The sequence below is a fragment of the Phacochoerus africanus genome, chromosome X (assembly GCF_016906955.1).
Source record: "Phacochoerus africanus isolate WHEZ1 chromosome X, ROS_Pafr_v1, whole genome shotgun sequence".
Lineage (NCBI taxonomy): Eukaryota > Metazoa > Chordata > Mammalia > Artiodactyla > Suidae > Phacochoerus > Phacochoerus africanus.
This window is the reverse complement of record NC_062560.1, coordinates 24,717,015-25,870,447: the sequence shown is the minus strand read 5'-3', so window position 1 is coordinate 25,870,447 and position 1,153,433 is coordinate 24,717,015. Positions and strand designations below refer to the sequence as shown.

Sequence of the window (1,153,433 nt, the reverse complement as noted above, 5' to 3'; positions counted from 1 at the left end):
TTTAAGTTATGCAATGTTTGATTCAAAAATGTTCAATAGGAGTTCCCGTCGTGACGCAGTGGTTAACGAATCCGACTAGGAACCATGAGGTTTCAGGTTCGATCCCTGGCCTTGCTCATTGGGTTAAGGATCTGGCATTGCCGGAAGCTGCGGTGTAGATTGCAGACACGGCTCGGATCCTGCGTTGCTATGGCTCTGGCGTAGGCCAGTGGCTACAGTTCCGATTCGACTCCTAGCCTGGGAACCTCCATATGCTGCAGGAGCGACCCTAGAAAAGGCAAAGAGACCAAAAAAAAAAAAAAAGTTCAATAATAAAAATACTAAAATCTTAGAGATAGAAAAAAAAATTTCTATCCATCCTGAAGAAAGGGATATAATTAATCTAGTATTAGGCATCTTAGAAAATCTGGTTGTACTTGTAGCTAGAATAAAGTAGAAATGACCTGGGGAAAAAAAAATACAATTGTGAATTTCCCTACCCTTTGTCCTTGTTATATCATAGCTTGAGGCAGTGATTCCCCCATTTCTTTTCCTGCACCAGCTCCTTTTGTATCAACAACTTCCTCTCACACATTATTATTATTATTGTGGTCTAAGACACCGTGCTAAGTTTTTTACAAACATTAAAACAAATATTAAAATATTACTCCTTGTAATAACCAAATGAAGTGGGTATTATTGACATCTCTGTTTTACATATGAGAATCCATAGATCGGGGACAGTCGTCTGGATCCTGCATCTGTACTCTTAACCATTGAGTTAAAGTGCCTTGATGCATTATTACTTTTCCCAAATTCCACTCCTGATATCAATAATAGATCTGACAACAGTTTCTTAAGACCACCATGTATGTTATTTTCTTAGGAATTATGGAGCATCGTGCCTTGTGGAGGTAAAAATATATTGTTGCCCCAGTAGAAGCATTTTAAGACCCCAGCATGCAGGTAAGGAGCTATTTTCAAAAACTCTGTACTCAGAAATATATGCCTTTGAAGTTTTTTTTTTTTTTAACTTTATCTATGTTTTTCTACTTTAGACATGTTTTATAAAGTGGCTGAAGGCTTTTTATCCATGAGACTGAGGTAGTATGGTCTCAAACCGAATAGAGTCTAGGGCATAAACGTTTGCAATTACTTCAAAATTTTTAGGAGTAGGGAAGATGGGCAGGTTGGAAAGCACTTGTCAATATATTCCATCTCTCAGAAAACATGATTTTCTCAAATATCTGTACCCTTACTGCTATTACTTTTGCAATCTCCATAGTTTACAGCACCTTCTATAATGATGTTGGCTGCCAAAAAAGTACTCCTTCACCAAAATAAAATGCTTTCTAAGCCTTTGTGATGTTGAAGTACAGTCATTATATACACTAGAAATAAACATTTCTATACTAAACTAAGCATACATAGAGAAAAGTTTTTTGGAGTTGAAAACAAATGTCTAGGAAAGGAATTGCTAAACAGGCTTCTTTGTCCTCTTAGGGCACGCAAATTTCAAAAAAGCACTTTAGAATGGGGTGGGGGGCTCTCAGCGGCAGCAATGTATTAACAATATTGAGAATCTGCTTTGTACAATTAAGGGTTAAAATTAATTCCAGCAGCTTGATTTCTTTTTATTTATTTATTTATTTATTTATTTTTGTCTTTTGTCTGTTGTTGTTGTTGCTATTTCTTGGGCCGCACCTGCGGCATATGAAGGTTCCCAGGCTAGGGGTCGAATCGGAGCTGTAGCCACCGGCCTACGCCAGAGCCACAGCAACGCGGGATCCGAGCCGCATCTGCAACCTACACCACAGCTCATGGCAACGCCGGATCGTTAACCCACTGAGCAAGGGTAGGGACCGAACCCGCAACCTCATGGTTCCTAGTCGGATTCGTTAACCACTACGCCACGACGGGAACTCCCAGCAGCTTGATTTCTTAGACCAATCTATCCTTTTAAATATTTAATGATTAAAAAGCAGAATTAGGGTTATGGAAGAACCCAGTAAAAGGCATCATTTTGCATTTTCCTTTCTTTCCCCTAGTATAAAGTGAATTTGCTTTCCAGGAGGAAACAAACTGAAAGAGTATAGTTCTCATACATTAATTGCATTAAATACCATTGCTGGGAGCTCCCGTTGTGGTGCAGTGGAAACGAATCCGACTAGGAACCACAAGGTTGCGGGTTGGATCCCTGGCCTCGCTCAGTGGGTTAAGGATCCGGCATTGCCATGAGCTGTGGTGTAGATCACAGATGCGGTTGCTGTGGCTCTGGCTTAGGCCGGCAGCTGTAGCTCCAGTTGGACCCCTAGCCTGGGAACCTCCATATGCCGCGGGTGTGGCCCTAAAAAGACCAAAAAAAAAAAAAAAAAGCCATTGCTGGATCATCATCAGTGTTTCCCTTGACTACTCAAGCATATAATAGATTTATAGGCTGGGAGATGGCCCAAGTCACTGTGTCTTTTCATTGAAATACAAATAGATGTAGGTATTAAAGTAGATGTAGATTATCTTAATCCATTAAAATTATCATATACAATAATTATAAACTATGATTAGTATGTGTGAAGTATATGCAAAAAAATCAGTTAATATCAGCTAACATTACATACAGGGGTCACAGGACCCAAGCAAGAAATATGCATGCTTCATCACCATACCTCAAGATAAGCCACTTATCTCCTCTTCTTTTTGAGGTAGGAGGAAAGGCATTAATTGTTTAAAGCACTTTCTGTAACAATGATGTAAGTCAGATATACCTGCCAGTGTCCATGTTTGCCACTAGTTATTCCTTGCTTAATATTGAAACTAATACAGAGGAAATTAGAGCTTAGATGTGGAGAAAAATATAGAGTGATCTGAAGTGATTCATTTATCATTTTGATAAAGCCATATTCATGATTAACAGCCTAATAGGTAGAGAAAAGACATTTTCATGGAGAAAGCAGTGATTCTGTTAATGGTAGCAGGGGTTGGGATTGGGGTAGATAAAACTGAAGATGTTCAATCCAGAAATGATTTAACATTTCCGAATATGGGAAAATAGAAACAATCAGAAAAGTTCTACATGCTTCTAAAACCATGATCTTGCATTATATCTTCATCAAAACCCATATTCCACTTTACATTTGATTAAAATGAATGAATTTTCTCTGTTTTTTATCAAATGATAATCTATATACTTATACATTGGATCTGATCAAGGGTTGCCTATATGAGAACCTAATTCTTTATATTATCCTTTTTTTTCTCCTGCATCAGGAGCCAGGAAACTATGATCCACAACCCAAATCCTAACTATAACCCACAACCCAAATCCTGCCTTTCATCTGTTAGTCATTAAGACTTTATTGGAACACAGCCATGGTCATTCACTTACATATTATCTATGGCTACCTTTTTTTTTTTTTTTTTTTTTTGCCTTGCTTGCAGCAGGTGCAAGTTTTCTGGGCCTGGGATCATACCTGTGCCAAAGCAGTGACCCAAGCCACTGCAGTCACAATACAGAATCCTTAACCCACTACGTCACAAGAGAATTCCTATCTATGGCTACTTTTGTGCTACAACTACAGAGTTTAGAAGCTGTGAAAGAGACCATATGGCCCAGAAAGTCTAAAGCATTTAGTATCTGGTTCTTTAGAGAAAATGTTTGCCAACCGATGTCTGACATTCTCAATATTTTTTCCTTTTGGTTATATTATTCCAATTAGGAAATAAATATTCTGTAATATTTCTCATTAAAAGTAATACCTCTTCTGACTCTATTTTCCTCTTTTCATTACTGCCCAATTTCTCTATTCCTCTTTACAGAAAATGGCCTCAAAAAGCTTATAGATACCCTAACTGTTTCTACCTTTTCTTATCCATTTATTCTTGCATCTACTGAAGAATTTGTTTCAACCATTTTATACAATCTGCTCTTTTAAGGTCAATAATAATGTACACAGTTCCAATTGCACTGGCCAATTTTTAGTCCTCATCTTTCTTCACTCGTTGGCAACCTTTGACATATTATTTTAATCCACTTTTCTTAGAACATTTATTTAATTCTCCTAATTCCTTACAGGCCAGTTACTCTATTCTCTGTTACCTTTCCTGGTTCCTCCTTATTTTTATGACTCCTGAATTCAGAAGTACTCCAAGATTCAGTTCTCAGACCTTCATCTATAATTATTCACTTCATAATTTCATCCAGGGTCATGAATTTAAACACCATATATTCTATACACTGGTAGCTCCAAAAAGCATATTTCCAACTCAGACTTCTTCCTTCAAGTCACCTAACTGCCTCAGCATATCTTCTTAAGTCATAAATAGGCATCTCACTGTTAATTTGCCCAAGATAGAATTCTTTAGGAACATCTGATGGCTCCACTTTGCAGAGGCCTATCCCTTTGCTCAATTCCAAGTGAATGCACTCTGCCTCTGTAGAAACAGATAATTACCTATTTCAAAGCTTCCACTAGAGGTTTCTGCTTCTAGTATGGAGGAGTAATAGCCTAATATACTGATCTTCCCACAAACTCAGCTCTGAAATTTAGACAAAACAGACAAACAACAAGCAAATAAATCAAAACACTTAGAGCCCTAGGAATTGCACAAATGCAAACAGATTTGTAAAGGAGAATCAAAACTTGAACCAAATGACCAGCGCAGAGTAAATTCCTTGTTTTTTGCAGCTTTGTCTGAGGGTAACACCAGTCATGGCACATTGAGGCAGCTAAAACTCCTATAGTGAATCTTAAGCTTTTCAGATAGGAGACTGAACAAATAAGGGAAGCCTTACATTTTGTGTTTAAATTCAGCCCAAACCTGTAAAACATGCATGAATAGGGCAAACTGGAAACAGTTTCCAGACAAGGCTAAAAGAATAGTATTGAAACTTGAGCCACTTTCCTCTTCAGTCAGGGCACTTTTCACCTTGGATCTAGCCAAAAAAACTACTACTAAAAGAAAACAAAAATAAAAACGTATCAGTACTCTTCAGAGCAATATAACAGAATCTGTAGTGTCCACAAGCTGACATTCATAATGGCCACAATATAATCCAAAATTATTTGACATACAAAGAGCCGAGAAATTCATACCCAACTTTAAAGGAAAAGGCTATCAACAGATGCCAACCCCGGATGAACCAAATGGTGAAAGTTTGTTAATCGGATAAATATTCCAAATAAAAGCATATATTATTTGATTGGATAAAAGCAAGTCCCAACTATATGCTCTTAAATATAAATGAACAGATATATTTAAAACAAATAAAATGTAAAAGATAAATCATACAGCATAAATCTAAGGTGCCTTGAACTATAATATTAATATTAGATAGAATAGGCTTTGAAACAAAGATTATTCCCAAAAATAAGGAGAGACATTTCATTAAGATATAATGGTCAGTTTACCAGAAAGACATGACAATTATAAATGTGTATTGCCTAATTACAAAGCCTCAAAATAAATAAAATAAAATCTGAGAGCATCAAGGAGAAAAAAAGATACTTCCAGATTCATGGAAGGAGATTTGAAGTCCTTTTCTTAAAAAAGCCCCACAGAATAACTAGCTAAAATTTAGTTAAATCATGAATATTTGAAACAAGACTGTAAACTGCTGTGACCTAATTTATATCCGTAGAACACTATACCAGACTACTGCAGGACACACAATTTTTTCTAAGTGCATGTCATAAATTCACAAAGATAAGCTATATATTGAGCCATAAAAACAGCCTCAAAACTTAAATATATTGAAATGATACAGAGTATATTCTCTAACCACAACAGAATTAAGTTAGAAATCAATAATAAGACGTGTAGGTGACCCCCCCCAACACACATACACACACACACACACACACACACACACACACCAAAGAGTGTGAAGAGGAAATTTTATAGCTTACAACACATTTTTAGTAAAGAAGTGAGGTCTAAAGTCTTTGATCTAAGATTCCATTTCAAGGAAGTAGAAAAATAAGAAAAAGTCAAGCAAAAACTATTAGAAAAATGAAAATAGTAAAGGTATGTGCAACAATCAAAAGGTTATAAAATAGACTAAATAATGGAGATAATAAAGCCAAAATCTGACTTTGGGAAAAGATCAATAAAATCCACAACTTCTAACCATACTGATCAAGAATAATAATAAAAATATATTTAGGATACAAATCACCAGCATCATAAATGGAAAAATGGGTATCACTGCAGATCCTAAAGACATAAAAGGATAATAAGAGAATGCCATGAATAATGTTACACAAATTCTAAAAGTAAGATGAAATGTACAAATTAATTGAAAGATTCAATCTACCAAACTCAGTCAAAATATATAGATAACCTGAATAGTGCCATATCTATGTATTATTGAATTTGAATCTATAGTTAATAATCTTCCCAGTAAGAAAACTCTAGGCTTTGATGGTTTCATTGTTGAAACTAAATGAACATTTAAAAAAGAAATGATACCGATAACAATCTCTTTCAGAAAATAGAAGGGGAGGGAATACTCTTCATACTCATTTTATGAGGCCAGCATTACCTTGATGCCACAACCACACAAAAATATTAGAAGAAAACTATGGATCAATTTCCCTTACAAATTTGGATGCAAAATCTTGAACAAAATATTAGTAATCTAATCCAGCAATATATAAAAGATAGTAAGTTATGACTAAATAGGGTTAATCTCCAGAATGTGTTTTCTTTACTATTAAGATAATTAATTAATGTAATTCAAAAGTATATTAATAGAACATAGAAGAAAATAATCATGTCAAGAGAAACAGAAAAAATATTTTACAAAGATAAATATCTATTCATGATTAAAAACACACATCAAGCTATAAATAGAAGATAACTTTTTCATTTTGATAAAGGGCATCTGTAAAAACTGAAAGCTGCAGCCAACACCATACTTAATGGTGAACAAATGAGTGCTTTTCCCTAAGATCAGAAATAAAACAACATACTCCCTTTCACCACTTGTCTTAAACTTTGTCTTGGAGGCCCTAGCCATAACAATGAGGGAAGAAAAATAAATGAGTCATAAATGTGTTAAAGGTAAAAAAAGAAACTGTTCCTATATGCAGATAACATCATTGTTTGGTAGAAGAATCCTGAGGAATCCGCAAAGGACTACTAGAAAAAAAGTCAGTGATTTTAGCAAGGTCAGAGGGTGGAAAGTTGATATACAAAGAACAATAAAATATAGCATTTACAACAGTGCCACAAATCTCCATATATTTAGGAACGAATTAAACAAAAGATATGCAAAACATAACGCTTAAAACTAGAGAACATTGACAAGGAAATTAGAGGATAATTAAATGAATTAAGAAACATACTATAATTCTGGGAGTTCCCTTGTGGCTCAGCAGGTTACCAACCTAACTAGTAACCACGAGGATGCAGGTTTGATCCCTGGCCTTGCTCAATGAGTTAAGGATCCGGCATTGCCTAGAGCTGTGCTGTAGTAGGTCGAAGACAAGGCTTAGATCCCACATGGCTGTGGTTGTGGTATAGGCCGGCAGCTGCAGCTCTGATTAGATCTCTTGACCCCTAGCCCGGGAACCTCCATATTCTACAATTGCAGCCTTAAAAAGCAAATAAATAAATAAATATCTATAATTCTGGATGGGAAGACTCAGAATAGATAATGTACCAGTTAGATCCAAATTTATCTATACTGTATATTCTATAAAATCTCAATAAAAATTCCAGCAGGGTTTTTTTTTGGTAAAAATTGATAAGTTGATAGCTAATTTTTAATTGTGATAGCTAAATTTTAATTGAGTAAAAGATAAATTATAAAGAACAGAATAACTGATAAACTAATTGTAAAATTTATCTGTTTTCTGATTTGATTCAGTTATTTTATAGAGTTCCTGAAAAGTATTATGATCCACCAACTCTGCATTTAGTATACAGTTTGACTGAGCACTAAGAACACATCAAAAAGTATATAGAATATGTGTGCATCTCTTTTTATCATACATTATGGGATATTATTGTCATTTTCTTAACCCCAAAAGCAATCAGGAAACATAAAGACTGTACATATCCAGACCTCTAGTTTTGAGAGAGAGGATTAAACAAATGGTGAAAAATGCTGTACAATATAAATATTAAAGTTGACATAAGTAGATTTGCTTTAGCATTTATTTAATAACTTAACCACTGCATATTTTTTATTACCTCTACAGAGTTATTTTGAGGCCATTTCCCTGTCAATCAGACTAGTGCAAGATGGTGACCTCACTTTATTTTGCTGGAAATTTTTACCTGTAAAGAAGTGTCAGTCAGATTTTTGCTGAATATTAGGGATTAGGTCAGGTTAAGAGACTATAGTATACATTTTTTAAAAGAAAATGTTTTCAAACTCTTCGTAGCACATGCGGTGGTACTCTCCTCAGCCTCTGATGATCCGATAAACTGATAATGCCTGATCAAGATTCCCAATTTAGTTGTGGAAATCTTTTTGGGATATTATTAATTCTACACCCCCCCCCAAAAAAAATTGCTACTTCTTCTAAAGGATGTGAGGGTTTCCAGCTTGACTCTAAATGTCTTCCCTGCCATTGTGTTGTCAGGACTGCCCTATGGTTTCTATTTAAAGAAAGATTAAATAATCAAACCCACAATCTCACAGAAAGATTTATACTTGACAGGAAGTGGCTTATCAATCTTCTGGAGGCTTTTTATTTAGAAAACTAGTGTTTAGGATGAAAACTAAAGCAAATCTTGAGGGCCATTTGCTTATAACCTGTCCATGTTTATATGCCTTAAAGTATTTCTTCTTGTTAAAGGATATGGATTTTAGCAAACTCTACTATTCCTTCAATAGTAAGTATTAGGGCTGGGTGTGATAGAATTAAAACAGAAAGTGGCTTCTTTAAGTATCCAGTTGAAGTCCTTTTTCACTGAAAAACATACAGCTAAATGAGATGAAGCATATTGTTCAGGCTCCATAGCTAGTTAGTCAGTCTTGGCTGTATTCTTTCTCATATGCTACCCAATGCCCTACATTTTAATTTTTGATGGCATGTAGCCTACTTATATAGAATTGTAAAAAAATTTACATGTACATGCAAATTCAAATGTAAATTTAAAGTTGCACTATCTGAATCATAGTTCCTGGTATTCTGAAAATAAGCTAGAGAGCTTTCTTTATAAAGTCTTACATGTAGGCATTAAAATATCTCTGTTAATCAAAACATAAATGTTGATTGCTATCTTAATTATAGAGAGGGTTATAATATTTATAACTGTTATTTACCATGATTGCATTATCTGCCAATAACTGTGCTAGACTGTACATATATTTGATTTGAAACGTAGGTACTCTTATATACATATTTTAGATGAGTACATTGATACTTAAAAAGTTAAAAGACTTCTCAAGGACACCTAGTTAATTAATGACAAAGGACTGATCCCATTTCAGAGCTGATTTCAAAGCCTAAGCTCTCATGCATTTTGATAACTCCAGAATGCCATTCTCTGTAGCTCATGCCAGTAGTGATTCAAAACTATTTCTCTTCTGGTTTAATTTAAAATTTGTTTATATAATTTTGTTTTCTATTGGTAAGTAAATTTTCTCTTCATAAATTCCTATACATTACTATAAATCCAACCTGCAAAAATAACAGTGATCTTCACAAAAAAAGTGATCCTTAGAGTACTCCTTAGTCATCTCTTAAGTAAACATAGAAAGGTCCTTAGAATTGATCGGATATAAATCAATGATTTTTACAGTGGGAAACTGAGACCTGCTAATGTGAAGGATCATAGAGGCAATTAAGTTTCAGAAGGGTGTGAGATCTTAAAGGGCTAGGTGTGGAAAGCAAATCTCCAAACTCTTCCGTATCCTCTGTATGCTGTGCAGACTGGTGTGGATGAGGTAGGAAAGGAGAAAAAAAGAGCAATTTAAAACACATTACGTAGGTAGAATTCAACTCTATTAGCTGGTCCTTCTAGAATAAAAATGTCCTACAGTGTAGTTGCAGTGTTATTATACTAAGCATTTGTGTATTTCAAGTATAGTCATGTTTCTGTTGTCATAATAATAAGAAACAAGGCTGGCACAGGATGATTAAAACCTCATAGATATGTGACAAGAAATAATGCATGTGACCATCACTAATCTAGTTGATAGCTTTGAATACCTAAAAGGTATATATAAAATATTCTTTTAAAATTTGAGTTCCTTTTTCAATACTATTCATAGAGTAAAAAAGGCAAAAATATGAACCTAAGTCCAATTAGGTAGACAGAAAGATAATCTTTTCAAAAAGTTGAACTTAATGTTAATTTGGCCATAGCTCTTACTTGACATGCTTTAAAGAAACAACAGTAACATCATCTTTCATACATGCATTAATAATGAATTGTGTACTTGATAAGTAACGTTGTTCACCTGAGATTTATTTATCTTAGGAAAGATTAGTTTCATAGACATTCATTTTATTATTTTATTTTTAATTTTTTTGGACACACCTGCAGTATGCAGAAGTACCTGGGCCAGGGATCAAACCTGTGCCACAGCAGTGCCCTGAGCCACAGCAGTGACAATGCCAGATCCTTAACCTGCTAAGCCACCAAGGAACTCCTAGTTTCATAGAAATGTTAATATTTTTAAAGTTTTCAAATAAGTTTAAACATAGTTAAATGGGGATAAACATAAAAATGAAATTATTGGAGTTCCCGTCGTGGCGCAGTGGTTAACGAATCCGACTAGGAACCATGAGGTTGCGGGTTCGGTCCCTGCCCTTGCTCAGTGGGTTAACGATCCGGCGTTGCCGTGAGCTGTGGTGTAGGTTGCAGACGCGGCTCGGATCCCGCGTTGCTGTGGCTCTGGCGTAGGCCGGTGGCTACAGCTCCGATTCAACCCCTAGCCTGGGAATCTCCATATGCCGCGGGAGCGGCCCAAGAAATAGCAACAACAACAACAACAACAATAAAAGACAAAAGACAAAAAAAAATGAAATTATTAAAAACACAATGATAAAACTATAAAACAGATTTTTATGTGAACAGGAACGTAACGGAGGAAAATAATTATTTTAAAAATGTATTAGTTAACTGGGGCAGAATAGAAGGGAATAGAAGTTATACATCAGGTGGAAATATAAATGATTCTAATACAAAGACTAGCAAAAGAAATGAATATGATTATAGTTAACACTGCTGTATGATATATAGGAAAGTTGAGAGAATAGAATAGAATAGAATAGAATAGAATAGAATAGAATAGAATAGAATAGAATAGAATAGAATGTTGTTGAGAGAACAGAGTTCTCATCACAATGAAAATATTTTTTTCTTTTTGTTGTATCTATATGAGATGAATGTTAATCCTACTGTAGTAATCATCTCACAAGATATGTAAATCAAACCATTATTCTGTACACTTAAAACTTATACAGTGATGGATATCAGTTGTTTCTCAATAAAATGAAGGGAAAAGGGGAAAAAAGGAATGAATAATTTATGGAGAGCTGGCTCTTTTCTTTTCTTTTTTTTTTTTTTTTTTTTTTTTCCTTTTTGGGCTGCACCTGGGACATATGGAAGTTCCCCAGACTAGGGGTAGAAGGGGTCGAATCAGAGCTACAGCAGCCAGCCTACACCACAGCCACAGCAATGCTGGATCTGAGCTGCATCTAGGACCCACACCACAGCTCATGGCAACGTCAGATCCCTGAACCACTGAGAGAAGCCAGGGATCAAACCCATATCCTCATGGATACTAGTTGGATTTGTTTCCACTGTGCCTTGATGGGTTCTCCCTATTTTGAACATTTAATTTTTAGTTAATTCAAACACTCATAGGCATGCTGTAGTAGCTACACTTGATACATTTCCTGATTTATAGAACTTAGTTACTGCAGTTATTTGTTAATGAGTTCCATAGTTTTACCGATGAAACAAAGCATGTGGGAGTTTAATTTCCATATATTTTAAACAGCTTCAAAAAGATCCTGTCAAATGTCTGTGTGTGTTTTTAAAGGAGGCTATCTTTTGGTGTCAGAAGATTCTAGTAAAATGTTAGGTTTATAATATAAATCACACATGAAGTATATCCAGCGATGATCTGGTTAAAATAATTGCTTCCTATACTGGCACATAAGTTGAGTAACAAAATATTGCAGTCTATCTCCTTTATAGTGTCCTAGGATCTGTCATGGATTAAGTTTTCTCAACCTCAGCACTACTGACATTTGGGGTTGGCTGACTCTTTGTTGTTAGAGTCTATCCTGTGCACTGTAGGATGTTTACTAGCCTCCTAGGCTCTCCTTACTAGATGCTGATGGAACTGCCACTTTCTTCCCAATGTGGTAACAAATGAAAGTACTTGCAGACACTTGCCAAATATCCCTTGGAAGACAGTCACTCCCTGTATAAAATAACTTACAAAGCAAAGAAACTGTTTTCTCTAAGCCTCTGATTCTTCACTGTTTAGAGTCACAGATCCATTGGACAATCTAACTCTCTTCAAAAATGTCATGTAGAAAGAACATTTTGCGTATAACATCTTGGTGCTAAGGACCCTTTAGGTCCATCCATGTTTGTTTAAAATAATTACTCTGGGCGATATTCTAAATAACGTATTTGAATGAAAACAAAAAACAAATTGTGAAAATGTATATTCTTCAGGCACTTCACACATTAAATGCTTTAACAAAACCCCTTTGTACATCAAGGATTCATTTTAACTGCCAATCAAGTCTCATCCTGCATGTCTGTAGGTAAGTAAATCCTGTCTTTCGCACAATACTATGAAAAGTCCATGTCAGGCTGTTATTTCTTTCCCTTGACATTCATATTAAGTTAATGTTCAACTTTAAGTGTATATGTATATATCAGAAAGCAGAAATCTGAATGTAACACCTCCAGTGACAAACAATTTTATAGTAAACTTAGGCATGTCCTTACACATAAAGCAAAGAGGCATGCTATGTTATTTGGAAAATATTTGGAATAAATTAGTCCTTAAAATAAACTGCACCATTCTCTCCCCTTGGAATGATATTCTCAATCAGTGCTTTTATATTTCCAGCTGCTTGCAAAATATCTTCCACTATATCAACTACATTAACTATGTTTTCAATAGAAGTGCATTGCAATCAATATGTTAATAATGGAATGAACACTTGCCTAAATTCCTCTTCTTCTAGTGATCTTATTTCTACTAATTACAGTTGCATATTTTAATCTCCTATGTTTCAAATCTAAAAAGAGTATTTCATTCACCTTCTCTCACTACCTACCCTTGTTTACTCTGCTTACATAGTAGCAGAGGTTTTAGATTTTGATAATTTGAGTGTGAATTCAATCTCTGCCATTTGTTGGCATGCAAGTTTTGGCAAATTATGGACACGGCTTTCTAAGACACTCCTTTTTTTGTAAAATAAACATAATAGTACCTATATTGCAAGCTTGTTTCACACAAACTCCTTGGGTATTCCATTGCCCAATATCTTAATAATAACATTTATACTTATAAGGAAAACAGGACAGAGACAAAAAAAAAACAGAAATCAGTGCCTCAATGAAGATTAGCCACCATTATTTCTCCATTTTTTATATTTCTATTACATATAACTATATCTTTCCATTCTGACAACCAGTACTCTGGTCTTTACATATATTAATGATTTATGTAGAAATTTAAAACTTTATTTTTTTCTTAATGAATTACATCTATTTCTTTTTCTTCCTGACATGGATTTAAATTCACTCTATAAATGCTTAGGGAGCCTGCGATATCATAGCCTTATTTCTCTTAAAACAACTTTCCAGAAATGAAGCAAAAAAAAAAAAAAAACAAAAAACAAAAAAACCCACATCTATTTAATATAAAATAATTTATAGTATAAAATCAGCTACTTTATGAAGAGCTATAACCTTGCTAGATTCATAAAGTTAATGAATTACTACAATTTGATTTGGATCTTAAATGTGATATTTTGTTAGCTTTTTTCCTTGATATATTAAATGTCATTCTGATAGAATGATAAATGTGCATACATCTAAAGAAGTTTGAGGTAAATGTGCAAAGAAATATAGAAAAATTGCTTGGCACAGGGAAATGCATTTTTGTCCTTCATTTAAAAAATGCTTATTTCCGTGGTACTTGATGACACATGGGAATATTAATAGACATGAGACTTTATGCTTTCAATTGGTAGTTTCCATTTAAGTTAAGAAAAACTTCAAAGTAGTTATAATTTAGGCATATTTGTTGTTCTAAATAGAATGACTTTTTGTATCAATTCAATTGAGTTGTAAAATAGTTCATATCAGAGAGATTACTGAATGTGCAGGCTTAAGAGAGAAAAAGAACAAAACAATGTGTTGCGTGATAGCCAGTGAAAAGCAGAATTTAAAAAAAATGAGAAAAGAGAGGTGGTTAAGGCCATATCATAAAGGACTTTGTAAGCCATTGTAAAAATCTGGCATTTTATCATGCTTGTGGTAAAATGTTCTTTTAACAGTTTAATTTGATGTACTATACATGTCAGTGTGACCACCTTACAAAGATCTGGTGGGTGAACCTTGGTGGGCAAGAGTTCCAAACACTAAAACATGTTTTGCTGTATTCTAAATAAGCATACCCCCTTTTTTTTTTTTTTGCTTCATAAAGAAAATTGTCCTATATTATCCTTTTTTATTGTTAGATGACATTTTTTTAGAAGAAAAAGCACTGGGCAATGATAATACAACAAAAAAAGCTATTGCTTTTTGAGCCGTTATTATAGATGGTTACAATGCTAAATGCTCTCCAAATATTTACTTTATATTCGAAGTTATCCTTTTGACTTATGCATTATTTCCACCATACAAAAGAAAAACAAAACAAAGCAAACTAATGCACAAAAGGTTTAAGTAGCTTATCCAAGGCCAGAGACCTGTCCTAGAAGCTAAGAACTCTGTGTTTCAGTCCTAAATTGTTAAAAAAAAAAAATGAATTTTCTGTGGCTGTATTTCTTGGTCTAAAAAAAGAAGATACTAGAGTTCCCATCATAGCTCAGCAGAAATGAATCTGATTAGTATCCATGAGGACACAGGCTCGATCCCTGGCCTCGTTCAGTGGGTTAAGGATCTGGCCTTGCCGTGGGCTGTAGTGTAGGTCACAAATGCAGCTCTGATCCCGTATTTCTGTGGCTGTGGTGTAGGTCAGCAGCTGTAGCTCCAATTAAACCCCTAGCCTGGGAACCTCCATATGCTGTGGGTGTGGCCCTAAAAAAAATTAAAATAAAATAGAAAAAGAAAATCAGGTGATCATATGTTCCCTTGAAATTCCGCTATCTATAAATGTAATTGCTGAAAAATACTTTTCTATATCTCATCATGATGAGCCCATTCTGCTCTTTATCAATTAGACAATGAAACAATTCTCCTTCATGTGTGACTGAAATCTTTTCTCTATTTTATTTAAGTTAATTTCCTTTTATTTGATCCTGTGAAGACAAAATGATATTCCACTTAAAAACAATAATTAATTTATTAAATTTTCTGGTATGCAAAAACTTTATTTAGCATTTTAATACAACTAGATTTCCCCCTTTCAGTATTTGTAGAATTTCTTTGGCATACACTTCAGTTTCTTCATATCTTTTATTAAAATAGAGACTCAAGTCAAAAATAATGCTGTAATAAGAGTTTTAGCTAAGGAAGAAGAGTGATTTCTTAATGTTTTAATGTCATAGTATTTTTACCATGTTTCTGAATTATGTGGATTTCATAATTATTATATTGCTACTATAGTTTACAGATGACTCTGTTATCTTTTTGATTTAAAAATATTTTAGTACTTGTATCTAGTTATTTTTTTCTTGCTATCTTACTTTGAGGTTATGCATCTCTGTATTTTATTCAGTTTTATTCATTGTTGAACAAATTATCCCCCTAATCAAGTACATTTTATTCTAAAATGAGGATGTTGTCAAGAAATTTGATAATTATATTTTATTTCCTTATATATTTGTTTAATATAGTCATTGAATGAAATTGTACTATCAGACAAAGGCTTGTCATCCACAAATTATTTCTTCACCACAAATTATTGTCAAACTTGGCAGATAATTTTCTTGGTGTGGTCTGTCCCTAGAGTTCTGCTTAATATAAGGTGGTTAGAGGCAATACCAAACTTCTTTATCTAGTCATTTTGTTTTTCCCACCTAGATTATTTTTTACATATTGTTTTCAATTAGAAATTGGAAAAAAAAATTATTCTTGATTTATTCATGAGGGATCCTTTGCAAAACATGAAGTTCCTTTATAATGCCCCCAGGAGCAGATAAAATGCCCCAACATATAAGCTCAGTACACAGTGCTGAGTATGAGATTACATCCTGTCCTGAAACTGATCAGTTTCAGTGATTGCAGAGAATTATCAAAAGGGTCTCATCATAAAAAGGATGTTAAAGTAAGCATGAGTTTGTAATTTAAGAAGAGAAAATTAAAGAGGAATCCAGTAGTTACCTCCCAATAGCATAAGATTAGTGGATAAAAGTTAAGATGTTTGTAATTGGGCAGACCTAAAAATGATCATTAATCTCATGAGTGAGTGAGCTTTGCATCACTAAAATACTGAAAGAGTCTGTAGAATCAAGTGTAAGAACTCATATTTGTGTGAATGGACAGCTTGGACCAAATGACCTATACAGTTCTATATATTCATAGCAAAGGTGTGCTACAATGTAGAACATTGTATTAGTTGGAATCATATGAAATTGATTACTTTTTTTTTTTTACCATTTTTAACCTACATTGATGATGTATATTTTCACCTAATATAGTAGGGTTTGATATTAAATTCTGAATATCCTATGTGCAGCATATTTATGTCTCTACCCTTAGGGTTTTTTTTTTTTTTTTTTTTTTTTTTTTGCTGTCAGTCACTGGACTAGCCTCTCAACCTCTCCTTTTGTCTACCTGTGCCCTTCATTCATTTTTGCCCTTCTGATGCCTGCTTCAACTGGGCATAAGCCAGTTTTTGTAATCCAAATCTGCAACTACTTATTGAGTTTAGATATATGGAAAATTCTTCTTTAGCTTCTTTTGATGTTTAAACGTGCTGGGATAGGACTGGAAGTGTCTGATGCAGCTCAGATGATGAGATTCTGTGGTTCTGATGCTCAGAAAACCCTTCTTCTCATGCTGTTTCCCCTTTGTTGTTTCCTAATGACAGCTGTGTGGATCCTACCTGTGGTCACGTTTGCTATCACTTCTCTTTTAGTTCCAGAGATCATTAGCTCTTTGAAGCAGAGATAATACCATTGTCCTTTTATTTTTTTAAAAAATCTTTCTCAGTACCTGTTACAGAGCAAGTATTCCATTAAAAGGTCATGCAAGGGAAGCAAAGAACAACTCTGATATTAATGTTGCCACAAGGAGGAGATATTTTGTAAAGGTGGTAAGGGCTCTAATATAGGTGTGTCTTGAATTACACATAGATCCTGAAATGAGGATGTGTATTTATTTATTTATTTATTTATTTATTTTATTCTTAGTTTATTTTTTGTCTTTTTAGGGCCCTGCCCATGGCATATGGAGGTTCCCAGGTTAGGGGTTGAATCAGAGCTATAGCTGCCGGACTACACCACAGCCACAGCAACTTATTATCTGTGCCTCATCTGCAATCTACACCACAACTCATGGCAACGCTGTATCCGTAACTCACTCACTGGGTGAGGCCCAGGATCGAACCTGTGTCTTCAGGGATACTAGTCAGATTCGTTTCTGCTGAGCCACGACAGGAACTCCAGATATGTATTAATTTAAGGATGTGCCCCAGTGGTGTCCTTTAAAAGACAGTGGAAATCAAGGAAGGGTGCAATCTAGGGTGAAAGTCCTTCAGATGGTAGCTTTAGCCTGATCTGCTGGGGAACTCTGGAAAGTAAGAAATGTCTCAGCTTTATCTTTATCCCAAGCAGTAGAGCCGCATATTCATACTCTTATGCTCTTAGTCATTGGTTAAGGGCCACCTGGGGAGTGGGCACGTTAACTCCCAGATGCTTCCAAATCTTTGCACCTGTGGGCAAAGGTAGTTCCAGTAGCTTGAGGACACATGAGCTGTGTACTGGTACTGGTACTTGAAAGAAAAGGGAAGTGGATCGTGCCGAAAACATGGTAAAAAGGGATTCCAGGGAATCTGGTTGGGGCAGGAACATTAATAGCCAGAGGGTGTCTATAAGCTGGCTACAGGGAGGGCTTTGTTGCTACTGCCTGTGCTGATGTTTATAGAAACCTAATTAAGAAAGTGAAATGAAAACTAAAGTCATGGTGAACAAATGCTATTCAATTCTCAAAACTGGTTGGCTGGAGGGTTTGAATACCACAGTTGCCACACACCACTTCCTGACTGTTGAATGAATGATCTGGAGCACAGTGGTGGAGAGCAAGGACTAAGAGTGTAAAGATCATTTGAAATGCCCAGCACCACTGGCAAATCAGCAACAATAACTCCAGTTAATTTTCCTTTTCATGCATTGCACACAAAGAAAGGTTTCTAATATAAAATCAAAATCTTGGTAAGCCGTGCTTAAAACTAGGAAGAAAAAAATATTACAGAAGAACTCAAACTTCAGCTACTAATTAGTCCTGTTTAAATACAGTTTCAAAGAAGTCTTATATGTGATTATAATGATCTTTGGACAAACTACATGTGATATGGGTTTCATTGTAATAGCAGCCAATTCCTGAAGATGAAAGCTTTAAAAGTTTATTCAAATAGAGCAGTAACCCAACTCACAACTTCTCATTTGATATCTTGGGGCTTTAACAGGAACTATTAAATATGTCAAGAAGACAAAGAGTCTATATAAAGTACATACAACTTTACAGGATTTTTTTCTTGAGAAATACGGTCTTTTCCTTTAAATAAAATACTCTAGGAAGACTCTTGGCAGTTTCAACAACATGTAAAAATACTCATTTTGCCAACATTGTGAACTTAAGTTGACCTGAATCACATGACCCATAATCTTTTGTCATATGGAAATTTATCTTTATTTAATTTTTTTAGGGCTGCACCCGTGGCATATGGAGGTTTCCAGGCTAGGGGTCTAATGGGAGCTGTAGCTGCCAGCCTACACCACAGCCACAGCAACATGGGATCTGCAACCTACACCACAGCTCATGCCAACGCTGGATTCTTAACCCACTGAGCAAGGGCAGGGATCGAACCCTCAAGCTCATGGTTCCTAGTCGGATTCATTTCCACTGCGCCACGACGGGAACTGCTTCCAGGAAATTTAATTGCTATTATCTGCAACTACAAACAATATAATAACATTATATAAGTTAACTTTATTGGTAAATAGATGTTTACTAATTAAAGAAAAAACTTTCAATATTTAACCCTCATATAAAATAAGTTACTCTAAAGTAGAAGGCAATAATACATCTTTATTGGACAATGTTTAGAACAATTTTCTTTCAACAGCCACACCCGCAGCATATGAAAGTCCTCAGGCCAGGCACTGAATCCAAGCTGCAGCTGCAGTCTACTCGCTGTGGCAATGGAGGATTCTTTTAACCCACTGTGCTTGTTCGTGATCAAACGCTCACCCCCACAGTGACCTGAGCCACTTCAATCAGATTCTTAACCTACTGTGTCACAGTGGGAACTCCTAAAACAAATTTTTGTATTTTGCTTCTTCATACATTCTTTTCAGTACTGGTCTCTCCCTCCCCTAATTTCATAGGAAATTTGTATATTTAGGGGCAATTCTTAGAATGCATTTACTAAATATACCAGCAGTTTGACCTTAATAAAATATTCTAAGTGATAAGTCCTACTTAAATATTAAATCCATAAAAATGTCATTTTGTTCTGGTAGTCTATGACCGGAAAGAATTCTTTGAATTTCTACTATATGTTACTTTTGTAGTAAAATTAATTTTATAGTGTGTATGGTCATGTCACTCAAGATGGCTGTTCTCTTGCTCTCTGTGTATCCCCTGCCCAACCAGTGCCTGCTTCACCTACACGCTAAGCACTTACACATGACTGACCTTCCTACATACTTGCCCCAGGCCCCAGCTGGTGATTGTTCTTATCAAGAGGCAGTGAGGTGCTTGCCTCTCACTGCTTTCCCCCGTAACTAGTGAGCCAACCTGATGTCAATATCCCCCTATAATTGGCCATCTTCCCTTCCGAAGACTGGCATCATGTCCTGCCCACTATCAGCTGCACGTGGTGGGGTGTCGATCCAGAACCTTGCTTCAGATGTATAAATTCTCCCATACATTAAACCATTTATTTTTCTGTCTCACACTCTGGGCTCTTTGGCCTTGAAGCTGGGCAAGTGCAGGCCTTGCGGGATTGTGGGGTGCAGCCCAACATGGTATAAACATAGACTCTGGGAATTTCAGATTACAAAGTATGTACTATTTAAGCAATCATATAATTTAGACCACTTATCTTACAGATGAGAAAACTAGTCAAGAAAGTTACAGAGAATAGAGGCTTAAAATGTGGACTATTTCTAAAAGATATTTCTTTTTTTCTTTCTTTTTTTTTGTCTTTTCTAGGACCGCACCCGTGGCATATGGAGGTTCCCAGGCTAGCGGTCGAATCTGAGCTGTAGCTGCCAGCCTACACCACAGCCACAGCAACATGGGATCTGCAACCTACACCACAGCTCATGGCAACGCCGTATCCTTAACCCACTGAGGGAGGCTAGGGATCAAACCCGCAACCTCATGGTTCCTAGTCTCATTCGTTAACCACTGAGCCACAATGGGAACTGCTAAAAGGTATTTCAATAGCAAATTGTTCAGAGAATTCATATACCATTTAAGCTATGACTATATAATTTTAATCCAATCACATAAGGTAAATACAGAGCTGGTTTTAATATAATGAGTTACTACTGATTGATGTATTTTTATATGATGAAAGGTGGTACAGTAAATGATTGATCTGATTGAAATCAGTGTACTGAAAAAAAAATGTTTTTTGTTTCAGTTTGCTTTAATTAATTGGATTGATTTTTAGAGTGGACCTCCCAAAGGACATGAATGCAGTTCAGGGTGGTGTAGATCAGTTTATCCATTCAGGAGAAGAGACCTAGTGTTTCACAATCTAAAGCTGTATTTTACAAGGACTGTTCTATCTCCACTCCTACTTACCATATCTGCTTTTGCCACCACCCTACCCTTTCTACTCTTACCTTTATTGCAAGGTCTGATTTACTGCTTATGCTGACTGACATGTGTGTTCACGTTCATGCACGTGTGTGTGTATTTAATTTCTCCATTTGCCATAAACAGCTATGCCATTCCCATTCAAACTTACCCAAACAAAGGATTCCTTTATTTACTGCTGAGTGCAAGAGCTCCTCCATTAGCCCAACCCAAGGGCACTAGCCAACCTCTCTCTCTCTCCTCTCTCTCTCTCTCTTATATATATACTTCTAGGACAACACCCCATCTTTGGGCAGTAAACTTTGATCAGAGAAGCTATTGCTTCTCCTCCAGTAATATCTTAGGTCTAACCTTCAGCAAAGCCATCCCTTACTGACCTCACCTCCCCAGGGCGTGTTTCTAGGTGAATAAGGAGAAGGCATATTTAATCCTCTGGTTCTAGCCATTCAATTGCCTAAAACTGATTAAGTCAAGTTTATTTTCATAAAGAGTTTTCAAATGTATTAACTCAAAATATATTTTCTCTTTCTTGGCAATGCCTAGAATTCCTTCATTACAGGACACAGCTTTTCACTTAATAATTGAAAGCATTTAAGTACCAATTCTTGGCTGAGGAGGCAGGTCAATTAACCAATTGCTTACCTACTCTAAATGCTTGAATATTGATACTTACCTGTTCCAGAGAGGAATTGGACACTAGGAATTGGATGAGTGAAAAAAAAAAAGGGAGAAGGGAGTAGATATCCTGTGATGTATAGGAAAAAATGTTGAAAAGGAAGACTAAGAATCACTGAATACAATTTCCAGTATTTAAGAGTTTTTTCGTTATTGCTTACCTCTAACTTTATGCAAAGGAAAGAAATAATTTACTAAATGTTACTGGTTTTCCTCACATACATTCATACTCATGCTTACTTTAACACTATATTATTAAGACCCCTCATGACTGTTGACAGTGGTTGATGTGTTTTATGAGGTTTATTTTTCTAACTCAACCACCTTTATTGTAGGACAGGTTTATTATCTTGGGATTTGCACAATAAAAGCAAACTTTTACAATCTTGTCACAGAGTTATATCCACTCTTAGACTCTGTGCCACTGTTTAGTCCACAGGGACCCTAACTAACTCATGGTTGTGATGAACCTCTATAGTCATGACTTGTTGCAGTAGGATCTGGGAAGAAGGAAGTAAACAGCATCTTAAATGCCTGAGTTTGGTGCCAGACATTGCGTAGGACAGGCTTTGGTACTTAGGAAAATTTTTGGAGTCTCAGTGATCTGGTACAAAAAAAAATTTCCCTACCACTAAACATGCTTGGGTGACCTTTAGAAATACTTGAGAAATGTACCACAATATATTGTTCTACTTAGATCTACTTCCTGGGTAAAGCAAAAGTCTGTTAGTTTTAGTGGAGCCCTGAACAAAGACTTTGTAGCTTGTCCAAGGTACAGGACAAGTGACTTTGTCAACCGGCCCTGATAAAACAGCACATGTTATGGTACTTGAATTGTCAGGGGTAGATGAGGATGTGCTATCAAGCCTATTGTAAACCATGTAAGAATAATCTCAGAAGAAGATGCAAGACTTTGGAGGCAAAATTATGCCTGCTTTAACAACTATTTTCTTCTTGAGAAAAACCTGTCGATCGGTTCAGAGATTGAATTCCTGGCCAAGGAAACCATGGGAATACCTGACCCTAGCCTCTATCAGAAACTGGATACAATCTTTTATGCCTGGCCATGAAGTCTAGCGCCCTCAGAAGCTCTTAAATATGGAGTGAAAAGTACATGTACAGCACTAAGCTTGATAAGTTCTAAAGGCCAAAAGGAATAAGTAATTTCCACAAGCAGCTAACTTGTACTTCCAGAGTGCCTTACTCCTACAAAATTACTTCGCCTTCTTCAAACAACATCTGTGGCCTGATGGGGAATTCCCTATGACGAATTAAGCAAGGAAAGAAAAAAAAAAAAACCCAAATTGGAATTATAGAGAGCTCTGCCTTATAGCAAAAATGAACTACAGCATTACAGCCCCAGGAAGAGTCTTTAAGTGAGAAACGGAATCCTTCCACCAAGAGGAATTCAAGTAGTGTTGAAGCAGTGTTGATCACTGGCTCATGGAAATATTCTTTGCTCTTAACTTCTCTGATATTATTCTCTTTCTGTCTTACTCTCAAATTTTGAGTCATCCCTTCTCTGTCCCTTTAGAAGACCAATCTTCCTCCATATATAATTAATATTTGAGTTCATTAGGTTTAGTTATATACTCTTTTTTTCTTTCCATGCTACATTGAAACCAGGAAATTTTACATGGCTTCAGTTGTTACACATATTTCAATAAGTCCTTAGTTTACATCTCTAGCCTAGGACTCCAAGCTCTAAAAAAGATTTACATACTTTTTTAATTATGGCAAAATATGCATAACATAAAATTTACTCTTTTAACTATTTTAAATTGTATAGTTTAATGGCACTAAGTGCGTTCATATTGTTACGCAATCATCACCACTTTCTATCTTCAGAACTTTTTCATTTTCCCAAACTGAAACTCCATATCCATTAAACAATAACTCCTGTTATCCTCTTCCTTTAGCACCTGGCAACCACTTTTTTGTTTCCTGTCTCTGAATTTGCCTATTCTAGGTTCTTCATATAAGTGGAATCATACAATATTTGTTCTTTTGGGCCTGTATTATTTCATTCAGCTTAATATTTTCAAAGTTCATCCATGCTGTGGCATGTATTAGAGTTTCATTCATTTTTAAGGTTGAATAATACTGTGTATATTCGTGACATTTTGTTTATCTGTTCACCTATCAATAGATATCCGTGTTTCCGTTTTTTAACTATTGTGAAAAATGCTACTATGAACATTGATGTTCAAATATCTGTTCCGTGTCTCTGCTTTCAGTTCTTTTGTGTTTATACACTGGAGTGGAATTGCTGAGTCATGTAGTAATTCTATATTAAACTTTTGGATGAACCATCAACCATATACTTTTGAGATATTTCCCTTTACATTTGAATATGACATAGACTCTTCAAAATAAAGTAAAATAAGGTGTTTTGTCTTTTCCCCCAAATATGGTCCTTCGTTAGTGTTCACTTAGAGAATGGCACTGCCAACCAGGCAGGAATATAAAGGAATGTAAGTCACTCTTGGAAGTTCCCATTGTGGCATAATAGAAACCAATCTGACTAGTATCCACGAGGATGCGGGTTCGATCCCTGGCCTCTCTCAGTGGGTCTGGGATCTGGCATTGCTGTGAGCTGTGGTGTAGGTCAAAGACATGGCTTGGATCCGGTGTTGCTGTGGCTCTGGTGTAGGTGGCAGTTGTGGCTCCGATTTGACTCCTAGCCTGAGAACTTCCATATGCCACAGGTGAGGCCCTAAAAACCAAAAAAAAAAAAAAAAAGAAAGAAAATAAGTCACTCTTCATATAACCCTCTTCCACACCTTTCGTATCATTATTTGTCAGTTTTAACTCTGAAGTACTTCTTGAATCCACTTATTTATTTCTGTCCTCATCACCATTTCTCTAGAACGAATTCTCATTGTCATTTTGATTATTCCAATAGCCTTCCTACTGATTTATGAACATCCATTCTTACCTTATGTCCTTAAGAATACTGCTGCACAATACAACCAGAAAGTTCATATCATAATCATGTCACCTGAAAAATATTCAATGGTTTAATATTGTTAGGATAAAGAGCATAATTCTTAATAGGACCCGCAAAGCTCTGTGTGATCTGGCCTCTACTTCTCAGCTTCATCTCTCCACAAAGCCTGCTTCTTTCTCTGATCTCTCATCATACTGAGTTTGCTTGGGTTTTTAATAGATCCCCTACCTGGGATATATGGTGAATAGTATTCACTCTAACTAGGATCGTATCCTCTGTTCCTCATCATCTCCACATGAAAGATCTCCTTCACTTCTAAGATCATGCTAAATTCCTTCCCATAGGCATTCATTAATGTGTTCTTTTTTATCCTAACATCATATAAATATTTCTGAATTTTATTTATTCAGGTTTTTTATTAAAATCTCTCTTAATAGTAAACAAGTCTTGGGAGGTCATCACCGTGTCTATTTTCCAAACCTCTCTCTAACAGATAAAACTATTCCTAACACACAGTAAACACTCTGTGCTTGTGGGATTTTTTTTTAAAAAAAGAATCTATTTATGTCTCGATGTAATCACCAGAACTGAAGCGCCTTATTCATGTTGGCATCTTCAGCATCTAGCATATTTAGGGATCATCATGTTTGCTGAACTAACTACCGTGATTTAAAAATTAAAAAATTAAAAATAAGCATACCTTTGTCCACAGTTATGTTTCTACTTCTCTCTTTAAGAAAATCCTATTCTCCAAGTCCATGCTGTAAAGTAGGAAAAAAAAAAAAAAAACTAATGTATTGGGGAAACAAAAAAAGTTAAAAAAAAGAAAATCCTACTATGTCCCCTTTCCTTTGTGGGGTAGTTGTCTCCCTTTTTCTTTTTCCCAGAAGAAAAGGACATTTTGTTTAGGGAAGAAATTAAGACAAGAAGGAAAAAAAAGTCTGGGGAGAATTGAGGAAGAGAGTCTAGGCAAACTTGTCCCAGGATGAATGCAAACTACTTCTAATTGTCTCAATTTGTTGAAATGGAGAAAAATGCATTAACAAAATCAATAGATGACTACTGAATGTCAAGAACTATACTGATTTCCTCTAGTTAAGACAAACACATCTGCAACAGCAGCTATAGTTGGAGTCATTGACTCATTAAGGTGGTGGTAATCTACTGTCCTTCTCCAATTCCCATGAACATTCTGCACTGACCAAGCTGGAGAACTAAAAGTAATGTGCTGACAATCTCTACTCCCACTTTTTAAAATTCATTCATGGTGGTTCCAGTCTCTGCTCTCCCAGGGATGATTTATTCACTACGTTCACAAGAAACAGAAGATTCAAAGAATTCTCCTTGAAACTTCCTAAGGTAACAAAGCACCCATGTTAAGATCCTGTTATTTTATAAGTAAGTGTGCATTTATGCATACATACACATACACACAAATATTTATATATACTTATGTGTCATACCATACAGATTTAAATTGAAACTTCCTTTGAAATCTGAGCACTGAAAATTCCTACTCCGGATGACAGTGACCTTTGTGTCTTCAAAAGTTCACGTTAGTCGATACCTTTTACGATTGTACCTGAAATATTTGGATTTCACTTTTTTAGCAGTTATTGACTCATGTTTATCCATACAAGTCACTTTGTGAAGCCTGGAAAGAGACAAAGAGTACTTACTCATTTTTGGTATTATAAGAGTAGCCTAAGTGGTTATTCCTCTGGGTTTAGGAACTGACTCAAGATTGGAAATGGGGTGATAAACTGTGACTCTCTTTCATTTTTCCCTAAGGCAAAACTAAAGTTTTGTTTCATTTTGTTCTACATTTGTTAACACAGATTGTCAGACTTAAGGTATCTTATGCTTAATTAGGCATAATTGGAGATCTTTGCAAGTCAGGGTATCCTTTGACAGCTGAAGACCAGTCTTTCTCTGTTGCCTATTGTCTTAACTACATCCACTTTGTATCTAGTGGTTAACTGCATTCTGTAACCTTTTGATCCCATGAAGATTGGGAAGCCAATTAAATTGCACTTTATCCTACCAGCATTCCTGGCCTACAGCCAATAAAACACTCTTTAAATATCTGTGTGTTGTCATCACCTATGTCTTCCTCAAGACCTTGGTGAAGTAGGACTCTTTGGGTTTGAGAGTGACTATGTGGGTTATGTAATATGAGTACCACACTGCATTCCTATGTTGTGGACTTGACACCCTACTATGCTTTATCATTGTCATTTAAAGAATTTAACGTAATCACATCCAAGTTTGTGTTAGTCAACTAGACAACTATTAAAGCTTCGGCCATGTGCCCAACAAGCATATTGGATGCATAACTTCTACTTAATTAATACATGTAAAATAATCACTCTGGAGTTCCTGTCATGGCGAGCAAAAACAAATCTGTCTAGGAACCATGAGGTTGCAGGTTCTATCCCAGGCTTCACTCAGTGGGTTAAGGATCTGGTGTTGCCGTGAGCTGTGGTATAGATCGCAGATGTGGCTCAGATATGGCATTGCTGTGGCTGTGGCATAGGCCAGCAGCTGCAGCTCCAATTAGACCCCTAGCCTGGGAACCTCCATGTGCCGCAGGTGCAGCCCTCAAAAAAAGACAAAAAACAAAAAAATAAAAATAAAAATAATCAGTCTGATCTAAAGACACATTATACCTACTTTGATCTAGTATTTTCACAATTTGTTTCCATGATTATTTACTAGAATTTTTGATGTTTTTGACAAACTCCCTAAAATATTTTTGCTTGAATACTTCCTTTCACTATTTTCACTTTACATTTCACTATATCCCCCTACCAGGCCATGTTGAATTTGGATGTTGGTATGTAAGCAAGCAACAGTAGGGGATAAAAGGGAATTTGTTAGTGTCTTCTGCCAAGAGATAGGGAGCTACTTCCCAAAGCAGAAGTTACACAGTGAGATTTTAGAGGGTGTTCTGGATATTCCAGGATTTTCTATGTCTTGTAAGTCATTTATTAAAATATTACTGTTTTTCAGATCAAGGTCTTAAATTTTACATTCTGAGACTTTGACTTTAAATGAAAAAAATATATAAGTGCTTGGAACAAGAAAGGACCATATGGAATTTTCATAAAAGCAATTCCATGTTTGTCTTCTTCAGTACCTATAAACCTGCTTTGTGTAGGTGATTTTTTTACCACTGTATGTTAAAAAGGGCAGGCCCCTTGATTCCTCGGCTCTTAAGAAGCATAAAGTCCTATGGTTACTCCAAGTCAAAAACAAACCCTCAGTTCTATAACTGAAAGCAGCCAGTCCAAAATATTTTTGAATCCTTCCATCTTGGTTTGTAGATAAATCTCTATATAGCCTAGCACTTCTGCTCCTCCCTCAGATTCCTTTAACTCTACCAGTGTCAGAGCATGGGAAGAGAGGAACAGTAAGGCAAATAGGGAAGTTCTCTCCTAACTTGGATTACTGCATAAGGACTGCAGATTTCCTGAACCTGAACATGAGGAAGTCAAAGTGTGCACTTTTATAGGTGCTTTAGAGGAGCTCCTGATGGGCCCTATGTCTCTCTTTGTCAGAGGTGATACATTCCATTTCTCCAGCTTCTATTCCGTACATTGGGCCTTAGTTTTCTAGTATTCCACTATTTCTAATTTTGTTTAAGGAGACAACGCCCATATAATTAATATTTTTGTGTAACATGACCTATATTCTTCCTGGAAATAGGCAGAGAGGGCAAAATAAATACCATCTATTGAAAATAATAAATGCTTGGGAATATGATGTTACTTACACATATACATATATATAAATACATATGTTTTTCTTTGATCTCTTACATAATAATATATTTATATTCCAATGTTACATAATTTTTTTTTTTGGCTTTTTAGGGCCACACCAGCAGCATATGGAAGTTCCCAGGCTAGAGGTCCAATCAGAGCTGCAGGTGCCAGTACAGTGGTACGTACAAGCATAATGAGATTTTCTTAGAAACTTTGAAGTAGAACTCAAAGATCAGACCAAAAGAGAAATTTTTCTTTTTTTTTTTTTTTACTTTAGAGTCTCACCTGTGGCATATGGAAATTTCCACGCTAGGGGTCAAATTGGAGCTGCAGCTGCCAGCCTAAGCCACAGCCACAGCAACATGGGATCTGAGTCACGTCTGTGACCTACACCACAAATCATGGCAACGCTGGATCCTTAACTCACTGAGGCCAGGGATCCAACCCACAGCCTCATGGATCCTAGTCAGGTTTGTTAACTGCTGAACCACAACAGGAACTCCCTAATGTTACAAAAAAATTTAATTATTGAACCAAGGCACAATGAAGTTCACTTGCCAAATATCACAAAACGTACTAAGTGGTAAAGTATGTCTGAGTAAATGTTCATGTTATTCTAATTCACTAAAAAAAAAAAAAAATAACTCATTTGATTCTAACAATCATCCATGTTTGGAAAAGTATGGAAATTTGTAAGTTAGAATGGGTCATTAAAGGTGTGGTCCCCAGGTGCAGGCTGCCTAGTTTAATATTTAAAGTCTTCTAAAAAATAAAAAAAAAATTAAAGTCTTCTACTGTCTAGTTTCGCAGTCTTTGGCAAGACATTTGGACACTGTACCTGAGCTACCATATCTAAGAAATAGGAATACACAGAGTATTACACCTCCTGAAGCATTGTTATGAAAATTAAATGAGTTAATTCTAAATATGATCTTTTCAAAGTTTTGGAAGTCCTAGCCACAGCAATCAGAGAAGTAAAAGAGATAAAAGGAATCCAATTTGGAAAAGAAGTAAAACTATCACTATTTTAAGATGACATGATACTATACCCAGAGAATCCTAAAGACTCTACCAGAAAACTGTTAGAGCTCATCCATGAATTTGGCAAAGTTGCAGGATATAAAATTAATACACAGAAATTGATGGCATTTCTATTCACTAACAATGAAAGATCAGAAAGAGAAATTAGGGAAGCAATCCTATTTACCATCGCATCCAAAAGAATAAAATACCTAGGAGTAAATCTACATAAAGAGACAAAAGACCTGTACTGTGAAAACTATAAGACACTGATAAAAGAAATCAAAGATGACACAAATAGATGGAAAAAAATACAATGCTCTTGGATTGGAAGAGTTAATATTATCAAAATGACTATATTACCTAAGGCAATCTACAGATTCAATGCAATCCCTATCAAGTTACCAAGGACATGTTTCACCAAACTTGTATAAAATATTTTAAAGTTTGTTTGGAAGCGCAAACGACGCAGAATAGCCAAAGACATCCTGAAAAAGAAAAATGGAGCTGGAGGAATCAAGCTCCCGGACTTCAGACTACACTACAAAGCAACAATCATCAAAACCATATGGTACTGGCACAAAGAAAGACATATAGATCAGTGGAACAGGAGAGAAAGCCCAGAATTAAACCCACACACCTACAGCCAACTCATCTATGACAAAGGAGGCAAGGATATACAATGTAGAAAGGGCAGCTTGTTCAATAAGTGGTGCTGGGAAAACTGGACAGCCACATGGAAAAGAATGAAATGAGAACACTCCCTATCACCATACACAAAAATAAACTCCAAATGGATTAAAGGCCTAGATATAAGACCAGACTCTATAAAACTCTTAGAGAAAAACATAGGCCAAACACTCTCTGACATAAACGACAGCAACATCTTCTCAGATCCACCTCTTCAGATTAATGACAGTAAAAATAAAAATAAACAAGTGGGACCTAATCAACTTTCAAGTTTCTACACAGCAAAGGAAACCCTAAACAACACAAAAAGACAACCCACAGAATGGGAGAAAATCTTTGCAAGTGAATCAACTGACAAGGGATTAATGTCCAAAATTTATAAACACCTTCTGCAGCTACATACCAAAAAAACAAACAACCCCATCCAAAAATGGGCAGGAGATCTAAACAGACAGTTCTCCAAAGAAGACATACAGATGGCCAAGAAACACATGAAAGGATGTTTAACATCACTCATTATTAGAGAAATGCAAATCAAAACCACTCTGAGGTGCCACCTTACACCAGCCAGAATGGCCATCATCCAAAAGTCTATAAACAATAAGTGCTGGAGAGGGGGTGGAGAAAAAGAACCCTAGTACACTGTTAGTGGGATTGTAAATTGGTGCAACCACTGTGGAAAACAGTGTGGAGAGTCCTCAGAAAATGAAAAATAGAACTACCATTTGACCCAGCAATCCCACTCCTGGGCATCTATCCAGAGAAAACCATGACTTGCAAAGACACATGTACTCTGGTATTCATTGCAGCACTATTTTCAATAGCCAAGACATGGAACCAACCTAAATGTCCATTGACAGAGGAGTGGATCCAGAAGAGGTGGTACATATACACAATGGAGTATTACTCAGCCATTGAAAGGAATGAAATACCAGCATTTTTAGCAACCTGGATGGACTTAGTAATTATCATGCTAAGTGAAGTTAGTCAGACAATGAGACACCAACATCAGATGCTTTCACTGACATGTAGAATCTGAAAAAAGGACAGACTGAACTTCTTTGCAGAACAGATACTGACTCACAGACTTTGAAAAACTTATGGTCTGCAAAGGAGAGAGTTTGGGGGGTGGGGGATGCGCTGGGGTTGTGGGATGGAAAATCCTATAAAATTGGATTGTGATGATCATTGTACAACCACAAATGTAATAAATTCATTGAGTAATAAAAATTTTCTAAATATGAAGCATTTAGAAAAATGTTTGGTACATAGTAATGATATAATACATATGAAGTGGCTCAAAAATATGTGGCATATAGAAAGGACTCCATAAAAGTAATTATTATTGTTGGAGTTCCCATCGTGGCGCAGTGGTTAACGAATCCGACTAGGAACCATGAGGTTGCGGGTTCGGTCCCTGCCCTTGCTCAGTGGGTTAACGATCCGGCGTTGCCGTGAGCTGTGGTGTAGGTTGCAGACGTGGCTCGGATCCCGCGTTGCTGTGGCTCTGGTGTAGGCTGGTGGCTACAGCTCCGATTCAACCCCTAGCCTGGGAACCTCCATATGCCGCGGGAGCGGCCCAAGAAATAGCAACAATAACAACAACAAAAGACAAAAAAAAATAATTATTATTGTTGTTATTATTGTTATTATGATTGGTAGCATTACTCCTACTCTTAAGTCTTATCTAAAGCTCTGGTTGATCTTTGGATTCTTTAGAACTTTCAAGAAAATAAATTACAGTCATATAAATATAACTGATATATATGAGAATAATTCCTAGCTACCTTGCTTTAGGAGTGGCATGTGTATGTATGTGAGTGGGTATCTGTGGGTGAGAGAAGAGGTAGTTACTCAGAACTTCTCAGGGGCTTATGGGGACTCTGATAGGCCTCAATTATATATTTAAGTCAAAATGTCCTGAGGAGAAATTTCATCTCTCTTCAATCTAAAATAGTATAGAAGCAGTTGCTAGCTTCATAACTAATTTAAATAATATGAAAAGTTTTTTTTTTCTTATCATTCCAACTGGAAATCCAAATTTGACACATGAAAAGGCAACATGAGAGATTTTGAGGAAATAATCATCAATTATACTTTATCTGAAATTGAGGGATTTTATTTATCAAATGTAAAGGTTTACCCTGTAGTTGTCTTGGCTTCAAGACTTCAGACTGCATTAGTCAGAAATAACTTTTTGCCAACCGTATTTATTCTTGCTATAGGTGAAAGCCATTTTCTCAAAGTGATTAACTGGCAGTAGTACTCAATCCATTTATCCTTCTTAGGCTCCCCTATTGTAATGCATTGCAGTACTCTCTCCTCTCTGTGAAGCTACAAATAGGCAGTAGCTGTGAAAACTTGAATTTGGAGTTTCTTAAAAATGAATGTCTAAGACCTAATGAAATTGCTCCAGCATAGTGTTGGGAATGTTTGAGAAAATGTAGCGTTCTTCATCTTCTTGAGTGGTTTGCTTGGCAGATGTTGTATTTTAACTGATCACAAGCCAGGGAAAATGATGTGACTGTCACTGAATAATTAATTAGGATAGGATAGAAAGGCTAGCCAATGCAGCATTCAAGAATGATTACATGAATAACCCAGGCCTTATGCTTTGCATTACCTCAGTTCCATGACTGCCTCTGGATCAGCTGAATTGCACAAACTAGAGCTCTCAAAGAATATTTCACACTAACAATACTAGCAGAGTATTTCACGGCAGTTCAACTGAAAGCAAACGCTCTATTTGACATGGAGTCTTCATACATGCTGAAATTATTTTGACATAATACTTCAGCCTGCTTTTGTCTAGGTCATGTCAGTTTCTAACATTGCATACAAAATTTTGTTTTCCTTTATGGAATTACTTTCATTCTGAAGGTTTTAGTCCTATATTAAGACAGACCATTTATAGCTTAATTTAAACTTCCTTTAGTATATTATATAAAATTCAATATTTCATTCTGGGTTCATTGTTCTAAAAATTGACATGCTTTGATGTTTCAATTCATTACTTATTTTGAAAATTATGTCCACAAGTATATTAATACTACTAAGTGACTATATGTTTCATTTAGAATTATTTCAGTTGAAGGTGACGGAAAACAGCCAAAATTAGGAAAACAAAAAGTGATGGAAAACAGCCTTAGCACATAGGAAAACATAGTCTCAAGAAAATGCAAAGACCAGGTAAGACTTTTCAGGAACTCAGGAATATCTCTGAGCTTTGTATTTCCTCTGGGTTCATGTCATTGAAAGCAGATTCTCACTCAACTGAAAATATTATTGAAAGAAGATGGAATAGATGCTGGATAGATAAAAGATGTTCACTGTGTTTAGGAACAGATTTGTGTGTGTGTGTATTCAGGAGTGTTACACTCTTAAGGCTACAAATTTGGAGTATGGGAGGGAAAAGAGGCCTAAACTTTGAAGCATCCTAGTAATTGCTCATAGATCATTCTTACTCAAGACTCATACAATGTTACTTAATGTTATCTAAGATTTAGTAAGTAAATGGGAAACTCATAGCAGTGTTTGAGGCAGGATGAGGATGATTTAGGTGAAAAAAATAAAAGTTATCAGTAAAAATAGAAGGTTTTTATTTTTCAACAGTTATAAGATTACAGAGAAGTACCGAGAAATAACCAAACAGTAGAGTTTGCCCTGTTATTTTGGTAGACACAAATTCATATACAACCACCTAGGTTAGTTTGTCGAGTGGCCATGTCTGAGATTATGATAATATAGTAGAATCCTTTGGACTTGTGACTAAGAACATGACTCACATTGAGCCAGTCTTAGAACCTCATACCACCCTCTTCCCAGTGTATTTGATGTAAAGGATGGGCACATGATCCAAGCTGGGCCATGTGGATTTCTTCCCAGATAGTCTTCAAACTGGTGCTGTGAAAGATAAACCAACCTTTTCAGTATCAGTTACAGTACTAAGACTATGAGTTCAGAAGAGCTTGAAGCAACATCCTACTTCCTATGGAGATATTGTCTTCAGAGAATGATTTGGCACATGGAGACAAGTAGAGATGAGACATGGAGGGGAATGCCCAGTGGCATTTCACTTACTCATTCCAGTGCTCTCAGGCCAGCTTCAGCACTACTCTCCCCAGATATTCCACCCAACAAAGACCACTTAAGTGTAAATGAGGTTCAGTTGTGTGTTTGGTACTTGAAATCAACGTCCTAACTAAAGCAAGCAATTTGGAAACAGTCTCAAGTATTAGGGAAGATTTTAAGAAGTATTAGACAAAGAAAAAAAGTAAAACTCAGGAAGTGTGGTAGCGACAAAGGAAACAAAAATTTAAAAACCACTATGAGGCTTCCCCATCATGGCTCAGTGGAAATGAACCTGACTAGGAACCATGAGGTTGTGGGTTCCATCCCTGGCCTCGCTCAGTGGGTTAAGGATCCCAAGTTGCCATGAGCTGTGATGTAGGTCACAGATGCGATTCCGATCCTGCATTGCTGTGGCTGTGGTGTAGGCCAGCAGCTGTAGCTCATATTCAACCCCTAGCCTGCGAACTTCTATATGCTTCAGGTGCAGCCCTAAAAAGCAAAAAAAACTAAAATAAAAACCACTGTGAAACAAAGATGGAAGAGTTATGGAATTAAGACTAGAGAAACTTGCTTCTGCGTTTCTTTTTAGAAATACTGGGGAAGTGATTTAGACCAAGCAACTCTGGATCACTGAATAATCATTCTCTAAGAAAAAATAAACAGTAAATATTGTGAATGAAGCTCTTCTTTGAAAGAAACTTTAACATAAAGGCACTGATAACTTTGGGAATGGGAAGGACCACGACCAAAGATAATTTTTTAATAGGAGGCTCTGTAGATAAGCAAAGTTACGTTAAAGAATAACTGTTGGTGATTCCTGTCACTAATTGGGCAAACGTAAATATTTTCCCATTATTGTTTGATAGTATCACCTTTTTGTATAAGCATCTCTTTGATGGTCTTGCGTAATTGGGAAGGGAAGCCTGCTCTGTGTTCTGCTCATACCCTGTTGGGCCCCCTTTACTATTTGTGTACACTTGGTTTCCCAGTAAACTTTCATGCCTATCTGCCAGCAGCTGTGTTATCTGAAATCCCCTCAGGCTGCAGAACTGATTTACCTCAACAAAGAGAGCCAGAAGTTCCTGGTAATTTATGATCCCTGAGGTGCAGGGCTTAACTACTGAAGGCTGGTTTGCTGGTCACAGGGGTATAAATACTCCAGCTTTTGGCCCTGTAGTTGAGACAACTCGAGGTGTGATCTACACTGGGTCCAGACAACAGTAACTTTGATACTAATTCAAGGTTACCCTCTGTGGGGGTTTACTTGATATATTCTTTCTGTTTTTTTTTTTTTTTTTTTTGGCCTTTTGTTTTTCCCTAACTTCTTTCTATTCACTGGCCTTTTTTTTCTCCCATTATTTCTTTGCTTGTTTGTTTTTCAACTGAAAAGACTTCCTAATAAACCACTTTTATGTGAATCCTCATCTTTTGGAAAACCTGTTTTTGGAAAACCAAGGTAGAATAGGATATATGCTATAGGATGACAATATGTTAGTTAGCAGGACATATCTGGGATTGTCTTATTTTTTTCTTATGATAGTATTTCTTAGAGGTCATTTGTTCTGAATAGGGATATTTTTTCCTCATGTCGAGTAATCTTGTGATTTTCATACTGGTAAAAATGCAATGATTGATTACGTGGCAGGGACGTTTTTCTCTGCTTGAGAAGGAGCCTTACTGACTGGAACCACTTCTTTATTTTGAAAGCTATCAGAGCCACAACCATCATCTTAAGAAGGAACACTCCAGGCTGATAAGATATGCTTTGCAAATCCATTATTTTTAGTGAAAGAACATCATGGTTTCTATCAATTTAGTTTATAAATTTAACGCCAATTCATGCCATAGAAATCTGTATCTTTTAGGTGTAAAATAACCAAACAGGAATATTTGAAGTGAAACTCATTAAGTAACAGGTTTGGTAGCAATTATTTAAGAAAAGAATTCCTGGGAGTTCTTGTTCATAACATAAAATACTCAGAATAATTTTTAAAAAAAGGAATTTTTAACTATTTTGACAAGCAAATATTCTCTCTCTTTTTCTCTCTCTCTCTCTCTTTTTTTTTTTTTTTTTTGCTTTTTAGGGCCACACTTGCGGCATATGGAGGTTCCCAGGCTAGGGGTCAAATCGAGCTGTAGCAGCTGACCTACAGCACAGCCTCAACAGTGCCAGATCTGAGCCACATTTACAACCTACACTACAGCTCACGGCAATGCCGGACCTTAACCCACTGAGTGAGGCCAGGGATCAACCCTGCATCCTTAGGGATGCTAGTCAGATTCATTTTCTGCTGAGCCATGACATGAACTCCAAATATTCTTTTTAATTTCCATTGGTATTCAGCATTTTTAAAATAAAACTTGTAGCCCCAAACTGCTACTTAACTAGCAAAATATTTGAGTCTGAGTCTGCTAGAATTTGATTTGCTCAAGCTGAACTAGATTTTGTGACTTCCATTTTGTCTTTGCTTTCTCACTGCTGTACATACACTGTGTCCTCTGCCTGACTCTCCTTGATACTATAGATATTATAAAACAAACCTTTGAAATTACTGCTGGGTTTACTTTTTTCCTATAACTAATCTTATGTCTTCTTTGTTTTTGGTTAGTACATTTGTTGTTTATTTTGAGGTTACAAAAACAGATGGTTTACACATTTACTCAGTGAACCTTCTGTACATCGTAACCTAGTTGTTGCTTATCAAACAAGAGTACTTTAATTACTCCTAATAATCAAATCATTAAAAAACACAACGCCCAAGCAACTACTCACAGAACAAAAATCATCAGATCAATGTCTGCATACTTGTCAAGAGAAAGTTAAGACATTTTTTAATTTGTTGCCTTGTATCTTTCCTTTAACTCCCCTTCTCTTCCCACTACGCCTCATCAAGGATCTTTTCATCATAGATACTGGCTATTCCACATGTAGTCCTTGGACCCACAGTATCATTAGGAAGTATCATTAGGAAGCTGATTAGAAATTCAGAATCTTTAGCCTTCCCCAGACTTACTGAATCAGGATCTGCATTATAACAGAATTCTCCAGTAGATTCGTATGTACATTAAAGTTTGAGAAGCACTGGTGTAGAGGAGAAACTGTAGTGTTTCTTGTTGAAACCAATTAGCCGTTTTCATCTATGTGAGTATTGTATTACAATTAAAAGAAATAGCAATGGACTTGTATTCTTTTTAAAATGGCATTAGTTTAAGGCATAAATACACTAGAGACATAAAAGATGCTGAAAATAATTTTGTTACAAATTGTGTAGGATTTTTGCCTTACATCATAGAAGCATAGAAAACAAAATTATCTTTCAAACCAGAATTTTAAAAAAAGATTATTATCATTCAATAGCTCACATAGCATATTCCACAGAATAGTACTGAAAAACAAATATGCTGCGTTACCGCTAAGGTTCGTCTGAGTTAGAAAGATCTAAATTATTTAGACTATCTTGACACTTTTACACTGTAGAATATTTTCCACCCAAGCAAAAATACGATATCTGTTATCTGGAGAGAGAGATATGACCTAAAATCATGTGAGCTGTTTCCTGGTAAGGTTACTATTTTATACTATTTTATAAAGTAACTTGTGTATCTTAAAGCAACCAATTATATTCAAATCCAATGCTGGTCTTTCCAGAAGAAAGAGTTGTAAAATAAAACTTCCAGCAATGCCCATAATGGCTCAGTGGTTAACTAATCCAACTAGGAAACATGGGGTTGCGGGTTCAATCCCTAGCCTCGCTCAGTGGGTTAAGGATCTGGCATTGCTGTGATCTGTGGTGTAGGTCACAGAGATGGCTTGGATCCCATGTCGCTGTGGCCCTGGCATAGGCCAGCAGCTACAGCTCCGATTAGACCCCTAGCCTGGGAACCTCCGTGTGCCGTGTGCGGCCCTATAAAAGACAAGAAGATTAAAAAAAAAAAAAAAAACTTCCAGTTTTTTCTCTGAGGCTTCTTATTTATTTATTTTTTTGCCAAACCTATGACATGTAGAAGTTCCAGGGTCAGGGTTCGAACCCAAACCACTGCAGTGACAATGCCTGATCCTTAGCTTGCTGCACCACAGAACTCTTGAGGCTTCTTATTAACTAAAAACTGTATTTGTTCTTCTTGTGCAGAATATTAAAGGTTTTACATAGGTTGTACACCTTAAGGGAGGATTAGTTCCTATTTTTATTTTATTTTAATAAATCCTTTTGTAAACATTCACAATTTTAATATTTGTTTTAAAAGGACACATTTAGAGTCAAATCATGAGAGAAAATAAGATTATTGATCAAAGTGGATATCACTAATTTTTCCTATTTATTTTGAACACAATGTATGAGGGTTTTTTTTTCTTAAAATACATATTTCCAGAGACTCCCTACCTTTAATGGGTTTTTGTTGTTCTCATTATTGTTATATTTACTTTCCTTGCGTTACTTTCACCCTATGATATACCACTGTGATTGCTGTTATCTTCTATAATTTATCCTATTTTATGTCCTGAAGCTTAGGGTGACCAGAAATATTTTTATTTGCAATTTGCTAATATTCCTTCAACAAATATTTGAATGACTATTAAATGGAGAATGTAGATTTGATATTAGAATTGAAATAGTAAGTAAAATATAGTCCCTCCCCACCACAACCCATACTCTGGAAATGAAGGATAAGAAAAAAAGTAATTGTTATTAGTTAGTAGAAACCTTGGATCATCATAGGCAAATACGGAAGTGTTAGCAACCCTTTTGAGTCAGGGCCCAACAAGGGTCCTCCTGCCCAGGGTCACTCTCGCCATAGAAGAAGACCACAAAGAAGTTTTATTCTTTGATCAAAGAATGGAGATGTGAAAGCTCCCTGTTCTGGAGTGTGAGCTCTCCCCTAAAGGCCTTGGGCAGGGCTACTGTTACCGATCTGCTGGGGGGGCGGGGTGGAGTTCTCAGAAGGGGTGGGGCGGGCGCAACTGCAGGTGTGCTGCTCTAACTCCAGATCACAGTGAAGGAAGCAGCCGCTGCTATCTTGAGTTGCAGTGTTGGGCGCAGGGCTTCTGCACAAGCCCGGGGAGCTGAGGTGTCAGCACAGCAGTTCTGCTCTGGGAACACTCATCTGGCGTGTTAGATGCAAGGCCTTTGCACATGACCACCCACAGGCAAGTAAAACTAGACTAAGGTTAGACCTTAATAGCTAGATTCCATCTTATTTTTCCTTGGAAGATCCCAGTGGGCTTTGCCAGTGATAAATCCCTCCTCTGCCTTTTGTCCTGCTCCTCATTCTCAGGAGGTACTGAGAGGTGCTGGTCTGTCCTCTGTAACTTCTTTCTGCTGAGTGTGGGCAGCTTCATAACGCCCAGGAGAGGAGCAAAGCTTCTCCGCAGCTGCCTTTAGTTATGTTTGATTGTTCACAGGCCTCAGCCCTAACTGTTCACATCTTTGAGCGACCATCCATGGAAGTTTTACAGATTCTAACCTTTTGGAGACAGGACACCATACAATTTCGCATACATGACCCAAATGTCAGTGACACAGCAGTGGTTATGAAAGGGCCCAGAAAAGGTAGAAACTGAGTGACGCTGGGGAGGGCCTGTTTTATCTCCCTCCAATGTTTGTTTGGTGGAAGAGGTTGGCTGCCTTCTGTTTGCCAAGTTACTTTTTCCAGTTACCTGTTTGCTCTTTCTTCAGTCGGGCCACTGGCATTGACATAAAACTACATAACGGCCAGAGCACAGAAACCTCCCTGGTCAGCTAATGGATCCTAGAATGTCTGCTGCTTGGCAAGGTATATAGGGTTACTTATCTTTTGCCATTTTTTTTGGAAAAGGAATTTTAGGTCAGAGAGAGGTGCACAAGAGCAGTCAGGAGGTTCCTTTGTCTCAGTTTTCTCTGGAGGCTGGAGCTCAGGAGCCTTCTTTACTTAAGTATGATGTACTCATGGAGTGAGCTCTGCAACTTTAGGGCAGAATGGGTGCTTAGTGGGGTCTGTTTCTCTTAGGAATGAGCTAATCTTGTGGGCTTTTTGGATGTAACTTTACCATCCCTTGGAGCTAACCACATGCTGAGCAGGGTGAGGGGGGGGAAAGGGAGGAACTTAATTCAATTTTCCTGAGTTTAATGCTTCTATCCACCCAGAAAATGTATCTGCTAGCACCAAGAGATACCTGAAATTGTCTGGTACTCTTGGCATGACAGTTAAATCAATCTGTCAGTCTTTTTCAGGCTATGTCCCTCCGGTGTGAATGGCTGAATCTGGGAGGGCCAGGGCAGGGGCCTAAAGTAATTGCTTCTTCACTTTGTGAATGGACCCTTCACATTCAGAATTTCTTTCAAAAGGATCATCATCCTTTCCTTTCAAGTATTCATATAGAGGCCTAGCTACTAGACCACCGTTAAGGACCCAGATGCGGAAAAACTCAGACATCACAAGGAAACCACTAAGCTATCTTCTAGTTTTAGGAGGGGTGAGGCAAATGGCTTCTTTCCTTTCCTGGGGTAGGCATCTTTGACCTTCTGAATGAATGAAGGCTAGGTAGGTCACCCTAGTTAGTGATATTTGAGGCTTTTTCTTGGACACTTTATATCCTTTATCCGCTAGGTGGTTCTGGGTGATTACAGTATTTTTGTCAAAGACCTCTTTAGTAGCGCTGGTGATCAGAATGTTGTGGAGGGTTCCTTCCTCCATATGTAGATATTTTAGCTGTTTAAATTTTCCCTTTAGGGGGAATTTTTGAACCTTTGGGGCCACATTGTTGTTTTTGTTGCATGTTCGAGTCCTGCTACTCAAAAGCAAAAATTCCCTTCCCTGATACCTCCCATAATTTTACCACTCTTGTTAATGGAGTTTGTCTGATCTGGTGTTCAGAACTGAGTGAGTGCCGCTGGTGTTGATTAAGTATTCAACAGGCTTCCCCTCCATGCCCAGTGTCAGCTGGAGCTCCTCAGAGGTCAGTTGGAGTGGCAGCTTAGGAGTCCACTTGTCCCATCATTCTTCATCTATTTAAACCATCAGCCTTTGAGGGTAATGGCTGGGATCTGTCACTCTCCCCTCCCCATCCCCGACTTTGGGCATTCTTTCTCCCACTGTCCCTCTTCTTTACATAAAGTGCACTGATTGAGTCCTAGTTTCCTTGACTTTCTATTGTCTGTGGGGGTCTGGGGTTATTCTCCAGAGTCGAGAATTTCTGTGCGCAGTTAGTCCAGTTGATGGACATTGGAAAGCAACAGCCAGTTAGTGGGATTGCCTCTGAGCCTTTTTGTCCTCTGACTTTTCCTCCTCTATATCTCACTTATTAAACACCCAGTAGGCAACCTAACCAGGTGAGACATAGGGGTATCTGGCCCTATATCCAGTTTCTGAAGCTTACGTCTAATGTCAAGGGCACTTTGGGAAATGAAATATGACGTCAGGATTGCCTTCCCTTCTATTGACTCAGAGTCAGTGGTAGTATAGATTCAGAGGCCCCCCCGAGACTCTAGAAATGTCAAAGCCTTTTCCATTGGCTTCTGATTTCCTTTATCTATTCCAATTGACAGGTTCCCTTCCTGCTGCCTGGATTCCCTTTAGGATCATATTTATAGAATGAGTTTGCCTCTGTCTTCCACCTCCTCCTTCTTCATCTGGGTGGTCCCAGTTGGGTTCCTTATCTGGGACTGCTCAATTCCTTGGTCTGAAAATAGCATGACCTGCCTTGTTTCTGTTCTGTTCTGTTCTCTTTGTCTGCTTCCTCCTGGGCTTTTGAAAAAATCTTGGCCTTTTCTTCCCACATTTGGAGTACCTTGAGAAGGCTCTGATGTCCACCGGGTGGGATCATGGATCTGCATGATTCCTCTAATCGGATTCAGGAACCTCTCTGGATCTTTCCTCGGCCTCTTAGTCTGCTCAGAAGTGGTGAATGGGATGTGTACCTGGATGAGTCCTCCTTGTCCATCAGGGACCTGCCTCAATGGGAGGGTTTTCCCTGGCAGGTTGTTGGACCCTGGTTTGTAATTAGTTCTGCTTTGTGTACTTGCTGAACTGTATTCTGAGGGACAGGGCTGCTATGGAGGGGACCCCTCAGGCCTGCGTCTAAATTAGGATATATGAAGGAAGGTGTAGGGAGGAAACAGCAGGAGGAGGGTTAGGGAGGAGCTCAAGGAAGTCCTCAGGGGGAGGGCTGAGGACTGGTATTACCTTACTGGAGAGGAGTCCACATCCCTTTTGAAAGCCTTTGTTCTAAGGGCCATAAAAAACTAGACATAGGGGGTTTCAGCCCATTTCTTTTGTCTCTAGCATAGCAGGTCCAATTATAAATGGTGTCCTAATTAAAAGACCCATTGGTGGGCCAAGTTCCCCCATATCCCAGCTGGTATTAGAGACAGGCTGTATTACATAGGAAGATTAAATGGTTTGGGGTCAAGGGGTGATACCCCAAACACTTCCAGTTCTGAAGAATGCACCCTAATAGGCTGTCCTTAGGTATGGTAGATGTGTGGCTCCCCACACCTTGGATGTTCTGTTTTGGATTTGTTTCCAAATACCAAGGGGGCATTTGGAGTGATTTGTTGGCACAGAAATGCTGCAAGATTTGACCCAAATAAGATTTTGGATTTGGGAAATTCAGAACCGGTCCCAAACTGTTGATGGATTCCACACAAAAAAGACCAAAATAGACGGCATCCAAATAGCATGGACTTTGATATAACTGGGTGTCCCCTTTGAATGTGTACAGGCCTGCACATGTGATAGTCCCTCCCCAGTCAGAATGTCCCACAGGGATTGGACAGGACACCTCCAGGCCAGAGCAGCTTAGCCACTTAGTTCCTGATCAACTTGGTCCCTTAGGGAGTGGCTCAGCTGTGTGAGGCTGGGCTCTTCACTCTTCTCCTTTTGGCCCAGGAGGAGGAATTTTAGGACTTCTCACTGGGTGAGAGTAAAACATGAGGGGTTCCCGCAGGTACTCACCAGATCACTGGGGCAGCTGGTATTCTGTGCAGATACCGGCAGAAGAGTCCCTGGAACCTCTGTCACGAACCACCCAAAGTTCACCTCCCAAACAGAGGTAGGAGGAGGGGTCAGGCATTGGATGTTGCCTATTCTCGCCAGCAGCTTACAGAGCTTCCTGATAATGGAGTGCCTGGTCTTATGAGTAGCTCACAGGTCTCCCCAGCAGCTCACTGCTCTGCAGCCCACTTCAGAGAAGCTAGAAGTCAATTCCCTGGTTATGTACCCATTGGGACCCTTTCATGCTCAGGCATCCCTGGTACCTTTTCCTGAACTCAGATCAACTGTCCTCATTACATTTCATCAGGTGGTCCTTATTACCTGGGCCTTTTCCCGATTTCTTGCTTCTTGGCTCATGGGGCTGGCACTCGCCTTGACCAAATCAAAAGTGATTATGGAGAATGCTACTGTTGACCCTCGAAGGTCAGCTTGGAGGGCAGAAAGCCCTCATGCAGCCACTGCTACTTCATACAGGGGTCAAGAGGGCAGTGCAACTGGTGAGACAGTGGGCAAGACTGCCATAGATTCCTCTTGTTCACAGGTCCCCACTGTCCCTTAGTGTCCAGTAGGTACCTTGGCAAGGCCAACCACAGGCAGCGGGAAGACATGCATGGAATTTAGTCTCTAATCCCCAAGGATGTCATAGTATGATCCCCTCAACAAGGGACAGGCCAGATTATTCTGAGGGCTGTGCTTTGTGCACACCCTACCCAGGTATTGGGTTGCTGGGCACAGTTGCTCTGATTTGGTGAAGGCTGCTGTCATTCTACCTCTTCACAGTGTCCTTAAAGACTAGGGTCAGTCATCCTCATGTGAACCTCGTAAAACCTCTGCTGTCCTCTCATTAGAGCCTAGAGGATAGATACACTTCATGGTCACCAAAATTTGTTACTGACCCTTCAAAGCTGGAACCCAACAAGCATGCTCCTGCTTGGTGTTGCTCAAGCCAGTAGGACAAGACCAAATTTAATTCAGAAGCAAGCGAAAGTTTCATTCTTTGATCAACGAATGGAGATGTGAGCTCATGCTCTTAATTAAGCACACACTCTTTCCAGTAGGCCTACTTTATAGGGTCTTCACCAGGGGAGAGAGGGGTGGAGTCCTTGCAGTTTGGACACAGTCATGTTGTTGACAGTGCTCCAGATCAAAGAGCTAAATGCACCATCTATCTGTGCACATGGTACACTGTTCCCATCTTGAGGTGAGGTGTTGTGCATCATGCTTTTGCACACAGTTTGCCAAGTTTGGGTGTAGAGAGCAGCGGTTCTGGGAACTATAATCTGATGTGTTAGGTGCAAGGTTTCTATATATGGCCTCCTATAGACAAGTTACACTAAACTAAGTGCAAAAGAAGATTTTAGACTGTATCTTCTAATCTAGATTCCATGTTATTTTTCCCTGGTGACCCCAGTGGGCTTTGCCAGTAACAGAAGCACATGAGAAAGACATGGAATTTCTGTGCATCAAATCAATTTTTTCTTTACTTATTCTCTGTAACACATTAGGGGTAATCTTTCTTAAATACCCATATATACTTGAGGCAGATTGTAAATTCATATAACCATTTGGTAAGGTATTGGCTATAGTATTACAAGTGTTTTGAACTGACTATTTTAAATCATTTATTTTGAACTGCTAGTTTTACATTTAGGAATTTCCCTAGATAACAACAGTGTGCACAAAGATCTATGTATAAGAACATTTATTTTGATATTGTTTATGATTATGAAACAGTCCCACAACTGCATAATACTGTGCTGCCTTTAAGATGATGCTGTGGAACATCTTAGGCAACAAATGTTATAAATACTATATAAAATGAAAAAAATTACAAGTTAAAATAGATAATTTATCTCACTTTTGAAAGAAAACTGTGTATGTGTATGGAAAGTGTCAAACTATATACATATGTTTAGAGTGGTTACCTCTAGATAGTAATAGAAAAAAATAAAAAATTATCCATACTTTATTTTATATATATAGTCTTCCTGAAAATAGACTACTCTTTTTTGTTTTGATATTTTATAAAAGCCATTTCATATTCATCCACAGAATTCCTTATAAAATTATTTATACATCTGCTTCCCTATAGAGGCCTATCATGATAATAGTCAAAATCCCCAAAATGGGTCATAAAATCTAGCTCCAAGTGTCCTAATATATTTCTTGCAAGTGACCTTTGAAGTTACAAAAATCTGGAAACATTCAATTTCTGGTATAATCAAAACATTTACGGAGTTCCCATTATTATGCAGCAGAAATGAATCCCACTAGTAATCATGAGATTGCGGGTTTGATCCCTGGCCTCTCCCAATGGGTTAAGGATCAAGCATTACCATGAGCTAGTGTAGGTTGCAGATGCTGCTCAGATCCTTCTTTGCTGCGGCTGTGGTGTAGGCTGGCAGCTGTAGCTCCAATTTGTTCCCCTAGCCTGGGAACTTCTATATGCCATGGATGCGGCCCTAAAAAGAAAAAAAAAATTCTATTACTGGTATTAATTGTAGTTTTATTTTCCCATCTTAGCTAGAAAACACTCTCACTGATTTTATTACAGTGTAATAAAAACTTAGTCTCATGTAAGTTTCCAGACATCCCAGAAAGTTTTTTTTTTTTACACAAAACTTTCACAATATTTCTATGAATCTCTTGCCACACCATCAATGAAACATTTATCACTGATTTTTTTTTTCTGTTATATGAGAAAATGGTTGTTAACTTTTCTCTAGATCTAGGACATAATTTTTTTTTCAGTCTTAATTGTCTGGTTAATGAAAGTTGGTCATTCTACTTTCCCAAAAGTGAAACACTTATAAATCTCTTTTTATGATTCTCATTCTAATTTACTGTATCTAATATTCTCCTTAATTTTATTAGCAATATGGATTTTGATAACATTAAATCATTAAGCATGTATTAATCACCTACAATAAGAGAGCATAATACCAGGAATATCAGGAAAATGCAGATAAAAAGAAGAAAAAACATATAAGATGAAACTGATCATTGCTTCATTTTAGGACAGAGCTTCGTTAATACCTCTTTTAGCAGTCTTCCTTGCATGGCTACTCCCTCATATGGAGAAACAATCCAACTTACTGGCTCTAAGTCAATTTTCTTTAAACTAGATTTCAGGGTGTCCACAGGCAAATGCACATTTTATTTGGTAAGATAGGTTTTCATCAGATTCTCTGAAGCAGTGGTTCTTAACCTTGAGCTACAAGTTAGGAATATCTAAGGTATTTTTAGAAATTAACCTATGCCAGCAGCTTATCCCAGACCAAATAAATTGTGATCTCTGGGAATGCCCTAATGACTAAGATATAGAAAAATCTTAAAGGAGGCTTTCTAGATGATGGAGTCCCTATTAATGGTGAACCACAATGCACAAGGTATGCAAAACCCTGTCAACACAGGGTCTTATCTCCCAACGTGAATCATTCCAGAGCATTGTTGGCAGCAAGATATGAGTTTCCTCTTATGTATGCTAATATCCTTCCTAAAGAAAGAAGGAGACTTGGGAAGGTTAGGAGGTGAGGTGTGTGTGTGTGCGCGTGCGCATATGGATTCACCTGACCAGATGCTGCAGTAGCATGATTTCTGTCTCAGATATTGACTGCTCTATCTCAGCAACTTGATTTCTAATTGAGCTTTAGGGAGAGAGGGGCTAAGGACTGAGGGACAAGGATGATCCTTCTACTTGTGTATTGAATACATAGGAACTTCAGCTCAACCAGGACCCCAGCGAATGCATTGTCCTTTGGGCACTCAGAGATGCTGCAACATGAGGAACAAGAGATAGCGACGTAGGGTGCAGAATCAATGTTACCCAGAGGACTGAGTGGCAGTTTCGGCCAGCTGGGGGAGAGTTGATTCAGAAGTACCGTTGGAGGCCATGGACATCAGTGAAAGGGTCTGAGGTCAAGAAATGGGAGAAGACCTCTCACGAGCAAGTTTGAGTACCTCATAGAGGACATCCAAATATAACTTGGAGAGATTTAGGGTGCAGGGATTGAAGTTCTACCTCAGCAAGTGGGGGCCAGGATAATTAAATTCTGAATTAATAATAGAATTCCATTTTAACTCATCAGTCAAAGATTGGAGAGGAGTTCCAGTGGCTCAGGGGTTAACTAACCTGACTGGTATCCTTGAGCACGTGGATTCGATCCCTGGCCTCGCTCAGTGGGTTAAAGATCTGGCATTGCTGTGAGCTGTGGTGTAGGTCGCAGATGCTGCATAGATCCAGCGTTGCTCTGGCTGTGGCTTAGGCTGGCAGTTGCAGCTCCGACTTACCACTAGCCTGGGAACCATCATATGTCGCAGGTCCAGCCCTAAAAAGATAGTAAATAAATAAATAAATAAAGGTTGGAGAAACTTAGTAATTACTTTAATTTCTTCCTCTAAACTTTGTGACATTAGCAGCCCATTTTTACAGATAAAAACAAAACAAAACTGGCCTTTGTAGTGTTAAGTAAGTTGACTAAGGTCATTCAACTGTTAAGAACCCAGTTCTAGGGATTTCCCTGGTGGCTTTGCAGGTTAAGTTTCCAGCATTGTCACTGCCCTGGCAAAGGTCACTGCTCTGGCGAGGGTTCAGTCCCTGGCCTCAGAACTTCCACTTCTACATACCATGCATGCAGCCAAAAAAAAAAAAAAAAAGGAACCTGGTTGTATTTAAGTCTGGTTGTGTAAAAGCTCATAATAATACTGCATTCTTCGGGACTTCCCGTCATGGCTCAGCGGTTAGCTAATCCGACTAGCATCCATGAGGACATGGGTTCGATCCCTGGCCTCACTCAGTGTGTTAAGGCTTGGGCATTGTTGTGAGCTGTGGTGTAGGTTCAGATCCCACGTTGCTGTGGCTCTGGCGTAGGCCGGTGGCTACAGCTCTGATTGGACCCCTAGCCTGGGAACCTCCATATGCCTCAGGTGTGGCCCTAAAAAGACCAAAAATAAATAAATAAATAAATAAAAAATACTGCATTCTTCAAAACTAATAATTGAGTATTTACTATATACTCTGCACTTTCCTCAGAATAAACACACTCAGAAATGCTCTCTGCTTCCTAGCTTCACTTAGATTCTGAAATGTTTTTGATACGAAGAAAAGGAAGTGGACCAAGTATGATTCAATGCAACTATTAATTTGAATAACATAATAGTGTCCATCTAAGACAAGGATTATATATTATTTCACAAGCTACACATAGACATTCATTTCAATATTTTTAGCATTCCAGTTTCTACAAATGCTATTCTTACTCCCAAATAAAATCTGTCTGTGTATGGCTTAATCTTGGGGAGAAATCTTGTGACATGGAGGTTGGATTTATGTCAGAGTCCATCTTATTTAATTTTCCCCCATTCTTCTTTTCATGTTTATTATAGCAAATTATGCTCTTTTAACAATTTGTGGCATTTACCAAGCCATGCTTTATACAGTGAGGAACAATATGAAAGCAATATAGAATTATCACGAAGTCCTGTGGTACAGGCTTAATTTTTGGTTCAACTAAACCTCTTGAAATTTCTGAAAATAACTGTTAGACAAAAAAAATGAAAATATGAAAATCAAGAAACCTGGAGTTCCCATTGTGGTGCAGTGGAAACGAATCCAACTAGGAACCATGAGATTGCAGGTTTGATCCCTGGCCTCGCTCAGTGGGTTAAGGATCTGGTGTTGCCATGAGCTGTGGTGTAGGTCACAGACACGGCTCGGATCTGGTGTTGATGTGGCTCTGGCGTAGGCCGGCGCAACAACTCCGATTTGACCCCTAGTCTGGGAACCTCCATATGCTGCGGATGTGGCCCTAAAAAGCAAAAAAAAAAAAAAAAAAGAAAAAAGAAAATCAAGAATCCAATACAAATATAAACATATTCTAAAACCATATTGCTATTGATTGCCAAGGAGATGATTAGAAAATACTCTAATGATGAGTGTACTTACATTTCTTCTGGCACAGTAAAAGTTACCTTCCATTTAATAAAGCCCTCTGTCATTATAGTCATTTGTAGCTTTTGATGAATGGTGTTTGAGTCTACAAAACTAGTTGGTGCACATTTTTTATAAAATAAAATCAGTTATAATTTTTATAGGTGGTGTTTGTTGTCAAGGAAGAGGGTCTTGTTCTAAGGAATAAGTATTTATCACAAAAGAACCAGAAATGAAAGTTTAATTTATTAATTTGCCTGTGGTTCTTCCCTACTAAGGACATTATCCTTATTCTGTCTCATGTGTAAATGAATTTTAAGGATGTGATGTTCTAGAAATGAATAGTATTATAGCAGAAATTTTGTTATACTCTGTCCTTACTCATTATCATTATAATGATGAGTGAACATTATATCCCATATCTTTGTAATCTCTGTATTAAGTATGGAAATATTATTCAAAACCATATAGAATGGAATCTTTCAGAAAAATTGCATAGTCTTTAAGAATTGCTTATATGTCAATCATTGCCTTATCATTTGCTAGCATTGTGTTCCTAAACAAGTTACTTAGCCCCTCTGAAGCTCAATTTCTTTTTTTCTTTTTTTTCTTTTTGTCCTTTTATGGCCACACCCATGGCATATGGAAATGCTCAGGCTAGTGGTCGAATCAGAGCTGCAGCTTCCAGCCAACTCCACGGCCACAGCAATGCTAGATCCAAGCCACGTCTGCAGCCTACACCACAGCTCACGGCAATGCCAGATCCTTAACCCACTGAGCGAGGCCAAGGATCGAACCCACATCCTCATGAATACTAGTCAGGTTCAATACTGCCGAGCCATAATGGCAGCTCCCCTCAATTTCTTATTTGTGAAATAATGATGGCAGTAATACATGGGACTACTCTGAAGAATAAATGAATATGTATTATGTATTATACATAATAATATAAATATAGAATAAAATAATATAATACAAATAATACATATGTATTATACATAAGTGAAATTATGTATATAACATTCTGGGTAGTACATTGTGTTATTAGTTTAAAAATTTCACCTCCTTTTGTCATGTGACTTGTCAGTCTCTTTCATTAAGGAGATAATGTATCTCTTCCTGATGCTTGGCTTTGACTATTAGAATAAAGAGAAAGTGCGTGTTCTGTGTCTTATCCTAAGCCTTGAAGCCTCATATATTCTGCCTATACTCTTGTACCTCTGCTAACACCATGAGTAGAATGTTGAGAAGTGGAAGTCATTCCAAACAAATTGTAGACCTGCAGTGAGAAGTAGGACCACACTGACTGTCACAGCCTGAAACGGAAATGTCAAGCTGAGCCTACCCCCAGATCAGCCAAACCCCAGGCAACTCATAGACACATGAGAAATTACAGTTTATTTCTTCAAGCCACTGATTATAGAGGAAGTTTGTTATGCAGCAAAAATTGACTGATAGAATGTATGATCAATATAGATTAGCTATTGCTGTGGTTATTATTTACTATCATTTGAAGTAGAAGTCTAATGAAAATAAATAAAGCAAAACAGTATGATAATCAGTAAGGTACAGAACTCTATTTTCTCAACCTGAGGTTGTTTTTAAAGAAATACTGTTTTATCTACTTCTGTTTGTTTCTGAAACCGCTGTTGGCAGACAGCACCTTCTTCAGGAAAAGGAAATGCAAATGCTTGGGAGAGTTTTGTCTAATCTGCCACTTCTCCGAGGAAAATAGAATCCTATAATAAACAGTCTTGTGATCACAGATGTATAAATGTAATGACGATGCTACAAATACATTACACATGCAACCCTCAAATACATATCTCCCTCCTACATACTCTTCCACAAATATTCTGCTACATCTCATGGGAGGAATTGCAGCATTTCTTCCGGAAGCCTCAAGCTGTGGCATTCTGCAGAAGCCAAAGCAGAAATATCCATTTGAGCTGTGACAGAGGGTGGGGTCAGGAGACAGAGGTTTTTACATGAAATTAAAGGGCAGAGCAAGGAGAAGAATTGAAGGCAAAGGTACTTAACTATCCGAACTTTTAACTGCTTACAAATGTGAAGCTTTTAAAAGCATATAAAAATAGAATACCCTTCAGCTGGATGCAGTGTGTGGCTTGGATACCTCCTTTTTGGGGGTGCATACCGCATAGATATTTAGCATGTAAGCTTGAGTAATTTTGTGGTTTATGGGTGTAAAAGAAGACTGAGTGATCAAATCTGATTTAAAGTAGCAAATCAGCACTGTTAATCCTGTGTCGATCTGACTAAATACTCTAAGGGAAACATTGTAATAAGGAATGAAATAGTAATAATAATAATAGTTTTTAAAAGCTGTCCACCATTAAGTTAGATCATGAATTCCAGAGGGAAATTGCAGTTTGTTTCTATATATTGCTTTGCCCTTCAGCTCAGCTGTTGGCTCTGCATTAATATTCAGGCAGCATCAGTGCCAGTCCTGGTGATTCACTGAGGTATTATGAATATGCAAATGAGCAAGAGCTTTTTATGTCTATGGTCTTTCTTAGATGTCTGAAGGAATAATTGGAGCCAATCGGCTGCTGATAACGTGTACATAGATAGCTATTACTCTGGAACCTGAAACCATTTCTTAATTATTCTTATACCAGCCCAAAGGTTTGATTTCAGTCAATCTCTTGAAAATAGTACTCCCTGTATTCTCTTAAATTGATTAACTTAGAGGTTAAAGTGTCATATTATTTTAACTTCTTAGATTATAATGATAATGTTTTGAAGTAAACAGTACACAGAGTGGAATTTGTATTAGTCGCTTACTTTAAATTTTTCCTTGGGTTTTTAATTTTCCTTGGTTAAACATTAGAGGTGCAGGAGTTGGTGGAGTGTTCCAAGTAGATGAATTCTAGAGCTTCTGAAGTATGGAAATAGAATAGGCATACAGAAGTTTGCAGGAGAAAAGAAATAATTTATAATATTCAGTGGTAATTAATATTTGATCTTAAAATCACATTAATGTTATCTCTTATTTTGGCCACACCTGTGGCATGTGGAAGTTCCTAGGCCAGGGATCAAACCTGAACCACAGCAGTAACAATGCTGAATCCGCTAGGCCACCAGGAAACTCCCACATTAAAGTTATCTTAATGCTATGTATTAAGGAAAAAGAACAAACCTTCATATTTCTGTATAATTCCTTATAGCATAGACAAGTAATCATTTTTACCAAAAAATTTAAAGTATATAGTAGATGAACTAGGTAAATTTTAATAGACATTTGGATGGCTCATATCACTTCTTGATTATAGATTTTTTAAAGCAATTTATTTTAATTTAGTTCTCAACCAGTGTGGCACAATTAAAAGAGCTATAAGAAGATATATAATATTTCTATTATTGTACCCTATGATTGATTTAAATATTTGCCATTTTCTTTTGATGTTCTAGCACTGTCTCATTTCTATGAAGAGATAACCTTTAAATTGCTGAATGTATATAGAGAACTAATTTATGACTGTGTGAAATAACCAGCATTCTGCTAACAGCCACTTTGATTTAATTGAGAAATTATTTCAGGGAGTTGCCGTTGTGGCTAAGTGGTAACGAATCCTACTGGTATCCATGAGGATGTGGGTTCAGTCTGTGGCCTCACTCAGTGGGCTAAGGATTGGATGTTGCCCTGAGCTGCAGTGTAGGTCCCAGATGAGGCTTGGATCTGGTGTTGCTGCGACTGTAGTATAGGCAGGCAACTGCAGCTCTGATTCAACCCCTAGTCTGGGAACATAAATATGCCTCATGTGTGGCCCTGAAAAGCAAACAAAAAAGAAAGAAATTATTTCAGCTACAAAAAATAATCTGTAAAATAATATTACATAATTATGTGATTCTTGTATACCTAGAAAAAGGAGTTTTCTGGTTTTGTATTAAAGGACAAGTGCTGGGTAGTTCAGGCTCAGTTCGGTTCCGGCTTTATTGTTGTTCTTTCACTGCTTTTTTGGTTTATTTTTTTCAACCTCAGTTTGAAACAGCAAAGGTTTATTTCTTGCACATCCTCTGGTTAGTAGGGGAGCTGTGGTAATTGTAGGTAGTTAGAGACATAGCCTGATGGGGTCTCCCATTTCGCATATGCTTTTCTGTTTGTCATGTCAGAGGAAGAGCGGTCCTGGAGGATCTTGCACCAGCACTTAAATTCTCAAGCCTTGGAGTGACACATGTCACTTCTGCCTATGACGTATTGACTGAAAAGGTCACATGGCCACACCTACTTTCAAGGAGTGAAGAAAGAAATAGAATGTTCTCACGTGCCTCAAAGAAAAGGAGAAAAGGAATATTTATGCACATTAATAATTTCAGCCCATGACACAACATCCCTGCATTCTCATAGAAAGACCAAATCATTTTAAAAGTCATATTTTAAATTAAAGAACAAAACCTTCATAAGACTCCCAGGAATAATCATTAATTGGTAAAAGCTGAGGTGTATTATTTCCCTTCCGGGAAAACTGTGTGTGTTTGTGTGTGTATATCTGTATTTTATTATTATTGTATGCCCATGACTGACTAAAAAGCTATATACATATGTATGTATGTGTATATATATATATATATATATATATATATATATATATATATATATGTATTTAGAGCTAAATTAAGGGTAGACATACAAGTACTCAGCAGGAAAATCTATTACCATGACAATCTAAAAAGTCAATGAAAATATAAAAAATTGGATGAAATTTAATTTCTCGAACTTCTCTTTGGAAGTATACTTAGTACAATCACAGGACATATTTTATTTTGACAAGCCACTTAGGGTGAGATAATTATAGGAGGACAGTAGGCTTTTTGTTTTATTTTATGCTCCTTCAGCATCCTCATTTTTCCAGCTTTATTGAGAAATGATTGACAAACATTGTATGTATTTAAGGGGTAAGATGTAATGTTTTGATATATGCATTGTGAAATGATTACTGCAATGAAGCTAAATAACATATCCATCACCTTATATGGTTACCTTTTTTTCTGTAGCGAGAATAGTTAACACCTCCACTCTTGGCAAATTTCTTTTTCTTTTTTTTTTGTCTTTTTTTTGCTATTTCTTGGGCCGCTCCCCCAGCATACGGAGGCTCCCAGGCTAGGGGTCTAATCGGAGCCGTAGCCACAGGCCTACGCCAGAGCCACAGCAACGCGGGATCCGAGCCGCGACTGCAACCTACACCACAGCTCACGGCAACGCCGGATCGTCAACCCACTGAGCAAGGGCAGGGACCAAACTCGCAACCTCATGGTTCCTAGTCAGATTCGTTAACCACTGCGCCACGACAGGAACTCCAACTCTCTTGGCAAATTTCAAGGATATAATTTATTATTATTATTAATTGTCATCACCATACTGTATATTAGGTCTCTAGAATTTATTCATCTTGCAACTGTGAGTTTATACCCTTTTATTAATATCTCCCCTTTTCACTAACTCTTCAGCCTCTGGTAATCTCCATTCTATTCTTTGTTACTGTGAGTTCAGCATTCTTTTTAGATTCACATATAAGTGAAATTATGTCATACATTATTTCTCTTTCTGTGTTTGGCTTATTTAGCATAATGTTCCCTGGTTTATCCATATTGTCACAATAGCAGGATTTCTTTATTTTTAAAGGCTAAATAATATTCCATTGTATGTGTGTGTGTGTGTGTGTGTGTGTGTGTGCCACATTTTCTTTATCCATCCATCTCTTGACAGACTCTTAGTTTGTTTCCCTATCTTGTCAACTATGAATAATGCTGCAGTGAACCTGAGAATACAGATGTCTCTGCAGGCAGTGATTTTCTTTCCTTTGACTGTATACTTAGAAGTGGGATTGCTTGATCATATGGAATTTCTATTTTTAGTTTTTTGAGGAACTTTCATACTGTTTTCCATAATTGCTATATCAATTTACATTCCCACTAACATTGTGTATAAGGGTTCCTTTTTTTCCACATCTTATAAGGGAGTTTTAACAGTAACAACAGAGGATCACTAGATTGTTCATTGATTCTACACTCTAAGTAAACAATGATCTGATAATGTTAGTGAGTGGGATAGTATAAATTATAAATTTATACTATCTATATATAGTATAATAACCTATAAAATTATACTAGCTATACTCTAATCTATAAAATTGTACTATCTATATATAGGGAGGGCTTTTTTTTTGACAAGCAGATTTGCCCTTCTTAAGACCCTTGCACATAGCAATCACCTTGTCCTCCAAATAGAAATTGAACAAATATTGAAAGAGTAGTGGATTGAATTGGCAAATTGTCAGGGCTATGACAGAGACACATACTGCCCGTTAACCTTACAGAATATGCATTCACTTATTAGACTCTCTAGATGGTAGCTACATCCTCCCTCACCACTCCGTTCAGTGTATCCCATCAAATATCACACAGCTGGTCCCAAACAGAGGGATATGATTGTTAAGTGAACCACATTGTGAATTAATGCATTAGGTGTATATAGAAAGTGTAACTATATAGAAAGCAATATATACTATAAATGAGCTTATTTTCTCTGCCTTTATCCCTTCTTATTTTCCATTTGTTAGGAACTGAATTCCTAATCATAGTAAAAAATTTAATGATATTTTAATTTGCTTAAAAATATTTCAGCATAGGAGCTCCTGTCATGGTGCAGCGGAAACGAATCCAACTAGGAACCATGAGGTTGCGCGTTTGATCCCAGGCCTTGCTCAGTGGGTTGAGGCTCTGGCGTTGCTGTGAGCTGTGGTGTAGGTCACAGATGTGGCTCGGATCTATCATTGCTGTGGCTCTGGCGTAGGCTAGCGGCTACAGCTCCGATTGGACCCCTGGCCTGGGAACCTCCATATGCCACGGGTGCAGCCCTAAAAAGGACAAAAGACAAAAAGAAAAAATATTTCAGCATAGGCAGTAAATGTATTTTAACCAGGAATCTCCACTCCAGGGGCAGTCAGAAAATCACTTTTTCAGAGAAGACATCCTTCCTGCTCCAGAGGCAGTGATTACAAACACATTAGCTATCTATGTCTTTGATCATATCCAGATGTTTTGCTAATCACCATATTTCATGTCAGAAATAGGTTTGCATTGATTAAATTAGTGGCTAGCTTATTAATTGGCATGGCACCTGTTAGAAATGGATGGTAATTAGTGAAACTAAAAGCTTTCAACTTACATCAATTGTCTAAAATAGTATAAAGATGCTCTCCACCCTTGAATAAACAGGACATTAAAAACTGAGCAAGGTTTGCAGCTTCTACCCTTAGGGATGGTGCCAAAGACTAGGTCTACAATCTGTCATGTATCCTGCCTTTGGCTAAAATTTTGTTAATAATTTTTGCATCTATATTCATCAAAGATATTGGCCTATAGTTTTCTTTTTTTGGTGGTATCTTTGTCTGGCTTTGGAATTAGGGTGATGGTGGCAACATAGAATGTCTTTGGAAGTGTTTCTTCTTCTTCAACCTTTTGAAACAGTTTAAGGATGATGGGTATAAGTTCCTCTGTGTATGTTTGGTACAATTCACCTGTGAAGCCATCTGGGCCTGAATTTTTATTTGTAGGGAGTGTTTTTATGACACATTCAATTCCGTTTCTAGTGATCGGTCTGTTCAGTTGATCTCTTTCTTCTTGATTCAGTTTTGGCAGGCTGTAAATCTCTAGAAAGTTGTCCATTTCTTCTAGGTTGTCAAATTTGTTAGTGTACAATTGTTCATAGTATTCTCTCACAGTTTTTTGTATTTTTGCAGTATCTGTTGTGACTTCTTTTTCATTTCTGATTTTGTTTATTTGGGTTTTTTCTCTCCTCTTCTTGATGAGTTTAGTCAGAAAGTTTGTCAATTTTGTTTACCTTTTCAAAGAACCAGCTCTTGGTTTTATTGATTTCTTCCATTGTTTTTTGAATCTCTATTTTATTTATTTTCCCTTTGATCTTTATGATTTCCTTCCTTCTGCTGACTTTAGGTTTTGTTGGTTCTTCTTTTTCTAATTCAAAAGGAATAAAAAATATGATACCTTTTAAAATTGCACCCCAAAACATCAAATACCTGGGAATATACCTGACCAAGGTGGTAAAAGACTTATATGCCGAGAACTATAAAGCATTAATCAAGGAAATTAAAGAAGATGTAAAGAAATGGAAAGATATTCCATGTTCCTAGGTTGGAAAAATTAATATTGTAAAAATGGCCATCCTACCCAAAGCAATCTACAGATTCAATGCAATCCCTATCAAATGACCGATGACATTTTCCACAGAACTAGAACAAACAATCCAAAAATTTATGTGGAACCACCCCACCCTCCTGCAAAAACCAAGCAGGAGGCATAACTCTCCCAGACTTCAGGCAATATTACAAAGCCACAGTCATCAGGATAGTGTGGTACTGCTACCAAAACAGACATGCAGACCAATGGAAAAGAACAGAGAACCCAGAAATAAACCCAGACACCTACGGTCAATTAATCTTTGACAAAAGAGGCAAGTACATAAAATGGGAAAAAAACAGTCTTTTCAGCAAGTATTTCTGGGGAACCTGGACAGCCACATGCAAAGCAGTGAAGCTACAACACACCCTCACACCATGCACCAAAATAAACTCAAAATGGCTGAAAGACTTAAATGTAAGACAAGACACCATCAAACTCCTAGAAGAGAACATAGGCAAAACACTCTCTGACATCAGCCTTATGAATATTTTCTCAGGTCTGTCTCCCAAGGCAACAGAAATGAGAGCAAAAATAAACCAATGGGACCTAATCAAACTGACAAGCTCTTGCACAGCAAAGGAAACCAAAAAGAAAGCAAAAAGACAACTTATGGAATAGGAGAAAATAGTTTCAAATGATGCAACCAACAAGGGCTTAATCTCTAAAATATACAAACAATTTATACAACTCAACAGCAAAAAAGCCAACAACCCAACAGAAAAAATGCGCAAAGGACCTGAATAGACATTTTTCCAAGGAGGATGTACAGATGGCCAACAAGCACATGAAACAATGCTCAACATCCCTGATTATAAGAGAAATGCAAATCAAAACTACCATGAGATACCACCTTACCTCAGTCAGAATGGCCATCATGAATAAGTCCACAAATAACAAATGCTGGAGGGGCTGTGGAGAAAAGGGAACCCTCCTGCACTGTTGGTGGGAATATGAGCTGGTACAGCCACTATGGAGACCAGTATGGAGGTACCTTAGAAAACTATACATAGAACTACCATATGATCCAGCAGTCCCACTCTTGGGCATATATCCAGACAAAACTTTTCTTAAAAAAGACACATGCACTCTCATGTTCAGTGCAGCACTATTCGCAATAGCTAAGACGTGGAAACAACGCAAATGTCCATTGGCAGATGATTGGATTCGGAAGATGTGGTATATATACACAATGGAATACTACTCAGCCATAGAAAAGAACGATATAATGCCATTTGCAGCAACAGGGATGGAACTAGAGCCTCTCATCCTGAGTGAAATAAGTCAGGAAGAGAAAGACAAATACTGTATGATATCATTTATATCTGGAATCTAATAGGATGGCACAGAGGAACGTTTCCACAGAAAAGAAAATCGTGAACTTAGAGAATAGACTTGTGGTTGCCAAGGGGGAGGGGGAGAGAGTGGGGCGGGTGGAGAGCTTTGAGTTAATAGATGCAAACTATTGCCTTTGGAATGGGTTAGCAATTAGATCCTGCTGTGTAGCATTGAAAACTACGTCTAGTCACTTATGATGGAGCATGATAATGTGAGAAAATAGAATGTGTATGTGTAACTGGTTCACCATGCTATACAGTAGAAAAAAATTATATTGGGGAAATAACAATTTTTAAAAAATGTGTATGTATGTATATATGTATACATATATAGCTGAATCACTGTCCTGTACAGCAGAAATTAATACAACATTGTAAATCCATTATACTTTAATAAAATAAAATTTTACAAAACAGAAAATCAAATAAAAAAGAAACTGTCTTGGCACTTCACTAAAAAAGTATAAAATGAAATGACCACTTAGTTTAAGTTAAAATGAAGAGTTAAATGAGCATTTTTAAGTATACATATATATGCACACACACCTATAAATATACATATATACTTTATTTATTTTTGTTTTTATTTTTTCTGTATTGAATTTTTTTGATTAACCTATCAGTTACTCATTTTTGGCTGCTTCAGAGAAAAGTGCTTCTAGTTGTAAGCAAAAAAACATCAAGGACAGATATAAGTATATGAAGGCTAGTTTTGCCTAGGGTGAAGGTTAGGGAATTGTTATTCCTGAAGAATCTGATAAATTAAAGCACAGTATATATTTGTATTCTAAACATAACTTAAAAGAACAGCTATTGAATAGTTCAGCTAGAATATTAATAGATGTTCACATTTTAAAACTTGCTTTCTTCACTAAGAACTATTTTGTTAGGATTGTTTTTTATAAGATGTTAAGATTATATGTGTTTGTTAATTCTAGTTATACTTTTATAATATATAATAATTGTGTATTATATATATATATATAATACAATTTAGATAATTTCTTCCTGTAGCATTATGCAGGGTTGTGCTTTTTACCTGTATCAATAAAAATTTTTTTAAGAGATGGAGACAATACCTCAGCATTTTTGTGCTCATCACATTATGTGACACTGTGATTGGGTTGAAATATGTGCTGAATACTTTTTTCTAGAAACAAATGAATATCTGGAAATTACTGCTTTTCATCTACTAAAATGCAGATTGACCCTTTTACATTTTATTTCCAAACTACTCTAAAAAATAAATCATGCTATTTATATCTAAACCCAAAGGACGTAAGTCTCATAGAAGGTGGCTTAATTCTTTGAATAATGCATGATTACTTTGCTTCATAGACTAATATGTCAATGAATTGATCTTACTCTGCAAAAATGTTACCTAAGTTTTTTTTGCATATTTTTCTTCAAATTTTGAGGAGTAAAAATGTATTAGAGTGCACATTTACTAGCAGATGCTGCATAAATCCTCATAAATATTTAGATCTTGATTCGACGAGAAAAATAGGAGATTACAGTATATGTCACAGTCTTTCCACCTAAGTATATAACTGTATTCTTGAATTATTCCTATTGCAGATATAATTTCTTTAAAAGTATTTTATTACATCAATGCATTTCCTTAGGGCAGAGTGTTTATTAATATTTGAATCAAGGTGATGCATTTTGCTATTATTATTTTCTTACCGTCTTCCTGGATTTGCTTCAATGATTTACAAAATATTTTACAATGAAATGAGCCAACAGGAATTGCCATATTGAGGCAGACAAAGGATTCAGTTATTCTGGCAACTATTATATGATGTGTTTTTTGTTTTTGTTCTTTTTTATTTATTTTTTTTGTCTTTTTAGGGCCGCACTTGTGGCATGTGGAGGTTCCCAGGCTAGGGGCCTTATCAGAGCTATTGCCGCAGGCCTACGCCACAGCCACAACAACGCCATATCCGAGCAGCATCTGCAATCTACGCCACAGCTCTTGGCTACGCCGGATCCTTAACCGACTGAACGAGGCCAGGGATCGAACCCACAACCTCATGGTTCCTAGTCGGATTAGTTTCCGCTGCACTATGATGGGAACTCCTGTTTTTGTTCTTAAAACTAGAGAAATGCATACTTGCACAAAATTATTATTCTAACTGATTAACTTCTCTCCCAAGTAACCTAAAATTAAAGCTGATCTGTTGAGAATTCTTCAGATTATGGTCACCTAGAAAAATTTTACATTCCAAATTAAATTTATGCTCAGTCTTCATGCCAGAATTATTGTGTCTGTTTTATGACATTAGAAATATGTACAAAATGGGAGTTCCCATCGTGGCGCAGTGGTTAACGAATCCGACTAGGAACCATGAGGTTGCGGGTTCGGTCCCTGCCCTTGCTCAGTGGGTTAAGGATCCGGCGTTGCCGTTAGCTGTGGTGTAGGTTGCAGACGCGGCTCGGATCCCGTGTTGCTGTGGCTCTGGCGTGGGCCAGTGGCTACAGCTCCGATTCACCCCCTAGCCTGGGAACCTCCGTATGCGGCGGGAGCGGCCCAAAGAAATAGGAAAAAAAAAAAAAGACAAAAAAAAAGAAATATGTACAAAATGATTATCATTGTCATTTCAGAGTAATTCAGATGAGCAAAACAATTTGAAGTTCTAAAAATGTTATAAGCAATTTGAAAATCTTTGGTCCCTTTTCTTTAACCTTTAAATTGGATGAGATTTTTGTCCTTGATATTGTTTCTTTTTACCCAAAGTTTCAATGGTTCTATTTTTTGAATCACTTTGCTCTGAAATAATTATAGTGTGCCATGTCCTCATCATTCCATATAACTACATATTCTAACCTCATCCCTGCTGATGTATGACTGAGTAGTGGAATAATGGAATGCTCTTAGGGTGTTGAAATTGACAAAATGGACTAGCGACCAATTGGCAGATCTCAGAAGCTGATACCTTCTTTTCTTTTTGATTCTTTTGCAGATGACTGAACATCTGATTAGGTTTCTTTACCTTGAAACTTCAGCTTCTACAGGTCCATGAGGGCAGGGACTTCATCCCTTTTGTTCACAACTGTACATCCAGAGCTCAGTAAGTGTCTAGTATATAGCAGGCACCCAATAAATATTATTGAAGAAACTAAAAAGATATAATAATTAGTTAATTTAATTGGTGAATCAATGAATCTATGCTCATATTTCATAGCCAGATTGCAACACCATCTTAAAAGTGGTTAATATATATAATATATAATATATATATCAAAATGGTTAGACTCAGGATATTCAAAGTTATGCTATGTGACCTCACGTAAGTTATATAGCCTCTCTGACTCTAGTTTTTCTCATTTTTAAAGGAAAATAATTTTAATGTCATAAGATTAAATGGGATAATACATACTCAATGATTATGTCTGTCACTTCATAATCACTCAATACATAGAGTTAATATTTTTATTATGGACAGGAATTTAATTTGGGAGTTTACTCACAGAAACTAGTATTAGAACAGGGCATTTTGTATAAACTTCATCCAACTTAAAAAATATTAGACATTAAAGAGTAAGCATTTGGTAAGGATTATGAAGAAGCTTGGAAATAGGAGAAAAGAAAAAGTAGGAGCTAGCAGACTTTCTACACTACCATCAAATTCTTCTTGGAAAATGATACCTCTAGGATTTCTGAAATTAAAATAATTATCTGACATTAAAACGTCTACTTTTAGTCTTAATATTCATATCATTTATATCAGGAAAATAATGGTGATTCTAGGCATACAAATGAAGAAGAATTCTTAGGCAGTTGTCATAAACAGCAAAAGTAACTTATTTGCCTTAAAATACATAAGATAACACAATGAATAGTGTGCTAAATGCTAACAACAAAAGGGCTCAAATTATTCGGTGCTATCCAGTAGACTTTCTGTGATAATGGAAATGATCTATATCTGAGTTATCCAAGCCTGTAGCCATGAACTCCATCAGGCTGTATTGAGCGCTGAAAGTGTGGCTAGTGCTAATAATGAACTGGTTTTAACATTTTATTTAATTAAGTTTAATATAAATAGCCATATGTAGCTGATGGCAACCGTATTGGACCACATAGCTTTAGATATATGCCACAATGACAAAAATATAAACATAGGATTATTTTTGGTCAGTTACAGAGCTTGCATATTCAGTAAACCTAAAATAAAATTTATTGTGCATATTTTTGTTATAATGAATACAATCATTATTGTATTAATTAGGCCTTTTGTTTTATTGTTAATTGAACAAATGCATTTACACTGAGATAAAATTGTATGGAGTTTGTTTTAATTTATTAAAAGATAAAGTTAGTGAGAAAAGTATTCTTTAGAACTGCGGTTTTTTTCCCCAAAGGCAAAACACTTCTCCCTTAATTTTGCATATATATATAATATCTTCACCTCTGTTATTACCCCTGCTTTGAGGAAATTGATAATTTTTTTTAGGTATGGAACAACAAACTAAATTTATAGTGTAAATAATCATTCATTTGTTTTGGTAAATGTGACCGGGATTTAATTTATTAGTGTTTTATTTATTATCATTATTTTATTATCATTATTTTCATATGTTCTCTCCTTTATCTCAGCCCTCAATCCCTGTTTTTATCCTAAGATTCTATTTTCCATAGCAGAAAATTATAGTTTTAAGAAAGTATTTTTCAAACTATATTGAATCCCAGAATGTCCAGAGATCTGAAATAAGTTTACTTGAACTCATATCTGAATGTATTGGCCCTGAATATAAAGGGGTAAGAATCTTCCAATATTCCTAATTCTTTTACCTCAATCTAAACTTATTCCTGCAGTTCTTGGGCAGGGGTAACACATAGGTTTCAAACCATTTGCAGGCTAATCAGAGCAGCATAGCACTCAGAATACTGTGCTGATCCTGAAACTGCAACTTTATTTTGAGGGTTTCATGGCAATATGTGTGCCATGTCCATGTCATTTTACTCAAATAAAGTGAATCTCAACTCCTGGTTTCAAATTAGAATCATACGGGAAATTTTTTTTAACAAATATCATTGCCTGAGATCCACTCTAAACCAATCCAGTCAGATGCTCTGGGGCTGGGGTCAGGCATCAGTATGTTTTAAACTTTCCTAAATGATGTTAATGCATAGCTATGTTTGAGAACCTTGGTTCCAACATTAAGTGATGCACTAAACCCTCTTCCACCCAGTAAATCCTATTTTCACTCTATCTTCAAGTCAAATATGCATGAAATATTAAAGTAACTCTAATAGAATCACTTTAATTTTGCAGGTTCTGCCCAATTCCAGGTTAACATAAATCTCACCTAGGATCATTATTATGCCACTCGATTGTGCTTTTTCTACCTGTATATCATTTATGATCTTAAAATGAAGGTGGGCATGGGACTGTGGGAAAGGATATGGTAACTGTCTTGAATACCCGAGACCCAAAACAACAGTCCAATCAACTGAGAAAGAAAACAGTTGTAAAAAAATGTAACTGCAATCATTGTGCAATTCTAAACTTCTCTTGAAAAGTTTGCATATGTTGGTCCATGATCTAGATGTCCTAATAACTGAATGCAGTCCTAGAAAGTATATCATAGATTTTAAAACTATGCCTGATCAACTGGGAAATATTACTACTGGCTTTTGAAAGCATTTCTCCTAAAATTCAAATTATGCCTCTGTCAAGATACAGATACAATAATGTATCTGAGATTACATTATTCTCTTTTCTCCCTGCCTCTACTTTCTTCACAGAGGTATCATTATCCTGAATTTAGTGTTTATATTAATATTTTTCATTTTCTTATTCCAATATTTATATGTCCCTAAACAGTATAGATTATTTTGTATATTTGTATGTTGTGTTTCTCAAATGTGATAATCATCTTCAGAAAGTTCTCATCCATTTTTATTTCTTTAAACATTTTACACATACTTATCATCTTTACCTGGTAATTTTAATATCTCAATTTGTTAGATCACCAAAATCTGTCCTTTTCTTCCATCCTCACTTTGGCTTATAGTACCTTGTTTCTTTTTCTGCTGTGTAACTTTGAATTCTGAGCATCAGTTCAGGAAATTTTATATGAGGACAGCTTGTGAGTCCTTTTTCGAGATTACCTTCTTCCAGAAAGGTAATACATTTTACCTGTGTGAGGTGGCCCAAATTACTACCAACTCAGAATGTCTTTAAATTAATTTTGTGGCAAGAAGTTTTACAGACTATGTGGATAGCAAAACTAGGAACTCATATCATAAGCAAGGGCAGGAATGAAGTTGTGAAAGCTGAGAGGAACTGTTTTAAATTTTCTTCCCAGAACCCAAGCCTAGATAGATAAATTTACTTGTCATTGGGCTTTAGTAGGAAGTTTGTTTTTTGCTGTAATTCATCCTTTTACTGAAGGCGAAGATCTTGGCTTGGTCTGGGGTTTTTCTTGTTCTATCTTCGCCTATTCCCTTCGTGGACTTATCTCCCTCTCCTTCACCAGCTATGGAGGTGCAAGTGTCTTGGAGACTGAGAAAGGCAAAGAATTCCCTAAATAGCAAAGAGCATAGTTTCAGCTTCATTGTATCACTTGATTCCCAACTTCCTTCTTCATTTTTGTATGGCTCTGGGGATTTCCCTTAGCTTCCTGAAAGCTCAGGTATGTAATTAAATACCTGTTAGTCATGTTTATCCAGCATATCTAGGTGACTTGTAACAGGCAGTTTTTCAGAGGACTTAGCCTGCTTTATCACTGAAAGCAGATGTGTCCTATATTACTAAAAGTCTTAATGATGAAGCTTTTGGTAATGAAGTGTATCATCCACCTCTTACTTCATTTATTCATTCACTTGACAAATATTAATTAAATATCTCTTCCATGTCTCACTCTTATGTACCCTGGGGCATAAAGTGGTCATCAAAAACTGTTGCTTCTGTCAGGGAGATTACATTCTAGTGGGAGAAATAAATAACAAATTGAATGTGTTTTGTGTGTATGTGTGTGTGTGCGCATCTCACAAATGTAAGTTATGCAGTATACAGACACATATATATAAGAACATATATTCTCAGGTAGTTCTCAAAGAAAATATGATTCTTGAGTCAAAATGTGATGAGTGCTATTTTAGATATAATGAAGGTTTCTCAGAGGGGGAGACATTGATCAGGTGATCAGGTAGAAAAGTAGTGAGGGAGCTTAGCAGTTGGACATGGGTTGTATGAGTGCTCCAGGCAGACAACATTATGTATGAAGCCCTAAAAATAATAGTTGAAATGTTTTTATGGAATTAAACAAAAACTCAGGAGAATATAATCCTTCAAAAGAAAATAGAGTTTTTGAAACTCTAAATCAGTCAGTTGGTCATTGAGAAGCTAGAGATTTCTTAATTAGTTCATTTATAGTCAAATTAACCATTCAGCCAAATAAAAAAATATTGAGTGCTTCATATATTAGGTTTTGCATGAGTCACGGAAGTTAAACACCAGCAATTCAATGTGCTTTCACAGTTATTAAAAACCAAAGGATAACTTCATGGAAAGTAATGCAGTTAGGAGAAGTATTTTAATCCCTGTCATCTTATTGCTCCTGGTAAAAGAATGTAGAACATTACATCTTACTCTTTTTAACTTATTAATAATTTAATAGCTTTAAAATTGTAACCATATATATCTATATGCACTAATATTATATGTATGTTTACAAAACTACTAAAATTTACCAAAAGTTAGTTGGATTCTTTTCAGTTACTCTTGGCTTCTGGTCACTCTGGTAGCTCAGATTACCTTGAATTTTTCTTCAAATCAAAAGGGAGAACAAAAATAAGAATAGTTCTTTTAAAAACGAACTTAAAAATACCTCTAAAATAGTTGTTTTGAAAAAAAAAGGAAAAGTACAATTTCCCACAAAACTCATGATGAGACTTAAAAACACAGTTGTTAATAATGCATAGATTTCTTGCCTTGATAACACTCTGGATCCTTACAGCCCTTTCTTCTGCTAACTAATATAGGTATCTCCAAATTAACATCAGTAATACATTCCTGAAATGAAAAGTTCTAAGCAGAAATGCCAAGTTGGAGCTGATTTTCCATTGTTTGAAATGGGAAATATGTTTCTCATCACACACGTGCGGGGCAGTGATCTCTGAAAGAGAGCAAACAAAAGAAATTAGTCCAGTGATCACTCAGCATAATACCTAGAGAGAGTTTTCAGAGCAGAAAGTAGGGTGGTGAAAGTTAGGTTAAGCCCAGCAGTGTCCTTGAGTTGAAAAGATGGAGTTGGGAATTTGGGAATTTGGGGTATGGGCTTCACAGGGCAGAGTAAAGGAGAAGAGAGCGTTACAGTGAGAGAAAGCTCTGAAGATCTGCAGAAGTACCACCTCTCTCTGAGTCTTCATCTGAGTATGCATCAGAATATTCATGTGAGGAAGCTACTGGAAGTGAAGGAAAGAATAACCTGAAAGAAGCAGGCAGAAAAATCTCTAGAGCTCAAATGGAGCAGGAAATATTGGTGAGCTCAGCAGCCTGAGTAGAAAAATTATAATATATGAGTTATCATGTAGACTGTTTAAAAGGATATTGGTTCACTTAAGGGGCAAGATAAAACCTGGGCCAAAGGCTTCTTTGGCCCTGATTAACAAAACCTAGAAGCAAGTTTAAAAGGATCAAACCCCAAGGGAAAAAATGAAGAAAATTTCACATCATAATCAAAGTGCTTAAAACTGGTCAAAAAGGGGGGGGGGGGACACATTTTGCAGGGAGAAACAAATATAGGAATTGTAGCAGACTATTGTTTTTTTGGAAACAGTATAAATCAGTGGAGTAATATATTTAAAATATTTTTAAAATATTGGAAGAAAATAACATCAACCTTGAATGGTATAGCCAGTAAAAAAATATATTTCAATAATAAATGTGAAATATTTATCCAAATATACAAAAAACGAAATCATCACTAGCAGACATGTAATTTTATTTTCATTTATTTATATTTAAACACACTTTTCTTGATAAATGTATCTTTTTTTAAAGGAATGGACTTTGAGGAGGAAGAAAACATGCAGCAGAATGGTAAGGAATAGAACATATATAAAAGCGTAAATTTTTTGTTAATTGTTTTATAACCACAACCCATTAGTACAGAGAATGTCTTGTATAAAACAACACAAAAAAAGGTTTAAAAATGTTGCCTTAGGCAAGGCTGAAGATTGAAGTCTCATATTTGGAATTTCTGCTGCAGTCCTTGTTTTTGGATGGATCATTGGGTCTGTGGCACAGTCCATGCTTTTAACCAGATTTGAACAGAAGCGTGGCCACTTGGCCCAGGTAGAAGTAGGTGCAGTATTTGGTTTAATGTGTCATGTAACTAATGAAGTACCTCCCCACAATGCAGTGTCAGGTGAAGTGTGTTTCTTGTCAAATTCCTTCGTAATACAAACTGCAATTTCTGTCTCCATTTATCTTCAACTCCCGAGTAGCACACTCCACAGAATCCTGTTGCATTTCCTCTGACATATTGGCATTTTTGAACACAGCCTTTTGGTTGTGTCTGGTTACAGCGAAGTAAGGGCTGGCTGACTGCATCTAGTCTCCTGGAGTAGGGGCTGACTAGACATATAATTTTAAAAGAAGTCCTTTGAGTAAAATGAAATGATATCACATAAAAAACCTGCATCTATACAAATGACCAAATAACCCCAGAATTTTGAAATATGTGAGTAAATACAAAATGTTTTCTTATGTTATAAATTACATTTAAAGATAATTGAATGTTTGAATAAAAATAACGCTATATTTATTACAGATGTAAAAATAAACTATATGAAAACAGAAGAGCTAGGAGAAGATAAACTGTACTACTTTTAAGGTTCTTCTACTATAGTTGAAGTGATACATTACTTGAGAGTAGAGTATTGTAAGTTATATATACTAGAAACACTAAAGCAAAATTTTACCAAGGAAGATATGTGGATTGCATATATGTGCATGAATGGATATTAACATCATTAATCATTAGGGAAATTTAAATTAATAATGAAATACCACCATATACTTATTAAAATGGCTTAAATTTAAAAAAATAGTAAACTGGAGTTCCCATCATGGCTCAGTGGTTAACGAACCCAACTAGTATCCATGAGGATGCAAGTCCGATCCCTGGCCTTGCTCAATGGGTTAAGGATCCGTGAGCTGTGGTGTAGGTCACAGATGCGGCTCAGATCCAGCGTTGCTGTGGCTGTGGTGTAGGCCAGCAGCTACAGCTCCGATTCAACCCCTACCCTGGGAACTTCCATATGCCATGGGTGAGGCCCTAAAAAGCCAAAAAGAAAAAAATAGTAAACTGACAATATTAAATACTGGCAAAGGTGTGGAGAAACTTGAATTCTCATGCATTGCTGTGGGAATATAAAATGGTATAGCCACATTAGAAAACAGTTTGATAGTTTCTTATAAAATTAAGCATACACTTGCCACATGACCTAGAAACTTCACTCTTAGATATTTACCTAAGTAAAATGATTATATTCCTGAATATTTGCAGCAGTGTTATTCATAATGTCAAAATTTGGAAATGATGACAATGTCCTTCAACTGGTAAATGGATAAACAGTGCAGTGCATGCATACAGTGGGATGCTGTTCAATACAAATGAATGTAAATTGCAAGAACATGCATAAATGTCAAATGTCTGTTGGCAAGTAAATGAAACTAGATCCCTAAATCTACATACTATATCGATCCATTTATTGTAAAATTCTTTGAAAGTAAAACTGTAGGGACAAAAATTGGTGAATGATTGTGAATAGCTGGGGGTCTGGGAGGTGATGAATAAATAAATAAATAAATAAGCCCAAGAACTCCTATCTTGAACCCAGCCTTTCTCAGTTCCAAAGCTCCGGAACTCTTAAGCCTATGATGATCCTACGATGGATGACATGTTTCAGATTAATTAAAGATAAGTATGAAAGTTCATACTCATTACATGTATGAGTACTTCTTACATTCATAGGGTAACTCATGTTCTAAAACACCACTATTCTTATATTGCTTTTTTGGTTCTCCAAGTATGCTACCCAGAGCAGCAAAGTCAGGAACTTGTTAGAAGTGTAAATTCTCAGGCTCTATTCTCAGACCTACTAAATCAGAAACTCTGTGTGGGGGGGTAGATTCAATAACCTGTGTTTTAACCAGCCCTCCAGATGATTCTGTTGTGCACTAAAGCTTCAGAACTACAGATCTACATTAACTCATTAGTTCTCATTACTTCAAACAATAAATGCAAATAAGTTGGGTTACTTTCAATTAATCTGTATTGGAATATTACCCATCTGTAAAGTCCCTCATGAAATGCGAACTCTATGAAATCTCCCATTTCTCCCTGCCCGTCTGCAATACTGTTTATACCTTTATTAAACATACATTTACTTTCACCTTGTTTTATATTTCGTTGCTGACATGTCTATAACCTTCATTAGAATGCCAGTTCCATGGGGCATGGATTCTCATATTTCAAGATTTATAAAACCCATCAGTGTAATCTGAATAAGGACAAATCCAACTGGTCATGAAGGTTAAAATAATTGGGAAGTGTCAGTTTCCAAGGTACATAAAGTTTCAGGCTTGGTTCAAGTATATTATATACATTTAGTAGTCATCATCTTTTCAGACACATCAGAATGAGGGTAGGAGGTGTGACAACCATGAAAATGTTGCTTACTTCCTACTGCAGGTCATAACTGATCAATAGCCTCAGCTGTTGAGCTCTGAATCCATCACTTCACTTCCAACAAGTTACTACTAGCCAGAGATTGTGTGCAGCAGGAATACTAAAGTGGGGGTATTCTTGCAAGGTACAGGACTTCTGTAACGAGCAGCTTTGGCTCAAGGACTCTCCATTAACCATGCTGAAACTTTCTTAAAACTGCAGTGCAATCTAAGACTTTTCCTACCCAACTTTCCTTCCATTTCTCCTCCACTGGGGTCCAAATTGCCTTGTGGTCTGATAGCTTTCTGAACCTCTTTCAGTCCCTTTCCCCCTTTCCCTCACAGCCATTTCCCCCAATAAATCTCTGCCTTGTTTAATCTTGTCTTACTGTCTGCTTCTCCAAGGATCTGAACTAATACTGGGGGGGGGATCATGTCTAAGTTTAAGTTCCATGAAAAATCTTGTTTCACATAAGCAATTATTTTTAATATGTAGACAGTATTACATAAGCAATTATTTTTAATATGTAGACAATATTACCTGTGCAAATGGCCACTTCCCCCTTGCAAACTGGCTGCTAGAAAGCTGAGAACAAAAAGATGCCTCTGTTTTATCAGCTCATTATTTGTTTCTTTAAATTTTGGGTCTACTTTTATTTGCAAGTGTAAATTTTCTTTATTTTGAATTTAATTGTATAGGTTTTTTAAGCTATATGAAATAATTTCTGAAAAAAAAAAGCCAGGGTAAAAATAATCCAAGTAATGGTCAAATATTAAGAGGTGGGTCAGGATTGCCATGTTCAGTCAGTCTCATAGGCTGTACATGCCATGGCTTGAACTGGATGCTCATTGTGAATGGTGCCATCTAAAGTTGTGTTGGTCCTGAGTGGTGTTCTCAAAGGTGGAAAGAATATGCTAATGGAAAGCCCAGATAGTAATATGGTGAATTCCAGTCAAACAGAAAATTTGACTGAGAAAAAATATGTAGCTGGATAATAATAACCTTACTAGAAAATCAGAAGTAGGGCTTCACTCCTCAAAGTTAAGCTATAGAGCTCTTTAGATTCTTGGAATGGAGACCTCCACAATGGAGAAAATTTAGAAGCCCTCAGTACTAGTGAGAACTCTTTAGGGGTAAAAGCAACAGATTAATTTGAACCAAACTGGCTTATGCGTTTTTTTGTTTTTTTTTGGGGGGGGGTCTTTTTGCCATTTCTTGGGCCGTTCCCACGGCATATGGAGGTTCCCAGGCTAGGGGTCGAATCGGAGCTGTAGCCACTGGCCTACACCAGAGCCACAGCAACACGGGATCTGAGCCGCATCTGCAACCTATACCACAGCTCAGGGCAACGTTGGATCCTTAACCCACTGAACAAGGCCAGGGATCGAACCTGAAACCTCATGGTTCCTAGTCGGATTTGTTAACCACTGAGCCACGATGGGAACTCCCAAACTGGCTTATGTTAAAAGGTTAATCTGATAAAGCATCTAATCACACTGTACAAAATAAAACAGCTTTAGGTAAGACTCTTTGTCTTGTTAGGGAGGAAAAAATTTTCCTCTATTCTCTCAGGTTTTGAACCTGAGGCCATTTGAATTAAGCTAATAAAAGAGACTAACAGGAGAAAAGGCACACAATTTTTATTAATATTTACATGCACAGGAGTTTAGAGAAAAAAAGTGAAACTCAGAGATGCAGTTGGAGTTGAGGGCTTATATGCCTTTAACAAAGGAAAGAAGGTTAGGTCTCAAGGGATGATAAGTTATGGGGAGCTAACTAGGCAGTTTATGGGGGGAAATAACAGAAGATAAAGGCTATTTTCCTAAAGTTTATGTTCATCTAGGTGTCAACCCCAGTCTTTGATGAGAAGAGTCCCTCATGTTTCCCTGGTACTGGGGATATATGAGGGAGTATTTTCCTCAAAGGGAAATCCATGCCCTGCTTCTAGGAAGATAAGGAAAAGGGAAGAGAATTCTTCCTGTGTTTGTTGATTCTCAGTTGCCCTCAGCTAAAAACAATGCTTTTGCAAAAGTAGCGTATTGGGGAGCCAAATATCCTGATCACCTTCAATTTCAAACACTGTGAAAGGGACCTTGTGAAATGTACACTTATCATTTGACACTTTGGGCTGCTCAGAAAGTGAAGAGCCTTTCTAGTTTTGAGGAACCCTTACTTTGTGATTCTTAGTAAGTTATAGAATATCTCCTGGTAACAGACATTTAGGGGTAAAATCTGTCTTCTAATCTCCTGTTGGCCAGGGCATGAGAATCCCCACTTGGATTGACTCCTACAGGATTCTGTATCTTAGGCTAGTGAACTGAAGGTGAAAGAAGTTTACCACGTGGTTACCTGTATCTAGCTGTAGTGGCTGTGTTTGTGCAAGAGATGGTGAACAGCAGCATCAGATACATAGGAAGGTCAGGTTTTTTTTTTTTTTTTTTCTCCAACATTATTCAATTATTTTGTTACTTTTACATTTTTAGATATGGTTCTCCAGTTCTCCTCTTGATTCTTTAAGCTATTAATATCTTTCCAATTAATTCATCCTTTGTTTAATTTTACAGAATTGGTTTTAGGTGCTTTCAGCCCACCCAGTATAGCTGCTTTCTCTGTATTGGTCAGTTCCTCTTCCTTAATCTTAGGACCAATATTGCTGCTAGCACCTCCTGGGGGCTGCATGCTTCCTCATTCAGGTTCAACAGGAAACATGTCTGATTTTCCAAAGAGTTACATGAATGAATAAATAAACACACCATTTTTCTATTCTTATATTGTTGGATCATTTTGAGATAATTTACTAATTATCTCAAATGTAAGTGATTACTTTAAAATGCAATAGTAATATATTTTAGGTTATAATTAAAATTAGGTTAATAATGAATTATTATAAAATAAAACCTTTAAGAATCAGAGGAACATGTTTTTTTCTAAACATGGAAAATAGACTATGAACACAAATGAGTTATAAGGCTACTTAAAGTAATTTATTTCAGCATTAGGGTTTTCATGCAACACAGTTCATTAGGAAAATAAAATATCTCAAACACCCTGTGTTTCTGTTGACATTAATAGAAGTTGATTTTATACATCAGGTGTGACCGTTGTCCACAAGTATTGAAACAGTACTTTAAAAGTGTCACTTTCAATATGAAACTTTGATGATTGAAGCATTTTTCCTGTGAGTGTTAAACATGGAAGTAGAATGGCCAATTGAATGAATATTGAATTGGCAGGAAACAAAGCGTTTGCTAAATTCTTGAATTCCTCTGTGCTAAGGAAAGAATTACTTGGGTGTTCTGTGTCTCCACTTCCTTATGTCTTAAGGGAATCTATTTCAGAGGATTGATTTAGAAGAAAACGTTATATTCAGTACAGTTACTGGCATAGTTCCTGATACTGATGAAAGATGACTATCAACACAGCTTTCTAAGTGTGATATTTTAAAATTACCACACATTCGTTGAGCAGGTATTAGAAACTAATCATTAGATGTGTTCATAGTTTCATTAAAAATATAATTTAGTTCACTTATTTAGTTATTCTGAAAATATATATTGTGCTCTATTGAATATTAAGTTCTGTGCTAGATCCAGCAGATGACTGAATAAAATTATCTTTCCTCAGTCGGCTCATGGTTTAGTCAGGAGGTAAAAATAATTTAAAATCAGTGTTAAAAATCTAACAAGCAAAAACAATCAAACAAACAAAAACCCCCTGAACTCCTAGATATAGAAAACAGATTGATGATTGTCAGAATTGAAGGTGGAAGGTGGGCAAAATGGGTAAAGGTGGTCAAAAACTACAAACTTCCATTTAGAAATACATCTGGGAATGTAATGTATAGCATGGGGACTATAGTTACCAAGACATTGTACATCTGAAAGCTGCCAAGAGGGTAGATCCTAAAAGTTCTCATCGTGAAAAAAAAAAAATAATTTTTTTAACTGTGTGGTAAAGGGTATTAACTAGACTTATTGTGGTGATCATTTCACAATATATATCAAATCATTATGTTTTACACATGGAACTAATGTTATATGTCAGTTACATCTCAACTTAAAAATCAGTGTTAAACATAATAAAATTATGTACTGAACTCTCCTTAAGAGAACAGAATGATAATAAACTAGCAACGTCAATATATCTACTATACTAATAATACAAGCTAATGTTTATTTACTGCTTATTATGTGACAGGTATTGTTCCAAGCTCTTTATATATATTAGTTAATTCTTAAAACAACCCTATGGAATTAATGCCATTATTTTTCTTACTTTACAGTTAAGGAAACAGGTACCGAAAGCTTGCATAACTTTCCTAAGGTTATTTAACTAGTAAGAGGTAAAATAAACCAACCCCAGCCATCTGATTTTAGAGTCTCAGCCTTAATCTCATGGTTGTAGCACCACTCTGAGGCATCAGAGGTACCTTTGCAGAAGAGATAAAAATTTAATCTGGATGATGTGCAGTGTTGAACTAGGCAGATTTGGGAGAAAGACATTTCAGTGAAGGAGTAGTATGTGTATTGGCAGATAGAACAAGTTATATCCAGCATGCTTACAAATAATTTACTGTGTTTGTAGCTCTGGTCAGTTATGAAGAAATCAGTGATGGGGAGACTAGTTAGGAAGTTATAGCTCTAGTCCAGCTGAAAGAGAATGAGGAATCAGCCTATGTTGGTGCCAGGTGGAATGGAGTACCCATTATGTGCTAAATTCTGTAGGGAATAAAAAAATGAATGGGATATAACCTTATTCTCAAAAGGTTTATACTCATGTGGGAAGGAAGATAGTTCATACTGAACTGTAAACTTTGCTGGAAATACAAGCTTTGATAAAGGTTGTGAAAAGCCTCTCCAAAGAGATAAGAGGAAAAATTGATCTTCACAAATAGAAAGAGAGAAAAAATGCTTATTTTAGAATTGATAAGTATAGGATAATTTTAAGGATAAAACATGATTTCCATGACTACACAATCAGAAATAACCAGCTTTGAAGCAGTAGCCAGAAAAATATTCCAAGGCTTATTTATGGGCTCAAAGTTAAATTTGTCAATAATATAGTTCTTTTAAGAAAGAAATGAAAATGGGCTGTGTACACTGAAGCAGAGGCTCTAAAAACAGCAAGATTTCCTCCCACAGCTACCAGCAGTGGTCAAGTGTTAGGAGAATACTATGTCTGCTTTGGGGCTTTGAAATCAATGTCAGTAACCTAGGGAGAGTACAGAATGTGATAAAGGGTTTAGGAAAAATGAGCACCAAACAAGGGATAAAGGTATTATGACTATTCTGAACTATACTGACCTCTTCAAGCATGTCAGGAGCAGTCTGATACCTAGAAAGGACACAGGCTCTATTTAAAAAGACATGGGCTTACATTTTAAAATTTTGAACTAGTTTAACTGGAAATTGCTTTGCATATACGTATTTCTTTTATGCTCTGAAATTTCCCGGAAAATTAAATGCAACATGCATTTCAATTAAGTGCCGAGTATTAAAATTAAAGATGGAAGGCTTGGACATCAAGAAAATTAGAATTTTCTCTAATATCATTATCTCAGCCCAATTGAACACATCTAGGATTTTATATCACTATTAAAACACTTTGAAACAACTTAACATTTACTAAAGAAACTTTATGATTTAATTTAGAAGATTCTGACATGGCAATTTTCATGTTACATTAGCAATCAGATATATTTACTCACAAAAGTTTAATTCATTGAAATTATTCCATACCTTTATATGCATACATATAAATCACAGACATTTGATCTTGATTAATAAGCATTTCATAATATATTTAGTATACTTCTCTAAAGTGCTTCTTATGTGTTAGGCAAAGCTTCAAGGTATTTGGGATACATCAGTGAACAAAACAGGCAAAATGTGCTGCCTTCCTAGAGTTTACTTTCTACTTGAGGAAGGTAGACAGTGAGAAATAAACATAATAAATGAATAAATGTTCTAGTGTGTTAAGCTGATAGGTACTGTAGAAAAAAGAAACTCAAGTAGAAGAAGGTTGGGGAAATCAGGAGGGCTGGGAGGTGCTGAAAATTAGGTACAGAATTAAGTAGAGTGGTCACAGTAGCATTTTTGGAAGTGAGAACTGAGCAAAAACTCAAGGAAGAGGAAGAAGGCAGCCATGAGAAATATAAGTAATACTCTGATGGAAGAATGTTCTAGGCAAAGGAAACAGCTAGTACAAAGGCCCTAAGGGAAGAGAGTGCCTTATGTGTTTGTGACAGCAAAAGAAGTCAGTCTGGCGGGGCAGAGTGATCAAGGGAGACAAATGAAGAGAAGATCACTATGGAGGTAAAAAAAATTGCTGAACCTGAATGAATGGAAGTTAGTGGAATGAACCGAAAAAGCAGCTTCTATCTATATTTTAGCTTAGTTTTGTTTTCAGTTTTCCACTATAGATCTTAATGGAGTTTTCTGAGGTCTTTACAATACCATCAGAAATTGTTTACTTAGTCCCCACTTTTTATCATAGTTTCATAGCAGACACTGAAATATATGAAGTAATTAAGAAATGCCCATCCTAACCTTAGAAGTGTCTGCACTCTAATACTAAATAGTTTACCATCAATTTAGAGGGTAGATGAATTTGTGGGAAATTTGACTATGACTTCACCAGGGATAATTTAGCTGTTATGATTGATAGAAAGCAATCACCTCTAGCTCAATGCTTGGAAAACTGTCCCTCCTTTTTTTTTTTTTTTTTTTTTGATAGCCACACCTGCAAATATCAAAACTGTCCTCCTTAAAGTTATTTACTGTAGAAGGAAGACATCTTTTTTTTATCAAGTTTGAACAATAGCATTGGTCTGTGCTGCCCCTGAAATGTAATTGTTCATTCCATGTGCTATTTAAGTTTAAGTAAAAATTGTTTAAAATTAAATCACAGGATTTCCCACTGTGATGCAGTGAGTTAAGAATCAAACTGCAGTGGCTTGGGTCTCGCAGAGGTGGGAGGGAATTTGGTCCCCAGTGCAGTGGGTTAAAAGGATCTAGTGTTGCTGCAGCTGCGGTGTAAGTCACAACTGCAGCTCGGATTCAATCCCTGGACTGGGATCTTCTGTATGCTGTGGGTGCAGCCATAAAAAAATTAAATAAATACATAACATTAAATCAAAACCGAAATTTATTTCCTCAGTCATAATGCCCACATTTTAGGTGCTTCATTGCCACATGTGGCTAGTGACTATTTTGTTTGATAGAACAGATTTAGAACTATTCCATCATACCATGAAATTCTCTTAGACAGCACTGACTAGGTACTTGTGAAAAAAATTATATATATGTAAACCTAAAACTGTTCCATCATCCCATAAAGTTCTCTTGGGCAACACTGGCTAGGTACTTGTAAGGAAAACTATATACCAGATGTTCCTGGTATCTCTTATTCTAGATTTTATCAGTTTGGCTAGTTACAAAAACAGAATAGGAAAGAAAACACAAACTTGGAATCTCTTATGTATTCTGATGAAATACCAGCCTCATATTTTGATCATTTCTTTTGCACGTATTTGTCTTTCATGACCTTTTACTTTTTTTCTTTTTGTCTGGAATTTCTTGGTGTTATCTATTTTTTCCACTACCTAGAATTAGAAATCAATTCTTTTGTTTCAAATGTGAATTCCCCCCCTAATTATAAGCTGCTACTTTATATAACAAAAGAACTGATTTCTGAAAGCACTATTCAGACATTAGCAAAGCCAACAATTGGAATTATCATTCAAATCAATGTCCCTCATGAGCATTAACAGGCAATGCTAAGACAGTCTTATTTTTAGACTCTTCTCCACATTCTTCTACTTTATGCCTTTAAACTAATCCTATATGATAGCAGGCATCTTTCCTTTCTTCCTACATTTCAGCTTGCTTTCTCATCCTTTTTGTGTAGTGCTACTTTAGACTTCTTGCTAACTGAAACAGCAAATGTGGATTTATTCAACTTATAGGATAATTTATTTTGGGGGGGAACAAAGAATAAATATTACATATTAAATTAATGATTCTAATATGAGCCTGCTTAGATGCTTTAGGTAACTTCTACTCACCATCTCCTCTTGGATACAGGTTAATTTGAAATAGGCTAGAAAGCTAGCCTTGGGATTTGATCATTTTCCTTTTCACTCAGGTCCACCTCCTCCCCAGCTTTCCTGAGCTCTACTCTATATCACCACAGAGGGATGATTTCTGCAAACCACATTTCCCAGATCCCTGCCAAATTGGTTCTTTTTGGGCTTTGCCAGTGGGAGGCACTGTCTGGAGACTGGAGGTGAGAAGCCAAGGTTTGTCTTCCTCGCTCTATTTCCTTCCCAAGGTGTCATAGTGTCTACAGCAACTGGTTGTAGCTCCCACAAGGCAGTGCTTTTCTCTGCAGTGCTAGCTCCTACCTTGCAGCTCATTCTATGACTTCAGCTCCTGCTAGGTGGGCATTTCTCCTGTTTGCAGTTTCTCCTTAGTAGCCAGCTGTTCTGTTCCTCAACAAACAGCACCCCCTCCAAGTTTCTAGCACCTGTTTAAAGAACTCAGACCCTAGGCTCTGGTAACATCAGCTCCTTCTATAGTTCTTCCAGTGTAGTAAAGGTAGCAGCTTTTTGTATTTGATAATGTCTGGATTTTTTCCTCTCTCTTTGTTGTTTTGTCAGCTCTTCTAACAATTTAAGACTAGTTTCTTGTATAAAACTCCCTATGCTGAACTACCTTCTCTTTTCCTAATTGTTCTGTGACTGATACACTCTGATCGAATGGTATCTAAAAGGAGCAGGTAGGTGCAAAAACAAATGATCTCAGGGTCAGAAGAACTATGTTTGAAATCTGAACATTCCAATTCCTTAGTGTGTGACTGGAGAAGATGCTAATGCTGTGAGTTTCAATATCCTCATCTGTAAAATTTGGAAAATAATTCTAATTCCTTTGGTTGATCATGAGTATTGAATGAGATTATTTAAGTGTGTGTACCCAGAAAATATCTAGCAGGAGATACTCAATAAATATTCAAACGATTCTTAAAGTGTTTTCTTCATTTAGGAAACAACTTTACTGTTGTCACTTTAATTCTTGGATCTTTATCTAATTGGCAGACCTCAATCAAGATTAGGCTGAAAGGAAATCTAATCCTTTCAGGTTCATATGTGTTTAACTCTGCATTGCTATTTTCTCAGAGGTTGTGTGAGGGATACAGTCTTGCTACTAAAAAGGACTGTGACTAACTCATCATAAAATAAATCATACTTGGACTATTGTGCAATCTTGTACACTAAAATATATATTCTAGGGTTGCTGAGTTTTTCTGTCCTTGAAGGGCAATTTTATTAAACACTCTTTTCCTTTTGTCACAAAGATATCCACTTTTGGTAGCCCAAAACTAAGTGGTGTGAAATGTAAACAATGTTATGAGCAAAATATTCTAGCAATGAGCATGGTTTTCAGGCACCGGTCACTGAAGCCTACCTCTTATTATTGGCAAATACATTTATAACTTCCTTGTTTTAAGCAAAAGTGTTTCCCTATCAGAGCAGTTCCAAATATTAGAAGATTATGTTTTAATCACCTAATTTAAATTTTAATCACATTTCATTGTGAACTATAATATGTATTGAAGAAAATGTTCAAAGCAGGAATGTGTAACTCAGTCCTTTCTCATATAAGGAACTTCTCTTCAGTGACCCTCAAGATCAAGGAATAATATAAAGCCATTAACCAAAAACCTCATTCAAATGCTGTCATCATCACTGTTTTTCTCCTCCAAAGAGAATCTGAATTTTATGGTAGTTATTGGCTTCTTTATAGTGTTATCTCCTTATAACATATCCTTAAATAGAATGATTTATACGTACCTGATCTTTTATGTTAATTGAATGGAAAAATGTAGAAGAAGTATTCCAAGTTCATCTTTTCAGCATTATGTTTATGGAAACATACTTGTAATTTTAATTCATTCATGTTTGTCTTTCATAGTATTTCATTGTTTGCCTTATCATAATTTACTCATTTGCTTTTCAATGAGTTTGAAATTATTTCCACTTTGAGATATTACAGATAATAATGCTAAGCATATTTTTGTATATGTTTCTTGTTATATATGTGCCTACACTTCTTTTAGATAGAGATGTGGGGGTAGAATTGCTGAGTCTTAGGGCAACTTTGGTAGATAATATCAAACTGTATTTCAGAGTACTTTAAACAATTTATATTCTTGACAATACCTTAATAGAACTCCCATTGCTTGTATCCTTGACAACACCTGATATTGTGTGTGTGTGTGTGTGTGTGTGTGTGTGCATGCGCACACATGTGCTTGCATGTTTCTTGAATTTTAGTGGTAGCTCATAATTTTGATTTGCACTATATTGATTATTAATGCATTGAGCATATTTAATATGTTTATAGACCCTTTAAACATCCTTTTATGGGGAGGGGAAATTTAAAGAACTGGCTCAGTTTTTCCCATATTGTCTCTTGGGTTGTCAGGCTTTTTCTTGTTCAGTTTTAGTTATTTTTTCAGCAAGCTAGTTCTTTATCAGCTGTATATTTTCTATGTGTCTTATACTGCTCCATCTCTTTTACCATTCTCATAATGGCATCTTTTGATAAACAACAATGAATTAAAAGGTTGAAATGGACTATATTAAAAGTAGCAACATCGGAGTTCCCGTCGTGGCGCAGTGGTTAACGAATCCGACTAGGAACCATGAAGTTGCGGGTTCGGTCCCTGCCCTTGCTCAGTGGGTTAACGATCCGGTGTTGCCGTGAGCTGTGGTGTAGGTTGCAGACGCGGCTCGGATCCTGCGTTGCTGTGGCTCTGGCGTAGGCCTGTGGCTACGGCTCCGATTCGACCCCTAGCCTGGGAACCTCCATATGCCGCGGGAGCGGCCCAAAGAAATAGCAAAAAGACAAAAAAAAAAAGTAGCAACATTTTGTCTCAAAAATTAATTGGGCAAAAATTCTCAGCAAAATGTTAACAAGTCAAGTTCAACTGTATATTAAAAGCATTTTTCACTATAACCAAGTAGGATTCATCCCAGGAATGCAAGAGTGGTTAAACATAAAAAAAGTTAATCAATGTGGAGTTCCTGTCGTGGCTCAGCGCTTAACGAACCTGACTAGCATCCATAAGGATGCAGGTTTGATTCCTGGCCTTGCTCAGTGGGTTGACCATCTGGCATTGCCATGCGTTGTGGTGTAGGTTGCAGACATGGCTCAGATCCCGTGTCGCTGTTGCTGTGACTGTTGCATAGGCCAGTGGCTTCAGTTCCAATTAGACCCCTAGCCTGGGAACCTCCAAATGCCACAGGTACGGCCCTAAAAAGACAAAAAGACAAAACAAAAGTTAATCAATTTAATACATCCATCACATTAATAGAACCAGGGGGAAACATATGATTTTCTCAAGTGATGTAGAAAAGTCATTTGGTGAAAAATCTAGCAGACTTTCTTGATAAAAATTCTCAGAAAACTTGGAATAGAGGGAAGATTTCTTAACATTATGAAACATTTACATTTCTTAACATTTATGAAAAAACCTGTAGCTAACATCCCTTGTACTCAATAGAGGATAACTGAGAACTTTCCATCTAAGATCAAGAATGAGACACAAATTCCAGCTTTCACTGCTGCTTATTAACATTGTGCTAGAAATTCTAGTCAGAGCTATTAGACATGAAAAATAAATAAAAGGCTTCCAAACTGGAATGGAAGAAGCAAAACTATCGCTATTTGCAGATCACATGGTCCTATACTTAGAACGTCCCAAAAAATCCACCTGAAAGCCACTAGAATTAATAAATGAATTCAGCAAACTTGTGCGGTACAGGAATAATACATGAAAATTAGCTTAGTTTATATATGCCAGCAATGAACAATCTGAAAAGGAAATTAAGAAAGCAGTTCTATTTACAGTAGCATCTAAAAGAAATAAATACTCGATATCAATATAACTAAGGATGTGAAAGATTTGTACACTGAAAACTACAAAACATGACTGAAACAAAATAAAGATCTGAATAAATGGAAAGATATCCCATGGTCACAGCTAGGAAGGCTACCAGTATAAGATAATAATACTTCCTAAAGCTATCCATAGATTAAATGCAACTGCTATCAAAATTCTTTTTTTTATTGAAGTATAGTTGATTTACAATGTTATACCAATTTCTGCTGTACAGCAAAGTGACCTAGTCATATATATGTATATGTATGTATATGTACACACACACACATTCCTTTTCTTATATTATCTTCCATCATAGTCTATCCCAAAAGATTTGATATAGTTCCCTATACTATAAAGTAGGACCTCATTGCTTTCCATTCTAAATGTAATAGTTTGCAACTACTAACCCCAAACTCCCAGTCCATCCCACTCCCTCCCTCATCCCCCCTGGCAACCATAAGTCTGTTCTATATGTCTGTGAGTCTCTTTCTGTTTTGTAGATAGGTTCACATGTGCCATATTTTAGATTCTACATATAAGTGATATCATATGGTATTTGTATTTCTCTTTCTGACTTCCTTTGCTTAGCATGAGAATCTCTAGTTGCATCCATCTTGCTGCAAATGGCATTATTTTGTTCCTTTTTATGGCTGAATAGTACTTCATCGTGCATATATACCACATCTTCTTAAACCATTTCTCTGTTGAAGGACATTTAGGTTGTTTCCATGTCCTGTCTATTGTGAATACTGCTGCAGTGAACATACGGGTGCATGTATCTTTTTGAATTGTAGTTTTGTCCAGATAGATACCCAGGAGTGGAATTGCTGGATCATATGATAGTTCTATATTTAATTTTCTCTGGAACCTTCATAGTATTTTCCATAGTGGTTATACCAATTTACATTCCCACCTTTTCTCCATACCTTCTCCAGCATTTTTTATTTGTAGACTTATTAATAATGGCCATTCTGACCAGCATGAGATAGTATCTCATTTTAGTTTTGATTTGCTTTTCTCTAATAATTAGTGATGTTGAGCAGCTTTTCATGTGCCTACTGGCCATCCATATGTCTTCTTTGGGAAATGTCTGTTTAGGTCTTCTGCCCATTTTTCATTTGGCTTGTTTGTTTTTATTGTTGTTGAGTTGTATGAGTTGTTTGTATACTTTGGAGATTAAGCCCTTGTTGGTTGCATTGTTTGCAACTCTTTTCCCCCATTCCATAGGTTGTCATTCTATTTTTTTTTATGGTTTCCTTTGTGTGCCAAAGGTTATCATTTTGATTGCGTCCCACTTGTTTACTTTTGTTTTTATTTCTATTACCTTAGGAGTCTGACCTAAGAAAACATTTGTACAGTTTATGTCAGAGGATGTTTTGCCTATGTTCTCTTTTAGGGGTTTGATGGTGTCTTGTCTTATGTTTAAGTCTTTAAGCAATTTTGAGTTCATTTTTGTGCATGGTGTGAGGGGTGTTCTAGTTTCATTCATTTACATACGTCTGTCCAGTTTTCCCATCTCCACTTGCTAAAGAGACTGTCTCTTTTTCTATTTTATATTCTTGTCTTCTTTGTCAAAGATTAATTGACCATAGGTATCTGAGTTTATTTCTGGACTCTCTATTCTGTTCCATTGATCCTTATGTCTGTTTTTGTACCAGTAGCACACTCTCTTGGTGACTGTAGCTCTTTAATATTGTCTGAAGTCTGGGAAAGTTATGCCTCCTGCTTTGTTTTTTACCTCAGGATTGCTTTGGCAATTCTGGGTCTTTTATGGTCCTATATAATTTTTTAAATTATTTGTTGTAGTTCTGTGAAAAATGACATGAGTAATTTGATAGAGATCACATTAAATCTCTAGGTTGCTTTGGGTAGTATGGATGTTTTAATGACATTAATTCTTCCAATCTAGGAGGACAGGATATCTTTCCATTTCTTTGCATCTTCTTTAATTTCCTTAATTAATGTTTTATCATTCTCAGCATGTAAGTCTTTCACCTTCTTGGTCATATTTATTCCTAGGTAATTTTTGTGGGGGTATGATTTTAAGGTATTGTTTTTTTATATTCCTTTGCTAATATTTCTTTATTAGTGTACAGAAATACAATCAATTTCTGAACTTAATCTTGTATCCTGCTACTTTGCTGAATTTGTTGATCAGTTTGAGTAGTTTTTGTGTAGCATCCTCAGGGTTGTCTATATATAGTGTCACATCATATGCTTACAGTGGCAAGTCTACCTCTTCTCTTCCAGTTTGGATACCTTTTATTTATTTGTTGTCTGATTGCTGTGGCTACGACTTCCAATACTATGTTGAATAAAAGTGGTGATAGTGGGCAAATTGTTTTAGATTTTAGCAGGAAGGCTTTCAGCTTTTCTCCATTGAGTATTATATTTGCTGTGGGTTTATCATAAATGACTTTTATGTTAAGGTATGTTCCCTCTATACCCACTTTTGTAAGAGTTTTTATGATGAATGGATGTTGGATTTTGTCAAATGCTTTTTGTGTATCCATTGATATGATCATGTGGTTTTTAACTTTTGTTAATGTGTATGATGTTGATTGATCTGCATATGTTGAACTATCTTTGTGAACTTGGATGAATCTCACTTAATCATGGTGTTTGATCTTTTTAATGTGTTGTTGGATTCAGTTGGCTACAATTTTGTTGAGAATTTTTACATCTATATTCATCAAAGATATCAGCCTATAGTTTTCTTTTTTGGTAGTATCTTCATCTAGTTTTGGTATTAGGGCTTGATGGAATGTATTGGGGAGTGTTCCTTATTCTTAAATCTTTTGGGAGAGTTTAAAAAGAATGGGTATGAGTTCTTTGTATGTTTGGGAAAATTTTTCTGTGATGCCATTTGGTCCTGGCCTTTTGTTTGTTGGGGGTTTTATAATTGTATATTCAATTTCTAGTGATTGGTCTGTTCAAATGATCAATTTCTCTCTTTTATAGCTCATTTATTTTTTATTATTTTATTAAAGTATACTTGATTTATGGTGGTGTGTCCCTTCTATTGTACACCATAATGACGCATATATATATATACACACACACAAACACACGCACATTCTTTTTCTCATACTATCTTCCATCATGTTCTATCTCAAAAGATTGGATATACTTCCCTCTGCTGACCTTATTACTTATCCATTCTACTCGATTCAGTTTTGGTGGGATGTATGTTTCTAGAAAGTTGTTCATTTCTTCTAGGTTGTCAAATTTTTTGCCATATAATTTTTCATAGTATTCTAATTCTTCAGTATTAATTTAGATTTATCTTTTTTTCATTTTTTTGTTTATTTAGGTTCTTTCTCTCTTATTGCTTAGTTTGGCTAAAGATTTGTCAATTTTTAGCCTTTCAAAGAAGCAGCTCTTGGTTTTATTAATTTTTTTTCTGTTGTTTCTTGAATATCTATTTTATTGATTTCCTCTCTGATCTTTATTATTTCCTTCCTCTGCTGACTTTAGGTTTTGTTTGTTCTTCTTTTTCATATTCTTTTAGGTGTTAGTTTAGGTTGTTGAATTGAGATTGGTTTTTGTTTTTGTTTTTTTTTTTTTGAGCAACCCCTGTATTGCTATGAACTTCCCTCTCAGAACTGTTTTTGTGGCATCACATGGATTTTGTAAGGTTGTGTTTTCATTGTTGTTTGTCTCATGGCATTCATTAATTTCCTTTATGATTTCTTCATTAACCCATTGGCTTTTTTTGGTAGCATGCTGTTTAGTTTCCATGTAGTTAGTTTTTACTCATTCATGTTTCTGTGGTTGATTTATAGTTCAATGTCATTATGGTCAGAGAAGTTGCTTGAAATAATTTCTATACTCTTAAATTTGTTGAGGTTAATTTTGTGCCCCAGTATGTGGTGAATCCTAGAGAATGTTCCATGTGCACTTGAAGAAAAAATGTATAATCTGCTTTTTCTTAGATGTAATATCCTGAAAGTATCAATTGAGTCTAACTGTTCTATTGTATCATTTAGGATCTCTGTTGCCTTATTGATTTTCTGTCTAGACAAACTGTCCACTAATGTGAGAAATTGTCTCCTATTATTAATGTATTCCCATCAATTTCTCTTTTTATATCTGTTAGTATTTGTTTTATGTATTTGAGTGCTTGTGTAATAGGGGCATATATGTTAATGAGTGTAATATCCTCTTCTTTATTTGATCCTTTTATTATTAAATAGTGTCCTCCTTTATCTTTCTTTAAGGATTTTGTTTTAAAGTCTATTTTGTATGATATGACTATTGCAATTCTCATTTTCCTGTCATTTCCATGGGCATGAAATATCTTTCTGCATCCTCTCATTTCCAATTTATATGTGCTCTTTGCTTTAAGATAGGTCTCTTGTAGGCAGCATTTTGTAGATTCTTGTTTTTTTAACTAGTCTGCCACTCTGTCTTTTGATTGGAGCATTCAGTCCATCAACATTTAAAGTAATTCTTGATAAATATGTATTTAACTGTCATTTTAAACCTTGTTTTCCAGTTGATTCTGTTTCTCCTTTGTTTATTTTTCTTTTTGTGGTTTGATGATTTCCTTTTATTTTATGCTTGTGTTCCTTTTTGGTTTTGTGAATGTATTGTTTGTTTTTAATTTGTGGTTGTCCTATTTTTCAAATATGTTTACCCCTTCCTATATCTGCTTGTTTTAGACTCATAGTCACATAGACTCAAACACATTTTACAAAAAAAGAGTCTAGATTTTCTTCTTCTCGTTTCCTACATTTTATGATTTTGATATCCTTTTATATAAAAAGAATATCAAACTCATATCCTTTTCATGTTTATCATTTTGCTGTTCCTGTGTTTATTGCTGCTTTAACAAATAGGTTTTTTTCTATCTTTTTTTGATCTATACACTGGCTTATTTAAGTGATTACTTTCTGATTGTGATTTCCTCCACCCTATAATTTTCTTATTTCTTTCTGATTTATAGGAGACTTTTCAATATTTATGAGGATAGGTTTAGTATTTCTGTATTCTTTTAGTTCTTGTTTGAGAATTTTTTTTAATTTATCCTTCTATTTTAAATGATAATCTTGCTGGGAAGAGTTTTATAGACTGAAAATTTTTCCATTTTAGAACTTTGAATATATCTTGCCACTCTCTTCTGGCCTGTAATGTTTCTGTAGGGAAATTATCTGATAGCTTATGGGGGGGGGGCTCCCTTATAATTAACTCTGTTTTTCTCTTGCTGCCTCGAGGATCCTCTCTTTATCTTTAACTTTTACCATTTTATTGTAATATATCTTGGTGTAGGTATGTTTGGATTCAACTTATGTGAGGTTCTCTGTGCTTCCTATATCTGGATATCTGTTTCCTTCTTGAGATTTGGAAATTTTTTACCCATAATTTCTTCAAATACATTTTCAACCTCCTTTTTTTCTTCTCCTTCTGGAATCCCTATTATATGTAAATTGGCACATTTTATATTATGATATCTTATATTGCTTTCATTTCTTTTTATTTGATTTTCTGTCTGCTGATTGGGTGATTTCTATTATTCCAACTTCCAAGTCACTTATTCATTCCTCGGCATTATTCTTTCTGGTGTTCAATGCTTTTAGCTCAGCTTTTGTCTCTGCAAATGAATTGTCTAATTTTTTTTGGCTCCACCTTATACTTTCTAGTTCCTTTTTTATTTTTATTTTTATTTTTTTGCTTTTTTTAGGGCCACACCCATGGCATATGGAGGTTCTCAGTCTAGGGGTTGAACCAGAGCTGTAGCTGCCAGCCTGTACCACAGCCACAGCAATGCAGGATCCAAGCCACATCTGTGACCTACACCACAGCTCACAGCAATGCCAGATCCTTAACCCACTGAGCAAGGCCAGGGATCAAACCTTCATCCTCATGGGTGCTACAGATTCATTAACCCCTGAGCCATGATGGGAACTCCCTAGTTCCTTTTGTAAAGTAATCTACATTGCTGTTGATAGCCATTCTTATTTCCTTCAGTGTTTTCATTATCTCCTTTAAAAAAATTTTTTTTTGTCTTTTTAGGGCTGCACCTCTGGCACATAGAGGTTCCCAGGCTAGGGGTCTAATCGGGGCTATAGCTGCTGGCCTATACCACAGTAACACTGAATCTGAGCCGCATCTATGACCTACACCACAGCTCATGGCAATGCTGGATCCTTAACCCACTGAGCAAGGCAAAGGATCAAACCTGCAACTTCATGGTTTCTAGTCGAATTTGTTTCCACTGCACCATGGCAGGAATTCCCCTTATCTCCTTTTTGAACTTGGTGTCTGTTAGACCACAGGGGTCTGTTTAATTTTTTGTTACTTCAGAGAATTATCCTGTTCTTTTAACTGGAAATGCTTCCTTGCTTCTTCATTTTGCTCATATTTTGATTATTCTGTGGGTTTAGGGAAAACAGTTATCTACTGTAATCATGGAGGGCTATTTATATTGCCAGACTATCCCTTTGTAGTTTTTGTTTGTCTGCTATTTTTTTGGCATGAGGGCAGCTTTTGGTTTGGATGCTTAGTGTCTTTTTCCTCAAAGTGTGCAGGTCATTATCCCCTTGATAGTGTGCTGGTGCAGACTGTGTGTGTTTCCGGGGAGGTGGGGGTAATGGGGAGTGCCTTCAGACAGCACCTGGTCATTGGAGCCTTGGCAATAGTGGTGACTCATGGGGAGCTGGGGGCAGCAGGCTGTCCCTGGTTTCAGGGCCCTCTGCAGTGGCAGTGACTGTCAGGGAAGTGGAGCCAGTGCCCAGAGCCTTTGGCAGCAGCAGGGCGTGTGCATTCCTAAGGAGGTGGGGGCAACAGACGGTGCTCAGTTGCAGGGCCCTCTGCAGTGGTGACCCCTGAAGTGCCTGGGGCTACAGGCAGTGCCTGCCCATGGGATCCTTAGTGGTGGTGGGCCACACCCCCCTCTAGAGTCTGAGATGCCTGCAGTGGTTTGCACCCACCTAGTAGCTCACATAAGAGGCACCCTGCTGCCTGAGAACCTGTGTGTTCACAGAGTTAAAAGTTCCTATGTCAGTCCTGCCCACCCTCCACTTGGACTCCCCAACAAGAGCCTTGGCACCTTGCTTCTCTCGTGGGCCCAGGCCCCCTACTGCATTTCCTTGGCTATGATGCACCACTCCCTGGCCTGTGGCACACCATCCTCTAGCCTCTCAGGCTGTTTCCACACAGCCAACCCTAGTTCTCTCCCTGAGACTGACCTCTGAAGCTGGAGCCTCAGTGCCCAGCCCCCACCCGAGTGTTTCAGGCTGTGGTGCACCCAGTAATGGTACTGATCGTCTGTGTGACTCTCGCTCTGCTTTGCCTTCATGCCAGCTGATATGCTTTTCTCCAAGGCTTTGAGACTCCCTGCCCATCCCGGCTGATCTCCCTGTGAGTTAGGTGGCCTCCCAGAGTACGGATTCCTTTCCTCTTTCACAGCTCCCTCTCTGGAGTTCATCCCATCCTGATTGCTTTTTTTCCCTTTTCTTTCTCTCTCTTTCCTTTTGTTCCACCCAGTTATGTGGAGGGTTTCTTGCCCTTTTTGAATGTCTGAGGTCTTCTGCCAGCATTCAGTAAATGTTCTATGAAAATCATTCTTCATGTAGATGGGTTTCTTTTATGTGTTTGTGGGAGAAGTTGAGCTCTACTGCTCCTCTGCCATCTTGATTCAACCTCAGCATCAAATTTCTAACAGCCTTTTCACAGAAATGGTAAATCTGATGCTCAAATTCATATGGAATTGCAAGGGGCATTGAATACCCAAAACAGTCATGAAAAATAACGAAGTTGGAACACTCACTGTTCTTAACTTTGAAACTTACTACAAGACTACAGTAATAAAAACAGTATCTGGAGTTCCCATTGTGGTACGGTGGAAACAAATCCAACCAAGGACCATGAGGTTGTGGGTTCAATCCCTGGCCTTGCTCAGTGGGTTAAGGATCTGGAGTTGCCATGAGCTGTGGTGTAGGTTGCAGACACGGATCAGTTCTGGTATTGCTATGGCTGTGGTGTAGGCTGGCGGCTACAGCTCCGATTAAACCCCTAGCCTGGGAACCTCCATATGCCACAGGTGTGGTCCTAAAAAGACAAAAACTAAAAAAACAACAAAAAAAGTATCATTATGACCTAAGGGAAAATACATAGACCAGTGGAAAAGAATAGATAGCCCAGAAGTATGCCCTAATATATATGGTTAATTGATTTTCAGCAAGGTTACCAGAACCGTGTAATGGAGAAAGAACAGTTGTTTCAAGAAATGGGTGCAGGAGGCCTAGATATTCACATCTAAAAGAATGAAGTTGTACCTTTACCTTAAATCATGTACAAAAATTAACTCAAAATGAATCAAAAATTTAATTTTCATGCTGAAAACCACTGAAGGTCCCTTACACAGAATTTTTTCGTTTTATGATGTTACAAAATTGATACTCATTTAGCAAAAACTGTACTTCAAATTTTGAACTTTCATCTTTTTCTCCACTATCAGAATGTGATAGCATCCTCTCTCATGTTGCTGGGCAGAAGCAGCAAGCTGCAGCTTATACTTAGCCATGAAAACCTGAGGGTAAATAACCAAAATATTACAATTATTCTCTACCCATACAACCATTCATTTTTCACTTTCAGTAAAATATTCAATAAATTACACGAGATACTCAACACTTTATTATAAAATAGGCTTTGTGTCTGTTGATTTTACTCAACTGTAGGCTAATGTAAGTGTTCTGAGCACGTTTAAAGTAGGCTAGGCTAAGCTATGATCAGTAGATTAGATGTATAAAATACTTTTTCAATTTAAAACATTTTCAATTTACAGTGTTTCTCTTGGGACATAAATCCTGTCATAAGTCAAGGAAGATCTGTGTAAGACTCTTGTAAGGACACCTCAGGGAAAATCATGACATAGGATCTGCCTATGATTCTGTGAACTTGATACCAAAAACACAGGCAACAAAAGAAAAATGGTAGGAATTCCCACTGTGGCTCAGTGGGTTAAGAACTCAACTAATCTCTATGTGGATGAATGTGCAATTTCTGGCCCCCCTCAGTGGGTTAAGGATCCTGCATTGGTATAGGTCACAGATGTGGCTTGGATCTGGCATTACTGTAGCTGTGGTGTAGGCTGGCAGCTATAGCTCCAATTCAACCCCTAGCCTGGCAACATCCGTATGCTGCAAGTGTGGACCAAAAAAGAAAATATATATATATATGTTTTTTATAAATATTATACATAAATTTATATAAATATTTACTATATATTATATATAAATATTATATAAACATTTATATATTTATATATTATATACAAATGATATATAATATTTCTATATTATATAATATAGAAATATATAAACATATATATTTTATACATATATATAAAACATCAAAATTAAGAACTTTGTGCATCAAAGGACACCATCAAGAAAGTAAAATGGGAGTTCCCATCGTGGTGCAGTGGAAACAAATCCAACTAGGAACCATGAGGTTGCAGGTTCGATCCCTGGCCTTGCTCAGTGGGTTAAGGATCTGGTGTTACCTTGAGCTGTGGTGTAGGTCACAGATATGGCTTGGATCCCATGTTGCTGTGGCTGTGGTATAAGCCGGCAGCTGTAGCTCTGATTTGACCCTTAGCCTGGGAACCTTCATATGCCGTGGGTGTGGCCCTAAAAAGCAAAAAACAAAAACAAAAACAAACAAACAAAAAGAAAGTAAAATGACACTCTACAGAATGGAAGAAATTGTTTATAAAGCATTCATTTCAAGGGATTAATATCCAAAATGTATAAAGAACTCTTTCAACATAACAACAAAAATAAACAATCTTATTAAAAAATGGACAAAGGACTTGAACAGATATTTTTTTGAAGAAGATACATGATCAATAAGTTCATGAAGATATATCATTTGTCATTAGGGAAATATAAATTAAAACAGCAATGAGGTAACATGTCATGCATACTAGGATTTTTTTAATAGAAAATTTCATGTGTTGAAAGAGGATGTTGAAAAATTGTAACCCTAGTGCACTGCTGGTGGGAAAATAAAAGAGTTCTGCTCTTCTTCAAAAACTTAATCATAGAACTACTGTGTAACCCAGCAATTCCACTTCTAGGTATATACCCAAATAATTCAAAGCACATACACAGACATTTGTACACCAGTGTTCATAGCAGCATTATTCATAATAGCCAAAAGGAGCAAGTAACTCAAGTGTCTATCAACAGATGAACATATATACACAATGTTGTATATACAATGAGGTATTATTCAGCCATTAAAAAGAATGGAATATTTTTACAAATAAATGCTGGAGAGGGTGTGGAAAAAAGAGAACCCTCCTATACTGTTGATGGGAATGTAAATTGGTGCAGTTACTATGGAAAACAGTACAGAGGTTCCTCAGAAACTAAAAATGTATTTGTCCATATCATCTGGCAATCTCATTCCTGAGCATATATCCAGACAAAACTGTAATTCAAAAAGATACAGGCACCCCTATGTTCATAGCAGCACTATTTACAATAGTCAAGACATGAAAGCAACCTAAATGTCCATTGACAGAGGAATGGATTAAGATGTGGTATGTATGTGTGTGTGTGTGTGTGTGTGTGTGTGTACACATGTATATATACATGTATATATATATGTATACATTCATTCATCTAGTGGAATGCTACTCAACCATAAAAAAGAGTGAAATAATGCCATTGGCAGCAACATGGATGGACTTAGAGATTATCATACTAAGTGAAGTAAGTCAGAAAGAGAAAGACAAATGTCATACGTCATCACTTATATGTGGAATCTAAAGTTTGACAAAGATGAACTTATTTATGAAATGGAAAGATACTCAGATGTAGAGAACAGACTTGTGGTTGCTAGTGGAGAGGAGAGGTGGAAGAAGGAAGGATGTGGAGGCTGGGATCAGAAAATGCAAACTATTGTATATTGGATGGATAAACAACAAGGTCCTACTGTATGGCACGGAGAACTCTATTCAATATCCTGTAATAAACCATAATGGGAAAAAATATGAAAAAGTATATATATGTATAACTGAATCATTTTGCTGTACACCAGATATTAACACAAATTGTAAATCAAGTAAACTTCAATAAAAAAATAAATTAAAAATAAGGAATAACGTAATTTCTATTTATGTTACAACATGGGTATACCTTAGAAACGTTGAGTACAGGAATTTAGACCTATTTGTAGTCTGCATCTCTGGCACTATGGTTATTCATATTATAGCATCTTTGTATGAACAATGAGGAGGCTTAGGGCAGAGGCTGGCTGAACCCCACTGGTTGGGTCAACTTAACCACCTGGTTTTTCAGGGTCTCTTTAATGCTGGATGTTCTCTTATGGGCATGAAAATGAGAAAAAGATCTGCCTACTTCATGACCATCCCAATAGGTCCATTCATATGCTTATTTCTCAGACCTCATTTACCATGATCCTTCATTTATGCTTCTTCCAGGTACCTGTCCAACTAGCCAACATATTCAACACTGCACAAGATGCTATGCATATTGTAACCTCAGGCTGCTTATTCCTTCACATCAAATTCATGACCAGATACACCATTTGCAGCTGTGTCCATTGGGAATATTCCCCGTCACCAGTGTCTTTAACGGCTACCCTGGAGTGATGTTGTAGTACCTGGTACCTGTAATACCTGATTGATAATACCTGGTAATGAAAAATCATTGTTGCCTCTATGATGAAGGGTTTATAGTATTATCACCTTGGATCTGTATCATATTCTGCAGGATATTCAGATGATTGGAGTCTTGGAGTTGTGATAGAGAGCAGATTAGTATATACTGTTCAAAGTGAAAGCACATCACTTCTGCTCCTTCTTGACGGAGTTGAAATGAATGTATTTGCCATATTGGTAGCCACATATGAAGTCTAGGGGCCATGTTGATCTGTACTGGTAAATATACCATATTAGACAATATAACCAATAAAAATGTAATTAAGATTACTCTTTCTTTAAGTTTACAGGAGTCCAATATCTGTCATGTTACATCAGTTCTTTGCGTGGAACAGGCTGATGATCCTGCTTCCTTTAACTATCTGAGCATGACTCTAATCTCCTCTTGTTCACTTGAAATGTCGTATTACTTCTGAATTGCTATCTTGTCTGGATGAGACCATTTCAGGCACTTAGACTTGACCTTTATTACTATGATGACTCTTAAAGTGAGTGTTCTGATAAGTACTAAGTGTGTTCATCCAATTTATGCACTCAGGGACTGGTGAAATAACCACCAAGTTGTTACACAGACCCACTGGGTCCACTGTGAAATGGTCTTGGGCCAGAACACCATCTATGATCTGGCCTCTGTAGCGTCCACTCTAACAAGGGGGTCATGGTGTTGTTTTTGTGCCTGCGTTATCAGTATAAGCTCATACTTTCGTAAGTTCTGAATATTCCTTCCTCAGTGAACATAAGGGTAAATGGCCATAGAGGTCTTTTTATGCAACACCTAGGAAAATAGCTGTGTATACTTACTGCCACATGTCCTCCCGTTCAAACACTCTGGGTCTAAAAACTGTTTTAGTTTTGGCAAGTGAGCAAACGATTAGGATTTTTCATTGTAGGAGCTGACATCATGCCTTTGCTCTCTTGCTATTGCTTTTTTAGGGGAAATCGTTTAAGTGTTAGCTTTAGACATTATGCTTTGTTTTTAAATGCTTCAGTGTATTTCCTAAAAACAAGAGTCTTCTTTTCTCAACTAGAGTACAGTTATCAAAACCACAAAATTTAATTTATTCATTATTATTACCTAATCCAGAATTCATATTCAAATTTAATCAACTGCTCTAATAATGTCCTTTATAGCTCTTTTTTTTTTTCTTTCCTGGTTCAAGATTCAGTTCAATCAAGGATCACACATTTAGTTTTCATGTCACAGTTTCTCAGTGTTTTGTTTTTGCTACTTTCATGACTTTCACATTTTTGAAGAAGCCAGTTTTTTGTAGAATTATCCTCGTTTTAGGTTTACCTAACTTTTCTTATGATTATATTGATGTTGTACATGTTTGTCAGGAACATCACAGAAGTGTTTCTGTGTCCTTCACAGTACATCATGTCAAGAAGTACATGACTTCTGTTTATCCCGTCACTGGTGATGATGTGAACATTGGTCATCTGGTTAAAGTGGTGTCTGCAAGTTTTTCCCCTTGGCAATTAGTAAATAATATATGCAGAGATTCTTTGAGACTATATAAGTATCCTTTTATTCATCAAACTTTTACCTACTATTAGTATCTGTGTTTGATTCTTGCTTGAATCAATTACTAAAATAATGATTTTCTAAATTAGTCATTCCTTCTACACTTACTAGTTGGCATTCTTCTGCTAGGGAGAGCTTTCCCTCTTCTATATTTTTTTCAATTATTATTCACCATCATTAAAGACTCAGATTATTGTTTCATCCAATGGTTTACATTCAACTATTATTATTAATTTTACTGCTTTCAAATTGTTCTGCATTTGTCAAGAGAAAGATTTTTTGAACTCATTTATGTGTTCTTCAGACAAATCTTTGACATTTATTGTGGACTTCCTCCTTCCTATCGCAATAAAATATTCCTGGCTCATCTTGTACATTCCCTGACCCAGGACTAGATTTGCCACTTCTCTAAGAAGTCCAAATTCTTATAGTATATAGTGCTATTTAAAAACCAGTATTTGGGCTCATTGTTAATCTGAGTGTCCTTACTTTTAGTTGCTCTCAGCTATCTATATCTATATTTATATCTAAATCTGTATGTATCTGTATCCATATCTACATCTATATCCACATCAATTTTCACATATTTATACCTATACCAACATCTATATCATTATCTAAATCTGTATACATTTATTTAAACCATGAATTCAAAGTATAATTCCATTTTCAGTTCATTGCTACATGGTTCACACTAGTCCTTTCTGCTCACATATTTATAACTCCCTTTTCCAGCAATGCTAAATATGGCTCTTATTACCTATGATATATTTATTAATTTGTTCAATTCTAGAATATGTATAATATAGTTTCAGAATTATACCAATGCAAAAATCAAACCTACTAACTAGAATTCAATAATTGTTTGAAATTAATAGTCAAAATACTATATTAAAAAGCTATATAATTAATTTGAAACACAGGCTAATTTATTTCTGCTTGGATTCTGTTCTAGAGATTTCTCAACATCCTTGTTTATTTTGTTTAATTCATTTCTTTTCTTTTCTTTTTTTTTTTTTTTTTTTTTTTGGTACCTAAAATCTCAACATGGTTCTGAGAGTTAAAAGTATGTAGGACATACTCGGATAAGTTTTACTCACCTTTCATTTCCTCAACTCTTTCATCATTTTCTCATCCTCGGTAGATAATCAAATCTCAGCAGTTTCTACTTTACTTTTTTCTTTTTCCAGAAATAAGGAGATATATGTACATATGCCAATATTCCCATTTTTTCTTCTTTATACACAAAAGGAGGCATGCAATACATGTTCTTTTGTATTAGGTTTTTTCCCCTGACAGTGTATCCTGGAAATCACTCTCTATCCATTTAAATAAACCTTCCAATAAAGAATTCCACTGTGTGTATGTACCATAAATTATATAATCTTCTCTGTATAGACACTTACCTCATTTCCAATATTGTTGATTGAGAAATAAATGCTACAAAGAATAGGCTTGTGTTTTTTTCTTTTCCCTTTGCTTTTCTCTACCTCCTCCTTTTCCTCTTCCTGGAATTTTTGCAGTGTATCCTCTGACTAAATTTCTGAAAGTGATACATCTGAGTCAAAGGGTAAAGATATAATTACATTTGTTAAATTTTATCAAATTCCCTTCCATAAAGATTGTACTATTCTACATTCCTACTGGTGAGATTGTCTGTTTTCCGCAGTCTTGCCAACAGAGGGTGTGGTCGAGCCCTCAAATTTTTGACAATGTGATGTGCAAGAAATTGCCAGTGTGGTTTTAAATTATATTTTCCTCAGTACATGCAAAATTTAGTGTATTTTTACAAGTTTAAGAACTTTATGTCTCTTTACAGTTATTTTGAAATATAAAACTATTCATGTCTTTTCCCCCCATTTTTGTGTAATTTTTATTTGGTGGTTGTTATTAAAGTCCATCATTTAGGTTTCTTTATTAGAATATTAATCATTTATCTGTAATAGATATTGCTACTATATTCTCCCAGATAGCAATTTTCCTTTAACTTTGCTTATATTTCTTTATGTTTTTTTTTTCTACGAAATTTTTCTTTTATTTTAAGCAGTAGAATTTTTCCTATCTCTTATTAACTCTGGACTTCAAGTCATAGCTGAGAAAGTTGGTTTTTCAGGAGTTTGAACAGGCTGCTAGTCAATCCTTTTCTCAAAGAGTCTTTGTTGAGTGGAGGGGAAGCAGCAACCATTTTATAAAGTACACATATTGTTGCTGATGTGCTTACTCACTTCATTGGCATGAAGCAGCATCTAGACCTGCAACTGCTCTAGCTTCCTTGAATTTTTCTCATTTTTCTCTAACTCCTGGGCAATCTTGTATTCTTGGGTTTTCCAGCCTGCTCATGATCTTCCCATCCTGATTGCCTTTCCGGTGGACTTCATGTTCTTTAAAAGATTGTTAGTATGGTTCCCACCATATATCCAGACAAAACTATAATTCAAAAAGATGCATGCCTGCTCCTACTGTGTAGCACTGGGAACTATGTCTAGTCACTTATTACGGAGCATGATAATGTGAGATAATGATAATGTGAGAAAAAAGAATGTACACATATATGTGCAACTGGGTCACCGTGCTGTACAGTAGAAAAAAAAAATAATGTATTGGGGAAATTAAAAAAAAAAGATACATGCATCCCATGTTCATTGTAGCACTATTCACAATATCCAAGACATGGAAACAGCCTATGTGTCCATCAACAGATAAATAGCTTAAGAAGATGTGGCACACATATGCAATGGAGTACTACTCAACCATAAAAAAGAATGAAATAATGCCATTTGCAGCAACATGGATGCAACTAGAGACTCTTATACTAAGTGAAGTAAGTCAGAAAGAGAAATACAAATACTATAGGATATCACTCATATGTGGAATCTAAAATATGGTACAAATGAACCTATCTACAAAACAGAAATAGACTCCAAGATATAGGGAACATACATGTGGTTGCCAAGGGAAGGGGAGGGAGTGGGATGGACTGGGAGTTTGGGGTTAGTAGATGCAAATTATTACATTTAGAATGGAAAGCAGCAAGGTCCTACTTTATAGCACAGGAAACTATATCCAGTCTCATGGGATAGACAATGATGAAAGATAATATAAGAAAAAAAAAATATATATGTATGACTGGGTCATTTTGCCATGCAGCATAAATTGGCACATTGTAAATCATCTATGGCTTAATAAAATATTAAAAAATACAGCTCTCACAATGGGGATAGCCAATTTCCTGTAATAAATCTATCTATCATCTGTCTATCAATATATCTGATCTTCTACTAGTTCTGCTTCTCTACTTGAACCCTCACTGATTCAGAAATGGTTTATGTTGTAAATTATTTTGGAAAAATGTCACAAGACTTACATCTGTTTGGAAATTCATAATAGATGTTATCATAGTAAAGTCTCGAAGGTAACCTGGAATAAAGAATCCTTACTCTTTTCATCATAGAATTGCCATACTATGTGACTTACTATCAAAACCACTTAACCTAAAATTGATTCGTACCTCATAGAGCTGGTTTTGCAAATAAAATTTAAAATTTGTGTAGAAGATGTATGTGTGTGTATACATATGTATATGTATATATATAAAAATCAAAGTGAGATGGGTTTAGTCACAAAAGAGTTATTTTCAGTCATTCCCAACATTGAAACAAAATGGCCATAAGTTTTGGATAGTCTTCTTCTTAATTAAAAAAAAAAAAAGCCATTATCTAAAGTTTTATCCATTTTGGTCTATGATTAATAGAGCTGAAAAACGAACAACTATTAATCTGCCTCTCACTTCTTCATTAATATTAGCTAAACCCACAGTAACCAGGAGTGCTGGGCCCTGAACACATGTTCTAGTTGTTTACTTTACATACATAGCCAGCCAGAGGGGCAAATGGGGGTTAAAATCAATTCTAAAATCTTCTAAACATCACATGCTTCATGGGGCAGAGCTGCATCTGCCTGGTCTAAGGACTGTTTTCTTCTTTTTTTTGTGTGTGTCTCTTCTAGGGCTGCACCCGTGACGCATGGAGGTTCCCAGGCTAGGGGTCTAATCACAGCTGTAGCCACTGGCCTACACCACAGCCACAGTAATGCGGGATCAGAGCCGCCTCTGCAACCTACACACAGCTCAGCAATGCCGGGCATCCTTAACCCACTGAGCAAGGCCAGGAATAGAACCTGCAACTTCATGGTTCCTAGTTGGATTTGTTAATCACTGAGCCATGACAGGAACTCCAGGACTATGTTTTCTAATCAACATAAAGGCTGAGTCTGTGCTATAAAATGCATGACTTTGGGGATGTAGACACCTGGAGGTGTGTCTTATCTAATCTCAACAAAGATACCATGTTTATTTGCGTCATATATCTAAAAAGTCTCTGAAGATTTTATTGTTATTTCCATTTTGCTAATAAGGAAATTGTATTTCAAAGAGGATAAATATTCTGTAGCTGATATACTAAGTCCAAGCTACATTTATTTTTTTTTCTATTCTAATAGACTGTCTTCTTACATTATGTTGCCCACTGCCATTTCTTCATGTGTTATGTTCTTTAATTTTTTGTAACTTCTTTCTTGTGTATTCTCTTTAAAATCTAGATTATGATCCCACTGTGACAAATGAGAAATTAATGTCTTTCATTCTACTGTGTATTGTTCAAATGCTCACTATATATGATATATATGCACTTTAAAGTTAATTCTGTAATTTTATTTTGAAAATTCATTCTGCGTATTTTATTGAGTTTTCTTTACACCCCTGCGTTTTTCTAGGAGTTTTATAATTATCTACAACTATTTATGGAATAGAAAAGTATAACTAAGCATCCTCTAAAGTTTCTAAGCTGCATGATATTACAACATAGAATGCTACCATATGTTAGAACCATAAATAACAGAACTTGTGCACAAAAAAAATCGTTTTATTTTTTGAAATAGAGTCTATATACATTCCACATTATTTAACATTATACTTTTAATACATATCTCTTAATTAAATTATTTAGTTCCATTTTCCCATAAAAAGTGGTGATTTTTTGTTTTTTTGGTCTAAGTCATGAAAAGGCAATGCTCTTTAAAAAAACTCTAGAAAATATTTGATAAATGATCAGTTAACAAATTTGTGGAGGCATCATTAGATGGCAGACAACCTGATATCTTGGGGATATGAAAATACCACTAGGTGGTTTGTGGTAGAAACAAATAGAAACCTGTAAAAAAGGCATAGTACTAATAAGAGTGGTAAAATAATGGAAAGGTTTTTTTCAATATGTTTTTATTTTCCCAAGTATATCATAATCCTGACTAAGCAAATTAGTGAACTGCATTGATTGCTATGTAAAAATGTCAAATCATGTGACTCAATTCACAGCTTTCAAAACTCCATAAATGAAAATGTTTGAACTATGTCAGGCAAAGCACCATGTGGTGCAGACATAAAATAAAATAAAATAAAATAAAATAAAATAAAATAAAATAAAATAAAATAAAATAAAATAAATATTGGGAGAAAACTTAAAAGCAGAGAAGTGTAGAGCATACACATTTCCTGGAACTCTCTCTATCTCACAGCAAAGACTAGGCATATGTCTGTACATATCATGTTGTACTAGACAAGAGGAACCTTCCTCCCAGGTCTCTAAATAGCTATGTATTTATAAGCAAGAACAGGGAAAATCTATGTAACTGAGATATAGAGGAACTCCCTGGTCAGGGAAGTGTCCTTGTTAGAAATGGAAAGTTTCTGAAGCCCTAAAATTGGTATTAGCCTCTCATTTTGATGAGCTGATTTAGACTACTGAGCCACTCTTCTAAGTTTTTAAAGGAGGGAAAGAGATTAGCTGCCAGAACCCTCCAGATTTGTTGCTTCTTATGTATTTTAATCAGTGTAGCTTGAAATTTCAGTAGGATAGTTCTATGGATTACAAATAAAATGGTAATTGTATTTTCCAATACAATGGACAATTGTATTATCCATAATTGTAGTGTATAACCTTTTTTTTCTTTTTTCCCACATCTGTCAAGGATTTTATCTTCCTTCTAGAAGGAGAATGTATTTTTCTGCTTTGAGAAATATATTTCATGTAGTTTTGGTAAGACTGATTCTTCCCTGACTTTTTCTTCCTCCACCTCCTGGACAATGATGACTAAGTCAGTGGTTGCTTTAAGGCCACGCATGCCCAAGCAGTCTCTTCTAGATAATTTCCTCCACAGAATCATGAATAAAGATCCTCTTTTTGATGGGGATATTAAGCTGTGGATTATGAATCTGGGGCTTCCAGCAGCAAATCCTTCTTTCTAACAGAGAGAATAAATGTAACAAGATAGCAGTGGCGAGAGTGGAGGGAAAGAGGAGAAAAATAAATGATGACATTGTTTAAGCTTTGTATTCAGTTATGACCAAACCCAAGTCCACTTTACTTTTGTATAGGTAAATAAATTTCCATAATGAATTTAACTGATTTGAATTGAATTACCCTTTTAAACCTGAATGAGCCTTAACTGGAATAATAGTGAAAAAATATCTGCTACTTTGATTTTTGCCAACAAAATTAATGATTCCAGTTCTCATAGAGTAAGAGACCTAGATTTCCAACTTTTAGGTAATTGATGTACTTTTAGTATGCTAATATTATGACTTAAATTGATATTTTGGAGGATAAAAATTTTACATTCTGGGAGAGGATGAATCACTATATTACCACATTTGAGAATATTTTTAAAAAACTGGAAGAATACTATTAATGTAATAATACCAGAAATAGCAGCAATAGTATCATCAATCACAATATCTTCTATAGAAATTTCATACACCTTTTCATTTAAAAATACTGTAAAGAATAAGAATTTAGTCTTCTATGTCCCTAAGAAGGGAAAAGAGTGCTTATAAGGTAGTTTACTTTGATAATATATTCTAGCAGAAAATTTAAAATAATATTCTTAGACATCTATGTTGCTGCTCTTTATTCCATAAACCTAAGATATATATCCTCATCTGCATTATTATCACTCTAATTTTTTAAATAAAAATATAAAAAGAATACTGTTAGACATATAGGATATGAAGAAAAATGAAAGTTTCTCATGCAGTTTATTTTATAATTTATTCCTAAGTTCATAAACTTTAAGAGGTTTTAATGACATTGTAGATCTTTGAATATTGCAGACTTAGATGAATTAGGAACTTAGGATTTTAATATTCTATTCTGATCAATTTTTCAGTGATGCTATTTAGAGTTAATTAGAAAAAGCTTAAAGTGGTCATGAATAAAAGTTGTATTTTTATTACATTATGCTGAAGAGTTAGCATATACTGCAGATTTCTTACATTGCAAAGTTGGAAATCAGTGATCTATTTCTTGGTCACTTTTTCAAGATAATGGTTTATATTAATTGGGTTGTGATCTGCTATGAAATATTTCATTTCTGGGTTTAATCACAAGGCAGAGAAATATTTCAAAAATATGTATCTTTGATATTTGTTTTCATTTTATCTTTTATTTTTTAAAGATTTTTATTTTATTTATTATAGTTGATTTACAATGTTCTGTCAATTTCTGTTGCACAGCAAAATGATCCAGTCATACACACATATATATTCTTTTTCTCACATTATCCTCCATCATGTTCCATCACAAGTGATTAGATATAGCTCCCTGTGCTATACAGCAGGGTCACATTGCTCATCCACCCCAAATGCAATAGTTTGAAATATTTTGACACATCAGAAATTCAGAAGTATTTGCATGATAGTCATTTTTTTAAATTTACTACCACATAGGTAAATAATGTTTTTAAAATTATGTTGAATAATTATGTTCAAGTGCATTCTAGACTTTTAAAAGTGTTCATTGGGAAAAAAAATTGACTTTTCAGATTTAAACCAAACCAACTAAAAATCAGAAATCTTCAAAAAATACTGCAATGACTATAATAGAGATGAATTGAATATCTGTTTGTACTTTCATGTCAGGCATCTTTTCCCTTTCAAGGGTAACAATACTTCTACTTTCTTTTTCAGGACAATATATTTCTTCTGTCTCACACAGCCTCTTTCCCCACCACTGATACCTCCAACATCATAGTGTCCAGCAAACCAGATGGCCCAAAAAGCACAGATGCTTGCAGTATAGCTTAGACTTAACTGCAGAACACTTCTTTAGCTCTGGGACCAACTCAAAGCTGGCAGATTTTTGTGTCACCTAGTATATGGGCTAAAGCAGTATTCCTAGTTATGGAATATGTTTCCTACAGAACCTGAAGAAGAGAAGCCTGGCACTTCTCTTTTACATTGGAGGGTATGATTTGGCATTGGATCCAAAAAAAATCATTTAGATATTGTAGGCCTCTGAATCTTCCTGAGAATTATATCCTATCTTGTGGATTACACATATCTTACCAAGGTGCCCACTGTGATAGTTACTTCTTGGTTATCCTGCCTGATCAACATACCATTGATGTAATGAATCAATGTGATGTTCTGTGGGATATCCATACAGTGTAGAGCTCTTTAGAATTTGTTATAATAGAGAGAGCGTTAGAGTTAACATAGCCCTGAGGCAAAACTGCTAATGAATTCATTTGTCTGTTCCACATGAATTCAAACTGTTACTGATCTTCTTTTCTGATTAAAACAGAAAGAACACATTTTCCAAATCAATAGTCACATACCATGTACCTGAGGCCATATTAATCTCCTCTAACAATGATACCATGTCTAGCTCAGCAGTTGCAATCAAGGCTACTACTTGTTGAAATCTGCAGTAGTCAGCAGTCATTGCTCTTGGATTCCAATGTCTGCAGAGTCCAGACTGATAAATTAAACAGAAATAAAATGAGGACCACCATCCTTGTAGCCTTTAGATCTTTAAAAATAGTACTATTTTTCAGCAACCCCTGCAGATATGCTGGTGTCTTCGATGTACTCTTGGTCAGAAAGGAAAGGCAGTTTCAGAAGCTTCTATTAGGTTTTCCCTGCTATGATAGCACTTTACTCAAAAATATGCTAAACTCAAACCATCAAAGTATGAACAAATCCCATAAAAGGAAAGATATCTTTATAAATAAATTTTTGTAGTACTGTACACTGATTTTCCCATTAAATACTCTAAGCATCAAGATGTATACCTTGTTAAAATAAACATTATGTATGTTTATGTGTATACATATGTGTGTATGTGTCTATAATTTCCTTTGGAGAACCAAAACTGGAGACTAAACCCATTAAAACACTTGCTATGACACCAACTTACACAAAAAATATTAAACATTTATTCATGTAATTTTGGATCCCATATAGGTGTAGGTTCTTAGGAATGTTTTTCAAAAATTTCATCTTAAGAGTGCATGTTTATTGTGCATGTGTTTTTTCCCTTATCTGATAATTTCAGAACACTTGTAGTAGTCTCATGAAGCCTAGAGGCTTTCAATGAAGAGTTTTTGATGGTATGGTATGTGTGACTTGAGACAGTTTCAGAGTGCCTGGTCTCTGTTATCCACCCAAACACTTTAATATATATGGCTTAACAATATTGCAAGCCTGATTTCATTTTAATGCTGCATTAGCTGGATGAGCATGATTTACTGTGACAGAGTATATATTCAACTATTGGCTCTTTAACAATAAATAACAAACAGCGTTCGTAATAGGGAACAATAAAGCATTATGTTGATAGAAGCAAAACTGAAATGATGACAAAATATAGCATTCTACTATCAGACAACATAATTAAAGTTTAGCTATGGGGTGCCTGAATTCTATTATTTTAAGGTGGTTTGGGTGTGGGAGTGCATAAGATAGAAATGATTATTCTCTACTGGACAGCAGTGATTTGGTTTCTGATTATAAAAGAGTAGCTATATAAATTTTGTTTAAAAGCATTGGACTTATGTATTGAGGTTTAATACTAACACCAAGAGTCTTTTGGCAAAGAATCCAGTGGCCTGAGAATGGAAATGCTGATGATGGACCGTAAGCATTGGAGGGGCCTGCCAGGAGTTATACCTGGAAGACTGGTTTTTGCTTCATCTAAGCTTTCACTGGACACATATTCACTTGTTTTGTACCAGTTTTCTAGGTAATGAGTAGGTTGTCATGTAGCTAGAATCTGCTCAATAGTCATTGTCATCAGGGGACCTAGAGGATATAAAATTGCTATGAGAATGACAATGTTAATTTCAGTGGTATTTCCCACAGCTGTACCTCCCTTTCAGGAACTTTGGGAAATCTGTAAAATCCTCTCTGGGATCATGTGCTATCTTATGCTTTTCATAAGCATTTGTCTCTTGTCCATTAAATAAATTTACATCCTATAACTTTGTAGCATTTTTTCACACCTTTCTGAGAGTTTCAGCACAATATTTAGTCACTATTTATTTTTAGTTTCTTAATGAATAAAATAGAGATAAGGACTATAAAGAAAATAAGAAATAGTGGATAGGAGGCTTGACCATAGTTCTCCTGGTACATGGTAGAAGCAAAATACCTGTTGAATATTCAGTGTCATTACTTCTTCTGATTAACAATTGTAACAATATAGGTATAGCAGTAACTTTTTGGATGTCAGCTTAATTTAAGAGAACCCCCTCCCTCAACGTAGTATTGTCCCAAACCCTATATCTGGTGAAGGGAGCAACTGAAACCATAGTAACAGTGCATGATATCATTCTGTGTACTATTGATTAGACCAGTGTTGAACATGAGGCTTGAGCTGAGTTAATCGAATTCTCCTAGGAATGTGAAATTACCCATGAAGTCAGGTTAGGTAAATGCTGGAACTGAAAGTCTTATAAATCTTAGAGGAGGAGCCTTATTCTCCTCTTCTTCTGTCTTATTTGCAAAAAGTAGCAAAAAAAAAATGATGTTCAGGATAATAAGAATGAAGCCGATAAGGAAGCAGAAAGAATGGAATGCAAGATGGGCATCTGTATTCCTGTAACTTTTAGAATTGCCGAGTCTGATCTTCCCTTAGGCACTGACTTCCTTTGAATTTTAGCATAAACCCTAGTATCAATCCTGTAAATGTATGTTGCTGCTCAATTTAACTGGAGTAATTTCCCATTGTGTACATTCAAAAGAAATTTAAAAACACTAATACTCTGTGTTTTCGCTTATATATGCAATCTGAAAAACAAACAAACAAATAAAACAGAAACAGACTCACAAACACAGAGAACAAACTAGTGGTTGCCAGAGGAGATAGGGATGGTGGGATGGGAAAAATAGGAGAATATGGATTAAGAGATACAAAATTCCATTTATAAAACAAATGTCATAAGGATGTAATATACAGCACAGGAAATATAGTCAATAATATCATAATAACTTTGGTGTGTAAAGCTATAAAAAATCACTTTGTCTTACACCTGAACCTAATATAACTCAACTGTACTTCAGTAAAAACAAATAAATAAAATCAATAAATACATTTTTAAAATTAAAAAAGGCAAAAAATGAAACAGTGTTCACCAGATTCTGTCATTCAGCAGCATTAATATTTGAAATTACTTCTATTTTATTTCATTATAATATGATATCAGGATCTACATGATCAGTATGTAAAAGACTTAAATAAAACATTTGAGTAACATTACTTCCTTAATTTGTTGTATTTTATATCTAAGAAATTAACACTCTTGAATACAATTTTTCTGCAGAAAAAATTTGATTAACTCTGAGACCAAAATAAAGTCTTCTACTTGAAATGTACATACAAAGTAAAATAGAATTGCTTCAAAATATGATAGCACAGTTGTTAAGAGACACATAGTTTTATATATTTACTAATGGTAAAGCATATAAAGTTTAAATTAAATCATTTTAACATGCATTTTTCCCTTAAAGAATTTCTTAGCCATATCACTTTAAGAGCTGAATTATTTAAGTGCTAGCACATTTTTCTGAATTATATTCCATATTCTATCCCCTGTCTTGGTAAAGTTACTGTAGTATTTAAATGATGATTAACACAAATGGTAGAAGTGGGAACAAAAACTAAACTAATTCGGTTAAAGCAATGAAGAAACAGGGCTTGGAAAAATTACCAAAAATAATACAATGAAAGAAATATTGGGATGGCGCTTTAAAAGAAAATTAAATTCAGTATAGCAAAGAAAATTATGATCATTTGTGAAAATACATGCAGAGGAAGACTTCCACTGAGTTACATACCATGGCTCACATGCAGCAAGAGTGCTGGATCTTGCCTCTGTCATGGTAGGTTAGCATTCAAAGTGAAAATGCTGTGAAGCCCAGTTGGAGAGTAAATAATTCTCTGTTGAATAATCATAGATCTTGTTGAAGAGACTCAGTCCATCTTAGAAGACTCTATGAAAAATAGTGACAACCACTGAGACCACTGAAGCTCTTTTCTAGAAAATAAGAGAACAAATATCAGAGGAAATTCTGTGTATTATACAGGATAGGATTCATGAAAATAATTACTTCACAATAGTTCATACTTCATTGGTTCTGGTATCATGTATCAACACAGGCCTCACAATACTGTTTTTTAGATTTACTGAAGTTTACTTTTATCCAGTACATAAAAACCAAACACACAGTATTTTTTTGCTCATCTTATGTAAGCTGTTCTGAAATGTTTAATCCTTCTTCTTTGCCTTTATAAACAGCATAGTAAACAGGAGTATTTTGTCATAATTTAAAATACTATCACTTGTACTGAGTTTACATTGCTCTGTTTTTTGTGTTCCTAATATCTTTTTTCCAGTTTTATTTAGGTATAATTAGCATCATAATATTGTATAAGTTTAAGGTGTACCACATAATGATTTGATATATATATATATATATATTACAAAATTATTACCATAGTAGCTTTAATTAACATCTACCACCTTATATAGTTGCAAATTTTCTTTCTTGTGATAAATAGCTTTTCTTTTGGTCTTTTTTAAGGCCACATCCATGACATATGGAGGTTCCCAGGCTAGGGGTCGAATCGGAGCTGTAACCACAGTCCACAGTCACAGCCACAGCCAGAACACCACCAGATCTGATCCGCATCTGCGACCTACACCAAGCTCGTGGCAATGCTGGATCCTTAACCCACTGAGCCAAGCCAGGATCCAACCTGTGTCCTCATGGATGCTAGTCAGATTTGTTTCCGCTGAGCCATGATGGGAACTCCCCTAAGTAGCTTTTAAGATCTATTCTCTTGAAACTTTCCGATACACAATCTGGTATTTTTAACTATAGTCATCATGCTGCACATTACATCCACAGAACTTATTTAGCTTCAAACTGGACGTTTGTACCCTTTGACCACCTTTACCCACTTCTCTCACCCTCCATTCTTCCCTCTGCCAATCACCAGTTGTTCTCTGTTTCTATGAATTTTTTCTGATTCTTTATATTAGTGATATCATATGGTATTTCTTTCTCTGACATTTCATTTAGCATAATGCTCTCAAGGTTCATCATGATGTCACAAATAGCAGAATTTCCTTCTTTTTGTGACTGAATAATAATATTCATATGTATATTATATATAAATTATATACAATGTATTTTATATATATTATATATATATATCACATTTTCTTTATGCATTCATTGATGAATGTTTAGGTTGCTTCTGTGTTTTGGCTATTGTAAGCAATGTTGCAGTGAACAACTTAATAGCAAAAAAATCCCCCAAATAATCCAGTTAAAAATGAGCAACAGACCTGAAAAGGCACTTTCCCAAAGAAGATATTCAAATGTTCCATAGGGACAAAAGAAGATGCTCAACATCACTGATCATCAGAGAAATGCAAATCCAAACTATAGTGAGTTATTATGCCTCCCATCTGTTATAATGGCTATTATTAAAAACATGAAATAAATGCTGGCATGGGTGTGGAGAAAAGGAAACCTTTGTGCACTGTTGGTAGGACTATAAATAGGAATAGCTGCTATGGAAAACAGTATAGAGGTTCATCAAAAAATTAAAAATAGGACTGCCATATGATCCAGCAATTCTATTTCTGGGTATGCATTCTAATCTCTTTTTTGATATATTTCTCGTCTCCATCCTAAATTTAATATTGCTAGCTGACATATTCTTTATACATGTGTTCCTACTGCTCAAAGTCCCTATATTCTCTAATTTGATGTTTCTTTTTTACTTTTCTTATTCTGTTTTTTTACTATTATTTGTAATAATATTGCAACTTGTCAACTTTATTGAGGTATAATTGATATATACCACTGTTCAAGATTAAGGTGTACAAGTGTTTTTTTAAGTATAGTTTATTTACAATGTTCTGTCAATTTCTTCTGTACAGCAAAGTGACCCAGTTTTATACACACACACACACACACACACACACACACACACACACATATATATATTCTTTTTCTCATATTATCTTCCATCATGCTCTATCACAAGTAATTGTATATAGTTCCTTGTACTATACAGCAGGAACTCATTGCTTATTCATTCTAAATGTAGTAGTTTGTATCCACTAACCCCAAACTCTCAGTCCATCCCACTCCCTCCCCCATCCTCCTTGGCAAACACAAGTCTGTTCTCTATGTCTGTGAGTCTGTTTCTGTTTTGTGGATAGGTTCATTTGTGCCATATTTTAGATTCCATATAGAAATGATATCCTATAGAATTTTTTTTCTTTCTGACTTCATTTGGTATGAGAGTCTCTAGTTGCATCCATGTTGCTACAAATGGCATTATTTCATTCTTTTTATGGCTGAGTAGTATTCCATTGCATATGTATACCACATCTTCTTAAGCTATTTATCTCTTGATGAACATTTAGATTGTTTCCATGTCTTGGCTATTGTGAATAGTGCTGCTAAGAACATGTGGGTGCATGTTTCTTTTTGAGTTGTGGTTTTGTTTCTAATATACTACAGTTTGTGGCATCAGAAAACCAAACTACTATAGGATGTTGGGTATGGTATAAGTAAATGGACCCTCTTTCAGCACCTGAGAGGTTTTCTAGCATTAAAGTGAATGAAAACAAGTAAAAGGGCTATACTTAGATTCTTAGAAAAATTTTAATTTTCTTATTGTTGCTTAATTTGGAGTAATTTTCAAAGAAAAAATCACTAGAGAAGTGATGTGCTAGTAGGGAAAATAACTAGATCTAGAGAAGCCATACAACATTTGAACTTGGAAAAATACATTCCTATGAATTGGAAATAGTATATAATTCTTATCTGTGAACTTCTTGACGACTATCATCCATACCATAATCATGTAATAAATATGGCTTCATTAAAATTTTAGGACAATTAATGCTTCTGTATGTCTTCAATAATACAAGCATAGTATTTCTTTGTCACTTTGTTTATATCAAGCCCATGACTGCTTTTCTTCGTCTTTTGAGCAGAAAATTTTTCTCAAGGAACTCAGAAGGTGGTCCCAAATTAAGTCATTCTGTGTCCATCAGTATAAATTCTACCAACTATAAGAGGGGGATAAATAAAAGGTTTGGGAAATCCACCTCACCCTAGCCCCTGGGACCTCATCTAGTTTCAAGAGTTTGAAATAAATATGTAACATCCTCTCTGCTTCAGTCTTCCCCATCATCTCACTTTTTTTTCCTCAGAGCACTACTCTTCTAGTCTTTCATTCCTTAGTCTTGTTTAGTTCCACCAGTGGTGAGAACTCAGATATGTCTCTCTTATTTAAAATGAGGTATAAGATAATTCAGTAAGTACTCATTGTAAAACATGCCAGCAAGAACCTAGTCCATTAAAATTCCTTTCTAATGCCCCATGGCAAGGGTCTTACTGTCATAGTTATTCTGAGCTGAATACATAAGGGCAGAACTTTTGCTATTTTGGTAGATGTAGAGGATAAATTTAATACACATGTTCCAGCTTCAGTGAAGATCTTCCCAGAAGAAGGATATGTTTATCCCCAAATCTCAAATATACTAGTATAATATATAACAAAATACTAGTATACTATATATATATGTGTATATATGAATTTGGGAAGAAAAATAACTGATTTTCAACTTAATATAGCATTCACAAAGTCTTCTTTAGTTTAGTGGCCTCCATACAGCTAAAACTTTTCATCTAAGGCCAAACATTCCCTCCATCAGTTATACAGTATCTTTTACATATTGGTTGTATCCTGTGAAACATAATATTCCAAGTCTGATGAACACAAGACTTACAAGAATTTCCTTGCAAGAGTGGGATAGTAAGAGTGAATAATGTGGTTTATATCCTTATGCACACAGTACGTACAAAATTCCAGATGAGAGCCCCCCTCCCCACAAATAGAACTCAAATAGAGATAAGGCCATCTTCACAGCCATCTGTCTCTAGACACCTTGACCCAATATATATGTCTAATCTAAATTTTCTTCATGGAATTTATGTAGGAGTTTCCCGTAATGCTTCACAAATAGAATCGTACTGGTTAAACATCCTTTCTTCTTCCTAAATTCCACGCTTGTCAAAGTTGCTTAAGACAGACAACACAATCTCTTTACCTTAGAATCTACTCTTCAACACTCTCCACTGAATTTGTTCACTATCAGACTGCTTTTTCTTTCTTTCTCGATTATTCACTGTCTCACAGAGGCATGTTTGTAATTACTACCTCTGCTCAGCAAGCATATAATATCATGTAGAATGAATATTCATGGAGGGATGCAAACGTAGGTCCCTACACTTACTTTAACAGCTTCTTATAATGGTGAATGAAAAAAAAATAGTGAATAGAATTCTCCATTTTGTTATACCAGTTAGAGACAAAGATTTTGGTTAAACAATTTTACTTATATTTCTCAAGTTATATCACATAGCAGTCTTCACGCATTCATTCACAAGATTTTTACAGAGCTTCTGTGATGTGCATACCTTAATGCTAGGCACTAAAGAAGATAGATATAATAAAGTGAAAGATGTGATCATGTGGTCTGCATCCCTCAGAAACATACTGTTGAGCTGAAGTAATAATGCTAATTGACTTGGGTAAGGGCCACTGAAACTGGTGGTTCAGAATATGAACGTGGCATAAAATCAGGAAACAGTCTGCTACTATAGTGTTCACTTACGAAGTTTTCTACTTGGCTAGCACCTTAATGCCCTAAGCTGTACAAATTATTATTATGCATGGAATTTCATTTCCAAATATAGAATAGAGGAACTGTTCAATATGCATGATAATTAAAATTACAAGTTTATGCTTTTCTACCTTAAGAAAGATCAGCCCCCCCAAGCAATATCTTCATAGTTGATGTTATTTTGATAGTGTGAAAAGCTGCTGGTAGAAAAAGTTTGTTGACTATATGTGAATGTGAAGAGCAGTATGTTATTTGAATCTCTGCTGGAAGGGTTCAGTAAAACTGTACCACTGCTGTCAAAAAATAATATTAGAGAATATCATAAAACATCACTGTGTATAGTTTTTTTTTAATTAACCAATTAAAGAAAAATTGGTAAATATCGGTACTATGAAGCTTTGTGGAAGGTTGTGAATGCCAAACCTGCTTAGTTGTTTTTGTGTTGTATGAAAAGAGATTCAGGGTAAATCTCCCAATATGGCAACAATTATAATAAATAAATTGCAAATGGTCACAGAGTGCCTTTAAATTCTAATAGCCTTTAAAGCTATCTAATCTTCTAAACCCCTAGCTGATACCAGCACACATTTCATTTCCACTCATGACAAAATAAAAATGTGTACCTATGGCTATCAATGTTGAAATGATTGTGTTCCCGTACACTGTACTTCCGAAATATGCTTTTTACATGTTATAAGTCTGTGATATCACTTCTTATTTTATGATTTCTGCTCCTGGCTCTACGAAAACTTCTTGGCTAAATTTCCACTCAATGATATATAACGGGTGTCTTTTTGCTTGAATTAAAACCTTTAAATGTATTTTGTGTGATTTTATATCATTTTGAACTTCATAATTCAGGCTATGAATAATTCACTTTGGTTGAATAAAAAGCATCGAAAGGTGAATAAGTGAATAACTAGAATGATGCATTTTAAATATGGTCCCTGGGCACTTTAAATTCCTAAGATGTCTTTTAGCCAAAAAAATAAAATGTAAAATGGTACACTAAGGTTTGAAAAGTTGTCATCCAGATCTCAAAAATAAGGACAGAAGCATTAAAGCAAAGCAGTTAAATAGAGGGTAACCACTCCAGTAAAAATGTACAAAAATATAAAAGTAAGGCAATAAAAAAAACGCTAAAATTCACTAATGAGAACATAAAAAATAAAACAAAAAGCCTATATTTCCCTTAAGCCAAGTAAAAAGGACCACTGCCCTGGGCCCTACAGAGTTGCAGATACCACAAAACAAACAAAACATTTCCTAGAGGACACCGGAGTGTCTCTGTCACTTGTAATTTGGCTATTACAAAAATATGTGTTAAAATGGGGAAGTTCCCATTATGGATCAGTGAGTTAAGAACTCAACATAGTGTCCATGAAGGATGCTGGTTCAGTCCCTGGCTTTGCTCGGTAGGTTAAGGATCTAGCTTTTAAAAAGAAAAAAAAAGTCAAAATGTAATTATGTTTCCAAAAGTAAAACTAAAATTTTAGCTGTTTAAGATGATTTTGAGTTTCATTAAGTATAAAGTGTGGGTTATCTTTTACTTTAATAGATAATTTTGAATATATTAGAAATATATTATTATTTTAAATCATAAAAAAAATAATTTTAATTTTTTTGTTTGTACTTCCCAGCATTCATATTTTCAGTGAAAATATTTCATATTATTTACACTTTGAAATGCAACTACATCATTTAATCCTGGTCATTTACTATAACACAAATTATGTGAAAATTATATAACACAAGTAGTAATGACTTATAGCGCAACTAGTAATTTTGCTGATGTAAAGGCAAGACTAAAAATAATTTCTCAATCATTATGTGTATTACTCATCTAAACATCACTAAAGTATCCATATGCAACAGTAATTATATATGTATATATAATTTTGCTTTTTAGAGCTACACCTGTGTCATATGGAAGTTCCCAGGCTAGGGATCGAATCAGAGCTGCAGCTGCTGGCTTACACCACAGCCACCACAGCAACATGGGATCTGAGCTGTGTCTGCCACCTATAGCGCAGCTCAAGGCAACTCCAGATCCTTAACCCCCTGAGCAAGGCCAGATATACTCTGAGGATTCTTAACCTGCTGAGCCCTAACAGGAACTCCAATAAAGGTAATAATTAAATTTTTAGGAGTTCCCGTTGTGGCTCAGCGGTTGGTGAACCTGACTAGCATCCATGAAGCCTTGGTTTCAATCCCTGGCCTTGCTCAGTGGGTTGGGGATCTGGTGTTGTCGTGAGCTATGGTGTAGGTTGCAGATGTGGCTCAGATCCCACGTTGCTGTGGCATAGGCCAGCGGCTTCAGCTCTGATTGGACCCCTAGCCTGGGAACCTCCAAATGCCACGGGTGTGACCCTCAAAAGACAAAAAAAGAAAAAAAAATTATTACCTTTTTGTGTGACTTTTATTACCTTATTGTATGACTCAGTCATATAAAATTCAGAGCTTAACACAATTTTTTTTGTATTTATATTTTTTAGATGTTTTTAATTGGCATGACCCTGGTTTATAACGTTACATAAGTCGCATGTGTACAGATTATATTTCTACTTCTATATATCCTATAGCATGCAAAAACTTAGTTTCCATTTGTTACCATACCTTAGATATCTTGCTATTTGTGACAACGTGGGTGGGCCTCATGCTAAGTGAAATGAGTCAGATAAATACTGTATGATTTCACTCATATATTCTATATATTTTTGAAGTTACGAGAACATCACATTTTAACAGTTCTTTTAGCTTGAATATTACTTTTAAAATATTAGGACATAGGGAATTAGCCTTCAATTTATAATCTTCACTCAGGGCCTCACAAATGATAGGGGTTGGCCTGCAAAAAGACATTATCTGTTTCCAGAAAACTGGCAAGATTTTGGTATGCTTTTCAAAGAAACTGATAGTATTCTTGTCTGACACTTTGGAAATACGTAATTTGTATTTAAATAAAAGTAATCTGAAGGAAACTTTTCAAAATAATTGAGAAATTGAAAAAACATGATAAATATTCACAATTACACTGTCAATTTTGCTTATGTAATTACCATCATCTTTTATTTTCTCTATATTCCTTTTTTTCTGGATATTCTACAGTAATCATTAAGGGTTTTCTTAATATAATTAGAACATAATTCAGATATACTTCTGTTACATTATCAATATTTACATAAATCTAAGTTTTTCAGTTTCTATGACCGTAATGTTTTTGTTTTTTTCTTTGCTTTTTAGGGCCACGCCCACAGCATATGGAAGTTCCTAGGGGTTGAATCAGAGCCAAGGCTGTGGTCCTACGCCACAGCCACAGCAACATGGGATCCAAGCTGCGTCTGTGACCTACACCACAGCTCATGGCAACAATGGATCCCTAACCTACTGGGCGAGCCTAGATATCGAACCTACATCCTCATGGATCCTAGTTAGGTTCATTAACCACAGAGCCACAAAGGCAACTTCCCTAATGATGTCTCATTCATTTATTTGAAGAATGCATTTCCTTAAGCAAGATAGTTAAAATAAGAACAGTAGTTAAAACAATGGTTATGTAAAATGTTTTGTTTTCCTTCCGTTCATATTAACTGATCATAAAGAGTATTTAAACAAATTGAATGGAAAAACAACCTTAACTTTAAGTTTTCCTTTTCTTCTTTTCTATCTCTCTTCAGTGTTTACTAAGATATCTTTAACTATCGGTCCCATATATATATGATACACACACACACACACATATATATATCTCACATCATTTTGGTGACAATAGGAATCAGATAAAGTAAAAATACATGGAGAAATAAGATGATTAATTTTGATTTTATGAATTTCTATGACACTTGGTCAGAACTTCGCTTTTAAGGTCTTTCAACAGCACTCAAAAAGAAAGATCGTATGTAACCAACATTGTAGAATTTAACTGAATATATGGCATACTTACGCAACCACAGATCTTTCGTGATCAAATGTTTTGATGTTTTTGCCTGTGCTTTTCTTAAGTTTTTTCTGCACGTAATTAAAAATAAATTGTTAAAACTAAGTAATAGAACTGGTAATCTATGATGATGGTGATAATGATGCCTATACTGATATTTAGCATGGTAGTATGGAAAAGGAAATTGATGGTGGTGTGTTAACAGTAGTGTATATTTGGGGCCAAAATGTGTATATTTATATCTACATCTATCTATCTAGTATATAATTATATATAAATATTATTTTGAAAGCTGACTTTAATTAAATTTTTGTTGTGCACACATTCTAAAAATGGATATTTTTACTACTTAACATTTCAGTTGTAAGAGTACACTTGCCCTAATATAAGTGCTTATAGTCAAAGGTGATGATTACTGAATAAAGAGGTCTATACAATTTACTATATGAAGTTAATAGGTACTTGATACTGAAACTAGAAAAGAACAACATAAATAATAATAAAAATATTATCGGTGAAACTCCTTTTGTTATTTGAATGCATATAAAAATATTAGTAACTAAAACTGTAACACTGTAAAAATCATGACCTAAAATAAGATTTATCTCAGAAAGGCGACAGTTCAATACTTAAAAACCTGTCACAATTGTTCACTTTATTGACATATGAAACCAAAAGGCCAAAAATATTTTAATAGAAAAAAAAAGAAACTTTTGATAACACTACCACATGTATGTTAACACACTTAGTAAACTAGAAACATGGAATTATCTTCGGACTGACAAAAAGGCATTCAAAAGGTTATGAAGGCAGTTAAAAGATTAGAAGCATTCTCACTAAACACAGGAATAAGTTCAGATTGGTTCCATTACTGCTACAAGCTATCATTATTCTGGATGTCCTATGTTAGATAATAACAGAGCAAACAAATAAAATTATTGTCTCCGTGTGTGAGATATTTGCCGATCAAATTAAGGAAAACCAGTGGAGACATTATTAGAATGAACAATTGCTTTAGCAAGTGTGCTATAGTCAAGATCAACTTAAAAAATCAAAAACCATTACTTTATATAACAATAACCAACTTACATTTGTTTTAGGAAAATAAAACCCTTTATCAAAAGCAATATAAAAATCCCCAAGAATTTCAATCTAAAGTCTGTAATGCATTTGATAGATTAAATTATGTAACATGTTTGTGGTGCATAAAAGAAGGCCTAAATAAATGGAAAGATGGACAGTTTTATGGATGAAAAGGCGCACTATTTTAAAAATGTCAATTATCTTTTAATTTTTCAAAATTCTGTGTATACCCAATGATAAACCCAACACAGCACTTAATGAACAGAGTAAATTTATATGGGGAAGTAAAATTATGTGCTCAGCTATTTTTTTTTAGTAAAATAAGAGTAAAGAGAGGAATTCACCCTGCAGTTAGGAAGATATTTAGAAAGTGATATAAATTAAAAGAATGTTTTATTTCATAGACCATTTAAGGAAAATTATGAATCAGGAAACATATGCATATGTAGACACTTGATATATGATAGACGCAGCATCATAAATGTTGTAAAAAGCAAACACTACTCAATAAAGATGTTAGAAAATGTGGCTTTCCATTTGGGAATATAAGGATATACATTTCAGGTGAATTATAAAAACATATATTCTAAATAGACAAAGTTTTGAATAAATATTTTAAACAGATGGGAAAATATTAATACTTTTATAACCTCAAATTAAGGAGATATTTTTTAATATAACAACATAGATTTACAACCAAGTATATTTGAAAAAAAATAGATGAAATGTAGGTTATTATTTTAAATGTAAAAACCCAGACCTCTCTTCCAAACTGCAAATTCATAAGTTCCCCTGTCATACCTCTGCTCAAAACTCTCTAGTATTTCCTGTCGCTCACGCAATAAAAGCTAAACACAGTGACCTTTTGGTCCTTTATTAAATGGCTCTCTGGTGAGAAGTCTCACTTCTTCTCCTACTAATGTTCCTCTCACACTATCCATTCCAGCCACACAAGCATTAGACACATTCTCATCTCAATGTCATTTCATGTCATGTCCTCCCTCTCCTCCTTCTCTCACTGCCCTCTGCCCAGATATCTGTAGACTCATTTTCCCTTATTCTTTCAGATATTTGACTTTTGTGACATTTGGCCTTCATCACTTGTTTTTCTTGGCAATTCTATTTAAAATCCCTCTTGGCTGTTGTGATTAATGCTGCTATGAATATGAGTGTGCAGGTATCTCTTCAAGATACTGATTTCAGTACCTTTGGATATATATCCAGGAGTAGAATTGTTGGATCATATGGTAATTCCGTTTTAGATTTTTTGAGGAACCACTATACTGTTTTCATAATGACTATATAATTTTACATTCCCACCAACAGTGTATAAGTGTTCCCTTTTCTCCACATCCTTGCCAGTATTTGTTACCTCTTGTTTTTTATTATAGCCAATGTAATGGCTGGAGGGATGGGGAAATGGGGTGATATAAGTCAAAGGGTACAAATATCAGTTAAAAGAAGAATAAGCTCTGAGGATTAATGTACAGGGTGGTGACTGTAGTTAAAAATACTGTATTATACACTTAAAAGTCACTGGGAGTAGATCAAACATTCCCATACCACAGAGTTAACTATGTTAATTATGTGAGGTGATGGATGTGTTAATTATATTGATCTTTGTAATCATTCTACAATATGTATGAGTATCAAATTGTCATGTTTTCACATTAACAGTATACAACTATATCAATTATTCCTCAGTAAGTTTAAAAAATGAATAATTTAAATCTCTCTAAATCTCCCTATCACTTGCTATATTCTTTCTATAAGAGCTATCACAATCTGCCTTATTATATATTTTATTTTTTATATTTTTATTTTCTCTGTCCAAACCTCCCTCAGCCTGCAGCAAGAATATAAATTTCATGAGAGTAAATATTTTATATGTTGTTTATTTCCATGTTTCTAGCACCAAAGACAGAGTCTGAGAGTAACTCAAACATTTTTTAAGTGAATGAATGAAAAGATATCATTGGGAATATTGGGAGGGAACTGAGCACAACATGAATGGTTAAAACTTTTCTATAAATTGTCTTATTACATTAAAATAGACAAAGTGAATATGCAAAATTGTAATTTTTAGTTAATTTTTTACAGTAGGAATATGGGCTTTATGTACTTTCTTATACTTCTAAAATTTATAAAAATGACAAATGACTCAAAAATGAGATAAATATTCCTGAGCTTGGGGTTAACGGATGCAAGCTATTTCTCTTGGAATGGGCTTACAAGGAGATGCTGCTGTGTAGCACTGAGAACTATGTCTAGATACTTACATCACAACACGACAATGGGAGGAAAAATTATGTACGCATGTATGTGTAACTTGGTCCCCATGCTGTACAGCGGGAAATAAATAAATAAATAAGATAAATACTACTGGATACCAAGGATATGTACACACTTGAGATTCTTAATTCATGTTGCCAGATTTTCAAAAATAGAAATAACCTAGTATCCAATTACTACTTAACACTTTAAAAAGAGGTATAATAAATCTGCTTGATGAAATTTTATATAAGCATGAGAGGCATATGCTTCCCCTAGGAATATTTAATGACACAGTAATATTTTCAATATAAAAGTTTAAGTGAAAAAAGTAAGTTATGAAATGGTTTACACAGCAAGATCTTAAATTTGCTATATATGTTAGTATGTATGTATGTATAGTACATAAATAGCAAATTAAAATATACAGCGTTTTAACATGATTTCTAAGGAGATGCTATGATATAATTTTTATGCTTTTCCATACTTCCTAAATTCTGATAGAAAATTCTATAATAAGAAAAATAGATTACATATCTGAGAAAGTTCAACGTGCTATATGTGAATTTTGTCTCTTAGTAGAGCCATTTGATATTTAGAAACATTTTTCTTTTTGTTCCAGTGGTTAGCTTTATAATCATATGTTTGTGTAATTACCTTTATTTCCATATAAAAGTCTAGTATTTTCTATTACAAACAATAGTATTATCTTCTTGTGTCTTTTCCCTTCATTTCCTTTCTATTTTGTATTATACAACCCAGCTTTAATTAATATTATTTTTCTTAGTTTTTACCTTTACTCTTTTATGTTTTTGATACCTTATCTTTTATGAAAACCAGCTCCTTGGAATGCTATCATATATTTTTTTTCTTTTTAGGGCTGCAGATGCGGCATATGGAGGTTCCCAGGCTAGGAGTGGAATTGGAGCTGCAGCTGCCGGCCTACGCCATAGCCACAGCAACATCAGATCCAAGATGCTGCATCTGCGACCTACACCACAGCTCACAGCAACACCAGATCCTTAACCCACTGAGCAAGGCTAGGGATTGAACCTACAACGCCATGGTTCCTAGTCAGATTCATTTCTGCTGCACCACGAAGGGAACTTCCTTGAATGCTATCATCTTGTAAGTGTCAAAATACAGATATGATCATCACTATGTAATCACTGAATACCATAGTTAACTGACCTGTGCCGGTTCTCCAAAGCCTATGATGCAAGAGTTTCTGATGTTTCTCACGTTAGTCAGTATGAGATTCAAGCCTCTAGAATTACAGACAAACATTTTATTACATTATTATTATTACTATTATTTAAACACTCTCAATGCCTTACATTAAAAATTAAGATATTGGAGAGTTCCCGTCGTGGTGCAGTGGTTAACGAATCCGACTAGGAACCATGAGGTTGCGGGTTCGGTCCCTGCCCTTGCTCAGTGGGTTAAGGATCCGGCTTTGCCATGAGCTGTGGTGTAGGTTGCAGACACGGCTCGGATCCCGCGTTGCTGTGGCTCTGGCGTAGGCCAGTGACTACAGCTCCGATTCTACCCCTAGCCTGGGAACCTCCATATGCCGCGGGAGCGGCCCAAAGAAATAGCAAAAAGACAAAAAAAAAATTAAGATATTGGTCATATGCTTTAAACTTGGTGGATTTTCTATCAGTAAAAGTCTTAGAGGAAACGAAATCTGCCTTATGTGGTTCAAATAAAGAAATGTTAGATAAATCTCCCTGTAGAGGTGTGAAAAGATTTGAAGGAACAAGCAAGATATGGGAAGAGTACCCACAGACTAGAAACAAAGGAAAGTTTTTATTACCCCAAGGAAAATTTTTTATCACTCCAAAGTGTGGAGCAGAAAGGGAAGAAAATAGTGATACTGGATCCCAGAGAAACCTGATGCCAAAGAGAAGCTACTCAATGGTAACTGTGGTTGTGGAGGAGGAAGCAAAAAATGTAGTACCAAAGTCAACAGAGAATAGGAAAGAAATGTCCAACATCGGATCTTTCTAGTCCCATTCCATGATCGCTTGTTGAGATTGTGCCTCATGTTGACTGGATCCAAAGAATATGCAACTGGGAAGGGAGCCTGCAAGATTCAGTCCACAGGAGTCAGCCTCCCAGGCCACTAATCAGGGCAGAGAAATTATCTGTGTCTCTCTTTGAGCTTGGCAATGGAAAATAACTCACTCAGAATACCACTTTAGCCTCTCAGCAAATGCAGTGACCTTTACTTCGTCTAGTGCCAGCATTTCTTGCAGAGTCATCTTTAAACCAGACTTACATATTTTTTCTCTTCTGTTGTCTAGTTATAAAGAATTCTCCATGAAACCATAGGTATTTGTTGAAAGTGAGGGAGCAGCATGGCAAGAATGAGCAGTAGAAAAAAAACTTCTCTCCTGGTGCACTGAAGTTTCTTGTGGGTGCCTTCCAGTAGCAAAACCCCAGCAGAAAGCAGAGGGCTAGGTGGCCTTGGTGATGAAGCCTGTAGGCATCAGCTTGACAGAGAGGGATGGAAATTTGTTGTGCAGTTGGGGGACAAGTGTGAATAACCATCACAAATTGCATCTATTGAGATTGGGTCTCATATTGACTCAACTCTTTAAACTCTATCAATACAAAATTTAAGAGGACATGTCTTAAGTAGATATTATCCTAGCAATGCCATTCCTAAGTCTGTAGTTTACATAAATTTCCCTTTATCCAAAGATAAAGGGCATGTGTGAGTAAGGGTGTGAATTTGAGAATAAGGGGAGTGGAGAAAAAAAGGTTGTTTCACTGACTTCAATCAACTATTTTCAAAGATATTTGGAAAGTGATAAACAAATATCATGTTAATGTTTCCACAGCACTCTAACCTGGATGACTAACTTATTAGGTTTCCCAAAGAGCAATTAACTTTCCGTGATTGATGTTCTCCCATGAGACAATATATTTCCTCATTATTTAGTTAAATACTTGGTCAGAAATACTTAAGAGTTTTTGGATTTCCATGCACTCTGGTAGTAATTTTTAGAACATTATAGTTCTTGCTGATAACAAAGTATTTCCTGTAATTCTCACAATGCTAAATAAACCTAATTTTTCTGCAGAATAGTCTAATAGGTAAAACTCTGAACTTTCCTTTTTTTGAATATTTATCTCGATTTATACTTTCTAGAAAGATTCCTTATGTCATAAACTCTTCTTTTTGAAGATAATGTTTTCACAACATTCTCCAGAGCTACTTGCCTTAAATCTACTTATTGTCTTGATCTGATATCTATAGTGTGACATTTTTGTTTCATACAAGTTAAATAAATCTCTCAGCTATAGCTGAAATATATATGAAATCCTGAGATGATCATATTTATTTTATAAAACTTGAAGTTTTGAAGCAACTTTCATTTGGTAGCTATTATTGCCTCAACATAACAGGAAAGCCAGTTTCTCAAAAGAAGGAACTATAGATAATTTTATCTAAGCAAATTTGAAAATAAATAACTTTTTTATCAAGCACATTCTTCAGTATTTACACAATGACTTATTATCCATTTACTTAATTTTACTGTATGAAACTGTTTATTTTGAGATATATGTATATATATATATATATATATGTATGTGTGTGTATATATAAAAAGAGAGAATGAAGTCGAAATCAGTGATTTGTCATAGAGACAACACTCCATAAATACTGACCTTGATCAAAAATATAACATTTCAGTAGTATACAAGTCTGTCTTTTGCCACCTTCTTGTTATAACCATCCTGCCTCACAAAAATAACCATATTAGTGTCATTTATAGTAATCATCTGCTTACTTTCCTGCATAGTTTTACCATATAAGTAACCATCTTTAAATATTTAAGTTTAAATTTGTGTTTTCTTTTTGTAAAGGTGTTGTAAGGAATCTTTAGTTTTACCTTATGTTTTTGAGATAGGTCTATTTTACTGCATGCAGCTCTCTCTACCCATTTTCATTGCTGTGTAGTTTTCTTTATAATAATATATAATGTTTTTTCCCATATGACCTGATTTGAAATTTGGGTTAGCTATAGTTTGGATTTTATAAATAATGTTGTTAAGACTATTCTTTTGCATGTCTCAGTGCACGGGAAGAACAAATTTAAGCACTGAGCAGTCCAAACCTCTAATTTAACAGATCAAGATACTAATTATTTATGTAGTTAAGTAGCAAAGTCAAGGTTATTTTTTTCATGATTGAACTTTGTTTTAGAAGGAAATATTTTTCCATCCAAAGTATATTGTTGTTTATCAGCCATTTTTACTGTCCCTATTTCCCACATCTGCCAAGTTTTCCTACTCTTTTTCTCCTCTGTAGTGAGAATATTTTATTTTCCTTTGATTATATTTTTGTAGAATTACTACAGCCAAAATATAATTGATAATTTGTGTCAAAATGATACTTATATTTTGAAGAAAATTAAGTAGCTTTTATGTTCTTTATGTTTCGATAGATATCCTTAATTCCCAGCTTTGAGAAAGAGCCACAGAAACATCCCATAGTGCATGAGTGATACACAATAATGTCAGAGGAGACAACATTACTTTCTGACCTTCACACATATTCTCCTCTATGCCCCATTGATAGAGGGCTGAGAGCCCTTTAAACTTTGTGACCTACTTAGCATAGCTGTAAATATCATTCTTATTCATAGCAACATTTAATGCTTTCCTGAATTTTGCTAAACTATTTACCACAATGATATATTGCAGAATTGAATTCCACAGCTTGATTGTGTGCCACATAAAGAATTGTACTGTTCTTCAGTCTAAAGTGGAATGTGATTCTTTCTCATCGAGAATCAGCTTATTTCCTTGGTATGAGAATGGGAGGAGAAAACACCTTATGTTTTCCGTAAAATATTCATTACTTTTATAGCTGTTTTTCCTTTTCATAGTTTACTTCTCTCTGTTACTAAGTAAATCAGACTATAATGCCTTCCAGACATAATTTTTATATTTATTTTGGCCTTTTTACCCAGCATTAACATTTGGCCTGATTTTAATCTGTCATATTTTACATAATCTTCATTATAAATTGACTACTGAGTGAAACTGGTGCTCAAAAGAAATTTACAAGCACTGCAAGGAAAAGACATCAGTATTTTACAGTTAGGAATAAATCAGAATTGAAAATTCAGAATTTTTAAGTTCTGTTTATATGAATGTTTCATATTGTCTTTTCTATATCTGCTAGAAAATTAGAATATACTCTCTTCTACCTATTTAATTACATGAAAAAATTTATCTCATTTAAAACAAATATATATTCATAAACATTGAAATAAATTCTTAGATAATATTTCTTTTATATATGTGAAAAAACAATGCAAATCTGTTTGTGTTAACTCTAAATCTAGATGGCTTCATTGTGAGTATTCTTTGCAGAGGCATTTAGAGTTAGCACTTCTGACCATGAAAATGTTTCAGAAGCACTTTTCTAATATCACCAGGAAGAGAATATAATTATTTTAGCTACCCACCAAAATTGTTTGCAACAGTGTTATTCTTTGAATACTGAGTGTAGCACCAATGGTTTATGCATATCCTAAATACTTCCTAATATAATGCCAACAGAAAACAATTTTTTAAAAGTATCAAAAATGAGACAAAATATAATTGATGAATAGTGTTTACAGTCATGCTGATACTCGAAAGAACAAATTGGCTATAAGAATTTTATGAAAATAAACTTAATATTTGAACATAAGCTTAGATGATATTGAGAACTTTGTATATAAATATTTCTTGTGGGATTCTTTTCATGTATTAGTTCAGACATGCTTGCCTTAATCTTTCTTATCATTGATGATTCTATGACAGTTAAATCTAAAAGGCTGCTAGGTGAACTTTTTATAGCAAACATATTGCTTTTCATCTATTAAACAATGTGATTGCTTAAACAAATCAAATGTGTGTATATTAATAATCATATCAAGATCTCTAACCCTCCAGACTACAATGATATAGTAATTTAACAAGAATTGCTTTGTTCTTCTACAAGCCTGTCAGATCTAGGTTTTAATTATCTTCTTTCCACCTCTAGGCCTTTTCATATTCACAGGGTATGTAAATTAATGTAGTCTCTCATTTTGAAAGAGTTAAGGGATAAGAATATTTTATAATATTTCTCTCTTACCTCTATTAACCACATATCTGCCTTCCTGTAGATTGTAATTCAAGAAACTATAGAAACAATTCTGGAGAGTAAGATGAGAAGAAAAAATTCATTGCTCTCAACAAAACAAACACTAACAATCCTAACAAACAGACACTAACAATCCTTAGGGCCATCAAAATATAACTGCGGGAAAATTAGTTGAAAAAAAGATTTTTTTTTTTTTTGCAAATTTCCAAAGTGAAACTAATTCTGTCTTCATTCAAATAGATTTCTTTGTTCAACAAACACTTTTTAAGTAACTACGATGTGTTAGGCACTGTTTTAAAACTGAGGCTATAACATTAAACTAAAAAGACAAAGCTCCTGTTTTTGTCTGATTATATCTTACATGCTAAGGGAGAAGAAAATAATTAAACGTATATGATATGTTAATAAGTGCTGAAAAGAAAATGAAATGAGGTAATGCGTTGTAATGAATGAGAGAAATTTCTAGGGAAATCATAAAAGTTCTCTTTTCCTACATGAAAGTTAAGCAGCAATCTCTAGCAAGATATAGCATGAATATCTATGGGAAGAACATCTGATATTGTTAAAACTGATTCCAAAATTTAGAGTCTCATCAATTAAAAGGATGAAATTAACACTAACTGAAATAGGAAGGACTGAAGGGGAAGAGTACTGGCAAAAATCAGGAGTTTGGATTTAGGCATATTACTTTTAAAATGCCTGTTAGACATCCTAAAGGAAATATTACATAGACAGTTTGATATGAAACTAGAATTCCAGTGAGAGATCTATATTCGTTATAAATTTGGTAGTTTTCAACATATAGATGGTATTTGAAATCATGTCTTATCTTATTTTTCAGTATAGTTGACTTACAATGCTGTGCTAATTTCTGTTGTATAGCAAAGTGGCTCAGTTATATATACATATATACATTCTTTTTAAAAAATATTCCTTTCTGTTATGGTTTATTCCAGGAGATCGAATATAATTCCCTGTCCTGTATAGTAGGACCTCATTGTCTACCCATTCTAAATGTAATAGTTTGCATCTACTAACCCCAAACTACTAATCCATCCCTCTCCCTCCCCTTCCCCCTCCCCCTTGGCAAGCATAAGTCTGTTCTCCTTGTCGGTGGTTTCTATGAAACCATAAGTCTTGATGTGATAATGAGGGACTGGGTAAAGATGGAACAGAGAGGAGGTCTGAAGACGAAGCCCTGGAGCTTTCTATTTTTTGGAGTCTAGATGAGGAGGAGGATATAGCAATAGAAACTGGAAAAGGGCACTCATGTGATTAGAAGAAAACAAGAAAACATGTTGTCCTGGAAGCCAAGTGAAGAAAATATTTTAACTAAGAGAGAGTGAACAATTGTGCCAGATGCTGTTAACTGCTTAACTGCAATAAAGATTGTGAATTGACCATTGGAACCGGCAAAGTAAAGGCCATGGCAGAATGTCACTAAAGCAGTTTTGTTAATTGTTTGGGTAAAGAGTTGCTCGGAATGGGTTCAAGAAATGACAAGAGGAAATGAAACAGAGTATATAAATAACTTTTTTTGAGGATTTTAATGTAGAGAGGGGCAAAGAAATGGAGAGGAAGCTACAGAAGGATATGAAGTTGAAGGAGTTTTATTTGGGATAGGAGATAGTACAGCCTATTCATGTGCTAATGAGATGTATCCACAAGAGGGGGAAACTCAAGAAAGAGGGGAGGAAGAGTTACGTCTTTGAGTAGGCTGGAGAGAATGGGATACAGTTCACAAGTGCAAGGATTAGCCTTGGATAGCATCAGGAACCATTTTTTGAGAGCAACAGGAGGGAAGGGAAATGATATAGGTCCAAAAGAAAGTAGATTGATAGATGTGGTCATGAGTTTTATTTTATCAGGAAATTAGAAAGGTCACAATCTGAAAGTTTAAAAAGAGAAGGAGGGAGTTCCTATTGTGGCTCAGTGGGTTACAAACCCAACTAGTATCCATGAGGATGCAGGTTTGATCCCTGGCCCCAGTGGGTTAAGTATCCAGCATTGCCGCGAGCTGTGGTGTAGGCCGCAGACGTGGCTTGGATCTGGCATAGGCTGGCAACTGCCGCTCAGATTTAACCCCTACCCTGGGAACTTCCATATGCCACAGGTGTGGCCCTCAAAAGAAAAAAAGATTAAAAATAAAAAGAGAATGGAGTTCCCATCGTGGCGCAATGGTTAACGAATCTGACTAGGAACCATGAGGTTGTGGGTTCCATCCCTGGCCTTGCTCAGTGGGTTAAGAATCCAGCGTTGCCACGAGCTGTGGTGTAGGTTGCAGACGCGGCTTGGATCCCGCATTGCTGTGGCTGTGGCATAGGCCAGCGGCTACAGCTCTGATTAGACCCCTAGGCTGGGAACCTCCATGTGCCATGGGAAGCAGCCCTAGAAAAGGCAAAAAGACAAAAAATAAAAATAAAAATAAATAAAAGAGAAGGAAATATTCATATTTTGTGAAGAGAGGAGAGGGCATGAAAGAACAGATGCATTAGGGAAATACTGTGTGATTCCATTAGGACTTACGCATTTATAATGAGATTCTGTTAGCACCATTATGTGTGTTTCTGTATTCGGTTTAGCTGCTTAGGTGCAGATATGAAATAGGCAGAGAATTATGTTTAGCTGTGGTTGGGGTTCTGTGAGACAGGTAAAATGAAGAAAGAGGGGACAAGGAAACTGAAAGTGTATGTGAGGGCAGCTAGGTTGGGTAAGGCTGACAGTGATGTTTCAAGGGTTGAGCAATAGGGAAAATGTGAAGGTCGTTTGATTGATGGTCTTTATGGAGTTGTATAATACTAGAGGTCAGTTTATAAGATGGAGGGAATGGAAAAGAAAAGAGGCAGTGATCAGAATGGACGAGTGGAAATGAGATTATGGAGTGTAAATATCAATTATATAAACTATTGGAGAGAGAGAGAGAGAGAGAGAGAGAGAGAGTGCAGATTGACTTCTTCTCTTAATATCTGAGCCAGGAGATGGCTGAGTCATGGTTCACCATTGGATTCATTGGTACAAAGATCCCTGGTTTCAGGCACCAAAAAACTCCACAAGACTATGCACGTTCTTTCTGCTTTTCAGTCCTGCCTTTTTTGTCATTTTCTCAGAAACACTGGAGTAGAGGAATAATCGTCAGCCTGAGTGAATTATCATTGTATTCATGAGTCTTTTAGAATTCATTTTGTTTTGACTGCTAAAATCTTAATGAATAGCTTGACAGCTATACCTAGTGTTTGCCCTCAGGTAGCATTCTTGGCTTATTGCTAACCTGAAGGAGGGCTCTTTTCTCTGGAAATCAGCTCGTTTAAGCTTTGGTATTTCCACTACTCTTTGATAGTCCTTGAGAAACATATGGGTTCTATTTTATCCAGACTTAATCTTGATGTACTATGGGAATAAATATATTTTGCCTCATTTTACATCCTATACAGAGTGGAATTCACTGTCCATGTTTTCAACTTCTTGATGCATGCTCCACCATAATCAGAATCTCTTAGGATGAACTTAATCAATGCCTGATTGAAGAAAACCAAGGAAATCTTTTCCTTATTTTTCTAAATGATCATGATCACTTTTCTTCCTCTAGACCTCCATCCATAGTGTTCAGTATATTTTTAGGTACATAGCACATTTTTCCTTATTGTTATCCCTCTTGTATTATTTCATGTAGAGAATCCTCACAATTTGGTCTTCAATGATCTACTTTTTCGAACTGCTCATCCCCTCATCTCTTAGTGTACCTGGCAAAATGTTTTGGCCATGATAATCAGATTTCTAGATTCTTCATCATCATGTTTTTCATCTGAATGTGTTCATGTTTGTTTATAGTTCTGCAATCTGGAAAAATCTGCAGCTGGAAAAATTCCTCTACATTCAAGAACCAGGCAGTCATAGTTCATCTCTTTATCTGGTCACTCCAATTTATGATGTATGACTCTTATAAATTTAAAATGCGATGAGAGATTTTTGTTTGGTTTCACATTGAGCTTCTAGTCAAATAAAACACTCAGGTCATCTTCACGTGGAAAAGAAAGCAGTTTATGCTAGCCATCTCTCTTTCTGTTTTGGGGTGATAAGTTAAACCAAAAGTCTAGATTTTACCCCCATTGCAATTTACTTTGTTGATACAAACCATAATTATAATCTGTGTTGTCTTATTAATTATCATGAATTTTCATCTAATGTATTACATATTGACTCACAGTTTTAAAAACTGAAAAAGTTGTAAGCATATTTTATATTTTATTTATTTATTTTGAGACTTCAATTTTCCTCATTTGTCTCAGTCCCTTTAACACAAATAAACAAGATATTTTAAAATACTGTCTTTGTCATCATATTTGTACATCCCATAGAAGTGTGATTGATTAGGAAGTTTAAATGTCTGCTCTGGTCCTTTTAAACTTGAAGACTTAATATCCCTTCATAAAGTATTGTACAAGCAAGCACGATCATCAAGCACATGTATTCCATACTCATAGTTCAGGAACTAAGTAGACATAACTGTTTGCCATGTACTCATTGTCGTAGAAGTCAGAAGTCACTTATACAATACTAAGTAAATACATAGGCTAACTTATCATTATAATATGCTATGGTATATCATTTTAGTCATATTTGTGATTTTAGGATGCTTTGTATCTTACTTTGAAATAGTCCTAAATATTTAAATTAAAAATGCCTACTCACAACTTTGGATCAAGTAACCAAATGGAAATAAAAATAAATATTTAAGTTTGACCAGCAAAGCAAAATAAACTTGACTATTTAGAAACTGTTAGCAACTGCTAATAGTAACTGGTAATTAGACTTTCTTGTTTTCTTTACAAAGAAAGTTTGAATACCTCATAAAGTTGTAAGATATATTTCAAAATTTTCCTCCAAGAAATAATAATTTTAGTTGGCTTAGAAACCTATTTATTGATAAAGTTAAACCTGTGTCTAATCAAAGAATATGCCCAGTTGTTAGCCATCAGTATATATGTGTGTGTATATATATATATATATATATATATATATATATATATATATATGCATATACACATGTGTGTTCTTACTATTTTTTCAATATTATGAATAGATTAAATTCAAGAATATATTGAAATTTAAAGATAAGCTATGAAATGACTTACAATTAGCAGTGTCTTATCTATATGGGTTTTATTTTCTTCACATATAATAGAATAAAACTTAGAAATAAAGTAAATTAAGAAATAAAATGGAAAACTGACTGCAATTGTCAATCACTATGCCAATTTTTGTTATATTTCTCCAAAGAATATTTTATTGCCTGACTTTGTAGTAATAAAATATTATTGATGTGAACTTGTAAGATGCATTAATATTTTAAAACATCATTTGTTTTAAGAATTTTGGATAAGCATATGATTTTATGACAAAGAAATTTGAAACTATTTCTTCTCTAATTCTCCTTTGACAAATCTAGGCCCTTATAGCTTCATATTTTGAATGCACTTTATTTTTTTAATTATTTATTATAATTATATTATTATTTATTATAGAACTTTAAAATCAATTTAATTTTAAGTTATTTCTCATTCTACATCAAGCTGGGCACTGAATATATATTAGGCTTTAATACTTTTTTATGAATAATTGGTAAAACTAGATTACCCATTTTTTATCTGTAACAATTAATTACTATTAAACCATTAACATTTTCCTATAGGCAATGTGCATATTAGTCTGCATCATGAAGTTCAGGACTTAAGTTATATTGATTGATATTTTCTTGTCATTTAAACTATTGTCTTCTTGAAGACAGGGGGCATGTTAACATTTCGGTCGGATGCGGTTGAAAGGACATTAATCTAAATGTTTCAAGACCAAGACACTAGTTTTAATTTCACTACAGTATGATACTTAGAGAGTTTCTTAATTTCTGTGAGCCTTAATTTCTTTTTTTAACCTATCAAAAGAGAAATATAATATATGCTCTGCTTTGCTGATATAGATAATGCAGTGATTGAATAAAATAATACATATAAAAGAACTTTTCTAGCTCTTAAGTACCATGAAAAGGGATGTTGTTGAGTTATTATGTTTTCACTTGCAGTTTCTAAAAAGAAATAGGAATGGATGGAGAGATAGAAAACTTATTCTTTTATTTTTATAAAATTAGAGAGTATCATAATCCTCTAAATCACTACTCTAAACCAGTCTCCTAAATGAAGAAAAGGAGGATAATGAGGAGGTTGAAAATGTGGGAGTGTTTTGGTTGTCACAATATCTGGAAAGTGCTGCTGGGTTTATGGGGGTGGGTTGCTGGGAGGCTAAACTTTCTGCAGCCTGCAAGATAGTACCACACAAAAGAATTATCCTGCTCAAAGTGGCTATAAAGAGAAAAAATTTTTTGAAACACATTTTTTTTCATAAGTGAGTTGTTAAATCATGTACCAGTACCTGTATTTTTAAATTCTGGATCAAAAATCAGTATATGACAAACCAAATATAGTCCTAATGATATGCATATGTGATAAAATACTTCATGAAATTAAACATAACCTCTTAAATTATATATGTGTATATGTTAAAGCTTTTATAAGTATTTTTAATTGATTACTGGTAGTATTATATCGACCTAACTTTATAATTTGAATTATTTCTATTCCATCTTAGTCTTTGGCATACTGTAGGAATATTTTAATATGAATATAGTAGAAAGTTCTGGGACAAAATATACTTTATTTGAAATGAATCTTGGTGCCTAAAAAGAGAAAAATAATTAAGATTTCTGATATTTTGTCCCAGGCAATTGTAGAATTTTTCCTAAAATTAAGACTATTTTCCCCTCATTATTATTTGAGGCAGTTTTTAATCATAGAGAGATGATTCCAGTGACTTGTTTTCATACTGGAAGGATGTCTTTGTAAGTAGAAATTGATCCCTTCTCCCTCAAATTAAAAAGTGCCTTCCATAGCTAAATATCGAAATCTATATATTCGTTATATATCATTAAATAGTTTACCCTCCTTTGTATCTGGGCAAAACAAAATGTCTGCCAAATAACTTTACAGGGATGGTGCTCAGTTTTATGATTCCTCAGATATAAATTGTCTTTAATACTCCATGCTATGAATGTGAGTCCTCCCCATGCCATAAGCAAGATCCATATACACCATTTTGTCAAGCTCTCTATTGTTAGGAAACAATTGATTTTGAAATTTTGTGGCTAAAGTTGTAGTTCCATCCTAATAAAATTTTGGTAATAATACCTTATAATTTCTACTACTTTTAGGAAAGAAAACCACTAGATTAATTAGTTTTCCTTCTTACATTCCAATATGGCTTATGATTTGTTTTTTGTCAATTTCCTTAGAGACAGACATTGATTTTTTTATTTGTTTGACTGATACTTACTTTCAAGGAAAGTACTGCTCATTTCCATACAGTTCATACCTACTTACACAGTGATTCAGTCCAGAAGGTTAAGAGGTGGAATTTAAAATATTAAAGGAATATTAGTAATGGTAGAATATGATAATGTCATCAGTTAGGAATAGTTTGCTTAGCTTGGTCCTTATGTACTTTCAGGTTCAGTTTAATTGAAAAGGGAAAATGAATAAAAATTATAGGCTTTTTGAATGAACATGAGTGGTTTATTCTTTTATTATGTGACATCTTGATTAAAATACCTTGTCCCAATTCTAATGCTACATAGAACCAAGTTTAATTTTTTGAAATACTTGCAAAATCAATCTTTTCTTTGTAGCTTTTTGATGTGCAAGTCATAAGGAAATATAATTCAAATGAAATGTTTCCACACATAAGGATTTGGTCATTTCCACTTTGTATTTGGAAAATTAATCTTTTATTTTCCTCACATGATATGAAATTTCCAGGAAAATATACAAGAAGATTCAATTTAAAAGTTATTAAGCTGATTAAATATAGTACATATGAAATACATTGAATTAATTTAAAGTATACTTATTTCACCACATTCATGGATGTGCCTATATTGCATATATTTGCTGTATTTATTCTCCAAATTTTTTCTTGCAATACATTTGCCTTACTTATTCTCAACTCTTTAAATTTAAAATTCTCCATGTCCAAGAAACAGTTTCTGTTGATGGCCCATTCCTGGCCATATAAACAACTTTTTATGATGATATATAAACTCTTTGTGGACATTTTCTAAAACCACATCCACTCTGTACCATTGCAAGCTCAGTAACTGATGAATGGAATTTCCTTAATATGTTCAGTACACGGTGAAGTAACCAACTAAAATCTTTGTTCTGGGAATTTTATTTTCCAGTCCTGAATATACCACGAAATGCGTGACCCTGAGATTTTACTCCTCCTGATTGAGATCATTTCCCTCATTTCTAAAATGTGTGAATTAGCCATTGTCATTCCAGATTGTTTACTTACTATCCTGAGTATAGCTTTGTTTTCTATTGCTGTTTATTCTTTTTTTATTATTTCAAATTTGAGACATAAGTAAAGGTAGAAACAATAAGCCATATCCAACACAGCAAACAAGCAACACAGAAAATACTAAAATAGTTATTTATTCCCTCTGCATGCCCTTCTTCAAACACTTACCCTCTTAGTTCACCAAAAGATACACACTCTTGAATTGCATGTTCTCCTCCTTGCATGTATATTCTTAGCACATGAAGGTATATTTTAAAACAGTATATTGTATTATTTAATTATTTTCATATTTCAGTATTTATATAGAGTATGAAACCTCCTGCCATCTTTTTTGTTCACTCAAATTTTATCTTTAGGATTCATATAAAAGTTATAGATACTTCATTCCTTTTCGCTGATATATATCATTCATTCACGTAAATACAAGATTTATTTTCTTCTCTCCTGTTGATTGACTTATAGATATTTAAAAATTTTTATCATTTTAAAGAACGATGAATTAAGACATTCTTGGATATGATGGTTTATGGTTCATAGCCTGTAAATTAACTCTTCATAGCTTCTCCCTCTTTTTGTTGGAAAATTTATCTTTTACTTATTAATAGACATTCTTAACAATGTATAGGTTCTAATTTTTATTTAGTGTACATTTTGAAGGATTTTTTTCTAGTCTGGGCCTTCTCTTATAATTATGTTAATGTCCTGGCCATTTCTTCATATTAAACAATTTTATATGAAGTGGTTAATCAGTCTCTCTTGTTCTTAAATTTTGTGTCATTTTTTTTAAGAAATCATTTTCTACCTTAAAATAAGACATTCTCCTAATGTTCAGAAGTTTTAAGATTTTACTGCTTATTGTACTTAAGCTTTTTTGTCTTTTTGTTTTTTGTCTTTTTTTTAGGGCCATACCTGCGGCATATGGAAGTTACCAGGCTAGGGATCAAATTGGAGTTACAGCTGCCGGCCTATGCCAGTCACAGCAACACCAGAGCTGAGCCATGTCTGTGACCTATACTACAGCTCGTGACAATGCCAGATCCTTAACACACTGAACAAGGCCAGGGATCAAACCTGTGTCCTCATGGATGCTAGTCAGGTTCATTTCCACTAAGCTACGACAGTAATTCCCCCTTTATGAGTTTTTAAAAGGTTGTCATATATATTTATTTTTGAGATTTATTCTTAGGCACCTTATTTTTGTTTGCTACTGTGTTTTCAGCCTGCTTATTCTGGGCCTATATTGACTTTATTATATTTATTTGCATCTAGCAAATAATTGCTGAACATTCTTACTAGGTGTATTAGTTGGTTTTAAATAGTATTTTTATTCCATAATATCACTTTAAAATAAGAACAATTTTTGTCTTCATTTTTCTTTTTTAATACCTCCCACTGTTTTCTTCTATTATTGAATTCTTCAGGTGGTCTAGCATAATGTGTAAAAGTAATTGATCTAATCTTATAACTATACTCCATGTGTATTTGACCAGCTTTAATAGAAATATTTCTTAAATTTTATAATTAAGTTTGATGATTATGTGGGCTTTCGCTGTGTAATTTTTATTACTTTATGGATATTTCATTCCTGGATTATATGAATTTTTATTTTTTATAAATATGGAATTATTTCTCCTAGATTTATTGTGATAATATTTTCTTAATTTACTAACATAGAGAATTATATTGTATTTTTCTGATGTTACTATTTCTAACACTACAATTTTATGACTTTGAAGTGGTACAAGGAGGAGAACAAAGTCATTGAAGTTTTCATTACCAGGCAGGTTATTGCTGTGGGCAATCTACACCTAACCCTATAGGGAAGTTCAGAGAGACTAGGATAGAACAAGCTTCACAGTTACCCCAACCTAGGAGTAAGGGAATTATCCCAACCAAAAAGCAAGGGAGTTGTAGTATTTAGCCTCAAATTACCATCTGTCATTGGCCGAGGGTAGCTTCCATTGCAATTAAATCCCTAGCACATGACTCACATGACCCACACACAGGCCTCATGTGGAGAGTTGTGAATGTTTTCTCTGGGCAAAAGTCATTGCTTTTCAGCTGCAGGAAATAATGGTCACTTTTATTTGTTACTTAATTTTATTGGGGCATAGTTGATTTACAATATTGTATTAGCTTCAGGTTTACAATAATGTAATCCAGGTATACATATACATATATCCATTCTTTTTTCCCATATAGGCTATGACAGAACATTGAGTATACCACCCTGTGCTATACTTCAAGTCCTTGTTATATATTTTATTTATTTTAATTTTTTTATTATAGTTGATTTACAATGCCCTGTCTATTTTTGCTATACAGCAAAGTGACCCAGTTATACATCTATATAGACATTCTTTTTCTCATAATATTTTCTATCATGTTCTATCACACATGATTGGATATAGTTCCCTGTGCTATATAGCAGGACCTCATTGCTTATCCATTCTAAATATAATAGCTTGCATCTTCTAACCCCAAATCTCCAGTCCATCCCACTCCCTCCCCCATCCCGCTTGGCAGCCACAAGTCTGTTCTTCAAGTCTATGAGTCTGTTTCTGTTCTGTAGGTAGGTTCATCTCTGGTATATTTTAGATGCCACATATAAGTGACATCATATGATATCTGTCCTTCTCTTTCTGACTTACTTCACTTAGTATGAGAATCTGTAGTTGCATCCATGTTGCTGCAAATGGCATTATTTTGTTCTTTTTTATGGCTCAGTAGTATTCCATTGTGTATATGTACCACATCTTCTTAATCCATTCATCTATTGATAGACATTTAGGTTGTTTCCATGTGTTGGCTATTGTGAATAGTGCTGCAGTGAACATAAGGGTGCATGTATCTTTTTCAATGAAAGTTTTATCTGGATATATACCCAGGAGTGGGATTGCTGGATCATACAGTAGTTCTAGACTTAGTTTTCTGAGGAATCCCATACTGTTTTCCATAGTGGTTTTACCAATTTACATTCCCACCAACAGTGTTGGAGGGTTTCCTTTTCTCCATACCCTCTTCAGCATTTGTTATCTGTGGACTTATTGATGATGACCATTCTGGCTGGTGTGAGGTGGTACCTCATTATAGTTTTGCTTTGCATTTCTCTAATAATTAGTGATGTTGAGCATTTTTTCATGTGCCTCTTGGCCATCCATATGTCTTCTTTGGAAAAATTTTAGGTCTTCTGCTCATTTTTCATTTGTTTTTTTTTTTTCTGTTGAGCTGTATGAGCTGTGTATATTTTGGAGACTGAAAAGAGAAAAATAAATAAAATAAAATGTTAAATGGTTTCCAAATTCCTATAAGAAAAATAAATCCAAACATTAAAATAAAGTGAAGCATAGGAGATTCTTTAAAATAATTTCCAAAAACTTAATAAGCTATATTCTAGATGTGTCCTTTTTCTCTTTGCTATTCCCTTTGTTGTGTGACTTTTTTTTAGCTTTAACTTTTATTTTCTATTCTTATTACCTAGAAAACTTATAGTTCTTTTCCATGGAGAGAGTAAGAGAAGAAGTTTGTGTAACAAGACTAGTGTAAGAAGTATTATTTTTTGTCAGAGATTTTGTAGGTCCAGTAGACATCCTACCCTCTTATCTAATGATCACAAGCAGTCTGTGTTTATAATTCAAAAAGTTAGAGTTTTTGAAGTCTCAATTTCCATTATCAAATACAGATCTAATTTTTATGTCTTATGTTATTTGTCTTTTCTATAAATTATTTCAATAAAGTCATTCTAAATTTGTATAAGTGGGAATCACTGGTTTCGGTTCCTCAAAAGTTGGGAATGGGTGGAATGGGGAGTATATTCAATGAACTCCTTTCCCAACCCTCACTTATTTCCCTCAAATAAGTCTATATGCCTTGGTGTGCAAGTTGCTCTTTCAGGTGGCTCACAGTAGTACTTCTCCCAATGTCTTTTCTACTGGTTGTAGGCACTACTGAAATTGCTTTGGCAATGAGATTGTTTCTCAAATTCTCCCATGCACATGAAGTCCTGATAGTTAGTTATACGATTAAGGATGCCAAGACCAGGCTGGATGAGTGGGGAAATGAGTAGACTTCATATTGTTAAGATTCATTAACTACCTTATTTTGTGGGAATAAATGTTTCAAACTACTTTTTACTTTCATCTGTGGTTTTGACCACAGTAAAAAATCAATATACTTAAGTCCCTTTGCGGAGGTCACTTTAGCAGCCCACTAATAAGCTTCTTGTTATATATTTGTTTGCATATTGCTTCAATCTCGGTTTCTTGAATGCACGTTTTCCAACAATATCATGCACTCTAATAAAGTGAAAATATTCCAGATTACTTACATTTTCTTTCATGTCTATATTTTAAAAACTACAACATTTCAATTTATATTTGGTAGGATACAAATAAATTGAATTGAAAGTACAGAAGAAAAATATACTAAAAATGATACTAAATGTCGAGAATGGAGTGTATTGGAAACTACCCTCTGGGCCTCCTAATTCTTTTCTCCAAAAGCTAACCCAAGCATTTTCTTTTATGATTTTATCCTTATTGTCTCTCTATTACAAACCACAGAACCTTGCATTTTACCTCTTATATTTGTTCTAAAATAAAATCGATAAGGAGAGTATAAAGGAGATTCTCGCATGGTTCTTTTATTGACAATTTTCTAAGAATTTTACAAGTGTATACCCTCTATTTCTTTAAATGTAACTATATATGAAAGACATGTGGAAGCTAGGCTATTATTAAAAATCCTTCATAAATATTTTGGTAACAGTATATTGAAAAATGTTTTAGTTTTGTTTTTTTGCTTTTTTTTTTTTTCTGTTGGGAAGACTTTTTTTTTAGGACCGTACCTGCAGCATATGGAAGTTCCTAGGCTAGGGCTCAAATTGGAGCTGCAGCTGCTGGCCTATACCACAGCCACAGCAATGCTAGATCCGAGCCGTGTCTGGGACCTATACCACAGCTCACAGCAATGCTGGATCCTTAACCCACTGAGTAGGGCCAGGGGTCGACCCCACATCCTCATGGATACTAGTTGGGTTCATTACCACTGAGTCACAATGGGAACTCCTGGAAAGACATTTTTAAAGGCTTAACTTAGGGTTTTGTGGTATGGAGATAAATACATGTTTTTGTCTATGTAATTATGTTTTGGAAAAAAAATTTATAATAAAATTCTTGACATATAGGAGTGTAAGAACATAAGGATAAAACTAATCTTTTAAAAGTGCAAAGAATACGTAATGATAAGTTTGAATGTTATGGCCTGGAAAGAGCAATTAAAAACATGGACAGACCATCATCATGTTAAGGTTAAATTGTCCAAAAATAAATTCCTGATGAGCTACAGAAATCTGTTCTATTCCTGATTATTAAAATTCTCTTGGTCAGCAATCAAACATCTAAAACTGGATTTTTTTTTCAGCCTTCTCTCATTTGCAACAAAAGAAGAACTAGAGAGTGGGAATAAAACTTCAAATAATACTAATATCCCCATCTTCATAGGACAGATAATATACAGAGACAATCTAACAACATTTCAATAAAGTATGTTAAATATGGAAGTATGTAACAGAGATACTAAAGCCAGCTAGGATGAGAGGGTGGTGTGGAATGTCATAAGAAACACTAAGTAGATACTGGATGATTGAATAGCTATACTGCTATGAACATCCTTAGTCCTGCCTTTTGGTGACTAGGTCTAAGTACTGATATTAGGCTGATAGCCAGCTAGATAGATAGGAGTAGAGCAGCTAGTATCAAAGGTATGTGTATGTCCAGCATTAGTAGCTATGGCCTAACAGATTTTCAACATCTTTGTTCCAATTTACACTTGAATAAGCAGTGTATGACGGTGTCACTTGTTCTAAAACCTTGTTGCCACTTGAAAGGTAAAAGGAAGGTAGGGCTTTTGGAGGTGGAGTGTAGGGATGAGCAAAGTGTTCCTGGGTGAGGGACCACATATGCAAAGGCCTAAGGAGAAGGGAAAAATGGCTTATTTGAGCAACTGAAGATACCATCATGGTGTCTGTTTGTGGATAAGTACTGAAGGAAAATGAGACTAAGTTGTATGCATACATGAGATCATGAGATGCTTTACATGCCATATGAAGAGGTTTGACATTTATCTAAAGGTAATAGGAAATTGATAAATATTTACAGCTTTTAAAAAAATCTTATTGAAGTATAGTTGACTTAGAAAATTCTGTTAGTTTCAAGTGTACAACGAGTAAATCAGTTCTACATATATCTGTTCCTTTTTACAGTCTTTTCTCATATGTTATTACACAGTTGAGTAGGTTACCCTGTGCTATACAGTAGGTGCTTGTTACCAATCTATTTTATATATAGTAGTGTGTATATATGTCTATCCCAACAAAAACAGACTGAAAGATTTTGAAACCAAATTCATGGTTACCAAAGGGGAAATGTGGGGTAGGATTTTTTTTTTATGTTTTTGTTTGTTTGTTTGGTTGGTTGTTTGGTTTTAAGGGCCATACCCACAGCATATAGAAGTTCCCAGGCTAGGGGTCGAATCAGAGCCACAGCTGCCAGCCTACACCACAGCCACAGCAATGCCGAATCCAAGCCATGTCTGTGACCTACACCACAGCTCACAGCAGTGCCGGATCCTTAATCCACTGAGTGAGGCCAGGGGTCAAACCCGCAACCTCATGGTTCCTAGTCGGGTTCATTAACCTCTGAGCCACAAAAGGAATTCCTGATTTTTGTTAATTAAACTTCTATAAAGTAGTTTTTAAAAATGGGATGGAAATTGCTGAAAAAACACAGTAGCCAACCTTAAAAAGCTCCTAATGGTCAAAGCTGGAATATTTTGTATAAAAAAGAAAAGAAAAGAAAGAACATAATGTTCACTTTAAACCGATAGAATAAAATGAATATCCATAAATCCATCCATATAGATACAAATAAATCACCAAATAAATAAGTAGAGAGGAAAGAATCACTCTGAGAGTAGAATTCCAATTGATACATGTAGAAAGAAAGAGGAAATAGAAAATTTGCTATTAAGGACACAGCATGGTAATAATCGATGTAGACTAGATCTACTGATGGATACTAAAAATAGTGAAAGTTTGATAAGAAACAGAATTTGCATAGTCTCAAATTATCTCCTCAAAAAATATTTATTTATTTATTTATTTATTTATTTTTTTGTCTTTTTGCTATTTCTTGGGCCGCTCCCGCGGCATATGGAGGTTCCCAGGCTAGGGGTCCAATCGGAGCCATAGCCACCGGCCTATGCCAGAGCCACAGAAACGCGGGATCCGAGCCGCGTCTGCAACCTACACCACAGCTCACGGCAACGCCGGATCCTTAACCCACTGAGCAAGGGCAGGGACCGAACCCGCAACCTCATGGTTCCTAGTCGGATTTGTTAACCACTGCGCCACGACGGGAACTCCCTCAAAAAATATTTATTAACCATATACAGAGAGGCAGTAACTTTACAGTGGGAAAACCTAAAAAAAAAAAACTACCTTAATCAAATAACAGCAAGTAATATAACCAGTAATAAGGCATGGTGACATAATAAAGTACTTGAGATGACACACAAAGAAGGGCACAACATTATGTCTGTGGTATTCTTCCAAAAATATATTACCTCATTGAAATCATGAGAAAACATCTGACAAACCCCAATTGAGAGCTATTTACAAAGTAACTAACTAGTACATATCAATAGTATCAAGATATCATAAAAGCCAAAAAAGACTCAGGAACTATCAGGGATTACAGAATACCACAGAGACACAACAATTCAACACAATATGTAATAAAACATTGAATCTTGGAAAAGAAAAAAAATGGGAATTCATGGAAAAATTGGTTAAATCTGGATAAGATTTATAGTTCAATGAACGGTATTATACCAAAGTTAATATAGTGATTTTAATCATTGCTATGTAAAATGTTAAACTTTAGAAGCTGGATTAGGGATATATGGGAATTATGTTTTCACAAATTTTCTGTACGTATAAATTTAGTTCAAAATTAACAATTTAAAAAATATAGGGCGTTCCTCTTGTGGCTAAGTGGGTTAAGAATCTGACTAATATCCATGAGGATGTGGGTTTAATCCCTGGCCTTGCTCAGTGGGTTAAGGGTCCAACTAGTGTTCATAAGGATGTGGGTTTAATCCTTGGCCTTGTTCAGTGGGTTAAGGATCCATCATTGCCATAATCTCTTGGTCACAGATGCAACTGGGATCTGGCTTGCTGTGGCTATGGTGTAGGCCAGCAGCTACAGCTCCAATTCAATCCCTAGCCTGGGAACTTCCATATGCTGTGGGTTTGATTCTTAAAAAGAAAAAAGAAAAAAAAAAATATATATATATATAATTGATTCTTCATGGTAAGAAAGGAAGCAGAGATGGCCATTGCCTGAAACATAGTGACCTCAATAAATAATTGTGAAATGAATGAATAAAATAATGAAAGGCAATTTACCTAAGTCCCAGTGTTCTACTTCAGGAGAGTAGTGGCCCAAAATGCTGTAATAAAAGGGACCTGTTTCCCAATCATTTATTTCAGAACAGAAAATCTTAAACATCACATTTTAAAATGTGCTAAATCTGAAGTTGTTAGTTCTCTTAGATCAAGAAAAATACATAGAACAAATGGAATAGCAGCTTTTACGTTGGAGAAAGACAATTACCATTTTATCAAGTAGGCCCCAAGCAGGAAAACAACAACGAAAACCAAAATGGACTATTAGAGGGAGCAGTAATATGTTTAATCCCTGAGATAAGATAAATTAGAAAATGTCATTTTAATACCTGTATTTAAATAATTCAGGGAAACAGCTACTGAGATGCAAAAATAAGTACAAGTGCCAACCTAAAACACCCATTAGAAAAAGAAACCGAGAATTTTGACATCTATTGTGTTTTGCTAAGAGCGAGAAGAAGGAAAATGTGAACAATAAAAAACACAAAAGGACATTCAAGACCTCAAGTTAAAGCTGCTTAAGAAAGTCTGAAATTATGATCGCATAGAACTAAGCTGCTCAATGTGTTTGCCATAAGCCTTATGTAGTTACTGAGCACTTGAAATCTAGCTGGTACAAACTGAGCCATGTTGTAAGTTTAAAATGTATACCATATTTTAAAGACCTACTATGAAGGAAAGAATGCAAATTATCTTATAAAATTTTTTATATTGATTACATGTAAAATGATAATATTCTAGACATAATGAGTTAGTCAAATTAGTAATTAATTTCACATAATTATTTTACTTTTGGAAATGTGACTACTAGGAAATTTTAAATTACCTCTGTGGTACACATTTTATTTATGCCCGCATTATATTTCTGTTGGATAGCACTGTTGCAGAAGATAAAAGAGAGCTGAGTAGGGAAGCAATATTTTCAGCAGCATTAAGCCAAAGTGAAATTCTAGCATTTCTTTCTAATATGTATTTAATATTTATTTTTGTATTCATACTTTTAAAAAATTTCCACTGGCACCACTTTTTCACTTCAGAACTGAAATATTCATCATCTGTGAAGCCCTTAGTTTCAAGATATGATGTTCTGGAGAAATACAATGAAGCTGTTCCTAAAGTATCTGATTCTGTAGCCTGCCAGTCCTTCAGGGCCTAGGGGAACATGGCTTCTAGAGACAGATTTCATGTGGCTTATTTAAATTCATCTCTTTCAGTGTCCAGCACAGAATTACGTTTCAGTGTCTCTTAAAAGATTGTCACTTCTGCTAGACTCACCCAGTTTCAGGGGGATGCAAGATGAAAGGAGCTCAAAAGAAAATAACTTTATTCCTCTTTGTGTTCATACTCTATCATCCTTTCTGTTCTCAAATCCTAATGTGACAGAGAACATACCAGTCTCAAAGGCTGTCTTTTCTCCATTAAAATCCAGACCACAGACAGTCTTTTTGTTTGTTTCAATTCAATTTTTATTATGTATTGGAGTATACTTGATTTACAACATTGTGTTGGTTTCAGGAGTCCAGCAAAGTGATTCATATATCCCATTCTTTTCCAGGTTCTTTTCCATATAGTTTTTTATAGAATATTGAGTAGAGTTTCCTTTGCTATACAGTAGGTCCTTGTCAGTTATCTATTTTATGTAGAGTAGTGCTAATATGTTAATCCCAAACTTCTGATTTATCCCCCACCTTTCCCCTTTGATAACCATCAGTTAGTTTTTTAAGTCTGTGAATCTGCTTCTGTTTTATAAATAGGTTCATTTGTATCATTTTTTAAAGATTCCACATATAAGTGACATCATATGATATTTGTCTTTCTCTATCTGACTTACTTCACTTAGTATGACAATCTCTACACAGATAGTCCTGATTAGCCAAGTCTCTTTTGTTGCTTTTTAACTTGACATGGCGTGGTCTTTCCATGACAAGGGCTTCATAAGCAAATGAAATTTAAACTTAAAAATTCATACTTAACATGTCTCATTTGAGTTCTGTATTAGTTATTATCAAACTCTGTGGGCTCATTGCTCCTATCCTCTGATAAAAATCATTGAGGACCCAAAGAGCTTTTATTAATGTGGATTATTAAAATGTGGAAAATATGAACAGAGGTTTCAAATTTGAAAAAAACTATCTTTACTCAACATTTAGAAATTAAAATGGAGAAATTTATAAAACACTTATCAATTGATATAAAATGATCATAATAAACCCATTTTTATAACTTTTATGAAAAAGAATAACTATATTTTAAAAGTAAAAATCAGTGAGAAGAGTGGTATTGCTTTAAATTTTTGAAAATCTCTACATCTGGCTTAATAGAAGACAGTGGGTATATCATATCTGCTTCTGCATTTAAGCTTGGTGCAATGTTTAGTTTGGGCTGATGCATATAAATAAAATCTGGCCTCACATAGGTGTATAGTTTGAAAAGGGAGTTACTTTTTCAACACTACACCTAAATATGCAAGTGGCAGTTTCTTAAGGATTAATGGTGTGAAATTCAAAACCATTATCAATGCTGTTTTTGGTTTTTGTTAAATTATAATCTTGCATGCTAGATCTTTTGATCTCACAGACTCCCTTTAAAGAGTATCTTGGATTCCACAGACCACACTGAGTGAACTGCTTTTCCTAGATAAAAATGTAGGCCTAAATAACCTCCCTGGTTCCTTTCTCCCTGAAGAACACCCCTTTTATGCCTAGGTTTCCAATGTAAAGGACATTTCCCTTAATATAGACAAAGCATAAAAAGATCTTGGTCAAAAGCAGAAATTTTTTATCATATTACTTCTTCTCAGAGCAGTAGGTCTCCTGGTGACCTTTTTAAAAATTTATTTATGTCAGAGAATCATCTCTGTCATAGATCAAAGAGTAGAATCAGCTGTCAAGATTATAAATATTAGTGTAAGTGGTCAATAAATAATTACTAAATATGTAAATTTGATTTCACACATTCATAGTTTTCACTGATTCCCTATTTCTTGATCATAGATACTAGCAAGTGAAAATATTGAGTTAATTAGGTTTCCTGGTATGAAAAATAATGAGTTAAAAATTCAAGGAGTTCCCTTGTGGTACAGCAGGTTAAGGGTCCTGATTGTTAATGCATCAGCCCAGGTCATTGCTGTAGCGTGGATTCGATCCCTGGTCCAGGAACTTCCACATCCTACAGGTGTGGCCAAAAAAACAAAATTCAAGCCTTTGCAAGAAATTCTTCAAGTGCAAGACAATTTTACTTACTGATGAATTTTAATAAAGTAAGATGACCATAATTTATTTATATATAAGTCCTTTCACATACCTAGAATTGATTTGTAGGTAGTTTTCTATCAAAATGAGTTCATTCATAAATAAGCACCTTTAATGACATCATGAATCTCTAATTTATGAATTTACTCATTATATATTATGTATCTTTAATGTTAACATATAAATCTTGCTTTTAATTATTTTACTATTTTACATTATGTATTAATCCTAACATTTACAAGTTAGCATTCTTTACATTTTCTAGGGGACAGATGAGTACAGATCCATCACTTTCTTCAAACTGGTCATGGTGCCAGGCATGATTCTTAGAGAATTTTTTTCTTTGACTTGGCAAAGATTTATGCATGGTCCACTCTGACCCTGCTATAGGCTGACTATACCAAGAGACACATGTGCTTTGGGCTACCATATTTGAGCTATTCTGTTAACTCCGTTACCAGGCTTTTCTTTTTTTCTTTTCTTTTGTTTTGTTTTTTGGGTTTTTTTTTTTTTTTTTGACTTAAACAACAAAGTTTTATTTCTCACTGTTCTGGAGGCCTAGAAGTCCAATGTCAAGTGTTTTTTATCATTTATTCATACGTATATTTTTTTCTAGTGTACAGCATGGTGACCCAGTTACACTTACATGTATACATTCTTTTATCTCACATTACATTTTCCATCATAAGTGACTAGACAGAGTTCCCAGTGCTACACAGCAGGATCCCATTGCTAATCCATCCCAAAGGCAACATTCTGCTTCTATTTACCCCAAGCTCCCAGTGCCTCCCACTCCCTCCTCCTCCCTCTTGGCAACCACAAGTCTATTCTCCAAGTCCATGATTTTCTTTTCTGTGGAAAGGTTCCTTTATGCCATATATTATATTCTAATTGTAGTTGACTTCCTTTGGCATTTTTCCACAGGGAGAGAATGTGCTGGTCTGGCTGACCTGACACTCCAATCAAGTTAACTATTGTGTTTCTTATTGTAAATTAATAGATGAGCATTCATGTTTACTCTGAAATACCATGGGAATTGCTTAGTGTGGGCCAACATCCCTAAGTCTGATCAACACTAAAGCACTAAAAATACTGAGCTTCTAGACTTGGATCATGATAAATGCATTAAGGAATTTCCACTGGGTGAGAGGCCTTAGCAGCCCGTTTTCTCTGTTAATACACTTTTATGTCAGAATGTCATTTGTCACTTTTCACATATCTTTGAGATACTATCCATAGATGAGATACAATAGATGGCTTGAGTTCACTCTTATGTAGAAAAAAATCACTATTTCCTAATAATGGATAGTGTTTTTCTTTATATAAAACTGCTCTGAATAGGCTTAATGTATCTTCAATATAACAAACAAGGAAGCAGAGTTAATTGCTTTTCCCCAGGAATGATTTCGCAAAAATTCATACTCAATACATTATTTTTTTAAATTTTTTTCTGTATTTTTGCACTGGCTGACTTCAGATAAATTTTAAAAGTTTGTCTTGATAAACCTGTGGTAATTATTTGTGCTGAGTCAAAATATAGTGAAGTTTTCCAGAAGTGGGGATAATCCGGGAAGTAAATAGAATAAGAAAACATTTCCCTTTTCAAACCATCACCACTCAAGACTTAGTATTAATACTAGATAGCACTTTGCAGTGCACAAATGCTTGTAACAAATATTGTGCTGGATTTATCTTAATACAGCCTGACAGATAAAGAGAGCAAATGTTATTTCCATTCTAAGGGCAAAGAAACAGAGGCCCAGATTGGTTCCATGACTTTCCCAAGATCATGTAGCTAGTAAGATCCAGATGGAACTGTCTGTGTTTGTGAAGGAAGAAACCATAGAACAACAACTCAAATGCATTATAAATTGCTGCTATGTTACAATGAGTTAAACTAACATGTAATGAAGTTACTCTTACTGCATATATCTTGAATTATTAACAGAGAAATAGTAAGTGAATTGTCACTAGAATATTTGTTTTTTCTTGTTGTTTTGTTGGATGTGTGGCAATTTTGTGTACTTTTTCATCTAGATCTCCCAGAATTTGTCCCAACAAAGTGGGGATGCTTTGTTACTTTGTCAAAATGGATTCATTAAGGCACAATCAGATGCTTTGGTGCATAAAGTGTGTAACTTTCCAAACATTAATAAGAGTTGGTAATAACACTACTGGTTCTTCTCCCCTCCCCCTAATACACCAATAGGAATTCAGATTAATCCCTTTTCACATGACTCATATCAAAACAGGGGGAAAAGTATGGTTCATTTATAAAGTATGGCATGCACTGTGTTATCCAATATATTTCTGACTGGTAAGAATTTTTGCTTTGACAATCGTCAATGGAAACCAAACCCTTCCCTTACAAGATTATATGACTGATGAGTAGAAGAATTTACCACAGACCAGCTCTTGGTTTAATACATTTCAAACATTATTTCTCCTCCCTCATGAACAAACCTTCAATTTTGAGCTCCTTAGAGCATGTGCATATCTCAATAATACTTCTGATCCTGCATAGCCCTGTCTTAACACTGGGTCAGACAGAATGTGGAACTTTAGGAGTTTTCTAGAAATAATTGCTGCATGGATGACTAGAAGTAACTTTTCTTGAACATGGCTAAAGATCACATAAATTTATCCCAAAGTATATCTTTCCCAATTCACCTTCACATTACTCATAGCCCCAAAGTTTTTGGACACATAGAACTGACAGAATTAAAATGTGGCAGAAGGCAAGTCACAATGGGAAGAAACAGTGACTATAAAAAATAATCCTAATTTGCAAATTTTATAAAACACATGATTATGTGGACACATTGCTCAAGGCCCTTGAAAAAAATCACCAGCAAGTGCAGGGCCTTGAAGTTGGAGACTCTTCAGCTTCACGGAGAATCTGCTTCTACCAGATGCCCATATCTGTTCTTCCTGCACTGTTGATGTGTAATATGACTGTGACTATATTTTTCAGTCCATATTATATTTTCCTTTGATCTAAATGTTTCTTTATATGAACAAATCGGCTCCTCAAGTCCTCAGAATCCAATGATTAAGTAATTACAAATTTTAACATACACGCATTCAGGTGACCTAGGCTCAGAGAGCCCTCCCACCCTAACGATATCCCAGCCATACCTCATTCCTAAATGTGTTCCAAATGTGTTTCTCTCAATCAAGTGTATCGCATGCATGTTGCATTTTAAAAATTTAAAAGTCAGTGAAAATCTATTCCACTACTTCAGAAAAGCCCAAACATTGCCTAACTTTCAACCAGCCTCTAGCCTCTGTCACCAACATTCAACTGAATTACCCTTGCTGACTTTTCTGGTTACCAGATCTGCAGGCTCTGAGCATACTTCTGCCCAGTCTCAGCCATCTGTTTATTCACCATGGGTCTAAGTATAACACATTGTCTATGTCTTTGGCTTGACTCTGAATTGTCTTACTTTTTGGTACCTCTGACTATGAGAAATTGGCTTAAAACTTGTTCGTCAGGCATGGATCCCATTATACAAAATACCTCTGAGTAGCCAGAGGCCAGCATAAGGGAGTGGACTGATACCCTGAGAAATTCATGTCGGCTGCTCCCGTCACACTAACTGTTGGTGTGCATGTGTAGTACCGTTTTTGTGTATATATGTGATTTCTTAAATATCTGTTATTTTCACACCTTAAGAGATGGGAAAGAGTAAAGATGTCAGTCATGCTTTTGACAGCTACAGTGAAAAATCTGGTGATGGCTGATAGTGAAAGTGTACTGGTAGCTATATAGACATACCCTGAAATATTTTAAAAATAGTTGGATCCATAGGAGCTAAGTCTTTTGATTTCCTGACCTTAGACAAGTGAACCAATAGGAAATAAACCCGTATTTCTGATGCAGTAGCAGTGAAGGAGACAGGCCAATGAAAATCAATCCTAAAGGAATAAGATTATTTTAGAAGGATTGAGTCCTGTTCAGTGACTAGAAATAATGCAGTGTGTAATCTGCTTTTTCAGATCAAGCTATGAGACTTGCGAAAATTTTTAGAAAAATGTAACTCAAGTGGGAGCTCTAAGTTGACAAGACTTGGGGAAACAGAATAACATGTACACGGCACCCTCAATAAATAGATCTGTTCCAAGACCCTGAGATTTAGGACTCAGTGTTCATGACTCTCATGGAGAGACTAAAGAATACTGGGGAGTTCCCGGCATGGCACAGCATAAACATATCCAACTAGGAACCACAAGGTTGCAGGTTCAATCCCTGGCCTCGCTCAGTAGGTCAAGGATCTGGTGTTGCCGTGAGCTGTGGTGTACGTCACAGACGCGGCTTGGATTCTGCATTGCTGTGGCTCTGGCGTAGGCTGGCAGCTACAGCAATGATTGGACCCCTATCCCAGGAAACTCTATATTTTTTTAAAATAAAAAACTGAAAAAAAAAGAATATTGGTATATACAACAGTTTTGCTCCTCTCCCCTCTGTACACATCTAATCACATTCTCCATCATATTACTATAACTTTATTCCTGTAACAAAAATAAATTAGCAATAATTCTTCCATGTAAAAATAGAAGACACAGCACTTACCTTTTGACTTAGAACAGGTTAGAGTTTATATTAATCCCATGATGATGGATAAGTTAAATTTTATATCCACGTGGTCTCTGCAATAGGGTGGTCATACTTCTCACACGGAAGCTCAGAGCTCCAAGTTGAAAATAGCAGAAACAGCTATAAAGAGATAAAATTTCCTATTTAGCACTTTGGTCTTTCCCATTGTGCCTGGATAAGCTAACAGTTTGTTAGCCAAGAAACCTAGAAATCTAAGTATTTGGAGAAATAACTTATTTATATGCAACAACCAAACTTTCTACATTAACCTTAGAGGTCACAGGCACAACCAAAGCCTCTTAGGCTGGAGTACTCAAAGATACATGTCAAAGGAATGTTGAGAGGCATATGGAAAAGGTGGTAATATGAAGAAGAAAGGAGATTGTGTTTCTTGCTCTGGTTATCTATTGTTGCATGACAAATCATTACAAAACTAGTGACTTGCTGTAGTTCCCATTGTGGCGCAGTGGAAACGAATATGACCAGGAACCATGAGGTTGGGGTTCAATCCCTGGCCTTGCTCAGTGGGTTAAGGATCTGGCATTGCTGAGAGCTGTGGTGTAGGTCACAAACATGGCTCGGATCTGCTATTGCTGTGGCTGTGGTGTAGGCCAACAGCTGTCGCTCCAATTAGACCCCTAGCCTGGGAACCTCCATATGCCGTGGGTGGGGCCCTAAAAAAAAACAAACAAAAAACTAGTGACTTGCTAAAATAGTTTATTATCATCTCTTATAGTTAGGTCAAGAATTTAAGCAGGTCCTTGTGAGATAGTTTTTCTGCTCCATGATTCTACTCAGCCAATCCATGATATTTAGCTGGTATGGAGGATTAAGATGTCCTCACTCACATGCCTACCAACTTGGCAGGGACCACTGAAAGGTTGGCCTTAGCTTGGCCTCTTTCTCCCCTATGTTGTCTCTGCATGTAGTTGGGTTTCTTACTTGGCCTCTCTGGGCTCCAAGAAGGTAGAAATGGTAGCTGCTAGTCCTCCAAAAGGTTGGGACTGAATGTTTGTGTCACCCACACCCACACACAGTTCATATGTTAAAACCACAATCCCTAATGTAATGATATTCCAAAGTGGGTCATTGAGGAGGTAATTAGGGTTACATTCGGTCATAAAGGCGGGGTCCTTATGATGAAAATAATACCCTTAAAAAGAGGAAGAGACAAAAGAATTCTCTCTCTCTGTCGTAGGAGAATATAGTGAAAAGGTGGCTATCTATAGGCAAGGAAGAAGGTCCTCCCCAAGAACTGAATCTGCTGACACCTTGATCTGGGAATTCCCAAGCTTCAGAACTGGGAAACAAATAGAGAAACAAAATGTTTGTTGTTTAAGCTATCCAGTGTGTGGCATTTTGTTATAGCTGCCCATACGGGGTGTATTATTACTTCTTTCATATTCTATTGGTCAAAACAGTCATAGGCCAGCCTAGATTTAAGGAGAGTAAATATAGACTCAACTTCTCCTTGGAGATGCAACCAAAAAAAAAAATGTGTTCATCTTTAATTTACAACACCTCTCTTTGTTAGAAATTTCTTAAGCCCTAAAGTTAGCCCTACCACTGGAAGTCATGATGTCAGAACCCTTCACAAAGTCAGAAATCTTGAGAATAGCATTTTTACCAAATGAGAGCTCTAGCACTGATTATAAAAGCTTAGATGGAGTTTCCATCCTGGCTCAGCGGAAACAAATCTGACTAGTATCCATGAGGATGCAGGTTCGATCCCTGGCCTTGCTCAGTAGGTTAAGGATCTGGCATTACCTTGAGCTGTGGTGTAGTTCGCAGATGTTGGCTCGGATCCGGTTTTGCTGTGTAGGCTGGCAGCTGTAGCTCTGATTCGACCCCTAGCCTGGGAACCTCCATATGCCGTAGGTGCAGCCCTAAAAGGAGAAAAAAAACCTTAGTTATACCTAGTTAAACATGAACTGCACCAGACCCAAGCACTTGTAAACAAAGGCATTGCTTTAGTCATCCTAAGGGGAGTTGAACTTCGATAGGGAAAAATGTTTAAATATGCAGCTTTCTCCTAGGAATCTTTGGAGGCCAAGTTTAAATCTTCCTATTTATAAAAATATATGGGAGAAACTGGAAAGGATCCTTGGAAGATCAAATGAAAAGCTTAAAGGATAGGAAATTACTTCTCCAAACAAAAATGAAGGAGTTCAGGCTATTGAGCCATAACAAAGGAAGCTATCCAAGCTTAATAGATGTCTTCAAATGTAGGAGAGGATATCCTCAGAAAGAAATTAAGCAGCTGGTCTGCTTAGAAAATGCTATGGCAAGAAGAAATAACATAACAAAATAGGTAAAACAGGAGCAGGGTCTTTCTTTCTATTAGAGAATGAAAGAAGTTTAAGCCAGATATTTTAAAAGTAAAAGGAGCTTTATTTGTTTTTGGTGTTAGTGTATTATTATTGAACTCTACAATTTTAAATTTATGGGGAAAATAAACTAAGTAGCAAGATGAAAGATGAAGTAGGAAAATCATACAAATGCGAAGTGGCCTATGACATTAGTTTGCTGACAGTCAATTTGGGAAGACTATTAGTGTTTATTAAATTAACAATTAAAAATAACAGAAGGGAGTTCCCGTTTGGCTCAGTGGGTTACAAACCTGACTAGTGTCCATGATGATGGGGGTTTGATCCCTGGCCTGACTTAGTGGGTTAAGGATCCCACATTGCTGTGAGGTGTGGTGTAGGTCACAGACATGGCTTGGATCCTGTGTTGCTGTGGCTGTGGTGTAGGCCTGCAGCTGCAGCTCCAGTTTGACCCCTAGCCTGGGAACCCTAAAAAAAAAAGAAAAATGTAGTAGAAAAGTTATAGACATATATGAGTCTGCACCTGGGAAGAGTGGCCCCAGACCCGTATTTCTTTCCCCCTTGTGGAGTATCCATTCTTACTTTTGGTTGCTTCAGAGGCCTCCATTGCCTTTCACCATAGGAAGAGTTATGGAAAGGGGGAGAGTGGAGAGAATTTCTCTTCAGTTCTTCACAAATGCTCTCCATTAATTCACCGGACTGCAAAATACCTATGAGTGAGACAGGAACTACAGGGGGAGGGATTGTCAGTCATCCTAGCAGTTATGCAAAGAATTAATGAAATAAAATTCGTATTTTATGGCAAGATGAGAAAAAATGTAAACACAATTTTTTCCTTTGCTTTTTGGGGCCACTTTCCTCCCCTCTAGTGTGTATTGTGCATCTGCAGTAACCTGACCTCCTTAGGAGATAACCTTCCTTCTTAATCTCTTTAGGGGCCAAAATGCCCTATAGCCCACTATTTGCTTTGTGCATCTGCAGTAACCTGACCTCCTTAGGAGATAACCTTCCTTCTTAATCTCTTAAGGGGCCACAATGCCCTATAGCCCACTACTTGCTTCATACATGTAGACCTAAATTGTATAAACTGTCAGTAATATGTCATTTTACATATAACCCCTTGTCTCAAAAACTTATATAACTGTGCTTTGACCTATAACAGGCAGAACAGTCCCCAGAGCTTACTGAAACACTATCTCCCACGTTATAATCCTTATGTTGGCTGGAATAAAATTTTCCATTTCTTTCTTAGATTGACTATTGATTATTTTTCCATCAACAGAATCAAAAGGAACAAATAGAGATATAAAAAGCCAACAGATATCAGTCCTCTTAACTGAAATTTGTTGTACCTTCACAAACGAAGGAACCTCAAACCTCTCCTCACTCTGTAGTCTTTTCTTACTCTTAGCACAGCCTTTCCTCTTTCTCAGTTTTTAGATCATAAAAGTGTTGACCTACTTTTCTTGTTACTTCTCTTTTCACCCCTCCCCTATGGAATATCCTTGAATCACCACCCAAAAACTTGTACTTCCATACTCTTTTTAGAGGTAGGGAAGAGACCAAAGCAGATTTTCTATTTCTACTACCAAACTTCTAGAGGTTCAGTAGGAGGTGTGGTGGAAGGGGAGATTCTTTTCCAGTTTCCCCACAAAAATAGCAAGAGCTACAAGTTATTTAGTGATTTCTGTGTACGAAGAACTTTATACATATATTTGAGGTTGTGAACCATAAGAAAATTGCCAAATTTTTAGATTCCAAAAAGTTGAATCTTGGAAATTTTCATGTGATTTAACCTACAAATATTATCTTATGCTTTAATCCTTTTACTAACTCTCAGAAGAGGTTATTATTAAATTTTTATACTTAGCACATTTAACAAAACTAAGGTCTTGAGAGTTTTAATAACCTGCTGAATATAACACAGGTAGTAAGAAAAGGAGCCACCATATTAACAGAGTTTTATTCAATTCCAAACCCCATCAACTTATTCTTATTATATTTTGTGTCCTGTTGATACCCATTGGTATTTTAAGTCAAATATGTTTTTATTTTGCATACTTGTGGAAAAGCTTCCTCCTATTTTAAGCATAATTTCTATACTATTGTTTTTTTTACACAAGGAGGATTTTAATCCTGCAGTAACATCCACTGCTAGCTATATATGGATTGAAACTGCATTTGCCAAGAACTGTGAACATTAAGAATCTTTACATGAAGTCATATGTGTTGATATAAGCATGTAGACATCTTCCAGCACCAACAGAATACATATGTAACACATACCAAATAGTCTTGATGGATAAACTCACTTCATTAGATAATTTTATTTAGTTAAAATCCCAGTTTGTGCAGAATTTCATTTTCTTATTTTATCTTTGTTATACATTCTTTCTAAGAGTTCATTTATTTAAAAAATCTACTCATTCAATATTGTAATTTGCATGGCAGTAAACAATGGGTTCTAAATTTCTTCAAGATATATATAGCAATTTAAAATACCATGAGTCTTCTTTTCAGTTTGCATCACTTTACTTAAGATGTTCATAAAAACAAAGTTTCAATTCATTTAAGGCATTCATTAAAATTCATTGTCACTGTTTCTCTTGTGAGAAAAAAGTTTCAATTGCTATGTCCCAGAATATATATTGAGCAGTGTTGTATATTACTTACAATTGGTTCACAGAATTTTACTCACATAAATTTATAGCCAGGACAAGAACTCAGCCTCTCTGAATGGCTGTACACTAAAAACAGTGATGATAATAATGTAAGAAATGGACTTGGGGTGTCTGACATTCTACTTAACATTATCAAACATGTTTCCAGGTAGTCTTCACAAATATTTTAAATTGTATGCAAATATCCTATCATATGACACACCATAATTTCTTTAACCATTTTCCAATTGTTCATTTATATCATTTGCAGTTTTTGGTATTATGAGCAGCACTGTGATCAACATCTTCATCCATAGTTTTAAGCAAGACATTGTATCTTTAAGATAATGTCAAAGAAATGGTTTAAACAGTGCTGATGGTTTTAAGGTTTTTGATATACTTTACCAAATAATCTCCACAATAGCTTAAACAACTGTTAGCAACAATATGTTAATATGCCCACAAAGTGAAGTTGATTGGTGACAATGAAGCAAATTCAACCACAGATCTATGAGATGCTTAAGCACATCAAATCTATCATACCTGAGAAGTGAGAAGATAGTTATTACTGGTGATGAAGCCAAATTCAAATTATTTAAAATATTACTCAGCTTTTAAAAATTATGCTTTGATTAAATCATGATTATTTTAAAGTAATCAACATAAAAGTTTTCCACAGAAAGTCTACAGTGTTTTCCCAAAAATAAAAAGTTAAAAAGAAAAAGTCAGTACCAAAAGACAAAAAAGTTTTATTTAACTAAATTCTATTTCATGCATAAGCATGATGGTCTCCCCAGTTTATTAGACTTTGGCAGTAAAAACAAACAAACAAACAAACAGAAAAAAACAACACCAAAAAAAAACTAGCCTTGTACAGAACAGTGAAAATGCCGAGGGTAGGTTCAGTGGGTTAAGAACCTGACTCGTATCCATGAGAATGTCGGTTCAGTCCCTGGCCTTGCTCAGTGGGTTAAGGATCTGGTATTGCTGTGAGCCATGGTCTAGGTTGCAGATGAACCTCGGATTCTGTGATGCTGTGGCTGTGGTGTTGGCCGGCAGCTACAGCTCCAATTCGACCCTTAGCCTGGGAACTTCCATATGCCACACATGTGACCCTAAAAAGAAAAGAAAAAAAAAAAAAGAAAATGCCAGGGTAAGCATAGTTTCACTGTAGGATAAATATATATATATGGCCTCTTTCCCTTTGGCCATATCAACAATCAGTTAGATCACTAGAAAAATATTTTCAACATCACTTCTTCACTTCTCCAAGGTCTTTGATGCTATCATCATCCACCTCTCGTCATTTTTCCTAAATGATATCAATTATGTCATCTGTGAAGTCTCCCTGAATGATGATTTCATCCTTCCCTGTTACTGAGGCACCACAGGAGAATTTCTGAGCAAAAAGTATTTGTGCTTCTTTAATCAATTTCAAAAGTTGCAAGCCCATACACTCTTGTTACATATTTCTTCTTTGCTCTGAGGATCTTGGCTCTGGTAATCTTCTGTAGTACAGTCTTCTTTTTTGTTTTATTTAACCCCCTCCACCTCTCTTGTTTTTCTTTCTATTCCTCTTTCCTTGCTATTCCTTGAACCTCTCTAAATCCAGCTTCTTGTTTGGGTGAATTTTCTACAGTAAGTTTTGCAAACTCATTTGGAAAATTCTTCTTTAACCATTGTCTATGTTTAGCAGCATGAGGTCTATTGGTAATGAACTGACTCTGCAGTAAAGGACTTGAAGTGGGTAATCTGCATCTAACAGTATTGCTCTTTGAGTCTCCTCTGATACCATGCCCATCAAATTCAGAAATGTCAGCAGCCATTTCATAAACTCAGGTAGTCAAACAGCCTCCGCCATCTCCGCTCCCACCACTACCACCAGCTGAGGTAATGCCTACAACTCCTCTTCTTGACCAGAGCCACCCAAAAGCTCCATACTATTTTTAAATTAGAGAATCTTACCAAAGTTAAGCATTTAGATTCTAAAGTCTTTCAGAATATAACCTCCTGAAGTTAGACATTCCCTTATCCAAAGGAGTGTGTGGATCCTGCCAAAGGAGTCCCCAAAATAGTAAAGTCAATGAAAGTTAGAGAAAAAAAATATTGGCCACAGATACTGAAAATTTAGATTCCTGCCTGATCTGGGATATATGATTATATAATAGAGAAGCATCCTATCTGCTGAGACTCAGATTAAGTTATCAATTCATTAGGTCAAAATACTGTCTATAGGTGACTGAACTCTGACGTTCAGAAGAGAGCAAAGAAATCAAAGCTACAGGCAACAGAAATGGGCTTCAAAGAGATCCAAGAACAGGCAATGAGCAGAGGCACCTATAAGTATGTCTAGTTCTTAATACAAAAGAAGAACATCTGATTGGGGTTGGTGGTAAAGAAGTGGTTTTAATTGTAGGCAGTATATAGAAGTCCAGTTAGATATAATTTCATTGGGATTAGGCAATGACCTCTTCATCTTTGAATCTCTAACAAGTGGCTTGTTCCTAATGGGTGCTTAATACATGGGTGATGAATTAGTTTCTAGGCAGCAAACTGTGACAGCAGCAGTTAAAAATTAACTACCCTGTACATACATTTTAAGTTCCAGAGGCTTGGTGAGATGTGAGAGAGAAGAGATAAGAATTAGAAACTGATGTATCTGGTCCTTGCTCCACATGCCTCTTAACTGAACAAAAATGTCGTGAAGACAAAGAAAGAGAAAATCTAGCCTCTAGCTATTATAATTGAGTTTCAGTTTAAGTTACAGTGTTGGCTAAAGAGAAAGATTTATAGTGCCAGCACTTAGAACAAATGGCTTATTTAGATAATATAGTACTTAAAATTATTTACTTAAAGGTGAGACTTTGATTCATGTCATGATTTAAGGCCAAGTTATGGTTCTCACAAATTTTGTCATGGACAGAGGTAAACCAGCTCTGCTGGTTTGAAGCTTTGAAGCTCGATTTTAAGAAAAGAGTTTTATGGAAAGAAAATCTCTTATATCTGAAAAAAACGAGTAAGATTATTAAATTATTTTAGGTCATTTACTACTCTTTCTTATGACATAAACTTTAGTTTGAAAGAAAGCTTTCTAAATTATACCTGGTTTCACATATATATATATATATATATATATCTCACATATGGTTCATTAAAATAAATGTTTTTATATATAAAAGCAGGGTTTTCCCCCACAAACAACTATATATCCCTGAGTTCTCTAGATGTCCTATTAATGGAAGAGACATTAATGGAAGAGACATAAATCTGCTGCCAAGGTTGTCATATAGTGCTAGAACAAACAAACTCAGAGACGTGACAACAGAAGAAAAGAATGCAGGACTGATTATTTGACAGTATCTCAATATCTCATACAGTACAGATCCAATTTATTCCTATACTTATTTTTCTTAAGAGAGTAAGTCTTTCAATAAGCTGGAGTCCACTTTTTCTCTCAACTTAGAGGCAGCAGAAAGAATAGGAAGTCATAAGATTTCACTTAACAAGACACTTCTCTTCAGAATTTTTCCAGGATTGAAAAGGACTTTAAAGAAAGTATGTCCCTAAATTAGTAGTAGTTAAGTTGTATGGATAGCTGTGTTCCCACAGAGGAAATTTTACCATTCTGTTCTTTAGCAACAATTTTTTTTGGACATTTTAGGATAAGAAATAATCCTATTATTCTAGTGGCTAAGATGGGCCCATCACCCCATTTCTTCTCTCTCCCTTATTCACTGTGACAAAATCTATACAGGAGAAGAAAAATCAAATAAATTCCCAGATGTCTTGATATAGCATAGAAGCCCATGGTGTGCACGCACGTGTGTGTGTGTGTGTTGCTCTCTGTGTGTATGTATTTTTCTGTGTATATGTGTACCTTCAGTTGAGCTAAGAACTTGCCTACTCTTTCTCATGACAAAAATTCACTTTCATTTGCCTTTCATTTCAGCTCACTGGAATTCAAAATTTTCAAACAACATACAGACACATCTGAAGTTAAAGTGTTGAAAACACAGATCAGTATAAATTACTAAGAATAATAGACAGACACTAGACCCTGTTTAGCTAATATATAGTCTATTAAAATATAGAGGCCCTTAGGCCATATCAAATGAAATGTCCACTTGTTGAGAAAAAATATATATATATAGTACGAGAAAGTTATTGCCTAGAAAGCATCATATAAATGTGTATTAAAAGAATTTGTTCTTGATATTCACCTCTAAATAAGCATATTTGAAACTGCTTTGTATTCTCTAAATGGGTAGTGTACCTGCCACTTGGTGTAGAAATTCCAATATGATTTGCCTTTTATAACTAAGTTTCTTTTTCTTTAGCAAAATGGCCTAAATTGATTTAGGGTCTTCAAAGTACATATTGTATTACATTTTATTTCAATCAATTCTACACCAAAGAGTGAATGTCCAAGACATGAAAGATCAGTGCATTTGCAGTATAACAATTGAATACTGAAAGAATCATGTTCTAATATCAAAAGTTCAAGTTATAGAAAAGCCTAGAAAAGAGTGAAAATGTGTCTTTGGTTCTCTCTCAAGGCCGGTGGAATGCTGGGTTAAATTCTGTGTTTAATTTTCTAATAAGCTTCTTTGGCATGAAATTAAGTCCCTGTTGTAGCAAGAGTTTTCAAATGAGGGAAAATCATTGTAAACAATATCTAAATTTAAGAAGAAAGAATGTTAAGCAATAAAAACTACCAGAGTAGTGTATTGTGTATGTATATATATGAGAGTGGCATGTATATATATTGTTCTCTCCATGTCTATTGATAGGTAGGTAGGTAGGTAGGTAGGTATATAGTTAGATAGCTACATAGATATGGGGAGAGAGAGAGTGATTGATTTTGTTTTTCTTTCAAGACCAGGTAAATCTCTCAGGCTATGTAATTTTATGTGTGCCATCAGGAGAAAACCAGTATGTACTTCTATTTCTACAGAATGCTAAATAGGAAGCAAAATATAAATATGTGCAAATAAGTAAATAACTGAAAAGAAGAAATTAACCCCTGCATATGATATCTATCAACTATTCATATTCCTCTCTTAATTATTTGATGTTGGGAGATTATTCAACATTAGCAAAAGCTACTTAATAGTATACAGCAGTTATTAGGAAGGACCATGTTGTATCAAAGCATAACATATATGGTGGACATGATGATGTGATAACCAGATTGCTATGAAAGGAAAAGATTTGATGCCCAGCTTTTGGGAGAGAAGTCAGCAGACAACCTCCAGCTGTCCACTCCTCTGGTTTTACATCATTTGTAGAGAATGGCCTTTCTTGAGGTATACCCTTCTGAGGGCAGTTCACATCTGGTGGCTGGCTCAGATAAGAATATAAAGACCTGAACATTCTGACCTAAAACAGGACACTATGATGAGCAAGTGTTATTCTAGAACTCCCCACCAGGTTAGCCAAGTCTCTCAGACCTGCATCTTAGTTTCCATCCTCTACCTAAAACTCTTCCTTCCTCTATCTCCCTTTGAAGATGTTGATTCCTAATTAAATAGCTTGTACCACAAACTCTTTCTCATAACTGCTTCTCAAAAATTCAGTCAGAAAGAGTTGGCCAGGAGCAATCTGAGAAAGCAGGCAATGAAGTGGTGTTTTGGAGTTAGGTCACTCACCAACTTGCTGTGAAGACTCCTGGTGGCAAGTGGAACATTATGAGCTCTTGTCACAAGATGGCTGTTCAATTGTTAAAACCTTTACTGCTAGTGAATTAGTCGTGCGTATTAGTGGAAGTTAATACCCTAGAAAGTGAAATGTACTAGGTATGTGATAATTATAAAGAAAATATTAGCAAGTTCCTGTAGTGGCTCAGTGGTAATGAGCCTGACTATTATCCATGAGGACATGGAATCGATCCCTGGCCTCACTCAGTGGGTTAAGGACCCAGCATTGCATGAGCTGCAGTGTAGGTTGCAGACACTGCTCAGATCCCATATTGCTATGGCTGTGGTGTAGGGCCAGAAACTGTGCTCCAATTTGACCCCTGGCAAGGGAACGTCCATATTTCTTAGGTGTGACCCTAAAAACCAAAAAAAAAAAAAAAAAGGAAAGAAAATATTAGATAAAAGGATAAAGAAGGAGTTCCCGTCATGACTCAGGGATTAACAAGCCCGACTAGCATCCATGAGAATGCGGGATAAATCCCTGGCTTCACTCAGTAGGTTAAGGATCTGGCATTGCTGTGAGCTGTGGTGTAGGTCAAAGACGCGGCTGGGATCCGGCATTGCTGTGGCTGTGGTGTAGGCTGGTGGCTACAGCTCCAATTGGACCCCTAGCCTGGGAACCTCCATATGTCGTGGGTGCGGCCCTAAAAGACAAAAATAGAAATAAGAAATAAAAAAAAGGAACACAGAAAATATGTTCAACATCATTATTCATTAGGGAAATGAAAATCAAACCCATAATAAGATACCACTTCACATCCAGTAGGATGGCTATAACAAAAAAGACATACAATTATAAGTGTTGAATGTGGAGAAACTAGGGCCCTGATATTTTTGCTGATGGAAATGTAAAATGTCCCAGCCTCTCTGGAAAACAGTTTCACAAAAATTTAGTCATAGAGTTATTATATGACCCCGCAGTCCCATTCCTAGGAATATATTTAAGAGAAATGAAATAATATCTCTACACAAAAACTTATATAGAAATGTTCAGAGTTCCCTGGTTGCCTAGTAGTTAAGGATTCAGGAATGTCCATGTGCCATGGGTGCAGCCAAGCAAAACAAAACAAAACAGAAATAATGTTCATAACGTCATTACTGATATAGTCCAAAGGGGAAACAACTTAGATGTCTATCAGCTGAATAAACAAAATGCAGTGTGTCCATACAGTTAGATATTATTCAAAAATAAAAAGAAATGAAGTACCGATATATGCTACCACATGAATGAACCTTGAAAAAAATTATAGGCCAGTCACATAAAACAGCATATTGTATTATTCCATTATATATCAAATGTCCACAGTAGGCAGATTTATAGAGATAGATAGAAATTTAGTTAATGGTTGTTAGGACTGGGAGCAAAGGTTAGGAGGTTGGGGTGATTACTGATGGGTTTCTTTCAGGGATACAAAAAAATGTAAAATTAGATCATGGTATTGCTTGCACAACTCTGAATACACTAAACAATATTGAATGTAGACTTAATAAATGGGTGAATGACATGGCATGTGAATTGTATCTCAGTAAAGTTGTTAAAAGATTAAATCCACTCTTGCCTGGAATTATAGAGGTTTCCCTCATGGAAAAAAGAGATAATGGGATTGAATGGTTATAGCTAAATGCTACTGTTGCACTACAAAATGATAACATGCAGCTAAGGGAGAGTAGCAGACAACTGAAAACCAGGTATGAATGTCCACAAACTTCTTTGGTAGGTGATAAAGAAGCAAGAGATGGCTAGCACATAGAGGCCTTGGAAAGACACAGAAGCTCACAATAAATAGGAGATAAACTCTACAAAGATGCAATGCCAATGATGGCCTTAAAATTTCAGAAGTCCTCTAGTCAGGGAATACTGGGACATTCCCTCAAATGTAAAAGGCAAACGGATCTGTTCAGGTTCTAAAAGCAGCATATTCCATACTTAGGAATACTACTCCCACCTAAATATTGTATAGCATGAACAGCTGTCAGCTTTGAACAGGAGTCAGAGAATAAGAGAGCTCTGCAGCGGTGAACTGGTGCAGTGCAAGCAGCCTTTCTGCTTAGGCCATAAGATTTGGCAGAAATCTTTATATCATGTTGGAAATATTACTAATGGGAAAATTATTAGTTTCTGTGTGGAAATTGTGACAAGATCTAGTAAGAGAATCACAATGCAAGGTCCTTGGGCTCTAAAACAAGGCATTGCCATCAGCAACAAATCGTTATGTTCATTTTGAATAAAAAAAAAAACTTCTGGTGCATTACTGGCCTCTGATGGAGATAGAATGATTGCCCACAGGACACCAAGTGACTGTATGGCCAGAATTGTTCATTATGATTTAAAGCCTGTGAAAGTTATCTATTCATAAGGTTTGTAGATAAAACCAGCAAAAATGCAATGTAAGATGTCAGTGCTACATCCAGGATTGAGCATAAAAGGGGGTAGTGGCCACAAGTGAGCTGCAGGACAGGTAGCCTAGTCCCCAAACTCCCATGATAGCCATCACTGTCAGCATCATTCTCTCAACTCACTCCTATGGATACATGAGAGAAAGCTGTATCACCAGCTGAAGGAGGCGAAAAATGCCCAAGAAAGGTTTATATATTGACTGGCTTAGTATGTGGGCCCAAATTGAAAAATGGATGGCAGATAAATTACCACCTCACATAGTAATGACCTTGACAGACAGTGGTAAAGAAAAATAATCTCAGTGAACAGAATTTAAGGCAGTTCAACTGATCATCCTTTTTGTGTAGAGAGAGGAGTATCCCAAGTTTAAAGAATATACAGACTCATGGACAGTGGCAAGTAGTCTGGCCAGATTGTCAGGGGCCTGGAAGGAAAATGAGTAGGAAGTTGGGAAAAAGTTCTGGGATAGAGACATATGCATGTACCTACAAGAGTGGGTATGAAGTGTAAACAGAAGATCTCTGAATCACATGTTAACATTGAACAGTAATCATCCACCATGGTAGAATCACTAAACAGCAATGTAGGCAATGACCTAGCCAGGCCTTGTCATCAGTCATCCCAGTGCTGAAACAATGTAGCCAAGGTAACAGAGGTGGAGGTTGTACATTTTCCCAACAACATGCACTCTCACTGACTAAAACTGACCTTGCTACTGCAAGCAATGATTTCCCAATCTGGCAGCAACAGACCTTTTGGTATCTTGACCCCTCTAGCCCCTTCTAGGCTCCTGGGCCCTTCTAGCCTGGAAAATCTAGTGGCTCCTTTTCATAGGAATTGACACTCTGAGTATCATTTTGCCTTTACTAACTGCAGGGCCTCAGCCAGCACCATTGTCCAAGGGTTTATATAGTGTTTCATCTCCCACTATGTGATTCCACATAACATAGTAGCAGACCAGGGATCTATTTTTATAGCAAAGATGATGTGGGAATGGTCCCTTGATCCACAGTCATATTTTGACTTAGAATCTGTGCCTCGATAGTGTGGGAACAAGCTGCTGGAGGCATAGCTTGAAGCACCAGGTGGGAAGCAATACTTCATCCCCCAGGATTTTGTATACATCCTTAACAACCTTTACATGACACTATGTTCCCAGTAGATAGAATACTAGAGGAGTCTCCATTCTCTTCCCATCATTTGCAGTGACTCACTGGGGTCCTTTGTGCTCCCCATTTCTGCAACTCTGGGGTCTATATGGTTAAATATTCTTTTCTCAAAAGAGGGTACCATTTCCCCCAAAGACACAGAAGAGTGCCATTGAATTATAAACTCCACAAGAAAAGGAGTCATTGTTTTAGCAGGAATAACTCTAATCAAGAGGAAAAAGTAGGGCTGCTTACACATTGGTGGAGCAGAAGAATGTGTGTGGAATCAAATGGCCCACTTGAGTGTATCTTGGTATCCCTTTGCCCAATTGTGGGTGTAAAGAAACAGGTATGGCCACCACCTTATGAGAAGGGCAGAATGACAAGGTACTCAGGGACCTCAGGGGTGAGAATCTAGGTCATGTCACCAGCTAAGCCACTGAGGCCAGCGTATGTGGTAGCTTATGGTATCTTGTGTAGAGTGAAAACGGAGGAGGGAGATTAATAGAGGAACTGCAGCACTGAGGACTATAGTTTATCTCACTAACTTCCTTCTTCTAAATGTCCCCTTGGAAAGAGATGTCCAGTGGAATTTGTAGGCTATTCCCCAAACATGCAAATATACATGGATCTATGAGACATGGGGTGTGGACTGTGGCAGACATGGAGATGCACCACCCAGATTCATTTTCAAAGAAAGACTTTCTGCTCAGCTGTGGGGAGTGTTTGCAACCTCCAACTGTCAGACTCTCTTGGCCTCTCATCTGCAGAGAATTCCCTTCTCAGAGGCCACATTCTCCCCAGAATAGCCTACATCTCTTACTAAGTAAAGCTGGAATATAAAGGTCCAGCCACAGCAAACCAAGATGAGACATTATGAAAGGCATTACTCACTCCAGAACTTCCTGCATCACAGTTCAATTGCTTCCTTTCCTCTCCTCTAAAATGTCTTGTCTCCAAACTCTGTGGAGAATTCTCCTGCAGATTCAAGCTGGGACAACAAATTTAATAGCAACTTTTATTCAGATTCAGACACTTGCAGTAGTAATACATACCATTATGTTCCTTTCTGTTGGTGAAATACTCTCCTAGAATATGAAGATGTCATTATTACTTAGTCTAAATTAATCTTTAAGTGCATTTTTAATAATGATATTACCAAAGCTAAACATTCAATTTGCACATTTTTTCTGTCTTTGCAATACCAGGAATCTGGACACTGAGAATTGTTCAATAACAAAATAATCTAACCAAAAATACCTATACTGTCTTGACCATTCAAGTTGATAGAAGTAGCTTTGGTACAAAAAAAGTTATGCTTGAGTTTGTTTTTTGTTTTGTTTTTTTTTTTACTGTTTTTGTTCTTTTCTACACCTTTGAATTGAATACTTAAAAATATTTCAAAATGACTTGCATAATTCAAACAGAAAGATTTACATTTTGATTTCTTGATTCTTAATTTTTCCTTTACTACTGATTTGAATGCTTGATAATATTTTAAGCCGTTTACCAAATGAAAAAAACACTAAATTAATGTATTTGTGTGTTATTTAGGTCAGAGTACTTACAGATGTAAGACAAAGTTAATATTGGTGTTTAAATTATCCATATTCCTTTTCTCACCAAAGCTCATCAAGCACTCCTTTTAAATGATGCATTTGGCAGATGAAAAGCACAGATGACCTGTCCCACAGCACATTCCTAATGGCTGCATCTGGAGCTCATGTTATTTTCCTGGATGCATTAGCATTCGGCTGGGTGATAAATATCAACTGCCTGGGATTTCTAAGCTTTATAAACTTGCTTGGGTGATTTTGCACTTCTAGTCTTCAGCTTTTTATCATGTTCTTATGGCACTTCAGTCAGAATTCTTCCTCTAAGTAAAATGTTATGATAGAGAAAGGGATGTTTCATCATATCACAGCCTGCATTTTCAACTTTTCTGCATGAGTGAGAATGATAATTTGGAAATAATCCACAAACAACTAGACCATTTTTCAGAATCAGGAATGGTGGTTGGCATAATAACCAAACATTTGTATCAATAATCAGATGTTTAGTTTGCAAAGTCATTCATTTACCATCACTATTAATATAAAAATAAAATAGCTTGCATTTATATTGCACATCGCACTTAACAAAATGCTTATACATACATCATATTACTTGATCTTCAGAAACGACATGAGATTTGGTGGGGTTTTAGTACCTGTTTTATAGAAAGAATTGCTAGGGCTCAGAGAAACTATGGTTAAAACAGGAGAATTTACTATAAATAACTATTAAGCTCAGATAAAAGAGTAACTATAGGATGTAAGAGCACTCTCTATATAGTGCCCTATGGCTGAAGAGAGAGTCCCCAAAGAGGTCCCAACTTAGAAGGGGACCTCCTTCCCCAAGGCAGTCATGCCTAATTCATTGGAGAAGATGGAGTTGCAGCTCACTGGATGACAAAAAAAAAAAAAAAAAATCACTGGTTTCTTTAAGCGGAGCTGGGCCCATAGTTACCGGTCAAGCAGACAAGCATCATCTAGTGGGTTGGTGGATGAATGTGCAGAAAAGTGTGGGCATCAGTGCTGAACAAAGGGTGGAAACATACAGTGTTAGTGTTGGGAGGGCCAAGGAAGGTGATCAACAGGCAGAGCCAGAGCTGTGAGGTCACCAAGGAACCACCATGTTCTTGGCCCTGGCTGGGGCAGAATACCACTGGATGTCCTCAAACTCACACCTTTGACCAGTGGTACAACCGCAGGAATCAGTAGAAATTTCTTCCTCCTGCAGTGTCACAACAGCGACCTCTAGTGAGAGAGTTTAATATTGTGTTCACCACAAAGGAGGAATGCTTAAAGATTTCTGTCCGTTATTGCATGCAGAGTAGGTATTGCAGGGTGAATTTGGAGCTGACATATAATAAATTAACACATTCAAGACCTTGGGTAAGGCAATGTTTTTTTGGCAGATGATAGTTCTTGGAAAGGGACTTGCATATCTAACACTTCCAGCCCTTGGAGAAATGAGTGTCTCCGTCCTGAAAGGAAAATCTGGGTGGCTAACCACAGTAACCATTATAATATTAATCTATAAATCAGTGCCAAGAAGCTGTCTGAACTGTGATATATATATATATACATATCCATCCCCTTTTATTAAGATAAATTAATGGGCCTTTAATTATTGCCCTCAGTGTTGTTTCCTCAAGCTTTCTTTTTATTCATCAGAGTGTCCATTATAATCTGTTGCCTGGATATAGAATATATTAAACTTGAATAATAATATTAATAATTATCAAACCAAATATTCTTTTTTTCCCTGGAAATCCTTAAATTTCATAATAAATGTTCACCAACATTTCCTTCCTTAAAGTTATCCTTCCTACAGAAGGCTTGGTATAGCTACTGTGCTTCTATAGACCATTACTTTCAACTTATTGGCATCAATGGCAGTTAGCCAAATATCATCATGAAGATATTTTCAAGATGCTTGTGATCAATAATCTTTTTTCACAAACTGAAAAAGGAATCAATGCATATGGCTTGTGTATTATTAGTTCCCTGCTTCATCTACTTTTCAGATTAAGGGAAAATTCCCCCCCACACACACACACCAAAAGAATGAGTATTTCAGAATTTGAAAGGGATAAAATAGAGGCATAGTTCTCTTATATACTAATTAATTCAATTTCCACCAAATGATGCTGCCTCCCACTGGCTCAATAATAAAATCAATTATCTGTGTTCGCTCCTGAAACTTTCTCTGCAGTTGCCCAGAGGATTAAGGATGTGTTCCATACTGCAAACATTGAGTTACAGCCTTGCATTTTGCTTCTGTTCTGGATCTCTTTTAGTGTAACCACATATATAGTATATGTCTTTCTCTCTTTTATTTGTATATTCTTCTTTGGCTAAAATTCTTAATGCTACACTAATTTGAAGACAGACTCCAAATATGCAGGCATAAAATAATAAAAACTCTTTTAGTTAGGGTAACTTTCCCAGTTTTAGCTCCTCAGGAAACACTCTTCCTTTCAATGACTGACAGACTCTGAATATTCTCTCACTCCTTTAGGTCTATGAGTTATGGCTTCTCTTTGTAATGACTTTCTCCACCTGAAATTTTCATACACGTATGCAATGATAAGCTTCATTACTAGGTCCTTTATGAAGTTTGTGCCAATCTCCCCTTACTTACTCCTTACTCCCTACTGTTCCCATGGCATTTAGTATTTGTTGTAAGGCTAGTTTAGTGTTGCTGAATTCTCTCAGCTTTTGCTTATCTATGAAATTTTTGATTTCTTCTTCAAATCTGAATGAGAGCCTTGCTGGGTAAAGTAATCTTGGTTGGAGGTTTTTTCCTTTCATCACGTTAAGTATATCATGCCACTCCCTTCTGGCCTGCAGAGTTTCTGCTGAAAAATCTGCCTATAACCTTATTGGGGTTCCCCTGTATGTTACTTGTTTCTTTCCCCTAGTTGCGTTCAAGATTTTCTCTTTGTCTTTAATTTTGGTTAGTTGGATTAATATGTGTCTCAGGGTGTATTCCTCCTTGGGTTTATTTTATATGGTACTCGTTGTGCTTCCGGGGCTTGAGTGAGTGGTTCCTTTCCCATGTTAGGGAAGTTTTTAGCTATCATCTCTTGGAATATTTTTTCTGTCCCCTTCTCTCTCCTCCTTCTGGCACCCCTCTAATACGGATGTTGTTGCATTTAATGTTGTCCCAGAGTTCTCTGGGACTCTCTTCATTTGTTTTCAATCTTTTTTCTCTTTTCTGTTCTGCATCCATAATTTCTACTCATCTGTCCTCCACCTCGCTTATTTGTTCTTCTGCCTCCTGTATTCTGCTGTTAGCTGCTTCTAGTGAATTTTTTATTTCAGTTATTGTATTTTGCATCTCTTCTTGTTTCAGTTTTATATCTTCTATTTCTTTGCTCAGTGTTTCCTGTAAGTTATCCATCTTTGCCTCCAGTTTATTTCCAATGTCTTGCATCATCTTCAGTATCAACAATCTAAAGTCTTTTTCCTGGAGGCTGAGAATCTCATTGCTTAGCTGATTTTCTGGGGTTTTTCCTTTCTCCCTCATCTGAGTTATAGCTCTCTGCTTTTTCATTTTTATAGGTTTTTGGTGTGGTGACCTTTTTCCAGATAATAGAGTTGTAGCCTCTCTCACTCTGGTGTCTGCCCCCCTTGTGGCTGAAGTCGATATGGGGGGGGGCTTGCTGTAGGCTTCCTGATGGGAGGGACTGATGCCTGCCCACTGGTAGGTGGAGCTGATTCTAATCCCTCTGGTGGGTGGGGATTAGTCTCTGGATGGGATTAGAGGCAACTGTGTGCCTGAGGGATCTTTAGGTAGCCTGTTTACTGAGGGGTGGGGCTGTGATGCCACCTGGATTGTTGTTTTGCCTTGGGCTTCTCAGTGCTGACTGATGGGTGGGGCCAGATTTTCCCAAAATGGCCACCTCCAGGGAAAGGCACGCTGCTGAATATTCCCGAGAGCTTTGCCTTCAATGTCCTTCCCTCACAACAAGCCACATTCACCCCTGTTTTCCCAGGATGTCCTCCAAAAACTGCAGTCAGGTTTGACCCAGATTCCTATGGAGACTTTACTTGCCCTGGGACCCAGTGCATGTGAACGTCTGTGTGTGCCTCTTAAGAATAGAGTCTCCCAGAGTTCCTGTCGTGGCTCACTGGTTAACGAATCCGACTAGGAACCATGAGGTTGAGGGTTTGATCCCTGGCCTTGCTCAGTGGGTTAAGGATCCAGCGTTGCCCTGAGCTGTGGTGTAGGTTGCAGACGTGGCTCAGATCCTGCATTGCTGTGGCTCTGGTGTAGGCAGGTGGCTGCAGCTCCAAATAGACCCCCTAGCCTGGGAACCTCCATATGCCATGGAAGCAGCCCTAGAAATGGCAGAAAGACAAAAAAAAATAGGGTCTCCATTTCCCCCAGTCCTATGGAGCTCCTGTGTACAAGCCCCACTGGCCTTCAATGCCAGATGCTCCAGGGGCTCTTTCTCCCAGCGCCAGATCCCCACACATGGGAGTTTGATGTGGGGCTCAGAATTCTCACTCCTGTAGGTGAGTCTCTGTGAACCAGTTACATTCTGGTCTGTGGGGCTTCCCACCAGGAGGTATCAGGTTGTTTATATCATGCAGTCGCCCCTCCTACCTCTTGCTGTGGCCTCCTCTTTGTCTTCTGGAGTAAGATGTATTTTTTAAGGTTTCCGGTCCATTTGTGTAAAGATTGCTCAGACTTTAGTTGTGAATTTGTTGTTTTTAGGAGAGAAGTTGATCTCCAGTCCTTCTATTCCACCATTTTAGGAGTCTGTTCCCGTGGCATTTAAAACTATCTCAGTTACAGCACATTCCTCATTGCTTTTTCTGTACTTGGCTTTCTCCTCTACTAACTTCTAATCTCTTCGAACACAGGGTGCAACATATTCTATTGTTATCTGGATTGCCTCTACCAAACCAGACACATAGCTGTGGCGTTAGTATTGACTTTCATTACTTTTCACTGGACAATTGCTCTTGGCTCACTGGAGCCATCACCGGTGAATACACTGGGAGCTTATATCCCCCTTCCAGCAGCTCTTAACAATTGAACTTACTGATATTGGGATATAATAGCCTACCCTCACAACCTCATCTATAGACTGGAAGACCCCTGTGTTGAGATTCATACTCTTCATGGGATCAAGCTGAGGCTAAAACCATGTCTTTGCCTAGGTTCTTCATCTGACACACTTTCCTTGCCTCTCTCCTTAAAATTTTTCTCCTGAGATCATTCCCTCAACAAGTCATCTTGCTGAAGAATCTCCATTCCTATTGTGGTAAGACACAGGGTTTTTGATCTGAAAATATTTGTAAACTTGGGCCTAACCTAGTACTATTAAGGCATAGGACACTCAAGAAATATTTGCTTAGTGGAAGCAATTGAGTAATTAAATTAAGTATATTTGATTATTCCTGTCTTTCCTGCTTTATTGCCATGTTGCATGGCTTTTCTCTCTCAATTTCCTGGTCCTGAGAAAATGGTGATGCCTCAGTGCACTTCTGGCAAAAACCTAGTTTCAGTTGAAGTTATCAAGATCCCAAACCATATTATTGCTTCTTAAGTTTTGAATCCATGATTTTTTTTCATGATTTTCTTAAGTCCTTTTCTATCAGTTAGGCCCAAAGATACCTGAATTATGTGATAAACATGTATTAAGCAAACTTTTTTCGGAAGTACAGAAAAGAAATCATTGCATTGTCAATGGCTTACATCAAAAGTCAATTCTGGTGGTCCTAAGATTTTATCCAACCCATAGATATGTTTTATTGGATTCATACTGTGTTTAAAAACTTTTAGACCTGGAGTTCCCATTGTGGCTCCGCAGTAATGAACCCGTCTAGTATCCATGAGGATGCAGATTTGATCCTTGGCTCCATCCAGTGGGTTAAGGATCCAGCATTGCCATGAGCTGAGGTGTAGGTCATAGACACGGTTTGGATCTGGCATTGCTATGGCTGTGGCATAGGCCAGCAGCTGCAGCTCCAATTTGTCCTCTTGCCTGGGAACTTCCATATGCTGTGGGTATGGCCCTAAAACAAACAAACAAACAAACAAGCAAAAAAAATTAGACCTATTGCCAACATATAAAATTCCAAATTCAAGATTGTCAGTTACACATAAATTTGAAAATCTCTGATTATTTACCCTTATAAAAACAATCTTGTTTGCCATAGTCCTGGTTATTCATTATTGTCTTACATCCAACCCAGTTCTTTTTTAAAGGACTTGTTTGACTGCTTTAGATACTTTTCTTTGGGACCCCTAAGAGGTACTTGGGAGCATATTGACAGGGACTATATTAAATCCATTTCTGAATCCCTAGCATTTAGCACAGTATCTACCAAAGTAGGTGCTCTGTAAGTGTTTATTAAATTTACTGTTTAAGAGGAGGGGAAATATCTTTTGGAAAAAAAAATTGGATTTTCAACCGAAACTAAGAGTCCTGTAAAATATCCTTACTGCAGCAGAAAAAAAAAGGCTATAGTAAAAAAGGCAGGAGTAACTGAAAGATGTAACAGAAGAGAGGTGCTTGTTTTCCAGTGATAATGGAAGTTCCAATATCATACAGATGAGCACAATGGCAATTAGGAAGAAAAGTGGTAACACTGATTGACATAGTAGTACAGTTGATTAATTCTCTATCCAAGAAAAGAGGTTGAAGGACTGAAATGAAAGCAACTGCAAGCAGAAGGACACTGACAAATTACTACAATTAACATTTCTGATAGCCTAAAGCAACTAGCACAGCATGATAAAATGTGGAACATAGAAGTTGCAACAGGTGAGAGATACAGACCTCAGCTGAAGATTGAGACCTCAATCTAGGTAAGACTCTATAATGCCTTCTGGATAAGGCAGCACCAACATCCTGTAAAGAAATAGAAAACAAAACCACAAAAAAAAGGAATTAGTTCAGGCTTTATGCTAGATATATATTGTATAATTTTCTGCACTTAGTTATGACTGATTTTACCAGTTAACTATATGCATATGTATACACACAGACATATACATGTGCACAGTGAGAATTCTCTCAGAGAAACTTTTAACAGTTTTATTTTTAAATAAATATTAGAAGGATCAACGTTAGGCATTGTTAGGGGGATATAGTTAAAACAGATGAACCCAAATGTAGATAGCATTCAATCTCCTGGTGTTAAATAGGATAGACTAGGAAGTACATCACTGACAAAAGAGGAACCCTACTGTTACACTGACTGTCTCCCCTTCTAGTTTTACTTCCTTATATTATATTCCCTCTTCTTGTACTGGATCCTTTTTTCTGCTGCTCAGCCATTATCTGCCTTAGGGCAATCTTACTGCTTTTAAGTCATCACCAAGATCAAGTTGCTTATTTAGCTGTCTATTAAATTCTGAAGCTCTTCTTTCAGAGAGAGAACCATGAGCTTCTTTTTAATCACACGTATACCAAAAAGAAAAGATATAAATTAAATATACTTGTAATTAAGGAGGAAGTTCATCAGTAGGAAGAATAGGCATGTGTATTGTAAAATCCATTAGTGCAGTTTGCTAAGTATTTCTGTAATTTCAGGTACATGTTTGAATTATACTTCTCTGACACTGGTTAAGTTTGGCATAGATTCATGGATTTATCTGAACAATAAAATGTAAAGTGAGAATGAAATATGCCTCTTCTACGGTAGATTTAAAAGACAAATTCTCTTCTCTTTGTCTAGACTATCATGGAAGAAGTTGTTAAGGAAGGCGCCTTCATCAGTCTGGGTTCCTGAGTGTTTACAATGAGCAGAGTCTTTAGTTCCCTGTGACATACAGCATGAATGAAAAATAAATTTCGTTGTCTTAAGCCACTGAGGCTTGGGGTTTGTTATAACAGTATAACCTCACCCATTCTGCCTGATACACTAGTTAAGCTGCAAATAGCTGTGGCAGCAAAACTCTGCAGCAATGTACAGGCAATTAGAAAAAAAAATGTTTCATGTCTCAGCTCAGAATTTGATGAACATGTAAGTAGAGGTGACAAACATGTAAACTAGAGAGAAATATGCACACAAATAATATTGGGCCACACAACTTAAGACAATGAATTTCCAACTGTGCTGGGGTGATGATGTCTAGAGATTTCTCTGAATCTCATCAGAGATCACCTGAGGAGATTGGGGGTGGGAGGGAGTTCTTTGTAGACTCTAATCAAACAAAGCTTCTGTTTATGAGATTATCTGAGATAATTTGTTTACAAACGGGGTTTCCAAATACTGCATTTGAAGAAAGGATCACATGATAAAATGATAGTGGGAAAACATTATTTTGAGAAAAACAGATAACATAAAATTTTGTAGGTGATAGATATCAAATATCTTATGAGTAGCTAACTATACCATGATCACTCATTCCTCAGCATGTTTTTGTGAGTTGAAACCCATTTCCTCTTTGCCAGTCTCTATCTCACAAACTGCTTTGTACTCTTTAACAGGCATATGAAATGTTGCCTGCTCTGCAAAACCATCCCAGAGGCACTTTTAGGAATGTGAGAGGGCATGTACACTCACATACAGACTAATCTATGCCATTCTTTCCAATCTCTTATCACATCATAGGGTAATCAGCTTGTAAATTGCTCTCCTTCACTAGATTATGAGCAGTTAACAGAGTCTAGAAAGATATAAGTAGTTTGGAATGGCTAAAAGAATCTTTAAACAATAAAACTTAATTTAGTTTACATAATTCATTTTGCTGTACCATTTTAAGCAAATTGTCTAACTAAAACTTCCAAGTCTTTGCCATATTCTGTCTTAAGAATTTAACATAATTTCTTCATAGTCTATGAAATTAAATGTTATCCAAATGATTTACTACCATAATTTTATAGTTGAATATTTTTTTGCCATTTCTGTGCTTGAAATATAATTAACAAAGAGGATAAACAACCTGCAATAACAAAAACTAAAGCCTTTGTTCTTTATTATTTCAGATATTCTTTATCTTTCCCTACCGACAGAAAGACCAATTATCTTTACCTATTCTCTTTACCTTTCTAACCAATTCTCTTTACCTTCCTGTTATGACTTCTTGAAGTTTTTGCCCTTACTGTAAATTTTTCTTTGTACATTCAGCAAAAACACACTCAATTTTCGAAATATACCAACTATACACACTTTCATACTGGATTCCATTTACAGACACCTCTACATGTGAATAAAATCTATACATTTTATAAATAATTTTTAAAGAACTATTATTTAGAAAAGCGTACAACAGATAACAGTAATTTTAATATGCACCTCTCAAATAAGAAAGACAAAAAATAGTTTGTTTTTTTTATTCCTAAGTACTTATAGGAAGGAAAGGCATGAGGGGACCCTCAACATTTATTTTCATTTCAAAATACAACAAAGAAAGATATTATGTCTGTATTCCTTCTTTCTCCTTAGAGGTGATTCCATCAGTGGGGTTTGTATACTTTACTATATACAAAAAAACTAAGAAGTGTTAAGGTGCTGTATTTTAACTCTTAGTTTCAAAAAGTGCTATTCCCATTATGGTTACTAAAGGAGACAGGTTGGGGGGAAGGGATGGACTGGGAGTTTGGGATGGAAATGGTCTAAATTATGTCGTGATGATGGTTGTACAACTACAGGTACAATAAAATTCATTGGATTAAAAAAAAAGTAAATACTCATTCCAAAAGAATACCAATGATCTACCTCACCTTCAAGATTGTCCCAGGCCTAGGGCCAAGTTTAAAGTGTACTGGTCAAAGCAGACAATTTACAAACACAGTTGGAGTTCCTTTTGTGGTACAATGCGATGCGGGTGTCTCTGGCATACTGGGACACAGGTCCAATCCCTGGCCCAGTACAGTGGGTTAAGGATCTGACATTATAGCTGTGGCTGAGATGGAAACTCCATATGCTGCAGGGCCAAAAAAGAAACACAAAAGCACAAATAATTAATACATTGATTTGTGTATTTATTGAGTGTGGTTCTTCTGAAGAAATAAATAGAATGTCAAATTAGTAAGAATTTGAAAGCTGAATGAAAGTGCATTTTTTGAAAAGGCATTGTTCTATTTGGATGCTATATTTATGAGGGAAGTGTTTTGCAGATTTTCAATAATTATGTTTAAATTATGATGACATTGGACATTAGTAATTACATTTGTCCCTCAAGACAGTGTAATTATTGCTAATAACAAGCTGCAGTGACTAAATTCTAAAAATTCAAAATACATTTTGTTTGTTCCATAATTTAAGAGATAATACATATGACCGTGCTTTGATTTAATTATTTCAGTAAGTATTTGTGGACACCTACTGTAAATCAAGTATAATGAGTGCTGGGAACTTAAGGATGAGTAAGTCTTTTCTACCTTCAGGAACTTGGTAAGGAAGGAGATAAATAAAAATCTGCGATGGGTGGCATTCTCATTGTACAAGTATGCACCAGGTCCAGCGGTATCCTACCAGAATGTAAAAAAAGTATAGTATGGCATTCTGGCAAAATCAAGTTATTCAAGATGGCTCCAGAAAAAATATGAGGAAGGTTGGGGGAGTGAGAATAGGACAAACAAGCAAAAGGAGCTTTGGGGTAAGCAAAGGCCATGGTATGAAATAATGTGAAGACTTGTCAGGATGTTGCAAGCTAACTGATGGCCAGTGGAGATCTACTGAGGAATTTTAAGCAGAAGAGTGGTTAAGTCTTGGAGTTCCCATAATGGTTCAGTGGGAATGAATCTGACTGGCATCTATGCCAGGGGGTTAATTCATATATAATTTATAGTTTTTCCACATCCCCAGATTCAATCAACCACAAATCATTTAGTACTGTGTAGCCCTAAAAAAGCAGGTTCCATCCCTGGCCTTGCTCAGTGGGTTAAGGATCTGGCATTGCTGTGGCTGTGGTGTAGGCTGGCGGCTACAGCTCCAATCAACCCCTAGCCTGGGAACCTCCATATGCTTCAGGTGTAGCCCTAAAAAGCAAAAAAAGCAAAAAAAAAAAAAAAAAGGTGGTAAGTCTTGATCACAAATGCTTTTTCAAGTGATCACACTGGTGACAGTAAATGTTAATGATGACAGTGGATTAAGGGGTGATGAATTTCTCTCTCTCTTTAAATTCTATTTTATTTTTGCTTTTTAGGGCCGCACCTATGGCATATGGAAGTTCCTAGAGCTAGGGGTTGAATTGGTAGAATTGGAGCTGCCACGGTCATAGCCAAACCATATCTGAGCTGCATCTGCGACCTACACCTCAGCTCACAGCAATGCCAGATCCTTAACCCACTGAGTGAGGCTAGGGATAGAACCCACAAAGTCATGGATACTAGTCAGGTTTGTTTCCACTGGCCACAACAGAAAATCCTAATTGCTCTTTTTTCCTTTTATTTGCTAGATTTTCTATACTGAATCTGTATGCTACTTGCTAATACAAACTTCTTTAAGTGGTAAAGAGGACTTATATCTAATTGTCGTCTTTTCCCATTAGAAATCAAGCTTCATTAAATGTAACCTATATATATCTTGTTCATTGCTCTAGTCCCAAAGCTGAATACATAGAATGAATGAATATCAACATTGAATGAATGAATGTCAGTTTGGATGGAGACAAGAGAGTTTAGTGTGTTTTCAGTATAGAACTTCGTGAATGTGTTTTAGGATGATACCGCATTTTTGGTTGTGGTGACCAATTAGTAATTAATAAGTATAGAAATATAGCAATTGGGTTTCAAGAGAAAAATAGCATATACAGCTTTGAACACTCTCTGAATAAGTTGCCTATGGAAAATTAAGATGACTGCATCCAGTAAGAAATTAAAGAAGTGAAGAATACAAGTAAGAATATGGGCTTGAGATATGAATTTGGAACTCTTTAACTTTCAAAGTGGTAATATAAGCCACAGAACTGGATGCTATTATTTAGGGAATATATAGAACAAAAGGGCCAAAAACTCTAGGGAAAAGCAGTGTTCTTAATGACCTGAGGAGTGCATATAACATCACAGAATTTAGTATCATGCATTTCATGGAAAAGGAGTTCTCAAGAGGAGTGGTGACTAATGTCAAATATGAAAGGGCACTCAAATAGAATGAAAGCATGAAAGAAAATTTTGACCTTGACATTTTATTTTTTCATTCTTTTTTTTTTGTTGTATTATTTTAGGCTTACAGCAAAAAAACAGTGTAAAGCTCTCCCAAATGTTAAATTTTTTCCACAATGGCTTTTTTATTCTCTGCTTATCTGTAAACATGTATGTATATATGTGTATGTCTATGTATGTATATACAGTTGACCCTTGAGCAACACAGGGGTTAATTTATATATAATTTTTAGTTTTTCCACATCCCCAGATTCAGTCAACCACAAATCATTTAGTACTGTGGTATTTATTATTGAAAAACATCCAAGTATAAATGGACCTTCACATTTCAAACCCATGTTGTTTAGGGGTCAGCCGTATTTTTTTCTCAAATATCTGAGACCTTTAAGGGTAAGTTGCAGTTATAAATAGCTGCAATGTATTTTCCTAAAAACAAGAACATTCTTTTACATAACTATATTAATATAGTCAAGATATTAATATTAATAAAAAAAAACTTTTCACAAATTATGCCAGTTAACCATTAGTGTCCATTATGGGAAATCGAGTTTGGTCCAGAATCCCAATATACATATATACATATAAATATATGTGTGTGTATATATATGTATATGTGTGTGTGTATATATATATATACGTCTATTTCTATCTAAATACCTATCTATCTCTGTACCTACCATCCTATCTATCCTTTTATCCATGCATCTATTCATCCATCTATATATTTTTGTTTGGCCATGCTCACAGCATGCAGAACTTCTTGGGCCAGGGATCAAACCCACACCACAGCAGCTACCAGAGCCACAGCAGTGACAGTATCAGGTCCTTAACTTACTATGCCACAGAAGAAATCCCATCCATCTGTATTTAAAACTATAAGTTTATAATTAAATTTCTAATTCCTTGATCAGATTAGTGGTCTAACATTACATGATAATATGAGAGATGAGCTAGACTGGAGATATTTTTAGCTAGAAGCTTATCCATTGTAATTAGAATTCTTTTTCCATATATAGTGCATAGAGAAATCCAGGTAGGCGATGCTCATTGTCTTTCCCTAGTACAAATGAATGTACCAATCATAACTTTAAAATAAGCCTTGCATTATTGGTTCTGTATTTTTTATTATTTACAAAACCAGGGCCTATTCCCAAACACATAGACAGAAAACAGATGTGGACCTCTCAAATACAGTATGGTTTATCCTGTCTTTGTCCTGTACCCCTTTGAGCAAGGCAATGTTAGTGTGGATATAATGGTCTCTACTCCTCAGCCATTCTGTTGTTTTCAGCATTATGAAATTAAGGAAATGCATTTCTTTGCAGATGGTTTTTCATAAATCCACTGAAGTTTCTAATGTTTTGATGTTCCCTATTTTTATTGTTGAGTTAAAAAAACTTTTTCTATATGACCTCATTTATTTTAACGGGGTTAGTATAATTTTTTTTTTTTTTTTTTTTTGCTTTTTAGGGCCACACCTGTAGCATATGGAAGTTCCCAGGCTAGGGGTCGAATTGAAGCTGTGGCCACTGGTCTGCTCCACAGCCACAGCAACTTGGGGTCCAAACCATGTCTGCAACCTACACCACAGCTCACAGCAATGCCGGATTCTTAACCCACTGAGGCAGGCCAGAGATAGAACCCACATCCTCATGGATATTAGTCAGATTCATTTCCGCTGTGCCACAGCAGGAAATCCTTAATGGGATTAATTGAAAATACTCCTTATGCACTTACTTAATCAGTCAGTTTGTCTTGGTTATGTTGTGGTAATAACTCACAAATCTTGGCGACTTAACAAATTTTTGTTCTTGCTCATGTTATGTGGCCAGTGTGGGTCACTAGGGGTTTTGCTCATCAAAGACATTGAGCAAACAAGATTTTAAGACTCTTCATTTCACCATACCTAATGTGATCACCTCTAAGAAAATGGGCAGAATCATAGGCTTATTCTTTTTTTTCCATTACACTTGCTTTTATTTTCTTCATAGAACCTATCACCATATGACAAGCTATTTATATAGTTATTTGCTATATTTATACCCCATGATTGGATTTTAGGCGATTTTGATTTCCAAAACAAAATACTCATTGCCAAATCCAAGAACCAAATATTAACATTAAGGTCCTAACAGCAAAAGTAAAAGGTAGCATTTTTTTTTAAGTCTGTAAGCTAATTTTGGTAGAATTTTTTAAAATAATTTATTTTTTTCCCACTGTACAGCAAGGGGATCAAGTTATCCTTACATGTATACAGTTTTCCCCCACCCTTTGTTCTGTTGCAATATGAGTATCTAGACATAGTTCTCAATGGTACTCAGCAGGATCTCCTTTTAAATCTATTCCAAGTTTTATCTGATAAGCTCAAGCTCCTGATCCCTCCCACTCCTTCCCCCTCCCATTAGGCAGCCACAAGTCTATTTTCCAAGTCCATGATTGTCTTTTCTGAGGAGATGTTCATTTGTGCTGGATATTAGATTCCAGATATAAGTGATATCATATGGTATTTGTCTTTGTCTTTCTGGCTCATTTCACTCAGTATGAGATTCTCTAGTTCCATCCATGTTGCTGCAAATGGCATTATGTCATTCTTTTTTATGGCTGAGTAGTATTCCATTGTGTATATATACCACTTCTTCCGAATCCAATCATCTGTGGATGAACATTTGGGTTGTTTCCATGTCCTGGCTATTGTGAATAGTGGTGCAATGAACATGCGGGTGCATGTGTTTCTTTTAAGTAGAGTTTTGTCCGGATAGTTGCCCAAGAGTGGGATTGCGGGGTCATATGGAAGTTCTATGTATAGATTTCTAAGGTATCTCCAAACTGTTCTCCATAGTGGCTGTACCAGTTGACATTCCCACCAATGGTGCAGGAGGGTTCCCTTTTCTCCACAGCCCCTCCAGCACTTGTTATTTGTGGATTTATTAATGATGGCCATTCTGACTGGTGTGAGGTGTTATCTCATGGAAGTTCTGATGTGCATTTCTCTTATAATCAGCGATGTTGAGCATTTTTTCATGTGGTTGCTGGCCATCTGTATATCTTCCTTGGAGAAATGTCTTTTCAGGTCTTTTGCCCATTTTTCCATTGGTTGATTGGCTTTTTTGCTGTTGGGTTGTATAAGTTGTTTATATATTTTAGAGATTAAGCCCTTGTCAGCTGCATCATTTGAAACTATTTTTTCCTATTCTGAAAGTTGTCTTTTTGTTTTCTTTTGGGTTTCCTTTGCTGTGTAAAAGCTTTTCAGTTTGACTAGATCCCATTGGTTTATTTTTGCTCTAATTTCTATTGCTTTGGGGGACAGACCTGAGAAAATATTCATGATGTTGATGTCAGAGAGTGTTTTGCCTGTCTTCTCTTCCAGAAGTTTGATGGTGTCCTGTCGTATATTTAAGTCTTTCAGCCATTTGGAGTTTATTTTGGTGCATGGTGTGAGGGTGTGTTCTAGTTTTATTGCTTTGCATGCAGCTGTCCAGGTTTCCCAGCAATGCTTGCTGAATAGACGTTCTTTTTCCCATTTTAGGTTCTTGCCTCCCTTGTCAGAGATTAATTGACCCTAGGTGTCAGGGTTTATTTCTGGGTTCTCTATTCTGTTCCATTGGTCTGTCTGTCTGTTTTGATACCAGTACCATGCTGTTTTGATGACTGTGGCTTTGTAGTATTTCTTGAAGTCTGGGAGAGTGATGCCTCCTGCTTGGGTTTTGTTTCTCAGGATTGCTTTGGGGATTCTGGGTCTTTTGTTGTTCCATATAAATTTTTGGATTGTTTGTTCTAGTTCTGTGAAAAATGTCATGGGTAATTTGATGGGGATTGCATTGACTCTGTAGATTGCTTTGGGTAGTATGGCCATTTTTACAATATTGATTTTTCCAATCCAGGAGCATGGAATATCTTTCCATTTCTTTACATCTTCTTTGATTTCTTTGATTAAAGGTTTATAGTTCTCGGCATATAGGTCCTTTACCTCCTTGGTCAGGTGTATTCCCAGGTATTTGATTTTGTGAGGTGCAATTTTAAAAGGTATCGTATTTTTGTATTCCTTTTCTAATATTTCATTGTGGTATACAGAAATGCGACTGACTTCTCAATGTTAATCTTATATCCTGCTACTTTGCTGAATTTATTAATCAGTTCAAGTAGTTGTGGGGTTGAGTCCTTAGAGTTTTCTATGTATAGTATCATGTCATCTGCATACAGTGGCAGTTGTACCTCTTCTCTTCCTATATGGATGCCTTTTATTTCTTTTATTTGCCTAATTGCTGTGGCTAGGTCTTCCAAAACTATGTTGAAGAGCAGTGGTGAGAGTGGGCATCCCTGTCTTGTTCCAGATTTGAGTGAGAAGGCTTTCAGTTTTTCCCCATTGAGGATTATATTTGCTGTGGGTTTATCATAAATGGCTTTGATTATATTCAGGAATGCTCCCTCTATACCCACTTTGGTGAGGGTCTTGATCAAGAATGGATGTTGGACTTTGTCAAATGCTTTTTCTGCATCTATTGAGATGATCCTATGATTTTTGACTTTTCCTTTGTTAATGTGGTTTATGATGCTGATTGATTTGCGTATGTTGAGCCATCCTTGTGAACCTGGGATGAACCCTAACTGGTCATGTTGTATGATTTTTTTGATATGTTGTTGGATTCGGTTGGCTAAGATTTTGTTGAGAATTTTTGCATCTATATTCATCAATGATATTGGGCGATAGTTTTCTTTTTTGGTGGTATCTCTGTCTGGTTTTGGAATGAGGGTGATGGTGGCATCATAGAATGTCTTTGGGAGTATTCCTTTTCCTTCAACCCTTTGAAAGAGTTTAAGGAGGATGGGCACCAGTTCCTCTTTATTATGTTTGGTAGAATTCACCTGTGAAGCCATCTGGTCCTGGACTTTTATTTGTAGGGAGTGATTTTATGACCTCTTCAATTTCATTTCTAGTGATCAGTCTGTTCAGTTGGTCTATTTCTTCTTGATTCAGTTTTGGCAGGCTGTAAGATTCTACAAAATTGTCCATTTCTTCCAGATTGTCAAACTTGTTGGCATATAGTTGTTCATAGTATTCTCTCATGGGTTTTTGTATTTCTGCAGTATCCATTGTGATTTCTCCTTTTTCATTTCTAATTTTGGTTATTTGGGTTCTTTCTCTCCTCTTTCTAGTGAGTCTGACCAGAGGTTTGTCAATTTTGTTTACCTTTTCAAAGAACCAGCTCTTGGTTTTATTAATTTTCTCTATTGTTTTTTGAGTCTATTTTATTGATTTCTTCTTTGATCTTTATAATTTCCTTCCTTCTGCTGACTTTAGGTCTCTTTTGTTCTTTTTCTAATTCATTTAGGTGGAGGGCTAAGTTGTCCATTTGGGATCTTTCTTCTTTTTTGAGAAAGGCCTGTATTGCTATAAATTTCCCTCTGAGCACTGCTTTTGCAGCATCCCATAGATTTTGAGAGGTTGTGTCTTCATTATCATTTGTCTCAAGGTATTTTTTAATTTCCTTCTTGATTTCCTCATGGACCCATTGGTTTTTTAGTAGCATGTTGTTTAGTCTCCATGTAGTAGGTTTTTTCTCATTTCTTTTCCCATGGTTGATTTCTAATTTCATGGTGTTGTGGTCAGAGAAGATACTTGAGATAATTTCTATGCTCCTAAATTTGTTGAGGTTAGCTTTGTGTCCCAATATGTGGTCGATTCTTGAGAATGTTCTGTGTGCATTTGAGAAGAATGTGTATTCTGATTTTTTTTTTTTGGATATAGTGTCCTAAAGATATCAATTAAGCCTAACTTTTCTATTGTTTCCTTCAAGATCTCTGTTGCTTTATTGGTTTTCTGTCTAGAGGATCTGTCCATTGGTGTGAGGGGGGTATTAAGGTCTCCTACTATGATTGTATTCTCATCAATATCTCCCTTTATGTCTGTTAATATTTGTTGTATGTATCTGGGTGCTCCTGTATTTGGGGCATATATGTTGACGATAGTAATATCCTCTCCTTGGATGGATCCCTTAATCATTAAATAGTGTCCTTCTTTGTCTTTCTTTATGTCTTTTGTTTTAAAGTCTATTTTGTCTGATATGAGTGTTGCAACTCCTGCTTTCCTGTCATGTCTGTTGGCGTGAAATATTTTTTCCCACCCCTTCACTTTCAATCTATATGTATCCTTTGTCCTGAGGTGAGTTTCTTGTCGGCAGCATATTGAAGGTTTTTGCCTTTTTATCCACTCAGCCACTCTGTGTCTTTTGATTGGAGCATTCAGTCCATTGACATTTAAAGTGATAATTGATAGATGATTATTTATTGCCATTTGAACCTCGTGTTCCAGTTGATTCTATGGTTCTCCATTCTTTCTTTTTTTGGTTGGGTGGTCTCTGGTTATTATCTGTTTGAGTGTTGTTGTTTTTTTTTTTCATTTTTTGTGAATGTAATGTTTGGTTTTGGCTTGTGGTTGCCCTGTTTTTTGAGTATGCTAACCCTTCCTATAATTGTGTGTTTTAGCCTGATGGTCCTGTAGGTTCAAGCACTTCATTACTATATTAAAATTAAGAAGAGAAACAAACAAACAAAAAGGGTTATTTATTTCCTAACATCCCTTGCCCACATTTTATGATTGTGATGACTCTTTTTGTTTTCTTTTTAATTTTATTTTGTTTGAAACATGTTCATGATTAAATCTGTATGCTGGCTTATTTGAGTGACTGCTCTCTGATTGTGGTTTCCTCAATCCTAGTTCTTCCTCTTCTTTTTTTTTTTCCTTTTTCCTCTCTTTCTTTTCTTCCTTTCTTTTTGGTTTAGAGAAGCCCTTTCAGTATTTCTTTTAGCCTGGGTTTTGTATTGCTGTATTCTTTTAGCTTTTGTTTGTTGGAGAAAATTTTTATTTCTCCTTCTATTTTAAATGATATTCTTGCTGGATAGAGTATTCTAGGTTGCATATTTTTTCCTTTTAGCACTTTAAATATCTCTTGCCATTCCCTCCTGGCCTGTAGAGTTTCTGTAGAGAAGTCAGCTGATAACCTTTGGGGGTTCCCTTGTAGGTAACATTCTGCTTTTCTCTTGCTGCCTTTAGGATCCTCTCTATATCACTAACTTTTGCCCATTTTTATTATAATGTGTCTTGGTGTGGGTCTATTTGGGTTCAACCTGTTTGGGGCCCTCTGTACTTCCTGTATCCTGAACTCAGTATCCTTTAGATTTGGGAAGTTTCCAGCAATAATTTCTTCAAATATATTTTCCATCCCCTTATCTTTTTCTACTCCTTCTGGAATTCCTATTATGCATAGATTGGCCTGCTTTATATTATTCCATAGGACTCTTATATTGCTTTCCTGTTTTTTCATTTGGTTTTCTGTCTGCTGACCTGATTGGGTGATTTCCATTATTCTATCTTCCACATCACTGATTCGTTCTTCTGCATTATTCATTCTGGTTTTTACTGCCCTTATTTCAGTTTGTATCTCTGCAAATGAATGTTCTAGTTTTTCTTGGCTCCTCCTTATATTTTCTAGTTCCTTTCTGAAGGTATCTGCATTACTGTTCATATCTTCTCTTAATTCCTTCAGTATTTTCACTATTTCTCGTTTGAACTCCAGGTCTGTCAGACTGCAGAGATCTGTTTCATTGTTGACTGCTTTAGGTGAGTTCTCCTGTTGGGTTAACTGGGGGTGGTTTTTCAGCTTCTTCGTCTTGTTTGTTGTTTTCTTTTTCATGGTGGAGTTGTACTCTCTGTGGCCAGGCAGTGTTTGCCTTGTCACTGCCGTGGAATGTTTCCTGAGGGCTGGTGTTGTTGGTCAGTCTTTTTTGAGGCAGTGTGGCTTTTCTGGAGTGTTGGTGGAGCTAACAGGGTCTCTCTGGTTGAAAATCAGTAATTTCTACTACAGCAGATGATATATAAGAGTCTACATCAGGTTCTGATTTGTCTCCTCTCGATCTGAAAACTTAGGACAAAGCGAAGGTTATCTGTCCTGCACTCAACCAATATCACTGGTGGAACAGTGGTTGTATTCAATAAATACTCCTATTTAGAAATAGAAAAATAGGAGGGTATACAGTAATCACTTGTCTATTTTAGTTCTGAAATCTTACAGGGTGGATTATGTAAGTAACTTATACACAATGGGTAGGTAATTTTCCTTTGTTAGGCTCTAATTCTGCTCCCTAAGCTATAGTTCTTCTGAGCCATTGGTTCTGCCCAAGATATCCTTCCCTTTCTGTTTTCCCTATTAGCCTTAGGGAATTTGACATGGAAGAGTATGTCCTCCTTGTCTGTTTTTTTAAAAGTCTTCTTCCTATTCATATAAAGTTTAAGAACTAAGTGTGATTTTAAATCATTCTTTTATTCTACACTGTCTGAAGAACTTGGCCAGCTTCTGACTGTTTCACCTCAGTAAGCTCCATGTGCCAACAGGCACACCCTCAGTTCTTTGATTTAAAAAGACAGAAACAGGGGTCCCCATTGTGGCTCAGTGGAAACGAATCTGACTAGTATCCATGAGGACTCAGGTTCAATCCCTGGTCTTGATCAGTGGGTTAAGGATCCGGTGTTGCCATAAACTGTGGCGTAGGTTGCAGATGTGGCTTGAATCTGGTATTGCTGTGGCATAGGCCGGGGGCTACAGCTCCAATTCATCCCCTAGCCTGGGAAACTCCATCTGCTGCAGTTGCGGCCCTAAGAAGACAAATAGATAAATATAAAAAAAAAAATACAAAAAACCCTTCCTATTTGCTATTGTTCTTTGATTTGTTTTCAGTTTTATTGAGAAATAACTGACACATATCACTATACAAGTTTTAAGATATACAGCAAGATGGTCTGATTTACATATATTGCAATGTTCTTTGATTTTTAGACCCTGTGATTATTCTTCTGGACTTAATTGCTGATACTGTACGACTATGCTCTTATTCTTTTCCTGAGACATTTTGTTTAACTGAAAGTTACTACAATCTTCATTGTGAGGCTCAGATATTTACTCTGAGGTAATCTAATCTGTTCCCATGTTTCAACAGTTTGTATGATGAGCAACTCTTGATTTGATCCTTTATGCAATTCTGAGTTTTAATAAGCTCCCCCCCCCTTTTTTTTTTTTTTTGCTTAAAGCATTTCTTAAACACTTCTTTTACTGTTTGAGTTTGAGAATCACTTGCCTCTTTAAATTTGAAAATTTTCTCTATGCTTTTTCATTCCTGCTTGCAAATCATTCAGTTATTTTGTCAGCTCACCTGTCAGTAACACCTTATTAACACAACCAGCAGCAACTAAGACTTACTACTGACATTATTTCTTTTATTCCCATGGAGCTACAGGTTCATTAGGTACCTGACCTAATTTTTTTATTATTGGAGTTGAGAGTTTTACCACATATTTTTCCACTGCATAATAAGAAACTCCTTCCTTTCATTTTCCAGTAATAATTTCTTAGCTCTTTACTGCCTTGTACTGAGGCTATTTTAGGAGTTTTATTATAAGAGCACCATGCTCTTTGAGAAACTTCAGAGCCATTCAGGATGGGCAAGATTATATTGCAGTAAAAACAATCCTTGCTCCAATTTAAAAAAAAAGTGTATTTCTTGTACATGCTACATGTCAAATGTAATGTTGGCGGGGGATCTTGGCTTATTGTATCTACACAGGGAACCCAGCTGACAGAAGCACAATCTGTGCTTTTATGATCACTTTAGTAGGGAAAAGATAACAGACCTATCATGCACTTGCTCTTCAAGCTTCCTCCTTGAAGTGTTATATGTCACTGTCATATTTCATTGACCAAAACGAGTCACATGATCATGGAGCAGGAAAGTGGGCCTACCATGTGGCCAGAAATTGAGTAATGGGATACATTTCATAAACAGCACTAGAGATTACCAGACTTTCTTTTACTAATTAATTCATTTTTGAGAGAAGTCAAATCTTTGCATTCATGTTGACACACAACAATGCATAGTACTATACCTTACTGAATGATGCTCAGTTCATTTAAAGGGGTTGAACAGTTAAATGTAAACACTAGGTTGAAAACAAGGAAGCACTGCATTTCAAAAATTGGAAATAAAGCCGACGAGGAACCATGAGGTTGTGGGTTCGATCCCTGGCCTTGCTCAGTGGGTTAAGGATCAGGTGTTGCCATGAGCTGTGGTGTAGGTCACAGACATGGCTCAGATCTGATGTTGCTATGGCTGTGGTGTAGGCCAGCGGCTACAGCTCTGTTTCGACCCCTAGCCTGGGAACCTCCATGTGCCTCAGGTGCAGCCCTAAAAAGAAAAAAAAAAAAACTGTAAAGAGAAAAGAATGTTCCCAAAAGACCCAAGAGCCATCTCCAGAAAAATAAATAATAATAATTGTTTAATAGGGTGATAATTTATTACTGCTAAGACATGCAAGGTTTTTCAGTATTAATATCTTTAAAATTACAAACATTAAACTTATACATGCACACGCACATATATATACACATAAGCAGATAACAACACACATATGTACATATATGTATACATATATGTAAAACAACATTTAATGAGAAACCTCAAGAGGGAAAATATTGTTAAAATATGCATGTTAAAAAATAAAAATATTTTAATGTTTCCTACCGTTGCAAAGAAAATAAATGTAGTTTGAGAAAAGTACATTCTGGTATACACGCAAGCATGGTAAACAAATAATACTCTGAGATGAATAATGAAGATGAGCAAAAGGTATCAGTTATTTTTAAATCAATACATTATTTGTTTCTTGTTGTAATAAATCAGATTTCCATTCTCATTATTTACTCAGAAGGAGTGACTCTTCTGAACAACAATCATTTAATAATACTAAGCACTATAACATTTAATAATCAAACTTATTAAATAATCTGTTATAGGGAATTATATTTTTTCAATATTCTTTAAACAAATCATTAGCCTTATACATACATATATACGTTTAAAGATAGTACATATGTATATATTATATATGAATTTGTAACTATAATTTAGAGACTCAACGACTATCTTCTGATTCACCATTTAGTAACATTTAAGAGAACAAGCTCTGCAACAAAAACGTCTAATTTCATTTCTGATGCCACCATGTCTATCTGTGTGGTTATGCTCCTTGTGCTTTAATTTCCATATCTGTAAATGCGGTATCATAACCATCCTTCATTTATCTTGTGCAAGAAGCAGTTGGTTCAGGAGTTCCCACTGTGGAACAATGGGATTGGCAACATCTCTGCAGCACTAGAATGTAGGTTTGATCCCAGGCCCAGCACAGTAGTTTAAAGGATCCTGCATTACCATAGCCCCAGCATAGTTTGCAACTGTGGCTCAGATCTGATCCCTGGCTCAGGAACTCCATATGCTGTGGGGTGGCAAAAAGAAAAAAAAAAAATTGGTTCAATATGACAAAACACTTAAAAAAGTAACTATATCAGTAGAAATACTTAATATCTATTAGCTAATATCAGTATTTTAAATGAAAATGCTATAAGAAGTTTATGTTTACCTTTCTATTTAAACCCTGCTTGAAATAATAGATGTCTTTAGCAAATTCAATGCAAATGCAGTGCAAAGCCTTTCTCTTCCACATTGTTCACTCCATTAGTTTGATGACTCAGGAACAGGCTAGTAAGTACAAACATTGGTCATGAATCTGCTGCATATTTCATCATTGTTCATGTGGACATTTTAAGCTTATTTGCTTGCAAGATGTCAATGTTTAATGGATTCTCCCAAAAGAAAAAAATTCTGCAGACTATTCAGGCATATGGGCCAAATCCCTAGGTTTTGTGCAACTCAGATACTATGGCTCTCCAAAATTTCTGAATATATATATATATATATATATATATATATAGAGAGAGAGAGAGAGAGAGAGAGAACAAATACATACAGTATATATATATATATATATATATATATATACACACACACACACACTATATATAACATATATCATTATAACTTATATAGTGTGTATATATAGTATATATATACTATGTGTATATATATACTGTATAATTGTGTAATTAAATATAAGTATTCCATTATAAACATATTATATATAATTAAATTTATGCATGTTACATATATGAGATATAAGAACAATGTTTTGTTTTGTTTTGTTTTTTGTCTTTTTAGGGCTGCACCAGTGGCATATGGAATTTCCCAAACTAGGGATCGAATTGGAACTGAAGCTGCCAGCCTACACCACAGCCACAGCAATGCCAGATCCGAGCCACATCTGAACTACACCACAGCTCACGGCAGTGCCTGATCCTTAATCCACTGAGTGAGGCCAGGGATCGAACCTGCATCCTCATGGATACTAGTTGGGTTTGTTACCACTGAGCCACAATAAGAACTCCAGAACAGTGTGTTTCAAATTTTCTGTTCCAGTTTTATGGAGTATATAGCTCTCTGAAGGGTACACTCTTTCAAAACTTTGCACACTCAGTATAAAATCAGAAAATTATCTGCCATTTCCACACTTCCCTACCTACATATGTATTACAATAAAGATCATGGTGGCAGAGTTGAAGGTAAACCAGAAATAGATAAAAAAAAAATTTTGCCCTATCATATGCAATACAAAACTCATGTAATCAAGTACTTTTATTCATCACCTACACCACTTCAGATGGCACAATAACTCAAACAATAAACAATCAACGAGGTACTCAGATGTGATAATTCATTAATTCAAACATAACTGCATGAGGGTAAAATTTTGTAACTCATCTTTGTTTTTTTTTCTACTTGGACCATAATCGGACCAAGAAATCTTGTCATTTTGTCCCTCAAACCTAAGTCTCTACAACACAGAGCAATAATCTAAAACTTTTTTTTTTTTCTGAAACTAACTTAAAATACTTGTATAAAAATGGGAAGGTGATTTTCAGGTACAAAAAGTGGAGATCTGAAGTTCCCATTGTGACTCAGTGGTTACAAACCTGACTAGTATCCATGAGGATATGGATTCGATCCTTGTCCTTGGTCAGTGGGTTAAATAATCCAGCATTGCTGTGAGCTGAGGTGTAGGTCACAGATGAAGCTCAGATCCTGCATTGCTGTGGCTGTGGCATAGGCTAGTAGCTACAGCTCCGATTCGACCCTTAGCCTGGGAACGTCCATATGCTGCAGGTGTAGCCCTAAAAAAAGGAAAATAAAAATAATACAAATGGACATAGGGTCAGATTCAGTATTTTCTGTGCTAACTCAGAAAGGGAGCTATGACTTTATTTTGTATATATTTTAAACAGGTAAGAAGGAGGGAATGAAAAGCTTAACATGGTACCAGCCATGGAAAGGTTTACTTGGAAAATGATATTTTATATTTTTTAATTTCTATGATATGCTCTAAAGGAGATAACATATTCCTTTAATTTGTTTTTATTTATGCTGTTCTGTAATTCTAAAGATTTATATAGAGTGAGTTAAAAGATACAAATGTGTCTCATCCAATGCTATCAGTCAAATTAATGGCATTTCAAAATTTGTAACAAGGAATGATGTCATCAAGGTGCTGGAATAGGAAGACCCAGATTCTCCTTCCTCCCACAGAGACACTTATTCAGCAACAATACATGAACCATTTCCTTTTTTAAGAAATCCAGGTATTAGGAGTTCCCATTGTGGCTCAGTAGTTAATGAGCCCAACTAGTATCCATGAGGATGCATGTTTGATCCCTGGCCTTGCTCAGTAGGCTAAGGATCCAGCATTGCTGTGAGCTGTGGTCTAAGTCTCAGACGAGGCTCAGATCTAGCGTTGCTGTAGCTGTGGCATAGGCCAGCAGCTACAGCTCTGATTCAACCCCTAGCCTGGAAACTTCAATATGCCATAGGTGCAGCCCTAAAAAGACAAAAAAAAAAAAAAGAAAGAAAAGAATAGAAATCCAGGAATCATTTAAGAGGCTTTTGGACCACAGGTAAGTATGCAAAACCAACCACATCAAAGCTATTAGGAAAATTTGTGACACAGTCTCATTATAATCCCTCCTCCTGACATAAAGCCATGTGATCAGGAAGAAACTCTCAGATCCTACCTACTCTGTGGTGAGAGAAAGGGAAGACTGGATTGTATGTCCAGAGATCTGACTTTTCATTGATGCTACCTGAGGGACTGGTTTCTGTGTAGCATGAATTAGGGCACAGACAGGACTCAGGATACTCTAGATGCCTGGGAGTGGCTGAAAACAAGGGTGTTTGCAACAATCTACTGCTTTATAGAGCCAGTAGTACAGCAGAGAGACACTAGGGAGACAATAGATTATGAGCTCCTCAAAAAAGAAATTAGGAAAGCTCTCTAATTTGGAATCTACACACACAAATCCAGAGAACATATATACACAGAAAATGCTAGAGAAATCCCCAGAGTCTCTAGCACATTAAAAGAATCATATACCATAATATGGTAGAATTTATGGTTAAGCTGTAAGGATGTTTCAATATATGAAAATCAATCATATGATTATACCACATTAACAGGCTGAAGATAAAAATCACATAATTGTCTCAATGGATTGAGCAAAAGCATTTGACAAAATTCAACTTCATTTTGGGACAAAAACACTTGACAAACTATGACTAGGAGGAAATTACCTCAATGTGATAAAGGCTATATAAGACAAGCCCACAGGTAATATAATACTCAGTGGTGAAAAACTGAAAAATTTCCTTTAAGATCAGGAACAAGGCAAGGATAACCACTCTCACCACTTCTATTCAAAGTAGTACTAGCAATCCTAGCCAGAGTAATTTGGCAAGAAAAATTAATAAACAGTATCCAAATCAGAAAGGAAGAAGTAGAATTATCTCTGCTTATAGTTATGTGATTTTTTATGTAGAAAACCTTAAAGATTCTATGAAAAAAATGTTAGAACTAGTTAACAAATTCAGTAAATTTTCAGGATTAAAAAGTTAAATTTAAAAAGCAATTACTTGGAGTGCCCATTATGGCTCAGCAGGTTAAGAATCCGACATAGTGTCCATCTGGATGGGGGTTCCATCCCTGGTCTCACTCTGTAGATTAAGGATATGGCATTGCTACAAGCTGCAGCATAGGTTGCAGATACAACTCAGATCCAGTGTTGGTGTAGCTGTGGTGTAGGCCAGCAGCTGTAGCTCCCTTTTGACTCCTAGCCCCAGGAACTTCCAAATGCCACAAATACAGCCATTAAAGAAGAAGAAGAAGGAGAAGGAGAAGGAGAAGGAGAAGAAGAAGAAGAAAGCAATTGCTTTTCTATACACTAACAATGAACAATCTGAAAAGAAAATTAAGAAAATAATCATATTTTCAGTAGCATTATTAAGAAAAAATACTTAGGAATAAACTTAACCAAGGAGACAAAAACTTGGACATTGGAACTGTGAAATGCGGCTAAAGTTAATTAAAGAAAACACAAATAAATGGAAAATCATCCTAAATCCTTGCACTGGAAGACTCAGTATTGTTAAAATGCCCATACTACTTAAAGCAATCTACTGATTCAATGCAATGTCTATCAAAATCCCAGTGTCATTTTTTTTTTTTACAGAAATAGAAAAAAAAAATCTTATAATTCATTGGAACCACAAAAGACCCCAAATAGTGAAAACAACATTTAGAAAGAACAAAGCTGAAGACATCATACTTACTTATTTCAAAATGTATTATAGGGAGTTCCCGTCGTGGCGCAGTGGTTAACGAATCCGACTAGGAACCATGAGGTTGCGTGTTCGATCCTGGCCTTGCTCAGTGGGTTAACGATCCGGCGTTGCCGTGAGCTGTGGTGTAGGTTGCAGACGCGGCTCCGATCCCGCATTGCTGTGGCTCTGGCGTAGGCTGGCAGCTACAGCTCCAATTAATTAGACCCCTAGCCTGGGAACCTCCATATGCCGCGGGAGCGGCCCAAGAAATAGCAAAAAGACAAAAAACAAACAAACAAAAAAAACAAGAAACCAAAACCAAAACAAAGCCAAAAAAACAAAAAACAAAACAAAACAAAAAAAAACAAAACAAAACAAACAAAAAACAAAATGTATTATAAAGCTTCTATAATTAAGACAGAATGGTGGTGGTATAAAGACAGAGACGTAGTTCAAAGGAACAGAATAGAGAACACAGGAATTAACCCACAAACATATGGTGGATTAATCTACAAATGTGCTAAGAATACATAATGGGGAAAGGAAGTGTCTTCAAAAAAAGATCTTGGGAAAACTGAATATCCACATGCAAAAGAATGAAATTGGACCCTTATGTCACTACATGCACAAAAATAAATTCAAAATGGACTAAAGACAAGTATAAGTCCTGAAACTGTTAAGCTCCCAGAAGAAAACATAGGGGAAAAGCTTTATGACATTAGTCTTGGCATTGATTTCTTGGATGTGATATCAAAAGCACAAGCAACAAAAGCACTAGTGAATAAGTAGGACTCCATCACACTAAAAAGCTATTGCACAACACAGGAAATAACAGGGTAAACAGCAGCCTACAGAGAAAATATTTCAAACCACTACTCAACTATGAAAAAAACCACAAACAGTGTAAAAACAGTCAAAAATACCTGAGTAAGTATTTCTCCACTGAAGACACACAAATGGCCATTAGGTATATTAAAAGGTGTTCAACATCAATAATTATCAGGGAACTGTAAATGAAAACAATGAGCTATCACCTCACTTCTGTTAGGATGTCTACTATAAGGAAAAAACTGAAAGCAAGACTTGGTGTGGATGTGGAGAAGTTAGTACCCTTGCACACTGGTGTTGGAAATGTAAAATGTCGCAGCCACGGTGGAAAACAGTATGGAAGTTCCTAAAAATTTATAATAGAACTGTCATGACCCAGGAATTGCACTTCTGGGTATTTATCCAAAATAACTTATCTAGGATCTTGAAGAGACAGCTGCATTCTGTGTTCCTTGCAGCATTGTTCACAATACCTACAACATGGAAACAATCTAAATGTCCATCAACAAAAGACTGTATAGAGAGAAAATATGGTAGCAACCTAAGTGTCTGTCAATAGATGGCCAAGAGGATGTGCTACATATAAATAATATATGCATACGTATATATAATATATATGTACACACACATATATATACATGTGTATGTATATATCTACACACACATACATATATATATGTATATCTATACACACACATATATACACACATACACAAACACCATGGAATACAAGCCATAAAAAAATCTTGTCACTCATTTGTGACAGCTTGGATGGATCTAGACGGCATTGTGCTAAGTGCAGCCCTAGAAAAGACAAAAAAAAATGTAGGACGTGTATGTCTAGCTATATATCTAAAAAAGATATTTTTCATTTCCTATAATTATGTGATAGAATAATTTTGGATTTATACATAACATCATAGTTCATCCTGTGAATATCTATAAAACATCACCAAACAGTCATTAACTCAAGGTGAAATGATGCATTTCTATATTTCATTGCGTTTTCCATATTTTTCTGTACAACTGTTCAAGTGTTCCTTCTTTTATCTTCTGTTGAAGTGTTTTATGAAGATTAAAGCTTAAGTTCAGGCCTTCAGGTTAAGCAATAGAATGAAATAGCTTGGAAGAGATAGAGATGTGTGAAAACATAAGCTGTTTCTACAGGAGTATGGCAAAGCAGGATTGAAAATTGAAGTTGAATGTGGCTTCTTAACTGACACTGTAGAGTTTTGCTTTATACATCCAAATCTCTTTTAGAAGATGTTTTTTGAAAGAATTTTGGTGTCAGAGAGATTACTTGAGACTTAGAAATAAGGGAAAAATATAGACAGCATATCTGTTCAATGTCACACAGTGGTGAAGGCCATCCAAAAATTATGTAAGGGAGTGAACTTAGTTCATTGTTAATCTTTTAAAAAATAAATTTATGTGTATGTATGTGAATAAATTAGTTAACTAAAATTAACTTTACAAATTATTATTTTGTATTTTCATGAAAGTGTTGAATTTATTTGTTGGAAATTTGTACCTATACTGGCGATTATCAGGGTACATTGCTGAAATATTCATATGGAAATAAACTCTTGTTTTATTTTCCCCCAGGGTATTAAGAGCTTTATATTTCTTCTAAAAATTCTATATGGTCTTAAAAATACACATATTAGAAAGTGTTCAGACTTGGAGAATAAAACCTAATTGGTTAAAATTCTTAGGAAGAAGGTAGCTTATAACTGTTGTAATCTCTGGCTCTGAGTTTAGATATTTAGAGATAGGTGGAGGTAGGGATATATTCCGTTATTGACGTGATTTCTCATCACTTGACTTTATCAAGATAAGAAGTATTTCTTTATTACCTAACAGATATGTTACTGTTATAAGCAACTAAGCACACATTCACAAGGGCAGAAATGGATCTTTCTATTTTACTAATATTTTAGACTCCTTTTTTATTTGAAGATAGGAGAAATAATTCACTCTTTCAACTTAAAATGCATTATACACAGGAGTACTAATTGAAATTAGAAGACACTTGATGATTCAAAGAACTCATACCTAAATATAAGCATTTATCAAGTTTGAAAATGTATAATATGACATGACAGGAATCATTTAATTCTTTACTTGTCATTGAATAGATTAATATTCTCTCCATCTTTTAAAATCTCTCAATATAATTATCAATACAATTCTAAATGTACATCTACTAAATATTGACTAATGGGATTTGATATTCATGTTCTGTATCTTTCATTTCCTCCCAAAATCAGAACATGTGATCAAATTGTCTCTTTCAAAATATATAAGAAATTTAAAACAAACACTGCATGTATTAAAGAAATTGTATTTTCTTTTGGAGAATAAAACAAACAATTTGCTTGAACTTTTACATGTAAACAGCTGTGTTATCGGGAGTTCTCCTGTGGCACAGCAGGTTAAGGAACCATGCTGTCACTGCTATTGCTCAGGTCACTGCTGTGGTGCAGGTTGGATCCCTGGCCTGGGAACTTCAGCATGCCACAGGCATGACAAAAAAACAAATAAACAGCTGTGTTATTATCCTATAATGATAGAATTTTCCAAGTTAATTTAACTAAATATATGACATAGGGAAATATTAGCTAAAAGGAAAGAATGATTTATTTTTCAAACCCAACTTTTATATAAATACATTAACTTTATATTTCATCTAATTTATTGGGTTTTTTATATACCCTATAGTTGAAAATTTGGTTTTTAAAAGTTTGGTATTCCAATAAAAGTTCTAATTAAAACATCACAAAAAGGAAATGTTCACAAAGCTTTTGTTTTAAACCAAACTCTTCTGATCGCCTCACAGTTGGCAAATTGCTTTCACATTCAACTGTTCTTTAGATTTTATCCTCATAGGCTGTCTGTTAGACAGTTAGGTAAAATTATCACAATTTTTACATTTTGGATAAATTGGCTCAGGGACAAAATATGTAAATGACTTATCCCAGGATCACTGAGCAATCAGGTAACAGAGCCAGAACTTATTCTTCAATTCAGATCTGGTACAGAGGGTCCTAGAACACAGAGCTTATGTTTCAAAATGTTTTATTATTTTAACATGTTAACTTTAAAAAAATTGCCAATTTATTTTTCTGCTAACACATTAGAGCTTGCAATTCTTCTATTGTATTCAATTTACTAAAACTATTTCATAAGTGATAACTAAGATTTTATATGGAGTCCAACTGTCCTATTCTACTTATACTTGGAAATATAAACAGCTGTTTGCACATGTGACAAATTTCAATTTGTGTATAAAGGAGAATTCTGGTGATCCTATGGATAAAAGAATTAAGTCAGTTTACCTTAGCAAAGGGAAACTGCTTTGGGAATTATTTAAGGTGGTTAAATTACATAGCTTTCCCCCCACAAGTTGTCAACAATAAAGAGATTAAGACTTCATTTGCAAGCTTTATCTTTAATATGAAATGACAGTAATTGACATTTAAAAACTGTATGGTACAATACACTTACAAGACACAGGCAGAAGCTTGTACAAGCTTGGAGCCTAGCTCCTGCACATATTTGCTTCACTTGTCTGTTATAAGATCTGGAGTGTTTTTCATAGTTGAATCCTTTATTATATGAGAATGCAAAAACATTACTAGAGGTAATACTATAAAAAATCAAATTAAAGACAGAGTAAATATTACTTTTTACTTCCAGTCTTCCTTTTAAACTGAGTTAGTGCTCCCAAAGTGTAACATTATATGAATCAGTTACCCTATTTGCATAATTTGCTTTTCAGCGCAAACAGACTCTGACCCAGATTATCTCAAAGTGAATTGTCAGCAGGCCAATAAAAAATTGAGCAGATGGATGTCATTTTTCAAAATTAGGCATTCTTTGACAATAATCATTCTTGATGTTCTAAGGTAATAAGAATCAATAGGAAGAATTCATCAGGCATTTTCTTACATGCCTATGTTTACAGTTTACACAGAAGCAGAGGGATTATTGACAAAAAAGAAAATCCTTTCTAATTTCATGAAAGGAGTTTGAGTATAAACACACACACCAGTTGCTTGAAGTCTAAGAATATAATCCTCTTTGCTAAGCATGTTAGAAAATCTCTCATTTTTATCCTGTGTATGTTTGGAAATTTTTCATGCCCATTGCCAGTTTCTATATATTGTATTTTTGAAGGCATAAAAAATATAATCATATTTTATAAGGAACAATCTGTCTCTTCAATTAATGCCCCATGCTAAATTTGAAATTTACATCCTACACACCAGTCTGGTTACAAAATAATTAATTTGATTCAGATGTTTAATTAAGCCTGACAAGGAGGCTTTAGTTTTAAGTTAAGAGGGAAAAAATGAAAGTGTCGCCTTGGAAAAGCCTGGAGCATATTTTGCAGAGCATCTTGGAACAAACAGTTTTAACTAAAGACTTAGTTAGCCTATTCCTTTGATGACTTCATTAACAAGTCAAAGTCTTCAGACCCACAAGGCCTGTGACAGAGAATACTCTAGTAGCTAGATGTAGGACACATAGAATTTGGATTTTTTGATCAAGTTATAATAAATATCTTTAATTAAGCAAGTTTTTCCTAAGGATTTAAAGAAAGGAAAAAATGTGCCTCATTTATTTTTTGAACCATTGCTTCCTCATTCTGTGTTAACTGAAAGGATCTTTTGTTTATAGATATTATTATGACTTCCATAAATACTCAATATGTATATTGTTCACATATTCACTTTCTTCATGCTGTATTGTGTTGCGCAAACTCTATTCATTAATGTTCAAAACTATAATTAAAGCTAAGCCTTAATTTTTCCCCTTCACTAGCACATTTTCTTATAAGCAAAATAACAAAATAGTTGAGCTTATTATGATTTATTTGATCTTCATTTCAGTGGTAAGTTTACATCTGTCCTCAGACAGAATGAAGAGAAATCATTGAACATTCACAGAAAGCATAAAAGCAAATTTAAATTTTCTAAAATACAATAATCATTGACATCCTGCAACTGCTTTTCTTTTTTGAATTTTCATTTACAAGAATATTTTGTATAGAATTATAGTCTCTGTTAAGAAATTTTAGGAAATGTCAAATTGACTGACAGATGTTCTCATATACCAAATTTATACCAATATCTCTGCTCAGGTTTTTTAACAGGCAGCAGTTTTATACAAATCCTTACAATTTGTATATTTGTAATTAAATATAGATTAATTTGTACAGTTTGTAATTAACTACAGATAACAAGTCAAGGGCTGAATCTCAGAAATATTCAACTAAGGGAAGGGAGTTGAATACCTTGCAGGAGATTGAGGGTCATGACATAGTGTCAAAATATCACGGCTGGAGGAGATGTCTCAAATCTTAGAGCTTCTGAGTTTCTTTTATGCTCTGTGTCCTTACCCTGACTCTCTAAAAGCCAGTGAAAAGCCACTGTAGCTAATGGCAGACTGTTGTATCTACCATCTGATACCTAATAGAAACAAACAAACTGTTGTTCTACTGAAATAGCTAATCCTGATATAACAGTGAGTTTTATGGCTATCCTCTATCTTCAAAGATGTCTAAGGATGTGAACCTAGTCCAGTCTTCGATGCAACACTAACTCAAGGAATTTTATAGGTGCATGTGAGATCTGAGCAAGTTCTCTTGAACACCATACATGCATCAGACCAAGTACCTATACTTCATTGCCAAGGTGGTGTATCAAGGGATGTGTAACTAGTTATTGATGAGACACAGTTGTACTGAAAATAGGAGCTACTTTTTGCCTTGAAGGAGCTGAGTGGCTTCCTGGGTACAAAAGCTGAAGAGTGCTCAGAGACACTGAATTTCCTGAACTGAAGTAGTCTGTGCCAATCCAATCTCATCTAGCGTGATCACACACTTTCTAAGGGTGAAGTGACTGGGATACTAGAAGTTATGTTTACAAATCGCAAGATCAGCACAATGTTGCTATGCATGCTGTGTTGCTGCCTGTCCAGTATTCCTTCTTAAAAAGGAGTAAACTTGATGTTGGGTAAAATGTGCTATGTCTCATGAGCTTGATTGTCAGTCTAAACTTAGATCACTCCCTCTGGTTGACCACACCTATTTACTGAGCTTCCACTTCCTGTTCAGTGTACCTCTGGCTATCCTGTTAAGAGTATGATTCTGGATTGTTGTTGTTTTGGTTTTGTTTTGTTTTCTGTTTCTCTTACTGTATTTTTGGTTTTACCCCCAAAGCCCCTGACCTTTCTTCCACCCCTTAAGTGTATAAATTTGGTACTGAGATGGATGAATCAAAATTGTTAGATTTACACACATTTGGGTTTGGATCATAGCTCTGAAACTCAAAGGGTGTTTTATCCTGAGAAAAATCAGTTAACTTTTTGGAGCTTCAATTTCTTATTGGTACTCTTAAGTCTTCTTTCTCTCATAATGTTATTTAAATTACATAACACATATAAAGGTTTTTTAAATGTGTAAATGATTTCATAAATGAAAATCCTAGTAAATATACTTATATGAACTTATGTGTTGCAAAAATTAGTAATAACTGTACTCAGTCTTTGTTGATTTTTTTTTTTTTTGTCGTTGTTGCTATTTCTTGGGCCGCACCCACGGCATATGGAGGTTCCCAGGCCAGGGGTCGAATCGGAGCTGTAGCCACCAGCCTACTCCAGAGCCACAGCAACGCGGGATCCGAGCCGCGTCTGCAACCTACACCACAGCTCACGGCAACGCCGGATTGTTAACCCATTCAGCAAGGGCAGGGACCGAACCCACAACCTCAGGGTTCCTAGTCGGATTCGTTAACCACTGCGCCACAACGGGAACTCCTGTACTCAGTCTTTGTATCTTACAAAAGCTATGGTGGGGGGCCCCAGTATGTATAAGAACATATGCTATGTCATATATTTACACAGATAATATCACACGAACCATCAATATAGACAATAAATTAATTTTACATAAGAAAATAAAAAACTCCAAGAAAACAAACAAACTTTTTTGTTTGTTTGTTTGGTAATCTGAACTTTAAAAAAATGTAATTGCTAGGAGTCTAGGACATTTTATCAGTTTATGAAGAGCATTGTATTAATGCCATCATACTTAATCTTTAAAACAAGTCTATAAGAGGAATCCTATTATTTTCCCATTTAATAGATAAAAGAAATGGAAATTTAAAAGAATGATTAGCATGCAGTGAAGCAAATATCCAAATTTGTCTGACTCTAAAGTCTATAACCTCTCAATTAATAATGCATTTCTAATTAATTCAATGACTAGAACACAGTATGTAAGTAATAATACATTTGATGAATGCATATTGATTACTTTTATTTTTCTTTAGTATAATATCATTTTATTCTCTCACCCTCTAGAGGGTGTACAATATCAGTCAACTTGTGGATGAGAAGAAAATTCCTGGCTCATATTCCAAGCACCTTATATTAGCATAATCTATGACAGAGAATTTCAGGACAGCTTGTAAGCCCTAGTATTAAACATTTCCGAATGGTAAGACCAGATGTAACAAAGGAAAAAATATTCTGACTTAAGATTTTTAAATGCTTCTTTGAGAGATAAAGCCGGTATTTTACTGAATTATGTAAAGAAAACTCTACTACAACACTGACCATAATCTCTTGAAGCATACAAAAATTAAAATATTGCAGGAAAACAGGATAATATCAATTATATTACAGAAAGGAGTGGGATGACAGGAAGTATAAATTGTTGACTGGCATAGAAAAATTTGAATGTTATAAGAAAAAAAACACCTTATAATACATAGGAAAAAAATTCTAATTGTTATGGGTTCAATTTTTCCTCCTAAAAAGATACAGTGAAGTCCTAACACCAGACAACAACTTTCAATGTAACCTTATTTGGGAATAGTCCTTACAGAAACAATCAGGTTAAGATGAGGTCATTAGGGTAAGTCTTCATCCAATATGTACTTGTAGGAGGGAAATTTCAGAATGCCATCTGAAAACACAGACACAGAAGAGAAGACAACTATGTAAAGAGGAAGGCAGAGAGAGGCAGAGATTGGAATAATACTGCCACAAGCCAGGGAACACCTAGGGCTACCAGTAACTGGAAGCAAAAGGAGAGGTCCTTCCCCAGAGGCTTCCTGGGAAGTTAAGCCCTGCCAAAATCTTGATTTCAAACTTCTAGCCTCCAGAACTTGCAGAGAATACATTCATGTTGTTTTACACCACCAAGACTATAGTACTTCCCTACATCAGTCCTAGAAAATACTATTACTAACTAATACACTATTTTAAAAATCTTCATTGTTTAAAAAAAAAAACAAACAACAACCCCCCATGCTTATATTTTCATAGACCATAGAGTATACGAAGTTGTTTTGAAGTGGAGAGTTGTGTGAAACTCTCAATTTTCACTCTGTACATATCTTAACATGAGTATGTTATCATTTTTGACAAAGATTTGAAGTGAAAATGAAAGTTTTTTCACTGTTTTATATATCTGTGATAACATGATTTTTCTTTGTCTTCAATGATAAACATGATTTTTCCCTTCTCTGTTTGCTCAAATCTTGACAAACTAAGAGCAAAGAAAGATTGAGTCAACTTATATTTTCCCCTAAATGAGCAAGATTATTTGAAGCTTTAGCCTCAGTTATTTGATAATTGGTTCAAGGTCAAATTTTACTTTGATAGAGGGCCTGGCCAGAGCATACCACCAGAATACTACAGTTTAAAAAAGCATGATTAACTTATTGTATGCCTTATTTATTGCTGTGTAATAAGTTACCCCAAAAGTTAATGGCTTAAATCAACAACATTTATTATCTCACAGTTAGTGTCAGTCAGGTATCCAAAAACAATTTAACTGGGTCCTCTGGCTTTAAGTTTCTCCCAAGACCTCATTCATCTGCAAACTCAACTGAGAAGAATCTGCTTCTTACTTTTTTATGTGGTTGTTGGCAGGATTCAGTTCCTTGTGGACTACTGGATTGATGCCTTATGTCCTCTATGAGCTCTTGGCCAGAGGCGTCCCTTGTTCCCTTGCCATGTGGGCCTCTCTTTAGACCATCTCACAACATGGCAGCTTGCTTTATTACCAAGTGAGAGAGCAAAAGAGAGTACCAGTTAAAAAAAAAAGAGTTCCAGCATGATGGAAGGCACATACTTTTTTCTTTAGGGCCACACCTGTGGCATATGGAACTTCCCAGGCTAGGGGTCTGATCAGAGTTTCAGCTGCAGGCCTACACAACAGCCACAGCAATGCCAGATCCAAGTCACATCTGTGACCTGTGCTGTAGCTTGTAGCAACACTGGATCCTTAACTCACTGAATGAGGCCAGGAATCAAACCCGGATCCTCACAGAGACAACATTGGGTCCCTAGTCCACTAAGCCATGACAGGAACTCTGGCACATACTTTTGCAACCAAATCACACAAAGTAACAACCTATCACTTTTGGCATATTCTCTTCATTAGAATAAAATACTCTAATAATCATAATTCTTTTCACTAAAAGTCACTGTGTCCAGGCTATACTGAAGGGGAGATGATTACACAAGGGTGTCAATACCAGGAAAGTAGGATAACTGGGATCCATGCTAGAAGCTATCCACCATATTATTGTGGGGTCAAATGATAAATATGCCCAGTACCATTAAATGCTGATATATCTATTTCAATAACAAGCAAATAATAATTAAATAACTTCTTATAGCTGAAATCAACAATTGGGTATCTTATAAAAACATTTTGCAATCAATAATAAATTATATAAATTGTATTGAAAAAGTAAAAGAGAATGAATAAGAATTACAAATTAGTATTTTGGTAAATTCATGTATCAGTGCCAAATATCTAGCCAGCAATTTTACATATTCTGTACTAGATGAGAGACAAAAGCTTTGAAGTCATAAATACATGGGTTCAAATCTAGGGTCTACCACTTACTAGTTGTATGACTTTAAAAAAGTTATTTAAGACTTCTAAGTTTCTACTTATTCATCTGAAAAGTAAGGATACTATTGCCTACATATCAGATATTTAAATCCGATCTTTCATATAAGAATAACTATTGTTATTTTATATGTTTTATTATTTTGGGATGATCATTTGCTCTGCAATGAAAGAGAGAATTAGAAAAAAGGAGTGTTTCAATATCAGTTAGAATATAATTATTGATGTTGGGAGTAATACTGGGCAGAGGTATAAGCTTCATTTATGGCAATAAAAGATTTTAAAAAAGATCATGAACAGGTGAAAATAATCTGTACATAAACTGAAGCAAAATAGGCCCAAAGTACAAGGAATAAAGTTGAGAAATAGACAGTATATTCAGGTATAAAAAGATAGGATCATTAAAATTGCAATGATTTATGGTGAAGATATCCTTCCACCCCAAGGATTGCTTTTATTTTATTTTGTCTTTTTAGGCCACACCCATGGCATATGTAAGTTCCCAGGATAGCGGTCGACTCGGAGCTGCAGCTCCCGGCCTGCACCACAGCCGCATCAATACCAGATCCAAGCCACATCTGCAACCTATACCACAGCCCATGGCAACACCAGATCCTTAACCCACTGAGTGAGGCCAGGGATCAAACCTGCATCCTCATGGTTACTAGCAGGTTCGTTACCATTGAGCCATAATGGAAACTTCTTTTAAAATTTGGGTTTGTTTGTTTTTTTTAGTTTTATTGATATTCACGTTGATGACAATTTTTGACCTATTCCTTCCTAAAGATTCAACTTGAAATCTGTGGTATATTGTTTGCTTCCATGATGTGGTCCAATTTTTCATCTTCCTGTATCCACTCCATTGCATTTTTTTTTTTTTTGTCTTTTTAGGGCTGCCCCTGCTGCATATGGAAGTTCCCAGGCTAGGGGTCCAATCATATCTGTAGCCGCCCAGTCTACGCCAGAGCCACAGCAATGTGGGATCCGATCCACTTCTGCAACCTACACCACATCTCACAGCAATGCCAGATCTTTAACCTATGCTGAACGAGGCCGGGAATCAAACCCACATCCTCATGGATGCTAGTCGAGCTCGTTAACCACTGAGCCATGATGGGAACTCCTCCATTGGATTTCTTTCGCTAATTACCAGTGGAATGTGGGGAATGCTCTAAATATTCTGGGAGTGTAACACGTGTAACATGAATGTGTAAACATTCACAGTGCCAGAGAAAGTTATCTACCCACTTTCCTCTCATATGGTCTTCATTTAGTTTTCCATGGACTCACTAGCCCATGAATATAAGACTCCAAAAGAATAGTAAGGGAGTTCCTGTTGTGGCTCAGCAGGCTAAGATCTTGATGTAGTATCCATGAGGATACGAGTTCGACCCCTGGGCTCACTCAGTGGGTTAAAGGATCTGGTGTTGCTGTGAGCCATGGTGTAGGTCACAGATGTAGCTTGGATCCCGTGTTGCTGTGGCTGTGGCATAGGCCAGCAGCTACAGTTCCAATTCAGCCCCTAGCCTGGGAACTTCCATATGCTGTAGGAGCAGACCAAAAATGAAAAAAAAAAAAAGAACAATAAGTATGGTCTTGTTTGCCAGGCATTTTCATGAAACACACACACACACTACATATTATTTCTGACTTTATGAGTTAGTTATTATATCATTTGTATATAAGAGAAAGCTGAATTTGAGAAGTTAAAAGGTATGCCTAAAATCATAGAGTTATGTAAATGGAAGTTAATTGGTTTTATTTTATTTTTTATTACTCGATGAATTTTATTACATTTATAGTTTTATAACAATCATCACAACCCAATTTTATAGCATTTCCATCCCAAAACCTCATTTCATCCTCCATCCCCCAACCTGTATAATTTGAAAACCTTAAGTTTTCAGTCTGCGAGTCAGTATCTGTACTGCAAAGTTCATTGTGTCCTTTTTTTAATTTTGTGGTATCATCATCTATTCTTTTGTTAATGATTATTTAACTTTTTTCTGATGTACAAGAAAAAAATTAATTTATTTGAAAAATCAATTTGTATCTCTAGTGATCATTTTAATTCTCAGTATAGATAATCATGTCACCTCAAAAAAAAGTTCATTGTGTATCAAGATTCCACATATTAAGTGATACCATTTGATGTTGGTGTCTCATTGTCTGACTGACTTCACTTAGCATGATAATTTCTAGGTCTATCTATGTTGTTGCAAATGCTGTTATTTCTTTCCTTTTGATGGCTGAATGATATTCCATTGTGTATATCTACCACATCTTCTTTATCTACTCCTCTGTCCATGGATATTTAGGTTGTTTCCATGTCTTGGCTATTGAAAATAGTGCCGCAGTGAACACTGGAGTACATGTGTCTTTTTGAGTAATGGATTTCTCTGGATAGATGCCTAGGAGTGGGATTGCTAGATCAAATGGTAATTCTATTTTTAGTTTTCTGAGGAATCTCCATACTGTTTTCCACAGTGGTTGCACAAATTTACAATCCCACCAACAGTGTAATAGGGTTCCTTTTTCTCCACCCCCTCTCCAGCACTTACTGTTTGTAGACTTTTTCCTGATGGCCATTCTGGCTGGTGTAAGGTGGTGCCTCATAGTGGTTTTGATTTGCATTTCTCTAATAATGAGTGATGTTGCACATATTTTCATGTGTTTTTTTGGCCATCTGTATGTCTTTTTGGAAAACTGTCTATTTCTTCTGCCCATTTTTTGATGGGATTGTTTGTTTTTTTGGTATGGAGCTGCAGAAGGTGTTTATAAATGTTGGAGGTTAATCCCTTGTCACTTGCTTCATTTGCAAATATTTTCTCCCATTCTTTGGACTGTCTTTTCATTTTGTTTAGGGTTTCCTTTGCTGTGCAGAAACTTTTAAGTTTAATTAAGTCCCATTTGTTTATTTTTGTTTGTACTGTCATTACTCTAGGAAGTGGATCTGAGAAGATGTTGCTGTCGTTTATGTCAGAGAATGTTTGGCCTATGTTTTCCTCTAAGAGTTTTATAGTATCTAGTCTTATATCTAGGTCTTGAATCCATTTTGAGTTTATTTTTGTGTATGGTGTTAGGGAGTGTTCTAACTTCATTTTTTTCCATGTGGCTCTCCAGTTTACCCAGCACCACTTATTGAAGGGTCTGTATTTTCTCCATTATATATTCTTGCCTCCTTAAACCCACACTGTAGGTGTGTGGGTTTAATTCTGGTCTTTCTTTCCTGTTCCACTGATCTATATTTCTGTCTTTATGCCAGTACCATATGGTTTTGATGACTGTTGCTTTGTAGTATAGTCTGATGTCTGGGAGCTTGATTTCTCCAGCTTCATTTTTCTTTTTCAGGATGTCTTTGGCTATTCTGGGTCTTTTGTAATTCCAAACAAACTTTAAAATATTTTGTTCGAGTTCTGTGAAAAATGTCCTTGGTGATTTGATAGGGATTGCATTGAATCTATAGATTGCCTTGGGTAGTATAGTCATTTTCAGCTTTGCCTCCAATGTCCTTCCCCCACAAACAGCCAGAGTTACCCTGTTTTCCCAGGAGATCCTCCAAGAACTGCAGTCAGGTCCAACCCAGATTCCTATGGAGCTGTTGCTTTGCCCTGGGACCCAGTGCACATGAAAGTCTGTGTGTGCCTTTCAAGAATGGGGTCTACATTTCCCCCAGTCCTGTGGAGCTCCTGTGCACAATCCCCACTGGCCTTCAATGCCAGATACTCTGGGGGCTCTTTCTCCCAATGCCAGTTCCCCAGGTGTGGGGATTTGATGTGGGGCTCAGAACTCTCACTCCTGTAGGTGAGTCTCTGTGATATAGTTATTTTCCAGTCTGTGGGCTTCCCACCTGGGAAGTATGGGGTTACTTATATCGCATAATCACCCCTCCTACCTCTTGATATGGCCTCCTTTTTATCTTCTGGAATAGGATATCTTTTTGAAAGTTTCCAGTCCATTTGTTTGAAGGGCGCTCAGCTTTTGGTTGTAATTTTGTTGTTTTTAATGAGAGAAGTTGAGCTCCAGTCCTTCTATTCTGCCATCTTAATCCTATCTCCTATATGCACATGCTTATTATCCAGATATTGGTTTTAAACATAGGTCTTCTGACTCCAAAGTAAGTGACTTTCCAGTATAATGCTTACTGACAATAAGATGCTACAATTAGTGTCAGATTAGACTGATCAAAAAAAGTAATCAGATTATTTAGGTTAATGAACTTTTTAAACGACTTTGTTTTCATTTTAATTTGATTTACATGTGTTTACATGTTAAAAAAATGTTTTCACACAACACAGTGTAATGAATGTTGCACACAAAACTATTGGAGCTCATCTGCTAAAGCCAGAAAATTCAGGTTCATGATCATAATCCTTAGGTCTCTTTTTTCATATATAACATGATGAGCAAGAAAATACAATAATAAAATTCTGTTTTATTTCTGAATTTCTAAAATTCTAAAGAAAATCAAATTATATTTTCTATCTTTTTATATATTTAATGTATTATTTTAGGTAAATCTAGAAATGAGCAGTATATACATGTGTATAATGCTATGTAATGGCAGTATAAATAACCTACAAACTGATATTTATTGGGACTATATAAAAAAGCTAAAGTTATTTAGATTAGCTAAAATGATTTTGAAAAAAGAAGAAGAAAGTTGGAAGAATCAGACTACTCAATTTGAAGAAATGCTATATAACTACAGTGTGATAGTGACAGACCAATGGAACAGAAGAGAGAACCAAAAAATAGACCACACAAATATGCCTGATTTTTCCCCAGAGTTTAATGGAAGAAGGACAATCTTATCGACAGTCAGTGAATAGACATCTCTAAGCAAAAAAACAAAAACAGAAAAAGGACCTCATCCTAAACCTCACATTATATAAAAATTAACACAAAATGTATTATAGACTTAAATGTAAAACTATTGAAATGTTAGAAGCGAACAAGAAAAAAAATTCATGATGTAGGTTTAGGCAGAGAGGTTTTTTTTTTAGGGCCACACCCGTGGCATATGGAGGTTCCCAGGCTAGGTGCTGAATCGGAGCTGCAGCTGCTGGCCTACACCACAGCCACAGCAATGCAGAATCTGAGCCATGTCTACGACATACACCACAGCTCACAGCAACACTGGATCCTTAACCTACTGAGTGAGGTCAGGGATGGAACCTGCACCCTCAAGGATGCTAGTCAGGTTTGTTTCCGCTGAGCCACAACTGGAATTCTGTGGCAGAGAGTTCTTAAACATGACAACAAAAGCACAATTCATTAAAAAAGGGATAAATTGGATAGACATGACCAAATTATTTATTTATATTTTTGCTTTGCAAAATACCTTGCTAAGAGGATTAAAAGACAAGCAACATACTGGGAAGAATATTTGAAAAATCACATATCTTATAAAGGACTCATCAAGTATATAAATATATCAGATCAACACATTGTACTCCTCAGACTTACACAATGTTATATGTCAATTATGTCTCAATAAAAAATAAAAATAATATATAAAGAATTATCTAAATCCAACAGCAAGAAAATGAACGATTCAATTACAAAATAGGCAAAGACTTGAATAGACACTCCACCAAAGATGTCCAGCATGGGCTTTCTGGACTAATGAAGAAGATGAAAACATTTTGGAAAATATTTACTTTGCTTATATGGGTACCAATCTATTCTTTCTCCTCTTTCTTCATATTCCTGCCTATAAAATTTATGTAATATTTGGAAATGCAATGTCCATCTTGAAATGAGAAGGACGGAACTCATTTGATCAGGATGGTGGACCAAGAAGATTTAAGAAAACTCACATCATCTTAATAATACTATGGAATTACTATCAGCCTTTTCCCTATTTTTAGAGTTAAAGTTCCTTTTTCTCTCTTAAACATCTTCCCATGAAAAAATGTAGAAAATAAATACACGGGCAACATGAGTTTTCTGTATTGTTTGAGAACATTCAATTCTGCTATAGAGGGCAAGAAAAATGCAATAGATGAAACTCATATAAAGTGTTAAGCATAGAGATCAAGTTAAGCAAGTAGCTTATGAAATACAGGAGAAACTCATAAGATTTGTTAAGAATCAATAATGTAAGCAAGTGTCTTGTAAGCTATAGATAAACTTCATAAGATGTGTTAAATGTAGGTAGTAAGTTAACTGACTGAAGTGTCCAACTCCTGGTTACAAACCTATGTGTGACTACAGGCAAATATAATGGCTTTATCTGCCTGGCCTCATGGGGAAAGCTGCCCTCCCCATGACAGACTTTGTGCGCACTCAATGCACTGCAGTCTCTGAAGGGAGCTGCAACCAAGGACTCCGACCCCCTGGCCAGTCATGCTATTTCACAGGTTTATATTCCTAGCCCCTGTTCCTTCATTCCTAGATCTCTTTATGTGAGGCTTCGAGTAGAGATGCCCTTCAGATGCCGCTGATGAGATGTCCTTAGGGGGAGAGAAGGGGAAAACCTTGAAGACACTTTTCTCTACTCAGACTCAATATTCAGGACTTTGCCACTCCTAGCTCTCCCCCCTCAATTTCTCCCTGACCCCATTCCCACCCTAGTGTCCATAAATGGTTTAAAGCCTTTTGTTCAGGACTCCCTTGACAGTGAGGTAACTCCCAGATCTGGGCACATCCACCTAATCCTTAACCTGTGTGCAGTTCCACGGGGGGTGGGGGGGGATAGAACAGAGGAATCAGCACTTTCTCCAGTTTTAGACTCTCGCTAAGTGATTAAAGGCTTAACTCTTTCATTTTTGGCTGGCTGCTCTAATTAGCTCCTCTGACACCTGAAAGCTCCAGTTCTCTCTCCTCCAACTCAGCTGAGCTCCTGACACTGGAAAAATATATAAATATGTAATATATGACTGAAACAAGAGGAATGTTACTTATAGATCGAAAAGGATAGAAAAACAAAGTAACAACTATGCCAACCTTGGGCTGACAGTTGTGTAATCTTTACACCCTATGATTCAGGCTGCACCTGAAGACAGAAAGCAGTCCTTCAACCACCATTTCATATTCTGAGTATCTTAACCTCTCCCAACCCTTACTATTAACTCTTTGATTTAAATGGATTTATTAAATTGTGATTAAAGTACCTTGATTTGGTCAGTTAATACTAGTTCCAGAGTTCCCATCATGGCTCAGTAGAAATGAATCTGACTAGTATCCATGAGGACATGGGTTTGATCCCTGGCTTCACTCAGTGGGTTGAGGACGCGACATTGCCGTAGGCTGTGGTGCAGGTCACAGACATGGCTTGGATCCTGCGTTGCTGTGGCTGTGGCATAGGCCAGCAGCTACAGCTTCGATTCAACCCCTAGCCTGGAAACCTCCATATGCTGTGGATGCGGCCCTAAAAAAAAAAATGACAAAAAAAAAGTGGTTCTGTATGATATTTGGTAAGGGCTGCCTGGTAGTGTATGTGGATGCGACCATTGCATCAGAGTTATTTCCCATGTAACAAAAGTTAAGAATATAAATTTTTCTTTGAAACCTTTGTTTTTATATGTAGAATATTAATAGTCATTCATTCAAACTGTTTCTGCAGTTACCAGTTAGATTGACTTTTTAGCCCACAAGTAAATTAAAGGACTGTGTTTCTTTCCTAATTTCTAGGCCAAAACATTTGATTTTATTTTTGCAATGTTCAGTTTTTAGTTAATCATGTTCACAGAAAGTGATAAATCTACTACTAGGAATTTCAAAATTCTGTTCTAGCTTGTGGAAAATTCCAACATTTTATGAAAATTACTTCTTCTTTTTTTTAGATACCATTTCCCTTCTCCTTTCCTCTTTTTCTCAGTGAATGAAGCTATCATTAAAATGATCTATATCTTTCCTTAATTATTTTTTTTACCAGTTAGTACACTGGTTTCTAATTATTTGTTTCCATTATGATTGTTTTAAATTTCTTGCTGTATTTTTAGCAGTTCATAGATGCAAGTATTTTATCGTTGAATGGGTTAACTATTCTAATTAAACGTTTTGTTTGCATATAACTGTAGATACACATACATTTGTAAGAATAATCTAGACATCCCATGTACCCTTTACTCACTTTCCCCCAGTGGTAGCATCTTGCAAGACTATGTAGTACATTAGCAGAAAACTATGAAGTATGTATTAGAAAACACAGGAGAGAAGATTCATAAGCGGATTTGGCAAGGATTTCCTGGATTTGACACCAAAAACAAAAGCAACAAAATTAAAGATAGACAATTTGAAATACACCAAATTTTAAGACTTCTGTGCATTCAGGGACATAACAACAGAGTGGAAAGGCTACCTACAGAATAGGAGAAAATATTTGTAAATCATCACATTTGTATATAATAAGCTCATAAGAGCTTAATATCCAAAAGATATAAAGAATTCCTACAACTCAACAACAGCAACAGCAAGAAATAAATAAATAAATAACCCAATTTAAAAATGGGCAAAAGACCTGAAAGACATTTCTCCAAAGAAGACATGTAAATGGCTAACAAACATATGAAAAGATGTTCAAAATAATCATTATGGAAATGCAGTTCAAAACCACAGTGATTCATCACCTCACACCCATTAAGATAACTAGTATCAAAAAAACAGAAAATAACAAGTGTTTGTGCAGATGTGGAGAAAATGGAACCCTTGTGCACTATTGACAAGAATGTAAAATGGTGCAGTCCCTAAGGAAAACAGTATGGTGGGTCCTAAAAAAAAAAACTAAAAATAGAATTACCATTGTATTCAGCAATTTTGCTTCAAGGTCTTTACCCAAAAGAATTGAAAGCGGGGTCTTAAAAAGATCTTTGCACACTCATATTAATAGCAGCACTGTTCACAGTTGCCAAGGCATAGAATCAACCCAAGTGTCCATTGATGGACAAATGGATAAAGAAAATGATGTATTTATGTAAAATGGGATATTATTCAGCCTTAAGAAGAAATGATTTTCTGACACATGCTACAACATGAATGAATCTTGAGAGTACTATTCTAAGTGAAATAAGCCAGTCACAAAAATATAAATGCTTTATAATTCCACGAATGTGAGATATCTAGAGTAGCCAAATTTATAGAAACAGTGTAGAATGGTGGTTTCCAGAGGCTCGGGGAAGGGAAAGATGGAGAGTTGTTTAATGGGTTTAGAGTTTCACTTTTGCAAGATAAAAAAGTTCTAGAGATTTGTTGTACAACAATATGAATATACTTAACACCACTGTGGTTTACTTTTAAAAATGGTTAAGATTATAAATTCTTTTATATGGTTTTTACTGGACAAAAAATTAGCTATAGTACAATACTACCACCAGGTCATTAGAAAATTGACATTGTGACAATTGATAGTTTTACTTGTATTCTTCTGTGTGTGTGTGTGTGTGTGTATTTAGCTGTATACAATATTATTACATTTATAAATCATGTCCCCACCAAGAGAGTTAAGATACAGAACAAAATCATCACTACAATTATCATTCATTTGGCTTTCTCATAACCACATCCATCTCTCTCCAGAAACTTCTCCCACTCTGGCCAAACCCCTAGAAACTACTAATACATTCTCCCTTTCTAACATTTTGTTTTTTCAAAATGTTAGAAATGGAATCTTAACAGAATGTAACTTTTTGGCATTGACTTTTTTTTTTCCACTCAACATCATTCGCAAAATATCTGCCAGAGTTTTTACAGAAATGGACAAGCTACACATCAGATGGAAATGCAAAGAAGGCAAATGACCAAAACAATTTGAAAAAGAACAATTTTGGAAGGACACCACTTCTGGATTTCAAAAATCTACCAAGAAAGTACAGCATTTACAGATACTATAAATGCTGCTACTGATACGAGTTTAGACATGTAGATAAAAATAACAAAATTGAGACTTGAGAAGTAAAACCATTGTATTTGAATTCTTTGTGTTTGAAAAAGTTGCCAAAGAAATTCAGTAAGGACACTATGCTAAGTTAAATAAGCCAGTCACAGAAGGACAAATACCACATGGTTCCACTTATATGAGGTATCTAAACAGTCAAACTCATAGAAACAGTAGAAAGGTGGTTACCAGAGCCTGGGAGCAGGGGAAAACAGGGAGTTGCTGTTCAATGAGTATAAAGTTTCAGTTATGCAAGATGCATAATTTCTAGAGATCTGCTGTGTAACCTAGTGCCTACCCTTACGAACACAATATTGTGCACTTAATTATCTGTTAGGATACAACAACAGCAGGGTTAGTAAACTACACAAAAGAAATGAAAACATATTCACCCAGCAACATGGACATAAAGGTCATAGCAGCATTATTCATAGTACTAAATGAAAGGAACAAATGTTCAAATAGAAATAATATACAAAAAAGTTACAGGAGTTCCCTTCATGGCGAAGTGGAAACGAATCTGAATAAGAACCATGAGGTTTCGGGTTTGATTCTTGGCCTCGCTCAGTGGGTTAAGGATCCGGCATTGCTGTGAGCTGTGGTGTAGGTCGCAGACGTGGCTCGGATCTGGCATTGCTGTGGCTCTGGCATAGGCTGGCAGCTACAGCTCCGATTAGACCCCTAGCCTGGGAACCTCCATATGCCGCAGGTGGGGCCCTAAAAAGATCAAAAAAATTTACATGCAAACAAAGGAATATAAATCTATGGAATACAAATCCATGTTCACAGATTATAAGATTCAATATTGTTGGAGTTCCCATCGTGGCTCAGTGGAAACGAATCTGGCTAGCATCCATGAGGACACAGGTTCCATCCCTGGCCTTGCTCAGTGTGTTAAGGATCCGGTGTTGCAGGGAGCTGTGGTGTAGGTGGCAGATGCGTCTCAGATCTAATATTGCTATGGCTGTGGTATAGGCCAGTGGCTACAGCTCTGATTCGACCCCTGGCCTGGAAACCTCCATATGCCACAGGTGCAGCCGTAAATAAAAAAGATTCAATATTGTTAAAATGCCAATAGAATCAGGCCTACAGATTAAAACCATCACTGTTAAAATCCTATTTGAATTTTTTGCATAAATTGACAAGTTAATGCTAAAATTAATATTGCAATGCAAAAAGTCTAAGAAGAATCTAATCTTGAAAAAAGAAAAACAAAGTAGGAGGACCAACGCTTTTTGATTTCAAAATGTGCTACAAGCCTATAGTAATCTATAGAGTGTGATACTGACATTAGGATAGAAATACAGGCCATTGGAATAGAATTCAGATCTTTAAATAAACCCACATATGTTGATTTAATTGAATTTCAACAACATTGTCAAACCAATTTATTGCTGAATGGAAATTTTACTCCAAATGAGATGCTAGGAAAATTGGATGTCCACATGCAAAATATGAATGCAGACCTTAAATTCATAGCAAACTAAACAATTAACTCAAAATGGATCATAGACTTAAATATAAATGCCAGAAAATTTAGAAGATAACATTTATGCATAGCTTTACTCCTTTGACATTGTCAGTGATTGTTTATATACAATACTAAAATAAAGCACACTAAAGAAAAGAGAGGATTTTAAAATCACCAAAATTTAAAAAAAAAACCCTCTGAGGTTGAAAAGTGAATATCAAATTGTACTCACACCCAGCCTCTATGATTTCATATAGTCTATATGGCAAAATCAGTAATATCCTAATCTCTAAAGTCAAATGCCATCAAAAGATTACTGTAACTAGTGTGAGGCACAATAATTTGAAAGGAAAGAACTCAGAAAAAAACCAGCATGGAGCCTCACACCCTGGATTCCATTTTTACTTCACATCGTTTAAATCCTTCACCTTTTACCAAAATGAGCTCTACCACTTTTTAAGTCTCACATTGGACAGATAATTTAATATTTAATATTTCTACATCTCTGTTTTCTGACAAAAATTGAATCAGACCTATTTTTTTGTGAGAATCAAATAAGAAAAAAAGTACTCAGGACAAATACAGATAACTCAGCTGTATTAATAGACATTTCACACAAAAAAGGCAAACAAATGGGAAGGAAGAACATGAAAAGATGCTCAACACCATTAGTTTTTTGGAAAATACAAGGTAAACTGCCGAGTAGATACCAACTCGGACTCATTGTAATGGTAATAATAAAATAACGTGTTGTCAAGGAAGTAGAGAAACTGGAACCCTCATATATTGCTAGTGGAAATATAAAATGTTACAATCACTTTGGAAAAGTTTGCCTGGTAATAAGATAATGAACAAATGTTTTATATAGGATTCTGTATTTGAAAAGTTAATTTCTATCTAAGTTAAAGACTTTTACCAGAGGTTTCATTATCCATAATATAATAGCCGAATATCCAAAAAAGGCAAATCAATGGCGACATAAAGTAGCATGAAAGAACCTGGAAAACACTAAGGTAAGTGATAGAAGCCAATCAAAAATAACAAGTATATAAAACATCTAGAGAAGGAAAATATACAGTAAATTAGTATTTGCTTGAGGCTGTGAGTAGAAATGAGAAGTGATTGGAAATAGGTCCAAGGTTTCTCTTTGCTATGGTAGCATCATTAAAAATTAGATTTCAGGAGTTCCCATTGTGGCTCAGTGATTAGTGAACTCGTCTAGCATCCATGAGGATGTGGGTTTGATCCCTGGCCTTGTTCAGTGGGTTAAGGATCTGGAGTTGCCGGGCAGACATGGCTGTGGTGTAGGCCAGTGGCTACAGCTCCTATTGGACCCCTAGCCTAGTAACCTCCATATGCCGCTGGTGCGGCCCTAAAAAGACAAAAAAAAAAAAAAAAGAAAAAAGAAAAAAGATTTTGGTGGAGTTTCTGTTGTGGCTCAGTGGTAATGAGTCCGGCTAGTATCCATGAGGATTTGGGTTTGATCCCTGGCCTCATTCAGTGAGTTAAGGATCCAGCATTGCCATGAGCTGTGGTGTAGGTCAAAGACATGGCTTGGATCTTGCACTGCTGTGGCTGTGGTGTAATTCACCCCCTAGCCCAGCAAATTCCATATGCTGCAGGTGTAGCCCTAAAAAGCAAAAAAAAATAAGTAAGTAGATTTTGGTGATGGTATATAGTTTATGTTATTTATTAAAATTCATTAAGTTTTACACTTAACAACTGTGAATTTTATGGTATGTAAATTATTATCAATAAAACTTCTAAAGTATCAATTCATCTCTTTCTGCCAGCAATGTAAAATCAGAAATAGAAATTGAGACATTATCAGTGTCAATAGCATGGATCAGAAGAGAATAATTGATGTCAAATAAATTTAAGTGTACTGAAACTTGTACAATTAAAATTAATAAAACATTTCTGAAAGAAACTAAAGATGACCTAAATAACTGGAGAGATATTCCATGTTTATGCATTAAAATAGTCACTATTGTTAGATGTCAATAAGCCTAATAGATCTAAGGATTCAACCACATTGTTACCAAAATATCATTTGGCTTTCTTGCAGAAATTGGCAAGTTGAGGGTGAACTTCCTATGGCAATATTTAAAGCACCCAGCAAAGCCAAAATAATCTTGAAAATTAGAATGAATTTAGAGAATTTACTCTAACCAATTACAGAACTTACTACAAATCCACAGTTATCTCGATAGTGTACAAGTACAGACCTTAGGCTAAACATGCAGATCAATGGAACAGAATTGAGAGTCACAGATAAGTCACAGCCTTAGGAAAATAAGTGCTAGTCTTATATCAGATAATAGAACTGTATCCAGAATACATAAATTATTCTTTCAACTCTAGAAGAACACAAATAACACATCTATGTGGGCAAAAGATTGGAATAGAAATTTCATTCAAGAAGACTATGAATGGACAAAAATCCTATGAAAAAATGAGGTTACAGATACATTAAAAAATTAGGTTTTAGAAATTTTCATTTCTTAGTATATTTGTGAAAAGTCATTGAATTCTATACTTAAAATTGCAAAATTTGTGGCATGTTAATTTTACCTAAGGTTTCAAAATAATTGCATTTCTGTACACTAGCAACCTGAAAATGAAATTGAGAAAACACTGAAATTTAGTGTTAGAAATTCCTTTGTCATGAAACTCATTCATATCTTCTACTTTTATTTCCAATATTGGGATAACATTTCTGACTCTTTGTCTCCTGAATATATTGCTTAAAAAAACAACAACCATACAAACAAAACAAACAAAAAACTAGAGTAGAACACAATACAATATTACTATAATAGCCTAGATTTTTATTAAAGCCAAATTCATATGACATCGAATAAAGAAAATGGATGTTTTATATCTGTTAACATTACATTTTAATAGAATATATTATTTTTTAAACCTTACAGATTCTGTAATTGGGCACATACCCTGTAGTGACTTCAAATATTACGATGTGAGATAGTGCTTAAAACATGTATTTCTGAGTAGTAGTAATAGTTGTAAAAAAAGTTTATTGGAGTATATTTGACTTACAAAGTTGTGTTAGATTCAGGTGTATAGCAAAGTAAATCAGTTATATATATATATATATATATATATATATATATATATATTCCTTTCCAGATTCTTTTCCTACATAGGTTATTACACAATACTGGGTAGATTTCCCTGTGTTATACAGCAGGTCCTTGTTATCTATCTATTTTATATATAGTAGTGTGTGAATATCTATCCCAACCTCCTAATTTAGCTCACCCCCACCCCCACATTTCCCAGTCGGTAGTTGTAAGTTTGATTTTGAAATCTTTGAGTCTATTTCTGTTTTGTAAGTTCTTTTGTATCATTTTTATTAGATTCCACATATTAATGATCTCATATGATAGTTGTCTTTCTCCGTCTGACTTAACTTCACTTAGTATAAGTTGATCCAAGTTATCTATCTTTACAAGTATAGATAATTTTTAGGTCTATCCATGTTGCTGCAAATGGCATTATTTCATTCTTTTTTATGACTGAGTAGTATTCCATTGTATATATGTACCACATCTTCTTAATCAGTCCTCTGTTGATGGACATTTAGTTGCTTCCATGTCTTGTGATTAGCAGTAATATTTGATTCAGAATATTTTGGTGTCACGTAATTATTATTTAACATTGCCCAGAATTATATGTTAAGAGATTGAGTTAAATTTAAGATAATTAAAAGATTAACCTGTAAAATGTTTTCATGATTCAATTTGTTTTATCAATTTGTTAATTTGTATCCTTAATCATTCTATAGAATAATAAATATTTTGGTTATTTTTACCTTATTATTTGAATCCCAGATGATAAAACCACTACATGTAGCTCTAATACAGAAGGATACTGAACTTCAACCCTAATTAGCTTTTATATTAAAATCAACCTAAGAATGAAAAAATTTGCTTAAGAAATCTGGCCCATAGCATGCACTTTCCGTGGTTGTTTTCTTCCCCATCCCTCCTTCATTGTAGTTCACCAATACCTAAGAGGCATAAAATCAATTTTATTAGGGTATGTGGAACTTGGTCAATTACAAAATGCACACCAACAATTTAATACATTCACATACTTGCTCAGAATTTTATTTAGTAAAGCTGCACATAACTTTAACTTTCTAGTTCTGACCCCAAGACTGAGAAGAGCTATATCTATACATCTCATGAAAACACATACACACACAACCACACACAAAAAACAATATCCTGTATTACCAGTAGACTCAGTGTGTAAAGAAATTATATACTCTCTGATCATTTCTACTTCAAGTTCTATATAGTCTTTTTAATTCTTTTCTCAAATCGTGAAAATCCTTAGTGCTTATGACTTAAAACCTTGAAATAAATTCCTGCTGCTCAAAATCAGGTTATGCCTACATTTCCATTCTCTTTATAAAAAGATAACTCAAATGCCTTCTGATTTCCTTTTTACAGAGGATTGTTTTTTTCATTGTTTTTGCCTTCATGCCTTTGTTCATATTTTCTGCCTTGGTGCCTTTGAGTCTCTGCTGCTTTTTTTCTTCTTTCAATACCCAGTTCACAACAACTTAAGATTTTTTAGAACTTTTATATATAATGCTCACTTGGTAGCCTGTGTCTAATATAACAATATTTTTGCACAAGAAAGGGCCTCATTTAAAACATACAAAAAATTGGAAATATTTTAACCAAATAAAGTATAACACTATTATTTATGCAGTATTCTCTTTGATTTAGGTACTCATTGTTTCCAAATAAGACTGATCTGACTCTAATTCATTACCAATATCTATAAAGTATACAGGATATATTTTATTTAGCTTAAGCATAAAATCACAAGTTGTTTTGCTTGTGTTTTTACAGTTATTATTGTAATTTGGATGTATTATTCATTTGACATCACCTCAGCATGGAGAATTCCTACACTTTAGGGGTCACATTTTCTGATCTTTACAAGTTATTACAATAAAGATTTCACAAGATTTAAGTAGAAGTGGATTTGTTAAGCTCTGGAGAAGGATTTGAACTTAATCTGAAAATCACTATGAGGCCAAAAATAATTTTGAAAAGTTTGAATTTTCACTGTTTACTAGTTAAGACATTGTCAAGAGATGTATAAACACTATGCAAATTATTTCTTGTATCTATCTATTTATTGTTTGTTTTGCTGTCCTAAACATACAAATGTTTGTTTTGCTGTCCCTAAACAGACAAATAATGTTTAATAATTTTCCAAGTCAATTTGAAATTATTAATACTTGCTAATCTGCAGTGCTAAGATACTCAGATCCTTTGATAACCTTATCAAAAAGCAATACTTGAAAGAATTTATCTAGAAGCCAACAATATGCCAGCAATATGTCTTTATCCTTGAAATGACATCTATTAGAAATGCCAAACACCAAAAATATCTATCTTAAACATTGATTTAAATATTAACTCATTCGCATTAATTTTCTTCATCCTAGAGTATTCCACATCAGAGCATCTAAATCCATGGAGGTCATAGATCCTTTCCTCCACAACCCCTATGCATTTTCCTGCTTGCCTTAGATCAGTTCATTTAAAGCAAAAAGTCACTTTTTGGTGATGGTTGTCTAAACAGAGGGCATCTCAAAACAATTAAAAATGGCAAACAAATGGGAGTGGGAAATGGGGAGGGACTGGAGCCTATTATCACTTGCAGCTAGTCTGTCTTCCACTTCAACACCCAAACCATGGCTGTGCACAGTTAACTCTCCTCCATGTTTTAAACCTAAGTAAGCCCAGGTTGACAAAAGTAAAGGGGAAATAAGTCTATTCAAATCTAAATAAAAGGCTTGATTTTTATGTTAAATGACATAATTCGATGTGCTGTAACTTAATACCAAAGTATGTCTTAAGTGGTTTCATTATAATCTTATACAAATTAAGCCATTCAGTTTATCTGGTTTTCTTTCCCAGCACCAATTACACAGTATTTTACAAAAAGTGAAATAACCTTTATGCATTTACTACTTAAAAAATCACCTTTTCATCATGTCTTATATTAATAAATGGTGAACATTCCATCTTGCATGTCTTTATGAAAAAGAGTACATATTGTCTTGCCCTATGCATAGATATGGTTGAACAGTTTATTGTCTTCTATTTGAGGTAGAACACTATCTCTTATTGATGTGATTTGGCATTACTCACATAAATTTTTAACAAAATTGATATGATAAACTGATACAAAATATTTAAACATTTAAGTAAAGATGTTTGGGTCAATGCGATGTTGTTTTAAATTCTCTGAAAAAGCAGCTGCCAGATTATAGATGATGGCTACTGGGAGTTTTATGTTATCATTGATTTAATAAAACCACTCCCAGAATGAGGACACCAAAACATACATAAACAAAAACTCTTTCATGTATAGGGGTCTGCCTTGAAACATAAATGAGATGCTATTTTAAATGTACAGTGGTTATCTCAAAATAAGAGATTATGGATCTTGACAGATGTCTTTCTTTACATAAAGAGTTTAGAATGTTAATGAGGTGAAAATGGCATGTAAAATAATCTAATAACTTGCAGTCAAGAGAAGCTATCCCCCACATTTTCTGTACAAGTTCTTCTGCCTAATACTCTACAAACCCTAAAATAAGATAATGCATTTAAAATACCCTCAGATTTTTTTTTAAGGTAGTGTTCTCAAAATACCAAGTATAACTATATTCAAAAATCAGATTTTTCCTCCTGGTATTGGTAACTTCTCAAATGTCTCTAGTGACTTGACTGAAATAGATGTCCACATTTTCATTCCATATACTTTGAAAATATTACAACATCATATCTAAAGGTGATTTTTGAAGAAAGACTAAAGATAAGAGGAGCTATGTAAAGAACTTTAAATGAGTAAAGGTAATTAGCTCTTTTTAATGGAACGTAAAGGAATTCATATTTTCTAAATTCTGAAGTTTGAAATTAGCATTTGCTCTATTGACTTGCCTCTGAAATGTAGAAAATATTTGGCATTCTATTTTTCCCTCATACCCAAATTTTCAGATACTGGAAATTGATCACCACAAACTAAAAGAGTATTGCATTTCTAACATTCATTCCATTTTTCATATGATTAATAATCATTAGTCTGGGAGGGGAAAACAGTGTCATTTAGAAAAAAGCATAATTCTAATTTCTAGAACTTTATTAGGCATCTAGTACATATCAAGGGGTATGGGAAGAAGAAACACTAATATAAATAACATATGCTTATAGAAAACTAAGCTTTCCAAGTGAAGATATTTAAAATTTTTCTGAATGGAAATGCTTGTCTTACCAAGATCACAATTAAACTGTTAATCTAATCTATAATATGTCCAGATCAGCTCTTGACTAGCTGACCACCCAACAGAGCAAGAGTAAATAAATCCAGCTAAGGGGCTTTTTTTTTTTTTTTTTTTGCTTTTTAGGGCTGCACCCACAGCATATGGAAGTTCCCAGGCTAGGGGTCTAATCAGAGCTACAGCTGCCAGTATATGCCATAGCCATAGCAACGCTAGGTCCAAGCCTCATCCTACACCACAGCTCATGGCAACACCGGATCTTTCACCCACTGAGTGAGGCCAGTGATCGAACCAGAACCTCATGGATGCTAGCCAGATTGTTTCCACTGCGCCATGACAGGAACTCCAAGGGGGCTTACTAATGGTAAATCCAATACTGCCATCCTAATAAATAGACTTTTCTATTATGTTTCCAAGGACATTCAAATTCCACAAGTACAAAATGAGCTTGTATTAGCTTCCTTCTCAAATCCATTCTTTCTCTAGTATTTCTAAGCCAGTAAATGGCATCATCATTCACATTTTTTGCCAAGGAGGATCAATTATGTCGCTTCTCTTACTTCATCTTATTTACCCTTTTATCCAAAGCATCACAAGTACTTTGAAGAGCTTTAGGATTTTATCCAACATTGCCCAAACTTGAATCACTTTTTACAACAATAACCTTTTATCTGTTATACTAGCATCTGCTTGTACTCCTTCCTAATTTATTCTACACATATCAAAACTCTAAACACACATACTTAAAAATACACACATTTGAACATTTCATCCCAGTGCTCAAAACCACTTTCTCAAAAACCCACAAAAGGCTTCCCATTCCTCTTATGACAAGGACCAAAATTCTTAACAGTGACTAAAGCCCTGTAAAAGTTAGTATTTTATATGCTTCATCTCACACCATGCTCCACATTGCTATCCAAACTTCAACAACACTGACCTTCAAGTTTTGGAAAATCATAAGAACATACTCTGTCTGGAATGTTTTCCTGTCTGTCTTGCCTCATTTTGACTTAGTTAATACATATTCATATTTCATACTTCAGTTGAAATCTAACATCTTCAAGCCTTCCTGATACATCTCTTCCCAAACCAGGTTGAGTGCTCCTCTTGTAGCAGTCAGGAACCAATTAGAAAACAAAACCCACACTAGGTAGGTCAATAAAGGGAATTTACTATGGAAGCCAAATTCCGAAGGTGTTAGATGAGCTGAAAAAACAAACAGAAGGTGTGACACCCATGCATTCACAACTGTAGGAAGTTGCCATCCTTACTAGAGCTGAAGAGTTCTCTCTCGGCTGAGTGGGTAAAGAATCCGGCATTGTCACTACTGTGGCAAGGGTTTGATCCTTGGTCCAGGAACTTCTGCATGTCATTTGTGCAGCCAAAAAAAAAACAAAACAAAACAAAAACCCACCAGTTCCATGACTAGAGTTAAAGTAAAGTGTAGAGAAGAAATGGTGTTACCCGATATTAGGAGTTTGAATCACCAGTACTTGAACCACAGCAGTAGAAGCTGCCCATTTGGAGCTACAGCCAAGGAGGAAAACCAAGCCACTGCTGTGAGATCCTCCTAAAGTAGAGAGAAAGAATTATCCTGGCCTTCTTCTACTTTGGACTCTCCAATTTTCTACTGTTATTCAAACTCATAAAGAAGATGCCAGATGGCAGAGGATCCTGCACAATGTTGTCTGCTGGGTTAGCCCTTGTTATAGAAAACAAGGAAGGGAAGAGAATGACTCTAAGAGCAAATAGGCAAATGACAGGCACAGCCAGTTATACACTTCCAAACATTTTGTAATTCATCTCGCCAGGCTCTATGATTAATATCTAGTGTGCCACAGAAGTGTAAGGTCCTTAGGACAGAAATGACAGATGTCTTTTTAATGTTGCAACTCCAGTGCCTAGCATATGTTGAATAAGTCTAAAATTGTTTAATTGATCAACTAACTCTTGCGATATTTGAAATCTTGTGATATTTTAACCACTATAACAAAATTAATCTGCTAATGTATTCCAGGTATTGTGAACATATTTGAGAAGGAGACTTTTTTTTAGTAACTTGGAAAAGTCATGTACCCTTTCACCAGAAAAAGGCACATAAGCACACCACATTTTACATTGATTTTTTGGAGAGGGGTTCATAGAGAGGCTGAAGCCCATCCAGGAATTTCTTGTAATTCTAATCTGCAAACCCTCTGATCCTCTCCATGTGGATATGGAATTGCGTGGGTGTATTTTTGTTTTCCCAATATGTGGGATCCACACTGTCATTTAGTGAGAGAGGAGCAGGTAATATAAACTTCTTACAGAGAAAAACTTTCCCACTCAAAATGTCTGTAATAACCTATCATGAATCTCAGGACCTCAGATTAAAATTATACTGGAAAGGAAAATTACTTGTCCATCAAATTCAAAATAATATTTCCTCTTTCTCTGGTGACAAAGAAATTCATCATGAAAACAGCCTGATTTGAAAATGGCTTCTGGGACTACATACATGTTTCATATTTATAAAGGTTTAATTTACATAACATCTGTTACTGAGCTTTGATAAATTTACACACATTTGAAATGTAAATGTATAAAATGTAGTATAATAGTGAATATTTATTTGGGATTTTATTAATTACCTCTTTCTCCCCAGCAAATTATCCCAAAACTCAGTGCTTTAAAACAACACACATGTGAGAGTTCCCTGGTAGCCTAGTGGTTAAGGATTTGGCATTGTCACTTCTGTGGCTAGGGTCACTTCTGTGGCTCAGGATCGGTCCCTGGCCCAGGAGCTTCTGTATGCCACGGGCATAGCCAAAAAAATAAATCAATAAAAATAAAACAACACACAATTATTAGCTCACAGAACCTGTAGGTCAGAAATTCAGATGCAGTTTACGTGTGTCCCCTGGCTCAGAGACTACAAGGCTGTAATCAAAGTGGTGGACAGGGCTGTGATCTCGTGTGAAAGCTCTACCAGGGAAGGCTCTGCTTTCAAGTTTACTTATGTGGTTGTAATCAGGATGCAGTTCCTCAAGGGCTGTTGGACAGAGGCTACCTTACTTCCTTGCCTCATAAGCCTCTCCATGGGATCTTGTTTCATCAGAGCAAGCTAGAGAGAAAAGCCACAAAGAGTGCCAGAATGAGAGAGAGAAAGCAAGACATAAGTCACAGTCTTTTATAGTTTCATCTTGAAATTGATATCTTCTCACCTTTGCCATATTTTCTTTTTTGGAATCAAGTCACTAGGTTGAACCCATACACAAATAAAGGGAAGTTACACAAAGGCATAAATACTGGTGGGTGGGATCATTGGGAATCATTATAGTAGGCTCTGTCCCGCAGGGATGAAGTCATAAAGGCAAAAGGAAATAAGTTCCTTGAAAAAATTTAGGTTATATTTGAGCTGCTTTATTTTATTAAAAGTCAATAGTTTTATTTCTAGATTTTTTTAACAACTGAATTTCCTCTTTATCAAAAGGCACATACATGAATACTACCTAAGATTTCTCTCCATTTTCACTCTAGTAACTCTCACCTTCTCTGTATCTGGGCATTGTTTTAATGGCACATTTAAAAAGAAGAGATTATGTTTTAAAAGTTAAGATAAACTTGAATGAATTATTACAGAATAGTTTGACTATCTTACTCCTGGTAGTGATAATATAATTTTACTTGTGAGAAGACCTTTACAACTCATTAGCTTATGAATTATGTATCTTTCACACAAAGAAAGCAAATATAATCCTAACTCTTTATGGGTGAGACACCCTATATTTATTTCTCTTAAAACTAAGTAGAGAGGCCTTCAGATATTTCATTACTCTTAAAGAATTAAATGGCTCTAGCAAAAGTCAACTTTCTCTTTTCCGTAGGAAAATTTAAAAAGCACTTATTAATGCATGAATCCACAATCTAACTTGTATATGCTTTAATAACAAAAAGAGGAAATTTACCTTTTCAAAGTGATCTTTAATTTTGTACGTCCTCCATAATTAAAACTGCTACTGTGCAAAAAAGAAGTGAGTACTAACACTTTATTTTAATTCAGAAATGTCTGCCTCACTTGGAGGTATAGGGTTAACAATATTTAGAGCTTTGTATATAACCAAGAAAGAAATTGACTTCCTGGATATCAAGTCTAAAAATATCCATCCCCAAAATAAAAGAATGACAAAGCAGAATTGGACACATGAGACCAAAGATTCACTGAAAATCATAGATGGGAGTGAACTCAATTAAATCAATGGGGCCATTGCAACCAGGCCATATATATCTACCTGGTGAGCTAGCAATCCACATTCTAGGCATTTTCAGTCTAAAAATAACTGAAAAATCTATAATAAAAGGTTTGCTTGAAGTTTAAAATGTGGGGTGTTTTTAGCCTTGTTAGCTGTCTTTGAATGACTTTACATAGGCTGAGTTGAGATTGCTTGTTACTAAAACCCATTGAATCCCCTTCCCCATACACTCTATACCCTGAATTATAGTGTCTGTGGGTTTTGATGACAAAATGGGTTTGGGGAACTTCTGGAAGAAGGGTTTGAGGAGGAGCACTGGGTCAGCAGAAGTGTACTGAGCAAACACCTGAACAGGGAAGGATCCAAATAAAGTCCAAGCAAGGCAGCTACATACGCAGAAACACACACACACACAGATGTGGTAGGAGGGAGTTGAGAGAAAGAAGCACTGAAAATAGACTTATTTTTTCCCATTTTGCCTGAAATCACTCCTGTTCACTCCTTGTCAGAACAAGGAAGTCCTAATTCCAGACCTCCCCCGACCAATTACCATACTATTTTAAATCAACTCAAAGAAAGCAGGAGGTTATATCCTACATATTGTTCTTGCAACTTGTCAACAAAGGAAAGGTAGAAGAGCTGGAGAAATAAATGTGGTTCTTATTTACTGTTACTTCCAAGAAGTTAAGGGTGAGAAAAGAACACAGACTGTATCATCCTGCTCTCAATGAATTGCTTATTTTCATCTTATCTAGGGAGTAACTGCAGACAGTGAAAGAAAGAAAAGGGCAGAAATTCTCAACTTCACCCGTCACAACCTATAAAGCACATAAGTTTATCTGTTGATATGTCGGTAGAATTTAGCCAGAATTAAACAGGAGCAAACTTTAAAAAGAAAGAAAAGCAATGCTGCAAGAAGAGAAGAGGGGCACAGGAAGTAAAATTATCTCTTTTGCCAGTTTTGCAGTGCTTCTTTATTACTATGCATTGACACTCTTTCTTTAGCCCTTTGTGAGCTTTTCTGATGGAACAGCTCTATGCCATGAAAATATTTAGTTCATCATTTCTAAAGTCCTTCCAAACACTCTTTGCAAAGTATTGCTGTGTCATACCCACATAAATAGAATAAAAAGATTAAATAATCATTTTATCATACCACGGCCCTATTATTGTGATAGTCTGCCTTATAAGCACCTCAAAGTCAATTTGCCCAAACTAATCTTTCCCCCATAAACCCACCCTTCTTTCTAATTGAAAGACATCACCATCCACCAAGTTGGTAATTTTTTACTATGTCTCTGCTTGCCCTGATCACCCTCATTCTAATCAATCAGGAAGTTCTGTTAATTAAAAGCTTTAAATGTCTCTTGAATTTATCAATTTCTCCTCACCCTCACTGCTAAAATTGTAGTTCAGATCACAACCATCTCTCACTAAGATTTTTGCAACATTCTGTATTAGGATGCCTGGCTTGCTTTCCTTCTCCATCCTCCACACAATTCTAATACAGATAAAATACTGCCATGGTCATCCTTTCAAGTTCACTTAGTTTACATGATTTTCATGACCTAGTACCTACTTTTCTTTGTAGCTGTCATCCCTTTTCCTCTTACCACCTTGCCACCCTCCCACACACACATCTATAATTCCAATTATACTTCAAGATACAGGTTAATCATTATTTTCTCTGGGAAGACTTTCCTGATATGTCTAGGTTTTCTTGTGGGTCCTATAATGTACTTGCATTATGCTGTTTAACTGCCCCCCTTTCAAGGCTGAAGATTTAAGAGAGACTAAAGGTGGGCATTCTTCTTAGCCTTTACCTTTGAGTCACCAGCAAATTTCCTGGCCTATGAGGCCACTTGAAATAACTTCATTTAATGTTCATACATATAAATTCCAAATTTAAATGTCTAATCATTGACAGTGTGTTGGTTTGCATTTAAACACTACCACAATTAATTTTGTTAGTTGAGCACGAAATTCATTCTCTGATATTTTTAGCTCTTATATGCCAAAACGTAGGTGCATCCATATTCAAAATTTGATTTCCCAGGTTCAGACCCAAACAAAAAGTCTCATTATTATTCTAATCACATCACAAAGGAAACTGAGACAAAAAGAGGAGTAAGGTGATATACCCACGGGACACACTGTTAATCCAAAATAAATCCGGGACTCATCCTCTAAGTATTTTGAGTCCAATATGATTGCTTATCTCCTGGGTGTACTCTTTAACATTCATGAGAGTCATTGTACTTTGCAAAACTGTTGGACCCTTATAGATCAATGTTATTTTTGTTTATAAGAGGTGGGTAAATATCTTCAAATATAAAATGGCTTTAGATTGGAAACAACTAGCAAAATTTAGAAATTTTGAAAAATGCATTGGTAACTATAATATGTAGGATTTAAGAAACAACTTCGGTGATCCAAATACCGCATTGTAGGAACTTTCCAACTCAGGGTAGAATACTTAGCCCTGAGGGAAGTGGGTGTCCTGATCTTTCCATTCTCAGAAATTTAAAGTCTTTTTGTATAAGTAATAAGCCATGAAAAGGTTGAGACTGCACAGATTGACTCTGCTCTGGACTCAAGCTGTAAGTGAAACCAAGCAACTTGACCTATTTTCACAAGAAAACCAATTAACAGCAAGGGTATTGAGAAAGGGCAAGATTACCTGGAGCACCGTGGGCTCCTGGGGAAGATTCTTACACAGTGTTCACTGTCTCATTCCAAAACCCTTAGGCCAGATGCTCCTCCGAAGCTGCCCAGGCAGGGAGCCAATTCTGGTGTCCATTTCTCTGAGGTTTTCCTTTGCCACCTTCACCTCAGATAGTGCAGAGGCCAGAGACATGGGGAAAGGGACTTTGTCTCTAATGCAGCTCCCTTGGGTAGCTAAACAGCTCACTCTTTTCTTATGTCAGACACATCCAAGCCTTCATAAATTTGCATTTAACACCTAGGCACTCAGCAAGCAACAACAAAAAGCCTTCAATTTCTTGGACCCATCCCTTTAAAAGGGAGTGAAGTGTGTTAAAGAACACTTTTTTGTTGTTATTCAGGTATAAGACTTGCAAGTGAACCAATATGTTTAAATAACTTCACCAGGCCCCGGTTTGAGTATTTTATACCTGTTACCTCTTCTAACCCCATAGCAACCAAATGAGGTAGGTAACGGTTCCAATTTAGAGATGCAGAAATTGAGGGCCCAGACATGACCTGGCAGAGCCTAAGTTTCAACTTGAGCTCTCTATTTTTATGTTTGAGCTCTTAACCACCAGGCCTGGATCCTCTCACTTACAGCTGGATATGTGTGCATATATGAGTGAGATATAAATATAGACGCAGATGTAGATATAGATGAATAACTACATGTCATTATATCCCTACTTATCTTCTGAGTATAAAATAAATAGTAAATATATATCACTGTACTTTTTTCAATGTGCTCCTTTATTTTCTTTGCAAGTTTTCTTTTTTCAGTACCATGTTTTACTAACTAGGTTTCTTCCTTCTTTCCTTGAACTATTTTCTGCATGGGGATAATTGCTTCTTGTACCATAAGCAACTGACACTTCCCTGGAATAACTGAAAAGACCTGAGGGACAGATTTATACTCAGAGGCCTGAGGTGTTAAAATTCTCTCAGGATTCCAATTGAGCCTGAACATTAGAGCCCTAGGGAATGGATATGTCTTATCATTTTTCTTTGCTTTCCTTTGCTGATTATTCTTAATAAATGGCAAAGACTCCTGTAAGTATGTGCCCAGAGCAACCTCAAGAATATTGGAAAAAAAGGTACATTCCTCCTCTCATTTTTCTATTGTCGAATTAAAGTGAAATGCAGACTTATATTGATGAAGGCAACATAAGCACACAAGACATGGAGATTGGATAATTAGGTATATATAATTTTAGAATAATGGAGGATTTCTTTAAAGATATTTAGAATTGCTATATATTAGGATATTTCTCTTTGAGATATGTAACTAGATTTAATTGTGGTGAGGAGAGAAAATGCAACCCTTCAAAAGTCAGATTAACAATCTAATATCAAAGAGATCATAAATGCAATGGTAAGGTCAGATGGTGTGGCCTGAAGACTGGCCCTTACCTTCAGATAAAAGAAAGCAACTCAGCATATGTGGACCCTCGTTCTTGCCTCTGCCACTGAACAGAGGATAGGAAGAAATTAAAAGAGGAAGGCTTATATGAGAGAAAAGGCAAGAAAATGTCCCACTGGTACAAGCTGAATGATATTAGAAAATGTTATATATGAAAGTTATCTCTTTACCTGAAGGTACTCAAAATTAAAGCAAAAGGAATAGCTGCTCAGGCTAATCCAACCATTTAGGTAATCCAGTTCTAACTGTTGATGGCATGTGTTTGCATTTGTGGGAGACAGGAGAAAGGTATCAATTAGATAATCTCGTATAGAAAATTTTAGCAGAGGCTCTCCATATAGAACTGCGTTAAAAGACACATAGCTGGAGAAATTAATGGTAGGCTCCATAATGTAATCAGTACAGAGAATGACCCTATTAAATAATGAAAAAGACAAATGGCTATAAATCTATATTTACAAAGATCTGTAAGAGACCAGAGTAGGAGTTCCCTTGTGGTGCAGCAGATTGAGGATCTGGGATTGCCACTGCAGTGGCTCTGGTCACTGCTGTGGTGCGGGCTTGACCCCTGGCTCAGGAACTTTCACATGTCATGGGTGTGGCCAAAACAATAAAAGAGTCCAGAGTAGAAAGAAAAACAGAAAGGAAAAAAAAAAAAAGGCATTTGGGAAGAAAAAACATGCAAAAAAATAAAAGGGGGAAGACATTGCTGAAGGGAAACTAGCGTTTCAGTTGGAGCTTAACACAATTAAAGGCATGAGAAAAAAGAATTAAATTCAAAGTTACATGATCTCTCTCTTTAGAGCAAAAATATTAAACAGGATAAGAATGTTTCTATTTTGGGACAAATACTTCAAGGAAGAGAGATGACCAGGTAAAATACTAGATGTCTAATTGTCCTTTATGCTTTCATTAAAGAGAGAAAGTAAGGGTGCAGGATAGGAAGGGGGATATGGAGACATATATTTGCTTGTCCTAAAACACTTAGGATTCTAATTTGATGATTGTATACCATTGATATATAACATAACCTCAGTATCTATTTAAAGAAAAAGAAAAGAGAATAGTGACCTGCTGTGTAGCCATGAGTTTAAGTGCACAGGTTCTTGAGTCTGACTACCGGGGTTCAAATCTAAACTCTGAATGTTTACTTGCTATGGAAACTTTGACAAGTTTATTAACCTCATTTTCTTCATGCAGAAGTAAGTTTAGGAGAGAACTTGAAAAAATTTGGTTAATGAACCCAGATACTGAAGTAACAGATGTTAATAAAATGAGAAGGGATTTAATTCTTTTTTATCATGAGATATTTCCACCTAGAATGAACACCTCCCTAATAATAGATGTAGAGATAGATGGATGGATAGATAGATTTTTATATAAATTTATTTATAAATCTCTACCCAACTTCCATCTCTTGCTGTGTATACAACTATTTCTAATTGAGAGATAGCAAGTCCTCAAGACTGAGTGCAAGGCATCCGTGGCCTTGAAGAAATTACTTATTTTTGATGTACCTGGGTTTCTGTATCAGTAAAGTGAAACTGATAATGATATCTGCCTCATGAGGAGTAAGCGAGAGCACTTATGGTGTACTTAGAATGGTGTCTGCCACACAGCAAACATTAACAATTGTTAAGAGCTGGCTAATGAATGAATCTTCATAGTGTGTGTCTGCTGTGTACTAGACTCTTTTCTAGAAGCTGGGAACATAGCAGTGAACATCACAAACATTTTTGCCCTCATTTTAGGGTAATCAATGTTAGTGTTAAAGTTATGAATGTGGGAGTTCCTGTCATGGCTGAGTGGAAATGAATCTGAGTAGCATCCATAAGGACGCAGGTTCAATCCCTGGCCTTACTCAGTGGGTTAAGGATCTGGTGTTGATATGGCTGTGGCATAGGCCAGTGGCTACAGCTCCCATTTGACCCCTAGCCTGGCAATTTCCATATGCCCTGGGTGTAGTCCTAAAAAGAAAAACAAAATAAAAATAAAGTTATGAATGTGACTCTTGTTTTGAGAGTCTGTTTGACTGTCTTAAGATGGAAAACACTTGAACAGAAGGGGAAAAGAAATTATTCCTAGGCAGAGTTTAAAGACTGAAGTCACAGAAAGAATACTTTATGGCGTAAGAGGTTTCGATAGGCCATACAGGGCACAATATGTAAAGTACAGGTTAAAAGGTTATTCTTGAAGAAGATTCACTCCCCTTTCTGAGATGGAAGGGGGAGAGGTAGGAATTTTTAAACATGATGATAAGGTTGTTTAAAAACGGAAAGTGAACCTTGGGTTGGAGCATATTCTCTTGAAGTATTAGATGAGAACTTTGGCTAAAAGATAATTAGGGTTTAATGGAAGAGCTGAGAAGGAAATGTTGATAGACTTTTGTAGAAAAGAGGGAAAGTTGACTATGAACTACTGGGAGGGCTAAAACACAAACCTGTTGATAGGCAATGACATCTCAATGAAGATCCATTTAATTACAAGTTTTCTTAAAAATGTTACCCATGTCTCTGTGGCACACGGAAAGAGTGATCTTTCATATTCCCATTCATTAAATATTTGCTTAATGCCTATTGATCTTCTAGGTAATGCAATACAGAGGAGAATAAAACTGGCTAGGACCCATACTGGCCTTTGGTGGGGCAGGAAGGCAGTAGAGTGGGAATAGAATAAGACGATCAAAGTAAGCAAATGATGTGGTAATTCTAGTATGTGAAAATGCCACTGAAAAACTAAAAATGGCAATGTTTGAGAGGAGAAAGGGGTGCTTTTCTTATAAGTAACTGTAAAAAAAAAAGCTCAATATTTTTCTGAATGTTACCGTGTAACTCAAAAACACATTCCTACACCACCATGCCAGCTCTCTTGCCTAAGAAAGTGAGAGCAGACCACCTAGCAGTAACAAAAGACAAAAGGTTATTTTTCAGGAGGAATGAACCATATCTTCACACTTCAACTAGTAGTCCATCCAAAATCAGTATTAGTCAAGGTATTTAAGATTTTCCCTTACTTATTATGAAAATAACTTTTCTGTTTCTGACTCAGGCCAATTATCTCATCAAAAAATCAAATATATTATTTTCAAGGCATGCCTTTAAATGTTAATGGGATTAAGGCCAAAATGTTAAGTTTAAATCAGTTGCTGCCTAAAAAAACAAAAATTTGCATATTTTGATATAAATATATATTGTCTTATACTGAAGAAATGAAGATGATTACTATCTCTAAACAAAAATTAAGCAGCTTTTAATTCCAAATTATGCTTGTTGCTATTACTTATACAACATGGTTCTACGGCAATTAGTAAGTAGACAGCTAATGTTATTCCTGGAGATCTAAGTAGAAACAGGAAATAATATGATCAGGATAGAGAAGAAGAGGAGATCTATGAATTATGATTTTTTTTTTGGCTTTTTAGAGTTGCACCTGCAGCTTATGGAGGTTCCCAGGCTAGGGGTCGAATTGGAGGTGTAGCCGCTGGCCCACACCACAGCCACAGCAACTCGGGGTCCCAGCCGTGTCTGTGACCTACACCACAGCTCATGGCAACGCCAGATCCTTACCCACTAAGCGAGGCCAGGGATTGAACCTGTGTCCTCATGGTTACTAGTCGGATTCATTTCCGCCGAGCCATGACGTGAACTGAATTACTAAATTTAAAACAAAACTCATAAAGAGTTGAAAAGTAACTACTGAAACAGAAGAAAAAGAGAGCTGACAGTCAAAGTCTAAAATATACCTGAGGCCAAGAGGACAAATTTTTCTCCCCATCCCTTTAAAACTATGATATATGAGGCAAAGATTTTGGAGCTTCCAAGGAAACCAAGCACATAATGGAGAATGTGCCACTGCTAGTATAAACTGCGTGTGGGTCCAACAAAATGTTTAAAGTGGTTCTTACCTCTGAGCATCAGGATGATAACATCTGGTACTGTTGCAGTGCACACACAACAGGATGATGTTTTCAGCTGAGAATAAAAGCTTGTAAATATTCACACATTTTAACATTCTATAAATAGGATGATCATGCACATCCCTCTTTGCCTATACTGAGTTCTGAGTTATATCTCTTTTAGCTAAACTTGTGGAAGATTGCATTAATGTCCTCAATTCTTCATCCTTCCTTTTACCCGTATCCTTTGCTTTGCGGTTTTGCTACCATCTCCACTCTAGGTGGGACATACTTTCCCATCCTCTAACTTTAGGCTTGGCTAGGACAAGACATGATGCAAACAAAAGCTGGAAATGGACCAGAAAATTTAATATTAGAAAATCAGGGTTCCTAATGGTCTAGCAGTTAAAGGATCTGGCATTGTCCTTCCTATGGCTCGGATTTGATCCCTGGCCCAGGAACTTCCACATGCCGGGATGTGGCCGAAAGGAAAAAGAAAAAGAGGGAGTTCTCATCTTGGTGCAGCAGAAACGAATCCAACTAGGAACCATGAGGTTGCAGGTTCTATCCCTGGCCTCCCTCAGTGGGTTTAGGATCTGGCATTGCCGTGAGCTGTGGTGTAGTTCGCAGACGTGGCTCGGATCTGGCATTGCTGTGGCTCTGGCGTAGGCCACTGGCTACAGCTCCAGTTGGACCCCTAGCCTGGGAACCTCCATATGCCGCGGGAGTGGCCCTAAAAAAGGACCAAAGGCAAGAGACAAAAAAATAAAAAAATAAAAGAGAGAGAAAAGAAAAGAAAAAGAAAAGAAAAAAGATAATTAGGATTCATTCAATACCAAATTGTTTATGGAAAAGCTATAGTTTCTACCTGAGATTTAACCCACGATTAGGGAAGGAATATTTGACAGAACATGAAGGAAAACATCTGGTTATTCAATAAAATAAGTTTTTCATGCAATTAAAAGCCTAAAACAGGAGAATATTGCTTCCTTGGTCACTGTCAATAAGAAGAAAATGGAGTTCCCATTGTGGCTCAGTGGTTAACGAATCTGACTAGGAACCATGAGGTTGTGGGTTCTATCCCTGGCCTCACTCAGTGGGTTAAGGATCCGGTGTTGCCGGAGCTGTGGTGTAGGTGGCAGATCGGATCTGATCTGGCGTTGCTGTGGCTCTGGCATAGGCCGGCTGGCTACAGCTCCGATTAGACCCCTATCCTGGGAATCTCCATATGCTGCAGGTGTGGCCCTAGAAAAGACAAAAAGACAAAAAAAAAAAAGAAGAAGAAAACTATCCAAAAGAATGGGATTAGGACAACATGGGAAATGCCAGATGTATCTTATAAATTACAAGTATCTCCTATTAAAACTATCTATCTATTCCCAAAGAAGACTGGAAATATATTTCAAATTAAATGTTTTATCCCCAGTGCTTTTTATAGGGCCTGTACGTAGAGGTTGTTCAATAACTATGTGAGGAATAACTAAATGGATTATTGGAAATCATCCTAGAAACAAGATGTATTTGTTTATGTATTTATTTAATAAATTATTGTTGAGAAACTACTACGTATCATGCCCTATGGTAGGTCCTAGGCACACAGCAGTGAGAAAAATAAACAGATAAATCATAGCTCTCATACAGCTGATAGTCTGGTTGGAAAAAAAAAAAAAACAGAATAAATGAAGTACAAAATAGTCAGATGATGCTAAATGTTATGGAGAGATACACATCAAAGAAAACAGATGGATGGGTTGGGATGGAAGGTCTCTGCAATTTTAAAGAGGTGGTCAGGGAAGGTCTCACAAGAGAAAAAGGACATTTGAATAAACTTTTGAATGGGGTGAAGGTGCGAACCATGTAGATATTGAGAAATAGTGTTCCAGGTAGAAGAAAGGGCAGGTACAAAGGCCCTGAGGCAGGAGTATACCCGATGTGCTTCAGATATAGCAAGGTGGCTAGTGTGGCTGGAGCGAAATAGGGGAGAAAGAGACCACCAAGTGAAGAGCTCACATACGTTAAGGGGGCCAGGTCTTGTTAGGCCTTAAAAATCGTAGAACTTTGGCTTTTATTCTGAGCGACGTGGAAACACATTGATTTGGTGCAGAAGAGTGGGAGGATATGACATGTTTTAAATGAATCCTTTCTGACTATTGTGTTGAGAAAATATTAGTTGGGGGAAAAGACAGAAGCCGAGGGAGAAGACTATTACAGATTTCCAAGTCAGAGATGATGGTGGCCAGAAAAGGCAACATTCCACTAAATAAGTTATCCAGAGAATTTGTAGAGAATATGCATGTGTGGTTTTCACTAATGATTTTGAAGTAAAAATTTTAAAATAGATACATTTGATGCATATTTTAATGCTATTTCTTAAAGATAACCTTGCTCTTCCCACAAAGAAATATTCTATCCTCTTATGTATATACACATGGTTTGAGTTACCACTACCTAAAATTCAGAAATGTGTGACTCATGTCTTTATTCTCTTCTAAAATAACTATAAGAAATATAAAGTTTAAGCCTTCAGTTGCCATAAAATGTGGATGAGTTATAAGATCCTTATCTCAGACTATTTTCAGGGCAGAGTCATCAAGACGTACTTCTTACTAAAATCTGGGGAGAAAGCATGAGAGAGACAGGCGTCCAAAACAGAAGAGGAATCCTGAGTTTTCAGATTGTCCATGCATTTTGATTTTGAACTGGCCTCAGTGATTTTCCTTCCCACCTCTCCCCGCCTCAAAAAAAGGAAAACATCAAATAGCAGTGATAGTTAGGATAAAATCACATTGTTATTGTCAACTGAAAAAAAGGCACAAGCTAAAAGTTGAGAATTATGCTTTTTATTCAGTGGACTTTCTGAGGACTCAAGCCCAGGAAGCAGCCTTTTGGATAGCTCTTAAGGAACTGCCCCAAAGAGGTAAGGGGGGAGCCAGGATATATAGGAGTTTTGCAACAAAAATCCAGTATTCAGAGCATCACAAGATTACTGTGAATTAAAGAAAACCAGGCATCTCAAGTTAATAAATTTAGTGCTTTTTTGGGGAGTAGCTTCAGTGGCTGCTGGCTGGGTGGCCACAACATCCTTTGTCTACTGATGTGGCAGGCAACATCCTTCATCCACATTATAAACATTTGCTGTAAAGATTTAGGCATAGACTAAAAGAAAGCATTGCAAACTGGTAGCAATAATGTGGAGAGTCAGAACTACCGGCCTACTTCCAAATCCTAGCAGCATTGCTTACTGCAGAAGTTTGAACTAAATGTTTGATTCAGTTTTGGAGTTTCCAGTTTTTTTTCCTCTCTAATATGGTAGTAATAATACCTTCCTCAGGCCATTATTGTAGGAGGATTAAATAAAAAATAAATAATTCCTATAAATAGGACTTACGCAGCTCCTAGAATATGGCATTTGTTTATTTGCACTACCTTGCTCTCTGTAAAACAAGAAAACACCAAAAAAATAATAATAATCTTAAGTAGAAGTACTGAAGCAAAAAAGGACATTGTTCTACTTCCCAAACCAAATACAGAAACTGAAAGAATCTACCACAGAAACAGTAATAAGAAATTTGGACTTGAGGGTCTTTTAGACTGTAAAGAGATTCTAGTTAACCTAATTAAGATAAAGGGACTTTAATTGGCCTAAGGGAAACTCCCTGTGATAAAATTGTGAGAACACATAGTTTTGTGCTGAATGCCTCTCTGAGAATGGAACCTGAGGGCATATTCAGACAATTGACAGTATTATAATTGTTTCTGATAGAAACTTTAATATAACCCAGCAGAGAAAAAATTGGACCATTACCATGCATGTCATTATTGTTATTACATAGTTGCCTATTCTCTTTTATTGAAATAAGATAGGAGTTTTTAACAGGTACCAAGTGTCAGTTTTTGTATTAGTCATTGATGAATTCTTATGTTTAAATATTACTTATAATTTGTAAATATTTCCAAAGCAGCAGTATCCTGGCATTGATTTGAACTTCATCATGAAAAGACTGTCATTTGCATTCAGTTCTCTTAAGAGCCCCAGCTGTACTGTCCCAGGGAATATTCATTCTTGTGCTATTATCTCCTGGAGGCTACACTGCAAGGAAGGTGTGTAGAAGAGTTTTTTTGTGCTCTACTTGAGAATTGTCACACATCTCCAGTGCTATGTAAAATGAAATGATTGTTACAGATGTGCTTGATGTGGCCCAATTCTCAGTTTTTCCTTTGCAATAACAGGGTTAATGTTTTGGGGAAAAAATATTTTTAAAAAAACTTCAGAAGTTGCTGCCACATCAAAAATCAACTTGGTTACTATCAAAATTATATTTAACAGAGTTGCCATATACAAGCTTCTATTTTTCCATTGGCTATACACAGATGTGGATCTAAAGGAGGAAGTGCGTGACTTTCATCTTTTCTTGATAATTTTATGTTGATTACAAATTATATAGATGGAAGAAATGTGAAATAAAGTGTAATGAAGGCCAAGAAAAGCAGGGGATAGTTCAATGGCTGAGAAAACCAATTTTGCAATCAGAAACGCATGTGTTCAGAGATCCTCAACTTATTAGCTATATGATCTTTGGCAATTTATTTAACTTCTCTAAGTTTGTTTCCTAATCTTAAAAGGACACATTATTTCACTAGGTTGTTACTAAAATCAAGTAAGAAAATGCATAAACTTTCTTGTCATAGTGTCTTGAACATAATAAGCACTAAAGTATTATAGTTGATCGATTATGCTATTACCTTTCTTTGTAATAATAATAAGCAGTTGGATATCCTTAATTATTGTTTGTTATTATTACCATAATTATTAAGAGATAAAACAATTGATCTGTTGCATTTAATACTCACTCTTGGGTAATTTCAACTCAGTTTTCCTCTGGCCCACTCCTTCCCTAAGAATCAGGAGTGTAGTTAGAGATTGGGAAATTTTGAGGAAAAATGTCCCCCATTGTACTAAAAGATAGAGCTTTAGGCTGAGCTCAACATTGTAAAGGAGTTGCCAATTCCCTGTTAGAACAACATCCTCTCCCAGGGATGGGTAGGTGAATGATAACTGACATTTCCTGAGCCTCGTGGAGAAGCCCCACTACAGATCTCCAACCATTGGTAATGGTCTACAGTTCACTTGGTACTGCTTCTTTGGGGCAGGGGAAAGGGAGCGCCCTTTCGTGACAAAGAGTGTTATGTGTTGACTTGTTCAGGACATAAGTGATTTTAAGCTTGCTTTTGTCTAAGGTCCTTAAGTCTCCACACACACTTGATGAGTGGAAATGTTCCTGGGGGACAAAACTTTTATGAAAAGAACTTTGCTCGCATTCCTAAGCCTCCCTTTGGCAGCATCTCACCTTAACATGTATAGAATGTTCCATTTGGGTGGAATCTTGGGGGAATCATAAGAATCTTGTCATAATCGAGTCTTTCGGAGACAGCCACAGGCAGGCTCAGAGGCTCACTTCGTCAATCCAAGTTAAGAAGGAAATATGGAGGAGCAACACCAAATGAGGGGAGCGAGGGATGGAAGTGAGTGGTAGTGGGACTCCGGGGGTTGAGGGGGCGCCCTACTGACCTGAGGAGCCGCTGGGGTTCTGGGAGCCACTACTTATCCGCCATGTTGGATTGCGATTTTCCCAACCAGCCACCTCGGCCACCGTCGCTGCCACCACAGCGCCAGCTACCGTTTATTCAGGGCACGCGCCAAACGGCGACCCACAACGAGACTGAGGCTGGGGTGAGAAGGCCGGAGGTTGCTATGGCGGACAAGCGGCGCTGTGTGAAGGTTTATGCCCTGAATGATAACAAACAATGGGATGACCTAGGCACTGGGCATGTCTCCTCCACTTACGTGGAGCGACTCCAGGGCATGTCTCTGCTAGTTCACGCTGAGCCCAGCGGCACACTGATCTTGGAGTCAAAGATAAATCCGAACACGCCCTATCAGAAACAACAAGGGACACTAATTGTTTGGTCTGAAGCTCAGAACCACGGTATGGCCATAAGTTTCCAGGACGCAGCATGTTGTCATGAGATCTGGAAAACCATTTGCCAGGTTCAAGGTAAAGACCCATCCGTCGAAATCACACAAGATCTCCTGGATGAATCAGAAGAAGAACAATTTGAGAATTCACCAGAAACCTTTGAACTGCATGACCTGCCAAACTGCGAACTCGGTCAACTCCAACAGATTGCTGAGCTAGTTACCTCGGCTTTCACCTCATCTACACGTAAAGAAAGGCTGGCACTGGTCTTGGAAAATGAGGACTATATTAAAAAACTACTTCAGTTGTTCCATATTTGTGAGAACCTAGAGGATACCGAAGGCTTATACCATTTGTATGAAATCATTAAAGGAATTTTACTCCTCAACAAGACAGCTCTGCTTAAGGTAATGTTTTCTGATGAGTGTATCATGGATGTGGTGGGATGTCTTGAATATGACCCTGCTTTGGCTCAGCCAAAAAGGCATCGAGAATTCTTAACCCAAAATGCAAAGTTCAAGGAGGTTATACCAATAACAAACTGTGAACTCCGGCAAAAAATACATCAGACATACAGGGTACAGTACATTCACAACATCCTTGTGCCTATACCATCCATGTTTGAAGATAATTTTCTTTCTACTCTTACAACTTTTATTTTTTTTAACAAGGTTGAGATAGTCAACATGCTGCAGGAAGATGACAAATTTTTGGGTGAAGTTTTTGCACAATTAAGGGATAACACCACAGGTGATGATAAACGGCGTGAATTGCTGTTTTTTTTCAAGGAATTCTGTGCATTTTCTCAGACATTACAGCCTCAAAGCAAGGATGCACTATTCACAACACTGACACAATTGGGAATTCTTCCTACTCTTAAAATTGTGATGGGCATGAGTGATTTGCAAATAAAGTCAGCTGCTACTGATATATTTACTTATCTAGTAGAGTATAGTCCATCTATGATCCGAGAATATATAATGAAAGAGGCCCAGAAGGATGAAGATGACAACCTTTTCATTAATTTAGTAATTGAACAAATGATGAGTGATACTGATCCTGAGCTAGGAGGTGCTGTTCACTTAATGGAACTTCTTCGCTCTCTGCTTGATCCAGACAACATGAAGGCAACCTCTAATAAATGTGAAAGAAGTGAATTTCTAAGTTTCTTCTATAAATATTGTATACATAACATCATAGCACCACTTTTGTCAACTACTTCAGAAGATATATGTGAAGAGGATAATATAGTTGGCTCTGACAAAAACAACAAAAATTGCCTCAATAATTACCAAACCGCACAGCTGCTTGCCTTAATTTTAGAGCTGCTCACATTTTGTGTGCAACATCACACATATTACATCAAAAACTGTATTTTGAGCAAAGACTTGCTAAGAAGAGTCTTGATCCTGATGAATTCAAAGCACACTTTCCTGATCTTGTGTGCTCTTCGCTTTATGAGAAGGATGATTGGCCTTAAAGATGAACTTTACAATTGTTACATCATCAAGGGAAATCTATTTGAGCCCATTGTAAATGCTCTTCTGGATAATGGAACTCGGTACAACTTGTTGAATTCAGCTATTATTGAGCTGTTTGAATACATAAGAGTAGAAAATATCAAGCCTCTCATTGCACATATAGTTGAAAAGTTTTATGAAACACTTGAGTCAATTGAATATGTTCAGACATTCAAAGGATTGAAGATTAAATATGAGCAAGAGAAAGACCGGCAGAGTCAAATACGGAAGAATTTGCGTTCTATACTGTATTGTAAAATATTTTGTGAAAGTGCCAGTGTCTTGGAAGAGAAGGAAGAAGTCAGCTTTAAAGAAAATATAGAGGAAGGAGAAGCAGTTAAGCCACCATTGGAAAGTGATATTCAAGATCAGTATGATAAAGTTGTAGAGACTGAAAAGACAGAAGAAGATGAAAACATAGATCTTCCCAAAAGAACCTCTTCTGGTAGCTTCAAATTTACTTCGTCTCATTCTGCTGGTGCTGCTAATGGAGCAAATAACCCAAATTATAGCAGCATGATTGGCTTGGTGGATTATTTAGATGATGAAGAAAAAGATAAAGAAGATGAAACATCCCCCAGGAAAAGACCGCATCTTAGCTCATAAAATCTTAATGAGAAACCCTCAACATTACTAAACTCTACATTATTAAAATTCTGTATATTAGCTGAAAAATCTGAATCCAAAGCTTTCTCATATGAACTTATAGTTATTTAATAAGTAGCAAAAATGTTCAGTGTTATCATCTAGGAGAAATTTTTTCTGTAAAAACCAAACTTCCCAGAATCTTAAAAAAGGAAAACAAACAAACAACAACAACAAAAGTAACCAGAACCCTAGTGATAACTTCTTAGCAAGAATATATTCTTAATTTGGGGGGAGGAAACAGGTTGATAATCTAATACTAATATAGTTTTGTTTCAGGGATATATTTTAGAAATAACTGTTAACAGTGCAGTTGCAAAGTTTATAACATTTGTCCAGTGGCTCTGGCTATGGTTTTCTTTTTTCAGTTGCCTTCTTTGAAATAAAAATATATGTTTAGGTGGAAAACAATGTCAACTGTAAAAAAAAATAAATTTAAGCTATTCACATTGCTGTGAAGATTTGACAGAAATTCAACCCTATGAGTAATTGGAGGGAAGTAATTTTTGGTGTTACTTGAATAAAAAAGGAAGCTGGATTCAAAATATGCAGTTGTTTATGTAATTTTTTGTTTAGATAAGCGATACCAAGAATTGCTATAGCAGTATTCTAAAAGAGTGTTCTCTGAGACCTTAAGAGTGGGTTGAACAGAATGCTTATAACTGTCTAGATTGTGAATGATACTTGGAAGTCATTTCCTGATTCATTGAGAAAGTTATGTCTGTCTCCAGAGCAGCAGGTAAGCTTTAAAGTGTAATTTACCAAGACTAATATACAAAAAATAGGGCTGAACAAAGTGTCACTTAATATCTAGAAACCATTTTGGCCAATTTTTAAAGAAAAAGTTACTTAAGTGTCAAATTCCACACAAGGTGCATGAAGTTTTTTTTTATAAACACACATGGGTGTAATATGGAAGGTGTTTGATTAAAGCGTGAATGCAAGTGAATTTCTAACAATAAATTGTAACAGAGAGTTCAGAGGTTCTAATTGTAGAGGAAGAAGTTAACTGGGTTCATTATCCCTGGAATTGCTTAAATTGAAGCAGTTTCTCCTATTTGAAGATTTTAGAGTTAATTGTTTTTTGCCTCATTCACTTTCTTTTTTATGATTTTTATTTTTTCCAATTATAGTTGGTTTACTGTGTTCTGTCAATTTCCTACTGTTCAGCAAAGTGACCCAGCCACACATACATTCTTTTTCTCATATTATCCTCCGTCATGCTCCATCATAAGGGACTAGATATGGTTCCTAGTGCTATACATCAGATCTCATTGCTTATCTACTCCAAATGCAATAGTTTGCATCTATTAACCCCAAGCTCCCAGTCCATCCCACTCCCTCCCCCTCCCCCTTGGTAACCACAAGCCTGTTCTCCAAGTCCATGCATTTCTTTTCTGCGGAAAGGTTCCTTTGTGCCATATATTAGATTCCAGATATAAGTGATACCATATGGTATTTGTCTTTTTGACTAACTTCACTCAGGATGAGAGTCTCTAGTTCTATCCATGTTGCTGCAAATGGCATTATTTGTTCTTTTTATGGCCGAGTAGTATTCCATTGTGTATATATAACACATCTTCTTAATCTGTTCATCTGTTGATGGACATTTAGGTTGTTTCCATGTCTTGGCTATTGTGAATAGTGCTGCAATGAGCATATGGGTGCATGTGTCTTTTTCAAGGAAAGTTTTATATGCCCAAGAGTGGGATTGCTGGGTCATATGGTAGTTCTAGATTTAGTTTTCTGAGGTACCCCCATACTGTTTTCCATAGTGGTTGTATTTTGAGTTAATTTTAATTATGATCATTGTTGGAACAAAATGGCCTGTCTAGGTAGATGTGAAGTATAGTTTTCCAGAAGACAGATAGGTATTTTGTATTAAAAATACTAGTACTTGTTTTGTGCCATTTGCTGATATTCATGCTGAAGTATACAATTCAGCAATTAAAAAGTGATCCTGTAATTCCAAAAATAAAAAAGACTATTTAGAAGGTACTATTGTACCATTAGGAGACACATCTTATATAAAACTGAGAGTTTGTTATGTAAGAGCTACAAAAAGAGTGTATTCCTAAAACAACAATTATCATTTCATCAAGTATAAAGTCTGCTGAAGTGGGGACTTGACCTCAGGAGATATAATCATACATTACTGAGTACTACGTGACACAGCAGGGGAACTGCATTTTGACATCTCTCAAGACAGGCTAGTTAAATGTTGTAATGGGATGATTCACATTGTGAGTGCATGTCAAAAAAGACAGTTTGTTCAAAGAGCATTTCATGTTTTCCTTCTGACTAGACTGTCATGGGGAATGTTGTCCATAATACATACATTTACATGCATACACAGAGTTTTGCTTTAAAAAAATATACTTCACTCTTTGCTTTGGTGGGAGTAGCTCCAGTTCCTTAACAGAACAGATATTTCCAATAGACAGGGAATAACAACTTTTTGATGCTCTCTCTGCTTAGTCTTTTCCCTTCAGCTACTTTAATCAGCCATAAGAAACAGACACTAGGAGGAAAAAAAAAGAATATTTACATTTCTTGCTGTATTGTTCCCAGTGATAATGTAAGGAAGGAGGGTATAAAGGTAATGGGAAGTTAATAAAAAATAAATTTTTTTTAATTTTAAAAGAAGAAAAAAAATGACAGGCATTCTCTTGAGTTGTGTAACCTCTTTGAGCCCTTTTCTAGTCTCAGCTACTTAATGTTAGGGAAACAACGTGACAAGCAAAATGGTGCAAAGGCAAATTGCCCATCAGATGGCATAACCTACTATTAAGGGACCGTTTAAGAGGGCAACAAGACACAGAGGAACAATTCTTACTGTCTGCACAATGAGTGAAAAATTGACCAAAATATTCAGTCTCTCTAGATATTGTGTGTGAGAAGATAACAGGTCAAAAATGTTTCCTTTCATCTTTAAGTTTTTAGAAGTAATTTTAAAAGGACCCTTAAGTGGATTATTTATGAAAAGAAGAAACAGTTTGGAATGGCCTTGTATTTACAACAAAATTCAGGTGAGCATTGTTTGGAGAGGTGCCCTGGATTTGTCAAGTTTTGGCTTTAAATGCATGACTTCTAGTCATCGTTATGGCTTAGTGACCTTTTAAACACATCAACGAGGGGAGGGTAATTGATATAACAGAGCAAAACTTCATATTTAGACAGTCCTTGATGACAATGCAGGCTCTGATGCTTAGCAGTTCCATGACCTTACACAGTTTACCTATTTTGTCCCTTGACCACCATCTCTCCATTTTGTTTTAAAAATTAGAAACTATCTAGAAATTACCTAGAACATATATAGTAGTCAATAAGCAACTTTTTTTTTCTTTTTCTAGGGCCACATCAATGATGTATGGAAGTTCCCAGGCTAGGGGTCAAATCAGAGCTACAGCTGCTAGCCAACGTCACAGCCATAGCAATGCGGGACCTCATCTGAGATCTAAACCACAGCTCACGGCAACACCGTATCCTTAACTCACTGAGAAAGGCCAGGGATCAAACCTCATAGGTACTAGTCAGGTTGGTTTCTGCTGTGCCACAACAGGAACTCCCAATAAATAACTTTTAAAACTCATTATATGGTGAAAGTACATTAACCATTAAAACCATTATGTGCCCCTAATATATATATATATATATATATATATATCGATTGATAACAATACTAATCAATATATCAGGTCTATGAACAATCTATACACATTTATGGTAACAATGTCCATCTTTCTGCTTTACCCATGTTTCCAAGGTTGTGTTAGCTGTCGACTTAAAAAAAATGCACAGCCTGAAAGTTGAGAATTAAGTTTTATTTGGGGCAAAATCAGCACTTAAGTCCTGGAGACAGCTTCTCAAGGTAGCCCTGAGAAACTGCTCTGAGGCAGCGAGGGAGGAGCTAGATACATAGGAATTTTTGCAACAAAGGGCAGGTAGCAGGAACTAAAGAGGCCTGGGCTCACTGAAATCATTCCTTTGATATGTACCCCCCCCCCCCAATCAGCACCAGTATCCTGAGTTTTGACAGTCTGCAGGATACATCTGCTCTCACCCTTTGAGGTGTCATCACACTCTCCACAGGAGTTGCTAAATAGGTGACCAGTGAAAATTTCCTTCTTGCCTCAGAAATCAAGAGAGATAAAATAGTTAACTTTTACCGTGTGCTAAGCACCGTGCTACTAAATACTTTATATGTGTGTTATGTGCCAGGCACCATGCTACTAAATACTTTATATGTGTGGTAGGGTACTTTGGCATTAACCATGGCTTTAATGTCACCACTTCTCATGCATTAGTCCATGCTGGAGTTTAGTTGCTAATCTGAGAAAACTGTTGGGCTTAGAGGCTTACTTGAGTTACTGAGCCTGGATTTCAGCCCTGTTGAAGAATGGAGGCCATGATGGAAGATAATATAAGAAAGGGAATGTATATATGTATGACTGGGTCACTTTGCTGTACAGGAGAAAGTGGCACAACACTGTGTCAACTATACTTCAATAAAACTTAAAAGAGACAAAAAGAATAAAGGCTGGAAAGAGAAATTATGTCCAATTATAAGGAACTTGAAATTAAACCCCTTGCATACACTAACCACTACCATCAACTCATGTTCCTTTCTTCCTTTCTATCGGATTTTTTTTTCATGTTTTTCTGTTTCCCTTTTCCCCTTTATTGCTTTGCAAGGTATTCTTTCAGTTGTAATCTGGTAACTAGTTACCTTTAAATTGTAACATGCGCACTTGCTTTTTTTAACAAAGACTAAATTCAATCAGTATATATTTCCCTGGAATAATTAAAGAAAATTGTTTTATACCCATCATCTCTCTATAGTATTACATGTGATTGCTGCTTTGCTATATTTGACAACTTTAGCTGTTTTTATCAGAAAGTTTTTTCATCTCCAAGCTGTTGGAATCAGAAGCAAACCAAATTTGAGATACATTATTTCCTGTTTCCACTGCAATGACTAAATTAAACAATTATGCAGGTCTTATTTGGAGAAAACTGCAGAAAATGACTTTGGTTGGGGAATTACTAAGGAGCCCTTTAGAAAAAGACATATGAATGGGCTGATGAGCCTGAGGAGCTACCCAATAATATTGGGATGTTTCTGCTGTGCACACTTGCAAAGATACCTACAAAATCTGAGGAGTGCTTTAGTATATCACATTTGGCAATGGAAAAAGAACATTTGATGTTTTTTTCAAAGACTGTGAAATATCAAAGAATGGTAGATTTATTTAATACCTAAGATAAGATATTCTATGGAAAGCTATTCCTATATTTCTCATATTTGAATATTGCTCTTTAAACATAATTAAATTTTGTAGGATTTCTGTAGATCCTAAATATGAAGATGCTTTTCCATATATAATAGTTTACATGTTAGGGAGAAAATCATACTATATTAAAGTTTAGAAAATACATCTGTTTCCTTTAGATAAATACATTCTTGTGGGTTTTTTTCAGTTTTATTGAAATATAACTAACATATAGAGTTCCCATCCTGGCTCAGTGGTTAACGAACCCGACTAGCATCCATGAGGATGCAGGTTCGATTCCTGGCCTCACTTAGTGGGTTAAGGATCTGGCGTTGCTGTGAGCTGTGGCGTGGGTTGCAGACGCGGCTCAGATCCCCGAGTTGCTGTGGCTCTGGCCTAAGCCTGCGGCTATAGCTCTGATTCAACTCCTACCCTGGGAACCTCCGTATGCTCCTGGTGCAGCCCTAAAAGACAAAAAAAAAAAAAAAAAAGAAATATAACTAACATAGTATTGAATTAGTCCAACACATACAACATAATGATTTAATGTATATATATTTATGTATTGTAAGCTGGTCACCGTGATAAGTTTATGTAACATCAGTCACCTCACATAGTTACAAATTCCTTTTAAATACCTTTTTAATAATAGTATTATGCATGATGACTTTATCTTCACTAATACTTCAGACACTCATGAAAAGTGTATTGCATGGTATATGGGATTAGAGTGGTTGGGTCTGTGTCGTTATTGGAGTACTTTCTAACCAGTGAACTTCAGATCATTCATATAACCTCTTTAAGTCTCAGGGTACTTATCTACAAAATGATGATTGTGTATAAATAACAATGTAAGTAAAATTATAAAATTTTTAAATACCATGGGCATGTTGATAAATATTTTCTACTTAGTTCGACAATGCAAGTTTTTCTTCCATACCTAAAAACTAGTGTGGTTTCATTATTATTTCTCAAATAAAATATTCTATCAGAGTATACAGATATACCACCCCATACTAATACCCTGAAATTGGACTATAAGCAATGATTTACAATAACTTCTTTATGTTTTTCTTTTTAAGATATTAAACTTAGATGTAAGAAACTTGGCAGATCTTTCTTTCTTTTTCATCCTATCTCTCTTTGAGACTTATAAAATGAAACTTAATACATGAATATAAGTATTCCTGTAAAATTAGCAACTAACAAGATTAAAATCCCCTTTTACCATTACCTTAAATCTGAGATCTATCATTCCTAAATTTTGCTTGGGAGCTCATCATTATCAGTTTGATGTACATGAATTTGGAGTTAGGTGGATTTTATATAAATATAATAGATCCATATTATAGATATGTGTGTAGGTACATAAAGTATATACTTTACTCTGTAACATTAATAGACATTTACTCTTTGTCTTTTCCATTCTTCCTTCTTTTCCATGAGAATTATTCTGAATTTCCAATAGGAAATTCAACTGCCAATTCTTAGTCAAACATTTTAAATGAGATTGACTCTACCCCTTCACTAGCCTCAGGCATGTATTAGTTTATATAGTTCTTGACATTTGCTACTAGTACATGGATAGATATACAACAAAAACAAAGCAAAAGAAACGCATAAGTTTCTAGGAATTCTACTCCCTTCTTCCATGAGAACTACTTGAGAAGATTCTCTTTGCTGCTGGATGCAAATGAGAAATGTGTCTCTCTTGGAACTGGTCGCACATACTTTGAGAAAAAGGGAAGAAGCTTAGTGCAGAAGAAACCAGTAACAAAGAAGCAAGGCATATAGTTGTATAGAGAGAGGTATATCTACAATATTAATCCCTAGATCAAGCTGCACCTGAAGCTTTAGTTTTTAATTATTGAATAAATAGAGAAAATGTTTCCTTTGTAACTTAAGCTGATTTACATTGCGGTTTTCTATTATCTGGAATATTCTGAGAATATTACAGGTGAACTCTGTTTAATCTTCAAGGAAAAAAATAGTACAATGCTATTTTATCTATTTCAGGGCATAGACAGAGAAAAGGAGCTTCCAAACACTTCAAAAATTAGATTGGAATTTTACTAGAAAAAAACAGACAAGGAGAGTTCCCTAAGAAGATTTTAATTCATATTGAAGCAAATTCCTAAGTAAAATATCACCAGTTGTAGCCTATAAGTGCATTGTGACCATTTTCCTAGAGAACGAGGAGGGTTTTTCATATTAATGTTCAGATAAGAAAAAAATTCCTCTCATATAGTGTTAAAATTATTATAAAATTTAACACCCATGTATGATAAAAGTTAGCATTTTCTTAACTATGTGTAGCATGTATCTATAGACCTGAAATGGAGCCACTACATACTGGTACAGCATACTAGGTAGTGTACAATTTGACTGGTTGCCCATTACTCATTGATAGAGGTAAGAGTCTGTTAGGTAGATGCTGTAGTATGTTTTGATTTCATTCCGTTATATGTACTGGTATGCGTCTATGTGTGTGTTTTAATGTAAAATATGTTCTATATGTATATATGAAAATCAGAATTATATTTAGTGGTAAATCTCTAGGGAAATATCTACTATAGTCAAGGGCAAGATAAAGATACCAATTACAGTTATTTTGCACTGAACTGTTGCTCCTTGCCTACCCAATAGATAAGAAAATAAGAAATGAGAGCCATAAATTTTGGGAAGAAAAAGACCATATTATCTTTTCCAGAGTTTATTGTTGTATTCTATGAAGGTCCAAAAGAATCTGAAAAGCAAGAAGAGAATTCAGTGAGGGTGTTGATTATACAATTATTAAATGACAACCAATAACTTTCCTTTATCCAACAATAAGCACAATACTACTTAAAATTAAATGCCTAGTAATAAATATGATTAGAAAAGTGTAAGACCTATAGGAATAAATCATAGGAATAAATTTTCTTAAGACACATTAAATCCTTTAATAAGATCTTAATAAAAATCCTTTAATAATAACATGCCTTGATTTTGAACAGGAGATCAACATTGTGAGGAATTCTATTCTCTAGACAAAAAATCATTAATGTAATATAACCCAAGGAAAAGTACTATGAGGATTTTCTTTTTTTTAATACAAAATGATTCTGAAATTTATCAATAAATATTACTAGTTGAGAGTAACATGGACTTGCATAAAAAACAATATGTTAGGGGATGAATTCTACCAGATATCAAAACATGTTAAGTCTAGTTTAATATAAACTTTAGTGTATTGGTGCAGGGAGAAAAAAAAAATTTCAGTGGATAGAATAAAATTTAGAAAGACATGTATGGGGTTTCTCATATGCTAAATATGGGGTAAGCTATGCTATGCACACATGATACGTGGTGTTGGTTTAGCAATTTAGAAACTAATAGAAAAATTCAGCTTCATCTCACACTACTCTTATTAAAATAAATTTTACAGAAATATAGTATTTCAAGGAAATAAACTACAAACCTACTAGTTTATTTTGTAGAGATTTACTAATCACAGATGGTAAAGACCTCTGCAATCACACGTATTCTTATAAAATAAAGGCAGAGGGAGACTTGACACACACATACAGAGGAAAAGACAATGTGAAGGTTGAGCAGAGAGAGATTTGAAATTTTAGCCTCAAAGATTAAAGTCTTGTGACCACCAGACAAGGGATGCCAGCAGTCACCAGAAGCTGGAAGAGGCAAGAAACAGATTCTCTCCTACAACTTCTGGAGAGAATGCAGCCCTGCTGAATCATTGGTTTCCCCCTCAGTGATGCTAATTTTTGAACTTTTGTCCTCTATTAACTTCGAGAGAATTTTGTTGTCGTTTTAAGCTACCCAGTTTGTGGTAACTTATTACAGTAGCCAAGGTAAACTAACCCATGATTTATCAATTAAAAATATAAGTTAGAATAACTTTGAGATATTATTCTGCATTTATGGGCAAAGATTAAAAGCCTCAATGAAATATGGTGATAGAAGAAGAGTGGGGTACTTTTACACTACACTTTCAAAATATGCATAGAAATAAATACAACTCTTGATTTGTATGTTATTTTCTTGGAATTTTTCCTACTAACATATTCAAAAGTCGTGAAGACAGATGCACCTTGGTATTTACTGCGGCATTGTTTAGAGTAACAGGTTCTATAAGTGGTTTAAATGTCCATAACCAAGTTATGGAATTACACATTATACCATAGTATGCACATATGTAAGATTATTTGAAATTAGATTCTTTTGTTTCAGTTTCAGCTGAGGTGCTAACATTGGATGACAAACAGTAGTTGCCAAAGCGAGACACTGGTCCATTTATTCAGTTCATGTAAAGTTATACAAAAAAGGGTTTTGTGACCCATAGCCCACACTCGAGACTATAAAGAACTTTAAATTGGAGTTAGATAGAGAATTTCTTTGGAGATATTTGCAATAGGACTCTGACACTTCCTCTTATTTCACCATCACACATCTCTTGAAAGGAGAGGATGAAGGTGCTTTCATCACTAGTCTAGTAAGAGGGACTTTTTAAGGAAAGTAGCTAAAGATTTTGAAAAGTGTCCACTGAAGTTTGGGGAACACAGTGTCTTAGTGTTTGGCTCATATTTGAGAATTCTAAAGAGACTGTGGAATTATCCAGAGATTAAAAAAGGATGATATTAGGAACAAACTGAACTTCCACCTTACAGAATGAGCGAGGCTTTGAGTGTGTTTTCCACAAACTGGTATGTTGATATGCCATCAGAGAGCTGGAAAGAAAATAACTTGAAGCCATCTTAGCAAGAACTTGGCCCAAAAAGCTACCTGAAAGAGAGCAGGGGCTCCAGTCTGGAGATGCTATGGGGTAGCCTGCCAGACACCAAGGAGCTTAAGAGCCATCACACACATCATGTGAATGAATTTCTCAGAAAGCCTTAAAATCATTCCAGGAGTGAATAAGCTGTCTTTGAACATCTGACAAACCCAGAGATTGCTGCCTGAGTACATCCATATTCCAATCCCCCTCCCTTCCTGTGATGGTGAGAAACCATAAATAGTTTTTCAAGAAAAGACAAGATGAGGGAGAGAGAGAACTGATTCTCTTTGCAGATTGCATACCTGATACCAAATCAAATTAAATCAAATTAGAAGTTCGTCTTGGGAGGTTCATCACACTGAACAATTAATTATTTGAATGACATGGGTATAGTATCTAAAATGTGCCAGAGGACTGTTGCTATTACTATCTGAAAGTGACTGGAAAAGTTAATATTATCTAAGACACAGGGAAAAGTGTCCACAAAGCAGGTAGGATGGCACCATCGTAATGCTTGCACCCTATCAACCTGAACCTATTCAATAATACTGTTAAAAAATTATATGAATATGTAGATCCAGGAAAATACCTCAAAGATACATTTTTAAGTAACAAAATATAAAACAGAGAAGAATATGAATAGTAACATTCCATCTATATACTTTTTATAAAAATGCACGTCTCTAATTAAAGATTTCAATGAGGAAAACAACAGTGATGATGAAGGCTGGATGCTCAAGAGAATGAAGACAAAGAAGATGAAAAAGTGACAACATATTCGACCTTTTGTTCCTACAAGATTGTCCTTTGCACTTTGTTTCCACAGCACTAGCTTTACTGGTTTTGCTTCAAGGACCAATAAAAGTGAAATTTGGCCAAGCCTGACATGGATTGAATACTAAGCACTGTGCTCATGTGAGTCTGCCACTCAGTAATCCACTGAATACTTGAGGGGTATCCCCTGCAGATCTCCAGGGTTCTCTCTCATCTCCAATAATCTTTTTCTGAGAATAATAACCACCATGGTCTCCCTGGACTGTCAACTCCATCCCAGGCATCCTCAAGGGCCCTGCCTGCAAACTATAGCTGAGAAAGTCTCTTGGGAGAAAGCTCGGGCCCTTCTGGGCCTCACCTTGTTTATGTCCAATATCTCAAAACTATTAGGTATAAAATAAACTATAAGGATACATTGTACAATATAGAGAATATAGCCAATATTTTATAATAACTATAAAGTCAGTATAACCTTTAAAATTGTGAATCACTATATTATATACTTGTCACTTACACAATACTGTACAGCAACTATACTTCTATAAATGAAAAAAAGAGAACCACTTTCCTTTGTTGCCTAATATTCGGTGTCTGTCACCCATTGGCTGTTTTGGGTTGTGGCAGGTAAGAAGAGAATCCAGTCCCTGTTATCCACATTAGTTAGAAGTTTTTAAAGAAGTGTCAGGCAAAAATAGACAATAAAATTCTAAACAAAATGTCAAAGGGAGTCAAATAAAACACATGTATCTTCCCTCTCATCCAAGATGCTTGTGAAATGACAGAAACAAGAGATTTCTGAATCTCTAGTCTTCACCTGGTTAACTCTTCCTTCTGATTCCAACTCACTCTTTTAGATTCATTTCCTCATCTCTCACTTCAAGGCTCTGTATATTCCCAATTCACAGCACATACCTCGGGTGCACATTAATTTTCACGTAAGAAATAATTTGGTTAATCTCAGTGTCCCTTCCTAGAATGGAAGTTCTGTGAGGACAGGTACCTAGGTGGTTTTGCTCATTCTTCTCTACCCAGTGGCTATTTCTTATAGTGCTAGAGAACAGGGAACTGCATCTCTTAGATAATTTGAGGTACCGCAGGAAGATAAAATGTAGATAAAGTTGCACTGATGGAGAAATTTGAACAGGGAAAAATATTTCCTAAAGACAGGCCATTCAATATATCTGCTAACATCCTCCCTAGAAGAACCTTGAAAAACTATGCACCTCACCAACATATTTTATGTGGCACCTATATTTTTCAGAGTAACTGGAAATCATTGTGATGGATATAATTTCTGATATACTATAACATCTGCAATTAAAAAAAACCATGACATCATTTTAAAAATTGTAACCAGTGAAGCTTAAATATTATTTTGAGTTTTTACTCAACATCACCCATTAACAAAATACATGAACAAGATCTTTACATTTAGAGATGCTAGATTTTCCTTCTACTTTCCTTCTTTACATTTAGAGATGCTAGATTTTCCTTCCATGTACTTCATGTCTGAACATAGTTTGTGGATTGCTATTAATGGAAAATTAACAAAAATTTAGAAATTAGATACATAACACAACAAAGGAATTCAAGTTGAAGTTTAGTAATGACAGCATGTCTTCCTTTTCATACTGCAGCATTGTCTAAAAGGTTCACTTCGGATTATTTGATTCTTTAGGGAATTAACTTAGTTTTGTTTACTATTTATTATTTATTAGGGTCTAGGCTTGGTGAAGTTACATGTTAAATTATACAGATGGTATTCAGTAGATACATTGTTTCTCGCAGAGAAAATAATCCTAATAATTTATTTTTCCAGTAAGATATTAAACAACTTTCTCTCAAACTTAGTAAATGTATTTCAGCTTGCCTCTCTTAAACCGACAACATAACCACTGTTTGAAATCTCCTCTGAACCAAATTTCCCACATGCTGTTTTCCTCATTATTTCCCTCATTATTGAGTTGAATAAATATTTGACATGTTCACTTAATAACTAACTTTTGAAAGTTACTTTTGTATAACATCCTACCCTAAGAAAATGAAAATACTCTATGTATATGGATTGAAATTTTAACATGTGTTTTATCCCTGCAAGTACAAGGATTTAAGAGCTAAAATATGTCTTGTGGATTTACTTTTGTTAAAATGAAGGTTGGTATACAATTGGTTGAAACAACATAAGTGTATTATACATTTTTATAATTATTAAAAAATAGAGTTTTATGGAAACTATACTTATAAAATAAGATGTGATAGAAATTACACTCATAATTTAATATCTGACAGCTAACATTTTTTGTTTATGAGTGGTAAAATATTAAGCATTTCACAAGATGAAATGAGTATTGAATGTAAAGGGAATAAATATTTCATATTATGATGATAAAATTGGTTTTAACTTCATTATCAAAAGCCTGAAAGAAATCACATAAAATTTTTATCCTTGAATTTTATCCAGTGTGTCTTGAAAATGTTCTGTGTGAACCTTCCACTTCCATTAAGATCACTAACCAGTACTGCTTTGGCTGCTGGAAAGTAATTTTCTTTCTGGCTAATGACTCACCCTTAGGGATAAGTATTAGGAAAGGCTGAAAAGAATTGCTTATACTTATATATGTGGAAAAACATCATTTTGAGCATTCAGTATGTCTTGCTAAATCTTTCTTTACTTTCCTCTCATGGCTCTCCTTCCAAGGAGATGCATTCCTTGACAATAGTCTAATGGAGGAGAGAAAGTTATTAAACAAAAATCATCATTACTCCTACCTCCACACTGTACCACATATCTGGATTCAGAACATCTCATCATGGGGCAAAACACCAAATTTCTAACAGATGGCTTGTAACTTAAATATGTAGAAAACAGGAAAATACAAGAAACTTTCTATGTTTACCCTTCTTTGATTCAAGTTTAAAGTGGGCCTTCCCTTTATTGGTGCCCTGAAGATTTTCACACCCCAAGTCAGTGATCCATAGCAGGACTAGGGGTGGATGAGAATTGCCAAGAAGACTCAATATGTAATTCTTACAGAAAAAAGAGAGAAATTCTACTGTGAACTCAGAGCTTTATCAGTCAAATCCATTTCAAAGAAGTGTACATATGGAAGGTAACTTTTGAGGAATTTATGCCTTTAAAATTATCTACTCATAATTCCCTACCTCCAGAAGAGGTTTGGCTAACCTCCGAGGATGGATGATGTCCAGATAGAAGGCTATTTGTCCAAGGCAGTCAGTGTGAGTGCCAGAGTGGAGAAACACAGAAAGCAGAACTGTGCCTCTGGGCAGTGTTTTCTGAATTTTTTCTCACGGTAAGAATCACCTGGTATTCCTGCTCTGCTTCGCAAATCTGCTGCCCTTCCCTGGAGATTCTGATTCAGTGGGTCTGGAGTGGGACCATGCAATGTGTAGTTTTAATGAGTGCTCTGGTGATATCTGCACCATCCAAAACAACATAGGTACACTTTGAGAAAATGCCTCAAGGATGTGGTTTTTCAAATCTGGCTTCTCAGTTATTGATTTAGAGGAACAAAAACAACAACAAAAATCCAAGTGCCTGGCTTACTTCAATTAAGTCAGACTTTTTAGGGGATAGAGCATAGCCATCACTTTTTACTAAATAAAGCTTTTTTTAAGAGCAATATTAGATTCACAGGAGAACTGAGGGAAACACCCAGAGATTTCCCATATACTACCTGCCCCCATATATACATAGCTTTCCTCATTATTGATATCCCCCACCTGAGTGGTACATTTTTTTTTACAATTGATGAACATGCATTGACACATTATAATCAACCAAAGTCCTCAGTTTACCTCAGAGTTCAGTCTTGGTATTGTTCATTCTAATGGATTTTGGCAAATGTATAAGGACCTGTAGCCATCATTATGGTATCATACAGAGTATCTTGACTGCTCTAGAAGTCCTCTGTGCTCCACCTATTCACCATTTTCTCCCTCCCCCACCCTCTGGCAACCACAGATCTTTTTATTGTCTCATAGTTATTGCCTTTTTCAGAATGTCACATAGTTTGAATGTTGCAGTCTGGAGCATTTTCAGGTTGGCTTCGTTCACCTAATAATATGCATTTAAGATTCTTCCATGTCTTTTCGTAGCTTGTTAGTTCATTTGTTTTTAGGGCTGAATAATATTCCGTTGTCTGGATGTACCACAGTTCATTTGTCCATTGACCTACTGAAGGACATCTTGGTTGCTTTTGAGTTATGGCAGTTGTGAATAAAGCTGCTATAAACCTTGGTGTGCAGGTTTTCATGTAGACACAAGTCTTCAACTCCTTTTGGTGAGTACCAGGGAACAAAAATTGCTAGATCCTATGGTGAGAGTATGTTTGGTTTTGTAGGAAACTGCCAAAGTTTCATCCGAAGTAGCTGCATTCCCACCAGCAATAAATGAAAGTTCCTATTGCCCCACATTTGGTATTGTCAGTGTTCTGGATTTTGGCCATCCTAATAGCTATGTAGTAGTATCTCGTTGTTTAATTTGCATTTTCCTGATGATATATGATGTGGGGCATCTTTTCGTATGCTTATTTGCCATCTGTAGAGACAACACTTTTTAAAGTTGTTCAGATGTTTCAGCACAAAATCTGGGATGGAGAAGTGTAGCAAACTACTTCTCATAGGCTAAATCGGGCCCACTGCCTGGTTTTAGAAATGTAGTTTTATTGGAATATAGCCACGCCAGTTTGTTTATATATTGTCTATGACTGTTTTCATGCTACAATAGCATGGTTGAATAGTTGTGACAGAGACCATATGGTCTGTAAAGGCTGAAATATTTACTATCTGGCCCTGTATAGAAAATGTTTGCTTACCACTGCCTCACATTTAGAGTAATCATCATGGTGTTTTAAGAATTACTTTAGAAAGAGCAAGAGTAGTTGAGGACTTGTACCCTGACTCAGAGAAACATGGCTGATAGCTTGAGGCTCTCCCTCAATGTTGTTCTTCTTTAAGAAGTAGGTGATTTTCCAGAAAAGGGCTCTTAGTGGAGTCTGAGGGAAAAGGAGCAAAGTCTGAGGTAACTCCAGACCTTTACAACACAGAAAGATACTTATTTATGAGATACATGTTTGGGACTGCAATTTTACTTTTGGCAAACTAGTATACAAATAGAATTCCATTGTCCAAAGTAGAGGAAGTTGGTTAAATATGAAGATTTGTAATTAATCCATAGCCAAATTTCAGCCACTTAGTGATACCACCAAGCCTATACCTGGAAACAATCCAAATGTCCTAAATAGGTGAAGGGATTAACAAATCATGATATATTCAGAAAATGGAATGATATTCTGTTACATGCTGTATTTGTTTCTTAGGGTTTCTATTACAATGTACCGTACAACAATGTAAACTGTGTAGCTTAAAAGATAGAAATTTATTGTCTCACAATTCTGGAGACTAAAAGTCTGAAATCAGGTATTGGCAGGGCCATGCACCCTTGGAAACCTGCAGGGAAGAATCCTTCTTTGCCTCTTGCCAGTTTTTGGTGGTTTCCAGGCAATCTTTGGTGTTCCTTGGCTTGAAGATGCATCACTTTTATCTTCTGTCTTTATATGCCTTCCTTCCTGTGTGTATTTTCACACAGACGTCTCTCTATGAATATGTCTGTAGCTGTGTCCAAATTACCCCTTTTTATAAGAACACCAGTCATATTGGATTCAGCCCCACCTTAACGGCTGTAGCACTTCAATCTCTGCCTCTGTCTCCACATGCCATCTTCCTCTTCCACGAGAGTGTCTCTATATCTATTCTCTTCTTCTGAGGACACTAGTCATAGTGGAATAAGGTCTACCCCACTGCACTACAACCTCATTTCAGCTTAAATAATTACATCTACAATGACTCTATTTCCAGATAAAGTCATGTTCTGCAGTACTGGGTGTTAGGACTGCAGCCCATCTTTTGGGGGACAAATTTCAACCCATAATACAAGCTAAAACGTAGATGAATCTTTAAACAATTATTCGGTGTGAAAGAAGCCTGACAAGCAAAAGTAGAAACTGCATGATCCTGTTTAAATACAATTTTGGTTTGCTAAGAGAGTAGATTTTAAGTGGTCAGACATACACACCCAATTGTGTGAGGTGATGGATATGTTAATTTGATTGCAAAAATCATTTCACAATGTGTTTGTATATCAAATCAGCACATTTTACACCTTAAATATGTAGAATTTTATTTGTGGATTATGTCTCAATAAAAAGTGGGAAAAGAGGAAAATAAATACTATTCCAAGAAATTCAAATAAATGCATAATAGCATAAAAAGGTTGCCTAAGAACAGGGTGGAGGGCTGGTATTGAGGGTTATAGGGCTAGCTCATAAAGGGCCATGAGGAAACTTTTGGGGATAAAGCATATGTTTATTATCTTGATGGTTTCTTGGATGTATACACATGTGAAAATTTATCAAACTATTCACCTTTTTTTTTTTGTCTTTTTAGGGTCCCACCCGTGGCATATGGAATTTCCTAGGCTAGGGCTTGAATCAGAGCTGTAGCCACCGGCGTTCGCCACAGTCACAGCAATGCCAGATCCAAGCTACGTCTGTGACCTACACCACAGCTCACAGCAATGCTGGATCCTTAACCCACTGAGCAAGGCCAGGGATTGAACCCACATCTTAATTGATACTAGTTGGGTTAGTTACCACTGAGCCACAGTGGAACCCCCATCAAACCATTCACTTTAAATATGCAGTTTGTTCAATGAGAATATTTTAATATTTGTTTAAAATAGGCATCATTTTTCATATTTCTAAAAAAGCATTAAATATTAGGCATTTCAGAATTCTAAATGTTACATAGGCTTCAAAATTGTAATATAAGAAAAAAAGGCATAATGATGTCTTAATTCACAGTTTTCCTTTATTGTTTGATGCATGTAGATATACTTGTATTAGGGGGAAGTATGAATCATTTTATTAATAACTCTAAGTAGTGTGTAATGCTTTTCTTAGTGATGTTGCAGTGGTCTAAATGTATATGCCTGGACCTATGATACCCCTAACATATGTCTCCAGGAAAGGTTTGAGCCAATTCTGCTCTCATTAAATTTAAATGAATACCAGACATTTTAGCTGTTTTTGCCTCTCAAAGAATGGAGAGGATTTCATTCTGTTGATGTCATTTAAAAATTACTTCTTTTTGCATTCTTCATTGCATGGATGCATATTACTTCACAGCATTAATGCAACAGTCAAGTAATAGGCCATCTATCCTGCTGCTGTGGTTAAGGAGAGTGGCAGGAATGGAATACGTTTACATCACAAATCTAGAGAACATTAAATCCTGTTGTTTTAACAGAGAGTGCTATTTGGCAATGACTTTGTCCTTCCTGCTTCCCTTTAACTGCCCTTAAGAACTCAGGAGAAAAGGGAAAAAGGGATTTCTTCAAATCTTTCCACGTGCTCTTTCTGTCCTTTCTCTTTCCCTATTCTACCCTGATTATTTTGCTCACCTCACACTCCCCTCCCACTTTTCTTTCTTCTTTTTTATTACACTTCGTTCCTCATTAAAAAAATATTTTGGGGCTTCCTGGTGGTCTAGTGGTTAGGATTTGGTGCTCTCACTGCTGTGGCCTAGGTTCAATCCCTGGTCTGGGAACTGAGATCCCACATCAATCTGCTGCACTCGGTGGCCAAAATAATAATAATAATAAATATTTTCCCTGATATAGTAAAATGTCAAGAAAATCAAGTATCAAAAAAGCACTTTAGGGTTTTGTATTATTTAAAAAAAAATTATATCCAAGTTGCTCTTAAAATGATTAAATAACAATGATTGAACATTCTTATCATTGTTCCCCTTTCCATACAACTGCTTATTTTTATCTCAGATTTGAAATTTTATGGTCACACAAGGTATTTGTTATAGATGAACTCTGTAAATGGTAAGTTTAAAGAGAGGAATTGAGAAAAAAAACTTTAGGTCACATCTAATGTATACTGTTTATTTAGTAACATGTTTTACAAATAAAAAAAACCTTGATTATAAATTAGGGTAGGACTTTATAACTTATGTGAATATTTGTAATTTTTGATGTATAAAATATCTAGCAATTTATAAAATATTCTAGATATGCACCAGAAGGGCAAAAAAAACCTATTAATTCAGCCTTATGATTTCCTTAACTCTTTATTTGGTAAGAGAGTATGACATTTTATTTCTTTTGAACCAAAAGCAGAAGAAAATATCAAAATAACTCAAAAGTCCAAAAATGTGATTTCTCCTGAGTTTATCTTACCCTAATATAGATTATAATGTATCATATTTACTATGGCCTAGATAAATAATCTGATTTTATCTCTTTAAGAATTCCTTGAAAATGTTAGAATTTTTTAAGAGTTACTAATCTTTTTATTCAGCATGAAGTAGTTTGCCTGATAGAACTTTATATGCAGCATGTTATTTTATTTCAGAAGTCTTCCAGCTTTCTTTTCTTTTCCTGAGGCATCAAAGAACAGTTATTGAGCTAATTATTTTTCCCATCTCTTCCCAGTTATATTTCAATCCAACTTGCATAATGTTTTGTTCTTTACTAATCTTGTCTCACTATTGCATTGTTTGCTGCCAATTTTTTTTTTTAAGGTGGGCATTTTACCCTCATAAAACCATATGTAGTATACAGCTACTATAGAGACGTATATTGTGGTTAAAATAGTGAAAAATCAATGAGCAAAATAATATAAATGAGCAAAAACGTCATTTAGCCTGAGGAGTCTTATTCTAGTGTCATGCTTCACATACCAGGCAGATATTATTCAAACTCTTTCCTGAACTCTATTTGTTGTTATTATGGTATAAAGTCTTTCATTTTTAAGCAAGTTTTATATATGTGTTTTTCCGATAGATAACAAGCTTCTTATGGACTCGGTTTAGATTTTGCCAGTATTTACACATCGGCGTATAGGAGAGCCTTAATAAATGTGTGTTAAATTAATGCAGAAATACTTCTTGGTTTTCCTCAATATATATCCATTAATGACACATTTTAATTTTTTAAGGCATGCTATAAATATATTATTTTCAAGTGCTTATACATTTATCCTCTCCTTTCATGGAGTTTTAGTCAGGAGTTGGGGAAATGCATGCACCTTGATGGCAGACGTATTTTTACAAAATATATTACCAAAATTAGAATCTTGAAAATGTAATATTTTTCCTTCTAGTTTTTACTTTAAATGTATGGAAAGGGAAAAGGAATATGTTTACAGAGAAAACAAAAGTAAATATGACAAAGACTTCTTAGGTAGTCTACTTTTAATTATTGCTAATTTGGATATGTCATCTCAGAGAGGGAAATATGTAGTATATTTTTGTAGATGCAGAATTCATTTATGATACACATAATGTGATGAAAGTGGGTATGTTTGTGTATGTATACATATGCACATGTGCATATAGTTGTACCTATGCATACAAACCATGCAATTTTCCAGTGACTCAGTGAATTATAAAAGTTAATCATACTGGGGCAAGGCAAATATAGTGTTTATTTTGAATTACACACTCCCTGTTTCCTCACCATGTGCTTGAATAAAGAATATGACTACAGCCATAGAGACATACTTTATTTTTCATATCCACACAGAGAAAAGTATGTTACCATTTTACACGTGAATACATCCTATTTTCCTCCTTTCTACAATCTCTTTTTCCACACCAGTTTCCGTCCCACCATCTGAGGCTTAAATAGTGAAGTCACTTTGGACCTTTGAATTTTTTGGACAATGCCATGGTCATTTGCATCCTTCTGTCCCAGCCCTCACTCCAGGTTATTGCTGTTCTTAGTCCACAATCCCTTTCCTAGTCTCACTCCTCATCTTGGACAGAAGTAAATACCTTATGAATCTGAAATCCACTGAGATCAGAGAGGTTTAGATCCCCCTTAGATTGGTTGACTTATTTTCATTCTTTATTTTTTTCTTTCTTTTTAATATCTTTTATTTTTAAGTCTTAGAAAAGCAGATCATGTTTGTATGTGGGGAAATTGATTTGAAATGACTGTAGAGGCTGAATATCAAACACATACATTTTATAGCAAGTGGGAAGGGAAATCTGTGAATGATTTGTAAGTTAGCTGGAGCACAGTGCAACTCAACAGCTGCGCCAAAGAAATAATCGGTATCACAACCAATTATTCTTCTGTTAAATGATGTTAAATGGGCATGTTAATTCAGAGCCACCTCTAATATCACCTTTTGTTTGTTGTTTCTATAAAGAAAGGGAACTGACATTTAATGGTCATCTCATATGAACTGTGATCTGTGCATTGGCAGTGTTGTATAGGAGGATCTGGAGGCTAATATATGAAATATTTCTATAGAAATAAATAGCTCTTGCACGTGGGCATTTGCTTCCCCTTTGTGATGCTCCAGCCTTCACTTTACTCTTGCCAGCTTCCTCCTAGTCTGAGCTTGTCCAGAATCCCCTGATCCTGATTGCCGGCCACATTCTCTCTTTGTCCTTGGGACAGAGAACCAAGCAAGGAAGGTGGGAATATAGGCCACATAAGGCTCGTTTTGGACCCTGGTGGCAGTAGATCTGGTCAGTGATGCACTTTTTCTGGAGCTGGGTATAGGGCATTGTCATTTCCTCTTAGGGACTGGCTGTCTAATTAGGTTACATTTGTCAATGAGTGAACATATCTCTTCTCCCGTGTTCTTGGTGACACATTTATGGACTGAGAGGCAGTAGGCCCAGTCCAACCTCTAGACAAACCAGTGAGTTCTAGAAAGTTGTTCCTACCTGAGAAGTTCCCATAAAAACAGATAACCTGAACATAGAAGAGCTGAACTGAATAGTAGACCATGGGGCAAAGCTAGGTGCACTGACTTTCAGTATTACTGTACTGAAACATTGACAACTTTTGTTTTGTTTGAGGGTTGATTTCATTTCCTTTTACTCTTAATTTAATATTCAACTCACTGAAAGTTTCAACAGGAGTTCAAGTTTTGAAGTAGCCTCCAGTTCTTTTATATCTTTTCTGTATTTTTAAATTTTAATTATGTCACCATGACTGAGTGACCTGCCGTGCTCCTGTAAAGACTGCATACAGGAATATGAGATTTCTGATCACACATAGCCCAACCAATGCCTCCTTACAGGAACTTAAGAAGAACAGAGTTACCACCATAGTAAGAATATGTGGAGCAATTTATAATATTGCCATTTTGGAGAAAGAAAGCATCCAGGTTCTGGACAGGCCTTTTGATGGTGCACCACCATCCAGTCAAATTATTGATAAATGTTAAAACTTGTAAAAAAGAAATTTCCTGAAGATCCTGGTTGTTGCATTGTGGTCCACTGTGCTGCAGGTCGTAGAGGAGCCCCAGTGCTGGCTGCCCTGACATTGCAGCAAGAAACTTTTATATTTGGGGATGCTTCACCCTATGATGGGCTCGCACTTCAGAATCACCAGATTCAACTGTTTCATCCAGTAAAAGAGTACTGCCTGGGAGTTCCCGTCGTGGCGCAGTGGTTAACGAATCCGACTAGGAACCATGAGGTTGCGGGTTCGGTCCCTGCCCTTGCTCAGCGGGTTAACGATCCGGCGTTGCCATGAGCTGTGGTGTAGGTTGCAGACGCGGCTCGGATCCCGCGTTGCTGTGGCTTGCCAGTGGCTACAGCTCCGATTCAACCCCTAGCCTGGGAACCTCCATATGCCGTGGGAGCGGCCCAAGAAATAGCAACAACAACAACAAAAGACGAAAAGACAAAAAAAAAAAAAAAAGAGTACTGCCTGACGTTATGTCCTTGGGGAAGAAACTTAAGATGGGACCTCATTTATTTTTCGCCATCAGCCATCATGGAGGCTTGGTGAATACTAAGTCCAATAAAGCCTGTATGAGAATATTGAAAGACAGTTTTAGCAGACCACAAGCTTACTAATATTGGAGCCCGCTCTCTCTTTCATGGTATTTTGACACTTCGTAGAAGATTCTAGCTCTCCAATATTTAAAATATATTTTCATTTGTATCAATTGTATCATCACTGCATAAGAAATTTAGATTGGTGAGGTGTCAAAATACCCAGAATGACCCTTGTGCACTTTTAATGTCATATAGTCCTTAGGAGATTTATTCTTTAAATCATTTCAAACACTGAAGTTAAGGGCCTATGTGATCACCTGCTCTCTTTATGTTTATATCTTTCATATTCAAGCTGATATATAGTAGGGTTTGTACAACTATTAATTTTGCTAGATCTGTACAAAGTCTTAAGTAATTTTTAATTTGCTCCTATAAATTAAATTGTTGCAGTTATAAAAACTTCCATTTTGAAAAATCTAACACACACACAACCACCGTTAATAGTTCAGTCTATGTCACACAGAAGCACATAGTTTCCAGATAAAAAAGAATTATAGTCAGTTTGAAGTGCGAACTTTGGGGAGTAACTTAACAGAGAGGGCCTGAGAAAAGAATGGGCAGATGGGATCTATATTTCCAGTACAACTTTTCTAATATTTTTTTAAATTCAGTAAATATTTTTAAAAAGTTGAAATACTTTCCAGTTGTAGCTCTAAGTCTCATAATAAATATTCTAGAAATCCTGTGATGTTTTGTTCCATATCTATTAGAAGTTATTTACCAACTATTATTCAAATTGGAAGTTAAAGTCATTTATTTACTATCATAGGGTGAAGAGTACTAATTAAATTAATATTACACATTTTATTTTTGTTTCACATAAATGTCAAAATTCTTAATAATTTCTTTTAAAGCAGTTTCTTTTCCTATTTTTTTTTTTTTTTTTTTTTTTTTTGGCCACGGTGTGCAGCGGTTTGATGTAGGATCCCAGTTCCTGGACCTGGGATTGAACCTGGACCACAGCAGTGAAAGCACCAAATCCTAACCAACAGACCACTAGGGAAATCCTCTTAAAGCAGTTGCAAATGATAGTGCCACCAATATTAGTAGGGAAGTTAATGATGTACACTTCAATGAATAAATACTTCTGTTGTTTTTGTAAAAAAAAAAAAGTCTCATTTTACTAGTTGAAATATTGGGCACTGAATACTTTCTAAATTCCAGGCCAAGAGAAATGCCCTGGAACTCAAGGAAGGATAAGTTACTGTAATGGACTTCACAAGGTAATGATCTTATTCATTCAGAAGCATGAATACAACTTCATGAAAACTGCAAATGTAGCGATAGGTAGATAAATATAAACAACTTCAGGAACACAATTTGAAACTTAGCTATCACTGCTTGTGGGAGAAAGAGTAATCAGACAACTTTTATAGAAAAGGATAATACCAAGAAGAGATAGTGTGGTAGATTGAATTATTGGTCTCATTCCTCACTCTCCTTAATAGAAATATTCTTCCACCCTATTGCCAGGCTCAACTGCATTTCCCTGCTTTTTTACTTTATTCGTGGTCAAGTATGTTGCTTTGGCCAACGGAATGATAGCTAATGTGACATAAGGCTTGAAATATTCCATCACAGGTTGGCTTGGCCCTCAACACTTCTGCATCTCCATGAGAAAAAATGTCCTAAAAATGTCCTAGTTACCCATTGCCCTTTCAGTTGGGGTTGCAGAATGATACACATAGAGCAGAATTAAGCTTCATATTACCTGTAGCCAAGTCCAATTGAACTGCTAGGTACCAGCTAAGCCAAACCTAGGCCAGCCAAACCCTAAGCCACTGAAAAATTGAATTTTTTTTTTTTTTTTTGTCTTTTTGCCATTTCTTGGGCCGCTCCCGCGGCATGTGGAGGTTCCCAGGCTAGGGGTCTAACTGGAGCTGGAGCTGCCAGCCTACGCCAGAGCCACAGCAACGCAGGATCCGAGCCAGGTCTGCGACCTACACCACAGCTCACGGCAACGCCGGATCGTTAACCCACTGACCAAGGGCAGGGACCGAACCCCCAACTTCATGGTTCCTAATCGGATTCGTTAACCACTGCGCCACGACGGGAACTCCTGAAATGTTTTATTATGCAGCATTATTGTGTCAATAGCTAACTAGTATAGTTAGCCTTTCAGCAGCTATTAAAAAAAAGTGTGAAATGCAGAAATAGTAATTTGTGGACCAGCTGAAAACTCTAGAATATTTTATGAATTAATTGAACCTCATTATTGCTATAATGTATGCAGGACTTAGTATGCTTTAATACAAAGTTTGAATTCATTTGAATATATTTGAAATTGTTTCCTAAAGGGTAAGGATCATGTCTCAGTTTTCATTGTATGTAAACACTTTACACAGTGCCTGATACAGAGTAATCAACTTCAGTGAAATAAATGAATTTAGACACTCTAAAGCAATCACCTATAATTGTTATAAACATAATTGAACATAATCCAGTGTAAAATTCTGGGTTGAAAAATTTCACGTTTTGTGATCCATACTATGGTCAGCAAGTCTTTGTTTAGTTTAGTTTTAATACTAGGATCAAACCCAAAGATAGGAGCTTGACAAACTGTGGTATCTGAAAACTGATGTGTTGTTACTGAACCAGGCCCATTTGCCTAAGGTGCAGCAAGACAAATGCTGAGATGCCGAGGTTCCGGCCAAGAGTTTATTCACAAGGCAACCAAGCCAGGAGATGGAAAACAAATCTCAGATCTGCCTCCCTGAAAGGGATAAGGTTGGAGTATTTATGGGATAAGCAGAGTGATCTTCAACTTGGGGAAGTGAGATTGGAGGTAGAGGGAATTGTGAGGTAATGGGTATTCTTCACAGGTGCTGCTTATTCAAAGTGGAGGCCCTTAGTGTGACCTGAGGGAGGAGTTCCCAGCCCTGTGACCTCCACAGACCAGGCCTCTTGTGCCTGCTCAGGCCCAGTTTTACGGTCCATGTCCTACCTGCCTTTGTTGGCCTGCACTGGGTAAGAGCTGACTCCAACTTCCTGTAAAACAATTGGGCTACTCTGAGGCTGCCAAAGTATGTAATTAAAGAGAGGGAAAAAAAGAAACAAAGAAAAATAAAATAACTCAAGCAAGCTTGCTCAACGAAGGCAGGCTATAAGCAGAGGGGTTTTAAGCAAGCTGTTTCCCTTAATTGCTGTTTATAAGTCATCAGCTTCTGTTAACTCTCTCGGGCGTGGTTTCGGTGTTTTTTTTCCTTACTCAAATTTAGGATATTTAATCTACCTACATATAATTTAATAGAACTAAACATACTAGTTCCTGGTGAGAAATTTTGTTTTCCAGATATTTTCCCTCCTTTTTCAACCTGAATCCAAAAATTCAAAGTGACACATTTTTCAGCTAATATATTATGAGTGACAAAACTATGAAAAATGCTAACATATCTTCTTTTTTATAGCAAATAAACAATGTAAAGCAGTAATAACTCCCAATGGATTCTGATGGGGATAAATGATAGATATATACATAACTGCTATTTTTGTCATCTGAGTTGATGTTGACTAAAAAGTGACACCAACACAATGAAAAACTGGTCCAAAATGTGGGTCAGGAGTTTATTGTATATAAATTCTTGCCGTGATAGACTTACCTTTCTTACTGAAAAAATTTCATAATCCTTTAGCAGCACAAACTATCAAGAATTCTTGCAAAAATGACATAGAATTTCAGTTTTAATTTTGCTTTAAACATTATTGATACAATGTAATTGAGCATTTTATACATTTTAAGATTTTTAAATTCTGGTATTTTCTCTTTTCCTGAAGTATCTTGGGTCCATGTAGGCACTAAAATTGTTTGACTTTTTCTGATATCCTAAACTCATGTTTCCTTCTGAATATAAAATATCCAAGTTTCCAGAATTGTGTCAATCTGTATCATCTATACTATTCTTCCAAACTATTTAATTGAAAGGTTATCTTTAAATCAAATTTCAAGGACAAGTAATATCTTTTTCTGAATTATAAATAACAAAAAAGTGTATAAATAGCCAAAAACAGACACTTTACCACATCTAGAAATATATGTGTATATGTATGTGACTATATATACATATATGTTTTCCATATATTCGGCTCAGTGTTTTTGTGTTTTAGTAAGTTTGAGTTTGAGCTTCTTACTTAGGAAGTTGAAAGCAAATACTTTCAAACTACTTTTCATTAAAATGTTTTCTCTTTTGATAAATCTATCAAAATTATCATAAGTTTGTTTCAATCAGAGGCTATTTTGTAAGATACAAAGATGTAACAATGGTTTAATTGTTGAAGCTATGATGATAAATCTGCTATTTGAAGAATTGCAAATATATTTTAAGTTTTCAAAAATTTTATAATCCTCCACTTTTCTCCATGCTTTCTAACTCTCCAAATACAATCACAGTTATAGAACATATTTTTATTTAGATCTATAACAAAAATACTCTCTAATTAAAATATTTCGTTTTCCTCTTTACAACAATTGTACCCATGTAGCTATAGAAGTACATCATATGAGCTTTGCTATTAAAACTACAAGAAAAAAAAGATGGATCTTAGAGTTATGTATTCTTTTTCCAAAATGTTATCCTCAGAAATGTGTATACTCTTCGGCTTGGGTCATTAGTGATTATTTTATCTTGATACAAATTCTATTATGTTTAAGATTATTTGCAAGTATCAGCAAGTTTGGAGGAGGTAATTTTCTCTCTCCCTCTCTCTCTTTCTCTCTCTCTCTTCCCCCTCTCTGTCTCTCACACACACACTACTTATTCCCTTAAAACATTTTTGTGAAGTCATAACATTGTGGTGGTCTATGATTAGATGGATAGTTTTATTACAGTGCTTTCTCTCTCTCTCTCTATGTATACACACACACACACACACACACACACACACACAATGTGTTGTAATACAAAGACAAGTTCACTGTTTTTTAACTGCACAAGAATTGCCTGTTCATAATACATGAGCTATAGAGCTTGAAAATGCCTCACAGAAAGCATCACCTTGAGGAACATAAACTGTCCTACTACTTCTTTGGCAAATTTAAATGCTATGATCAAAATCAGCAATTATCTTTCTTTATTAACAGCTATACAGGGATTATTTGTTTCCATGTCAGTGCTTACTAAATTGATCTTGGATTTATTGAGGGCTGAGATATGTTAATACCTTTCCATGTTGGTATATTATACAATTGCAGGACTAGGTACAGTTCTTTCTGAGGAAAAGTTAAGTGAAATTTTTATAGAGCTATAGGTTTATAGAAAATAAGTCATATGTGAAAAGAACAAATTTACTCTTTTATAGTTAGCTTTATTGAAAATATGGTCACAATGATTAAATGAGCAAAGATAATGATTGTTGCCTGTTACTGCAACTACCAAATACTTAAAACAGAAGTTGAAAAAATGCAAGCACCATCACTGTGAAACTAATGCTTTATTGTCTCAGTTTTGTGTAAATTGAGATGGACCTGTCTATAAAGACAAGTCAGTCTGCCTCTGTATATCTGTAGCGAATGTTTATTTGCCTGTTGGGTTAAATATCACAAAGTACTTACTAATCAAAGGACAAATTAACATAAAGCCCTGAGAAGCCATCATATTAAGTTAAAATTAATGAAGTTGATGCCTATCTCCCCTTTTGGACTCTCAGGATTTTTTTTTTCAGTATTATTTTTTCATGATAGCTTTACAGAAATGTAATTCACATATCAAACAACTCACCCATTTAATGTGTCCAGTTCAGTGTTTTTTTTAACATACTCACAGAACTGTACAACCATCGCCACAATACATTTTACATTTTCATCACTTCAGAAGGAAAGCATTACTATTTAACCCTTAGTTCCCCAGCCCTAAGCAATCATCATTCTACTTCTCTACTTGCCTGCCTATTTTGGATTTTTCATATAAATGGAGTCACATAGTATGTGGTCTTTTGTGACAGACTTTTTGTCACGTCTCCAAAAGGTCAAGGTTCATCTGTGTTGTAGGATGTATCAGTACTTCATTCCTTGTTATAGCCAAATACCATTCCACTGTGTGAATATACCACTTTTTCTTTGCCTATTTATCTGTTGACAAATATTGGGTTGTTTTTACCTTTTGGCTCTTACGAAGAATGATGCTATGACAATCATATGCAAGTTTTTGCATGGACATATATTTTCATTATAAACTTTGAAGTGAAATTTCTGGGTCACATGGTGACTGTTTAAACTTTTGAGGAACTGCCAGACTGTTTTCCAAAGTGACTGGGCCATTTTACACTACCACTAGCAGTGGACGAGGATTTCAGTTACTCTATATCCTCACCAATCTTTGTTATCTCTGACCTTTTAATTGTCATCCTACTAGGTATGAAGTATCTCTTGGTGTTTCAATTTGCATTTTCTGAGGACAAATGACATTGAGCATCTTTCCGTATACTTATTGGCCATTCATCTATCTTCTTTGGAGAAATGTCTATTCACATTCTTTGACCATTTTTGATTTGGGTTATTTGTCTCTTTATTACTGAGTCTTAAGAACTTTAAAAAGTTTTACTTACACTTTATTCTTTGCCTGAGAAATCATATCTTTATTTTCATTATTTCCAATTTTATTGAGGCATGATTGACAAAAATTTTATATATTTAGAGTGTCATTTTCAAGATGTATAAAGTGTTAACTTAGCATACATATATATTGTGAATGATTTCTTAATCATTAATGTACTTATCACCATGTTGCCGGAATTTGGCCTCTGTCTGCCTGTGCCGAATTGAAATGCAGAGACAGAGTTTTGGATAAACAAGGAAAAAAATAGCTTTATTGCTTTGCCAGGCAAAGGAGGGTCACAGCAGGCTAATGCCCTAAAGACTGTGCCCCCCCCCTTTAGAAAGAATTGCGAGGAGTTTTACAGTAAAAGGAGAAAAACAGGTTTTTCAGATAGGAATCAGGACTGGGACAAACATGCATTCTTCTTTCTTTGGGGGAATCTTAGTCATCAAAGTTGGAGTCAGGAGATCTCAGCCTGATCATGACGGTGGTCTTCTGGGTTATTGCCTAGAATAACAGTACTTGCCAAAAGGGCACATTGATCAGAGATTAGAACAAACTAGGAAAGTTCCTGAAAAACAGTACATGCTAATAATCTTTAACCCACAGGCAATTATGCTCAGGGTGCCTAATATTTAGCTTATGAGTGATTGTGTTTAGGCTGCAATTAAGTCAGGGAGAAGGACAAGGAAGGACTCTAAGCTGTTTAGTTTTAAAGTATTAATTTCTAAAAGAAGCTTAAGGAATACAACTTTTATCTTAGGTGTATAGGATGCCTATATTTTTATGTGTTTTCCTTGAGAGGGAACCAGGATCCTGCCCCAAGGCTATACTATTGTTGCTTGACTGTTCTTCCCTTCCCCATGAGCACCTGTCTGAACCTGCCCCTAGGAACTCAGGGAAGGCCATGGGAACGAATGAGGCCCATTTCCTAAGAACAAGAAATGGGGGACACAGAAAGGCTCTTGCACCCAGGAGCCCCAGAAGGATGCGTCCAGTTTCAACCTCACAGTTACCTTTCTTTTTTTTTTGTTTTGCCGTGAGAACACAAGATTTACTCTTTTAGGAGTTTCTGTTGTGGCTCAGCAGAAATGAATCCGACTAGGAACCATGAGGTTGTGGATTTGATCCCTGGCCTCGCTCAGTGGGTTAAGAATCCGGCATTGCCGTGAGCTGTGGTGTGGATCACAGATGAGGCTCGGATCTGGCATTGCTGTGGCTGTGGCGTAGGCCGGTGGCTACAGCTCCGATTCAACCCCTAGCCTGGGAACCTCCGTATGCTGCAGGTGCGGCCCTAAAAAGACAAAAAAAAAAAAAAAAAGATTTACTCATTTAGCAAGTTTTAAGTATGTACTATGGTATTATTAACTATAATCACTATGCTGTACATCAGATCCCCGGCACGTGTTCACCTTATAACTGAAAGTTTGTACCAACTTTGCCAACATCTTCCTATTGCCCCCAACCCCAGCCTCTGACTACCAAGACTTTACTCTCTGCTTCTATTAGTTTGGGTTTTTTAGATTACATATATTAAGTGAGGTCATACAATATTTATCTTTCTGTGTCTGGCTTATTTCATTTTAGCATCATATCCACTAGTGTGATACTATGATTTGCAGTAAGTTTATAATTGATCTTCATCCACTTTTCTAGCTCAGAGCTTCTAAAATCCTTGGAATTTCCTAAGTGAAGAGAGCAGTAGAGGAGGGAACCAGGATCTGCCTCAAGGCTATGCTATTGTTTCTTTTTTTTTTATTCTTATTTCCCCCAACACAATTTTTTCCCCACTATACAGCATGGGAACCCAGTTACACATACATGTATACATACTTTTTTCTACCATTTCATGCTCCATTGTAAGTACTATTATTTCTTGACTGTTCCTGTCTTGTCTGTGGTCCTCCCTTCCTTCCTTGATCAGCAACTGTCTGAACCTGTCCCTAGGAACTCAGGGAAGTTCATGGAAGCTGAATGAGGCCCATTTCCTAAGAACAAGAAATGAAGGATGCAGAAAGGCTTTTGTGCCCAGGGCCCTCATAGGGACCTGCTGGGTTTCATATCCTTTTATAATACAGTGGCAATCTAGTAAGTAAGACGTTTCCTGAGTTCTATGAACAGCTCTAGCAAATTAATCAAACCCAAGGAATAAGAGGGTCATGGGACCCTCTGATTTATAGCCAGTCTGTCAAGTACAGGTGTTCCCTAAGATTAGGTTCTTGTCTTGTCACAGAAGGGATTCAGAAATGAGACAGCAATCGAGAAAGAAGAGTGAGGATTTATTTAAGTGAGAAATACTCCTTAAGGAGAGGTGGGCAGAGAGGTGAGCAGCTGCTGTTTTTTTGGCACACCAGTTGTAAGGGGCATTCAATTGCATGGGCATGATATTCCCTGGGTAGGTGGAGTTTGGAGGTTGTATTCCTTAATTTTCATCCCAGCTCCACTTTCCCAAAGGGAGGAGGGACTTTCATCCTTGTTTTGTTTTATCCGAAGTGTCATGGCATCAGTGTTTGATGGGTACTTTTAATCTGCATAGCTAATTTTATTATAATGAGGGCATAATGAGCCACAGTTTACATTCTGACACTGGAAATTTGGCCCTTTTCCACCTTTCTTTGTCTGCTTCCAGGGCACTTATCACCCCAAAATATGTGGTTTCCTATCAGTCTGGAGGTTCTGGCTTTTCTTTGTCTGCCCATGGACCCTGCTGTTTGCATGATGTGATGTGTGGTTTCCTTCTATCTGGCCCCATGCCCCCCCTTCTCTGCTCATGCCTAACTATCTATCTTCCTGCTGTAACACAGGTTAATAGCCTGGGTTTGCCACTGGCTTCTGCATTATATGTGGGTGAGTGGAACAGTCCTGTAGGATTAAGCCCTTTATGTATATATGTATATATACATATGTGAATATATGTGTGTGTGTATATATATTTGGATACATATAAATTTTAGGCATTTATATAGGTGTTTGGATGTTTAGAAATATCCCATTATAATTTCACTTTTAATTTTCGCAAAGAATGACAATTTCAGTACTACTAATAACTTTATCTTAGTCCATTTGGGCTGCTATTGCAATACAATAGACTGAGTGGCTTATGAAGATCAGAAACTTATTTCCTCCAGTTCTGGAAACTGGGAAGTCTAAGATCAAGTTCTGGGAGTTTCATTCTGGTGAGGTCTTGCTTCCTAGTTAATAAATGACTATCTTTTTGCTTTGTCTTCACATGGCAGTAGGGAGAAGGGAGTTAGGAGCTCTCTGGCTATTTCTTAAGAGGGCACTAATCCCCTTTATGAGGACTCTTCCCTCGTAACGTAATCTTTCAAAGTCCCCATCTCCTAATATATCACATTGGGGACCAGGTTGCAACAAAAGAATTTGAGGGAGACAAACTCTATGCCAGTAAACTGGGAAATTTAGAAGAAATTTGCAAATTATTTTTAAAAACCTAAACTGGCTGAATAGTTGTAGAACTATTAAATAAATTGAATCAATTTTTAAAATGTTTTCACAAGAAAACTTCAATCCCAGTTGGCTTCATTGGAAGATTGTAACAAACGTTTGAGGGAAAAAAATAAAACCAATTTACACAAACCCTTCCAGGGAACAGAAATAGTTGAAACAATCTCCACTAGTGTGAGAAATAACACTCTTTTGTAAGCAGAGGGCATTCTCTCTTATTCTCCCAGCTCATCTAAAGGGGCTGGTTTTAACCTCATTTTTCTTAAGTATTGCTTCACTGTCAGCCTCTTCTATAGCATGGCTTTGAAAATATTCTCTATTACTTTGTAACAGCCCATGGAGAGAGAAATGTTTGATACTTTAAAGGAATGAGAAAATGTGAAACTCTGTTTATGCTCTTTCTTATCTCTCATTCATTCCAGCCTAATTTTTTTAAAATTTGAATTTGCTATTGAGGACTTTTATGCTACAGCCCTAAAAAATCATACACCTATTTTATAATGCCAGGACAATATAAATACATTGAAATATTAACTCCTTTTTACTTTCCATTCCCTAGTCGAATTCAGCCAACGAAATATTGAGCCTGCTAATAATTGCAACAATTCCCTAAGTTATTTTTGCTTTGAATATTCTTATAGGAGAGCTAGGAAAAGTAAAATAACCTAATAATTAAGAACTATATCACTAGGGTTCCTATTCTAAGAGTTGGTGGAATTGTTGTGTCCTGTTCTTAATCCATTGCAATTTAAAGAATAAAATTTAATAATCAACATAAAAACGGTATTCACAGTTATCTAAGGACATAGTTATAGCTAATAAGGGACTAACATGAAAAGAATTGGTTGCTATTTGCCAGTATTACCAATGATAAAAATAGTGAGCTCTTCAAGTACCTGCTATTATTAATCCCACAGGTTCTGGCAATGAAATCTTTATAATGATGAACAGTCATTGTTAATGAAAATGAAGATTATACAGTAGATTCAACAAGGGAACTATTTATATAATAGAAAGATTAACTTTAATCTAATCAGTGAATACCAGGGAATAGGAGTGGGGTAAGGGGATAGAGGCTGGTTTATAGAAGTAAGTTATTTGACTTCTCAGGTTCCGGTGTTTTGGGTTGTGTATCCCTCCATGGATGAAAACAAACAAACAAAAAACTAATAAGAAACAGGAAGCTACCTCTATTTCTATTAAAATTAAACCACGAAAATAGTATACAAATATATACTTTTAAAATTATACATAATTTGGAGTTCCCATTGAGGCGCAGTGGTTAACGAATCCGACTAGGAACCATGACGTTGCGGGTTCGATCCCTGCCCTTGCTCAGTCGGTTAAGGATCTGGCATTGCTGTGAGCTGTGGTGTAGGTCACAGACGCGGCTCGGATCCCGAGTTGCTGTGGCTCTGGAGTAGGCTGGTGGCTACAGCTCCAGTTAGACCCCTAGCCTAGGAACCTCCATATGCCGTGGGCGTGGCTCAAGAAAAGGCAAAAAGACCAAAATAAAAAGTTATACATAATTAATTAGTTTGGGGAAGTAGTTTAGCTTTGGAGTCATGTCATAATCAGAAGACTGGAATCCCTTTGAGAAGCCTCTATGCAGAATTATTCTAGTATGTGAAATAGTATTAAATTAGGAAAACATGATATTTCAGTGAATGTCCACAAGAGACAGCATGAAGCAATTCTCCATGGACTTGGATAAATGATATTGAATCAGTCGCAAATTCAATCACTTATGATTTAACTAACCAGCTTTATTTTTGTTGGTGTATTAATATGGCACCTGTTCTTCAGGATTAAGGTTCAACTGTAACTTGAAATAATAGTTTTGATATATTAATGCAGGATACCACAGTTTTCCTTTATTCTTATTTGGGGTTCTGGAGTAGATTAAGATAAGCAAATTTTACAAAAAGGAGAATCATACATAGAATCAAACTGTGCAGTACACTTATTATTTGTCACTAATCATTGTATATATTACTTGTCTTTTATTGAACTATATTATTACATAGCTGATGACTACAAGATTTTTAAGGTTATTTCAAACTGTATTGAATATACCCAGAGTGACAAAGAGTCAAATTAAGAATCATAATATACTTAACTTACAATTAAGTGTCCATTTTATTGCTAGATCCCTTGGTAAGACAGAATTAATTGAAATTTCAGAATGGAAAAGTAAATTTTAGATTGAAATCCATGAAGAATTTACTGTAACATAGTAGGCACTTAATAAATATCTATTGGGTGAGCCACTTGCACAAAGTAAAACACTATAATTATATCATTGGTTGTGACTGATGAAAATGAATTTTCATGTGATAAATAATTAAAATAATTTATAGCTCCCATCTATCCATACATATGTGTAACAATATTTAAAATTGAAATTTTATAAACAGTTAAGAATTGATTCCTATTTTCACATTAAAATAGCCTCTTTTGAAAAATTATTCTTTCATACTTTTCCTAAGTAATTGGCTATAAAAGAGATTTAAAATGTAAATGTCAACAACTTGACTTTCAAGACCATATAAGAACACACATCATGACTTCAGACTGACAAGTTCACAAGGATTTTGAAGAATGAAATATTATCACCTAAATGTATCACCTAAAGTTTGCAGAAGGTATAATGTGTTAAAGCTGGAAGGTTGCTTGTCTAAGCATTCATTCCAGGCTGAATAGTGGGCTGGTAGTGGGTCAGCTTCTGGCAATTCAAGTGAGACTTCAATCCTATTCCAAGCTCACTTATGGATCTCAGCTTTGGGATATATCCAAAAGCAAAATTCACAAATTAGAATAGGGAAAATATCCTATCATGTCACTGACCTGATCCTGCGATTTGCTCAGGGGAACCATCCCCAAAATGTTTGTACGAGCCTAAATAAGGGTATCTCATAATATCGTACTGTGTGAGAATTTTACTGCTATTTTTCCAGGATGCTTCTCTACATTTCCTATTTGCAAGAAATGGGCCTTGATTAGTCTCATGCTTAGATTTATGATGAATCATCTATTATAAAATTCACTTCCATATAGCTTCTTCCATTTTGTGTCCGTATCGATGACTTCTGAGTGAAAATTTATGGGAATTGAAATAGTTTGATTTACCACATCATAAGTAGAATTATGGTTATAGCAGGAGGTGGGAGTTCTTCTAGAGAAAATAATTCATATTTAAACAGATTTTTTTTTTGTTCTAGATATTCTCCTAGAGACTGATTTTAGTGTTCTTTTAATCAAAAATATTTTATTTGAAATACCTTATGTGCCAGGCATTTTTACATTCTTGAGGGGTTAGAGATCACAATGGTAGGTAAGATAAGTTCAACTGCTGCCTTAACAGAGGAAAAGTTTAGTGGCAGAAGAGAAAAAATATGTGTTAGAAGTCAACATTTGAGAAATGTTATGGCAGAAAAGTACAGATATTCCAGGAATACCTAACAAAGACACTCAACTTGATCTGGAACGGACAGGAAAGTCTTTTCAGAGGAAAGTGACATAGACACTGAACCTGAAACATCAATAGGATAGTGTTCAAGGCAGAGGGAAATTATGTATTTGAAGAATAAGAAGAAACAGAAAGCATGGTGTATTCACTTGTTTTTAAAATTTTTAATCACATGTGAAGATGGAAGATTGAATTTTTGAAAAATACAGGAAATTACATTCTGTTTAGTTTTCATATTGATATATTATCAATATGATGTACACTGTTCATCTCTTAGTGAGAGTTTACTATAGCTTACTGTATGCTACTTGCTAATAGAATAGAAAAGATGCTCTTAAGCCTTTGTATTATAGATAAAATAATGGTCAATTTAATGATGCAAAAGATATATAGAGATATACACATACATATGTGTGGATATATTGATCAAGTTAAAATCTCAAAATTGAACAACTAGAATTTTTTCCCCCTTTGGCCATATTCTTCTTTAGTGAAATACATGATTTTTCTTTTAGGATCAAAATATATGGCTAAAGTCTTTCACTACAAGTTATGATTAATATCTGCAGATGTTTTTTGGTTGTTTTTGCTCTCCAGAGATCATTATGAAAACTTCGGGGACAGCTTAAAAGAAATCTTGCAGCACAGATATTCCAGAAATTTATAAAATATATGTGCATCGTTTCTTACTTGTAATAAATATCCTAGCTAAGTCCCAATCAATGTGCAAGCAACTAGCTTTAACACTCCTCTTCCCTTACCCTTTTTTTCCCTTTTTCAAGGGTATACTCATCCCTTCATAAAGTATAGTAACATTAAATGGAAAATATTAAAATATGACTGGGGATTTTTTAGATGATAAAAATTAGGTAGATGCATCAAGGAAATGGAGTGTAAAATAGTCTAGCTGAACAAGATAAATAACATAGTGTCTTTTATTAGTCAGTGAGTAAACAGGGTTTCATGATTCTTTCAGACTGAAAGCCTACACCTTTCTCAAACAGAATAGATTTCCAGTGCAATAGTGGTTTGTATATTGATAATTTATTCTAGACCCAAATTCCATTGTGCCTTTATCTAGTCAATAATATATGAAATATCTCTATAGAAAATATTACATCATGTGGCATTAGAATATTATGTGATTTAAAAAAATTATTTTTGTCTTTTTTTTAGGGCTGCACCTGAGGCATATGGAGGTTCCTAGGATAGGGGTCAAATCGGAGCTACAGCTGCTGGAGACAGCTACAGCCACAGCCACAGCAATGTGGGATCCAATCCACATCTGCGATCTACATTACAGCTCATGGCAACACTGGAACCTTAACCCACTGAGTGAAGCCAGGGATCGAACCCATGTCCTCATGGATACTAGTTGGGTTCATTAACTGCTGAGCCACAATGGTCACTCCCCAAAAAATATTTTTAAAATAGTGTATACATCAATCAAAACCTTTTCAGAAGACTACAGTGATTTTAATAAAATGATATTTTTCCATGCCTTTGTTTACTTACTTTTTTTGTCATGGCTTTTTTTTCCTTTTTTTTGGATGGTTCCACTAGTCAGAGTTTTCTCCCATCTCTCAACATGAGGCAATGATCATTTTTTTTTCTTGTAAGATAGAACCAATTATGGTTCCATTGCCTCAGCATGTGAAAATTGATGTGATATGACTTTTTTTCTTTGATTGTGGTGGTATATACACATGGAATATTTTTTCCTTGTGTTCTGTAACTCCCAGCTGTCATTCTTCTGACAAATGATATTAAGCAAAAATTATTGTCTCAGTTATTTTATCTGAGCATAATAAATTTTAAAAATTGTGGAAGTGATTTTAAAAAGCTATTTTAAGCCAAAATATTTAGGGGAATTTTGGACCAATAATCAAGGATCATCCTCTTTTCCATTCAGATCAAAGTCTGATCTACTACTAAAGTCATAAGTAGGTACTGTCTTTTATTAGTCAGTGAATGAAAGGTTCAGATTTCTGAGAGAGACAGGCTCTCAATCAAAATGGTTGTTTTATCTTCTGATTAAGTTAATTTTACATGGCAATCGGATATTACCAGACCTGGTTTCTAGCCCTTCTTCTTTTTTTTTTCTTTTTCTTTTTTCTTTCTTTTTCCTTTTTTTTTTCTTTCTTTCTTTTTTTTTTTTTTTCTTTTTATGGCTGCACCTGCAGCATATGGAAGTTTCCAGGCTAGAGGTCGAATTGGAGCTGCAGCTGCTGGCCTACGCCACAGCCACGGCAATGCAGGATTCAAGTTGTATCGGTGAACTCCTCTGCAGCTTGTGTCAATATTGGATCTTTAATACACTGAGCGAGGCCAGGCATCGAACCTGCATCCTCATGGAAGCAGCATTGGGTCCTTGACTCCCTGAGCCACAACAGAAACTCCTCTAGCACTTAACTATTGCACTATTTCAATAATCCTAGGGAAACTTCAAGACATGTATCCCCATATGACTCCCACCTCGTATCTCTTAGGGCATTTCTTAGGAGGAGGTTTGACCATGGTCAAGCACTATGAAAATGAATGAATGATCTTTTTTTCACTTGAGGTGGCCTGTCTGTCTTATTTTTATCCCAAAATGTTTGATAATCATGACATCTAATTTTATCTTTTTTTCTTTCTCTTTTTGGATACTGATCAGTTAAGTTTTCATTAGTTACCCAAAAGATATTTCAAAGTAGCAAGTTGAAAAAGTTTCTAATGATGCACCAATGAACACAGAGAAACATCACATGCTGTATTGTATTTCCTTGTTATAACTTCCATAAATTATTCTGTACACTGGTACAGCTTTAGCCTACTTTGTAAGTAATAGGCTGGCAACTGTTCATATTCATAGGAAACTCATATCCACAGAGCCAGTGGAAAAGAAAGGCCCTAGTCCATCTACAAAATCTCAGGTCCATGTTAAAGAATACATTTTTAAAGATTTTCCTTAAAAACTTGGTCTACCACAGCCAATATAATACTCAACAGAGAAAAGCTGAAAGCTTTCATGCTAAAATCTGGAACAAGACAAGGAAGCCCATTCTCAGCACTTTTATTCAACATAGTATTAGAAGTCCTAGCCACAGCAGTCAGACAAAGAAAAGAAATAAAAGGTATCCAAATTGCAAGAGAAGATGTAAAATTGTCACTCTATGCAGATGACATGGTACTATATATAGAAAACCCTAAGGACGCCACACAAAACCTTCTTGACCTGATCAATGAATTCAGCAAAGTAGAAGAATACAAGATTAACATGCAGGAGTCAGTTGTATTTCTGTATATTAACAATGAAATATTAGAAAAGGAATATAAAAAACTTGGTCAATAACATTAGTCAACATTATGACAGACCATGAGAGTTCATTCATTCATCTTTTTTATTCAGTAGATACTTATCATTTGCATAATGTTAAAAACTCAATTTTATAAAGACTGAAGTTAAAGGTTCTGCCCTCTGTTAGCTCTGGATATAGTATCATTGAGACCTAATTCTTTAAAAAAATCATTATTTTACCCATAATGAAGCTTGTGTTTACAAAGAGAACTATGAACTTTAGTCTTGGCTGTTTTTTTGTGATCAATATTTGGATCACTATTTGGACTATTGACTGTTCATTCTTTGGAAAACTATTGTGTTCTTCTCTATATTATGGGGATATAGAGAAGAAAAACTGGTTACTAGATTTCACAAATGTTCATAAAATACAGAAGCATTCAACCATTATGTGTACGCATGTACATATATATATTAAATCATCCTATGATAAAAGTGTGTTAAAGTGGGTTAGAAATCCACTGATCTAGGCATTAAAACAGTAAAGGTGTTGGGAACAGATAAAATTTCAATTAGAATGGGTAGCAATTATCCAGCTGGAAAATGTGATTAAGGGAATTCTGATTAAGGATCATTTCTTGTAGAGATGTTTAAAGGCAGATAACTTTAATGTATTAGAGAATGGCCTGATGGAAGAGTGTTTGGGTCATATGGTAGAAGGATGCAGATTTAAGGGGCAGATTACAAGAGACCTTCTGTGACAAACCAAGAGATTTCTCCTGAAGGGTATTAAGAGAGGGAGAAAACTACTCTTTATTATGATGTAGATGATGATTGGTAAGTGGTGAAACTGGTAACAGGGGACAGTTAGGAAAAGCATTACTGTAACTCAGGGAAATTATGAGGGCTTAAAATAAGGCAATGACAAAGGGGATACTAAGGCTGTGGATAGCTCTGACTGAATTCTATAAATTTCAAGGCATAGTGACATGTATTTATCTCTCTTTTCCCACTTTTTTGCTTGTGTTTCTTGGGATCAACTCCCAAATAAAATACCTGCAACTACCAGAATCTGCTTTTGAGGAAATACACGGGAGCTGTCGTGTCATTCTTTATATCTCAAACATCCTCTATGGCCAAGAACCAACTAATGATCTTATTTTGATTTCATAGAGAAAACCAAAATTATTGGGATAATATCACCAGTGCTATATACACATACCACCCTACCTACTTTTTAAACCATGTACTCTTTTTTTCTGCTGCAAGGGATGGAGTCTCCCTTCTCCCTCTGGCATCAGCTACTCCATTGAACCTGTGGAACTCATTATCTATTGTCTACTTTAAGACATTTCTCTTGCAATTATCTCCTACTCTTTTTTTTTTTTTTTGTCTTTTGTTGTTGTTGTTATTGTTGTTGTTGTTGCTATTTCTTGGGCCGCTCCCGTGGCATATGGAGGTTCCCAGGCTAGGGGTTGACTCGGAGCTGTAGCCACCGGCCTACGCCAGAGCCACAGCAACGCAGGATCCGAGCCGCGTCTGCAACCTACACCATAGCTCACGGCAACGCTGGATCGTTAACCCACTGAGCAAGGGCAGGGACCGAACCCGCAACCTCATGGTTCCTAGTCAGATTCGTTAACCACTGCGCCACGACAGGAACTCCTATCTCCTACTCTTAATGCAGCATTCTTTGGAAGTCTGCATATTGTCATCTCTATTAATACATCTGTAGTATTTTTCATCTAGTGGAAAAAAGGAAAGCCTTCCTTGACTTTGCATCCTCTTCATCCCCCTTTAGAGAAAACTTCGCCAGGGTGGTATCTGTGCTTGCTCTCTTTATCTCTTCACTTCCATTCACTCTAGAACACACCCCTATCAGACTTGGATTCCCACTATTGCTACTGAAATCACATTGATTAAAGTTACCCGCTCTCCTCTCTTCTTTTCTCTGCCATCTTGTGTGCGGTTGAATTAGTTCCTCGGCATGTCTTCTCACAAGACTTTGAGGATCAAGTGGTTCTTGGCCAAGAAGCAAAAGCAGAATCGTCCCATCCCTCAATGGATTCAGATGAAAACTGGTGGTAAAATCAGGTACAACTCAAAGAGAAGACATTGAAGAAGAACCAAGCCGGGTCTCTAAGGAGCCTCCACATGTGAGGTGGCGCACATATTGATGCTGTGTGGCAGTTACTTCCTTGCATCTTAACATATCACACTGAAAACAGCACAGCCACCGTTGGATATATCAGGAAACGGGTTCACTTTATGTTGTTGTTTCTGTATAGCGCTTTGCCTCAGTAATAAATATGTGAAGGCCTCTCCTTGAAAAAAAAAAAAAAAAAGTTACCCAATGACTTCTCCATTAACAAAGTCAAAAGAGAATTTTAAGTTCTCATCTCATTCAAACCTTCAGTAACATCTGACATTTAATCATTGTTTTTCTTCGTAGCACTTAACATTTGACATTTCAGTGGTATATATTTGATTTAGGTTCTCCCAATAGAAGGTAAGCCCCATAAGGGAAAGAGCTATGTTTTTTTTTTTTGTTTTGTTTTGTTTAGTTTACTATTTAATTCCTTAGTGCTTAGAACAGAGGCTGGTATCATTACTGAACAAATTGCTAAAGAAATGAATGAACCTATACAATGTAAATGGTAGAATGAAAGCTGCATGAATGGGAACTTTGATTATTTTATTATATTGAAGAAAAATTCACTTTGTCTCTTCAGATATTAAAAGCAGATGTAGATGTTTCCCTAATCTTTAAGCAAACTGAATTTCCTTAAATATTCAACAAAACATCAGATACTTTTTAGAATTAGAAATTCTAAAAGGAAAAGCCATTTTAAAGAGCTTTTAAATAGAGTTTTGGTTGTCCCCAAAGAGGTGATGTTGATGTGACTGCAAATGTTTTTTAGTACAAAATTTAAATGTGATAAAGGGGGCATATTACTAAGGTCACTTTGTCATCGTCATCATCATCATTAGCATCATCATTTTAAGTTGATGAGGCTGGAGAGAATAACCTGTACCACAGGCCAACATATTTGTAAAAGCCCAATCACAATAGACCAATTAATAGCATTTCTGCAAAAGAAAGGAAACAGACCATATGTTTATTCAAAAATGTACATAGATTTACTATCTGAATTGTTTTAGTGGCTGGCTGATTTCTATAGGAATTGCAACACAGATTCATTTGCTCCAAAATATCTATTCAACAAGTATACATTTTTAAAAAGTTAGCAAAAAGGATAAACTGTTAACTTATATGGAATGCTTATAATTTGAAATCAGCAGACGTTTGGACGTCTGCCAAAGTTCTTAGCTATGATTTGAAAAAAAACCAAGAAGCAAGAAAGCAAATACATTTCTTATCAAGTTTTGACAAAATTTGTCTCCTAATTTTCATTTTTCTCAATCAGTTGCTAAAGGCACTCATTTTCATCTACTTGATTAGACACTGTAGTGACTGATTACTACATTTAATAGTTCTTTTTAATGGAACATTGTCATTTGCTTTTCTATGATTACCTTAAAATACTACATATCTATCACTCATTAGTTTTTTCTATTGTTAGTTCCCATGTTTATTTCTAGTTTCACCTGCATATATGCTAGCTTCAGATTCCAAGCCCCACATATCTGCCAAACCACTCAGGTTGCTTAAGGTAATTTCATGTTTAGCATTCCCTGGTCATTTACTTAAACTTACGTTAAATCCAGCTTGGGCCATAAAACCTTCCACTCACTTATAGAAAGCAGTAATAAGATACCTACCTTTCTTAAAGCAACTCCTAAGCTTTACTTCTTTTTATTGCCTTTTTAATTTAAAAATGATAAAAAGAAATTGTTATTTCTTCCTGATACTGGGATTTTTTTTTCTATTTGCAGTAATAACAGCACATATCTTTTATGCTATTAATGGGTTCTATAAAGTTCTTTAAAGGAGATAGGATTGGTAATGTTTCCTTTTTGAGGAGGAGAAAAAGCCGGCTTTAAGGGGTATAGGATAAGTCCTTTTCCTAACTAATAATATATTATTTCCACTAGATCACATTAATAATCAAAATAACTATTAATGATAATTTTCTTTGAATCATTGAAACTATTATTATTTGGTCTTTCCTGAGATTTGCAGTATACATGGTATTGAAGGGCTTTGTATAATATACTGTTAATGTTTTGATTATTAAACATCATTTCTTTAAAGAAATTCTCACCTAAATAATGCTAACATTCACATGTTGATGACATATTCTTTCTAATGATAAAAATTACATTTTCTTTCTAATTATAAAAATTATATCTTGAATAAATTTGAGCCTTATTAAGGCTTTAATATTCCAAGGCTTCACAGTCTTCAGTTAAAACTCACATATCTGTACATCATTTCTGAATTGAACTCTTTCACTGATATTTGTAAAGTAAATATCATTTTATAGAAAATGCAAGCTGAAAGCACATTTAGCTGTTATAATGTAACTCTTTACATGGTCTGTAGTATAATATAAACACTTTTTTTTAAGATCACTTATAGGGCTTGAGACTCATTTATAGATTGTCCTGCTTCCCATTCTCAAATACGAGTTTCATGGCAATGCTGTTTGGTAGGTAAGCAAATATTACCAAAAGTTTTAAATAGGAAGTGACTGAGGTTCTGAAAGGGTAGCTAACTTGCCTAATGTTACCAAGCAAGCATGAAAATACGAAAAATGGAAACCAAATTTCTGACCCAAAGGCCCAATGCTCTTTCTATCACATAACTTTGAAGTGCTGGAAGGGATTTCTATGTTAATTAATTTCATATCTCTTGCTTTACAGATGAGTCATGTAGATCCAGATGAGATAGATGTTTTGCCCTTTCCCTCTCTCAGCCTCTCTCTATATTAAAATAAATCATTTGGAAGCTTGTTTTTTTCTCCCCTCTGCATATTATTTCTTAATGTTCATCAGATTTTTTTTTCACATTTTTTGATTCAGTAATGTTAAATTTTCCTATTTTCTTTATTCTTCTCCTTCCAATTTCCCTTCTTCCTTGTTACCATTATCTTCCCCTTCCACTATACACTGTAATACTCTTTTTAAAAATTAGAATGTAGTTAATTTTGGTTGTTACCTGAAACATAAACTGTGTATCTGTTTGTTTCTCTTATTAAGTCGGCTAGGCCTGAATGGATTTTTGTTTTTTGTTTTTGTTTTTTTTTTTTAATTTCCTAAACTAGTTTGAGTTTTGTTTAGAGGAAAACATTAGCATTTTTTATAAGAAAAATGACAACTGCAACATTTTGCTTGAATAGACACTAGTTTTCATCAAAGTATATTGAGCATACAAGGAAGTACACAAGTCATAAATTACGGAATGATTAGTCTTCACAAAATAAAAACACCCACGTGGATTTCCCTTGTGGTGCAGCAAGTTAAGAATCCAGAATTGTCACTGCAGTGGCTTGGGGTTGCTTCCGTGGTGCAGGTTTGATCCCTAGCCAGATTGTCCACATTCCGCATGTGTGGCCAAAACAAACAAACAAACAAAACAAAAAACAAAATAAAACACCCATGTGACAGCATGCAGAAGAATAAATTTAAAAATCTTTAGAAGTGGTGGGATTTTAATTGGGATTATGCCAAATCAGTGACTCAGTGTGAGAGGATTAAAAATTTTGAATCTCCTAATCCATAAAAGTATTATACCAGTCCAATTGTTCATGCCTTCATTAATATTAACAATTTTTCACAGTTTTCTGTGTACAGATCTTGCACATCTTTCATTAAACTTACATTTCAGCAATTGATGTTCTTGATGACATTGTTCTTGGCATCTAGAATTACACTTGATTTTTTCTTCAGTTTGTACTTAGTAATCTTGCTAAATTGACTAATTTATTCTAATACACTAGCAATAGATTACTCTTGGACAGTATAAATATGTAATGATGCAGTCTGTGAAAAATGGCAGTTTGCAATGCTTATTTTTCAATCCTTATGCCTTTGTTTTTATCTTTTTCTTGCTTTATTGCCCGGGCTAAAGCCTTCCTAAAATGTTGATTAAAACGTGATAATCAGTATACTTGTTCTTGATCTCAAGGGGGTGAGTTTTGAGTATTTCACCACTAGTTATTATATTTGCTTCAGGTTTCTGAGATGTTTTTGCTTTTAATTGTGGTAAATTTTGTCCAATGACATTTAAAAAAATAACATTTTTTTTTTTGACCATGCCTGTGGCATACAGAAGTTTCATGGCCAGGGATTGAACCCACACCATAGCAGTGACTTGAGCCACAGTGGTGACAATGTCAGACTTTTAACCCACTGAGCCACCAAGGAACTCCTGTCTAATGGCATTTTTGCATATTTTGGGATAACCCTACTATTTTATTCCTTTGTTCTGTTAACTTTGATTTCCAAATGATACAAAACTGATTTATTCTTGAATTAAACATTGTTTGTTTATGTGTATTACATTTGATGTATCTTGGATAAAGTTTGTTAAGCATCCCCCTGACCCCCTTTTTTTGATCATGAAAGAGACCTTTGATTTTCATTTCCTATAAGGTCCTTGTTGGTTTGATATAAATTTCAAATGGGTCAAATTAAACCTTTTTGGAAGATTTTCACTGTTTTTATTTTCTGGAAAGAGGTAGTGCAAGGTCAGATTTCCTAAGTTTTCTTTTTAAAGTGTATTTTTCTTGGAATATTGTCATTTCATCTCGTGTTAAATTTATTGGATAAAAGTACCTATAGTTTTATGTCTATGTCTCAAGAATCTGTAGTCATAACCCCTTTTGTATTCCTAATATGGGTTATGTGTGCTTTCTCTTTATTCCATATTCATCTTGCTAGATGTTTATCAATTTTGTTAACGTTTTCAGAAAAGAACTCGTGGTTTTGTTGATATTCTCTTGTATTTTGAAAAACTCATTAAATTTTAATTTTATCGTTTGTTTTATTTTCTTCCCTTTACATTACCATTTTTTCCCAAAGTCTTGGAAGGAATGATCGAATCCTGAATTTTCCAGCATTTTCTCTTGTGTATTTAATGTGGGAAGTTTTCTTGAGGTGTGTGTTTTGGTGCATCCCACACATTTGAAAAGATTCTTGGGGTATAATTGATATACAATAAAATGTATAATTTTAAAATGTGCAATGTGATATGACTTGCATATATGTATATATTGACCAGAATGAGATAATGAAAATATCTGTTATCTGTCAAAATTTCCATGTGGAGTTTAGTAATCACCCCTACAGACTATCTCCATAGGCCCATGTCCAGGCAGTGAACATACTTATACAAATATGATTTAATTTTTCTGGGATAAACACCCAGAAGTGGAAGGAATGGAACACTTCATAAAGAAAATAAAGTCAATGAGTTTTTTCAAATAATTGAATAATTTTATACTCTATTAGTAGTTTATGAGAGTCATAGTAGCTCTGCATTGTTGCCAGCACTTGGAATCTACAATTTTTAATTGTAGTCCTAATAGGTGTACAGTGATATCTCACTGTCTAAATTATGTGGGTATAACCAAGTCATTGATTTTTCTGTCCTTGCTTGCATGGTAAATGGAGAAAATGTAATATAGGCCTGATACTAATCCTTTCCTTTACTTTCATTTTTGTATGCATATGTATTTATTTATTTATTTGTATTTTCATAATGCTTTTATTTTTTCCATTATAGCTGGTTTACAGTGTTCTGTCAAATTTCTACTGTACAGCAAGGTGACCCAGTTACACATACATGTATACATTCTTTTTTTTCTCACATTATCATGCTCCATCATAAGTGACTAGATATAGCTCCCATGACCCAGCAATCCCACTCTTGGGCATATATCCAGACAAAACTTTCCTTGAAAAATACACATGCACCCATATGTTCACTGCAGCACTATTCACAATAGCCAAGACATGGAAACAACCTAAATGTCCATCAACAGATGATTAGATTCAGAAGATGTGGTATAGAATATATGTATTTATACATATATTTATCTTTTTATACTCAGCCATCAAAAGAACAAAATAATGCCATTTGCAGCAACATGGATGGAGCTAGAGACTCTCATACTAAGTGATGTATGCATATTTATTTTCGACTGCCAACTAGGTTTTCCTTATGAAACACTTTGGAGATAACTGGAGGCCATGGAACATTTTATTTTGCTTAGGAGGGGGCAGCTAGTGTGGTAGTTATTCATCTCATAATAGTGAGGGATTGCGTCCTTTTAAGGTGAGGTCTCAGGTGTTGTGAGCGTTTTGCATTTCTGGTTCATGTTTACATTTAGAGCATATCCTCTCAGAAATGTCAAATGATTTGTTGGATTGTTTTGCAGAACCTCTCCGTGGTGTGTAGTCAGGTCCAATTTGTGTCTCCTGGGCTGAAAGCCCTTATCAGCAGCATAGCTTCTTAACTACAACTTTCCGCTTAGCATTTTGTGTCCTCCATCATCTCTTTTAAATTAGTAAAGGCCTTAAGGGGAAAAAGTGGTACCAGATTTGGTTCTCACTTCTTGGGCTTCCCTTCTCTCTGAGATCCTGTCTCTTCCTTGGATCTTTGGTGCCTTTGAATAATATCTTTAATATCTCCCAGATTTCCTAGGTTTTCTCAGTAGGATGGTTGGGCTGTAATGTTCTACCATTACTGGAAGCAGACATCTCTACAAATATGATTTTTTTGAAATACATATTCATTTGTAAGAGTTTTGCTTATTGTAGCCAATTAATCTGAACAATATTAAAAAGATGAATATGTTATTTCAAGGCAAATGTTCTTCTTGAGGATTCAGTCCTTCTTGTGATCATTTACTTAATTTCCCTCCATTTAAAATTTAATTGAATCCATAAATATTTCTGCAGTTCCCAACATGTGCCAAGTATGGTCCATCTGTTGGGGGTATACTATTGGGTTACTCCTTAACGTGGAAACAGTCAGGAAGATAAGGAGATACATTAGAGGAGATAAGGGCTAGGATATAGGTAGGTACATAATGTTCTCAAATTAGCATATATTAATGATACCTGACCACATATTATGTCTTAAAATAGGTATTAAGAATTTTTTAAAAGTTTTATCAAATTACAATTTCTGTCCAAGTCAGTCTGCCTATCTGTCATTTATCTATCACTATGATTAAAACAAATTTAGTGTCTGTCATTTAAAAATAAATGAACTATGGAGTTCCCTTTGTGGCTCAGCAGGTTAAGAACCCAACTAGTATCCATGAGGATTCAGGTTTGATCCCTGGCCTCGCTCGTGGGTTAAAAGATCCTGCGTTGCCACAAGCTGTAGTGTAGGTCACAGACAGGGCTCAGACCTGGCATTGCTGTGGCTGTGGTGTAGGCCAGCAGCTGCAGCTTTGATTCGACCCCTCCTAGCCTGGGAACTTCCATATGCCACAGGTGCAGCCCTAAAAAGAAAAAACAAACTATAATTGCACACATCACCATGGATGAATCTCACAAATACAATACTGAGCCAAAAAATAAAGTCAGTAGCATACTGAGACCTGTAATATGTACTCATTTACATATTGGAGGTGCTCCTTTGATCAAGGCAGACTAGGTAAATCAGACTACCCATATAGCTTGAAATGCTGGAAGATAGATGGAGAAAGAGGGAGAGAAAGAGAGAGAAATTAAAGAACAAACAAAGGCAATGGTCCATCAGAAAAATTACAAAGTAAAGATCTATGGAGTTCAGCTGAGTATTTGCAGTTGTCTTTGCCCTTGAGGGATATACAGATTCAGGTGGCTTACTTAGAGGTAGAACAATGAGCATAACTTCCAATAAACTCACTAGGCTACAGGGAAAACCAGATTCTGCCAGACCAGATTTGTTAATCATTGTCTGTGTGTGGTTGTCAGCAGTATAAGAGGCTAGAAATTTTGCTGAGTTTGGATGAGACATAGGACTATGGTTGGGGATCAAGAGTAAACCCAAATTGACCAACTCTTACCTGCGTTGCCACAAGCTGTAGTGTAGGTCACAGACAGGGCTCAGACCTGGCTCAACTCTGAATCATTTGTATCTCTGTTTGGATTAAATAGGTCTAGAAATGATAGTTCTGGTAGCAGTGAAGCCAGATTGAAATTGCATTTGAATTATAGTTTTTGGCATACAATTAAAAATGGCCAGGAAGCCCCCTGTGGATCATTGGGTTAAGGATCCGGCATTGTCACTGCTGTGGCTCTAGTTGCAGCTGTGGTGTGGATTTGATCCCTGGCCCCAGGACTTCTGCATGCTGTGGATGGGGTAGAAAAGATAAAAAGGCCAGGTTAAGTAGGAGAAAAGAACATGTGACCAAAACCCAGTTGAAACAGCAGATAATGGAAATAGAACCACAAGTTAACCACATAAAAGATCTAATGCTTATTTTTAAATAAGAAGAAGGAAAAATTAAGAATTTTTGTGGTGAACTAAAAATGATAACAAATCAGGTCTTATTCCATGCATTTGAACTTCTTTAATTAGGTGCCTACACATTTAAGATTATTGTCCTCCTGATAAATGATATGGATTCATTAATCATAATGAAATGCCCCTCTGTATCTCTATTTATACTCTGTTTCTTGAAGTCTACTTTGGCATTAATGTATCCAGTCAAGCTTTCTTATGCTTAATTTTACATGATATATTATTTTCTATACTATTGCTTTCAACCCTACCAGGTCTTGAAATTCAAATTACTTCACACGTAAACAGGCTGTAGTAAATGGAACTTCCCTTTTTTTCACTCTGAAAAACATGCCATTCTAATTGGAATGATTGTGTCTACTTATAGTTAATATTATTAATACAGTTTGTTTTAAAATTGATGCTCTTTCCATTTGTTTTCTATTTTACCATCTCTTTATTTTTCTGTTACTCCTTTTGTGCCACCTTTTGTTTTATTGAATTTTTTTATTCAATTTAAATTATTCTTTTGAATTTTAATCTTTGACAGTTTAAAAATATGTCCATACATTCTTTAACATCCTTTCCTTCAACAGATGGGTTTTATGGATCCTCCCAGGATTCTGAGCCAAGCTTAGTGAATCTTTGTAACCAATACAATGCAGTAGTTGTGATAATACATAAATTCCTAGGCTGAAATTCCAGCAAACTGACATTACCAATTTCAACCAGAAGAGGGCGCCATATTGGTCGTCCACCCAGAGCTTTTCAAGCATTTCTGTGGTTCTTGGTTTCCACCAACCCATTTCCCTTCACTTCTTGTAGAACTTCCGGTAATAACATAAATTACAGGTTGCCACCGGGCAAATAGACGCAGGTTTGTTTATGTGGATCTGTCTTAATTCACACAAAGTTTGGAAAGATAATTTGATGGAAATAGATTTCTACTGACAGTTTCATTTTTTCTTACAGTTTTCAAAAGATTCTTCTCCATTATCTCTGGGTCTCTATGGGTTTTGCTGAGAAAGCAGCCATCTTTTAAATTGTCTTTTCTTGGGGAGGTAACGTATCTTAATTTCTCAGAAGTTTTGATTTTGTATCCTTCACTAATATTCTTTGTATTTCATATAGACGTTTAAAGGTAGTTTACCGCTAAAATATTTTAAAATTTAAATAGCTATTTTGTCAATCTTAAAATTTCCATTTGTGTAACTAAAAGGATATTTTATTGGATTGACAATAGCAACAACATATAGCAAAAGCAAAAAAAGCTTACATGAAAAATAGCAAAAGTCAAAGCATCTATTTTTTTCTTACATTAAAATCTGTGTAGATTATACACAAAACTAAGCACATCGATAAGGACAACATCAAAATGGTTTGTTATAATTATTCTGATGCAAACATTGAACTGAATGAGAAATTGTAAGACTTCTTTTAAAAATGGAGTGACACATATTGCCTAGATTGAAGTTATATCTACTATAATTACATAATACAAAAAAAATCCTACTTTGGAAAACATTCTATTAGTGAAATTATTTATATAAATAGAGTGCATATCAGAACCTATTCAGTAACAGGGAATATACAGAATATGAGTGAAAGAAATAAGAATTTATTCATATATACACAAAAATGTACATAATTTATATGTAATTATTTTGATATTCAACAATTATGAAATGATATAGTCTAACAAATTATTAGGAAAATGCATATGGGCTATATACACAAAAATAATTGCTAATGGCAATTAGTATACAGTATGCTTAATACTTAGTGGAAATTAAATAGGATATAAACTTTTTAATATATTGATATCAGAATTTAGAGGGAGTATAAAATGGTACTGAGTTTTTGGAAATTAATTTGCTATTTTTTACCAATATTTTAAATTTGCCTACTTTTTTCCACCATCATTGGCTTTCTATCACTGTTTCTGACAGAACTTGCCAAAGATGTGCATAAAAAATATGGCTGCAAAAAGGCAAAACAGCTATTTTTAATAGACTACATTATATTCATACTATAAATGCATTGCTGATTTTATACTCAATCAGATGGATTTATATAATTGCAGAAGATATCTTCAGGACATATTTTTAAAAGAAGCAAGCAAATTATATTTCACATGTGTTTACAAGTGTATATAAATATATCATTTATATAGATGCATATTTATATATATTTTTTCAGTTATATTCTTCACTGCTAATCATGATTACTTCTGTGAAAGGATATATATCTGGGTTTTTTGGAAGTTTTACACTGAGTGCACATCTTACCAGTAGTCAATAAAATAAATAAATCATCACTTGACAGCCTATTACTGATGATTCTTTTTAAACATCTCCTTTTCTTTATTTTTGTAAGTAGTATACTATAGTGAAAAATTATGCTTAAAACCAGAATGAGGACAGACCTATGTGGGAAAGAATAATAAGAAAATAATATGGAAAATTTGCATGGAGAAAAATTCAATTTAGATGTGAACCATTTATAAGAATCTGACCTCTAATTAGTCAACAAAATCTTTATACTGGGGGCTATAAGTAAAATTGTTAGAAAGAATGATTTTTGAAAATATTATACTAGGATTAAATGTCAGTTGTAATGTAGCTGTACTTAATATTCAGGGGCTTCTGTTGACATGATATCGGAAAAAGTGACAACAGTAATCAGGGTTAAAGTCCTCTCAAATTTACTCTGATCAGTATACAGAAAAATATTTAAAACTATAATCTTGTTGTGTAGAGTTTTCATGCCATTTCTTATGATGTGTATAAAATGTTTAATGTAAATTGCTGTTCTTAGAAAAATGTGTTTAGATTTAACTGTATGGAATCAAGCAGTATTGCCAAATGCAGTTATTAGTTCACATTTATTACATATTGTTTTGAGATATTCCGGAAACATAAATAAATATACAATAGGTGAATAAAGATGTTTGCATTTCTTTCTCTCCATTTATTTATGTGTTTTTAACTTTCGCCTGCATTATTGACTCATGACTTTCATAAAATGTTGAAAAGAACTGGTCATAGCTGGCTGGCATCCTTGCCTTCATCCTGATCTCAGGTTGTGTTTTGCAATGTTGTGTCACTAATTATGATATTTGCTATAGTTTTCTGAGTTTTTTTTTTTTTTCAACTCACATCTGGATGGTAAATTTGCCTGGTGGTTTCTCTGTGTCTGTTGTGAAAGTGACATGGTTATTTGTCTTTTGTGAAGGAGACTTGAAGTTAAAATGTTGTTACTAAGCATCCATTTTTGGATTAAGCTCAATTTATTCATGGGGTATTAGAATTGAATTGGCTTCTATTTTTCAAAAACAAGGATTTTTTTTCCTTATGCTGTCATGATGCATATCAACCCTTGATCTTACTTTCTTATAATATCTTTATCAGTTTAGTGTAACATTTATAAGGATCTCATCATATGTTTTGGTTAGTGTTTTTACTATTTATATTCCATGGAAGGGGTTGTGCAAGATTGGTATTATTTATTTCTGAATTTTATAGGAAAAGTTTGGAATTCTTGTTGTGGTTCAGTGGGTTAAAAACCCGACTACTATCCACGAGGATGTGGTTCAATCTCTGGGCTCGCTCAGTGGGTTAAGGATTGCTGTGAGCTGTGGTGCAAGTCTCAGACAGGGCTCAGATCTGGCTTGGCTGTGGCTGTGGTATAGGCTGGCAGCTGCAGCTCCAATTTGACCCCTAGCTTGGGAACTTCCACAGGCATGGCCCTAAAAAGACAAAAAAAAAAAATTTCACATAATCTGGCATTTGTAGGAAGGAGTATTATTATTATAATTTAATTAAAGCATACAGGGTTTTGAAAATTTCTTATTTTGTTAAGGTGTATTTTTCTGGAATTTTATGTCATAACTTCGAATATTATGTAAAGGTCTCAAGCATCTGTAGTGATAACCTATTCTATATTCCTGGTGTTGATAATGTATGTCTTCCTTTTCATGTGTGTGTGATCAGTCTTGCCAGGATGTAATTTTTTAACATCCCCCCCAAAAAAGGTTTTGTGGATTTGTCAGTCTTTGTCTCTTTTTCTGAGTTGCATTAGCTAATTCTAATTTTCTTTTATATATACTATTCTTTTGGTTTAAATCAGCTCTTTTGTTCTCAATTTTTGAGGTTATCAGATCTTTAGTTTTCAAAGTTTCTTCTTTTGCTTTTAATGCTAAAATGTTTCTTTAGAGACATTTTGGTGGGTCATACACATTTTTAACAGCTTTTATTAGGTATAATTGACTTGAACTACATAACATTAAAACTATGTAACTTGAGATATCTATGTATTTATGAAATCACTACCATAATTAAGATGTTTGACATATTCATCCCCCTCCCAGGTTTCCATGTGCATCTTGGAATTTTTTTCCCCCTTCTGATCCACCTAAGCCCTTCCCTCTTTTTCATGGTATGAACGTTTTCATTCAATTCTTTGTGTGCATATACTGTTTCATTTTCTTGGATAAACATCAAGGAATTGAGTGGCTGAGTCATATCATGTGTGTTTTTTTAAGATAAGTTAGAAAATACCAAAGTACTTTATAATCTGATTCCATGATTTTATTCCCTCCTAGCACTGTATTAGCAGCACAGTTGTTCTATATACCTACTAGCACTTGTTACGGTTGGTATTGTTGATGGTAGCGCTTCTGCTAGATGTGCAGTGATGTCACTGTCACTCTAAATTGCAAATCCTTGTTTTTCTGTCTCAGAAGTCTTTAGTGAATGGGAATAAAATGGATTGCAGGCCCAATGCTAATCCTTTTGTTCCCATTCATGTTTTTGAATGTACCGTTATTGTTTATTGCTTTCAGGAATTTATCTATGAAATACTATGGAAGTAATTGGAGGTTTTGGGTGATTTATCTTCCTCCAGGGGAATTTTCTTTTGTTTCTGGGTGGCAGTTAGGGTAGGGACAGTTCATCTCATTAAATCAGTGGCTGAGTCTTTTGAAGCTGGATCTCAGGTTTTGTGAGTAATTCTCTGTTTCAGGTTTATATTGGCATTTAGAGCATAGCCCTTAAGGATGTTAAATTTACCCCTGGGTTGTTTTCCAGATCTCTCTATCAGGGTGGGCCTTGAACCCAATCTGGTCGCCTGGGTTGGTGAGAGAACAGGAAGCCCTGATCCGCTGCTTAGCTTATCAGCTGCAGCTTTTTTTTCCCTTAGCATCCTGTGTTTTTAATCACCTTCTTAGGATCAGCAAAAAGCTTATGGGGAAAACAAGCTCCAAATTTATGTTTCATTGCCTGGTCTTCTCTTCTGAGACCCAGTTTCTTGCTTGCTTCTTTGGATTTGTGGCACCTTTGAACAAAATGTTTAATATCTTCAAGTTTTCCTAGTTTTTCTCAGCAGAACCGTTGGGCAGAAGTGCTTAGTCTACCATTACTGGGAGAAGATGGCTCTACACATGCTATTTTTTGAAATATGTTTTAATTTTAATTACTTTTCCTCCTAGAATCAATTATCCAATCTTTACCAAAATGTTTCTTTAGTCTCCTACATGTTCCAGGTATGCATATGTAGGTACATTACTGAAATAGAGTCTAATGGAAAACAGACAAGTAAATATGGAATATATTATACCCGTTTGTATTACCTTTATGGTTACTTAAAGGTTTGGTATTTGGATCTTTAAATTATCTTGGTCTATTTATAGAGTTAAGATAGTACCAGTTTATGTATGTGTAACAGAATGAATCCATTTATTCTCCCTTTACCTTTTGCTCTTTTGTCAAGTATTTTTTTGAAATAGTTTTATTTAAAAACTTGAATTGATTACATATAATTTGTTTTTACCATTTAATTTTCTTAAATATATTGTATATTCAGTTAAATGCACAAAGCTTACAGTTAGATTAGTTTTGCAAGTTACATATTCCACATCTAAAATATTATTTCATTGTGCTTCAAGGAATCAGCTTTTTATTTTTTATTTTTTAATTATTATTTTTTATTTTTTGGTCTTTTTGTCTTTTTAGAGCCACACCTGCAGCATATGGAGGTTCCCAGGCTAGGGATCTAATTGGAGCTGTAGCTGCCGGCCTACTCCACAGCTGTAGCAACTTGGAATCCGAGTTGCATCTGTGACCTACACCACAGCTCACGACAACGTTGGATCCTTAACCCACTGAGTGAGGCCAAGGATTGAACCCGCAACCTCATGGTTCCTAGTCGGATTTGTTTCTGCTGCACCATGATGGGAACTCCAGGAATCAGCTTTTTAAACAGAATTAGTAGGGAGTTACCCCTGTGGCACAGTGGGTTAAGGATCTGACATTGTCTTTCTGGTGGCTCAGGAAGCTGCTGAGGTGCAGGTTCAATCCCAAGCCCAGTACAGTATGTTATAGATCTGGCATTGCCACAACTGTGGCATAGGTTGCAGTTGCAGCTTGGATTTGATCCCTGGCCTGGGAACTTCCATACGCCATGGGTGTGGCAAAAAAAGAAAAAAATAAACAGAAATAATAGGACAAAAAGTAGTTATTTACATTTAGCCACATAATTTCCCTATCCAGTGCTCTTCTCTCCTTTTCATAGTTTCTATTAGGTGTGTTTTCCATTGAGCCTAAAGAACTTCCTGTAGGATATGTATTATTTTTGGACAGGGACAAATTGTCTCACGTTTGTTTATGTGTCAGCATCTTATTTCACTCTCAGTTTGGGAGTATAATTTTTGTGGATGAAGAATTCTGGGTTGATAGTTTTAGTTTTTCTTTAGTTATTGGGAAAGACGCTGGTCCATTTTTGCCTATCTCCAAGGATTCTTTTGAGGATCATTTAAATCATTTAAATTATCATTATTGGGAGGTAATTTTTCAGAGTTTTTTTTTTTCTGGTATACAGTTGTATACTTCACTAATATCTGTATATTTCACATAGACGTCCAATATATAATTTAATGATAAAATATTTAAACATTTTGATAGCTATTTTATCAATCCAATTTTTCCATTTGTGTAAATGAAGATAATTTATTGAATTGACAATAGCAATAAAAAAGAAAAAAAACTCATGTGAGGGAATATTTTACAAAAAACAAAGTATCCAAGTTTTGCTTCTTATTTATAATACAAATTTATGCACATATTGTATATAAATTGAAATGTTATACATATTCTCATGAAATATAATAATTATTTCTTTTAATTGTTAATTTTTAAAAATATAATGATTTTTATTTTTTTCCATTATAGCTGGTTTACAGTGTTCTGTCAATTTTCTACTGTACAGCATGGTGACCCAGTTACACATACATGTATACATTCTTTTTTCTCACATTTGATTCTAATATTGACATGTGTGAGAAGTTGTATGAGGACAAGTAAAACTCATAAACTATAATGAAGTGTTTCATACTACTTAAAGCAAAATACTTATATTTATAGTCATTATTTAATTTGCAGCAACATTCAGTTTGGCAGACATAATCTATATATCTGAAATAATTTATGTAAATATAGTACATGATAGAATAAATTTGTAACAGGTCATATATGTGTGTGCATATATATATGGAGGCTATCATTTTTCTTTTTTTTTTTTTTTTGTCCTTTTAGGGCCACACCCATGGCATATGGAAGTTCTCAGGCTAGGGGTCAAATTGGAGCCACAGCTGCTGGCCTACACCACAGCCACAGCCAAGCCAGATCCTAGCCATGTCTGCAATCTACACCACAGCTCACAGCAACGCTGAATCCTTAACCCACTGAGCAAAGCCAGGGATTGAACCTGCATTCTCATGGATACTAGTCAGGTTCATTTCCACTGAGCCGCAATGGGAACTCCTATTGCGGAGGCTATCAAATGAGAACAAGAAAACACTATTCAGAGCTTACCATATAGCAAAGGAATCAGCCATTGTCTCTTGTATTTGGAGACACACAAAGGGCAGGCAGAGGAGTGGAAAAGCTTTGTGGTGGAAATAAGGGAAGACTTCAAGTGTACCCTGACTGGAGGTTGTTGGCCTGGTGAAGGTAGAGGCAGGCTAACTAGAAGTGGGACATTGTATATGTTTGTATATGTTTGCTTAGGGAATCATTCTTGGCTTCCTCTTGTTCACCCTTAGGTAGGAGTAGGGGCAGAAATTAGGGAAGTTGGCAGTTATTTATTAGGTCCTCACTGTTTTGGGCCAGTTGCTGCAGAATCTGTGATTTGGTTTCACGGGCTGGTTGCTGCAGAGCTTTGGGTGAGAGTTCTATTTTTATATATGGGCTTGTTATTGTCAGTTTGTATACTCAACGTCTCACAATAAAAATGAAGTAAATAGAAATGGCCAATTACTAGATGAGTATGCTCAATTTAAAAAATTTCCTACCCTTTCTAAACAGTAATTTTCCTTCTGGTACTCTACTCAACAAAACTACTCACAAATGTACATAAAAATATGCTTAAAAATGATAAAAGATCTTTTTAAAATTATATTGTGTTCTTACTATGACTATTACATAGATTTATAACTCAACAGTTCTTACATACTTGAAGATATGTCCAAGTCATATTCCTAATAAAAAATTTATTTCACGTGTATACATAGATATAAAATATGTTAAAAATATATTACATTTTTAAATACATATGTATTTGTATATTTGTTCATAGACATACTTCACTATTACTTCTGTGAAGAGATATTCATGTACTCTTGGAAATTTTATACTTAATATATGCCAAATTTAATTTTATACTTAATACATGCCAAATTTATAATTAGTAAAAGGAAATCGAAGAAATACATGAATGCATATCACTAATGATTAATTTAAAATATTTTCCTTTTAGAAGTAGTACAAGAAAGATTAGAAGTTATGCTAAAGAGAGAAATAGAAAGGAATTTGAAAGAAGAAATTTGATAAGAAAAATATAAACAACTTTGGTGGAAAGAGTAATTGTGATCCACTTAAAAGAAGCTAATCTCTAATTTGTAAATGAGGAGAGTAAATAGGAACCATAAGTAAATTGTCACAAAGAATGCTCTTTTCATTTTTCTCTTGGATTAAACATTGTGTGTCATTAATTTTATTTTATATTCTGGGGTGTCTATTATCATGATATTAGAAGAAATGATAATAATTGCTGTTATAATAACTTGCAAAGATTATCTGATAATTATGTTGAAAAAAACTTTAAAAAATGTAACCTTTTCCTGTAGGGTTTCATGCCATTTCTTAAAATGTGTATAGAGAATTTACTCAGTATTGTTTTCTCAGAAAAAATGTGTTTAGGTTTAACTGTATAATTTCTTTCAATCTATTGTACTTATTATTTGTAATACACTACTTACAGTTTGCTTTTAACAGTAGCAATCTACAGGTTAGAGTATATTATAGGAGCTATAGTTTGTAATAATTAGTCTAGAAACATAAACATGCAATTTGTGAATAAAGACAAATTAATTTCTTCCTTCCCAATATTTATACCGCTTTTTCTCTTTTTGTTGCATTATTGCCCTGGCCAGGACCCCCTTAAAATGTTCGTTAGAATTGTTGCTCAGTAGGCATCCTTTTCCCATTCCTCATCTCAGGGAGAGGTTTTCAATATTTCAGTAGTAGGTGTAATACTTGCTGCAACTTCCTGAGTATGTATCTTTTAATCATAAATGAGTGGTAAATTACATCAAATTCTCTCTCTGGATCTATTGTGATAGTGACATGATTTTATTTCTTTGTTTGCCACAGTGGTTTAATTCAAAAATTATAAAAATCCATTCTTGGATGAAACTCCATTTGTTCATGGGCTACTTTAATTGTAATGTCTTTGGATTCTGTTTGTAAGACATAAGTTTTACATTTTATTTATTTTTTGCCTTTTGTCAATGAAGCATAATGACTTCTGATATTCTTTATGTATAATATCCTTACCGGTTTGGTTAAGCTTTCTAAAGATCTCATAAGACATTTTGAATTTTTTGGCTGTCAGTACTCTGTGGAAGAGGTGTGCAAGATTGGTGTTATCGTTCTCAAATACATGAAAAGATCAGAAATTCAGACACAGGGCATGGAATTCATTTACGGCAAGGTTCTCAATCCAAGGAGTATTTTGTGTAATAAGTATAAAATTATTGATATTTTCCAATTTACCCATTTGTGAGGTGTTTCTTTTTTTGTAACTTTATCATTTCATGTAATTTCAAATATATTGACATAAATTCGATTATAGTATAATGTTTGTGTTGCCATAATCCATAGTGGTAATTTCTAGTTCCTGCTGTTGATAATGTGTGTCTTCTTGTTGTCCTCATTATCTTCCTTGTGATTCTCTTCCCTCTCCTCCTCTGCCTCCTCCTCCACCTCCTCTTCTTCCCCTTTTTCTCTTTCTCCTGTTGTTCTTCATCTTTTCCTCTTTTTCCTCTCCCTCTGCCTCCCCATATTCCTCTCCTCTTTCTTCATCATCTTTTAGATCAGTTTTGCCAAAGTTCGTCAGTTGTTTTCACCATTAAAAAAAAATCTCTTTAGTATTATTGCCCATTTTGGGGGGGTTTATTTATTGATCATAACTTTAATTTTTTATGTTTATAGTTTTGATTTATATTCCTGCTTTATTTTCCACTTTTGTTAAGTGTATTATCAAATCTTAAATATTTAGGATTTCCTCTTTTGTATTAATGATATAAATTTTCCTTTAGGCACATGTTTTGATGCATCGACACAATTTTTAATGGCTTCATTGAGTTATAATATATTTAAAATAAACTGCATGACTTTAAAATAAACAATATAGGTTTTTAAATTATCTATCTATCTGAAACCATCACCTCAATTAAGATAATATAAATATCTGTCTCATCTCACCAAACTCCCTTGTTCACCATTTTATTTCCCCTTCCTGTTCCTGCTCAAGCTGTTCCCCCATTCATATGTTATGAACATTCTTGTACAAGTCTTTGTGTGAATATATACTCTTCTTTTTATTTGTTAGTTGTTTGTAAAAAACATCAAAGAAAAGAATGGCTGGAGCACATGAGAAGTTTATGTTTAATTTTTTCTAGACTATATCAGGATGTCATGCAGTGTGATTATACTATTTTATATCCTACCAGCAGTATGAGTTGGGCAGTTTTTCTACATCTTTGACAGAACTTGTTGTGGTTAGTGCATTTAAGTGTAGTCCTTCTAGTTAGCTTGCAGTAGTATCTCATTGTCACTCTAAATTGCAGGAGTGTTACCAAGCATTAGCTTCCTGCCCCAGGCATCTGCATTAAATGGAGAAAATGGACACAGGCCTATATACCTACCCCTTTCCCCCCCTTTTATTTTGCATGTAGTGTTTTTTTTCATTTGTTTCATTTTGTTTTGTTTTTTACCTGCTGGATTTTCCATATGATATACTAGAAAGTTAGCTAGAGGCTCTACATGATTTTATTTTTGTCTTGGGAGCATTTTCTTTTTATCTTGAAAGGCAAACTGGGGTAGTTAATCTGATCTCGTTCAGTAATTCAGTCCTTTTGAAGCTGTGTGTCATGTTTTGTGAGAAATTTTCTATTTCTGGTTTATATCAACCCTGAAAATATAGCCCATCAAGGATGCTACATCAAAACTTGGGTTATTTTCCACATCCTCTCTGCCAGTATAGTCCATGAACCCAACATGTTCACTGGGCTAGTGAGGCTGCTGGAAGCCCTCCCTGGTCAGCTCCTTAACTTCTCAGCTCAAACTTTCTACTTAGCACAGTGGTTATCTCCTTAGAATAGTAAAAAAAAAAAAAAAATATTGAGGGAAAAGCAATACCATGTATGGGTCTTACTCTCTGGCTTCTCTTCTGAGATCTAGTTTCTTCAAATGTGTGTTTCCTTGGGTTTGTGGCACCTTTGAACAAGATGTTTAATGTCTTCCAACTTTCTTAGTTTTTCTCAGCAAAGATGGTTGGATGGCAGTAGCTGGTTTGCCATTAGTGGGAGCAGTCAGCTTTATAATAGTCTTTTTTTGAAATATGTTTTTGTTTTCAGTTATTTTTCCTCCTCTATCTAATTAATCCAAACTTTATATCAATAAGATAAAATAAATGTTATGGCAACAATCCATCCAAGCAGTGGACCTTTTTCTATCATTATTTGTTTACTGTACTACAATTAAAATTTTCCATTGATTACCCAAATGTTTCCTAAGTTCCCAACATGTGCCAGGTATGGATTATATGATAGAAGTACATTCTTGAGCTATAGCCTAGTGAAAAATAAACAAGTAAATATGAGTACATTATAGATGATATGTTTTTACTAGTTTGTTATGCAGAAATAGCAAGCAGTATGTTACTTATGCTACTTGATGTTATGTTCAGTCATTGCCCTAGAGACTGACATGTGAATCCTTTTCTACCTTGGTTTACTTCTACAGAAGATTGTACCACTTTGTGTAAATATACCTTTACAACACTACAATCCATTTATTCCCCTTTTTCCTTTGTTCTCTTTTTGTCATGTATTTTAAGTATTTTATTAAAATGTTACTTCTTAATTATAATTTATACATGCCTTATAATTTTGGTTAAGGCATTAAACACATTAAAATAAATGAACGAATCTTAAACTTACACTTTGATGAATTTTGCACATGATCTTTTCCATCTACAATTCTACTTACCATTTTTTTGTTTTGAGAGTCAATTATCTTTTAATGTATTAATAGAAAAAAGTAGACCTCTTCACTCCTTTCTACAGAAGGTTCTCAGTTTCTATCAGGTGTTATTTGCCCTCCACCTGAAGAACTTCCTGTAGCATTATTTATATTACAGGTTGGCCGGTGACAAATTGTCTCAAGTTTGTTTATGTGGCTGTGTCTCAGTTTGAAAGGAGAATTTTGTTGGATGTTGAATTCTGGCTTGAGTGTTTCTTTTTGCAGCATTGGAAAGATTCTGGTGCATTTTCTTTGGTTTTCCATGGCTGCTGTTGAGAAAGCAGCCATCATTTAAATAATTGTGCTCAGATATGTATTAATGTGTCTTTATTTTTTGGAAGTTTCTGATTGATTACATTTGTTCACTGATATTTCTTATATCTAATATAAATATCAAATATATAGCTCACTAATATCATTTGAAACTTCAGTAGCTCTTTTGTCAGTCTAAATTTTTCATTTAAGTAAATAAAAACTTGATAGGTTGATAAGAGCAACAAAACAAACCAAAAGCAAAAAATAACTAACATTAAAAATAAAAAAGCCCCAAAGCTCAATTTCCTCAATTAAAATTATAAACATGTTGGTATAGATTATATACGGATTAAAGCACATTCACAAGCAAAGTATCAGAATAGTTATAATTGCTGATGTGTTGCTAATGTTTACATGCATAAGATAATATACAAAACAGATTAAAACTTTAATGTAAAATAAGAATTGACATTTGTATTACCTATAGCAAAGTATCTTATAAATTCCATAATTGTAAAATATATATATTTCTATTTGGTAAAACATTTTATAGGTGACATGATTTGTATAGATGCATATTATAATTAATTTGCTAACAGAAAATATATAGAACACAAATGAAAGTAACAAAATTTATGCATATATGTACACCTAATATATAATGATTTTGTTATTCAACTAATTATGAAGTTATGGACTCTTTACTGTTACAAATGGAATTAGTAAAATGCATCAAGGATATACATAAAAATAAGCTTAAATTGCCAATTAATGTATTGCATATGCTTAATACTTAGTGGGAATTAAATAAGTAACAAAATACCCTTTAATTTCAATACCAGATAATGGAAGGAGTATAAAATGGTCCTGAGTTTTTGAAATTAGTTTGATTTTTTTAAGCAAAGTTTAAAATTTGTCTACACCTTCATATAGTAATTGTCTTTCTACAATTGTATCTGGCAGAGATTGTTAAATGTGTGCATTAAAGTATGGATTCAAAATGCAAAACAGCTATTTTTGAAGTAACTTACACTGTGTTAAAATGTGAATACTTTCTAATTTTTACACCCAATCAGGTAAATCTTATGAAATGTCTTATAAGATTATAAGACATTACTAATAAAAAAGACAGCAAATTATACTTTATTCCATTTGTGTAGAAGTGTAAAAATATATTACTTATGTAAATATTATTGTACATATCTGTTCATATATACTCTGCACTGATAAGCATGTTAACTTCTGAGACAGGATATGCATTTCTGTTTTGGGGGAAATTTTACACTGAGCATATGCCCAACTGTTATTTGGTAAAATAAAATCAAAGAAATAGGCATTTGAAGTCATATCAATAATGAGTTTTTGAAAGATTCACTCACTTACTTTTTCTTTTATAAGATGGTACAAAACAAGTAGGAGATTATGTTTAAAGCCAGAAACAGGATAGAGTTAGGAAAGAAACAAGAAAATATGTAAAGAATTTATGTAAAGAAAATAATATAATTTAGTAGCAAAGCATTTAGAAATAGCTCAACTCCAATTAGTTGGTGAGATCATTAACCTAGGGGCCATAAGTAAAATTGGCATAATGAATACTCTTTAAATTGTTCCATGAGGATTAACAATAGGTTTATTGTAAGGTTTATCATATACTTGGGGGTCTCTGTTACCATAGTAGCAGAAAAAATGACAACAACAAAAAATATTCAGAGCTATAATGATTCTTGAATTTTATCTGATAAGTATATAGAAAAAAAAAACCTCGAAAAATATGGCCTTGTCTTGAAGGGTTTTAGGGCAATTTCTTATAAGGTATATAACAAAGCTTAGTAAGAATTGCTATTCTTGGAGTTGCCGTCGTGGCGCAGTGGTTAGCAAATCCAACTAGGAATCATGAGGTTGCCTGGTTCGATCCCTGGCCTTGCTCAGTGGGTTGAGGTTCCGGCGTTGCCGTGAGCTGTGGTGTAGGTCACAGACGCGGCTCGGATCCCGCACTGCTGTGGCTCTGGCGTAGGCTGGTGGCTACGGCTCAGACTAGACCCCTAGCCTGGGAACCTCCATATGCTGCAGGAGTGGCCCTAGAAAAGGCAAAAAGACAAAAATAATAATAATAATAATAATAGTAATAATTAAAAAAAAGAATTGCTATTCTCAGAATGATACATTTAGATTTAACTCTATGGAATATGGCATTCTGGTCAAATTCATTTGTCCATTTTAATGTATTGAAGTTCCTGTTGTGGCAAGCGGAAACTTATCTGGCTAGTATCCATGAGGATGTGGGTTCGATCCCTGGCCTCACTCAGTGGGTCGGGGGTCCTGCATTGCTGTGGCTGTGGTGTAGGCCAGCATCTGTAGCTCTGATTTGACCCCTAGCCTGGGAACTTCCATATGCCCCGGGTGTGGCCCTAAAAAGAGAAAAAAAAATTATATTACCTGTAGATTGATTTTTTGGAAACATGATTGTCCAACCTGTGAATAAAAGTGTTTTCTTTTCTTTCTTTCCAGTCTTTCTTTCCTCATTTTCTCTCTCTATCTATCTTTTTAGGGCCACACATGTGGCATATGGAAGTTCCCAGGCTAGAGGTTGATTCCTAGCTGCAGCTGCCAGCCTATGCCACAGTCACAGCAACCCGAGATCTGAGCCATGTCTGAGACCTACACCACAGCTCATGGCAACACCGGATCCTTAACCCACTGAGCGAGGCCAGGGATCAAACCTGCATCCTCATGGATACTAGTCAGCTTTATTACCACTAAGGCACAATGGGAACTCCCACATTTCCTCTCTTTCTTGCATTTTTCCCCCTGGCTTTGACCTCTTTAAAATGGTGACTTGCGCTGGTGATACTAGACATTCTTAAATATTTTATGATCTTGGGGGAAGGTTGTCAATATTTCATCACTGATTTTGATATTTGCAGTTTTGGGTTTTTTAAAACAACGTAATTGAATGATACATTTTGTCTTATGGTTTCTCTATGGTAATAGTGACATAATTCTGTCCTTTGATTTGTTAAAAGTTGCTTTGTTTCAAAATGTTAAGTCAGCAATTATTCAGTCTTGAATTCTACTCAATTTGTTCATAGGCTTATATAGTTGAAGTATTTGAGAGTTCTGTTCGTTAAACATATGTCTTTTGTTGTTGTTTGATTTTCCTGAGGGTAGGTAGTATGGTTTCCTGAGGAATAATAAATCTTTGTTTTTACTTGTGTACCATGTCCTTATCATCATGATGTAACGTTTATCAGGTTCACATAGAACATTGTGGGAAGTGTTTGTATTGTTCCTATTACATGAAAGAGCCTATGCAAGATTTGTGTTATTTTGTTCTTATATGTGAAGTGCATTACTTCAGGCACCAGGGCTTGGAATTCATTTGTAAGAGTATTTTCCAGTATGAACATAGCTTACTTATGAGGTACAGAGTAATTGAGATTTCTTAACTCTCTTTCTTCCTTTCTTCCTTTCTTCCTTCCTTCCTTTCTTCCTTCCTTTCTTCCTTTCTTCCTTTCCTCCTTCCTTCCTTTCTTTTTTTTCTTTCTTCTTTCTTCCTTTCTTTCTTCCTTTCTTTCTTCCTTCCTTCCTTTCTTTCTTTCTTCCTTTCCTCCTTCCTTCCTTCCATCCTTCCTTCCTTCCATCCATCCTTCCTTCCTTTCCTTCCTTCCTTCCTTCCTTCCTTCCTTCCTTCCTTCCTTCCTTCCTTTCTCCCTTCCTTCCTTTCTTTCTTTCCTTCTTCCTTTCTTTCTTTCCTTCTTCCTTTCTTTCTTTCTTTGCCTTTTAGGGCCGCACCCGCAGCACATGGAGGTTCTTAGGCTAGGATTCTAATCAGAGTTACAGCTGCAGGCCTACGCCACAGCCACAGCAACTCCGGATCCAAACCGCATCTGCGACCAGTACCATAGGTCACGGCAATGCCAGATCCTTAACCCACTGAGCAAGGCCAGGGATCGAACCCTTAACTTCATGGTTCCTAGTCGGATTCATTTCTGCTGCGCCACAATGGGCACTCCAGTTTTTTGATTTGTTAAGCAGTGTTTTCTTAGCACATTCTCATTTTGTGTAATATCATATTTATTAGCATGAATTTTCTTATACAGTTATGCATGTATCTTCAGGATATAATGTGAGGATTTTCTTTACAATGCTGATATTCCTTATATCTTTTTTTTTATTTGATCAATCTGGCCAAGGGTTTATCAATTACTTTTTAATTTTTCTGAAAATAAACATTTTTTGATTGGTCGATTTTCTCTTTGTAATTTTTAAAATATATCTCACTGATCTTAGTTTTAATTTTGATTCTTAAGAATTCTCACCTCTTGTGGAGTTCCTGTTGTGGTGCAGTGGTTAACGAATCCAACTAGGAATCATGAGGTTGCGGGTTCGGTCCCTGGCCTTGCTCAATGGGTTAAGGATCCGACGTTGCCGTGAGCTGTGGTGTAGGTCACAGATGCGGCTCGGATCCCGTGTTGCTGTGGCTCTGGTGTAGGCTGGCGGCTACAGCTCTGATTAGACCCCTAGCCTGGGAACCTCCATATGCTGTGGAAGCGGCCCTAGAAAAGGAAAAAAGACAAAAGAAAAGAATTCTTATCTCTTCTGTTTACATTACCCATCTGCTCTTTACTTTTTCCATTTGAGCTCCTAGCTTAATAATCATAGTTATTTTAAATTCCTTGTCTGATAATTCTAAAATCTTTGCCATATCTGAATCTAGTTTTAATGCTTAAAAAATTTTGTAGAATTTTATGGCCACACCCATGGCACATGGAAGTTCCCAGGACAGATATCGAATCCAAGCTACAACCGAGACCTATGCTGCAGCAGTAGCAACACTGGATCCTTTAACCCACTGTGCCGGGCTGGGGATTGAACCCGCACTTCTGCATTGACCCAAGCTGCCTCAGTTGGATACTTAACCCACTGCATCACAGTGAGAACTCCTAATTTTAATGCTTTTGATACTGTCTTTTTCAAGTTTTTTTCTTTTTTCATCAGTATACCTTGTAATTTTCTGTTGAAAACCAGATATAATGTATTAGGTAGAGAGAACTGTAGTTAGAAGTCCTTTAGTGTAAGTTTTTATCTGTCTATGAGTTAGGCTGTGTTTATTTGCTGTGGCTGTAAGTGTCATAGGCCCAAACTTCCTGTGATGTCCTTATTTCTGTCCCCTTGTTGTCTTTTAGTTTCCCTAGAGACTTCTTAAATAAGGTCTAAGATGTGCAAATCTTTCCTTTGTAATACCCTTGGTAAAGGCTCTAGTGATGGGCATCTGCTTCTGGATTTCTCCAATTAGCTATGATTCTCTGTACTTGCCTCCCTCTCCAATATTTGGGTCTGCATCTGGCCCTGTTAAAATTAGTTCTTTGATGGATTAAGAAGAGTTGTTGATTTTCAGTTTGTTCAGCTTTTTTCTTGTTTTGAGAAAGTGAGAGTGGTGACTTTTTTTTTTTTTAATGATTGCACCCATGACATATGGAAGTTCCCAGCCTAGGGAATGAACCTAAGCCACACCTGGGACCTATGCTGCAGGATTCCTTAACATACTGCACCGGTCTGGGGATCGAACCGGCACATCTTCCACAGCAACCTGAGCCATTGCAGTCAGATTCTTAACCCACTGAGCTATGGCGGGAACTCCAAGTGATGACTTTCAAGCTCCTTACTCATCAACTAGAAAGCAAAAGTCTTTATTATTTCATTTCTGTATGTTTTTGGTATAATTGCTTTTTAAACAAAATCTTGAGATATTAAATTATAAATTCTCAGGACATTTTGCATTCATTGTTATAAATCCTCCTTTAAGACATACATTGTTTTATCTTACACTCTATAATAGATTCATTGGAACATAACTGAATTTTTTGTTTGTTTTGTTTTTTGTTTTTACTAAAGATTTTTTTATTTGCATGCTTTAAGGATATTTTTATTTATTTTAATTACTCTGAATTTTATTACATTTATAGGAACATAATTGAATTTAAATCAATTTTTAATTGTAAAAAATATATATATTAAATATATGAGTATACGTCTGTTTTGAAACCCAAAGCAAGATAATGTTTATATCCATTTTTCTACTCAAGTTTTATTGCACAGTTATGTATTTCCCTTTCCTGATTCTGCCCCATCCTCTGTCTTTCTTACGATGTTTATGTGATTGTACAGATCTTTGCATGGGTGTGTATTTTTATTTTCTTGTGTAAATACCAAGGAATGGTATGTCTGGATCATCTGATACATGTACATTTCAGTTACTTTAGAAAATGTCAAAGTATTTTACATCTTTATTGTGCTGTTGTATGCCCTGCTAGCAGTATATGAGAGTCACATTTTACTCTATATGCTTGCTGGAGTGTGTTATGATCATTATTTTTCATTGTTGCCCTTCTAATAGTGCAATGGTATCTCATTCTCACTCCAAATTGCATGGGTGTAACCAATTCAAAGTTCTTTCTATCCAGGAAACATTTGTAAAGGAAGAAAATAGATCACAGGCCTGAAGCTAGTCTTTCCTTTCCAGTAATATTTTGCCTATATAACCATTTTGATTGAGTGCAGGAATTTGTGTAAGAAATATAATAAAGGTAATTGGAGGTTCTGGATGATTTTTTTTTCTTTCCCCTAGGAGCATTTTTCTTTTGCTTCTAAAGGTGATGGGAGGAGTGAAGTTGGGGGGTTAGGATGTAGTAGTTCTTCTCATCAAGAGATTGAGTCCTTTTGAAACTGAGTCTCTTATTTTAGGAGGATTGTTTTATTTCTGGCTTATATTGACACTTACCTTGGTGACATCAAATGAACCCTTGGCATGTTTTCCAAAGTTTATTTTCCATTGTGGGCCCTGAGCTCCAAATTGAGTTGCCTACACTGGTAATACTGCTGGAATGTGACCAGTTGTTAGCTTCTCAGCTATAAACTTTTGCTTAGTATCTTGGGTTATCAGTCTCCTCCTTTGAGATGGGATACCATCTTGGGAGAAGGGATATCAAATTTGGTTCTTACACCAGGACTCCACCTTTTATGTGAAATCCTGTCCTTCTCTGAGTTTGCCATAGTTTCAAAAATATATATACTTTCCAACTTTCCTAGATTGTTTTTTGGAAGAATGTTGGGGCTGAAATGTGTAGTCTGCCATTATTAGGAGGTAATGTCTTTACAAACACTGTTTTAGAAATATGTTTTAGTTTGCAGATGACTTGCCTCATGACTACTTAACTTAATTTTCAATCTATATATTAAGAATCTGAACTTTTTTTTTATTTTGCTTTTTATGACCGCTCCTGTGGCATTTGGAAGTTCCCAGGCTAGGGATCGAATGAGAGCTGCAGCTGCTGGCCTAGTCCACAGCCATAGCAATGTGGGATCCAAGCCACATCTGTGAACTACACTACAGCTCATGGCCAACGCCGGATCCTTAACCCACTGAGCAAGGCCAGGGATCAAACCCGTATCCTCATGAATGCTAGTCAGGCTCATTACTGCTAAGCCACAATGTGAACTTCCTGGACAATTTTTAATTAAACTTTTTGTCTTATGATAGTTCACATTCTCTTGCAGAAGAAATAAAACAGAGACATCCAGTGTGCCCTTTTCCCTTTACAGTCAGTTTTAACATCTTACAAAACTATAGTACAATGTCTCAACTGGGATATTAACATTGATCCAGTTAAGATAAAATACATTTCAGTCACTGCAAGGATACTTTGAGTCGTACTTCATAGGCACCTCCATATCTGATTTCTGCAGCGGTCCCATCCCTCTAGTCCCTGATTCTGTCATTTGTATATATGTGTGTATGCATGTGTGTATAAAATATTAGCAAGAGTATCGTTGTTTCAAGAATATTACTTAATTACTACACCACAGCTCACGGCAATGCTGGATCCTTAACCCACTGAGCGAGGCCAGGGATCGAACCTGCAACCTTGTGATTCCTAGTCGGATTCGTTTCTGCTGTGCCACGATGGGAACTCCTACTTTATTTTTAATTCTCAAAATTGTTTCCACTATTCTGGTTCATCTTTCATGTAAATATCAGAACCATATATATGATATATTTATACGTATATATACACACACATACATATATTCATAAATGTCTTTTTAGATATATGTCTCTGTCTTTAAAAAATCTTATTTTGATTTTGTTAAGATTTGTATGAAACCAGTATATTGATTTTAGGAGAATTTAAGTGTTTGGTCATCCCATCCATGAGTAGTGCATGTCTCTGCATTTGTTTAGATCTATTTTAAGTTTTTAAATCATTGTCATGAAGTTTTTAACATGTAAGGCCTGTACATGTTTTGAACAATTTACACCAAAGTATTTCATTTTGTTCATAAATTATACATTTTATTATATTTTAATATAATGTATGAACATACTCACTGCTAGTATATGAAAATACAATTGATTTTGTATGTCCATTTTACATCTTGTGTTCTTGATGAGCTTAGCCATTACTTGAAGAAGGTTTTATTTCTCCCTTTTAGATCTTTTATTTCCTTTCTTGTTTTTGTTGCTACTTTACTGCCCTGACTTACCTTCCAGTACTATGTTAAATAACAGTAGAGAAAGCAGACATACTTGCTCTGTTCCTGAACTTGGGGGAGAGCATCCATTTTTCACCATTATACAGATAAGAATAATGTTAGCTGTAGGTTTTTTGTAGATGTTCTGTATAAAGTTAAGAAGTTTCCCTCTGTTCATATTTTTCTGAGGGTTTTTAAAAAATCATGAATGGGTGGTACATTTTGTTAATTATTTCTCTTTATAGATTTATATGATCATGTGACTTTAGCTTGTTAGTTTAGTAGATTATATTGATTGATATATATTAAGTATGCTTAATAGGTAACTGCCCATTTATATTTATTTTTTGTTTATCCTTTGATAGATGTTACTAACTTCATTTCTAAGTACTCTATAATTTCCTAATTACTTGATTATCAAAATTATTACATATTACACCCATGGATAGCTGTGCACACTCATTGCTTTTACTTATATTCCATATATTGCATGGTGCCTAATTGATCATGAAAAGTATTATATGTATACAAATCATTTTACATGTAATATATATCTTGCCAAAGCAGAACAGTATTACATATTACAGAAAATGATAGTTTTGGTGTGGTGTCCTTTTTGCAGACTGTAGAGTTGTAACTTCTGTTACTTCTGGTGTCTGCCCCCCCTTGTGGCTGAAGTTGGTATGGGGGCTTGCTGTAGGCTTCCTGGTGGGTGGGGCTTTGTCTCTGGGTGAGATGAGAGGCAGCTGTGTGCCTGGTGGGTCTTTAGGCAGCCTGTTTACTGAGGGGTGGGGCTGTGATCCCACCTGGACTGTTGTTTGGCCTTGGGCTTCTCAGTGCTGACTGATGGGTGGGGCCAGATTTTCCCAAAATGGCCACCTCCAGAGAGACACACACTGATGAATACTCCCGAGAGCATTGCCTCCAATGCTCTTCCCCCACAACAATCCACATTCGCTCCCCGTTTTCCCAGGAGATCCACCAAGAACTGCAGTCAGGTCCAACCCAGATTCCTATGGAGCTGTTGCTTTGCCTGGGACCCAGTGCACACTAAAGTCTGTGTGCCCCTTTCAAGAATGGGGTCTCCATTTCCCCCAGTTCTATGGGGCTCCTGCGCATAAGCCCCACTGGCCTTCAATGCCAGATGCTCTGGGGGCTCTTTCTCCCAATGCCAGATCCCCAGGTGTGGTGACTTGATATGGGGCTCAGAACTCTCGCTCTTGTAGGTGAGTCCCCATGACACAGTTACTTTCTAAGCTGTGGGCTTCCCACCTGGAGGTATGGGGTTGCTTATGTTCATGTAATCGCCCCTCCTACCTCTTGATGTGGCCTCGTCTTTGTCTTCTGGAGTAGGATACCTTTTTGAAAGTTTCCAGTCCATCTGGTTGAAGGTTATTCAGCATTTGGTTGTAATTATGTTGTTTTTATGAGAGAATTTGAGCTCCAGTCCTTCTATTCTGCCATCTTAATCCTGTCTCCCACACATGTACATTCAAGTATGGATTCATAAAAGTCAGAACAGCTATTTTTTGATAAGTTATACTATGTGTGTACTATAGTATGCATTTTTTAAACCAATTAGGTACAGGTTACATATTTACAAAAGGCATTTTCATGGTATATTTCTATAAATAAATCAGATTGTAATTTACAGATATAGTTATGTAAATATTATTCATTTTAATATGTATATATGTATATTATTTTAATATGTATATATGTTTACATCTGTTTATATATATACTTCTTAACTGATCACAGTTGCTTCCGGAAAGGGAAATTTTTGAAAATTTACATTGTATGTATACCACATGTATGCTGCAGACTGAATGTACTTCCACCCCTCATAGGCATATGTTGACACCTAACCCCCATTGTGGTGATTGATATTAGGAAGTAAGGCCTTTGAAAGATTGATTAAGTCATGAAGACTCAGTGTCCTCATTAACAGAGGCCCCAGCTAGCTCCCTCATCCTTTCCACCATGTGAAGTTGCAAGAAGAAAATGACCAACTATGAACTATGAATCTGCCGGTACCTTAATCTGGGATTTACCAGTCTCCAGAACTGTGAGAAAGAAATTTCTGTTGTTTGAAAGCTACCAGTTACATGATATTTTTGCTATAGCAACCTGGAAGGACTGAGACAGGAGCATAATTAGAAATGTAAATTTTTAAAAAACCCAAATGATGAAAACATGTTACTAATAATTTTTTAAAAATCTATGTTTTGCTTTTTATGTTAAAGTAATATAGAATAAGAAAAGGTGTTAGGAAGAAGTTAGGACATTGAGAAAAGAGAAAGGGAAATCAATAAGAAAAATATAAATAAGATATGGGGTAAATAACTTAATTGTGAAGTTGAACTCTTTGTGACATCATTAAATGGGTCGTTAAGAAACTGGTCGTTAAGAATGATCTTTATATTGTTCTACTAGGATTAAACGTCGAGTGTATAGTAAAGTTTATCTTACGTTTTGGGGTTTCTGTTACCATAATAAAAGAAAAAAATGACAACAAAAATAAGGTTAAAACACCCTCAATTTTAAAATTATAATCTTGCAGTATAGGGCTTTGTGTCATTTCGTTTAGTGATAATTGCTCTTCTCAGAAAAGTGTAATATTGAACTGCATGGAGTCCAAAAATCTTGTAAATTTACTCTTTTATGTCAGTGCATGATCTCAAAGGGTGGTTTTCAGTATTTTACAACTAGATATGATGTTGCTGCAGTTTGTAAGGTTTTTGTTTTGTTTTTTTTAAATCATGACTGGATGGTAAACTTGGTCACTTTGTTTCATTCTTTAGTGATAGTAACATAATTTTGCTCTTTGTTTTATGATATTTGTTTGATACCCCAGTTCACGGGGTATTGTAGTTGAAGTATCTTTGGTTTCTGTTTGTCAAATATATTAGTTGTGTTTTTGGAGAAGTGGGGATTTGATGAGAGCTGTATACTATTGACTTTCCTAACTTTTATTTTCCTTATCATTTTAGTGTAAAGTTTATAGGAGTCTCACAAAGCATTTTGGGGAACATTTTACTATTTCTATTACTTGGAAAGTCTTGCACAACATTAGTGTTATTTCCATTGTGTGGAAAAGTTCTTGACTTGAGGCACCAGTGCATGGGATTCATTTGTAAATTTTTTTTTTTTCTTTTTGCCATTTTGCCATTTCTTGGGCCACTCCTACGGCATATGGAGGTTCCCAGGCTAGGGGTCAAATCGGAGCTGTAGCCACCAGCCTACGCCAGAGCCACAGCAACGCGGGATCCGAGCTGCGTCTGCAACCTACACCACAGCTCACGGCAACGCTGGATCCTTAACCCGCTGAGCAAGGCCAGGGATTGAACCCACACCCTCATGTTTCCTAGTCAGATTCGTTAACCACTGCGCTACGACGGGAACTCCCTGTAAGGTGTTTTGTTACAGACACATTTTATTTATAAGATATAGGACAATTGAGATTTCATAAGTTTTATTGTTCATTAAGCTATGGTTTTTTGCTTTGTTATTTATTTATTTATTTAATTTTTTTTGGCCTGGCTTGCAGCATGTGGAAATACTCAGGCCAGGGATCAAACCCAAGACACAGCAGTGACAATGCCAGCTCCTTTACTGGTAGGCTCCCAGGGAACTCCCATTAAGCTATGTTTTGTGTGGAATTTTCTCTTTTCGTATTTCAAGCTTTTTGGCATAAAGTTATTTACATAATTATATATGTATCAGTAGGATGTGACATGAAGATTTCCTTTACGTTGCTGATATTGGAGGTATGTTTTTATTTCCTCATCTTTTTTTTCTTCCCTTAATCAGTCTAGCCAAGGGTTTATGTGACTTGTTTCCAAAAAAAAAGTTTTAGATTTCTCAATCTTCCTTTGTATTTTAATATCACTCACATACCTTAAATTTATTGTTTCATTCCTATTATTGGTTTGATATTGAATTCCTAGTTTTTATCCAATATATTGAGAGGAATTTTCTGATCACAAGTTTTAGGATTTCCTATTTTGCATTTTTTGGTATAAATATTCCTTTTGATACACATATTATTGTATATTAAACTTTTAAAACAGCTTCGTGGAAATATAGAGGAGTTCCCAACGTGGCTTAGCTGTAACGAACTCAACTAGTATTCATGAGGACACAAGTTCAATCCCTGGCCTTGCTCACTGGGTTAAGGATCCGGCATTGCCATGAGCGCTGGTGTAGGTCACAGATGCAGCTCATATCTGGTGTTGCTGTGGTTTGGGGGTAGGCCAGCAGCTACAGTTCCTATTAGACCCCGCTCCTGGGAACTTCCACATGCCACAAGTGTGCCCCTAAAAAGACAAGGAAAAAGAGAAAGAAGTATAATTGAATATGGATAAACTTTATAACTTTAAATTTTGCAGTATAAGTTCTGACATATGTACATATATATATTTTTTAAAACCATCACCAGAAGTAAAATACTGTATATATCTATCTCTCCACTCAAGTTTCCTTGTAAAATTTTGTATTCCCCCCTTCTTCTTTCTACCTAAACCTTTCTCCCTTCCCCTGGTGTATACATTATTGTATAAGTCTTGGTATGGGAATATATTTTAATTTTTATTGGATGAACATGCAGGAATGATATGGCTGGATCACATGATAAGTATACTTTAGTTATTTTAGAATATGTTAAAGAGTTTTGCAGTGTGATAGTACCAGCTTCCATCCTACCAGCAGTGTATGAGCCTCAGTTGCCCTTTTAATAGGTATGTGGTGGTATTGCACTGTCTAAATTGCATGGATGAAACCATGTCTTATATCTGTCTTTCTTAAGCATGTCAGTAAATGGGAAAAATAGATCATTATGGGGAAGACAGTTTGAGGTAACTCCTTAAAGCCTGGTAGTGGTGAATGTCTGGGCTCACCACTGGGACTCTGCTGATGTGGATGAGGGTAGTGGTTGTCTGGTGTAGAATTTCTGTATGCAACACCATTGCAAATAATGCCTTATCAAAGCCAGCTTATCTAGTCTTTCCACCACTTTGCCCCCACTTATCTCAGTGCATTTTAAAGCAAAAGCTTCTGACTAGCAACTTTGTTGGTTCTAGACTGGTATACCTTAGTTGAGGAGAGCTGGAGAGAGGAGGAGGGTGGCTGAGCCAATTTTAATTTTTTATAATATACAACTATTGATCCATTTAAAGTTCGCTTGTCTCTTCCTTGTGGAAATGCACTGCATTAATTAAGTCCATTTAATTTTTGCTTTATTTTGCATTTTTATTGCTGTGTAGATGAGAGTATTACATTTTTACCCCTCTTCATGTCACTTCTTAGGCATTACAGTATGCAGCCTGAGCGAGTAAATCTTATTTCCAAATGAGATGTATGTACGCCCTTTCACTTGGCCAGCAAGCGGGGCTGTATTTATAAGAAAAAAAAAAATAAAGCTTACATATTTTCTGTGTTATTTCCCTGTGTCTTTCCCAGTGCTTTGTATGGAGCGAGCAGGCTTTTTTCGAGCCTTTCTTTGCATCCTTTGGCATTTTAAGGTTGCCAGATTTTTCCTCTCCAGGTCTGGGATGTATGAAGCAAAAAGAAAAAACATACGAGAAAACATGGAAACCACCATTGTGTTGTTCCTTGATTTCTGAGCTTCCTAGTCACTCGTCCTCAGTCTCTCCACCTTTCAGAGTATTTTTGTGTTCATTTTTGTATATATCAACCCGAGAGTTTAGAAGTACTTAGGAAGAGAAATAGGGAAAGTTTGTCTACTCTATCTTCCGGGAAATAGACATTCAACTTCTTTTTAATTCGAATGATCTTTTTGAGCAGTGGTTTTCTTTTTTAATTTTTTAAAATGATTTTTTTTTCATTATAGCTGGTTTACAGTGTTCTGTCAATTTCCTTCTGTACAACATGGTGACCCAGTTCCACATACATGTATAGATTCTTTTTTCTCACATTTTCATGCTTCAGCATGAGTGACTAGATATAGTTCCCAGTGCTACACAGCAGGATCTCACTGCTTATCCATTCCAAAGGCAATAGTTTGCATCCACTAACCCCAAATTCCTAATCAATCTTGCTTCCTCCCCCTCCCCCTCGGCAACTATGAGTCTATTCTCCAAGTCCATAATTTTCTTTTCTGTGGAAAGGTTCATTTGTACCGTATATTATATTCCAGATATAAGTGATATCATATGGTATTTGTCTTTCTCTTTCTGACTTACTTCACTCAAGATAAGAGTTTCTAGTTCCATCCATGTTGCTGCAAATGGCATTATGTCATTGTTTTTTATGGCTGAGTAGTATTCCATTGTGTATATATACACCCCGTCTTCCTAATCCAATCATCTGTCAATGGACATTTATGTTGTTTCCATGTCTTGGCTATTGTGAATAGTGCTGCAATGAGCATATGGGTGCATGTGTCTTTTTCAAGGAAAGTTTTATATGCCCAAGAGTGGGATTGCTGGGTCATATGGTAGTTCTATGTATAATTTTCTAAGGTACCTCCATACTGTTTTCTACAGTGGTTGTACCAACTTACATTCCCACCAACAGGGTAGGAGGGTTCCCTTTTTTCCACATTCTCTCCAGCATTTGTTATTTGTGACATATGAATGATGGCCATTCTGACATTTGGTGCATGGTGTGAGGTGGTATCTCACGGTAGTTTTGATTTGCACTTCTCTAATAATCAGGGATGTTGAGCATTTTTTCATGTGCTTGTTGGCCATCTGTATATCTTCTCTGGAGAAATGTCTATTCAGGTCTTTTGCCTGAATAGACAGGCAATTTTTCAATTGGGTTGTTGGCTTTTTTGCTGTGAGTTGAATAATTTGTTTGTATATTTTAGAGATTAGGCCCCTGTGAGTTGCATCATTTGAAACTATTTTCTCCCATTCTGTAAGTTGTCTTTTAGTTTTCTTTCTGGTTTCCTTTGCTGTACAAAAGCTTGTCAGTTTGATTAGGTCCCATTGGTTTATTTTTGCTCTTATTTCTGTTGATTTGGGAGACTGACCTGAGAAAACACTTGTAATGTTGATATCAGAGAATGTTTTGCCTATGTTCTCTTCCAGAAGTTTGATGGTGTTTTGTCTTACATTTATGTCTTTCAGCCGTTTTGAGTTTATTTTGGTGCATGGTGTGAGGGTGTGTTCTAGTTCCACTGATTTGCATGCAGCTGTCCAGGTTTCCTAGCAATGGTTGCTGAAAAGACTCTTTTTCTCATGTTATGTTCTTGCCTCCTTTGTCAAAGATTAATTGACCACAGGTGTCTGGGTTTATTTCCGGGTTCTCTGTTCTGTTCCACTGGTCTGTCTGTCTGTTTTGGTACCAGTACCACTATGTCTTAATGACTGTGGCTTTGTAATACTGCCTGAAGTCTGGGAGAGTTATGCCTTCTGCTTGGGTTTTGTTTCTCAGGATTGCTCTGGCAATTCTGGATCTTTTGTGGTTCCATACAAATTTTTGGATTGTTTGCTCTAGTTCTGTGGAAAATGTCATGGGTAATTTCATGGGGATTGCATTGGCTCTGCATATTGCTCTGGGTAGTATGGCCATTTTTACAATATTAATTTTTCCAACCCAGGAGCGTGGAATATCTTTCCATTTTTTTACATCTTCTTTAATTTCCTTGATTAATGCTTCATAGCTCTCAGCATGTAAGTCTTTTACCTACTGTGTCAGGTATATTCCCAGGTATTTGATTTTTGGGGGTGCAATTTTGAAAGATGCTGTATTTTTGTATTCCTTTTCTAATATTTCATTGTGAGTATACAGAAATGCGACTGATTGCTGAATGTTAATCTTATATCCTGCTACTTTGCTGAATTTGTTCATCAGTTCAAGTAGTTTTGGGGTTGAGTCCTTAGGGTTTTCTATGTATAGTATCGTGTCATCTGCATACAGTGACAGTTTTACCTCTTCTGTTCCTATTTAGTTGCCTTTTTTTTTTCTTTTGTTTGTCTGACTGCTTTGGCTAGGACTTCCAATACTATGTTGAGTAGCAGTGGTGAGAGTGGGCATCCTTGTTTTGTTCCAGATTTCAGTGGGAAGCCTTTCAGCTTTTCTCCATTGATTATTATATTTTCTGTGGGTTTATCATAAATGGCTTTTATTATGTTAAAGTATGTTCCTTCTATTCCCACTTTGGTAAGAGTTTTTATCATGAAGGGATGTTGGACTTTGTCAAAGGCTTTCTCTGCATCTATTGAGATGATCAGGTGGTTTTTGACTTTTCTTTCGTTAATGTGGTATATGACGCTGATTGATTTGCATATGTTGAACCACCCTTGTGCACCTGGGATGAATCCCTCCTGGTCATGGTGTATGATCTTTTTTGTATGTTGTTGGATTCGGTTAGCTAAAATTCTGTTGAGAATTTTTGTGTCTATATTCATCAAAGGTATTGGCCTATAGTTTTATCTTTTGGTGGTATCTTTGTCTGGTTTTGGAATTAGGGTGATGGTGGCATCATAGAATGTCTTTGGGAGTGTTCCTTCTTCTTCAACCTTTTGAAAAAGTTTAAGGAGGATGGGTATAAGTTCCTCTTTGTATGTTTGGTAGAATTCATCTATGAAGCCATCTGGTCCTGGACTTTTATTTGTAGGGAGTGTTTTTATGACATATTCAATTTCATTTCTACTGATCAGTCTGTTCAGTTGATCTCTTTCTTCTTGATTCAGTTTTGACAGGCTGTAAGTCTCTAGAAAGTTGTCCGTTTCTTCTAGGTTGTCAACTTTGTTGGCATACAATTGCTCATAGTATTCTTACATGGGTTTTTGTATTTCTGTAGTGTCTGTTGTGATTTCTCCTTTTTAATTTCTTGTTTTATTTGGGTTTTTTTCTCTCCTCTTGGTGAGTCTAGCCAGACGTTTGTCAATTTTGTTTACCTTTTCAAAGAACCAGCTCTTGGTTTTATTGATTTTTTTAATCTCTATTTTATTGATTTCCTCTCTGATCTTTATGATTTCCTTCCTTCTGCTGATTTTAGGTTTTGTTTGTTCTTCTTTTTCTAATTCATTTAGGTAGTGGGTTAAGTTGTTGATTTGAGATTTTTATTGTTTTTTGAGGAAAGCCTGTATTGCTATGAATTTCCCTCTGAGCACTGCTTTTGTGGCATCCCATAGATTTGGAGTGGTTGTGTCTTCTTTATCATTTGTCTCAAGGTATTTTTTAATTTCCTTCTTCATTTCCTCATTGACCCATTGGTTTTTTAGTAGCATGTTGTTTAGTCTCCTTGTAGTAGGTTTTTTCTCATTTCTTTTCATGTGGTTGATTGCCATTTTCATGCCATTGTGGTCAGAGAAGATACTTGAAACAATGTCTATACTCTTAAATTTGTTAAGGTTAGTTTCGTGCCCCAATATGTGTTCAGTTCTTGAGAATGTTCCATGTGCACTTGAGAAGAATGTATATTGTGATTTTTTTGGATGTAATGTCCTAAAAATGTCAACTATGTCTAACTTTTCTATTGTGTCCTTTAGGATCTCTGTTGCCTTATTGATTTTCTGTCTAGAGGATCTGTCCATTGATGTGAGTGGGGTGTTCAAGTCTCCTACTATGATTGTATTCCCATCTATTTCTCTGTTTATGTATGTTAGTATTTGTTGGAGGTATCTGGGTGCTCCTATATTAGGAGTATATATATTGACAATTATAATATCCTCTTCTTGAATGGATCCTTTAACCATGAAATAGTGTCCTTCTTTGTCTTTCTTTATGACCTTCATTTTAAAGTCAATTTTGTCTGATATGAGTATTGCAACTCCTGCTTTCCTGTCTTGTCCATTGGCATGAAATATCTTTTCCCACCCCTTCACTTTCAATCTATATGTGTCCTTTGCCCTAAGGTGAGTCTCTTGTAGACAGTAGATGGTAGGTTTTTCCTTTTTTATCCAGTATGCCCATCTGTGTATTTTGATTGGAGCATTCAGTCCATTGACATTTAAGGTCATTATTGATGGATATGTATTTATTGCCATTTTAAACCTTGTTTTCCAGTTGATTCTATGTTTCTCCTTTCTTCCTTTCTTTTTTTGGTTGGATGATTTCCATTTATTTTATGCTCATGTACTTTTCAGTTTTTGTGAATGTAATGATCAGTTTTGATTTGTGGTTGCCCTGTTTTTTAAATATGTTAACGCCTTCCTATATCTGCTTGCTTCAGCCTGGTAGTCATATAGTCAAAATTAAAAGGAAAAAAAGAATTTATATTTTCTAATATTCCTTCTCCACACTGTATGATTTTGATGTCTTTTTTTTTTTGCATCTTCATATTTAGATCTGTATGCTGGCTTATTTAAGTTATTGCTTTCCAGTTGTGACTTCCTCCATCCTATTTCTTCTTACTGCTTTTTTTTTTTTTAATTAGAGAAGCCCTTTCAGTATTTCTTTTAGAGTGGGTTTAGTATTGCTGTACTCTTTTAGCTTTTGTTTCTTGTAGAAATTCTTTATTTCCCCTTCTATTTTAAATGATATTCTTGCTAGATAGAGTATTATAGGTTGTAAATTTTTCTCTGTCAGCACTTTAAATGTATCTTGCCACCCCCTTCTGACCTGTAATGTTTCTGTAGAGAAATCAGCTGATAGCCTTATGGGGTTTCCCTTATAATTAATGCTTTGCTTTTCTCTTGCTGCCTTTAGAATCCTCTTTTATCTTTAACTTTTTCCATTTTTATTATAATATGTCTTGGTGTGGTCCTATTTGGGTTCAAATTGTTTGGGCCCTCTGTGCTTCCTGTATCCTGATATCCATTTCCTTTAGATTTGGAATGTTCTCAGACATAATTTCTTCAAATATATTTTAAATCCCCTTTTCTTTTTCTTCTCTTCTGGAATTCCTATTATTCATAGATTGGACTGTTTTATATTATCCCATAGATTTCTTATATTGCTTTCATGTTTTTTCATTTGGTTTTCTGTCTGCTATCCTGATTGGGTAATTTCCATTATTCTATCTTCCAAATCACTAATTGGTTCCTCTGCATTATTCATTCTGCTCTTTAGTGCCTTTAGTTCAGTTTGCATCTCTGTAAATGAATTTTCTAATTTTTCTTGGCTCCTCATGTTTTCTAGTTCCTTTCTAAAGGAATCTGCATTACTGTTCACATCCTCTCTCAATTCCTTGATATTCAGCTTTAATTCCTTCAGTATTTTCACTATTTCCCTTTTGAACTCAATGTCTGTCAGACTGCAGAAGTGTGTTTCATTATTGACTGCTTTAAGTGATTTCTCCCATTCCTTTAACTGGGATTGATTTCTGAGCTTCTTCATCTTGCTTATGTTTTTCTTTTTTGTGATTTTTAGGAAGCCCAACTGTAGTCTTGTAAGGCTACTTCTGTGCAAGAGAACCCCTTTGTATTTTTGTGGGGAGTTACTGTTTATTTTTGGTGTGGGAGTTTGAAAGCTGTCTCTTTCTTCAGTGTGAGCAGGCTGTTATCCCCAGGTTGCTCAGTGTGTTTTCAGGGAGAAGGAGGCCATGGGTAGAGCCAGCAGTCAGTGCCTGGTCACTGTGCTCTCAATAGCAGGAAGGATCTGCAGGAATGTGGCACAGGCTACTCCTAGTTGCAGGGCCCTGGGAAGTGATAATAAGCTCTAGGCAGATCTACAGGGTGTCCAGAGCATTTGGCAGTAGCAGCAGCAGCAGGGTGAGTAAGTGAGTTCCCAGGGGAGTGAGAGCAACAACAGCTAATGTTTGATTGCAACGCCTTCCTCTGAGGTGATTGGAATTGCAGGTGGTGCCTGTTCAGGGACCTCTAGTGGTAGCAGGCCACGACCACCTCTGTGGCCAGTGAGAACTGTGGTGGTTTGCCCCTACCACCTGCAGACCATGCATGAGGCTCCCCGTCTCACTTAGCTCACCTAGGAGGTGCTGTACAGGCTGCTCCTAGTTGCAGGATCCTGGGAAGGGACAGTGTCCAAGCATCTGGGCACTGCCCAGAGTGTTTGGCGGTGGCAGCAGCAGGGCAGATGTGCTCCCAGGGGAGTGAGAGCAACAAAAAGTGGTGTTCTGTCACAATGTCCTTCTCTGTGATGCCCTCTGAGGTGGTTGGAGCTGCAAGTGATTTTTGTTCCGGTATCCTTGGTGGTGGTGGGCTATGCCCACCTCTGGAATCAGGGATAACTGTGGCGGTTTGCCCCTGCTGCCTGCAGACCATGCGAGAAACACCCTGTCCCATTTAGCCCACGCAGGAGGTGCTATACCAGCTGCTCCTAGTTGTAGGGTCTTGGGAAGGGACAGTGCCAAGTGTCTGGGCGCCACTCAGGGTGTTTGGCAGTGGCAGCTGAAGGGCAGGTGTGTTCCCACAGGAGTGAGAACAACAGCGTATGGTGCTTAGTTGCAGTGCCCTCTTTATTTATTTTTGCCACCCCCTGAGGTGACTGGGGCAGCAGGTGGAGCCCACTGACAGGCCCCCAGTGGTGGCAAGCCACGCCTCTCTCTGGCCTCCAAGGTCTGTCCCTGCTGCCTGTAGATCATGCAAAAGGCACCATGTTGCACTTAGCCTCCTGATGCCCTTAGCCCACACAAGATGTACCTGGCCACCAGTAGCCTGTGCAAAGAAGCGCCCCGTCTCCTGTAGCCCGAGCAAGAGGCTTCTCACCACTTGTAGCCTGCGCCAGAGCTGCCCTGCCCTCTGAGAGTCCACAGGCGCGCACACATGTCGGGCACAGTGAGTTTCCTATGGCAGTCCACCCCTCCTCCTCTCACCCTCCCCAACAATGGCACCTTGCCTGTCTTGCAGGCCGGACCTTCTCCCAGGTTCTCTCTGCCATTACATTCCACTCCCCAGCTGGCAGCACACAGCTCCCCTTCCCGTGGTGCACTGGTCCTTAGCCCCTTAAGCTGTCCCCACACAGCCAGCCCCAGCCCTCTCCCTGGGACTCACCTCCAGAGCCTAAGTCTCAGCACCCAGCCCCCACCCAAGGGTCTCAGGCTATGGTGTCCGGGCCAGTGGTTCAGATGATCTGTGTAGCTCTCACTCTGCTTTGCCCTCCTCAGTCCAGCTGCTGTGCTTTTCTCCATGGCTTTGAGGTCCCTCCATCTCTGCTGATCTTTCCATCAGTTAGGTGGCTTCCCAGGATGTGGGTTGTTTTCTCTTTCACCGCTCCCTCTCAGGAATGCTAGTCCTGTCCTGATTCCCTCTCTCTCTCTCTCTCTCTCTTTTTTTTTCTTTTGTTCTACCCAGTATGTCAAGAGTTTCCTGCCCTTTTTGGAGGTTTAAGTTCTGCCAGCATTCAGTTGATGTTCTGTGCGAGTCGTTTTACATGTAGATTTTTTTTTTTGATGTGTCTGTGGGAGAAGGTGAGCATGACGTCTTACTCCTCCACCGTCTTGCTCTGCCTTTTTAAAAAATTTTTTCCATCATTTCCTTAATTTCTTTTAATGTAATTATTTCACTCCTTCCACAAGTACTTTTCAAACATACGCAAATGTGTATGATGTTCTGGAGTTAAATTATTGAGGGAAACCCTAGTAGAAAAATAGACAAGTACATATGGAATATATTAGAGAAGATAATTTTTGTGATAATTTTTATCCAATAATGGTAACTAGAATATTTTGTACACATAGTTGTGTTATGTTTAGTGGTTGCTCAGTGGGTTTATATTTAAACTATTTACTTTTAATTCTTTACATAGAATTGGATAATGTCACTTGTAAATGTTACCTCACTACATGATAATTCTATGTATGTGACTATTCTATTGTGTTCTTGTTCTATAGTTTACATCAATAATATCATTTAGCATGTTTTGATGTAAAGAATCGGATGTCTCTCAGATAAGTAATAGAACACATTAGTTTTTTATGTTTATCCACCTGTTTTCCTTGGCCTGCCTTCTTCATGCCTGCTTGTAGCCTGTAGTTCAGGTGTCATTTCCCTTCAACCTGAAAACCTTCCTTGTTATTTGTTGACTGTGTCATCCAAAGAAGTCCTTAGTCCAAGTACCACAGAATGTGACCTTACTTGGAAATAGTGTCTTTGAAGATATGGTCAAGTTAAGATGAGATCATGTGGGTGGGGCCCTAATCCAGTATGACTGGTGTCCTGATAAAAAGGAGAGATGTAGACATAGAGACAGATATACATAGAGGGAAGACTCTGTGAAGATACGCCCAGGCAGAATGCCAGGTGAATATGCAGGCTTTGGAGTAATGTATGTATAGGCAAAGGAATGCCAAAGATTGCTGACAACCCACCACAAGATGGGAAGAGGTCAGGAAGGATTCCTCTCCAGGTTTTAGAGAGTGCATGGCCCTGCCTACAGCTTGATTTCAAACTTCTGGCCTCCAGAACTATGAGGCAATATTTTTTATTTTATTTTATTTTATTTTTTATTTACTTATTTATTTTTTGTCTTTTTGCTATTTCTTGGGCCACTTCCGCAGCATATGGAGATTCCCAGGCTAGGGGTCCAATCGGAGCTGTAGCCGCCAGCCTACGCCAGAGCCACAGCAATGCGGGATCCAAGCCGCATCTGCAACCTACACCACAGCTCACGGCAACGCCGGATCCCCAACCCACTGAGCAAGGGCAGGGACCGAACCCGCAACCTCATGGTTCCTAGTCGGATTCGTTAACCACTGCGCCACGACGGGAACTCCTATTTTTTTATTTTTTAAGCAATCCAGTTTATGTTTTGTTATGGCAACCCTAGGAAACTAATACATTCCTTAAGCATTACTTGTTTTACGTGGCCAGTGACAAATTGTTTCAGATTTGCTTATCTGGATGTGGCTTATTTCACTCTAGTTTAGAAGGATAATGTTGTTGAATATAAAATTATTGTTTGAAAATTCTATCTTTTCATTCATCAGAGGAAGAATGATGTTCCATTTACTCTGATTCTCTATGGATTCTCCAGAGAAGGCAGTCAACATTTAAGTGATTATTCCGTGATAGGTTTTATATCTTTATGTCTCGAAGCTTTTGGTGGCTGTACATTTGTTCAGTTCATTAAAATGCTTTATATTTTATATAGATGTCAAATATATAGTTTGCTAATGAAATATTTCAAAAGTTTCACCTGCTATGTTGTGAATGAAAATGATTATATTATATAAAAGATTAACATTTGATCAAGAATAGAAAACAGGCAAAAAAAAGCTGTATGAAAAGTACTATAACTAAAAAAGCCAATTCCTTCTTATTGTAATATATATAAATATATTTATACTGTTTATATACAGATAAAAATAATTTTAACATATTTATAAGTACAATATCAAAAACATTTAAATTACTCTGGGAGTTCCTGTCATGGCTCAGCAGAAATGAATCTGACTAGCATCCATGAGGATAAAGTTTCAAACCCTGGCCTCACTCAGTGGTTAAGGATCCGGCGTTGCCATGAGCTGTGGTGTAGGTTGCAGACACGGCTTAGATCTGGTGTTGCTGTGATTGTGGTGTAGGCTGGCGGCTACAGCTCCGATTCGACCCCTTACCTGGGAACCTCCATATGCTGCAGGTGTGACCCTAAAAAGACAAAAAAAAAATTACTTCTGATATGATGCTAATGTTGGTCTGGATGCGATAGTGCATGAGAACAGGCAAAATCTTTTGATAAAGAATAATGAAATGACACATACTAACTATAGAAAATGTTTTATATCTACTATACTTAAATTTTGCAGGTAAAATTATTTATATAATAAAGACACGTCAGAATCAGTTTGATACCAGTCAATATATAGAACCTAATTGAAAACAGCAAGAATTTGTGTGTAATTATGTATGTATATTTGTATGTATATAAAATGTATAGTAATTTTGGTGTATAATTTTGTTAATGATTATGAAATGAAAGACTAACAAATGGGATTAATAATCTGTATCAAAGATATATAAATAATAAAGAATATTGATAATTACTATCGTAAGTATGCTTCATAGTTACTGTAAATTCTTTAAGTAACAAGATATCTTTTAAAAATCTTGCTCTTAGGTTATCGAGGGAGTGCAAAATGGTAATGAACTTTTGGAAAGTAATTTAGTATTTTTTGACAAAGTTGTGAATTTCCCTGCTGTTTGCTACAACATGGATTGGGCTAGAGGTTATTTTGCTACCAAAAAATTCTGAAACAGAAACAGACTCATAGATACAGAGAGCAAACTGGTAATTGCCAGAGGGGAGGGGGATGGAGGAATGGACAAAATAGGTAAAGGTGATTAAGAAGTGCAAACTTTCAGTCATAAAATATGTCATGGGAATGTAATGTACAGCATAGGGAATATAGTTAACAATATTATAGTAACTTTTTATGGTGATGCATGGTTGCTAGACTTATCATAGTGATCATTTTGCATTGTATATAAATGTCAAACCACTGTTGTATACCTGAAACTAATAATATTGCATGTCAACTATACTTCAAAAAATTGTGAATTTCCCTACATTTTTATGCTATAACTTGCCTTTTAAGACTGTATCTAACACAGCCACTCACATATGTGCATTAAAGTATGGACACAAAATAGTCAAAACAGCTACGTTTTGGCGAATTGTGCTGTGTTCATTCTATGATGCTGTGCAGCTTTTACAACCAGTCAGGTAGATGTTAAAGGGGACATCTCCAAGATATATTGATAATTAAAAAGGGGACATCTCCAAGATATATTGATAATTAAAAAGAAGCTAATTTAAATTTACTTACAGATATGAGTATAATTATGTAAATACATTATTGTGTAACTGTTATGTTTACATCTATTTATATATATGCTTCATTGCTAATCAATAACTTCTGAAGAGGACTATGTATCAGCTTTTTTGAAAATTTTACATGCAATATATCTGTGTCATAAAATATATAAATCAAAAATTAATCACATGATAATAGCCTCTAAGTTTTGAAACATATACTCTTTGCTTTTTTAATTTTTAAAGATAGGCTCTTCCCTTTTTAATTTTTAAAATTTATTTACTGAATAATAAGTCTTATTGACAGAAGACTTAGAAAAAAGAAAAGTAAGAATAATATAAACAAGATATGAGAAAAAAATTAATTGTGAGTTCTTTATAAGAAGCTAACCTCTAATAATTAGTCATTGAAATCATTAAGCTAGAGACTATAAGTAAAATTACCACAAAGAATGCTCTTATTACTCCATCAGAATTAAATGTCAAGTGTATAGCAAAGGGCTTCTGTTGCTATGATAGCAGAAAAATTGACAACAGTAATCAGAGTTAAAACTCTCTCAATTTCATATGAAGCATATATGGAAAAAGCTGTACAAATATAACCTTGTCATGTAAGGTTTTTGTGCCATGTCTTATGATGTGTGTAAAAACTTTAATAAAAATTATTGTTAAAACATGTTTACTATTAAAAAAATGCTAATGTTTATTGTGTGGAATCCAGCAATTTTGCTAAATTTACCATTTAGTGTCTAATGCATTATTATTATTATGCAGTATTTTACTACTAGCTCGGATATTGGCTAGTTTTTTTGTTTTTTTAATCGTGACTGGATGGTATATTTGGCCGTATTGTTTTACTTTGTTCTGATAGTGACATAATTTTTGCTTTTTCTTCTGTTAAAGTCATTTGGTTATGAAACTTTTATCCCACCAGAATGTATTCAATTAAGCCCCATTTGTTTGTGGCATATTAGAATTGAAATATCTTTGATTTCTGTTTGCCAGACATAAGTTGTTTTATTGTGGAAGGATATCAACCTTCCCTTTCATGAAGGATATATACCATTAAATTTCTGTTGTTATAATATCCTTATCATTTGAGTGTAGAGTTAATAGGGATCTCATAAAACACTTCGGGGAGCATTTTTCCCGAAGTCTTGTCTCCTATGGACTGGTGAGTCCACTGGAAACATGACTCAGCTGACTAGCTTTTCAGCTATACTTTCTGTTCAGTATCTTGGGCTTTCAATCTCCTCATTTGTGGGAGAAAGGATACTAAATTTGATTTGAATTCCTTTTGCTAGTCTTTTCCCTGAGATCTAGTCTTTTCAGTGCTTATTTATTTGCATTTATGATATCTCCAAAGAGATGTCTTATATTTTCCCATCTTTCAGTTTTTCTCAGCGGATGTTTGGCCTGAAATGTCTCGTCTGCCATCACTAGAGGGTGGTATCTTCAAAAACACTATCATTGAAATATATTTTAATTTGTAAATAGTTTGCCTCTTATATCCAGTTAACATTTAACTCAATATGTATATTAAGAATATAAACAATTTTAATTAAATTTTCTATTTTACCATAATTGTGCATTTACTTGCACATGTAAGAAGTCATACAGAGATACTCTGTGTACCTTTTACCCATTTCCTGCCAATTTTAACATCTTGCAGAAATGTGGTAAAATATCTCAATCAGGATATTCACATTGATATGAACAAGATATAGATAACATTTCATTTACCCCCAAAGAGCTCTTGTGTTGCGCTTACAGGCACATCCACCTTCCTCATACCCTCCCTTTCCCGAGTTCTGGCAACTTTAATCTGTTTTTCATTTCTAAAACTTTTCACTTCAAGATTGTTGTATAAATATAATCATACTATATGTGACCTCAGAATGAAGAGTTCTATAGAGAATCAGCAAGTTATTGTATGTATCAGTAGTTCATTCCTTCTTTTTGTGTAGTCATTTGTAGTACAGATGTACCACATTTTGTTCAATCAAGCACTCTGAGTGTATTTGCTTGTTTCCAGTTTTGAGATAATACTGAAAAATTTACTGCAAACTTTTATGTACATGTTGCCATGTGAACGTAATCTTCATTTCTCTGGAATTAACATCCAAGAGTGCAATAACTATGTCATATATTTCCAAGTTTAGTTTTTTAAGAACCTCCCAGTTTTCCAGAATAGCGGCAACATTTTACATTCCAGTGAGTGATACAGTTTGCCTCTATGTTGTTTCACTATTTTTTATTTTAGTCATTCTGCTGTGTGTAATGATATCTCACTATGGTTTTAATTTACATTTGTCTGATGGCTGTGATGGTGAATATCTTTTTATGTGCTTTTTGCCACCTGCACACATGCTCTCCAATGAACTTTTTGTTTATATCTTTTGCTCATTTTCAAATTGGACTATTTATTTTATATTATTGAGGGTTTTTTTTTTTTCCATTTTATGACTGCACCTACAGCATATGGAAGTTTCTGGGCCAGGGAGTCAAACCGGAGCTGCAGCTGGGGCCTACACCTCAGCCACGGCAACACAAGATCTGGGCCACATCTGTGACCTCTGCAACAGCTTATAGAAACTCCAGATCCTTAACCCAGTGAGTAGGCCAGGGATAGAACCCACATCCTCACAGAGACAATGTTGGGTTCTTTACCCACTGAGTCACAACGGGAACTCTTATACTGTTAATGGTTCATTATATATTCTAGATATTAGTTCTTTATTGGGTATATGATTTGAAAGTATTTATTCACATCTGTAGCTATCTGTTCATATTATTAACGGAGGGTGAAACTTTTAAAATAGTAAAATCTTTAAATATTAGTGCCCAAATGATCACATTTTCCCTTTAGGAATCATGTTTTTGGTGTCGAGTCTAAGGACTCTTTTTCTAGCCCTAGACCCAAAGATTTACTCCAGGTATTTTGAAAAATAAGTTAAATTTAAATCTATGATAAATCTATGATCCATTATGAGTTCATTTTTGTGCAGGCAATGATGTTAGATAGAGGCTCATATTTTTGCCTATATATATATAGATATCCAATTGCTTTAGCACCATTTGTTGAAAAGTTTATCCTTTCTTCCATTAAATTGCTTTCTCAGCTTTACCAAAAATCAGTTAGCCATACTGATGTGGGGCTTTGAGGAGGTTCTCTTTCTGTACCATTGAGCATGTCTATCCCCCTCCCCCAGCCCCCATCAGTATCACACTGTCATGATTACTGTGACTATATAATATGCCTTGCAATTGGATAGAGTAGTCCTCCAAGTTTGTTGTTCTTGCTAAAAAAAATTTGTCTTCTTTGTCTAACCATATTAATATTAGAACATTCTTGTCTATATCTTAAAAAAAACTGTGTAATTTTTTTTTAGGAATAGGATTAAGTTAGTGCATCAATTTGGAGAGAATTAAAATGTTTTACTATGTTAAGTCTTGCACTCTATGAATGAACATAGTATCTTCTCTCCATTCCTTTATATCTTTGATTTCTTTAGTCAGTCTTTTATAGTTTTAGCATACAAAGTCTGTATATATTTTGTTTGATTTAGGCTGAAGCATTTTATTTTTTCAGCAATTTAAAATTTTATTGTATTCTTAATTTTGCCATCTGCATGTTCATTTATAATATAGAGAGATAAAATTGAATTTTTCGAATTTATCTTGTATCCTCCAAACTTGCTGAACTCATTATTTTTTGGAGGTAAATTTTTAAAAAATTTTCTCTGTAGATGTCATCTCATCTGTAAATTGTATCAATTTTGTATCTTTCACATGTACGCCTTTTATTTCCTTTCCTTCCTTTTATTGCCCTGGCTAGGACTTCCAGCACCATGTTAAGTAAAAGTGGTGAGATTCTTGCTGTATTTCTGATCTTAGAGGAAAAGCATTCAGTTTTTCAGCAGTAAGTGTCATGTTAGCTGTTAGGTGTTTTGTAGGTGCTCTTAATCAAATTTATGAAGTTTATCTCCGTTGCTTTTTCTGAGAGTTTTTATCATGAAAGAATGTTGGATTTTTATTAAAGGATGTTATGTCTATATTGAAGAGATGCTAGTTGGTAGTTTTCATTTTTGTACTTCTTTGTCTGGTTTTGTTGTCAGGAAATAATGGTTCTATAAAATGAATTCAGAATGTTTCCTCCTTTTCTGGTCATTTTTTTGTTTTTTGTTTTTTTTGGGTTTTTTTTTTGTTTGTTTGTTTTGCCATTTCTTGGGCCACTCCCGCTGCATATGGAGGTTCCCAGGCTAGAGGTCGAATCGAGCTGTAGCCACCAGCCTACGCCAGAGCCACAGCAACGCGGGATCCGAGCCGCGTCTGCAACCTACACCACAGCTCACGGCAAAGCCGGATCGTTAACCCACTGAGCAAGGGCAGGGATCAAACCTGCAACCTCATGGTTCCTAGTTGGATTCGTTAACCACTGCGCCACGATGGGGACTCCTGTTTCCTCCTTTTCTATTTGCTGGGTTTTTTTCTTTCTGTCTTCTTTTATACATTTTGAAATGCTATATGTTTATTTTCAGTTGTTTAAATGAATTTTTAATTTTTCTCTTTGGCCTATGGATTATTTATGTTTTTTTTTTTTTGGTTTGTATATTTTTGCAAATGTTTGGAGATTTTCCTATTATGTTTTAGTTATTGGTTTCCAGTTTAATTCCATTTTGGTCAAAGAACACACTCTTATGATTTCAATTATTTTAGATTTGTTTAACTTTGTTTTATGTCCCAGATTATGGTCATTTGATGTATTTTTAAATATATATATATATATATATATATATATAAAATAAAAGAAATATATATATATAAAATAAATATATTTTATTTTTATTTTTTATTTTTGTCTGTGCCCATGGCATGTGGAAGTTCCTGGGCCAGGGACTATAACCATGCCACAGCAGGAACCTTAGCTGCTAAAGTGGTAATGCTGGATTCATAACCCGCTGCACCATAAGAGAACTCCTCATGTATGTTTCATGAACACTTGAAGTAAAGTTGTACTCTGTTTTTGTTGTGTGCAGTGTTCTGTAAGTGCTGATTAGATTATTTTGGTTAATAGTACTGTTAATTTCTTCTATATCTTTGCTAAATCTATGTAGTTCTATCAGTTGTTGAGAGTGTGTGTTAGAATATTCAGCCATGATTTTGGATTCACCTGTTCTTTTCTTTTAGTTGTATCATTTTAGCTTCATGTATTTTACAGCTCTGAAATTGAGTCCATACACATTTAGGATTGCTGTATCTTGTTCAGTTTACCATTTGTCGTTATAGAATGTGCCTCTGTCTATGGCAGTCTTATTTGCTCTGAGGTTTACTTTATATGATATTCATATAACTATTCTTGCTTTCTTTTGATTGTTGGCATGATGTATCTTTGGTAATTATTATATTTTCAATCTGCATTTATTATTATATTAGAAGTGAGTTTGTTGTAGACAGAAAGCAGTTATGTTTTTAAAATCACTTTTTCAGAGTCTGTCCTCTAATGGTATATATACCATTTTAATGTTGATATCAATGTTAGGATTTCAGTATACCTTCTTTTCTTATGATCTCTATTTCTTGTTATAGTTTCCCATTTTCTGCCTTTCTGTGGCTATTTGAACAATTTTTAGAATTCAGTTTTTATTTATAGTAATTTTTTTCCTTTTTTTTGGCCTTGCCTACAGCATATAAAAGGTCCTGGGCCAGAGACTGAACCCACAGCAACCCAAGCCTCTGCAGTGACAATGCCAGATCCCACTGCACCACAAGATAACTTATTATTTATAACTATTTTTGAGTATATTTCTTTGCATCATTCTTTTTACTGATTGCTCTGATTGCTCTGGACATCTTTTACATTGCAAATGTAAAAGATACATACTGTACACACACACATATTCTTATAACAGTCTACTGGTGTCATCATTTTACCACTTGGAGTAAAGTGTGGAAACATATATTTTACATCTTTTACCCTCTCTCATTTATTACATAGTCATCTTAAATTTTTTTCTACATACTTTGAGAATCAGTTATAATTTTTACCTCAGTCATCTAGACTAATTTAGGAAACTCAAAAAAGAAGGAAAAATCTGTTGAACTTATCCATAAATTTTCTTTCTTACCTTATTCTTTCTCTTTTATGATGTCCAAAGATTACTTCTGTTATCATTCTTTTTTATTTAAAGAACTTCCTTTAGCCATTCTTTTAGGCTATTTTGCTAACAACCAATTCTTTTAGTGTTCCTTCACCTGAGAATGTTTTTGCTGGATATAGGTTTCTGGGCTGCCAGTTATATTCTTGCAAATCTTGAAAATTTTTGGATCACTTCCATCTTTGATGTGTCATTTCTCTCTTGCTGTTTCCATGATTCTTTTTTTCTTTGTTTTTCATAAATTTTACCATGGTGTGTTTTGATATGGATTTTTCTTTCAAGTTTATGCTTTAAGGAACTGGCTTCTTGAATCTGTAGGTTCATGTCATTTGACAAATTGCAAAGTTTTCAGTTATTATTGCTCTAAGTACTCTTTCAGCTCAACCTCCATCATCTCATCATGAGATTCCAATGACAAGAGTCTTTTGCTGGAGACTCACAAGTTCTTTTGTCCTTATTATTTTTATTGTTCAATATTTTTCCTTTCTGTTGTTCTGATTGGGTAATTTCTTTCTCTCGCTCGCTCGTCTTCAATATCATCGATTATTTCCTCTGACACTACACCAGAAGGGGAAATGTGAGGGTACTACCTTAATTGCCAGGTGTAGAGGTCCTAATTTCTCCCATAACCCCACTGACTCACAAATGAAGGATGCTCTTGGTTACTGCTGATCAAGATTGGGAGTTCTGGCTCCCACCAGGCCTCCTCTGCTGTCTCCCTGATAGGAGAAATAATAGTGTCAGATTACAGCTCTTCAAGTCCACTGATATCATGCAGAATGATTTCTTTGAAATAGGCTCTGGTGAAAGTCCTTAATCTCTGCTAAGCATCCTCTGATATCACCCCACAAAGGAGGGGAAGGTCATCTGACTACTACCTAGAGAGTAGAAGTCCAGTCTCCCCACTTGGTCTCTCCTGACACTGTGGTGGGCGAGTACTTTTCATGCCCAGAAGGTTTCAGCTCCTATTTGCAATTTTCCGACATCATGGCACGGGCAGTTTGGGGTGATTAGTTACATCCTGATGAGTGTGGGACCCTAGGCTCCCCTGGGGCCCTTTGCCAGCATGGGATTTTTCTGAAGCTAGGATCTCCATTTTGTCTGTCATGCTGGCTGGAGTAGGATACTTATTATCTTAAATTGTTCTTTCTCATGAGGCTGTCCTTTTTCTGCTCTTTTTCTAAAGCTTTTTTTTTTTTTAATTTTTGTAGGGGATAGGGGGCTTTTATTGGTCTAAACCCTTTGCTATTTACAGGCTGCTACTGGATTCTTCATCTTCATGTCTGGTGTGTATGAGGCAAAACCAAAACAAAATGACAAAGAAGAAAAGGACAAAAGCAGAGAATTAACCACCATCTTTTCCTATGGATCCTGATGTCCCTAACCAGTCTCCCTTCTCTGTACAGTTGAAAGGCTTGTTATGTCTGTCTTATATATAATATCTAGGCCATTTAGTTGTTTCAGGAGGAGATATAGGGAAAAGTATATCTATCTTCTTGGAAGCCAGGTTTCAACAGTTTTTTATCTTTTGCCCCAAATGATCTTCACAAGCAGTGAATTTGTTTTAACTATATGTTTAATTTCTTTCAACATAATCATTTCATTCATCCTATAAATGTTTCTTCAGTTCCCAACATGTGCTAAATTTGGGTCATGTATTGGAATTACATTACTGAGGGAGAGCCTAATGAGAAAACAAAGAAATGGGTGTATTTATAGAAGGTAAGTTTAGTGGTAATTTGTTAGGTGATAATAGTAACTGGAATATCACTTATATATTTTTGTGTTAATTTTAGTGGTTTCTCAAGGAATTGTTATTTGACTTCATTACTCTTCTGTTGCTTCTTTTTTGCTATCTTTTACTACTTTGTTGTATTTTTTAGATTCCATATATATGATATATGGTATTTGTCTTTCTTTGTCTTATTTCACCTGCATAATCCCCTCCAAATCCATCCATGTTGCAAATGACAAAATTACATTCTTTTTTTTATGGCTGAGTAGTGTTACATTGTATGTATGTATTATATATGTGTGTGTTGGTGTGCACACTTCTTTATCTTTTCATCTGTTGATGGATATTTAGTTGCTTCCATATCTTGGAAGTTGCTATGAACACTGGGATGCATATAATGTATCTTTTTGAATTAAAGCTTTCATCTTTTCTGGATATATGCCCAGCAGTGGAGTTGCTGGATCATATGTAACTTATTTTTAGTTTTTTAAGGAACCTCCATGCTGATTTCCATAGTGGCTAAACCAATATACATTCCTACCAAAAGTGTATGAGGGTTCCCTTTTCTCCACATCCTCTCCAGCATTTACCATTTGTAGACTTTTTCATGATAGCCATTCTGACCAGTGTGACGTGATAACTCTGTGGTTTTGATCTGCATTTTTCTCATAGTGATACTGATCATCATTTTGTGTGCCTGTTGGCCATTTGTATGCCTTCTTTGGAGAAATGTCTATTTAGATCTTCTGGCCATTTTTTAATTAGGTTGTTTTTATAATATTGGGTTATATGTTTGTATATTTTGATATTAATCCATTATGGATTGCATCATTTAAAAATATTTTCCATTCTGTAGGTTTCCTTTTTTTTGTTAATGGTTTCCTTTGCTGTGCAAAAGCTTTTAAGTTTGATTATTTTTGCTTTTATTTCTTTTTCCTTGGGAGACTGATCTGAGAAAACATTTGTACAATTTATGTCAGAGAACGTTTTGCCTGTTTTCCTCTAAGGGTTTTATGGTGTCATGACTTATATTTAGGTCTTTAAACCATTTGGAGTTTATTTTTAGAGTATATGGTGTGAGGGAATGCTCCAATTTCATTGATTTACTATAGGTGTGTGAATTTATTTCTGGGCTCTCTATACTATTCCATTGATCTATATGTCTGTTTTTGTGCCAACACCACACTGTTTTGATTACTTTAGTTTTAGTGTAGTCTGAAGTCTGGAAGGGTTATGCCTTGTTCTTTTGCCTCAGGATTGCTTTGGCAGTTCTGGGCCTTTTGTGGTTCCATGTAAATTTTAGATTATTTATTAGTTCTATTAAAAATGTCATGGATATTTTGATATAGATTGCTTTGAATCTGTAGATTGCTTTGGGTAGTATGGCAATTTTAACAATATTAATTTCTTTCAGTCCAAAGGCATGGAATAGCTTTCTGTTTCTTTGAGTCATCTTTAATTTCCTTTATCAGTGTTTTTTTAGTTTTCAGTGTATATGTTTTTCACTACCTTGGACTAGTTTCCTATATTCCCAGTTTGGCGGGAGTTTTGTTTTTTTTTAATCATGAATGGATGTTGAATTTTGTCACATACTTTTCTTGCATCTATTGAGATGAACGTAGGGTTTTTGTCTTTCCTTTTGTTGACATGATGTTTCTGTCAATTTGTTTGCATATGTTTAACCATCCTTGCGACCCTGGAAGGGATCCAATTTGGTCATGGGGTATGACCCTTTTTCTGTATTGCTGGATTTGTTTTGCTAATATTCGTTGAGGAATTGTTCATCAATATTCATCAAAGAGATTGGCCTGTGATTTTCTGTATTTGTAGTATCTCTATCTGGTTTTAGTAGCAGGGTGTTGGTGGCTTCATAGAATGAATTTGAGAGTGTTGTGCCTCTTCAATTTTTTGGAATAGTTTGAGAAGGTTGGATGTTAAGTCTTCTTTAAATGTTTGATAGAATTCCTCAGTGAAGCCATCAGAGTTTTTTTTTTTATTACACATTCTGTTTCACTTCTAGTGATCAGTCTGTTCAAATGATCTATTTCCTCTTGACTCAGTTTTGACAGGCTGTATGTTTATTAAAACTTGTCCATTTCTAGGTTATCCAGTTTGTTGACATATAACTATTCCTAGTATTCTCTTATTTTTTTGTATTTTTGTGGTGTCAGTTGTTATTTTTACTTTTTATTTTTTAAATTTATCTTTTTAATCTATGAATTTTATTACATTTATAGTTGTACAATGATCATCATGACCCAATTTTATAGCATTTCCATCCCAAACCCCCAGCCCATCCCTCCCCCTTGTAACCTGTCTCCTTTGTAAACTGTAAGTTTTTCAAAGTCTTGAGTCAGTATCTGTTCTGCAAAGAAGTTCATCGTATCCATTTTTAGGTTCCACATATAAATGATGGCATATGACATTGGTATCTCACTGTCTGACTGATTTCACTTAGCATGATAATTTCTGGGTCTATCCATGTTGCTGCAAATGCTGTTATTCCTTTTTATGGCTGTGTAATATTCCATTGTATATATGTACCGAATCTTCTTTTCATTTCTCATTTTGTTTATTTAGGTCTTTCCTCTTTTCTTCTTGGTGAGCCTGACTATTACAATGTTGACTCCTTAACCCACTGCTCCACAAGGGAACTCCAATATTTTTAATTTTTTAAATCTCTGTTTTATCTATTTCTTCTCTGATCTTTTTTCATTTCCTACCCTCTGCTGACTTTGGGTTTTATTTGTTCTCATTTTTCTAATTCTAGGGGCTAGGTTAGGTTCTTTATTTGAGATTTTTCTTGTTTCTTGAGGAAGTCTTATCTTGTATTGAGGCAGTTAAATCTTAAATAAGATTTAAACTTAGCATGTGTTATAGTTACAATAAGTAGAATATCATCTCTATATTTTTGTGTTATGTTTGGTGCTTGCTCAGGGGATTGCCATTCAAATTCTTTTCATGGTCTACATAGTTTTAAATAGTATCATTTCTTATAAATAAACTTATAATAGGATATTTCCATATATTCTCCTTTTCTTCATGATCTTGTTGTGTTATTTGTATCTGTAATATATAGTTCTCTTTTTCTCTTTAGGGCCACACCTGTGGCATATGGAAGTTTCCAGGATAGGGGTTGAATCACAGCTGCTGGCCTTTGCCACAGCCACAGCAACACCAGATAGGAGCTGCATCTGCAACCTATGTCACAGTTCATGGCAATGCTGGATCCTTAACCCACTGAGCATCTGTAATATAATTTATCACTTTACTTTAAAGACTCAGTGCTCTTTCAAAGAAATTATAGAAAATACTAACCTTTTATAATTATCCATATATTTTCCCTATCTACTGCTCTTAGTTCCTATCTCTGGTTGTTAATTTCCATCAGGTGTCATTTCCCTTCAGCCTAAAGAACTTCCTTTATCATCACTTGTATTACAGGTTAACCAGTGATGGATTGTCTCAGGTTTGATTTTTTAGCTGTGTCATATTTCAGACATTTTGGAAGATAATTTTGCTGGATGTAGAATATAGATTGAAAGTTCTATCTTTTCTTTTATCACTGGAGGCATGCTATCCTATTTCCTTTGGGTCTCTTGAATTCTGTTGAAAAACAGCCATCATTTAAATCTTCATTCCCTGGTAGGTAATGTATCTTTATTCCTTTGAATTTTTCGGTGGATATACTTTTGTTCAATTCATACATATACTTATAGCTCATATAAATGTCCAATATGTAGTTTATTATATATAAATACTTCAAAAATCCGATTGTTTTATCAATGAAAATTACTTTGCTTATGTAAGAAAATAACTTACTTGACAAGAGCAAAAATTCAAAATCAAAAATGCTGCATGAAAAGCACAAAAATAGAATAAAGTTATCTCAATAAAATTTATGAAAGTATCTGCATAGAGATATACAAATTAAGATGATTTAAACACATTTACAAGCAAAATGTAACAAAGTTTCTTATTACAATTTCTAATCTAATACTTATGTTGATCTGGATATTACATTGCATGGGAAGAACCAAAAATGTCTTGATAAAGAACAATGATATGAGATATATGTATATGCATTTAAACATATAGTGGATTTAGTGTTCAATTAACTATTAAATAATAAACTATTTACCATATGGAATTAATAATTTGCATCCAAATATATTAAGAAAATAAATGTGAATAGTCCATGAAATATATTAATGTGATTAATAATTAGTATAAACTTTTAAAATACCCTTTTTGTATCTTGATAGCAGATTACTGAAGAAGCATAAAATGGTACTGGGTTTTTCTTGCTATGATATCAGAAAAAATGACAAATATTCAGAATTATAACTTTCTAATTTTATCTGGCAAATAATATAGAAAAAGCCTTAAATATGACCCTATGTAGGTGCATTTATTCCATTTCTTATGATGTGTATAGAAAGTTTATTAAGAATTGATATTCTTAGAAAAATATGTTTAACAGAATAGAATCTAGCAAATTTGGTAAATTCTCTAAGCAATTCTAATATATTACCTGCGGTTTGCTTTTAGTCTATAAGCATAATACTCTTGAAAAAAGTTGTTTTTATTTCTTCCTTTCATATCTTATATGCAGTTTTTCTTGCATTACTGCCCTGGCTAGGACTTATATAAAATGTTAATTAAAACTGGTGATAGTAGGCATCTTTTTCTCAGTCCTCATTTCAAGGGAAGAATATTTTGACACTTGGGTGTCACCATGCTATTCTTGAGTTCTCTAAGTTATTACTTTTATTATAAGTGAATGGTAAATATTGTCAGATCACATATCTGTTATAATAAGACATGATTTTGTTCCTTTGGTTTGTTAAAGTTATCTGATTTCTAAATACTGAATGTGTATTAATTCATCATTGGCTTAACCATAAAATGTTCATGCTATATTATATATTTGATGTATCTTAGGATTCTGTTTGTCAGAAAAATATTTTTTATTGCTGTTTATGAGAGATATGAACTGAAGATTCTCTTTCCTTAAAATATCATTAATAGTTTTATGTAAATTTTATACATATCCCATAAAACATTTTGGACAGTGATTTTACTCTTTCTATTCTGTGAAAGAAGTTTTGCAAGATTGATTTCATTTCTTTCTCAGTTATATGGAAAGTTTATGGCTTTGGGTACCAGCTGTGAAAATCATTTGTAGGAAGTTTGATTAGACAAAATTTACTTGATTGGTATTTCCTATAATTTTTGGATATATGTGTGTTTCTCTTTGAGGTTTGTCATTTTCAAATGTCTTGGAGTAAATTTTGTTATGATATTGTATATGTTTTCAATATCTGTAGTATTATACTCTTCATAGTCTTGGTATTGAAAATATGAGCCTACTTTTTTCTTAATCAGTCTTCTCATGAGTTTATAATCTTTTTTACCATCTTACAAAAATGAAAACCAACTTTTGAATTTGTTTATCTTCTCTTTGTAATTTTTTTCAAAATGGATTTCCCTGATCTTAATAGTATCATTTCATTTTTATTACTTTTTCTGCTAAATTACTGTTTATTTTTCATTTTCCTGAGGTAGAGTATCAGCTCCTAAATTTTCCAGATTTCTTCTCTTGCATTTGATGCTGTGCATTTTCTCTTAGACACATATTTTCATCCTACACACTTTGTTATAAAATTCACTGAGATATAATTGACTTAAAATAACCTGTACATTAAAATTCAGTGTAAGTTTGAAATGTTCTCCTTTGTGAAATCATCTCCACAATCAATAAAAGGTAAATATCCATCCCAGGTGTCCATGTTTCCTTCTGCATCTTTGTATTTCCTCCCTCTTAGTCTTGCCCAAGACCTCTCACTTTTCCCATGAAATCAACATTCTTTTAAATGTCTTTGTATGGATGTGTAATTTCAGTTTTCTTGGATAAGTTTTGAAGAATTGAATGGAGTGTATCATATGCTTGATGTGTCTTTAATTATTTTAGAGACTATCAAAGTGTTTTGCAACATGCTTGTACCATTGTACACCTAACCAGCAGTGTATGAGTCTTGTATTTGTTCTGCATCCTTGCCAACACTCACTTAATTGTATGTAGCACCTCTAATAGGTATACAGTGATATCTCAGTGTCACTCTAAATAATGTAGGTATAACAACTTCATTGTTTCTTTTTTACCTGAGCATCCTAGTACATGGACATAATGGATCACAGGCCTGATGCCAATTATTTCATTTCTATTTCTATTTTGCATGCATGGTTCTTTTGTATTGTAGGTTGGATTTTCTGTGTGAAATACTGTGGAGGTAATCGGAGGTCAGGGAGCATTTTCTTTTGTTTCTGAGAGGGTGTTAGCATGGGGGCAGCTCACCTCCTGGCACTCAGATTGAGAAGTTGGGTCTTAGGTTTTGTCAGTTTTATCTTCCCAGATCATATCAACAGGTAGGCAGTAGCCCCTCAGGGATGTCAGATGAACCCCTGAGTTGTTTCCTAGAGCCTCTCCTCCCTTTTTTTCTTTCTTCTATTTAGGGCCACACGTGCAGCATATGGAAGTTCCCAGGCTAGGGTCAAATTGGAGCTGTAGCTGCCAGCCCACTCCAGCAGTAGCAACACTAGATATGAGCCCCATCTGCGACCTACACCATAGCTCTTGGCAATGCCAGATCCTTTAACCCACTGAGCAAGGCTAGGGATGGAACCTGCATCGTCATGGATACTGGTTGGGTTCTTAACCCACTGAGCCATGATAGGAACTCTGAGCCTCTCCTCCTTGGTGCACCCTCAGGTCCAATCTATTTCTTCTGGGTTGGTAAGACTGCTAGAAGCCCTGGTCAATTGAATAGCTTCTCAACTTCAACTTTCTGCTCAACAGTCTGGGTTTCTCAGTCACTTCCTGTGACTCAGCAAAAGCCTGGAGGGCAAAGGGGTACCAAATTTGTGTCTCACCACCCAGGCTTCTCTTGTAATTGAGATCTTGTCTCTTCAGATACTTGTTTCCCTGGGTTTGTGGTGCTTTCAAACACATGCTTTTGGAGTTCCCCTGTGGCGCAGGGGTTAACGAATCCAACTGGGAACCATGAGGTTTCGGGTTCAATCCCTGGCCTCACTCAGTGGGTTAAGGATCTGGCGTTGCCGTGAGCTGTGGTGTAGGCCCTGGTGTAGGCCGGTGGCTACAGCTCCGATTTGACCCCTAGCCTGGAAACCTCCGTATGCCATGAGTGTGGCCCTAGAAAAGACAGACTAACAAACAAACAAACATGCTTTTAATATATTTCCAACTCTTCTAATTTTTGGCAGCAGCATGGTTGGGCTGCAAAGTCTCAACTGTCATTATTGAAAGCTTACATTTCTACCAACATTATTTTTTTAAAATATATTTTAGTTTGGGAGTTCCCATTGTGGCTCAGTGGTTAACGAATCCGACCGGAACCATGAGGTTTCGGGTTTGATCCCTGGCCTTGCTCAGTGGGTTAAGGATCCGGTGGTGAGCTGTGGTGTAGGTCGCAGATGAGGCTTGGATCCCGCGTTGCTGTGGCTGTGGTGTGGTGTAGGCTGGCAGCTACAGCTCCAGTTGGACCTCTAGCCTGAGAACCTCCATATGCCACGGGAGTGGCCCTAGAAAAGGCAAAAAAAAAAAAAGTTAAAAAACATATATTTTAGTTTGTAGTTATTTTTCTTTTCCTATAGCCAGTTAATCCATTCAATATATCAGGCAAATGACCTTCCTATGAAGTGCGTATTTTTTCCCTTATATTGTTACTTTATTTCACTTAAATATTTGATTGATTACAATAAATCTTTGTTCAATTCACAGAATGTATCAACTGTGGGCCAAGTGATTTAGTACTTTACTGGGGGACAGTGTGGTGAGAAAAATATGAGAGAATAGGAGTATATTATTAGAGATAAAGTTAGGGGTAATTGTTATCCAATCATTGTGTACCAGATTATTACCTGTGCCTTCTTGCTCTATGGATTGACATTTGAATCTTTATCTTATCCGGGTCTACTTTGAATTATGATAGTACCACCCTATGAAATACAACCTCACAGAAAAGTTGTCTTTCATATTTATGCATATATTTTCCCTCTAGTGGTCTTCACTCCTTCCTGGAGTTCTTAATTTCCATGACATGTCTTTTCCTTTAGCCTGAAGAAATTGCTGTAGTATTACTTGTATTACAGGTTGTTCAGCTATAAATGGCCTCAAGTTTGATTGTGTGGGTGTGTCTTATTCTCAGTTTGGAGGGATAATTTTGATGTATATATACAGTTCTGAGTTGACAGCTTTAATTTTTCTTTCAATTGGAAAGATGTTCCTCCGTATTCCCCAGTCTCTATGGACCATCATTTAAATCATCATTCCCAGGTAGGAAATGTATCTGTATTTCTCTGGAGATTTTAATTTTTAAAAACTTTTTGCATTTCAGGGAGTTCCCATTGTGGCTCAGTGGTAATAAATCCGAGTAGTATCCATGAGGATGTGAGTTTGATCCCTGGCCTCGCTCAGTGGGTTGAGGATCTGGCTGCATGAGCTGTGGTGTAGGTCCCAGATGCAGCTCAGATCCTGTGTTGCTGTGGCCGGGCCATAGGTCAGCAGTTGCAGCTCTGATTCGACCCCTAGCCTGGGAACTTCTATATGCTGCAGTCACAGCCCTAAAAAGCAAAAAAAAAAAAAAAAAAAAAAAAAAATTTGCAATTCAGCAATTTAGGTATGATATACCCACGTCACTATATATTTTTATTTAACCTGCTTTGGTTCCACTGATGTTGGATCTGTGATTTGACATATTTCTAAAAACTTGGGAATTTTTGACCACTTTCCTGCTAAACATGTTTTTTAATGATCCTTTCTGGTTCCCCTTCATATTGGATTCTGATTAAAAATATGTTTGGTGATTGAATATTATCCCACAGGTCACTATAATTCACTCTACTCTTGCTAGATCAGAACCCCACAGTCTTTGGGCATTATAAGACCTCTGGTATCTCTGTTCCTCTCTTAGCTTCACATACACTGTCTATTACCTTGATGTGTACAAGCCAACACTTGACCAAAGACCTGTTGTGAACTCCCACACAGACTTCTGCCCTAGACCTATGTACAACTCCCTCATCTTCAGTGCTATTTGCAGCTGCATTAGTAGCCCTAAATTCCAATCTGAGCCTCATCAGTTTAGCAACACCCCCACACTGCCTGTTTGCAAAATCCTTGCCACAGGGCAGTTTGTCCCATTCAGAAGACCTGGGCAAACTTAAGTCTCTTACCCTGACAATGCCTTGTGTTGGTGAGGAATTCATATATATTGCCCTAAGCAGAAAAAAACCCCTAAAAGTCTACCATCAAAAGCTATAGGCAAACATTCAGCCAAAATGCAAAATATTTGAGGGAGCAGGAAAACAGCAGCTGGAAGCCCTGCTAGTGCTCCTTTTCTTCCATATCAGGTTGCATTTTGGTTTCACAATAAACAATGAGTTGTGATGTAAAATATTATTTGTGAAACTATGAGTACTGATTGTGAAAAATTTACACAATGGAATTGTTTAGTTTTTGGTTTATTCTGTTTTACTGTTAATAACACAGCCTCTATATCCATTTCTCTAGCATTCTCCATAGATCCCTCACTTCCAAGGTAGTTTACAGTAAACAACCTAGACAAACAAAGTATACCCTGGTAAAACAGTTCTATCTTTTAGCACGTTTACAAGGAATTATTATCAATGTCAGCACATTTATTAGAAGGTCATTTACTCTTATGAGATATTCCATGTTAAGGATATTTACAGGCTTGCTCTTACTCTTTTCCTTTACAACATTCAAAATGAGTCTAGGATGTTAGGGAGTCAGGGAAGTAGTAATGTGAGGAAAACGGGAGGCATAACGCTATGAGTTGGCAAAAAGGATTCACCTCCTTTATTCTTCTGAACACCTGAGTGGTGTTTACACAGCTGTGTTCTCTTTGGCTAAATACAAAGCCTTGGTCAGTTTGTATTATTTCACTGTTTTCCCTATGTATTATACTTGGAAGGATAAATAAAAACGACATACAAATACAATAAATACAACCTCAAAAAGCAAACAAATGATCGGTACCAAATGTTTGATGTTTGTGTGTGTCTGTGAACACACGCACATACCTGTAGTTTTCTTAGAAGGATAAATGGTGATATAATTTGGAAAGTGCATATATGAGGTCCTGAATGTATTGATCATATTTTCCTTCTGGTGCACATAATTTGTGTTTTTCATTGGCATTCTTTTTTTGGGTAAGATTTTTATATTTTTAGTATAGTTGATTTACAGTGTTCTGTCAATTTCTCACATTATCTTCCATCATGTTCCATCACGAGTGATTCTTTCTATATGTTTATATATGTCAAATATAGTTTCCTAATATTTAAAAAATTTTAGAAGATTTTTTCAATTAAAATTATTTTATGTGATGTAAAGGATTCTTAATTTGGCTGACAGTAGAAGCAAAATCAAATAAAAGGAATAAAAAGTAGAATAAAAATCACAAAAGCCAAGAGTTTTATTATAATAGGTCATATTACTTTGATCAAAATTTTTATGTCCAGAACAAACAATCCAAAAATTTATATGGAACCACAAAAGACCCAGAATCCCCAAAGCAATCCTGAGAAACAAAAACCAAGCAGGAGGCATCACTCTCCCAGACTTCAAGAAATACTACAAAGCCACAGTCATCAAAATAGTGTGGTACTGGTATCAAAACAGACAGACAGACCAATGGAACAGAATAGAGAACCCAGAAATAAACCCTGACACCTAGGGTCAATTAATCTTTGACAAGGGAGGCAAGAACCTAAAATGGGAAAAAGAATGTCCATTCAGCAAGCACTGCTGGGAAACCTGGACAGCTGCATGCAAAGCAATGAAACTAGAACACACCCTCACACCATGCACAAAAATACACTCAAAATGGCCGAAAGACTTAAATATAAGACAAGACACCATCAAACTCCTAGAAGAAAACATAGGCAAAACACTCTCTGACATCAACATCATGAATATTTTCTCAGGTCAGTCTCCCAAAGCAATAGAAATTAGAGCAAAAATAAACCCATGGGACCTCATCAAACTGAAAAGCTTTTGCACAGCAACGGAAACCCAAAATAAAACAAAAAGACAACTTACAGAATGGGAGAAAATAGTTTCAAATGATGCAGCTGACAAGGGCTTAATCTCTAGAATATACAAACAACTTATATAACTCAACAGCAAAAAAGCCAATCAATCAATGGAAAAATGGGCCAAAGACCTGAATAGACATTTCTCCAAAGAAGATATACAGATGGCCAACAAACACATGAAAAAATGCTCAACATCGCAGATTATAAGAGAAATGCAAATCAAAACTACCATGAGATACCACCTCACACCAGTCAGAATGGCCATCATTAATAAATCCACAAATAACAAGTGCTGGAGGGGGTGTGGAGAAAAGGGAACCCTCCTGCACTGTTGGTGGGAATGTCAACTGGTACAGCCACTATGGAGAACAGTTTGGAGATACCTTAGAAACCTATACATAGAACTTCCATATGACCCTGCAATCCCACTCTTGGGCATCTATCCGGACAAAACTCTACTTAAAAGAGACACATGCACCCGTATGTTCATTGCAGCACTATTCACAATAGCCAAGACATGGAAACAACCCAAATGTCCATCGACAGAGGATTGGATTCGGAAGAGGTGGTATATATACACAATGGAATACTACTCAGCCATAAAAAAGAATGACATCATGCCATTTGCAGCAACATGGATGGAGCTAGAGAACCTCATACTGAGTGAAATGAGCCAGAAAGACAAAGACAAATACCATATGATATCACTTATAACTGGAATCTAATATCCAGCACAAATGAACATCTCCTTAGAAAAGAAAATCATGGACTTGGAGAAGAGACTTGTGGCTGCCTGATGGGAGGGGGAGGGAGTGGGAGGGATTGGGAGCTTGGGTTTATCAGACACAATTTAGAATAGATTTACAAGGAGATCCTGCTGAATAGCATTGAGAACTTTGTCTAGATACTCATGTTGCAACAGAAGAAAGGCTGGGGGAAAAATGTAATTGTAATGTATACATGTAAGGATAACCTGACCCCCTTGCTGTACAGTGGGAAAATAAAAAAAAAAAATTTTATGTCCATGCAAATATAGAGCTAAACTACCTTCGAGAAGTATTTCTAAACTCATTTGTGTGTGTACACTTGTGATAAATTGCTAATAATATTTCTTAATATTGGAATTATTTGTGTTGGATATGTCTTAGTAGTACAATAATAAAACATTGCCACTTATTACAAAAAATTACAAAAGCCAAAATATTCCAAGTTAAAAAATCATATTAAAAATAATTGAAAATATCTAAATAAACTTTATTCAAGTTAAAATGATTTAAGTATATTCCTAAGATATATTTCAAAATGACTTGTTTTGTTAATGGGTGGTCTGAACTTTATATTAACCTAGGTGAGAAACTATATGAGAACTGGCAAGTTCTATTGATATAAAGTAGTAGATGGTCACCTGTATTACCTGTAGCAAAATACCTTATCCGTACAGTAATTATATAATATGTTGTAACATTCAGTTCTAAGAAAACATCTTATATCTACAATAATTTATATAGCCTTATTACTTAAAGAACATTAAAGTACAATACTTTTTTTTTTAATCTCTGGTACTAGATTTTGTAAGGGTTATGAAATGATACTGGATTTTTTAAAAGCTATTTAACATTTCTTAGCAGAATTTTGAGTTACAAATACTGTACCCAGTAATTCCACTTTTAAAACTGTGCAGCTGCTCAGGCAAGTGCACAAAAGTATGGGTACAAAAAGCAGTTTTTAAGTAAATTATGATGTATCCATGCTATGAATACTATTCAACTATTGCAGTCAGTCACATACATCTATACCATATATGTTTACACAAAACACCTCCAAGATATATTGCTAAAGACAAAAAGTGTGTCATACTTTAATTTCAGTTATATGCACAACTATATAGCTATATTATGTATGTTAATGTATCTGTTTCATATGCAGACTTTACTCAATCTTGGATATTTTTGAGAAGTAAAAACATATCTGAAGTTTTTTGAAATTTTACACTGAGCATAGTCTAACTAATAAAAGAAAAAAAATAGTCACATCATGGCCTATCACTAGTAATTATTTTGGAAGATCTACTCTCAACTTTTTCTTCTTTTTTAAGTAGTACAAAACAGGATAAAAAGTTATACTTAAAATTAGAAAAGGGTTAGAGAGGAAAGAAACAATCAACTATATAAACAAGCTATGTGGAAAAAATAGTGAACCATTTAAAGAAGCTGCCCTCAGATTTCCCTCTGTGGCTCAGCGGTTAATGAACCGGACTAGAATCCATGAGGATGTGGGTTCGATCCCTGGCCTCGCTCAGTGGGTTAAGGATCTGGTGTTGCCATGAGCTGTGGTGTAGGTCGCAGACACAACTCTGATCCAGCGTTGCTGTGTCTGTGGCTGTGGCTGGCAGCTGTAGTTCCCATTCGACCTCTAGCCTGGGAACTTCCACATGCCACGGGTGCAGCCCTTTCCCTGTAAAAGAGCAAAGAAGCTGCCCTCTATTTAGTCAGTGAGATCATTAAGCCAAGGGTTGTAAGTAAAATTGTCACATGGAATAATCTTTTATTGATCTGCTAGAATTAAGTGTCATGTGTATTAGGAAGTTTATTGTATGTTAAAGGTCCCTGTTCCCATGATATCAGGAAAAATGACAATAATGGTCAAGGTTGTAATGTCTCTTAAATAAATATATAGGAAAAAGCCTTAAAATAAAATTTTTTCCTGTAGAGTTTTGTGTCATTTCTTTCTATGTGTATAAAATCCTTATGAAGGATTGTTATTCTCAGAAAAATGCATTTATGTTTAACTGTGTGATAGGACCATGGCCAAGTACAGAGAACTACTTAGATGTCATCAAAATCTAGGCAATTCAACATATTTTGAAAGGAAAGAACATAGTGTATAAGAAAAAGCAGCTCCCAGAAATAATTTCTTGAAGCACAATGTTTAGTTTGAATCTGAGTACATAACATAGAAATTGAAAAAAATAATTCATTGTGACTTGGACCAAAATAGAGCCCAGTTGTAGTATATATTCACATTTGAGGAAATTATTCTGATGGGTTTGAATGTCCCTGCGCCCTATTTAAAGGGAGATACAGTTGTCAGTGGTCACATCTATGGAAATTCACCTTGGAAGAATAGCATTATGTAATGTTAAGGATTGGGTTGTGGGAGGGTGAATCCTAGATTCAACTGTGGCATTCTCTCTCCATGAATTAGAGAAAATCGCTTCATTTCTCTGACCTCTGTGTATTTTTCCTAGATATGAGAAGCAAAACTTCTTAAATGCTTAAATTCTGTGGGATTTATGTACTCACAGAAATGAACATGAACAAACATGATCACCCACAATGTTCCACACTGCTAACATTTAAATGTTCAGCAAATTAAATATTTCACCTTTGATATAAACATGCCATTTTAAAGTAATAATAAAAATGTAAAATGCCACTATGGTTTTAAAAATTCATTCTGGAATACTACACTATAGAAAATTCGGTAGTTAGGTTATCAGATACCCAAATACTATTAAACCATGGAATCATATGAACTCAGCTACTAACCTAAAAAGTATAGCTATCACAAGCCATCCACCTATCTTTAATTTCTCAGTAGAATATCTTCACCAAGGTATTGTACAGCTTCTATCTGAACTTTAGTGGCAGGAAACCAGTTTTCAGAACTGACCTTATCATTGACCAGTAGGTTTTTCCTTTGTTCTATTTAACTGGACCCTGCCTTCCTATTAATTCTCCCCATTAGCCCCATTTTTTACTTATGCCTTTACAGAACATGCTGGATTACTGAACATGCTAGGATGTGACTTGGGTTCACATTGAATGGCATTACATGTGCTTAAGAGTGGGAAGAATTGACCACTTGAAGAATATTAAATCTTCCATTTAATAAATTTGGACACCATTCCAATTGTTCTTATCTTCATTAGCTCTTGTCAATAGTTTTCCATAGTTTGCTGTGTAAAGAGCTTGCACAGATTCATTAAACTTTTATCAAGAAGTTTGATAATCCTTGAAGTTATGAATGGTATTTTTTATAATTAACCTTTGAATTTTTGGTTGTTGGCATTTGGAATTACAGTTTTTAAAATTAATCATATATATCCATCAATCTTGCCAAGTTCACTTATTAATTCCAATATATAATATATAGATTGATATTAGTGTAGAAATATATTCACCCAATATGTGAGTAATAACAGTTTCATGGCTTCATTTCCCATCTTTATCTCTTTTCTTTTTTGTGTATTATTGCCCTATATAAATATTGAATTGAAATGGTGATAGGAATCCTTTTCTCATTTCTGATCTCAGGAGAAGATTTAAATATTTCAGCACTTATTATTATATTTAGCTGCAGTTTTATGAATTTTTTACAATCAAGTGGGTGATAAGTTACAGCGTTTTTTTGCATCTATTATAATAATCACACTATTTTGTTCCTTTGTTTTATTGAAGTGATTTGATTTCAAAGTGCTAAATCAACAAGAATTCATTCTTGGGTAAAGCCCAATTTGTTTTGTACCAGACTTGATATAACTTTGGATTCATTTTGTTAAACATACTGATTTTTTTTTTTTTTGGAATGTGATCATGAGAGATATAACCCTTTGGTTTTTCTTTTCATGTGATATCCTTATCGGCTTATTGTAAAGTTTTCGGGGACTCTTTAAACATTAGGAGGGGTGACTACTGTTTCAAGTCTCTGTAACATCTTGTGTAAGATTGGTGTCATTTCTTTCTCAACTGTAGGAGAAAATTCACCAAGTCAATCACCAGAGAATGGGACTCACTTATAGAAGATTTTTTTTTTCACTACAGGAGCAATTTATTTAATAAACACAGCACTATGCAGACTTCCTAAGTTTTATTTTTTGTTGAGTTGGTTTTACTTAGAGTTGTACATTTTGTATAACTTAAAATCACATATTTTATCTCTAGACTCTATAATGATGACATTTCTTATAGAAATAATGTGTTTCTTGATGAATGAATCCTTTAATCATAATGAAATGTCCCCCTTTATCACTAGTCATCCTCCTTTCCTGGATATTTAGTTTCTTGGCATTAATTTGCCCATCCAAGTTTTATTGTTATAAATTTTGCGTGGTATATCATTTTCTATACTGTTATTTTCAGTCTTACAGTATCTTTCAGTTTACATTGCCTTTCCTATAAACAGCATATAATTGGGACTTTTTTTGTTTCTAGTCTGGAAAACTTTACATTGTAATTGTAATGTTCAGATTTAAAAATTGATGTATATATATTGATTTATAGTTGTCACTCTTGTGACATTTTCTGTTTTCCCTATCTCTTTTTATTTTTCTGTTCTTCTTGTGTCTACTTTTGTATTTCTTGAATAATTTTTGTTATTCATTTCTTTTCTTGGATTTTTATCTGTGGCAGTTTAAAAACATGCCCCCGTCACATAATTTTTGACACTCTCTTGCTTCAAGAGATGGAGTTTACGGCCCCTTGCAAGATTCCGGGCCAACCTTAGTGACTCTCTTGTAACCAATAAAATGCAGCAGTTCTGTTGCCACATAAATTACTAGGCTGGAGTTCCAACCAATGGGCATTACAAACTGCCACCAGTAGAGGGTGCCATCTTGGCTCTCCCTCCCAGGCTTTATCTCCCTTGTGGACATTTTCTTTCTGCCTCATGCTAGTCGCAATGTGAATTAGTTTGTCAAGCAGTAAATTGTCTCAGGTTTATTTATGTGGCTGTGTGTTATTTAACTCTCAGTTTGGAAGGCTAATCTTGATGGATATAGAATTCTAGGGTGACAGTCTTATTTTTTCTTTCAGTTTTGGAAAGAGTCTCCATTTTTCTCTGGTCCCCCATGGATTCTGCTGAGAAGGTAGCAGCCATCTTTTAAGTCGTTGTTCCAGGGTAGGTAATGTATTTTTATTTCTTAGATGTTTTTAATTGATTATATTTGTTCACTTCACTGATATTCTTTATTTCATAGGGATGCATAATATATAGTTTAATAATTATTTCAAAAATATCAATACCTATATTATCAATCCAAATTATTCCATTTATCTAAATAAATGTATAACGTTTTTGATTGCCAATAGCAACAAAATATAGCAAATGTAAAAGAAAGTCTCCCCAAAGAGAAAGATACTTAATTTTTATTTTTTATTGAGTACATATCTGTGAATTATATACAAAATAGAATAATTTAAGCCTATTCCACAAAAACAGTTGCTAGTATTGACATGCATAGGAAAATGTGTGAGCACAAATTAAAATACTTTTTAAAGAATAATGAAGTGACACTTGTTTTACCTACAGAGAAATACTTGCTTTGGCAAATCATATTTTATATCTGAAAATGTTTATGTGAATATAGTACATATCTAGAAATCGTTTCAGTAATAGGCAATATATAGAACGTAAGGGAAAATAACAAGAATATATTCATACATAATTTTAATATTTAACATAAGTATAAAATGATAAACTAAGAAATGTAATAGTAAGATAACAGCAAATATTTTATACAATAATAATGCTAAATTGTCAGTAAAGATGTTGAAATGCCTAAAAATTAGTGCAAATTAAGTAAATAACAAGACACTTTATCTTGATAACAGATTATTGAGAAATTATTAAATGTTACTGAGCTTTTGGAAATTAATTTGGCAGTTTTAGAAACTTCTTTTTTATATACTTTTAAAAAAACTAATTTGTCTTAAGACTGTATTCAACACAACTACTCACAATTGAAACATGTAGTTACAAAATTGTCAAAGAAGTTATTTTTAAATAAAATATACTGTGTTCATTTTGTGGATATTATGTATCCACTTACAGGATACATCTCACTTATAATCATATCTCACTTATACATCTCACTTATACATCTCACTTATAAATCATATCTCCATGACATTTTGTTAATAAAAAAGAGAGCAAATTATAATATCACGTGTGCATATGTATATAAATATATTCCTTATGTAGATGCATAGTTGTGTGAATATGGTTTTATATACACTTTATTGATAATCATGATTAATTCTGAGGGGAAACATGCATCTGCAGTTTTTGAAAATTTTACACTCAACATACGCTGAAATTACAAGTAGTAAAAAAAATTTAGTCATGATGGCGTATCACTAGTGATTGTTTTTTGAACATCTAATCTTTTTTTCTTGTATGGTAGTACAGAATAGCTAAGTCATGCTGAAAACATGTTAGAAAAGAGAGAAATAAAACAAAAAATTTTGTGGAGAAAATTAATTTAATTATGATGCACTTTAAAGAAGCTAATCCTTAAATAGTCACTGGGATGATTAAACTAGGGGCCATAAGTAAAGTTGTCACAAATAGTGGTTTTTATTATTCTCCTTGGATTAAATTTCATGCATATTATAAAGTTATCTTTTATCTTGGATATAAGGTATCAGAAAATATGATAACAATATTCAGTTATAATGATTCAAGAATTATATGAAAAGTATATAGAAAAAGGTCTTAAAAATATATCCTAATTTTTGGGGGGTTTTGTGCCATTTCTTGAGATGTTTATGAAAAGTTAACTAAGAATCACTACTCTCAGGAAAACCTGTGTTTATGGTTACTTGTATGGTACCCATCAATCTTGAAAAATTTACTTGTTTATTCTAATGCATTACCTGCAGGTTGCTTTTGGATAGTTTGGAAACATAATTGTGTAATCTGTGAATAAAGGCAGGTTCATTTCATCTTGTTTCCAATCTCTATGCTTTTTTCTTCTTCTGCATTATTGCCCTGAATTTCCCCTAAAATGTTGAATAGAAGTGGTGATAATAGACATCCTTGCCTCTATTTGATCTCAAGATGTTTTTCAGTATTGTGCTATTGATTATGTATGTTGAAGTTTGTAAGTTGTTTTTTAAAAATCGTAAGTACATGGTTAATTATTTAAAATAGTTTTTCTGTATCTGCTGTCATAGTGACATGATTTTGTTTCTTTGTTGGTCAAAATTGTTTGATTTGACAATGTTAAACCAACAAGAATTCATTCTTGTATTAAGCCCAGTTTGTTCCTGGTGTGTTAAGTAGTTGAAATATCTTTGGATTCTGTTTGTTAAACATAAGGTTTTCATTTAATTTATTTTTTTGGTGTATGTCATGAGGCCAAAAAACAAACAAACAAACAAAACCTTTGGTTTTCTTTTTGTATAATGATATTATTGGTTTGGTGTCAAGTTTATAGGAGTCTCATAAAACAATTTTTTTTTTTTTGTCTTTTTGCCATTTCTAGGGCCGCTCCCGCGGCATATGGAGGTTCCCAGGCTAGGGGTCGAATCGGAGCTGTAGCCTCTGGCCCACGCCAGAGCCATAGCAACGCGGGATCCGAGCCGCGTCTACAACCTACACCACAGCTCACGGCAACACCGGATAGTTAACCCACTGAGCAAGGGCAGGGACCGAACCCGCAACCTCATGGTTCCTAGTCGGATTCGTTAACCACTGCGCCACGACGGGAACTCCTCATAAAACATTTTGGTGAGAGTTTTTACTGTTTTTCTCTTGTGGTAGAGGTTGTTCAGGACTGGCATTAGGTGTTACTTATTTCTCAGTTATGTGGGAAATATTAGGAATTTAGGCATCAGGGCATGGAATTTATTTGTAAGAAGGTTGTTCTGTACAGATGCATTTTCTGGAATATAGAATCCTTGAGAATTCCTATCTTAACTACTTTGTGTTTTTAAAAGTTTGATTATTTTAGGAGTTCCCGTTGTGGCACAGTGGTTAATGAATCCGACTAGGAACCATGAGGTTGTGGGTTCGATCCCTGGCCTTGTTCAGTGGGTTAAGGATCCGGCGTTGTCGTGAGCTGTGGTGTAGGTCGCAGATGCGGCTCAGATCCCGAGTTGCTGTGGCTCTGGTGTAGGCTGGTGGCTAAAGCTCCAATTAGACCCCTAGCCTGGAAACCTCCATATGCCGTGGGAGCAGGCCTAGAAAAGACAAAAAGGCCAAAAAAAAAAAATTGATTATTTTATGAATATCGAATTTGACATATATTTCCTTATAACATGTGTCTCCAAGATTCTAATAGTGATCCTCTTTAGAATCCTGTTATTGATAATGTATGTCTTCTCTTTCATTCCCTTGATCTTGAATTTGTCATTCATGAAATTTTTCACACCTGATGTTAACTTTTCATGTTAAAAAATTTAGTTTAGGAGTTCTTGTTGTGGCTCAGTGGAAACAAATCTGACTAGGAGCCATGAGGTTGTGGGTTCGATCCCTGGCCTTGTTCACTGGGTTAAAGATCTGGCATTGCCGTGAGCTGTGGCGTAAGTCACAGAGGTGGCTCAGATCTGGCATTGCTGTGTCTGTGGCATAGGCCAGCAGCTGTAACTCCAATTCGACCCCTAGCCTGGGAAACTCCATATACCAAGGGTACGGGCCTAAAAAAGACAAAAAAATAAAAATAAAAATAAATAAATAAATAAAATTTTAGAAGTAAAATAAAATTAAAAATTTAGTTTAAATTTCTGCTTTACTTTCTTTTTTCTTTTTCTTTTTTTTTTCTTTTTGGTTTTTAGGGCCACACCCACAGCATATGGAGGTTTCCAGGCTACGGGTCTAATCAGAACTACAGCTGCTGGCCTATGCCACAACCACAGCAATGCCAGATCTCAGCCTCATCTGCAACCTATACCACAGCTCATGGCAGTGCCGGATCCTTAATCCACTGAGTGAGGCCAAGGATTGAACCTGCAAGCTCATGGTTCCTAGTCGGATTTGTTTCTGCTGAGCCATGACAGGAACTCCTGCTTTACTTTCTAATTTTGTGAAGAGTATTTTCGAATCTTAAATTTTTAGAATTTCATCGTTTGCATTAATGGTCTAAATATTCCTTTAGACACGTATATTGATGCATCCCACACAGTATTTAACAGCTTGAGGTTTAATTGATTCGAAATGAAAATTGTACACTTTAAAAGTCAACAGTATACATTTTGATATCTGTATGTGTTTGTGAAAGCGTCATCGTAATGAAGATAATATTAGAATGGGAAAGGGCTGTGTGGTTTTTGGAGCAGAGGTAAATAGAGGTAGAGAGTCTGGAGCATTGAGGCTTCGAGTAGGTGTATTGACCAGAAGATGGCCAGGAGCACTGAGGAAGGGTTCAGGCTCCCTGGCGTTAGGGGGGTGGTAGGTTTTATAGGGGCTTGTGGCTTAAGTAGCCAGTGTCAGGGTTAGCATCAGGCTACATGGGAGGGGTAGGAGGAGAGGGTGAGAATGTTCCAGTATAGGGTGTGGGTTGAAGATGAACAAAGTCAAAATGTATTCAGGGCAGTCATTGTTCTAGAACTAGGTTCTTGGTGATATAAGGGATTGGTGGTTTGAGTGGTTTAATCTGACTCTAAGAGATAATGAACATGTTCCTCCCTCTCCCTAGATTTCCTTGTGTGCATTTGGATTTCCCCTTCTTAATTCTGCCCAAGCACTCTCCACTTTCCCATGCTATGGACATTCTTGTTTGCCTCTTCATATGGATGTATGATTTCATCTTTATTGGATAAGCTTTAAGAAATGGAATGGATCATACGAGAGGTGTATTTTAAAGTTGTTTTAGAATATGTGAAAATGTTTTGCAACACGACTGTACAAGTTTACATCCTAACCACAGCCTGAACATCATAGTTGCTTTCCATTCTTTCCAGCCCTTCTTATGGTCGCTGATCTTATTTTTAAAATTATTTATTTATTTATTTTTATTAGATTATAGTTGATTTAAGTGTTGTGATGGTGTGTAGTTTTAATCGGTGTGGTGGTTTCTTTCTGTAGCTAGAAATTGTATGGGTATGCAAAAAGGTATCATTCTTTCTTTGCTAGATATTCCCTATAAATGGAGAAAATAGATCCAAGACTGGATCCTAGTCCTTTCCTTCCCATTTGTCCTTTTGCATGTATGGTTATTGGTTATGACATGATAGACTTTCTGTATGAAATACCATTGGAGTAATTAGAGGCTCTGAATGATTTTGTTTTCTTCCTCTAGAGAGTACTTGTTCTTGTTTCTGAGAGGCAGCTAGCATGAGGGCAGTTCATCTTAGGGTAATCAGGGAATTAATTCTTTGCAAGCTGGAACTCACATTTCATGAGGGCTTTCTGTTTCTAGTTCATGTAGATATCAAACATAGCCTCTCAGGGATGCCAAATGGACCCCTGGATTGTCATCCAGAGCCTTTCTCCTTGGTGCACTTCAGCTCCAGTCTGCCACCTGAGCTGGTGAGATTGCTGAAAGCCCTACTCAGAAGCTAGCTTTTGTAAATTAAACCCCCCTGCTTAGCATCTTGGCTTCTAATCACCCACTTTGAATAAGTATACCTTGAGAGGAAAAGAGGTGCCAAATTTGGGTCTCACAACTGGGATTTCTCTTCTGAGATCTTGTCTTTTCAAATGCTTGCCTCCTTGTCTTTGTAGTGCTTTCAAATAATATCTTTAGGTAATCTTCCAGTTTTCCTCGTTGTTCTAAGCAGTGAAGCTGCTTAGTCATTACTGAAAGCAGACAGCTACGTATGTACACTCTTTTTGGGAATAAGTTTTTATAGTTGTTTTTCCTCCTGTATGTTATTAATTCAATCTTTATATTGATAAAAAGAAAAAACACCTTTTAAGGCAAATAATCTTCCAGAGATCTTTTCTATCTTCACTTGCTTAATGTACTTCAGTTAAATTTTTTCATTGATTGCCTAAATGTTTTTCTAGTTCCCAGTAAGTGCCAGATCTGAATTATGTGATGGAGTTATATGATTTTGCTAGGTATAGTCTAGTGGAAAATAAGTATAGTCTAGTGGAAAATATGTAAATGTGGATTATGTTATGTTTTGTATACTTTTTAAAGCTACAGTAGTAAGTCATATGTTACCTATACTTCTTTGTGTTATGTTTACTGGTCACTCTAGAGTTTGATATATGAAGCTTTTACTTATCTTGGTCTATTTATAGTTAAGAAGGTACCAATTTATGTACATGCAGTCTTACAACAGGAAAATTCCACTTATTCCCTCTTTTCTTTGTGGTCTTTTTGCCATATTTTATTTTAAAATTTTATTAAAAACTTGATATTGATGATTATTCATTTTTCACTTAATTTTCTTAACAGGTAAATTTTATATTCAGTTAAATATACAAATCTTGAGTTTACATTGCAGTGAATTTTGCAAGTTATATATTTTATTTACAAAATGCTATTTAACATTTTTGCTTAAAAATCGGTTGTCTTTTTAATTTTTTGATATACCATTTGAATTCTTCTTTGATATATTGTTTAAGTGGTGCCAGTGGTTTAATTTTTTATTTTTAAAATTTGCAGATTTCGAAGTTCCCGTCATGGCTCAGTAGTTAACGAATCCGACTAGGAACCATAAGGTTGTGGGTTCGACCCCTGGCCTTGCTCAGTGGGTTGAGGATCCGGTGTTGCCATGAGCTGTGGTGTAGGTCGCAGACGGGGCTTGGATCCCACGTTTCTGTGTCTCTGGCATAGGCCAGCAGCTACAGCTCTGATTAGACCCCTAGCCTGGGAACCTCCATAACGCCGCGGGCGTGGCCCTAAAAGGACAAAAGACAAAAAAAAAAAATTTTGCAGACTTCTATGTTTTTTTCTAATAGCTTTATTTAAGTGTAGTTGATATACAAAAACTGCACATATTTAATATATATAACTTGATAGGTTTGAAAATATGCATATACCTGTGAAACCATCATCAAAATTAAGCTAATAAACATAGCCATTTAATTTCAGTCTATTATGTCAGAGAATATGCTTTGTTTTGTTTCAGTCCTTTTAAAACTACTGAGGTTTGTTTTTTGACCTTGTATATAGTCTGCACTGGAAATGTTGCATGTGTACATGCCAAGAATGTATGTTCTGCAGACATGTATAGATGTCTTCTAGGTCTAGCTGTTTGTAGTGTTGTTCATATCTTGTATATACCGGTTGATTTTTTTGCCCAATTTTTCTGTTCATTATTCAAAGTGAAGTATTGAAATCTCCTACTGTTATTGTTGAAGTGTCTGTTTTTCTTCTCAGTTTTGTCACTTTTTGCTTGAAGTATTTTGAGACTTGGTAGTTAAGGGTATATCTGTTTATACTTTTATATCTTGGTAATTGACTCTGTTATCATTATAAAATATCTAGTAAAAGTTTTGTCTTATTTTATCTGATATTAATATAGCCACTCCAGTTGTCTTATGGCTGGTCTTTGCATGGTATTTTTTTTTTTAATTCTTTTACTTTCAGCATATTTTGTGACTTTAACGTATGTCTTAGGTAGACAGTATATAGTTGTATCTTATTTTCTTTTTTAACCTGACTATATTTTCCTTTGTTTAGATCACTTAATCCATTCACATTTACTATTATTCTTGGTATGTTTGTATTTATGTCTACTTTTTTTTTTACTATATGGCTCATGACTGTTTTTCCCTATTTCTCACTAATTTCCTTTTATTAATTAGAACTTTTTGTGTAACATTTTCATTTTAACCATATTTTGTGATATGATTAAACCATATTTTAGTGGTTTCTCTGTGGTTTACAATATAAATCTTAACTTATTAGAATCTATTTCCTATTTATACAAAGTTAATTCCAGTATAGTATAGAACATTTATTCTTATCCTCAGTTTTGTGCTATTCTTATTATGTTTATATATGTTACACATCCAACAATACTTTGTTGTATAATGTAATAATTTTTTGTGTAATCTTATATCTGTTGAAAAAGCTAGAGGGAAGGAGAGTAAATTATATTTATAGATTTCATTTTATATTAATCTTCCTTTGTACTATTTCTGAATCTTTTCATTTCTTCCTGCGAATTTGTGTTACCATTTGGTTTTATTTCTTTAATATAGATTCATTTGCAACTCCCTCTTTTGTGTTCTTATTGTCAAATATATTACATTTGTATGTGTTACATAACTAAAATAGAATTTTATAGATATTATTTTGTACACTTGTCTTTTAAATCAGTTATGATAAGAAAGGAACATCATTATTTAATTATCCTTTTTTTTATTACCTACATAATTATTTTTACTGGAAATCTTTGATTCTTCCGTATAGATTTTGACTGCTGTCTGATGTCACTCCTTTCATGCTGAAAAACTTCCTTTAGAATTTCTATTAGTGCAGAATTTGAAACAATAAATTTTCTTTGCTTGTCTACTAGTTTTTGTAGTCGTTAAAAACTAGATATGTTAAATAATATAATGTAGGAAATCTGGAGACTGATTCCTCCACCTGGCTTGTTGTTTCTTTTGTTTGGTGACAAGGCTGGACTAATCATATAAATTCTGTTTCTACTGAAGTGTGAATCTTCTGATATCTTTGCTCACGTTTTCCCTATCTTTTTTATCTTTTAACCTGTCTTTTTAGGCATCCTCCCCTGGTTGCTATAAGATACTTTTTGGTCAAATGTTATATACTTAAGCCCCTGAGCCAAAAAGATGTGAGTTAGAGACTGCTTTCATGGTTCTGTGTTTAAAATTGTATCTTTTCTTTCATCATTGGAAAGAGGCTGCTGCATTTTTCTAGTTTTCCATGAATCCTGTTGAGGAGATAGCCATAATTTAAATCATTGTGCATGGATTAGTAGTGTATATTTACTTCTTAAGTTTTGAAATTTACATACACTTGTTCACTTTATTAATATTATTTTTATTTGATATAGATGTACATATAATGCTTACAAGTAAGAGTAAACATTCAACAATAGCTTTTATGTCAAAAACTTCAATGGCTTTTTATGTCAATCCAAATTATTCCATTTGTGTAAATAAAATGATAATTTATTTGACTGACGTCAATAAAGCAAAGCAAAAGCAAAAAATATATAGCTGTTTATATCAAGTAACAAAAGCTCCAAATCAAAATTTTATTTTATATTTAATTTGTAAAGCTATCTGTATATATTTGCACAAATTAAAGTATATTCCCAAGCAAAAAATATCAAAATGGTTTGTTATTATTGCTAATCTGGTATTACTTGTTACTTGGATAAGAAATTGAATGAAAACAGTCAAAATCTCTTGATAAATAATAATGAAGAGACATTTGTTTTGCCTATTGCAAAATATGTCTATAGCTATAACATTTAATACCATTGTGCTTTAGCAAAACATAATCTATGTTAGTGTTTACATAAATACAGTAAATATCAGAACAAATCAGTACAGTGTATAGAATATAAAGAGAATAATGAGATGTGCATAAGAACACCTGTCAGCTTAATATATAATAATTTTGCTATTTTAAATAATTAGGATAGGTTAGCAAATGGATTTAGCAGTTGCATCTAAGTATATATACAAAGTATAAATTGGCTGTTACTCTGTTAAATATGCTTAATACTTTGTGCAAGTTAAATATATAACCAGGCCCCTTTTTGTCTTGTATCAGCTTATCGAGGAGGTGTAAAATTACATATGATTTTTGATAGTAATTTGGCATTTTTTATTAGTTTTAAAGTTACCTATACTTTTACATAGTAATTTGCCTTTTAGTCCTGCATCTGACACAGTTACTCATACATGTGCATTAAAGTACATGTACAAAAATGGCAAAACTACTATTTCTGAATAAATTATGCTTTGTCCATATCAAGAATATTATGCAGCTTTTGTAACCAATCAGGTTGAGCTATGTATACATATGGAAAAATTTTTTCAAAATAAATTGCTAAAAAAAGAAAATTATAAATTACTTCCAGATGTGTACAAAATGTATAAGTATATTCTTTATGTAAATGCATATTTCTGTGTATATCTGTTAATATGTACACTTCATTTTTAATTATGTTTACTTCTGAGAGGGAATATGAGTGTATTTTTCAGGATTTTTCACTGAACACACAGTATGTATGTAATTAGTAAACGATAAATCAAATAAGTAGAAACAAGATGTCATATGTTTCACCAGAATTAAATGTCAAGTGTATTTAAAGTTGATCTTATATTCAGTCACTTTTTTTACCATGATATCAAGGACACTGATAATGATGATCAGGATTATAGTGACCTTCAAAGTTTATCTGATAAGTACACAGGAAAAGCCTTAAAAATACAATCTTTTCCTGTGGGGTTTTTGTGCCATTTTTAAAGGCTTATGTAAAAATTAAGAATTGTTTTTCTCAAAAAATGTTTTTTTCCACTGTGTGATATTCATCAATCTTGCTAAATCTTTTATTATTCTAATATATTACCTATAGACTGCTTTTAGATAGTCCAGAAACGTAAACACAATCTCTGAACAATGACAGTTGCGCTTCTTCCCTTCCTGTACTGCCCTGGCAAGGACTGCCATAAAACGTTCAATAAAACATTTAGAACTAGCGACAGGAGGCATTTGTGTATCTTTTCTGATCTCAGGAGGGAGTTTCTTGGTATTTCATTACTCAGTATAATGTTTGCTACATTGGTGTCAGTTTGGGGGTTTTGGAGTTTTTTTGGTTTTTGCTTAGACTTAAGTGGGTGATAAATTTTGTCTAATGGTTTCTGTTTCAGTAGTATATGATTTTCCTCCCTTTTTTTCTTTCAAGCGGTTTGTTTTCAAAATGCTAAACCAACAAGAAATCTCGGGTTAACATCAGTTTATACATTGTGTTTTTTAGTGATGCATCTTCTTTTTTTTTTTTTTTTTTGTCTTTTTGCTATTTCTTGGGCCGCTCCCGCGGCATATGGGAGGTTCCCAGGCTAGGGGTCAAATCGGAGCTGAAGCCACCGGCCTACGCCAGAGCCACAGCAACACAGGATCCGAGCCGCGTCTGCGACCTACACCACAGCTCATGGCAACGCCGGATCCTTAACCCACTGAGCAAGGCCAGGGATCGAACCTGCAACCTCATAGTTCCTAGTCGGATTCGTTAACCACTGCGCCATGACGGCAACTCCCAGTGATGCGTCTTTGATTCAATTTATCAAATATAAGTTATTGTTTTCTGCATTTGTGTCATATGAGATATAAACCTTATATTTTACTTTCTTATAATATCTTCATTTTGGCATAAAGTTTATAAGGGTCTTCTAGAACATTTTGAGAAGTGTTTTTCTATTATGTAAGAAAATTTGTACAGTGTTACTTCTCATATGGAGAAAATCCATTGTTTTATTGTATGTCTAGCATTCAGTATAATATTGACTATTGATTTAAGGTTGATATTCTCTGTCAGATTTTAAAAAAACATATTTATTCTTTGTTTTTTTATTTAAAAAAAACCAGGAATGGATTTTTGTTTTATTTTATTTTATTTATTTAGTTTGTTATTTTTGCCTTTTGTCTTTTTAGGGCCGCTATGTGGCATATAGAGGTTCCCAGGGTAGGGGCTGAATCGGAGCTATAGCCGCTGGCCTACACCACAGCCACAGCAATGCCAGACCCCACCCACATCTGTGACCTACACCACAGCTCAGAGCAACGCTGGATGCTTAACCCACTGAGCGAGGCCAGGGATCGAACCTGTATCCTCATGGATACTAGTCAGATTCATTTCTGCTGAACTGTGACAGTAACTCCCATATTTTTTATTTCAGTGTTCACAGGGTCACTGCTACTATATAGAAATACAGCTGAACTTGTATGTTCATCTTGTATTCTGTAGCCTTGCTAGTATCACTTATTGAAGAAATTTTTATAGATTCCTTGGAATTTTTTATGTCAGCATAATATCATCTGCAAATAGCAATAAATTTATTTCTTCCTTTCAGGTATATGTCTTTTAGCTCCTTTTCTTGCCTTATTGCCCTGACTCAGCTTCCAGCACTATTTTGAATAAAAGTCATAAAAGTGGACATATTTGCCCTATTCCTGAATTTAGCAGGAAAGTGTTCAGTTTTTTAACCATTATACATAATGTGTATTGTAGATATTTGATATATGCTCTGTATCAAATTTAAGAAGTTTCTTTCTATTCCTGTTTCTCTCAGTTTTTCCAAGAATGAGTATTGATTTGGATTAGTAGTTGTTCCTCCATTAATTGATATGTTCATTTTCATTCTTTAGCATGTTAATTACATTGATTGGTACTGAATCAGCCCTGGGTGCCTGGAATTAAACTCACTTGTTTGTGGTGCATAAATCTTTTTATATATTGCTGAGTTCTCTTTGCTAATATTAAGGATTCTGTGTCCATATTCAAGGGATATTACTCTGGGGTTTTTTTGTTGTTTTTTTGTTTTGTTTTGTTTTTTTTGCTACTGTGTCTGATTTTGATATGCCGATACTGTCATCATAAAATGAATTGTGAAGTGTTTCCTCCTCTTTTATTTGCTATCCTTCTATCTTGTTTTGATATGTTGCTTTCTCTTTTTCATTTATTTTAGTATTTAAAAAAAATTTCCTTGACATTTCCTCTTTGACCCATGTATTTTTTTAAAGTGTATTATTTTATTTGCAAATTTTTGAAGATTTTCCTCTTGTTTTTCTTATTGATTTCCTTTTTGATTCCATTGTGGTCACAGAACATATTCTTAGGACTTCAATTATTTTAAATTTGTTGAGATTTCATTTATGCTTCAGGGTATGATCTGTCTTGTATCTGTTCCACAGACACTTGCAAAGAATTTGCATTCCCCTATTGTAAGTGCAGTTCTTTAAATATTGATTAGATCCTGTTGGTTACTAGTGATTTCTTCTCTATCTTTGCTGAAACTCGATAATTGTTCTGTCAATTACTGAGAGAGGAGGGTTGAAATTTTCAGCTATAATTATACATTCATTTGTCCTTTCAGTTTTATCAGTTTTGTTTCTCATATTTTATAGTTCTGTTGAGTACATACACATTTAGGATTACTGTATCTTCTTGTTGGACTGAACATTTGTCATTATATGATGTCCATTTCTGTCTTTGATAATTTGCTTTGCTCTGAATACTGCTTTATATGGTATTCATATTGCCTTTCCCACTTTCTTTTGATTAGTGTTGGCATGATGTATCTTTTCCCATCCTTTACTTTGAATCTGTCCGTATCATATTTAAAGAGTTTGCCGTAGACAGAAAATAGTTCTCTTTTTTAAAATCTGGCTAATATCTCTTTATATATTGTGATGATCCTATGTTGGTTGCATAGATATTTAAAATTGTTATATCTTCTTCTTGGATTGATCATTTGATCGTTATGTAGTGTCCTTCCTTGTCTCTTAAAATATTCTTCTTCTTTTTTTTTTTTTGTCTTTTTTGCCTTTTCTAGGGCCACTCCCACAGCATATGGAGATTCCCAGGCTAGGGGTCTAATTGGAGCTGTAGCCACTGGCCTATGCCAGAGCCACAGCAATGAGGGACCCGACCAGGTCTGCAACCTTCACCACAGCTCAAGGCAACGCCGGATCCTCAACCCACTGAGCAAGGCTAGGGATCGAACCTGCAAACTCATGGTTCCTAGTCGGATTCATTAACCACTGTGCCATGACAGGAACTCCCTAAAATATTCTTCATTTTAAGGTCTGTTTTGTCTGATGTGAGTATTGTTACTCCAGCTTTCTTTTGATTCCTGTATGCATGTAATATTTTCTTCCATCCTCTCACTTTCAATTTGTATGTGTCCCTAGAAGTGAAGTAGGTCTCTTGGAGACAGCATATATATGAGTCTTGTTTTTGTATACATTCAGCTAGTCTATGTCTTTTGGTTGGGGGGTTTAGTCCATTAACATATAAGGTAATTATTGATATGTGTGTTCTTATTGCCATTTTATTAATTGCTTTGGATTTGTTTTTGTTGCTCTTGTCCTGCATTTGTACCCTCCTCTTCTCATGATTTCTGATTTTGGTAGCATAATTGTGTGTGAAGGATTCATATCTTTACTGTATATATACCATTACTGGTGAGCCTTGTCATTTGTGGTATTTTTGTTTCTGGTTGTGGCCTTTTCTTTTCTACCTAGAGAAGCTCCTTTAGTATTTGCTATAAATCTGGTTTAGTGTTGCTGAATTCTCTTAGCTTTTGCTTATCTGTAAAGCTTTTGATTTCTCCTTCAAATCTGAATGAGAGCTTTGCTGAGTAAGGTAATCTTGGATGGAAGTTTTTTCCTTCCATCACTTTAGGTATATCATGCCACTCCCTCTGGCCTGCAGAGTTTCTGCTGAAAAATCTGCCAATAACCTTATCAGGATTCTCTTGTATGTTATTTGTTCTTTTCCCTAGTTGCGTTCAAGATTTTCTCCTTGTCTTTAATTTTGGTCAGTTTGATTAATATGTGTCTCGGGGTATTCCTCCTTGGGTTTATTTTATATGGTACTTGTTGTGCTTCCTGGATTTGAGTGAGTGGTTCCTTTCCCATGTTACGGAAGTTTTTGCCTATTATCTCTGGGAATATTTTTTTCTGTCCCCTTCTCTCTCTCTTCTCCTTCTGGCACCCCTATAATATGGATGTTGGTGTGTTTAACGTTCTCCCAGAGTTCTCTGAGACTCTCTTCATTTTTTTCAGTATTCTCTCTCCTTTCTATTCTGCATCCGTAATTTCTACTTATCTGTCCTCCACCTTGCTTAATTGTTCTTCTGCCTCCTGTATTCTGCTATTAGCTGCTTCTAGTGAATTTTTTATTTCAGTTATTGTATTTTGCATCTCTGCTTGCTTAAGGTTTATATCTTGTATTTCTTTGCTCAGTGTTTCCTGTAAATTATCCATCTTTGCCTCCAGTTTATTTCCAATGTCTTGTATCATCTTCAGCATCATCAGTCTGAAGTCTTTTTCCTGTGGAGGCTGAGAATCTCCAGATCACTAGGCTCTTTTTCTGGGGTTTCGTCTTTCTCCCTTATCTGAGTTACAGTTCTCTGCCTTTTCATTTCTATAGGTTTTTGGTGTGGTGTCCTTTTTGCAGACTGTAGAGTTGTAACTTCTGTTACTTCTGGTGTCTGCCCCCCCTTGTGGCTGAAGTTGGTATGGGGGCTTGCTGTAGGCTTCCTGGTGGGTGGGGCTTTGTCTCTGGGTGAGATGAGAGGCAGCTGTGTGCCTGAGGGGTCTTTAGGCAGCCTGTTTACTGAGGGGTGGGGCTGTGATCCCACCTGGATTATTGTTTGGCCTTGGGCTTCTCAGTGCTGCCTGATGGGTGGGGCCAGATTTTCCCAAAATGGCCACCTCCAGAGAGACATACACTGATGAATATCCCCGAGAGCATTGCCTCCAATGCTCTTCCCCCACAACAATCCACATTCGCTCCCCGTTTTCCCAGGAGATCCACCAAGAACTGCAGTCAGGTCCAACCCAGATTCCTATGGAGCTGTTGCTTTGCCTGGGACCCAGTGCACACTAAAGTCTGTGTGCCCCTTTCAAGAATGGGGTCTCCATTTCCCCCAGTTCTATGGGGCTCCTGCACGCAAGCCCCACTGGCCTTCAATGCCAGATTCTCTGGGGGCTCCTTTTCCCGGTGCCAGATCCCCAGGCATGGGCATTTCACTTGGGGGCCAGAACTCTCATCCTGTAAGTGAGTCTCTATGATACACTTTCTAGTCTGTGGGCTTCCCACCCGGTAGGTATGGGGTTGCCATTATCGTGCAGTCACTCTCCTACCTCTTGATGTGGCCTCGTCTTTGTCTTCTGGAGTAGGATATCTTTTAGAAAGTTTCCAGTCCATTTGGTTGAAGGTTGCTCAGCATTTGGTTGTAATTTTGTTGATTTATGAGAGAATATGAGCTCCAGTCCCTCTGTTCTGCCATCTTAATCCTGGCCATATTAATCCCATCTAAATCTGGCTAATATCTGGCTTTTAGTTGATACATATAAGCCATTTTTCATTTACCATTATCATCTATATTTTAGAACTTAAGTGTGCCATTATTTTTTTTTCTGTTTGTTTTCCCATCTTAATTTTTGTTTGCTTGTCTGTCTACCTTCTTATAGGTACTTGAACAGTATTCTTAAAATTCAAATTTGGTTTATTTATAATTTACATGAGTGTCTCTGTTTGCATTACTCTTTTACTGATTACTCTAGATATTTTATATATCTGCTACCTATATAATTTATCTTATCTATAACTATGAAAATCTATTGTCATCATTTTACCACTTCTAGAAATCTTAACTTCTATTTTATCCATTTTACTCTTCTCTTGTTTTTCTTCTAGAAATCTTAACTTCTATTTTATCCATTTTACTCATCTCTTGTTTTTAATGTAGTTGTCTTATAAATATCCTCTATATAGTTTGAGATCCATATTAGACAGTATTATAATTTTTGCTTCAAATGAAAACCTAATTCAGGAAACTCAAAAGAAGAAAGTTTATTGTATTCATCTGTGTATTTGCTTACTTTGTTCTTTTTTCCTTTTTGATGTTCTAAGGTTATTTCTATCATCATTCCTTTCTATTTAGAAAACTTCCTTTAGCCACTCTTTTAGGATATTTTGCTGCCATAATTTCTTTTAATGTTCCTCCATATGAGAATGTCTTGTTTATCACTTCAGTCCTGAGGACATTTTGCTAGTTATAGGATTCTGACTTGACGGTTCTTTTCTTTCAGTGCCTGAAAAATGTGTTGTTTGATCCTGGTTTTCCTGATTTCTGGTGTTCAATTAGACTTAATATGAATGTTTTTTCCTCTATAGGTAAGGTGTTGTTTCTCCTTGCTGCTTGCCAGAATTTTTTTTTTTTTTTTTGGTCTTTATTTTTCAGATGTTTGACTGTGTTTTGTCTTGGTGTGAATTAGATTTCTTCAGATGTATCCTGATAGCAGTTTACTAAATTTCTTGATCCGTAGATTCATAGGTTCATATCTTTTGAAAAATTGAGAAGGATTTAGGCATTATTTCTTATCCTTTCATTCCCAAACTCTTATTCACTCTTCATGGGATTTCAGTGACAGGGTTGTTAGGACATTTAGAGCATTTATTATTGACCAACAGATCCCTGAGTCTTTGTTTTGAGTTTTGTTTTTTGTTTTTGCTTTCTACCTCTATTTGTTTCCTTTCCATTGTCTTGACTGGGTAATTTTTCTTTTTCTTCACTTAAGAGCAGTTATTATTTCCTTCGATATTACACCATGAGGGATAAAGTGAAGGCACTTCCTCTATTGCCAGGTCATTCTACCCTTAGCCTCCATTGGCTCAAAAGTAGAGGATATTCCTGGCTACTTCTGGGTGGGATTGGGACTTTTACTCCTCACTAGGCCTCCACTAATTCTTTCTTCACAGGAGGAATAAGTGTGTTAGGTTATAGCTCTTCAGTTGGACTCCACTGATACCATGCAGAATGACTTCTTTAGCATGAGCTGTCATGAAAGTCTTTCTTTTCTGTTAGGCCTCCTCTGATAGCACCACAGTAAGGAAGGGTGCAGCATCTCATTAATTCACAAGAGGGGGAAATCCAGATTTCTCATACACTCTCTTTGACTCTGTGGTGTGGCAGAAGACAGACATGTTTTTTGCCACCAAGCAGGTATGAAAGTTCTGGCTCCCTACTCAAGCCTTGAACACCACACAGTGGATGGTTTGGGTTAAATAGTTATAACCTGGTGAAGGTTAACCTTTTGTGGTGAGAGTGAGAATGGAATCTCAGTTTTTTCTATGGTGTTTGGCTGGAATAGAGGAGTTCTAATCAGTTAAAGACCTAAGAAGATAATAATGTACTTATCTATATAATTATATGTGATATGGAAGCCTAATTTTTCTGCATATGGAATTCTGGGTTGAAAGTTTCATTTTTCTTTCGGCATTGAAAAGATGGTATTCAGTTTCTCTAGTTCTCTACCATAAACCATTGATTTTCCTTTCTTCTAATATCCATGTCATTTTAGTGTAAAGTTTATAGTAGTCTCATAACACAATTAAGAAGTATTTTTACTATTTCTATTCTCTAGACAAGATTGTGCAAGATTAGTGGTTTTTTTCATTATATGGAAAGGATCAAGTCTGTGGTAACCAGTGTATGAATCATTGACAAAAGGATTTAATTATGAATGCAATTTATTAAATAGATACGGAATTGTTGAGGTTTCCTACATTTTGTTTTCTTTTTTGTTAAGCTTATTATTTCGTGGAATTTCAGGTAATTTCAAAATATTAGCAGAACTTCGCTTATGCTATTATGTTGTCTTAAAGATCTGTGTCATAATCTTCTCTAAATTCTTAGGTATGATAATATTTAGCTTTTTTTGGCAGGTGGAAGAGGGATAAATGTTGTCAAGAGTTTATCATTTTTTGTGCTATTCCAAAAAAAGTAAAACAACAGAAACATCAAAAAGTGACTTTTGCAATTTAAAATGCTCATTCATTGGTCTTAATGTAAATTTTTTTAATTTGTGGGGGTTTTTTGGTTTAAAATTATTGTTTTTTCCAATTTCTTAAAATATATGATTAGATTTTAAATTTTAAATACTTCTTCGTTTGAATGTAATTCTCTAAATTTTCTTTAAGGAGTTCCTGTTGTGGCTTAGCCAATTACAATTAACCTGACATAGTATCTATGAGGATGCACATTTGATCCCTGATCTCGCTCAGTGGGTTAAGGATCCACCATTGCTGCATGCTGTGGCATAGGTCACAGATGTGGCTCAGATCCGGTGTTGCCGTGGCTATGGCATAGGCTGTAAGCTGCAGCTCCGATTCAACCCCTAGCCTGGGAATTTCTTTATGCCACAGGTGTGGCTGTAAAAAGTAAGAAAAAAACCAAACTTCTTTAACACACATATTTAGTGAATACTATACATTTTGAACAGATTTATTAATATGTAATTGATTTAAAATAAATTGCATAACATTGAAGTTAACAGTGTAAGTTTCAAGATATGAATGCATTTGTGAAACCATCACTGCAATTAAGATAATATAAATATCCCCGCCTCCCCAGCCAAGATATCTTGTGACCCTCTTCTCTGCTCTTGCCTAAGCTTTCCACTCTTTCCCATATCATGGACATTCTTGTATGAATTTTTTGTAAGGGTATTTAATTTCATTTTTTTATTGCAAAAACTTCAAGGAACAGAATGGCTGGATCCCGTGATAGTTGTACATTTCAATATGTCATAGAATATGTCAAGGTGCTATGTAGTGTGCATATCTTGTTGTACTCCCCACCAACAGTATACGAGAGTCACATTTTCTTGTTGTCATTTGTTATGGTCAGTGTTTTTCAGTGTTTCCTATCTAGTAGGTGTATTGAGGTATCTCACTGTTCTTATAAGTTGCATGAATGTAACCAAGTCTTAGTTTTCTCTGTCCCAACATTCTGAATAAGTGGAGAAAAAGGACCCTACACCTGATGAAACAGGTGTTCTTTCCCATTCAGTTTTTGCATGTGTAGGGTTTGTATTTTTTTTTTTTTTGATTGCATGCTGGATTTTCTGTATGAAATCCTAGGGAAGTAGTTGAAGTTTCTGAGTGATTTTTTTTTTTCAGTGAACATTTACTTTTGTTTTTGAGAGGCACTTGGAGGGCTGTTCATCTCATCACAGTCAGAGATTGAGTCTTTTTGAAGCTGGACCTCAGGTTTTATGTGGAGTTTTGTTTTTTTTTTTTCTTTCTAATTTAGGGTCATATTTACATTTGGGCATAGACCCTTGGGGGTGCCAAAAAAATCCTAGTTTATTTTCCAGAGCCTCTCGGTACAAGCCAAGATCTGGTATACTCTCATGTCCAGTATGTGCCCCCTTGGTTATTGCTGGAACTCTGTTCAACTGTTTAGCTACTTAGCTTCAACTTTGTTTAGTACCTTGAATCCTCAGTCACATATTTTGAATCAGCAAATTCTTCAAGAGCAAAGCAGTAGCAGATTTGGGTGAACCTCACCACAAAAACTTCTCTTCTGAGATTCAGTCTCTTCAAATGCTTGTTTCCTTGGGTTTGTGATGCTTTCAAATAACATGTTTAATATCTTTCAGCTTTCCTAATTTTTCTCTGCAGGATGGTTCAGCTAAAAAGGTAGGCATGTCATTAGCGAAAGTATTTATCTTACAAACACTAGTTATTGAAATACTTTTGGATCAGCAGATTTTTTTTCTTTTATAGGAAATTGGTATGATCCATATGCCCATAAGGTAAACAGTTTTAGTTAAGGTAAATGATCTTTTGAAGAAGGGTATCTTTTCCCTTATCATTTCACGTAATTTACTTCAATTTAAATATTTCATTGATTTAGTAAATTTTTCTTCAGTTTCCAACATATGCCAGGCACAATGGTGGTACATATTGAGGTACAATCTAGTGGGAAACAAATACAGTAAATAATGAACATATTATTACGAAAGATAAATTTCGGAGGAATTCATTATACAGTTACAGTAACCAAATTACTGTCTAGACTGTGTTTATTAATTGTTGCTCTAGGTACTGGCATATGAATGTTTACCTTATCCTGGCCTATTTAGAGTTATGATAGTAACACTTGACATGCATGTATCCTCACAATACTTTTCCTTTAATCCTTTTCTTTTCCTTTCTCATGTTTCCTATATGGCAAATATATTCTTATCATATATTTTACATATACAGTACTGTTTGCCACTTTTGCTTCATAGAGTTGTATTTCAAAAATAGAGAAAAGTTGCCATATTTATCCATATATTTTCTACTTCCAGTACTCTTCACTCCTACTTGTAGTTTTTGTTTGTTCGTCTTTTGTTTTTTCTTTTTGGTCTGTCCTGTGGCAAATGAAGTTCTTGGCCCAGGGATCAGATGCGAGCTGCAGTTGCCACCTAAGCTGCAGCTGCGGCAAAGCTGGATCCATAGCCCACTGTGCCAAGCCAGGGATTGAACCTGTATCCCAGCACTCCTAAGACGCTGCAGATGCCATTGTGCTGCAGTTGGAACTCCCTATGTGCAGTTTTTCATTTCCATGAGGTGTCCTTCCCCTTCAGCCTAAAGACCGAGCTTTAGCATTACAGATTGTCCAGCAACAAAAGGTCTCAGCTTTGGTCCTGCGAATGTGTTTTATTTCATTATCAGTTTGGAAAGGTAATTTTGATGAATGTAGAGTTCTGGGATGACAGATGGATTTTTTTCTTTCAGTATTAGAAAGATGCTGCCCTTATTTTCTCTAGGTCTCCTTGGATACTATTGAGAAGGCAGGCATTATTTAAATCATCATCATCAGATAGACAATTCATCTTTATTCCTGGCATTTTTGTTTTTTATTCTTTAGCTCTTAGCAGTTTAATTATGATGTACCCATGTAAATATCTGTTTTAATTTAACTTACTTTGGTTCTATTGACCATGGAGCCAAATAATTTAACATGATTCTTTTTTTTTTCTTTTTTTATATTACTCAATGAATTTATTACATTTATAGTTGTACAATGATCATCACAACCCAGTTTTATAGCGTTTCCATCCCAAACCCCCAGCTCACCCCCCACCTCCAACTTGTCTCCTTTGGAAACCATAAGTTTTTCAAAGTTGGTGAGCCGGTATCTGTACTGCAAAGAAGTTCATTGTGTCCTTTTTTCAGATTCCACATGTAAGTGATACCATTTGATGTTGGTCTCTCATTGTCTGACTGACTTCACTTAGCGTGATAATTACTAAGTCCATCCAGGTTGCTAAAAATGCCAGTATTTCATTCCTTTTAATGGATGAGTAATATTCCATTGTGTATATGTACCACCTCTTCTTGATCCACTCCTCTGCCAGTGGACATTTAGGTTGTTTCCATGTCTTGGCTGTTGCAAATAGTGCTGCAATGAACACCAAAGTACATGTGTCTTTGCGTGTCATGGTTTTCTCTGGATAGATGCCCAGGAGTGGGATTGCTGGATCAAATGGTGATTCTATTTATAGTTTTCTGAGTAATCTCCATACTGCTTTCCGTAGTGGTTGCACCAAGTTACATTCCCACCAACAGTGTACTAGGGTTCCTTTTTCTTCACACCCTCTCCAGCACTTACTATTTGTAGACTTTTTGATGATGGCCATTCTGGCTGGTGTAAGGTGATACTTCTAGTGGTTTTGATTGGCATTTCTCTAATAATGAGTGATGCTGAACATCTTTTCATGTATTTTTTGGCCCTCTGTATGTCTTCTTTTGAGAATTGTCTGTTTAGATCTTCTGCCCATTTTTGGATGGGGTTGTTTGTTTTTTTGGTATGGAGCAGTAGTAGGAGGTGGTTATAAATTTTGGAGATTAATCCCTTGTCAGTTGATTCATTTGCAAAGATTTTCTCACATTGTGTGGGTTGTCTTTTCGTTTTATTTAGGGCTTCCTTTGCTGTGCAGAAACTTTTAAGTTTAATTAAGTCCCATTTGTTTATTTTTGTTTTTACTGTCATTACTCTTAAGAGGTGGATCTGAGAAGATGTTGCTGTCATTTATGTCAGAGAGTGTTTGGCCTATGTATTCCTCTTAAGAGTTTTATAGTATCTGGTGATCAGTGGAACAGGATAGAAAGCCCAGAATGAAACCCACGCACCTACAGTCAACTAATGTATGACAAAGGAGACAAGAATATACAATGGAGAAAAGACAGACCCTTCAATAAGTGGTGCTGGGAATACTGGACAGCCACATGTAAAAGAATGAAATTAGAACATTCCCTAACACCATACACAAAAATAAGCTCAAAATGGATTAAAGACCTAGGCATAATTTAACATATTTCTAAATATTGCAAAATTTTATTTTGGTTTATACATGTTCATATTTAGTGTATAGAAATATGATTTTTGTGTGTGTTTGATTTTGTATCCTGCAACCTTGCTGAAGTAATGTCATTCTAGGAGGGTTTTTAGTACATATCTTGGAATTTTCAACACAATGATGTCTCCTGCAAACTGGGATAATTTTAATCCTTCTTTCCAATATATATGTGTATTATTTATTTTTCTTAACATATTTTAGTTGCAGGACTTTTCTAGCATTATGCTTGATTGAGTGGTAGGAGCAAACTACTTTGCCTTGTTTTTGATAATTAGAGTGAAAGTATTCAGTCTTTCATCATTAAACATGATGTTAGTTGTAGTTTTCTTTTAAGATGCTCTTTGCCAGATGGCACTAGACAGCCTCTATTGATAACTTGCCGAGGGTTTTTTTTTTTTAATTGTAAATGGTGGTTGGATTTTTTTCAAATGTTTTTTCCATGTCAGTTGTTATGACCATTACCTTTTCTTTTTTTTCTAATATGGTGGTTTACATTGATTTTTTTTAAATGTTGAACTAGTTTTGCATATCTGGAATGAATTCCACTTTGTTGAGATGTGTAATTTTATACATCATTGCATTAACTTTACTAATTTACTGAGGATTTTTGCATCTACATTCATGTGAAAGTTTGGTGGGAAGTTTTCTTTTATTTCAATGTATTTGTCTAGTGTTGGTATCAGGATAATATTGGTCTTATAAAGTGAGTTGAGAAATATTCCTTTCTCTTCAGATTGTCTGTTTTATCTTGACTGAGTATGGTGTTTGTGGTTTTCCAGGAATTGATCCATTTCTTCTAAATTGTGAAATTTATTTGTGTAAAGTTTGTTGTAATAGTCCCCTGTTATCTTTCAATGGCTTTAATGTCTATAATGACAGCCTCTTTTTTATTCCTGATATTGGTGATTTATGTCTTCTCTCTCTCTCTCTCTCTTTTTTTTTTTTAATGTTTGTTAGTCTTGCTATATAGGTTGACCAATTTTATTGATTTTTTTTCAAAGAAACAACTTTTTATCATTGCTTTATATGTCTTTTCTATATTTGCAATTTCATTGTTTCCCGCTCTTCCTTTATTATTCTTTCCTCTGTGTGCTTTGGAATTACTTTGCTCTTCTTTTTCTGGTTTTTAGTGGTATTAACTTACAAAATTGATTTGGGACATTTTTTTCTTTTTTAGCATAAGTGCTTCTTACTAAAAGTTTCCCATTCAGCAATAGTATAGCTGTGTCCCACACATTCTCTCTGATATGTTCTGTTTTCATTTTCATTCAGTTCTGTGTATTTTTGCAATTTACCTTCAGGCTTTCTCTTAGACCATTAGAGTATTTAGAAGTATGTTGTTTAATTTCCAAGTGTTTAGAGATTTACCTATTGTTTTCTGTTACTGATTGCTAGTTAGATTCTATTATGATCAAATAACACACTCAGTATGATTTCCAACTATCTTTTTCTTAATGATTTCTAGTTTATTTCCATTGTGATCTGAGAGCAAACACTGTATGATGTCTGTTCTTTTAAATTTGTTAACACCTGTTTTAAGGCTCAGAAAGTGGTCTGTCTTAGTGAATGTTCTATGTGAGCTTGAGAAGATGTGTATTCTGATGTTGCTGGAGGTAGTCTATTGATGTTAATTATATCCATGTGATTGATGGTAGTGTTGAATTCAACTATGACCTTACTGATTTTCTGCCTCCTGGATCTATCTGTTTTTTGATAGAGGGGTGTTATAGTGTCCAACTATAATACTGGATTCATCTATTCCTCCTTGCATTACAGCAGCTGTTTCTTCATGTATTTTGGTACTCTTCTGTTAGATGCATACTCATTAAGGATTGATATGTTTTATTGGATTATTTACCCCTTTATTTTTATGTAATATCCCTCATCATCCCTGATAATTTTCCTTGATCTGAAGTTTGCTCTTTGTTAAATTAATGAAGTTACTCCCATTTTGTGTTGATTAGCATTAGCATGGTATAATTTTCTGCATCCTTTTTTTATCTTTTTTATTTTTTTTTTCTTGCTTTTTAGGGTCTCACCCACAGCATATGCAAGTTCCCAGGCTAGGGGTCAAATTGGAGCTACAGCTGTCAGCCTACACCACAGCCATAGCAATGTGGGATCTAAGCCACATCTGCAACCTATACCACAGCTCACGGCAATGCTGGATCCCCGACTCACTGAGTGAGGCCAGGAATCGAACCCACATCCTTATGGATACTAGTCAGATTCATTTCCACTGCACCAAAAAGGGAACTCCTACTTTTCTTTTTTTAAAAAATACCCTTTTTTTGGCCACCTCCACGGCATATGGAAGTTTCCTGGCCCAGAAATTGAACCTGTACTACAGCAGCAACCCAAGTGGCTGCAGTGACAACACCAAATCCTTAACCCACTGTGCCACAAGGGAACTCCTTCATTCTTTCAGTTTTAATGTATATGTTTCTGTATATTTTAATTGGGTTTCATATAGATGACATGTAGCAGGGTCTTATTTTTGATTGACTCTGATAATCTCTGTCTCTTAGTTGGCATATTTAGGCCATTGATTTTCAAAGTGATTATTGATATAGTTGCATTAATAACCACTGTATTTCATACTGTTTTCTTTTGTTGCCCTTGCAATTTGTTCCTATTTTTAACTTCCACATTTTTTTTTGCCTTCTTTTCATTTTATTTCTTAAAATTTACTTCCAGTTTTATTGAGGTCTAATTGACAAATGAAAAAATCTGTATATTTAAGGTATACAGAATGATGCTTTGCTCTACCTATTCATTGTGAAGTGGTTATCACAATCAAGGTAATTAACATATCCATCACCTGACAGAGTTGTTTTTTAAATGAGAACACTTAAGATATATTCCCTTAGAAAAATTCAAGTATACACTACAGTATTGTTAACTATAGCCACCTTACTGTATATCATATCTCTAGAACTTACTCATCTTGCCTAACTGAAACTTTGTACCCTTTAACCAACATCTCCCCATATTCTCCACTTCTCAGCCCTTGGCAAACATCATTCTACTTTCTGCTTTTATGAGTTTGACTTTTTTATATTCCACATATAAGTATGGTTTTAATTGAGCATTGTATATGTTCCATTTTATCTCTTTTCTTAGCATATGAATTATATTTCCTTTTTGCTTTTTTTAGCAGTTGCCCTAGAGTTTACAGTATACATTTACATATAATCCAAGTCCACTTTCAAATAACACTATACTGCTTCATGGGTAGTGTGGGTACCTTATAACAGAATATTCCAAAATCTTTCCTCCCATCCCTTGTATCATTGCTGTCATTCATTTCACTTATACATAAGCATTATTAGCATATGCATAAATACGTATACATAATAGTATACATTGTTGCTGTTGTTATTTTGAATAAGCTGTTATCTGTTATATCAATTTGGATTAAGAAAAATAAAAGTTTTTATTTTAGTTTCACTTATTCTTTTTCTGTTCTTTTTTTTTTTTTTTTTTGTCTTTTAACCATTTCTTGGGCCACTTCCACAGCATATGGAGGTTCCCAGGCTAGGAGTCGAATCAGAGCTGTAGCCACCGGCCTACGCCAGAGCCACAGCAATGCAGGATCTGAGCCACATCTGCGACCTACACCACAGCTCATGGCAACGCCGGATCCTTAACCCACTGACCAAGGCCAGGGATCGAACCCGCCACCTCATGGTTCCTAGTTGGATTCATTAACCAATGCGCCACAACAGGAACTCCTGTTCTTCCTTTTTGTATGAAGATATTTTTCTGACCCCTATCATTTTTCTTTGCAGATAACAACTTTATACATATAACTTTATAGATAATGTATTGCACAGTTGTCTTTTAACTCAGTTATGATAAGAAGGGAGCATCCAGGAGTTCCCATCGTGGTGCAGCGGAAATGAATCTGACTAGGAACCATGAGGCTGCAGGTTCAATTCCTGACCTTGCCCAGTGGGTCAGTAAGGATCTGGCATTGCTGTGAGCTGTGGTGTAGGTTGCAGATGTGGCTCAGATCCAGCATTGCTGTAGCTGTACCTCCAATTGGACCCCTAGCCTGAGAACCTCCATATTCCTTGGGTGCAGCCCTAGAAAAAGCAAAAAAAAAAAAAAAAGAAGAAGAAGAAGAAGGGAGCACCTGTATATATTTATATTTTGTTTGATTGTTTTCTACATAATTTCTTTAACTGGAGATCATTGTTTTTCTGTATGGATTTTATATTTTATAAGTCTAGTGTTACTTCTTTCATGCCTAGAAACTTCTTTTAAGAGTTTCTTACATTGCAATATTTATAACACAGATTCTTTCAGTTTTTTATTTATCTAGGACTGTCTTCATTTTGAAAGATAGCTTTGCTGGATATAAGAATTTTGATTGTCATGTTTTTTTTTTTTCAGCACTTTGAATGTGGGAATATGGGAATATGTCATTCCACAGCACTCCCATAGTGTTTCGTGTGAAACATCAGCTGTTGGTCTTGTTGATGTTTGCTTGTACATAAAGATTCACTTTCATCTTCTTGCTTTCAATATTTCTTCTTTATCTTTTACTTTCAGTGTTTTTATTATGATGTCTCTTGATATGGTTCTTATATGTATGCTCATTGGAGTTTGTTGAGTTTTTTTGTATGTATAGATTAGTGTTTTTCATGAAATCTGAGGCGTTTTCAGCTACTGTTTCTTCAAATTCTGTCCCATTCTTTCTTCTCCTGGCACTCCCATATGTATATGGTACTCTTGATGGTTTCCCACATTTCTCTGTTCATGTTTCTTCATTATTTTTTCTCTGTGTTCTTCAGATTATGTAATCCCTATTGATTTATTTTTCAAGTTTGCTGATTCATTCTTCTATCATCTCAAATCTACTTTTGAGACTCCTTGGTGGATTTTTCATTTTGTTTATCATAGTTTTATACCCCTTTAAAAAATAACTTCTAGGTCTTTATTAATATTCTTGACCAAGTGTTCACAGTTGTCTATTTCTTATCTTCTCCTTCGTCTTTCACAATATGTTATTGAGACTTTTGTTTTTTTACCATGCCCTGAACTTCACTTATCCCCAGGCCTGAGCAACTGCCAAAAGAAAAACAAAGGAATGTTCTCTGTTATCATATTATCCTGGAAAACTGGCTGACCACAACATGACCATGTTCATTTAAAATTTCACTGTCGTTTTTCCTTGCTTGTCCTACTTCCCTCCAAAGTTTCTGCTTATCTCTGCTTGCCTTTTCCTTTACCCTATCATAGAAAACCCTTTTTCTGTTTGATTTTGAGACATTTACATATTTTTGAGATTGGAACATTCTTCCTATTGCAATAGTCTTTCTTCATAATTAAAGTCCCTCCCTTTTTTACCATAGGATCTATTTTTGGCTTTAAGACCACTTTAATAGTTCTGGGTTCAAAGTTTCATCTTTTCTTTCAGCATTGGAAAGGCTGGACTGAAGTCCATAGGCATGAATGATCCATATTCTATTGCAAATAAAGTCAGTCCCCTCAGGTAGAGCTGCTGAGAACAGCAGTCCTTACAGCCTGCCTCTTCCTCTAGGCCAAACCTTACCCCAGCTGCATTGTAAGTAGGGTAGGAGACAGAGACCTACTTCTGCCATAGTGGTACCTCTGCTTTTTAAGTGGGCACTGATAGGGAAGGATGATAGCCCCAGTTTTCTTGTATCTTCTTTGGAGCTACTTTTTTTTTTTGGAACTGCTCTGGTTAAAGCTTCTATGTGCATTCTGGTACATATGTCCTGGTGAATGTATGTACTCATTTGTTTTAGATACATACCTACAGATAGGTGGACAAGATATAAGTTTAAAGAAATTTTTAAGTTTTAACCATTATTAAAGGCTTGGATATTATAGTTACTAAAATGACTCTTTCTTTTGACAGTGAAGTAGGCCAGAGGATATTTTATCCTCTGAGTGAAAAGTGGTGGAACATACTTAGGATTTTATGTGTGGGGTTCAGAGTATAGACAGTGAACAATTTTAAATGGGCAGTGGAAGTCCAGGGAATACGTCATTTTTGTCTCAGATGGAGTCCTTGTTCTTAAATAAAGTGATCACATTGCCATTCAACAGAAGCAACAGTGGTGTTTTGGGATTAATTTACTTTACTTAATGTAATATCTGTAGAATTGGTGCTGAAATCTATTTGCATTATATCTCTTGATTATTCACTTTTGTAAGCAAGTTAGGCAGAGTACTATTTATGTGACATGATTTTCTGCATTGGCCTTAGGTTTAGATTTATAAAACTGTCATGTTACAGTCTCCTGCCATTTGATTATTGGTGCCAGATTCTACCATTTATAGAAGCAATACAATGAAAACAGTGTCAGTCATGGTAAACAGGGTTATTGAAAGAATGTCATATTTTGTTTCATTAGGAAATAAACATGACCTATTTTCAGCATCAACGGGTACTTATTTTCATCAAGAAGCAATTATGTGATCACAGTCTACGTAGAACAGGCTTAAAGAAATATTTGCTTTTTTAACTTTGCTTAAGTGAGTATGCAAATGAAGTGATAGAATCAAAATGTCTAAGAATTGGAAATATTGAGAGTAACACCCAAAAGAAAAGAGTATTATTTAAAGGGGAATGGAACTAATAATAATAGGTACTAATTTTTGAGTGCTTACTGTATGTAATGTACTGTGCAACAAACTTGAATTATTGCACTTAACTTCATGAACATGATGAGTAGATATTATTGTATGTTTTAATGATGCTGCAGAGTTTTAAAAAGTATACAACCAGGCTATGGAAAGTGATGAAACTGAGGATTAGGTCTAGATACTTAAGACTCCAGAAGTTTCTCTCATTACACATTCATTGTAGATATAATTCATATATAAATTCTTTTTTCTTGTGAACAGAAATTTTGGAAAGGATACTATGCAAAAATATCTTGACAGTTGTGTTTCCTTTCCCTTTTCTACTTCCTTTGTCCTTTCCTCCTCTGTCTTTCTCTTCCTTCTCCTTTTTCTTCATCATCATTATCATAATGCTTATATATAATAATGGAGCATGATTTTTCTCTGCAAAACAAGGTTTGCCTACACAATTATTTAAAAAAATGACTATAAAAACTCAAATAAAACTGTATTATCTGTTGTGCTATTATGTCAGCTGTAGCTTGGTTCTCTCTGACTGCTATATTATGAGAGATAAACAGGCTAAGAGAGAGATTATAACTTAAAAGCAATGCAGGGAGATCCCATTGTGGTGCAGAGGAAATGAATCTGAGTAGTATCCATGAGGATGCAGGTTCAATCTCTGGCCTCGCTCAGTGGGTCAGGGATCCGGCGTTGTTGTGAGCTGTGGTGTAGGTCACCGACACAGCTCAGATCCTGCATTGCTGTGGCTGTGAGGTAGGCCAGCAGTTGTAGCTCCTATTCGGCCTCCAGCCTGGGAACCTCCATGTGCTGCGAGTGCGGCCCTGAAATTTAAAAAATAAAGTAAAATAAAAGCAATGAGACTTTTATTTGGGAAAAGAGTCAGCATTTCTCTTTATGTTCGAAGAGGAGAAACCATGGGAAATTGTATGGAGAGAAGCAGAAAAGGTTTCCTTTTATAATCTTACTTAAAAATGCAGAGCTATTAAAAAATCAGGGTGGCATCTTTAGATCAATGTATAAAACAATTTATATATATGCATACATACATACATATTTATATTAATACCATGAACTGATATATATTATTTTAATTATAATAATGTGTTATATATAACTATGTATTATGTAATTAAATTATATATTAAATTATGTAGTAACCTATATATATCATGTTGTGTGTGTGTGTGTGTGTGTGTGTGTGTGTGTGTGTGTGTGTGTGTGTGTAGCTGCATAGTAGTAATTTTGGAAGTGTCTGAGAAAAGTATAATGAAAAAGAAATACCTAAATCAAATAAATATTAAAAAGTATATTGGAGAAAATGTTGTCTTCATATATACTAACTAGATTGTATTATTACAGATTAAAAATATTGTAATTCCTTATTTAAAATAAATAACATTTTAAATTATTATTAAAATAAATATTTGTCATTGTTGGGTGAAAATGTTTATTAAGTCTATCCAGTTTCCTATGTTCTATTTGCCATCTACCTCAGACTTCTTTTGTAGAACATCTACTCTTTTCCAGGTATTACTTCATAAGGAAAACTAAGGCATAACTTTTTTTCTTGACTTCACAGTTTAATGGGGGGAAATGGAGAAGTAAACATACAATGTCCCTAGAGCAGGGAGTGACATCAGGTAGTGAAAAAAAGAAAGCAAAATGATGCTTTAGTGGAGTTCCCGTCCTGGTTCAGTGGTTAACGAATCTGACTAGGAACCATGAGGTTGCAGGTTCGATCCCTGGCCTTGCTCAGTGGGTTAAGGCTCTGGAGTTGCCGTGAGCTGTGGTGTAGGTCACAGACGTGGCTCGGATTCTACGTTGCTATGGCTGCGTCACAGGGCGGAGGCTACAGCTCCAATTGGACCCCTAGCCTGAGAACCTCCATATGCCCCGGGAGCAGCCCTAGAAAAGGCAGAAAGGCAAAAAAAAAGATGCCTTAGGAGCATAGAGAACAGCTTGTACAATAGCAAGGATGCTTGAAGGTCTGAGGTGCTCTGGATACATAACAATGGTGCCACAGTCCAGTGAGTGCACTTGAGGGGATGTGCAACATGGGCCGTTAAGGTGCCATAAGAAAATCAATAGAAAATATTCTTTAAAAACAATGCTGTAATCAAAACCAACAATTTAATCATTTGAGATCATCAATTTAATCATTTTTCTTTCTAGTATAAAACACATATAAAGCATCTGTATTAAAGTGCATTTAGGAGTTCCCATGTGGCTCGGGGGTTAAATATCTGGTACTGTCACTGCAGTAGTTCGGGTTGCTGCTGTGGCACGGGTTCGATCCCTGGCCCAAGTAATTTCACATCCCACGCATGTGGCAAAAAAAAACACGAATGAACAAAAAAGTGCACTTAGTTCAGTCTGTAATATTAAGTGATACAGACCTAATCTATGCACATTTTTAAAATAAAATTATACTTTAATTTTATGATTTATAATTGCTTAAACATTGGTATTAGAATTCACCGTATTAGGCTAAGTCTAGCAGACCTCTGGAATTCAAGGTGACAAACACCTCACTAAGGAATGATTTGTTAGTAGTAAAATTACTCATTGCAGTCATGTGATAAATTATTTTTTATCCCTAACAAAGTATATTGGAAATATATCATGGATTCCTCAAAGGCATTCTTTTTTCTTGTCTTCTTTCTCTCCACCCATTTCTTCTCCATTGGCTTTCCCCCTTAGTTTCTAAAAAAACCCCAAATCAGTCACTTTATTAAAAAAAATTACAAAAATAATAGGAAAATTAATCATTAACTAGGCTGTGTGGCAGACACCCTGGTCCATAGTGTATCCTTATCTCCCTGTGATCATCATAAATTCAATATGACTTCTCAGATGGTTACTGAGTACATTACTTCAGAACACAAATATTCCAATGTAGTACATTTATTTCTTTGGATATCTTTCAACTCATAAAACTGAACCTGGGAATTTTTCACTGTATTGTCCCTCTTTGATATTTTAAAACTTTTTATAGTCACTTCATTGATAGAGATGGTATATATAACCTACTTCTTCATTACCAATAGACCTTTTAAACCCATCTAAATTAGGCTTTCTTCCCCCAAATTCCTTGTGCATGTGTGTGTGCATGCACATACACAAGCACACACATATGCATTCAAGGTTTAGATTTCCTCATTCTGTCTCTGGCAAGACCCAATTTTCATATAAAAAAATTGTGAGTGATCATAGACTCCTCTATGTACCTGACTTTTTCATTCTCTCTAATCTAACTGGTCATGAAATCCTTGGGTTTCCACCTTGCAGATACCTTAAACCTTTATTCCTTCTCCATCCTCATTACTACAACTTCAGGTTTTTAACCTCAGGAGCTTCTCTCATTCAAACTCTCATCACTTCTGTCATGCCCTCATAAATGATCTCAGTACTAGAAATTCTTTGAATGAAACAAGCTTCCTTACCCTTTCCCTGTTCTGAATATATTTTTCTTCATTCTAGAATGTTCTTACTCAGTTGTCTCTGTTGTAAATATACACTCAGTCTTCAGTTGGCAAAGCAGGTTTCTCTGAGGTCTTTTCTGATCCTTACTCCCCATACTTCCTATTATCTTGCATAGAGAGTATATCTTTTTGTTGTCTCAAATATCCTTTTGCCAAAATCATACACAGGGAATCTATAAGCTTGTAAAGACCCAGCTCAACTTTGATCTCATTAGAAGTATCCCTCATTAGTGAAGGTCAGTGATTCTCATAGTGATCTCTAGACAAACAGCAAAGGCACCTGGGAAACTGATAGAAATGCAGATTCTCAAGCTACATGACAAAACTACTGAATCAAAACTCTTTAAGTTTCTATTTCAACAAGACCCCCAGGTGGTTTGGATATAGGCTATGTTTGAGAAATTTACAGAGATAATATTTTTCTCATTTTCTATGCTTTTACAACTTCCATACATCTTTAATTGTACCACTTAGCATATTATAATTACTTCTTAATTATTTTCTTAAATATTTTCATCTTCCTTTCATAGGTGGTGGATATGAAAAAAATTCAACTCATGCTAATGATCTCAGTCATACTCTTATTTCACTACCTTTAGCAGCTGCTGGACAATGGCCACAACTGGCCTTAGTTCATGTACTTCACCAGCCCTGGCAAGAATGGGTAGTCTCTAAAGTCAGTATAAATCACTATAATGCTGATTCAGTTTTTCTTCACAGGTCAGAAGGAACATTATGACCATGAATCTGAATCAGTTCTGCTCAAAACACTTGATGACCTCTCTGTATCACCTGCTTCATGCCTCCCAGCTTGATAGCAGTGGTGATGCCAGGTGTAAACTGCATCGGATTGTTTTTCCCAAGATTCACTCACCCCGTATCCAAACTGTGCTGCATCTACAAACAATGGTCACAGCTTACTGTGGATTCATGCACTTTATCAGACCTGTGAAGAGTGGTTGGTCTATCATTTGATGGTCATGTTGCTTCTGGCAATCTTTCGGTGGTGGTGAGGTTCAGAAACCTGCTTTACTATTTCTAAGATAACTTCAAAATTATGATTTCCTTTAGTCCTCACAAAATCCCTGGAATATAAACAAGGCAGGAATGATAGAGAAAACTGAGGACCAAATATTTAAGCAGAGCAGATCTGTAATTACATATGTATTCTATAGGCTCACCCTGTTATTTTAAAAGAAAACTATGGATAGGTTCCTCCTAGAGGATGTCAGCAGGTGTTTACACCACTCTAGGGAAGACAGTACTGTCTTGTCTATCATTTCAAGGCACTAGTGATTTAGTGGTTTCTCATGCTACTGAATGCCATAGCCATCAACGTGATTACCTTCTACCCAGAGTTTCATTTCTATTTGTTTCAAATTTTCATTATCTGTTGCTAGCATGATGTAAATTGTGGAGTCTGGTTCAATTCTACCGGCTGATTCATACTTAGAATTACTCCAGCTTGCATTTACCCACTGAGGTCTGGATGTTAGCACATGACCAGTGCATGCCAGAAGTCTTGATGACAATGAACGTTCCAGGCTTAGTATGTCATTCATTAATTTACCATACTTATAGTTTCCTTTTCTAACCCTTAAAAGGGCCACTGTATCAATTGTATCAATTCTCTAACAAGTGTTACAGCCTATGAAAAAGCTTCCCATAGATGACACAGTTTAAATGACAATGATGGTGGCAGTCCTAGACTATAGATACTGATAATCTTTGGAATATTTTACCCAATATTTACCCCACTCAAGACTTCATAAAGTAATTTTCTAGCATTTGATGTATAATATGAACAGAAGACCAGGTGCATGTCCCCTGGATGAGAACAATATGGAGCGTGTTATAAAAGGCAGCAGATTGGTTTTCTTCAAAATAACTCCTTACATTCATGACCTGCAGTTAATGGTGGCCATTAAACCACATTTCACTTATTGCAATTACTTTCTAGTCAGGAGTAATTCATGGTATACTGCTACTTTACAGGGCTTCCAAATGCTTAAAAGAATATTATGCACATGAGATTCTTACTCTTTTCAAGATGCTTGATGCCTCATCTTTTCTATACCCATTGGATGCCTTTTTGCAAGATGGCACTTAAAATGCCAGGTTTAGAATCGACTAGATGGGTTTCTGACTGACTGGTATTACCTGTGTACATTCCACTAAGGCTATTTACAGTAACTGTGCAGAGTGTCAGGTAGGATGAAAATACACAAACAGCATGATATCTGTAGTATAAGGAAAATGCAGGTGCACAGTCTATATGGTCCACAGAACCACTTCACCTGTGATGGCCACCTTCAGTTTCAGTAAAATTTGGCCATAATTGGTATGGACTTAATTATCTCCACTGCCTGAGTAGTAAAATTGTCTTTATGGATTAAGTTAAATCTGCTGGAATGATTGGTTTCGGTCCTAAGAAATGGTTTGCCCATGAAATTAACTACCTTCATTTAATGCAGCTTAAGAACTATCATGTGTGTTTCCAAAGCATGATATCCTACTCGGGATAATAAAATGCCTTGCTTAGAATAATATAGGTAGGTTCATGCAGAGGTGTTCAAATTGTGTTAACTACATTCCCAGGTCAGTCAAGATCATTCTGTCTTTCAGTTGAAAGCATTGGTCTTTCTTTGGTTCTTTATATCTTGAAGGCTTGACATAGTGATGGAGGTGACTCACTGCTTTACCCTTACTCCTTTAAATTTTCATTGCTTGCTAATAATATGATGAAAATCAGAGATTCTGTATCAAAACCACTGAATGATTTCTCTGGGTGTTGTTTAACTCATTTAATTTGCATCTATCCACCTCAGAGCCTCCTATTGTCAGTGCTCAGTATTATTGTGGGGTGAATACAACCTAGTGGCTGCCACATGACCTGACAACTATGAACGTGCCAGGCATAGTATGTCAGTCATTGGTTTCCTAGATTTATATTTTTCATTTGGACCCCAAAGGGAATCTTGTAGTAGTTGTCCAGCAAGTGTTACAAACTATGAGCACAATTGCTGATGGCATTGTTTGTTGACAGTGGTAGTATGAGTCTTAGACTGGATGGCATAGATTGTTCATCTTCACAGTATCTCACCCTGCTTTACCCTGGCTCATAGCCCTTTGGAGTTATTTTCTAACATTTGCTATAGGATATGAACAGAGGGTCAGTTGTCTGTCCCCCGCATCAGGATAACTTGGAGCAAGTGGTAGTACACAGTGGAATGGTTTCACTCAAAATCACCTGACCATTCCTTGCCTTTATGATGTTCAATTTCTATTAGCCGTTTCACCAAAGGTATTTATTATAATTGCTTTCTAGGTTTGAAAGAGTTGGGGGTCTTGATGCAGTGTATTGCTGCTATAGGGGTTTCTTTGCTGCATGAAAGAATATTGTGCACATGAGACTTATACCATCTCCTTTGGGTGTTTGGTGAACTCTCCTCTGTGACCCCATTTACTGTCCCTTTACAGGATGACACTTAATCTACAGTGTAGATTCCATTGTATACTTTTCCATATGAATGACTCATTCCCTGTCACCTGTCTTAGTGCCTTTAATGATTATTTTTTAACATGTGAAGTAGAATATGAACATGTACCCAATAGGCATGCCCAGTGAAAGGAGAATAAAGTTGCCATTCAGAGAATGCCAGGCAATGGTTCCAAGAACCACTCACACTGTGTTGACCACTTTGTTTCAGCTGTACCTGGCCATTATGGTAATTGATTTAATTTTCTTCATCTCCCTAGAGGAAATGTGATACTAGGACAAATTACCTCTGCTAAAGTTATTGGTTTGTGACCTGAAAAATATATTCCCATGAGATTGATTTATCCTTAAATACAGAGTTATGAACTCTTATGTATTCTTCCATAGCATATAGCAGTGCTTGAGGGATAATTAAAAAAAAAAAAAAAAAAAACCTTGCTTAGGATAGTAAGTGTAGGTTTCTGCCAAACAGTTTTAGCTTGTGTTCGCTGCACTCCCAGGACAGTCAAGAATGTTTTCATATTAACTTCACCATGTTGGCTCTTTATTGGCTCTTCACATTACTAAAGGCTGATGTATTCATGGAGGTGATTCAAGTCCTTTATGGTGCTTCATCTCTACTCATTTAAATCTTCATTGTTTGCCAAGGAGAATGATGGAAAATTAGAGCTTCTGGCCCAAAACCGTGATGATTCTTATGAGAATTATTCAACTTCCACTCATGTTGCCATTGTCCACCAATGTTACTACTAGCTCTGAACACATATATAGTAGCGGACACATAACTTTGTAACAACGAAGGTTCTGGGCTTGGCCTTTTGGTCATGGGTTTTCAAGATGTGTATTTTCCATTCTTAAGGCCAGTATAGCAATTTTGACAATGTTGGTGGAAGGTTAGGATTGGAAAGTCATGATTGTTAATATCCAGAATGTCTCCCCAGGATTTATTCCACTCAGAGTCCTTTGAAACAATTTTCTAAATTTTGGTGTAGAATATGAACAGAAGACAAGGTATAGGTCCCCTGGGTAAGGATACTATTGAGCAAGACACAAAAATACATTAGTTTGGTTTGACTCAAAATCACTCCCTGGCTTCATGACCTTCATTTTCTGGTGGCCATTGCAACTCAGGATACTCATTTTGATTCCTTAATGGGGGGAAATAATTGGGATTCTATATTCAGTGTTTCCTGATTCAGGCAATTATCTGGTGTGTGAACAAAGATCATGCACATAGTAATCCTGCTCTTCTCCTTTACTTGGAGTTGACCTCTGCACTTTGTCCCCACTCTCTGTCCTTTGCTGAATGACCATTATTTACAGGCTTTTGATTGTATTACATTCTTTTCCATTGAAATGGCTCCTACTGGGTTACCTTTCTCAGGGCTGCTAATAATCTTTTTTTTTTTCTTAATGTGAGTCAGTGTATGAACACACACTAGAATTATGCCCTGTAAAAGGAATATGAATTTCTTAATCTATGGAGGCTGGGCAATGATTGCCCAGAACCACTCACCTAGTGTTGGCCAATTTCCGTATCTGTTAAACTTGCCTATTTAGGACACTGCTTTCATCTTCCCCATCTCCTTGAGAGAAAACTTGTTATATCAAGGCAAGTCTGACTCCCAGCTAAGGGTAATTTGGAGAAAGTTGTGTACCTAGTGGATTGTTTCACTCAGCACTCCCTACCTTCAAGACCATCAGTTTCTGATGGCCTTTGTACCACAGGGTACTTGTTACAATTGCTTTCTAGGTTTTAAAGAATTGGGGTGGGCAGTAGGGTGATTTTTGTTCCATTTTTTCACTCCTAGAGGGTTTCTTTGGTGCATGAAAGAATATTATGTAAGTGAAACTTCTGTTCTCCTTTGGGTCACTGGTGCACTCTCACTATGAAAAAATTTACTGTACCTTTGCAAGATGACACTTAACTAGCAAGGTCTAGAACATGTATTTTTCAGCCCCAAACCACTCACACTGGTTTGACCACTTTTGGCTCCTATTCTTATTGTTGATTATGGGCACTGCTTTCATTATCCGCATCTCCTTGGGAGTAAACTTGTTGTACAAAGGAAAGTCTCTCCCCTGGATGAAAATAATTTGGAGCAAGTTGTTGTCCCCCAGCATATTGGCTTCGCACAAAACCATTCTCTTCCTTCATATTTTTAAGTTTCTCTTGGACTCGTAGCATGGGGTGCCTATTACAATTGCTCTCTAGTTCGAAAGAATTGAGGGTCTCTGTACAATATATGCTTCTGAAGCTGTTTCAGTGGAGCCTGAAAGAATATTGTGGATAAGTGACAAATTCTGTTTTCCTTAGGTCATTGGTGAACTTTTCTCTGTGACCCCATTTACTGTCCATTTGCAGGATGACACATAACTTACATAGTTAAGAACCTGTATTATTTAGCCTGGAACAACTCACACTGTGTTGACTGCCTTTGGTTTCTGCTGAACTTGCTCATGATAGGAATTGTTTTCAATTTCCTCATCTCCTTGGAAGAAAACATTGTTTGAAGGCAAGTCTTTCACCCAAGGGGAGGATAATTTGGAGCAAGTTGTTGTATGCAATGGATTGATTTCACTCAGAATCACTCCCTGCCTCCGTGACCTTCAGTTTAGAGTGGCCTTTACATGGCAGCATGCACATGTACAGTTACATTCTAGGTTTGAAAGAATCAGAGTCTTTGTTCAGTATATGCTCTTTTCTGTGGTGCATGCAAGGATGTAATGTAAATGAGGCTCCTGTTACTCTCCTTGGGTCCTGCCTGAACTCTCTTCTTTGACCCTATTTACTGTCTCTTTGCGGGAGGCCACTTAATTTACATGGTACAGAACCTGTATTATTTATCCCAGAACCATACACCCTCTGTTGGCTACTTTCAGTATCTTCTGAACTTGCTCATTATGGGCACCTATTTCATTTTCTTCATTTCTTACGGAGAAAATACATTGTACCAGAGCAAGTATATCCCCTAGCTGAAGATAATTTATAGCAAGATGTAGTAAGCAGTGGATTGGTTTTGCTCAGAATCACTCCCTGCCTTTGTGTTCTTCACTTTCGGGTGGCATTTGTACCCCAAGGTATTTATTACCATTGCTTTCTGTGTTTAAAAGAATTGGGGGTGGGGGTTTTGGTTTCAGTATATTGCTCTCAAAGGGGTTTTGGTGGTGCCTGAAAAAATATGATGTAAATGAGGCTCCTTCTGTTCTTCTTGGGTCCTTGTTGAATTCTCTTTTCTGATCCTATTGACTGTCCTTTTGCAGGCGGACTTAATATACAGAATCTATATAGCTTAGTCCAGTGCACTCACCCTGTGTTGACTACTTTCAGTATCTGCTGAACTTGCTCACTATGGGCACTGCTTTGTACTCCTCATCTCCTTTGGAGAAAACGTGTTCCATCAAGTCACATTTCTCACATATGAAGATAATTTGTAGGAATTTGTTATATGCTCTGTATGGATTCACTCAGATCACCGAGTACTTTCATGGTCTTCAGTTTTTGTGGCCTTTGCAAGACAGTGTCCTTATTCTCTTCTTTGGAGCAATGGTGAACCTCCTGTCACTCTATTTCTTATCCTTTTGTGGATGATAATTAACAGAATGTGGATTCTCGTGCTCTCTATTCCATTAGAATGACCAAGATACCCCACTTAGTGCTTTGGCAAACATTTAAAAAAACTTGATTCAGCATATGAATATATACTTGAATTATGCCTCTTAAAAGGAAATGAATTTGCTGCTATATGAAGGCCGGGCATGGTTGCCCCAGAAGTACTCAGCAATGTGTTGACTACATTAGTATCTGTTGAACTTGCCCATTATGGGCGCTGATTTCATTTTCCTCATCTCCTTGGGTGAAAACTTGTACCAAGGCAAGTTTGTTTCCCAGGTCAGGATAATTTGGAGGAAATTGTAGTACCCAGTGAGTTGATCTTACTGAGATTCACTCCCTGCCTTCATGACCTTTAGTTTTTGGTGTCCTTTGTGACACAGAATCTTGTTATTGTTGCTTTCTAAGTTTGAAAGGATTGCCGGAGGGGTTCTCTGTTCACTGTATTGCTCCTAAAGGTTTTTACGTGGAACATGAAAGAATATTATGTAAATTAAACTTCTGTTTCCCTCTGGCTCATTGAGGAGTTCTCCTCTGTGTCCCCATTTCATGTCCTTTTGCAGGATGACAGTTTACTTATAAGGTCCAGAGCCTGTATTACTTATCCCAGAACTACTCACCCTCTGTTGGTCACTTTCACTATCTGCAGAACTTGCCCATTTTGGTCACTTATTTCATTTTCCTTATCTCCTTGGGAGAAAACTTGTTTTACGAGGGCGAATTGTATGTGAGTCAGTGAATGGTTTCCAACCTTATCAAAGCTATGCCCCGAAACTGTCTTTCTTTATTTTATCTATTTATTTTGTCTTTTTTATCTTTTGAGGGCCGCAGCAACAGTATATGGAGGTTCCCAGGCTATGGGTCTAATCGGAGCTATAGCCGCCAGCCTACACCGCAGCCACAGCAATGCCAGATCCGAGCCACATCTGTGACCTATACCATAGCTCACTGCAATGCCAGATCCTTAACCCACTGAGCTAGGCCAGGGATCGAACCTGCAACCTCATGGTTCCTAGTCAGATTCATTTCCACTGCACCACGACAGGAACTCCCTGACTTTCTTTAAACTGGGTCATGGTCTGTCATGTATGTTTCCATATCATGGTGCATTCCAGAGGGGTTAATGAAAATGCCTTTCTGAAAACAATATGGCTAGGTTCATGCCAGAGGGTTGAGTTTGTGTTCTCTGCACTCTCCAGGCTGTCAATATTATCCTTTCTTTCAGTCAACAATGTTGGCGGTTTGTTGATTCTTTACATTGTGACACCTGCACGGTGGTGGAGGAGATTCACTTCCTTTAAAGTGCTTCCCGGAGTACCTGTCATGGCGCAGCGGAAACAAATCAAACTGGGAACCATGAGGTTGCGGGTTCAATCCCTGGCCTCGCTCAGTGGGTTAAAGCTCCAGCATTGCTGTGAGCTGTGGTATAGGTCGCAGATGCGGCTCGGATCCAGTATTGCTGTGGCTGTGATGTAGGCCAGCAGCTGTAGCTCCAATTCAACTCCTAGCCTGGGAACCTCCATATGCCGCAAGTGCGACCCTAAAAAAAAAGCACATAAATAAATAAAGTGCTTCCCTTCTCCTTATTAAAATTTTCATTGCTTGCCAATTGGAGCAGGAAAATCCATGATAGAAGCTCAAAACCACTGAATGATTCCTATAAGAATTATTTAACTTCTCTTTAGTCACTCAGAGCCTTCCATTTTCATTGTCCCATGCTACTGTACAGTGTGAACACTCACCCTGTAGGTTATCGCCAGGTAAACAAATTAAGTTGCCATTTTCTGAATGTTCAACAGTGGTCTCCCCAGAACCACTTACTCTTTACCCAATTCTGTTTCTGGTGAACTTGCCATTAATAGGTATACAGTTATTTTTCACCAGCCGGGCAGGAAAACTCAGTGAAGTTATACTTTATAGGTTAGTTTTCAGTCTATAACGTTTTTATGTTCCTAAGTCTATTTTTGTACTTAGGAACAGTGGGAGGTGAATTCTTTCGCATATTCCTGTAACATGATTCCTCCCACAAATACAGTGTAGGTTTCTCATGTAAATAATATGGGCAGGTTCCTTTCAGAAGATTTCACCATGTGTTCATGCAACTCACTATGATAGACAAGATTTTCTTGTGTCATTTCATGTATAGGTTGTTCAGTGGTGCCTAACATTACTGAAAGTATGTCATGGTCACAGATTTGATTACTTGCCTCTCAAAGTGATTCATTTGTACTCTTAAATTTTCATTGTTTGTATCTGCATTATAGAATTTATTGGCTGTTGGTAAAATTCACTGAGAATTACTCCTCTTCTATTTTACCTACCTAGAAATGGTTGTTCATTTATCCAGTTGTGCAGTAGGATGGGAACATGAATAAAATTGGTGCCACATATCTTGATTATGATAAGTTGCCAGGCTTAGCATATGTCATTGATTTATTAGATATTTTTTTTCTGTGTTGATGCCTAGATGGCCCAATGTAGGGAATTTCTAGCAAATGATATAGTATGTGAACAGAGCTCTCACTGATGACACAGGCTTGAAAAAAGTAATGGCTCCAGTCTTGCAATTAAGGGCATTGGTTAAAACTCCATTATAACTTGTCCTGTGTTTACTCTGCTAAGGGTGGCTTAGAGTCATTGTCTAGCATGTGTTATAGAATATGAACAGAGAACTAAGTGGATATCCCTTTAATGAGGATAATATAAATAGTTTGTCAAACACAGTGGATTGGTTTTCCACAAAATCATTTGTTTTGTTCACCACTTTCAGTGTCTGGGGAACACTGTGCCAAGTGTGGAAATACAGTTGCTTTCCAGGTCAAAATAATTGATGGTCTGTAGTTGGTGTCCTGCTTGTGTGTGTGTGTGTGTGTGTCTGAAAAAATATTATGCTTAAGGAGAAAACATTCTCCTTAAGGAGGTTTGTGATCTCTCCTCTTTGACTCCATTGCCTGCTTCTTTCCTAGATGGCACTTATTTTGCCAAGATAGAATAGATTAGATACATTTCTATCTGGATGCCTCACCCTGTGTTCACTCTACAATCCACATGTAGCTGTTTGCAGTCAGTATGCAACCTGTTATGTCCAATGTGAGCCTACACCCAGCAGGGTAATACCTGTGTTAGGATAAAGAAGTCTTTTCTTAGTAGGTCTAGTAAAGGTTTCTGAAGAACTGCTTCTTTTGAGTTGACCACCTTCACTGTTTGCTGAGCTTGGCCAGAACTGGCACTGAGTTCCTGTACTCCACCAACCCTAGAAAGATTATTGGTATATCAGCTAACAATGTATGGCCTTCAGGGATTTGATGCTGGCCAGAAAAAATTCATATGCCCACAAGGGGGATTTTATTTTAATACTGCGTAATGATCTTTCATGTCTGTTCCCACGTAGCTCCTAACATTATGGAAGGTATGTCAAGATCACTGAGGTGATTCTTCTTCTCTCAAAGTGTTTCATGCCCGAAATCCCCATGATGGCAGTGAAGTTCTCCTTCTTAGTATGTCTGTCACTGGTTTCCCCAGATTCATCTCATCTCTATTCATTCCTCTCAAGGCTGGTTTGATCCCTGGTCCCGCTTAGTGGGTTAAGGATCCAGCATTGCCATGAGCTGCAGTGTAGGTTGCAGATGCAACTGAGATCCCGAGTTTCTGTGGCTGTGGCATAGGCCAGCAGCTGCACCTCCAATTTGACCCTTAGCCTGGGAACTTCTGTATGCCATAGGTGCGGCCCTAAGAAAAAAAAAGAAAGAAAGAAAGCTTTTGTTTGATTTTGATAAATCTATTTTATTGACTTGTTCCTCAGTCTGATACATTGGAATGAATAAAAGTCAGCATGCACAGTATATAAAAGGAAATAAGGTGCTATTTGTTATCTTTTTATCTTTATGAGTTTCTTGGTCTCTAAATAAAGGAGAGTTTATTCAACTAATGAAAAGTGTCAACAGTTTTCCCATCTCATTAGTAGTGGCAAGAAATAAATGATAGTTTGCTTTCCATATGTATGTAAATATAAATAGAAGTGATTTTCAAAGAGAATTTCTTGTCCAGAAAAGGTTTAAATGAAAAGAATATATTTTCTTTCTCTGTCTCTGTCTCTCTCTTGTCGAGTTTAGTATACCTGATTTATAAAGGCAGCATTCTTTCTCTGAACTTATATCTCAGCAAACCACACATGGTTTTATCTTTAGTCACTGGTCTTATGTAACCAAATGGATTCTCTTCTCCATTCATTGAAGAAAAAAAATATTTTAATGCTTATCTTTACATGGATGATGCAGTAAATATTTATTATTTTTATATTTGTTAATTTGGTAGCATACTGACAAATAGGATAATTTAGTACTACATTATAACACTGTATAGAAATTTATGGAAATTGTCATTAGCAGATGTAGGGTTAAAGTATAAATACATCAGTTCTTTTTGAAGTAAGTAATACCTTTATTATGTAAGTAATACCTTTTAAAGATTTAGAAAGTTAATGTCATTTGAACTTGTAAATTAATGTTCAGCAAGAGTTTTAGCATGGGTGACTTTGTTTCAAAGATCTTATCCTTTACATAAACTATTTCTTTATCCATTTTGGTAATCATTTTATTTGTAGTATTTTTTTTTCTTTTTATAAAATGTATTTTTCAGAGTTTTCCAAGAAATGTGATTTGCAATTATATCCTACACCCATATTGATCATTTTAAAATTCTTCGAATTTGTCTTGTTTACTTGTATTCCAAATATGCAAAGTTCAAGTAGCATGAACTAAGAATGTTATCGCATTATTCCTCAAAATTGTCTGTGGAGCCAGTTTAATATGAGAGAGAATAAAATTCCTTTCTGAATCCAAAACTATTCTACAGTGAAAAGCACCATCACTTGAAACCCCAAATCAAATAGTATTTATAAAATAGAGCAATAAACTGTATGCCCTTGAATAAAAGCTAGTATAAATAATTATTCTATCAGGAGAGTGTGGTACAAGAGGGCTTGTAAAATTATATTGACCCTTTCAGAGTAGAAAAATCAGGTTATTTTAAGGAATCGAACCCACAACCTCATGGTTCCTACTTGGATTCGTTCACCACTGAGCCACGACAGGAACTCCAAGGAATGTGATCTTATTTGAAATATCATTTTACAAATTATATTGAAATTTTTAGTCTCTAATATTGTAAATACTTTTCTCATGGCTCAAAAAACATTTTTTTTTCTTTTTTTTTTTTTGTCTTTTTGCCATTTCTTGGGCCGCTCCCGTGGCATATGAAGGTTCCCAGGCTAGGGGTCGAATCAGAGCTGCAGCCACTGGCCTACGCCAGAGCCACAGCAACGCGGGATCCGAGCCGCGTCTGCAGCCTACACCACAGCTCACGGCAACGCCGGATCGTTAACCCACTGAGCAAGGGCAGGGACCGAACCCGCAACCTCATGGTTCCTAGTCGGATTCGTTAACCACTGCGCCACGACGGGAACTCCTCAAAAAACTTTTTTAAAGACAGCACAATAATCCTGTTTTTCTTCTCCTGTATCAATTCAAATATAACCTTAACTCCATTATTAATTCAATTTTTATATTTGCATTGGGCAATAAGCAATATATGATACTGGAAAGTAAACTTAATTTGTTATTTGTCTAATGACAAGGAAAGTAAATTTATTATTTGTCTAATGACAGTATAGTCCCTTAAGCTAGATTATTTGCAGTGATAATATGTTGTATTTCACTAGGGAAAATCACAACATTTATTTGTATGACTAGACATTTGCATTTGGCTATTATGGTAGGATCAAAGTCTGGATTTGCAATAGTTCTTTTAAAAATAACAAGCAATCGTCTTTTTTTCTCATGTGTCTTTACCTCAGAAGAACAAATAGTGGAAAGAATTTCAGGGAAAAATTTATATAGATCACTGATAATAAATGCTAAAACTTCTACTTTATCAAAATTGAGGGAGTCATAGAAATAATAGTTATGCCAATGTTTTCTAGGTTACCAGTGAGTTATTTTTTTTAAAGAATTTAACTGATCTTGTTTTAGGAAAGGACCTAATATGTACAGAAACAGTAGACAAAATCATAAGAGAATGATAAATAACAAAAAATTAACATATGCAAAACAAACATGCTCATAAAATTAGGAAGTTAGGAATAAATTGAAATTATACATAACATGACAACAAAAGGTCAATTCCTTATGGTGTAAGGAGCTCTCATTAATTGGTAAAAAATATATATATATATAATCCAGACAAATTAGATAACTGAAACTGAATAGGTTAAAAACATTAAATAAATGGTTCATGGCCTAAAATTTCAGAAACTATAATAAATCACATTAATATCCTATGAATAAAAATTTTTAGGAAATAATCCAGAAAGAAAAAAACCAACCAACCAACCAAAAAAAACCTGCCCCAAGTACTGTGATGACCCAAGAATTGAGCAGAAATAGTGATTATAGTGATTTTGATAAACAACTTATGTTTGCTGAACCAAATAAGATTATAATGTTAAAAAGTATTTCCTAAGTATTCATCCTTACTGAGAATTAAAATAGAGTAAAAAATACTTTTTGGAACCACTTTTGCAAAAATGAATGTAATCTAGAGGAAAAGTTAAGTTTGAGAAATCTATAAGCCTTTGGTTTTGGTACTAGCTTGCAATCCTTTAGCTAATGTGATTTTTACCCATTTTGCCTCTTGTGTTCACATCTATAAAATGGTAGCAATAATAAGAATATTTTTTACTCCCCAGAATCTTTACAAAAAATATTACAAGTAACAAAATAAAAGCTTTGACTTGCCACTATGTTAACCGTGATGATGTAAATATAGACTATAAGTCGTTACAGGAAACCAGGAAGAACGATTAAACCATTAAGAGTGAAACAGAGGGGAGTTCCCGTCGTGGCACAGTGGTTAACGAATCCGACTAGGAACCATGAGGTTGCGGGTTCAGTCCCTGCCCTTGCTCAGTGGGTTAACGATCCGGCGTTGCCCTGAGCTGTGGTGTAGGTTGCAGACGCGGCTCGGATCCCGCGTTGCTCTGGCTCTGGCGTAGGCCGGTGGCTACAGCTCTGATTCGACCCCTAGCGCGCCCCAAGAAATAGCAACAACAACAACAAAAAAAGACAAGAGTGAAACAGAGACTAGATAGCTAGCTAAAGAAATATTGATAAATGCTGTTTGTTTGTTTGTTATTATTATTATTATTATTATTATTATTATTATTATTATTATTGTCTTTTTGTCTTTTCTAGGGCTGCACCCGCGGCATATGGAGGTTCTCATGCTAGGGGTCTAATCAGAGCTGTAGCCACCAGCCTACGCCAGAGCCACAGCAACGCAGGATCCAAGCCAAGTTGTGACCTACACCACAGCTCATGGCAACGCCAGATCCTTAATCCACTGAGCAAGGCCAGGGGTTGAACCACAACCTCAGGGTTCCTAGTCGGATTCTTTAACCACTGAACCACAACAGGAACTCTGATAAATGCTGTTTTTTAACCAATGAGTTCTTTAGCAGAAATTGTGTCCAACTACCTCACCTTCAGCTGAAGGTTGCAGTAGTTGCACAATTTTAATTTTCAATCAAATCTACTTTTCTTTCCGAGAATTTTATGAATTGTAATGTTAGAAAAACCCAGTGTAAAGAAAAAGGAAAGTAAAAGGGTATATATTTCTAGGACCATCATAATAATGCAGTCATCAAAAGGAATTTTCTAAGAAATGGAGTTCATCAAATAGAAGTATTTTTAACTGTAAAATAAATCTAGACCTACAGAATTTTTTGATTTATTTATTGATAAACCTTCACTGACATTGTTCTGTATTCGATGGGCTTCCCAGAGAGACAGTGATTTTTTTAAGTCTTTTTTTATTACTAAATGAACTTTATTACATTTATAGTTGTACAATGATCATCACAGCCAAATTTTATAGCATTTCCATCCCAAACCCTCACTGCATTCCCTCACCCCCCAACTGAGACAGTGACTTTTGGAACCAAACCATCCCTTTATTTATTTATTTTTTTTATGAGTCACGGATTATCTGTTTATTTATTTTTTAATTACTCAATGAATTTTATTACATTTATAGTTGTAAAATGATCATCACAACCCAGTTTTATAGCATTTACATCCCAAAACGCTCAGTGCATCCCTCTACCCCCAACCAGTCTCCTTTGGAAACCATACGTTTTTCAAAGTTTGTGAGTCAGTATCTGTTCTGCAAAGAAGTTCATTGTGTCCTTTTTTTAGATTCCACATGTAAGTGATAGCATATGATATTGGTGTCTCACTGTCTGACTGACTTCACTTAGCATGATAATTTCTAGGTCCATCCATTTTGCTGCAAATGCCATCATTTTTTCCTTTTTAATGGATGAGTAATATTCCATTGTGTGTATGTACTGCATCTTCATCCACTCCTCTGGTGATGGACACTTAGGTTGTTTCCATGTCTTGGCTATTGTATATAGTGCTGTAATGCATCCCTTTATTTAAATGTATAAAATTTTCAGGAATGGCTTATGATAAAGATATATTTTGTGAGAAATAATATATTTGGACTGAAACAATTGATATGTTATAGTTCAATGTTATCATATCTGTGTAACCTCTCTGAAAGAGATTAGTAGAATGTAAGTGTTAACTTCTCTTCGTTTCCCCCAGTATTCCCCCATTATCATAAAAACGAGCATTTTCCAGTCTTCCCACATTGTACTTCATACTTAAGAGTTTATAATTAAGTCATAGGGATGTAAAACTGAACGAAAAATTTCCTTTTACTCACTTGTACAAGTGCCACGTTTCCCTCCCCCACCTTTACTGAAGTATAATTGACATATAGCCTTGTGCAAATTTAGGGGGTACAGTGTGTCACATCTTATTTTAAAAAGGGCCAATTTTCTCAACACCTTGAGACCAGTATCAAGGGGAAACTCACAATGAAGTATGATGGCAGAGTAGATGAGAGATCACCATTACCATCTACACTTCCCTTCCTAATAGGACTCTTAGAAAGTATGGTGAAGAATGAGAATGGAGGTCCCCACTGCCTTGAGATCAATAAAACTGTAGACTCGAAGCTCCATGAGGTTAATCAGTATGTATGTATTGCTAAATGACATATCTCCATCACTGACCCCATTGCCAGGCACACAGTAGGTTCTATCAGTCAGCCAGTTTGGGTACATTCATAGCAATTGCTCTGAGACTTGAAATAAACTCCTTATTGATGATGGGTAATGAATTGTTATAAGACCATACCTATAAAGAGCATAGTGTGGTAACCAGTACATTAAATCAGTCAACTGAGATAAAAGGAATATTATTATAATTAACTGTATTAAAATGCAAATACACAATGAATATATATTTACAGTCTCTTAAGATAAATTGTAATTTTAGATTCATAGCAGTGACCTGATTACTTTACTAGGCTCATCATCACAAGGATTTTTGAAAGCCTTTTACCGTATGACTTAATTTGCTGTCAATCAGATATGTTTTCATCTTAATCCTACTGAAGATAGAATTGTGATTTTTTAAAATGCCATCAGGAAGAAGAGAAAGAAAACAATATTTATTGAAGGTTTTAAATGCTCTATAGAATTTGAGTTAATTTTAATTCTTTTTTGTTTTTGTCTTTTGTCTTTTTAGGGCTGCACCCACGGCATATGGAGGTTCCCAGTCTAGGGGTCCAATTGGAACTACAGCTGCCAGCCTACGCCAGAGCCATAGCTGCATCTGCAACCTACACCACAGCTCACAGCAACGTGGGATCCTGAACCCACTGATTGAGGCCAGGGATCGAATCCGCAACCTCATGGTTCCTAGGTGGATTCATTTCCCCTTTGCCAGGATGGGAGCTCCTAAACATATTTAATTAAAATATATTTTGTTCATTTAAATTTTTTTGCATAGTTTGGTATTTCTTGCAGAGTAACATAGGTAAAAAAGGGAAAAAAAACATAGTAGTAATAGAGTACACATGTTGTAGGCAATTATGCTTTTGATATTTCTTTTCTTTTTTTTTTTTTGTTGTCTTTTTGCCTTTTCCAGGGCCGCTCCCACGGCATATGGAGGTGCCCAGGCTAGGGGTCTAATCAGAGCTGTAGCCTCTGGCCTGCGACACAGCCACAGCAAAGCGGGATCAGAGCCGCGTCTGCGACCCACACCACAGCTCACGGCAAAGCTGGATCGTCAACCCACTGAGCAAGGCCAGGGATCAAACCCACAACCTCATGGTTCCTAGTCAAATTCGTTAACCACTGTGCCATGATGGGAACTCCAAGAGTAGCATTTTTAAATCTGGTTCTTATTCGGCACTTTGTGGTTTTAACACATTCCAGAAACTCTTTTGCCCCAAGTCAAATCCTACTTGCAGTCCATCATTTAGCTTTGATCATTGCCTTTTTTTATTAGTATGTTTCATCTTTGTTGTATCTATATTTAATTTTGAGGTATTTTGCAAGTACCATTTATAAATATACCACAGTATGATGTTTGTGCATGCATTCTCTTAAATATGAAACAATTAGCCTTGTTAACTTGATAAGTACTAGCCCACAATGAGGAAGTAGTTCACAGAAAGAATACTGGAGAAGTTGAATGACTGCTCCAAGCACCCAACGAGTGATTTCATTGTTACTTTCAATTTCTTTCACACTTGTATCCCACTCCCAGAATGCTTACATGAAACTAAGGGAGTTAAGGGAAACTGGGCCAAGACTATCCCTCCCATGCATGGGTTCTAAATAACAAACGAAAATATGATGTTTGTAGGATCATTAGCTTAAAATCTTTTGAACAGCACCAGTATTCAAATAAGTGAGTGTAGGGGAGAGGTTGGCAAATTTTTTACTGTAAAGGGCTAGATAATATTTTATACTTTGAGGACCATCTGGTCTCTGTCTTAACTACTCGCTTTGCTTTAGTAGCGTGAAAGCAGCCATAGACCATACATAAATGGATGATTCAGGCTCCCCCCCAAAAAAATTAAAAACTCCTTCATTTACAAAATCAGATAATGGGCCAGATTTGATTTGGCAACTTGTCAACCACGATTTAGAGAGTAGATTCTCAGGCTCGTATTTCCCAAGGCAAAATTCCATTGGCATAACATCTGAATAAAATTTTATGTAATAATTACTTCCAGGCTTTTCAGTGATACATGAAAAGTTAAATGTTTATAACTAAAAATTGATACTCAGAAACTAGGTTACCCATGTATTAAGTAATCAATTAAACAGGGGAAGACCTAATGGACTAAGGAAGAATCTTACACAATAATGTCCTAATAATATAATTTGAATGTTATAGATACATTTTATGATTGTGTATTCTGTTATGCTGAACTCATTTATAGATATCCTGTTAAGTTTGATAGATGTCAATTAGAACATAGGACTCAATTTTGAATGCACATTTGAATTCCCTTGGGAGTTTTTAAGAATCACAGATGAAGCATTTCCACTTATAAACATGGAAGAATAACTGATAATAAAATTATATCCCTCACCATGAATAACTAGAAAAATGGACAAAATATGTGGAACAACCCCATTCAGATTTGAACAACTGGTAGTGCAGGATCCCTGAGGGAAGGCAAAGAACAAGGTGACCCCTACAATAACCCTACATATCAGTCCCACGCATTTACTAGACTTCCCAGGCAAAGACAGAGATAAAAGTTTGGAGAACTGAGATGGCTGCAATTTGTGGGGCAGAGTACCTGAGCAGAGAAAATTCTGTGCTGAATGAGTCCCATATATCTGAATTTAAGTCGTATAGGACATTTGGCTGAATATTTGTCAGATGTATCAAGTGATAAAATTCTGGAAGATGGGCAAAAGACAGCTATCAGAGAGCTATAAATTGAACAGTCCTCAAAGTTCATCTGGGGCTGGATAATGTTAACCAAAGTAGGGTAGCCTTATTGATTACCCTGAGAATTTAATAGAGACCTTAGAATGGCCACATTATAAGAAGTAAGTTTGTACTACCCCTAGAATAAAATATAATCTAGCTTAACTATCTTTGAGTTGTTCTAACAAAGGACAAATTCTCAACCAGAAAAATAACTCTCAAGAAAATACTGATATGCAAGTATGCAATTGTCCAAAATGAAATGTAGTATTTTTTTAAGAAAAATAATAAAATTGGGACAACATCAACATTTATAGGAGTTCTTCTGTGACTCGGGGAGTTAAGGATCCAGCCTTGTCACTGCAGTGTTTTGGGTTGCTGCAGTGGCTGGGTTTAGTTCTGGCACGGGAACTTCCACATGCCACAGGCATGGCTGAAAAATATATATATATATACCAAAATACCAAAAAACATTTATAATATCCACCATCCAATCAATAAATACTAAACATGCCTGTCGCAGGAAAATACGGGTTATAACCATGTAAAAAATAGTTAAAATGACCAAGAATTCACAGATATGATAATATTAACAAAGTATTTAAACAGTTATTATAAATGTAATAAGATTATAAACAATAAAATGATTAAGAAAATAAAGGAACATGAATATGAAGAGAGAAATATAAACTTTTTTTAAAAAAAAAGCAATAGGAGAAACCAAAAAGGAACTTATAGATCAGGAAATTATGCTGTGGCTGCATTTCTTCTCTTTTTCTTTAGCCTACTTGTCGTTGACCTGTCAGTAATAAGGAAGTAGTTATAGCTAATGCTCTGCTGCTAATTTTGCTTCGCTTGGCATTTTAAGTGAAATATTCTTTATAGTATATATTTATATTCATTTTTACTGGAGATTATTCCACCCTATAAAACTCATATCTAATATACTTAACAGCTGAGGTTATTTAAAATAACTGAACTAACTTTGGCTATTAACAATATTTCTTAAATCAAATGGGATATGTATGTTAAAGTTCCAATAAAACCAAAATCATTAAATATCATTCAAAGTTAATTTTTTACAGCATATAGCTGCACCACATACTTGAAAGTTAAATCTGAGTCTGATTAGAGGTTGTTTCTCCTTAATTCACTTTCATTTTCCCTTTCAGAAAGATTTGAGTACCTGTTCTATATTTGACAAGGATAATTTACTATATTTTCTCAAGCAATTTCTGGATGTTCCAAAGATATATCAGTAACCATCATATGCACTCGTAATTAATGCCAGCATTGAGTCAGCATACAGAAAGTATGGCCTTTGGATGGCAACTCTTGGCTGAATTCCTAATGTTCTGTTTCAATTTCTGATGAGGTGATGAAGTGGAAAGCTTGTACAATGTAATTTTGCCATATGTTTCTTTTGGGATTTTTGAAAGAGGATCAACAGCTTAAAATTACCAGATGAAACATTTCAGCTTTTCAGAGCCTAGAAAAAGGAAGGTCAAAGCTAATTTAAAAAAAAAAAAATTCTACCTGAGGTATCTGAATCCCTTCTAATAAACCCAAGTGCAGTGGTAGTTAATACTTATTAGGACTACAAAGATATGATACAAAATATGTGAAATATGGTATGAGTCAGACACATTCTACATTTTCAATAATAAGGACAGATACACTACTGGCTCAGTGGTAACAAACCCAACTGGTATCCATGAGGACGCGGGTTCAATATCTGGCCTTGCTCAGTGGGTTAAGGATCTGGCGTTGCCGCCAGCTGTGGTGTAGGTTGCAGATGTGGCTTGCATCTGGCATTGCTGTGGCTGTGGTATGGTCTGGCAGCTGCAGCTCTGATTCAGCTGCTAGCCTGGGAACTTACATATGCCGTAAGTGCAGACCTAAAAAGACTATCATCTATCTATCTATCTATATATCTACTATCACAGAAATTTCCAAGATTGTAATGGAGTCTATTTATTATTACGATGGTATGACTTTTTTTCAGACTTGTGTCTCCATTAACCATTTGTTTAAAATGATTATCTAGACAGAGTATAGTTCTTGTTACTGCTTGGAAAGTATTTTGCACAATTTGATATGGTTTATTTTTTCTAAACATTTGAGTATGCAAATTGACAAATAGAAAATGTGAAATACTTGCAGAGTGAATATCCATTTAACTACCACTTAAATTCTGCAAATACTAACATATTGCTATATTTACTTTATCTCATATTGTGTATTTACCCATTCCTGTATCCATCCATCAGTTCATCTTACTCTTTGATGCATTTTTAACCCTAAACACACCAGCATGCTTATCTTTTCCCCCCTTTTTAAAATCTTTTTAAAGTATAGTTGATTTACAATGTTCTGTCAATTTCTGCTGTATAGCAAAGTGACCGTTATACATATATACACATTCCTTTTTTTACATTATCATTAATCATGTTCCATCACAAGTGACTAGATATAGTTGCCTGTGCTATACAGCAGGATCTCATTGCTTATCCACTCCAAATGCTATAGTTTGCATCTACTAACCCCAAACTTCCCGTCCATCCCACTCCCTCACCTTCCCCCTTGGCAACCACAAGTCTGTTCACCATGTCCATGAGTTTTTTTCTTTTCCGTAGATGGGTTTATTTGTGCCATATATTAGATTCCAGATATGTGGAATTATTCTCCTAATAAACCATAAGTATTATGCTGTTATCTTGGTTCATACATAAGCATTTAAAGGGTTTACTAGTCATAGTTTTGGCTACCTGAGCATCCATGATATGTAGTAAATTTCAATACAGTGGAATGACAGATTCAATTTCACATGCTGGGCAAAACTGACATGTGGAAACAAGTCCTGCAGTGAGTGAATAAGCACTGCCAGCTCTATACACCTGCCTCTCAATGTAACATCAGTTGTTATACATCTAATGTACATTCACTCTCACCCAGATTTTGAAGGGATGACTTAATTTTTTTCACTATGTTTTAAAGAGGAAATCAAAAGATATAAGGAAACAATTTACAATATTCACAACCTTAGGATTTATTCCTCAAATATATGTGTTCTACCCTAGTTACTTCTTTGAGCTGCACGAAGTAGGAAAATAAATTTGTATTCTTATTCTAAATATATTAGTTTCTATCATAGCCTTTTATGCCTTTTCTTAATTACCTATTTACATGCTAATTCTTCCTTACAAATTAAATAAAATTAGAAAGCGTCCCACATACTTGAGATGCTGTAGATTGCCTTTTAGAACATATAATTGAGCTGTTTTTTTCTAAGCAAGTGTAAAAAGGAGTTTTTAGAACCATGATGAATTGGTTATACATAGAAACTAATATTGATCTACTGTCTTAAAATGTATCTTATATTCATAATTATTCATTTTTCTTTCATCTATTTTGAATATTTTTCTTTCTATTACCCCATGTGCTACATTCACACTAATTCAGGAACAAAATAGAGGAGGGTACATTTTCTCCTCCTCATACTAACAATTTCATTTAATTGTATCTAAGAACTTAAGAAAGGATTGGAAACAGGTATCTTTATCTCACAGGAAATTTCTTCTATTTGACTGAAAATAAAATTGCCCAGTTTTGAGAGTTTCGTGTAGGAGTTGCTAAATGTACAACACATAAGTGCAACTCATGACAAAATATAAACTGATTTTAAAAATCATGCCAATACTATTAAAGATAAACCACCCTCAAGCAAGCTACACTGATGTAGAAATAATATTAAAAAAAAAAAACTATCAAGAGTTTTCCAGATGCACAATACACGATATCGTATTATCCACAGACAGTATTTGCAATTAATTAGGAAGGAGAAGTTAGAATCTCAGAGGCTCAGCACAAGAGTTTATATCTGACTTATGCCTGATTCAAATGCTGTTTAGCAGAGGATTTTCATATCATAGTCATTCACAAACATAGGCTGATGGAAGCTCCAAACTGAAATGTTTCCATCATCTCGCAAATGAGGGATTGTGGGAAATCATGTACTGGCTTGTAAGAACTCACTTAAAAATACATCTCTTCCTCTGGTTTGTAATTGTCTAAAACAAGTCACATAGCCACACTCAACTTTAAGGTGTACATGGAAGTACCAACCTAAAACATGTGCCTGAAAGGAGAAGAGGACCAAAATGTAAACAGCTTCCATGATCACTTCATTATTTTTGGCAGTTGATAATCAGCTGGTTTTTGTGAAAGCCTGAGATTTTTTATTTTCTTTTTGCATTTGTAGTTAGGACTTTTTTTTATATCACCACTGAAAACAACAGTATACTTAGGTGTGTTGGGTGAGTGGGTGAGGTTTCTTTAACTCTTTATTTTATCAAGTAACTTCCATCATTCGCAATTTCTTAGCTTTCCATATACTTACTAGCCGAGTGGAGACTACTAATCTAATGGCTCATCCCATTCATTGAGCAATAATAATGGATTAGTGATGTAATTGTGCTTCAAAAGAAATCAGCTCTTCTTTTTTGTGCCTTCTTCCATTGCTGTAAGGTACAAGATGGACTCATCAAGCCCACCTTGGTGCCTTGTTATGTTTAAACTTTATATATATTAAATGGAAATCCATACTAATAATGCATAATAATAATGTCCGTGTTCAATTGAGGTTTGAAGGTTTCAAGAAAATTAAACAGCCCAATTGAGTCTGAAATTAAAGATTAACGAGGTCAGATAGTGTTAAACTTGATGGGTATTCTAGAATAATAGGAGCATGAACCAGCATATCTAATGCCAAAGCACCACAAGCAATTCAGTATGAAGAAGGGAGGGCTGAGAGAGACAAGTACTAGATCATGACATGTCTCATATATTATGTTAAAAACTTTTGGATATTATCCCATAAAAGGAGATTACAATAAGAATATATTTTAAAATTGTGGAACAGTATGTTGTCCACCTGAAACTTACATAATATTGTACATCAACTATACCTTGGGTTTAAAAAAACAAAACAAAACAAAACATGTTTTGGATGTGTTTTGTGTATCTAGCTGGATATGACCACTAGAGAGTTGGATATTTCAGTTGAAGTTATGGAGATAGCTTGTTGCTAAAGATATTTGAATGTGATCAGCATACATAGATGGTGGTGAATAGTGGAGATTGGAAAATTTACACATGGGAAAATTGTATAGAGGGAGAAAAACCGTGGGCAAATGACAAAACCAAAGATTCTTGAATATATTATTATTTTCTATTTGTAGCAGTTATAAGGAAAAGTAGTTTACACTTTATGGCAGAATCTACTGATTACAATTCTGAAAATGACTGGCAAATAGAAGTACAGTGTGCTCTGAAAACCATAATGATGGGGATGGGGGAACAGAGGGTGAGCTGCTCAAGCTTGTCAAATCAAAAGGAAATAACAGCCAACAGCTTGTTTATAGTACTCAGTATGTGCCAGGTACTATTCTAAATTATATATATCCTCACTTAATCCTCACAACACATGGGAATAGAGAAAGGTCAAGTAATTTGCTAAACTAGTAAGAATTAAAACATTTTTTTTAAGAGCAGAATATTTTACCCAGGACTTGTGGCTGCAGCATCTCTGGTCTCAACCGTCATTGTCTCTGTCTGCTTAAGCTAGTTCCATAGTTTTCAGAATTTAGCTAGTGAGATCATGGTGACATTTTAAAATCTTGTAACTTTACCTATAGTCTTCCCAGCCATCTATTAGGAGCGACTAATATACTACATTTCCTTTCTTTAGTTTGTACTATAGTAGGTTCTGATTTTTTTTTTTTTTTTTTGCTTGCTTTTTAGGGCTGCACCCCTGGCACATGGCAGTTCCCAGGCTTGGATCAAAATGGAGCTGCAGCTGCCAGCCACAGCCCCAGCCCCAGCCACAGCAACATGGGATCCAAGCCGTACTGCACCACAGCTCACGGCAGCATCAGATCCCCGACCCACTGAGCAAGGCCAGGGATCAAACCCGCATCCTCATGAATACTAGTCAGATTCGTTTCTGCTGAGCCACAATGGGAACTCTGGTTCTGACTTTTTAGTAATTGCTAGAGTGATATTGACCACAGCAAATGGAACATTAAGTGTGCCTATTTATTAAGTTAACTATTATTTATCTATCAGGATAGCAGAGGCTATTTAAACTCTTTTTAAAACAAAAAAATTTGCAAAGGAAGTAGAAATATTAAGAAAATTTGGAATAAATATGCCCTGTGAGAAAGATATCCAGTTATTTAATCTTTCTACATCAGTCTCCTCATCTGTGAAATGGTGTCCACATTACAGAATAGTTGTGGGAGCCAAAGTGTATGTTTCATAGAACATCCCATATAATATTTGCAAACTAATTTCTCAATATTTTGTATACTTTATTTAAAAGTATAGGAGTTCCCGTTGTGGCTCAGTGGTTAAAGAATCTGACTAGGAACCATGAGGTTGCAGGTTCAATCCCTGGCCTCGCTCAGTGGGTTAAGGATCTGGCGTTGCCATGCGCTGTGGTGTAGGTCACAGACACAGCTCGGATCCCATGTTGCTGTGTCTCTGGCATAGACCGGCGGCTGCAGCTCTTATTAGACCCCTAGCCTGGGAACCTCCATATGCCGCTGGTGTGGCCCTAAAAGGACAAAAGGCAAAAAAAAAAGTATATGTGAAAGTGCAACTCAAATGAAAGTTATATTCCAAACATCATGACTGCATTAAGAAAGAGAAGCATTATTGTCTCACTATTAGTAGAACATTAAATTGTCTTACCTTCATTCACTTCACAAAAATCTAATTTCATGTTAAAATATAAAACTTAGAATAATGATAGCTTAATGTTAGCTTTAGAATACTTTGAAATTTTTAGTTTGAATATTCTAAAATTATATATCTAATTTGCACCGCCTCAAAGTATACTCATAAAAGTTTCATATATCCAAGTTTGTGAGGTAGAGTTAATGTGACTTTAAAATAACATTTTAGTCATAGGTAAAGGGAAAATAAATTTCTCAAAAATATCCAGTTATGATAAGGAAAGAATAAAATCAGTGAAATGAAAATCCCTTCACATAATAGTCTGCTGTCATGTATAATTAAAATCTCATTTGAGTTTTAGAAGTCTATGAAAATATTCCCATTCAAGCTACTTATAAAAAACTGCAAAAGAAATAGAGGGCTTTATTTTTCCTAATCATATTAATGTCTGTATATGTGTGTTGGCATTTTTGAATTTGCATTAATATTGAAGTATTAATTTGAGTCATTTGAGAAAACGCTTATTGAATGAACACCTACTCGTGTGTGTGGCTCTATGTTAGGTTCCAAAGATATAAAGGAAAAATGATACTTACTAGCAGGCAAATCACAACCTAGTGAAGGACAGCCAGTCAGAAAATCAATAACTTCAAGAGCAATGAGAAGATATTACTATGGAAACAGAGAAGCCAGTGCTATATTTTTAGGGACGTGATTAGGAAAAGCTTAATTAATGATGTTTTACCTGGACTTTTATGTTTTCAGCAGAAGGGGATAATGTACATAGCAGTGTGATCATGAGTAATAGAGGGGATGATAAAGAGATCAGAGAATCTTGTCAATTATATTTTAGGCAATTAAAATGTTCATAATATCTATTCATAATATATACTTATAATACCTGTTTTATAAGCATGTGCAAAAATATTCCATTTACTAGAACTTTTTGAAGTTTCACAAAATGTTGATTTTTATTTAGCAAAATTATTTTAATGGGGTTACAAAGTGTTGATTTGGTAAGATGTTGAAAATGAGGGTAGTAAACCTGAAGAAAAGTAATACTTTATAACCAAGTACTTTTAAAATAGAATTTTGTCATTTCTTTATGCTCTGATTGTGTATGTGTCCGTTGAGGGGGTAATTTAACATGTGTGCAGGTGTCTGATGAAAAAAATTTAAAACTTAAGTGACCATATCAAGCTTTTGTAATAATTCTCTCTCCCCGCCCCTTATCTATCTTTAAAGTTTTTCTCACCAAAAAAATAAAGAATAAATGTGGACGGTATGTAAGTGCCAGTGGGAAGCTATTTTACCAAAACCACCTGTCGTTGGCCTTGATAAGAAATTTAGCATTTGTTTACCTAACCTGTTAGAATTGTCATGACATACCATAGCTGCTAGTGGCAAAGAAGGTGGTAGGAAAGTAATTACAGCTCTCTAGAATATAAGGTTTTTAGAATATGTATCTTACAGCTTTAGGCACTTAGCTGCATAGAGACAACTATTCTAAGAAATGTGATTGGGAGTTGCCTTATGGTGCAATGGGTTAAGGTTCCACCATTGTCACTGGAGCAACTCAGGTCCCTGCTATGGTATTGGTTTGTTCCCTGGCCCAGGAACTTGGGTGCAGCCAAAAATAAAAAAATTAAAAAAAAGAAAAAGAAAGAAAGAAGGAAATGTGATTGATTGTAGGCTATAACTTTAACACATGTGCTTTTCTCATACCCTAAACCCACCTCTTGGCGATGGCTTGTATGGAGAGGCATTTTAAATGATCAGTGATTGTAGAATCACAGGACATCATTTTGGGAACACAGTTACATTCTGACCTAAAATAACTCTTAAGAAGAACTGTTGAGCTAAATAGATTAATTACTATTTTCATACTCATAATTATCTAGAAGAAAAAGTTCTGTACTAAGCACTTTTTATATATTAACATGCAAAAATATATAGGCATGTAAAAACACACACATACACATTTCCAAACCTCCCCAAAGATGTTGCTTTTGAATTATACGCATTTACTATATCATCTTTCTGAATAAATAACTGTAAAATAGTGAAACTACTTGGCTCCTGTGGATGTTGAGTGTAAGCCAACCCTGTTAATTTCATTGTAATATCCAAATGCAAGCACCTGGATGTGGGTATATTTAAAAGAATCATATTTCTATTTCAAACAGCTTAAATATTAGTTTGCAACATTATACTTGCTTTAATACAAAACTATTGTTATGAGTCTCTTTTACCTAAGCCACTAGAAAAACCTTAGCATGCACAAATTGTCTTCACCTTCTAACTATGACAGATAATGTCTTTTAGTTGTCTGATTGACATTCCATACTATAGTGTATACTGCAGGGGTTGTATGCCTCAAACTACATTTTTTAAGCCCATTTGTTAATTGTTGGGTGATAGATCTCTCTGGATCTTCATATTTCTATGTTTTGCAAGCAAGGCATTAAGTGCCTGGTTTTACCAATTCTCTTTCCAAAGATATTTACAAAGCAAAAAGCCATGAAAGATAAAGGCTAAAGCCATTCCAAGAGGAATATGCATCTTTGTAAAAATAACTTTAATATGAAGCTGATTGTACAATACACTCAGATTTTAATTAGTGAAATTATAAAGTAAAATGTAATAATATATATCTTCAACAGTATTTTAATAGAGATTTCAACTAGCTATTGTATTCCAGCTAAATTAAACTTCCTTTGTTCTTTTTAGATTAAAATTTTACATATCTACTTTTATGCATGGTGTTCAAAGTTTAATTTGGCAAAGCTGTGTTTTATTTAGCAGTATATTGAAGCAAAAAGAATATTGAGTAAGAAGTATAAGACCTGGGTTACGTTCTGCCTTTTTAACATTCTAATCAAATGCCTAATCAAAATTACTCAAATATATTTGATGTCTACTTTCCTATAAAAAAAATCTGCCCTGACTCACTTCACTTTGGTATGGATTAAATGAAATAAAACGAGTGACATATTTTCTATATTATACATTTCTCTGTAAAAGGTAATTGTTCATTTATGTATATTTTGCTTTATTGCAAAAAGGATTTAGTGCAACTTACAGTCTTAGTAGATTGAACTGATGAAAATTCCCTTTGACCTCTACCTCCACCACTAGCATTTACAAGCACATAGAAATCTTGGATGAAATATATTCCCAAAAATTCAAATATTTTTGCAATTTAAAGCCAATCTCAAAAAAAATAGTCTAGGAGTTCCCGTCGTGGCGCAGTGGTTAACGAATCCGACTAGGAACCATGAGGTTGCGGGTTTGATCCCTGGCGTTGCTCAGTGGGTTAAGGATCCAGCGTTGCCATGAGCTGTGGTGTAGGTTGCAGATGCGGGTCGGTTCCCAGCATTGCTATGGCTCTGGCGTAGGCCGGCAGCTACAGCTCCGATTTGACCCCTAGCCTGGGAACCTCCATATGCTGCAGGAGTGGCCCAAGAAATAGCAAAAAGACAAAAAAAAAAAGAAAGAAAGAAAGAAAGAAAGAAAAAAGTCTACTCTGAAAGTATCAGCAAAGAGAAAGGAACAGAAAGGAACAAACATAAGATAGAAAGAAAGTGATCTTATGCCACAGAGGTTTAGATTATTAATTTTTGAACCTGAAGCTAGAACTGTAAAATAAATTTCTTCATAACAGCATGGTTTTGGATGTGTACTACAACGTGAAAGAAACTCAGAAGCCTTATGGTAAGTGAAAAAACACGACCCAGAAGATTACATACTGGGCTGCTGGCTATAGGTAGAATGGAATAGACTCATTTCTCCCTGATCCTCCCTGAATAAGTACAGCTGAAGACCTTGGGCTAATTATGTCTTTTATAGAAAAATAAATTTTATTGGGGTATAGTGTATTTACAAATGCTGTGTTACTTTCAGGGGTACAGCAAAGTGAATCAGTTATACAAATACATATATTAATTATTTTCCAGATTCTTTTCCGATATAGGTTGTTACAGAATATTAAGTTTCTTGTGCTATAAAGTAGGTCCTTGTTAGTTATTTATATATAGTTTGATTTCAAGATCTATAAGTCTGTTTCTGTTATGTAAATAAGTTTATTTGTATAATTTTTATTGAATTCCACACATAAGTGATATATATTTGTCTTTCTCTGACTTACTTCACTTAGTATGGTAATCTCTAGATCCGTCCATGTTGCTACAAATGGCATTATTTCATTATTTTTCATGGCTAAGTAATATTCCATTCTATATATATGTACCACATCTTCTTTATCCAGTCCTCTGTGGATGGACATTTAGGTTGCTTCCATGTCTTGGCTATTGTAAACAGTGCTTCAATGAACATTAGGGTGCATGTATCTTTTTGAAGTATGGTTTTCTCTGGATATATGCCCAGGAATAGGATTGCTGGATCATATGGTAGTTCTATATTTAGGTTTTTAAGGATCCTCCATACTATTCTCCATAGTGGTTGTACCAATTTACATTCCCACCAACAATGTAGGTTGGTTCCTTTTTCTCTGTACCCTCTCCAGCATTTATTTTTTGTAGATTTTTAATGATGACCATACTGACTGGTATGAGGTGATACCTCAGTGTAGTTTTAGTTTGCATTGTTCTAGTAATTAATGATGTTGAACATCATTAATTAAATAAAATAAATTTCTTCATAACACCATGGTTTTGGATGTGTGCTTTTTGGTCATGTGTCAGTCTTCTTTGGAGAAATGTCTATGGTAAGAAGCCTTTGAAAGGTAGAAGGAAGAGGGCATACAGGGTAGGGAATCTCTGGTCTTGAGGAATGACATGACAGCTAATTCTGTTTTTTTGTTGTTGCTGTTGTTTTTTACTCTTCTCATCTTTTCTTCTTCTTCTTTTTTAAATATTCTATATATCCTGACTGAGCACTGGATTAATGTGGAATACCAAACAAGCACATACCCCCTCAAAGCCCTAAAAAAAGCCTAATTTTTCAGCCAAAAGATGTGGAGAGGGGCAGCCTAGAATGATAGAAACTTTCTGACAGAAAATTTCCCAACCCCAACCAAACAGCATGGATCCCCCCAACTCCCTTTCCCTGCGGGGTCTGTGGAAACTGAGTGAGGAGTCTGGGACTTCACACTCCTCTCCTAGTAGTGGCAAGGGTGTCCTTTACCTTCTTAACTAGACAGCTGGAGACTCTTGAAGATAAGAAGAAGCAGTAGAAAGAGATTCTTTAAACTCGCATAGCAAGTCCTGGGCAGATCCTTAAGCAACCCATGTGTGAAACTGACCCAAATGATCACACCTTAGGGTTCAAGAACTGAACTGTAGTGTGGAATAAGACCCAGGTTTTCAGAATGATATCTGAGTGTTATACTTCATAAATGAAGTCGATTAGAATGGCACTGCAAAGGCCCTAAATTTAAGTTCTCATTGGAACCACAATCCTCCAAAGTAGGTCAGGACCCACATGCTAAATCTAGGCAGGGTGACTACCTGTTAAAATTGAAGATTTAAATATGATCCAGAATCTCCTATCATAATAATCAAAATATCCAGGATACAATTGCAAATCCCTAGTCACACCAAGAACCAGTAAAATTACCACCTGAATGAGAAAAGATCATCAAGAGACGCTGATGCCAAGATGACCCAGAATGTTGGCATTATTTCACAAGGAGTTTAAAGCCATTATCATAAAAATGCTTCAAAGAGCAATGCATAAAACAAATGAAACAAAAACAAATCAGCAAAGAACTAGAAGATATATAAAATAGCCAGATGAATGGCTTAACCCAGAGAATAGTTAGTAACCTGAGATATAATGAACATTTAAAATATTAGGAATACCATGAAAAACTATGCCCAGACATTTGACAGAAGGGATAAAAATGAACAATTGTTTATAAAAGTATAGCTTAGAAGTTTAACTTAAAAAGAGAAACTTGGAATAAAATCCATCAAAATGAACTATTCAAATAAAGCACTAGGATTATATAATTTTATATTAGTTATTATTCAGGGAACCATAATCTCCATTATACAGAGTGAATCAGAAAATAGAAAAGGGAAAGAGGTGTCATTACTGGTCAGTTAAGTTTTTATCTTAAGTTCTTAGGTTAAATTTAAACTAAAGTGTTTAACCAAAATTTCATTTATAGTAGAAGTACAAATGTTTTATTTCCAAATAACAAAATGCCAAACTCTACCATTCAAAAAGTGTCAAACACTCAAATGTATTTTAACCATGGGCACTATATATGTAACTAAATTTCTTCTTTTTTTTAATGACTGGTTTTCTCTGAGCTAGTGAAATGATGGAGGGCATCTAACAGGAATGGTGATTTTGATTTAGCGATAGTTAGTCAGAAGCCATTACTCTCTGACAGAGTGGTTCCAGTTTTCTGTTGCAGTTTCTTACATGTATATGACAACAAAATATACACATCTGTGACAACAGAATCATGTTTCCAGTCTCTGAGAGACTGCTCATCCTTTTATTTCTTAGACCAGAAGCAGAAGTAATGAGAATACAGATGTATCCATATAGTTTATTCAAAACTGTTATAAAATGATAAAAGCATAAAGAGATGTATGGTGTGTAAGAATGAATGCATTCCTGTTCGCTTTACAGGACACTACTATCTGTCCTTCCAGAGGCAATGCCTATTCATCTTTCTCACAATAGTGTTAAGACACAGGTCCTAATAATCATCAGTAACTGAAGATCTGTATTGAGTTCTTCATTGCTGTTTTTCTTAAAACCAATTCTTGCCTGGGAAAGGATATGCCAGGAAAATATACATAAAAATGTCACTCAGTGTAGCTATAAATTGCTGCTGCTTTTCTGGAGGCAAATATTGGACAGCATATATTGAAATTTAAATGTGAATACTGTTGGAGCCAGTAGTTATTTTGTTTAAAAGTAAGGACTACAGGGCAGTTATTAAAAACACTCATCCTGATACTAGATAGGATGTATGGAACTCCCAGATCTACCACTTACTAGCTGTGTGAACTTAGAGAAGTCACTTTTAACTTTCAGTGCAATGAAAAGATAATAACACCTTTCTCACACAACAGAGTACTTGGCACATAATATTATCTTGAAGAAATCATTGTGTAAGTACACCAAGAGGCATGGACAAGAGTCTTCCTAACAGAATTTTTCTCTAATATCTTGAAACATAAACTACTTAAATGAACTAGCATAAAAATTGGTAAACACTCGCATTTGTATATCTTGTATCACTGTGCCCCATACATAAGGGAGATATATATCATACTACAGAATAACAAGAGCTTCAGTACAAATTGTTGAGTAGGAGAAATTTCAGGTTGACATAAACCATATTATTTAATTTGCCTGTAAAATGTGAAAAAAAAACCCGTATTTGTCTTACAGCTATTTTAATAAATGTATTTAGATCCATAAAAAGAGATTTAAAAGTATATATACCAAATCGATAGTAGTAGATTCTTTGAGGAGAAGACTGGAATTTTGATGAGATGAAGAGGAATTGTTTTTCATATATAAAGTTTTAATTTTTACAAGATATATGCATGGATCACTTTTTTAACTTAAATGACAACAGTACAAAATTTGTAAGTTGTTTTCACAGTGTGGTAAAGTAATCTTGACCAGACAATCAATGTAACATTTGGAGAATAAATTTTTAATATGTGTTTAAATGATATGCTTGCCTGTTAGGCCAGTGGACCTATGGTTTGTGATAATAAACAAATAGATTTTTTAGAAATAAGACAAATTTCCATTTTGGTACAAACAACCTGAACCTTATCCATAGAGTTAATAAGCACCCTCAAAATTTGAGGAATGGAAAGTCCTGCCTGTATGTTTCATTTATATAGTTTTAAACCAAGTACGATATGTGAAGGAACGTTTCTGTAGCCCAGACAGAAGAAGCTTTTGGTATATAAAGTTCAGATATTTGGTTTTCATTTACAAAATTTATCTTGCCAGTATATGAGAAGTTGACAACTTAGGTCTGGGCTCCTAAGCCCTCATTCACCAAAGTCACATGACCTACCACTAATCCCCAAATTTCTCATTCCTGGACTTGTCAGTCAATGTTTAGGTCTGAAGAAACAATTAAATAGGACACAAATAACCTTAAAGGGCTCTTTTTAAAAGATCAACTATCAATTGCCACAAATTGGATAATGAAAAGATTGAAATAAATATTTTCCAAATTTCCATCTATTCAACTCAAAATAACCAGAAGGATTCTGAGGAGAAACCACATGACTGGGAACAAACACAGTGCTAAGAATTTTCTTTTTATCTTCAGAATTAGATTGTAAAATATTACCATGGTTCTTAACCTTTTTTTGTTCTAATAGGTCTAAAAGCAAGTCCCAAAATATCACAGTGTCATGATATTGTGATATTCATGAAGCTGCATCTTGATCAGATTAAAATAATGAAAAGGCCCACATACTAAAAAGTTTATGGTACACCCTTAATATGTATAATATTTTTTAAAATGCATTAAGCCGTAAAACAAGTGTTAGCAATTTAACAAAATTCGTCTTTTTCCTTTGATAACAGCATTGGTGTTTAGTGCTTTCACTAACCAAAATATTTTTCTGCTGCTCTAAACAGTTTGTCTTTTGGGTAAGCTGAGATTAAGTTCTGGGAAAAAAAATTAAGGAACTCTATAAGCATGTCCACTTTGGTTAATAAATGAATGAAATGGACACATGGTGGTCTCATTAGAAACTATTGTAATATTCCCAGTTATACATGTATTTTGACATATAATGAGATGTTTTTCATTTCATATTTCTAATATTTTTATAATAACTCACATGTTAGCTTTAGTTTGTATATATCTTTTTAATGTATTATGATTGTTTTTATTTGACCGTTGTCATTTGGGAAAAAGTTGTATCATCTTATTAAAGATAATTATAGTTGATGAATTTGTGAAAAAGAGGAAGGATGTGTAAATGCATAAGTAGACTGTTTTTCTACATAATAGTTGATATGTAAAGTTCTGGAATGGACAATGCATTCTATATTTAACCAAGTAACTGCAAATACATTAGTTTATAAATTTATGACATTATAGTTTTAACATGGATCACATAAATTGACTTTAAAAAATCATTTTTATTGTGAAAATATGCTAAACTTCTTAGGGATTGAAAGTAAAATTTAGACCAAAAACCACCCATGTTATTCCACAATTTTGAGATTTCTGAAGGATGCAAGTTTGTCTTATGGCATTATCTCCAGAACTTTATCCTATGCAGATACTCAGAAGGTATTTGCTATATGTGGTCTGAATTTAGCCCATCAAATTTAGTGGAAAAACACAAGACTAATCATATATTTGACTGTAGTTTAAAGATGCTGAATAGCTGAACTCATATCCATTAATCCGCAATTATCAAGATATTTTACGCCACACTAAAAATACTCAAATATATATCTCCTTTATCTTATTGTCCTGGATAATTTGACTATAAGCACATTTGCAACCCGGAATTACTGAGGTAATTATGGTCGTGTGCTGACCTAGTCAGATTAGTAGTGATTTTGGGCTCCTTGTTACCTTGGCATCTGTTCTGAGTTAATAAAAATAAAATTCAGCATGTTTCTTATTTGTTTGGTTTGGTTTTTTAGTTTGTCCTTCGACACCTACAAATCTGACCATAGGAAGATCAGAGATACAAAAATGTTTATGAGAAGTTGGCAAATATTATTGACATTTATCTTTCATTACCTCCTAATAGGTGTCTACTTGAATTTTATCGCCTCCTGAAAATTGATGAAAAAAAATGATAATGACAGAATGGCCAAGTAACACTTGAAGTGAGAGTTTTGTATAAAAATTATGTATATGTATCTATATTAATATGGTTAAGCTTTAGGGAGAATTTCAGATTCTCAAAGACTTAATTTTACCCATACACTAAGAAACAAAAAATGACCTTTAAAAGTAGTCCTCTTCAAGGACTTTAAATAATTGATTGCATCTCAAAGCTTGTGTTTTACTTATTTATTACTGCATAGAAAACCATCCTAAACTTTCTTTCTTTCTTGCCTGCCACACCTGCAGCTTATGGAAATTCCCAGGCTAGCAGTTGAATCTGAGCTTGTAGCCATAGCAACACCTGATCCAAGCCGCATCTGTGACCTACACCACAGCTCATGGCAATGCCAGATCCTTAACCCACTGAGTGAGGCCAGGGATCAAACCCACATCCTCATGGATACTAGTCAGGTTTTTAAACCACTGACCCACATCCTCATGGATACTAGTCAGGTTCTTAAACCACTGAGCCACAATGGGAACCATCCTAAATTTAATGGGGCAAAGTGACAACAGTTTTATTATGCTCATGGATTCAGTAGTGCAGGAATTTGGAAAGGACACATTAGGGTTAGCATGTCTCTGTTCCATAATGTTAGAGGCCTCACTTGTAAGATGTATCCACAGCTGGAGGCTGAATCATCTAAAAATATATTATTCACAAATCTGGTGTTTAATGCTGGCCTTTGTCTGGGACCTAGAAGAGGCTTATTGGACAGAACACCTGCATGGAGACTTCTTTATGTGGTTTTTTGTGCTTCCTCACTACATGGTAACTGAATTCCAAGGATAAGCATCCCAAGAGAAGTAGGTGAAAAGTGTATTATCTTCTATGAACTTTAATGACATATCCAGAGAAGTTACAAGATTGTCATGTTCAAAGTAGAAATAGACACTCTCTCTTGATGATCTCTATGTTACAATCACATTGCAAGAAAAGCATGTGGAATAGAAGATGTGGTTGTTTATTGAAAATGCTGTCTGATACAGACAGATTGAAGGGACACTGTACCAGAGAAGATATAGAAATAGATCCATAAATAGAAGGCTACCAGCATCATTAGTCACCAGGGTAATGCAAATGAAAAACCACAATAAATTATTACTACATACCTCCTGGAATGGCTAATTAAAGAGATAAAATATACCTAATGTTAGTATGTGGCGCGATGGGAACACTCATGCTTTGCTAGTGGGAATGCAAAGAGCATAACCACTTTGGAAAATGGCTTGGCAGATTTTCACAAAGTCAAACAAATTCTTACCATATAACCTAGCAATTATACTCTAAATTGTTTACCCAAGAGATTAAGACATACGTCCACACAAATATTTCTGTATGAATGTTTATTGCAGTTTTTTTCATATTAACAAAAGTCGGTGAACAACTCAAAGCCCACCAAAAGAGGTGAATGAATAATGAAATTTTGGGGAGTTCCCATCATGGCTCAGCAGAAACGAATCTGACTAACATCCATGAGGATGCAGGTTCGAGCCCTGACCTCACTCAATGGGTTAAGGATCTGGCATTGCCATGAGCTGTGGTGCAGCTCACAGACACGGCTTGGGTCTGGCATTGCTATGGCTGTGGCATAGGCCAGCAGCTACAGCTCTGATTCAACCCCTAGCTTGGAAACCTCCATATGCCGTGGGTGCAGCCTTAAAAAGACCAAAAAAAAAAAATTTCGGTATTTATGGAATTTTACTCAACAATACAAGGGACCAAACCAGCAACAATATAGAAAAAAAAAAAAAAAAAGCCATTATGCTGTGTAACAGGAGCCATGGAAAAGAATGCATATGATTTCATTTATGTGAAATTCCAGAAAACATAAAAGTAATCTGTAATGACCAAGAACAGACCTGTGGTTGTCTGAGACTCAGAGTGGGTGAGAGGAAAACCCACCTTCTAGAAGCTCGAGTGTAGGCCTGCATTAGCTTTAGCCAGTCATGTACTCCCTCTCAGGAATTTGAATCCTGAGAGGATTTAAAGGAGGGATTTGAATCCTGTGGTGATGGAAGGGTAGTGAAAAGTTTGTTGTGTCTGATGACATGCTGACAGCTCCAAGTCCAGGAAAATGATGCCAAATCAATATCATATCCTGGCCGTTTCTGTGGCATGGCATTGGTTGTATCTCCATTACTCAGATCCCTTTGTTTTCTACTAATCTCCTGAGCTTGGTTCTTAAGCCTTCCTATTGATTCTGTAAGCAACAGCTATTTTTCCAATAAATTTACATTCAGCCAAAGTTACTTAGACTCAGCTTCTGTTGCCTTAAAAAAAAGAAAGAAACCCTGACTGAAACAGACTCCTGGGTGCTGAATAATGGAAATTTTTCTTATTCTGCAGCAGGAAAACTTTTCAGTAGGGAATTCAATAGGAAAATACTATTGTTTGCAATATACCAAATGATACCATTGTTTTCTGTGCACCCTGGCTTACATTACAGTTGTATTCTATGAATCATCATACTTCATCTTGATTTTGCAGAAAACGGTAATAAATTGCCTGGTTTCTTGATCTTTCATCTAACAAGGCCCCTTATTTGGGGCTGCTTAATTTTAAAACTCAGGCTTAAATCAATATACTCCTCCAGAATAATCACCTTTCTATTGGAGAGTTTCTTAACTGTCTCAGTTGATAACTCTATTGACCAGCTCTAAGTTCACCTTTGATGCTGATTCCGCTCTTATTTCTAATAACTAGCTCTTGGCTATATACTTGGCAAAGGCTTTTTCTTTTTACTCTGGTTAATTCTTTTTACTCTAGATCCCTGTTATTTCCCCGTCTCTAAGCAGACATCTTAGTACTGAGTTCCTTTAACTGCTTTGGTACTACCTTAAGCCGAGCCTCCATCATGTTGAGCATTGCCTTTTAGTAATGCTATTGATTACCAGTCAACAGATTTCCCTAACACCGGTTTCCTGCCAGAACATCCGCTGGCTGCCCTCCAGTGGACATTGCTGATTACATGGGCAGGCTGCCTGCTTGCTTATCTTTCTGCCTACTGGCAAATGCCCCTAACACTCAAATAGCTGGTCCAGATTCTTACTATTAATTGCCAGAAACTTCATAAACCAAGTTTCCTATAGCTTGATAAAGTCTCTTGTTCTTGGGTCTCTTGGTGTATCTACTCAATTCTCATGGATGATCTCGTAAAATCATAACTTTGGTTTTCATTTTAGTGTAGTTAAAATCCATTTTTACTCTTATGCTTGGCCTGGTTAGATTAGGTTTCTCATGTTATGTATTTCTCTTGTCTCTCTGTCTTTTTCTCTCTGTGTCTGTCTGTCTCTTTCTCTCTTAATGTAGTTAGAGAAATTTTCATTAGTATTGAAACCACCTGGGAAATTTCTGGAAACATTCTCCAAATTTAAATTTATACAAGAAGATATTCTCAGTAGAGTCTTTGTAATACTGTGAATTTACTTCCTCTGTCCGACAACAAGTACATAACAGAGGCTGAATTTCAACAGGAGAGATTAGATTTTTCTCAATGTCCTACATATTTTCATTTTATTTCATTTTCATTATATTTGAGATTAGAGTTATTTTTTGATAAGATCAATACAATAATAGAGCATTATTGGTCAAAATATATAACATCAGTATTTGGAGATAAATTTTTTTCTCCTATTGCCTCACAAAAAAATTTTTAAAGACCATCTTTTTTAATGTATATAAGTGTAGAAGCAGACTCTACCTAAACATTTTATGCTTTTCATAATATAAAACCACAGAGAACTGGGATTATGCCAGGTTTATGAATGTATCCATGCTGTTTATCTGCATCAGTACTTTAGAATGTTTTTCAGGACAGATGTACACTCTGTACGTCCTAATGAAAGATAGGCAGATGTGGGAATATATTTTTGTATAGGGATTAATACAGTTTTTTTACATTGGGATTAATATAAATGCCTGTTTAAAGTTATCAGAGGCATTTAATTATATTCCATTTTAAAAGACACTTCATTCTGTTTATTTGGAATTTTGTTCATGTTAAAAATATCAAGTTAATGTGTACAGTTGTGCTTAGCCTTTCTTTATGTAAATAGTTTATCATTTATTATTTATGGACAAAAGTATAGAAACAAACTATCTATTAATACATGTTTTAAGACCAAATTTCAGGACTATTGATGTGATAGTTAATGATACCCATTGTCCCATGGATTTGAGTTGGCTCTTAATATCCCAGAACAGTAATGACCTAAGTTGCGTGTTTCAGTTTACTTTTTCCAAAGTTTGTTACAGAAGAATAGCATGACAATAAGCTATGTTTATGTTGAAACCAATGCATTGGGCCAGCATTCTTAAGCATTGAAATAAAGATTGTAAACACTTTCATCATTCAGATGTTTAGAGATGTAGCTTGTGGCCAGTTCATTCAGATAGACCCACAGTAGGGCAATAGTCCTTCCTTTTCTTTTCTACCCTCCAACACTAAATCAGAAGTTTTTGATTCTCTATTATTTTATTTTCAATTAATTGAATTTCTTCACTTGCTTTTTAAACTTAGGCTAAATTGACTTTTTTCTTTGGCCTTTTCCTCCTGTCTTACTCTGTGCCCTTGTGGCTGATTACACCTACATAGGCAGAAATCCAAATTTTATTTTTAAGGGCATTGTTGATTTTGCCTATATTCAGATTTGTGACGTTTTTCTCTGTTAGGATGTGGTAAATTTTGGAATAAGAAGTATGTTAAGTCCCTCAATTTTCACAAGAGAAAGTTGTATTTATTACCTACTTATCTGGGCAGCACCGAAGCTGAAGCATTTGCAGTAAGTAATTATTTATGTGCATTTTAGGTACACGTGTAACTTTCACTTCATGTCTTTAGGGACTTGAGAAAAGTACTGTTCACAAAATCCACACCTGTAGTGATAGTTTAAGGGGTAATTGGTTGTTCTGGGTGCTCCCTTTTGGATCCCCAAAGAGCAATATACTTGGACTGTATTAACTCAGCTCCTTGAAGAAATGTTTCTGTTTTCATGGAGAACTAGGTAAACATACTCATCAGTTGCTGCTGACTTCGTCTCTCTTTATTCTAAAATAGTTTCTGATTTTTTTTTTTTTGCCTTTTCTAGGACCGCTCCCACGGCATATGGAGGTTCCCAGGCTAGAGGTCTAATCAGAGCTGTAGCTGCCGGCGTAAGCCACAGCCACAGCAACGCTGGACCCTTAACCCACTGAGCAAGGCCAGGGATCGAACCCGCAACCTCATGGTTCCTAGTTGGCCAGGGATCGAACCCGCAACCTCATGGTTCCTAGTTGGATTCCTTAACCACTGTGCCACGACAGGAACTCCGTGCTTGATTAATTCTAACAGCCTAACTTTTTCTTGGGCCACTCCCACGGCATATAGAGGTTCCCAGTCTAGGGGTCGAATCTGAGCTGTAGCCACTGGCCTATGCCAGAGCCACAGCAACACGGGATCCGAGCCGTGTCTGGAACCTACACCACAGTTCATGGCAACGCAGGATCCTTAACCCACTGAGCAAGGGCAGGGATGGAACCCACAACCTCATGGTTCCCAGTCGGATTCGTTAACCACTGCACCACGACGGGAACTCCCAGCCTCACATTTTTTTAAACGTTTCCAGATACAGATATGAAATATCTGGTCAATGTTCTCTTCTCCCTGGTTGTAGGATTGTCTTTTTCTGTCTTATTCTAAGCCCTCCAATATGTTAATTGATTCAGTGCAGTATAAGCTTAGTTGCTTTTGCATTTTATCATTAGCTTCGTTATTTTGCCTATACTTTTTCCCTTTCTTGGTCACCCGAGGCATTCTGAATTCCCAGGTCAGGGATCAGATGTGAGCCACAGTTGCGACCTATGCCACAGCTGTGACAATGCGAGATCCTTAATCCACTGTTCCGGGCCAGGGATCAAACCTGCATCCCAGCTCTCCAGAGACACTGCCCCTATGTGCCACAGCAGGAACTCCTTGCCTGTACTCTATTGAAAGCCTACCTTCTCTGCAAGGTAGAGTGGAAAGTATGGAACGTCCTTTTTCTCATTAAATCCTCACAGCTGCATATTTGGAGGCAAAATACAGACTTAGAAGTAACTGTCCCTTAATAGATAATAAAAAATGTGCCCAATTTGTGGTATTATTTTAAAAAAATAACAGATTAGTTTTCGGACATTCTCTCTAAATAGGACTTCCATTTGTCTGCACTATTATAGTTAAAAAACCTGGTGAAGTGCACTTTTAGTAAAACGGATTAAAAATAAAATTAGATGTATGGATGGACTGATGGATGGGTAAAATGCAATAAAGCAAATACAGCAAAATGTTATTTGTAGGATCTTGGTGTACTCATATGAGTGTTCATTGTATAAATCTTTCAAATCTGTATGCTTAAAACTTTTCATAACACAATGCTGGGAAAATAAGTTTGTGCTTGTCATATACTTATGTGAAGATTTTCTCATATCATGTTAGTCCTTGCCTACTCAAGCAGTGTGTGTTTGTTGTTCTGTGCTTTGTTGTTCTATGATTTGAGGGTACAGATATGTAAGGAAATAGAGCATAGTGACCTAAAACATAGACTCTGTAGTGACTTGTTTTTATTTACTTTATGGTCCTCTACTTACTAGTTCTTGATCTTCAGGATTCCTCATCTGTGTATTAGGAAAAAAAAATAGTACCTACCCCATATGAATATAGGTTAGATAAAAAGATAAATGAAGTGCATTTAGAAAAATAAGTACACTTTAAGAGCTTAATAAATATTAGCTATTATTATTACGTTGCACTTATGGGTATTGCTGATTTTTCTTTACTCTTTTTAGCTGGAAGTTGGCTTTAAAAGCTAACAGCCTATGAATATTTTCATTCTAACCTCTGACCTTACCCAAAATAGGAGTGTTGATAGGAAACCTATGTGTCATATTTTTGTATATTTTTACTTTTTTATTTTGGAAATAGTGTTATAATCAACATGAATCTTTAATTTGGTGGTATTTATACTGCATCTCTTCTACTAAGGCATGGAAAACTGTTATTAAATTGAAGTCAACAGCATCTTGAAATAAAAATATAATGTTAAGACTTGTGAGCCACTGGAGTTCCCTGATGACCTCGTGGTTAAGGACAGCCACTGCTGTGGCTCAGGTTCAGTCCCTGGCCCATGAATTCCCACATGCTTTGGGCATAGCCAAATTAAAAAAGAAAGAAAGAAATTAAAACAAACTTGTGATCCACTCTCTCCAGTTTCAGATGTTATGAGCTGACAGTCATTGAGTTAAACTACAGTGAGGGAAGTGAGTTGCTAATGACCTTAAAAACTAAGACTATTAGTTAGCATATGTTGTCTAATAACGCAATTATGTATCTTTTTTGTCCAACACCAGTTCTGCTCAAAGATAGATGAATTACAATATATTTTATACAAATACAGTTTTCTCCTTTGCAAAATAAGATTAAAACACCTTTGTCATTTGTTTGTATAGGCATTGCATCAGGTAAAAATAATATTTGCTTAATAAATAGAGTTGTGATAGCTAAACCATACCAGAATTAATTGAATATTGATTCAGAAAATATGGTACAAATTAAGTACCATATGAAAACAAACAAGCAACTACCTTTGCATGGCTACTCAAAACAGTAATGCTATAGCTGTCAGTATCTTCAAGTGAAAACATCTCTTATATTTCTTTCCATTTTTCCCAAGGGCAAAACAGAGTGTGGTGATCTCCAGTCTCTGATGCCTGATTGATTACTCATTTAGGTCCTATTTTAAAGCCCTCCCTTGTTTGCAAGAGAATCATGACTATGAACTATCTTGAATTCAATATAAATTAGAACAGGGAGCAAAAAGGTATTTTTACTTTTCCTTTTTTTTCTTTTTTTGCCTTTTTTGCCTTTTTTTTCTTTTTAGGGTTGCTCTTGCAGCATATGAAAGTTCCCAGGCTAGGGGTCAAATTGGAGCTGCAGCTGTCAGCCTGCGCCATAGCCACAGCAACACAGGATCTGAGGCCGGGTCCGCGACCTACACCACAGCTCTTGGCAGTGCCAGATTCTTAACCCACTGAGCAAGGCCAGGGATCAAACCTGCATCCTCAAGGATGCTAGTCGGGTTCATAACCTGCTGAGCCACAGTGGGAACTCCTGTTTTCAGTTTTCCAAAATAAGATTTAAACATTACATATATCTGAAAGGGGAAGGAAGGAAAAACATGGTAGATTACTCTATGCCATATAAATTCCCATTGCAATTTCCAAACCAGCATACATACAGTGAGCACTCCATAAATATTTGTTGATGATGATGATAGACTGCACATTTTGTATGCCCTAATGTAGCTGTATGAGCACATTGCTTGTGTTTCTAAAACTAAAGCAAGTGGTAATGTTGACAAATCACCACATTTTCAGGTGCTTCTAAGTACTGGTAGTTCAAAGTCAGGGACCCTTATCCATTTATCAAGACTGTAACTGAAATTCAGCTGCATTGTGTCTGTCCAACTTGAACATTTAAGCATAAACATTTATCTGGAGTTACTTCTTTTCTCTTTAGATAGGTCTTGGGGTCAGACTTTCTTTTCCAGCATGCTGGATACATTCAGAAGGCCTGGTTTCTGTGTGAAGTATGAAGTTTCTATACCCTAAAAAAAAGAAAATAATAATTTAGGAAAAAAGCCATCTGTTCCATCTTGTGGAGTTAACCTGGTTTGTTGCAGAAGTTTAGCTTTCAGTTTTGGGAACCAGAAGAGGCTTTAAATCTTATGCCACCTGTTTCTACTTTATGTCCTCAGACATGTTAACTGAACCTTGCTAAGTCTTAGTGAAAGTCCACTATGAAATGTTACTACTAAGAATTTATATCTCTGCAAACTAGTGCCTTTGAAATGGATAAGCAATGAGTTCCTGTTGTATAGCACTGGGAACTATATGTAGTACTTATGATGGAGCAGGTAATGTGAGAAAGAATGTACATGTGTATGTGTGGCTGGGTCACCTTGCTGTACAGTAGAAACTTGGCAGAATACTGTAAACCAGCTGTAATGGAAAAAATAAAAATAATTTAAAAAAAGGAAAAAAAGAATTTATATCTAGTTGAGTTTTTGTGAGCACTGAATGACATAATACATATTATATTAAGTAATAGCTAAAATACCAATTTGTAGTTGTTTTTAATTTAAAAACATTCACCTATTTTTAGTTTTCTGGGGAACCTCCATAGTGGTTGCACCAACTTACATTCCCACCAACAGTGTAGGAGGGTCCCCTTTTCTCCACATCCTCTCCAGCATTTGTTATTTGTGGACTTGTTAATGATGGCTATTCTGATCAGTGTGAGTGGTACCTCATCTTCCTTTTTATTTATTTTTTAATTTTTATTATATATTTGTCTTTTTTTACCTCATCATACTTTTGATTTGCATTTCTCTAATAATTAGTGATGTTGCACATCTTTTCATATGCCTATTGGCCATACATATGTCTTCTTTGGAGAAATATCTATTTAGGTCTTTTCCCCATTTTTCAGTTGGGTTTCTTGTTATTCTGTTGTTGAGTTGCATGCATTGTTTGTATATTCTGGAGATTAAGCACTTGTCAGTTGCATTGTTTGCAACTATTTCCTCCCATTCCTAGGTTGTCTTTTTGGTTTTTTTTCTGGTTCTCTTTCCTGTACAAAAGCATCTAAGTTTGACTAGGTCCCATTATTTCTGTTGCCTTGTGACACATTTGTACAATTTATGTCAGGCAATGTTTTGCCTATTTTCTCTTCTGGAATTTTTTATGGTGTCATGTCTTATGTTTAAGTCTTTAAGCCATTTTGAGTTTATTTTTTTTGCACAGTCTAAGGGTGTGTTCTAATTTCATTGATTTACATGCAGCTGTTCAGTTTTCCCAGCATCACTTGCTAAAGAGACTGTCTTTTTCCCATTTTACATTCTTGCCTCCTTTGTCAAAGGTTAATTGACCATAGGTGTCTGGGTTTATTTCTGGGCTCTCTATTCTGTTCCATCAATCTGTATGTCTGTTTTTATACCAATTCCACATTAAACTACCTACCATATGATCCAGCAACCCTTCTCCCAGGAATATGTCTGGACAAAACTATAATTCAAAAAGATACATGTACCCCTATGTTCATAGAAGCACTATTCACAATAGCCAAGACATGGAAATAACCTAAATATCCATCAACAGATGAGTGGATTAAGAAAAAGTGGTACATATATACAATGGAATTCTACTCAGCCACAAAAAAAGAATGAAATAATGCTATTTGCAGCAACATGCATACAACCAGAGATTATTTATCATATAAGGGAAGTAAGTCAATGAGAAGGACATATACCATATAATATCACTTATATGTGGAATCTAAAATATGGTACAAATGAACCTATCTACAAAACAGAAACAAACTCACAGACATAGAGAACAGACTTGTGGTTGCCAAGGGAAAGGCAGGTGGGAATGGGATGGACTGGGTCTTTGGAGTTAGTACATGGAAGCTATTAATTTAGAATGAATAAACAACAAAGCTCTACTGTATAGCCCAGGGAACTCTATCCAATCTCCTCAGATAGACCATGATGGAAAATAATATTAAAAAAAAAAAAGATTCTCTCTCTCTGTATGTATCACTGAGTCGTTTTGATGTATAGCAGAAGTTGCACAACATTGTCATTGGACTATAATATTAAGGAAAAGATTACTGACAAAAGGAATTTGGTAGAAAAAAATTACAATGTAACTTAAAGAAAAATCATTTAAAAAATAAAAACATTCACCTCAGAACTATTTTCTAACCATCACATTTGTACTTTTCCTATTATTCCCGATGTTTATCTAGTCCCTTTTATGCCTGATCCTTTGGAACCAGTTCTTCCCTTAGTTTTCCAAATGTTTATCCATAACCAAGTGTGTTCCTTAGATTTTATGAAAGAAGAGGATCTCAACATTACCACTCTTTAAAGCTTTCTAATATGAGAATTCTCTATGGGAATTCTCAGGTCAAGGCAGAACTATAGAGAAAAGTAAAATTAACTGACTCTATCTACCCATATGTAGCCTCAACAGTTATCAACATTTTCAAATCTTTGTTCTCTGTTCACTGAGAACTAAGACCATCTGTATCAACATGACTTAGTTACTTTGCTCTGGAAAGATGACTGTAAATTATTAAATAACTTTACTATTTTCCTCAGGAAATCCCTACAGATCACTTCATCAAAGATAATAGTCTATTCATCTGGGCAAACAGCTCATTCATTAAATAATAATTTACTTATGAAAACTTGCTTTAAGGCCCTTGCTACCTCACTGTGTCCACTGGTCTTAAATAATTCTTCTTCTTCTTCTTCTTCTTCCTCTTCCTCTTCCTCCTCCTCCTCCTCCTCTTCCTCTTCTTCTTCTTCCTCCTCTTCTTCTTATTTTGTCTTTTGTCTTTTTAGGGCCGCACCTGTGGCATGTGGAGGTTCCCAGGCTAGAGGTCTAATCAGAGCTGTTGCTGCCAGCCTGTGCCACAGCAACACGGGATCTGAGCCGTGTCTGCAACCTACGCCACAGCTCACGGCAATGCCATATCCTTAACACACTGAGGGAGGCCAGGGATCAAACCTACAACCTCATGGTTACTAGTCGGATTTGTTTCCTCTGTGCCATGACAGGAACTCCTTTTTTTTTTTTTTTTTTTTGGTCACTGGAGAGTTAAATTATTATATTATAATCTTTGCCTAACTTCATTCAGTTCCCTGCCTTAAACCACTTGAACGTGAGACACTGGAAAGAGTCTTTCAACATGGTACTCTCCCTGACTGAAATGATTTTTAACAAGCCTACTGTTAACAGGTTGCCAGGTGAAATCTTGTGGAAATTAATGCCCCCATATACAATGTGTGTGCATATACATGTAAATAAACATTTTTGGGAGAAGTTAAAAGTAAAACAAAGATAACTTGTTATTTCAACTGCGGTATTTTCAGTTTGCACCTCTAAAGATTCAGGGTGTCTACAATAACACATTCAGTATGCCATTATCATACTTAACATAATTAATGATTATTTCTTAATATCAACTAATACTCAATCCATATTCAGGTTTTCCTGATTATCTCAAAAATGATTTTTAAGTGAATTTTCTTTTAAACTAAGGTTCAAATAAATTCCACACATTTGGGTACTAGGTCTCTATAGTCTCTTTTATCCTGTTACACTGTCCTCAGTTTTTTTAATGATTTATCTTCTTTATTGAATAAATCAGGTCTCTTGTTCTGTAAAAAGACCAATATTCTAAATTTGACTTTTCTCATAGTGTGTTTTTCTTTCTGTTCTACATATCACCCCCTATATTTCCTGTAAACTTCAGGTAGATCTATAGGTTTTATTATACTCAGGAACAGTACTTTAACAAGCTATCTTATGGGGATACTGTATATTTCCTACTGTATCTTATCAGTAGACATAATATACGGTTGTCCAACTCTTGGTTATACTAAGACTAATCCCTGGGTTCATGTGGTATCAGGGTTAATATCTGTTATAAATTCTCTATCAGAACCTTATGTAAAGCATTGAGCATCCATTGAAGTTTACTAGCTACTTCCCTTATTTCATTGAATTTTAAAACTGTAATTTTATAATGCTATCATTCTTGCTGTGTTTATTAGCTAAAATTCTCTTATGAAGAACTTCCCTCAAGTATTTGATTACTCTGACATAGAGTTGTGTGGGAAATGGAGGATAAGTTTGGATTATTTTCTCCTAGTATTTATTTTCAGAGCAGTGAAATTTGCAGCATTCAGTGATGATGAATAAGGAATTATTTTTGTGCAACGTTATAAACTGATTTTAGTGTTTTTGTTTTTGTTTTTTTGTTTTTTTTTCCTTTTAGGGCTGCACCTGCAGCCTATGGAAGTTCCCAGGCTAGAGGTTGAATTGGAGCTGCAGCTGCAGGCCTAAGGCACAGCCACAGCCATATGGAATCAGAGCCATGTCTGCAAGCTACACCACAGCTCATGGCAACACTAGATCCTTAACCTACTGAGCAGGGCCAGGAATCAAACCCACATCCTCATGGATACTAGTCAGATTTGTTACTGCTGAGCCATATGGGAACCCCCTTTTTTTATTTAATGCATTTGTAATTGAAACAAATTATTCCTTACAGGCCATTAGAACCCCACTTTCTTTTTTAATTTAAATGTAAAATTCTTACGAGTACCTTCATATTTGCTGACTGTACAGGGGGTTCCCATTGTGGTGCAGCAGAAACGAATCCGACTAGGAAACATGAGGTTGTGGGTTTGATACCTGGCCTCACTCAGTGGGTTAAGGATCTTGTGTTTCCGTCAGTTATGGTGTAGGTCGCAGATGTGGCTCGGATCTGGCATTGCTGTGGTGTAGTCACGTGGCTCGGATCTGGCATTGCTGTGGCTGTGGTGTAGGCGGGCACCTGTAGCTCTGATTGGACCTCTAGCCTGGGAACCTCCACATGCCACAGGGTGCAGCCCTAAAAAGCAAAAAAAAAAAAAAAAAAAAAATTCTTACTGTACATATCAGTAAATTATCACAGTGATTATGCTTATGCGACTACCACCCATTCTAAAAAAAAAAAGAAAGAAATATTATTAATTCCACCTTTTTTCTGTCTCGTCCTAATCTCTCTAATTTTTTCCTTACCAAAGGTTACCACTATTATGATTTAATAGCATAGATTAGTTTTCCTTATTTTTGAACTTTAGATAATGAAATTGTCCAGTACATATTCTTCTGCTGATGGGTGTTTTTGCTCATTATTTTTGTGAGATTCATCCTTGATGATGCAAGAAGCATTAATTTATTCATCTTTATTCTGTTCATTCATTGCAGGAATATAATCCAATATATTAGTCTATTCATTCACCAGTATTATGCTCTCATAAATGCTTTAGCTCTGTCATAAGTCTTGAAATAAGGTAACTTCTCCCTGCTCATTAAGATTGATCCTGGTTTTCTTTTCCATATAAATTTTAGAATTAACTGGTTAATTTCCACTCAGAAAAAATTAAAACTTACTGGAATTTTTATTGTAAGTTTAATGGATCTACAGATCAATTTGGGGGAATTGTCACATTTATAATACTGGATATTCTAATACATGACTAATTCTGATTTACGTAAACTTTCACAACCCATTCTACACATTCATCCTTGTCAATGACTATTTCAAGTATTTCTGTCTGCTAAAGTATTTTTTTTTTCAATTTTTTCTATTTAGAGATTGCATTATGTCAATTATTTATTTTTGTTTTTAAATATAAATTTGTATTCCAACAGTTAACATGGTTTTCTGCCTACACATGGCTTTCCTGTTGTCCCCAAACAGTTATCTGTGCTTACACCCCAGACCCTTGTGGATTTTTCCATTAAAGTTAATGGTGGTAGATATGATACGCTTAAAGTTTTAGGGAAACAAAATGTGCAATTACCAAATGACTCCATTAAAGTTTATGGTGTGTCTGCCTGTTAGATGAGGACACTGATTATATATAGCTAGTTATTTTTAGTGCAATGTTACTTTGGTTTTTCTTTTTCTTTTCTTTGTTTTAAACTTGTCTCTAGCTATATCTTCATGATTCCATTGTTTATTTCACTAAATTAATTGTCTCTAAAACCATGCAGATTCTGACATACCCTTGTGCTTTCCTCATGTTATTATTCTTTCCTTCTTTCCCTCTGGGCTTGCTTTGCTGGGATTAATGCTTATTCATTCAAACTAATGTTTGAAAGAATAGAGGAAGAGAAATTTAAAAAAAAAACAATTATTTTGACTTGCCTAAATGATTTCAGTAGATCTATTTTAGTTATCAGTTAATAGTTTTATATGTTTTATCTCTTCATCGCCTGGTTAAAAAGCTTCCATGTCTATTTAGCAGATAAAGGTCTTGCTATTCTTTTTCAAACTTTAGCTATTCAAAAAGAACAAGTTCAGAGAAGACTTTACTTTTTTTTCCTCAGGTTATCATGTCTAAGCTCAAATGTTATTTGTCCCTTTTGAATGTTTTCAGCAGTCAAACTGGCATTTTAGATCTTTGAGAACATCCTGCCTAATTTTCTGATGCATCACAGAAATTTTATTTAAAATAAAGTGAACTTTGATCTTCCAAACCCTGTCTCTGTTGAAGATTTCAATAAAATATTTGATCAAAAGGTCTTGACAGTTTGAAATGGACTTTGAATTGTTGTCAGGATCTGCACAATCAGGCTGAAAATTTCCTAAGGAAAAAAATAATCTTCATGGAGTTATAGTTCCTACTCACTCACAAGTATCTTAAACCTCTGAAATTTCTCCTTAAAATAATTAAGGTAGGAGAGAGGTCTAAGCTCAAGAGCAGTGTTCTCATCGGTACTGCTGACATTTAAGGTCAGATAATTATTTGTTGTGGGGTATTCTTCTGTATGTTGTAGAAAATTGAGCATTATGTCTGGCCTTCTCCCACTAAATGAAAGTACCACCCATTTCTACCCAGTTGAAATAACCTGTGCTAAATTGCACAGGGGTCAAAATCACCACTAACTGAGAACCAGTACTCTAGAATGTAATAACCATAACTATTTATAGAAGTTTTTTGTTGTTGTTGTTAATTTGTCTCCCTGTTCCTAATAGAGAAGTGAACTGAGGAGTAGTGGCTTAGTTTCTTTGGAAGAAGAGTTTTTGGAAGAATTAAATATGAATTTTTTTGTCCCTAATCCAACTCATCACTCTGGGGAAAAGTAAAGATAGGTGGTCCTCTAAGGCTCTTCTCATGAAGAAGGAAAACAATCCTGAAAGTTCAAAGACAGAGCATACATCTGGAAAAAAATAGCCTCCATTAACCTAACCAACATTTCAGAAATACCTGATAGTCAGAAGAAAGACAAAAGGACAAATATTACGTGCTAAAGTAGGAGAAAGCCAGGATTCACCATGCTCAAATGAAAAACAACAGGATTAACTGAAAGAAGCAGTGGGTAAAAGTAGGTGAAACAAGATGCAATTAGAAATAAGAAAAGATTGCTGGGCAAATAAAATTGAGTAACAGGTTAAAAATCCATTTTGGAAAAAATAAAGAATAGGATATATAGTATTGTGCATGTATTTATTCAGTGATAAGCCCCTTTACTTTATATTTGCTGTATTATTTAATTTTCACAGCAACCTATGAATTAAGCAACATGAACCAAGACAGTGCTAATGAACAGTAAAACCAGATTTTCACTGCAGTGCTCTATTATACATGAGTTGCTCGAGAAGTTCTAAAAGGCTACGAAAAAGACAAAGAGATTACTATATGCAGAGATAAATGTGACAAGGGTGTGTAATATGACTACAAAATATAGAAATAGGTGAAGCAACAAGTGACAACAAAACAATAACCAATTGATCAATGCAACAACTGATGAAAAGTTGCTTCTTGAACAAAGCAAAAACAACAAAAGTACTTGAGGGTGAAGATCAAAATAGTCACTGAATACTAGCAAAATCAATGTAAGGAAAACTACATCTAGATACTTTGTCAAATGAGATGTTACAAAGTTAAGTATAAAAGTCTGTAACATTGAGGAAGAGAGAGATAAAGCTTACCTAGAAAAAAAATGAGAACAAAACTGCCTTTAGACTTTTTTTCAATATGAGGTACCAGAAAACTAAATTCATACTTTTAGACTTCCTAAGAGGAACATATAGTTAATTGAGAATTTCATAGCTAAGATAGTTTTTTATTCATTGAGACAAATAATTTAATCCTTAAAGAGTTAGAGTTTAGAAAATATACTACCCATGCCTTTCTTCAAAGTACTACTTAAAGACTTTTTCCTAAATTAATACTAAATTCTACACTAGTTAAATCATGACATAAACTGACTTTCCTAAACAGACTGAATGCCTGGAATACAACATTATCTTTGGATGATTTATCGCCAGATGGATTCTACTGCTCAAAGGGACTGTTTCTCAGTGCTTGCCGAAGTTTTGTTCCTACAATAACAGGATTGGTCTAGTACTATAAGGTTTTTTGTTTATTTTTTTTAAATTTCTCATGTGTCTTTCATCTCATAGTTTAGTGAGGAAATATTGTCATTTTTGAGAATAATGTAAACTAATTACTCTTGCTGTCCTAAGCCAGTAATTGGTATTGACTAAACTGTTTTTGGTGACCTTGCTGGATGAAATTGCACCCAAAATGAGTTTTCTCTCTATCCACAAAAATTGGAGTAGAAAATTATATTAGCCTCATTCTTATTAGAGACATGATTTTCTGCAACTGTAAATATATTGGATGAATTGAGCCATTTTTATTACTTTATTTCTACCCCTACCCTTTAAAAATCTTCAATGTAGGATTTATGAATATTCCCAAGTTAACTCTTTTAAAAGTTCAGTATCTTCTGAATGATGTAAACTATATGAAAATATGCAATGATAAGAATAAAAAGAAATGCACTAAAAATGATCAGTCATTATATCTGGGTGGTGGAATTTTGTGTGATGGGTTTTCATCATTATAATTTTTCGTATTTTTGGAAATAACTTTTATAATAAAAGTAATTGTATATACAATTGACCACAAATGGTATTTATTAGAGATACAGAGAAAAATGTATAAAGGCACAAATACTTTGGCAGGATGGTAATATTAGCGGTATTTTTTCTTTCATCTGATTTTCTATATTTTCTAAGCATATCTCAAGTCAGCTTCCATCCTTCCCATACCAAACAAAGCAAATGATGCTTTTCTATCATACCTGGGAAAAAAAGCTCAAGTTGTCTTTCATGCATCATGGTTTTATCTTATTTGCCCTGTTTTTATTCCCTCACTTACCCCCCAAAAATCCCTACTCCAAGGTGCTTTTTCTTCCCCATGAAAGTCAATAAGAGACTGTGAGAAATATTTGTCTTTACTGGTTGCTATACTGGTCTTTTGACATCTCTAAGACACAAAGCGATTCTATGTCTTCCTGATAATTTGGGTCAATTACCCCTGTCATTATAATGACACTTTTCATAGTCTGCCACAAGTGAGTAGACATCAGCCATAGCTTAGGGTTAAATGGATTTCTTAGGAAAGGAATTCCAAAACAATGAGGAAAAGGGGAAAGAAAGGGATATTTCTCTTTTCATAAAAACCTCTTCTGCTCTCCATCTTACTGGCAAATAAATAAAACTAAAACTATATTCTTTGATAAAGAATTAAAGAAAACATAATAATGGGATGATGATGTTGTCAATGTTGATACCCTTAGGAAAATTTAAATTTTCAATGATTAAAAGGTAATATATAATAACTAATACCTACTTTTTGCTTCCAGTTTACTCTGGTTCTCCTTTAAAGGTTATTGAAGAGGATAGTAAACTTGATTTAATGTAAAACTCTACACTGGGCTTGCCATTGTATTATCATTTCATAAGATTTAGTTTTACTCTAATCTCGATTCTTTCCTTTGAATAAACTAGTTTGATTAGGCTAGTTTACGCATGTTCTTAGAAGTTATTTTTCAGTGCTACTGTTTCGTATATTGTAGAGAGAAGACTTCTGCTCTTCTATGTGTTAAATTTGTATAAATACTTTGCTTCTGATTTCTTTTCGTTTTATTTTCTAACATTTTCAAATGAAATCTTATTAATTTGTTTTGTAGTTTTTTTGGTTTGTTTGTTTTGTCTTTTTGCTGTTTCTTTGGGCCGCTCCCACAGCATATGGAGGTTCCCAGGCTAGGGGTTGAATCGGAGCTGTAGCCCCCAGCCTAAGCCAGAGCCACAGCAACGCGGGATCCGAGCCGCGTCTGCAACCTACACCACAGCTCACGGCAACGCCGGATCCTCAACCCACTGAGTGAGGCCAGGGGTTGAACCCGCAACCTCATGGTTCCTAGTCGGATTCGTTAACCACTGCGCCACGACGGGAACTCCTGTTTTGTAGTTTATTATTATTGGATGGACTTAGTAGTTTAACTTTCTTTTCTATATAGAGCAACATCCTCTTAGATATTACTATGTGTGTCCTTACTCCCACTGTTTTTAGGATATTCTTCAATGGAAGTTTTGACATTTCCTTGAACTTATTCCTTTAAGATCCTATATCTTAGGTGTGTTTCTTTTTCTCATGCTTGCTGACTTTTTGATACTATTGTGATCACAAAGTTTTATCTGTTTTGTGTTTACACTTTGAAATTCATTGCAGTTGTCTATGGACATATGGTCATTTGTTTCTGTATATATCTCTTTGATATCTGATGTTAAAAAAAACAAAAACAAAACAAAACAAGGCGTTCCCGTCATGCCTCAGTGGAAATTCATCTGACCAGTATCCATGAGGATGTAGGTTCGATCCCTGGCCTCACTCAGTGGGTTAAGTATCTAATATTGCTGTGAGCTGTGGTGTAGGTCACAGAAGTGGCTTGAATCTGGTTTTGTTGTGGCTATGGAGTAGGCCAGCAGCTATAGCTCCGATTCAGCCCCTAGCCTGGGAACATGCACATGTCGTGGGTATGGCCCTAAAGAGTCAAAAAGACAAAACAAACAAAAACAGGCTCAAAATGGAGTCATTTGTGCTAAGCTCCAAATCAGCAAACCACAACTTACTTTTAACTAATTACAGTTTCAGCCTCTCCCAGGAGTGGAAATTTTAACCCATTAGTCTGGAATTTCCTGATCAAAACTAGAGAAATAATCTGCATGAAACCATCCCTCCCCAGCCCACCCCCAACCTTCCCTCAAAGGAAAGTAATCTTGCCTGAAATACTTCTTTATTTTGTTTTTTACTTCCTTGTATCACCCTCTTTCTACCTATAAAAAAAATATGCCACTTTTTACAGTTCCTTCAGGTGCTTTTCTACATGCTAGATGGAATGCTGCCTGATTCATGAATTGTCGAATAAAGAAAATGAGATCTTCAAGTTGAATTCTTAAAAATGAAAAACAATTTATTCTAATTTTGTAGTATGTTGATTTTTTTTTTTTTTGAAGGGTTGGGGGTGTGCCCACAGCATGCAAAAGTTCCCAAGCCAGGGATTGAACCTGGGCCACAGCAGTGACAATGCTGAATCCTTAACTGCTAGGCCACCAGATTTTAAAAGTAAAACTTCGGCATAATTTTGTTTTTAATATTACTTGAATCTTTATATTCTTGGTTTTTTAAATTATGATCTATCAAGAATTGAGATATTGGCATAAAAATCACATAAAACTAATTTTTCTGTCAATTTCTTGTTTTTATAATTACTTTATCAATATAACATTAAATGTATTTAGTACCTTTTACTGTCATAAAGTTCATTGCCCTACTTAATTCTACCTTTAAATTATTATTGATAATTAATAGTGTGACTATCTTTTTGTCTCATTGGCATGGTATATCTTTATTGTTTTCATATGTAGTCAGTTCTTTCAAGGCAGTTACTGAGACAATATATGATTGCCTTTTTAATTTTTTACTTTGTTTTCTTTCTTTTTTTTTTTTTTTTGTCTTTTTGCCATTTCTGGGGCTACTCCCACGGCATATGGAGGTTCCCAGGCTAGGGGTTGAATCGGAGCTGTAGCCACCAGCCTACACCAGAGCCACAGCAACGCGGGATCTGAGCCGTGCCTGTGACCTACACCACAGCTCATGGCAACAGCCGGATCCTTAACCCACTGAGCAAGGCCAGGGATGGAACCCGCAACATGATGGTTCCTACTTGGATTCGTTAACCACTGCACCACGACAGGAACTCCTACTTTGTTTTCATGACATCGGAAGTCATATTAATTTTATATATGAATTGTATCCTCTTTATTCTTAACACTGATATGATGGTTGTTGCTTGAGAGGCTCATTTATTTTCTGACTTTAAGTTTGTTTTATTTTTTAGTGTTGTGCTCTAAATTATGTAAGTTATGTTTTTTGCATTTTTGTCTCTCAGATTTTAAAAAATAATTAGGACATGTGACCCTGTTTGGTATCCCTTGTTTCCAGATATTAAGAATAAATACTTATTTAAAGTAAGTCAGCCATTCCTCCTTATCTACACAATTGGTATTCATTTTATTCTAATTCTGAATCTTTTTTTAGAAATTAGCTCTTCGTGGTACAAAAGTGATAAATTGCTGTACCCTTACAATTCAAGATTGTCTTTCTAAATTCTCTTAATTTCTGATAGATAGAATAAAATTTTCTGTTAAAAATCTTTCTTGTTTTGATTCTGCTGTAGAAATTACTTCATCAGCATCTAGCAGTTACAGTTGTAGAAGAGAGAAGTGCAGTCAATGCAAACTGTTTTCTGTCCCTCTCTTGGTTAACATGATGCTCTCTGTGTGATTATGGTATTCACTTTTTAATATTGGAATTGCATAACTTTGTAATATAGGTTTTGGGTATAGTTAATGTTTATTAAATAATCTAAGTGTTGAGATTTTTAAATGTGCATATTTAATATGTTTTTCTTCATTTAAAGAAAGTTTTTCCCATATCTGTGTAATTAAAATAAAAATGTTCTATTTGTCTTAGCTTCTTCTTTAAGCATACTGATTTTCCTGTCATACTTTCACACTTTTATCCTTCTCACTTCTTCCATGTAGTTTTCTCTAGTATACCTTAAATATCACTGACTTTTCAATTTTTTAATAAAAGATTTGATACTTCTGATTTATGCTTTTAATTTAGTTTTAAGTTTTACAATGTCATTATCTTTATTCTTAAGTCGATTTTCTTAATTCACCAGTTGCTTTTGAAGGGGAGCAGAATTTGCCACCGCAAAATATGCCTCTTTGGCATAAGGGTTATTTCGAGCTTGTTATTTTTAATTAAAATAAGCAGATACTGGTGAAACTCTGAAAAACAAGTAGAAGTTATCCTTTTAAAAGAAACATGTATGTGTATAAGGGTGAGGGGGTCCTCCTTGTCTGTACTGAAGAGAAGGGTGATTAAATCTCTAGAAACTCTTGTCTGTGGAGAAGGCAAGGACTTAAATCTACATAACAACCTTATCCTTGTTACTTTTTACCTTGCTTTTCCTGATCGTCTCCATTAACAGCACCCATCCCCCAACATCTTTGCAAGAGATGGTATTTAAGGTGATGGCTTAGGCCACTTTGAGGAGTTACTCAGTTTCCCTGGATATTTCCCATGTATGTAGGAAGTATTTATTAAACTTCTGTTTGGTTTTTCTCCTGTTACTCTTTTATTACAGGGGGAATCTCAGGAAAAAAACTATTTTTTCTCCCCTACACTTTCTCTCTAATTTAACTCATCACTACCTATTTTGTAGAGCCCAGTGTCAGGAAGGGAGAAATTTTCCTTTACCCTCCTAGGTTCCTATGGCTGATCTAAGAACTAACTTGGCATGAGACAAATTAACAGGAGAAAATCAAACAAAGTTTTATAACAAGTATACACAGGAGAATCCCAGAAAAACTGAGTAACTCACCCAAATGGTTGAAACCCTTACCTTAAATACCATCCTCAGGTATAAGCAAAAGAGCATGTTGAGGGTGAGGATAGTCAGTTATGGGAGGTTATCAGGAAAAGCAGGATAAACAAAGGTGACTATGATGCAGACTTAAGTCATTGCCATCTCCTTTGATCAAAATTTCTAGCTATTTGATCATTCTCCTCTTTCAGGTACAGAGAGGAAGACACCCTTACAAATGTAATTTTTTTTTTTTTTTTTTTACCAAATGCGAACTACTTGGTTTTCAGTCCTGTCCTTTTCTGCTGTTTCTCAGAAAATAACCAGCTTAAAACAATTAAAACACCAAAGAGACATATTTTGGAATAGAAAATTCTGCTCTCCTATACCAGAAAAATAACAGTGAAAATCTTCACTCTCTTTCTACCCCCCCCCCCACACCCATGGTGGTTTGTTTTTTGTTTGTTTTTTTGAGGGATGAGGGGAGTAGAGGGCAATCATTTTATGTATATTTAACCCAACTTGATTCCACATAAATGTTGGGTGGCATTTGCTTGACTCCTCTTCCAGATAGTGCAAACAATTTTTAAGATCAAAATCTTTAAATTTGAGCTCAGAAATCAGAAGCTAATAATTTATTTACCATGTTTAGCCGCTAAGTTAATTACTCAAGGTCAGGGAAAACAAGATTCACTGCTTCATACTTTCCTAATGGGGTCTTTGTCCTCCTTCATTTTGTCTGAATATTTTTCAAATTATATTATGAAAAATTTTAAACCTAAAGCAAAGTTTAAAGAATTTTACAGTGAACTTCCATATTCATGAAATATAGATTCTAGTAGTAAAATTCTGCTGTACTTTTTATTATTATTGTTATTATTTTTGTCTTTTTGCCTTTTCTAGAGCCACACCCGAGGCATATGGAGGTTCTCAGGCTAGGGGTCTAATAGGAGCTGTAGCTGCCAGCCTACGCCAGAGCCACAGCAACGCAGGATGCAAGCCCCATCTGCAACCTACACCACAGCTCACGGCAATGCCGGATCCTTAACCCACTGAGCAAGGCCAGGGATCAAACCCGCAACCTCCTGGTTCCTAGTTGGATTCGTTAACCACTGCACCACCACGATGGGAACTCCCAAAATTTTGCTGTACTTTTAAAGTTACATGGCTGTCTACTTATTCATCTGTCTATACTGTCAACTTAAAAAATATGCACAACCTAAAAGTTGAGTTAAATTTTATTTGGGGCAAAATGAGGACTATAGCCCAAAAGGCAGCATTTCAGATAGCTCTGAAATACTGAGGCAGGGGGGAATGTCAGTATATATGTGATTTTGGTGAAGAGAGGTACTTGCAACCAAGCACACAGTTTTACAGGAGGTTGCTGCTACTCTTGTGAAGGTTACTACTAGTCATGTTGCCAAAACTCAGCCTCTGTCTGCCTCTGTCTGACAGTGCCAAATAGAAATGTGGACACAGAGTTTTGGGGAAGGGAAAAAAGATGGCTTTATTGCTTTGCCAGGCAAAGGGGGCCACAGCAGGCTAATGCCCTAAAGATTCTGCCCCCTCCTTGGGAGAGATTGGGAGGTGGTTTTATAGTTTGGGAAAATAGGGCCATTGATAAGGATCAGAGTATAGATGAAAGCTTGCATTATTTTTCAAAGCTGGTGTTTAGGTGGTCCCAGGACTGGTTCTGTTGATCCTTTTGGAATGAAGAATGCTTCATCAACATCTTACATTTGTTGGGGGTTTCAGTTCTGTGGAAGAACTCAAAGATATTATCATGTGTATTCCTTGAGGAGGAACAAGGACCCTGGCCAAAGTTCCTCCTTTAGCTGTGCTATTGTCTCTTGACTGCTCCTCCCTGGTCTCTGCATCCCCTCCCTTCCCTGATTAGCAACTGATTGAACCTGCTTTTTGGAACTCTGGGAGTGTCTTGGAAGCTGAAGCCCATTCCCCAAAAACAAGAAATGGGGGGGTCATAGAAAAGCTTGTGTGCCCTGGAGCCCCATAGGGCTCTGCTTGGTTTCTGTCATGAGGAGCAGACTTTACCATGAAGGATTTTAGTGCCTTTCTAGATACAAGGAGATAGAATAATTGGGCTCATAAAACCTTCTCCTAAAAATATTTAACTGTCTGAAGACCTGTTTTTCCACTTTTCCCAGAGCACAGAGTGCCTCACTCCTGATCTGCACCCTGAGCTCTTTTAGGGGGTATTGAGGGTCAGGAGCTATAGTGGCTCCTCATTCAGTCCTTGTAGAGGCAGATGGCAAATGCCAATCCTCAGTTCGCAATACATTTAATCCATAGTATTATTATTTGTCTTTTGTCTTTTTAGGGCCACACCCACCACATGTGGAGGTGCCCAGGCTAGAGGTCCAGTTGGAGCTGTAGCTGCCAGCCTACGCCACAGCCACAGCGACACCAGATCTGAGACACATCTGCAACCTACACCACAGCTCACAGCAACACCTGATCCTTAACCCAGTGAGTGAGGCCAGGGATCAAACCCACAACCTCATGGTTCCTAGTTGGATTCGTCTCCACTGCACCACGATGGGAACTCCAAACCATCTTAATTTTTATGCATTCCAAATCAATTTTCATATATTCATACCTCTGTCGAAATACATCAACAGGTATATCATTAACTAAAGTGAAATTTGTTTACCATGTGTTAAAAAGCAAAGTTAAACTGAATAAATGTAAAGATCAACTGACGTCATTCAGCAATTTGTGAATCAGGCAGCATCCCATTCAACAAATAGAAAGGAGCTCCAAGGAGCTTTGCCAAGTGAAAGGCTTTTGTGGACGGGAGGGGGACAAGGACAAGGAAAAAGCAGACTCCTCATTTTTCTTTGGGCAGTGGAAGGGGTTGTTGACTTAAAAGAACTGCATGTTGTAAAAGCTGTGAGTTGAGTTTGATCAATGTCTTACTGAGGACTATAGTCTGGAACCAAGCCTGTCAGATAGCTCTGAGAAACTGTTCCAAAGAGTTAAGAGGGGTGGTCAGTATATATATATGGGATTTTGGCAAATGTGGTATGTCCAACCAAACCCACCTCTTTTTTTTTTTTTTTTTGTCTTTTGTCTTTTTAGGGCCTCACCTGCAGCCGGAGGTTCCCAGGCTAGAGGTCAAATCAGAGCTGCAGCTGCTGGCCTAAGCCACAGCCACAGCAACACCAGATCCAAGCTGCATCTGCGACCTACACCACAGCTCACGGCAACGTGGGATCCTAAATCCACTGAGTGAGGCCAGGGATCGAACCCACAACTTCATGGTTCCTGGTCAGATTTGTTTCTGCTGTGCCAAAACTCCCCTAAACCCACTTTTTGATAGAAAATTGCTCCTAATCAAAAGGAATAGACCTCTTAGTTAATGATTTCAGTGCTTTTCAAAGCATGGGAAGATATAACAATCTAGGTTCCTAAAAAATTTCTCTTGAAAATATCTATCTGAAGTCCTGTTCTGCCAGTTTTCTCAGAGCAAACAATGCCTCATTCCTAATCTGCATTGAATTCTTTTCAGGATATGTTAAAGATCAATGACTGCAGTCACTCACTCTTTGTAGAGCTGGACAGACAAACAACATTCTTTAGGTGGCAAAGTCTTGGGGGCATTACCTCACTAGTGCTGACCAGAAAAGTCCAGACTGACTAGTTTAGATAACATTCCTGGGTAAGGTTGAAACTTGAATCAGGTTAGGTATTAATTCTTGCTTTCTTGATGTGGAACTTAGCACAAGTGAGTCCTTTTTTTGGACCTGTGGTTTCTTTTGTTAACAAGGTTTCTCTTTCGGTATGTAATTTATTTTAATTGTAAATATACATTTGGTGAATTCTAACAAGTGCATACACCTGTGTAACCCAGTCTTCTATTGAAATATAAAATATTAGAAAACCACAGTAAATTCCCTCATGCCCCTTGCCAGAAAACCCTCCCGTAGATAATGTTGTGAAGTTTTTCTCTGTATGTTAGTTTTATCTCTTCTAAAATTTCATGTAAGTTGAGTAATGGAGTGTATATTATACCACTCATGAATTTAGGATAGAATATAATATGGGAAAGAGTATGCACTCTTTTGTATAAGGCCTCTTTCAGTCAGCATAATAATTTTGAGTTTCAGAGTTCCCATCGTAACGCAGTGATTAACAAATCTGACTAGGAATCTGAGGTTGTGGGTTCGATCCCTGGCCTCACTCAGTGGGTTAAGGATCTGGCATTGCCATGAGCTGTGGTGTAGGTCGCAGATGCACCTCAGATCCCGAGTTGCTGTGGCTGTGGCACAGGCCGGCAGCTACAGCTCCGATTAGACCCCTAGCCTGGGAACCTCCATATGCCATGGGAGTGGCCCTAGAAAAAGCAAAAAGACAAAATAATAATGATAATAATAATAATAATTTTGAGATTCATCCATACTGTTGGTTATTTCATTACATTACCACTTTTTAGTGGTAAGTAGTATTCTGTTACCAGATTATACACAGTTTGTCCATTCTCCAATTGATGGACACCCAAGATGTTTATAGTTCTGGTTGTTAGGAATAAAACTACTGTGAACAATTTTGACATCTTATTGTGGACATACATTTTCATTTCTCTGTTAATTGCATGGGAGAAGATGACCTGTGCCATGTGATAGATAATATATGGTTTTCGCTTTGTTTTGTTTTCTTTTTTAAGCCACACCTAGGGCATATGGAAGTTCCTGGGCCAGGGATCAAATCTGAGCCACATCAGCAGCCCACACCACAGCTGTGGCAATGCCGGATCCTTAACCCAGTGTGACACAGCAGGAGCTCCTATATGTCTATTTTTATAACAAATCACCAGGAGTTCCCATCGTGGCGCAGCGGAAAGGAATCCAACTAGGAACGATGAGGTTGCGGGTTTGATTCCTGGCCTTGCTCGGTGGGTTAAGGATCTGGCGTTGCTGTGAGCTGTGGTATAGGTCACAGACACGCTTCAGATCCCGCGTTGCTGTGGCTCTGGTGTAGGCCAGCAGCTGTATATCCGATTGGACCCCTAACCTGGGAACCTCCATGTGCTGCGGGTGCAGTCCTAAAAAGCAAAAAAAAAAAACCAAAAAAAATTACCAGAATTTTTTTGTGAAATAATTATTTTATACCTCACCATCAATGTATACAAGTTATGCTTGCTCAAACCCCCATCTATATTTGGTTTTATCATTCTTTTAAATTTATCCACCCTCCTAGATTTGTAATGGAATCTCATTACATTGTGTTAGCAGACACATATTTTTCGAAAAAAAATTTATCTCTGGTTTACAGGTGCAAAGTTTTGTTTCCAGAGTTCAAAAGCTAGTACTGATCAGCCTTGTGTTTTTACCCACCAGGCCACTTTTACTGTTGATATGTGTTTGGGAAAGAAGCCCTACAAGCCAAATAGCTATAGGCCCTCCAATATTGAAGATGCCCAGTAGGGTTCTTCAGAACAAATTCTGTTAGATTTTCTCAACAGAGTTTTGTGTCAGCTCCCAATATCCTCTTTCAGCTGGGACCAAATTACATAATATTTGGGGTACATGCTCTCAACATGATGCTTAGAGCCTTTTCCTGTTTTAGTTATAAGTGATGTTTTAGTCTGTATTTTTCATTATTGTCACTAATTTGGGAAGAAGTGAGCATTGTACATGGGCATTTACTTTATTGTCTTTCCATCTTCTAGGGAAATATTTAAAAGGAAAAAAAGCAACAAGTTATATACGGTCTTTAAATTATGAAGCAACATTGCAAAAAAGCTAGTTAATTCCTAAATCCATTTTTATCGTCATATTCTAGTAGTGAGAATGGACCTAATTTGCAGTCTATTTTCCATCACTGTATTAATGAGTTTGGGATGATTTTATTTTATTTTAATCTTTAATTGAAATTTCATCACAAACAGGGTTTTGTATTCAAAATTATAGTAAGGGGATGTTTCAATGTGGTTGGTAGATATGGTTTCAAGGCTTTTTAATTTTTCTTTTAAGTAGAAACAATCAATTTCTATGTAACAAAAGCCCCTACTAATTCTAATATACTGAAAATACAGTTGAAGTAACTTGCTAGCCTGGGAAAGAAAAACTAAATAAATGTGCATTAGGATATTAACTTTTCATTTTTCAAGGCACGGATTAGAGTTTATGTCTAAAAGTTAATGTTCTGTTACTAAAAATTCTGATATCTAGGCAGTTTTCTAATTCAAAAGGCCAACTAGCTGTCAGTGCTTGTTCTGAAAAACACCATCTAGTATCCAACAAACTTTTTCCTTCTTCCCTCCTTCCCTTCCTCCTTTCCTCCTTTTCTCCATCCCTCTCTCTCTCTCTCTCTCTCTCTCTCTCTCTCTCTCTCATATACTTTCTTCTTTTCTTCCTATTTCTCTCTCGCTTTTGATTTTTTCTCGCTCACTTCACCTGTAGGCCCTGGAGGAATTCTAATGATGTTTAAAGGTAGAGAAAGAATCTGGTGGTGGATGGGCTGCCTTCAGGCCTAGTGGCAGGTAAAAACACCCTACATATCACTTCTATGAACACATTCACACATGCTGGTCCTTGTAAACCTTGTGGTAGAGCAGCTGTTTAACGCTTTCAAACTGTGGAAATAAACAAATACTAACCAAATGAGAATACTCAAAAGCTGTTTCATTTAGTCAGAGCTTGCTATAATGAGAGAGTCAATCACCACCACTAGAGTTTTGGCAAAGACTCAAAAGCAGGCAGATAAATGGGAAAGGTTTGTAATGAAAAAGAGGGAAGGCTTTAGGTATTACCCCACCCCCTGTTGGACAGAGATGATGATCCGAATTCCTACAAGATTCCTACAAGTCTGACTAATAGATAACAGGCTGGCTTCCAGAGCTGGTTACTGTAGATAATGAATTGGTTTTCTGGACTGGTTGCTTGCTGTCAGTTTGGAGTCAGAGCTCTAATCTAATATATGGCCTGGCCATTGTCTATTTGTATATTCAGTCTCTCCAAACTGAAGGTCGAAAATGTTGTTTAATGGTGGTGATGGTTGTACAACAATATGAATGTACTTAATACTACTGAACTATACACTTAAAAATGGTTAAGGTGGTACATTTTCTGTTATGTAAAGTTTAGAACAATAAAAAAAAATTGGAAAAAAAAGAAACCTCTGCATAGGAACACAGTGTGAATGGAACATTCTTGTTATGCTAACAGTGCATAACTTTGAACAGACACTACAAACAGCCCTCATCTAAAAGCTTCCAGTGCTTATGTTGTAATGTAAGAACTTAGATGTTGGGGAAGAGCTGTGAACAAAGACTTTTAGCCTGAGCGTGATTTCTTTGGACCCATTACCTTGCATTCACAATCAGATTGGATCACCTCCTATTCTGAGCACCCCTCTCGAAGACTGAACAGTTTATCAGTAATCTCTATGAAGAAATGTAATATTTATATACAGCCCATTAGAACTCCAAGGAACACCAGAATTATCAGAGAAGAATATGTTAAAGAGCTCAAGAGCTCATGAAGCAATTTTCTGTGGCTTGACAGTAAAACTTCTAGAACAGTTTCCTGTTTATGCAAACCTGGCATTCCTTTAGATTCAATGACAACACACAAAACCTACAAATTCATAAAAAGGCATTCTTAAGCTCTTAAAAACAAAGAAATCTGCAAATGTCTTCTGCATCCTGGGCATAACAGTGACTTGTCTTTACCCAAGAGATTCCTGGAATTTCGTCTTCGGACAAGGCTTTTTGGCAGATGGCATGGGAATGGTTAGCTCTGTCAGATATGACATTGATTTTTATCTTTCATAGTGTGAGTGCAGACTGAAGAAAGTTGAAAAAATGTCTTCAAGTGGCATTTCAATTTTTAATAACTGTTACATTCCTGAAATATTGGATATTTTGCTACTTTGAGCTATGAAATTAGACACAAATTTGAACTTTGACATTACCACTGGCTGACAAATCTAATACAAGGCTCTAGCCATCTGGAAGAAGTAGACCTTGGGCTTTTAGACTTTCTCCCCATCTACTTAGACAAGTTACAATGTGCTGCTCATGTTAGTCTTAAAGAACAATTTAGAGAACAAGGGAGCTACATTGATGATGAACCTACTAATACAACTAGAGTAACTCTGAGGTATAAACTTGATAAAACTTTTGGAAGTCCTTGAGAAGTGGAATGAATGGAGAATGAAATGGTTTTCTGCTCTCCACAATAAGAAATTTCAAGTAGGGATAATTAGAATGACATGCTTGCACATTAAAATATATATATAAATAATCTGGAGTTTCTGTTGTGGCTCAGCAGTAATGAACCTGACTAGGATCCATGAGGATATGGATTTGGTGCCTGGCCCTGCTCAGTGGGTTAAGGATCTGGTGTTGCCGTGAGTGGTGGTGTAGGTTACAGACATGGTTCACATCTGGCATTGCCGTGGCTGTGGTGTAGACCACAGCTGCAGTTCGACCCCTGGCCTGGGAACTTCCATATGCCGCAAGTACGGCCCTAAAAAGCCAAAACAAACAAACAAAACTGGAAACTACTGAAATAATAATTTATATGTAAAATTTAATCTTTTTTTTTTGTCTTTTGTCTTTTTTGTTGTTGTTGTTGCTCCCGCGGCATATGGAGGTTCCCAGGCTAGGTGTTGAATCGGAGCTGTAGCCACCGGCCTACGCCAGAGCCACAGCAACGCAGGATCCGAGCCGCGTCTGCAACCTACACCACAGCTCACGGCAACGCCGGATCGTTAACCCACTGAGCAAGGGCAGGGACCGAACCCACAACCTCATGGTTCCTAGTCGGATTCGTTAACCACTGCGCCACGACGGGAACTCCTAAAATTTAATCTTATTGAGTCCTTTTATTTAATAGTCTCTTTTTGGTTTCTAATATACCATCACTAGAAAAGCTGTCTCATATGCACAGTTTAAACGGTACTATGCAAGTCCTCAGCAAGGAATGTCTAACTTTTTTTTTCTTTTCTTTTTAGGACCACGCCTGTGGTATATGGAAGTTCCCAGGCTAGGGGTGAAATCGAAGATGCAGCTGCCGGCCTATGCCACAGCCACAACAACGCCAGATCCAAGCTGTGTCTGTGACCTATACCACAGCTCATGGCAATGCTGGATCCTTTAACTCACTGAGCAAGGCCAGGGATCAAACCCATGTACTCAGGGATACTAACTGGATTCTTAACCCACTGAGCCACAAAGGGAACTCCAAAGAATGTCTAACTTAAAGAGTTTAGGCACTAGGAATATAAATACTTTTTGTATGCTTTCACTTGTTGATTAGTTAGGATTTGGGCTAAGATATGAGGATTTTTTTTCCTATAAAAACTAAATATCCAGGACCTGTATACCCATACATTTCTGGGTATGAGGCATTAGCAAAATGTTAGAAATTCATTGGACCCTTTATAGTTAGCTCCTGAAAGAATAGACCCAGCTAGAGGGAGATACTGTTATGGAAAAAGGAGAATCATTGATAAATTGAGAGTACTTTTGAGAGATGGCCTACATGCAGATGAACCAGATCTCTAGGGAAGAACAGATTGGGCTAGCACCCACATGCTTGAAAGCATAATGTGTTGCAACAGTGCTTTGGACAGGTTGAGGGTGATTAAGAAGATGCAGTCTGTCCTATACATCTATGGATTCTGCATCCAAGTAATCAACCAAAATAAAAAGTATTGGGGAAAAATTCTAAAAATTTCCAAAAAGCAAAACTTGAATTTGCCACATGCTGGCAACTATTTACATAATATTTACAGTGATTTACATAGCATTTAAATTGTATTACATGTTATAAGTAATCTAGAAATGATTTAAAGCAAGTTATATGAAAATATATGCCATTTTATGTAAAGTACCTGAGCATTTGATGTTTTTGGTATCCTCAAGAGGGTTCTGGAATCAATCTCCTTTGGATACTGAGGGATGACAGATATATGAGACCATAAGGAAGATACAAGTTGAGAAATTTAAAAGTAACCTGAGATGTATAGAAAGATACAAGGCATTAAACTGTACCAATATCTGTAGATCAGTTGAACCAGGAAACTGACATGACATTCATATTCAACCACCAGGACAGGACACCTTCAGTTACAGTGGATGGACGTAATTAATTCCTTCAATTCTCGCCCTGGGTTTAGAAAGAAGGTCCTCTGAAAACTGAGAAACTAAGGTTTTATTCCCATTCAAGAGAGTACCTCTGCAGCTATGTCAGAAAAAGAAAGTTCAATATTGGAGTTGCCCCACCACCATCATTCTCCCTATAGTTCTCAAATAGTCATGCGCATTTGAGACATACACATTACATAATTGTGCACTTCTCTACAACTGTGGTAATAGTAGCAATCAAACAAGTTTGGGTTTCTAAGACTCATAGGACCCAAAACGACAAGGTTTACAAGTCATTTATTACCATTTACTGCAGGGGAAGTATACAATAAGTCAAGGCTTCAGTTAGGATAAATATCACTGCCACAGGCTACCTCACAGAAAGACTTTTGAAAAGTTGGAATCGAACTCTGATTGTCCTCTCTTAAGGGTTTTGCTTTTATCACTTGGATCAGGACTCACCAACATTTGCACAGAGCCATTGATCTGAAGATGGAGTCTCAGCCAGAGCTTCTTACACCTTTTTGACCCTATTAATCCTACCTGGCCAACCCCAGTGGCAGAGCCCTTGTGCAAATTATCAATATTGCCACTGTTGTCAAGTGTAAACCATCAATCTGGGGCAAACCATCAATCTCACTTTATAAACAGTGCTGGCAGGCTGGCACAAAACATGCTGAAACTTGCCTTAGACCCATGTTACAAAACAGTACTATTAATCATTCTGTTTCATTGACCCTGGGTGAGTACCATGCAGATGTGTCTCATACTTCAGCAAAACGTATCAGGCCAATTCCAGGCCTGTTGGAATTAACCCTTAGAGCACAATAACTAAGAATAGTCTTTTTGCTTCTAATTCATCATTTGGCTCCCCCATTAATATCAAGCTTCAGTCCTCTATCTCAGTTGTCTTTTAGGGCAGCCTCCTATGCTTCCATCTCATTTAATAATTGTGATACTGTGATTTATAATAAATATATATTTGGTCATTGACCCCATTCCTGGCACAGAGCCCCCAAAACTCCTGGAACTTCTTGTGACCAGATTGATTAAAAGTTTTTTTATTACGTTAATAAGGTAACTTTCCAAAAGCCTTGAGAATGGGAGCTGTCTGATAGGAAAACCAACCAGGGTTTAGAGGATTGGAACTTTTAGTCCCTCCTCTTCAGCCTCTAGAAGAGGAAACTGGCTAGAGGTTGGATCAGCTGCTAATGTCTAATTACATTTTTCTTTATTTTCTTTTTTTTAATTGAAGTATAGTTAATTTATACTGTTTTATTGGTTTCAAATGTACAGCATAGTGATTAATTTATGTGTGTGTATATTATGTATGTATTATATGTAATATTCTTTTTCAGATTATTTTTCATTATAGATTATTAAAAATATTAAGTATAGTTTCCTATGCTATACAATAGGTCCTTATTGTTTACTTATTTGATACATAGTAGTATGTATGTGTTATTCCCAAACTCCTAATTTATACCCTCCCCCAGTTACCTTTCTTTGTTTTCTATGGCTATTTCTGTTTTGTAAATAAGCTCATTTGTATCATTTTTTAAGATTCCACATGTAAGGTATATCATAATATACTTCTCTTTATCTGATTTACTTCACTTAGTGTGATAATCTCTAGGTCCATTCATGTTCTGCAAATGGCATTATTTTATTCTTTTTATGGCTGAGTAATATTCCATTATGTGCATTTATGTAGCACATCTTCTTTATACTTTCCTCTGTCAGTGGACATTTAGATTGCTTTCATGTTTTGGCTATTATGAATAGTGCTACAATGAACATTGGGGTTCAGGTACATTTTTGAATTATGGTTTTCTCCAGATATATGCCCAAGAGTGGACAAGATCATATGGTAGCTCTATGTTTAGTTTTTTTAAGGACTATCCATACTGTTCGCCATAGTGGTTGAACCAATTTACATTTCCACGAACAGGGCAGGAGGGTTGCTTTCCCTCCAGCACTTATTATTTGCAGACTTTTTAACGATGGCCATTCTGACTGGTGTGAGGTGATACTTCATTGTATTTTGATTTGCATTTCTCTAATAATTAATGATCATCACTAATGTCCAATGATTTAATATCATGCCTCTGTAATGAAGCCTCCATAAAACCCCCAAACAATGGAGTTCAGAGAGCTTAGGGGTTGGTGAACACATAGAGATCCAGGGAGAGTGGTGGGCCTGAAGAGAGCATGTAAGTGTTATACCCCCTCCTCATGCCTTGCCTTATGCACCTCTTTCCTCTGGTTGCTCCTAAGTTATATCTTTTTATAATAAGTCAGTGATGTCGTGAGTAAAATGTTTCTATGAGTTTTGTGAACTGCTCTTGCAAATTAGTTGAACCTGAGGAAGGAGTCTTGGGAACCTCTATCTGTTAGCCAGTTGATCAGAAGCATAGGTGACAACCTGGGTTTGTGAGTGGCAGCTGAAGTCAGGGGGAGGTTCAAGTCTAGTAGGACTGACCCCTTAACCTATGGAATCTGATGCTATCCATGGGTATATAGTATCAGAATTGAAGTTGAATTGTAGGAAACCCAGCTGGTATCTGGGTAATTACCTGTTGCTGTGTGGGGAAATCCCCCTCTACATGTCGGAAATTGAGTCTCAGAACCATTTTAATAATATTATCATTTTGTTTTTTCATTTACTTATTTTTCAGAGTACCTTTTGCTAATCTAATCCTTCCTTAATAGTCCATGAGCTCAGTAAAATGTTTTTCAATCTTATTTTCTATATAGGCAAATGTTTCAGATAATTTCCTAGTCTCTCTCTCAAACAATAATAATACTAGTTGTAAATATTATTATTTTTATTATTTGGGGGCTGTTTATGAATTTCTTTCTTACTTTGTTTACTTACATAGTTTCATGAAGAAGAGAACATGAGAGGAAAGTAGTATGAGTTATTGTATGCCTGAAATATCTTTTTTTCTTTATCCTTGATGGATGGTTTGGCTGAATATAGTTTGTAGAAACTGTCTCTCAAAATTTTTCTTTCATTTTCTTCTTGCTCCTTTGTTGTGTTTGAGAAGCTCATTGCCGTCTTAAAGGGAAACTTTCCTTTTTTCCCCACGCAAAAGCGTTTTGAATATTTTCTATAAGCCATATTCACTACTCTTATACAGTTGTTTTGTTATTACCACCAAAGCAATATTAATTAATAGTACTGATCATGAAAACCATTTTTTTTCCTACGTAACTTTTAGTGGAAAGCTGTTAGGTATCCCCATTAATCACATTAATCATAAAATCACCTTTTTTCTCACACAAACGCTTTTCTGTTTCATTATTGATGCCATGTAATTGGTGATCCCCTTTAATGAAGTTAATTTCTACATCCAGGCCCTGTCTCCTGTCTGTTCTCATTTCCCTGAAAGATTGTTCCCTGATTTACTTAATTCAACATTGTCTTTAACTTTTTCTTTTACAAACCAGTAGTGTTTTTAAACATTTGAGCTTCTCAGACTATTTTTTTCAAGTTCCTTGTTCTCAAGATGTTCTTCATTTCTCTCTTTATTGAATAATTAAATACACTTACAGTCTTTGCTTCAAAAAATCCATCTATTTTCAATCAACTACATTCCATTCACACTCCTGCCATTACTCTTGTCAAGGACATCAACAACCATCGTGTTGATAAAGCCAATGGATTTTTCAAACCTTATTTGATATAATATAAGCATTTTAAAATGTCGATCACTTTCTTTTCCTTTAAAAAATTCTTCCTTCAGTTTTTGGGAGTTCTCTTGTGCACAGTAGGTTAAGGATCTGGCATGGTCACCTCAGCGGCTTGCGTTGCTGCTGTGGCATGGTTTGATCCCTGGCCCAGGAACTTACACATGCTGTGGGCATAGACAAAAAAAAACAAAAACAAAACAAAACAAAACAAAAAACCAAAAAAACAACCTCTTCCTTCAGTTTTTATTACAACATGTTTTTCTTTTTTTATTTCTACAAATTGTGGTTGCTCCCTTTTGATTTTTTTTTTTTTTCTTGTGGGTGATTTCATTCTGCCCATCCCTTAAATGTTGGAGTTCTTTAAGTTTCAGTCCTAGGTTATCTCCTTTGCTTAGAGGACAACCCTCTGAAGGGCAGTTCCACTACTCTTAGGACTTTAATGGCTATCTGGCATATAGCTGACTGATAAACTAACATTTCCAGATGTTTCCTTTCAGCTTGGAACTTTCCCTTCATTTTTAGGGGCAAGAAGCTAATATAGCCTTATAGATATTTCCAGTTGGATTTCTTAGAGGAACCTCAAACTGTCACCAGATATTAGGTTCATCTTTACTACTGGAACTGCTTCTCATAAATATCTCTATCTTATTGAATAATAAATTCAGTTACCCTCACAATAAAATTATATATTTTTCTTAACCTATTTTCTTTATTTTATGCCCAGTTCCAACAAATCACCCTAGTCTGCTGATTATACATTTTAGATGTCTTTATAAATCTGTTTTTCTTTTCTCAATATTTACTGCCTGGAGGAAACCAACATCAGTTTCATGAGTTGACTACTCATGACCAGATTCAAACTGAGATTTAGATCTCTTCTTGAAAATTTTCTTCTTGTCTGGCTTAGGTTGCTCTTCTGTTTTCTTAAGCACTACAGACATCTGCTATAATTACAGTGTATTGCACTGTATGGCAAATATTGATTTATTCATATTTTCCACTAGATTATAAACTTTCTGAGACTTTCTAGTCGTTGAAAAACTAACACCTAGCAAAATGGCAAGTATAGTGTGCTCAGTAAAAATAGCTCGAAGTAATTAAAGAAAACATCTTAGATGATTTATTAGGTGCTGTCATTGCCAATGATTATATATCATAGTCCAAAAGAGACAGAACCTATTATTATATTTCCTTAAAAAATTTCTCCTGGGGGAAAGCCTCCAAAAGATGAAGAGGAGAAATAATTTTTTTTTTTTTTTGGTCTCTTCTAGGGCTGTGCCTGCAGCATATGGAGGTTCCCGGGCTAGGGGTCTAATCAGAGCTGCAGCCGCCGGCCTATGCCAGAGCCACAGCAATGTGGGATCCGAGCCGCATCTGCAACCTACACCACAGCTCCCAGCAATGCCAGATCCTTAACCCACTGAGCAAGGCCAGGCATAGAACCCACAACCTCATGGTTCCTGGTTGGATTCGTTAACCACTGAGCCATGACGGAACTCCAAGAAATATTTTTTTTAATGGCATTTGGACGTTCCTGGGCCAGGGATTGAATCCTATCTGCAGCTGTGAATCTATGCCACAGCTGTGGCAGTGCCGAATTCTTTAACCCCCTGCACTGGGCCTGGGGTTGAACACACACCTCTGCAGCAGCCCAAGCCACTGCAGTCATATTCTTAACCCACTGCACCACAGCAGGAACTCCTAAAAATTCTTAATATTATTGGGAAACCTATTGGCCAGTATAACTTTAAATTTTATTTCTGTTTAATCATAAATCCATACACAATTTTCTTTATTTTATAATTAAAACAAATTGAATATCATTGTGATCTTTTTGACTAGAACTATTACTGAGAGTTAAAGGAGAGCATACTCACCCTCAGTTTTGGCAAATTGAGATACTGAGTTTCATTGTATATGAAATTGGATGTGAAGAAATCCAGTTCATTCCAAATGTGCTATTTTTGGGAAATGACAATTACTCATTGCCTTTCCTGAAGATTGTGTGCTGTTTATATTTATTTATTTATTCATTCATATGTCAGAGTATGTGTGTATGTCATTGATTACATTACTGTCCTGATCCCTCACCTCTGCCTTTATCTATGCACTTTGCATATTATTAGCATATTATAAGTTGTTTGTAGCCTCCTCTTAGTTTGCTTTGGCCTAAGCAGTATCAGCATATGTGATATAAACAGAGACTTGAAATGAGCTTGCGCATTAGGTTATGGACTTTCTTGTGCCTCTGTTATTACCATGAAAACATTCCTGACCTAGTCTACTCAGGGATGAGAGGCATTTGGGTACAGCCGAATTACCCATTTCACCCAAGCCAAAGTCAGCCTAGATCAGCTGACCACCAGATCACCTCAGAACATGTGAGCAAGGCCAGTCAATATCATAGGCAGAGCTGCTTTAGCTGACTTTCAGCAGAGTATCTGTGCAGTGACTGCTTACTACTATTATATGCCACTGAGGTTTAGTAGTTGTTTGCTATGCAAAAAAAAAAAAAAAAAAAAGATAACTGGCACATTACAGTCCTTTCTGTATTCAAAATTTGTTCAAGGTAGTTTCCGAAGAAACATTGGGAGGATACTCTTATGTAAGTGGCACCCTCAAAATCAATTTCTTTAAATAATTGAGCAAAGTGATAAAAATATTCTGACGCTGTCAATAAACCATGAAAAGTAAAATTGAAAGAGTATTTAATAGTGCAGAATCTCTCTTTTAACATAGTCAACATCCCCTTTTCACTGCTTTGACTCTAAAGCAGGAGCTAGGTGGCAGATACAATGTTATCTGTAAAACCTTGCCTCTTCCTGGATCCAGGTGATTTCATTTACCAGCCTCCTTTGCAGTTTGGCTTGAGTTGTGTACTTGTTTTTACCTATAAGGATTTGAGAGAAGTGATGTGTAATTTATGGTTCAAGGCAATTAAGAATGGGTATAGGTTCTCCATGGTCACTTTCTCTCCGTTTGTACAGCTGAAAGTGAATACATTTTAGTACTGGGGTTTTTACACAGAGACATCCAGATCCACAATGCATTTTTCATGGAGAGTCACCAGGCAGAATGAATGGATCCGAATTGGACTGTGACATGAGCAGGAAATCAAATTTGCTCTATTTGTGTATTGTGGCAGCTAACATTAATTATCCTAAATAATACAAGGTTACATTCTCAAAATCTTGTAAATACTATGCAAGTGAACGTTAGGTATAAAACTGTATTTGTTATCTACTGCTGTATAACATATTTACCCCAAAACTTCGTAACCTGAAACAACAATATCAATTATCTCATAGTTTCTGTGGGTCAAGAATTCAAGAGTGGCCTAAGTAGGTAGTTTTGCTTTAGGATCTCTCATGAGGTTGCATGACATTGAGTTGGACTGCATTATTTGAAGCTGAAAGATACCCAAACTCACTCATGTGGTTGTTGGCAGACTCCACTTCCTTGCTGTGTGTGTCACTCGCTAGGCTTCTTTGAGAGCCTTTACAAAGTGCTTCTCCCATAGCAAATGATTCAAGAGGGAGAATACCTCGGTCTTTTATAATTGAATCTCCAAAGTGATATATCATTACTTCTGTTTTATGCTGTTACACAAGGCAAATCTGATACAATGTAGTCATGGATACCAGGAGAGGGAATCCCAGGAGAACATCTGAGAGTATAATTATCACAAATACAATAGAGAATGGAGAGGCCCAAGATAAACTGGAAAGTGTATGTCCTACTAGAGTAATTCTGTTTAGAACACTGTATGGATCAAAAAAGCAAGTCTGCTGGTCTCATTACAACTGGAAGGAAATGCTCTTTTAAAAACGTTGTATGTATCAAAAGGAAAGGAGGATAGCAAAATGTTTTGGTGAAAGAGAAAATGATATGGTATTGAAGTATGTGTTATTTTCAAGTTACGTCAAGAGAGAAAAATGTCCTTTCTGTTTCTCTTTGATTTGAAATGGTGAAGTCTTCTTTTATTTCAGTTAGTGTTGAGGGGCAGCTGATATAATTATCATAATAATCTTTAAGTCATTTTGCCCACTGTAAAGAGGACCCCCAAAGAAAGTCATATGGCTAAAATTTTAATTCTTACCACTTGTTAAAAAAATAAACATTGTGATCATACCTTGATTCCCATGAATGTAGGTCTCTCATTTTTAGCCATATATTGAGAATTTGTTCCCCCCCCCCGCAAAAAAAGGTAGTAGTTGGAAGAACATAACTATAAAGATAATTCCCATGTAGATGGCTCACTAATTGGGAAAAAAATAGGTTGGTTGAATACTAAGGAATAGAAAAGAAAAAACGTATATATTATAATTTCTTGAGCTTGTGGAAAATAAAAGGTGCACTTCTAACATAGATTAAGTTAATGATATCAAGTAATGACATCTGTAGTTGATAGAGGCAGAAGGAACAATTCAGAATATGAGGAGAGAAATTCAAGAAAACAACGGGTAATAGATTTTGTTTTATTTTAAATGTCACAGGTTTTTTTTTTCAGTTTACAGACAGATCCCACATTCTTGTTACTATGGATGTGTGGTATGTTTGTATGTATAATCTTTAATCACACAATTAACACCAAAACATATATATGCATATCTTTCTGTTGTAACAGAGTTCATTTTCATGTTTTGTAGAGCAACCACCAAACCTCTGTATTAGAAAAACATACCTGGCAGATGAAGAAATTGAATGGTAGCTCATAATGTTACTCCCCAAAGGGAATTCTGTTAAAATGAAAATGACCATTGCAGATGTCTAGATTAGGTAGAAATACTGGGTGATAAAAAAGGCATCTTCATTTTTATTTGGTATAATGAATATCTCCTTCAAATTTCTGTAATGGTATCTTGTCCATCAATAATGGTAGAAGAGCTATTCAATAAAACAAATTTTAAGATATCTAGCATGTATCTCTTTAGGTTCAAATCAGTAAACTTTGTTTTAGAAATCAGTATGTAGTGTTGATTTTATACTCTATAAGCATGTAACATTGACTCCACTTTCAACTTTTGATAATAACTTGTGGGTCATCATTAGGGTTTGGGGGCCAAATACCCTAATGGGAGCTGACCTAGACCTGGGGCTCCTGTTTTTGATTGTACAAGGTCTGTTGATCTGAGGCTCAAATCAATAGTTGGGGAGTGAAGGTAATGGTGCTTGCCGCCAAAGACATTTGTGAGGATTAAATGAGCAATGAATTTGCATAACTTCCAACTTGAAAAGCACTATGTAAATGTTGGTTGTTAACACTTATTTCCAGCCTATACTGGAAAACAGTTTTTCTCCTTTGCTTTATTTTCCTTCCCTTCTACAAATTTATACCACTGTCACTGCTGCTGCTGTCGTAGTACTGGTTTCTAAACAGTTCTTGTGCTTGTAGCCTACTTTTTTTGCATTTTAATTTTTTATTAACAGATGATATTCTGTACAGCCAGAAAATTTTTATACATAGGTAGCTAAATAGCCAGCCTTAGACCAAGATATTTCTTAGCTTTTTGAAATGTTAATGTATAAATTCTTTTTCATGGATATATTGATCACATCTGATCCCCATTTTCTCTCTGTTTCTTTTGTGTTTTGGGGGGTTTTTGTTTGGGCGAAGCCCTAAAAAGCAAAAAACAAACAAACAAAAAAATAAAAACTTATAGCCTACTTATAGTCTACTGTTTCTGATATGCTGGGCACTAAAAATCAAAATTGAACAAAAAACAAACTACCTGAGCAGCTTGTTGGAATTTTTGTGTTAAATAAAGAATACTGATTTTTAAAGGCTCTGGTATAAAATAGGAGGCAGTAGAGGTGCAGTAGAGTGGAATCCTTGTTTGGAATGATCTGGATCGTGTTATATTTATCTACTTCCTGGTTCCTGGTCGAATTCCAGAAAGATGAATTCTAAGAAATGTGAAACAAGAATAAATGACATGTTATTGTATTGTGGATATGTGGATATGATGTATGAATATTTAAATATATTTTGGGATATATAAAATAGCACAGCTCTTCCCTAGATAATAATATGGCCACGTGGAGTTTGCTTACTACTTCTCAAATCTGATGCCTTATCTTGTGTCATTTTTATATCTGAATGGCCTCAAGAAAAATAAAACACAATTTTATTTCTAAAATAATTCCCATGTACTGCCACACTAAAGTTACAGTATAATATTAGTGCCCTTAATAATAGACTGAACTGTATAATATGTTTAAAAAATATTCAGTCAGGTAAATAGTGTAATATAGGTGTTTCTGAAAACTCCTTCCATTTTCTTCTTTAGCTCCTGTGCATAGCAATGTCAGAGAATGGAATGCACTGTCCCTACAGGCTGATTTTCTTTCTTTTTATTTTTTTGCTTCGTAGTTCTGCACTTGCGGCAGATGGAGGTTCCCAGGCTAGGGGTCTAATCAGAGCTCCAGATGCTGGCCTACACCACAGCAACGCCAGATCCGAGCCATGTCTGCGACCTACATCACAGCTCACGGCAATGCCGGATCCTAAACCCACTCCCCTGAGCAAGGCCAAGGATTGAACCCAAAACCTCATGGTTCCTAGTCAGATTCATTTTCGCTACGCCACAGTGGAAACTCCCCTACAGGCTGGTTTTCTTAAATATCTACCATGCTAGTGTCTAAATACCTTTAAAGCGTAAATCACATCCTGGTCTCCTTTTATTCCAGATAACTAGCATGAAACTGATACTTAGTCATTGTCAATACATGCTTTTGAATGGATGAATAAAATATGAGAGCAAAGAGGGGGGATGACTAATACAGCAAAAGGTAATCAGAGAAAGCTTCACATAGAGTATCAACACTTAATTTCTCTCTCACTTTGATTTTTTTGTTCGTTGGAATTGATTTTCTACTGTTTTCAGATTCATTTAGGAATAATATATCATCGTTGCCACCTCTTGAAAGTGTTCAGTGATTTCTGGTAAATCTCTGAAGTTTTGAGTCTTTCACTGCACTCTACTTTTAGAACACTTCTTCCATATCAGAGTGTTTCCATTTTCCGTTAGGCAGCCAATCCCCACTCCCACTCCTAGCCTCAGGCAACTAACTACTCATCTATTTTTTTTGTCTATAGTGTCTTTTTTTTCCTAAAAATTTCATATAAATTGAAAAATACAAGGTATAAACCTTAGTGATTATCATCTATCTACTTAGCACAATGTTTTCAAAGTTCATCCATGTTTTAACATTTGACAGGATTTTGTTCTTTTTTTTGCTCAGATATATTCCATTGTATGGATGTACCACAGTTTGTTTATCCGTTCATTTTGGTTTTGCAGATCTACCCTTTTTTGGGAGTTCAATCTTTCTTTGAGCTCTGCTAGTTTTAGGAGTAATTCCTGATCCTGGCTGCCCCCAGCTGCTGGAAAGAGCTTTTTAATAAGCTTCCCAGGAGGCTTTCTGGTTTTCACGCTTGATTTTTAATTTTCAGTTAATCACCATAGGCCTTTTAAAAAATCTTTTCTTCAAGTCTCAATTATGTTTAACATTACCTATTTCAACTGTCTTTATAGAAACTGTTCCTTTCATCTTTTTCAAATGCCTGATACACAGTCACACCTACTAGTTCATTTTCCTTTCACTGTGATTCACCCCAGTAAATCACAGTAAAAAACAAAAACAAAGAGTTTCCGTTGTGGTGCAGTGGTTAACGAATCTGACTAGGAACCATGAGGTTGCGGGTTTGATCCCTGGCCTTGGTCAGTGGGTTAACGAACCAGCGTTGCCATGAGCTGTGGTGTATGTTGCAAACGTGGCTCAGATCCCGCGTTGCTGTGGCTCTGGTGTAGGCCGGTGGCTATAGCTCCGATTCAGCCCTTAGCCTGGGAACCTCCATATGCTGCAGAGCGGCCCTAGAAAAGGCAAAAAGACAAAACAAAAACAAAAAAAAAGAAAGAAAGAAAAAAAAGTTAATTTCACCCTTACTTGCTTCAGGGAATATGTGTGCTCTACCTACCATTAGTGCTGGAGTCCTCATTGCCAGCTGACTGGCTAAAAATCCTATCTTAGTATTTGCTTTCTCTGACCACTCCTGGCCTAATTACCAAAGGTGGGGCTCTCCAAGCAGACTCTGAGATGAAGATTAGTGGGCAAAACTTTTATTAGGGAATGCTTTTGGCATCAGCATTTGTCAGAAGGAAAGAGAGGAAGCAGAATTTGTCAGAAGGGGAGATTGAACTGTGATGCAGTGTCAATGAAAGCTTCATACAAATGAATGGAGCTCTGAAGCGGGAGAGATGGCTCTGTCAAGTTGTCTGGAGTTGAGGCAAGGGAAGCATACCTTGAATTGATCAGTGCAGATGGCTTTGAGTACACAATACCTCCATTAATGGAGACAATTCTTAAGGAGCACTCCTCTTTAAGAGTAAGAGATTAGGGTTGTCTGTCACCACTGCTCATTGCAGTTGGGGGAATAGATGTTTCTGTCCTACAGGGAAATTTAGATGGTATATCACAGCATCTACTTAATAGGATTGAAGGGATTTTCTCACTGATGACATGAGGGGCATAAGGTAAATTGAGGCATAAAGGATGAATCCAACGTTTTTTGGCCTGAGTACCTAGAAGGATGGAGTTGCTATCAACTGAGATGGTGAAGGCAATAAGTGAAATTTTTTGAAGAGGATTTCAAGAATTTAGTTACGGCCATGCTGTGTGTGAGATGTCAATTAAACATCCAAGTAGATATGTCAGGTTGACAGTTGCATGTATAAGTCTGTCAAAGACTCAAGGTGATTTTATAAATAACTGCCAGTATTTTTCAACTACATTTTCCCATGCTTGTGTTGTTATTTTGTTTTTGTTTTTTGGTGACCTTTGAAAATATTTTCAGTCAGCCTCCATAGCACAAGTACCTGGTTGTTCCATTTACTGAAATTTTGGAAATCTAAGAATAATTTTTTTTATATTTGTACACTTGAATGGCAACTTGAATATATATCAATTCCTATGAAATACTAAACTCTCCTTGTATATTACTTTTTCATGTATAGGTATTTATGACTTTTTTTTTTCTTTTTTTGTCTTTTTAGGGCTGTATCCACGGCATATGGAGGTTCCCAGGCCAGGGGTCTAATAGGAGCTGTAGCCACCGGACTATGCCAGAACCACAGCAATGCCAGATCCAAACTGTGTCTGTGACCTACACCACAGCTCACGGCAATGCCAGATCCTTAACCCACTGAGCGAGGCCAGGGATCAAACCTGCAACCTCATAGTTCCTAGTCGGATTCATTTCTGCTGTGCCATGACAGGAACTCCGGTATTTATGACTATTTCTAGACTGTTTCTTTTCACTTTAGCTGTATTATATTCTCATAGAACCCATTCTTTAGTTATTGTTTGTAGGCTCATCCTAGAATATAATCAACAGCAAAAAATCTATCTACACCCAGTGTTTAAAGACACTCAAAATGCATTGATTAATTTTGACTCTTTCTCAATCACTGAGGCCAATAAGAACTTATTTATTAAGACAAGGCATCTGCTGATATTTAAAAAGCTCAATAGTATTTTTGGTTAATATTTTGTCCAAATATGCAGATTTATTCTGGATGGTTAATATCAAATCAGCCATTATCATTTTTGTCTTCTCTTTGTAGTTATACGAAGTCATATAAAAATACTTCTGGTTTTAGAATATCTTTTCTTACTTTTTGGTTTTAAACACTCATTTTGGGGAGTTCCCGTCGTGGCACAGTGGTTAACGAATACGACTAGGAACCATGAGGTTGTGGGTTCAGTCCCTGCCCTTGCTCAGTGGGTTAATGATCTGGTGTTGCTGTGAGCTGTGTTGTAGGTTCCAGACGCGGCTCGGATCCCGTGTTGCTGTGGCTCTGGTGTAGGCCGGTGGCTACAGCTCTGATTAGACCCCCAACCTGGGAACCTCCATATGCCGCGGGAGTGGCCCAAGAAATGGCAAAAAGACAAAAATAAATAAATAAATAAATAAATAAACACTCATTTTGTTCAGTGATTAGGAATAAGATTAATAAATCTTTCAGCCACTCAAATATCTTAATGTCAACCTAGAATTTTTAATTTCTCTATTAAGGATGTATCACATAGCGAGTGGTAAGGAATACAGGAACAAAGAAGAGTAAGTCCCAAATAATAATAATATCACAGGTTATGTACAAGGAAATGTATAGTCAGAGTGTATGAGCAGAAACAGTGACCAATTTTTATATATAATTCTATCTATACACAAAATATATTATTGAAATATATATCTGCTCTAGGTTCACAGAAATTCTTTGCTCTTACATGTTAGTGTTACATTAGGTAATTAGGAGTTTTACATGCTGAGCATACTTCTGTGCATATTTCTACTATTGAGTTTAGCATCAATAACAAAATCTCACAGCTTGGTAGACAGATCAGGGACGTTGAAAGATTACAGGCAATAATTATGGTGAATCTGTTCCTATAGGTTAAATCCTATGGTCCTCTCCTAGAAGTGCTCATTCAATGACACTTCAATAACAAGACCATTAATTAAATTAGCAAGAGAAACTAAGTCTCTAAAAAGGTGTTACTTTTTCAAAGTCAGTGATAGTGACTAATTTGGAATAGAACCCTGGTGCCTTGTGCACCAGCCCAGAGCTATTTCCAGTATTCCTTTTGACCACAACATCTAAGGCTTCAACTTGACATTTATTTTCTATTGTGGATATTGATTTCCTAGGGAAAAAATGAAATGTGCTGTTGTGGTCCTGTGTGCTTTATTGACCAAATAAACTCTAATTGATTAAGAAGGCTTATGTACTATCCTTTAGTTTGTATATTACTACAGATTTATTTCAATAAAGCTTCTTCGGTGATGGCTGATTGCAACTACATATATTAATAAACACTACTACTAATGTACAAACAGTTATTACAGATTTATCTCTTTTATAAGCCTGCCTTAGCCCAAATAAAACCTTCAGTGTATTTTATAGTACTTTGTGAGGAGCTTTATAATTAAGCTTATGTTTAAATGGAAAGAGGCATGACAATAGAATGCAGTTCCTCAAATCCTTCAATTTTTGCTGACTGCATTGTAATCTACAGAAGCCAAAGAAAGCTATCAGATATATTTATGACTAAGTTATAAGTGATGGCTTTTGTTAAATATTTTTCTAAAAATGTCATGTCTTGGTTAACTTAAGAAATTTTTTTCATCCCACCCAAGATATTGAAGACTCAAAAGCTATTACATTTCTCTTCAATATTTCTTATCCCCACATTCATTTTATATTAGCTTACTTCATTTTTTCTGTTTATTGATTATTATGAGCAAACTGTGTAAAATTCAGTTTACTTAGATATGCTGAATTAACCATTCTTGGCTAGAAGCAAAATTAATCTAGTGTAAACATGTTTTGGGGAGGGAGATAATACTATCCACTAAATGGAGATGAAGATGAATTCCTTTATGATTTTCCTAGTCTCCAATGACAATTTCCTACTATAATAGTAGAAAATCTTCACGGAAAAATGATTTTGCTACCTTGTGCAACCTAGACTATTGCTTGTTGTTTTATCCACCCCCCCCACACACACACTGTATGCAGAAGTAGGGGTAGAATACAGAAAATATCCAACAGTAAATAAAGTGTATATTGGTTTTAAATATTTCAAACTTGGGTTTGACTTTGGCAATCATAGTAAATTGCCATGCTCTCATAAACTATATGTCAGATCTCAATTTGTAAAACAAATCAGGGCACAAAGAATAAACCTTCTTAACTCATGCTGCACTGCCAGGATTCCTACTGAATTGCATGATTCAGATCTATTTCAGCAAACAGTATCATTAAACAACAGAATATAATCATTATTTTTAGAACACTTCCTTCACAGCAGAATTCACATTTGTTTTTCTGAGTCTACAGGAACATATACCAAGACAGGTCATATCCTAAGCCGTAAAGCAAATCTCAAAATAAATAAATTAATTAAGGAATTAAAATCATATAAGCTATGCTCTTTCAGAAGTTCCTTTGTGGCACAGTGGGTTAAGGATCTGGCGCTGTCATTGCAGCAGCTTAGGTAGCTATCACAGGTTTGATTCCTGGCCTGAGAACTTCCATATGCCATGGTATGGCCAAAAATAAAATAAAAATAAAAGTTAAAAAAATAAATCTTTACAGTTTAAAAAAGATAAAGTATGCTCTTTGACCATAATGAAATCAAACTGTAAATCAATAATAGAATGAAACATGAAAATCTCCAAACACTTTCAAGTTAAGTAGCATACTTGTAAATGTTTTATGGGTCAAAGTGGAAGGCTCAAAACAAGTAAAAAATATATCAAACTGAATGAAGATGCAGGATTTCAAAATTTGTGGAACACCGCTAAAGTAGTACTGAGGATGAAGTTTATAGCACTAAAAGTTTGCATTCCAATAGAAAAGTCCTACATCAATAACCCATGCACCCATTTCAAGCAACCCAAAAAGAACAAAAGAAAAAAAGAAAACAAGCAGAAAGAAAGTCACAATAAAGACCAGAAATCAATTAAATTGAAAATAGAAGCAATAGAGAAAAACAACAAAACCAGTTGCTGGTTCATTGAAAGATCAATAAAATTTCCAACAAGTGTAAAATGGAGGGGAAAATTTTTCCTAATATCAGGAATGGAGCAGTAGCTATCATTACAGATGGATAAGTGAATGCTATGTACAACTAAAAAATCTGTACAGGATCTATATTCAGGAAACTACAAAATCTTAATGAAGTAAATCAAAGAGAATCTGAGCAAATGTAGAGACGTGCCATGTTCTTCAATTGGAAGACTGAATCACTATAGTAAAGATGTCAGTTCTCCCCAGGTTGATCTATAGATTTAACACAATTGAGTCTATCCTTAGTTTATAAACAGACATTGTTTATTAGTGCTCTCCATATTGTCGTATATAGTGGGTCTTTTTTAGTTTCTCAAATGCATTTTTGTTTGCTCAGAATTTCTCCTATAATTTCATGCACCAAAATTTAGTTCATGCTAAAACCTTCTGGAGGGGTCTCATTCAAACAATTCTCATAAGTGTTTCCATAGCATGTTTAACTCACCTACTATTAAATTTATCTCATATTGAATTATTGGATTCTTTTGGTACAACAGTCTTTGGCTATTTTTTTCTGATTCCTGATTCAGGTTTCATTCATTCATTCATCCAATAAATGTCTTATCTTTGCAGGCATTGTGTTGTGCACTGGGTGTGCAATGATTTGTAACACACTTTTTAGGTTCCTCACTCTTCTGCAATGCACATATTGGTTTTAAGGTGATAAATTCATTTTCATTTGGTGCTATTTCCTTAAAAATATAGCAAATTCTTCTCTTAATTTTTTTTCGTTTCACATAATAAAGGCCATTGCAGTATGTAAGTAATTGGCAGATATATGTAATTCAACCCTTTGTTCAACAAATAGCTACTATGTATCATGCTTTTTGAAATTCGTTGAGTCTGTGGCCATACCACCCTGAACGTGCACAGTCTTGTCTGAAATGCACTGAAGAATATTTATCTGGTTTGTGTTCCCATGGAGGTTGATATATGATATCAACAAGGTTTTCAGGATTTGTTTCTCTTTGATAGACACAAACAATAAACATTATATGAGGGACGCCTGAAACATATTTTTATATCTGGATAAACATAATTTTAATAGTATAGGTGCCTCCAAAAGCCCTGTTGTGCCTCACAGGACTTCATTTTTGCAAGAAATTTGAATGAAAAATATGCTTACCTTATTTTATATTGTTTTCATCATTGTGAATATATAAAAATATGGATTTGTGATTATCATAGAAAATAATTTTGAACCTCATATATTTCCCAGTTCTAGAATAAAATTTTTAAACTTTTGATATTTTAAGATTCTTGAGAGTATTTTAATCAAGTGATAGCAAAAAAGACTGGTTTTTTCTATAGCTACAATTTTGTCTATAGCTACAGTTATTCTCTAATTGGAAGACATCAAAATATGCTGATCTCCTTGTATTATTTATCATTTTAACTATGCAAGCCTATTTGCTTTGAATGTGGGAGAGCAGAATCATCTTCAAATCAACCTCTTAAATGTACTGAATAGAAATGCTTATAGGAGACAAAATACCATAATACTATCAACTAGTATTTGGATTATAGGATATGAGAAATGCATTTCTTTTTTCTCCTGGCCAATTTGTAGTATACAAGTTTTGCTGTAAATATATTGGTTTTGTTTACATTTTATCTATCTGTAGTTTACTCAATATCGTATGTTCTAGGGCATAGTCAGAGCCCCATGTGTATTTCATATCTTCTGGGATATATCATTAAATTCCTCTTTAAGGTCTCCCTCAGTTCTGCATGTCACTAGCTGTATTCATAAGTAGCAAATATCTGTTTTGGACATTTTGTCTGAGGACAGATTTCCCAGTTAGTGTTTTTAGCTATAATTAAATGAAACTACTTAACAGTATTTTAAGGTCAGATATTGACTATAATATTGATTATACTAAATAATAGAAATTAAATACATGTTTGTAAAATAAATGACGTTGTGATTTATTTATTATATTCTGTATTCTTTCTAATATTTGAATTTCAATGTAATAAGAATAGAGAATGGAATAATAAATATGAAACATCACTTAAGTCCAGAGCTTCCCTATTCTAAGTTACCTCTGCAAATGTACAATTAGATCCCTAAATCTTATGTGCTGACTTTAGGGCCTCATTTTTGTCTATCACTAAGGAATTTTATTTCTCAATTGCATCTAGATAATCTTCCCCCCTAAGCTCTGATATTTCAGTGGGTTTACTCAAAAATGCTAAGTGTATTTTTGTCTAATTTTCCAAAATATCTGAAAAAGCTATTGGCCTGATTTCATTTAGAAGACCTTGCTGCACATTTAATAACCTCTGAAACTTCAGATTGTGAAGTTTAAAGCTAAATGCCTCTTGTTAGATAATTAATTTCCCATCAACATCAAAACACATAGTTTCCATCCCCTTAGAAGATTTACCAAGGAATTTAATTGCAATTTTCTAGACTTGAATAATTTGAGATCACTTGTGTTGTGGCAATATGATTACATATATAGAGTAGGTCCTGAGGACGATGTGTCATATTTATTTTATTCTAATGCCAAGTAGTGTAAAATTTTAAATGAAATGCTCCATTAATCTTTATCTAGTAATCTGTCATCATAAACTCTTTCCTAGTCTCTATAAGCAATATATACATATGTAGATGGATATATACACACATTTGAGTATAAGCATATGTTATATATATATATATAATATAAGAAACTTATGAAATTATAAATTAAAAGCTTTAAGCTTCCCACTACAAGGATCTTTAGCTCCATTACTAGAATAGACTATTAATATTTTCTGTATACAGCTGTAATGGAGAACATACAATATCAGCAGCATGTGGAACTCTCTTTACATTTTTTTTTTAAAGGTTTTACTCTGTCCCATTGAATGGATGCACACAAACTTTTAATCATTCCCACGTTGTTGAGCTTGTGGGTTGGTTTCTGCTGGTGAAAACAATACAAAATTAAATAACGTTTATAATTAGTTCCTGTCATAGTTTTTGAAGAGGTACACGGGGTAGTTCACTAACAACCCCCCACAAAACAAAATAAATTGCAAAGTCATCCAGTTTCTGGAGTTTAAATTTTCTTGGACATGAAAAAATTGGCCTCCAAAATTTTTGAACTTATTTAGAAGCTCACAAGTAGTTTTCACGTTGACTGTGTATCCACATCGGTGTCAAATCATTTTACTTAACTTTATAAATTTTACCTATCTTATAGTTGAAAAAAATGTTTTTTGCATTTCATTAGGTTAAACATCTTTTTATATTTTTAGCTATTTGTATTTATTTCTTTTACATACACACACACATTTACACATGTGCATGCTTCTGTATGCATGCATGATTTACATTCGAGATTACATGGAATTTTAGAAGAAATTTAAATAATAGTTTTGTTATTCAGGGCTCTTTAGTTTTTCTAAGTCTTCATGGAATTTTTCTTGTACTTTTTCATTAAGCATTTTGCTTTCCTTGATTTTATAGCTATAGATAGTTAAAGACCATTATTTTTAAAAATTAGGACTACAGGACTTATTTATCTCCTAACTCCAAGGCTGTATACACTACATAAGTAAGTCCTGGGGTCTAATGCACAGCATAGTGATTATAGTCAATGATACTGTATCATAGACTTCAAAGTTGCTAAGAAACTAGATCTTAATTGTTCCCACCACTAAAAAGAACTGCTAATTATGTGATATACTAGAGGTGTGAGCCAAGGCAATGTTGATGGTCATACTGTAATACATATGAATCAACACAACATGTTGTATACCTTAAACTTACGCAGTGTTATATGTCAGTTATATTTTAGTTAAAAACCAGGATGAAATATTACTTTATGTGTATCTTTAATGCCACATGGTAACCGTAAACATAAATTTTTACCCTGATCTACTTAAATGTGTATATGTGTATATATATAAATAAAATGTACATACATAATTGGCAATTTTTAACCACCCTTGTATTCTTCTCCTGTCATTATTAACTCATACTATCAGTATTTGTTGTGTGCCTAAAATATGGCAGGCATTTTCCTAGAAGTTAGAAACTCAGAACTAAATAAAACATCTAAAATCCTTGACTTAAAGGTATATATTTTAATATGATCAGTGTCCTCCCTTTTCTAACATTTGATTTGTTACATGAGTATTGATATTAATAAATTACACTGATGTGAATTTTGTAATCAATATTATTCTGACATCAAAATAATATTTTTAAGCATTACCCTAATTACTGCTCTGGAATATTTAAATTGCATTGGAATTAACTTCTTAGTTTGAAATTACTACAAAACCATTTGGGCCTTTTAACTTTTAGTGAGGTATTTTTATCAATATTTTAAAATTAATTTTCATGCAGTGATTGGCTTGTTTAGATTTTCCATCTCTTCTGGAGTTAATTTTGGTTGATGTTATTCCTATAATACAATATACTTAATCCTGTTTTTCAAAGAATTTTATACAAATTATTCTAAGAATTTTTTTGTATATCAGGTTCCTATTTGTTTTTTTCCTTTCCTCATTTCTAATTTTGCATCATAGCATTTTATCCTTTTTTCATATATTAATCTAGTGTCATTATAATATTATTGAAAATAGATGTAAACCAGTTTAGGATTTTGAGTATTATTGATTTAAGCTTTAAAATTTTTTCTATTCAATTTACATGGATAGATTTAAAAAAAAAAAAAAACAAAAAACCAACATTGAAAATGTAACAATTTAAAAAAAAAGTCTTTCTTACTTAGGAATATATGAGTCAATAGACACGAATTGTCTTTCACTGAAAATAACTTTAGCATTATCTATTCTTAAAATATGCTATCCTTGGGAGTTACTGTTGTGGCACAGTGGAAACAAACTGACTAATATCCATGAGAGTTCAGGTTCGATCCCTGGCCTAGCTTTGTGGGTCAGGGATCCCATGTTGCTATGGCTGTGGTGTAGGCCAGCAGCTGTAGCTCAGATTGGATCCCTAGCCTGGAAACTTCCATATGCTGCATGTGTGGACTCAAAAAGCAAAAAAAAAAAAATGCTGTCCTTAAGTGTGACAGTCTCTATACTATACAGTGTTGATGTGTGTTTCACCTTTAATAGTTGTATGACAGTGTTTTCTTTGTAATTCTAAAATATTTTTAAATAATTTCAGATTTTCTTTCCTCAATTTTAAATATTACACCATTGTGGTCAGAAAATATAGTTCTTTCTTTTTTATTTAAATATATTATGATTTTCCTTGTAGTCTAATATATGCTCAGTTTTAGTACTTACCTTATCATCATGTAAAGTTTTTTATTATCAGGATATAAAACATATAATATGGCTATAGCAGACACTAGTGGTACCCTGCCCATATCCCTCAGACCTACAGTTCTCAGTGTGTGCCTTTGAACTTCCAACTACCGGTGTCTTTATCTCTCTGCCACAAAGCTTTTTCTGAACTCTTGGAAGGCTATTCTGAGCAGACCAGAATATGAATTAATACATGCCTCACAGCCCCCAACCAATGACTGCTATGATATGGTATATAACTACCCTAGTTGCCTCCCAACTTGGGTGTGAAAATTTGATCATGTTTTATACCATTTCTCAGGGTTTTTGCATGTGATCAGTCTGTGGCAGGTAGTTTAATTATGCACCCTCTGCTAGATGCTTTCCCTTTAACTAGATAGCTTCTCTCTTCCCAGCCTGTGTCCCTGGTCTTCCCTCATAAACACATTTCGCTGGAGTTCTTTTTTGTCTTTTTGTCTTTGTTAGGGCCGCACCCAGGGCATATGGAGGTTCTCAGGCTAGGGGTCTAATCGGAGCTGTAGCTGCCTGCCTATGCCACAGCCATAGCAATGCCAGATCAGAGCCACGTCTGGGAATTATTATCTTAGGACCTGCTTCTGGAGGAATTCAATACCAATCTTATGAATACATTTTTTTTTTCTGATAGATTGCGGTTAACTGCTCAAAAAGATTGACTTTTTCGTTATGTATTCATGGTGATTTAATGCCAGTTTCTCATTCTTTGTTTCCCTTAATTTTGTTTCTTACAGTCTTTGTTTTAGACATTTTCTTTTTCAGTGACTAAATATTAATCGCAAAGTTTTATTGTCAATGTGGACAGTGCTTTTTATCATTATAACATGCCCCTCTTTTTCTTCTTTAAGAAGTCTTCATTGTCTGGGATTAATGTCATGGCACAACTTGGTTCATACTTTCACTTTTCAATTATTTTGAATATACCTATTAGATCCATGTATATGTGCTATAGTTATTCATCTGCTTAGTCTTTTACCTCTGGTATGTAAACTTATTTCTACTATTGATACAAATTTTTTTTGAGTTCCAAGTTTCTTTTTTTTGGTTTTGACTTTTTAATCTTTTTTTTGGGGGGGGGTGCACCTGCAGCATATGGAGGCTAGGGGTCAAATCAGAGCTGCAGCAGCTGGCCTGCTACACCACAGCCACAGCAACACAGGATCTGAGCCGCATCTCTGAGCCGCGTCTGCAACCTACACCACAGCTTATGGCAATGCTGGATCCTTAACCCATTGAGTAAGGCCAAGGATTGAACCTGGGTCCTCATGGATACTAGCCGGATTCGTTTCCACTGAGCCATGACAGGAACTCCTGTTTTGACTTTTTTTAAAAGTATAGTTGATTTACAGTGTTGTACCAATTTCTGCTGTACAGCAAAGTGACCCAGTCATATATATATATATATATATATATACATTCTTTTTCTCATGTCATCCCCATCATGTTCTATCACAAGATACTGGACACAGTTTCCTGTGTTATATAGTAGGACCTCATTACCCATCCATTGTAAATGTAATAGTTTGCATCTACAAACCCCAACTCCTAGTCTATCCCTCTCCCTCTCGCTGCCCCCTTGGCAACTATAAGTCCATTCTCCATGTCTGTGAGTTTGTTTTTGTTCTGCAGATAGGTTCATCTGTGCCATATTTTAGATTCCACATATAAGTGATATCATATGGCATTTGTCTTTATTTTTAGACTTAATTCACTTAATATGAGAATCCCTAGTTGCATCCATGTTGCTGCAAATGGGATTATTTCATTCTTTTTTTTTATGGATGAGTTGTATTCCACTGTATATATGTACCACATCTTTTTAATCCATTCATCTGTCAATGGATATTTAGGTTGTTTCCATGTCTCCGCTATTGTTAATAGTGCTGCTATTTCTATGACATTTTATATTCAGTATTTCTTTTGTTTTCTCTCATCTGCTGTGGGAATTGTGTGAGTGTGGATTTCTTTGTTCTAGTGCTTAGCTTCTATAACCTTAGATGACATACGAATTCTGAAGGATGGAAAGAACTTCTCCTCTTCAGGTTGACAAGGGTGAAAGACCTTCCATGCAGAGAGATTAATGTGCGTCCTTGCATAGGAGGCCAATGTTGTTCTATAGAGAATGAGATTAGGTATAGCTTTAATGAAAGACTAGCCCTTTCTCTGTCATTGTTCCCAAGGGAAGTAAAGAATTATTTAAAAGGAAAACATTGTAATGTGGTCTTCATTGTTCAAACATTTGAATTCTTCATAATTTGAAAAACCTCAAGATACCAAGATCCCCACTTTCCCAGACCTTTCAAACTGTGCATTACATTAGTTTAAATTCAAGTGAATCTTTTACAGTTTAGAAAAATTTGCTGGAGTTCCTGTTATGGCTTAGTGGTAATGAACCCGACTAGTATCCATGAGGATGTGGGTTCAATCCCTGACCTCCTCACTGGGTTAAGGATCCCTTGTTGCCATGAACTGTAGTGTAGGTCCCAGGGTGGCTCAGATCCCACATTGCTATGGCTGTTATGTAGGCCAGCAGCTGCAGCTCCAATTGGAGCCCTAGCTGGGAACGTTAGCTTCCCTTTTTGATGATTTTTGCTTTCACTCTGGGATGGGGGGTATGAGTATGGAGCGTTAATAATCATCAGTATGGTGTTTGTAAAGTTATTTGCCAGTGGTTTTCCAGATAATTATAGTAAAGTGAAATAATGATATCTAATACATAGTATTTACTATGTAACAACGCTGGTCCATATTTTTTGTGTGTAGTAATTAATTTAATCCTCAGGTTAAATGTGGATTATACTGTGTGCAACTTTGAATTATATATTGATACCACTATAAATTTACATCTGAAAAAATTGGGTAGCAATAGGCTATGTGTCTTGTGCATGGCCTTGAATAATAAAGCCATGAGTTGAATTCATAATTCATAATAGTTGGCTTCTGAACTCTTAACCACACTTAACCACATTCTCAGACCAGAATCATCTTTTAAGAATATATATCTGGGAGATAAGAAATTTCACTTTAGTCTTCCCACTTGTTATACCTAAAAACCAGATAAGACAAAACAAACAGCAGAAGACTATGCAAGGTAGAGAAAAGAAGGCCGACCCAGATAGGGACACTGGGATTCAAGGCAAGACTCACAGTTGAGTCTTCTGGGTTTTTTTTTTTTTTTTTTTCTTTCACCTCCCGTATATCCCCAACCTGAGTGCAAGAGAAGTTCTCAACCCAGACATGCCAACAGGTGCTGAAAAAAACCGAAAGAACCATGGAAAAAAATCGGATTAAGTCTGCTCCCTTTGGCCAGGAGACTTTGAGGGCAGTGATTCTCAACCAGGTAAGATTTTTGTCCCCTTGGGATGTTAGGGAAAGTCTGAAGACATTTGTGGTGGTCACTTCTGGTGTGGGAGAGTTCTACTGTGTCAACAGAATCAATCACCAGTCTATAATAGGAATAGAAAAGAGTTTTATTCAAGCAAAACTGAGAACTTGAAGTTCCGGACACAGCCTCAGATAGCTCTGAGATGTGTGATTTTCAGCACAGTTTTATATCTTGTCAGAACAAAGAACATCAAATATGATGGGGCACATTTCTTCAAGGTTTCAAAAAAGACAGACCAACATGTATGCAGAAGATTCATGTTGGCTTTGGTGCCTGGGAAGAGAGCTTTTATCAATGAAAGAGTCCTAGCAGTGGCATCTCAGGAAGGGAGATGTTGAATCATTATCTTTAAAATGGACATTTTTTTTACTTAAGGTTAATGCACATGTTCAATGTAAGTTTAATAGCCCACAAAAGAGGCTGTTTTAGTTAACATAAAGTTTAAGTTAAATCATGTCTAAGTCAAATGACTTCCCCATGCCTCAATATGTGAAATTTCTTCCATCAACTGACATCTATTGTGTAGAGACCAGGAATGTTGCTCAGCAGCCTGCAAGGCACAGAGGAGCTCACCGTGACCAAGAATTATCTGGCCTCAAATATTGTTGTCACACCTGGGGAGGGGTGCTACTAGCCTCTGGTTTGTGGAGGTCAGGAGTGCTGCTACATATCCTACAGTGCACAGGACAGCCCTCTCTGCAACACAGAACCATCTAGCCTCAGTTATCAATAGTGCTGAGGCTGAGAAATCTTCCTTTACTAGTCCAAGCAGGGATCAGCTAACTATGATCCTGTTTGCCAAATCCAGCCCACCCTATTTTTGTAAATAATGTTTCATCAGAACTTTGCATGTGTATAATACATAGGGTGTGTGTGAGAGAGAGGGAGAGAGACTGAGGGAGAAACACTTGTTATGGACACTTTTCGTAGTGATTACTTTTATTCAAAGTAACAAAAGTATTAGCTTTTAAGCAGATTCTTCCTGAAATATACAGAAGGCTAAAAAGGGAGCCAAGCTTCTACTCTGTTTTTTGCTGCACTGTTTCCCTGAGATCTGGTGGTGTTTTTTTCCCTGATCAGCATACTCTGGGGGAAAGATATTCTGCTTTAGGCCTTTCATGTTCTGTTACACTTCTCTACTGAGCTGTTTCTCTTTGCATTTGCAGATGTACTAATAAAGTATGCAAGAAATAGCAACGGACTATCTCTATACGGGAATATTATCAAGGAAAATATTCTGTTGGCAGGAAAATGAAATTATATTTAAAAGTTATTATTTTCAGTGGAATTTATTACTTCCTCATCATGCTTTTACTGCAATTTCTACATAAAGTAATACTTTAATAATACTTAACATATGTATGAACTAGGTGACACATTACAAATTCCTCAATAAAGGATATTTGCACAGTTTTATAGTTATTTCTCTTCAAGGTACATACTGATTACCAAGGAGAAAATAGTAACTTTACAGTGGAGAACCTGAGACACCACTTTAGCCAAGTGAGCATGGTCAATATCATCAGTAACAAGATATATTGACTTTATAAACCCCTTAATATGATACACTGAGGAGAACTCACTGTCACTTCCATGATATTATTGGCAAAAAGAAATGTATAACTGAAATTCATTATGAGGAAACATCACACAAATACGACTTAAGGAACATTCAGCAAAATAACTGGCCAGCTCTTTCCAAAGTGTCAAGTGTTTTGTTGATGATAATTTCCTGGTTTGGGTATACTATAAGATGATAATACAAGGAGGTGCTTTATATATATATATATATAGCTTTTTGTTCCACCAAGCCTAGCACAAATTAACAGCGTCATAAAAGCTCGAATTAATAAATATCATCCATTAAATATTAAATTGTATTTATCTGTACTTCCTTTTAACTGTTTGTTTCCTGACACTAGATCTTAATTTCATCTCCAAAGAAACCAATTATTTTCTTTTTACATGGTAGCCTTCAAAATCCCAGCACCCAGCTGTTTCCGCATTTATTTTCAAAGACTAATGAAATCCCACATCTTCTACCAGAAGACATTGCACTAGCAGCCTCTCTAGGACAATAAGAAAATCATCGATGGTACAGATACACTAGCAGAACTTTAAGGGCCTGATGTGAAATGTTAGCATATAGTTCATATTTAGTATTGGGTTTGTAACATATATTAATAACTGAAATATACATTTATATATTTTAAAAATCTTTTAGGGAATTTCCCTTGTAGTGCAGCAAGTTAAGGATCCAGCCTTGTGATTAACTGCAGTGCAGGCTGCAACTGTGGCACAGGTTCAGTCTCCATTCGGAACTTCCACATGCTGTGGGCGTGGCCAAAAAATATTTTAAATTTATTTTATATGTGTTGTTTTCTTTCATTTGTATTTAAAACTTTGGAATGTAGTAGTCAGACAAGCCATTATGAACTCATTTTAAAATCTGTCACAGTCATTAATCTTTCCACATCTCCTCTCACTTAAAAGATGTACAGTAGATGTACAAGATAGAAGTCATTCCACAAGCTTCACATGAAAATCTCTCTTGTATGCATTTCGTGTGTTTGATAGTTAAATAGGGTAAAATTTATTTTGTTTTATAATCTTGATAAATAGCACTACTCTTCTAAAAATATTTGATGGTACCATTGTTTGAAACCTCTGGTTGAAATCAGTTAATTATAATTTGGTCATCCTTTGGATTAAAACAAAATCTAAATCTAAAATTCTTGTTACTTGGAAGCAGCCAAATGTATTGATATATGAGTATTGATATCAACTGCATATTGAAATAGAAAGTAACTTAAAACTGAAATGTAGTATTTTATTTTCAAGATCAGAACAAAACTCAGTATCCCCTCCCTGGAATCAAAAACTCTTCCATAGCTAGATTTATTATACTAAAAAAGATGTTAATAAAGCTAAAATATTGTGAGCAGGCTCACACTCCAAAATTGTAAAGTGAAAGGAAGTTTAAGAATGTTAATTATATTTGGTCATGGTAAAGTGTGAGCTTGAGCATCTCATAGTGGTTAAAATAATGGATTTGGTCTCTGATGTATAAAAATTCTTAACTGAAATAAGAGAACTTTCATCAAGAGAAATTGCCTCATAGTTCGGAACTATCTGCAGTAAGATGCACATATAACACTAGGCAACTCACTTTAAAGATTGTCATCCTGCAGGTGATTTCTTTAGTAGAAACTGATTCCAACATTATGTTCTTGAGTTATCCATCTATATTCTGCAATGAAAATTTTAAATATTTATTTCATTCCAATTAAAATAACTTCTGAAATAAAATTTAAAAGAAATCTATTTTTTAAAGTATAGTTGACTTATGTAAGTTTCAGGGCTAGAACATAGTGATTTTATATTTTTATAGATTACATACCATACATATTTATAAAATATTGACTATATTCCATATGTACATTATACCCTTTATATTATAGCCTTTGATTCATTTATTTTGCAGTTGGTAATTTGTATCTCTTAATCCTCTTCACCTATTTTGCCCCTCCCTACTCCCTCCCTTCTGGCAACCACTAGTTTGTTCTCTGTATCTGTGAGTCTGTTTCTGTTTTGTTACATTTATTCATTTGTCTTGTTTTATAAAATCCATATATAAGTGAAAATATACTGTATTTGTCTTTCTCTGTCTTACTTGTTTCACTAAGCATAATACCCTCCAGGTCCATCCAAGTTGTTGCACATGCCAAGATTTCATTCTTTTTTATGGCTGAGTAAAATTCCTTGGTGTGTATGCATGTGCATACTTATACACTCACATATTGTATCTTCTTTATACATTCATCTATCACTGGACACTTAGGTTGCTGCCATATCTTTGCTATTGTACATAACTCTGCTTTGAACATTGGGTACACATATCTTTTTAAATTAGCATTTTCAATTTCTTCAGTTAAATACCTAGAAATGGAATTGCTGGATCATATGGTAGTTTTATTTTTTAATTTTTTGGAGAACCTCCATACTGTTTTCCTTAGTGGTTGTACTAATTTATATTCCCACTAATAGTGTATTAGGGTTCCCTTTGTCCACATCCTTGCTAACACTTGTTATTTCTTGTCTTTTTGCTGATAGCCATACTGACAGGTAAGAGGTAATATCTCATTGTGATATACATGTAATTTTTTTTTGGCTGCCCCTTGGCATATGGCGTTCCTGGGCCAGGGATCAGATCCAAGCCGCAGTTGTGGCCTAAGCCACTGTGCAGGGCTAGGGATTGAACCTGTGTTCCAGCACTCCCAAGATGCCGCCAATCCTGCTGCACTACAGCAGGAACTCCTCTCGTTGTGATTTTGATCTGCATTTCCCTGATGAGTAGTGATGTTAAGTAGCTCTTCAGACGCCTGCCGATGACCTGTATGTCTTCTTTGGAAAAATGTCTATTTTGATCCTCTGCCCATTTTTAATTGGATTATTTGGGCATTTTGGTATTGAGTTGTATGAGTTTTCTAAAGTATATTTTGGAAATTTACCCCTTATCTGACATACCGTGTGCATAGATTTTCTCTCATTCAGTAGGTTGCCTTATCATTTTTTTTTTGATGGTTTCCATCACTGCAAAAAACACTGTAATCTGATTTATCCCATTTGTTTATTTTTGTGTTTGTTTCCCTTGCTTGAGGAGACATAGCCCAAAAAATACTGCTAAGAGCCCTGTCACAGAGTACTGTTAATGTTTTCTTTCAGTTTTATGGTTTCAGGTCTTACATTTAAGTCTTGAATTCATTTTGAGTTTACTTTTTATATGGTGTGAGGAAGTGTTCAAATCTCTTTGTTTTACATGTAGCTGTCCAGTTTTCCTAGCACCACTTTATTAAAGAGAATGTTTTTCTCTATTGTATATTCTTGCCTCCTTTGTTGTGGATTAATGGACCAAGTTTAAGCATTTATTTCTGGGCTCTATATTCTATTCAGTGATCCATGTATTTCTTTTTGTGCCAGTACCATTGCTATTTTGATTACTAGAGCTCTGTAGTATAGTTTGAAGTCAAGGAGCATGATACCTCCAGCTTTCTCGAGATCACTTTGGCTATTCAGGGTCAAAAAGAAATCTGTTCAAATCAAGCAAGCTTGTAAATAATTAGATCGATTTATATAAAATGCCAGTTGCTATTTAAATGTGATATAGTCTTTTGAGTAAGACATTTGTCTAATGGTTCTTCAAATGATTACTCAATTCAAGTCTTTTTACTTACATAGTATGCCAAAGTTTTCAAGTTTAATATTCTAATTCTATAAATCTCCCTTCCCAGGATAATATAGTACACATTTTTTGTTGTTGTTGTTGTTCTTGTTTATCTGTTGTTTTCTACTCAACATGTCCTATGTTATTATTCTAAAGAACAAACAGAAGAAATGATAATATGGAAGATTCAAAATCCATACATATCAGATATTCAATTAAATATAAACAGATAAAATACTCCATTTCAAAGGTTAAGTTGTCATAAAACATATATAATCTTAAAAATGAATTGAGTGCCCTGTAAAAAAGAATGGGAGAAACGTACAACATGGCTTTTAACCAAAGAAAGCTAGTATTGTTACTCTCGGGCAAGTAGATTTAAGGAAAGAAATTATTACTAGGAAAAAATATGCTTATTTCAGTATAATAAGAGGCTGAATACAAGGGGAAGATAGAAAAATTCTAACCTTCTATTTAGATAATAATATAGCCTCAATTTACAAAATAAGAGAAGCGATAGCAGTAAAAGGAGATACAAATAATCACAATATGAGAGTTTAGCTCACCTATTTTTTAAACTAATAGAAAAACAAGGGGGAAAATGCAAGAAAGAATATTTAAACAACATTTCCAAATTGACACGTAAAAGAAATATACTTAACAACTGCAGAATACGTCTTCTCTTAAAGTACACATGAAAACATCTACACAATTTGATCACATACTGACATTAGGCAAAATTTGACAAAATTCATATAACTTGTACACAGACTATTCCCCATCCAGAGTGGAATTAAGCCACAAATTAGTTGGAAAGTTAGTTACTCCCAAATGTTTTCCAATTAATTATTTTTCATATTTTGCATGTATGGTTAGTTTTGGTTTTATGCTGGATTTTCTGTAGAAATATATATATACTAAACTGAATCACTTTGCTGTACACCAGAAACTGACACAACATTGTAAATCAACTATACTTCAATAGAAAAAAAATATATCTGAAGTAACGCAAGGGAGAAGGAAAAAAAAAAAAACGATAATTGAAGATTCTGGGTGATTTGATTTTCTTCCAGGGAAAATTTGCTTTTGCTTCTAAGAGGTGGGGGTAGTTCGTCTCATAGCAATCAGAGAAATTTTGATGCTGGGTGTCAATTTTGTGAAGAGTTTTCTCTTTCTGATTGATAGGGACACTTGGGGCGTAGCCGCTTAGGGACACCAAATGAACCCTTGGATTGTTTTCCAGAGACTTTGTCTTCATGGGCCCTGAATCCAATCTGTGTCTTTGGGCTGGTGTGACTGCTGAAGCCCTGCTCAGCTGCTTAGCTTCTCAGGGACAACTTTCTGCTTAGCATCTTGTGTTCTCAGTCATGAACTTTTCATCAGTAAAACATTTTAAAGGCAAAGCAGTACCAAACTTCATTGTTACCACCTGGGTGACTCTTCCTAAGAATCTCGTTCCTTCAAATTTTTTGCTCCCTTGCCATTCCGCCATCAAGCAGATGTCCTTAATAATTTTTTCAGTTTTTCTAGACTTACTCAGCAGGATGGTTTTGTTGAAACAAGCTATTCTCACATTACTGGAAGCATTGTCACAAATCTTCCCCCCTCTTTTTTTTTTTTTGTATGCTTTAGTTTGTAGCTTTTATCCATAAAGGCAGTTAATATAAAATTAAGAAGATAAACCATTTATTTTAAGGCACATGATCCTTACTAGCAATGGATCTGTTTTGTAATAATTCACTTAGAGATTTCAAGTAATTTTATTTAATAGAGTCACTAAATATTTCTTCGGCATTAATGTACCAGGTTTGGTTAATTTGCTGGAGGTACATTATAGATGTAGCACCAAATTGGAAAAGAGTCAAGTAAATAAGGTATGTATTTAAGGTACAGGTATATACATGTTCCTGTATTATTAGCACATGTTAATGAAACAAAACATGTAAGACCTTAAAAATATAAAGGGTTTCAAGGAAATTGTGTCAAATATTTAATAACCTCTGATCAAGTTGTCAGTGGTATACTAGGATCTGTAATTTGTGCATTGTGATCATTTGTAAGTTGAAACTCTTCTGATCAAGGCAGATTTAGTAAATCAGACCATTTCTCTCTAGAGTACAATCTGAGGGGCTGGAACAGAGAAAGAGACCTGGAGATTGGAGAACTAACAAAAGTAAATAAAGATTACAGAGTAAAGATCCATAGAAGTGAACACAACATTTATATCCATCTTTACTTTTGATGGGTCTGCAGGTTCAGATAGTTGCTTAGCGACTAGACGCTGAACAAAACTAACTTCCAGTAGATAAGCCAGAACATAGGGAGAAGAGAGGTAGAGCTCAGGAGTCATTAGGCTCTGTCTTTGTATAGTGGGAAAAGGGAAGTAAATTCTGCAGGGTTTGGGTGGGACACTGAAGGTTATGATTTGGGGAAGCTACAGTGAACCTGAAATTAACCTGTTCTAACCAGATCCTAAAGCTTGATTTTGAATCATTTGAATCTCTGATTGTATTAAGGGTGTCTGGAAATAATAGTGCTATTAGTTGCTCCTCCAGAGTGAAATTAAATTTGAATTATCTCTATAATTTTTATATTTAGCTCCTGGGACACAATTAAAAATGATTAGGATAAGTATATGAGATAAAAATGTGACTAAAACACAACTGAGGAGTTCTCATCGTGGCGCAGTGGTTAACGAATCCGACTAGGAACCAGGAGGTTGTGGGTTTGATCCCTGGCCTTGCTCAGTGGGTTAAGGATCTGGCGTTGCCATGAGCTGTGGTGTAGGTTGCAGACGTGGCTCGGATCCCGCATTGCTGTGGCTCTGGCATAGGCCTGCGGCTACAGCTCTGATTGGACCCCTAGCCTGGGAACCTCCATATGCTGTGGGTGCAGCCCTCAAAAAGACAAAAGAATAAATAAATAAATAAAATTGACCATCTTGCCCTTCATTTTGTTTTCCCAGCTCATTTTTGTCTGTTCCTGCTTTTGTGCCTTCTTTTGTGTTTATTAAAGATTTTTATTCCTCAAATTAATTTCTACTATTGTATTTTTATATAAGGCATTTTAAAAACAGGTCCACACATTTTTTGGCATTCTTTCCTTCAAGAGATGAGGTTTATGGCTCTACCCAAGATTCTGGGTCAACCTGATGATGCTTTTTAATTGACGGAAACCAGCATGTGGGATGCTGCATTATTTCCTGGGCTGACATTCTAATCAACTGCCATTACCAGCTGCCTCCAATGCTGGGCACCGTCTTGGCCCGCCTCCTACTATTCTTTCCTCGTATTTCAGTGGTTCTCAGTTCTCATTACTCGTCACTTCCCTTCAGCCAGTAGAACTTCTGGTGGCATGGCGAATTACCGTTAAGAGGCAAACTGTCTTGGATTTATGTGGATTTGTCTCATTTCGGCCTCAGTTTGGAGGAATAATCCTGCTAAATGTAGGATTCTGCCTCCGTGGTTTTATTTTTTCTTTCACTTTGATCGTAGTTTTCCATGGATGCCATCGAGAAGACAGGCATCTTCTCAAAGTGCATGAGGACGTCTCCCGACTGAATGCTGCTTGGTGTCTAACAAGAGGTTAGTCATTTAAATCATTGTTTACTTCTTGGTTATATGTCCTTATTTCTCTGGCAATATTGGAAATGCATTTGTTCACTTCATGTTTTCATAATATTCTTCGTATTTTATATATATGATGAATATACAGGATGGCAAAACATTTCAAAAAAATTATAGTTTTTTAATCAAAATTATTTAATTTCTATAAAGAGATCAATTTATATAAGTAAACTAATTTGGCTGAGAGCAACAACAAAACAGAATTCAAAAGGCAAAAAAAAATAAAAGCCAAAAAATTTCTTTATTTCTTATTAAAATATTTCTTTAAATAAATCATATACAAGTTAATATAATTTAGGAATATTTCCAAGCAAAATCTCCAAATAGTAAAAAATTTTTTCTTATAATTGGCGAGCTGATGCTAAGGTTAACTTGGATGAAAAATTATATAAGAACAGCCAAATCTTTTAATAAAGAAAATGCAGTGACACTTGTATTACCTATGACTAAAAGTTTTATATCTACAATAATTATATAATACCCAATAACATTAATTTTTCACAAAACAGTTTATATATAGTAATATATAAACTAGTTCAAATCAGAATCAATGAAGTAATACTATTTAAAGAACACAAGTGAAAGTAAAATGAAAATATACATGTATGTAGGCTTAATATATAATAATTTTAGTATTTCAAATGTAATGAAATGAAAGCTTATTTAAACAAATAGTATTGTAAAAAAAAACCCAACACATAAATATGAGAAAGTATAAATGATCAGTAAGTAAATATGGTTAATATTTAATGCAAATTAAAAATATAATTTTTATATTTTTACCCTGGTATTAGATTATGAAGGATTTTTAAATGTTACTCCTGTTTTAGAAAGAAACTTGACACTGTTCCACAAATTTACTTTGCGTTGTCTTGCACAGTAATTCTACTTCTAGAACTGTACCTGACACAGCTGCTTAAATGATGGGGAAGGATTCTTCATGATTGGGGCTTCTGGGGTTCCCACTCCCTGCCTGCCCCACTTGGGGCTGCCCTTGCCAGATGCCACTCCTACTTTAGGAATTGACCTCAGATGGGCAGCCAGGAGCTCCAGACCCAGAGGGTGGAGGTGACCTGTTCAAGAGAAAGCTTACTTATCTGGGACTTCAGAGTTTGCCTTCATGTTCAAGATGGGGCCAGGAGGGCCTTAACTTGTTTCTAGTTATACCTTCTTCCTATATTAATTTGCAAAAAGCAAGTGCTTCCTGTGATGCCCAGGGTGTCTGTTGTGAAGCCCCCTCTCTAAGCTGCAGTGCAGCAAACCACACCCTTGGTTAAAGCAGTGAAATAAAAACCAAAAAAAAAAGTATGGAAACATAAAAGAAAAAACAATTGTGAAATAAATTACGCTGTGTCCTGAATACTATACAACTGTTACAATCAATATGGTAAATCTATATATAGTTACAGAAAAGATCTCAGCATTACCAATAAAAAAGTTAAATTGTAGACTTTCAGAGAAGGGCACAATGTATAAATATTAATTATGTAAATGTGTATGTATATTTACATTTGTTAATATGCATGTTTGTTGGATAATCATGGCTTCTTTCTGCAAAGGGATATGCATTTGCATTTTGGAAGTTTTACATTGAATAATGCCATGTTTGTAATTGAAAATATAAAAGTCAAAGGAATGGACACATGATGGCCTATTACTAAAGGTTATTTTGAAATATCTATGATCCTGCTTTCTGTCTCTCTAAAATTGCCTTTTGGGGTAATTTCATGTAAATGATTTGTATAATATGTGGTCTAGTTTGTCTTGTTTTCTTCACTTGGCTTAATGTGTTTTTGAGGTTCATCCATGTTCTAGCATGTATCAGAAAGTAGTTAATTTTCATTGCTGAGTCAGAATTACTTTTCATGGTTATACCACTTATTGTTTACCCATTTATGAGTTGATGGAGATTACAATTCTCTCCATATTTTGGCTATTATGGGTAAAGTGGCTATGAATGTTTTTGTGGAAGTCTTTGTGTGGATATAAGCTTTCAGTTCTCTTGAGTAAATACCTAGGAGTATGGGGTTAGTTCAAATGGTGTGGTGTGTTTAATTTTTAAAGAAACTGCCTACATGTTTCTCAAAGTTGCTGTACCATTTTGCAGTCCCAACGATGGTGTATGAAGTTTCAGTTGTTCTGTAGTCTCGTCAGCTTTTGGTTTTGTGACACTTTTAAAATTTCGTTATTAAAGAAGTTAGGAATTGGTGTGATTGTGGATTTTATTTGCGTTTCCCTGAGGACTAAGAATGTGGGGAATTTATTCATGTGCTTATTGGATATTTATCAGTGAAATATTTACTAAAGACAATTGTGCATATGTTTAAAGTTGTGCAAATATTTAAAGTTTATGTATTTGGTGAGATACAATTTATTTTGGTTTTTTTTGGTATAATGTCAAAGAAATTTTTCTCTACAGGAAGAACTGGTTTTCTTTCCTATGTTTTATAGTTTGTACTTTAATATTAAGGTCCAAGATTTATCTCAAGTTCATTTGTATAGTGTGAAATTCATGTCCAAATACATTTTTTCATATGATTACTCAATTGTTACACTATTTATTGAAACAACTCTTCTTTCTCCCATTAGATTAGTTTGTTACCATTATCAAAAATTAATTGGCCATATTTCTAGACTTTCTATTTGGCTCCATTCTCTTCTTATGGAATATTAGAGCTTTGTTGGAAGTCCTGAAATCAGGTATTAAAGATCCTTCAACTTATTTTTTTAATTTAGGTTATTACTATAGATCCTTTACATTTCCATACTAATCTTAGAATTTTTTTTAAATTTTTACATTAAATGCCTGTTGACATTTTTGTTGAGGGTGAATCTGTGGATCAATTTGCAAAGGACTGATATATTTTTTCCTTTTTTAAAAATTAAGTATAGTTGATTTACAATGTATAAATAAGAATGTGTGTGTCTGTGTGTGTGTGTGTGTATATGTATTCTTTTTTTTTTCCTATTGTGGTTTGTCCCAGGAGATTGTGTATAGTTCCCTGTGCTATACAGTAGGACCTTGTTGTCTCTCCATTCTAAATGTAAAAGTTAGTATCTACTATCCCCAAACTCCCAGTCCATCTCTCTCCTTCCCTTCTCCCCTTTGGCAGTCGCAAGTCTGCTCTATATGTCTGCGAGTCTGTTTCTGTTTTGTAGATAGGTTCATTTGTGCCATATTTTAGATCCCACATGTAAGTGATACCCTATAGTATATGTCTTTCTCTTTTTGGTTTACTTCACTAAGTATGATAATCTCTAGTTGCATCCATTTTTGCTGCAAATGGCATTATTTCATTCTATTTTATGGCTGAGTAGTATTCCATTATATATATGTAATATATCTTCTTAATCCATTAATCTGCTGATGAACACTTATGTTATGTTCATGTCTCGGCTATTGTGAATAGTGCTGCTATGAATATATGGAAGCATGTATCTTTTTGAATTATACTTTTGTCTTGATATATGCCCAGAAGTGGGATTGCTAGATCATATGGTAATTCTATTTTTAGTTTTTTGAGGAACCTCCATACTGTTCTCCATAGTGGTTATCAATTTACTTTCCACCAACAGTGTAGGAGGGTACCTTTTTCTCTATACCCTCTCCAACATTTTTTTTTTAAATGAATTTTATTACATTTATAGTTGTACAATGATCATCACATCCCAATTTTATAACATTTCTATCCCAAGCCCCCACCCCCCAACCTGTCTCCTTTGGAAACCATAAGTTTTTCAAAGTCTGTGAGTCAGTATCTGTTCTGCAAAGAAGTTCATTATATCCTTTTCTTAGCTTCCACATGTAAGTGATAGCATATGATGATGGTGTCTTGCTGTCTGACTAACGTCACTTAGCATGATGATTTCTAGGTCCAGCCACATTACTGCAAATGCCATTATTTCTTTCCTTTTAATGGCTGAGTAATATTCCATTGTGTATATATAGCACCTCTTCTTTATCCACTCCTTTGTCGATGGACATTTAGGTTACTTCCATGTCTTGGCTATTGTATACAGTACTGCAATGAATATTGGAGTACACATATCTTTTCGAGTCATGATTTTCTCCGGATAGATGCCTAGGAGTGGGAATGCTGGATCAAATGGTAGTTCTAGTTCTCTTTTTAGTTTTCTGAGGCATCTCCATACTGTTTTTCACAGCAGTTGCACCAATTTACATTCCTACCTGCAGTGTAATAGGGTTCCCTTTTCTCCATACCCCCTCCAGCATTTATTGCTTGTAGACTTTTTGATGATGGCCATTCTGGCTGGTATAAGGTGGTACCTCCTAGTGGTTTTGATTTGCATTTCTCTAATAATGAGTGATGTTAAACATCTTTTCATGTGTTTTTTTTGGCCATCTGTATGTATTCTTTGGCTAATTGTCTGTTTAGATTTCTGCCCATTTTTTGATGGGGTGGTTTGTTTTTTTGGTATTGAGCTACAGAAGGTATTTATAAACTTTGGAGATTTCTTCATTTGCAAATATTTTCTCCCATTCTGTGATGATTGTCTTTTTGTTTTGTTAAGGGTTTCCCAGTATTTTTTATTTGTAGACTTACTAATGATGATCATTCTGACCAGTGTGAGGTGGCACCTCATTGTAGTTTTGATTTCCATTTCTCTAATAATTAGTGACGTTGAACATCTTTTAGTATGCCTACTGGCTGTCTGTCTGTCTTCTCTGGAGAAATGTCTGTTTAGGTCTAATGCCCATTTTTTACTTGAATTGTTTGTTTTTTTTTGTTGTTGAGTTGTATGATTTGTTTGGATATTTTGGAGATCAAGCCCATGTCAGTTGTATCATTTGCAACTATTTTCTCCTGTTCTGTAGGTTGTCTTTTTCTTTTGTTTATGGTTTCTTTTGATGTGAAAAAGCTTGTAAGTTTTATTAGGTCTAATTTTGTTTGTTTTTGTTTGTTTTTATTTCCATTGCCTTGGGAGCCTGAACTAAGAAAACATTTGCAAGGTTAATGTCAGAGAATGTTTTGCCTATGTTCTCTTCTAGAAGTTTTATGGCGTCATGTCTTATGTTTAAATCTTTAAGCCATTTTGAGTTTATTTTTGTGCATGGTTTGTGGGTATGTTCTAATTTCATTAAATTACAGGCAGCTGTCCAGTTTTCCTGGTACTACTTGCTCAAGAGACTGTCTTTTTCTCATTTTATATTCTTGCCTCCTTTGTCAGTGATTAATTGACCATAGGTGTCTGGATTTATTTCTGGGCTCTCTCTTATGTTGCATTTATGCATATGTCTGTTTTCATACCAATGCCACACTGCTTTTATTACTGTAGCTTTGCAGTTTTGAAAAGACTGATATCTTAACACTTTGAGGTTTCCAACCCAAGAAAATAGAGTATCATATTTCTTTATATTTTCTTTTGTTTTTCTCAGCAATGTATGTAGTGTTCACTCACAGGTTTTGCATATATTTTGCTAATGTTTCTCTAGTATTTCATGTTTCTTTATGCTATTGTACATGATAATATTTTAATTTTGTTTTTGATGTTATCTGCTCATTTATAGATGTGTAATTGATTTTTTGTGTACTGATCTTATATCCTATATATCTGATAATTTATTTCTTTTGTTTACTTTTTTGTGTATTCCTTCACATTTTCTATATATATATATGGTACTGCCATCTCTTAAAAAAAACTTTGTCATCTTTTTCAATCTGTGTATACTTTATTTCTTTTTATTGTCTTGTTAAGCTATCTAGGATCTCCGTTTCAAGTTTGACTAGAAATGATATGAACCAATGCCTTTGTCTTGCTTCTAAACCTGTGGAAATTCATTCAGTCTTTTACTTTATTTATTTTTGTGTGCATAGAGGTTTTTGTTTTCTTAACATAGATTCTCAGAATTACTGGGTTAAAGGATATGCTTTTTAAAAAATTGAGATACAGTTGATTCACAATATTATATTAGTTTCAGATGTACAACATAGTGAATCAAAAGTTTTATAATACCCCATATATAGTTATTATAAAGAATACAAATCTATGTTCACAGATGAAAAGATTCAGTATTGGTGGAGTTCCCATCATGGCTCAGTGGAAGTGAATATGACTAGCATCCATGAGGACACAGTTTCAATCCCTGGCCTTGCTCAGTGGGTTAAGGATCCAGCATTGCTGTGAGCCAAGGTCTAAGCCACAAATGCGGCTCGGATCCCACGTTTCTATGTAGGTCAGCAGCTATAGCTCCGATTCGACCCCTAACCTGGGAACCTCCATATGCTGTGGGTGCAGCCCTAAAAAGACAAAAAGCCAAAAAAAAGACCAAAAAAAAATATTGGTTACATTTCCTGTGCTGTACAATATATCCTTGTAACATTTATTTTATACATAGTAGTTTATACCTCTTAATTCCCTACCTCATGTTTCCTCTTCCCCCTCCCCAATGGTAACCACTAGTTTGTTTCTATATCTGTGAATTTGTTTCTTTTTTGTTGTATTCATTAGTTTGTTTTGTGTTTTCAATTCCACATACAAGTGGTAACATACAATATTTGTCATTCTCTACCTGACTTATTTCACTAAGCATGGTACCCTCCAGGTCCATTCATGTTGTTACAAATGGTAAAATTTAATTCTTTTTTTTAGGGCTAAGTGGTATTCCATTGTATGCATTTATTCCACATCTTTATCTGTTTATCTGTTGGTGAATGCTTAGGTTGCTTTGTATCTTGGCTATTATAAATAATGCTGCTGTGAACATTGGGATGTATTTATCTTTTCAAATTAGTATTTTAGTTCTCTTTGGATATATCCCTAAGAGTGGAATTACTGGATCACATGGTAGTTCTGTTTTTAGGTTTTTGAGGAACCTCCATACTGTTTTCCACAATGGCTTCACTGATTTATATTCTCCCCGGTAGTGTTCCCTCTTCTCCATATCCTTGCCAGTATTTTTTATTTGTGGTTTTTATTTTTTGTCTTTTTGGGGCTGCACCTACAGCATATGGAGTTTCCCAGGATAGGGGTCAAATTGGAACTGTAGCTGCTAGCCTACACCACAGCCACAGCAACACCAGATCCGACCCATGTCTGCGACCTACACCATAGCTTATGGCAATGCCAGATCCTTAATCCACTAAGCAAGGCCAGGGACTGAACCTGCATCCTTATGGATACCAGTCAGATTCATTTCCCGAGCCATGACAGAAACTCCTGTTTGTGGTCTTTTTGATGATAGCCATATGACAGGTGTGAGGTGGTATCTCACTGTGGTTTTTATTTGGAGCTCTCTCATGATTAGCTGTGTCAAGCATCTTTTCATGTGCCTGTTGGGCGTATGTATGTCCTCTTTGGAAAAATGTCTATTTAGGTCTTCTTTCCATTTTTTAATCGAGTTGTTTGTTTGTTTTGACATTGAGTTGTATGAGCTGTTTATATTTTTTGGGATTTTAACTCCTTACTGGTCATTTCATTTGCAAATATTTTCTCCCATTCACTAGGTTGTCTTTTTGTTTTGTTGATGGTTTCCTTTGCCTTGCAAAAGCTTTTAAGTTTAATTAGGTCCTATTTATTTCTTTTTGCTTTTGTTTCTTTTGCCTTAGGAGACGGATCCAAACACATTGCTGCAATTTATGTCAAAGAGTGTTTACCTGCTTTCTTCCAGTTTTATGATTTTTAAGCTTACATTTAGTTCTTTAATTTGTTTTGAGTTTCTTTTTATATATAGTGTGAGAAAATGTTCTAACTTCATTCTTTAACATGTAGGTGTCCAGTTTTCCTAGCACCATTTATTGAGGATTCCATCTTTTATCCATTGTATATTCTTGCCTCCTTTATCATAGATTGATTAACCATAAGTACATGGATTTTTTTTTTGAGCTCTGTGTTCTTTTCCATTGATCTGTGTGTCTGTTTTTGTGACAGTACTATACTCTTTTGATTACTGTAGCCCTGTGCTATAGTCAAATACCAATGGCATTTTCCACAGAACTAGAAAAAATAATTAAAAAGTTTGTATGGAAGCAGTCTTTTACTTTATTATGCTAACTATAGATTTTTCATTGATTCACTTAAGGTGAGGAAATTATTTTCTGTTACTCATTTGTCAATGTTATCAACTTCCACACTTAATGACTGATGAATCTAGGTGAATGCAAATTATCCCTCAGCAGATTTAAAACAGGAAGGTCACTTTAAATATTTACTGGGGCTGTTCTTCATGTAGTTAAAAACCACAGAATATTGGCTATTTTATCATATATTTCTAATAGGTCTTTCATCCATGCCCATTAGTTTATGTGCACATATGTAAAAGAGGAAAACACAAATGTCAACTCCAGTTTATTGTTACAGCTATATGATATGGTATTTAGGAAAGAATTTTATAAACTTTGAAAAACCATCAAATAATTAAATTATTCTTTCTGTTCAGAAATTTATATACTTTTTATATCTGATATTTCTGAATATAGTTAAGATTTTTTATTATATTGTTATTCTTAGTATTTATGCAAGATATGGCAACTTGAGAATAAACAAAACTTGCATGTCAAAAAATGATTTGTACAATGTTACTGAAACATTGCCAGTAGAAATAAACAGGGCTTGGAATATGAACAGATCAAGGAGGGGAAAAAAGTCATTACACAGTATCCAACAGTGATATCTAAGCTCAGAAACAAAGCATTATTTCCTTCAGAAGTTTCAACAAGAATACATTTTATCCTCTCTAAATTTTACCTGTCTCTAATAGTTAGTAATTATTTCCTGGGCATTCATCCTAGATTGTTGCTAAGCAATGACTACAAGCTTGCATCTTCTCAGTTTACCATTTGCTACACAGACGTTCTTGCATAACTGTTTTCCAAAATATTGCTTTTCATTCTAAAAACTAATAAAGTATGCTTATCTTATATCAAACATAATGTAATTTTCTGTATAATAGGGTATTTAGGGAGACAAAATTAAATTTGTTGGGTCATTGACTCTTATAGAATATGTAATCACTTTTTTGCATACACATACACACACACTCCCCTAAACAGGATCTGTAAAAAAAGAGCAGACCATATCCTACTATGACATATGGTGCATTTGATTTGATTCAGGCTTATTTCCCTTGAAGAGATGCCTACTGAGAACTGGATATTTTCTACTTGTTTCAAATGCCCTAAAAGACTGACCAATTATGAACACTGGAATAGCATTTTATAATCTTATTTGTGGTTTTTTTTTTTCTACTTTATGAACGTGTTATAGTTTATTTTTCTATGAATCCACTAAACCTCAAGACTTATTGGGGTAGTGGTAATGATACCTGTAGTCACAGTACAAGGGTCAAAACTTGGATTGACGCTTAGAGTCCTTAAACAGATAATTAAATTTCTGCACACCTAAAATAACTTTATTGGCAAAGTAAAGATGATAATTATTTCCTCATAAACATGATAAAATATATAAATAAATGTAGTCCTCCAAAACACTTTGTTATTATATCACCGGCCAAAATAGTTCAATCAATTCAAGATCTTCTTCCTGGAACAAGGAAACATTCTTTCAGTTTTTCCCTCTTCTTTAAATATTTCTAACTGTATTTTTTCTTGGTGCTCTCACAACTTACATAGTCGTAACTATTTCGTAATAGGAAAATATTTCACTTCCCTCTACATTTATTTAGGTTTTTTTATTAAGTAGAATCTGAAGTGTCTATTTTAAAAAGTTGTCCTTCTATGGATGTTGTTATCATGATTTCTTTGCATCACAGATGAAATCACTTTGTTTCTATCCTTGTCCAATGAAATTTTCCAAGACCTAAAACAAATTTAGAATTTGGGGAGTTGAAAATTTATTTTGATACATTCAGATTTTTTTTTATCATTTTTCTCTTCTGATCTGTTGCTCAATATGATAAACAGTCATATTTATGTTTTTATTAAGTTTATCTTTTAAGTTACTCAAAATTACATTTTGGTATTTTATGTTAAGAGTGGGTAGGAGTTCTCCTGTGGCATAGTGGGTTAAGGATATAGTGTTGTCACTGCAGTGGCTCAGGTTGCTGCTGTGGCACTGGTTTGATCCCTGGCCTGGGAACTACATGCTGTGGGTGCATCCAAAAAAAAGTAGGTAGTATTTTTTTCTAGTAGTCAATTATTTGTCCTAACACTGTTAAATAAGTAATGTCTTTTACCAACTAAACTGGAAGTTTTACATGTATATCTTAAAATTTTAGATATACAAGAGTTTAGTTCTGGGTTAACTCATCATATTAATTTATTTACCTGCTATTTCAATTCTTTTATTTGTATTAGATAACAATTTTAGTACCTGTTAGCCAAGGTTCCTTGCAGTCTCAATTTCCAAAGTTCTGTTATGTTTGCTTTGCTCTTTATTCTTCCCCATTCATTTTGGATTCATTTTGGTTAATGAAAAGTAATCTTACTGGGTCCTAATTATACACTTTTCAAAAGAGATTATTTGTAGAGCAAATTGGGAAGCAGGAGTAGTAAAGGGAGAGTGAATCACCACTTTTTGGAAAAATTCTGTTCCTCATTTAGTACAGGGCCTTCTTCCACTGGGGAAAAATGTAGTTTTTTTCCATCAAATACATGAATGACTGAATACTGCGCTTACCAAGTCATATAATTTTTTTTTTTTGATGTCTTTTCTAGGGCCGCACCCGCGGCATATGGAGGTTCCCAGGCTAGGGGTCTAATCAGAGCTGTAGCCTCTGGCCTACGACACAGCCACAGCAATGTAGAACCCGACCCACGTCTGTGACCTACACCACAGTTCACGGCAATGCCGGATCCTCAACCCACTGAGTGAGGCCAGGGGTTGAACCCGCAACCTCATGGTTCCTAGTCGGATTCGTTAACCACTGAGCCATAATGGGAACTCCCTCCAGGTCATATGATAATCTAAGTCTAATACTTCCATTACTTAGATCATTATAATTTTATCCTTCTAAGTGTTTTTTTATGGATAAGGACAAAGAATTAAACTATGGTCTTGTTTTTAGCAATTAAATTGTATCTTAAAACAGTTTAACCGCTTTGAGGCTGATGCATAAAGATTTCTGGCTATGTAAGAATTTATTTGTATGTTTAGCAAAAAACACTGACACCCATTAAAATGAAATCAGTGAGTGATATTTCCCTTCAAGTGTTCACATAAATATTATTACCTTTTCTTTCTTTTAGTGAGACAATTGTTCACTCAACTAAAATTCAGTGAGTAAGGCAGAAAAGAAAAATGGTAAATCAAGAGTGGGTTCTTCTTAGAGAATACATTTTAAGATATCCATATAAATGCTTTTAATGCATACTAGAACATGGCAAATGTGTCACTGGCTATGAGGGAAATTTAGAGGAGGGAGAAATTACTGTCATATACAGCAATCTGGTATGACTTCATGGTTGACTTGATGTCTGAGCTACACCTTGACAGATGGTTTAGATTTGGAGTTTATGAGATGGCGTCGCTGGAAGAGTTGAGCAAAAGCCACTGAGGTGCAGAGACTCACCTCAGGGAAAACTAGGTAATTTATTTTGACTCGAAGGTAGAGTGTGTGAGGAAAAAAAACAGTGGGAGATAATTTTGGAAAGCCAGATGGCAGAATATATTGGATGCTGGCTATTGCATTGTAGATTTTATTTTGTTGGTAATTTTGGGCTCATGAAGTATTTTTTTAAAGGCATTGATTTGAGCAGTGCTCTGCTTTACAAAGGTGACAAAAGACAGATTATCATCCTAGGCAGGCCCTTAGGCTGGGTATTCCTAGTGCCAGTGAGATTCTAAGGTTCTATAATGATAAATCACCAGGTACAGAAAGGTTTAGATAATATTATCTTAATTAATGATCAGAAAAGTTCATCTGCTAAGCTATTTCTACATTTGTGCTGTAATGTTTGATGTCAAATTAGTAATTTTGTATTGTCTTCCCTTTATTTAAAGAAAGATGTAAATATTTCCTGAAAGGGGTTAACTGAAGCATGTAATTCTTGCCTTTTAGATTATTAAAATAACAACTGTATTATTAAACAGTAAAGATTTCTTGTGCATTACAATAATTATGAAATATGACATTTGAACATAAATTGGTGTTAAATTTGCTTCAGATATAACATTTCTTTCTCAATATAGTTATGAATCAGTACACTTTCAAGATATCTCTGCAAATCTCAGATTAAGGGATTGTAATCTCACCCCAGGCTAATTTAGTGTTTCACATGAGATTATTGGTTTTATTTAATTTTTAAGTACAACTGTACTCACAAAAAACTTCCTTTTATTTATTATGTACACTATTTGATTTATTGAGACATGCAATTGGTATTCATTTTGATAAACACTAAAAATGTAAATTAAGTAAACTCAGTAATTGACATGAGTACTCATGCTTAAAAGTAATGATGAAAGAAGTAGCAAAATCTAGTTGTAACTGCTGGTGATCCATTAGTGAAAACCAAATCAGTTCATAGTGACACATAATCTTATGTTGTAGAGCTAATGGATATTTTTTATTAAAAGCTAAATGTCTATAACATTTTAATTTTGCATTTTATTTAGGAACTAACAATAATGCTGTATAAAAGCCCATAGCATAGGAATTTTGGAAACTGACAGTGATCAGGCTTTGTAATTCTTAGGAAGTGAAGAAATTTTCAACTTTAATGTTTATCAGTTTTGAATGTGTGAAGTTGCAGTTGCTATGGTATACTTGACTATTGGTAGCTTTTCAGTTGAGGTGGTAATGTATGGGAGCTACATAGAACTTTACAATGAAGTAGATGCAATAGGTAAAAGAAAAGAGTTAAGACTGACCTCCCTAGATTTTAGCTAGTATAGCGGAATGGCTTAGAGGCTGCTATTTTAGTTATCAGGTAGAGCTGCTAATCAAAGTACCATGGGCTAGGTGGCTTATAAAAAGCAGAAATTTACTTTTCCCAGTTCTGGAGCCTGAAAGTCTGAGATCAAAATATCATGGTCAGGTTCTGATGAGGGCTTTCATCCAGGTTGCAAACTGCTGCTGTTTTCTTATATCCTCATGTGGTAGAAAAAGAGCATGAGAGCTCTGTGGGGTCCCTTTTATAAGGGCAATAAACCCATTCATGATGACTCTACCCTCATTATCCAGTTAACTGCCAAAGGCCCGCAACTCCATTAGGGTAAGATTTCAACATGTGAGTTTTGGGAGGATACAACATTCAGTCCATAACAGCTACCATTTACAGCAATAGTAGAGTGTATAAGAAAAAACGGCTGGAGTTCCAGTCATGGCTCAGTAGTTAACTAATCTGACTAGGAACCATGAGGTTGCGGGTTTGATCCCTGGCCTTGCTCAGTGGGTTAGGGATCCGGCGTTGCCATGAGCCATGGTGTAGGTCGTAGATGCGCTTGCATCCCGCATTGCTATGGCTCTGACGTAGGCCAGCGGCTACAACTCCGAATGGACCCCTAGCCTGGGAACCTCCATATGCTGCGGTTTCAGCCCTAGAAAAGACAAAAGAAAAAAGAAAAAACAGGGCTGAAAGTTAAAAATCTCAATTTGGCCTTTTACGTATGATTTTGAAATACCTTTCACCCAATTAGATAGAGATGGTAAGGATGCCATTGTATGTTGAGATATGGAATTCAGAAGTGAAATCTTAGACGGAGGGGTGTATTTGGGGAGTTATTAGTATATAAGTTGTCAGTTGAAAACATAGAATTAAACAGGACTGCTAAAGAAAACTGTGGAAAGAGGAGAAATTGGTGTCCTGGGGTAGAGCATGGGGTACTTAATTATTTACTGGCTTGGTAAAGGAGGTTGGTCATGAAAACAAGACCAAGAAAAGGCAGCCAAAAAGTATAACATTCAGAAGAGGCACTGTTATAGTAACTAACGAGCTACTGAGATTAAAAGTGCTACTGAGATTAAGAGGAGGATTAGTTCATGATAATAGTATTTAACATTTATTGAATGATTGGAGTTTGCCTGGTATTAAGTACGTTACCTGGATTGATTTATTAGTGTCCGGTAACACCTTGAGGTAAATACTGTTCATTTATATATGAGGAAAACAAAGCTTAAAGAAAGTAAGAAACATTCTCAAATTAATACTGGTAGTAAATGATGCATGTGGGATTGGAACCCATGCAATGTGGGTCTGGAGATTGTATACTTACCCTATATGCTCTATTCCATCCAAATGGCCTGAAAAAATACTCACTGAGTTTTTCCCTGTGCATGAAGAACAAACAGAATTTGTCCATGCAAAAAGAACCTAAGACTGTCAAAGGTATGCTTTCTTCTACATGCATACTTGAGATTCTGTTGAATGATGGGATGAAGTGATGCAGACTTCGCTGGAGCCTCCAAACTTGAGGAGTTATGTAAGGATCCTGAGTGACAGGAGAGCAACAACGTAAGTAAGAATGTACATGGAATTTTGGTTGGTTCTGACATTGTGTTGAAGAATTACATTTCAGTTTTCCTTTAAGAATCATGTGTCCTGAGATCTCACTTTAACGGGATTAAGAAAAAATAATCCAATCTCCAGCTCCACTAGGATTGCATAAACCAAGCCTATCAAAAAGTGTGTCATGTTCAGCTGCCCCATGGATTGATTGATACTGGCTTCCTTGATATAAAACTCAGTTTTTAAAAATTTGGAATTTTAACTGGATTGAAATAGTAGAAAAAGAATCTCTTCTAAATCTGCTGCCTTATTTTCTTCTAGAAGGCTAATTCCTTTCCACTGCCCTGATTTGTAGAAATGATAGTGTTAGTCTTCTAGAATACATTATGTGTGTTGAAGCAGGAACAGGAGCTCAAGAATACCATAGCAGATTTAGTTGTGGATTCAAGGTAACTGGAAAGTTTAAGTGAGCATTACTCCACACAGTAATTCCCCTGTTATTTGAATTAGGGATAAGTGTGCTCACATGTGGACCCCATTTATTCATTCTTATACTGGAGATCTCTAAGACCACTTTGAGATATTATTTATCAGAAGAATTCACAGAAACCAGAAAAGCTATTACACTCTCAAATACAGCTTATTATAGCAAAAGGATACGAATTAAAATCAGCAAAGGGAAAAGGTACATAGAAATGATTCTGGTGACACAGAAGCTTCCAGCCATCCCCTTCCTGTGGAATTCCTCAGACAGTGTTTAATAATTCTTTGAGCAATGATGTATGACAGCACATGTAAAACATTAACATGTGCCCTAGAGGCATGGAGCATCTCCATCGCTGACCCCAGCTACTCAGTTTCTAAGCCTCCACAGAGGTCAAAATGAGACAGCATGACTCAGAGCTCCAGGCAAACACAAACTGACATTCACCATAAATCACATTGTTAGCATAAACCATCTGATGTTGGCCCAAAGCATCAGATATATAAAGATATTCTTATCAGGCAGGATATCCCAAAGTCTTAGAGGTTATGCCCCAGGAGCAGGACAAGGGCCAGTCCAGAAGACCTAAGGCAGGTTTGGCACAATCCAAGCCTTGAAGTTAACCTGGACTTCACAGTATATGCATATATGCATAGTATTTTTGCCCTGTGTAGTTTCTTACTGATTTTTGTTATATATAAAAATGATTTCCAGCTATGTTTCTATTTTATAAAATACTTGCTTCAATTCTAATAACTTTCAGTTGTCTAAGTTGTTTAGTTGTTTAATATTCAGAAAAATATTTTTTATCTTCAGATATTTTTGGTGTGTTCTTATAACCATTTTGGCACGTCTTTATAGTTGGTCATTGGTTATTAGGAAACTTGAGTATTTGGCAAAGTGAATTTTGGCAATTTGGCCATGAAGTGAAATACTCATTTGAAAATTCAATTCCAGTACATTGACTTTCAGTAAATTGACTTAAAGAGGGATTCTAGTGGACATCAGTAGCTTTAACTGCCCAGAGTAATTGTTTAGCACATTGGAAAATTGCAATATAGGTTACCTTTTAGCATTTGTCCTTCAGAAATCTCAGCTGATAAAGTTTATGTGAAGATAATCCTCTGCTTCGATCCATTGGGACTATATAAACTAAGCTAATTCAAAAGAGTGCTATATTTAACTACCTGAAAGATTCATTGATATTGGCTGCTATAATGTATAAAACTAATTTTTTTAAAAAAAATTGTATTCCTAATGCTGTTAACATACTAGAAATAACTTTACTAAATCTGCTCCCTTCATTCTTCCAGAAGGTCACAGTTTTTTGCTACTTTCCTGACCTGTGGAGTTTCGAATACTATTTGTCTAGAATAAGATAGTATGCTGAAGCAGGAGCGTGGGGCAACTACGTGGGGACCTTAAGTGAGGATGAATCCACAACTAGTAATTTCCATGTTTTTAGAATAGACCAAGCGTGTTTACTTCAGACATCATTTATTCACTAGTGTGTTGGGAGTCTGTGGCCACTTTCAGTTTCGACTGTTTGCTACTACAACTCACAGAACCAAGACAAGCTGTTATATCCATGGTTACAGTGTACTAACAAAGGAATACAAACTAAAAAAGGAAAAATTCATCAAGGGAGGAATCTAGGAGAAAGCCGATATGAGCTTTCAATTGTCCTATTCAAGTGGAATCACAGAGTGGTCAGTTCTCCCAGACCCATGTGTGGCCACACATGCAAATTATTGCCAATATGATAAGCTGCCTCAGTTCTTGGATCATAGCATGGATCATCCCCATGAGAGATCTTATTGGTCTCCAGCCCCACCCAGAGATCAAACTGATGCAGCCCTACCCAAAGTCTCAGGCAAATAAAACCAGACATTCACCATAAATCACATGGTTAGCATAAACTATCTGGTATGGCCCAAAGCCTCAGGTATACACAGATACTCTTATCAGGCAGGGGAGTCTGAGGACTCAAGAGTTTCTATCTCCAAGGAACTGGTCAAGGGCTCGTCCTGAAGAGCTTTGGTGTATATGGGCTGTAGGCAACCCAGGCATGCTGAGTTAGAACCTTTTACAAACTGTTAAAAGGACAGTTTGTAAATTCTTATTAATTTACATATGGTATTTTTTATCCAATGTCATTTCTTCAGTAGTTTTGTTAGGAATGAAAATGTTTTATAAAATTACTTTTAATTTTGCTTCCTTATAAAATATTTGTATTTTTAATGGTTTTTATTTTTTCCATCATAGCTGGTATTTGTATTAATTATAATAAAGTTTGGTTGTCTGGTTTTGTTTACAAATAATTAAAATCATAAATATTTACATGTATACAAAAGATTTATCCTGATTACTTTTTAATATTGCTAAGCCTTAACTCTTAATTTGTCTATTGAAATCATTTTAAGCATGTAAGAAACCTTTTAAATATTAAGGGTGATAATATTCTTATTGTTAAATGAAAAAATGGGCAAGCCTTCAGTGTGTTCAAGAAATTTAACATTAAAGAGAGTAAACATTTATATGAATTAAAAATTATAGTGACAACAATGTGCGAAAAATTGAAAAATGTTACACATTTTTGCAATTCTGTGTCATACATTTTAAAAAAGAATCTTTTTGTAGAAAAAAAAATAATTTGGGTTTTGCTTCACAAATGGAAACTAAAAATGAATGTAGCCATGATAAGAAAAGTTTATCCACTGAAAGAATAAACAAAATGCAAACAGGTAGGCAAGCTAGAAAATATTAACAAAAACGTAGCACTAAGCATTAATCAAACCATTATTTAATTAGACACTTACTGTTGACCTCCCCCCCCCCCCACCTTTCCAGGTTACAAATCCCCTTTAGGAACCATTTCACCCTGATTTTCAGGACAAGTTGTTTAAGAGGAACTAACACTACCTCACATGCTGTAAATGAGAGTGCAGAGGGCCCATCAGACAATCCTCTGTCCCACAGGCCAAGGAGCTTGGAGTTGGGGTGAGCACATAACCATGTTAGGACAAATGAGATCTTTTCCTCAGGTTTCCAGAAAAAAAACAGTCTTTTCCTACATTATTTGGTAGAATTGTGCAAGATAGGCCTAAGACAGTGATTCACAAACTAAATGCACGTTATAATGTCCAGGTTAAGAGGTTAAAACACCTATTGACGAGGGCACATCACCCCTCAGATTAATGAGTATTTTCAGTTGTAAAAACCATGTATCAGTTGTTCTGAAAGAATCTCCAGGAGATTTATGTTTATACATGAGATAGTAGCATAAGAGGTTCTTTGATTTTTAAAGGATAGAATTCTAGGTTACTGAGATCTTCCAGTTAGGCCTATGCATATGGGCCCCTTACAGATTATGGCAATTATAGATTATGGCAATGCTGATATTCAGGGAAACCACAGTTTTAGAAATCCTGAAGTAAATTATATACTCTCCTTTGAAATTTTTACACTGAATCTGATATTAATATGACTCCTTACAGCTTCTTTACTGTATACCTGGACATGTATAAAGACTTTATAATTCTCATCTCATTTCAGCTCCACTGCATGGGGATGATACTGAAATATTTCCCTTCTGGCAGAAAAGAAACTGAGGGTCAGAAATAAACAATGTCCCTCAGGCCACAGGTAAAAAAAAGTGGCTGAGCTCCAGTTGGAAAGTAGAAAAGCAAGCTCCAAAACCTGTGATCCTGAAGACAATGAGGAGGACATTTCTCACCTGTTAAAGGTGCCTGGCCTGTGCCCTTCTGGGCAGGTAAACATCTACCCCATGGTAAATCTGAGCCATAGCAGTATGCAGCCACTACTGCTTTGTGGTAGTCTCTTGGAGAAGATGTAGAAATGCACCGAGCATGCCAATAATTAAAAGCATGGGGAGTGAATGTGCTCAGACACACTCTCATACCTGCATAGCTTTTAATATTGAAAGCAGCAGCTCCTCTTATAAGAGAGTTTGGGCGCAGACTTCCAAGTTACCCTCCCATTCTAAAGTGAGCTGCTCCTTTATCTTGCCAGGACCTGGACAGGACTGGTTCTGCTGGCATTAGCTATTCTCTCAATGAAGAGATATATGAAGAGTTGAGGTGGAAAAAGTGGAAAGCATATTGGGAGAGGGTTCTTCATGGAAGGAATGTTCCGACCTCTTGGGGAGAGACAAAGTCTTCTTTCCACTTATTTCAAGCCAGGTGAAAGAGGCTTCAGAAAGTTTACCCCAGTGGGGCCAGCTCTGGATTGCTCTCATTGCAGACACAGTGAGTGACCCTTAAACTTCTGAGGACAAGAAGCATCTGCAGAAAGTTCATTCATCCAAAGATCCCTGCCAAAAATTGGCATCTAACTTAGCACTGGAGAAAATTATTCATTAAAGTTTTCTCTAAGAACAGCCAGGAAGTTGCAAACCCAGAGCAGCTAAAGTGTCATCTTGGCAGTTTCCACTTGAGCACTGAAGTTTCATAGACCCCTGGGAAGAAGTGATATTGGCTGCTCTAGAGACACAGAAACTGCAGAATCAGGAGGAGAGCCTCTGGATTCCAAAGAACGCAGTAAGTGTTACCTCATGTGGAGTGTGGTCGGTTCTTATACATTATTATGCATCACGTTTGTAGAAACGAGATTGCTGGACCCTCCTCTACTTCCAGAGTATATGATTCAATATATCTGAGGTGGGTGTGTGGCTGTGCATGTTCACAAGTGCAAAGGTGATGTTACAGTTGCTGTTTTGAGTTAGCACTTTGGTAACTACAGATGAAGCAAGTAACGCTGCTATTTGTAGGAACATATCTGAGGGTAATGTCAACACAGATGTACTTATTTTGGTAACCATTTCACTATATATATATATATATATATATATATATATATGTAAAGTAATATATATACTTTGCATTACTTTGCATACCTAAAATTGCACAAAGTTTTATGTGATTACATCTCAATAAAGCTGGAAGAAAAAAAGGAAGATAAATTGGGAATCAGAGGTATAAGACCTACTATGCTAATGTCAAGTTACCACAATAGCACACATCTCAACATTTTTAAAAAAAGTTAAATGTAAGAAACATTAAATTTGAAGTCAAAGCTTAAAAAGGAAAATATAATTTTAACACCAATTGATAAATACATATTAATTAAAATATATGTATTCTATATATTAATAGATTAATGTCACTGATAACCGACCCTACCCCAGAGAGCATCTGTGAGAGGCCAGGTCTCCCCTAATCAATCCTCTCTTCAAAGGTCAAATGCTAGGAGTTGGTGTGAGGACATAACTTAGGTTGTATTAATGTGAGGTCTTTCACTGAAGATTCTTGGAAGACAAGGTCTTTTCTCATGCCTTTTGGTAAAGATGGGTATGATAGTTCTTCAGTCAGTTGTGATTTCTTAACTTACTTCCCATTAGAATCCTCAAAGTTTAAAATACCTCTTGCTCCAGCTCCACCACAAATTAAGTTCTCCAGGTATAAAAGTCATGCTTCAGTTTGTGTGTGTGTGTGTGTGTGTGTGTGTGTGTGTGTGTGTTTAGGGCCACACCTAAAGCATATGGAGGTTCCCAGTCTAGGGGTAGAGTTGGAGCTGCAGCTGCTGGCCTATGCCACAGCCACAGCAACACCAGATCTGAGCCATGTCAGCTCATGGCAATGCCAGATCCTTAACCCAAGGAGTGGGGCCAGGGATCGAACCCTTGTCCTCATGGATAATAGTGGGGTTCATTACTGTTGAGCCACAGTGGGAACTCCTTCAATTTTTTTTGTTTTTTAAAGAACATCTAACAAATTTGTATTTGCTGATAATTTTAAAATGTTGATTCAAGGGAATAGTTTACTCAAACTCTGGCACTCATTGGAAGGCCTGCAGTGCTTGTTGAATCCACCTGGGATGCCCCAAGCCTCCCTCAGAGTGTCTGACTAGGCAGGTCAAGGTTGGTGGGGTGAGAACCTGTAACTCAAATAGGTGCCCAGGTATTGCTGATCAGGAGACCACACACTTTGAGAACAACTGCTCTGTGCTATGAGTTAAGATCTGAATATGCTAGTGAAAAAGTTGCTCTTCTCAACAGAGAGTAGCATAAAAAGTTTTTTTAAAAGAGAAAAAAAAAAAACCAACACGTAGAATTTTCAGCTTACTGAGGTCCTACAGGTAAGTCTGTATATGTGGATCCCCTAGGAATTTGCAGTTCAAAGGTTTTCTGTTCATGTGACTACTGTTTGGGGGGGCGGATTACATTTTGAGAATATCATTTTCCTCACTCTCCTTTGACTGTTTTACACTGAGTCTGAAATTTGAGTAAAGAACAAGTAAAGAGAGCTACTGTGCTGTTTACCAGGAATTGTACTAAGGCTTTTATTTGTTATCTCATTTCAGTTTCCCTGCATGAAGAAAGTATGGAAATAATAGTCATCTAGCAACATAGAAACTGAGCATTAGATATAAATAACTTTCCTCAGACCATAAAAAAGTGGGAGAGCACCTCTAGGAATCTGAAGAAGCAGGACCCCAAACCTGTGCTAATGAAGATGAGAACAAGTTTTCACAGGAGGTAGAGGTGCCCGGCCTGTGCCCTTCAGGGCAATAAAATGTCTTCTCCATGGTAACCTGAGCCACAGCAGTACGCAACCACTACTGCTTTGTGGAAGCTCCAGGTGTGTCTCTAGACCTCTTGGGGAAGATGAAAAACTATACCAAGTGTGCCAACAACTAAAAGTGCTGGGAGTGTGGATTCCATGGGTCACATAGACCCTGAATACCTGCATGGCTCTGTCTGGATGTAGAAAACAACAGTTCCTCTCATAGGAGAGTCTGACCCCAGACTCCAAAGTACCCTCCCATTCTAAAGTGAGGCGCTCCTTTATCTTGCCAGGACCAGCCAAAACTGGATCTCAGACTTTAGCTATCTTCTCAATCCATAGATATAAGAGAATAGAAAAAGTGGAAAGAATATTGGAAGAGTGCTTTTCATGGCAGGAATGTCCTCCAACTTCATGAGAGGGGGAGAGAGTCTTTTTTCCCCTTGTTTTAAGCCAAGTGCAAGAAGCCTCAGAGTTGCCCCAGTGAGGCCAGCTCAGCAGTGTACTCGTTGCAATCACAGTGAGTGGCCTTTAAGCTTCTCTAACAAAAAGAAGCTCCTTCAGAAAGTTCACTGGTTCACAGATCCCTGTTCAGAGTTGGGATCCAACTTAGCATTGACGATAAGCCTTCATTAACGTTTTCTCTGAGAACAACCAGGAAGTTTCAAACCCAGATACAGCTGAAGGAAATCCCATCCTTAGCAGTTTCTGCCTGCCCACTGAATGCTCATCGAGTGCTTCGAAGAAGAGCTACTGGTTGGTCTAGAGTCAGAAAAGATCCTCTGGATTCCAGAGAACACAGTAAGTGTTACCACATGTGGAGTGTGGTTGCTTCTCATACATTATGTATCACATTTGTGGAAACAGGATTGCCGGACCCTCCTCTACTTCCAGAGTTTAGGATTCAATATGCCTGAGATGGGGCTTTGTTGTGCATGTTCGTAAGAATAGAGTTGAGGTTACAGTTGCTATTTTGAGTAACCAGAGATGCAACATATAAGGCTGCCATTCGAAGGAGAACATGTGAGTGTAAAATTAACAGAGATGTATAATAAGTAAACTTATTGTGGTAGTCATTTCACAGTATATACATATCTCACATCATTCTTTTGTACACCTAAATTTATATAGTGCTTTATCCAATTTCACCTATTTAAAGCTGGATTTTAAACAGGCAAGTAGGAGTTCTCTTACGGCTGAACAGGGTTAAGGATCCAGCATTGTCACTATGGCGGCTTGGGTCGGTGCTGTGGTGCAGGATTGATGCCTGGCCTGGGAACCTCCATATGCCATGAGTGTGGCCAAAAAAGGAAAATAAAATAAAGTAAACAGGCAGATAAATAGGAAAACTAGAGATATATGATCTGCGAGCCTGCTGTCAAGTTACCATGATATTCGCACACATCTCAACAATTTTAAAATATTGAAAACAGAAAAAAAATAAATTTGAAGTCACGTAATAAAATGGAGAATAGAATTTTGAGCATGAATTTAAGTGATACAAACATGTTAATTACAATGTGTGCAATGTCCATAATAATTTGATTACTTCATTGACAGCCCACCTTCCCCAAACAGTATGGGTAAGATGCTAAGGCTCCCTCAATCAGTCTTCTATTCCCAGGGCCAAAGTACTTGTGGGAGAAAGAGAACATAAATTATGTTTATGTGAGGTCTTTTTTTGAGGATTTAGGAAGACAGGTTCTCTCATGCCTTATGATAAAGATGGGCATGATATGTCTTAAGTCATGATTCCTTGATTTACTACCTGTTATCCCCAAAGTTGAAAACAACTGTTGTTCAGGCTCTGTCACATTCAAATTCATCAGTTCTCCAGGAGTAGAATCCATGATTCCATGGCTTTGTAATTATGTCCAAAATTTTCCTCTTTTCTGATAATATTAAAGACATCTGATCAAGAGAATAATTTCATCAAACTCAGGCACCCATTGAAAGGCCTGGAGTGCTTGCCGAAGTCCACCTTGGGTGCCCTAGCGTCCCTCAGAGTTTCTGACTAGGTAGGTCACTGTGGGTGAGGTGAGAATGTGTAGCTTAATAGGTGCCCAGGTTTTGCTGATCAGCAAACTTTGAGAGTAACTACCTTGCGCTGAGTTAAGGTCTGAATATACCAGTGAAAAAGTTACTTTTCTTCGGAGTGAAGAATAGCAGGAGATTTTAAAAACAAACAAACAAAAACAACAAAAAAGAAAACTAACCAAAAACCCCCATAGACTTCTGAGCTTACTGTGGCGTTGCAGACAAGTCTATATTTGAGGACCCATCAGACATTTGCAGTGCACCCACCACAAGGTTTCAGTCTGTTCATGTGAATGTTGTTTGGGGAGGATAGCATTTTGAGAATATGTACTGTGTTTTCTCTCCAGCGAAAATTTTAGACTGATTCTGAAATTTGGGTAAAGGGCTACTAATGACACTATTAAGTTTTGGGCTAGGAGTTGTACTGAGACTTACAGATTTTATCTCATTTCAGTTTCAGTGTGTGAGAAAGGTGTGGAAACATTACACATTTTGCAATATAGAAACTGAGGATCAAGCAAAAATACATTTCCTCAGGCCACAGGTAAAAAAGTGGCAGAACTCTGATTGGAAAGTTTAAAAGCAGGGCTCAAAATCTCTTTTTTACTAAATGAAGACGAGGAGGTTTCAAGGCAGATGGAGGTGCCTGGCCTGGAAATTTACCTATGCCAGGCAGGTAAACATCTTCCGCATGTCAAGATGAGCCACAGCAGTATGCAGCCACTACTGCTTTGTGACAGCTTCAGGTATGTTTCTCTGCACCTCTTGGGGAAGACGGACAACTGCACCAAATGTGCCAATAATTGAAGGTGTTGGGAGTGAAGATGCCCTAAGGGAAGACACCCCCTCAGTACCTGCATGGCTTTGAATCCTGAAGCAACAACTCCTCTCATAGGAGAGTCTGACCCCAGACTCCAAAGTTTACCCTGCTATTCTAAAGTGAAGTGCTCCTTTATCTTGCCAGGACTGGCCAAAACTGGTTCTTCTGGCATTTGCTGATCTCTCAGTCCAGAGACATGAACGAGTTGAGGTGGATAAAGTAGAAGGAATATTGTAAGGGTCTTCTTCACGGCAGCATGTCCTCCAGCCTTGTATGAGGGGGAGAGAGTCTGCTTTTTCTCTGTTTGAAGCCAAGTACAAGAGGCTTCAGAAAGCATGGCCCAGTGAGGCAAGCTCAGCAGTGCACTCACTGCAGACACAGTGAGTGACCTTTGAACATACGAGGACCAGAAGCTTCCTCAGAAAGTTTGCTAGTCCAAAGATCCCTGCTCAAAATTGGTAACTAACTTAACATTGAAGATGATCCTTCATTAAAAATTTCTCTGAGAAAAACCAGGAAGTTACCAGCCCAGAGAGAGCTGGAGCAAGTCCACTCTTGGCAGCATCTTCATGTGCACCCAAGCTCCAGAGAGTCCTTGGAAGAGGCAGTGTTGGCTGTTCTAGAGCTTCAGAAGTACAGGAGAGGAAGAAAGCTGGAGTGTCTCTGGATTCCAAAGAACACAATAAGTGTTATGTCACATGGAGTGTGGTTGCTTTTACATTTGTGTGCATCATCATGGCGTGTGGAAATAGGATTGCTGGATTCTTTTGGACTCCTAGAATTTATGATTACATATGTGTGAGGTGGAAATGGTTTTTGCAGGGCAACAGGTCTAAGGTGATGTTAAGAGTTTCTGTTTTGAGTTACGTACTCTGATAACCAGTAATGCTGCCTGTGAGGTTACCATTAGAAGGAAGAATTCCTGAGCATAAAACCAACACAAGATAAGTGATACCTAGAGAGTCCATGTCATGGTCTCAAGCTAGTTTCAGAAACGCCGGAAGAGCCAGAGTATCACCCAAGTTCCTTCAAAGTTTATATTATCAAAAATAATTAAATCTTCATTCAAGCCCAAAAGGGAAAGGAGAATTTAAAACCCCATCCCCCAAACCACTGGTGCCATAGAAAGCATCCTGATCAATATAGGGCCATATTCAGCTCTCCGATGTATTAATGGATGTTGGATTCCCTGATATTATAGATGTTATGATATAAACATGTATTTCTTTAAATTCGGCATCAAACTTTGCATATATTTTCGAAATGGGTCTTCTGAGTCTGCTACTCTGCTTTCTTCCAGAGAGTTGCCCCCATGAGGCCAGCTCAGCAGCAAACTCACTGCAGACACAATGAGTGTCCTTCAATCTTCTGAGTCAAGACACTTCCTCAGGAGATCCACTAGCCCAAGATGCCTGTTCAGAGTTGAGATCAAACTTGATAGCACTGGAGAAAATGCTTCATTAAAATTTTCTCTGGGAACAACCAGGGAGGTTACAAACACAGAGACAGCCGAACAAGCCCTGTCCTTGGCATTTTCTGTGTGCTCCCTGAACGCACGTGGAGGCTTGGTAAGCAGTGGTGCTGGCTTCACAGGAGACTCACAAACCACAGGATCAAGAGGAAAGCCTCTGCATTCCAAAGGACACAGTAAGTGTTACTTCACGTGGAGAAGGTTTGGTACTCAGATGTTAGCCTGCATCATGCGTGTGGAAACAGGATTTCTGGGCCCTCGGGTACTCCTAGACTTTATGGTTCCCCATATGTGAAGTGGAACTGGTTTTTTCACTGTAACAAGTGTGAGGTGATGTGTGAGTGCTGCTGTTTTGAGTTACCCACTCTGATAACCGGTGTTGCTGCCTGTGAGGTTACCATTAGAAGGAAGAATTCCTGGAGTTCCCGTCGTGGCGCAGTGGTTAACGAATCCGACTAGGAACCATGAGGTTGCGGGTTCGATCCCTGCGCTTGCTCAGTGGGTTAACGATCCGGCGCTGCCGTGAGCTGTGGTGTAGGTTGTAGACGCGGCTCGGATCCCATGTTGCTGTGGCTCTGGCGCAGGCCAGTGGCCACAGCTCTGATTCGACCCCTAGCCTGGGAACCTCCATATGCCGTGGGAGCGGCCCAAGAAATAGCAAAAAGACAAAAAAAAAAAAAAAAAAAAAAAAAGAAGGAAGAATTCCTGAGGATAAAAGCAACACAGATAAGTGATACCTAGAGAGTCCATGTCATGGTCTCAGGCTTAGTTTCAGAAATGCCAGAAGAGCCAGAGTATCTCCAAATTTCCTTTAAAGTTTATATTATTGAAAATAATTTAAATCTTCATTCAAGCCTCAAAAGGAAAGAATTTAAATTAAATTAAAAGGTATGTGTGTGTACTTTCATATCAAGTCTGTCGTTCAGATTAAATCTTCCTCGTGTAATCAAAATCATACAAATATACATAAACAGGTATAAATATCACCAGTGAGTACATACTAAAATTTTTGGTTTTTTGAAAAAGGTGATCTACCTCCCTTCATCCATTAGCTGATTATGGATATATTCCAAGTTCCTGAGAAAATTGAGTCCATCTTTTCAAGATGTCCTCCTGATTCACATGTTCAATTCCTAGAAATGAATGTTTATTAAAGCTCAAAATGAGTTTATAAGAGACAGATTGGAAAGAACTTGGCTAAATTCAATACTCTATATTTGATTAGTAAACGTTTTAAAAATTTTTATAAATGGGATTTTAAAAAATGTATTAAAATGAACTAATTTCTTTTTAAAGTGCTGAAGTTTGTATTATGGTGAAATGTGCTCTTTTTAAGATATTTAATACATGAAAAATAGCTTTGATCTTAGATAATAATAACGTATTAACATTATTATATGCTGTTTTTTTAGTGTGTTTTATTTGGTCATTGATTATGTCAGGTTGCTCATTTAGAAAATAACTTCTTTGGAGATTTAAAGTACCTTTACTTTTTGTAACCTTAGCTGTAGATGAACTCATGGATATCATTAGCTTTACTTGCTCCAAAAACTTCCACTGAGGAAGTTCTCTGATGTCCTAGTGGGTTAAGGCTCCTGTGTTCTCACGTGTGTGGCTCTCTGGTCGCTGCTGTGTGGCACAGATTCAGTCCCTGGAATTTCCACAGGCTGACTGTGGGACAAAAAAGAAAAGAGGGAAAAGAGAGAGAGAACCTGAAAGAAACATTGAAATTCTCATTTTAAAAAAAAGTAAAATTTACATTGGTTGTAAAATTGCATTTCAGGTTTACCTTGGTGAATTGTACTTCCTAGTATCTCCATTAATGGTGTTTAAGTAGAGAGTGCCATCCCCAACAATATGGGTGCTATAGAAATCAAACTGGTCCATTGGGCCCTTTTCCACTATCCATTAGATTAATTAATGTTGGATTCCCTTATATTCCATAAACATTTGTTTTTAAAAATTGGGCATTGAACTTTATATGCCTGGTAGAAATATGGTCTTCTGAATCTCAACTCTGCTTTCTTCCAGAGGGTTGGCTCCTAAGTCCTGTTGGGACCTGTGGGAATCCCAGAGTTTCCTCCTACAGGATGATGGCCTGTGGGATCAGGAGATGGCGTCAGGCATCTTCAGCATAGCTTTCTTCTGGATTCAGGCAGAGGCCGCCTGCCTGAGGGAGCTCAGTGAGGGTCACTACACATCACACTGGTTATTCTCATGTAATTAGAGCTGGATGCAGCTTGTCCATGTGGGACATCATTTACTAATCAGCCTCACTGGGGTCCCCAAGACGACCCCCAGGTTCAATATTTGCTTTAAAATGACTCACAGGACTCAGAAAAGCTGTCAAACTTATGCTTCTAGTCTATGGCAGCGCAAGAAGACTCATTCAAAAGAGCCAAGAGAAGGGGGGCACAAGGAGGAGTGTAGGAGAAACTTGGTGCAACCCTCCAGTCGTCCTGTTGAGGTGGAGTCCCATTCACTGAGCTAAATCCTCCCAGCACCCACATGGGACCCCATGTGCAGGTGCTGCCAACCACGTAAGATTCCCCTGACCGTGATACTTAGCCTGGAAAGTCACCATGTCTGACTTGGGGTACTTTTTCTCCAGCCCCATTGTGACAGAGGTTAACCAACATAGTGTGGTTCAAGCCCCAGGCCTAAAATAACAGACATTCTCCAACATCACATTGATAATATCGTGTGGCTCAAAGCCCCAAGTACACAAAGACTCCTGTCCTAGAGGGCGTCTAAGGGCCCCATGGAGCAGATCTATCCTCATTACTAAAGACCTTGCCAGATAAAGGCCTTCAGCAACTCAGGCCTTCCAATTTAGAATTTTTACAGCAGAGTTTATAAATGTATCTGCTTATGTATGGTACCTTTGATCATATATGATTTACATTTTTGTTATAAATGAATAATTTTATAACTAGTTTTTTATTTTGCTACAGTATCAATTATTCATATTCTGATGTTTCATTCACCTTGCATTGTTTACTAACACATACATCCATGATTGTGGGCACAACTACAAAATAGTTATCTTGATTACTTTCTCATAGTTCTTGTGCCTAAATACCTATTTTTGACTATTGTGATTGATTTTAACTTCCAAGAATACTTTTACATGTTTAGGGTGACAATTTTTATATTTGTAACATATCTGAGAGTATAGTCAAGACCTCAGCATATACAACAAATTTAACCTGACGGAAAACAGAATGAGTGTTTATATAATTACAAAGTTATTGTGACCAGAATATATGAGAAGTTTATAAATGTGACAAGCCTTTATGCAATTTTATATTAATAATTTAGAAAAGAAGTGTTTCTCTAGAAAAAGAAACTGGGTTTTACTTTAAATTGAGAAGAAAAGATGGATGCAACCATAATAATCACTGAAAGGATAAATTAAACAAAATAGAAAATACTACAAAAATTTTTGGCAATAAAAATTCCTCCCAAACTTTTTTTTGAATTGCATGTTTTTTGTTTGCTTTTAGAACTACCCTGTCCCCAAATATATGATTCCACTCTTAGGAACTACTCACCATGAATTTCATTCTGAGTTATTTTGGTGGAATTCACCTTTCTCTACCTATCAAGAGTGAGAATCCAAAGCCTCCATCAATCAATCGTCTGTTGCCCTTGCCAAAATATTTGAAGTAAATGTGGGCACATAACCCATGAAAGGTCACTGTGTGGTCTTCTTGAGATTTCTGAAGCTATGAGGTCTGCTGCTGCTCCCTTTAGTATCATTAGGCAGCTCAGTCAAGCAGTGGTTATCAAACTTCCTGCATGTTGTAATCCTCAAGGTACCTCTGAAAATGTTTGTTTCCCAGTTCCTACTTCATGTCAAATTAGTCAGAATCTCTGGTTGTAAAACCCATGCTTTAGTTGTTTTGAAAGAGTCATTGGGGTTCACTTTTGCAGAAATCCTAAAAACCAGTGGTCCAGGGAAAAGTGTTCTCAAACTTTGGTGGGCATTGGAATCCCTGGAAGTTTTGTTAAATCTGATTGGAGGGCCCAACCTCACCCTCTGAGTCTGTGTAGGTAGGTCTCAAAAGGTGAGGTTGAGAATTGGCATCTCTAGCCAGTGTTCACACGATGCCGATCAGGGTCCACAATTTGAGAACGACTACTATATCAAAAGATCTGAGTATGCCTGTGAGAGGGTATTCTACTTCTAAAAAGAGGCATATGTATAAAATATGTTTTTAGGCTAACATTATCAGGTTACTGGTTCCGGTTGGATTGTCTGATTAGGTGGGACCCCTGAGAATTTGCTTTCTAATAAGATTCCAGGCTATGCCACTGCTGGTTTCAGGATCACCTCTTGAGAATACTGCTCTAGGCCACTGTCTGTCTTTTGAACATTTTAGACTGAGGCTGATATTGTTTAATATAACTAATAATGAGAAGTACCAGTTATGTACCAAGAGTTATAGTAAGGCTTTATGTTTATCATCTCGTTTCAGCTCACTGCATGGAGAACATTGAAATATCTGTTGTCTACCCAAAAAAAAAAAAAAAATAGTGGCGATCAAAATTAAATTACTTTCCTGAAGCCTCAGGGCCAGTAAGTGACAGAGCTAAGATTGGAATCTAGAAAAGCGGGACCCCAAATCTGTGCTCTCAAGTACAAGGAGGAGGAGGTTTCACACCAGTTGAAGGTGCCCACCCCAGGTCCTTCCTAGCAGGTAAACCCTTTCTTCATGGTAAATCTTAGGCCATAGCAGTATGTAGCCATAACTGCTTTGTGGTTGCCCTAGACCTGTTTCCTCACCTCTTGGAGAAGATATGATGTCTACCCATTTTGCCTGAAGTAAAAGTGTTGTGAGTGAAGATGTTGTGGGTCGAACATATCCCTGAAAACCTGCATTGAATTGGATGTTGAAAATAGCAGTTTCTCTTAAACGAGAGTTTGGAGATTCCAAAGTCTAAAACTATACCTGCCAAATAATCCTGTATTATAAAGTGAGTGGTGCATGACCTTGCAGAGAAACTGGACAAAAACTGATTCTGCAGGCATTAACTTTTCACTCAGCTAAGCAGTATAAAAGAGTTGAGGTGAAAGTTAGCATAAAGTCTTGCCACCCTGACTGGCATTTTCTCCATACTTGTAAGAGAAGAAAGATTGCTTTCCCCATGTTTTAAGTCAAGTGCAAGGGGCATCATGTTTTCCCCTATCCAGGCCAGCTTGGCAATAAACTTGTTACAGACACAATGAGTGGTTTTCAAACCTCTAGAAGAAAGAGGCTCCCTGAGAAGTCTACTAGTCCAAAGATTGTGTGAATGATTGATCCAAGATGGGACTGGATATTATCCATTATAAAAAATGTTCTGTGAGAATAACAAGGAGCTCACAAAGCAAAAGAGAGTTGAAGGAACTAATACATGGGGCAGTTTCTGCGTGCACACTTTAGGCTCCTAGAATGGTGGGACGACATGACATAGATTGCTCTGAAACATCAGTGGTCAAAAGAGGATCCTCTGGTGTCAAAAAGCACAGTAAGTGTTATCTCACATGCAGTTATAGTGGCTGTCAGTTGTTTGCATTGTAATCGCCTGGGAAGCTTGTTAAAACTTAGGCACTGGACCACCTTTTCTGTCCCCAAAGTTTGTGATTCAGTACATCTGAAGTTGGGTCTGCATTTCTCACACGTGCATTAGGTGATGTTGGTGCTGCTGGTTTGGAGAACTACTAGATTAACATGTAGGGCTACTATTTGAAGGGAGATATTCTGAGAATTAAACCAACATAGATAAATTGGGAGCCTCGAGATTCTTCATGATGTGGTCCAAGTGCCTTGTGTCAGGAATGCCAGAATAGCAAAAGTCTTACTATTTGTTTTCTTTTAATTTAAATGAAATGAAATAATTCACTTCCAATAAAAGCATCCAAATCAAAGTAGAGTTTTGAATGATAACTAGTTACATGTATATATTCATTTAGCTAAATTAAATTTGTTGTTTAGTTAATAACTTGATAATATAACCAAAAAAAAACCCAAATCTATAATTAGTTGCAGCTATATAGTCACTTAGGAAATGCTGTAATTTTGTTTTGTGGAAAAAATGTTGGAAATACAGCAAACTGCTGCAAAATTAATGTAAGTTTCAAAGGTTTGCAGAAGAGAAATGAATTTGCCCATTAAAAATGATTCTCATTGAATCAAATAATTAAATCTTCAAAGCCAGTATTTATTAATGGTACATATGTGAATTTGCACAATGGACTTAAATTGATTAAATTCAGATACTATATTTGAATGATAAAATGTTAAAAAAATTAAATATGAAATAACATTTGAAGACTAACAGTTAAAATAGACTCATCTTTATATAATATGTTGAACTTTTTAACCATGGTGAAATTCTTTCTGAATGTATTTAGTATTCAAGATAATTTTTTTTCATCTTCATACACAGATAATGGACATTAACATTGTTCTTATAACCATTTTTGGTTTGCCTGTATTTGGTCATTGGTTTTAGGAAACTTGATAATTTTGCAAATTGGTCCTTCATTTAATTACTCATTTGGAATATTCACTTTCAGCAGGTTGATTGTCAGTAAGTTGAGTGAAAGATGGACTCTAGCGGACATCATTAGCTTTAACTGCTAAGAAACATTCCCATTGTTGTGAGGAACTGCATTGCAGTTTTCCTTTGGAGAATTGCCCTTCCTACAATTGGAATTGATGAAGTTCATATGAAATTAATTCTTTCTTCAGCTCCACTGGGTTTGCATAAGCTAAGCTAATAAAAGTATACTATATTCAAGTACTTGATGGATAGATTGATATTGGCTTCATTGAATAACAAGCTCTAGTTTTGAAAAAGTCGGAATCTTAACTCCTTTAATGTGGTAGAAATCTCTCTTCTAAATCTGTTGTTTTACTTTCTTCCAGAAGATGGATCACTTGCTACTGACCTGTTCTGTGGATATTCCAGTGCTTTCAGTGGAGTCATACCGACATCACTTAATTCTCCCACAGGTGATGTATGCAAACATGTGCATGTTTTAGTGAGGATAATCCCATCCCCAGCTTCACTGTGGTTGCATAAACCAAACTGGCCAAAAAGAGTGCATGCTTTTATTGGCTTTGTTGATAAGTAACCTTGTGTTCTTTGGAATCCTAACTCTATTATTACCTTGTGTTCTTTAGAATCCTAACTCTATTATTACCTTGTGTTCTTTGGAATCCTAACTCTGTTATTACCTTGTGTTCTTTGGAATCCTAACTCTATTATTACAGTTAATAATATATCGTAACTAAACCTGCTGTCTTGGTTTCTGCTCACAGGTTGATACCTTGTTACTGCTCTCATTAGTGGTATTTCTGATGCTATTTTTCTTAAGTGTCTTGTCAAAACAGAAACATGGGGTCAAGGTTCCCTGATGTAATGCCTTTGGGCAAAGGTTTAGTCAGGTTTTTGTTCTGTGGTCTAGGTGACTAGGGAATGTAGGCAAGATCCTTTCAGACAACCAATCTGCAATTCTTTGGAGTTGGTTAGAGGATGTTTTTGGAAATATTCTGAACCCATCAGATTCCTGGAACAAACAAAATATTTTATTTGATCCACTGTCATTGGTGTTTTCTTTTTTATACAGCTGAACATAATCTTGGCTGATAGACTTCTTAACATAAGTAAAACTAACTTGAATTACCTATGTGGTTTTCTGACTATGCTATCATAAACTATGGTTTACATTAGCAAATTTTGTTTCATTTAAAACCAAATGTTGCAAGTGATAAAATAAATGAATAGCTTGGATTTAATAAAATTAAAACATTTCAAAGACACCATCAAGAAAATGAAAATACAACTCACAGACTGGAAGAAAATATCTGCAGTAATCCATACTTTTAACCTGCTTCTTTCAGTCATAAACGGTATGTCAAACCTGGGATCTTATGGACTGAATTGTATCCCCCACCCCCGAATTCATATGTTGAAAAACTAATCCTCAAGATGAATGTATTTGGAGATGGGGCTTTTAAGGAGATAAATAACATTAAATGAGATCATAAGGGTGTGAGCATAATCTGAAAGGACTATTGTCCTTAAAAGAGAAAGAGATGCCAGGAATCTCTTTCTCTCCCCACATGTGCATGGAAAAAAGGCCATGTGAAGAGACAGAAGGCAGAAACTTGCAAGCCAGGAGGAGATGTATGACCAGAAACCAACTCTGCTGGCACCTTAATTTTGGACGTCCATCCTCCAGAACTGTGAGAAAATAAATTTCTCTTATTTAATCTACCCACCTGTAGTATTTTGTTATGGCAGCCCAAGCAAACTATACATGGGATACTGCTTGATCATGTTACAAAGCCAGAAACTGAAAGTCATCAGTGATAGCCCACCCCAATACCAAACAATTACTGAATTTTTTAAATTCTTGTGAATTCTTCCTAGTCATAGTCTTTTTGTGAACTTTGCTCTATCATGCTGGTATTTCCTTGGTAAAAGCCACCTTTGTCTCTCCTCTGTCTTACTAAAATAATTCATATCTATTCTACTACAATGATATTAGCTGAACACACTTCTTACACTGTACCTTGAGTAATCATTTTTAAATGAAAATCTGATTGCATCAATACACTATTTCCAAGTCTTAATAGATCCATCCAGTTTATTATCTGCCTTTTCTCAACTCTCTAAATATATCTGCATCATCTCCTAATGGGGATCAGCTATATTAAATGAAATAAGTACAGAATTTAAATGAACAATTGTTAATACCAAAAGGAGCGATCAAAAAGGGGATCAGCTATATTAAATGAAATCAGCTATATTAAATGAAATAAGTACAGAATTTAAATGAACAATTGTTAATACCAAAAGGAGCGATGCTAAGTTATGCAGAATACAAACCAGAAAGAACAACTATGAAACTTGAGAGTTAAATAGTTTGAATAAAAGAAAGCTCAGGATGCTCTTATACAGTACATGTTTAGTTTTTTGTTTGTTTGTTTGTTTGTTTTTTCTGTAACCTCCAGGCAGAATATGTTTCTTAGTCATATCACATCACTACTTTTAAGATGATGTCTGTCTGAATAAATGCTCTTACTAATAAAGATTAAGGAGTTGACATTTACACTAGGAAAACACCTAGAAAACTTAAGAGTATAGCTAACGGGGTGAAAAGGCTGCCTCCATCTCTCACAAAAGAGTGAAGTCTTATTTTCCTAGACTCATAATTTTAGCAAAGCTGATCTTCATGAATACGTATTTTTTCAATTCCTGTATTCCCATTTTACTGTTTTGACATGTCTTTCACTTACTTCTGCCTTTAATTACAATTATGGTTCTCTTTCCTCACCTAATAATCCCTGGGTGAGTAGGACTAAGTGGGACTAAATCTCTTCCCTAGTCTTCAGCACAGTAGATGGTTATTGCATGTTTACTGAATAAAAAGCACAGACAGTGACATCTTTGATCATTTGTATTACATCACAGGTAAAGATTTCAGTGTCACCATGAACATGGTTTTTGAGGAATGGTTTAACCCATGATATTTACAGTCTAAAACAGACAAGTAATTTGTATCTAAATTAGGGAAGAAACTGTTACAAATAAAAATATCATCTCTAATAGATAAGTGAGCAATTTACAGAACAGGAAAGCCAAAAAGTGAAAAATAGCATTGGTAGATCTGCTGGAAGTACACAGTTAATCACAAAAAAATGTTAAGACAACAAATGAATAGGAATTTGTAGTAACAGATTGACAACATTTAGATAGATGATGCCAGGTTTGGGTCAGGGTATAGAGGTATCATCCTGCCAGTACAAATTCTGGAAAGCAGTCAGTTACTATATTATCAAACTAAATAAGTGTGACCTATGATCCAGCTATTCTACTATGTATATTTCCCAGGAAGATCCTTCTATAGGCCCATGAGGAGACATGCAGAATGATGTACATTGCTTCATTATTTGTACAGACTTGGAGGCCTACCACTGTGTGCCTTACTGGGAGAGTGTATAGTAAAAACCTTTTAGAAACAATTGACCATTATGCAGTAGTTAGAAACAGCTGATTAGAAATGCATGTAGCAGTGTAGATGAATCCTAAAAATAAGGCTCAGTGAAAAATTCCATTTACATAAACTAAAAATACTTAATGGAAACTGTGTTTGTATATATGTAGACTATATATCCCTTATCTGTGATTATTGACAGCCACAAAAACCAATAATTTTGGTTCTTTGAAAAAATCAACATCTCTTAGAATCTGGGTTTTACTGAGGTCTGTCACCTAAATTTTTGAAAATCCTCTCTGAATGGTACTGCTGCTTTAAGTATTCAACTTGTCCAGATTTTGCTTCCGACCTTTCCAAGGTGCTAGGGAGTGACAGGGTTGCCTGGTGGAGTGAAGAATTCTGGCTCTGCCCAGAACATTTTTCCGACACTGCTTTCATGACCTACAAAAACACCTATTGTTGGATGAATATACATTAATGAGATCCAGCCTAACGCACTCTAATGGCCATAGCTGAACTCTATGTCCTTGTCACAGCTACAGAAAACATGTAGTCGAACACATGTGGAATGACTAGAAAAATAAATACCATCTCAAGACCAGAAAAGCCATCTGTCAGGAAGTTCTTTCCTTTTGACCTAAGTCCGAACTGAGTATGTAGTGAGGCAAAGAATCTAATCAAATAATTTGTTCTTTTTACAGGCCAATCAGATGATGGTTGTACAATTAAAGAAAAATGTATTTGGCTATCATTATTTATGTTAAGTTCTAGTTAGTGGTTGTCAACTGGGACAATTTTGCTCCCCAAGAGACATTTGGCAATGCCTGGAGACATCTTTGGTTGTCTCAGGTAGCTAGCTGGCTTCTAATGGGTAGACCCAGAATGCTGATAAATATTCAATAACACACAAGACAGGTCCCTCAGAAAACAGTTATCTGGCTTAATATATCAATAGTGATGGAACTGAAAACCTGCGCTCCAAGCTAAAAAGTTAAGTAGATCAAATGTGTCCTCAGAGCTTTCACACCCTCAATGGCAACCTTCCTCTCCTTTGACTTTGCCTGGACTGCTCTTCTAAAGATATCCCAATGGTTTTCTCCTCTCTTCTTTTAGATTTTAAGTCAAATGAGAGCCTCTCAGTAAGACTTTGACCAGTTTATTAATTCGGGAATCTTTTTCTCATTCTTCAAAAATCCCTATCCACCTCCCTTGCCTTATTTTATTCCATATACTTAACAACATGTGGAATGTTTTACTTATTTTATTTTCCACAGAGCCCCATTATAGTTTAAGCAACACTCATTATTGCTGGATCTCCAGTGGTGTGAAGAGTGCCTTGAAGCATAATAGGTGCTCAGTAATTTTTTGTTACTGAAAATGAACTCATTCCTAAGAATCTTAAAGAAGAGTTCAAATACAGATGGGGCACCTTTCTCAGATTACAGCATGCAGTTTCACTAAATCTTGAGATAATACTAATCAAAGCATGAGCTTATTCTTACTTTTCCCTGTGCTCTATAGCAAAGACCAAGGGAATGGTAAGCTACTACAGATTCAGAGGGGAAAAAAGTTTTTGGTCACATTCAAATGTCATAATCTATTAAATCTTTTTCAACTATTACCATTTAAGAGAGCACCTAAACTGAAGGGGTTTAAAGAAACAAAACAAAACAGATTTTGGAGTTCCCTTCGTGGCTCAGTGGCTAATGAATCCAACTAGGAACCATGAAGTTGTGGGTTCCATCCCTGGCCTCGCTCTGTGGGTTAAGGATCCAATGTTGCCTTGAGCTGTGGCGTAGGTCGCAGATGCGGCTCAGATCTGACATTGCTGTGGCTCTGGCATAGGCCAGCAGCAACAGCTCTGATTAGACCCCTAGCCTGGGAATCTGCATATGCCACGGGTGTGGCCCTGGAAAAGACAAAAAACAAACAAAAAAACAAACAGATTTTAGCTTTTTACTGGTTGTTTTTTGCCAGAGAAAGCCAATATCTGGCATCAGGGATCTGTAATTATCTAACTGCCAGAGTGATTTTTCTATCCCCACCAGTCTGTACTCATGTACCATTCTTTCAGGTACACTCATGGAGAGAAGTGGGCAAGAATTCACTTGATGGGCAGAAGGGTGTTATGTGCTAAGAATCCTCCACTTACAGCCATTACCATTCTTGTCCATAAAGAAATGGTATACACCTGAAGCCAGTGACCACTATAAATAATTCCTCTTTACCGTTTTTCTGAATAAAATATCCTTTAAAAAATCACTGTTATCCCAGGTTTGGGGTTTTTTTTTTCCCCCTGCCTTTACAATTCAGGTATGTTGAGGTGGTTAAATTGCTTTTTCACATAGACTATACATCTCAATGTCACGTGAACCGTATTCGTAGAATGATCTAATTATTAGAGTCTAATACAATAACAACTCTCTTTTAAGAACTTTGTATTTCAGTGGTTCTCTAGATTTTTCTCATAAATAAAAGAGCAATTTTGGTCACTTCTTAGCATATCTGCATTAGTCAGGTTCTCCTCAGAAAATGGAAAGTTAGTATTTAAAGGTCTGATTGAATTTAGTGAAGGGTTTGTATTAGAGGTAAGGGCAGAGCTAAGGGGACCAAAAAGCTGAAACATTGAAAAAGCCACAAGCCACAGTGGGAATCCTACCTCCCCTAGTAGTGAGAGGCGGGGGGTGTAAAAGGTGCCCATTGAGAAGAATTCCCTTTATCATAGTTTAACAAGGCTTTATCTCTCAGGGAGGCCATAATGCAGTAACTTGTACTACCAGCTGGTTCCAGCACATATGCAGACTCATGCACCAGTTAGGTCCATGCTTTTCCTGACTCTTGTCTTAGGGAATGCCCCCTTGAAGCCAAAGCTGTGGTTTAGAGGGAGAGGCAGCTAAGCACAAGTGAGTGCAGTAAGAGCCACATGCTCCTAATATGTAATTGTGTTATTAAAGCTGCTTGGCACCAGTATCCTCTGTTTCATTTTCACTTAAAGAAATGGAATACTGATATATAAATTCAAATTTATGAGGATATGTGTCAGAAAACATACAACCTATAATGGGAAGCTGAGGTGGCAGGGGCCCTTGATTTTCCATACTCGGACATTCTTTGTGAGAGCCCAGAGCCAACTAGGGGCTGGTTTTAAATACTGCTGAAGGAGGTCATCAAGAGGACGTGATTGCTGATTGCCCCTCCAGGTGGATCCAGGCAGTCAGAGGCTCCTCCCCATTCCCTTGGTCTTGGAAGGTCTGCTCAGCCTGAAGCTCTCACAGCCAGGGCCATTTCCAGGGTGCTGCAGCCTTGAGAGTGAGGTGCATGGAGACCATTTGGATACGTGATTGAAGCCCGTGCAGGCCTTTGAGTAAGTGTTTTAAGATTCTGGTGGATGTGTATGGACTCAGTCACCTTGCAGCGCCCAGACAAGCCTCTTGGGTAAGTTCCAAACTTGCCACATACTCATCCAGAAGGGCTGCCTCTTTCTTCCAACTCTCCTTGCCCTCCCTGGAGTGGGGATAGTTCACGAAATGATGAGGAAGGTTTTTGTCCGAATATATCCTAGCCCTCCTCCAAAACACTAGGGGTCTCTGCTCTGATTCTTTTGTCTTGATTTGCCTCCTTGCCACTCTGAGGTCCTAGGGTCATGTACTAGGGCAGTTGGAATGCCAGCCTGAGCTGGCCATAGAACTGTCTCTTTTTCTAGACCTTCTTCAAAACCAGGTAGCTCCTGAGCTACCACAGTTGATCAGAAAAGCACTCCTGAATGTGGTATGTATTGCTTCAAAGTTCTAAGAATTTTGCTGTTTTTTTCACTGTGCAAGGTTTGAGTGGCAGGAACTTGTCTCTCACTTGAGAGGGACAATCACAATGTGCCATAGATAATTGGTTACCTGGTAACGTCAGTGATGAGGCCCATGAACTTTCCAAGGATGGTATGTCTGAATTTTGGCATCTAGTGTGTTGGCTACTTCTCTGTGAAAAGCTTCAATTAGCATAATCAATGTAATGGACCAGAGAGGTAATCAGTGGGATGTGAGTAAAACCGAAGTCTCTGAGTGTTATAATGTAAACAAGGTGATGATATCGTCCTTAGATAAGACAAGGAATATGTCCTGCTGCCCCTGGCAGGGGAAAGTGAACAACTGATTTGCTTTACTGATTTGTATTGAAAGTGTTTGCTAGGTTAGCTCTATACTAGGTGCCGTCAAAAAGCCCTGGTAAAGATAGCTTTTTTGGAACAAGTGGAATCACCATGTGATTAAATGTATAATAATCTACAGCTGTTCTTTGAGACCCAGCGGCCCTCTGCACTGTGAAATAGGTGAGTTAAATGAAAATCACAGATGCTGCACCTTTAAGTTTTTGCAGGTGGCACTAATCTCTGGAATTCTCTAGTGATGTGGTAACATGTTGGCTTGCTATTTTTGTAGAAGGGTACCGTTTTACAAACTTCAAATTGTCCTTTCTTTTTTTAAGAGCTCTCACTGTTGGGATCCAAGAACCAAGGTGGGGTTTCTGCTAGATACTCCATAAATCTTTGCCAATGCCTACTCAGTAATTAAGGGAATACTACAGGATAAGTCTGTGGTCTGAACTCACTGATAGATGGACTTAGCCCAAGACTCGTTCTGTATCTGATTTTCCAAAGCCCCCACTTTGATCAGCGGGTCAAGGTGGCATTAAAATTCCCAAGGGGTTAGAGACACATCATTCTTAGCATCTAATAATTCCCCAAAGCTTAGGGTGTTGTATTTTCCCCATTGCCCACACATCCTAGTAAATGGCTGTCATTCTAGGAAAAGGCTTAAAGTAGTCACTGCAATCAATTCTGGCTGCATCACAAGGACATCATTCAATATGACCTAACCTCCCCATGAGTCAAGGTGCTCTGGGTGTCTGAACTGACTTGAGTGTAGGAACTGGTAAATTTACCCAAGTTGGTGATGCCAGGCTTCTGTTCATTATACCAAGACTTGAAATGTTACCCAGAAAGTCAGCCTAAAACAATATCTCACTTCACTGTTCCACCAAAATGTAGGCTCCCGGCAGTGTTTGAACTTTATTTGGGAAACCTGAGGTCGTCCTTTTCTCTTAAATCTACTAATTATTAGAAATTTCACGTGTGGATCTCTGCAGTACTTCCTTTTATTGTTCAGTTCAATGATTTCAGTGGGAAGGAGGGGAAAGGAACATACTGTGATAATTTTGTTGATGACTATGTATTCATTTGATAAATATTTATTGAACATCTACTACCTACTCGACAGTGTTCTAGGTAGTGCAGATATAGCAGTGAGTTAGTCAAGAAAAATATTCCTGCATTGGTGGTATAGTGATGAGCATAGCTGTCTTCCAAGAAAAATATTCTTGCCCCCATAGGCAGCTGGCAAAATAGTGTGAAGACAAATAATAACCAAGATAAAGAGATAAATATATATTGTATGTTACATGGTAATAATACAAAGAAAAATAAAATATAAAAGGGGAATAGAGATGGTGAGAGTGCAGAGTTGGTGATTGTATGGTTGGTTGTACTTTTGAATAAGTTGGCCGCGTATGACTTTACTGTGAAGGTGACATTTGATGGTAGACCTGAAGGAAGTGATAGGACAGCAGGTAGTTGGAGTCAGAACAATTAGGACAGGAAAAGAGTAAGTGTGCCTCCGCTTTGGGGAGGGAACATGCCAGACACGTTTGAGAAATAGGGAAGACTAATAAAATGCAAAAATAATTGAAGACATATATATTAAAATGTTAGCCAAGCTTAACATTAACCCTAGTAGAATTCAAAACAATTTGTACTTTTTCATTATTAGGTAAGATGAAATCAAACAGAGGACTTTCCCATAACTGCTAGAAAGCAGCAAGGGAATGTTTAATGACATGGGGAAATGCTTACAAAATGAGCCAAAAGTAACTCAGTATTCTCTGACCCTGATCTATACAATTATACATCGTTTTGAAATGAAATGTAAACCAGCAAGGAAGTTCATCAAAAGGTTTTCTCTGAATTATGGAATTGAGTAATAAATATTTTTCTCCTTTTCTATATTGTCTAAGTATCTATTTTGCTTTGTTTCACTTTCTCAAAGCAACTATAAGCATTCCTCATTTAATTGTGCTTTGCAGATAACTGCATTTTTTTTTTTTTTACAAGTTGAAAGTTTGTGGCAACCCTGTGTAAAGTCTTTTGGTGACATGTTTCCAACAGCATTTGCTCATGTTGTGTCTCTATGTTACCTCTTGGTAATTCTTGCAATATTTCAAACTTTTTCATTAGTACTATATTTGTTATTGCTGAAGAGCCAGATGATGGTTAGCACTTTTTGGCAATAAAGTATTTTTCAATTAAAGTTTGTACATTTTTAAAGACATAATGCTATTATTGCACGCTGATAGATTACAGTATAGTGTAAATATAACTTTTATATATGTTGGGAAACCAAAAAATTTGTGACTTTATCATGATATTTGATTTATTGCTGCAATAACTCCAAGGTCTGCCTCTATAACAGGATGAATTAGACAAACCTGGGTTGAAATGCTGGCTCTACTTAAAACTGTGTTACCTTGGATAAGTGTTCATATCTGTAAAATACGGTTAAGAATAATGATTTTATAGTGTTGTTTTAGATCACTAAATACAGTACTGGTTTTAAAGGTGTTAACATAGTACCTGATTTGTCATATTCAATAAATGTTTAATTGAAAATATGGCTTTTGAAATCAGATACTTTTTTTTGAAGAACAAATAGAAAACCCAATAGTTCAAACATACACATATTAAATGATACCTGCTTCTCAATTAAAACAGTGATATTTCAGAGTGATTTCTACTCAAACTGCCATTCACAGATAGTGCTTTTTTTGTTGTTGTTACTTTTTTTGGCATGTTTGGTGAGAACACTGAGGATCTACTCTCTTAGCAAATTTTGAGTATATGATACAGTATTATTAACTATAGCCATCTTGCTATAATTCAATTCCTAGAACATATATATGTTATATGAAACTGAAAATTTGTTCTCTTTGACCAGTTTCTTGAACAGTTAAAGCAAGATGCACATTCTGGTTGATAGCTGTATAAATAAGAGATATTTAAGAATTCCTGTTGTGGCTCAGTGGTTAACGAACCCGAATAGTATGCATGAGGACGTGGGTTCGATTCTTGGCCTCGCTCAGTGGGTTAAGGATCCGGCGTTGCCGTGAGCTGTGGTGTAGGTTGCAGATGCGGCTCAGATCCTGCACTGCTGTGGTTCTGGCGTAGGCCGGCAGCCACAGCTCCGATTGGACCCCTAGCCTAGGAACCTCCATATGCTGTGGGTGTGGCTCTAAAAGGACAAAAAAAGAGATATTTATTATGTTTACAAAAACTTTAGGAGTGCTACATGATTATTACAGACTCTTTGGAGCAGGTAGAGCATATGAGGTAAAAATAGAGTCAAAGATAACCACTATAATTTGTATATGTTTCCTTCTAAAATTTTACAGTATGTGCTTAAATTTTTTTATTCTGAAAAATGGAAACACATTTGTTACATATTTAATTAATGCATATTAATGCTTTTGAAAAGACAGTTTTTCATAACTTAGAACATTTGGCTTAACTGAAAAGAAACATTTAAGGAATACCTGCTATGGTGCAGTGGGTTAAGAATTTGACTGTAGCAGCTCAGGTTGCTGCAAAGGTGCAGATTTGACCCTGGCCTGGCACAGTGGGTTAAAGGATCTGGCATTGCTGTAGCTGTGATTCAGATTCAATCCCTGGTCCAGGAACTTCCATATGCCATGGGTATGGACATAAAATGTAAAAAAAAAAAAAAAAAATTTTTTAATTAAAAAATAAAAGCGTTAAATAATCTGACCTTAGATTTAGGTTTCAATAAAATTAGAATCATATTTTATAATATGACCAATTCTTCAAAAATTGCTCTTGTGTAACACCAGACTGAATGTTTCAAGATAAAATTTAATTAACTGTGCTTTTATTGTAAAAACTATAAAGCACTATATAATAAACATTTTAATTTATATCATTTTCTTCTAAAAAACTTTAAAATGCTACACATATAAATGATGCACTAACTGAGAGAAATTATCGTCCTTTCCATTGTTTTGAAGTGCTTATTTCTAGCCCATGCAAGTGTGTCAGCATGTTTTCAATCTAATGTACCAAGGTCAAATGCACTCTAGAGATATGTCTTAATGGAATTTTCAGGCAAGTCAATGCTGTTGTACAGTAGACTAAACAATTTGATGACCAGTACAGTTAGAATATATATTATGTAATTTCAGAGAACTTTAGAAATGTAGGGGATGGTTTTAAATGACAAGCAGTAGCTTTGGTCGTCCTTTCTGAAGAAAGATGGAAAATATAATTTTGCTGACTTCTTTGCAGTTAGACAAAGTGCAGATGAATTGTGAGTATAAATTTAATTCTTCCAGCTATTACTTCAGTAGGCTAAAAGCATGTACAAAAACCAATCAAATGGAAGGTAAGGAAAACCAGATAGAGTGACTGGACGAACTTGGCTGTCATTAATTTGTTAACAATTGTTCATGCAATGATGCTATTAAATGATGTTATGAAAGGCAAATAAGGTCTCCACCCATTAACTAACTTATGAATATGACATTAACTTAAGACTTTATGTTATTAAATCTATATTCAAGCAGATTAAGCTATGAACTATATTTTAAATAATACCATATTTTAAATAACGTTGCCCTAATCCATTTTAATGTTCTGGAAAGAATACTCTAATACTTAGCAAAATGAAATTTGATGTTAAATACAGTTATCATTCGATCCTGGAAATAATTTGCCTTCTTATATTTATCATGTTTATGGAGTTTCTCTCATATTTCTCCACTTTTTTTTGTCCAGTGCTTCTCTCCATATATTATTTTTTAATTCCTCTTGCTTCTTTAGCACATTAATGGTGGTTTTAAAAAAAAATCCTCTCTCTGTATTCCCAAAGTTTTCTACCTTGAGTATTTTTAGCTTTTTTTTTTTTTTTTTTTTTTTTTTACTGTATTTACTAACTATATACAGGCAATAACCAAATGTTGGTCTCTTACCCTCGACCCTTTCCAGTGCAGTAGCCATTAGGGGAGCTATTGAAAACCTGAAAAGTGGCTTATGCAATTGGGAATCTGAAACTTTATTTAATTTTAATTAACATTCAATTTGAATGGGTACATAAGGCTGGTAGCTATTGTATGGAACAGCACAATTATAGATTGCTTTTTGTAGTCTGAGTTGCCCTCAGAAGTTGCCAGATAAAGACCTTTGGATTTGTCTTAAACCCAGGAAACTGCGCATATCACTCTGCCACCTAAAGACTTTCAGTGCCTCCTCCTGTGTTACTACTTAGTCCAAATTTCAAACGCTCACATATAAGGTCCACTTTAATCTCATTCTGTCACACTTTTCCATTCAAGTTTTCATTAATCTCATCTTTATATGCTGTAATCCATCCAAACTTAAGTATCTTTGTACTGAGTCCATAATTTATGCTTTCTCCATGCTTATAATTTGACTCAGAGTATTTTCTTCCTTGCCCAAAATGAGTGCCCAAATCATTTTAATTGTTTTTGTTTTTTTTAAATGAATATCAATGGTATTTGGAATGTAATAGAAAACATTTTGGAAAATTATGTATAACAAAGCCATTTCTCGACAAGTTATTTCAGGGGACCAGAGTCTGCTTATTTCAGAAGCCCCTGGATGCCTTAAGATAATATTTGTCTCAAAAAGAAAAAAATAAAAAGAAAAGAATATTTGTTTCATTATCTCCATTATTTTCCCCTCTAAGGAATTGTCCTTAATAAATGTTGCTATGTATCTTCTCCTGGTTTTTTTTTTTAACTATTATTTTTTAAATTATTTGCTTTTAAAATTATTATTCAATAATTGTTTTAAAAATATTATTCAATTTATTAAACTAAAAGAAAAAAATCTGTTCATCCATTTCTCTTACCACCTCCCACCTCCCCATCCCCATCCCTCTCCTCTAGCAACCTGCATCTGTTCTCTGTGTCTATCAGATATTTGCTTTGTTTTTAGGTGTCTCATATAAGAGCACTCGTATGGTATTTGCCTTTCTCTGTCTAACTTATTTCACTTAGCATAATGCCCTCCTCGTCTATACTTGATGTTGCAAATGGCAAGATTTCATTCTTTGTATCACTGAAGAATATTCCATTTTGTATATACACCACAATTTTTTAAAATTCATTCATTGATGGATACTTAGGTTGCTTCCATATCTTGGCTATTATAAATAATGCTGCAGTGAACATGGGGGTGCATATCATTTCAAGTTAATGTTTTCATTTTCTTCAGATAAAGATTCAAAAGTAGGGTAGCTGGATCATATTGCAGTTTTATTTTGAATTTTTTGAGGACCCTTCATACTATTTCCCGTAGTGGTGTACCAAATTACATTCTCACCAATGGTTTACAAGTGTACCCTCTTCTCCATATCCTTACCAACACTTGTTATTCCTTGCTTTTTAAAAATAGCAGCCATTGTAACAGGTATGAGGTCTAGTTTTGATTTGCATTTCCCTGATGATTAATGACGTTGAGCATTTTTTCATGTACTGTTGGCTATTTGTGTGTCTTCCTTGGAAAAATGTCTGTTCAGCTCTTCTCATGTTTTAATGGGATTAAGTGTTCAGTTTCAGCTGACATTGCCACTCACTTCATGAAGCTTTTCCCAATTTCCAATAAGCAAGCTCTCCCTGGACTGGGTCAGTCTAGTTATCTGTCTTTATTTACTCCTGATAATGTATCTGTTTTGTCCTTATGTAACATTATGAGCTCTCTCAGGTCATGTTGTATATCTTACTTATTCCCTAATTTTTAGTCTTTAACCCCTGTCTAGTATATAGAATATACAAAATAACTGGTTGTCAAATTATTGGATTAAATACTAAAACTAATGTAGACATTTGAATTGGAACTCATTATCAGAGCATTTCTAATGAAAGTGATCAAATCATTAGGTTATATGAGTTTATAAATATATGCATTCCCTATATGGAGACATGTTATATATATATAATGCAAATAGTCAAATATGCAAATAGTCTCTTCAGTTATAGATGAATGACTTGCATATTTTATACAAGTCATTTTATCTTTATATGTGCATGTATAACACACATACATTTTTGTCTGATATGTACTGAAAAAAGTAATTTTACTTCTTTATTTTTCTAGATAATTGGCTCCATTTCATTTCCTAAAGGTAGAGCATATATTATAATTATATGCTATAAAACAGGCATTATGTAAAAATATTTATTTTAAACCAGAATATTATGTTGAGAATATTTTCCCACCACAAACATTTGTTTGCCATCTGTATTCAGTCCAAGCAAACTGTTCATTACTATTAAGGAAATTTGGATGGTGGACATTCTAACTTCTTGGAACTATTGCCAAGCTACTGCAGTTACCAGTATATAAAAAATCTGATGCTTTGTTTAATGTTTTATGAACTTTCTCTGGAATATCCTGAGAAGTTCGCTTATTTTTAAGAAACATTAGTCCCACATAGCAAGTAGGTATATTCATATTGTAAACACAACCCAAACAGTCTGTAATACAAGTATTTCAATAGTAAAGATCACTATATATTTTTCTAACTACAGAAATCAGTGATCCCATTGTAAACAGTGTTAAATGACAGGTTATATACTAAGGATAAGGCAAAAGGCATTAGCCAGAGTTCAATTGCTAAAGGACACTCACAGGACCAAAAATGACAAGGCTTAAAAATGAACAGTTTATTTCATGGAAAAGTGACAGTAAGGCACCAGCATTAAAGTCCCAATATGGATCACAATCAAAGGCTCCCTCACAGCAAGCGTGTGGAAAAACCAAGCCATCATCCTACCTTTGCAGAGGCCATACCAAGATGTACCTTTTCTTTCAGACCAAGAACACAATTTTCTCTTAACTCAAAACCCAACTATGCATGCCCATAAAACCCCAAAACTAGAGAATCCAAAATGGAGTCTCAGCCAGGTTTTCTTGTGTCCCGATGGTCTCACAGGCATCTTCCCACTGCATAACCTGCCCCAGTGGCAGAGCAGTCCAGGTCCCTCACCAAGACCACGTGCAAACCATCAATATTACTTATCAGTAAATAATGCTGACATGCTGGTATATCATTTTTCAGATCTACAGTTACAAAGCAGCACTAGGAGTCGGTGAAGTTGATGCCCTCGCCAGGGTCAGGGCTGTGCAGGTATTTTTCTTGCTTCAGACCAGTTTCAGGCCTAAGGGGATTGATGCTCTCAGCTCAGCAACCAAGTAACAGGAGCTATTTCTTGCAATACAAGTGACAAAGTATTAGTATTCAAAATATATGAGACACTTGTAAACTAGAGAGAGAGACAAATAACCTAATAAAAAGGACAACCCCCCCCAAACATGTAAAAAATACACAGAAAAACTCACTAATGATTTTTGAGATGCCAAAAAATAGCAACAACCACAAAGTCATCAGATTGCCCAATTTTTCATAAGTTTGCTAGACACATTTTGATAAGACTCTGGGGGTGGGGGGGAAGCCCTCATATGCTGCCAATGGTAGTGTAAAATGGTACAGTCACTTCAAAGAGCAATTTCAGGAATTCCCTTCATGGCTCAGTGGTTAACAAACCCAACTAGGATACATGAGGATGCAGGTTCGATCCCTGGCCTCGCTCAGTGGGTTAAGGATCCCGCGTTGCTGTGGCTGTGGTGTAGGCCAGTAGCTGTAGCTCTGATTCGACCCCTAGCCTGGGATCCTCCATATGCTGCAAGTGCGCCCCTAAAAAAGCAAAAATAAATAAGTAAATATATAAAGAGCAATTTCACAAGCTTTACAATTGTTAAGGATGTTCATACCTTAAGATCACTATGCATCTCTAGGAATATACCTTAGAAAAACTAGCAAGCATAACATGGGAATCATTTGCATAATTATTTATTACAACATGGCTTATAATCATGAAAAATTAAAAGCAATACATGACCTATGCATAGAAAATGGATCAATAAATTATATATTTTCAGGGGAGTATTCAGTAGAGTTTAAAATGAATTAATATTCATGTATCATGAGTCATTGATGTAATGATATACAAATCCTGGATCACGGACATGCTATTAACACTAACATTTTAAAACATAAAGTTAAGAGGGAAAATCGACTTGCAGAAAGACGAATTATATTGCATCACTTATATGAAGCTTAAAACCAAAAAATCATTATATATAATTCATGGGACTATTCATATGTAATGAAATATAAAATTTAGGAAAGATAAACACTGTCTTTTGGATAGTGGGTACATCTGAGAAGAAACTTAAATGTTCTTAGTGAGGGATCCAAAATGATTTATTTCTTTGAAAACTGGAATTTGAGGTAAACCTGTTACCATGTTGACTATAGCATTTGGACAATTAATACTGTGCCTCCTTGAATTTGGGCTGTAGAGGAACAAGTGACAGACTTGCATCTGAATAAAAAAGTCTGCCAAGTAGAGGCCATAGAGGTCAAACTGTCCACCCATTAAAAGTCAAAATAAACAATAAAAAATTTAGGAGTTCCCATTGTGGCTCAGCAGGTTAAGAACCTAACTAGTACCCATGAGGCTACAGGTTTGATCCCTGGCTTTCTGGTGGGTTAGGGATCTGATGGTGCCGTGAACTGTGGGTTGTAGATGTGTCAGATCTGGCATGGCTGTGGCTCTGGCGTAGGCAGCAGCTCCTGCTCTGATTTGACCCTTGGCCTGGGAGGAGCTTCCATATGCCACAAATGCTGCCCTAAGAAGCAAAAGAAAAAAAAGAAAGAAAGATGGAAAAGAAAGCAAAAAATTAAAAGCCACCTACAATGTAGTTAAGTGTAGCCTTAATGTGAAGAAATCTGCCTGGGTTTATCTTTGATCTTTCGTAAAATTGCCGCCTGACTGGTTGTAGATTATGGTCCCAGCTTATGAATAGAAACTGAGTGAGGTGTCCTAAGCTCTCAGCAATAGTTGAGACATTTTCAAAGTCAGGAGTGATGAACTTGGATGGCTCCATCTGGAATATTTCTTAATGATTCTCACAAACACAAATGAAGCGCTTCTTGAAATAATTGACATTAGGAATCTGCCGTACTCCGAGGGAATCACCAAGAAAACACATCTGTCATTCAAGTAAATCTTTTCTTGATCCTATAGGCTTCCCATTTGGAGTAAGAGAGTGGAAAAAAATGGAGAAATACAAGATGGAGTAGAGATGGCAAAGGTGGAGAACCAAATAATACCTAAGAGTGAGGCTAGGTAAGAGACCCACCTCCAAACTAAATAAGACTATGGAATCGTGATAGTTAGAATACAGAGGACATTTTAATTGTGAACTTGAGACTGTCCTTAAGAGTAAATGTGGCCAAATGCTTTTTCATTATTTAACAGTGATTGTAAAAGTTTTACTTGAAACGTCATCCTAGGCAGGGGGAGAATTGGTCCCACAGAGTTCATCTAATGGTCCCTAAGAGGAACAAAAGTTTGATATTTGCACCTTAAGAGACACTGCTAGTACAATAAACAGATTATATGGTTATTTTATGAAAGATAAATACAGGGCACAAAGGAACATGTGTCTTCCGTAGAGTAGTTGTAATATAGACCTTAATCTCTTCTTCTAGAAGGGGGGTAGAATTTGGCGAATCTATATACCGTCAATTACTTAACAGTAAAATATAACTAGAACTTGAGTTTTTCTGTGTTAATTCCTCATGGTACAAGTTCCAATCCTATGTATTTGTTTTGAGATATGCCACATTAGAAACATGAAAGAGAACTGGGGGATCATTCATTTAACACAGGGACAAAGAATGTATTGGCTGAGTTTTATTTTTTCGTGAATCAATCAGACACACTCCTCTATCTCCTGTATTTGAGGCCTCTTAAGTAAGAAATTATAATACTTTTGTGGAGATAGGGAATTATTTCAAAATTTTTAATTTTTCTTATTTTCCCTTCTCACAAGTATTGTTCTTTCCTAGTTTGCAAATACTTTGAAAGTCACAGTGAAGTATGACTGAGCAATTCAGGTGACCATTTCGGGTCCTGAATTTGAGTTGCTGCAAACTAGTCAATGGGTAAGAATTTATAACATGCAATGCAGCAATCCTCAGGGTGAACTTCCACATCACACAACCTTGAAACCAAGATGATGCTTAACTGAATTACTCGGTTGATGTGATCTTTACTGCAAAGGGCCTATTATAGACAGCACAACATTATGTGGTGTCTAAGAGATGTTGGCAAAGTTTGGAAACATGAAGTCTGTAAGGTCATAGTCTTGATAACCATTAGCATGATATAATATATCAACAGCTCAGTAAATTCAGCACCTACTTTCTACCTGTAGGATTGGGTGGTGAGCAGTAGAGTGATCTGTATCAAAATATCAGCATGGGCTCTCAAACTAGGGTCTGCTAAACACTATATATCCCATATTACTGCATATACTATCCTGTTTCTCTTCTAGAGACATGACCAGTGCCCCAGGAGACATTTGATGGTTGGTCGAGAACTTTAAGGGACTTTTGAATTCCTCATCATTGACTGATCATGTACTCTTATCAGTAATACTTTTCTGAGTGTGCCTCCCACATAAACATATTCTTTTACTTATTTTAAAATTTATACTTTACACTTGTACTGATGTTCCAGTACACTATGTTCATTACTAAAACTATGCAAATATTAGAAATGTAAAAACTTTGAGATAAAGATTTAAAAAGCATTATTTCCAAAAAGATACTTTAGTCTACGGCCATACCACCTTGAACACACCCAGTCTCATCAAAAAGATATTTTATAAGAGTCTCATGGTCCTACATTCCAGCTGTGAAATTCCTAACTTCTGTTCGAAGGGGAAAAAATGAATAAGATGCACTGAGTGCTTCATCATGTGCTGCCCAATGTGATCTCACTTTGGAAGTCTGTTGACTGTGGAATTTGTTAACCAGGGGAATGTTATGTGACAGAAATTAGTCTTCAAAAATAATCCATTAGTTAATACAAGTACAGGCATAAATCAAGCAAATTTTTTGTATACTTATATGGGATGATAGAATGGTGTTGATGGTTTATATTGCAAGAAAATATTAAAATACTTACCTGCCTCAAAGATAAAGAAGTGAACACTATTATAGGGCACTAATGGGACAGACACATAAGGGAATATTATGTTACACCAGGATAATTCTAATAAATTAGAATTATTTACTAATAAGAGGCAAGAAAGGTAGAGCCAATGATTTAAACATCAAGAGAGTTTCCTATCCTCTAAAGGGAAGATGGAAATACACTTTAAATGTACCTTGCTCAGACAAACACTCCTGGCAAACAGGAGTGTCTGTAACACAGAGGCAAAAGACAGAAACTTGTCTCAGGCAACCAGACACATATTTTCACATAACCATGTGGGATCATTCAAGCATTTGCACAAGGGCGTACAGTGGCTATTAAGGACAACCATAGCTGTTCACTTTTTTATTAAGTGTAAAGACTGAAGATTCCCTTTAATACTAGAAATATCATGATAAAAAATAGTCTTTTTCATGCAGAAGTGCAAGGGGAGGGGGAAGGAAAATAATAGAAGGAAGCATTTCTCTTGCTTATTCCTAGAGGAAGCTTTCAACTCTTTATTGAAGAGTGTTTGGAAGTTAAAATTGGAATCCTACTGCAGCATTCCACTGCAATGATAGAACCAGAGTTCCAAAAGAAAGAAATCTTTTGGAAGGACAAAGAATTTTATGTGAAAATATAATTTAGAGCAGACATCACCAAACTATGATTTGTGGGTCAAATCTGATCCTTGGCACCTGTTTTTGTTAGTAAAATTTTATTGGAACACAGACACACCCATTTATCTCTGTATTGTCTGGGACAGATTTCACAATATAATGGCAGATTTGACTAGCTACAACAGAAACAATATTTCTTATAGAGCCTAAAATATTTATTCTCTTACCCTTTACAGAAAAATTTTTCTGATACATGGTCACCTGGAATTGATTTATACCATAAATTTCTAAAAAAAAAACCCTTGTATTTAGTATAAACATTTAATAAGTAAACACTGATATTTATTTTTATAAGAAAAATAATTATATATATATATATATATGCATGTATTTCTTTGGATATTTTATTCCAAATGTCTGTGTTATATGTGTGTGTATAAAAACATTTGGTAGACAACACATAGTTCATTCTAGAATATAGATCCAGCCATTCTTCATCAGTCATTTGAGACTCTTTTCTCAGTTTTAAAATGAATTTCCTCTCCGGTGATACACATTTGGGTATTTCTTCAGACACTAGGATATAGAATGTCATCCAATTGAAAGGGTTTAGTAGGATTTTTGCAGGCAGAGAAACAAATTAAGAAGCCAGTTTTCCAAAAGATTTTATCTGCTGTTTTTTGTCCTGAACTATTGTGCTACTTTTCACATATATATCACCTGTGAATGGCACAGAAGATCATAAACCATCCAGTTCATTTTTTTGTTTTATTTTAAAAGTAAAAGTTTATCTTTCACAGAAGTACCCTAAATAATTTACCTGGACATTTATTTTCATAGTTGAGCTTCCCCTGTCTCCTCAGGAAAAAAAATGTTTTTACATACCACTTCTTTGCATCTGTCTCCAGGTCAAAATGTCTTTGCGTGAATGTCCTGGCCTTTTTATGATATTTTATGTCAGTAAACAAGAATGATCTTTTTCACATCAATTTCCTCTCAGTAGCTGCTCTACAATCAGAGATCAAGTTTCAAGTAGGTAACTTTACTGCATTGTGTGATCGAGGAAATGGACCTACAGTATTCATGATAAACAAGTTGATAAATTTGACCCAACTTTTCCGTCTCAGTTGGCATCACTGCTTGTTTCAGTATAGCTTTAGAAATTCATTCATTGGAATCGTTGTCTTTAATAGATTATCTAAAAATTAATGTGTCACTAGTAGAGATGATTCCATAATATCTTCCTATAACTTAATATAAATGAGAGAGGTCCTGAGGAACTGGTCAGTGCTGTAGCAGTAGTTTCAACAGCAGTGAGTAAGACAGCAGGGTTAAGCCCAAGGTAGTGGGTACTAGGATGCACAGAGAGTGCAGAAAAATGGAAAATGTAAGGAGGAAGGACACATAATCTCCTGCTTTACAATTCTGCCCACGTCCAGATCTGCTCCGAAATTCAGTATGCTGATTTTTTTTTCAGTAAGAGTGTATGGAGGAGAAACAGAGAGAGAAAGAGAGAGAGGGATGGAGGGAGAGAGAGAAAGAGAGGGAGGGAGGAAGGAGAAGGGACGAAGGAGGAAGAGGAGTAATGGAGGGGAGGAGAATAGGAAAAGAGAAGAGAAAGAAGAAACCCTGCCCATCTGTAGCCTGCTGTTAGGAATTTCTAACCAAGGGGTCTAAATGACTGTTTCCTATCCTGAGACTTCATGTTTCTGCCTTTCTGGATCACATATTATCTTCTGCCTATTATTTAAATAGTTTCTTCAGAAGGGTATTCTCCTAAATGAGATTACTTTGGCAGAGTGGCCTCTGGCAGAATTATTACAGTTCTCAACATTCTTGGGTGATGGCTACAAAATTTCCCATTAACATACACAAAATGTATTCACCAAGGTATATTAGAATGCTCTGGGCCCTTGGAAATGTTTCATTGCCCACTGAAAAAAACAAAAGATGAGAGAAGTTTTTTGGCATGGTAACAAGAAGCATAGAATCAGGGAAGCAGTGATCAGTTAGCAACATTTTTCTTTATTTTTAGTCTAAAAAGTGATTGGACGGTCCATACTAATGAAATAATCTCACTCCACAGCTATTATATATTTGTATCAGGTGAGATTACATTTATAGGAAATGGATAAATCTTATGAAATGGAAGGTAGTCGTTTTAACGAGGAATATTTTATTGATTTATTTGCACATATCCATCGCAGCTTTGGGTCACAGAGGTTCAGCGCCACCCTGCAGCTATTCATTGACCCAAAGTAGCAAATTTGTCCCTCCATGGACCCCATGCCAGTAATGGTTCTTGGGATATAGGACGACTATAGTGGTAGAAAAAGAGAGCAGATGTTGTAAAATCCTCAAAGAACATGTACTTGATAACAAGCACGTTAATGTAAATTATTCTATTATATTCTATTATCTGTAGTCCCAATGAAAATTGTGCTATTTAAGCCCACTGAGCACAATGCTTAGCTGTGCTTTTTTTAGCTATTCCACTTTCCACTTCACCTGAACATCCTCTTTCTTCTTCCCCTATTTTTAAATGAGGCCTTAGCAAAAAAATAAAAAATAAATTGACATTATTAACTTACTGTACCTTGGGAGCAGTTACTGTTAAGTCAAATGCACATTTCTTTAATTTAAAATAAAAATGAGGAGTTCCTGTCATGGCACAGCAGAAACGAATCCAAGGAACCATGAGATTGCGGGTTTGATCCCTGGCTTCCCTCAGTGGATTAAGGATCTGGCGTCGCCATGAGCTGTGGTGTAGGTTGCAGATGACGCTCGGATCTGGAGTTGCTGTGGCTGTGGAGTGGGCTGGCAGCTGCAGCTCTGATTAGACCCCTAGCCTGGGAACCTCCATATGCCATGGGTGCAGCCCTCAAAAGACAAAAGACAAAATTAATTAATTAATTAATTAAAAATGAGAAACATAAAAAAGATTATATTTCATTATGCAAATTTATTTTCTTTCTTGCTAAAAAAGTTTGGTTATTGCCTTTTCTTCAAGTGCAACACAAATGAGGCATGAGATCTCCTGTTGCTTTTTCACAGTTGAAAACAACATTGAGTATTAACACAGTCATTAATATTATATACAAACTCTAATTTAGTGGTTATTGATTTGTGTGGTACCATACAATAAAGGGTCACTATTTGAAAGAGCCTATAGCTGAACTGTGATAAAAGTCACTACAGACTATTGGCTTGAGCTAAATATACTAGAGATTTCTTTGCTTAACAATTTAATAAACAGGTATTAGTTATGTTTTTAGGAATTTGAACTGCTTTTTATGTTGCTACATGGACGATTAGTAAAACAAGGAGTTTTAGCTTTATTCAATGCATACAATTTCATTATTCTCCTTATTTGGTAAAATACTGATTATGAAATCAAACATAAACTTTAATTTTATATTGGAGAAATTTAAAGCCATCATTCTTTAGACGTGATACAAAGATGTAACCAGGGAATTCACAGAAAGAATGTAGTCACATTAATTTATTATTTATGTAAACTTGAACTGGTGTCATCATTTAGAGCATACATTTGTCATTATGAAAAATGACACCATGTCTTGAAAAGATCTTTTTTTGAAACAAATATTACATATTGAAATTTTAATTTCATTTTTTGTGAACAATCTTTATTTTATATTTTAAATTAAGGAGATACATGTTTGAATTCACAGTTTTATGAACACATTCTTAGTTACAATAACATTGTGTTTCCAGTAGAAAACAGTATTTTGAAAAATATCCTCATGTTAATTACAACAAATCAGCAAATGCAATGCATTTGAATTTCAGGTATCTGTGTTTTTCCTTTCTCAAATTTAGTATTGCCACCTTCTCTTGGTATAGTATTATTGAGACCATTTCAGGTACCATAGACCAGTGGTTCTCAAATGGAAGCAGTTTTGTCCCCAGAGGCTATCTGACAATGACTGGAGACTTTTTGGGTCTTCACAACTTGAGGAAAAGTGTTCTTGTATCTAGCAGGTGGAGGCCAGAGATGCTTTCAAACATTCTATAATACACAAAAAACCCTCCGATAACAAAGAATTAGCCAGATCCTAATGTCAGTGATGTTGCTTTACCATACGTTAAGGAATCCTGTGTAGGACAATACTGCCCAATACAAATATAATGTGAGTCACAAATGAAAGCCATATATACAATTTATGATTTTTCTAGTAGTCACATTAAAAATAAAGAAATAGATGATTTTTAAAAATTATTGAAGATAGTTGATTTTTAATGTTGTGTAAGTTTCTGGTGTACAGCAAAGTAATTCAGATTCTTTTTCAAATTCTTTTCTATTCTAGTTTATTACAGCATATTGAATATAGTTCCTAATATATAGCTAGGACCTTGTTCTTTATTTTATTTATAACATGTATATATTAATCCCAAACTCCTTATTTACCCCTCCCCCTGACCTTTCCCCTTTTGTAAACATAAGTTTATTCCCTATGTCTGTGAGGGTGTTTCTGTTTTGTAAATAAGTTCACTTGTATCATTTTTTTAGATTCCACATGGAAGTGATATGTATCTCTCTTTGTCTGACCTACTTCACTTAGTATGATAATCTCCAAGTCCATCCATGTTGCTGCAAGTGGTATTATTTAATTCTTTTTAGGGCTGAGTAATATTCCATTCATGTATATAACACAGATGATGCAATTTTTTTTTTTTTGTCTTTCTGCCATTTCTTGGACCACTCCCGTGGCATATGGAGGTTCCCAGGCTAGGGGTTGAATCAGAGCTATAGCCACTAGCCTACACCAGAGCCACAGCAATGCGGGATCCAAGCCACGTCTGCAAACTACACCACAGCTCACAGCAACACTGGATCTCCAACCCACTGAGCAAGGCCAGGGATCGAACCCGCAACCTCATGGTTCCTAATCGGATTCGTTAACCACTGAGCCACAACAGGAACTCCAGATGATGTAATTTTTAATAATGTATTTTATTTAACCCAATACATATAAAATATTACCATTTAAGCATACATTTAATACAATACATGAAGGATATTTAATATCTTAAGTACTTCTAGACATCCAATGTGTATTTTACACTCAGTACATGTGAATTCAGAGGCCATGTTTCAAGTGCCCAATAGCCACTTACATTTGGTGGCTACTTGAACCAGGCAGGGAAGCTTGCCTATATTCCCACCTTTACCCATATCTTACATATGGAAAAAAATAATAATGGTCTGTACTGACTTGTACCAAGAAGGGTGACTAGTGTTTTCCTCTATTTATCAAAGGAGCTTATCCAAGGATTTTATTAAGATTAATACTTTCATATTAATGTTAAATCTCGTCTTGAAAATTATTACTTTTACTCACAAAATCAGAAGGACTATCAGGAATGTAATACAACCTCCATTTGAGTGCAGCAGTTCTTTCACTTACAATATCATTTATTGAGCTATATCACCTATATTACTATCATAGCCTCCTAAGTCAGTTTAATAATATTAAAAGGAAGAGTACTTTTTCTAAGCGGAATGTTAAATATCATTTCTATTTACTCAAAGAAATTATAGTGTACTAAGACAAAATATTTAAGTAGACTTCTCTTATTTAAAGTTAAATATGAGTTCCCCTGTGGCTCAGTGGACTAAGGACCTGGTGTTGTCACTGAAGCAACCTGGGTTGCTGGCATGGTGTGAGTTCCGGTTTGGGCGTGGCCAAGAAAAAAATACATGATAAAGTTATGTATACTGTTCTTGTGATTTGTTCCTGTTTAATGTGACACTAGAGTGCTCATTCATATTTTCCTGTGGGTGATGAGTCTGTGGTTAATGGCTTAGGAAGTATATTAGATCAGATCCCCTCTCCTCCTTTTAGGTACATTTATTGTGGAATTAACTTTACTCTGGACAAATAGGCAATAAATTAGGGTTATTATATGAGTAGCCAGACAGTGCTAACCAGAATCCTGACAATTCTTAGAGGAAGTTGGAAAACTATATTAACTTAGCTTTTATTCTCTTAGAAAATATAAGGTTGTCACAAATATAAATAAATATAACAAGTATCATTTTAATTGATACATTAAAGGACTCAAACAACCTCAAAATATTAATGAAATATTTTTCCCTCAGAAAACATAAATTGTTTAGATGATTTACTCTTGTTGTTGAAAACTCTTGTATTACTGTAATATGGTACCTGAGATGAATTTGAAGAACACATATTATGGTCCATTAAGTAACTTATCTTAATTTTGATGCCTTTTTCTCCCCTGGAATCTCACTCAAATGGCCAGGAATTATGTGGAATTTCTGTTTCTCATTGAAAAGTTAGCTTCACACTTGCGAATTTGAGATGAAGTTAATGTAACAGCAAAGTCTCTGAATTTCTCTAAAACACATTAAGAAAGTTCTCCACGCACAAAAGATAGGAATCTTAGAATTGAAGAGAACAGACTGTCAAGTGAAAGATGATGGTAGGTGGTAGAATTTGTTTAAATATAGTTAACAACTCTTTAATAATTGTTGCTGAAAATGCACCATCTGCTTTAAAAGAATAATCACTTGTGGCATATCATGTTAATACATTCATGAGAAGGAATTTATTTTTGAACATTCCATTTACTAAAGTCATTACTTAAGAATTTTGGCCAATGTGCTAGGGCAGTGTTAGAAAATTGCCAGTGAGCTATCCTTCAGCCAGGTAGTCTGTAAGATCTAGTTTGGAATCACTACCTTAGTTCTTTCAGTATTCTTTGGTGAAGAGGATTAAGAGATGTCTTGCAAATGAAGATATATTAGAGGTGTAGTACTCGTCAAAGTGATACCTAAATGTGAAATCCAATATTTTGGATGAAGTTAACTGGCAAAATACTCATTGTCAGGGTTTGACGCTATTGTCAAGTAGCCTATCAACAGTGTTCTTTACCAGAAAATGTAAAATGGTTCCTGTTTTATAAACATGTAATCAAGAACAGTGGAATTGTTCATATCAAATTGCTCAGTATTTTACATTGTATCTAATACATTCATTTTTTTCACAAGGTGCATAACTAAATATGTTCTAGGCAGATAATTATAATACATAATTTGCCCAATATTTTGTTCCTTTAAGGGTCACCCAAAGCATCTTTTGCATCTTTTTCAATTATCTAATGACTGATTCTCATTCTGTAATATGGAAGTAACTCATTTTATCTTAAATTTCTCTGGCATATAGTTTTATCTAATTCCCCTTTAACTACTCCCTTCCCTTTAGAAGACAAGTACCCTTAAGGGAAGTGACTGTATTTTATTCTTCTAAATAATTTTTCTCAAATCTAGCACATGTGTTACACATAATAGACTCTTAATCAATATTGGTTTTAATTAAATGAACACTATATGCTTCTCCCCATTTTGAAATTAATTGACTGTCATGTATTAAGGAAGGAGTTTAATACACAACTCATTTTTCAAAGAGAAATCAGCCAGATGGATTTTTTTTTTCGATTTAAGTGGTTGACACTTTTATATTTATTCCATGTGGCATGTGCTCTTTCTGTCACATCTCTCACTTTAATGAGTTGATAATGTCACCAAATGGTTTTTGGCTATATCAGAACAGGTATGTGTAGGAAGTAACTAGAATTCCCTTATGAATACCTGCAAATGTCAAATAAGTTTCTAACATAGGCATTAGGGGAAAAGAAGAGAACATCTGAATTAGTGAAAAAAGTGAAGACATACTCCCTGGTAGAGCTGTGATGCACCAGGATGGTGCCATCTCCTCTATAGAAACACGAGAAGCACAGCTCTCTCTCTCTTTCTTTCTCTCTCTCTGTATGTATATAAATTTTATTTCACCTTGATTCTTTTCTCACTTAGAAAAAAATGTATCTAGTATACTAGATACTAGTATATTTACCTACATCTGTGGAGTTGGTTTACTACTGAACATTGAAGAATTTTACAAATACAAGTAAATTATTTAAAGTACTTACAACAAAGACAACTAGCCTCCAGGTATGAACTCAAAGACAAGAGTATGCCTATTGAAATATAGCATGCTTGGAGCCACTATCTTCCTAGTCTCCTCTTAGTTTTTCATTTAGTACTTGTATGACCTTGGCAAGACATTTAACCTGTGTGTCAGTTTCTCCAACTGTAAAGTCAGAGGTTTGAATGTCAAATAACTTAATAAGTCTTCACTCTAAATGTGTTTGTGTGTGATTGTATGGGAATGAGACAGACTTGATTTAATTTCCTCCTATATCACTTAGGACTTTTACCTTGCACAAGTTATTTACTGTGCCTAAGACTCAGTCTCATAATTTCTAAAACAAGTATAAATAAGCATGCATTATAAGGATTAAACAAAAACATGGATGTAAAGTGCTTATGATGCATAAAATCTCAAATTTTAATTATTGCTATGAGAGTTTTTCAAGCCACCAAGATGCCTTAAATATTTTTGTTTAATTTTAGTATAAATACTTCTTTTGGTGATATGGATGTAAACTCTTCTGGTTAAACTTAATCATGTTCCAAGTTTGGACATAAAAAATGAAGGAAAGAAAAATGTAGTATATATTAATATATATGCTTTATTGTATGGAGAAATGTTTCTGAAGTTAGGGAGTGTCAAAAGCTAAAGTAACTAGTTAATGAAAATATAGCATAAACCTCTTTAATAAGTCAGTATAAGATGCTTTTTATATAGGAATTTTAAAGTACTTCAAATCTTTGCTCTTAAGGAGGATTTATAATCAAGGTTATCAAGGCAAGAAGTAAAGAGCAAAAGCAATATAACTCATAGTTGATGATAAGTACATATATTAATAATTACTGGACTTGAGACAAGTGAGAGGAAGCACGAGCTTTGAGGATAAGAATCCTGAGATGAGGACAGGCATTCAGCTGAACTTTGACAAAGGGCTAGACTGCAGTGAACAGAGAATGATGCACATGAAGTGGAAGAACAGCATGACCATTAGGATAGGAATGCGAAAGATCATGATGTGTTATGGAGATAATTGAAAGATCAATATGGAGATTTTAACAACATAGGTTAAAATGATGAAAACGAGATCCTTAAATGCCAGCTTAAGAACTGGCATTTTTCCTTTCAAGAGGGGTATATAAAAGGGGAAAGCTTTGTAATTTTAACACAGAACTTCAAGGAATTCTCAGGGACATATCTGGCCTTTTTAAGAGATGACAAGGAAGTCAATATGATTAGTGTCATGAGTGAGGTGAGAATGGTAGGAAATGAAGATGAAGTCAGAGAAGTAATAGGGAAGAGGGTTTCCAGATCATGAAGGGTCTTTTGGGATCATGCTAAAGATTTTGACTTTAACACTGTGTGAAATGGGGAGTTGAGGGTTTTGGGGAAAATTAATTATTGGACCTGAACTGATTGTAATGAATTATTCTAGATTTTGTAATGTAAATATACTGTAGGAGAGCAAGGGCAGAAGCTGGGAGATAGATTAGGAAGCTCCTTTCATCATCAAGGCAAAACTGATGGCAGCTTGGGATGGAATAGTATCAATGGGAATGATGAGAAATGGTACATAGTAGGCATATTTTGGAGGTAAAGCAATAGAATTTTCTAACTAACTGGGTGGGAGTTGTGAGAGAAATAGATTGGAGGATGACTCAAATATGCTTGGTTTGAGTAGATAAAAGGATGGAACTGACATGAGCTATGTGGAAATCTGTGAGTGAAGCAAGTTGGACGTGTGTGGGATATAGAATTTTTCAGTTAGGGGTGTGTAAATTTTAAGGTATTGGATATCCAAGTGGAGATAACAAATTGGCATTTGGATATTTATTGCTAGAGTTCAGAAAAAAAAATTCAGGCTGAAAATATAAATCTGAGAATCAATGGCATATAGATAAATTTAAAAGCCATTAGGCTGGAGAAGATCAACAAGGGAATGAATGCATGTAGAAAAGGGAAGATGATCAGAAACAGACAAGTAAAGTACTCCAATGTTAAGAGAGTAGAGTTACTAGGAGGAATCAAGAAAGAAGACTACATTGAAGCTGATGAGGTTAGAGAAAAATCAAGAAATTGTGGTATCCTGGAAACCAAGGGAAGAAAGTGATATTAGGAGTGAGGGACATTGAGAGCAGGGTTGAGTGTGTTGGGAGGATATAAAAGTGAATGGGAATTTCAGGTTCACTGAAGAAATAAGACAATTAGAAGTCTTTCCTTGATGAGTTGGGCTAGAGATAATTAATTTGTTTTTAGTAAGCTGAGGTAGTCTTATTGGTAGGACACATAGATGATTTCTAGTGGAAAGTTTCCATATTTCCAAGCATTTCTTATCATGGTTTTTATATGTTCTAATTATTTCTGTGAGTTTCTGCCACTGTACTAGATGCTCTTTCATTGTAGGGGTAGTATCTTACACATCTTATAGCTAGGGCCTCAGGTTCTATTTATCAGAGGCAAGGCATATTTTTGCTGAAAAGAGTGAATAAGTGACTAAACAAAATGATAAATAGTTGGATGGATAAGTGGGTGAATAAGTAAATAAATGAAACTTGAAATGGAAAATTGGAGCTTAAGAGTGAGTCATGTATAGATTTAGAGATCTAATATGAGATAACGGTTATATCTACATTCATGATGTTTCCTTGACTTAATTAGTTTTGGGTGGTAACATTCCCCATGCCAAATATTAGAGCATTTATTCAGGTAATCTGTGTCCAAGCATGGAAGGTAATTACAATTCTCTTGAAATATCAGAAAACTTTGAGACTTTCCTCAAGTCACAGGTGTATATATACAGTGTAAATATCTACTGGCTACATATTGTAATATCTGGAATAATTTAGGACTATCTAGAACAGCAGAGTTCTGTTCCAATTGAAATATGATACAAGTGTAAATGCTAGCCACATGTGTGATTTTAAATTTTCTAGTAGCCACAATAAAAAAATAAAGTGAAATTAATCTTCATGTATTCACTTAACCCAATACATCCAAAGTATTTTATCTTAAATCTATAGATAATATTAATGACATGTTTTACATTATTTTATTCATGCTAAGTCTTTGAAATCTAGTGTATATTTTACATTTACTCTGCACATCTCAGTTTAGTCACCTTTCAAAAGCTTGATAGCCACATGTGGCTAGTAGCTATGATAATGGACAGCACAGATCCAAAGAATTCCTAGAATAATAAAGTAAGGCAAAACTAGAAGCAAACAAATCTTTACATCTTTCATCATTGCTTTGAAATTATATTATGTCTTATTAAAGCATGTAATGAAATTTGGGAAAGGGCTCTTCTTAAAACCTGTTTTAATTGGCTCTAAACAAAATTCAACGTATCTTCATTATTTAAAAAAGAGAATGACTTGGCCTTGTGTGTGTCTGTCTCTGTGTGTTGCATGTGAATGAGTTGTGTGTGTCAACTGAGTTTATGATCCTGGGAATTATTTTAAATTATTTTCCAAATTAAAAATTATTATTGTAGTGCCACAATCACCTTCTCTTTCCTAATTATTTGGAATCTTATTCTAATGTACTAGTCAAGATACATATCACTGTTCAGCAGTCTAGCAGAAATAGTACAGTTCTGAGTTTTGCATGCTGTGTATGACATCCCCAGTTAAGGACTGTACAGCAAAATCATGTGGCTTTTAACTAGTTATCTCCTCTCTGGAGGATCAATAATAAATAAATAAAACAAAACCAAAAAAGCTTGAAAAAATGCTGAAACTGTTTATTAAAATTGCCTTTAAAGGGTAATATTATTGTGTTCATTATTATATTGAAATTAAAAATCCACATTGTTTTGTTTTTGCATGTATGTGTCCTCAAGTTTTTAAAATGTAGAAGCCTTGAAACTGAAATGTAGCTTAAAATTCCAGAACCAGTGGTATGGAGTATGTCTCATCCATTGAAGAGTAAGCGATGTAGTGCCTAATTTTGTACATAATGCACATTTCCCACTGCCCTTGAGGAATTTTAATTATGAAAATCATTTAATGGGGGACAATGTCAGTGATGTTTCTCATGTATTGAAATCATTGCTATTGTTAGCAAAATAAATCCAAAGCAGCTAGCTCTGACATATTCAGTTAGTGCTTAATTTATGCTTTACCACAAAGTAATATGCCAAAAAATACGATAAGCGTAACTTGGATAATGTCACTATGATTCCTTCTCATAAAATGTAATTTAACTTTTCTTTCTTTATTAAAGTTGAAATGTCTAGATGAATGAAGTTATTTCCTTTTCAAGGCAAAAATGCATATTGTGCCTGTTTTATGAATATTTCTCCAAGTACATTAATACATGTAGGTGTGTCAGTAAAGCACAGTTTGGCAATGATCAATATATGTGTGTGTGTGTGTGTGTGTGTGTAGTTTCTAAATATATGCTGTCATCTTAGGGAGCACTGAAGAAGGTATGTTATCCATGTTATCCACAAAAAGCAAAAAAGTATATTTTGACTCTATTTTACTTGGAAAAATACATTTTCACTATATTTATATATTTATAAATATTTTCACTATATATATATTTCACTATATTGTACAGAGCACATCAGAAATAATAAGTTTTGAGTAATATATCTTTACGTATAAGTTCATATGTTGATAAATTGATTAATGTATCTTATCTCTAGAATAAATAAAACCCACAAATTAAAATTTATCTTAATATATTCATACATTATAGTGTGTACAAGTTACTTCAAAAACACTTTCCAAAACAATTCTGGCTGGCAAATGCTTTTCCATCTTGCTGAAAATAAAGAATTTGAGACTCTTGTTCCATTCCAGAGTTTGTTGTTCCACTCAGAGTTTGTAGTCCAGTTTGTATTCTGCTAACAATAGCAATGATTTCAATACGTGAGAAACATCACTGATATTGTCCCCAATTAATTGATTTCCATAATTAAAATTCCTCAAGGGCAGTGGGGAATGCCTATTATGTACAAAATTAGGTACTACATCACTTACTCTTGAGTAAGTTACTTAGTTACTTTCTCAGTTGAAAAGTGAAGTCTAGGAAGTTAAAATGTTCAAATATGCCTTTGCTATTAACATTTCCTATAAACATATTCCAGTGGAATATAGTATCACTGGAATCTATTATTCCAGTGATACTATCATTAATATATCTGATGAAAGACGTATTTTATATTTATATAAGCAATATTTTTCTTTTTAAGCCATTATAAAATATACAGTAGCAGGTACTGTGCACACTGTAATGTATGAATATATTAAGATAAATTTTAATTTGTGGGTTTTATTTATTCTAGAGATAAGATACATTAATCAATTTGTCAATATGTGAACTTGCATGTTAAGATATATTACTCAAAACTTGTTATATTTATCAAGATATAAGTAATTTTTAAAATTTATCCTGGAATACAAGTCTGGGGTCAAACTTTTTCTCAGATATAAAATTTGCCATCATACTATGCTGAATTCAATAATATTCCTTTCTTATTTTTGAAATATTAATTTGATTAATTTATATGATTTTTAGCTCTGAAAGGAAACAGAGAATTAAAAAAAAACCTCATAGCCCTAATAATAATTTGAATCTGGTGTTAATTCTCCAAGTTTGTAGCTATCCCATATTTCCCTTTATATAATATCACCTTAAAAATAAGAAAAAAATGGTGGATGTCCATGAAAGACATTCTTTTTACTTTCCATTTCATTGAATCTTAAGCAATATTGGAGTTCCTGTCGTGGCCCTGTGGTTAACGAATCCGACTAGGAACCATGAGGTTGCGGGTTCAATCCCTGACCTTGCTCAGTGGGTTAAGGATCCGGCGTTGCCGTGAGGTATGGTGTAGGTTGCAGACGCAGCTCAGATCCTGCATTGCTGTGGCTCTGGCGTTAGCTGGCGGCTACAGCTCCGATTCGACCCCTAGCCTGGGAACCTCCATATGCCGTGGGAGCAGCCCCAGAAAAGGCAAAAAGACAAAAACCAAAAACTTAAGCACTATTGTTAAACTTTCTGCTTTCAGTTTATTCATAGTTTTTTTTTTTGCATTTTCTGATAATTTAATTATAATTACATGTATAACAACTTGATAGAAAGTAAACTTTGGTAAAATGTAGGTTAATGAATATTATTCTTTAATAAGAAAATATACTTTCATGTAATTTTATAAAATATTTATATTAACTTTATATATATATGTATATAAATATATTTACATGTACATATATATATAAAATCTTCAAGAAAGGACCTGGGTTTTTGACATTTTGGAAAGGTATATTGAAAAAGGTGTGATGGGGAGGATAAATGGATAAATGGGAAATAAATGGGAATTTTTTACAATTTTATTGCTGGTCTGTTCTCCTTTGCTTGGTATATATAAGACATCCACTGGTGCATTGGAACTAGTCTGTAGCACCTCAAGGGAGCTGGTTATGTACATCTCTTCCCAATTCATGTTCAAGGATGCCACTTAATAACTTGATATTGGCCATGGCAGGAGTATGCTACAAGTAAAAGCTATGCTTGTATTTTTTTAGAGCCTATTGTTGAATATTTCCCAGCACATGGCTAGATACATCCATTGTTTTCTGGGTTTGATATCTGATGACTGTTTTTATACATTCATGACACTTTATGCACAGGACTGTCACAGAATTTAAGTAGAGCAACTAGATAATAATAAATAATGCCTTGTTTCACGTGCTTATGGTGACTTGGGAACAGAGACACTGATGGAACACTGATGAAAGGGATGAAGGTTAACACTCAGGCTTAGGGAATAGACTCTTCAGTGCTTGGGGTTCACAGGACTGAGTGGAAATCATGGATTAGAAACTGATTTGTCAGATCCTAATTCTAGTCTTCAGCAAAAACTTGCAAAGATGGAGTAGGGACAAATGGTTTGGTTGAGTCATCAGATTTATAAGGTTATAAGTTATATATTATAAGTTATATATTTATAAGGTTATAAATTATAAGGTTATGCTGAAAAACATTTCTGGCCAGTTAAGACTTGGATCATTAACTGAGGTGGATAAGAGACTGTAGATGTGATACCTAAGTAAGAGCTAGCTGAGGGTAGCCAGGGAAGAAAAATTAGGGTGAGTAGATAGTAGATGTTTATAATTTTAGTTGACTTCACACATTCTTCCCCTACCCATATCCCAGATTCTTACTGATATAAGAAAGTAGACATCAAATAGACAAACTAAAAGTAAAATCTACAGTGAAAGTAAAAGGGATGGGAAAGAGAGTTTTTGATGGTCTACATGAGGGCTGAAAGTGCCTTCTGCTTGACTCTGTAGTACTAAGAAGTAAAATATGGTTTAAGGCATATAGGTAGACCAGGGAAAATTTTTCAGTTTCCAGTGGTTCTAACATTTTTAAAGATAACAGATAACTTTCAATATCCAATGGATTATATAAACTCTTTGTTTTGAAAAATAGACATGCACATTTTACAAGAAATTTTAGACTATGTTTAGATCATCCATTAAGAGTTCATTAAGAGTATGTGGTCTAAGCCTTATGAGTTCATTAAGAGTATGTGCTCTAAGCCTTAAGATTTCCATTCTTATTTGTCCAGCCCAGTTTTTTAACAAAGAATATTAGAGCTCTATTGAATATTAATCAGTTTATCTCTGTCTTGCATAATTTTGTATAAAATTATTTCAAAACTTTAGAAAAGAAGTAGTGACATAACAAGTCAAAAGGGGCAGAGGAATATCACACATTGCTATTTGTCCTCTGTTAAAATCACACTTACCTGGCTGATCAAGTTCTCAAGACTGGCCCTTGTTGCATCTGGATTATACTATGTCCAAAGTCGTGGATGGTAGTTACAAGTGTTTCTGCTAATGCTAAGAGCCCCTCAAGATTTCTACCACTTTTTCCATCTCTGTTCCTGATCTGAAGTGCTCCCACATTCTATGGAGATGGTTATGCCATCTCTCTGATCTATTTTTAGTCCTTTCCTCACTAGGGCTATCTTCTGTTTATATATATATTCAATTCTTATAATTTATTAAAACAATAACATTAATCAGTGTGTGTCCTACAGCTTTGTTTGTCTCACAATTCCCTAACTCTTTCAACTCTTTTCGCAACCAAATATTGGGATTTAAGAAGCCCAGTAAACAACACTTATGGCTTCCCTTTTTCATTTTTAACAAATTGAGAAATAAGCACAGAATATAGTTAAATGGAAGTGTGAGCATATTTCTCCTCTGCTTACTAAAGATCAATAACTTATTATTTCAGCATTTCTTACAAGATCATTCAAGATGTTGCCCCTGTTTACCTTGCCTATTTTATCTCTTACCAACCATCATTACACCTACTCACCTAGCTGAAACTCAAGAGAATTTAGTGAATTCCCCTCTGTTCCTTACTTGGATGATATTCTCTCTTCTCTAGACCAGGTTTTTGGTTTTTCTGCTTTTTTTTTTTTAATATAATTCTGCCTCTTCCTGGATCACTTTTCCTCTCTACCTCCACATTTGCTTATGAAGTTGTCTGATGTCACACAGAGATTCTTAGGCTTTTTCATGCAAGGACATTTTTGACAGTCTGGTAAAGCCTATGGACCCTTTCTCAGAATAATGCTCCTGCATACATAAAGTGAAGGGCATAGGATTATAAAAGAAGCTGGTGATATTGAAATATAATTATCAATATATTTAAATTTATCAATATAATTATCATATTTTAATATTTTATATATGCCTTTTACTAAGTTATCAATAAGATCTAGAGACAGATTTAGTAACTATCTTAATTTAAAGTTACTAATATTAATATCCCTGACACTGCTAATACTGCTGTGATGTGTGTCTACATTCATAATTTAAGGACATGTTAATTTTAAGTTTTATTGAAGTATAATTGATATACAAAAAACTGTACATATTCAATGAATACAGTTTGAGGATATTGGACATATCCATCCACCTGAGAAACCATTAACACAATCAAGGTAATATAAAAACCTTTACCTTGAAAAGTTAAAGAAATGCTCATTTTAATTAGAGATGGATTGCATTTTTTCTACAACCATGTTAACAGACTCTGAACTATATCCCAGGGGATCTGTTGACACAGGAAGAATCTTATGTCTCTCTTGGGGGCCTTCTCTGACTTCCTATTTTTGGATTAGGTGTACATTCTTTGTTATCCCAAAACAATCACCAGTTTTGAGATAGCAGTAATGATTTCACTGTATTTACCAATTTAATTTGGTTCTTTGTCTAAAAGAGAAAGGGCCATTGATATTTTTTTCATGTATCTCCTTCCAGCTCTTAGCACATGTGACATAGAGGTCGTGAATGAGTAAATGAACAGCTTTGAAATAGAAATTGGTGGCTCACTGACTGTTGATTCCTATGAATAAAGGAAGAAAAAACTTTAAAAATACCTTGTTTTCTCAGAGTTACCATCATAGCTCAGTGGTAATGAACCTATTACACATGAGGAAGTAGGTTCAATCCCTGGCCTCACTCAGTGGGTTAAGGATCCGGCATTGCCGTGAGCCATGGTGTACGTCTCAGGAGCAGCTGTGACCATGTGTTACTGTGGCTGTGGCATAGGCTGGCAGCTGCAGGTCTGATTTGACCCCTAGCCTGGTAACTTCCATATGCCACAGGTATGGCCCAAAAAAGACAAAAAGAAAAAAAAAAGGAAAGAAAACCTTTTCTGGAAATTGTTTTTTTTTTCTTTTCCTTCTTTTCTGCATGAGTGAAATCATTAGACATTAATATTGGTGGATTTTGGGATATGGTAGCAGTAATATAAATATTTTATTAAAGAAAACTCATTTTGAACCTCATAATATTCTACACCAGAAATGCAGAGAAGAAAAAGTCATTCTATGCATAGAAAATTGCATAATTTATATATAATTGTAGCTCTGTCTAAAATTGGCTGTACATTATCTCTTCCTAGCATTCTCTAATTTTACAGATATGAATTTATCAGATCACCCCATGGCATTTAGTTAGAGTAGAAAGACATAGCTTTTGAACTTTTATGAGATCAGTATTTCTTATTGTCTATTGCTGTCATAGTATCACAAAATATTTTCACTATTCCTAACCTTGGATACCATTCTACCTCTTCGCTCCAGCAATTCTTGGATAGAGTCAGCACTAAAAGTTTATGGGGGTTGGGTAAATAGAGAGGCATACTATTTAGTACAACGTAGATGCTGAGTTAATAATAATTTATTTTCTCTTTCATCTCCACATTGGTGGCTTCTCCACATCATCTGATTGCTCTTTTCCTAGCCAGTGTATTTATCAGAGCTTTCCTTGCAACAAAGATGTGTGTATTTATAGGAATTAAAATGACGTATCCCCATAAAACACATAATAGTTGCTTTCCCCACTGCTAACCAGGTACACATGGATTTCTAGACTTCTGGGAGCACTCATAGCATATTCACTCTTTTCTCCTCCAATCATATTCATTCAAATCATCATTAAATTCCTCCAAGATAGAAGGGCCTCTGACTTTATTCTTTACTTGCTATCGTGGGGAAAAAACATATGCTATAAAAACCAAGTAATATTTTAAACTTACAATAGGTAATTTGTAGCTTAAACAAATTATATGCTAGATAAGATCTTTGAGTATGATATTCATAAGCTGAGATTCCACTACCAAATTGGACAACTTCCCCATTAAAGGTAGGAAAAGCATTTTACTCTAGTATTTGGACCCACAATAAGTTTTGTGAGATTAAATATGTCTGTGATACTTTGGTTTATATGTCAATCCCATTATATATCATAATGGAGGACTTCTAGTTATCTAACAAAGGAGACAACACAAATGTCTGTCGCACAATATTATTTTTACTTTTTATTTATGTTTTTTCATAGATTTATTGAGGTATAATTGACAAGTATATATAAAGTATACAATGTGATGTTTTGATATAAGTATACATTGTGAAATTACTACCACCATCAAGTAATTTCCATCACCTTACATATTTATCTTTGTGTGTGTATGTTGTGAGAACACTTAAGATCTACTCTCTTAGGAAATTCAACTATATAACACAGTATTAAAATCTATAGTCACTACACTGTACATTAGATCTCTAGATCTTATTTATATGCGTAAGTGCAACTTTGTACTCTTTGACTAACATCTCCCTATTTATTTTCCCTACCCTTAACTCTTGGCAACCACCAATCTACTTTCTGCTTTTATGAGTTTGACTTGTTCAAATTCCACATATAAGTGAGATCATACAGTATTTATCTTTCTGTGTCTGGTTTATTTCACTTAACAGAATGTCCTCCATGTTCATTCATGTTGTTGCAAATGGAAAAATTTGTTTCTAAAATTTTTAAGGCTGAATAATGTTGTTATAAATGCAGTGCAATCATATATATATATATATATATATATATATATACACACACACACATAATTGTATATAGAGTGTATGTATATATGTGTGAGCATGTATATATAAAATTAATACTATCCATTCATCTTTCTGGACACTTACATTGTTTCCATATTTTGGCTAGTGTGAATAATGCTGCAGTGAACATGGGGATGCAGATAACCCTGCAGATGTTATTTTATTTCCTTTGGCTATATACCCTAAAGGGAATTGCTAGATCAGATCAGTTCTGTTTTTCATTTTTTTGAAGAGTCTCCATGCTGTTTTCCATAGCGACTTCACTGGCTTACATTGGCACCAACAATGCAGAAGAGTTCTTTTTTCTCCACAACCCTGCCAACACTTGCCATTTCTTATCTTTTTGATAATAGCCATTTAATAGGTACCAAGTAATATCTCACTGTGTTTTTGATTTGCATTTCCCTGAAAATTAGTTATATCAAGCACTTTTTCATGTTACCTGTTGGCTGTTTGCATGTCTTTAATATAAAAATATAAGTTGTTGGTTTAATTAGTATATATATTTTTATCATTAGTTTCTACATTTATTATAACTCTTATGATGAGCTTCCAGGTAGTAGTTAAAACTTCTTGTGATTTTCTTTTAATTTCTCCTGAATTTCATGTTTTGAGAAATTTGATTTTTTTCATAAATTAAGATGTATATATTTATGATAGACTATATAGTATTTTTAAACTGTTTTGCCTTTAATTAAATCTTCCATGATACTAAAATCACAACTCTTTTTTAGTTTCATAATATGGCTGGTAGGTCCCTTATAATCATTTTACTTTTATTCATTAAGTGTAACTGTTTTAGATTAATCTTTTTCACATATACCACAATGTCAGGCTAGGAGTTTTGAGATTATCCAAGAATTCTTCCCTTCTAATAGGTTGACTTTTCCTATTTACGTTTACCGATATATTCAGAAGTTTGATCTTACTTCTTTTCTCTTACTCTGTATTATCTTATCTGGATCTAATATTTCCCCTTGATTTTTGATAAGCATGTTTTCTATAATTCTGTTTTTCTGTTTATAATTCAAAATGTTGATAATTTTTATCCTCCTGTTGATTTATTCAATGAGTTAAAAGAAGTGTAATCTAAATTACTGGAAGGTATTGGCAAGAGTGGTTGTGGTGAATCAAATGTATTGGCAACATTCCTGGAGTGAAAATCCAAAATAAGCTAGTTTTAAATATTTACACTGGTAGGTTGATCACCTACCACTGATGGCTTTTAGCATTCTTATTTATTTAATTTCTTGAAGAAACATAGCATCACAAATGATCTTGAAGGCATAGAGGAAATTAAAATATGAAAAAGAACATGGATGACTTTGAGTTAAAAGTAAAATTGTGTATACCATAATGATGCATCTTAAAATCAATGGCACTGTAATGAACTATGATATACAAATTTGAATACCTTTATGGAATGCTCCACCATGAAAGATGAGTGTATTAGAAGACTATATCTTTACAGCTCTATTTCTGATAATTATTTTTATATTATATATATTATAAGCTCTATAACATATACTTTAAAGCAATAATAACCTATTCTTGTCAAGATTTTCTGTTTTACTTCCCTCAATAGAAAATGTTAGAATTATTGGACTTACACTTTCTCACGTCCCATATCATAAGTTTGGTTTCTTACTAGATGGAACCATATAAAACTCTCCATTTTCCAAGGTCATAACTACCAACTACTGACAATTTCATATAATATAACCTAATTTATTATTATTTTAATATTAAGTTTTTATAATTTTAACTTACAAAGCCATATTTTATACACAGCCTGGGAGATTTATAGACATATAATAATTACCCCTCTGCAGAATTTATATACATATTTTCAAAATCATCTCAGCCTGCCTATGAATATCTAGGGTAAGTATGTTTGTCTTTCAATAGGAAGTGAACCATCACTTTCTAACATAACACATAAACATCAGTTTCTCTTGAACTTAGTCAAATAACCAGAAATGTGGAAGTCTGAGAAGTATGCTCTCAAGGTGGGTGACAACATGCCCAGTTTAAACTAATATGTTTTATTTTTAAAATAAAGATGATAGGAAGAGATATTTGAGGACAACTAGCAGTCCCTGACACAAATACATTCTAACTCTTGACACTTAGATATCTACAAAATTTACATCACAGTGTTAACATATTATTTTGATTGCTAAAGATTGCTAAGAAACTAGAAAAAAATTGAAAACCAGAAAAGCCATAATAACAAAAATACTGTTAAATCAAGCTAGGAAAAAGGGAAATAAAGGTGAGAGAAAAGTGTATAATTCAAATCACATATAGCAAACACAAAATATTATGATATAAATTAGACTAAATATTATATAAATTAGACTAGACTAATAAAAATTTACTAATCTTAAAGAGATAAAAATATGTGTAATGATACCATAAGGCTAAAAATAAGGAGAGAAATAAAGACAATCCAGATTTTTAAACTAAAACATAGTGTTGTTAGTGATAAAATCAGAGTAGTGTTTAAGTTTAAAATTATTCCATGAAATAAATGGAGATACTTTGTGTTGTCAAATGATATGGCCCATCAAGAATATATATAGTGGCTCAATATAATTATTTATTGGGTAAGATAATATAAAAATATAAAATAAAATATTTTCCAAAAATACTAAAAATAGATGAGTCTACGTGGAGAGAATCCTTAACATTTTTCCTCTCAAAAACTGACAAATCAAGTAGACAAATTAAACAGAAAATTTAAATAAGAGAATAACGTCCTTAGTCAGATAGATATGTAGAGAAAATTGTACGCAAGGAACATTATTTTCAAGTTATTTTGGAACACTTCCAAACACTGACTATATTATAGCCACAGAGAAAATTTAATTGTATTTAATACAGGAAAAAATATCATTTAGGCCACATTCTCTGGATCCTATACAATAAACAAGAATTGAAGATAAATTTAAAACCTTGTTATCCATTTGACTTCAAAGACATATTTAGAATAATATAAAGTAGAAAATATAATAGAAATAGTATAATAAATAATATTTAAAGCATTATTTACAAACTATGTGAGAAGATTCAGGTTCAAGATGGCAAGCAGGGTGCCCATATTTCCATCACATTGACCTCTTATTTAACAAAAGGTCCAATAAATAGGTATTAAGTATGAAAGAATTAATAACCTTAGAAGAAACATTGAAATCATGTGGTTAAACAATGTGTAAACATATGGAGAACTTAATTAATTCAGGTTGTCAGATTAGCTCTGAGAGCATAATGGGTTAAAGATAATATTCAGAAAGAAAATGATCATTTTTTACTTAAGAACATCCATGTATATATAGACGCACACACACACACATATCCCAGAAGTATACATGTATCTGAAATACAATATTGAAAAAATAAATGTAGCAGATTCTTAAAAGAAAAGCTATTCATGACCTAGTAGATATTATCCCAAGAATTTAAGAAAATTTCACAATTTAAAAAATGTTAATGTAGCAGTTCCCATTGTGGCACTGTGGTTAACAAATCTAACTAGTAACCATGAGGTTGTGGGTTCAATCTCTGGCCTCGCTCGGTGGGTTGAGGATCCAGCATTGCCATGAGTTGTGGTGTAGGTCGCAGACATGGCTTGGATCTCACTTTGCTGTGGCTGTGGTGTAGGCCAGCAGTTATAGCTCAGATTTGACCCCTAGTCTGGGAACCTCAGTGTGCTGTGGGTATGGCCCTAAAAAGAAAAAAAAATGTTAATGTAGTTCTTTTGAGAAATATATTAAGGGCACAAATAAACTATACAAATATTTCAAAAGTTGCTGGAAAAAACTGAGAACATTAACAGCAATTCCTATTAAAACTCTTAGCTAGAAATATATTCCTTTCAATCTTATGAAGTGTATTTTACTAGAAATAGGGAGTAAACATGATACCTAAATGTGCATTAATGAAGCAGTACTCCTAATATAGTCAGTGATACGTGCCTAAATATGGGTGAAATAATTCAAACTGTCCAAAATGTTTCTGGATTACAACAAATATTTAAAATGAGCAAAAAAATACAGATGTTAGACAAGATTAATTTGGTTCGCAGAAATGAAATATCTATATAGACTAATTTTGAAGTTAAATAGCTATTACAACCAAAGAATTCAGTCATCTTGATAATAGATGTGTGCAAACACACACACACACCTCACATTATAAATATGACCAATAAGTGATGAGAAAATACAAACATAAACAGATCCATTTTACAATAGTAGCCCAGTAAAATTTCACCCCGTCTCCAATGCTGTCACTCTAATCTACCCAGCGTCCAACCATCTATGCTTTCACTCGTCTATTTGCCTCCACCCTTGATTTCCCATAGTCTGTTTCAGCAAAGCAACCAAAGTTATCTTTTTTTTCTTTCTTTCCATCAGAGGTAGCTTTTAAAGCAGAATTATGTTTATTTATAACCTCTGATAACTGCATTCTCACTCAAAGTAAAAGCCAAAGACCATACAGGACCTTATACAATCATGGCTCCCTTTATGTCTGTGACTTCATTTTCTGAAACTATCTACTTAGCTCTGTCTGCTCAGGCCACACTGGCTTCCCTCCTCTTCTTAGAACATGCCAAATATGCTTTCATCTCAGATGTTACTCCTCTCATATGCGGTTGCTTTGTCCTAACTACAGTTTCCCATTTATCCACAGGACTTACTCTTTCACCTCCTCCAGTTATTTATTTAAAGATCACCCTATTTGTGAAATCCTTACAGGTTCATCCTATTAAGACTTGTATTGCCCACCCCAGGTCTCTTCTTTGTTTTTCTTTAACACTCATCACTGTGTTACGTTGTTTATATTTTCCTGATTTATTCTACTTATTTCTGTCTCCCCAATGAAAAGGATCTAAGACCAAGCAGCTTGGGAACTACACAGCTTCAATAGAAACATTTACATGGGAGTTCCCGTCATGGCACAGTGGTTAACGAATCTGACTAGGAACCATGAGGTTGCGGGTTTGATCCCTGGCCTTGCTCAGTGGGTTAAGGATCCAGTGTTGCCGTGAGCTGTGGTGTAGGTTGCAGACGCGGCTCGGATCCCGCATTGCTGTGGCTCTGGCTGGCGTAGGCTGGTGGCTACAGCTCTTATTCGACCCCTAGCCTGGGAACCTCCATATGCCACGGGAGTGGCCCTAGAAAAGGCAAAAAGACAAAAAAAAAAAACATTCACATAGGTTACAACATTTTTTATTCCTTATCTTTGTGCAGTGTACAACCTGCACAAATGTATAAGGTGCCCCTGTTCTCACAATAGTTAATTCAAAGCCTGCTAGAACATGGATCACTCTGGCCACTATGTTGAGAATAGACTGGATGTGGAGGAAGATGGTGTAATAGACATCAATTAGGTGGCTATTATAATGAATCAGGCCAGAAACAGTGGTGACTTGGAAAAAGGAAACTGTACATTGGAGGTGGAGAATTTTATTCAGGACATGAATATATATTGAAAGTAGAACCAGTAGGAATTGCTGATAGATTATATGTGGGATATAAGAGAAAAGTAGACTTAAGGATAACCAAAAAGTTTTAGGGCCTGAGCAAGTAGAAGTATGCTGTTGCCACTTATTAAGGTGGGAGAAGTACCTGGAGAGGCTTGTTTGCGTTGTTGGGAGGTCAGTATTTGGGCTTTGAATATATTATGTTTGATATTTTCTTTGACACTTGGCTATATTACAGTGGACTTTAAGGGAAACTTAAAAGCTGAAAATATAATTTTATAATTTATCATTCTATAGATGGGTTTTTTCTTTGCTTTTATTTTAGTTGTAATAAAAATACATAACATAAAATGTACCATCTTTACCATTTTAAAGTGTACAATTCAGTAAGTTAAGTGTTACAGATGGTTTTTAAGCCAAGACCATGGATCAGGTCAATAAGAGAATAAGTATAGAGAGCAAAGAGAAAATGTTTCAAGATTGATTTCTAAGGTAATCCAATGTAAAAAATGATAATTAAAAACCAACAAAGTATAGAAAGAAAAGCCAGAGAGAAGAAAAAGGGAAAACTAGGAATATGGAAGGAGTTAAAAGTCAAGGGAAAAACAGTTTCAGCACAGAAGTTTGATCAACTATGTCACATGTTGCTGGATATTCAAAACAGATGAGCAATTAGATTTGATTTAGTACTGTGGAGCTCATTAGTGACAATGGTGTATTAACAATATTTTGTCTCTAATTCTTTACCTGTGTCCTTTTCCCTGTGGCTCTTCATTTGTTCCCACTAGAGGCCAAGCATATTCCTGTCCCTGACTTTGGACTAAGCCATGTTACTTGTTTTGGCTGATGAAACTCAGAAAAGAATTCCGGTGTGCTAGTTCCTTAAGAGATACGCATACTTTCATTTGTCCTACCCTTCTATATCACCATGAGAGGACATGATAAGGTTAGCCTCTTGGTCCAAAGAGGATGAGACACCCATGAGACAGATTCATACCCAATCTGCAGCTTAGAGCTGTCCAGCCTGCCACGTGTCTCTATCACCTGACTCCTAGACAACTGCTTTTGATATACAGATGCCAGAGAGATTATGTGCTTGTTATATACTTGACTGATGTAGTGACCTTGTTAAGAGCTGTGTCATTGAAATGATGGATAGAGAGCCTGTCTGAAATCAGTTCACATGAGAATGGGTAGAAAATAATTGCGTATAGATAGTATCACAAAACTTCCATGCAGTTTTTCCCATAAATGTGGTATAAAAAATTGGAAAGTGTCTAGAGAGAGATGTAGAGTAAAAAATAATTTCTTTTTGGATGACATAACTGACAGCATGTTTGCATGCTGATGAAAATGATCCAGTACAATGGAAGAGTAGGGGGAATGATGATGCCAGAAAGAAGGTGGAGAATGACTCCATTCACTCTGGAGGATACCATGTATACAAGTGGAGATTTTGAATTAGGGAAGTTTCAAATTCAGGTTGTCCTGACATGAAAATTCACATATTTTCTATTAAAATGTGTTGTCAAGCTTCTTTCTCTAAAAGCAGTAAGATGTGGAATGATAGTAGGAATGTAGGTAGTAAAGCCAATTTAGTGGAATGATAATTTAAAGTCCAGAGATCTTCCTATCATATGCCTTTAATTAGATAGATGAATGATCTCAAGCAGTCCTCTAATTATTTGGATCACTTCATTTCTTCGCCTATTATAAAATGAATAGAGAGATGAGTTCTAAATTTCCTCATCTAGCTCTAAAATTGTATTATTCCAAGACCTGACAATTATGCTTCAGATGCCCCTCTGAGAGGTGTTGCCATCATTATGTAAGTGCATAGCTTACTGGCATTCTCCTCTATAACAGATCTCAAAATGTCTCTTTCACAGTAACATCCCAAACTCACCTAAAGTCAGATATTTTAGAATATCTGACATCTGCTTAGTCTCCCAAGACTGGTGGAATGGATTGAATAATAGTTATTTTAAGATGTAATTGCTGCACTGTTAAAAAATAAATCCCTCTGCAACTAAATAATGTCACATTTCTGAGCCACTTATGTAACCAAAATGATTTACCCAAATAAAAGAGCATAATTTTAAAAGTCATTGCAAACGGCTTTCATCCCTAGCCCTCTGTGCTGTTAAAGTGTGATTCTCCACAGATTTTAGCTATGTATAATAATGGCAGCTTTCTAATATTTCATGTTAAGAAATCTGAGCTTAATAGCAATAAAGAAAATTAGGATATAGAATATAGGAAAGGGAATATGAAAGTACCTAAAAAGCCCTAAATACCTTGGGGTAAATAGAAGGTAGTGGTAAGCAATTGTGGAAAAAGATTAAAAAGCTGACAGTACTTGATTGGTTCCTATACAAACAATAGAGAAGGAGTTGACAACCACAAGGAATAATGTAAATGTAAATGAATACCTGAGGGGAAGAGATTGAGAAGACAAAGGGGGGAAAAAAGGAAGAAATTTGTAGTAAACTTAACTTTGAATATTCATACTCAGAGTAACTAACAGTTTGTAGTTTTAAAGAGCAACCCACTAAGCACAGGGTTTGGGGATGTGGATAAATAATGATAGGTAAATATAAACAAAATATGGATAGATAGAAAAAGTTGGCATCTTCTGAGTATGAATAACTGTGCTTTATTTAAAATTGTATGATTTTAAAGGATATCAAGAAATTTGTCATGAGATACTAACTGGAAATGGGCAATACCAGTGCATATTAAAATCCTCAATAATCCATAAATTAAGAATTACAGTGGCCTGGAGTAGGTGATTGGATAAAAAAACAAGACCCATCTCTATGCCATATATAACACATTAGACCTATTGTACTTAATAGATATCTACAGGACACCCCATCCAAAAATAGCACAATACACATTCTCCTCAAGTGCACATGGAACTTTCTCTAGGATAGATCACATACTAGGACACAAAACATGTATTAACAAATGTAAAAAGGTAGAAATTATATTAAGCATCTTTTTCTGACCATATCAATAATTAAGTGGAAATCAATTATAGGAAGAATGGAAAAAACGCAAATAGAAGACTAAATATCATGCTATAAAAAACCAATTAGTTAGTAGAGAAATAAAAGAGAAAATAAGAAAATACCTTGAGATAAATAAAAATAAAAATACAGGTTTTCAAACTCTGTGGGACACAGCAAAAACTGTTCAGAAAGGGAAGTTAATAGTGATACAGGCCTACTTCAAGAAACAAGAAAAATCTAAACAAACAACCTAACTTTCCATCTAAAGGAATGAGAAAAAGAAGAACAAACAAAGCCCAAAGTCAGCAGAAAGAAGGAAATAATAAAAATCAGAATATAGTAAGAGAATTAAAAAAAGCAATAGAAAAAAAATCAATGAAGCCAAAACCTGATTTTTTGTAAGAGAAGCAAAATTGATGTCTTTAGCAAGTCTCATTAAGAAAAATGAGAAAGACAAAAATAAACAAAATAGAAAATGAAAGAGAAGAAATTATAATCATTGTCAGAGAAATAGAAAAAAAAAAAACCCTAAGAGAATACTTTGAAAGTTACATACCAACAAATTGGACAACCTAGAAAAATGGATAAATTCCTAGAAATATACTGTCTTCCAAGAATGAATCAGGAAGGAATAGATAATCTGAACTCACTGATTATTAGTATTAAATCGAATCAGTAGTCAAAAACTCCCAACAACCAAAGTCCACGATCAGATAGCTTCACAGGGGAACTCTGCCTAATATATAAAGAGTTAATGCCTATCTTTCTCAAACTATTGCAAAAAAGTGAAGAGGAAGGAACCCTAAGGTCATCACTATTCAGATATCAAAACCAAAGACACTATAAAAACAGAAAATTACAGGCCAATATCTGATGAGTATAGATGCAAAAATCCTCAACAAAATATTAGCATAGTACATTCAACAATATTAAAAAAACATCATACAAGATGATTAAGTGGAGTTTATTCTCAGGATGCAATATTGTTTCAATATCTGCAAATCAAAGTGATAAAACACATTAACAAAAAGATAAAATGAAAAATCACATAATCATCTCAGTAGATGCAGAAAAAGCATTTGACAAAGTTCAACAACAATTCATGATAAAAACTCTCAAATAAGTTGGTGTAGAGGGAATATATCTCAACATAATAATGGCCATTTATGACAACCCACAGCCACCATCATACTCAGTGGTAAAAAGCTAAAAGCTTTTCTCTAAAATCAGGAATAAGACAAGGATTTCCACTCTCACCACTTCTATTTAATGTAGTGTTGGAAGACATAAGCCATAGCAATCAAGACAGGAAAAAGAAATAAAGACTCTTAAATTGAAGGGAAGTAAAGAAAGCTGTCACTTTTTGCAGCTGACATGAGACTATATGTAGAAAATGTTACAGTCTTCACACACACACACAAACTATTAGAACTGATGAAAGAATTCAATAAAGTTGCAGGATACAAAATTAATATATAGAAATCAGTTAATTTTTTATGCACTAATAGTGAATTACTAGAAAGAGAAAGTGGAGTTCCCATCATGGTTCAGTGGAAATGAATCTGACTAGGATCCATGAGGATGCAGGTTAGATCCCTGGTCTCACTCAGTGGATTAAGGATCTGGTGTTGCCGTGAGCTGTGGTGTAGGTCACAGATGAGGCTTGGATCCTGCATTGCTCTGGCTGTGGTGTAGGCCAGCAGCTGCATCTCCTATTCAACACCTGGCCTAGGAACCTCCATATGCCATGGGGGTGGCCCTAAAAAGACAAAGACAAAAAAAAAAAAGAGAGAAAGCAAAAAATCCATCCCGTTTACATCTCATCAAAAAGAAAAAATACCTAGCAATAAACTTAAACAAGGAGGTGAAAGAACTATATGCTGAAAACTATGGGACATTAATGAAGGAAACTGAATATGATAAAAATAAATGGAAAGATTCCCAATGTTCATGGAGTGGAAAAAAATAATTTTAAAATATTCATGCTACTCAAAGCAATCTACAAATTTAATGCAATTCCTGTCAAAATACCGATGACAGTTTTCAAAGAACTAGAACAAATAATCCTGATGTATAGAACCATAAAAGAACCCATAGAGCCAAAACAATCTTGAGAAAAAAGAACAAAGCCAGTCTGACTTCATACTATACCACAAAGCTACAATAATAAAAATAGTATCTCCTTTTAGTTCTGTCATTTCTTATTATGTAAATTGAAGCTGTATATTAACTGAATATAAGTTTAAGATGTTTATATCTTCTTCTTTGATTCAGCCTCTCATTATATTGAAATAAGCCTTTTTTTGCTAAAAAAAATCTACTTATCTCATCATATAAGAGTAACAATTTTCTTTGGTTAACTGTCACATTGTACTTTTATCCCCATTATTTTCTAAAGGACATGCAGTGTGCTTTTAAGTATATACATATTTCTTTCTGACAATAATTTTGAAATGGAAAATTTCATTTATACTTAATTTAATATTTGATATGTGTGGATCTGAATCTTCCATATTATTTCTTCTGTTAGTTCCTTAGAATAACAACATAAAATGTGCAAGGTTGAAAGTATCAAAAAGAACAGTAGAAACTACAAAAATGAAAAACAACAGCAAGAAGCATGTGCACTATTATCCTAGAGAGTAAAAAATTACTGAATTCAGAGGTCCCATTGTGGCTCATTGGGTTAAGAGCCTGACTAACAGCCATGAGGATGCAGGTTTGATCCCTGGCCTTGCTCATTGCCACAAGCTGCAGTGTAGATCTCAGATGTGGCTCAGATTCATTGTTGCCATGTCTGTGGCAATGGCTGGCAGCTGCAGCTACAATTTGACTCCTAGCCAAGGAACTCCCATATGCTGCAGGTGTGGCCTTAAAATATATATGTATATATATACTGAATTACAACACTAAACTTGAAAACTTTGGGATGATGTCATAAAATGTGAGAATAAAACCTTGAATTTGGGAAATCATTTAAAGAACCATTAGACAAATGTCTTAGTCAAAAATTGTGTTACATTTTAATAGCAACTGGGATTTTATAGCTCTTAATCCATCTAATTATTTACAAGCTTGCTTGATTTAAATAGGTACTTTCTGACCCTGAATAGCCAAAGAAATCCTGAGAGAGCTTAGAAGTATTATGTTCCCAGACGTCAAATTATACTGAAGAGTTATAGTAATCAAAACTGTATGGTATTAACACAATAACAGACACTTAGATCAGTGGAACAGGATGGAGAGCCCAAAAATAAATCCACATACAGAGGGTCAATTAATCTATGAAAAATAAGGCAAAAATATACAATGGGGAAACGATGGTCTCTTCATTAAGTGGTGCTAGGAAAACAGGACAGCTACATGTAAAAGAATAAAATTAGAACACTGTTTAAAATTAGAACACTGTTTTACACCATAAACAAATATCAACTCAAAATGGATTAAATACCTTTCATCATCTCTATAAAATTATATAACTGGCATATTTACCACAAAGGTATTGAATATCACCATAACCAGGGGGTAAACCATAGGCAGGTCTGATTTCAAAACCAAGCTCTGGTTCCTACTAACATGTGACCTTGGCAAGTACCATAGCCCATATAAACTTCAGTTACCTCAAGTGTAAAGTGGGGATTTAGAATATGTTGCTCTCAAAATATTGTGACACTGGTGTACCACTCACTATAGAAAATTGACTTAATCCAAATGCCTGGAGTAGATAAAATCAGAATAATTTAACATCTAAATTGATTTAAGATAGTTCTAGACTTTACTGTGGTTTAATCATTTGAATTCAACCATTAAATGGAGCAGGTGTCAACTGGGTAATTGCATCAACTAGTTGAATATTATCAACAGCGTAATGACTGATTGCATCATTTCTGCTACTGCCAACAAAAGGTCATTTTCGTTTATTTATTTATTTTTTTACTTTTAGATTTTTTTTTTTAAATATAACTTTTCATGAATAGGCCAAAAACTGAAGTTTCTGGTTTTTTTAACTCTCATATATATATATCATTACAACCCCAGTGCCTACAACAGTGTCCAGCAAATTGTCAATCTTTTTTTAAAAAGTATTTTCAGGATTTACCATCATGACTCAGCAGAAATGAACCTGACGAGTATCCATGAGGACACAGGTTTGATCCCTGGCCTCGCTCAGTGGGTTAATGATCGAGTGTTGCAGTGAGCTGTGGTGTAGGTTTCAGACATGGCTCAGATCTGGTGTTGCTGTGGCTGTGGTGTAGGCCGGCAGCTACAGCTCCGATTTGACCCCTAGCCTGGGGCCCTCCATATCCCGTGGGTGTGGCCCTAAAAAGCAAACAAAAAAAAAGTATTTTCATTAAAGTGAGTTGGGTAAATAATAAAATTACAGTAATTACTGCTCTTTAAAAGTAATATTTTAAATAGTTCTGTGTAAAGGCCAGTACTGTGCTAGAGCAGCTATGTATGAGTTATGCAGACAGCCATAATAAACGTGTAGAGTTTATAGACATTAGCATTCATTAATGACTTTGAAATTATGTGTGCAGTAATAGGAAAAAAGAAGCATAGGATGAAAACATAATTTTCTTGTAACACTTTTATGAAAACTTGTGTAAACAAAGAACATATTTAAGTTAAAGGTACACAGAATCCTATGAATAAAAATTTAAAAGGCAATTTTTCTACTTCTGAGATTGAATACACTTCAGTTGATGTTTTTGTTTGTTTCACTGTTAATGGAGGAAAGAAATAGGAAATTTTACAGAAAATTTTCATCTGAAATTAAGCAGTATATTCTTAGGAATTTAGGTTGAATGTTATATCACTCCTCAGTTGTAACATACATTTTCCCTTTCAACTTGTGAACATTTAGCCTTAAATTACCACAGTTAAATTATCAAGGAATGATTTTTTTTTTTGCCAAATTAAGGAGCAGATATCTTTGCTGTAGCTGTGGTTGTTGTTGTTGTCTTTATTTTTATTCCTTTCCTAAAGAGCAAAATATGAGTAGGGACCAGTCAGTATAGATGAGAAAACAAAGTCGATGATTTGTATTATCAGTCAGCGGATAGTGTTACATATGGTGCTTTTTAGTATCTAAGTAAATACTCTCAGCAATAAGGTTATACACTGGCATTTTTAACAGAGAAAGTTCAGAAATGGACCAAGATAGATAAAGTTATATCTATGTGTATATATATACTATATATATTTATTTCTTATGATGCCACACACACTGTTTTCTCTCTTCAGGGGGAGAGCATTCTCTTGAGGCTTTCCTCTTACTTTTTCTGCTAACTAGTAAAAGTGAGAGATTTTATAAGACCTGGCCATGGTTGATAGACAATGTTATTTTAGCATTTTCTCATGCTAATAATGCTTTACAATTGAATTCTTTATACATATACATATGTAGAGCTAATTTTAGCTATAAATTATAGTCTACAAGTTGATAATACCACTGTCCTAAATATAAATTATTTGGACAAATGTTAAAATTATTTTAAAAACAAATGACAATTTCTGCTATTTCAAGATGAAAAATACAAACTTACTTCATGATTACATATAAAAACTTTTTAATTAGTAATTTTAGCAAGCAAGAAACAGAAATAAGGATTAAAGTTATGAAGGTAAAGGAAACATACGTATAGATACATATATTATATATATATATATATATATATATATATATATATATATAAAACAATCCTTAGAAAAACTTCTTGCTTTTAAACTATATTTTATACACACATATGCACATATATGTACATATGTTTAACATTATATAGGAAAAAAATCTTGCCCTCCTCAAATTTTCCTAAAATTCTAAAATATTACTTATGCTTAAAATGTAGATACATATCTACTTTGAGTTTATCCTGTAATATATATTTTTACCTTCCCCATTTTATTGTTGGTATACACATTTAGTATTCAAAAACTAGTCAACAATAGAACTATGAATGTATCCCTTATATCTTAAACAATGCAGAATATCAGTTGTTGGATATTATGACTTGTATTTCCAATTGAAATCACTATTGATTCAAAAAACTAAGAATTTCCCTACAGTTAATAGAACAAACTTTAAACTTTCTACCAATTAGAAGAGCCACACAAAGCTGTAATGACCACCAACTTATTTTTACTCTTCTAAAGCATAAAATTCCTTACATATTAGAGTTAGAAAAAGGTATGAGATAAAATACATGAAAAGAATGCTATCCAAGCACAGAGCGAAGAAAATAGATGTTATGACAACATAATAAACATCCATAGTAGTTACCTGATTATGTGTTATGTAGTAGTTAATGGCATTGCAATTGAACGTCAAACCTGTTATTTGAAAGAGCTATCATGGGTTCCATGACTGTAAAATATAAAAGTGATTTAAGGAATTAGTTTTGATTACATACTAACAGCTGAATTTAACATCAACAAGGATTAACTATATCCTCATAAACAAAGTGAAAGTCAAAGTAGCTTTGAAAACAACACCGTGCATACTTCATTATTCCGCTTGTTATAAATGGAATAGTTAGGTGTACTACATTAAAATAATTTTGTAAAAAAAATACACCATGTTTTATGGATAGAAAAATTGTAAAAACCTTTAACATTTGGATTTCCCAGAATCTATTTATCCCTCCAGCATAACTGGAATCCAACGGGAATATTATGGTATATACTCTCTTGTTATTTGTTTTTTTTTTTTTTTTGTCTTTTGTCTTTTTGTTGTTGTTGTTATTGTTTCTATTTCTTGGGCCGCTCCCGCGGCATATGGAGGTTCCCAGGCTAGGGGTCTAATCGGAGCTGTAGCCACCGGCCTACGCCAGAGCCACAGCAACGCGGGATCCGAGCCGCGTCTGCAACCTACACCACAGCTCACGGCAACGCCGGATCGTTAACCCACTGAGCAAGGGCAGGGACCGAACCCGCAACCTCATGGTTCCTAGTTGGATTCGTTAACCACTGCGCCACGACGGGAACTCCATCTCTTGTTATTTCTAGTCACTTGTATTTAGTAGCTTCACTTAGTGGTTGTTCTTCCTGCTCCCTGTCCCTGATTGTATCTTTAAATGAGAGATAATGTGCATAGAGGTTGTAGTGGACTTAAGAGCACAGTGGGGCAGTTAGGTGTGAGGTTTTGGAGGCTGGCAAGTTTGGCATTCCAGAAAAGATTTGCAGAGAGAATGTCAGCAGCATCTTTGGTGATGAGCATCAGTAGTAGTATTTCTGGGATGTGATATTGGCTGTATCTTGTGTCCTTCAGGTCCTATTCCCAACTGCTGCTGACTTTTTTCAGGGAGATCTGTGAACTCTCTGATTTTCTTGCAATAAATTCTTTTTTTTTCTTTCACATAAGATAACCAAAGTGGGTTTCTGTTGTCCACAAACAAGAATCCTGACAGGCATTGCTTCTTTCTTTCTGAGGTACTTATATCTTTAATTGTTAATTAGATATGACCTTTAGCAAATTTATGAGCACGTAATGGCTAATCAGGGTATTTGGACTCTATCCAAACATTATGGAACAAATGAGAGTCTATGGATCTTTGGAAGTAAGATTCAATGACTAAATAGTTTAAAAAATTTTTTTTCTACACTTAAGTAGAAAAATAAGCACTAATTTCAGGGGGAAAAAATGTGGCATGAGTAGTGAAATTTTGGGAAAACTGAACAAATTTTTGACATAATATTTATATGTGTAAAATTTCCCACATACAACCTAAAATCATTTTCATCCTTAATTATTCATCCAAAAAACATTGTTAGGTAAGTAAGGAAATAAGAAACTTGGAGTTTCTGTCGTGGCTCAGTGGTTAACGAATCAAACTAGGAACCATGAGTTTGCGGGTTCAATCCCTGGCTTTGCTCAGTGGGTTGAGGATCCGGTGTTGCCATGAGCTGTGGCGTGGGTCTCAGATGCGGCTCAGATCCCACATTGTTGTGGCTGTGGTGTAGGCTGGCAGCTACAGCTCTGATTAGAACCCTAGCCTGGGAACCTCCATATGCTGCGGGTACAGCCCTAGAAAAGGCAAAAAGACAAAAAAAAAAAGAAAAAAAAAGAAACTCTACTTTCTGAGCCTATATATAGGAAATATTTATGTGAGAAATCTATTGTAGAGCTTTAGTTGAGCTGTAATGGTATAAAGTGCAAATGGTCCAATTTAAATTGGTCCTTACCTATATTTTCCTGCAGTTGTCATACACTGAATTGCAATTTACAATATCCACATATTTGGGGACAGAACAATAGATGAACGAATAAATAAATAACTACCTTAGTGAATATTATTTTGCAATATGAAAATAGTGTTAGTACAGACAAGCCAATCTACACTGTTATTAACATTTTTAACTAGAATCCAATCCCATGATAAATATGCGCTGTTCTCCAAGGAGTCATTAATAAAGTTTAATGGAAGTTTGTCTCATCCATAGTTGATTCCAGGTCTTGTTGCTCAGCAACTACCTGCCAGAACACATTTCCAAGTAGTAATGTAACTGACTCCCTGGAGAGCACTTCAAACAAATGGGAGTTTTCGACCACCTAGTTCAATGCCCTTTATACAGGGATTGCTTCAGAGACAGTGAGATTTGGGATTTAAAATGCCCCAGGACCCCTGTTAACTCTAGAGTTTCCATAGAATGCTGGTGGTGAGTAAGGGCCTCAAACTCCAAAAGGACCACATGCAGAAATCAATGAAAGCTTCCCTGGTGGGCATGTAATTTCTGAACTGCCTGGAAGTGAATGGAATTGCCAATGGAGAATCTACTGACAAAATTGAAAAAGAGGAGTTCCCCTTGTGGCACAGCAGAAACAAACCTGACTAGTATCCATGAGGACGTGTGTTCAATCCCTGACCTCACTCAGTGGATCAAGGTTCCAGCATTGCCATGAGCTGTCATGTAGGTCGCAGATGTGGCTCAGATCTAATGCTGCTGTGACTGGGGCATAGGCTGGCAGCTGCAACTCCCATTTGATGCCTAGCCTGGGAACTTCCAGATGCTGCACATGTGACCTTAAAATGCCCCACAAAATTAAAAAATAAAAAAGAGACTGAGAACAGTCTTCCATCATCATTTACCTGAATATAAGGAGAAAGTCATCAAGGAAAATATATAGAAGAAGAGGTAGTTAGAAACTCTGGAGCATGTAATGGTATGGAAATTAATGAAGGATGGAATTTTAAGAAGGTTTGATCACCATGGCCCACTATATCCAAGAAGGTTAAGGGGGTGAGATAAAACCATGGGATTTGAAGTAAAGTTGCTGATGATGCAAACATAAATTGGCCTTATCAATTGATCATTTTTCTATATAGCACTTTACCAATTCACGTTCTAGGTGGTTGATTGGTAGTTCCTTTAAAAAAAAAAAAAATCTAATCAATTACCATCTCTGGTCTATGGCCCAAATAAAAGAAAGTACAGCCAAGGAGGTGGAGGTGGTGGGCCATCACAGTCATTTCTTCATTATTAGTATCAGAACAAGATGGAAGTAATAAATGAGAAGGTTTATTGTACAGACAAAGCATAGGCGCCATGAAGTATCCTTCGTCAAGTCTTGAATATAGGAGGGTGATTAAAAAGGGTAAAGGGAAAGATAAGGACAAAGTAGAAATCAAGAAAACAGAAAGGGAGGAGTTCCTGTTGTGGAACCCAACATAGTGTCTGTGAGGATGCAGGTTTGATCCCTGGCCTTGCTCAGTGGGTTAAGGATCCAGCGTTTCCTCAAGCTGAGGTGTAGGCCACAAATGTCGCTCAGATCCTGCACAGCTGTGGCTGTGGTGTAGGCTGGCAGCTGCACCTCTGATTTGATCCCTAGCCTGAGAACCTCCATATGCCGCAGGTACAGCCCTAGAAAAGAAGAAAGAAAGAAGGAAAGAAAGAAAAATAAAGAAAGAAAATGGAGGAAGGAAAAGAAAGAAAGAAAGAAAGTGAGAAAGGTAGATAGATAGATAGATAGATAGATAGATAGATAGATAGATAGATAGATAGATAGATAGATAGATTGATTTTGGAGAGAATTTTAAGAGCCCTGAGATTTCTCCAGATGTCTTTATATGTATAAGGAAGTCCATTTCACTGACTACAGCCTGAAGCCTTAATGAGGAATGTAAGGTAGGCCAGAGAGTGTAGTGGAAGCTGCTAGCTCCTTCTAAGGAATCAAAGACGGTAATTCCCATTGATCTCTCTCTCACACACATTTTCTCTCTCTCATTTTCTCTTTCTTGAACAGGTATGCAAATACATTAAATTCTGTGTAATATTAAATCATTATTAGCCATCTCTATTGCTGTGCATAAGATCCTTCATGGCAGAAAAAAAAAAAAATGTCTTTCACAATGTACCTAGTGCCTAGCAGAGTGAACTACAAATTATATGGCTTACTATTGAAATTTAAAGCTGCATACTAACCGGAATATATTTACTCAAAATTGAGGTATGTCAGGAGAAATCTAGAGACATCCCTAGACATATTTCTGTGAGTTCCATATCCATCCTACAGACCGTTTAAATCACCTACCCAGTAGTAATGTATGGATTGTTAATGCCTCTAGTTAAAATTACTCCCCTCCTCACAGCTTCTTTGCAGATAGGGTGGCTACATGAACCAAGTTCTGGCCAGGGAGATATAAAGAGAAATCAAGTGTGTTGGGCTTTCAAGAAATCTAATTTTCCTAATGAAAAGAGGCAAATTTAACATCCCTTAAATTTGTTTTACCTCTTCCCTTTTTCATCTTCTTGCCATGAGCAAAGGCTTGATGTTTGGTGGTAGAGTCTTCCAACCATGACCTATAAAATCATATTACAAGCATAATGAAAAAGGAAGCTAGAAAAATGTTGTAGACTTGTTATCTTTCTTAATGTACTATATCATCCCTGAATTTCATTCTCCATGCTTCTTGTTGCCTGAGAAAATAAGATCCCTCCCTACTTGTTTGAGAAACATAGATAATTCCCTAAGAGGTGACTTCATTAACTATAGTTATGTTTTATGTCTGTCCATACATATACATTTATAGATAAAAATGATTTAATACATAGATATACACATTTATATTGGCTTTATAAGTAGCATTATTTAGCTATAGCAGCAGAAAAGATGCCATGACTATTGTTTATATATAATTGGGCAATTATATACTTTGAGAAAATATTATTGACTGTCAAAGTTTAGATGTTTTTAATAAAAAGACTGTTGACATAGGAGAAGTAACAACAGTAGAAAACTCATTATAGGAAACAAAATACTACGTCATATTTGTTCTAATTAAAATTCATCAATGTGAAAAGAGGAGAGAAGTTTTATTAAATGCCTTCATTTAATCCACATGAGAAAGAGAACTGTGATTAAGGACATGTTGAAATCTTGACTGTTAAACTTATGATTTATGAACATCTAAAAACCAGAGAGCAAATAATTACATTCAGGCCAGTGGCCCACCATTTCAAGAAGCATTTTTTGTAAAAAGTGATTCCGTCAAGGATTTGTTAAACATGATCTAACATAACATAAATATTGATTCTTAGGTCTAATAAATAGTAGAGGTGAGATGAAATGTCAAATGTCTAATGCAGGCAGATCTCATAAAACACTGGCAACATGTGGCCATTTATCACCTTTTGTTTTGTGTGCATGTTTGTTTTTCACGATATATGAAAAGTGGTAGAGTGAAAAAAAGTATTAAAGGGCATTTTTGTTTGGGGAGATTAAGGATTTGATCCCATGCTTTCGTGAAAGTGCACATTGCATGAATATATTTGAGAACCAGAAACCTCATACATCTGGGACCACATAAAAGACAAGATTTAGGTTGGTGAGGGAGCAACAAATTTGATTCTTTCTAGATCAGATTAGGAAAATGTACTGTTGGTGAATAGCAACAAGGAATTGAGTACCCTTTTGCTGAAACGCAGATAAATAAAAACATCGGGCTTATGGAGCAGACACTGTGTTTGCTCAGTTTATTTCTGATACATTTTCTCATTTATAAATAGTAAATGAGTGAGAGATTATCTTTCTTTTATTCCCCGCTCTATCCACTACAACATCTTTAAAAAGTCACTCTATCAAGAGTGTTGCAAATAACAGTTTATTTTGTGTAAGAGTTACACTAAAGACTGCTCTAGGATTATGATATTTTTTTTCCCACTCTTCAGTTGTATCAATTATAATTTTAAAATTTTTTAGCCAACAGATTTCTATCCACTTATACCTATGCATTATGTTCAAAGACAGGTTCGTGGCTTATGTTTACCTAGTCAATTGCTTATCAATACATCACAGGCCCATGAGCGGAAAGCTTGGTAGTTTTGAATCCTTTAATAAAAGCACCTCATTTCTAATTGTATGTTTTCTCACATTATCTCTGGTAACACCCCTCAAGAAAACTATTTACTAAGAAAGTTGTGATAGGCTACAAGATTCACATTGACTTGATGTTTATGAGCAGAGACAAACACTCTACAGATTTCTGCAGTTATTTTTTTACCCCCTGCAGTAAATAAAGGAAGCCAGCCAGGCAGTCTTTACATTCCATTGAAAGTGATGAATGGTTAACTTTAAACTCTGCCTGGGGTTAAATGATCTCAAGCTTTAGTGAATTCCTGATTTCCTCCCTGGAAAGCTGTCTGAGTTCTAGTGCTTTCATTCATCCTGGAGGTACACCCATGCAAAGCTTTCTTGTAGTTAGAAGAGACAATGTGACATCAAGAGTAGCTGTGGCCTCATGGTCAGGTGTCATTGAAACACTGAACATTGAAATTACAATCTTGCATTGTAGCAATGACAATTTCAGACTGCTGCCAATATGAAAGCTGTATTCTTGAGAACAAAGCTTCCCCCCTGCCCCCCTTTGGCCACACCCACAGCACAGGGAAGTTTGTGGGCCAGAGATAGAACCCACACCATAGCAATGACCCAAGCCACAGCAGTGATAAGATGGGATCCTTAACCACTAGGCCACCAGGAAACTCCTGAAAGCTGTATTCTACATGGAAAGAACCAAAGAAGCATATAGTACCCTTCCTAATTAGGAGTCAGGAACAAAAATATAATAACTCCCTAGGGTTATTACCTTGAATATTTTAATAGCTTACAATGATGTTCTTTCTCTGGCTCTCTGTTTTTCTCTCTCTCTGAATCTCTGTCTCTCTCTTTCTGTCTCTCTGTTAGTCTGTCTCCCTATATATGATTGAATATTATATATGAATGATTGAATCTATATATCTATACATAGATATATCATTTTGGCAAAGGAAGAAGATTTTAGGAGCATGTCTCCTTGTATTTGACTTAAATAGTCAAACAGAATTAGGATAAGAGAGGGCTGAGAAGTCTCTGGTAAGAGGCTCATGATTTCACTCAAAATGAAGTTCTTACAGAAGAGTCAGAACAACACAAATTTGTTTTTTGTCTTTTTGCCTTTTTTAGGGCCACTCCCGCGGCACATGGAGGTTCCCAGGCTAGGAGTCTAATCGGAGCTGTAGCCGCCAGCCTACGCCACAGCCACAGCAACACCGGATCCTTAACCCACTGAGCAAGGCCAGGGGTCGAACCCGCAACCTCATGGTTCCTAGTCGATACGTTAACCACTGAGTCACGACAGGAACTCCTAAACAACACAAATTTGAATCTCAGCTCTTTCAAGTAAAAGTTATGTGATCTCAGTTTACTTACCTGAGGCAAAGGAATCATGTCACCAACTTTTTTGATCATTGAAAAGGATATATAAAATATTTAGTATGATACTTGATACATGAAAATGATCTGAAAATATAGCTATTTAAGTATTTTATGCAAATCAGCTCTGCTTCTTAAAAGTAGAATTTGTGATTCTACAAAATATGGATGTGATATTGCTTTAGTGAATAAAAATATTAACGAGAAAATGAAAAAGGATGAAATTATGTTTTTGTGAAAATATATAGTTTTCACTTGAAAATTTTATCAAATCTAACATGTCATAAATTTATTACATAAAAATCTCCCAAACTGGTAATAGAATGCGTTTAAAAATAAAAATATGAAGAAATATAACTATCCCAGTGGAAAAACAATTGTGTGGGCATACATACACACAAACACACACAGAATACACTATAGCAAGGTTATAAGGAATTACAAGCAATCAATTTAAAAGGACTGTTCTACAACAAACTAAAATTTTTTTTTTTTGTCTTTTTGCTGTTGTTGTTATTGCTATTCCTTGGGCCACTCCCGCGGGGCATATGGAGGTTCCCAGGCTAGGGGTCGAATCAGAGCTGTAGCCACCGGCCTACACCAGAGCCACAGCAATGCGGGATCCGAGCCGCGTCTGCAACCTACACCACAGCTCACGGCAACGCCGGATCGTTAACCCACTGAGCAAGGGCAGGGACCGAACCCACAACCTCATGGTTCCTAGTCGGATTCGTTAACCACTGCGCCAGGACGGGAACTCCACAAACTAAAATTTTTTAATGATCTGAACTGCAAAAACTATGAAGTGTTTCTTGCAACTTCAATGGAATTATTTTTTAAAAGATTGAATTTTGTTTTGCCTTGAAATTCAACAGCATTTTGGAACAAATTATTGAGATTCTTTTGTTCTCCCATAAAAACATACATTGTTTTCAGTTTTTAATGCATTATGTATGTTGCTATAGTTTAAAAAGTCATTATCATGCCTATGTGTTTTATGTGTGACATTTCTATCCATCTTAATTTGATAGATTTGAGATTGTACTATGATTTTGAGGATTTATCTTTTTTTCTATTCACTTTGATGTGATAGTTATCCCATGCATACTCTTTACGGCACTTATGCATATTGTAGTAGAGCTCATATAATTCTTTTCATCTATCATTTAATATAGCGTTGTTTATTTTTGGCATATAATTTCTTTCAAGCTATATTGCCTAGAGTGATGGTGAGGTAGGTTAAAACCATTGATGTGAAAGATAGGAAACATATATATCATGCTGGTTCGCATTTACTTTCAAAATGAAATATCATGTTGGGTTTCTGGGCTGGGAGATAACAGTGTCCATAAAGTTAATAGGAAGCAAGAAAAAACGATAACTATGTTACTTGCCTTAATGGTATAGAATCAGGAAATCTTTATAAAATCAGGAAATGCTGTTAGAAAGTAAACTACCTATCTGTGTTAGGAAAGAAGAGCAAAGTTTTCTAAAAGTAGACTATTTTAAACAACTTTAGATTGCTTTTTAAAAAATTCAGTTATACATATATATTTTTCAAATTCTTTCTTATTATAGGTTATTACAAAATATTGAGTATAGTTGCCTGTGCTATACAGTTGATCCTATTGTTTACCTATTTTATATATAGTAGTGTATATGTGTTAATCCTAAACTCGTAATATATTGATAGATTGCTTTTAGCCAGCCAATATTGACTGATCATCAATACTGGGGACGGGAATAGAAAATTAAAAAATGAGACGAACAGGAGTTCCCCTCATGGGACAGCAGAAATGAATCCAACTAGGAACCATCCCTGGCCCCTCTCAGTGGGTTAAGAATCCAGCATTGCCATGAGATGTGGTGTAGGTCACAGAAGTGGCTCAGATCTGGTGTTGCTGTAGCTATGGTGTAGGCCAGGAGCTGTAGCTCCTATTCAGACCCTAGCCAGGGAAACTTCATACGCCACGGGTGCAGCCTTTAAAAGCAAAAAAAAAAAAAAGAGAGAGAGAGAGAGACAAATGGAACTCGCTAAAGAACATGTTCAACAAGCCTAACAATTCTAACAATTTTCAGTCATTCTGAGATCTCATATGTTCATTCAGATTTACTGACAAGAATTTTTTAGTGATTCCTAATGTGTACAGCACTATGAAAATCACTTGAGGAAAAGACAAAGGTCAAATTAATCTAAGTGTTATTAAGTACAGAGATTACTTGCAGAGACAGCTTCTGCTCATCACAGCTAGCAATTCAGAAGTAGAGATGGGTTTATACTAAGTGAGTCTAATACAGATCTGATTGAGACAGAAATCAAGTGCTGAGTTAATGGTAGAGAAATATGGAGATTTATTTATCCATGAATTTGTTAAACAAATATTTATTGGCACCTCTGTGCCAGGCACTCTTTTTTTTTTTTGTCTTTTGTCTTTTTTGTTGTCGTTGTTGATGCTATTTCTTGGGCCGCTCCCGCGGCATATGGAGGTTCCCAGGCTAGGGGTTGAATCGGAGCTGTAGCCACCAGCCTGCGCCAGAGCCACAGCAACGCGGGATCCGAGACGCGTCTGCAACCTACACCACAGCTCACGGCAACGCCAGATCGTTAACCCACTGAGCAAGGGCAGGGACCGAACCCGCAACCTCATGGTTCCTAGTCGGATTCGTTAACCACTGCGCCACGACGGGAACTCCCAGGCACTCTTTAAACAGAGATATAATAACAGTCATAAAACACATATGATCCCTGCCCTCATGGAGCTGATAACTTGGCTAAACTGATCTGCCTAGACAGGATTTTTGTGTGTCAACTATTTTTTATGATTTTCTTTGAACAATTGTGGCCTGCAAATGTTTCAAGCCTTCTCTATGTTTGGGGAAAATTCTGAGTGCCATTTAATTTTTCTCAACATAGTGAACTGTGATCCTCCACATTTTGAAACACTGTGGAGAAAATAGAGAATAAAGTTGGCAGACAGGAGGGAAAATTTGCTGGCAAACTTTGGGCTTCTAAATTAGCTGTGGGAAAGGAGATCTGCAATTATTAGTGACGTCTAGGACCTGCTTGCCTGAGGTGGCTGAAATAAGGGCTCATGATAGTTTGCACCCGGCACTGGCAATCTGTAAAGCCTCTTGTTGAGGTCAGAATTTATCATAGCGATCAGTCTGACACTTTAAGTGTAATGGACCTCACTGTCTCATAAAATCATGTTGAAGAGAGTTCAGGCCAGAAGCTTAAAGCATGAATAGTCATGCTTTTTTGGCATGTCTAAATATGTTTCTGAGTTTTCATGCCAATATTATGACTAAAGAGAGAAAGAATGCCCTCTAAAAGAAGGGGGGAGTGGGTATAAAATAGAAATTTGATTATCAAACAGAAATAAGACGTTATCTTGGTTATCCCTCTAAATGCAGAGAAATATGAAGAGGTATCTAGTGGTGGAATCATTTGATGGAAAGATGGTTCCTACACTTTTCATCATAGTCCTGGCTTATGGACTAAGCTTGTCTAGTCTGAGTCTCTATTTTGGACACATGGCTACATCTAATAAATTATATTGGGTCTCATAGTTTCTTTTTGGTAGAATATCACATTATAGACCCAAATAAAGAAAAAAAGGAAACCTTAAAATGTTGTAACTGCAGAAGTAAAAGAATAAACAAGAATTTGGTTAATTTTGTATCCACAATATGAATATATATTTCTGCCAAAAATATGTAAACTCTTCTCAGTAATTTTCACAATTGGCACTACCCATACAACTACTATGGCAATGATCAATCCTTTATTTTGAATCACTCGAACAATCATTTTATTATTTGTATGTGCTATTATAGGTATGCCCTCATATCGCTTTTTGTTCAGATTGTTTTTATTAATTTTGTTTTATTGCTTTCACTTTCCTCTGGTTTAATTTGCTAAATGGTCCTTAGCCATGAAAATTATAGAGTGTACAAAAATTTCTTTGAAACCAGGGAGTGCTAAATTCAATGCTATATTTCTACTTGAAAAAGAGATACCCCTATTAGAATAGTCTTTAAAAATAAATTTCCCAGTGGTCTTAAGCAATATTTTCTTTTAATTTCATATTTAATTTTCTGCCCGGTTTCACACAAGGGTCTCTTTCAATGCTCGCCCAACCCCAGTTTCTTTCTCCTACCAATAGGCATAAAGCAGATTATTTTCTCTAAGGTATTACTTTGCATTTGTCTGAGTCACAAATTTGTTATAAGTACTGAATTCTCTCTCACTGGTACCATTTCTTCCCATTTGACTCAAAATATATATAAATGGACCTATGCAGTGTTTGCTTCTATTATTTCCTCATCATAGATAATACTAAATGAGTAGTTCATGGACAATTACCCTAAATTAGATACTGCTTATTGTTATCTTGGTTTTTCTTCTAGAGTAAGTTTTTAGTCCTAGTACCAAAGATTTCTCAAAGTTTATTTTATTTTTTACTTTTTTGCTCTTTAGAGCCACACCCATGGCATATGGAGGTTCCCAGGCTAGGGGTCCAATTGCAGCTACCTCTGCCAGCCTACACCACAGCCACAGCAATGCAGGATCCCATCCACATCTGTGACCTACAGCAGAGCTCAGCAACACAGGATCCTTAACCCCCAGAGTGAGGCCAGGGATCAAACCCACAATCTTATGGTTAGCAGTCAGATTCGTTTCTGCTGCATTACAAAGAGAACTCCTTAAAGTTTATTTTAATTAAGAAACTGTTTCTTGGAGTTCCCACTGTGGCACATTGGGTTAATAATCCAGCTTGTCTCTGTGGCATGGTTGGTTCAATTCCTAGCCCAGGGTAGGGGGTTGAGGATTTGGCATTGCCTCAGCAGTGGCCTAGATCGCAGATGTGGCCCAGATTGAATCCCCAGACCAGGGACTGCCATATGCCACAGGTGCAGACAAAAATGGAAAAATTTTAAAAATAAATAAAATAAACTGTTTCTCAAAATCCTATACATTCTAGAGTCACAAATCTTGATATATTCTGCCAATTTATAATACATTTTGACAATTTTTACTAGTTTTTAAACTTCTTACGGTCAACAATGTCTTGAATTTACCCAACCGATTCTATATACTTATTGGTTTACACTTACTTTTTTCCTCGTATCTTTCTCACTCACCACATGAGTATTCCACTTAATATCAAGTCCACCTACTGAATAAATATGGTTATGTAATATCTCATTCACATGCTTTTTTCAAATGGAAGCACCTCTGTGGTTTTCTGGATGTCAAAAAGATAGTGTAGCCCTGATGATTCTGTTTGCTGATTAGTAATTAATTAAGATTTCTAATTTAACTAAGAAGAAATTTTGGGGATTAATTTTAAGTGCATTTTTTCCTTTAAATCCAACCTTATAATTATCCCCCTGCCTATGATTAATATTGAGTGAAGAACCACAAAGTGGCTCTTACTCATATCTTTTGTAGGATAGAATCAAGAAGGACTGCTCATGTCAAGGCTCTCTTGTTTTGCTCTAAGAGAGTCAATGTGCACAGAAAAAAAATAGGACATCTTTGTAATAGGGGCTTAAGTGCCGAATTGCTCATGCTTGTATTCTATGACTAATAATGTAAGTCGTGAGAGGAAAAGATCTGCCTCTACTTAAAAAATCCAGTGAGACAAGATATTTCATCTCCTAGCCTGTCAGTTAATGTGCTTTCATCCACAAGTAGCAGAATCTTCCCTCAAACTGTATTAAAAAATAAATAAATAACGTATTTCACAAAGTTCAGAAATACGAGAGGAGGCTTCAGGGTTAGGCATTTGAATAAATCAGTGATGTCATCAGGAACATAGCTCTTTTCAACTCTCTGTCTTCATTGCACGGAGTTGGCTGCCTTTTGAGATTGGTAGCTGCAGAAATCTAGGCGGTATATCTGTATAACAGTGTCCAGAAGAAGCTGAGATGGTGTGTTTGCTCTCTTAGGAGTGAGGAAATGTTTCCATGAGCTCACAAACAGACTCCCCCCTATGTGTTACTGGCAATATTAAGTCATCCAAATTTTACCTAACAGATCAGACCGTTTCCCAGGAGTCATGTGACTATGCCAAAGGGGTTATCTGATCAAAACTGTGGTTCCTTTAAGAAGGAATAAGATTTGAATGAGCTCTGTAATGAATAGGCAGAGTGTTCACTGTACTCTGCCCTCTGGCAGCTATGATATAGGCACTGTATGGACACCTAAATTCACTTATGTCCTACACTAAATAAAGTTGAGGTGCCAATAATTTATGCATTCAAATATTTCAAAAGAATAGGAATGCTGTATTGTTATTAATAGGCATGATCCACCTACCCACATATTCATGCCCCCTCCAAGAGAGCCAAGAAGAAAAACTTATAAAGATTTTAAGAAATACATTGGTGACACAGTCATTTTAATCTTTGAAAAATGCTTTGGTGGATGATTTATTTAGTTTTGGAGTATTGGTTAGAAATTCTAAAGTTGAAATGGCTTTTGATTTTCATAGAGATGACATATTTCTTGAACATTCAGTGGGAAAAGAGCCCAAACAGTGAGCAAAAAGACAGGCTTACATAAGAAACAAAGTTGGTACACAGTATTATTTCAAATGATCAGATATACTGTGGTCTTTGGCAGTGGTTAATTGATCATAGGATTCTTAGGGCCAAAGTGGGCCTGCTGAAATTGCTTTATTTGTCTAAATTGAAAACCCTGACTCTGGTGAAAGGACCTCAAATTTGAGTCACAGTTATCTGTTTGAATTCTTTGCAGTTCCTCTGGTCCTTTAATTGAAGACACATTATGCATTGTATCCCATTGGATCTTTTTTTGTTACTATGTACAACACATCCAACTTTAGTGTGCCTTGAATTCTGATTCTTCTTTGGAAAACTGCCTTTGGGCTTTTGAAACTGTTGTGTCCACATGAGCAGAGATGGAGATGCCTGAGTGTTTATGTCCCCTCCAGTGACCCTTAAACAATAACTAATGTTTGAAGGAGAATATAAAACCCCAACTCCATTGTCTCTAGGCAGAACATTTTGAAGTATAATTTACAACCCAAAGTCTTCCTTTTGGAATGAGCTAAAGTTATCTAAATTTGCACTTTTATTCAGTTTCTTCCTCTTTCCTGTCCTGCTTTCTCCAGTTCTTTAATAGTTTTTCCTGAAAATACTTTCTTAATAAGTCACGTGTACAGTATTCCTTGTCACTGGATCTGCTTCTGAAGAAACCCAGCTCTTAAAAGAAGCACGCTATAATAACATTGCAAATACTTGGCACATTTCCCCTAATCTTCCACTATAGGACCTGTAGTCCTTTACTAGGGTGAATTTTCTTAAGAAATAGAAATAATGAGATTTTTAAGGAACTTTGAAAATTTTGTTGTCTGGTGTTATTTAAAAAAAATTTAAGTGACAATTTTTAATTTGGTTTAGTTAAAAAAATTTTAAATCAGAAGTTTTTACATACAATTGCATCTATTGAAAATTTGGAATATATGGCCATACTAGGCTCCAATTCCTTCCCTCCACCCCTAGCCAACTGAAGTACCCATCCTGTGCCCAGTCCCCAGTGCTGCCCATGTCTTCCAGGTGTTAAAGCCCAGCATCTATACCTGTGTATCTGGAACTCTAGCTGATGTTTTTTATAGTAGAGTTAAAAGCAAATATATATCTCATAACTCTTATCTATCAAATGTGGGAAACAAAAAATAGACCAAGAGAGGATCTTGTCTTTCAAGAAATATGGAACTCATATATATCTATCTGTGGAAGCCAAGAGCATTCTTCTGTCACCTGCAGCACCACTTTATTTTATTGACTGATCCATGTAGGCATTTGGGTTTTCAACCCTGTCCATGCCATCTCATCCCATCCTTACCCAGAGTAAAACCCACCTTTTCTCACCACTCACCCCATGCACATAGTGTGCCGTTTCTTAAGGGAAATATTTGAACTGACTCTGAACAAATAGTATCCCCTGGTAATATGGACAAAGAACACCAATTCACTCTGTTAGAGTGCAGGCTTAGAAGGGTATGGTTAGGAGTTCCTGTTCTGGTGCCGCAGGTTAAGGATCCTATGTTGTCTCTGCACTGGTGTGGGTTTGATCCCTGGCTTTCCACAATGGGTTAAGGATCTGGCATTGTTGCAGCTGTGGCTGCAGCTGTAGCTCAGATTCAATCCCTGGCCCAGGAACTTACATATGCCATGGATGTGGCCAAAAAAGAGAAGGGAAAGAGAGGTATGGTTATAACTTGAGTTGGTTCAACCTGCCTCATGGTTGATCTGCAGTGCTCTGAAAATATATTCTGCATTCCTTCTATCAGAAGCTAATTGCATGATTTATAAATAGTCTCAATAACTGATAGAATCCCACAACGGCTCTCTGATTTTTGGAATATTGTCCTTTCTGTTGCATAGAAGCAAGTGGATTTCACTGAAATCATCTCCACAAACTACGATGAGAAATAAAAGCAAATGTAGCATCCATGAAAGAATTACAAAGATTCATTCAATGAATTTTTTTTTTACATGCAGTAATTGAGATGCCTATCATATCTCTATTTAAGATCACAAATTGGAGTTCCCATTGTGGCGCAGTGGTTAACGAATCCGACTAGAAACCATGAGGTTGTGGGTTCGGTCCCTGCCCTTGCTCAGTGGGTTAAGGGTCCAGCGTTGCCGTGAGCTGTGATGTGGGTCGCAGACGCGGCTCGGATCCCGCGTTGCTGTGGCTCTGGTGTAGGCCGGTGGCTACAGCTCCGATTGGACCCCTAGCCTGGGAACCTCCATATGCCACGGGAGCGGCCCAAGAAATAGCAAAAAGACCAAAAAAAAAAAAAAATCGCAAATTGACTGAAGAAGAAGGTAGATGTATCTCAGAGAATGATAGTGGATTATCATAAATGTGCTTGCTAAGTCACTGTTCCGTATGGGGCTTCCTCTCTGGGGCCAATCTGTGTAGTTCCTGACATCTTTTCACAGCTATCTATTTGCAAAGATGCCCACATACAGACAAACAATAAACACTCTGGTAATGAGCTGAAAAAGCAAAAACAAAAAATAGATGCTCTTTGCCATCACCTGAAAAGGACAGATATCTTGCCTTATGTCTATGAAATCCGAAATCAGATTTACTCTTGAACATTTCATCATCATGCAGTTCAACTACATTATGCCATCATTATGATAGAACTCAAGGAGTTAGTAGAAACCTCACATATCTTTGTAAGATGCATGCTAGCCAGAGTGAGAGAAAGAGAGCAATAAACCCGATGGAAAAAAAAAACATTCTAACATTCCTGAGAATCCAGTCTTCAGGACCAGGTTAAAATAGTCTCTCCAAAGTAGAGGATAGACTTTATCTGCTCCCACTAAGAAAGAAACAGTACTTCAGAATCTTCCTTTGATTTTTAATTCAACAGTATTTAAAGGTAATATTCAATACATACTGAGTTAATACAAAAGTGCTTCCAGTTATATTGGAAAATGTTCTCTATTTAGTTCAAAATCACACTTAGAGCAGATCTTTAATTTGGGTGTCATGTCCAAGCAGATTCAATATTATCTAAAATGCATGTGTTAGATATATAGAAACTATGGCAAGTTTTTATAAGCAAATCAGAGAAAAAATATATTAGGGTGTTTTATAAAGGCCATATCCTTGTCATGATATAGAAATAGATAATATATAGATATATATACACGTGTGTGTATTGAAAAGGGTATAGACTTATTCTATATAGGTAGTTGTGGAGGAGTCTGGAACCTTGACCATAGGACAAGAGGTGACTATGCAAACTGATCTACCCAATTTACTTTTTTTTTTTTTTGGTCTTTTTGCTATTTCTTGGGCCGCTCCCGCGGCATATGGAGGTTCCCAGGCTAGGGGTCCAATCGGAGCCGTAGCCACCAGCCTACGCCAGAGCCACAGCAACGCAGGATCCGAGCTGCGTCTGCAACTTACACCACAGCTAACGGCAACGCCGGATCGTTAACCCACTGAGCAAGGCAGGGATCGAACCCGCAACCTCATGGTTCCTAGTCGGATTCGTTAACCACTGCGCCACGACGGGAACTCCCCCAATTTACTTTTTTAAAAATTTTGGGTATAGTTGATTTACACTATTGTGTCAATTTCTATTGAGCAGCATACTGACCCAGTCATACATACATATATACACACACACACACACATATATACACACACATATATACACATTATTTTTATCATACAATCTTCCATAATGCCCTACCCTAAGAGACTGGACATAGTTCCTTGTGCTGTACAGCAGGACCTCATTGCTTATCTACTCCAAATGCAATAGTTTTGCGTCTACCAACCCCAAACTCCCAGTCATCCCACTACCTCCCCACTCCCTCCTTACTCCCCCTGGCAACCCCATGTCTATTCTACATGTCTGTGAGTCTGTTTCTGTTTTATGCATAGGTTCCTTTGTGCCATATTTTATATTCTACACATAAGCATTATCGTTTGGTATTTGTCTTTTTCCTTTGACTTACTTCACTTAGTATGAGAATCTCTAGTTTCATCCATGCTGCCGCAAATGGCATTATTTTGTCTTTCAATGGCTGAGTAGCATTCCATTGTATATATGTACCACACCTTAATCCATTCATTTGTCTTTGGGCATTTAGGTTATTTCCTTATTTTGGCTGTTGTTAATAGTGCTGCAGTGAACATAGGGGTGCATGTATCTTTGTCAATGAAAGTTTTGTCTGGATATATGCCAAGAAGTGGGATTGCTGGATCATATGCTAGTTCTATATTTAGTTTTCTGAGGAACCTCCATACTGTTTTCCATTGTGGTTGTACCAATTTATATTCCACACCCTCTCCAGCATTTATTATTTGTTGACTTGTTAATGATGACCATTCTGACTGGTATGAGGTGGTACCTCATTGTAGTTTTGATTTTCATTTCTGTAATAATTAGTTATGTTGAGCATTTTTTCATGTACCTACTAGCCAACCCTATGTCTTCTTTGGAGAAATGTCTGTTTAGGTCTTCTGCCCATTTTTCAATTGAGTTGTTTGTTTTCTGTTGTTGAGTTGTATGAGCTGTTTGTATATTTTGGAGACTAGGCCCTTGTTAGTTGCATTGTTTGTAAAGATTTTTTCTCATTCTATGGGTTGTCTTTTCATTTTTTTCATTGTTACTTTGCTGTGCAAGAGCTTTTGAGTTTATTTAGGTCCCATTGGTTTATTTTTGTTTTTATTGTCTTTATTCTAGAAGGTGAATCAAACAAGATGTTGCTGTGATTTATGTCAAAGAATGATCTGCCTATGTTTTCCTCTAGGATTTTTATAGTATTTGGCCTTACATCTAGGTCTTTAATCCATTTTGAGTTAATTTTTGTGTATGGTGTTAGAGAGTGTTCTAATTTCATTCTTTTACATGTAGCTGTCCAGTTTTCCCAGTACCACTTATTGAAGAGATATCTTTCTTCCACTGTATGTTCTTGCCTCCTTTGTTCTTTACATTTTTAAATTCATTTGTAAAAAAAGATCCTTAATAGATAAAAAATATGTTTTGGAATTTTCCTCAATATATTAATTCCACTGTCCAACCTGTAATTAATTTGATCCCCATAGAAAATGACAGATTTAAAAAAGTTCCTGTCATGGTTTAAAAATACTGTACTTTATTCTAAATATTCAATTTTTAAATTATTCATTTAAATTATAAAATAAGGAAATACTTCACATAGGCCTACTATGCAAACACCATTTTTATGTCTAAATGCTTGTCAAATTTATTTTATTGTAGTTAGTATTTGAATTGAGAAATGAATATCGTCTGTCAAAACTCTGTAAGGCAAGTGATCTTTAACATTTTTTTCATAAAAAATGGTTGCATGGGAGTTCCTGTCGTGGCGCAGTGGTTAATGAATATAACTAGGAACCATGAGGTTGAAGGTTCGATCCCTGGCCTTGCTCAGTGGGTTAAGGATCTGCGTTGGCCATGAACTGTGGTGTAGGTTGCAGACGTGGCTCGGATCCTGCGTTGCTGTGGCTCTGGCCTAGGCTGGTGGCTACAGCTCGGATTCGACCCCTAGCCTGGAAACCTCCATATGCCACGCGAGCAGCCCTAGAAAAGGCAAAAAAAAAGACAAAAAAAATGTTAAATGTATTTACATTCTTAGTAGTTTATTTTGTTAGCTTATTTATATATTACTAGGATTTGGAGATGTTCCCTCTGAAGCTGGTAGCAAGTGATTTATTTTGACTTGTTAAGCAAGGTAGTAAAATATCCAGAAACCTCTATTTTGCAAACTATTTCACAAACACATTCTTTTTTCATTTTGGGGGAAGCAAACTAAACAAGAAAAATAGAGTCATATTTAGTATCAACATAAATATCTCCTTTTCGAAACTCAAGTTATAAATGGAAAAGAAAAATAAAAACAAATGCTTTGCATGAGCAGCATCATTAATTGCTTCTGATACTAATTTTTTCCTGTAAATTGCCTTGAGTATCTTCTAAGTTACTGCCTAAATGTTTAATGAATGAATAAAATCATCTGTAACAGTGGTTAAATAGCAATATTTTTTTCAAATTTGACTTAAAAAGTGTTGAATTCCATGATTTTTTGGTTATACTCTGGTGATTCAACATGATGAAAGAAATTGGTTGAGTAAAGCTATCTGTCAGAAAAATATTGCTATTAAATCCAAGCGGATTTATTGAAAAGTATCAATGAGATTGAATTTAGCCTTACGGCTTTTCAAAATGCGAAGGAGTGAAACCAAGCATTTAGCAAATACAAAAACAAACCAAAACAAAAAGCAAAAGCAAAAGGTCTCCACTAGATAATTCTGTTAAAGAAATATAACATCTACAAGATATACTTTGTTTTTAATTCTAAACTGACAAAAATTTGATTTTTTCAAGCTCAGTAAAAGTTTAAGTGTAAAAGACACAAACAAAAGGTTATGGGAAAAAGAGAGAGTCATGGTCCTAAAGTCCTACGATGCAGTGGGTATGCAAATTAGAAGAATTCAAAAATGGATTAAAACATTTATTTAAGAATAAAATTTGCCTTGGATGTTTTTATAGATTTATACATGCACACACATGATGTGTGTATGGGAGAATAAACAAATGAGTAGTTTAAAAAATTTGTACATGCAACTAGAAATTCATAGATTTTAGACCTTTTATTCTGAGAAGTGAAAATAATACACTTTGGGCTGAAGATTTTGTTTAATCAAATTTTATTTATTGATGTAAAATATAAGAAAATCTTCAACGATTACTGATTTTAAATGTGTAGTTATACCTTCTTCCATAGAAGCCTGCTTGGGACTTCTTTGTATTATCATAATGATTTTGAGATAAATCTGTTATTATATAAATTTTATTCATTGGTGTGAAATAAGAATGATACTTTTAACTAAAGAACATGTTATCAATTTTAAATAATCCATTTTTCTCAAGCTTTATAGATTTGATATTGCCTTTTATGGCAACAGAATCAATATCTTATTCCAGAATAATAACATTTAAAGATATGTATGCAAATCAATGAGATATTTTAGAAATATATAAATATAAATATATATTATTTACATAGACCAAATATAATCTGTAAAAGTATAAGCTTCTGATAACCTTTCTCTCTCATATACACACACATGCACGCACGCATGCATGCACGCACACACTTACACACAGAAGCACTCTGAATAAAAACTGCTTCTGCTCCTAAAACACTAATTAGGGCTGCAGAATTGAGTTGTCATCTTGATGCTGAAGTATATGATTTTCATCCCTCTATGAAATTGCATTTTATTTTCACATGCACCTGCTTCTATTCCATATTATATTATTCATTTGGACTCTACTTTTTTTCTAGAATTGAGCCTTTGCACTTACTGAAGATTTTCAGCTCCCGAATAAAAAAATAGTGGGTCAGATACTTTTTTTCTGCTGGAAGATAAAAAGAGGCATGTGTGATCTTAAGATAATGCTATTGGATACACATATGGTTTCCTTCATTTAACACTGAAATATTTTTCATTCGCACATCTACTTAAGAAAAAAGCTTTACTCCTCCTCAGTTTTAGGGGTTTCATGTTTATTCTTGGAACTGTACATTCTTTCTAAAAACCTCATATTTAGAATGGTTAAAAGTTTCAGGTCATTTAATCACTCAAGCCCCATACGTATGCTTTATATTTTTAAAATATTATTTATTTATTTTTTTGGCTGCACTCTCAGCATGTGGAAGTTTCTGGGCCAGGGACTGAACCCACGCCACCACAGAGACAACACCAGATCCCTAATCTGCTGTGCCACCTCGCGAATTCCTCCCATATATATGCTTTAGATAGTCCTCATTCAAAGCACATACAAATATAAAATTTACCACTTGTATAACTGAAGTTAGGACACATGGGCCTGGACAGTATATTTTGGGAAATAGACAAAGCATTGATAGTGTGTTTTCTATTGCTTCTTGATTTTAACCCAGTATTCAAAAATAAGACATTAGCCTCTTCAAGAGTAAATCTTCAAGCAGAAATGAAAGGAACAGGAGCTTAAAAACAGGGAACAGAGATTAAAAACCTGTGTTATCTTTTATATGGGGCAAATGCACCAGAAATTCACTAAGTTTAGGGGAACAGTGTAATTAACAAAGAAAGATACCTTTGTGCTATGAACTAGCCACATGTTGGAAATGGCTTGTAAAAGCTCTGCAGCACCCAAGGAGGGCAAACTCCCCAATGTCCATTCAAATTTCCTCATGGAGGGTAATAATAAATGAAATTTCTTGCAGAGATCGGAATCAAGATCCAAAGACTTTCCCATGGCAAGGATTGTTCGTGATACTTGTCTCACATGGCTTCATCTTGCTATGCATCAATGACTTTCATGTTTCCCTCTCTTTCACTCTACAATTAATTTATCCATTCTACTATTTTTGAATGTCTAAATAATGCTACCGTGGACACCTTGCACATGTACGTTTGATCACATGGGTGAATAGTGAGTATATATCTTGGACTAGAGTGACATCATCATAGCATATGACTATATTTTACCACAATTGATAGTACCCACTTTTTCAAAGCAGATATACTCACAAAGTGTATCTGTATGCCCATTGTTCCACATCTTGAGCAATACTTTATGTTGTCTGTCTTTTTAAATCTTTAACTGTGTGTGTGATATATAATGGCATCTCACTATGGTTTTAACTGATATTTCCCAGAAAACTATTGTGGTTATGCTCATTTGTGAGTATTTTTTGGCATTTATTGGCATCCACCTCTTTTGTGAAGTGCACTGTATGCGTGTCTAGTTGCTTTGTATCTTTCCCATCATCTGGCATTTTCAGTCATGTTTGTTTTGGCCACTCAGGTGGTAGGTAACATGTTTTATTGTGAGTTTAATTTATATCTTCCAGATGAATAATGAAGTTGGGTACTTTAAAAAGGTTTTGACACTTTGACTGTCTACTATAAAGTTCCTACTCAGGATTGTTGCCCATTTTGTAAACATTGAATTTTCTCCTTATTTCAGGGGGTGCCTTGTATAGAACATATAATTTTTAAATTTCCCACAAAGAAAACTCTAGTCAAATATATCTTCACAGTCAAGATAGAACTAACATCAATCTTATGCAAATATTTCCAGAGAAAAGAAAAAGACCACTTCCTAACTTGTTTTATGAGGCCAGCATTACTTTTTGTTTTAAATTTCTTTTTTGAAGTATAGTTGATTTACAGTATTGTGTTAGTTTCAGGTGCACAGCAAAGTGATTCAGTTGTATATTTCTTTTCAGATTATTTTCCATTATGTGTCATTCAAGATATTGAATATAGTTCCCTGTGCTATACAGTAAACTTTGTTGCTTATCTATTTTTATGTATAGTAATTTGTATCTGTTAATCCCATACTCTTAATTCATTCCTCCCCCTGCCTTCCCTTTTCCCATTGGTAACTGTATGTTTCTCTGTCTATGAGTCTGTTTCTATGTTGTATATAAATTCATTTGTATTATTTTTTAGCTTCCACATATAAGTGATTTCATAAAAGATTTGTCTTTGACTTTATTTAGTATGATATTCTCTAGGTCTATTCATGTTGCTGCAAATGATAATATTTCATTCATTCCTATGGTTGAGTGATATTCTATTGTGTATAATATACATCTTCTTTATCCATTCCTCTGTTGATGAACACTCAAGTTGTTTCCATGTCTTAGCTATTTTAAATAGTGCTGCTATGAACACTGATGTTCATGTATCTTTTTGAATTAGAGTTCTCATCTTTTCTGGATATATGCCCAGGACTTGTATTGCTGGGTCCTATGGTAGCTTTATTTTTAGTTTTTTAAAGAATCTCCATTCTGTTTTCCATATTGACTGTACCAATTTATATTCCGACCAAGAGTACACAGGTTCCCTTTTTTCTACACCTTCTCAAGCATTTATTATTTGTAGACTTTTCTTAATTATTATTTTTATTATTTATTTATTAAGCTTTTTAGGGCCACATTTGCAGCATATGGAGGTTCCAGGCTAGGGGTTGAATTGGAGCTACAGCTGCTGGCCTACACCACAGCCACAGCAACGCCAGATCCAAGTCACCTATACCAAAGCTCATGGCAATGTTGGATCCTTAACCCACAGAACGAGGCCAGGGATCGAACCTGCAACCTCATGGTCCCTAATTGAATTCGTTTCTTCTGCGCCATGATGGAAACCCCCTACTTGTAGACTTTTTGGTGAAGGGCATTCTGACTGGTATGGGGTGACATCTCATTGTGGTTTTGATTTGCATTTCTCTAGTAATTAGTGATGTTGAATATCTTTTCATGTGCCTCTTGGTCATCTCTGTCTTTGGAGAGATGTGTATTTAGATCATCTGCCCATTTTTTATTGGGTTGATTTTTTTTTTTGATATTGAGTTGTATGAGCAATTTGTATATTTTGGATATTAACCCTTTGTTGGTTGCATCATTTATAAATATTTTTTTCCCATCCCATAGTTCATCTTTTAATTTTACTGATGATTTCCTTTACCAGGCAAAGTTTGATTAGGTCCCATTTGTTTATTTTTGCTTTTGTTTCTTTTGCCTTGGGAGGTTGATCCAAGAAAATATTGCTACAATTTATGTGAAAGAATGTTTTGCCTATATTCTCTTCTAGGAGTTTTATGGTGTAATGACTTATATTTAGGTCATTAAACATTTTGAATTTATTTTTGTGTATAGTGTAAGGACATGTTCTAATTTCATTGATTTACATTGATCTGTCTGGCTTTCCCAACACCATTTGAAACTAGCCAGCATTACTTTGATACCAGAGTATCTTAGAATAACTGTACAAGGAAAAAAAAAGTAAAGACCATTCTCACATGAACAGAAAAGGCAAAAGTCTTAGATAAAATATTAACCAATCAAATCCAGCAACAAATAAAAAGGACATTATATCATTAGGTTAGAAATATTCATAGACTACATCATTATAATAACAGTTGCATATCAATGAATATAAATTATTACATTAATAAAATAAAGGAGAAAAATTCCCATGATTATTTCAAGAGGTACAGAAAAAATTGTAATTTCTAACAAGTTGGAATAGAAAACTTTTCCCATTTGATTTTTTTGTAGAGCACTCTAATTCTTTGAAAAGAATATACATTCTTTTCAAATGTGTATGGAACATTCACCAATATAGACCATATGCTAGGCTGTATAATGTGTCTCCATACATTTCAAAGAACTCATACTACAGAGAATATGTTCTTTGACCAACACAGAATAAATTAGAATTCAATAACAGATACCTGTAAAATCCTCAATTATTTCAAGATTAAATAAGCCATTTATAAATAATGCATTTATCAAAAAAGAAATAGTAAAGGAAATAAAAATTTTTGAACTGAATTAAAATAAATACAGCATAATAAAATTTGTGGAATGTATCTAAAGTGACATATATATATTCTATATATATACTATATATATATTTTATGATCTAAGCTTCTACCTTAAAAAATTTTTTTTTAAGTAGTAAAAACAAATCAATAAAATTAAAAGAAAAAGGAAAGTTAAACAGAAAGGAAAAAAAATAAAGAAATAACTATGGTAAAAGTGGAAATCAAGGATATAGATAACAGAAAACATTAGATAAATATAATAAAGCTTCTATTAAAATTGATAAAAATCTGAGTTGTTGAAAAAAGAGAACACACAAATGATCAATGTTAAGAGTTAAAAAGGTAAAAGTACAAATCCTATAGACATTAAAAGAAAAATTAGAGAGTATAATGAGAAAAACTTTATATAAGTACAAAAACAGGCATGATTAAATCAAGTAGATCAACTCAGTATATGTAAAAATGTTATTTGACAAAATTCAATACTCACTCATTATAAAAGATCCCAACCAAAGAAACAATAATAGGTAATTTACTTAATATGATAAAAAATGACTTCAAGGAGTTCCCGTTGTGGCACGGTGGTTAACGAATCCGACTAGGAACCATGAGGTTGTGGGTTCGATCCCTGGCCTTGCTCAGTGGGTTAAGGACCCGGCATTGCTGTGAGCTGTGGTATAGGTTGCAGACGTGGCTCGGATTCCACTTTGCTGTGGCTGTGGCGTAGGCTGGTGGCTACAGCTCCAATTTGACCCCTAGCCTGGGAACCCCCATATGCCGTGGGAGTGGCTCAAAAAAAGGCAAAAAGACCAAAAAAAAAAAAAAAAGACTTCAAAAAACCTAACAGTAACTTCAAATGTAATGGTAAACATTATGTGCTTTTGCTCCCAAACCAAGGAAAAAGCCAAAGAAATCTGTTATTACGATATTTATTCAATATCAACTCCATTTACAGGAACATTTACAAGAGCATCAAAATTATGAAATACTTAGGTATAAATTTAACAAAATATATGAAACCTGTACACTTACAACTACAAAACATTGATAAGAGAAATGGAAACAAATAACTGGAGTGATATACCTTATTCATGGATTAGTCAACTCAATATTGTTCAGATTTCAGTTCTTCAAAAGTTGATCTGTATTTTCCTGGCTATTCCAATCAAAATCCAAGCAGGCTTGTTTTTTTTTCCCCTCAGAAATTAGCAAACTGGTTCTAAACATTCATAGCAGTCTCCCCCTTACCCATGATTTTGCTTTCCATGGTTTCAGTTACCTACAGTGAACCCGGGTCTGAAAATATTACATGGAAATATTCTAGAAATAAACAACTCACAAGTTTTTTTCTTTTTTTAAATTTATTTTATTAAAGTATAGTTGATGGACAATGTTAGTTTCTGGTATATAGCATAGTGATTATATATATGGAAAAGAATACTTTTTCATACTTTTTCATATTTCATATTCTTTTCCATTGTGGTTGATCACAGGATACTGAATCAAGTTTCCTGTGCTATACAGCAGGACCTTGTTGTTTATTCATTCTCTATATAATAATTTACATCTGCTGATCCCAAACTCCCAATCTTTCCCTCCCGAACTCCCTCTCCCCCTTGGCAAGTACAAGTCTGTTCTCTATGTCTCTGAACTATTCATAAGTTTTAAATTGCATGAGGTTCTGAGTAGCAGGATGAAATCTCAAGCCTTCTTGCTCACTGCCTTTGTGCAGCATATCTCACTCTTCAGTTATTTAGTGGCCATCTGAGGTATCAGATCTATTGTCGCAGTATTGCACTGCTTGTGTTCAAGCATCCCTTATTTCCCTTGATAATGGCCTGAAAGGGCAAGAGTAGTGATGCTGGCAATTCAGATGTGCCGAGAGAAAATGTAAAGTGCTTCCTTTAAGTGAAAGGTGTTAAGTTCTTGATTTAATAAGGAAAGAAAAAAATAACATGCAGGGGTTGCTAAGATCTACAGTAAGAACAAATCTTCTGTCTTTAAAATTGCGAAGAAATAAAAAGAAATTTGTGCTCTTTTTCCTATAGCACCTCAAACTGCAGAAGTTACAGTCATAGCATATGGTAAGTGGTTAGTTATGGTGGAAGAAGCATTAAATGTGCACAGTAAGGAGTTCCCGTCATAGCGCAGTGGTTAACGAATCCGACTAGGAACCATGAGGTTGCGGGTTCGGTCCCTGCCCTTGCTCAGTGGGTTAACGATCCGGCGTTGCCATGAGCTGTGGTGTAGGTTGCAGACGCGGCTCGGATCCCGCGTTGCTGTGGCTCTGGCGTAGGCCGGTGGCTCCAGCTCCGATTCGACCCTAGCCTGGGAACCTCCGTATGCCGCGGGAGCGGCCCAAAGAAATAGCAAAAAGACAAATAAATAAATAAATAAATAAATAAATAAATAAATAAATAGAAGTGCACAGTAAGATATTTTAAAAGAGAGAGAGTGACACACCACATTTATTAACTTTTATTATAGTATATTGTTATAATTGATCTATTTACTATTATTGTTAGTCTCTTTCTGTGTCTTATTTATAAATTAAACTTTATCCTAGGTATGTATGTATAGGAAAAAAACATAGTGAATATAGGGTTTAGTACTTTTTGTGGTTTCAGGCATCCACTGGGGCTCTTTGAACGTATCCCCTGTGGATAAAGTGAGGCCTACTGTATATGGAAAATTGAAGGATTTAACTTGTCAAAATAGTTTTGAAAAATAATACAAAGCCTAAAGACTTACACTATCTGCCTTCTAAACTTATTATAAGGAGTTCCTGTTGTGGCTCAGCATTATTTGTTTCTGTGAGGATGCAGGTTCAACCCCTGGCCTTGCTCAGTGGGTTGAGGATCTGGTGTCACTGCAAGCTGTAGCATAGATCGCAGGTGCAGCTCAGATCTAACATTGCTGTGGCTGTGGCATAGGCCAGCAGCTGCAGCTCCAGTTCAACCCCTGGCCCAGGAACTTCCATATGCTGCAGGTGTGGCAAAAAAAGAGAAAAAAATTAAAAATAAACTTATTATAAAACTACAGTAATTAGGATAATATATCGACATAAGGGATACACTTATAGAATAATAAGATAGAATAGGATATTCAGAAAAAGACTCACATTCGTATATGCACAGGTAGTTTTTTCAAAGTACCAAGATAATTTAATGGATCAAAATAATATGTTCAAAAATTGGTGCTGAAATTCTGGGATATACTTATGAAAGAAAATGATACTTGACAAGATCCTCATACCATAAATCCACCATTAAATGAATCATAGACTTAAAAGTAAAAGCTAAACCTATAAATATTTATAAGAAAATAAATTTTTAAAAAATCTATGGGTAAGAAAATATTAAAAAACACCAGTCATATAAGAAAAGAAAAATCATCTAAGTTAAAATTTTTATGGGTAAGAAAATACTACAATGCATAAAACACCAGTCATATAAGAAAAGAAAAAATCATCAAAGTTAAAATTTTTACTCTTTTAAAGATGGCATTAAGGGCACATGTCACTACAGTAGCTAAAATTTGAAAGGTGGACAATTCCAAATGATGGCAAACAAGAGGAGAAAAGGCCGCTTACATATATTGCTGTCAGCAGTGTAAATTTGTCTATTTGCTTTGGAGAACTGTTCAGCTGATTCCTATAAAATTAAACATATACTGGAGTTCCCTTCATGGCTCAGCAGTTAATGAGCCAACTAGGATCCGAGAGGATGCAGGTTCGATCTCTGGCCTCACTGAGTGGGTCAAGGATCTGGCATTGCTGTGAGCTGTGGTGTAGGTTGCAGACACGGCTGGGATCCCTTGTTGCTGCGGCTGTGGTGTAGGCCGGCAGCTACAGCTCTGATTCAACCCCTAGCCTGGGAACCTCCATATGCTGTGGGTATGGCCCTAAAATAGCAAAAATAAAATAAAAAAATAAACGTATACTTACCAAGAACCCCAGCAATTCTATTCCAAGGTGGAGTGAAGAGAAAAGAAAATACATCCTCATAAAGTTTGCATATGAAACCACTCAAAAGTCCATCAACAGATGATTGGATATAAAATGGATAATATTTTATGGTATATACATATATTATGATACTACTTCACAATAAAAATGAAAAAACTAATGATATACACAGCAGTGTGAAAGAATATGCATAGCAAAAGCAAGCAGACACAGAAGAATGCCTATAGTATGATTCTTCATATATGAAATTATAAAAGAGGCAAAACTGATCTAAGCTGATGACCAAAAGCTGATGGTAGTTGCCTGTGGCCATGGGTCAGTAGGATTAACTGCATGGGGACATGAAAGAAGTTTTGGGAGTGATGAAACTAAAATATTTTGATTGTAATGGTTGACCATATAAGTATGTACATTTGTGAAAACTCATTCTGTAAACTTAAAAATGAGACATTTTCTCATCTGTTAAATATATAATATATGCAAAATAAAGCTATAAAATACACATTTTAAAAAATCATAATGAGACATCATGATATTCCCAGTAGAAGGACTAAAATTAAATAAAAGCCTATTTAAGGACATTAAATACTGGAGAGTATGAAGAGTGACTCTAACTCACACACATTGCTGAGGATGCAGATCAGTAATCTGCTTTGGAAAATTCTTTGGTAGTATTTACTAAAAATGGATATATTTTTTTTACCCTATGACCTGTTCAAATTGTATATCCAAGCTAAATGCAACTATTCACCTGTGGACATGTACAGGAATATTTTTAGCAGCATTATTTGCAATTTTCCTCAAGTGGAAGCAATTTAAATGTCAGTACCAGCATAGAAAAAATAAATTGAGATATATGGTACAGACAATAACACGGATGAACCTTGCAGATACAATGTTGAGCAAAAGAAGCTAAACACAAATATGATTCCATTTTATACAAGTTCCAAAAGAGAAAAAAACTAAGAAAGCAGAGTCGTGGGTACTTCTGGCGGGAGAATGTTCTGCTGGGATTTCAGGGTGCTATTAACATCCTGTTTTTATCTATTTGTTACTAAGGTATATTTGTTTTGTAAAATTCATCAAGCTATAGAATTGCCCTTTTGTATTTTTGCATATCTCATACTTAACAAAATAGTTTTTTTAAGTCAGATGATATTGTGATTCTTAAAACTCTCCAAGAACTTCCCACCATGCTTCTAGTCAAATCTTAAATCCCTTTCCTCCAAGCTCTGGCCATAGTGGCCTTTTTTCTCTTCCTTGAACAAAGAATGAAGCAAGTTCATTTTTCTACCTTTTCATTTGCAGTTCTCTCTGCCTGGCACACTATTTTCCAAAACCTTTACCAAGCCTGCTTTTTATTGACATTCAGGTCTCTGCCTTTCTTGAAATCTAAAAGTAGTTCTCTGTCACTTTACTTAAAACCCTGCAATTTTTTTTCAGTGTAATTCTCAAATCTGAAATTATTTATTTCATAAATTAGCTTCTGGCTCCCCTAGTTAGAATGCAACAGCCATTCTTAGAGCAGCTTCGAATGTCTTGCTCTCTGCTGTATTCTCAGTGACTAGAATCCTGCCAGACAGGCAGGTAGATGTTCAGTAAATAATTGGAACATGAATAAATTTGTAGATGAATGAGTGAATTAAAAGGTGAATTAAAGTAATAGAAATTAATTACTATTGATTATCTATGAAATGTCTTTATGGAACTACATTAGGTGGGGAGAAGTGTTATTGAGTGATGTTTTTCTGCTACCCCCTAGATGATATTGTTGAAATATAGCCCAGGGAAAGGGCCTCGAGAGTAACAATTACAGCATATTTCCATTGCAAGCAATAGAACATTAAATTGTTATTTATTTATTATGCTCAAGCTTCCATTATCCTAGAGTTATTGCTGAAGTTTCAAAGGTAAAAAATTTTGCATAATGATTATATGCTGCCCTAAAAACCTTAATAGTATGAACATGCATTTTTTCCAATATCCTAAATGCATATTCTAAACAAAGTATTCATAAAAATATCAACATATCATATTTTTACACTAAAAGTTGCTTATCCTCTAATTTGTTTTGTTCACTGTCTAAATGGTTCCAGATGAAGGTGGGCACTTAAGTACTTTTTGATGATGAATATAGTTTACTGAAATTTCTTATGTATAACACTTTCCTTGAAATGTTTTTGTACCTATGTTCTCTTTTATTCTTGCTAAATTTTGCCACTGGTAGTATTTCATTTTCCCAGTTTGAACTATTACATGGTTTACAATTTGTAAGGGTTTTTCGTCTTTTTAGCCTTATGTTCCCTCAGTACCCTTGGATTAATGTCAATAAATGGTATAACTATATACAGAATTTAGCAAATAGTCATGAACAGCCATACTCTCAAGGCTAAATGAATAGCAGTAATCTATTATGATTAAAATTAGGCATCTTTTGCAAAACATACTCTAAGTAGCTTATTATACTGCTGATTAAGACAAAACTTCAATCATAGAAACCAAGGTATATTCTTAGGAAGATAAATTTGGAGTATAATTCATGTAAAAGACTATATTTCCTTTAGCCCCATTCTAATACATTAATTTTAAATAATTATTTCTAAGAATGATGTTCTTCAAAATCAAAAAATCAGTAGTTACTAAGAATTTGCAGTGTTTTCCCAGAAATATTCAAGTGGAAAAAAAAGTTAAGTATTAAATATTTGTGCATACTTCATCTTCACCACAACCTTAGGTAATAAATACTTAGTTTATCAATTGTGGTTATTTTGAAGTCTTTATCTGCCAGTTCCAATATAATTTCTAAGACTGAATTTATTAGCCCTTTTCCAGCTACTTTTTCCTGCTGCTTTGTCTAGCTTTTTGTTTATTTTATAGAATGCCAAGTACTCAGAAGGATTTTAGAGGCTCTTTACTATGTTATCCTCCTCTTCAGAATGTTATGTCTTGGAGTTCCCATTGTGGGTCAACGGGTTAAGAATCCAACTAGTATCCATGAGGATGCGGGTTCACTCAGTTGGTTAGGGATCCTGTATTGCCATGAGCTGTGGTATAGGTTATAGGCATGGTCCAGATCCTGCATTGCTGTGACTGTGAGGCTGTGCCTGTGGCTAAGCCAGCATCTGCAGCTCCAATTCCACCCTTAGCCTGGGAACTTCTATGTACTGCAGGTACAGCCATAAAAAGAAAAAAGAAAAAAAAAAAGAACATTATGTCTGGAGTTCCCGTCATGGCTCAGTGGTTAAAGAATCTGACTAGGAACCATGAGGTTGTGGGTTCAATCCCTGGCCTCGCTCAGTGGGTTAAGGATCTGGCGTTGCTGTGAGCTGTGGTGTAGGTTGCAGACGTGGCTCAGCTCCCGCATTGCTCTGGCTCTGGTGTAGGCCAGTGGCTACAGCTCCGATTAGACCCCTAGTCTGGGAATCCCCATATGGCGTGGGAGCAGCCCTAGAAAGTGCAAAAAGACAAAAAAAAAAAAAAGTTATGTCTTATTGGTTAATCACCACAATTCTAACAACATTAACCTATAGTCAACATAAATGTACTGTACACTTAAAACTTTAACAGGATAGATCTCATATTGAGTATTCCTACCACAACAAAATAAAAGGACAGTTTTAAGGTTTGTTAAAGCAGTTTTATTTCTGTTTTGTCTGTATTCTTAGAACACCACTTTTAGTTCTATGTTATAGCTTTTCTAGGGTGTCATCTGAAAATCTGGTGTGTTCACAAAGGTCTTCTCCATTGGGAATAGCCCAGGCTCCAGTGTATCGCCAGAATTATGTGATCTCTGAAATCTCTGCCACCTTCTTGCTTCTGCTCTCTGCTCAGACCTCCAGAGACTCACCCTGCTGCATATGCTCAAATTAGGAGCTGGCCAAAGACCTAAGAAGGAATTTATACAGAGATTTTTTGAACTCTTTTCCTACAATTTTCCACAGTTCTCTATCTGCCAAGTTCCAGCTGCCTTTATGGCCCCAAACTTTTTTCTTTGTCCTCTCCTTCCAGTGATCCATAGCTCCTCTTGGGCTCTATTAATCTATGTTATGGTTTGGAAAATACCTTCAGAGGCAGGTCCAACCAACTCCCTCCTTTTCCAGTTTATATCTGCTGTCACGTTGTTCTGCTACCATAATCTCCCATGACATTTTCTTTCTTTTTTGCTTTATGAAGATTTATTTTTTAATAAATTTTATTGGCGTATAGGTGACTCACAATGTTGTATTAGTTTCAGGTGTAGAGCAAAGTGAATCAGCCATACATAGGCATATATATCCTTTCTTTTTCAGATTGTTTCCCTATATAGGCTATCATAGAGTATTGAATAGATTTCCCTGAGCTATATAGTAGGTCCTTGTTACCAATCTATTTTGTATATAGTAGTGCGTATATGCCAATCCCAACCTCCCAATCCATCCCTCCCCCCAACATTTCCTCTTTGGTAACCGTAAGTTTGGTTTTGAAATCTTTGAGCCTGTTTCTGCTTTGTGAATATTTTCTTTTGTATCATTTTTATTGGATTCACATATCAGTGATCTTTGTCTTTCTCTGTCTGACTTTTTTCACTTAGTATGATAATCTTAAAAATGGCATTATTTTGTTCTTTTTTATGGCTGAGTGGTATTCCACTGCACATATGTGCCACATCTTCTCTATCCTTTCCTCTGTTAATGGACATTTAGGCCGCTTCCATGGCTTGGGTCTTATAATTACTGCTGCAATGAGCATTGAGGTGCATGTAACCTTTCAAATTATGGTTTTCTCTGAGCATATACCCCAGAGTGGGTATATGATACTTCTATATTTAGTTTTTTAGGGAACCTAAACACTGCTTTCCACAGTGGTTGCACCAATCTATACTCCCACCAACACTGTAAGAGTTCCCTTTTCTCCACAGCCTCTCCAGCATTTATTATTTGAAGAATTTTTGAAGATACCCATTCTGACTGGTGTGAGGTAATATCTCATTATAGTTTTGATTTGCATTTCTCTGATAATTAGTGATGTTGAGAATATTTTTTAATGTGTTTTTTTTCACATATGTCTCTTCTTTGGAGAAATGTCTGTTTATATCTTCTCCCCATTTTTTATTTTTTTTTATAAAAAGCTGTATGAGATGTTTGTATATTTTGGAGATTAATCGCTTGTTGGTCACTTTGTTTGCAGAGATTTTCTCCCATTCTGTGTGTTGTCTTTTTTTTTTTTTAATAGTTTCCTTTGTTGTTAAAATGCTTTTGAGTTTAATTAGGTCCCATTTTTTAATTTTTGTTTTTATTTTCATTACTCTGAGAGGTGGATTCAGAAAGACATTGCTGCGATTTATGTCTCCCATGATATTTTCTATCTCCTCAACATGAAAGCTCTAATTATATCATCAGCTCTAGACCTGTTTGCCATAAGTTTTCCTGTAAATGAGCCTAGCCCTATACTCCTAGGCTATATAATATCCACCTTATCCATTCTAAGATCTTAAAAATTTCGTGGCCTCAGGCTTCAGTGTTGCTACAGATTATCATCTGATTCCTAAACCAGTTTTTTTAGTATAAGGCCTTTGCCAAAGAGATGCTATTCATTTTTTCCATATTCCTTTATCTAGTGTGGACCTGTGTAGTGTATATTCCCAGGTTCTGAAATTTCAGCCCTACTCATTTTGACTGAAGCCAGGTGGGCTATGGCAAAAAACAAACTTTCTTCTGCTAGAACTATATAAGATGTTGAAAAACCTCAGGAGTCCTTTCTTAGCAAGTAGGACTATCTTTCTGTTGAGCATCAATTAACTTGAACACTACCTCTGAAACTACCTAACAGAAGATTTAAGGGATTTCAGAGCTCTTAACTGAAGGCAGGTGAGTAATATAAACCTCTTACCTTCATTTATCCTGTTTCTAAAATGGTCAGTTTCATAAATGTTTGTATTCAATCCCAAATTTGTCCAATATATTGTGCAAAATGGAATGAAAGGAAAGAAGAATCGGTACACAATAAAATGTGAAGACTCTCAGCAACTTATTCCTCTAAAATAAGTTGGAAATTGGGTTTTTTTTTTTTCAGTGTCTGAAAGATTTCCCTTTATAGGTCTGCTGAGTTATGTTTTGTCAGGTCCTATTAAATTGTGTTGTCATAGATACCTATGAATTGTATAGAGTGTAGAAAGACTTTATTTCAGCTTTTATAAGCCTTTGCAAACAAGGAGAAAAAAGATTTAAAATCTCTGATTTTAGTGAGGCTATTCAATTCCTTGTTTGTTTCTTTAAGTTTCTTGTGCTAAGAAGCCATACTCTTGGTGTCTAGGCATATTTAAGAAGTCTCAAGGGCCTTTAGGTATTTATAAATAGAAGGTTTTTTAACGTTTATGAATGAAAGTATAATTATTTTGTGTATTTTGATATGGCTTTAATGACTACACAATGCAATATCCATCTATTCAAAAATATATTTCTGGGAGTTCCCATGTGGCTCAGTGAGTTGGGGATCCAGATCTGTGACTACAGTGGCCCAGGTCACTGCTGTAGCATGGGTTCACTCCCTGGCTCGGGAACTTCCACATCCTGAGAGTGTGGCCAAAAAGGAAAAAAAAAACATACACATCTTGTATGTATGTATTTGTGTGTGTTTATTTTTTTGCCACTCTGTTGAAATATGCTCAAGTGGTAATTTAATGTGTATGACCTCAACTTTAGTACATGCTGGGACTTCATTAGTGGATCCTAAATAGAGAAGAATAGATTTAGACTGTAACTAGGTGGAAACAAAAAGGGAGGCCTAAAAAAGGAAAAGTCTCATGATTCATTGACCCATCCAGACCCAGACCCATAGTCTCTACCTTAGTGGACCTCCACAGGTGAAACAACCAAGCCCATGAGATGGTTGACTTTCCAAGGACAAGGATAGCCCCAAGGAGAAAGTTAAATTTCATACATACCATGATCTCAACTGCCATCCTGGACCTATAGAACTCAGCACATAACCTCCTGCCTACAAAACCTGATTCTCTCCCAATGGCAGGGCGGTGGGGTGGGAGCTGAGTTTTAATTGCTCAGCACTCCCTGCCACTCTGTTGGTCAATAAAACCCTGGTTGTGACCTCACTGCTCCAGCTTCTGCCTCCCTGCGACCCTAACAGCTTTGGATTTGGTAAGGGATATTTCATACTACATGAAAGAAAAAATGGTAAGTTGGACTTGTTTAAAATTAAAAATGTTGAAGTCAGTCAGAGAAGATAAACATAATATGGTATCACTTATATGTGGAATCTAAAAAAAAGAAAAATTATACAAATGAACTTATTTACAAAAGAGAAACAGACTCACAGACTTTAAAAACAAATTTATGGTTGCCAAAGGGGACAAGTGGGAGGGAGTGATGGATTGGAAGTTTGGGATTGGCATATGCATATTATTATATATGGAATGGATGGCCAACAGGGACTTACTATACAGCATAGGGAACTCTCCCCAATATTCTTTGATAACCTATATAGGAAAAGAAAAAGAATGGGTATGCGTGTATTTATAACTGAATCACTGTTGTACAGCAGAAATTATTACAGAATTATAAATCAACTATACTTCAATAAAACTTTGTAAAAATTAAGGAGTTCCTATCATGACTCAGTGATAACAAACCCGACTAGTACTGAGGAGGATGTGTATTCAATCCCTGGCTTTGCTCAGTGGGTTAAAGTATCCTGTGTTGCTGTGGCTGTAGTGTAGGCTGGCAGCTAAAGCTCTAATTCCACCCCTTAGCCTGGGAACTTCCATATGCTGCAAGTGTGGCTCTAAAAAGAAAAAATAAATTAAAAACTTTTTTTCTGTGAAAGACAATGTTAAGATAAAGCTATAAACTATGAGAAAATATTTTTAAAGCCCATATCTGATAAAGGACTTGAATCCAAAAATATAGAAAGAACTCTTAAAACTCAAAAATAAGAAAATAACCCACATTAAAAAAAATGGGCAAAAGATCTGAACAGATACCTCACAAAAGAATGTATACGTATGGTTAACAAGCATATGAAGATCCTCAACATCATTTTCCATTAAGGAATTGAAAATTGAAACAATAATGAGACACCGTAACACACCTATTAATATGGCTAATATAAAAAAATTGGCAATACCAATTGCTGTCAAGGGTGCAGAGTAATAGGCCCTCTCATTCATTGCTGGTGGGAATGCAAAAATGAAATAGCCATTTTGTGAAACAGTTTAGAAGTTTCCTACAAGAGGGAACATTCCTGAATATAATCAAAGCCATTTATGATAAACCCGCAGCAAATATAATACTCAATGGGGAAAAACTGAAAGCCTTCTCACTCAAATCTGGAACAAGACAGGGATGCCCACTCTCACCACTGCTCTTCAACATAGTTTTGGAAGTCCTAGCCACAGCAATTAGACAAATAAAAGAAATAAAAGGCAACCATATAGGAAGAGAAGAGATAAAACTGTCACTGTATGCAGATGACATGATACTCTACATAGAAAACCCTAAGGACTCAACCCCAAAACTACTTGAACTGATTAATAAATTCAGCAAAGTAGCAGGATATAAGATTAACATTCAGAAGTCAGTCGCATTTCTGTATACCAGCAATGAACTATTAGAAAAGGAATACAAAAATACAATACCTTTTAAAATTGCACCTCACAAAATCAAATACCTTGGAATACAACTGACCAAGGAGGTAAAGGAACTATATGCCGAGAACTATAAAACTTGAATCAAAGAAATCAAAGAAGATGTAAAGAAATGGAAAGCTATTCCATGTTCCTGGATTGCAAAAATCAATATTGTAAAAATGGCCATACTACCCAAAGCAATCTACAGATTCAATGCAATCCCTATCAAATTACCCAGGACATTTTTCACAGAACTAGAACAAACAATCCAAACATTTATATGGAACCACAAAAGACCCAGAATCGCCAAAGCAATCCTGAGAAACAAAACCCAAGCAGGAGGCATAACTCTCCCAGACTTCAAGAAATACTACAAAGCCACAGTCATCAAAACAGTGTGGTACTGGTATCAAAACAGACAGACAGACCAATAGAACAGAATAGAGAATCCGGAAATAAACCCTGACACCTATGGTCAATTAATCTTTGACAAGGGAGGCAAGAACCTAAAATGGGAAAAAGAACGTCTATTCAGCAAGCATTGCTGGGAAACCTGGACAGCTGCATGCAAAGCAATGAAACTAGAACACACCCTCACACCATGCACAAAAATACATTCAAAATGGCTGAAAGACTTAAATATACGACAGGACACCATCAAACTCCTAGAAGAAAACATAGGCAAAACTCTCTCTGACATCAACATCATGAATATTTTCTCAGGTCAGTCTCCCAAAGCAATAGAAATTAGAGCAAAAATAAACCCATGGGACCTCATCAAACTGAAAAGCTTTTACACAGCAAAGGAAACCCAAAAGAAAACAAAAAGACAACTTCCAGAATGGGAGAAAATCGTTTCAAATGATGCAACCGACAAGGGCTTAATCTCTAGAATATATAAACAACTTATACAACCCAGCAGCAAAAAAGCCAATCAATCAATGGAAAAATGGGCAAAAGACCTGAATAGACATTTCTCCAAAGAAGATATATAGATGGCCAGCAAACACATGAAAAAATGCTCAACATCACTGATTATAAGAGAAATGCAAATCAAAACTACCATGAGATACCACCTCACACCAGTCAGAATGGCCATCATTCATAAGTCCACAAATAACAAGTGGTGGAGGGGGTATGCAGAAAAGGGAACCCTCCTGCCCTGTTGGTGGGAATGTCAACTGGTACAGCCACTATGGAGAACAGTTTGGAGATACCTTAGAAATCTGTACATAGAACTTCCATATGACCCCACAATCCCACTCTTGGGCATATCTGGACAAAACTCTACTTAAAAGAGACACATGCACCCACATGTTCATTGCAGCACTATTCACAATAGCCAGGACATGGAAACAACCCAAATGTCCATGGACAGAGGATTGGATTCGGAAGAGGTGGTATATATACACAATGGAATACTACTTAGCCATAAAAAAGAATGACATCATGCCATTTGCAGCACCATGGATGGAACTAGAGAATCCCATATTGAGTGAAATGAGCCAGAAAGACAAAGACAAATACCATATGATATCACTTATAACTGGAATCTAATATCCAGCACAAATGAACATCTCCTTAGAAAAGAAAACCATGGACTTGGAGAAGAGACTTGTGGCTGCCTGATGGGAGGGGGAGGGAGTGGTAGGGATTGGGAGCTTGGGCTTATCAGACACAATTTAGAATAGATTTAAAAGGAGATCCTGCTGAATAGCATTGAGAACTTTGTCTAGATACTCATGTTGCAACAGAAGAAAGGGTGGGGGAAAAAAAAGTAATTGTAATGTACACATGTAAGGATAACTTGACCCCCTTGCTATACAGTGGGAAAAGAAAAAAAAAGAAAAAAAAAAGTTTCCTACAAAGCCAAATATTGTCTTACCATGAAGTCCAACAGTTGCACTCCTAGGTATTTACCCAACTCATCTGAAAACTTACGTCCACACAAAAACCTGAACAAAAATGTTTGTAGCAGCTTTATTCATGATTGCCCCAGACTGGAAGCCACCCAGATAATCTTTCAATAGATAAATGGATAAAAAAACTTTGGTAGATCTATACAATGAGGTAGTATTCAGCAATAAAAAAGAAGTGACATGTAAAGCAATGAGGACATGGATGAATTTGAAATGCATATTGTTAATTGAAACAAGCCAGTCTGAAAATGTATGACCCCCAAATGTATGACATTCTAGAAAAGGAAAACCATAGCAAAGTAAAACATTAGTGGTCGATAGGGGCTGGGGGCAGAGAAGGATTATATAGGTAATGCACAGGGGATTTTTTTGGACAATAAAGCTATTATCTATGATGCTGTAATTGTAGTTACATGATAACATGCATTTGTCAGGATCCATAGAACATTTATAGCACAAAGGGTGAACCTTAATTTATGCAAATTAGAAAAATCATTTAGAAGGCCACGATGGATTACAGAATGTGACAAAATAATCCAATTTTTGTAAATACATGAAACAATCTCAATGACAGGGATGGAGGTGGGGGTAGGGGAAATGTTGCTGACCTAAGTTACTTTGTAAATGAATGGAGTCTGTGAGACTAAAGGCAAAAGAAACTGTACATAAGCATTGTACTATAGTTGATACATGGGGTTATAGGTTAACAGTTAAGATACTTCTATGTGTGTATACTGTAATTGAACAATTAAGCAAATGGATGGTGGATGGTAAGAGCCAAGCTTTTCATTGGCTCTTAGAGTGAAAATTTATAAATGAGCAAGGGAAGGGGGCTTGAATGTGGTAATGAACTAGAGTTGAAGTCATGAGTTTAAATTCATATTTAGCTTAATAAAGATATGGTTACATGTAGAATTAGTTACAGGTATGTGTTTATATAAGGATTAGTACACATACTGGTCATTCATTTTCTTGCTCTGCCAGCTTAGAGGGACCAGAAACAATGACAGTCCCAGTAAAAATTAGCACACCTAGTGTCCAGATCTTGGTTTCTAATATCATTCTCCAATAAAAGGTGTCATGGCTCATTGGAGAAATGGCTGATTCTGGGACTTGAGCAGGAAGTATTCAAGTTGAGTTTGGAGTATCTTGTTGTGCCAGAAAGGAAGTTCTTAGGGGAAAAAAAAGGGGAGGGTATGTGAAAAGGACACAGGAACCAGCTGAAAGAGGTACCAGTAGCAAAAGCTGGAACAATTTGAGGAAAATAATAAAGCGGTATTGGATTATAACCCAAAGTATAAAATAAATATCTATGAATTTATACCAGTCAATAAATTATTTAATAAGGGAGATGAGATGAATATTTTGTGCAAAAAATTATAATATTTACTGTGCATACTTCACCCTCAAGAATTTGGGTATAATTATGATATTTTGTGGTGTCAGCTACGAAGAGTGACTTCTTTCCAAAGGGCACAGAAGAGAATGAGGGCAAAAATGACTGAATTCCGAGTGAAAAGATCTGGTAAAGAGTACTTCAGCTGGGTGATCAAGGTCAACAGTAACAGTGAAAAGTCATGTTGATGTTATATTCCCTTGATATGATTAAGATGGTATTTTATCTCTGCAGTCTTCTTCCCAAACATGCATAACTCCAGTCTAATCGTGAGAAAAACATCAGAAAAAGCTCAGCCTGAGCAGTATGCCTCAAAACTGTCAAGGTCATTAAAAATAGGGAAATTTGAGAAACTGTTACAGTCAAGAGGACCCTAAGAATGCATGGCTAAATGTAACTTAGTATCCTGGGTGAGCTCTTAGGACAGAAAAGGGGCATTGGGTAAAAACTAAGCAAATCTGATCTAACTATGGGCTTTAGTTCATAATAATGAGTCAATATTGGGGAGTACCTGCTGTGGCTCAGCAGTTACAAACCCAATTAGTATCCATGAGGATGCAGGTTTGATCCCTGACCCCACTCAGTGGGTTAAGGATCCAGCATTGCCATGAGCTGTGGTATAGGTCACAAATGCAACTTTGGTCTGGCATTGCTGTGGCTAGCTGTGGTGTAGGCCAGCAGGTATAGCTCTGATTAGACCCCTAGCCTGGGAACTTCCAAATGCTGAAGGTGCAAACCTAAAAAAAAAACAAGGAAAAAAAATCAAAATCAATATTGGCACATTAATTGTAACTAATATACCATACTAATGCGGGATGTTAAAAATAAGGAAAACTGGGTGTGCGGTATATGGAAACTCTGTACTATCTTTGCAATTGTTCTGTAAATTTAAAATTTTTAAAATAAATGTTTTTTAAAAAGCAATCAGGATTTTCCTAGTGGCTCAGTGGTTTAAGGATCTGGCTTGTCACTGCTGTGGCTCAGGTTGCTGCTGTGAGTTCAATACCTGGCCCTGGCACTTCCACATGCCAGAAAAAAAGCAGTCAGAATTAATTTAGACATATAATAAATTTGTTTTTATACGTAAAAGTCATCCAAGTAAATGTAGATCTACATCTATTGCACATTTAATTGATTTCCTAATTGACTATTGCGCATTTAATTGATTTCCTAATTGATTATCCTCTGAATCTTTTAACCATATAAGAGTATTAAAATATTAAGTATTTAACATTGTTGTTATGACACAAGGTATTACAAGAAATATTACCTTGATTGAAAAATTTCTTTGGATTGAGATTTCAATAGCATTGAGGGTTTATTACTTACTAGGATCTTTAAAAAGCACTTTCTCAAAATAACATTACATATATGTAATTAATAATAATATGTAACTCAATAATATATAATCTCAAGATAGCATATATATGTAATTGTATATATAATTATTAATAATATATAATATAATTATATATATCATATATTAACATAAAATCTTAGTCCATACACATTTGATATAAAATTCTCTTAAGGACTCATAAATCTTAAAAAATCACTAAAAATTATCTTTTAACAAGTTTTAATAATTTTGATTTTGTTGATGAATGTTATATATAAAATAAACATTTATGTATATTCATATAGATATTTTTATGAATGAGATGGGATAATTGTTTTTACAAAGGACTAAAACATTATGCATGACATTCATTAAGGATTCTAAATCTCTATGGCAGTTATTGCCATGGCTACAAAACCTTTTCTTTAAACCATGCTCAATGACTAACATTTCTTATGTCATTTCCCCTCACTCTTTGGTACTATATCTCCCAGATAATAGCATACCATTTCTACCTCCATCTGATCAACATGACAATCTATTAAAAGATATGTAAAAAAAGGAATATTTTTGTGAGTAATACATTATTAGAGTTGTGTAATACTTGTTTAAAACTGCTCAAAACCAATTACTTGTTTCTGCTTCATTGCTAAAGGCATAGCAAGCAGAAATGTAATTTTGTTTTCAGACAATGAAAGCTTTTGCTTTATCAAGAATTACTGTTTTCTGGTTTAAAAGATAGGACTTCAAGATCACCTTTTCTTTAATGCAAATCACCTTTTCAAGTAAATGTTTCTCAGGTTGATAACTCCTAAATCATCATCATTAATTGATCAGGGTAAGGGATATTTTATGTGGTCAGAGACAATTGAAATTATACCTTCCTTCAAGGTGATCTAGAGAATGGTTTCCTTAAGGAAACGCCTGACATGTACTGGTGCTTATCTTTCAGAATACATTAAAGGAACCTAAAAACATTAAAGTGTAGAAAGATTTCTACACCCTCAAGTCTTCTTTTCCAGAAGAAAAAAAAATATCCCTATTTATTTTCATGAAAATAATAACAATGATGTGAATTTATTCTAGATTTAGAAAACTGATAAAAGTAGCAAATTAATACACATTGATGAAAAGAAACAGGATAAGTTAGCATTTAAATAAAACACAACTTTTCATTTGGAAAGGTGAATCTGTTTAATGTATACATAAAGCATTTTACTAAATCAAATATTTAGTCACTGATTTGCCAAGTAGTACAGTATGAGTATATCTTAGGTGGTGCTTTATTTTCCTTAGAGTAAATTATTGCCATATATGTTTATTTATATACATCTGTTTATTGTTTTTCCTTAACCTATATCATCTTCCACTTGATGCTCCAGCATCTCTTTCTCAAAAACATTCAGTGATATTTCACACATGGTTTTAATTGTATTCTCTTTAGAGTCCTTCATTTTGAGACCTTTGTTCTCTTTCAAGGTGGAGTAATTCCTCTCCAGACCAAAACCATAACCATTCATTCTGGAGCTGAATTTCCCTGTCAACCCAAGACTTTAAGTTGATGCCTCTCTATTTTGCATCTCCTGTTTTCCAGATCCTATGTCCTTCTCTTGCTTTACTCTATCCTTTTCTGGAGACATATTCCATGAACTTCCTAATAAAAGCTATTTGGAGAGTAAAACAAAATGATATATTTACATCTAGCAATATATTTATTCCTCTATTATAAATTAATAATTTGCCTTGGATTTTAGTTTAATAAACTCCCTCTACAATGTGAAGGTTTTTTTTCTTCTAGCTTTAGAAAAATTGCATGTCATTTTTATGTCCAGTCTGTCTCTTCATTATGTGGTAATGATTTTTCTTTTTAAAAGTTTTAATGATCACCTGGTTGGCACTCATGTTCTGAAATTTCATCATTATATAGTTTATTATGCATTTAAAAAATTTCAATCTGAACACTTATTTCCTTCATTTTCTTGCGTAATTTCTTTGATAATTTTCTGTACTCTCTTTCATGATTGTATTTTTTTGGAATGGATATCATTTGCTTGGATATTTGATCTTCTGAATCACTTCTCTTGTCTTGTTTTTATTTCTCTGGTATTCAATTTCTTTTCACACTACTTTCCAAGAGACTTGCAAGTGGTAGAAGATATGTGTCACTTCTAATATATGATTTATTTCAGCTCTCCAATTTTAATTTGCAAGAAAGCTTTGTTTTTCTCTGATTAGTCTTTTATAGCCTCTGTTCTTAATAGATAAAATAACTCTCCTGTCCCTCTGATTATATTGTTATTTTACTTTGACTCTTTCTTCTGCCAGTTCCTTATACTTTCTTTGTCTTTTGGGGTTTATTTTATATATATATATATATATATATATATATATATATATATATATATAGTCTCTTTAGGGCCACCTATGGCATGTGGAGGTTCCCAGGCTAGGGGTCCAATCAGAGCTATAGCTGCCAGCCTACACCACAGCCACAGCAATCCAGGACGTGAGCCGTGTCTGTGACCTACACCACAGCTCATGGCAACCCTGGATCCTTAACCCACTGAGCAAGGACAGTGATCAAACCTGTAACCTCATGGTTCAGATTCTTTCTGCTATGCCACGATGGGAACTCCTACTTTTAATATTTTAAAAATTGAAGTTATTTTAGCAGCTCTCCACTGGGTACCCATGAGCCAGTGAGACTAGACTCAGCACAGAGGACAAGAAACAAACAGGAGAGGAAGAACAATTTAGTGGTCACTAATTCAGAGCCAACAATGGAATCCTGCAAAAGACAGCAGTTATGGGATTGCTTATATCATTGCTCCTACCATCTCAGTGTAACTTCTTCTTTGTCTTTGGATATAGGATATCTATTTTGGTAGCATTGAAGGCCCATGAAGCTTAAGCACAGGAGCTCCATAGGACTTGGAGAGACAGAGACTTTACTCTAGGAGGGCACACAGGATTTCATATGCACTGGATCACAGGGCAAAGCAGGGACTCTATAAGAATCTGGATCAAGCCTACTGGAAGGTCTTGGAGGGTCTCCTGGGAGAGCGGGGTTGGCCATGGCTCACTGTGGGGGCAGAACATTGGAGGTGGAGGTCCCAGAAATAATCAGCAGTGTGACCTCCCCTGAGGCTGCCATTTTGGAAAAAATTTGGCCCCACCCATCAAGGCTGAGAAGCCCCAGGCCAGATGACAAACAGGGTGGGAACACAGCTCCACACATCAGCAAATAGGCTTCCCCTAATAGCACCCAGAGACAAAGCCCCACCTACCAGAGGGATAAGAATCAGCTCCACCTACCAGTGGGTAGGCACCAGTACCTCCCAGCAGGAAGCCTATTACAAGCCTCTGTATCAATCAATTTTACCCACAAAAAGGTAGACACCAGAAGAAAGAGAGGCTCCAACCCTCTAGCCTGCAGAAAGGAGACCACACAAAATCTCTACAAAATGAAAAATCAGAGAAATATGAGTCAGATGAAGGAACAAGACAAAACCCCAGAAAAACAGCTAAGTGAAGTGGAGATGGGAAACCTGTCTGAAAAAGAGTAATGCTAGTAAGGATGATCCAAGATTTCGGGAAAAAAAAAATTGAGGCAAAGATCGATGAATTAGAAGAAATGTTTAACAAAGGAATGGAAGATTTAAAGATCCAACAAGCAGAGATGATCAACACAATAGCTGAAATAAAAAATTCCCTAGAAGGAAACAACAGCATAATACAGGAGGCAGAAGAACAAAAAAGCGAGGTGGAAAACACACTGGTGGAAATCATTGATGTGGAACGGAATAAAGAAAAGTGAATGAAAAGAATTGAGGACAGTCTAAAAGAAATCTGGGACAACTTTAAATGCACCTACATTTGTATTATAGGGGTGCTAGAAGGAGAAGAGAGAGCTAAAGGGCCAGAGAAAATATTTGAAGAAATAGTAACTGAAAACTTCCCTAACATGGGAAAGGAATCACTCACTCAAATTGAGGAAACACAATGAATACCATATAGAATAAACCCAAGGAAGAACACACCAAGGCACATATTAATCAAACTGACCAACATTAAAGTCAAAGAGCAAATATTGAAAGCTAGGGAAAAGCAACAAATAACATACAAGGGAATCCCAATAAGGTTATCAGCTGATTTTTCTTTTTTCTTTTTCTTTTTTTTTTAGTGATCTTTTCATATGTATGTCTGATTGCTCTGAGTCCTAAGCTTGACAAGGACATGTATTATTTATTTATTTATGGCTTTTTAGGGCCACAGCCACAGCATATGGAGGTTCCCAGGCTAGGGGTCTAATTGGAGCTACAGCTGCTGGCCTACACCACAGGCACAGCAACGCCAGATCTGAGCTGTGTCTGTGACCTACACCACAGCTCACAGCAACACCAGATCCTTAACCCGCCAAGCAAGGCCAGAGATTGAATCCCCATTCTCATTGTTTCTAGTCAGATTCATTTCCTCTGTGCCATGATGGGAATTCCTATCAGCTGATTTTTCAGCAGAAACTCTGCAGGCCAGAAGGGAGGAGCACAATATACTTAAAGTGATGAAAGGAAAAAACCTGCAACCAAGAATACTCTACCCAGCAAGGCTTTCTATCAGATTCTGTAAACAAACAAACTTTGTAAACAAACTCCAAACAAACCAACGGAGATGAGTGGGGTGGGTGGAGGGATGACCTGGGGATTTGAAAAGGAGAAATAAAAACCTTTACAGACAAGCAAAAGCTACGAGAATTCAGTGCCACCATATCAGCTTTACAACGCAAACTAAACGAACTTCTCTAGGTAGAAAAGACCACAACCAGAAAGAAGAAAATTACAAATGAGGAGGCTCACCAGTAAAGGCAAACATTGGTAAAGGTAGGAAATCATCCACACACAAATATGCCACCAAAACCTACAATTGTGAGAAGAGGAGGGTACAAATGCAGGATCCTGGAAATGCATTTTCAATTAAGAGACCAGCAACTTAAAGCAATCTTGTATGTATGTATAGAGTCCTATGTCAAAATCTCATGGTTACCACAAACCAAAAATCTACAATAGATGCAATTTAAACAAAACACTAAAGATAGTCAACAAACCACAAGAGAAGAGAACAAAAGGGAAGAAAAAAGGCCAAGAGATAAAGGGCCAAAGAAAATCAATGAAAACGAATCCAAAACAATTAACAAAAGGGCAATAAGAACATACATATCAATAATTGCCTTAAATGTAAATGGACTAAATGCTCCAACCAAAATACATAGACTGGCTGAATGGACACAAAAACAAGACTCATATATATATTGTATAAAGAAGATGTGATATATATATATACACACATATATATAATGAAATATTACTCAGCCATAAAAAGGAATAAAATAATGCCATTTGCAGCAACATGGATGGGACCTTGACATACTAAGTGAAGTTACACAGTGAAAAACAAATATCACTTACATATGGAATCTAAAAAAAAGATACAAATGAACTTATTGCAGCACAGAAACAGACTCATAGACTTTGTAAACAAACTCCAAACAAACCAAGGGAGATGGGTGGGGTGGGGGGAAAGGTGAACTGGGGATTTGAGATTGGCATATGCACACTGTGGTATATTGAATGACTGGTTGATGGGGACCTGCTGTACAGCACAGGGAATTCTACCCAATCAATATTCTGTGATAATCTATATGGGAAAATAATCTGAAAAAGAATGGATGTATGTATACGTGTTACTAAATTACTTTGTTGTATAGCAGAAATTATCACAACTTGTCAATAAACTATACTTCACTAAAATTTTTTTAAATGGGAAAAAATTGAAGATATATTAATATTTTATGTTTTGTTTCCTTATATGTTTTCATTCACTTCTGCTAAAGGAAGTTATCACATATTTAATGTATCTCAACTATTTGTTCATATTTAAACTTCTTATACTAAAAATTGAAATTTCTGTGTGTATAAAGATAATTGTCCCACCATTTTATCTGGCAGTGAGGGATAATTTTAGTGAGGATAGTCCCTAATACAATACCTGTAGCAGAATAATCTTCTGAGTGAATTTAATGATACCACAGGATGTTATTGTACAATATCAATAACTTCATGAAAATAATGCTCATTCTTCAAAGCATATCCCATCTTCTTAAGGTAGAAGGATAACCATGAAAGCATGATGCCATGAAAGTGAAATGGTGAAGTGTTTTTAGACATGTTAGATGCCATTGAAAGGATAAAGAAAATTGGCCTTAAAATTGGCCACTAGATTTAGCAAAGTGTGAGTCACTGGTGATCTTACCAAAGAAGTTTCTGGCAAGAACTGAGGATTAACAGATGACTCAATGAGCTCTAGGGAGAAAGGGAAAAGGAGAAAAAAAGAGGTAAGGAGTATATTCAACACCTCACTTTATATCAATATAACAGATATATCAAGAGCAAATTATTTCTTCATTTCTTGAAATACATTAAGTAATCCTACCAGGCAATATTTAGAAATGGCATGGTTGAACTATATTTTCAAATGAAGAAGTTGAAGTCTAGAATAAACTTGTGTTTGCCTTCTATTTCTAGTTTAAATCACCCCCCAGAGGAGACTTAGTCCTTCCTTTCTCTGTGCTATCTAAATACTTTATATAGACCGTATCTGTGAGCTTCCCTCTTAATTACCCTCCTCTTTGATGCTTATACTTAAAACGTGGGGACATAATATTTACTTCATTAGACTAGAAACAGAGAGTTTAGCCAGTTGGGTGTTATAAGAGTAACATAGTAACAAAGGCTTTTAGAGATTGTATCAGAACATTGCTATTTGTACTTTGCTTCAGTGTGGCCAAAGGGCTCAATTTTTGATGCCCAGTATAGGATTTGAAACCTATATACTACAACCCCCTATTTTGCTAAATAATAGATAGTGAACTCATATGTACGTCTTAGTACCTTTGGAAAAGATCTACCATAAGCCCAAAGTGAGGTTCAAACTTGTCTTGAAGTATCCGGAAAACCTATCTCATCTAGATAAGATGATTTACATTGACTGACTTATTTTTTGCTCTATTGTTTTTGTTGGTGTAATTTTAAGGGGAAATTAAATCCAGGGAAAGGAAATGGAACAACATTGGGGGAGAATAGTATGTTTTTCCATTCAGATCTGTGGAGCTATCTGGTTGATGAACCCTTTGGAAAGAGAAGTTTCAGGCAGAAACTGAAGAATACATTTGCGTAAAGAACCCGGTGCAATAAGAGACTCAGCATGGTGACAAACTGTCCCAGAATGCAGAAAGCTAGATATTTTTTTCCAGTTCTGTGTGGCACAGGAGTCCCATTATTAGAGCACCCTGAGTGCTCTAGTGCAGTACAGAGATGCTAAATAGAACAGTGGTAAGGTAGTAATGAAACTCTGACTCTTGTGATGTAATGAATAGCTAGTAGACATAGGTGTAATTTACATGTTGGAGAATAAGCAAGATTACTTGGAGCTATTGTGAATTTGTGAATGTATGTAGTAAAATATTTTGTGGAGTTCCCATTGTGGCTCAGTGGATTGAGAACCCAGCTAGTATCCATGAGGTTGTGGGTTCGATCCCTCTCCTGGCTCAGTGGGTTAAGGATCCAGCATTGCTGCAAGCTATGGTGTAGGTCACAGATGTGGCTTGGATCTGGGGTTGCTATGGCTGTGCTGTAGGCTCACAACTACAGCTCCAATTTGACCCCTAGCCTGGGAACTTCCCTATGCTACAGACGCTGCTCTAAAAGAAAAAAATTTAAAAATTAAAAAATGAGTTCCCATCATGGCTTAGCGGAAAACAAATCTGGGTAGCATCCATGAGGATGCAGGTTTGATCCCTGGCTTCACTCAATGGGTTAAGGAGTCTGCGTTGCCCTGAGCTGTGGTGTATGTCACAGACACGGCTTAGATCTGGCATTGCTGTGGCATAGGCTGGCAGCTACAGCTCCAATTCGACCCCTAGCCTGGGAACCTCCATATGCTGCAGGTGTAGCCCTAGAAAGACAAAAAATAATTTAGAAATATTTCATGACTCTCCCAAATAATTAAATTGCATTTTACTTGACAGGAACATGTGTAGTGGGACAAGAAATATAAAAACTTGAGTTATTGTTCTTACTGTGGTTTTATTAACATCATGGGATTATGGGGAGGTGCAGGAAGGTGTGTCTTCATGTGTGTGTTCATCTATGATTGTCCATCTTTTACTAAATTATTCTAATCTACCTGAAAGAGTTAACACATTCATCAAAAGACCAATTTAACCTTTTCTCAGGCATACAGCATGCCTTCTTCACTAATAAAACTGAGTCAGAGAAATTCTACAAACATCCAGAGAACAATGACGCCATGCAAAATAAACACAGTGGGATCATTAACAATAAATCATGCTGGGCAAAGTTAAGGGTTTTATTGACAGATCATAAAATTAGTGCATGAAGGGAGGACTGTGGATAATAAATGTCTAAGCTTCAATAAGGTAGTTGATATAGTGGTTCACGTAAGCGTATAAAAATTGTCAAATAAGCTTTGATAAGAACACAATAAAATGGATTAAAAACAAACTAAGAGATTGCAAATGTGGAGAATGATAGATGAGAGTGGGACCTTTCAAGTACCAGGAAATGATTCTTGGCTCTACTAAATGGATTTCTGATCATAAATAGAGGGTAAATAGAGCCTGAATTAGATTGGCAGATTATATCAGTTTGGAAGTTTATGTAGAAACCAGTTTGGAGAGATAAATGATATAAATGCTTGTAAATAAAAGTTAAGTCTGTGGGCAGAAAAGAACAAATGAGATTCAGTTTGTAAAAGAGCAAGCAAGAAAAATATTATTCAGCAACTGTATCGGTAAAATTTCCTCCTAATGAAAGTGATGGCCTAGCATTTTACAATACATAGCATGCCTAGTAAATGCTTATTTTTATGAGCTCATTGTGTACCAAGCCAAGTGAACAGACTACTTTCTGGAATAAGGTTCATTATCCAAGGAAAGTCATTGAGATCTCCTCGGACTGCACACTGGAATCAGTGTGTTTGGCAGATGGGCCAGCTGTATATCTTGTTTCTATCTCCATCTGGCTCTTTCTGATTCTTGGAGCCTTTTCTGCATGTTAGGAAACAGGCTGCAAATATTTCTTATTCATATAGCAACATGTCCATGGTACTTTCTGATGCTCAGTCAGAGATTATATTCTAAGTCCATAGATTGTCTCCTCTAATGTATTTTTGTCCTCTGTCAAAGATAATTTCATAGAATAAGTGCTCAACTGCCATGCACCCCATTTGGTCCGCAAGAAAAAGACAAACAGAACTCTTCCTGTTTGTGGTTTGATGGGCTATAGGTGTTGTAGGTAAAGGAAAGCTATTAGTGGAAGATGCTAGATTTCCTCCAAGTTCAAGTACATGATTTTGTCTCCAGTTTTAAAATTTTGAATTCAAATCAGAGCACAAATTACTATATACACAAAAAAGGGGGAGATAGTGAGTTATGTTGTAAGTTGGGTTGTTAACCACTGAAGACATGAATGTGACTTTTCCTTCACAGAAAACAGAAATGGAAATAAACAAGGAAACTTATTCTGCAGAGGTAAAATATGGTTTGTTTATTAGCCCCAAACACTGCTGTGTTAGCTTCTTTATAGCCTTAGTAATTGCTCTATAACAGCAATTAGGACTCAGCACATTTCTTTACTTCAAATATGCATACAATAAAAATATTATCAAAATAATTAGTACAAAATCTTCTCCTAATTACTTCCTTCTCTTTCAAAGTACCAGTGAGTTTCAGGTCTTAGAATGCCAAATGAAGCCAAAGAAGAAAGGTTACGAAAATTCTTTAAAGGACAATAGATACATTAAAGAGTTCCAATAGAATTGGGTGAAAATGGAAAAGAGTAAGTTGGGGATATTTAGACTAATAAAGTCAGGTCATTTCATCATAAATATATAAGGATGGTGAGCACCCCCAGAAAAAGAACTTGTGAAATAAGAACTTGCTACAAATCTGGATGTATTGTTACTTATAAAAGGGTAACTATGATGTTAAAATTGAATGTGTTTACATTTGGTTTCCTAAATAAGAGCATTTTAACATCTTCAGAACTTGTGGGATGCTTGAGCATTTGCAACTACCTTTGTCATTATATTAACTGGGTCAAGCGGAAACTCTTGAGGTCTCATAATAGGACATCACTGTGGAGAGGAAGTTATGTCGGGAATGCCAATATCATTTTTAAAAAAATCATATTTTCAGTCAGGACGTCATATTTTCTGACAAAGCTGTGTTTGTCGAGAAGAAATAAGTTTTCAAATCTCCCAGAATTTGCATTCAGATCCCCAGTAAGTGATAAAGATCGTGAAGAATCATGAACAATTTGGTGTTGAAGTTAAGATTTCACAGACTTGAATAGGAATTGTCATGACTCCAACAGAATAATAGCAATGCCTGGAGATTTAACTGTTGCCTTGACCACGCAAACACTTTATACCACTACCAAAAACCAGCTCCATCTTGAAAGCTTTCCTTTATATGACTGGTTGTAGATTTCTCCTAGATGATAGAGAATGAGTTATATTTTAAGTACATTTTCTCATTCCTGTTGAACTACAGACAAGTTGCTGATATTTGAAATGGGCTTGTAGCTACTATGAAAATTAAATAAAATGTAGTAATTATATGAAATAAAAGGAAAAAATTTAGACACATTATAATTGTAATAGCACAATAGATATTGCTGATCCCATATCATCTGAAAATCAGTGTGAAGTGGGCTGTGGAGGCTACAAAGCTAAGGAAGCTGTATCCCAGACTCTCAGGATGTATGTAATGTAATGGTAGACAATGACAGGTAAAACTAACTGCATAAACAAAAGACTATTAAATAGAAACCAAGTAAAGCAGCAAAATAGTAGAATAATTAGTTTGGGGGATTAAACATTTCCAAAATAATCCTAGTAAAGACTCCTTTAAATTTCAGCTGATAAATGTTGGGATGAAATGAGCCTTCCCACCAAGGGCAGATTCTCATCCAGAAGGCTCATTTTGCCATTATTGTGGTTTTTTTTTTTTTTATTTTTTAAAGTAGTTCTGACTGTAAACCAGCAGTTTATAATGGGAAAAAATAAAAATCATTAAAAAGAAAAAAAAAATTAGTTCTGTCCAACTTAACTTTCACTTTTATAATCTGGGCTTTAAGAGGCAGAACAATACTCCTTCAAGAACATATTTCTAGTTCCCTTCATGGCTCAGCAGTTAACAAGCCCAACTAGGATCCCTGAAGATGCAGGTTCAATCCCTGGCCTCGCTCAGTGGGTTAAGGATCCGGCGTTGCTGTGAGCTGTGGTGTAGGTTGCAGAGCCGGCTCAGATCCCATGTTGCTGTGGCTGTGGCATAGGCTGGCAGCTGCAGCTCTCATTCAACCCCTAGCCTGGGAACTTCCATATGCCAATGGGTGCAGCCCTAAAATGCAAAAAAAAAAAAAAAAAAAAAGGAACATATTCCTAGTTTCTCTATTTCACTTGTTATGTCTCCAGTGATACTCATTGCCATGTAGAACAGAATGTACTCTTACAGTTCACAATGAGCGTGTAATGACAGTGTGAGGAAATTTGCCATTACTAATGTTACATGGTAAAACATAGCTCTTATATCCCAGAGCTTAAAGAGGCTAGCGGGCCCTGATTTCTAAGAAAGTCTTTTTTTCTGCTGGGTCCATTCTGCTTCTAGTTCATCTTTCTTGGAACTCACTTGCCATGTCAATTTCTTTGAGATCCAATATGGCTCAAGTCATGGACAATCCTATTGTTTACTTTTATGAAATAATTTATCATTTTATTATTAATGACATAAGAATTCATTCATTCCCCATTCTGCATACACTGAGTTCCTTTTATGTACCAGACAGTGCTCTTTGAATGAGAAATACAGTAATGAACGAAAACAACAAAGTTGCTGCCTTTCCAGAATACACAAAGGAAAGAGACAAACAGTAGCCCTCAATACAACAAAATTAATAGATAAATGAAATTCCAGGTGACGATAAGTAATCTATATGAAAAATATAGCAGAACAAGGTTTTAGAGAGGGACAACATCACTTATTTTGAAATGATCCTCAAGAATGGCTGATAAAAGAAGACAGCTTGAGACTGGAATGATGTACAGGAGGTAGTCCTGTGACCTTCTGGAGGGAAAGAGTGCCCAGGAGAACAGATGAAAGACCCTATTAGGAAGAAGTCTTTGGCATGGAAGAGCAGCAATGGGTGGCAAACTTGCAGTGAGTGAGGCAGAAAGGGTTGGAGATGAGGAGAGAGAGGTAGTCAAGGACAAAATCTCATTAGGTTTTTTTTTCCCCCTAAGCTAAAACCATAATTTTCATCATTTCCAGCATCCCATGATGCTACCCATTACACCTACCCTCACAGACTTTGGCCTGGCTTTGCTTTTTTTGTCCTCTCCTCTTTAGCTGTTTCTGTAAAGATACTTCTAATCATCCTCCCTCTTCCAGCATACATAGGTGTGATTTATTGTGCTTGTGAAATAATTAGGAATAAAGGTAATTGTATTTGTCAGGAGAATTTACCTGTGGGATATTTATAAAGTTCACCTTTATAGCAGTAAATTTCTTAAGGTAAAGACATAGAAGGGTGTTAGTAATAATCTGAGGGTTCATGCAGGGGACAGTAAATCTCTCTAAGAACAAATGCCAAACTGGAAAAGGATATATTTTATAATCAGGGTCTTAAAATGCAAAGAAGCTGGTGGGGAAGCACCACCACAGGGCAAGAAACCACTCGGTCTATTTTCCTGCAGCTGTGGCCAATGATTATTTCTTCACACATCACGTCACACTCAGTGATGAGGCAAAAGCATTGATATGGCTACTGCAAAATGGAGAAGATTCCAAAATCACATCCATATCATGATTTCTTGAGGCGCCCCTGTCATTTCTAGCCATCAACTTCTGCAGAATGATGAGTGGCTCTAATATCATTAATCCTTGGATCCAAGAGGTAGAGGAAAAAAGTGATGTCTAATATGGCCATCCCACCTCATCTGTTGTATGGTTGCTGTTCTTTCTTGAGGTAAATAGTGAGAGTGAGGGAAGGAATACCTGGGAAAAAAAGAATGAAACTTAAAGGAGCCTATTCTTTGTCCTTCTTTTTCTTTCTTTTTTTTTTTTTTTTTGGTCCATAAATAATCTCTGGGCAAAATTATATGTTATAAGGAAATGCATTACAAAACTTAATTAGTGCTTTTAAAATTCAAGCCCAACATATTATTTTACTTAATTTATACAGGGAATAGGAAGCTCTAGCTCAAAGGAAACAATTAAGTTTGTAGTCTGCTATCCAGAAGAGGGAGGCCAAGCTACATGTACCCTTAAGTTTAACCAGTGCTCATATTAATGTTAATTATATGGTCCATTCTAGCTCTGGCTGGTTAGGTCACCTAGGAATTGTGTTTGTGAGAGTATTTTTAACCATAGCCCTCAGGATCCAGAATTTTTCAGCCTGGGGTTCTTAAGAGAGCTGAATGACCTACCCAGAAATAGCTTAGGTAAGCAGAATGTTCTAAACTTTAACCTCAGTCTTTTATGAACTCCCTCCTGGTAGTTCACTAAGCTCTATTTACACTGGCCTACCTTGGTTTCTTGATTTTATAAAGCATTACCCAATCTCAAAGACATCTGTCTGGATGCCCTTTCCTGAGATATCTCAATGATTAGCTCAGTTAAATATCACTTCCTCTGTGAAGCCTTCGGGTATCAACATAAACAACACCCTCCACCCCAATTCTTTCTACCACATTTTTGTACTATCTCATTATATTTCTTTCACCATATCACTATTGAAAATTAACTAGCTTATTTGCCGGTTTCCTGTATTTATCTGTTTTCATCCATCAGAATGCAAACACCATGGTTTTGTCTCCATTATTTTCTTGTTAATCTACAACAGTGCCTGCCACATGCACTGTTTAATAACCATTCTTTTATACTTTCATTTTAAAATTTGCAAAATTACAGAAAAATTGCAAGGAAAGAATAAAGGATTCCCATATAATCCTTCAACCAGATTCATCAGCTGTTAGTATTTTGTCACATTTGCTTTATCACTTTTTTCTAAATATTTTTTGTGATATTTCTATCTATCTATCATCTACATATATGTATGTCCTAAGGATATTCTCATATGAAGATTCATTGTGGATAGCAAAGTCAGAAAATGTATTATTTTAATAGTCTCATTCAAATTTTACATTTCCATATTTAAATTTTACAGTTGTACCAAAATATTCTTTTTGCATATTTAAAATTTGTTCTGTTATAGGATCCAATGCATATCATGCTTTGCATTTAGTTGTCATATGTCTTTAGTATCCTTTAATCCGGAATACTTTCTCAGCTGCTTTTTGTCTTTCATGACCATGAACTCTTTTATGAGTACATTTATTTAGGACTACAATTACTTTGTAGAATACCAATAATTTTTCCTTTAGAATTTGAATACATGAATACTGACTGTCATCTAGAATCATCTTATATGAAGTTACATGAGAATTGAAAATATATAAAATTTTCCAAATTTCACTCAATCCATTCTGAGATCCACAAATAAAGTGGTTACTAACCCATACTTTGGAATAGTCCCAATTTCCTGTCTTCCAAATTTCTCAATTTCCATAACTAAATAATCAACAGATTTCCTGAATTTTTATATTAAGCTACTTAATTTAAGTAAGCTATTATATTTTATGTAGAACTCCTTTAAGGAGTATACATCAGTGAATATGAATCAATCTCATTAAAAATCAAGGCTTTCCTAGATTTATTTATTTATTTAATGGTTGTGCCTATGGCATATGGAAGTTCCCAGGCTAGGGGTTGAATTGGAGCTGCAGCTGCCAGCCTACACCACAGCCATGGCAACACGGTATCTGAGCTGCACATGTGACCTACACTGCAGCTCACAGCAACACCAGAACGTTAACCCACTGAGTGAGGGCAGGGATCAAACCCACATCCTTATGGAGACAACATCGGGTCCTTAACCCGCTGAGTCACAATGGGAACTCCTTTCCTAGATTTATTTTCCAGTTTTCATGTCCCACAGTTACCCTCATTTGATCATAAAAGCAAAAGAGACATTGTCTAACTATAGGTTTATTTTCAATAAAGTTTTCAGAATGAAGGTTGTCATGTAATAATGTATCACTCTTCAAAGAAGAAAACTCAAATATATTGTGCCAACAAAAACTGATTGACAACCTGAGACTTTAATATTTTTGAACACCAGTACAAGTATATCATGTCTTTACCATTATCTTTTGTAAAGAAGTTGGCTGAATTCATTCAAACACTGAGAGCTAAGAATTATCACCTTGTTTCACAAATTATTGATAGCCTCAGCATCAACAGGTCCTAAAAAACCTTTTATCACTGTTCAATTTTTCTCTTATCTGATGGGAAAATCTGCTTCATCTTTTTAGTCTATTCAGTAGTCCTTGGTCCTGGATATTTATTGAAATAAATTGGGGAACATTGAAGAACTAGCGATTCTTGAGCCACCACCAGTGATTCTGATATAATTGGTCTGGAATGGACTCTTAATAATTGATGTTATCTTAAAAGAACTTCAGGTGCTTCTAAAGCACAAACAGAATTAAGAATCACTGATCTGGGAATTCCTGTTGTGGCTCAGTGGGTTAAGAACCCAACATAGTCTCCCTAAGTAGGTGGGTTCGATCCCTGGCCTTGCTCAGTGGGTTATGGATCCAGCGTTGCTCAAGCTGTGGTGTAGGTCACAGATGTGGATGGGATCTTGCATTGCTATGCCTTTGGTTTGGCTCCAATTCGACCCCTATCCTGGGAACTTCCATGTGCCCCAGTTTTGGTTGTTTAAAAAAAAAAAAAAATCACTGATCTGAACCAAAGAAATTGCCATCACTCAGTGACATCAGTCAAATAGTCAAGTAGAATGCTAGAATGCTGAAATATCTTCCTGATAGCCCTGCTCCTTATGTAATACACTCATCCTTCCCCTTGATGACAAAGTAATGTTTCTGGCTACTTACAATCTTTTATTTTTAGTTTATTTAGATGCAATAGGTTAAATCTCTTGACTAGAATAAACTGGGTTATTATGTTGCATAAATTTGTAACTAAAGAAAACTAAATCCATGCTGACATTTTGTCAGTGTCAATTACCTCAAACTGTAGAGTTGATTATACTTCTCATATTCCTTTATATATTAAATATTTGATCATTTGCTTTATTCTTTCTTTAGGAATCTTTTATTGCAATGATCTTTTATTGCAATGATGTCTAATTTATGTAAAAGATTTTCAAATGTATAGAAAAAAAGCATTTCATTTATCACCAAATAATGAAAGAACATCATGGATCATAAAACTTTTCAAGATATCATTATGCAGTTAAATCACATATATATCTCCTTTTTATGTGGACTCTACAAATATGGATGTTGTAATGTAAATAGTTACTAAAAAATAAAAAAATGTCAATGTCATCTAAACTCTTTCCTCTTAATCTGGGCATTTGAACTACCTATTTCTGAGCTCATCAATAGTTCTTGAATGTCAGGTGCACCCTATTTAATCAATAACTAAGCCTTCATTAGGCTCAAAGAGCTGCTGATGTATACCTCTACATATTCAAAATCTGTCCCTCAGTATAGAATCTACCCCAATCTTTATTGAATGAAAAGGTCAAGTAAGGCTTCCCCTTTGCAATTACGTTAGCTCCCTCAGATTCTTAACTAAACCATGTGATCACTGCACAAAGAATGGTTATAGGGAAAAAAGTATTGACCTCAGTGTATTATATTCTCTAAGAAGATTTAGTAACAGGCATTAGTTATACAAGCAAGGAACTTGACAGCTTATTGATTATACAAGTATGTTCCCTGCATTTATTTGAAATGAACTAATTAGTGCAAGGGTTAGTAAACGCTTCCTCAAGGGCCAGATAGTTAAAATTTTAGACTTTACTGGCCATGTGGTTTGCCACCACTTGTAACTCTGCTATTGTAGAGGAAAAGCAGCCTCAGATAATATGTAAAGGAACAGATATGGCTGTGTCGCAATAAAAGCTTGTCTACAGAAACAGGTTGCAGGCAGTGGGTTATAGTTTGCTGACTTTTAATTAGTGGGACAAATATGTCCTAAGTATAATACATATATGCATATATGTGCATATGTTTTTGTTTACAAAATGGAACTGAGTGTCTCTTTCAGTAAATCAAACACCATGAAGTGAAGCTGTAAGTTGTGTAGCTGAATTTCGTATATATTGGATGGTACTGTATCTTTTTTTTTTTTTTTTTTGCTTTTTAGCTTTTATTTTTTAATCGGCATGTCATGTTGGAAGACATAAGAAACTCTCTATCTCTGCCTCCCTTAAGTGAACTCTTCTATGAATGTGTACAATACCAATTTTCCCAAGAGAAGTCAGTTAAAAATTAAGGTATTCATTAACTTAGCATACTTTAAATAACTATATAAATAAATACACTCCTATTTAATTGTTTGGCTAGGTTCTCAGATGGGATATACGTCACATTGTCCTGACAGAAAGTTCATTTTCTCAGAGAGGCACAAGTGATCTGGTTCCAAGAGACTTTTTTTTTTTTTTTTTTGCTTTTTAGGGCTGCACTTGCGGCATATGGAAGTTCCCAGGCTAAGGGTTGAATCTGAGCTACATCTGCTGGCCACAGCCACAGCCACTGCAACTCTGGATCCTTAACCTATTGAGCAAAGCCAGTGATCGAACCCGCATCCGCCTGGATCCTAGTCAGGTTCATTAACCATTGAACCATGAGAGAACGCCTTTTCTTTTCTTTTTTTTTTTTTCTTGCTTTATTTAAAAATTTTTTTCATTTTAGAGCCACACCTGGAATTTCCCCAGATAGGGGTCAAATTGGAGCTGCAACTGCTGGCCTACACCACAGCCATAGCAACACCAAATCCAAGCCACATCTGTGGCCTATGCCACAGCTTGTGGCAATGCTGGTTCTTTAACCCACTGAGGGAGGCCAGGGATCGAACCTGAATCCTCATGGACACTATGTCGGTTCTTATCCCATTGAGCCACAATGGGAACTCAAGATATGTTCTAATTGTTTCCTGTGATGAGGACCAGGAGTCTATCCTCAAATCTAAGTGCACCTAATTTGGGAAGGACAATTGGTTAAATGTTGGGTACCAAAGTAAGAAATATATAGTGAATTGAAGAAGAGGAGGGTTCCTAGAGTGGTCTAGACAGATGGACTCTGAAATCAATCTCATCTTTTTAAAGATTACAGCCCAAGGATCTCTGATATCTGATAGCAGAAATAGAAACATGATGGGGGAAGAACTGACAATGTAACTCCAGTGTAACAACAACTCCTTATGTTATGTTTAAGCTGCCATGCATTGTGACCTCTCTTCCAGTTATTTGTTAACTTTTCTCTCTTATAATGGGAAACTCGCCCTGCACACATCCAAAAAATGACAGTTAAAATAAGAGTGGGTCACATATCCTCTGAAATTAAGTCAGAAACATTCCATAAAACACTCAAATCTAGTATTACAGAAGAGAAACAAAACTAGCCAGTGAGACTCTCACTGGTGCCTGGTTCACAGAAACAGAGCAGGATCTTATCCATTATTGAAATATTGCAGAATTTGTGCTGCAGTGCATGTGCCTATGGCGTAAAGTAGCTAGACACACTTTTAATGTATATTTGGCCATATAGTCCATGTGAATCTGGTATCAACTCAAACATGGCTATAAAATTTAAAGTAACTGGATCATGTATATCTTTAAAAGTAAACATTCTTAATGATTCTTCTAAGTGCATTGGGACTTATTTAGCAACTACATGTAAAGATTAATAAACAATTCTATGATTATGAATGCAAATAATAACATATATACTTATTTAATATTTTTCACCTGAAAATAAAATACTAACCCTTAATGAAAATGTAGATCAATAATCCTGAGAAAATTAATCTAACTACACTGAGTAAGTTTTGTGACACACATTGGATGAAACCTTCAAATTTGTCAGAACTTTACAAATGATTTGCTTGTGCAGATTCATTGTTATGTTTTCTGATAAATTTTGGAAATTAGCTCCATGGAATAAAGTAAAAAGCAATTTGATTAGCTTTTGTAAAAAGCTTTTAAATGGTTTCACTAAACATTTAAAAACAAAAATAAATAACATTTGAGACTATTATAGCAGCGAGATTGTTTTAAAAGTCTCTTGGAAGCACTTATGACTTATTGGCTATTATAAAAAGCTTTTTATAAAAAAAAAAAAAACCTTGTATTTTATGCCCCAAATAAGTCAACAATGATTTTTTTTTTGAAAACAAGCAATAGCTATTTTCAAAACTAATATTTTTTTTGAAACCTTAGGAAAATTGAGCAAAAACATAGAATGAGGACAAATGAAGACATTTATAATCAAAGATAAATAGAGTTAACTTTTCACAGATTCTTCTCAAAGTAACCACTAATGGGCATAACTCAGCAAGAAAAAAAAAAATGAACCCAAGAGAGAGAAACTGGATGAAAATGGCAATCATAAATTCTAGAGATGTTGTGTGAGTTTTAAAAAGATTATAATAAAAGATTAGAGTGGTTTAAAAGCAAAGTTTAATGAAAATTATAGAAAACAGTGGATAAGTAATAGGTAAAAGATATACAAATAAGATCTTTGTCCTATAGAGGATGAGGAATAAAATAAGGGCCAACTCTAAATTTGTGAGTTTGGTATAAAATTGAATATGAATATGAATCCATTAAAACAGAGTAATAGGAGTTCCCATTGTGGCTCAGTGGTTAATGAACCCGACCAGTATCAGTGAGGATGCGGGTTTGATCCCTGGCCTCTCTCAGTGGGTTAAGGATCCAGCATTGCTGTGAGCTGTGATGTAGATCATGGACATGGCTTGAATCCCGAGTTGCTGTGGCTGTGGCATAGGCTGGCAGGTACAGCTCCAATTTGATCCCTAGCCTAGGAACATCCATATGCCATGGGTGTGGCCCTAAAAAGACAAAAAAAAAAAAAAAGAGTAATAGAAGGCAAGAAGAAAACATGCGAAACAAAAACACTATTTAAAATATTGTAAGGAGTTCCCGTTGTGGCTCAGTGGTTAATGAATCTGACTAAGAACCATGAGGTTGCAGGTTCGATCCCTGGCCTCACTCAGTGGGTTAAGGATCTGGCGTTACCATGAGTTGTGGTGTAGGTTGCAGATGCGGCTTGGATCCCGCGTTGCTGTGGCTGTGGTGTAGGCTAGCGGCTAGAGCTCTGATTCGACCCCTAGCCTGGGAACCTCCATATGCCACGGGAGCAGCCCAAGAAATGGCAAAAACACACAAAAAAATAAAATAAAATATTATAAAATTAAAAATAAAATAATAAAGGTAAATGGATTAAAACTTATTAGAAGAAAGAGAACTAAATTCTTGGAACTTAGATGTATATGACTGATGAAAGCAGCATCTAAAGCAAAATGATGTATAACATTTGAATCATCAGAGATAAAAGGCACTATATATACCTGACAAACTAAACAAATAGAAGATAATGAAACAATATGTAACATTAGGTAAAATAGAATTTCACATACTGAAGATCCATAGGAACTAATAATAAAAAATAGAAATTTATGAGAAATAGGTAGCAATCATAAACTTGCACAAACTTTAGTGCCTATCTTTGAAAAAATAATGTAAAATAGCATTAAAAATAAAATTTAAAATGTGTCAAATTTGAAGATTTTAAGAGAATTGTCTCAGAATATAATACATAGAGCATAAATAAGCATTAATAGAGATGATTTGCAGAATACCATTAATTTCTCTATCTATGTAGCCATTGGAAGACAACTCTACAGCCAATAAAGAGAGGATAAATATTTTAGTCTCATGATGAATACTACATAATTAAATAGGCATAGATTCAGAAAACAAAACTTTAACACATTCCAAATAATCATTTGGGGCATTTATATCAGTTGAAAAGAAAGTTAAGGAGTAAATAAAACCTGAACATATGAGTTCTTTCCAAAGCACAGAATGCTACTCTGCAGTTAAAATTTTTGAACTCAATGAGTCTATGTCATCATGAAGAGATATCAAAAATATATTGTTGAGATATGAAAGCAAGTTGTAAAATGTTTGTACAATATAATTTTATTCATTATTATTTTGAACATTCCAATTCTGAAAATATGCAAACATATAAAACACATGTTAGAATGAAACACAATAAATATATGGTAGTTGTTGCCTCTCTGTGTGGAGGGAAATGAAATTGGGAATTGAATAGGAGATAGTGTTACCTCTCCTTCATCTATGGGTAATGTTTGATATCTTTTGTAATTCTCCACCCTCCAAAACTGAGAGGGGTTGGAGAAGAAAAGAGAGAGAGAAAGAGGTTAACAGGGAGTAAGAGACAGAGTTAAGAGGGAGGAAGGATTGGGAGTGGGAAGTTTTGAAACAGTTTGTATGCCAGGTCCTTGAGTATTTCTTTTTTCTCATACTACTCCATAGTCTTCTGTATTTTTAACATTTATCAAAACACATTTTAAAATAAAAAATCATTTGAATAACACCCTAAATATATTAGGTGCATAAAATATAATACCTTGATTATCAGGGTATTCTCTACCACTTATAAGATTGTGCAAGTCGCTGCTGCTGGACCCGAGATCCTTCATCTATAAAATGGTATTAAGAATATTTGCAGGCAAAAAGACAAAAAAAAAAAAAAAAAAAGGAGTTCCCTTAGTGGCTCAATGGCTAACGAATCCAACTAGGAACCATGAGGTTGCGGGTTCAATCCTTGGCCTTGCTCAGTGGGTTAAGGATCTGGCGTTGCTGTGAGCTGTGGTGTAGGTTGCAGACACGGCTCGGATCCTCTGTTGTTGTGGCTCTGGTGTAGGCCGGCAGCTACAGCTCCGATTCGACCGCTAGCCTGGGAACCTCCATATGCCATGGGAGGGGCCCAAGAAAATGGCAAAAAGACAAGAAAAAAAAAAAAAGAATATTTGCAGGGGGAGTTTCTGTTGTGGTGCAGTGGAAATGAATCCGACTAGTATCCGTGAGGATGCAGGTTTGATCCCTAGACTTGCTCAGTAGGTTGGGGATCTGGTATCGCTGTGAGCTTTGCTGTTGGTCACAGGTGTGGCTCAGATCTGGCATTGCTGTGGCTGTGGCTGTAGTGTAGGCTGGCAGCTGCAGCTCCAATTAGACCCCTAGCCTGGTAACCTCCATATGACATGGGTGCAACCCTAAAAAAAGACAAAAAAATAATAATAATATTTGCTCTGCTTAGTTCACAAGAGTATGTGTAAAAAGCATTTTATAACAGATAAAATGCTTTCCAAATATAAAGGATATTTGTTTTCTAATGAGTACTAATTATTACAGTTTCCATGTATTGAAGACCTACCAATGCCAACCATATGTAAAATACAGTTAATACTCAAAATAATAAAAATGAAAATTAACTGTTTATTATCCCCATTTTAAAGGGGAGGAAATTGAGGGTCAGTGAGAAACCGTCCAAGGGGTGGTAAATGGCATTGGCAAGAAAAGGGAAGACCTTTTCTTTCTAACATAAATTATACCTTTCCTTTTGGTAAAAACATCTTTTGCAGCATGTGGAATATTTTGGGGAGGTGGGGGAAAATGCCTCATTTAAAGAATTTTGTTTTTCATTTCTACAGCTTGTAAAACTGATTAGTCATTACATAGCAAATCATTTTTCTGTGTTAAATCTTTGACTCACATATTCTAATAGAAAGTATCTATCATTTGAATAAAAAGATTCCCAGATGCCTTCTTCTGGATCTTCAGGAAGACACTCTCCTGACTATAAAGCTGTGAGTTCTGGTACAGTAATTTTTTATATTTCCATGTTCTTATTGATATGTAGCCTTCTGCCAGTAACTGAAGTGTCCCCCTGCTGCTTCTGCTCACCGTCTGCCTGACAGCTAGCATAGAAAAGAGCTATTGGCTCTGCCACTCTTGTTCCCAGGAGTCCACAGCTATGCCACCTAATCTGAATGTTGTGCTTCAGTAACTCCCTAAGAGGATTCTTCTGCCCACTCAGTTTATGTTTCCTAAGCACGGTGGCAGCCGCTCAGGAAGCCGGCTCTAATCAGTTCTCTGCACAGAGCCGCCCTCTCAACAGAGTTGTTCCATGGCACGTAAATATTTGGTCATGGCAGTGTCCTACCTTACCGATGCTTAGGCCATCACAATGTTCAGAGAAACATGAGTCACAGATACCACTTACAGAGCTATTTGCAAAACCTTCCATGATCCATATTGGCCTTCCTGAATACATCTTAGCCATCAGAAGGAGCCTCTGTAGACTCAGGATAGAGCAACCCAGTAGTGAAGTGTTTGAGAAGGAAAACTGTGCCTTAACTATTTTGACTAAATCTTATGTTCAGAAGAACTTTGTTTTGATGTTAAGGTGAAAATTCCATTGTCCTTGTCATTCATTTCAGTGGCTCTCCAAATACTTCTTCATAAAATTATTGCCATCATTCTAAGCATAATTTGCTTTGGAACTCAGAGATCATCATCCTATTAGTCTTGATTCTGTGATGATTAATAGCAAAAAAAGTAACCAACCAAATGTAGTAATTCTAACACTGCATTTTCATTTGCGTTTTTCGTTCAAACGAGATTTCTGACAATTTTGCTTATGAACAAAACTAAAATTCCCTAAGTGTATGAATAAGTACAAGTATGTTTTATTTCTAGTATAGACATATACTGGTTAAAATGTGTATGATGGGGGACTTAGAATATGCATCCATATTCACATTTGGCTTTGAATACCTTACTTTTGAATTATACTAATTTGATATCATTTCAATATTTCACAATGATTGAGTCTATATACTAGTGGAAAAGACTATAGTGAGATGCTGATATTTCTTAAATTTATTCTTGCATGTCTCTAAAGTATATTTACCTGATTACTTTAAACTGTTTCTCTTTGCATTATACTTTTTTAAAAAAAATTTACTACTCAATGAATTTATTACATTTATAGTTGTACAATGATCATCACAATCCAGTTTTATAGGATTTCCATCCCACAACCCCAGCATATCCTCCCACCCCCCCCGAACTGTCTCCTTTGGAAACCATAAGTTTTTCAAAGTCTGTGATTCAGTATCTGTTCTGCAAAGAAGTTCAGTCTGTCCTTTTTTCAGATTCCACATGTCAGTGAAAGCATTTGATGTTGGTGTCTCATTGTATGGCTGACTTCACTTAGCATAGTTTCTAGGTCCATCCAGGTTGCTAAAAATGCCAGTATTTCTTTCCTTTTAATGGCTGAATAATATTCCATTGTGTATATGTACCACCTCTTCTTGATCCACTGTTCTGTCAATGGACATTTAGGTTGTTTCCATGTCTTGGCTATTGAAAAGAGTGCTGCAATGAACACCAGAGTACATGTGTCTTTGCAAGTCATGGTTTTCTCTGGATATATGCTCAGGAGTGGGATTGCTGGATCAAATGGTGGTTCTATTTTTAGTTTTCTGAGGCATCTCCATACTGTTTTCCACAGTGGTTGCACCAATTTACAATCCCCCCAACAGTGTAACAGGGTTCCTTTTTCTCCACACCCTCTCCAGCACTTATTGTTTGTAGACTTTTGGATGATGGCCATTCTGGCTGGTGTAAGGTGGTACCTCAGAGTGGTTTTGATTTGCATTTCCCTAAAAAGGAGTGGTGTTGAACATCTTTTCATGTGCTTTTTTGGCCATCCATATGTCTTCTTTGGAGAACTGTCTGTTTAGATCTTCTGCCCATTTTTTGATGGGGTTGTTTGTTTTTTTGGTATTGAGCAGTAGGAGGTGTTTATAAATTTTTGAGATTAATCCCTTGTCAGTCGATTCATTTGCAAAGATTTTCTCCCATTCTGTGGGTTGTCTTTTCATTTTGTTGAGATTTTCCTTTGCTGTGCAGAAACTTTTCAGTTTAATTAGGTCTCATTTGTTTATTTTTGTTTTTACTGTCATTACTCTAAGAGGTGGATCTGAGAAGATGTTGCTGTTGTTTATGTCAGAGAGTGTTTGGCCTATGATTTCCTCTAGGAGTTTTATAGTGTCTGGTCTTATATCTAGGTCTTTAATCCATTTTGAATTTATTTTTGTGTATGGTGTTAGGGTGTGTTCTAATTTCATTCTTTTCCATGTGGCTGTCCAGTTTTCCCAGCACCGTTTATTGAACAAGCTGTCTTTTCTCCATTGTATATTCTTGCCTCCTTTGTCATAGATGAGTTGGCTGTAGGTGCGTGGGTTTAATTCTGGGCTTTCTATCCTGTTCCACTGATCTATATTTCTGTCTTTGTGCCAGTACCACATGGTTTTGATGACTGTTGCTTTGTGGTGGAGTCTGAAGTCTGGGAGCCTGATGCCTCCAGCTCCATTTTTCTTTTTCAGGGTGTCTTTGGCTATTCTGGGTCTTTTGTGCTTCCAATGCATTATACTTTGAAATCGAATTTTTACAGTCTCTAGAAATGTATATGACTTTATCATCAGTTTATACATTCTAACTATATGTGGAATTTGAAATGAAGACCTTTTTTATGGACAGATAGAAATAGCAAAATTCCTTATTTCTAGGCTCCTTTTAATAATGTCCATTTCTAGGTAATTCTAAAGTGAGGTAAATATTAATGCACTAGGAATTTAATATCATTCACTAGAAGAGAAATAACATGTGGGTACTGCTATTATTTGCAAAGTCTTAGGGATGGAAAGTTGTAAAAAAATATAGTAAAGGAATAGAAAATCTATTTAGAGCAGAGTAAACCTTCTTATTCTTTTTTCCATGTCAATTTGGAAGTTTACTCTAAAAGTCATAAAGGGAGTTCCCTGGTGGCCTAGTGGTTAAGGATCCAGTGCTGTCACTTCTGTGGCTCAGATTGCTCTGTGGCATGGGTTCAATCTCTGACCCAGGAACTTCCACATGCCATGGGCATGACCAAAAAAAAAAAAAAAGAAGTCATACTGGAAGAGGATAGGAATAAGTCAGTTCAACATCAAAAGCAGACTGTATACATGTGATATATACAGTCCCAGGCACTTCCAGGGCCATCTGTCATTCTGACCTTGACACTATCAATTGGAGTCTGAAATAGGAACTAATAATAGATCTCTGTGTTACCTGGTGGGAAGTTCTTGTTCATATGCTTGCCCCACATGGATAGCCTGATGACTGGAGCTTATGAACAGATGATTAGTTTCAATTCAGTCACACAAAGTTCCTTTGTCTCTTTTGACAGAAAGGCCTGAGATCCCAGTTCATCACTTATCACCTAGACTCTCATCCTCATCCTCACATCTGACTCAAACCTCCACCAATCCTTGATTCACCAAGCCATTTCATTCTTTATTTGGGAATTCCCTATATCCTTGCTACTTAAATTGTTGACATCACTTGGGAACTTGATGGCAAAGCAGTATCTTAGACCAAAGCTCATCATCTGCATTTAAACAAGACCTCTGGGTAATTTGCATGCACATTTAAGTTTGAGAAATACTGCCCCTTGTGTTTCCTCACCATGTTCATCAAAGTGAAACATGACTATCTCCCTAAGCCACCATGTTTTATGTAGTGGCTTCTCAAAAAATAGTGTTCTGTGTCTTGAAGACACTGTGTCTGAAGGTTGAAAGAATTCACTCTTTGTTTCTCATTATTGTTTCTAAATTTTTCTCTCTCTCTTCCCTAAAAAAACATACCTACATTGAAGCTTTTTCTTTTTGGTTTCATCATTCTCCTCTATTCCTTGTTGTAAACCTCTCTAGATTTGCGTCACTCCCCTCACCCCTTGAAGAAATCCAGACCTAGTTAACTCTTTCTCTTTTGCATACTATTCCTGATATATAATGCATGGTGGTTTAAAGATAGAGAGGACTTCCAGTACATGGGCCTCCATTTTCTTGATCTCCTTGTTGTAGTCATCTTGACCTCCACCCCATATTAGCCACCAACATTCTGGTCATGCTAGACATTATCATACCCAATAGGTAACATCTCCTCCATAATCTTAGTCTCAAAAATTCCACTCTCTAACCCTTACTTTCTCTTTTTTTTTCCAGTTCTTTATCTCTAGTACCTTCACTGAAACAGTTCTTTGTTCTCATCAGCACTCATAATTTATTAACCTGTCCTGTTTTCACTCTCTTTCACCCACTTCCTTTCTTATCTGGCTACCATGGTCGTCTGAAAAACTTGAAACCTGTTTAAATCACATTCTCTATCCAGTTCTTACAGTTTATCACTTGAATATGTCATACAGTTTTATGTTCATGATACCACAAATCTTAAATGTGCCTTTAGTACTGTTATACAATTCAGGTGTTTTTTTTTTTTTTTCCTGGTTAAATAAGACTTGTCCTTGCTCTGATAATTATTTCATACTCTCTCCTCTTTTCTCAAAATTCAACACTTCTTCCCCACTACATAGCTCTTCCACTATCTATTGATTATCTTTTTTCTTATTTTATTGAGAAAACAGAAGCAATCTAAAGATAACTCTCTCATATTCCTAAAATCTAAATCTAACAAAAAATCTGCTTGTGTAGCCACATAAACTTCCTACCCACCCCTTTCAATTGATAACCTGTCTAAAATCTTTTCTAAGGCCCACCTTCCATGTATGCACTGGACCCCATGTCTTCATGCCTTTTCAAGGACTTTGCTACTTTGTCCCTCTTTCTCCTGGATAACCACATTCTCTAGCTCATCCTAATCTTTCTTTTAATAGTTTGTGATACCAGAGATCCTGTTGTTGTTTTTTTAATTGAAACAAAATTGATTAACATTACTATTTGTTGAAGTCCCATTGTGGCACAGTGGGTTAAGTATCTGAGGTTGTCACTGCAGCTGCTGTGGCACAGTTTTGATCCCTGGCCCGAAAACTTCCGTATGCTATGGGTGTGGCCAAACAAAACAAAACAATACTGTGCTAGTTTCCATTATAGGTTATTATAAGATAATGAATATAGTGCCTTGTGTTATACAGAAAATCCTGGAGTTCCCGTTGTGGCGCAGTGGTTAACGAATCCGATTAGGAACCATGAGGTTGTGGGTTCGGTCCCTGCCCTTGCTCAGTGGGTTAACGATCCGGCGTTGCCGTGAGCTGTGGTGTAGGTTGCAGACCCGGCTCGGATCCTGCATTGCTGTGACTCTGGCGTAGGCCGATGGCTACAGCTCCGATTGGACCCCTAGCCTGGGAACCTCCATATGCTGTGGGAGCGGCCCAAGAAATAGCAAAAAGACAAAAAAAAAAAAAAAGAAAATCCTCGTTGCTACAGATCATGCTATGGTTCATTTCACTTCTAGAGAAAAATTCCTTGATATAATTGTCTTCACTTTATAAGTCACTATTTTCCTCTCATTCTTGTTTGAACATACTTTTATTAGTCTAAGTTATCCATAGGAACAAAACCAATAGGATACACACACACACATATACACACATATATACATACATCTCTCTCTCATATAATTATGGATGCAGTTATGGATGCCAAGAAGTCCCAAGATCTGCAGTTGGTGCAAACTTGAGACCCAGGAAAACCAATGGTAAAAGTTGTAGTATGAGTGCAGAAGATTGATGTCCCAGCTCAAAAACACTCAGCCAGAGAGATCAGATTCTCTTTTACTTGGTCTTTTGCTCTCTTCAAGCATTGAATAGATTGGGTGAGGTCTGTCCACATTGGGCAGAGTAATCTGTTTTACTTAGTCTACCCATTCAAATGTTAATCTCACCCAGAAACACTCTCACAAATGGGCCTAGAATAAGGTTTAGCCAAGTATCTTGGCATCCCATGGCCCAGTCATATTGACACATAAAATTAATCATCACATTATTCAATTAGACTTTCATCCCAACACTCCACCAAATCTTCTTGAAAGTTTTTGCTGACCTCCATGTTGCCATCCCAGTGATTAATTCTCACTTTTCATCTTCTTCAAATAAATAACATATGACACTCCCAGTTTCTTGAAAAATTCTTAAATTCAACTCAGGGATTCCAATTCTTGAATCTTTTCCCATCTAATAGGCTGCTCCATCTTACTCTCTTTGAAAGTTCCTTTTCATTATCCCTATCTTTAAACTTCGAAGGGTTCTGAGGCTTAATCCCCTCACTTCTTGTCTTTTCTATTATACATTCACTCTGCTAGTGACCTCATCTAAGTTTAAATAAAATCTTTGTTCCAATGACTATACATTGTTTTTCCTACAGCACTAGGTTCTTCCCTGAACTCCAGCGTTGTAGTTGACATCACCTGTCTGTATAATAGGCATTTCAGTCTTAACATGTCAAAAACCAAAACTTTTGATTTACCATTGACAGAACCTAATCCATGTTATTTGCCATCTGAATAAATGACACCACCATTCTACCAGTTGTTTTAGGGGAAAAAAGCTTGAAATGATTTTTTTGTACTCCTTTCTCTCTCATATTTCGTATCAAATCCAGAAGTAAATCCTGCTGACGCTCACTGAAATATATCCAAGCTTTGACCACTTATTATTCTCTTCACTGAAAAAAAGGCAGGATCACCTCTTCCTCTGACTACAATTAAAACCTCCTGATTAGACTACCTGCTTTTATCTTTTTAAGACAGCTTTATTGATCATATGTATATCTTCTTTGGAGAAATGTCTATTCCGGTCTTTTGCCCATTTTTCCATAGGGTTGTTGGCTTTTTTGCTATTGACTTGTATAAGTTGTTTTTATATTTTAGAGATTAAGCCCTTGTCAGTTGCATCATTTGAAACTATTTTCTCCCATTCTGTAAGTCGTCTTTTTGTTTTCTTTTTGGTTTCCTTTGCTGTGCAAAAGCTTTTCAGTTTGATTAGGTCCCATGGGTTTATTTTTGCTTTTATTTCTGTTGCTTTGGGAGAATGACCTGAGAAAACATTTGTAAGGACTGGGTCACCATGCTGTATAGCAGAAAATTGACAGAACACTGTAAACCAGCTATAATGTAAAAAAAATCATTATATATATATATATAGAGAGAGAGAGAGAGCTTTATTGAAATATATATTTACATATCATGGAATTCATAAAGTTGCAAGTGTACAATTCAGTGATTCTAATAACTTTACTTAGTATTGCAACCATCACAGTATACCAGTTTTAAAACATTTTCATCCTCTTAATAAGATCCATTATGCCCATTCCCAACCCTAGCTCTAGCAACCACTAGTCTATTTTCTGTTTGTGGCATTTCACATACCTAGAATAATATAATATGTAATCTGTTCTGTCTGTCCTCTTTCACTCAGCGTATTTTCGAGTGTCATCCATGACATGGCATGTTTCAGTTGTTTGTTCCTTTCTGTTGTAGTAGAGTATTTTGTTGTATGGATATACATTCTGTCTACCATTTATAAGCTAAGAATGCTTAGATTATTTCCAGTATGGGGCTATTATGAATAATTCTGTTGTGAGCTTTGACATGTAGGTCTTTGTGTGTACCTGTTTTTATTTCTCTTAAATAGATGTCCAGAAGTAGAACTCCTGGGCTGTATGGTAGTTGCATGTTTAACTTTTGACTGCAAAATTGTTCTCCAAAGTGGCTGCGCCATTTTACATTTCCACCAGCAACATATGAGGGTTACTGTTTCTCCACATCCTTCCTTATCTGATAACATACTCACCATTCTAGTGCATGCAAAATGATATTGTATTGTGGTTTTAATTTTCAATACCCTAATGACTAATGATGTTGAGCATCTTTTCATGTGCTTATCAGCTATTCATATATCTTCTTTGATAAAATGTTCATATCTTTTGTCTAGTTTTTTGATTATCTTATATTGATGTATCAAGTGTCTTTTTTGTATAAATTCTGAACACATCTCATATTGGGTATGTGTTTGCAAATATTTTCTCCCAATTTGTTTGTTATTTTTTCATTTCTTGATGATATCTTTTGAATGTTGTGAATTTTGATGAGGTCCAATTTATCATATTTTTTCTTTCATGGACTATACTTTAGTGTTATATCTAAGAAATGTTTGTTTAATTCAAGGTCAAATCGCAGAGTTCCCGTTGTGGCTCAGCAGTTAATGAACCCAACTAGTTCGATCCCTGGCCTCGCTCAGTGGGTTAAAGATCTGGTGTTGCCATGAACTGTGGTGTAAGGTTGCAGGTGTGGCTTGGATCCCACATTGCTGTGGTGTAGGCTGGCAGCTGTAGCTCCAATTTGACCCCTAGCCTGGGAACCTCCATATGCTGCTGGAGCGGCCCTAAAAAGAAAAAAATTAAATAAAAATAATATAAAATAAAATAAAATTTCGAATCACATCACATGATTCTTCCTGTTAACACCCTCTGATATCTTTCCATTTAATTTCAAGTGATATTCAAAGTCCTATAATGTCCTGAACCTCTAACCCTTTGATATCATCTCTTACCTCTTTTTAACCTGTATGGTTACAGTTATTAACTGTAGAATTATACTCCAGAATTACAGTTTTCCTTGCTCTTTCTCAGAGTCTACTATCGCTACTTCATGGTTTCTGCACATACTGCTTTATCTGTCAGAAAATTTCTGTCACCTGATCATACATATCTTCCTTGACTACTCTCTGTAAACTAGTGTTCCATGTCATACTCTCTATCCCCTTACTCCTTTTATACTTTCTTCATGGCTCTTAGCATCTCCCAACATAACATGGGTAAATTTATTAATGCATGTGTGTTTTTGTTCATATATTGTCAGCTTCTTCCATTGCAATCAAAGCTCTAAAGGTCAGAGGCATTTTTCTTTTATTCCCTATTTTAACTTTATTACCTAGAAGAGTGCCTAACATGTGTAAGAATGTTTGTTAATTAGAAACTTAAGTGACTCATGGTTCCTATCTTTGCCTCTGAGAAGAGTCAAGGACTGGTATGTGAGTCCAGGTATGCTTATATCCTTGAAGAAAAATAAAAGTGGACTAATATGGAGCTTGCTTTGTTTCTACAGATAGACATATGATTAGGCAATGTGGAAGTTTATAAATGATTATCTGAATGGTTTTACAGAATGAATACCCCCTATTGAATTGCCTAGGAATCATATTGATGACAATTTTGAATTATTTAATAATATATTTCAAGTCCTTGCATAGATATTAGGAAAAGATTTTTTCCAAAATAATTTATACAGAAATATTCAAAGTAAGCAGAAATGTATGTGCATATTATTTCTTAGGTGAGGTAAATCTTCTGACTACCATATCTAAAAATAACCTTTTTCTTTCTCTTCTCATTTATAGTAATTTATTTGTGCCTACTTTTATGAGAGTTATCATTTGGTTATCAGTCTCTGCTTGTGTTAAAGCCATCTCTTCCACTTTGCTTTAAATCTATACAAATGGATTATAAACTACTAGTGAGCAGGACCCATATCTCATCTGTCTTTGCATTTTCCAGAAGTGCTTTGCAAAAAGTTCACACATAAATTTGTGTTCAATAAATAGTGAAAACAAATAAACCAAAAAAAGCCTTTAACTAATATGCCAAAATTTGAAAGTCATGTTGCCAAGTTAGATTGATTGAACAGTTTAAAGTAATAATGCTGACTTTGTTTTTATAGACTCATGGAACATATGAGCTCTTTCTGAAATGTTTGGATTAGGCATATAACAATATGCCATTGCCTTCTGGGCTTTGGTACTGAGAAATTCTGGCAGTATATTGCACAGCTATTTACATGACCATGTCTAAAACAAATATTTTTAAGGGAACCATTTAACACAAACCATTTTGAATGACACTCTATTTTATGCGTAATTATCATTGTTGCTTCAGGCATATGTGAACTGAAATAATAGCGTTATATGGGTGTATGCATGTTTATGTGTCTAAACTAGGGGTCTGGTAATGTAAAATGTTAATTTTTACTCAGATGAAATCTGTTTTACAACTACAAGGAAATGGTGGAAGTAGACTTGCTTATACTGCCTAAGTTGTGGTATTAAAATTTGAATGCATAGATTCTGAGTCGAAATCACATGCCCCCTAAGCAGAGAAATGTACTGCCTTCTCTGTAAAAGCATTCTTTACATGATCTCTGTGTCTCAGTTTAATTAGCTATGTAATGGATATGTTAATTTAATCTACCTCATAGAGGTATGAGGAATTATGCTAATGTCTAGCATATAGTAATTGATATTACCATTTTCATATTTGTAAGTATATTACTTTTGTAATAAAAATGTAGGAAAAATAAAATTTAGCAGAAGAAAATGAAGTTTTTGTGATTATAAATCTTAAATAAATAAAGGACATCAAGGGAAATTAGAATATTTAAACCTTACTGGATCCAATACCCAGGTGATGCCCAAATTATAACTTGTAGAAAAGATCTAGGGCTGGTGATGCTGGGTAATGAAACACAACTGATTGTAATTTTAATATTATATTGTGTCAGGTTTAACCCAGTTTTAAACCATCCGAACTTTATTGAAGAAAGGATATGATCAAAAGAAGGAAATGTGCCTAATATTTTATCCTAGGGACAAGGAGGTTTAAATGGAGATTGTTGTTTTGATAAGGCTCTTTAAGATACTGCCTATGCAGAGAAAGAACAGCTAAATGTGTCTAATTGTTACTGTTACTGAGAATTCAATTTGTAGCTCATATGAAGTTAGAGGCAGAAAAGAATCAAATGCCATCATCCTATATTTATTCTCCTTAAACACTGTAAGAGGAATATTTTCAGTGTCTGAGAAATGGGAGGAGAGCATGAGGAAGAATCTAAAATTTAAAATGTTATCTTTCTTTGAATGATGTGAGGGATGTTCTAATGTTGAACCACATGAGAAAGAGTGTTAAAATTTTTGAGGTTTCTTAGGAAGATTTAGGTGGTTACTTAGGAAGTCTGAGGTGCTTTTTCAAGAACCTACCATTCTGATTCCACTGAGGTACTATGTACAATTCTTATTTGTGCTACTTGGATTAGAATCCATGCCCATTGAGTTTGAATTTTAGAAAAGTTGCTCTCAAATCCCTATGGCTAATGAAGATGAAAGGGTCAAATAACATGTCTTTGTTTATCTGGGTAATGTAGTTACATGTTGCAAGGTCTTTTAGGAGGATTAGCAGAGAATCCTTAAGAGACTGAGAAGTGGCATCACAGTTGTCCTTTGATAGGAGCCAGTTCTGATGAGCAAATATGTAAGTCATTTACTGTTATAATAAGGGGCATGTCAAACACCCATACTTTCAGTTCACCAGATAGCACTCAAAATTCTAGAGACTTAAAACTATTCTTCAGGGTCAAGGGCTATGATCTCAACTTTGTGAAAGAAAAAAGTCATGGTTTCAGTCTTGCAGAACCTTTAGTTTCTTGGTGAAATATGAAGTCAAGTTTGTGGCAAGAAGAAGAAATAAAAGGTGTCAGATCTCAAGGGAGTCAAGTTTGTGATAGCTCAGTCTGTAGAACTTGCTGGTGAGAACTTGTATGTGAGAGGTCAAACAGGCTCCTGAAATAGTCCTCAGATTCTACTCTTGATTCGGTATTTCCTTGTCTTGCTAAATCTGTTTTTAATTGCTAATTTTGGTTTGAGGGACTTATGGGCCATACTGGATTGAGAGAAAGAAAGAAAAAATGATAACTTTGATCAAAATATAGCTATCTGATAGTGACACCCCATACTCTATTTATTAGATTTCCTGCCTCATGAAAGATAAGACCAGACACATGTGTGTGGATCTTTTGGGGGGCATACATTAATAATATAACACTACCTATGTGCCTGCATGTAGTAAGCTAAATGGATTTTGTTCACTCTGTCAGTGTCAATAGTAAAACCCACTGATAAACAAGAAGGTTGAGGCTCTCTCTCAGTGATACCAACCTACCTATATGCATTGAGGTATGGGGGAAGAATCATGTGAGACTAGTTGGTTGTGTGGCTTCAGAGACATGGCAGAAAGCTTGGGATTGTGGCAGACCACAAGCTGTGCCCTGGATGGATGCAATCTGGGTTCTGGGCGAATCGGCTATCTCAATTGGTATTAAAAGAGCAGAGGAAAAATACAAAAAAAACACCAAACCATCCTAAAAATACTTAGCCCACCTGATATGCATCAAGGCTAAACAAGGAAAGAGCTTTCCATTTGGTATCTGAAAATTAGTCCTCTGGAACATGAAGAACTAATGGACATTAGTTGAATGATGAGTAAGAAAGAGAAGAAAGAGAGAATGACACATTAGAAAGAGAAATCAGTGAGCCTCCATCCCTAGGATGTTACCTGTTTATGGTGCCTTTTAAGTTAGTCAGTGCACCCAATGAAATCCTAGTGAATGGGGAAAGCCAGTGAACACAGATATCCCATTGTGGGGAGAGAAGTTAACACCAAGGAGAGAAAGATGTATTTGGTCAACAGAACTCAAGTGAACACATAGTGATTCCAATAGAGGTGGTTGAGAACTTGCCTGACATCCAACTCACAGCTACTAATGCTCAGAGATGACTGCAAGCAGAATGTGTAGTTACTGTGAGTATAGAAGCTAATGTTCCAGGGATCAAATTCCCAGAACTGAATTCTGGCTTCCCAACTGCAAGATTGCTGCCTCTACCTTCAGAGAATGATCATTGGGTCACTGTGGATTCAGTGCCACAGAGTACAGCCTCATGGGTTTGGTGGTAGCCAATGTGTCATGTTTAAAGGAAGCGGGACATGGAGTTCCCTTCGTGGCACAGTGGTTAACAAATCCGACTAGGAACCATGAGGTTGCGGATTCGGTCCCTGCCCTTGCTCAGTGGGTTAATGATCCGGTGTTGCCGTGAGCTGCGTGCGGTGTAGGTTGCAGACGTGGCTCGGATCCCGCATTGCTGTGGCTCTGGCTGGCGTAGGCCGGTGGCTACAGCTCTGATTCGACCCCTAGCCTGGGAACCTCCATATGCCGCGGGAGCGGACCAAGAAATAGAAAATAAATAAAGGAAGAGGGACAGTCATATAATACATGTCATTGATTTGAATATTTTTTGCAAGACTATCCTGACAGATACAAGTAATGTCTTGTTCCAAAACAATCAGTTTATTGTAACACATTTCCAATAGATCCAATACAGTATCTTGAGATTGGGTCATTTTCTGATTTGCATAAAAGTATTAGCATAGTGTCTACTTGTCTCTTTTAAAAAGGACTTCAAAGAATATTCTAAGTGTGTGAATAGCATATCCCTGGAGAAGAAAAAAGTAAATATGTTTGTGTTTTATTTTGTGAGAGACTGTGTTTCTGTGACAGATGTTATCTCTTGTTGTTAAATTGGTTTCCTATCCTGTCTTAATATTGGCATCATGTCTGGGACCAAGGTGGTAAATTATGTGGAAACTGAAATGTATTCATGAAGTCTAAAAATTCAGTATAGATCAAAACCACATGGCAGATCTAGGCCTAGCTTTAAAGCCCCAGAATCCTTTTTTTTTTTTTTTTTTGAAATGTAGACTGCTAGGCTTTCAGATGCTGCTGCTTTATATGTGTCAGATATCCATAGCAGAGTTAAAATACATTTTTCTCTTTAATAGAAGCTATATGAAACAGTGGTTAAGAGCATAGATGCTGAAGCCAGATCATCTAGACTCAAATCCCATTTTCTTTTCTTACTAGCCCTATGCCTTTGGGCAAATCATTAAAACTTTCTATGCCTCTGGTTTTTTTAAATGTAAAATAGGATTGAGAATATTAGTACATATCTCATAGGGCTATTGTAAAGATTAAATGAATTAATATCTCAAAAGCATTTGAACCAAGCCAACCTACTAGCACAGTATAATTCTTTGCTGATGCCACTACTGCTACTACTACCACCTACTACTTCTATTAAATAATAGTAATGAAGTAGTGGTTATATTTTTGTCTGTGTTCTTTATTTCAAATAAAGAATGACTATGGAAATTTTTCTGCTAGAGGGAAAATACCTGTGCCTATGCGGACAGTTTGGCATTCTGCAAATATATTACTTTTCATTTACATTCTATTAAAATATATTTACAATATAATAGGTAGTTGCCTATCCTTTGCTAACCTTTTGGGCATGGCTTTGGATCTATGTCCATGAAAACTTTCTATGCACACAGAAAAGTATTTCTTATTCTGTCTGACACAATTACGACAGTATTCAATATGAATGTCTTATGTAAGGCTTATAGAAACATAGACTTACTACATAATATCCATCTCTTCTCTCTCTTTTAAAATATTAGCTAAATATATGGAATAAAATCTTAGCCTTTTTTTTTTTTTTTTTTTTTGCTTTTTAGGGCCACAGGTGTGGATATGGAAGTTCCCAGGCTAGAGGTTGAAACAGAGCTGCAGCGATCAGCCTGTGTCACAGCCAGAGCAAGGCCAGATCTGAGCCGTGTCTGCAACATACACCACAGCAATGCTGGATCCCCAACCCACTGAACTAGGCCAGGGACTGACTCTGCATCCTCAGGGGTACTAGTTGGATTCGTTTCCACGGCGCCACAATAGGAACTCCAATCTTACTCTTTGATATGAAATTTTCAGTATCTAAGTGTGGTCATACCTGAGACTAAGAGTTTGTGCTTTAGATTTAAATGTTAGTTTTTATTCCATACATTTGTTATAAAGAAAAAAGAGATGGATACTATATACATCTTTAATTTGCAATATGAGTCAAACATTGAACAAAAAACATTTCATAGGAGCAATTTCACTTATTAATTCAATAACATGGGCTGTAATGAAATATTCTGGGCAAGGGGAAGAAATTTTCTAAAATTCTCCATTTCTTGGTCCTCTACCTTCATTCTAGCTTTTTTTTAAATGCAAGTTATTGAAGCGATACCACACAGATGAGATTATAAAATAGCACTGCAATAATTTATTGGTGTTCACAATTTATCTAAGACTGCATACTTCAGGGGATTGTGAACTGGATAGTTCTCAGAGTTGGTGGCATGCTGAAATTTTTTATTCGAATGGCAAAAATATGTGATAGCATAAGTCACCCAGCAAGGAATGCTTTTAATTCCTATTTGAAGGTACTCCTTATCTTATAGCATGGTAAAAGTGATACAACTGGAAACCTGAGCTACCAAACACTCTATGTCTTATTTAAACTATTGTTATGTTAGCACCACATGCAAATAGGCAATAAAAGTATCTGCCTGACTGGCTGGTTCTTAAACTGCTATGGTCCTGATTCATCTTCAAAATTAATTATTGCTTTGAATATCATTTTGATACCTCTACCCTTCTTTTCTTGGGATGTAATATTAAACTATGGATTCAAGCTCATTATGGTTTTATTTATATCCTTCTAATAGGGCTTAAGTTGGAGGCTTTCACTTTTAAATGATTTCGATTTATCTTTCCAATTTCTCAATAGCTTTTCTATTAATTTGCAGTTTGTTTTTTGAGAACATAAAATATTAAAACACGATTGAAAAAAAAAGTTATTGCTTACCAACAAGTACTAATGTAATATTTATGACACTTTTTAATAGAAATCAATGACTTGATATCTGAAAGTCACAAAAATCAGTCTTTAATTGTTGAAATGACGTTTATTCTACCTTAAAGACCTGACCCCAAGTATTCCATGAATATTCTGATGCTCCACATTTTAACATGAGTGTTTTTAGCATCTCCACAACTATGTTATTGTACGTACCAAAGTTTCCCATATCATATGAAGATATTTAAGCCATCAGATAAAACTACAACTTGAAACAGAAGATTGAGTTCCTTTCTGCAGGTTCTTTTATGCTGCCACAGTAAGAATGTTTTATTCTGTCACTAAAATCTCAAACTATTTCTGTGAACTAAGTTTAGCACCTTTTTGTTAATATGCCAAGTAATACTGTTTTCTTTGTAACATAACAATGTTGTTTTATTTCAGAACATTTTTAGTAAAGTTATATGCCATAAAAAAGGTATACACTCGTTCAGAATAACTACACTGATAGCAAAGGTATTTCAGTCATTCAGAGGGAAATAAAATTAACACTACTAATAAAAGTTGGCATCTCTGGTACATTTGTCAACAGAGACATGTAAATTCATGCCCCATATCTTTCTGAAACTTGTCATCATCAACACATATCAATTGTGGATATTATTAAAGAAAATTGTGGACTTTACAATCCAAGATTTTGAGGACAATTTGAATTTGAAAGAGGAAACTCATTAGATGTTGGAAGAAGAAACCATGAAGACATGATTTAAAGGATAAAGGAGATAAGGGAATAAACACAGTACACACATGACCACTGGCAATGATTCAAAGAAAATACTGTCAGATGGTTAGTTGGTTGGTTGGTTTTAATGACTAGCATCTTTTTTTGTTTGTTTGTTTTTTGTTTTTTGTCTTTTGTCTTTTTGTTGTTGTTGTTGCTATTTCTTGGGCCGCTCCCGCAGCATATGGAGGTTCCCAGGCTAGGGGTCTAATCGGAGCTGCAGCCACCAGCCTACGCCAGAGCCACAGCAACGCGGGATCCCAGCCGCGTCTGCAACCTACACCACAGCTCACGGCAACGCTGGATCATTCACCCACTGAGCAAGGGCAGGGACCGAACCCGCAACCTCATGGTTCCTAGTCGGATTCGTTAACCACTGCGCCACGACGGGAACTCCATGACTATCATCTTTTGAGTATATTTATAAAGTTAACTAGATAGAAATTAATAAAGATAAAAACTGGACTCATAAAAGAAAGCCAGCTTAATCTTATGGCCCATGAGAAAGCAAATGTTAGTGAAGTCAAGAGTAAATGAAAGAGATATATAATTGGCATTGCACAAAATTTCCCTTTTTTCTGAAAAAAAGGGGGTCATATTAAAATAAAAATAAACTTTAAGAGAATAAGAAGGAAAACTGAAGGAATTTGTATCTTAATGACCTCTATCTTTGCACTGAAGTAGAAGGCAAATTAATTTACTAACTGGGATCTAATGGTGGATGATGGCATAGATGGAAACTTTGGAAGCTCAGAAATATCTGTACATTTGATTTGAGATTTGAAACATCGAATCTCTTTACATAGTCAAGCAGTATGTCCCTTCAAATTGCCTTCAGTCTGGGCTTCTAATATTCACTCTATGGACATGGATTTGACTGTTCAGACTGAATTGGCTTACATCGATATAGTCATACCTTTGTCTCCAAATCTTATATTTCTTTAATGTTGCCTCCCCCCTAAATCTCAAGCATCTTTCTAATTCACACATAGATTTTATATTAAATACTCAGTTTATTTATGAGAATAATAACCTATAATTCTGGAATTGCACTGTCCAGTACAATAACTACTTTCTACATGTGTCAATTTAAAGTTAAAGAAATTTAAACATTATTTCCTCATGTTCACTAGCCACATTGCAAATGCTCAGTAGCCCGATGTGGCTAGTTACTGACATTTTTAAAAGTGTAGATGTGTTTCCACAACTGCAGAAAGTTCTCTTGGATAATGGTGGTCTAGAATCATGCCATTCTTACTTGGGTAATTTTTACCTAAGTGAGATAAAAGGATCTCTTAAAAATATATTATTGGTTTTTCTAAATTGAGTGTGTCCCTGACAAAGTGGTTTCCCATCGCCATTCCATTTCCAAGTTCATGGGTGAAAGAAGTATATGCCCAAAAATAATTAGAAAGTTCAGCCCCAGGAGTTTTAATGTTTACAAAACTGTATCTTTGACTTGTACTGGCAATTAAATCCCAATCCTAACTTAGCATTGGAAGGAATTTAAGTAATTCATCATCGGCCTTCTTTTTTGACCCATTCCTGATCTTATTCCCCTGCTAGAAAAAAATGAGCTTCTAAATTTTTCTCAATACTTCAACCATACTTTTACACTCCATACTGGTGAACAAACATAGGAAGTTTGGGTTTTCTATTTTCTTACCTAGTAATTGTCAAGATGTTACAGCAAAAGATCAGTCCTTTACTAAAGACTTGAATTTGTTCCCAGTTTGCTCACAAACACAAAAGTTATTTGGTTCTTCTGATATTCCATTTCCATATTTATTGAATTCAGTTAAAAATTTTCATCTTTCAGTCTAAAATGATAAAACACATTTAAATAAAACTACAAAATAATCAGGAGCATTATGATAATTCTAAATATATGTGGTGCTGCCTATGTGTATACTTTTAACAAAGAGGTTTCTACAAATGTGTTAACATTTGTTCTCACAACAACCCCTCAGGCTAGGTACTCACTCAACACCTTTCAGTTGTTTTATTAATATGTCTCAGTTATTGAGAGGACTGTATTAGTGTATGTTAAGATAGATACTTAAATGAGAAGACCCAAAACTCAATTAATACATACAAAGTTATGGCCACACAGTAAGGAGATATTAGATTCATACTATTCTTTCATAATAAAGGGCTGATTATTGAGAAATGATTGCCTGGCCAGAGACTACATTTCCCAGCATCCTTTGTATCTAGCTGAATCCATATGAGATATTTCTCACTAAGGGCAAGTGAGTGGAAGTGATCTGTGCCTCTTCTAGGCCAAAATGTTTAAGTAATCAAGGTACCTTCTCCATTTTTTTTTTCCCCCCGGCTGTAAGCAATCTCCAAGGCCCTACCCTATGGTATAGCAACCATGTGGAAGAAATCTGGCCTTATCCATCAACAAGTTGAAAGTCATCCTTGTACATTCATATTTAATTACTGTATTAGAAAAAAACATTTATGTATTGATTGAGTTTTTCCAGATGTCTATGGGCTAGAGAACGAAAGGGCAGCTCATGAGATTAGAAATGCCTATAATTTTCCTCATCAGTGAAAAAGCATGTGAGCTATTTACCCATAATTAGGGGAGTCCCACAGGAACTTATCAAAGAGCCTGTATCACACATCCATTGTCACCATAATACTGCATAACAACCAACCAAAAAAACCTCTTCCACATACAATAATAACTTTGTGGTTCATGCATCTAGGGTTTGTCATCTAGATGCCTCTACTGATCTTGGCTTGGCTCATACATATGCTTAAGTATTGGTTGACACTCACCTTTATCTAGGATGCTTTTAACTGGACAACTGAGAGGACACATTCCTCTTATCGTCTAGATAGCCAGCACAAGCATGTTCTGATGGCAATGGCAGAGGCATAAAAGTGAGGGCAAGCCCATTTATACAACATTTTCAAGCCTCTATTTTTTTATCACGATTGTTCACCTTCCATTGGCCCAAACAAGTCATGTGACCACCCCCAGAGTCAGAATAAAGGAGTATTTTCAAGTTTTGGGAAAAAGGTCATGAGTAAAGAGGGATGAAGATTTGGGGGTATTTTTAAAAATTAATCCATCACAGTAACCATGAAGAAAAGAATGTCAGATTTAATTATCTACCAGATCCAAAGAGTGCTTGAGTTAGATAACTGTGCCATTACCAAGCAGCCAAGAACTCTCCTGCTCAATCTTCTTATTGTCTTTCCCCAGTATTCAGCTATGTTATCATCATGAATGGTGAGGTAGGGGAAGAATATTAAAAAGTCTAGGTGATAATCAAGTCCACTTCCACCTGAAGTTGAACTAAGCTCAGGTGGTGGGAAGCTGTATTTTAGAGGAAAGTGAGACACTTCAAAAATCATTTTGTGAGACTTAATTATAGAATTGAGACTGTGTTTTGAAACTAAAAGCAACAGTTGAACTTTGTTTATCACCTTAGTGTGACTAGAGAAACCATGGGGCTTTCCTTGAACTTTTATTCTGAGCTTGATTTATAGAAATAAAAGTAAAAATGAGAGACAGTGGGGGACAAAACTAAAGTTTTAATTAGAAATCAAGAGCCAGGAGTTCCCGTCGTGGTGCAGTGGTTAACGAATCCAACTAGGAACCATGAGCTTGTGGGTTCGGTCCCTGCCCTTGCTCAGTGGGTTAAGGGTCTGGCGTTGCTGTGAGCTGTGGTGTAGGTTGCAGACGCGGCTCAGATCCAGCGTTGCTGTGGCTCTGGTGCAGGCCAGTGGCTACAGCTCCGATTCAACTCCTGGCCGGGGAACCTCCATATGCTGTGGGAGCGGCCCAAGAAATAGCAAAAAGACAAAAAAAAATTAAAAAAAGAAATCAAGAGCCAAACTGTAGAACCTTTGGGTTCAACTCTTAGCTCTGCTTCTCATTGACTTGAACATTTTTTTTTTTAATTTTTACATTTGTGCTTCAATTTTCTTAACCAGACAATTGGGATACTTTTTTTTTTTTTTTTTTTAGCCAACATCAAAGTGTTGTTGTAAGGACCAACTGAGTTAATACATTTAAAGCATTTCAGGAGTTTCTGTTGTGGCGCAGTGGAAACAAATCCTACTAGGAAACCATGAGGTTGCGGATTTGATCCCTGGCCTCACTCAGTGGATTAAGGATCCGGCGTTGCCATGAGCTGTGGTGTAGGTTGCAGATGTGGCTCAGATCCCATGTGGCTGTGGCGTTGTAGGCAGGCGGCTACAGCTCTGATTAGACCCCTAGCCTGGGAACCTCCACATGCCATAGATGCAGCCCTAAAAAGACAAAAAGCCAAAAAACAAACAAATAAAAAAAAGCATTTCAAACAGCACTTGTTACATAGTAAACACTTGATAACTGCTACTACAATTTGCTATTCTTTTTAAATACAAACTTTTTTACAACAGCATGTGAAATGAAGTAATCTAATTGGAGACCATCTTGGCCCATGATGCACAGCTGGTCAAAGATGCATCGATTATACAGTATTTGGGAAGAAAACTGGTGATCCTTATGAAGAAGCGTTATAGGCAAGCCATTCTTTCCAAGAACTGGAAATTCTCATTTTACCAAGATCATCTTGGTATGATTTTCCCTTGAAAATTTTCGTGGAATGTTTACCACTAGTGACATTTCTCGATTGTCATATGTGAGTTCTTTGTTCAGTTAGTATGTATTTGTTGTCCATTAGTGAAACTTTAGCATATAGTGTGATCATTCTGACCTCCAAAAGGCAACTACTGAAAACTATTTCCATATATTTAATTTTGTTTGTTTGTTTTTGTTTTTGTTTTTTAGGGCCACACCTGTGGCACATGGAGGTTCCCAGGCTAGGCGTCTGATCAGAGCTACAGCTGCCGGCCTACACCACAGCCACAGCAATGCCGGATCCTTAACCCACCGAGCGAGGCCATGGATTGAACCTGCATCCTCATGGACGCTAGTCAGATTCATTTCCACTGAGCCATGACAGGAACTCCCATATATTTAATTTTTAAGATAGATTATTTTATTAATTTCCTTAAAAAACAGAATGTCTAGGTTTCAATATGAGATACAGAGTCTTAAGTTTAGAGCTAGAAGGAAACTTAGAGATAGTTTATTCAATCCACTTACTGTATAGATAACAAAATCCAAGCTAAAATGTTTAGTTATGTGTTTAGAGTTACAGATTATTTTCAGAGTCAGGGCTACAAGTCTTCAGATTCACAAGTCCACTCTTCCTTCCATACCTCACAGCTTTCCACATGAGCACAATCTCAAAAGGGAAACGATGAATTTGGATAATGTTAAAAACTGGAATACAGATCAAACACTAGTAATAGAAACCAATTTTGTTTGTTTTCAATATATTTTTATTTTTTATTTATAAATAAGAGTATTGTGATCAGGGGTACACAAATATCTCTTCGAATCCCTGCTTTTTTTTTTTTTTTTTTTTTTTTTTTTGCTATTTCTTGGGCCACTCCTGCGGCATATGGAGGTTCCCAGGCTAGGGGTCTAATCGGAGCTGTAGCTGCCGGCCTACGCCAGAGCCACAGCAATGCAGGATCTGAGCCGTGTCTGCAACCTACACCACAGCTCACGGCAATGCCAGATCATTAACCCACTGAGCAAGGCCAGGGACCGAACCCGCAACCTCATGGTTCCTAGTCGGATTCGTTAACCACTGCACCACGACGGGAACTCCGAATCCCTGCTTTGAATTATTTTGGGTATATATCCAGAAGTGGGATTACTAAATCATATGGTAATTCAATTTTTTTTTTTTTCAGAAGAAAAATCCAATTTTTAAACTGAAAACTGATTATGATAATGGAAGCATAAATGGTCTTTTCCACAAAAATGTGGTAGGAAATGCTTAATAGGAGGCATGAGGGAGATGAGGCACCTCCTCTATACCTTTGATTCATCGTTAAATGAGTGTTGAGAATTTATTTTCTTTTGTCAATCACACTCCCTTTATACAGTGATGAAATACCACTGAGTAGCATCATTGTCTTTGGCAGTGTCAGTCACCCAAAGGGCTTGAAACCCAAATCCCTGGGTCTCTCCTTCAGAGTTTCAGATAAGCAGACCTCAGGATTGGGGGGGGGGGGCAGGGGGGTGTAGGGTAGGTGGGAATGATGGTAATGAGATTACATTTCTGACAAGTTCTCAGGTGATTCTGATGCTGTCAGTCCATGGATCAAACTCTGAGAATCACCGACTTATGTAAACAGTAGTAAATAGTAACATGACAAATATGTTGGAAGCTGTGTGGTGTGGCAAAAATTCCAAACATTTTGTGTGTTGGTACTACATTGAACATAAAAGCATAACTTCCTGATAGAAGAGCTTATGATATGTGATATAAGGGTTATGTATATATTTCATCTTGACTGTGTATGTGATTATGACTTTAGAGATGTTGCTGTAGCATTTTTGTATCTCAAGAGATTTAGTTTAGGACTGCATTAGCTCTAGCTACTTAGTGACTATAAACTGCTCTAAGATCTTTTAACCTAAGGAAATTTTTCCTTCAATAAGAACAGCTCAATTAACCTTTTCTCAAGCAATCTCTCCAATCTTAACATGTCTTCTTCCTTTACAATCTGTCTGCAAATTCGTACAATCTTATAATCCTTAACAAGACTGAATTCTGGCTGCTATGCATATAAGTCATGTGGTCCCACATTGTTTTCCAATTTAAAAAGACGCATTTGTACCAAAACATTTTTGGAAGTCTTTTGGGTGCAGCAGGGTCGGAGGAGGAGTCAAACTACCTTATGCTCTTTGAAGAAAACTTTCCCAAGTGGCTTGTGAATAGGAGACATATCATGAGGACATATAAGGGAAAGTATATGACATATGGCAGGAACAGAGCATGACAAGTAGGTAAACAAATGAAATGAATTTTCACAAACAGTGGCCTTAAACCATCACCACATCCAGTTAGGCTTCTCTTTCTTCATTCTCTCTCTACAACTCTTCTTTGACTCTGGGCCCTTAGGAAGTCCCAACTCACCTTCCAGATATGAGCACCTAGTACTACCCACCTCCCCCAAAGTCTCTTTCTCCATTCCTTGTCTCTCACACTCTTTGTTACACTTTTTGAGAAACTCTCCTGTTTATTGGAGTTCAGGAAAAACCAGTGGATTATCAAACAACCTTCCCACCTGTCAACTCCCAAATGACATTTTTATGTTTTAATCAGAGTGTGATGGATGTCAGTGACCTTAATATAAAATTGAGTGTTTCAGGTAGCCTGGAGAGAAAAAATACTAATTCAAATATGATATTTAGTTTTCCTTAACATCGCATCGCATGTACAGTTGCTTCCTTGCCTGTACCAATGAATAGTTCTGAAGCAGAAAACAAAAAACAAAAAACAAAACACACACAAAAAAGAAAAAAGCAAAAAAGAAAGATAGAAAAAGGCAAAATAAGACCAGATGGTGATGTTGGCTGATTTCTGTTATTTTCATATTCAAAACTTCTAAGTATGAGAAATGATGGAGATAAATATGTTTATTGCCAGCAATATAATTATCTACCTTAGATTATAATTATCTGAGATTAGATCATCTCTCCCTTCCTGTAAGTTCTGAATGACAAAGACTATGATATTTTCAACTTTAAAAGCACCTATCATGGTATTTTTCAGATAGTAAGCATCACTAACAAAAAATAACAATGCTGTAATAATAGTAATAACTACCATGGCTATTAAAGAGAAAAATCAAAATGAAATACAAACAAGCAGAAGAGAAATAATTTCCTTTTCAATTTCTCTAATTCTGTTATTATAAGCTTTTTAATTTGAATTGAAGTATAGTGGATTTACAATGTTTCGGGTATACAGCAAAGTGATTCTCCGGTATGTTATTATAGGGTATTGAATATAGTTCCCTGTGGTATACATGTCTTTGGTGTTTATCTATTGTATATATAGTAGAATGTACCTGTTAATCCCAAAACCATAATTTATTTCTCACCTCCCCCCACCTTTCCCGTTTGGTAAACATAAGTTTGTTTTATATGTTTACGAGTCTATTTTAGTTTTGAAAATAAGTTCCTTTGTATCATTTTTTAGAGTCCACATAAAAGTGTTATCATTTAATATTTGTCTTTGTCTGATTTACTTCACTTGGTGTGATAATCTCTAGGTCCATCCATGTTGCTACAAATGACATTATATCATTCTCTTTTATGGATTAGTAATATTCCTTTGCAAAATGTGTGTGTTTGTCTGTGTGTATGTATATACACTTGAAGAAGAGAGATAAAGGAAAGAAATATCCATTGGGGGGAAAAAAAAAGAATATTTTGAGAAAAGCTTGATGATTCTGGAAATTATCCTGAAATGATTCCCAAAGGACCTGTCCCTGAATTTCAAGGAGAAATGGAGTTTTCAAGGGGAAAACCAAAAAGAGGGCTGTTTATATGATTCTTGGAGATGTTGACAGGACACCTGGACACTTCTGCCTTCATTCCATCAGAGGGATGTTGAGTGATGAGCACAGAGGATATTTTTTTCAGAGTCGAATGGCAGCCTCAGTCCATTGTGGTCTGGCATGATGAGATTTCCAGGAACCTAAGCAGGGAGAGGAGGCAAAAGAAAGTCTAGCAGCGGCTTCTCCCCATGCCATGGATCTTACTGTCTCTATCAGTGTCTCTATTTGATATCTCTATCACTAAAAGGATAATGACAAGGAAAAATAAAAGATAACTCAAAGTGCTGGACAAAACTTATAGGAGCATCATTGAGATCACTTCTGTGGATGCCTGAGTAATTTAGGAAATTATTTGGGTGGGAGAATGAATACATCAAAATTGTGATGCAATTTTGTGGAAAATAGATGACATACGATAATTTATTAAGTAGCAATTTGAGCGTGCCAGTGTGATTTACATTCTTCATATATGTATGGTGCTATCCAATAACTTGTGGTTATTTAGCAGTTGAAATATGGCTCATGTGACCAAGAAACTTGACTTTAAATTTAATTTAAATAATTTACATTAAATTTAAGTGGCCATTTGTGGCTAGTGGCTACTGTATTGAACAGCACAGATTTTAATCCTCAAAAGAAGTCAGAGATTATGTTTTTAATGCCCTGTTGTGTTTTAGAAATGTGGAAACAGAGTAAAGAAGATTAAGTAATGCGATCAAGATCACATCTAGAACATAGCTGCCTACAACATAAAAATATATACTCTTTTCTCTCTTTTCTCAGCATTACATCTTTTTCTCCATTTTTCTGGAATGAGTGATAATTTGACTTATTTTAAAACCAAATATCATGCATACCAAAAGACATATGCTAGAATACTTAACAACAGCCCCACACTGGAAATTACTCATGTAACCAATAAGTCAAATGAATAAGTAAATTGTGGTTTATTTATACAATAGAATATTATACAACAATGATAACGAAGTATCTATTCCTCTATGTAATAATTTAGATAAACCTTACCATCCATGTTGAATTAAAGAAACCAAAGAGAAAAAGGCATGTAATGCATGATCCCACTTATATAAAGTACTTAGACTAAACAAATCTACACTGTTAGATTTGTTATTCCTGGGGAGAGCAGTGGAGAAATGGTGAGAGGTAGGTGGGATATAGTGGCGACTTCTGAGATAATGTACTATTTCTTGTTCTGGAAACTGGTTATACTTTGCGAAAATTCATTCAGTCGTACACTTAGGATACATGCATTATATTTATTTTCTATTGCTGCCTAACATTACCACAAATTTAGTGGCTTAAAACAACATAAATTTATTATCTCACATTTTCTATAGGGAGAACTCCAGGCTGGATTCTTTGCTCACAGACTCACCAGGCTAACATCAAGGTGTTTCTCTGGGTTGTCCTTCTCATCTGGGGCTCAGGATCCTCTTTAAATCTCATGGGTTGCTATTAGAATTAATTGCCTTGCAAGACCGAGGCTGCAAGCTGCTCTTTGCCTGCTAGCTGTAGACTGCTCTTAGAATCTAGAGCCTGTCCATAGTTCCCTGTTATGTGGTCCCCATAGCACTTTGCAGCATGCATATTTACTTCCCAGGCCATTCTGGAGACTGTCTCTCTCACTTCCTCTTCTTTAATCAGCTGGAGAAAACTCTTTGATTTTATTTTTGTTTGTTTGTTTTATTTTATTTTTTTCCACTTACAGCATGGGGACCAAGTTACACATACATGTATACATACTTTTTCCTCCCATTATTGTGTTGCAATGTAAGTATCTAGACATAGTTCTCAATGCTACACAGCAGGATCTCATTTTTAATCCATTCCAAGAGCAATAGTTTGCATCCATTAACCCCAAGGTCCCAATCCCTCCCACTCCCTCCCTCTCCCCCCCGGGCAGTTGCAAGTCTGTTCTCCATGTCTATGATTTTCTTTCCTGTGGAAACGTTCATTTGTGCCGTATATTAGATTCCAGTTATAAGTGATATCATATGGTACTTGTCTTTCTCTTACTTACTTATTTCACTCAGTATGAGAGTCTCTAGTTCCATCCATGTTACTGCAGATGGCATTATTTTGTTCTTTCTTATGGCTGAGTAGTATTCCATTGTGTATATATACCACATCTTCCTAATCCAATCATCTGGACATTTGGGTTGATTCCATGTCTTGGCTATTGTGAACAGAGCTTCAATGAACATGCAGGTGCATGTGTCTTTTTTAAGGAAAGTTTTGTCCAGATATATGCCCAAGAGTGGGACTGCTGGATCATATGGTAGTTCTATGTATAGATTTCTAAGACTCTTTGCTTTTAAAGGGATCAAGCCCACCTAAATAATCCCTATATCTTAAGGTCAACTGATTGGGGATCATAATTATATTAGCAAAATCCCTTCTCAGCAGTACTTAGACTAGTGTTTAAATGAATATCTGGGAGAAGTTGTGTATACAGCAGAGGCTGGGAATCTTAGAGTTTTAACTATGAATTCTACTTACAGCAGGTACCTTTTTATGTCTAGATTAAAATTTTTTAATATCTTTAATATCCCCTATGAAGTACCAGGATGAGCTTCTCCATCTAGATACTACTGTCCTTCATTTGCACTGCTTTAGAGTAAGAATTAGCATGAGGAAGGAGATTGTGCTAATGGCATTAAAGTAGCAGTTGGTGGAAAATGACACAGCTAATCATTATTTTCATTTTGTATTCTCAATTTTTTTCCTTTTGCCAAATATTTATGAGAGAGAAAATAAACTTCCAAATTTACCATACTCCTAAATATAAATTCGGGTATCCTGGTCCAGAAAATTATCTCTGAACACAATGTGAAATTTATTGCAATGGTTGTTGACCTTGATGTTCTTTAAAATGCTATGTTGGTATAGCAGGCATCGTTTCTTTCATTAAAAAGAGATAGGACTAAAGTGACTATGGACCTGCACAGTCTATAGGATGGAGGGCCCTGTGTTTCATGACAAAACATGCTCCCTTGACATCCCCAGGCCATGTAGGACTTGATAGATTGAGAAGATCTCCAGCTCTGAGTTACTCCTGTGAAGCAACATTCAAGCAGACAAAATTCCAGTTCCAGAAGAAGTCTTTTTTAAGGGTGGCCAGACTGAGTTCACAGGAATGACATGTCAAGCTAAACCACCTTCATTTCATGACAGCTCATTAGATTAGTAGAGCAGAGAACTGTGTATATATGAACATCAGCAAAACACGTGACATTTTCTCCTATGATATTTTCATGAAAAGCTGTAGACACAGACCCAGATATGAGTTCAGTTAGGCAGGATTATATGTAGTTGACTACACAGAGAAGAGGCTCTGTCTTGCCTAATATTGTCAATCACTGCAGCCAAGTTTGGAAAAACATGATTATCAAAATTACAGATGACACAGAAGTGGAAAGAATAAATTTGCTGGATAATGGAATCTGTATTCAAAAAGATGTCAATAGACTGGAACGATGAGCCAGATCTAACAAGGGGAAATTTTATTACCAAACATTTAAAAGCTTTGCCCATAGCTTAGAATTAGAATGCCCATAGCTACCTGGTTTAAAATGCCACATTATTGTGCATAATTAATTTGTATATTTGATATGTGAAAGGAATAACACTGAAAATTTTAATTTATATTGTCCAACTTTCTTTACTTAACCATACTATTAGGGTGAAGGTATTTTGCTTAATTATGCACAAGTGGAGGTTCAGAAAAGTTAATTTATTTTGAGCAGGCCAGTTGGTGTATATACTTAATTACTCTGGAGACCTACAAGTACATACATAAGGGGTTAAAGGAGCTTGTGGAGTAAGGATTGTAATTTTATAGTGGATTATAATTTTAGATTTATTAAACTCAGTATATGAATAGTAAGATGCGGCAAAAAATAGTTAATATGTAAGTCTGAATTCATTATCAATGTATTCAGAATGCCAAAGATGAGAATTTAGTTTTACCTTATCTGCTGAGACCCAGAGCTTTGGGTTCAGATCTTAACAGCATAATTTTACATGAATATAGACAAACTAGAGCCAATTCAAAAAAATCACAGTCACTTTTGTGAGAACACTCAGTACATGTCAAAAGAGGAAAAAAGGAAATGAGATATATTTTATATTTCTGAAGAAAAGACATTCAGTTTCCTTGCATCTACAAATATTAGAAAGATTTTCTAATAATAATCCTAGTGAAAGATGAATCAGACTTGCAAAGTGAGGAACTAGGACACTGAGTAGAATTTGTTCTAAGAAAGAATTCATTTCTGTACAAGAAAACAAACTTAATAATATTTATAACATAATTTAATAATATTTTAGAGTTGTGATTATTAATTATCTTATTTTACAAAATATAGTTATGAGTGGCTTGATTAATAGGAAAAAAATTACTGACTGGTAGAAACAAAACCTACTTCCTTTCACGTAACATTGAACTTGAGATCTTTTGTAAAGGTGAACAGCTTCCCTTATTAGAGGCAGAGCTTAGTTTTCCGGCATTTGGTGATTTTAATGTCTGTCTAATCTATTTATCAATCTATCATAGTTAGATTTTGAGTCATTTTAATTTTCTTATATTAAAAGTTTATTATCCATTAAACTGGTTCAATCTCTAAGTGTGTTTATTTTTTAAAGTTTTAGAATTAAAATTTAAAAACAAAGTATGTATACAGTAGAAAAACAAAGTTTTAAAAATTGTTCAACTTCATTTTTGGCATAGAAATTTCATTTCAGTATTTCAGGGGTTACTATCAATATTTACAGAAATGATTTCTTTTCCCACAGAACTACACTCCTGAACTTCTTTTTCTTTACCATGAGAAAAAATTTCATTTATATTCTTCATAAAGATGCTCTGTAGTACAAAGTTTTGTTTCTTCCTCCTCTTGGAAGGACATTGTAATTGTGGCTGGAAGTGAAAGGGGAAAAAAGATGTGAATTCACCTTCTACAGTTCCCAATTAGAGACTTTTTTCATGAGAACCCTTCTCCCCAGCTCACTGTTTTTTTCTCAGACAGTTTTTCAGAATATTTTAGAAATTACAGTAGGATAACGGTAATATTATATGCCAGTGTACTCATTAAATTGAAGTAGTTGTGCTCCTTATAGAATATTTGTAAGACAATTAAGCATCATCTATTTGCATTTAGATTATTTACTATAGCTGAAAAAATAGAATGAAATATAAATCAGACAATTCAGATATAATACTTTTTTTCTAAGCTGGTATAACTAGTAATCAATATTGTCATTTATATGTTGGCTTATGTAACCAAGGTGACTAGTAGTACACAAAACTAAAGATTAGGATTAGACCTTTAAAAATGGCAACATAATGGTTTAATTAAACAAAATATACAAGATGATTAAAATAAAATGAAAATCACACATATAATAATTTTCAGGATGTAGAGATGCTTAACCAGGAAAGAAGACTCACCCTGTGTTTGTGTGTATGTGTGCAGATGAGTTTGGTGCATGCATGTGTCTAAGTGACAGGTGTGCAGGACATTAATATTTTCAGTTATTATGAAAGGAGCATTAAACACATTCAGGGCCTTTGCATCATGGTTAATTTTGAAAAACAGCTGGGAAGAACAGGGGTCACAGCAGTTCAGTTAATAAAATCATTTCTGCACAGCATAAGGAAGAATTTTAGAGCAATTAGAGATGCCTTTAATGAAATTGACTTCCATGTGAAGATATAATAGGGATTAACCCCTCTTAGTTACCAAAGAATTTTAATAGTCAAGTAGATAGGGAGATAAAGCAGTTGGAACTGATATCTGGGCACCAATTCAGGATCCTAAAACATTACAAATTCAGAGACAGTGGACTTAAAAAAAAAAAAAAATGCATCAGCAAAAGGAAACCAGGAAGTTCACCTGCCTCTGATTAGCCTTCAAATAGAATAATAATAATTTTTAAAAACAGCATGAAAAGTCAAAAGTGCAGGACTGCTTTACACATGTGTATGGCTCAATTTTACCATTTCTCCAGGCGTTAGTAAATTCCAGTTTGAGAAATTAACACAAAAAGTGATTCCTGAAGTTCCGTCGTGGCTCAGTGGTTAATGAATCCGACTAGGAACCATGAGGTTGCAGGTTTGATCCCTGGCCTTGCTCAGTGAGATAAGGATCCGGCGTTGCCGTGAGCTGTGGTGTAGGTTACAGACGTGGCTCGGATCCTGCATTGCTGTGGCTCTGGCGTAGGCCAGTGGCTACAGTTCCAACTCGATCCCTAGCCTGGGAACCTCCATATGCCGTGGGAGTGACCCTAGAAAAGGCAAAAAGACTAAATAAATAAATAAATAAATAAATAAGTGATTCCTGGTCGTAGATGCCCAGGTTATATCTGGGAGGAGCCAATTTAATACTACCTATCATCATTCAACAATAAGTACAGTAAGAATCATTTTTAGATGGACAGAAAGAAGGAGAGACTGTCACAAGAAGAAATTCCAACTCTATACTTGAAAATAAAAGTTAAACCAGATAGAAAAAACAGGTAAATTAGAAGGACGAATGAACGCATTAGTAAATGTGTTGGTAAGTTTAAACAAATGGTGAACATATAATATGACTTATGTAATGGAAAACAGCTTGTAATATAAAATAGGAATTACCAGAGTAAATGTTTTTAAGATCATTATGTTGTTTCAGAGAAAGATAGTGATGGTACCTTCAAAATTTTTAAATTTTGAATGTGGTTGTTAAAATTGCATGTTCAGGAGTTCCCTTATGGTTCAGGGGGTTAAGGTTCCAGCATTGTCACTGGAGTGGCTTAGGTAACTGCTCTGGTGTGGGTTTGATCTCTGGCCCAGAACTTCCACATGCCACAGGGATGGCCAAAAAAAATTACATTGCAGTTAGTGAAATAATATATATGGAATATATAATGCAGTAAATAAAATAGTATATAAGGAGTTCCCGTCGTGGCGCAGAGGTTAACGAATCCGACTAGGAACCATGAGGTCGCGGGTTCGGTCCCTGCCCTTGCTCAGTGGGTTAAGGATCCGGCGTTGCCGTGAGCTGTGGTGTAGGTTGCAGACGCAGCTCGGATCCTGCGTTGCTGTGGCTCTGGCGTAGGCCGGTGGCTACAGCTCCGATTCAACCCCTGGCCTGGGAACCTCCATATGCCGCGGGAGCGGCCCAAGAAATAGCAACAACAACAACAACAACAACAACAACAAAAAAAGACAAAAGATAAAATAGTATATCATAAAACTCAGGCAATAAATGAAGGCAAGAAAGGAGAAAAGCCAAGTAAAATTAGAACAAATGAAAAATGAAATTATTTAATGTATTAATAATCTCTATAAATGCAAATAGTCTGAAGTCTTCATATAAGATATATATATATAAAGAGAAATTTATAGATATAGATATAGTTAGATACATAGATGGTATAGATCTCTCTGTCATATTTTATATATATATATATATATAAAGCCATTCCTTTAATTTCTAGTAATTTGCTTCCTTATGTTTTAAGTTCATCTCTTAAATAATCCTTCAATCATTATGAAATAAACATTAAGACAAACATACTTCTAGATTGTACCACATGGTATAATGATAATTTCAATTCATCTGTAGAATAAAAAATTACTTAACCTGTATGCATCTGATAACTTTATGTTATTATGTCACAAAATACATAGAGCAAAAATGATCAGTATTTCAAAGAGAGATAGACAATTCCAAAACTAGAGTGGGAGTGTTTTCAAATGTTTCTCAACATTTAAAACAGATTTTTTAAAGTATGGATTTAGAGTATGTTGAGACACAGTTAATGAAATTAACAAGCTTATTAAGCATTACCTATGCTTGCTTTTGTCCACACAGGAAAGTATATATTTTAATATCAATCTCACAAAGATTATTTTTAAAATTTGGTCATAATTTTGGTTATAAATCAAGACTCAGAAAATTCAAAGTATATAGCACACAGACTGAATTCTCAACAAAAATATAAATTTAGTAGTCAGTAACAAAAAGACTGCTAATAAACCACATATATTTAAAAACTAGAAAATGGAAAGTAGGAGTTCCCGTTGTGGCTCAGTGGTTTAAGAACTCAACTAGATGATGCGGGTTCAATCCCTGGCCCTGCTCAGTGGGTTAAGGATCCGGTGTTGCTATGAGCTGTGGTGTAGGTTGCAGATGCAGCTCGGATCCTGCATTGCTGTGGCTGTGGCATAGGCCACCTGCTGCAGCTCTGATTTGACCCCTATCCTGGGAACTTGCATATGAGAGAGATTATGAGTTGAAAAAAATCACAGTGAAAATTAGAAAACTAAGACAAAAGCATTGCAGATGAATATTTTTAACATTACTTAGAAAAAAATTAAAATATGGGAAAGATGGTTGAAAACTAATGTTTTAGATATACATTATATGAAGTAAGATGAAAACAAGCTCCCAAACATCTAAATGGTATTAGAAATTTGAGTAGGCACAAATAGAGATAAAACAGATCAAAGATACTATCATAAACAGCTTTATGCCAACGTGTCAAAACAGTAAAAATTTATAGTTTCCTCACCCATGTACAGAGGCACACCATATATTATTTTGTGATTATAAATATAAAATATACACCATATATGCTTATATACCAACATGGAAAGACTAGAAATATTTTGATGGCTTTATGTGGACTGTAAGATTTTGAGTAATTTTTCTATGTTTTTCTTTATTATCAGTTTTTCTCAAAAGAGTCCAAGTGACCCAGAGGTTTTAACATAAAGCACTGCTTTTTATTTTTTACCAATAATGGAATTCCTATCATTCTTGTATCAATATTGGAATCAGCAAAACCATTTTTCTTGTCATATTTATAAGTATTCTTTGCTAATATGGTCTTCCTGAGTAGCTCTATAAGAAGTAGGTTGCCTCGGGTAGAACCTCACACTGGCCTGGCCAGTTCAGTGAGAGTGACTTGATCAACTCCCAGACTCTTCTGACAAATTGCTGGCATTAATTCTGTTGCGGTTTGAAAGATGGATACATAAGGAAATCCCAATAAATGCTTTAAAATAAAATTACAAGCATTCGTTGAATATTTCATAATGGTGTTGATATACTTCCACTGAATAGGTATAAATATTAGGGGAAAATTCAACTGATTTTAAACCGTTTTGAAATTGCTTTACACACCACCTTTTAAAATCAAATAAGAAGTATGTTCTGAACCATTTTACTGCCTGCAGATGTTCCCCAGATATTTGAAACCATTCAATGGAAGAAACCTAAAATGTCTAACTGCAACCTCTCTTCTCCTAGCCATAAAACCTGTTCCTCCTCAGACTAGCAAATAGCTCCTGCATCCAGGGCATTCTGAGCATGAAATCTGTGAAGTCTGTACAAAGTTCCACTGTCATAATCTTGATACTTTGAATTTTTTTTTTTTAATAGGGCTAGACCTACAGCATATGGAAGTTCCCAAGCTAGGGGCTCTGATCGGAGCTGCAGCTGCTAGCCTACGCCTCATCTGTGACCACAGCTTGTGGCAATGCAGGATCTTTAACCCTATGAGCAAGGCCAGGGTTCGAACTCACGTTCTCATGGATCCTCATTGGGTTCCTTAACCGCTGAGCCAGGAAGGGAACACCCTTGAAAGTTTTTTGAATAAATTGCTCTGCATTTTCATTTTGCACTGGGCTCCACAAATTCTATAGCTACTTGATTGACTACCTCTTCTGCCTGGTTAGTAAAATAATATTCAGTCATACCCTGTATCCCAGCTATCAAAACTTCCTGTTTGCTTTACCTTTAAATTATATTTACCTCTCATCACTTTCACTACTGCCATGCAAATCCAAACCGCCAGCAGGCATCCACAGCCTGCTAACCCGTATCCCCCTCATCTTTCTTGGCCCTCTCCCCAGAGTCTCTTCTCAGTAGAACAGTTGAAGTGATCTTTATAGAAGAGAAATTGAATCATGTCACTCCTTTACTCAAATCCCTCCAATAACTTGTTGTTTCACTTGACTAAGGGTCCAGATCCTTGCAGTGGCCTACACAGGATCTGGTTTTGTAAAACCTCTCTCCTGATCTCTTTTTGTTGTTGTTGTTGTTGTTGTTGTTGTTGTTGCTATTTCTTGGGCCGCTCCCGCAGCATATGGAGGTTCCCAGGCTAGGGGTCGAATCGGAGCTGTAGCCACCGGCCTACGCCAGAGCCACAGCAACGCGGGATCCGAGCCGCGTCTGCAACCTACACCACAGCTCACGGCAACGCCGGATCCTTAACCCACTGAGCAAGGGCAGGGACCGAACCCGCAACCTCGTGGTTCCTAGTCGGATTCATTAACCACTGCGCCACGACGGGAACTCCCTTTTTTTTTTTTTTTTTTTGTCTCCTGATCTCTTGAATCCTTTTCTTGTCCCTTCAATTTTATCAATACTCATATCCTTCCCGTTCCTGCAACCTCCCAACCATGGACCTTGAAAACTTTCTCTGTAGTTTCTGTTTCTCTGATAACATTCATCATCAGTTTATTTAGTGCATGTATTTTCCTTTAGGTTCCTGGAAATATTTAATAGCTGCTTGTCTGGAGTTCCCGTTGCGGCTCAGTGGGTTACGAACCCGACTGTTGTCCATGAGGATGCAGGTATGATTCCTGGCCTTGCTCAGTGGGTTAAGGATCTGGCTTTGCCGGGAGCTACAGTGTAGGTCATGAATGTGGCTCAGATCTGGCATTGCTGTGGCTGTGAAGTGGGCCAGCAGCTGCAGCTCTGATTAGATCCCTAGCCTGGAAACTTCCATATGCAGGAGGTGTGGCCCTGAAAAGAAAAAAAGAAAAAAAAAAGTCTTTATCTGATAATTGCCTGTCTGGGCCATCCTAGAGTTGACTTATGGTCTTCTTGAGTATAGATCAAAATTTTCCATTTCTTTACATATCTAGTGATTTTTGAGTGAATACTGCATATGAGCAGTATGTGATAGAAACTTGAGATTCTGTTCCTCTGAGCAGTGGTTTTCATTCCAACAGGTAGGCAACGGGAGGAACTTGAGTTCCAAGTTTTTTCTCCCTTGAGGGCTGCAAAAGATGAGATCACCACTCAGTTCTTTCAGTTTCTACCGATGATGTTTTCTTGTGCCTCTTGGGTCTTTACCATGCTTTAGAGATCAGCCAAAGGTCTGGGTAGATTTTATACACAGATACTGGGGCTTGCCCCTTCCGCAGCTCCCTCCCTTCTAGGATTAGTAACTTTCTGTTTGCTGTACTTTCCCAAACTCTTTCTTCTGTTAGGCTGCAGCTTTTTGTGACCCCATCCTGGATAGAGATTTAGGCACATTGCAAAGCAAAAGGATGTAAACTCACAAATTTCACAAGTACAATTATGTGCTTTCTAGGATAGATTTCCCTCTATTTTTTGCCTGTTTTTGGTTTTTCTTCTATGGCTTGAAATTAGTATTATTTTATATATTGTCCAGATTTTATAATTCTATAAAAAGTTAGCCTGATAAACTACTAGCCACATGAATTCCGGCAAATTATCTTCTCTGTGCCTGATTTTCTTGGTCTGTAAGAGGTAAATAAGATGCAGATAATAATAGGGTTAGTGTGAGAATTAGATATGTTACATTTGTGTCATGAGTTTGTACTATGTCAACTTAGCTAGCTGGAACTGTGTTCCTTTCCATAATAGAGACATTTTGTGAGGGAATTGAAAGGTGAGAGTCAGGACTATACCTTTGCAATTGGAAGCAAAGCAAAGGGCACCAGTCCCTGTGGGGGCTCACACAGGTGTCGCTTCTCTGCTGGCTCACCTTTCAGGCTCTCACCCTGTCTCCTGCTTCAGCTTCTCAAACTTTTGTGCCCCTGCCCAGTTAGCTCTGGAAAAAAAGAGCACTAACTAGAGCAAGATACAAGGATTAAAAGGATATGACCAGGAAAGCCAGAATGACTTGGTTAATCATTCTCTATGTTATCCTGTCACATATCCTAGATATAAATCACTTGGTACTCCAGATGGTATCCTTTGGTTGAGTTCCTGGAAAAGCAGACTCTGAGATTGAATTTAGATCTGGACTTAGTTAGAGAGCGCCCTTGGGTATATCTGTGGAAAAGAGAGGGAAGAAGCATGGTAAGGCAGATGAGGAAGTCAAATTGCATGGCAGGCCCAAACAATCACTTCAGCTGACTCGCACAGGGGACTCTGGAAGTAAAATGTCCTGTCAGAGCCCTTGTGCGTTGGGCACCTTGAGCACCAACTTGATCAATTAGTCATTGCATGACATTCTGTCTAGGAAGAGCTGGGCTTTGGCCATGGGAGCTTTATAGCTGAGGCAGTCCCTGAAAGGCTGACAGTGAAAGCAGCTGGGAGGATTTTCAGTCCTTGGAAAGATCTGGACTGTGCATCTTTATGGCCATCATAGTATCCAGCAAAGGCATTGAAAAAAAATCTGGGAAGAAATTGTAAATCCATTGTCCAAGAAATGCAACCTGTGTATAACAAAAGTGATTGTGGCAGAGAGAAAGACAGTTTAACCAGATATCACTTTATCACCCTAACATTGTTTTCAAATTTGATCCTTGGCCACCTTGGGCAATGAGTCTCAGTTATTTCCTAGGCACAATGCTGGCATTTAGAAGGAAATTTACTATTAACTCATCTTTGTGGAACACTGATTTTATTTCATAAGAAAAGTTTATTAAAAACAGTGGATGATGCTCTGGTTTGGGATTCAGACCAAATCTTATTTTTCAAATTATTTATTTCTAAAGGAATTTGTATTTCACTTTAGAAGTGTATTATTCTTATTAGTTTCCAAATAGGGTATTAATTACAAAAGATTGCCTAGAAGAGAATATTTGCCAATTACTTCATGAATCATGGGGTTTGTATACTTGTGGTATGCCAAAAATTGGAGATGATTTTGGAGAATATGGCTTGAAGTGGTGAAATGACATATGATTTTGCTTCAGTGCTGATATTTTTAATACAGTTTTGGATTCTTTTTTGGAACTGTGCCTGAGAACTTTTGACAAGCTGAACAAGACAATCAGTCAACCATTATATTGTCATCATTCATTTTTCATCCAAAGTGGAATTATCCACCTTGATATGCTTTCTCACTCAGTTAATAGGAAGAATCAATAATTACTGATTCTAATTCTCCTTTTTGATTTTGAAAGGGTAACTTCACATAGCCATTTATTTTCTCCCATCCTTATGATAAATATTTTGTCAATGCATAACATATTGAATTAAATATTGAGATTGTCTTTAATATTATTAAAACCAGATTGACACGTGAATAGAATACTTTCCTCAATAATAATCTACTTACGATTCTTTCTTTGACTTTTCCCCTCCCTCCCACCCTACCTTCCTTCCTTCCTCAAACACATTATGAATATCTACTAGGGTTCTTATCTCTACCAAGTACAGAGTGGGAGTGAAGATGGAGAGAATGGGGAAAGAAATTAATTTCACATAAATGAGATTATCCATCATGACTTGGACGTTTTTGAGTTCTATGGACTCAAAAACACCTCATACATAATAAGAACTGTGTTAGGTGTGTATACACACACACACACAGATAGATAATAAGTCTATAATTAGATTATTTATGCCTTATTTATACTATTTATACATTTTATTTATACCTTAATTCAGTTTGGAGGGAGAGAATATATCAAGATCTATTTAGAAAACTTTGAGCAAATCAGAGTGACTGATTAGGGATCTAGTGTGGATAGATAATAATAGCTTTCAAAAGGTGATGAACCTAGAATACTAGGTTAAGAATTTTGCACATTATCTTCTAGGTAGTGAGAGTTTACTGAATATCTTTGGGGTAATGAAGTTATGTGTTATAAACATTAAATTTGTTGGGGTGTACAGGATATATCAAACGAGAGAGTCTCTAGGAGCGGATGACCCAAGAAGAAGACCATTGCCACATGCATGATACATAATATGGAACTTGTCTCCTTGGTGTATCTAATGAGGCTATGTTAACAAGTAAAAGAGTAATAGTAATAATAGCCACCTAAAGAAAAATCTTAGAAATGTGCCTGATAAATTTGATAGTAATATGAAGAGTTTAAAAATTGAGTTTAAAAATTGAGGGTAAATTTGATAGTAATATGCAGAGTTTAAAAATTCAAGAGAAGAGCTTTCATGTTTAAGGTTACTCATGGAGCCAAATGGTTACTTAGTATTTGAGAAGCATTCAGAAGGCAAAACAGATAACTTCGTTAATTATTTTTTGAGAGCAACACTTTCAGGTGTGTAGGTTAACTTCTGTAGAATTTAAAAGAAAAAAATATGGCTTCTATGCTGGGCAGTTCACACAGGTCAGAGCAGTCTTTATTTCCCCCATTTTTTAAAGTTTTTGAAGTGTAGTTGATTTATAATATTGTGATAATTTCTGCTATACAGCAACACTTATATATGTACACACATCCATTCTCATTAAGATTCTTGTCTCACATAGATTATCACAGAATATTGGGTAGAGTTCTCTGTGCTATACAGCAGGTCCCCAATCATTCCATATACCTCAATGTGCATATGCCAGTCTCAAACCCCCAGTCCATCCCTTCCACCCCCGACCTGTCTCCTTTGGTAACCATAAGTTTTTTAAAGTCTGTGAATCTGTTTCTGTTCTGCAAATAAGTTTTGTAGAGAACTCTTACTGAAAGAAAGATTTTCCATTTGAAACAAAGAGGATTCTCCAGTTGAAGAAGTATCAGAAGAAAAAAAAAAAAAGAATTTACTTGTTCTCTCTGATAACTTCTACCTTAGTACTTAGCATTTGGTTTCTTAGACTGTGGATAAAATTGTGTGGCTCTCAGACCATGAGTAGAAAAAATGAAACAAAGGAAGAAAAAAATAAAACTTTCTTGGTACACTTTCATATGGAAATTACTGTCTATTCAAAATGGAGATAAATAAAGAGGTTTATACTTTCAGTAGAAGCAATTCCATGCTTTAAAAGTCAGTGTGAAAAAAAATGGAGACATTGCACATAAAGCAAACTGAATTCATTCTCCTTTTTTCTTCTCGTTCTTTTCTTTCATTTTTCTTTCTTTCTTCTTCCTTCCTTCCCTCCCTTTTTCCTTCCTTCCTCACTCCCTCCCTTCTGCTTCTTTCCTTCCTTTCTTCCTTTTTTTTCCCACTAAACTGTTCAAATTTGGGATATGCCTACATTAATTATGCATATCAATGAAAGTATTCTTACACAGGCAAATATTAACCTTTTAAATAATTGGTAACATGATGTTCCACTGATTAAAAATACCCTCTGTTTAAGACAAGTGCAAAGGTTGGAACTGGGGTTGAAAATGAGAAAAATTTTAAGCAGTACATAGTCTTGCTCCCTTGTCTAATTCAATCTTACCTTACTACCTGGAATATTTCACGAACCTTGAACAAACTGCAGAGCACTGCATGATAATATAGTTCCCAGGACACATGTAATGTCACGTAGTATAATAAAACGAGCTTGAGGTAAGTAGCAAACTAGAGCTCACAGTCCTGGTTTGACACTTGTTATCCATGTGTCCTTGGATCATTTCTACAAGTGCTATGCTAAATTGGCTAAGAATCGTGTTTGACTCTCATTCATGAAAGAGATCTGACTAGACAGGCTTAAATACGTAAAGTGTGATAGCCTCATCTAACAAATACTAAGTATAGAAGTAGGAGATTGATGATGTGGGTTCAGCTGCTCAAGGATGGCAGGGCCAAATCTATGATATGCTCTTGACCTTTGTTTCATAATCCTCAAATGCCTCTCAGAGCTGCGTCTAGTAAACAGCAAGGAAGGAGAATGTTCAGATAGTCATAAAGTACTTTCTTGGATGTCCCACAAATTTCTGCTTCATCTTATTAACCACCTGCATCTTTAAAAGGGAGAAATATGTGTGAGCATGTTGCCTGGGATTTTATTTATAAAGAAGAGTAAATAAATGTGATAATTCCTGCGTCCTTTTTGTCCCCTGAAAGAAAGAATTCAAACAAGAGACATAAAGCAGTTTTAAGCAGCAGAAATTTTATTAAGCAAAGCAAGCTAAAGTACACTCCAGAAAAGAAGAGAGTGGCCTGTCTGTCTGGAAATCAGAAGCAGGCCAGCAGTGAGGGGCTAGTTTTTCAAAACAGTAGAAAGTCCCTCCCTGGGTCTTGTGTTGTTTGATTGACAAGGTGATTTACAGCTTTAGGTTATATAAGTTTTCTCCACAAGGCAGCACTTATCCTTAAGCACCCAAGCAAAACCCACTGGTGGGGGTGGGGTGGGGTGGGGACAAAATTATAAATTTATAATTTATTATAAATACAACGTAGTGAACCTGGGTTATTTCAGGTCACCTCTTAGGTCTTGATGTATGTGCACCAACCAATGCTGGAAGTTTGGGAAGCCCAGCTGTGGTTTTGACCTTCTAATTGGGCCTGATAAGGCTGGAAACTTAATGATCCTTAACCACAAAAGGGAGGATCTCTGGGTGTGTTCTGGTCAGTGTCAAGAGAAGGGGGAAAGATGACTCTGTCCAGGTTGGGATGGGACCTGCTGGTATATGACTAGGTGCCTAATGAATGGATAGAGAAAATAAGGTGCTTCTTATATGGAAATCTCATATAATTGTGGTAAAAGTTAAATGAAAAATATATGTGACTCTTGACTAGAGGAAGTTGGTATTTATGGATTTTGAGAGCATAAACTAAATAGAGTACATTATTCTCTGTATCAGGAAAAAAAATCATTTAAAATAGTGAAGTGTTGTTCCAGTAAAGTCCCTCAGACTGAATTATGCCTAATTTGGGGTTGTGCCAGGTAGTATAGAAAGTGTCAGGGTGAACATATCGCATCTCTTAGGTCATCTATTATAATGTAATATTTAGTTGGGAAAAATTATACATAAAAACAATTCCTTGCCTCTACTGTACCCATTGTATATACATAGTAAATAATATCAACCTTCATCTAGGTAAAGAAACTCTGGTACAAGATATTTCAGAAAAACAAACTGATGATAGAATTTTATTTTTTAACAAAATCTGAATTTTGAAGGGGGACATTGAAATAAGAATTTGGGTATACCCTTCTGAAATGAAATAAATTTACAAGCTTGTTATGAGCTACCAGGTTTGCTTTTAAGCAATAATCTGTAAAGGTATGCTTTACATAAATGGTTCTTCACTTATGACCATGGATTTTTAATTTCATATTATTGACACCTGAGAGATGAATATCATTTACTTCATGTATTTTTGTTGACCATCTTCTAGTGCTAGGCACCTAGGGAATAAGGAAAAGACAACAAACATTCCTCAACTCATGTTTTGGTGAGTGAGGCAAAAACATTTAAAAAGTAAGGTGGTTTTTTCCAGATAGGAATGGGATACATAATGTCTTTGAATGCTCCACGGAGATGGCAACAGAGAAGCTAAATCTTAAAGGTGGAAAAGAATTCACTGAACACACAAGTGAAATGAAGGCATCTCAGACAAGGAGGACAATTAGAGCAAAGACACCTCGAAGAGATCATGTCTTATTCTTGGGACTCTGTGAGTAAGGAATGATAACAAAACCTCCCAGAAATACAGTCAGAGGAAAGATTATGAATTTTTCATGCCCTGCTAAGTAATAAATAGTTTACCCTGGAGGCAATAAGGAGTCATGTATAATAGTCAACCAGTGCTTTGATCACAGTTGTGTCCTACCATGATCATTCTGACCTCTGTGTGATACATTGAGTTCAAGATTCAAGGTTTTAGGCAGAAAGTTCAGTTTTTACATCATGTCAGAGGAAAGAAGCTCTGGGTGTGCAAATATAGAAAGTTAACTGGAGATGGACATGTGTACCTGCGTTCGTATGATGGTTACAAAGAAGAAATGATTGTAGTTGTTGGTTAATAAGATATGGTTCTTAAGGAAGAAGTCCAGAATTAGTTGATGTTTTCAGGTGAATATTTAACATAAGAAGAATTCTGATGTAAGAAGAGGATGACTTAAGTTTTTAACAAGTTGATTTTGAGATTTCTATGGTATTTTTAGATGTTGTCCAACAGGTATTAAAAAAACCTCAACCTCGTATTAGAGAGCTTGTAACAGATATTATAATTAGAGATCATTGGCGTCAAGTTGGAAGATAAATCTATAATTGTGTGTGTACTAGCCAAACGGAATATGAAGAATGAGGGGAAAAATAGGTTCAAAGTTAGAATTCTAGTAAAACCCATAAACACAGGAACAATGTGAGTTTTTGAGGCATAGTTGCCTTGAGAAGGCTTCACTGAAAAACAACCTCTCTCAGATGGATTTAAATGTCCAAATGCAAAATTTTCATAATGCCGTGTATTTATTGCACAATATCAACGTGATCAGCAATTTACTTCTCTGTTGCTTCCATTAAATAGTACATCTTTCTGTCTCAATTTCTAATAGTAACTTTATTTCTAATGCCTACCAGCATGAGGTTCATAGTAATCACTGAATTTACAAAAAAAAAATGATTTTATTGCACTGATTATTAGGAGGCAAGTCAGAGGAGAGTAGTGCCTTAGACACCAAAGCAAAATATTTTCAATAAAGAGAAATTAAAAACATCAAATCCCATGAGAAACATAAATCAGATATGAATAGTAAAGTGTCTCCTGCTTTAGGAGTTGTTGCTATATTATTTTGGAGTATGTCATTCTTTTTCTTGAAAATAAAAGCATCATATTTGAAGTAGGTATTTTTCTTTTTTTCTTCTTTTTAAGGCCAAATCTGCAGCATGTGGAAGTTCCCAGGTGAGGGGTCCAATCAGAGCTGCAGCTGCTGCCTACGCCACAGCCACAGCAATGCCAGATCCAAGCCTCATCTGTGACCTACACCATAGCTCACAGCAACACCAGATCCTTAACCCACTGAGTGATGGCAGGGATCAAATCTGTGTCCTCATGGATACTAGTTGGGTTCATTACCACTGAGCCACAACAGGAACTCCTGAAGTAGGTATTTTTCTTCTTCAACATGTAATTGTAGTATGTTGTTTAATTGTTTAGGTTTTGGATGTTGTAGTGAACAGTCCTCTTTCTCTTTGTTCACCCAGCAACTGAATTTCCATCCTGTGTTTGAGGTAAAACTCTCCTCATGAGGCAGAGTCTGCCTTTCACTAGAAAAGAGAAATATAAATTTCAGACTTCCTTAGAGCTGAGGAGTGGACAAATGCAGCTATACTTCCCCATGTTTCAGGTACAATGAATCAGGACTTGCATCAGTGAATACCGTTAAACTATTAATCAAATTAATGGCCATGACAGGCAATTCTTAATTATCTCAAGACTATTATCTCATCTATGTATTAATCATCATCATTTTCTTTTTCCGTTTTCCATCATCTTTAGGACAAAAAAAAGGAGAGCCTTACAGTATTCCCACTTATTAAATTTAGTAGGTAGAAGCTTAAAATAATGGTTAAAATGAGATATCTGGATCAATGATGTATTTGATATGTCTATAATTTTTCCATCTGTTATTTCCATAGATGACTGAAAAGAGTTACCTCTACTTTAGCACATATAAATTATCTATGTACACATCTATTTTGGTTCAGAAATTACATTGATTATAAAATTTGTCCCTAGTTATTTACAATAGGAAATATTTTCTATTTTCGTTGGCCTCAATCCTTTAAAGTGCCACCTAGTGTTGATTGTGAACATAGCTCACTTTTAAAATTTTAATTAAGCAAACTCATATGACAATTGGCATCTTACCCATTCCAAAGTGTTGGCACAAAAAATTCTGAATCATGACCTTGAGCTTCTGAGAATGCTACTTATGTTAGGCAAATTAAGCACACTTGGTCATTGGGTACTTTCAGTAAGAATTGATCTTAATTATTACCTTTGGCAGATTTGGAGATAAACATAAACCCAAAATATTTAAAATCAAACAGGCCAAAAGATAACAAGTTCTAAAGAACCTGGAACATTAATTAACATGGGAGTAGAGAACCAGGCTAGTGGCAGCATTGGAACCAGATTTGGCAAGGAGATAAGCAAGTATTTCCTGAGTCTAACAAATAGGAGTTCCCATCATGGCGCAGTGGTTAACAAATCCGACTGGGAACAATGAGGTTGCGGGTTCGATCCCTGGCCTTGCTCAGTGGTTAAGGATACTGCGTTGCAGTTGCAGTGAGCTGTGGTGTACGTTGCAGGCAGGTGGCTACGGTTCCAATTAGACCCCTACCCTGGGAATCTCCATATGCCACAGGAGTGGCCCCAGAAAAGGCAAAAGGACAAAAAATTAAAAAAAAAAAGAAAGAAATACACTACTTGATATTTTATGAGTAATTGATACAGTAGATAAGTAATTATTTTATTTGTCATTTTTTTAATACAATAAGTTTGGACCATAGTGAGAATGAAGAGTCCAGTCTTATATTTTGAAAATGGTATTAAATACATGTAATTATTAGAGAAAAATTATATCAGATATTAAACCTATGAATTTCTTGAGGAATTCCTTTGAAAAATGACCAGCAAGCATTTCATTTGTTTAACTAGTTCAAAGATATAATTGTGAGATGAAGTCAATTATATTATAAGATGAATTTATTCCTGTTTTGGAGATGTCAGTCTCTTTTTTGTCTATCCATGCTTTATGATTTTTTTTTCCAAAATACACATTGCAAACCAAATACAATGAATAACACTTTATACACCGTGTACTTCATGTCACAAAACAAACTTAGAAATACTTCTAGGTATTAATATGACTGATATCAATAATGGAAAAACATAATATAACTGGATTTTTATTAAATAAAAGCAAAAATAATAAATTCAAAAAGTACCAAACCATTACCTGTCTATTTTAGCAATTTTCTTCTCTGTGTGACAATTTTAAGTCTATTTTAATCTTATTCCAACAAATGCATTCCTGATCTGCCCTGCTCCATTATTCAGGTGTAATTGTGGTTTGTTGGCATGGTTCTACCTGCTTGGCTTTAGCTGCAAGAAAGCAATTACATCTGATCATTTCTGGTAGTTATTGTGGCTATTATCACTTGCCTGCCCAGTATCTGCCAAGATTTTCCCAAATACCATAACAATTTTGTTCAAGGGGAAAAAAAAAATATATATATATATATATGTATTCTGTTCTCTAATATTTAGGATTCTGTTCTCTAATATTTAGTCCAACTAACCCAACTCTTATTTCTCAGGACATGGTTTACTCTTCTCCACTTCTAATCTAAAACAAAACTTGTATAAGTAGGTTGCAACAGATACAAAATGTAATTAGAGTATGCTGTCAGTTTCATATTGCTCCCCCCTTGTTTTCTCACCAAATAGACCCAATGTTCAATACTTCCTGTATTTTTTTTGATGGCTCTTGATTTTTTACTCCATCAGTTTTAATGACTATACACAGTGTACTGGTCTTTCATACTGCCGGGATGGGAGGAAAGGTTTAATTTAAATTGAAGAATACTTGACAGTAATGTCAACGGTCCCAGATGACACTGAAAGCAACAGATATATGGGAACATTTTGTGTAACTAACCCAGTTTGTGGGAAGGAGCTAAATAGTAGGATTTTCATATTGTCTCACTTTTTGGTCCAGTTATTTTGCTTGACTATTTTCTCTTGGCATATAAATTAAATATATTATTTTTTCTTTGTTCATGCCTGATTGAGCCAAGAAGGTGTTTTGAAAGAAGGTAAATTTTGTTTCTTAAAAAGCATAGGTTCAATCTATCAATAAATCATTTTCACTTAATATCAACAATGCTCAAAATCCTATTGAAGTCACTTTGTGGAGAAATATTGAGATAATTTTAGCTATAAGCATAAATGCAAGAGAACCTAATGGCCAAGGCAGGTTAAGATCATTATGAGGGTCCCTTTGGTCTCATCCCCATCACAAACCCCCACTGTATTGTCTAGGCTTGTCTTGTCCCCAGAAACAGCCAGAAACCTGCTTGGTCATACTGTACAGCTTCTCTTTGCACCAGGAATATTGGGATTTGGGAATAATTTTCTTTTCTTTTTAAAAAATTTTTATTGGTGTATAGTTGACTTACAATATTATATTAGTTTCAGGTGTACAGTGAAGTGAATCAGTTATACACATACACATATCCGTTCTTTTTTCCCATGTAAGTTATCATAGATTATTGAGTAGACCTCCCTGTGCTATATAGCAGGTCTTTGCCAGTTATCTATTCTATATATGGTAGTGTGTATATGCCAATCCCATCCCCCCAATCTACCCCTTCCCCACCATGGTTTCTCCTTTGGTAACTATAAGTTTGATTTCAAAATCTGAGTTTTCTCTTTTTTTGGCAAGTTCTTTTGTAGCATTTTTTATTAGATTCCACATATAAGTGATATCATGATATTTTTCTTTCTCTGTCTTACTTCATTTAGTAGGATAATCTCTAGGTCCATCCATGTTGTTGCAAATGGCATGATTTCATTCATTTTTATGGCTGAGTAATATTCCATTGTATTATGTACCATATCTTTATCCATTTCTCTGTCAGTGGATACTTAGGTTGCTTCCATGTGTTGGCTATTGCGAATGGCATTATTTGGTTCTTTTTTATGGCTAAGCAATAGTCCATTGTGTATATGTACCACATCTTTTTTATTTTTAATTTTTTTGAATTTTATTAGAATATTATTGACTTAAAATATTGTATTAGTTTTGGATGTACAGCAAAGTTAAGCAGTTTTATATACGTATATCCATTCTTTTTTCCTGCATAGGTTCTTACAAACTATTGAGTAGATTTCCCTGAAGTATACAATAGGTTTTTGTTAATTATCTATTTTATACAGTAGTGTGTCAATGTTAATCCCAAACTCCTAATTTATCCCTCCCCTCATGTTTCCCCTTTGGTAACTATAAGTTTGATTTTAAGATCTGTGAGTCTGTTTCTGTTTTGTAAATGAGTTCATTTGTATCATTTTTATTATTATTATTCCACTTATGTTATATCATGTGATATTTGTCTTTCTCTGACTTACTTCACTTAGTATGATAATCTCTAGGTCCATCCATGTTGCTACAAAAGGCATTATTTCATTTTTTTTATGGCTGAATAATATTCCAGTGTGTGTGTGTGTGTTTGTGTGTGTGTAGACACCACATCTTCTTTATCCAGTCCTCTGTTGATGGACATATAGGATGCTTCCATGTAATGGCTATTGTAAATAGTGCTGCAGTAAACATTAGGGTGCATGTATATTTTTGAATTATGTTTTCTCTGAGGATATGTCCAGGAGTGAGATTGCTGGATCATATGGTAGTTCTATATTTAGTTTTTTAAGGAACCTCCATACTGTTTTCCACAGTGGTTGCACCAGCTTACATTCCCACCAATAATGTAGGAGGGTTCCTTTTTCTCCACACCCTCTTTGGGATTTATCATTGTAGATATTTTGATGATGGCCATTCTGACCAGTGTGAGGTAATACCTCAGTGTAGTTTTGGTTTGCACTTCTCTAATAATTAATAATTTTGAGCATCTTTTCATGTGCTTTTTAGCCATCTGTCTATCTTTGGAGAAATGTCCGTTTAGATCTTCTGACCACTTTTTGGTTGGGTTGTTTGTTTTTTTAATATAAAACTGCCTGAGGTATTTGTATGTTTTACGAAAGTAATTTTCTGATGCCATGTGCTATCCCTCTATCTTTCTATCTACTTGATCTCATTTATGACATCACCTGGGTTATTTCTAACTTCTGTCCTTGGAGTTGGCTTCATTCCTACTTGCTTCCTTCTTACTAATTCAGCCCCTCCTTACTCTTAGTATGCCATATGGCAAGTTGCACAAGAGTCCATCCTAATCCCTTTATGACTGTGAGTGCCAAATCATTACTACAGCTTACAAACTCTACAAGAATGTAAATAACAGATTCTTCAGACTAGGTTGTCAGGGATCTTGGTCTGCAGAAAATCGGAAAGTATAGAGTAAAAGGAAAAAGTTTCCAGGTAGAGAATATCATGAAAAAAATCAAAGATAATACAATGTTCAGTTGCAGAATGATGATACGGAATTTGCTTAGACAAGAGGGCTTGTGGAAACAGCGGAAAATATAGTTTTGGGCTAAATTGCGAATGTTCTCAAAGCAAAGGCATCTGCAACATCCAGAATTATATATAAAGAAAAAATATTGAGGATTTTTGAGCACAGGGATGTCATTTTTAAGCAACATTTAAAGAATTTGGCTATGTAAACATGTTTGACATTGCACATCAATGGACTTATACCCATTCGGAAACAATCATTGAACTGATATATGAGATTGTCCTTATTATGATAACTACACATTGCAAAAAATTATGAATTTCTAAATTTTCTACAGTAAATAGCTATATTACTTTTAAAAATAGGACAAATATTACTTCAAAGACTATGGCAGTAAAAATGTTTATTAAAAAGTCAATAAGCATGAGTTTTATTTATTTTGCTGTAGAATTTGTACAGAGTACTTTAGAATCGTTAACATTATTATAACATAAGGAATCATAGTAGTCATAAAGAACATTTAGAGTTATTCATTCTCATAAGAAATTAATATTCTCTTCAACATTTATTGCATACCTACTGCTCTAGTTACTATCTCATATTCTGAAAATAAAAATATAAACCTGAAATGATGCCTGCTATTAAGTAAAGCTAATAAAGGAGATCTTCAGATGCAGCAAGGATGCATCAGTGGATGGTATAGTATGGTCCTTGGACCATATTTGGACTGATACCTATTTTACAAATAAAGTTTTGTTGAAGCACATTATGTACCTCTTATGGCCCATTTTTTTATGTATTTTCTGTGGCTGCTCTCATGCTACAAGGTCAGACTTGGGTAGTTGCAACAGAGACCATATGGCCCACAAAGCTAACAATATTTATTTTTTGGCACTTTATGTATAAAGTTTGCAGACCTCTGACCTGGAACATAACAATCACTGAGATCAAGGAATACACCAGGTGAATTGGGAGCACAAATAAGGGCATCTCAATCAATTTCATTCACTGAGAGAGCTTCTTAAGCAAAAAGTAATTGAAGTTCAATTTCAGAGCATTAACTGCTCCAAATCTGAGTGTCCATATGTGGATAAACCATCTTGAGAACTAGCGGAACTTGTGCAACATTTTAGTTTCTTTTAGACAAAGTATGACAAAAAGTACTAAGCATAGCTCTGTTCATTGTGGTTTGTGAATTATCATTTGACTCTGTCAAACAGAATGATTAAATCATGAATTATTTTGTAGAAAAGAGTCATATTTAAAGTAGTTGACAGTATAACATGGGGATCAAGAGTGCAGACTGGCTCCATGACTCACTTAATCCAATGGAATGTAGTGAAAGGATACTGTCCCACTTCCAGGGCTAAGCCTTAAGAGGCCTGCACCACTTTATGCTTTTGTCCCCTTGTAGTGCTGAGCTGCCATGTAAAGAATTTGACTGTGTTATCGGAGAGATGGTACATAGAGAGCTCAAGGAGGAGAAGTCCTGAGACCATATATATAGAGAGAGACAGAGAGAAAGAGAGAGAGAGAGACCAAATTATCCTTGTGTCCTGAGCTCAGCTCTCTAGCCAATCTGGCACCAATGTGCCACACATATGAATGAGGTATCTTGGATATTCCAGCCCAGTTGAGTTGCCAGAAGTCTGCACCCCAAGCTAGAATCACATGGGTCAAACTGTCCAACTGATCTAGTCAGCTCTCATGGAATCATGAAAAAAAAAAAAAAAATCCCAACAGTGACAACAGTGATAACAACACCACAGTTGTTATTTTAAGCTACTAAGTTTTTGAGTGGCATTTCTTTTTTTACATAGCAATAGCCTCTTATTTTGAAGCGTCTCCAAGGTCTCTTGGGAAGATCTTGCATTTTCAGCTCAGTTTCCCTACCCTTTCCATACAAATCTATTCCCAAATTCTATTTTCTAGAAATTCCTTCTTAAAAAGTTTCCTGGTGGCAACCTTTCTATTTTTCCTGTTTCTACTGAAATGGAGTTTTAACTAAAGAACAACCCCCCCCCACTTGGCTAAGAAGGCAGCTGCAAGCCTTTCCAGCTGTGCTCATCACTATGCCACCCTTCTTGTAATAATGTAACAACTGTGTGCTCTCTGTCCAAGCCAGCAGCCCTGCTAATCAGGTACCCAGCATTGCTTATCAGTTCTGCTTCTGTAACCTTGCCCGCTCAGTTTCTTAGGGAGGAACACTGTCTGCTTGGGGATGGGGGAGGTCCGGGATGCTTACATGGGAAAATCAAGACCTTGTAGTGTATAAAAGTTACTGAGAACAAAGACCTGGTGCTCAGACTCTGGAGGTGACTCCTCTGAGCCTGCACCGGTGCTGAATAAACCTTGCTTTTCCATATCTCCGAGTGCTGTTTGTCTCCTTCCGTTGCCATGGTTTTTGCAGTTTCCGCCAACACTACAATGTAAATTTCATATATGTTCTCTAACTTCATTGGTAATCTGAGAATACAAAGTCATAAGTGTTCTCAGTTTACCATCATGAACTGGTGACCAATTGGAATAATATACTATACAATTGTATAGATGAGGAAACGGACAGTTTGAAAGTTTAAATAGCTTGCCTAAAGTCACAACTAGTTACATCTGGGATTCAAGATATTCCTATATTATAGGTAATATATCCAAAGGGAGTGAAAGTAGAAAGACACTGTATTTAAAAACTATACTACATTACACACAAACACACACACACACACAGAGAATATCATCTACTTCATCCCACAGGTGGTACATATCATGTCCATGCATTGTTTATTTGTCAAAATAAGATAGATGTTTCCAAACTAACTTCAAGGGAAATTAGAGTTAAGAAACTTAAGAAATATGTCTTGAGTACTAACTGATTCTACTTGCACTGCTTGATAAAGTGACCCACTTGAGTCATCTTGAGAAAGCCCTTCTTGTTGGATAAAGGATCTAGCAGAAGGAGGATGAAATTTGTTACCAATTTATCTATTGACCTCTTACATTACAACCTAGCATTTAAAGTTTGGGTGTTAGGATTGCTTCTAGACAAGTATAACCCTTTTCGTCCCACTTAGAAGTAGTCACATCGTTTCATTATGTGCAGGAATGAATGGAGCTGCAAAGGGTCACAAAAGAGATTATCATCCAGGTTTGGGAATGGTGTGGCTGCCATCTCATTCTTACCCTGGATGCCAACCTAGAAAGCCATGTATGTGTTCAGGTAGCATAGCTTCAAGATGAAGGAGAGCTACCTGGCTACCTGACCCATATAAGACTCTTCATAAATGAGAAATACGTTGTCATTCTCTTAAGCCATAGCACAACTTAGCATTAACCTTAATAACACAGTTATTCCCTTAGTCACCAGGGAAAGTCATACTATTTAACCTACCAAATTAGGAGAATCAACTTGCTTAATGGTTGTTCCCATCACAGATAGCACTCCTCTGCCTCTTACCTTCATGCTTTTTCAAATATTTTCATGGATTCTCCCAGATATTTAAGGGAATGTCAGGTTTTGTCTAAGACCTTGTCAGTACTTTGTGCCAGCAGTGTTACACAGGGAGTCTACCAAATTCTGCCATTCATTAAGGACCCAGGTGGTTCTCTGGTGATCATAACACTTGAAGTAAAGAATAGAGGGAGGACTTCCCATCGTGGCTCAGTGGTTAACGAATCCAACTAGGAACCAGGAGGTTGCGGGTTTGATCCCTGGCCTTGCTCAGTGGGTTAAGGATCCGGCGTTGCCATGAGCTGTGGTGTAGGTTGCAGACGTGGCTTGGATCCTGCATTGCTATGGCTCTGGCGTAGGCCAGTGGCTACAGCTCCGATTAGACCCCTAGCCTGGGAACCTCCATATGCCGTGGGAGCAGCCCTAGAAAAGACAAAAAAAAAAGAATAGAGGGAAATGTCAGAGCCCTCTCCACTACTGTGAAATTCCTCTCATAAGATACATCATTAAGGAATTTTCAGCTTTCTTATATGCAGTAGACATGGATGATGGTTATGGAACCAGTTTGGTTTCTGCTTTGTCCCTTCTTCACTGATGTGTCCAGGATATCATTTTAGAATGTCTGAGCTCTTGCCCTCACTTGCTGCAAACTTTGGGTCTCAGGAATCTTTTTTTTTTTTTTTTTCCCCGCTTTTTAGGGCCACATGTGGAAGTTCCCAGGCCAGGAGCTGAATCAGAGATACAGCTGCTGGCCTACGTCACAGCCACAGTCACAACCACAGCCATAGCCACGCAGGATCCAAGCCGCATCTGGGATCTACACCACAGCTCAAGGCAATGCTGGATCCTTGACCCACTGAGCGAGGCCAGGGATCGAACCTGCATTCTCATGGATCCTAGTCAGGTTCGTTAACTGCTGAGCCACGAAGGGAGCTCCCTCAGTCAGGAATCTAAAGAACATTATCATTCTGTTACAAGTATTTGAGTAGGCAGTCGAGCAGGATTTATTTTCTCAGAATTTTTATTATATAATCTCATGTTTAGAGCTTATGCAATACATTTTAAAGTATCCCTTTCATTTTTTTCTTTCTTATTTTCTTTCTAATTCCCTGCCCTTATTTTTTCTCCAAACTCAAACTGATATATGGGTGATAGTTAACTAGTCTGGGATGTGTGGTTATGGGAACAAGTCCAGCTCTATTTCCCACATGTCAAACCTTGGTCATTACTCAGTGACTGCTAAAAAACCACTTTCAAGGTCTGTAGAAAAAGAAAATCAGTTACAGACCCTGATTCTAATCTAAAGTCAGTGAGAAAACAAGTTTTAGACATAAATAAAGGGTAGGACTACATTCCAAGAAAGAAAAAAACGACTTAATAGGTAGTAAGTGCAATGCTTTTTCCAAAGCAGTCCTCCTACTTAAATTCTGAATATTGAATTATATTTTAAAAAGAAATGACAATTGTGTAACACGATAGAGCTGCTAATTATCTCTACAACGGAAATCTGATTACAGTATATAAAAGTATCAAATTAGCATGTTGTACACCTTACATTTATACAGTGTTATATGTCAAATATATTTCAATCAAATCAGAGAGCTTACTAGTTATCATTTAAGAGATCACTGAAAAGCCATCTAGGTTCTTTGGTAAGGAATTATTTTATCTTTTGATTGTGAGATATATTAAAAGACCAACAATCTCTATGCCCATCAAAATGTTTAACACATGTCAGTGTGGTCAAGATAGCAAGAATAATGGCCTCCTAATCCTCAATACGTGTGACTACGTTACTTTACATAATAAAAGGGACATTGCAGACTTGGTTAAAGTTAAGCACCTGGAGATGCAGTGATTATCCTGGGCAGACCAGATTTAATGACATGAACCCTAAAAATGGAAAAAAAAATGTGAAAAAAGAGATCAGAGAGGTGGTAGCATGAGAAAGACTCAATGCCCTATTGCTCCTTCTGAGATATTTTTGCATGCAAGGACCAGAGAAAAGCTTTGAGAAGCTACAGGCAGCCCTCAGTTGTCAGCCAGCATGAAGGAGAGATATCCACCTGGAAATGAATTTAGCCAACATCTGAATGACCAATGAGGTATTTTCCTAGAGAGCCTCTAAAAAGTAATGCAGCCCTGCCATTACCTTAATTTTAATCCAGTGAGACCCACATCAAACTGCTGACCCAGAGAACTCCAAGATAATAAATTTGTGGTGTTTAATGTTGTGGCAGCAACAGAAAACTAATACAGTGACCATCAAGTAAGAATGATTCCCCTGATGTGACAATGTAAAATTTTGTTTAAAAATTGTGTCTGTCAAGGGATAATCTCAGTGTTGTATTTCACTGGTAGCTCCCGGAAGTGAAATCTTGGCAGTTGATTAGATCCGTGGCACAGTAATTATTGTTTAATGCTTCTTCATTCATGGTGGAGGCTACCATGGACAACTGCAATACTCAACTCTTATTCTTTCTGGTACATTTTATGAATAATCTGATACTGATGCTAGTGTATTATTTGGACAGCCTATTAGATACACCTTGATTGCTAGATCTGCTGGTTCCTGGCTGTGAGGCCTTGGGTAATTAAATTCACTGTTCTGAGATGTAATTTTCTCTTCTATTACAAAAGAAAAGAATGTAATATTCATGTTTGCTCCATAAGGATTGTAAAAGATTCATTAAGATGTCATATTGTGAATGGTTCATCACAATGCCTGCATTTGATTGATGTTATAGCCTATCTCCTCTCTCTGTTTGTTCATTCAACATTATTAAATGAACATTTACTATATGCTAAATATTCTCCTAGGTATTTGAGATACTTTAGTGTACAGAAGACAAAAATCCCTCTTCTCGTGAAACATATTCTAATGTAAATGCTACTGATTGCTCTCTGATATCCTGTATGTGTTAACAAAAGTAACATATTGATGCACTGCATGGTGCCACATTTATTATTTCTGGTTAATCTTGTCTCTCTTTCCTGAGACCCAAGAACTCTTTGCTGATTCAGAAGTATGTTTATTCTCTGTGGTTTCCTCAAGAGCTATATTGAATCGTCCCTTGCTCTCTCCATTTAATAATTTAAGGTTTAAATACGTAAAAGTAAAAAGGAATATGTAAAAGTAATATTTGAATGACCCACATTACACCCATAGAGAGTTTTTAAACATAGGAAATATGTTTAAAAATATTTGAAATTTGTTATGAGTGATTTTGCAAAAAGAATCAAAAAAATAAAAACCGAAACAAGAAGGCCTCTGCAAAACTTCAGATAAATGTCTTAACCATAAAAATCATTCATGACTATTCTTAAAAGAGAACCAATTTTGGATAATGGAATATCCAAGACTATTATTAGCTATACTTAGTAACAATTTCAAAATGAACTTTCCAAGATGAACAGATGGCTCTATTTTAGCAGTGTTACTATTAGCTATGTAATATAAATATGGTTTGTTTGCTTATGAGTGTCAATTATATTTTTATTTATCTTATTTATTTCTTTAATGAATCATTTTTTCAATCATAATTTTTCTAAGAAGAAAAAGGTAGAGCTAATTTTAGTAAAATTAACATTTTGTCTAAAAATATGCAATGTATCTCTTAGGTAAATGATGGATTCCATTGAGTTTCCCCCTTTTTGTTATTCACTCATTTTAACACATAAAAAAATGATTTATTTTCTGTTGAATAGTTTGTATTTTTGCATTTTGTATCTAAAAATTCCTCTTCAGACAATCGAAATATCTTACTCTGAATTTCTGGAGACTCTGGTAAAACCGGTAGATGTCTTTCATATGTTTAGCCTCTTATAAACAAAGACCTTCACATAAATTGAGCAAACATCAGAGTAAACATAAATTTGTTTTAGACGAGAAGTCAACATTTATATTTGGAAATAAGTCCCTACAAATTTGAATCAATGCTAACTTCTAAGAGCTGCCCAAATTCCTGGCAGTGGTGAGAGGTACATTTCAGTGTAATTTGGGCTGTTACCAGAAAAAGACAAAGAGAGTTCTCCTTTTCAGCTGTAAATAAATGAAATGAATTTGGCCAAGCAGAAAGCTCTTAGACAAGGAGATAAGAACTAGGAGGAGGGCTGGCTGGTAAAAGCCTGACTGAGAGATTTGTTTGGGGTGGGTGAATGTCTTTTTCCAGAAATAGGAGCACGTTACCAAAGAATATAAGGTGAATGCTCCACTAAGTAGCAGAAAGCCACAGCTCTGGTAAAGGACGTCTACAGAATGCTTTTTGTCCTCTCAGCCAAATTTTCCCTCAGAACCTGGTCCAAGTAAGCTCTTCCCCATTAATACAGATAGTCACTTTGCCTCTTTCTCCTAGCATCATCAAAACAGATTCTTTCCCACAGAATCTCCTTCAGCTTAGGAAATGGATCATGTTCTTATATATTGTAAGGGAGCAAAATTTGTCTCTCCAAAATGGGCCACTTTGGCATGTGGATTATTTGGAGCTGATAAGAGTTAAGGCCCATAAGACTCAGGAAGAAACTTTGACTTTACAGCCAAACTGTCTAAAAGAATGTGGGGAGTTCCCTAGTGGCTCAGCAGTTAAAGATCTTGCATTTTTTTACCGCGGTGGCTCAAGTCACTGCTGCGGCAAAGGTTTAATCCTTGGCCCGGGAACTTCCACATGCTATAGGCATGGACAAAAAAAACAAACAAAAGCAAGCTAACAAACACAACCCTCCAAACAAAGAATGTAGATGGAGGACCTGTCCGAGGAAAGGAGCTATCACCATGGATCACTACCGTATAAACTAGATGTGTAGACAGGGAAGAACCTAACTAAGTCTGTTTCTTAAAATTCCTCTCTGTGTTCCACTGTCTTTGCATAGTCCAGCAAACATTTGCTTTTCCATTTCCATGTCAACTACCTTCCTCCCCTTCTAAGTCCCAAGCCACTACCCTCAGAATCCTCTTTTGTCCTTAACTGAGATGGTAGATAAGGTGAAGGCTTCAGCCATTTTGGTGAGTTAGTTCTCCTGGGTCTCTCCCAGGTCTACATTGTTTGATTCTCTCCTGTTAAACTGTCTCATGTAAATTTTATTCTTAGACCAGCAAGAAGAACCTAGAAGGGTAGAAAATTTCCTTCCCAACAGTATCCTCTCTCTGGACCCTCCCTCCTTCTTCACATAAGGCTCATCCTTCAGTTCTCAACATCCATGTCTCTTCCTCCAGAAAGGCTTTGGCCACTTTCCCGATCTCTGTAAGGCACTTGTCCTCCTCCATGTTCCCTTAGTATCTGTGACTGTGATCACAGTACACATCATACCAGAAATTTTGATTAAATTGTATGTGCTGCTGTGTGGACTCTAAGGTCTTTGGGAAGGTTTCTACCATTATTACCAGTGAATCCTAAGCACCTAGTTTATAATACTATAAATATTGTATTTGTGGAATGACTGACCTGAAACCTGGAAACATTAGACTATGTAGATCATTATGCGACCACAGTCAGTGCTTTCCCTGGGTCCCTGCAGATCTCCTTTGTCATTTCCATGTATTTCGATTTTCATAGTTCATTCAGTCAACTCAAATGATAGATGATTCCCTTATAACTATGTAGAATATGAGCCAATAAGAATAATAAGGAATCTGTGACTGGGTCAAACTGAAACAAGCCATCGTTAGCACATTATAAATTTATTTATAGCTACCTAAAAGTCAGAATTATATCCGAGTGGGGCTTAAAAAATAATGCTACTCTACTACCTGAATTGGAAATATAAATCCCAACATATGGAGATTTTGGGATTGAGATTCAGTGTATAAAACTCACTGGATTTTTTTATAATTTCACTCATCAAAAAGTATCTTTGAGCAGCAGGATAACATAATAAATGTATAAATCAGAAGCATAAATAATAATATAAAATTAAGTATCTCTTAACAACTATAGCCTTAACCTTAAATTTTATTTCCAGATGAATAGAAGTTCAAAGACTCTTTTCCTTTTTTTCCCCCCTAATCAAAATAACTCCTCCTAATGATTCTAAAGCAATGAAATGAAATGGCTAAAATCATGTTATTTTATGATAACAATTTTACAGCTGCTAAGAGGAAGACATTTTTAAACCTCCCATATCTATTATAAATGACACTGAAATTATCATCCTTAGATTGAAGAAGAGGGTGAAATATTTGTCACAATATAGTCTCTCCACCCCACCATCCTGAGAAGAATGCAAAGACTAAAATTAGAGAGTGCTTGTAGCATTACTTAATTTCAGTCTTCTGCAGAAGGAGGAGAGAATTGGGCCTGAGAAGATAAATAGAGATCAGAACAAAGAAGCTAGTCAGTTCCTGTAAGTCTCTCAACACCCTGGGTGGTAAGCTCACAGTCATCCAAGAAACAGATGCTAGGCTTAAAACTCAATTCAGGGTGCTGGTGAATTGCATTAAACCTTACATTTTTGTTTCGCTTGTGAAGGAAAACATTTTTCATTTATCGGACACCAGCATGTTTTTTGCAGAGATTTTGTTTTGATGTTCTGCTTTAATTTCACATTCCCTAATGTGTTCAAGTAGCCCTTCAACTTGATGTCCACCCAATTTTATAGTAACAAGTTAATTTTTATCTCACATGATGAATCTCAGCAGTATAGCCAACATGGCCTATCACAAAATGTTTGGCTTTTATTTAGCATAATACAGCATGAGTCATACATTGTAAGCTTCAATAGATTTCTCCTGTTTTAAAGTCTGATCATGGATTAGAGGAGAACAGACAGGTAGCAGAGTGAACAAATAACATTAGCAGCAAAACTGCAAGGAAATATTCAAACGTCTCTAAAAAGAATATCTTGGGTTGCTTTCGTATTGCACAGACACCTCTCACACTTAGGCAGCTTTGGAAAAATAGACCAATTCACTGATTGGGTAATTCGTTATTAAGAGAATAAAAGTTACCCTCTACCAAGTATTTATAAGGGAAGCGTTGCTGTCATTTAGAAACTTTCCTTTTTTACAGATTTGGGAATTCTTGGTCATGCTAAGAAAATTTAACAACTGGGCAGTATTTTTATGTTTAAGCACATATTTATATACTTAAGTACTTTTAAATACAGTTAGATATTGTGAATGAAAATACAGCTTTATGAAAATAGATACTAAAATGCAGAGTTAGAATTTATATAGCCATGAGTATTACAAGCCTAAATTTATAAACCAGTCTTGTTCTTTGTCACCTTTTAATGTTCCCCCTTTTTCCTTTCTAGGCAGAGAGAGTGTTATTTTGCATGTCATGATTTCATTTCAGGTGCTTCGTGCCTCCGTTTGAATGATGTGTTAACTCTGGGACATGCCTTCTTCACTGATGACTTTTTAACTCACAGTCTTACTAGACATTATCAGGGTATTTTTCAATCATTAGATGTTGTAGGGAAGGAAAAATAATTTTCCCTTTACCCTTCTAGGTTCTTGGCTGAGACCTCCCCATTAATAAAAGACAGTTAAGGGAAATTCCCATCATGGCACAGCAAAAAACGAATCTGACTAGGAACCATGAGGTTGCGGGTTCGATTCCTGGCCTTGCTCAGTGGGTTAAGGATCCGGCATTGCTGAGAGCTGTGGTGTAGGTCACTGACGCAGCTTGAATCTGGCATTGCTGTGGCTCTGGCATAGGCTGGCAGCTACAGCTCCGATTGAATGCCTAGCCTTGGAACCTCCATATGCTGTGAGTGTGGCCCTAAAAAGACAAAAGACAAAAAAAAAAGACAGTTAAACAAGAGAAAAATAAGTGTAATAACTTGGATACCTCCTGTATACAAGGGAGAGACCCAGGGAAACTGAGTCACTCCCTGAAAGGGCCCATGCCACCACCTTCAACACCATAAAAGACAGAAGAAGTTGTAAGTTGGGGTGGGAGGCCAATCCTGGGAGGTTACCAGGCAAAGCACAGAAAACAAGGGTAAGGTTGTTATGCAGATTTAAGTCTCTACCTTCTCCATTGATAAGAATTTCTAGAGATTTAGAGTCATCCTTCTCTTCCAAATTCAAAGAGAAAGAGGCCCTTACAAATGGAGATCTCCTTTATACAAGTAAATGTCTCTAACCAAAGGGTAACTGCTACTCAGGTTTTAGAGCTTTTCCTACATCAGCTGTTTTCTTAAAAATAGTCACCTTAAAATAATCCTTACACCAAAGAGGTATATTTTGGTAGAGGTGTATTCTGCTCCCATTCTATATCAAATAATAATTTCTTGCTATTTAAAAAAAAAATGTGTTCATGAATAAAGTGGGTTCTAAATACATTGTTTAATCTGAATACAACATTGTATCTTTTTATAAAAGATACCTTTTCTGTTTTACAGAAGAAAAATATTGTTTAGGAAATGAAAATATAAAGAAACCGCTCCAGTATTACGATCCCAAAGTCTGACTTTAATGAAAAAAATGATCTATGTATAATGTATGTATCTGATTAAAATTTAATCAAGAATTGTGACAAGCATTTTATATCTTAATTATTTTTGTTCCCTCAAACGCCTCCTAAAACCTGAGAGAGAAGGTAGAGAATTCCCCTCTTTTTCAAAGATTTCCTCCTCTTCCTCATTTCCAATATTGTCAAGAAGACATATTTTAAAGTTTTTGAATGAAAAGAATGTGATAAGGGAATTATCAGAGGAATGTAGATTTATCCAAGCACATTTAAGAAGTAATGTTGATCATTTTATACATAAAAAATTCTGAACAATTATGGAAAATATTCAGATAAAATAGAGAATAGAAATAAAACATCACATAGGTTGTCAAAATAGTCTTGAAACATAAGCTACTAGGAACATCTGGCAGCGTTCATCAAACCAGGGTGATTTGGGCAATTGTCAGACAAGAGTCAAACCAAACCAGTCCACATATCAGTCTTTTAGGGGAGAAAAACTCTTCCCTTCTACCTTCTAGATTGTTTGCCTAGTTTAATTATTACATCAACATAAAACAGATCAACAAGAGAAAAACGATATTGTGCATAAGGGAATCCCAAAGATATGAGGCCCCCTGACAGTCAGGCAATTGAGGTCATCTTGAGCTTAGGAGAAGGGGATGAGGATCTAGGGCTTCAAAGGGGAGGAAGACAATTCACAGGGAGATGGGGACACCAAAAGTTAGGTAAGTCAAAGTTTATCATGCCTTGTGGAGTAGTCTTTCTTATGTAAAAAAGTTTTCTGTGGTAATAACTCTCTGGTATGGCCCCCAATGAGATCCTGCTTTACAGCACAGGATCACTTGTGATGGAACATGATGGAGGATAATGTGAGAAAAAGAATGTATATGTATATATAACTGGGTCACTTTGCTGTACAGCAGAAAACTGACAGAACATTGTAAATCAACTATACTAAATTTTTTTTTTTAAATAAAATTATTGAGGAGTTCCCGTCGTGGCGCAGTGGTTAACGAATCCGACTAGGAACCATGAGGTTGCGGGCTTGGTCCCTGCCCTTGCTCAGTGGGTTAAGGATCCGGCGTTGCCGTGAGCTGTGGTGTAGGTTGCAGACGCGGCTCGGATCCCGCGTTGCTGTGGCTCTGGCGTAGGCCGGTGGCTACAGCTCCGATTCAACCCCTGGCCTGGGAACCTCCATATGCCGCGGGAGCGGCCCAAGAAATAGCAACAACAACAACAACAACAAAAAAGACAAAAGACAAAAAAAAAGAGAGCATATACTGTATCTCTTGAGTCATAAGCCAACAAACAGAGGGAAATAGAAAACAAAAGCAAACAAACAAAAGGACCCTAATGGTGTACAGTGATGGACAACAATGACAATTTTCCTACAATAGAAATCTCATTTATTATAACCAAAACATAATGCATTTAGAAATTAAATAAGGCAATGAAACAATTCAAAATTCAAGTAAGGGAAAATGATATCTTATGAGATAATAACTTGATGCTTATGTGAATAGCAATAAATTAATATATAACATCAGTGAAGAGGAAACAGTAGATATAATGTTTCCCATTTGTGCGTTATTTATAGCTTCAGATAATTTTTAAAAAATGGCTTATAGTGAGTTCATACAATTTAGTAGAAAGCTTGTGTAATGATAAATAAACCAGAATTTAACAATATTGTGATAGATATATGTTAAAGTATGCTATGAAATGCCCATTAATGATTTACTGTTTCACATTCAGAAATGTCATTCCTATTTTCAAAACTGAGACATAGAAAATGTAGAGCTCAGTAAAAACTTTCAAATCTTAGAGTGAACAGTCCTCTTGATCATTTGTGTGTGATTCACTTGGGCCAGATGTTGGCCAAGCCCCTGGGCTCTGACCAGGCTAGCAGGAAGGATAGAGAGCACAGAATATGAATTATCTGATGAAAATGGAGCCCCTCATGTCTACACTGATACATCCTCAGAACAACCATCATCATTTCCTCAGCCTATTTTCCTAAGCCCATAGAGGTGTGGGAATACTGCAACTTTCCATGTCTGACCATGAAAGAACAAAATATGACTGTAATAAATAGAATCTTAACAAGCAATTCTCCAGATTTCAAATCTGTAATTCAACTGTTGACTGAAGAAAAAAAAAGCACAACATGAGAGTTGTGAGTTAAGTTTTATTGGGGGCTAATGAGGGCTATAACCTGGGAGACAGCACTTCAGATAGCTCTGATAAACCACTCCAAGGAGGCAGATGGGAAGGTCAGTGTATTTGTGATTGGGGTGAAGGAGGAGGTACATGAAATCAAGCACACGTTTTTGTAGAAAGATACTGCTAGTCGCGAGGAGCAGACATCACCAAGAAGGTTTTTAGTGCTTTTCTAGATATGAGGAAATGCAAAGACGGGGCTCATAAAATCTTCTCCTACAAATATCTATCTGAAGGCCTGTTCCACCAGTTTTCCCAGACTGCCTCATTCATGATTTCTACCCCGAACTCCTTTCAGGGGGTATTGGAGGTCAGCAGCAGCAGCTTGTGATTTAATCCTTGTAGAGGCAGATGGCAAGTGCCATTTTTTACTTGGCACAAGGCAACTCTATAAAGAATAATAAGGGTCTGTGGGATTTGTCCCTGGCCAGTATTTCACAAAGTCTAACAGTAGTCTTTGAATACATTTCCTAAAGACACTAGTAAAAATCATTTTCAAAACATGAGATCCAAGTGGGAAAGTAATAGGAAAGCTGTAGTTCGTGGAAAACACTGGAAGTCATTGTCCTAGTATAGAATTTACCACTGTGTATTACTCCAAAGATTACTTCTACAGGTTAATAGACATTATTAGAAACAAACAATTCAGTGGTCACAAATATTTAGGAAATGTTCTGTTTAACGTGAATAATTTGACATTCTACGAATCTCCAAAAGGGGTATAGGGAAAAATTTCCCCAACATTTTTTTGGCCACAGGGCATATGTGTGTTTGTGTGTGTGTATTTCTTTCAGAGAATATGGCAGGACTGAACTTCCATAGAACTCATCTTTGGTGATGCTGACTGAGGTGATAGAACCAACAAAGCAGGAATGGGGACCTGAAGACAAAACCACCCAGCTACCCTTAGACTCTTAGAACATTTTCATTCTGGTGGGCTAATCTGGATGCCATAAAGGTTTTTTGTTTGTTTGTTTTTGTTTTTGTTTTTTTTTTTCCCATAGAGGTCTCTTCTGAACTAGTGACTCAGAATCCTCTGTCTTGGGAACCATCTTTGTGAAGTTTGCTTCCTGACTACTTTTTACAAACTCTCTGCCCAGGGTTATGCTTTGTCTGACTTTTCATTGACACAAATCTGGGGAAGTAAGAGCCTGGCTTTTTTCTGAACTTTCAGAGAGGTTGTCATGATTCAACTAAACTGTGGCAGCACTGTGTGCCAGCATTCCAGCAAGGAAAACTAATCTGGGCTTGCTAAGGAATTAGCCCCTCTTGGAGCCCATAGAATGAATTAGCTAAACCTTGAAGGTGATCTGGGCAGATCTTAGCTTGTTGAAAAGACGGAGTATTTGTAAGCAAAAAGATGGGAAATCTGAATCTCACCTTTGGCCATTGTTAGCTCTGTGAATTTGGTCAGTTTATACAACTTTTCCAAGCTTCACCTTCCTCATTTGTAACAAGAAGGCAACACTGCCAACTTTGAATACTGAGAAGATTAAATTACATAATTTCACATAGAAGACTCTGGTCTGTATTAAGTATTATGTATTAAATATTAGTAATTATTATTAATGAAATAGAATGCATGAATTCTCCTTCCCCTACCACAGTCCTTTGAACTTATTCCTATTCCTTCTCCTTCTGTACCACCCCTAACCATCAGACAATAGACAAGGATTCTAAGTAGCCTAATATGTTCGTGTTTCCACAGGTATTTTCTCTTTAGTGGAGAATGTCTGACAATTGAAAACACAGATGGAAATAAATACATTTTTCATGACTGATTTTGAGACAATATGAAATACTATAGAGGAGCTATTTCTAGTATGAACATCTCCCCAGTGTTCCAATTTGGAGACTAAGTCTTCACAAAGCTGACCCTTGACCCACTGCACCCAAAACTCAAACTTTGAGGAACCTCTTGAACCTGCTTCTCCAAAGCTTTTGATAACAGAAATTGACAGCACATTATCTATTGTTAATCTAGCAGTTTTTCATTATTCTCTGCAAACCCAGAGAATAAAAATCTTATTTTACACTGATTATGTTCACTTTTAAAATACTTCTCAAATTTTATTTTCCATTTCATGTCTTCATTCTATCTCCTGATTCTAATGCTATAAACCAAAGTGAATTGTGTGATGTAAGTACTAATTGTGAACATGAGAAATACGTGTGAAACTCAAGTCAATCACTAAACTTATACAGTGATTGCGTACATTGGAATTTTATGTAAATGATGTACATTTTAAAAATGAGATAATTGAGTGCCATTTAAATATATATTACAAAATTGCTGATACTCAATGCCCCCTGCTGTTTGAAGTTTTTTATTTGCTACGAAATATTTTAATGATTTTTCTCTGTTATTTCAGCCAAGCTTTAAGTCATATGTAATTTTACTAATATCTCTGTCAAGAGACAAATCTACTCACCTGTGTTTTCTTATAGCTTGGGGCTCATGTTCTGTGCATGAGCAATGTTGTTTTGTCTATTTTTTTTGTGTTTTCCCAAATGGGTTGTATAATCTTACACTGTGGAGCCTTTTTTCAAACTGGGTTAAATAGCCTCTCATGTACATTCATACTATTTAGTACTTAATTGCATCATGGTTCTGACACTTTTCTGGGATTCTCCCTTTGCTTCTCTCTCTCCTCAAATCTAAGGCCTTGAAAAGCAGGAACCGTGTCCTACCCACCACTGCCTCCTCAAAGCCTATCACAACATCTGGCCCATTAGAAATGCTTAAGAAATCTTTGTTCCATGAATGAATGTCATTGCAGAATCCTAATTGTAGAAGGGGTTCATGTTCATGCATAGCAATACATGTGGAGGTAGGATACATAATTTCCAGTAGAACAGTTCTAGTAATATTGAATTTATTGTAGAGCTCAGCTCATTTCTAAATAGTTCAGATTATAAAGAATTTTTTTTTTATTCTGATCAAATCTGATATCTGAAAATACTCTATTTTCTTTCTTTTGCTCCCGTTAAAAGTAAATATACTTTTATATCCTAATGGCATTTTTGTCATATCTGACCAGAGTTTAATTCATGATAGTTTATCTTGCTTTAGATTGAACCTCATCAGGTATTAATAGTCTTTGTATGCTCTGCTATAAGGTCCTAAGTCAATCCTTCTTTGGCTTGAACAGAAGACCCAGATTTATAAAAATCAAATGCTCTGTGTCTGTTTTCATAGGCAAAAAATAAAGTGATGAAAGTAACAAGACTCAGCCTTGTCATTTATCAGAGATCAGAGAAAGCTCATTTGTGGAGCTGCTAAACAAATGCAGAGAGCACCAGGTAAGAAAATTGGGAACATTGATCAAAATTGGGCTTAAAACATAGTGCATAGGAATACAGGGAAAGATTCCAAAAAGATGATTTAGTTTGCTAATTGTGAAGGCCCATAAACTATTTTCTCTCTTGATGGTTTATTCTTCTTACAATGTTTGTAAGATCCCATCACCCACAATTCCCCACTGGAAAAATATGCATGTGGTAAACTAAGTTTCGGTTTCAGCTTGGGTTGGTGTAATCTAATTGGCCTTGTTATATACATCAAGCTTATATCCCATTTATATTATCCCTCCTCACTTGACTGAATTCCCTGTTAACATCAGACTGAAACCACATTTCATTTCATACATGAAACTTCTTTCACAGTACACTTGGCTATCATCTTCTATATCTATTAAAAATCCAAATCCTAGGAAAATATAGTCCTATCATCTTTACTAACATCCATGAAATATGGGCGTTTCTCCAATAATTAAGAAACATAAAAAAATTAAACTGATAAGTCTTACAAATAAACCCTCAAACATAAGTGAAATCTATAGCACTCAATAAATGTATCATTAAACAGGAGCAAGCTGTTACACTATAACACAATCGATAGAGCTAGTATGTTGACTTAATGGACTACCTCTTTGTAGACTATGCTTCTTTGTTTTTATGGTAATTATTTTATTTTATTTTATTTTATTTTATTTTATTTTATTTTATTTTATTTCATTGTTTTTTTTGCCTTTCCTAGGGCCGCTCCCGTGGCATATGGAGGTTCCCAGGCTAGGGGTCGAATCATAGCTGTAGCCACTGGCCTACACCAGAGCCACAGCAACGCGGGATCCGTGCCGTGTCTGAAACCTACACCACAGCTCACGGCAACACCGGATCCTTAACCCACTGAGCAAGGCCAGGGATCGAACCTGCAACCTCATGGTTCCCAGTTGGATTTGTTAACCACTGCGCCATGACGGGAACTCCAAGATAATTTTATTTTGATAAATTTCATCTTTGTATAAAATTCATAAAAACAATTTTGAAAGCCTTTTATTGAGTTAATCTATTCGGTAAGTAGTCATACTGTATACATTTTACTTCTCTGGCAAGTATGTTCATTGATCCTTTAAATCTATAAACATATTAACATTAATGTTGTGCTTTTTTAAAAAACTGGACAAACAATTCCATAGCTAATGATGTTTACATCTTAAACTAGCATAGGTTTTCACATTAAAATGGCTAAGTTTGGGGCAAATGATAAAGACGACACACGGGAGAGAAAATGTGTTCTCTTCTTTGACTCTCAAAAAAATGTTTTATGTATTTTGGAAGCAAAGTTGAAGTTACTCATTTTGCTTCTTAGTGAGTTAGACCCTAAATGGCCAGCCAGTGGAAATTAAAATGTTTTAAGGCACTAAAATAAGCGAACTTGAATTATTTCTTATATCAGGAAAAAATAGTGGAAGGAGTTTTCTCATCACAAGATAGTTGTCAGCTTAGACTTTAATCATATCAAAAGTTTACTCATCTTTAGGATGTAAAATAATAAGGCAGTGGCTTATTTAGTAAAGAAATAAAATAAGGAAAACAATCCATGCAGCCCAGGGGGATCATGCTTTTGGCATGCATCTCTTTTTATATCCAGTGACACATTACTGGTGAACGTTCCTTACTTAGTTCAACCTGACTTCCTACCAACAAACAACATATAATTGGGATGTTCATAGATTGATACTGGATGAGCTTAATAAAGGGTTCTACTTCTGCACATCTCTGGAATTAAAACAAAAGGCACCAGACCTACAATTAACAGCTGGAGATAACATATAATTTTCCAGAGCCCAATAGCAGTTTTTATGTTACTCCATTATGCTTCATATATTGGCCTATTTGCTGTGGATTCTGCGCTGGGAAAGCTGAGAGATTGTACGTGCTGAATTGGGATGTCATTTTCTGTGACCTCTGAGTGTTAGCGATAAAAGCTTTACTGTCAGGGAAACATAGGCACCATGTTGCCTTTTTACCATCAGAGATGTTGTCATTTGCTTCGCACAACAGAAATGCCCGTGGTTGCTCTACAGCCGAGACACAGTTTGTCAAGCATCCTTAATCAGCAAACACATCAGAGTGTAGTCATGCTTGGAGTATCCATTCCATCACTGTGAATCATGTGTTATTCAGTAAAACACTCTGCCAAAGACATCACTGAAATAAGTTGATGCTGCTAAAAGAGTAATACTACATAAATCAAGGAAAGGAGCAGCACAGCTTTTAGGTTTTTCTTGGCAGCTTACTGTATGTAGTTAGTAATTTGCATGAGCATTTTTCTTTAAAAATAAGGAAGTATCACATAATTGAGATGATTTCACTGAATTGCATATATTCAAATTTAATAGTATAAAAACAGGGAAATTTAGAGCCCAAAGCCTAAGCCATAATGTCATAAGACTATAAAAATGCTATTTTTACTTTGCGAAAATAGCTCATATAAAAATGCACATATGCAGAAACATACGAACATATGTAATGTCTAAGCAGAATTTTTGATACTTACATTTTTTAAATCACATAAAATCACAGAAAAAAAGCCTTCATTTTATACTAGTTGTGCAATGGATGATAAAAGGTTTTTTTAGTAAAAGGAAAGAGGATAAAAATAATTTTGAAAAAATTTCTTAAAAAAAAAAAACTCGGAGTTCCCGTTGTGGCGCAGTGGTTAACGAATCCGACTAGGAGCCATGAGGTTGCGGGTTCGGTCCCTGCCCTTGCTCAGTGGGTTAACGATCCGGCGTTGCCGTGAGCTGTGGTGTAGGTTGCAGACTCGGCTCGGATCCCCCGTTGCTGTGGCTCTGGCGTAGGCCGGTGGCTACAGCTCCGATTCGACCCCTAGCCTGGGAACCTCCATATGCCGCAGGAGCGGCCCAAGAAATAGCAACAACAACAACAAAAGACAAAAAACAAACAAACAAACAAACAAAAAAACTCAGTGATGTACTAAGTATGTCCAAGCTTAGTAGGTAAAAATTTAGTCCAAAATTTTTTCCTGTGTAAGAGTTTCTTTTTAAATTTCTTTCTTTCAAATTTCCTGCAGAATCTGGGTTTCTGGGTTTAGGCTTCATTTTATATATACTTCTTTTATTCCAAATGCTATTTGGGCTGGCTTGCAACAAGAAAGATGTGTCTATATATACAAAATGTATTATATTAATTATGTATTATATTCAGAAAGATAACATATACATTAATGAGACATGGGAAGGAAATATAAAATACTGTGAAAACAGCAGATGTAAAGTTCTTCTAGAAAAGAACACATTGTAATGTCCTTGCAGTACTCAGGTTTAACTACAAATTTGGTTCTGAAATTCAAAAAGTGAAATGTGAAATGTAAATTCACAGTTTACATTGTGAATTGCCTAAATCTCATGTCACAAATGCATAGCATTTGTAGGAAGAAAAATTCTATATATAGCAAATAAAATAGTATATGTTAATGTAATAAACCCATTATGTCAAATAGGCTAAACTATAAAGATTGTGGTTTTTCTGGCATTCGATGAAAACAATTTGACTTCTTTGTCCGCAGTCCATGAAATGATACACAGTAATAAATGAGCTGAAGCTGGAAATATAGGCATGAATTTATAACCTTACACAGCAGAATGTCTGACTTATTGAGATTGCACACTAAGTAATCCTTTTTTACTCTTAAAACAAGCCTGTATGATTCTCTGGGACAGGAGGACTTAGGGGCGATTGGAGGAGTGTATTTTGGATCGCTGGTAAAATATATTCAATTTTTATAACTGAGCAAGTTTTCTACTTTTTCTCTCAAATCGCAATTGAATCAATATTTATTTTATAAAGCTAAGCTCCCCTTTCTACTGGCATATTATTCATTACACTATCTTATAAATTTTAAAATATCTGCTGTAACCGTGATTACTTCTCGTTTTTCTTCTCTATTTTATGTTCCTTATATTTGTTTTTTCTCTTTTACATTGTTTATTCCCTCTTTTTGATGTAATCAATCTTTCCAGAGAAACATCTATATGATTATTCTTTTTAAAAATGTGTGAATTATGCAAGGATATAAAATATTTTATTAAGGAATCAGAATTTGCATTACAAGCAATCTCTATAAGTTCAGAAAAAAAACAGAGCAATTACCTAGAATAGTGAAAGAAAAAAGGCATACAGTAAAATGCAACAAATATATTTTAGAAAGCGTGCATGAAATTGGCAGCAAAATCAAATATCACACAATAATAAAATATGAAAAACAACCTCTCATGGATTTTTGCCCTCTTTTCTCAGTTCCTTTTTTTCGTTTATTGAAACGCAATTTACATGTAACATTTACCCTTTTTTAAGGTGCACAGTTCCATGAAATTTGTCAATCTTATATAATAGGGTAAATATCACCAAAATCAAGATATAAACATGTGCCTATCACCCGAACAAGATCTTTATGCCACTGCATAGTCATTCCCTCCCTTCTACTTCCATCCCTAGAAATTACTAATCTTATTTCTGTCTTTAGTTTTATCTTTTGCAGAGGGTCATATAAATTGAATTGTGCATCTTGTAGGATTTGGGATCTGGCTTCTTTTCGCTTAGCAGCTTTTATCATGTGTCAGTGAATTGTTCCTTTTTGCTGCTAAATAGTCCTTCACTATATGCGTGTATCATAATTTGTTTATCCATTTACCCACTGATGAGCATGTGGGTTGTTTCCAGCTTTTCTCTGTTATGAAGCACATATAAACACCCACTTATAGTTCAATACATACCTACACGTACAATGTATTGAAAATAGAGTAAGCAGATTATTTTCCAAAGTTGCTGTATCATTTTGCATTTTATCAGAAATGCATGAAAGCTCTGGTTGTGTTCATCTATTGAAAGACTCAATCTGTCAAGATGTCAGTTCTCCCCAAATTAACCAAAGGATTCAATGTCATTCAAAATGCCAACAGGTGTTTTTGTAGAATTTATTTAAAAAATTTACATGGAAAAGCAAAAACTCTAGACATGCTATTATTTTTAATAAAGAAGAACAAAGTTGGGAGACTCTTGCATCCTGATTTCAAAAGGTAATATAAAGGATTTCCTGTCATGGCTCAGTGGTTAATGAATCCGACTAGGAACCATGAGGTTACAGGTTCGATCCCTGGCCTTGCTCAGTGGGTTGAGGATCCGGCGTTGCCGTGAGCTGTGGTGTAGGTTGCAGACTCGGCTCGGATCCCGCGTTGCTGTGGCTCTGGTGTAGGCTGGTGGCTACAGCTCCGATTCAACCCCTAGCCTGGGAACCTCCATATGCCACGGGAGCGGCCCTAGAAAAGGCAAAAAAAAAAAAAATAAAATAAAATAAAGCTACAGTAGGGGAGTTCCCCTTGTGACTCAGTGGTTAACAAACCTGACTAGAATCCATGAGGATGTGGGTTTGATCCCTGGCCTTGCTCAGTGGGTTAAGGATCCGACACTGCTGTGAGCTGTGGTGTAGGTCACAGATGCAGCTTGGATCCTGCATTGCTGTGGCTGTGGCTGTGGCCAGCAGCTACAGATTGGTTTCTACCCCGAGCCTGGGAACCTCCATATGCCGTAGGTGTGGCCCTAAAAAGACAAATAAAAACCAAAAAAAAAAAGCTATAGTAATCAAGACTGTGTTTTATTGGTGAAAGGGAAGACACATAGTGTGATGGGACAAAATAGAGTACAGAAACAGACTTACACATATATGGTCAATTGATTTTTTTCTTTAGTAACAAGAGACTTCAAAAACACTATTGCAAACAGGAAGGAAGGGACTGTTACATAGGCTAGAAAGAACTGGATTTGGAAAGTGGAAAGGAAGCAGGGCTTGTTCAGATAGTAGATCAGATGATGTTTTACTCTGAGACCAGCCTGTTTTCCCAGAGAAGCCGTTAAGGAGTGCTGTATGCAACTCAGGCTGAGAGTGGGCCAAAAGTCAAGGGTTTGAGGAAAAGAGGAAAAGACTTTTTTTTACTGATCAGTGAAGTAGCAGTTTAACTATTTTTGCTACAAATATGGGAATTTGGAGGGTCTGTGTCTAGCTTTGTCATAGGTAAACAAGGAGACTAAGGACCAGTGTTCTTGACATTGTTCCTCTAAAATCAGTTGAACCATCTGTTGAGGGGTGGTAGCAAATCAATTGTTCTAGTCAGGCATCTTAAAAGAAGGATACCTAAAATGAAAAATATAAATATTAACATAACATGTTGTATTAAACATTAGTACATTAAACCATCCAAGAGGTAGCTGGATGGAGATCTTTTGATCATGTAGCACTGCTTATAAGTTAAGATATCAATGCTGTTGGTGATGTTTCCCAGTCTTGGTTACAACTCATATAATCGCTTGGATGATCTGAGCATTTTACCAGACTTTCTTAATGACTGAGATGGCATGCTTTCCCAGGAAGAATTCCAGCCCATGTGTGATCAGTTGCAAGGACGAGTCTTTTGATGTATATATCATGTCATCGGGCTTTAACTTTCAGTGCTTCTTTGCTCCTGGGAGAAAGGGCCAACTTCTAGGCAGCCTAGAGTTTTGATAGGGATCTAGCCAGTCAGGTTTTAGTTCTTAGTGATGCCAAGTCAGGAGGGAGGGAGAAAAATCAAAAATGTTCGCTTGAAGAGTTGTAGCCAGACATTATATTTGACAATATGTGCAAGATGACAGATCCAATGTACAAGCAGATAATAAAACCAAGCAGTTTACAAAGAAGTACAAAATAGTTCAAAGACAATGAAAAGGACCAGAGTATGATAACCCACAGTGAAATGCTATAGTTTACAGTTGAAATATAAATTTCTCTCTACAGTCGTGCCCTTTTTTTAATCAAGAATAATCTCAAAGAAAGATTATTCTTGATCACAAATATAAGTCTGCCTCATTAGATTTTGTCTGGTTTCATAGGTACCATAAGAATGGTAATTTACTAATTAGGCCTTTTAAATCTCTACCTCTTTTTTTTGGCTGCACCTGCAGCATGTGAAAGTTCTTAGGCCAGGGATCGAACCTGAAGCACTGCAGTGACAACACCAGATTCTTAACCTGCTGGTATTCGAACTCCCCTTTAAATCTCATTTTGTCAGAAGTTTTTATGAAGAATTTTAGATTGGACTTTTAAAATCCTCTTGAGGCTAGTAAGCCAAGCCAAGAACTCACCACTAGATTTCACTGGCAGTACCTATTAATTTGGGTAAATTCCTTTCTTCTCGAAGTCCCTCAGATATCATAAAATTCCTAGGCCTGCCAGGAAGCAAACTTGCTTACTCACCTGAAAGGCTAGGATCCTGTAAGCCAGGTGCCAGACAGACTTTCCCATGAGGGCTTTGTATGCATTGGCTTCAGAAAGTCAACCAAGCTCTTTAGGAGTATCTGTTCAAATTTGATTCTGCAAGCATCATTCTCATATATGACATTTCAGACAAAGCCTTAGTTATATAACCAATGTTTCCACTTATGTTCTATCGGCAAGAACAAATTCCTATTAAACCTATGAACACAGTTATTTTGCCATGAAAAGTAAGAATATTAAACAGGAGTTTCTGAATTCTAGAAGGATTGGGCCAGGAGAAGAAAATAAATGTTTCATCTCTGTTTATGAAGTTATAATCTATTAAATTGTTATGAATTCTAGCAAAACAAGTTACTTTTTTTCAGAAAATAGAATATCATCAATATTCTAACAAAACTGACAATCATCCTGCATAATGTCATTCAGTCCTATGCAATTAATTCTTGTTCAGCTCCATCTTGAATCAGCAGTCTGATGAACCCATCAACTTCTCTATTGAGTTCTACGAGTCCTGAATCATTCTGGTGGTTTGATCTCAATTATTTAAGCAAGGCTGTCAGAAGTCTGTGCTCCAGAGTACTTGGCAGAGTCTTCTCCACAGATTTCATAGACAGTCTTTTTTGTTGAAGACTAGCATTCTGACCTGATGGAAACTTCCAGAGTAAAATATATGTGTCGATGACAAAAGACTAAAAATAACCGTAGTTAAATACCTGATGAGACTTACTTATAAAAATAAATGTGAGAGTTCCTGTTGTGGCTCAGTGGAAGAGAACCTGACTATATCTGTGAGGATGTGGTTTCGATCTCTGGCCTTGCTCATTTGGTTAAGGATGGAGCATTGCTGTGAGCTGTGGTGTAGGTCATTGACACAGCTTAGATCTTGCATTGCTATGGCTGTGGCCTAGGCCAGCGGCTGTAACTCTGAATGGACCCCTAGCCTGGGGACTTCCATATACCACAACTGCAGCCCTAAAAAAGCCAAAAAAAAAAAAAACCCCAAAAAATTCAGTTTATAAGGAAATTTTGTTGTTACTGTGTTATACAACATTTGAAAGAAATAACTGAATTTGTGATCAAAATAACTTATTTTATGATCAACAAAATGACCAATAACACTATACTGTTGTAGTCTTATACCAGGTAAAGCAGCACCAGGACATATCATGGACAGTGAGGACATTGACAAATCTCTAAGAGTGTCGTACAATTTCTGAATTTTTTTTTTTTTTTGTCTTTTCTAGGGCAGCACCACGGCATATAGAGGTTCCCGGGCTAGGGGTCTAATCAGAGCTATAGCCACTAGCTTACGCCACAGCCATAGCAATGTGGATTGGAGCTGCCCCTGTGACCTACACCACAGCTCACGGCAACACTGGATCCTTAACCCACTGAGCAAGGCCAGGGATCGAGCCCGTGACCGCCTGGTTCCTAGTCGGATTCGTTAACCACTGAGCCACAACGGGAACTCCTGAAATATTTATGTCAGTAATATTTTCCCCATGCACATTTAAACTAGAGAATGTTAAGCATCTCTTCTGATTTGGTAATACTTCCTACACAACTCTAATGCATTAAATAAGCCTAATTATTTCTAGCCCCCCCCCCCCTTTTTTTTACAAGGTGAAAGATCCTTTGTGATTTTCCAGGGGTCCTCTGGAAAATCTCAAAACCAGTTTAAGATCAAGAAGATATCGGAGTTCCCGTCGTGGCGCAGTGGTTAACGAATCCGACTAGGAACCATGAGGTTGCGGGTTCGGTCCCTGCCCTTGCTCAGTGGGTTAAGGATCCGGCGTTGCCGTGAGCTGTGGTGTAGGTTACAGACATCCCGCGTTGCTGTGGCTCTGGCGTAGGCCGGTGGCTACAGCTCCGATTCAACCCCTGGCCTGGGAACCTCCATATGCCGCAGGAGCGGCCCAAGAAATAGCAACAACAACAACAACAAAAAAAGACAAAAAGACAAAAAAAAAAAGAAGATATCATTTAGGGGAGTTCCTACTGTACAGCACAGGGAACTATGTCCAATCTCTTGGATTGAAACATGATGTAAGATAGTATGAAAAAAATGTAAATATATGAATTGGTCACTTTGCTATACAACCGAAATTGAAGATACATCATAGATCAACTATACTTTAATAAAACAAATAAATAAATGAAATATAAAGAAGTGTTTGTTTTCCAGAGTGCAAAATATCAAAAGACGTCAAGTTTGAACACTTGGTTAAATAGAATCATAGGTCACTGAGAAGCAATATTTGGCTACCAATTTGATCAAAGTGACTATAAAAGATTTCAAAGATAAATAAGGAAGTAACATGATTTTTATAAAAACACTCGCTCTTTCAAAGGTGACAAGGCTGTTTTCTTAAATAATCAAGGGCACGATAACATCAACACAAAACTCTGGATGTTATTCTGATAAAGTGCAAAATCTTTTCCTTCCAGGCAGATTATTTAGAAAGTACAGAACGTGCCTTTCACAGCCTCTCATTAAGAGCAGAGCAATGATGCTAGAGGAGTTTGTCATTTTAACAGAGAGAAAACCAAATTCTTGTTTTGTATCAGTACAATATTTCATACTACAGGTCTTTTTTAAAAGTCTTAAAAAGATAGCCATCAAGTTTAGCTATCTTTGACCAAGACAAATAAAACTGCTTTTCTGCAAACCATGTATGACTTTTCCCTTCCATTCAGATTTCATTTCTCATTCTTGACAAACCAGTCATTTTACCTCAGGACAAATGATGATGATTGATTGATTGATTGATTTAGTCTTTTTGTCTTTTCTAGGGCTGCTCCCACGGCATATGGAGGTTCCCATGCTAGGGGTCTAATCAGAGCAAAAGCCACTGGCCTACCCCAGAGCCACAGCAACCCCAGATCTGAGCCGCGTCTGTGACCTACACCACAGCTCACGGCAACGCCAGATCCTTAACCCACTGAGCAAGGCCAGGGATCTAACCTGCAACCTCATGGTTCCTAGTTGGATTCATTAACCACTGCACCACAACGGGAACTCCAGGACAAATTATTTTTTGCTTAACAAAAGATATCCTGCATACCTTGCATACTTAATTTTAATTTTAGCATAAGTTTAATGTGTTTGACTATGCATGATTAATTCATTTTTAATGAAGAAAATATCAAAGAACATATTGCCTTCATCTGAAAAAAATCAAACATTATAATTTCTTTTAGAAGCTATATAGTGAAGTGGTCTCAGAAAGGGGGAAAATGAGAAATAGGTTATGAGGAAATCATTACTAGATTTAGATAAGCCCACAAAATCCAGACAAAGCAATTATCAACTGATTTCCAAGTTTACTTCTTTGTTTTCCAAAACTTAATTCAAATGCGATGATCTCTTCTCAAAATGCCCCAGATTACTTTTTATTTTGGTGCATAATTCATTGTAAAAATTAAACATTATTCTTAAATCATTTGGAACATTTTTTCATCGTTTGTTAAATGCAAGGGACATTTAACTGTATGCTGTTAAAACTTACATATATACACACTGCTTGAAATGTCTGTCCCAAATTTTTTGGTACTAATGGGATTTTTCAACATATTATAGTGCATACTTCTATAAATAGGTTGTGTTAACTGTGCTGCTTCCTTATTTTAAAATATATTTTATCCTTTGTCCTTTTAAAATTAAAAACATTTATTTTTCTAGTTGGTCATTTCTATTAATGGTGATTTTTATAACTGAATTTGTGTTTATGATGCTTCTTTTAAAGGCATAAACAAAAACGCTTTTTCTTTCAGATATTTTCATTTGATCATTTTTAATATACTTTTATCAGATTTCTATACCACTTTGCTTCCTCAAATAATTACAAATTCATTTGTGACAAAGATTACAGTAAATATCGGAAAGGATCTTGTAACACAGACCAAATAATCCTCTCATTCTGTTTGTATTTTATTTTAACATAGTTTTTCAAATATTTCAGTTAAAACCAGGATTTTTCCTTTAAAAAAAAAAAAAAACCCTTTGTGGATTTTTAAGAAATGTGTAGTGCAATTGTAAATTTGAATTGAATTTGATTTTTAAGAAATGCATAGTGCAATTGTAAATTTGAATTGTTGCGGATATTTTTCAGCATCTTGTTATTGTATTCCTTGATTTTTCAAGCAAAAAGTCTAAGAAATATTATTCTCTTTCTCAAGAAATCCAAATGTGGAGGATAAAAGAAGAGTGGCTAAGGAAAGGAATATAGTAGAAATTGTTTTTGCCCTCTCAAACTCAAAGGTTAGAGTGATGCTCTGTTATTGGAATAATGTCAATCCTGTGTGTGATGTGTTACCTAGGTGAAACCCAGCTTTTAGTTTAAAAAAGACAAAATCAGCTAGTATTCCTTCATAGTTGTATATTAAAAACAGAAAATGACATTCAAAATAAAAAATAAAAAAATAAACATTCTAGTTTATTCGATAACTAGACATGTAAAATATCCTTAATCCAAAAGTATCTAGAACTGGTTAACTGATAGCCTCCATCGAATTCCATCAAACTCACAGAATTACCAATGCATCCTCCCATCTGTTTTTACTGCTGATCCTCTTTCTCCTGTCAGAATATGAAGGAGACATTACAGACAGGTGTGTTGCAGGGTCAGATCAAAGGAAATCTTCTCCCATGTAGAATTGTTTTCCCCTTGAAATTAACAAGGTAGAGAATGGAAAAAAAAAAAAAAGACAATTACAGCTTCAACTGTTTTTAAGATTTTCTTCCTTCTCTTTTGATTTGCCAAGAATTACTGGGTTATGAGAAAAAGTTACAGATGTTCTTATTTCTTTGGCATTAGCTTAATGAAATGGCATTCACATGTCTTGTCAAATTCACTTACAGAAATCTCCATTAATAAAAACAATAAACTAAAAATGAATGCATTTAATTTTAAAAGGGCAAAGGAGATATAATATATATAACATATTATATGTATTTAATTATGTAGGCTATCTATATTATATATATTTTCAATATCAGTATAATCAATATAGTATCAATAATATCAATAATATATATTATATACTGTATTATATATATATGAAGTCAACCATCCAACTTCAAATACTACTGAAAACATATCCTTCTTAGTAGTCAAGATTTTTATTTTTCATTTTTATTTATTTTTTATCCCAAAATTAAAAAAAAAAAATTTATTGGAGTATAGTTGACTTACAGTGTTAGTTTCAGGTGTACAGCTAAGTGAAGCAGTTATGCATATATTCTTTCTTTTTTCCTACATAGATTATTACAAACTATTGAGTAGATTTCCCTATGCTATACAGTAGGTCCTTGTTAATTATCTATTTTACACAGTAATGTGTATATGTTACTCCCACCTTCCTAATTCATTCCCCCCGCACCATGGTTGCCCCTATGGTGATCGTAAGTTTGATTTTTAACATTCAAGACATTTTTCTCTTTATTGTTGAGGAACACAAACTCCTGGCCCTCAGTAAGCTTTGTGAATATTTGCTTCTTTCCAACAATTCTTTCCTCCCATGCAGACCCTGATTTGTCCACCGCTGAGACTCATGTGGAACACTCTGCAGTTCTCTTTAGCTCTTTCTCTGTGGTTCTTTTCTTTCTGTGGCGCTCTCTCTCCTCTGGTACTCTGACTTGCAAATTCTAGCCTTCCTGGCTAAGCTGGTTCTTAGGTATTTCCGGTGATTGCAGAGCTCAGCATTGGTTGTACTTCACTGAACTGTAGCCTGAATACTTACTGAGGCAGTAAACTGAGGCAGTCAATCATAGGGCTCACTTAGTTTGTTTACTGTCTCTCAGGGATTGCTGTCCTGTGCTGTGAATTGCCTAATTTCTGAAAACTTTTTTTTTTTTAATTTTATATAGCTCTCCATTTATTTAGGTCTCTTTAAACTTCACTCAGCAAAATTTTGTAATTTTTCTTTTTTTTCCCAATGAATTTATTACATTTATAGTTGTACAGTGATCATCATGATCCAATGAAAACTTTTGTTTCATATATTTTGTCCATTTTTTTTTAGATGTTCATGGTGAAATGTTTATTTTTGTCCCTGTTACTCCATTATGGCTAGCAGCAGAAATTTATCCTAAGTTTTGCATTATAATTTTTCTACTTTGCATTTAGTTTGCCCTGGTGTCTAAATATTCTTTTTCTCAGCTTTATTGTGGTATAATTGACAGATAAAAATTGTATATATGTAAGTTGTACAACTTGATGTTTTCATATATGTATGCCTTGTGAAATTATCACTGCAATCAAGCTAATTAACTTACCTATCACCTCGCATAGTTACCATTTCTTTGTGTGTGTGTGTGTGTGTGTGTGGTAGGAATACTTAAGATTTACCCTCTTAAGGTGGCTGCTAAGATTTACCTTCTTGGTTTCTAATATATTCATTTTCTTGTTTTAGACTATAATATTTTAAAACTTCTTTCCAAATTGCTAAATTACTGATATAAATGCTCTTTGCAGTTTTTGTAGTTAGAATACTATGCTAAAAATTACAAGGAATAATTATTTTCTCTATGTTTATGTTATCAATTTGATATACACTCAATTTCATTTGTTTCTTTTCTATCAAACTTTTTATTTACTCTTACATTTTAATATGTGATCTGGTTACACAATTCAAAAATTTAAAGACCATTAAATGGTACATTCATATATATCACACTCTCATTCTATCACCTGAAAACTATTAACATTTCCATCATCTTGATTTATCCTTCCTGTATTTCTTTCTGCAAAATAAATAAAAATTTAAAAAATAAACAATATTGGTATTCTCCCTATTTCTTAAAGAGAGATTACTCTATACACTGTTCTGTACCTAGTTTCTCTCCCCCCATCCTATAACTAATGCCTATCTGTTAACTGAGATGCATATAATTTAGTTACAGTATTTCAGAGTATTTCATTGTGTGGATGTGACATAGTTTATCCAAGTAGTCTTCTTTATATAAATTGTTCTCAATAGTTCATCAGTATACGTAATGCCACCATAAATAATCCTTTATATATGTTGTTTACACATTAATGGAGTTAAATCTTCACAGTAGGTTTCTTGAAGTGGGATTTCTGGGTCAAATCCTTGCTTAATTTTATTACCAAATTATCTTCAGTATAGGTTTTAAAATTTTGCACTCCCATTAGCAGTGTAAACAGTGTCTTAATAATAGCCAGTATGCTTGAGATTTTTTTAAAATTACAAATTAAGTTTTAGTGTGGCTTTAACTTGGATCTTTCTTATTAGGAATGATTTATGGCTTTTTTTTTTTTGTATTTTTAAGGCCCAACTAATATATATTGAAAACTATATATTTATGTCTTTTCTATTGTGTGGGGGTATCTTTTTCTTCTCTCTCTTTTTTTTTTTTTTTGTCTTTTTGCCATTTCTTGGGCTGCTCCTGTGGCATATAGAAGTTCCCAGGCTAGGGGTCGAATCGGAGCTGTAGCCACCAGCCTACACCAGAGCCACAGAAACGCCAGATCTGAGCCGCGTCTGCGACCTACACCACAGGTCAAGGCAGCGCCGGATCCTTAACCCACTGAGCAAGGCCAGGGATGGAACCCTCAACCTCATGGTTCCTAGTCGGATTCGTTAACCACTGCGCCACGACGGGAACTCCTCTTCTCTAGTTTTAATAGATCTTAGGAGTTCCTGTCATGGCTCAGTGGTAACAATCTGACTAGGATCCATGAGAATGTGGGTTCGATCCCTGGCCTCACTCAATGGCATTGCCATGAGCTGTGGTGTAGGTCATAGACATGGCTCAGATCCTGAAATGCTGTGGCTGTGGCGTTGCCGTGAGGTATGGTGTAGGCTAGCAGCTGCAGCTCCGATTGGACCTCTAGCCTGGGAACTTCCATATGCAGTGCACTTGGCCCCATAAAAAAAATAAAAAGAGATTCTAGACATTAACCCTTTGCTTAAAATGTAGGTTGGTAATATTTTCCCTTGTTTGTTATTTGGATTTACTTACTTTAATTTTCTGCTGTGTTCACGGAGTTTTGTCCTATGTTTTAATTTTTATTATTTATCTTTATGTGGTTGAATTTTTCAAGCATTTATTTTATTGGTTTTGGATTTTAAATTGTGGTTCAAAAGGAATTTGGCAAATTTCCACTTATAATGAAATTTACGTTTCATTCCAGTATTTGTATGCTTTGTCTCTTTTTTTCTTTAATGTAGATCTCTTAATTATTTTGAGTTTATTCTGATGTGTGGTATAAAGAATGGATCCAACTTTGTCCTTTTCTAAACAGCTGTCTAGTTTCTATGCTTCTATTTATTAAATGTTTGAAACTTTCCTCTGAACTGCTTTGCTTCCTTGTTCTGTCTATCCATTTATAAACTAATATCAAATTGTTTTATTTGTGGAATTCCTATATTTTCTTATATAATAGTTCTAGCCTCCCCAACCTTGCCCCTATATAATTTAGCTTTTTTATTTTCCATATAAATTTTCAGATCATTTTTTCTAGTTTAAGAAAAAGTACTATTAGCTTTATTGCATTTGTGTAAATTTATATATCAGTTTTGGAAGAATTGACATCTTTGTGAGTTGAATCATACTACTCAAGAGGAACTGTTGTCTTTACATTTGTTCAAATGTATTTTACTGTTTTTCAAGAAAATTTATGTTTTCCCCATATATGTTTAACATATTCAGTTTTCATAATGTTATCTCTACAATTTGCTTTACTTTTTTGGGAACTATTATAAGAGGGTATTTATTCCATTATACTTTTTGATTGACTATTATTCATATGTATGAACAATATTATATTTTCCATGCTTATTTTATAACCCAATAATTAGCTTATTGTTTTTATTGTTATTATTTTGTCAGTTTTAGTATTGCATCCCCTCGGTATTTGGGGTATACTAAGACATCATTTGCAAATAGAGGGTTTTGTCACTTCATTTCTGTTCCTATGATTTTACTTGTTTTCTCTTTTCCAATTACATTGGTTTTCACATTCAATGTATTAATGCATAGGTGTGAGTATCAGTGTATTTCTTCTGCCTTTAGCAGGAGTGCCTTTCTTATTTCACACTTAAGAAAGATGCTAGGTTTGTGCTGAGGTTTGTGTGTCTGTCTGTCTGTCCGTCTATCTGTTTATCTTTCCATCCATCCATCCATCCATCTATCTATCCATCCATCCAATCTATCTGCTATATCATTTACCTTTCATCTTTCCATCTATCCACAGTTAAGGAAGTTCCTAGTGATTCAAAAATTTTTAAGTGTTTTCATCAGGAATATTTGTTGAATTTTCGTTAAAGTATTTTTGGCATCTAATCTCATTTTGAATACCTTTGTAGAAATTGAAAATAAACTATTTATAAACAGAATTCAAGCTCTTCCTCCAGAAAACTACACCATGGCCAAGTAGGTGGATTTTTAAAATGCAAGACTTGTGCAGAATTTTAAAAATCTGTTAATGTCATTCACCATTTCTAAGATCTAAGGGTAATGAAAATGAGATTGTAGTTTTATTTTTTTGTTCAGTATTCATCAAATTTAGATGTCAGTGCTATACTGGCTTCATTTAAGTTTTTTAATAATTACAAATAGAAATACCATACAATCCAGCAATCCCACTGCTAGGTATTTATCCAAAAGAATTGAAATTAGTATTTCAAAGAGACTATTTGTACACCCATGTTCATTGCAGCATTACTCACAATAACCAAGATGTGGAAACAAACTAAGTAACAATAGGTGAATGGATAAAGAAAATGTGGTCTATTCATACAATGGAACATTGTTAAGCTTTCAAAAAGAAAGAAATCCTGGCATATGTGACAACATGGCTAACCTTGAGGACATTATGCTAAGTGAAACAAGCCAGTCACAGAAGGACATACTACATGACTCCATTTATAAGGTAGTCAGGCACATAGAATCAGAGAATAAAATAGTGGTGGCCAAGGAACCGGGAAGAAATGCAGAGTTACTCTTCAACAGGTATGAAGTGTCACCTATGCAAGATGATAAATTCTAGAGCTCTGCTGTACAACATAGTGACTGTAGTTAATGATACTGTATTGTGCACATTAGCGTTTGAGGGTAGATTTCAATATTAAGTGTTCTTATCACAATAAAAATAAGTAAAAAAGTTTTTAATTATAAATTGTCCATCTTTTCCTATGCTCTGCAAGGCTTTAGGTAAAAAGTTAGCAGCATCTGCTCTTTGAGGGTATGGAAGAATTTCTAATAAAACAATTTAAACTAGCTCTATTTTTTTTTTTAAGGGCGGTTCTTTGGTAACCCCCTCTATTTCTTCCACAGAAATTGGTTTGATTTTCTTTTCTATAGGGATACATTTTGGTAAATTATATTTCCTAACAAATCATCCATTTCACAGAGGTTTTCAAGTTTACTTGAAAAGGGGATTGCAAATAACATCCTCTGTTTCAGTGGTTATTTCAGGCTTAATGTGATTATACTTTTTTTCCTTGGTTGGTTTAGCTGAGGATATCTGTTTCATTAATTTTTTGCAGAAATAGGACATTCATTTATATGTGGTTGTACTCCTTTTCTGGTTTCTAATGCATTAATTTCTGTTGTAAACCCTATTATTTCCTTCCTTTGCTCTCTTTTACTTTATTTTCTTGTTTGTTATTAGCTTTTTGAGTGGGATATTTAATTAATGTGTTTTCATCTTTTTCTTACGCTGATATGAATATTTAAGGGTGTGACTATTCCATCACTCTTTTAATTATATCCCATAGAATCTAAAATGCAGTATTGAGTTTTTAAATTTCCAAATAGAATTCTTTTTTAAAAAAATACTGATTTCTACCATATTGAATTTGAACTAAGTATATTGTTTGCATTATTTATACTCATTGAGCTTTTCTCTGTAACCCAATTAATCTCATAAATGTCCCAAATCCATTTGAGAAAAAAGGTACATCTTCAATTACTGGAGTGAAAAGTTTGATATACTCCATTAAACTTTAATAATTAGTGTGCTTAGGTCTTTTTTTGCCTTTATTTTTTTAAATTTTCTTAATTTTTATTTTATGTTGGAGTATAGTTGATTTAAAATGTTGTGTTAGTTTCAGGTGCACAGCAAAGTGATCTAGTTATATTTAAACATATATCCATTCTTTGTCAGATTCTTTTCCCGTGTTGGTTATTATAGAATATTGAGTAAAGTTCCCTGTGCTGTACAGTAAGTCCTTGATTATCTATTTTATATAGAGCAGTGTATATATATTAATCACAAACTCCTAATTTATCCCCCTCTTCCACCTTTCCCCTTTGGTAACCATAAGTATTTTTTTCAAAAAGTGTGAGTCTGTTTCCATTTTGTAAATAAATTCATTTGTATGCTTAGGTCCTTTGTATCTAGTGATTTTCAGTTTATATCACTTGATTTGAAAGTGGTGTGTTAAGAACTCATGTTTATTAGTGTTTCTGTCTATTATTCCTAGCATCTCAGGTAATTTCTTTGGTATATAGGTATGTTATTTAATGCATAGATATTCATACCTGTTATGTCTACCTGGTGAATTTGACTTTAGAATTATAATGTGTCTCTATTTTTGGTATGTCATTATTTTGACTTGAATTCTGCCTTGCCAAATACCAGGATCATAGCCATACCTTATTTCTCTTTCTCCCTTTTTTTTTAACAGTCTCCTGACATACTTTTTCTTACCCCTGTATATTTAGCCTTTCTAAATCACCTTTAAAAATTATATCTCTTGGGAGTTCGCTGCTGTCCTAGCATGTTAAGGATCCAGCATTGTCACTGCTGTGGCATAGATTCAACACCTGGTCCGGGAACTTCCATATGCCATGGGTGTGGCCAAATAAAATAAAATAAAAGTTATATCTCTTGATTTCAGCATAGACTTGTCTTTTGCCTTATGAGCTACTCTGAGAATAATTTCCATTTAATAGGTGAGTCAAGCCTATTTGCTTTTATTGGGATGGGTAATATAATTAGATTCAGCTCTATTGAAGTGCTTTATATTATGTTTAATATGTGGTATTTCACTCTCTGGTCTCCCCATTTGAGTTTTCTTTTGGGACTTAGGAAGCTTTAGAGTATTTCATAGTTGCTACCTTAAACTAATACTCTAATGTAATGCTGTTATCCTTCTTTTTCTTATTTAGTCATCTTTGGTTTGTGAGATTTAAATGTTATTCCTTGCTACCCACTTATTATCTAAATGCATACAATGTGCTTTTTCTATTTGTTGATTCCCCTCAATTTTTAAGATTCCATTACATCTATTTGAGGGAACAAATAACATTTAACATTTCAGTCTTCACTTCTTACCTCCAACTGTGTAAGCCACCTATTACATCCATTTAATGTTTACTGCTAGTCATCTCTCTGAAGTTTCTCCTGTCATCAATGGGTTTATGAAGTTTATTCTCTAGTTACATGAGTGTAGTAGATTTGGAAAGGTTTATAAGGACAATACTCTCTGAATCTGGCCTGTATGTATAACAGTGTTTTTCTTTAGCCTTGCACTTGGACACATTGGTAGCATATAAACTCCTCCATTCTCACTTTTTCTTCATATATTCCTTGAAAATGTTGCTTCTCTATTGCTTCATTTTGGGTGTTATTGTCCAGAAGTCAGATTTAAACTTGACTTTTTTCCCCCTGTTAGTGACATTCTTTTCACATGGAGATCCAGAGCGGTCTTTCTTTGACTTTTAAGTTTGGGTTTAATCATTTTACTAGCATATGTTTCAGAATTGACCCATCCGGATTTTGTTGCTGGTGTACATTTCTCATATGTTTTTTTCTGTAATTGCCTTCCATTTTCTCCTTTAGCTCCCTTCTGGAGGATATAGATATATAGATAAATACAGATATAGATATAGATAAATATATAACTGTAGATATAGATAAAGATAGAGATATATATCTTCCTGTTCACTCATTCTCTAAAAAATATAATTTTTTTTGTTGTTTTTTCTTTTTAGCCTGGTTATATTTTTTTAGGTGCTGCATATTACACATGAAATAATGTAGAAATAACATGAGGAGCTTGATGATGAGGCCTTTCCCTAAAGATTTGTATTTGTTGGCTTCTTTTAGAGCAGGGGTTTGTGTTTTAGCTTTTCTGGATGTTTTCTCCAACCCCTCCTTTTGGAGAACCTGAATTCCATTGTTGTTTACAAATCCCTCTAAGTATGAAATCACTCTTTTTTTCCATACTCTTAGCTGCATCTTTATTTATTTATTTGCCTTTTGTTTGCTTGTTTGTTTTGCTTTTTAAGACTGCACCCATAGCATATGAAAGTTCCCAGGCTAGAGGTAAAATTGGAGCTATAGGGGCCAGCCTATGCCACAGACACAGCAACTCGGGAGCAGAGCTGCATCTGCAACCTACAGTGAGGCTCATGGCAATGCTAGATTATTAACCCACTGAGCAAGGCCAGGGATTGAACACATATCCTCGTGGATACTAGTCGGATTCATTTCCGCTGTGCCGCAATGGGAACTCCCTGCATCTTTAAATATTAGTAAAGGATTTCCCATCATTGCTCAGTGGAAAGGAATCTGACTAGCATCCATGAGGACTCAGGTTCAATCCCTGGCCTTGCTCAGCAGGTTAAGGATCCAGCATTGTGGTGAACTGTGGCATAGGTCGCAGACATGGCTTGGATCCCACGTTGCTGTGGCTATTGCATAGGCCAGCAGCTACAGCTCTTATTCCACCCCTAGCCTGGGAACCTCCATATGCCTCGAGTATAGCCCTAAAAAGACCAAAAATAAATAAATAAATAATAAATATTAGTAAATGTCTCAGTGGGAAATTTAACTCAAAATCTGAGATTACCTCCAGAGTTTTCTTTTTCTGGGTAGATCAGCAAGGTCTTCAACAGTTGTTACTGTTTAATAATTTCTCCAGCTTTTCTAGAAACTCTCAGTTGGAAGGATAAAACAAAAGCACTCTTCATCACAAGATGAAGTACTTTATTTCCCTCTCATCACTTTGCAATGGCTTCCTTTACTTAGCTTGTTGTGAGTTGTTGATACTTAGCAGCAAGATTTAGTGGCCAAGATAAGTGCTGTTCTTTATTTACAGTAATCTGTATCTTTATAGAAAACACTGTAACAGAGAACTGGTATTTACTTTCCTGGATGAATATTGACAGGATGAAACTTAAGTCATGCAATACTGTATAAGTACCTAGGCTATATGTGAGGCTCCACCATTCACCACTGAGCAGAAATAAAGTGAATTGTGTACAGAAAGCTAATGCCAAAGCCTTATTATCATAATATTTTGCATATTTTTACTTAGTATCTGTTTAGTTTGTTCACCTTCTCTGGTTTTGTCATTGAAAGTAACTCTTAATATTGTTTATTCTTTGCTTTTTTTCCCTTACTAAACCTTACTAGAATTGCATTAAATGTTTATCTTTTATACAGTCAACTTTTGACATTGTTCAGCATTTGTTTCTTTTGTCTTTTTTTTTTAGATTTATCTTACTGTTTCTTGATAACAACTTAAGTTTGATAATAAGCCCATTAGTTTTCATCCTGTAAGCATTTAAGGCTATCGTTTTTCAGCTCTAGTTGAAACTTTCAAATTTTGATTTGGATTGTTTTTATCATTCAGTTTTAAGATGTATCTTTATCCTGATGTACTTGCACTTACTAGTCTTAAAATATTTTTAAGGTTTTAAATAATCTTTTCATATTTGCTCAAAATGTGTTTCCAATTTAATTTGATTTTTATTAAAGATTATGGATTTATTATATTTTATCTATTTGATTTATTACATATTATAATAATTGTATTAAAATCTAAAATATTCCTTTCTTTGTCAAGTTCTCCTTGTTACACTTTTAAATTTTCTGACATAAATGTTATGAACCATGATGGTTAGGTAAAAAGTTTGGAATTTAAGTATTTACTATGAAATACTTAAATTTATGAAATAACCATTGTAAATTTAATAACGACTTAATGTCTATTTTAGTTGATAAAACTTCTTTTTGTCTATATTTTCCTTTTTTTCATGTTCATATTCAAACTTTTTGTAACCTTTTGCTTTAGACATGGCTCTTGCAAACAGCTTACTTTTTTATTGATTAAATTTATTTTTATTGGGATATAGCTGATTTAGTTTTGAGTCAATTTCTGCTGCACAGTATAGTGACCTAGTCATGCATATATATCTATATCTATATCTATCTGTCTGTCTATCTATCTATACATTCTTTTTCTCATATTATCTTCCATTATGGTCTATCCCAAGAGACTAGATATGGTTCCCTAGGCTATACAGTAGACCCTCATTGCTTATCCATTCTAAATGTAATAGTTGGCATCTACCAACCCCAAACTGTTCTTTGGGTGATCTACCAATTCAGGACAATTTAAAATGAAATGAAATTAAAAAAAAAATAATGTAGACTGGAATCAAACCACAACCTGCTTGAGTCTGGTATTTCATTCTGGAATGATTAGATGGGGTTTTCTTTTTTCTTTCTTTTTTGGAGGGGTTGGTTGGTTTGCTTTTAAACGTCTACCTCATGTCTAAACTGAGTTGGGTAAGTTTCCTTCTGGCTGCCTTCTCTACAATCACAGTTTGTAATTTCATTTTAATGCAGGGAGTATCCCATTGAATTACCCATCATGGACAGGCCTTAGGTTTGAAATTCTTGCCATGATATCCAGTGCAGAAGTTCAAATTATCTATGGTTTGGTTAGCATACTCACATTGAAAGCAAGCTTTGGTACTTGCTTACCACCAAGGGTTCCTGCTTATGCCGCATTTGGGGAAATCAAGAGAGTTCTTACCCCTATTTCAGCTCTGTATAAGTGATCTCTATACAAAATATGCTTTTAAATGTGTAAACCTTTGTTGTTTCAATTATTTCCTATTTATCTTATCTTTTTTATCTTATTTCCCATTTCCATCTTTTATTTTTACTTACTTGGCAAATTACCGTTTTTTTCCCTCCAACACTTTTATCAATCTTTAAATGATATTATTAATTCTAAGAAGGCTGTCTTATTCTCTGATTGTTCCATTATTTCTCAACTATGGTTAGTCTTCTCAAGTCTTTCTAAAAAATACTAATTAATAGTTTTTTAATAGTCTTTTTTAAAAGCAGTTTCCGGCTCAGAGCAGACCATAAGAGAAGGCACAGAGATTTCTCATCTATTTCCTGTTGCTATACTTGTGTCACCTCCCCACTTATCAACATGCCCCACCAGAATGGTACATTTATTAAAACTGATAAACTTACAGTTACACATCATAATCACTTAAAGTCCATAGTTTACCTGAGAGTTCACTCTTGTTATAGTATACTCTCTGTGTTTGGGAAAATGTTAAATGACATGTGTACATCATTATGGTATCATACAGAGTATTTACACTGCCCCTAAAAATCCCCTGTGCTCTGCTTTTTCACCTTCCCCACCCCAATCCATAGCAACCACTAATCTATTGTCTACATAGTTTTGTTTTTTCCAGAATGTCATATTGTTAGACTCAAGTAGTATGTACCCATTTTGGACTGGTTCCTTTCACTCAGTAAAATGCATTTAAGGGTACTCCATTTCTTTTCATGGTTTGCTGTCTCATTTCTTCATACTGTTAAATAATATTCCATGGTCTGGATGTTTCACATTTTATTTATCCATTCACCTACTGGAGGACATCTTGGTTGTTTCCAAGTTCTGGCAATTATGAATAAAGCTCCTATAAGCATCTGTGTGCAAGTATTGTGTGGACATAAGTTTTCAAGTCTTTTGGGTAAATACCAAAGTGTGATTGCTGGATTGTTTAGTAAGAGTGTGTTTAATTTAATTTTGTAAGAAGCCTTCCCACCAGCAATTTATGAGAGTTCCTATTGCTCCATGTACTCAGCAGCACTTGGTGTATTTTGGATGTTTTGCCAGTGAATCTCATTATTGTTTTAATTTGGAGTTTCCTAATGACATATGAGGTTGAACACCCTTTCATATGCTTATTTACCACACGTGGTAAGGTGTCTGTTAGGATATTTTGTCCATTTAATTTTTTGATTTTTATTTTTGTCTTTTAGGGCCACACCTGTGGCATATGGAGGTTCCCAGGCTAGGGGTCCAGTTGTTGCTATAGCCACTGGCCTACACCACAGCCATAGCAATACTGGATCTGAGCCGCATCTGTGACCTACATCACAGCTCACAGCAACGCCGGATCCTTAACACAGAGTGAGGCCAGGGATGAAACCCGTGTCCTCATGGATGACAGATGGGTTTGTTAACCACTAAGCCATGATGGGAACTCCATTTTGTTCATTTAAAAACTGGGTTCTGGAGTTCCCGTCGTGGCGCAGTGGTTAACGAATCCGACTAGGAACCATGAGGTTGCGGGTTCGGTCCCTGCCCTTGCTCAGTGGGTTAAGGATCCGGCGTTGCCGTGAGCTGTGGTGTAGGTTGCAGACACGGCTCGGATCCCTCATTGCTGTGGCTCTGGCGTAGGCCGGTGGCTGCAGCTCCGATTCAAACCCTGGCCTGGGAACCTCCATATGCCACGGAAGCAGCCCAAGAAATAGCAACAACAACAACAACACAAAAAAGACAAAAGACAAAAAAAAGACAAAAAATAAAAATAAAAAAAAAATAAAAACTGGGTTCTGGGGTTCCTCTTGTGGCTCAGTGGGTTAAGAACATGAGTAGTATCCATGAGGATGCAGATTTGATCCCTGGCCTTGCTCAGTGGGTTAAGGATCTTGCATTGCTACGGAGATGAGCTGCGGAGTAGGCTGCAGATGTGGCTCAGATCTGGTGTTACTGTGGCTGTGGCATAGGCTGGCAGCTGTAGCTCCAATTCAATCCCTAGCCTGGGAACTTCCATACACTGCAGGTGCAGCCCTAAAAAGAAACAAGTTTAAAAAATGAAAAACAAAACAAAACAAAACAAAACAAAACCTGCGTTTTAATTTTCTCGTTGGGTTTAAGGGTTCTTTGTACATCTTAGAGGACAGTCCTTTATGAAAAATATCTTTTGCAAATATTTCATCCCAGTGTGTAGCTTGTCTTCTTATTCTCTTGACAGTGTCATTAGAAGAGAAAAGGTTTTTAATTTTAATGAACTCCAGCTTATTAATTATTCATTTCATGGATCATACATGGGGAGAGCACTTTGCCCTGTGACATCAGTTCTCTGATAGATCTAAAAGAAATTGTTAATTTTTCAATGTGTTCAGCTTATTGCTTATTGTTAAGATGGAATGATGACTTCCAAGCCTCTTATATGCCAGACCAGAAATTAGAAATCTAGTTAACAAGTTAAAAAAAAATATTTTCTATTGCTTACATTATTTTTTTCTTCTTTAGAATTTACTTATCTAGCTAGCTATTTGTTATCTATCATCTATGTACTTACCTAATATATTTTAATATATATTTATCTTAGTCTTTTTTCATGTTCCAAGATTTCTTCAGTGGTCTGGTGCTCTCTAGGCGCCCATTTCTGTTAATGAAGGAGGTAATAGGAGAAAAAGGATGGGGTGTGCATGTGTGTGCTTAGGCCTTCAGTTCAGTTCAATTTACCATTAACCATGGGAAAAGAAGCATTTCTTTAAAGAAACATTTCCCTCTCTCACACATAGCTGCTTGCCTTTCGTGATCTCTTACTCTCATTTCAGGAGTATTAGCAAGATCTTGGAAACTTGAGCCACATACTTTTAGATAAGCCAGAATCCTGCCGGAAATATTTAGCCTCTCAGCCAACCCCACATTTGGGACGAGATTTTATTGCCTTATGTGGTATACATGACTTGCAGATTTTGTATTTGAGAAATTGCATGCTGCTACTACTCATTTATAACCTTGAATTCAATATGCATAGTGCTCTCATAGTCACCCACAGATGAATGCAGAGTGAGCCAAATTTTGAGATGTGCTCTACATACGTATTCCTAGTTGAGGTCAAACAAGATAACACTCAGCATTCTTTTCTCAGCTCTCACACTGTAAACAAGTGTCCTTTGTGAAGTCTGTTTAATGCCACATTTGTGTGCTTTTTTTGGTGACTTCACTTTTTAAAATGGCCCCAAGCATAGTGTTGAAGTGTTATATAGTGCTTTTCAGTACAAAACATGCTATGGTATGCATTATGGAGAAAATACACATGTTAGATAAGCTTCCTTCAGGCATGAGTTATAGTACTATTGGTTGTTATTTCAGTGTTAATGGATCAACTGTATGTGTGTATATATAAATGCATACATATATGTGTGTATATATATATATAAAACACACAGAAAGTAATTTTAAATGGAAAGATATATAAAACAAGATTATGTTATGTATTCATCAGTTGATGAAAATATTGTGACCAGAAGCTCACAGGAATCCACCCCTGTATTTCCCCTAGGAGTAATGGTTTAGTATTCACAAGCTCAGTGTTTGTGGTGACATTATGGAATTATAATGACCACAAATAAAGAGAATGGACTGTACTTCAAAACCTGTGATTGCTTCACTGCTTCTTTGGAAATATTTATTTCCTTCTATTTCTGTTTCATTTCTTTTCTTCATCTGGGATGAGTTTGTGGAAAATGGCTTCATTCCACCATCTTTAACCAGAAACATCACATCTAATTTTATTTTAAAAATACTAACCTGAAGTGTTGTTTTTTCTCCCAAAAGGATTTTGTTCTGCATCCTGTCTTCAGAGGGTCAGTCTTATTTATTTATTTTTAATTTTTTTGCTTTTTAAGGGCTGTACCCATGGCATATGGAGATTCCCAGGCTAGGGGTCGAATTGGAGCTGTAGCTGCCAGCCTACACCACGCTCACGACCACACTGGAGCCTTAACCCACTGAGCAAGGCCAAGGATCGAATCTGCATCCTCAGGGATGCTAGTCAGATTCGTTAACCACTGAGCCACAATGGAAACTCCAGAGGGTCAGTTTTGATGATCTGTAACTTTAGTATGTGGTTTTTAATTTAGGGTTTGGAAATTTGAGTTCTTCCAAAATCATGAGATTCAATTTGTTTGTAGTTTGGTGAAATTTTGATTCTCCCACTGCTAAAACAATAACCCATTAAGTATCTTAATGCTAGGTAAGTTTTTTAAAAATAAAATAACATGAGCCTGATCACAATTTTACACACAGGCATATGGTAAAGGCTTTCTCTTCTACCAAGTTTTAGAAAAAAATTTCCCTAATTTTATTAAAAATTTTACTTTCTGTATCTTGGATATGATCTATACTGAATTTTGGGCATAACAGTATGGCATTGCTTGGAAAAAGGCAATCAGTAAGATATTGTGAACTTCAAAAATAGGTTAATTTTTAATAATTATATATTAGATATCTAAACAACCTCCTTCATAAAAATGGATATGAAAAAGATAGAATAAAAGATAGTTGATAATATATGAGGCATTACTCTAATTTGTCCAACAACATTATAAATACTTATAGTAATGATAATTTTACTTTTCTCTCTGTGATACTGCCTTCAAGAGCTTTTACTTAATATTGAACCAAGTAATTCCTTCCATAAAGAAACATTTTTCCATTATTACTAATCAAAATGAGGCATGTACTCTGGGAAACTCAGTGGACTGGTGTTTAGCCAAAGAGTTAACTGTTCATTCTGAGAAAGTTGTGAGCTTGATATCCGAGAAGACCTGTCATTCTGTTAGGTATACACATCTCTGCTGTCTACTCAAGAAATTCTAATATAAATCATATCAGTGCCTTAGAATTCACTTTTAAAGTTATGAGTTCTGTTTCATCTCTGACATTTAAAATGCTTGGATGTTGTCACTATCATCCTGATTACAAGAAAAATCTAGACATCTTACCTTTGCGATCTTCCTTCCTAAAACCCATAATGCTGTCTAATCATGAGAAAAACATCAGATAAGTCCCAAATGAGGGGCATTCTACAAAATGCTTGACTAATTCTCCTCAAAACTTTAAGGTCATCAAGAGCAAAGGAAGTCTGAGAAACTGTCACAGTCAAGAGGCAGCTAAGGAGATGAGAAGATTAAATGTATTGTATCCCCGTTAGGATCCTAGAATTGAAAAAAAAAAAAAAAAGGACATTAGTAAAAAGGAAGGAATTCTGAAGAAAGTAGAGGCTTTATGCAATAATAACATATCAGTATTGGTTCATTAATTGTGAAAAATGTACCATAATTAATATGAAATTTTAATAATAGGTAATACTGGATATGAGGTATATAAGAGCTCTATTAATAATGCTAGCATTTTTCTGTAAGCCTAAAATTATTTTTAAATTAAAAGGTTGTTTTATAAAATCATGATCACATAAGTAAAATTCAGGAAGAGATCTCTTCATTTTAAATGTTACATTTGTGTCTTCCATCAGAATGCCATCACAAGACCAAGATTGCAAAATTCATTACGTGGAAACAAAAAATACTTCCTTAGCTGAAAATATTCATAAATAGCTCTAAAGAGTAGGCTCTGCTCTTAATTCTTAACTGAGATTCTGTTAGCTAAGGAAGGAGATAAAAAAATACTTCCTTTCACATAAAAAGTGCTGGAGAATCTTTAACATTTAAACTACCCACTCTACTTCTAAACTAAAAAAAAAACCCTTTTTGTCAGAGGTACCTAGAAGTTAGGCCACAAATAAGAAAGAAGTGTTTTTACCCATGCATTTATCCTCTGTACCGTGTTATATTTGAATGATCAATGATCACTTTTATCCCAGGTTTAAACATTAAAATAAATATTTATTTCTAATATATATTTGAATAAATGTAGTCTTTCCATGTTACCACTTCCTAAAAGACATTCCAACCAGGTTTAGATCTTCATTGTATTTTTTAGGTAGCCTTGAGAAAATTTGTGAAACATCAACCTTTATGGCTCTAACTTCTGATATCATTTACCTAGTTAGGTGAAAGTCATTTTAATGTTTATAACTAACCAGTTTAAGCTACAGAGTAGAAGAGGATCTTAGAAAATAGAGTGACAACCCAAAAAGGAATAATAGAAAATAAACTGTTGGAAGAAAGTTTCAGCCGGTTTGAGTTAGTCTACTTATTACTAAAATAATCTTTATAGTAATAAGTTGTAACCATAGTGTACTTGTCTTTTTGTCTTCCAAGTATGTCTTCCTTTCTTAATGACCCCACAGTTATTCCATAGTAATCCTACTTAGCCTGGGAATTTCAAAGCAGGACTCATCCTACCACGCTATCCCCAAAAGCAATGACTTAATGTTCCCCAGCGGGCTCCTTCTCCCTGACCTCACGGATTTGCCACATAAGAATCCTTCTAAGACTGTTGACAGAACTACAAGGAATGATCTTTCCTTTTTCTCTGTAACTACAAATTGTAAATATCGGTATTTCCCTATCAAGTCAAAACCCAATATAAGAATAAAGTCAGTACAAAAAAGCAGATCTGAGAGAAGGAAGGTAGTGCCAGTGACATGTTTGAACATCAATATCTAGCCAAGCCCAAGAAAGCTCTAACAGTGGGCTTTCGATGATGTGGGCCAGTTCATTCCTATGTAATTTATGTTTTTATAAACCTAAACTGAAAATCCTGGATAATATACTGATATTTTTTGAACATGTACTATGTGTTAGAAACTATGTTAAATGCTTTAACTATATGATCTCATTTAATTTCCACAGTAAGTCCATGATGGAGATTCTATAATGAACTCCTCTGAGGTAATAATTAACCCTATAATTAAAGATTAGAGAGTTTAAGTAACATGTCTAAACTTCTGATTTTACAGATAGAGAAGCAAAGTTAACCCAGACACAAAATTAACAAATTTTGCAAAGTTAACGCAAAGAGGCCCAACAAATTTAACCCAAAGTCACAACTTTATCAAGGTCAAGGCAGTTATGCTACATCTCTTAGCACAAAAAATAATGTGAGAAAATGAATAATTGTCTGGAAGTCTAAACAATCAAATTGATTTAACTAAAAACATGAGTTAATTGACTGAATCCTACTTTTTATTTCCAAAACAATTTGTAAAAAGAAAGTGTGCCTTCATACATATATGTGTGTACATATGTGTATCTATATTTTTTCTTCTTTTCCTTAAAACCAAAATAATTCCATGAGTAGTTAGCCCTTGGTAATTTAACTATATGATGATCTATCAACAAAGTTTTATTGACTTTTAAAAATACCACATTTCTGCATTTGTGGATGTGTGAAGACACAAAATACATTGGCCACATGATCTTTTTCAGACCAACATTTCATAAGCCTGTAGAAGATATGTTTTTATTTATATTTATCTTGCTTTATTTCTCCATACTCTGAAAATACTTTGAATGTTCTTAATTAATAGCTTTTCCTCAAAACAATTTTGAAAGAGCATATCACAAAAGTGAATTCATAATAAACCTATTAAGTCCCAAGTTCCAAGTCTCAGAATTACCACTTGTAAAAGAAAGGTTAGAGGACTAGTGTCTATAAAGGAGCTAAGTTTGGAAGCCAAAATCTTTGGTTCTAGCATGTATTCTTAAAACAATAGTTGTCAGTGCATTTAGAATTCTAGCAGTAATGAATAGCATATGGTTATATGCTCTCTGCATGTATGCCCTGTAATCTATGTAATGGGTACTGGAACCATGGTGTATACATGCATTTTCTCTCTTTTTAAATTTTTTTATTTATTTATGCTGGCACCTATAGCATATGGAATTTCCTGGGCCAGAGATTGAATCTAAGCCACAGCTGTGACCTACGCCACAGCTGTGGCAATACTGGATCCTTAACCCACTGTACTAGGCTGGGGATTGAACCCATGCCTCCACAGTGACCCAAGCCGCTGCAGTCAGATTCCTAATGCACTGCACCACAGTGGGAACTCCAATATAAATTTTCTTTTAATTCTAGTTTTAAATATGTATGGTAAACAGATTTGCAATAAAACTCCTACCTTTAATTCTTGTTTTTGAGTAATAACAAAATCAAACTTCATAATGAGGACTATTATTATTATCATATTTTGGAAACATTTTTAGCACGTGATTCCCATGAATTTATGACTGTTAAAAGTGTTATATGGAAACTAAATGTAAATTTTGAAGGTAGTTTAAATTTTAATAACTATTTCCAGCACTCTTCTCATTTAAAGTAACTCAAGTATTTCAAAACATTTTATTTTGTAAAAATTGGTATTAAGGAGGGAAAATTTTTGCCTGTCCTCTTTTCCACTCTAGTTGTGGAGTTGTTCTTAATTTAACATCTTAACTTTACTAAAGCAAAAACAGTTTAGCCAATCATTATCTATCAGCTATGTATGTTATGTCCTTAGGTTTTAAGTAGGCTGTCCTGAAATTAGCACTAAAGATGGAAAGCACATGGCTATGAGCTCATCACACCATAATGAGATGGGCTTCAGAGATTGCAAAGAGCTTCACTTCCACAATATGCAAATTGTGTACAATGCCAGATGCAGAAGCGCTGATCCAGTTGCCAAGTTCTATGGAGGGCATGGTGATTCATTCACAAATTGTCACAAATTTAGATACTCAGGAACTAGCAGCCTCTTTAGGGCTGCCTACATGCATGGCTACAGTGGACAATTGTATGACATTCTGGCACCTGGAAGGAGATCTCGACCTTAAATTCTCTCCAAGTCTACTGTGATGTCAGACTTGGTTAACCCTAGGACATAGCTCAATATTTTTTGTGCCTTTGGATATTGGATCTGTCTGCTCAAGGCAGAAAGAAACCATTCAAATCAAAGAGAAGAACCGACCTCAAAGTAAATTAGCACCTGTTAGCACCTATTTCCACATTCAGATTTGTAGATTTCTCCTTTGAAACAAATTTTCTGTCTCCATAGGCCAACTTTTAACTTCTCTATTTATGAAATAACCAATCTTAGATTTTAGATATTTCTAAATAGATATTTCACTGTCTTAGAATAATATGTTCATTTATTCAACAGTTATTATTTGATGACTTACCAGGAGCCAGGAACTAAGTTATATATCAAAAATAACAAATTAGAGTATGCCTTAAAAATATCTAAGTCTAGTGGAAATATAAGTCATATATTCTTTGCTATCTGTGTGTGGCTAAAACTACTTACTTTTTAAAATATTTGATTTGTGTTGTGGGGGGTGTTTGAAAGTAGAACAAAAATTTGATATTGGAAAAAAATCCTGGCCAGTTGTTGAGGTATTATTCACCCTTCTTAATAAGAGTGTAGGGAGACATTTACAAAAGAGTAAGTTGGTTTGTTCACTCAATCAATTTCTAGGGGTTTATCCCGGAGGTCCAATGTTTTGGCCTAATGACTCTTTTTCCAAGACATCCATCTTTTGAAAGAATGAAATACTGAGAGAGTAAAGGCTAGCAGATCTTTGAAAAATTGACTTTCTTAAGGGAAAGAAACTATATATATTTTTTTTTTCTGTGTGTAAAACTGTATAGGTGCATGTGGTGTGTATATGTGATATCAGTAGGAAAATATGTATTCAAAAGTCTAGATAGTTTACAGCAAGATCAGCAAACTGTGGCCTATAGGACAAATCAGGCCCATCACTTTCCTTTGTAAATAAAGATTTATTGGAACCCAGCCATGGTCACTTTTTTACACATTACCTGTGACTGCCTTTATGCCTGGAATGGTGTTTACTATCTGAATGAAACTGAAGTGGTATTTACCAGATAGTTAAAATACTTACTATCTGGACATCTACAGAAAAAGTTTGCAGACCCCTGGCTTATAGTTTTGTATTATATTTTTGTAAAAATTAGTGTCTCAGGAACCTCATGTTTGTAAAGTATTGCCCAGATAGAAAGTGCTAAATGATCATGCTCATTCAGGGTAATACATATCAGATTTCAAATAAAAATTCAAAATATTGAATAGAATGAAAATAGTCTTTTTATATAGAAGGTGGCCTTTAGAATCTATTTAATAGACAAAAGAAATGCAAGTACTGCCCAATAATATTTTCTACAAAAATTACTACATGTTTTCCATGTGTATAAGGATCCAGTGAGGAAAGCAGAAATCACGCTAAGTAGTTTACTGCATGGTATTTACAATAGGGAACTAGTAAGGACTTGGAAGAACTAAAATTAAAGATACTGAGCCACATCAGAGATTACCAACTGTATGGGGCAACTACTGTCAGTAGCGCTGAAAGAATAAAAGGATATAATGGTGAGGAGCTATGGCTTCCAAGTAGAAGCTGGAATCACAGCAGGAGGCCTCCCACTGGGAACTAGAACCATGGAGGGGTAGTGTATTAGCTTCCTTGGGCTGCCATAGCAATTTATTGTAAACTGTATGGTTTAGAACAACAGAAGTTCATTCTGTCACAGTTCAGGGGTCCTGAAGTCCAAAATCAAGATGGTAGCAGGACTCTTCTCCTTCTGAAGGCTTGAGGGAAGAATTCTCCTTGCCTCTTCCTAGCGTCTGGTGGTGCAGCAATCCTTGGCATTCCTTGGCTTCTTCCTACATCACTCCAATTTCTGCCTCTACTTTCATATGGCCATTTTCTCTTTGTATGTCTGTCTCTTCTGTGTGTTTATGTTCACCTTTCTTCCTTCTTATGAGGACACCAGTCATTGGATTTAGAGCCAACCTTAATCTAGTATGACCTCATTTTAGATTAATTACATCTGTAAAGATCCTATATCCCAGTAAGCTTACGTTCATAGGTTCTAGGTGGAGATGAATTTTGAGGGGACACTATTCATCTCAGTAGAGCCGGACTGCAGGCAAGAGGTGGTTCCACTCAGGAAATTGTTGGATATATCACCTGAAACATTCTCTATCCAGTGTCTTCCGTTTGCCAAACCTAACAAGAAGCCAGTTGGTGGTCTGAGAAATGTGGTTTGCAGAGGACAAGTTTTGGGACATGAAGCAGATCAAGGGCTTGCTAGGTGTGGGTCTGAGAAAAAAGCAAGTAAAGAAATGTTTTAAAAAGCCTACTCATAGTGTTTAAAATTCTTCACCTCCTAATCTTTTAGATGTACACCGAAAACATTATGGATGAACTTACATGATGTTTGGAGCTTGCTTAACAATAATACAGAAAAGGGTCAGAGTGAGTTAGGCTCTAGATCAAGATATTTCAGTAGTAGCAACACCGATATTTTCGACTGGGTGATTCTTTGTAATGGTAAGGGGGGATGTGCATTATAGAATATTTAGAATATTGTTGAATATTTACCAGCATCTCTGGCCTCTAGTAGCACCCCCCTGTACCTGTTGTGATAGCCAAAAATGTCCCCAGACATTGACAAATGTCCACTTGGGGGCAAAATTGATTGTTTTTGAAGCTTACTGGTTTAAGTAAAACAAGACCAACTTTGAGTTAATAATCGTTAAAGTCAGAAGATGAGCACGAAGGGGTTCGTTATGTTCTTCTCTCTAATTCGGTGTATTTCTAATATTTTCATAACAAAAACTAAACAACACAAAATAAACTACCTTAGAGAGTGTTCGGCTTCTGCTAGATCTAGTATTTGAATTAAAGCCCTTAACTAAAGGTCACCAAAGTCAATACTTGAGTCAATTAGTAATGATGCTAATGAATTCTGAAGGTCAACTCCTGAAATGTCTTTGCACAGAGAGAAATTGAGCAATTTTTCATGCTCTATATCTTCATCATCAATATTCATGTATTAAGTATATAAATATATACAACACCCAATTAGATGTTTATTTTTTAAATATATTTATACATATACAACCCAAATCTCCAAAAATCTTCAAATACAGATAGTTCCTTTGCATGTAAATTGGCTTGACTTTGCATTTGCAATGCAAATAGATAATCACATCACACAAGTCAGATGGCTGCATCCTAAAGTGAACCAGAAATGAGTCTGAAGAGTTTGAATTCCAGTTCTGATATTATCTAGATTCCTCTTTTGGACATGATCTCTGTAGACCTCAGTCTCCTGAGGACAGTAAAATTCTATATAACACTACTGTCATGATCTTTCTAAAATACATGCCATGATCATTTCCTTCTTATACTTTTAAGGATAAAATGTAAAATTCTTAGAATTGTGAATAGGAGTTTGTCAGTTGCCATCTGCCTCTATATGGATTAAATCATGAGTCACTGCAGCTGCTGACCTGAAGCACCCCTGGAGCGGAGCTCAGGGTGAAGACCAGCAGTGAGGCTGGAAGACTAGGTCTTCAGATAAATATTTTTAGGAGAAGATTTTATAAGCCCACTTCTTGCATCTTTGCATATCTAGAAAAACACTAGAACCCTTCATGGTGATGTCTGCTCCTTGCAACTAGTACTAACCTTCATGAGACCAGCAGCAAACTTCTGTAAAATGTGTGCCTGGCTGCATGCACCTCCCCCTTCACCTTTATTTGATATTCTCCCTTTCCTCTTTGGGGCAGTATTTCAGAGCTATGGAAATACTGCCTCCTGGGTTGTAGTTAAGTGGATAAAACAGAAGAAGTCATGGTCCTTTGTGAGAAGAGCCACTCCCAAGGGTGGGCCAGTGAGCCCTTAGGGAACTAGAGAAAGAAACAAAGACTGGCCCAGAGTTGAGGTGAATATCAAAGGAATGATTCCTGTAAGCCCAGACCTTTACATCTTCCTACAGAAACTGGTTTTCTGTAAATCTGGTTATCTGTAAATCTTTTGTTACTACTACCTTCCGTTTGTTGCAAAAACTCACATATCCTAGCTTCCCACTTAACCTCCTCTGAGTGGTTTCTTAGGGCTACCTGACATACTGTCTCCCTGGGCATAAGTCCTAATTTCACCCCAAATAAAATTTAGCTCTCAACCCTCACATTGTGCTTTTATTTTTTATTAAGTCGACAGCATGGTATCTGCATTCATTAAAATTTAGTCTTTATCTCTCTAGTTATGTCTGGCTATTTCTCATACCTCTGTACTCCACTCATGATAAAACCACCTATCTGTGTATGTGTCATAGTTTCTGATTTCCCTGTACTTATTGACATTCCCTAGATCAACACAGTTCTTAACATTTCACTTTTTTATATTAGAGGTTTTGGGGAGGAAAAAATTTTCCTCTACCCTCTAGGTTCTACTGGCTGGTCTAAGAATTCAATGGATACTTTTTGTTTTTATTATTATTACTCAATGAATTTATCACACCTGTAGTTGTACAGTGATCATCACAATCCAATTTCACAGGGAAAAAAATTAAAAATTAATAAAGTTATTTGATAATGACAAAAAAAATTCAGTTGACATAAGACAGATTAATAGGAGAAAATGTTGCCGAAATTCAGCCTCTGTCTGCCAGTTCTGAATTGAAACACAGAGACAGAGTTTTGGGTAAAGGAGAAAAAATAGCTTTATTGCTTTGCCAGGCAAGTGGGGGGGGACACAGCAGGCTAATGCCTTAAAGACTGTGACCCCTCTTTGGAAGGGGTTAGGAGGTAGTTTTATAGTTTGGGGAGTGGAATAAGGATCAGGATAGAGGCAAGCTTGCATTGTTTCTCAGTATTGGTATCTAGTGGCCCTGGGACTGGCTTTGGTGGTCCTCCTTCCCAGAATTAAGACGGCTTTATCAAGTAGTTCTTCCATTTGTTGGGGGTTTTAATTCTACAGAAAGGCTCAAAGATATTGTTATGTATATTCCTTGAGGAGGAACCAGGATCCTGCCCCAAGGCTGCACTTCTCTTCCCTGGTCTCTCCATCTCCTCCCTTCCCAGGTTAGCAGCTGCCTTTTGGAATACCGGGAAGGTCATGGAGGCTGAGGCTTATTCCTAAAAATAAGCAATGGAGGACACAGAAAGTCTTGTGTGCCTATAAGCCCTACAGGGCACTAGCTCGCTTCCAAAAATTCCAACAAAATTTAATAACATGTATACATGGGAGAGACCAAGAAGAATTGAGTAACCTGCCCAAAGGACCCAAACTCTCACTTTAAATACTATCTCCAGCTAAAGACAAAAGAGGATGTTAAGGGTAATGGTTTGGGACTTAGAAGAGGAAGAAGACAATTGACGTGGAGATAGAAAAACAGATGTTTGGTAAACAAATGTTTGCTGGACCTTGCAAAGACAATGGGACATAGAGTGGATATTGATCTCTAGACTTTTGAGTTTCCCCACCATACCTAGACCATGTTCTTTGTAGAAATGTCTGATAATAGCTCTGTTCCAGGAACAGGCCTTTTATCTGAAGTTTTATAGGCAGTTAAAAGGCGGATAATAGGAAAAACTTCCTAAGTCTTCTGTTTCTTAAAAATAATCAGCCTAGGAACTCCCATTCTGGTCTAACAGAATCGGCAGTGTCTTGGGAGCACTGTGATGTGTGTTTGAGCCCTGGCCCAGCACGGTGGTTAAGAATCTGGCATTGCTGCAGCTGTGGCTTAAGTTGTGACTGCGGCTTGGGTCTGATTCCTGGCCTGGGAGCTCCATCTGCCACTGGGCGGCCAAAAATGAAAATAAATAAATGAATTTTTAAAAATCAGCATAAAATAATCCTTGTACCAGAGACATTTTGGGTAGCAAATGTTGTGTCTGCATACTGGCCTGACCAGGCTTTGCCCTCTGTAAGACAGAAGACATTCATCTAAATATCAAGCAGATGATTGAAATTTGTAATGTACCTTATTACACGGTATTGCTAATGTCGATGAAAAATCAACCAATTGATCTAAGAAATGAAAAATTTTATTTAAGCCAAATTTGAGGATTATAATATGGGTAGAACATCTCAGAAATTTCCAAGAACTCTTCTACCCATTAGAGGTCAAAGGCATGGTTATATACGTTTTTTGAGAGTGGGAGCTGTACATCAAATGACATTTATTATTGATAGTTTACATATTCCACATCTAAGCAGCAGCATGGTGGGTCATGTGACCTCTTATAAGCTCACAAAGGAATGTTACCTTTTAAGGAGCTGTCTTAATGTTGTTAGGAGAATGTTGCTCTTTATGGTTGAGCAGGTATTCCTGCTGATGGGGGAGGTCTAGTAGATGTATAATGCACACAATTCACAGTGAGGGGAGAATGGAGACCAAAGGGCAGAGAAGATTTTTTTTTGTCTTTTTGTCTTTTTTTGTTGTTGTTGTTGCTATTTCTTGGGCTGCACCCGCGGCATATGGAGGTTCCCAGGCTAGGGGTTGAATCGGAGCTGGAGCCACCAGCCTACGCCAGAGCCACAGCAACGCGGGATCCCAGCCGCGTCTGCAACCTACACCACAGCTCATGGCAACGCCGGATCGTTAACCCACTGAGCAAGGGCAGGAACCGAACCCGCAACCTCATGGTTCCTAGTCGGATTCGTTAACCACTGCGCCACGACGGGAACTCCAGATTTTTTTTTTTTGCTTTCTAGGGCTGCACCCACGATATATGGAGGTTCCCAGGCTTGTGGTTGAATGAGAGCAATAGCTGCCAGCCTACACCACAGCCACAGCCACAGCAATGCGGGATCCGAGCCAAGTCTTTGACCTGCACTGCAGCTCACAGCAACACCAGATCTTCAACCCCACTGATCGATGCCAGGGATTGAACCTGCAACCTCATGGTTACTAGTCGGATTTATTTCCACTGAGCCACAATGGGAACTCTGAGAAGATTTTTTATGTTCAAATTTCTGTCTTGCCATAGAAATATGAGTTTTATTTCACACTAATATATATTTGAATGTATAACTACACAATCTATCATTTTTCCTTGGCAATTTTTAGCAATGATGATTTAAAAGTCCAAAATTTCTAGCTTCTCTTTTCATATTATAGTGTTTCTCACTTCCTTTTCTCTGTACTTAGTGTTTTGCAACAAAATACTTTTATTAGTAACTTTTTAATAATGTCCTCTTTGTGGTTCACTTTTATTACTTATTAACTTCTCTCTGTGACTATGAGATAAGATCCAGGCACCTGGCTTTGTGCCAGTCCACTCCCCTTCCCTGTAAAGAACATCACTAGAACCAAGGGGCTATAGACCAGACAAGTTTCAGCTTATTTTAATCTTTAGATAAGCTTAGAATTTGCCTTCACCTATTTTAGAGGTTTGTGCATTCAATTCCCATTGCAAACACACAATAATGTCCGAAAAACCCTATACATCTTCTGTCTCTTTCACCCTGAGAGGAAATGGTTAAGTTTTAGAAATGCAGGCAACACTTTTTGGAGGTTTAGAGCAGAATTTGGCTCTGACTCACACCCAGGTTGGTGAATTATTATGTGGAAACAATGGTTAAGCAATCTGATCATTTCCTTAAAGTCCTTTCCCCATATGTTGGAAACATTATTGAGTAGTCAGTGATGTTTGAGTCAGCTGGATTTCACAAAATATCTTGTATTGGTAAGGCATCATTTCATCTGGAAAATTAGATTCCAGATTCAAAACATTTCATTATTCCAAATTTCCCGCCTGGTAAAAATCAGCATCATTCGAGTTATGAAAAAAAAAAGGATAATCCAGTAAGATCTCTACTTCATATGCGAATTTGCATTGTCTTAATTTCTATGAATTACGTAATTTTTATACGTTATACATATACTATAAAGCAGAGAATATTTATAAAATGGTATAATTTGACTCTTCAGCTATCGTGTGAATATAGAACTTATACCCATTCTGTATGCATACCTCTGTGAGAGGACAAAGCAAAACCTTTGAAAATGTATGTGTATACATATCTCTCAGTAAATATTTTAATGTCTGTGTATTCTTTTGTAATATTTATCTAAAATGTAGAAATTCCCATTAAGGTTTGGTCTATAAATGTCTAGTATATTTGTGTAATTTGGAGAAATAATTTAAGTTACACTTAATAAACCGAAGTCATCTCTCTTACCTACTTGGGTTTATTAAATATTATAAATTACAAGGATGTAAAGTGATCATTGTGTTAGAAAACTATCTTTTCTCAATTTCCTCTCCCACTTATACTCTAATATCAGAACTTAACAATCCTTTTAATATGAAACCCACAGAAAACTCACTTTTTATAAGTTGTTTAAAATAAAATTTCTTAACATATTTAATTTTGTCCCTCAGTAGCAATGTGCTTCCAAAGGCAAACAAGAGATTTACTCATAAACCAGAAGCCAAAGCATTAGGATGGGATGAAAACCTTCCTCGTAAAGGAATTTTTAAGCAGCAGATCATTTACTGTCAATCTCTAAATAATACTACATTAGGAATGCCTAAGGGTGTCTTGAAACAAATTATCCCCATTTCGGATTTCACAATTAAAAGGGAAGGAGGGCTCCCAAACATCCTTCATTCCGGAAATATGAGCTTGCCCGGAGTGACGACCCTGGCAGCCATCAGTGGCTGCATGTTAACAAAGCATGCCCTGCAATTGCATATTTGGGACTGAGGATGGCTGGCTTGGTGAGTCACTCAACCCCGGAGGACATTTTTGCAAATAGAGGCAAAACGTCAAGACCTTTCTCAAAAATTAAATCAGCAAGCTTCCTAGTTATCCTCCTGACTTAAGTAGAGGGAGTAAATTCCTATTCCCTGAAGCACCTTGTAAAAGCAGAGCTGCCCAAGCTCCATTCAGAGATGCCTTTAGCATGAATGGGAGCTGGAAAGAAATAGCATTTTCAGCATATAAAGCAGGACAAGTTTTCTCTTCCTATGAACCTATATGTAATACTTTTATAAAAGAAATTACTCTGTAGGATCGATGCATAGCAGTTTACTCATGATCTCTACGCAAGGTCAAAATTTTAAGGAATAATTTCACTTACAATGTGCTTTTTATAAAAAGGTTTGAATCTTTGTTTCCGTGGGTATCTGTTTCAGATACTACAATCTATCTTCAGCTTTCCATATCTATTTTTAAATTTTTTAAAATCTATTTTAAATGTGCCTTTGCCCAATGACTTTAAATGCAAACATGACATACACTCAACAGTGCTTTCCAATAGTACTGCATGCTATGATGAAAATGTTCTCTATCTGCCTTGTCCAACATGGTAGCCTGTGGCCACGTTTGACGATTGAGCCCTTGCAATGTGGCCAGTGAGACCGAAGAACTAAATTTTTAATTTTTAAATTGTAATTACCTTGAACTGAAATAGCCATGTGTGGCTAGTAGCTACTCTACTGGTATTGGGCAGCACAGTTTTAGAAGAGCTCTTTGAAGCCTTAATATGCACCGGGGGATCTTCAAAGAAAAATTCAGATGCGCTATTTCCAGGGTGAGACCCTGAGATTCTGTACTTCTAGCAAACTCCTGGTAATGCCAATGCTGCTCCACCAAAGATTACTGTTTAAGCAGTAAGGCTTTGGAAGAATAATTCTCAAACTTTGATGCATATTAAAATAACCTGGGGGATGTTCTCTGATGGCCTAGTGGGTTGAAGCTCCTGCGTTCTCACTGCTGTGGCTCTGGTTTCTGCTGTATGGTGAGGATCGATCCTTAGCCCAGGAACTTCCACATACTGCCTGAGCAGCAAAAAAGAAAAAAAGAAAAAAAAAAGATGTAATAGCCTGGGTAGTATTAAAAACCCCAATGCCCAGGCTGAACTCAATACCAAGCAAATAAGGAATTCTCTTGGTGAGACACAAACAACAGAATTTTTTTTTTTACATCTCTTTAGTTGAGTCCAGTATCTAGCCAAGTTTGAGAATTAGTGCTTATTATGCATAAAAGTGCAGGGGAATCACCTGGAGATCTTGTTTAAATACAGATTCTGAGTCAGTATGGGGTGGGGCCTGAGATTTTTTCCATTTCTAGTAAGCTTCCAGGTGCTTCCAAGGTTAATGGTCTGCTTTAGGTATTGCTTTGTCATAGACCAACATAATTAGCATCACCTGGGAGCATTTAGAAATGCAGAATTTGGAGCTCTGCCCTAGAATAACTCATTCACAATGCAGGGTTCTGAATAGCATTCATGGGCAATTTGTGAGTATGTTATAGTTTAAGGGGCACTCTCCTGAAATCTTAACCATTTTTTTGTTAATATTGAACTTGAAGAGTGGGGAGAATATATATATATATAAATATATATATATATATATTTTGTCTTTTTTGCATTTTCTAAGGCCGCACTCACGGCATATGGGGTTCCCAGGCTAGGGATCTAATTGGAGCTGCATCTGCCAGCCTACGCCAGAGCCACAGCAATGTCGGATCCAAGCCATGTCTGTGAGCTACACCACAGCTCACGGCAATGCCAGATCCTTAACCCACTGAGACAGGCCAGGTATTGAACCCACAACCTCATGGTTCCTAGTCGGACTCGTTAACCACTGAGCCACGATGGGAACTCCAAGGAGAATAATTTTTAATGTTAGAATTCAAGCTCAGTGATTTTCAAAATATGATCCCAAGTATAGCAGCATCTGCATCCTGGCAACCTGGTTGGGGATAGGACCCAGCAATCTGTGTTTTTTATCAAACCCTTTGGGTGATGCTCATGTATGCTAAATTTTGAGAAATACTGCTCTGGTTTTTATTGAGTACAGAATTCTGAAAAAATAAGTTTTATTAATATTTCTTTTTTATAGTTATTATAATGTATACAAGATACATACCCAGTACTTTATAGACACAGTATGGTGTATCATGTGAGAAGGGACTATGTAGCCCAAGGAAAGGTAATGTTGTGTAAATGCTCAATGAATGTTTGCTTAATGAATGGTTGAATGGTTATTAGTATGAATAAAATACATAATATACAGAATTTTAGCATCTTCCAGGAAAGGATCTTTTAAAATGTAAATCTGATCATTTTATTTCCTCACTAAAATCCTTTAATACCTTACCATTTCTTCAAGGATGAACGTAAAACTTCTGAGGTTGATTTGCAGGATCTGGCCATGTTCTATGCCATGGTCCACTGTCACCACTCTCAGAATCCCCCATCCACCACTAGCTCTTCATAATACAATTAATCTAGGCTTCCATCATTTTGGTCTTTGAAATATACCAGTTCCCACTTTAGGATCCTTGCACATGTTCTTCCTAAAGAGATTGTTCTTTGCATATCTGCTCCATTATCTAGTTAATTAATTCCACCATATGAATAATATGTCCCATATTCCTTTGAAGGGAATTCTCACCTAAGTGAAGTTCACCTCTTATATTTTTTATAGCTCTTTATATTTTCCTTTAATTCACACATATTAGTATTTATCCATTTATTTGCTTAATTTTTTAAAGTCTATCTCTGATTACGTGTTATAACCTCCTAAAAGTCAGAGATTGGGTATGAATTATACCTCCAGTGCCTAACATATGGTAGCAATGTGTATCTATTGAATGAACAAAGTAATTCATTCAAATTAGAATCATCTGCCAATTGTAATTAATGCCTCATCTTTTCTGCTGCTTTGCTCCCCATCTCTGCTCATTTTACAAATTGGAAAATTGAAAGGACACAATGAACTTAACAGATACTGACTCACAGACTTTGAAAAACTTATGGCTTCCAAAGGAGAGAGAGGTTGGTGGGTGGGGGAATGCTGGTGGTTTGGGATGGAAATGCTATATCACTGTACAACTATAAATGTAATAAATTCATTGAGTAATATAAAAATAAATAAATAAAATACCAGTACCTGAAAAAAAAAAAAAGAAAAAAGAAAATTGAATGACTTAACTTTACCCAGAAATATTCAACTAGGAATATTCAATGAGTTCACATAATATATATTCCTTATGTAAACTCTAAATTCCTCACCCACGGTTTTCCAAAAGAGACAATAGTCCAGTTGGAACTGTTTTTCTTTGTTGTCTTTTAAAATTAATTTTTAGTTTTTTCCAAATTTTAATTTTTTCCAAAGCAGGTAGATTTATAATTAATTTATGGCCTATACCACCCTTTTGGTACACCAATGAGAATTCAAAGTTAAATGTGTTTTTCCATGTTTTTACTCCTTTTCCATTAGTTTCCTAGGGCTACCCTAATAAATTACCACAAACTTGGTGGCTTATGTGAGAACAAATGAAATTTATTCTCTCACTGTTCTGGACTCCAGAAATTTGAAATGAAGATGTTGGCAGAGTTGATTACTTCTTGGAGGCTCTGAGGAAGAATCTGTTCTATGTCTTGACCATAACTTCATTTGGTTACTGGCTATTCTTGGCATTCCTTGGTTTGTGGCAGCATAACTATAATCTTTGCCTCCATCTTCATGTGTCAGTCTTCCCTCTGGGTGTGTTCAAAGTTTCCTCTTATAAGGATACCAGTCATTTGATTAGGATCCACCCTAATCCAGTATAATCTTGTCATTACATGATTATACCTACAAAGACATTATTTCTAAATAAGGTCACCTTCTGTGATTCTGGGTGAACATGAATTGGGCAGGGGTAGGGGTTGTGGGGAAGGACAATTGAATTTAGTATGACCTCTGTCCCTAGCAAGGGGATAAAGATTTTGTTAAAAGGCAGGCAATTACCATTTATTCAGTATTTACTTATTCATTTAGTCTATATCATATAATTTATCCAATAACGTTGTGAAGTGGGTAGCACTATATTTAACAAATGATAGACTAAGGTTAGAAGAGAGTGAGTAATTTGTCAAAGGACATATGGTCAGTTTGTAGCAGAACTGAATTTAAATCAGGTTCTACTTTTTAAACCAAAGCCTATGCTCTTTCTCTTCCACCAGACTCCATCCTGGTCCATACTAGACCTCCCTATACTACCATATTCCACAAACTAGAATAATATTTATTATTTATTTATTTATAATAAATATTTATTATTTATTTTTTTCATTTTCTTAGAGCCATACCTGTGGCATATGGAGGTTCCTAGGCTATGGGTGGAATTAGAGCTACAGTTGCTGGCATATGCCATAGCCACAGCAATGCAGGATCCGAGCCACATCTGTGACCTACACAACAGCTTATGGCAACGCCAGATCCTTAACCCACTGAGCAAGGGCAGGGATCGAACCTGCGTCCTCATGAATGCTAGTCAGGTTCATAAACCACTGAGCCATGATGGGAACTCCCGTAGAATAATATCCTTTAATAGTATAACTCAATATTTGTTCATGCTTTTGTTTAAATGTTGCAAAAACAATATATTTACTCTTTACATTTTATATATACTCATTGCCTAATTCACAGACCCAAGATTTTACCAATTCTGCCTCTTTATCATTTTGACAACCTACCTTCTGTGGTAATGGGCAGGGATGTAGTAAACCATAGCTTTTGCCACAGATAAATCCTATGCCCCCTGGACTTATGTAACATCATTCTCCCCTTTCTTCACATACCTATTAATTTCTTCTACCTGGTCCATTGGGGTCTAGGTCATGCACAGACAAGTCATATATGTTCTCTTTTAAGAAACTAGGCAACAAATCTTAACTATTGTCATCAGAATTTAACATCACCCTAAGCATTCTCTGATTAATGTTTTTCATCAGCTATCCACTTGGTGTCATTTTGTGCCTAGACCAGCTCTGCAGGATGGGGCTGAAGAACAGCTGCTGTGAAACTTAAGGAAAAAAGTTAACATAAAACAAGACACAGAGACATTTATCTTAAGTAAAGGTGAGAACCAGGGGACTCAAGGTCTCAGGGACCAAGAGCACCACCTCAAGAAACCACACTGCTTTTATTGTGCTCTTTAGGATGACAGGTCAAGTGAGGAGGGGCTGGGGTGGAGGATATAGGGTTTGTTTATTATTGTATAAGTTCTTTTATTATTTTAAAAGCCACTTAGCTGGTAGAAGGTTAAGCTTTTACTCTGATCTTTAGGCACAAAACAATCATTAGCATTTGAATTAGATATCTATGCATAGCATTCCAGAGAATCCTCACTGTGCTTCCTCAAAAGGCATGCCTATTTTCTGCAACCGGGCATGCCTAGGTTTGCACCTGGTTGTCTTTGCTAATGCATATTCTGCTAACAACTGCTCATAAACCACTTAGCCATAAGGTTCCTCTTTCTCTTATTCTTTTGAGGACATATCATGCCTGTGCAAACAGCCATGCCAGTCTGCACAGGTCTGGCTGCCTAGACCAACCATTATGTCCTCATTCAGCTGACTCTATGAATAGTTTATGCCTTTAGGTCTTTGTTCTTAAGCTTAAGTCATTTACCAGCACTGTGACTGTTCCCCTCCCCTCCCCCCCCCCACCCCCCACCTCAGCAGGAAGATGGGATAAAGTGAAGCATGACAAGATGGAGTTTTCAGCACAGAGGCTAAGAAAATATTGTAGAAACATGTCTCGTGATAATTTTGTTACTGGTGTATATAGTAACATGCAAAATAATTTTTAAAAGTATATATTCTTGATTATTTTCAGATAATTTCTATAATAAGTATGAGGAACATCTGATTCTATACATGCAGATTTATTAAACTAGATGTATAAAAAACTTTTAAATTAGCCAGAATCCTGGAAATAAATTATTTTAATTTAAGTAAATGTTATAAAATATTTTAGTAATAACTAGAGAAAAGGATACAAACATCATCTGAAGATAATTCTATATTAATATGTGTGTATATAACTTTCCTATTTTTAAATTATCTGACACTGTGTTATAAATAAGTCACCATCATCTCTAAAAGAGATTAAAGAATATCAATTGGTGCATTACCTGAAATTAAGTAGGCTAGGTTATTCTACAATAAAATAAGCTTCAAAATTTGACAACTTATAAAACAAAAATTTATTTCTCACCCATGTACCATGTGCTTGGTGGATTGGCTGGAAACTACTATATGTCATCTCAACTCTGGACCAGTTCTGATGCAGCAGCCATTATCTCAAATGTCAGGGTTGCTTTGGAAAAGCTAAAGGCAGAACATTGCGAATCTTCTATTTTAAAACTTAATGATTCCCATCATAGCCTTACCTAACACCTCCATGATGTCACATAATTACCATTTCTTTTTTGTGGTGATAATATGTAAGATTTACTTTCTTAACTTTCAAGTATATAACAAATTATTGTTAACTATAATCACATTGTATGTATTAGAGTGCCAAAATTTATTCATTTTCTAATCGGAAGCTTATACCTTTTGACCAATATCTCCTACTCCTTTTAAAGCTTCTTATAATTTCTGCTTGAGACTGGCACACATCCCTTCCACTCATATTTCATTAGCTAAAACAATTCACATAGCTTTAACTTCAAGGAGGCATATAAGTGCAATATTGACAAATATCTGAAGAGAGAATAAGAAATGTTAGTGAAGAGAATAACAGTCTGTCCTGATGGTGTTACAGCAGATACCCAGCAGCCCTGTGCTGCAGCGTATCAGCTCTGGCGACAGCCCCGTGGCTGTAGCATACCAGCTCCAGTAGCTCTGTGGCCGTAGTGGATCAGCTCTTTTACCCAGCAAGAAACCAAGTGGGCACTCGGAGAGTTGGAGAACTCAGGTTTATGACGCCGGCAGGCTCAGACGAGATCTCTCTCCAGAGTCTGAGCCCGGAAGAAGGGTTTCACAAGGCTTTTATGGGCTATGTCTTCCGGGTCCAAGCTTGGCTAGTTGGACTGGAGTGACGTCAGACAAGGTAGTAGATGCAGAAACAAATTTACAGAAGCAGATGCATGGGGGAGGACTGGTTGGGGCAGTTGGCTAGACTTTGCTTAGTCATCATGGCTGGGGTCTCTCCTTTCTACATTTTATTGGGACATTTTCTCCTACAATGGTTACCAAAGATTTGGTTTATTCTTCTTCTTACATAAAAAAATACACACATCTCTCTGGCACCATTTCAAGGTATAAAACCTAAAAATCCCATCTTGTCATATGCTTGGCTAAAATTTCAAAATTTCTGAGCATTGTGTGAGAATCTTTGTCAGATCCACATGTGGCCAGTCTTGATCCAGAGTCCTATGACCTATAAACTAACAAAACAAGTAAATAAATGATATACTCCCTCAGAAAGCAATAGCGCGTGCGCACACACACACACGGAAACATAAAGATGAAAGCTAGAGGTGATGTGAGCAGGTAGAATATTCTTGGAATAGACCTTGATTATGCTATGGGGAAGTTATATCCAGTTCACTGCTTTCCATGGTCTCTAGCTACAAACTTTGAAGCTATTTCCTTTCCCATTAGCCTCCTTAGGCACATTTGAAATAAGCATTGGAGAACATCTCTCCTTGAAGGGTCTTTGCAGTTTTCTCAATATGCTGCCCCTCCAAGGATTGCTTTGAGTCCTAAACAGTCATAACATTTTCTGTTTCTTTTGCAGTAATATTCTCTTAAGAAACTCAATAAGTTTATTATGTATTTAATTCTAGTCACTTCCACATTCTAAAAGCCATATACACAGTCAATTTCTGTAGTTGCTTATTAGATTTGCTATATTTATTGACTTTCTCTTTCCCATGTCTCCCTCTTTCAGCTTGATTGCTTATTTCTTGAGCTTATCAACTTCCAGTAGGTGAACCATAACTTTATTCTCTTTTTCTTGAGTCATTTTGTCCAATTGAAAGGATTTACTGGGTGTCAGAACCTTAATTGGGGCTTTTCTCTGAAAGACCTTAATTTGTTCAAAGATTTTAATAGCAGATATGAAGGGAATACCCTTATTTGATTTCTGTCTCAAAGCTGAGTTTTAATTGGCCTTTGTCCCTCAAAGCTCTTCTCAGATGTATATTTTGCCAATTAGTGTTAAAAAGCAGTTGCCTCTTCTCATCCTTCAAGTCCCCAACCTTCTGGATTCTCAATCTTTCCTTTTATTTCCGCTTGCAAACCAGCCAATCCTTTTCAGAGCCAGTCTTTTTCTTGTGGCACTTTATCAAAGGTAGCAACAACCAACCAACACACACACACTTGCATTCTTTTTCTGTGTTTATTTCTTGATCTACAAGGTACATAATTTGTCTTCCAGATTATGTCAACAATTTTATCAAATGATTAGGTGCCATATAATTGTAATTCTTCTACCCTCTGGTAGCAGTTTCCTCACCATCCACTCCCCCATCTTTATTTTAAGGTTTTGTTATGTCAGTACCACATTTCTAGGTAGACATTTCTGTAGTAACAAAAATATATGAGATTGTTCTGCAGTTTAAAAATTATTAGTGACATGTCATCAAGATATATTTCTTGCTCCCACTACATGGGATAGCTAGAGGGTATCCTCATTCTAGGGTTGAGGCAATGGTACAGGGATGGAGAGAGGATAATGATTTAGCCTGGAAAGGACACATCATGTTCTCCTCACATTTGTTCAGCTAAAGCAACTCACATATTCAGTGGCAAACTCAATGGTGAGACGATACACATTCCCCATATGCCTGGAAAGAGAAACAAAAAAGTTCTTTGTAAATTATACCAATGACTATCCTTCCAAATAACGAATGAGTTGATTTGGCTGTCAGAGGTATTGGAAAGAAATTTGACATGAATCTGTAATTTTACTAATTCTCCAAAATAACTTAAATTGTATATCCTTCCAACTATGTATAGTATATAATCTGACATTTATATTACATATATTTCCTAAATATTTTTTATTTACGGTAATAAAAATAACAGTTATATAAATTGGCCTCAGCACTTTATACTTGTTAATTCATTTTATTCTTACAGTCACCCTGTGAAGTAGGTATTATCATTTCTATTTTAGAGATGTTGAAATATTAGTATGAAGTAATCTTGTCCAAAAAGTACACTCGTCACTTGGTAATAAGAAGGGTAGTACTTTCACTTTTGGTCATTTTCTGGACAGCTCATCTGATTGTTCATAGATTAACAAATTCTAAAATGGTAATGACAGTAGTAATCATAGTGTGACTATGAAAAGGCAACTACCACCTCTAACCAAAAAGTTTTTTAAATCTTCTTTATTATAGATAATGTATCAATAGGATTGATGTTAGGTAATTCAACTTTTCTCTTTCCTATCACTATTCCTTAACATGCCAGCATTCTACTAATTTTATCTCTTTAGTTATTCTTAAGTCTTCTCGAAGAGGCTCTGTTTTAGGCTGTCAAATGAGTTCTACTTGGTGTCAAAGAGTAGAATAATGCCTAATAAATAGAAGCAACATAGATATTTACTATGTAAAATAACATGCAGAAGGGAATTTCCATCACTGATGGTGTTCATGTTTAATAAATACTCTCTGGACTGATATGCCATGGAAAACTTTGAAACATATAATGGGTCAATAAATTAGTTAAACTACAAAGTGCTTTTTCAATCTGGGATTCTATGACTCTAATGTGCCTGCAGACCTGCTTTCTTCTTCCTTTCATATTTTTAATCTTTTATGCACATTATTACATCTATACACCAATTTGAGTTTTGTCTCCAAGTTTCCTAACTTAAAATTTGTTATCTCTGAATTCATTCTCCTGTCATTCAAATTCTTCCACCCTCTTGATTGACTTCACAGTGCCCTCTAGCAGCATGCTCCTTCCTAGTTGCTATTTTGCCCACTTTTTTTCCTGCCTTTTTCTCACTGTACCAACCTAAATTGCAGTGGTTCAGGCAGATCAATGCAGCCCTACAAGACCCTTAGCTATTAACCATAGTATCATCTTAATATGTGCTGAAAAATCCTTTGATAGTTTCCAATAGTTATTTATGATGAAAATGTTCAGCAAACTAGGAAGTTCTTTTAGGAAACTTCCTGAACCTAGTAAAGGGCATCTATGGAAAGAGCGAAAATCATATTATTTGTGAAATACTAAATTTTGCCCCTAAAATCAGGAACAAAGCAAATATGTTCATGCCTATCACTTCTACTCAACAACTTAGTGGAGTGGGGGCTCCTAAGCACTAAGAAGGCAAAGAAAAGCACCAAAAGTCATAGAGATTAGAAATAAAGACATAATCCCCCCCCCTTTTTTTTTGTCTTTTTAGGGCACCTGCAGCATATGGAGGTTCCCAGGCTAGGGATTGAATCGGAGCTGCAGCTGCCTGCTTACACCACAGCCACAGCAATGCTGGATCCAAGCCATGCCTGTAACCTCCACCACAGCTCACGGCAACACTGGGTCCTTAACCTACTGAGCAAGGCCTCACCGATGCTAGTCAGATTCGTTTCCACTGAGCCACAATGGGAACTCCTGAAGACATAAAACTCTTTTAACTGTAAACAATATGTGCACTTAGAAAATCCTTAGCAACTCCAAATGAGTTTAGAACTATTAATAAGTTAAGCACGTTTGCAGGATACAAGCTCATGTGCAAAACTCAGTTGCATTTTTAAAAACTAACAATTTAAAATTGAAAATTACATTCCAAAATATGAGATGCTTAGGTATAGACTGAAAATATAGATGTAAAAGTTCTACATTAAAAACTATAAAGCATTGCTTAGAGAAAGGATATTAAAAAATAGAGTATACCATGTTCATAGATTTGAATATTTGATCAGCATATCATATTAAGATATGCTGATTCTACACAAATTCATCTGTAGATTCAATTCAATCCAGTAAAAGCCACAGCAGGCAGGCTCTTTGTAAAGAAATTGATAAGCTAATTGAAAAATTTTATAGAAAAGCAAAGAAACTCAGATAGCTAAAATCATTAGAAAAACAGCAAAGTTGGAACTTTTCAACATTGGTACTGGAACAACTAACTAACCAGAGAGAAATAAATGAACGTTGACTCTTACCTTGTACTATACAAAACTGACTTGAAATTGATCATGCACATGGACATAAAGCAATAAAATTTCTGAAAGTAACTGTAAGAAAATATCTTTTCAGCCTTGAGCTAGGCAAAATTTCTTAGAATAGTACACAAAAAATATGCTATAAAATAATTTTTTTTGTGATAAAATGTACATAATATAAAATTTAGAATTAAATATTTTTGTGTATAGTTCAATGGCATTACATAATTTCAACCACCGAAAATCTCTAGTTTATTATCATCACAAAATGAAACTGTGTACCCAAAAGATGATAATTCTTCATTTCCTTATCCCTACCACCCTTGATAACCTCTATTCCATTTTCTCTCTATATAAATTTGACTATCCTTGGTACCTACCTTATATAAGATGAAATATATAATATATTTGTCCTTTTGTGTCTGGCTTATATCACTTAGCATACTGTTTTCATGATTTATCCATGTTGTAGCACGTATTATAATTTCATTCCTTTTTAAAGCTGGATAGTATTCCATTATATGTATAAAACACATTTTAGTTATCAGTTCATCTGTCAGTGGGCATTTGGGTTGTTTCCACCTTTGACTATTGTGAATAATGCTGTTCTAAATATCAGTGCACAAATATCTGTCTGAGTCTCTGCTTTTAGTTATTTGGGGTATATATACCTAGAAGTGGAAGAGATTGCTTCTCTTGTCCTCAAGGATTTAGAAGAATTTGTGAGTATAATACTCTGAGGCTCATCCTCCATATGTTCCCTTTCCAGATTTCAGGACCTCATTCTTATCCCATCAGAGTCCTAAATTCATAGAGTACTGTTGGCACCACATATCCCCCCTCTCTCTCTCTTTTTTGGCCACACCCATGAGTACGCCTGACCTTTTTAAGTAATAATATATGCTTTGGACAGTTAAAAATATTTGTAGAGGTATTACAAAAATATTTGTAGAGGTATATTTACAAAAATATTTGTAAAGTGAAGAGACAGGTACCCATTACCCAGCTTCAATGATTATCAATACATAACAAATCTTATTTTAAACATACCTTCACTTATTCCCATTACCCAATCATTTTGTGGCAAATCTCTGACATTATCATTTTATTTGTGAATATTTCAATGTATATATTTCAAAAAGACTCTTTTTAATATAAACGAAGTACTTTTATAACACGAAAAAGGAATAATTCCTTAAAACTATCAAATATCCAGTCATTGTGTACCACATTTTTCCGTAATATCTTATAAGTGTGTGTGTGTGTGTGTGTGTGTGTGTGTGTGTAACAGTTTGTTTATAATAAGATCTGGGTTTGTCTGCATTATAGCTGTTGGGAATGAGAGGCCTTCTGGCTTTTACAGCATGTCATCCATTGTCAGCTTCTGAGTGTTTCATTTCATTTTTCCTAGGATTTCAATGCTGTTAACAGAAACCAGCCTACTCTACAATCATTCTAAATTAGCTTTGGCCTCTTACATTTAAATTTCTATAGCAACTATATATTCCAAAATCTCACTGTCAACTTACATCCCAATTAACCAACCAGAGGTTTGAAAAAGGGCCTTTTTTTTTTTTTTTTGCTTTCTAGGGTGGCACCTATGGCATATGGAAGTTCCTAGACTATGGGTTGAATCAGAGCTGCAGCTGCAGGCCTACACTGCAGCCACAGCAACATGGGACATGAGCCCAGTCTGTGACCCATGCTGCAGCTTGTGACAATACTGGATCCTTAACCCACTGAGCAAGGCCAGGGATTGAACTCACATCCTTATGGATACTAGTCGGGCTTGTAACCCACTGAGCCACAACGGGAGCTCCTGAAAAAAGCCATTTTAGGAGTTCCTGTCGTGGTGCAGTGGTTAATGAATCCGACTAGGAACCATGAGGTTGTGTGTTCGATCCCTGGCCTCGCTCAGTGGGTTAAAGATCCGGCATTGCCGTGAGCTGTGGTGTAGGTTGCAGCGATGGCTCGGATCTGGCCTTGCTGTGACCGTGGTGTAGACTGGCGGCTACAGCTCCAATTAGACTCCTAGCCTGGGAACCCCCATATGCCTCCTACACGGCCCTAGGAAAGACAAAAAAAAAAAAAAAAAGCCATTTTAATTGTAATGCTACTGCATAGCATGGATTCTCACCACCTCACTTTTCACCAGAAATGACATCCCTATTGGCCTTGATCTGGTGTGTAAGCCTAGTCCAAAAATCCATCCAAAAGAGATGGGAGATGACTGTTTTCTGGGGCCACTCCTGATACAAATTACCAGGCTGGATTCTCCAAAAATCAAAGCCTGAGGGAAATCTTTTATGCTGGTTTATTAAAGAGTGAAACCCCAGGGAAACAAAAGTGAGGTAAATGAAAACTGAGTTGGGGGAAGAGACAGGATGAGGAAGGATTACCAAACAGGCCTCCACTTGACAACAGGTGTAATTAGTGTTCAGCCTCAGTGGACTTTCTTATGAGAAGTTTTATGAACTGATGAGTCCAGGAAAGATGATTGGAGGGACGAGTAGTGAAAATTCTATTCAGTGGCTTCTAATCCCATTAGTTAAACTGCTTTTCTGTGGGTTTCAACTCCCCCAACCCTTCTGGGTTACATTTGGGTCCCATACCTCAGTGGCAACGTGAAAGTTCCAGGTGGGAGGCTAGAGGTATACCATTTTAAAAAAAAAGTGAGGAGTTCCCATTGGAGCTCAATTGTAATGAACCTGACTAGTATCCTTGAGGATACGAGTTTGATCCCTGGCCTTGCTCAGTGGGTTAAGGATCTGGCATTGCCATGAGCTGTGGTGTAGGTTGCAGACTCAGCTCAGATTCTCCCATGGCTGTGGCTGTGGCTGTGGCCAGCAGCTGCAGCTCTCATTTGACCCCTAACCTGGAACTTCCATATGCTGCAGGTGCAGGGATTAAAAAAAAAAAAATGAGATTGTGTTGTGTACCACATTTGTGCCTGCAGGTAGCTACACAAAGTTGGTAACTTCGGCAGTGGCTGGTAGAGAGGGTGTTGACAGCAGCTGGCAAGAGCTGTAGAGATGAGTAGAATCAAGAGACTCTGAGGTGGCACAGAAGATGTGTATGATCCAGAGCACTGTCATAAATTATCTGGATCTCACTCAGTTCTTCATTATCCACATAGACTGTGTCTTGTCAAGTGAAAGAGAAGTAACATAAGTCACTAGTCAAAATTATTTAAGAGTGAAATTCTGTACTGTGGAAAGGGAATTCTTGAACCAAAATGATCTATCACTGTCAAGTTTGAGGATGCCTTTTGAAGTAGAGAATGGCAACAGTCCACTTACATAAAACATTACCAGCAACAAAGAAAATATGTGACAGTGATGGGTGGCTACACTAACTGAAAATTCCATATTCATTACATATCAGACTGAGTATCAAAGGGACGTAGATGCATTTTCCTACTTCCTACACACAAGATCATTTAAAACATTATATTTCCTAAAAGGGAAGGACAAATTTGGGACACTAAAGGCGAAAATGTGGTACAGATGAGTTTTTGTGTCATCCTTCTGTGGCCACATCCACGCTAACCATAGAGCACATGCCACTGGGGGAATTATAACTAGTTCAGTCAGACTGGAAGAATGGAGAAGTAAACAACAGACTAGTTCCTAGCTGAAAGAGGATGAAAAGGGAAAGAGTCAATAATGCTTTGCTAAAAAAGTCAGGGATGTCTCTAAGTGTCTTATAACCATTATTGCATAGCTAAAGTAGATGTGAACTCATTAGTGTGAATTCTGCTAAGTACTTTAGTGTCTAATGCAAATGTAATTGAAATTATTGATATCATCCCCAGCATACTATTCACTCTGTTGGAGAATGTTATCTGATGCCTCTAGTCACTGGGTGAGAGGGGCTACTTAAGAACAAATCTGGGCCCAGTTATTTGAAGTGATAACAGCAAAAGGTACTCAGGTTAAATGTTTGGAGACTTTTCAGAGCTGAAGGTACCCACGATTAGAGTGCACACACTTCACCTTACTGGAATTTAATATACTTGTCATGATGTTCACTTCATTGACTACACACAGGTTTAGTTCACCAGGGACCAGAAGGTATCCACCACTGTGACATTTTGAGTGAAGCGCTTGTTCACTGTATGGTTTCAGTGGTAGAACTCAATGTGATCAAAGTTAAAGACTTATTTTCTGTGGACAGGAAGCAGCTCTATACAATGTAGAGGTGTAGAATTTCCCTTTATAATCCATAGTGAAATATAAAATACCCAATAAGAGAGAATTAACCTCATTTCACTGTTTTTTCTGTTGTTGTTGTTGTTTTTTAATACAAATTGCCACTGGACAGAAGAAATTTTGTAGGCAGTAGTGGAATTGTTAGTGTGTGCCTATGACGTTGGGAGGATCTATACCATTGTCTCTCTCTTATTTTATAGTCTTTGGTAGGAAACTAGGCTGTCCATCTATCTCCTTCTAGGGATGCCCAAGGCAAGTGAGGTATCTGAGAAACTCACTCAGAATTCAGCTAAACTTAAATATACTTAGTAGGAATTAAGTTGACTAGCTACATGTTGTTCAGTTCTAGAATAGAAACTGATACATGGCAGCATCTGGTTATAACTATGAGGACCCCTTGTAGGAGTGAACTAACCAATACTTATAATATGCCTTCTTTCTCAAGGGCAGGAGAATACACTTATGATTTATTCATGTACCCAAGTCAGGTGAATGTAGTTAGTGGAATTTAAGATGATTCACAAAACAACTTCTTCTTAACATGGGAAATTAATGGAGGAATTTACCCCCATTCTAATGCAGAAGGAGCCTGTCAGAATGAAGAGTGAAATTGTATCAAATTGAAATAATAGATTCCTCACCTTAACTTACTAGGGTACCAGGAGGGAAAGTAGGGCAGTCATTTAGAGTGGAAAAATAGGACAATAATATCATGGCCCTGGTGCCTCAAAATCGTTATTTTAAAATATTTATTTATTTATTTATTTATTGTTTTTTGTCCCCACAGCTATGGAAGTTCCCAGGCCAAGGACAGAATCCAAACCAGAGCTATAACCTATATCACACCTGCAGCCATACCAGATCCTTAACCCTCTGCACTAGGTTGGGGATTGAACCATTGCCTCCACAGAGACAAGCTGGATCATTAACCCACTGCACCACAGCGGGAACTCCACAAAATTGTTACGAAACAAAGATGTGGCTCATTTTTATTATAACAATTGGAATTCAAGTGTAATTATACCATGTGGTAAAAATACTTTGATTTCCTATCAGAAGGTTCAAGTGGGAAGGATATAAAAGGAAAGTTGGAATCTGTCCTGGAGTGTCTTCTGATATAATAGTGATAAACATTTTGATGTAAGTGTCAGGAATTTCCCTAGAAGCAAATTTAGAATAGAATCTCTTGTCCTTTTTATTGCTCATCATTAAATTGCCTCTTCCAATCTTAATATATATAATTCTTTCATTGCATTGTAAAACTTTTCTATATATTTTTTAGTATTTATTTCCCTTTCCTTTATTCTGTTATCTCTATACAATAAGTTCAGTGGATGTGTTGACCTAGAATAGATGCATTTCCAGATATTTCTACAGCAAAGATGAACTCTAGCATCTATATGGATTGTTGTTGATTCATTTAGGATAGTCAAGCAATTTAAATTCCAAAAGTCTTAATTCGCCTTCCCTGTGATACCTTTAAATTACCAGAACACTTCCTATCTTTACTTTCCTTGTGACTACTATGACATTACCTAGGGTCACAAGAGACCTATATCAAAAAACTGTATTCTACCAAGTACATTGAAAGCAGGATCTTTACAGATGTCATGCATGTCTCAGGTGCCATGAAGCTGAATCTAATCTAGAAGTGTCACTTACAATTCAAAATACTAAATCATTTTATCATCCAATTAATTTAATTTAATTACTTTCTATTCATATTAGTACAGTAAGCATGTATGTGATACATGCTTTTGATATAGTGGTGAATAGCATAGATGGGGTGGCTACCCTCTCATGGTTTATAGCCCGGTAGAAGAGCATAATTACAAAATAATGTAATTACTGCTACAATAGAAGTCTTATTTAGCACTGAGTAGAACACAGCAGGGGAGATGTAAAGGAAGACTTCCTGGGAGCAGTGAAATCTGAGCTTGGAGGGATATGAAAGATTACTAGAAATAAGCCAAATGAAGTTGAGAGACAAAGTATTCCAGATATGAAGAATAGCAGCTCTAATGGTACGAAAGCAAGATGAAGTATGGCACCTTCAAAGAACTAAAAGGAATTTGAGTATGGCTCAGAGCATGGGATACAGTGTGAGAAGTGGAAAGAGGTGAAACTGGAAGGTTAAAATCAGGTTCAGACCATGGAGGATCAGGTATGCCATGTTAAAGGATTTGGCCTTTATTTTAGATATGTAGTTAACGAGTTTTGGAAAAGAAGCTGGTATAATTAGATTTCCACTTTAGAAAGCTGAACTTGTTTGCACTGTGAAAAACAGAATGTTGGGATGGGAAGGTGGAGGCAGGAATAGTGATCAGGAGTTGCATGGTGCTAAGGTAAGACATGTCGGTGGCCTTAACATGAACTTGGTAAGTACTATTGAGCATAGTTGTTGTTGGGCTGTCAAAGACTGCAAAGAAATCAAGACAAATATCAGGTTTGTGGCCTTGAGAGCTTGATGGAAGTTGTATTTATTTCTTAGAATCAGAAGTACAGGAAGAAGAGCTACCATCAGCAGATGGTTTTGGGGCAGCAAAGATGACTTTAGTTTTGAATAGCTCATGTTGAATTGACTATAAGATATCTATGTTTATATGTTCAGTAGGCAGTTCTATATCAGATTCCTGGAAAAAGGTATTAAGTATATCTGACATGTACAGTTAGAGAGATTTTAAGGGAAGACTATTATAAGATGTAGGTAAGCTTTAAGGAAACCAAAAAGATAAGTGAAACACTTGAGGCTTAGCAAGAGCACAAGACAAAAGGACAAGAGGTGCAGCCTTCAGTAAAATAACAAAACCCCTATAAAATCATGTTCTGTCAGTGAAGGAGCCGGTGGAGTACATATCTTGAATTTTCTCTCTTTTCACCCTCCCACTTCCCACTAGTGCCTGCACTTGAAATAACCCAATTAAAAGCAAAGGGCAAGAGAGCCCAGTCCAAAGAGCTCAGCTTTTCCAAAGAGAAAAATGGATGGTTGATATAAGGAAATAAAGGCAGAATATCCAACACAAGACCTATTACCTATGTTAGAGATGGAATTTTTAGGAACTACCCACTATATAGATATTAATCTCATGGTGTGTTTATGGTGGGGAAGGGTGAACTTATTCAAGAGAGTTATATAGTGAAAGTAGAACAGAACACCTATTGGAGCTCTGTATAGGGGCTGGCAAACTTTTCCTGTAGAGGGCCAGTTAGAAAATACTTTAGAATTGTGGACCACATGATCTGTGTTACAACTACTTGTGAAATAAAATTTATATTTGATGGCAAGATAAAAATTTAAACATAAAATATTTTCTCTGCCCTTTGGCCTCCTCTCTCCTCCCACCGTGCAGTGTGTCTGAGTTATGCATCAACCAAACGTCCCCCATTGGCAGAAATACCTGCAACATTCTCCTAGTAACATAAAGAGAACTCCTTAAAAGATCACGTTTCTGGAGTTCCCGTCGTGGCTCAGTGGTTAACAAATCCGACTAAGAACCATGAGGTTTCTGGTTCGATCCCTGGCCTTGCTCAGTGGGTTAAGGATCCAGCGTTGCTGTGAGCTGTGGTGTAGGTCGCAGACGCAGCTCGGATCCCATGTTGCTGTGGCTCTGGCGTAGGCTGGTGGCTACGGCTCCGATTCGACCCCTAGCCTGGGAACCTCCATATGCCATGGGAGCGGCCCAAGAAATGGCAAAAAGACAAAAAAAAAGAAAAATCACATTTCTGAGAGTTCCTGTTGTGGCTCAGTGGTTAAAGAACCTAACTAGCATCCATGAGGACGCGGGTTTGATCCCTGGCCTCGCTCAGTGGGTTAAAGATGCAGCATTGCCGTGAGCTGCAGTGTAGGTCACAGTCGCAGCTCAGATCTGGCGTTGCTGTGGCTATGGTGTAGGCCTGCAGCTGTAGCTCCAATTGGACCCCTAGCCTGGGAACCTCCATATGCCGTGGGTGTAGCCCTAAAAAGACAAAAAAAAATAAATCACATTTCTGGAGTTCCTACTGTGGCACAGTGGGTGAAGGATCTGGCTTTCTCTCTTGGGTCATTGCTAAGGCACGGGTTTGATCTGCATCTGCAGCACAGTGGATTAAGGATCCAGCTTTGCTGCAGCTGTGTGGCATAGGTTTGCACAGCAGAAGCAGCAGCAATGGCTCAGATTTGATCCCTGGCAGGGGAACTTATATTAGCTATGGATGCAGCTGAAAAAGGGAAAAAAAAAAAAAGGATAACATTCCTTCTTGATAAAGGGTTTCATAAAGCTTAGATCTGGATTATGTAAACTGGCAATAATTTAATGTTATTTAAATTGTACATTAATGTTACTTAACGTACAGCCCTCTGTCTCAGGAAACTTACATGACTGTACATTGACTTCTAAGGGGCAGAGTTCTTAGAGCTGAGATGCTCCTCCTGAGTTATAATCCTCATATACAGCTTGAATAAACTTTTCCATTTCTTTCTTAGATTGACTAGTTTTTCATCAACATATTCAACTCAGTCATTTGTCATTGGCCAAAGCTTTAGACAATACATGAATGAAGGAGTGAGTGTATGCTTTAATGAAATGTTACTTATAAAATTAGCTGGAGGTCAGGATTTAGCTTATAGTCATAATTTGCTGAGGACCAATCTCAAGGAAATCACAGTGAACAGAATAAAAGAAATGATCAAAGGATAGGTAAAAGGACAGATGAATATGAGGAATATGAGTAAAAAGTTAATAAACTGAAAACTTAACTAAATAGAGTCAGAAGACTGGAAGGGGTAGATCTCATGTCCTGTGAAGATGGCAGAGTTGAACAGGAAAAAAAAAAAGACTCCTTCTTTCTTCAAGGATTCAGCCAATGAAAAGCCATGGAGGAGTTCCTGTCGTGGCGCAGTGGTTAACAAACCCGACTAGGAACCATGAGGTTGTGGGTTTGATCCCTGGCCTTGCTCAGTGGGTTAACGATCCGGCGTTGCCATGAGCTGTGGTGTAGGTTGCAGACGCGGCTCGGATCCAGTGTTGCTGTGGCTCTGGCGTAGGCTGGTGGCTACAGCTCCGATTCGACCCCTAGCCTGGGAACCTCCATATGCCGCAAGAGTGGCCCAAGAAAATGGCAAAAAGACAAAAAAAAAAGAAAAGCCATGGACTCTGTTTACTAGAGCCCCCCAAACTTCCTTTTCCTCTCTATAAAAGCATCCTCCTTCCTTTACCATGTGGAGACTTCCATGTGTTTGCAGACCTTGATTTGCTATTCTTTCCTGATCCCAAATTAATCCATCTTTGTTGGAGAAATATGTGAAAATGGATTTGTTTTATATCAGTACATCCAATGAAATTTGTGTACAGAGATAACAAAGAACAAAAGAAAGGGAAAGCAATACTAAAATAATATAATAGTATAGATAAAAATTTTATGATCTCATGGAAGAATTAGATATATTCAGATTGGAAGAGGCAATTTAATGATGAGCAATAAAAAGGATAAAAGATTCAATTCTGTACCTGCTTCTGGGGAAATTTATGACACTTAAATCAAAATATTTATCACTGTTATATCAGAAGATACTCCAGGACAGATTCCAAAGCTCCTTTTATATCCTTCCCACATGAACTTTCTGATAGGAAATCACAGTATTTTTACCACATGGTATAATTACACTTGAATTCCAATTGTTATAATAAAAATGTGCCACATTTTTGTTTAATAACAATTTTGAGGCACTGGGGCCATGGTATTACAGTCCCCATTTTTCTACTCTGAATGACTGTCCTATTTTTCCTTTTGGTACCCTAGTAAGTTAAGGAATCTATTATTTCAATTTGACATAATTTAGAGGAAAATGAGAAATACGAAGTGTTATAAAGCCAAAGATAGAGTGTGTTTAAAGGACAAGGGAATGACCCATAGCATAAGGGGATGCAGGAAAAATCAGTCAGAAAAATGCTAAGAAAGTTTTTTGGATTCAGGGATAGCAAGATCATTGGTGTTAGTCAGTTTTAGTGATGCTCCAGAAATCAGATTTCAGTGAGTTGAAAAAGGAAGTGAGTAAAATTACTGATTATGAACAACTCTAAAATTGTGAGGTTGTAAATAAAAGTGAAAAGATTTGTTCCTAACTGGAGGTGATGATAGACATTAAAAATATATTTTAAGACAGAACAAAAGATATTTAAATGTAAATAGGAAAGAACTAATAGAGACATGTAGTAGAAGATGCATGATATACACGATAAAGAAAGCATAATTGACATAAGAAAATTCCCTTGAGAATGCAAGAGAGTGATCAGAGATGGAAATTCAATCTTAGTAAGAGGAATATCATTATAGTTTTCATTATAACTCATTGGAAGGAGATAGTGGCATTTGAGGTTTGTATCCTTTATGTATCCCTGCATATCAAACTACTTAAAATGGCTTCACCCATGCCCAGTGACTGATGCACCAAAAAAGATCTCTAGCTTACGTTGCTCTCCAACAAGGTAGCCAGGGCTCCTCAGAATTTAAGAGGGTGAAGATTGAAGTGTTGAGGCCTTTAAGAGGCCAAGCCTCAGAGTTTGCAAAATATCTCTTCTGCCACATTCTATTTATTTGTCAAAAAGGTCACAGGGTCAGCCCAAATTCAAGAGGAGAACACACAAGAACTGCTTCTTAATGGGAGGAAGGAAAAGTCCCATGGCCAGAGGGCATGTTGGGATAGGAGAGGTTGTTTCAGGAATCTCTCTGAACCATCTCCCACAAGCCTCCATAAAACCCATTTGTTTTCAAACATGCCTATTATTCTTGCTTTTCTCAACAAAAGGGACTGATTCAAACTTAAGGTATTATAAGCCAAGATAACTAATAGGTAGAATTAAGAATATTGATTTTATTCAGATCTTCCTGATAATATAGAAATATTAAACAAAAGCAGCTGAAAGTTCCCTGGTGGCCTAGTGGATTAAGGATCTGGTGCTGTCACTGCTGTGGCTGGGGTTTGATCCTTGGCCCAGGAACTTCCACATGCCATGGGCACGGCCAAGGAAAAAAAGAAAATTAATTTGGAGTTCTCTTGTGGCTCAGTGGGGTAAGGATTTGGTGTTGTCACTGCAGTGGCTTGGGTCACTGCTGTGGCATGGATTTGTTTTCTGGTCTGAGATTGTCCACATGCTGTGGGTGGGCCAAAAAATAAAAGAAAGCAAGTAGAATACTTTAGATTCTATAATTTCTTAATGGATAGAAAAATATGAAAATGCTTCTTTATGTTTCTTTCGGACACTAAAATCTAAAATATAGCATGACAACTCTGCTGATTTTTTTTGTCTTGAGGTTTCTGTTTATAACTTGCTTTCTACTTTCTGCTAAAGAGCAATTAAAATTTGGTTCCACTGAAATTGGGATTCAAAAGATTGAGATAAGACAAAAATGCTTTGGAATTATTTAGTATATTCAGTTGATTTCTGGAAATATGATTGAAAAGTGGCACATGCAGTTCTTAACCATCAGAATTTAGATTGATCCTTTTATCTGAATAGTCTCAGTGGGTAAAAATCACTGAAATTGTAGAATATCTGAAATAACTTCAATCCATCACAGTGCAAAATATCATCAGTGTGCTGAAAGGAATACAAAATAATGTTTACTTGCCTATTTTTGGTTCAAAAGTTTTCACTCTAAAAACTAATAAGTGGCTCAAGGCTTCCTAGTTGACATTTTTCTTAAAAACTGCCTTTATAAAATTCTTCCTGTATTCAATAATTCTGAAGTGCTAGATTCAGTATTGATGATTTTTGAGAATGCTTTTATTCTCTTACTCTCCCCTTTTCCCCTCTCTCTTTCTCCCACTCCATTCTTCTCTTCTTTCCTTCCTCTGTTCTCTGCTTCCCTCTTTTCTGTCCATAAATTTGGGAGTATACGTATGTTTGAGAGCCTTTATTTGCAAATGCACCAATCTGAGATTTTATGACTAACTTTGTTTTATTTCAGTTTTATTTTAATTTAGGAGGGGCTACTCTTAACCCTGAATGGAAAGTGACCCATGCCCAGATAGGTCTGAGGAGGTGCTGGATTGGGCATTGCCTGGGGACAGTTTGTGTATAAGAGTTTCAGATTAAAGGAGAACAAGAGAAATATATGTTTCAATATTCAAAGGAGAATTTGAGGCCAAGCAAGAAGGAGGAGAAAATACTGGCCAATGTCAGTTATTGGCTAACTATCCTGGTTCTATCAACTTCTGTATAAGCTAACTGAGACCAAGATACAGGCATGTCTTTTCCACCATCTCTTGGCAGTGGGGAGGTATCAACTTCAAGTGGCTTCTATTTTAGGGACCCCAAAACTGGGTTAGACTTGGAGGTGCCTGGGTAACCTGCATAGGCAAGTTAGAGGAAGAAAAAGTGAAATGCAATCCATTATATCAATATCCTTCAGATTTATATACATGGCCTGGTGAGGTTTGAGTGACTTAGACTATACTTACACAATTTGTAAGAGAGTATTTAGAAATTGGGCTCCCAATCAATTTCTCATGTATCCAGGACTTGATATCAAGCCTATTAGAATGTATTGGCTATGCACTGGGCATCAATAATACTTTTCTTTGATAACTTTTAAAGGTAATACTAGGGAGTTGCTGTCGTGGCTCAGTGGTTAAAAAACCTGAACAGTAACCTTGAGGATGCTGGTTTGATCCCTGGTCTTGCTCAGTGGCTTAAGGATCCAGTGTTGCCATGAGCTGTGGTATAGGTTGCAGACATGGCTTGGATCCCGAGTCATTGTGGCTGTGGCTGTGGCCGGCAGCTACAGCTCTGGTTCCCCCAGCCTGGGAACCTCCATATGCCGTGGGTGCGGCCCTAAAAAGGCAAAAAGGCAAAAAAACAAAAAAAAAAGAATTTAATATATTTATTTTATACATTTAGTCATGAAAATTGAGATGAAACGTTGAAAATTCTAGCCGGAGGTCAACCTCACTGAACTGCAAAGAGGCTAGTTGCTGAGCGAATCAAGCGAAGTGGCACTTGTATCTTTAGACAGCCAATTAACGCCACCACACCTCATCAGTCCTTCCTTTAATGTAAAGCTTTGTCACTTTAAAAAATGTGGGCCAGTTTAATTCATTCAGACTTTCCCTAGACACACCCTGGATCATGCTATGCTTAGGAACCTTGGAATCAGGAAATTTATTATTCACCTGTGATGACATCTCACTTGGCAATTTGAGTCTCCCTTCAGGCTGTGGGTTAGCTTGCCTTCTCATCTTGGAGGATATCAACATGGTAAAGTGTCCTGACTAGATATATTGAGTTTACGTTTTCATTTTTCTTCAAATTGGTGATGAGGTTCCACAGCTGAGGCAAGAAGAAATAAGTACATACAGATCATCGGAAGAGAATTTCAAGTCTAGCAATGCACCCTTACATTATGGTCAATTGACATTTGCCCAGAGTGCCATGACAATTCAATGGAGGGAAAGAAGAGGTTTTTTTCTACAAATTGTCCTGAAAATACTGGACATCCACATGCAAACTTAAAAAGGATCATATACCTAAATGTAAAATCTAAAGCTGTAAGACTCTTAGAAGGAAGCATAGGAATGAATCTCTGTGTCCTTGGATTAGGAAATGGCTTCTTATAGAAGGCACCAAAAATAAGTGGCAAAAGAAAAATTAGATAAATTGGATGCCATTAATTTTCAAACCTTTGTCCTTAAGAAGGCACCATTAAGAAAGTAAAAATACAACCACAGAATGGAAAAAAAATCTATATTTGCTAATCATATATTTAATAAGGAATTGGTTTCCAAAATACATATAGAACCTGTAGCTCAATAATTAAAAAGAACAAAAAAACTAGTTTAAAAATGAATAGAGTATCTCAGTAGACATTTGTCCAAAGAATATAAATAAATAATTAACCGTTGAAAAGACACTGAAAATCACTAGCCATCAGAGAAAAATCAAAATGAGGTAACACTTAATACCCACTAGAATGGCTGTAATAAAAAGGATAAATAATAAGTGTTTCTGAGAATGTGGTGGAATTGGACCCGTATACACAGCTCTTGAGAATGTGAAATGAAGAAGCTGCTGTGAAAAATAGTCTTGCAGTTCCTCAAATGGTTAAAAATATAGTTACCATGTTACCCAGAAATTTCAGTCCTGCATCTATGTCCAAGAGAAATAAAAACATGTCCACACAAAAACGTGTATACAAATATTCATAGTAGAATTATGCATTCTAGCTAAAAACTGGAAACAACCCAGATTTCCATTAGCTAATAAACAAAGTATCACATATATCCATATATCATAATGGGATATTATTGAGTAATAAAAATTTATAAAGTATCAACATATGCTACGACATGAGTCAACCTTGAAAAGATTATGCTAAGTGAAAGAAGCCAGTCACAAAATGTCACATATTGTACGATTCCATTTATATCAAATGGCCAGAAGCAGATCTGTAGAGACAGAGTAGATTACTAGTTGCCAGGAGCTGGGGTTGAGGTCAATGGATATATAATTACTATGGGGGGCGATGGGAATATAAGATTGATTGTGGCAATGGCTACATAATTCCATTAATATAATAAAAACCACTGAAATGTACACTTGAATGAGTTAATTGTATGGTATGTAAATAACATCTCAATGAAACAATGAAAGAAAAGTATAAGAAGAAAAAATAATTACCTGAATTCTACAGAGAGCTGCAAAAATACGGGGCGAGACACTCCCCCTGAAGGACATTAAATGACTCACACTGATCTTGTACCCATTAGACACTATCCAAACTCTCCTACCTATTCTAGTCTATGTAAAAAGGTCTTAGAAGTAGAGATACAGAGTAGAAACAATTGTCAGAATTGTCAGGACAGTTTTAAAACATATTTGTAGATTCTTTGACACTCCTTCCTTGAAAGGTCAGTATTCTTGAACTTGAGCTGACCTGAGTGACTTGCTTACAACCAGCAGAATGCAGCAGAAGTGACACAGCAGAACTTCCATGGCTAAGTCAGAAAAAAAGGCCATGGAGCTTCAGCCTGGTTTTCCTTGGCTACTGGCCTTTGTATCACTGAGCCACCACGTGAAAATTCTGAGGACAACATGCTGTGTGGAAGTTTAGGCCACAGGGAGAATCCCCGTGTCAGTGTTTTAGCTCACAGTCCCAATTTAGGTCTCACCCCATAATCAGCATCAATTGCTAGATATGTGAGTGAAGGTGCCTCCAGATGATTCCACCTGCCTGACACCATGTTTCCTTTACTTAGACAAAAGCTGTACCCACTATACTGTATTCAATAGAATACAGACCCATAGAATCTGTAAACATAATAAAAGTGTTTTATGCCACTAGGTTTTGGGGTGGTTTCTGTGTAGCAAGAGTAAAAGCAATGTGCGGGGAGAGGCTATTCCCCAAATTTGAGGCCATACGAAGGGAAGACATTCAAAGAGAATCATTCATAGAGATGAAAGTGTACAAGAAAGAAGACACTGGCTTTTCATTAACCATTTTGAAGTCTGCTAATGGAATGGATCCTATTCAGTAATCTGTCTGTATGTTTATCCAAGTAGAGTAAAATGGAAAGTTGTCAAAGCATACAGAAGAATAGGCAATGAATCAGCTTACATTAGCCATCTTGGATGGTAAGTGAACACCACATCAGGTATTTGGGCTCAAGCCATTGTGCTGGTATCTTTCCTAAGATAACTGCCAGGCTACCAGTGTAGGTGATTTTAACAGATCTGGGGAGTGCCTTTGTGGCAGGAGCTGGGATCTGGGTTGGAGTAAGTATAGATGACTGAAGATCAGAGGCAGAGCCAGATCATTAAGGGGTACTCATGGGAACTATTCAGGTTACAAGCCCAAGATGGGGACTGCAGCCAATTAATGCAGATTGTCTATTCAAGATTAATGGAAGAACATATGTCTGAATAAAGTCCAAGATAGAGAACACAGAGACAGATTTAGTAAATCCAAAAGCAGGGCTGAAACGACAAACAAAAAGGGCCAGAAGCTAACTGGTATAGTGTATCAAGGCTCAGGACCAAGCAGGTACAGGAACACTGGTGAATTTCCAGAATTTGTCCCAAAGTAATGAGTTCAGAGCTTGCTTCCCATAGTTTGGAGACTAGTCTGAGAAAAAGACCTGGGTCTGACAAATTCCAGTGAGGTAATAAATATGAACCCAAAGTGAACTGACAAAAAAAAAAAAAAATAGGGAGCCAGGGAGCAGTGGATCAGGGTCCCCTAATGATGTATTTCACAAAATGGACTGCTTTGCATACCTGCCACAGGTATCAGTCAGCACAAGTCAAAGTTGCTGCATAAGAAAGAAAGGGAATAGGGCTGGGGGACTATAACCAATCCCAGTTAAATAAAAAGACTTTTTTTGCTTTCTCTTTTCTTCCTGCTTATTATAATTCTTCGAAAAGAGTTGAACAAAGGAATAGTTGTCTACCAGCTGACCTTGCTCCCCTCAGCCACCACAAGCAGTCAAAGTCCCAGATAAAGCTTGCACAGGGAAGGAAGAGAGAGACTGAACTGAAAATGCCTAAAAATGCCATTAAGGGAACAAGCTATACATAATATTTTATTGCTGGGAATAGTTGCATATATTCTCTTCAGTTAGGATTCTTCAGAAAACAAGTCACTTGAATAACATTTTATTATTGAGCCTCTGGTAACTCTCATAGAGTATTAGGGTACTAAAAGTACTGGCTTTATTGATTTATCATGATAATTAACTGCAAAGTCCCTAAAAAGATGAAAGAGCAAAGCAAGATCTCAGGATGTAACCCGTATTATCGATGTTTTGATCCTCCCATGGCAGGAAGGACCAGGGGGGCATTTTGGATTTTGAATGTTTAAACAGAATTCTAATAAATTGCTCTGAGTTGCAGACTTGAGCCATCGATTTTTTTAAAGCTTTCTACCTATTATCTATGAAAAATTTACTAGTATTTTAACAGAACATTAAAGTTTATAGATAACATGTATTATCTTTTTCTGATTTTCTTAACACCCTTGTAAAAGAGAGGGTAAATTTTAACTTTTGCAGTTTATAGACAAGGAAAATGAAGCACAAATCTTTTCAGACTTTTTCAAGGTCACAAGATTAGACTAATGTAGTATCTAGTGGTAACTAAATTCCTGAATATTTCTCCTTTTCAGTGACTGCCAACGTTTTGTACTTGTCATTAGATCTCTAAAAACACCAACACAATATGAATATAAAAGTAGATATTACGCGGCAATGAAATCGTAGCCCAGATTACAAGAGTACATACGAAAATTCGTGATTTTAAGTCAGAAAATATTTTGTTGAACTTTCCTAAGAGACTTAAAGTGTTAAAATGCACAAATGTAGAAAATGTGAATTTCTCCAGTTTGTGTATTGAAATAGAATAAGTCACCCAAAATGAAAATTAAAAAAAATCACCTTCAGTTTCTTACAAAAAAAAAAAAAAGGATATCAACATTGTATATGAAATATAGAATTTTTTAAAAGGTTGCTGATCTAAGAGGTAAAATTAGATTATAAATAATTTTCATTAGCTTTTTGACTCCTGGGATACTATGGGTTTCTTAACCCATGAAAAATACTAATTTAGTTAAGTACCACATGTCAAAGATAACCTGGGTCTGGGTATTCTAGTGGTCATTGTCTTTTTGAACTAGACCATATAATAATTAGCATGTTAGTCTATGATTCTTTTTGTCTTCCTCTCTTATTGAGCTTGGTGATCCTGGTTAAAGTGATTATATGATGGATTCTTGCCCTGGCTCCTTGTTTTTTCCATTGCATCTTTTCTCCAGGAGGCAATGAGAATAGGAAATGTTTTATATGTGCCAGCAAAATGTAATATTCATGGGAGAGGGCTTTGGAATATTCATTCTTGTGTATGTGTGTATGTGTGTTTGTATGTAGGTAGCTAACTAGCTAGCTAGCTGGTAGTAGGAGGGGAGTTTTCAGACCCCAAAGACAGAAAACAGGCATTTTATAATAATACAGTATGCCTTGTTTTCCTTAGTGAACTGATTCCTATTTTTTTTAATTCAACTTGGATTTAATATCAAGAACCACAATGAAATTTGTCAGACTCAATTCAGGTCTTTTTTTATCAGACTAGACTTCAAAAAAAACTATAGGGAGCAAACTCTGAACTCTTCATTCGTTACTCTTAGACTAGGTCTAGAAACTCATCACAGTGTTTTGTCCCCAAAACTGGTGCTGAGCCTTGATACCCTATATCTGTTAGTTTCCATTCATCTTTGTGTGTAGCTGCAGTCTTGCTATTTGATTTCTCACCCAAACTGTAGATTTGAGTGTAAGATAAATGTTGTTCTTTTAACATTTAACATGGGCAGCCATAGGTAACTGGAATAGATTTTTTAACCTGGAATTGTGGTGCTTCAGCAACATGTAAAGCATATGACCTTGGAATGAGCTGTATACAGGAAGGAGAATCTTTTCTTTTTATTGAAATATAGTTGATGTACAATATTATATGTTATAGGTATATAATATAGTGATTTACAAATGTTAAATGATATACTTGCTCCATTTATAGTTATAAAATATTAGCTATGTTCCCTGTGTTGTAAGATATATCCTTGCATCTTATTTTATACGTAATAGTTTATACCTCTTAATCTCCTAGCCCTATATTGCCCCTTGCCCCCTTCCCTCTCTCCACTGGTAACCACTAGTTTGTTCTCTATATCAATGAATCTGTTTCTTTTTTGTTGTAGTCAACAGTTGGTTTTACTTTTTAGATTAAACATATAAGTGATATTATACAGTATTTGTCTGTCTTTGACATTTCATTATGCATAATACACTTAAAGTCCATCCATATTGTTGCAAATGGCAAAATTTCATTCTTTTTATGGCTGAGGAGTATTCCATTGTGTATACATATATGAATATCTTCTTTATTCATTCATTGGTTGATGGACACTTAAGTTGCTTTCATATCTCGGCAATTGTCAATGATGCTATTGTGAATATTGGGGTGCATATATCTTTTTCAAATTAGTGGTTTCATTTTTTTTCAGATATATACCTGGGAGTGGAAGTGCTGGGTCATTTGGTAGTTCTATTTTTAGTTTTCTGAGAAACCTCTATACTGTTTTCCACAGTGGCTTCACCAATTGACATTCCTACTCACAATGGATAAGATTTCCCTTTTCTCCACAATCTTGCCAACATTTGGTATTTGTGGTCTTTTTGATGATAGCCATTCTGAGAGGTATGAGGTGATATCTCACTGAGGTTTTGTTTTTTGCTAATCATGATGATTAGCTATATTGAGTGTCTTTTTGTATGCCTATTGACCACCTACATTTCCTCTTTGGAAAAATGTCTATTCAAGTCTTCTGCCCATATTCTAATTGGGTTGTTTTGTTGACTTTGAGTTGTATGAATTTTTTATGTAGTTTGGATATTAACTCCTTATCTGTCATATCATTTGCAAATGTTTTCTCTCATTTCATAGGTTGTATATCCATTTTGTCAATAGTTTGCTTTCCTGTGTGACAGCTTTTAAGTTTAATCAGGTCTCATTTATTTTTATTTTTGCTTTTATTTCTTTTGCTTTAGGAGACAGATCAAAAAAAATTTCTAAGATTTATGTCAAAGAGGGTTCTGCTTCTATTTTTTTCTAGGTAAGTTTTATGGTTTTCAGTCTTACATTTAGGTCTTTAATCCATTTCAAGTTTATTTTTGCATGTGGTGTTAGATCATGTTCTTGTTTTACTCTTTTACATGTAGCTGTCCAGTTTTCCCAACACCACTTATTGAAGAGACTGTTTTTTCCCCATTGTATATTCTTGCCTCCTTTGTTATAGATAAATTGACCATAAGTGAGTGAGTTTATTACTGGGCTTTCTATTCTGTTCCACTAATCTGTATTTCTGTTTTTGTGCCAGTACTATACTCTTGATTACTGTAGCTTTATAGTATAGTCTGAAGTCAGGGAGCCTGATTCCTCCAGCTTCATTTTTTTCTCAAGTTTGCTTTGTCAGAGTTCCTGTCGTGGCTCAGTGGTTAGTGAATCCGACTAGGCACCATGAGGTTGCGGGTTTGATCCCTGGCCTTGCTCAGTGGGTTAAGGATCTGGTGTTGCCATGAGCTGTGGTGTAGGTCACAGACATGGCTCGGATCCCACGTTCTGTGGCTCTGGTGGCTACAGCTCTGATTAGACCCCTAGCCTGGGAACCTCCATATGCCACGGAAGCAGCCCAAGAAATGGCAAAAAGACAAAAAAAAAAAGATTGCTTTGTCTATTTGGGGTCTTTTGTGTTTCCATATAAATTTTGAAGCTTTTTGTTTCAGTTTTGTGAAAAATGCCTTTGGTAATTTGATAGGGACTGCATTGAATCTGTAGATTGCCTTGGGTAGTGTGGTCATTTTAAAAATATTGATTCTGGAGTTCCTGTCGTGGCTCAGTGGTTAAAGAATCCAACTAGGAACATGAGGTTGTGGGTTCAATCCCTGGCCTCGCTCAGTGGGTTAAGGATCCAGCATTGCCGTGAGCTCTAGTGTAGGTTGCAGATGCAGCTGGGATTGCACATTACTGTGGCTGAGGCACAGGCCAGCCACTATAGATCTGATTAGACCCCTAGCCTGAGAAAGTCTATATGCCATGGGTGAGGCCCTAGAAAAGACAAAAAGACAAAAAAATAAAAAAATAAAAAAAAATATTGATTCTTCCAATCCTAGTACATGGTATATCTTTCCATCTGTCTGTGTTGTCGTCAGCTTATTTCATCAATGTTTTATAGTTTTCCGAGTATAGGTCTTTTACTTCCTTAGGTAGGTTTATTCCTAGCATTTTATTCTTTTTGATGCAATTATAAATGGGACTATTTCCTTAATTTCTCTTTCTAATAATTTGTTGTCAGTGTATAGAAATGCAACAGATTTCTGTGTATTAATTTTGCATCCTGCAACATTACCAAATTCATCAATGCGCTCTGGTAGTTTTCTGGTGACATATTTAGCATTATCTATGTATAGAATCATATCATCTGCAAACAGTGACAGTTTTACTTCTTCCTTTACAACTTAGATCCCTTGTATTTCCTTCTCTTCTCTGATTGCTATGGCTAGGACTTCCAAAATTATATTGAATAAAAGTGGTGAGAGTGGACAGCCTTGTCTTGTTCTTGATGTTATTTTATTTTATTTTATTTTATTTTATTTTGTCTTTTTAGAGCCACACTCATGGCATATGGAGGTTCCCAGGCTAGGGGTCAAATGGGAGCTGCAGCTGCCAGCCTACGTCACAGCCACAGCAATGCAGGATCCGAGCCATGTCTGCAACCTAAACAATAGCTCATAGCAACACCAGATCCTTAACCCACTAAGCAAGGCCAGGGGTTGAACCTGGATCCTTATGGATGCTGGTCAGATTCTTTTTTGCTAAGCCATGATGGGAACTCCTTGTTTGTGATTTTAGAGGAAATGAACCTTTGAATATGATGTTAGCTGGTTTAGTCATTTTTGGCCTTTATTATGTTGAAGTATGTATGTTCCCTCTATGTCCACTTTCTGGAGAGTTTTTATCAAAATGGATTTTGAATTTTGTTAAAAGCTTTTTCAGCATCTATTGAGATGATCATATGATTTTTATTCTTCAATTTGTCATTGTGGTCTACCACATTGATTAATTTGAAGATATTTAAAAATCCTTGCATTCCCTGGGATTAATCCCACATGATTATGATCTATGATCCTTTTAATATATTGTTGAATTTGGTTTGCTAGTACTTTTTTGAAGATTTTTGCATCTATATTTATCAGAAATAATGGCCTATAATTTTCTTTTTTGTGATATCTTAGTCTTGTTTGGGTGTAAGTGTGATGCTAGCCTCATAGAATAAGTTTGGAAATATTCTTTCCTTGGCAATTTTTTTGAATAGTTTGAGAGGTATAGGTGTTAACTCCCCTCTAAATTTTTTATAGAATTCACCTGTGAAGACCTCTTGTCCTGGACTTTTGTTTGTTAGAAGTTTTTAAATTACTGATTCAATTTAATTACTGGCATTAGTTCTGTTTATATTTTCTATTTCTTCCCGGTTCAGTCTTGGGAGATTGTACAATTCTAAGGATTTGTCTCTTTCTTCTAGGTTGTCTTATTTTATTGACATGTAGTTGTTCCTAGTACTTTCTTATGATCTTTTGTATTTCTGTGCTGTCAGTTGTAACTTCTTTTTCATTTCTGATTTTATTGATTTGGGCCCACTAAGGGTGGAGAATCTTGAATTCAGTGTTAGCAAAAGACTAAAGGACCTCAAGTATTCCAGAAGAAAATGAAAATAAACTAAAGAGCGTTTCAATTTTAAACCCAGCCTCAAATAACTTCTGTTTTTAAAATTTTACGGAATATAAATCAACTTAAAAAATCCCAAAATATAAAGAAAGCAATCACTATGAGCATGAGTCAAAATAAACAACAGCAAAATGAGACCAACTAATATAATAAACATTAGAATTACTGGTCATATATTAGGAGTAGCAATGATTTTAGAGAAATCAAAGGAAAGACTAAAAAAAAAAGTCAAAAAGGAGTCAGTAAACATTATAAAGCACGTATTAAAAAAAAAAAAAAGGGAGTTCCTGTCATGGTGCAGTGGAAATGAATCCATCTAGGAACCATAAGGTTGCAGGTCTGATCCCTGGCCTCACTCAGTGGGTTAAGGATCCCATGTTGCTGTGAGCTGTGGTGTACGTCGCAGATGTAGCTTGGATCCCACATTGCTATGGCTGTGGTGTAAGCCAGTGGCTGTAGCTCCTTTTCAACCCCTAGCCTGGGAAGCTCCATTATGCCTCGGGTGTGGCCCTAAAAAGGAAATGAAGAAATAAATAAAATTACAAAAACAAAAAGTTTTGTTTTCAGTAATGGCAGAGTAATTAATTTGGATCAGTTCTCCCACATAGGATAACACAAATTTGTACAATTAAAAAAAAAAATTCATTGGTTTGAAATTGTTGAAGAACTAATATGTAAAGCAAGAAGTAAGGAAAACCCAGAAAGATGAGTTGAAGATTTGGGGATTTTTTTCTTCTAGAGATATATGACAGAAAGGAAAGAGTTGATGGTGAGGCTAAGAAGCTGTGTAATGCCTCAGACAGATTCACAGGGCTAGGGAAACAAAAATTAAGATATAGTTTCCCTGTCAAATTCTAAAAGCTTTGTATTGCTAATAACATATGCACTGCATGCCATACAAAAGTGCTTGAACTGTCTGGAAGAAAAAAATGTTTTCCCTTGAGGAAAAATATATCAAACTAAGCTTAAAATTATTTCTATGGCTTTTCATATATCATGTCTGCTAATCAATTAAAAACAATCAAGCAGACAAGACAAATATTATTAAAATCAGAAAATGCAGTAGAGAAGCAGAAACAGATTTGGAGGGAAACATAGGCAGTGAAGTTAATAGACATATTTATTTCATTTTATTTTAAATTTCCCCCAGCTTTATTGAGATATAATCAACATATAGTGTAAGTTATGTGTTTTTTTAACGATCATGTTTAGTATATTATGGAAATAATGAGAATTACAACTTCAGAAGTGATATGAAACTTATAAAAAGAGCAATATAAACATTCTTGAACTAAAAAAATAAGTAATTGAAAAATTTAAAAAGTAATGTGTATGGTTAACAGCAGAGTAGACAGAGCTAAAGAGAACACAGGAGAATGTTCAAAATTAAGCATGATGATAAAAAAGAATGAAAATGCAGGAAATAAATAGTGGTCATATGGGGTACAATGGAAAAATTATATATTCTTGTAATTAAAGTATCATAAACTGAGAAGAGAATGAGAAACAGAAAATATTTCAAATGGAGAATACATGAGACATTTTAAAATGTCACAAAAGACATCAGGCCACAAAACTGTAGCAATTCCAGAAAATAAATACAAAAATCTCCACCTTGCACATCACATAAAACTTTTGAAAGCCAATCATGGAGTAAAAATTCTAGAACAGCAGAGGAGAAAAAATATTACCCTACAACAATAACAATAACATAGCTGACTTACAGAAAAAAAAAAAAAGTCAGAAGACAATTAAACAATTTAAATCTGTAATTTTCAATTCTTCCCACAAAGAAAACTTCAGGCTCTAATATCAGAGATTTAATGCAAAGAAAGCCAAATTCTTAAAAATAGAAAACATTAAAGTAAGCATGACTTAGATGCCAAAACAAATAATAGTCCTGGGAAAAATAGTCAGCCACATGTAAAAGAATGAAATTAGAACACTTCCTAATACCATACACAAAAATAAACTCGAAATGGATTAAAGACCTAGATATAAGACCAGATACTTTAAAACTCTTAGAGGAAAACATAGGCCAAACACTCTCTGACATAAATGACAGCAACATCTTCTCAGATCCATCTCTTAAAGTAATGACAATAAAAACAAAAATAAACAAATGGGACTTAATTAAACTTAAAGGTTTCTGCACAGCAATGGGAACCCTAAACAAAATGAAAAGACAGGAGTTCCCACTGTGGTTCAGTGGTTAACGGATCTGACTAGGAGACATGAGGTTGTGGGTTCGGTTCCTGGACTTGCTCAGTGGGTTAAGGATCTGGCGTTGCTGTGAGCTGTGGTGTAGGCCGCAGACGCGCCTTGGATCCTGCATCGCTGTGGCTCTGGTGTAGGCCGGTGGCTACAGCTCCAATTAGACCCCTAGCCCGGGAACCTCCATAAGCTGCAGGAGTGGCCCAAGAAATGGCAAAAAGACCAAAAAAAAGAAAGAAAAGACAACCCACAGAATGGGAGAACATATTTGCAAATGAAGCAACTGACAAGGAATTAATCTCCAAAATTTATAAACACCTCCTACTGTTCAATACCAAAAAAACAAATAACCCTATCAAAAAATGGGCAGAAGATCTAAACAGATAACTCTCCACAGAGGACATACCGATGGCCAATAAACACACGAAAGATGTTAAACATCTCTAATTATTAGAGAAATGCAAATCAAAACCACTAGGAGGTAACACCTTACACTGGCCAGAATAGCCATCATGAAAAAGTCTACAAACAGTAAGTGCCGGAGAAGGGGTGGAACCCTATTACACTTTTGGTGGGATTGTAAATCAGTGCAACCACTGTGGGAAACAGTATGGAGATTCCTCAGAGAACTAAAAATAGAACCACCATTTGATCCAGCAATCCCACTCCTGGGCATCTATCCAGAGAAAACCATGACTCGAAAAGACACATGTACTCTGGTGTTCATTGCAGCACTCTATACATAGCCAAGACATGGAAATGACCTGAATATCCATTGACAGATGAGTGGGTCAAGAAGAGGTGGTACATATACCCAATGGAATATTACTCAGCTATTAAAAGGAAAAAAATAATGGCATTTTTAGCAACATGGATGGACCTAGAAATAATCGTGCTAAATGAAGTCAGACAATGAGACACCAGTATCAAATGATATCACTTACATGTGGAATCTGAAAAAAGGACAGACTGAACTTCTTTGCAGAACAGATACTGACTCACAGACTTGAAAAACTTATGGTTTCCAAATGAGACAGGTTAGGGGTGGGGGAATGCACTGAGGGTTTTGGGATGGAAATGCTATAAAATTTGGTTGTGATGATTGTTGTACACCTATAAATGTAACAAAATTCATTGAGTAATTAAAAAAAAAAAGGAAATGAGGAAAGAGAGAAAGAAAGGAAAGGAGGGAGGGAGAGAAAAAAGAAAAGCCAGGTAATATTGTTACCCAATTGGTTGTATGGATCCACTTGGGCCCTAGCTTGGCCAAGGCCTCCTGACTTAGTGGGGAAGGCTCCTTTCCTACTGGGATTCACATAGCCAATAAGGAAACTGATACTGAGACTGAAACACCAAAAGCTTTATTCAGTGGCCAGAGAATGGAGAAGCAGGCACTTAGTTCACAAATCAACTTTTCAACCAGGGGATCCAATTAAGGCAAGATTTTAAAGGCAAAGTTAATAGGCGGCGGTGGGGCAGTCGTGGGGAGGCATATGTATTGATGTTCTGGAAAAAGGTGAGGTTCTTCCTGGAACTAAGGTGCCACATTTTTTCTGCCCCTGTATGATTCTTTGGCATCTGGGTTGGAAGGGGATAGAACCATCATGGTGGGGTTGAGCAGATATCTTATGCTAATGAGCCACAGGTCTACTTTTGTCCCACTTTTAGAGCTAAGTCAGCTTGCACCTGTTGTTTTGTTGTTAGACTTTCCTGCTCCTGTAGTGTAAACGTAGCTAGAGGATATGGTTAATTTTGGATTTCTGTTAGTTTACCAGGAGGGAGGGGCTGGGGTATGGTTCTGGGGTAACAGCCTTGGTAATGCTATCAGGTGTGATTTAGCATGGAATTTACAATTCTAAGTGAAGTATAAATTGATATAAACACTGAAATAAGTACAACCTAGGAGTTCTACTCCTGGGTAATTATCTTAGAGGAACTGTTACACATGTGCATCAGGAGATGTGTAAAATGATGTTCTTAGAGGCATTGTTTATAACAGAAAATAATTGAAAGGAATTGAAAATAAATACTCAAATGCATATGATTCACTTAACAGACCAGTTAATTTTGGTTTACTCATTCAGTGCACCACATGGCCATGCAATCAAATGAGCTTCTGCTAAACACAGCTACACAGATGAATATCAAACATATAATCTGAGAGAAGGGAGCAAGTCACAGAAGAATATTCCATTTGCAGAAAGTTCAAAAACTGGCAAGTTTAAACAACGCATGGTTTAGGAATACGTGCATAGAGGCAACCACTATAAAGAAAAGCAAGTTTATGATTTTTACAACACGTCATCTTTTTTATTAATGAGGTATAATTGATTTACTGTGTTGTGTGTCTGGTGTACAGAAAAGTGATTCAGTTATCCGTATATTTTTTTTCAGATCTTTTCCATTATAGGTTATTATAAGGTACTGACTATAGTTCCCTGTGCTATGTACTAGGCCCTTGTTGTTTATCGTTTATATATACTAGTGGGCATCTGTTAATTCCAAACTCCTAATTTATCTCTCCCTGCTCATCATCTTTAAAAATACTCCTTAGAAAGGATTTATGGTGAAGTTTGCTTCTGTCTTCCCATCTGCTACTCTGATACATCTAACGATCAAGTTTGATTGATTCTCCTTCCTTTGCATCACTGAAATTGATACATATCTTTTCCTCCTTATTGGTCCCATCCTAATACAAATCACCACAATACGTACTTGTATAATTTAAGCAAGTTCTTAACATGTATTCTTGCCTCTAGTTTTGTCCCTTTCAGGTCCATTTCCCCCAACTGCTGCCAGAGAGAGTCTTCTAAAATGCAAATCTGGCCTCATTACTCATATTAATGCTCATCATTATTAGGATAAATACACACACCTTACCATGGCTAAGAAATTTCTGACGGATTTGGCCATTAATCTCTTTGTTCTTATTTCTCAATACCCACTTATCTCTTCCTTTCCATTCTTGAATTTCTCATTTCCTGTTCTCTCTGATTGAAATGTTCCAATTTCCAACCCCTCTTACCCAGTTTATGCTTCTCTATCTTCCCTGCTTCATCAATCTGAATGTCACTTCCTCCAGGAAGTCTCCCTAACTCAACAAGATTATTTTTACTGCCTATTTCATAAATTCATGTGCATTATAAACTGTACTTCCCATGTTACAAACTTTTCACATTGCCTTTTTTTTTTTTGTCTTTTTGACATTTCTAGGGCCACACCTGCCACATATGGAGGTTCCCAGGTTGAGGGTCAAATCAGAGCTGTTGCTGCTGGCCTACACCAGAGCCACAGCAATGTGGGATCCAAGCTGCATCTGTGACCCACACCACAGCTCATGGCAATGCCGGATCCTTAACTCACTGATCAAGGCCAGGAATCGAACCCGCAACCCCATGGTTCCTAGTCGGATTCGTTAACCACTGAGCCATGATGGGAACTCCTTCACGCTGCATTTTTTAGAGTTCTTTACAATGCTATGAGTTGTATGAGCACAGTAATCATTTCTACTTTGATCTATTCTGTATTGAATTTCCAGTATTTAAAATTGTGACCAACATGTAAATACATTTTTATGAATGATAAAATTAATAATTTTAGCTGAATACAAGCAGATTGATTTCAGTTGTTTCTCAGAAATGTACATCTGGTGTAAATTTCTTTAACTTCTTTGGGACCCAGTTTCCTGCCCTAGAAAATGACAGATATATACTTTCATAGGTAATGAAATTCCTTTAATAAAATCATCAGCTAGCCCTCATTTTGTGTGACTCTGCGACTTCTAGTTCTTCTGTCACTGCATTTGAGGGTGTTAAAAGTCCTGGGCCTCATGCAAGGTCTCTAAAATGCTCAAAAATAACTTGAAACTAAATCCACTATGACTCTCATCTTTGTGTGCTTCAGTCTTTGAGTGAAGTGTGAGCTTTGATCCTGGAACACAAAAACATCCTCTCATCTGAATTCTCAATGACCTCCTAAATTTTCTACCCTTGTATATTTACTTTCTTACCCATTATCTTTATCACAGCCAGAATATACTTTTCACAGTATTTATTCATTTACTTACTCCTGTCTGCCATAAAGTCTTTATTTATGATATTTCTTCTAGTCAATGTATTTTATTTCTCCTAATTTTCCCAGAAAGAGCTCCTATAGGTATTTCTAATCTCAACCTTAGTGTCACTTTTCCAGGGATTACTCACTAAGTCAAATATTTCTGTTAAAGTATCTCATAACACTGTCTGCTTCTATAGTGTATGCACTGTTGACATTCTGAAATTCTTTGCATGGATATTTGTTTAATGTTTAATGCTCATTTCCTACACTAGACATATGTTCCATGCAAGCAGAAGTCATTTCTGATTTTATTCTTCGTTATATCTCCAGTATTCTCTAAGTGCCAGACACATGGTAAGCTCTCAATTTATTTTTGTTTAAATTTAGAAGGAAGGAAGTATGGAAGGAAGGAAAGAAAGAAGGAAGGAAGAAAAAGAGTTCTTTTTTTTTTTTCCAGACACTCAGAGTGTTAGCGACATGAAGCTGAGACAGAAAACCTTTGACATATTAATTGTTCAAGTGAGAGACCCTGACACATATCCAAAGCCGAAGTGGGATTAGTCATGAATGAACTATACCAGTAGCACTGGAAATTGAAGAACTGGGAGTATAGACGTATTACAGCAAATAGGGGACCCAGGTAGGAAAGTTCAATAAGGCCAGGAAAGGTCAGAACTAAAGCAAATTATGAGAACATCAGAGTAAATTCTAAGAGCAAGAATTATTATTCAAAATCAATCAACAATCAGAGATATTATGATGCCCTCGGCTCATGGTTCTTGGTTCTGCCTTCTCACCTATGATATTGCCATCAGAGGTAGGTACGTGAGAGCAGGACCTGATAATTGCAACAGACTAAATTTTTAAATAATTTTATGTTTTCTTATTTGCATGCTTTTCATATTTCATAGCTTTTTACAATTTACTAATTAAATGTGTTCTTTTCAGAAATGAAACATATAAAGAAGACATTCAAAGAAATGTAGATTAAAGTTGGGAAATGTTGATAAAGTTGGGAGCTGATAAAGCTGATAAAGCTTTCACTATGGTTTGGTTTTCTGATGGTAAATAACAGTTTTGAGGCCATGGACTAGGCTTTAGCGCTAGAACTTTTTATATAGTTTAATCAGCTCCACTCCCCCACCCCCCAACTAGGCGTTATTCCTATTTTGCAGAAAAGGGACGCAAGCTTCATAAAGTCTTAAAGTTCTATGGAAATAGCTTTAAACATGACTAGACCAAGGTTCATGGTATTCTCATGAGGAAATATTAACCTTAAAACTAAGGTCCTCCTTCCTTTTTACTAGATCCCTTACATATTTGTTATCTAAAATTTTAACATTTTGAAAAGCAAAACCACTTTTATATTCCTCTCCTTTGTATAGAGGAATGAGGTGGTACCAATGTGATATGGAAACTATATTAGTACATCTAGAGAAATAGCTAAGATTTTAAAAGAGCTAGACTTTCAAACTTTTAAAGTTGGATGGGGATATTTTTCAAATGAGATCTTACCCAAAACTATATATAAACAGATGAAAGAGGAACGGCCACTGATCCCAGAATCCGGGTTCTTGTTCATGGCAGTTCCACTGATCCCAGAATCCGGTTCTTGTTCATGGCAGTTGAAGAATGAACTCTGTGAACATACAGGCAGCAAGCAAGCAATGTCTTTATTAAAGGAAAGCAAATACCTCCCAGGGCTTCTGGGAATTGGGAGAAGAGACCCCTTCTTTATTGTCCTATAGGAATTTTTCTCTCTTAAACGTGGGGAGGGGCACCAACGTGGGGTCCAGAAAGATGTGGTTTTCTCCCATTGGCCTTGCTCAGTTACCTATATCAGTCCTTGTCCAATAGGGGTTTTAGGGTTGGAAATGTCCAGTAAGTTTTATGGTTTCTTTGTCCTTTTCTTTCCTTAGATTAAGTCACCATTCCTCTTATTCCTTTTCTATCAGTTGAGAAGTGGGCTAGAGATTTGCTTTTCCTGTCGTAAACAAAGCCTGTGGGGAATGTGCATTTCCTGTAATAAAACAAGGCCTGTGGAGGTGTTACCCCCTGGAGTCCTTAAGCCATAAATGTTAATCAATAGCCATATCAAAGAATGTTTTGGAGCCCAGCCTCCTACACCAACTACCTGAGTTAGTATTCTGTCTCACCATGGCAGAATTGAGGGAAGAGGAGCCTCTTGCATCCTGAACTGAAGTTTAGTGTGAAACAGGGGTACTGCTGTTCCCCTTACATTATTTATTTATTTATTTATTTATTTTGTCTTTTTGCTATTTCTTGGGCTGCTCCCGCGGCATATGGAGGTTCCCAGGCTAGGGGTCGAATCGGAGCTGTAGCCACTGGCCTACGCCAGAGCCACAGCAACGCGGGATCCGAGCTGCGTCTGCAACCTACACCACAGCTCACGGCAACGCCGGATAGTTAACCCACTGAGCAAGGGCAGGGATCAAACCCACAACCTCATGGTTCCTAGTCGGATTCATTAACCACTGTGCCACGACGGGAACTCCCTGTAACATTATTAATAAAACCACAGCATTCAAAATTATATCCAGCAGAGGCCAGGAGACTGTTTCTTTGATACTCAGGTTTTAGCTATCTGTACTAATGTCTCATTGCCATTCTGTTACCAGACACAATTTAATGTGCCTGACACACAGTGAGGCCAGACAAACGCAAACATCAGAGTTTGGAGCATAGAAAAATTTATTGCAGGGCCATGCAAGGAGATGGGTGGTTCATATCCCCAAACCCCACACTCCCTGAAGGGTTTCAGCAAAGCATTTTGGCCAAAGGCCAGGTGGAGGTGGGGGGGCGTGCCAGGGTATGTGATCCTCTCTACACAATTCTCTGATGGGTTGATGGTGAGGTAACAGGGTGGTGTCACAAGGGTTAACATTATCATTCCTCAGGCTCCAGGAAGCCTAGGGATTATGGGTTCATGGTCATCCAGTAGTTAGGTAGTTAACTTCCACATCTGTAAAGCTATGTATGCATCAGATACCGTTATCTAGGTACTTTAGAGAGGAGCTAAAGCAGAGGAAATGGGGGAAGGGTATGCCCCAGAAGGCCCCATAGGGTCCTACTAGGTTACAGTCTAACTCTCTAAGTGTTTCTATATTTAGCTAATTTAACACATTTCCCTTTTGTTCTTCCTTACTGTTGCCTTGGTTTCTTTCTTATAGATCCAGAATTTTTGTAAACAATGGTAACTCTCTTCACCTATTAATTTTATATTTACTTAACAATTATCAAACTACTAGTGGAAAAATTGCTTTTAATTTTAATTACTCATTAGAGATAATGATAAGCCCTATGTGAAAGGCTTTATTTTTCTTAGTATTCAAATCTTATAATGATACTACATGGTATGTTATCTCTTTCTCCATTTTGCTGATGAGATCATTTGTTTAGTGTTCAGGTCATATCACTGGGGCCTAATTTGGTATTTAAATAGACAGGGGATATTAATTCTGGTTTTGGCTCCCTGAGGTATCAGATAAAAGGCTTATTTCTACCACTATTATGTGGAAGAAAATGGATCTCTTTTTCAATAGATCAATATTGAAATGGCATAATTTGCTTCAGTTAATGAAAGTTCATAAAGAATATAGTGTTGCACAATGATGCTGCCCAAAATAAAGGAAGAAGAATCATGGATTACAGGAAAGCTCCTAAAACTTGATTTTAATTTAGGGAAGTCTCCAGTATTTATATCCCCTTTTAATAAGATTTAGCTTCATAATCATTAGAGTACTACTCACTTGTGTAGTGATAAGTAAGGACACATGTACTGATTATTTGTACAACTGTGAGATTTTCACATAATTAGAAATTGACATTTCTAAACACAATGTCCCATTTTTCCATTTATAACTAACAAAAATCCCACCACATATAATCCTACCTTATACTTTTTCTTTTTTCTTTTTTGTCTTTTGTCTTTTTAGGGCCCCACCCACAGTTTATGGAGGTTCCTAGGCTAGGGGTTGAATTGGAGCTGTAGCTGCCTGCCTACACCACAGCTACAACAACGTGGGATCTGAGCCTCATTTTCGACCTACACCACAGCTCATAGCAATGCTGGATCCTTAACCCACCGAGCAAGGCCAGGGATCAGACCTGCATCCTCATGGATGCTAGTCAGATTCATTTCCACTGAGGCATGACGGGAACTCCTACCTTATAATTTTTCTACATAAGATATTAAACATCTGTACCCTGTACATATAAAACAAAATAAGCTCAGCATTTAATTTATTGTTAGTTATCATTCTTCAATAGTGGGATCTAAAACATCTTTTTCCAATTCAATTGAATAAATATTTAGTGAGTACAATTCTTTAAAAAAAATCCTAAAACACACATATAAAGAAATGCAGTCTGGGTCCTTTGAGGTTCTTCAATAGGATATGAGTGAATATGAGGTTCTACTTTTTAATGTTTAGTCCATTGCTACATCACTAGGACTTTAGTCATTTATGCCTTAACTCATTCAAGAAATATAGGAACCCAACGAGGCTAAGGTGTCAGGCTAGTCACTGACACATTATGTGATTGACATGATGTATGCCCTCATACATCACATGGAGAAGATATAAGCAGTACATTGCAGGAACATGAGGAGCTTGGGAAGACATTGAATTCTTGGGTCACGTTCACTGGCTTTTTCCTTTTTCTCCTCTAGCAGATGTGGTGATGCTTTGCCTATATTCCCTTGTTACTCACCATTCTAGTAAAACCTAACAGCATCCATGTGTGGGAGAAACCACAATTCTGGGTGAGTTGATGCCACTAAAAATAGCCCATAACCAATAACAGATGGGATTGGGAGGTAAATATATAAGCTTCTTTAACCCTCCAGTGGGAAATCTCTCAGCCATAGTTTTCCAGAGTTCCTCAGTGGGATTGTGCCTTGGTTGGCCACAGGAGTAACCCCATCAATAATATACCCTTTGTTGGCTTCCTTTCCTTCCTGTGCCATGTCTCCCCTCCCCAACAGGTGTTTCCAGGGTCACCTTCCAAATAAACTACTTGCATCCAAATCTTTGTGTCAGGGTTTACATTAGGAGGAACCCAACCTATTATATTCACACTCCACAACCTATAGAAGCTTCCTGAAGATTTCTTTACTCTTCAGTGCTAGTCAATCTATATATCTTTGATTTAACCCTTTCAGATGAAAGAAATGAAGGCCGTTAAATTTCACCAGTAAAGCCAAAAGTAAAATACAGTTTTTCTGAATATAAAATCATTGATATTGCTACAAAATCTTTATAGACTCTTCTCAGTCAATCAGTTGATCTCATTGGGAACAAATATCATGTCATGTAAAAGCCTTTTTAATTATCTGGTAAATAATTTCTCCGCTAGATAGTTGAAACACTAATCTTGAATGTTTGAAAGGCAAGAATCTTATCATTATTCCTGGACAAGCCACATTTATTCAGCCATATAAGTAACTTGATGTCTGAATTCTTATGCAAAACTTTGCCATGCAAAGTAAAAATTAAAGATACCAAATTGAAAGACCCAGATTTTTACAATCAAAATCAAACATAAAGGGACTGAGAGTTTGGGGTTAATCGATATAAACTGCTACATTTAGAATGGATAGACAACAAGGTCCTACTGTATAGCACAGGGAACTATATCCACTTTCCTGCTATAGACCATGATGGAAAATAATATTAAAAAAAAAAAAGGATTCACAGAGGCAGACTAATATGTAGGATGGATAAACAATAAGGTCTTACTGTATAGCAAAGAGAACTATATTCAATATCCTGTGATAAACCATAATGGAAAAGAATATGAAAAAGAATATATATATGCATAACTAAATCACTTTGCTGTACAATAGAAATTTGCACAAAATTGTAAATCACTATACTTTAATAAAAAAAATAAAAAACACAGTCAGTCTTTTATAAAAGAAAAAATAAAAAAGATTTAAGCAAAAAAAAAAAGCATACATAAAGGAATGATAAACATATATATTACCAGATAAAAACACCTATATTATTATTTAGAATAGAATAGAATTAATGATAACCACAAGCATATAATTAACTTTATTGTATCAATACTTGGCATGTCAAACTATATAGAAATTATCAGGATAAAAGAAGAGAACTTGGTGCAGCTTACCCTGCCATGTATTTTGGGTTAGTGCTAAAAGCATGTTTGAGATATTTTCCTCATGGACAGAAAATGCTATTTTCTATCTATCTTCCTAGTCTTGAAATGAGTCTTTGATCATTTTAGAAATTGCAGGTAACTATATCTTAAACCGTTTGAAGTATCACTGGAAACTGCTATTTTTCTTTTGTTTGGTATAGAAGATGGGTTTTCATATTCCTTCTCTTAAAATATTTTTCTGAGTATCTACTCTGCACAATGATACTTTTTCTAAAATTTTTAGATAAAGTTATCAAGACTAGACTCTGACACCTGAGTGTCTTCGGTTGGTAGGAGGTACAAATTAAATGCAGAAAAAGTGCACCGAGTAATTGTTCAAATATTTTTTTATATTCTTTATTGTATAAAAAGATACTTGATAAAAATACCTTTACTGGAAAAAATTTAAAAAATATATATTCCAGAAAGCAAGACAAAGAACTACAGAAAAAGAAGAGTCTAGAGGAAAAGTTGTTCACTGAGAACTATATAAAAACAGACAAACGTAAGTTCTATGAAGGATTCCAAATTTATCGCTAAGAACTCTTTGCTAGATATCTTCCATTCAGTCCTGTAGTGCAATTCTCTATCCTATACTTTGAACTCTGCCTTTTGGCATCTGACTTATATGGACTACGTCAACAATCTTCCTAGCTCTCTTGTTTCCAGTTGAGTTCTCTAGCCACTTCTTTTCTACTATTACTTCATTATGTCCTAGACCTCTGGTAGTAACTTGTAGCTTATTAATTAATGGAGTATGCTTCTTTAAGAGAAGATTTGGATAGGACATAAGACAATTCCATGAGTGTTTTTTCACACAGATCCCCAAGGAGGGCATTCACACGTTCAGACTTTGAAGCACTTTGAGAAATACAGCTACCTACTAAAACACAGTCCTCAATATTGGTGCCAAAGACCAATTCAGACTTCCTATTGTCTTTGTTTTTATGTTTTTTATGCCATGAATCAGATCCCAAGATATTGTTCTTTCTTTCATCCTAAGCAAAAACAAAAACACCTGCACGTGATGCACATTCAGTTGTCTAACTGGAATCGTTAACAGTTCCTCTCTTGAATTGAGACTGAGGAGAAAGCATCAAGAAGCCCCTTCTTTTGACAACACAATGTTTTCTCATGGCACATAATCGGTTCTCTTCAAACAAGTCTTTTCTAATCACCTACTCTCAACAGTTTTGTTCCTTTAATATCATTGACCTCATATTTCATTCTAGAATATGCCTCAGCCAACATATCCATTTTAATAGCTTATTATAAACCCTGATGGTCTAAAGCATAAGGATAGTTCTGTAAACATACTTTGGGTAAAGCCAAAATAATGGCATTGTTCCATCACAAAATCAAGCAATCTACTTGCATCCTTACCCACAGGACTCAGATTCCTTTGTTTTATAATGGAAAGTATATACCAATGTCTGATAAAATGATAAAGGTCAAACCATTTCATTTTTCTCCTGTGACCCTTGCCAACTAGGACTTTGGTCTTTTGTGTGTGTGTGTGTGTGTGTTTGCCATTTCTTGGGCTGCTCCCGCGGCACATGGAGGTTCCCAGGCTAGGGGTCAAATCGGAGCTGTGGCTGCTGACCTACGCCAGAGCCACAGCAATGCGGGATCCGAGCCGCGTCTGCAACCTACATACACCACAGCTCATAGCAACGCCGGATCCTTAACCCACTGAGCAAGGCCAGGGATCAAACCCGCAACCTCGTGGTTCCTTGTCGGATTCGTTAACCACTGAGCCACAACGGGAACTCCTAGGACTTTGGTCTTAACACTCATTTCTTCTCTGTCCCATAATGTCAATATGCTTTCAGAGAAGAGCATGAGGTGGAGACTACCTCATTTCCAGCTGCATTCAAAGATAATCTGATTCAGGGATTGTGATAGATTGCAAATGGCCAGAAATTCTTTGCAACTCCTCTGATTAAGAGTAGGAATATGTTTCTCAGTTCCTAGAATCTCTATTAGCCTTGGGATTTGCATTGCCACATTGTTCAAGTTCCAAGCGTAGGTTTCAAAAAGTCTTATAGATTCCAATCTAGCTCTCTTGGAATTCTGAGACCACTTTCTTGAGGGCTGAGATGTCATATGGAGAGAGAAGCCCAACCACCCCAGCCACCCCAGCCATCCCAGCTAAGGCACATGCATGTCAGTGAACCCCACTAATACCATGTGGAGCAGAAACCAGGCTTAGCTGATTTTAGCCCAAATTACTGATCCACAAAATAGTGAGAAAATAAATGTCTTTTTTAATGCAGAAAAAAAGATAATACAGTGCTCGTCTTCAAAATGCATTTCAGTTTTATGTGTAATTTTAAAAATATTTTACAAGGAGATTACATGTCTGTATTAATGTCCGTATTGTGCAATTAATACGTCTTTAAAAGATAAAAACTAAAATATTTATACAGAGAGAAAAATTGTATTTGGTTATCTCTCCCTATTTTTGTGGCCTAACCAAACAAAACAATACATACCCATGTTCTCATAAGAGCTGAAGGCAATTTGGGGAGTATTTAGTACTCAGTGTAGGAAGCAGAACCTAATTTATTTCCTTTTCAATATTCTTAGCCTCAGAACAGGTTATTCTCATGGCTTGGGCATCTTCCTCCAGAATGGATCCTTTTTAAACTTTGCTTTTGTCAAGTCTTTACCAGAACCTTTTTCACTTCGAAAATGTCAAAATGTGAGACCTCCATCAAGTCTTAGGAGTCATCCAAATAAATGGGATTTAATACAGCAACCAATACCTCTCTGGCAGTTATCAGCTTTAGTACTGTGTCAAGACATTATCTCTGGAAGTCAGACTGCTTTAATACTTGATTTACTCTACCAGTGTGCCCTTGGGCAATTTACCTAACCCCTTTATGGTTCAATTTGGGTTCACTCTTTCTTTTCCCATTTTTTTTAAATTGTAGTTTAATACACATAATTACCATTTTAATCATTTTTGACTATACAGTTCAGTTAAATACATTTACATTGTGCACTCTTCACCACTATATATACCCATAACTCTTTTCAGCCTATAACACTGAAGCTCTCTACCTGTTAAAAAATAACTCCTCATACTCCCCTCCCTTTAGCCCTGGCAACCACCATTATTATTCTGTCTTTACTATTTTGAGTACTCTATACCTCATATAGGTGAATCATATAGTATTTGTCTATTTGTGACTGCCTTATTTCACTTAGCATAATGTCCTCAAGGTTCATCCATATTGTAGCATATTGCAGAATTTCCTTCCTTTTAAGGCTGAATAATATTCCATCATATGTATATACTACATTTTGCTCATCCATTCGTCTGTCAATGGACACCTGAGTTGCTTCCATGTTTTAGCTATTGTGAATAATGCTGCTGTATACATGGGTGTACAAATATCTCTTTGAGACCCTGCTTTCAATTCTTTTAGGTATATACCCACAAGTGGGATTGCTAGATCATATGGCTGTTCTAGTTTCAATTTTTTGAGGAACCGCTATATTGTTTTCCACAGTGGCTACACCATTTTTTATTGCCAATAACACTGTACAAGGTTCCAATTTCTCCACATTCTCCCTTGTTCTTTTCTGTCTTTTTGATAGTAGCCATGCTAATGGATGTGTGGTGGTAGCTCAATATAGTTTTCATTTGCATTTCCCTAATGATTAATGATGGTGGCCATTTTTCGTGTTCGTATTAGCCATTCATATATCTCCTTTGGAGAAATGTATATTCAAGTCTTTGGCCCATTTTTGAATTGAGTCATTTGTTTATTTGTTGTTGAGTTTTAAGAGTTCTCTATATACTCTGGATAGTAATCTCTTATCAGATATTGTATTTTCATATAGTTTCTCCCATTCTGTGGGTGGCCTATTTACCACATGGATAACATCTTTTAATTTGGAGGACAGGGTCCTTTTTTCACACCCTGGTTCCTAAAACCTACATGAAAGCTGCTCCAGGAACATGTGCACAGAAGCCTGTCACATGGCTGGGGATTGGGATGGGTAACTGCTATCATACTAAGAGATGGAACTGATGGAAATTAGTAATTTTCTGTCAGTCTTCCCTTGGAAATTGCAAGCCTTCAACAGACTCCAGAGTTCCAAAATAGTTACATCAAGCAGATTCTGCCATGAGATTGTTGTCTACATGAGAAGGCAGAATCCTCGTGCAGCCTAGTCTACTATCTTCCCAGAATCCTCTTTGGGTTCATTCTTGATAGGTTTGTTATTCTTTTTTTGTATGGCTGCACCTGTGCCGTATGGAAATTCCCAGGCTAGGAGCTGAATCAGAGCTGAAGCTGCAGGCCTACACCATAGCCACAGCAACACCAGATACAAGCCACATCTGTGACCTGTGCTGCAGCTTGTGGCAATACCAGATCCTTAACCCACTGAGCCAGGCCAGGAATTGAATCTGCATCCTTACAGAGATAGCATTGGGTCCTTAACCTTGCTGAGCCAAAATACACACTCCAGGTTTGTTATTCTTAATGGTCAGCTCATTAGAGTTAGGGCTTATTTCTAAGTTGCTCAACTATATTACTTTCTCAGTAAATCTTATTTATAAAACACTAAAAATATATTTTGCAATTACAGTGTAAAAAAGCATTTCTAATCCATTTACTTAGAACAATACTTTTATTTTCATATTAAATTTATTGGTCTGTTTCATTTTGGAGTTAAGTATAAAATTTTAACAACCTGACATTAAATAGTTCCCCAAATTAAATGCAGAATCTTGAGCTTCTTACACAGTGAAAAAGCAAATGTTTCATGGTAGATTTTACAACATCAACATGGAAATCAAGACTGTACAAGAAGTTACACATTATAGAGGGCGGTGAAGGGAAAATATAAATGTCCTATAACTTAAACCTTGGGTCGTGGACACATACATACACACTCACTAACAGTAATAGCTAAACTGAGCATTTTAAATATAAAAATATCTCTCTTTCATTTACTTAATATTACTAAAACATTCTATCTCAAATATAGGAGCATTTAAACTCAATTTAGTGTTACTCTTCCCTGTCCCAAGAGGAGATAAACTATGAGAAGACTGACAAATGTAACTACCTCAAAATTAAATATTCTATTAAAAAAAGATGTCATAAAAAGTTAAAAGATAAAGGTAGCCTGGGGAAAGTTATTTGAACATATATCAAAAAATAGTACCAGAACTCAGAGTATATAACAAACTGCTGCAAATAAGGAGGACACAGGCAAACAATTCAATGGAAAATTGGATATAGGATTAGAACAGTAATTTCACAGAAGATGAAACCCCAATGATCTGTAAATATATGGAGACAGTTTAAACCACACAAATAATGAGAGACTGGAGAAGTAAGTGTCTTCTTTGCTCTCATTGCCGTTTTTAAACTACTTACCTTCTTCTTCCTTCAAAACTGAAGATTTTCTGAAATTCATGCCAAGTGATACTCCTTTTAATACTTCCATCTACCAGCCAGTTAAGTCACTTCTTGTATACCTTATCTTCAGCAGCTGGCTTATTCTAGTATTTTCTACCACTTCTCATGTCATCGTATTCTTGGATAATTCAATATCCACAAGGATGATCTCTCCCATATATTGTCTTCACAGTTCCTTAATATCCTGCTGTAGTTTTCATTTTCTCCAACTTTGACTCTTATGTCCTTATCATTACTAATAATTGCACGAATCCAAAATCTCTGCAGTCATCCCTCACTCTGGCCAAAATTTCCTATCTTGCCAGTTTATCTAGTCTAGAATTTTATTTTCTGTAATTTTCCAACCACACTGAGATCTCCAATTGGGATATTTGGTTTACTATTTATCATATATTAACCCCACAGCTTCATACATATGCACTTTCATTCTCCAATTTAGATTTTGCGTTCCGTAATTATAGTGACTCATTTCAATTCTAGTACCTCCTCTCCCTCCATAGTATACAACTGGCAAAGGTCCAATCTTGGCTATAACTGGGTATCTTTGTACTCAGTGGTTTTTCCCTAAGCAAATGAACACTGATTGCAGAATAGAGCACATTATTGGGTGTCTTTCCATTTAATGACTATTACTATTACAAAAGAATTCTCTGCTTGTCAGAATTTCCACAACACTTCTGTTATGTTTACGTTTCTGTTCTTCCATAAAATTATGTCACATAGTGTACTTATCTTCCAGTTCTCTGTCTTCTCCCAAATTGTATTGAAAGAAAAAAAATGTGTAGAAATTTATAGAAAAAAAGCCAATAATTTCCTCGTCTTACCAACAATTTTACCAAATCATCTGCATCTGTATGAGTATTCGCTACCTTTTCTAATGTTCATTATTTCATTCCTTCTTATGGCTAATATTCATTATATATATGGAATATTATATATTATAATTTATAATTATATATTAAGTCATATTAATATGTAATATATAAATATATTAAATATGTTTATTAATTATATATATGGCATATCTTCTTTATCCATTTGATGGACAGACAGGTTGCTTCCATGTCTTGGCTATTGTAAACAGTGCTTCTATGAACATTGGGGTGTATGTATCCCTTTGAATTAGAGTTTTGTTCAGATATATGCTCAAGAGAGGAATTGCTGGATCTTATGATAGTTCTATTTTTAGTTTTTTAAGAAACCTCCATACTGTTCTCCATAGTGGCCATGCCAATTTATATTCCTACCAACAGCGTAGGAGGGTCCTCAGGAAATGAATATTTCTTGAGTGCCCACTACCTCCTATGCTTGACTGTCACATATATCATCTTATTTATTCACCTAATTTTTGTGTATCTAGTAATGTAAGGCCTTTGATAGACAGGATAATTCAGTGCTCCTATCTGGTTTGTGGAAGGTAATTGTGACTTTTAAGACTCTTCCCTTTCTCCTTGGTTTGGGGTTAATCCATGTTGGAAATAACAAAGTTCCTCCTAATGATTTTATAGGAGAAGCCAACAAATCTGAATGAGTAACAAGTTCTAAAGGCTCAATACATACTTGTTTAATTTATGAATAGATGAATCTTGATAAGTTCATTTTATGCTTATATAAGAAAATTAAGACAAGGAGGTCCCATTGTGGCAGTGGGTTAAGGACCTGACATTGTCTCTTTTAGGATGTGGGTTCGATCTCTGCCCTGGCTCACTGTGTTAAGGTTCTGGTGTTGCCCTAAGCTGTGGTATGGATCACAGATGCTGCTCAAATCTGGTGTTGCCATGGATGTGGTGTAGGCCTGCAGCTGCAGCTTCATTTCGATCCTTGGTCTGGGTCTATATGCCACAGGTGTGGCCATTAAAAAAAGAAACACCAGGAGTTCCCGTCGTGGTGCAGTGGTTAACGAATCCGACTAGGAACCATGAGGTTGCGGGTTCGGTCCCTGCCCTTGCTCAGTGGGTTAAGGAACTGGCGTTGCCATGAGCTGTGGTGTAGGTTGCACACGCGTAGGTTGCAGACGCGGCTCGGATCCCGCGTTGCTGTGGCTCTGGCGTAGGCCGGTGGCTACAGCTCCGATTCGACCCCTAGCCTGGGAACCTCCATATGCCGCGGGAGCGGCCCAAGAAATAGCAACAACAACAACAACAAGAAGACAAAAGACAAAAAAAAAAAAGAAACACCAAATTTGTGGTAAGTCACCTGATTATAATTTACCAAGACAGATATTGGGTCTTCTATGAAATAAAGGCTGCATGCAATTACACAAACCTCAAATTTATTATTTTTTCAATTCTTCAAAAATATTGTTTTCACAAAAATAGATTTCCAATTACATAACCATAGTTTTTCCATGTGGTCTTCTCTGTGATTAGGCGACTCATTACTATTCTATTAATTAGTGCAGTGATTTTTCAACCTCAGCTGCACATTAGAATCACTTATGAAGCTTTTAAAAATACCATTCCCAGGGAAGCTGAACTCTGAACCAATTACCTCAGAATCCCCAGGGATGCGACCCAGGCATCAGTCATTGTAAAGGTTCCCCAGGTGATTCCGGTGTGCAGCAATTTTGAGAATCACTAGTTTAACAGAAGTTGCATGATTTGCCCTCATAACAGATGATGTGAAATCTCTCATAGAAGCCACTACACCCCTGAATGCTGCAGCATGCAAAGTAGGAAGCAACATTGTTTTGTTTTGTTTTTTAAAGAAAGTTATCATTTTAAATGTAGAAGAGAAATGAAAGAGAAGGCTCACCTGTTAAAACATAATCCTGGATCTTCATTTAGGCACAGAGCCTGAGAGGCTGGTGGTAAAATTTATTTACTCAGGAAAGGTTGGCATCTGATAAGCAGCTTCATCTAAAGTTGGGATTTGCCTAGAGCAATAACACAGCTAATGAAGACAGAGAAGTATTAAATCACAAGCCCAGTGATTTATGTTTTGATTGACTTCACAGAATTGTGAGTGCTACATTTTAAATCTGATCCTCACCATCTTTATATAATCAATTACAGCCTAAAATAATCATTTCTGCTTATTAAATCTGAACTGGGGAATGCAAATACACGTATGTGAATACAGATTAGAACTTGAAGATAAATGGAAACTAATGCTTCCTGTATATTTGATTTCTCCTTCCAGCAGAAAGAGTAACTCAATTGCATGTTTAATCTTCCTTCATTAATTGTACATTATACTTTTAGATGTTCCTTTAATATCTATGACTCAGGATGTTGTACATTATTATTCTACACAAGGATAATCTTAGGAGATTTTGCATGATTTCCTGGGGCATCAGAATAAATTTTTCAGAGTGATATTTTTTCATGTAGTTTCCAATTCATAATGTTTCCGAATTTATAAAATTTTCTTAATCACTTAAATTGTTCCTTAATTTGTTATTGTTTCTGTTCTGTTCAACAAATATTTTTGATAATAAACCATATCTCAATATTATGGTCATACTTTAGAGTATATAAGAAAAATATACCATTGGTTTTGCTCCAAAGGATCTTAAAACATGTTGAGTCAACACATGATATTCATGAGGGCACAGAAATATATAAAAAATAAAATATACAGAGAAAAGTGGATAATAGGTAAAAATCGAATTCATTCATCCTGTGGACTAGGGCTTGTGTTTGGCTTTGGGCTTACTTACATCAACAAGATAGAATGACAAGTGCCTTCATAGGCTTCACTGACATGCCTGCTTGAGTGTGTGAGTATGTATATGGCAACACAAATATTATATGTGTGTGTTCACTAAAACTTGATCATAATGGAAGTAAATGCACAAAGTACAGGCACTTTAAGAGTATTTTACCAGAGGACCTATTCCTAATCTATGCTAGAGCTTGTGAAAATCAAGACCAAGTGAAACTACTGTATAATATTTGTGGCAGAGATTCAGAATAGGAAAGGAACAGAGAGGAAGTATGCATGGTAAAATGTTTCTACCAGAGGGTAGCGGGTATATTGTCTTTGGTACAATAAAAGATATCCAAATAAATATTAGAAATCAGGAGGCAAGGTGACCAAAGTGATGCTGAAGAGGGAGGCAGGAGAGTGGTAAAGCTCAGCCAAAGCAGACTAATATTACAACTGGGCTTTGTGAGTGCCCTGCGCTGTTAATGATTTCAGCAACAAAAGCTTGGTGCCTGAGTTGGGCTGTTGGAAGGAAGGCATTCCAAATACCTTCAGGTCTCAAAATGCCCCTCTTTATAGGAAACCACTCTCAATTCACCGGGAGCACACCTGTTCACCACAGGTCACCAAGTCTGCGTGCAGAGGGATCAAGCAGCATCAAGCAATCCAGACATGCTTGCTCTGGTCCCAGGGGCTGGTAGATGAGGTCACGTCCCGCCAAACCAAAAAAGCTGTATGAGTATGAGCTTAACTTCCCAAGAGACATTCCCGCTGCTCTGAATTTGAACCCCAGGAACTTTTCCCATCCCAAAACACATGGGTCTCCTCCCACTGCCAAAGTTTACAACTACCCCCCAAGATTACCATAATTGCTTAGCTGTTTGCCTCTCAGTGCTCAAGGGAGAAAGTTATGGCAAAGAGAGGTCCGGGATCATCATTGCGTTGACAGTTTTAACTAATGATCCCTCTGGCCAGGTGCCGAATTTGGAAAAGCTCATAAGCACATTGAGGACTTTGAATCTTATTCTCCAACCCCAGTAGGTGGTCTTTGAAGAATTTTAAACACAATCATGATTGATTTTGTATTACAATAAAATGTAATTCTAGCTACAGTATAAAGACTAATTAGAAGTTCTAACTCAAAATGTCATGTATAAGAATATACTTCTCTCTCTTCTACTTCAAATGCATAGAAATAACAGAAAAGTTATGCATCTTAACAATCCATAACCAAGATAGGATGTGAAAAAAGAAATAATGAGGAAACTGAAAAATGAAAAGCAGAGGGGAATAGTTCACATTCCATGAAGGAACTTCTGCTACAAAATAGCTAGAAATTTTGGATTAAATATTCAACAAAGTCAAATGCAGAACAGAGTTTACAGCAAATTAAGAGGAAACCCCCATAGATTTTTAAAAAAATGAATAGTAAAGAAGAACCTCAGTGGTGTTAAAAGGTAAATGAGGCACATTAAAATATTCAGGAGTTTATTTGCACATGCAATGATTCGGATTGGGCAGCACCAAATTAAAAGCACTTAGTAACACTCTACCATAGGAAGCTGGAGAGAGATTTTTATAGAGAAGACGAGTACAGAAACAAAGCATGGACATTATTTAATGGGCTGTAGCTGCAGTGGTTACTTTATTTGACAAAGCCTAATGGGCTGTTTATCACTGGTTTTTCTGAAGTTTCATTTTCTAGGATTTGAGTAAGTTGGTTCTGGTTTCGGTTTTGGTTTGCTTACCTAGGCTCCCCAGGCATTAGGGCCAACTCAGTCTGATGGCATCCTTGTTTAATTGCTTAAATGCAGTGGTAAATGAGTGCAGAATCTTTGATTGCCCTAAAATAGTTTATTGGCTTCATTAACCAATGCTTGAATTGTAATGGCTATGGATGGAGAGAATTTAAAATAAATGCATACATGAAATCCCCCAAAAAGTTTGTCTAAGAAAAAAAAAATACACCTTCAATGTAATATTAGGGTGGGTAATAAATTGCTGGCAAGCAAAGGGAGAGGAAAACAAAGTTTATGTTTACGAATCTGGAATTTGGGCAAAAAAAAAAAAAATGACCTAGGGCCAGTTCTGTTATTTCAATTCAAATGCTCTAGTTTTATATTTAACTTGTTCATAGTATAAGGAACCGATTTATTCTTTATCTTTTTTTGTGGGGAAGAGGCTTCAAAATATACTTTAAGTTTATTAGTGGAGACCCCAAATGCTCTCTGTCCTTGTCAATATTGTTTGCATCAGCCCTTACATTGAACACTATGTATGTGGAAATGCTCTGAGCTCCCTGTGGGGAATTTATCATACGTAATACCAGTGAAAATACCTCACTGTTATAAACCTGGCTCCATGACAAAGTATAAAGAGCTCCAGGGAAATATCTCACCATCCTTGTAAAATCATAACATCTTAGAATGGAAAGAGTCTTTAGTGATGATCTGATTCAATGATCTGATTCAAATGATTAAATTACAACCTACCAAAGCTAAATAGAGCCTAACTCCTTCTTTAGGGAATAATTTAGCATTGTGGAGGGAAAAAAGGGACTTTTCTTAATCGCTTATTACAGAATTAAACATGGGTCCAATTACTTGCAGGTGTATTTCAAATTAAATTGGACAACTAGTACTCTTTCTTCTAATTCTCATATCACTAGTTCTTGAAACATTGCAATATCATGTCTTCAGGCCTATCAAGAGAAAAGATAAAGGACAATCAGAATTAGTTGATACTAGTCACTGAAAGAAAACTGAGCAATGATGAACTGTATCTACTGTCAGACACGGCTTAACTTGCTTAGTTGTCTCATCCATTATTCTTTAGGAAGGATGTTGAGCCCTACTATTCACTCTATAATATGTGAAAAAATTTTTTGGTCACGTATGAGTTTTGTGGATTACATTGTATGACCAAAATATTCATTTCTAACAGTCACAAATTACCTATATACAAAATCCTAAGAATTTGCACCATGTTATCACCTTTCAAATCACTTGAGGAAAAAAAAAAAGAGAGATAAATGATGCAACATAATATAACTTCTCTCTTCAGCTTACCATCCTATGCTATCACTATATTATGATTGTTGTATAACATATTTTAATACTGTATCTAAACAAAACATACTTTTTTCCTGGGAAAAATTTCATATGCGTTTTTGAGGATAATGACTCTATAAGTGTGAATCTAAACATATACATTTATTTATATAATGAAAGATTAGAGGACACTTGTATTTCCCTTCAAGGTTTCTCTGCATGCAAAAAACAATTTTAGCCAATACTTGAGAACAAACATACCGTAATTAGTAATGCCAAATCGTATGTCCAAAGGATGGAGAATATGTGTGAGGAGTTGATGAATAATGATTAATGGTGATTATGATGATTAAGAATAAATGATAGGTCCTGGATATTTTGGGGTTCTCACCCCTCCCATTTGTATAGCAGATGACAAATGCAATGTACAGCTGCATCACAATTAAATGCCTTTTTCCTTTGTAGAATTAGAAGCTTTTTTGATACTATTTAATATGCTGGGTCTATAAGGCAACTATACACACAACTGATCCAATCTGTAACATTAATTATTTCACCAAAATTGTGGAAAATGACACTGGTCTATTTAATTTCTAAAATCACAGAAGATAGTCATGATATATGGATTAGTGCTTTAAAATAACAAAAATATGATCCAAATTTATTTAAACTATTAAATTTTACAACAAAGAAGAATGTTTCTTGTCAGAATTGAAGAGATCGATTATTCCCTTTTCGTTTAAGGTATTTATGAAAAGGCAGAAATGCCAGTTTTTGGCATTGATGCTCTCTCGGAATTAGTTCTATCAACACCCCTACAGGTGGCACAAGAGAAACAGATTGAGAAGTTTGTTGATAATATGGGGTCATTCCAAAATCCTATTTTGGCTGTCCTCGTCAGCATCATTTTAAGCCCCTGGATCTGCCTCATAAAATCTTTTTGATTTGGAAAATAATTGTTCTGAATCCTGCCATAAAAATAAAAATGCTGTTTTGTAACAAAAGTATCTGTTAAATGTCAAAAATGTGTCATGTGTTTAGAAGAGTTGAAATGCTCCCATTGGTTCAAGAAGATGCCAGCTGTAACTTAGGTGACTCACAAGATAGGTAATGATCATGGGTACACATACTGCTTTTGTTTCCACTCTAGACTGACTACTGGGATGTGTACCAGGAAACAGTCCTAATACGAATTCTGCTCACTTCCTGAAGATTTTTAAAATAACTTATTTTTTTAATCAAGTTTGGTTTTTCACATTTATTGTTTTGCTAACATAATGGTCTCTTAAACTTGTCATGGATTTAGATAATCAATTAATTAATTTCATCTTGCTTACTTTTAAAGCCTCAGTACTTATCACATGGTAAATAGTATGTACTAAATAAATGCCTACTGAGTGATGATAATGAGTGTGTAAGTTATTCTATTAATACAGGCAACTCATATTTCACAAGGAATAATAATAACGCTTTTAGCACATTTTCCAATGTTGTTATTGGTAGTTAATAAAAGTATCATGATCATTAGTATCTGCCCCATTGGGATATTGGAAGACGAGTAGCACAGAAAAGGCCATTACTTTGAAAATCCTAGCCATCCACCTGACTCAATTTCTCTCTGACTCAAAACTGGTTGTAAAGCAAATCTGTATAAGCTATGATAGACAATTCAGGCATCATAATTAAAATTGACCTCCTCTGCCCTTTGTCTATCATGTGACTCTTTTTTTTGCATAAATAAATAAATAAATAGCCAAAGCTTTTATCACATTCACTTAAACGTCAAGGACTCTAATGATTATTACTCTCAGGGTAAAGCTTTATCAGAAAAATGTAGGATTTGGAATACATTAAATAAAAAATAATACTATATATATTTTTTTATTTTGAGCTTTGCAGTATTCTAACACCATAGCAATTTATTTTAATTCTCTGTATTTCAGAAATTAAATGCAAGTATAACAGTAACTCTGGTTTCTCAACAGGAAACAAAGAAACAAAAAAGTAGCAAAACAATTATCAAAATAGGATAAATGAAAATGGCATCTAGGATTAAAGCATCAGCCTTTAACAATGCAAATCCAATGATAAGCCAGGTGTTTGTGACACAGTCTGGTGTCGGTGAGGAAAGATGGGAGGAGCAGAATTAATCCTGTAAAATTTAAGATGAAAAGAAAAAGAAGAGATCAGAAAAAGAGTATAAAGGGACCAGGTGTCTGGGAGATCCTAAAAGATTAATTTCAAGGTCTAGCCAGATTGAAACCTGTGTAAAATTTCCCAAATTATTATACAATCAAAATTAGTGCACATTAGTAAAAAAAGAGTCATATATCATAATTGTATCTATGCAGAAATAAAAACAAAAAACTTTTAATGTTGTGAAATAAGAACAAAAAACTTTCAATGTTGTATACTTTATATGACTTGATCCCTGTCCCTACTTCCAGTGTAATATTTCAACAACCACCTCACTGTAGACTCTCCTGTAATAAGGAATTCTTTTCAGTTTGACTGAACCCCTTTGTTTCCCAATATTGGATCTTTTCAGACTGTGGTCTGTCTAAAATACTTCCCTCCCAGCCTTCTCATATCCTTGGGTCATTCCTATTCACTCTCTGTAACTCAGAATCACTTTGCAAAGAGTTGACTGACCAGTAAAACTGTGTTGTATATCCCTTCCATGTTCTCATATATCAATCCAGAGTTTATCATACTAGACTGTACCTCAAGATATGCTCTCTGCCATAATATGCCTCTTAAGTTCTGTGAAGGGAGGAGATACATTCAGTAATAATATCTCTCTTCTTCATTATATACCTAATTCCTTGCACAGTGCCTGTTTCATATAGTAAATGCATTTATTGATTTAAATCAAAATTGAATAGTAAAGAAAGATGGAAATTCAGTAAGTATTCATTAACTACTTAGTCTAGAACCCAAATAACTCAAAAGACTCAAAAGCTAACACTAGGCATAGAGACACCAAGACAAAAGTTCAGCTGTAGGGGTTCAGGAATTCAGATTGGCAGTTGGGCAGGAGAACAATTTTACCATGTATCGGCCTGGGCAGTGGGATGGGAGAAATGGTCATTCTATGGTAGAAAGGGGATCCAGAATATAGTAGCAGGTAGAATTGAGGAAAACCTAGGCTTTAGACAGAAAATGTTTTGTGCTGTTGTTTTCAGGACCAATTGACCTTTGATCAAAGTTGAAGAGAAAAGAGGATGACATTTAGCATTTGCCCTGTGATTAAAATTATTTGAGGAGTTCTCCCATGGCACAGCAAGCTAAGGATCTGGGCATTGTATTGTCATTACCATGGTGCAGATCTGATCCCTGGCCCAGGAACTTCTACATGCCTTGGGTATGGCCAAAGAATTTTTATTTAATAAAGTTTATTGAAATATAATTTACACATAGAGAAATTCATCTTTTTCAGAGTACAGTTTATTTATTGAAATATAATTTACACAGAGAAATTCATCTTTTTCAGAGTACAGAGTACAGTTCTGTGAGTTTTAAAAAATGTTTTATATAGCCATGTAATCATCACCATAGTCACAATATAAACCAGTTCCACCACTCCATCACTTTATGTGTCTTTGTAGTTATCCTTCACCCTCACCCACCTCCACTTCTGGCAACTAATGATCTGTGTTCTGTCCCTATAGTTGTGCCTTTTCCAGAATGTCGTATAAATGGAATAACAAATTGTGTGGCCTTTGAGCCCGCCTTCCTATAATTAATGTGCATTTGTGATTCATTTGTGTTTTTATGTGTACATATTAGGGTTTGTTTGTTTTTTTTTTTGGCTTTTTAGGGCCGCACCTGCTGCATATGGAGGTTCCCAGGCTAGGGATCCAATCAGAGCTACAGCTGCTGGCCTACACCACAGCCACAGCAACATGGGATCTGAGCCACGTCTGTGACCTACACCACAGCTCACGGCAACATCTGATCTTTGACCCACTGAGCCAGGCCAGGGATCGAACCTGCAACCTCATGGTTACTAGTCAGGTTCATTAACCACTGAGCCACTACGGGAACGCCAAGGTTTTTTTTGTTTTTGTTTTTTAATTCCATAAGCACAAATTCAGCAGTCAAGTTTCCCACACTTGGGAAAATCATAGAAGTCAGAACAATTGCAGTGCAATGGGTAAGATTTGCCTTGGGGAAACCAACTTTGTGATCATGCTGTTTATGCTGTCAAGCAAGTATGTATTGGATTATCTTGTATTGCTGAGCCATATTCTTCTGCTATATATATCACAGATTATTTATCCATTCTCCCATTGAAGGCTATTTGGTTTGCTTTCAGTTTTTGGCCATTATTAATAAAATGAACATAAATACTCATGTACTGGTTTCTTGTGTTAAGGTAAGTTTTTTACCCCCTTCAGGTAAAATACATATTTGCCTTTAGCAAAAGTACCAGACTGTTTTCCAAAGTTGCTGTGATATTTGTTATTTTGAGCAGCGGTTTATGAGAATTACAATTGTTCCACATCCTTGCCAGAATCTTGATATTGTCAGATTGTTCTATTTTGTTTTTCACTTTATTATTGTTCTCTAACATTTCTAATCAGTGTCTAGTGAATGATGTTTGATGGTGGCGTAATGATACTGAGTATCTCCTTTTCTCATGTTCAGTGTTAGTCATATCTTTTCCTCACTGAAGTGTTTTTTATTTTTATTTATTTATATAATATTTCTTCCACTTCATAGCATGGTGACCCATGTACACATACATGTATACATTCTTTTTTCTCACATTATGTGTTCCATCATAATTGACCAGACAGAGTACCCAGTGCTACACAGCAGGATCTCATTGCTCATCCATCCCGAAAGCAACATTCTGCATCTATTTACCCCAAGCTCTCAGTCCCTCCCCTTCCTCCTTGGCAACCACAAGTCTATTCTCCAAGTCCATGATTTTCTTCTCTGTGGAAAGGTTCATTTGTGCTGTATATTATATTCCAGATATAAGTGATATCTTATGGTATTTGTCTTTCTCTTTCTGACTTATTTCACTCAGGATGAGAGTCTCTAGTTCCATCCATGTTGCTGCAAATGGCATTGATTTGTTCTTTTTGATGGCTGAGTGGTATTCCATTGTGTATATATACCACATCTTCCTGATCCAATCATCTATCAGTGGACATTTGTGTTGATTCCATGTCTTGGCTATTGTGAATAGTGCTGCAATGAACATGTGGGTGCATGCATCTTTTTAAAGTAGAGTTTTGTCCAGATATATGCCTAAGAGTGGGATTGCTAGGTCATATGGTAGTTCTATGTATAGATTTCTAAGGTACCTCCATATTGTTCTCCATAGTGGTTGTACCAGCTTACATTCCCACCAACAGTGCATAAGGGTTCCCTTTTCTCCACACCCCCTCCAGCATTTGTTATTTATGGACTTATGAATGTTGGCCATTCTTACTGGGGTGAGGTGGTATCTCCTGGTAGTTTTGATTTGCATTTCTCAAATAATCAGTGATGTTGAGCATTGTTTCAAGTGCTCATTGGCCATCTGTGTATCTTCCTTGGAGAAATGTCTATTCAGGTCTTTTGCCCATTTTTCAATTGGGTTGTTAACTTTTTTGCTGTTGAGTTGTGTAAGTTGTTTGTATATTTTAGAGATTTAGCCCTTGTCTGTTGCATCATTTGAAACTATTTTCTCCCATTCTGTAAGTTGTCTTTTTGTTTTCTTTTGGGTTTCCTTTGCTGTGCAAAAGCTTGTCAGTTTGATTAGGTCCCATTGCTTTTATTTCTGTTGCTTTGGGAGACTGACCTGAGAAAACATTTGTAAGGTTGATGTCAGAGAAAGTTTGCCTATATTCTCTTCCAGGAGTTTGGTGGTGTCTTGTCTTATATTTAAGTCTCTCAGCCATTTTGAGTGTATTTTGGTGCATGGTGTGAGGGTGTGTTCTGGTTCTATAGATTTGCATGCAGCTGTCCAGGTTTCCCAGCAATACTTGCTGGAAAGACTGTCTTTTCCCATTTATATTCTTGCCTCCTTTGTCAAAGATTAATTGACCATAGTTGTCTGGGTTTATTTCTGTGTTCTCTATTCTGTTCCATTGGTCTGTCTGTCTGTTTTGGTACCAGTACCATACTGTCTTGATTACTGTGGCTTTGGAATATTGCCTGAAGTCTGGGAGAGAGATGCCTCCTGCTTGGTTTTTGTCCTTCAGTATTGCTTTGGCAATTCTGGGTCTTTTATGGTTCCATATGAATTTTTGGATTATTTGTTCTAGTTCTGTGAAAAATGTCATGGGTAATTTGAGAGAGATTGAATGTGTAGATTGCTTTGGGTAGTATGGCCATTTTTACAACATTAATTTTTCCAACCCAGGAGCATGGACTATCTTTCCATTTATTTACATCTTCTTTAATTTCCTTGATTAATGTTTTACAGTTCTCGGCATATAAGTCCTTTACCTCCTTGGTCAGGTGTATTCCCAGGTATTTGATTTTTTGAGGTACAATTTTAAAAGGTATTGTATTCCTTTTATAATATTTCATTGTTAGTGTACAGAAATGCGACTGATTTCTGAGTGTTAATCTTATGTCCTGCTACTTTGCTGAATTTGTTAATCAGTTCAAGCAGTTTCTGGGTTGAGTCCCTGTGCTTTTCTATATGTATGGTATCATGTCATCTGCATACAATGACAGTTTTACCTCTTCTCTTCCTATTTGGATGCCTTTTATCTTTTATTTGTGAAGTGTTTGTTTAAATCTTGTCCACTTGTGCTTAGGTTGTTTATTTCCTTCTTATTATTTATTGAGTTTTAAGATTCTTTTATATATCTGAGATACAAGTCCTTTACCAGATATATGTTTTGCAAACATTTACCTCAATCTGTGATTTTTCCTCTCACTGTGTTAGCAAATTTGTTAGAAAAGCAGAAATTTTATGTTTATAATGTCCAGCATAAATTTATTATGACTAAGGTTTGATGTTATATTTAGGAAATGTTACCTACCTCAAATTCACAAAGATGTTTTCCTCAAGGAGTTTTATGGCTTCAGGTTGACATTTAGGTCTATGATTCCAATTGATTTAATTTTTGCATATTATATGAGATGTTGGGAGATATTTGAATTTTCCTATGGCTATCTAACTGTTGCAGGATAATATGTTGAAAATATTATTCTTTCTCTATTGAATTACCTTTGTACCTTTCTTAAAAATCAATTGACCTCCCTCTTACTCCTCCTTTTCAAAATGGTACTATAAGTCCTTGATAATGTAATAAGGCAAGAAAAGGAGATAAAGAGTGTACAGATTGGGAAGGGACTAATAAATCTGTCTTTGCAGATGATGTGATCATCTATATAGAAAATCTGAAATAATTGACAAAAAAGTTCTGAAACTAGTGATTATACCAAGGTTGTAAGATACAGGTTAATGTACAAATATCAATCACTCTTCCTATATACCAACAGTGAACAAGTGAAACTTGAAATGAAAAATGCCATGCCATTTACATTAACATCCCCCAAATCTAACAAAATATGTAAAAGATCAATAGGAAGAAAACTATAAAACTCTTGTGAATGAAAACAAAGAATTAAATACATGGAGAGATATTCCGTGTTCATGGATAGGAAGACTCAACATTGCCAAGATGTTAGTTCCCCACAATCTCAATTAAAATCCCATCAAGTTATTTTATGGACAAGGAAAAATTGAGTCTAATGTTTATTTGGAGAGTCAAAAGACCCAGAATTAGCAAAACAATATTTCAGAAGAAGAACAAAGTTGGAGGACTCACACCACCCTACTTTAAGATTTATTATAAAACTACAATATTTAAAACAGTGTTATTGCCAAAAGAATAGCCAAATAAATCAATGCAACATAATAGAGAGCCCAGAAATAGACCTCCACAAATATCTATTTTTGACAAAGGAGAAAAGGCAATACATCAGAGCAACTGGTAATCCACATGCAAAGAAATAATAATAATTCTAGATACAAACTATATACCTTTGACAAAAATGAACTTGAAAGTAGATCATAAACCTAAATGAAAAACTAAAATTGGAAGAGAACACAGGAGAAAACCTAGATGACCTTGGGAATGGTGATGACATTTTAGATATAACACCAAAGACAAAATCTATGAAAGAAATAATTGGTAAGCTGGACTTCATTAAAATTAAAAACTGCTATGAGAAAGGCAAGGTCAATACAATCAGAAGACAAGGCACAAATGGAAAAATATTGGCAAAAGATACATGTGATAAAGGACTGCTATCCAAAAGTTACAAAGAACACTTAAAATTCAAAGGGGAGGGGTAGGAGGGATGGATTGGGGGCTTGGGATTGACAAATGCATACTTTTGTATATGGACTGGATGATCAAAAGGGACCTGTTCTATAGCACAGGGGAATCTACTCAGTATCTGTGATAACTTATATGGGAATGAATATGTGTATATGTATGGCTGAATTACTTTGTTCTACAGCAGAAGTTAACACACCATTGTAAATAAACTATACTTAAATAAAATTTAATTTTAAAAAATAAAAGAAATAAAATTTGAGTAAACAAACCACCCCCAAGAAAAACTCAGTAGAAAAAAAATGAATAAAAAACTGGCTAAAGGCCGTAATAGAGATCTCACAAAAGAAGATTAAACAGCTGACAAATAAGCATATGGAAAGACACTATACATCATATGTCATCAGGGAAATGCAAATTAAAACAGTAATGAAAGACTAGTACATATCTATTAGAATGGCCAAAATCCAGAACACTGACAAGAAGTGTGGATGAGGATGTGGTACAAGACAGTTACAATACAAAATGGTAGTCACTTTGGAAGGCAGTCTGGCAATGTCTTGCAAAACTAAACATACTCTTGCCACAAGGATTTAGCGCTTGTGCTCCTTGGTGTTCACTCAGAGAAGCTGAAAATTTATGTCCACACAAAAACCTGCACAGGGTTGTTTATAGCAGTTCTAATCTTAATTGCTAAAACTTGGAAGAAGCCAAGATGTCCTTCAGAAGTGAATGGATAAATAACTCTGGTACATCCAGACAATGGATTTTTCGTTGCTGAAGAGAAATGAGATAGCAAGCCATGAAAAGACATGGAGGAAACTTTAATGAATATTAATAAGTGAAAGGAGCCAGCCTGAGAAGTCTACTGTGCAATTCCAATGGTATGATATTCTGAAAAAGGCTGAACTATAGAGACAATAAAAAACCAGTGGTTGCCAAAGATGGGGTCAATCCCTGGCAGGAATCTTCTGCATGCAGCAGGTGCAGCCAAACAACAATAACAATAAAAACATATTAAACTATGAGATATGGGGATCTTTGTTCTTTGAAAAAAATTTTTGTATAGACCAACTTTTTCAATTAACTATTTTGAGCTAAAGTCCTAAATCATTAAACCTTTGAATACATAAGAAAGTTACAGAATAAATTAATAATTGTTATACTTAATTCACTTGATATTTGAATATATTGGAGTTAATATTTTATAGATTAAATAAAATATGTGTGCTAGTAGACTATTTATAGCCACAGTAGAGGAAAATAAACTAAAGGTAATATTAAAAGAGCATGACCTTAGCATGGAGGAGATTTCTTATTTTGAGAATGTTTTGGCAGCTTTAGACAGTGGAAATGTAAAATAGCAAGTCCTGACTTGCATTCTGTATAGTTCCTTCTTCAATTTGTCTCTCTCAGAGTATCCCGTCACATAAACTGGAAGGACTCAACTGATATTTTCAATACCCTGCCTCAAGATCTCATTCAGCTTATGGTACCAAAGAGGAAATAAGGGAGAGGGATAAATCAGGAGTTTGGGGTTAATATATACACACTATTATATATAAAATAGATAACCACAAGGACCTACTATGTAGCACAGGGCACTATACTCAACTTTTAATAATGTATCATGGAAAAGAATCCAAAAACAAAAATATATGTAATCATAACTTAATCACTTTTTTTGTATACCAGAAATACAACATTGTAAGTCAATCTTGCTTCAATAAAAATTTTAAAAAATCTCATTAAGCAATTCCTTATGTTCACTGAGTACATTTTCTATCTTCCAGGTTACTGTAGGCCATTTTTTTTTTCTCACAGCCTCCTCCAGAAGCCCCTAGCCTCCTTCTATAGATGCATTTGCTCTTCCAGCTTCTCCTTGCTAGTTAGTCTCAAAGCCAGTGCCATAAGTTTCACGTTCTTTTGTCATGGTGACACTCCATTTCTAGGTACTAAAATTCTGTACCAATTACCTACTGCTGTAAAACAAGCCATCTCAAATTTTAGTGGCTCAAAATGCCAACCATTTTACTTATTTTTCACTCTTCTGAAAGTCAGCAATGAGGCCTGGATTCTATTGCACAGTGTTTCTGCTGCTCTTTTCTACTGTCTTTGAAATGGCTGATGTCATTTAGTAGTTCAGTGACATCTTGGTGGTCTTTATTCACATTTCTGACAGTTGATGCTAGGTGTCGATTGGCCCACAGGTCTCCAGCAGACTAGGCTGGGCTACATCATGTAACAGTAAGAATTTCAAGAAAGTGAAAGTCAACATTCTTGAGGCCTTTCAAGATAAGTATTCGGGAGTCCTGTTTCATTTCTATTGGTCAAAATAAATTACAAAGAATTTGTGGCCAAAAAAGAAAGAGTTAAGTGATAAGATGATAGTGTGATTTGTCTTAATTTTTAGTGAATGAAATTTTCTAAACTCTTCTCTCTCAGACAAAAATGTATCATCTATTTTTATCATTACTTTTTAAAAGAAAGTTATTTTCTAGAAATCATTACTCAAAGACAAGGATATAAATTAATTGTTATATAAAAATAATAATCAGAATATGAAATCCAAAATTAAGTTTAAAAACCTACTTGAGGATCCAGTTATAGTAAAATTGTGCTAAACTTTCTACTTTAAATATATTCCAAATATTTCTTGTAAGCTTAAACTCTAGATAATATGAACATATGTTTACAAGTAATGATATAGTAAAAGACTCATAAGTTTGTGATAATTACATTGTATAGTTCAAACAAAAGAACAAAAAAAAAATCAATGTGAAAGAATGCAAAGTCCAAAAACAAGCATACTTACACATACGTATATATGCATACATATAAATACACATACATATATGTATACATACACACACATTTAAGTTATATTTTAAAGAAATCATTGGATTTGGCTACCTCCAAATTTAAAATGTCTATGAACAACAAAATAAAACAAAAAGTTTTCAAATCAATAACTATTTGTATTTGTATAGGTGCATTTGTTATTGGGTTAATATAAATACATTTTCAATAAGTGAGAAAAATATGAGCATGTAATAAACTAACAAGTCTAAATGAGTTAAATGAAATGACAGTTTACAAAGAAGAGACTATGCATACCTATGCATATATGTTCACATATCTATAGCAGGTACAGTATGGAGAAAAAATAGGGCTGGAACAGAGGTGTGTATACGGAAACAATTTACAATATTAGGAAGCTGGAACAAAATGGTGACAGAAGCTAGAGAGATTTGAGTTGTTATGAAGTTTTTGTTGATATATTTACTCTGAGATTACTGAATGGAAAAAAGAGATTAAAAATTACTCCCATATTCTAGTTTGAGTGTCTGAATGGATTATGGCTGTATTTAACAATGTAGTTAAGTCTAGGAGATGAATAATGCTGGAAATCCCTTTTGAATATGGTAAATTAAGCTATTGTCTCTTTCCAAACCTGCTTTTAAATAGGTATTGGACTTTTAAATCAATTTTCTTTATCTTTCAAATTCTCTTTGAAAAAAATTTTTTTCTTTTGCTTTACCTTACCATTTTGGTGGAAAATGCATTAATTAGAATAATTTTTAGCTCTCTAATATGTTTTCCCACTTTATCCATTTTACCATTTAATTTAGCCATCATCTGTAATTTTTTTCTTTTGCATAAGAGTGCAATGTTTAAAATAACTACCTCTTCCTATTCCATGCATGTAATACTGATGTTAGCTAAAGGTCTTTTAATTTCCTGCACTTGCAGTTGCATTAACAGTTTCTCTCTGGGTATAACTTCTGTTTGTTGCATCACTATTCTTTCATTCATGATATTGACTTTAATTAAATATTTGGTGACTTTTAAATAGGACAGTTTTATCAGTGATAGTGCAGAAAGGAAGTTAGAATGGATTAAAGCTTAAATGAGAAGTGAGGGAACGGAGACACAATGATTACCCAGTAATTTTAGAAGATTGTCTTTAAAAGCTAGAAAAAAAAAAAGGAGACACAATAGTTGGAGGGGACAAGATGCCAAGAGAAAAATTTGTTTGAATGTTTGTGCGTTTTAAATTTCATGATTTATATTATTGTTTAGAAAGTAAGATACCAGATTACACTCGTTAACAATGTGATGTTGTCATACCCCCTCCAAAGGTACAGTCTAATTCACTTCCTCTTGAATCTAGTCTCTGTAATAGAATGTGAAAGAAGAGACAGAGTGTAGCATATAATACTAGACATTAAGTAACCACGTCTGTATATCTGTAACCACAGCCCTTTTTTAGAGAGCTTCCATGTTGAGGACCATGTACCACTATGCTGGGCCCCAAGCTCCATAAAGATAGAAGTTCAGGACCTTGCCCTATGTATTCTTTATCTGGATGTCGGTTTGTATCCTTTAATATCCTTATATAATAAATTTGAAATCTATTGAGAAAAGAAAGAAAAAGAGAGAAAGGAAGGAAGGACGGGAGAAAGAAAAGAAAGAGAAAGGAAGTTGGAAGGAAGGAAGGAAATCTGTAACTACAAACTATACCTTTTAGAATGCTTCCTCCTGGGAAAACAAAAAACAAAAAACCCCACAAATAAAAGACATGCAACTACACTAAGGAAACCATACTGTGAAGAAGCTCAAACTAGCCACATGAAGGGGGAGGAAAGCCACATGGAGGAGCTTGCAGATGTTAGAAGTGTGAGCGAAGCATGCGTGTAGTTCCAGCCCTGACCATCACCAGTTGCTTGCAGCTAAGTTACTGGAGTAAAGGACAACTTTGCTGAGCTCTAAATTCTTGACCTACAACTTCCTGAACAAATAAAATGGTTGTTTAAACTTCTAGTTTTGTTATGTAACAATAGAAAGCTAAAGCAGTGTGAGTGTATCCACTACTAGCCACCCCTTTCCTCCTAAGTACAGATAATTTTAATAGTATTCTATGGAGAATTTTTAAAATTAACTTTAGAACATACACAAAATTTATAAATATTAAAATAACAAATACATTTATTAATTACTCAGCTTAAGAAACAAAACCTTATAAGAGGTAATAGCAACCCCCTGTACCTCCTTATAAAACCATATTTCCCTCCCTCCCCTTATGAAGTAAACACTGTCTTGCAATGTTGTTTATTCTTTTTTTTTACTTATGTGTACTCTTAGTTTTTTATTGAAGTATAGTTATTTACAATTTTTCATGTATATAGCAAAGTGATTCAGATATATATATATATATATATATATATATATATACACACACATATACGTATTCTTTTTCAGATTCTTTTCCATCATAGGTTATTATTATAAGATGTTGACTAGAAAAAGACAAAAAAAAAATGGAGGTCCCATCATGGCTCAGTGGTTAACAAATCCAACTAGGAACCATGAGGTTGTGGGTTCAATCTGTGGCCTCGCTCAGTGGGTTAAGGATCCGGCGTTGCTGTGAGCTGTGGTGTAGGCTGCAGACGTGGCTTGGATCCTGAGTTGCTGTGACTCTGGCATAGGTTGGCAGCTACAGCTCCAATTACACCCGTAGCCTGGGAACCTCCATATGCCGCGAGGGGGCCCTAAAAAACAAACAAACAAAAAAGATGTTGAATATAGTTCCCAGTGCTATACAGTAGGTCCTTGTTGTTTATCTATTTTATATATTGTAGTGTGTATCTGTTAATCCCAAATTCCCAATTTATCCCTCCCCCTCCTGTGCCCTTTGGTAACCATAAGTTTATTCTCTATCTTTGTGACTCTATTTCTCTTTTGTAAATATGTTCATTTGTATCATTTTTTTTTAGATTTCTTGTATAAGTGATATATGATATTTGTCTTTCTCTTTCCGACTAACTTCACTTAGTATGGTAATTTCTAGGTCCATTTGTGTTGCTGCAAATGGCATTACTTCATTCAATTTTATGGCTGAGTAATAGTCCATTGTGTATAGCTCTACATATATGTAGAGAGAGAGAGCACATCTTTATTCATTTATCTGTTGATGGACAGTTAGGCGCTTCCATGTCTTGGCTATTATACATAGTGCTTCTATCAACATTGAGATGCATGTATCTTTTTCAATTAAAGTTTTCATCTTTTCCAGATATATGCCCAGGAGTGGGATTGCTGGATCATATGGTAACTCTATTTTTGGTTAAAGGAAATTCCACAGTATTCTTTTTATTTATTTATGTATTTATTTTTGCTTTTTAGGGCTGTATCCACAGCACATGGATGTTCCCAGGCCAGGGTGGAATTAGAGCTACAGCTGTCAGCCTATACCACAGCTCACAGCAGTGCCAGATCCCCGACCCTCTGAGTGAGACAGTAGTGAGAATCGAATCTGCATCCTCATGGATGCTAGTTGGATTTGTTTATGCTGTGCCACAGCTGGAACTCCCACTCTATTCTTTATAGTAGCTGCACCAATGTACTTTCCCACCAACATTGTAGGAGGGTTCCCTTTTCTTCACACCTCTCCAGCATTTATTATTTGCAGTCGTTTTAATGATGGCTCTTCTGACTGGTGTGAGGTGATACCTCATTGCAGTTTTGATTTGATTTCTCTAATAATGAGTGATGTATAGCATCTTTTTATGTGCCTTTTGGCCATTTGTATTTCTTTGAAGAAATGTCTGTTTAGATCTTCTGCCCATTTTTTAAAAATTGGATTTTTAGTTTTTAAAATATTGATCTGTATAAGCTGTTTGTATATTTTAGAAATTAATCCCTTGTTGGTTGCATCGTTTGCAAATACTTTATCTGTCTATAGGTCTTTTTTTTTTCATTTTGTTTATGGTTTTCTTTGATGTGCAAAAGCTTTTAAGTTTAATTAGGCCCCATTTGTTTATTTTTGCTTTTGTTTCCATTACTCTAAGAGATGGATCCAAAACAATAGTGCTGCAATTTATGTCAAAGTGTGTTGCCTATGTTTTCCTCTAGGAGTTTTATTGTATTTTGTCTTATATTTAGGTCTTTAATCCATTTTGAGTTTATTTTTGCATATGGTGTTAGAGAATGTTCTTATTGTATTCTTTCACTGGTAGCTGTTCAGTTTTCCCAGAATCACTTATTGAAGAGACTTTTTTCCATTGTATATTCTTGCCTCCTTTGTCAAAGATTAATTGACCATATGTATGTGGGATTTTTCTGGGCTCTCTATTCTGTTCCATTGATATATGTATCTGGTTTTGGGCCAGTACCTTACTGTTTTGATGACTTTAGTTTTGTAGTATAGTCTGAAGTCAGGAATGCTGATTCTTCCTGCTCTTTTCTTCTTAATATTGTTTCAGCTATTCAAATTTTAAATATTCTAATTCTATAAGAATGCCATTGGTAATATTATAGGGACTGCTTTGAATGTGTAGTTTGCCTTGGGTAGTGTGGTTGTTTTAACAATATTTATTCTTTTAATCCAAGGACATGGTATATCTTTCCATCTGTTTGTGAGGTTTTTGTTTATTGTTCTTAATGTCCAGTACAGGTATACCTCATTTTATTGTACTTTATTAAATTGTGTTTTGCAGATATTGCATTATTTTACAAATTGAAGGTCTGTGGCAACCCTGAGTCAAGCAAGACTACTGGTGCCACTTTTCCTACAGCATTTGCTCACATCATGTCTCTGTGTCACATTTTGGTAATTCTCAGAACATTTCAAAGTTTTTATTAGTATTATATATGTTATGGTGATCTGTGTTCAGTGATCTTTGATGTTACTACTATAACTCCCTGAAGGCTCAGATGATGGTTAAAATTTTTGAACAATAAAGTATTTTTTAATCAAGGTATGTACTTTTTTTAGACACAATTCTATTTCCCACTTAATATGACTGCAGTATAGTGTTAAAATAACTTTTTTCTTTTTTTATTACTCAAATGAATTTATCACATCTGTAGTTGTATAATGATCATAACAATCCAGTTTCACAGGATTTCCATCCCATAACCCAAGCACATCCCCCCACCCCTAAACTGTCTCTTCCAGAGACCATACGTTTTTCAATGTCTGTGAGTCAGCATCTGTTCTGTAAAATAACTTTTATATGCATAAGGAAACCCAAAAAGTCATGTGACTTGCTTTATTGCAATGATCTAGAACTGAATCTTCAATATCTTTGTGGTATGTGTGTATTTTCACGACATATATATTTTTTCTTAAGCACTATTGACTATTCTTATGCAAATTTAATCTTTTTACAAATTAAAGTTTACTACATTATGCATTGGCAAACTCTTTTTTTTTTAATGCAACGTTAGTTTGTAGTGATTCATCTATATTTTTACAAGTTACTCTATGTAAATCATTTCATTCATTCTGAGTAGTTTCTAGTTGTTAGTACTACAAACATTGTTGCTATAAATATTCTCCTATCTTATGCAACTAGGAATGAAAATGCTGGATTGTAGGTTGTGTACAGTATCAGGTTGTAGGATGTGTACAGTATCAAATTGTTTATCAAAATTCACCAGTATATTTTTTACATGGTTATCTCTACTTTATCTTGAGACTTGCTGAGCTCAAACTAAAGCAGTGAAGTTTATGCTTCTAATTATATTTCTGCTTTGGTAAAGTCAATCAATAGGTTGTCTCACCTTAGAATTTGACATGAAATAATATATTAACATTAATACATTAATAAAATATATTTAATATATACTAATTAGAAATAGTTGATATATACTATAATATACTTAAATTATATATTTATTAAATATATACTATATTTAAGTACTTGTATAGCTAGAAGAATAATGGTTCAGAGTGTAGGAGCAAAATCAGAAATGGTTAATTTTCATCTCTTATGAATTTAAAATTTGGCTTTCTGGGATCCACAGGTCATTCTTCCTTCTCTTTTTCCTCCTTTTTATGTTTAAAATTCATAACCAAAAGCAAAAATAAAAACTTCAAACCTACTTATTTACTTCCCATGCTGGCATATTTACCTCCTGGTTATTCTTTTTTGAATCAGAAGATCTCCCCTGCCTGCCTCTTTGTCCTTTGATGCAATTCTGATATTTTTTATAGCACTGACTTCTGTGGTTCCTCTTAGTAACTTAGTCTCTTTCTGTAGGACAAAACTCTAAAGAACACAATTAAACAGAACACAAGAGGGTTTTAAAGTAGAGATAAAAAGTTATTTCTCCACAATAATGGAGAAATAGATTTATACATGTTACCTTATCAGTAGTTCCCAGTCCACCACCAGAAATCAACAGAAAATATCTACACACTAGCAGTCTGAATTGTTGCCCGCAGTGCTGTATTTGTAAATATGTAATGGAATAGAAAAAACAATCAAACTCTAAATTGGGTTTCATATTCGCTCTGCTAACACCCTCTTCATGCAGAAAGCAGCACTTGAGCTATAGATTCTACCAATTTAGGTTCCTTGGAGTAGGAAAAATATGTATGTATAAGAGACATTTCTTGTCTCCAAATATTTTACCCTTGTATTTTATTATTTCAGGGTGAATAACTCTCTCAAACTCTGTATGAACTCTAACTAATATTTTGTATAACTTAATTCCAAACACCATTTCAATAGTCCCTTTTTTGTGTTGTCTGAAGTTTAAATCAAATTCGTAAATAGTTACAGAGCAAAACTGAGGTTTTTCAAAGATTTATATTCACATGAGAGCAGCGTATTCAATTTTGATGATCATTTGTTTGAAACTAATGATGACTCCACTCTAAATTTGAGGAATGTGAGGAGATATAGTTTGAATTTTTAAGTGTCTACCATATGAATCTCCTTTACCTCATTATGTATAATTTGTTTTTGTTTTAATCTCATAGTAATTTTCCACAATTTTCTTCAATTTGTAATTACAACCCAACTAAATCATAATTACTAACACTTATTAAAGTGTTATTAAGCACTTATCAAATACCAGGTATTGTGTTAATTGCTTTACACACATTTTATTTAATTCTATCAATGAATTTATGAATCAATAATGTCCTATTTTACATATGAGGAAACTGAGGCATATAAAGTCTTTCAGATACTTATTATCTGTATTTGTAAGAAAATCTATCATTTCTTTTATTCCATTCCAGACATTGAAACAAAGTGAAACTGAAAACACACATGCATAATGGTTAAGAACATTATTTAGAAATTATTCAGTTAAAATTAACAAAAATATAAACATAGTAAATTAATTACATGGAAACTAGTCAACCTCAAATCAATATGAAATCCAGACTAAACTATCTTCTACCTAAAATATTTAAGGTAAAAGTATTAACTAAAATATTTTCACTTAATGAAAATATCTTCATTCATATTTTATTTAATGCCACATACAAATTGCAGGAAACTTTATAAGGAAAAATTGTTCTTCATATACTTTATAGTCTTTCAGGGTGGTATTTTTTTATTCCAGGCATTGGTGAACTCATTAGAACTTGAGTTGTGATCATGATGAATCACTTTCTGTCCTCCTGGTTTGTCATTAAATTATTGATATTTTACTATCTACATTTGTCTTCCATTGAACATTCCAATTTATGATGTGAACAGATATTTGTTAAGTTCTGTTATGGCCTTCTCTTAGATTCCTATTTCTTAAAAATGGATGGAATTAGGAAGAATACAAATGTATAGATTTTTTTTCTTTTGTGCTTGCTAATGTTTAGTAAATACTAGAAGGAAATAGGGGAAAATTTCCTGCAATACTTAAGCAAATAATCCCATAATTAGTTTACTTTAAAAAAAGATAATTGTACATAATTTTGTGTTAGTGACTAAAGTAACGTTTTGAAATAAATAATGAGGGAAGCATAAATTTAGAAATGCCGTTTTATATTGCACTATTTATTTTGGTTTTGATAAATTGTTTGGAGTTATACCCGGTGTTGGGGAGGAAAGAATTCTCCTGTGCCCTTCTAGGTTCTTATTTTGGTCTAAGAATTAAATTAACATGAGACAGATTGAGAAGAGAAAATCAAATAAATGTTTAACATGTGTACATGGAAGAGACCCAGGAAGACTAACTTGCCAAAATGCTGAAATCCTCACCTTAAATGTTATCTTTAGCTAAAGACAAAAGAGAATGTTGGGGGTACTGGTGTGAGATTTCAAAAGCAAGGAAGGCACTCCTTATGGGTGTGGAAAAGCAAATGTTTGGTTAACAAATGTTTGCTGGGCCAGGCAGAGATAACGGTACACACAGTGGACTCTGATCTCTGCGCCCTGCCAAGTCTCTCCCACCATGCCTATGCCTACCCCATAATCTCTGTAGATATCTCTGATGATAGGAGAAGAGGCCTCTATCTAAATTCTTTTAGGCAGTTAAGAGGGAGGTGATTAAAAAAAAAAACTTCCTGAGTCTTCTGTTTCTTAATAATAATAAGCATAAATTAATCCATATGCCAAAGGGATATATTTTGGGGTGGCAAATTTTGCTCCTCTACACTAGAATATAAAATCAGTTAATTTGTACTGCTAGAATCAAAACATAGTTATGTATTCTGTATTGAAATAAGTTTCTTTATAAAATAACTCATTTGTCATATTTTGTTAGCTTTCTCTGTGTATAGAAATTGAGAATATTTTTTAATATTACATGTCAATGATATGAAAGCAAAAGGAAAATCACCTGAATTTTATATTGTCATGCATGTTAATTTTTAAGGAAATAAGCACTTTTACAACATAGGAATTTGGGAATTTTACAAGATGAAATACTTTTTAAATGTTACTGCATCGCTGCATTCTAAGTAGGATTTGTTAAGTGCTTACTTGATGGATTTAGATTCCACATGGAATTCATTCATTCATTCATTTATTCCTCAAATATTTATTAAGTGCCTATCAGACACCAGGACTTGTACTAAGGACTGAGGATACAGGATATGGCTGAAGTATCTTTCAATAGAAGAAAAGAAACAGTTTAATTTAAAAAGCAAAACAGAAGTGTTTATGTCTGTTTTCAGGCATAGGAAATTCTCTTATGGGGGAGGAACATAATAACAAGCAATGCTAAAATATATGTGTATGTACTCTCTATCATTAACATATTTGAAGACTTCAAGTATAGAGGCCCTGCCTTATTTTTGTCTCTCATTCAAAGTGGAATATCTGCTATAACCAACAACACTCAGTGGCTTAACAAGATGGAAGTATACCTCTTCTTCTGTCACAGATGATTGGTGTTTGTCTGTGAAGGTCTTTATTATTCCTTTACTTTTTTCCTTAATTTTAGCAAAATATAAAGAATGTAAAATAGGCCATGTTTTAACCATTTTAAGTTTACAGTTCAGTGACATTAATTACATTGTTCCTACCTCAAAAATATTTTCATCACCCTAAACAGAAACTCTGTTCCCTTCTCTTTCTTCTCCTTCTGGTATTCCCATTTCAGGTATGTTATACCTTTTGTAATTGTCCCGAAGTTCTTGGATATCTGTTCCAAATTTTCATTCTTTTTCTCTTTGCCTTGCAGATAATATTGGGCATGTTCAGGGTGGTATGGCCACCATAGACTCACTTTTCTTTTCAGTTTTGGAAGTTTTTAATTGACTTCCTCTCAAGCTCATTGTTTCTTCAGTTTACTGCTCAGCTCATCAAAGGCATTCAATTTTTTATTTAAGTGGTTTTGATTTCTAGCATTTCCTTTTGATTCTTTCTTCAAGTTTCCATCTCTCTTCTTAATTGTTCATTCTTGCATATTGTCCACTTTTCCCATTACAGCCTTTAGTATATTAGTCTTAGTTATTTTAAATTCCTAGTCTGATAATTCCAACATCTCTGCTATATCTTAGTCTGGTTCTGATGCTTGGTTTGCTTCTTCAGACTGTGTTTTTTACCTTTTGCAATGCTTTATACTTTTTGCTGACAGACTTGATGTGTTGGGTTAAAAGAAACTAAAGTAAATAGGTCTTTTGTGTGAAGTTTTAGATTTATCTGGCTGCACATTAGCCTGTATTTACTGTTTGCTATAGTGTTGGTGTCACAGACTAAAACTTCCTCTGGTGTCCTTGTTTTTGTCTTTCCTATTGTACTTAGGTTTTCCTAGAAACTCCTTAAATAGAGTCTGAGCCTTAGAATTCTTTTCAGCTGCAATGCCAGGTTATTACTCAAGAGCCCTCTTGATGTGATGGTAAGGGGGCGGAGGGAGAGTGTTCTATAGTTCTCTGATCAGGTCTCCATGTTTTAGTGGGCCTATGATCTTCACAAATTCTTCTCACCTTTTTCATCCATTAAAGGATGGCTAGAATGGATGGATTGGAGTTTTTCCTTCCCCCTACTGGAAAGCTAGAGGGGCCTGAAGTTGGATATTTCTCTTCCCCTACCTTTCTCTACCTTAACAAACACCCATATTGATTAGGCTCTGGTAAAGTAATTTCCCTTGAAGGCATTCTTTTGTTAATGAGAGTAGACCCTATAGGTGTATTTCAAAATTATCGCTTTTCCCTTCCCACTGATGGATGCATGAGGAGATTTTTCTCTAATCTTTACTCAGAAAACCTGGTGGTAAAATACAATACCTGGCGGTAAAATTGTAGAAACCACCCCCCCCCCCATTAGGGCTGGCCAAGAGTTTTTATTTCTCAAATTAATACACACTCAGTATATGACAATTATTCAATTACCCTTTAAGAGTTTCTACCAATATGCAGCTGTGGCTCCTGCTCCAGGGAAGCTCACATTCTGTGTATTCATCTCTCCAGTTTTTAGACCAGAGGATTGCCCTGTGACCTCAATTCTCTAATGGATCTCGGATAAGTTGTTGACTTTGAGTTTGTTCAGCTTTTTGTGAGGACAGGAGTTTATGACTTCCAATCTATTTATATGTCAGACTGGTAACCAGAAGTCACCATAGTTTCTGGGAAGAGTTTATTGTTAAAGTCTAATTCCATTAAAAGTTTCCTGCTGAATATCGAGGGGGTCTAAATATTTTAGAAAGAGATTTGTCTTTATATATGTATAAATTACATATATAATTTCTTAATAATTAGACAAACTTTGTAAAGGGTAAACCCAACAATATGTATATAATAGTTGTTTGGGTCAAAGTATTTCAAAATCTGCATTTCAATTCACATAACTTAGAATCCCCCAAATTTTTTTTTTGAATCATTAATGTGAACTACAGACTAGAGATTCCATAATTATTCATTTATTATAGGTTAATTGCACTAGTTATCTAAAGAAGTTTGACTACATTATTGCGCAACATCCTAATCAGAGCAATCTGATAATTTTTCACATAAGACATCAGTTGAAGTCTTTGCTTAAGTTATTTTTTTAGAAAATACTGTCTTTTTGGTTGAAGAGAAATTCGATGACATTTAAAAATGCCTATACAGTTATTTACAGGTACTCAGCTGCGATGTGGTAGATTTTAAGAACAACTTATCTTCCTTATACAGCAAATTGTGAATAGAGGTGTCATACACTGGGTTCCCTGGGGAGCTAACTCTGAGATGTAATTTAGTTTGCAAGTTTTTATGCTGGAGTGCAGTTGGGATCAAAAGCTGTGGAAGGAAGGAGAAGAAAGCAGGAATGGAAGCAGGGAGAAGTCCAGTTTTAGGGAGGCAGGCCTATCAGGAGTCTCAGTCCATTCCATGGGGGAACTTTTGGAATTAGACTGGTCCTTCAGAATTGTCCCTCATAGGATCAAAAGATCAGGCTTTTTTATTCCCCTCTTAAGCAGTCATTAGATATGGGCTGCCTGAGACAGACATGACCTTGAGTAAGGCAGCTGAAACCATACAGAATGGAACTGAGAGGAGGTGGGCCAACATGTCTTTCCTTCAAGAGAAGCTAAGTGTTGAATCTGTCTGTTCATCAAGACATGATAGCTGGATAAAAAGCACATTTCAGTACTTATTTAATTTAAATATGATTTGAGGTTAACAGTCAAGGAATGAAGTGACCTTTATTTTATCACCTCATCTATATGTGAGATTAACTAACATAAAAATCAGATATTCCTTTTACAGGGAATTTTTACAAAAGGATGCATCACAAACAAGAAAACAAGTCGGAAATTTGAAACACAATATGAACCTAGTAAAAGTTGCTCTTATAGAGTACTGTTCTTTTTATTTCAGTGAGATTGAAGTTGACTTTATTTGATGTCATCTTGCCAAAATGTATTACATGTGCTGTTGCTTTTATTGTCAAAGTGAGATGAATATTCTTTGAATTTTTAAAAAATGATCTTAGGTCAACATTTTGATTTGATATTATATTACATTATATTTAAAATTGATATGTACACAAGAACTCCCATATAGGATAGGTCCAATTGGATTGGGAAAATGACTACAGGGACAATACATATTAAAAGATTAATTTGGAAGAATTCCACACTGAGCTCAAGAGAAATAGCAGTGTAGTTGAGAAAGATCAAGATATTCATCAAAATGAAGACTAAGTCAAGATTTGCCAGTTGTTTTAAGGACAGGATCTTGAGATGTACAGAAAGAAAAGGAGAGAAAAACAAAACGGGGTTGAGAATATTAGAAAGGCAAATGGATGATATCCTTAAGAATAATCATCTAGGCTGAAAATTTGTGATAATACCCTGAGATTGTACAATACCCAACAGACTATGCAATATGAATATTACACAATTAAAATTCCTAAAATCTACTTGCTTTGTGTTCATTACTTCATTCAATACATATTTAGTGTTTTGCCACTGTATTGTGGACTGTTATGAAAATTTTATATCTTAGTATTTCCTTCTGCAACCAAATGTATGTAGAAATCAGTGAAAAAATCCAATATATTTATAATTTCCCATTTATTCTCCATACCCTTAAACTTATTTGATTTACAGTCAACTGCACTTTTCTTCTCCCTTAGTTTCTTTCACATTTATGAAAACATTAATGAAATTATGCTTTTCGATACTTCTGGTAAAATGTATGTCTTTACCATTGGCTTATGTAACAAGTGATTAAGAATAAATGTTACTCAGAATTCCATAGTATCTTTTCTTTTTTTGTTGTTTTGTTTTGTTTTGTTTTGTTTTGTTTGGTCTTTTTTTTGCCATTTCTTGGGCTGCTCTCACAGCATATGGAGGTTCCCAGGCTAGGGGTCTAATCAGAGCTGTAGCCACCGGCCTATACCAGAGCCACAGCAACGCGGGATCCGAGCCGCATTTGCAACCTACACCACAGCTCACGGCAACGCCGGATCCTTAACCCACTGAGCAAGGGCAAGGATCAAACCCGCAACCTCATGGTTCCTAGTCGGATTCGTTAACCACTGTGCCAGGATGGGAACTCCCCATAGTATCTTTTCTTAATTTTTTTTTTGTCAAGAGCATAAATTTATAAAGCTTTCAACATCAAACCTTAAAAATTTTAGTGAGGGAACAACAAAACAATTTATTTCTATTTTGCACTTCTTTTTTTCTTTTATGGCTGCACCAGCAGCATATGGAAATTCTGGTCTAGGGGTTGAATTGGAGCTGTAGCTACAGGCCTACACCACAGCCACAGCAACACCAGATCTAAGCCACATCTACAACCTACATAGCAGCTTGTAGCAATGCCAGATCCTTAACCCACCAAGTGAGGCCAGGAATCAAACCTGTATCCTCACGAGTCACAGTGGGAACTCCCTATTTTGCACTTTATTAATTCTTAAAATTTTGTACTGCCATTGAAGCAATTTAAGTTTGTGGAAATTTTATTGTTTCACATTGGAACTATGACAAATAGAGGTTGTTTTAAAATATTTGTAGCAGTAGAGGTAAAGGAAACAGAGCAGGATTTCCCTGGTGGCCTAGTGGTTAAGGATCTGGCATTGTCACTGCAGCAGCTTGGGCTGCTGCTGTGGTGTGGATTTCATCCATGGTTTGGGAACTTGTGCCTGACACAGGTGTGTCTTAAAAAAAAAAAAAATACAGAGAAAACAAGACGGATGTCTATATCATCTTCTCAGGCCGTGGGTTGAAGTTGAAGATTAATTATAAGGAAAAGACATTAGACTATGGAGAATGTGACTTTTATTGGTGGAATAAATACTAATAAGTACTTCTGAAGTATTACTATCTACTGATTTTTCTAAGAAGATTGGATATATAAATAACTTTTGGGATTAGGGAAAGAAAATAATATACCTTTTCCACAAATTTTGAACTCCTCCAAACAAAAAATCATTGAAGTATTTTGATTAATTATAAATGTCAAAATTTTGGAAAAATACCTCATTGAAATTAGTATGCAATACCTTTTTTTTGTCTTTTGTCTTTTTAGGGCCACACCCATGGCATATGGAGGTTCCCAAGCTAGGGGTCTAATCAGAGCTACAGCTGCTGGCCTACACCACAGCCACAGCAACGCCCAATCCAAGGCACATCTGCGACCTATACCACAGCTCACGGCAACGCTGGATCCTTAACCCACTGAGCGAGGCTAGGGATTGAACCCGCAACCTCATGGTTCCTAGCCAGGTTCATTTCCACTGCACCACAGCGGGAATTCCTAATATGCAATACTTTAAAACACTTCCTTAGGGAGTCAGAGTTTGCATTTCAGAAGTATAATATGGATTTTTTTATTTCCTATTCTTGGTTGTATAAGGTTGCAGAATAATATCTTTAAACAAACTAATCAACAAAGTTGTGTTGATTTAGTTTGGATAAATATTTAAAATGTTTAGACATGAACTTTTTTTGAAAGACATGAACTTTTTTTGAAAGGCTTATAAGAAATAATAGACATGAACTTTTTTTGAAAGGCTTATAAGAAATAATATGCAGAATATTACTTGGCGTGTTACAATGCTTGATGTTTTTATTTTAGTTCCCAACACATTGTGGTGAAATGAATACTACTGTCCCCTTGATAGGACTGATTTCAATTGTGTTATTAAGCAGTATGTCCTTTTCAGTATATTAAGCATAGTATAATTTCTGTCAAAATCAAAACAGTTTCTTGAAAAAAATTAAAAGGTAACTTTAGTGGAATTCCCTGGTAGCTCATCAGGCTAAGGATCCTGTGCTTTCACTGCAGTGGCTCAGGTAGCGCTGTGGTGTGGGTTTAATCCCTAGCCTGGAACTTTTGCATGCTGCAGGTGAGCACCCCCCCCAAAGTAACTTGAGTCAATATGTAGAAATCAATTAAATTAAATAAATGGTAACAGTGATTTCATTTAGATATAATCTCACTAAGGAGTGCTAGAAAATTCTACATTGGTTTTAGGATTTGGATATCCTAACCTGTAGAGAATGAAGATAACATACATCTTTCCTATGTGTGTTTGCTTTATAACCATTTTGGAAGCAAGGAACTTAAAAGATTGCTTTTGATCTGTAAACCTGCATACTTCCAGACCTTATTCATATTTTGAATTTTAGTTGTTCCCAGTATACTGGCATGGTGGCTTTATTTTAACTATTGATCTTGAAGATAACAGAGGAGAAATTTAGTGCACTTTATGAAAGCATAAATATCATTTTTAAATTATTAAAGTTCAGAATCATTATGCCCATTCCCCTAAATGAACTGCATGCATCTTGTTCTTCTGCCTCTCTTTAAGCTTGATTACATCTCTGCTCAATTACAGAAATGAGCTTTTAATTGGACTTCCTTAATTGGAAGCGTAGCGGTTGCAGAGCACAACTGCTCAGTTATTCCTTAAGAATTAGTTAGGTCTGATCTATGTGAATGCAATATGAAAGAACAAGGAAGATTGGAGAGGTCTCTGCAAATATAATGCAATCCCTAGTATAGGCTTCTAATTTACAGTACACAATGATTAGCCAGATCCAACCCTGTCATTTTGTGTCTTCCAGATGTCTAGTAGTCTTTAGACGACATCTGTAAATGTAAATGTTTTAAATTACCTTTAATAAAAATTAATGAATAAGTTTGGTTTATTAAAAATTGAAACATGCTTATTTATAAAAATTCAAATTCTCAAAAATTATAACCATTTTACAAACAGAGAGTCATGCTCTATGTGCTTTTTTAAATTACAAAGTAATTTATTTATGTGAAAACAAAATAAACTGAAGGGAAACATGGAATAGCAGCACTTTAGATAAATGTTGATTTGAAAAACCTAAATGATATGACTAAATTAAAAAACAGATTTTCAAAAACATTAAGAACTTGAAGCCACTTTGTGTTAATGCATGCTTATGTTTCAAATCTACATGATACATTTTGAAACCTTTCTGGGAAATTTGAGAAAATTGGTACTCAGCAATTTACTTAGTCCAACTTTACCTTCTTTATCCTCAGCTTTTATTCACTTATAAAACTTTTATTATTGTCAAGTTTTGTAACATTTATGTACTCTTTTTGCATTCTAAACTTAGAATAGGATTAATTCAATAAAATTTAAATGGATTCATTGTTTATCATTATGTTTACATCATTCCTGATGTCTTTATTTTAAATCACACAATTAGTTGAATTTCATAATCAGGTAGTATTGGTTTGTGGTTTAATTTATGAGGTAAGCTGTATTTTCTGAGTATTACATGGCTTAGAATATTTTCTGTTGTCTTTTTAGTTGAAAACTTGGCTGAGTGTTAAATTCTTGAAACTTAGTTTCTCTCTCACTATGGGGTAACTTTTCTGCATAATCTTCTTGAATTGGAGGTTGTTTTGTAGAAGGCTAAAGTCAATCTACAACTGACCCTTGAACAATAGGAGTTTGAATTGCATGGGTCCACTTATATGCAGATTGTTTTCAGCAATACTGTACTACCCCAGCTACAGTCGGTTAAATTCTGGGATGCAGAACCAAGCATGTGGAGGGCAAACTGGCAAATTTTTTGACTGGAGGGGGGGAGGTAAATGAGGGGAGGGCTGCCCCTAACCCCCTGCATTGTGCAAGAACCAACTGTACTTTCCACTACCTTGCTCACGACTTGCTTTCCATCTACCAATGTCCATTGTATTATATAGTTTTAATACACTTAATGTTCAGCGGTTTGCCTTGTCATTCAGCATTTCATTTCAGTTTTTCTAGAGACAATCTGCCCTTTTGGTACACATTAAAATATTTTTTTAAATGAAAGCTTCTGTTTTACATTTAAATAAATTTTTTTTTGGCTACTCCTTTGGCATGTGGAAGTTCCTGGGCCATGGATCAAATCCGGGCCACAGCAATGACTTGAGCTGCTGCAGAGACAATCGCAGATCCTTAACCTGCTGAGCCACAAGAGAACCCCTTAAGTACTTTTTATGTTTAACTTTTATTTGATTTATCATTTCCATAATCCTTGATTATTCTTCAGGTCTGAACTTTTCAGTTTTATTTTGGTAATAATCTCATGCTTGTTAGCCATGTTCTTCAGTATGTTTTCAGTCATGCCTAGTACATTTTTGTTGATTCTCATGTGTCCTTAATCTCTGATTTTTTTTTTCTTCCTTGGCTTCCTAGAGCTCTAGCAACTCATAATTTATTGCATTCTCTCTACTGAAAACTTTATTATGTTCTTTAAAGCCTTTATATAGAAAATTAAATGGTTTTGCATTGTTTTTAGATGAAAAAATAAACTTGCCACGAATTTTTTTAAGATGATGGAAAATTACTTTTTGGAATGCTTTTTTTCATGGTGTAGTTTTTCTTTTATGGTTATCATCCTTTGTTTTGTGTGCGTGTCATTTGCATAACTCATGAGGGGTTCTTCATAATTATTCAAATTCAAATATGAATGGCTACTAACTAAAAAATCTGTGTGTACACTGTTCTAGAGGTAATCATTTCTTATGGAGTTTGGCCTTAAGAGAATATTATGGGCTTTACACAAGTATTGCAGAGAATGTTACTAACAGAAGGACATGTGTATTTGAAGAAGATTCACTACTATTTTCTGATACTCAATAAACTTATAATTCCATGAATCAATTAAAAATAATTATTCTTGCACAAATAATATCATTAAAATAAATACACTAAGTATTGCTGCATGTTTAAATGTTGATTACAAATTTGAAGTGCTCTGAAATGTATATATATAATGGTAAGTCCAGTATGTCAAAGATTCTCAATTTCTTCCAATACTTCCATCAAATACAAATTTTTACTATGATAATAAAAGTTATTACCACATATATACTTAACCCAATATTAAAATACCAACAGTGAAGACTTGTCTTATTCTTTACTAACTCTATACAAGTGTAATTCTACCTGGGATTACAGAAATACTATCAGATCCTGAAGAGAAACAGTATTCTGTCAGATGAGCCATGGTTGCTGATTTGGTCAAGGCACAGGCTATAATTTTATCTTGGAGAGAGATTCACACCTGAGCCAAAATTTCCTGGCTAGGTACCTCCTAGAGTTAAGATTCAGTGCTAATTCAATTGGAATTTCCAAATCCCTGCCTGATCTCAGATTGTGCGTCTTTTTTTTTTTTTTTTTTTTTTTTTTAGAACACACCCATAGCAAGTGGAAGTTCTGGGGCCAGGGACCGAACCCATGCTATACTCCAGCCACTGCAGTGACAACACCAGATCCTTAACCTGCTGTGTCACAAGGGAACTCCATCAGATTGTGTGTCTCTTTCTACTTACATACTCATTAAGTGTTGGTCTAGGAATATTCTTCCTCAATTTTTTTTTTATTTTTATTTTATTTTTTTGCTATTTCTTGGGCTGCTCCCGCGGCATATGGAGGTTCCCAGGCTAGGGGTTGAATCGGAGCTATGGCCACTGGCCTGCGCCAGAGCCACAGCAACGCAGGATCTGAGCTGCGTCTGCAACCTACACCACAGCTCACGGCAACGCCGGATCGTTAACCCACTGAGCAAGGGCGGGGACCGAACCCGCAACCTCATGGTTCCTAGTCGGATTCGTTAACCACTGCGCCACAACGGGAACTCCAGTATTCTTCCTCAATTTAAAAGTTAGTTCATAATACCTTATAGGAATTTTTATTAGATATTAGGTTATCTAAATATGTCTGTTCCAAGAAAATCACACAATATGTCTTTGTGATTAGTTCTTGTCTCTGGATTTTCAGCTCATCTATCCTCTTGCAACTCTTCACCATGCTCTCATTTGTCACATCATTGTGTCTGAATAACAGTGTGGCTTATTCGTACTGATTTTCTACAGTGCCTAACTTCTGAGAACCATGTAGCTTTCCTACAGTTCCTTATGACCAATATTACTTAATTAAAGGAGATACAAGTCTATATAGAAACCCATTTACTAAAATGAAAATTTAAAAATAAGAAATTCTCAATAAGTTGCCATTGTATTTAAGCACATTCTTCTCTTAGAGTCATATTCTTTTATCTTTATAATTAACTTTTGTACATTTTAAATTAACTTTTCCATTTGCAAGTATCATTATGGAACCAAGGCTTTTTGCAGATAAAACAAGTCCAAATAATTATAATTATTATTCTCTTTTTGATTTTTCAGTTTTTCATGTCTTAGCCAGTGGGAGCTTTTATAGGGCACAGCTTTGATCTTTTAACCCTACTGTAGATCTATTTTAAAGGCATCTTTTCTAGCCACAAAGTCTTCCAATTCGTTATTTATTTTTTCCTGCCTCAAGATGTTACAGTAGTTACCCCAATGCACAATAGTTTTGAGTTAAGAAAGACTCTCTGGAACTGTAACAATTAGAACTATTTTCAGGTGCTGGTAACAAGGTCCAGATATGACATTTATTTAAATAGGTTAGAGGTTCCGTCTTCCTACTTTCAGGAAGAATTCCAGAAGTCAACAGTCCAATATTAATTATAGCATTAAATGCTTTTGTCTTCTTGTCACCCTCAGGTCTCTCCTTTGACACATGTGTTGGAAAGAATCCCTGAACAACAATACACCTAGCAAAGTTCATTTTAAAATCCATAGAATAATTATAACAACAATCATTCAGTTTTTTAAGTCTACATATTTCTTTTAATTCTAAAACGTTGCTTAACAGAGTCAATGAGTGTATGCTGGTAGAGTGGCTTTTTTTCCCACCATTATTGTGGTATAATTGATATATACCATTATATAAGTTTAAGGTGTATAGCACGATGGTTTTATACACATATATATATTGTTGAAATGATTACCACAAAAATGTTAGCACATTCATCACTTCCCAGAATACATTTTTTTCTGTGTGATGAGAACATACAGGGTCTGCTCTCTTAGCAGCTTTTAAGTATATAATACACTATAGTCATCATGCTGTACAATTGATCCTCAGAATTTATTCATCTTACAACTGGGAGTTTATAGACTTTGACCAACATCTTTCAATGTCCTCCACCCCCTCAGCACCTAGCAACCACCATTCTATTTTCTGTTTCTATGAGGTTGGCAGTTTTTTTAGATTTCATATTTGAGGGTTAGTTTTCTCTGTCTGCCTAATTTTACTTAGCATAATGATGTTAAGGTCCATCTGTGTTGTCATGAATGGCAAGATTTCATTCTTTTTAAAGGCTGAATAGTATTCCATTCTCTGTGCACATATGTGTATATATCTATGTATATATACATACAATATTTTCTTCATTCTTCTATCCATGATAATTTAGGCTTTTTCCATGTTTTGGCTATTGTAAATACTGTTGCAATGAAAATGGAGATACAGATATTTAATTTCCTTCAGATATGTGTCTAGAAGTGGGCTTGCTAGATCTTATGCTAGTTCAAGTTTTAATTTTTTGAGGAACCTCCATACTGTTCTCCATAGTTGCTGAGCCAATTTACATTCCCACCTGCAGTGCACAAGTGTTCCTTTTTCTCTATATTCTTGCGAATACTTATTATTTCTTGTCTTTTTGATAATAGCCATTCTAAAAGGTGTGAGTAATAATTTATTGTGGTTTTAATATGCATTTCCCTAATTAGTGATATTGAGCATCTTTTCATATGGCTCTTGACCATATATGCATGTCTTAGGAAAAAGTGTCTATTCAGGTTTCTGCCCATTTTTTAATTGTTTTCCTGCTACTGAATTGTAAGAGCTTGCTAACAGCTTGTATATTTGCATATTATTTCTAATCAGATATATGATTTGCAAATATTTTCTCCCTTTCGGTAGGTTGCCTTTCATTTTGTTGATGATTCCTTTAGTGTGCAGAAGCTTCTTGTTTTGATGTAGACCCACTTATTTATTTTTGCTTTTGTTGCCTGTGCTTTGTGTGTCATATCCGAAACATCATTGCCAAGATCCATGTCAAGGAGATTTTCCCCTATCTTTTCAATCTCCTTTGTCATTATCGATGTGTTAAGATTTCTAACCATCTTGGTAGGTTTTATGTTTCTAAGAATTTTTCCATTTCTTCTAAGTTATCCAACTTATTGGCATGTAATTGTTGATAGTAGTATCATACTTTTTATTTCTATGCTGTCAGTTGGATGTCTCTTCTTTCAAAGAAATGTGGGCTTTTTTTTTTGAGTCTTCTCTTTTTTCCTTGGTTAATCTAGCTAATGTTCAGTCAGTCTCATATTTAAAACAAAACAACTCTTAGTTTCTCTGATTTTTTTTTCTATTTTCTTTCTAGTCTCTATTTCATTTATTTCTGCTCTAGTATTTATTTTTTCCTTCCTCCTACTAACTTTGGATTCAGCTCTTCTTTTACTAATTCTTTGAAGTGTAAACTTAGGTTGTTTATTTGAGATTTTCTTTTTCTTTTTAAAAAATTATTTATTTATTTTTTATTTCTTTGGTTTTTTAGGGCTGCACCTGCACATGTAGCATATGGAGGTTCCCTGGCTAGGGGTTGAATCAGAGCTACAGCTGCCAGCCCACAACACAGCCACAGCAATGCAGGATTCGAGCCACATCTGCAACTGACACCACAGCTCATGGCAATGCCAGATCCTTAACCCACTGAGCAAGGCCAGGGATTGAAGCTGCATCCTCATGGATACTAGTCAGACTCATTTCCACTGAGTCATGACAGGAACTCCTTGAGATTTTTTCATTAATGTAAGAATTTATTACTATAGACTTCCCTCTTGGAACTGCTTTTTGCTGTATCCAGTAAGTCTTAGTGTGTTGTTGTATTTTAATTTTCATCTCAGGATACTTTCTTATTGTCTTTTTGATTTCTTTTTTTTCTTTTCTTTTTTTTTTTTGTCTTTTTTGTCTGTTGTTGTTGTTGCTATTTCTTTGGGCCGCTCCTGCGGCATATGGAGGTTCCCAGGCTAGGGGTCGAATCGGAGCTGTAGCCGCCAGCCTACACCAGAGCCACAGCAACGCGGGATCCCAGCTGCGTCTGCAACCTACACCACAGCTCACGGCAACACCGGATCGTTAACCCACTGAGTAAGGGCAGGGACCGAACCGGCAGCCTCATGGTTCCTAGTCGGATTCGTTAACCACTGCACCACGACGGGAACTCCTCTTTTTGATTTCTTCCTTGACCCATTAGTTGTTTAGAAGTGTGTCATTAGTTTCCACATATGTGTGAATTTTTCATTTTCTCTCCTGTAATTGAGGGTTTTCTTTCCACTTTCTGAAATGTTTGATAAAGCACGATATGTATAATAATAATTGGCTTCTAAGCACTTATTCAAAAATTTTCTGATGTAAAAAAAGGTTTTGGAGTTCCTGTTGTGGCTCACTGGAAATGAACCCAACTACTATCCATGAGGTTGCAGGTTTGATCCCTGGAAAGTTTTTATAATCTCTGATCTTATTAGTCTTAACTAAAGAAAACAAAGATAACAAAGTTTACCATGTAAAATATATAAATAATTTGTTTTAAAATTTATTTTAAAATTATTTAATCTTTCTGAGCTATATGCCTATAATTTAGTTTAAGAAGAAAGAAAAATCTTGTCAAGGATTTTCTGTGTGGCTCAGTGGGCTAAAGATCCAACATTGTCATTGCAGTGCTTCAGTCCCTGGCCCAGGACCTTCCACATTCCATAGGTGTGGCCAAAAAAAAAAAAAAAAAATACTTGCCAAGTAGATTTACTTTTGGAACTGCTTTAAGCAAAAGTTAGAATGTGTTAATCATTTTAATTATTTGGTATGTGTTAGGCAGAAAAATATTCTCCAAACAACCAAATTCTATTCCCTGGAACCTATGAATATGTGACCTTAAATGGCAAAAGGGATTTAGTAATTAAGGTCTTGAGATGGGGAGAGTATAACTATATTGTCTGAATGGACCAATATAATCACAGGATTCCTTCTAAATGTAGAATGAAATCCAGAGTATGAGAGAATTGAAGATGTTAAGTTGCTAGATTTGAAGATGGAGGAAGGGGCCATGAGAAAAGGAATGCAGATAACCTCTAGTAGCTGGAAAATGTAAGGTAGTGATTCCCCCTTAGAGGTCCCAGAAGGAAAGCAGGCTGGTTGATACCAGGACATAAGGCCCATTTTGGACTTCTGACCTCCATAACTATAAGATAGTACATTTCGTTCTGTTTTTAGCCCCTAAGTTTGTGGTAATTTGTTACAACAGCAACAGGAAGCTAATATAGTATATAAATCAGAAATTCTGATCAAGTTCAGCAGAGGAAACACAGGGCTAGTAGGACATACTGGGTTATAGCATCAACATAATCTTAATAGACTATTGGTTGTCCTACATCTAAAAACTTTGAAGGTGTTGCCATCCTTTTTGGGGTCTATCCTGGGCACAGGTCTTCCAGCAATTGCAAGAAGCTCTCCCTTTTGTCCTGTAAGCATTCATAGAACTGTAGGTCATTCTACTAATGCCAGATGCAATTTGTCATCTTTGACTGCTTCTCATGGAGAAAATTCTGAAGTTAATACCGGGTTGCTACAACCTTTTTAACATTTTGAATGTCAAGAGTTAAATTTATTATTATTGGATGTCATCATGTATTGATGTCTGGAAGAGATCATCAGCTAAGGTTGAAGTAAGTAAGAGAGCAATCTGAAAGGTGGACTACTAAAACAGTGGCCCAAAAGTGATAAATTGATTATAAAAAGCAATAATTAAAACTCATTAGAACAAAATGCTTCTTTATAAAGAAATTGTTGCCTTTATAATGACAAAGGAAAATCACATAAAATATACAAAGTGTTTCCATGAGCTGATTATGAAAAGCTATAATTACAACCCAGTGGGGAAAAAACAATTATTTAAAAATGGTTTTCATGTCTCTGATGATGCTGATAGAAGGAATTTGACAGAAAGCATACCAAAGATAGTTTTGAATTAAATTTCTAATTATTTTACCAAGAAATTCCTTTATAGAAATCTTATTTTTAAGGTTGACCTAAACGCAGGTTACCAATTCAGAATTTTGATTCCCTACCATTCTATAGGGCTATCTAAAGTGTTGGTTTGAGGTTCAGAGTTTATGCTGCTTTTGACTTGTTTGCAAATAGTATCTGATTCTTTTGAAATGAGAGATCCTACTGGGTCTGTTTGGAATGCTTAGTAAGGAGTGTACGTGACATATGGTCCCTTATCTGTAGACAAACATGCACATCAGTGGTGTCCACACAAAGTCATACACACAGAAACATGGTGGAGCCTGGTGTTCTTGTAAATTCTTAGGATGCACCATATAACACATTGTGTCAATCAAAGGAGTGATGCTTATTTTTCTTTTTTGCAAAGATATATTAGAGATAAGTATCAGTTAATAATAAATTACTGGATTTTATTGTTCCCCTTCACTATATTCTATGTAGTCGTAATTCACTTTTATCTTGTGAAATACATCATGGATCACATAAAAAATAGCCACAAAGGGGAACTGCCATTAAATTACCAATATTAAAATGTTGACACATCAACATTTTCTATAAGTGTAAAGACTGTTTCGTTCAACCCCACCACTGAAGTTCAGATTCAGTTGCTTTGCTACTATTGATTCTTCAGGAGACCACCAGAAAACGTGTTAATTAAGAAACTAACTTCATTGGATTTACTTCAGTGAAGGAGGATACTACCTTGAAAGGATCTTAATATTATATTAGGACAGAGTGTTGGGAGAGAATATTTAGAGTCATGCAGTCTGAAATCAAGTGGTTTAAGGTGGGTCTTCCAAGACAGGAAACTGACAGAGACCGGCGAAGTGTGGCTATAATAAGTTATAATTCATGAACACTGCTAAGCAAGCATCTTGACATGAGTCTTCATTTGTTTGATAAGTGAGGTATTTGCTAATGTGAACAATCTATGTTCTCAAAGGAGATTTCTTTGCCCCCATGAATAAACTGTCTCCCTGGCTAAATTGGCTTGTAACAATTTCTTGAAGCAAAAAGTGCAGTTATGTAATGATTTAAAAGCTTTATCTCCTAGGCAAGAAGTTCCAGAGAACAAATACTGAGGTCATGTTGGCAAAGGTGGCCTCACTTCTCAGTCTTAATAGGTGAACTGTGTTGATGCAGATGGTCCCGATTCTTATAAAATTCATCATAGCAAGTATCTAGAGCTCCCCATTGTGTAATACAAGTGTCCCAGGACATGAAGCTAAGCAAAACTTTCCAGCACTGCCAAGAATCTCCTTCTAGGCTCTTCGATAGGTAAGATACTGATTGAAAACAGAACAAATATGTCTTTGGGAGGAGGCAAAGATCAACAAGCTGGAGACTGTGACATGAGTTTTTATTTAAGGAAAGAGTTGGTGATTTGCAAGTGAAAAATCAGCTTCTGCATAGATATTATGTACTGACCTCTGCTCCATGAGCTATTCCATTTTATTTCTACTCATCCATATCTTCCCAGAGAATAAGCCCCATTGCTTTTTCTGCAGCTTCTCCAGAGTCAACACCAAGCTTCTACACCTACTTCTAATAACTCCCAGTACTAATTCATCTTCTCTGAAATCTTCCTCTGGGTTCTATCTCACATATGCTCTCTTATCTTTCATTCCTATCTCCTCTTATTTTTATTCTTTATTTCCCTTACGTAATAAATTAGGATGGCATTTGATCTCAAAGGCCAAGTCATTAGCAACTAGGAAATTATTTTCTCTTCATTTTGTAGTAATAAAGATTTATTTAATCTTCCAATCCTTCCTGAGGGTGAAGGAAAATAATAATATTTATTCTCTTATTGTCTAAAAAAAAAAGAAATCTGAAACAGTTAAATTTCTATGATGAAACAGCCTGACTACTCATCTCTGCAAATGCAAATTACATTGGTATCCTGAGAAGGGAGGCTTGTAAAAGTTGATATTCTGAATAGCAGAGTGCTACAAGGGGAGTATTTGTTATAAACAGTGGCTTTACTTCATCATCATCAGTATTTTTAAAATAGTTTATAAAATATAAATATGAAGGCAAAAATTGTAGAATTGGTGGGTATGAAACGGTCATTGGGGAGTGTGAGCAGAAAAGAAAATGTTTTAACTTTCAGGAAATACTTGTTATAGTCTGTTGGGGAGGGGGAAATTTCCCCTCTACCCCTCTTGAATTCTCGATGCTGGACTAATAATAAAATTTACACAGGGCAAATTAATAGGAGAAAAAGAAACAAATTTAATTTGTGTGCACGGAGGTCTCAGAAATAGGCCCCTTAAGAAGTGGTCAAAACAGTCAGCTTTTATACTTTTTAGACAAAGAAACAATAAATTTGAGAGGAATTGGCAGGATAAAGAAACTTAGGTTTGGGTGCTTAATTAGAAAGGGGTTTAAGTAAAGTTTGGGCTTTGGTAGTCAATTAGTAAGGAAATAACAAAGTTTGTGTGTACGTGCTTCTCAGTTCTAAATTTCCTATCTCTGGCATAAGGGTGTCTTTCTACCTCCCACTGCAGGGTTGGCATCTTTAACATGGGAGATTTCTTTCCTGCTTTCAGGGAAATGGAAAGGAGAGTCAAAGTAGCCCTCTTGCATTGGTCATTTATTAAATAACTTTAATTCAAAATAATCAGTATGCCATTGAGGCATATTTTGGAGTTGTCTGCCCTAGGCCCCAACATTTCTAATCAGTACAAATTCTATGACATAATCAATGGGTATTGGTAAATCAAAAACAATACCTATGGAGCTTCCCATAGGTATTCATGACTACCAGGAAGACTAAATTCCATTTTATCATCAATTTTTCAGGAAATGACCTATGGGGAGATCATACGTACTTAAAGCCACTCATTTTGTACCCATTCATAAGGTATGCTCTGAAAGACACAATTGAGCTTCTCCTAAGGATAGTTTTTAAAAGAGAATTATGGGCAAAATAACCACAATGCCAACATTATAATCGGTTCTGATAAACTATGACTAAATTCTATTATACTGATATATTACTCCTTCACAAATCTTAAATTAGTTTTATTTTAAAGATAGTAAACTTCAATGAAAATCATGATTCACCATGTATCATAAATTTATGTGACAGTTGGGGAAATTTCCTGTTTAAAGAATGAGTATTATTTTACTGAACATTAGTATTAATAGCATTGAAGTCAATCCTTTTTATTGACATTTTACAGAGAAGTGAAACATAAGAAATATTGATAGTCATTGTCACCAATCTATAATAGACCAAAGCTGGTCACTTGAATTAATAAATAATAGATCTAAAAGTATCATTTGTTTTCCTAAAAAAATCTGCAGCGGATGACCTTTATTTAACCATGGCAACTCTACCTTCTAAATAATTCTTACTCCTGTTGTGAGATGATAAAAGTATACCCATTTCCTTCCCCACCCACCCCTAGCTTGATTCCTATTAAGTTCTCAAACTAGTTCAAGCTATCCTTCTGTATTAGTTGTCTGCTATTGCAAAACAGATTACCACTAAACAGAGACAGTGGCTTAAAGCAACACACTTTTATTATCTCACAGTTTCTGTGAGCCCAGAGTATGGCCATGGTTTGGCAGGGTCCTCCACTCAGGCTGCAATCAAGATATTGGCCAGCTAGAGTCTTACTGGATGCTTGACTAGAGAAGAATCTGCTTTCAAGCTTATTCAGGCTGTTGACAGAATTAATTTGCTTATGGCTGAGATCCCTGGCTGCCTCCTGGATGTTAGCTGGAGAACAGCTGTGGTTTCCTGCCACATGGCCCCTCTTGTAGGCAGTTCACAACATGGCTCTCTGCTTCTTCAAAGCTACCAGCAGAATCTCTGTTTTTCTGTCTGTCTGTCTCTCTCATCTGCTATGACAGATTCATAGATAATAAAACATCATCATGGATGTGACATCCTATCACCTTTTTTATATTTTGTTGATTAGAATCAAGTCACAGATTCTGCCTGTACTCAAGAGGATTATATAACTCATTGGTCTTCACCTTAGAGTGTGTCTGCCAAACATCTCATTCCCCAAATCAACTCTAAGGACACTACAGAGATTAAAAGGTAGCATTGATTTGAGCAAAAATAACAACACAAAAAGTTGGGAAACCCCTGGATAGGCTCCCTTGAAAGGAGTGTGTGTTTACCAGGTGTGCTGCAGCTTGGGGCAGAGAACAGCCTGAGACAACGATAAAAGAAAATAATGGAATAAATATGCTAAATTCTCTTTTCACCTCTTTTACCTCGAGACAACAGCCACCAGCCCTTTAGCAGAGAATTCTGCAGCAACAGAATAGACTACTAGTGTGCAAAATAATAGTATAGAACAAAAGTACTGTGAGGATGAGTTCAAAATAGATGTGGGCTAACCAGACACCTGAAGGAGTTCATTTCTCTGTGCCTTCACATTCCAAGCCTAAAGGCCAGTGGATGATAACCATGGGAGACCATCTCTACCTATGCTGCTTTTTCTGAAGAGTTTAAAGAGAATTCCTGGCCAGGGGGGTTATTTTGTTAAGTGGTAGCAATTGGGAACGACATACAGTGATTTTATGGTTCCAGATATTCTGCTTCTCTTTAAATTTACCCTGAGGAAATATCTAAGACCTTGACTTTGACTTTATTCCAATACCAAACACAATGGCTGACACTACCAGCGATCATGCCCTCTCAGACCAAGTATATTAGACACCCAAAGTATAGTTACCTCAAAAGAAAGGCAACAAACCAAACAACAGTTATTTTACATGGAACAGAAGCACCAAAAGTTTAAGTATACTTAAATAGTTAAGAGACAATATAAGCAATAAAAATCATTGACAGTGAAATGTCGATAAACTAAGTGGAAACATTTGATGTAAAATTTATAATATTTAAAATAAGAATACAATAAATGGATAAATAGTAGGACAGATATATCTGAAGAATTATTTCATAAGTTGAAAGATGAGATTGATGAAATTTAGATGGCAACCTGAAAGGGAAGATAAGTCAAAATTTAAAACTAAAGCTGAGAGTAGGATAGCATTTTTAGCATTTTTCAGAAAAAAGCTAAAAGAAAAAGACAAAATGTAATGTTTGAAGAAATAATGTTTTAAAATTTCCCAGAATTTAAGAAAAATAGATATGAGAAGTTTAGATTTACAGTATTTCTTGAGAGCTTAGTGGGAAAAAAAATCCATACCTAGGCACATTATAATAATATTCAGTAATATTAATAACAGACACAAATATTAAATGATACACGAACAAAAAGAAAATAATCTATAGAAGAATAAGGATGAACTATAATATTAGAATTATAAATAGCAAGATTGGGCAGAAAAATTAAATAATGTTTTAAAGAAAAATATATTTAGACCAAGAATGAAATATTGAGTCTCATAGTCATTCAAATGTGAGGGCATAATAAAAAAATAGTTTCATAAAATGATGTCAGAAGGTTTAACAAAAATGATATATGAGTTCCTGTGTGGCTCAGTGGGTTAAGTTTCTGGCATTGTCATTGTTGCAGCTCAGGTGCACTGTGGTGAGGGTTCAATCCCTGGCCCAGGTACAGCAAAAAAAGAAAGAAAGGAAGAAAGAAAAAAATAGTATAGATATGCTTGGAAAAAGTATAAGAGAAACAAACCCAGGCCCTGTAATATACTTCAGTATGTGAAAGATGTAAGAGTGGTATTATCCTTTAGTAGACTTTGTGGTCTCAAAGAGAAATTAAAACTAATTCCCCAAAGGGATAAAAATGAGGTCTATGGTATCACCCTAGGAATAAAAATCAAGATGAAAAGCATAATGGAAGATTTCAAGGGCAAGTATAAAAGGACAAATTTAAATACCTGACTTTTAAATAACTGATTTTTAAGGGATAAAAATTTATACGTTTAAAACTTCAAAATGAAAAGATTTTCATTTTGATTCAAATGAAGGTATAGAAAGTCACAAGAGAATGTAGCCCTCACCCTCACCGTAAGAACCAGAAACTGAAGACACAAAGGAACTTATATGAACCAAACGCCAGAAAGCAGAAAGCCGTTTATGGCTGATATGAGACCCATGGCTGTTCTCATGCCTGGTGGAAAGGAGGGAGAGGAATCTACCATAGTCATGGGGTGTTGGTGAGGGGAAATTAGCTGAATTTTAATGTGAGAAAATAAGACAGATTTGAAAGTGGAAGTTCTTCAGCTGAAAAGCAGCTGTACACCCATCTGCCAACTCTTTCCCTGAGGTGTTCACTGAATGCTCAGAGATAGTGCACTATACACTAAGGCGACTTAGAAAATATATTACATTGATCAATTTCTAGAAAGACACATAGATTGATTGATCTGTTTCTACCACACAGCTTTAGAAAGTGAAACTAATCAATACATTTGAAATCCCACTGATCAATATCAGAGAATATTATATATGTACACTTAAATATATATGTATAGTATATAACATATACATAAATGTGTGTGTATATATATATATTTTTTTTTCTTTTTTTCTTAACAACTGCTCCTGCAACAGATATGGAAATTCCTGGGCTAGTGGTCAAATTGGAGCTGCAGCTGCTGGGCTATGCCTCAGTCACAGCAACACCAAATCCTTAACCTACTGAGCAAGGCCAGGTCTTGAACCCACAGCCTCACAGATACTATGTTGGGTTCTTAACATGCTGAGCCACAACAGGAACTCCTCATCAATATTTTTGATATGCCGTTATGGATCTTTCCTATTCTCTGGAGAAAACTACTATCCAGAATTGTCCATGAAGCATTTGTTTTATTTCACAATTTTAAAAGGTGTCAGTTTTTTGCAAGCTTTTAACCTTTATTTAGATGAAGTCATATAATTCTTTTTCTGTAATTTTCCTTTAAATTCAATAATATTATTCAATAATATATTCGTTTTATAAAAATAAATTTTATTGGAGTATAGTTGACTTACAATGTTGTGTCAGTTGCAGGTGTACAGCAAAGTGAATCAGCCATACATATGCATATATACCCATTCTTTTTCACATTATTTCTCCATATAGGCTGTCACAGAGTATTGAATAGATTTCCCCAAGCTATATAGTAGGTCCTTGTTACCAACTGATTTTGTATATAGTAGTGTGTATATGCCAGTCTCAACCTCCCAATCCATCCCTCTCCCCACCATTTCCCCTTTGGTAACCATAAGTTTGGTTTTGAAATATTTAAGTCTGTTTCTGTTCTGTGAGTAAGTTCTTTTGTATCATTTTTATTAGATTCCACTAATGATCTCATGTGATTTGTTATTGCATCTCATTCATTTTCACATAGTATTCAATCCAGTGAATGTACCATCATGTGTTTATCATTCTCCTGGTGATGATCATGTGGACTGTTGTAGGTTGCCTGCTATTACCAACTATGCTACTATGAAAATATTTACTTCTTCTTTTGTGGAAATATGCAGACATTTATCTAGGTTATAGATGCATAAAATTAGAATAGCAGATATTTAAAGAGTTTTAAAGGTGTGTTACCACTTTTTGAGAGTTTCTGATGAACAATATTTTTGGCAATGAAAGATACCACCTAACTTTTATTAAGGTTTTATAATCTTGTAAAATTATATCGTAACAGTTTTTTATATTTTCATTACCTAATTACTAACAGAATTGAATATGTTTTCATATACTTATTGTTCATATATTGAATATATTTTCATATACTTTTTTTTTTTGGCTTTTTAGGGCTGCACCTGTGGCATATGGAGGTTCCCAGGCTAGGGGTCCAGTCGGAGCTACAGCTGCCAGCCTACGCCACAGCTACAGCAATGTGGAATCCGAGCCACATCTGAGACCCACACCACAGCTTACAGCAACACCAGATCCTTAACCCACTGAACGAGGCCAGGGATCGAACCCACATCCTCATGGTTCCTAGTTGGATTTGTTTCTGCTGTGCCACAACGGGAACTCCTCATATACTTACTCTTGTAGGAAATGTCTGCTAAAAACTTTTGTTACATTTTTCTAGGAGATGCATTTCTCTATTGTTTGGCAGGAGTTCATATGTTTTAGATTAAAATTATGTTTCATTATGTGTGTTAGGGTTATCTTTTCCCATTTTTGGCTCTATTTTTATACTTTGCAGACTTATTTTTTTAATTGTGCTAAAAAGCACATAACATTAAATTTATCATCTTATCCATTTTTATGCATGTATTTCAGTAGTTTTAACTATATTCATGGTGCTATGCAGTGCATTCCTCAAACTTTTTCATCTTGCAAAACTGAAACTCTTGACCCATTAAACATCAATTCCTCATCCCCTCAGCTCTTGGCAACTACCTCTCTACTTTCCCTTTTTATGATTTTTCTACTTTAGTTATTAAATGTAGGTGGAATCATGCAGCCTTTGTTCTTTTTGAACTGGCTAATTTATCTCAGCATAATGTCTTTGGGGCTCATCAGTATTTTATTTATTTTGGCCACACCTGCAGCAGCATGTTGAAGTTCCTGGGCCAGGAATCGAACCTGTTCCACAGCAGCAACCTGCACTGCTGCAGTGATGCTGGATCCTTAACCTACAGCACCACAAGAGAACTCCCTCATCCAATATTTTAGAATGTGATGGGATTTCCTTTTTTAAGGATGCATAATATTCCATTATATGTATATGTCAGATATACATTGATATGATATATACATGTCCATTATCCATTCTTCCTTTAATGGAATTTGTGCTGCTTTCATCTCTTGGCTACTGTGAATAATGTTGCAGTGAAAGTGGATGTGCAAATATTTGAGATCTTGCTTTGCATTCTTTTAAATATATATCAAGAAGTAAGATTGCTGGATCACATGGTAATTCTGTTATTAATATTCTGAGGACCCTCCATCATGTTTTCCATAATGGCTGCACCATTTAATATTCCCCTGCACAGTGTACAAAGATTCCAATTTTTCTGCATCCTCATCAACATTATTTCCTGTTCTTCTGATAGTGACTAACCTAGTGTGTGTGAAGAGATACCTCATTGTGATTCTGATTTGCGTTTCTCTCCTGATTAGTGATGTTGAGCAACTTTTTATGTTTCTGGACATTTGTATATATCTTCTTTGGAAAGCTGATTTTTTTTTTTTTTTTAGTTCTTTACTTTTTTTTTTTTTTTGCTTTTTAGGGCTGCACCCATGGCATATGGAAGTTCCCAGGCCAGGGGTCTAATTGGAGGTATAGCTGCCAGCCTACACCACAGCCACAGCAATGCAGGGTCAAAGCCGTGTCTGTGATCTACAACACAGCCCATGGCAAGGCCAGATCCTTAACCCACTGAGCAAGGCCAGGGATCAAACTCCAACCTCATGGTTCCTAGTTGGATTCATTTCCATTGTACCATGAAGGTAACTCCAAGTTCTTTACCATTGTTTTAAACCGTGTTGTTTTGTTATTGTCATTGTTGTTGAGTTGTATGAGTTCCTTATGTAGTCTGGATATTAACTTATCAGACTTATGATTAAAGCAAATATTTCCTCCCAATGTGTACACTGTCTTTTCACTTGTTGTTTGTTTGCTTGGGTTCATAGAAGTTTTTAAGTTTGGTTTAGTCCCATCTGTATATTTTTGCTTTTATAGCCTCTGCTTTTGGTGTCATATCTAGGGAATCAATGCCAAATCCAATGTCTTGAAGTTTTTCCCTTATATTTTCTTCTAGGAATCTCATAGTTTCTGACCTTACATTAAGGTCTTTAATTCATTTTGAGTTAATGTTTGTGTATGCTGTAAATTAAGGATCCAACTTCATTTTTTTGCATGTGCAAATCCAGTTTTCCTAAAGCCATTTATTGAAGGGACTATCTTTTCCCTATTGTATAGTCTCAGCAACCTGGTAGAAGGTATTTTGACCACATATCCAAGGATTTGTTTGTGGTTTCTCCATTCTGTTCTGTTCTTCTATATATCTGTCTGTATGCCTGTATGACATAGGTTTGATTATTACAGCTTTGTAATATGCTTTGAAATCAGGAAGTATGAGGCCTTCAACTCTGGTTTTCTTTCTCAAGTTTGTTTTAACTATTCATAAAACCTTGAGATTCCACATGAATTTTTGGATTTTTAAAAATATTTCTACAAAAAAATGACATTGGCATTTTGATACTGATTGCACTGAATTGATAGATTTCTTTGGGTAGTATGGATAAGACGGATCTTAACAATAAATTTTAAGTCCTGTAACTGATGAGTATGGGATATCTGCACATTTATTTGTATGTTTTTTTTTATTTTATGTAGCAGAGTTTTATAGTTTTCAGTATATACATCTTTTGCCTCCTTAGTTAAGTTTATTTCTAAGACTTTAATATATTTTGATGCTATTGTTAGTGGAATTGTTTTAATTTCTTTTTCAGATTTTTCATTGCTAGTGTATAGACTTGAGACTAATTTTGTGTCAATTTTGTATCTTGAAACTGCTGAAATAAACAGTTTTTTGGTGTAATCTTTTTAGGGCCTTCTAGGTATAAGATCATATCATCTGCAAACAGAGATCATTTTAATTCTTCTTTTCCAAGGTCGATGCTTTTAATTTGTTTTTTTCTTATCTAATTGCTCTGACTAGGACATCAAGTACTACATTGAATGGATGCAGTGAGAGTGGATATCCTTGTGCTTTTCCTGATCTAGAAAAAAGTTTTCAGTCTTTTACCATTGAGTAAGATGTTAGCCGTGGGCTTTTCATATACAGCTTTTATTACGTTAAGGTAGTTTCTTTCTGTCTTGCTTTGTTGAAAGGTTTTATCATGAAAAGTTATCGAATTTTGTCGTTTTTTTCTGCATCCGTTTTGATGACCATGTGGTTTTTATCCTTAATTCTGTTAATTGATTGAGTTACATATGTTTAACCATCCTTGCATTTCAGGTATAGATCCATGTATGATTAATCAGTATGTGACTCTTTCAATGAGTTGTTGAATTTCGTTTGCTATATATATTTTTCTTTTTGAGGATTTTTGCATCAATGTTTATCAGGTATATGGGTCTGTAGTTTTCTCCTTTCCTATTTTGTCTTTGGTTTTCTTATCAGGGTAATGTTAGTCTCATAGAATAAGTTCAGATGTGCTCTCTCCTCTTCAATTTTTTGGAAATGTTTGAGGACAAGTGGTGCTAATTCTTCCTTAAATGTTTTGTAGAATTATCTCATGAAAAGCCATGTGGTCTTGGGCTTTTCTTTTTTAGGTGTTTTGATTCTTGGTTCTATCTACTTAGTAGTTACAGATTTGTTTCGACTTTTTATTTTTTTCATGATTCAGTCTTAGTAGGTTGTATGTTTCTACTAATTCATCCATTCCTGTAGGTTGTCTAGGAATTTGTCCATTTCTTCTAGGTTATCTAACTTTTGGCGCATCATTGTTCATACTGTTATCTTATACTCCTTTGTATTTATGTGGCATCAATTATGATGTATTAACTTGGTATGCAAGTCTACCAATATGTGTATTCCTAGTTATTTAGGAGTAGTCTTTAATTTAGAAGTCCTTCTTATCATCTCTTTATTTCTTACCCACTACATAGAATTCATCAATGTGTTTGGCTAGGTCTACTTTTAAAAATAATTTTTAAAAATTTTATTGGAGTGTAGTTGACTTACAAAGTTGTGTTAATTTCAGGCATACAGTAAAGTGAATCAGTTATGCATGTACATATATCCATTCCTTTTCATATTCTTTCCCCATATAGTTTATTACACAGTGGTGAGTAAATTTCCCTGTACTATACAGTAGGTTTTCGTTACCCATCTATTTTATATATAGTACTATGTATATATATCAATCCCTACCCCCTAATTTATTCCCCCACCCCCCCCCACATTTCTTCTAAGTCTACTTTAAAATTTCCTCTAAATCTGATTACTTCTTATAGACTATATTATTACAACCATAGTTTCAGTCCCAGTTAGCTCTTGTCTGAACAGTTGCAGTAGCTTTCTTTTCCTTTTTTTTTTGGTCTTTTTGCCTTTTCTAGGGCTGCTACTGCAGCATATGGAAGTTCCCAGGTTAGGGGTCTAATCTGAGCTGTACCTGCTGGCCTATGCCACAGCCATAGCAAGGCGGGATCTGAGCCACGTCTGCAACCTACACCACAGCTCATGGCAATGCCAGATCCTTAACCCACTGAGCAAGGCCAGGGACTGAACCCACAACCTCATGGTTCCTAGTCGGATTTGTTAACCACTAAGCCACAACAGGAACTCCTGCCGTAGCTATCTAACTAATCTCCCTGCATTCAGTTTTAGTCCTTCTATGGCCCATTCTCTACAAAATTGCCAAAGTGATCTTTTAGAAACCTAAATTAGATTACTCCTGTCCTTTACATATAACCCAATAATGGCTTTCCACAATATTTAGAATAATATCTGATAAGTTTCCCAAAATTGTAATGCCCCTTATTATGTATAGCGGTCCCCTTTTCATTGCTAAAAAGAGCAAAATTCAGTGAGCTTATTTTACTAAACGTTTTTAGACTTTAGAAATATGAATTTGGCCTTAAATTGTTTTATACTCATTCTTTTTTAAATTCACTTAGTATATGTACTGTACTTATAATAGTACATGGCATGAATTATATACCAAATAAATATGAATTAAATAAATAAATGAATTAATGAATGGGAATGTAGTTACATATAAGTCTGAATTTTGTTAAATTTATTTCTTACTAGTGAACAACAAATTACCTAACACATTTTAATTTAACATGTCCTAGTATTTATTTATTTATTTTGTCTTTTCTAGGGCTGCACCTGTGGCATATGGAGGTTCCCGGGCTAGGGGTCAAATCGGAGCTATAGCCGCCAGCCTAAGCAACAGCCACCACAGCCATAGCAACATGGGATCCGAACCGCATCTGCAACCTACACCACAGCTCATGGCAACACTGGATCCGTAACCCACTGAGTAAGTCCAGGGATCGAACCCGCAACCTCATGGTTCCTAGTCGGATTTGTTAACCACTGAGCCACAACGGGAACTCCCTTGTCCTAGTATTTATGCTCTAAAATGATACAAGATAATGCTATATGTATTAGGTTGTAAACACATCATCATCATGCCAGAGTATTTCTCCATAAGGATTTTATAGACACAGTAAAATAATAATAACGTCACAGGCCAAATTTACAAATACTTGAATTGTATACACATGTTATACATAAAATCACAACTGTAGTTTTTCCCATACTGCCTGGTCCTCATTAAGCCCCTCATATCATTCCCTGTTCCAGGCAGCAATCAAACAACAGCATTATGCAGTGACCTAGTGTTTGAGGTAGGAAAAATTCACAAATCCATTCACAAACTAAAGCATGAAGCTGAAATTTACTCATTATCTAATCTATTAAGTCAGCAGTTTACATATGTACTATGGAAAACTAGGACCACTGAGATTCTTACAGTTATCTGTGAGGTGCAAAATATTTTCATAGTAATATTAAGATGGCATTTGCCTTTTAACCCTCATTCTCTCATGAGTGTACTGTGGAGTTTTCGAAGGGCCACACAAAATGAGATGTTGCAACAAATAGGACACAGAAGCAGATATGAGAAATCAGCTATCCTTTATTAAGCTGATAATTCAAAAGATTTTCAAAAATGTAAAAACAAATTGCCATTCTTCTCACTAAATTTTTTCATAAGATCTGTTTCTTTGTTGTTATGTAAAGAGCTCATTAGTATTTTAAATGAAGTAATGAGTATATTTAAAATTTATGTTTTAATTTCTAATAAATTAGATATTGATAATAAATATTGATAGACATAACCCATATAAGCAAAAGATCTTTGAGGTCCTCAATAACTTTAGGTATATAAAGCATTCCTGAAACAACAGATGTTGGAAAGTGCTATTCTAAGAGAACTTTCAAAAAGAAACAAAGAGAAATAATACTATGTTCAGTTATTATATGGAAATAAGATAAAAGAAAGCAAAACCTTTTAGCATAATGCTCAAGAAAAGTTAGCTGTTGTGAGTTCCCTGGTGGTCTAGTGGTTATGACTTGCTGCCTGGGTTCACTACTGCTGCCTAGTTTCAATCCCTGGATCCCCAGTCTGGGAACTAAGATCCTACATCAAGCCTCTACATGCTGTGAAAAAAAAAAAAAGAAGTTAGTTGTTGTTGTTTATAGTATTATAGGCAGAATCATGAATCATGGTTTAAAAGAGGAAAGCATTGTTTTAAAATCATAGTTAAGGAATGTGCCTATATAACTTGACTAAAAGCAGAACTAGAGGGATATTTAGCCAATTCTACTCTTTTTCTACATCATATCAAGTGAATTTTTTTTTTTTGCTGTTTTCTTACTTTAGAAAATTTTGGTTAAGTAGATATATACTTAAATTACAAATGCAGCAAAGGAAAATCTTTAACGTGACTCTAAAATGCTGATTTTATTTATGAGTTGACAGACCATATCATATTCAAATTTAAAAGAGGTCTCAAAAATGCTGCATGCTATTTTGATATAGTCTTTAAGATAATTACATATTTTCATTTTATGGTTCATGGTGGAAGAAGGGAATTTTATTTCGGGTACAAATGTAAATTTGTTTGAGAACTATTGGCAAGACTTCTGATAAGATTTGTTGGTTAAAAAATCATAGTATGGTAGGCTGTTTAACACATTACATCCCCAAACCAAGTTGCCTGTCAGTTGTTATTAGTCATCTGTAAATATTTGACTTGATTTTAGTTTTTACACCTAGAGAGAAACCAGAGAAAAGTGATGCTAAAAACACAGTACCATGAAATACTGAAAAAATGAGGTAGATAAACAAGAATCAAGATTGATTTCTTCTCTAGATCTTTCAGCCCATCTACCCTAGAACCAAAATTAGACTTGCTGAAAGAATGACAACTCTTAAAATTGCTTATATCCTATATATATGATTTATCAGTGATGTAGAATTAATGGACTACCTGTACACATCACTGAGGTCAAGTTTACCCTAGAATTATTTGATGAACTCTGACTTCATATGAAATGATAGAAGTCAGTAAAGTCTCTCTTTGTTACATGATAAAGCAAACTTAAACTGAATCAGGGATGAGTCAATAGATACTAATTAGCACGAAGGTAGGTAGGGAGAAAAGCAGTTTTTCTTTTTCTTTTAAGTATAGTTGGTTTACAGTGTGAGAAAGGTAGTTTTAATATCATCTAAAAGAAGAGTGGTATTCAATGAAGTCCCTTGATAAGAAAGTGAAGGAAAAATCTACTGATGTATAATAACAGTATATTACTATAGTAGGACTAGAAATATATAGGAATTTACATGAATATTGAAATTCAAACAGAATATTTATTGCAGCATTGCATGTAAGATGACCTTTGGCTATGTAGAAATTCATTATATACCTCGAGAAAGAATGTATGAATAAAAGGGAGGTGGTTTGCAACAAATGCATGGAAAAGCTGAAGTAACACCAAACATACAAATAGAACTCATCAAAGCTATATCCAGGGGTGAAGTCTTGACCAGCACATTTTGAACAGTAGAAGGCCAAGGTAAAACTATCCCTCAGAGGAATTTCATTACATCATTGTTTTAATATGATGAAATTAAACATTTTAGAAAGGACTTTAAAATCATTTTTCCTCTATTTCTGGCAGAGCAAGCAAACTTTTGAGAATAGGTATCAGGTTCAAATCTGTCTGCATGGAAGCACATTGGTGGTTATGGGAATACAGTTAAGCCATGGAAGTTCAATTCTTTTCCCACCCTGCCCCTGTGCTAGGGGCCATAATTATTAATTTTTTCTTGTGTATACCTCCATACATTTTCTATAGCCTCATGAATCAGACATTATTTAATAATTTAATCACCAGTATTCTGTGACATGGCCTTACCTTCATTTACCTTGTCCGTTCCCTATTGATGGGCATAAATTATTTTAAGTTTTGTCACAAGCAGAGTCTCTAATTTTATTTTATTTTATTTTTAATTCAATGAATTTTATTATATTTATAGTTATAGAACCATCAGCGCAACCTAATTTTAGAACTGTTCCATTCCCAACCCCCATCCCATCCCCCCACACCTGTCTCCTTTGGTAACCATTAGTTTTTCAAAGCCTGTAAGTCATTATGTTCTGCAAAGAAGTTCATTGTATCCTTTTCTTGGATTCCACATATAAGTAATCACATATGATGTTTGTGTCTTACTGTCTACTTCACTTAGCGTGATAATTTCTAGGTCCATCTATGTTGCTGCAAATGCCATTATTTCATTCTTTTTCACGGCTGAGTAATATTCCATTGTGTGTAGGTACCACATCTTCTTGATCCACTCCTCTGTCAATGGACGTTTAGGTTGCTTCTATGTCTTGTCTATTGTATATAGTGCTACAATGAACATTGGGGTACATGTATCTTTTTGAGTCATGGTTTTCTCTGGCTAGATGCCCAAGAGTGGGATTGCTGGATCATATGGAATTCTATTTTTATTTTTTTGAGGAATATCCATACCATTTCCCATAGGGGTTGCACCAATTTACATTCCCATCAAGAGTATAGGAGGGTTCCCTCTTCTCCACAACCTCTCTAGCATTTATTGTTTGTAGACTTTTTGATGACAGCCATTCTGTCTGGTATAAGGTGGCACCTCATAGTACTTCTGATTTGCATTTCTCTGATAATTAATGATGTTGACCATCTTTTCAAGTGTTTTTTAGCCATCTGTATATATTCTTTGGAGAATTGTCTGTTAACATCTTCTGCCTATTTTTGATGGGGTTTTTTTTTTGTTTGGTTTTGAGCTGTAGGTGGTATTTATATATTTTTGATATTAATTCCTTGTCAGTCACTTCATTTGCACATATTTTCTCCCATTCTGTGGGCTGTCTTTTTGTTTTGTTTAGGGTTTCCTTTGCTGTGCAGAAACTTATAAGTTTAATTATGTTCCATTTGTTTATTTTTATTTTTATTGTCATTAGTTTAGTAATTGGATCTGTGAGAATATTGCTGTGGTTTATGTCAAAGAGTGTTTGTCCTATGTTTTCCTCTAAAAAGTTGTATAATATCTGGTCTTATATTTTGGTCTTTAATCTATTTTGAGTTTATTTTTGTGTATGGTATTTAGGGAGTATTCTAATTTCTTTCTTTTACATATAGCTGTCGAGTTTTCACAGCATCACTAATTGAAGGGACTAGCTATTCTTCATTGTATTTTTTGCCTTCTTTGTTATAGATTAGTTGACCATAGGTGTGTGGGTTTAATTCTGGGCTTTCTATACTGTTCCATTGATCTATATTTCTGTTTTTGTGCTGGTTCCATACTGTTTTGATGACTGTAGCTTTGTAGTATAGTCTTAAGTCAGGGATCCTGACTCCTCCAGCTCTATTTTTCTTTCTCGGGATTGCTTTGGCTATTCTGGGTCTTTTGTGCTTCCAAACAAACTATTTTGTTCTAGTTCTGTGAAAAATGCTATTGGTAATCTGATAGGGGTTGCATTGAATCTGTAGATTGCTTTGGGTAGTATTGATATTTTGCTAATATTGATTCTTCCAATCCAAAGACATGGTACATCTTTCCACCTGTTTATTTCATCCTTGATTTCTTTCATCAGTGACATAGTTTTCAGGGTACAGGACTTTTGTCTCTTTAGGTAGGTTTATTCCTAGGTATTTTATTCTTTTTGATGTGATAGTAAATAGGATTGTTTCCCTAATTTCACTTTGTGATCTTTCATTATTAGTATATAGAAATGCAATTTTTGTGTATTAATTTTGTATCCTGCAACGTCACCAAATTCATTAATGAGCTCTAACAGTTTTCTGGTAGCATATTAAGGATTTTCTAAATGTAGTATCATATCATCTGCAAACAGTGATAGTTTTACTTCTTCCTTTCCAATTTGGATTCCTTTTATTTCTTTTTCTTCTCTGATTGCCATGGCAAGGACTTCTAAAACTGTATTGAATAGTAGTGGTAGAGAGTGGACATCCTTGTCTTGTTCCTGATCTCAGAAGGGATTCTTTCAGCCATTCACCATTGAGAATGATGTTAGCTGTGGTTTTGTCATATATGGCCTTTATTATGTTGAGGAAGGTTCCCTCTATGCTCACTTTCTGGAGGGCATTTTATCGGAAATGAATGTTGTATTTTGCCAAAAGCTTTTTCTGCATCTATTGAGAGGATTATATGGTTTTTATTCTTCTGTTTGTTAATGTGTTTTATCACACTGATTGATTTGTGGATATTGAAAAATATTTGCATCCCCATGATAAATTCCACTTGATCATGGTGTATGATCCGTTTAATGTATTTCTGAATTTGGTTTGCTGGTGTTTTGTTGAGGATTTTTGCATCGTGTTCATCAATGATATTGGCCTGAAATTTTCTTTTTTGTGGTATCTTTGGTTTTGGCATCAGGGTGATGGTGGCCTCATAGAATGAGCTTGAAAGTGCTCCTTTCTCTGCAATTTTTTTTTTGTCTTTTTGCCATTTCTTGGGCCCCTCCCACGGCATATGGAGGTTCCCAGGCTAGGGGTCAAATTGGAGCTGTAGCCGCCGGCCTACACCAGAGCCACAGCAACGTGGGATCCGAGCCATGTCTGCAACCTACACCACAGCTCACGGCAACGCTGGATCACTAACCCACTGAGCAAGGGCAGGGATCGAACCTGCAACCTCATGGTTCCTAGTCGGATTCGTTAACCACTGTGCCACGATGGGAACTCCCTCTCTGCAATTTTTTGGAATAATTTCATAAGGATATGTGTTAATTCTTCTCTAAATTTTTGATATAATTTTCCTGTGAAGCCATCTGGTCCTGGACTTTTGTTTGTTGGAAGTTTTTAATCACTTTCAATTTCCATACTTGTGATTCGTTCGTTCATCTTTTCTATTTCTTCCTGGTTTAGTCTTGGAAGATTGTAACTTTTAACGGTTTTCTTTGTTTCTATTTCATTGATTTCTGCTCTGCTTTTTATGATTTCTTTCCTTCTGCTAACTTTGAATTTTATCTCTTGTCTCTCTAGTTGTTTTAGGTGTGAAGTTAGGTTGTTTATTTGAGAAAGCTCAAATTTGTATTGCTATAAACGTTCCTCTTAGAACAGCTATTGCTGCATCCACATGTTTTAGATTGTTGTGCCTTTGTTGTCATTTACTTCTAGGTATTTTTTAATTTCCTCTTTGATTTCTTCAGTGATCCATTTGTTGTTTAGCAGCATGTTTAGTCTCCATGTGTTGGTATTTTTTGCAGCTTTTTCTTGTTGTTGATTTCTAGTCTTATAGTGTTGTGGTCAGAAAGGATGCTTGATATGATTTCAATTTTCTTAAATTTACCAAGGCTTGATTTGTGGCACAGAATGTGATCTATCTTACAGAATATTCTGTGTGGACTTGAGAAGAATATGTATTCTGCTACTCTTGGATGGAATATTCTATAAATATCTGTTAAGTCCATCTGGTCTAATGCATCATTTAAGGCCTGTGTTTCCTTGATTTTTTGTCTGGATGATCTGTCCATTGCTGTAAGTGGGGTGTTATAGTCAACTGCTATCATTGTGTTATCATCAATTTTTCCTTTCAAAGTTGTTAGCAGTTGCCTTATATATAGAGGTGATCCTATGTTGGGTGCATATATATTTACAGCTGTTATATCTTGTTGATATTCTTATTATTGATATCAATCAAAGGATTGAACCTTTGATCATGATGTCATGCCCATCTTTGTCTCTTATAATATACTTTGTTTTAAGGTCTGTTTTGTCTGATATGAGTATTGCTATTCCAGCTTTCTTTTGATTTCCATTTTCATGGAATATTTTCTTCCATCCTCTCACTCTTCACTTTGTATGTGTCCCTAGAACTGAAGTGGGTCTCCTGAAGATAGCATATATATGAGTCTTTTTTGGTATCCATTAAGCCAGTCTTTGTCTTTTGGTTTGGTCACTTACTCTATTTAAATTTAAGGTAATTATTGATATGTATGTTCTTATTGCCATTTTATTCATTGTTTTGGATTTGTTTTTGTTGGTCTTTTTCTTCCCTTCTTTTCTTGTTCTTTTCTCTTGTGCTTTGATGATTATCTTTAGTGTTGTGTTTGGATTGTTTTTTCTTATTTGTGTGTGTATCTGTTGTAGATTTTTTGTTTGCATTTACCATGATGTTTTGATCCAGAACTCTATATATATATATACAAGATTGTTTTAAGTTGTTGGTCTCTTAATTACAAATGTATCTCCAGTATGCTGCATTTGTACCCTCCTCTTATGATGCCTGATTTCCTTAGCATGTTTGTGTGTGGATGACTTCCTACCTTTACTATATGTATGCCTTTACCGGTGAGCCTTGTCATTTGTAATATTTTTGTTTCTAGTTGTGGCCTTTCCTTTTCCATCTAGACGAGTTCCTTTAGTATTTGTTATAAAGTGGATTTAGTGGTTCTGGATTCTCTTAGCTTTTTCTTGTCTGTAAAGCTTTTGATTTCTCCTTCAAATCTGAATGAGAGCCTTGCCATGTAGAGTAATCTTGGTTGGAGGTTTTTTCCCTTTCATCACTTTGAGTATATGGTGCCACTCCCTTTTGGCCTGCAGAGTTTTGCTGAAAAATCAGCTGATAACCTTATTTGGGTTGTATGTTATTTGTTTCTTTTCCATAGCTGGTTTCAATATTTTCTTTTTGTCATTAATTTTGGTCGTTTGATTAATATGTGTCTCATGGTGTTCCTCCTTGGGTTTATTTTATATAGTACTCATTGCACTTCCTGGATTTGAGTAAGTCATTCCTTCCAATGTTAGGGAAATTTTAAGCTATTACCTCTTCAAATAGTTTTTCTGGCCTTTCTCTCTTTCTTCCCCTTCTGGCACCCCCATAATACAGATGTTGGTGCATTTAAAGTTGTCCCAGAATTCTCTTAGACTGTCTTCATTTCTTTTCAACTTTTTTTCCTTTTTTCTCTTCCATGTCTTTGATTTCCACCAGTCTGTTTTCCACCTCGCTTATTCATTCTTCTGCCTCCTGTATTCTGCTGTTGGTTCCTTCTAGTGAAATTTTTATTTCAGTTACTGTATTTTGGATCTCTGCTTGCTTAATCTCTAAATCTTCTATTTCTTTGTTCAGTGTTTATGGTAATTTATCAATATTTGCTTCCAATTTATGTCCAAGATATTTGAGTCATCTTTACTATTCTTAGTCTAAAGTCTTTTTCATGGAGGTTGGTAATCTCCATATCACTTAGCTGTTTTTTTTCTTGTTCCTTTATCTGAGTCATAATTCTCTGCCTTTTCATTTTGTATAGATTTTTAGTGTGGGTTTTCTTTTTGCAGACAATAGGGTTGTAGTTTCTCTTGATTCCTGATGGCAGGGACTGGTGCCTGTCCACTGGTAGGTCAAGCTGATTCTTATTCTTCTGGTGGTTGGGGCTTTGTCTCTGGGTGTGATTAGAGGTGGCTGTGTGCTGGGTAGTTGGGGAGTGTCTTTAGGAAGCCTGTTTGCTGATGGGTGAGACTATGTTCCCATGTGGTTTGTTGTTTGGCCTGGAGCTTCTCAGCCCTGATTGGTGGGGCCAGATTTTTGTAAAATGGCCACTTCTAGAGGAGTCCATGCTAATGATTATTCCTGAGACCTCTGTCTTCAGTGTCCTTCCTCCACAATGAGTCACAGTCACCCCCTATTTTCCCAGGAGATCCTCCAAGAATCACAATCAGGACTGACCCAGATTCCTGTGGAGTCTATGCATTGCTCTGGGACCCAGTATACATGAAACCTTGTGTACACCTTTCAAGAGTAGAGTCTCTGTTTCCCCCAGTGCTGTGGAGCTCCTATGCACAAGCTCCACTGGCCTTCAACACCAAGTGTCTGGGGCTCCTCCTCCCAATGCTAAGTCCCCAGGCATGAGAACATGACATGAGGCTTGGAACTCTTACTCCCATGGGTGAGCATCTGTGACCTAAGTTAATTTCCAATTTGTGGATCACCCACCTTGTGGGTATAGGGTTGTTTATATGGTGTAATTTCCCCTGCTACAATCTTGATGTGGCCTACTCTTTGTCTTTTGGAGTAGGATATCTTTTTTGATAGTTTCCTGTCTATTTTCTGAAGGTTGTTCAACAGTTGGTTGTAATTTTGTTGTTTTTATGAGAGAAGGTGAGCTCCAGTCCTTCTCTTTAATTTTGAAATAATAAATTGTGTTACATACTGTAATGACCCATCTCAAAAAAAAAAAAATCAATATATAGCTACCCTTAAAATGTACATCTATTTTCAGTATTGCTATCGAGTGCTGGTGATTTTTTTAAAGGAAAAAAATCCCGAATCAAGAAAAATTTACCAAGGTAATATTGCTATGGAAGTTCAGGATGAGTCCTATATACTAGATAGAGGCTGAGCCTGCAGATCAGGAACTATATGAAATCTCAAGAATATTGCTAGGACTAACTGAATTGATGTTAAAAATGATGGTTAATCACCTAGACTAACTCACAAATATTAATTTTGTTAATGGTATAACAGGTATAAAATCTAATATGTATGACATAACACCAAAGGTAAATGGCAGATTTCCCATTTGGGACTCAAAATAAATCTCCTTACCTTTTGACAAGTTTAAATACGTTCACAGGGACTCTTCCTGTCATAACATGTCAGGACACAGGATACCAGTGTAATGAAGACTAAAGGGACCTTAGGAGAGAGATGCTAAAATGCTATTCACATTAATCTAACCAAGTTATTTGTGTTATTAAATCTATAACAGGTTGCAAAATTTTCCTTTTGTATTATTTCTAATCTACAAGTAGTAAAAAGTTGCTTTATTGGTATAGACCTATTTTTGGATAATGTCCCAAATCAGACAAATCTTTGTATATGTGGCCTTGAATGTACAATTGCAGGCATTTCTAACAAATGATCACATCTACTGGTAAAATAGGCTGCCAGTGTTTGGTTAGTTTCAAAATCTCCTAAATTGCCTTGGTGAAGTTTCCAACTTGCACTAAACTCCATGCTTGGAGGGATAATACTGACCCTGCACCTGTCAGTGAGGCTGCAGATGGTGCACGTAACACACACGATTGCCTTCAAAACAGGAAGGAGGAGGAGATGAAGGAACAGATTGCTGCGTGAAATGAACACACACTTCCAAAAGGCTAATTATTTGTTCCCTAAAACTATTTCCAGTGTGTTGCATCCTTAAACACTAAGGCTCATTTCTGTGCACCATTAAAAAGCCAAAGAAAATTTATGACAGCAAATGCACTAAATAAATACATTGTAGTATCATTCACCCAAATGCATACTTTGTATTCTTTTGGAATTATTTGATTTGAGGCTTTTGCATAGAAATGTAGTTTTTGGTTAAATTTTCTAGCTTAAATTATGGATAGATGAAAAAATAAATGTTGCATAATAGATTTTTCTTCTTTTTGCAAGCTGAAAAATTAGCATTAGTTTCATTGTAACTCTTTCCAATGACCAAATTACACCAAAGTATTGATTTAATTAGATCACATTTTAAAAGGAGATGGATACCAAAAAACTTTGGCATTGATCTTAAAATATAAAGTTGAAAGGCATTATCAAAAATAACCTAAAGTAGAACTTGTTTTAAAAGAAGTGGAAAATTAATTATGCAGACATTAACAAATATATTTGAACAGTAACTATATAGTAGTGACTGTATATAATTATATAGACTATATTACTTATATGTAGTATATATCATAATTATATGGGTTATATATATTATTTTTGTTAAATATTTTATCACAGATGAAGTTTATGTACTCATAATTCAAAATTCAAATTATTTGATTTAAAAATAACTTAAAATACATGAAAAGTATGCTTCAGTGATGGCACAAAATCTATTTTTTTTTTATTTTTTGGTCTTTTGTTCTTTTAGGGCTGTACCCATGGCATATGGAGGTTCCCAGGCTAGGGGTCTAATCGGAGTTGTAGCCGACAGCCTGTGCTGCAGCCACAGCAATGCCAGATCCGAGCCACATCTGCAACCTACACTATAGCTCACGGCAATGCTGGATCCTTAACCCACTGAGCAAGGCCAGAGATCGAACCCACAACCTCATGGTTCCTAGTCAGATTCATTTCCACTGTGCCATGTTGGAAACTCTGAAATCTACTTTTAAAATCAATACACTTATTTAAGCTGAAATGAATATAATATTTAGCAAAAACAGTTTTCTGTTACTATAACATGTGTGTCCATGCGTGCATGTGCACAATGCACTAATTTACACATTTTTAATGTTTTAGCATGATAAAATATTTTTGTTGTATTTTTCTATCCTACTGATCATTTATCCAAGCCTTCTGAGGATAGTTTAGATTTCCAAGCTGTTTCTGGAACATTCTTTGTACTCTTTTATAAAGACTTTAAAATCCTTAAAATTTTAAAATCTGCCCTCTTTCTTTTGGGCATATTTCATCCTCATTACATCATCATTTACCTCCCAGATGATCTGAGTTCTTGCTACTAGATTTTCTCTCCAAAACAACTTTCTGGTAAAAATTTAAGAACAGTTAAATGCCTAAGGATACAATGCATCTAATACCTTAGTACTGAGGCTGGGGACCTGCCGCTATTAGCATAATCCTACTCAGGCCATGATGAACCCAAAGATTCCAGCTTTATCTTACCCCCCATAACCTTTCCAAGAATCCATGTGCTTATCTACATTCAGCTCCTTATCCCATCCTTATTCCTTTAGTGATTGTTTCTAATCACTCCTCTTTTGTAGCCCCCCGATGGGCATCTTATTCTCAAGGGATAACCTGGTTTACTGTTATACCATTGAGAAAATTGCTGCCATTAACTATTTTGTTCCCAAATTTTAAAATATTTGCATCTACCTTTTCTTGCTACATTGAATCAAATCTGAGGATGAAATATCTCTCAGTCTCACTCTGATCAAAGCCACTCATTCCATCTGTAGCTTTGACATCCTCTTCCTTGGAATCTTAGTTCCTTGATGGTCACCATCACTTAGATGGTGTGGAAGTGGTGGTAGGTTCAAAAGCCTGGTTAGAGTGGGCTTAAGAGAGTATATGAAGAGAGAAATAGGAGACAAAAATTCTTTCTATGAATCTTGTTTTAAAGGTAAGCAGAAAAATGGTAGGACTTCTAACTAGAGGGGAATTGAGTTAAAGGTATTTTAGGTATTTAGGGTGATATATATAACAGGTTGTTGGTAGGCCACTCAAAATGAAGTTATCAGCAGTGTGGTAGAAAATGACACATGAGGGAGATGGAAATTTTGTTTGATTGAAGACCTTGAGTGAACAGATTCTGGTGCATAAATTGCCTTTATATAGGAATCTTTGTAACTTATCTACACAATCAGAAAGGAAAGCAAAAGCTATAGATATAGAAGGTGGTAGGTGTGTGATCTGATTATGGAAGCCTTTGGATCTTCTCTGATTGTGGCTATAAACATAAGGCAAATATCTGACTTTATATTTTTCTAAGCATGTATAAATTTTCATTTATTGAAAATCTCAACTTTTGCCCACTGAAAAGATATCACAGATTTAATAAAAATTTCATTATTTGTTCCTAGTCTTCCAGTGATTCCTCTTTACTTACCTGAGATTACTGGCATCTCTAGTACTGGATTTGTATATTGTATCTTTATAGAATATTTTAACATATGTGTAAGTGGAATTATCCTCTCACTTTAGGTTAAATATTTTATTTTCTATTCTTATGTATTTTTAATTTTATCTGAACTTTAGAAGTTTCTAAAAATCCCTTGCAGAGTTTTATTTGAATTATACTAAAAGTAGAGTTCATTATAAAAACTTGACATTAAAACATCACTTTTTTCCTATCAAAAGATCCTTGGTACCTTTTATTTAAGAATGCTGTGTTCAGGGAGTTCCCATTATGGCTCAGTGGTTAACAAATCTGACTAGGAACCATGAGGTTGTGAGTTCGACCCTGGCCTTGCTCAATGGGTTAAGGACCTGGTGTTGCCATGAGCTGTGGTGTAGGTTGCAGATGTGGCCCGGATCTGGCATTGCTCTGGCCGTGGTGTAGGCCAGAGGCTATAGCTCCGATTAGACCCCTACCCTGGGAACCTCCATGTGCCGTGGGAGCGGCCCTAGAAAAGACAAAAAAAAAAAGAATTTTATGTTCAATAAAATGTTCTTGCTTTTTCATAGCTATCATATATATATTTATTATAATGTATAACTTGGTAAAATGATGATTGTTTATATAATTGAAATAGGTGATATGTAGAAAAGGCATTAATTAAATCAATATACACATTATTGAATTGTCTGATAATTAGATATTAGGTCATTCTCCTGTGAGGCTATCCTAGCATATGAAAATTATAGTAATTATACCCTACATTTCCACTGACCATAATTGTTCTCCCTTGTCAAATCTAACTGGATTTACTTGAACTTCTGTAAAAAAAAACCTTAATAAAACTAAGAGTGAGAATCATTTTTCTCCATATATAATGAAAATTACTGTAACAGTCTACATTAATTAGAATTTGAATAATAACTTGGCAATGGATAACTTTTAAACTCATAAGGAAAAAGTAAGTTTTAGATATGTCTATTAGACTTAAATAAATTTTCAGCATATTTTGAGAAACATATTTTCTTTTCTAATATAATAATATATAAAATTAATATGTTCGAATTATGTAAATTATATGATTAAATATTTTTCATGAATTAAAGTATTATTTAGACATAACTCTACTAAGGTATATTTTTACATTGGTATATTAGGAAAGAATAAGATTTTCTCAAAAGAAGCTAGAAACGTTTTTGTAATTCAAAAAGTGACCCATACTTGATGATAATGACCTTCAGAATATACTTATTTTTCATGTATTAGTACTTTGAGTATTTCTACATTGTTACTTCCAAATGATATTGGTTCACATTTTACTATTCTTTTACAGGATTTTTTATGAGGATTTTATATGCTTTGTAAAACAAAGTGGAAGATTTCAATCATTTTTAAATTCCTGAAGAGTTTATATAGAATAGAGTATAACTAGGGTCTTTAAACATTAAAGCCATTCTCTCCAGTTTAATATTTTCTTCTCATATTTTGATAACATAGAGCTGAAAATCATGTGACTACATTTTCCTTCCAGCATTTTATTATTTCCCTGAATACTTTATCATCTTGTTTTCTATCTTAAACTGAAAAATAGGTTTATAGTACCAACTCAGAAACTCAAGAATGAAGGATATTTATTGATTTATTTATCTATTTAGCATTCCAATTACCTAATAAAACCACAATAACATGACAGACATAATTATATAAAGAAAAATGACCTAGTATGGAATCTCAGTAGCTTTGAGACTGTGAATATGTTAGTTAATCTCTCTGAGTCTTATCTTCCTCGTTTGTAAGGTGAGAATGATAGTAAAACTAGTGTCACATCATTATTAAAAGCTTGTAATGATATACTGAATACAAGTCTCCTGCATAATGTCTAGAGTTTAGGAAGTCCTGAAAATAAGTTACTATTCTTGGTTATTTGTTCATAAAATTATGAAAGAATAAATTGATGAATGAATAAAGTATAAAATAGACATTCTTTTCTATTCTGAAAGAGCTAGTATGTTATGTTTGCAGACTTCATCAGTAAATATATTCTTATTTTTACAAACACTACTTTTCAAAGAGGGTAAGATAATAACTGCATCACCTCTAAAAAACATTAAAAAAATTTAAACAGATGAGAATATAGTGTGTTTGATCTGTATCCTCTTCTATAGGATGAGTGTAAAAGATTTGCATGTGTTTTAAAATTGCATACTGAATGATCAGTACTCCTCATTAAAATTAAATGATAGAGTTGACATTCGCGGTTGCTAAGTCATAAAGACTATTATGCTAAAACTCAGCCCAGAAGGTAGACATAAAGTCATGATTTAGTGGCTTTCTTGTGTATTCTTACTATAATAATAATCATAGGCTCAATGATATAAAGATTTCAGAGGATGGAGAGAAAGTAGCAAGTATTTTTGTGTACCAGTTTGCCCAATGAGGCACTTAACAGCAGAATTTTAATCATAAAATTTTTTTAACCTTTAATTAGATACAATGAGACCTGTTAAAAAGCGTGAAACTGTAGCCTTCTTGAAGATAGGATATGTGCCTGTCCTTATTTTATTTCTTCCTTTTGAATATCTCATTTAGTTCCTTGTACGTGATAAGTATTCAGTAGTTAAAGAATTAAGTATCAGAAAGGCCTTTTTAATGTGTCTTTAAGACCCCAGGTTGGAAAGCTATCACTGCAAATTGATGGGAAACATGACAGTTGGAATTAGACCATGTGAATCCTGCAGAGATTGTTTTGGTACCACTGTAACTGCTGTGAACAAGTCAATGCTTCCCAAGGATGGAGGAGACAGTAGCTAGGAGCCAAAGAGGTCAGATCTGAAGTGGCAGAACTCTGGCAAAAGCCATGACAGGATAGAGCTGCTGCCTCTGCTTAGATAACTGTCTACAAGAGGCACTTGCTAATCTCAATTTCCACAGCTCCCTTGGGCATCACGGAAGGTGTGTGACAGCAATCAGAGGCACAGAGAGAAGATTACCAGTTACACTGACACATCACAGTTTCTTCTTCATTCCCTCACTTCTTTCCTCCTTCTTCCTTCCTTATTCCCATACTCAGAGAAAAAAAGAAAACATGACTACCTCTCCCATCTTCCACTTCCATCTTAATAATATTCTCGGTTATTGAATTATTTTTTAAATATCAGGATCCATATAAATGACATTTATATTGCTCTCTAAGAATTCTTTTTTCATTTTTAAAAGTTTTATTGGAATACAGTCTACTTACAAGGTTGTGATAATTTCTGCTCTACAACAAGTGATTCAGTAATACACACATTGGGGACACGCTGTTTAGCACAGAGAACTCTAGCCAATATTCTGTGATAATCTATGTGGGAAAAGAATCTGAAAGAGAATAGATGTGTGTATAAATATTCTTCATGAAAGACAGAGGTAAGGGTGGGAGAGACGGAGATTTTATTGAGACAGTCATTACCTTCCCTTATGCAACAGAGCATCAACCATGTCTAAAATTCATGTAACCAAGAAAATGAGATTTTAGTATATTATTGAAAATTAAGTGATTTAAAATTCTGATTTGAAGGATGTGGTGTAAAACCAGGATTCCTTCTTCTTATCCTTTGAAAGCATCCATGAGCAACAAGGGAAACTAGAAATGAAAATGCAAACTTCATTTTTATTTTTGGTTTTATTGGATCAATGAGACAACTAAACCCTAATCCATAAAGTAAATGGAGGGTATGCCAGATACTGCGGAGTTTAGGCACAGGTGAAAATGAGAAGCATCTTATATCTACATCTCAGAAAAAATCAAGAAGACTGAGAGAAGTCTACTGTGTGGTATGAAACCTCAGCGAGCACAGGAAATGATAGGAGCGTTTCAGTATGCATTTTGAGTTCAAGAAGATCAGGAATCAGAAATAAATATATATATAATCACTACTACATTTTGTATATAATAGCAAAACCTTGGGAAAAAAATATAAAATGTGCATCAGTAAGGATTAATCAACAATAGTATTCCCATCCATACAGCAGGATACCAGAAGTGGGGTAGTGAAGGCTCTTTATCGATGCCTATAGAATAATATATCACTAAATGAAAGAAAGCAATATCCATAAGAGTGAATTATCACTATAACTTGGGTAAAATTTATATTAGGGTGTATTTGTCTGTATATGTAAAAATGTATCTGGAAGGATATTGAAGAAAAAGAAACAAAATTATAACAAAACCAATGATAGAACTATAAATAATAAGGCCACCCGAACACAGAAGTGGAAACAGGGGAAAGATGCTAAGTAACTTGAATTAAAATTTTCTTCCTTCATTTTGGAGTAAATTGAGACTTTGAAAAACTAAGTTACAGAGAAGTCTTACTTAGGAGTTTGGTGATAGGAAAACACACACAAACACACACACACAACTGAGAGCGTAGAATTCAAAGTAATAAGCCCTACAATTGCGAGAGAGATTTTCTGCCAATTACGTTTTCAGCCACTGTTGAGTAAGGGTCTAAAAGATAATTCATAACTTTTATAGACACATAATATTAAAGTCTATGTAGATTTTTTTTTAAACATTTAGTGCTACTTGCAACTTATTCCTAGCTTAGTAGGCAAAGCTTCTAGGAAGTAAGCTCCATTAGCTGTTAAGAGTTGAATCTAAATATATTTCTGTATGGAAGTTCTGCAAAAAACTAAATATAGAACTATAATATGATCCAGCAAATAAGTAAATAAATAAATAAGTAAATAAATAAATATATTTCTATATGAAATCACAAAATTGAATCTGGAAGGTCTAACTCTCCTTGAACAAAATGACCCTTGTCAACTATGAAACCTATGAAAATTTTTACCAGGTTGAGTCCTCAAAGGCAGAGATCACCAAGAGTTAGAAACTACTATTGAGTAAATTTCGATAGAGTACTGTCTGGTAAATTTCTGAGACTCTGAGCCCTCCTATGGAATTGAGCCCAAAAGCACTCACTCTGTGGAATTGGGGGTGTTGTGGTCAAGGTATATGGGCAGGAAAAATAAAGTGCTGTTTTGAGAGAAATAAGTCATTCACAAACTTATAATGCAGTGGTTCTCAACTCTTGATACACACTGGAATCATTAAAGGAGCTTTTTAAAAATATGGATGGGGAGTTCCCGTCGTGGCGCAGTGGTTAACGAATCCGACTAGGAACCATGAGGTTGCGGGTTCGGTCCCTGCCCTTGCTCAGTGGGTTAACGATCCGGTGTTGCCTGCCATGAGCTGCGGTGTAGGTTGCAGACGCGGCTCGGATCCCGCGTTGCTGTGGCTCTGGCATAGGCTAGGCTGGGAACCTCCATATGCCGCGGGAACGGCCCAAGAAATAGCAACAACAACAACAAAAAAAGACAAAAGACAAAAAAAAATATGGATGCCTAGGCATTAACTTCAGAAACTGATGTAATAGATGAGGGACACAGTAAAGGTATTGTTAGATTTTAAATTTCTCTAGGTGATTCTAGTGTGCAGCTAGCTGTACACTCTTATGTTACAGCATAAGAGTGTACAGCTCATATTAGAATCATCTGTAAAGTGTTTAATATTATGATGCCCTGGTCTTATCCAAGATTGATTGGATGGAAAAGTCCCAGCATGGGAGTCAAGAATTGTTTTTTTGTTTTTTTGTTTTTTTTTTCCACTTTTAAGGGCCGCACCTGCGGCATATGGAGTTTCCTAGGCTAGAGGTTGAATCTGAGCTACAGCTGCTGGCCTATGCCACAGCCACAGTAATGCGGGATCTGAGCTGTGCCTGCGACCTACACCGCAGCTCATGACAATGCCAGATCCTTAACCCACTGAGTGACGCCAGGGATCGAACCCGCATCCTTATGGTTCCTAGTTGGATTCGTTTCTGCTGCACCATGTCAGGAACTCCAAGAATCACTATGTTTAAATGATCCAATGGTGAATCCAATTTGGGAACCACTGGTTAGACAAGTAATGGAATGAGAATGACATTAGAAATGCAACATGCCTGAGCTACACAGCCAGTAGCTCTGATAAGGGCTACCTATGTGATGATGGTCATTAGTTACTTCATCTGTGAAATAAGTTCAGTGATTCTCTTCCAAGATTGTTTGAGATGAAAGTAGAATATAGGGTAAAATAAGCTATTGCTATTTTAATTCTAATTTGATGACTTCCATAAGATTTCTTGTCTATGTTTCTTACCTAATTTACCAGCCTTTCCACATACTTAATATTCTTTTCACTTTTTGTTGTCGTTCAAATGATATTTGAAACTCAGGTGACCAATTATTCTGGTTTTCCCAGGACTGAGACATTCCCTGGGACATGGAGCTTTCCATTTTAAAACTAGGACATTTCTTTGGGAGTTCCCGTCGTGGCTCAGTGGTTAAGGAATCTGACTAGGAACCATGAGGTTGCGGGTTCAGTCCCTGGCCTCGCTCAGTAGGTTAAGGATCCAGTGTTGCCATAAGCTGTACACAGCTTGAATCCTGCATTGCTGTGACTCTGGCATAGGCCTGAGGCTACAGCTCCCACTAGATGCCTAGCCTGGGAACCTCCATATGCCGCAGGTGCCATCCTAGAAAAGACAAAAGAAGACAATAGATAGATAAATAAATAAATAAATAAATAAATAAATAAATAAATAAATAAAACTAGGACAGTTCTCACCCTTCCTATGCCAAATTCTATTGAATCCAATGCAATTCATTTTTTAAATTCTAGGCGTTACATTAAACTTCAAAGTAACTTTTTCTTATTTAAAGACTGAATTATCTGAAGAATTTTAGGGATTATTAAATGGTGAAGTGAGGTTTGAGGCAACTCAGAAGGAGAATCAAAAATAAAGGACAAGAGGAGTTCCTGCCGTGGCACAGCAGAAACGAATCCGATCAGGAACCATGAAGTTTCTGGTTTGATCCCTGGCCTTGCTCAGTGGGTTAAGGATCTGGCATTGCCGTGAGCTGTGGTGTAGATCACAGATGTGGCTTGGATCCTGTGTTGCTGTGGCTGTGGTGTAGGCCATCAGCTGTAGCTCTGATGCAACCCGTAGCCTGGGAACTTCCGTATACCACGGGTGCAACCCTAAAAAAGCAAAAATATAAAAAAATAAAAAATAAAGGACAAGAACAATAATGAAAGGATATGAATTTAAAGGATTGCCTCAAACTGGAACAGCCGGCACAAAGCCTATTCCTAATTCTGCCATGTTTCGCTCAACATTAGTATGTTAGTATGGGGAACTATTTCCAACTCCTTTTAGGCTTCCTATATTTCCCACACACCTCTCTGTAGCATTCCTCCAGTAGAGATTGTTATATACTGTTGGACTCCCTCCTAGCCTCTCAGAGGAAGAAAACTGCAGCTTCTTAAATGTCTTTCTTCATTTTACTGCCTTATCGACTCTTTCAAAACATTGATTGAATACTTATGGTCTTTGTAATGACATCATTGTCTCCATCATTTTTTTTAGGTTTTTATTTTTTCTATTATAGTTGATTTACATTGTTCTGGTCTTTATCATTTTTTATCTTCTTTGATGAATGTTAGTTTAGTATGACAATTTAGAATATTATTATTATCCAACTCTTCATTTAAGATCCAGGAAACAGAGTCCCTGCTTTCTAACATAACAAGGTTAGGGGTAATGGAATATCAGAGTTGACTTTTAGAAACTTTCTGGCTTCACTTACTTTATAACACCTTTAAAAGGATGTGGCAACTGTATATCAATATATCTAGGAGTTCCCAGTGTGGTGCAGCAGAAATGAATCTGACTAGGAACCATGAGGTTGTGGGTTCCATCCCTGGCCTCACTCAGTGGGTTAAGGATCTGTGTTGCCGTGAACTGTAGTGTAGGTCACAGACATGGCTCGGATCATGCATCGCTGTGGCATAGACTGCCAGCTGTAGCTCTGATTCAACCCCTAGTCTGGGAACCTCCATATGCTGTGGGTTTGGCCCTAAAAAGCAAAAAAACCAACCAAACAAACAAACAAAAAAAACCATTAAAAAAATGTGATCATTAAATCTATTGATTTAATGGTCACTGTAAATAAATACATAAAATATAATATAGTGTTTCTGTAAATGGCAAAGGAAGTTTTTAGGGATTACACAGTAAAGGGATGATGTTATAATTAACTCCATAATTTCATAAGTATGCTCTCTATAATCATAAATTTAATAAAAATTTAAAAAGAAATATACAAACAATTATAATAATGTGACAAAGAAAGTTAAAAATTATTTTTATTGGGAGTTCCCATAGTGGCTCAGCAGTAACAAACCCACCTAGTATCCATTAGGACATAGGTTCAATCCCTGGCCTCACTCAGTGGGTTAAGGATCCAGTGTTGCTGTGAGCTGCAGTGTAGGTTGCAGACACAGCTTGGATCTGGCATGTCTGTGGCTGGCAGCTGCAGTTCCAATTAGACCCCTAGCCTGGGAACTTTCGTAGGCTAAGAGTGCAGCCCCAAAAAGCAAAAAATAAAAAAAAATTACAATGCTCAGCACATACTTTAAAATGGTAATTTCATTCTATTTTAAATAAGCTACATAATTAAAATTTTTCTCTTGAGTAAATTAACTTGACATTAATTTTCTCCTTCTGACCCTCTGCATATGGCTACCATGCTCCCAATTAGGAAATTTGAGAGTTATTTTCTAGAACAATTGATGGGAAGAGTCTCCTGATTCACGGTTAAGAGGCATTCCTGTCTGGCAGAATTGGGTGGGGAAAGATAAGAGTGAACATAGTGGCAGTCAATGGCTATCTGCACAGTGGAGGCCAAAATCTCCATCCCCCTTCCCCTGTCCAGCTTTGTAAACCTTTTAAACTAGGAACTCCAGGCAAGATGTTGAAGAATTATACTCTAAGAATAATCAATAACCCTAAAGATAAAATTTCCAGCTTCTGAACTTTTGAGGATCTCTCATTTAAAACTCATTACCCAATTACTGCATAGTGAGTTCTATCAGCAAATAAGCCTCTTAATACATACACAGTCGACTTTTCAATGATAGATGATTATACATTTGAGAGAAACCTATAAGGTGAATGACAAGCACCTAAAACAAAGGGGAAAAAAAAAAGTACAATTAGTAAAAACAGAAATGATACAGAGAACATAAAATACATTCAAATTTTTTATAAATAGTAGTCTCATCGTAATATTATAAATGAAAGGAGAAGAAAATATTTTAGCAAAATAACCATATGATGAGAAAGGGCTCTTGGAAATTGAATATAAGTTAACGACATTAAAACTAAATGCACGCTAAAGTTCCTGTCACGGCTCAGTGGTTAAGGAACCCGACTAGTATCCATGAGGATGCGGGTTTGACCCCTGGCCTCGCTCAGTGGGTTAGGGATTGAGTGTTGACATGAGCTGTGGTGTAGTTTGCAGACATGGCTCGCATCTGCCATTGCAATGGCTGTGGCATAGGCCAGCAGCTACAGCTCCCATTTGACCTCTAGCCTGGGAAGCTCCATATGCCGTGGGTGTGGCCCTAAAAAGACAGAAAAAAAAAAAAGGAACTAAATGCAGGCCTAAAAGCAACTGAACACAATCCAGAAATCCATAACTGAGATAGTGAGTAGGAAATATAATGATAGCACATCCTGGATAGGCAGCAGTTTGAAAGCAACAAATGACATACACAAAGAAAGCTGTATGGATCCTACTGTTTAAGTGCTTGAGTGGAGAAAAGGTGAAATGAAGTGTCAGAAATATAATCCATTACTATATGCATGCATTTAAAAAAATATATGCGCTCGAGTGCAGACTTTAGCAGAGGTAGACTTGCTGCAATCTTTCTATATATTGTTCTATAATAGGATGTTGACTATCACACGGAAGCACTTTCAAGGCTACTAATGCCTTATTAATTTGATTGACAACATCTTATTTACAGACCCAATCAGTATTTAGAAAATCTATTATTGAGAAGTTGCATCCCTTGAAACCTTTTACTTTATGGTTCTCCCCAGTCTCCTTCTTCCTTAAAATGGACTCTGTGGATTCTGAAGAAACTATGCATTTTCTTCCATTTTAATCCATGGGCTATTTGTCTATACATTTGGATTGATAAAACTACAGGATTTATAATATTAAGATGGAGTGAAAAATTTCCAAATTTCTATTAGCACTTAAGTTTAATATTAATTCCTGCTTTTAAATTTTTAAATGTTGAAAATGTGTGTGTTTTTTTTTTTTTCTTTTTAGGGCCGCACCCATGGCATATGGAGATTCCCAGGCTAGGGGTCTAATCAGAGCCACAGCTGCCGGCCTATGCAACGGCCACAGCAATGCAGGCTATGAGCCACGTCTGCGACCTACGCCACAGCTCAATCTCAGTGCTCGATCCTTAACCCTCTGAGTGAGCCCAGGGATTGAACCCACAACCTTATAGTTCCTAGTCAGAGTGGTTTCCACTGCACCACAATGGGAACTCTAGCCTCTTGCTTTAAAAAACAAACTAAAATATGGAACAGATGATCCTATCTTAAAACAAACAAACAAACAAAACCAAAAACAAAAACAGAAACAGATCATTGCCAAGAAGAGCAGACTTTTCCCAAGAGGAAAAGGGGAGGGAGTGGGATGGATGAGCATTTTGGGGGTTTTTTGGATGAAAACTGTTATATTTGGAATGGATGGGCAATGGGACCCTACTGTACAGCACAGGGAAATGTGTGTGATTGGGTCACTTCGCTGTACAGCAGAACTTGACGAAACATTGTAAATCAACTATACTTTAATAATTAAAAAACAACGAAGAAGAAGGAAAAAAAAAAACACAAACAAACAAAAAACTGAAATTTGGCCAACCAGAAAGGAAAAACGACTGTTGGGAAAAAGGCCCCAAAGGATCTTCATGGTCTTTTCCTTTTGGTGCTAAACAGCCATGCATCTCTTTGTCCCCCAGTGTGAAAAAGGATAGCAACCAGAAGATTGTAGGTAATGTCATGAATTGTAGTGAAATGTAAGGTGCATTTTTGTTTAAGTAATGAATATGGCAAGCACACGTCATGTGTTACTCTTCAACAAATTGGTTGTGCTTATACTTAAAATAAGATATGCTAAAAATAGATTTAAATAATTGCTAAAAAGAAATATGGGTATTTATAATTTTCAGAGAGTGTTTGTATCCTGAGTAAAATGCAAAAGAATCAATTTACAAATTTTATATATCATCAGTGGATTAAGTTTCCTTTATAAAGTGAGAACTAACAAATTAACAGTTTCCTTATAGATTGGTAAGGATCATTTTAAGAAGTTATGGCAAAAAAGTACTTGTTTAAAAATTACAAAAATATATATTATAAAATATTACAATCAGTATGAATACCAGATCTTTATGGAGAAAGCATTAAAAGATTACTGAAAAATATAAAGGAGAATCTTAAAAGTGGAAAGCTACACTCCTGCTTAACTGCTGGAAAAATTGAGTCATAAATCCAAATATCATAAAAATGCCAGGTTTTCTCAAAGTAATTATTAAATTTAAAATAATAAAAGTCAAAATCACAGTGAGGTTGTTCATTGAACTGGATAAGCTAATTCAGTTTCATGTAGTTGAGAAAGTGTGAATGGCAAGGCAGGATTATTTTTCAGGATAAACAAAAATAAGACCCTTTGTGAATATGTTTCCTTAAATGACAAAAGGGACTTGGACATATGGTTAAGTTAGGGATCTTGACTAGAGGAGATTATCCTCATTATCTGGGTGTGCCAAACTAATATAAGTCATTAAGAGGGGAGAACCGCTCCCATAGGAGTCATAAATATGAGACAGAAAAATAAGAGATTTGAAGTGTGACAGGATTTGACATGCCATTGCTGGCTTTGAAAATAAAGGAACAGGACCACAAGCCAAGGAAAGCTGCATCCTCCAGAAGCTGGGAACAGCCCTCAGCTGTGAGCCAGCGAGGAAACAAGACTTCAGTTCTATAAGCTCAAGGAACTGAAATCTTTCAGTAACTCAAAGAGAGGGAAGAAGATTCTACCCTAGAGTCTCCAGGAAGGAATGCAGCCCTGTTGTCACCTCGATTTTAGCCCAGTAATACCCACGTCAGACTTATGACTGCCAGAACTGTCAGAAAATAAATATATGTTGAATGAAACTACTAAATTTGTGGTAATTTTTAAAGACAGTAATAAGAAACTAAAACTGAAGGCTATGGTGTGATGCTTGTCCAGGACTAGAAAAAGTAATAAATGGAGGGAAATAGTGTCTAGAAATAGATCCATGTAGATAATCATTATTATATGATAAAAAGTGACATTTTAAATTAGGAGAGAAAGCACAGGCTATTTCACAGAGTTTAGGCCAGTTGACTGTGTGAAAAAAATTTTGATACTTTTCCTTTTAGAAAAATAAATTCAAAAGGAAACCCAGAGGTTAATAGAAAACATAAGTGAATATGTTTATGATCCTAGATTATAAAAAAAAGTATTTTAAAGCAGATACAACAGCAAAACACTTGAAGAAAAAGATTGAGAAAGACTTCATTAAAGTTAACCATATACATGAAAAAAGAAAACCTAAACAACCTTGAATAATTCAGGAAGTGTGTGTGTGTGTGTATACACACTTAGATTCTATATTATTTAAGAAATTATTACAAATTAAAAAGGAAAACAGAAGCAAGTGAATGGAGATAACAGGAAAAAAATCAGAACAAGAGAATCAAACAAAGAGTAATGTAAGTTACCAAAAAAATGTGTGAAGTGAGAGTCAATCCTATTACTCATCACGAAAAGGCAAATTAAAATATCAATCAAGTTATTTTCAACTATTAGATTGATAGTCATTCAGAAATTGAAAATATGTATATTGATGAGGGCCTAAGATACAGATTCCAGGGAAAGGGTGTGCTCCTGTTATCCTCTTGTGTGTATGCCTAAGTCTAAACAATTTTAAAGGTAATTTGACAGAATTATTAGAAATAAAATGATGCAGCATTCTAAGTTTTTGAGTTACCATTGTGACTTAGTGAGTTAAGAACCCAACTAGTATCCATGAGGATGCAGATTTGATCTTCAGTCTCACTCAGTGGGTTAAGGATCCAGCATTGCCAAAAGCCATGGTGTAGGTCGCAGATATGGTTCAGATCTGGCCTTACTGTGGCTGTAGTGTAAGTCCAATTTGACCCCTAGCCTTGGAACTTTCATATTCTGCAGTTGTAGGGTATGGCCCTAAAAAGAAAAAAAAAAAAGAAATTCTAAGTTTCTGTGTTTAAAAAAAACGCAAGTGATCATGAAGAGGATTCTATACATGGGTGTTCATTTCAATATTGTTCATGATAAAAACTACTTACCAGACTGTCAAAAATAGAGTAGTTCAGTTCACTCTGGTATATACCTCTTATGGAGCGCCGTGAAGTAATGAGAATAAATGGCCAAAATGTATGACACAGATAGAACTGCAAGGCACATTGCTTAGAGACAAAACATCTTGAAAAATGATATAATGTGTGGAAAACACCCAAAAAATTACTATGAATTTCTATGAGTATATAAATAGGTGTTTATGCAAGTACATGGATCAAGTTCCAGTATGTTAGATAGCAAACTTATAATTGATTACCTCCAGGAAAGGAGGAATGGGAAGGCAGAAGAGTAGGGAAAATTGTCCAGAAAAGATAGTTAGAGGGGGCTTTAACCTTTTTGGGGAATAATAAAATATTTACCAAAAAATACATCCATATACTACATGTGAATTATAAATTAAGCAGAAATACTCTATTTCCTATAGCTATTTATTCCAAATATTGACAACATTATTCTACACCACCTATAAAAACAGTCATGTAAAACATTTTTTCTTCCCAGAAATAAGAAAATTATTTCTTCACTTAAGGAAACTGATCATTATGTTTTACTTCCTTGCATGAGATTAAACTACGTGACTTTCCATCACATTTTGGCCATGAGTTCTAGGAATTTTGGAGTCACATTCACTGCTCAAAATTCAGTATTCAAATTGTCCAAATTTCTAGAATTCCATAGTCTCTGTCATCTGATATTTAACTTTGTCATGACCTTCTAGTAAATAGAGAATAGTCCTTATTTAATATATTGTTTACACATTTCCCCCACATCCATTGCCTATACGCTATCTTTTTGGGAAGGAGAGAGAGAAATTTTAAAAAGGATGCAGCACGTGGGAACTCCTGGGCCAGGGATTAAACTCGTGCCACAGCAGCAACCTGAGCATCTACACTGATGACACCTGATCCTTAACCACTGAGCCATGTGGGAACCCCAAAAGTGATTTTTTAAATAAAGTGATAAATAAATTAACCAACAAATATATCATTAGGAGATTTAGTAGGGAGTAATAAATAATGTATAAATGATAAGTAGTCTTCAAATAGTTGAAGGGATTGTCATTTTGAAAATAAATTGGGTAAGAAAGAATTTGTTTTGAGGAAAACCTAGTGAGTGGAAGATACAGGGAGGCAGATTTCACCTTTTGTATTCCCCCCAAACCGCCCCCGGATATAATCATGGCCAACTCTTTTTTGGCTCCTTTAGAACTTTGTCCTGTAGTTGTCACCTCCATTAGTTAGACTCTAACTACCCTATTTACAATTTTTTTGGGGGGTGGGGTTTTTTTAGGGCCGCACGCATGGCATATGGAGGTTCCCAGGCTAGGGGTCTAATGGGAGCTGTAGCTGCCGGGCCACACCACAGCTACAGCAATGCAGGATCCGATCCACATCCGCGACCTACACCACAGCTCATGGCAAGGAGGGATCCTTAATTCACTAAGCAAAGCCGGGGATAGAACCCGTGTCCTCATGGATTCTAGTCAGATTTGTTTCCGCTTAGCCACGACAGGAACTCCTCCCTATTTACAATTCTAATCTCTCCTTGAGCCTCCTCCCTATTGCACTCCCCTTATCCTGTTCTTGTTTCATTTTCCTTTTCCTTCGTAAAACTTACCAACTTTAATATGACACATGGTTCAGTATAGTTCTGTTAAGCACATGTGGCCATTAAAATATAAATTTTAATTAATTAAGAGTAAAGTTTCTAAAATATTTTATTTAGTAGCACTAGCCATGTTCTCGATGCTCAATAGCCACGTGTAGCTACTGTCTACCATGTTGAACAATGCAGATATTCCAGGACAGTTCCATAATGGCAGGAAGTTCTATAGTACAGCACCATACTATATAATTTATTATATTTACTGCCATTCAGTTAGAATGCAGTCTCCATGAAGACATGCCCTGGGAACACAGTAGACCTTCAGTAATATTTCTTTAATGAATGAATGTAGGAACGTAATGAGAAGTTATGATAAGGATAACAAATTAAGCAATCTGGATCTGACTCTATTTCCTATAGCTATTTATTCCAAATATTGACAACATTATTCTACACCACCTATAAAAACAGTCATGTAAAACATTTTTTACACAGTACACACCCCATAGTACTCAATAGGCACACAGGGAAACTAGGAGATTTAGTTACAGATACTGACAAAAACAACTATTTTTCTAAGATCATTGTACTGGAATGGATATTTAAGAGTCAGATAGGAGTTCCCGTCGTGGCGCAGTGGTTAACGAATCCGACTAGGAACCATGAGGTTGCGGGTTCGATCCCTGGCCTTGCTCAGTGGGTTAACGATCCGGCGTTGCCTTGAGCTGTGGTGTAGGTCGCAGATGCGGCTCGGATCCTGCGTTGCTGTGGCTCTGGCGTAGGCTGGCAGCTACAGCTCCGATTCGACCTCCAGCCTGGGAACCTCTATATGTCACGAGAGCGGCCCAAGAAATAGCAAAATGACAAAAAAAAAAAAAAAAGAGTCAGATATATCTTCCTGAAATAAAGAATTTGACAGATTTGCCAGGTGGATGTCAAGTTTGATTCAGAGTTCTTATCAGTGAGTTTGGAGACAGCCAGACTTGGATATCATGGCAGAGATTTGATTTGGGGACCCTGAGAATATGAGCTTATCAAATGAATCTGTGGTGATGGAATGCAAAAGAAAGTTGAAAACAGAACATTGGGGAATAGACCAGATTTTAATTAAGAAGCAATTTTTTCCTTGTTTTTTTTTTAATAGTAGATTTCAAAAAGCCCTTTGGAATAAAGACCACTCTCTTTATTAACAAAATCGTATTATACAAAAGTGACCACAGTAAAAAAATTAAAAGACATATTATGTTTCCATCATAATTAATACATGGGTCTGTCTCTAACTGGCTTTGTCTCTTAATATTAACAACTTATAATGAGAGAAATTTATGAGCTTCAGTAAGGAAACCTTGTTTCCGCATTTTTTATTTGGTTATATAATAATTTTAGCAATATGCTTTAGTTCGGTTTATTTTTTAGTAATCTTGTTAAAGGAACATCTTAAGCATAGTTTTCTTTAACAAATTGGCAATACTCATTTCACATCAGTGTGAAAAATATAGGACATTTTAATAGATAAATTTAAGATCTCAACAATATAAGAAGCACTTGTTAGTGTATAATGGTACATATGTTTGTATATATGTATTTTTATTTAGATATAATTGGCATATAACATTCTGTAAGTTTAAGGTGAACATCATGTTGACTTGACACATTTGTATATTGCAGTACAATTACCACTGTAGCATTAGCTAACATTTCCATCATGTCACATAATTACCATTTCTTTTTTATGGTGAGAATAATTAAGATCTAGTCTCTTAGGAGTTTTGAAGTTTATAATACAGTATCATTGATTATAAACACTGTGCTTTGTATTAAATCCTCAGGACTTACCTAACTACTTGTTGCAAGTTTGTACCCTTAAACATTTCCCCAATTTCCCCCAAACCGCTGGTAACTACCATTCTACTCTTGGCTTTTATGAATTCAGTATTTTTAGAGTCTACATATAATGATATCATACAGTATTTGTCTTTCTCTGTTTGACATCTCACTTAGCATAATACCCTCAAGATCTGTCCATATAATCACAAATGGCAGAATTTTCTTCTTTTTAAAGCCGAGGGATGCTTAGGTTGTTTCCATATCATGTCTATTGTGAATACTACTGCAATGAACATGGGAGTGCCTATACCTTTTTGATATCCTGTTTTGTTTCCTTTGGATATATATCTGGAAGTGGGATTGCTGAAGCCATATATCAGATAAGAGATTGATATCCAAAATGTACAAAGAAATCACATGACTCAATAACAAAAACCCCCAAATCTGATTAAAGAATGAGTATAGACATTGGATAGACATTTTTCCAAAGAAGACATCCAAATGGCCAACAGGTATACGAAAATATTCTCAACATCTCTAGTCATCAGGGAAATGAAAATCAAAACCACAATGAGAAGTCATCTCAGATTTATTAGAATGGCTATCATCAAAAAGACAAGAGATTTCACTTGGAGGACGTTATGCTTAGTGAAATAAGCCAGGCAAAGAAAGACAAATGTTGTATGTTATTATTTATATGTGGAATCTAAAAAAATAAAGTATTGAATATAACAAAAAGGAAACAGACTCACCGATATAGAAAACAAACTAGTGGTTACCAGTAAGAAAAGCAAAGTGGAAGGGGCACAATCAGGATAGGGTGTTAGGAGATACAAACTACTATGTATAAAATAAGCCACAAGGATATATTATACAGCACAGGGAATATAGCCAATATTTTATAACAACTATAAATGGAGTATAATCCTTAAAAATTGTGCATCACCATGTTGTAAACTTGAAACTTAGGTAATGTTGTAAATCAACTATATCTCAATTAAAAAAATTAAAAATAAAAACAAGATGAGATAAATGTTGGAAGGGATTTGGAGAAAAGAGAAAATCTTTGTGCAGTGTTGGTGAGAAAATAAATTGATTCAGCAACTTTGGAAAACAGTGTGGAGAATTCTCAAAAAATTAAAAATGCAAGTTTGTAATTAATATTTCAGGGAATTTTCTGGTATTAAAAGAAAGAAAACTTTCTCTGACATATTCATTTTTTGTATTCTGGACACCAATACTTGATCACACGCGCAATTTGCCAATAATTTCTCCAGGTCTGTGGTTTACTGATTAATTCTCCAAATTGTATATTTTAATGAGCATAAGTTTTAATTTTTTTTTTTCTTTTTAGGGCCACATCTTCAGCATATGGAAGTTCGCAGGCTAGGGTCCAATCAGAGCTGCAACTTCCAGCCTACACCACAGCCACAGAAACATAGTATCCAAGCAGCATCTGCAACCTATGACACAGCTTGTGGCAATGCCAAATCCTTAACCCATCGACAGAGGCCAGGGATCAAAACTGCATCTTCATGGATACTAGTCAGGTTCTTAACCCGCTGAGCCACAGTAAGTTCTCTCAAAAGTTTTAATTTTGATGAAGCCTGAAGTATAATTTTTTTAAATATAGTAGTTTTTTTTTTCTGTGTTTTGGGTAAGAAAGTTTTGCCTAATCCGTGTTAGTGAAGACATTCTCCTATGTGTTTTATTTGTGAAGTTTAGCTTGTTTAGCTTTTTTATAGTTAGGTCTATGATCTGTCGTATATTAATTTTTGTGGAAGTTGTAAGGTAATAAGCTTTATTTTCCATATCCAAATTATTCTAGCATTGTTAGAAATAATTTCCTTCTCCTATTGATATGTGTGTTTATGTGTGTGCACCTGTGTACACATGTATGTGTGAGTGCCTTGGTCAGATATTGTTTATCTGTATATGTAGGGTCTTATTTCTTCATTCTCTGTTCTCTTGCACTGAACTATTATCTTTCATTATGCAATGAGTACCATAACTTTATATTGGGTTGTTAAGTCAGGTAATATTAAGTTCTCCAATGCAGTTATATTTTATACAATTTATTTTAAGTCTTCTACATCTTCATAGATATTTTAGATTCAACATATTAGTTAATTAATCAACATAAAAATATCCTGCTTGAATTATTATTCAGACTGAATTTAATCTATAAGTCAATTTGGAGAGAATTGACAAGTTGACAATATTAAGTCTCTTCAAGTCTTCATTATGTTTTCTGCTCAATGTTTTGTGGTTTTTATGGTTGAGATCTTGAATATCTTTTATTAAATTCTTTTATCTGAATTTAAAGTATTTCCACGTTATTATAAATATATTTTTCATTTTTTATTGCTGTGTATAAAAGTACAAATTTTAGAAGTTCCTGTTGTGGCTTAGCAGAAATGAATCCAACTAGTAACCATGAGGATGCAGGTTCAATCCCTGACCTTGCTCAGTGGGTCAGGGATCTGGCATTGCCACGAGTTGTGGAGTAGTTCGCAGATGTGGCTCTGATTGATCCCACATTGCTGTGGTTGTGACATAGGCCAGCAGCTGTAGCTCCAATTCAACCCCTAGCCTGGGAACTCTCATATGCCGTGGGTATGGCCCTAAAAAGCAAACAAATAAAAATAAATAAAAGTACACTTATATTTGTATATCAACCCTCTGTCCCATTACCTTGTTAAAATTACTTATTTCTTTAGGTTTTAAATGGGTTTCTTAGAGTTTTCTAAATAAATAACCATGTCATCTGTGAATTATTACAGTTTTATTTTTTTCTAGTCTTTATGCTCTTTACTTTTTTCCCCCCTCTACTAGCTAATAGCTTTAGTACAAATTGAATAGAGAACAAATTGTCTTCTCAATCTTAGTGGAAAAGCATTCACTACTTCTGAATAAAGTATAATATTATTTATACTTTTGGGGAGGACTTTTTGGGCTTTTTCTCTTAAATTCTGTTTCTACACATAATTAGCAAAATTTTATTATATAAGGCACATTGCAGATGAGATGTTGTAGAGATTCTGGACTCTGAATTTCTTCTTCGAGCTAAAATTTCATTTGAATCAATCGATTACCAATTTTCCACGTGCCCAAACTATGCTTTAGCCCCTAATTCCATAATCAGCAGCAGCTGAAGCTGTTCAGCTCTTGCAGTCTTTCAGTTGTATTCTCTCTGACCTATGCCATCTCAGGCACTATCCAAGAATATAGGCCAAATTTATATGTATATTTAAGGACTGCTCCTTCTGTGGCTCCATCCTTCCAGATTTCTCCATCTCTTTTCAGCTGTTTCAGTATACACCAAACTCTTTCTGACTCAGGTCAGTAGCATTCCATTTGTTCTAGCAGCCTATCAAGAATTGAAAAGTGTCCTCAGACAAAAAGCATTATTACTCAGGAGTTTTATTTCGAAGCACTTCCCTTTCCTCCAGTTTTTAATTTTGGCCATTCTTTAGTGCCTTCAAGTAGTTTTTAAGCCAGAGTTTTCTCTAGGAAAGTGATTCTGAAAGAAGCTACTCAACCATTTCCTGAAGTAAAACAATAGTGACTAATATTTATTTCTATGCAGTTAAATCTATTTTTAAATCTAGCTGAATGTATTGATTATTCATTTATATAATACTTTATTTTGTCTGTTCAAGTTCTCTGCATTTTTCATTATATTACCTTGAATTTTCTCTATGTATTATCCGAAAAACTAGCTCAAAACTTTTTTGCGGAGTTCCCGTCGTGGCGCAGTGGTTAACGAACCCGACTAGGAACCATGAGGTTGCGGGTTCGGTCCCTGCCCTTGCTCAGTGGGTTAACGATCCGGCGTTGCCGTGAGCTGTGGTGTAGGTTGCACACGCGGCTCGGATCCCGCGTTGCTGTGGCTCTGGCATAGGCCAGAGGCTATAGCTCCGATTCAACCCCTAGCCTGGGAACCTCCATATGCCGCGGGAGCGGCCCTAGAAATGGCAAAAAGACAAAAAAAAAAAAAACTTTTTTGCAATAGGAACTATTAAATGTATTAGTATCATTTATTCCATGCTTAGATGATCAATTTACACATTATATATGTGAAATAAAATTCATATTTTATAGCAGGACAAGAAAAATTTAAACAAAAAAATTCTCTTCCCTTTGGCCTCCTCTCTCCTCCCGCTGTGCATTGTGTGTCTGCATTATGCACAAACCAAACCTCCCCTAAGGGCAAAAATAACTGCTCAACCATAAAGAGCAACACTCCAAGCATCAACAAGACAACTATTTAAAAGATAACATTCCTTCTTGATCTTGTAAAGGCCATGATGATGGTTAGTTCTGAATTGTGTAAACTATCAATAACATGTCATTTAAATGTACAGCCCTCTGTCTCAGAAAAAACTTCTATAACTGCGCCTTGACTTCTAATGGGTAGAAGAGTTTGCAGATGCTCTTCCCATATTATAATCCTCAAATTTGGCTCATATAAAATTTTCCAGAGTTACCTAATGGCCTGGCACTTAAGGATCCAGCATTGTAACTGCTGTGGCTCAGGTCACTGCTGTGGCACAGGTTCACTCCTTGGCCTGGGAATTTTTGCATGCCATAGCCCCCCAAAATGCTTTATACCAGTTTTTTTTAGATCAACTGATTAATTATTTGTCAACATATATATGCTCATTTTGTTCATTTAAAAGGCATTAATTGGTTTGCTTCTAGAACGCTAAGTGACCAGTTTCTGGTTTTCTTTTTACCTATCAGGACCATATTCTGTTAGAGATGGGTAGACTGGAAAAATAGACATATCTTAATGTAAGTACATTGTTATTTTTTAAAGTACATTATCAATTTTTTTACATTTATAGGTGTACAACAATCATCACAACCAAATTTTATAGCATTTCCATCCCAAACCCTCAGTGCCTCCTCCCACCCCACAACCTGTCTCATTTGGAAACCATAAGTTTTTCAAAGTCTGTGAGTCAGTATCTGTTCTGCAAAGAAGTTCATTGTGTCCTTTTTTTATATTCCACATGTAAGTGATAGCATTTGATGTTGGTGTCTCATTGTCTGACTGACTTCATTTAGCATGATAATTTCTAGGTCCATCCATGTTGCTAAAATGCCATTATTTCTTTCCTTTCAATGGCTGAGTAATATTCCACTGTGTATATGTACCACATCTTCTTTATCCACTCCTCTGTTGATGGACATTTAGGTTGTTTCCATGTCTGGGCTATTGTATAGAGTGCTGCAATGAACATTGGAGTACATGTGTCTTTTCAAGTCATGGTTTTCTCTGGATAGATGCCCAGGAGTGGGATTGCTGGATCAAATGGTAGTTCTATTTTTAGTTTTCTGAGGAATCTCCATACTGTTTTCCATTGCACTAACTTACTTAGTGTAAGTACATTATTTATTTATTCTCTGTTATATGAATTTTACTATGGAATTCATACAATAATATGTTGTAAGTTCTGATCTCAATAATAAAAGTAGTAGTTCTCTTGTGGTGCAGCAGGTTAATGATCTGGTGTTGTCAATGCAGTAACTAGGGTCCCTGGTTGGGGCAGGTTCGATCCCTGGCCTAGGAACTTCCACATGCCACAGGTGCAGCCAAAAAAGAAACAAAAAACAAAACAATAATAAAGGTAGTCTGTTTCAACCATCTCAGACTTTTTAAATTCAGTCGCCTTTAGAGCAACTATTTTATCCACAGAAAAATCATTTATCAAAATGTTCTCTCTACATATGCATTATAATGCAAATGCTAAAATTCAAATTACCAGTTGCCTTCTCGTGGTTTAATAATCATAACATTTTTATTTCCAGGTCAAATGCCATTGACTTTGACTCATGAGATTATGAAATGAATTAATTTAGAATGTGTGCCAGAATGAAAGGGGGGTAGGTAATGGATCAAGCTAAGTGTAGCTATAAAAATAAAATCATGCCAGAATGAAGAAGAGTTAAAATATGCTGAATTCCTTTCCATTTTGGGTTTAATATTAGTTCAGCTCATTAGGTAGAGAATGGATTAGGCTAATCCCAACTGTAATTATACATTCTATCAGGCATATAAAGGTAAACAAGAGAGCGTGTCTGCATTGCCATAAAATTCAGGTTTGAGATAATCAGCACAATAGAATTAAGCTGTCACCAAATGACATTCATTATGCATCACAAGCTTAAAGCAGATGGAACTAACTCATTGTTGGCTTTATACTAGATGTCAAGAAACAAATATATGTAGCTAGCTTTTCAGATTTTAGCAAAATACTTATATTGTAACTTATTGATGCTCTTTTAGATAATACACATTAGAACTTGAAACTAGTATTTTCTTACCCCTGGTGGAAAGCAAGGAGAAATCAAAATGATTACAATACTATGTTCTTTAACAACGTACATTTGAGACTAAACTTTGGATTTCTATCCTTGATTTGGTAACTCTTCAGAATGTGTTCAAATTTCTCAGGTTACTTAGCATTAAAAGAAATAACTTCTGGAGTTCACATCGTGGCGCAGTGGTTAACGAATCCGACTAGGAACCATGAGGTTGCGGGTTCGGTCCCTGCCCTTGCTCAGTGGGTTAACGATCCGGCGTTGCCATGAGCTGTGGTGTAGGTTGCAGACGCGGCTCGGATCCCGCGTTGCTGTGGCTCTGGCGTAGGCCGGTGGCTCCAGCTCCGATTCAACCCCTAGCCTGGGAACCTCCATATGCCGCGGGAGCGGCCCAAGAAATAGCAACAACAACAACAACAAAAAAAAGACAAAAGACAAAAAAAAAGAAAAAAGAAAAAGAAGTAACTTCTAAGTTGTCAGGGTTTTTTTTTTTTTGTCTTTTTTTAGGGCTACACCCTCAGCGTTTGGAAGTTCCTGAGCTAGGAGTCAAATCGGAGCCACAGTTGCCGGCCTGCACCACAGCCATAGCAATGCCAGATCCGAGCTGCCTCCATGATCTACACCACAGGTCATGGCAATGGTGGATCCTTAACCCACTGAGTGAGGCCAAGGATTGAACTTGCATCCTCATGGATGCTAGTCAGATTTGTTTCCACTGAGCCATGATGGGAACTCCTAAGTTTTAAGTTTTAATTTATAAGTTAAATTATATATCACAAAATCTAAAAATAGTTTAGAAATTTAGGTCTTCTCCAGGATCGATTTTTCTGACTCATCTCATATACAATTTCTCAATCACTGTAGAAGTTGAGTCAGGTATTTTTGTGGTACTGTTATCATAATTACTCTACTTAACTTTGATGATGACTTCTAGCGCATTGCAAACCTCTACCAACATTATCATATTTCAGATTCTACCTCAAACTGTTGAGGCTCAAGATTTCAGGCAAAAGTAATTGGGGAAAAAAAAGTCAGAAAGGATTAAATTGAGGATGAACACAGGGGAATTATCATAACATTGTGTTGTGGAGTCTAATCTGAATAAGGGTGAAAGTAAGGTTATTATAGTGGACTTAGAGGAGTGGGAAGCACATAGAAACCTGGTAGCATTAATAGTTGTTGGTTCTTATAAGGTCAAAGAATCGTTGAAGTCAGGTTACCAAAGGCAGTAATCTTCAAAGAGTGAAATGTTTGAAGCTCATTTTATTAAAGGATGAGCAAACATATATCAGTAATGACTAAGTTAGTGTGTGATCATGGAATGGTGGCTGATGAAAAGCTCATAGAAGGAAAGGCCCAGAAACTTAGAAGCCAGGATTGTTAAATATTATCTCCATTAATGTTAAAGTCCTTAAGATTTGTGAAAGGTTTTTTTTTTTTTTTTTTTATTGAGAGTGTCATACATATAGTTAATGAGTGAAGAGAGTTGTATAAGTATGAATGAATTAATGTACATACTTTATGTATGTGTATAGGTATGTACATAGGTATGTGTGTGTTAGAATGTTTAGTTCAAATACAGTGTTACTCCAATTTAGTCTTAGCTGGCACATTTAATCATTTTTAAAAATAATAAAAACAGGAGTTCTTTGGTAGCCTAGCAGTTAAGGATTTGGCATTGTCACTACTGTGCCTCGGGATTGACCCCTGGCCCCAGGAACTTCTGCATGCTGTGGGTATGCCCCACCCCCCAAAAAAGCATAACCATTACCCTGATGTCAATCATATATTGTTCCATCTTATGATTAAATGAGGACATGTCTTACCTTCTCTTCAAGACTATCATTATGGCTAATTCTTTATTTCTCTCACAGCTATGGTTTATAAGAAACATTTGTGAGGAGTAATTGAATAAAGACAGAGTTAGCTTTGAAGAGGGAACATTTGCTTTCATCAGATCTTGACATTTAGTGGCAAAGCTGGTATGCACATATGAACAGTGGAATTGTTTTTATGAAATACCATTAGCTAAGGTTTAATGACCTTTTTACTCTACACCTGATGGTGTGCAAAATACTTTGCATGCATTGTATCACTCCCATTATTTTCCCCCAACCTTAATTTTTCATATTTGTTACTATTCAGTGATTTTTAGCAACTTTACCAAATGATGTAACCATCACCATAAACTGGTTTTAGAACATTCTAGTCTTTCCAATAAGGTCACACATGCCCATTTATAGTTAATTCTCATTATCATGCCTAGGCCCAGGCAACCACAAATCTACTTTCTGTTTTTATAAATATGGCTTTTCTAGACATTTCGTATAAATGGAATCTTATATAATCTCTGGTGTTTGAATTCTTTCACTTAGCTTAATGTTTTTGAGCTTCATACATGTTGTTACAGGTATCAATACTTCATTCCTTGGAGTTCCCTTCTGGATCAGAGGAAATGAATCCGACTAGCATCCATGAGGATGCAGGTTCGATCCCTTGCCTTGCTCAGTGGGTTAAGGATCCCTCGCCATGAGCTGTGGTGTTGCTATGGCTGTGGTGTAGACCAGCAGCTACAGATCCAATTTGACCCCTAGCTGGGAACCTCCATATGCTACTGGTACGGCCCTAAAAAGACAAAAAAAAAAAAAAAGAGAGAGGGAAAACTTCATTCCTTTTTATCGCTAATAGAATTCTATCATATTGATATGCTACTTTTTGTTTCTATTCACCAATTGATGGATATTTAAGTTGTTCCCAGTTTGAGGCTATTGTGAATGAAGCTGCTATGAATATCATTGTACAAATCTTTGTGTGTACATATACTTTCATGTATCTGGATAGATACTTAGGAATAAGATTGCTGGGTGGTGTGGTAACAGAAGTATTCTTTAGGATAGATTTTATTTTCAAAAGCAGAACTGAGGCTAATTATACTTAATCCAAATTCATCTTGACATACTGTCCCAGATATAGAGCTCCCATCTCAAAATTTGGATACCTGGAAAATTTTAAATTCACACACACACACATATCTTTTTTTTTTTTTCAACTTTATTTTATTTTATTTTATTTTTAATAATTTTTTTTATTTTCCCACTGTACAGCAAGGGGGTCAGGTTATCCTTACATGTATACATTACAATTACATTTTTCCCTCAGCCTTTCTTCTGTTGCAACATGAGTATCTAGACAAAGTTCTCAATGCTATTCAGCAGGATCTCCTTGTAAATCTATTCTAAGTTGTGTCTGATAAGCCCAAGCTCCCGATCCCTCCCACTCCCTCCCCCTCCCATCAGGCAGCCACAAGTCTCTTCTCCAAGTCCATGATTTTCTTTTCTGAGGAAATATAATTGTTATATGCCTCTCTCCCCCCCCCCCCTTTATTTTGTGCTGAAGGAAAAGAACATGATGATACCATGAGAGGAAAAGCTTCTGGAGCTGAGTGTAGTAAACGATCTGGGATGGCTTCACTGGGGAAATAATGTCTAAGTCAGTATAAAAAATATGAGTGAGTTAGATGAAGAAAGAAGAGCATTTCAATTAGAAGGAACAGCATGTGAAAATCCTTGTGACGGGACAGTTTTAAGATTCTTGAGGAATGGGAAGAAATACAACATGGCTGGCATTTTGTCAATGAGAAGACAGGTTGAGTCTTGGCCTCAGGGCTTTGTCTTGTTCTTAAAATCAGTGAGAATCACTGAAGGGATATAAGAAGATAGGTAACAAAATCAGATAATCTTGTCTGCATCGGAAATTAGTCAGGATTCCTAGTGGATGTTGGGAGACCACTTATAATCCAGCTGGGTTTTCTTCTCTCATGTGAATGCTTTTTTCTACAGGAAGAAGGGGTGTGATATTTGTCATGTTGATGTAATGAACAGGGAAAAGACGCACCAGTGATTCCTTGTTTGTTAAGTATTAGGCCCTGTGCCCAAGGAAGGTGGTGTTAGAAACATAGTAAATGATCCCCAAATATATGGGAATGAATCACTTAGCAAAAATGGTTATGCAAATATAAAATCAGGAGTTCCTGCTGTGGCACAGTGGGTTGAGGATCTGTGTTTTCTCTGAGGCTGTATGCGTTCTATCCCCAGCCATGCTCAGTGGGATAAAGGATCAGGCATTGCTGCTACCGTGGCATAGGTCACAGCTGTGGCTCAGAGTCAATCCCTGGCCCAGGAACTTCCATATATCATGGGCAAGGCAAAAAAAAAAAAAAGTATGTGTGTGTATATATATATATATATATATATACACACACACAAATACATACACACATACATATATAATAAATTACAGAGCATAAAGACAAATATATAAATTTTATTATAATTTATAAAATGTTGAGCTTCGTAACAAAGAGAACAAAACTAAATACAAACTCTTAACTATATACACTATTGTCCATTGGATAACTGAAATTTAAAATTTTTTTTATTTTTGCTTTTTAGGGCTGCACCTGTGGCATATGGAGGTTCCCAGGCTAGGGATCGAATCAGAGCCATAGCCACCGGCCTATGCCAGAGCCACAGCAACACAGGATCCGAGCTGTGTCTGTGACCTACACCACAGATCACGGCAGCGCCAGATCCTTAACCCACTGAGCAAGGGCAGGGATCGAACTCGCAACCTCATGGATACTAGTCGGATTCATTTCTGCTGTGCCACAACAGGAACTCCTGGATAACTGAAATTTATAAGCATCCAATATTTGTATAACTAATGACAATAATAATAACAACAGTATTAGCTACCAATTATTTAATGCCAATTGTGCAAGCTACTCTAACTACTTTATATAGCTTATCCTTAAAATAACATTACTGAGGAGTTATTTTTAAGCCTCGCTCTTTTTTTTTAGATTAGAAAACTAAAGTTCAGGAAGATGAAATTCCTTGCCCTAAATCTCACAGATAATAAATAATGGAACAGGTTTCCCAATAATGTTTGCATGTAACCCCAGGAAGGATGTTTGCTGGATCCACTGTTTTGCTTCACCCCCAAGCTCTTTGTAAAATAAAAGTTATACATTTCAAAACCATTTCTCTAACAAATGGAATCTAAGTCACAGAGAGGTTTTTAAAGTCATATGTTAAAAGCTTACCTTTCATCCCATTTCTCCCTACCAGGCTCTCTACCTTGGATGAAGTAATTCATACACAAAAAATATAGTAACCTACCCTGTCATTAATAAGTAAAATGCACCTTTAGAAGTGAGGAATTTTTTCCCCCTTCCTGCCTATCAGTTTGACAAAGCCAACTATTTAACAGGGAGTTTGTTATATGTCTAAAATTTATCTTAAGGATATAAAATTAGGAAAAGATGAATAGAATGAAAGACAAATGACTTCCAAATGAAAAAAGACAGAATTACTCAAGGCAAAGAAATGAACCATTCTGAATCCTATAATTAAAAGGAAATAATTAAATATTAAACATTCTGTTGTTTGAATGTCATCTTAAACATTCTATTTTCTGTATTAAATTAAGATTGTACTTGAAATCACATAATATTCCCCCTTTCTCTAGTTGCTAATCTTATTTCTAAAAGAGAACATTTCTTGCTGGCACTATATACTGAAATACACAGATTTTTCCACAGATTTAGTGATAGATTCTAGAAGGTGCAAATGTTAAAACTTATTGACTTATCTACTAATACTCATGGTCATAAACTAGGCAATATTCTCAATGAGAAAAAACATTACTTTTTGTAGCTCTTGCTTCCTTTTTTTCATCAGAAGAAATCCAAATAGTGCTTGAAATAAAGCCTAATTTTAAAATTCTGTTAGACTTTGCCAGTGGGCTTTTATGCAAATGGCCAATAGTAGACATAATAACTAAACAAGGGTGAGAAATGCTAACAGAGTTCACTTAAGCAATGTCAATGAATGTTCCTTTTGACAATTAATAGTGACAGATGACAACCTTCTTAGTGACAGTTTCTAACTATAATGGTTTGACACTTAAAAAGAGCACTTCTCTAATAACACAAGAATGCCCTTTCCTGAAAATTATTTGGACATCATCCTTTTTAATAATATGACTATTAATGTGATGCTAAGTGAGTTATTCTCAAAACAAGTGTTTCAGTTTAACCTCACAGTCATAGGCAATCTGTAAGAATGTTTGCAGTACATGTGTTTTCTGCCTTACAAAGATGTCATTGCCTGTGTAAGATTTTTCTTTCTTCTTCCAGTTTTATTGAGATATAATTGACCTAGAGCACTGTATGAGTTTAAGATGTGCAGCATAATGATTTAATTTACGTACATCATGAAATGATGATGACAATATATTTAGTGAACACCCATCATCTCATATAGAGACAAAATTAAAGAAATAGAAAAAAACCTTTTCTTTGTGATGCAAACTCTTAGAATTTACACTCGTAATAACTTTTATATATACCATAGAGCACTGTTCATTATATTAATCATGTTGTAAATTAATCCCTAGTAGTTATTTATCTCATAACTGGAAGTTTGTAGCTTTCGACTGCCTTCATCCAATTTCCTCTTGCCTCCTACCCAGCCCTGCCTCTGGTAACCACAAATCTGATCTCTTTTTCTATGATTTTATTTGTTTTTGATGTATAATTGGCCTACAGGGCTGTTAGTTGCTGTTACACAATATAGTGATTTGATATTTCTAACATGTCAAAATTATCACCACTATAAGTCTAATTATGATGTCTGTATACAAAGATATTACATCATTGCTGAGTATATTCACCACATTTTACATTGTATACATTGACTCATTTATTTCACAACTGGAAGTTTATACCTCTCAATCTCTCTCACCTATTTCTTCCCCACTACCTCCATCCCCTCTGGCAATCACTTTATTATTTTCTGTATCCATAATTCTGTTCCTGTTGGGCTATGTTTGTTCATTTTTTTTGTATTTTAAATTCCACATATAAGTGAAATCATACAGTATTTGTCTTTCTCTGTCTTACTTATTTCACTTAGCTTGATGCCCTCTAGGTCCATCCATGTAGTTGCAAACAGCAAGATTTCATTCTTCTCTATTGCTGAGTAAAGCATGTACAGTGAGATCTACATATACCATGTCTTCTTTATCTGTTCATCTTTTGATGGGCACTTAGATTACTTCCATATCTTGGCTATTGCAAATAAAGATGCAAAGAACGTAGAGGCACATATACCTTTTGTAATTAGTGTTTTTGTTTTCTTTGTGTAAATACCTAGGGCTGGGATTGCTGGATCATATGATAGTTCATTTTTAATTTTTTAAGGAATCTCCATACTGTTTTCACAGTGCACCAATTTACATTCTCACCAACAGTGCCCCAAGGTTCCCTTTTCCCCACATCCTGGTCAGCACTTGTTATTTGCTGTCTTTTTGATACCAGCCATTTTAACTGGTATGAGGTAATATCTTATTGTGATTTTGATTTACATTTTCCTGATTAGCAATGTTGAGCATTATTTGATGTGCCCATGGGCCATCTGTATATCTTCTTTGGAAGAATGTCTATTCAGGTGCTCTGCCCACTTGTCTACTATTTTTCCTAAATCAGTGACATATAATAAATTTTAGAGATCCATGCATATGAAATAAAAGAGATACAGTATCTGAAAAATTGCAGAAAATTATTAAATATCTATAGAGAATTGATGATGCCATGATAAAAAGTAGATAAACAATGAATATCATGATTTTAATTAAGGATACATATCAATGCTTCCTCATTCAATTCGATTCACTCATGTTCTTACATTCCAAAGTACCAGCCTATTACCAGGATTGTAGTAGAAACTGTACTGTTTTCAGCTGCCTCATTTCCTTCTCACCACCCTCCGTGGAACTGGGTCTCCTTACCTATACTTTATAACATCATGTGTTTTATTCATTGATCTTGTTGCCCTCCTCCACATTCTTTCATATTTTTGTTTATGCTAATAAGACCCTTCCTAAAGCTCATGATTAGAGATCAAACAACTGTGTGTCAGGACTCTTGGGTTCCTGCCCAGATCTGTCATGAAAAACCTGAGGGACCTTGATAATGTCACCTGCCATTTAACTTAGAACTTCCTCATTTGTTAAATGTGGGAGTAGAAGGAGAGTTGTGGCTAGATAATCTAAAATTTTCTTTTAGTGCTATTTTTCTATAGCATTTCCAGAGAATTCTTTAGTTAGAACCAGTTCATAATTGGATGCACCCTCTGGTGTTATAAAAGGGGATTTCAGGGAAAGTTTTGGTTAATTGTCTTTGCAATGACATGTGTCATTAGTTTAAAGGGAAAGAAAAGGACTATTATCAGAATGTGTCACATATTATCTTAATACTCATTCAATAATATTCAAAACACCACCATGTAAGCACAACTGACATGTTATATTTTCCACTTCATAAGTGTAGCCTTTTGATTATTTTACCTAATTTTCTATGCTTTGTTTTAATATTATTATTCAAATATGAGTTTGGGAGCTGACCTAACCTGACCATTTAGTTTGGAGATGTGGAGATGTTTTCACTCAAATAAAATACCATTAAATTAATGGATTAAAATAAAACATTATCTCGATGTAGTTTTTCCCTCCAAGCACCCAGATGTAAACTGTGAAAATGTCTGAATAAAAGATGCCATTCAAAGTTATAAAAGATAAGTATTTAAGATGTGTTATAGGGCAATTAAAGTCTTCTATTTTAACATTTTCTGTCTAATACATATTTGTTCGTTTGGAGAACCATATCTGAGGTTCTGACATGAATTTATTTCTATATAACTTAATTCCTCTGAACTCCAAATACTGGAAGAAATGAAGTGAGACATTTAAATGAGGACATTTATATGCTCGTGAATTATTTTCACAGTATGGAGTTAATAGGTTCCTAGTGCTTTTATTTTATTTATTTAATTAATTAATTAATTGCTTTTTAGGGCCGTGCCTGTGGCATGTGGAGGTTCCCAGGCTAGGGGTCGAATTCGGAGCTGTAGCTGCCTGCCTATGCCACAGTCACAGCAACGCCAGATCCCAGACCTACACCACAGCTCATGGCAATGCTGGATCCTTAACCCACTGAGCAAGGCTAAGGATCGAACCTGCAACCTCATGGTTCCTAGTTGGATTCGTTTCTGCTGTGCCATGATGGGAACTCCCTCCTAGTGCTTTTAAGAGTAAGGTCCTGAAAGAGTCATTGCCATGTTGGGAAAAATCATGGTTAAAGTTATAAAGTACTAACTTACCTTGTGAGAAAATGGACTTCATATAACTTAGCTTCATGAGTTAAAAGAAATGAATAGAGAATCTGATGATTTTTCTCAATAATTAAGTAGCAATATTTTAGAGTTCTCTCCTAGAATTTACTACAATAATAGCAGGAGAAAAACTACTTTGTATATCTTTACAAGTTTTAAAAATAGAATTTTAAACAGTAAATAGTGTGGCACTAAAACATTTTAATGTGTTTGGATTCAACCCCATAATAAAAAGTAAATCAGACTAATCAATGATAGCTATAAACCATTGTAAATTTGGAAACTCAGAATTAAACTTTTAGTAATTAATCTGAAACATGCACAAAATTCCTTTTAAAGAATATTTGACCATAATCAATCACCAGGTGTCTTTTTGTCTGTAAGGATGAAACACATTCTAACATTTAACCATCTGTCAGTCAACATTATTTATTGACTGCATATGGAATAGTTAACCTTAAAACAAATCAATCACAAAAAAGTCAAGATTTTAATACTGAATAAAGCAAATGAAGCACCTCCATCAATTTTTGGTCAATTTAATAGGAAGTTGCTTCATCATTTTGTATTTCTATTGTATATTTACTCTTGAAAGGTATTATTTGCATATACTTTTAATGGCCTTTAATTAGGAAGTCAAAATGTGTAGTATGTACAACTGCCTCATAGCTAGGATTACCCAACTGTCTCCTCACAACATTTAATAGAGGGATTTTCCTGTATTGCCTACTGTGTCGTTAATTAAAAGATTAACACTCGCCTGCTACACAGTTATCTTTAAGATGCAGTGTGATAATGTCTCTGCATCCTCTGATGTTATTACCAATACTCTGAGTGAGCACTGTCAAGGAGGAAAAATTTTCCCTCTATCCTCCTAGGTTCTTCTGGCTTATCTAAGAATTAAGCTAATTTGAGATAGATTAACAGGAGAAATCGAAGTTGAATAACGTGTATACATGAGAGAGACCCAGGATTTCTGAGTAATTTGCCAATACCATCTTCAGCCAAAGGCAAAACAGGATATTGGGGGTAATGGTTTTGGGACTCCAAAACGTGGGAAGGCAATTCATAGGGAGACAGACAAGCAAATATTTGGTAAGCAAATGTTTGCTGGCCCAACTAGAGATAATAGGAACTAAGTGGACTAATCTCCAGGCCCTGCCCAGTCTTTACCATCACACTTAGCCCATATATACTGATATCTCTGGTGATCCCTCTATTCTGGACCCCTCTATTCTTAGACAGAGCCCTCTATCTAAATTCTTTTAGGCATTTGGAAGAAGGTCAATGTTTTTCCATGAGTCTTTTGGGCCTTGGTTGTTTCCAGCTCAAAATAATCCATTACCAAAGAGTCATTTTGGAGTGGAAAATTTTTCTCCCCTACAGTGGTATGAAGAAATCTTCACTTGGTCATTTTTTTTTGTTTTTGTTTTTTAGATGTGGATATAGTGTTTCTCTCTTAGGATTCTAGTTTGGTCTATTAAATTCTATGTACATATTGGGCACTTAATATATTTTAGAGCTTTTATTTATTTTACTACTATCTCCAGTTTAAAATGCAACCAAGAGGTAATAAGATATTATATAATGTGGGCTGTTAGCGTAAGCCTGCAGTTCACTATTTTAGTTTAAGCTAGAATGAGAGGAAGAAAAGAGAGATGGAAAGAGGGAAGAAGAAAGGAAGAAGGTAGGAAAGAAGCAAAGAAGAGAAATAGAAGGGAGTAAGGAAGAAAAATGGACATGGAAGGAGACAGGTATATATGATCCAAATTTCTAAAAGTGCCTTGGAATAGTGTTAACATTAAAAACATTAGTTCTTGTAAGAAAAATTTTCATTCAAGAGTTTCATTTTATTAACCTTAGGATTACATTGACTTTCCTGAGATTTTAACACAGTTTATCGACCAAGATTATAGGCAACAGAAAGAACATCTATGAATATATACCAAGTTTTTGCCAAGGATCTAGAAGATCAAAATTATATTGTCTAAATTATTTTATATCTGATTATTTAAGTTTTTACCAGCTTTATTGAGATATACTCATATACACCAATATGTGTAAAATGTAATAATTTAATATTGTAAGAATATTTAGAAATGATTATCACAATAAGTTTATTTACCGTTTTCATCACCCCACATAGTTACAATTTCTTTCTTGTAATGAGAACTTTAAAAATTTATTCTCTTATCAACATTTGAATATACAATATAGTATTGTACACTATAGTCACTGAGCTATATATTACACCCCCCAAACATACTTATAACTGGAAGTCTGTACATTTTGACCACTTTACCTATTTCCCCCACTCCCACCCCTGCCTCTGGCAACTCTCAATCTGTTCTCTGTCTTTATTAGTTTGGGTTTTTTTTTTTTTTTCAGATTCTGCATTTAAGTGAGATTATGCAGTTTTTGTCTTTTTCTACCTTATTTCACTTAGCATAATGTCCTCACATTTCATCCATGTTGTCATAAATGGCAGGATTTCCTTCTTTTTTATAGCCATTGTATGTGTATGCCGTTGTATATAAATGCCATATGTGCTTTATCATTTCATTTTTCACTTCCATTCAACATAGGACAACTAGGCAAGAAAAAAATAAAAGGCATCCATATCAGAAAGAAAGTGCTAAAAGTATCTTTGTTGCAGATGATAAGGTCTTATACATGGAAAACGCTAAGATCTCACGCAGAAATATTTAGAAGAGATAATGTAATTCAGCAACGTTACAGGATACAAAATTACAAAATTAACCCACTAAAATAAATTGTGTGTGTGGTTTTTTTTTTTTTTTTTTTGCTTTTTAAGGCCACGTCCATGGCATATGGCGGTTCCCTCCCAGACTAGGGGTCCAATCAGAGCTGTAGCTGCTGGCCTATACCACAGCCACAGCAATACCAGATCTTTAACCCCCTGAGCAAGGCCAGGGATCAAACCCGCAACCTCACAGTTCCTAGTCGGAATCATTTCTGCTGTGCCATGATGGGAAATCCCATTATGTTTTTGTACACTAACAATGTACAATCTGAAAAGGAAATTAAGGAAACAATTCCATTTACAATAACATGAAGATGAATAAAGTACTTAGGAATAAGCTTAACCAAGGAGGTGAAAAACTTGTACATTGAAATCTTCAATATATTGATGAAAGAAATTAAGGAGGAAATAAATGGAACATCTCATGTTCATGGATTGGGAGAAAATGTTTTAAAAATGTCGTTATTACACAAAATGATCTACAGTTTCAATGCAATCTCTATCAAAATTCTAATAACTTTTTTTTGCATACGTAGAAAAACTCATTCTAAAAATTATGTGTAATAAATATCAAGAGAAGAAGAGGGAAAAAAAAGGAAGAAGAAAGTTGGAGGAGTTACACTTCTTGTTTTGAAAAATTATTACAAAGCTACAGTAATCAAAAGTGTAGTATTAGGGAGTTCCCATTGTGGCTCAGAGCATTATAACCCCGACTAGTACCATGAGGATGCAGATTTGATCCCTGGCCTTACTCAGTGAGTTAAGGATCCGGCATTGCTGTGGCTGTGGCGTAGGCTGGCAGCTGCAGCTCTAATTTGACCCTAACCTGGGAACTTCTATATGCTGAAGATGTGGCCCTAAAAAGAAAAAAAAAATGTAGTGTAGAATAAAGACAGAGATATGGACCGATAAAATAGAATGTCCAAAAATAAACTTTAGCATATATAGTCAAATGGCTTTTGATAAGGATGACAAGACCATTCAGTGGGGGAAATGACAGTCTTCAACAAACAGTGCTGGAAATACAGGATATCTACTTGTAAAAGAATAAATCACATCCTAATTTCACATTATATATAAAAAGTAAATAAAAAGTGGTTTCAAGATCTAAATATAAGAGCTAAAACTATATATTTCTTGGAAGAAAACATAGAAGAAAACTTCATGACATTGATTTTGACAGTGATTTATTGGCTATGACATCAAAAACATAGACAACAAAAGAAAAGAGATAAATTGAACTACATCAAAATTTAACTCTTTTGTATCAAAGCATAGTATCAATAATGTGAAATAGAAACCCAAGGAATGGATAAATATTTGCAAATCATATCTCTAATAAGTGGTTAATATTCAGAAAATATGAAAAACTACAACTCAACTCCAAAAATAAGCAACCTGAATAAAATTAGCAAAAAATTGAAAAGACATTTCACCAAAGAAGTGTTTTGGCTGGCCAAAAATAATATAAAAAGATGATCAAAATGATCAATTATTAAGGAAATGCAAATTCAAACCAAAATGAGATACCATGTCAAGCCCGTTAGATTGGCTATGGTCCAAACAACAAAAAATAACAAGTGTTGATGAAGACTTGGAGAATTTGGAACCCTATGCACTGCTGGTGGAAATGTAAACTCATGCAGCCACTGTAGAAATCAGTATGGCAGTTCCTCAAACATTAAAAATAGGATTACAAATAATTCACCAATTCCATTTTTGAGTATATACTCAAAAGTCTTGAAAGCTGGGATTTGAAACCCCAGGTTAATGGCCACATTATTCACAATAACTAAAAGGTGGAACCAATCCAAGTGTTCATCAACAGATGAATGGATAAACACAATGTCGCAGATACACGCAATGGAACATGTTTTTACTTTAAAAAAGGAAGGACATTTTGACCCTCGCTACAACCTTGAAGACATTTTGTTAAGTGAAATAAGATGGTCATGGAAGGTTAAATGCTGTATGGTTTCACTTCTATGAGGTACCTGAAGTAGTTAAGTTAATAGACAGAAAGTAGAATGGTGGTTTCCAGGAGTTGAGGGGAGCAAGGTATGGAGAGTTGTTTAATGGGTGTAGAGTTTTAGTTTTGTAAGATAAAAACATTTATGGTGATAGATAGTGGTGGTTGTGCACAACAATGTAAGTGCCCTTAATGCCACTGAACTATACACTTATAAATGGTTAAAATTATACATTTTATATTTATTTTACCACAATTAAAAATAAATAGGAAGGGAGTTCCTTGGGGTCTAGTGGTTATGACATGGAGCTTTCACTACTGCAGCCCAGGTTCAATCCCTGGTCTGGGAGCTGAGATCCCACTGCACACTGTGGCCATAAATAAAAAAATAAGAATAAATTAAAAAATCAAAAAATTCAGAGTTCCCGTCGTGGATCAGTGGTTAATGAATCTGACTAGGAACCACAAGGTTGAGGGTTTGATCCCTGGCCTTGTTCAGTGGGTTAAGGATCCGGCGTCACCATGAGTTGTGGTGTGGGTCACAGACATGGCTTGGATCTTGTGTTGCTGTGGCCCTGGCGTGGGCTGGCAGCTATGGCTCCGATTGGACACCTAGTCTGGGAACCTCCATATGCCACGAGTGCGGCCTTAGAAAAGACAAAAAAAAAAAATCATCTATCTCCTTATTACCATCAAACCAATGATTATTATTTGTAGCAATTAAGAAAATGCCAAAAAAAATTTTTTTTGTCTCTTTAGGGCTGCACCTGTGACATATGGGGGTTCCCAGGCTAGGGGTGGAATCAGAGCTGTAGCTGCTGGCCTACGGGGGATCTGAGCCAAGTTTGTGACCTACACCACAGCTCATGGCAACACTGGATCCTTAACCCACTGAGCGGGGCCAGGGTTCAAACTTGCATCCCCATGGATACTAGTCAGATTTGTTTCCACTGAGCCACAATAGGAACTCCCCAGAAAATGCCAAAATTTTAAAACTGTAATTTTCCATAACTCCATAAACCTATGAAAATGTATCTTCTCAGTTTACATCACCACTGTCTTTCTTTTTTCTCTTCATGTTAAAATATGCTTTCCTTTTTTAGTCTTTGTTTTATAGTTCAGCAGCCTTCAGTGTCTTATTAAGAAAAGAGTTGTCCAGGAGTTCCCGTGGTGGTGCAGTGGTTAATGAATCCGACTAGGAACCATGAGGTTGCGGGTTCAATCCCTGGCCTTGCTCAGTGAGTTAAGGATCCGGCGTTGCCGTGAGCTGTGGTGCAGGTCGCAGATGCGGCTTGGATCCCGCATTGCTGTGGCTCTGGCATAGGCTGGCGGCTACAGCTCCGATTCGACCCCTAGCCTGGGAACCTCCGTATGCCGTGGGTGCAACCCTAAAAAGCAAAAAAATAAAAAATAAATAAATAAAAAATAAAACATGTTCAAAGGATTCTTAACAAAGATTCATGTGTAAGTTACAGCTACTGCTAAACAATAATCAGATACCTGGTATATGATCAGGATGGTCAAGTGACTAATCAGGACTACAAACAGTAAACATATAATTGGAAAGAGGCAGATGATAGAATAACTCCTATTCAAATCAACTTCTCTCATAGCAAATCAATAAGACTAAGTAGAAATAATAATTATCTTTATTAATGTAGATAATGGACAATATTGAATTAATGGTCCCATCAGACACCATGATATATTGAATAACTATCATGCTAGTAATTTACATTTATCCCCCAAAAGGCAAAAGTAGAAGATAAATAAACTTATTTTTAACATTTAGAATCTTCCCAAATGCAATTATGTGCTTCCTAAGAAACTGACAACTTCCATTTCTAAGCCTATACTTCCTCTGTGTCCAGATGTAACATTTTCCAGTTTTATGCCTGTTTTATCACTTGCTCACCTCGTTAAAGAATTTTAAATCTAAGAATGGAAAATTACAACCATAGTAATTTGTGATTCATTCTTGTATGCTGCCTTTCCTCTAAACTTTCAAACACTATGACAACCACTCACTCATTAATGTCAATACCCCTGAAAAGTGGCCAATTTATCCAAATTTGATAGAAAAGGAGGGAAAAAAATTAAATGATTTTGCTTTTAATTAAGTTAATACTGCCACCAGAGCAGTCCTTATTTCATTACTGTTTTCATCACACTAATATCATAAGATAATACAAATATGAAACTCACAAATACTCCTTCCTTTTTGCACAAAACCCAATATTCATGTTTTTATTTTTTATATATTCTTATATTTTTATTTATATATTATATGTGTATATCTTTTTATTTTGCCATAGAAAGAAAGAAAAAATATTTATTTGGCTCAAATTGTGTGATTTGGGATGTCAACCTAAAATGCATAATGTGAGCATTATGAATAAAATTTCATTTGGGGAAAAATGAGGACTATAGGCTGGGAGATAGCAACTCAGGTAGCTCTGAGTAACTCCCTCAAAGAGGCAGGGGGAAAGTCAGTATATATATGATTTTAGTGCTGGGAGTACATCGAGTCAAGTACACATTTTTTCAGAGGCTTGCTGCTCATCACAAGGAGCAGATGTCACCATTATTGATTTTAATGCTTTTCTAGATATGATGAGATACAAGAACCTAAAGGGTAAAGGGAAAATTATTTTTCCTACCCCCCCCCACCAGCAAATGCAGAGGTACTCTTTAAAACAAACAAACAAAAGCAATAAAACTAACAGGCCCAAAATGGAGTCATTTATGCTAAGCCACACCATTAACCTAAATGAAGCATCAACCTCCCCCAGAAATGTAGTCTTAACTGGTCAGCCAGGAAATTTCTGATCAGCACCAGTAAGGTAATTTATCACAAGGGCCTTCTTCATCTCCCAAAGGAAGATGAGGCCATCTACCGCATAGATCCTTTCTGTCCCCCAAAGGTTGGTTACCTAAGCTTGAAATGATCTTTTTCATTTACAATTTCCCTGTTTTGCCTTTGTTTTTTTTTTTTTCCTATTTTTTTTCTCTTTTTGGATGTCCCACAGCATATGGAGTTCCCTTCCTGGGCGAAGGATCAGAGCCCAGTACCAGATCCTTAACCCATTGTGTGTGCCAGGGATGGAACCTGCATCCCACTGCTGCAGAGAGACTGCCAATGCCGTTGTGCTGCAGTGGGAACTCTCCTTGTCTTGCCTTGCCTTTAAAAGCCTTTCCCTTTCTGTTGTCCTTTGGAGCTCCCCTCTATTTGCTAGATGGGATGATGCTCAATTCATGAACTGTTCAATAAAGTCAACTAGATCTTTAAAATTTACTCAACTGAATTTTGTTTTTTAACCATATTGAGGAGGTAGTTTCAGTGGCCTGTTGAAGAATAATAAGGTCTGTGGCTCAAGCAAAGGAAACGAAGGGAAAGTGAGATAAATGGGGGCTAGATAATATAGTGCCTTAAAGGAATTGCAAGTACATTGTTTTTAGTTATATGGGAAGCTATTAGCATGTTTGAGAAAAGATATGATTTAAGTTTTTATAAGATCCCCTGGATTCCTATGCTGTGTTAAGAATGAGGTGGGAGTTCCTGTTGTGGCTCAGTGGTTAACGAATCCGATTAGGGACCATGAAGTGGCGGGTTTGATCCCTGGCCTTGCTCGGTGGGTTAAGGATCTGGTGTTGCCCTGAGCTGTGGTGTAGGTTGCAGATGTAGCTCAGATCCCCTGTTGCTGTGGCTCTGGCGTAGGCCGGTGGCTACAGCTCCCATTTGACCCCTAGCCTGGGAACCTCCATGTGCCATGGGAGAGGCCCGAGAAGTGGCAAAAAGACCAAAAAAAAAAAAAAAAAGGAAAAAAGAATGAGGTGAAGATTACAACATATTTTCCATTATCTCTCTGCTTTGGAATAGCCCATTCCTTCCCTCATCTGAGTGACTCCAATTAACCCAAGATTTAGTTCATGTGTCTCCTTTCCTAGAAGCATTTGCTGATATCCCATTCAGGGAGAAGAAATAGCAAAGGTACAGCATTTAGACATTTAAAGGTCTGTAGAAAAAGAAATAACAGGCCCCAAATAGAGTTATTTGCCCCCCATGATAGTGAAACCAAACACAAGTTCATTTGCCTGGTGCACAGTGAGTCCAAACAAATTAAAATGTTGGAGTTTGGAGCAGGGAAAGATTTATTGCAGGGCCAAGCAAGGAGAATGGGTGGCTTGTGCTAAAAACCAACCAAACCAAACCAAACAACAACAACAATAACAAAACCAAACTCCCTGATAGTTTGGGGGGAGCAGTATTAATAGGCAAAATTTGGGGTGAGGGCTGCAGGGTGAGTTTCTTCAGATTGGTTGGTGGTGAGGCAACAGGGCAGTGCTCCCGGAATCTTGTGCTCAGTTTAAATTTACCATCCCCCACCTGGTGGGGGCCTTAGTTCCTTAGAAGAGCTCAAAGATACTGTTATAAGAATATTCCTTGAGGAATCAGGATCCTGCTTTAATGCCTGCATTATAGATTCCTGATGGCTCCTCCTTTGTTTCTGCATTCCCTCCCTTTTCTGATTAGCAACTGTTGGCATCTGCTGTTTGATATTCAGGAAGGTCTAAGAGGATGAAGCCTTTATCCTGCAAATAAGAAAAGGGGGATAAGAAAAAGCTTTTTACTTGGGAGGACCCCTCTTGGTTCTGCTCAGTTTTCTTTTTCTTTCTTTCTTTCTTTCTTTCTTTCTTTCTTTCTTTCTTTCTTTCTTTCTTTCTTTCTTTCTTTCTTTCTTTCTTTCTTTCTTTCTTTCTTTCTCTCTTTCTCTCTTTCTCTCTTTCTCTCTTTCTCTCTTTCTCTCTTTCTCTCTTTCTTTCTCTCTTTTTCTTTCTCTCTCTCTTTCTCTTCTTTCTTTCTTTCTCTCTCTTTCTCTCCTTCCTTCCTTTCCTTCCTTCCTTCCTTCCTTTCTGCTTGCTTGCTTGCTTGCTTTTTTTCTTTCTTTTTCTTTCTTTCTTTCTTTCTCAGAGCTGCAGCTGCTGGTCTGTTCCACAGCCATAGCAACCCGGGATCCAAGTCATGTCTATGACCTACACTGCAGCTCACACTGCAGCTCATGGTGACACCAGATCCTTAAACCACTGAGTGAGGCCAGAGATGGAACCCACATCATCATGGATACTAGTCGGTTTTGTTGAGCCATAACAGGAACTCCAGTCCTGTTCAGTTTCAACAGCAAATCAAGACTTAATTATATTTTGATTTTCTGCAGATTGGTAATCTTAATCAACCAGTCTAGAATCTTCTGATCAGTTTCAATAAGATGATCTGTTACATAGGCTTTCTCCATCCCCCAGTGGAAGAAGAGGCAATCTACAGGATAAAACCCTTGAGACTCTTTTCCCCAACCAAAAGATTTCCTGACCTAAAAATAATTCTTTTTTCTCTAATAGCTCCCTTGTCCCACTCTTCTTCCTATAAAAAGTTTCCATTTTGTACAACCCCTTGTAGTGCCCTTCTAGTTGCTCGATAGGGTGCTGATTCATGAATCACCTAATAAAGATAATTTGTTTCTTAACAGTTCTTTATTCTGGAAGTGCAAATATATAAAATGCCATGATATACAAAATGAGATCCAGACACCTAAATGTTACAATGATTGGATTAGATGAAATAATTTTGGCTACTAAAGCCATAAAGGAAGTAATTTAGGGAAATTTCCTCAAATATTAAAAGAGAATGGTTGATCTGGTTCATTACCTTTAAACATGGTCTGTAATATTTGCACAGTATTAAAGGAGTACAGTCCTAATGCTCAAAATATCATTGCCTTTAGAGCAATTTTGAAACCATCCACTTCAGATTGGGACTTGAACCACGTGCTGGGACTCTAACCCAGCCAAAACTCAGATTGGGACTTGAACCCACTGTTTTTCAATTAAAATCATACACCTTGTCTCAGGACTTACTAAAGTTCAAGTTCTTTATGTTTCAGTGCAGAAGGAATTCAGAAAGAGGCAAAGTGATTGGTAAGTAGATTTACTGAGAGAGATAGACAAAGTGTGGGCTATCACAGAATGGGAGAGGCACCAAAATGTTGGAGATGCTGAGTCTTTATGGGATGGGTAATTTCATAGACTAATGAGTGGGAGGATTATTCCAACTAAGGGATAGGAATTTTTAGGAATTGGGCCACCACCAACTTTTTACCCTTCTATGGTCAACCTTGGAATTGTCATGGCACCTGTGGGCATGTCAGCATACAAATGTTTACAATGAGCACATAATGAGTCTCAAGGTCTACTGGAAGTTGAATCTTCCACCATCTTGGGCCAAAAACCTAACCAGTTTTTGTTGTATCCTTCATGACTCTCTAAATTCTCAAACTGCTTTTGAGTTTTTTTTCTTTTTCTTTTTTTTTTTTAAGGTTGTGCCCTGACCCCATCTCTCCTGTTCCCATTTCAAGTAACATCACTTAGTTATCCACCTCATCATTAAAACATATTTATAGAATAAATTCTTTCTCTATCCCTCTCTCCCATCTCCACACCCCCCACCCCATTGCATGTTTACATCTCATTCATGGATGCCATTAGCAATTGTGCTAGTGTCTCTAAAAATTCTATGCAAGATAGACTAGATCTTTGGTTTTTCTACTGGAAATTTACTTTAAATTATCAGTTTGGTTTTTAATTTTTTTTTTTTTGTCTTTTTAGGGCCTCATCTACACCATATGGAAGTTCCCAGGCTAGGAGTCGAATCAGAGCTGCAGCTGCCAGCCTATGCCACAACCACAGCAACACAAAATCTGAGCTGCATCTGTGAACTACACCACAGCTCACGGCAATGCTGGATCCTTAACCCACTGAGTGAGGCCTGGGATTGAACCTGCATCCTCATGGACACTAGTCAGGTTTGTTAACCATTGAGCCATGACGGGAACTCCCTGGGCTTTAAATTTCCATTGGGTTTTTCCCTCCAATATGACTCAACAGACTATTATTAACATTCACAGCTAACTTCCCTAAGACTTAATTCCAAATTAAATAGCTGTTAGAAGAACTGATCCATTCAGGCTCTCCCCTGATAGAGATCTTTTAGAGATCTTTGGCTTATGCCCTTTACAGATTTAGGAACTTTAGTTTTCATGTAGACTAACAATTTCTGGAAATAGTTTATTGTTTATAAAGAACTAATCACTTCACACAAAGTCAAGGAGATAATTTCCAAAGGAAGACTCAAGCCTAGTGTATGCAACCTATAAAAAAAATTTAAAAAAAGGAAACTTCCATGAGAAAAAAAATAGTCCATAGAAAACTACCTTCATCTGACAATCAATTGGATGAGTATAGAAGCCTTTAAAATAAGAGAAAGGGAAAATTAAATACCCATCAGCTGTTTATTTTAACAGGCATACCTCAATTCACTTAAATTTAAACTAAATTTAAGCTAACTTTGAACTGCCAACTCAATGTCATCATAAAGGAACTGTATCCTTTGTTTTGGTTTCAACTTTTGGGTTTAATTTTGTGTGTGTGTGTGTGTGTGTGTTTTGTTTTGTTTTGTAAATATCTGAAATGCAGATTTTTCTCTGCTCCCCTGCACTGTAGGCTAGTTATCTTGGTAAGATGGGAGGGGACTACTATTCTGAAGTCATGATGGTGGGGGGTGGGGGTGGGGAGAAATTTCTGTCTCCCTTTCCAAGTTCTTCTGGCCAGTCTAAGAATTAAATTGACATGAGATAGATCAAAAGGAGAAAAATCAAACAAAATTTGAATAACATGTATGAAAGGGGGAGGCTCAGGAAAATGGAGTAACTCATCAGAACAGTGGAAGCCCTCACCTTAAATACCATTTTCAGCTAAAGATAAAAGAGGGTACTGGAGGTAACAGTTGGAGATTTCAAAGGGGAAGGTAAGGTAAGGTAATTCACATGGAGATGGAAAATAAATGTTGGGTAAACAAATATTTGCTAGGCCAGACAGAGACAATGGGACACAGAGAGGAATTTTAAGAAATAAAATTATCTAAGTTCCTTCCTATCTCACATCCAGTTGATACTGTAGTGATCCATGGTGATAGCTTCCTTCCTGGGACAGGTCCTCCATCTACATTCTTTTAGGCAGTTAGGAGGAAGGTCAGCGTTTCTTCCTAAGTCTTTGGGCCTTGATTGTTTTCAGCTGGAAATAATCTGCATACTAAAGAGACACATTTTCAGGTGGTAAATTTTGCGCCCCTCTACAAGAACACAACTGAAGTATATTTTCGTTTGTTTGGTATTTTGGCCATGACTGTGGCATGTGAAATCTCCCGGGACAGGGATCAAAACCAGAATACCACAACAACCCAAGTCTCTGCAATGACAACATCAGATCCTTAATGCACCGCATCACAAGGCAACTCCTGAAGTGTATTTTTAAGGTGGTCTGTATTAGTAGGAGAAAAGATTGTTTACTTCAGGCGGGCTCCTGAGATTAGTAACATTGACATTACCTGAGATGTTTTACAAACACAATTACCTTAGCCCCACTTCCTATGGAGTCAGTCTCTGAGGGTAGGGCTCTTAGGAGTAATTGATTTAAAAATCTCTTCATGTGATTCTTATGCACATAAAGCTTTGAGAGACCAATGGTCTAGCAGAAATCATCCTTTGCGAAAAGGCCCTCAAGATAGGAGGGTTTCTTCACCACAGAAAAAACCAGAGGAAGTGAGGCAGGAGGCTATTAGCTAGTTGAAAGTAGATGGACAAACCTGGCCAGTGCACCATGAGCAGACAGAAGGAGAAAGGAAAACCGGATTGGAAGAACTCCCTGATTCTTCTATAAGGTAGGCTCTTATGATCTGCTGTGGTGTTATGAGTTCTGTGCATAGTGATATTCAGAGAACAATGTTTTATTTCTGGTAATAAACTGCATCTTCCTGATATTTTAAATGTTCCCGAGATGCCAAAGTTGTCATAGTTGCTAATGCATCAACAATGTTGAGGTAAATGGATTTTCCAGATCCTTTCAACCATAACTGCTTAAGAGAAAAGTGTTTTTACATAAAGACATTATGTAACATTGTTTTGCCAATAGACAGCGTGGGCATACCTCAGTGTTAAAGAGATGCTATTAACTGTTTTATGTGTTCATGAAAAACCAGTTGTGGTGGTGGTAACTAAAATATATTTTCATAGCGTTTATTACTTTAACAGAAAGTGCTCCTTTACATTATCTCATTTTGTCCTTAAAAATATAAGCTGTTAACTTTGGGAAAAAAATAGATCCTACCAATGGCTCATTGATTTCTCCAACATTATAGCTGGAAAATTGCAGACCTAGAATTTGAATTCACATTTTCAGTCTATGTTTAGCCTTGTCTTTTGGTCTTTCGTTCTCCAGATATGTTTCAATGAACACTCAGCATCAATGAGACCCTTTCAGGTGGTCTGTGAGTGTAAGGAAATTAATAATTATATGAAGAAATTATTTCTTTTTCTCTAGTGTGTTAGTATTTATGCTGAAGTTTGTCAACTTAAAAAAATGCGCAAGTGAGAGTTGTGAGTTAATTTGTATTGGGGGCAAAATGAGGACTATAGTCTAAGAAGCAGCATTTCAGATAGCTCTGAAAAACCTCTCCAAAGAGGTAGAGGGGAAAATTTTGGTGAAGGGAGAGGTCCAGGCAATAAAGTACACATTTTGCAGAAGGTTGCTGCTAGTCATGAGGCATAGACATCACCATGAAGGATTTTAGTGCTTTTCTAGATGTAAGGAGATGCAAAAATTGGGCTCATAAAAATCTTTGGAAAATAGCTAACTGTATGAAGACCTTTTCTGCCAATTTTCCCAGAACACAGAGTGCCTCACTCCCAATCTCCATCCTGAGCTCCTTTTAGGAGATGTTGAGAGTCAGCAGCTGCTGTGGTTCATGATTTAATCCTTGTAGAAGCAGGTGGCAAGTGCCAATCTCCAGTTCACAAGTTAAAAAAGCAACAGGATAGAAGAGCAGGCACCTCAGGACAAATCAAGGTAGTGGCACCAGGGTGTATGCACACTTTTTTTTTTTTTAATGCTGGTTTCATTTAAGGATATTCTGGGAAAAGTGAAGAAAAATAATAATTTTCCAAAATCTTAATTGCATTTTGTCTGTTGACATGGGAATTATGGAGAAAGCGTTTCTGCCCTATACTAATGTAAATGATTCCCTCAAAGAAAAGCATTTGTTCATTTGGTTTGAGTTTTGAGCTGAAAGAGATGTTTTGTTATTGATGGAACATTATTATTACTTGAAAGAACTCCAGATAAACACGGAATCGTTACTCAAACTTGGGCATTTGGAAGATAATATCTTAAAATAATTAGGGAAATTGCCACTTCAAGGAAAATGATTCACAATATTTTTTGCCAAAGAAAAATTTTGAGATTTCCTGCAAAAATTAGAATTTGGGGAAACTTATAAACGCTTCCATAAGTTTGACAGCTTCTCGGTACTAAGACTTTCCTGATGACAGTACCAGTGATGTTAAGATGATTTTTATATTACATAATGAAATATCAATGAACCAGAATTCTCCAGTGACCATTGCTTGATGTTAAAAAATTACACATGTGTAAAAGAGACATTAAAAATGTAAGATATATCAATGGATTTTAATGTAAGAGTCCATTGATATAGTCTGAGTCCACATTGTAACTTTCATGAAACTATCACTTGTGAAGCTTGGGTGTGGTATTAAATAAAAACATCCAAAATCACTTTAAACGGCTCTTAAAACTGGCCTCCCTTTTCCAAAGACTTCTCTCTGAGAGGCCGTATTTTGTTCATATATGTACTTCTATCAAAGTAACATCACAACAGATTTAAGGCAGAATATATGAGAATCTGCCTATCATCTATTAGGCTAGATATTCAAAAGATTTGGCAAAAATGTAAAACAATGCTTCTATTCTTAGTAAATGTTTTATATTAAATATAATTCTTTTAAAAGTATTTTTTTTTAAAAAAAGGAAGTTCCCCTGTGGCACAGCGGGTTTAGGATCTAGCGTTGCTGCCGCGCTGTAGCATAGGTTGCAACTGTGGCACCGGCTGAATCCCGGCCCAGAACTTCCACATACGGCATGTGTGGCCAAAAATTTTAAAAAGTATTTTTAATTTGTTTTAATTTCTGTTAGGGTAAATGTTAATAAATATGTCCCCCTCCAATACACACACATACAACAATGCTTTGGGGGGGGGTGTCTTTAATATTTAAGAGTATAAAGAGGTCCTGAGACCTAAATGTTTGAGGACAGCTGTAGTATACAAAACAGTAGCAGTAAAAAAAAAAAAAAAAAGAAACAAAAACAAAGCCAGCTCATATTTGTTTAGTTTTTCTTTTTTTCTACTTTTTCTTTTTCTTTTTTTGTCTTTTTAGGGCTGCACTTGAAGCATATGGAGGTTCCCAAGCTAGGGGTCAAATGGGAGCTACAGCTGCTGGCCTACATCACAGCCACAATAACAAGAGATCCAAGCCGTGTCTGTGACTTAAGGCATCACCAGATCCTTAACCCACTGAGCAAGGCCAGGGATCCAACCTGCATTCTCACGAATGCTAGTCAGATTCGTTTCTGCTAAGCCACAATGGGAACTACTGTTTAGTTTTTCATATCTAAAATGTTTTCTTTTCAAGAAATTATTACCTTTGGTTTTCATAAAATTTTCCGATAATTTATCTTAAGATAATTTGTTGCTTACAGATATGTATACTATTGCACAAATAATTACCTTAAAGTAGCAGTGTGAATTGTGGAGTTGGTCATATCTCCTGTGCTGTAAGGGTTAATTCTAGCAGGCCTGAAATGGGCCTGAGTTGTCTTGCTGAAGTAAGATATGTACCTGCTCAACCTTGACCACGGGTCAAAATATGAAATATAGTGATTAACAGTGTTGCTTTGTAACTATAGTTTCAAGAGGGTAATTTGGACATTTTATACTCTTTAGCCTTATTTACTGATTACATAGAGTTTGATGGTTTACACCTGACTTGAGGGATTCCCCCATTTCACAAATCCTTCCCAGAGGTTTTGACATTGGAACTGGTTATATAGAAAGAATATGCCTAAGTGAATAGAATTGTGTAAGAAGCTTAAGCGAAGACTCCACTTGGGCTCCCTGGTTTCAAGGTGTCCTACATACACCTCAATGGTTCCTGAGAGAAAATGTATCTTGGTGTGGCCATTACAGAAAGGATAATTGGTGCCTGAATCTGGCTTTTTCTGATCCTACTGTGAGGTGGTCTTTGGCTGTGGCTTTGATGCTGTTTCTATATCATAGCCTTTTCTTGAAATAAACTGTAGATGCATAAATTGGGCCCTTTTGGTCCTGTGAGTTGTCTTAAATCTTTTCTGGTTGCCACAATTAGTATATGAACCGACCAAATTTATTAAGAATAATAACCATATGTTTCTTCTTTAGAATCTATAATTACATTTACTAAGAAAATGTTCTTTTAAAATACTAGCTAGCTATTTGGGGGATTTTGTGTGTGGTTTTTTTTTTTTTTTTTTTACTTTTTAGGCCTGTACCCTTAGTGTATGGAAGTTCCCAGGCTAGGGGTCAAATCGAAGCTACAGCTCCTGGCCTACACCACAGCCACAGCAACTCCAGGTCAGAACTGCGTCTGTGACCTGTACCACAGCTCACAGCAACACCGGATCCTTAACCCACTGGGCAAGGCCAAGGGATCGAATCCACACCCTCTTGGATCCTAATTGGGTTCGTTACCACTGAGCCACAATGGGAACTCCCAGAAAACACCCTTGGTGCACAAATCACCATTATTGTCACAGGATAGCAGTAGATCCAACTCAGTGAATGATCTTCCTCTTTGTTTAAATGAAATCCTGAATAGATTTTTTTTTTTTTTTTTGCCTATGTGATGCCTCTTTTCCTTGAACACCTAGATAAATTATGTTTTGTCAACCAGAAGGCTACAAATGAGTTTATGTGGAGTCTAAGGAATTTTAATTCAGAAGGCGCTAATTTGAGTACCAACTCAGATATGCTCCAAAGGAAGTAGAAAATGGTGGGGTATTATAAAGGCAACAAAGACATTTCAGAGAAGTTATATAGGTTATCTTTGAAGAACTCTTATAAGTGCTGGCAAGTGTTCAGTCATTTGCCAGCAGCAGATTGGTTGCTATGCTGCAGTCTCTAGGGATTAAAGATGACAAGTTCCAGGTCGTTTCAGGATGGCTAGGTCCAAAGCTTTTGTTGCACTGGGAGGGTGAGCCCTTTGTAAGTTTCACTTCCTTAATGGCCTCTTGGTTCCACTTTAGATGCTTTTGACATAAGTGACTCTATGTTGTTGTTTATGGTTCACACTCTAAAGGTCACATATTTTCTCTTTAAAATTTTACTAGACACCAGAAGAAGGAAGTTTCTCCCTTCTATGAGAACTTAGAACATTGTGATCCTGTCACTCTTATAGAACTAGTTGTATTGAAATAATCTGTTTATCTTTTGATTGCCCTGGTAGATTGAGGTACTGTAGGAATAGAGGTGTACCTTATTTTTATATGCATTCTCAGCTTCCATGTAATGTGTATATCATTAAATGTGGGTTATATGGAAAAGCAGATGGTTGAAACCATCTTCATAAAGATTATAAAATGGGTTGAAGAAAATGGGGAAATACCATTTCTTAATTGCTTTGTAAGACTACAAATCAGGATGTTACAGACAAATTAGGCCCATGGTAGGTTCTATTCCAAAATGAATTTCTCCACTCATGGGTTAAATAGGGTGCAAACACTAGTGACATACGCTTTGTGATTTAAAAGTTTTGGTAATACATATATCCTTTTTATGCATCAAGCATATTTGACCTTTGGGTTTAACTGCTACATTACACTATTTATATCTTTCAAAGTTATGAACAAGAAAATACCAGGCATCCTCAGTAGTAAAAATAGCTTCTTCAGCTAAAATAACCAGCATTAAAATAAAAGAGCTATAAATATGCATGCTTTACAATATAAACCCAAATGTCCCCCATGGTATAATTAACAAATCCGTAGCATTTAGAGAGGGCTTTTCATCTGTGGATCTGAAAGTGATTCACACATTATTAATTCCACAAAAATGCCTCTAAGGTAGAAAAGTTATAGATTAGGAAACTGAGATTTTGTGTTTATTTGCTAAAGGCTATAATGCCAGAAGGCCTGAGAGATTGGTTTTAAGGCCAAATAATATATATATTTGCATCCTCTTCTTAGTCCACTAGTTAGTGTTATCATTATCATTAAATACCAACATGTCTCAATAAGCGGCCAAGTGTCCATGGTACAATGCTAGGCACTGAATACCATAATGAACACAGGCCACACCATGGACTCAAATCTAAGGCAGAAAATGTAGATGCAGACAGATTTTAAAACAAGAAACAAAATAAAACATGACTTGTGATACATTTGTTGGAATTGGAATAATTTTGAAAGTATCAAGTAAAAATCTAAGTGGTATGTCACAATATAATGGCTCCCTCATGGTATATGTATAGTTACATATAATGAGAATTATATATATGGTGTTATAGGCAGAACAGGAAGGATAAGAGGGGAGGGATAGAACAAAAGAGGCAGGAACAGAGAGGAGGGAAAGGTATTTTTGGCTATGAATATATTCTTAACATTCTGATTTAAATCAGGAATAACATGGAAAAAAATGAATGGACACAAGAGTGCAGACTTAAGGGAGAACTGGAGGAAGTAAGATACACATATAAAAATGAATGTGTAGGGAATTCCCTGGTGGCCTAACAGTTAAGGATTTGACACTGAGAGTGCTGTGGCATGGGTTTGATCCTGGCCCCTGGGAACTTGGAAGTGCCATGGGTATGGCAAAAAAAAAAAAGTATAAATTATCTCTCTGTACACCCTCTACACACACACACCCCTTCACAGCATGAAGTAAGTTATTATCTTTTGATGAAAACTCACATCATGTCCCTTAATGACCGTTGTTACAGTTCAAAACTGAAATGGAATTTTCTCTGCATGAGGCGATAAACTGCACTTGAAAATAAACTAATCATCCGTACCCCCCCAAACCTCTTTATGTCTTGATTGCCAATGCTTGAGAAGTACAATGCTTAGCAAAATGAATGCATGTCCTCACAGAACTGTTGTGCATGTTATACATACTTTTAAAAAACAATTCTTTAGTTGTATGAATAGCCTTGAAAGATTTTAAAGAGCATTTCAACATCTAACGTTTTTCCTGATGATGTACTCCTTAGGTAAACTTTGCCTTTGAACCGAAACTTCTTAAGAGATAGGCCCCCAGGGACTTTATCCTCTAGAGTCTTGTCCTGTCCACTTGGCTTCTGGAAAATGCAGTTAATAACAAAGTAATAGCTTACTCCTAGAAATAACCCTGGAGCCTCAGGAAATGGTTTCAACCTGCCATAAATCTCCACCAGCACACAGCGTACCAAAGCAGTTCACCCTTTGATCCTGACTAGTAAGTACAAATCTCTCCAAGGAAAATTAAGTCTAAAGGAAGGAAGGCCCCACTTAAGAGTTCCCAGGAAGCCATTGAGCAGAACTGTTCCAGAACACAAACAGTAGCTGTGCACTAGGGACTGACCTCTCTCAAAATGTTCTGAAATCGTTGAAGTCACTGATGGCATTGCCCTTCAAAGATCCTAACGTCATGATTGTTGCCGCTTTGCCCAATACGCATCCTCACAGATTTGCATATTGAAAAATATGTATATCATTTGAAAAAACATGTAGATTTCTGAATATGCTTCATTATAGGCAATTTGTTTTAACTTAATTGTGCAATTAAATTACACAATGGCATTTTGACTTAACTCATTTGCGTGCACCTTTGTGTTGGTCTTGCACCAAATTAGAGAACAAATGCACCAGGTAACAAATTGTTACAAACTTGATGGCTGAAAATGCAACTCATTTTTTAGCTCATTATGCTGTAATTCAGAAGTCTGAGCACATTGGCACCAGGTTCTCTGCTTAGGATATCACAAGGCTGAAATCAAGGTGTTGGCCAGCTACTTTCTGGAGCTTGGTTTTCTCATTTAGGCATAGAATTTAGACTTAAAATAAGACCTGAAACCATAAAACTGAAAGAAAGCATAGAGAACATTGGTCTTGGTAATGATTCTTTTGGATCTGACATTAAAAGCACAAGCAACAAGAGCGAAAATAAGTAAGACTATATCAAACAAAAGAGCTTCTGCATAACAAAGGAAACGTTCAACAAAATGAAAATGCAACCTATGGAATAGGGAGAAATACTTAAAAATAACATATCCTTGTAATAAAGTGTTAAGAGCAACAATATAATAAGGAACTCTTAAGACTCAATGAGAAATAACAAATAGCCTGATTTAAACAATGGGCAAAAGACCTGGATAGAGAAATTTTCCAAAGAAGATGTACAAATGGCCAACAGGTATATGAAAATATGCTTATCATCACTATCAGGGAAATGCAAATAAAAAACAGTGAGGTATCCCCTCACACCTGATGGGATGGCTATTATCAAAAAACAAGGGACAATGGATACTGGTGAGGATATGAAGAAAAGGAAACCATGGAACACTGTGGGAAAATAAATTGATGACAACTGTTAATGGTGTGGAGGGTTATTCCAACATTTAAAAATAGTTATCCTAGTAGTCAGCAATCTCACTTCTAGGTATATATCTACAGGAAGTGAAATCACTATCTTAAAGAGTTATCTGCAGCCTTATGCATTGCAGCCTTATGCATTGCAGCCTTATTTACGATAGGCAAGACATGGAACCAAACTAAGTGCCCACTGACAAGTGAATGGATAAAGAAAATGTAAGATATAAAGAAAATGTGAGATAGACACACATACACATTAGTATACACATATGCATATATATGTACACACGTATAGACTCATACAATATATATATACTTTATGTGTACATATTGTGTAGTACATATGTATGCACATATATATCTTGTATGTGTATATGCATATATATGTGTGTGTATATATATATATATATATATATATATATATATGCATGCACACACTCAATGGAAAGTTAGCCCTTAAAAGAAAAATAAAAAAGGAAATCACTCTATTGGTAACAACCTGGATGGGGGCATTAAGCTGAGTGCTAACTAAAATAAGGCAGGCAGTGAGGGACAAATACTGTATAGTATCACTTAGTTCACTTACATGTTGATAAAGAGTAAAAAGGTGGTTGCCTGGTGTGTGTGTTTGGGGTGGGGGCAGGGTCGATTAAGGAAATGTTGGTCAGAGGGTGCATACTTTGTTATAAGTTCTGAGGATCTAGTATTACAGCATGGTGACCACAGTTAGTAGATCTTAAACGTTCCCACCACAATGTGTACATGCATCAAATCATCACATTGTATACTTTTTTTCTGGCCACACCCATTGCATATGGAAGTTCCCGGGGCCAGGGATCGAACCCATGCCTCAGCCCCTGTGCCTGAGCCCCTGTAGAGACAACACCAGATTCTTAACCTGCTATACCATATTGGGAACCCCACATTGTACACTTTAAATATATCACATTTTTTTTCAATTATACTTCAATAAACCTGAAAAAGAAAAAAAGAATTTAGTGCCTTGCTGGTTAAGGGTTCCTAGTGTCCATTCTGAGTTCTTGAGGCTGCATTCTCTGCTTGCAATGCAGCTGCCACCATTTTCAAAGTCAGCAATGGAGAATCTTTCCTCATTGTTCAAATCTCTGAATTACTCCTATTCTGACCTCTAGAGCCATGTTTAAATAGTTTGTGGGATTCGATCAAGCCCATCTAGATAATTTTCCTTTCTTAAAGTATTCCCAAGAACCCAACCTAATCACTGGAGCAAAATCCATCATACCCCCAGTCCCAGGAATTATACATGTGGTGTACACCAGAGACTGAAATGTTGGGGGATTATTTTAAAGCCTGGTGCCTGGTACCAGGATTATTGTTGCCACTTTTCTTCATATCTTTAACAGATAAAAATCATCTGGCCTTCAGATTAAGATCCTTTTTACATAGCATCTGAATGAAATTTTGAAATCCAATGAAAGCTCTTGATAGTATTCTTTCAAAAAGCAAATTATGAATGTCAGTATTTCAATAAACATCTTTATCCATTCATCTGCTTTAGGGAAGGCCAAGTGGTTAAACTTAACCCAGGAATAAAGAATGCATTTTGAGTTTTGTTTTATTTATTTATTTTTTTCAGGGCTACACCTGCAGTGTAAGGAAGCTCCCAGGCTAGGGGTTGTGTCAGAGCTGCAGCTGCTAGCCTTCGCCACAGCCACAACAATGCGGGATCCAAGCTGTGTCTGTGACCCACACTGCAGCTCACATTGTAGTTCATGACAACACCGGATCCTTAACCCACTGAGCAGTGCCAGGGATCAAACCTGCATCCTCATGGGTACTAATTGGGTTTGTTATCACAGAGCCAAAGTGGGAACTTTTGAATTTTGTTTCAGGATTGTACTGAATATCTTCGGTTTACACAGTATACATAAAAATCACAGTCGTATGTCTTCAGTGCTGCTTCAAATAAGATGAATATATTGTCTTTACAGAATACTTCCTTCGTATAAAAATGATTAATTTTGCAGGAGGGCAGAACTTGTTCTATAGGTGTTTGTACTAGAGTAATGCTAACTCATTCTCTGCTAAATGTTCTGCTTCAGGCAAAGATATTTTCACTTTTAAAACTGAGCAAAAATAAATTATCAAGTGTAACTTCTCAAATTATACAAAATGATCATTATCACTTTAAAAATATCATGTCATTGTCATCAAAAGTTTAAGATTCTACATAGTTGTTCTCTCCAAATACAGAAAGAAAAAAAATATTTGTTAAGGTATGGTGAACAAGTAAAAATTTGTTGCCCTTGCCAATTTAATGCCATCTGAAGTGAGCCAGATGGAAGTTAGGAGGAAGTGGAACTATTATTACTACTGCCCAGATGAAGTTCTGAACAACAGTCTAGCATATTTTTTTCAATTTGACTTCCTTTTGTTTTTACTTAAATAGCCTGATTTAAGAAATCCTGCTAAAGTAGAAAGAACTCTGGAAGGTGAATATATTCTGACTTTAATTTAAAATGCTATTAATAATTATCATGTATTGAGTGCTGATGCCTGCTAAGTAATGTGCACTATTTCTTTTAATCTCAACACTCTAAGGTAGTGAATCTCAAAGATGAAAGTTTTTAAAATTATAAGTGCTATATCATTCACATGTAATTTTTGTAAACTTTAATTTGAACTTCCCCAATTTCTGTATACAATTTTTTAGCAGTTAATTTGTTTGAATCAGAATCAAAATAATACCCACGCATTGCAATTGGTTGATATGCTTTTAAATTTATTTACTCTATAATGCCACTTTTTTCCTTTGAAATTTTATATTGAAAACAAAAAAGAATATATTTTGCTGAGTTTTCAACAAGATGTTCTTGGCTGATTGTATCCACATATCTTTGTTATGTTCCTTGGTCTCCTCTTTCTAATGTGTTAGTTTTGGGTATACAGCATAGTGATATACATTCATATATATACATATATATGTGTATATATATATATGTATATATATTCTGTTTCAGATTATTTTCCTTTATAGGTTATTACAAAATATTGTGTATAATTCCCTGTGCTATAATAAATAGTAGGTGCTTTATGGTTATAAGCTACTTATTTTTTAGTGGGCAAGAATTTTAAGTAAATAGTAATGTAAGAACATGAGATGGTGAAGAAACAAATGTGATGGGTCAATGGATTGAATATATTTGATGCATGAAAGAACTGTTGCAGTGTGAGGACTAAGGGAAAATATGTGAAAGATGGGGGTAGTATTCAGATTGAAGACTGACGGGATTAAACCTTCCTCTACCTCATCCCCTACTCATAGTGCCCCCCAGTATGGATGTGAAATCTAGGAAGGAGAGGACTGAGGCCTTAAAAAAAAAGACCTACCTTCATAGGGGCTCAAATAGCTCAGCTGTGGGCCTCGTCTCTGAAACATCTGGACGTAAGAAGCAGAAGGCATTTTCCCATGAGAGAAAAAGGGAAGGTGGTGGTGGTGGTTTTCAGGAGATGGTGGCAGGGAGCAAATTGCCAATGTAGAGGCAGCAGAGACACCAGCAACAAAGGGAGTAGAAGAATGGAAGTTGGGAGCAGTACAGGTTCTCATTAGTATTACAGGATAATCCGAAGTGAGAAATGTCAACCAAAAATCCTATTGAAGTCTAGATTGAAAATTGTATATGAAATTAGTTTCAGAGTTCCCATCATGGCACAGTGGAAATGAATCCGACTAGGAACTATGAGTCTGCAGGTTCGATCCCTGGCCTCTCTCAGTGCGTTGAGGATCCGGTGTTGCTGTGAGCTGTGGTGTGGGTTGCAGACGTGGCTTGGATCCCTCATTGCTGTGGCTGTGGCATAAGCTGATGGCTACAGCTCTGACTGGACACGTAGCCTGGAAACCTCCATGTGCCATGGGCGTGGCCCTAAAAAGACAAAAAGATCAAAAAAAATTATTTTTCAAAAAATTTAAATTATATTATTATCCTCAAAAGGAAAAAAGTTCAGCTTATTCTTGTGGCTTACAATAAATCTTGGTAAATCAAATGTTCACTCCCCCAACCCCCTCTGGCATCCCTAGCTTGATTATCAGGCCATTTGGGGAAGATAATTGCAGGAGTTTATTGATTTTTCTTACAGACCATTCTTGATTCTTTTTGAAATTCAAGTAATTTTCTATTGATGTGTCCATCTTTGCTTTTTTTTACCCCCTCCCATTCTTGTCAATTTTTAACTGATGTTACTCTGTCAAATGTTTTAGGGTATGGTTCAAGCAGTTCTTCAACAGTACCTTTCCAGAATTCCTATCTTCTGCATCATTTGAAAGCACTACAAATTTCACCTTTTTTTTTTAAACTTCAATGTAAATTTAAGCTTTATACTTTTAAGTTCATAATATATCATCATCATTAATCCATTTATGACACCTTTTTCTCTTCCCTGGCCTGAGAACTTCCATATGCCATGTGTGCTGCCAAAAAAAAAAAAAAAAGGTTAAGATAGTAAATTTTGTGTTTTATCTATTACAAAAAATAAAAAAACCTAAGCATCATATTTGGTATTAAGAATATACAAAAAAGGCAAATTTTCGCTGATCAAACAATTGCTTAAAACTTTGTTTTACCGTAACTCTGAAGTACCCAAAGTCAAAGACATGACAAAATTTATGAAATCTGGGAGGCCTACCAAATGTTATTTTAAGAAAAGCACAAAAACAACGTAATGCAAGTTATTATAATGTAGACATGTTGCTTTATATTTAGTATGTCTGCTCTAAGTCCTTTTTAGTTGCCAGGCACAATTACTACTGTTTATTGCCAGGACTGTGTTATTTATGGGGTGAACTCCCATCAAGAGGGTCTCCTTTCTCTGTTGGCAGTGGCTTAATGAAATAGCCTTTCACCTTTCCAGACAGGCCTTTAAATTCTCTCTGTACAAATGGAAATGCTGTAGGTCATTTTCTTCTAATTGCTTGTGGACAAGGATTGACAAGCCACCACACAATTTAGCTTGATTGGCAGATTTTTCTCAGTAGTTCAAGCCTGAACCAGCAATTTCAGCACAAGATTTAGTTGTCTTGTCAGAGGTTGGTGGTAAAAACTAGCTTTCTTCTGAGCTCTCGCAAAGAATTCTTTCTGAAAGAAGGAAAAGTATATCACAATTCTTTTAACACCAAATGGAGAGTTTTTGTTTGACCATCCTATGAAATAATTTTTATAAGGTGCTTTGTAGTTGTCATTTAGTGGCTCCTTCATAATCTTCAAGTGAGAAACACATGCAGGAAAAATATTTTTGAGTTCAGATTATTTTTTAAATTACATATTTTAAAGCATATGATTAAAATTATTAATAAAAATTAAGATTTAAAAATACTCAATATTTACACAGGGTAACACGTAAACATGTAACACTTTTTCTCTGACAGAAATGTTTCTCTTCATCTTGGTTTTATTTCTCAGTAACCCATCGTTGAAGATTGCCAAAAGCATTCCTGCTAGGTAAACTTACTGCGTATGTACCTTCACTTTGAATCAGATCTTTGAAGGCACATTCTGAAAATAACAGAATTACATATTTGTTTTATTTAAAAGAAGGTCAAAAATTTTGAACTATTCCGATATTTGTTAGGTCAAAGTTTTGAGATAAAAAACAAATAGAGGGGTTCCTTCATGGCTCACTGGGTTCAGGGTCTGGTGGTGTCACTACTGTGACACAGGTTCCATCCCTGGCTGGGGAACTTCCACATGCCACAGGCACGACCAAAAACAAACAAACAAACAAACAAACAAAACACCAGAACAGATAGAAATTGTCAAGTCTTGGAGTTTCTGTTGTGGCTTATTGGGTTAAGGACCCAACGTTGTCTCTGAGGATGCAGGTTCCATCCCTGGCCTCGCTCAGTGGGTTAAGGATCCAGTATTGCTGCAAGCTATGGTGTAGGTTGCAGGTGTGGCTTGGATCCAGTGTTGGTGTGGCAGTGGCATAGGCCTGCAGCTCCATTTTTGACCCCAAGCACAGGAACTTCCATATGCTGCAGGTGTGGTCATAAGAAAAAAAAAAAAAAAAGGTCTTTAGATCAATAGTCCTCAAACTCTGTGGTATTGGCTAAGCCACTTAAACTCTTACAAATTAAGGGGGATGCCCCAAAACTACTGTTGATGTGAATTAAACCTATTGACACTTACGATGTTAGAAATTAAAACTGAAAAGAATGTAAAACATGTATTATTTTAAAAATAACAATACCAAACCTACTGCATGTAGATAGAATTATATTTTAAAATGTATTTTCATAATAAATAGTTCTAAGGCATTGCCCTACACTTCTGAAAATCTAGACTTATTTTCTTAGGGGAAAAAAATGGCACCCGATGGCTTTGGCAGAGTCAGAGCATGAAAATGACACCCCACAGTCTCCCTAGCCAGAGTGTTCCAGCAAGCCCCTGTCCTTCTGGTGAAGCTTTAAGATTAGGAAAGGGGTCTCTTTCACATAATATCCGGGTGCTTTTCAGATGGCTGCTTCTGCACTGGACCCTGGGGTCTGTGAGTCCAGGTACAGGCCCTTTAAGAGCTCTTTCCCAGGTCCCTATAGCTCTTGTGGTGGTGACCCCCGGCGTTTTTGAAAGCCAGATGACCTGGGGGCTCATCTCTCAGGTGCTTGTCTTTAAAAGTTGGGATGCCCAGTATAGGGTATGAACACTCCACAGCTCAGATGTGTGAAGCTCCAGGTTTGTGAGTTCCCGACCTATTGTGGGTTGCTGTACAGGGTGGAAGAGGGTATGTTTTGGTAAAACTGGGTCTTAGCCTCTCTTACTTGCTTCAGTGTGGCTTTTTCCCCTCCTTTGCCTAATGTAAAGGAGCTGCTCAGCTAGTTTCTAAGTCTTTTTCAGAGAAAATTATTCCACATGTAGCTGTAGATTGTGTTGGGGGGAGGAGGTGAGTACAGGAGCTTCCTAAGGCCGTCTTAAACTACCTGGCTTAATAGAAGATATAGTTGATTTCTCACATTCATTTCTGTGTCTGTTGCAGTATAATTTTTCACAAAACCACTGGACAACTTGACTGTTAAACTTGAGAAAGAGTGAGGGTGAAAAAAGCAAATGGCATATCATTATTATGAAAATAGTTTGGCTTGCAGACCCCTGGTATTCCATAGAAGGTGAATATATTTTATTTTTCTATTTGAAACTAATCAAATGTTCCCTTTGTTTGAGGGGAGCATCAGAAATGTAAATGTAAATTTTTTTGTTTGTTTACCTTTTCTAGGGCCGCTCCTGTGGCACATGGAGGTTCCCAGGCTAGGGGTCCAATCGGACCTGTAGTCGCTGGCTTACGCCAGAGCCACAGCAACACGGCATCTGAGGCACGTCTGCGACCTACACCACAGTTCACGGCAACACCAGATTCTTAACCCACTGAGCGAGGCCAGGGATGGAACCTGCATCCTCATGGATGCTAGTTGGGTTTGCTAACTGTTGAGCCACAATGGGATCTCCCTGGACTTTTTTCTTAATAAGACACTGAAGGCTGCTGAACTACAAAACAAATCTGATTCCATCAAAGACCAAAAAAAGGAAAGCACCACTATTTATATTGTATCTTTTAGAAACTCTTTTCATCTACTCATCTGTGAGGAATAGCAGTAGTGCCCCAAGAAGCAGGTGAAATAAATCTAAAAATCATGGACTCGCATTTGTATATTGACGGAATTTGTTTAGGTTTTGTATAGATAGCAGTCATACTATTGGTAATATTTTTCAGAGAATATTGCTTGCTATAATCTCTTACTCTAGCATTCTTGGAACTGAAATAATGACACATGTTACAGATTCCTACAAGTTAAATTAATATGAAAGAAATTTTAATGATTGATCTGCACAGTTAACATGTATCTTTACCCTTAAATTGCAAAATTCCTGGCTTTGTACTTACCTCACTTAGATTATGGAAGCCACATTTATGCTTTGGCTTTATATTTTGAATCTTCTTTCCTGTCCCTGTTAAAGTTTATATTACAGTCACCTAAGGCACTTTTCCTTTTTTTTTTTTTTTTGCTTTTTAGGGCTGCACCCCCCCCGTGGCATATTGAAGTTCCCAGGCTAGGGGTTGAATTGGAGCTACAGCTGCCAGTGTACGCCATAGCCACAGCAACTCCCAGGATCTGAACCACGTTTCCAGCCTACACCACAGCTCACAGCAATGCTGGATCCCCAACCCACTGAGTGAGGCCAGGGATCGAACCTGCATCCTCATGGATACTAGTTGAATTCATTTCCCCTGAGCCACAATAGGAACTTTTTCAAAACCTCAAAAGGCACTTTTTCAAAACCTCAAAACTCAAAAGTCAGACATGCTTCCTTCATGTTTCTGTTGTAGAAAACACCCTCATCTATTTTATATCTGCTTCTTCTGCAATCCATAAGACACGTAAAGAATTATAGGCTACCTCAGTGATATGCTGACATGCATCGTTTCTGAAATCCACCGCTCAGAAACTACCAAATTCCACCATTTCTATGGTAAAGAGTTGTTATTTATTTATTTAATTTATTTTTTTGAAGTATAGTAGATTTACAATATTGTGTTAGTTTCACGTGTACGGCGAAGTGACTCAGTTATACATATATATATATATTTTATATTTTTCCCATTATGGTTTATTATAAGATACTGAATATAGTTTCTTGTGCTATACACTAGGTCTTGTTATTTATTTATTTTACATATAATAGTGCATATATGTTAACCCCATACTCTTAATTTATCCCTCCCCTCTTCCCATTTGGTAACCATAAGTCTGCTTCTTATGTCTCTGAGTCTGTTTCTGTTTTATAAATAAGTTCATTTGTATTATTTTTAGATACCACATATAAGTGACACATAATATTTGTCTTTGTCTGGCTTACTTCACTTAGCCTGAAAATCTCTAGGTACATCTATCTTGCTTCAAATGGTAATATTTAATGCTTTTTCATGGCCAATATGAATGGATAAGGAACATGGAGTATGTACACACACACACACACACACACACACACACACAGAGGAATATTATGTGGCCATAAGTAATAAAAGGATTTTTAAATGTTTTTCACCAGACAGGACATCACTTTCCAATCCCTGAGAAATCAGTTTATTTCCAACCAACTCCACCCTCTGCTATGGCGAAACATGCATTCCCAGGTTATATTTGTTGTTTGCTCTTCAGTAGGGTTATGTTGATCATCTTTAAGGAATCTGAAAACATCTTTCTAGGCATTTGAAAAAGAGGAAGATATTTTTAATGTGACTGATAGGAGATTGCCCTCTAGGGAATCTCTATGTATAGTCAGAGGATGCTTGAATTTTCTAAAATCTAGAATTGGTAGAGGTGATGAATGTGGATAAGTTGGAATGCAGTGCTGTGAGTGGTACTGCAAGGCCCCCTCACTATTGTCACTGGAGGAAAAAAATCCCTAAATACTGTGTTTGTTACTAAGAATTTTATTTAATAAGTTTTTTGGTTTTTTTTGGCTTTTTTAGGGCCATATGTGGCATATGGAGGTTCCCAGGCTAGGGCTCAAATCAGAGCTGTAGCCACCAGCCTACACCACAGCCACAGCAACATGGGATCTGAGCCACATCTATGACCGACACTACAGCTCCCGGCAACGCCAGATCCTTAACCCATTGAGTAAGGCCAGGGATCGAACCTGCATCCTCATGGATGCTAGTCAGATTTGTTTCTGCTGAGCCACAATGGGAACTCCTGTTTTGTTTTTCTTTATTGGCTGCACGCATGGCATATGGAAGTTCCCAAGCCAGGGATAGAAATCTGAGCTGTAGCTGTGACCTACACCACAGGTGTGTCAATACTGGATCCTTAACCCACTGTACCACATCAGGAACTCCTTTTTTTTTTTTTTTTTAAATTTGGAAGGTCAAAATCAGTAAGTGCTAGATTCTATCTATTGGCAGTTGATAAAAACACATGAACTGTCTGTGTAGTCAGAATCTGGACAATGAAATACTATGAGAAGCCTGAGATACTTTTGTTTAAAAAAAAAAAAAACAAAGCTTTAAGAATATGGTTCAGGATTTCCCTGGTGGCTCAACAGGTTAAAGATCCAGTGTTGTCACTGCTGTGGCTCAAGTTGCTGCTGTGGTATGGATTCAATCCTCAGCCTAGGAACTTCTGCATGCTGTGGGCATGCCCCCCCGCCAAAAGAGTAGAGTTCAAAGTCCTTGAGATTGTTCCATGATGATCATAGTATACACACAAAGTTGAATTTTGTGGTAATCTCATCCTGGCAAGTACAGAAAGTAACACGACCTTTTGGTTTAGGAAGATTCAGCTGCTAGATGGAAAAGTGAAACCCGTAAGCCCACTGTTAGTTTTCTCAGTTGTAATGGCAATGCGTATATTGAAATGTATGTAGAAATCACTTCTTTTGTTAGAAGAAAGACTATTCCTTTTGATCTTCTTGCCTCAGATGTTACTTTTTTTTTTCTTTTTGCTTATTTGAGCTGGTGGGTGAATAATAATTATGCCCATTATCTCTTCCTTTTACCCTCTATTTTTTAGTATTATCATTTCTATCTTATGGATAAAACTCAGACCCACAAAATCCTGATTTCACTTGGCTAATATGTGATTGGTCTAGTCTCTTCCTCCTGAACCTTTCTCAAACCCCAACTCCAGTAGAATCCAGGCTCTGCTATCCATTTATAGAAAAGTAGATATCTGAAAAATATTTAACTATATAAATTAAGGCCAACTTACTGATTATTTAGGCTTAGTAGGAGAAAAAGCCTTTGGTTTTTAGTGCTACCAAATTACCCTTCATTTTAACAAAAATAGAAATAAAAAATGACAACAGAACATTTCAGTTTGAATCCTCTTGAGTATTTTGTGATATTTGAAATACTACATGATTTTGGTATAGCCATGCTTCATGGGAAGTTTCTTCAGCTCATTTTCCTTTTTCAGTATGAGTCAGTGTTAATTTTACACACATAGACATCCTATTGTTCTGGGAAAAAATCTTACACAAGAATTATTACCTTGCCCTGTTGACAAATCGTTTCGCCTAAATAACAGTGCCATCTGCTGAAAAGGACTAGTGAGTCACAGAAAAGTTTTCAGATGGCTCATTTTAGTTGGAGATACAAGGCCCAAAATTTAAAAAAAAAAAAAAAAAGACCCCAGAGGGGGTAAAGTCAAATGAAAACTAAATCTAGAGGGAGAGAGAATTTCAGGGTACAGGGAACCCCCTTCCCCCATTGATAAGGCACTTTACAAGCCTTGGTAGGATATAAATTAAAACAGAGTAACACATCAGTCATGTTGAGAATTTCAGGACACTGTGATTGAAATAATTATAATAAAGGTGAAACATGGTTCACTGAAGGAGACTTGAGGAAATGCTATGATTTAATTAAAAATAAATGGGCCAGTGAGAATAGGTTCTTATTGCTTTTAAACCTCCTCAACAATATTCTGATAAAAGATTGGGAGTAGACGGCATTGATAGGACATGAAAATTAAGAAAGAAACATTAATTATTGTTTCTCAAGAACACTTGAATTTTACCAATGTGTTCTGCAGTTGGTTAAAGGCATATCAAATGGGCAAATTCATTTTCAAAGGAATGTCTTTAAAATAAACTTAAATATTGTGTTATTACTTCCTATAATATTTGTAATTTCTAGTTGTCTCTTTTCTAACCCTATCCCAGTGACGGTTCAGCAATTACTAACTGGCGTTCTGAGTGTCAGTGGCTGCTGTGATTATAATGAAAGGTTTGCTTACCCTAGAATGCTTTTGAATCAAAATTAGTATGTGGCCCCTCTGTAATAAGAGTCTAGAATGTACTAATGATAAGACGGCAGTTCAAGAATTCTGTTATCTCATTGTAATGTAATCCTGGAAATATAAATATATGGCCAGCTATCTTAAAATAAGCCTGTTGAATATATTTTGATGATGTGAAATGGATCACTGCATTTTTCATTGTTTTAATATACGCTAAAGCTTTACATTTTTCCTATATGATACTATACAGTGCAAATGTCTAAAGGGAAACTGAAAATTTAGAGAGAACCTCCTGAACTCTACCTTCCTTTTATACTCATCCTTTATATTTGTTTTATCTTTCTTTCTTTTTCTTTTTTGGCTGCCTGGCAGCATAAGAAGTTCCTGGGCTAGCCAGAAGATCCAAGCCACATTTGCAACCTACACTGCAGCTGTGGCAATGCCAGATCCAGATCCTTTAACCCACCATGCTGGGCCTGGAATTGAACCTGCATCCTCGAGCTGCCATCAATTCCTTTGCACCAAGGCAGGGACTCCTTGTTTTATCTTTCGTATATGGCATATTATTAGATTTAACGGTGTTACCTAATGTGAAAACATTTATTTATTTTTTAATGATTTTTATTTTTTCCATTATAGCTTGTTTAGAGTGTTCTGTCAATTTTCTACTATACAGCAAAGTGACCCAGTCACACACATACATATATACATTATTTTTCTTATATTATCCTCCATCATGTGCAATCATAAGTGACTAGATAGAGTTCCTAGTGCTATACAGTAGGATCTCATTGCTTATCAATTGCAAATCCAATAGTTGGCATCTATTAACCCCAGACTCCCAGTCCATCCCACTCCCTCTCCCTTCCACTTGGCAACCACAGGTCTGTCCTCCAAATCCATGTGTTTCTTTTCTGTGGAAAGGTTCATTTGTGCTGTATATTACATTCCATTTCAAAGGCAATAGTTTGCATCTATTAACCCCAGATTCCCAGTCTATCCCACTCTTGGGCATATATCCAGACAAAACTTTCCTTGAAAAAGATATATGCTCCCGTATGTTCATTGCAGCACTATTCACAATAGCCAAGACATGGAAACAACCTAAATATCCATTGACAGATGAATGGATTAAGAAGATGTGCTGTATATACACAATGGAATACTACTCAGTAGTAGTAGTAAAATAAAAAAGAGCAAAATAATGCCATTTGCAGCAACATGGATGGAACTAGAGACTCTCATACTAAATGAAGTAAGTCAGAAAGAGAAAGACAAACACCATGTGATATCACTTATATATGGAATCTAACATATGGCACAAATGAACTTTTCCACAGAAAAGAAACTCATGGACTTGGAGAACAGGCTTGTGGGATTGACTGGGAAAACATTTTTTTTTTTTTAAATGGGGGAATTCAGCCCATTTGTACATATTGATACATTTTTCTCTTTCTGCCTTATCTTTTGGAACTTAGAAAGTTTTGGATATTTTCAATAATTAGTTTTTTTTTATATGTATAGTCTCATTGACTTCATCTTTATTTGGCTATAATTTATTGCTTCCCAACCTTGAAATTAGTTTTAGCTAATTAATACCTTCTTCCTCATTTCTTCCCTTTCTTTTAGTGTCAGATTTAAAATAGTCATTTTACTTTTCTATTGAAGAAATTTCAATTTTCTGTTAAATTGCCTATTGCTTACTAGGCAATCTGTAAGTTTATTTCACTTTTCATGTACTCTCCCCATCTCTGTCCATTTTAGTTGAGATCATCTGTATTTTCAGAACATATTGGCCATTACATATTATATTGTCACCCTTATAACCAACTTATGGTCTTAAGTGTAGTTAATAATTTAGTTCTTATTACCTCTCTTGAAGTCACTATATCTTCAGTTGTTTGAAATATCTAAAGTTAATTGTCTGCAACTTTACTAGATAAAAATCTCATGGTAAAAATATTTGCTGAATTCCTTTATGTTCAATAGATTGTCTCTGGCCCTGGCCTTAACACTTAAATATTTATTGATTGGATACGAAATTCTTACCCAATGTTTTCTTTACCAAAGCACAATAACTAGACATTTCTGTTGCCTTTTGGCATTAATATTCTTAATAATAATTACTTATATAACATAATAAATTATACATATATAATAGAGGATAAGTGGGAAAATCTCACAAATCATTTTTCTCTTACATGTGACTTTGACTTTTTACCTGAACACTGCTCTTTTTTCTTACAGTCCAATAGTTCCACTAAAATTTGTGTCAGTGTTGATAGCTTTGGTCAGTATGTTGTGTATATTGGTTCTTTGTCACATTTCTTTGATTTTTTTCTCTATTTTTTTGTCTTCTCTTCAATTCCTTATGATAAAAAGTTCCATCTTTTCATAAGGCAGTATTTCTTGTGTGCATTTGTTTTTCCTTCTAGTTTAGTTTGCATATCTGAAATAATTTTGCCTTTTTTTTTTCTTTTTTTTTTCTTTTTAGCACTGTACCTGCAGCATATGGAAGTTCCCAGGCTAGGGATTGAACTGGAGCTACAGCTGCCAGCCTACGCCACAGCCCCGGCAATACGGGATCTGAGCCTCATCTGCGACCTACACCACAGCTCACAGCAATGCCAGATCCTTAACCCACTGAGTGAGGCCAGGGATCAAACCCACATCCTCATGGATCCTGCTCAGGTTTGTTAACCGCTGAGACAGGAAGAGAACTCCTAATATTGCTTTATTGATAATTCTCTTCTGAATCTTAATGCTACTTTTTCCAAATCTTCCTTTTCTCCAGTCATCTCATTACTAAGTTCTTTTAATTCATGAAAAGGCATTAGAAAATATGCTCACCATCATTAATTATCAGAAAACAGAATCAAAACCACAGTGAATATTTGGAATGGATGGGCAGTGGGATCTTACTGTACAGCACAGGGAAATGTGTGTGATTGGGTCACTTTGTTGTACAACAGAACTTGATGAAACATTCTTAATCAACTATATACTTAAAAAAAACCAATGAGATATTACCTCACACCTGTTAGAATGGCTACTGTTAAAATGGTAAGGGATAACAAATGCTGGCAAAGATGTAGAGAAAAGGGAAATTTTGTGCACGGTTGGTGGGAATGTAAATTGTTAAAACCAGTTTGGAGGTTACTCAAAAAATTACAAATAGGACTACCATGTGATCCAGTGATCCCACTTCTGGCCATATACCCAAAGGAAACAAAATTGCTATCTGGAAGAGATATGGGCACTCCATGTTCATCGCAGCATTATTCTCAATAGCTAAGATACAGAAATGATCTAAGTATCCATGGACCAAAAAATGTGGTGTATATATACAATGAAATAATATTCAAAAAAAATCCTGCCATTTGCAACAACAAATACAGACCTTGAGGGCAAAATGTTACGTGAAATAAGACAGAGGAAGACCCATACTGTATAATATCACTTACATATAGAATCTAAAACTTAAACAGATTTTAGAATGGCAGATGTCAGGAATGAGGGTTAGAGAGAAGTGAGAAGATATTGATACAAGGGTACAAACTTTTTGTTACAGGATAAATGGCTTAAAGGTATCTGATGTACAGCAAGGTGACTATAGTTAATCATACTTTTAAGTTGCTAAGAGTAGATCTCAAATGTTCTCACCATTAAAAAAAGGTGATCACTTATGCTGATAAAAATGATAAAATTTTCACAATATATGCATGTATCAGATCATCACATTGTATACCTTAAACTTACACAATATTGTATGTCAGTTGTATCTCAATAAAGGTGAGAAAATAATTTTTGATTGAAATGTAACTTGTTAAAAATCTAGTTTGTGGGCAAACATTTCTGTTATACCTTGAGTGTCTCTAAAAGATGGTTTTGTTCCTTATCTTTTTTCATATGCTAATTTTATTTAGTCTTGACCAGGATCCATGTTTTTTATCTGATATTTTGAAATCAAATTTCTTTTCCTATGCTGTAAGAGAGTAAATTGACCAGGATAGCTTTTTTAACTTCATCATTCTCATGTTTGTTCTTTTACTGTTACCATGACCTGGCAATAAACCCTGCTTCATATATTCTGGGATCTGCCTCTTTGGCTCCACTTTTTAAATATTATTTGAAACTTTCCTTTTCTTTGCCCCTAGTGTTCCTGTCCTCCTTGATTTGGATTATACTACTAGTAATTTCTCCTCAATTTTGGGCTTTATTCTGGTGGAAAGCTTGTTTAAGCACTTGACAGTGCTCACAACACTGTAATCTCTTCATTTCTTATTTCAGCCCTTTTATACTCCATCATAAACTTAAGGATATGGAAATATGAATAGATGCATAACATTTATAATCACGTTCCCTTTCAGTATATGCAATCTTTTATTACTACATCAATAATGTGAAAATGTTCTAAATGCCACCTTATTCATAGCTGTTTTAAGACATGGCATATTCAATGTTGGCATCCAAATATTATGTAATATTTGAAATTTGCAATTTTTAAAAAATATTTTTGGTTTTGTTTTTGGCCATACCCACAGCATACAGAAGTTCCCAGGCCAGGGATTAAACTCTCACCACAACAGTGACAAATGCCAAATCCTTAACTGCTAGGCTACCAGGTAACTCTGAAATTCGTAGTTTTTAAAAAGGTCTTTGAAATACTTGCATTAAGTACTTGTATGGCCCTTATTTCAATTATGTGTTCAGGATCAAAAATTTGATAATTAAGTTTATTCTATATTTGAGAGTCATTGTGCAGTGGAGTTAGATTAAAAAGTTAGAGCAGGAGTTCCATTGTGGCGCAGTGGAAACGAATTCAACTAGGAACCATGAGGTTGCAGGTTTGATCCCTGGCCTCGCTCGGTGGGTGAAGGATCCAGTGTTACCGTGAGCTATGTGTGGGTTGCAGGCGCAGCTCGGATCCTGTGTTGTTGTGGCTGTGGCATAGGTGGCAGTTGTAGCTCTGATTCAACCCCTGGTCTGGGAACCTGCATATGCCATGGGTGTGGCCCTAAAAAGCTAAAAAATAATAAAATAATAATAAAATAAAAAGTTAGAGAAAATTATCTTAAGGACACTTGGATATTATCTCCTAAGGAATCCCTTCCCAAAGCGCCAACCCAAAATAACAAGTCTGAAAGTTGATAAAGATAAAGGTAGGAGTTCCTGTCATGCATGGCTCAGTGGTTACCGAATCCGACCAGGAACCATGAGGTTATGGGTTCAATCCCTGGCCTTGCTCAGTGGGTTAAGGGATCCAGCATTGCTTTGAGCTGTGGTTTATGTTACAGACGCAGATCAGATCTGGCACTGCTGTGGCTGTGGTGTAGGCCGGCGGCAACAGCTCCGATTCTTCGACCCCTAGCCTGGGAACCTCCATATGCTGTGGGTGTGGCCCTCAAAAGATAAAAGACAAAAATAAATACATAAATAAAGATGAAGGTAAATAGCCAGATGGGTAGTGAATGTGAAGGGACCAGATGAAATGTTTGTGACAAGAAGGTAGTTCTGGATGACTTTATATTTAAAGTGAAACTTTCCCTGTCCCACATGTTCTTTGGAAGGGAATAAGAGAAATGTCTTAATAGTTCATAGCAAACAGGATTTCCCATCATGGCTCAGTGGTAATGATCCTAACTAGTGTCCACAAGGACAAGGATTTGATCCCTGACCTTGCTCAGTGGGTTAAGGATCCAGCATTGCCGTGAGTTGTGGTCAAAGACATGGCTCAGATCCTGTGTTGCTCTGGCTGTGGTATAGGCTGAGAACTGCAGCTCCAATTCGACCTCTAGCCTGGGAACTTCCATGTACCGCAGGTGCAGTCCTAAAAGAAAAAACAAAAAAAAAAAAATAGTCCATAATAAATAGTATTCATTAATTAAAATAATGTATTTTGTTTCAAAACTTTTTGTCTGTTTTTTTTTTTTTTAGTATGTTTTACTTTTATGTATTTATTCCCATGTATTTCTAAATGGGTTTAGGAGATTAGCATGCTTCATTTCCAGAATATTTCTGCAGTGATTTAGCTAAGAAAATTTCCTTATTATTCGAAAAAAAGTTAACTTATTTTGTGAAGAATCTGTTCATGAGACTTTCAAGTTTTAAGAGTTCATAATATACTTTGGATACAAGGTCTTCGTGAGATTATATGTATTGCAAATATTTCTTTTTTGTTTGGTGCATTTATTGTCTGTCTTTATCTGCCTTTATCAAGACTGTAGATACCTTTTTGGGTTTTTTAAAAGAAGCTTCATAGTTTTAGCTTTTACCTCTATGTTTGTGATTCTTCTTGAATTCATTTTTGTGTGTGAGAGTGAGGTTCATGTTTTCCCTGATGGATATTCAGTTGTTGCATCACTAGTTGTTGAAGAGATTTTTCTGACCCTTTTGAATTGTGTTGATACTGTCTACAGCCATACCACCCTGAACGCGCCCGATCTCATCTGAACTGTGTTGATACTCTTGTCAAAATCAATTCATCTATATATGTGAATCTATTTCTGGACTTGATTTTGTTGGACTGATCTAATTTTATAGCCTCATATAAATACCACACTGCCTTGACTACTGAAACTTTATAGTAAATCTTGAAATCATGTTGTGTAAGTCCAACAAGTTTCACTTTGCTTTCAAAATTGCTTCGGCTATGCTTGGTTCTTTGAATTTCCATATTTCAGTAAAGCCCACTGAGGTATTAATTGGGATTGTGCCACATCTATAGATCAATTTAGATTGAAAGTGCATCTCAGCAATATTGAATATTTAAATATGTGAACTTGGTATAGATTCCATTTATTTAGCTTTTCTTTAATGTATTTCAGCAGTGTAGAGGAGTGGTATACCTTTTGTTAAATTTAGTCTAAATATTTACATTTTGCCACTTTGAATAGAATGGTTCATTCATTTTATTTTCCATGTTTTTTCTTTCATATAGACATAAAATTGGTGTTTGTATATAAGTTTTGTATTCTATGTATTAGGTGGGTAAAATCTACTTTTTGACTCTCCTGGGATTTTTTAGACTCCTTCGGACAAGGCGTCTATGTGGACAAGTATGTTTGTGAATAAAGACAATTTTGCTTATTGTTTGACAAATTTTATGGCTTTTACTTCATTTTCTTGCCCTATTGCACTTGCTATGACTTCTAGTATAATGGCTAATGAAAATGGTGAGATCGGATTTTCTTCATTTTAATAAGAGTGTGTTAAGTACAGCGTTATTAAATAAGATATTAATTGTAAATATTTCATATGTGCGCATTATCACATTGAGATAGTTTTAAAAATTTTAAAGAATCCTGCTTGCTATTCTAGGAGTGGAAAAAAAAGTAGCTATTTGAGAGAGTTGCAGGGGACTCTATAAGATGTTTTAGAAAATCCAATAGAGATGAAAATCTAGCCATGGTACCATTAATTGATAGGTCTAAGATATGTATTTTTTAAAGCACATCTCTTTAATAAAAAATAGCAATAAAAGAGTTCTCACTGTGGCACAACAGGATCAGTGGCATCTTGGCAATGCTGGGATGCAGGTTCAATCCCCAGCCCAGCACAGTGGGTTAAGGACCCAGTGTTGCTGCACCTGCGGCTTAGGTGGCAGCTGTGGCTTAGATCTGATCCCTGGCCTGGGAGCTCTATGTGCCGCAGGGCAGCTAAAAAAAACCCAAAATGCTGATAAGAAATGCTGTACTTCACAGTGTATATTCTATAAACAAACCCACAATGTAGCTACATTTATATATAAACAAATAAATACACTTTTTTCCTGAATATGATTTAAAAAAAAGCAGTTATAAGTATTCTGTACCTAAGATGATATAGCCTTACAAAGTATTAATTAAATAAAAACAACCTAAATAAAAGTATTTCTACACTGAAATAACTTACCCTGCAAACAAATTACTTAGATTTTTTGAAAACTGCTTTCAAAAATTATAATTGTAGCTCAGTTAATGTATATTATACATTTTTTCTTCATACCCAGGCCTAGTAAGATCTATGTTATGAAATAATGTGACTATTTAATACTCATTGTGATTTAACAACATTCATTAGTGTAATTTTAGAAATATGTAAGTAGATAAATAGCCTCATGAGTTAAAATATATCTTCAGCACATTTTTATATATTTCAAAAGTAAGAATTCTAGACAATTCACAAGCAAAAACATACTTATTAGCATGATTCCTTATATTCCACCTAGAGTATTTCCTAACAGGGATCCCCTCAAAGGGTAAATACTAGTGAAATTGTTCATTGGTTTTCTACACATATCTCTAAATAAGAAGTTTGGAAAGTCAAACTTAAGACATAGGAGACCAGGCTAATGTGACAGCCCTGGGAGAAAGAAAAATTAAGTTCATCCTATAAACAAAATCACAGTGCAGCCCTATATTCAGTTTTTATCCAGAGCTTCTGCTACAAATAGACAGTTCATAGCAACTAACAATTTAAACTTGGATGAATGAAGGGAACCTACTGAGAGAAAAATTACCTCCACTTGTCCAAACCACACTTTTGTTCTTTTAGACAGATGCTGAGTTCAAGTGGGAACCAAACTCATATGAAAAACATATTCTAAGAGCAAAATTAAACCCCCTCACTCTCATAAAAACAAAATCAAATGAGAAGTCTAGGGACTTCTAGAATGTACACTAATCAGAGAGGAGCAGATTTTAAAGATTAAGTTAGAAGTTTCAGCAAACCAAATATGGTAGGTAATGATTATTAGTAGAAATGTATTCTAAACATAGGCATGTCTAATTTGACTTATCTCAATTTGGACAATTCAAATCCACAACTATGTTATACTTAGAAAAAAATTCATGTTGTAACTTTATTTTTAATATATTAATTCATTTAATCCCTTTATTCAACTGAGTGTTGACTGCATTTCTGGTACTTTATATGGTGTCATTGAAATTACTAGGGGAACAACATGGTCTAGCTTGTGCATGTCACACCAGTTTGCATAATACCAAGGCCTCATCTTTGGCATCAAGACAGCTTGTAATTGCACTGATGCCTAGTGCTGAGTGTCAGCCCAGTGACTAGGTATCAGGGACAGATTTTTTTCTTTGGTTTAATCTTGAAATTAGCAAGGTCATTTGGCTGTGGTTGAGTGAGTGAAGGGAGTGCAGTAGCATATAATGTCAGCAGAGTCTCAGAGGACTGGATCAAGTAGAGCTTTGTAGATCAGGGTAAGGTCTTTGTTTCTATTCTGAGAGAAATAGAAATGACAGGACTGGGGAGAACAGGTTTAGCAAGTAGGGGGATATTGGGAATTAAGTTTCTAAGGTAACGGATTTGAAATGTCTATTAGACATTCAAATCCAGATGTCAAGTGGGCAGTTAAATAAATGAGTCTGACATTCAGAGTGTATATGAATTGGGAAGTCATCAGGGTGAGTCTGCTTGGGATTACCTAGCACAGAGACGAAGTCATCAAAAGACTGAGTGCTAAGCTATTCCATTACTAGATGATGGAAGGTAAGAAAGAATTGGTAGAGATGACTAAAAGTAGACAGAAGGTAGGAGAACCCAGAGTGAGAGGAGTCCTTGAAGTGAAAAAAATGAGAAAGAATGAGTGTCCAAAATGGTGTCAAATCCTGCCAATAAATAAACCTAGTAATTTAAGAACTGAGAATTGGCCAATAAATTGGCTAATACTGAGGCCTTTGTGACCTTGTTAAAAATAAGTTTTTGTTATAGCAACCCTGTTCATGCAAATCAGGTTTGGCATGAAACCAAGAAAAAATTGGAGGAAAGGACATACAAGCAGCAGGTATAGACAGGTTTTTTCAGGATATATGTTGTAAAAGAAAGCAGAAAAATTGAGCCACTAGTTAGGTGATATTATAGCATATTCCATTGTGATAATAATTATCTCCTGGAATGGGAGAAAAGAATAATATAGAGTTAAGAGAAATGCAGGAAAAAAGAGATGATTTTATGCATTTGGAAAATGTTAGCCTTAACTGGACCATGGCAAATTCATTCATACTAACAAGAGAAATCCAACTACATGGGCATTTATTTGGAAATAAAGATCACCAGAAATTATGAAAGAAGTAATTGAAGGGGGAATGAGAGTGAGCCAGCAGCTCAGTGTGTTCCATAATGAGGAAGGGAGCAAGGGTGCAGGAATGCCTCCATCAAGGAGGGCATAATAGGAGTTCCTGCTGTGGGGCAGAAGGTTAAGGACCCAGCACTGTCTCTGAGGTGGCACAGATCCAATCCCCAGCCCAGCAGAGTGGGTTAAGGATCTTATGTTGCTGCAGCTGTGATGTAGGTTGCCACTGCAGCTGTGATTAGACCCCTGGCCTGGGAACTTTCATGTGCTGCAGGTACAGCCATTAAAAAAAAAAAAAAAAAAAAAAAGCAAGAATAGCATTGTTATTTGGTATTTACCTTGAGAGTATGAAATTTCTAGAAATAGGGAGTAAAAGTACAATTGCCTGGAAGTGGCAATAAGAATCAAGGAAGACACTGACCCTATTTCTAGGCACAATTGTATGATAACAAACACATACAATACATGGGGAGTACTGTCCTCAGAGAAATGTGTACTTTCCTGAATTTTCTTCCTCTAACTGAAAGATGGGATTTTCAATGAAATAGTCTGAAACGATGCTGAATGTTGGAGAGGACTGATACAGAGTGTGCTTAGAATATATGGCATGAGTTCCTGGTGATGGAAAATTAGAGGTCTTGGATGTCTTCTTACTGATGTGTATATGGATATTGAGAGTGCCTAGTAATGGCCTTCCTGTTAATTTTGGTACTAAAGTTTATTTTCTGGGAAGGCAGTAGTTTTCCACCCCAGCTTCTTCTCCTGAGATGGGTGGGGTCAGAACAAGGCTGTTGAGTGGTGTTAGGGCAGTAGGGGGCAGGGTGTATTCAATTAACTTGTAGTTTTTCATGTCTCTCAAGAGACTTGAAATTGAAGTCCTAGTTTTTTTTTTTCAATGAAAAAAGTAGGGTTATTATTCTCATTCAATAATGTTTTGTTTGGTTTTTTCAGATAAAGTGTTTAACACATAATCTGGCATATAAATGTTCATTAACTAGTAGCTTTTTGCATTATTATACTTGCTGAAAATGATTTTAGGGCTTGATATTAGTGAGCTTTCTGGGTTATTACAATGTACAGATACGCCTAAAATAGCATGTTCTAGAAAAGTAAACAGATATAGTTTCTGATGATGTATACAGCAATAAAAAATAGGTATTTATGGATTTGTTGACCTAACTGCTTGTCAGGGTGCCTTTTTTAAAGCTGCTCAAAAAGCATGCCTTTGATGTAACTATAATAGGGCTTATAACTAATTATAATTCTGCAAACCACTGTAGTTAACTCAGTGAATCAACAAAGTGATGAATTAACAAGCCATATGATGTCTATAAACCTTTTCTGGCAACAGCACAGCCTTTAAACACCAGTATTTGTTTATTCAGTTTTCTTATGCACGTTTGATTGTACTGACTCTATGGGTTTGCTTTGACCAGTAGGTTATTAAAGACATTAATTTTTCCATTTTACTAATTCTGATCTAAGAAATGAAACTTAGCCAAAGTGGGAAACTAAATAGAGTCTGTGTATTTAGAAATAGACTACATGCAATGATACACTTTCAGCTTGTACTTCAGAAATCTCTCTCTCAAAATCTTTTTGTCTGCCGATTCATTTGGTGCTAAGCATTTAGGCGCTAACAAATAAACTTGAGTGTGAATAGACATGAGTGGATTGCCCTCCTTTCTTGAAATAATAATTTTGTATTTATTTGTTTAATTGAAGTATAGTTTACAATGTTGTGTTAATTTCTGCTATACAGCAGAGTGATTCAGTTATACATACATATGTTCTTTTTATATTCTTTTCCATTATAGTTTGTCTCAAGATATTATAGAATACATTTCCCTGTTCTATACAGTAGGACCTTACTGTTTATCCATTCTATATGTAATAGTTTGCATCTGCTAACCCCAAACTCACAGTTCATACCCCTCCCAATACCCTCCCCCTTGGCAATCACAAGTTTGTTCTTTATGTCTGTGAATCTGTTTCTGTCCTTTAGATAGTTTAGTTTGTGTCATATATTAGATTCCACATATGTGATATCATATGGTATTTGTAATAACCTTTATAAATGCATCACAAACTTTCCAAGTCTTTTTGTTTTTCTTTCAGGAACAGTTTATTATATTTGTCATATTTCTAGCCATGGTTGCCTAGTTTTGGAATCCTTAGAAATTATGCATTTAGGATCCCAAAAGACCTTAGCTTTTTTAACAAAAGAAAATAAAATCATTGAGTGGATGCTGGATGCTTTTTTGAGTATCATAAACCTGGACATAAGATGAACCATGTAGTCATGGTTAATAATGATGATTATTAGTGTGGAAACACATCATAACTTCTTGTAGTTATACTTTACACAATGCTTGGGATTATACTAAGCACTTTCACCCACACTATGTGTGATTCTAAATCACCCACTGAGGCATGGTTTGTTACTCTGATTTACAAAACTAATGCTCAAAAAATCCAAGTGATAATGCTTAACATGTCACAGAGAGCTGAATTGTGATGCTAGAACTTGAGATTTGAGGACTTTCTTTGTAAGTGCCATGCCTTTACCACAAGGTTATGTTTTGAAAAATTCCACTTGTTTTTCTCTTTTTTTTTTCACTTTTAATATTTTATTTCAAATGTTATGATTTACATCTATCATGTTTTTTGTTTTCTTTCTTTGTTATTATTTTTAATTTGAAGTATAGTTGATTTATAGTGTTGTGTTAGTTTCAGGTATATGGTAAACTGATTCAGTTATATATATTTCAGATTATTTTCCATTATAGGTTATTACATAATACTGAGTATAGTTCCCCATTTGTTTCTCATTTAACATCACTATCTTCAGCCCTAACTGTCCAAGTTCTGTAACCTATTTCCAAGGTATAGCATGTAAATTCTTCCCTGGATGTATTTTCTTCTTGTTTTAAAATTGACATTTGCATTATTACCACTTTGAGCCTTTACCATTTCACATACAGTTTTGCCTGTGGGTCCTTCTCTAGTCCTGTGTTCCTCAGATCTTTTCTTCATACTCTCCACCTGCTCATTCTTTATAAAATATGGTATCATATAGTTTAATTTTTTTAAGTGGGCAATACATTATTCCTTTTTAAAATGATTTTGATTTTTTCCGTTAAGGGTTGGTTTACAACGTTCTGTCGATTTTCTACTGTAGACCAAAGTGACCCAGTCACATATGTATGTATATACATTCTTTTTCTCACATTATCCTCCATCATGTTCCATCACAAGTGACTAGATATAGTTCCCAGTGCTATACAGCAGGACCTCATTGCTTATCAATTGCAAATCCAATAGTTGGCATCTATTAACCCCAGACTCCCAGGCCATCCCACTCCCTCTCCCTCCCACTTGGCAACCACAGGTCTGTTCTCCAAGTCTGTGTGTTTCTTTTCTGTGGAAAGGTTCATTTTGTGCTGTATATCACATTCCAGATATAAGTGATATCATATGGTATTTGTCTTTCTCTTTCTGATTTACTTCACTTGGTATGAGAGTCTCTAGTTCCATCCATGTTACTGCAAATGACAATATTTTATTCCTTTTTTATTTTACTACTATTAATAAGTAGTATTCCATTGTGTATATATACCACATTTTCTTAATTCATTCATCTGTTGATGGACATTTAGGTTTTTTCAATGTCTTGGTTATTGTAAATAGTGCTGCAATGAACATACGGTTGCATGTATCTTTTTCAAGGAAAGTTTTGTCCAGATATATGCCTAAGAGTGGGATTTCTGGGTCAAATGGTAGTTCTATGGTCAATTAATCTTTGACAAAGGAGGCAAGAATGTAAAATGGGAAAAAGACAGTTTTCAGTAAGTGGTGCTAGGAAAACTTGACAGCCTCACATAAATCAATGAAACTGGAATACACCCTGAAACCATGCACAAAAATAAACTCAAAATGGCTTGAAGACTTAAAAGTAAGACAAGACAGCATCAAACTCCTAGAAGAGAACATAGGCAAAACATTCTCTGATGTTAACCATACAAATGTTTTCTTAGGTCAGTCTCCCAAGGCAAGGTCAGTCTCCCAAGGCAACAGAAATAAAAGCAAAAATAAACCAATGGGGCCTAATCAAACAGACAAGCTTTTGCACAACAAAGGAAACCATAAAAAAAAAAAAAATCAAAAAGACAACCTATGGAATGGGAGAAAATAGTTTCAAATGATGCGACTGACAAGGGCTTGATCTCTAAGATACACAAACAATTTATACAATTCAACAGCAAAAAAACCAACACCCCAATTAAAAAATGGGCAAAAGACCTGAATAGACATTTCTCCAAAGATATAGAGATGGCCAACAGGCACATGAAAAAATGCCCCACATCACTAATTATTAGAGAAATGCAAATTAAAACTACTCTGAGGTACCACCTCACACCTGTCAGAATGACCATCATTAACAAGTCAACAAATAACAAATGCTAGAGAGGGTGTGGAGAAAAGGGTACCCTCCTACACTGTTGGTAGGAATGTAAATTGGTACAACCACTGTGGAAAACAGTATGGAAGTACCTCAGAAAACATTATATATATATTTTTGCTTTTTAGGGCTGCACCCATGGCATCTGGAAGTTCCCAGGCTAGAGGTTGAATTGGAGCTACAGCTGCCTGGCTGCACCACAGCACAGCAATGCCAGATCCAAGCAGCATTGTGACCAACATCACAGCTCACGGCAACTATGTATCCCTAATCCACTGAGCAAGGCTAGGAATCAAAACCGCATCCTCATGGATCCTGGTTGGGCTTGTTACTGCTGAGCCACGATGGGAACTCCCAGAAAACATTATTCTTCATATAATATTCAAACTGGGAGTGGCTTATAATTCTATTTATTTGCAATGTGGTTAATGATTTCAAACTTAACCTCTGTAAACCCTTTTATTCCAGGCCTGTGAAAATACAACAATGTACATGTCATGTATCTAAATATTTAAAAGAAGTGAATCAAGCCATATAGTAAATAAAATATATTTTATGCTTTTTTTTAGTATGCTTTCATATCAATGAAATTGAAAAATAGGTGTTTCTATAAGACAAAGTGAGCAAAATATTAAGAATGACTAAGTATTTTACACACTTTTGGGTGTTCTTATGATGAGATGGGGAGTTCTGAACTCATTATGTAGTTATCAGTTCACTTTTGTTGTCTTTGTTTAATGTACCATAAAATCGTTTCCATAATTTGTATGAATAGAAAATAATACTCTAATGTTGTGCTGTCTGATAGAGTAGCCACTAACAATAATACATGATTATTCAAACTATTATTAACTAAAATTAAAGTGTAGTCTCTCAGTCTCAACAGTCCCCTTTGAGTGGCATAATAGCCACATGTCACTGGTATGTACTACATGTTGTGGGGCAGATAGAAAATATTTTCATTGTGGCAAAAAATTTTATTGGAAAACATTAAAAGATTAAGCAAAAATAAATAAAAAATAAAAACATTAAAGATAATAAGTTAACATAATTGTATTGAGTTTATATAATTTGAATATATAGCCATCAAGAATTACAACTAAATAGAAAAACTCAAAACATTGTCACTTTTCATGTTTATAAGTGCTGAATATAAAACTTTTATTTTAAAAAATTTTTAATTTATTTTTTTTATGGCCACACCCATGGCATATAGAAGTTCCCAGGCCAGGGTGTTCAATCCAAGCCTCACTTGTGACCAAACCACAGCTGCAGCAATTTGTGGATAGTTTAGCATGCTCAACCAGGCTGGGAATTTGGGAATTGAACCTGTTCCTGTGCCGTCACCTGAGCCACTAGAGTCAGACTCTTTTTTTTTTGTCTTTTTGCCTTTTCTACGGCCGCTTCCACAGCATATGGAGATTCACAGGCTAGGGGTCTAATCAGAGCTATAGCCGCCGGCCTATGCCAGAGCCACAGCAACTCAGGATCCGAGCTGTGTCTGCAACCTACACCATGGGTAGGCAACACCGGATCCTTAACCCACTGAGCAAGGCTAGGGACTGAACACGCAACCTCATGATTCCTAGTTAACCACTGAGCCACGACAGGAACTTTGACAGCCAGACTCTTAACTCAATGTGCCACACTGGGAACTCTAATATAAAAATTTTAAATCAAAATTATTTAAAATCAATTTTGAACTTAATTTTAAAAATGTATTTTTTTTTTTTTTTTTTTGCTTTTTAGGGCATCACCTGCAGCATATGGAAGTTCCCAGGCTAGGGGTCCAAGTGGAGCTACAGTGCCAGCCTATACCACAGCCACAGCAACATGGGATCCAAGCTGTGTCTGCGACCTACACCACAGCTCATAGCAATACTGGACCCTTGACCCACTGAGTAAGGCTGGGGATTGAATCCACATCCTCATGGATACGAGTGAGATTTGTTTCCTCTGTGCCGCAGTGGGAACTCCAAATATTTTAAACAATATCGACTTCTTGCACTTCTACTGTTTAGTGTCTATCCACTTGCCAATGTAAACCATGATGTGTCTAGGTCTGTACATGTACAAACTTAAGAGAAATCACTTTTGTAATACTGGAAAAGAGTCCTCAGCTGCCTTAAGCAATTTTGGAGAATCCTGCTCTAATTCCTACGTACTTCTGTGACTGTAAGTTGAAATATTTAATGAAGCAAAAGACGGATGCTTTGAACTAGTACTAGAAGATTATATTTCAACAGGCAGAACTTATTTGCATTCAGGCTGAGGGCGAGAATTTAACAAGTTAATTAATTTGTCTTTTCTCTTGCTTAAATGCTCTGCCACTCAAATCCTCCCCAAACTCTAAAGCAGTATTCATCTTTTACACTGGCAGTGGCCCAACTCTTAAACCTTCATGACATTTGGGTATGGTAATCTTTTTTAAATTCTATTATTATTTTTTTAAGACAAGATCTTGGGAAAGAGTTTCCCTGGGGCCTGAACAGAGCTTGATGAGAGCAGATGTTTAGGGTGTATATTATTCTGTGTTAGCATGAGCATCAGACCCTGGGTAACATAGCCACCCAGTGTGATATAATCACTTTATATATTTTTTTCATGTCTATGACAGTTGGAGCCTAGACCCTCTTGCCCAGATCTAATGGTGCTACTGCGTGACAAACCTAATAGAAGCATTCTGATACCTTTGTCTACACTTAAATTTTATGAATTTTAGGTCTCTTTGCTTATGAAATTTTTTTTGTAATCTTTTCACTCTAAAACATTGCTATTTTTCAAGGTCAGATACAAAATTATAATCCTTACCGGAAGTTATCACTCTTTATGAATTCTTGGGCCATTTATGCCTCTAGTTTAACTCAAGTTTACCTTAGACTCTACAGGAATCTCAAGTAGCAGGATTTCAAGGGCTTCTCCAGCCACCTTTAGTGAGAGGAGTTGTATATCTTTTTGTTTTATTTATTTTTTTGTCTTTTATAGTTGAGAAATCCATTCAGGTTATTTAAAGAAAACTGAAAAGAAATCACAAACCCCTGGAAGTTAATACCTTTTATTATAGTAATTGATGCACATTACACATGCCAACATGTTGTAGATTGCCACACCCATCAGGGAGAGAACAGTGACATTTCATCGCTTCTTGGCTCAAATATGTATGTTTCTTACTGAATAATATGGTTATTTCTCCATCCATTCATGGTTTCACCCATATTCACAATCAGACAATTTCTATTTGGTCCCTATGACTTGCTAAAGAGAGTCATAAAATGGACAAGAACAGAGTTCTGAGTTCTGAGCTGGAACCAAGTCACATGCTGTGCTTTGATGTCTCTCTTCAAAGAGAGTTTCCCTGCCTGAAGAGAATGACTAGGAAGGTGATTAGTGGGCAGTCAGGGAGGACATTTTATAAACACATGTTCTGACAAGGCAGATTCGGGCTCCTATTAAAAGGTCAAAGCAGGCTTCCAGCTTTACCTTGGTATGTGGCCAGCAGCCCAGGTGGCAACTCCTCTCAGCCACACACTGATAGAACTCTGCTAGTGGGAGAAAACAAAACCAAACCTCAACCATAAAAGTAAGAAAATTCACTACACCTAAACTAGTACCACTAGTCAAGCCATAAGAAATCAACCCTCTCGCCCCACATTAGTGCCTTGACTTTAAATCTCAGTGTAATAAATTATCCTTCTGATTGTCTCTAATGACATATACCTAGTTCTAAGTACTTCTTAGCTACATTTTCTTCCCAAGCAGCCTGAGGCAACATTGTAAGCAGGCCTGCCAGGTAAAATACAGGAAGCCCAGTTAAATTTTCCGCTTCAGATAAACAATGGATACTTTTGTAGTGTAAGTAAGGCTCAAATACTTCACTGGACATAATTATACTGAAATATGCATTGTTAATCTGAAATTTAAATTTTAGACTTTATTTCTTTTTTTTTTGCCTTTCTTTCTCATCATGCCATTGTCAATCTGGTTACTGTTTATTTTCTAGTTTTGGCAGGGGGGTGGGGAGGGCTAGAATAGGTTCTTTTCCCTCTAGTGTAGAGATTTGAAACCATAGCTATGCATTTGCACCACAGGAAGAGCATCAGAATAATGTGCATGACCTAGGGACCACCTAGGTCTGGGATGAGACCCAGTCATTCCTATTTTTAAAAGCTCGAAAGGTTAGAGTAATATACAACTATTATATTAAGAACCACTCAAAGAACTTAATGGCATCTTCCTGCCCACCTAAGACCTGGTAGAAAAGAAACAAAATGTTCCCTTGCTAAAGAGGGGACTAAAGGTTATAATTTCTAAGTACTGTGTAGGAGTTGGCCCAAACTGACAGCAGAAAGCTATTATGTAGAAGACCAAAATTTGCCATCTTGAAATGTCTCTTTGGGATGCTGAAAGCAATCAAGGCCTGTTCCCAGAACAGAGCTATCAGGAGAGGTATCTGCAAAGAATATGGGCTAGGTGTGGTGGGCCAGCAAACATTTGTTTACCAATGTGCTCTTCCATCTCCTTGTGAATTGTCTTCCTTTCCTTTTTTTTTTTTTTTTGGGGGGGTTCACACCCCGTGCACCATGTGGAAGTTGCCAGGCTAGGGGTCAAATTGGAGCCGCATCTGCAACCTACGCCACAGCTCACGGCCACACCAGATCCTTAACTCACTGAGCCAGGCCAGGGATCGCACCCACATCCTCATGGTTCCTAGTCCAGTTAGTTAATCACTGAGCCACAACAGGAACTCTCTACCTAACTTTCTTTTGAAGTCCCAGATCACTATCCCCAACATCCTATTTTGTTTTTACGTGAAGATCATGTTTTAAGGTGAGGGTTTCCTCCATTTTGGTGAGTTACTCTGTTCTCCTGGTCTTTCCCACATACGCATGCTCTTAAACTTTTCTTTGATTTTTTTCCCCTCCTGTTAATCTCTCATATTATTTTAGTTCTTAGACCAGCCAGAAGAACCTAGAAGGGTAGAGGAAAATTTCTTCCTCCTGGACTATAGAGATGTCTTGTCAGAATACAGGTGATTCCTTCCTAGTCTGGCTGGAACAAAGCCAACCCTGTTTTGCTGGATGCTGTGCACAGGAGCACAGGACATTTGCTTGTCTATCCTGCCCTCTTTATTAGGCTAAATTGGTGGGGGCAATGCAAGCAGGACTCAAGCACTAGAGTCACGTAGAAGCTTGCTTCTTAGGTTTCCTCAGCCCATGAAGGGTAGCAGGATATTTAGAGACTGTGTTTCCCCAGAAAAAAATAATTTACCATTTCTTTTATTTGATTTTTTATTTGATTTTTAAAATTTTAAATATATATATATATTTTGCTTTTTAGGGCCACACCTGTGGCATATGGAAGTTCCCCGGCTAGGGTTTGAGTTGGTGCTACATCCTATGGCCAGCCATAGCAACATGGGATCCGAGCTGTGTCTGCGACCTGTGCCACAGCTCACGGCACCAATTCTTTTAAAACCATAACTCAAAGCACTCTTTCATTCCAAGCATAATGTTGGTGTCTAGATTAAAATTAGACATTTAATTTATAATGCATTATAATCAAGTTGCATTAGTCCATTTTATGTCTGTAAACTAAAGATTTTAGTTATATCAGTGAATGAGATGGTGACTCCAAAAGCAAGCGATATTTGTTCTAATTATCCTAGAACTTTATTTGTATAGTTCATTTTGCTCAGAAAAGCAGTTGGATACCATCTGGGACCTTTTTAGAAAGGCAGAATCTCAAGTCCCACCCCTGAGGTAGGAATCAGAATCTGCATTTTAACAAGATACTTAGGTGATTTGTATGTGAATGAAACTCTGAGAAGCCTTGCTGTAGACCTCTACATGAGTCATGGCCCAGAGACCTCTACCACAACAGTATCAAATAATACAGTAGGGAATAATACATACTTAAATACTTGGTGATTGACTACTGATATCCTATTTTTTAAAAGTTTGTAAAATGCCAGCTTTTTTCAACGTTGTCCAACCAATGGTATCCATGTGCTGAGACCAGCTCAGCAGGATGGGGCTGAAGAGGGCGCTGTGAAACTTAAGGAAAAAAGTTAACATAAAACAAGACACAGAGACATTTATCTTAAGTAAAGGTGAGAACCAGGGGACTCAAGGTCTCAGGGACCAAGAGCACTGCCTCAAGAAACCACACTGCTTTTATTGTGCTCTTTAGGATGACAGGTCAAGTGAGGAGGGGCTATGGGTGGAGGATATAGGGTTTGTTTACTATTTTATAAGTTCTTTTATTATTTTAAAAGCCACTTAGCTGGTAGGAGGTTAAGCTTTTACTCTGACCTTTAGGCATTTAACAATCATTAGCATTTGAGTTACCTATGCATTGCATTCCAGAGAATCCTCACTGTGCTTCCTCAAAAGGCATGCCTAGTTTTGCACCTTGGTTCTCTTTGCTAATGCGTATTCTGCTAATGACCACTCATAAACCACTTGGCCATGAGGTTCCTCTTTCTCTTATTCTTTAGAGGACATATCATGCTTGTGCAAACAGCCATGCCAATCTGCACAGGTCCGGGTGCCTAGACCAACGCATTGTGTCCTCATTCAGCTGACCCTATGAATAGTTTATGCCTTTAGGTCTTTGTTCTTAAGCTTAAGTCATTTACCAGCACTGTGACTGTTCTTCAAGCAGGAAGATGGGATAAAGTAAAGCAGGACAAGATGGAGTTTTCAGCAAAGAGGCTAAGAAAATACTGTAGAAACATGTCGTGCGACATCCATGCAAACTTAAACTGTATTTATATTTATATCAAATACATCATAAGTTATTTAGACCTTATGAAAAATAAAAATACATTTCAATTTATTTGCAGACATGGACATAGAACCGAGTTATACAAATGGACCTTAGAAGTTACATGATCTAGGAGTTCCCGTCCTGGCTCAATGGTTAGCGAATCCAACTAGGAACCATGAGGTTGCTCATGCTCAATTTCAAGCATATGAAAATACTCATAACTGAATAGCAACTAAAGGAAGAGAGGCAACTTACTTTGTCAAATAACACATCAAAACTTAATTATTTAATTGGGAGATGGTGCTGTGCAATAGGCACCATCCTACATTGTTGGAAAAGTCAGTTACTAAAAATCTCTAGAGGGTTGATTTTACTTTTTTCAACAAGCATCAAAATCCTTTAAAAACAGCATGCCTTTTCCATAATTAATTATATTAATAGAAATATATACTAAATATTCATGGTTGTTTACAAAGAGATGGATTTGAGGGTAATTGGCAAAAGTCAATGTTTAGTAATCAAATTTAATAGCAAAAAATATGAAATTCATCAAATATAGTACATCTTTATGGATATAAATGGAGCCATTAAATTGTATTTTGTATAAAAATAAAATTTTGTAAATATTTATAGAAATTTAAGCAGAAGGAGCAAACTGTGGAACAAAATATGTTCCAAATGTTAGCTACCAAGAGTAGATATCAACATATAAAACATACATATTTTGGGAGTTATAAAGGATTTTATTTCCTTTCTCACGATTTTTAAAATTACCTTGATTTTCAGTAATCAAAAGTAGTAATAAAATATATTTGATGGTAATATAACTATATATTTTCTGTATAACTTTTGTTTTTAAAAATTAATTTTAGGTATATAGCCTAATGACTCAATATTTTAATAGATTACCCTCCATTTGAATTTATTACAGAATAATGGCTATCAAATTATATTTGATGGTAATATAACTATATATTTTCTTTGTGCTATACAATATATCTTTGTTGCTTATTTATTTTATACATAGCAGTATGTATCTCTTAGTCCCCTACCCGTATCTTGACCCTCTATCCTTCCCTCTCCCCACTGGTAACTCCTAGTTTGTTTTCTCTATCTGAGTCTGTTTCTGTTTTGCTGTGTATATTTGTTTATATTTTTTAGACCCCACATGTAAGTGATAACAGAGTATTTGTTTTTCTCTGACTTATTTCACTAAGCATAATATTCTCTAGGACCATCCATGTTTTTGCAAATATCAGAATTTCATTCTTGTTATGGCTGAGTAACATTCCATTCTATTAATGTATATGTATGTATGTTTGTATGTGTGCATACACACACACACACACACACACACACACTCTCTCGACTTTATATATTCATCTCTTGATGGGCACTTAGATTGCTTCTATATCTTTTCTATTGTCAATAATGCCGCTATAAACACTGAGTTGCTTGTATCTCTTCTAATTAGTGTTTTCATTTTCTTTGCCTATATACCCAGGCCTGGAATTGTTGCATCATATGGTAGCTCTGTTTTTATTTTTTTGGTAAATCTCAACAATGTTTCCCACAGTGGCTGTACCAATTTACATTCCCACCAACAGTGTTCCCTTTTCTCCACATCCTTGCCAACATTTGTTATTTGTGGTCTTTTTTATGATAGCCATTCTGACAGGTGTGAGGTGATACCTCATTGTGGTTTTCATTTGCATTTCTCTGATGATTACCAGTTGTGAACATCTTTTCATGTGCCTGTTGAACACCTGCATGTCTTCTTTGGAAAAATGTCTATTCAGATCTTCTGCCCATTTTAAATTGGGTTTTTTTGTTTTTTGATGTTGAGTTATATGAGTTGTTCATATATTTTGGGTACTACTTATTGGTCATATCATTTGCAAATATTTTTTCCCATTCAGTAGGTTGCATTTTCTTTTTGCCAGTGGTTTCTTTTACTGTCTAAAACCTCTTAAATTTAATTACATCTCTTTTTATTTTTGCTTTTATTTCTTTTGCCTTAGGAGACAGGTCCAAAAAATATTGCTGTAATTTATGTAAAAGAATATTTTACTTATGTTATCTTCTAGGAGTTTTAAGGTTGCTGATCTTACATTTAGATCTTTAATCCATTTTGAGTTAAATATATAATATATATATATGACTTTATTGAACAATATATCATCAGACAGATTCCCATAGGAAAAGGACTCAATGTATTTCAAGGCTTATATGTGCATAAATGAAAGAAATAGTAAATAAGGAAGCAGTTTGGAGTTAAGGAAAGAATAACAGATTTTTTGTTTTGGGTTTGTTTTTTTTTTTTTGTTATTAAAAACAAGACTTCATAGTTGAGATCTTTACTCCCTCAAAGTCTTAACATTTTTTGAGTTTTAGTATCTTCCCCCTCTTTTAAAATTTGAAATACTTGACATGGCTCTCAAAACAGATTACATAATTAAGATTTATATTTATAAAATGAAACCAAAGATATGTTTACCTATATAGCTAAATGAACAAAAAAAAATTTAACTATTTGACAAAAAGACTTTGATTGCATTTAGTTTAATATAAAAAAGCATTTATTGTTTAATATGAAAGAAAAATGACACTCCCCTTGAGATATTCCATATTTATTCTGTTTTTACATTCCTGCCCATAAAATTCCACTTATATGTGTGTTAATATTGCCTTGGTCTCAAAAAGAGACATGATGGCAATTTTGCAAGTGTTTGTGGCTGTATCAAGGATTGCTATTTGTCCTTTATCTACAGTAGTGAAACTCTTGATTTTTAGCTGGGTATAGTGCATCAGCTATATTCTGCATCTTCCATTGCAACTCAGTGGTTGTGTAACTAAGCTCTGGACAATTGAATGTATATTAGAGTGGTATAAAAAAATATGGGGAGTTTCCTTAAAGGGAGAATTCTTCTTCAGAGGAGGAATCCTTCATTTTTTCTTTACAGTGAAACTAAAGGCAGCCATGATGTTTGGTATTTGAGCAGCCACCTGACTACAAGAAGGAAGTCACATATAAGGAGGGTATCGCATCACAATAGCCTTCTGTACATGCTATATAATCTTTGGAACAACTGTCTAGGCTATTATTTAAAAGAAAGATTAAACTTCCATCTTATTTAGACCACTGATGCTTAGATTCTTCACCATCTACAACCATGCCTAAGTTGACTGGTAGAGTGACCTTTTGGATTACCTGCACCTTTTTTTTTCTGTTTTGTTGAAAGGACATAGGGTAGTTCCCATTGTGGCACAGTGGAAATGAATCTGACTAATATCCATGAGGATACAGGTTCAATCCCTGGCCTCACTCAGAGTGTCAGGGATCCATCATTGCCATGAGCTGTGCTGTAGGTCGCAGTCACGGTTCAGATCCTTCATTGCTGTGGCTATGGTGTAGGCTGGCAGCTGTAGCTCCAGTTGGACCCCTAGCCTGGGAACTTCCATATCCACAGGTGTGGTCCCAAAAAGCAAGAAAAAAAAAAAAAAAAGAAAAGGCATAGGAAGCAACATTTGACTACTCTACCTAGAAACTCTTGTCAGTCTCTGGTAATTTATATGTCCTATTCTATAATAGCCTGAGCTTGGTCTTCTATTAGAAGTCACTGCTGTCATTTTTACCTGTTTGTCAGCTTCAGCTCCTCTAGAAATGTGATTAGACAGAGCCTGTCTGAACAGAATAACAGTGCAAACAGCATTTTGTAATTGGCTGATAGAACTTCTCTTCCAGTTTACAAAATAAGTTTCAGGAGTAGTGGATAAAAACAGCTATAGTTCAAGAGAGTGCTTTTTACAAGGCTTTCTAAACATCTAGCAATAATTTATATAGTACCCACCTTGATATTAACTGATATGAATGAAAAAAAAGATAGCTAAAACTCCTGAGTAAGCAAAATAATAATTGAGTTTTGTAATATATGGAGATGTTAAGCTGTGATGATTTAACACTTAAATTACCTACTTAGAAACTGTACTTCTGGAGTTCCCATTGTGGCACAGTGGAAACGAATCCAACTAGGAACCATGAGGTTGCTGGTTCAGTCCCTGGCCTCACTCAGCGGGTCAAGGATCCGGCATTGCTGTGAGCTGTGGTGTAGGTCACAGACACAGCTTGGATCTGATGTTGCTGTGGCTGTGGTATAGGTCAGCAGCTGTAGCTCCAATTGGACCCCTAGCCTGGGAACTTCCATATGCTGCAGGTGTGGCCCTAAAAATCAAAAAAGAAAAAAAGAAAAAAAGAAAATGTACCTCAGTCTATAAAACTAGTGAAGTCTTCAATTGCTATGAAAAAATGGAGATATTTTATACTCTTTTAACTATGTGTATTTAATGATTAATTTCATATTCTTATGTGCATGATTTTACTTCATGAAATCAGTCATCTCTCATATCAGTCTGAAAAACCATAGGTCACTGTGAAACAGAAATACTCATTTTGCATCATGATAATGAAATAACATAGATAGTGTATGTCACATTAATGTTGAAATCTCAATTAAATATATTGATTTTAATGGGGAAGAATTTATCATATTATGCTCAGTACCTGAAAGTAGAGAGTGTCTGTTCTTCTTTTAACCATCTACATCTTTATTCTATACTGCAATTCTTCATAATATCAGATAAAACTAAGATTAGTGTGCTATCCATTTATTTATTTAGATTCAGTGACTTAATAAAAAATTATTATGAAAAATGTCACATAATTGGAAAGGCTGAAAGAATAGTTCAAGAATCACCTGAATTCCCCCCGCCTAGATTTGCAACTGTTAACATTGTGTGCCATCTTTGCTTTACTTTCCTTCACCCCATCTTTTTTTCTCTCTATATATTTATAGATTATTTTCAAAAATTTTATTGAGGTATAATTGATTTACAATGGTGTGTTAATTTCTGCAGCAATGTAATTCATTTATACATATATATACATTCTTTTTCATATTCTTTTCCATTATGGTTGATCACGGGATGTCGAATATAGTTCCCTGTGGTATACAGTAGGGCATTTTGTTCATCCATCCCATGTATACTAGTTTGCCTCTGCTAATCCCAAACTTGCAATCCTTCCCTTCCCCCATGGCTCACCCCTTTAGCAACCTCAAGTCTGTTCTCCTTGTCCATGAGTCTGTTTCTGTTTTGTAGATAGGTTCATTTGCGTCATATTTTAGATTCCACATATGAGTGATATCATATGGTATTTGTCTTCCTCTTTCTGACTTATTTTGCTGAGTATGATAACCTCTAGGTTCATCCATGTTGCTATAAATGAACTATTTCATTCTTGTTAATGACTGAGTAATACTTCATTGTATATATGTACCACATCTTTATCCATTCATCTGTCAATGGACATTTAGATTGTTTCCATGTCTTGGCTATTGTAAACAGTGTTGTGATGAACAAAGAGATGCAACTATCATTTTTTTTTTGTCTTTTTAGGGCTGCACTGGGAGTATATGGAGGTTCCCAGGCTAGGGGTGAAAAGGGAGCTGAAGCTGCTGGCCTACACCACAGCCACGGCAATGCTGGATCTGAGCCACATCTGCAACCTACACCAGAGCTCACGGCAATGCTGGATCCTTAACCTACTGAGTAAGGCCAGAGATTGAACCCACATCCTCATGGATACTAGTTGGGTTCGTGAACCATGGAGCCATCATGGGAACTATTAATTATCATTTTGAATTATACTTTTGTCTGGTTATATGCACAAGATTGGGGTTACTAAATCATATGGCAACTCTATTTTTAGTTTTTTTTGAAGAAGCTCTATACTGTTTTCCATACTGGCTGCAGCAGGTTACATTCCTGCCAACAGAGGTCGGAGGGTTCCGTTTTCTCCACACCCTCTTCACCATTTATTATTTGTAGACTTTTTATTTTGAACAGTCGGACTATTGTGAAGTGGTACCTCATTGTAGTTTGTTTTATATTTGTATAATAATTAGTGATGGTGAGCATCTTTTCATGTGCCTATTGGCCATCTGTATGTCTTTGGTGAAATATCTATTTAGGTCTTCTGCCAATTTTTTGATTGGGTTGTTTGTTTGTTTATTGGGCGGCATGGGCTGTTTATATATCTTGGAAATGAGGCTCTTTTTGGTTGCATCCTTTGCAAATATTTTCTCCCGGTCAGTAGGTTGTCTTTTCATTTTGTTTATGATTTCCTTTGCTGTGGAAAATCTCACGTTTGATTAATTTGTTTATTTTTGTTTTTATTTCTGTTGTCTCAGAAGACTAGCCTAAATGGTACAATTTATGTCAGAGAACTTTTGGCCTATGTTCTCTTCTAGGAGTTTTACAGTGTCTTGTCTTATATTTAAGTTTTTAAGGCATTGTGATTTTATTTTTATGTATAGTGTGAGGGAGTGTTCTAACTTCACTGATTTAGTGTGTTATTTTAGTTATCTGTTTCTAAAATGAACTTGATACAGGGAGAATAAAAATCCATTAAAATGATAATAAATATTTTCAAAAGGTATTTATTTTTAGCTATGAGTTACAGTTGCACACTTGTACTTATAAACAGGACACCTATTAATCTTTCTTTGCAATAATATAAGAATGAAGAATAAATTCTAATGTTATTGGACATTGGTTAGCAGACACATATGGTTAGTTGATAAGCTGCTGAATAAATTCTTATTTGTTTTACCATATTCTTTAGAACAAACACAAATTAACGAGCAATTCATATCCTATATTCTCTTGTCCCCAAGGAGCCTTTTGAATGCTGCTTTTAGATAACAGTCACAGAGACTCAAACAGCTGTTAGGCAGTCTATGGATCCCCAGGGACATTCTTGTTGGCACATCCAAGAGTATTGTTTGCCTTATATAGTTTTTATAAAATCCTATATTTTCCACCAGCTCTCTGTGGAAAAGATGGGGAGAAGGTAAAATTATATATGTGTATGTGTGTGTGTATGTGTGTGTGTGTGTGTGTGTGTGTGTGTGTATGTATATATATATATTTTTTTTTTAAGCAAAGTGAATTTTTATTTAATAATGTAGCTCTTTTGCCAAAGAAGACTTGAGAAGGGGCTATGAACTCTTGCCCTTGCCTATTTATTTAGCTGTAATCCTTCAAATGAACCAAGGACTCAAGCATTGTACCCTTCCACCCTATTGGCTGCCACAATTTTTGATGAAAATGTGAAAATGATATCCAACATGCTATAATAAATACAAGCCTGATCAATGCAGAGGTTCTCTACAAAAATTACAACTGTATTTGGAAAACAAGATGTTCAATTATACGTGCTAAAACATAAAACTGTTATGGTGTTTACTGATTCTCTATTCAACTGAGAACTAATGATATTTTATTTTTTTAATTTTATTATTATTATTATTATTATTATTGCTTTTTTTAGGGCTACATCTGTGGCATATGGATATTTCCAGGCTAGGGGTCGAATAGGAGTTGCGGCTGCCGCATGTGCCACAGCCGCAGAAACATGGGATCCGAACCATGTCTGTGACTTATACCACAGTTCACAGCAGCGCTGAATCCTTTAACCCACTGAGCCGGGCCAGGGATACAACCCACATCCTCATGGATACTAGCTGTGTTCGTTACTGCTGAGCCACAATAGGAACCCCTATTTTTTTTATAATGTTTTTAAAATTTACAATATTTAGAGTATTTCATGCCTTTAGCATAATGGGACAAAAAGGAGAAATTCAAAAAAAGGCAACAACTAAACAGCTCATTATTGTTATCTATTTGGAACAGTTTTTAAAAAAATACATAAACATTATAGTTGAATAATTATAGAAACTCATGCTCTGCTGACATATACCACAAATATTTTTATATGACAAAATATGTATCTAAAGAATTTTTAATGCCTGCCAATGATGATCCAGGCTAAGACACTCTGGGCAAGAAATAAAATCCCATACCCAGAATGGGTGTTTTTACCTGAATGAGTATACCACTATTTTTTTGAGGAGTCTCCGCAAGGAATACTGTTGTGCCAGGGGTTTGGTGTTAGTTTCTTTTGCTGGCATTCAAAGGCAGCAGTAGTTTGATTAGCCTTGGTATGTAGGGAAACCCTGTTGTTTAGACCATGCCACTCTCCATCTCTGCAATCATGACCATTCCATTTATGTACCCATCATGACAGTTCTAGGGTGGCCAATGTTGAACATTGGCTGATATAAACTAGCCACATTATTTTGTCTATTTGGTTGTTCAGTGCCTCTTCAATGGAGGATGCTCTCCGAAGGGTGTTAATACATAATAAAAAGATACTCCCATTTAGTTCTCACTCTCATGTCTATCCACATGCCTTTATGCCAGACCTTCTTGTTTCTAGTCTCCCAATCCTTCTCCTTCCCCAACCCTGATCAGCTGAGCAGACCATTTGCCACTGTGACATAGGAATCTGAGCTTAATTACTGTCTGAGGATAAATAAGAAGAGTGGGCTCAGTTCAAGCTGAGTTGGACCCTAAAGGAGTTTACAGCTGGAGACTGTCTCCTAAGCACAGCCCCAGCAAATCTTTTCATAAATCTAGGCTAATGTCATTTTTTATTCTTTCACACTAGATTTAGAATCAGTTTTCCAACCTCCAAATACTAATGTAATTTAATCACCATTGGCATTTAGATATTTATTGGAAACAGTTTTTTAAACAATGTTGAATCTTTATAAAACAGATTGTGATGTGTCTACATTTTACTAAACCTCCTTTTGTCTTTGATAATTTTTATTCAGCTGTATACAGCTTCCTGCTTTTTGTTTGTTTATTTTGTTTAGTCTTCTTTTTGGTGCCTCACCTGTGGCATACAGAGGTTCCAGGCTAGGGGGTCAAATCGGATCTGCAGTGCCAGCCTATGCCACGGCCACGAGCAACACCAGATCCAAGCCCTGTCTGCAACCTAAACCACAGCTCACAGCAGTGCCAGATCCTTAATCCACTGAGTGAGGCATGGGATTGAACCTACATCCTCATGGATACTAGTCAGCTTCTTAACCCACTGAGTCATGATAGGAACTCTGCCTGTTGCTTGTTTTTGTAAGTAATTTATTAGAATGCAGCTATACCTGTTAATTTACATATTCCCTCTGTGTTCATGCTACAACAACAACCTTAAGCAGTTACATAGTATGGCCTGCAAAGCTTAAAATATTTACTCTGTGGTTCTTTACAGAAAAAAAGTTTGCCAATTATGGATCTATTGCTTTATTTTTTTAAATTTCCTATATTTTTCAAAACTGTAATGTTTCTCTTTTTCTAATGAATTCATATGTAATTATATTTTTATATTATCTTTTCTAATTCTCTTGGTTTTATTGGATCATTGCTTTTCTAACTTCTTGGAATTAGTTTTTCACTTTTTACTATGATTTATGCATGACTATAAAATTTCTATTCAATTTTTTCTTCCAACATATTTTTGGAAAAGTATTTTTCCCACAAATATTTTGATTTTTTAAATTTAAAATTTTGCTTTTACCTGCTAGTTTTACTAAACTAACTTCCATCAATGATAGCTGTATAAAATCCACATTTGGAAATTAGTTTTATTTGTGGCCTGTGATGTCATTTTAGGAATATTCTAAGAATATTTCATAAGATTTGAAGTCTCTAGAAGGGAGCAATTTAGAAGTACATTTATTCAATTACATTCATTGGATACATGATTTGACAAAGCCTATTAGATATGTGTTAAGCATTTCTTAAGCTAAAACTTAACCTTGTGAAATGGACTAAATCTTTGTCCATCTGAGTAAGAAAACTTTAACAGATTAGGAATGTGGGAAGAAAATGATAAAAATGAGTTTTGTACATTTAAAAGGACAAGTCCACATGTTGGTAAATGCACCATGATGGCATGCCAATGGACACTTGCCAGTTCCTCATAGAGTTTTAGGATCAGAAAGAAACCTGCCATTCATAGTGCCATTAGGGTACCAGGCTGCCACAGCAATATAGTTCTCTTTATGATTACAATATCCTTACATTAATAAAAAACTTAGATCCTGGAAATGAAACTTTAAACCTATCTTCTAGTCTTAAATCAATTTGCATTGACCATCTCATTATTCCCTAAGTGATTTAAATACATGGTAATGAGTTCAGAACCAGTGGTTAACTTAAATCTGTGACATGAAATAAAGACTAGGCTAGGGAACAATTTCTTATCTATTTCTTCTTTAAGCAAAATAAAAAGGTTTTTCACCTCCTGAACATAAATTGTTATATTCATTAGTCTAGTTTCTACAACATAAGAATTTTATGAATAATTGGATCATCAGCTGAAGATAATTATTTACCTTTTATAAACAATGGAAAGCTGGGAAGATTTCATATAGGTACTCCCCCCCAAATTGTAACTTTTTGAAATAATAGTATAGAATTTACATATTAGTAGTTATAAAATAAAGAGTTAATACCTAAGAACCATACTACTTTCACTTCATTAATCTATCTTTTGGAATGAAATATAATGAGTATTATATCGAATTGACGTCACAAAGATAAACATTTATAGAGATGAATTAAGAGTTGCTTTTAGTTAAGGAAAACTACAACTATAGGTGCTAGAAATGCATTTTATTCTTAAAATGCCCAATAGTAGATTTCCCTTGTGGCTTACAGCATAACTACTCAGCGTTAACATGCCCAATAGTGATTTTTTTCATATTTTAATAGAGTTTGTAAGGATTACTTCCATTTCAGAAAGGATTTCAAATTCCCTTTCTTCAGGGGGATAAAGTGTTTAATCACCATTTACTTTTTGTTTGAAATCAGTGCATAACAATGCTGTATAATATAGAAAGGCAATTAAGAGGGAAAATATGCCAAAAATCAGTACAAACTGGCACTATTGCCAGTAGAAGACAGATGTAAAGCAAAATATTTTTATTTAAAAAAAAAGGAAAGTAGGATTCAAATTAAGAATCAGTATATGGAAAACTGCCACAAATCAACATTTGAAGAAATAATTAGTTTTTAAGGATGTCTAGCATCTTAACATCTTGCAGTGATATATCAGCTACTGCTAGAAAATATCAGCAGTAAGACACAGAGCCTTTCAATGTTTGCTAATTTAACTTTTAAAAAGCTCCTTTTAAAAAAGAAAAAGCATGGCATATTCATCAAATTAATGCTTCACAATTTATCCTAGTATGGCACAGTAGTCTCTTCAAGATATATGTTTTAACATTTAATTTAATTTAAAAACATGACTGGCTAAAACTGGTCATTTTACTTCCTCTTTGTGTGTAGGAGCACAGTTGACCCTTGAACAGTGTGACTTCTTGACCCCCCCCAGACCCCAAAGAGTTGAAACTTTTACTCCCCCAAAACTTAACTATAAATAGCCTACTGTTGACCAGAAGCTTTACTGATAATGTAAACATAAATATTACATAACATGTAACAAGTTTTGTATATTACATATATTATACACTGCATTCTTATAACAAAGTAAACTAGAGGAAAAATATAGTAAAATCATAAGGTAGAGAAAATACATTTCCAGTATTGTACCGTACTTACCAATACTGTGAGTTTATATCCTTTTTATAAGATTAATTGTCAATACCTACATCAATGTTGTCTCATATGATACAAAACACCGTGGATATTATATGTATATCTTACACCGGACATCAAAAATGGAAAAATAATGTGAAAAAGAAATTGATATTTACAGGTATAACTATATGTGTATTGATAACAAAGACACAACAGTATGATTGCTTTATGGTAGTCTAGTGCAACTGATATAATTACTTTATGGCAGCCTAGCTTATACACTAATGAATGAATCATTTTAAAATTTTTATGGTGTACAGTATTACAGTCACACTCATAATACAGTATTGGAGACATTGTTACATTTTTTTTTTAAAAAAAACCACTTACCAATGTTGATAGGCTGATATGCAGATTCTCCAATCATGAGAGGCATTCTGTACAGTAATAAAATTCTTTGAAGGCAAATTATAAAACAGTAAGATAACTAACACACTATTAATTTTATGTTAGTATCACTCACCTTATCCCTATGTAATGATAGGCTATCCACTGCAATACAAGTCTTGCCCACAAAGTTCTGCATGATGAGTACTTAGGTGATGGTGACGATGACACTGCAAACATCTCATTCCGTTCTTCCTATACAGTTACTAGATTATCACTTCAAGACACCCATGCACATATACAACAGATAAATTTATTAATTGTAAGGCATGTTAATTATTTACTACTCATTAAGTAGAAGTGGATCACCATGAAGGTCTCCCACCTTGTCCTCTTCATGGTGAATAGACTGAGGAGGAGAAGAAAGAGGAAGGAGTGGTCCTGCTGTCTCAAGGGTGGCAGAGATGGAAGAGGTGGAAGAGGTATAAGGGGAGACAGAAGAGGCAGGCACAGTTGGTACATCGTACTTTTTGTGACTTTTTTGCTTTTTCATTTCTCTGTAAAGGTTTCTATGTAGTACCAATCATTCTACTACTGTTCGCTTTCATCTCAGTGTCGTTATCATAGAAAGGTCCATGTTAGACAAGAAGTCAGAAGCAGTCTTGAATAATTGGAACACTTCTGCCAGGTTATGTAATGTAAGTTTGTTTTCTGGCACTGCTTCTTCCACATCTTCTTCCTCATCATTTGACTCTGGTTTCAAAGCACTCATCTGCATGAAGTCGTAGTCTCTTAATTCCTCTGGTGTGGTATCTATTAGCTCTTGAATTTCTCCAAGATCCATCTCTTAGAACCCTTCACCCCCTACCTTTTTTGCCTCATCCACAGTCTCTTTGGTGATTTCTTTAGTCGGCTTTGTTGTAAATCCTGTGAAGTCATACTCAGTGCCTGGATACAGTTTTCTTTAGCAGGAATTTGTCATTTTGGACTTGAGGGCTTTCATGGATTTTTCTCTAAAAACAGCATCTCAGTGGTGTAATCCTTTCAGACTTTCATGATGTTCTCTCTATTGAAGTTTCCTTTCATAATATTGACAATCCTCCCATAGAGCACTGCGTGTAATGAGCCTTAAAGTCCTTATGACCCCTTAATTTACAGACTGAATTAGAGATGTTGGGTCTGGAGACAAGCAGATCACTTTGACGCCTTTGGTGTTGAACTCAAGGTGTTCTGGGTGGCCATGGGCATTGTCCAATATCAAAAGAACTTTAAAAGCCAGTCCCTTCCTGGCAAAGTACTCCCAGACTTGAGAAGCAAAGCATCGATGGAGCCAATCAAATAAAAGGGTTCTCCTTGCCCAGGCCTTCTTGTTGTGCAACCAAAAGATGGGTTAGCCACCCTATAGATAAGGGCAGTCCTGATTAGAAACCTGATTGCATTTACATAAAATCATAGAGTTAGCCTCTCCTTTCCTGCCTTAAATCCAGGTGCTAGCTTCCCTTCTTTACTAAGAAATGTCCTTTGTGGAATTTTTTTTTTTTTTTTTTCAGAATAGGGCACTTGCATCTGTATTAAAAACCTGTTCAGGGAGTTCCTGTCATGGCTCAGAGGAAACAAATCAGACTAGTATCCATGAGTATCCATGAGCCTCACTCAGTGGGCTAAGGATCTGGTGCTGCCGTGAACTTGGTGTAGGTCATAGAAGCCTCTCGGATCCTGCATTGTTGTGGCTGTGCCTAGGGTGACGGCTACAGCTCTGATTCGACCCCTAGCCTGGGAACTTCTATATATCATGGGTGTGGCCCTAAAAAGCAGAACAAAACAAAAAAACCTGTTCAGGCACATCTCCTTTCTCAGTGATTTTCCTAATGGCATCTGAGTACTCTTGGTCAGCAGAAGCTGCTTCTCCTATTATACTGACATTTTTATCTTTATTTATTTATTTATTTATTTATTTATTTATTATTTTGTTTTTTGCTTTTTAGGGCCACACCCACGGAATATGGAGGTTCCCAGGCCAGGGGTCTAATTGGAGCTGCAGCTGCCGGCCTACACCACAGCCACAGCAATGCCAGATCCGAGCCACCTCTGCAATCTACACCACAGCTCATGGCAATGCCGGATCCTTAACCTGGGGAACGAGGCTAAGGATCGAACCTACAACCTCATGGTTCCTAGTTGGATTCCTTTCTGCTGTGCCATGACGGGAACTCCTATACTGAAAGCCAAAACCCCTTTCTCAAATTATCAGACCATCCTTTGCTAGCATTAAAATATCCAGCTTTAGATCCTTCACTTTCTTTTTGCTTTAGGTTATCATATAATGACTTTGTTTTTCTTGAATCATACTAGAGCCTATAGGTATGCCTTTCTTACAGTAATGCTTCACCATATAAAATCTGCCTTTTCAATATGAGGTAACAAAGTATTTCTTAGAAAAAGTACAAGGCATAGTTGCAGCTCCAGCTTCATGAATTTCCCTTCCTTCCTTTCTTTTTCTTTCTTTTTTTTTACAACGGTCCTTATACTGGACACATTCATCTTGAAATGGTGGCAACCACAGCTGTAGACCTCATTCTGTGGTATACATCAAGCAATTCAACTTTTTCTTGTAAAGTCATGGCTTTCCTCTGCCTTTTTTTTTTTTTTTTGGTCTTTTTCCAGGGCTGCTTCCCTTGGCATGTGGAAATTCCCAGGCTAGGGGTCGAATTAGAGCTGTAGCCACCAGCCTATGCCAGAGCCACAGCAACATGGGATCCAAGCCATGTCTGTGACCTACACCACAGCTCGTGGCAACACCGGATCCTTAACCCACTAAGCAAGGCCAGGGATTGAACCCGCAACCTCATGGTTCTTAGTCGGATTTGTTAACCACTGCGCCATGACAGGAACTCCTCCTCTGCTTCTTAAGAACACTTCCAGCACCACTAAGGGCATTTTGTATGGACCCCATGGTGTTATTCAGGTTTTACAGTATTGTACGAAAGACGATGAGAAATACCCAAAAACCACAAGATATTTCTTTACTAAGATGTGCAGTTCAGGAGAGATGAATGACTCACAGGAGTTGATGAGTATCACACATCATTTTAAGCAGGACTTGGGAAACTTGAACCCATGTCAATAGCCACAGGAGGTGGCTAGGAAATTGTTACAGTAGGACAGTAGGTACTATGCAGTTGTGTTTTAATACTGCGTATTTATGTTTGTTTATATTTCTCTTGACCAAGAATGGTGCTCTGTATGGTCTGTAAGTGTGAGTGTGTATGTGTGTGTGCATAAGTTTTGATGAATTTTAACTTTTAATGATTCATGCATATTTTATGGTAATGATGATAAAATAGACTAGTGTCGACATATAGTTTATGCATCATTGACTTACCTAACTTGAGATATTTCTAGGCTACATGGTTCATCTGTGAATTTTTTCAAATTGTCACTATTCTCCAAAATTTTTTCCAATATATTTATTGGAAAAAAATCCATGTATAAGTGGAACCAGACAGTTCAGACATGTGTTGTTCCAGAGTCGAGAGCATTTTCAAAAAAATCACAAATTTTATTAATGATCTGGTTTTGTAAATGTGTATATTAGTTTCTGAAAAAAATTAAACTCCGGTTGTTTAAAATATCACGTCTGGATAAGTCAAAGTGATCTAGGTGACAACAAATTCCTAATCATCCCAAATACCAAAAATAATTTTTGTCTTATTGATTATTTTGTATTTTCTATTCAATATGGCATAATAAACTCTTGGTTTCTCTCTATATTACAAATTACCAAAGGAGTTCACCACAGGTAAGGAGTTAAATCTGTATTGTGAACACTTAACATGCTTCCCCAAACTTTATGATGTTGAATAATACTTTGTTCTGGTTTGCTGAGTGACTGAAGAGAATGGAACAATAGTAAAAAGGCAAAGAGGCTAGTAAGAAAAAAAAAAAAAAAGAGAGAGACAGTTGTATTGGAAAGAATCACAGAGCCCTCAATTACTATTTTCATAAATTGCAAAACATTTCTCTCCTACTTTTGATTTACATTGAAATCAAATTGTTTGTACCATTAAAGAGGAAAGAATATTATAACATTTATTTACTTCAAACACAAGTTCTTCTAAATCGATGTGTCTGAAGAAAATGTTTTGCTTTAATGGGATCTTCCAATGTGTTCTCTATGTAGTAGATTTCTCTAAGGGCATGCAGTTTTCATACATAATACACTATAAAATTGCTTTTTTGGTGGGGGGTGATTTTAACATTCTGTTTTACACATGAGCAATTCAGTGAATTGACTTACCAGATAGGTAGTGTTACTAATTTTTGTTTGTTTGTGTATTAGCCACATTAGATAGAATCATTTTTGATATTTTCATATTCAGATCCTGAGCATGTGACTAAAATCTTGTCAGGGTCAAGAGATTATCAGTACATGAAATAAAAAAATTAAATGGACAATAGTCAAGGCAATTTACCAAGGGTTCAGTTCTGATGTCTGGCCTTTACTGTGCAGTCCTTATAAAATATAATTTTGAAAATAAATTGAGTGTCCCCAGATACACAATACTTAAGCACTTTGTAGGATATTTCCAGTTTTCTTTTTACATTGTTGCATCTTACTCCGCTCAGCAAAAAAGAAGGCAAAAAGGGAAGAAAAATCTGTTTTAGTTCTAGAATGAAGTACAAGTGCTCAGCAATACAATGTTGGGGGTTCTTGCTGTAATTTTTCTGAATAGAACAACCTTATAAAGTGTGTTGTGGGTGTGTATGTATGCATACACATATATATAGAGGCTTGGGATGGGGGCAGGAGAAATCAGATAGGTTAATATGTGATTTCAAGGCATATGAACTTTGAAAGTTAGACTGCATGTGAACAGAGCTCAACAAGATGGTCACATGTGGAGGAAAAAAGGAAGCACTTAAGGAACATAGCAAAGTGAATCACTGAGAAGCAGGAAGGAAATACTTTAAATGTTTTTACGTATGTGTACTTTCTTTTTGTCTTTGTTAATGTTTCAGTTAGGGAAAATAGTGACTTAAAATCAGTTGTCTACATTTAGAACGATTAACAGAATCATGCTCAAAATTAATTTTTACTGCAGAAAGAGCTTACCAGTGGTAGGTTCCTCTTGCTGCTGTAATGAATTACCACAAATTTAGTGGCTTAAAATAACACTATTTCCTTTCAGTTCTGTTGGTCAGAAGTCCAGTAGGGCTCTCACTGGGCTAAAACAAAATGGGTCTGCAGGCCCATGTTCCTTCTGGAAGATCTAGTAGAAAGTATTTATTTATCTTTTCTAGTTGTTAGAGGCCACTTAGATTCATTGGTTCATGGCTCCTTCACCACTTTGAAAGCTATCTTTGTAGCACTTTTTCTCCTGTTCTGACCCCTCCTGCCATCACCACATCTTTGTGTGATGCAGACCCCTTTCCTTTTCTTAAAAGAATCCTTGTGAATACACTCAGCCTACCTAGATAATCCAGGATAAATTCCTTATCTCTTCTGCTTTCAAGATGTTTAATCACATCTGCAGGCTCTCTTTTGCCATGTAACTATTTAAATTAACATAGTTACAGATTCCAGCAACTAGGACGTAAACATATTCTTTTTTCAGGGGGTGGGTGAATGGGCATTATATATTATGCAATACTGCTCTACCCTTTATTCTCTCATGGTACCCAAATAACATCCCTCATAGCCATCATCAATTTCTGTCTTTCACATTAGACTCCCTGAAGATTGAGAACTGTTGGGGTTAGTTTATCCTTTTATACCCCAGTGCATGGTGTGGTATCTGGCACACACTTTGTCAACATGTTTTTTTTTTTTTTGTCTTTTTTAGGGCCTCTCCTGCAGCATATGGAGGTTCCCAGGCTATGGCTGGAATCAGAGCTGCAGCTACCGACCTACACCATTAGCCACAGCGAGGATCCGAAACTTGTCTGTGACCTACACCATAGCTCACGGCAATGCCAGATCCTTAACCCACTGAGCAAAGCCAGGGATCAAATCCGTGTCCTCATGGATACTAGTTGGGTTTGTAAACCCCTGAGCCACGACAGGAACTCCTGTCAACACATCTTGAATGGACAACCAAAGTATACCCAGATGCCTTGATTCCCAGCTAGAGGCTCTATCTAAAACATCATAATGCTGATTTTTTAAAATTAGTATTACTATTTTATTACGAATATTATTCTGAAAGTAGTTCCCATAGGTTGATTTTATTCTTAAGCCGAATAAAATACCTTCTCAGCTTTAGCACATCTGAGAAGCTGCTGGATGTTCACATGTAGTCAGCACCAAATATCCTCAGGTTCAGATTGTAGTTAAACTGGATTATGACCTATACTAGGGAATTTAGTTACTTGGTCCTATTTTTACTTCTCATAGTTTACAAAGGAAAGAGAAAATGCCATTTTAAAGAAATGGCAATTTTGTTTTTGAAAACATATTTTGAAAACCATTGAAAAAATGAATTAAAAATCATTTTCCTATACTTTTATTTCTTTGGATGGTATTAAAGTATGCAAAATAATATATTTGGTGCTATCTCAAGTTTTAGGAAAATATGCCCCTGTTGTATATGTGTAGTAAAGCAATTTTTATCTGAAAGGTTAGTCTAGGAAGATTGAGATCCCTTTAACACAGGAAAGAAAAAATGAAATTCTCCATCCACAGGTTGCCATGGTTTCAGTTTAGAAAAAAATGAAGTTGGAAGGTCACCAATAAGTTCTGAGCATATTCTTTTTTACAAAAAGAAGTCATATCAATGCAGTGTAAAATCCTAACAAGATTTGGAACAATACAGACACTTTGAAAATTACAAAACCATTAATCAATACATATTAAGCTGACTTATTACCCTCTAGTGTCACAGCCTCTTAGCTGCTGATGGAGATTCAGTTAAGAAATAAGATTATGACTCCTTTCTTGAGGTTTTCACACACTATTTTTTCAGAAAATAAAATAAATTAGACGATAAATCATTGTTCATATTACTTCTCAACTAGTACCAATTTGAGAGGTTGATATTCAAGCTGAAAAATGTTTCCCTTAGCCAGTATCAAAATCCTGTACAGGCACTTTCAGGTAAATGATGCAGAAGACTGCTTGATTGCAAGGAAGGAAACACAATTTGAACTAGGTTAAAGAACAAAAGAGAATTTATTAGGAGAGCAAGATCTCCCTAGATTACATTCTAATAGCTTCATGATGAGTCTCCAATATGAAAATCACAAGGAACATTTTAAATGTTTATGCATTGGTCACATGCCTCCCTATTCTATGAATAGTTCATTTACCAGGTCAGGAATATCTGACGATTGATTTGTTCAATTCGTTCAGTCCATTGCCTCGTGCTCACCTCTCTGATAGTGATTAAGGTGGCCTTTGTTAGCAAAAAAGGGTGTAGTAGGTAGAATAATACCCTCCAAAGATGTCCATGACCTAATCCCCCCAATCTGTGAAAATATTTGGTTATGTGGCAAATAGGTAGTACACTGGCACGTGGAATTTATCAGATGACATTAAAATATGGAGATTATATTGGACCTAAATAATCGAGAATAATCATAAGGATCTTTAAAAGTGAAAGAGGGAGAGAGAAGAGAGGCAGAGAAAGAGCAGTGACAATGAAAAAGTGGCCAGGGAGATGCTGTGCTACTGGCTTTGAAAATGGAGACAGGGAATCATAAGCCAAGAATAAGGATAGCCTCTACAAGCCTCTAAAAGGAATAGAGCCCTGCTGATACATGGCTGCACACAAATGCACATCTGTGCACTGACTCACTGGAAGTCAAGAATAAATTTTAAACTGGCAATAAAAATTAAATTTACTTTTTCAGTTGAAATTTTTATCTTTGTTATATATCAATATACTTTGGGCAAAATTTTTCTTCTAATGTCTCTTCCATTCATTTGATTCTCTGCAATAAGGAGCCTGGCAGGTTGTTTGGGCTTTCTCTCGCATGGAATAAAAAGGAAACCCTGCATTTACAAAGTGGGTAGACACATGGTTGATTTGTTCTCCTGGCAGCTGGGCAAAGTAGGGATTTAATTTCAATGATCATCCCGTGGATTCTTTATGGTCTCAGATGCACAGCAGCTGATCTATTCTAATTTGTGGACTAGTGATTACATTTCATAAAGAGATCCCAGATCTGATATTCAGAATCTGTGATCATTTGTTCTCTGACAGTTGCTTTGTCCACCTTTGCCTCTACTGATCCTTTTAGTACCTCTGCGTCTTCTCACTAGGGCACTTATGCACCCAGGTAGTGGGAAACCAAGGTTGCCTCCAAGCTAAGCTGCTTCAGACCCATCGCTCTAGCCATCTTCCTTTACTACCACTGTGCTGAAAATTTCATTAACCTGAAAATTGTTGCATTTGTTCTTGAGAAAGTCTTGTCATATGTGCCCAGGTTCTCAGATTCCTACAAGCTTTACCCAGGGAGCAAATAAAATACCTCTTGTCTCCTTGATATTCTGAAGATCCCCATACTTATCTTGGTGTCTTTAAAGCACTCCCTCCCCTGGTTTCATCCTGCTTCTCAGTGGATTGAAAACACTTCTTCCCACTGCCTCTCTCTCCCACTCTCTCCCACTCTCTCCCACTTTTCACAAAACACTGTGGAAGAAGGGCAGACTTACCACTTGTTTTATGTTATAAACTGCCCTAGATGGTATCTTTCTTCTTTCCCCTAGAACCTAAAATCCACAACTCTAAAAAATAAGAGATTTCTTTATAATCAAGTCTTCTAAGTCCATTTCTCAGTATGTTAATGGAACCTTAAATCCTTTTCTTTCTTGATAAAACTCAGCTTTTAAGATTCTTATTATGCTTTTAACTCAAAGAAAGTCAATTTTGGATTCCAAAAGCTTACTATTGATCCTTGTTTCTCTTTATAATTCTGTTCCAACAGTTCTAATCTTTCCCAAGCCACATGAATGCCTCTCACTGAATAGGGGGAAGTTGTAAGCGTAGGAACATAAAAGATAACTGAAAATGTATGTGTTTTTGTGAAAATGTTATGTCCAGGACATGTAAACACACTTTTTTGCCATAACATTTTAAAAGTTTTGAAAGAAAATTCATATGTGACACTTGTGATTTAAGGAAACTTAGAATATTAAAGTCCATTAGTATGAACATGGGAAGACTGCTCATGACCCCAAAGATTTGGCAACACTAGGGTCACACATTCTCTACCTCCAGGTGCCGTGAAAATCCCTCAGTGGGCATACCTAATTGGTAAATTCTCTCCTATGAAAACGAAAATTAAGAGAACCTTTAACCTGGTTGCCATATGGATATTTTTGTATCAGTAGTTAGTGAATTCAGAAAGAGGCCATGACTCAAAGGGACAGTTGCTCAACAACCAATAAAGAGGGATAATGGAAAGAAAAGTGAAAGGAGTTCCCAATGGCAAGTGCTTTCTGCTAACCAGTATTAAGAGAATAAAATATAAAATCTTGAACACTGCAAACCTCCCCTAGAAATAGTAGAATGGTGTGAATGATTTTGATCACATTATTAACGATTAGAGATAGATGGCCATGAAAAGTGCTCAGTCTTACTGTCTAAGATTATTCAGGTGGTTTGAGTACCAGCAGCAGCAACCACCATCACAAAGATTTATAGGATGCTTATCTTGGGCTTGGTGCTTTTCCAAGTGTTGTCTAAGCATTTTCATTTCTGATACTCAAAACGCTTTGAAAAAAAGTTATTACTGTCTCAGTTTTATAGATTAACAAATTGAAGCACAAAGAGGTTAGGTAGCTTTTCTAAGGACATGCAGGTAATTGGCGAGAAGCTCGACTTTTGATTTATGCACTAGACTTCATGCTCTTAATCTGTTAAACTGTAGTATTTCTTCAGATGTAGTCTTCTGGCTGATGGAGAATTAAGGACTTCAGAGATAGCCCAGGTATGACCAGATGGTTGTACATGCAACATGATTATAATATCTCTGGGTGGATTCTTTCATTATTGTTATTCCACAGAATCCTTATTTCTCCCTTGTTTAGACATGCATAATCTACTATTACTCAAATTTTATCAGTGATTATCACTGAGAGTATGACAGTCTGTAAATCATGGTGTTGGGCTCTAATGAATAGGAACAGCCTCAAGGGCTCAGTCCCACATGTAATCAACTACAGCATGATATGGCAGGAGGCTTCTCTGTCTGTACCTTAGTCGTCCAAGAGAACGATTGTTTCCCACTTGGGACTCTAACTGGTAACTGATTCAGAATTAGTAGGCACCCTGTCCTTGCAGAAGGTTACCAAGCTCTGGTCAGTCACCCCTTTGCCCAAAAAACTGTTGTTGTGTGGAGGACAAGGTTCTACCACCAATCGAAGTCCTCTAGAGTCTTCAGAGGTTGGAGAACAAAGCAGAGGGTATATACCCTCACTGAGAAAACTAGTCATGGAGACAGTTTTGTAAATAAATTTACCACTATTTATGGCTTTTCTTTTCATATGATGGGTAGTTGTGAATAATATAATGAACTAAAACAATCAAAATAATGATAGGAATTTAAAGAAGGACTTCAGAAGAGCCAAAAAATCAAAAACAAAAAACCCATTTTGTATCATAGTCACTTTGCAAATGGACCTATGTGTATATGTTAGTTTCACACATATATTTTACTTTGGGCATTCTAATTCATAACAAACAGAATTATCAATATAGCAAGGAATGTGACATAACAGATGATTTGTTTTAGTTGAGATTTTGTGTAGGAATTTAGGGTTATGAACTAAATCAAAAAGAAAATTATAACCTAAATGTTAAAGTCCTTATATAAACAATTATGAAATTGTGATAAAGTTACTTAAAATGTAATTGTAAATCACTGACAAAGAAATTATTCATCTTATCAATTCAAGTTTTATTTGTGAATTTAAGAGATAAAAACAAAGGAGTAGCTTATGACAAATAACTGACTGCCACACATTATAATTATTTTTGTAACCCTCCTAAGCATCTTAAAATGGCATTTTACACATATGAAGTTTTACATAACTTTATAGGTATGAAAACAGAGGCCCATAGATATAGTCACTTCCTCCAGATTACAGTGAAATAACTGACGGAGTCAAGGTTCAAACTCAGATCCACCTGACTCATTACCATCAGTATTACTGGTAAAGTGACTTTCTAGATATGGATGAGAGAGAAGAGTCATTCACTGATTCTAAAAACAAAACACATTGCTAGGAGACAAGAGGACTGAAGGTTTATTTTTATTTAGGTGAAGAATTTCTTTCTTTCTTTTTTTTTTTCCCCGATCCATTGATATTTCATTTCTGCTATGTGAACCAATAAACAATCAAGTTTGTAGATTACTTGATTTTAACGATATTAAGATTTCCACACAACATAATGATTTGATATTTGTATAGATTTTAAAATATCACCACAGGAATTTAAGTTTCATCTCGGGTAGATATTTTGACAAGATTTTGCTACATGTTGTGATGAGAGTCGTAAAATATTCAGCAAAATTTAAAAAAAAAGATTTCCAGGTATAGTAATAAAATGCATTTTTTTTTGTAACTATGTTCCATCATGTTCTAACCCAAGAGACTGGGCATAGTTCCCAGTACTGTACAGTAGGACCCCATTACTTAGCCATTCTAAATGTAATAGCTGCATCTACCAACCCCAAACTCCCCATCTGTCCCTTTCTATCTCCCCTTGCAAACACGAGTCTAATCTCCATGTCTGTGATCTGTTTCTGTTTTGCAGATAGATTTTAGACTACATATAAGTGATACGATATGGTGTATGTCTTTCTGACTTCACTCAGTATGAGAATCTATAGTTCCATCAATGTTGCTGCAAATGGCATTATTTTATCTTTTTATGGCTGAATAGTATTCCATTGTGTATATGTACCACATCTTTTTTTCTCATTGTTTATTGCTTTATTAAATGTATTAACTTGTCACAAGAGAAAAAAGATATGATGAAGACAAAATGGCCTTAAATACCATTGCCCAGATAATACTTACAGATAATCTACAAACACACATAAGTGAAGCTCCCTTCTTCAAAGCAGAGTGAAATTATTTTACTCTTTTAAAAACAACTAATATACCTAAATATGAAGTTTTATAGCACTTACTGTGTGTTATGTTTACACTAAAACATACTCCTCATTTACATATTTTATGTCACTTAAAATTTTTATCCTTTGTATTTATTTTATTTTTTCCATGTTTTTATTACTATTAAAGTATAGTTGATTTAAAGTGTTTCATCAAGTTCTGTTGTACAACAAAGTGACCTAATCACACACATTTCCTTATGCTGTACAGTAGGATCCCATTGCCCATCCGTTCTAGATATAATAGTTCGTAGCCCCCAAAACCCCTAAAATGCCATCCCTCTGACTCCCTCCCTTCCCCCCCACCATGGGAACCCCAAGTCTGCTCTTCTTGGCTATGCTTGTTTCTGTTTTTTGTTTGTTTGTTATTCTTAGTTAAGATCATCTCTTCCATATTTTAGATTCCACAAATAAATGGTATCATATGGTATTCATCTTTTTCTTTCTGGCTTATTTCACTTAGTATGAGGGTTTCTAGCTCCATCTGTGTTGCTGCAAATGGCATTATTTTGTCTTTTATGGCTGAGTATATATCCATTGTATATATGTACCACATCTTTTTAATCCATTCCTCTGTCAGTGGACATTTGGTTTGTTTCCATGTCTTGACTGTTGTGAATAGTGCTGCTATGAACACAGGGGTGCATGTATCTTTTTCAATGAAAGTTTTGTCTGGATATATGCCCAGCAGTGGAATCGCTGGATCATATGGTAGCTCTGTATTTAGCTTCCTGAAGTACCTCCATACTGTTTTCCATAGTGATTATGCCAATTTTTATCCCCACCAACAGTGAAGGAGTATACCTTTTTCTCTACACCCTCTCTAGCATTTGTTATTTGTTGTCTTGTTAATGATGGCCATTTATTTCTGGTGCGAAGTGGTACCTCATTGTAGTTTTGATTTGCATTTCTCTAATAATTAGTGAAATTGAGCATTTTTTCATATGCCTGTTGGCCATCCATGTCTTCTTTGGAGAAACGTCTGTTTAGGTCTTCTGCACATTTTTCAATTGAGTTGTTTGGTTTTTTTGTTGTTGAGTTGCATGAGTTGTTTGTGTATTTTGGAGATTAGGCCCTTTTCTGTTGCATTGTTGGCAAAGATTTTTTCCCATTCTGTGGGTTGTCTTTTCATTTTTTTAATGGTTTCCTTTGCTTGCAAAGCTTTTGAGTTTGATTAGGTCCCATTGATTTATTTGTGTCTTTATTTTCATTATTCTAGGAGGTGGATCAAACAAGATGTTGCTGTGATTTATGTCAAAGAGCGTTCTCCCTATGTTTTCCTCTAGGAGTTTTATAGTGCCTGGGCTTATATTTACGTCTTTAATCCATTTTGGTTTTATTTTTGTATATGGTATTAGATAGTACTCTACTTTCATTCTTTTACATGTACCTGTCCAGTTTTCCCAGCACCATTTATTGAAGAGGCTATCTTTCTTCCACTGTATGTTCTGTCCTCATTGTCATAGATTAGTTGCCCATAGGTACTTGGGTTTATATCTGGACTTTCTATCCTGTTCCATTGTGTACCACATCTTCTTAATTGATTCATCTGTCAATGGACATTTGGGTTGTTTCTATGTCTTGGCTATTGTGAATAGTGCTGCCATGCACTTAGGGGTGCATGTATCTTTTTGAATGAATGTTTTGTCCAGATATATGCACAGGAGTGGGACTGCTGAATCATATGGTAGTTCTATATTTAGTTTTCTGAGGAACCACTATATTGTTTTCTATAGTGGTTATAACAATTTACATTCCCACCAGCAGTGAAGGAGGGTTCCCTTTTCTCTGTGTCTTCTCCAGCATTTGTTGTTCATTGACTTGTTAATGATAATGATGGCCTCTCTAACTGGTGTGAGGTGGTACCTCATAGTATTTTTGATTTGCATTTCTTTAATAACTAGTGATACTGAACATTTTTTTCATGTGCTTACTGGCCATCTGTATGTCTTCTTTGGAGGAATGTCTATTGAGTTCTCCTCATTTTTCAATTGTGTTGTTTGTTTTTTGTTGTTGTTGACTTGTATGAGTTCGTATATTTTGGAGATTAAGCTCTTGTCAATTGCATCATTTGCAAAGATTTTCTCCCATTCTGCAGGTAGTCTTTTCATTTTTTAAATGGTTTCCTTTGCTGTTCAGAAGCTTTTAAATTTAATTAGGTCCTATTGGTTTATTTTTGTCTTTATTGTCATTATTCTAGGAGGCGGATCAAAAAAGATGTTGCTGTGATTTATGTCAAAGAGCATTCTGCCTATGTTTTCCTCTAGGAGTTGTATAGTATCTGGCCTTAACATTTACATCTTAGGTTTATTTCTAGGTATTTTATTCTTTTTTATGTGATGGTAAATGGGATAGTTTCCCTAATTTCTCTTTCTGATTTTCCATTGTTAGTATATAAAAATGCAATCAATTTCTGTGTATTAATTTTGTATCCTGCAACTTTACCAAATTAACTGATGAGTTCTAACATTTTTCTGGTATTGTCTTTGGGATTTTCCAGGTATAATATATTATCTGCAAACAGTGATAGTTTTACTTCTTCCTTTCCAATTTGGATTCCTTTTATTTCTTTTTCTTCTCTGATTGCCATGGCTAGGACTTCCAAAACTATGTTAAATATCATCTGTGAAAGTGGACATCCTTGTCTTCTTCCTGATCTTAATGAAAATGCTTTCAGTTTTTCACTGATGTTAGCTGTGAGTTTGTCACATAGGGCCTTTATTATGCTGAGGTAGGTTCCCTCTATGCTCACTTTCTGGAGAGGTTTTTATCAGGAATGGATGTTGAATTTTGTCAGAAGTTTTTTCTGCATCTATTGAGATGATCATATGGTTTTTATTTTTCAGTTTGTTGATGTGGTGTATCACACTGATTTATTTGAAGATAGTGAAGAATCCTTGCATCTCTGGGATAAATCCCACTTGATCATGGTGTGTGATTTTTTAATATATATTTGGATGTGGTTTGCTAATATTTTGTTGAGGAATTTTGCATCTATATTTGTCAGTGATATTGATATTGGCCTATAATTATCTTTTTTGTGGTACCTTTGGTTTTTGTATCAGGGTTATGGTGGTTTCATAGAATGAGCTTGGGAGTGTTCCTTCCTCTGCAATTTTTTTTTTAAGAGTTTTGGAAGAATAGCTGTTAACTCTGCTCTGAATGCTTGATGGAATTCACCTATGAAGCCATCAGGTCCTGGACTTCTGTTTTTTGCAAGTTTTTAAATCACGTTTTCAATTTCACTGCATGAATTGGTCTATCCACATTTTCTATTTCTTCCTGGTTCAGTCTTTATAGGTTGTACCTTTGTAAGAATTTGTCCATTTCTTCTAGGTTGTCCATTTTATTGACATACAGTTGTTCATAGTAGTATCTTATGATCCTCTGCATTCCTTTGGTATCAGTTGTAACTTTTTCACTTCTAATTTTTTTTTTGTCTTTTGCCTTTTCTAGGGCTGCTCCTGTGGCATATGAAGGTTCCCAGGCTAGGGGTCCAATCAGAGCTGCAGCCGCTGGCCTACACCAGAGCCATAGCAACACGGGATCCGAGCTGCATCTGTGACCTACACCACAGCTCATGGCAACGCCAGATCCTTAACCCACTGAGCAAGGCCAGGGATCGAACTCACAACCTCATGGTTCCTAGTCAGATTGGTTAACCACTGAGCCATGATGGGAACTCCTTTTGTAATTTTGTTGATTTCAACCTCTCCCTTTTTTCTTGATAAGGCCAACTAAATGTTTGCCAATTTTCTTGATCTTTTCAAGGAACCAACTTTTTGTTTCATTGATCTTCTCTATTGTTTTCTTTGTCTCTATGTCCTTATTTCTCCTCTAATTTTTTTGATTTCTTTCCTCTTACTAATTTTGGGCTTTGTCTCTTCTTCCTTCTCTAGATGTTTTATGTGTAGGTTAGATTGTTCATTTGAGTTTTTTCTTCTTTCCTGAGATAAGATTGTATTGCTATAAACTTCCCTCTCAGAACTCCTTTTGCTGTTTCCCATAGGTTTTGGATTGCTGTATCTTCATTTTCATTTGTCTCTAAATATCTTTTAATTTCCTCTGTGATTTCTTCAATGATCCATTGGTTGTTTAGTAGCATATTGTTTAGCTTCCAGGAGTTTGTGTTTTTTGCTGTTTTTTCTTGTAGTTGATTTCTAGTCTCATAGCATTATGGTCAGAGAAAATACTTAAAATAATTTCAATTTTTTTAAATATACCAAAGATTGATATGTGGCCCAAGATGTGATCTATCCTGGAGAATTCCATGTGCACTTGAGAAGAAAGTGTATTCTGTTGCTTTGGAGTGGTATTGGTTAAGTCTATTTGGTCTAGTGTGTCATTTAAGGCCTGTGTTTCCTTGTTGATTTTCTTTCTGGATGGTCTGTCCTTTGCTGTAAGTAGGGTTTAAAGTCCCCCATTATTATTGTGTTATGTCAATTTCATCTTTTATAACTGTTAGTAGTTGCCTTATATATTGTGATGCTCCTATGTTGGGTGCATATATATTTATAATTGTTATGTCTTCTTATTGGATTGATCCTTTGATCATTATATAAAGTCCTTCTTTGTCTCTTGTGACCTTTATTTTAAGATCTGTTTTGTCTGATAGAAGTATTACTACTCCCACTTTACTATGATTTCCATTTGCATGTAATACTTTTTCCCATCCCCTCACTTTGTCTCTATGTGTTCTTAGATCTGAAATGGGTCTCTTGTAAACAGCATATATACATATTTTTGTGTCCATTCAGCCAGTCTGTGTCTTTTAGTTGGAGCATTTAATCCAGTTACATTCAATGTAATTATGGATAAGTATGTACTTATTGCCATTGTCTTAATTTTTTTGAATTATTAATTTGCATCTTTTTTTATTCCCTTCCTGTTTTGTTGTCTTCTCTTGTGATTTGCTAACCATCTTTAGTGTTAGGTTTGGATTGCTTTTCTTTTTTATGTGTGTGTCCATTATAGTTTTTTGATTTGTGTTTCCCATTATATTTTGATACAACTATCTATATGTGTGCAGGATTGTTTTTGCTTTCTGATCTCTTAATTTAAAATGGATTTTAAATGTTCTGCATTTTTCCTCTCCTCTTCTCATGGTTCTTATTTTTGATATATTTTTCAGTGGGTGATCTCCTGCTTTTATATTATCTTTACCTTTACCAGTGAACTTTTTATTTTCTTTCTCTCTCTCTCTCTTTTTTTTCCCTAGGGCTGCACTTGTGACATATCAAAGTTCCCAGACTAGGGGTTGAATCAGAGCTATAGCTGCCAGGCTACACCATAGCCACAGCAATGCCAGATCCTTAATCCCCTGAGTGAGGCCAGGGATTGAAACTGCATCCTTATGGATACTAGTTGGGTTCGTTACCACTGAACCACGATAGGGACTCCCACCAGTGAGCGTTTTCATTTGTAATATTCTTGTTTCTAATTGTGGCTTTTCATTTTCTGCTTAGAGAAGGTCCTTTAGTAGTTGTCATAGTGCTGGTTTGGAGGTGCTAAATTCTCATAGCTTGCTCTTGTTTAAAAAGCTTTTGATTTCTCCATCAAATTTGAATGTGAGCTTTGCTAGGTAGAGTATTCTTGGTTGTAGGTTCTTCCTCTTCATCAACTCAAATATATCTTGACACTCCCTTCTGCCTAGTAGATTTTCTGCTGAAAAACCAGCTGTTACCCTTACAGGGCTTCCCTTGTATGTTACATGTTGCTTTTCTATTGTGGCTTCTAGTATTTTTTTCTTTATATTATTATTTTTTTTTGTCTTTTTATGGCTGCACCCGTGGCATGTGGAAGTTCCCAGGCTAGGGGTCGAATCAGAGCTGTAGCTGCTGGCCTATGCCACAGCCACAGCAACTCAAGATCTGAGCCACATCTGTGACCTACACCACAACTCACGGCAACACTGGATCCTTAACCCACTGAGCAAGGCCAGGGATCAAACCTGCATCCTCATGGATACTAGTCAGATTCATTTCTGCTGAGCCAAGAAGGGAACTCTATTCTTTGTATTCAGTTTTTGTCAGCTGGATTAGTATGTGTCTCACTGTGTTTCTCCTTGGGTTTATCCTGTATAGGATTCTCTGTGCTTCCTCAACTTGAGTGAGTATTTGCTTTCCCATATTAGGGAAATTTTTGCCTATAATCTCTTAAAATATTTTCTCTGGCCCTTTGTCTCTCCTCCTTCTGGAACCCCTATTGATGTGAATGTTGTACATTTAATATTGTCCCATATGTCTCTTAGACTCTCCTCAGTTCTTTTCATTTTTTTTTAATTTATTCTTTTTTGTGGTAGTGGTCTCCACTCTGTCTTCCACTTCACTTATTTGTTCTTCTGACTCCATTATCTTGCTATTGATTCCTTTTAGTGTATTTTTCATTGAAGATATTGTGCTATCCATCTGAGTTTGCTTGCTCTTTAAATCCTCTAGCTCTTTATTAACTTTTTCTTTTAACTCTTTGATCTGGATCTCCATTTTTTTTCCCTAATATCTTGGGTCATCTTTACTATCATCACTTTGAATTCTTTTTTTTTTTTTAGATGATTACCTATCTCCTCATCATTTAGTTGTTTCTGTGTGTTTTTGTCTTGTTCCTTTGTCCGAAAGCATCTTCTTTGTCATCTCATAATTTCTCTCTTTCTGTTTATTGGCCCCTTGACAGCAGGTATGTAGTTGCAGCAGCAGGTGTTCAGTCCTGGAGTTCTCAGGGGTGGTATTGGTTGACGTGTACCTAGAACATGTTATGGGAGCAGTGGTATCATACCACCTCTCCTGGGGCTGGGTGGCTGCTAGGGATCGAGTCTGTGAGGAAGGTAACAGTGATTCACAGTTCACAGGATTGCTTTTGTAGCGTGGTGGTGGGGGAGCAGTTTCTCCTGCAACCCCTCCTGCTACCAGGTAGCTCTCAGGACTGTCTCCTGTAGCTGGCAATGTCAGCAGCTGCTCCTGGCATCCGTCCTTTTTCCAGGGAGGTTCTTGGAACTGCTTTCTGTAGCTGTAGCAGCAGGTGCCACCATTCCGTAGTCAGTCCCTTTGTATGGCCACTCTAGGGATCTCTCTCTGTAGCCCCAAAGGTGGGGGCTGCAGCCTAACTGTTGCTAAAAGGCTCTCTTTGTAGCTTCAGGACATGTACAACTGGCAGCCCCTTCCCACACCTGGATGCCTGAAGGAGTGTTCTCTGTAACCACCAAGGATTGGAATGTGAACCAATGGGCCTCTTGCAGCTCCCTTGGTGTAGAAGGAGCGTCACTGGTGTGGGTTTCCACAGGGCTACTGGCAGGAGCCATGGAGTTTGTGCTTTCCCAGGTAGGCAGTTTGTGGCTTCTCCAGGGAATGTGTGCTAGTGGCCCTTTTGTGGCTCTTTTGGCATGGAACGGGTGCTGCTATAGCCTGGGAGTCACTGGCAGGAGCCTTGGAGCTTGTATTATTCCCCTAGGCAGTTACTCTTTCTGCTCAGATTTCTTTGTAGCCCTAAAGACAAGGTTGCTCCTCAGCTGTTGCTAGGCAGCCATGCTGAGTGGCTGCCAGAGCTGAAGCAGACAGTGTCCTGTCCTGCAGCCTAAGAGTACATGCAAGTAACAATGCATATAGTGGTAGATGCTGCTCCTTCTCTCCAGCACCCCCAAACAGTGGAGACTAGCCTCCAAGCCTGACTAGGTTACCTCAACTTAAGGCCTCAAATGTATTCACCCTATAGTCTAATCCTTCCAGGCTTTTTCCTCACAGCCAACCCAGGTCTTTTCCCATGTAGCCAGCCCCAGCTCTCTCTTTGAGTGTGATCTCTAAGGCCAGAGTTTTAGTTCCTGACACTTGCTGGCACGTGCATGTAGTTGCTGTAGCACTGACCTTTTGTGGAGGATTGTTTCCATTTTAACTGCTTCATACTGTTTGTCTAGAGTTCTTCCTCCATTCCAGCTGCCCTCCTCATTGGCAGGGAAACTTCCCAGACTGCAGGAGGTTTTCCTCTTTCCACCTCCTTCCTAGGGGTACAGGTCCTATATCACTTCTTTTCTCTTCTTTCTTTTTTCTTCTTTCTTTTGTCCTATCCGCTTTTGTGAAGTTTTTCTTGCTCTGTCATAATCTTGAGTTCTTATGTCAGTTTTTAGCGAATTTTCTGTGTGAATAGTTTCACATGTAGATGGATTCTCAATGTATATGTGGGAGTAGGCGAGTCTCATGTCCTACTACTCCACCATCTTCCTGAATCCCCTAGGTAAAGAATTTCTGATGCAGTTTGTCTTAGATTGCACAGGCTATGGGAAGAAATTAAACAAACAAAAGAGAGGTAGGGGATGTAGAAAAAGTTAAGTCCTGAGCTTCTCAGAGGCTAGTCATGACATCATACCCATTACTGGTCACCTTCAACCTAAGAAAGAAAGGATGGAAGAATGTCCTTCCTTGGGATTTTGAATAGAGAATTGGGCCTGAAATATAAAACTCAAATTTTGTTGTTGTTGCCATTGCTGTAGTTGTTGCTACTATTTTCAGAGATGATTGCAACAAGGGAATAAGAAAGATAGGCAAATCTTAGCACATTGCTTTTTTGGGTTTTGTCTGCATCCACATTCTTTTGAGTTAAAAGTGATTTTTTAAAAAACAAAACTGCTTGTTGAATATTTAAGTCAGTTTAATCATAAGGTGATAGCACACGAGTCATTTCAACTAGGATTTTCAGTCAATTATACAAGCTAGTTCAAAAGGCATTCAAAGACCAGGAAACTGTAGGCTGGAAAATGGCAAATCCCTGTCTTGCATTACTGGAAGGGGACCATCTTCCAGCTGGAGAACATATGATGTAGTGTAATCCATGGCTCTTCTTTCAGACCAAACTTTTTGTTGGAGAGGTGTGCACACATACACAGGAATTTTCTTATCAACTTTGAAAAACCTTGGTATAGCCAGATATAATATGGCAGAAAGAAGACAACTTGGTGACCATATGTTCTGGAGTCAGATAGTCCCTGTTTGAATGGTGTCTTGCCCCCCTTTATTACTTTATGACCAGCTTTCTTACTCCAGGTAAGTGGTTTCCCACATTATAAAATAGTTATAATACCTCCCTCATAAAGTTGTTTTGAGGACTAAATGAGATAACATGTGTAAACTATCTAGTAAAATATCTGGAATCAATATTAGCCATCAGTGGTATATAATAATAAATTTTTTTTTTTTTTTTGCTTTTTAGGGCCACACCCACGGCATATGGAGGCTCCAAGCCTAGGGGTCGAATGGGAGCTGTAGCTACCAGCCTACCCCAGAGCCACAGCAATGGGGGATCCGAGCCACATCTTTGACCTACACCACAGCTCACAGCAGCACTGAATCCTTAACCCACTGAGCGAGGCCAGGGATTGAACCCACACCCTCATGGTTCCTAGTTGGATTTGTTTCTGCTGAACCATGACAGGAACTCCTATTTTTTTCTTTTTGCCATGGGTACCTCTCTTTCTCCCTCCAAGAATGAGTCAGACTTGGAATTCCCTGTTGGTATAGCAGGTTAAGGATTCAGCATTGTCACTGCTGTGGTTTGGGTTTGATCCTTGGCCTGGGAATGTCAGCATACTGTGGGCATGGCCAAAAAAAAAGAGAATGAGTCAGATTCAAATTCAGATGACTCCATTTTTCAGAAAAATCACTACGATTTGTAGGTATAAATTAGACTGTTTTACCAATTAAAATTTTTCATTAAAGATGATTATCACAGTACTGATGGACAGGGTCCCTGTTCTCATTCTTCCTTCCATGTGGCAGGAATTGTGTCAATAATTCAGATGTCAAGAAAAAGCAAGGATAAAACTTGGCTACTAAAAATATCCTCCTTTGAAATTCGTTCTTCCTGGTTTTCCATTATCTCACTCTTTGCAGGAATTCTTTCCATTCCCCCGTCTGTCTTCTTCTTTTTAAAAATCTCTTCTCTTAGTTCATCTTTCTTCTGCCCACTCCTGTGCATAAAATGTTCCCAACTATGTTTCTCACAAAGAAAAGTCTCCCTCAGGTATATTTAAGAGAGGCTGCTTTAGCCCAGTTTACATAAATATTATGTGCCTTAGCTTGGTTTTATATAGTTAGGAAAAATGGCAATGAGTTTAAAGTTACTCACAGATGAGGGCTAGAGGCACAGGCACTTTGTCTGTCACTGAGATGCAGAATCATGCCTTTTAGGAATCCACGTACCTAGGACTAGGCTTAACATTCTCTCATGAAAATTAAAGCTCCTGACAAGAGCATGCCCCTGAATGGAAGTTCATTTATCTGCTCCAAGAATTTAACCTAGACAGGATTTGACCCACAGAAAGGGACAAGGTTTTTCCTAGCAGTGTTTATGAATATAATAATATCAAGTAAGTAGTTAATTCAACAAAGTTTTTCAGAAGTTGATTTCGTTCACTGAAGAGTAAAAAGAAACATGAAATAACTAGAACCAAATATCCACTTTGCAAAATTAAAAGAAGTTAGCAGTAATTAAATAAACAAAAAATAGAATACATTTAGCAAAAAGTAAGGTTTTTTTGCTGTAACATGTAAAATAAAATGTATTTTTATAGGGTTGACTAATACCTTTTGTATAAAGTCCTATCACTAACCTCCTAATTTATAGATGACAATCAACAGCAGTATTTAAATACAATTTCACACAGTTCTGAAATATTAGAACATCCTGAGATATCTACTGCAGTGATGTAGCTAAAATAAAATAAATGCTCCTCCATGTCTCCTGACATTTGCTTTTATCCTTTTCCCATATTCCTACATAATCTTTAAGATCCAAACTGAGTCACTGTAATTTAAGACAATGTCATTCCCCTCATTCTTTTTTCCATCTGCTTAAGACCTAGCACCAAATAACCTTGGAGAGCCAGCAGAATTGAAAGTGAAATCTATAGATGTTGACAGAAATTAATCAATGTGATCTCTAACAAGTAGGTGGCTGTGTTGCCCAAAGTCATTTTTTCACTTCTAAAGTGTAAGACACTTTCATTCACTGTTACAATCAATAGTCTTTCTAAGTGATGGCAACCATGGGCACTTGAGCAGGTACAAATGAGCTGATCCACAAATGTCATTTACACCGATTTATATGTCCATTTCCAAATGTCCTTAGATGCCACACTAACACCTAAAGAGAGGCCCCAGAGAAGCAGGAACTAATGAATGGAAACATGAAAGAAACTTTAGAAAAATAAGAGTTTACAATAAATGCTGCTGCTTCTTTCTTTTATACTTTGATTCAGTTGTAAGAATGATCCTGACAAGTGAAGGATGATAGGAGAAATTTCTCTTGGGTGAGAGAAGCTATTAGCTGAGGTGGTAGGGGAATGAAGCTTACAGACTTGACTTGGGCATTGGGCAATAGGTATAGTGTTGCTCTGATTTTCTTTTCTTTTTTTTTATTGCTAGGAAACATTTTTCTTTCTCTGATATTGTTCACTAGATATACTCTCTCTTTAAAAAGATGATCTAGTCTCTTAAAGTGCCATGAAGTTGTTTTTGTCCTTCTAGTAAATTCAATAAGATATGTTTAAAAGAAACAAAAAGAGAATACATAGTTTATTACTTATATGGGGAATCTTAAAAAAGGATTCAAATGAACTTATTTACAGAACAGAAAAAGACTCACAAACTTTGAAAAACGTATGGTTACCAAAGGGGACAGGTGGGGGTGGAGGGATTAACTGGGGGTATGGGATTGGCATATGCACACTGTGGTATGTGGAATGATTGGCCAAAGGGGACATACTATATGGAACAGAGAACTCTACCCAATATTCTATGATAATCTATGTGGGAAAAGAACCTGAAGGAGAGTAGATATGTATATATGTATGATTGAATCACTTTGTTGTACAGCAGAAATTATCACAACCTTGTGAATCAACTATACTTTAATAAAACTTAAAAAAAACCAAATTGACTATCCATACACAACATTTAAAGGCTTTGCTGCTTTTTAAAAATTTCATTAATATGTGAAACTGATAGGCTTGATAGGTCTATAAATGGCTAATACATTCTAACCTTATTATGCATTTGTGTATTTATCCATTTATTCATAATTGTGTATTATATCCCTGGGCTAATATATACAGAGATTATAGACAGAAAGATAGATAAATCCAATAATATCCTTATAAGTGTGTATACAAGGTGAAGAAGGGGTTATAGTGGAGGAAGACCTAACTTTTGAGAGAAAGTAGAACTTGAAAATGGGTTCTAAGTAAGATGACACAGAGCAGGGCATGAAGAACCAGAAGGATTTAGAAGTAGATTAGAATTCTAGGGGGGATAAAATCAAATGTACAAGACATCTTTGACAAGAGGTCCTCCCTTTCCATTTCTTATTGGACTGATACAATTATGATTTTATCTCAATCCATTTTTCCAAAAGTGAATGGAATAAATTTTTCTTTTTTTTTTTTTTGTCTTTTTAGGGCCACACCTGCATCATATGGCTAGGGATCAAATCGAAGATGTAGTCACTGGCCTACACCACAGCCACAGCAAAGCCAGATCCCAGCCGCATCTGCAACCTACCCCACAGCTCACGGCAACGCCAGATCCTTAACTCACTGAGTGAGGCCAGGAATCGAACCCGTGTCCTCATGGATCCTAGTCAGATTCATTTCCACTGAGACACAATGGGAACTCCCAAATGGAATAATTTTTTAAAACTCAATTCTGATGATATTAATACCATGGTTACAAATTTGCAATAGCTCACCATAGATGTTAGGAGAAAAGGCAGTCTTGTTAAGTCCTGTTATAATTTTGACCCACGCTCTATTAACCCCTTTTGTAGACAGCTTTTATTGACTTGAAATTTCATTTAATTACATTAACTTATATTGGAGGACTTATATAAGAAATATTTCTTTAAACCCAATAGCTACATTGATTCTAGAAATGTTGAACACAAATATTTCGATGAATCCAACAGCTGTATTTACCAGAGGCATGTTGACAATATCCTACATTACATTATATGGGATTCTTTCTATGAGGACTCTTGAAAGAAATATCTCTTTGGTCTCAGAGTTAGAAATAGCTGTGTTTTGGAGTTCCCATCATGGCGCAGTGGTTAACGAATCTGACTGGGAACCATGAGGACGCAGGTTCGATCCCTGGCCTTGCTCAGTGGGTTAAGGATCCAGTGTTGCGGTGAGCTGTAGTGTAGGTTGCAGACGCGGCTCGGATTCCGTGTTGTTATGGCTGTGGCGTAGGCTGGTAACTAGAGCTCTGATTAGACCCCTAACCTGGGAATCTCCATATGCCGCGGATGCAGCCCTAGAAAAGGCAAAAAGACTAAATAAATAAATAAACAGCTGTGTTTCTTCAGAACTGTTTGACTTCCTCTTACATTCTGCATCATGTAACTATCAGTTTGCCTTTTCGACTGGTCTAATAGAATGCTTAGAATCCAGAATATATTATCTTCATTAGGAAATATTTAGGATATTAAGGCATTTTCAAAAAAGTAATCTAAATATTTGCCTTTATCTTCTTTCCCCATTGTAATTTACCTTGGCCTCATTTTCCCTCATAGCATATTTTTTCATATAGATATAGCATAAGAGTCTTTGAAATTCATATTGAATTTTCTCAAACAAGATATTACTTGAAAAGAGGGGAAAGGGAGGGAAGAGGGAGAAAGGGAGATAGAAAAGTGCACAGCTGTCTCAACTTGATAACTTTTAAAAAATGAAAGTTAAAAGGGATAGAAAAAAACTACTGTTCTATATTCAACTTATACATGTATATATTAGGCTTTTCCTCTTTCTTTCCAAAATATATCCTGTATAAGACAAATTTTTAAAAGCATAGAGATGGAGTTGCCATTGTGGCTCAGTGGGATAAGAACCCAACATAGTCCCTGTGTGGATCCAGATTTGATCCCTGGCCTTGCTCAGTGGGTTAAGAAACTGGCATTGCTGCAAGCTGTGGCCTAGGTCACAGATGTGGCCAGATCTGGTGTTGCTGTGGCTGTGGCATGGGCTGTCAGCTGCAGCTCCAATTGAAACCCTAGCCTGGGAAGTTCCATATGCCATAGGTGTAGTCCTAAAAAAAATAACAGTAATAAAAAATAAAAAGTATAGAGACATGGACTTAATAGATTAGCTGAAATAAATTTTTTGTCTGTTCAGAATTTCTTGAGAGGACCATGAGTCCTCTATTCACAGTCTAGATGGTTCCATAGTTGCCCAGCTAACCCCCAAGAGATCACATAATCCATTCCTAGCCACTTAGAACATCCCAACCCCCAAGCAAAATGATTGACTTGGAAATAAAGTCACAGCTCAAAGCTTTCAATAGAACATGTTTTTCAGACAAGAAGAATGAGGAAAGCCTCAAGCAGCTTATGGTTCTTGGATTTCCATCAGCAGAAACCTTAGAATTATGCCACCTCTGTTAGAATGGAGGGCTGAAAGCAGTAATAGAAACTTATACCAATGCAATCAGAATTTCTAGTTACATAAGCCAATTATTTTCTTCATTGCTTAATATCATTTGAATTAGATCTTTGTCATTTACAAATTCAAGTGTCACAGCCAACAAAACTCATATATGGGTCATTGATTCAAGCAGAGGAAAAGGTCTTGGAGTCTAATAGTAACAGTAATAATGCGCAAGATTTGAAAGCTATTTTCTCCTTTCAATGAACATGCTATCTTTCACATTTTATCTGTCATTTAGAAGCTCAGAAAGTCCTCCAATCTCACTCTACATTTATCTTGTTATATAATTAGGTCTTCAAAGTAGATACTTTGTTTAATCTGATACATTAATACTCCCAGCTACAGTTTGCCTTCTCAGGCAAAGTATGTGGATTAATACAAAGGGATTAATTATTAAATCAGGCTCACACCAATAAAAGATCTTACCCACCACTGACTATACTAATGAATCAAAGGGTACGGGTAAACATCAAGGAGAGATGGAATTTTCTTTCTTTGGGGGAGTACAAAGTTGTCAGGTGTCCATTTTTTAGTGAGTTGTAATTAATTTTGCTTCTGCATAAAGAGATGAAATTTTTGAGAGTCTGGGACTCCTCCATTGGTACCCTGTTAGTTTCAAATAGAAGAAAATGCTAACTTTACCCCCTTTTCTCCAGCCAACTATGCTTGTTTATTTACAATAAGCAACATAGATCATAAATATAGTTATGAGACAAGCTGGTCATTATCCATATCCTCTTGTTCCAGGTAGGATGGGACTAGATTATCATTCTCTGACTATCTCTAAGTGCCTAGCACCTAACATAAAGCCTAGATGATATATGGGATTGATAATAATATTACATATATAGTACCAACTTTTTACCATGCATGAGGCCATCAATAGAGGCTCACTTACAGCTAAAGGATGACTCCTTGTCTTTACAGAACACATAGTCTAATGGAAACAATATACAAGTGAACAACACAATACATTTGTGATGAGAACTAAAGTAGGCACCAAGTTATTAACAAGGGTGAGGGATACATAAATCAGACTGAGAAATTCATAGCACAACCTTGAGGAGAGTGTACTGGAAACTAAGTCTTAAAAGATAAAAATGACTTGGCTAAGAAAAGAGAAGATAGTCATTCCAGACTGAGCCAATAGTAAGGGTAAAGGAAACAATGTGTGATAAGCTGAGTGATTTATGCTATAGTATGTTATGAAAGCAGAAAGAATTTGTGAGAATGTGTTAAAGAAGAAATCAGTGAAGGAAGTAGGGCCTGGAGCTAAGTTTTTTATTTTCATTTTGTAACCTAGGGGTAACCAATGAAAAATTTTAAGGTCACAAGGGACATTATACCCATATTTTCATTTATTCTTTTGTTATGTTCTTTCTTTCTTCCCAGGCTGGGGGTCAAATCCAAGCTGTAGTCACTGGCCTACACCACAGCCACAGCAATGTCAGATCCGAGCCATATTTATGACCTACACCACAGCTCACAGCAATGCCAGATCCTTAACCCACTGAGCAAGGCCAGGGATTGAACCTGTGTCCTCATGGATACTAGTGAGAGTTGTTTTCCCTGAGCCATGACAGGAACTCCATATTCTATTGTTATTTTTCTATTCAACCATTAATTTATGCTTTCAGCAAACATTTTTCAAGAGTCAAGCACTGTCACAGAGGCTGATTTTATAAGTATGAGTGAATGAGACCAAGTCTTTGATTTTACAGAAAAGTGGATAAGGAGAAACAATTGAAAAGTAACAAATATTCATTGCTAAAAAATAGGATTTTTGTGACAAGCACAGGCAGGGATCTCTGAGAATAAAAATAGAAGGTGGGATCTATGTAAGAGAGTTGTGTCAGTGAAGGCCTCTGTGAAAGTTGCATTAAAAATGATACATGACAGAAAAGAGGAAGACAGTCTTTGGTGACTCTGCATGACAGGTAGAGAGAACTCCATGAATATCTAATGAAGCAAATCATTTGTTATATTTAAGGAACAAAGAGAAGCTAGCAGCAGAGTTAGGAACAAGTTGGGAAGTTTTTATAGTAATTCATGTGAGAAAGAATAATGAGGATATTGATCAAGAAAGTTAACATTTCTTGAGCACATACTTGATTTGAATCTCATACAATTGCTCTGTATACACCTATTTGACCTACCAAAATGGCAGTTTCATCTGGTTAAGCCTATGTACTAGATATTATACCAAGCATTTTAATGTAAAATTTCATTTAACATTTATAGAAACCATATAAAGAAGAGATGCTTGTTCACTTTTTGCAAGGAGAAAATAGGCTTATCAAAATTAAGTAATTTGTCCCAAGACACCTGGCCAGTAAGAGAGAGTATATCAGTCAACTCCCAACAAGGAAAAGGTGATACATTCAGACAGAATAATGTGAAGAAATATTAATACAGGTATACATTATAAAGGCAATAACAGTTTAGAGAAACCAAAAGGAACAGTGCTGTAATCCAGGATACCACCAATGACCAGATGTCACTGCAAGCCTGAAAGTTCAAGCAGAATAAGTGTTACCCATATAAGTAACTCACGTATGTAAAATATTAACTCATAGGAGCTGTGGCCTTTGGTAAAGATATAAAACCAATCTGTGGAAACTCAGTAAGGAGAGAAATGAGCTAATAAATACCCCGAACTGACATTCCACACCACTCCTGTCTCCTTCCCGAGCCTCCCATTGGAGGAACCCAGCCAAATTTAGAAGACAACAAAGCCTATGGATATAGGCCATAAAAGTCCATTTCACAGGGCACAAAGCAAAGTAAGGTGAGGGTGGTCCTGGGGGAGATTGGGAAACAGAAAATATTCAGCATTGTCATGGAGCCAGGTATTGAATTGAACTCATGATAAAAAGTGCAATTCAATATATTGCTTGGTGGTCTAAAATGAAATAGTGGAAGTGATTGTGCAAATGGAAAAGTGGAAGATGGAGAAAATGGAAAAACTAATAGAAGCACAATCTGTAGAAATGTGTTTGGGATGAGAAAAAGAAGGAATCTAGAGTGAGTCAAAGCCTTTGACCTGAATGATTGGGTAGATAGTTATGGTATTAAGTGAAATAAGGACAAATGGAAGAAAAGACAAAAGTTCAATTTGGGGAATACTCAGTTGTAATGTCTATGGATTTTGCAGTCTAGTGAATAGGTGGATAGGTAGAAAAGAGGGTTTGAGATACAATTTTGGAAGTAATTTTGAATTAGAAAATTATTAGCATAAAGTTTTGATGGTTGAGATTTGGAATTTGAATGAGGTTACCCGTGATAAATATATAGAAAGAAATTTATAGAGAACCAAGACAGGAAAACTAGGCTGCAGTGGCTCTTAGGGGGCACATAAAAGAAGAGGATCCACTAAAAATCATTGATCAACTGGATAATTTTAAATAAACAGGATATGATAGTATTGCAAAAAAGGATAGAATTGGTAAATGATGGTTTGCATTTTTTCTAATTCTAGAAAAATGTAGAATACAGATTTGATTAAAAGAATGCACATACATCTAATACAAACACTTAATTGGAACTTTTTTTTGTTTGTTTTTTTTAGGGCAGCACCTGTGGCATATGGAAGTTCTCACATAGCTAGAGGTCAAATTGGAGCTGCAGCTGCCTGCCACAGCCACAGCCACACCAGATTTGAGCCACATCTGCGACTTACACAACAACTCAAGGCAACGCCAGATCCTTAACCCACTGAACAAGGCCAGGGATCAAACTTGCATCCTCATGGATACTAGTGAGCTTCATAATCCATTGGCCACAATGGGAACTCCTTAATTGGAATTTTCATGCTCTATGGTTCTGCTACCCCTAACAGTGAGATGGAAAATTTAGATAAACCAGGGAGGTGAATGCAGGAGCTAAATATGACTGATGGAAAAGGGGACTTTTACATGGTTGAGACAAACCAAGGAAGGTCATTAAAGCTAAAATCCAGGAATAGACTGTGGTCAGGACATGTAAGAAAAGGGTATCCACATATAATACAATAAGAAAATCTGTATAATGTGAAGATAATTTGTAAAATTCCTTAAACATTGGTATGGTTGACATTATATATTCTCTTGACTTTCCTTAAAGAATAGAGAGTAGAACAGGCAGATGAGTTTAAACTATAACTTACCTATTAACTTATGAGAGCATATTTCTTATTATATAATATTTAGTATTATATTGATTAAATAGAACTACCATGTTTAAAAATGACTTTACAGGTGAACTTAAAATAGGTGCACTTTCTAAGGAATATAGCTTTGAATTTATTTGATGAAAGACAAAATAAATAATAAAATGACTCTTATGGTCTATACCTAGGATATAATAAAAATTCAAACACACAACTCTTGTGTATTGAGAGTGCTATTGGACTGGATCCCAGAGAGTGATATTTAAGGCTTATTATTACTGATGAGTAACAGTATCATTTTTTTTCAATTAGCTGGACAGCATTATGAAACAGTTAACTAGCTAATTTTAGACTACAAAGAACATTTCTGACCAATCTAACATATATTCAAAAGCCTAAATATAACTTCTTAAAATAGATCTATTTGGTACCTAGATAGAAAAGAAACTATTTGCTGAATTCCAACAAAATTCCCTACAGTTCAAAGATACAATTAAGACTTTGCTATTCTATCAAAGACTACAATTGGCCATTATACTAATACTCAGGACTTTGTTTTATTTGTGTTTTTTGTTTGTATTTTTTTGGCCAAACCTCCAGCATATGAAAGTTCCTGGGCCAGGGATCAAACCTACACCACAGCAGTGACCCAAGCCACTGCAGTGACAACACTGGATCTTTAACCCACTGCACCACAAGAGAACTTCCAGGCCTCTGTTTTTTTTTTTTTTTTTCTTTTTGTCTTTTTGCCATTTCTTGGGCTGCTCCCATGGCATATGGAGGTTCCCAGGCTAGGGGTCAAATCGGAGCTATAGCCGCCGACCTACGCCAGAGCCACAGCAACACAGGATCTGAGCCACGTCTGCGACCTACACCACAGCTCACGGCAACGCCGGATCCTTAACCCACTGAGCAAGGCCAGGGATCGAACCCGCAACCTCATGGTTCCTAGTCGGATTCAGTAACCACTGAGCCATGACAGGAACTCCCAGGCCTCTGTTTTAAAATGCAATTTCTTAAAAAAGTGTATTTCATTGCAATGACTAGATTAAATGGCCGTTTTTTTTTTTTTCATTTTAATTTATAATAGTTCTTCCTCAAGCTAATAAACTACATGGGGTGCTTTTTTTGAGGTCCCCAAGTATAATTTTGAATAAAATTCACAGGAAATAAAAATTTGGCTTAATTTTCTATCACATTAAAGCTCTTTATGGTTAAATAGACACTTTGCCTCTGAATAATTAGGTGATGGTATAATTAATATCAATACTTGAGGAAGCATAAAAATACTTTGTGCTTTAGCCAAGATTCATGTTGATTAATGTTGGGTGTTGTACATTATAACATCGTTTAGCTGATATTTATTACTTACCCTTCTTCTACCTCCAAGGAAGATGTAGACTTCCCTCCCCATTGATTTTGGGTATGGAATAATGACTTGCTTTGAACAATGGGAAGTAGGGAGAAGTAACTGTATGAATTCCAAATTAAGAACTAAAGTGACTTCAGAAATTTCTGCTTAGCCATCTGGGCGTTTAATTACAAGCATGAGAAAAATACTTCCTGGTAGCTATTGCCCCTTCATCCTGGGCTCATGATGAGACCCATAGGAAAAAAAAAAAACCTGATCTCCACTTGGAGCCTGAAGTAGAGTCCTTCAGATGAACCACAGATGACCTATAGCTTCAAATGGAACTGCAGACACCAATAGGTAGAAAAATGAGAAATAAATTTTTGTAGTAGGCCACTGACTTTGGGGGTATTTTGTTGTGGAATATTATAGAAATCTCTGGCCAAAAAAAAAAATATATATAGTTGTTCCTAACAATTCAGAATGGTTTAATTCTATAGCAAAATATATATATATATATAAAATATTTGTAAACTTTGAAGATTTTTAAAAGAATATTTTACCCAATTTGCATGAATATTGTCACATAATTGCTAGGTGATAAGCAAAAAGCACATTTGTATGTCTTATTTCTCAATTACAGCTTTGGCAAATCTTAAATTTTCCTACATATGTAAACATTATACCAACTATGTAAAAAATTCAAGACAAATTTTTAGTAGCATAAACTGTTCTACTTCTTCAAAAGGTAGCACTGAAATGAAATTTACACACTTTTCCTTGAGGACTTGTCAGCTCTTTATTGTTCCCTTTTGAGATGGTATACTAGTTTCTTACTGCTGTTCTAACAAACTTACTGCCTTAAAGCAACACAAATTTACTCTCTCACCATTAGGTAGTTCAGAAATCTTAAAATATGTCTTATTGGGCTAAAATCAAGGTGTAAGCAGAGCTACATTCCATTCTAGAGGATCTAAGGGAGCTCCATTTCCTTTCCCTTACTAGCTTCTGGAGGTCACCCATATATTCTTGGCTTATGGCCCTCTTACTCCACTTTTAAAGAAATGTTGGGCCAAGTCTGTCTCACACAGTCATCCCTGTGGTTCTCCCTGTTCTGCCTTCCTTTTCCACTTAAAAGAATCCATGCAATTACACTGAGCCCATTAAAATAATCCAGGATAATCTCCCATCTCAATGTTACTTGATGAGCAATCTTAATTCATTTTGAAATTTAGTTCCCCTTTACCCTATAGCTTAACATATTTACAGGTTCTGGAGAGTAGGATGTGGACATCATTGGGGATTCATTTTTCTGTGTATAACAGATGATATTGAAAGTTGATGGTGCTAATAATGACATTAAATCAAGATACTATTTTATAGGCTGACTCTCTGCAGTGTAGCTCATTGATTCACATCAAATAATCTACAATAGACTTGCTAATATTGTCTCATCCCTTTCCAAGCTGCATACATTTTGGGTAAGACAGCAGAGCTTTTATAAGCTTTAGTTTTCTCCTCTGTATAATTGGGGATAATGGATAGTCTGCATCATTGCTTTGTTGTGTGGATTAAATGCAAAAAAAAACACATAAAGATCATAACAAGTATCTGATAAACGTTACCTAATAAATAGTATCAATTATATATTATACTAAAATATTTGTGTGCCTTGTATATGGCTGTAGCTGAAGTATTATGTCTTCTTATGATAACTAGACTGTTCTTTGGTATGGCAGGGAAATTTCAAGTTATGAATCTGGCTGTATATGAAGAGCATACAAGCCAAAAATGAAATTCATAATATTTTCACACTGAATGTACATTAATCTGAGTCATCAAATATAGATGCATACTCATTTAATACTACCACCAATATTACTTTCCAATTACATTTGTCTCTAATCTCAAAACAGACATCTAATATTAAAGTGTTGGTAAGCTGAAACCACATTGTATAGATTTGAGAACAAATACAAATAAGATTTTGAGGTTCTAATATTGCTTGATAATAACTCATTCTTTACAGAAGAATGGATTGAAATTCAATTCCAAATTCAACTATAATTATATCTATAGTGTTGTTAAGGTATCAGTCTTGATTAATAACAATTTCCTTGAGATAAAATCTGACCATTATCTTTCTCATCTTTGCGATGAACAGAGAGATTCCCGCAGTATACACCAATTCTGGTAAAGCTTTCTCTTCACAGTAGCATAGAATTGGAGAATGAAGTGACTCCAGAATGTTATTCTTTTTTTCTTTCATTTTAAATAAAGTTTTAGATGGGATCAATCCTTTAGCATTACACATTTCAGGATTCCATGCTGAGTGTTTTACAAACCTCATATTTATAATAAATAAATATTTCAGGCAACCTGCACTCAAATTTGAAGGGAATTAAGGGGGATTATATACTTTGTTATTCTAAAAGTTTACAAAATAAACTGCAAACATTTTTAAGGACCTCAGAGGAGTGCAGGATGTCCAAAGAAGGAGTTCCCGTCGTGGCATAGTGGTTAACGAATCTGACTAGGAACCATGAGGTTGTGGGTTTGATCCCTGGCCTTGCTCAGTGAGTTAAGGATCTGGCATTGCCGTGAGCTGTGGTGTAGATGCAGCTCAGATCCCACGCTGCTGTGGCTCTGGCGTAGGCTAGTGGCTACAGCTCCAATTGGACCCCTAGCCTGGGAACCTCCATATGCCATGGGAGCAGCCCTAGAAAAGGAAAAAAAAAAAAAAGATGTCTGAAGAAGGGTAATAAGAAAAACTTTTGGTTTATGATCCTATTAGCATAAATTTTCTAGCCTCAAATAACTTATGTACTTTATTTATTAGGACTTTATTTATTAATGGCTCAAATGTAGCAACAAAACATCTGTGTTAGCATGGAGTCTTTCACTGGATTATTATGATTAGTACAATATTAATACATTGAGTCTATTTCTTGATATATGCAGTCATGACAGTAGACTGAAAAAATGAGAGGAAAATGGAAAAAAAAGAAAAATTTGTAAATTTGTAAAATTACTGCCCAGGTAGATGGGCAGTAATTGATTTATCAGGATAATTAAATCACAGACATCTTTCCTTGCTAGGTTCAGTGGCAGAGTGTTATTTTCAGTGTTACTGACAGACTTTGGGAAATTGTGACCAGCACAAAAGGAAAGACCTCAAGGCACTGCCACAAGGATTTCCCAAAGAAATCACTGTTTATAGAGATCTAAGATAAAGCTGAAATTTGTTAAGCTTCTTCTACACAGAGTTTATCTCCCAGTTGTAATTATGGGCAGATGCACATATATTCTTGGCGAATTTCAGGCATAGACTATGATAACTGAGAAGAAAGAAAGCAGCAGCAGGGAAAGACAAAAAATAAAGACAATGACAAAGAAAAAAAAAAACAGGAAATATAACTCAAGGGAACAGGCACTGTATAGGGAGAAAAGAATTTCATTGTCTACAGAAAGGAAAATATCACATTCATGATATTGGATTACAATGTTACAAAGACATGAAACCCTCAAAAACAATAAAGGAGTTGCTGTTTCTCACTTCCAAACCCATCCTTGTATACTCTACTTTCTGATGCTGTAAACTCTATTTGTGCTTGATCAGCTGTTCCAGGTTAGACTTTTTCAGTTGAGTAGAGGGTATGACACGGAGGCTGTGAGCTGGAATGGTGATAGAAGACTTATTTCCATTTGCTTCCCCCAAAAGATTCTTCACTCTAGCAGCATCACTTTCTTCTGATAACAACAGCTAAATAAGTATAGTTGACAGTTTTTTCTTTATCCATCACTGGCAAAACTAGTTTCATCATGCCCTCCCTCATCAGTGGTATCAGTGCTAGTCTCCTGGAGCCCCTTCTCAGAGGTCAAGGTCACTGGCCCAGAATGCCCTTTTCTGAATTCAGAGACAACAGCATCAATGGACTAGTATCTACTACTCAGAAAGCAGAGTATGAGTTCCAGGACACCCCTCTTACATATTTCTAGCTTTTAATTATTTCATCCTCTTACCTTTGTTCCTTTAGCACTAGGATAGTAGCCACTTCCTACAGTCACTAACTTTACAAGTTTTCTATCTCCCCTTCCATTTACCTAGTCAACAAACAAAAAACTAGCTGTAAGTTTGTTGGCTAGGTAATTTCTTTGTTACTAAATTCTCTTTGCAAAAAGGGTGTAATTTCTTTCTCCTCAAAGGGCTCTGCCCATTCCTGCATAACAGAAAAAAAGAAAATCTCAATAGCCAGGTTGGAAGATAATATTCTGCAAAACTGCAAAAGGAAAGAAATTTGGAAATTAGCAGATTGTTCCAGGCAGCATAATGGTTGAATACTAAGCATCCTAGAAAGAGAAAACAGAGAAAATACATGAGAGAAAATAAGCAAATACTTCAAAAATATTTCCCAGAACTCAAGTACATGAATTTTTGGATTGTAAGAATCCACTGTGTGCCTCACACAATAGTTGAAAACAGTCTCCCTCCAAATAACATAATTGTGAAATTTCAGAACACTAGAGACTAAAGAAGTTCCCGTAAATTTTCCAAGAAGAAAAAAAGAATGTCACATACAAAGGATCTGTAATCAGAGGAGCTTTGAACATCTCAACAGGGACACAGGAACAAAGAGACGTTGGAGCAATGTGTTAAAAGATGTAAATGAGAGAGGAAAGTAAAGATGCTTTTCAGACAATCAAAAATCTCACAAATGTATTCCTCATACACCTTTTTAAAATAATTTACTAAAAGATGACCTCCAGCAACACAAGCCAGTAAGTAAGGAAAGGGGAAGAAATGGCATTCAGAAAATGGGAGCCCCGTTATGGAAAAGACTCAAAGGGAATTTGCAGGTTGATCAGGAGAGGAAGTTAAAGGGTTTCAAGTGTGCAGTAGGCATAAAGAGTGCCTGTCCAGATTAAAGCATGATAATATTTACTCTAAATACCAATTTAACTAAAATTTGTACTATAGCAATAATGAGTATTTGAAAGAAGGAACACACAGGAATGAGAGTGTGAAGAACTCTTCCATCACTTACCTAAGAAAAAGATAATAACTACATCCCTCCTATGTTCTATGTACACATGAACACAAGTGTATTTTCTTCTAATTTATCTGCATGGTTTTCAGGAGAGGTGGGAAGATTTAGAATTAAGTGGCAAATATATTTATGCTGAAACTTGAAGTCTGATAGTATTTTAAGTAAAATAGCCTTATACATCACGTGAAAATAATGGATATAGAAAAATTCCTGATTCAGCAGCTCAAATATGGAAAATTTGCCTTTAGAACAGGGGAATTGGGAGATGGGTGACAGGTAGGACAATGTTACTCTATTTATTTAAATTGAAGTATTGTTGACCTACAATAGTATATTAGTTTCAGGTGTACGACACTGTGATTTGACATTTATATACATTACAAGTTGATCACAATGGTAAGTCTAGTAACAATTTGTCACCATACAAAGTTATTACAGTATTATTAACTACAATCCCTATTCTATACATCTACTTGACCTATTTTTTTTGAAATTTTATTTTTTTTTTTTACAGAATACAATACATATATTTAAACACAATTACATTCACACAGATTATTATATCATGGATCTTAAGAAACAGATTAAGTGACTCCCTCTGGAGAAGTGGAATGGAAAATATGCTGAGACAAATAGGAAATTTATTCTATACTTTGTCCCTTTTTGTATGGCTTTTATCTTTACTATTTACTATTATCTATTACATTTCAATTTTTCTTTAAAAATTAGCATTATATTAAAATTGTGTATATCATGCAACTAAAATTTATAAAGAAAAAAGCCTTATACACCATTAAATATTTTATATAGTATAATAAAAAGAATAGCTTAACTGGTAAGAATAACAAAAATAATATACTCTCTGAAAATAAGTAAAATCTAAAATGCATAAATTGATTAAAAAACAGTGTAACTGTATAAATATGTCCTCACAATTTGTTACATCTTATTGATTCTTCAATATAGGCATTACACCGTTCTAGGTGATGTGATAAACCAGACATTATAGACCTTACATTGTACCATGGAGAGAAATGGTTATTAATAATACAATTGTAGAACTGTATTATTTAATTGTACAGTAGCATTATTTAATTATAATTATCATAAATTCGTTGATGGAGAGGAAATCAGAATCATATGTAAGAAGACTTCAGCATTTCAAGAATGATGTCAAATGACCCCCTTCATGGTGGATTATGCACTTACTTACTATGAGATATATTTCTTTTCCAGAGATTCCTTGTTTGTGTATCAGTTGTAGATTTTTGGTTTGCAGTTATTCTGAAGTTTTGATGTAAGAGTCTATATGTATGTGAGATTGTTTTAAGTTGTTCCCTTAATTGCAAGTTCATCTCCAGTGTCCTGCATTTGTACCCACCTCTTCTCATGATTTCTGACTTTGGTGGTATAACTGTGCATGGATGATTTCGTATCTTTACTGTATATATACTTTTACTGGTGAGCCTTGTCATTTGTGGGATTTTTGTTTCCTGTTGCTGTCTTTTCTTTCCTGCCTAGAGAAGTTTCTTTAGTATCTGTTGTAAGGCTGGTTTAGTGTTGCTGAATTCTCTTAGCTTTTGCTTATGTGTGAAGGCTTTGCTTTCTCCTTCAAATCTGAATGAGAGCCTTGCTGAGTGGAGTCATCTTGGTTGGAGGTTTTTTCCTTTCATCACATTAAGTATATCATGCCACTCCCTTCTGGCCTGCAGAGTTTCTGCTGAAAAATATGCTGATAACCTTACTGGGATTCCCTTATATGTTATTGGTTTCTCTTCTCTAGCTGCTTTCAAGATTTTCTCTCTGTCTTTAATTTTGGTTAGTTTGATCAATATGTTTCTTGGTGTATTCCTCCTTGGGTTTATTTTATATGGTTCCTTTCCTCTGTTAGGGAAGTTTTCAGCTATTATCTCTTGGAATAGTTTTTCCTGTCCCCTTCTCTCTCTCTTCTCCTTCTGGCACCCCTATAATGCAGATGTTGGTGCATTTAACATTGTCCCAGAGTTCTCTGAGACTCTCTTCATTTGTTTTCAGTCTTTTTTCTCTTTTCTGTTCTGCATCCGTAATTTCCACTAATCTGTCTTCCACCTTGCTTATTCGTTCTTCTGCCTCCTGTATTCTGCTATTGGCTGCTTCTAGTGAATTTCTTATTTCAGTTATTGTATTTTGCATCTCTTCTTGTTTAAGTTTTATATTTTGTATCTCTTTGCTCAGTGTTTCCTGTAAGTAATCCATCTTGGCCTCCAGTTTATTTCCAATGCCTTGCATCATCTTCAGCATCAACAATCTAAAGTCTTTTTCCTGGAGGCTAAGAATCTCCTCATTGCTTAGCTGACTTTCTGGGGTTTTTCCTTTCTCCCTCATCTGAGTTATAGTTCTCTGTCTTTTCATTTTTATAGGTTTTTGGTGTGGTGACTTTTTATAGATAATAGAGTTGTAGCCTCTCTTACTTCTGGTGTCTGCCACCCTTGTGGCTGAAGTCGGTATGGGGGCTTGCTGTAGGCTTCCTGGTGGGAGGGGCTGATGCCTGCCCACTGGTAGGTGGAGCTGATTCTAATCCCTCTGGTGGGTGGGGCTTAGTCTCTGGATGGGATTAGAGGCAGCTGTGTGCCTGAGGGGTCTTTAGGTAGCCTGTTTACTGAGGGGTGGGGCTGTGATCCCACCTGGATTGTTTGCCCTGGGGCTTCTCAGCACTGACTGACAGGTTGGGCCAGATGTTCCCAAAATGGCCACCTCCAGAGAAAGGCAAATGCTGAATATTCCCGAGAGCTTTGCTTTCAATGTCCTTCCTTCACAACAAGCCACATTGATCCCTGTTTTCCCAGGATGTCCTCCAAGAACTGCAGTCAGTTTTGACCCAGATTCCCTTGGAGACTTTGCTTTGCCCTGGGACCCAGTGCACGCGAAAGTCTGTGTGCACCTTTTAAGAATGGGGTCTCCATTTCCCCCAGTCCTGTGGAGCTCCTGTGCACAAGCCCCACTGGCCTTCAATGCCAGATGCTCCAGGGGCTCTTTCTCCCAGTGCCAGATCCACACATGTAAGAGTTTGATGTGGGGCTCAGAACTCTCACTCCTGTAGGTGAATCTCTGTGAACCAGTTAGTTTTCAGTCTGTGGAGCTTCCCACCCAGGAGGTATGGTGTTGTTTATAATGTGAAATTGCCCCTCCTACCTCTTGATGTGGCCTCCTCTTTTTTCTTCTGGAGTAGGGTATCTTTTTTAAGGTTTCCGGTCCATTTGGGTGGAGATTTCTCAGCCTTTAGTTGTGAATTTTGTTGTTTTTAGGAGAGAAGTTGAGCTCCAGTCCTTCTATTCTGCCATCTTGATGCTGGGACCTCTCCTTGACTTATTTATTTTATAGCTGAACTGTTTGTTCCTCTTAATCCACTTTGCCTACTTCACCCCCACCCTTCTCCACTTTGGTAAACACCAGTTTCTTCTCTATATCTGAGCCTTTTTCTGTTTTGTTTGTTCATTTGTTTTGTTTTTTAGATTCCACATACAAGTGAAATCATTTTTCTATTTTATTTTAAACCTTGTAATAAATTAATAATACCAGTCTTATAGATAGTTAATTTATTTTATTAACCTATAATGCATTTTATTTATTTCTGGGCTAAAGCTGTAGGTTTTTTCTACAGTTTTTAAAAATGTTAAAGTGAAAAAAAAAATTGACTGAAGACAAACAGAAATTTCCAAATGTTCAAAACAAAACACTAGATCAGTGACTGGATTATTATCTGCAAGGTGTTTTTATAATAAGTTTCAAGTGAAAGAACAGATTTATAACATGCTTTATTCACAATCTTTGTTAACAACTCAGAAGACTTATAGTTTGATCATTTTTCATGATGCAATTTTTTTATTTTTTATTTTTTTTCTCTTTTTGCCATTTCTTGGGCCGCTTCCAACTACAGATCTTATTAATGAAAAAAAAATTCTAGAGACATTAAATGACTAATGAAAGATCAGAGCTTCTGTGAGGGCAGTTTTTAGATTAAATCCATATCTGCTAACATCCTCCCAGTCCTGTGCTATTTGGACTGGAGAGGCTGAGAAGGAACATTGAAGGATCATTCAGGACTCCGTTTTCAATATGTTACATTGATGGCTTTTGTTTCCTAATGGTTTTCTTATAAAGTCTTTATAAAAATGACTGGTGAAGGCCAAAATTTATTCTATTAGTAAATATGTATGTTGTAGTAAGTAAAAATTATAGGCGTTCTAGAAAAGTAAGATTTGAGTAAGAGTGGATTATTTTTTTAATTTTTAAAAAATTATAGCTGATTTACAATGTGCCAATTTCTGCTGTACAGCAAAGTGATCCAGTCATACATATATATATACATTCCATTTCTTGTATTATCTTCCATCATAGTCTCTCCAAGAGATTATAGTTCCCTGTGCAATATAGTAGGACCTCAATTCTTATCCATTCTAAATGTAGTAGTTTACATCTACTAACCCCAAATTCCCAGTCCATCCCACTCCCTTCTCCATCTGTCTTGGCAACCACAAGTCTGTTCTCCATGTCTTTGAGTCTGTTTCTATTTTGTTGATAGGTTCATTTGTGCCATATTTTAGATTCCACATATAAGTGATATCATGTGGTACATACATACAATGGAATACTACTCAGCCATAAAAAAGAATGAAATAATGCCATTTGTAGTAATACGGATGCAACTACAGATTATCATACTAAGTGAAGTCAGAAAGAGAAAGACAAAAGTGGATTATTATTATTATTATTATTATTTGCTTTTTAAGGCCACGCCCATGGCATATGGAAGTTCCCAGACTAGGGGTTGAATCAGAACTATAGCTGCTGGCCTATACCACAGCCTCAGAAACTCTGAGCCTTGTCTGTGACCTACACAACAGCTCATGGTAGCACTGCATCCTTAACCCAGTGAGCAAGGCCAGGGATCAAACCCATATCCTTATGGATCCTAGTCAGGTTTGGTAACTGCTCAGCCAAGACAGGAAATCCAAAAGTGGATTATATTAAAAACTCTAATAAACTTTATGAATGCTATGCAGAGTTAAGGCACAATTAATTAGCTATGCATAGACCCCCAAAATAAATCATAAAATTGGGTATATTGAAAATATGTAAGATATACAAGAAGAAATGCAAAATAATTTTATATGGGATTATTAAAACACATAAACAATAGTATGTTATTCAAGGATATATATGTCAGAATATAACATATTCTGGTGAGTACCCATGGTGGTGATATATAGAGGGGAGGAAGTGAGAATGAAAAATAGTACAAACTAATTAGGACAAACATCAAGTAATATTTAAAAAAATGAAATAAACCAAGAGTGGGGCCTTGCAGAGCCTGCTAATCTTATAAATAGGATTAACAGAATTCCCTGGACCTGAAGTCCAAAAAGTAAATTTAAAAAATTATTGTTGATAATCTGTAATCTAATGGAGTTATTTCTTAAAAGGTAACTTGTAAATGCGAGTGATAAATATAATCATACACAATTCATAAATATAAGAAAAACTTTGGAATATTTAGAAGAATTATTTTATTTAAAAAATCTTCCCAGCTTTATTGAGATATAACTGACATATAATATGGTATAAGTTTAAGGTGTACAATGTGATGACTTGATATATGTGTATACTGAGAAATGTTTACCATAGTAAAGTTCTTTAATACATTTTTCATCTGACATAATTACCATTTTGTTGTTGTAGTGGTTGTGAAATCTTCTCTTAGTGCAAATTTCAGGTATTCAATGCAGTATTGTTAATTTTAGTCACTGTGCTGCTCATTAGATCCCTGTGATTTACTCATCTTGAAACTAAAAGTTTGTGACCTTTGACCATTATGCTACAAAAAAAACTTTTAATAAATTCTATGGAAACAACCCAAATGTCCATTGGACAGATGACTGGATTAGGAAGATGTGGTATATATACACAATGGAATACTACTCAGCCATAAAAAAGAAAACAAAATAGTGAAATTTGCAGCAACATGGATGGAACTAGAGACTCTCATACTGAGTGAAGTAAGTCAGAAAGAGAAAGACAAATACCATATGATGTCACTGATATCTGGAATCTAATATACAGCACAAATGAACCTTTCCACAGAAAAGAAAATCATTGGATTTGGAGAATAGACTTGTGGTTGCCTGGGGGCAGGGAGGGAGTGGGATGGATTGGAAGCTTGGGGTTAATGGATGCAAACTATTGCTTTTGGAGTGGATTAGCAATGAGATCCTGCTGTTAAGCATGGAGAACTATGTCTAGTCACTTATGAAGGAGCATAATAATGGGAGCAAAAAGAATGCATACATGTATGTGTAACTGGATCACTATGCTGTACAGTAGGGAAAAAACTGTACTAGGGAAATAAAAAAAAATAAAAAAAATTCTATTAGACCCAAATAGTTCAACATCCTGAAAATTTGGAATAGTCACTAAATCTTCAGTAAGACTATCTGGTTCTATTCTGAAGATTGATTTTCAATATTTTTATGGTGTGATTAATTATATTATTATTAATTATGTCACTAGTGTTTTTTCTTTACTTTTCCATGCTGCTCTCTTTCATTTCACAATGGCAATAAATTAATTGTATATAATTAAATATTTTTGCATTCTGTCATGCTTTGCTATCTCTTAGATTTAAGACTATTCATGAAAATGCAGGTAACATTGGTGGTAAAACATGCTTCATATTGGAAAACTTAGCACTTTTTTAGGACCTGTGCATCACATGTTGGCTATTAGATAAATCAGTAATTTAAGTTTTGATAGGACAGCTTTTGGATAAATTCATAAGATGCTGATGATAAAATGGAAACCAGACTTAATCTTTAATATTTAGATATTTCAGTTGAGTCTTGATAGGATAGTTGGCTTTATATTCAGGGTAGCTGCGGCAAGCCCTGTATACTTCATACTCCAATACTGGATGTATCAGCACGCTTTTGGACACATAGAACACTCAACTAATAGCAACTAAATTAGTTATTAAATGGTGCAGTGTTGGTGAGAGCTAACTGGAGACTCGGAATGGACAGCAGTCTGGAGTGTCATTTAGATTCTGAGTCTCATTTAGTTATGTGAAAAGTGGTGATGTTAAATTATACAAACTCTTACTTTCGAATATACTTTAAGCTCATAATTCCAACTGCATTCTAATGGTATTAGCTATTTATTTTTAAGAATGTTTCAAGGTTATGTTTCTGACTAATCTTATGGAAATGAATTAAGGCAAAGCAGGAGGCAAGCTCTATTTCTGAATTGTCCTACAGTATATGATTATGATTTGGGTGGGGGAAGCAGGAAATTAACTAAGGAGAGAGAAAAAAACCACCTCTGATATAACAACCTTGAGGGAAAAAGAAAAACTTTGTCCACAAAGCCATGATGGGTGAAGATAGGGGGAGCATGAGAAGGTTGATTTCTCTTCTTAGGTTTTAAAAATGTGTCTGGGCACATCCTTACTTTGACATGGGGAGTTGCAATAGTCTTCAACATATAATGATATTCCTCCTAGAATAGAATCATCATTCAATCATAAACCTGGCCATAGTAGCCACCAAGTCCTTAGCCCAAAGTGGTCAGATGACATGAAGTCTATTAACCCAAAGTACTATTTATATAATGAATATCTTCTAAACTTAGACCAAAGATAACAGGAACGTGACTTCAACCTTTTACTATGTTTTTCCATTCTTCTAGGTCTATAGCTACAAAATACTTATTTTCTTTTCATACCTATTGTTAAAACATGGCTAATTTCATTGATAAAAGCAAAGGAGAACTGAAACATATTCTGTGTAGGTAACTTAGACCAAGAGAAAAGTCATTCTGAAAATGATATATAAAAATTCATTTAGGAGTTCCCGTGGTGGCGCAGTGGTTAACGAATCCGACTAGGAACCATGAGGCTGCGGGTTCAATCCCTGCCCTTGCTCAGTGGGTTAAAGATCTGGCATTGCCGTGAGCTGTGGTGTAGGTCGCAGACGCGGCTCGGATCCCGAGTTGCTGTGGCTCTGGCGTAGGCTGGTGGCTACGGCTCCGATTAGACCCCTAGCCTGGGAACCTCCATATGCCGCGAGAGCGGCCCACGAAATGGCAAAAAGACAAAAAAAAAAAAAGAAAAAAAATTCATTTAAAAAAGAACAAAAAGACCTTAAATTAATTTGAAATATTTTTCATTTCCATGGACAGTTAGTGAGAGGAAAACTGATAGGCTATATGCTTGGTTCTCTTATTTATAGTCATTGGAATGTCTAAAACATGTTTGTTCTAAATCATTCCCTCTTTCTATATATATGTGTGTGTGGGTGTGTGTGTACAGATAACACATATAACAGACAGATATAATTATCACTTAATAAGTAACATTTATCATTTGAAAGGTTATTTAATAGTTTTATAAAAGTTTTTCAAAATAGTTTATGTATCATTTGTTGATTTTAATAATTGATTAATGGATCTGTTTGTGATTCATAAGTTTACATTTTTTAATTTGAGACAAACATATATAAGAGTTTCATTGGTTGATGATCATTGAGAAGATAAAATTACAAACAGAAACCTCTTTCATAAAGTTTCTTACTGTCTTTGCTAATGATGGACAGTACATGAATTTGTCTTTCAGTCCAGGTACCAAGACACAATAAAATATCTTTATTTAAAAGTCAGAGAATTGTAATTAATCTTAATCATTCTGTTTATAAGATGACACTTAAAAACTGCTTAAGAATTACAGGTTTTAACAAATGAAATACACTTTAGATTCTGAGGGAGCACATACTTATACACCCATGTTATGTTACTTGGTAGATTAAACTCATAAGTCCTGAACCACATGCTCTGATGATGGATTTAACACTTCATAATAAGCCTAAGTAATATTTACTGTGTATCCTCATTTGCATTAAGTTGCTTTATGTTAGAGAATTAAGAACCTTATGTGGAGTTTATTAGGGTAGTATTAGGTTTAAGACCTCCAGACTTTTACCCATCTGTTAACTGAAATAACTTTTACTTGGGAAAGCAGACCAAAGTAAATGTACTTCAATTAAGCTACTTGTTTCATAGCCATAGAATTTATTTTACATTTTACATTTTCTGTCTCTGTGGGAGTTGGAGAGTACGCAGAGGTATGATGTTTTTATTAAACTACTTGACTCCATTCAAGAAAAAATAAATATGTTTAATGAGAAGCATTTTGTAAATTAAAGACAAACAAGGCAAGAAAACTGGAAAAATTGTTCAAGCTCATAATTAATAAATCTTATATAGTATCTATTTTTTACTTTTATATAAATAACGTTTTTAAAGAAAAGTCAAGGTTAGTATTTCTGTTCTGAACTCATTTCAGCACTTATTTTTTTTACTCATTTAATTCAATTTGGGTTATGGAAAATTGCAGAGTATACTTATGGATAGTGCTGGTAAGCAGCTAAATTGAAAGTAAACTTTGTTTTTAAGACATGTATGTCCAATTGAATTATCACATTAACTATTTTTTATCACAATTGAATATGTGCAATTTCTTGGCTATGGCAATTAAATCTTACAGAAAAAAAGTCAAATATGGCCAGATATTAGCCATCAAAAGTGGTGTTTCTCTACTGATGCCCTAATTCTTTGTCATTCATATTTAATGGAAAATATCTTTCCTGCAATACCTACAAAAAAACAGCTTATTTACCTTTATATTTGTTGTTTGACAGTCTTAAACTTCCTAACTTTATCCTTATTAACCTAGACCACTCAAAGTCAGTATATGTTTCTTTTTTTTTTTTTTTCCCACCGTACAGCAAGGGGGTCAGGTTATCCTTACATGTATACATTACAATTACATTTTTCCCCCAGCCTTTCTTCTGTTGCAACATGAGTATCTAGACAAAGTTCTCAATGCTATTCAGCAGGATCTCCTTGTAAATCTATTCTAAGTTGTGTCTGATAAGCCCAAGCTCCCGATCCCTCCCACTCCCTTCCCCTACCCCTCCCATCAGGCAGCCACAAGTCTCTTCTCCAAGTCCATGATTTTCTTTTCTGAGGAGATGTTCATTTGTGCTGGATATTAGATTCCAGTTATAAGTGATATCATATGGTATTTGTCTTTGTCTTTCTGGCTCATTTCACTCAGTATGAGATTGTCTAGCTCCATCCATGTTGCTGCAAATGGCATGATGTCATTCTTTTTTATGGCTGAGTAGTATTCCATTGTGTATATATACCACCTCTTCCGAATCCAATCATCTGTCGAAGGACATTTGGGTTGTTTCCATGTCCTGGCTACTGTGAATAGGGCTGCAATGAACATGTGGGTGCACGTGTCTCTTTTAAGTAGAGTTTTGTCCGGATAGATGCCCAAGAGTGGGATTGTGGGGTCATATGGAAGTTCTATGTATAGATTTCTAAGGTATCTCCAAACTGTTCTCCATAGTGGCTGTACCAGTTGACATTCCCACCAGCAGTGAAGGAGGGTTCCCTTTTCTCCACACCCCCTCCAGCACTTGTTATTTGTGGATTTATTAATGATGGCCATTCTGACTGGTGTGAGGTGATATCTCATGGTAGTTTTGATTTGCATTTCTCTTATAATCAGTGATGTTGAGCATTTTTTCATGTGTTTGTTGGCCATCTGTATATCTTCTTTGGAGAAATGTCTATTCAAGTCTTTTGCCCATTTTTCCATTGATTGATTGGTTTTTTTGCTGCTGGGTTGTATAAGTTGTTTATATATTCTAGAGATTAAGCCCTTGTCCGTTGCATCATTTGAAACTTTTTTCTCCCATTCTGTAAGTTGTCTTTTTGTTTTCTTTTGGGTTTCCTTTGCTGTGCAAAAGCTTTTCAGTTTGATGAGGTCCCATGGGTTTATTTCTGCTCTAATTTCTCTTGCTTTGGGAGACTGACCTGAGAAAATATTCATGATGTTGATGTCAGAGAGTGTTTTGCCTATGTTTTCTTCTAGGAGTTGGATGGTGTCCTGTCGTATATTTAAGTCTTTCAGCCATTTGGAGTTTATTTTTGTGCATGGTGTGAGGGTGTGTTCTAGTTTCATTGCTTTGCATGCAGCTGTCCAGGTTTCCCAGCAATGCTTGCTGAATAGACTTTCTTTTTCCCATTTGATGTTCTTGCCTCCCTTGTCAAAGATTAAATGACCATAGGTGTCCGGGTTTATTTCCGGATTCTCTCTTCTGTTCCATTGGTCTGTCTGTTTTGATACCAGTACCACACTGTTTTGATGACTGTGGCTTTGTAGTATTTCTTGAAGTCTGGGAGAGTGATGCCTCCTGCTTGGTTTTTGTTTCTCAGGATTGCTTTGGCGATTCTGGGTCTTTTGTGGTTCCATATAAATGTTTGGATTGTTTGTTCCAGTTCTGTGAAAAATGTCCTGGGTCATTTGATAGGGATTGCATTGAATCTGTAGATTGCTTTGGGTAGTATGGCCAGTTTTACAATATTGATTTTCCCAATCCCGGAACATGGAATATCTTTCCATTTCTTTACATCTTCTTTGATTTCTTTGATGAAAGTTTTATAGTTCTCGGCATATAGGTCCTTTACCTCCTTGGTCAGGTGTATTCTGAGGTATTTGATTTTGTGAGGTGCAATTTTAAAAGGTATTGTATTTTTGTATTCCTTTTCTAATATTTCATTGTGGTATACAGAAATGCAACGGACTTCTGAATGTTAATCTTATATCCTGCTACTTTGCTGAATTTATTACTCAGTTCAAGTAGTTTTTGGGTTGAGTCCTTCGGGTTTTCTATGTATAGTGTCATGTCATCTGCATACAGTGACAGTTTGATCTCTTCTCTTCCTATATGGATGCCTTTTATTTCTTTTGTTTGTCTAATTGCTGTGGCTAGGACCTCCAAAACTATGTTGAAGAGCAGTGGTGAGAGTGGGCATCCCTGTCTTGTTCCAGATTTGAGTGAGAAGGCTTTCAGTTTTTCCCCATTGAGGATTATATTTGCTGTGGGTTTATCATAAATGGCTTTGATCGTATTCAGGAATGTTCCCTCTATACCCACTTTGGCGAGGGTCTTGATCAAGAATGGATGTTGGACTTTGTCAAATGCTTTTTCTGCGTCTATTGAGATGATCCTATGATTTTTGACTTTTTTTTTGTTAATGTGGTGTATGATGCTGATTGATTTGCGTACCATCCTTGTGAACCTGGGATGAACCCAACCTGGTCATGGTGTATAATTTTTTTGGTATGTTGTTGGATTCGGTTGGCTAAGATTTTGTTGAGAATTTTTGCATCTATATTCATAATATATGTTTTTTAAAGTATCAAAACTAACTGGCTGCCAGCAAGTTTGTGAAACTGGTGAATATGTTTTTCAGTGACTTATGTTTCCCCTTTATTATTTTTTCTTGATTTCCCTGATCTCTGAAGCCAAATTCTTATCCTTTTATACCTTGAACAAAATCTAATCTAATCTAATACCTGTCTACCAAGTCAATTTATACATTTAGTCACAACGTTTGTGGATTAACTGTACTTTAAACAAGAAGAAGAATAGTGGTACCTAATTCTAATAATGAAATTTTAGTATTGGAGGACTTGTCAATGAGATCTTTTGAAAAGCAGAAGAGCTACTTAAAGCTTATCATGGTGATAATTTCTTACCCATTCTGTGAAAGGAATATGTTTTATATGTGAAAAAGTAGCATAGTTACAGTTGCTATGTTTATATCTTTCCCTTATTTGTAAAATATTTAAAGAAAATTTTGACCTCATGTATAAAGACAACATCTACAGAATCATCATAAAAGAGAATTAAATATATTAGACTTTACAAGCTGTCAAGTCAGAATTCAATCATTTTGCTCAAACTCCATGGAATTGGATCAATTAACTCTTTGTTAGATATGGCCTCTATATGTATAGATTTTACTAAATGATTGTGCTATTATTAGAATGTTTAAGAAGCTTGGAATATAAGAAAATGTTCCCTATTTTACCAGTTTTTACGTGAAGGATATAGAGAAATTGAATCAATTAAAGAAGATTTGATCTATAGAGAATAGCTATGAAAATTTTAAATGATTTGAGAAAATTGTGGGTAAATGATAATTAAATGTGTTCATTTTAAGAAATAAAATTGGAGTAATTTACATCATAATAAGGCTTTTTATAAATTCTAACTCTGGGAAAGTTTACCTTTATTAATACTTCTAATATTCAGATCTTATTCTGAAAAGAATTTTAAAATGACTTCAACTTTGGTGTTAAATGAAATGCATTCTGTTGAAATCAGCTTAGTACTCACTGAAATTATTTAATGTCTACTTCATATTGGAACACAGAAATACCTACTCCCATCCATGTTAGTACAACATTACAACTAAGCATGGTCTCTGTACTTTTGATCTGGGACTTCAACTAGCCCTATTGGAATTGTGAAATATGCCTGCTGCTGCTATGCTATATTTTCTTAAAAATTCCCAAGCATCTCTCAGAAGTGATTAGTACTCACCAAAAGCAGAAGTTAAAACAAACAAACAAAAAAACATAAAAAGAATTTCATTTCTCAAAATTATACCATGCATTTTTGCTTTCTGTGGAAGTAGAAGAGAAGAATCAGAAATTAAGCCCCATGCATGACATTCTGTAAATATATAGGAACTTCATTTCTTGAAAAAGTATATGTACTTTTCTCCAAAATATCCAAATGAGGTGGGGGAGGGAAATAAGTGGTTTCAGTTAGTAATATTATGTAAGAATTTGCCTTAGTATTTCAATACCATTATCTAAATTGCTCTTGGGCAGCATATGTTAGAATACTAGATCTATTGCTTGGTATCATAAGCCTACCACCATATCAAAATATCCACATTGTATTACATATAACACTAGATTATAGTTTATTTTAGGTGAGTTATAAGAAAATAATAAAACTTAACCGCTCTTCTTTCTTTTCTAAACCATGATTTATGGTGAAGAAAATATCTTCTAATACTTTCTTCTTATTTCATTTTTCCATTTTAGGTGATAAAAATGATAAAATAAGTTAGGGAAAAATGGTAACAAGTTGGGCTGTGGTCAAAATCTTAAAAAAAAAAGATTTAGATAATTGAAAATTTTAATAAATATGTGTCTTGAGCAATAGGAACAATTTACTATTCCTGGTCTGAAGAACAGTGTTCTTAGCCACCACTACTATTAGAAGTATAAAACTTAGCCAGTAACTATAAATCATAGCAAAGATCTGAAGGAGGTTGGATTTTTTTTTTTTAATCAGTTTTCTCTTTCAAATGTTTTACATCCAAATTATGGTAGTCAGGACCCACACCCCAGGGACAGTGATCCATGAATGGAAGCAATATCATAATCATAAAAGTCCTCCCCAAGGGGTTTGAGCTGCACATTGGGCTCCCCAGCCTGAGGATCCTGAACTAGGAAGAAAAGCCTCCAGAACATCTAGCTTTGAAAAAAACATAGAAATAAACACAGAGAATTAGGTGAAACAGTGAGACAAAGAAATATATTCCAAATGAAGGAAAGACATAAGCTCAGAAAAAGAGATAAATGAAGTGGAGATAAGCAATCTATCTAGTAAAGAATTTCACATAATGATTAGAAAAATGTTGAATGAACTTGGGAGGAGATTGGATGAAGAGAACAAGAGTTTAGAAGTTTTAGAAAATATAAAGAAGATATAAGCAGAGATGAAGACTACAAGAGCTTAAATAAAAACTATACTAGAAGGAATTCACAGTAGACTGCAAGATACAAAGGAACAGATCAGCAATCTGGAAGATAAAGTAGTGGACATTACCCAAAATGAACAGAAAAAAGAAATTTAAAGAGAGACCTCAGCAATCAGAAAAGAAATAAAAAAAAATCCAAATGAGAATGGAAGAAGTAAAACCATCACTGTTTGTAGATGACATGCTACTATATATAAAAAAATCCTAAAGATGCTACCTTTGTGCACTTTTGGTGGGATTGTAAATTGGTACAGCCACTATGGAAAACAGTATGGCCTTTTCTCAGAAAATTCAAAATAAAACTACGATACGATCCATAGATTCCATTTTGGCTATTTATCTAAAGAAAAGAAAACACTAGCTTGAAAATATATGTACCCTAAACTTTATTGCAGTATTATTTATGGTATCCAAGATATGGAAATAATCTAAATGCCCATCAGTAGATGAATGCATAAAGTAGGTGTGCTATATATATATATATGAATGTTTGTCATTAAAAATAAAGAAGAGTTCCCATTGTGGCTCGGCAGGTTAAGAAACTGACGTCATCTTCTCAAGGATGCTGGTTCAATCCCTGGCCTCGCTCAGTGGGTTAAGAATCCATTGTTGCCACAAGCAATGCTGCAGGTATGGGCCTAAAAAGAGGGGGAAAAAAAAGAAGGAAATCTTGCCATTTGTAACAACATGGATGTATCTACAGGGTATTATGTTACTGAAATAAGTCAGAGAGAGAAAGATAAGTACTATGTAATCATACTTTCATGGGGAATTTAAAAAACATAACAAAACAAGGCAAAAACAGACTCAACTCAGAGAATAAATGAGCAATTTTCAGAGGGTAAGGGGGTGGGGTGCAAAATAGATCAAGGGGATTGAGAGATACAATTGTAAAAATATATAAGCCATATTATATAATATTCATTATAATAATATAGTCAATAATATTTTAATAACTTTGGAGATAGATTCATGTAAATGTCAAATCACTATATAGCATACCTGAAACTAACATAATTCCATATGTCGTCTATATCTCAAAAAGGGGAGGACAAACCATGTTGAAAACTCTTCAGTATGGAACCATTACCTTCAAGGAAAGATCCAAGTTCTTTTCTATGGGTATACAAGGACCTTTATTTTCTACCCTTGTCTATCTTTCCATTTTCCTCTTCTGAACTCCCCCAACCTCACCTATAAAAGTAAATTCTAGATGAGTACGTGTATGTGTATGTGTATGTTGACTGCAAAACTGAGTGTTTAAATTGAAATTCCCTCAGTTTCAGTGGTACTCGACACTGGTATATAAGCTGAATATCATGGTGGAATATTCTGCTCATGTTAATAATTTGGGGAAGTTCTGTTTTAAAAAAGCTATAAACAATATGGCTATAATAGGAAGTATTATTTTTCATCATTATTCACATGAGTTTTTTCAACTGCCTCGCCTGTAGTTTGAAAGATTTCCCAGTCGTCTCTCAAAAAAAAGTTCAAATAAACCAAGGTAGTTTAGATTAAATGTGTTGTGGGCTTAATGGTAAGGTAAGTAGTTAGGTCAAAAGAGGACCTTGATTTGAAACAACCAACTGTAGATTGCTATTTCCAAATGAGAATGATTTTTATCCCCAAAGCAAAAACCTGTCAAAAACTACTATGAATCTATGTCCCATGTGATATGTTTCTTGTCTCTCCCTTTAGTTTGTAAAGCTTAAAGGAGCACTCTCATAGGGCACCTTTGTCTTGGACTAGTGTTTTACTCTCTAGTTGCTTATTACACTGTAATGGGCAGTACACTTATCACCTACCCAAAGGCTAAGTGGTGGGAAAGAAAGAGATAGCAATTGTATAATATGGTAAAGAGATCTGTCAAAAATAAAATTAACAATAATGGGAAAAAACAATATGTACCATTTGTTTAATTTTTTTCAGATTTCTTATAATATTGTATGTCATTATAAAATAATACTATATTAAATCAACATGGCACTTTTTAGGAAGAGTTTGATGAGTTTCCATGGACTGGTCACAGGATAGGATTCCAATGGATTGTGAACATATTGTGCTTGTGAGCAAAATTTCATGTGCAGAGTAATATGTACATTTTTCTAAGAATACCCATAGTTTTCATCATATTCTCAAAATGTCTGTGACCACACTCCTCAAAATAACATCGCCTTTGCATCTCAACGCAGCTTTACCTTGATTATTTCTTTTGATTCTGAAAATAACACCTTGGAGAGAAAGGAAATAATTATCATTTTTATTTACACATAGGAGAATAAAGTCTGTGAATGTTAAGTAGGTGGCCCAAACTTATAGGCAGTAATTTTGGAAATCAAACTAAGATTCCAGGATATCTGACATCTAGTTCAATGATCTTTCATACGAGATGAACAATGATGCAGTTAATTTTAAACACATTGGATACACTCCTTGAAAAGTAAAACCATAGAGTTCCCTGGTAGCTCAGTGGATTAAGGACCCAGCATTATCACTGCTGTGGCTCGAGTCCCTGATGAGGTAAGGGTTCAATCCCTGGCCTGGGAACTTCCACATACATGAGCATGGCCAAAAGAAAAGAAAAAAACAAACAAAAAATAAAACTATAGATTCAAATTTAAGAAAAAAGAAAAATTTTCTATTTAGAAACTGTCTCTTCATTTGTTAAATCTTTGGTCTAATGCTATAACTCAAATCCCTGCAATGGTGTATTCTGGATTCTGGCAGGAAAGAACAGTGCTCTATGAATACTGTGAATATTGAATTCTGTGGAGAGTCGAAAGATGAGGGGAACTTATTTGTCAAGCAGAAGCCCTGAAAGAGCAGTATTTCAGGTCTTTGCCCTCAATGGTAAAGGAAGTTTATTTGATAAGCAATGTCAAAGGGGCCTTCTTTCATTACACATAAAAGGAAGTACAATACTGATGTATCCATACAAAAGATTACAGAAATAAAAATGAGTTTTTGTTTTTTCCTCTTTTGATTTGGCTTGACTTTTTCCCCCTCAACTGAACACTCAGGCAGTACTAATAAAATAGGGAGTAACCTTTGCCATGGATAAAAAGTAGTGTATCTATAAGATGTCATAGAGTTAGGGCAAATATATAGGATTTAAAGACAATTTTTGGTTAGTAATAAGTCCACATTGCCCTCATTCAAATAAATGAGATTTGCATAATGGATTGAAATAGGTGATAAATGAAAAAAAATCTTAATATCTTTTTAATTCACTCAGGTTAAGGCAATATTAGAATAATAATACTACTCAAGCCTCCTATATAAAGATTTGCTACATCTTTCAATACATCTTTCCTATTATAGAAAATAAACTCCTTTATTGGAGTGAACTTTAACTTCTTCATGTCACGAAGATGCACACTATCTGTCAAGGTTCAACCCAAGAAACATAAGCAATAGGGGATACACATTAAGGGATTTGTTGCAAGCATTTGGTTTATGCAGTTGTGCATGCTGGCTAGTTCAGTCTGAAATCTGTCTGACAGGCCACCTGGAAAGGCACCTTGCAAATTTTGGCTCTTCTCATAAAGCCTTTCAACAAATTGAATTAGGACTACCTAGATTATCTAGTATAATCTCCTTTACTTGATAATCATTTTATTATAGACTTTTAACTATTGCTACAAAATAACTTTACAGAAATAGAAATGTTTGATTGAATACCTAGAGACTGTATCCTATTCAAGTTGACACATAAAACTGACAATCACAATGCATTACTTATTCACTTGGCACTTGGCATAATAAATAGTGCCTAGATTAAGCTGATACATCGTACCCCTAAGTATACTATTGGATACTTAGGGGTATCCCTAAGTACTCTATTTCCATGACTGTTATAGTCTAGATTTCTCCAAACCCTAAATGTAAGCAAAAATTTCCAGTAAAGGATAGAGAGTAGATATTTTAGGTATGCAAAACCATATGGTTTTTGTCATAACAAAAGTACAATAAAAATGGAGTTTCAATAAAACTTTACTTAGGTAAACACATGATTTTCCATTGGACTAGAGTTTACTTACTCTTTGCCCTAAATTAGCATTTGAATTCTTAATATCATGGATTATGGAACATTTTCTGAGCTTGTGAACAAAACCCTGTGTTGGAGTCTACACAAGTTGGAAGTTGCATAAACATTGTAACACCTAGTTAAAAGAATGGATATACAGATAATAGAATACAAATCAAGGTGAAAACTTAAAAGTTCTGGGAATGCAGATAAGACTTTTTATATTTTATTTTGTACAATGATCATCACAATCCAATTTTATATGATTTTCATCCCACAACCCCAGCGCATCCTCCCACGCCCCAAACCGTCTCCTTTGGAAACCATAAATTTTTCAAAGTCTGCGAGTCAGTATCTGTTCTGCAAAGAAGTTCATTGTGTCCTTTTTTCAGATGCCACATGTCAGTGAAAGCATTTGATGTTGGTGTCTCATTGTATGGCTGACTTCACTTAGCATGATAATTTCTAGGTCCAGCCAGGTTGCTAAAAATGCCAGTATTTCGTTCCTTTTAATGGCTGAATAATATACCATTGTGTATATGTACCACCCCTTCTTGATCCACTCTTCTGTCAATGGACATTTAGGTTGTTTGCATGTCTTGGCTATTGCAAACAGTGCTGCAATGAACATCAGAGTACATGTGTCTATTTGAGGCATGGTTTTCTCTGGATAGATGCCCAGGAGTGGGATTGCTGGATCAAATGGTAGTTCTGTTTTTAGTTTTCTGAGGAATCTCCATACCGTTTTCCACAGTGGTTGCACCAATTTACAATCCCACCAACAGTGTACTAGGGTTCCTTTTTCTCCACCCCATCTCCAGCACTTATTGTTTGTAGACTTTTGGATGATGGCCATTCTGGCTGGTGTAAGGTGGTACCTCATAGAGGTTTTGATTTGCATTTCTCTAATAATGAGTGATGTTGAACATCTTTTCATGTGTTTTTTTGCCCATCTCTATGTCTTCTTTGGAGAATCGTCTGTTTAGCTCTTCTGCCCATTTTTTGATGGGGTTGTTTTTTTTTTTGGTATTGAGTGGTAGGAGGTGTTTATAAATTTTGAAGATTAATCCCTTGTCACTTGCTTCATTTGCAAATATCTCTTCCCATTCTGTGGGTTGTCTTTTTGTTTTGTTGAGGGTTTCCTTTGCTGTGCAGAAACTTTTAAGTTTAATTAAGTCACATTTGTTTATTTTTGTTTTTACTGTCAATACTCTAAGAGGTGGATCTGAGAAGATATTGCTGTCCTTTATATCAGAGAGTGTTTGGCCTATGTTTTCCTCTAGGAGTTTGATAGTGTCTGGTCTTATATCTAGGTCTTGAATCCATTTTGAGTTTATTTTTGTGTATGGTGTTAGGGAGTGTTCTAATTTCATTCTTTTCCATGTGGCTATCCAGTTTTCCCCGCACCACTCATTGAACAGGCTGTCTTTTTTCCATTGTATATTCTTGCCTCCTTTATCATAGATTAGTTGGCTGTAGGTGAGTGGGTTGAATTCTGGGCTTTCTATCTTATTCCACTGATCTATATTTCTGTCTTTGTGCCAGTACCATACAGTTTTGATGACTATTGCTTTGTACTATAGTCAGAAGTCAGGAAGCCTGATTCCTCCAGCTCCATTTTTCTTTTCCAGGATGTTTTTGGCTATTCTGGGTATTTTGTGTTTCCAAACAAACTTTAAAAGACTTTGTTGGAGTTCTGTGAAAAAATGTCCTTGGTAATTTGATAGGGATTGCATTGAATCTGTAGATTGCCTTGGGTAGTATAGTCATTTTGATAATATTGACTCTTCCAATCCACGAGCACGATATGTCTTTCCATCTATGTGTGTCACCTTTGATTTCTTTCATCAGTGTCTTACAGTTTTCAGAGTACAGGTCTTTTGTCTCTTTAGGTAGATTTACTCCTAGGTATTTTATTCTTTTGGATGTGATGGTAAACGGGATTGCTTCCCTAATTTCTCTTTCTCATCTTTCACTGTTAGCATATAGAAATGCTGTCAATTTCTGTGTATTAATATTGTATCCCGCAACTTTGCCAAATTTATGGATGAGCTCTAACAGTTTTCTGGTAGAGTCTTTAGGATTCTTTAGGTATAGTATCATGTCATCCACAAATCGTGATAGTTTTACTTCTTCCTTTCCAATTTGGATTCCTTTTATCTCTTTTACTCCTCTGATTGCTGTGGCTAGGACTTCCAAAACAATGCTGAATAGTAGTGGTGAAAGTGGACATCCTTGTCTTGTTCCTGATCTCAGCAGGAGTTGTTTCAGCTTTTCACCACTGAGAATGATGTTGGCTGTGGGTTTGTCATATATGGCTTTTATTATGTTGAGGTAGATTCCCTGTATGCCCACTTTCTGAAGGGTTTTTCATCAGAAATGGGTGTTGGATTTTGTCAAAGGCTTTTTCTGCATCTAATGAGAGGATCATATGGTTTTTATTCTTCAGTTTGTTAATGTGGTATGTCACACTGATTGATCTGCAGATATTGAAGAACCCTTGCATCCCTGGGATAAATCCCACTTGATCATGATGTACAATCCTTTTAATGTATTGTTGGATGTGGTTTGCTAGTATTTTGTTGAGGATTTTTGCATCATTGTTCATCAGTGAAATTGGCCTGCAATTTTCTCTTTTTGTGGTATCTTTGTCTGGTTTTGGTATCTGGTTTTGATATCAGGTGGCCTCATAGAATGAGTTTGGGAGTATCTCTCCTCTGTGACTTTTTGGAATAGTTTCATAAGGATAGGTGTTAGCTCTTCTCTAAATGTTTGATGGAATTCGCCTGTGAAGCCATCCGGTCCGGGACTTTTGTTTGTTGGAAGTTTTTTAATCACAGTTTCAATTTCAGTTCTTGTGATTGGTCGGTCCATTCATCTTTTCTATTTCATCTTGGTTTAGTCTTGGAAGATTGTACTTTTCTAAGAATCCATCCATTTCTTCTAGGTTTTCTGTTTTATTGGCATATAGTTTCATGTAGTAGTCTCTTATGATCCTTTGTATTTCTGTGATGTCTGTTGTTACTTTTCCTTTTTCATTTCTAATTTTATTGATTTGAGTCCTCTCTCTTTTTCTTCTTGAGAAGTCTGGCTAAGGCTTTATCAATTTTGTTGAACTTTTCAAAGAACCAGCTTTTCATTTCCTTGACCTTTTCTATGGTTTTCTTTGTTTCTAGTTCATTGATTTCTGCTCTGATCTGTATGATGTCTTTCCTTCTACTAACTTTAGGTCTTGTCTGTTCTTCTCTCTCAAGCTGCTGTAGATGTTTATTTGAGCTTTTTCTTGTTCCTGAGGTGGGCTTGTATTGCTATAAACTTTCCTCTTAGAACAGCTATTGCTGCATTCACATGTTTTAGATTGTTGTGCCTTTGTTGTCATTTGCTTCTAGGTATTTTTTAATTTCCTCTTTGATTTCTTCAGTGATCCATTGGTTGTTTAGTAGCATGTTGTTTAGTCTCCACGTGTTTGTGTTTTTTGCAGTTATTTTCTTTTTGATTTCCAGTCATATAGCATTGTGGTCAGAAAAGATGCTTGATATGATTTCAATTTTCTTAAAGTTACTGAGGTTGGATTTGTAGCCCCGGATGTGATCAATCTTAGAGAATGTTCCATGTGCACTTGAGAAGAATGTGTATTCTGTTGCTTTTGGATGAAATGTCCTATAAATATCTGTTAAGTCCATCTGGTCTAATGCTTCATTCAGGGCCTGTGTTTCCTTATTGATTTTCTGTCTGGATGACCTGTCCATTGCTGCAAGTGGGGTGTTAATGTCCTCCACTATGATTGTGTTATTGTTGATCTGTCCTCTTCAGGTTGTTAGCAGTTGCCTTATATATTGTGGTGAACCTATGTTGGGTGGTGTGTAGATATTTGAAATTGTTATATCTTCTTCTTGGACTGATCCTTTGATCATTATGTAGTGACCTTCCTTGTCCCTTAAAATATTCTTCATTTTAAAGTCTATTTTGTCTGATATGAGTATTGCTACTCCAGCTTTCTTTTGATCCCCATTTGCGTGAAAGATATTCTTCCATCCTCTCACTTTCAATTTGTATGTGTCCCTAGAAGTGAAGTGGGTGTCTTGAAGACAGCATATATACGGGTCTTGTAAGACTGTCTTTAAATATACCTCTGGGGATTAGGTAGGGTTTCCTCAAATAGTTGACCTCTGATTAGGCCCCTCAGGTGGTCTGTGAATAGAGGGGTATGGGGCAAAGAGAGAGAGAGGAGAAAAAGATTCATGGGAAAATTTTTGGAAGTAGGAAACTAAATGTGCTTGATTGGTAGTGAATAATCCAGTGTCACCAGAAGATGTGTGGAGGGAGGATGCATTTTAAAATACAGGCCAGGGTCTTACTGGAAAAAGACTTTGATTTTTATACTAGGAAGTTTAGCAATTATCCTATAGGAAATGGGGAGACTATAAATTATACAAAGTTCCATAGAGTCATTAAAAACAGACAAAATCCCAATTACCTGCAAAATATTGTTGATTACCTGCCTAGTACTGTTTTCTCCCTTTCCTTGAGTATTCTAGTTCTCTTTTAGGTATGAATCTCTTCCCATGCAGACCTTGCTCTTTTTGGAACAGTTCTATGAGTAATCCTGAATGTTCTAGGAATAATTACATCTGCCTTACTATGGGTACAAAGCAAAGCCACTTTACTCTATGAGAGAGGAAAATGCATATATAAAATATATATACATGTATACACATATATGTATATATTTAGCTTGCAAAATTTTCCACTTGCAGATAGCTTCTAGGATGACCAAAGCTAAAGTTATTAAATATTTTGTTAATATAAGGATTGTATGAGTTCAGTGTCCTGGATATAAAATTGGGAAGTAGAGTTAAAACAGTTAAAATATCTGTGGGAATTAAATAACCCGGTTAGAACTAAGGCAAGGCTTAAATAGGAATGCAAAACAGAGGTGGTACTGTATACCTCTTTGGTAGTTCATGTTTCTACAGTAATGCTAAAATGCAAATTTTATTTTAAAACTTACACTCTCATGGGAAGCAATCCACTGGGGACACATTTACAGAGAAAACTTGTTTTCATTTTATAGAAATACTCCGCGGTTCGGTTCTGTTCTGTTTTTTCATGTGTTCATGTGACTGCAGCGAATGAATGTCTATATCTAGGAAAAAATAAATTATGCTGCTAGAAACTATATGCAGCAAGTGATTTATTTAAGGTATCCTTTAAAAGTGTACATGAAATGCTACGATGGCAAATAGCTATGAATTGGCTTAGCCCCTTCTCAAGAAATTATGCATCTTATAAATTTAGTGTACCTGCTGATATCTGTTTGCGGTTTATATTTAGCTATTTAAGGACCAAAAAGAGATTCTTTTGATCTCCTAACATTGGTAATTATCTCTAATTATAAGAAGAGTTCTGTGTGTGTCAAGCAGTCCATGATTTTTTTTTTCATTTCTACTGGTTGCATATTTTAACTTGCACTGTGCTTCCGAGCATCTGTTGGATTTAGATCATTAGCATCTCCACCAATATAGCAGTCAATGAGACCACAAGAGTGTTTGCCTGCTGATAACCATGAAGAGAAAAAAAATCCCACAAATTCATTTGTTTTCCCAATTTCCAGTTCGAATCCTATCAGTAAATTTTGTTCAATGTTCAGTCACGGAATCTACACTATTACAAAGCAAAACATGCAAAGTCAAGTTCAGGATGAATTACTATTGAGTCTGGATGTGTTTTCTACTGATATACCACTCTGAAAATTGCTGAAATGCTATTGGGTTATATTTTTGTTTAGCAGATGCACATCCCATTGATATACAGAAATCCAGAAAATATGAGTGTTTCCTCATCTCAAAAATGGCTAGAGTTTTGCATAGCTTACTAAAATAGAGCTAGCTGAAAGGCATATGAGTAAGTAGTCAGGGATCGAGTGGGATATCCCACCACCACTGATGGTGTGATTTAGCCTCAGTTCACAAGGAAGTCTTTATCAGGTTACCTCCTTCCATGGCTTTTCCACTTTGGTGCCTGGGCCTAAATTTCCTCTCTCTTCCAAGATTTATAAGACCATTAACTCTGTCTTGGCATTGCTGATAAAACTCAACACAAAACCATGTTACCTCTTGAAAGATCAACACTTTTTAGGTTTAAATATCAAAATTAAAATACGTATTACACACACACAAAATAAAGGAACAATTCAGGTACCTTTTCAGTAAACTGTTTTCTAACCACCATCAAATTGGTATGGTTATGTACACTCTCCTGTGTGTTGGAATTTGGTCATTCATGGCTGCATTCCTTCAGTCCTTCTGCTGTCCATGCTCTGCAGTATTCTCCAACTTTGGCACTGGGCTTGGCATGTTTTGCTTTAATCAAAAGCATGTTTGAAAATATGATGCAATATTTTTGGAAGGAATTTTTGTTCTTCTGCTTGTTGTTTTGGTCCTCTGTCAACATCATGAGAATCTTGCCTGGGCTAGCTTATTGCAGGATGAGACACATGAAGCAAAACCAAGTTGTCCCATCATCCCAGCCAAGGCTATCTTAAGATGATTCAGCACCCAGCCAGCCTCGAAATTCAGCTGATCTCAACCAAGGTCAGCAGAGATACCTAGCCCAACTTACAGCTTATCACAGACACATGGCCAAGTCCACTCAAGATATGTTGAGGTCAATCCAGATCATATTATTCCTGCAGATGCATAAGCTAAACTCATGTTTATATTCATTTGACACTGATGTTTTGCGATTGTTTCTTATACTATATTATTGTAGCAATTGATATACTCACAGCAAGACAATAGGAATCATGCCCAGAAGACTTCCTGCATGATGAATTCTCCATCGAGAAACTAGTCTTTATGGGTCCGTGCATAAATTTTTAAAATGTGTAGACATACGTGGATGATATCACACTGGAGCCTTTACTCTTGCCTATTCACCCATCCCTGGAAAGATGGCCTGCATATTTCACAATTGACATTCTTATTCTCTACTCACACTGCCCTCTCTAACCCCAGCTAACATGACTGTGTCAATTTTGAGGTGGCTGGTGGGGGGGGGGCTTATGTCTTCAACAGCTGCTGGCAGACAAGAGAAAGTTCGTCAGGGAATGTCCAGAGTAGGGTCTGGCTAGAATGTAGCTGTGTGGGCATGTTTATGTTTTAGTCAGTAAATGTGTGTGCTTTTTTGGAGGGTGTGTAATACCCTATTCAGACTAGAGTAGGCTGCATAATTCTGGTAGGCTCCATGTCTTCATTTTCATTTAATTCTGAACAAGTCTGTGATTATAAATTGTGTCCTGGAAATGTGGAAGCCATATACAATATACAAATTGAGAGACCGGTATATTACAGGCTACTTGTGAATCTTACAATTTCATGATTGGTGAGGTATTTCTCAAAATGTGCTTAATTTTTTTCTTTATCCTGCACAGACTTATTCCATTATTATTATTATTATTATTCTTTTGTGTACCCCGGAATACAAAGATAAATCAGGTATACTCTCATCCCTCAAGTGTTTCAAAGCCTAGTCCAAGACAAGTGCAAAACATACTTTTGTATAGTAGTGTAAGTGGTCTTTTTCAGCAATAATTAAGGTACTATGGAGAAACTCAGTGAACAGCTGTTTGGCATAGGAGTACAGGCAGGGTTCATGGAAGGCTTCTCAAAATATGATTTTATAAATGTATAGGTAAAATAGAAGTTCTTTAGGAAGATAGAAGGAGAGAAAACCTCCTAGATAAATGGAATAGCAAGAATATTTGAAGAACTACAGAGAGATATAACATCACTAGTTTGAAGGTCAGCAAATTCAATGGCAACATGAGTCAGTGCTTAACAAACGAGGAAGGTATAGGAAGGTATAGGAACATAGAAAATTACAGGAAATAGGAAAAGAAGGTTTGACTTTATCCTGTAAGCCATGGATAAATGTATGAGACAGAGAAGTATAAAGATCAGATTAGCATGTTAGAAATGTCCTTTCAGTAGTAGTAGCATTGTGGAAGATGGGTCCTGAGGTAGAGAGGCAATGCCAAGAGTTTAGATATATGCTGTCCATATGGCAGCCACCAGCAACATCTGGATACAGAATACTTGAAATACCTCAGCCAGAATTAAGATATATGTGCTGACCAGTGTCAAGTATACACCAGATATCAATGAAACAATTTAGAGAATGTAAAATATTCTATTAATAATCTTTAATACTATTTGGAAAATGATATTTTGAATATATTAAGTTAAACAAAATGTACCATTAAAAGTAATTTCATCTGTATCCATGTAATTTGTTTAATGTGGCTACTAAAATTTTTAAAAATTATGAATGTGGCTTGCATTATATTTCTTTTGGACATCCTTGCTCTAGGTGAAACATGATTGGTGATATAGGTTGTGACTATAGCATAAAGACAGGGAGAAGATAGGACAGCTATTAAAGGAGGGGAAACTATCAAGGGTCTGTGTGGCATTGGGAGAGCTGGAGAGGTCTAGGATTCCTGAGAGTTCTGACTTGATCAACAGGGACAAAGCCGAGTTCAATAAGCAGGGTACAGAACCCAAGAAGAACAGACAGAAAATAAAATGAATTTAGTATTCAGTATATTGAGTGTAAAATTCTGGTTTTTAACAGATGAAGGTGGCACATAAATAACGACAAATTTTTTTGGCATATAGAACAAAGATTGTGCCTGGAAATAGGCTTAAAGTTTATTAGCCTATAAAGAAAGGAAATTATAATCATCAATTATATTTCTTAGAAAACAAGGATGGAGAGAAAGAAACACAAATCATGGGATCTGGGGAAAGCAAGTACAGTCAGCCCTCTGTATCTGTAGATTCAACCAACCATGCATTGAAAATATTTGGGGAAAAATATCCATAAATTTCCAAAAACAAAACTTGAATTTTCCATGTGACAGCAACTATTTACATAGCATTTACAGTTTTACAAATATTTACATAGCATTTACATTGTATAAATATCATAAATAATTTGGAGATTATTTAAAGTATACAGAAGGATGTGCATAGGTTATGTGCAATACTTCACCATTTTATAGGAGACGATTTTCTGAAGATTTTGGTATCTATTGGTGTCCTTGAATCATTCTCCTGAAGATTCCAAGAGATGACTGTATTTAAAAAGAAGGACAAGGAGTTCCCGTCATGACTCAGCAGTTAGTGAACCCAACTCGTATCCATGAGGATGCGGGTTCGATCCCTGGCCTCACTCAGTGGGTTGAGGATCCAATGTTGCCATGAGCTGTGGTGTAGGTCGAAGATGTGGCTCAGATCCAGTATTGCTGTTGCTCTGATATAAGCCAGCGGCTATAGCTCCGATTCAGCCTCTAGCCTGAGAACTTCCATATGCCACCGGTGCGGCCCTAAAAAGACTAAAATAAAATAAAATAAAATAAAAGGAGAAGGCAGAGGAATCATTTAAAACATGTCAGAGAGGAAGGAAACTTAAAAGAGTGTGGTCTCTGAAATTTGTGGGAGAGCACATTAGAACAAGGGAAATTGAACATTGTTTTTTGGCAAAGGAGAAGTCATGTAACCTGGTCTTTGGGTTTGAAAATTAGCACACCATTGTTGACCTTATTCTGGTTCTGAGGATTTTGGTCCATATCCAAAATATTCTATTAATTCCATGTTAGTAATAGGTTCAACACTCTTGTCAACTTCAGTCAATGTCTTCGTCTCAATTGCTATAACTGTAGCTAAAATTTGAAAACAGATTCTGACAATATATTTTAATTAATTGATTTGGGAGGTATGACATGCAAGAATTCAACATTATTTTATTTCTGTGACTCACCAAACAGTTGGATATTTCTTTGATTTGTGAAAATTGTGTATAATTTATGATGTCTCTTTCTATCCAAATTTGTGGGGTTTTTTTCAATTGAAGCAGAGTTGACTAACAGTGTGTTAGTTTTAGGTGTACAGCAAAGTGATTCATATATATATATTCCTTTTCAGGTTCTTTTCCCTCATAGGTTATTAAAAATATTTAGTAGAGTCTGTGCTATACAGAAGGTCCTTGTTACCTATGTATTTTACACATAGTAGTGTGTATATGTTAATCCCAAACTCCTAATTTAGTTCCCCCCCTCACGCATTCTTCCTTCGGTAACCATAAGTTTGTTGTCTATGGCTGTGAGTCTATTTATGTTCTGTAAATAAGTTCATTTGTATCTTTTTTTAGATTCTACATATTAGTGATACCATATGGTATTTCTCTGTCGAACTCAGTGCACTTAGTATGATAATCTCTAGGTCCATCCATGTTGCTGCAAATGGCATTATTTCATTATTTTTTTATGGAATACAATATTCTATTGTATTATATGTACCACATCTTTATCCATTCCTCTGTTGATGGGCATTAAGTTTGCTTCCATTTCTTGGTTGTTGTAAAGAGTGCTGCTATGAACATTGTGGTGCATCTGACTTTTCAAATTAGATAGATATATCTAATTTTCCAGATATATGCCAGGAGTGGACTTGATGGATCATATGGTAGCTCTATTTTTAGTTTTTCAGGGAACCTCCATCCTGTCTCCATAGTGGCTGCACCAGTTTGCATTCCCACCGACAGTGTAGGAGGGTTCTCCAAATTTGAGTTGTTGTTGGCTCTCTTTTCCCTAACTACCCTCTCAAGCTATGCAAATCATCTTAACTTTTTCTGGGCAAGGATCTTAGATCAGGGTAAAGCAGAAACAGATTTTGAGATAAGAATTAATGTCCAAATAACTTATTAAGAAAGAGTGTCAGGGGCAGGGGAATAAAAGGTAGAGGGGAAAGCAGGACAGGCAACAGGAGGAAGCCAAACAAGGATGCAGTTTCAGGGGAAGTCCTGCAGAGTGCTCCTTCAGCCTTATCTTATGGAGAGTTCTGGCTGGTGGAATTGAAAGCACATAGAACTGGGAGGCACAAGAATGGACAAAGGGATCCAAGGGGTCTGGGTCAAATACCAACATTGCCCTTAAATGAAGGATCTAATTTTTTTTTGTTTGTTTTTAGGGCTGCATCTGTGGCATATGGAAGTTCCCTGGCTAGGGGTCAAATTGGAGCTACAGCTGCCAGCCTACACCACAGCCACAGCAACACAGGATCCGAGCCATGTCTGCAACCTACACCACAGCTAACCACAATGCCATATCCGTGGCTCACTGAGCAAGGCTAGGGATCAAACCTGCATCCTCATGGATACCAGTCAGACTCGTTTCCTCTGTGCCACAATGGAAACTCCTCATCTTGCTTATTTTCGTATCTCTATCACCCAGTTCAGATCTATCCTAAAGATCCCTAAGACCAGTCATATCAGTACTGTCCCTGGTGGATGTTACCCAGCATGATAACCCTTCTCTATTACTTTGAATTCCAAAGTGCCATTCTGTACTTCAAACTGAGCCCTTTTTTGTCACCTGCTGTTTTAGACTCTGATTCTCTCTGGAACCTTAGCCACCACCCTTCTATCACCTCTCAAAGTATTTCTTGGGCTTCCTTTAAGAATGTATGTCTCTACTGGCCATATGGAGTCTGTACCTCTTGAATTCTACTGAGACCTAGAAGCTGTCTATACCACATCAATGCCTGTTTTCTGACAGTTTAGTTACACTCTTCTTTAGCCAGGTAAAAGTTAGTCTACTGCAATTCAATTTATGGGCTTTTATAACTATTCCTGTGTTCCTACTGAGTGCCTGAAAGGTTATTGCATTATGCAGATGAATAAAATAGCCTCCATCTCCAAGCTTGCAGTCTACTACCAAATTGAGAAATGGGATTATTCAATAAAATAATAACTATATTTATATAATTACACCTACACATAAATACATACAGTGTAGTTTTAGAATGTGAAAGAATTAGAACTTAATTCTTAATAAGTAAATAAGTAAACAATATGGAAGATTTTAAAGGAGATTAGTGATTTCACTGGGTCTTGAGAATGAGTAAGTTGGGAAAAGCATGTGTAGGAAATGAGGTGGTTTGTCCAAATGCACAAAAAGAAAAAAAAAAAGACTTACAAAGGGCTGGAACCACTTTATTATGACTAGAAGGTTCTTCTCATGTAATTAGGTCTCCTCCAGGGCACACTCTTCCTCTTAAAACTGAAGTGTAAGCTACTTATTTTTTCAGAGTCTACAACACTCTCCTCGATGGCACTTCCCCACCATTATTATGGCATCTTCTCAGAACAAATCCTGTACCTCATCAACACCTACTAAGCACCACACCATCCTCTCACATCAAGATTTTGACCCTGGATCACAACTTCCCTCTCATCCCCTAGGTCTTTTATCATTCTGGGAAAGTTTTAAGATCACATGCTTACCCGCCTAGTACACTGGCCTATCAGCTACCAATGTCAATAATTTTTCTTTATTATGAGCCTTCCTATTAAAGGAGCTCTTTTAATTTCAAGAACAGTAATTCCCCCAATTGCTGGAATCTTATTTCTCAGGCTACAGTAAAGATATCAGTGTACTTCCTTTCATCCCTTCATCTTTTTTTAATTTTTAATTTTATTTTATTGGGATATAGTTGATTTACAATGTTGTGTTCATTCCCTCATCCTCTAGTCAGGAAATTTATTTAGACTAGAATGGCTTCGATTTTGGCATCAGCTCACATGATTCTATCCTTTCTGATTGTAACTCCTTTGAATGGGGAGAAACTAACTCAAAGCCAAGCAATCTATTGCCAGGCAGCAGACAATCAGAATCTCTGATTAAAGAAGAGTCTTTGTAGCTGGGAGACATGGAACACCCCAGCCAAAAGATCTGGTAAAGTAAGATCCAGAATCAGTATATGACAAGCCAGAAAATGTACAGATGTCAAAGTTATGAAGGGACAAACATTAAAAGTCTTCAGACATGAGCAGTCTTCCAAAATGACAGTAGAACAGATGTAATAAAGAGGCACGGATGGAAAACTATGGTCAGAAAGAGTCGGAGAGAAATTGAGAGAGTACATTTTGATGATTTTCTATTCCCCATGAGCTTCTGTTATAGTTTCTGCTATTTTCTATTCAGTGAGATTCTCTTATATATTTTATAATGAACTCTTTGTTCACTCGAACTTGCTTGACTGTATTTCTGCATTTTCCTCAAAATGATCTCTAACCAAAACAGACACTACCTCTGTTTCTACCACTACACCCAGGCTTGTGAAATATACATGTAAGCCATGCAGAGCCTTCCCCATTCCCACTTATGCTAGAGGGAAAAGCAATCTAAGTTAGTCGTGAAATTTAAGCCTTATAACTCCTGAAAAAAAAATTTTCTTGCACTTCTAAAACTGAGTAATATTTATCATTTCTATCATTTAGAGAGTAAAATTGTCATCATGCAAAGGTTAAATAAATATTTTTCAAGTCATGTAATGATTTCATGTTTTGCAAGGATGTCTGATATATGAGAGTACTCAGTTATACAATACAGTTTTCAGGTTTATAATATAAAAATAATTAATGAGTAAACATCTCATTTCAAAACAGGGAATAATATTTACAGAAAATTTTATCAAATATTTGATATTGTAGAACAGGTGTCAGCAAACTGTGGAGCAAATTTAAAAGACTGCCACCTTTTTAAAATACAGTCTTACTGGATCTGCATCCACACCCATTCTGTGTATTGTCTGTGGCTGCTTTCATACTACAGCAGCAGAGTCAAGTGATCACAACAGAGACCACATAGCTTGCAAAAACTAAAATACTTCCTATTAGTTCTTTTCAGAAAAACAATGTTACTTACCCCTTTTGTAGAAATAGAGGACACAATATTTACCAAAGCAACAGCCTAAACACCAGATAGGAAACTTAAGTGACTTAAGTGGGGCTTAAATTTCTATATGTTTTCTGGGTTATTAATTCATGAAATGATCAACCTTCTTCTAGAGAATAACTGGAGCAAGTTTTTTTTTCTGCATGGAATCATCATAAACAAGAAACGATTGATGATTTTTAAATACAAAGCATCTTTAATGAAATTGTAAGAAACAGATGGTATTTGATTATCTAGAATGAATAAAATTTAAAACAAAGAAATCAGTTCAGGAGTTCCCGTCATGGCATAGTGGAAAGATCTTACTAGGAACCATGAGGTTGTGGGTTTGATCCCTGACCTTGCTCAGTGGGTTAAGGATGTGGCATTGCCGTGAGCTGTGGTGTAGGTCGCAGACACGGCTTGGATCTGGTGTTGCTGTGGCTCTGGCATAGACTGGCAGCTGTAGCTTTGATTAGACCCCTAGCCTGGGAACCTCCGTATACCAAGGGTGCAGCCCTAAGAAGCAAAAAAAAAAAAAAAAAAAAAGAAAAGAAAGAAAGAGAAATCAGTTCAAAGAAATAGAATTCATTCATTAGGGAAATTAAGAAAAAGAAAAAATGGGATTGTATTTAAAAGTATAGGGTGGCTTCAAACAAGTTAAGTATACAAAATATTAAAATTACAGTGATCTAAAATTCAAATGGAGGTATCCATTGAATGGAAAGTAGGCTAGGCTACTATAAAGGAGAACGAAGATTTCACAATTAAAACAAAGTTCAATTTGTTTAAAAATACAAAGTTGTGAAATTGAGGAGACAAAATAAAATATGGACTTTAGATTTCTCAAATCACAAATAACATCAGAAAATATCCATTGAAGAAAACATACATTCTGAAGGCAATTGTCTGTGTCTATATATGTCACCATGCTGTACAGCAGAAAATTGACAGAACACTGTAAACCAGCTATAGCTGGTTTAGATAGAAAAAAATAAAAATCGTTATATTCAAAAAACATACATTATGCTGATATTAAATAAAGCACCATCATAAGCTAAATACTTCTTTAAGCATGATGTATTATAATGTTTTACTAATTGTTCTCAATCCCTCCAGACTCTCTCCACCAACACACTATATGTTTGCCATTTCTTTTTCACTTCACTCTCCCCCATCAAATCCTCAAGTGAATTCTCATTGAACCACAGTATTTTAGAGCTGAAGGCATTGTCATCAAGTCCCCCAACACACAAGGGTATTAAGAAATGTGAGGTGAAAATGTTTCTCTATGTGTTATATCTGAACAACAAATAGATAGAACCCCAAGACCCCTGAAAACTAGATCACTGTTTATCTACCATGCTGAGGTTTCTTGTATACAGTTTTCTTTTATCTTTATTTTCACTGGTCTGTTACTTGAAAACCATGCTCTTGATAAACTACTTTTCTAGTTTTCTACTTCAGCTTCACATTTGGCTATTAAGAGTCATGTCTAATCTCTGTTTTTCTGCACTCTACCATTCTTCCAAGATAATAAAAAGTGGTGGATAGCTTTGCACAATGCTTATTACATAGAAAGCACTAGTAAATTTAATTATATTTAAAGGCAAAATAGGAAGCCCATTTCTTCTTCTGTGAAGCAAAGTTACCTCCTTTCTCTGAGTTGGTCTAGAACATGTGGTCTGATGTCCTCATTTGGCTTTCAGCACCTGCTCCTTTATTTTTCTCTGTACTTATAAGCATGATATTATCCAAATATATCGTGAGCTCCTAAACCAAAGATAGTCTGTAACACTCTGAACATAGTAATTGCTCAATAAATGTTTATTAAACACAATAGAGGTTAAAAGTAAAGTTTTAATCTTCAAATTTTCCACAACATAGTCAGTTGTGATAGTTTGGTAATGAATTAGAATATAGGGAATTACCTAAATAATACTCTAAGGATATATATTTATTTATACAAAAAAATGTAAACCTTTATATTTGATAATAACAGAACCATAAAAAGGTGATCAGTTCATTAGATTAGATATTATTCATAACATATTTACACTAGTGCTCTGGAGCTTGGCTTCCCTTTTAGAATGAAAAATGGGCTAATTTTAAGATGAACAGTGCTCATATTTTGTTAAAAACATAAAATGTATAAGATTTACATTATTAAGGCCTTCTGTATGAGAGTGGGAAAAAATCACTACTTGATCATAATTCACTTACTTTGAAGCCTCCGACTTAAGAAACATATTTCTTAACATAAATCACTTATTTCGAAGTCCTGACTTAAACTGATTGAATCAGAAGAAAAAGCAGCATGTCAGAGAGCTGTGTGTAATGACAAGTATTCAGTGCAGTCTAGTCAGGTCAGGATGATAATCTAGACTTTGTGGTTAAATAACATTTCTTTATCCTTTAGCCCATTTGAACCACAATTTCAAATGTCTAAATTTAAATGTAGGGAGCTTCTGCTGTGGTGCAGTGGGTTAGGAATCCGGCTGCAGCATCTCAGGTCGCTGAGGAGGTATGGGCTCCATCCCTGGCCTGCTGCAATGGGTTAAGGTTCTGGTGTTGCTGCAGCTGTGGCTGCACAGCTGTAGCTCGAATTCAACCCTTTGCCCAGGAATTTCCATATGCCATAGGTGTGGCCATAAAAGAAAAAAAAATTTTAATGTAATTATATTGAAGTCTAAAGTAAATATACATATTTGAATGCAAACAAGTGATGTCACATTTTACATATTTTTATCTTGTATATTTATTGTAATCATAGTTATTTTTGTTACTTTACTTTTACTATCTATTTGCCTTTCCACTGAGATTTATTCTTTCATATGTGTTCTTGTTCCTAATTAGCACCCTTTCTTGTCAACTTAAAGAAGTTTAACACTTTTTATAAGAGAAGTTTAGTGGTTATGAACTCCTTTAGGTTTTGCTTGTCTGGAAAACTTTTTATCTCCCCTTCTTTTCTGAGTGATAATTTTGCTGGGTAGAGCATTCAATTGGAAGTTTTTTCCTTTCCTCACTTTTAATATATCAGGCCACTCCATCTGGCCTGCAAAATTTCTGCTGGAAGAATCTGCCCCTAGTCTTAAAGGGATTATTTTGTATATAACATGTTGTTTTTTTCTTGCTGCTATTAATATTCTTGTATTTAACTTTTGACATTTTAATTATAATGTGTCTTGATGTGAGTCTCCTTGGGTGCCTTTTACTTGGAACTCTCTGGGTTTCCTGAGTCTGTATATCTCTTTCCTTTCCCAGGCTTAAGACGTTTTCAGCCATTTTTTCTTCAGATAAGATAAGAGACTCCTTTGTCTCTCTTCCTTCTGGGAGTCCTATGATGCAAATATTAGTTTGTTTCATATTGCTCCATAAGTCTCATAAGCTATGCTCATTTTTAATTTTTTTTTTCTTTTTACTACTCTGGTTGAGTTCCACTGCCTTGTCTTTGAGTTCATTATTTTTTTTTCTCCTGCTTCAGCTTGTGTGCTGTTGAACTGCTCTCATGTGTTTATCAGTTCACTTACAGTATCTTTCATCTCTGTGACTTCTATTTGATACTTTCTTACATTTTCCATCATTTTGCTGAAGTTTTCACTATGTTCATCCTTCTCAGTTTATTGAGCAACTTTATGAGTATTGCTTATCTCCACTTCAGAAAGGCTTTTTTCTAAGCTTTTATTTTGTGCTTTCATTTGGAAAATATTCTGTTTCTTCATTTTGCTCAACTCTCTGTGTTGGTTTCCATATAATAGATGAAACAATCGGCCTCTCTCAGTCTTGAAGGAATGGCCTCGTGTAAGAGATGAACCTTATTATTCAACCCTTCCTCAGCTCCTGGTTGTCTCTTAAACCTCCCTCCTTGTCCTAACAGCCTATAATAGATTTAATATTTCCCAGAAGTTGAGGATGTGTCAAAACCTGTCAGTGACCAAAGGGGAGGGAATATTCTTCTGGGAATTCTTCTGGGAATCGAAGCCAGATCCACAGGTAGCAGCTTTTAAACCTATGCAAATATATACAGTCCTGTGGTACCACAAGCGTAAGCCCTGCTGGCCACCAGAGCCAGGTGACCTGGAGGTATCCCCTGGACAGAAGTCACAGAAATTGAGGCTGTAAATGAGTGTATAAACTTTTTCCTGGGTGATACTGGCAAACTGGGGCAGAGTAGATGGAAAGCACCAAGATGGTATCTACAGCTCATGTTCTTTGAGAGCAGCTCTGAAGCCACCAACTATGTCCCAAACCTAAAGCCTGCCCTTCAGGCTAATGATTCACAGCAAGCAAATTCCTTCACAGAAGTTCTAGGAATATGCCCCAGCTCAGGTTGAGCAGTGCTCTGAGGGTGGTAACTGTTTAAAAGCTCTTTCTCATTGGTTATAGTCCTGTTGGACCTATGAGCATAGGCCACCACAGCTAGGTGATGTAGAGATATCCCCTGGCAGCAGTCACAAAAATTGGGGCACCTAGACAGGGGTATGAGCTGGTTTATGCATGACACCAGTTATATAGTTCCATCCATATTATTATACTCCCCTGACCTCCAGAGCCAGGTAATCAGGAGGCATCCTCTGGTAGCAGCACAAAAATTGGGGTAACAGACATACAAATGCTCCCCTGTAGCATTTGGAACATGGCAAAGTGCAAGTGTGAAGATGGTGTCTACTAGTCTCTCTCACCAGAGAATATTCCAGTAGGATCTTAGATATATGTGTTAAACTAGATACCTGCTCCTCAGACTTGCACTTTTATATAATCAGGTGTGCCTCCTTCACTTTAAGTCTGGGCATGATCTGATGCCACTGAGCTGGGCCCTGCCTGAGTCCAAGCAGACAAGTACTTTATGTGGCTTCTCAGATTCCTACAGTGTAATGGGTCTCAGTGTGAACCATGCTGGTTTTCAAAGTCAGATGTTTTGAAGGCTGATCTCTCAAGTTTATGTCCAAAAAATTGGGATACCTGTGTGGGGTCTGAATTACTTCTCATAGAGAAGCTCCATGTTGCAGCTTTGCATTGTGGAACACTGTACCAAGGGTGGGGTTTATTATAGGATTGCATCACATCCTCTCCTTCCTGCTTCAATTTGGTTTTCTTCTCATTTGCTCAATGTGTAGTCATCACTCAGCCAGCCTTTTGTTTTTTGTTTTTTTTTTTAAAGAAGAAATTTTTCAATAGTTAGCTAAAGATTTAATATGTCTGGATTAGCAATGAGATTCTGCTGTGTAGCACTGGGAACTACGTCTAGTCACTTACAATGCAAGATAAAATAATGTATACATGTATGTGTAACTGGGTCACCATGCTGTACAGTAGAAAAAAAATAATGTATTTATTGGGGAAATTAAAAAAATTAAAAATTTAAAAATTAAATAAAAAAATAAAAATAAATAAAAATTAAAATTAAAAAAGAGATTTAATATGTCCACAGAAGGAGGGGAATTCAGGATCTTCCTAACAACATCTTGAATCAGAAAAAAAAAAAAAACTGATTCAGGGAAATGCAAATAAAAAGCACAATCATATAGCACATCACTCCTCTTTAAGTGGCTATTATCAGGAAGAGATAAAAAATGCTGGTGCGGATGTGAAGAAAAAGGAACTCCTGTGCACAGTTGGTGGGGGTTTCCACAGTTATTACAGTCACTATGGAAAAGTGTGTGATGGTTCCTTAAAAAAACAAAACTAAAACTACCATATGATACAGAAATTTTATTTCTGGGTATTTATTCAAAGAAAACAAAAAAACTAATTTGAAAAGATAGCTACACTTCCATGTTTATTGCAGCATTATTTATAGTAGCCAAGATAATAGAAACAATCTAAGTGTCCATTAATGGATGAATAGCTTAAAAATTATAGTAAACATACATAATATAGGAAGTCCTTTTATGGTGCAGCAGGTTAAGGATCCGGTGTTGGAGCAGTAGTGGTTCAGGCTACAGCAGCATCACAAGTTCGATCCCTAGCCCAGGAACTTCCACATGCCATGAGTGCAGCCAAAAAAAGAAAAATTAAAATATATACAAACTAAATATTATTCAGCCATAAAAAAAGGTTGAAATCGTTATATTTGCAGCAACATGGATGGATCTTGTGGACATTATGCTAAGTGAAATAATTCAGAAGAAAAGTATATATTGTATAATCTCTTTTTTAACCATTTTTAGAAAATTGAGAGTTATCTTATTTATGTTAGTTTTAGGTATACAGTAAAGTAATTCAGATATATACGTGTATATGTATATATATATGTATATACACATATATGTATTCTTTTTCAGATTATTTTCCATTATAGTTTATTACAAGATATTGAATATAATTTCCTGTGCTATATATTGTAGGTCCTTGTTGTTTAACTCTTTTATACATAGTAGTGTGTATATGTTAATCCCAAACTCCTAATTTATCTTTCCCCACTCCCCCTCCTCTCCTCTTTGGTAACCCTAAGTTTGTTTTCTATGTCTGTGAGTATTCTTCTGTTTTGTAAATAATTTCATTTGTGCCATTTTTTTTTTTTAGGTTTCTCATATAAGTGATATCACATGATATTTGTCTTTGACCAACTTCACTTTGTATAATAGTCTCTAGGTCCATTCATGTTGCTGCAAATAGCATTATTTTATTCTTTTTTATGGAATGCAATATACACCACATCTTCTTTATCCATTCATCTGTTGATGGACATTTAGGTTGATTCTATGCTTGGCTATTGTAAATAATGCTGTAGTGAACACTGAGGTGCATGTATCTTTTCAAATTTGAGTTTTCTCTAGATATGTGCCCAGAAGTGGGATCGCATATGATTGTTCTATTTTTAGTTATTCAGGGAACCTCCATCTAGTTCTCCAAAGCCTCTGTTTCTGAGGATGAGGTGAGGAGTGGGGATGGCATGTGGTAAAAAATAAAGGCTCAGAATCCCCACATGGTTGCTACTGTAGCAGATCCTAACCTCAGTCATCACCATGGTGAAATTCAGCGAAGTTTAACTTTTCTATAAAGAAAATGAAATTATATGCTTCTGTCAAATGAATAAAATCTCTCTAATTTTACTGATGTGTAAGAATTTCCAAGAAATACTGATTAAAAAAAACCTATTCAAATAAAAATTTAAATAATATCACCTCAGTTTTATACAATATATACTCAGTCTTTAAGAGGAAAAAATACATAATAAAATTTCAAGGAAGGGGGAATATTTGGCTTTACACAGCAGGGACACAGGGGAAATCTTGGTAAAGAAAGAAAACAAATTATGCATTCACAGATGAAAAGATAGCATTACTAAATTTATAGAAGACAATATGAAAAATCTCAGTGCCTATGTTAAGATGGATACAAAATAAAGACCACTGTGTTTAATCTCTAGAGGAAATGTGCAGGGTGGAGATACCTGTTAATGTCAGGAAAGAGGAACTTATAAAAAGAGCAATCGAAATATCTAATCAACTTTCTTTCTAAGTTTAATTTAACACTGTGGTCCTGATTGTGTTCTCATGAATTGGGAAATTGTCTGAGATTATAATCAACATTGTAGAAAGGAGCTGATTCACTGTAAGGGGCACCATCCATGGCAAATAATGGTATTACTTGATAATATTTGTTCTATGAAAAACGAACGACTAAGATAATTTCTCTTTCCTTGCTTTTATGTAATTGCCCTCCAGTGAATTTAGATACTTTCCTTTTTACTTGCATAGCAAAAATGGCTACTTAGTTGTTTAGTGACACACCAACTATGTAGAGACAAACTATTTTTATTAAAATACCAAAACACTTGAAAAGTTAGGGATGTGTAGTACCTTAATACAGTACCAGTCAATGTGTTGGTACTGGATTAGCACATCAGCATCATCTGGGAACATTATAGAAAAAAAAACAAAAACAAAAACAAACTCTGAGGGTCCACCTGAGACCTACTGAATAAAATACTCTGGATTTTAATCCCAGCAATTTGTATTTTAATTGGCCTTCCAGATGATTCTTTTGCACACTACACTCTCAATAGTGTGGCTTTAATCCATATGAATCCAAACAATGGGCAAAGGACAGGTAAAGGAACTAGTGAAGACATGGATCTAACTTGTTTTTCTGAGTTATCTGAGTTTTTATAATTCAGATATAGGCTTAACATCCCCTAGATTTTACTCAGATTTCAGAAATGCCAATTTTTATTTCTCCCCTGATTGAGCTGAGCGTTGGCAGAGCTAACTCTATGTGAAAAAGACTGATAACTTCTGTTATCACTGCTGCAATGCAGATTAGGGAGTTTCAAGACCCTCCCTTAAAACACGCAGCTTCCATATAAGCTGACAATTAATGAGCACTGGGCTCTAGAACTTTTTTCTGTACTAACGCACAAAGCCATTTCATACCATCTGTCTGCAGGCCAAATTGCCTCAGCATCAGAAGCTGAATCTTTGGTGGACACATTAGAATTGAGTGTGTTGGCACTGTTCTGTGACAAATGTCCCATGAGGTGAGCCTGAAATATGCCTTATTCAATCCATTGTTATTAATGAGTTCATTTCCATGATTATGATATCCACCTGCAAATGCTAAACGTCAGAACAGGGTTTTTTTCCTTTTTAATAAAGTGTAATGTGGATACAGCTACTGTGGAAAACAGGTGATTTCTTACAAAGCTAAAAACAGTCTTACCCTATGATCCAGCAAGCTGGTTCCTAGGTATTTCCCTAACCAATTTGAAAACTTATGTCCACACAAACACCTGCACTTGAATATTTATAAAGTAGCTTTATTCATAATTACCAAAACCTTGAAGCAACCAAGATGTCCTTCAAAAAGAGAATGGACAAATGCAATATGGTACATACATATAGTAGAATATTTTTTAGTGATAAAATGGCATAAGCTAGCAATGCAAGGAAAGACACAGATGAATCATTAAAGCATATTACTAAGTTGGAAAAAAACAGTTGGAAAAGCTGCATTCTGATTCAATTTATATTACACTTTGGAAAAGGCAAAGCTGTAGAGACACCAAACAGTATAGTACTTGTCCCTGGGAGTTTGGGAAGGAAGAGAATTGATGAGATAAAGCACAGGGAATGATTTAGGATAGCAAAATTATTCTATATGATACTGTAATGGTGGATACATGAAATTGTGCATTCTACAAATCTCGTAGAATTTTACAGCACAAGTGAAACTTAATGTATGGAAATTTGAAAAAAATAATTTAAGAGGTCAAGGGAAACCCAGAAAAAAATGCATACTGTAACAAAAGAATCTATATTACTGATACATGAGATAATCTCTTGGAAAAAAAGTAGGGGAGTGGAAGGTGCTGACCTAAGTAGCTTTGGAAATTAATGGAGAGCATTAAGACTAAAGGCAAAAGTAAGTATACATTGACACTTTATTCTAGTTGATAAAATTGTTTCCCCTGGGATAAGGGTTAACAATTCTGAAACTGCTATATGTGTCTTACAGAATTCAACAATTAAGTAAATGGATGAGGGATTAGGGCACTCTGATTTTTCACCATTGGAGAGAGAAGTGACAGATAACCAAGATGGAAAGGCTAGAATAATACATTTGATACTAGATTAGAGTTGGAGACTTTAGTATTAACTCATGTTTAATTTGTTATGGATACTAATGGATACATACAGAAATATTTATAGATATGGTATATACATGTATTAGTATGTACACATATTTTCTTGCTTTGTCAGCTGAGAGGGCCTGGAAATAAGAACTCTCCGGAGCAATGATCATACTCAATGCCCAAATTTTGATTCCTAATATCATCTCCCAAGCTAAGGAACAAAGGATCCTTGGAGAAATGGCTGATTCTAGGACTGGGACCGGAAAAATAATAGATGAGCCTGGAGCATCTTGAGCCATATAATAAGGAAAAGCTTTTTTAAAAAAAACTCCTCAACAGTGGGGTTATATCAAAGTAATATAGGAGCCAACTGAAAGAGCTCCCAATAGCCAAAGGAAAGACAATTTGAAGAACAGGATAAACATTGTAATATTGCAACAAAGTATTAAAAAATTCCATGAAACCATAGTGAAATAAGTGAATGAATAAATTAAAAGAATAGACAGATAGCTCATATAGAAAAATTCAAATAATTTTCAAAGAATTTTTTCCTCTCAAGGAGGTAACTCATAATTTCCTATCTCTTCAGTATGGGCTGTACATAGTGATTTCCTTCCAAAAAGTACAGTATATATGGAGGGGGGAAAGAGTGACTTTATACTGGGGACACCTGATAAACACTATCTCAGCCAGGTAATCAAGGTTAACATCAACAATAATAAGGCATGATGGTAGGTAGCCTCATCCCTTGATACAATGTGATTAGAATGGTGATTTTCCTTTTTGATCTTCTCCCCAAAATCCATAACTCCAGTCCAGTTATGAGAAACACATCAGACAAAATTGAAGGATATTCTGCAAAATACCTCACAGTACTCCTCAAAACTACCAAGGTCATCAAAAATAAAATCTGAGACACTGTTACAGGCTGAAAGAGCCCAAGGAGATGTAAGGACTAAGTGTACTACCATAACTCGAATGGGATCCTGGACCATAAAAAGGATGTCAGGTAAAAACTAAGGGAATTTGAATAAAAGTATGGACTTTAGTTAATGACAGTGAAGGTACTAATAGGGGAAACTAAGTGTGGTGTGTTTAAGAGCTCTCTGTACTGTCTTTGCAACTTTTCTGAAAATCTAAAACTATTCTAAACTAAAAAATTTGGTTAAAAATATAATGTGCATATTTTATATAGTTGGACTATATGGACCATGTTAAGAACTGTGTGTTCATTCTTGTCTTGTGTGGAATGAGCTACATTTTGGAGATACTGTTTTATGTATCAAGGTGGTGATCATAGTTCTGTTACATGTTTTGTAAGTATGACAAGCATGCATTGTATTAACACATTTTATGATTAAAATATAATTTTTTTAATTGTTAAATTTAAACAACTCAGTGACTCATGCAGAAGGTGGAAAATCCTTCCCCCCTGCCCCTGCTATAATTCCTCTCCCAAATCAGTGAATGCTATTGACACTTTTAGATTGTTTAGAAATATAGGAGCTCGTTAGCAATTACGACCAGTTTCTTGAACCCCATAATTAAATGGGCTCCCTGGATAACCCTCTTCAAAAATCTGTATACAGTGGAGATCACAATTTATCTTCCCTGTTCCCTCAAAATAATTGATTGTATTCAAAGGCTTTTAAAAATTTTCATAGGTGATAGTGCTCTTTCGTTTAAATTTCTTTTCATTTTCATTTCACGCTAACCGTCATGAGCTTTATTTTGTCTTTATATTTTCTTTTTGGAACAGAAGTTCCTTTTAGATTTCACTGAAAATTGTCTCCCAAGTTTCCTGCTGTCACTGACTCAAGCAATATTTATTGAGTGCTTTCTATATGTCAGATGGAGGGTTTGGGTTATAGTAGAGTACAGAATGTACAAAATCTCCCATTTCATGGAGCTTGAATTCTGATGGGTGTGAATGAAAAAGAGGGAAAGTAAAGGAAAGTTAATAAATTATATGATGTCAGATAATGATAAATTCTCTAAGAAAAACAAAAGAGAACAAGATGATAAAAACTGATGAGGTACATCTCTTCTTTTTTAATATAGCATGTCAGAGAATATCTCCTGATAAGGATAAACAGGGAATGATCAATAAGTTATTGTGGCTGTTTAGAGAGGTAATTACCAAAACCCCTGAACCAGCACCTAAATCATTTCATCCCATGTTAGATCTAATGAATCAGAAACTCCAAGTGGAATCAAGCAGCCCTCCATGTACTTCTAATGCAGCTGCAGTTTGAGAAGACCTGGTATAGGGGAAGATCATTCCATGTAGAAACAACAGCAAGTACAAAGGTACCAAGAAAGGAGTTACTTTGTTTGAGGAACAACAAGGAGATCAAAGGTGGCTGCAGCAGAGTGAGTGAAAGGAAGAGATTAGTAAAAATTACGAGGTGAAAGAAATTGGTGTGGGGATTAGGTAAATTGAATGTGTTGTGACTTGTAGACGTTGTGACCTTGGTTTTTCTGAACTGGTCAGGCCATGGGGTATATTGAGCAGAGGAGTGACTTGATTGGAATGACATTTTTGAAGGATCTCTTAGAGGTGTGGCAGATTGGAGGAGGATAGGAGAGAAGGTTATTACATTAATCTAGCTCTTTTTTTTCTTTAGATGAGCATCCTGACTTTATAGATTTTTTGTGAGGATTGAAAGACTTAATGATTATTATATTACTTCTTATTTCCTAAATGATCATTTATTTCCAAATCAAATCTATTAGTGTTGGGGTAAATGCTTTGAGGTAAAAGAAAAACCAATCAGTGTTTGTATATCCGTATTCTCCCAAATATCTGAATAAAGGCACTTTAGAAAGTAAGTACAACATATTCTTACTATAAAGTAATATTCCTCTGGCTTTTCCTCATTAGATTTTCTGTAAATTCATGTAGGGTGACCCTTGTGTCACATATTGCAAATGATTGCTGATGTCTGGTCCCCTTTCTTCTTATGCCCATGTGAAAATTATCCTTCTATATCTCCTTGAAGATGGATAGCCTTATCACTGCTTAAGTTCTGCTTCTTGAGAGTGGGCCACGTTGGTTTGTATCAATGGGAGACATTTTGTTTCACCTCAGCATCTGCCTTGCTGATCATGAAAACACTTGAGAATGCTCCTCCTTTCACTTGGGTCTTTGAGTTAAAGCATGATATATATCAAATAGTCACTTAACAAATACTTATTGACAGTTATGTCTCAGTAGGAGCAGAATTAAGATTTGAACATCAGAATATCTAACTCTAAATGTAGAACAGTTTTCTCTATGATATGTCATTTTCCTTATTAGCAGAGCCAAATGGAATGGTATCTCCTGTGTAGATGAGGGTAAAGAATATAGGGCATTGTCTTCGTTCTGCAGTGAATAAGCTATATTGTCTTAATACAGACACACTCCTACTTCTGTGCTTCCCTTCTTATAAGTTGAAAGGAAAGGACTAGATAATGTTCAGAGGGGCAGGGGACTTAATGTGTGGGCTGTGGGGTTGAATAGAGCTAGACTCATGCCAGTGCTCCTCTTTTCCCAGCAAGGATTTGCCTCTCCATTCTGTCCAAGGCAAAGGAGTGTTTTTTTCTCCCTAGCTAGCTTCCTCTCTCTCTGTTGCTCTCTCTCTCTCTATTTCTGTCTGTCTGTCTGTCTGTCTGTCTCTCTTAGACACACTCTCTCTCAGATTTGTTGTATAATTTTAAATGTATAAAGGCATCTAGTACAACCCCACATCTTTTTGGACATCTATTATTTTTTTAAAATAATGATTTACATTTTTTCCCATTATTTAACACCTAATTTGTGGTAGCATTATTCTAGACACTTGGCATAAAGTAGTGAATAAAACATACAAACATGCCTGTCCTCATGGAGCATAAAAACATGAAGACAATCAGTGCAAATCTCTTTCTATGCTTTTTCTCCAGGTTGTGTTCCTTTCATTTCAGAATATCTGCTCTACTATCTCTCCTTTTCTTTCAAAAACCCTTTCCAAATATCCTTTTTTAATTAGTTTGGAGGGCTATGCTTGGCCAATTTTTTTCATTAATGCTTAAAGGTAAAAATGAAACTATCTTTCTTTTTTCACTGTATAATCTACTTACGATATACAGTGGAAAAAAATGGAAGATCTATCTTAAGACTGCATTTTGTAATTATGTAACTAAGAACATAATAATGAAATCTTTCATCAAAATGTGACTATTTAAAAACACTTTCCCGCATTTGCTGTAACTAGTCCTATATCATCATCTTTACTGAACCATTTGAAATGACATTGTAGGTATGATGATACTACACCATAAATCATTCTGTATCTCTTAAAAATATGGACATTTGGAGTTCCCATTGTGGCTCAGTCAGTTAAGGTTCCAGCATTGCCATGAGCTGTGGTGTAGGTCACAGATGGATCCAGTGTTGCTATGGCTGTGGTGTTGGCCAGCAGCTGTAGCTTGGTTTCAACCCCCAGCCTGGGAACTTCCATATGTTGCACATGCGGCTGTAAAATGAAAAAAAAATATATATGGACATTTTCCTACATAACAGTCATACTGGTATCACCCCCAAGGAGTTTAACAATGATAGAATAATATTAATCAATATAGAGTTCCCAAATTTCCCAAAACTTCTCAAAATACTCTTTTACAAATTTTTGTTTCTGGCCCAGGAGCCAATCAAGGATACCTTATTCCATTTGATTGTCATGTCTCTTTAACTTCTTTTAATCTACAAAATTCCCACCAGCTCTTTTTGTCTTTTATGACAGTGATATTTTGAAGAGACCAAGTCATTTGTCTTATAGAAGGCATCACATTTTGATTTATCCAAATGTTTCATGATTAAGTGCAGGTTGAATATTGTTTTATAAGAATTCTATAAGTGTATACTTCTTATTAGAGTGTTTCATAAAAACATGTAATGTCAGTTTGTCCTGTTATGGGTGTGCTAGGTTGAAAACTGAACTACGATGCTATTTTCTAGCTGTCTTCATTATAGAGGTATTTTTATCCATTGTAGTTAATAAGCAACTGTGGTTTCATACTATGGGACCATATGAATATCCCTTCATCCTGCAACATTAGCATCTGTGGATGATTCTTGCCTAAATCAATAGTGGTTGCAAAGGTCATTGATGTTTTTCTAATTGCATAGTTACATACAAATGTATTAACTAGCATTTTTCTACAACACAGAGCTTTTTCTCTTTTAGCCTTTATGCTTTTGATAATCACTATGGACTCTGATTTTTTGTATTCAATCTAATGTGTTTATATAATATATAATAATATGTATATGTATTATAATATGTTTATCATTACTATATATGTATTTTGATGTTCAAATTATCCCAGTTTGACTGGTAGGAGCTCTGTCAAGGCAACTCTTGATCCCTTTGATGTGACAGAATGGACTGTTTTTTTGTTCTGTTTTGTTTGTTTTAATAGAGGTTGGAAAGGTTTTTATTTTTTATTTATTTTTTATTTTTTTTATTAAAGTATAGTTGATCTATGGGAGTTCCCATCATGGCTCAGTGGTTAACGAATCTGACTAGGAATCATTAGGTTGCAGGTTCGATCCCTGGCCTTGCTCAGTGGGTTAACGATCTGTCATTGCCATGAGCTGTGGTGTAGGTTGCAGACAAGGCTCAGATCCCACGTTGCTGTGGCTCTGGCGTAGGCCAGTGGCTACAGCTCAGATTAGACCCCTAGCCTGGGAACCTCCATATACTGCAGGAACGGCCATAGAAAAGGCAAAAAAAAAAAAAAAAAGGATCCATAATGTTCCTTCAATTTCGGCTGTATAGCAAAGTGACCCAGCCACCCATACACACCCATTCTTTTTTTTTCCCCCTAACCCAAGATACTGGACACAGTTCTCTGTGCTGTACATAGGACCCCATCACCCATCCATTCTAAATATAACAGTCTGTGTCTACCTCTTCCAAACTCACCATCCAACTCCCTCTTTCCCCTTTCCCCCTGGCAAATACAAGTCTATTCTCCATGTCCATGATCTGTTTCTGTTTTGTAGATCATCTGTGTCATATTTTAGACTCCATATACAAGTGATATGGTGTTTGTCTATCTCTTTCTTTTTTTTTTTTTTTCTTTTCTAGGGCTGCTCCCACGGCATTTGGAGGTTTGCAGGCTAGGGGTCCAATCAGAGCTGTAGCTGCCGGCCTACGCTAGAGCCACAGCAACGCAGGATCCGAGCTGCAACTGCAACCTACACCACAGTTCAAGGCAATGCAGGATCCTTAGCCCACTGAGTGAGGCCAGGGATCAAACCCGCAACTTCATGGCTCCTAGTCGGATTCATTAACCACTGTGCCACAAGGGGAACTCTGTCTTTCTCATTCTGACTTCATTTAGCATGACAGTCTCTGGTTCCATCCATGTTCTTGCAAATGGCATTTTTTTTTTACGGCCGAGTAGTATTCCATTGCATATATGTACCACATCTTCCTAATCAATCATCTGTCGATGGACATTTGTGTTGTTTCCACCTTGTGGCTATTGTAAATAGTGCTGCAGTGAACATAGGGATGCATGTATCTTTTTCAATGAAAGTTTTTTCTGGATATATGCCCAGGAGTGGGATTGCTGGGTCATACGGTAGTTCTATATTTAGTTTTCTGAGGTACCTCCATACTGTTTTCCATAGTGGTTTTACCAATTTATATTCACATCAATAGTGAACGAGGAAATTTTAATATAAAACTTTATTTGTTAAAATACTAAAAGATACATTTTGTTATTCTAGAGACAAATTATTGGTTCCTTTGATAGTTCCTCTAATAATTTACAAATGATAATTATAAGCATATTTCTCCATTTTTTTTGCAAAAGAATGTGTTAAATGAAAAAAATATTGCATCCCCTCATGAGTGATGAACTATTCCCAACAAAGTGAACATAAAACACCTGTATCACAGCTGTTCTCAGCTATATTTGTGTCATTGCTGATCATTCTGGAAAAAAGAAAACCCTGCAACATTTTAATGAGGGTTAATTATGAAGGAGACATTTCACAGAATTCTCAGGAAGCTTACTAGTGTTCTCGAGTAGTATTGGTGATAGGTAATGATGATTTATCACTCTACATAGTTGCTGATAAAGCAGTTCTTAGTAGAGTCATGACAATTTGTTATTACTGGTATAAAGTATATGATTTTTTAATTGGCCCTATCATCTCTTGCTGAGAAACAGGCCACACCATCTATCAGGCAGAAAGCTTGTTTTACAAATTGCTGCTCCCTACCTGCAGTACATGTTTAATCTTTCATTTTCTGTGACTCCTGAAGTTTACTGTTTTATCCTTTTTGTATAGAGAGTAAATGCTCATCATTTTGAGTATTTGTTTCCTGGTATTTTGTATAATTATTTGCAGTGATTGTTTACCCTTTGGACTTAAGTACATGAAATTATTTTGCCATCTGAGAATGACTTCCATAAGGAAAGTAATGACCTTCACAGTTTTGGCGGCTATGTAGCACTTATAGAAGATATTCATGAAACACTTCTATAAGGAAATAAATGAAGAATTTGAGAAAGAGAGAAAGATAGGAATGGGCAGCAGAGTGGGATGGTGACTAATAAAGATGCCCCTTAGGTTCTTGGCTGAATTTCTTGTCCTGTAGTCAGGCCTCGACCCCTCATCTCTTTCTTGCAGAGCCTGGCCCTAGCTACACTAAAATGGGCAACCCAGCAGATGGGTGGGAGATGTAGAGAAATCAGAAAAGAACCTCAGCCAAGGGAAATGGGAAAAACATCAGGATACAGACTGAGAAATAACTCAGCATTATGAGCGCCTGAGAGTGGCATAAAAAGATTAAGGATAGCAATTCAGAGTTGGGGGAGGGGATTGATTATGGGGAAAGAGAATTTATGAAATATTGAAGCTCCGGAGACAAAGATTTTATTCAGGAAGTCTTCTTCACTGACTCAGTTTTCTCCCTTTGGCTGAAGACCATCCTTGCTGACTTGAGTTCAGTCAAGGAATCCAGGAAGCCTGTAATTTATCATCATTCTCCTGAACAGAAGCACTTGGATTATTAATGTCAGTTCTTTCAAATAATGAGTCAATCCCTTATGTAAAAACATTTTTAAAACACCTGAAGAGAATTAATTAGTCTCCTTTCTCAACTCTAATAAGACCTTCTTTGTTCCAGAAGTATCCCAGATGTCTTATAGGGATGGTGAGGGAAGCTATGCCTACAGAAATATTTGCTGTTCTCAACCCATGGAGCAGGCTTGTTTCTATTAAAGAAATTGGCAACTCACCTCAAGTGTGTTTCTTCCTGACCTAAATCCTGCAAGTTATTTTCTAAATAAGGGTTCACTTTAATTTAAGGGCAATATTTATTTATAGCTACTGTATCTTACTTTCTAAATTACTTCATAGTACTGGTTACTACCTGACATTATTAATTATGTTGAAATACTGCATGTTCATCTGTTCATTTAATTATTGATCTCATCTTCTATTAGAATGTAAGTTCTATGAGGGCAAGTACTTTTGTTTACAATTGTGTCACCAGTTTACAGGAAAATAACTTGGCTCAGAGTAGATGCTTAATAAACATTTGTTGTTGAATGAGCTCTGGTACTTACATGATTATGCGGGCTTAGGAGTGTATGGATTCCGGCCTTTTCTTTATTCCATCCATTCATCTAAAGCAGACATGTGGATGGGAGGCTACACTGGGGTACTCTGCTAATTGGAGCCTCTACCTTTATTCTAAGTCTTTGCTCTATCCTCTCAACCTCATACTTTCTAATATTGCATGTGAACTGGAATTTACCAGTATTGACTTCTCCAATATTTCCCATTATTATGATTGCTTTTCTGTGTATATGTGGAACAAGAGGGTGGTGGATTTTCTCTCTACAGCACTCACAGTTCACTTGGGTCAGCAGATGACTTACTCCTTGAGTAAGTATATATTTCTTAATATATATATATTACATATTTAAAGTATGCCAGTCATTTCCATATATATATACACATACATATGTATAATTATAGTTGATTTACAATGTTGTGCCAATTTCTGCTATATAGAAAAGTGACCCAGTCATGCATATATATATACATTCCTTTTCTTATATTTTCTTCTATCATGGTCTACCCCAAGAGACTGTATATAATTCCCTGTGCTATACACCAGGACCTCATTGCTTATCCATTCTAAATGTGACAGTTTGCATCTGCTAACCCCAAACTCCCAGTCCATCCCACTGTCCCACACCCTTGGCAACTACAAGTCTGTTCTCTATGTCTGTGAGTCTGTTTCTGTTTTATAGATGGGTTCAATTGTGCCATATTTTAGATTCTACATATAAGTGATATCACATGATATTTGTCTTTCTTTTTCTGACTTAATCCACTAGGTATGATAATCTGTAGTTGGAGTCATGTCATGCACAGAGAGAAATGTGAGTCATTTCTATAGTTGAAGAAGGCATTTTCATTTTTTTTCTGTCCATCCTACTGAAGGTGTATGTATAATTAAATGTATTTCCTTTATTATATCCCTCAACCCGCTCATTATTGAGTGTCTGCTATAGTCCTGTTCTTCCTCACTAGCATTCAGTTCAGTGCAGCAACTTGGTAATATTGGTCAGCAGTCATAGGTATTGCCTCTGGATGTGAGTTTCAAAGAAAAAGATGTCATTGTAACAAGAAGGAAAACCCTCTCTAAAAGTTCAGTACTCAGAGGTAGGGTATGGAAGTGCTTCTAGACTCTAAACCCTTAATTTTACCCTACAAGATATCGTGAAACAGCTCTTCTAATGTCTAACTCTACCTCACTTAGGGTAACACCTAGCCAGCCATTTGCTCAGCTTGAGTCTTGTAACTCACCACGTTTTGCTTTTGTGAATTCAATTTCTTAACATAAGATTTCTAAAGAAACAGACCTAAAATTCTCACTGAATAAAGAGCACTAGGGGCCTTGATAGAAGGGAACATGAAGGGGAAAGTGAACACAATATTGAATTACAAAAGCTAGGAAGAGGAAAAAGTCAAATGCACAAAAAAAGAATACTAAGTAGGGAAAGGAACTCTTCAAAATGTCCTTGAAGATGTTCTAAATCATTTTTCAGAACACCCAAAGCCCTTCATGATCTAATATCTTTTTCATGTTGATTTTGTAACACTGTACTCTGGTCAAATATCTTTGGATCATGCTGAATATGCATATTTATGCTTTATGTGCCTTTGCTAAGATTGTTCCCTCTACCTGGAATTCTCTATTTTCTCAATCTAGTAAAATCATTTTCCTATTTTCAGGAAGTACATGTTATTTATTATCTTTTATTTATCCGTAGATGTGAAAACAAAACTTTCTAAAGTGAAGTGTTTTCATACCAATTTAATAGGAATTAACACTAAATATTCAATGATGTAAAATAAAATGTTTGATTTAACAGACATATTTCTGGATAGAGAAGCTATGTTTAAGAAAATGTTAGTCACAATTTCCTTATGGTTTCCTCTTTCACATAGCTTTGCTCCACATCAGACTTTGTGGTGAACAAAATAAGAGTGATGAGGATGCTGGTTATTACTTCTCTATGTTAAATCATATTCCAGATTTAACAGCAAAAAATAATCAGCCCCTTTGGGCTTGGCATAAGTCAATCCAGAGAAGATAGTCTGAGCCCCAGGCAAATTGGGCTCCTCTGTTTCACCTTCAGCTTAGCAACCAATTTAACCCATCTACCTATGTTATTCTTTGATCTTTGCCCTATTTTGTAGGTCAGATAGCTGCTAAAAATCAGAATAAACTGTGCCCAAGTATGTGCCACATTTAAGAGAACCCAAGCCATATATATATACCCCAGAACTCCTGGGAAAAAAATACCACAAATAAGAGAAAATGGATCACCATTCCAGATGATAATAGTAACAAAAACAATAAAAGATAAAGAAGCAAACGAAGGACATGTTTTCCCTAGTTATCAAGTTCTCACAGACTCCATTTTTATCTGGTCTTGAAGAGGACCCTCTCTGAATGCCATTTGATGAGCTAAGCCTAATTAGGAAAAGTAAAGCCCACAGAATTATTCTAAAGTAATGAATACACATTAGAACTTAACATTTTAAGCAATGACTTTATTTTTAAGTGCAAATGGCAGTGTATAAATAAGTAATAGTTGCTACAAGATAAAACAAGGAATTTAAGCAAAGATGGCCATGCCACTCAAATAGAATTTTATCAACAAAAAGATACAGTTGTAAGTAAATTAATCAACATTATCCTATTTATTCTAAAGCAATATTTGTGTCCTGTTTTTTCTATCTAGTGTTAGATTTATGGCTGTTTCCTATTGACAAGGATTGACTAAATATTACCCCAGTGTAATTTTTCTGTAGCATTAATTATAAATATCTCACTGGAGTAATGTGAAGGCAAAAACTCATTTGGAAAGCTGATCACCTAGGCTGCATGCTAAAAGATTAAAATCAACAGACGAGAAACCAATCTCTTTCTCATAAATGTAAATATCTTTCTTGATCCATTAAAGTTCACATATCACAAATTCATGGTCTATGGTTTAATTTCCATAATACATTAATATTATTAATACATTAAATACATTTAAACTCTGTTACAAATCTTTCCAAGCCATGCAGTACATCACATCCACAGCAAAACTGTTGTGTTTCTATAATTAAGATAAAATAGTCATATGCTTGCTGTACAGTACTTAATTACATCTGAATTAGAAGAAAAAGATATACACACATGCATATACAAGTTCAAGTAAAACTGGGGAAATATGAAGATAACTGTATTGTTTTACTGTCAATTTCCTGGTTGTGATATTGTGCTATCATTTTGCAAGATGTTACCATTGGGGGGAACAGGGTGAAGGATGCATAGGCTCTTTCTATATGGTTTCCTACAATTGCAATGTGACCCTATAGTTATCTCAAAATAAAAAGATTATTTAATATATACAAGAAAATATTTACTTTGTATTTGACAAAGAAGAGAGAGAGAGAGCTTTAGGAAGTAGGAGCTAAGGAGAAGTAAAATAGGAGGACTTTAAATCACTGACATACTGGGGCTATACTCAAGAGCCAAGAGAGCTGTAGATACTTAAACTAGACAGTTCAGAAAATTCTGCAAAATTTTATTTTACTCTGGCTTGAAGTTAACCTGGCTGGAGTTAACAGGGTACATCCTTATACGGTCAGGAAGATTCCTATGGGATTCCTATGGGATTTGTGTGTTTTTGTTTCTTTTTAGGTACACTATTTAGGATGATTCCAAACTGTCCAAAGGCCACAACAGGAGGGAGATATTAGCAGTGTACATAATTGTGGAAAGTGTGAAAGAATAATGCATTGGACCTATATTTTATAATCTTGTTCATATTTTTGAATTTTAGAATTGTTTTAACAAAAGTTATCAAATTTATAAAAAGATATTCATTCTCTCTAAATTCACCTATGATTTATTTCAGTATAAAATATCAAGATTATTCTGTTAGAAATAATCCAACAAGTGACTTCAGAGCTCAAATGGCAGTAGAGAAAAAACATGAGATATATCAATAAATGCATTTAAAAGAGGAAAGGGGGGGATACCCTTATCTTAAACCAAAATACTAAATAAAACTGAAGTAATTGAAACAAAGTAGAATTAGCGTAGGAGGAAACAAAAGTTGATAAGACAGAAGAGAGAATTCCAAAAGATTCATGTATAGATAAGAATTAAATTAATGGGTGTTCCCATTGGGGTGCAGTGGTAACGAACTAGACTAGTATCCAAGAAGATAGGGGTTAAATCCCTGGCCTCACTCAGTGGGTTAAGGATGTAGTGTTACTGTGAGCTCTGGTGTAGGTCACAGATAGAGCTTAGATCCTGCATTGCTGTTGCTGTGGCTGTGGCTGTGGCTGTGGCATTGCTGTTGCTGTGGCATAGGCTGCCAACTGCAGCTTCTATTCAACCCCTAGCCTGGGAACTTCCATATGCCGCGGGCATGGCCCTAAAAAATAAAAAGGAATTAAATTTATAATAAAGATGCATTTCAAGCAAATAAGGAAATGCTATATTAAAATAGATTGAATGATGTTTGAAGAAAAAACATCACTTAACCAAACTTTTTTTTAAAAAATCAAGAATATAGAAGTTATAGAAAATATTTTTTGAATTTTTTTCTTTAAATTTTTTTAAAAAATTATGCAATTTTAAAGGTTGCTTTCCATTTACAGTTATTAGAAAATATTAGCTATATTCCCCATGTTGTACAGTACATCCTTGAGTCTGTATTATTCCTACGTATAACTCCTCCACACCTATATTGCACTGCCCTTCCCTCTCCCCACTGGTAACCACTAGTTTGTTCTCCATATCTGTGAGTCTGCTTTTTTTGTTATATTCACTAGTTTATTGTGCTTTTTAGATTCCACATATAAGTGATACAATACAGTATTTATCTATCTCTGTCTGACTTATTTCACTTAGCATAATGCCATCCATGTTGCTACAAATGGTAAAATTTCATTCTTTTTATGTCTGAGTAATATTCCATTATATATATATATATATATATATACACACACACACATACCACAGTTTCTTTATCTATTAATCTATTGATGGACACTTAGGTTGTTTTGTCTGGTTAGTTACAAATAATGCTGCTATGAATTTTGGGATGCATGTATCTTTTTGAATTAGTATTTTTGTTTTTTGCAGATATATATCCAGGAGTGGAATTGCTGGGTCATGTGGCAGCTCTATTTTTCGTTTTTCAAGAAAGCTCTAGGAATTCCCATTGTGGCTCAGTGGTTAATGAATCCGACTAGGAACCATGAGGTTGAGGGTTTGATCCCTGGCCTTGCTCAGTGGGTTAAGGATCCAGCATTGCCATGAGCTGTGGTGTAGGTCACAGATGCGGCTTGGATCCCACGTTGCTGTGGCTATGGCATAGGCTGGTGGCTACAGCTCCGAGTAGACCCCTAGGCTGGGAACCTCCATATGCCGTGGGAGCGGCCCTAGAAAAGGCAAAAAGACAAAAAAAAAAAAAAGAAAAAAAGAAAGAAAGCTCTATACTGTTTTCCATAGTGACTGTGCCAATTTACATTCCCACCAACAGTGTAAAAGGGTTCCCTTTTCTTCACACTTTTCTTCACATCCTTGCCAATATTTGTTTTATCATTTTAAATGATGTAAATAGAGACTCCAGCTCTCTCTTATCACATTGATTGAACACTGCTGAGACATTTGGGGAAGACAATTGATAAGATCTACCAAGACTTTGAAATACTGATGGATGGACCCCATATTTGATAAGCTTTCCTATAGACATATTTATGGGAAAATATAAGAATATTCATTACACTATAATTTGCATTGATTTCAAATTTGAAATGAAGTAAATGTGCATCACTATGGGTTTCTAGGTTCATTTTGATTCCATAAGACTATGTTGTTGATATGCAGCTATTATAAAGAATTAGGTAAATGCAGAAAAATTATGTTGACAGAGGAAAATGTCTTGAAGTAGGTTCCTGAAGAATTTGGTCCCATTTATTTTTAATGTCTATATGTGTGGATAACAGTTATACTCTGCTTCTTCTCTCCATTCTCCTCTATTTCTATGAGTTTGGCCTTTTCTGATTCCACGAATAAGTGAGAACATACAATATTTGTCTTTGTCTCAAACCATTGATTTCTAAATACCTCTGACCTCATACCTCAGAAAAGTATTTTGTAAAATTATGTACTCCCACTCATGTTTCATTCTAAGTTTTCATATTCAAATTGCAATATTAAAAGAATTTCAAAGACAATAATGTATCATGAATAGTAAATAGTGACATTTTAAAATAAAATTGTTATGTCATATTTTAGGTATTTCCAAAGGAATTTAAATAATGTATTATCTTGATATTCATTATGATCTGCTTAAACATAAACATGTAATTCTTAATAGCTGGAAATGTTAACTCATTCCTTTTTTAATTTGACTTAGTATTTCCATTCCATTTCTCCCACAAAATTTATCCTAATGAGATATACTTTCTGCTTAGAATTCCTTTATTTACTATCATATTCCAGTGACTAACATATGTAAATTTTGAAGTATTACATTTTTTAATTTGCTATGACCGAAAGATCTCATTTAAATTTTTAGTTGGATGGAGTTGTCATCCTAATACTAATGAATACAAAATTGATCAAAGGAATAGAAACATGACATAATTTTGAGAAATAATTATTAAATATGAGAAATACATTATTGAAATGTTTGTCTATTAATGAGATGGATGGGGATTTTCTTTTCTTTTTCATAACATATGTAATCCCGAATAGCTATTACTTATTGCTGCAATGAGCCAAGGTTGAACGTAGACTTTTATCCTCATTTTAAAATTTTGTAATAGAGAGTGTTGATAAAACTCGTAAACAAGAAGTAAAGGAATAGGTTTTGTTTTAGCAATTCACTTCCTTAAAGCCCTAAGTTATATGCAAAAATAACTGAATGATCCACCATAAAAGAGTATTTTAATGATCTATTAGCTGACAACTTGGTTAGATCCTTTTCAGTTCCTTGAAAACCAACAAAGGGAAAACCAACTGCTTCACAAAATGATTTGCTGTCTAGTAATTAGAGTTATTTACTTTCTCCAACCAATATAATATGATTATATTGTAGCTAATCGTCCCTTTGTTTGGTATCCTGGTGGTTTTTACCACCTGGGAAAAAGTTTAGGCATAGGGTAGAGGTTTTCTTTCTTTTACAAGGGCCTAAGGAGGTTGTGAAAGGGGAGGAAGAAAAGAAGAACCAGCATCTCTACCACACCTGTGCCCTTTTTAGATCCATTTTAGGAAAGACTGGAAGTTGAAGACCTGCAAATCAGTATCTTCATATGATTCATACTTTCTATTGTGGGGAAGTCTTGGCCTGAGCCAGAGGTATATGTACCCTAGATTGAACGCTTCAAACTTAAGTCAAAAAGGCATTTATTGGTTATTTGACCAGAAGTCCAGAGACTGGCAGTCTCTTGGTTGATTCTGCGGTTTCATAGTATTTTCTTGTACCTACACTCCTTCAGTACTTCACTGATAGAAATTTGATGACTGGAGTAGCTCCAAGCATCATAGTTTCAAGTGGCAACATCAAAAGCAGAAAACATGGGATGAAAGATGATACATTTTCAGGAAGAAACCACATTCCCAGAAGTCTAAATTAGATTTTCCATTTGCCAAATAAGGGACACATGCTCACACTTTGGCAAAGGAAACAGAAGTGCCATAAACATAATAGACCAATTGTGATCCAGCCCCTGATGAACTGAGGCAATGTACATTGGCACTCCCCCCCCGCAAAAAAAAATCAGATTTTTTTAAACAAAGAATTGAAGTATAGTAGCAGATGTGTTCAGTGCTTTGCTCATGTCCCCTAGAATTATTTTATCATTTTTGTTCCCTTTACCATCTTTATGTATACTACATGATTTCACTCCCAACACCCAGCATCTGTATCTCTGTTTTGAGGACTGTTCTCAAGATTCAAACCTGTTTCGCTTGGGTGCATGGAGGGCAGAACTCCCTGGGAATTTACTATGCAGGAATAAATTGCTTTCCCTGCAGGAATTGTTTAACCAACAGCTTATTGGTATGTGGAGTAGAGATGCTACAGCTCCCTTAGGTCATGCTGGAGACAACTCTTAAGTGTGATCAACACTGTCAGTCAGGCTCCTCTGTAGGATTTGGGCAAAGTTACCTTCCCGGGGGCTTTGCTTGACATGGTATCCCTGCTCAGGCCCCTCCACGAGAGGGGTGGGTGTGTGTGTGTGAGGAAATATTTTCTAGCAAATCATTTTTACATGAGTCATTGCCTCAGGGTTGGTTTCTGGAATGCCCAGCCTAACACAGGAGAGTTGGCTATTGCACAGACACCAAATGTTTCCACAAACAGAGGACTCTGGTATAGAGAAGGCTGGGGAGAAAGCATGGGAATAATTCACTATTTGTAAGATAGAGCCTGTGAGTGAGTCTTAAAGGAGCAAACAAATTTGCCAGCTTACTTCCAGAATGTGTATAACTTTTACACACACTTCCCAAAATTCCTCAGTATAGAATAGAGAATTGTTAAAATCAATTCCAAACCTATAATGCTTTGGTTTATGAAATAGAGCCAGATATAATTTTATAACACAAATCCCTTGCATAAATGAGAGAATTAAAAATTGAGGCATCTATGGATGTAGAATTTCATATATCTAGACTATAAAAAATACATTAGAAGTACTTTGTAGTTCCCCAGTAGGATTGAGAGTAGCAGAATTATATCTACATGTTATACAAACCATGTTCCTAAAATGATAAGATGAATTCCCCAACTTCATGCAGAAATATGTTTTATTATTTGAAATCTATCTTGTTACCTGATAGTAACACCTTATATGAGGAATCTCTATGTATATTGCAATGTTCAGTAGAAATATTCGTATTTTAAGTATGTTAAAGATCACTTTTAAAATTATTTTTAGCGGTGTTCCCATCGCGGCTCAGTGGTTAATGAATCCGACTAGGAACCTTGAGGTTGCGGGTTTGATCCCTGGCCTTGCTCAGTGGGTTAAGGATCCAGCGTTGCCATGAGCTGTGGTGTAGGTTGTAGACATGGCTCAGATCCCCAGTTGCTGTGGCTGTGGCATAGGCTGGTGGCTACAGCTCCGATTAGACCCCTAGCCTGGGAACCTCCATATGCCCCGGGAACAGCCCTAGAAAAGGCAAAAAGACAAAAATATATATATAAAATAAAATAATAAAATTATTTTTAGCTAGAGTCAATCGATAGATAGGGATAGATAGATAAACATTTCTCACTGGAATAAATGGCTGCTGAACAGACAAGCCCTAAGGAGGTAAACTAGTTTTTAAATAACATATGTTGACTATGCCAGTAGGGAAAATTGGTAAATGGAATGATTATAAATGATATAATTATCTCTATAAATTCATTTGTCCATTATATGCAATGTGCTATGGTATATATCTTTTAATTTGAGCTTCGTATTAAATGTAATTATCCCCTTAAAAATTATCCTTATTTTTGCATATAAGTAAAATGAGCTTCCACAAGATTAAAGGTCCTTTTTCAAAGATGCGCTACAAACCACTAATAGAGCTTAGACTTAAACACAAGTCAACATGAACTTTAAGTATGTGGTACTACACTCTTGTGTCTGTACCATTTTATGAGACAGATCAATCTGTTTTGAGAAAATCACCCTGAATTGTTCTACTCATGTTAGTTTGGCAAAGCACAGTGCAATTCTACTCTCCCTTAACTGTCCAAAAGATTTTAAATAGAGAACCTCTTCCCAGGACAGGGTGATCACCAGAGATATCTGCAAAGAATATGGGCTAAGTGTGGGTGAAGGAAACGCTGTAGGACGTAGATATCAGAGTCCACTCTGTGTCCCATTGTCTCTGCAGGGCCCCGCAAGCATTTGTTTACCAAACATTTATTTCTCCATGGCCCTGTGTATTGCCTTCCTCTCCTTTGATGCCCCAAACCACTACCCCCAACATCCTCTTTTGTTTTTAGCTGAAGTTGGTATTTAAGGTGAGGGTTTTGGCCATTTTGGTGAGTCACACTGTTCTCCTGAGTCTCTCCCATGTATTCATGTTACTAAAGTTTTGTTTGCTTTTCTCCTGTTAATCTCTCTCATGTCAAGTTAATTTATAGACCAGAAGAATCTAGAAAGATAAAGGAAAATGTCTTCCTCTTCACAAGTAATAATACTGAGTTTTCTAATGCATGGCTAGAGTAAACATTTTTAGTAGGAAAGAGTTGAATATAGTCAGTACCAGAAGAGAAGGGGTTAGCTTTAGATACATAGAGAGTCCAACCATCCTACCAATAGTAAGGCCAATATTCTACCACTGTTACTGTGAGAAGTTTGATAGAAGAAGTAGTAGAGCTTTTATTTTGATCACTTCCTTTTTTCTCATATAGATTAGTAACAAGGTCATCATCAGAAAGAAAGAGCAAGGAATAATATTTCATGAAAGATAAGAAGTTGTGAAAAGATCTTGAGGAAGTCGGGGAATGAACTGACTGTGAGACAGTATTGAGAGTATTCTGTTACTGCTTTGGGGAATCCTGTGACTATTGATAGACAGTGGGCTCAAGCTATCTTGCTGGGTATATATTCCCCGTCACCCCTATCATCACAGGCAATAGCTAGCACAAAGGCACAGCCAGAACCCATTACCAAACATGGAAATAAGTCCAGGTAATTTCCATCCCATGGGTGAGCTCTGATAAGACCAACAGGACTGCCCTGCTGAGCCCAACCTAAATGCCTCGTCCACACAACTGTGAGCTAAAAAATGTTGCTTTAAAGTTTTGAGATTCATCTTCCAAATTGACTGTTACTCAATTAAGTATAGTACTAACTATGAGTCAAGCATTGTTTTGCTGACTTCACATTTATTAGCTTATGTTAAGGTGACCACTTTTTCCCTGTGTTCTCATGACCCGCCTAATTTTAGCACTGAAGGTTGCTTCATCCTGGGCAAACTGGGACAGTTGGCCACCCTATATTTAGCCCTATCTATGTTTCCTTATGACTTCAAGCCTGTCTGTTGCATGTGAAGTATGTGGAAGGTTGTATATAGATATTATATTAGAAGAAAGCATTTGATATACCCCCCTCCATCATCACCTAGGTGATCTTGGGCAGTTAACTTAGAGTCTCAGTTTCCTTGTCTGTATAATGAAGATAACAGTACTACCTATTCACAGGGTTATAGAGGGAATTAAATTAGTTGGAGGTTGTTTAGAAGAGTTCTTGGTTCTACATCAGTTCACTATTGTCAAAACTTCTATTAATTCATACTCAAAAGTCTCTGCATTAATAAAGAGTGGGCACATGTGAATATGGTATTGCTTTCAATACTATTGGTACTGTTTTAAGTAGCACAGCATGCAAGTGCTTATTAACAGAGAAACTGACATTTTAGCTTTAGTTGAAATATTATTTCAGATCCCTAGTAGTATTAAACTTGGTTAATTTAGAAGGAAGAGGGAAGGCTTTGATTCAATGCATGATAAGCCTATCTTGGAGCGTTCATATGGCACTGCTTGTTCTTGTGTGAGTGGAAGTTATAAATTTTAAAAATGAAATTTAATCATAATTGTAGTAACTCATCTACCATGGATTAAATATTAATAGTAATTTTTGACAAAGTAATGTAATTATTTGGGGTAGGGGTTATCAGTAGCATTTGAATATTTTAAGACATCTTTCAAAGGAAATAATAAAATGAACTTAAGCCCCCAAAATCATGAAGTCCCTATTATTTTAGAAAAGAATAGTGATGTAAATTTTACCATGTTACTGATATCCTTTAAATAGAATCATAATTAAAATCTGCCTTCTGGAAGAAATATTTCACTACATTTACAATGCTGACCTAGTGATTATATGTGTTGAACTTGCTCATAGAATATGACCTGAAAGGCAGAAAATAAAAAAGGATTAATTCTGCCAGTTAAGTGGATTTGGGGCAGGGGGAGAGGGAATAGAAAAGATGAAGAAAAAGTGGTATTAGAGAAAAGTAAAAATGAATATAAAATTCAGTGTTGAAAAGCAAATACATATTGGCTATTTTTAGAGGAAGAAATATGATAGAATTATATAATAACCCATTAAGTCTATGTCCCATTCCATGGATTCAGAATTCCTAAAGGAATAAAGTGGTTAATTGTTGTGATCTTTACCCAGCTTTCCTGGAACCAGAAATTCCAGGAAGTAGCAGAAGTACTGAGGTTTTGTTAAGTGCCTTCTGCATTGAGGAGAGAAGGCCTATTGCACTTGTAAGAGGGATAAAAATGGAAAAGGTTCATATATGGTAGTTTTATATTAGCCTGATACAGAACCAAAAATCAAAGAATATGAATTTGGGTGTTTATGTGTGGATAAGTGTCTGTTTATCAAGCGGGGCTGGGTGGGGCGGTTGCTACTGCCTTAGTGAGCTGGGTGGCAATGTGAGCTGATGTGTTGCCATGAATATTGAGCAAAGCTTACTTTACATGTCAGGACAGCCTCAGTGTGATTGTGGCATTTGTCACCTTCCTTGACTTCAGTAGACTACCCACAATGATCAGCTAATAATAATGGTCTCCCAATATATTTGGCATCAAGGTGTACTGAGCTGCATTTTCCTCTTTTCTATTTTCATTTCTCTTCTGCAAATTTTGCCTTGTCTTTCTTGAGTCTCTGGAATATTAATTTTGCTTTGTCCACTTTTTTCAGTATATTAACAGGGAATGTAGAGTTTCTAAGATAGAATCTTCATAAACAAATATTAATGTCCTTGCTCTTTGAATCTCCTCTTAATGAGTAAGGTGTTTATTGTTTTAAAGGTTCTTGTATGTTATTTTCATCTGTTTGATGACAGTGTATTTATATATTTACAATAGCCAAATTATCACCTAGGTAATTTCCTATATAACCTGTTTCTTGGCACTAATAAATTACAATTTTTTCTGACAATGAAATAAATATTCATCTTGGAAAACTAACAAAATCACATACACACCTACACACATAGAGAGAGAAAGTAATAAAATAGAAATAATTTCATTTCCATTTGTTCTTTTTTCTTCTTCTTTGTTTTGTTTTCTGTATATTTTCCAAAAAATTGGAATCATGCTACATGCACTGATTTTGCACACTTTATATGTCACAAAATATTTTTCTATATTATGATGTTAGTAGTTTCCTAGTGATGATATACTGAAGGCTGGGTTCTAGTCTAAATAATTTTCTTTTTCTTTTTTCTTTTTTTTTTTTGTCTTTTTGTCTTTTCTGGGGCTGCATCCACGGCACATGGAGGTTCCTGGGCTAAGGGTCTAATTGGAGCTGTAGCCACCAGCCTACATCAGAGCCACAGCAACGCGGGATCCAAACCGCATCTGCAACCTACACTACAGCTCACTGGCAACACCGGATCCTTAACCCACTGAGCAAGGCCAGGGATCGAACCCGCAACCTCATGGTTCCTAGTCAGATTTCTTAACCACTGAGCCACGACGGGAATTCCTAGTCTAAGTAATTTTCAAGTGCATTTCAGTAATCTGCACATTAACAAATTGAGGTGGGTAATATTATTTTTATTTTAGATATAAGAAAACTGAATCTTTAAAAGAATAAGTAATAGAGTTCCCGTCATGGCTCAGTGGTTAACTAATCTGACTAGGAACCATGAGGTTGCGAGTTCGATCCCTGGCCTTGCTCAGTGGGTAAGGATCCGGTGTTGCCGTGAGCTGTGGTGTAGGTCGTAGACTCAGCTTGGATCTGGCATTGCTGTGGCTCTGATGTAGGCTGGTGGCTACAGCTCTGATTAGTTCCCTAGCCTGGGAACCTCCATATGCCATGGATGCAGCCCCAGAAAAGACAAAAAGACAAAAAAAATACATATATATATATATATATATATATATATATACACAAAAGAATAAATAACATGTATCATACTGATAATAAGTACTAGAGCACAGATTCAAATACTGGTGTTATGGTTCATACATTTTTATAACTTCATTTTGCAAACTCCTCATAATATTCAATTGAATGGATAAGAATAATTTGTTCTACCAGTCTTCTCTTGTTGGCTATTTAGTGGTGTTAGAAAATAGCCAGTGGAATTCCTGTTGTGGTGCAGTGGTAATGAACCCGACTAGTATTCATGAGGATGCAGGTTTTATCCCTGGCCTCACTCAGTGGGTTAAGGATCTGGCGTTGCCATGAGCTGGAAATTAAAGGGAAGTAGCAGGAGTTGCCATCATGGTGCAGTGGAAATGAATCCTACTAGGAACCATGAGGTTGCAGTTTCAATCACTGGCCTCCCTCAGTGGGTTCAGGATCCAGCATTACCATGAGCTGTGTTGTAGGCCGCAGACACGGCTTGGATGTGGCATTGCTGTGGCTGTGGTGTAGGGTGACAGCTGCAGCTCCAATTTGACCCCTAGCCTGGGAACTTCCATATGCCACAGGTACAGCCACAAAAAACGGAAAGGAAAAAAAAAAAAAAGGAAAGAAAGAAAATAGCCAATGTATTTGTCTCGTATTCTTTTATAAAAACTCATATTTATAACTATTAGGTTAAGGCTCTGAATGGTTGTAAAACTTGTAGTATATATTGCCAAACTGCACAAAAGTTTTTTTTTTCAATTAAATACTGTTTCGTTTTAAAGATTTCTTTGCAGATGTTCTTTTTATCTTTTTTAAGGTGACTCTATATATTTGTACAGATTGAGATCATTCATAATTTTATTATCCCCAATCTGAGGTGATATATTTAGATCTAGATCATCATCTAGATCAAGATATATATTTCCCCAGGATTTTCAAACAAATGAAATCCTTTTATTTACATTATATTTCATCACTATTAAAATTTGTTGGCTATAGTTCTTCTTTTCAATTTCTCATTCATATGCTTTGCCTTTTTAAAAAATAATACATCAATCTTTTTTTTTTCTTGGCTCTGCCCAAGGCATGTGGAAGTTCCCAGCCCAGGGATCAAATCTGCACTACAGCAGCAACATAAGCAGCTATGGTTACAACATGAGGTTCTCAACCTGCTGAGCCATCAGGGAACTCCATATCTATCTTTTTTTGCTTTTTAGGGCCACACCCACAGCATATGGAGTTTCCCAGGCTAGGGGTCTAATCAGAGCTACAGCTGCCGGCCTATACCACAGCCACAGCAACGCCAGAACTGAGCTGCATCTGAAACCTACACCACAGCTCAAGGCAGTGCCGGATCCTTAAGCTACTGAGTGAGACCAGGGATCTAACCCTCAACCTCATGGTTACTTGTCGGATTTGTTTCCACAGAGCCACAACAAGGACTCCCACATCTATCTTTTCTTAACTGATTTTAAAAATAAATTCTTTTATTGAGTTATAACTGATTAATGTTAGGATCATTCTCTTCTTTTATAGCATTATGAAATTAATAGGGCAAATGACATCCCAGAAGAATCCTGTCCAGCTGGTCACTGAGTATAAATAATTCTTGTCAATAGGGTAGAGTAAAAATGTTATGTGGTAGATTCTGAGAGCTTTCCCTTGGTGACTCAGTTCTGTGGTGTGATTTTCAGATCCATTCTGAAAACTACCGTTTATTAGTCACCTCTTGTTCAAAATTTCAGTTGTCTCCAACCTTTATTTCTGATGTATCTGTGAGCTAGCTGTGGCAGCTCTATTTCAGGCTGCAGACCAGGCTCAGTTATACTTCATAGATCTATCATTCTGAGATCCAGGCTGAAGAAGCAGCAGCTTCCTAGGCCATACTCTTCTCATGATGGACAGCAGAAGGACAAGAGAGTGAGTTGAAATGAAAGATTATTCTAAAAGCAGCTACTCAGAACTGCCATAGTTGCACACTCATGTGGTCAGATGGGATGCGGATATATACTCTGCCTGTTCTATTGGTAGATACTTCAGTATCACATGACAGAGAGCTTGGGTGTCCAACCCTATAATATGGAGCAGAGCTGTCAACTATAATCGAATCCACTACACTCAGATTACATGCTGTTTCTAAAATCAAGGATACCATGAGCCATTGAATTTCCTATAAAAAATTCCTTCCTTGTTTTATATTGAATGGCTTCTGTTCTCTGCAGATAGATCCTGACTGGCATTTTCCAGAAACTTTCCTTTTTTAAGTTATCTGCAATTTATGTGCTGCATGGTCAGAAAGAAGATAGAGTGTTCATCTGATATTTCTAAACATGTTCTTCACCTCTGCTCTGTGAAGCAGCATGCTCTTTCACTCTCTATGGCCTTTGACTGAGCCACCCTACCAAGAGTGGAATGTGTGATATCGTCTTAATTCAAACAAGAATGGAGAGACAGTGGGGTCGGAATAATCTTATGGATCTCATAGTTATTAGAATCTCTGAATGTCCAGGGAAAGAATTAAACCAATAGAGTGATGAAGACCAAAGAAGTCAAAGCGATATTCTGAGTATAAGCAACTATTTAAGTACAATGAACATGGCCAGTGTGAATATTATTAGAGTCAACAGTAGACCTATGCTAGTCAGTAATGGGATGTGCTTACCTGGTAACTTTTGGCTTTCTGAGAGTGAACAGAAAGACTGTAGAAGAAAATGTATAGGTAGATTATACATGTGAGCATTATCTGTATACCCCTTCTTCTGGATAGAAAGGAATTGAATTTGTTCTCCAGAATTATTGTTTTAGATTAGTTCTGCAAAAATCATCATTTCAGTGGGGGACATTTGAAAAAAAGCAGGAAAAGGTGAGTGAAAGGAAGAACAAATCAGTCACAGAGTAGAATTAGATTCAGTTCAACTCAGGTGGTTATGTATGGCAGAAATAAAATTCAAGAATAATTTTTTCCCACATTCAATTTAGGGAGAGTGATTTTCTCCTCCAAAAGTTCTGATTTTTCTTATAACAACTTTACCTCTTCATTAAGTAGTATTACATTTTCCCTTTGTTTACCCACTTCAAGTGAACTCAATATGATTTCTAATCAAAATTATATGAGCCTCTGCTAGGCAGAACTTGAAGCATAATATATAATACCTTTAGAAATGAACCTCTGGTATATACTTCTTCTCTCAGATACATATATTATATTCCCAGAAGCATATAGAGAGGATGAAATATGATTTTATTCAGTTACCCAAATAAAGTCAGTGTCAGGTACACTGTTACTGTAGCTGATCCCATTCCAACAATTATTCCCATGAAACTCATTGTTCTTCATGGTGGTCAATATATCCATAAACAACATACATTTATTAGATAAAATAACCTCATTTTGGAAAACTTGGTTCTATTTGTGCCCAATTAGGAGATATCAATATATCTTTGAAAACCATAGAAAATTTTATTGCTTCATATTATATGGAGACCTGATGTGTAAGACAACAGAGGTCACTACTCACTAGGAGGGCTAGCAGCTATGAGTTGGGTTAAATAGGTAGAGAGAAAAGAGAAGACAGACAGAATGTTTCTCAGAAGTACTGTACACTAGGAGGATCAGAGGACAAATAAAAAATATTGCTAGAGTCATGAGGAAAGAGTCCAGGGTCATTAAATCCATGATCTAAGGGATGGAGTAGCAGAATCTTGAGACATTAGGCTAAGGGAATAATGACCACTGAATTGCAACTCAGGTACATTTTCTTGTAGCAAAGGTAAAAATAGAAACTCTGGATGGGCGGAATCTAGAAACTAGATCTGAGTGGCAATCCTTATACACAAACTGCAAGAAATACACTTGACTTGATAGCTATATAAGAAAGAAGATTAATCTTCACATATTTCAAATGGAAATTAGTTTCATTACATTAGAGTTTCTTCCCAGACTCAGAACTGGTTCCAAAGAATACCCCTAGCCCATGGGTTGAAACAGGTAGGCAGACTAGGCCCTACTCTCATCTTTTCTAGTTTGGCTTTCTAATTTCTGTGTCTATGCCTCCTGATCTCTAATTCTGCTACTACTTCAGATTAATTAATCATTGAATAGCTTTTCATTCAGATTTTTACTTTTTCAAATAATGCTTAAAAATATAAGTCCAGACTAGGACTTTATATTTCTTAACATTTAGAAAAGCTATTTAGAAAAAATGCTATTGCACCAAAATATGTTACATAACTACACTGTTTCCCCACTGAGGCTCTATACTTACCTCTACTCAAAGACATTTGTCTCTACTCATGTATATAAAACACACTAAATCCCTTAAAGTCCATTCATTTAATGGCTTAATATTTGGCTTCTGTTCTCAAGCATTTTATTTTTGTGGTCTTAACGCTGTGTACTATTTTAATTTTTCATCTTCTGAATGTTAATCAACAAATCAATAAAGAACCCACACACTTGCGTCAAGACCATCCCCTACAGGATTGTAAGTTTCCGTCAGCAGGAATAATTAGAGACTTGAAATTCTGCATGCTCTTGGCACTGATTCCCCCACTTCTTATCCTCCTTAACAAATCAGAGATTTTTCTACCTTAGGAAAGTCATCAATGATCTCTCTGTACCCTTGATCTCTTTCTAGGGAGTCTCCACAGCAATCACAGGTCCTCCTGGTAATGAGAATCTACACATAGCTCTCTTGTGACTCTATATTATACTCTAAATTAGTCAGGGTCCTTCCATGAGATAGAATGCCACTCAGATGGTTCCTCTGAAGAGATATGATGAAAGAGCAATTTATAGAGGTCTGAATAGAGTTAAAGCAACCAACAAGAAATTGATGTACCCTGAGACAAAGAAAAAAAGAAATCATTATCATAAGGATAATGGGAGAAAAGAGTGTTTAAGGAGCTCAGTGAAAGCCAAAGCAGTGAAGGAGGATAATCAGAGGCAATGGTGATGAACAGAAGCAGACATTGTCAGAATAATGGCCTGAAACAGGGATAGAGTAGGGAAGAAAAAACTGGATATTCCTGTCCTCTCTTTCCACCTACTATCCAGTCTCCTAACAAAGTTAGCAGATGTTTGGTTCTGTACAAAATATCCATAAGATATTTGGTGCCCAAGACATGTTGTTCATAAGATGCTTGATCTATGCAAAAATTTCCTTGATACTTACAGGGCCATTTGGTCCTGTCCAAAATGTCCATAAAACATTTGGTTCATGCCTGAAGGTCCTTGATATTTGTTTGGTCATGTCCAAAACCATTTTGCATGGGGCAAACATGCTCGTAGACATTTTGGAAAGGACCAAATTTCAACACTTAATGATGCTGCTTCTTGTCCAAACTTAAACAAATGTTGACCAGTAAAGGTGATGTAGTCCATAGGAGTCAGATTCCTGGGGTATATATACCGCAGAGAAAAGAATAGAGAATGAATTTGGTGGGGGCAGGGGGTGGCGAAACATGCTCCTCCCCACCTACTGAAATTATTTCATCTTAGTGCAGCTCAAGATCAATTATTAGCAAAAGCCTCTATATTCTCAACCTTTATTCAAAGCTTCCTTCTTCTTCTTACTCAAAATGTTAACTAGAAATTCTTCCCCAAAATACTCCTTCCCCTGAAACCCTCATAAATACTGGCCATTTTTTTTCCTAACTCTTACACTCCTGTTATTTACAGGTAGAGTTGTTCTTCATTGCTGCTTCCATAACATTCTCCTCCTCTCCTTTAAAGTATCGCAATATTTGAATCTCATGTCAGTAGGGTATAATACTCATTACTCCTTATAGCAGCCATCCACAGCTTCTTAAGCTCCTACCTGTTATTTTACTAATATGTTATTTTGCTCCTGGTTCATTGATATTTTCTGGTATACTATTTCTGTTATAATTGTAACTGATAACTGATTCCAATATCCATTTTGATGACTATTCAGATATTTTAACTATCAGCCCCTGACTTCTATCAATAATTTTGTCATTTTTTAACCATAAACTCATGACCATAGAATTTGTTACTACCAGTAAATATAACTCTTCAGAATCATTGTTCAAGATCCCACCCTTCAGTTACCACCTGCCATATCTTTCAACTTCCCTTAAGCCAACCACCACTGTACTTTCAATTGATTGATTCTATAATCTTTTTATGTCTCTCATGTCCCTCTTGTCCTCAATTCCTTTTTAAACTCTGCTTGAATTCCACAATCATTATTAATCCTTCTTTGTGTAGATCCTCAAATCTCTTGCCCTACTCTAAGTCATACTTTCTTGGACATCCTATAGTTGATTAAATCCCTTTTTCTGTCTAGTCCTTGATGGCACACACGTAGTTAAATCTAGCTGTAGCAAACCACATACTATGGTATTTAGACCCACTTAAATTCATTGTCACTCATGTCATGATAACATAATACTGTTCAGTCACACTGCATTTCCCTATCCATTCTCTCCGTGACTAGTTTATAAATCTTTTTTTCCCTTCACATTTCCAATACCTACTTTTTCATTATCACCCTCAGCTGATGATTTTGTATTCTGTTTCAATGAAAAAAATATAGCTATCAGAAGAAAATACAAGTTTCCAACACCACATCTACCCACTTACCTTTATCTGTGTCTATATGCTCTAGAATCTCTGTAGGGATTGTCAATAAACCTAGATAAAGCCAAATTCTCCACTAATGAACTGTGTCCCTTCTCCACTGAATCAAACACTTTGCCCCAGAAAGACTCTTTTTTCTCTTGAATCAATTATCTTTCCATGTACATGATAATTTCCTTCTGCATAAAATTTGCCTCACCTCTAAAATCAGCTGAATTGCTTCTTGTGAATTTTGTCTACTTTTCAATGTGATTGTTTTTGTTTATGACTTATAGTAATAAATTTTTGTATATTAACCCTATATCTGTGATATATTTTTCAAATGCTATCCTGTAATTTTACACTTGATACTGAACTTTTTGATGTTGTCTGCCATATAAATAAATTTAGTATAGTCAAATTTGTATGATTTCCTTTTAAGAATTGTTTTACTCTCCTATTAAGGAAGCCATTCCTAGCTCAATATCATAAACATTTCCTTTTTCTTCTAATACTTAGTTTGTTTTATTTTTTCTTTATATATGGACTTTAACGCATCTCAAATGTTATCTTTATGAGTAGTGTAAGTTACAAATCCACCTTTGTTTAATCTACCTATGTTTTCTGAAAATAGATATCAAAGCGACTTACCTTTTAAATAAAGTTCTGTTTTTTCCCTCCTTTCAAATTGCATCTCTATCATACACGAACCACATAAATATCTGCCTGGTCGTACCTTTTGGTTCTATTCTACTGATTCCCCATTCTCTTGCTAATATTGTACATTAATTTTCTAGCTATTTTATTAGACTCAGTTATCATAGTTCATTGAGATATGATGAAAAGGTGAAATATACAAAATGGATTCTTTCCAGAAGTTTAATAATTAATGGTTCTATAGTTCAAGCAGTACAATGAAAGGTCAACTGGTGGCTCCTAACTAATCAAGTGTTTATGTATGTACTTTTCAAGAGACCAGCCATTATAAATACAAGATTTGCTCCTCTGAGCTGTTGAGTCTCCTCAGTGAATGCTCAGAATGACAAATATAAAGCATCTGTAACTTCATTGGCTCCCCGCCTATTTTCCAATTGTTATCAAGTAGCAAAACCAACAGAAAATCAATTGCTTCCTTTTCCTATCCTATAGGGAAAGATAGTTTGAGAAACAATCACCAGTATCCAATTGCCATCAGCATTTTACGGCAACATACAATTTGCAAACTGATTTTAGTTTAAATTCCTTGGAAAATTAAAGTAAGGTAGATTTGGGAGAAGATGCCCTATCAATCTAGTGGACTTTTACTAACTTTCAGCAGAATAGGTATTACTGCATACATAAATAAAGAAGTGATTTAAATGTTAACACAGCATTTTAACATTAGAAATTAATATCTTATCATTAAAATATATGACCATAGTTAAGGTATATGCATATAAATTAATCGCTAAGATAGAAAAGATCATTAAATCAATGAATGCTATGTATCTAATTTTTCAATTACATACTCCTTTGTTTTGAAAGCTGAGGACTAATTCTGATGCAGATTTCTCAGTTTCCTCACAAATATGATTTTTCCTTCTTATAACTTCTATAACACTTAAAAAGCTTTACATTTTTTTCTAAAAATACCTTACATGCTATCTTTTAAAATATACTAATAATACTTGCACAGAACTTTAACATCTGCATTATGCTTTAAAATACATCATCTTTATTTATATACAACAGAAGAAAGTTTTTTTAATCACAGTTGCTTATCTTGTGGCTCTTAAAAAGAACCTAGGTTTGGGGGAGAGTTGGGAAAAAGATGTTCTAATAGTTACATTCCGTGATTATATTCTATTATATGATTTTTGTGTGTGAATAAATGCCCCACATCCTGCCTGTTGCCCTTTCCCCTTTATCTACCTTCAGGAGGGCCACTGGGAAGCACAAAGTAGAAATAATTGTCCTTGAGATCATTTATTTAGAAATACAACTTCCAGATTTCCCACTTTGCATGGACGCTACCCCCTTGCATTTCCTGCCACCATGGGGCAATGTAGCCATCATTCCTCCTAATCTTTGAGCTTCCTCTTTAGCCTGGTTCCAAAACCTCTCTTTTGGCTTCAACTGAATCCTCAACACAATGAATAAGATCCAAATACAAGTAATTTTTATTAGTTAGTAATTCTGACATTAAAATATTAGGTGTGAAGGCATAGCGTTAGTTGGATATTTTTCTTAGGCTTCTTATTTATCTGTCTCTCCATGATTTTCCTCATGGTTCTTAATTCTCTTTTACCAGACTTTTGGAATAGAACATACTTTGTGCTATTCAAACAAATATTTGATAATTACCTTGATTTACATCACTATGAAGGAAAAGTGACCTAATAGTGGTCAATTACCAAATTATCAAAGTGGGTATTCAAGAAATATTAGATGTTTCTTGAGGCAATTTATAAGGAAAAACAAAAGAAGAAAGGAATACATACCTCAGCATTAGAACTATAAGTCCTAGAAAACTATGAGAAAGATCAGTAACTGTGTACACATCACTTCATTTACATTAAGATGGCTATTTATCAAAAAAAGAAAAATTAACAAATGTTATTGAGGATGTACAGAAATCGGAACCATTGGCCATTACCGATGAAAATGTGAAATGGAGCAGAGTCACTAGGGAAGGCAGTGTTGTAGTTGCTCAAAAAGTTAAACAGAATTACCATGTGATGCAGCAACTGCACTTCTAGGTATATACCCCAAAGAATTGAAAGCAGGTACTCCAACAGCTATTTGTACACCAATGTTCATAGCATCATTATATACAATAGCCAAAAGGTGAAAACAACTCAAATGTACATCAATAGATAAACAAGATATAGAGTGTATATATATGTATATACGTGTGTGTATGAATGCAATGTAATATTATTCAGCCTAAAAAAAGGAATACAATTCTGAGAAAGGCTACAACATGGATGGATGAAAGTTAAAAGCATTATGCTAAGTGAAATAAGCTAGACAAAGTGATGATTATTGTGTGATTCCACTTATGTGAGGTATCTAGGGTAGGCAAATTCATAGAGACAGAAGGTGGTTGCCAGGGCTGCTAGGAAGAAGGAATGTGAATTATGGTTTAATGGGTATGGAGTTTGTATTCAGGAGAATAAAAGAGTGATGAGAATGGATACTGGTGATAGTTACACAACATTGTGAATGAACTTAATGACACTGAATTATACACTTCAAAATGGTTGAAAGTGTAAATTTTCTTATGTATATTTTACCACAAGAAAGAAATCAGGCATGGAGGAAATTTATGTGCACAGAAACGAATGTACATCTATCCTCATGTGACTCTTTAATAGAGCCAGAGGATCATTTTCAGAGAATACTTTGCAGATTGGTAAATTCTCCCATTCCCAGCACTTCTGAGAATAAATGTTAGGTACAGAGACAAGTCCCCGTAACATGAAGTTATAATAATAACATATTAAGAGCAGCTTTCTCTCACCACCTATTAGCCCCAATGAAAATTGTGTAGAAAAATGGCCGTGGAAGAAATTTGTGATCAGAATCTGGAACCCTCCCTGCTATGCTCCTGCTCCATTGTGCCCCACCCCTCGTCATAAATCTGAGACTCCAGAAATCAGATATCTTATAAATGGAGACCATTTGGTAAGTAGGACATTAGCATATCTTATGACAGGTAGCCTCCACCATACATAGAGGAAGCTAATTCCCAGATCAAGTAATCTCATAGAAAAAAGCTTTACAAATGATTTTTTAATTTGGACGTGATCTTTTCTCTTCCACTACTTTATTTTCCCTCCCATAGCAGCGTTCCCAGTTGCAGGACTTGTGGTTGGGTTTATAAAGAATTCTGTCTGAAAAGACGGGGGGCGGGGGGGGATGATCTCATTTTTGTAACCACCTACCTTTCGTCCGGAGAAGTTTGTGATAGTAACTAGTCCAGTGTATTTGTCTCATTCTTTGCAGTTCTTTATAGGCTATAATCAAACTAACGGGTCCAGGCAGAGCGTTAACAACCAAAAATACATTCCATAGACCCTCCAACTTTTATTGTATTTGTAAGGAGGGGCATAGAGAGTTCTTGGCAAATCTTACCTCTTAAAACAAGGATGTTAACTCAGTTCATTGGGAATGAGAAGAAAAAAGTAATTTTTATGCAGATGCCTGAACATTCAAAACCTACTTGACTCAAATATTAACCTTTAAAGGGAGAGAGGAAATACTCTACACATGAGAAGTTCCTAACTGCATGGTTATTAATATATAATTCAGTGGAGCATAAAACCAATTTGGAAAAAAAAATGGGTAACAATATAAATGCCTTAATGAAAAAAATGGAAATGCTTAAGAAATAGATCAGAGCTCACTGGATGTTGATCTATCCTCTATCCCAAGGAGCAGCCCATAGTCTGGTGTCACATAATACAGCAAAAATTTAAAAGCTCATTTAAAAAAATTTTCATTCTCCTGATTTTAAGATTCTTTTAATTGGAGTTCCTGTCTTGGCTCAGTGGTGAACGAATCCGAATAGGAACCATGAGGTTGCAGGTTCGATCCCTGGCCTTGCTTGGCGGGTTAAGGATCCGGCATTGCTGTGAGCTGTGGTGTAGGTTGCAGACATGGCTCGGATCCCGTGTTGCTGTGGCTCTGGCGTAGGCTGGTGGCTACAGGTCCAATTAGACCTCTAGCCTGGGAACCTCCATATGCCGTGGGAGTGGCCCTAGAAAAGGCAAAGAGACAAAAAAAAAAAAAAGATTTTTTTATTTTCAGACAGTTAGTTCTTCCTTAAATTAACATTATTAATTTTAAGGGTAATATCTATATACACATAGATTATTATTTATAATCCATCTACTCCATTAAGATAAAAAATAAATCTACAGAACAGAAACAAACTCGCAGATATGGAGAGCAAACTTGTGGTTGCCAAGGGGGAGGAGGAGGGAGTGAGATGGACTGGGAGTTATAATAGATGCAAACTATTACATTTGGAATGGATAAGCAATGAGATCCTGCTGTGTAGCACAGGGAACTATATCTAGTCACTTGTGATGGAATATGATGGAGGATAATATGAAAAAAAGGATATATATATATATATATATATGTCACTTTGCTGTACAACAGAAGTTGATAGAACAATATAAATCAACTATAGTAATTTTTAAAAGAAATACATTAAATCATTTGATAAGAATGTAAAGCAAAGGGGAAAGGATATTTTAAAAACTAACAAAATGAAAATTTCATTTAAAAAAAGTCACAAAAATAATTACTGTGTTAATGCCCTTGTCATCTTGCAAAGTAGCTGCTTTTACATATATTCTATTGGAAACCTTGAAATTATCATTTGTCTTTCTCCATATTTAATGTTAATCTTTTGCTTTGGAATGGTTTTCCTTCCTAAAGCTGTATAAGTTTTGCTTTTTATTTTAGGATGAGAGTGTATATGCATATACTATTTATCCTGCCTTATTTGAAAATCCCAAAGGATTTTAAATTATACATTAGCATCTAAGCAAATGTTACAAATGAAGACCCTCTCTTAAAAGGAACCGTATTATTCATCTAATGTACATTTTTAATTACTACTAACTTGCTTCCATAAAAGATAAAACTTCTCCCATGATTGTGCTGTTTACTGAAGCAGTAAAAACCATTCTTTATTTGCCAAACTCATATTAGCTCAGAATGTTGAAGGGTACTAAAATGTATGATTTCAGTCTTTTAATTTTAAATTATTTTATATGTATTTGTGATGGTTATTTAACATAAAGGAGCCACATTTATTTTTCTCAACAAATGACAATTTTAAAGCACTATTAAATGGATTTAATCTAAAAAGATTAAACACTTTTAATTGTTCATAATTTTTAATACACATAATTTGGTTTTATTACCACTTTATGTACTGTGTATATATACAAGTACACATAATTATATGGTATAATATCACATGATTTGATGCTTTCTGCATATATATTCCATGGTGATTTTAAATAACAGAAATGAGATTTTAGAAAAATTTTTGAAGTAACTGGCCACATAGTTCATGAAATTTCCAGGATGTCCTTGGAATTCAGTATAAGTTTTATTTGATGCCACTAATGACTTTCACAGTATAAATGAGGGTAATGAATTTGCAATACAATGCCAGCTAATAGAGTTTGGTATACCTTTCTGAAAATCCATGTAGTATATTGCACGCACGCTAGCATTTGGTATAAACTGGAAGGGCACTCGGGTCCTTAGGGTGATGCTTAGTCACAGCTTTAATCACTCTTAGGTTTGCTCATATCTGTGCATATGTGAAGAATAGGTAGGTTTATCAATCAGCTTCTTGGGGGGACAGTACAATAAGAAGAGGAAAAATGCATACATGACGAACTCAAGGCGAAGAGAAGAATTAACATGCCCCACTGAGGTCATGCTCTTTTCCAACCTCTTGAGTTCTTGACTGAGTCCTTGCATAAGTCCTAGCAATCAGAGAACAGGTGAAAAACTAAAATTGAATTAGCACAAGAAGCAGATAGGTTGTTATGGCAGCATTTGATGCTTGTGAAGAAATGAAGTGAGTGATGTCTTCCGATGGGTGATATAGGGATGTTAGTGGCTTTGCCAATGGCAAGAGATTATAATCTCACCTCAGACATAATCATTCTCAATAGTAGGCATTAGCCAACATGATGAAAGTATCAGCAGGCCCCAACCGCTGAAACACTGCCTTTGGCAGGCGTGAACAGCAGCAGTGACTTCTGGGGAAAATGACAAAATCCTTGCTCCCTATTAGTGTCAACAGAGAGAGGAAATCTCAGGATAGGGAAATAAAGCATAATAGTAAGATAATCGCTGCTGCCACCTTTTGGCCAAAGAGGTACGTGAGTCACTCTCTAGGTACTTCTGGAACCATTTTCAAATAGTTATGGATATTAGGATTTTCTAGAAATGAATGGGGATAGAGGCTGATAAACACTGCTTCATGCCTATTATTTTGACCATATTTTCCTTTTCAGGGTTTTATAATCTCAAAAATACAGGTTACATGTATAAATAGTTTGAATTATACCCAGCACATGCATTCTTGAAAATTTTGATGTGACATACTTGCTATGTATTGAATATATTGTTTTCATTCTTTTCAAAAGCACGGTGCATAGCTTTCAATTTATTTGTTTATCAGGCATATAAATTCATTTTCATTTAAAAAATCTTTTATTTTAGATTTGTTTGCAATTTGTTCATTGAATCACCTCATAAATGTTTCTTGCTTACGTACTACGTTTCAGGCACAAACCCTATCTGCCAATGATATATTGATCTTTTCGTATAAATATTATTAAATAATATCAAACATGCAGAAAAGCTAAAAGAACAAATTGTTTTTAATCCTAAAACTATGAGAGTCTTGGTAATCTGAGGCACTAACACTTCCAAAATTTATTTTCTAATTCACATTTGTAGGGAAATACTCTTATTTGAAGCTTTTAAATCAGAAAAATAGTATTATTAAATGGCCGCTAATTTTAAATCTCATTCATACTCAGTTGTCCCAGTGATGTTCTTCATAGCAAAAGCGCACAATTCAGAATCAGATATTACATTAATTTATCATATTTTCTTGGTTCCCATCAGTCGGGAAGAGTTCTTAATCTTTGACTTTCACGACCTTGATGATTGTGAGGATTATAGGACACTTGATAGAATTTTCTTCAATCTGGGTTTGTATGGCGTTTCCTTACAATTATATTCAAGTTGTCAAGTGATGTCCTGTTATCCTCAGTGCTTCCTACAGGAGGTGAACAATATTGATTTGACTCATTACTGACAATAGTCACTTTGTTCTCTTAGGTCAAATGTCATCTTCCAGGATTGTAGCCCTACGCTTTCCTCTTTTTAATTGATAAGTATCTCATGGCGAAGGTACTTTAAAACTATGTCAATACCTTTTTTGGCCTCAAATTCTAAATTTATTTATTTATTCATTTATGTTAGTATACAGTTGAGGTTCCACTATTGTCATTATTTATCCTAATCTCAGTTTTGGTCCATAGGAGGTTTTCGGCTAATCCATTTTTCAAGCCCCCATCATATTTTGAGTACTTCTTTGTTTCCTGACATGAGAAGATATTTGGGTATATGTTGTATATTTTCTACCTCAATCCTAGAATCATCCACAATCAGAAGCTTTGTTTTCTCCTGGAGATTGGTTTGGAGAAGCCAAGGTGTAGACACTAATAGCTCAATGAATGCTCTTGTGTGGGTTGCTGCTTCAAGGCAGACATATGTGTATATATGTGTGTGTGTGTGTGTGTGTATAAAAATCATAGGACCCTTTCTAGTTTCCTCCCTTCCATATTTATTAATTTCTTCTTCACAGTAAGAATAATCCTGGCTTCCATTATTCTTTATATATATATATATATATATATATATATTTTGATAAAAATCCCCTGTATGTAACCAATCTGCCACCACTGCCATTACTGCCCCCCCCCCAACATTGTTACCCTCCTCACTCTACTCCCACTCTGATGTGCCTCACCAGGCCTTACCCCCATGGATGCCCTCTTCACTGTAGTCATACTCTGGCACACCAGCATCCTAAGTATACTGGCACCTTCCACACCCTGCTCAGTCTCTGACTTCCCAGGCTGGGCACATAGATGTGAATGTCCTCTTCACCCCACTTGGAGCCTGAACCCCATGTCAACTTTTACTTCCATGTGGACATCCTTCTCTTGTTCTCAGACCCTACACTGGGCTCTCCCCTATGCAGAATGCCTCCTCAACCTGCTTGGGCTGCTTCTACACATAAAGGCCCTCATTGCCTTAATCAGGTTCTGAAACCCCATACTGGACACCTTCCCCCAAGTGGAAGCACTTCTCACCCCACCTGGCTCTGATTCCCTGCTCCAGACAGCTCACACACCATTCTCACTTGGCTCAGGACCAGTCTTCATGCCAGGCCATTTCACCTGCCACAGACACCTTATCCATGTCCTTGGATTCCTTTCCTTTCCTTTCCTTTCCTTCCTTCCCTTCCCTTTCCTTCCTTTTCTTTCTGACATGGTGTGTAGCAGCTTGACATGGGATCTCAGTTCCCAAACCAGGGATTCAACCCAGGCTACAGCACTGAAAGCACTGAATCCTAACCACTAGACCATCAGAGAGTGTGCTTGGACTCTGACTCCTCATACCAGTACACCCCTCCTTGCTACCCTGGCTTTCTCTAAAGCCACCTACAGGCTTTAGAACTGTATTGATTGAGAAAGTGGGGGGAAGGGAAAAAAGAAATGAATGATAAGGTGAGAAAGAAGGAAAGGGCTCTTCATTTTTATTATTTAATGGGATCCATGAGACCACAGAAGTAGGAGTGGCATGGTGGTAGCAGCGATCAGTGTATCATAGTAGCCCCACGTTATGGAAATTATATTATTCCTGCTCCTCCTTACCTTTTTTTGCTTCTAATATAGAAATAGGAAAATGATTTTTAATGAATTTAGTATATATTTGTAGATTCTCTTCCCTTTTATAGTTGTCAGTAACATTTTGCAACAAATATATTATTTCCTGCATTGCTGACTTGGAAAAAAGTAAGGGCTTTCCAATGGGGAGGAGAGTAAAAATGGAGGGAGGGATAGTAAGCAGAAAATAAACTGTAAATGTCTGAGTATACAGTGCTGAGAATAGGATTTGGACCCTTGAGTCTTCCATAAGGTGAAGGTGTAGGAACTGAGATTGCATGATAGGCAAACATCCTCAAAGGAGGAGACAAGATCCCAATTTGGTTTTGGTCTCTGAACCCATATTTTGGTCCATGAGATTCCTACCATTACAATCAACCATGTGTAACCTCATAACCAAGTATCACCAAAACACAAGGAAACAAGCCACAATGAGATAAAATCAACAGAATAAGTACATAATAGATTTAGATCCCCAAAGACTTCAATTATTGGATTCATCAGATGAAGACTATAAAATAGCTTTGTATTAAATATTTTTAAAATTAAATATTGGAATAAAAAAAAGTGATGAGACTCTCAAAAAGTGCCAAAAATTTTTAAAAGAATAAAATGTAACTTGTAAATTTTAAAAATCATTAAATTACCACTTCAAGGAGACAAAATAATCAAAATACATTGTCTTTGGAAAAACTGAAGTGTTTTTTTTTTTTTCTTTTCATAAAGAAAGCACTGACCCTTGAATTGTGGACAATTTGTTCAACTTTTAACTAAAAGATATTTGCAATCTTCTATAAAATATTCAGAGTAAACACAAATAAGAACCACTAATGAATTCATTCTATAAAACTAATACTAAGTCAAATAAAAATACATTAAATCTAGTTATATATACAAATAATATTTACTAGTTAATTTGAGTTCAAACAAGTAATGCAATAGTTGCTTAACATTTGGAACATACATAAATTCCCCATGCCAGTTTAAAGAAGAAAAAGACCACGGTGAGAAATAATCGCTTGGAATAGTAGGAAACTTTCCTGAATGTATATATCAAAGAGGGTAATTAACACTACCCATGGCATGGATAAACTCAGACACCTCTGCAGTGTAACATGATTGTTTAGGTTTCTGGTATTCACTCAGGTCATAGTTTACTATGTGTTGAACCACTCTCCTTGAAGCAGGTAGATGGTATGATCTGTCCCTCAAAACCTCCTTAAATAATAAAGAACATATTGCCCCAGATGTTGTATTATTGCTGTAAAGCCCAAAGTTGTCAGCCCCTTTGGGATTGCCTCAGCTGAAGAGAGATGCATTGCTTTCAAGAATCCTGCTATATTGGAGTTCCCGTCGTGGCGCAGTGGTTAACGAATCTGACTAGGAACCATGAGGTGGCGGGTTCGATCCCTGGCCTTGCTCAGTGGGTTAAAGATCCGGCGTTGCCGTGAGCTGTGGTGTAGGTCACAGACACGGCTCGGATCCTGCGTTGCTGTGGCTCTGGCGTAGGCTGGCAGCTACAGCTCCGATTCGACCCCTAGCCTGGGAACCTCCATATGCCACGAGAGCAGCCCAAGAAATGGCAAAAAGACAAAAAAAAAAAAAAAATTCTGCTATAGCCTGCATCCAAAGACTGACTGACCTGTAGATAGAAGGGCTTGGGCAGCACTAATGAGTCATCTCACTTAACAGTACTTCTTACAGAGACAGCTGAAGTCCCTGTTGAGATTGTACTGTTCTTAACTTCTGCCTAATCCTTGTTTTTCACTGCACAGATGTTTTCCCAAGAATAGTCTAATACATAGAAACAAATTTAGAATTACAAAAGGGGAAAGGAGGTGGGGGAGGGATAAATTAGAAGTTTGGGATTAGCAGATACAAAGTACTGCGTATAAAGGAGATTAACTTCAAGGTCCTACTGTATAGCACAGAGAATTATATTCAATATCCTGTAATAACCCAGAATGGAAAAGAATATGAAAAAGAATATATATACATAGATATATAACTGAATCACTTTGCTGTACGCCAGAAATAAGCACAACATTGTAAATCAACTATACTTCAATTAAAATTTGTTTTTTAAAAGAATAGTCTAATAAACCTTCTACACATTAATTTCAGTCTCAGAGTCTGATTGATGATGAGCCCAGCCTGAAGCACAGTGACCCAAGGTGCTGTGCCCTCTCTATTTTGTGGCTCTGACATCCTGCTTCTTGCCTTATAGAAAGAGAGAAGCACTGTGGATGATGTTCCATAGTGGTTTATGACTTACTCCTGGAAGTCGTGTACTTGACTTTTTTCCATATCCCAGTGGTCAGATCTCTATAGTAGAACCTCATCACAAATATAAGGTAGGTTAAGAAATATACTTTTCCTTTGTGCCACAGAATAAGAAATAGGATTAGGATGGATCAAACCATTTTCTGCCACAAAGAATATCTGGGCAAATTAACTAGCCAACATTGTTATTAATGGTGAAAGAGTGGAAGCACTTATTTCATTCAGAAAAAAAAAGATGCATATGGCCACAATAACAACTTTAACCTAAAATTTTAAGTGAGGCCTTGGTAGTACAGGTATACAAGTAAAATGAAGTAAGTTTTTGTGACTTAGAAGTGAAGAAAGAGGAGTTCCCATCTTGGCACAGCAGAAACGAATCCAACAAAGAAACATGAGGTTGTGGGTTTAATCCCTGGGCTCGCTCAGTGGTTTGAGGATCCAGCATTGCTGTGAGCTGTGGTATGGGTCACAGACGCGGCTCGGATCTGGCATTGCTGTGGCTGTGTCTTAGGCTGGCAGTTGTAGCTCCAATTAGACCCCTGGCCTGGGAACCTCTATATGCCACATGTGCAGCCGTAAAAAAAAAAAAAAAAAAAAAGTGAAGACAAAATACTATCACTTTTTATAAATACAATTATAGCAAGAGACCCCACTTAAAACGCCTCAAAAATCAGAGACTGTATTTTTTAGAATTAAATAAGAGAATATACCAAGCTGACTAGATACATGATTAACAACAAAAAATCATGTGTGGCAGACAGCATACAAAAGCATGCTTTTAAAAGATACTATTACATTCCCAACTGTAAGTTACCTAGTAACAAGTCCAAAACATGGCTAAATTTTATGAGGACTTTTTTTTTTTTAGTTTCCAAAAAACAAAAGTGAGGACAAGTAAATGGATACAATCCATGTTTCATACAGATGCCATTTAGTCTCCATATCGTTCTATATATTCAAAATGAAGCTTATAAAATTCTTAGTATGTTTCATGAAAGACTTTGTCAAATTGATAAGCAGGAGCAAAGACCACGGATTTAGCAACATTTTCTTGAAAATAAGCGACACTCATTAGTATATGCTTTTAGCAATAAAGACCATGTTGTATTTGCAAAGTTACAGAAAACTGTTGTTTGAAACAGAATGTAGAAGCCAAAGAGACAAAGCAAGTGTTTGTGTGTGTGTGTGTGAGAAAATGAATAGCACAGGTACCAAGGAAGATCTGTGGAGAACAGATGGTCTTTTAAATTAATGGAACAATTGATGTTCCATCTAAGAAATGAAAACATTCTCTACATCATACACACATGCACACACAAATCTATTTAGCTGGATTAATTTCTTAAATGTTAAAGAAAAACAAAATATTCAGAAGAAAACAGAGAATTATCCTTATGATTCAAGGTTAAGGAAGAATTGTGGGGTTTTGGCTTTGTTTTGTTCTGTTTTGTGGCCACACCATTGGCACATGGAAGTTCCTGGGCCAGGGATTGAATCTGAGCCGCAGCTGCATCCTATGCCATAGCTGCAGCAATGTTGGATCCTTTAACCCACTGTGCCAGGCTGGGGACCAAACCTGCACTTTCACAGTGACCCGAGTTGCTGCAGTCAGATTCTTAACACACCGTGCCACAGTAGGAACTCCAAGGAAGAGTTTTTAAAACCATATATTAAAAAATTAATTATATAAGAAGAGATAAATTCAATGTTGATATTAAGAATATATCATAAATATATAAATCTATAAATCTACAATAGGTATTTTAACTACATAAGGTCTATTAAAAAAAGATATTTTAACAGAGATGAAAATAAACAGGTATATATTGGGCATAACTGAACCAGGAAAATTAATAAGATACCACATTGATACTTCTTGATATCCACTAAAGCTAAATAGTCAAAAATTCTGAGGCCAAGGTAGACTTCCTCATGTGCTCTCCTTCTAAAAGTCTACTGCTCCCCTTTGAATCCACACAAGGAGATAAGATGGGTCTTATGAGCAGACACTTAACTAACCTGTTTCCTGGGGAAGCAAAATTTGCTTCCAACTTTAGTTAGTGCAGACAGCATTAAAGAATGAGAAAGTGTTCATTCTAATACATTAGAGATGGTAGTCTCATTTTATAGGTCAAGTCATAAAAGGAGTAATTGTATGTCTTCTCATATGTGTGTCTTAAAAAAAAAAAACAAACACCTTTCTCTCCTTTATGTTTTCCAGTAGAAACAGGCCTCTAAGAGAATACAATTTTAAGGGATCATGATACCATTCTATGTTTTATTAGATACCAATAAGGGTTCTCAGCATGAAATCCGACATGATAGAGAAAGAAGCCCAAAAGCTTTTAGTGTTATGAGTAGTAGAGGAAGCAAGCCAGGGAGCAGTGGGAAATATATGTGCATTTGAGTGTGTAATCAGAGAAGAAAAAGGGAAAGGGCTTCTGCCACCTTTATTTGAGTCAATTTTTTTTCTTTTGTCTTTTGTTGTTGTTGTTGTTGTTGCTATTTCTTGGGCCGCTCCCGCGGCATATGGAGGTTCCCAGGCTAGGGGTTGAATCGGAGCTGGAGCCACCGGCCTACGCCAGAGCCACAGCAACGCGGGATCCGAGCCGCGTCTGCAACCTACACCACAGCTCACGGCAACGCGGGATCGTTAACCCACTGAGCAAGGGCAGGGACCGAACCCGCAACCTCATGGTTCCTAGTCGGATTTGTTAACCACTGTGCCACGACGGGAACTCCCATTGAGTCAATTTTTTAAAGAAGATAATTCAAGGCAGTTCCTGTGTTAACCTTTTATGAATGATTCTCCTAAGATGATGTATATGATAAAGTGACTCATTTTTCAGCTGGTTGTTTCGATAGTGTAGCATCCCAGCCAATAAGTTACAATGTATTGCAGAAATCATCAGGGGGTCAATAATTTTTCAAGAAAATTCTTCTTTGATATTTTTTCCTCTGCTCTGCCATGTCATCACCCTTGATTTCCTGTTCTTAGATACTTAATATGTAATTATTTGAAGCATTTAACTTCAACCTTCCCTTCTTCAGTCCTATAATTGAAGTTATTTTACTGGTACAAAACTTTCTATTATAAAAAGGGATTATATTTTAAATGAGGACTGTATGTAGAGAGAGGGAAATGGATGGATCAAATTAGGAAAGGAAGACTGATTGAGGTTTAAATTAAAAATGAACTATAAATGACATAACAGTGATGCATTTTCTAGATCCTATACTTTATATTGAAGAGAGCTTTTAGCGTTCTGGCTACTTTTGTAATTGCTGAAAAGGATATGTTCATTCAGGGCTTAATAGGATAGGCAGCCTTTTCAAATGTATTTTCTCACACTAAGTTAATATCCACTTTATACCTCTTAGATTGCTTTAGATGACTCTGCTTCCAAGGTATTTATTTTGAGGTTGTAGGGGAACAAAATTTGCCACCCCCAAATGTCTCTCTTCCATGTGGATTATTTCAAGCTGAAAACAATCAAGGTCCAAGAGATTCAGAAAGAAATTTCCACCTTTCCTCTCGTTTCCTGGAGAATTTACATATAGGAATAGAACTATCATGGAAGATATCTGCAAAGAATTTGAGTTGTGTGTGGTGGGGGAAACTCTTAGATATCAGAGTCCGCTTTGTGTCTCATTGCCTCTTTAGGGCCCAGTGAACAATTTTTTTTTACCAAACATTTGCTTTTCCATGTGAATTACCTTCCTCTTCTTTCAAGAGGCAAACTACTACCCCCAACATCCTCTTTAGTTTTTGCCTGAAGATGGTATTAAAGGTTTTACCCATTTTGGTGTTTTCCTGAGTAACTCCTGATTTTCTCCTATTAATCCATCTCCTGTCAATTTCATTCTTAGAGCAGCCAGAAGAACCTAGAATGGGAGAAGACTATTTCTTCCTCCCCAACAGTGTCCTATATAACATTTTGTGTTAATCCTGACTACTATTGCAATATTTATCCAAAATTTTCCCAAGAAAAATACCTGTTTATAGTACAATAAGTGTTCACTTTCGCTATTCAACCTAATGTGACACTGTGTGGCCATGACTTTTTTTGAACAAAGAGAAAACAATTATTTAGCTACAAATAAATGACATACTGTATTTTGCTAAAATGACTAGAAACTTGATCCATCCCATCAAGAGGTGGAATCTGCTTCCACAACCCCCTTCCTGCCCTTGAACCTGAGGCAGTGAGTGGAGAGGGGCTTTGTGTCTGCCTCCCTTAATAGAATGAAGTAGAAGTTAAGCTGTATGACTTCTGAAGTTAGGTCCTAACAGGAGATATGGCTTCTGCCAGACTCTCTTTCCCTTGGGACCAAGCCTTGGGAACAGGAATCAGGAACTAACTGACATGTGTACGAAGTCTAGCTACCTTGAAACTATCATACTGGAGGGACCTTGTGAAGAAGCCACGTATGAGTAGAGAAGACATAGGAGCCTTGTCTGGTCAGTCCTGAGCTGTTGGGTTTTCCAAGCCCGGGCACCAGACATGTGAGGGATATGCCTTCAGACAATTTCAGGCTCCAGCCTTTGAGCTGCCTCAGACAGTGCTGCATGAAACAGAGACACATTGTTGTTGCCAAGCTCTGCCTACAATGTAGATCTGCAAGCAAACTAAATGCTGTTTTAAGCCATTAGGTTTTGGAGTAGTTGATTACACACCACTTAATGACTGGAAACAATGGTGAACTTCAGATATATTCATTTATTGTTTGGATCTCAAAAAAAAAAAAAAAAAAAAGCCATAAGACCTCTCTGTGAAGCCACTGACCCCTATGAGACAGATTCGGGAAGAAGGCCTCTCCATTCATTACGTGGGAAACGTACAAGGAAGTGATGAGAAAGAAACTAGAATCTGTCTTCTTACAAACCATTTTTCACCACTTCCCACCCAAAATATATCCCGCATATGTTCCATACTATGTGAAAAAAAAGTTCGTTTCAGTCTATACATGTAAACAATGGCAAAGTGGATAAAAACACATAATGAGAGGTTTCCCCCCTCAAAAAAAAAAATGTACATGTAGGAACTGGGTAGATAACTGTACTAAACATCAAGAGAGGAATAGGTTAGTAGGCAGGAGGCCACTCAGGTAAGGGACTCAAAAACTCAGTTGCAGCTCAGGATTGTTAAAGACCCATTAAAGAGAAAGGTTAGTCAAAGGAGATTCATAACTGCTATAGAAGAGCAAAATTTGGAGTTCCCATCGTGGCGCAGTGGTTAATGAATCTGACTAGGAACCATGAGGTTTCAGGTTCGATCCCTGGCCTTGCTCAGTGGGTTAAGGATCTGGCGTTGCCATGAGCTGTGGTGTAGGTCGCAGATGTGGCTCGGATCCTGCATTGCTGTGGCTCTGGCGTAGGCCGGTGGCTTCAGCTCCGATTCAACCCCTAGCCTGGGAACCTCCATATGCTGAGGGAGCGGCCCAAGATATGGCAAAAAGACAAAAAAAAAAAGAAAAAGAAAGAAAGAAGAGCAAAATTTGCTACCCTAAAGTGTCTTTTTGGCATATGGATTATTTTGAGTTGAAAACAATCAAGGCCCAAAAGACTCAGGAAGAATTTTTGACTTTCTCCCTAAGTGCCTAAAGAATGTAGATGGAAGACCTGTTCCAGGAAGGGAGCTATCACCATAGATCACTATAGTATGAGTAGTGTAATATAGTATAAGTAGGTGCATAGACAGAGAGGAACCTAGCAAAGTCTGTCAAAATTCTTCTCTGTGTCTCATTGTCTCCGTAGGGCCCAGAAAAGCATCTGCCTTTTCATTTCCAGGTGAATTGCCTTCCTCCTCTTTCAAGTCTCAAACCACTATCCCCCACTCCATATGGGCCTCATATCGTCTTTTGTTTCTAGAAGTAGATGGTATTTAACGGGATGCTTTCAGCCATTTTGCTGAGTCAGTCAGCTCTCCTAGGTCTCTCCCATGTCTATATGTTATTAAAGTTTTGTGTGATTTCTCCTATTAATCTTTCTCATGTCAGTTTAATTCCTAGACCAGCCAAAAGAACATTAGAAAGACAGAGGAAGATTTCTTTCTTCCCAACACTGTAAATCTTGCAAGGTAAAGCTACTAGAACTTAGAAGGATTTTGAGGGTTGTTCATAGAAGGTGGAACCAGCCAAAGAAATTGAGATGGACTGGCCAGATAGGTTCAAGGAAAACACTATGGGGCAATGTCATAGAAGCCTCAATTTAATACTGCTTTAATATTGAGGTCATAGAAGTTTCCACTGGATTTTGTCAACTTGACTTTTACAAGAGCAATTTCAAGAGTAATGATGCCTGGCCAAAGCTCCATATGCCATGGAGTAGCCAACAAAGACCTCAAAAAAAAAAAAAAAAGTGATGGGACTATAATCAAAAAAGGAATTACAGGCATACTTCCTTTTATTGTGACTCGCTTTATTGCTCTTCGCAGATACTGTGTTTTTTACAAATTGAAAATTTGTGACAACCTCGCATCAAGCAAGTGTATCAGCAGTGTTTGCTCACTTCATGCCTCTGTTTTATATTTTGGTAATTCACAGTATTTCAAACTCTCCACCAGCGTGAACATTATAACTCGCTGAAAGCTCAGATGATGGTTAGCATTTTTTATCAATAGTCTTTTTAATTAACGTATGTACCTATATTTTAGACTTAATACTATTGAACGCTTAATAGACTACAGATAGTATAAATGTAACTTTATATGCACTGGGAAGCCAAACAATTTGGGTAACCTGCTTTACTATGATACTTTGCTTTATGGCGGTGGTCTCGAACCAAGCCAACTTCAAGTTATGCCTGAAATAGCACAAAATTGGAGACTGTAATGTAGACAATCTAATAAAGAAATCCCTGTGAATTCTGGGGTAGTTAGATGTGATGCCTTCTTTCCTACTCACCTCTACTTTGGATTTGAAAAATGAATAGAAGAAGAAATTAAGAATATGTGAGGAAAAAAGTGGAAGTACAAGGGAACAGGAAGATGTACTGCTAATAGTTGACACATTCTCAGAATTTGAACAGATGAAAATCTACTCTCCTACTTCTTCTTTCTCCCCATTCAGGCATTTAAATATTCCAGACAGCAACTCTGCATTCCTGGGCAGAGCATTTACTTCATCTTCTTTAAGCAAATCTAGCTGAGAGAACTCCTTTGAAGTTCATGTTAGTCCTTCCAAAATTCAAGGAAAAAAAAATTTTTTTTAAGCCAGCAATCTATATTAGAATGTATATGTACTTATACACCCCCCAAAAAAAGAGAAAAAAAAATCACAGATTGCCACTGTGTAGCTAATGGCTTCATCTGCAATTCTAGAATGGCAATTGCATTGCGTGAATATTTAAAAGTAAAGCGTTCTGCTAGCTCACGCCAAAATATATAAATCATTTCAGGATAGAATGTTGAAAATGGATTCAAACTTAATAGATTTAGACATATGTTTCTAATGGATTATTCAACCTAATCCTACTTAATATAACTCTTAAATAGTTCTTAAATTGGACCACGTGCAGTGATTTCTAGAATATATCATCTATCTCTTCCTAGCCCCACTCCCACTGCCCCCTGTGCCTAAATACCAGTTCCAAATTCTTAGCATGGTGTACAAGAGCCCCAAGGACCATTCCAGTTTAATGGCCTGTTACCACACACTTTACACTTGACAGTGCTTGGCATCCCTAATTTGTATCAACAGTAGTAAAGCGCAGCTTTCTTTTTTGTAACATGTGCCACAGAGCCTCACTCTCTTAAAATGCTCCACAAAAACAATAAAATGAAATAAAATAAAATACAAAAGTAAATAAAAAGGTTATGTACTTTTAAAAAAGAGAAATGTCACCGATTACATTTTTTTTCCTGCAAATTCACACTGCATATTAGCAAAAATTTTTTCCAAAAAACTGAAATGAACATCACCTCCAAACTTTCACTCTTTTAAGAACTCAGTAAGTCTAGGAAATACTAATTTAATGGCAGTGCCCCCTCACCAAAAAAAAAAAAAAAAAAAAAGAAAAGAAAACAGCTATCTCATACATCAATATTTAAATTGTCAAATATCACTGAAAACAAATCTTTTCAAGATGACTTTAAAAAGAATTATTGGAAGGAGTTATTTTGGGGAGATGACAAATTACACCAAAAGGATGATATTTTTTTGGTCTCTTGGCCATGCAAACTGGCACTCATGGCTTCAGTTAACATTTCCAGCAAGAATACCAAGTGCAAAATAAAAAAATGGGCTTTGTCTCAATAACTTAGACTGAAGTGGTGAATATGTGCACTGGAACTTTGTGTTCTGGGACACAGAAAAGGGATTGAGGTTATGAGAACATTGATGCTGGAGCTGGTTTTGAAGCATCTTAAGAAAATTATTTCATTAAATATGGGTAGAATAAAGAAATACTTAAAATATTAATTATATATGAGATTTAAATAAACAGAACTGAATAAATTCAGAGATTATAAAGAGATACTTGATCTTTTCCCCTATATCACCCTTAGATTTTATATTTAAATTGGCCCAAATATTTACACATGAGTGTATGCATGTGCATATATGTGTTTCATTGGAGTAATGGGTGATTATATTTTCACTTAAACTTCACTATCTTTGTGAAGTTCCTTCCTCTTCTGAATTCCTTTCTTCCTTTTCCTTATCTCTCTGCCAGCGTCCCTGAGTTTTAAGTATCCATATAAATACAGATCCACGGAGTTCCCTTCATGGCTCAGTGGTTAACGAATCCGACTAGGAACCATGAGGTTGTGGGTTGGATCCATGACCTTGCTCAGTGGGTTAAGGATCTGGCGTTGCGGTAAACTGATGCAGCTCGTAATCCGCGTTGCTGTGGCTCTGGAGTAGGCCGGCAGCTACAGCTCGGATTCGACCCCTAGCCTAGGAACCTCTATATGCCACGAGAGCGGCCCTAGAAATGGCAAAAAGACAAAAAAAAATAAAATAAAATAAATACAGATCCATGAAGTTTACCTCTCTCTTCTCTGCTTATCCAGATGCTTAGGTTTTATACGTATTTGGACTTAGCTGCTGGAGAACAAGCATGTATTTCACTGGGCTATTTAATTTCCATGGATTATTACAGTGCTAGGCATAAAGCTCAGTGAATATTTGTTAAATTAATAATGTTCCTTTTCAAGTTAACTAATTGATTTCCCTCAGATTTCACTTTCTTCTTTTGTTTTAAATCAGGTTGCATGGACACATGATTTATTCAGTAAGTCAGTTCACATGCTAAAGACTTTGAAATTCCTAAGATGAAAGATGAAAGTATAAAACAGCCTTATAGATGAAAATAATCATTTTAGGCTACAAACTTTCACTAGTCTTTTTGACACTTCCCAGTTTCAGAGAAATAATATCAGTGAGTTTATTTGATATCAGCAAAACTCTGAGCCTGTGAAAAAATAAAAATCTACTTTTTCATTTCTATGGAAATATTTTTGTGACAAACTCAGGTTTCTTTGTCTATATACTATATCCTTTCTGATACTCAACCGGAATCATGCTGCTCGATTGCTAAAAACTTGCAAATTTATTGTTCTCTATCATTGTATTAATGAATTCCAGAATAATTAATTACTAAAAACTGGGTTGAGGTTAAAAAAAAAAAAGAGAACTCATAGCCGTTTCACTTTGTCAACTTATACATTATAAAGGTTATGATTAAGATTTGAGCATGTAGAAAGAGCCGTAGTAACCGTACTAACCAATAATTTATGTAATTTATGAGCTCGATTCAGGCGTTGAATTTAGTGACTATAAAAGGGAAAATAAAGCTTCATAGAAATATTGTAAATGGTTTGTTCATAGTCTATATAAATCAGCCAGGTATAAAGCATTATAAATATTTAAACTTTTATAATATAACCAGCTCTATTATCTAAAAACATGGTCATAAAATTGAATACTTTTCTTGAATTCAAATAAGAAATCTACTAAGAATTTACAATTCTTTGGGTAATTGGGAAAGCAAATAAAAAAGCAATTTCCATAAATTTCACCACTAAAAGATACCATATTTTTCATTTATGCGCTTAATTTTACAAAAGATATTATTCCTTAAGCACAGCTTTGCTGAATTTTAAATGTCTTTATTGACTAATATTTTTTATAACCTTGGGAAATTCACTTCAAATCTTTATATTATTTCAGCTCATCAATAACATTACAGTCATCTAATATTTTTAAGTATTTCTTTACCAATAGCTGATTTATACTGTAACTTAGATTGTTGATTCTCTTTCAAACAATAATGGAAAATAATTAGTATTCATAATCCTTCACTTAGAGTTAGGAAATAAATAGACACTGAGGTTTCCATCAGAATTTAATTAAATATTGGGAGTTATAACTTGGTGCTTCTCAGCATATAAAAAAAGAAAGTTGACAAGTCTCATCTTAATTACTTCCTCTCTCCCCTCCATGTCGATTTGATTCTTTGTTAACAAAACCACATTGCCAAGTATCAGTAGTTAAATCCTGACATAAATTTATTAAAATTTGTATTGTGATATTTCCCGTTGCTCTTAGTGTAGAAGAACTGGGGGATGGGTGGGAAAGTGTATCATTTTATACTTTTGTAAAGTTATCCATCTTTTTGTGTATTATGTAGTCCACATTTAATGCATTGCCTTGTCACCTGATCTACGTTCTTCCAAAAACAAACCAAAACAAAAAATACTGTGTTTTACCAACAGATTGTAGTATCAGCTTCCTTAGACACATTCACTTGACATCTGTGACATTGTGAAGAAAGGAAGAAAAAAAATGTGTTCCGCAATTACATGTTAATAAGCCCTTAGTATTTCTTTTCTGTTTATGTAAAGTAGGCCTAAAATTGTAGATATCTAACTGAAGGCCAGGTCTTCAGTGTTCGGTAGTGCGACAGCTCCCCCTATAGGAGACTTGGAACTGTGTGTTGATCTGCTAATCCAGAAAAGGCAAAGCAGTTGTTCTTTTTCCTAAGCACCTTAAGTGATCATTTATTCAGCTATTCATCAATGTATTTTTTAGCAATGTGTATCTTTAAAGTTACTTTCCTTTTAAAGTGGAGGGAGGGAGAGAGGGGAGAGGGGAGGAACAGGAGGAGGGGAGAAAATGAGAATAGTGTAAGTAAACTGATGCCGGAAGATTTTGAGAAAGAATTTCATATATGCAATCCATAATAAGAGAAATCTAAAGTAAAATCTATGAAATTTATTCTTTTTTTCCTGTTTCTGTCTAGTTTTCTTTTATTAGTCAAAATTATATGTACGTGTACCCAGACAATGGGAAGCTACAACTTCATGCACATACATGTTCAGTCTAAGAAGCGCTTAATATAGTCACACTGGATACAGATTAGTGCAGCTCTCTCATGACTGGATTTAGCTATCAGAGTATTTTTGACAAATGTGACTTCTATATTTTAGACCAATCAGAAAATGGAATTATGAATTAGAAAAAAATTTTAATTAGCACCAATAACCACCTTCAGAAATGCAATATTATATCTCTAGCTTACACACACCAGAAAAAAAAAAATTCAAGGTTACCACTAAGTAATAACTGTATTTGACAAAATTAATCATGTAGTTAGCATGTGTTTCTTATCTGATATTATGGCAGTAAAATATCAATGATGTTTCTTCCCTCATATGAGTCAGTCATTCTAAATCTTGCATGGTGATTTTACTATCTTGGTAAGTAGTGCAAAAGCCCAACTCAATTCAGTACAGGATAGTTCAAATTATCATTAATTTTCATTGACTGAGGTTGTAATGAATGCAGATTGTTGTGTAATAATATTATGCTGTGTTCCTCAGAGTAAGTTTACTTTACCGGATAAACAATATTTTATTAAAAAGCACTAGTAACCTGAATTTTTTATTCAGTCTTTTAACTTAGTCCAAGTGCCTTCTGAGTACGGATGCAGGATATCATTTTATAATTACCTCAGTTCAGGTACCAATTACTCTTTCATTATAATAAATACAGTGATAATGAGTTAGTTTCACTCCAGTTTGAGTATGTGGTTCCAATAAGGTTGATATAAAAGTTATGTATGCCTGAATTGATGTCATTTTTCCTTAATATGTCTGTGTCAAGATCACTGCCCTTTACTGGCAAACTTCTATGGTGAAAATAAGAAAGTCAGTGTATAGTATCTATGGTTGTTTTCCCAACTTGTCCTCTTAATTATGTATGTGTGTGTATATATGAATTAACAAATATTTCTTTATGGACAAACATGTTAACGTCTGGAAAACCATTCTGGATAGGCTTTGCTAAGAGAGAAAATGGAATGAGACTTCAAATTATATAAGGCTGTACTTTACAAAGCATTTTGCCAAGGTAACACTAGGGGCAGTAGAGAGCGGTCATTTTCCCCCTGTGGGAGCAGGTCATACACAGGAGCTCACCACCAGACTGGAGTATTTTTGATGTCTCATGTGTTGTCGAAAAGATTTTATATTCAATAATATATCTGTAGGTGTTAATTTACAAAGTTGTTTGCAATTAAGTTATGTGATTTTCTCCCCGCCCCCCAAGATTTCACATGGCATGAACATTCCCAGAAGATGCATTATACTTTGTGCTTTGTGTTCACTTGGCAGTCCCTGACATGTGCCTATGAAGCTCCAATTTCAGAAGCATGAGCAAGATAATACTTCTACAAACTTCTCATTTATCCACTAATAAAGGGATTCATAAATTAGGATAAAGTTTGTGTTCGACATTTCTATCTTTTTGGCTTTTTAGGGCTGCACCCGCAGCATATGGAGGTTACCAGGCTAGGGGCCGAATCGGAGCTATAGCTGCCGGCCTATGACTGAGCCACAGCAACGTGGGTCCCGAGCTGCATCTGTGACTTACACCACAGCTCACAGAAAAGCCAGATCCTTAACCCACTGAGCAAGGCCAGGGATCAAACCCACTTCCTCATGGATACTATTCGGGTTTGTTAACCACTGAGCCATGATGGGAACTCCTGTGTTTGACTTTTAGAATGCCTTTCTGAAGCCCACCATATTTTGCTCTTAGAAATATTGTATTCTGAAATACATAGCAAAACCTTTGCCTCTAAATAGGCAGAAAAGCCCAGATAGTTTTAAGATATGTTTCCATATTTTCTTATTATGTGCTATATACTGCAGAAGGATAATCCAATATCACTCATGAAGTCATTTACTCCTTTCATAAAATAGGAACAGGAGCAAAAGTCTTCTATTAAACTCCCTCCACTGCAAGAACAGTGGCAAAAATTCTCCTGCCAGAGTTTGGAAAACCCTTTACCAAAAATACCATTTTTATCCAAAGCAATGTGACCATTTAGATAATTCTATCTTTACCATGTACACTAGATGGCTCTTCAGGGGTATATAAATACTATGTGGATGTTTCAATTTAAAGAGACAGTAAAGGGAGTTCCTGCTGTGGCTCAGCGATAACGAACCCAACTAGTATCCATGAGGATGTGGGTTCGATCCCTGCCTGGCCCTGCTCAGTGGGTTATGGATCTGGAGTTTGTGTGAGCTGTAGTGTAGGTTGCAGATGAGGCTTAGATCCCATGTTGCTGTGGATGTGGTGTAGGCCAGTAGCTGCAGCTCCGATTAGACCCCTAGCCTGGGAACATCCATATGCTGTGGATGCAGTCCTAAAAAGATCGAAAACAAAAAAAAAAAGAGAGAGACAGTCAAAATCAATCTTAAAGCAAATATTGAAAGTACTGATATTAATGAAAACATCGTCAATCAGGTAGTCTTAACGTTTATTGTAACCTTTCAGATGATAACAATAATGATTGCATCTTTTTGGTAACACGCCACCATCAGTCACTTAGCTGTAATTTGACCTTAAATGATGTCATTATTAGTGACTAATTAACTAAAGTTAATTAACCTAATTAATTAAAAGGCTTTGGGTCTTTCCCTCACCTCAGCTAAATGGCATGAATAAAAGGAAGATCAGGTAATTGTAGGAAATGTAGAGTCTGAGAACCATTCTGCAATGATGCAGGAACAAAGACAGGATGTGTTTCATCAACCATATTGAGAATTAAATGGTCATGTCCTCAAAAGTACAGAGTAGGAGTAAGATGGGCAACTTGGAAACTTTCCACATTTTCTAAGAACAGACTGTTTTAACCAAGATTTTTAGTCAAGTAAACACGAAACAAATTAAATACCCGAAGAAAGCAATTAAAGAAAGCACATGTAAATAAACAGGGCAGTAACTTGGATTTAAAACCAACGAAAAGTCAAGTATCCATTCCCCAAAGCATGCAGTTACACAGATGGGGAAAATGGTAGGAAAGGGACTAAGTACGAAGTGAAGCAATTTGAACATATGGCATTCTTAAAGGTTCATATGAATTGGAGATCAGGGAGCATTTGGGCTGCAAAAGAGGCTGAGAGATCACCAACATAATTGGCTGGCTAATGGGATATCTTTGAACAAAGGAACTGTGATCATTATACCTACAGGATATTATGTATGATAAACAAATAATTCTGTAATACACAGAGATGGTTTTCCTTTTTTCTAGAAGAGAATAGAGTAAGTCCATGGAAGATCTTATAATAGAAAACATTATCAGTCAGTGCTGAGAGATAGTGTCCTAGCAGATACCACCTTATGGTGGCTGGCCACTTCCAGAAAGAAGACTGTGAAGGGAAAGAAGCTTGTGAGTTACCAGAAAAGAGAGTGGGTTATAGACAACGTATTTTGCTTTCCTACACATGTTCATAGTTCAGCACTCCTTTACAAGTGCAGATGGAGGCAAAGCTAGTGTTTGTTGACCATGTATTCTGTGATCGGTTCTCTAGGCCTAGGCATCTCATTCAAGCCTGAAAATATCCTTACCAAGGAGATACTATTGCAATTTTGTAGATTAAAATAGCTGAGATTTAGAGACATTAATTTACCTCAGGACTCTCACCTAATAAGTGTGAAAACAGGTTTGACTCAAAACTATCTCCCAAGCCTGCCCTCTTTCCTCTACATCCTTTTCCTTAACAAGTAAAATTTGGAAGTCACCCATGATCACTCACTAGTCATAGGCTGGTGACCTTTATCTTATTATAATGTGCTTTTTTACCAAGATGAAACATGGCCATGGGGTCCCTTTCTTAGGTGTGGCCAGCAGTCACTACAGCTAGAAGTGACATTTTATGCTACATGAGATTCATTTATCAAGTAAAGAGTAAGCAATATCCTAGCCACAAAAATGGACATTTTCAGACAATGAATGCTATGTGGTCTTAAAGAAAATAACTCTTAGGCAGCAGACAGTAGTTTAAAGGTGTAATTTCTTCTGGTATCTTTAATATTACTTAAATGTTTGCTTCTCATTTATTATAATTCAGTCAGCATTTAGTATCTGTTCTTTTTTTTTTTTTCAAGCTTGCATCTGTTTCCCGATTCCTTGGTTATCCAGTCTTGGTGTCAAATCACCACATTGGCTTAGGGCGATTCTTCTAGTCAAAGATAAACTTACTGGGAAGGTTGGAAAGCAGTCTTCGGAGACTGTCATTTACCTGGTTTCTCCAAAGGCCCTGGTGTTTTGATGTTGTGATTTGTGAGAGCTTTCATAAATGTGTCACTCATATTCCCTTTCTCATTCTAAATACTAACTTTTATACTTAAGTTTGTATTTGTTGCTGGAGATGTACTTTCGTAAAAGAGGACTCCGCAATTGTATAAGCCTCAAGCCTTATGAAACCTGGATAACCCCTCCTCCTCTAACATTTATGCAGTAGTTGTCTTAAAACTGATGTGGGAGTTCCTGACATGGCTCAGCAGAAACAAAGTTGACTAGCATCCTTGAGGATGAAGGTTTGATCCCTGGCCTCACTCAGTGGGTTAAGGATCCGGCATTGCCGCGAGCTGTGGTGTAGGTTGCAGACATGGCTCGGATCTGATGTGGCTGTGGCTGTGGCAGAGGCCAGCAGCTGCAGGTCCGATTTGACCCCTTGCCTGGGGCCCCCAAAAGCAAAAACAAACGAAAAAACCCTGATGTGATTTATTTGAAAAGCCAAGTTTCCATGTGTTTTGTATCTTTTTGTCCATTTAAGATTTGTAATGTCAGATGAGAACAATTCTCTTCTATGATGGCAGCTAAAATTCTTTTGGGGTGTGCTTTGCATTTTTCCTAACTATCATTGAGACAATACAAACATTAAAGGAAATGTTCCTTTTTTGACAATGGAATGAAAACAAGATTAGAAGGATCAAGATATACTATTTGAAATACTGAGCATACTTTATGAAACAGTCTAATCTCTAGCTGTACATACTGGCTTGAGATTTATTTGTATATTTTGCTTGCAGATTTGTAATTTTCTACAGAAACCCTATGGGGAGAGGGAATTCTATCCGCTTTGTTCTCCAGAGGCTCTCCACCACTTAGAAAAGGGCCTGGCACATGGGAGATGTGAAATAAATATTTGATGAATGAATGAGTGACTGAATAAATGAATGTTATGTGCTAAAAACCCCCAAATACACTGATAACTGGAAGTCATCACTAAAAAAAGACCCGATTGATCAAGCTGAGTCTTTCAGAAGTATTCAGGCATTCACAAAATTATACTAATTTTTACTCAACACTCATCATTTCTATACACCAAGTTTCAGCCAGATGTTATTTAAAGTATCTGAATTATAGACCCTTGAAAGCTGGGGTTTGTAATGGAAACGCTGACAGCCACTTAACCAGATAATAGCACTAGTTCACTTGGTGTGTATATATAGTGTCACTGCTAATATGGCTGTGCCATCTGTTCTGAGAGTTGCAAAGATCTGAGCTTCAAACTACTGGTTTAAAAAAAAAAAAAAAAAAACCCTGCTCTATAAATTGGATCTGAAAAGGTGAAGTAATGAAATGACACTTGAATGTTTTAATTACAGTGTTTTGGTGACTACCTAAGTGCAAATAGGGTGCCATGAAAGAGATGATTGGAAAACGGCATGTCACCTTGAAACCCATCAGGCAATTCTGTTTACAACTCTGTCCTTGCTAGGCAAAGTAGGAGAACATTTTGCACTCTGAAGGATTATTTTTTTTTTTTACAGCCTAATAATAGTACAGGTGTGTGGTCAACATGGCATGGTGAAAATGTGTTTTTTTAAGGGCCTAATGGCTGTGCCTCTGCTGGCTCATAACTTGAAGAGAAAGGTCAGAGAAACTCCACGTGGCCATCACGATCTCTACAGCAATAGGCTTTCCCAATTACTGATACTTGACAAATGCTCCCCACCCCCACCTCCCCAGAATGTTTACACCTGTGTGACCAGGAGCTGGCAGCCTGGGAGCTCTTACCCTTAGGTCTTACAGCTGAATGCCTGGGAGAGCCATCATTTACCGTCCCAACCTCCTAACAGAAAAACAATGAGACATACACCAAATGGAAAACCTCAGAGGTCACAAGGTAAGAATTGCCATTCTCATTTTACAATAGCTGTTGAGGGTCAAATGAACCTGGGCTGCTTCCACTACAAAAGCCTTGCCTGTCCCATCGAGCTGACCAATAAATGTAACCATAGATAGGAAGTCCACTTTCAAGGAGCTCTCCTACTGGTCTCCTCACAATGTTTATAGTTTCCTGGACAGCCTAAACTTGACCCTTGCTAAAAACTTCTCCATTTCCTGCTCCAGGGTTCCACTCTGCTTGTACTGCATGTTTGTTTGTTTGTTTTCACAGTTTCTTAAGACCTAGTATCTTTTCAAGTGTCTTTTGTTCTCCTTTACATTGCATTAATTTCTCAATTGCCAGATAGTCTCTCTGAAAATTGCTAAGTGGAGCTCCTGGCAGAGCAGATTAAGGGCAGAAACAAACAAATGAGGGAACAGTTCACAATTTTAAGAAACATGTGCCATTTGTGAACATTTTATTATGACTCAAGAAATGCTTATGAAACAAAGCACTTTCATAGCATACTACATCTGTGGTAGAGAGAAAAAAGTGTTAAATGTTATATATAATGTAATTTAAAATGAAAACTAAGGTACATCAACTATATTTCAATAAAAATATTTAAAAACTAAATAAATAAAGGGAGGGGAAACCCTCTGAGGGAAAAAACTAAGGAAACAATAGTAAATATGTTGTCATTTATTGACTCGCTTATTCATCAGGTATTTTACATTTACCACATGCTAGTTTGTGTTCTAAGTGATGGAGATACTTTGGAGAACAGAGTTTTTTTCCTCTTTACAAGGCTTATATATTTGTGAAGAAGATAGAAAATCAACACATAAACATGCAAATAAAGCTCAAGCCAATATAAACAGTTAAAGATTAGGAGATGTTTCATAAAGTATTCTCAATATTTTAAAGAGTGTTTCTTAATCTTATTCTCATCCCACTGTCAAATGAAATTCATGTAACTAAATGAAAATCAACAATATGTAGTCGTGGAAAAGTATTTGGCAAAGTGGTGTGCAATCCTACAGAAGTTACAATTTGAGGATTAAGTAATTGGTATTCAGTTCCTGGTTTCCCACTGATTGTGTAACTCTAGGCAAGTTACTTCTCCTGGATCAGTTTTGTCTCCTATAAAAATGATGCTAATAAGAGTACCTCCTGTGAGTTATTAAAAGGTAATGAAGTACAATATAGTAAATATAATTAGCACCATTGCATGTTATAAATGAAAGTTAAGAGAGTAAATCCCAAGAACTCTCATCACAAGGAAAAATATTTTTGTATCTATATGAGGTGGTGGATTTTCAGTAAATTGACTGTGATAATCTTTTCATGATGCATGTGTCACGGAGCAAAAAGAGCCTCCTGCCCAACGTACATAGAAGCCAATACTATGGCATCTGTTATTGAGAAAAGAGAAAATTTTATTGCAAGGTCCACTGGCAAGGAGACAGGAGGGTACAGCTCTAATCCGTTTCTCTGATCTGGGGTGGCGTCAGACTTTTAGAAAAGGAGGGTTGGTTTTCAGGAGCAGCGGAGGGGTAAGTTTGAATTGGAGGGCTTTAGAACCTGGCCATTTATGGTGAGGTGTGAGAATGGCCTTCAGCATGGGGTCTTCCTGGGCAACCTCCCCTTCTAAAAAGCTTCCACCTTTTGTTTGAGGTTATTTTCTCCCCCATGCTTGCTTCTGCTACATGACTTGTAGAAGCCCTGTAGCTGGCTTCCACAAGTTCTGTTGTCTCTGAAAAAGAGCTTAGTGTCCTGTTAGAAACAGGTTAAGGGCCAATTTGGAGCTGGTTCTGTGGGTTGCAGATGGCACTCAAATCATTATGCTGTACACATTGAACTTACACAGTGCTGCATGTCCATTAAACCTCAGTAAAACTGGGAGAAAAAGAAATGAACACGTTAATGAAGAAATGTACATGTAGACATCTCAGCAAAGTGTCACAGAGCAAGCACCTAATCAAATTTAGATTTTTTTGTTACAATTTAAATTTACAAGTAAAAACATCCTTACCTCATAAATCCTTGACAAGAAATAGTTGGCATTAAATAACTACCAAAACTTTTTTTCCTATAGTAATAATTAGATTTAGGAGTAGAATAATTTGAGGTCAAAACTTTTTCTTCAGCAACTGCAGTGCTACAGTGAAGCTGACATCAACTAGCACATATCGCAGTGACAATGGTGGACTTTTTGCTCAAGTTTTGTTTTTTTTTTCTGACAGGAGTCAGCCCCCTGCTAACAACTAAATTGCAGTCTAGAGGAATAATCCTCCCAAAAAATCTGTTCAAGGAAATTCTGGTTTATAATGTAGGGCATGTTAACTTTTACTTTGAAATTCCTTTAAAAAAAAATTATCGAAATATACATTAACTTACAATGTTGTGTTAGTTTCAGGTGTGCAACAAAGAGATTCATTAGCTGTAATAAATGAATTACATTCTCTTCTATTATGGATTATTACAATATATTGAGTATAGTTTCCTGTGCTCTACAGTAGGTCCTTGTTGATTATTTTATATAGTAGTGTATATATTCTAATCCTGAATGCCTTATTTATCCCTCACCCCTCCCTTTTGATAACCATAAGTTTGTTTCTAAATGTGAATCTCTTTCTGATTTTTTTGTTCTTGTTTTTTTCTCTGGGTGCATTAGTGGCATATGGAAGTTCCTGGGCCAGGGATTGAATCCAAGCTACAACTGCAACCTATGCCACAGCTGCAGCAATGCCAGATACTTAGCTCCCGTGTGGCTTGCAGCATAACTATTCGGTGTTACTTTGAAATTCCTCATGGCCAATTACAGTGGACTTTCATATCTGAAAATACACCAAATCGGAAGGGGAGCTATTGTCCCTGATTTTAGCTATTTGAAATGCAGCTTTTGATATCCATAGTGACTTTTTAGCTGCTTATTTCATCTGACAGCTATTGACTCTGTTACTAGAGAAAGTGTACTTATAAACATTAAACATGAGATCTCTCCTTTTAACAAAATTTTAAATCCACAGTAGAAGACTATTAATTGTTTCCACTGTGTTGGACAGTAGATGTCTAGAACTTACTTATTCCTCTTGTACAACTGAACAGGACCTGTTAAATAGTAGCTCCCCCTTCCCCCTCCCCCAGCCCCTGGCAACCCATCAGTCTCCTCTCTATTTCTGTGAGTTTGACCATATATTTTAGATACCTCATTATGAGTGGAATCATGTAGTATTTGTCCTTCTTATTTGTGTCTGTCTTATTTCACTTAGTGTAATGTCTTCCAGATCCATCTTTGTTATCACAAATGGTAGGATTTTCTTCATTTTGAAATGTTGAGTAACATTCCATTGTATGTGTAAACCACATTTTTTTTATCCATTCACCCGCTGATGGACATTTGCTTCTACCTCTTGGCTATTGTGAATAATGGTGTGATCAATCTAATCTAGATTTAAATTCTTTTGGATATGTACCCCTGGAAGTAAGATTCTTGGAGGGAGTTCCCGTAGTGGCTCAGTGGTTAACAAATCCAACCAGGAACCATGGGGTTGCAGGTTCGATCCCTGGCCTTGCTCAGTGGGTTAAGGATGCGGCACTGCTGTGAGCTGTGGTGCAGGTTGCAGATGCGGCTCGGATCCCGTGTTGCTGTGGCTTTGGTGTAGGCTGACGGCTATGGCTCTGATTCAACTCCTAGCCTGGGAACCTCCATATGCCACGGGAGTGGCCCAAGAAATGGCAAAAAGGACAAAAAAAAAAAAAAAAGATTCTTGGAGCATGTGCTACTTCTCTTTTTAACTTTTTGAGGAAAATCCATACTGTTTTCCATTATGGCTATACTAGTTGACATCCCCACCAATAGTGTGCCAGTGTCTGTCCTGTGATTGATGTCTTGAAACTTTCTATTTCTTGTTTCATTAAGCAGTTTCAAAACTGAAAACTAAGGTGTCTTAGACTTCATGGGCAGCAGTTCTAATATCTGAACTTTCTTCCTTCCATGTACCCAAATTCATCCTCATTCAAACTCATTCCTGAGAATGGCCCATTTATAATTTTTTGTTTTATGGCTATTTTGTACTTATCCTTAGACTTTTGAACAGCAATTATGAAAGAACAGGGAAAGGAAATGGCAACAAGAAAAATACCAGACCAGCTTCAGCTCACAGGAAAAAAAAAGAAAGGTGGAGGAACATGAATGGAACATGGAGAAATGCTACATGAAATTCTCACATCTTTCAGTCTGCCATGTGAGTATAAACTTGCAGGAGTTTGAAAATAATTTCTATGCTAACTCAACATTAATTTTTAGGATGGCTTGAGGCCCTTGGAAACATAGAAAAATTTATGGGAAAAGACAGAGTTTATCAGCTACCTTTTTAATGAAGGGAGGAATGGGAGAGTTGGGCTTAAAAAGTGCTGCATAGCATACACATTGTCTCTAGGATTAGCTAAGGTTTTGCATGAGATAGTACTTATCCTCACCTTCAGGGTTTCCAGTAGAAAATGAGCAGTAGCTAGCTCAAAACACCATCTCTCAAATCTTTTCAGACCAACTATTAAAGAATTCTAGAAAATCCATTTGAACACAGGTGCACAAATTAAAATCTGATGTTTTATCGTTTTTCTTTCTCATTGCTTGGTTTTATAACCATCCTCCCTCTCAATATTTTATAATTTTTAAGAATTTTTAAAGTTTGATAGTTGGCGATACACAGACAAGAAATAAAATTCAAAGGATATAATACTGTACAAGCGATTTCCCTCTTACTCTGGTTGCCTGTCCATTCACTTCTTTTTGATAATGGCAACCAGTGTCATGGTGTCACATTTTCTTCTAAAGATACGAATATCTTTCTTCCAAAGATATTCCAAATATATTCCAAAGAGGTATATATTTATATACATATACACATATAAATTCAATCATATCTTTGGAAGAAAGCATATGACACCATATATATATTTCTTTCTCAGAAAAGGTGTGATACTATAAACACTCCTCTATTACCTTTTTTTTCCCCAAACTATATCCCAGAGAATGTTTCATTTCATAAAATATGGAGCTGCCTTATTTAAAACAGAGCATAAATAGCCAAGACATGGAAGCAACCTAAATGTCCGCTGACATATGAATGGATTAAGAAGATGTGGTACCATGTGGTACATATATACAATGGAATACTACTCAGCCATGAAAAAGGAATGAAGTAATGCTATTTGCAGCAACAAGGATGGACCTAGAGATTATCATACTAAGTAAATTAAGTCAGAAAGAGAAAGACGAATACCACTTACATGTCACTTATGCCATATTTTAGATGTCACTTATATGCAGCATCTAAAATATGGCACAAATGAACCTATTTACAAAAAGAAACAGACTCACAGACATAGAGAACAGACTTGTGGTTGCCAGGGAAGACAGGGGGAGAGAGTGGGATGGACTGAGGGTTTGGGATTAGAAGATGCAAACTATTACATTTAGAATGGATATAGTTCCCTGTGCCATACAGTAGGACATCATGGCTTATCCAGTCTCTTGAGAAAGACCATGATGGAAGATAAGAAAGGGAATATATAGATATGCATGACTGGGTCACTTTGCTGTACAGCAGAAATTGGCACAACATTGTAAATTAACTATACTTTTTTAAAATGTAAATATGGGGGGAAAAAACACAGCCTAGAATCCCATTGGACAAATGCACCACAATTGATAACTCCAGTCACTTATTAAGAACATACAGTTAGGTTCTTTGAATGTGAACACTTTTCATTTTATCACATTTATTATAAATTGTTGTACTTGTGGTACATCAATAGTAAACACACTTCTCCTAAAGTGCCATTCAGATCTGTTATCTCTACTTCTTCAGAGTATTTATTCAGTCTTTCCACTCTTATAGCTAAGTTTTCTCTGTAATTTCTCCTTGCTCTTGACCATGGAGGCATTTCAATGTGGCATTTTTTGGTTATATCTCTGTCCACAATACTGGGGTAGAGATCATGGTCACTCCTTGACTATGATTTCCTACCTTCAAGACCAGTGCAAGTTCAGACCCACTCCTATGCATAACAAAGGCTTAAGTTTCTAGTTTCTCTATGGTGATTATTTTTCTATTCAAGGTGATCAGCCCAATTATCCTCCTTAATCTCCATCGAGGGTATGTTACCCATTTAAATAATGGGACTCATTTAAAGCTCTTCCAGGCTTTGCATTTTAAGCAAGCATTTATTTTTAGGTAAGTATAAAATGACAGATGTTGCTGTTTTAATAGGTACTTTTCATTAGACTAAACTTCCCTTCTATTCCTAGTTTGCTCAGAGATTTTATCAGGTGTTGAATTTTATAAAATTCCTGTATATTAAAAGATAGGATTTTTATCCTATATTACTGTTAAAACAATCTTGCATCTTTGAAATAAAGCCAACTTGTTTGTGATATATAATTCTTTCTAAATATCACTGGATTTAATTTGCTAATGTCTTACTTAAGATTTTTGTTTTTATGTTCAGATTGGCCTATAAATTTCTTTCTTGTAAGGTTCTGGTCAGATTTTGGTTTCATAGTTATTCTAGCCTCATGGAGAGTGGAGATGCATATTCTCCCCCAATCCTGGAAAATTTTGTGTATGGTTTTTATTGCTGTTTAAATATTTAGAAGAATGCAGTTAAGAGGCTATCTCATGCTGAAATTTTCTTAGACTATTTTAAATTAGGGATTCATTTTTAACAGAAATAGGTGATTATATATGTATATACAATTTGTCTTTTTTTTTTTTTTTTTCCCAGAGTGTTGGGTTTTTTTCCCTGTGCCACGCTGGGTAAGTTGTGTTTTTCAGTGAATCTATATATTTCATTACATCTAAATTTTAAATTTAATCATATACAGTATTTCACAGCATTTTCTTATTTTTAAATACCTCTATTGGGTATGTGTGATATGTCCATTATTTCTGATCATGGTAATTTGTGCCTTTTCTCTTTTAAGTCATCATAAAAACTTTTGATAACTTACAAATTTCTAAGTATTTCTAACAAACGAAATTTTGTCTTTTGGTTTTCTATTATATACTAATTTCTATTTTATTATTAATTTCTTATATTACCTATTTTCTTACTCTTTGGGTTTAGTTTGTAGTTGGTTTGGGTTCATTGGTGGACAGAAGATTAAATCAGTTAATTTTTACATTATTCATTTCAAATGTATGAATTTAATGCTATAGCTACTCTCTGAGCAGTTTTAGCTATATTCCTGACATTTTATGTCATGTTTTTGTTACTCAGTTAAGATATTTTCTAAGTATGATTATGATTCTTCTTTCACCCATGGAGTATTTAGGAGTATTTTACCTAATTTATAAACACTTAGGGTTATCTTTTCTTTATCATTGCTTTTGTTATTGATTTTATTTCACTGTGGTCAGAGCGAATATACAAACTCTGTCAGTCCTTTCAAAATGTTTGAGGTTTGCTTTATGACCCATGGTTAATTTCAGTATATATTCCAAGAGCACTTCAAACAACTTATATTCTAGAATTTGATGGTTACAGCATTTTATATATGTCTACTCAGAACTACTAATCTTATTCTTCACCCTTGCTAATTTTTGTCTACTTAATTGGTTATTGCAAAAAGGTATATTGAAATCTCTCTTTGTTGGCTGGTTTCTTTTTCTTTGTCCTTTTTTGCTTTACCTATTTTGAAACCATGTTATTAGATTCATCTAAATTTAGAATCTTAGCTCCTGATTGGTTCTCTCATCATTTTGAAAAGTCCCTCTTTGCCTTTAGTAGTCAGTCTTGCCTTGAGGTCTATTTTTTTCTTTTTGGTCTATTTGGGGCCTCACCCATAGCATATGGAGGTTCCCAGGCTAAGGGTCCAATCAGAACTGTAACCACCAGCCTACACCACAGCTCATGGCAACGCTGGATCCTTAATACACTGAGCAAGGCCAGGGATCCAACCCGTATCCTCATGGATGCTAGCTAGTCTGGTTCGTTTACTGCTGAGCCAGGACAGGAACTCTGCCTAGAGGCCTATTTTGATCTAAATCTTGTTATCAATTTTCTTTTGTATAGTGTTTAGTCAATCTTCTCGAATGCTTTGACTTCAAATTTTGGTATACCTATTTATTTAAATTAAGACTTTATTTTTTAGGTACATGGCAAAATGGAGAGAGGAAGGTAGATTTTCTTCATAACTCCTGCCCCTACGCATGCCTAACCTCCTTCTATTATCAACATGGTTCACCAGAATGATAGTTTTTTACCAAGGATGAACCTAAGATGTCACATCATAATCACTCAAGTCCATAGTTTACATTATAGTTCACTCTTGTGTTGTACATTATGTGAGTGCAAGCAGATGTATAATGACATGTATTCATCATTATGACATGATTTGGCATGCTTTTGTCGCCCTAAAAATCCTCTGTGCTCTACCTTTTCATCTCCCCGCCCCCCTCCCCGGCAACTACTGATCTTCTTACTGTGTCTCTAGTTTTGCCTTTTCCAGAATTAGATTCTTTTTAGATGAGCATATTTTATTTAGTAATATGCATTTAATGTTCCTCCATTATATTATATGAAGGTAACACATCTTTTTCATCTGCCTCATTCAAGATTTCCTCTTTATATTTGATTGTCATCAGTTTAAACTATAATATATTTAAGATTTTATTTATAATGATCATGCTTTAGGTTTTAGAATTTGTTGAGACTCTGTTGTACTTAGGTTCCTAGGTTCTCTTCTCTCTGAATTGTAGCCTCTCCTGTTTTGGCTCATGTTCTTAAAAGTCTTAACAGCAATTCTATTTTGTGAAGCCTTGTTGCTTAAATCTCTGAGCCACAAGTTTCTGCTTGATCTCTTAGTCTTCACCTTCTTTAGAACTGGCATTTGATACCCTCAGTATTTGCTGTCCCTCTTTCCTCTCTGACTTTTCTTATGCCTTTGCTTTTCACACTCCCCTAAAAACTTTCATCTCTGGCTCTGTTCTCGAGTGAACCTAGGCTAAGATAATTGTGATCATATTTAGCCAGTTTCGCTATGGCTTTGTTCTGAATCTTTGGAAAATTCTTCTGGGTACTATTGCCCATGCTGAGCACTCCTATCATTCCCTCTGAGAGCTGTCATATTCACTGGTTCACTGAGATTGAAACAAACAAATTTATTGGAAAGCAATTCACCAAAACCCTTTGGTAAGAAATAACTTCAAGTGACTTATGCACAGAAATAAATTAAAAAAAAAAAAAACAAAAAACAGTACTTAAAACCAATTGGCATTTTCATGGCAACTTAAACTGTCTGTTCAGCAGAATAGAATGTCAATTGTAAGCATACAATTTTAAGACTTGTGTCAACTTTATGTATAGAAGTTTAAGATTAAAATGTCAATTTTATAGTTAAAACTGTCAAAGATATGTGAAAATTAGATGCAGATACCTGGTTGCTTTAGGGATTAATCCAGGAATGGTTTCTGTGCAGGTGGCTAGATACTCACATTTAGTTGGGCATGGGATTAAAATTCTTGGGCATGTGTGTATGCATTTTTCCAAGTATGCATAGGTCTATTGGGTATGTGCCAATGCTTCTTTTTTAAGTTCCCAGTTAAAGTTTTCACAGCCCCACCTGTAACTTTACTCCTTTCTTTAGCCCCTTAAATATCTAGAGTGCTGGAAACATGTGATTCCACAGATGGTACAAAGTAGCTAAAACTTGAGTCTCTGGTACATTGTTAACAGTGTTATTATTTCAAATCATTGTCAATTTTGCAATTCAAGTTAAACAAATCCTTGCATTATAGGCCATATCCAGCCTGTGGTCAGATATGCTTGCCTTCAATCCTTTTAGGACCCTTAGAAATTTTTTGAGGTATTTAAAGTAGGGGTCCTTAACCTTTTCAAAGTCACAAACTCCTTGGACCTCTAGTGATGTGTATATTATTCATCTCAGAATAATATTAAATGTATATAATTAAATGCATAGGATTATCATGGAACCACTTAGAATAAAGTCATCAAAATATTAATTTGTGTCATAAGGACATGTACATTTCTTTATTATATGCTTTTAATAATAATATCTATTGGAAGGTTTAATAACTATAGCAATTTTGAAATCATTATACCCATAAAAGACATTTTAAGAGATCTGTGACACCTAAAATGTGATGTAATATCTGTGATGTCTACTGGTTACAAACTCATAGTTACTGCTAATACTATGGTTTATTAGTCATGGTAAAAGGAAAAGCTCACTTTCGGTTAAATGTAGTGCAAATATTTTTTCCATCCAAGTTCAGGGGTACTCTAAATTCTATCCAGAGTGCCCTTATGCTTCTGTGGATCCCAGATTAACCCCTGGTTTAAAGGAAGACTATTCTTACAATGTTGAAAATCCAGTAGAAATGCAATGAATACTATTTACTAAAGGTAAAGCATTAGAATTTTCTGGAATCTCTAATGCTCTAGCTCCAAACACTATAGTCACTTGAGTTTTGCTGTGGGGCCTAGAACCACGTCCAAACCTACACCTGCTAAGTTTGGTTTGAACAAACTCTTTTGTTTGAACAAGTCTCTTATAGTCTATGTCAGATCCCATTGCTTTGTTAACCCCAGAAAAATTCTCTCCCTTAGGAAAGGCTAGAGGGGAGAGGATAAAGTTTCCACAAATTAGTATACCATATGTTTAAACAAATCTGCCATATGTTGGATATAGTAAATATAACTGGGATTTTTTTTTTTAGTGCTTAACCCTGAGGAGAAGCAGAGATGTGAGTCTCAGGGCCAAGGGCCAACTGTACACGTGGGGTGGAGAGCACAGGGTAAGAACCTGTCCCCCTGACCTTCCCCACCATAGGCAGGCCCAGGGCTTGGACCTTCCACACCCATCGCCAAAGGGAGGCTGCCTCCTATTGACCAAGAGAGCTGGGGGTGGGGTTGGGACACTATTTAGCTGCCCTGGCCCTCAGGGAGGCTCTGGGAGTGATTTTGGCCACTTGAGGGTCCACAGCTGGGATATAATATATATGACTATGTCCCTACCTGCTGGGATATAGAGGATGAAATTTTTAATACCTTTTTGCTTAATATATATCTGACACTTTCAATTCATTTTAGTGTGAGCCTCTCTGCTACTTATCTCCCACTGATGACTTGTTCATTTTAATTAAACTTCAACTGCTTTTTCCTTAACACAAGGACAGAGAGCTCTTCTTTTAGTCAATGACCACTCCTATCAAACTGTTTAAATTATCCTTTAAGCATAATTAGCATAATCAGCTACAAGTATTATTCCTAATAACTGAGAGTGAGCCAGTTGGATGGCCTAAAATGAAGTACTTTCAAAGAAGCTTTTCATTTTGCAAAATTTCCTCCAACACCAGATTAGGAAGAGTTTATTAGAATTCTGTCCTAAAGAAAACCCTTAGCCTATTTAAAAAAAAAAAATTGGTTCCTTATATATATGTATCAATGTATTTGTCCGTGGAGGCAGTAGTGGTTGTTCAGAATAGACATTGCTTACTTGAGCATCAAGAATGCTTTAGTCAAACACAGAACAACACTAAAAAGATGAGAAGGTTCATTAAATAGAAGGACAGATTTTAGGGACTAATGGGCAGATGTTGGCACACAGGGTCCATACAAGACAGTTGGGAAAGATCAAAACAGCTCAACCAAGGCACAGACTTAATTATGCACCTGGTTTACACAATACACAACTGAGCTCCTTTATGTTGTTATTTTACTGACTTGGAGCAGAGCTCCCCTGCAGTCCTAAATTAAGCCAGGGAAGCCAAGGATATTTAAATAGAGCTTTTTAAAAATTGGAGACGCTTCCAGATTATGAGCTTAAGACTTAACATTCATGTGAAAATTATGTATGCTATGTACAAATTCCTCACTTGTATTCCTGCCTATAAATGTTTGTGTTATTTTCCAGAAGTTTACAGCTCTTTGACAAAAATTTAAGTTCTCAAACCCTTAGAAGTGTTTCAAAACATGAGCGAAGTGTCTCTTCAAAGTCAAAAGTCATATATATTTTTCAAAATTGGATTTTTTTATTTCATTTCATTTGTCATATGGTAGTTCCATCATTTATCCCTATTTTAATGGGGCAGTACTCAAAAATCACGGCACTATCAAAATTAACTGTGGTAACTACAGTAAATAGCTACAGTGTTACAAAGTAAAATACCTAAAATGTTTTCTTCCTTAAAAAATGACTGCAAAATTGCCTGTTCTATTAAATAAATATTGAAAGCTGTAATTTTAAGCTCACAGACTACTTTGCAATGGTCAACTTTGTTATTCATTTTCTCTCTAGTATTATATAAAAATAGAAATGATGAGCATATTAATGAAAGAATTGCACAATTTTTTCATTATAAAGTATACATCCTTTGTCAGAGTTTTAGGGTTTTATATAGCACCAAAGCCCAGTAGACTTCTACAGTCACACTCTATTTGAATATAGGGGGTAGCATTTTTCAGCTGGGAGCTTAGGAAAGTTAAACAATCTGTGCTTTCTTTGGGTTTCTCGTCTGTATAATAAGCAAATACCTGAGCCTATTACAAAGAGTTATGTTGAGACTAAAATTCGTGAAAATATATATGCTGTGGTTATTTATATTACTAATATCTACTTTTTATATCAGTTGAAGGTTTTGGAAACTGATAAAAACTAATTCATAAAGAATATCTTAAACATGTTTTATCTTAGAATGAAATTTTGCCATTTGAAACAATATGGATGGACTTGGAGAACATTATGCTAAGTGAAATAAGTCAAAGACAAATACTACATAATATCACTTATATGTGAAATCTAAAAAAGACAATAAACTAGTGAATACAGCCAAAAAGAAACAGACTCACAGAGACAGCTAACTAGTGGTTACCAGTAGGGAGAGGCAAGGGGCAGGGGATTGAGAGGTACCAACTAGTAGGTATAAAATAAGCTGTAAGAATACATTGTACAACACAGAGAATAAAGCCAATGTTTTAAAAATAACTATAAATGGAGTGTAATGTTTAAAAATTGTGCATCACTATACTGTATATCTGTTACTTATGTAACGTATATCAACTACATTTTTTTTAAAAAAATCACATATTTATCTTGATTTTTGAAAGCTGTTATTGTTTTTTTGGTTTCTTTAAGTCTTCTAAGCTAAAACAACCAAACGATGTATTTCAATTTTCAATTGAAACATATTTTTAAACTCACTTAAATACAATCAAAATCTTAATGTATGCTCAAAAATATGGTTGGGCCCTTTTTATCAGCTAGAACAAATTTCTTCCGCTAATATTTCAAAGCCTCTCCCAGCCCCTCATGCCTCTCTCCACCACCCCACCATAAAGTAGTGAAGTAAATATTACTTTGAAAAGACCTCTGAGGATATGGGCCTTAATTGTTAACTCAGCCACTGCTAGCTGGGGAATTCGGGACAGGTGATCCAGTCTCCCAGCTCACAGGTAATAATTTGCAAAGCTAGCACTAGTACATGGTAGGACCAGCTCTTTCAACCTCACAAGACTGTTTTGATGGAAATGAAAGACATTTAAAAGTTGAACTACATAGGCTAAGGTTTAGATTTAAGTTATTTAGAACTTCACCATATCTCCTCCCCACCCCCCATTCTTCAGTCATATGTCACACTCCTATACTGAGGTTGTTCAAGACGTCTAAATCCTACATTAAAATGTTAAGTTTTAAGTATATTGGTTCTACAGGCCTAAGTGAAGTTCTATGGCTTTCTTCTTTAAATGGGATGAATGATGTAGATCCAGGGTCACCTAACCATTAAGCACTGGACTAGCTTCTCTTCTAACAACTGAACATTTTTTTTTAGGTTTCAAAGATGAATATTAGATAGCACTATTGGTCTGGGTGAATGAGCTTGCATTTCCATTGTTTTTAATTTACACTTAGTTTTCAATTACATAGAAATGGAGCTCTTTGCTTATTTCTTTGGCTAAAATGCACAGATACATATTTTATCTAAGAAGAATAATACCTCCTTATGAGCTGTGGAAAATTATAAACTTCCATTAACCATTTTGTTTGGATTGAAAAGAGACATATAGTCTATAATTTATAAATAAAATGCTCACTGTGTTACCTCAAATATTGTATTTAGGTTTTTTTTTAATTTTTATATAACAAAATGTTTAAATATTTTAAAATTTTCTCAATCATAATGTCAAAATTATTTGGGGTTTTGTTTAAATAAACGTATAATTTTAGAATACTTTTATATTTACAAAAAAGTTATAAAGATGTTACAGACAGTTCCTAAACACCCCTGAGTTTCACTCCTTGATAATAGGTTATTGTGTTATATATGTCACAACTAATGAATCAATATCAATGCATTATTTTTTCAAAATTAAAATTTTTCTTTTGTGGTAAGTACACTTAAAATGGAGCTAGCCTTATAATAAAATTTTAAGTGCACAGTGAAGTAGTTCACTTAGGGGCACTACTAATGGGCACAATCTTGTACAGCAGATTGTGTACAAGATTGTATCCTTAATATCTCACTCCTGCTAGCCCCTGCCAACCACCATTCTACTCTCTTTCATGTAAGTAGAATCATTCAATATTTGTCCTCCTTTTTCTTATTTCACTTAACATGATGTCTTTCAGGTTCATCCATGAAAGGGGTCTTTAAGTTGTTTATACCTCTAAGCTATTGTGACTAATGCTACAATGAACATGGTAGTGCAGGGTTTTTTTTTTTTTTTTTTTTTGAGATTGGGATTGTAAGAATTTTGGATATATATGCAGAAGTGGAACTGCTGGGTCATGTGGTAATTCAAATTTTAATTTTTTTAGAAACATCCATACTCTTTCAGATTAGCTTCAACATTTTACATTCCCACAGATAGTACGAAAGTGTTCCAATTTCTCCACATCATTGCCAGTACTTGTTATCTTTTATTTTTTAAATAATAGCCATCCTAAAGTGTGAGATAATATCAAATTTGATTTGCATTTCCCTGATAATTAGTGATACTGAGCATTTTTTTCATGTACCTGTGGCCATTTTGTATATCTTCATTGGAAAATATCTATTCAAGTTCCTTAATCATTTTTAATCAGGTTACTTTGTTGTTGTTTGTTTTTGCTATTGAGGTATAGGAGTAGTTTGAATATTTTTAGTATTCAGCCTTTCTTGAAGGTACAGTTTCCAAATATTTTCCCCTATTCATTATGTTGCCTTTTTACTCTTTTATTTCCTTTGCTGTGCAAAAACATTTTAGTTTGATGTAATCACACTTGTCTGTTTTGGGGGGGGGTTTGCTTGTGCTTTTGTTTTCAGATCCCCCCCCCCCCCCCCAAAAAAAAACACCAAAGACCCAAGGCACCCCTGTCTTCCACAGTTGAATGCTTTCCCTGGTCATAGCAGTCCTAGACCCAGTGCTGTGCTGCAATGCAGAGTAAGTGGAGCTGGAGCATTCACTCTGCTCAGGCTGGGGCACTTGGAGGAAACCTGGCAGTCATGGAGCAGTCCTCATTCCGCTCTTTCTGCCCTGCCTCTGGGGCAAGTCAGAACATGTGCTCCTTAAGAGCCAAGTCCAGGCTTCCCATATCCTCTTGTTAATCCTAGCAGCCCTCTTTCCTCAGTTGCCGCTAAAGTACTCGGTCCTTCCAAGGATGCTAAGGCCGCAATGGGGTGAGGACCTCACTTTATCCTGCAACTAGCACTGCGCCTGGCAGCCCCCACCTAGCATTTGTCCGCACCATGGCCTCCCTCTCGGAGCTCGCCTGCATCTACTCTGCCCTCATCCTGCATGACCATGAGGTGACGGTCCCCGAGGATAAGGTCCTCATTAAAGCAGCAGGTGTAAATGCTGAGCCATTCTGGCCAGGTTTGTTTGCGAAGGCTCTGGCCAATGTCAACATCGGGAGCCTCATCTGCAATGTGGGGGCTTGTGGACCTGCCCCAGCAGCTGGTGCTGCACCAGCAGGAGGTCCTGCCCCAGCTGAGGAGAAGAAAGTAGAAGCGAAGAAAGAAGAATCTGAGGAGTCTGATGATGATGTGGGCTTCTATAACACATTCAATAAAAAAAAAAGCTGAGCTCTTAAAAAAAAAAAATCCTAGCAGCCCTATTTTAAAATGTAATGAAAACTAAACTTTTTTCTATTACATATTTTTTCATTATCCTGAATACACATTTCCATTTTCTAATTCTGATAGAGACAATACGAGAGTTGTATTCACACTTTGAAATTTAGAACAAAAAAGTTAAAAGATTAGTTTTTACTCTCCTTTATCAATTCAGTGAAGCATGGAACTTGCCAATTATTCCATCTCATTTCCCTAATATAAAAACTTCACAATTCTATCCCTAGGAATATATGAGTATGCTTTACTGCAATGAAATCACTCAGCAATTGATAGCATTCATTTTAAAAAGCCCTTTCCTGTTCCTTTTAAATATATGACTTGTTTAAATATTAAAAACTACCCATGGATAGTTAATCCAAAAATAACACATTAATATTTTTATTGAATTTTTAGTGAGTATACATAGTGGTTGGTATTGGATCATACCCATTACCCCACTAGTAAAAATTGAAGAGAGGTCAAAATTTTGGATTGAATCTTTTTAATGGAATTATATTTATTTAGGAAATAAATGTTCAATTAATTATGACTATTGCTATCTTTTTAGTAACATCTAATTGGAGACAACAATGTAAGTGCCTACATTTCCCAGTGCTCATTATTGTAATCAGCACTGAAGAGAAATTCCTATCCGAAGTTATTTTGTTACATACCAGGTCAAGGATTGGGAAGCCTAATTTAAACAATTAAAATAATGCAAGAATGAGTTTATATTCTTTCACTAATGTAGCAGATCACTCCAGATATTGTTTTCACCAGCACCTTGATTCAAAGTGATAGACTAGTAGTAAACACACCTATAAAATATTACAAGGAAATCTTTCATAAGAAATTCTTGAGTTAAATGTTTCATAATCTGCCACAGTTGCTAGGCCCAATAATGTTGTTTTAAAAGTATTTTAAAACTAAGACTCTTTTCTTTGGTCCTCTAACTATAAATAGCCTGAAAGTTATTTTCCAATGTACTAGGGCAGTGTAAGAAAGAATAGACTGTAGAAAATAGATTAATAATGGAATTATCTGATAAAAACAAATGGGCATCTATATTGATGGTGTCACAGGAATGTAAAACAAGCAGTACATAGAATTAAATTGTGATGAATCATTCAAATATATTGAAAAATTTAGGTCTGCTTGTTAAACACAACAGAAAGAAAACACTGTTTTAGAAGCTACCTTTTACATCATTATAGATTGTTTTTCTGAAGTATAGTTTTTTTTTAAATTATTTACTGATTAAATTCTTTTGTGATAATGTGAACAAGCCAACCCTTTTGTTAGTTCTACTTCACCACTTAGTTCAAGTGAAATAAGCCCAGTTTAAGACTTGCCTTCAATTAATTCTCAACCTGATAAATGATATATGTTATTAAAAGTAGCACTATGATTGTATACTCATTCAAAATCCTTGGTATTGGAACTATTTCAAATTAGTCTTCTATTTGTAATGATTTAATTGTTTTTTCCTAATATAAGTAAAAATATATATATAAAATCCAAAAATGGATTTTAAGCCTTAAATTATTTTGGCCTTGGTTTGTTTTATGTGTCTTAATTTGATCTCTAAAGTATACTGTTAAATTTAATCATTAAGGCATTTTTACTTGAACCCAGAACCAACAGTGAGGAATTTAATATTTGCCTTAGTTTGTTCTGAAAACTGAAGGCAATTCCTCATTATTTCCATTGTATAATTATATATTTCTTCTGTAACATTTTTTACTCTGGGTATGAAATCAGAAGAAATAATCCTTGGGCAGTAATATAGAAAAAGGTAAATATATTCAACATCATTCATAATGATGAAAAAAATTACAATGATTTTAAGTGCCTGCTCCAATTCATATCCACCCAGAAACTCAATATGACAAAATTGAGAAATAGGATCTTAGCATATGCAAATAAGCATTTCAAGATGACTACATTCCTGGATTTAGTGTAGGCCCCAAATTCAACAGTGGGTGTTTTCATAAGAGAAAGAATGGGGAAACTTGGACATGGAGATTCACACAGACCCAGAGGGCACAGTCATATAGAAGAAAACCATGCAAAGTCAAAAACAAAGATTGGAGTTATGCTTCCATAATCCAAGATGAATTCCAGAAGCTACCATAAATTGGGAGAGACAAGAAAGGATTCTTCCCTAGAATCTTTGAAGTGAGCATGGCCCTGATAACAGGTGGATTTCAAATGTCTAGACTCCACAATTCCAAGAGAATAAATGTTTGTTCTTTTAAGCCACATGGTTTTTGGTACTTTGGTGCACACTAGGAAACTAATGCAACTGTAATGGTACTTCTGCAGTTATAAAAAGTCTAATAGACCATGGTAGAAGATAATATATGTATGCCTGGGTCACTTTGCTGTACAGCAGAAATTGGCACAACATTGTAAATCAACTTTACTCAATAAAAAAGTTTTTAAAAAGTCTAGTTGCAAGTGAATGGCATTTATACATTTAAAAGGTTTTTCCTTTGTTAATAATAAAATGGTTGAGAATAGTTGCCAGCCTAAATTGTCAGCATTAGAGTAAAAATATAAAGTTGGTACATTTTAAAGCCGCTTTACTGATTAAATCTGATCCTTAAAAATTCTTGTAAAGATCATTTATTCTATGAATTTTCCAAAGAAACATTAGATCTTTCTCTTTTTCTTTAAAGCCCCCAAAATTAATCAACTCAGATTATAATTCCCAAATAATGGGCCTTGATACAGAATCAATGAATCTATCAATGCCATGGTCAGACGCCTCTACATTCTAAGCTAGTTATTAGTAAGAAAAACATAGTCCAGATACAAATTAAAAAATGTTGTAATTGATAACTGAGGAAAGTATTGTTAAATCATAGGACAATACTAAAAAAGGAGGGATCAGAAATCTTAATTCCTGGTTCTTTTATTTACTTCTTGGGGGAATTCATTTAACCTCTTTAGGTTTTCTTCTCTTGCCTATAAAAAGATCTCCAGTTAACAATCTAACTTTGCACCTAAGGAAACAGAAAAATGACAAAGTAAGCCATAGAGAGCAGAAATAAGGAGGTTATAAAGTCTAGAGCAGGAGGAGGGCTCAAGATGATGGAGTTAGAAAACATGGAACTCATCTCCACCCATGAACACATCAAAAATTCATCTACATGTGGAACAATTCTCACTGAAAACTAACTGGGAACTGGCCAAAGGACTCTTGTACAACCAAGGCTATAAGAAGATAGACAATTTTTAGTTCCTGTTGTGGCACAGTGGAAACAAATCCAGCTAGGAACCATGCAATTGCGGGTTCAATCCCTGGCCTTACCCAGTGGGTTAAGGGTGGTGTAGGTGGCAGACACAGTTCAGATCTGGCATTGCTGTGGCTGTGGCTCCGATTCGACTCCTGCCTGGGAACCTCCATATGCCACGGGTGCGGCCCTTAAAAAAAAAAAAAAAAAAGACAGACAGACAATCAGGTAGGAATGGAAGAATAGCAATCAGATTGGGACCTGTGCCCCTGGGAAGGGAGTCAGAGGAAAACAAAGATTACTAGGCTATACACTTACTCTGGAAAGCGAGTGGTTTACCCCTGGGGAGTAAGTGGTTTAACAGGTTGGGCACCCTAGTCCCGGAGTCCTGAGTGGAGGAGACAAGCCCCTTGGGCTGGTTGGAGGGCCACTGGGACAGAAAGAAGTGGTGTGGGAAATCCAGACTCTTCTTGTGTGGAACGTACTGATAAGCCCCTGAACCAGGGAGGAGAGAGGTCTATTCTAGCTGCTGCACAGGTTTCTCACACCACCTTGCCATGGACTCCAGCCCAAGCTGAGTCAGTGCTCCAGTTCTCCTCACTCCATGCCACAGTACAGCACTGGACCTGGGGTGGCTGTAACTAAGGAAAAGAATCAACCATGGGACACGAAGGCAACCTGATCCCAGGACAGAGCCTGTGTGGACTGGCAGTGGCCACTGTTGGTGGTTACTGAAGCAGCACCTCAGAAGCTGCTCACATCTCTGGCAATGGCCCTTTTACAACAGCTCACCCCTCGCCCCCATACATGCAGGGAGATCATGTGGTCTCCACTTGCACTGCAGAGTATTCTCCAATAGGGTGGGAGCAGGGATGGCTAGAGACAGTGATCTGCTATGAGAGACAAAGAGGTCTTACCCCATAGGCAGGGCAGTCTCCTGCCACAGTCCCCTATAGTGGCTATCAGGTTTCCCGCCACCTTCTTACCACAATGCAGCAGTGGATATGGGCCTCCTACATCTGGGAAAAGACTTGACCATGGGACACAGATGTGACCTGATCCCACGGCAGAGACTGCATGGGGCAACCACTGTTGGCACTTACACAAGTGGTGCCTCAGAAGCCACCCAGATACCTAATGGTAGCTACTCCACCATAGCTCACCCCTCAATACATACTAACAGTCCACATGAGACCCCAGCAGCCCTGCAGAGAAGTCCCACAACAGGGAAGAGGGGGGGCAGCAAAGGCTGAGATCAGAGATTGACTGAGAAGGACAAAGAGGACTTGAACCCAATGTTGCATTGAGGTGGAGATGTGAATGTCTACACATTTAGTGCATCAGATCTCTATCTGTTCATGGGCCCCTCTTGCTTCAGCACCCCCCTTCTCTGGGGCAAATATCCCAGTGTGGGGAGAGAGAAATACACTAAAAGGGAGTAGAGCCAGCTCAGCCCAAATCTCAGGGCTTCTGCTCCAGCAACTTGGCATCAGACTCCCCCATAATAATGGTGACGGCCATTAGACAGAGAAGTCTCAGTTCAGACCCAGTGGTTGCTCTAGTCCCTTGATCTCCAGTCCCACCAACAAGGTGATGGTGGCCAGCACACCCAGAGGTAAGAGATGTCTTGTATCCACATCGAATCCAGCTCTTCCACCAAAGGCTTTGAATATAGGAGGTCTATAGTGGGATGTTCCCTCATAATAACACCCCTTTAAGACCATAGTAGTTAACTGTCTCACCTAAATTCATAGAGGCAGAGGTTGTTTGTTTACTCTCAATTGAAAGAACAAGAGAAAACACCTAAAAATAATGAATTAAAAATAAACAGTTTACCAGATGAAGAATTCAAATCACTGGTAAGAATGTTAACTGAATTAGGGAAAAGAACAATGAACACAATGAACATTTTAACTAGGAACTAGAAAATATAAAAAATACCTAATCAGAAATAAAGTATCGATAGCGGAAATAAAAAATGTACTAGAAGGAATGAATAGCAGACTAAGTGATACGGCAGAATGCATATGTGATCTGAGAGATACAGTAATGGGAATCATCCAATCAGTAAAGCAGAAAGAAAAGCCAGTTTTAAAAACTGAAATCAATTTTTAAGAGATCTCTGAGATAACATTAAGACTATCAACATAGACATTATATAAGTCTCACAAGGAGACTAGAGAAGGGGATCAAGAATGTATATGAGGAAATTATGGCTGGAAACTTCACAAACTTGAAACATATGTCCATACCTGTCTCCTATAATAAAATTAAGTACATATTGTCTATCAATAATTACTTTAAATGTCAAGGTGCTAAATGTTCTGACCAAAAGGCATAGGGTGGCTGATTATATTTTTTAAAAAAGACCCTACTGATTACAAGCCCTCTATTCAGGGCTAAAGATACACACAGACTCAAGGTGAAGGAATGGAAAAGGGTATTTCATCCAAAAGGAAGTGACCTTATTTATTTTTTTGCTTTTTTTTTTTAGGGCTACACCTGTGGCATATGGAGGTTCCCAGGCTATAGGTCTAACTGGAGCCATAGCTGCTGGCCTACACTATGCCACAGACATAGCAACATGGAATCCAAGTAGTGTCTGTGACCTACACCACAGGTTATGGCAATGCCAGATCCTTAACCCACTGAGTGAGGCCAGGGATTGAATCTGCAACCTCATGATTCCTAGTTGGAATCGTTTCCACTGCACCACGACAGGAACTCCAAAAGGAAGTGATCTTAAATCATACAATAGACCAGTTGGACTTAATAGCTATCTAGAGAACATTCCATCCAATAAATAAGAGAATACATATTCTTTTCAAGTACACATGGAACATTCTCAAGGATAGAGCACATGCTAGGCTCTAAAGCAAATCTCAGCAAATGTAGGAGAATAGAAATTATAGCAAGCATGTTTTCTTATCACAACAGTATGAAACTAGAAATCTACTACAGAAATAAAAATGATAAAAGCACAAACATATGAATAGTAAACACTACACTATTAAAAAAACTAATAAGGCAATGAAGAAATCAAAAAGGATATGAGAAAATACATAGAGACAAAAGAAAATGGAAAAAATGCTCTAAAATCTATGACATGCAGCAAAAGCAGTTCTAGGAGGGAAGCTGATAGGGATACAGGCCTTTCTCAAGAAATAAAAACAAATCTCAAACAACCTAACCTACCATATAAAGGAATTAGAGAAAAAACAAACAAAACCCAAAGTTAGCAGAAGGAAGGAAATAATAAAGATCAGAGAAGAAATAAAGAGACCAAAATTACAAAAGAAAACATCAATGAAACCAAGATCTGAACTTTTTTAAAGGCAAAAATTGATAAACCTTTAGCCAGACTCACCAAAAAGAAGAGAGGGCCCAAATAGAAAATAAAAGAAATGAAGAAACAACAGAGGAGGAACAATAACTAATGCCAGAGACATACAAAAAATCTTGAGGATATTATCAACAGTTATATGCTAGTAAACTATATGACCTAGAAGACAAGGCCAGTTTCTAGAAACATACAACCTGCTAGACTGATTCAAGAACAGAGAGACAATTTGAACAGACTTACCAATAATAGTGAAAATGAGTTTGTAATTTAAAAACTCGGGAGTTCCCTGGTGGCTCAGTGGATTAAGGATCCTGTGTTGTCACCACTGTGGCATGAGTTTGATCCTTGGCCCAGGAACATCCACATGTGGCAGGCATGGCCAAATAACAAAACAAAGTCCAGACAAAGTCAAGGATGCTTTCTCAGGGAAATTCTACCAAACTTACAAAAGAGCTAATAGCTACCCTTCTCAAACTATTGCAAAAAAAACAAAACAAAAAAAACACAAAGTGGTTAAGAACACTCCCAAATTCATTTTATGAAGGCACCATTACCCTCATACCAATACCAAAACCAGACCAAATCACTGCAAAAAAGAAAACTATAGGCCAACATATTTAATAAACACATATACAGAAATCTTCAACAACATATTAGCAAACTGAATCCTACAATATATAAAAAGGATCCTATATTGTGCTCAAGTGGGACTTATCCTAGGGATAAATGATGGTGCAGTGTTCACAAAACAATGTGATATATGACATTAACAGAGGGAAGTATTAAAATCACATGAATATCTCAAAAGGCCAAAAATGGTGACAATATCCAACACCAGTAAATGATATATACTCTTCAAAATGAGCACAGAAGGAACATATTTCAGTGTTATAAAGCCCAATTATGACAAACCCATGGTAAACATCATATGCAACAGTGAAGAGATAAAAGCCTTCTCTCTAAATTCAGGAACAAGATAAGGATGCCCAGTCTTGCCACTTCCTTTTAACACGATATTGGAAGTTTTTTGTTTTTTGTTTTGTTTTTTTTGTTTTTTTTTTTTTGCTTTTTAGGGCCATACCCATGGCATATGGAAGTTTCCAGGCTAGGGGTCCAATCAGAGCTGCAGCTGCTGGCCTACACCACAGCAACACTGGATCTGAGCTGCGTCTGTAACCTACACCACAACTCATGGCACCCCTGGATCCCCAACCCACTGAGCAAGGCCAGGGATCAAACCTGCATCTTCATTGGTACTATTTGGATTCATTTCTGCTGTGCCACAATGGAAACTTCAATATTGGAAGTCTTAGCCACAGAAATAAAGAAGTAAAAAATGCCTTCAAATTGGAAGAGAATACAACTATCACTATTTATAGATGACATGATATATAGAGATAATCCTAAAGTTTTCACCAAAAAAACTATTAGAACTGATAAACTAATTCAGTCAAGTTGCAGGTTACATGGTTAATATACATAAATCTGTTGCCTTACAAAATTAAAGAGAGGATTCTAAAGGTAGCAAGATAAAAAAAAAAGTTCATTACAAGGGAATTCCCACAAGGCTATCAGCTGATTTCTCTACAGTGATGCTACAGGTCAGAAGGGAGTGGAAAGATATATTCAAATTCTGAAAGGGAAAAATCTGTGAACTACAATACTCTGCCCAGCAAGATTATTGTTTAGAATAGGAAGAGAAATAATTTCTTTCTTTCTTTCTTTCTTTCTTTCTTTCTTTCTTTCTTTCTTTTTTTTTTTTTTGTCTTTTGTCTTTTGAGGGCTGCACCCATGACAAATTGTCTTTTGAGGGCTGCACCCATGAAAAATGGAGATTCCCAGGCTAGGAGTCTAATCAGAGGTATTGCTGCTGGCCTACACTACAGACACAGCAATGCCATATCTGAGCCATGTCTGTGACCTGCAGCACAGCTCACAGCAATGCCAGATCTTTAACCCACTGAGCGAAGCCAGGGATCAAACCCACAACTTCATAGTTACTAGTCGGATTAGTTTCTGCTGAGCCATGATGGGCCCTCCAAGAGAAATGATTTCTCAGACACGCAAAAACTTGAGTACAGTAATACTAAACCTATCCTAAAACAAATATTGAAATGCTTCCTCTAAAGAGGGAAAAGCAAGAAGACGTAGGAAGGAGGAATTCACATTTGGAAAGTAATCACCTAAATAAGCCAGTATACAGGTCTGAAATGGGGGGAAATATATTTGTGAAAGTGATGATAAACACAAGGAACAACAAAAGGATAAACGTGAAGATGTTAAACAGGTCATCAAAATCATAGAATTATGCAGAAGGAGAATTAAAAAATGGGTTTTTCTTTTCTTAGAATGTGTTCGAGCCTATATGGCTGTCAGTCTAAAGCAAGCTGATATAGGAGGATGTTAACACACTTGAAAATAAGGGCAACAACAAATCAAAAACATACAATAGATTCACAAAAACCAAAAAGATAACAAGCATAAATTAAAAGGAAATCATCAAACCTCAAAAAGAAAAAGAAAGGAACAACAATGAAGAAACATAGAATCAACTGGAAAACAAGGTTTAAATGGCAATAAATATATATGTATCAACAATTACCTTAAATGTCAATGGACTGAATGTTCCAATCAAAAGACATAGAGTGAAAGACAGGATTAAAAAACAAGAGTCTACAGGGAGTTCCCACCATGGCTCAGTGGTTAACAAACCCAACTAGCATCCATGAGGACACAGGTTTGATCCCTGGCCTTGTTCAGTGGGTTAAGGATCCAGCATTGCCATGAGCTGTGGTGTAGGTCACAGACGTGGCTTGGATCTGGTGTTGCTGTGGCTGTGGCATAGGCTGGTGGCTATAGCTGAGTGGACCCCTAGCCTGGGAACCCCCATATGGCATGGATGCAGCCCTAAAAAGGTTAAAAAAAAAAAAGAGAGACCCACCTTATGGCAAAGGACACACATAGTTTGAAAGTAAGATGTAATAAGGTATTTCACACAAACAAAAATGTTAAGAAAGCAAGAGTTGCAATACTCATATCAGACAAAATAGGCTTTAAAACAAAGGACATAAAGAAGGATGCTATTTAATGATAAAAGGATCAATTTGAGAGGATATTACACTCATCAACATAAATGCACCTGATTTAAGAGCACCCAAGTACATAAAACAAATATTAACAGATATAAAAGGAGAAATTGGTGGGGATATGATAATAGTAGGAGACTTTAACATCCTACTAACATCAATGGAGAGATCTTCTAGACAGAAAATCAATAAAGCAACAGAGATCCTAAATGACACAATAGAACAGTTATACTTAATTGTTATTTTCAGGACATTGTATCCAAAAAAAAACTAGAATATCCTTTCTTTTCAAGTGCACTTGGAACATTCTATAGCATTGATCACATACTAGGGCACAAAACTAACTTTAACAAATTTAGGAGTAGAGAAATCATATGCAAATCAATCAATGCAATACACCATATTAAAAAAGGAAAAGTCAATACCAACATGATCATCTCAATAGATATAGAAAAAGCATTTGAAGAGTTCCTGTCATGGCTCAGTGGTTAACAAATCCAACTAGGAACATGAGGTTGTGGGTTCAATCCCTGGCCTTGCTCAGTGGGTTAAGGATCCGGCATTGCCATGAGCTGTGGTGTAGGGTACAGATGCAGCTCAGATCCTGCATTGCTATGGCTCTGGTGTAGGCCAACAGCTATGGCTCCAATTGGACCTCTACCCTGGGAACCTCCATATGCTGTGGGAGCAGCCTAAGAAAAGGCAAAAAGCCAAAAAAAAAAAGAAAAAGAAAAAGAAAAAGCATTTGATAAAATCTAACATCCATTCATGATAAAAACTCTTAACAAAATGGGTATAGAAGGAGTATATCTCAACATAATAAAAGCCACTCATGACAAACCCACAGTTAATATAATACTCAACAGGGTAATGCTGAAAGCTTTCCTGCTAAAATCTGGAACAAGCCAAGGAAACCCATTCTCACCACTTTTATTCAACATAGTATTGGAAGTCCTAGCCACAGCATTCAGAAAAACAAAGAAATAAAAGGTATCCAAATTGAAATAGTATAGTGAAAGTAAAATTATCACTATATGCAGATGACATGATACTATATATATAAAACCTTAGGACTCCACACAAAAACTATTAGACCTGATAAACAAACTCAGCAAAGTAGCAGGATATAAGACTAACATTCAGCAATCAGTTGCATTTCTGTATACTATGATGAAATATCAGAAAGGGGATGTAAACAAAATACATTTTAAGTTCATGCTAAAAATAAAATACCTAGGAATAAACCTGACCAAGGAGATAAAAATAAAGATGAAAAAAGGAAATGAACAAGGATTCAAAGAAATAAAAAAGGTATCATATGCTCTTGGATTGGAGAATTCATATTGTTAAAATGACATTACTACTCAAAGCAATCTATAGATTTAATGTGATCCCTATCAAATTACCCATGATGTTTTTAACAGAACAAGGAAAATAATCCAAAAATTTATATGGAACCATAAAAGACCCAGAATTGCCAAAGCAATCCTGAGTGAAAAAAATAAAAAGCAGGAGGCATAATTCTCACAAACTTCAGAAAATACTACAAAAATACAGTTATCAAAACAGTGTGGTATTGGTACCAAAACATACATATGGATCAATGGGATGAAATAGCCCAGAAATCTATCCACACAACTTCATTAAATTAATCTTTGACAAAGGAGACAAGAATGTAAAAATGGGAAAAAGACAGTCTCTTCAGTAAGTGTCGCTGGGAAAGTTGGATGGCTGCATGTGTATCAATGAAATTAGAACACACCCTCACATCACACACAAAAATAAAATCTAAATGGCTTAAAGACTTAAACATGACATGATACCATAAAACTAGAAAAGAACATAGGCAAAACATTCTGTAACAGAAATCTTACAAATGTTTTCTTTGGTCAGTCTCCCAAGATAGGAGAAAGAAAAACAAAAATTAACCAATGGGGCCTCAAACTTACAAACTTTTGCAGAGCAAAGGAAACCATAAAAACAAACAAACAAACAAGAATTCAACCTACAGAATGGTAGAAAATAGTTATAAATGACAGAAAAGACAAGCACTTAAACTCCAAAATATTCAAACTACTCATACAACTCAGTGACAAAAAACCAAACACCCCAATCAAAAAATGGGTAATGACCTAAATAGACATTTATCCAAAGAAGACATATGTGTAGCAAGCTGCACATGAAAACATGCACAACATCACTAATTATTAAAGAAATAAAAATCAAAACTACAATGAGGTACTACCTCACTCTGGTCAGAATGGCCATCATTAATAAATCTACAAATAACAAATGCTAGAAAGGGTGTCAAGAACATGGAACCCTCCTACACTGCTGATGGGAGGGTAAGTTGGTACAACCACTATGGAAAACAGTATAGAGTTCCCTAAGAAAATTAAAAATAGAACTACCATATGATCTAGCAATCCCACTCTTGGACGTATATCCAGACAAAACTATAATTCAAAAAGTTACATGCACCCCTATGTTCACTGCAGCACTATGCATAATAGCCAGGATATGAAAACAACCTAAATGTCCACTGATAGAGGAATGGATTAGAAAGATGTGGTATATATATACAATGGGATATTACTCTGCCATAAAAAAGAACAAAATAATACCTTTTGCAGCAACATGGATAGACCTAGAAATTATCATACTAAGTGACATTAGACAGTGAAAGATAAACATTATATCACTTATAAGTGGAATCTTACAAAAGGATACAAATGAATTTACTTGTAGAAGAGAAACAAACTCATAGACTTTGGAAAACTTATGGTTACCAAAGGGGAAAGGTGGAGGGGGGATGAACTGGGGGTTTGGGATTGGCATATTCACACTGAGGTATATTGAACAATTGACCAACAGGAACCTACTATATAGCACAGAGAACTCTACCTGATATTCTGTGATAACCTATGTGGGAAAAGAATCTGAAAGAGAATGTATGTGTGTACATGTATAACTGAATCACTTTGATGTCCAGTATACATTTTCACTACCTGTAAATCAACTAATTCAATAAAACTTTTAAAAGGAAGAAAATCCTGCAAATAACAAATGCTGGAAAGAGTGTGGAGAACAGGGAGCCTGCCCACACCATTGGTGGGAGTGCAAGTTGGTGCAACTGCTATGGAGAACAGTATGAATATTTCTTAGAAAACTAAAATTAGAATTACTATATGATCTAGCAATCCTACTCCTGCACAATATATCCAGACAAAATTATAGTTCAAATAGGTTCATGCACCCCTATGTTCATCACAGCACTATTCACAATAGCCAGGATGCGAAAACAACTTAAATGTCCTTTGATAGAGGAATTGATTAGGAAGATATATATGCAATGGAATACTACCCAGCCATAAAAAAGAAGGAAATAATGCCATTCATGGCAACATGGATGCAAGTAGAAATTATACTAAGTGAAGTCAATCAGAAAGAGAAAGACAAATACCGTAAGATAGCACTATATGTGGAATCTAAAATATGGCAGAAATGAACCTATCTATGAAACAGAAACAGATTCACAGACATAGAGAACAGACTTGTGGTTGCCAGGTGGGTGGGGGAAGGAGGGGAGAGATGGACTAGTTTGGGGTTAGTAGATGCAAGCTATTATATTTAGAATGGATGAGCAATGAGGTCCTGCTGTATATCACAGGGAACTATGTCCAATCTCATGGGATAGACTGTGATAGAAAAGAAAATCAAAAAGAGTGTGTGTCTATGACTGTGTCATTTTGCTGTACAGCAGAAACTTGCACATTGTATGTCAGCTCTACTTCAATTAAAAATTTTAATAAAAAAAGAAATCTGTTGCCTTTTTATAGACTAATAGTGAACTTTCAGAAACTGAAAACAAGGAAATCCATTTACAATCTCTTCAAAAAAGAAAAAACAATGAATAAATTTAACCAAGGAGGTCAAGAACTATTTACTGAAAACCATAAACCATTGATGAAAGAAACTGAAGATAGTATAAATGTTCTTGGATTGGAAAAATATTTTTAAAATATCCATAATACACAAAGCTATCTACAGACTTAATGCAATCCCTAGCAAAATACCCAGGACATATTTCACAAAATTAAAACAAATAATCCTATGATTTATATGAAACCACAAAAGACCCTGAATTGCCAAAGAAATCTTGAAAAAAAAAGAACAAAACTAGAGGCATCACACTCTCTGTAATCAGACTATACCACAAAGCTGCAATAATCAAAACTCTATGGTATTGGCACAAAAACAGACCTTGTATATCAATGGAACAGAGTAGAAAGCCCAAAACAAAACCTACAATTAATCTGTAGCAAAGAAGCAGGAATACACAATGGAAAAAAGACAGTCTCTTGAATAAGCAGTGCCATGAAAATTGGAGTGCTACATATAAAGCAATGAACAATTCCTTACACCATACACAAAAATTAACTCAAAGTGGATTGAGGAACTATATTTTATTCCTTAAGCCATAAAACTTCTAGAAAAGAATATATGCAGAACACTCTCCAACATAAATCACAGCAGTATTTTTTGGCTCTGTCTCTTAAGGGAAAAGAAATAAAAGCAAAAACAAATAGGACCTAATTGAACTTAAAACTTTTGCACAACAAAGGAAACCACCGACAAATTTAAAAGACAACCTGCTAAGTTCTTCATAATATATCTGAAGAACTTTTTGCAATTTCCAAAGTATATATGCATATATATATAATGTATATATAATGTATGTGTATGTGTGTATAATGTACCATCCATTATGGTATTAACAAGAGTGATAATGTAGAGACGTCAATTTTGGAGGGGTCATTTATATGACTTCCTGAGTAAAGAGAAACTAGTAGTAAATCATGTACTTTTATTTGATAATCAACCTTTTCTAAAAAAGCTAAAAACCGTAAAGAAAAACTGTACCAGGAAAAAAAAGTTTGAAAGAGATGAAGTCATATCTGTACCTGAAATATATCTTTAAAACTGTGAACTACTAACATTAGAGAAATGTAATTGCTTTGCCAGTTTGGTACTTTTCACATTATTAAATTTACATATAAATTGTATATTACATATAAATTATATATATTATATACAATCATATTGTATGTATTGTATAATTGTTCACTATAACAAAATATGAGCCCAAAGTGAGTATATTTTATGAATTAAACTTGAACATGTCATTCATAATAACTGTTAAAATTTTTAAACTGTTCCCCTCTCCCAACATTTTTTTGCTAAACTTTGTAGAAAGATAATTAGCTGCATAACACTATTTGTACTTTACTTTTTTTTTGTACTTTTCTGAAATATTCTTTTTAAATTCTAAAGCCATATCATAGAAATGTTTTAGTACCATTAACTTTATTCACATATTTTAATATATTCAAGGTATCATATTGCATCAGTGTTTCATAAATATTTTAACGATTTCCCTACGTTACATCCCTCTTTTATTTAAAACAATGCTACTTTGAACATACCTATGGCTAAAATTTCACACATACACACATGCACCTAGATCTTTCTGTAGAATGAACTCCTCAAAGTGAAACTTATATTACCAAATTGAATTTCAGGAAAATTTTCTTAATCTTGATCATAACCACCTCCAGTTGTGTAACTAATGACTGTTTCTCATACCTTAGCCCAAACCAGGCACTATCCATTTTACAATGTTCTTACTTTTAACCTTTTCCAAATTTCTGAGAAGTGATAGTAAATGGATGTTTCAGTATGCAGTATTAGGAGGAAAACTTTTTGTTCTTAGGGAGAGAAATTCTTGCTTATTGTTAACGTTTCTTTCATTGTAGAAGGAGCTCCATTATAATGGGATACTTTATATTGTACATTGGAAGCATCAAAGATATACTGATTAATTCTGTATGAGGAGGGAAGTTGACCATTTTAGGTTATTAGCCTAATACTCTAGGCTTCTCCATGTCCCTCATTTATGCTGCCCCAGCAAAGATGATGTGCCTTTTCTGATTGGTGCATGTTGAAGGAGAAATTACTCATAGGTCAGCGGGCCTAGGGCTTCTTTCTCCACCCAGGGTAACATTCTAATCCTGTGGGTAAGGCCTCTTCAGTTTTTCATCTACCTGAATGAATGGAGAATTCAGCCCAGGTTGAGGGTTCAGATTTGTTAGTAGCATGTAGTTATAAGCTATTATCTATCATTCATTTGTAATAAAGAAGATAGTTTGAAATACTTATTATTATTTTGTCTTTTTTATCAACTGATTCAAGATGAGAGGTAGTATGAAGAGGAGTAGTAGGTTAGGACCCCAAAAGCTCCCAACTTAAAATTCAGTTGATTATTTTAGAGGATGAACATATTTTTTAAGTTTACTGGACAACTGTGTATCTGTAAATTTTTAACATTTAACCATTTTCCACTCTGAAAACTTTAATAAATTTTAGATAATGTAATACTATACACATTAGCTTTTATCTGCCGTATACATTTTAAAATTTTCTCTAGTTAACCATTAGTCTTTTGTTGTTTATATTTTGATAGCATGCAATTTAAAATTATATGGTCAGCCCATTGTTTTCCTTTGTGGCTTCTCTTTCCAATCATTTCCTAAGTTATTGTTAAAAACTAATCCATGTGGTCTGCTGAAATAAACCTAGTATGACTCAGTGGTCGGCAAACATGATTCCAGGTGGGCTTTTGCCTCTATTTTTTACTAAACATAACTTCATCTATTTTGAAATAATGGCTTGGAAAAAATAAGTGTATTGACAAATTACCTAAAATAGTAAGCTTCCCTCGCCGTACAGAATTAACCAATATATCTTTGGTGCTTCCAATGTACAATATAAAATATCCCATTATAATTCTTAATATGTATTTGTCTCACTCAATTACAGACCTTGCATTTTTGTTCTGTAATTGTTAGCATCTAAAGCCATAATTTGGTATATATTTATTTTGTAGATGAAACTTTTTTTAATGATTTTTGTTTTTCCACTATAGCTGGTTTATAGTGTTGTGTCAATCTTACATTGCACAGCAATGAGACCAAGTCACACATACATATATTCATTTTTCTCACATTATCATGCTCCATCATAAGTGGCCAGATATAGTTCCCAGTGCTATACAACAGGATCTCATTGCTTATCCATTCCAAAGGCAATAGTTTGGATCTATTAACCCCAAATTCCCTGTCCATCCCACTCCCTTCCCCTCCCCCTCCCCCTTGGCAACCACAAGTCTGTTCTCTAAGTCCATGATTTTCTTTTCTATGGACAGGTTCATTTATGTCCTATATTAGATTCCAGATATCAGTGATATCATATGGTATTTGTCTTTCTCTTTCTTACTTCACTCAGGATGAGAATCTCTAGTTCCATCCATGTTGCTGCAAATGGCATTGTTTTGTTCTTTTTGATGGCTGAGTGGTATTCCATTGTGTATATATACCACATCTTCTTGATTCATTCATCTGTCGATGGACATTTGGGTTGTTTCCATGTCTTGGCTACTATGAATAGTGCTGAAATGAACATGCGGGTGCATGTGTCTTTTTCAAGGAAAGTTTTCTCTGGATATGTGCCCAAGAGTGAGATTGCTGGGTCATATAGTAGTTCTATATACAGTTTTCTAAGGTACCTCCATACTGTTTCCATAGTGGTTGTATCAATTTACACTCCCACCAACAGTGCAAGAGGGTTCCCTTTTCTCCACACCCTCTCCAGCAATTGTTATTTGTGGACTTGTTAATGATGGCCATTCTGACTGGCGTGATGTGGTACCTCATTGTAGTTTTGATTTGCATTTCTCTAATAATCAGTCATGTTGAGCATTTTTTCATCCGCTTGTTGGTCATCTGTATATCTTCTTTGGAGATATGTCTATGCAGGTCTGCTGCCCATTTTTCAATTGGGTTGTTTGCTTTTTTGCTGTTGAGGTGCATAAGTTGTTTATGTATTTTTAGGGAATTTAATGACAATTTTAATGGCTTAAGTCTTTAAGCCACTTTGAATTTATTTTTGTGTATGGTGTGAGGGTGTGTTCCAGTTTCATTGATTTACATGTGGCTGTCCAGGTTTCCCAGCAATACTTACTGAAAAGACTGTCTTTTTCCCATTTTATATTTTTGCCTCCTTTGTTGAAGATTAATTTACCATAGGTGTCTGGGGTTATTTCTGAGTTCTCTATTCTGTCCCATTGGTCTGTATGTCTGTTTTGGTACCACTACCTCACTGTCTTGATGACTATGGCTTTGTAATATTGCCTGAAGTCTGGGAGAGTTATGCCTCCTGCTTGATTTTGTTCTTCAGAATTGCTTTGGCAATTCTGGGTCTTTTGTGGTTCCATATAAATTTTTGAATTGTTCTAGTTCTGTGAAAAATATCATGGGTAATTTGATAGGGATTGCAATGAATCTGTAGATTGCTCTGGGTAGTATGGCCATTTTTACAATACTGATTTTTCCCACCCAGGAGCATGGGATATCTTTCCATTTCTTTGATCTTCTTTAATTTCCTTGATTAACATTTTGTAGTTCTCAGCATATAAGTCTTTTACCTCCTTGGTCAGGTTTATTCCCAGGTATTTGATTTTGGGGAGTACAATTTTAAAAGCTATTGTATTTCTGTATTTCTTTTCTAGTATTTCATTGTTAGTATAGAGAAATGCAACTGATTGCTGAATGTTAATCTTATATCCTGCTACTCTGCTGAGTTTATCAGGTCTAGTAGTTTTTGTGTGGAGTCCTTAGGGTTTTCTATATATAGTATCATGTCATCTGCATATAGTGATAATTTTACTATCACTATACTATTTCAGTTTGGATACCTTTTATTTCTTTGTTTTTCTGAATGCTGTGGCTAGGACTTCCAGTACTATGTTGAATAACAGTGGTGAGAGTGTGCAACCTTGTCTTGTACCAGATTTTAGTGGGAAGGCTTTCAGCTTTTCTCCATTGAGTATTACATTTGCTGTGGGTTTATCATAAATGGCTCATTATATTAAGGTATGTTCTTTCTATACCCACTTTGGTAAGAGTTTTTATCATAAAGGGATGTTGGACTTTGTCAAATGCTTTTTCTGCATCTATTGAGATTATCATGTGGTTTTTGACTTTTCTTTTGTTGATGTGGTATATGGCATTGATTGATTTGTGTATGTTGAACCATCCTTATGAACCTGGGATGAATCCCACCTGGTCATGGTGTACGATATTTTTGATATGTTGTTGGATTCGGCTGGCTAGAATTTTGAGAATTTTTGTGTCTATATTCATCAAAGATACTGGCCTATAGTTTTCTTTTTTGGTAGTATCTTTGTCTGGTTTTGGTATTGGGGTGATGGTGGCATCATAGAATGTCTTTGGGAATATTCCTTCTTCTTCAATCTTTTGGAAAAGTTTGAGGAGGATGAGTAGAAGTTCCTTTATGTATGTTTGGTAGTATTTGCCTGTGAAGCCATCTGGTCCTGGAATTTTATTTAGGGAGTAGTTTTATTATATATTCAATTTCATTTCTAGTGATTGGTCTGTTCAGTTGATCTATTTCTTCTTGATTCAGCTTTGGTAGGCTTTAAGTTTCTAGAAAGTTGTCCATTTCTCCTAGGTTGTCAAATTTGTTGGTATACAATTGTTCATAGTATTCTCTTGGGTTTTTTTTTTTTTTTTGTATTTCTGCAGTATCCATTGTGATTTCTCCTTTTTTATTTCTTATTTGGGTTTTTTCTCTCCTCTTCTTGGTGAGTCTGGACAGAGATTTGTCAATTTTTTTTTGGTCTTTTTAGGGCAACACCTGTGGCATATGGAGGTTCCTGGGCTAGAGGTCTAATCAGAGCTACAGCTGCTGGCCTACACCACAGCAATGCCAGATCCAAGCCATGTCTGCAACCTATACCACAGCTCATGGCAACACCAGATCCTTAACCCACTGAGCAAGCCCAGGGATCCAACCCACACCTCGTGGTTCCTAATCAGATTCATTTCCACTGTGCCATGATGAGAACCCCTGGTATGTTAATTTTGTTTACCTTTTCAAAGAACCAGCTCTTGGTTTTGTTGATTTTTTTCTGTTTTTTGAATCTCTATTTTATTGATTTGCTCTCTGATCTTTATGATTTCCTTCCTTCTGCTGACTTTAGGTTTTGTTTGTTCTTCTTTTTCTAATTCATTTGGGTGGTGGGTTAAATTGTTGATTTGAGATTTTTCTTCTTTTTTGACGAAGGGCTGTACTGCTATGAATTTCCCTCTAAGCACTGCTTTTGTGGCATCCCATGCATTTTGAATGGTTGTGTCTTCATTATCATTTGTCTTGAGGTATTTTTTAATTTCTTTCTTGATTTCCTCATTGACCCATTGGTTTTTTAGTACCATGTTTTTTAGTCTCCATGTAGTTAGTTTTTTCTCATCTTTCCTGTGTTTGATTTTCAGTTTCATGCCATTGTGATCAGAGAAGGTACTTGAAATAATTTCTATACTCTTAAATTTGTTGGGGTTAGCTTTGTGCCCCAGTATGTGGTCAATCCTTGAGAATGTTCCATGGGCACTTGAGAAGAATGCATATTGTGATTTTTTTTGGATGTAATGTCCTGAAAATGTCAACTAAGTTTAATTTTTCTATTATGTCATTTAGGGTCTCTGCTGTCTTATTTTCTGTCTAGAGGATCTGTCCATTGATGTGAGTGGGGTGTTAAAATCTCCTACTATGATTGTATCCCCATCAATTTCTCCTTTTATGTCTGTTAGTATTTGTTGTAGGTATCTGGATGCTCCTGTATTAGGGGCATGTATATTGACATGGTTATTTCTGAGTTCTCTATTCTGTCCCATTGGTCTGTATGTCTGTTTTGGTACCACTACCTCACTGTCTTGATGACTATGGCTTTGTAATATTGCCTGAAGTCTGGGAGAGTTATGCCTCCTGCTTGATTTTGTTCTTCAGAATTGCTTTGGCAATTCTGGGTCTTTTGTGGTTCCATATAAATTTTTGAATTGTTCTAGTTCTGTGAAAAATATCATGGGTAATTTGATAGGGATTGCAATGAATCTGTAGATTGCTCTGGGTAGTATGGCCATTTTTACAATACTGATTTTTCCCACCCAGGAGCATGGGATATCTTTCCATTTCAATTTTAATATTCTCTTCTTGAATGGATCCTTTTACCATTAAATAGTGTCCTCCTTTGTCTTTCTTTATGGCCTTCATTTTAAAGTCTATTTTGTTTGATATGAGTATTGCAACTCTTGCTTTCCTGTCTCATCCATTGGCATGAAACATCTTTTCCCATCCCCTCACTTTCAATCTACATGTGTCCTTTGCCCTAAGGTGAGTATATAATCTAGACAACTTTCTGCTTACTTTTTTTTTTTTTGGTCTTTTTAGGGTTGCACCTATGGCATATGGAGGTTCTCAGGCTAGGGTTGAATTGGAGCTGTAGCTGCTGGCCTACATCAAAGCTAATAGGAACACTAGAACTGAGACGCATCTTCAACTTACACCACAGCTCACAGAAATGCCAGATCCTTAAGCCACTGAGCGAGGCCAGGGATTGAACCTGTGTCTTCATGGATGCTTTTCAGATTTGTTTCCACTGAACCACAACAGGAACTCTTCCTCTTACATTTTATATTAAAAAACATATTGATTCTTTCATCCTCTAATGGTCCATTTATAAATCTAAAACATTACATCTAATTTCCTTTTATTTAAATACAAATTATTTCAGGACATCATATTTCAATGTCATCATTTAGTTCAAATAATCCAGGATTTGTAAAGGTAAATTGCTAACTTATTCTTCAACATCTTTGTGATCCCAATTCCTTATTTCTATCAAAAGCAGGATTATTCAGCCACTTTCCAATTACAGACTTGCTTTCAATTCCCATTTCCTTCATCTTCTCTAGCTAAATAATCCTGAAACCATTTCATTCCTTTTTCTCCAAGAGCATTTAATGTATTTCTGTTAAGGGCTTTTGACCTAAGACATGAAGCACTACAAAAACCTAATTTTCTGCCAACTCTTATCTTTGATTGAGGATCTGCTCATTTTATAGTTCCCTGCTATATGATTTCTCTTCCTTAAAAATGATTAAATCATGTTTCTACCATGCTTAAACTTTTCACTAGAACTTTACTCTGTGGGGGAAGAAGAAATTTTCCTCTACCCTCTAGGTTCTTCTTGCTGGTCTAAGAATTGAATTGAGACAGGTTAACAAGAGAGAATCAAAACAAAATTTTGATAACATTAAGACATGTGAGAGACCTGGGAGAACAAAATAACTCCCCCAAATAGCCAAAACCTTCATCTTAAATACCATCTTCAACTAAAGACATAAGAGGATGTTGAAGGTAGTGATTTGGGACTTCAAAACAGAGGAAGGCAGTTCACATGGAGTTGGAAAAGCAAATGTTTGGTAAACTAAGGTCTGCTTGGCCCTGAAGAGAGAATGGGACACAGTAGACTCTAATCTCCAAGCCCCGCCCAATCTCCCCACCACACCTCGCCAGCCCATATTCTTTGAAGGGATCTCAGGTGATAGCCATTTGAGCAACAGGTCCTCTATCTCAAATTCTTTTAGGCAGTTAGGGACAAGTCAGAGTTTTTTCCTGAGTCTTTTGGGCCTTGATTATTTTCAGCTAGAAATAATCTAGATGCCAAAGATATTTTGAGGTTGATGAGTTTTGTTTCCCTATAACTTCAAAAAGATTCATCCAAAAATCAAAGCCTGGACATCAAGAACCTCCAGACAGTAGTATTTTTGAATCTATATGGTGATATATAGCTGACAAAGAGCTTCTATGCATTTTAATCATTTTTCTTTCCACCAGCTTTGAGTTGTATGTGAAAAACTAGGAAACTTTCTCAGATTCTGCATCAGTGATGAAGTCTTCACTGAGGCTGGGTCCTTTAGTTTTTTTATATTATTTTCTTATTGTTTTTTTATTAAACTATAGTTGATTTACAATGCTTCTTCAATTTCTGTTGTACAGTAAAGTGACCTAATCACATATAGCTCCGTGTTGTACAGTAGGGCCCCACTGCCCATCCATTCCAAATATAATTGTTTGCATCCAAACCCCCCCAAATGCCCATCCATCCCATTCCCACTCCCTCCCCCTCCTCCCTCCCCTCTGAGAACCCTCTGTGCCATATTTTAGATTTCACATATAAGTGATATCATATGGTATTTGTCTTTTTCTTTTTGGCTTATTTCACTTAGTATGAGAATCTCTAGTTTCATCCATGTTGCTTCAGATGGCATTAGTTTATCTTTTTTATTGAGTAGTTTGACATTGTGCATATGTACCACATCTTCTTCATTCATGCATCTGTTGATGGACATTTATGTTGTTTCCATGTCTTGGCTATTGTGAACAGTGCTGTGATTAACATAGGGGTACATGTATCTTTTTCAGTGAAAGTTTTATCTGGATATATGCCCAGGAGTGGGATTGCTGGATCAGATGGTAGTTCTACATTTAGTTTTCTGAGGTACCTCCATACTGTTTCCATAGTGGTTGTATATATTACTTTTTTAAATTAAAAAAGTTTCCAGTTTTATTAAGGTATGATTGACAAATAAAAATTGCATATATTTAGACTACAAATGTGTATTTTTAACGTGTACAATTGATAATTTAGTCCACATACACAATGTAAAATGATTACCACAATCAAGCTAATTAACACATCCATCAACTTACATTGTTACCATTTGTGTGTTTGTGGTGCGAACACTTAAGATTTACTCTCAGCAAATTTCAAGTATATGATACCACATTAACTATAATTATATTGTATATTAGATTTGCATCTTGTCCATCTATCACTCTTTATGGCTTCTAAAAAAGAACTGAATGCAATATTAGAGAAATATGTGTTATATCATTGTAATTAATCTTCTGTGGGCATGACCTTGAAGAGTGCTATGAGTCTTTTTTTAAAAAATATCTAAGAATTCATTTAAGTCAAACATAATACCTGGATACCAACTAGTCAAAACTTAATTTCACTTGCTCTTCAGAAAGATGAAGACTGAAGTATAGCAGACAATTCCTGAGTAACCAAGCACATGAAATAGATTCTGGATTTCTATTTTGTGCACTGGCTTTGGGTTTAATCGCTTCACTGGCAAGGCTGCCAGGAGATAACTGGGATCAAAGGAGAAACAGGCCTGAGATAGTTCAGAGTAATGGATTAGTAGAGGCAAATTATTTTCAGTTGTCTTTCATCAATGTATGATAACGATGTAATTTATGTTCTCTTTTTATTATTTGATAAAGAATATTCTATCTCGTGACAACTATCAAGTGGATTTTTTTTAACCTTAGCCCTTCTGAAAAAAAAATGCAAACCCTTCATTTTAAGGACCTATTTCAATTTTATTGTGTTAGTATTTTTTCTTATGAGAGGATTCCAATTTTTTCTCAAAAATATAATCATCTACCTCCTGTATTAGATTCGATTCCCCAGTAGCAGAACTCTGACATGACACTGTGGTACAGGTGGATTATTTGAACTCTGAGCCCAGGAAAGCATAAGGAAGGGTGTGGGAAACTGATATAAGAAAAGAAGAAAGCCAAAGGTGAGTTAAGAAGGGATTATGCTGTAGACAACTGTATCTCAGTCCCATTGTGAAAATTCTCAGATACCCTGTAGAATAGAGCTTAAAATTGTCCCACTGAGGAATGAGGAAGCTGGCATATATATTTACCACTCCTGATCATCGGGGGTGCTTAATTTCTTAGCTGCCCCAGAGAAAACCCACAGGGAAGCCAAGAGATAAACACTAGAGGTGAGAATGTGGAAACCAATTACAAGGCTGCATTTAACTGAGAAGAGGTACCAGGAGAAATATCTCAGCAAATCAACTGTATCTTATAATGAGTTTGTTTTAAACAAGTATTTCTTTGGAATTTTGTACTAAGCATTGGCAACGTATTGGTGAGATCTAAGTCAACAAAGCCAGAAACCTGGTCTCCATCATGTATTTACTCCTTTCCTTCAATCCCCATATCGAATGATATTTTTTATCCCTTTCTTCCTCCATCCCCCCACCCCACCAATGCCCTAGTTTAGGCTCTCGCCGTAATTACTTACATGGATTACTGAAGCTATCTCTTAACTGGTCCTTCTTGCAGTTTCACTCCACTTAAAGTCTTTTAAAGGTTTGCAGACTACAATTCAAACTCTTTTGTCTAAACCCTAATTGCTCATCTTGCCAGAATCAGTGCACACTTCTCTCCCTTCCATCCCACATGCAATATATGATTCATCCTTGTCACAATTCTTTGTGTCCCAAATTCATCAGGTGATATACAGCCTATGACTATACCCTTTCTAATCTTTGAAAAATGAATCTTCACCCTTTAGGAGAAACTCTTGCAAATGTATTGTATTTTCTAATTAACTCCTGTCGGTTTGGTACAGCAGGCAGATAGTTAGATATGAGCAAAGAAAAGGGGGGCTGCAGGCCAGGTGGCAGGAAACCACGCATCTTATAAACAATGGGGGGGGGGTCCAAGAGTAGACAAAGAAAAGCAAAAACCTCCAGTTGGGCAGGAAATCACACAGAGGCAGACAAAGAAAAGTGGGAAAAGGCATGAATCTCCAGAGTCTGAATGTAACCTGTTGCTCATTATGCCCTCATTACAATAAAATTAGCTTTGCAGATAAGGAGTTTCCATTATGATCCAACACCATGACACTTCTGATCAAGGCTAAATAAGGACAAAAATTCCTCCCTTCAGGTGGAGCTGTAATGAAAATCAGGGAATATGACTCCTAAAGCCCTCCTTTCTAATGACTATTCTTCCCATTCATTTGTATGCCCTTCTAAAGGCCAAAGATAAATAGGACAGCTGCTCATCTGTCTGGCTGCCTCCCCTCTGGAGGCATAGTTCTCAAATAAATTCTCCACTTTACTTTCTCAATTTCAATCTTGTTTCTGAATTCCTTCTATGATGAGACAAGAACCTTTCTGCAGGAACATCTTGGAAGAGCCAGACAGGAGATTTCAGTAAGCCTCAATCTCTTGCCTTCCTTGTGCCTGAGAGGTACTTCCCACCACTACACTCACTCTCTACTTCCACACTCTCACTTTCTATCTGTCCCATTTTTGGATCTAGTGCCACAAAAATGTGGGTGCAGGATGAACAATTAAATGCCGTCAGGGCATTCACCACGTAAAAGAAGTCTCCAGTGAAAGGATAAGTGAGTCATGGAATGGACGAGAGAGATAATAAGTCTGCCCATCTCAAGGCAATTTCCAAGCAATGTTTTTAGGCAAACAGTTAAAGGCATAACACCACCCCCTCCCCGAAGCTACCTTTATAGGTTTATTATTGGTCCACCTATGCCTACCTATCCTTGTCTCCACTCTATATCCCTTTTTCCATCTACTTTACACTCTTATTTCAAGACTCTCTGGAAATGAGGAAAGAGAAATCTGCCAGGCATTTTCCAACTCACCATTAGGTCTCCCACTTCCTACCATTACATATACACAGGACATGGCAGGGAAAATTTCTAGCCATCCTCCCAGGTAGGAGGTAGCTAGGGACTAGAACCATAGGAGTTTTGCCTCTGGGTATGCAACCCACTGCATTAGCCAATCAGCCTCTGACCTCTTCCAGAAGCTTCAAAAGCTTGCCAAGGGGCCCCAGACTCTCAACCTTCCTACTGACACAGCCTTCAGTGTCTTTAACAAAAGAGACCTGCCTGAGGAGGAAAAGAAGGAAGAGCATGACTTGAGGAAGGAACATGGCCAAGCCAGCCCTTTGGTCTGAACAAGACCTAACCCATCTCATGGTCACCCCAAAAGTACTCCCAGGAGACCTCTGCCAGGAAAGGGAGCGAGTTATAACTGTGGGAGTCCTGAACACTGGAATAAGGAATGCCCAGGAAACAGGTGTCAGTCTACACTCAAAACGCCATGCTTGCTCTGCAAGAAGATGGGCCACTGGAAAAGGGAATGCCCCCAGCTACAAAGTGAGCAAGGAAATTCCCCCATGCAAGTCATGTCTGTTGTTGATTGGCAGGACCCAGGACTTCTCAAAGCTCCTGAGAAGACATTCATCATCACATAGAAGGAACCACAAGTGACCATAGGAACTTACAGGTGTCAGGTAAGCTTGTTCAGTATCCAGTGGACGTGGGAGCCACTTACTCTGTCCTGACTTCTCACGCTGGGCCTCTTTCCCCCAAAACCTGCTCTCTTGTTGGAGTAGAAGGAAGGCCAAAGCTAAAATATTTCACTACCTCTCTAACTTGCACCTGAGGAAAGATTCATTTAACTTACAAGTTTCTTGTCATGCCTGAATGCCTGAGCCCAGTATTGGGAAGGGATTTTCTCTCACCCTTGGGGCAATTTTTACTCTCCCCACAACTAAAGCCAAGGAATGTTTTTAGCTGGACTATGTATTATACAACACATGGATAGTCCAACTCAAAAAATTCACCCAGAGACTGAAAAACTTACAAATCCACAGGTCTGGGATCAGGCAATCCCAGGGAAGGCAAAGTTTGTCACTCCCATAAAAATCACCTTAAAGGAGACTAATAACTTCTCTTCCAGAGGCCAATACCCCATAAACCCAGAGGCTTGACAAGGCCTCCAACCCCTAATCTCAAAATTCACCAAATATGGACTTTTGGTGCCATGCCAGTGTCCCTGTAATATTCCAGTCCTACCTGTCTTTAAACCAAATGGCGCAGAATGGTCTAAGATCTCCAAATCATAAATGAAGCTATAATTCACCTTTATCCCCTTTTTCCATATATAATCCTTACTCAGATCCCCAAGGACACAGCCTGGTTTATAGTCCTTGATTTTAAAGATGCCTTCCTCCCTGATTCTCAATACATTTTTGCTTTTGAATACACTGACCCAGACACTAATGAAACCCAACAATATACCTGGACTGTCCTTCCTTGGGGATTTTGGGACAGCCCACACCTGTTTGGCAATGCCCTAGCAAAGGAATGAAGGGAACTAAAATTAGACACTGGGGCATTACTATAGTATGTAGATGACCTCCTTATCTGAATCCCCTCAAAGGAAGCTTCAGGCCAAAATACTGTACAGGTCCTCAATTTCCTGGGCTCCAGGGTATATAAGGTATCCCTCTAGATAGCCCAAATTTCCTCCCAAAGAGTCACCTACCTGGGACATGTTCTAAGCCCAGGGAAGCACACTCTTATGATCCAGTGTAAGGAAGCACATGTACAACCACAACATACAAAGAAACAGAACCTTTTTAGGAACGGCTGGGTTTTGTAGGATTTGGATCCCTGGGTTTGGTCTCATGGTAAAACCATTATATGAGGCCTTAAAGGGACTGGACATGGAACCTCTAGATTGGACAGGGAAGTTACAAAGAGCATTTGCTCAGATTCAGATTGCCCTGACTAGTGCCCTGGCCCTAGGGTCCTATCTCTTAAAACAATTGGACTCAGTGGTGTCAGGATGACCAGGATGTCTGAGAACTATAGCAGCTACAACCCTGCTAGTTAAAGAAGCTATAAAACTCACCATGGGTCAACTCCTGAAAGTACTGACCCCACACTAGGGACAAGGAGTATTAGAAATTAAAGGACATCAATGGCTGACTGGAGGCTGCCTCACAAAATATCAGCCCCTCTTTATAGATTCTCACGAAATAACCCTTAAATTATGTTAGGCCTTAAATCCAGCCACACTTAGGCTAATGGAAAGCCGAGAGGAACTGTCTCATACTTATACTGAGACCATGGAACAGGTATATTCTAGCAGACCAGACCCTCAAGGACACTGATGCTACCTGGTTTACTGATAAAAGTAGTTACATACATGACTGCATCCAGAAAGCAGGGTATGCCATAGTAGATTTACATGAGATCATAGAGGCTAATGCCCTGCCTCACCAGACCTCAGCACAAAAAGCTAAACTTATAGCCCTAGCTAAAGCTGTAAGGCGAGAAGACAAGAGGCTCAATTTCTATAGAGATTCTAAGTATGCATTTTTGGTGTTACATGCACATGTACACAGGGGACTGCTGACTGCATAGGTCTCTCCAATCCAGCACTGCAAGGAAATCTTAGAGCTTCTACAAGCAGTACAAGACCCTAAGGAGGTGGCAGTTATCCACTGTAAGGGACATCAGAGGGAGAATTCAGATATAGTAAAAGGAAATATTCTAAAGGACAAAATATTAGCAAACTGAATCCAACAATATATTAAAAGGATCACATACCATGATCAAGTGAGATTTATTCCAGAGATGTAAGGATTCTTCAATATTCACAATCAGTGTGATACACATTAACAAACTGAAAAATAAAAACCATATGACCCTCTCAATAGATGCAGAAAAAGCTTTTGACAAAATCCAACACCCATTTCTGATAAAACAAAACAAAACAAAACAAAAAAACTAGCCAGAAAATGGGCATAGGGGGAAACTACCTCAACATAATAAAGGCCATATATGACAAACCCACAGCTAGCATCATTCTCAATGGTGAAAAACTGAAATCATTTCTGCTAAGATCAGGAATAAGACAGGGATATCCACTTTCACCACTTTTATTCAACATAGTTTTGGAAGTCCTAGCTGTGCCAATCAGAGAAAAAAAGAAATAAAAGTAGTCAAATCGGAAAAGAAGTAAAATTGTCACAGCTTGCAGATGACATGATACTATACATAGAAAATCCTAAAGATGCTATGAGGGAGTTACTAGGGCTCATTGATGAATTCAGTAAAATTGAAGGATGCGAAATTAATGCACAGAAATATCTTGCATTCCCATATACTAACAACAAAATATCAGAAAGAAAAATTATGGCAACAATCCCATTTAGCATCACATGAAAAAGACTAAAATACCTAGAAATAAACCTACCAAAAGAGGCAAAATAACTGCACTATGAAAACTATTAGACAGTGATGAAATCAAAGATGACACAAACAGATGGAAAGATACACCATGCTCTTGGATTGGAAGAATAAATATTGTCAAATGATTAAGTATATATATATATATATATATATATATATATTAAGTATATATATATATATATATATATAGTGGAATGTTTTATATATAGTCAAATGATTAAGTGTGTGTGTGTGTGTCTATTAATAGATGATTAATAAGAACCTACTGAATAACATAGGGAAACCTACTCAATATATATATATATATAGTGGAATGTTAGCCATAAAAAAGAATGAAATAATGCCATTTTCAACAACATGGATGAACATAGAAATTATACTAAGTGAAGTTAGTAAAAGACAAACATCATATGATATCACTTTTATGTGGAATCTAAACAAAGGATACAAATGAACTTATTTGCATAACAGTTAACAGACTCACAGACTTTGGAAAACTTATGGCTACCAAGGGAACAGGTGTGTGTGGGGGGCGGTGGACTCGGGGTTTGGCATTGGCATATGCACACTGTGGTATATGGAATGACTGGCCAATGGGGACCTGCTGTATAGCACAGAGAACTCTGCCCAATATTCTGTGATAATATATGTAGGAAAAGAATCTCGAAGAGAATGGATGTGTGTGTGTGTATATATATATATATAACTGAATCACTTTGTTGTACAGCAGAAATTATCACCACCTTGTAAGTCAACTGTATTTCAATGAAACTTTTAAAAATGAAAAAAAAAAAACCCTAAATATAGAACTACCATGTGATCCAGCAATCTCACTCTTGGGCATATATCTGGACAAAATCATAATTTGAAAAGATACGTGCCCCTCAGTGTTCATTGCAGCACTATTCAAAATAGCCGAGATATGGAAGCAACCTAAATGTCCATTGATAGAAGAATAAAGAAGATGTGGTACATATAAAGGAATACTACTCAGTCATAAAAAAGAAAAACCAATGCCATTTGGTTTGAATGGACCTAGAAATCGTCATACCAAATGAAGTAAGTCAGATAGATAAGTATCATATAATATCACATATGTTGAATCTAATAAAAATGATACAAAAGAACTTATTTATAAGATGCAAACAAACTCGGGCTTCAAAACCAATCTTAAGGTTACCATAGGTGCAACCTTTGGGGGCAGGGAAGAACTGGGAGAGTGGGAATAACACGTACACAGTATTGTATAAAATAGATGATTAATAAGAACCTACTGAATAACATAGGGAAACCTACTCAATAGCTTGTAATAACCTATATGGGGAAAAAAGCATATATACAACTGATTCACTTTGCTGTATACCTGAAACCAATATACTGTAAGTCAAACATACTCCAGTAAATTTAAACAAAAACAAAAAGGACAAAGACACTTCTCAGATCCAAGCCTGGCTGAGTACCCATGCCAGCTATTTCCCTTTTTGCCTTTGGATATCCCAGACAACCCACAAAATAGGTAATATGCTGTGGTGAATTTGGTATTATCCTCCTAGTTCTCCTTCTCACTGTCACAATCTTTTATGAGTGCTGCTATAGCTCCACACCTATTACCTGTGAAAGAACTCCCCTGTCCATGCTGGGTTTGCTAAGATCTGTCGCAAATCTCAAAAGATACTTCCACAGCCTCTATCCTTTCTCTTTTCTGCTTCCAAAAGATGCTAGGGACCCTACACCTCTGCTTCTACTTATTTCTCAGCTTATCCATCCAATCTCT

At 35.8% G+C, this 1,153,433-nt stretch overlaps 3 protein-coding genes and 3 pseudogenes across 3 annotated transcripts; 3 read left to right on the top strand and 3 right to left on the bottom strand.

Annotated features, from left to right (window-relative positions):
- Positions 1–68,027: 68,027 nt before the first annotated feature.
- On the bottom strand, positions 68,028–68,324 carry LOC125117976 (dynein light chain 1, cytoplasmic-like; annotated as a pseudogene).
- Positions 68,325–157,066: 88,742 nt separating this feature from the next.
- Positions 157,067–157,640, bottom strand: LOC125118964 (density-regulated protein-like; annotated as a pseudogene).
- An 84,082-nt stretch (positions 157,641–241,722) lies between these two features.
- Positions 241,723–244,074, top strand: LOC125118780 (serine/threonine-protein phosphatase 4 regulatory subunit 3B-like). Its single transcript, XM_047765605.1, has 2 exons — positions 241,723–243,232; positions 243,392–244,074. Exons 1-2 carry the CDS (start codon positions 241,723–241,725, stop codon positions 244,072–244,074), a joined length of 2,193 nt encoding a protein of 730 aa, XP_047621561.1.
- A 41,489-nt stretch (positions 244,075–285,563) lies between these two features.
- LOC125118929 (60S ribosomal protein L39-like) lies at positions 285,564–285,760 on the top strand. The gene has a single exon (XM_047765837.1). The coding sequence runs from the start codon at positions 285,564–285,566 to the stop codon at positions 285,693–285,695; it is 132 nt and encodes a 43-aa protein (XP_047621793.1). The 3' UTR covers positions 285,696–285,760.
- A 527,289-nt stretch (positions 285,761–813,049) lies between these two features.
- LOC125118991 (uncharacterized) lies at positions 813,050–813,226 on the bottom strand (annotated as a pseudogene).
- A 308,500-nt stretch (positions 813,227–1,121,726) lies between these two features.
- LOC125117975 (60S acidic ribosomal protein P1-like) lies at positions 1,121,727–1,122,100 on the top strand. Its single transcript, XM_047764160.1, has one exon. The coding sequence runs from the start codon at positions 1,121,765–1,121,767 to the stop codon at positions 1,122,098–1,122,100; it is 336 nt and encodes a 111-aa protein (XP_047620116.1). The 5' UTR covers positions 1,121,727–1,121,764.
- The last annotated feature ends 31,333 nt before the right edge of the window (positions 1,122,101–1,153,433 follow it).

Bases quoted from the DNA above. Each gene is read 5' to 3' on its own strand.
- LOC125118780 (XM_047765605.1), top strand. From the start codon at position 241,723: ATGGCGGACAAGCGGCGCTGTGTGAAGGTTTATGCCCTGAATGATAAC. The intron at 243,233-243,391 runs ATAATTACCAAA...TCCTGATCTTGT, and splicing joins AAACAACAAAAATTGCCTCA to GTGCTCTTCGCTTTATGAGA.
- LOC125118929 (XM_047765837.1), top strand. From the start codon at position 285,564: ATGTCTTCTCACAAGACTTTGAGGATCAAGTGGTTCTTGGCCAAGAAG.
- LOC125117975 (XM_047764160.1), top strand. From the start codon at position 1,121,765: ATGGCCTCCCTCTCGGAGCTCGCCTGCATCTACTCTGCCCTCATCCTG.